Genomic DNA, 1,103,247 nt, shown 5'->3' on the forward strand with positions numbered 1-1,103,247 from the left:
GACACCCAAAGACCAATTTTTCTGCACCTGTTTGACAGGTGCATATCATTTCAATTTTTACAGCAAGGCCAATTCTTGCTTTCATCAAGTGTACCTCTATAGGGTTACGGCGGGAAGGCGTCACTGACACCCAAAGACCAATTTTTCTGCACCTGTTTGACAGGTGCATATCATTGCAATTTTTTACAGCAAGGCCAATTCGTGCTTTCATCAAGAGTACCTCTATACGGTTACAGTGGGAAGGCGCCACCGACACCCAAAGACCAATTTTTACGCACCCTTTACTTCTATCAAAAGTCAGAGTGACACCAGAATGTATCCAGAAATCTCTAATCTTGTTCCCAGTGCACTACATTGAGGCCTCATCATACACACTGGCTCCCCAGCTGTTGCTGAGCAAAATAAAGGCAGCTTGCAAGGGAAATTTCATTTTTTTGGCTTTATAAATGCAATTATTGCTTTAGCAGATTCTAGACATGATACAGATCTGCTATTTTGTAGGTAGACTTAGGGGACCACCCAGGCACTATATTGGAAGGAATTTTAAATTTTTATGCTTTTACTTTAAAAAATCAAAAAATCACTGCTCATTTAAAAATGACGTTTTTCACAAACTTTTTTTTTTATTGATACATGTCCCCCAGGGCAGGACCCGGACCGCTATAACCATTGTATGCCCAATTACTTGCATATAAGGCTTCAAAATTGGCACTTTTGATTTTTGACGTTCGTGTCCCATTGACTTTAATGTGGTTCATTATTCGGGTTCGAACTTTCGTGGTGTTTGAAAGTTCTGATGCTAATCGAGCAATGGTCCATTCGGCCCATCCCTACTCGTGAGCAGCGCCACCAGGGAAAAATGCTCCCCTACATCCAGGAAAGGTACTGGTCACAGTATGGATTGCAGGTGCTGTTTTGGGGAGAAAAAAAGCACAAGGAGCAGACAGACGATTTAAGCAGGCTGGTCTGGGCAGGGATGCAATTGGATGAGAGTTACAGAGCCCTCTGGTGGCATGTATCCCAAGCATTCCCTTGGATAGTGGATGACACCCCAACGAAGGCTTTGGCTTACGGCAGCCTGAGACTGTTGTACCTGAACCTGTCAGGGTTCAATTTGGGATCAATTTGGGGTGGCAGTTGGAGAAATCATGGATTTCAGAGAAGAGATACTGAATGTCTCGGAAGTGCACTGGAAGATATAGATTTTCTGGCCATGCAGGAATGGGAGCTGAAGATCGCTTATTGATGGCTGCTAGACTCTGCTCAGCACCAGAGCTGGGCTCCCTTTGCCTGGACTATCCAGAAGTACCGGCCGACAGTCCTGAAATCTCAGGTGAAGTGGCAGCAATGGGACAGAGTAACAGTGTGCTTTGCCCATCTCCGCCCACATGTTATGGATGATGAGTCACCTGCCAAAGTGTTGGCACTGAGCCCAAGGGCCACCAGCCTATGCCCTGGACTTTCAGCAACTCCAGAAACTGGGGATTTAATAGACTTTTCTGTAGAGGAGGAACCACCTAGTGAACCCCCATCAGAAGTGCTGGCAGCAGGACAGAGTACTGCAGACCCCTACTCCACACTCGCAGTAGGTTCGGAGGCCCGATGTGAGAAGGTGGTGGTCCTTCTTCCCCAATGAATTTCAGAGATGCAGGGAGGGAAAGCAGCCATTCCCCCTCCCCAACAAGGATTTGTGCACCTGGGAGACAGTACCAGAAAAAGGGCGTCCCAGCAGCAGACGGCGCCCCAGACTGATAACACCAACCCAGTTGAAGTGCTGCCAACCGGACAGAGGTTCCAAGACCTGTGCCCCACACCTGCAGAAGTTCTGGAGGCCCAGTGTGAGGAGGTGGCGGTCACTAACAAATTAGGATCCAGTGGGAGAAGGGAGAAGAGGTTGTCTTCTTCCCTCCCCAACAGTCAGCCAGAGTGAAGGAAACTGTCTTCCCTCCCCAATAGTTAGCCAGAATTTATGATGTGAGTGCTGAAGTGCTAACAGGGCAGAACACTACTGGCCTCTGTACACAACAATCCACTCCGCAGGAGCTCCAGGGAAAGAATGCAATCGGCACTTCACAACGGCAGCTTGAGCTGGCATCGGTGGATGGGCCTGCGGTCTCCACTAATAGAAACTCAGCAGAAGTAAAGGCAACAGGGCAGAATGCTACCAACCTCTGCCCAGCACCGGCAACAACTGCGGAGTTCCAGGGACCTGGGGCAGTCAGCCTTCCTCCCCAGCGGCAAGCTGATGTAGTGAAGCTCCTACCCCCAGCTGAACCGCTGGCAACAGGACAGAGCGCTGCTGGCCTGTGCCCTCCACTAACAAAGGATGGATTTCCTGTGGAAGTGGAATGGACTACGGTCTCCACTTGTATACCCCAGGGATGCTGGGCAGTCGGCCCAGATCCCCATGCGCATGACGGAGTGAGCCCAGCCACCCTGTCTTCTCTCCAGTGGCTGAAAGGACTCCAGGGGGAAAGACCAGTCCGCACTTTCCCCAGCAGCGGGTATGTTCTACGAGAGAGGCAGAGGTTGGCTGGGTGAGTAATGCTCTGTTGAGAACAATTTGTTTGGGGTACTGTGTGGGTACAGGCATTGGGGGACTGGAACTACGGACTAACTTCGGAGTCAACCCGTCTGGGGTCTCCTCCTGTGTTAGTCTGCTGCCGAAAGGGGAGAGATGTGACAGGAGTCACTTTGGGCGGAGGGCTTTTGGAACCCAGCTTACCTTGGAAAGCACTGGAGACTCCTTTTCCAGCTCCCCCAGGCCTTCTTATGTCTTAGTCAACCTGGGTTTATTAGGGGCACAGGGTGACCGAGAACCCTAGTCTGATCTGTTCTAATCAGACTCACGGTACAACCACACTGGAATGCTGTATTTATATATATTGTATATTTTCTCATACTGTTGTGGACTCTTCGCTGGGTTGTGAGGGGGGATTGTCCCGAGTGTTACCTCTGTGTACCTGTGTTTCAATAAACAGTTCATGTTCAGCAGCCAAAACGAGTACTGCCTAGTTTTTGGTTGTCAGCGGTTGGAATATCTGATATCTATATTCAGACTGGAAGAAGCGATATTACTGACGAAACCACCTAAGCTGGGTGCAACTGGGTTCCGTTACAAATTCCCTTTCCAATTGTTTGGGGTATCCGGAAAAAACCTTGTCTGGAGAAGAAAAGGTGAGCGCTACCATCAGTCCTGTGTCATGCCAACAGTAAAGCATTCTGAGACCATTCATGTGTGGGGTTGCTTCTCAGCCAAGGAAGTTGGCTCACTCGCAATTTTGCCTAAGAACACATCCATGAATAAAGAATGGTACAAAAACATCCTCCAGGAGCAACTTCTCCCAACCATCCAAGAACAGTTTGGTGAGAAACAATGCCTTTTCCAGCACGATGGAACACATTGCCATAAGGCAAAAATTATAACTAAATGGCTTGGGGAACAAAGCATCGAAATTTTGGATCCACGGCCAGGAAACCCCCCAGACCTTAATCCCACTGAAAACTTGTGGTCAATCCTCAAGAGGCAGGTGAACAAAAAAACCCTACAAATTCTGGTAAACTCCAAGGAATGATTATGCAAAAATGGGTTGCCATCAGGCAGGATGTGGCCCAGAAGTTGCCTGACAGCATGCCAGGGCAAATTGCAGAGGTCTTGAAAAAGAAGGGTCAACACTGCAAATATTGACTCTTTGCATAAACTTAATGTAATTGTCAATAAAAGCCTTTGACACGTATGAAATGCTTGTAATTATACTTCAGTATACCATAGTAACATCTGACAAAAAGATCTAAAAACAATGAAGCAGCAGACTTTGTTAAAATTAATATTTGTGTCATTCTCAAAACTGTATATACAGGAACTGATGCCTGCCTGATGAATGTAGTTGTGCTCTCATTCTTTGTAGATGTTATTGAGCATGTAAACCGTATGGTTATATTTCACAATGTTTGATTTTGAGTCATTTTGTTTATTTCATTAGTAAGTCCATCACGCTTTTTCTTTGAAGAAGCCGAAAAGGCGAAACATGTCGGAAATACAAGTGTGGTAAAAGACAATGTTCTTGCATTAGAGGAATGAAAACATGTGACTGTACATGTATTTTTAACCAATGATGTTTGATTAAATAAATATTATCACTTTTTAAAAAAAAAATCCTGTGCTATCATTGTAGTAAGCACCTAAAAAGACCTGCCTCTCCTACCTTGTTAAAGATTTCCATCCAACCATGGCCTTTTGATTAAACATTCCCACTGTTATAGCATATGGTCAGGTATGTACTGTGAGTTCTAACATTTTTAATAAACTGCCCACTAGATGGCGCTTTTCCCTTCTCTTTATACACATACACATGGGAGCAGTGAGGGAAATCGCATGTGATTCAGACAGGAATGCACCGCATTCCTGTTCAAATCACATGTGAATCTTTGCAGTGTGAGTTGCAGCAATTTTTTTTGTATTGACGCAAATCGCACCGCAAAGTATCGGTGCTCATACTCATGAATAAAAAACGGTATTGGTGCAACCCTACTGGGAATGTTCCTCTTGGAGTCATGGCCTGATCTAGGGGGATGCTGGAGTGGGCTGTGCCGCCCCAGATTTCAGGTGCAAACCCCCCTGTCTGCAGCTACTGGCTGAGTGCTTGTGACATTCTCACAGGGCCCAGCCAGCACACTCCCCCTCCTTCCCTGAATAGACAGGAAAGGAGAGAGACATTGATCTGTATTCAGATCACTCTTCAGAGAGAATTTGGAAGGTAGCGAGGAGGTGTTGTATCACCTCCTCACCACCTGCTTCAATCTCTAGAACCCCACACTGGCGCACTGCAACCCCCTGCATTGCATGTAGTTGTGGAGTGCTTGCAGAGCAGTCCCATTCACTTGAATGAGTCAGACGCAGCAGGCACTGTGCCCACAGAAAGCAACAGAGGGTATAATTCCTGCCACTGCCAGGAAACAAACCATAATAGTGGCAGCATGTGTGCACCCCAGCCCTGGGTTGCCAACCATTTATAAATTTACAGACAGTTTGTATAAAACAGGCACTTTTCTCCTGTGCCTGTTTTAAACAAAACATGGCCATGGACAGGATAAAAGTGGCCATAAAAAAATTCCTTTGTCATGGGCTCTGAACTGTGCATTCACAGTTCCAGAGCCAGCCAATTAGAGAACTGCCAGGCTCAGCCTCAGATTGGGCAGTGGGGAAGGTCCAGGTGGACCTCATGTTGCTTATCAGGCATGAGTTCACACTCCTTACTGCATAAGTTAACGCTTCATTAATTGGCACCATTGGTGTGTGTAAGGGGTTACTCTGCCAGACTCTCATGTAAGGGGGCACTCTGCCGAACTCTGATGTAAGGTGGGACTCTGTAAGACTTTAAAGTAAGGGGGGCGCTGATGGATTCTGATGTAAGGGGGATTCTATCAGAATCTAATGTAAGGGGGGATGCTGATGGACTGATGGACTCTGATGTAAGGGGGGACTCTGTTGGACTCTGATGTAAGGGGGCATTCTGCCAGACTCTGATATAAGGGGGGACTCTGCAAGACCCTGATGTAAGGGAGGACTTTGCCAGACTCCGATGTAAGGGGGAACTCTGCCAAACTCTGATGTAAGGGGGGACTCTGCTAGACTCTGATATAAGTGGGGGGCTCTGCCAGACTCTGATGTAAGGGGGGACTCTGCCAGACTCTGATGTAAACTGGCGGCACTCTGGGAACACTGTTATAAGATGGGACCATGATGTGGTGCTCATCCTGATCACTGCACTCCATATGTTGATTTGTTTTTTAATTCAACAGTGGGTTGATAAAAAAAATGACTTGATTCTCCCATGCACAAAATTTGATGTGGATGGGAGAACCACCCCCAAAGAGGTATTGTATTTTGACAGAGGAGAGAGGTCCACGCTGCCAGAATTCACTGAACATGCAGCCAGTTTTATACGGGTTTACAGTCGGTCAGTAGATCAACTTCTGTACAACCAGTCATACATGGATTAAAATGTAGCCGGTTCCTGCTGAACCAGACAAATTTCAATCCATGTATGACCACCTATTAGTATTTTGCAGGTACAAGGACTTTGGTATATGTGTGCATTGTATACAGCAGGCACAAATTCTGTTCAATCCCCCTTTAAGATCCCCCCCATTGGCCAGCTGTAGTTATTAGCATTATTTGTTCTGTGCCCTGCTGACCCCCTGTACACTGCCATACTTACCCCTGTCCTCTGCTCTGTTGACTGCCCATCTTCTGCCCGGCTGACCCACTACACATTGCCCTGCTGCCCCTTGTCTTCTGCCCTGCTTAACCACTACACAATGCCCTGCTTCCTTCTGTCCTATGCCCTGCTGACCCACTACACACTGCCCTGCTTCTCTCTGTCCTATGCCCTGCTGACCCACTACACATTGCCCTGCTTCTCTCTGTCCTATGCCCTGCTGACCCACTACACATTGCCCTGCTTCTCTCTGTCCTATGCCCTGCTGACCCACTACACATTGCCCTGCTTCTCTCTGTCCTATGCCCTGCTGACCCACTACACACCGCCCTGCTGCTTCTTGACTTCTGCACTGCTAATCCACTACACACTGACCTGCTCCCCCTTGTCCTCTGCCCTGCTGGCCCAATACAATCTGCCCTGCTGCCCCTTGTCCTATGCTGACCCCTATACACTGCCCTACAAACTGCTGACCCCTATCCTCTGCCCTACTGACCCCTAGTACACTGCCCTAGTGAATCCTGTTTTTATACACTGCCCTGCAGACCCCCTATCCTCTGCCCAGCTGACATTTTCTACTGCACCCCCATATCAGACTGTCTAGATTAAGCCCTGCTTGGAGTCCTAAATCTCAGGCAGTTACTGAACCCACTGAAATGATAATCAATTACTGTAGTTTGAAGACTATATAACTGGATTAATTTGTGGGTTTTTTGGTTATTTGCATTGAATTCAGCTTTAAAAAGACAGTGTGTGCTGGTTCACACTTGTGCGATGCGATTTTGATGCAAATTTTTTCATTGCGCGTTTGATTATTACCAGCGCGATTGTATTGTGAATTCAATGCAAATTTTATGCGCTTTAAATGTAAATTAGGCACAGATGCGATTTGTGCTCAGGCCAATCGAAAAGGCAAGAAAAAAATGGGTGTTAACTTCCTGTGCTCTTCCTTGTTTTCCTTTGTGGGGGAGTATTGTCGTTGAGGAGTGTGGTTTGTTTGTGAGTAGTCAGTGAGGATTTTGATTTTTGGTCATTATGTTTCATCAAGTGCCGTTGATCATGGCAGCAGTTGTTACTGCTACTGCTGCAGTCCTGATGGACAAAGCCAGGAGGAAGAGGAGGAGGAGGAAGAGACTGATGAGTACAAGAAGATATTGGGTCTATCCAATTATTCAAAATAGGGAAGAGAGAGGCCAGTTCAAGATCCTCTACAATGATCTCAGGCAGCATGAGGAGAAGTTCTTCAACTATTCCCGGATGTCAGTAAATAGGTTAGTACCTGTACCCCTCTTCCTTCTCCTCCTCCCTCCTTCTTACTATCTATCACTGACATGCATCCTACTGACCACCAATCCCACTGACCACCAATGTAAGGGCATGCATCCCACTGACCACCAATGCCACTGACCACCAATCTTACTGACCACCAATGCCACTGACTACCAACGCCACTGACCACCAATCCCACTGACCACCAATGCTAGTGACCACCAATCTTACTGACCACCAACGCCACTGACCACCAATGCTACTGACCACCAATGCCACTGACCACCAATCCCACTGACCACCAATGCCACTGACCACCAATCTTACTGACCATCAATCTTACTGACCACCAATGGCACTGACCACCAATCCCACTGACCACCAATGCCACTGACCACCAATGTAAGGGCATGCATCCCACTGACCACCAATCTCACTGACCACCAATGCCACTGACCACCAATCCCACTGACCACCAATCCTACTTTGAATCTCTTTTCTCCTTTTACTAGAACTCTTTCCTATTACCATTCTATTTGATTTTGTGTATGGGCTTTAGCCTGTCACTTACATTGAATTTGTGGTTTTATTCCTTAGTTTAGATGAATTGCTTCAGCTGCTTGGTACACATTTGGAGTATCAGAACACCACCTTACGGAATAGTGTGGAGCCAGCAGAAAGGTTGCTTGTTACATTAAGGTAAATTTTATAGATATACTTTGTAAAATTTTATGCTATGCACCATAGTAAGCTATAGTAAGGAATGCAAAGAATGCAGACAGATATGACAACAAAATTGTGTTCCAAAAAAGTATTTATTTTTTATTTTCAAAAACATAATACGTATTTTTTTTTTTTGATTACATACTTGGCATGAAATATTTTGGAAACAATCCAGCTCCCTCTGGTTCTCTGACCTCTTCTGACTCTCTAGCTCTCTAACTTCCCCTGACTCTCTAACTCCCTCTGACTCTCTAACTCCCTCTGACTCTCTAACTCACTCTGACTCTCTAACTCACTCTAACTCTCTTACTTCCCCTGACTCTCTAACTCCCTCTGACTCTCTGACCTCCTCTGACCTCCTCTGACTCTCTAACTTCCCCTGACTCTCTAACTTACTCTGACTCTCTTAATTCCTCTGACTGTCTTGCTTCCTCTGACTGTCTAGCTTGAACGTAACTGAACTTAAATTAAGTTACAAAACTTTAGTAACTCAAACTCTATCTCTCCAACTCATCCTCCCTGTCATCTCCTACTCTCTCATCCTCCCTTCCCCTGACTCTCTAACTCACTCTGACTCTTTAACTAACTCTGACTCTCTAACTTCCCCTGACTCTCTTTCTTCCCCTGACTCTCTTTCTTCCCCTGACTGTCTTGCTTCCTCTGACTGTCTTGCTTCCTCTGACTGTCTTGCTTCCTCTGACTGTCTTGCTTGAACATAACTGAACTTTAATATTAAGTTACAAAACTTTAGTAACTCAAGCTCTATCTCTCCAACTCATCCTCCCTGTCATCTCCCACTCTCTCATCCTCCTTCCCTCCCTCCCTCCCTCCCTCGCATCTTCATCTCCACTTTCCCCCTAATCTTTTTTCTCTACATCTCTATTTCCCTGAGCCATTCAAAATATGATAGCATTTTGGAATACACTTTTCAAAATTACAAAAAATAATTTAACAAAAACATAACACTAACAAAAAAAGTATCAATTTTAAACATGAAGTTGGTAGCGGCATTAGCAGGTAGTCATCTACAAATTCAAAAAACTTGGTGAACTATGTTCATCAGGCTTGGTGTGCCGTTGTAGTGTTGCTGTTAAAGAGCTTGGTGGTGTTAGCTGCAAGGCTTCACCTTGTGTTGAGGGATATTTCCTCAATAACACAGGTGGGGATATTTCGTTATCTGGTGGTACACTTAGGGGCCCATATTGTCGATAGGGTGTAGGCATGTTTGAGGCTACTTCAAGCGATCGATTGTGATATGGATAATGACTTGGAATTGTCGGTTTCTGCTGTTCCATTGGTCTTGTTACAGGTGGAAATTGATTTGCCACGGACGGTATTTGCTCATAGAGCTGTGCTGGTCTGTTTTGTGTCAGGACATGGTAAGATGTTGAGCCAAGTGGTCTCATATCCATTTGTCTGCCGATATCCGTGGTTCTACTTGGGGGTGAAATTACTGAGGCAACAGGTGAAGGAATAGGATATGGGATTCGTGATCTGGGGATCTCATAAATGCTAGAGGGTTCTGCATAACTAGAGGGATAAGGGTTTGGTGCAGTGTTTGAGGCAGAAGAAATGGGAGTAAATATTTGAGTACTAGGACTACTACTCCTGTGCATTGGCACAGAAACATGGCGTGGCACAGTGAATGAATGGATGCAATGTTGCACTGCAATCCTCATATTAAAGTAATGGTCTGGCAAGACCTCTTTAAGAAGAGGCACCAGACTAATGGCAAACATAGTGTGAGGGCATCGCTGGGCATTGATTTGTTCAGTGATACCTAACACTATGTTTAGTAATTTATTGGTCTGGTCTTGGTCTTCAACCTGTTCTGCTGCCCTGCTGCTTTTCTTCCTGCGGGAAGCAGATGTTTGTCTTTGCCTTCTGCTGGAAGGTGTCGAAACATCCGTATCCTCATTATCCCGCTCCTGAGCAGAGGACTCATGTACCTCGATCAGCTCACCCTGGAGCTCCATAGATGAATCCTCCTGATTTTTGCAAGCAAATGATACTCCTTCATCATTGTCAACACTAGGAGCATGCGCCTCCTCCCCCTCCTCCTCCTCCTCCTCCCAACTTGCTTCCGTGCTGCAATACAAAAGATTTAAATTGGAACTCTGTTATGAAATAAAAAGTATAGCTGATAGGGGGAGAAGTAAAGGTTAGGGTTAGGACTGGTTAATTAGATAGAGATGGTAGAGTGACCGATTCATGTATCATAACTTACTTCCTCAATTCCAGTACTGGCTTCAAAAAATCCATGTATCTGGCGAAGGCATAGGGACGCTTTGGGGGGGCACCAGACCCACTCCTTGATTCACGCTGCAGTCTCTGGTGTCTCCGAAGTGTGTCCTTGAGGCTCCTCCACCTAGTGCGTATGAGTCCTTCTGTAATAAAAAAAAAACATAACTAATTTATTTTATTTTTTTTTCAGGTACCTAGCAACTGTAAATTCATTTGCCAGCTTACACTACGAGTTCAAATTGGGAAAATCTACGGTGAGCACCATTGTGCGTGACACCTGTATCGCCATCTGGGAGGTCCTAAAAGATGTGGTCATGAGAAAACCAAACAAAGAGGAATGGAACACCAAAGCTGAGTTGTTTTGGGAGCGCTGCAACTCCCCTAACTGTGTTGGTGCCATAGACGGCAAGCACATCAGAATTGTGAGGCCAGTCGTTCTTCTGGCAGTGGCTGATTCAAACTACTCATTCACCTACATCGACATTGGTTCCTATGGGAGCAGTTCTGACTCCAGCATTTTTTCCCACTCAAGTTTTGGAAGAATGATTCGGGAGAATGCACTAGACCTCCCAAACGAATGACCACTCCCTGGAACATCAGAACCCTCTCTCCCTTTAATATTTGTCGGTGATGAGGCTTTCGCTCTTTCAGAAAAAATGCTCAGGCCATATACTAACCGGTCACTGTCTGTGGAGAAAAGGTTCTTTAACTATCGGCTAACAAGAGCACGAAGAGTTGTGGAGTGTACTTTTGGAATCCTGGCAAACAAATGGTGTTTTCTTCACACGCCAATAACTTTAAGCATGGAAAACGCCATAATTGCCGTAAAAGCTGCCTGTGCACTCCACAATTTTGTCCACGAAAGAGATGGATACCTTTTCGAGGACTCTTTAATGGATAAGATGGAAGGCGCAGATTGGACACATACAACGGGCAATTACAGAGGGGCCAGCATTCGTGAGAAATTTACTGACTTCTTTATGAGTCCTGCCGGTCAGGTATCATGGCAGCTTGATGCCATTCAATAAAGACCAATAACTTTTTCCCTGTCAATGCTGCATCGTCTACTATCTGTACTTTTTTCTAGAAATGTAATAAAGTTTTATTGTTCGACAGTGTGTCCATCTATTTTTTTGCACTTTCTGTGTCAACATATAGAGCATGCAATATTATTCCACAACATTGGTGGTCAGTGACATTGGTGGTCAGTAAGATTGGTGGTCAGTGGCATTGGAGGTCAGTGGCATTGGTGGTCAGTGGGGTTGGTGGTCAGTGGCATTGGTGGTCAGTGGGATTGGTGGTCAGTGGGGTTGGTGGTCAGTGGCGTTGGTGGTCAGTGACGTTGGTGGTCAGTGGGATTGATGGTCAGTGGGATTGGTGGTCAGTGGGGTTGGTGGTCAGTGGCTTTGGTGGTCAGTGGGATTGGTGGTCAGTGGGATTGGTGGTCAGTGGCATTGGTGGTCAGTGGGATTGGTGGTCAGTGGCATTGGTGGTCAGTGGGATTGGTGCTCAGTGGGGTTGGTGGTCAGTGGCATTGGTGGTCAGTGGGATTGGTGGTCAGTGAGATTGGTGGTCAGTGGGGTGCATGCCCTTACATTGGTGGTCAGTGGGATGAATTAATAGAAATATACTTATGTTTATGTTTGCGAAACTGAGGTGTGAAGTCATCCCAGTCTGCATACAGACTTTTACTAATTTCCTCCCAGCCTCTGCTCTTCCGGGCATTGTTTTTGTATTCTTCAATCCGGCTGTCCCATATATAAGGCCTGTCACGGACAAGTCTGATGAGCTCCTCATTATCAATGGTGTTCCGACGCCTGGGGGCCATCTTGACTGCTTACTGATGGACATGAGACAGAAAACAGGAAGTGAGGGGGCAGAACTGAGTTGAACTGAAGGAGAAGCTGGAGGTGAAGAATTCTCACATATCTGAACCAACAATGCGCTTCCAGAGCGATTTACATTAATGTCTATGGAGACTAAATTCGTAACGCAACACTGTAAACTCGCACAAGAGCCATTTTTTTATCGCATCGCATTCGGAGAGGAATCGCAACGCATATATGTAAATGACCGTAATTGAAAACAATGACTTTTTAGATGACATGCGAATTTAGTTTTTGTTTAACGCAACGCATTCATTATAAACATGCACAAGTGTGAACCGGCACTTAATGTTTTTGGATTTTGTTTACTCATTGAATGTACATAACTTACGTTTAAAGCAAGCAAAAGGCATTGGGCTAACATTTTTGTAATTATGTGCATATTTGCTTTGTCTCCTAGTTCTGCCACATAATAGATAAAGGTTCCTTGGTAATTTTGAATCATGACACAGGGATGCTGCAATGCACCACAAGATGGCAGCAATACTCTCTTTTTGTATAGGGACTACATAGCAGTCTACTCAAAGGAAACCTGTATTTAATGTTAGTCTTTCCTTTTTGTTCCATTATGACAACCTTGGAACCCCCGTTTTGTTTTTTTGGAGTTTTTTTGTCAAAGCTTAATTGAACAAGTTGCAGTTACATGGACAATGTGACAGTGTCCCTATAACCTTGAATTGGATAGAGTTCCCTACATGTTTAGATTCATCTCCACCCAGGTTTCCTTTTAAGGTAGGTCAGTAAGCCCACCTCAAGCTCCCTAATACTTACCTGAGCCCATCTTGAGCCAGCAATATTGCAGTAGAGACTCAGCTGTCCGGGACTCTCCCTCCTCATTGGCTGAGACAGCAGCGAAGTGTCATTGTTCCCTGCTGTCAATCAAAGTCAGTGAGCCAATGAAGAGAGAGAGGGGATGGGGCCAGGCCGCAGCTCCATGTCTGAATGGACACAGGGAGCTACACTTGAAAAAGAAAAAAGTGTTCTAATTTATAATGAAAAACAAACTTAAAATGCAAAGAAACACCAACGTGAAAATACCAAGGCTGCATGTGGCTGGCTGCTTCGGTCTAATAATAAAATGGCAGCTCCTTCTAGGACCTGCTGACTAGGGATGAACCCGCGGTTCGAGACGAACGTAAGTATGGTTTGAACATCGGGTGTTCGTTTGCTCACAAATGAACCGCTAACCGAACATATGGGGCGTTCGCAGCAAATTTGAGTGCTGTGGAATGCCCCGTAATGCACTGCGAGATTGCAATGCATTGACGTCTGATGATTAGCCAAAGCATGCACCTAACCTGCATGCTTTGGCCAATCACAGTGCGGGGGGAGGGGGCCCGAAAGCACCCTCCCCATGTTAAGGGCATGTTTGGTATGGTATGGTTCGGGAGGGGGGGTGCTCGCTCGTCCCCCCCTATCCTGGCCTGCCAGGTTGCATGCTCGGATAAGGGTCTGGTATGGATTTTTGGAAGGATCCCACTCCATTTTTTTTTAAATTTTGGTGCATGGTGCCCCTTAAAAGCCATGCAGGACCTGAAGGGCCTGGTATGGATTTTGGGGAGGACCCCCACTCCATTTTATTTTGAAATGTTGGCGCGGAGCTCCCCTTAACGACTTCAATACACTGTGTTATATATACTACTACACTGCCTGCACTGACTGAATATAGAGTCTATGCTGAATATCTAGTCTACACTAAATGCAGAATATATATATGTATATATATATTAGACTGTATATATATATTAAATACACTGCCTGCATGCCACTAACTAATCTGCCTGACTAATCTAGCTCAATCTATCTCCGTCCACACACTATACACGGCCACTAAGTAAGCAGCCTTATATAGAGTGGGGCATGGACTTAGTCCCTCTGAGCCATGATTGGCCAAAGGCAACCTGCTTATGTCATATGACCTTGCCTATATGACAGCTGTCACAGCCAAGAGACAGCAGTTGGCGGGACGCCTCCCATCAAGGCTGAGTTTCTTTTTTTTTTTCTATTTTTTCGGGTCCAGGTGCCGCGATTGAAGATGGATGGACATCGCGGGACACTTTTTTTTTTTTAAATAAAGGAATTGTCCAAAACTGTTTCCTGTCGTTTTTACTTTTTTGACACTTTTTTGGTCAATGAGTAGGGGTACAATGTACCCCATACCCATTCACATAGGAGTGGGGCTGGGATCTGGGGGCCCCCTTGGTAAAGGGGGCTACCAGATTCCGATAATTCCCCTGCCCACAGACCCCCACAACCACCGGGCAAGGGTTGTGGGGATGAGGCCCTTGTCCCCATCAACATGGGGACAAGGCGCTTTGGGGTGACCACAAAGCACCCTTGCCATGTTGAGGGCATGTGGCCTGCTATGGTCCAGGAGTGGGGGTTCTCGCTCGTCCCCCCTATCTTGGCCTGCCAGGTTGCATGCTCATGTCGGGAGCCGACAATACATTACAGCCGCAAGCAATTTTAAATGACATTTTTTCCTCTAAAAATGTCATTTTGCTGCAGGACTGTAAAACACATTGGAAAGATGCATTACTTTACAGGCAGGCTAAGGGGGCCCCCAGGCACGATATTTAAAGGAATATTTTGTTTTTATTGTTTCACTTTAAGCATTCTTAAAATCACTGCTCCTGAAAAAAATGTTGTTTTAAAAACTTTTTTTTGAATTGATACATGTCCTCTGGGGCAGGACCCAGGTCCCCATACACTTTTTATGGCAATAACTTACATATAAGCCTTTAAAATGAGCACGTTTGATTTTTCATGGTCGTGTACCATAGACTTTAACAGTGTTCGCTTGTTCACACACATTTTTTGCCTGTTCGCATGTTCTGGTGCTCGGCTCATCCCTACTGCTGACAATCAAAATCTACACCAAAATTTGGCTCTGTCCATTGAAATCAATGAACAGCGCCGCCGAAGGGCCTGCAAAACGCAGATGCAGCAGCGATTTCTGGGCGCATTTAACCCTTTTTCGGCTGTTAGCTGGGGTTTAAAGAGCCCCGCTAGCAGCTAAAAAGTGCCACAAAAACCACAGAAAAGTTCCGCTAAAAATATCAGCGCTTTACGTCCGACGTCCCCAAACGCCCCAGTGTGAATGTAGCCTTACTACTCAGTTTATCTCCCCTCTTTGAGGGTTAAAACTTTTACACACTTTTTTTAAACTGCTCCTACGCTGGTTTAGAGTATTGTGATTGTGTGTTTATAACCTTATTTCTGAAGACTGTATTTATACTGATGACAGGAAAATGGGTGGACAACATCTATATACAGCTGTCTCTTCGCTTCTGTTACCAAAATGTGCCACACACATACGTACACACGGTCGGATTTTCCAACGAAAAATGTTCGATGGGAGCTTGTTATCAGAAATTCCGACCGTGTGTAGGCTCCATCGGACATTTTCCATCAGAATTTCCGTCACACAAAATTTGAGAGCTAGATCTCAAATTTTCCGACAACAAAATCCGTTGTCGTAAATTCTGATTGTGTGTACACAATTGAGACGCACAAAGTTCCATGCATGCTCGGAATCAAGCAGAAGAGCCACACTGGCTATTGAACTTCATTTTTCTCGGCTCGTCGTACGTATTGTACGTCACTGCATTCTTGATGTTCGGAATTTCCGTCAAGATTTGTGTGACCGTGTGTATGCAAGACAAGTTTGAGCCAACATCCGTTGGAAAAAATCCATGGATTTTGTTGTCGGAATGTCCGATCGTGTGTACGGGGCATAATAGTAAGTCTGACCCTTTCCATAGTAGTCAAAGATCAACTGATCTTTGCCTTGGCCTTGGGTCACATATGGCGGCTCAAATTTTGTATTAATGGCAATAATAATATGTACTGTATTTATTGGCGTATAACACTCACTTTTTCACCATGAAAATTGGGTGCAAATAGTGCGTGCGTGTTATACGCCAATACTTCAGTTTTAGCTGCCTCGGAGGGGACAGGGAGGGGGGGCAGGACGAGCACCGTCAGATTACATACAGTGAGAATCTTCTGTTTACTTGGCGGCCTCTGTAATAGGAACTCCTGTCTCCTGGGCCGCCATTGGACCACTGTTCTGTCTATCATAGGAGATTCTCACTGTATGTAATCTGTCGGCGCTCGTCCCGCCCCCCTCCCTGTTCCCTCTAGGCTGCAGATGGGCATCGATCAGGCTGCACTGATGGCAATGGTGAGGCTGCATTGATGTGGACTGATGAGGCTGCATTGATGGCACTTGTGAGGCTGCAGATGGGCATTGAACCTTATTTAAAGATTTAAGTTTTTTTCCTGAAACTTCCCTCTTAAAATGAATGTGCGTGTTATACGCCTGTGCATGTTATACGCCGATAAATACGGTAATTTTAGCTTAAAATAGTAATAAACTAACAATGCTAATGTACCCCATTCATTCATGTTAATGTTAATATTAATGTTAAATCTACTTTTTTTTTCAAATGATAAGCAAGGGATCAACCAGCATTTTTTCAAACTGGAGATTCAGAGTATCATCAGTAGATAGAGACAATAAGAAATCTTTAACTCTAGCATAAAATTGAGTCCTGTCACACAGAGCTGTCATTTTTATATCAGTATTATATTACACCCGCTAGTAAATTTCTATTGCTAGTTGTTGTTTATTACTCATTTATTACTCATTAGTTGTTTATTACTCATTTATTTGCCAGACATGGGGCAAGAAACAACCGTCTCTGACCTGCACTTAAAACCTAGACTTAGTTTAAAAACAAATCAGACCCATTTTGACATGATGGGCTCTATGAATACACTGGTGTGGGTTATTTTTGTTCTGGGTTTAAAGATTAGTCACATTAAGGGTGACCACAATCCCCACTTAACTAAATGCTCCCAGACTGAGGTCACCTGGCAGCTGCTATCAGAGCTATAAAATGATATGTGGAAAGCTCATAACAGGCTTTCTCGTAAAGCTCTAATCAACTCATCAATGAGGAAGGATTGTAAATGCAATGAAAAGGGAAGTAGTTTTTTTTTTTTTTTTTTCATTTGGTATGAAGCAATAACATTTGTCTGAGCCATTCTTTTTGTTCTATAAAGGAATTATTCTTCATTATACTGTACTGTTTAAATGGTCTGGTTGTGGGGGATATACTGGCTTGACAACACTGTGATCCTAATTCAGATCTCACCGGGAAACCTATCTGCATGGTACTTGCAGGTAAACCCCAACAATGAATTTCTCCCTTTTGTTCTGTTAAATATACTATTGAAAGTATTTTGTTTGTGGAACATGTTTGTCTACTCTGAAGAGGGGAAGTCTCTTTTTGAACCTTAGTTGGTTGATTGGGAGTCAACTACAATATACCGTTAGGTCACTCCCCCCCCCTCCTTTTAAGCCTTCTTAAAGGGGTTGTAAAGGTATTTTTTTTTTTTTAAATAACAAACATGTTATACTTACCTTCACTGTGCAGCTCGTTCTGCACAGAGTGGCCCCGAACCTGGTCTTCTGGGGTCCCTCGGCGGCTGTTTCAGCTCCTCCCCGCAAGCATTTACCACCTTAATGCGAGCTCCCTCGCATGGTGGTGAGTGCTTGCGGGCGCGCTCCCGTGATACAGCCGGCGGCTATAGCCGCTCGCTGTATCACTCGGCCCCGCCCCCCGGCGCGCCGCGTCATCGGATGTGATTGACAGCAGCGCGAGCCAATGGCTGCGCTGCTTTCAATCCATCCACTGCAGCCAATCAGCGACCAGGCTGAGCTGCAATGAAGATGACGAGGACGAGCAGCGAAGATTCGAGGCGTCAGGTAAGTAAAACGGGGGGGCTGGGGGCGGCGGTACTGTCAAAAGTTTTTTCACCTTAATGCATAGAATGCATTAAGGTGAAAAAATTTTTACCTTTACAACCCCTTTAACTCTCTTCACCACTGCTTTGCTTTTTTCTCTCGACTTTTCTTTACACTCCTTATCTCTTAGTTACTCTAAAAATAAGTAAAAATGGGGAAGGGCTATCCTGTTTATTCATACGGTGGCCAGTTCTTGGGAGCCTTTAAGTTCTCAGAGCGGGTTTGTTGAATGCATCTTCAACAGGGCCACTCTGCAAACTCACTGTTCCCCGTTCATATCCATATCTCATGTATTACTTGGTTTTGTAAAATCTATATGTGATGGAACCCTCTTGAGCACCTTGCTTATTTGCTTCTGTCCGCCAGCCAGCGCCTCCTGCCCTCCAAACTGTTCCGAGCAGATTGACAGCAAATGCCAGCCCTTTTTACCCTAAACATCGTACACAGACAAGATGTGAGGTAGTCTCCAAAGGAATGACCCTTTATTGACTCTCAGACACATACTTTATACCAGGGGTAGGCAACCTTTTGAGAACAGTGTGCCGAAAAATGTTTTCAAAGAAATTGAGCGTGCCGATTTTCTAACAAAAAAAATGACGAAAAGGATTTTTTATAAAATAAATTCTGTAAACTACTTTAGTAGTGAGAAATTAACATCCTGCACTCTCACGCCTCAGATCAATCCCAATTCCTGCAACTCCACGCCTCAGATCACTGTCCCCCCTGCACATCTGCCCCACCACTGTAACCCCCTGCACATTTGCCCCACCACTTTAACTTCCTGCATATCTGCCCCACCACTGTAACCCCCTGCACATTTGCCCCACCACTGTAACCCCCTGCTCATCTGCCCCACCACTGTACCACCCTGCTCATCTGCCCCACCACTGTACCCCCTTTCTCATCTGCCCCACCACTGTACCACCCTGCTCATCTGCCGCACCACTGTACCACCCTGCTCATCTGCCCCAACACTGTACCACCCTGCTCATCTGCCCCACCACTGTACCACCCTGCTCATCTGCCCCACCACTGTGCCCCCTTTCTCATCTTCCCCACCACTGTACCACCCTGATCATCTGCCCCACCAATGTACCCCCTTTCTCATCTGCCTCACCACTGTAACACCCTGCACATCTGCCCCACCACGGTATCCCCCTGTACATCTGCCCCACCACTGTACCACCCTGCTCATCTGCCCCACCAATGTATGCTCCTGCTTACCTGCCTCACCACTGTACCACCCTGCTCATCTGCCCCACCAATGTACCCCCTTTCTCATCTGCCCCACCTCTATACCCCCCTGCACTCCTGTCCCACATCTGCCCCGCCTCTGTACCCCCCTGCACATCTGCCCCACCACTGTAACCCCCTGCTCATCTGTCCCACCAATGTATCTCCTTTCTCCTCTGCCCCAACACTGAACCACCTGCTCATCTGACCCAACACTGAACCCCCCTGCTCATCTGGCCCAACACTGAACCCCCCTGCTCAAATGGCTCAACACTGAACCCCCTTGCTCATCTGGCCCAACACTGAACCCCCCTGCTCATCTGGCCCAACGCTGAACCCCCCATTCATCTGACCCAACACTGAACCCCCCTGCTCATCTCTTCCACCACTGTGCCACCCTGCACATCTGCCACATTGCTGTACCCTCCTGCTCATCTCTTCCACCACTGTACCTCTCTGCACATCTGCCCCATTGCTGTACCCTCTTCTCATCTATGATTTGTGTGACATGCAGAGTGGTGAAAGGAAGCAGAGATGAGACACATCTACCTGTCCTGGCACACTCATCCTGCTAATCCAACTCTCACATCCAGCCCACATGCTTGTATGTGATGTATATGATGTATGTGATGTCACATACAAGCATCTGGAATGGATGCGCAAAGATGAGCTCAGGTCAGGGGCATTTTCTGAAAGCAGTGGGCCTGTGTGCAGGATCATAAGTTGGCCCCCCCGCAGCTGAGAAAAAGGGCGGCACTCTGCGCCACAGGAAAAGTTGGGTGTGATTTTCATTGCGCTGAATACTGGCTGTGGCTTAAAGGGACACAGAGTGAAGGGGTTCAGTAGTAAGTGACGCAAAGGTTCAGGAATAAATTCCCAGAAGCTCAACAGTAATTCCACAAACTGTCACCTGGTTGTGGTTTACTCAACCACTGTGAAATCCCTTCTTTCTGAGATTGGTAGTGGCAACCAAGCGAGTCATCTTCCTCCAGATGGTGGACGGGGCTAGCAGGACTGTGATTGGCTTTAGCAGTGGCCAATGGCAGTTCTCCTCCTTCTGGAAACAGGGATCGCCCCCCCCCCAGCAGAACTGCACCCAATCTCTTCCCCATCTCTTCCCCATCTGTCTCTCCCTCTGCCTCTCTCTCTCTCTTCTCTCTCTCTCTCTCTGCCTGTCTCTCTCTGTCTGCCTCTCTCTCTCTCTCTCTCTGCCCCTCTCTCTCTCTGCCCCCCCTCTCTCTCTCTCTCTGTCCCTATCTCTCTCTGCCTGTCTCTCTCTCTCTCCTTGCCTGCCTCTCTCTCTCTGCCTGCCTCTCTCTCTCTTCCTCTCTCTCTCTCTCTGCTTGTCTCTCTCTCTGCCTGTCTCTCTCTCTCTCTTTCTCTCTGCCCGTCTCTCTCTCTATCTACCTGTCTCTCTCTCTCTACCTGTGTGTGTCTCTCTCTGCCTTTCTCTCTCTCTGCCTCTCTCTCTCTGTCTGTCACTCTCTCTGCCTCTCTCTCTCTTCTCTCTCTCTCTCTGCCTGTGTGTGTGTGTCTCTCTCTCTCTGCCTGTCTCTCTCTCTCTCTGCCTTTCTCTCTCTCTGCCTCTCTCTGTCTCTCTCTGTCTCTCTCTCTCTGCCTGTCTCTCTCTCTGCCTGTCTGTGTCTCCCTCTCTGCCCATCTCTGTGCCTGTCTCGCTCTCCCTGCCTGTCTCTCTCTCCCTGTGCCCCCCTCTCTCTCTCTGTCTTTTTCTCTCTGCCTGTGTGTGTGTGTGTCTCTCTCTCTACCTGTGTGTGTGTCTCTCTCTCTGCCTCTGTCTCTCTCTGTCTCTCTGCCCGTCTCTCTGTCTCCCTCTCTGCCCGTCTCTGTGCCTGTCTCGCTCTCCCTGCCTGTCTCTCTCCCTGTGCCTGTCTCTGTGCCCCCCTCTCTCTCTCTCTGTCTTTTTCTCTCTGCCTGTGTGTGTGTGTCTCTCTCTCTCTCTCTGCCTGTGTGTGTGTCTCTCTCTCTGCCTCTGTCTCTCTCTGTCTCTCTGCCTGTCTCTCTGTCTGTCACCCCTCCCCCCCCCTCTTGCAGGCAACAGCATGTGGTGAAAATTGTGTTTCTCCCATATCTTACATGTTCCTCTTTAGGAACGCTTGTAAACAAAAAACGTGCCTGCTTTTACATGAGTTTCCAAGCAGTTGCAAGCATTTGGCATTTAAAATGCCTTTGAACAGCCGTCCTGAATGCATATTTTTGTGTTCCAAAAAATGCTTCTAAACTCAACTACCTAGAAACGACTATAAACAACCCTGTGTACATGTACTGATAAGATAACAGAGGAGAGTTCAGGGGCAGCTGAAAAAAATGCCCAACTGCTCCTAAACGTCCGTTTACCAACAGCAGTGTACATGAGGCCTTACAGAATAGCAGTCTAGCATGCATCTCTGAGTGTGGTGGCTATTAGGTCTTGGACAGAAACTGATGTAAATTGTTTTTTACGCAGTGTGGAATGTAGTAATAATATTATATTCAGTTATTTAACTGGGCACAATAAACTGTAGCCAATTAGTTATACATGTAGCGGTACCCTCATAAGGGCTACTGAGTGTTGTGGTCCATCTGTCACCCTGCCCAGCCAGGAACACAATTTCAAACATCCAAAGACATAAAACAGTTCTTGCACTTGTTTTTATATTTTTATTGAGGGGAATTAACTTGGATAGGGATAGGGAAATCCTGAGATGACCAGATGATCGAAAGTCAATGTTGGGACTGAACTATATACACTCACTGTATATGCAATCTCCTCTCTTCCTCCATCACTTGCTTGCAGCTTATCTCTCCTCAACACCTCCAGCACATCTCTTGCTTGCATACTATCCCTCCTCAACACCTCCAGCACATCACTTGCCTGCACTTTCCGGACCAGCTAGCACTGATTTGTAGGCCTGACACTAGCTCAGCCAGGCCTAAAGCAGATGCCCTTTGCAGGCAGGGACCGTGGGCCCCTTTAGTGTAGCAAAATTTTAGGTAGTCCCATTGCTAACTGTCCATGTGGCTACTGCTCCCAGCACCACCTCTTCCGGCGCTGCCAGCCCTCCTGGCTGCAGCTGCCCCTCTCCACTGCCTGTGCCACCGCAATCCTCCTGACTGGCTCTGCACCCATCCCAGACTGCTCATCCCAATCCTCTCAGGCGTGCCTCTCCAGTCCTTCCGACTGTGTGTCACTCACCAGCCCTCTTGGCTGCCTCTGTGGAACTCCTGGAGACTTGCCTGGCAGTGTTCTCCTGGTGTCCTCTCTTGCTCCTCCTGTGCCCCCTGGTCAGGACACCTCTGTGGGTTGTAAGAGGGTCCCGTCCACACCTGAACCCAGGCCCAAGGTCACCAGCCCCCCCCCCCAGACTGGAGAGCTCCCTCAAAGGCCCTGATAGCCTAACATTCTCTCTCTATCTACCTGATCACCAACTCCTCCTGGGCTGGGCTGAACCTGGGTATTTGAGGAGGCCTGCCCCCTGCCAATCCAAGTTGGGGATTGGTCAGGGCTCCCCAGAACACCCCAGACAGCTCCACCTCACCTATCCTCCTTCTTTTCCAGAAAACACTAGAAGATTCTGGAAAGAAGTGGGAGGTCTTGGTAAGGCTGCTTGTGAGTCACCCAGCCTTGAGTTACTCCCAACCCAGATAGTAGCCAAGCCTGGGAATTTACCTATAAACATAGCACTATACTTCTAGCACATTAGAGGGTGCTACATACAGATAAATATTAGGACGCAATACGCATTATGACCACAAGTATGCAGAAAGAAGATGAGAAATGGTTTGTGCTGGGGAAATTATCCCTGACCTCACAGTTGTTTGGTTTTAGACTCAACTACACAAGCAATTTTATTGCAACGCTACTGAACAATTTCACTCTTTGATGTTCCTATGCATCACAGTGATTTCAGTCCTGTTGTAAATGTAAATATCAACAAGGTCTTAAAGCGGAGTTCCACCCAAAAGTGGAGTTCCACCCAAAAGTGGAACTTCCGCTCATCTGATTCCTCCCCCCTCTGGTGCCACAATTGGCACCTTGCTGGGGGGGAGGGGGGACAGGACAGGATACCTGTCTTTGACAGGTATCCTGTTCCCACTTCCGCGAGTCTGGGCTGCGGACCATGACATCACCGCGGGGCTCCCTCCTCCTCTCCCTGTCGCCGGGCCAGTAGGAGAGAGGAGCGGGGCCTCGCGCATGCACAGTAGGGTTCCCAGTGTGAAGCCGTAAGGCTACACTGCCGAGTACCCTTACCTGTAATGGTGGCAGCAGCACCCGACAGCTAATGGAAACATCAGCTTCAGTGCTGACATTGCGGGACTCCAGGACAGGTAAGTATCCTATTGTTAAAAGCCAGTAATTGCAGTATGTGTAGCTGCTGACTTTTATTTTTATTTTTTTGGAGGCAGAACACTGCTTTAAATCATTTAAAGATTAAATTTGTCTATGTAATATGGTCCTATAGAGACATCATCGTGAAGCAGATAAAAATTAGGATGTTACAGAGCACATAATGTAAAATAAAAACACAGACAACATAATTATAGATATCACAGCCAGGTAATCACTTTATGCAAATACATTTACTGGGAAAAGTCATCAATTAAGCTGAAGCGGGATATGGAAGAGGTTCATTGTTTTTTAACAGGGGAAAAACAAAATAGATTCAGTTCACTAAGTTGTTTTTTTTAACGCTACTCTCTGTTTTCTCATAAAATGTTCAATTATTAAACATAAAGATTGCTAAGATGTCTAATGCTTATTTTATTACCAACTCAAATGAATTATTTTTCTACTCTCCCCAACTGAGATCCACTTCAGATCACATTTATCTCCAGGGTCAAACTATGTTAAAATAAAACTAATGGTTTTGGGGTCAATTTCTTTTTCTTTGTACATGCTTTTTTTTTTTAACTGACAGTTTATGTGTTTTTTAAGATCTGCAGATGTAGCTCCCTTACAGATATAGCTGTCTTTCATTGAGTCTTTGTTCTGAGCCCTCTGATAAGGAATGAGACATTGCCACTGATCCCATTCTATGTGTATATATCATTCTTAACAAGCTTTTTTCAATACATTTTCAGTGAAGAAAACACTTTAAAGCAGAGTTCCAGGCTGTACTGCAAATAGGTCCTAAACAATAATAGTCTTGTACTTTTTCTAATGTATTTAAGCTGCCCTTCTGATCTCGCCGTGGCGAGGTATGTAATTTCCATGATTGCTTTGGGCCCCTCTTCCCCCCGCTGCCTTCTGGGACCTGTGTGTTTCCCATAAGATGACGGGACCACTCAGAATGCGACTTGTGCATGTGCAGTAGGAAATTGGCTGTGAAGCCTGAAGGCTTCACTGCAGTTTCCCTTACTTGCAGTGCCGGCGTCTGCACCTAAAGCAGATGGACAATTTGGCTTGGAGTGCCGAAATCATGGGATCCCTGGATAGGTAAGTGTCCTTATATTAGCTACAGTATTTGTAGCTGCTGATTTTTTTTTTTTGTACAGGCTGTAACTCCACTTTAAGGAGCCTAGAGCTCCACCTGCTGTGTCATAGTAATATTTAATGTTTACTTTACTAAAAAATAAAAAATTTAAGCTGTATTTTCTGTCCTATGATGCTACCCTTGCTGGCGTACTTCTAAGCCAGGGGCTGTGTGCATCACAGACAGCTCGACCTCGCCCCCCCCCACCACCACCACTTCCTCTTCACAGGATTTGACTGGCAGCAGTAGGGGCCTATGGCTCCTGCTGCTATCTGTGTCTCCTGTGAGACCAGCAAGAGAAGGCAGAAAAGCTGCAGCCGGGACAGCACTGGATCGCTGATGGGACTCACATAAGTGAGTGTTTGGGGTGTGTGTTTTGAGGGGGTTGGGGGAATAGGCAATAAGATATAAAGCTGTTTACTTTAGAAACACTTTAAGGTGAGATACCTTTTAAATATTTGTGAAGTGACTTTACAAATTGGTGTTAAAATAACAATGCAAAGGCCCAAAATTCCTTCCTTAGTTGAGCAGAGACAGTTATCAATCAGAACAACAGTCCTGTCATTTTGTTAATTTCCTGTTAGCCCAACCTGTCATTTAAACTCCTCCATGGGGGCATGTCATCACACAGGCTTGGCTCGCAGCACTCCAGGACTGAGTGGCGCTCACACATCATAATGCAAATACTGCTCAGTCCGAGAAGAATGCCCGCCACTGACAGGGGAAAGAGAGCGAAAAGTTGTGATGTCACCAGATTGCCTGGATGACTGCAAGAAAAAAAAAAAGGTTTTGGTTTGTTTTTTAAAATAACTAATACCAAGGTGGGGATGCTTCAAAGGTTGGAGGCTTGTAGTGGGGTGGGGGGGTCCTGGACGGAGTTCCACTTTAAACACAACTACTTACAAGGCTAGGTAACACATGTTATACACCTTTGAATTAGGCCCTTGGAGATATGAGCTATGTTCAGGTGCTACATCATCAGAACATTGTCCGAACAAGTTTTGGAAAATGTTTATTCCCTTTTGTGTTTTGTATGAGCTGATATAGCAAATAGATGTAGCACTACCCCCAAGGGAGTTGCTTGTTAGGTTGGGTTCTCTGTTCTTTGCCTCAACTCGGTGAACGACCTCAGACCCTCTGACACACCAGGTTAAGCAAAGAGCATATTGCACTGCTATTACTAGCACAAATATAAATACCCTGCACACACTACAGTTCAGTAAACAAACACACAGACTGTTTAGGAAAAAAGAAGTATGTTATATTGCAACAAATTAAGTAGGGAGCAATATATACATATAGGAACAGGTAGAAAGTAAGTCAAATACATCTATTCTAGTCAAATACATTTTATCTAGACAAAAGAGTTACTAAGTTGTAGTAGCTTATAATAAGGACTTATACAGGCAGATTCATCTATAACTGATAGCCTGCAAAATCAGCATTAATCAATAGCACAGATAACATTAACACCAGTGGTAAATGGTACTGTAATAACTTCAGTGAAACCAGTGTACTATGCTGCTAGAGTTCACTCTAGGAATAACTATGCTAAGACCCAGGTCTACTGCAATGGTACCCATTACTTTATCTTGATTTGGCCTATTCTCACTAACGCTGTCTGCTTGATACCCTGACCCTGACTTTTTTTCAAATTCTCTTCTGCCTGCTGCTCTGCTGATCTGCCTGAACGTTACCGACCTGGCATGTCTAACCCTGCACCTGCTTATCCATCCCGCCACGGCTCAGCAAATCGCATTCAGTTCCTGCGCCTGCTGCGATTCCAGTCTGCTACAGCTCTGGTCTGCCTAATTATTACCGAACTGTCTGCTGCACATCCAGCCACACTGAATACTTGACTGATTCTAGACACTCCTACGTCACTGTGGTTCTGTGGCTGCTGTCTCAACCTCAGTGGCCCACAAGCCAGTGTGGTACGAGAGGCTCTCCTCTACACGTCAGGCTCACAAAACAGATATGTGACAGTACCACCAACAGCTCAGTCCTCAGCCTCTGCACACTCCAATCTGCTCTCTCTCTGAGTCCCAGCACACAGGACCCTGATCTCTGGCTCAGGGGGGCACACACCAAAAAAAGGCTGGTGTGCTCACTCTAGTCTCTGCATGAGAAAAGAGGAAGTTCCTTGGTCTGTGGCCTTAGAAATACAGCCTTTCCTCCTCCCTCACACTGTCTCCTTGTGGGTACTGCAGTTTAATGCTCCATAGGATTCCGCAGCATGACTCCTATTCAGAACTTCAGTTCCCACAGTCCAATGCAGCCAGTGTACAAGTTTATGGGGCTCTTTTGGCTTGCCTGTTCCTTCTGTTGGCGGGAGGTAGACAGTGCTACTATATCTAGCATGAACAGTTCAACGAGGGCATAAAAAACCAACAAGCCCTCCAAAACTCTACTGTAGCTTAAGCAGCTGCAGGGCAGGCCATTCTTAAAACATGGTTTCCATCACAGATGCAAAAGCTATGGGTTTTTCCTTATTCAAAGTGTATATCCAGCCATTTTCTTTTGGTGAGGAAGGTGTGTGTGTGGGGGGTGGGGGGGGGATACAGTAAATAAATGTAGCAGGATCCCAAGCCTCCTTTAGTCTAATGAGAACCTCCAGAGTAAAGAACTGTTTACATCCTTCTGTATAGCGTGGGTTATAAGGCATAGTGGGTGTAGTGCAAGATAGATTCATGGGCGCCAGACACTTCTTCAATGTAAAGAGATTTTATTTCTCTTGAACAGAACTTTGGGAGAGAGGGTTAGGCCAGGACACCTTTAGGTAGTTGCAATGTTAATTGACAGACTCTGAGACTTCTATAGGTAAACAGCCAAGCAGGGAAAGGCATCCAGCAAGATATCACATCAGCATGCGTAGGAGCGCTGTCTCCTATGGCAACAGTTCCTAACACAAGTTGTAACAAACTCCTTTATTCTTATACAGTAACTTATTGTAGGTTCTCAACCCACTGAGCACCCAGTCTCTCTCACTAGACTTGCTGATTCACTGCCACTGAATCCTTTGAGCTCTTCAATCTTCACTTAAGTATCTCCCTCAAGCGTCACCCCCGCGTCCCTGGGTCCCTAGCTTGGCACTCCAGATACTTCTCAAGCTTCACCCCACTGGCCTTCTCGGTCTCTGGCTTGACACACAAGGCTGCTCTGCAAGCGTCACCTCCGCTGGCTGGGTCCCTGGCGTGACACCTGCTGAAGTTTCCCAATTCTTTAATGTCCCCAGTAGGTGAGAATACTGCTCCGGTACTTGCTTTAGCTACTCACTGTGGTCCCTGGTAATAAGGTGGATGGTCCCTTAGTGAGCGACAGCTTCCCCTCTACCTCCCACCACAACAGTTTCTCTGTCCGGCAGAACCGTCACTTCTGGTTGGACTGCAAGCTGCAAACCCAACCCTACACTCCTCTCTTGATTCTGGATAGGCCTTCAGATAGCCTAGCAGCAAGATGTGCCCAGGATAGGCCCAAACTCTGGCCTAGCAGCCCAGGCAGTACAACACACATCCAACCAGGCAGCCATCCAGGTGGCACAGAACCCCGATCACCTGACCCCACCTAAATATATAGATTCTCCCAGTAGGCCAAGGGATTTAAGAGAACCCCTGCCCATTGGCTGAGATACCCATGTACTCCTAATCTGTCCTTGCTTTGACCTTGTCTTATCTAATGTCACCAGGTATCCGGCCACCTAGCGGTGCCGCAATTCCAGACTTAGGGTGAACTCAATTGATCCCTAACAATGAGCCAAGGTAACTATACCTGGCAGGTAAATTTAGAAGCAACTCTGCCTAAACATCAGGGTGCTACATCAAGGTTAGAACTGTCAATTTAAAGAAAGCAAAGAATATCTGGCGCACAGCAAGTGGATGGTTTGGGACACAATGATATTAAAATAACAATAACATAAGTCCTTAGTATAAGCACACAGTGTCCATTAGTCCAGTATGTTAGATAATAAAGGATTATAAATAGGTGGCCGCCATTCCAAGAGTGTGTCCAAAGACGCTGTAAGAAATTAAAGAAAGGAAGAGAGGGGGAGGCGCACCTAAGTGTAGTATTAATTTATGTTATTTTAATGCATAAGATTAAGAACACTTACCGGCTGTAAGTTAATTCATGCTTTAGAAGAATACCGACATCCTCAGGGGCTGCCGCCATCCTGGAAGTCCGTCAGGGGAACTGGATAGCTGCTGGAAGGAGAGCTGGCATGCCTGGAGAGTCACAGAAAATTACATCACAGGAAAAGGCAGGCACCTGGATCATGAGAAGGATGTGTGACACACATCTCCTTCTACTGGCCAATCACCACATCCTTCACATGATCCGGGTCCCCACCTCATCCTGTGGCGTAATTTCCTCCGCGTGCGATCCATGCCAGGTTGCATGGACTTCCTGGATGCTCCAGGCATCCCAGCTCTCCTTCCAGCAGCTATCTAGACCCCCTGATGGACTTCCAGGATGTGGGCAGCCCCTGAGTATGATGATATTCTTCTAAAGCGTGAATTACCTCACATCCTGTATGTGTTCCTAATCTTATGCATTAAAATACCATGTTTTAATACTACACTTAGGTGTGCCTCCCTCTCCGTTCCTTTCTGTTAGAACTGCCAATTTAACTACTATCAAGGTCTTCATTACATTGATTTATCTCTCACTTGTTCCAGTGACAATAGTTTTGCTAGACAAGACACGAGGGTCACTCTTCTAAAAAAAAGTGTTCTTATTTCCTTATTTCTGTCTTGGTGGTGCTGTTAGAGATCTACCCTCAATAACTGTATTTAGAAAGGGTTGTCACTGAAATCATGCCAATTAAGACCTGACAGTGATTATAACTCTTCTTCAGGCTCTGTTTCCACTACTGCGACTTATTTTGCGACTTGACACATGTCAAGTCGCATGACAAGTCAAAACCCATGTATTTCAATGGTCCCCGTTCTAATTGGTGCGACTCAAGTCGCAGCGACTCCAAAAAAGGTTCTTGCACTACTTTGTTCCGTCTTCGGTGCGACTTGTTCTCCATAGAAAGGTATTAAGTCGCAATGCAGTCGTATGTACATGTCTGACACCGCGACTTTGTTGCGACTTCCACGGAAGTCTACGGAAGCACATGATCTCTGCTCCTCCCAAATACATCACTTCCTATATTGATGTCTGTGAGTGTGGAAGACAGCAGGAAGCATGCCTAGGGCTAGAAAAAACAAGCGACAAGTGCATGACAATGAGGAAATTATTAGGCTTGTCAGACAACGTCCGGCAATATATGACCTCAGAGATGCAGGTTACAAAGATCATGCAAAGAAGGAGAGAGCATGGTTGGAAGTGGCTCGCATATATTATGAGACCTGGGACTCTTTATCAGCCACAGAACGTTCTTCAAAAAGTAAGTGGTTGATATATGCTGCTTAGCACTTTGTGCCTTGCACCTATTTAAATATTCTGCAACAAATGGGTGTGTGTTAACAATGTGCACTGTGTTTTCTTGGTGGGGACCGCTTCTCCTGCCAGGAGATCACAATGGTTTGGCAGGAGGGAATCCCTTGTCAACACTATCTGTGTTGATGGTGGAATTTATATAGTTACTTTCGTGTAACCTGTGGCTGCAGGAAAGTAAATCTGTGTGTGTGTGGGACAACAAATAATATTTGACCACGGTCCTAATAATATAAAATAATATTAAAGATGGCCCTGTCAACATCCTCCAGCAAATGTCCAATTATGTAGGTGTCATGGTTAATATATTTAGCGGTTGTTTTAACACCATCCATATCAATTATGCGGCCTAGCAAATTAATGACCTATAGGCAGTTAATAAAGTTTTTTGTTTTAATTTATTATTTGCTTTATATTTTGTAGTGCACTCGTTACAAACTCGATGGAGAAGTCTCAAAGACTGCTACAACCGGTACTTACGAAAATTGAAAGAAGGAAGGAGTGGTTCCGGCTCCAAAAGATTAGCCCCATATGCCCATGCCGGGGATCTGGATTTTTTAAAACCAGTGTTGGAAATGCGAGAGTAAGTTATCAGCAGGCATATGTTCTGAATGGTACATATCAAATTGTAATGCTTACTTTACAAATCTGTGATTGGTATTTCAGAACCCAAGCAAGCTGGGAAGACAGCACACAGGGTTTGGCAGCAGAGGATGAGTCAGAGGAAGCTGCTGCGGAGAAGGAGCAAGAACAATTCCAAGACAATGTTGACAAGGAACTGTTCGTAGATGAATCAAGGTCAACATCAAACTCAATGAATGAGGAGGATGCAGAACCAGGGCCTAGCAATGTCTCTAGGCCTTTGTGAAGATCTTCAAGGGGAAGTGCCCGGCCTGTGAAACCCATGGAAAAATTTTTAAATGTAGTTAGTCAGATGTCCACTAAAATGGCAGAAAACCAGTGTGAAGACACAGCATTTCTCACTGTAATTTTAGGCATATGTAAACAGGTACCCCCTGAGAAAAAATATGCACTCAGGGTGGCTTTGATGTCAACTGCTCAATCATTTGTGGGTGAGGGGCCAACAACATCCTCTGCATATATGCAACCCCCCCTTCCCCAATATCCCCCTTATCAACAATACACTCACTTTCCAAGTACACAGTATGCTCCACCAATAAACCGTCCATACTGTGACCAGTATGGTAATATGCTGAATCCCTCAAGGCCACGCATGTTGCATCCAATTCCTGCCCCCTCTACCTCTACCCTTGGCCCCCCAACCACTCACCAACTTAGGCAGCCTACACCCAGTCAGGTTCCGCCTTTTCTGGAAAGGAAATATTACCCTGGTCCATCAGTGGATTTCCCTGGACCAACCAATAGTTCCGTTTCCGGGACCAATGAAAACAAAACATACGAGCAATTGTAATTTTTGATAATTTTTTATGTGGGTTTAACACTTGTTCTATATTTTTTGGTTGGTTGTGGAGGCCAAAACAACAACTGTAGAATTTTTCAGTTCATAGAAGTTCTTTCTTTATTTTTTCCTTTTTGAAAAAAGATTTGTCTTGTAAAAAAGATTCAGATTATATATTTTATTTTTTTTATGACTTTTATTTTTGTGTTTTTGAAAGTGAAATCTTTTATTATTTTAATATTTGTTGTGCTTGTTAAAAAGTAAAAGAAAATGGTGTAGTTCACCAAAAACCAAAAAACAAACATTTTTGGTGCATTCTTGCACAAAAATCTGGAAAATAAATATTATTCTGGTTACATTATGCATTTTCTGCTTATCCTTTATTAGAATTTGTGTTCAAGACCTGTTATTCTGCATTTGGATGCAATGAAACATAACAGACATTTAAATAATATTACAATAAAATGCACGAATTACATTATGCAATGGCATCCAGGGGACAGAACCAGCAGCAGACATAAAATAAGACGAGAATCCCTCACGCACAGTGGCACCATTGGTGGTGCCCCTACTGACACTCCATTGTGCACCTTCCAGATCGTGCATGAGGGAATCTTCAAAAAGATAGCCATCACGAATTCTAACAAAATTATGAAGCACGCATGCTGCTTCTACTGCAGATATTGCATTCTCAAGTTTTAAATTAATCGGTGTATGTAGCAAACGCCACTTGTTGGCTAAAATGCCAAATGAACATTCTACCACTCGTCTTGCCCTCGTTAACCGGTAATTGAAGATTCGCTTCTCTTCACTCAGACACCTATTGGAATAAGGCCTTAATAGATGCTCACTTAGAGCAAAGGCCTCATCCCCAACATACACAAATAGCATTGGCGGCCCATTTGTTCCTGGCAACGGACAGTCCTGTGGCAGGTCCAGACCATTTTCCCGCAACATTCTTCCAAACGATGATCTTTGGAAAATACTGGAGTCTGAGCTGCTGCCATATGAACCTATGCCTATATAGGTAAAACAATAATTGGCATCAGACACTGCTAGTAATACAAAAGAAAAATATTTTTTGTAGTTAAAGTATTTTGTTCCACTGCCGATGGGCATCACTACCCTCATATGTTTTCCGTCAATTGCCCCGAGACAATTCGGGAAATTGCAACGATCCCAGAAAACTTCAGCGATCTTGCACCAATCTTCGCAAGTGGGCTTCTTCAGGACCAAATCCCTAAGGACATTCCAGATGTCTCTGCAGGTATTGTGGACAATATTGCTGACAGTAGTTTTGCCAACCAAAAACTCATAATGCAAACTTGCAAAGGAATGTCCAGTTGCCAGGTACCTAAAATGGAAAAGTACATACAGTTTATTATAATGATACATATTTACACTAAGCTACTTCAATAAACTAAAATAAAATAAGCTAGGAAGGAGGTGCCTGAGGAAATGAAGGAAGAAGAGGATCAGGAGAAAGACACTGGTGATGTAGAGGCAAAGTTAATATTGTAAAAACAATCTCGCGCACAATTACATGCTAGTATTTTTTGGTTTACTTCATGTAAAGAGGCTGAAAGAATGCTGTGGATATCCAAATGCCACATAGAAGAAAAATTAGGTATGAAAAGTTACCTCAAGGGGGCAGGAGGCGGAGCCTAGCGGAGCAGACATGCATTGTTAGAGCTCCACACCGCTGAGGAGAGAAGAGAAGGACAAAGCGGAGCCTGCAGGCTCAAAAGGTATCCATTTGAACCTTTTTGCCCCAGGGAACAAACTGTGAAAGTTTGGGCAGGAAATATGGTACTGGGAGGAAACCGTGGCAGAAATAAAAATCACCTCACAAAGAGCTCACAGGCACTCACTGCAGCTGAAGCAGCTCCAGTCACCTCACAAGATACAGCATCAGGGCGCTCTCACAGACAGAAAATGTCACAGCAACACTCTCCATTTGAGTCAGATACAGAACAAATCCTCTCACAAACTTCTCCACAAGCCTCCTCAGTATCCCCAGTAATATTATTACAATTTGAAAAGATGCTTCATAAGGCTTTAAAACAAACCTCAGACCAAATAACAAAAAGCCTAACCAAAGAAATAAGAGAGCTGGGAAACCGCACCGCAGCCTTAGAAATAAAAATGGATGAAATTAAAATTACAACCCAAGAAAATATAACAGAATTGGAACAATTAAAAAAAGAGAATTTAATACTTCAAACTAAGCTCGAAGATTACGAAAATAGAGCCAGACGTTCAAACTTACGCATAAGGGGAATACCTGAAACTGTGACAGACCTGCAATCTACTATTACTGCTCTATTACAAGAACTAAAGCCAGATATCCCTATTGAACGTTTAGAACTGGACAGAGTACACAGAGCCCTCACAGCCAAAAAGAAAGATGGACCCCCACGTGATATAATCACAAAATTTCATTATTACAGAACGAAAGAACAAATACTAATTGCTGCAAGAGAAAAAAAGGAACTTAATTTTCAAGGACACAATTATCAAATTTTTGCTGACCTATCCCAACTTACTATTACTAAAAGACGATCCATGAAACCCCAACTAATGGAACTGCAACGCCACAACATTATGTATCAATGGGGCTTCCCCTTTTCAGTCAGATTTAACTACCAAGGTACAATTTACAGAAGCAGATCAGCAGATGAACTACAACAAACCCTTTTAAAATTAAATCTGACAGAACCCACAAGCAGCAACACTCCCACACGCAGAAGAATGACATCATCTTCACCTTCAGGCAGCACCCAGAAAATTCCAGAACAAAATGGGAATCATCATTCTCACAAAAGAGGCCGTTATGCCACATCATCCATGGACCAAGAAGATTCAATGGACTGACATCCTAATTCCTGATATCTCTGCATTTATTATACTAAGAGATGGTTCTCTATAAAAAAACCTATATTTATAACTGAATGTAACTGCATTCTGATAGTCACACACTGTGTGGGATCATGTTACATTCCAGTTATATTTCTTATTACTTCTGATTCATATAGCCTTAGAATATATAAGTGAAATAAGGAAATTCTTGTTCAGTTATATATTATCAGGTAATAACAATAGATTTATTACTTTTTAGGACAAATATGTTCAATAATCCAGAAGTAATGGAAGCTTTTTTTTTTTTTTTTCTTTCTTTTCTTAAAACAAATATATTATTACCTAACTAGTTCCTAGAATTATGTTTTTATTTATTCTAATCTGAAGCAATACAACCTCAATTTTATGAATTAACATATCTAAACAGTTACATATGAATAAAATATGTAATTGTTTACTCTAAAAGGGTTAAAATCCCAAAATAATTCAAACTATCTTCATCAATACCAAAGTTATTAACAGTACCTTTCTAACTGAATTATTTAGCCTAGGGCAAGACTAACCATATACAACCACCCTGGAATAAATAATTTCAACAAAAACTATATTCTGCACTCCAATAATGAAACATCATTTTGATGTCTTTTGACATAGCACTTCTCTCCTGTAAGCGGAAGATCCGTGTACCCCCATTAGCCCTCCTCATTCTCCCAACCATATTATGTGGGAGTGTGACGAAGGCACTTATTCCCCTGAGAGAGATATTTATTCTCTTTCACGGGTAAATTGTGATTATTTGCAAAAAATAATTTATACAATGTATCATCTAATCTCATATGTTTTTTGTTTACTCTTTACTCCAGAATTCACTGGTTTCTTTTCTATCTATTCATCTCTTCAGTCCACACAGGTTGATCTGCGCAGTCAGCTCTACATAACAAAAAGTAAGTCAAAACTATTTGATCTATTGCCATGGCACCACTGAATATACTTTCCCTGAATGTTCAGGGAATAAATGTCCCTCAAAAAAGGACCAAAGCCTTCCGTACTTTCCATAACAAGAAGGCTCACATAGTATGCCTCCAAGAAACACACTTCACCAAAGAATCTACTCCAAAATATATTTCTCCTTTTTATCAACAAATTTACACGGCTTCTGCCTGTACCAAGCAAAGGGGAACTCTAATTGCATTTCACCGATCCACACCATTCACCTTATCATCAGAAATTAAAGACCCAGAAGGTAGATACCTGATACTCATGGGTTATATAATGGATACAGCAATCACGGTGATTTCCTACTACGCTCCTAACAAACAACCTACACCATTCCTCTCACATATATTACAAGTGATTAATACACACAAAATAGGAACAGTGATAATGTGTGGGGATTCGAACCAGGTCCTCCTCCCATTTCTAGATAAATCACCTTTTACACCATCCAAAATAACTTCTAGATTACCTTTTTCTCAACTTCTTTCCAAATACAATCTGGTAGATTCATGGAGAGAAAGTAACCCAATGAAAAAGAAATTCACTTATTTCTCGCACCCTCATCAAACCTTCACCAGAATAGATCATATTTTTCTAACAATAGGAATGATACCAGAAATTATTGCATCAGATATAATTCCGATTCCGTGGTCTGATCATAATGCAGTATACACTACTATAGCCTCAGCCATACCAAAAGCGCATGACCCAACGTGGTACTTACCGGACATAATGCTCAAACACCCACTACATCAGATGGCCATTGAACAAGCTTTAAAGGAATACATATCAATTAATAATACAACAGACATCTCCCCAATAACACTGTGGGAAGCTCATAAGCCTGTCTTGCGTGGTACAATACAAAGACAAATGGCACTATTTAAACGGGAACGCAAAAATCTAGCAAAAAAACTAGAACTCAATTTTAATGCAGCCTACATATCATTTCAAGATAATCCATCTCAGAGTACAAAATCTCATCTGGAAAAATCTAGATTAGAATACGATCTATTTCTCACTGAGTCAGTTGATAAATCCCTCAAACGCTCCAAACACAATTTCTACATGAATACAAACAAACCAGGTACATATTTGGCTCGGGCATTAAATTCAACTAACAAATCTTTCAAACCAATACGTTTGAAATTATCAAAAAATGTTTACACTTGTAATCCAGTTAAAATAGTCCATAAATTTCACTCACATCTCGCAACTTTATACAAGACAAACAATGAATTTAATCCTACAGAGGCTGAATCCTTCTTCTCAAAAATAACCTTACCTGAGTTATCTCAGAATCAAAAAAGCAGTTTGGATGAGCCTATAACTATAGATGAAGTTGCTAACGCCATAAAAGACCTAAAACTTAACAAAAGACCAGGCCCAGACGGCTACTCAGCTTTATACTATAAAACATTCTCAGAAATACTCTCTCCCATTCTCACTGAAACTTTTAACAAACTTCTAGATGGACATTCTTTTCGGCAAGAAACACTAATGGCAATTGTTTGTATGATCCCAAAACCCCTTTCTGATGATACTTCCTGTGTGAATTATCGGCCTATCTCTCTGTTAAACCTCGATATTAAATTATTAGCAAAAATAATAGCAAAACGCCTCAATAGCATTATAGGAAAATTAATACATAGAGATCAAGTAGGCTTCATGCCAAATAGACAGGCAGGCGATAATATACGCAGGGCAGTGTTATTGGCACATATTGCTAAAAAACGGAAAATCCCTTTATGTTTTCTATCTCTCGATATTAAGAGGGCATTTGACACAGTATCCTGGCAATATATGCAATATTCATTACAAAAATGGGGTTTTGGACCCCACTTTTTAACATGGATCAAAGCATTATATAATAAACCCAAAGCCTATATAAAATATGCTGGATACAAATCTGAAGCCTTTAATATCGAAAGAGGTACCCGACAGGGTTGCCCATTATCTCCCTTATTATTTGCCCTTATACTCGAACCCATGGCCCAATATATCAGAACAAACCAAACTATAACTGGCATTGAAGTAGGAGGTATTACACACAAATTATGTATATTTGCAGACGATATATTACTTTTTCTATCATCACCACAGGTCTCTGGTCCTAACTTAATACCAACTCTTGATGGATTTGCAGCCCTATCCGGCCTTATGATTAATCCTAAGAAATGCCTAGTGCTTAATATTTCACTCACAAACATGGAATTGATCCCGGCTAGGGCTGCACTCCCATTCACATGGGCAGAAAAATCAATCCCATATCTTGGAATTCATTTAACAGCATCTCATTCTGACTTATTCTCAACCAATTATCCTCCTGTATTAAGACAGATCACAAATCTAATAAAACAATGGTCGCAACTTCCTTTATCCTGGATGGGGAAGATTAATGCAATCAAAATGACTATTCTACCCAAATTGCTTTATCTATTCAGAGTCCTCCCTATTCCAATTCCTTCCTATTTTTTGAGAATAGTACAAAAAAGAGCAACTTCGTTTATATGGGGCTCTTCTAAACCACGTATACCTATACACACACTACATCTTCCCAAAAATAAAGGAGGCCTGGGATACCCTAATTTTACTAACTACTACAGAGCGGCACATTTGGCCAGTCTGTCCAAATACCATGCAAAACAGGAAATCCCATTATGGGTATTTATAGAGGCTTCAGAAAATGACCCTCTATTAATATCAAATTTATTATGGCTTGATCCTAAAGACCGCTTTAAAATTCATAATCCCATAACTAAACACTTCTTATCTCTCTGGGATAAACTAAAAACCAAATATCAGTTACAATCTCCACACAATCCTCTCCTTTCTTTTATCAGAAATCCGGCCTTTTATCCAGCATGGATCTACCCAAATTCTTTTAAAGCTTGGACAACATCAGGCATTCAGACACTAAATGACTTCATAGCATCTAAATCATTCCTTTCATTCCCATCACTTAGAGAAAAATATGATCTACCAAACTCTGAGATATTTAGATATCTCCAAATCAAAAATTTCTATACACCATTCCTAAAGGGGGATACACCATTATCCCAATTATCCATTTTTGAATCGATCTGTACAAAAGATCCATTTGCTAAAGGTACAATTTCATCACTTTATAATCAATTATATGGAGTACCAAATCTTAATAGACCCTCTTACGTTCAGAGGTGGGAGGAGGACCTGGGACGAACTTTAGAAGACACGGACTGGTCTAACATATGGCTCACATCTAAGTCATCTTCACCCAACATCTTAGCACTGGAGACAAATTATAAAGTCCTAACTCGCTGGTACCTTGTACCCGCTAGAGTGGCAAAATATTCACCTAATACCTCAGCTCTTTGTTTTCGAGGATGCCCAGAAATAGGCACATATTTACACATATGGTGGACGTGCCCAGTAATCCAAACCTTCTGGAAGGAAGTCTTCGTGATTGCATCTAAAATATTTAAAAAAATAATACAACCAGATCCATATTTAACTTTACTTAATCTAAAACCGGAATGGTTAACACTCTCTCAATTCAAACTTATGATCCAACTAATAACGGCTGCAAAACAAACAGTGGCCAAGGCATGGAAATCTCCTACATTGGTACTAGCAGAAACAATTCACAGAATGAATAATACAATGTCCCATGCTAAGATGGTAGCCATCGATCAAAATCAAATTCCAAAATTTGAAAAACTTTGGCATCCTTGGATAAAACAACAGTTCCTGTCAAACTTCAATGACTCTGTCCTGTTGCCATGGTAACAGATTAAATGACTTACAGAGACACCCATTCTAAGGCTTCAAAGAGAACTAAAAAGAATAATAAACTGACGAGCGGGACAACCTTGTGGACCATACCTCTACCTTTCAACCCTTTTTCTTCTTTCTCTTTCCTTTTCTCCACCTTACGATTAAAGCTCTTTATCAGAATTTATTTGACCTATATACACTCTACTTGTAAACAATATGTATAGTAGGTATAAATCATTTAAATACCTACAAAAGTAACTAAGGAAATGATATATATCTTTAATTTAGGTTTACGTGAACCCAATGTTTAATATTTGAAATTTCATGATATTTACCTATATAAACCCTACTGTAAAACAATGAGCTTACTTTATAGATCCTTGTAAACTTACTTTATGTATCTTTATAACATTGTATACTCAATAAACTTCTTTTGACAAGGAAAAGTTACCTCAATGTTATAATGAGTCTTTCTACAGCTGGAATACTCCTTCGGAAACTTGTGTTTTGTCGCTGTAGATGGCTAGAGAGCAAAGCCAACAATTCATCAAAACTGTAAAGAGATAAAATATGGCTATTATTTACATTGACCATGTAAAAATAAAATATTTACAAATCGAGTTCCATTATTATAACAATTTGAACAGGTTATAGTTAACACTTCTAGCTATTCAAACCTTAAAATTCTAAAAAGAGTCATACTGACCAGGCATATACACATTTTCCTAAATATATCTGGCAGCATTTGCAAGTTGACATCCAAAAATGTTCTCACCTTCTAATTGACATCCTTGTGTAGTTGAAGAATTTGTCTTCATGAGCACGGAGGTCGTTGTAAAGGACCCCAAACTGGCCTCTCACTTCCCTTTGGGCGATGATGGGATGGATCCAAAACCTATGCCTTCTCCTCCTCCGGTTATCCTCCTCTTCTTCATCTATAAATGCTTCTACAGCAGCCAAAATGACTGCTGACCCAACATATTGCATAGCCAACATGTTTGCTAACAAACATACAACACGTGACAACGAAAGAGGAAGGGGAAATAGGTAAGCAGGATAAGGAATTACATCACTATGGCTAAATCGCAGAACATCCAAGTAGCACAAAGTCGTATTTAAAGTCGCAAAAACAAAACGCACCACAAATCGCATTGCAAAGTCGCAGTGTAAATCGCGCGACTTTGGGGACGCACTAGTGAAACATAGCCTCACTCTATCAAAAATGTAAAAAAAAAAAAAGTTGGCTGGACATGTGCTTCAAGGATAGGTGGAGCATGCAATTTACAAATAAGAAAGTGTAATGCCCCGTACACACAATCGGACTTTCTGACAAAACAAAACCGTGGAATTTTGTTCGAAGGTTGTTGGCTCAAACTTGTCTTGCATATACACGGTCACACAAATGTTGGCCAACAATTACAAACGTGGGAGCGTGGTAACGTACAAGACGTACGATGAGCCGAGAAAAAGGACGTTCAATAGCCAGTGTGGCTCCTTCTGTTTGATTCCGAGCATGCGTGAACTTTTGTGCTTAGGACTTGTGTACACACGATCGTAAATTCCGACAACAAAGTTTTGTTGGTGGAAAATGTGAGAACCTGCTAGCCAGGAAAGTCCGACAACAAATGTTCGATGGAGCATACACACGGTCGGACTTTCAGCTAACAAGCTCACATCCAACATTTGTTGTCGGAAAATGCAATCGTGTGTACGGGGCATAATAGTGGAGGGGAAGGTTGAGTTGAGAAATGTAGGAAATACTTTCTACAAACATTGTACTCATAAATAAGAATATATATATATATATATATGTATTTTTTTTTTTAAGTTTTATAAAATAATAGCTGACGGTAGAAATAAAAAGATATGTTTTTATAACACTGATTTTGAAAATCACTTATAATACATTTTAAATTAGAGCCACATTTTGTCATTATTTCATTATTACAGTACTTCTCTGATTTTGCAACTGGGTGAGTCAGTCTGGAAATCTGCTGGTCATGCAGGCAGAGAAATGCTGATGAGCAGGATCTAGTAAGATCTTTATGCCTCTCAAATCAATGGCTCTGAGAAGTCCGTCATTATCTGGCGAGTGCAGTTGTTATTACTATTCGCATTATCACTGATTATAAGACTGTGATTATAAATATACTGTAGTGTCACAGTTAGTTTTTGACCTTATTTCGTATTACATTATTGTGAGATTGTGAAAAAGTCAAAGAAGCGTATTCATCAAATGTAAAATATTACAGAACAGGCATATTGTTCTGTCTATGAAAACTCAGTCAGCCAGTGTTCAGCATTGAAAATGTAGGTCTTATTGATAGGGTTTAAAAAACCTAGAATGTTGAGCATTCAGAGTTGGGACCTCCTGGCTATTAAATGGCATTGACAGCCCATACATGGCTTCCAGCGGCTTTGTTGAATGTTGTTAGTGGTCAGCTTCAGACTGAATTAGGTCATTAGTCACCCCCTTTAGTGTGCTGACATTTGGCCTGCTGGAAAATCTTTACTAGATATACCACAAACTGTTTTACTTGCAAATTCTGCTTATTAGCTGTTTCTTTAGCAGAATATTGTTAGAGTTGCTCGGATGGTTTGTACTTCTTAAATATATTGTGTACCAGAATAATCCAATTCAAAAACATCAAGATAACTAGTTACCATCTATGGAAAGGTGTCACTTTATTATATTGGGAGTTACAAATGTGTGGAAATATATGTTTCTGAGAGAAAAGCAGAACCAAAGGATTCTAACAATGGAATCTGCTATTTGACACTGTGCCTTGATTAGCTTACTCATGCATTTTACAGAGAAGACGTGTGGTAGACATGGAAAAGCCCTTTCAACATAGTTGGTGTCTCAGCTGTCAGGGCCAGTAACAGGAAGTCAGTGCAGCTGAATTACAATTATTTCGACTATGTGGCTGAGCGGCCAGTACCCCCCTAGAGAACAGCTGAGCCGTGCAGCCCACAGAGAATGCTATACATGAAAACTCATCTGCTGGCACAGCCTGAGAGAATTTCGCATATCTTACTTTACATACTGGAGACTTTGCATTTGCTAGCTCTCTGTATGTGACTATATCAGTGAATAGTATTTTAAAATGATATGAACTTTTGTCATTTAACAAAGTTTTGTGACATTGAGGAAGCCAAAATGAGAAGTAATTTAAGGTGTAACTCAAACCCCTACTGGGCTATTGTTAGGCAGGGTGTGTGTGTATGTGTCAACATATGATATTTCCTGACACGATAAGACAGGAAATAGACCAACATCAATTTGTAGGCATCAGGGATGAGCAAATCTGCTCTGGATTGATTTGCAAGGGTTCACCAAATCCTGTGTGCAGTCTGGACAGAAAATTCTAAATATACACTATATTGTAAAAAGTATTGGGATGCCTGCCTTTACACACATGAACCTTAGTGACATCCCAGTCTTAGTCCGTAGGGTTCAGTATTGCGTTGGCCCATCCTTTGCAGCTATAACAGCTTCAACTCTCCTGCGAAGGCCGTCTACAAGGTTTAGGAGTGTGTCTATGGGAATGTTTGACCATTCTTTCAGAAGCGGATTTGTGAGATCGGGCACATATGTTGGACGAGAAGGCCTGGCTCACAGTTTCCGCTCTAATTCATCCCAAAGGTGTTCTATTGGGTTGAGGTCAGGATTCTGTGCAGGCCAACATCAGTAACTGACCTCACAAATGTGCTTCTGAAAGAATGGTCAAACATTCCCATAGACAGACTCCTAAACCTTGTGGACAGACTTCTCAGAAAAAGTTGAAGCTGTTATAGCTGTAAAGGGTCTACAGACTAAGACTGGGATGCCATTAAAGTTCATAAGCGTGTAAAGGCAGGCATCCCAATACTTTTAACAATATAGTGTATATTTAAATCCCATTCAAGTCTATGGTGGAAAATCTTGATATTAAATTTTGCCCAATTTAAAGACTTGCAATAGTGGGCATTTACTAAAGCAACCCTGTATACAGAGCAGAGGGGACCTTTTTTGATTTTGATGTGACTGGGAAAAACACCAATCCTTTCATTTATATGATTGGGAGATGCATTTAAGTTGTATGTGGTGTGACAACACTCTGCCCCTATCTCTCACAATCTCCCACAAAAGGCCATGTGGCCACCTCCTAGCATAGAATGCTAGGTAAATTAAGTTGTAGTCCTTCTGTAATCAAAGGAGCAGTGATTGTTTGATCTGGTCTGTTCAGGGTTTCACAGGCTGTGAGTTTGATTGCTTCACTGCCTCTAGAAGAAGTTTCTTGAACTTATGGAGGGAGAATACAAATAACAAGCCTGCATACTGATGAAGGCCTAGCCAATCCCTGGGCAGGTATGCTTAGATGGTGGCTGGGAAGCTGATAAATGATCTGAAGCTCTGGAGAGATTGTCTTTTCCCAGTAGTTCAAGGGGGCCATTGAGTAACTGAGACCCTGAATTGATTCCTTGTGACTGTGTGCTTTTGGGATATAAGTGCCAGAGTTTGGTTGGTCTTAAGCTGGATACACACTATACAATTTTCTGTAGATTTTTTCCTTCAGATTTACCAAAACCATATAATATGAGGTCAAACCTTAAGAGTTTCAATTTGTATGCAATCAGGCAGCCCTTGCACTACATGGTATTGGTAAATCTGAAGGAAATCAGACAACAAAAGTTGTATAGTGTGTATAGGGTCTTAGACATCTCTCATAGGGTCTCTGATACTGGCCATTCCTTTGTCCTCAGCAGTGTCCTGTCCTGTACCGGGGTACCCACCTGTACAGTGCGGTGTTCCTGAGATTGCAATGAATATAATAGAATAAAATAGAATAGGATAGAAAACATTCTATTTTATTTTATTCTATTATATTTATTTATATTCTATTCTTTCATTTTCTATTCTATTCTCTTTTATTCTACGATATTCTGTTCTATTATTTTCTATTCTGTTCCTTTATTTTCTATTCTAATAATTTTTTTATATTCTATTCCATTTCATTCTATTATGTTCTATTCTAGTCTATTCTATTCTATCCCATCCTATAAAGCAGCCTAAGCAGGAATCATCATCCTATTTCACTTTTATACCTTACTGTATTTGTTGCAATATTTTTTTCATTTTGAGTTCAAAGTCAAGTTCATTTTTTAATTCAAATTCATATTCAAATTCAGATAATTTTGTTATAATTTATTTTGGATTCATTGAAATTTGTTACTATTGTGATTTGGAGAGAGAAAAAAGAGAAAATTGTGTCCAAATTTTCAATCACAACTAATTAATCCCACATTTCTAGTACTAGTACTGTTTGGGTAAGAACCAGTTAAAATACTCATGAAAAAAAAATTGTAACAAAAACATTTAGGAGATATGCCCTGTAAAAAAAAGCTTGTAGCCTGTTTTCATGGTACTAAATGTAGACAGGAAGAAATAAATTGCAGCCAGCAACAACTGGGAAATATGCCTTGTAAAAAAAACACAAGCACTGTAGTGGACAGGGACAAGGAACCGTTTTATAGTTGGGGGCAGGCCTATACTAACCCCCCCATCCTTATTGGCTCTTTTAAGCCATCTGAAGTTCAAAGACCAGGAAGTGAATTATGTGTAGGTGGCTAATACGGTGATGAAATTGAACAATAATTTGGCCGGTCTACGAACTGCAAATAGGTTGGGCTTGCCTGGAACCCATGGTAGACCTGAACCCAAATCTTATCCCTAGCAAGCATGTTTCACAGAATGAAAGTGACACTCTTTATAGTCAAAATGATATTATTTTCCCTTTATGTAAATCCTATTAATACTGCCAATCAGCATGTTGTAAATGGGTAGCTTTTGCAATGTGATCTTCCATCAACTTCCACACAGTGGAAATTATTGTAAGTGTAAAGGAAGCCTGTACTGAAAAAATACATAGGTGGCTGTTGACCTCTCTTTTTAAAATTGCTAGTTTCCTGGCTGAAGCTGAATTATGGGAATACTCATTTTAGAACTATCTTATCTGCCAAAGAATTTCAACTTGTTTCCAGCCACTATTGTGCTTGCAGGTGAGACCTAATCAGTGTGCCCATAGACTGAATCACAACACAAAGTTATTTGAGCACTGATTATACACTCATCAGCCACTTTATTAGATACACCTGTTCAACTGCATGGCAACACAAATTACTAATCAGCCAATCACATGGCAGTAACTCAATGCATTTAGGCATCTAGACCTGGTGAAGACGACTTGCTGAAGTTCAAATTGAGCATCAGATTGGGGAAGAAAGGGGATTTAAATGACTTTGAACATGGCATGGTTGTTGGTGCCAGATGGGCTGGTCTGAGTATTTCAAAAACTGCTGATCTACTGGATTTTCACACTCAACCATCTCTAGGGTTTACAGAGAATGGTCTTAAAAAGAGAAAATATCCAGTGAGCGGCAGTTGTGGGGATGAAAATGCCTTGTTGATGTCAGAGGAGAATGGGCAGACTAATTTGAGATGATAGAAAGGCAACAGTAACTCAACTAACCACTCGTTACAGCCAAGGTATGCAGAATACATCTCTGAACTCACAACACTTTGAACCTTGAAGCACACTGGGTGCCACATTTGTCAGCTAAGAACAGGAAACTGAAACTACAATTCACACAGGCTCACCAAAATTGGACAATAAAAGATTAGAAAAACGTTGCCTGGTCTGATGAGTCTTGATTTCATCTGCGACATTCAGATGGTAGGGTCAGAATTTGGCGTAATCAACATGAAAGCATGGATCCGTCCTGCCTTGTATCAATGGTTCAGACTGGTGGTGGTGGTGGAATGGCGTGGGGGATATTTTCTTGGCACACTTTGGGATCTTTAGTACCACTTGAGCATCGTTTAAATGCCACGGCCTACCTGAGTATTGGTGCTGACCATGTCCATCCCATGAATACAGTGAACCCATCTTCCGATGGCTACTTTCAGCAGGATAATGCACCATGTCACAAAGCTCAAATCATCTTAAACTGGTTTCTTGAACATGACAATGAGTTCACTGTACTCCAATGACCTCCAGTGTCACAAGATCTCAATCCAATAGAGCACCTTTGGGATGTGGTGGAATGGAAGATTCACATCATGGATGCGCAGCCAACAAATCTGAAGCAACAGCGTGATGCTATCATGTCAATATGAACCAAAATCTCTGAGGAAAGCTTAAAACACCTTGTTGAATCTATGCCACAAAGAGTTAAGACAGTTCTGAAGGCTAAAGGGGGTCCAACCCGATACTAGCAAGGTGTACCTATTAAAGTTGCTGGTAAGTGTATATTGTAGAAAATGCATAGGCACAAAAGTATTTATAGCAATGGTACTACATATGTTGCAGACTCTACAGTTCTTCAGGCAGAAAAAGCAATGCTTCTTAGTAGGCAGATTTCCAGCAGTGTTGTTGATACAAACTTACGGGTTACAGGATGCCAGAGGATCACTTCCCTTGGAGAGGGTGTGGTATTATTTAGTCATACTGCAGTCCTAAAAGTCTCTGCAGATATGGGCAACACAGTGGCTAAGTAGTTAGCACTTCAACCCAGCACCACATGGGTCATTGGTAGACATGTGCAGAACTAAAAAATTAATTTTGTTTCGTTTCGCTTCGATGCGTTAATTACATTATTTAGTTTAGTTAACCGCTTAAAGACCGGCCGCCGCCATTTGACAGTGGCACAATGGCTCTCCTTCATGAATTGGCGTAGGTGTACAGCAGCTCGCGCAGGCTCAGTTGTGGGAGTGTGCCTGTGGGTCAGGATGACTCAGTGTCCTCCGGTGGCCCGCGATTGCCTTGTAAACAGGCAGAACGGGGAAATATAAACAAGGCATTTCCTCGTTCTGACAGGAGACATGACAGAGATTTACTGTTCCCAGTGGTCGGGAACAGTGATCGCTGTCATATCCCAGTAAACCCATCCCCCCCACAGTTAGAAACACTCATAGGGAACACAGTTAACCCCTTGATCGCCCCTTAATGTTAACCCCTTCCCTGCCAGTGACATTTACACAGTAATCAGTGGCTAAATGTCACTAGTCCCAAAAAAGTATCAAAAGTGTCCGATCTGTCCACGGCAATGTCGCAGTCTCACTAAAAATCACAGATTACCGCTATTACTAGTAAAAAAAAAAAAAAAAATCAAAATGCCATAAATCTATTCCCTATTTTGTAGATGCAAAATCAATATATCAATAAATCAATATACGCTTATTGTGATTTTTTTTTTACCAAAAATATGTAGAAGAATATATATCGGCCTAAACTGATGAAGAATTTTTTTTTTTTAAATAAATGTGGGATATTTATCATAGCAAAAAGTAAAAATTATTGTTTTTTTTTCAAAATGGTCACTATTTTTTTGATTATAGCGCAAAAAATAAAAAACGCAGGGGTGATCAAACAGCACCAAAAGAAAGCTCTATTTGTGGGAAAAAAAGGACATCAATTTTGTTTGGGTAAAACGTCGCACGACCACGCAATTGTCAGTTAAACCGACGCAGTGCCGAATCGCAAAAAATGCTCTGGTCATTAGCCACTTGCCAACCGCCTAACGCCTATATACGTGAACATAATGGCACGGGCAGGCAAAATCACGTACCTGGTACGTGATTGCCTTCCCGCGGGCAGGGGGTCCGATTGGATCCCCCCCCGGTGCCAGCGGCGGTCGGCTTTTGTTTGGGAGCATTTAGAGATGAGGGGGAGGCCATCCGATCGTGGCCCCCCCTCCCGATTGCTCCCAGCCAATGACAATCATCCCCTGCCTCTGTGTAGTACACAGAGGCAGAGGATGTGATGTCATCTCTCCTCGGCTCGGCAGTTTCCGTTCCGGCGCCGAGGAGAGAAGACATGTGAGTGCACCAACACACACACACACAGTAGAACATGCCAGGCACACTTTACACCCCCGATCCCCCCCGATCGCCCCCCGATCACCCCCCAATCACCCCTCCCCCCCCTGTCACACTGACACCAAGCAGTGTTTTTTTTTTTTTTCTGATTACGGCATGGTGTCAGTTTGTGACAGTTAGAAGTGGTAGGGCAGTTAGGGTTAGCCCCCTGTAGGTCTAGGATACCCCCCTAACCCCCCCTAATAAAGTTTTAACCCCTTGATCACCCCCTGTCGCCAGTGTCACTAAGCGATCATTTTTCTGATCGCTGTATTAGTGTCGCTGGTGACGCTAGTTAGGGAGGTAAATATTTAGGTTCACCGTCAGCGTTTTATAGCGACAGGGACCCCCATATACTATCTAATAAATGTTTTAACCCCTTGATTGCCCCCTAGTTAACCCTTTCACCACTGATCACCGTATAACCGTTACGGTTGACGCTGGTTAGTTCGTTTATTTTTTATAGTGTCAGGGCACCCACCACTTATTACCGAATAAAGGTTTAGCCCGCTGATCACCAGGCGGTGATATGCGTCGCCCCAGGCAGCGTCAGATTAGCGCCAGTACCGCTAACACCCACGCACGCAGCATACGCCTCCCTTAGTGGTATAGTATCTGAACGCAGCAATATCTGATCCGATCAGATCTATACTAGCGTCCCCAGCAGTTTAGGGTTCCCAAAAACGCAGTGTTAGCGGGATCAGCCCAGATACCTGCTAGCACCTGCGTTTTGTCCCTCCGCCCAGCCCAGCCCACCCAAGTGCAGTATCGATCGATCACTGTCACTTACAAAACACTAAACGCATAACTGCAGCGTTCGCAGAGTCAGGCCTGATCCTTGCGATCACTAACAGTTTTTATGGTAGCGTTTTGGTGAACTGGCAAGCACCTGCCCCAGGCAGCGTCAGATTAGCGCCAGTACCGCTAACACCCATGCACGCAGCATACGCCTCCCTTAGTGGTATAGTATCTGAACGCATCAATATCTGATCCGATCAGATCTATACTAGCGTCCCCAGCAGTTTAGGGTTCCCAAAAACGCAGTGTTAGCGGGATCAGCCCAGATACCTGCTAGCACCTGCGTTTTGCCCCTCCGCCCAGCCCAGCCCACCCAAGTGCAGTATCGATCGATCACTGTCACTTACAAAACACTAAACGCATAACTGCAGCGTTCGCAGAGTCAGGCCTGATCCCTACGATCGCTAACTGTTTTCTTGGTAGCGTTTTGGTGAACTGGCAAGCACCAGCCCCAGGCAGCGTCAGATTAGCGCCAGTACCGCTAACACCCACGCACGCACCGTACACCTCCCTTAGTGGTATAGTATCTGAACGGATCAATATCTGATCCGATCAGATCTTTACTGGCGTCCCCAGCAGTTTAGGGTTCCCAAAAATGCAGTGTTAGCGGGATCAGCCCAGATACCTGCTAGCACCTGCATTTGCCCCTCCGCCCGGCCCAGCCCAGCCCACCCAAGTGCAGTATCAATCGATCACTGTCACTTACAAAACACTAAACGCATAACTGCAGCGTTCGCAGAGTCAGGCCTGATCCCTGCGATCGCTAACAGTTTTTTTGGTAGCGTTTTGGTGAACTGGCAAGCACCTGCCCAAGGCAGCGTCAGGTTAGTGCCAGTACCGCTAACACCCACGCACGCAGGGTACACCTCCCTTAGTGGTATAGTATCTGAACGGATCAATATCTGATCCGATCAGATCTATACTAGCGTCCCTAGCAGTTTAGGGTTCCCAAAAACGCAGTGTTAGCGGGATCAGCCCAGATACCTGCGTTTTGCCCCTCCGCCTAGCACCTGCGTTTTGCCCCTCCGCCCGGCCAAGCCCAGCCCACCCAAGTGCAGTATCGATCAATCACTGTCACTTACAAAACACTAAACGCATAACTGCAGCGTTCGCAGAGTCAGGCCTGATCCCTGCGATCGCTAACAGTTTTTTTGGTAGCGTTTTAGTGAACTGGCAAGCACCAGCGCCCTAATACACCCCGGTCGTAGTCAAACCAGCACTGCAGTAACACTTGGTGACGTGGCGAGTCCCATAAGTGCAGTTCAAGCTGGTGAGGTGGCAAGCACAAGTAGTGTCCCGCTGCCACCAAAAAGACAAACACAGGCCCGTCGTGCCCATAATGCCCTTCCTGCTGCATTCGCCAATCCTAATTGGGAACCCACCGCTTCTGCAGCGCCCGTAATTCCCCCATTCACAACCCCAACCAAATGCAGTCGGCTGCATGAGAGGCATTTTTATGTCCTCCCGAGTACCCCTACCCAACAAACCCCCTCAAAAAAGATGTTGTGTCTGCAGCAAGCGCGGATATAGGCGTGACACCCGCTATTATTGTCCCTCCTGTCCTGACAATCCTGGTCTTTGCATTGGTGAATGTTTTGAACGCTACCATTCACTAGTTGAGTATTAGCGTAGGGTACAGCATTCCACAGACTAGGCACACTTTCACAGGGTCTCCCAAGATGCCATCGCATTTTGAGAGACCCGAACCTGGAACCGGTTACAGTTATAAAAGTTACAGTTACAAAAAAAAGTGTAAAAAAAAAAAAAAAACAACACAAACAAAAATATAAAATAAAAAAAAATAGTTGTCGTTTTATTATTCTCTCTCTCTCTATTCTCTCTATTGTTCTGCTCTTTTTTACTGTATTCTATTCTGCAGTGTTTTATTGTTATTATGTTTTATCATGTTTGCTTTCAGGTATGCAATTTTTTATGCTTTACCGTTTACTGTGCTTTATTGTTAACCATTTTTTTGTCTTCAGGTACGCCATTCACGATTTTGAGTGGTTATACCAGAATGATGCCTGCAGGTATAGGTATCATCTTGGTATCATTCTTTTCAGCCAGCGGTTGGCTTTCATGTAAAAGCAATCCTAGCAGCTAATTAGCCTCTAGACTGCTTTTACAAGCAGTGGGAGGGAATGCCCCCCCCCCACCGTCTTCTGTGTTTTTCTCTGGCTCTCCTGTCTCAACAGGGAACCTGAGAATGCAGCCGGTAATTCAGCCAGCTGACCATAGAGCTGATCAGAGACCAGAGTGGCTCCAAACATCTCTATGGACTAAGAAACCGGAAGCTACGAGCATGACTTATGACTTAGATTTTGCCGGGTGTAAACAGCGCCATTGGGAAATTGGGAAAGCATTTTATCACACCGATCTTGGTGTGGTCAGATGCTCTGAGGGCAGAAGAGAAATCTAGGGTCTAATAGACCCCAATTTTTTTTAAAAAGAGTACCTGTCACTACCTATTGCTATCATAGGGGATATTTACATTCCCTGAGATAACAATAAAAATGATTTAAAAAAAAATGAAAGGAACAGTTTAAAAATAAGATAAAAAAGCAAAAAAATAATAAAGAAAAAAAAAAAAAAAGCACCCCTGTCCCCCCTGCTCTCGCGCTAAGGCGAACGCAAGCGTCAGTCTGGTGTCAAATGTAAACAGCAATTGCACCATGCATGTGAGGTATCACCACGAAGGTCAGATCGAGGGCAGTAATTTTAGCAGTAGACCTCCTCTGTAAATCTAAAGTGGTAACCTGTAAAGGCTTTTAAAATCTTTTAAGAATGTATTTAGTTTGTCGCCACTGCACGTTTGTGCGCAATTTTAAAGCATGTCATGTTTGGTATCCATGTACTCGGCCTAAGATCATCTTTTTTATTTCATCAAACATTTGGGCATTATAGTGTGTTTTAGTGCATTAAAATTTTAAAAAGTGTGTTTTTTCCCCAAGAAATGTGTTTAAAAAATCGCTGCGCAAATACTGTGTGAAAAAAAAAAATGAAACACCCACCATTTTAATCTGTAGGGCATTTGCTTTAAAAAAATATGTAATGTTTGGGGGTTTAAAATAATTTTCTTGCAAAAAAAAAATTTTTTTTAATGTAATCAAAAAGTGTCAGAAAGGGCTTTGTCTTCAAGTGGTTAGAAGAGTGGATGATGTGTGACATAAGCTTCTAAATGTTGTGCATAAAATACCAGGACAGTTCAAAACCCCCCCAAATGACCCCATTTTGGAAAGTAGACATCCCAAGCTATTTCTGAGAGGCATGTCGAGTCCATGGAATATTTTATATTGTGACACAAGTTGCGGGAAAGAGACAATTTTTTTTTTTTTTTTTTTTGCACAAAGTTGTCACTAAATGATATATTGCTCAAACATGCCATGGGAATATGTGAAATTACACCCCAAAATACATTCTATTGCTTCTCTTGAGTATGGGGATACCACATGTGTGGGACTTTTTGGGAGCCTAGCCGCGCACGGGACCCCGAAAACCAAGCACCGCCTTCAGGCTTCCTAAGGGCATAAATTTTTGATTTCACTCTTCACTGCCTATCACAGTTTAGGAGGCCATGGAATGCCCAGGTGGCAAAAAAAACCTCAAATGACCCCATTTTGGAAAGTAGACGTGCAAGCAAGTTCCGCGTGACTTATAGCCATTGTATTCTTGTTCGTTCGTTACTGTTTTTCAGGTCGCTCTTCACAGGCCTTGCTGTTCTTCAGTGCGTTCTGTTACTTCGTTCTGAGCAGCCGACCGTTTTCTAGCCATGTTGCGTATGCGTACTCCTCGTAGAGTTCGTGCTGTGCGGGGGCTTGGTGTTGGGGTCCTGACCTTGACACAAGTCCAGTCCATGAACAGGGTGATGAGGAGTTCATGGACCAAGAATTGGTTGCTTCAGCATGACCAGTTCTCTCATATGCCATTGCTCCGTGAGATCCGTGAGAATAATCCTGATGATTTCAGGAACTTTCTCAGGATGACGGTGTTTCAGCGTTTGTTGGCTTCGCTGACCCCTTATATTAGCAGGCAGGATACCTGCATGAGGCAAGCCATCACTCCGGAGCAGAGGCTCGTCGCTACCCTGTGGTATTTGGCGACAGGGAGAAGTCTGCAGGACTTGAAGTTCTCGACAGGCATCTCCCCCCAGGCTCTGGGGATCATTATCCCAGAGACCTGTTCTGCCATCATACAGGTCTTGCAGAAGGAGTATATGAAGGTAAGATTTTTATCCTTTAATATCACATTTCACTGTATTTAATGTGTGCTAATATATTGTATTTCTTTCCTCATTCCCTAATTACCATGATTGGAATATGCTGTGAATGTCCCCTTTGTCCTCATTCATGCTGGATTTTTAGGTAATTAATTTTTTAGGTCCTTCATACAGATTGTCCTTCACTAACCTCCCCAGCATGATCTACGGGCCCTATATTCACCGCACTTAAAACAATGTATTTTATCAGCTCCATAGTAGTGCTTTACCCCAAACACCCCCTAAAATGTTTTGAAATGTTATTTTAGCTTTAAATTCAGGCAGAGTGGCAGAGGCTTATTTTTTGTGGTGTCCCCAAATCATTTTTAGTAACCCTCCCTCCCCCAACTGCTAAGTCAGCTGATCCCAATTCTCTATCTATCCTCAATCATCTATCTGCTGACTTTGCCAAACCCATACACACTATACCCATTTCTTTTGTGCTCTGATTTATGGATGAATTCCTCAAAGCATGTAGTGCAAGGGCCTGCCTGTATACTTTCAAATGGTACTGTTTGAATTTTTAAGATCCTATTATTATCTTGAGTCAGGTAATAGCAGAATGTTCAAATGTGCTCAAATGTGTACAATGTGTATTTATATCTTTGTATTCGGACACTTCTTACCTGTCCAGTGGGCTGCCAATAGTGTAACTAAGGAGGGGCTGTTCCAAGTAATACCCTGTATTTAGGCATTCATCTCTCAATGAAGTGAAGAGGGTTACCTGTCCAAGATTTCCACACCCCCCATAATGTTAGAAATGGCCCATGAGAGGGGGGGGGGATATGATAGGTGTACCTTATACTTTGGTGTTGTTAAATTCCCCTTAATAAATGCTATCTGGTGGTTGCCCCAGAATGTTTGTGCCTAATCTGCTTGCCATGTTTCTGAGCAAAAATATTAATTTTTTTTTCCTCAACAGTTTCCTTCCACGCCACAGGAATGGCAGACTGTGGCCTCCCACTTTGCCCAGCGGTGGGACTTTCCTAATAGCGGAGGGGCAATTGATGGGAAACATGTCCACATCATCCCACCACCCAACTCGGGGTCGTACTATTTCAACTATAAGGGGTTCAATAGTATTGTGATGTTGGTGGTGGTGTCGGCTAATTACGACTTCTTGTATGTGGACGTGGGGAAGAATGGCCGGATGTCCGATGGTGGAGTCATCGCCCAGACGGAGTTCTACAGGCGTCTCCAGAATGGCAGCTTGGACTTGCCAGCTCCTGAGGACAATGTGGAAGGACTCCCATTCGTGTTCATTGCTGATGAAGCGTTTGCGCTGGGGGACCACCTGATGCGGCCATTCCCGATGAGGACCCTCACCCCGGAACAGAGGGTTTTTAATTACCGGCTGGCCAGAGCCCGAAGAGTCGTAGAGAACACATTTGGAATCCTGGCCAGCCGGTTCTGCCTATTTCTGACACCTATCCATATGGCGGAGTATAAACTGAATCATATTATACTGGCGTGCTGTATTCTCCATAACTTTTTAAGGAAACATTCGGCCAACTATGCTGGCTCAGTTGGGCCTGAGGCCGGAGTGATACCTGAAAGACTGACGGCGCTTGAAAACGGCCGTCCTGGCTTGCCCTCCCTGAGTGCCCGTGATGTCCGGTTACGATACCTGGAGTTCTTTGCGGGTAGGGGGGCCATCAATATGCCTTCAAATTTGTGAAGCCTTTTCCCAATAAAAAAAAAAAAGAAATTCTTTGTGGACATTTACTGCTTGTGTTTGTTTTAGCTGATCCTGACAGCAATGTGTGGAGTCCTGAAAATGGCGTGATTGTGTAACCTTATACAAAGCACTGTAAAGCACTGTTGGCTGTTATTTACTAAAGGCGTATACACCTTTTATACTACAAGTGCTCTTGAAACTGGAATGAAAATGCTCTTGTAGTGCAAAGAGGATTTGCCCTTGGAAAATAAGCACCATTTTTTACGAAAACAGCAATTACATCACCACAAAAGTGTTGTAGCGTTGAGACAATAATCCACACATTCTTGATTAACAAACTTTTTAATACCTGCACAATCACATGTGCATTTAGAAACGGTTTTTAGAACAAACCAACATGTTTGTTGTATAACAATTTTTGGGGTGGCATTATCAAAAATAGAAATGTCCATTTACGATAAAACAGGCCTGTGTAAAACCAACAAGAAAGACAAAAAACTTGAACTTACAAAGTTCACATATGGTAAAACCTGAAGGCAATATCAGACATGAGTATTTAGGAACTGTGTTTGATATTGCATTCAGATGGGGTCAAATCACCCCTTGAAAAGACAAATTTGGAAGATGCACACCAACTTACGAATGTCAACATGTGCTAGCTGCCATCACGGGGGATCAAGGGACATGTTTTGAGGGAGCAATCCCTTCCTCACCACTACTTTATTATTGAGGAAGGGGTTGCACCCCCAAAACGCCTCCATTGATCTCCCGTGATGGCAGATAGCACATGTTGGCACACTGTGTGCGTCCTCCAAATTTGGCTTTTCGAAACATTGCAAAAATATTTTAAACATTGTACCACACAAAAACAAAAGTGATTTTGTGGGGTATTAAATTCGCCCCAAAACATCAATGATGTTATTATTTTTTTGAATCACATCATTGATTTTTGTCTTGATGTTCTCCAATTCTAAATTACACCCCATGATCTCCCCGATCAGGATCTGGGCACTTTCTGATGTGAAAGGATCTCGATCCCTAACAGCACGATCACCTAAAAAGAGAGAAACAAAACAAAAACAGGTATCAAAAATCTGCCAGCATCCATCTCTTACCTGAGCCTGTGGTCGCAGACACTCACCTGCTGTGGTGCCAATTTCAACCACATCTTCTTCCTCCTCCTGCTCCACTTGGGTTGGGGGTATTTCACCTTCTTCCACAGGTGGGGGGTCTCTGGTCTCCTCTGATGAGGGGTGTCCTCCGAGTCTTTTCTCCCCTATGTAAAACAAAAATGGTATAATTAGCACACAGTGATTTGATGGCAGAACTATAAATAGGAAACATTGCTTGGAAGTGGGGTACAATTGTCAATTTTAGCAGAGTTCCAAGATGTCGCTTTTTTATCGTCCTTTGTCAACCTGCAATACTTTACCTGTTTAGTACAAGCTTCACAGATGGAGACCCCCCTATGGTATACACTGGAGCACCTGTGTGCCCCCCCTAATAAAAATGGTGTTCTTGTGTCCCACACTAGCGCTCCAGCGTCCAGATGTGAAAACAGCTGCTCAGTGTCCTCTCCTTACACAGAATCTAGTTTGCATTTCATTCTAGTAACAAACCCATCTACACAACCAAATATTTTGCATCCAAGTAGGCCCTAAAAAATGTAGGAAAATGCATATGGCCTGAACAATGGTGTTTTAGAGGGCGAAAAAAAAATGTTTGATACGAACGAATAATGGGCCCATGAACATTAAAATTGACATTTTAAACTGTACAATTAAGAAAAGCATATGGAGCAGCACGAACGTAATAAAGACAAAAAGAATAGGAACACAGCACAACTACTAACTTTTTTGCAGCACTCTCCGGATCTTTCGGTACTGCTCGGGCTCTCTTAATTTTAGGTCCGACCACCGCTTCCTGAGCTGATCTTTCGATCGTCGTACCCCGAAATTCCTGTAAAGACTTTTGACCACTTTCGCCATGATCTTGGCCTTTCTGACATTGGGGTTGGGGTAAGGTCCATACTTCCCATCATAGTCGGTATTCTTCAGGATGTCCACCATCTCCAACATCTCCCCAAAGGACATATTTGTGGCCTTAAATTGTCTCCTTCTGGATCGGGACGTGTCCGGATCCGGGCTTTCCTCCTCCTCCTCCTCGTTGCTATAATTAGCACGCACCTGCTCTGACTCCGCCATGTGCTCTTCACCCACTGCGCCGAACGAAAAGGGGCGGGGAATAGACTAGAAAGAACGTCAGGGGCGGGCGGAGTTACACGCATGCGCAGTGTGTATAAAGCGTAACACGCGTGCGTAGTACGTACGATCTGTGAGTAGACGAAGGAGCATTGGACGCACCAATCATAAGAACGAAGGTAAAAGACAAACTTGTGCCTATACTGCTTCTAGATTGAGGCCTATATTGTAACAAGATTAGGAGAGTTTTGTCTGACATTAGGCTTTGTCTTGTGTTGTGTCTTGCAGTGAACATGGATATCTTATTAAAAGATAATGACTTCATGTCACTATTCATTGATATGTTAAGGGAGCTGCCATGTCTGTGGGAGATCAACAACCCACATTACAAGAACCAAACAAAGAGGAAGGCAGAACTGGATAAATTGTTGGAAATTGTGAAGCAGGTGATCCCCACGGCAGACATCACATTTTTAAAGATCTTAATTGGTGGCCTGAGGAGCACATATGTAAGGGAGCGCCAGAAAGTCCAGGATTCGAAGAGATCCGGAGCAGCAGATGACATCTATCTCCCCAGGATGTGGTACTATGACAGGCTGCATTTTCTGGCAGGCCAGACTGAACCCAGGTCATCACTCTCCAGTCTTCCTTCCACGCTTCCTTCCCCCCCGGCTGAGGCTTCTGACGCCCAACCTGGGCCTTCCAGGCAACAACATGTGGAGGAGCCCAGCTTAAGCCAGGTATAGCATTCCTCTAAATAGTTCAGGTTGTCCAATCAATGATGTTAACTAGATGTTAGTTTGGAGTACTAATTTAGGATTGTGATTGATGAATCAAAAACTAAAACCATGTCCCTTTTTCATAGACAGGGAAGTCTCAGCCAGGAGGTAGCCGGGCCAAGCCGCCTGCCTGATATGCCGGTCCCTCCCCAACACCTGGAAAGAGAAAGTGGCAGGAGGAGGAGTGCCCTAGAGGAGGCTGCCATAGGCCTCTTTTGGAGGGCTACAGAGGCCCTGGGAGCACCACACACCGTGGAGGAGGACATTGCTGCCATCATTGCCTCTAAAATGCAGAGGATGGAGGAGGGACAACAACTCATGTGTGAGTCGCTCATATTGGAGGCTCTTAATAAAGGTATGAGGGGCCAAATTACATCTCAGACACACCTTTGCAAACTCACAGATGGTCCTCCTCCTCCTCCTGCAGGTCCTCCTCCTTCTCCTCCAGGTCCTCCCAGTCCTCCTCCTCCTCCAGGTCCTACTTCTCCTCCTGCCACATCTCCAACAGCACAGCCACAGCCCGGAAGGAAGCGTGGAAGGAAGACCAGAAAGTGAGGACCCTGGATCCAGTCTGGTCGGCCAAAAGATGCAGCCTCTTGTGGTACCACAGCCTGGGGACACAGATGTCATCTGCTGCTTTCCGGATCTCTGCGAATTCTGGACCAGACTGCCCTCCCTTACATATGGACTCCTCAGGCCACCAATTTTGATGTTCAAGAATTGATGTCTGCCCTGGGGGTCCCAGGCTTCGCTAATTTCTCCTGTTGATCCAGTGTTGCCTCCCTCTTTGTTTGGTTCTGAGCCCTAATAAAGAAATTTTGGTTTGAATTATACTTGCCTATGTGTGTTTAACTTCAAAAAGGACAGTTGGTTTGTGAGGATTCAGGTACATTTCAAAAATACAATGTGAAATTAACAAGGGACACCAACAACAAACAATCTCCTTGAGATTAAATAATAAAAGATATCAATGGTGTTGTGGTAACTTGACACACAAAACACACACAAAAATAGCCTGGAGTAAAACTAAAAACAACATTAAACAAAGATCAGCCTTGGAAAAAATACAAACATAAAATCTAAAACAAAAATGGCTTAAAATCCAAACAAAAAAAAAATAAAACATTCTGTCAGATGTGACAAATAACAATATATTCAGGGAATCCCAATAAAAAAAACAAAAAATACTGTAAGTTTGTGAGAAGTGTGTGTGAATATGAGCGGCAAAACTACTTAATCCTTCTCACATTATAAAGAAGAAGAGAGTGCGCTGTATTAAACCATTTTTTACATTGCAGCGTGACGAAAGTGCTGTATCCATTGCGAACGCTAAGTTTACCAGAACGAGCTGTTCCGTGTCGGAATTTCTTCTAAGCATGCGTGGCACTTTGTGCGTCGGAACAGGCCACACACGGTCGGAATTGACGCGATCGGATTTTGTTGTCGGAAAATTTTATCTCCTGCTCTCCAACTTTGTGTGTCGGAAAATTCGATGGAAAATGTATTGATGGAGCCCACACACGGTCGGAATTTCCGACAACACGCTCCGATCGGACATTTTCCATCGGAAAATCCGACCGTGTGTACGGGGCATAAGTGTTGTTCAGAGAGGGATGGGAGATTTATGTGCTCCAAAAATGAGTTTATTTTGTCTATAGTTAGTTGAGGTGTATTTGTATCTTTGTGTAAATTATATAATGAGCTATAGTATGACGCAAATTGATTTGCTATGTCTTGTGGGTTCATAATTTTGTGTGGTAGCGTAGGATGTTGAATGTATGCTATTCTAGTTTTGGTGCAAGCTGCTTTTAATCTATTCGCTAGGTATTTAGAGGCTCTATTAGCATTTACATTATAGTTTTATTGTAGGCATCTAAGGTGTTTGTCATATTGTTGGGTTAGGAGTGTTCTAAGTTGTTCTCTAAGAGAATTTAGTTTGTCGATAAGTGTTGTTGATGGGGAGGTTTTATTTTGAGTTTCCATAAGATGTATATCTGCGTTAATTTTTTTTATTTGCTGAGTCTGCCTCTTCTTTTCTCTAGCTCCCAATTGGATTAGGATGCCTCTTTTGTATATGTTGGGAGATTGTTTTGTGATAGTTATTTTCTTGGAAAAGTCTGGTATTACAGCGCCAGATGGGTGGCGAGGAGGAGACTCCCTTCTCTACAATAGACATGGATATGGCAGCGTGGTTAGACCATGTAATATCATGTATTTTAGTCACTTTCACATTTTGTAGGAGCCATTTATCCGTTAGAAACATGTCTATTCGTGAATAAGAAGAGTGTCTGTTGGAGAAAAAGGTATAGTCCCTTTCTGTGGCGTGTAAACACCTCCATATGTCGTAAAGCTCCTCCTGGCGGAGTATGGACTGAAGGGATAGAGTTCCTTTTGATTGACCTGAAGACGTGTCCAGAGTCAGATCCGAGGTTATGTTGAAATCACCGCATATTAATAAGTTGCCATATTTTATTGAATTAGCTTTGTGCAGAACCTTTTTAATGAATCGAATTTGGTGTGTATTCGGGGCAAACAGTGTAATTACTGTATATGGTTTGGAATTAATGTCTCCTGTGAAGATGATGTACCTGCCTCCTGCATCAGTAAAGACATCTTTAGGTTGTATGGAGAGCGAGTTCTTGAAAGCTAGTAGGAAACCTCCTTTTTTGCTATTTGGAGTGTTAGCCATGTATATGAGTGGGTAGTCTTTATGCTTACATTGAGGAGCATTGTTTAGTTGTAAGCGAGTTTCTTGGACGCATAGAATGTCAGCTTTTTGTTTACTAGCTTCCTTCCACAAGGAGAATCGTTTTGCTGGGTGGTTTAGTCCCCGGGTATTAATTGAAAGGCATGTTATCGTCATTGTAAGGGGTATGTGTGGTCGTGTGGAGTGATGTGGTAGGAGTACTCACTGCGCCCAGCTGATTTATAGATCATTGCGGATTTGTTATTGAAGATAGGTCTCTTCATTTCTTCATATGCCGTAGGTGGTTCGATTCTACCATAAATGAAACTGTGTATATCAAAAACAGAAGAACAAAAGAAAACAAAAAAAAGAAAAAGAAAGTCAACAGGGGTTTGATAAGAAATGGATCCATTAATTGATCCCTGTGCAGATGTAACTGCTACTGGTGTTCTGGGGTGTTGGCAAGAGTCAAGCCTGAGCTCTTCCCTGGAGATAAACTGATTTGTAACTGTGGGGAGTGTTATGAGCTTCCACCGGTGCTTTTCTTGTTTGAACGCTTGTGGGAGACGATTTGTCAATCGCTCTGTATAGGGGTCGGTCCCTGAGGAGGCACATGTTGGGCAGGCTGGTCAGAGATTATGCCCCAATTCCGTAAGGCCTTAAGCCCCTCTTCTAAGGTGGACACCGAGATGGTATGGCCATTATGAGTGATCGATAGAGTTGCAGGGTACTTCCATTTATGAAGGATATTGTGGTTTCTCAGGGCATTTGTAATGGTCATCAGGTTTCTGCGGCGTTGAAGAGTGTGCCTGGACAAGTCAAGTAGCACTCTGATGGCGGCGTACTGTTGTGGGATGTTTTCCTGCTTGCGGGAAACTTGCAGAATACGATCTTTGATATGATAATAGTGTACTCTCATTAAGACATCTCTAGGTGTGTCATCAGGGAGGAATGACGGTTTTGGGACCCTATGGATCCTGTCCACTAGGAGATCTGATGCAGTTGCTTCAAGAATTAAAGTGAAAAATAGGGCCTGGGCGTATTGCAGGAGCTGAGAAGGGGGGACAGATTCTGGTATATCCCTCAGTTTGAGGTTGTTCCTCCTGGATCTGTCTTCAAGGTCTGCCAGTTTATCTTTTAGCCATGAAATGTCCTCCCCTTGTGCTGTGTGCGCTTCTACCATGACATTATAAGATGAGGTATATTCCTCCATCTTGTGTTCCACTTGGTTCACTCTGCGACCGGGACAGCAGCATGTCCTTCATTAATGTATCAGACACTGGCCTGTCTTCTGTGGGGAAATCTTTAATAGGATCCTGACCCTGAGCGCTCTGACCTGTATTGTTGGGACGCCCGCTTACCTCCATGGCCGGATCGGCTTGTTGTTTGACCAGCGAGTCCCTCCGTTGCCGCGACTTGGCCAGGCTTCGCGTTGTGGGGGTTGATGGGCCCGAGGATGTTTCACTGGGTGGGTTGGCCGGGCAGGAGGAAGCCGCTGATATCCCCGCCACTCCGCTGTTCCGTCCGGATCCCTGGTCTGGCCTGTCATCTCGGGCGCAGCCGCCATTTTGTTGGGGCCCGCGCGAGGCATAATATCTCGTCATTTTCTGCGGCTGCTGCAGGGTTTTTTGGTACCTTGGCATTCTTGCCGGGATCCGCTGTGATTTGTCGACAAAGTGTCAGTGTTTGGAGCTGCAGATGGTGCTGGTGGGCTCTGATTCCTACGGATTATCTCCGATGGGCGAGCGGAGCTCCTGGATTAAGCTTCCATCTTGGAGTCCGGTCGCCACGCCCCCCCAATCTATTCTTTTCTAATCTATTCAAATTCAAATTGATTCTATTTGAATTTTGGAAAATGGTTATATTATTTCTATTCTATTGTTTTTTTTTAATTCTATTATAAATTGATTCTATTTGAATTTTGGAAAATGGTTATATTATTTCTATTCTATTGTTTTTTTTTAATTCTATTATTTTCTCTTCTATTATAGTCTATTAAATTCTTTTTTCTTTTCTATTCTTTTCTTATGTATTCAAATTCAAATTTATTCTATTTGAAGTTCAAATTCCAGAAGATGGTTATAGTCTTTCTATTTTATTACATTTTCTTTATTCTATTTGTTTCTATTCAATTCTATTCTGATTTTATATTTTATATTTTGTTCTGTTTTACTATATTATATTCTATTCTTTTATTTTCTGTTATATTCTTTTCTATTCTATTTTTTTTTATTTTTTTATTTCTTTATTTTCTATTCTATTTTATTCTCTTTGGAAATTAGAAAACTACTCTAAAACGTTTTAAATTCAAATTTGAAAACTATTTGCATTCGAAAACTTTTTGAATTTTCAAACTATTTGAAATTGATTTGAAAACTATTAGAATCGATTCAAATTTTTTCTGAATTTTTTTTTCGTTATTTCGGATTCCTTTAAATCTGGTACTATTGTAATTCGGAAATTTGGGTACATCCAAATTTACAAAAAAATGAAAATTCTTCTGAATTTCAATTCAGAACGAAACAAACTGCACATGTCTAGTCATTGGTTTGAACCCCAATCATGGCATTACATGCTTGGAGTTTGCATGTTCTCCCTGTGCCTGCGCGGGTTTCCTTCCACACTCCAAAGTCATCCTGGTAGGTTAATTGACTCCTGTCTAAATTGCCCCTAGTATGTGTGTGTGTATAAATGTTAGAGATCTTTGATTGTAAATAGAGGAGACATTCTGTAAGGGGAAACCTACTCTTTCCCTCCTCAACAGGTACCTCTCCCTAATGCTGCTCCTACTCTGTCCCTGAATTACATCTCCTTCTATATTGTACGATTCCCCCCATACACAGCCACCTCTGTACCCCCATACACAGCCACCTCTGTACCCCCCCTGTACACAGCCACCTCTGTATCCTCCCTGTTCACAGCCACCTCTGTACCCCCGTACACAGCCACCTCTGTACCCTCCATTACACAGCCACCTCGTTACCCCCCGTACACAGCCACCTCTGTTCCCCCCCCGTACACAGCCACCTCTGTACTCCCCCGTACACAGCCACCTCTGTACCCCCCCGTACACAGCCACCTCTGTCCCCTCTGTGCACAGCCACCTCTACACCCCCCCACTACACAGCCAAAACTGTAACCTCCGTACACAGCCACCTCAGTACTCCCCCGTACACAGCCACCTCTGTACCCCCCCGTACACAGCCACCTCTGTCCCCTCTGTGCACAGCCACCTCTACACCCCCCCACTACACAGCCACCACTGTAACCTCTGTACACAGCCACCTCAGTACTCCCCCGTACACAGCCACCTCTGTACCCCCCCGTACACAGCCACCTCTGTCCCCTCTGTGCACAGCCACCTCTACACCCCCCCACTGCACAGCCACCACTGTACCCTCTGTACACAGCCACCTCTGTACCCTCCGTACACAGCCACCTCTGTACCCCCCCATACACAGCCCACTCTTTACCCCATCTATGGCCACCTCTGTATTGCCCCCTGTCCACAGCCACCTTTGTACCCCCCACACAGCCACCTCTGTACCCCCCCATCCACAGCCACCTCTATACCCCCCATACACAGCCACCTCTGTATCCCCCCTGTCCACAGCCACCTCTGTACCCCCGTCCACAGCCACTTCTGTATCTCCCCCTGTCCACAGCCACCTCTGTACCCCCCTGTCCACAGCCACCTCTGTACCCCCCATACACAGCCACCTCTGTACCCGCTGTACACAGCCACCTCTGTACTCCCCGTCCACAGCCACCTCTGTACCCCCTGTACACAGCCACCTCTATATCCCCTGTCCACAGCCACCTCTATACCCCCCGTACACAGCCACCTGTGTACCCCCCTAAACAGCCACCTCTGTACCCCCGTCCACAGCCACCTCTGTATCCCCCCTGTCCACAGCCACCTCTGTACCCCCCATACACAGCCACCTCTGTACCCCCTGTACACAGCCACCTCTGTATCCCCCGTACACAGCCACCTCTGTATCCCCCGTACACAGCCACCTCTGTACCCCCATACACAGCCACCTCTGTACCCCCATCCACAACCACCTCTGTACCCCCCCTCCACAGCCACCTCTGTACCCCCCATCTACAGCCACCTCTGTAACCCCCTACACAGCCACCTCTGTACCCCTCCATCCACATCCACCTTTGTATCCCCCAGTCCACAGCCACCTCTGTATCCCCTATCCACAGCCACCTCTGTATCCCCCCTGTCCACAGCCACCTCTGTATCCCCCCCTGTCCACAGCCACCTCTGTATCCCCCCTGTCCACAGCCACCTCTGTATCCCCCCTGTCTACAGCCACCTCTGTATCCCCCTGTCTACAGCCACCTCTGTACCCCCTCATCCACAGCCACCTCTGTATCCCCCTTGTCCACAGCCACCTTTGTATCCCCCCGTCCACAGCCACCTCTGTACCTCCTGTACACAGCCACCCCTGTACCCCCATCCACAACCATCTCTGTACCCCCCCTCCACAGCCACCTCTGTATCCCCCCGTCCACAGCCACTTCTGTACCCCCCCTTACACAGCCACCTCTGTATCCCCCCGTACACAGCCACCTCTGTACCCCCCGTACACAGCCACCTCTGTACACCCACATACACAGTCACCTCTGTACCCCCTCTTTACCCCATATCATTTATTACCAGGTGAATGCGGCCCTCAATGCATTTGCATATATTGAATCTGGCCCTGAAGTGGAAAAAGGTTACTGACCCCTGTTCTAGGGGATATCAGGACAAGGCCATCCTGGTTTGTAATGAATTGTGTAATTGAAGTAGGCTAGACGAGCAACCCAACATTGTTCCAAGACACCCATTTTAAAGTTTCTAGGTAGGCCAGAGGAGTGTTGTCTGTGTAAATATCCACTTGTCCCCTTATCAAGTATTCTGCAAACTTTCCAGTTATGGCCCATACTATCATCAGCTCTAGCTTAAAGGAATTATTGTTATGCAGCTTGTGTTCTGTTGGCCACAAACTTTGACTTGCATAGGCAATGACATGCTCAACCTTACCCTGCTACTGGGCAATTGCAATCTCAAGTCCCAGAGAACTGCCATTAGTGTACACATGGAAAGGTTTTGTGTAATCAGCATACACCAGAAGTGGAGCAGTAGATAATTGTTCCTGTAGTGTCTCAAAAGCTTCAGCTTGGGTAGATTGCCTACTGGACTAGACGGAAGGAAAATGTTTGTCTTTTTGGTGGGTTGAATGTCTGCACAGTAATTGTGTAAATATTGGGAGTGATAGTCTATGCAAAACTGTGAATAAAATGCCAGTAGTACCCTACCAGCCCCAGAAAGGAGCAAAGTTATGTTACTGTTTTTGGAACCAGCCAGTCCTGTACCACCTGGATTTTAGAGAAATCAGAAGATACTCCCCCAGCTTCCATGACATGGCCCTTATACTTTATCCAGTTTAGCATGAGGTGACACTTCCTGGGCTTTAACTTTAATCCATATTGTGTCAATCTGGTGAAAACCTGATCAAAATAGACTGGAAAGGGGCGCATGCGCAGCTCAAAGCAGGAAGGAAGCAAGGGCTGAGAGCTCCATGAACCATGGAGATGAACGGCACTTCCCAGGGCTATCACTAAGTTTATCTTCCATTTCTCCCTGCACCCCTGGCGGAACACTCAGCGCATGCCGGGACCCCAAAACCGTTGCAGTAAACCGGCCCAAAAGTCTCTAACTTCCTACTTACTGAGAGCGAGGGAACACAGCATGGTGTCCCAAGATGGCGCCCAGATGAAGGAGACTCAGGCACAGTCTGCAGCTTCCTCCCCAGCACACTCCCTGGAAGACTGTAAGTATTCTCTGCAACTCACTAAAGCTGATTTGTATGAGAGTCTCACCCTGATGTATGACAAAATAGCTCAAAAGTTTCAGTCAGAGCTGCACAAATCCACTAACACCTTATCCCTGGAGATTGCAGCCCTGGGCAGCAGAACTGACTTATTGGAAATGAAGCATGATGAGCTCGCCCTGGTCTGTTCAGACTTTAGAAAAGAGCAGGAATCCTTTTCAGAGACTGTCCTGCAACTCCAGGCCCACATTGAGGACCTGGACAACAGGAACAGACGTAACAATCTCCAGGTTCGGGGGTCCCAGAATCTGTGACTGATCTGCTGCCCACCATTCAGAAGCTGTTCCAGTCGCCGCTCCTACCAGAATCCCCGCTCTCAGCGTTCCCTGTGACAGGATCCACAGAGCCCTGCGTCCACCTCCCCCTCCTGAGAAGCCCCCCAGAGACATAGTTCTATGTCTCAAGGACTTCCTAATCAAAGAGGATATCCTTCGGGCCTCGAGAAACACCCCTAACCTGTGTCTGGAGGGCACTCCAGTCCAAATATATCCGGATATCTCCCCCACCACCCTGGACAAGCGCAGGAAGATGAAAGAAGTTACCTCCATCCTCCAATCTGCTAACATCCGTTATCGTTGGGGATTCCCATTCAAACTTCAAGTCCCCCACAATGGCACGACCTACACTGTCACCACACTCACTGAGGGCAAAGAATTGCTGGTGAAACTCGGCCTTTTGGATGCAGCGGCTCTACCTAGGCTGTCGTCCACTCCTCACCATTCAGCCATATGGGCCACCCCACCTCCCAGGAAAGATCGCAGGAAATAACTTTATGACTAATTTTGATTTTACTTTTTTCTCTCCCTCTATTTGATTTTTTGAGTTATGTTCGCTCAAGGATCAGTTTGAAGAAGAACTCCCGCCATGCTTCGCAGCTGTTTATCTCTCCAGGCTCCGAGCTGATTTCCGGTTGTGTCCACTTGTTTGTCCCCCTACTCTACTCCCGTTGAGGCTAGTTGGCCCCGCATCTGCTCGGTGATGTCTGGGTTAATGAGCCTCCCACAGGTCCTTTTGAGTAAGGACTTCAGGTATATGCTGATTTCATGGTCCCACGGGTTAAGAGTATTGGACCCCTTGGTCCACACTGACGTTGTTCTTTGGGTCAGAGGGAGGGTTTCCCCCCTGGCTCCCCAAGTCTATGCATTGCCACTTTTTGGCCCAGTTATGACGTTGCTGACTTTTTTCCTTTTTTTTGCCTATTTTTTTCTTTTTCCTAGACCACTAACCTTGATTTTTTTTTATGATTGTGTAGTACATGGCGATATAGTACCAGCTATGTCTGTTCAAAAGAGAGATATCTCGCATATATTCATTATGCCTATGCTATGTAGTCTTGAAGGTTTTGTGTGCTGTGGTGTGTAGGCGCTCCTCTTGGTCTGGACTCTTCACGCCTTTTTTAGCCTTCATCTCAAATTTTACCATGGGTCTTAAGGTAATCCCCCACAACATTAAGGGGTTTAACTCCCCACATAAACGGAGAAAGGCCTTCAGAGCGTATAAATCATTGGTTGCCGATATCCTCTTTCTGCAGGAGACGCATTTCTCCACCACTAACCACCCATCCTATATAGACAAGTCATTCAAACAATGTTACTTCTCCACCTTTGAGTCCAGATCCAGAGCGGTGGCGATCCTCATTAAAAACTCAGTGATGTTTAGGGCTCAGTGGATCCACAAAGACCCACAGAGTCGTTTTGTCATAGTCAAAGGCTCCCTGCATGACAAACAAATCAATTTAGCCTCCGTATACGCCCCTAATGTGTCTCAAGCCACTTTTTTTAAGAGCTTTTACCAGGTCGTAGATATATTTCACTCTCCCCATATACCTATCAGAGGGGATTTCAATTTGGTAGCCCACTCTGTAATGGATAGAACTAGCTTAGGCTCATCCTCTAATGCCTTCCCCAAATCTCTTCAGCACTCCCTTAAGTCCCATCAATTGATAGATGCCTGGAGGGCTCACAATGTCGGCTCTTGGGAATACACTTTTTGCTCTCACCCTCATGACAGCTATTCTCGACTGGACTATATCTTCTGCTCTCCTTCCCTTCTCGCAAACTCTACCTCTACGACTATCCATGTTTGCCGTGGTCTGACCACCACATGGTCTCTAGCCATTTTTCTTGCATTGGACTCCCATACACAACCAGAGCCTGGCGACTCAATGTTCGCGCTACTCACAGACCCCAGAGTATTGACCCAACTATCTGAACGCCTGGCAGAGTATTTTAGACACAATGACATAGACCTAATATCCCCCACGTCCCTTTGGGCAGCCCATAAGGCAGTAATGAGGGGTCACTTGATTGAAATCTCAACCACAAGAAAACGCCAAAAACAATTAGAAACCCAAAAACTCACTGCTGAACTTGGAAAACTTTACCACAAACACAGTCAGACCCCATCGCATGACTTACTACTCCAAATAAATGAAAAGAGACAAACCCTAGATACCTTGCTTTCAGAACACACAGAAAAGTCTCTTAGATGGGCTAAGGCCAATTTCCTTCTCCATAGCAATTTGGCGTCCATAATGTTCGCGCGGAAACTGAAACAGACCACACAGTCGACTCACCTCTATAAATTGAAAGACCACAATGGTAACCTTACCACTCATCCCAAAGACGTCTTAAGCATTTTGTCCTCTTATTATCAAACACTATTCTCTGACCCTGGTTCCCTGCACCCCCCTTCCTCTCCAACGTGGCTAGATGCTCTTACACTTCCTCAGCTCACAGAGGAACAATCACAGCTCCTCAACGCCCCGTGTACTTCGGAAGAAATAGTCTCTATTATCTCCTCCCTCAAACCCTCCAAAACCCCAGGCCCAGATGGATTCTCTGCCACCTATTACAAAAAATACGCTGATGCCCTGATCCCCAAATCGACCAAACTTTATAATTTTATCCTGAAAGGAAAACATTTCCCTGAAGAAATGCTACTGGCCAATATCTCCCTTATACCCAAACGGGGAAAGACCACACTTTACCCCAAAATTTCCGCCCCATTTCGGTCATTAATAATGACCTTAAGATATTTGGACGTCTACTAGCAGATCGCTTAGCCTCGGTCATCACCTCACTGATATCGCCAAACCAAACAGGTTTTATACCTTCAAGACAAATCACAGATAACATCTGATTACCAACAAACATTCTACAGGATGGTGATACTCACTCCAGGAAGGTACTACTCCTGAGCCTGGACATAAACAAGGCATTCGATAGTGTCCTCTGGCCCTATTTAGATTAGTTCTTTCCAAATTCGGATTTAGTGGTCAATTTTTACACGGATTTAAAGCCCTATACCACCGCCCCTGTACGCGCATCAAACTCCCAGGGTGTAACTCTGACTACTTTCCCTTAAAGCGCAGTACCAGACAGGGATGCCCCCTCTCCCCTCTTTTATTTGCCCTCACTATGGAACCCCTGGCCCGATCCATCTCTAATAACCCCAACATAAAAGGATACCAAAAAGGTGATCAGGAATTCAAAATTAGCTTATACGCGGATGATGTCCTCTTATTTATCTCAGACCCACTAATCTCCCTCCCTAACCTTATGACCTCCCTAACTTCCTTAAATCATCTTTGCGGACTTGGAGTGAACCCATCTAAGTGCACAGCGTTGCCCATTCACCTCCCCAATCCTTTACTGGCCACCCTTAAGGACAAATTTAAATTTAATTCCTGGAACCACAGCTCACTACAATATTTAGGTATAAAATTGTCTCCCTCCCTCAAGCAAATGTACTCTTTAAACTATCCTCAAGCCTTCGCTAATGTTAAACATCTTCTTAATCAATGGTCCTCATACCATATTTCTTTCCTAGGCCGTATCCAAGCAGTCAAAATGTCTATCCTCCCAAAGCTCTTATTCCTATTTAGATCTCTACCCCTGTATGTAGCCCACTCCACATTACAATTAATTCAATCAGATCTCCTCAAATTTATATGGCAAAATAGGAAGCCCAGATTGAGCCGCTCATTGATGTATAGGACTCAGGTGAGAGGCAGCCTGGGATGCCCGGACCTATGGAAGTACTTCCTGGCTTTGTTCAGCTGGCGCAATGGCACGCCCCTCCCACATCCATACCTTGGCTGCAATTTGAGCGGATCTCAGTGGCTCCGTATTACCACCCAAGTCTTCTTTGGTCAAGCTCAATATCTCCCACAGATATTGCCTCATTGAATGACATTGTTGGGCAGTCTCTCTAACTCTGGTCTCGCTACTGGAAAAAATTCAAGCTGAAATCAGACATTCCACTCCTATCATCCTTTATGGGTGAACCCTCATTTCCCCCAGCTTTTAGAACCGGGGAATCATTTCGCAAATGGACTGAACATGGGCTGGTAACCTTGGAATCTCTGCTACAGGGTACATCCTTCTGTTCATTCACACATTTGCAGCAAACCTACACCTTTAGTAGATTAAACTTTTACCGATACCTACAAATAAGGCATTTTTATTTAACTGCAATAGTGGAGAAGTGGATCTGTCTAAAATGCCATTTAAGTATTTATTTGATGAGACTTCCAGGGATAGGGGGACTATTTCAACTTTATACAAATATCTCAATGATTGTAATAACTCTTCAAAATCTACCGCAATGGTAGGCTGGGAGACTGAGACCGCTCAGGAATTCCCAGAGGAAGACTGGCAAGCTATGGTTGAAAATATGCAAAAATGCACTCGCTCTATATCTATTAAAGAAACGGTCCTTAAACTGCATACCCGATGGTATTACACTCCTGATCGCTTGCATGGGATGTACCCACTGGCTCCTGACACATGTTTTAGAGGATGTCTTGACAGGAGTACACTCTTGCACACATTTTGGAGTTGTAAGGTATTATAACCTATATGGAACAACAAAGCCACTCTTATCACTCAGTTGACTGAAGTGTCGGTCACTCTGACTCACCAGATGTGCTTATTATACGCAGAAATTCCGGGAGTTCCGGGAGTTCTCCCCCCACAACAGAGATTAGTCCACACTCTCTTCAGCGTCATCCAGTGGGCGGTTGCACTGAATTGGAACTGCCCCTCTGTGTCATAGTCACAGATACTTCTCCGCATGGAGTCCATTAGATTGATGGAAAGGATTCACCATACTCTTCTGGACTCCATGCACATTTTTGACCTTAAGTGGAGCATATGGATAGCTCACCTGCTCAGTACAGGCTTTGGGAGTCTCTCGGTTGCCTGTGGTTGCTGTCCAGTCGGATTTAGTGACTGGACGTGACCATTATCTGGAGTGAGTATGATATCCACATTGGAGGGTGCATTCTATTACTATTGTTTGCAATGTGCTCGCATGATACTACAACCTTTTTGATGGTATGGTCTAAATATCAAGGTTTCTAGGGGGTTTTTTTCTCTAACTAATTCCTTTCTTTTTGTTTTATTAATGTTCTCTTCTTTCCCAACTCATGGGATACATGGTTGCTTTATCACTATGTTTATAGACAACCTGAGAGATGTAATAGTTGAACGAGTTATCCTGCCTTGTGAATGTAACCTATATCTTCTCAGTGCCTGTACACTTTCTGTTTTTATATAAATCTTTAATAAAAACGTTTGTAAATAAAAATAGACTGGAAAAATGTAATGTGAACAAATGACTAGGGCTAGATGGATTACACCCGAGAGTCCTCAAAGAAGTCAGCCAGGTCATTGCTAGATTGCTATTCCTAATCTTTAAGGAAAGCTTACTGGCGGGAATGGTGCCAGCAGATTGGTGAAAAGCTAATGTGGTACAAGAATTCAAAAATGGGCCGAGATATGTACCTGGAAACTACAGGCAAGTCAGCCTAACATCAATAGTTTGTAAACTACTGGAAGGGTTGATAAAGGACCATATCTAGGAAAGGTGGTGATAAATAGCATATCTTCAGAATGGTCTGGAGAGCCATGTGGACTGTGCACGGTTTGTTCTGTAGGACTATATACAGAGTTTCTAAAAGGTTATGGACCCAGGCATATCACAGACACCCAGAACCCAGTCATAGCCTGCTACAGCAGACAAGTGTAAGATGGAGCAAAATAACAGAATAACAGAAAATGGCCACTAACACAGCTTCAGTAAAACTTTTATTAGAAAATTTGACAAACCAGAACTACCAGTCTTGAAAATTCAAGATGTCAATGTTGCTAATTAGAGAAGGTATATGTATAAATGAAGTCAGGCCAGAACACCCTTCAGGTGAGTGGATAGAGAAAGACCAAAAAGCTCAGAACACAATCTCTCTTAGCATAGAAGATGATCAAATCATACATATATGTAAGTGTGAAACTGACAAAGAAATGTGGGAAGGATTACAAAAGGTGCATAAAAGAGCTAATCTCAGCAATAAACTGTATTTAATTAGAAAGCTAAACCAAACCAAGCCGATGAAAATCCAGGATTTGCAGGATTGCACACCTTAAAAATGGTTGAACAACTGAGAGGTATAGGAGAAGAAATAAACAATTTTTATGCCATAGCACTATTTACCAGAAAGTTATGAAACGCTTGCCATAGCACTTGATGCATGTCCAGCTGATGACCTTACATTATAATATGTTAAGTTCAAGCTTGTGGATGAATATAAGCGTAAAAGAGAAAGCATGTGAATTAATCTTCTGTTGCAGAGTCTGCTTTAAAGATGAAAAATAGAAATAAAAACAGTAACATACAACAAGAAACACGTGAATATTTTGTGTGCAAGAGACAAGGTCATGTAAAAGCAGACTGCAGAATCTGGAAAGCTAGAATGCAAAAAAACTACAAAAGGCCAAAAGTGTAAAGGAAGAAACAGATTTTGCTTCAGATAATGAATATGTATTTTAATTGAAAAGTAGCACCTCATCTTTGTAGGCATGGTCTGTTAATTCAGGAGCTACAAGTAACATGACAAATGACAGAAATTTCTTTATTTACCTTGACCAAAGTAAAACAGAAAAAACCCCCACAGCTAATGGGCAAATAATGAAATCTGAAGGAATAGGAGACTTTTTTTTTTACTGTTCTATTTCCCAGAGTGTCACCAGAAAGAGGTCCTCTATGTCCCTGCTCTTGGAACAAATCTTTTATCAGTTAAGGAACTCATAAAACAAGGCAATGTAGTGACCTTCCAAGATGACAGTTGTGCCATCACAAAAGGGGATATCTTACTTGCAAAGGCTAAAATTACAGATGAACTCTATCAGCTGAACTGCAATGAGGTGGTTGATACTGTCAATGAGCAAAAACATTCAAACTGCCTTCACTCATGACACAGATGACTTGGACACAGAAGTCCTGACATAATTAAGAAATTAACTGAGAATGACTATGTAAGTGGAATAAAAATGAGTCCGTGTGATCAAAAAATGAAATGCACCAGCTGTATAAAAGGAAAATGACAAGAAAAGTCTTTCCAAAGCAGAGTAACAGCAGAGCTAAGAAACTTCTGGATTTAATTATTTAGATCCTTGCGGTCCAATGGAAACATTTAAATCCATGAAAAATAGGTATTTCCTCATTTTTATAGATGATTACTCTAGGTATACAACACTACTGTATATCTAAATAAAGGAAGAATACTGCGCATTTGTAAAAACATAAAAATAAATAATGTCAATGACTACCATTACAGTGATGAAACCGGTCGGGTAAGGGGCTGTTTCCTGCTATTAGTGCTATTTGTTTGCACAGTGCCTGGATATCTTAAGGCGGCCGCCTATATTGTACACAAAGCTGGTTTTACCTGTACTAATGTAAGTGCAATACTTTATATTAAACAAACCTTTTGGGATTTTTTTTGGTCAATCTGATCACAGGGTGGATAGAGCTTGGTTTGAATATCCTGCTTATGCCCTGTTTGATCTGAGGACACATCTCCAGCTGATGACCCCTGCAAAGATTGTTACATCAAGTCTGTTTGACTCTTCATAATAATGGGTCCAGGCTCTCTAGTAAGAGTCTATATTGCCTGGGGTGACGGTGCGCACAAGAGGTGGAGGTTTCCTTTTTTGGATGATTCAACTACTTATCACGGATTTGTGTTTTCTACAGTTGGACTTAATAACCCAATATGAGATTTTTGTTTAAAGCATCATTTTTTTTCTACACTACTGTATATCTGTTATACAACAAAAGTGAAGTAAGAGAGAAGAATGAACAGCATTTGGCTCAAGTAGGCAGCAAATTTGGCAAAATGCCAAGTGTATTGCGCACAGACAATGAAACTGAATATACAAGTAATAACACACAGGTGATTTTTAGAAAGCATAGCATAATATTTCAAACTACTGTACCATACAACCCAGAACAAAATGGGGTTGCAGAAAGAATTAATCATACTCTATGTGAGGGTGGAAGAACCATGCTGTTTGATGCATATATGCCAACCGCATACTGGGGGGAGGCAATTATAACCGCATGCTGTCTCTAAAATTGACTATCAGTAAAATCAACATATGGGAAAAACATAAGAGAAACATGTGAGAAAACTCCATATGAACTGTGAAATGGAAAACCCCTGCATTTGAACCATCTAAGGCCTTATGTACACTGCTGCTGGTAAATGGAAGTTTAGGAGCAGTTGGGCAATTTTTTCAGCTGCCCCTGAAAAAATACTCAGTACTTGTATACCGGGTCATTCATAGTCGTTTCTAGGTAATTGAGCTTAGAAGTCTCTTTTGGAACGCAAAAAAATGGGTTCGGACAGATGTTCTGAGGCATTTGAAACGCCAAAAGCCTATAAAAGCTTGTAAACGCTGCTAAACGCAGTAACTCGTGTTTAGCAGCGTTTTGTTTACAGTAGTTTTTCATTTGAACAAAAAATTAAAAAATTTGTTATTTTTTACAAATGTTTCTAGACGCAAAAACGCAGCTAAACGTGGCATGTAAACATGGCTAAACAGACGTTTTTAGACACCGGTTTCGATCTGTCAAGTTAAATCGTTCAGGAGAGGTTAAACAATATCCCGTGTACATGAAAAATTTTGGAAGCAAAGCCAATGTGCACATTCCAAAAGAAAAACGTACAAAATGGGATACTTGCAAAAAGGAAGGTGTACTTGTGGGGTACAGAGAATCTCAAAAGGGATAAAGCATTTTACACCAAGACACAAACAAAGTAACAATCAATAGAAGTGTAATAGAAGTGTAACTGTCAATGAAACTGCAGTGTGTTCAAAATTTAATGAAATAACACAAACACTGCAAACTGGGGGAAATTGCATATCAGTGCCACATGAAGATAAGTGACACAGAAATAGAAATTAGCGCAGACAATCCAAACACTGTAAAAGAAGAAATCAGGCCACAAGAGGCTTCAATCAGGAAATCCACCAGAAGCAATGAAGGCATCCAAGCCATATGTCTGTCCTATGTTGCTCATGTAGCATTAAAACCAGAGCCAGATTCATAACATGAGATGCAAAGACTTCCAACTCACGAGAAACAAAAGTGAATCAGAGCTATTGATGAAGAAATTACATTTCTTAGTAAACTGAAACAGATTTATAGAACTGAGGTCCAAAATTGGACTAACCTAAGTAGTAGCTGTTGAGTGGGAGTGTTGGAATACATTGTTCATGTATTTTGTGCAACAACTACATCAGCCATTAGATGGCAGTGTTTATACGTTTGTAGCTGCATCTATGGCACTGTATAATCTATGTCTTTTCTATGTATAAAAAAAGTTACTGTTTTCTGTCTGTAGTTAAGCAGTTAAGCTGATGTGGACTGTGTCGTGTCTGTTCTGTAGGGCTATATACAGAATTTCTAACAAACTTGACAGGAAAACCTTGATAAAATAGAGGGGTGGGCAAACACATGTCAAATGAGGTTCAATGTAGGCAAATGTTACATACTGTAGTTATATAGTTACATAGTTAGTTTGGTTGAAAAAAGACACAAGTCCATCTAGATAACCAAAAAAAAAATAATAGCAAAAAGAATGCCGGCAACTCGACTGCTTCCTCTCAATTCTTGACTGAGCACAAACAGCAGTGCGACATCAAAACGCTAACATGTTTCAGAAAAAGCCTTCCTCATAGCAAAAAAAAAAAATAATACAATCCCATATACACAATCCTTCACCCACAGTTGATCCAGAGGTGGGTGAAAAACTACAGCAAAGCATGCTCCAATTTGCTACAGCAGGGGAAAAAAATCCTTCCTGATCCCCGAGAGGCAATCTGATTTTTCCTGGATCAACTTTACCTATAGATTGTCAGTACCCAGTTATATTATGTACATTTAGGAAAGAATCCAAGCTTTTTTTAAAGCAATCTACTGAGCTGGCCAGAACCACCTCTGGAGGGAATCTATTCCACATGTTCACAGCTCTTACTGTGAAGAAACCTTTCCATATTTGGAGATGAAATCTTTTTTCCACTAGAGGTAAAGAGATCCCCCTTGTCCTCTGTGATGACCTTAAAGTGAATAACTCAACACCAAGTTCACTATATGGACCACTTATGTATTTGTACATGTTGATCATATCCCCCTTAACCACCTCTTCTCAAGAGAGAATAAATTCAGTTCCTCTAAACTTTCCTCATAGCTGAGCTCCTCCATGCCTCTGATCAGTTTGGTTGCCCTTCTCTTTACTTTCTCCAGTTCTCCCATATCCTTTTTGAGAACTGGTGCCCATAACTTAACTGCATATTACAGATGAGGTCTTAGGCTAGGTTTCCACTATTGCGACCCCAAAGTTGCGTGATTTACAGTGTGACTTTGGGTTGCAATTTTAATGCGATTTCACATGACTTTACAAACGACTTTGTGCGACCTTGATGTTATGTGATTTGGTCATAGTAATGTAATTCCTTATCCTGTTCAGTCAGTTTCCTTTCCTCTTTCATTGTCAGGTGTTGTATAGTGCTTTGGAAACATGTTGGCTATGCAATTGGTTGGGTCAGCAGTCATTATGGCTGCTGTAACAGCATTAATAGATGCTCATGAAGACAAATTCTTAAACTACACATGGATGTCAATTAGAAGGTAAGAACATTTGTTTATGTCAACTTGCAAATGTTCCAAGATATATTTTGGATTGTATTTGCATGGTCACCATGACTCTATTTCTAGTTTTTAGCTTTAAATAGCTAGAAGTGTTCCAAAAAAAACTGAGCAAATAAAAAAATGGAAATAAAGTAAAAAAATGGTCCATTTTTACATGGTCAATGTATCTAATAGCCATATATTTTCTCTTTACAGTTTTGATGAATTGTTGGCTTTGATCTCTAGCCATCTAGAGCGACAAAACACCAATTTCCGAAGGAGTATTCCAGCCGTTGAAAGACTCATTATAATATTGAGGTAACTTTTCATACCTACTTTTTCTTCTTACCTGTGGCATTTGTAGATCCACATCATTATTTGATCCTTTTTACATAAATTGAAATAATAAATACTAGCATGTAATTGTGGGTGTGATTGTGTTTACCATATTAATTGTGCCTGTACGTCACCAGTGTCTTTCTCCTACTCCTCTTCTTCCTTCACGTCCCCAGGCACCTCCTTCCAAGCTAGTTTTTATCTCTATTATAAAAGTAGCTTATTGTTAATATGCATCATTCTAATAAACTGTTATGCCCTGTACACACAGTCGGATTTTCAGACGGAAAATGTGTGATAGGACCTTGTTGTCGGAAATTCCGACCCTGTGTAGGCTCCATCACACATTTTCCATCGGATTTTCCGACACACAAAGTTTGAGAGCAGGATATAAAATTTTCCGACAACAAAATCCGTTGTCGGAAATTCCGATCATGTGTACACAAATCCGACGGACAAAGTGCCACGCATGCTCAGAATAAATAAAGAGATGAAAGCTATTGGCCACTGCCCCGTTTATAGTCCCGACGTACGTGTTTTACGTTACCGCGTTCAGAACGATCAGATTTTCCGACAACTTTGTGTGACCGTGTGTATGCAAGACAAGTTTGAGCCAACATCCGTCGGAAAAAATCCTAGGATTTTGTTGTCGGAATGTCCGAACAAAGTCCAACCGTGTGTACGGGGCATTACTCTGCCATTTTAGGCACCTGCCAACAGGACATTCCTTTGCAAGTTTGCATTTTGAGTTCTTGGTTGGCAAAACTACTGCCAGCAATATTGTACATGATACCTGCAGAGACATCTGGAATTTTCCTAGGGATTTGGCCCTGAAGAACCACCACTCTCGAAGATTGGTGCAAGATAGCGGAAGTTTTCTGGGTCCGATGCAATTTTCCGAATTGTGCCTGGGCAATTGACGGCAAACATATAAGAGTAGTGATGCCCATTGGCAGTGGAACCAAATTCTTCAACTATAAAAAAATATTTTTTGTTTGTCTTACTAGCAGTGGATGATGCCAATTATTGTTTTATTTATATACGGAAGCATCTCAGACTCAAGTATTTTTGCACGATCATCTTTTGGAAGAATGTTGAGGGAAAATGGCCTGGACCTGCCAGAGGACTGTCTGCTGCCAGGGACAAATGGCTGACACTGCCATTTGTCTATGTTGGGGATGAGGCCTTTGCTCTCAGTGACCATCTACTAAGGCCTTATTCCAATCGGTCTCTGTGTGAAGACAAGAGAATCTTCAACTACCGCTTAATGAGGGCAAGACGAGTTGTCGAATGTGCTTTTGACATTTTATCTAACAAGTGGAGGTTTCTACATACACCTATAAATTTGAAAATGGAGAATGCAATATCTGCGGTAAAAGCAGCATGTGTGCTTCATAACTATGTTCGAATTCATGATGGGTACCTTTTTGAAGATTCCCTCATGCATGATATGGAGGGTGCACAATGGAGTGCCAGTAGGGGCACCAGCAATGGTGCCACTGAGCGTGTGGGTTTCACATCGTTTTTCATGTCTGCTGCTGGTTGTGTCCCCTGGCAGCAGGATGCTATTGCATAATGTATGTCACGCATTTTATGTTTTATTATGTTTACATATAGATTTGTCCCCTATTTTCTGGACATGTCCCCTAATCACCTGGTACAAGGTGTAGGTGCTTCACATCATTGGCTATACTGCAGCATTACTATCTTTTTTGTTAAGCCACCCAGGCTGTTACACCATGTTTATAGCATATTGTTTGCCTTACTCCCCTGCGTGGGTGACATTTTTTTAGACTCCAATTTTGTCTGTTTTTGTTTTATGTTTGGTTATGTCTGTTATGTGTAATTGCATTCAAATGCTGAATAACAGGTCTCTAACAAAAAAACAAAACAGGGATGATTAAAAAACACAAAATGTAACCAGAATATTTTTTGTTTGCAAAATTTTCTTCTAATAGGGCGTACACACGGTCGGACTTTGTTCGGACATTCCGACAACAAAATCCTAGGATTTTTTCCGACGGATGTTGGCTCAAACTTGTTTTGCCTACACACGGTCGCACAAAGTTGTCGGAATTTCCGATCGCCAACCACGCGGTCACGTACACCACGTACGACGAGACTAGAAAAGGCCGGTTCAGAACCAAGCGCGGCACCCTTTGGGCTCCTTTTGCTAATCTCGTGTTAGTAAAAGTTTGGTGAGAGACGATTCGCGCTTTTTCAGACTCGTGGCTTTCAGATCGTTTTCTGCCGTTCAGTTTGTGCTTGTGGGTTTGTATCTGCTCTTCAGTGCGTGCAGCAAGTTCCGCGTGACTTTAGGTAGTCATTGTATTCTTGTTCGTTCGTTACTGTTTTTCAGGTCGCTCTTCACAGGCCTTGCTGTTCTTCAGTGCGTTCTGTTACTTCGTTCTGAGCAGCCGACTGTTTTCTAGCCATGTTTCGTATGCGTACTCCTCGTAGAGTTCGTGCTGTGCGGGGGCTTGGTGTTGGGGTCCTGACCTTGACACAAGTCCAGTCCATGAACAGGGTGGGGAGGAGTTCATGGACCAAGAATTGGTTGCTTCAGCGTGACCAGTTCTCTCATATGCCTTTGCTCCGTGAGATCCGTGATAATAATACTGATGATTTCAGGAACTTTCTCAGGATGACGGACCCCGTGTTTCACCGTTTGTTGGCTTCGCTGACCCCCTATATCAGCAGGCAGGATACCTGCATGAGGCAAGCCATCACTCCGGAGCAGAGGCTCGTCGCTACCCTGCGGTATTTGGCGACAGGGAGAAGCCTGCAGGACTTGAAGTTCTCGACAGGCATCTCCCCCCAGGCTCTGGGTTTCATCATCCCAGAGATCTGTTCTGCCATCATACAGGTCCTGCAGAAGGAGTATATGAAGGTAAGATTTTTATCCTTTAATATCACATTTTATTGTATTGAATGTTTGATAATATCTTGTATTTCTTTCCTCATTCCCTAATTACCATGATTGGAATATGCTGTGAATGTCCCCTTTGTCCTCATGCATGCTGGATTTTTATGTAATTATTATTTTATGTCCTTCATACATATTTGCCCTTCACTAACCTCCCCAGCATGGTGTCTCCTGCCCTATATTCACCTCATGTAGTCACTTAACAATGTATTTTATCAGCTCCATAGTAGTGCTTTACCCCAAACACCCCCTAAAATGTTAACATAGTAATGTTATTTTAGCTTTAAATTCAGGCAGAGTGCCAGAGGCTTTTTTTGTGGTGTCCCCAAATCATTTGCCAAACCCATACACACTATACCCACCTCTTTACTGGTCAGATTTATGGATGAATTCCCCAAAGCATGTAGTGCCAGGGCCTGCCTGTATACTTTCCAATGATACTGTTTAAAGTTTTTGTATCCTATTATTATCTTGATAGGTAATAGCAGAATGTCCAAATGTCCTCAAATGTGTACAGTGTGTATTTATATCTTTGTATTCAGACACTTCTTACCTGTCCAGTGGTCTGCCAATAGTGTAACTAAGGAGGGGCTGTTCCAAGTAATACCCATTATTTAGGCATTCATCTCTCAATGAAGTGAAGAGGGTTACCTGTCCAAGATTTCCACACACCCCCTATAATGTTAGAAATGGCCCATGAGAGGGGGGGAGGGGGAATATGATAGGTGTACCTTATACTTTGGTGTTGTTAAATTCCCCTTAATAAATGCTATCTGGAGGTTGCCCCCTAATGTTTGTGTCTAATCTGCTTGCCATGTTTCAGAGTAAAAATAGTAATGTTTATTGTTTTTTCCTCAACAGTTTCCTTCCACGCCACAGGAATGGCAGACTGTGGCCTCCCACTTTGCCGAGTGGTGGGACTTTCCTAACTGTGGAGGGGCAATTGATGGGAAACACATCCACATCGTCCCACCACCCAACTCAGGGTCGTACTATTATAATTACAAGGGGTTTAATAGTATAGTGATGTTGGTGGTAGTGTCGGCTAATTACGACTTCTTGTATGTGGACGTGGGGAAGAATGGCCGGATGTCCGATGGTGGAGTCATCGCCCAGACGGAGTTTTACAGGCGTCTCCAGAATGGCAGCTTGGACTTGCCAGCTCCAGAGGACAATGTGGAAGGACTCCCATTTGTGTTCGTTGCTGATGAAGCATTTGCGCTGGGGGACCACCTGATGCGGCCATTCCCAATGAGGACCCTCACCCCGGAACAGAGGGTTTTTAATTACTGGCTGGCCAGAGCCCGAAGAGTGGTGGAGAACACATTTGGAATCCTGGCCAGCCGGTTCTACCTATTTCTGACACCTATCCATATGGCGGAGTATAAACTGAACCATATAATACTTGCGTGCTGTGTTCTCCATAACTTTTTACGGAAACATTCGGCCAACTATGCTGGCTCAGTTGGGCCTGAGGCCGGAATCCTACATCAAACCACACTGACGGCGCTTGAAAGTGGCTGTCCTGGCTTGCCCTCCTTGAGTGCCCGTGATGTCCGGTTACGCTACCTGGAGTTCTTTGCGGGTAGGGGGGCTATCAATATGCCAGACAATATGTGAAGCCTTTTTATAATAAAAAAAAAAAATTCTTTGTGGACATTTACTGCTTGTGTTTGTTTTAGCTGACCCTGTCGTGATTTGGTAACCTTATACAAAGCACTGTTGGCTGGTATTTCCTAAATGCAAAAACACATTTCACTACAAGTGCACTTGCAACTGCACTGAAACTGCACTTGTAGTGCAAAGAGGATTTGCCCTTAGGAAATAACCCCCATTTTTGCATAAAACAGCTATTACATCACCCCAAAAGTGTTGTAGTGTTGAGACAATAATCCACACATTCTTGAGTAAGCCACTTTTTTATACCTGCACAATCACATGTGCATTTACCAAAGGTTTTTAAAACAAACCAACATGTTTGTTGTATAACAATTTTTGCAGTAGCATTAGCAAAATTCGAAATGTCCATTTCAGATAAAACAGGCCTGTGTAAAACCAAAAAGAAAGCCAAAAAACTTGAACTTACAAAGTTCACATTAGGTAAAACCTGAAGGCTATATCAGACATCAGTATTTAGGAACTGGGTTTGATATAGCGTTCAGATGGGGGGAAATCACCCCTGGAAAAGCCAAATTTGGAAGATGCACACCAATTTACGAATGTCAACATGTGCTATCTGCCATCAGGGGGGATCAAGGGACGTGTTTTGGGGGAGCAAGCCCTTCCTCAATGCGACTTTATAATTGAGGAAGGGGTTGCACCCCCAAAACGCGTCCATTGATCTCCCGTGATGGCAGATAGCACGTTGGCACACTGTGTGCATCCTCCAAATTTGGCTTTTCAAAACATTGCAAAAAAATTTAAAAGATTGGACCACAATCCAAAAAGTGATTTTGTGGGGTTTTAAATTCGCCCCAAAACATCAATGATGTTATTATTTTTTTTAATAACATCATTGATTTTTTGCTGGATGTTTTGCAGTTCGGCATTACACCCCATGATCTCCCCGATCAGGATCTGGGCACTTTCTGATGTGAAACGTTCTCTATCCCTCACATCACGATCACCTAAAAAGAGAGAAAGAAAAAAAAAACAGGTCTCAAAAATCTGCCACCATCCATCTCTTTTACCTGAGCCTGTCTGTGGTCGCAGACACTCACCTGTTGTGGTGCCAATCTCCACCACATCTTCTTCTTCCTCCTGCTCTTCTTCGTTTGGGGGTATTTCACCTTCTTCCATAGGTGGGGGGTCTGTGTTCTCCTCGGATGAGGGGTGTCCTCCGAGTCTTTTCTCCCCTATGTAAAACAAAAATGGTATAATTAGCACACAGATATTTGATGGCAGAACTAGAAATAGGAAACATTGCTTGGAAGTGGGGTACAATTGTTTATTTTAGCCGAGTTCCAAGATGTATTTTTTTTATTGCCCTTTGTCAAGCTGCAATACTTTACTTGTTTGGTAAAGCTTCACAGATGTAGCCCCCCCTATAGTATACACTGGAGCACCTGTGTGGCCCCCCTAATAAAAATGGTGTTCTGGGGTCCCACACTAGTGCTCCAGTGTCCAGATGTGAAAACAGCTGCTCAGTGTCCTCTCCTTACACACAATCTAGTTGGCATTTCATTCTAGTAACAAACCCATCTACACAAACAAATATTTGGCATTCAAGTAGGCCCAAAAAAAATGTGGGAAAATGCATATGGCCTAAACAATGGTGTTTTAGAGGCCGAAAGAAAAATGTTTGTTACGAACGAATAATGGGCCCATGAACATTAAAGTTGCCCTTTTAAACGTTACAATTAATAAAAGCATATGTAGCAGCACGAACGCAATAAAGACAGAAAGAATAGGAACACAGCACAACTACTTACTTTTTTGCAGCACTCTCCGGATCTTTCGGTACTGCTCTGGCTCTCTTAACTTCAGGTCCGACCACCGCTTCCTGAGCTGATCTTTCGATCTTCGTACCCCGAAATTCCTGTGAAGGCTTTTGATCACTTTCGTCATGATCTTGGCCTTTCTGATGTTGGGGTTGGGGTAAGGCCCATACTTCCCGTCATAGTCGGACTTCCTCATGATGTCGACCATCTCCAACATCTCCCCAAAGGACATATTTGTGGCCTTAAAATGTCTCCTTCTGGATCGGGACGTGTCCGGATCCGGGCTTTCCTCCTCCTCCTCCTCGTTGCTATAATTAGCACACACCTGCTCTAACTCCGCCATCATGCTCTTCACCCACTGCGCCGAACGAAAAGGGGCGGGGAATAGACTAGAAAGAACTCAGGGGCGGGCGGAGTTACACGCATGCGCAGTGTGTATAAAGCGTAACACGCGTGCGTATTACGTACGATCTGTGAGCGGAGGAAGGAGCATTGGACGCGCCGATCGTAAGAACGAAGGTAAGAGACAAACTTGTGCCTATACTGCTTCTAGATTGAGGCCTATATTGTAACAAGATTAGGAGAGTTTTGTCTGACATTAGGCTTTGTCTTGTGTTGTGTCTTGCAGTGAACATGGATATGCTACTCAAAGATAATGACTTCATGTCAGTATTCCTAGAGATGCTAAGGGAGCAGCCCTGTCTGTGGGAGATTAAACACCCCCATTTCAAGAACCAAGCAAAGAGGAAGGCAGCACTGGAGCAATTGTGTGAAATTGTGAAGCAGGTGATCCCCACGGCAGACATCACCTATTTAAAGATATTAATTGGTTGCCTGAGGAGCACATATCTAAGGGAGCGCAAGAAGGTCCTGGATTCACAGAGATCCGGAGCAGCAGATGTCCCCAGGATGTCCCCAGGATGTTGTACTACGGCAGGCTGCATTTTCTGGCAGGCCAGACTGAACCCAGGCCATCCCTCTCCAGTCTTCCTTCCACGCTTCCTTCCCCCCCGGCTGAGGCTTCTGACGCCCAACCTGGGCCTTCCAGGCCACATGTGGAGGAGCCCAGATTGAGCCAGGTATAGCATTCCTCTAAATATTTCTGCTTGTCCAATCAATGATGTTAACTAGATGTTAGTTGGGAGTACTAAATTAGGATTGTGATTGATGATGCAAAACATTACAACCATGTCCTTTTTTCATACACAGGGAAGTCTCAGCCAGGAGGTGGCCGGGCCGAGCCGGCTGGCTGATCTGCAGGTCCCTCCACCCCCCCTGAAAAGAGAAAATGGCAGTAGGAGGAGTGCCCTAGAGGAGGCTGCCATAGGATTCTTTTGGAGGGCTACAGAGGTCCTGGGAGCACCCCACACCATGGAGGAGAACATTGCTGCCTTCATTGCATATAAAATGCAGAGGATGGAGGAGGGCCAACAAGCCATGTGTGAGGCCTTCATATTGGAGGCTCTTGAGAAAGGTATGAGGGGCCAAATGACACCTCAGACACACCTTTGTGATGGTCCTCCTCCTCCTCCTGCAGGTCCTCCTCCTCCCTCTCCTCCAGGTCCCCCCAGTCCTTCTCCAGGTCCTCCCAGTCCTCCTCCTCCTCCAGGTCCTACTCCTCCTCCTGCCACATCTCCAACTGCACAGCCACAGCCCGGAAGGAAGCGTGGAAGGAAGACCAGACAGTGATTGGCCTGGGTTCAGTCTGGTCGGCCAAAAAATGCAGCCTCTTGTGGTACCACAGCCTGGGGACACACATGTCATCTGCTGCTATCCGGATCTCTGCGAATTCTGGACCAGACTGCCCTCCCTTACATATGGACTCCTCAGGCCACCAATTTTGATGTTCAAGAATTGATGTCTGCCGTGGGGGTCCCAGGCTTCGCTAATTTCTCCTGTTGATCCAGTGTTGCCTTCCTCTTTGTTTGGTTCTGAGCCCTTAATAAAGGATTTTTGTTTTGACTTATACTCTCCTATGTGTTTAACTTCAAAAATGACAGTTGGTTTGTGAGGATTCAGGTACATTTCAAATATACAATGTGAAATGAACAAGGGACACCAACACCAAACAATCTCCTGGAGATTAAATAATACAAGATATCAATGGTGTTGGGGTAACTTGACACACAAAACACACACAAAAATATTCTGGAGTAAAAATAAAAATAACATTGAACAAAGATCAGCCTTGGAAAAAATCCAAACATTAAAGAAAAAAAAAAAGCTGAAAATCCCAAAAAAAATAAAAATAAAATAATATCAAACTGTCAGATGTGACAACTAATAACAATATATTCAGGGAATCCCACTAAAAAAACACAAATAAAAGTTTGTGAGAAGTGTGTGTGAATATGAGCAGCAAAACGACTTAATTCTTGTCACATTATAAAGAAGAAGAGAGTGCGCTGTATTAAACCATTTTTAACATTGCAGTGTGACGAAAGTGCTGTATCCATTGCGAACGCTAAGTTTACCAGAATGAGCTGTCCCGTCTCGGAATTTCTTCTGAGCATGCGTGGCACTTTGTGCGTCGGAACACGCCACACACGGTCGGAATTGACGCAATCGGATTTTGTCTCCTGCTGTCCAACTTTGTGTGTCGGAAAATCCGATGGAAAATGTCCGATGGAGCCCACACACGGTCGGAATTTCCGACAACACGCTCCGATCGGACATTTTCCATCAGAAAATCCGACCTTGTGTACGGGGCATAAGAATGCACAAAAAATAAAGTTGTTTTTTTGGTGAACTACACCATTTTTTGGTTGTTTATTTTTGACAAACACAACAAAGAAAAATAAAGTAACATATATCAATTTGAACAACACCAAAAAAAGGCAGCAAAAAATAACAATATATAACCTGAATATTTTTTAGCAGCAAAATCTTTTTGCAAGAATGCACCAAAAATAAAAGTTATTTTTCGGTGAACTACACCATTTTTTGGTTGTTTTTTTGGCAACCACAACAAAGAAACATAAATGAACAAGTATCACAACAACACTAAAAATCCAAAAACCTTACAATTTCTGGTATGTTTTTGGTTCAGTGATCCCAGAACCTGAACTAGTGGATGGTCCAGGATAATCCACTGGTGTTCCTGGGTAGTATTGCCTTTCCTGTAAAGGCGGAACCTGACTGACTTAATCTGCGTTTGTTCACTGTGGCTATTCAATTAAATGAAGACATTTTAAGAGCAACAACCCGAGTGCGGATCATTTTTTCCACATTACTCTACTCAGCTAGCGACTGTGGATGAAGCACCTGGGAGCTCTGCTATCTATGTGGTGTATGGGTTGTTGCACTGACTTTTCTGTTTATACCTGATTGGGTGTAGGCTGAATAAGTTGGTGAGTGGTCGGGAGGCAAATGGTGGAGGTAGTGGGGGCAGGAATTGGATGTAACATGCATGGCCTGGAGGGATTCAGCATATTACCAGGGGGATATAGGGGGGTTGCATATGCTGTATGCTGAGGATGTTGTTGGCTCCTCACCCACAAAGGATTGAGCAGTTGACATCAAAGCCATCCTGAGTGCATATTTTTTCTCTCGGGGGACCTGTTTACATATGCCTAAAATTACAGTGAGAAATGCTGTGTCTTCACACTGGTTTTCAGCCATTTTAGTGGACATCTCACTGACCACATGTAAGATTTGATCCATGGGTTTCCCAGCCCTGTCACTTCCTCTTGTAGATCTTTGCAAAGGCCTAGAGACATTGCTAGGCCCTGGTTCAGCCTCCTCCTCATTAATGGAGTTTGTTGATGACCTTCTTTCATCTACGAACAGTTGCTTGTCTATAGTGTCTTGAAATAGTTCTTCCCCCTCCGCAGCAGCAGCCTCTGACTCATCTTTCCCGTGGCAAACCCTGTGTGCTGTCTTCCCAGCTTGCTTGGGTTCTGAAATACAAATAACAAATTATTAAAGGAAGCATTACAATTTTATATGTCAAATCCTGCAAATATGCCTGCTGATAACTTACTCTCGCAATTCCAACACCGGATTTAAAAATTTGAGATCCCCGGCATGGGCATATATGGCTAATCTTTTAGAGCCGGAACCACTCCTTCCTTCTTTTAATTTTCGTAGGTACCGGTTGTAACAATCTTTGAGACTTCTCCATCGAGTAATATAAAGACAATACCAAGTTCAAAAAATGTTTCTTTTTTACCTAGCCATAGGTCATTCATTTTGCTAGGCTGCATAATTGATAACGATGGTGGGAAAACAACCATAAGCTATATTATTTATGACACCTGATGAATTTGTGATGTGCTGAAGGGTGTGGTCAGGGCATCTTTAATATTGTTTGGACCCTGGGCAAATATTATTTGGGGCCCCCCACACACACAGATTTTCTTTTCTGCAGCCACAGGTTGCAGGAAAGAAACTAGCTAAATTCCCCCATCAACACAGACAGTGTTGACAGAGGATTCTCTCCTGCCAAACCATTGTGATCTCCCAGCAGGAGAAGCAGACTCCACCAAGAAAACACAGTGCACTATATTAACACACACCCATTGGTTTCTAGAGGTTACTGCACATTATTACTATTTACCCATTGCCAGCAACTCACCCTGTGTCCTCTGCAAGCTGCTTTGGTCCTGCCCCCGTTATAGGAATAAATAGGTGCAAGCTGCAAAGTGCTAAGCAGCATATATCAACCACTTATTTTTTTGCAGACCGTTCTGTAGCTGATAAAGAGTCCCAGGTATCATAATATATGCGAGCCACTTTCAACTGTGCTCTCTCCTTCTTTACATGATCTTTGTAACATGGATCTCTGAGGTCATATATTGCCCGACGTTGTCTGACAATCCAAAATATTTCTTCACTATCATTAACTTGTCGTTTGTACTTTCTAGCCCTGGGCATGCTTCCTGCTGTTTTCCACACTCACGTACATCCATATAGGAAATTATGTCTTCGGGAGGAGCAGAGATCATGTGCTTCCGCAGATTCCATGGAAGTGTCAACAAAGTCGCGGTGACATACATGTACATGTGACTGCAATTACTTTCTATGGAAAAAAAGTCGCACTGAAGACGGAACAAAGTAGTGCAAAAACCTTTTTTGGAGTCGCTGTGACTTGAGTCGCATCAATTACAATGGGGACCATTGAAATACATGGATTTTGACTTTTCATGTGACTTCACATGTGTCAAGTCGCACAACAACTCGCAGTAGTGGAAACAGAGCCTTACTAATGATTTGTAGAGGGGCAAAATGATATCTTGCTCTCTGGTGTACATACCTCTCTTAATACAAGAAAAGACTTTGCTCGCTTTGGAAACCGCAGCTTGGCATTGCATGCTATTATTGAGCTCATGATCTAACAAAACCCCCAGATCCTTCTCCACTATGGATTCCCCCAGTTGTACTCCCCCTAGTATGTATGATGCATGCATATTCTTAGCCCCCAAGTGCATAACTTTACATTTATCAACATTAAACCTCATTTGCCACGTAGTTGCCCAATTAGTGCATTGAGGTCAGCTTGTAAATTGGAGACATCCTGTAAGGATATTATTCCACTGCATAGCTTGGTGTCATCTGCAAAGACAGAAATGGTACTTTTAATCCCAGACCCTATATCATTTATACAGGTATTAAAAAGTAAGGGTCCCAACACTGAACCTTGGGGTACACCACTGATAAACTTATGCCCCGTACACACGATCGGAAATGCCGGCAGCAAAAGTCCGATGAGAGCTTTTGGTCGGAAAATGCGACCGTGTGTATGCTCCATCGGACTATTACTGGCGGAATTCCAGCCAGTAAAAGATTGAGAGCAGGTTCTCAATTTTTTCAGTCGGAAAAAGTTCATAGCCGAAAATGCGATCATTTGCATGCAATTCCGACATGCCAAAAATCACGCATGCTCAGAATCAAGTACGAGACGGAAGCGTTCGGTCTGGTAAAACCAGCGTTCTTAATGGAGCTAGCCCATTCGTCATGCTGTAAATTTTTGGATCTTTTAATGCAGCACATTCTTTTGTTCTTTATAATGCTAGAAGAATGAAGTTCTTTTGCTGTTGATATTCACACAGAGTTCTCACAAACTTATTTCTTTATTATTTCTCGTGATCTCCTGAATAATATTTTTTGTTTTTAAAGCCAGATCTCCATAATAATGTTTAGAATGATTTTTTATAGTCATCTTTTTATTTATTTTTTTTTTTAATAAAGAACTCCTTTTTTTGGATTATTTTTAAATAATTTTCTAGTGATCTCCATAATTTTTATTTTTTTGGTGTGTCAAGTTTCCACAACAACATTATTATCTTGTATTTTTAAAGCTCAAGGAGGTTGGTATCCCTTGTTAATTAAACATTGTATTTTTGAAATGTACCTGCCTACTCACAAACAAACTGTCCTATTTGAATAAAAACACATAGGCAAGTATTTTGATATTAAAAACATCTCTATTTATTCTGGCTCATAATAACAAAATAAAGAGGAAGGCAACACTGGAGAAACTGCTGGAATTTGCGAAGCCTTTGGCCCCCATGGCACTCATCAACTCTTCATAAATTTACTGACACTGATGTCCCAAGTTAAAATGTTACCTTCGTTATAACATTTGTCGCTTCCGGTCCTCTTTCCTCCGCACACAGAACGTACGTACGACACACGCATGTTAACTATATATACACTGCGCATGCGTGAAACTCCGCCCGTTTTGCCCACCCCTGACATTCTTTCTAGAATATTCCTCACCCCTTCTCTTTCTGCGCATTGGCAGATGAACATGGCGGAGACACAGCAGGTGCGTAATAGCAGTGACGAGGAGAAGGAAAGTCTGGAGCAGGAAACGTCCCAATCCTGGAGGAGAAGATTTAAGGCCTCAAATATGGCCTTTGTAGAGATGGTGGACATCTTCAAGAGGGCCGACTATGGTGGGAAGTATGGACCGTACCTAAACCCAAATGTGAGAAAGGCAAAGATCATGACTAAAGTTGTGAAGAGTCTGCACAGGAATTTTGGGGTACGACGATCCAGGGAGCAATTGAGGAAACGCTGGTCAGACCATAAATTGAGGGAACAGGATCAGTACAGAAGGATCAAGAAAGTGCTTCTAAAAAGTAAGTACTTGTCGTGTGTTCCGATTATTATCATTACTTGAATGCTGCGCCATGTGCTTTTCTTTACGGTTGTACAGTTTAAAATGGCGACTTTCATGTTCATGGGCACAGTAATCGGTCGTAGGAAACATCATTCCTTTGTCAACTAAATACGATGTTTTTGGCAGATACAGAGTTAATTACATTTGGTCATGCTAATTTGTATTAAAAGAAGTTTAGGACATAGGGGCTGATTTACGAAGCATTTGCGCCATGACTTGCGGTGCATGCCGATGCGCAAATGACATTTTCGTATTTACAAAGCATTTGCACCGGTGACACAGCGCAATCCCCCATTTACTATTCTCTTCCCGGCGCACAGGAAGAGGTGATCGGTACGCCACTATAGACAGGGCGCATGGCATCTTTAACTTAAGATTTAAACAAGCTGGAAGTGCCAATATCATGGGGGTGATGTGGGGTGATGTGGGGAAGTGTAGTGCTAACTGTCCAAGTAACAAATATGGCCAAAATAGAATGAGAAAGTAACTTTTTCTGACAAGCCGGCAGCGCCGGCAAATACATTTACAGCTGCGGGAGGTGAATGTATACACTGCGCATGCTCAAACGGCATTTGCGCTTGTTCAAATGCTTTGGTTCAGTGCGCCGGCAAAATCTTAGTAAATGTCAAGCAACGTAAATGCATTTGCATAGGTTAAACGGGCGCACTTCACTTTTTTTTTTTTTTTTTTATGCTGGTTCACTTCGCGGCTATAATGAAATGTCAGTCCGGCAAAACACATAAAAGTTCATTGATAAAAACAGCATTAAGAAAAAAAACAAAATTCAGGAAAAAAAATGCGTGGGGTTCACCCGAAATTCAATACCAGGCCCTTCAGGTCTGGTATGGATATTAAGGGGAACCCCATGCCAAATTTTTTTTTAAAAATGGCGTGGGGTCCCCCTAAAAATCCATACCAGGTCCTTCAGGTCTGGTATGGATTTTAAGGGGAACCCCATGCCAAAATGTAAAAAAAAAAAGGCGTGGGGCCCCCCTAAAAATCCATACCAGACCCTTATCCGAGCACGCAACCTGGCAGGCCGCAGGAAAAGAGGGGGAGACGAGAGAGCACCCCCCTCCTGAACCGTACCAGGCCACATGCCCTCAACATTGGGAGGGTGCTTTGGGGTCCCCCGCAAAGCACCTTGTCCCCATGGTCCCCAGGAAGATAGAAGATAGAAGAAAGAAGATAGAAGAAAGAAGAAGCATTTAAATAAAGGAATTGTCAAAAACGGTCTCTTGTCATTTTTAACATTTTTGACACTTTTTTGGTGAAATGGTAGGGGTACAAAACCCTTACCATTTCACACAGGGGGGAGGGCCGGGATCTGGGGGTCCCCTTGTTAAAGGGGGCTTCCAGATTCCAATAAGCCCCCCGCCCGCAGACCCCCACAACCACCGGCTAAGGGTTGTGGGGATAAGGCCCTTGTCCTCATCAACATGGGGACAAGGTACTTTGGGGGGGACCCCAAAGCACCCTCCCAATGTTGAGAGCATGTGGCCTGGTACGGTTCAGGAGGGGGGGGCGCTCTCTCGTCCCCCCCTTTTTTCCTGCAGCCTGCCAGGTTGCATGCTTGGATAAGGGTCTGGTATGGATTTTTAGGGGGACCCCACCCCATTTTTTTTTAATTTTGGCGCGGGTTCCCCTTAAAATCCATGCCAGACCTGAAGGGCCTGGTATGGATTTTGAGGGGGACCCCCACGCCATTTTTTTAAAAAAAATTTGGCGCGGGGTTCCCCTTAAAATCTATACTAGACCTGAAGGGCCTGGTAATGATTTTGAGGGGGACCCCCACGCCATTTTTTGTTTTATTTTGGCGCGGGGTTCCCCTTAATATATATACCAGACCTGAAGGGCCTGGTATGGAATTTTTTTGTTCTTAATTTAGTTTTTTTTCTTAATGCTGTTTTTTTCAATTACCTTTTATGTGTATTGCCGGACCGACATTTCATTATAGCCGCGAGTATTTTTAAATAACTTTTATTCCTTAAGGGCCAGTTCACACCACATGCAGTCCTGTGCGTTTTTTTCTGCATCAAAAACGCACAGAAAGTAGGTTATGTGGTTTTCAATGGCATAGTTCACACCAGTGCTAGCAGTTCCAGTGCGTTTCCAGTTCCAGAAAAAAATTGTAGAACATGCTGCATTTTTTATGCACTGGACTGTACTGGAACACTGTCAAATACATCAAAAACACACTGGAATGCACCTAAATGCACCAAAAACGCACTGCAGCACACTCCTTATTTAAGCTTAAGAAAAAAGAGGGGGGAAAGCACTGGACTGCATCAAAAATGCACCAAAAAAGCACTGGAACGCTTAAAAAAACGCTTAAAAAACGTGCATGCAGAAAAGCACCTGGAACGCATCCGGACTGCGTTTCTATAGTGTGATTTGGCCCTTAGGGCCCTTAGGGCTAGTTCACAGGATAGAAACACAGTCCGGACGAGTTCCAGGTGCTTTTCTGAATGCACGTTTTTTATGCGTTCCTGTGCGTTTTTGGTGCTTTTTTTATGCAGTCCAGTGCTTTTTTCCCCCCTCTTTTTTCTTAACCTTAAATAAGGAAAAGTGTGTTCCAGTGCGTTTTTGATGCGTTTTACAGCTTTCCAGTACAGTCCAGTGCAGAAAAAATGCAGCATGTTCTACTTTTTTTTCTGGAACTGGAACGCACTGGAACTGCAAGCACTGGTGTGAACTATACCATTCAAAACCATATAACCAAATTTCTATGCATTTTTGATGCATAAAATATGCACTGGACTGCATTGGTGTGAACTGGCCCTTAAGCAATTTGGCATATTTAAAGGCATTTCTCCTTGTTTCGTTTTTGTGGTTGTCCAATTGGTGACATTGATATATGTCCCTTAGGGTGGGACCTTGGCCCCATACTCATTTTAAGGCCAATAACTAGAAGATTAGCCAGCCAAGTGGGGACTAGTAAAATTGCCAAGTCAGTTCCCTTAGACTGCAATGGTATTTGTTATATAACTATTGCACATGTTAGGCTCTTTAGTTGCCCCCCCAGAAAATGGGGGGTGTTTTGTCCCATCTGTAATTTTGGTGCATGCTGGATGATGTGCTTAATTTTGGACAGGGGGGTGGCTTATTTTGTGCTAGCTGCATTTGGGTTGTTCTGGGCATGCTCAGGGACTTTGTTTTTTTCCTGTGCCTTTTGGTGTGTGAAATGCATTTGGGTTGGTCTGGGCATGCTCAGGGACTTTGGTTGTTTTTGGTGGTGCTTTTTGTGTGTGAACATTACTTGGATGTTTCTAGGTATGCTCAGAGTGTGTTTTTTGGGTTAGTAATTTAAGGACATCCTTAACAGGTGTACTCACTTTTAAGTTCTCTCTACATTGGGTGAACTTGCATTTTGTGTGTTTCATGGACTGTCCATGTGTTTGCAATTGCCTCATTAGCACACAAACCTATGTTATCTAAAGCTTGCAGATAGCATTCTTTACTTTGCCCTGAAAAGAGCCAAGATTGTGTGATGGTCTGAATTTTTCTTTGCTGAGCTCAATGGAGCGAAAGGGGATTCAGAACACCCTGTGTTTTCAGGTTATGCCTGGTCATCTGCATAAAGTGAGTTTGGAGTTCCTTATTCAGGAATTGCTGGATAAATCAGTTGCAGTGGAACCATGTCACATCTATTGTATCAAGGACCATGCAGCACCAAGGTACTATGATGTTTATTTTGTGCATAGCAATTTTTGCATGGGAGTTATTGAGAAGTGTAAGGAATTGGAGAAAGCTAACCATGAGTCTATAAGGCCTTTCATAGTGGAACCCTTGTATGCTATGGAGGAGAAACCATTGGTTGTTCACCTGTTTAACTCCTTCACGGACATTGCCTTGGTAGTGGCCTTTTTGAAGAGATACTGCTCTGCAGTGAAGGGAGGCTTCAGGCTGACTAATCGTCTGGGGATCTTTAATGGTAAATTAAAGTTTTTTTGTCAAGCTCAAGGTGGATTCTGAAGGGATTGGTGGAGTGTGGCATCCACAAGCTAATTTTTCAATAGCAGGAAATAGAGGGTTTCTCTACTACTCTGGTCAACCGACATACTGCAGAAGATGTCATAACTTTGGGCATACCAGAGATGAATGTAATGTGGAATTGCACTGCCAGAACTGTGGGGAGGAGGGACATGAGGCTGGGGCTTGCTTGGTTAAGCGGGCCTGTGATATATGTGGACAGCATGATCATACAGTGAAGAATTGTCCAAAAGTAAGAAGGGCCTATGTCTCTTATGCTGAAGCCATCAGGCGCACCGCTGAGAGTGGACAACCAGTGTCCACACAGGTGCTGTCTGACTCTCCTGAAAGACAGGAAGAGGAGGGGGAGGTGGTGGTGGAAGAGGAAGAAAGTGGGCACCATGGTGTGGAGGAGAAAGGGGAAGGAAAGAGTAGAAGTGCCACCCATCAGTGTGGAGCCATTAACAGTGGGGAGCGGAGCAGAGGTGGAGAGGGCAGTGGAGGAGGCTATGTCGGAGTTGGCAGCAGCCTTACAGTGGGAGCCAGAAGTGCAGGAAGCCCAAGAAGAGGAGGTGGAAAAGATGGAGACACTCGGTGCTAAGGCTAAGGTGGACGCTTTGGAGAGCCCTAAGAAGAGAAGGGCTAAGAAATTGAAAGTAGAGACAGCTGGAATTGAAACACATAACCCCTTTGAGGTCCTGGGGGATGTTGGAGTGGAGGTAGAACTCCAGAAATTTTTCAGCCGGCCACATTGTCGCCTAGTCAGGAGTTTTTGGATGATGAAAGCGTTATGGCCCTGAGGAATGTATGTCAGTTTTCTGGCTTAAGTGATAGGTCTGGGGGTGAATGATGCACATCTTCATGTGAATGAGCATCAAGCTGGTGTCCCTCAATGTGAGGGGTTTTGGGTCTCCTGCTAGACAGTGTGCCGTTTTTGAGGACTTGAAGGTCAATGGAGGAGACATCATCTGTCTACAGGAGTGTTTTTTTTAATCGACCGCCCAAGCCTCCGGAGTGGGTGGTGGATTACATATGGTCGGCAGTTGGGGAAAATAGGAATGCTGGGGTAGGCATTATCATTACAAATAGAAATATTCGCATTATGTCTCATGTTGTGTTAGTGCCAGGAAGATTAATTATGGCAGATTTAATTTTGTTTAACCAGAAGTTTAGGCTTTTTAATTTATATGCTCCTGTGATTAGCCAGAAACGTCTTGAGTTTTTTGAAGTTACATGCAGTGGGAAGGAGACCTAGTGTGATCATGGGTGATAGGCGCACCAAATCCAGAATTGATTTATGGTTTTTTTCTGATGCGTTCAAATGTTAAACACAGGCCGGTAATTTTTTCAGACCATGTGGCAGTGTATGTTGATTTGAGTATGGGAGATAGTATTAAGTTTGGTTTAGGGGTATGGAGGTTAAATAGTTTATTGGTGCAGGACGAGCATATCAAAGCCCATTTTAGTAATGTATATAGTAGATGGGTTAATAGGAAAAAAGATTTTAGTAATATTTTGGGGTGGTGGGATTGGGTCAAAAGGAAAATTAAATTATTTTTTCAAAAAAAGAGTAGGGATAAAAGTAGCAGTGAGAAAAGGAGATATTCTCGGTTACAAGTCAGGTTGGCTACATTATATTCATTTAGAAATATGGGCTATGACATGGCTGATGAAATAGACCATGTTAGGAAGAGGATTAAAGAGGTATTAACTGAAAGAGGAAAACAAATTATTTTTCAAGCGAGAGTTAAACACCTGGAGCAGGATGAAAAATGTTCTAGATTTTTTTCAAGAAGGTTTGTAAGGAAAAAGGAGTGTTTGACGGTGTGTATGATGAAGAATCGAGGGAATGTAAGGGAGAGAATGTGTTGGAATGCGTGACTAAATTTTATGAACTGATTGTATGAGGGAGTGTGTGTTGATGAGTCAGATACTAGAATGATTGATATGGTAGAGGATAATTTAGATGAGGATGATAAAGTTTTTTGCAGAAAGCGGTGAACGAGGAGGAGGTGTGGGAACCTGTGACAAGCATGGGGGCTAATAAAACCCCAGGAGGGGATGGCTTACCAAGTGAGTTTCTTAAATTGTTTGGGATATTATTAAGTGGGATGTGGTTGAGGTATTTAGTTACATGATGAGGGAAGGTATTATATCCGAATTTATGAGAGAGAGAGTAGTGGTATTAATTTATAAGAAGGGGGATAAGATGGATATTCGAAATTGGAGGCCTATCTCCTTACTAAATTCAGATTACAAGGTATTTGCAAAAATGGTGGCGAGGAGATTATCTAAGGTCATTAGTAGGATGGTTAGCGAGACGCAGGCCTGTGCAGTGCCGGGTCGAATGATCTCGGAGAATTTAATTTTAGTTAGGGATATAATTAATTTTTGTAAAGATAGGAATAGTTTGATTATCCTGACATCATTTGACCTTGAGAAGGCATACGATAAAGCGAATCATGGGTTTTTGTGGGAGGTTTTGAAGCGGATGGGTATACCACAGCTGCTCATCAATGTAATAAAAGGGTTGTATTGGGGGATCAGTAGTCGGGTTCTGGTTAATGGGAATTTGGGGTGGGCTTTTTTGGTTAAATCTGGGGTGAGACAGGGGTGCCCCCGTCCCCTATTTTCTTTATTTGTTTTATTGATCCACTGTTAAGGATGATACAGAGGGATAAGGTGGTGAGGGGCTTTTTGGTGCCTGGGAGTGGGGGGAAAATTGTGAAATGTTTAGGTTATATGGATGATGTGGTGGCAGTGTGTCAGTCGGTGGTGGGCATAAGAAGGGTGAAGTTACTTTTGTCTATTTTTTGTGTATGTGCGGGAATGAGTGTGAATTGGAATAAGTGTAGTTTGGGTGTGTATGGAAGACAAGTGGAATATGTGGATGATCAGATTGGGAAGGCTGAGGATGGAGTGAGGATTTTGGGTATTGTTTGACTATGGAATGAAAGGGGGAGTGTGCTGGAATGAAGTGGGAGAAAAGATAGCCAAGAAGTTGAGGTTTTGGTGTCTAAGAAAATTGTCGATTTATGGGAAAGTTTTAGTAGTCAAGGCAGTAATCTTACCTTTAATTTTGTATACAAGTAATATCTTCCCTCCTGGGTGGATAAGATTGAGGAAAATTAATAAGTTATTGTTTACCTTTTTATGGGGGTCGAAAATGGAAAGAGTCAAGAGAGAATATGTGTGTAGATGTGAATGTAATGGTGGGTTGGGTTTTCCGAATGTGAGAGTGTTTTTGTTAATGCATTATTGGTTTTGCGTGGTGAAAGTTTTGAGGAATGGTGGAGTGTGTGCTAGGATGATAGCTTTCTCGGGTGGGTGGTTGTTTAAGAGATGGGGGTGGTTGGGAAGGGATTCAAGGATACCGGTATCTTACGTGGTGGCACGTGACTACTGGGTATTGGAAAAGTTTAGGGTAGAGTTTAAGTTGTCAGATTTAGGAGAAGGGGAGAGGGTTAAAGTGAAGGTGAGAAAGTGGTTGATAGAGTAGGAGTATGTGTGTAACCTTAAGGGAGTCAATGCGTCAGTGGCTGGGGAAGTATGGAAGAAAATGAGTATATATAGGGTGACAAATGTGCAGAGACAGATAGTATGGATGAGTTTGCATGAATGTCTAGCTACAAGGCTATTTATGAAAAGGAGGGATTCGCGTGTGTCTGATATTTGTCCGAGAATGAATTGTGGGGGTGTAGAAGACAGTGAGCATGTGTTCTGGGGGTGTGGTGTAGCGAAAGATGTGATAAATAGGAGTCAAGATCTGGTGAAAGAAATAACAGGAGTGAAGGTGAGTGAGTGGAAAATGATATTGTATGGCTTGGGGAAACTGGAAAAAGATAAACAGAGAGTATTGTGGTTAGTGTTATGTGCATTAAAGGAAGTGTTGTAGGATGTACGCAACTTGTATGTATATAAAAATGTTTCGTTAAACAGTAAACAATTTATAGGATTATGGCTAATCAAGCTATACTTTTTTTCGTGTTGGATAAAAAGAAGGGTGTGGATGCCGAAGGCATCTGGAAGTTTAAAAAATGGAGGATGTTGATTAAAAATTAAGTCTTACCTCTATAATCCCTACTGTAAAACAATGAGCTTACTTTATAGATCCTTGTAAACTTACTTTATGTATCTTTATAACATTGTATACTCAATAAACTTCTTTTGACAAGGAAAAATTAAGTCTCTACCACGATGATGTAATACCTTGTTGAAGACAGTGAATGAGCGTTAAGCTGAATAGTCTCTCGAGATTTTCCTGAAGTGGAAAAAACTTCATTTGGGTGTCCTTATCGAGTTTCTAACACATATATTTTCGATTTGTATTTTGTTTATTATGTTGTTGCAAAACAGATGTGTTTTTATGCAATTTATTTGTTACTTTGGTTTGTTGTTTTTTTTGGGTGGTGGTTATTTTACCATGAAATCTTTTTTATGTTTGCAATTTCTGTTGTTTTTACGTTGTTCACTTTGATTTAACTGTCTGTGCTGCCTTATTTTTAAAATTCTTTCTCAAGATGTTGTGCCTAATGTTGTTTTAATCCTTAATAGATGTCCATTTGTTGATGCCCTCCTTTTAACTCCTGTTAATTTACACTGCAAAAGGGTCAAATCTTAAACATATTCTGTTAGTGTCTCAAATTAACATACATGTGTGTATTTTGCTTTCCTTGCTTCTTTTCCAAGTCCTGTTTTTTTTTTTTTTTGGACCAATAAAATTGTTTCAAATTTTTTTTGTTTTATGTGTGTTCTTTTCATGCAACGGTTTTCCCAGCTGCAGCTAAACTAGGCTGTTTGGCATGTCTTAGACAAATCCCTTTTTCATTTTTTTTTTTTTTTAGTTTTAAGTTGCCGGTGCCTTCATGGTAGCACATGCATGGATTGTGCATATGCTGCCATGGATAGTGACCAGGAAAGTAACATTTCAGAGTGGTAAGTATTCAATTTTCTTTTTGAGCAGTGGTTTTCAGCCTCAGTCCTCAAGTACCCACTCCCCCCCAAAGCACAGGACATGTTTAGGAAATTGTATCTTATCTAAAATAGCTGTCCAAAATACAAAACCATTGACTTTGATTTAAAGCACCTGTGCAAGATGAAGGAAAACCTGCAAACATGGCCTGTTGGGGGGTACTTGAGGACAGGGTTGAGAAGCACTGATTTAGAGCACTGAACTAAAATCAAGCTGAAGTCAATCCTAATCTAATTGTGGACATTTGAGGGAAATCAAGATTTTTATTTTTTATTTTTTTTAAGGTTGGGCTTTGTGTCCCTTTTCTTTTTACATTTTTTTTTATTTAGGGAAAGCGGATTATACAGAAATACAATGAATCAAACATGACATACCTTTTTGTCTATATTTAGACTAAAACAATTGCTCCTCAAGTAAGTCGATGTACATTACTGGGGTATCAATCAAGGTTACATTACAACTCAATAGTTCAGCAGTATAACTGTTTACAAAAGACTCTGTAGTAGACATTTTTGCATGCCGAATAACGAGCTATCATGCTTTAGTGGGGTGATCCAATACACCATATTTTTTTATGAGTTGTGGCTCACTAACCTGAGTCCCCAGGAGTGTTGTCAGTATGTATCCGTAATCCTTTTTTCAAATTTTTAGGAAAGGAAAGTGGGTGACACCAGTGATGTCAATGTTGGGAAGGTTATGAAAGGAAGAAATAGGGAGCAGAAGTAGGGAAGAAGGTGGAAATGGGGATGATTATGGAGTTCCGGCAAGGCTGGCGACCCTGAACACCAATTTAACCTTGAATAAGGTACTTAAATGTAAGTCTTATATTCATCCGAGAAGCGGAACAGGTCCCAGCGGGTATTGTGTTCCTCCTCTCTTTCTCCTAGCGCAGCTGTAAGATGCTCCATCTGCTGAATATCGCGAACCCTAGCAAACCACTGTGCCAATGTCGGGGGGAGATTACTGCTTCCATGCACTGGGGTACACGCCCTGGCTGCATTCAAGAGGTGCTTCAGTAGGGATTTGCGGTAACTCTTACTAGAAATGGGGGTCAGGTTCAGGAGTATTGCTGCCGGGTTATTCTGGAGCGCCACATCAGTAAGCTTGTAGGTAATCTCCAGAACTTGTCTCCAGAAGTGGGTCAGAACCGGACACTCCCAGAAGATATGGAGTATTGTGCCAGTCTGTGTACCACATCTCCAGCACAGAGGACTGTGTCCTGGGAATATGGACGCTAAAACAGATGGAGTCCTATACTGGGCGTCTCCACCAACCTAAAGTATCTGTGTCCCTTTTCTTAAAATTGGCTTTGCTTCCTGTCACATAGCCAAACAGGAAGTTAGAGTAAAACCCTAACAATATTTTTCCTTGGGGACACACAGGTCAATCTAACTAGTGCCCCCACTATGCAAATTGCACTGTAGCACTTTGTTGTGTACACCCCAAATTATTAGGTATTTTGGGGTTTATTAAAGGCAAATCCTTTCTGCAATGCAAGTGTAGTTGATGAAAATCTGAGGGGTAGTACTGGTGATTTTATCATCCAATCATGTAGAGGCAAAGATGCTGTTTTTTTTTTTCTTTGCTTGTCCCCTTCGGTTCTCCAGCAACTGCACTTCTAAGTGCAATTGTAGTGCAAAGTGAATTTACCTTTTAGTAAATAAACCCCAAGATACATAATAATTAAAAATGTACATGGCAAAATGCTAGAGTGCAATCTCCCGAATGGGGAAACTATTTATATTGACCTGTGCGTCCCCAAGGACATACATTGGTAGGGTTTTACCCTCACTTCCTGTTTGGCTATGTGACAGGAAGTGAATAATTTTGAATGAGAAATTGGCAAAATTTGGGAGGTGTCTTCACCCTATCAGGGGTGTAGATGTCTGACAAAACTTCTAATCCCTATGCAGTCTATCCCCAAGCAAAAATAAGAAAGGATTTTAATTAGTTTAACTTTGCAAAGACACATTCCTAAGTTCAATTGTGATGCATGCTAATGGCCCATTTAGACCTTTAATAGAAAGTCATCAGTTGCCTTTGGCTCTAAACATTATTTTTGGCCAGTCCTAGAAATCTGCATCTGTTTTTCTATTAACCACTTGGTGTCCGTGCTATAGCCAAACGACGGCCACAGCGTGGACCTGAATTTCTGGGAGGCTGACCTAGGACAGGGTCCCCGTGTGCTCCCTGCAGCGCGCACTGAGTCACTGAGACTATCCCGGCCCCTTAGCACGCGATTAGCTGTCAGCCAATGACGGCTGATCACATGATGTAAACTAAAGCTCAGTAATTGTTTATTTTTTCTCCTCACGCTGACAGCATGAGGATAAAAATAAAAGCTGATCACCGGCTTAGGTGCAAGGGACATTGGTCCCGAAGAGGCAATTCTGCCTCATCTGTGCCCACCAGTGCCACCTATCAATGCCTACCAGTGGTCCCAAGCAGTGCTGCCTATCAGCGTAACCAATCAGTGCCCATTAGTGCCGCCTCATCAGCATATATCAATGAAGGAGACAAATTACCTGTTTGCAAAATTTAATATCAAAATATCCAAAAATATACAAAATTATTTTTAAAAATCTGTCTTTTCTTTTTTTTTTTTTTTTTTTTTAACAAAAGAAAAAAACCACAGAGGTGATCAAATACCACCAAAAGAATGTTCTATTTGTGGGAACTTAAAAAAAAAAACATTTGGCTAAGTATGACCGCGCAATTGTCATTCAAAGTGCATCAGCGCTGAAAAATGGTCTGCACAGCAGGGGGGGTTTAAGTGCCCAGTAAGCAAGTGGTTAATTTCCATGCCAAATATGGATCTCTGTAATAAAGATGTGTGCCCGCTGTGTATACGGCATGGGCGTAAGCAAGTCGCACACATATGAACGGTACCCATTGTAAATCATGGGGTAGAACTTGTGATGCAACTTTTCAGTCCCAAGTGGCCTTAGGCTCTCTTTCCACTACTGCGAGTTGTTGTGTGACTTGACACATGTGAAGTCGCAGGACAAGTCAAAACACATGTATTTCAATGTTCCCCCGTTCTAATTGGTGCAACTCCAAAAAAAGTTCTTGCACTACTTTGTTCCAACTTCAGTGCGACTTTTTCTCCGATGTTTTGAACTAGTCGCATGACATGGCATTAAGGCTCGGTTTCCACTATTGCAAGCCCAAAGTTGCGTGTTTTTTGCTGCGAGTTTCCCGCAACTTTTTGCCGAAACTTGAAGCAATGCCTGTGTATTTTTGAGGTCTATGGACCTCAAGTCGCATCAAAGTGGGACCAAAGTAGTGCAGGGACTACTTTGAAGTTGCTGCGACTTGAAGTCGCAGACATATGAACGGTACTCATTGTAAATCATGAGGTAGAACTTGTGATGCTACTTTTCAGTCCCTAGTGGCATGACAAGTTGCAATAGTGGAAAACAAGCCGAAAAAGCACATTGTAAATCACACAACTTTGGGGTTGAAATAGTGGAAAGAGAGCATTAGGCTAAAGCGGTAATAGGAAGATGCACTGTAAGAATTAATTATAGAAAACCAAACAGGCTCATGCACTGAATCTAATTTATGGAAGATCTAACTGATTGGCCAGTGTATGTGAAAGATGTGAAAAGTGAAATTTCTGGTGTTTAAGCCTCATACACACGATGGGACTTTGTACAAACTTTCCGGTGGATTTTTGTACAAAGGGTGTTGGCCTTAGGGTTCTTTCACACGGACGTGTCCGTGTACGGAGCCTTCTCTGCTCAGCGGGGGATGGCTCCGTGGATCCCCACTGAGCAGGCAGATGAAAGGTCTGTCTCTGCACACTGTGCAGGGACGGACTTGTCAGAGTGCCGATCTCCTCTATGGGGGATTGGATGATGACGGACCGTAGAGTCCGTTGTCACCTGATCCGATCCGCAGACGGATGGAAAAATAGGTGTTTCCTCCGTTACACTTTTTTGGATTGGAGTGGGTCGGATGTCAGCGGACATGTCACCACTGACATCCGACCCTCCATAGAGGTCTATGGAGTGTCCATTCAGGTTCGCAGTGCGGACGCCAGTGGTAAAACGGCGCTATTTTTAGCGCCGCTTTACCGGCAGTATTCGGCCGCTAGTGGTTTTAACCCCCGCTAGCGGCTGAAAAGGGGTTTATATAAATCCGCACGCAAAACGCCACCGCAGTGGCGTTTTGCCGGCGGTATAGCCGCGCTGTCCCATTGATTTCTATGGGCAGGAGCGGTTTATACACCGCTCCAAAGGTGCTGCTAGCAGGCCTTTTTTTTGGGCCCCTTTCACACTGGGGTGTTTTTAGGCGCTACAGTGTTAAAAATAGCATCTGAAAAATGCCCTAAAGAAGCCAGTCCATTCACTCCAGTGAGGGCTTTCACACTGGAGCGGTGCACTGGCAGGGCGTCACAAAAAGTCCTGCCAGCAGCTTCTTTGGAGCGGTGATCTCACCGGTCCTTCCCATTGAAATGAATGGGGCAGCGCTGTGATACTGGCGGCAAAATGCCGCTCCAGCAACGTTTTGCGGGTGTATTAAACCCCTTTTCGTCAGCTAGCAGGGGGGTTAAAACAGCCCCGCTAGCAGCCAAATAATGCCGCTAAAGTGACAGTAAAGCAGCGCTAAAAATAGCGCCGCTTTACCACAGATGCCCCCACCGCCCCAGTGTGAAAGGGGCCTTCCTGTCCTGCTAGTGCACCACTCCAGTGTGAAAGCCCGATTCACACTGGAGTGAATGGAGCCACTTCTTTAGGGCATTTTTCAGGTGCTATTTTTAGCGCCTGAAAAACGCACCAGTGTGAAAGGGGTCTTATCCTTTCACACAGACGGATAGAATTGTGCTTTTACCTGCGTTTTCTACTGCAGCTAAACGCACACAATGCTTTCCTATGGCCTCATTCACACACTGCGTTTTGATTACATGCGGTTTGGTGCGGATAGAAAAAATAGAATTCACTGCGTCCAGGAGCGATTTAGTGCAGCTATCCGCACATAACCGCAGGTAATCGCAGTGCACTGTGTCAGCTGCAGATAGAAGCGCCGAGCTGGCTCGCTCATCGGGAAAGGAAAAAAATGCTTTTTCCTTTCCCAATAAGCGACAAGCACAGGGATCTGACTTGGATCCCCGCCAATACCAGGCACTGTGATATGAATCTTGATGGAGAACTCCATGACAAATTTTAAATAAAAAAACGGCATGGGTTCCCCTCCAAGAGCATGCCGGGCCCTTCGGTCTGTTATGGAATTCAAGAGCAACCCCCTATGCTGAAGAAATGGCGTGGGGGTCCCCCCAAAATCCATACCAGACCCTTATCAAAACACGCAGCCCGGCCGGTCAGGAAAGGGGGTGGGGACGAGCGAGCTGCCCCGCCTCCTGAACCGTACCTGGCTACATGCCCTCAACATGGGGGATGGGTACTTTGGGGAAGGGGGGCGCTCTGCGGGGCCCCCCAAAGCACCTTGTCCCCATGTTGATGAGGACAAGGGCCTCTTCCCAACAACCCTGGCTGTTGGTTGTCGGGGTCTGTGGGCGGGGGACTTATCAGAATCCGGGAGCCCCCTTTAATAAGGGGGCCCCCAGATCTCGGCCCCCCACCCTACATGAATGAGTATGGGGTACATGGTACCCCTACCTATTCACCTGGGGGAGAAAAGTGTCAAGAAAAAAAACACACTACACAGGTTTTTAAAGTAATTTATTAGGCAGCTCCGGGGGTCTTCTTCCGACTTCGGGGGTCTTCTACCTCGCTCTCCGCATCTTCTCCCGGTGTCCGGTTCTTCTCCGCGCTGTCGGACCTGTTCTACCGGTGTCCGGTATCTTCTGCTGGCCTCCCCTGCTATCTTCTTCCAGCTCTTTTGCTAGCGGGGGTCCGGTCTTCTGCCGCTGTCCGGTTCTTCCGGTCTCCCCCACTATCTTCTTCCAGCTCTTTTGCTAGCGGGGGTCTGGTCTTCTGCCGCTGTCCGGTTCTTCTCCGGTATCTTCTGCCGGCCTCCCCCGCTATCTTCTTCCAGCTCTTTTGCTAGCGGGGGCCCGGTCTTCTGCCGCTGTCCAGATCTTCTGCCGCTGTCCAGATCTTCTGCCGCTGTCTGGATCTTCTGCCGCTGTCCGGTTCTTCCCCGGTATCTTCTGCCGGCCTCCCCCGCTATCTTCTTCCAGCTCTTTTGCTAGCGGGGGCCCGGTCTTCTGCCGCTGTCCAGATCTTCTGCCGCTGTCTGGATCTTCTGCCGCTGTCCGGTTCTTCCCCGGTATCTTCTGCCGGCCTCCCCCGCTATCTTCTTCCAGCTCTTTTGCTAGCGGGGGCCTGGTCTTCTGCCGCTGTCTGATTCTTCTGTCGCTGTCCGGTTCTTCTCCAGTATCTTCTGCCGGATACCCCGCTATCTTCTTCCAGCTCTTTTGCTAGCGGGGGCCCGGTTGCCGTCTTCTCCCCTCTTCTCTTCTCTTCTTCTGATGTTGACACAATGCTCTCTCCAGCTGTAATGCCATCTGCGAGGTGTGCGGCGACTTATATAGGCATGGGGCGTGGTCACCGTGTGATTTTACCGGGTGACCCCGTCTCTTATGATGTCATAGTCCCATCATGCCACTCTGGAGACATCCGTAGAACTCCGTCTAGGCAAAGACTGCACCATCCGACATCCGGCCATTCTTCCCCACATCCACATAGAGGAACTCATATGTCGCTGACACCACCACCATCAACACGATACTATGAAACCCCTTCGTTAAAATAGTATGACCCCAAATGGGGTGGTGGGACTATGTGGACGTGTTTCCCATCAATTGCCCCTCCACAGTTGGGAAAGTCCCAACAGTCTGCAAAGTGGGAAGCCACAGTCTGCCATTCCTGTGGCGTTGAAGGAAACTGTGGAGTCAAAACAGAAAAAATAAAATTAGTAATTTTGAACATAACATTGCAAGCAGATTAGACACAAACATTCTTGGCCAAAATCAGTATAACTTTTATTTTAAGGACAAAAGTATAAGGTCCACTTATCAGATTCTTCCCCCCCTCTGATGGCCCATTGAAAAAAATTTAGGGGGGAAGATGTTTTGGACAGGTAACCCTCTCCACTTCACTGAGAGCTGAATGCAAAAATAATGTATGTTACTTTGGCCAGCCCCTCCTTACTTACACTATTGGCAGCCCACTGGACAGGTAAGAAGTGTCGACATACTAAAATAAAAATACACACTGTACAAATTGAAGCACATTTTTACATTCTGCAATTACCTATCTAGATAATAGGAGAACAAAACTTTAAACAGTACCATTTGAAAGTATTCAGGCAGGCCCTTTCACTACATGCTTTGGTGTATTCATCCATAAATATGACTACAAAAGAGGTAGGTATAGTGTGTATGGGTTTGGCAAAGTCAGAAGATAGAGGATTGGTATCATTTGACTTAGCAGTTGGGGGGAGGGAGGGTTCCAAATGATTTTGGGACCCCCAAAAAAAAAACCTCTGGCACTTTGCCTGAATTTAAGCACACAAATAACATTTGTACACATTTTAGGGGGTGTTTAGGGTAAAGCAGTACTATGGAGCTGACAAAATACATTGTTAAGTGACTAGGCTAGGTGTGTATGGGCCCAGGATAGCATGCTGGGGAGGTTAGTGAAGGCAAATATGCATGAAGGACAAAAAAGGAGCATTAAAAAAATCCAGCATGCATGAGGACAAAGGGGACATTCACAGCAAATTTCAATCATGGTGACATTAAATACATAGAATGTGATGTTAAAGGAGAAAACTTACCCTAATATAGTCCTTCTGCAGGACCTGTATGATGGCAGAACAGGTCTCTGGAATAATGATTCCCAGAGCCTGGGGGAGATGCCTGTAGAGAACTTGAGGTCCTGTAGACTTCTTCCCGTTGCCACGTACCACAACGTGGCGACTAGCCTCTGCTCTGGAGTGATGGCTTGCTGCATGCAGGTGTCCTGCTTCGTAATATAAGGGGTCAGCAAAGCCAACAGATGGTGAAAAATGGGGTCCGTCATCCGGAGATAATTCCTGAAATCATCAGGGTTATTCTCCTGGATCTCATGCAAAAAAGGCATGTGAAAGAATTGGTCACGCTAGAGCAACCAATTCTTTGTCCATGAACTGCTCCCCACCCTGTTCATGGACTGGGCTTGGGTCAAAGTAAGAACCCCAACACCAAGTCCCCACACAGCACGAACTTTACAATGAGTACGTAACCGAAACATGGCTTCAAAACGGTCGGCTGGTCAGAACGAACTTAACAGAACGCACTGAAGAACAGCAAGGCCTGTGAAGAGTGAGCTGAAAATCAGAAACGAGCGGTCAAGAACGCACTGGAAAACAGATACGAACTGACTACACGCACTGAAAAACAGATACAAACCCACAAGCACAAACTGAAGAGCAGTAATGGACTGAAAAGCACGAAAGCTGAAAAGCGCGTATCGTCTCTCACCAAACTTCTACTAACACAAGATAAACACGAGATTAGCAGAAGGAGCCCAAAGGCTGGCTATTGAACTTCCTTTTTCTAGTTCCGTCATCCGTGTTGTACGTCACCGCGTTCTTGACAGTCGGAATGTGGTGTGACTGTGTGTATGCAAGACAAGCTTGAGCGGATTCCCATCGGAAAATCCATCATACCTTTTTCCGACCAAAATCCCGATCGTGTGTACGTGGCATTAGACCATTCAGAGTAATGCCCCGTACACACGATCAGACTTTCCGACAACAAAACCATGGATTTTTGTTTGAAGGATGTTGGCTCCAATTTGTCTTGCATACACACGGTCACACAAATGCTGGCCAACAATTACGAATGTAGTGACGTACAAGACATACGTGATATCTCCATTATGAATGCTAGTTATATCTCCGGCTCGTACTTGATTCCGAGCATGCGTGGACTTTTGTCCAACGGACTTGTATACACCTGATTTTAAAGACCGACAACAAACATTTGTTGGCCAAAAATTTGAGAACCTGCTAGCCAACATTTGTTGGTGGAAAGTCCAACAACAAATGTTCGATGGAGCATATACACGGTCGGACTTTCCGCCAACAAGCTCACATTCAACATTTGTTGTCGGAAAATCCGATCGTGTGTACGGGGCATAAGAATCATTAACCACTACTCTCTGAATTCGTTTTTTTAGCTAGTTTTCTATCCATTTACAAATTGATCTTTCTAAGCATGTAGACTTTACCTTGCACATTAGTCGTGTGTGGGGAACTGTGTCAAACGCTTTTGAAAAATCCAACTATATCACATCCACAGCCCCTTCCTGTTCAAGGCTTTACTTACCTTCAGTCCTCATAAAAAGAAATCAGGTTTGTTTGACAACTTCTGTCTTTCATGAATCCATTCTATCTGTTGCTTAAAATATTTTTTTTCCAGCAAGAACTGGTCTATGTGGTCTTTTATTGAACTCTCAAGTATCTTCCCGACTATAGAAGTTGAACTAACAGGTCAATAGTTACTTGGTAAAGACTTTGATCCCTTTTTAAATATGGGCCAATCCAGTGGTACCATTCCAGTCATTAACGAGTCTCTAAAAATTAGAAACAATGGCTTTGAAATAACAGAGCTCAATTCTTTTAGGATCCGTGTGTGGGTGGATGCCATTTGGTCCAGGTGCTTTGTCAATACCATCCCCATTATGGACATGAGTTCCCCCATGCCCCTTTGTATACACAGAGCTAAAGAAAATATTTCATACATTTGCCTTTTCTTTGTCCCCAGTCACCCACTCTAGATTATTTTGTAAAGGGCCTACATGCTCCGACCTGACCTTTTTACCAATAATATATTTGAAGAATTTGTTGGGGTTTGTCCTACTGTCTTTTGCAATCTGCCGTTTGTTTTAAACTTTTGCATCCTTGATTTCCTTTTTACATATTCTGTTATATTCTTTGTAGCATTTAAACGATTTTATTTTTAATATTAGCATTTATTTTTAGCCTTTTAAACCTATTGCCCATGGGAATATACTTTGCAGTGAGTTTGCATACACTCTTTTTGAAGAATTCCCCTTTCTGTTTTGTGTCCATTGATGCCAATAGTCCCTCCCAGTCTAAGTCTTGGAGAGCAGCCCTCATCCTTGGAAAATTTGCTCTAATAACCACTTCAGCCCCGGAAGATTTGGCTGCTCAATGACCAGGCCATTTTTTGCGATATGGCACTGCAACACTTTAACTGACAATTGCGTGGTAGTGTGACGCTGTATCCAAACAATATCAATGTCCTTTTTTACCCACAAATAAAGCTTTCTTTTGGTAGTATTTGATCACCTCTGCGGTTTTTATTTTTTGTGCAATAAACAAAAGTAGAGCGATAATTTTGAAAAAAACACAATATCTTTTACTTTTTGCTATAATAAATATCCCACATTAAAAAAAAAAAAAATGTTTCCTCAGTTTAGGCCGATATGTATTCTTCCACATATTTTTGGTTAAAAAGAATTGCAATAAGTGTATATTGATTGGTTTGCGCAAAAGTTATAGTGTCTACAAAATAGGGGATAGATTTATGGCATTTTTATATATTTTTTTTTTTTACTAGTAATGGCGGTGATCTGCTGATTTTTATCGAGACTGCGATATTGTGGCGGACAAATTGGACACTTTTGACAAATTTTTGGGACCATTGACAATTATACAGCGATCAGTGCTATAAAAATGCACTGATTACTGTATAAATGTCACTGGCAGGGAAGGGGTTAAAACTAGGGGGTGATCAAGGGGTTAACTGTGTTCCCTAGGTATGTTCTAACCGTAGGGGGGATGGGACTGTCTAGGAGAGAGAGAGAGAGATCCGTGTTCATACCTAGTTCATGCGATCTGTCTCTACACCCCTGAAACAACTGGGATCTGTGCATGTCACGAGCGATCGCGGGAGCCCGGTGGTCATCGCACCCTCCGGGCACTCGCATCGGCTCCGGGCACACGCTGCGGGCGTCGTTTCGCCCAGCTATGCCATTCTACCGCAGTGAAATTGTGGCGGCTGGTCAGCAAGCAGTTAAGTGTTTTTTATATTTCCCTTATGTGTTTGTTGTCACTGCTACCCAGATGTTCTTTTATATGAATATTGGTAATAAGCTCTGCATGGTTTGAGATTACCAGGTCAAGCAGAGCGCCATTCCTAGTTGGGGCCTCAATAAACTGGATCATAAAATTGTCTTGTAGGTTTATAATTTTTTGCCCTTTAACTGTCCCAGCAGTGCCATTACTCCAGTCAATTTCCGGGTAGTTAAAATCCCCCATTATTATCACTGTCACTCCAATGATAACCTTTGTGGTACACACACACCCATATACAGTTACACCCATAATGCTTCAGACTCATCACACTCTTCATCAACTAGGTCCTCTTTCACACTCACTTTGAGATCACTTCTCACATAGAGACAGACACTAGGGATGGGCCAACCCACCCCCCCGGTTCGGTTCGCACCAGAACATACCGAACAGGCAAAAAATTCAGGCAGAACACAAGAACACTGTTAAAGTCTATGAGACACGAACATGAATAATCAAAAGTGCTAATTTTAAAGGCTTATATGCAAGTTATTGTCATAAAAAGTGTTTGGGGACCCGGGTCCTGCCCCAAGGAACATGTATCAATGCAAAAAAAAGTTTTAAAAAGGGCCGTTTTTAATGAAACAATAAAAATGAAATAAAAAATCATAAATAATAATAAATAAATAATAAAAAAACAATACAAATTCCTTTAAATATCGTGCCAGGGGGATATCTATAGTATGCCTGTAAAGTGTCGCATTTTTCCCGTGTTTAGAACAGTACCACAGCAAAATTACATTTCTAAAGGAAAAATTGTGATTTAAAACTGATCGTGGCTGTAATGAATTGTCGGGTCTCGGCAATATAGATAAAAATCATTGAAACAAAGAGCATGGGACCCCCCAGTCCATTACCGGGCCCTTTGGGTCTGGCATGAATATTAAGAGCAACCCCCGAATCTCTAGTAGGACAGCATGGAGCTTCACCACTGCATTAGCCCACATATGGTCCTGTAGAACCCTTTTAATGGGACCCTTTCAATGGGATCCCCAAGATAAACTGATCCCACATCACTTGATCCAGAGTGCCTATAGTGGCACAGCCTAGTTGGTCTTTTTTCTTCCAGCCATTTCCACAACTCCTAAATCACTGTAAAAAGAATTTGTGGCATAACACAGTTAAAGGAGGGACTTCACTGTACAGTTCTCTAATTGAGCTATGAGTTGTACCAGTATGGTCTGTTCTGCATTTGGCAAAACAGGTACAGCTCTCCAGCATCCCCTACCATGGAGTTAATTGCCATGTCAGGGAGATATGTCATTTGCACCTAGAACTTGTGGGCCACACTCTAAAATCCCTCTGCCCAATCTACCAATGAGATGTTCTTGCCATTATTCTTTGGAATCAGTGTCAAAGCTGCTTAGAATGGTACCATGGTAACAACTTGGGATGCTACCTGTGTGGAGTGTGTGGACCATATTCTGTCACATACTATGCCAAGTATAGGTGGGGCCTGATCAGTGTACCTGACGAGTGAGAGGAATCACCACAAGGAGATTTTTAAATATGATGATATATTGTAGAAATTTCACAGGCACAAACAAGGCAGATGGTACTATATTGTCAAAAGTATTGGGACGCCTGCCTTTACAGGGACAAGAACTTTAATGGCATCCCAGTCTTAGCTGGTAGGGTTCAATATTGAGTTGGCCCAACCCTTGCAGCTATAACAGCTTCAACTCTCCTGGTAAGGCCGTCCACAATGTTTAAGAGTGTGTCTATGGGAATGTTTGACCATTCTTCCAGAAGCGCATTTGTGAGGTCAGGCACTGATGCTGGACGAGAAGACCTGGCTTGCAGTCTCCACTCTAATTCATCCCAAAGATATTCTATCAGGTTGAGGTCAGGACCCTGAGCAGGCCGGTCAAGTTCCACCACCTCAAACTCGCTCATCCTGTCTTTATGGGCCTTGCTTTGTGAACTGGTCCAAATCATTTGGTGGAGAGGGGTTATGATGTGGGGTTGTCTTTCAGGGTTTGGGCTTGGCCCCTTAGTTTCAGTGTGAAGAATTTTTAAGGCGTTAGCATACCAAGACATTTTGGACAATTTTATGCTCCCAACTTTGTGAGAACAGTTTAGGGAGCAACTGGTCACCACACAAGGCTGATGCCAGAGTGCATCATGAAAGCAGACATCTGGTGCTGCAGGCTGGTTTAATCAACTAGTTTCAAGCCTGGCTGGCCTCAATCCTAGCCTGACTATCTGCTCTGACCTCTGACCAGTGTAAATATTATGCAGGGCAGTGTCCAGAGGTCAGTGGTATGCAGGGCTGTGTACAGAAGTCAGTAGTATGTAGGGCAATGTACAGAAGTCAATAAGAAGTAGGGCAGTGTTCAGTGGTCAATCATTTTTAGGGCTGTGTCCAGGGGTCAGTAGGATGTAGGGCAGTGTACAGAGATCAACAGGATAAAGATAGAAGTATACAGAGGTCAGCAGCATGAAGAGCAGTGTAAAGGGATCGGTAGGGCAGATGACAGGGGAAGCAGGTCAGGGGTTAGCAGGAAGGAGAACAGGGGGCCAGTAGGGAAATGGACAGGGGGTCAGTAGGGCGAAGGACCGGGCATCAGCAGGTCAGAAGACTGGGCGTCATCAGGGCAGAGGACAGGGTGTCAGCAAAGGGATCAAGAGGGCACAGTACTGGGGGTCAGGAGAGCATGATGTGTGTGTGTGTGGGGGGGGTGGCAGGAGGGCAAAGTACGGGGGGGTCAGGAGGCCACAATATAGGGATGTAAGGAGTCGACAGGCAGATTTCAATCGATGATTTGTCGAACCTTGTTGTAGACTATACAGTTCTTCAAGCAGAGAAAACATTGTTTATACGGCCCCTTTGACATGGGGCGGATTCCGTTGAGATCATCAGGGGATCTGTCCGCTAATCTCCTGCTCTGATCACTTGCTGATCAGAGCAAAGCAGGCAGATGAGCCATCCATGTCTGCTCAGTTTTTTGCAGAGTGGACACGGACAGGGCCCACTCTGCTATATTGGCAGCCAGGAGTAAATGGATTGCACTGTCCATTTAAACCAAACTGTCCTCTGATTCGATCTACCTAGATGGAGGAGAATGGTTTCCCTTCCATTTTTTCTTAGAGGACCAGAGGTAGGCGAATGTAAGCCGACACAAGTCCATTTACACCTGCCGGTCCATAGGGGTGAATAGACTGTCCAACCAGGTCTGCCTGAAAAACTGACAAGTGGACCTGATAGAACCCTTTGAAAGGGGCCTAAGTAAGGCAGTTTTCCAGCAGTGATATGATACACACTTACAGATTACAGGATGCCAGAGGAGCACTTCTCTTGCAGGGTTGATTTGGAAGGATTGTCCCCTTTTTGGAACAAAGTCCCTCTGTTCCTCTTTCCTCCTCATTTGTCCCTCATTTTGGTCTGATGTTCATACCTGTTTAAATAATGCACCATTTATATATCAAAAAGTGTTTTACACTTTTGGTTAAATTTTTAAATTTCAAAAGCCAGAATAAGGGAATTGTATTGGTAGGAAAAGCACTTTTGCTTTTTTGTGTATTAAATCTCCATGTAACAGGGATATGGATGGGAGTGTTTCCTTTGCCGATGTTGATTAGGCAAATAGGCTTCCCTCTTTCCCATCTCAGAAGGTTGGGAGGGATGTTTTTCAGGAAACTGGCAGAGAAGACACTCTGTAGAGTGGAGCCTACTCTTTCCCTCTTCAACAATTACCTTTTCCTAACGCTGCTACCACTCTCTCCCTATCCAGCAGGGGTTCTGATCCTACTCCCACACTGTGGGCACACTGAATGGCACAGAGTCAGGATGGCCATCCAATTTTAAAATCCAATAGGATTCCCGGCCTCACCAAGATGGCTGCGTGGAACCCATAACAGAGCACAATTGTTCCTCAATAGGTACAGTGCCACCTTCAGGATGGAGGCAATACTGCAGTGTACACCCACCTACCTGTTTCCTATACCACTGCTAGACACCACTTACTTTTTTGGGGATAAGTGGTGTCCTCTCCCTACCTAGAGTCTGCTAGCTGGATAGTGAAGGAGCAGTAACATATAATGAGTTATTAAATCTCCTAAATTTGCTCACTGCTCCTGCCAGTGTGCGCAATGTCAGTACATGTACAGCACAGAGAAGCCTGATTAGTACCTTGTGGTGCTCCTATCACTCCTTTTGCTTCATCTGAAGCAACCTGAAGCAGGTTTCAAAACAGGAGCCAAATTGACCAGCTTTACTTTGCCAAAATCGGAACAGTTTGTAAATGTGGGCAGCATGGTGGCTAAGTGGTTAGCACTTCCATTTAGCAGCACTAGGGTCATTAGTTTGAATCCCAACCATGGCACTACCTGTCTGGAGTTTGCATATTCTCCCTGTGCCTGTGTGGGTTTTCTCCCACACTCCAAAGACATGCTGGTAAGTTCATTGGCTTCTGTCTAAATTTGGCCTAGTATGCAGGGGAAGCCCATCCATTAAGGGCGCCCCCTTCCCTTTCCTTTGCCGCCGCCACCCCCGATCCATGCATCTGGCCCCTTTCAGGACACCGGGCGCATGAATTACAGCGGCGTGTTTTTTCTCTGAAGCACCTGATTAGAACCAGAGGCTCTTATAGGCTTCAAAGTAGGGGGGGCTCCGGACGCAGAGCATTGCACTTGGAGCCCATCCAGGTGTGCTAGAATAGTGAATGAATATTCGCTATTCTAACACTGAATCACCTCTCCACCAATCAGGAAGCGTGGGTCTGATACCCATTTCCCGATTGGCTGAAAGGACAGGCGATCCTATTGGACGCCTAGGCGGAGGAGGGAGATGCACGGTGGAAACCGCCATGATCCACAGGAGGAGGAAGGAAGAAAGCTAGCACTTGCTGGACACGCTGCCCGCTTCCTAGATGGGGTACCAACTGACCGACTGAGGGGGGGGTTGGCAGGGTTGTTTGCCCCCCCCCAAAGAAAAATAATCAACCAACCGCCACTGCTAGTATGTGTATGTACGAATGTGAGTTAGGGTTAGCTCCTTGAGGGCAAGGACTGATGTGAATGTACAGTATACTGTATATGTAAAGTGCTGTGCAAATTGACAACACTATAAAAGGACCTGTAATAAAAAACATGCTGCGATATTATGCATTGAAATCAATGGAGGAGACAAAACTAAGGTGGTCATTTGTGGGTTTAAAGATTGTAATGGGCTTTAACTGACTTCTGAGGGCTATAGAAGGACCAGCATCTGCAGGGCCCAGCTTTTAAACAACACAGATATTGGCCATATCCTTTGAGCTATTTCTGAATATCCAGCTCAGTCTCTTATCATGTCTTGTCTAACCTAAAAACCTAATGATGGATCTGTATTTTGTATCTGGTACTCATTAATCCAAGAGTCATTGGTTTTACAGTACGTGTTTGGTGTGGGGGTATGCATATGTTTTATTTTGCATGTCTAAAAATTAGCATGGAAAAATTTGTTCCTCAGTCATACAGTATTTGACAGTCATATTTGCATTGTGCAAGTAAAGGTAAGACACGAAAAAATACCAGGCCTTTGTTACAGTAACAAATCCATGCAAATCAGTTTGCAAATGTTTTATTAGGAAAGAATTCTTGTGTAGCTGAAAAGTGGGGTATTGGTTTAGATAGAAAAGCTGCAAAAACTCATAATTATTTTAACCAGTTAACATTTTTATTTATGATCCTTGCAATGACAGAACAACTAATAGCAAGAGCAAAAAGTTTCATTCCAAGAAAGAATCCCTGTCCATTCTCCCCACTATATCATGCTGACAGCACAGGTTAAAGAGAGCCTTGGGAGAAATGCAACAAACTTTACTTTTAGCGTCACAGGTTTTCTTCTATGAAGCATAGGTACATACATGCTTACCACCATAGTTTATACTGTGCACAGTGTGTATTTGGAAATGGTGCGCTTTGTTAAATAGAGAATTTTGTTGTTGCTGTGATAGAGTGTAGTTTGCTCTCTGTAGAGGCAATAGTCTAATATGAGTTTCTTAGTTTTGCCTATACTGGTTTCCAAATCTTACCACGCTGGTAACTGGCTTCTGTAATGTGTCTTCCTGTTTTTTTGGGATTTTTTTTGGTTTTGATATTTGGTTCTCACCCTCCCCAGCTCTGACCCCTTGGGTAGTTCCATTTTATGATTCCAAGTTCCAATGTGACTTCTGTAATTTTGTTTAGTTCTGCTCTTTGGCAGAGAGTTTACAATCCTAGACGTAAGACATAAGGACACCAAAGTACCTACTTGTGTTTGAGCCCCCTTTCACACGAGGCGGACTCCATTGATCTCCGCTGAGCCAGCGGATGACAGGTCCCTCTCTGCTCACTGAGCGGGGAGGGGCTTGTCAGGCGCCGCTGCCGCCTATGGAGGGATCGGATGAAAACGGACATCATGTCCGTTTTCATCCGATCTCACCCGATCCGAACCGCCAGCGACGGACCTGGACGTAGAGCCATCCGTCTGCTTTTAGCGGATCGGACCGTGTCGGCTGTCAGCGGACATGTCTCCGCTGACATCCGACGCTCCATAGACTAACATGGAGCGCCCGTTCGGGTCTGCCGTCAAAACTGACAGGTGGACCTGAACGGTCCGATCGTGTGAAAGGGGGCTAATAGGGAGTATAAATAGGGGGGTCGCTAAAAGTAATCAGTGAGACTGATACAGTTACAGTTAGTTTTTGAGCCCTGTACTTACTGGAAACTCCTGTTGTATCACAGGACCTACTGTATGTTTCTTTCTTAGTTCAGGCTAATAACGTGTTAAAAATAAGAAATAGTCTCCTGCCAGACTGTTAGAGGTATGGAAGCTTAGAAAGAATGAACATATACACAAAATTTACAAAAAAAAAAATGACATAGAAAAACATAATATTTTTTGTTTGCAGAAAGGGTTGCTGCTTCCTTTTGCTTTTCTTTTTTTTTCACTTAATATTATTATTGAACAATGTTTATACAATACATGTTTTTAAATAGACTCTAGACTTTAAAGTGGTTCTTAAGCCACTGCAGTATAACCATACAATCCCTTCTACTTACATCAGAGCATCTCCCAGCTCTCACGTGACTCCTCGGCTCTCTCCTCTCCCCGGCTGACAGCTATAGGGGGAGATGCCGAGAACTCCCGCTGATTTCAGAGGAGAGAGAGCCGAGCGGTCACATGAGCACTGGGTGATGCTCTGATATAAGGTAGAAATTGGCATAGTTTTTATACAGTGGGGGCGGAAAGTATTAAGACCCCCTTAAATTTTTCACTCTTTGTTATATTGCAGCCATTTGCTAAAATCATTTAAGTTCATTTTTTTCCTCATTAATGTACATACAGCACCCCATATTGACAGAAAAACACAGAATTGTTGACATTTTTGCAAATTTATTAAAAAAGAAAAACTGAAATATCACATGGTCTTAAGTATTCGGACCCTTTGCTCAGTATTTAGTAGAAGCACCCTTTTGATCTAATACAGCCATGAATCTTTTTGGGAAAGATGCAACAAGTTTTTCACACCTGGATTTGGGGATCCTCTGCCATTCCTCCTTGCAGATCCTCTCCAGTTCTGTCAGGTTGGATGGTAAACGTTGGTGGACAGCCATTTTTAGGTCTCTCCAGAGATGCTCAATTGGGTTTAAGTCAGGGCTCTGGCTGGGCCATTCAAGAACAGTCAAGGAGTTGTTGTGAAGCCACTCCTTCGTTATTTTAGCTGTGTGCTTAGGGTCATTGTCTTGTTGGAAGGTAAACCTTTGGCCCAGTCTGAGGTCCTGAGCACTCTGGAGAAGGTTTTTGTCCAGGATATCCCTGTACTTGGCCGCATTCATCTTTCCCTCAATTGCAACCAGTCGTCCTGTCCCTGCAGCTGAAAAAACACCCCCACAGCATGATGCTGTCACCACCATGCTTCACTGTTGGGACTGTATTGGACAGAGGATGAGCAGTGCCTGGTTTTCTCCACACATACCGCAAGGAATTAAGGCCAAAAAGTTTTATCTTGGTCTCATCAGACCAAAGAATCTTATTTCTCATCATCTTGGGGTCCTTCAAATGTTTTTTTGCAAACTCCATGCGGGCTTTCATGTGTCTTGCACTGAGGAGAGGCTTCCATCGGGCCACTCTGCCATAAAGCCCCGACTGGTGGAGGGCTGCGGTGATGGTTGACTGTCTACAAGTTTCTCCCATCTCCCAACTGCATCTCTGGAGCTCAGCCACAGTGATCTTTGTGTTCTTCTTTACCTCTCTCATCAAGGCTCTTCTCCCCCGATAGCTCAGTTTGGCCAGATGGCCAGCTCTAGGAAGAGTTCTGGTCATCCCAAACGTCTTCCATTTAAGGATTATGGAGGCCACTGTGCTCTTAGGAACCTTAAGTGCAGCAGAAATTTTTTTGTAACCTTGGCCAGATCTGTGCCAAGGTTACAGTGGTTACAGGTTTTTATACAGTGGGGGCGGAAAGTATTAAGACCCCCTTAAATTTTTCACTCTTTGTTATATTGCAGCCATTTGCTAAAATCATTTAAGTTCATTTTTTTCCTCATTAATGTACATACAGCACCCCATATTGACAGAAAAACACAGAATTGTTGACATTTTTGCAAATCAAGGCTCTTCTCCCCCGATAGCTCAGTTTGGCCAGATGGCCAGCTCTAGGAAGAGTTCTGGTCATCCCAAACGTCTTCCATTTAAGGATTATGGAGGCCACTGTGCTCTTAGGAACCTTAAGTGCAGCAGAAATTTTTTTGTAACCTTGGCCAGATCTGTGCCTTGCCACAATTCTGTCTCTGAGCTCTTCAGGCAGTTCCTTTGTGTCTCTGAGCTTTTCAGGCAGTTCCTTTGACCTCATGATTCTCATTTGCTCTGCCATGCACTGAGAGCTGAAAGGTCTTATATAGACAGGTGTGTGGCTTTCCTAATCAAGTCCAATCACTATAATCAAACACAGCTGGACTCAAATGAAGGTGTAGAACCATCTCAAGGATGATCAGAAGAAATGAACAGCACCTGAGTTAAATATATGAGTGTCACAGCAAAGGGTCTGAATACTTAGGACCATGTGATATTACAGTTTTTCATTTTTAATAAATCTGCAAAAATGTCAACAATTCTGTGTTTTTCTGTCAATATGGGGTGCTGTGTGTACATTAATGAGGGAAAAAAATGAACTTAAATGATTTTAGCAAATGGCTGCAATATAACAAAGAGTGAAAAATTTAAGGGGGTCTGAATACTTTCCGTCACCACTGTATAACACAGACACTGGGACACATAGTGTTATTTTACAGAGGGGATTGTGTGGTTATACTGTAGTTATAATAGCAGCAGGAGGGGAGGATCAGGGAGTGGACAGAGCTGAAAGGCAGGGAGGGGGAGAGGACAGGGGAGAGCAGAGAGGAGAGCTGCGGATGACGGAGGCACAGAAACTGACCACGGTGTCAGGGCTCAGCAGCCATGATAAACCGTGGTCAGTTTACAGGGGGGGAGGGCAGAACCAGGCAGGATCAGCCAGGTTTTTTAGGTTATACCGGGGGCCAAATTACACAGCACAGGCACTGTGCTGTTATTTATGCTTTAAGGGAACATTTTTTTTCTAGGGTAACAAACACTTTACATGAACTCTGCTAACTGCTAACATTTTGGAACTTGCCTGTGCCCAGGCAAGGATGAGTTTTTCTGCCCATTGTGTTTTCTGTGGCTAGTAGAGGGATAGATGGGAGGTGTGGTGTCCACAAAGTTGTTTGTATATCCAAAAGGTGGTGTAAAAATACCGGTATTGTACAGCATTTTGACACTGAGCTGGCAGCAACCCCAAGCTGAAGAGCTTCCATGACCACTTTGAGCTGATACTAAAGAAATAGTTAAAGTGATTGTAAACGATCACCTTGTAAAACAACCCATTCAGTTTAAAATAAAAATGAAAGGCAAAACATTTTTGTATCGATATAAAAATACATTATAAATACTTTTTTTCCCCTTTTTATATAAATGATCACATTCCCTCTGTTCTCAACTGCATAAGAGCTGGGGGAGGAGAAGCAGCAGCACACTAAGGTTCCCAGTGAATGGCTGGGCAGCGGGGGGGTGTCAGGACAAGTTTAAACACTGGAGGAGAGTACACGGAGTTCCCATCACAGCTAGAGACCTGACCACTGTGTGTTCTCCTGCTTAGTGTGGTCAGTTTTTAATAGGAAAGCAGAGGGACTGGCAGGAACACCAGGCATTTCACACAAAGGAAGCAATACAAAGAGAACAGGATACTTGCTCATACAAGTACATCGTACAGCAGGCACGTATCAGGAATATGAAGTTTTGGGGTAACAACCGTTTTAAGGACAAGAGTGCCACACCAGGGTACTGAAGTAATAAAAACGTTTATTTTAATAAAAAGTGCAAGTAGAGTTTGTGTACATATCCAACATGCTTCAGTGGCTCAAGAGTGCCCCCTTCACCAGGGCTTGATATACAGTATACTGTAAGTGGAAAAGAATGCACTCAAAGTTTTGAATTTACTGGGTTATTAAAATCAGCTTATAGGTATGCTCATCTGCAGCTGTTTGTTGCAGCTAATGAATAAAATTAACTAAGCAAGCCGGGATCCAATGACATGTGGAATTGCACTGACCATGCACAAAGGTAATAAGGTCAGAAGTACTTGAAAGTGTGGACAAAGATTCGGGTGCTGTACTGAGCGTAGTGCTCACCCCGAAGGGTCGCTGAGAATAAGCAGGTTCTCTCTAAGTAATACAGAGACTGCCTGTCACAAGCACAGTTTTATGCACACTGACAACACAGGTTCAGTCTAGGGGATATCTTTTTAGAATTTATTGTTGGGTAACTTAAAACAGGAGAGGGGTTTGAGGGATTCAGGATACTCCAAAATGGTAATACTAATCATTAAAGGGGTTGTTAAGGTTCGTGTTTTTTCACCTTAATGCATCCTATGTCTATGGACGCCGAATGCTGGACACGGGAGCGCGCCCGCAAGGTAACCCCCCCGGAAGAGTGCTTCACCCAGGGGATTATCTAATGTGGGGAGGAGCCGTGAGAGCCACCGAGGGACCCCAGAAGACCAGGTTCGGGGCCACTCTGTGCAAAACAAGCTGCACAGTGGAGGTAAGTATGATATTTTTTTTTTTTTTCTTAAAACCCGAACCTTTAGCGTCACTTTAAGAGGGCAAACTTTTTAGCAGAAAATCTTTATAAGAGCAGACACACGCTTAAGTTCCAAACCAGTTTTTACTCACAATGTCCCAGGAGCTGTCTGCCACCCAGAATCCACAGCAAGCCAGTGGTCTCTTACTACATACTGTAACCCTTTTGTATATGCTAAATTTGTTGCAAAATATGGTACAGTCTGAAACCCTCCCAAATGTAGAACACATTGCAGTTGTTCCTTTTGGATGTTTTATTTTTGTGTAGGAAAGAAACTGTGTTGTTCAACGCTAGTTTTTTTCCAAATGTTCTGCCAATGCCAGTGATATAGTAACCTTGGAAAAAAAACTATAACATATTTCAATCTTCTATACATGCCTATATAATTTGTTAAATTGTCAAAGAGAAAATGCTTCACAAGTGTTTATACATAATTTGAACAATAAATCGAACAACTGTATTTTTTTGTTCTCCACCAACCTGATATCAGTCAGACATTAGCGTGGTCATAAAAGACATCTCTTACACCTGACACCATCACAACTGTTTTATTGATTGTTAAATTTATTTTCTATTATAGGGAATACAGTCTCCTTAGTATAAAAGAAGAGTTAGCATGGAGTCCTATGGCCTATGCCTTCCACGGTGGCCTATGGCATTCACTGTAGTTTGTATTCTCTGTTTCAGAGGAGATTTAACATTATCAGTTATGTAACCAATAGCAATGATTATAATAAGTCATCAGCGAATGGCCACACCATTAGTAGAGTTTATCTCAGAAGATTTTAATTTTATTTACATACTTCCCATCTTTTCAAACATTAAAAGGTCAATATTACACAAATATATAATTTTTACTGAAACATTTTTTTTTACAAGAATTGTTCAACAATTCTCCCCAACCATAATCATGGTAGTGAGAATAGATGCAGGCTGAATGTCTATTCACATTGATCGAGTTGCCTTATGCCCCGTACACACGATAGGATTTTCCAACAACAAAATCCATGGATTTTTTCTGAAGGATGTTGGCTAAAACTTGTCTTGCACAAATCACACAAATCTTGTCAGAAATTCCGAACGTCAAGAACTCGGTGACGTACAACACATACGACGAGCCGAGAAAAATGAAGTTCAATAGCCAGTGAGGCTCTTCTGCTTGATTCCAAGCATGCATGGAACTTTGTGCGTCGGAATTGTGTACACATGATCGGATTTTGTTGTCGGAAAATTTGAGATCCAGATCTCAAATTTTGTGTGCAGGAAATCCTGATGGAAAATGTTCGATAGAGCCTACACTTGGTCGCAATTTCCAACAACAAGCTCCCATCGAACATTTTCCATCGGAAAATCCTATCGTGTGTACGGGGTATAACTCTTCTCAGTATAGTATAAAGCAAGAGATTGGTGAACCTCTTAAATCTTTCCAACCCTTGAATCACACAATTCAGAATCAATGTCAGATATAAAAAGTTTCTCATTTCAGCTGAGCCCAGGTCAAGCCCACCTGATCAGGTAGCTTCACAGATCATAATCATGAACATTTGGTCATTCTTTTATAGCCTAACTACCTCTAAAATTTAAAAAAAAATCAGTTTTCTGCCAATTTGTATCCAATTTTTAACAAACATTTGGCATTGATTTAATATTTGTAACAGGCTCAATAACATGTAGATAGCATTTACACTTTAGCTTATAGAACACTGTACAGGTATTCTACTGCTTAATAATTAAGTCCTAATTATAGTTGGCTCCATAGAAATATAATTCCCCTCTTTCATAGTACACCTGCACTGGTCATTCTGCATTCTTACCTGTGCATGAAGAGCCAGATTAGAGAAAGTACTGGTATACATAAACACTTTTATAGGGTATCTCAAAGTTTATTTGAACATATCCTAAAATGTATCTAAACCCAAATAACTACACACAATATGCTGTTGCATGTTACAATAACAAAAAATGGTGAATATTTCATTTGTACAGGGATGTGATGTGTCTGTTTCCAGATATAACCAAAACTGGGGATGTCCAAATTAAAGCCAAAGCTGGGTCAGACTGTGTGATCACAGTGGGTAATCATAATACATTTAAAGACATAGATAAACACATTGTGCTGTTTTTTTTCTGGATGCTAATTTTACATTTAAAATAATGTGCACATATTGAAGAATCAAATCCTTATAAATACTGATCACAAACTGCTCAGTGCTTCCAGAAGCATTTAGAACAGAGGTTAACCAGAGCAGGAGGAGTGTCTCATTTTAGGCACTAGGACCTGGAAGCAGACACCCACACTGGTAGGAATCCCTTGGCTGGGAGCTCAGATAACAAAGGCAGATTGGAAATAGTCTTCATTCCAACAGCATCCTCAGCTTGTACCAGTGGCAGCACGGTGAGTAGCTGCTTTCCAGTAATGCATGTGTTTGCCTATTCATTCTGAATTCAGTGCTTGCCATACTACATAAATGATAGTGTAGAAAATGATATAGAATAATCTATATGTTTATTGCAGAACATTTCACCCACTAAAATACAATCAGATTTTTTTTTCTTTTAAACTGAGCATATTATATCTAGTAATATTTAATAATTGTAGTACAGATTGCAGCTATATGCATAAACCACCAATAGGAGTAGGCTTTAACGAATGGAATTTGAACCTTGTGCTACAATTATTGGGATGTAGAATTTTATTAGAGGAGTGGTCCTGGGGGAGGAGGGGGGATTGTCTGCTGTGTCACATAGGTGACAGACAGTAAGTCGATTGCTGTGCTGCTTATCTCATACTGAGTGGTTGTTACGGTAACAGAGGGCTTGGTAGATGCATGGAAATTAAATGGAAATAAGTACCTATATCTTGCATTCTTAGTCCTTTTAATTTATACTTAACAACGAGTCGTATGCTGCCCAGTGATATTCGATAAATCAGAAAATCAGAATGGCAATATGATATCTTCTGAAGCAATATTTAATATAAAGTCATGCATCAATCACAGGTAAATCTTTAAACTAAGATATTACAAGAAAATGGTAATAGCTTAGGAAAGTTAGAAACAAAGAAGTATGCTTAGTTAGCATATTAAAGAAAATTTTAATTGTGTGCAGGTAGCACATAGCACATTTTTTTCCTAGAAATTTTAATTTATTCAGACAATGAGCATAGCATTTCGTGAAGAGGTGTGCCTCCATTTCTTAATGCTGCTACATAGGATTGTAATAATACATCCCCTGGTGCAGTACAGCCAGAGGTGAAGAATGCTATGCTGATACATATACATATTAAACATGCAGAATGTAGAGAAATGGGAGAGGCCAATTGTCATGGAGTTAACACCTTCCTTCCAATTCCTCTGAACAGTGGTGCAGCTGTGCCGTAGAATATATATTACCAGCTTTTCCTGTTCCACCCATTCTCTGCAGCATGATGTCTAGGATGGATAGCGGAGATATAGAACCTTGAAACAATACACAGGGCTGATTTAAAAACATTCAATAAAAGGGTTCATTTTAGAGCAGGTATTTCCATCCTGACTAGCAAGTGCCATTGTGTTAGACTGTCTAGCACAAATAAGTCTTTTTTTTTTTTTTTTTACATTTGGCTAGCTAATAACAGTTTTTTGGGTGCTGTGGGTGTGAAACTGAACATGTGGATGATGGTTGGCTTGTCTAGTTGCTGATCAATAATCCTTTGTTGCTCGCTGTCACGTACTGATTGCAAATTTTAAAGGGATGCATTTTCTGGGTGATTCTAGTTTACGTGCTTTCCACAAGGGTACTCAAAATACATACATTTTCTTGAAATATATTTCTTTGCACAAATGTGTTTAGTTATACATAAGCTTATCATTTTGATGATGGCATTTATCCTATTTATGAGATAACATAGCTGGTTAGAATCAGATTTAAACTGGATTTCCTTAATCTGCTTATTTGTAGACTGGGAGGAGGGCCAGATACTTAAAAGTTTGTTCATCTCCAACCACAGATAATAACAGCGTAAGTATAGGACCATGGTGGACTAAGGTTCAAGTACTTGCAAATTTTGGTAATTTGAGTTCAAATCCCTTATTTATTCTGTAAACACATTTACCTCCCCACTTACAAAGTATATTGTTGCTTTAGGGTGAAGGTATCACAACTTATTTGCATACAGTGGCCAGTTTATTAGGTACACCTATCTAGGACCCCTATAGAAGTGCATATGGTCAACTGCATTACTGAGGTATGTTGTAGCGTTTTAATAATGGTTATCTGGCATTAAGGGGTCAAATTTAATCACTTTTATTTGTCAAACTAGATGGGTTTATTGGATGAGTTAGATGGATTTTATTGGTTGAAGTATTTTGACTCTATTGAACTAGGTGGACTTTTGTCTTTTTTTCAACCTGACTAACTATGTAATATGTGCTGAAAAAACATTCCCCAAACCATTACACTAAAACCAGCTGCCTCAACTGCTCACACAAGACAGGATGTATCCATGGTTACATGCTATGTACAGTATACCATATTCTGATCTTACCATCCGCGTGTTGCAGTAGAAATTGAGATTGATCAGACCAGCCAACATTTTTCCAGTCTTCTATTACTCGGTTTTGTTGACCATATGCCCTCTGTAGCTGCAATTTCATCTTCTTGCCTAACCTGGTATAGTCTTTGGCTTTAATGGTACAACATGTGTGTTTTTTTAATGCTTTCCAGTAGACCACTATAGAGAAGTGTGGTTATTTGAGTAAGTGGGGGATTTCTATGACCTTGGACAAGTCTGGCCATTCTTCTCTGACCTTCTTAATAACAGTGTTTTCACCCCAGAACTGACGCTTACTGGATGTTTCCTGTTTTTTTTTTCCACCATTTTCTCTAAGCTCTATGGATGGTTTCTGAGATACTACAACCACCAGGTCTGACATCAACAATCACTGAACAAAGTTTCTTGATCATTCATCTGATTCATAATTTGGCTATTTGTGTTAACATGCAGGTTTAACCTACAAAATAGATGAGTGATTTCTAAATGACAGATTACAAGATTGTTCCACTTAGCAGTTGATGAGTAGTCAAATGGCAACTATTTTTATTGACATGTATGGGGAAATATTGTCAGATTATCTCATCCTAAAGAGAGATCGTGTACAGTGGTCATTATGTTTCATTATCTTCTCACATGGTGTACTGTCTTGTTTGTACTTTGTTTCAGTGCCATCTCACCATCAAAGCTACTTGTATTTTCAGTTATAAATAATTTAGAAATAATTGGGGCCTTATGTATCAACATATTTTTATTTTAAAAGGGAGTTATTTCCTCACATGTGTCAATGCTGTTCAAGCTTTCAGGGAGCTCTGATGCTGATTTGTGGCTGTGAACAAGTATTCCTAATTGTTAATTGACTCATGTTGATACACAAGACCTTTTGTGATTATTTACTCTTTTTTGTTTCAAAGTTCAGTGATTAGGTATGACTACCTAAACAAAAAACACCCATGCATCATGTACCCTAGTACTAAATCCATATAGTATGTCTGAGATCCATTGTCATAGAGATAGATTAAGGAAGAATGAGACCCTTAGCAAAATTGCAGTTTAGCCCCGCATCCCTTCAAATGACATTGATAAGCATTGCAATAAGCACAGAGAAGACACCCCATGTGCATTGTCTGTACTGGCATGGCCTGCCCCATCAGACACCAACTGCCCACACGTACTTCCTCTTTTTTGAAGTGACAAGCAGGTAAACAGCTTTGATCAGTTTTGTTATCCCTCTGGTTTACTTCATTATGAGGACCGTAGTTGGGCCCCCTGAACATCCAATGGTCCCTACACCTCTGCCTAGGTTGACTTGTAGATGATCTGGCTCTGTTCATAGAGTTCTCTGTATCAGCTCTATGTCAACTGTGGTTTTTCTGCTCTTAGCAGTTCAAAGATGTTTTATGGCATCTGTTGCATCACATCTCTCAAGAATGCTCATTTTTTTGAAAGTATTAAATACCTGATTGGCTCATGTCCCACCAGAAATCACAAACTTCCGGGTCTTAAGGTGGTGGGGAAAGCACAGAAAGTCACACTTGGTGAAAAATTGGGATAAGCAAATTTTAAGCCAGGAGCAAATGTATGAGTTTTTCAATTGACTTTTAAAATAGGTGTTTTATGTGTTAACATATTGTCTGTTAAAATATTTTTTTCACTGAAAACCATGTCCATGGGTAATTTTTAAATATCCACATTAGGGTTAGTATGAGGCAAGGATCAGTTTTTTTCTCTTCTGAAATTAGCCATGTAGTTACATAATTTACATTTTTACATTGTCATGTTAAGATTAGACCGGTCCTTTAATCCTATTTGAACATCCCTCACACGACGTCTGTGTTGCCAGCTTTGCCTTCGGTCATACTACTGGCAGAGTCTGCCATGTGATAATTGCCTTTCTTGTTGCATCCCTCAACCATGGTAACTGATTCTTTTGTGTGGGCTCAGGCTGCGGCAGAATCAAATAGATGACATCATGCCACATGTACGAGGGATTGTCTTTTATATTTAGGAAATGTGGCTCGATTAAGAATAAAACAGATTCATGAAGTTGAGTCATGGGAAATGCTGAAAAATATGGTATTTTAGCACATTTATAGACAAATTTCAAAATAAAGTGAAGGCTTGGGGAAAATGAAAGAGAAATGAGCTGTGAGGCATGCAGTTACACCCCGGTTATAACTAACAGGACTGGCATAACATGACAGATAAGTCACATCAGCTAGGTGTCGTCTCTTTGGGTTCCCTATAAGTTAGCAGCACCGGATTTAAAAAAATTTTTTTATATATTATCAACAGACAATGCCCATACCTGTAACGGTTACATTTTGTGTGACAGTACCCTACTAGTGTTATTATAGAACATATGATTTTTTTCCTCTTCATATATGTTCTAACATTTTCATTATTCCTTGATTTGTTTAACCTGGTGACACCGACATTTGGCAAGAATATTACATTCCCAGCAGTTTACACATTATGTCAGCTGTCAGTGAAATGATAAAGTGGGTGTGCCATCCTCAGATCCATCACGTGTTGTCTAGTCTAAACAAGGCCTGTCCATAGACATAGATGCCACCTGTCCCCAATTTCCAGGCACATTCCCAGGTTTCAATTGTGAATTTATTATAATATGACCATTAATCAAACTTGCAATGTTTCCATTTTTAAATGTATTCATATTATGCTTGTATTTAAAGATTATAAACTATTTACAAAGGAACATTTAAATCTAAAAAAATTGTAGTGTGAAACTGTCCTAAGCATTTCGGCTAGGTTCACACCTAAGCGCCCTGCGAGTCGTGTTTGCTCAGGCGCAGCAGAGCATTCATTTTAATGGGCTGCTGTGCCTGCATTTCATGCAGAAAAAGGTTCCTGCACCTTTTTTAAAACGCAGCTGGAGGGAAATTACATTGCTCAGAACTTAAGGCATGGGGTGCCATTAAGAATGAATGACAGCCCCACGCATCTGCAAAGGAGCAGTGTGGTTTGGTTGCGGGTTCATAAACAGGTGCCCCTGCCCCACACCTGCAACCACCTGCACATGTGTAAACTTAGCTTTTAAAGTGGTAGTAAACTGCACTGATTTTTTTTTTTTTTTTTATTAACCGTACAAGTTAAAGGCATCATTATGAAATACTTACCTTAGAAGGAAGCCCTCCAGTGTTGCGCTGTCACCGCTGACAGGTGCTTCCATCTACACCCAGTCTTCCTTCCGGGTTCGTGTCCTCCGGCCATCTGATTGGCACACGGCCGCACAGGAGTCACAGACCTTGGCACGGAGCTCTGAAGGGACGGCACGCACGGGTATACCGTCCCTTCATAGCGCATGCGTCGGTGACGTTAGCAGATGCTTTCAGTGTGAATATCTCCTAAACTGTGCAGGTTTGGGAGATATTAACTGTACTTACAGGTAAGCCTTATTATAGGCTTACCTGTAGGTACAAGTGCCCAAAAAGTGTTTACTTCCACTGTAAAAGTGAATTATGTAGCATTTCAGTGTATTGCTGAAATATAGTTTGAAATGCTGATAACTGTGATACACTTGATCACTAGAAATTGCCCCATTGCCTACCTACCTTTGACAATTCTATAACACTTCAATACTGGGCAGTGGGCACTTTCACGCCTTTCCTGCCCAGACCAATTTTCAACGTATAGCACTGTCGCACTTTGAATGACAATTGCACAGTCATGCGACACTGTACCCAAATGACATTTTTATATTTTTTTCACGCAAATAGAGCTTTCTTTTGGTGGTATTTAATCACCAGGACAGTACAAATACCCTCTAAATTACCCCATTTTGCAAAGTAGACAGTCTAAGGTATTTAGTAGGAGACATTGTGAGTTTTTTGGACGTTTTAATTTTTTTTGTCCAATTTTTTGAGAAATTAAAAATTTGTTAAAAAATATTTTTTTTTCACAATTTTTTTTTTTTACATACCGTCATCAGTGCGGTACAACATATAATAGGTGTAGCGGTAATCAGGGACATTGACTGACTGGTGACAGTATGTAAAAAAAAAAAATGAATCATTATTTGAACACACTGTGGCCAAAGCAATACAGTGTTACCATAGTAATACTGTACTACTCTGGGAAAGTGATCAGGATTTTTTTTTTTTTACACATTATGATTGTTTATACCAGTGAATTTCACTGGTATAAGCAACCATTTTTACTGAATGAAACTGTGTTTTGCTGTGATTAGCTGTGATTGGCCACAGCTAATGACATGGTAGAGATGGGCTGTGATTGGTCCTGTCTGTACCATGTGATCACTGTGACCAATCACAACTAGCAACACAATTGTACACAATGGATGGCATGAAAGGAAGCCATACATTGTTTACAACTGTCATGTGATCTGCTGTGATTGGTCACAGTGATCACATGGTACCCGGCAGCGGGCCAGTACACTGATCAGTCATCGGCTGTGTCTGGCGGACACAGCTGGTGACCGATCACGCTGCAGTGCAGCCCCAGGGTTGCATGCAAGTGTGATCTGGGAGGACATCATATGCCCAGCCTATAGCAAAATGACGGCTGGGTGGAAAGTGGTTAAAGTGGTTGTAAACCCTTGCATATAGTGAAGTGACTAGCTGCAGGTGATACACAGAGATAAAGCAAATCCTCCTACGTATACGTTGTACCCATTTATCTTCAGCCATCTCTCCTCCACAACCTTCTAAAACACACAGATAAAAGAATTTTTCTCACCACTAGAAAGCAGCGGGGCAGGGATCTGACATCACACACACTACATAGCTAGAGCACAGAGCTCCATTGAAACCTAAAACCTGAGTGAGGGAAAGGACACATCCCCCTCTACACACTGATACAGGGAAATATACAGAGCTGAAGTTGTCAGCCACCTATTGTGTGCTGGGGGGGGGGGGGCTGGCTATGTCCCAGGTGGCTGTACCCTTAGAATCTTATCAGTGATTCATGCAGATAGCAGAGGAGAGATCAGAGAGGAACCACACTTGGTGCTTTGGATTGAGGCATGTACACACTACAGTAGGATGTGATTTGTTCATTTTTAATAACCGAGGTTTACAGCCACTTTTAAGGAGGTATTTCTCATACATATGCCTGCTTGTTAAAGGATTACCTGTACTAAGAGAAGTTTTCTGTCCATTATGACCCTTTTCTGTTGATTTGCTTTCTCTAATTGTAGTGCATCATGCAGCAAGTGAGGTCAGAACTTCTAATCTGCATACTACTATCAGGTCACTGACTGAGGCTGGGTTCAAACTAGTGTGAATTGGATGCAGTTTTTCTCCGCATCCAATTCGCATGAAAGGAGATTTTGACCAGCTCTCAGTTGAGCCAGTTCACACATCTCCATGACGGCTGCGGGGAGGATTGCACAGGAGTCCTGTGTGTCTTTGGCTCTGTTTCAGATCCGAATTCAGGCAAAAATGTGGGCCTGATTCATCCCTGAAACAGAGAACAGGGACGCGCTGGACCCCTACTATCCATTTTAGGTGTGAACCCAGCCTCAGACAAGTATTGGAACCATTACATCAGCATAACAGCCAGCCAGCAAAATCCGCAATAAGTCACCATGTGTAGCCAGGATATCTGTTCATTTTTATTTTTTTTGAAGGGAGAGAAAGAACTGCAGGCAGCTATAAAAAACCTTCTGTTTAAGTAGACTAAATTAGACAAAGTCACCTTTGCTTGAATAAACTAAGCGCATCCATCTTCAATGTTCATATACCCTCTTGGCTTTGTATGGGCTCAGGTGTTTAGTCTACTGTTTGCCTCAATTAGCAATCTCAGCATTTAGGGCATGCCTCAATTCAGTCACTTTACAGTATCAATTATTTACCATCTATGAGCAACATGAGAATGTGCTGGTAACAAGTGAAAGGAATTATTAATGTTACAAGGGGATTGCTCTGTTTGTTAGTTTCTCTAGAAGAGACATGGAAGTAACATTGTCATCTCTGCATGATTGCCTTTTTTAGGTCTCAAGAGGAACTAAGACATGGAGCTTGATTTTGGACACTTTGACGAGCGGGATAAGACTTCAAGGAATGCAAAAACATCTCGGATGAATGGATTGCCCAGTCCTACACACAGTGCTCACTGCAGTTTTTACAGAACCCGTACCTTGCAGGCCCTCAGTAATGAAAAGAAAGCCAAAAAAGTACGGTTCTATCGTAACGGCGATCGATACTTCAAGGGGATAGTATACGCCGTCTCTCCTGACCGCTTTAGAAGTTTTGACGCTTTGCTGGCTGACTTGACCAGGTCTCTCTCTGATAATATTAATTTGCCCCAAGGTGTTCGCTACATCTACACCATTGATGGATCAATCAAGATTACCAGCATGGATGAACTAGAGGAAGGTGGGTTATTGTCTTATAGCTTTCATTCTCATATTTAAATATATACAGTATCTATTTCAACAGCAGCTGGTTTTACAAGATGTGCAAATGTTGCCTTTAAAAATTATGAGGTCACTTTCTTATCAAATGGCAGACTGCTTTTACAGTTGACACTTATCAAAAGCTTGTTACTTGGATTAGTTACACTAGCACCAATCAGAGCAAAAATGATGTGTATGAATTCAACTCGGCATGGGGATTTTATTTCAGACAAGTAAAGAATTAAATTTCATCATTCAAAACCAAATTCTTCATTTGCATTATGTTCTTTTTTACAAACTGTATTTGTACATCAACTCCTCTCTAGAGACCTGCAGTATGCTACCCTTTGATGCACACTGATACACTTTGCTGAGCATGACATCTTCTCAGACACAATAAATAGTCCCAGTGGTAGATCTGTTATTTCTGTTACATCTTTCACAACATTATCTTAGTCTAGCAATCACCAGTCGCCAAATAAAATAATGTGGTCCCATGGTAAGAACTCCTTCATCTCTAGAGAAATCACTGCCACAATCTTTATTATAGCACCCAGTAATTTACAGTGTAATGTAACAACGTGCTGGAGCCTTCTCTTTTTTTGTCCAGAAAAAATGATATATATATATATATATATATATATATATATATATATATAATCTCACAAAAGTGAGTACACCCCTCACATTTTTGTAAATATTTTATTTTATCTTTTCATGTGACAATACTGAAGAAATGACACTTTGCTACAATGTAAAGTAGTGAATGTACAGCTTGTATAACAGTGTAAATTTGCTGTCCCCTCAAAATAACTCAACACACAACCATTAATGTCTAAACCGCTGGCAACAAAAGTGAGTACACCCCTAAGTGAAAATGTCCAAATTGGGCTCAAAGTGTCAATATTTTGTGTGGCCACCATTATTTTCCAGCACTGCCTTAACCCTCTTGGGCATGGAGTTCACCAGAGCTTCACAGGTTGCCACTGGAGTCCTCTTCCACTCCTCCATGATGACATCACGGAGATGGTGGATGTTAGGGACCTTCCGCTCCTCCACCTTCCATTTGAGGATGCTCCACAGATGCTCAATAGGGTTTAGGTTTGGAGACATGTTTGGCCAGTCCATCACCTTTACCCTCAGCTTCTTTAGCAAGGCAGCGGTCGTCTTGGAGGTGTGTTTGGGCTCTTTATCATGTTGGAATACTGGCCTGTGGCCCAGTCTCCAAAGGGAGGAAATCATGCTCGGCATCAGTATGTCACAGTACATGTTGGCATTCATCGTTCCCTCAGTGAACTGTAGCTCCCCAGTGCCGGCAGCACTCATGCAGCCCCAGACCATGACACTTCCACCACTATGCTTGACTATAGGCAAGACACTTTTTTTTGTACTCCTCACCTGGTTGCTGCCACACACGCTTGACACCATCTGAACCAAATAAGTTTATCTTAGTCTCATCAGACCACAGGACATGGTTCCAGTAATCCATGTCCTTAGTCTGCTTGTCTTCAGCAAACTGTTTGTGGGCTTTCTTGTGCATCATCTACAGAAGAGACTTAGCAATGCAGACCAATTTAATGCAGTGTACGGCGTATGGTCTGAGCACTGACAGGTTGACCCCCCACTCCTTCAACCTCTGCAGCAATGCTGTCAGCACTCATACGTTTATTTCCCAAAGACAACCTCTGGATATGGCGCTAAGCACGTGCACTCAACTTCTTTGGTCGATCATGGCGAGGCCTGTTCTGAGTGGAATCTGTCCTGTTAAACCACTGTATGGTCTTGGCCACCATGCTGCAGCTCAGTTTCAGGGTCTTGGCAATCTTCTTATAGCCTAGGCCATCTTTATGTAGAGCAACAATTCTTTTTTTCAGATCATCAGAGAGTTCTTTGCCATGAGGTGCTATGTTGAACTTACAGTGACTAGTATGAGAGAGTGAGAGCGATAACACCAAATTTAACACACCTGTTCCCCATTCACACCTGAGACCTTGTAACACTAACGAGTCACATGACACTGAGGAGGGAAAATGGCTAATTGGGCCCAATTTGGACATTTTCACTTAGCGGTGTACTCACTTTTGTTGCCAGCGGTTTAGACATTAATGGCTGTGTGTTGAGTTATTTTGAAGGGACAGCAAACTTACGCTGTTATACAAGCTGTACACTCACTGCTTTACATTGTAGCAAAGTGTAATTTCTTCAGTGTTGTCACATGGAAAGATATAATAAAATATTTACAAAATGTGAGGGGTGTACTCACTTTTGTGAGATACTGTGTATATATATATATATATATATATATATATATATATATATATATATATATGTATTGTAAATACTGAAATGATTTTTAAGGTCAACATCTTTTCATGCAGTGTATTCTCAAGTCTACTTAAACCCAAGAACAAGAAAGTGTAATATATAGCAATTTACCAGTCCTTAGATATAGTAGCTGTATTAATGTTCTTTCCTTCGGCGTGAGAACATTTACTTAAAGTAAAGTTAATTTCGGGTTGATCCTGTCAGTGTCTTTGAACTAAATTAAAATATCAAGCAATGTTGTCAGCTCTCCCAGTGATCTTTGGTGAACTACAAAATCCTTGTTACCTATGTAATGGATTTGAGGAGTAGGAGTTTGTAGTTTTCAGGTCACCTGTGGCCAGGTGACAGATGCACCCCGTTGGGGTCAGGAGTGCACCGCTGAGGTAGTGAACCCTACGGCTGACTGCTGCGGATGGAGCTCTGGGTGGTTAGAGAGGATCGAGCGGAAGCAGCAGTCCAGGGCAACAAGGGATAGTCAGAATATAAGCCAAAGGTCCGGGCAACTAGCAGACAAGCAGGCAGGGATAGTCAAAGTACAAGGCAAAATCGGTGAACAGAAACAGACGTAGAGCACATGGCAAGAAACACATAGGAAGCCAAACACACAATATTAATCAGCGAGGCTGGCTTGCAGTGCACAGGTTAATATAGTGTTCCTAGTTAGAGGCTGGGGTGGAGCCATGCTTGTGGCAAGATTACTTAAGCAGACAGGTGTGAGAGTGCAGGCCCTAAGGCTGATACACAACCAGAGGTAAGCAGACAGACAGGGCATGAAAGTATTACTGCATATTTATGACAGTAGTCCAAATCAGCAGAACAGCCTATGGTGACAATGCTGCATAGATACAGTACAGTTAGTGAGTTTTGTCACTCTAGTACAGGAACTGTTTTAGTGGTAGGATCACCAGGTAATAAAGCCTGTAAAAATAAACTAAAGCAGCCACCACATCAAAGTGCTGGTAAACTACAATATATTACATTTTGTTTTGGGGTGGAATTCCAGGCTTAACTCTAACTAATCTTAAAAATGCTCCCTCCCCCTTCTAAAACCTATGCTGACTAAGCTATGTATAAAACATATATACACTTACCTATTTTCAGGCTGCTGCCGTCTGATCACATGATCTCCCCTATGTCAGCCAGCAGCAGCTGAAGGGGAGAGTGAAAAAAAACACTCGACAATGGCTGGGAAAGCCTGGAGTGGTGATGTCACCCATGGGCTCCTATGGTCCATCCAAAGTGGAGCTCCCTCCTCTCCACTGCAGCTGCCACTGACTGACATAAGGAAGCTGGATCATGTGACTGAAGTGGCCTGAAAATAGGTAAGTATCTTCCTTACCCAGGTTAGTCAGCATAGGTGTTAGAAGGTGGGAGGGCACTCTTTTTAAGATTAGTTAGATTTATCCTGGAATTACATTTTAAGGAAACTATCTAGTTAAATGTTAAAACTAATATAAACACAAGAACACAATGAAAAGAATTGCTGATTACCAGTACTTGCATGTAGTGGCTGCATTAGTTTTCATTTGTCAGGATATTTATCTTCACCTTGTGACTGTGTAAGTTCTTCTTATTATTATGATTGCTCATAGGAGCTTCCAATCTAAGAGGGTGGAGCAAGTGGTACAAAAGGTAATAACTGTGAGGAATAAGCTGATGAGTTGTTAGGTAGGGGTGGAATAGGCTTCCCTGAAGAGATGAGTTTTTATGAATTGCCTAAAGGTGGACAGAGTAAAACCTAACCAGACAGATTGAGATAGAGGGTCCTGAAGAAAGGTGGTGGTTCTGGAGAAGTCCTGGAGACAAGCATGGGAGGAGTCAAGGGAGCTAGAGAGCAAAAAGAATTTCGGGAGGAGCACAGTGGACAGTTTGGATGATATTTTGAGACAAGATTGGAGATGTAGCTCATGGCAGTACTGTGAATGACTTTGTATGTTATTATTAGTATTTTGAATTTAATATATTGGACAATTAGAAGCGGGTGGAAGAATTGGCAGAGAGGAGTGGTGTACACTGAGTGGTTGATAAGGTAGATTAATCTGGCAGAAGCATTAATGTACACTGAACAGGGGATAGCCTGTGTAAAGGTAGGCCTTCGAGGAGAAAGTTGCAATAGTCAAGTCGAGAGATATTAAGGGAGTGAATGTGTAGCTTGGTGGTTTCATTGGTTAAAAGGGGGCATATTTTAGAGATGTTACAGAGGTGAAGTCTATAAGCTTTTGATAGTGATTGGATCTGGGGCTGAAAGGACAGGTCAGAGTCTAGTTTACACCTGATACTATGGCATGAGGGGAAGGACTATTAGTTTTGGTTATTCGGCGATTTGGATGTATCATTTTCATTTTCATTGAAGTCCATTAAAATGTGTTTCATTTTTTGTTTTCTAACAAATTCCAATGATTAGAATTCGGATCGGTCGAAAAACGATCGACCGATTCTAATTCTGTGTGAAGAAATAGCTGGTTGTTATGCAGCAGGCCGGGAAGCTGGCAGCCCACGCCCTTAACAACCATGATTCATCATCTGTCAGCAGGCTTCCCCGGCATTGTGTGTTCTGTGCCCATCATATGCAGCCATTGTGCCCATCATATGCAACCTCTGTGCCCACCATATGCAGCCATTGTGCCCACCATATGCAGCCATTGTGCCCACCATATGCAGCCATTGTGCCCACCATGTGCAGCTTCTGTGCCCACCATATGCAGCTTCTGTGCCCACCATATGCAGCTTCTGTGCCCACCATATGCAGCTTCTGTGCCCATCATATGCAGCCTCTGTGCCCATTATATGCAGCCTCTGTGCCCAACATATGCAGCTTCTGTGCCCACCACATGCAGCTTCTGTGTCCATAAGATGCAGCCTCTGTACCCATAATATGCAGCCTGTGTCCACCATATGCAGCCCCTGTGCCCACCATATGCAGCCCCTGTGCCCACCATATGCAGCTTCTGTGCCCATCATATGCAGCCACTGTGACCCCCCCCCACTCGCTCACTGTCAGCACTTACCCCATCTGGGTGACAGCAGCGAGCTGTGGGATGGGCAGGCGACGGCTCCTGCATCCTCCGTGGTTCCTGTGCGTCTCCTCCTCCGCTCCGCTAGGCATCCAATAGGGATGGGTAAAGGGATGGTGAACCCGCGCAGTGGAAGTAAAGGTTTAGAAGGTGAAGTTTTGGAACTGCTGCCTCCCAACAAGCAGTCACCCTAAATGGGGACAGCTGAGGTTTTTTGAAAATGGTGGAGGGGTTTGGCGCTGTTCCCTTTAATTGAACAATCCCCTATCTATGTGTGGGTCCTTAGGTGCAACCTAAATATAGATTCCCAAGTGTACCGTGCATATATCAAATAATTATTTTACTGAAATGTTAATAAATAAATAAATGTTGTACAAGTGTACCGTGCATGTGTCAAAACGTTAATATACTGAAATATTAATAAATATTATACAATCATATGTGATACATAAACTTTGAATAATAAATTAAATATCAAATCCCATATATGATGATGCTGGTAAATATTCCAAACAGCCTACGGGCAAAGAAAAGTGAGGAGAGGAGAGAGAGGGGGGGGGGGGGGGAAGGGGAGGAGGGGTGTGAGAAAGAGGTGACAGGGATAAAAAAGGGGAATCTACTCCTTGTGGAGGAAGTAGACAATGTCAGAATTCCTCCTAAAAAGTGCAAGCGTGCTGGTAAATTTAAAAAAAAAAGTCCTTATGCGTATTATCCTGTTTGTCAGGTTCTTTAACATATATCTTGTGCAGTTTCTTATAATGATTGTGATGATAACCCTTCACTTTTTATCCTTGCTCTGAAAGTGCAGCCACTCACCAGATCACTTCACCCCTGCGGGGGTATCAGGCAGTTACAGTATGCGCCACTGTACGGCGTTCGCTGGCGGGCTCAGGATCGTGGTATATCATATGTAAAGAGAGAGGGAGTTCCCATAGCGTAAAAATGTTTTTAAACTTTATTAAACAAATTTAAAAAGGTACTCACAATTTTATAGTGAAAAATAAGCGAGGTAATAAAAAACCGGTCACAGTATCCTTCAGCGCTGGTATAATAGATGATGTTTGGGAAGCACAGATTAGGCCACGCCCTACGCGTTTCGTCGTTAGGACGTCTACGGGAGCGTGACCTGTACTGTGTCTTCCCATCCTTATATAGTGTGCGGTGTCCCCTAATTGAATTGAATTGAATTAACAAGAAAAACTTTCTATGGTCTCCTTCGTCCAAAAATCATAGGCAAAATGGCCACCGGACTCTGTAGGACGAATACATAGAGACAGTGGATATGGTCCACCGTCTGCAAAAATCCCAGGCAAAATGGCCACAAATTGCTTCTTAGAATAAATAGTAAGAAAAACTTTCCATGGTCTCCTCTGTCCAAAAAACACAGGCAAAATGGCCGCCGGACTTTTTGTAGGATGAATACATAGAGACAGTGGATATGGTCCACTGTCTGCTAAAAACCTAGGGAAAATGGCCACAAATTGTTTCCTAGAAACATCATCACTTTCACAGGATATTGGTCTTCGGTCTGCAAAATGTAAACAAAATGGCCGCGGACGTACTTCCGGTCCGCGGAATCACAGGCAAAATGGATGCCAATTGATAATTCAATTAGGGGACACCGCACACTATATAAGGATGGGAAGACACAGTACAGGTCACGCTCCCGTAGACGTCCTAACGACGAAACGCGTAGGGCGTGGCCTAATCTGTGCTTCCCAAACATCATCTATTATACCAGCGCTGAAGGATACTGTGACCGGTTTTTTATTACCTCGCTTATTTTTCACTATAAAATTGTGAGTACCTTTTTAAATTTGTTTAATAAAGTTTAAAAACATTTTTACGCTATGGGAACTCCCTCTCTCTTTACATATGATATACCACGATCCTGAGCCCGCCAGCGAACGCCGTACAGTGGCGCATACTGTAACTGCCTGATACCCCCGCAGGGGTGAAGTGATCTGGTGAGTGGCTGCACTTTCAGAGCAAGGATAAAAAGTGAAGGGTTATCATCACAATCATTATAAGAAACTGCACAAGATATATGTTAAAGAACCTGACAAACAGGATAATACGCATAAGGACTTTTTTTTTTGAAATTTACCAGCACGCTTGCACTTTTTAGGAGGAATTCTGACATTGTCTACTTCCTCCACAAGGAGTAGATTCCCCTTTTTTATCCCTGTCACCTCTTTCTCACACCCCTCCTCCCCTCCCCCCCCCCCCTCTCTCTCCTCTCCTCACTTTTCTTTGCCCGTAGGCTGTTTGGAATATTTACCAGCATCATCATATATGGGATTTGATATTTAATTTATTATTCAAAGTTTATGTATCACATATGATTGTATAATATTTATTAATATTTCAGTATATTAACGTTTTGACACATGCACGGTACACTTGTACAACATTTATTTATTTATTAACATTTCAGTAAAATAATTATTTGATATATGCACGGTACACTTGGGAATCTATATTTAGGTTGCACCTAAGGACACACACATAGATAGGGGATTGTTCAATTAAAGGGAACAGCGCCAAACCCATCCAATAGGGATGTCTGTGCCTTCAGCCAATCAGGTGATGGGTATTAGACCCGCCCTCCCTAATTGGCGGAGAGGCCAATCGGTGTTAGCAAAGCAAATATTCATTTGATTTGCTCACACACTTGGGTGGACTCTTTGGTGTTGGTGAATGTTGGCTTTATCCATTCTGCTGTCTTTGCAATTACAAATTGGTTGAAAGTGGTTCAAATTGCCCTAAAAGCAAAGTGCCCGGCCACCATTAGATCTCTATACACAGTTGTCTATTTTGGAGGGATGGTCTATAGGCTTTGAGGTCTAATGGCTTATTCCAATCTGATCTGCTGATTGAAGAGGAATAGATAGCATTCATGTTATCTCTGTTGGCAACATTTTTACTGCATTAGTAGTTTGTTTAAATTCCTAGAAAATGCCACGAACCTGAAATACATTTATATCTCTTATTCTGTGTAATAAATGTTTCTTTCACAAATGACCCCTTGCTCACAAACACTAATGTAGATTCATACGGGAAAGAAATTCCCTGATCCTAATCTATCACTGGCCAGAGGGCCCAGGTGGCTCTCTGCCCATTAATTTGTGTACTGGTAGCAGAGCAGCTGACTCCCAAGCTCCCTAGGGTGACATGTCAGATGTTTAAATTGTTTATTTGAAGCAAATGAAGTTACAATATATATTTTAACAGAGATTTTATACAAATATATAGATAATTATATATTATAATTCAATGGGCCTTATGAAGTATAGCATGACATATTGTAAGTGTCTGTGCTGTCCATTACAACCTGCTATTAATTACACTAGAAAAACTACAGTTAGAAATGTATTGGTTATGGCTGAAAAAGACAAAGATGATAAGGTGAAATATAGACAAACCTATCAAGTTTGTCATTTTATGACCTGCAGCAATGTTGGTCCACAGGGTGGTAAAACATAAGTATGATCCATACAGCCCCAGAACAGGTAAAATCCTGGCTCCACAGACACATTTCCATTAATGCTATGTTAGCTCTTTTTTGCCTTTAGTTATTATAACACTAGTAACATTTGTGAGAAAAACATTTTTAATTGTATTAATTTTGATATCACTTCCATATACTGTATAGCAGTGGTATTGCCTTTGTCCAGCCCTTAAGGCACTATTCCTCCCACTGACACCAACAATTGGGTAGTCATTTCTGCACTGATACCAACAATGGGGCACTATTCCTTCCACTGACACCAACGACACGGCACTATTCCTTTCACTGACACCAACAATGGGGCACTATTCCTCCCACTGACATTAGTGATGAGGCACTATTCCTCCCACTGACACCAACAATGGGGTACTAATAATTCCCATAATACTAAAGATGGAACATTGTTTGCTCCCACTAATGCCAGGGCGATTTGGAGATCCCTGATATATAGTGAGGCAAACAGCTTTAACCACTTAAGTACCGGCCCATAGTCATATGATGTCCGCACATGGGATCTCCCATCCTGGGCGGGCGTCATATGACAGCCCGTCGGCATAGTGGGCAGGCGCACGCGCCGCCGCCACCACGTCGCCGAGGAGCCGATGCGCGTGCCCGGCACCCGCGATCGCTCGCAGCAGAGCAGGAACATGGATCTGTGTGTGTAAACATACAGATCCATGTCCTGTCAGGGAAGAGGAGACAGATTGTGTGTTCCTAGTATATAGGAACACCGATCGGTCTCCTCCCCCAGTCACTCCCATCCCCCCACAGTTAGAATCACTCCCTAGGTAACACATTTAACGCCCTCTAGTGTAAACTCCTTCCCTGCCAGTGACATTTATACAGTAATCAATGGCTATTTATAGCACTGATCGCTGTATAAATGTCAGTGGTCCCAAAATAGTGTCAAAAGTGTCCGATCTGTCCGCCGCAATGTTGCAGTCCTGATAAAAATCGCAGATCACCGCCATTACTAGTAAAAAAAAAAAAATGCAATAAATAAATTAAAAATTAATAAAAATAATAAAATAACAATCAATATACGCTTATTGTGTTTTTTTTTTTTTTTTTTTTTTTTTTTTTACCAAAAATATGTAGAAAAGTACATATCAGCTTAAACTGAGGAAAAAATTAGTTTTTAAAAAAAAAAAAAAAATGGGATATTTATTATAGCAAAAAGTGAAAAATATTGTGCTTTTTTTCAAAATTGTCGCTCTTTTTTTGTTTATAGCTCAGAAAATTAAAGGTGATCAAATACCACCAAAAGAAAGCTCTATTTGTGTGAAAAAAATTGTCAAAATTTCATTTGAGTACAGTGTTTCATGACCACGCAATTGTCATTCAAAATGTTACAGCGCTGCAAGCTGAAAATTGGCCTGGGCAGGAAGGGGGTGAAAGTGCCTGGTATTGAAGTGGTTAAGCGGTTCTATAGCCTAAATATTTTATACCTTAATGCATTTCTTGTTTAGGCATGAGCATTCCCCCCCACCACCCCTTTACTTACCTGAGCCCTCATTTGATCCAGCGCTGTGTACATCTGCAGCTCTTCTCTCCCTTCACTTCCTGCAGGGGTGGGGCCAAATCCTGCTGTCTGTGTGTCAGAAACCATGAAATCAGACCGAGACAGAAGTACAGTTAAATCACACTTGTTTCATAATAAAAGTAAAAAGATCAAACGTAGTCAAAACATAGCCAAAGTTCAGTAACCGGAACAGATAGTCAGCCAAGCCAGAAGTTAGGGATCAATGTAGTGGAACAGCAAGCAGGATCTGGAGCCAGAAGGGATGTCAGCAAAGCAAGTCTTTGAACAGGAACGCAGGAGATAGTCTCTGTGGTGTTGACCAAGGCGAAGGCAGAGATCCACTGGGCTGAACGGCTTAAGTAAGCAGGACTATTGAGCAGGATATCATCAACAGCTGAGGAACTGTGGAGAGATAGGAACTAGCAATTAGCCGACAGCTGAGCGGCCAGCTCTGAGAAGGAAGGGCTGAGCCCAGCCCTGACACTGTGTCAATAGATGCAGACAGCGAGGCTCGGGAGTGAGCCCGCACAAGTGCCCTGCCCCAGAAAGTGGTATAGTATGGGGGCACTTGCCGGAGGGGTGATGCCAGGACACAGCGGGGTACCCAAAAAAAAGGCAGTTCGGGGGTGCTCTTATGAGCAGGTAAGTACAAAAACTCTTTGTTGTTATTATTATTATTTTTTTAATGAAGCTTTACAACCCATTTAATCACTCTTATTGAAAACTACTCAATGCAATAATGTTCTCCTGTCCTTAGAATAAAAAGTTAAGTTGACAAAATATTTTAATGACCTTAGATATATGATGATGAAGATAGCCCAGTCACTACACTCCTCCTGATAGCAGCAGCAGCAGAGACAAGGATGATGACCAAAGCTCTCCCTCATTAGTGTCAGCACACAAGGAGCACAGTTCAGGCACACTGACACAGAAAGCTGTCTATTGGTTGTCTTTTTGTGATTTTATTATTAAATAAACTAGGAGGGGATGCAGGGTAATATTGGATACTCCAGAACACTAACAGTAACAGGAGGATACAGTTCTCTATGTTGCAAACTTCAAGGACTAATCTTCTGCTAAACTCAGAGTACAGTCCTCCTCTGAGAGATCAGAAAAGGCTAGAGGTATGAACCTCTCAGTAAGGGAACTACTTGGCCTAGATTCAGAGGATGGTTCTCCCACAAAAGATTTGGGAAGGCCAGAGGTTTAAGCCCCTTAGGAGAAGAACTACTTGGCCCAGGTTCAGAAGATGGTTCTCCCATGATAGATTAGAGAAGGCCAGAGGTATGAACCCCTCAGGAGGGGAACTACGTGACCCAGCTATCCCAGTAGTACACAGTCACCAGGATCTTTGTAGTAGAGTAGTACTCATGAGGCCAAGGGAGTAGCTGTGCCCATTCAGCTGCTTCCAGGTGCCTTCTAATGAGGCTGTGAGGACAGGATCCTTAAGTGAAGGCTTGGGGTGTCAGAGAAACTTTCAGGTGTGGGTCCCCTGGGTCTGCCTTAATGAATAACTGCTTAAGTGAAACGGCTTGGGAAAGGGTATCCACCCCACACAGGCTGTTGGAATCCCTTGAACAGGAAAACACTGCTGTTCTAAAGGCCAGACTATGAATGTGCTCCTCAACCACCTTCTGGGCCCACCTCCCCAGGGATTGGCTGCAGCATCCTAAATATTCATGCTGTTCATTTACTTCCACTCCCTATGTTCCAGTACTTTCTAGAAGGCGGGGGACAGCAATCAAACCTGTAGCCTGTGAAATCCAGAACAGTCGTAAGAAATCAACATCTGCTCCAATGATTACAGAGGAACCAAAAAGACTAAATTTACCTCACATCCTAGAAATCTAACTCTTTTTTAAGCTGCTGCTGCTGTATGAGGTTCTTTGTTGATAACCTTTGAATTTTCTCCAAATCTAATATATCACTTGCACAGAACAGTTCCCCTAACTGTGCCCCTTTTCTCCAGGTTGGCCACTGTGTTTCACTTTGTACAAGCTACCTTTTGATATTTTATGTAAACGTATTTGGCCCTATAGACAGTTTACAAAACAATAACTAACATTTTGTCTATGGAAATTAAAAATTATTTGTGAGTAGCTAAAGACAAAGGTCACCTGATCACTAAAAAACAAATATGCTTTATCTCATAAGGAAAAGTTATTAGACGTGGGAGAAGAAAATGTTTCCTAAAATTATTATTTTCAAATGAAATGACCTTGCATAGGGTTCAGATTTGCCAATTATAGTATTGTATTGTTCTGCTTTTGTGGAAAAAGTAGGACTGATGTATAAGAACGAAAACAAAGCATTAGCTGTGGTATTTTCCATAGGTCAGTTGCTCCAGACAAAAACACTACTTTTTATTTTTTACTTGGATATTTCGGGCTCATTATGTTTTAAAGTGGTTTTAAAGCAATTAAATTTGTTCTCTGCATTAAAGAGGACATAAACCCACTCTGCAGGCTTGTACCTATAGGTAAGCCTATAATAAGGCTTACCAGTAGGTAATATGAATATCTCCTAAACCTTCACGGTTTAGGAGATATTCGCACTTCATACAGCTGGTGATGTCACCAGCGCATGCGCTCTGAAGGGATGATATACCCGTGCTGTCCCTTCAGAGCTCCGCGCTGCGGTCCGTGACTCCCATGCGCGGAAGTGACGTAACCGTGGCACAGCCAATCAGGCGGCTGGAAGACGGGAACCCGGAAGGAAGACCGGGTGAAGATGGAAGCATCTGTCGGAGCTGACAGCACGTCGGTGCAGGGCTTTGTTCTAAAGTAAGAAAAAACTGCAAAGTAAAGGCACAATGTGCTAGTATGCATAGCATATGCCTTTACTTTGCAGGGTTTTTTTTTAAAAAAGAAAATAGGGCACGGTTTACTTCCTCTTTAAGGTAAAAAACCTTTTTTGTCTAGGATCCCCCTCCCCAGCCCCCTTATACTTACCCAAGACCAATTTTGATCGATCGCTGTGCACAAGAGCAGCGGCTCTCTCTTCTCCCTCTTTACTGGGCAAATTGATAAACCAGTCTCAAGTTGGCTCCTGCTGCTGTCAATCAAATCCTATGACAAGGGAGCGGGCGACAGGGCAACCCCGGCTGGCTGTGTTTGTGGACACAGCCAGTGGGACAGGGGTGCAAGTGGCTTGCTAAGGGAGGGGGGTACTCAAAGGCAGGAGTAGCCAGGAGCACCAGTGAATGACCCCAGAAGAGGAGGATCAGGGCTGCTCTGTGCAAAACCATTCCATATAGAAGGTATATATAATATGTTTGTTATGGTAAAAAAAAATCACTTTAAGAGTCTGAATAAACAATGTAAATCTCTTCTGACTTTGCTAGCACAGCAAGTCCATGTGCCTTAAATGTTTCCAAACCTCCTAGGGGCTTACCAAACTCTGGACTGTCCTGGAGGTTACAATCTGCTGGGACTAATAAAGTGTACATGTCAAGTACAGTTAAAGTGATTGTAAGGGTTCACTTTATTTTTAATTTAAAATAACAAACATATCATACTTATTTCCACTGTGCAGCTTGTTTGGCATAGAGTGGCCCCGAACCTGCTCTTCTGGGGTCCCCCGGCGGCTCTCGTGGCTCCTCCCCGCATCAGATTCCCCGAGGGGGTTACCTTGTGGGTGCGCTCCCGAGTCCAGCATTCGGCGACCATAGCCGCCGAATGTATGACTCGGCCCCGCCCCCCGGCTTCATTGAATTTGATTGACAGCAGCGGGAGCCAATGGCTGCACTACTATCAATTTATCAATCAGGACATGAGACACCGGCCGGAGCTGGTGTGCTCGTTCCCGTTGCGCAAATTTCGGGGCTCAGGTAAGTATAAGGGGGGCTCGGGGGGTGCTGCTGCATTGTAAAATATTTTTCACCTTAATGCATAGAATGCATTAAGGTGAAAAACGGCAATGGTTTACAACCCCTTGAATTTATTACTCCATTTAGAAATTAACAGTTGGCAAAGACAAACTGTACAAATAAATAGAACAGTTTTACCATTCACAGCTGAATACCCAAGTCAGATCTGGAAGCGGAGCTAAACTCATTGATTTAACAGTTTCAAACAAGTTACATTCCCAGCACGTGACGGGAATGTAACTGTCACATTGGTTGTATGCTTTATGACCTCTATGACTAATCCCTGGTGGGTGGGGCGAAACATATCAGAGGGCATGACTTGTGGAGTGATGTAAGGCTGAGGCCATCTCACACATGTTAACAACATAGACTGGACTGTGAGCAGTGATTTTTCTAAGCATACTACACACTACTGGATGGTGATATTTCATGCCGACACCCCATTCCTGAACATCAGCGGCAAATATTTATCTGCTTTTTTGTTTGGAAAGGCACTACATGTGTGCTCTCAACCAAACTATCGAACCATCAAATGGCTGGTGTCATAACTGATCACATGTGCAACATCATGGCAATTGAAGATCAAACAAAGGCCAAGATGGCAGCTTCCTTGGCTGAAAACAATAGGAGGGTTTAGTGCGGCCTAAAGGGCAACTGATGCCTTAAACAGTCCAATAATAGAGCCCACCTCAGCCACTCTATTGCTTAATTGAAAGGACATTAAGACTCATTTAAGTACTGAAGTGAAATAAAAATTGGGCATGAATGAAAATCAAGCAACTAAATGAGTTTTTTTTTATTTTGAAATGATGAGGGAAATTACTTCTATGATAAATGATAATTTAAAATAGTTATATTATTGTATATTTTTCTTCACTGTGCATTAACAATTCTTATGATGATGTTCACAAAGTCACACTTTATTGTTAACAAAAATGAAAAATGTACTCAGAACCCTTTTTATTAAAGAAAAAATTCTCACTTCGATGTTAAAGTGGTTGTAAAGGCTGAAGTTTTTTTTTACCTTCATGCATTCTATGCATGAAGGTAAAAAACCTTTTCTGTGCAGCAGCCCCAATACTTAACTGAGCCCGATCTTCCTCCAGCCCAAGCTCTCCCGGTTATTTTCCTCCTCATTGATTCAGACAGCAGCGGGAGCCAATGAGGAGGAATGGACACACAGAGTAACCGCTCGGGAGCGAGCCTGCTCTGGTGCTCCCATAGCAAGCTGCTTGCTTTGGGGGCAGGAGGGAGGGGCCAGGAGCGCCGGCGGGGGACACAAGAAGAGGAGGATCGGGGGTTCCTGTTCTGTGCAAGAGAGTTGTCTACCTTCACCTCCTCCTGAATAGCTATCAGGCTGGGCAGCTGGGAAACAGTAGAACCACTGCATGTGCAGTGTTCCACTTCACGACCCACTCTTTGAGCTGTATAGACATCATTGTTTCCCTTCCTGGTCACCACAACATGTTTCAGGGGAATTTCTCCCGCTATTAAGCTTGGGACATGCTTCTGAATGCATTACTGTGGTAACCAGGAAGTGAAACAGTGACATCTGAACAGCCCAGAGAGGGATGCAGCGTGGATCACTGTATGAGCTCTCATTCTCCTGCTTCATTGCAGCTGCCTAGCTTGACAGCTATCCAAGAGGAGATAGACAGCTCCCCTGCAGTATTGCTGCTTGCTCTAGCACAGGCTCACACGTTCTATCTTCTGGACATGTAAACTGAGCCCATTTTACAGTGCATGTGAGTGTATCAATGTGTTGAGTTTTTAGTTAATATATATAAACGAATGTGTTTTATTGTGCAAGCTTGTTGCTCTATCGATTTTTTTTTTTTTTTTTTTTTCATTTTAATTTTAATAATTTTTAACTATGGACTTAAAACCCTGTAAAGTTATTTTTTACTTACACCTCATATTGAAATGTTAAATGTTTTCTTTTAGATTATGTAAAAGTCTTTGATCAAGTCCTCAAAACTAATTTGGCATAACAAATGTGCACCCATACCTAGCAGAAATAACTCATCCAACCTGTCTTGTCACATAGTTGTTGGGATTTTTAACATACTTAACTTCAGAAAAATAACTTATCCTTTAATTGTATCTAGGGAAAAATGTTGTGGTGTCCCAGAAATGTGCTTATTGTGTAATCTGCAGTTCAGCTGCTTTTAGGTGACTATTGTTTTTCTTCAGTACCTCCATGTCCTGTGAAGCAGTTTGTCCATCAGTCCCTTGCCTGCCATGTTCTTCTGAAGTACTTTTGTGTGATGTCCCGTGCAGGCAAGGGAGTAGCTGTTTAATTTAGGGAGCATCTAAGGGATTTTCTCAAATATGGATGACATCTGTCATCTTAATTTGACAACCTATGACGTGATGACAGCACCTTCCCTGGAAATTTTTTTAGGTATGATAGCTAGCTGCTGGACCAACATTTACTGCTATAGGAAAAGTTATACTGTACATGACTCTGATTTGATTATCTTTATCTATGTTTGCCTCAAAGAGAAAGTGTCACCTGCCCAATTAGGGAAAAGTGATTCACCCTCCAGCAAGGTAGACTGACTCAATGACACTGATCCATGCTCCCTTGCATGCATCCAACTGCAGGAATCCACCCTAAGTAAGCTCTGGGTGATTGGCTGTTCATGCCTAATTGCTGTCATATATGGGAGATCACATGTTTCCCCATACCCAGAAGCCTTGATTTGTTAGAGTAACATAAAAATGACACTGATGAAGAGTGGAGAGGTAGTGCAGAGTATAGTCTGCTGTGGAATGGACTATCAGGAAGCACTTTGGAGTGATATGTCTAAAACATGTATCAGGAGTCACTGTCATTGTGATTTTGGATGCACAGTTGGGCACTGAAGCATAGAGATTTATGTGGCTTTATCCTCCATGTTTAAATAAGTAACAAACATCTAGTTTGGATTGGAATAATTGGATTTGTAATAGGAGTAAAGATGACTAAATACCTTCTATTTTTAAGGAAACCTGTCTTCGCAGAGACCATTGATGACCTCTCCTTTTGCAAATGATGGTTGCATTCTAGTAATGCTGGCCTCAATACTTTAAATCACCAACCCAGATCAAGAATGAAGATAAAGTCTTCCTACTTTTCTCCTACATTACTGACCTGTGTACTTATTCTGGCCAAGGACAGCCAACAAAGAGTATTTACAGGAGAAAATCAGTAATTTCCCTCAGGACAGAGTTGTTTGTGCTCTGCTCTGTAAGACAAGACATGTCATTGTGATATATAATGATGGGGTTATTTAACAGAATTGCAATTAAAGCAACTGTATGTATTAACCTAATATTACTGAAAAAAGAATCATCTACATAACTCTTAGAACTAGGAAACCTGAATCAAGAAATTACATTTTCTGCCCTCTGATGCATGTACCACACACACACATTATTTTTTAATTAAATAAATCTATATCCCTAATAAAGTCCAAGTTTTCTTGGATTAATTATAACCCATCCCAACCTAATACCACTTCAAACAAAAAAAAAAAGCCGGTTATCAACAGCTAAGACATTTTGCTTTCGAAGTTGGAGGAGAGTAATGGTTTTGGCCAGTGGTAACTGGCCTGTAAAAGTTTTGGCCTCAGAAGTTACCCTTGTTACTCAAGGATGGAACGCTGCAATTAGTTTTTTTTTCTTTTGTGCTTACAGTTACGTAAGGAAACAAAACGCAATCTCTAAGGCTCAGCTATATGTTAAATAGTACAGTGAAAATCCATTTATTGTAATTTTGGAAATAAAAACTAAATAGGAAACACAGTGTTAGGATGAATATCTCCAACATTCATAAGCTGATGTGTTCATCCAGCCCTTTTTAACATTGTCAAAATACCCCTGAAGCATAAGCATATACTGGTGCCAGTATAAATGTTACTGCTCAATCAAACATAGCAACATGTTGACAGATACACGGAGAAATTGGTTTCTGAAAGAAAAGTTTCTTAATATTCAAATTTTCCTAGCAGGAGTAGAAACCTAATTGCTTGCTATAGGCCAGCCATGCAAGACTGCTAGTATTCCTTTACTTTATTTCTCAAATAAAAGCTCTAGAATTGGGAAGGGCATTTTCATAAGACAACCCTACTTGCTTTTGAAGAAATAGTGTATTTACTTTCAAACAGCATTTTCTGAACATTTGCTCACCCTTTACTTCCTTCCCGCTGTGCTGATCTAACCCACCCTCCCCCTCCTCTGCTTTACAGTATATACACACAATTATGATACCGAGGTCACTGGCATTATGCCGCAATGGTTGTCTGTGTGTGACTGATGCATCTTCTACTCTCCACTGCCTGTGTGTGTGTGCGTAGTGGAAAGCCACATACTAATATTGGCCCAGGAGACTGTGCTTTCCTACAACATAGAAGGAAGTGAGATCCAGCATCAGAACACAGAAACAGACTCAGCAACAGAAAAAGACAGCATTTGGGTTATCATAAAGACTACACTAATCCCAGAGTGGACCTGGCTTTTAGTGACAGTTCTGCTAATCTTCTCTATGACCCCCCCACCCCCCACCCCCACCATATACCAGCAACTAGCTCCCAGCACAGGAAGTCTCTCATCACTAATACCTTGCTTGTGGCTCTCTTGTAGAGCATGTTGTAGATCATTCAGTAGATCGGTTGGCATGTAGGAGTCACAAATAGGTTATTAGTGACAGAGAGACTTTCTGACTTTCTGTGCTGGGAATTGATTGCTGCTGGTATATGCAGAGATCACTGCATGTTAGAGAAGATCAGCAGCACTGTCACTAAGTACCAGGTCCACTCTGGGGATAGCGTAGAGCAGGGGTCTCAAACTGGCAGCCCTCCAGCTGTTGCAAAACTACAAGTTCCATCATTCCTCTGCCTGTGGGAGTCTTGCTTGCGACTGTCAGCCTTGCAATGCGTCATGGGACTTGTAGTTTCGCAACAGATGGAGGGCTGCCAGTTTGAGACCCATGGCGTAGAGTCTTTAAGATAACCCAAATGCTGTCCCTGTTTTCCATGTCTGAGTAGCAATGGGACATGACCTTCTAATTTATGGCCTTTTCAGCTAACAGCGCCTCCTTACACCTTGGTTTCTGCTGCTTCTTACACAGGCACTGTAATTATTGGCTTGGCAGTTAACACCACCAACCCCCCAACAAACATCTATGCAAACACACACATCCTCTACGTTCTCTGCTTATGCCTGCAATTGGAGTTACAGCTGACAGCTCCCTGCAGACACACTACTCACTACCACAAGGCACCACCCCCCTCCTTACCACCACCACGCTTGCCTAAAATGGCATTATCACCAAACTCCTCCTCCTTCCACCCCAACCCCCTGTGCTCTCACCATTGCAACTGGACCCTATCCTCCTCCTCACTGCAGCACACAAACCCACACTCTCACCACGGCCCCTGATCCCTACTGCTCCCTCCTGCTGGCACTACCCCTCTCACATGCCCCCACTTCACTTACCACTGCACCAATGGTTGCCTCAGTGCCGCAACCCACCCCCCCCACCCCACCAGTATGCTTTTCTGTTCTTTCCTCCATTGTAGTGACGTGTTCTACCTTCTTCAGCCCATTCAACAAATGGGCACACTTTTGCCAGTTGCGCTTTAAAGAGAAGGTGTAGCATGGTCATTAGTGTTAATTTCACAGTTATGTGTGAGCTGGCACCATTAACATTCTGGACTGCGCACCTACTGTAAGCTAATAATGATAATGAGAAAGACAAAAGCTATGAATTATTTTACAAATATTTTTCCTAAAGTGATTGTAAATGCTTTAAGGAAAAAAACAAACAAAACCAAACAAGTTTATATTTACCTGCTCTGTGCGGCCAGGAACCTCCTCCTCTCAGGTCCCCCACTAGAGTTTGTCTCCTCCTCTCTGGCTAGTGCCCCAGTAGAAAGCCACTTTCTACTGGGGCACTCATGGGGCACTCATGCGGGTTTGCTCTCACAGACAGTGGGATTCCCATCACAGGTTTTGATTGACAGCAACAGCAGCCAATGACTCCCACTGCCTCAGCAAAGCCTGTGAGACCAGGAAGTGAGGGAAGAGAAGAGCTGCAGACAGGGACAGTGCTGGATCAAATGAAGGCTCATGTAAGTAAAAGGGGAGTTAGGGAGGATACTGATGCCTAAACATTTGTTACCTTAATGCAAGTAATGCATTAAGGTAAAAATGTTTAGGCTTTAGAACCAATTTAAGCGCTCAGTATTGTGGACCTACCATACCGACACCATGAATCATCTGAAGGCTAAAGTACAGGTACTTTGTGTTACCATAATTATTGGTGTTAATCTTCAGATATATTTCTTTGTCCCTGTGGAACCCCATAAATTCCAGGCTCAGGTTGTACACAAGACTGTAAAGCAATATTAAACACAAAACCTAAAATGTAATATATTGCAGCTTACCAGCCATGAGATGTGGTGGCTGCACTAGTTTTCTTGTTTAGTTTTTTTTTTCCTCTGCTTTCAACTGGTGACATGAAAGACAGACACCTCTAACAGCAGCATTAAAAGCATCCAGTGATTGAGGCCTTATGGTAATACAAGTTAGTAATACTGCACAGGCAGAAAAGAAGTAAAAAAAAAACTTAAAACATTTATGTTTTGAAATATTAAGCCATTTGCCACTAATGATAAATGATAATGCTGATTTAAAAATGCGTCAACCAAAAATATTTTTTCAGGCATATTTGATTCTAGTATTTCAGTGTAATAATCAATCTATGTTTTTGTACTGGTGCATCTGTTGACCTGAGAGTTAGATGGTCATATAAGCTAAAGCATGTAATTACTTATTAGTTTCACAGTGTGGAGTCCTCTGTGCTGTCATACCATAAGGCCATCTGTCCCTTTCTGCGCTGACTTGGCAGCTCAGCATTGCTTTGCCTGGAAGGCTGCCCTGCCTACTACAGAGAGGCAGATTTTGCATTGTAATGGCAGGTGGTGAAGCTTTTACATGACAATGCAGTCCTATGCCTTTTACAAGGATCACAGTTTTTGTTATTGGGCAGGAAATGGTCAATCTGTTTAACCTTCTTCCTGCCAATGTTAAGCAGGGCGATGTTAGCACAGCTCCCTGCGTTTATAAGGGAAATTCCAACTTTGTCTTTCAAATATGTGAATTTACTCTAATGCCCCGTACACACGGTCGGATTTTCCGATGGAAAATGTCCGATCGGAGCATGTTGTTGGACATTCCGACCGTGTGTGGGCTCCATCGGACATTTTTCCATCGGATTTTTCGACACACAAAGTTTGAGAGCAGGCTATAAAATTTTCCGACAACAAAATCCGATCGTGTCAATTCCGACCGTGTGTGGCCAGTTCCGACACACAAAGTGCCACGCATGCTCAGAAGAAATTTTGAGATGGAACAGCTCGGTCTGGTAAAATTAGCGTTCGCAATGGAAACAGCACTTTCGTCACGCTGCAATGTAAAAAATGGTTTAATACAGCGCACTCTCTTCTTCTTTATAATGTGAGAAGAATGAAGTAGTTTTGCTGCTCATATTCATACAGACTTCTCACAAACTTCTTTCTTTATTATTTATCGGGATTCCCTCAATATATTTTGATTTGTCACATCTGACAAAATTTTTTTTTTGGTTGTTTTCTTTTTTATTTTATTTTTTAAAGGCTGTTTTTTTTTGGGGGGGGGGGTTTGTATTTTTTTCAAGGCTGATCTTTGTTTTATTTTATTTTTAGTTTTACTCCCTAATATTTTTGTGTGTGTTTTGTGTGTCAAGTTACCACAACACAATTGATATCTTATATTATTTAATCTCAAGAAGGTTGCTTGGTGTTGGTGTCCCTTGTTAATTTCACATTGTATTTTTGAAATGTACCTGAGTCCTCACAAACAAACTGCCCTTTTTAAGGAAAACACACATAGGCAAGTATAATTGAAACAAAAAATCCTTTATTAAGGGCTCAGAACCAAACAAAGAGGGAGGCAACGCTGGATAAACAGCAGAAATTGGCGAAGCAGACATCAATTATTTAACATGAAAATTGGTGGCCTGAGGAGTCCATATCTAAGGGAGTGCAGTCTGGTCCAGAAGTCCCAGAGATCCGGAAAGCAGCATATGACATCTGTGTCCCCAGGCTGTGGTACTACAAGAGGCTGCATCTTTTGCCAGACCAGACTGGACCCAGAGTCATCACTTGCTGGTCTTCTTTCCACGCTTCCTTCCTGGCTATGGCTCTGGTGTTGGAGATGTGGCAGGAGGAGGAGTAGGACCTGGAGGAGGAGGAGGAGTAGTAGGACCTGGAGGAGGAGGAGGACTATGTGTGAGGTCACAAATGTGGGTAGCAGATGTTATTTGGCCCCTCAACCCCTTATTGAGAGCTTCCAAAATTAAGGACTCACACAGGAGTCGTTGGTCCTCCTCCATCTGCAGCATTTTGCAGGCAGTTATGCAAGCAAAGTCCTCCTCCACAGTGTGGGGGGTTCTCATGGCCTCTGTAGCCTTCCAAAAGAGGCCTATGCCAGCCTCCTCCAGGTTACTCCTCTTCCTGCCACTTTGTCTTTGAAGGTGTAGGGTAGGGACCTGGGTATCAGGCAGCCTGCTTGGCCCAGCCACCTCCTGGCTGAGACTACCCTGTGTATGAAAAAGGGACATGGTTTGAGTTTTTGCTTCATCAATCACATTCATAAATTAGCAATCCAAACTAACATCTATTTAACATCATTGATTGGACAACCAGAAATATTTAGAGGAATGCTATACCTGGCTCAAGCTGGGCTCCTCCACATGTTGATGCCTGGAAAGCCCAGGTTGGGCGTCAGAAGCCTCATCTGGGATGGAAGGAAGCTTGGAAGGAAGACTGGAGAGTGCTGGCCTGGGTTCAGTCTGACCTGCCAGAAAATGCAGCCTGTCATAGTACCACAGCCTGGGGACATAAATGTCATCTGCAGCTCCGGATCTCTGGGAATCCTGGACCTTCTTGTGCTCCCTTAGATAAGTGCTCCTCAGGCCACCAATTAGGATCTTCAAATAGGTGATGTCTGCCGTGGGGATCACCATCTTCACAAATTCCAGCAATTGATCCAGCGCTGCCTTCCTCTTTGTTTGGTTCTTATATTCAGGGTGATTTATCTGCCATAGACAGGGCAGCTCCCTGAACATATCAATGAAGATTGATATGTTGATTTTCACTGCAAGACACAACACAAGACAAACCTTAATGTCAGCCTAAAGTCTTCTAAACTTGTGCAAATACAGGCCTCAATCTAGAAGCAGTATAGGCCCAATGTTAAATCTTACCTTCGTTATCACGATCGACGCCTCCGTTACTCCTTCCTCCGCTCACAGATCGTACGTACTACGCACGCGTGTTACGCTTTATAGACACTGCGCATGCGTGAAACTCCGCTCGCCCCTGACGTTCTTTCTAGTCTTATCCCCGCCCCTTCTCGTTCAGCGCAGTGGGGAAGAGCACATGGCTGAGTCAGAGCAGGTGTCTGATATTTACACCAACGAGGAGGAGGAGGAAACCCCGAAGCCTGAAACATCCCGATCCAGAAGGAGACGAATTAAGGCATCAAATATGTCCTTTGTGGAGATGTTGGAGATGGTCGACATAATGAAGAGGGCCGACTATGATGGAAAGTATGGACCTTACCCCAACCCCAATGTCAGAAAGGCTAAGATCATGGCGAAAGTGGTCAAGAGTCTGCACTGGAATTTCGGGGTACGACGATCGAAAGATCAGCTCAGGAAACGGTGGTCAGACCTCAGATTAAGAGAACACGAGCAGTACAGAAAGATCCGGAGAGTGCTGCAAAAAAGTAAGTAGTTGTCCTGTGTTCCTATTCTTTATGTTTCTTATGTTCGTGCTGCTCCATGTGCTTTTCTTAACTGTTATCCAGTTTAAAGGGTCAACTTTCATGTTCATGGGCACATTATTCGTTTGTATCAAACATTTTTCTTTTGGCCTATAAAACACCATTGTTTTGGCCATATGCATTTGACCAAATTTTTTAGGGCCTACTTGTATGAAAATAATTTGGTTGTGTAGATGGGTTTGTTACTAGAATGAAATGCAAACTAGATTCTGTGTAAGGAGAGGACACTCAGCAGCAGTTTACACATCTGGACGCTGGAGCTCTAGTGTGGGACACAAGAACACCCTTTTTATTAGGGGGCCCACACAGGTGCTCCAGTGTATACTATAGGGGGGTCTCCATCTGTGAACCTTGAACAAAACAGGTAAAGTATTGTAGCTTGACAAACGACACTAAAAATTCTACATCTTGGAACTCTGCCCAAACAGACAATTGTACCCCACTTCCAAGCAATGTTTCATATTTAAAGTTCTGCCATCAAATATCTGTGTGCTAAGTATACCATTTTTTTTACATAGGGGAGAAAAGACTCTGAGGACACCCTGCATCTGAGGAGACCAGAGACCCCCCACCTCTGGAAGAAGGGGAAATCCCCCAAAGACAAGAAGAGCAGGAGGAGGACGACGTGGTGGAACTAGTCACCACAACTGGTGAGTGTCTGCGACCACAGGCTTAGGTAAGAGATGGATGCCGGCATATTTATAATACATTTTTTTTTTTGGTTTCTATCTTTTTAGGTGATCGTGATGTTGTGGATCCAGGGCATTTCACCTCGGAAAGTGCACAGATCCTGATTGGGGAGATCATGGGGTGTAATAGCGACTTGGAAAACATCAAGAAAAGCATCAATGATGTTCTTCAAAAAAATAAGAACATCATTGATGTCCTGGGGAGAGTTTAAAACCCCTCCAAATCCCTTTCTTTTATGGTGTGCTACAATTTTAACATTTTTTGTCTAATTGGAGAAAAGCCATATTTTGAGGATGCACACAGTGTGTTAACATGTGCTATCTGCCATCGCGGGAGATCAATGGATGCGTTTAGGGGGTGCACCCCCTTCCTCAATAATAAAGTAGCTGTGAGGAAGGGGTGGCTCCCCCAAAACACGTCCCTTGATCCCCCATGATGGCAGCTAGCACATGTTGCCATTCGGCTATTTGTGTGCATCTTCAAAATTTGGCTTTTCCGGGGGTGACTTCACCCCATCTGAACACAATATCAAACACAGTTCCTAAATACTCATGTCTGATATTGCCTTCAATTTCTACCAAATGTGAACTTTGTAAGTTCTAGATTTGTGTCTTTCTTGTTGGTTTGAAACATGCCTGTTTTATCTTAAATGGACATTTCTACTTTTCCTAATGTGACCCCAAAAATTGTTATACAACAAACATGTTGGTTTGTTTTAAAAACCTTGTCTAAATGCACATGTGATTTGTGCTGGTATTAAAAAGATTGTTAATCAAGAATGTGTGGATTATTGTCTCAACGCTACAACACTTTTGTTGTGCTCTAATTGGTGTTTTCAGCGACAGTGGGTGTTATTTCCTAAGGGCAAATCCACTTTGCACTCCAAGTGCAGTTTCAACTGCACTTGGAGTGCAAAGTGTCTTTGCCTTTAGTAAATAACACCCAACAATGCTTTGTATAAGGTTACACAATCACGCCATTTTCAGGACTTCACACATTTCTGTCAGGGTCAGCTAAAACAAACACAAGCAGTAAATGTCACCAAAGATTTGCTTAATTTTTTTTTATTTGATAAAGGTTTCACACATTGTCTGGCATATTGATAGCCCCCCTACCCGCAAAGAATTCAAGGTATCTTAGCCGGACATCACGGGCACTCAGGGAGGGCAAGCCAGGACGGCCACTTTCAAGCGCCGTCAGGGTTGGTTCATTTAGAATTCCGGCCTCAGGCCCAACTGAGCCAGCATAGTTGGCAGAATGTTGCCGTAAAAAGTTGTGTAGAACACAGCACGCCAGAATAATATGATTCAGTTTGTACTCCGCCATGTGTATGGGTGTAAGAAATAGGCGGAACCGGCTGGCCATGATTCCAAACGTGTTCTCCACCACTCTTCTGGCTCTGGCCAGCCAGTAATTAAAAACCCTCTGGTCCGGGGTGAGGGTCCTCATCGGGAATGGCCGCATAAGATGGTCCCCCAGCGCAAAGGCTTCATCCACAATGAAGACAATGGGAGTCCTTCCACATTGTCTTCTGGAGGTGGCAAGTCCAAGCTGCCATTCTGGAGACGCCTGTAGAACTCGGTCTGGGCGATGACTCCATCATCAGACATCCGGCAATTCTTCCCCACGTCCACATACAGGAACTCATAAGTAGCCGACACCACCGCCAGCATCACAATACTATTGAACCCCTTGTAATTATAATAGTATGACCCCGAGTTGGGTGGTGGGATGATGTGGACATGTTTCCCATCAATTGCCCCTCCGTAGTTAGGAAAGTCCCACTGCTGGGCAAAGTGGGAGGCCACAGTCTGCCATTCCTGTGGCGTGGAAGGAAACTGTTGAGGAAAACAAAAAAAAATTAGTCTTTTTGCACATAAACATGGAAAGCAGATTAGACACAAACATTCTTGGCCAACATCAAGATAACATTTATTTATGGGAATTTTTAAACACCAAAGTATAAGGTACACCTATCATATTCCCCCTCCCCCCCTCTCCTGGGCCATTTCTAACATTATGGGGGGGGGCTCTTGGACAGGTAACCCTCTCCACTTCATTGAGAGGTGAATGCCTAAATAATGGGTATTACTTTGAACAGCCCCTCCTTAGTTACACTATTGGCAGCCCACTGGACAGGTAAGAAGTGTCATAATACAAAGATATAAATACACACTGTACACATTTTAGCACATTTGGACATTCTGCTATTACCTATCAAGATAATAATAGGATAAAAAAACTTTAAACAGTAACATTTGAAAGTATACAGGCAGGCCCTTGCACTACATGCTTTGGGGAATTCATCCATAAATCTGACCACTAAAGAGATGGGTATAGTGTGTATGGGTTTGGCAAAGTCAGCAGATATATGATTGAGGATAGATAGAGAATTTGTATCAGCTGACTTAGCAGTTGGGGGGAGGGAGGGTTCCAAATTATTTGGGGACCCCCCCCAAAAAAACCTCTGGCACTCTGCCTGAATTTAAAGCACAAATCACATTTAAAAACATTTTAGGGGGTGTTTGGGGTAAAGCACTACTATGGAGCTGATAAAATACATTGTTAAGTGACTACATGAGGTGAATATAGGGCCAGGAAAGCATGCTGGGGAGGTAAGTGAAGGCAAATATGTATGAAGTATTAAATAAGAGAGGGTTTCAGCGCTCACGGATTAAGGTCTGCAGCCTCCCCTTAAACACACCCCCAAACAGGGTGAGATATATTAGTAAAGAGAAAATAGATAGGGGTGAGTGGCGCTACCTAAGCCAGGGTACCTATTTGGGTTTCTAAATCTGTGCACGTGTCTACAGACTGGTACAGGCTATTAGGCCAAAAAGTTATAAGTAATAAGTAAGTATATCAACCTGTGCAAATTAATAAACCGTGCTAGTGTATGCAGGCCATTACAAATCTCTTGTATATAGCTGTATTGTGACTGAACCATCCAAATCAATGTACATAAATAAATATAATAAAATAAATGAAATATGACCCCCACCTATTGCATAGAGAGGAATCTGAATAATATAAATCCCCTCTGCATGTGGTATAGTGACCAATCTATATGGGCCACTAACTATGACAATACGTGCAGATAGTGCCCACCACGTAAAAAATAACAGGTGTATCACATAAATCCAAAGTCCATGTTAGACCACACTCCCATCCATTATAAATTGAACGGATAGGAAATAAAACTTGAAATCAGTTCATTAGGTGTTGAAAAAATAAAATAAAAAATGTAATAAAAAATGTGAAATTCTGGGGTACTAGATAAAGTTCCAACATAAGCAAAGTTCTTGAGAATAGTGACTTTCGTGAAAAAACAGCTGATATCCAGTGACTTGCGGTGCTCCCCCTCAAGGGTCCCCACTCACCAGCTCCTTACACCCCTGCAGGGGTAGTAAGCATGTAGTGCCAGGCAGTAGAATGGCGCCTTGGATTCCAGTAGAGCTGTCCCCGGGTGCTTCCGCTCCAGATATGATGTCAGTGATCTAAGCCATCCTCATGGGAAAGAAACAGGGCTCCCATAGTGTGATACGTTTTAAAATTACTTTATTAAAAAAACGCAGATGACCAGCACAGCTCTTGCAGTGGATGTCTTTCTGATGTCTGAAAGACATCCACTGCAAGAGCTGTGCTGGTCATCTGTTTTTTTTTAATAAAGTAATTTTAAAACGTATCACACTATGGGAGCCCTGTTTCTTTCCCATGAGGATGGCTTAGATCACTGACATCATATCTGGAGCGGAAGCACTCGGGGACAGCTCTACTGGAATCCAAGGTGCCATTCTACTGCCTGGCACTACATGCTTACTACCCCTGCAGGGGTGTAAGGAGCTGGTGAGTGGGGACCCTTGAGGGGGAGCACCGCAAGTCACTGGATATCAGCTGTTTTTTCACGAAAGTCACTATTCTCAAGAACTTTGCTTATGTTGGAACTTTATCTAGTACCCCAGAATTTCACATTTTTAATTACATTTTTTATTTTATTTTTTCAACACCTAATGAACTTATTTCAAGTTTTATTTCCTATCCATTCAATTTATTATGGATGGGAGTGTGGTCTAACATGGACTTTGGATTTAAGTGATACACCTGTTATTTTTTACGTGGTGGGCACTATCTGCACGTATTTATAACTCATAAACATAAATAGTGTAGCGCTAAAATATAAACCTCTATATAAAAATTAATTTCCAAAAGGAGAAAAAATTATTCCACAGTGAAGTAAAGAGTAATCTTATCTCATCTCTCGATTATATATCTTTGAAAAATAAATATCAAATGTGTAGTGTAACAGCATATAAAAACACTCATTTATCAGTGAAGATAAGGGAAAAAAGGTGAACATACAATAATAAAATAACGTGATAACTTAAAGTGTCCACATTCCAAAGAGGAAAGTAAAAACTTAGGTGATAATGTCCAAGATCAAAATAAGAGGTGTGGCCACCAAATGGGTCTGGAAATAATCTAGTCCCAATGATATATCATGCAAATAAGGCGGATTCCATACAATGCAAATGATCCATAAATATCTCCTCCGTAACAATCTCAATCAACATAAGGGATAAGGTACTCTTACCAACTTTGGTGGACTCACAGGCCGTTGGCGGTGAGTCAAAAAAGGCTTGCACTGTCTCAGGATGAAGGACAGTATGGGAGCAGGTCATGTGCTGGTAAACCTCTTCCTCCAAATGGGGGGCCAGGATCCTGCCCGGATGGTCTACACAATCTCAGTCTTGGTCAGCAATGGTAACCATGTATAAAAAAAAGAAACAAGGAGCCTCCACATGGTGTAAATCCAAAAATTCAATTGGCATTTATTTGATCCATTACGATCATCAATATTCCATAAAAGTATAAAACAGGTATAATAGAATCTATTCCAATAATAAAAAAGGGCAAGCGTGGTGTGGGTGGCTGGGTACAGCAAGGAGACCCGACGCGTTTCGTCTGAAGAGACTTCTGCTGGGGTATAAAACAGGAACGAACAAGAACACAATGACAAAGTCACGCGTAGCTTGCTTGCACGCACTGAAGAGCAGATACAAACCCACAAGCACAAACTGAACAACAGAAATCGATCTGAAAACCACGAGTCTGAAAGTGCGAATCGTCTCTCACCAAACTTTTACTAACACAAGATTAGCAAAGTGAGCCCAAAGGGTGCCGCGCTTGGTTCTGAACTGGCCTTTTCTAGTCTCGTTGTACGTGGTTAACGTCACCGCGTTCTTGGCGATCGGAAATTCCGACAACTTTGTGCGACCGTGTGTAAGCAAAACAAGTTTGAGCCAACATCCGTCGGAAAAAATCCTAGGATTTTGTTGTCGGAATGTCCGATCAATGTCCGACCGTGTGTACGGGGCATTACAGTCTGCAATGATGTACACTAATTTCCAAGGATGCATTGCTGGTTAATTCTATTATAATGAAGTGTGGTGTCAGTGGTCTCAAAGAAGCATAAATAGTGTCATGTTTCTTTAATTGCAATATAGACACTTTATTATTTATTATTACTTGATTAGGGTCATATGCTGCCAATAATCGGGGGGGGGGGGGGATTACAGGTGTCTGCAATCCCCTGTGGTCAGGAGACCTGTACAAATCAATGCCAGGCTGACGACTGGGGCTGTCTGGGGACATTTTGCATCCAGAGCCGTTCATCTGTTCCTGATCATATGTACAGTAACTGCTCAATGTGAGGTTACATGCGAACAACTGTGGCACTTAGCCTATTATTGATTTGTACAGGCTTCCTGGTCATGGTGGATAACAATCACCTATGATTCTTGCTGCAGAAATGCTAAATATTGGCTGTGTATGACCGACTGTGTATCGACTGTGTGAATGAGGCCTAATGGACATCTCAGCACAGGCAAAATCAACTGACCAGAGCTAAGGGATTCTTTGGTAATAAGTCGTACAGTTTTTTTTTTTTCTTTTACATGGTACTGTTGTATTATGTGACATGTCAGGAACCTATTAATGCAGATAGGTTACCAAAAGGTCCACTTTAAGAAACCCCACATGGGTTGAGAAAATCAAAATCTTCTCCACGTTAGTTATATATATTTACATTTTTATAACAATTGCAACTATGTGCTCAAATGCATTCAAACAGATTAGGTAGATCTGTCTGCTATAATAACACAATCAGTCCCAATCTTGTAAAAAAAGAAAATGTGCATGTCAGGTTTCCTCCTAACACGCAGTACCCTTGGGTAATATCTCACCAAAAATAAAAGACTCACTGTAGCAATGTGGAGGATACCTGATATATAGAGCTTCTCCATCATTAACATGATAACTATTTTTTAGGTTTTTTGCTCTTTCATAAAACTATAGGTGGCTGCAGATGTAAATAGAATGGGCAATGCTAGTAATAATGCGGTACTACTTTAAGGAATGCTACTCAGAAAAACAGGATTTTACTAACCTGTAACTCACCTGTTCTGTGCCTTCCATTAGCATGCACAGTATAGTGAAGACAGGTCACATAACCTAAAAGAAAATATAGGAACCAATAGGTTCTAAACCTGCACAAATCAAGGACCAAAAAACAAATAAACTACAATAAAGAGCTGCATGTTGTAAAGTGTAAAAAACACCTATAATGTGAAAAGAAACAAAGGAACCTCGCTCTTATATCATAAATTACATATCACCATAGTGAATAAACAAATAAATAAATATACTTTAATTTAAATAATGGAGAGGGAGAGCAAAGAACACTCTCATGGTGCAGTATTTCAAATAATTTATTTAAAAAAGAAGGTTGTATTGCACTTACATCAAAGAAGACAGGGATGAGCATGTATTGTATAGGAATCGCTGGTTTCGCTCCACCTGAGTTCCAGCTGACCAGAAATTACGTATCTCAAACACCACCCAATGGCGTTTTGTCAGCCTACGTCTGACGTCTTCAGGGGTTACATAACCTACCTTACTTTGTATTGTAAATATTAATATCTGAGACTAAAAATACATAGCTTGTGCTTGTAATGACAAATGCTTTGGAATCTTCAGCCACTATTAATGTATGTTTTTTCTAAATGTAACACCCATACCTTTCTATAGCACTCCTTATTTTACTGTTCACAATATAGCAAAATTAATATAATATTTATCTTTATGTTTAACGCCGAACCCCTAGAAATGTAGATACACAATTGAAATACACTTATGAGAATGGTTTTATCTGCCAAAGGATTTGTATTTTTTGCAGCCAATTTTGTGATCCAGGCATCCCTGCCAAACAACACAGCCAGATTCCCCACCTTCACTCTAACCAGCACAAACCAATTGAGAAAACAGGAACAGGTTCATCCAAGCTACCACCTCCTGTGCAATGCCTGGTGAGCCTGAAGAACACAGCACTCAGCCTATGAAGTCTCTGTAAGCCTCCATATAGTCCATGCAAAAAAGGAGAAAAGCTGGTGCTATGAAAGTCAGCTAAAACATTGTTTTATTATTGCATGTGAACAGCAGTCAAAAAGAAAGCCAACACGTTTCACCCGTCAGGCCTTAATCATGGCTGATTATCATCAGCCATGATGATAATCAGAAAGGTGAATCCGAAGGTTTTTTTTTACCTGCCTCTAAACGTTGAGCTCAAAATATGCCTGTAATCTTCCTCATGTACATGGACACATTGGATACCATTGAGTAGCTTCTATAGGCAGAACACAAAACCTTCTGTAGAAACAACGTTTTTTTAAGCCAGTGTGCATGGAGCCTTACAGAAATGTATATTACACAAAATAGATAATATTAGCAGCAAAATAAATAGGAATAAAAAAAAAAAAGTATTTACCAAGGTGATGCCTGGTAAATGGTTCAGGCAGAAATTCAATGTAGAGTCTGGTCCTAGGTTATCATAATGACTCTCAGCATACCTTCATAATTTTGATGACATGGAGAACTGTCAAGTTGCAGTTGCACCATCTTTTTGTGGCCCCTGGGAAGGGGTTTACACAAATGACACATCCAATCAAAGGGTCCAAGGGGTTGGATGTAGAATGCTAAAACTTTTGTGATTTTTTTGGAAGACCATCCCTCTAGGTCAGATTTGCAAATGCAATCATGTTTTTATAGGGTCATGTATTGCAATCTAGTAACCAATAAATGATTGCATGGTATGAAATAATGGCTTGATAGAGACCAATTATGATGTATCTTTTATGTGTGGCTTTGTCAGAAGGGGTAATGTATACCATCAGTTTGCTGCACCCCATAAGATGGGGATGTTTAGTCTTAAAGTAATTGTTACTTCATTTTACAGTAGTGTAGACATACTTTATAAAGATACAGTATCTCACAAAAGTGAGTACACCCCTCACATTTTTGTAAATATTTTATTATATCTTTTCATGTGACAACACTGAAGAAATGACACTTTGCTACAATGTAAAGTATTGAGTGTACAGCTAGTATAACTGTAAATTTGCTGTCCCCTCAAAACAACTCAAAACATAGCCATTAATGTCTAAACTGCTGGCAACAAAAGTGAGTACACCCCTAAGTGAAAATGTCCAAATTGGGCCAAAGTGTCAATATTTTGTGTGGCCACCATTATTTTCCAGCACTGCCTTAACCCTCTGGGACATGGAGTTTACCAGAGCTTCACAGGTTGCCACTGGAGTCCTCTTCCACTTCTCCATGACGACATCACGGAGCTGGTGGATGTTAGAGACCTTGCACTCCTCCACCTTCCATTTGAGGATGCCCCACAGATGCTCAATAGGGTTTAGGTCTGGAGACATGCTTGGCCAGTTCATCACCTTTACTCTCAGCTTCTTTAACAAGGCAGTGGTCATCTTGGAGGTGTTTTTGGGTTAGTTATAATGTTGTAATACTGCCCTGCGACCCAGTCACAGTACATGTTGGCATGCATGGTTCCCTCAATGAATTGTAGCTCCCCAGTGCCGTCAGCACTCATGCAGCCCCAGACCATGACACTCCCACCACCATGCTTGGCTGTAGGCAAGACACACTTGTCTTTGTACTCCTCACCTGGTTGCCGCCACACATGCTTGACACCATCTGAACCAAATAAGTTTATTTTGGTCTCATCAGACCACAGGACATGGCTCCAGTAATCCATGAATCCATGTCCTTAGTCTGTTTGTTTTCATCAAACTTTTTGCAGGCTTTATTGTACATCATCTTTAGAAGAGGCTTCCTTCTGGGACGACAGCCATGCAGACCAATTTGATGCAGTGTGTGGTGTGACAGGCTTACTCCCACCCCTTCAACCTCTGCAGCAATGCTGGCAGCACTCATACATTTTTACTTAGGGGTGTACTCACTTTTGTTGCCAGCAGTTTAGACATTAATGGCTGTGTGAGTTATTTTGAGGGGACAGCAGATTTACACTGTTATATAAGCTGTACACTCAGGACTTTACATGGTAGCAAAGTGTCATTTCTTCAGTGTTGTCACATGAAAAGATATAATAAAATATTTATAGAAATGTGAGGGGTGTACTCACTTTTGTGAGATACTGTATCTCAATTATATCCAGAGTTGTATGAAACTTAAAGCCTGGTACACACTATAGGTCTTTTTCCATTCAACACAGCAGGTTGAGCGAAAAAAAACTGCCAGCTCTGGTCGGAGCTATTGTACTCACTATGCAAGGCAAGTACAGCGATCTCCCCCTCTGAGCTGTTGTGTTCTGACAGGGGGACGGCCCCTCTGGTAGAACGCTCCAGTCAGCGCTCTCCGCCACTGGCTGAGAGAGCTGATTGGGTGTCGGTCGACTCCTGGTTTTCCAGCATGCTTGTCCGACAGAAGCTGGTCAGACAGCTGGTTTCTTTCAGACAGACCACACAGGCTGAATGTCAGACATTTTTATTTTGAACCAGCCAATGTCTCCCAACATTCGCTCCGGCTTAACACTATGTAATCCACAACCTAGACTAGACTGCAGATGTGGAGTCACTTACCAGGTAGGCATTTTACACTCTGCTATTAGCAGACCAGGATTAAGAGCCGTTCTATTTAGTGGATTTTATGACCTCTAATTAGTCATTTACAACTGGGGCCCCTTGACATGCCTCTGGTTATCAGCGTTCTGCTTATGATAGTCATCAGCACTTTGTGCCAGGCTACCAGGTTGTGAGACATGCTAAGCCACATTTAGATAACCCTCTGCCCTGCTTAGCTGTCTGAATATATTTACGACACTGCTAGGACTTTACAGTCTTCTGCTTACAAAGTTTAAAACAGAAGTATCACCACAACCTGTAAATCTATCTTCGATTCCCCAGGGGACCGAGTAAAACTTGGCTTTGTTCTGATCCATGCTGTGGTGCTGAAACCAACCATATCTCAGATTTGCCCTTTTCATTCATTGTCTTGTGCTCCGTTTCTGGCAATTGTGGTGGTTCATTGTCTCCTGTAGCCCATAGAACAATTTTTTTTACATGTATTCATATACTGAATTAGTTTCATAGTATGATAAGAATGGGGTGGAGAGATCTGAACTCCTCACACCAGCCAGTAGATAGATCAGTCAGAGCTGCAGGGCTGTGTAACTCATCTGCCGTCTTACACAGCCCTACCAGTGCTGACTCATCATTTACTAACATGAGTATGGCTCTTTGAAGGATTACTAGCAGCCAATAATCCAGGGCTGGCATGGCTGTGTGAGCCAGCAGATGACTCACCAGCCCCGCAGCTCTGACAGATCTATCTATAATTTTTTGACCACTAATTTTTAACTGTGCCAAATACATGGGATCGTAGGCAGGAATGCCCGGACAAAATGAAAACTCAATAAACCAACTTTTGTCAATAAACTATTTTATTGGATAAGATTTGGCCCACGGCATGTATTATTGGCTTATAAATATATGTATTAAATAATAAATTACCATACGTATTTATTTCAAACATAGAAAAATAACTCAATGCCAAATGTTTAAGAAAATACAGCTCAGCCACTAAGATTCAAGCTGAAAAACAAACCTGACTTTAATAATATTTCACAAAACTGTCCCCCTTTACTTTTAAATAGCAAAGAGGACCTTACCACATAATATAGCCACGACAAGGGAAGGGAGGGTGGGAAGTTACGCTGTTGATCCTCTTCAGGCGACTGGCCCTGGACCCTGTAAACTAGCCCTTTATATAGGGATATAGGGACCTCCTGGAATTCCATAATGTTCCAGGGGGTTGATTGACCTATTCTAACCCTAGGGTTTGTTTCTTTTTTTTTTTTTTTTTTTTTTAGTTCTAGAATATTCCAGGTCAGCTGACCTGGAAAACCAATCCCAGGCCAATTCCTCACAGCGGGGGAGCCTGGAAACTGGTTCTACCACGATCCCATAAGGAAAAGGGGAGCCTTAAGACAGACTAATCCCCTTTTCCCCCCATTTAGTCTGTCTCTTGTTTTTGTGATAATGGTACATACAATACAGACTATTTACTGTGAGGTGGCTGAAAGGTACCAAAAAGGCACCCAACTTACTATAAATGAATTGTATTGTCATGTAGATCTATAAGGCATACGCTGTCGAAACCATTGTTTCCATATACTGCACCGATGGCCAACTAGGCTGAAACAGAGCTATGTAGTTTGGAATAATAGGCTTTATAATAATAAGCTGTATCTGTATTATAAACCAGCTTTTCTGACTCAAGAAACAAAAAAGGTGTGCTTTGCATGCTCTGCTCACTATCCTGAAATGAGGTGTAAACCCCATGGTTTTTGCATTTTTTTTTTTACATTTATCTCTTTAAAAAAAATGAAGGCTTTACTTGGCATTTCTAGTTAGTCTAATTAGCAGCATTTTCTCCTAATTGTTTCCAATTATAATTACAAATACATTCATGCTCAAGTTCTATACAGCTTAGTTATTGATCTTAAAAAAATGGAATAAATTAAAAAGGAAAGTGCTGCAGGTCGCAATGTTAGGGAGGGTATAAAACTGAATTTTTTAGCATACATATTTATAGCTGCGATGGAATTTCATGACAGTTCTGCAGCGCGGGGTCCATGAATAGGATACAGGCTGCTGGAATGAGGGGGCTGTTTAGATAAGCATGTGCTGCTTTTCAGCAAGGCTAAAACCGCTCCAATTAATTTGCAAATCCCATTGAGACTAGAAGCTGAAATAAATTAAAATGGATGGGTATGAGATGTGTTTAGAGGGACTGGCAAGCAATGTTAATCTTATAAGCAGTTTTAGTTCCTTCCATGCTTCAAGTAGCAGTATAAAATAAGCATACGCATGGTGGCCATGGCTTATTAACATAGCCTCAAGTTAAAGGCGGTTTAATACCTCAATAGTTGCCTCCATCTGTAAATCTGTTTTTTTTTTTTTTTTCAAATGTTCCCTGTTATAAAAAAATAAGATTTTTCATAAATTGAATAGCAGGTACTTTAACCCTGTTGTGTTGCTGTAGGTATATTTGTAAGGCAAATAACGCGGTCTACTGTTTAGAGATTGCATAGTTTCCATGGTAACTGCAGGTTTAACTTACACTGCCTTTATTCAACGGTCGTATGCAGAATGCCTGTTTTTTTGTCTACTCACAGCAATTTTTAGATATTAAAGATCTTTTCATGTCATTCTTGCCTTCACATTTTAAGGTCACAGTTCACCTAAGATGTTATTATATAATGGACATGAATTTTTAAGGTGAATTAGACAATAATCACATTATAAGATATGCTTTCTCTAGCGCTGCTCATAGTACTACTGCAAAACGATATTTTAGACTAAAGGGTTTATTTAAATTATCCTACCAAACCACATATTATATGGCAGCTGTTAAAACTGTGTTTTACTCATACACAAATATACATCATAAAGCCATGTTAATAATCTTGTTGGGACAGATAAAGAATAATAAAAGGGATGGGGATGACTGGGTTATCTATGAATCTATAAGTGCAGGGGTATGCGATTAGCACTTATTTGAACTGATGACTATAATGCCTCTCTGTGACCTGAGATTGGGTCACATTTGAGTGGAGTGGCAGTTCCTGCTGCAAGTTTGAAGTCTTTAGGTTCACAATGGTGTGATGTGGTTTGCCTGCAGTGCTGGTTTACCCGCAGTTTTCCTTTATTTTATCTATGATTTTAGAGACGGTCCCAAAGATTTGTATTCGGTGGCACATTTTCTGCTGTGTTTTCTGAAAGTGCACCAAAGATGCAGATGCTGGACTTTTGGTGTGATTTCAGAAAACGCACAACCTAATAGAAATCTGTGGGACTGCAGCTAAAACCGGTGGTAAGATGCAGTAAACTGCGGATACACCGGCACTGCAGCCAAACCGCTACACACCAGGACCGTGTACTGGATGATGACAGGTTCTGCTGGAGGACAAAGTAAGAAATAGGGGGAGGGAAAGAGATGAGCAGTAAAGATGCTCTTTCATTGTCCAGTGAGCAGTCTGTAGGCAGAGAGGATTAGGAATCTACCTTGCTAAATCAGGACATAAGTGTGTCACCTGCATGCCACGCCTTGTGTCAAAGGGTGTACAGAAATACTGGCTGTAAAAAATTATAATGGTTTAGCTGGTAAAACAGTATGCATATAAACGTGCCTAGACTTTGTCTTTATAGTGACATTAAGGTTAATTAAAAAAATAAAATAACTAACAAACATATTATACTTACTTACCCTGTGCAGTGGTTTTACACAGAGCAGTCCCGATCCTATTCTTTTGGGGTCCCCTGCTGGCATTTCTGGTCCCTCCTCCTCCCTCAAGCTGCTAGCTCTGGGGGCACTGGTGCGTGCTTGCTCCTGAGCCCCACTCTATGCATCCATAAGACACACAGAGCCGTGCCTCGGCCCCACCCCCCATTCTCTCCTCATTGGCTCGCTGGCTGTGATTGACAGTAACAGGAGCCAATGGCCCCTGCTGCTGTCTCAGCCTATGAGGAATGAGATACCCGGGAGAAGCTCAGTTCTCTTGCACATCGCTGGGTTGAGAGGCAGCTCAGGTGAGTATTAGGGGTGCTGGGGGGGGGGCATAGAAGGTTGAAACCACTTTAAGGTATTATTATGATTTGTATTATTATTACGTACCGCCTGTGATGTGCTCTTTTGTAACACACACTAATGCTTGGCTTTTAGCTTAAGTTCACATTTCTGCAGAGGAAAGTTCACTTTTTGCAGAGGAAAGCAGGTGAAAGCATTGTCAGGGGGCATTGTGATCTCTGTGAGAAGTAATAATTCCCTCATCGCTCTATCACTTCGCCCGGGGTTCAATATCTTAATTTTACCAACGTGAGATGATGTAACTTACACCCAGGCACATGGGAGATAAAGTATACCTAATGCCGCATACACACGACTGGACTTTCTGGGAAACTAGGTCCGACGGTATTCCCGACGGACTTCCGGCGGACTTTCCAAACGGACGCACTTGCCTACACACGACCAGACTTTCCGGCATACTAGGTCCGCCGGCCTTCCTGACGGAGTTACGGCAGACTTTTCAAATGAACTGACTTGCCCACACATGGACAAATCCGTTCATATTGAATGTGACTGGGGTACGACGGGACTAGAAAAGGAAGTCAATCTCGCCGCTTTTATTGGAGAGATTGACACCTTGCAAAGCCCGTTGCGGGGCATACCAGGCCCTTAGGTCTAGTATGGATTTTAAGGGGAACCCCCTACGCTGAAAAACCGGCATGGGGTCCCCCCCAAAATTCATACCAGACCCCTATCCGAGCACACAGCCCGGCCAGTCAGGAAAGGGGGTGGGGATGAGCGAGCGCCCCCCTGCGGCCCCCCACCCCAAAGCACCTTTTCCCCATGTTGATGAGGACAAGGGCCTCTTCCCGACAACCCTGGCCGTTGGTTGTCGGGGTCTGTGGGCGGGGGGCTTATCGGAATCCGGGAGCCCCCTTTAATAAGGGGGCCCCCAGATCCCAGCCCCCCACCCTATGTGAATGAGTATGGGGAAAAAGTGTCAATAAAAAAACACACTAGACAGGTTTTTAAAGTAATTTATTAGACAGCTCTGGGGGTCTTCTTCCGACTTCGGGGGTCTCTCCGGCCTCTTCTCCTGGCATCCGGTTCTTCTGCCGGCTCCTCCGCTATCTTCTGCCGCTCTTTTGCTAGCGGTGGCCCGGACTTCTGCCTTCTGCTTTCTTGTCTTCTTCCCTCTTCTCTTCTTCTGATGTTGACACAATGCTCTCTCCGGCTGTAATGCTCTCTGAGCACTCCGTTATGACTTATATAGGCGGAGACCCCACCCCCTTAAGACGTAACAGTCCCTGGGCATGCTGGGACTACGACATTTTAAGGGGGCATGGTCACCCGGTGATGTTGATCACGCCCCTTTAAGATGTCATAGTCCCAGGATGCCCAGGGACTGTGACGTCTTAAGGGGGCGGGGTCACCGCCTATATAAGTCATAACGGAGTGCTCAGAGAGCATTACAGCCGGAGAGAGCGTTGTGTCAACATCAGAAGGAGAAGAGGGAAGAAGACAAGAAGGCAGAAGTCTGGGCCACCGCTAGCAAAAGAGCAGCAGAAGATAGCGGAGAAGCCGGCAAAACATTATTGACACTTTTTTTCCCTAGGTGAACGGGTAGGGGGTACGATGTACCCCATACTCATTCAAATAGGGTGGGGGGCCGGGATCTGGGGGCCCCCTTATTAAAGGGGGCTCCTGGATTCTGATAAGCGCCCCGCCCGCAGACCCCGACAACCAACGGCCAGGGTTGTCGGGAAGAGGTCCTTGTCCTCATCAACATGGGGACAAGGTGCTTTGGGTTGGGGGCCGCAGGGCACCCCCCTCCCCAAAGTACCCCCCCATGTTGAGGGCATGCGGCCTGGTATGGTTCAGGAGGGGGGGGCGCTCGCTTGTCCTCAACCCCTTTCCTTACTGGCTGGGCTGTGTGCTCGGATAGGGGTCTGGTATGGATTTTGGGGGGGACTCCACGCTGTTTTTTTGGAGTAGGGGGTTCCCCTTAAAATCCATACCAGACCTAAGGGCCTGGTATGCCCCGTGCTCGCCGCAATAGGAAAATTTGTTTTTCCTATTGCAGCGAGTGCAAGATGCAGTACCCTGCCCTCGCATCATATCTGGTCCGTCGGACCAGCATACAGACGAATGGGCTTTCCGTCAGGAACTGAGTTACGACGTAAAGATTTGAAGCAAGTTTCAAATCTAAGTCAGTCGGATTTCCGACCGAAACGGTCTGTCGGAAGTCCGATGCAGCCCACACACGGTCGGATTGTCCACCGAATTCAACAAAGCTAGGGTATTGGACATAACAAAGCTAGGGTATTGGACTTTTCTAAAAAGGAGTTGTACCCCTCTTTTGGGGGGGTCATGAGAAATGGCCCTCCCCAAACAGGATTTTGCACTAGACCTGTAGGTAAATAAGAGAACCATAATCTTTGCTGGTGGAAGAGTGGGATTGATAATATAGGGGCATGGGTTACGTGGAAATAGTGGGCGTGGCTTAAATGGGCATGGTTCAAAGGGGTGTGGTTAGAGTCTGAGATGAATGAGGGATGGAGAAGGAAAGGGGGAGAGAGGAATGAAGGGACAGCAACCCCAAACAATCAGCAGATAAAGATACTCCAAACACCTGGTGTTAGCGCTTCAATCATCCCGGCACCATGATTGTTATGGTGTCAGGATGATTGCAGCGCATTATTTCTATTACATTGTAATATAAAATGAAATCATTCAACTCACCATAATGCCGAATCAGTGGGATCCCTGAGCGTGTCACTAGCCACGTCGCCTGCCACCAGCAGAGTCCTTCCTTGCATCAGGTGCCCCCAGCAGAGTCTGTCCTTGCATCAGGTGCCCCCAGCAGAGTCTGTCCTCACATCAGGTGCCGCCAGCAGAGTCCGTCCTCGCATCAGGTGCCCCCAGCAGAGTCCGTCCTCGCATCAGGTGCCCCCAGCAGAGTCCGTCCTCGCATCAGGTGCCCCCAGCAGAGTCCCTCCTTGCATCAGGTGCCCCCAGCACAGTCAGTCTTTACACCAATGTTCCCAGCCTCAGTCCTTAAATCAGTGTCCCAGGCAGAGCCATAGTTACCCCCCTGTACAGAGTTACCCCCTCCCCCTGTACATAGTTTCCCCTCTCCCCCTAGTTACCCCCCTGTACATAGTTACCCCCCTGTGCATAGTTACCCCCCTGTACATAGTATCCCCCCTGTACATAGTTCCCCCCTGTACATAGTAACCCCTCCTGTACATAGTTAACCCCCTCCTGTAAATAGTTAACCCTCCCCTCTCCTGTACATAGTTAACCCTCCCCCTCCTGTATATAGTTAACCCCCTCCTGTATATAGTTAACCCCTCTCCTGTATATAGTTAACCCTCCCCCTCCTGTATATAGTTAACCCTCCCCCTCCTGTATATAGTTAACCCCCTCCTCCTGTATATAGCTAACCCCCTCCTGTATATACGTAACCCCCCTCCTCCTGTATATACATAACCCCCCTCCTCCTGTATATACGTAACCCCCCTTCTCCTGTATATAGTTACCCCCCCTCCCCCTGTATATAGTTAACCCCCCTCCTGTACATTAAAGTTAAATTGCTGCAGAGACAAGAGCCAGTGGGGTCACTACAGCTGGTGTCACCCGGTGCAGAAAAAAATTGGTGTCACCCCCCTCCACCAGCTATGGTCCCCCTTCAGTACAGACCCCCCTCCCTCAGTAAAGACCCCCCTACTAAGTACAGACCGCCCCTCCAGCAGTATAGATCCTCCTCCCTCAGTACAGACCCCCCCACTAAGTACAGACCCCCTCCATCAGTTTAGACCCCCTCAGTGTAGACCCCCCTCATCAGTATAGACCCCCTCAGTACAGACCCCTCTCCCTCAATACAGACCCCCCTCAGTGTGGTCCCCTATCTATCAGTATAGACCCCCTCAGTGCAGACCCCCTTCCATCAGTGCAGACCCCCCTCAGTGCAGACCCCCCTCCATCAGTGCAGACCCCCCTCAGTGCAGACCCCCTCAGTGCAGACCCTCCCCTCCCATAATGCCCCCCAGCACATGTCCATTACAGCATATGTCCATTTGCTGAAGCCAGCTGCCCAAAAAATTAAAATGCAAACATTCCCGATTTCCCTGGGCAAAATCCCGATTCGGGACAGCCTCCAATCGGGACGAGGGTCCCAAAATTTGGGATTGTCCCGGGAAAATCGGGACTGTTGGCAACTATGCATACATTCAATGTACAAACAGATGTTGTCAGCAAAGGGCTCAATAGGAGTCCTGGTGGAATTGTGCAAATATACCTAGTTATATATACTTATTAATAGAGAGAACTCCAGATGAATGTTGCAGTAAAGTCCCATTGCTGAGGTCCCTGAGGATGATACAGCATATGCCTTTGTGTCTGAGACCTGAAGACAAGATCTGTGGTAATGAGGATACCCTCCAGCCTTTACTTAACCAATCTTGAACGCAGTTCTAGTTATCTGTCTGTCTCTTTTAATCTAGCATTAGTATCATGGACAGGACATGTGGCTGAGACCTTCTCTCTCTCCACTTCCTCTTTCCAGGATCTTTTCCCAACAACCCCCAAGTTAATAAGTGACATACATAATTTTACATTACAGTGTGATATTAGGAGCTAACAGTAGAGGGCAGCGGATCCCTACAGAGGGAGGGGGTGGTTACATAACTGAAGTATCCAAAAAGGGTGAGTAGTAGGATGTATGACATGCAGAGGTCTAGAAAGTAAAACTAGGGGAGAGGCGGTGGCTTCTGAGATGATAATACTGTTAACTTTATGTTGCTGGTGGTTATGGGTAACCTACCCATATTTTGTTTTGTTTTTTTTTCCAATATTTGCATATCTATGATTCTGCACTTGTTACACACACTCTTTGTAAAATGTACAGCACATCATTATTTTCTTTACAATCTTAGTTATCTAATTCTATCTAAGAGTATACCTAAAGGCAAAAAATGTTTTAGTTTTAGACAGAAAGGGGTAGGGTTAGAACCTCTGTAGGATTTTATTGCTGTCTGTGACCCCATTGCGGAGAGTCACCCTCTCTGTTTATCCTGGTGACTATTGGCTCTGGAACAGAACATGATTGAAAATCTAAAATTTGAGCTGCCACCAGAACAACAATAGGGTGGATACTTGTTCAGGTGCTAACTGTCTGTCCCCATACACACTATTAGATTTTCTGCAGATTTTTGTCTTCAGATTTACCAAAACCATATAATATGAGGTCAAACCTTAAGAGTTTCACATTGTACACAATCAGGCAGGCCCTTGCACTACATGTATAGTGCTAAAATCTTGTGAGCCACAAATGGGTTAATGCCTTCAGTGTGAATAACTGAACCTAATTCAGCTGCACACACTAACCACGTTCCATACCGTGTATATGCCAAAAATAAATAAATACATGTGTATGCGCTAAAGGCTATAAATACGTGAACAAAGAATATAATAAATCTATACAATATTAAAAATTATTATAAATTATAAACAGTGTCACACACCTGTGAAGAAAGTGACTATAATCCACAATTGAATATATGAAAAATGGTAACATGCACCATGCAAAAAAATGTGAGAAAGAAAAAAAAAAAAAAAAAAATCCTTTAAATGATTAAAAAAAAATATATATATAAGTGCTACTTGATAAATAAAGTGTCCGAGTAGCTAAACAGTAATGCGTGTTTTGACACTGTTTAGCTACTGTGTCACACGCTCTAAGGTGAGCGCATTATCCATTGGGGGTCACTGGAGAGCACTGCAGCATGCCTTAATGTGCACATCTCATAAGAAGAGCATGAGGAATATTTAGCACTTTTTCAAAAAAACCAGCATGAGGATTGCCTGCTATTTGTTTGGACACTATTGTGCACTTTGATTTATATACTCTTATGAATGGCTTGGACTGAGATATATTCATTTGTATGAATTGGTTTCGGACACTTTATTTATCAAGTAGCACTTATATATATATATTTTTTTTAATCATTTAAAGGATTTTTTTTTTTTTTTCTCACATTTTTTTGCATGGTGCATGTTACCATTTTTCATATATTCAATTGTGGATTATAGTCACTTTCTTCACAGGTGTGTGACACTGTTTATAATTTATAATAATTTTTAATATTGTATAGATTTATTATATTCTTTGTTCACGTATTTATAGCCTTTAGCGCATACACATATATTTATTTATTCCTTGCACTACATGGTTTTGGTAAATCTGAAGACAAAAATTTGCAGAAAATCTAATAATGTGTCTGGGGTCTTAAGCCTCGTACACACGGTTTGATTGTTGGATGACTGAGCGTCTGATTTTTGTCAAAGGGGCGTGTGCAGGATTTTGTCTAGCATACTATCCTCAAATTGTCATTTGACAAACACGAACGTAGCGACGTATTATGAGAGTATAAAGAGGAAGTTTGTTTCTCAAGCGCCACCCTTTGGGCCCCTTCTACTAATTTCATGTTAGTAGAAGTTTGGTGAGCGTTGTACAAAACAAATTCCTTTTAAAATGCGTTTGACATAACTACATGCAAAGCAGCTACATTATTGTGTCCCATTAAAAAAAATGAGAATTTTGACATTTCATCAGTTGTCGCGTCACGAATGTTAATTCTAGATTACGAACAGTAGTTTACAAGACTGAACTCTTCCCAGTCGTTCCTTGATTCCGAGCATGCGTGTTTGTACTTTCGACTTTTGTGTGACAGATTTCTGTACTGACCATCTGAAATCAGACTTTGAGTTCACATCAGACAAAAATTTTATAGCTTGCACATCCAGCTTTTGTCTGATATAAAAGTCAAATCATCTGTCGAATGCACCATACTAACGATCCGAAAATCCGCAGACAGATATTTCTGTTCTGATTTTCATACCGTGTGTACGAGGCCCAAAGCCTCGTACACACGGTATGAAAATCAGAAGGGGATTGTCTTTTGACAGACTGTTGTCCGAAGTTCTTACCATTAGTACGATCCTTTCAACAATTGTTTTCCATTTTTTGGCCAACAAATGTTGGATGACAGGCTAGTAAATTTTTGTCAAATGACAGCTCCACGTCAAATTTTTGGATGGTCAGTACACAAATCCATCACACAAAAGTCGAAAGTACAAACACGCATGCTCGGAATCAATGCTCACCACGAGATTAGCAAAAGGGGCCCAAAGGGTGGCGCTCAAGAGCTGAAATTACTCGTAGTACCTCACTATGTTCATGTTTGTGGCACGACAATTTGTGTAAAGTTAGTATGCAAGACAAGATCCTGGCAAACGCCCTTTTGACAAAAATCAGACGCTCGGTTGTCCAACAATCGTACTGTGTGTACGAGGCTTAAGAGAGAATATCACTCATGTTAGGAGATAATAAGGGAAATTCTTCAACAATACATATCAAACAAAAACTGAGAGAGGTTTTATCTATTCCCTACTGTATACAAAATGGAAAATAGCATTTTTAAAAAATACACTTTAGTTCCACGTGAACATGAAAAATATATATGTTGCTAGGCCTACTTTAAAGATGAATTCTAGTAATATAGACACAAAATCCCTCGTACAACTGATGACATTTTTATCTGCCAATGGGAGTGTTAAAAGCAAAGTTTATCTATTTAAATATGTTTGGTACATGTCATGTCTTGTAGGTGAAAGTTATGTTTGTTCATCCGACAACTTTTTCAAGAGACTGGAATACACTAAGAATGTCAATCCAAACTGGTCTGTGAATGTGAAGACCCCCTCAGCTCAGAAGTCCCCACAATCACTTGGCAGCAGCAATAATGCCCAGTCCAGGGAGAGCAAGGACTTTGTGCGTCCCAAGCTGGTAACTATTATTCGGAGTGGAGTAAAACCAAGGAAGGCTGTACGTGTTCTCCTTAATAAAAAGACGGCCCATTCATTCGAGCAAGTACTCACTGATATCACTGATGCTATTAAGCTGGAGACAGGAGTGGTGAAGAAGCTCTACACCTTGGATGGAAAACAGGTAAGCTCATATTTGGAAAATAAGTAAACATTAAATCGAAACTCCATGTAAAGAGCTAAGTACATGGTTTATATAAACGTTTTCTCTTTTCTTGCTAAGGATTTGTAATTTTGTTCAGCTAGTCTTGTGATTTACACACATATTCTACACTTGACAGCTTGAGTAAGAAACTCTGCTGCTTACTGATGTGGTTTTTCTTCTTGCTTCTTGGATCACCTACCTACTAACCGGACTGAGATGAAGACCCTGGTTCATTGTCAGGTTGGAAAAGGAGAGGTGATACAGGATGCTGATTTGCTGAACCAGGAAATAAGTATGTTAGCTGTCGTTATACAGTATTAGAAATATGTGTAAATCACAAGACTCAGACAAGGCTGTAAAGAATTGGAAAACCCTTTTGGCATTTAAAATAGTAAACATATAAGTACTTAAACCGTTAATGTTTAGCTTTTTGTCTGGCATATTGCTTAAAGTGGTAGTAAAGCCTGCCTTGTTTTCTTGTACCTACAGGTAAGCCTTATTTAGTCTTATCTGTAGGTACAGTAAATATCTCCTAAAGGTGCATCCTTTAGGAGATATTCACTATAGTAGCAGCCAGTAATGTCACCAGCACATAGGCACTGCGCAGGAGTGACGTCATCGCGACTTGGCCAGTCAGTGCCGCAGCCCGTGAACCCTGAAGGAAGACCAGGTGAAGATGTAAGCCCTGTCAACTGTAACAGCGCACCACTGGAGGGTTTCATTCTAAGTTAAGTCTTTCATTATCTGCTAGCATGCAATGCATACTAGCACATTATGCTATTATTTTGCAGGGGACATTTATTTATTTATTTATTTATTTATTTTTTGGTGATTTACTACCGCTTTAAAGAAGAACATTTTCCTTTATAACCAAGGATTCTTAAATGCACCCTTTTGATGCAGAGGGCGTCAACTTTTGCTTTATAAGCGTCCAATAATTTGTGCCGTTTTATATTTATGGTTGAATGGTCTGTAAATGTTACCATCAAAATGAAGAGTCTGCTTAGACCCCATACACACTATTAGATTTTCTGCAGATTTTTGTCTTCAGCTTTACCAAAACCATATAATATGAGGTCAAACCTTAGGAGTTTCAATTTGTATGCAATTAGGCAGGCCCTTGTACTACATGGTTTTGGTAAATCTGAAGACAAAAATCTGCAGACAATCTAATAGTGTGTATAGGGCCTTATAGTTGTGCTGAACAGAAGAATATGTAGTTGTACTAAGCTGTTTGTGTTTTGCTTCTAACTTGGCATTTGTGAAAGATTTTTGAAACAATTGGCATGTAGTGTTACATTTTTTTGGGGTTTTATTAAGTAAATTTAAAGCGCTGCGCAAACTGTTGGTGCTACATAAATCCTGTATAATAATAATATTAATAATAAATAAAAATAAACAAACAACTGTATTTATTGCTGCCTTTGCCAAGCAACACATCACTTTGCTTTTTTTTCATCCACATAAGTCAGTGTAAATGTATCAAAATGACTTCCCAACATTGATCTCAGACAGCCCTTAGACTGACCTCAAATGCAAACTATTTGTCGCTGAATATGACATTTGAATTGCTTCTTATTTTGCTCATATATACTCAGCCTTAAGGCTAGGTTCACAATGCTGCAATATGGTTTTGATCTGACCTTCAATGTGATTATGTAGTGCAAATTGGATGCAACTTTGATGCAACTTGGATGTCGTTTGCATATTCTATGGGTCCAAAATCGCACTGGAATCGCACCAAAGTATTACATTAACCTTTTGCAGAATCATGCTGTGACTCAAGTCACATCTGAAATCGCACTTGTGCGATCCAGGTCTAAAGCCTGCTATAAAAAGCCAAATCCACTCCCTGCCTTCTGCAGCCGGGTTTTTGACTCACTTTTACTTTAGCACTTTATTTTATTGGAAAACTATAAGTAGTGAGTAGTGAAGTGAGTATCTAGGCATATGTTTTTTTTTTTAAATAATTGCAGTAATTGTGTATTGCTACATTTAGATTGCTCTCAACCAATGGCTGCAGAGATCTAGAGAAGTCCACACTTTGCCCAGATTGGTATGATATTAGATGTCACAGACCAAAGATGGATCAAAGCTTAAGCATATCTAAACCCAAGAACATACATTTAATATATTACAGTTTACCAGTCCTTAGATGTGGAGTCTGAATTCCTTTCTTTTTTCCACCTGGTGATCCTGCCAGTAACACTCTTCCTGTCCTAGAGTGACAATGCTCACTGAGCCTATTATATCTAAAGAGGATCAGCGCTGTCACCACAGGAGAAGACTATAAAATATTTCTCCACCTCCTCCATAACATAGGGGGAAGAGTTCTGTACTCCACAGAGAGAACTGAGAGCAGTGCTTATAAACCTGCAGCATAGGCACAAGAGTACAAAAATTTGAAAGCTCACTGAATTTCTTTCAGGACCAACGGGGATTGTTACAGGTACCTTTAACTTTCAGTGGTGTTTTAAAAATGCCAAAAGGGAGCTTATATGTTTATAGTTGGGGTTTACATATGTGTTTTTACTATATATGTTATTAGTTGAAGATGGGTAAACGGATACAGTAACTTTCACTCAGTGACACTTTTTATATGTAAATGTTCGATAGTTTGCGCCTACTTTAGAAATTTCATGGACGTTTCTTTGGTTTGTACTGGTTTATGGCCCGGTTTGTGGTCGGGGTCTTACAGACCTGTCATCTAACTAGGTGCCACGCCTAGTGACTGGTTGCTTGTAGAGAGTTCTTCCCTTATCTTACCCATGGCAACTGTCTTTTCTTGTCTTGCTGAGTTAACCTTTTGAAGTTATGTTACTCATAGCCCACAGTGCTTTACAGACCACTTTGGGATACTCCAGAACCCAACATGCACCCTTAATGTAACAGTGTAACAGGCAAAAGTCTTTCTACTAGCAAACCCTAACCGTGGCTGCCCCAGCATACCTGCATAGGAAAAATACATAAATGGTAAATCCAGAATGGCAGTGTCCATAATAATGGTGTCCTGGCGACTCAGTGTTCCTTGGGGCGGACTACAAGTCCCAGCAGCCATCTTATTCTCTCTTTATCTGCAACTCCAAAAACCCCCTGGGATCCAGATCCCTTTCCCTTTTATATCACACAGGATGGGAGGCTGGACCCCAAAAAACCTGCAAACTTAGCCCAAGGGAGGTGTTGAAAACATGAACCTCTTCCCCTTGGCTAGGCCAGCCAGAACTGACTAACCTGCAGTAGGCAACCTACAAGTTTATAGAATGACATAATGTTGTGGTACCCGCTATTATATTAGTTGTATGTTTAACAAAGCTGCATCACTTCACATAATGGTGACATTAGTTTCTGTCTTCTGGCAGACATAGCGTAGTAAGCTGGCAGACAAAAGGGTAATTTGTGTTTAGTGGGGTCATAAGAATCATAAATCCAGGTAAACCTGAAGACTTTTCATTTTTATGCCCTCATGGTCCATCACTTCCTAATAAAATGTGTAGCCAACCATTACAATAAAGATTTAGTGTAAATTACAAAATAAAACTACGCTCATTTAGTGATGCTCATGCCATCAAATGATTGTATAAATTAATTATTTTTACTTGTCCTAGTGCTGCCAGATTAGGAATGAAAGAAGCCCAGTACTGCTGAGCACAAAAGACATTTAGCACCAAGTATTCCTCAGTGCTGCAGGCACAGAGGTGAAGGGACTATATGTATATGTGTGTATATATATATATATATATATATATATATATATATATATATATACTTTTGTATATGTATTGGGGGTTTCATTGCTTGCCTTTTAACATGTTCACTTCATCCAGGCACCTGCCTGGCCACAATTTCTTTAAATAGGGGCTTCAAAAGTTTTATTATAATTTGTAATATGAATTATTTTATGTTTAGTCATTGCACAACACAGGTTTCTGTTTTTCCTAATAGTATTAGAGGGATCACAATGTGAATAAGGCATCTAATATAAGATACACATTTAAAAGAAAAATCGAACACCTTTACTGCCTTTTACAGAAGCCTAAGTCCAAATATCAAGTATCCTTGTACTTAGAGGTTCTATTATGGCAAGATGCTAAATGGTATTTCATACCTCCCAACTTTTTGAGATGGGAATGACGGACACCTATCAACAAAAGTATACAGGCATAGGACACACCCCTTGCCACACCCCCTTAAAGGAGAATTGTAAAAAAAAAACAAGATTGATTAAAACCCACAAGTGTTTTTTTTTTTACCACTACTATTCCTTTATATTGGCTTTTGGAACTTACAAATGCAGCAATTTAGAAATCAGATGAAAAGTTTAGTGCTGGAAAACACTTTTTGATAGACAAAAAGTGTGTTTTATATACATCTGTATAGATCAGACCAAAATGAGGGACAAATGAGGAGGAATGAGGGACAGAGGGACATTGCTCCAAATCAGGGACAGTCCCTCGAAATCAGGGACAGTTGGGAGCTATGGTATTTCCTATTGCAACACTGAGCCTGACCACGTTAGTAAGATAGCAAACTGGTCCTTTTTAACTAATTTAAGTAAATGCACTGGCATCGTCTACTATAGTATCTGTAATAGTTAGGAATTTCAATTAGTGCAATGGTTGTGTTGAATATGTAGGACACCAAAATGACCAGTCAGATTTCAGTTTTTGCAATTGAATGAGCATTAAAATTAAATCAGATGGTTAGTGTGGGTTGCACTATCTTGTACACTATTAATGTATTTGCATTAAATAATCATATATAGTTCATCAAGACACGTTCAATTATTAATTCAGTAAAAATGATTCCATATAAGAGGTTCAGGAGATGAACTGTTATTTTAATACTTTTTTTGCATACTTAAAGTATGAAATTTCTAGGACACCTCAAAGTGTAAAGGTCTTTTTGGCAAGTGTGGAAAATGTGAAAACCAACATAAAGTCACTTCACGCTGAAATCCATAAAACCATTTTAAGAGATTAATATGAGAAACCTTTCTTTAGAAAAAGCTGAGTTAACGCAACACCAAGAATAATCTTTATATTAAGTCCAGCTGACAGTGCTTACACATATCTTCATCCTTATCAATAGCAGCAGACTCAAGGATTACATGTAAATGAGACACCGAAAAGACTTTCATCACTTATTAAAATGGCATCTGAGTAATGTTTTCAATGAGTTCACGACATAAAATTACATTCTAAATGTACCGCAGAAACTGTGCAGGGTAAAACATTAAGCAATATCAGCTCTTTTTGCAAGTCCTAAAATAGTGAGTTTTGAGTAAAAGTTTTCATTGTCTCTTTAGGGCTCCATGCACACTAGCTTTTTTTTTTTTTAAGCTAAAATACGCTGGAAAAAACACTGGATAAAAAACACTAGTGATAGGTAAAAGGGAAAAAAAACTCTAAAAACGCTACTAGTAGTGTTTAGAAGAGATTAGGAGCATTTCTGCTGGTAGAGCGTTTCAAGAAACTTTTTTTCTGCTCCTAGACGCTGAAGCTTAAAAAATGCTAATATCCTAAAGTAGTGTGCATGGACACATAGGATGTATATAAATAGAAAGTGCTGCGCAAATAAAGTTCATAGACAACTAATAAAATTGTAGTGTGGTAGCAGTATAGAAGAGCAGGAACCACCGGTGACAATAAATATCTGAATGGTGACTTTATCCCTCCACCGCTCTTAGATGGCCCCTCACCTCAGATATTCGACCTGAAACAGGTCACACCGCTTATAGGATTGAATGGATAAATCTGTAAGATACTCCTTCACTTCCTTCAGCTCACAATGCAGTCATTAGATGTGGTGGCTGCATTCATTTTTATTTCTTCATTACTTCATTTTCAGGAAGTATAGAAAACACCTGCTGATCCTGCCAATAATGCAGTGTCTTTGTCACTTCCTGTGAGCTGAGTGCCTCGAAAAAATGTCTTCCGCTGAGAGCTCACGCATGCGCACATCTGCGGATAAACCGGTCTTATGAATGGGTAGTGTGGAGCTGGAACTATTCTATTTATATACATGTCTTTGAGGTATTTTTTGAGTTGACCTTAGTGCCTGCTTGCATTTATATTGTTATATTAGTCAGCGCTGAATTTTATCACATTATCTGGACACATAGGATAACACTATTTAGCTTCTAGGAGCAGAAAAGGGAATGCTAATAACAGCTTCTAGGAGCTTAAGGCTGGGTTCACATTAGTGCGACAAACGCTCCAACATTGGGAGCTCATGTCGCATGATGTGTGAAAATCAATGTTTCCCTAACTGGTCCGACACAAGTCGTTCCGACTTTAGAAATGCTCCCTGTACTACTTTGGTCCGACTTTGACCCTACTTCAGCGCATTGACTATCATTGAAGTCGGATCAAAGTCGTATCGCTGTCTCGCATGATTCGACTTTGGCATGCAACTTGTGCTCAGATGATCTTGATGGGGAACTCCGCCAAATTTTAAATAAAAAAACGGCATGGGTTCCCCTTCAAGAGCATACCAGCCCTTCGGTCTGGTATGGATTTTAAGGGGAACCCCCTACGCCGAAAAAAACGACGTGAGGGTCCCCCCCAATCCATACCAGATCCTTATCTGAACACGCAGCCTGGCCGGTCAGGAAATGGGGTGGGGACGAGCGAGCGCCCCCCCCCCCTGAACCGTATCAGGCCGCATGCCCTCAACATAGGGGGGTGGGTGCTTTGGTGCAGAGGGGCGCCCTGCGCCCCCCACCCCAAAGCACCTTGTCCCCATGTTGATGAGGACAAGGGCCTCTTCCCAATTCCGATAACCCCCCGCCCACAGACCCCGACAACCAACGGCCAGGGTTGTTGGGAGGAGGCCCTTGTCTTCATCAACATGGGGACAAGGTGCTCTGGGGTGGGGGGCGCAGGGCGCCCCCCTGCCCCAAAGCATCCACCCCCCCATGTTGACAGCATGCGGCCTGGTACGGTTCAGGAGGGGGGGCGCTCGCTCGTCCCCACCTCCTTTCCTGACCAGCCAGGCTGCATGCTCGGATAAGGGTCTCGTATGGATTGGGGGGGACCCCATGCCATTTTTTATAGGGGGTTCCCCTTAAAATCCATACCAGACCCAAGGGCCTGGTATGCTCCTGGAGGGGGAACCCGTGCCGTTTTCTTATTCAAAATTTGGCGTGGAGTTCCCCCTCAAGATTCATACAAAACACAGGGCCTGGTATTGGCGGGGATCCAAGTCGGATCCCCGTTTATTGAAAGTCGGACACATGCCGGCTTCAAAATGCAGGGCAAAGTCGGATCCAAAGTAGGATGGCTGTCCTGTCGCACCAGTGTGAACCCGGCCTAAAACATTGCTAGTATGCCTTACCCTCTGTCTTCCTGATAAGGATCAACAGGCCAACTTTATTTTTTGTAGAATGGGGAAGAGTTAGAACCTCTGTCAGGTTTCTATTTCTTTCTGGACCTTCCAGTTCCCCTTGTTTCTTGCCCTGGTGTCACAAGAATAGGACGTTAGGGGAAATGTCCAAAATAAGGTAACAATCTAATATAATGCTCACAGATATCTTCCCTCTTTCTTACTCTTATTGAAAACCCAAAATATTTTTGTTTAACTGTAGCTAGGCTTTAAATTGCACATGTGCCCATGCTGTAAGCATTAAAGTTTTTACATATTTTTAACAACCATTAAAATAGCCCTTAGCCCTGGTTCAAACTGGAAAGTTTTGACATGTGATTTGACATGTCAAATCGGTGGCAATTGGCATCAATGGCACCATCCTAATCAGTGCGACGCTGCATCTGCGGCGCTGCACCGATTTCAAAAAGTAATTTCTGTACTACTTTTTGCGATTTCAGGCTGCGATTTACATTGACATCTGTGCAGAAACCTGTACAAACGTCTCTGAAATCACGGCCGAAATCGGGACTGACATGCGGGAGTGAAATCATGCGAGTTCAGCTGAACTCGCACTACTTCATTCCCGCAGCTCAGTGTGAACCTGGGCTTAAGCTGCTTGCATTGTGCAGTAACTCAGTCTCAAATATCCCCCAAATATCACAACAAACAACGATTTAAGTTAATTTATAACAGCATAAAGCTGAACTTTAGGATCCCTCTGACTTTTGACCATTATCTACCTTTCCCCTTCACAATCAACAACACATTTATATTTTTTACAGAGCCTTGAAAAAGTATTCACATCCCTTGAAATTTCCACATTTTGTCATGTTACAACCAAAAACGTTAAAGAATTCAAAAAGTGTGGCGCTATAAACTCCGTACATAAAGAATAATTGAAATTAATCTAAAGAATGAACACTCTAAAATATTGAGTGATTACAAAGCAAACATTTCAGTGTAAACCAAAAAGTGCTTACGTGAAGGGAATGTGATTGGTAAACAAAACTTAAATACATTCACTAAATCCAATAATAGGTGAAAAAACATCACAAAATAATATTATATATAAAGTCCATGTCATAATAAGTGAGAAAACTGTGATGATAGTGCATAAACGATGATGGACAGGTGTCTCCTGAGCATGCGGAAGGGTTGTTTAGACCAAGCAACCTGGTAGGTGAATGGACCACGAGGAGACCAAACGTGCAGCAAGTAAGACATGTCTTTCTCAATCTATCGTCATCACCCCTTAGAGAACTTAAAAATGAAGAGGAAGCCGTGCTGATTTCCTTCCCCCCTTCTCTGTGTGACGACGACATCTGACCAGTTGTTATATTCAGACCTGTCGGTCATCAAGCCTTTTTGACCTGTTTTGGCATATGCTATTTCAGGCCAATATTTCTGGTAAGCCTCTATGATTCCTGGTGACGGTTCTGGCACTGATTCCAATCCTTTGTGCACGTTTGGTCTCCTCGTGGTCCATTCCCCTACCAGGTTGCTTGGTCTAAACAACCCTTCCGCATGCTCAGGAGACACCTGTCCATCATCGTTTATGCACTATCATCACAGTTTTCTCACTTATTATGACATGGACTTTATATATAATATTATTTTGTGATGTTTTTTCACCTATTATTGGATTTAGTGAATGTATTTAAGTTTTGTTTACCAATCACATTCCCTTCACGTAAGCACTTTTTGGTTTACACTGAAATGTTTGCTTTGTAATCACTCAATATTTTAGAGTGTTCATTCTTTAGATTCATTTCAATTATTCTTTATGTACGGAGTTTATAGCGCCACACTTTTTGAATTCTTTAATGTTAGTTTAATCCTGAGTCTACAGGTGTGTCGGCTGATGTTTACTTCCTTTAGCGCAGCGCTGTACTCAACTATTGCATACAACCAAAAACGTAAATGTATTTTATTGGGATTTTATGTGATAGACCAACACAAAGTGGCACATATTTGTGAAATGGATGGAAAATGATTAATGGTTTTCTAATTTTTTTTTACAAATAAATATCTGAAAAGTGTGGCATGCATTTGCATTCAGCCCCCTTTATTCTGATACCCCTAACTAAAATCTAGCCAAACCAATAGCATTTAGAAGTCACCTAATTGGTTAATAAAGATGACCTGTGAGTAATTTAATCTTAGTATAAATACAGCTGTTCTGTGAAGCCCTCAGCGGTTTGTTAGAGAACCTTAGTAAACAAACAGTATCATGAAAGCCAAGGAACACACCAGACAGGTCAGGGATAAAGTTGTGGAATGCAAGGATTATGCATCCTTGGCTTTTTGAACCTTTGCCTGCCAATACATCCCTGGCTTTTTGCATCTTTGCCTACAAAATACATCCCTAGCTTTTCCACATTGTGTCAACAGTCCATCACAGTGGTACAAATTGGGCTCTTCACCATATCCTTTACACAGCATCTGCTTTTTCCATCTGGGAAAATGAGTGGTTTTACCTAGGAAGACAATCTCCGCTACCCCTAGGTGAACTAGGCAGCTGCCTACAGAGCCCTGCAGCCTAGGGTGCAGCCACTGCCGCTGGTTTCTGTACTTTCCGCCGGCTTTCTAACACTCTGCTTGCTTTCCCACACAGGGCTCCATTCACAAAGCGGTATCTTACCATTACCAAGTAAGTGTCTTGATTGTTAAGGAGCGAGCGGCCGCTGTGTCCTTAACAACCGATGAGTCATCAGCTGTCAGTGGGTTTCCCCGCTGACAGATGAATGTAAAGAGAAGAATTGCTGGCATTAAAAAAATCACAGAAAAAAAAAAAACGGTGTCCCCCCAATCCATACTAGGCCCCGCCCATGTTGAGGGCATGTGGCCTGATTTCTTTTTTAAATTTTGGCGTGGGGTTCCCCTCAAAATCCATACCAAGGGCCCAGTACAGTACAGCACACCTCTAAACACTTCTGTATGGAAAATCTTTTTGATATAATCTGAGGTTTTTATCAATGCACATCCTCTGCCAGTTAAGTATTTCAGTATAGAACTGGTAGCATATGACTGAAGGGTGTCAAGTGATATGGGACCACAGAGAACCACAAAAAGTATGCATTATAAGTATGCATTATTATATATGCAGTATTCTGGATTTCTATATGTTAGAGCCCAAACCTGAGAATGTCAATTCAGTAAAATACGCCATGCCAAATGCTAAATGTACATAGGTTCTAATGTGAAAACCTCAGTAGACAACAAATAAACTATCACTGCTAGACTACAAGGGTGGACTTTAAGCCTTAAGCCTTGTACACACAATCGGATTTTCAGGAAGGGAATTGTGTGATGACAGACTGTTTGCCTAAGATCCAAACGTTAGTACGCTCCATCAGACAATTGTTGTCCAACTTTCCGCCAACAAATGTTGGATGGCAGGCTAGTAAATTTTCGGCGGACAACGGTCTGTTGTCAGATTTTCCTATCGTGTGTACACAAGTCCGTCACACAAGTCCAAAGTACAAAAACGCATGCTTGGAATCAATGCTAAACACGACATTAGCAGAAGGTGCCCAAAGGGTGGCGCTCAAGAGCTGAAATTCCACACTGTACGTCAATACGTTCATGTTTGTTGGCCGACAATTGTGTACTGTTTGTATGCAAGACAAGTTCCTGGCACATGCCCTTCGGACAAAAGTCTTACACTTTGTTGGCCAACAATCCGATTGTGTATACGAGGCTTAAGTCAAAAAAGTGGAGTCCTTAGCACAGCATGGAACTAGGATCTGAGTGGCAATTAGAAGATTGCTTTTTGACTGAAAAAGGTTGTAGCAGGAACCTTGTGGTGTGTACTGTTAGGGAGAGTTTCCATTTGTTAAAGTTTGGAAATGCTATTAGATTTGTTTTAGGTAGGATCTGTTCTATTTTTGTCCCAGAGTCACCAATTAGATTCAAGCTTTCATTTCAACTTTAATTTTAATAACTTTGTATTTTACTGCACATTCAAACCTGATTGGTGGCTATCAGTTAACATTTCTCTTCTGGCAATATAATATGCTGCATTGAATATTTAGTAACAATATGTGCAGAATTCTTTTTTTGCTGTACCCATGTAGTTTTTGCCCCTACAACAGGGGCTGCTAGTTCAGACAGCACTGATTTGACATAATAAAACATAAATATATGAGACAGTAAGACAGTCTTAACACATTTGGCTTTGCTACAAAGCTGGTCTGAGCTGTGAGGAAAAGAGGCATAGAGCTATTTTTGTTTAATTTATATTGAGCTGACATTTCTCCCAGAATGCCTTAGGCTCCATTCACAATAATGTGGTGTGGGAACATGCACATTACAGTGCTCGTTACTGCAATGCGAGGCACTGCGTGCTTCTTGCATTAGAGTGATACAGTGCTATTCATTCTCAATGGAACTCCAACATGCCTTTCCGACAAAGGTGTGCTAATGTGCATTGCAGTCTGGTGCGTTGTAAAAATGGGTGCAAGATTTGTGGGCCACTGAATGGTCTGCCTAATGCAGCACAGATAAACATGTGAAAAACCCTTCACACTTTAACACACCTCACCTCAATGTTTAGGTGTGAACCTAGACTAACAGAGAACATTAAACCAATAGGAGTCTTCAGGCTATGCAGATAGTGTCCTTGATGGTAATGGAGCCCAGCGCCTCAGCATTATGGTCGCAAGTGATAATTGCCATGCTCATTAAATAATATAGTATCAAAGTCTATGGTTTGCAGCAGCTAAAAATAACTGAAACAAAAAAAATAAATCATTATGCATGAGGCCAACTATGCATGGCTTGATATAGGCAAGCAATGCAACCAGTTTAAGATGTGACAACTAGGCTGTGCAATAATAATGAGCACATGTGGCAACATGCTTGAAAAACTAGGTGACAAATTTAGTTATTATTCATTTTTCTCCGGAGATAACAAGGGAAAGTCTATTTTACTGCACTGATGAATCATCTGAATGTTGTTGTCATAATAAAAGACAGTGCAGATGCTGGTGGTGCTTCGGTGGTTTGCAATAAGCACTTGCAGATCACTCATCACCTTTTGCTGGAAATCTTCCTCTGACCTCTGTATGGCCATTTTAAAAGATGCCAGTAAAGAACCGTGGGCAGCCCAATCTGCAACACATTTGATAAAATACTGGCTTGTGGTAATCTCCCTACTAATAACACTTGTGGTACATGGGAAACAATCATGTCTTTCATCTCTCCCTAGTGCTATCCGACTACTGGAAGGAAGTACTGGTACATACACTGATTGGCAGACCAGCTTCAAAATAAACCTTTCTGCAGTGATAACGACACTGTTATACCCTGTACACACGGTCGGACTTTCCGACGGAATATGTGCGATTGGAGCTTGTTGTCGGAAATTCCGACCATGTGTGGGCTCCACCGGACTTTTTCAATCGGAATTTCCAACACACAAAGTTTGAGAGCAGGCTATAAAATTTTCCGACAACAAAATCCGTTTGCGTAAATTTGTGTGGACAATTCCGACGCACAAAGTGCCACACATGCTCAGAATAAATTAAGAGACGAAAGCTATTGGCTACTGCCCCGTTTATAGTCCCGACATACGTGTTTTATGTCACCGCGTTCAGAACGATCGGATTTTCCAACAACTTTGTGCGACCGTGTGTATGCAAGACAGGTTTGAGCCAACATCCGTCAGAAAAAATCCATGGATTTTGTTGTCGGAATGTCCTATCGTGTGTACAGGTCATTATTCATTTTGAATCCATAAGAATCCATAAGAATCTATCTATTGATTTCAAGGCTAAGTTTAGATGTGCAGTGGGGGGGGGGGGGGGGGGGCAGTAAACATTCATGGCTGAGTTGTGTTTTTAGCATCAGCAATGCCCCCCTTAAGCTGCAATGGCAGCAGGTGGGGGTGTTTACATGCTGATGTCATGATGCTTCACTTTGCTCCTGCAGCAAAAACTATCTAACATATTGCGATCCATGTACACCAAACCCGCCAAACACAACACATTTAAGCAAATGAGGAAGCGCTGCAAACGCCCCCCGATTGTGTGCAATGCACGCAGTTGCAGAGAGTTTGTCAGCAAGAATGAGCTTAAAAAAGGTGGTAAAGAAGCATCACATCAACGCATGTCTAAATCCAGCCTAAGGACATTGAAGTGTTGACTAGAGGTGTAGCAACCAGTATGGATCCCTAACTATTTTAGCCTGCTACAAAAGTGAGACCACTATCCAGCTGTATGAGGGGGTTTGGGGAACTGAAGTCCACCACAAAAGTAAAGCAAGGTAGATATTTTGAAGGAAACTGTGAAGATAGAAAGAGAGGAGCTGCTATTGCTGACTTGTATTTAAAGTGTATCCAGTGTTTTGGATAGAGTAGGGAAGGATTAGAATACCTGTCAGGTTTTATTGCCACTGGAGAGATTCCTTCACTTCCTATCTGGTAAAAAGGTGTCCCAAGGACGGCAAGTGAGGGGAAATCTCTCTAGCAGCAACATGGGCACAAGTATTTTTTTTGTTGGGGGAGGGTAAGTAGTCTATTTCACTGCTGCAGATTTTCCCTTTCTGCCTGTCTGGAAAAAGGTTGTCCCTAAAACACTACATTCTATGCAAAATAAAAATTAAAAAAAAAAACCTCTGGATATAGATACACTATAAAAAGTGCAGGATTAAAAGCTTTCATTGTGATCCTTGCTTTACTACTACTAGTAAGTCACAGACGTAGAAGAAGCATGTGGCTTAAGTGTTAGGGAAATAATTCACCGTCTCAGACCGTCCTCGGGCATCAAGGTAATATTTATTGCATATGCAAGAGAAATGAATAGCATTACATCTTCATGCTGTTATCGTCATTTCTAAGGAAAATACTGTGGCACATGTCTTTTTTATAAGCCCTGGACACCCCCCTTTCCTGTCTTAAAACATGCCCAGTCTCATGTATTTTCAACTTTATTCTGGACGCAACAGTAAAGGTGGAAGTTTCTGTTACAGGCTGTTATCTTCATCTAACAATGGTTACAGGATACTGACTTGAAAACTCCCCAAGCCAACATAAAAATACAGGATATATGCAAAAACTGCACATCCAAGCTTTTTATTTTACTAAGTCTACATATTGCTGACTCCATATTATCTATAGTTTATTTCTAGGCCATGATAAACAAAATGGCATCTTTCATAACTGACATTCAAAGTATAATTTCTCTAACATCTCCCCACTTTTATACTAATAATGTCAATACTTCAAATATCCAGTTTCTTTTATTTTTACCAGGTATTATCATTTAGACAGATAAGTCTTTAGCGAGAGTTGTAAATTCATCATCAGGTTCCGAGTATAGTTCAGTGTCGCTCTGGAGGAGCATAGTTTTTGTTAAAGGTGTGTCAATCAGTCTTTGAAGAATTCCCCTAATACAGGGAATGCAGCAACATCCACACAATGTAAGAACTGCAGTTGCCATGACAATAGAGATAAGCAAACTTTTTGCAAGATCACCCCATTTACCAACCATTTTTCAAAGAGTCTTGTCAGGGGGTTCTCTACACCAGAGTTCTCAGCTAATTCTTCAGGTAGCATTTGTAGGCCTTGTAAGGCTTTGGTGATACTTCCATCAGGTGCCGTATTGTTTGGAATAAAAGTGCAGCAGAAGGTGCCGAACATTTCCATAACCCGCCCTTTCTGCCAGCAACATATCCAACGCTATACGGTTCTGCCACGCTGTCAAAGAGGTGGCGTCCAATTGTGCTGCTATGCCTTTCATAGCATCTCTGGTGTAATTCACAAACCTCTGCTGGTTGTAGTAGATGTAGTTTATCCAGTCGACGTTCTTTTTGGGCTGGACTCATATGAAGAGTGAGGTGAGTCCTGCTGTTATTTGATTCTGTTCTTTAATTCCATCTGGAACTCCTCGTGGAACACCTATTTCGTCTATATACACTCGGTTATGAAATGATCCTTGTGGTGTTTCTCGCTTAATTCGTTTAAAAAAGTATTTACCTGGTAGTTTCATTGATTCATCACTCACAGGAACTATATAAAAGGGAAGCAGCAGTCGGGTAAGGGCACAACTACCCTCCCATCTAGATGGTAGTCTGGGCCTTAGTCTCTTATCTCCACACAAACACCAAACATCAGCCAATTGCTGTTTTTGTTCCTGAAACCATTTTAGTTGGTACTTAATGTCTGTAGTAAGGGTTGTAATTGCACAGTATTCGGGGATAGGGTGCCAACATTTGTACCATTACTGTCATTGTTAGAAAAACAAGTAAGATTTCCTGGTAATGCTTGTACTGATGGGGGTATACTTTGCATTTTAGTCTTAGAGTAGTTCTTTTTCTCATTTACACATTCTGACCCAGTAATATTTTATGAAAACATTCTTATTATAAAAGTCAAGTCTATTTCCTCTTTAGGGAGAGGAACGGTGGCTAGTTGTGGAATATAATAAGGTTTACCATACAACATTTCATACGGTGTTAGTCCTTTAGCAGTAGGGGTAATTCTTATACTCAACAATGCCATTGGCAAACACTAAACCCATTTATTTTTCCCTGTTTCCTTCAACAATTTTCTTAGTTTACTCTTTAAGGTACCATTGTGTCTCTCCACTGTGCCCACAGATTGTGGGTGGTAGACACAGTGGTTTTTTTAGGTCAATATTGTACCATTTACCAATTTGTTGTATTGTTCGGTTTACAAAATGGGAGCCATTGTCACTGTAAATCACAGAGGGGATCCCATGAAGTGGAATCACCTTTTTAATAAGTACTTTGGCTACTGACTGCCCATTTGGGTGTGTCATAGGAAAAGCTTCCGCCCACTTTATAAACAACAATAATCATAAAATCCATGCATATCATGTGAAAGGGATAAGAGGGTTGTGGGAAATGACCTCTTAAGGGTCTTAGGGCACCTTGTGCATGGTATCTGGTACAAAGCGGACATGTGAGGCAAAAATTTCTAGAGTCGTTCGTAAACCCATATGTTGTGAACACCTTATTGATCATCTGCACCATCCCTCCTTTTGAGATATGGGCTTGCCCATGGCTCAATAACGCAGCATATCTAAATAGTGATGTAGGTAAGATGGGTTTACCTTCTGTACTTGTATATAAACCATTGACCAGCATTGTCCCTTTAGATAACCACTTTTGTTTTTCACCTGCCGGTGATGTTTTCTGCATTTCTGATAACCATGTTTTATCAATAGCTTTCCGTACCTCACCATTTTCTTGGGGACCTGTATAGTATATGTGTGTTTTTTGCGGTCCTGTAGTAGCTTCCCTTGCGGTCTTTGTCTGTTAGTGCATTTCCTAGAGTAATTGGATCTGTTCCCTTTCTGTGTGCTGTACATTTACAAATAGCCACTTGTGTTGGTTTCTGTACATTTTCTAGAACGGCAAGGATAAGATCTCTATGTGAGATTGGTTTACCTGTGGACGTAATCATACCCCTATTTTTCCATTGCTGGGCAAATATGTGTATAGTAGAAAAAGCGTATTGGTTGTCTGTATAAATATTTATTTTCTTCCCTTCCCCTAGACTACAGGCCCTGGATAGGGCAATCATTTCAGCTTGTTGTGTAGAGTAGGAACTGGGAAGGGGTCTGGCTTCAATGACCTGGTCATGTGTTACTATAGCGTATGCCATTTGATGTACCCCTTTATCGTCCTTTTTACAAGACCCATGAACACAAAAGGTAATGTCAGCATCTAGAAAGGGAACATCCGTGAGAACCCACAATGAGGTGCTTTACCTTCGTAAATGCATCCTCTGCTTGCACATTCCACTGAATGGAATCTTTTGCAGCCATTAGTGAACCATAGATGAGATCAGAAAGAGGCTCCACCTCCGTAGCATAATTTGCTATCCATGCTCTACAGACATTTGCCATGCCAAGAAATGACATCATTTATTTTTTGGTATGTGATTTGGGGACTTGAAGGATGGCCTCTTTTCGGATCTCATGCAAAAGTCTATCTTCTTGAGATAAAATGTAACCCAGGCATTTCACCTTTTCTTTCCACAGTTGTAATTTGTCTTTGCTGACCTTTTGACCTTGGTCTGCGAGGAAATGCATCAGAACCATGGTAATTTTACATACATTACTACTAGAATGTCATCCACATACAAGAGAATTTAACTCACACTGGGAGGTACAAACCGAGACAAATTATTGGACATTCTTTGTGAGAAGGTAGTTGGACTTTCACAATATCCCTGGGATAACCTAGTGTATCTCTTTTTTTTTTCCGTGTACATAAATGCAACCCAGAACTGACTGTCTTTGTGTAAGGGAATGGGAAAGAAGGATTACTGTTATCGATAACAGAAAATACTTTGTTCTCTGGGTAGAGCTCGTTCAGGAGGACATGCATGTCTGGGACCACCGGGGCCCTCGGTAATATGGCCCCATTGACTGCCTGTAAATCCTGCACGAGTCTCCACCCATCTTTCTCTCCCTTATGCCTCCTATACCTCTGAATCCCTCTGGATTTTAGTTTCTCATCTGTCAGTTGGACCCAGTTCGTGATAAATTCTCCTAGCTCATGCCATGATAACTTGGAATTCTGGGTGACCGAAACACAAGGTACAATATCCTGCCTGTATATTTGCAGAATAGGCTGTGGTAGGAGACAAGTAGCCACGCCATTTCCTTCCTTATCACAGTACAGACATTTTAATAGAACTTCAGTGTTAGTGAGACTCATTAACTGTTTCTCATAGGACTTATCAGGCCCAGAGATCTTTCTGTAGTACATGGTGCAATAGAGGTTTGTCTGGACCTTATACCTTTTCTTCACAGACTCTTTGTCAATTATTTGTGCCAGGGTTTTGGATATATTTAATCCCTCAGTTTGCAAATTCCAGGCTGTACCAGTATCAGGGCTCATTATCCATGGCTGTGATTTGTTTTTCACACAGCCGATGGGCTCTGAGACCTCCCTCCACTGGTACGACAGAAATATCAAGAGCGTGCAACATGTCTCTACCCAACAAATTAACAGGACATTTAGTCATAATGACAATTTTACACTGAGCCTATTTACCTGTCTGTGGATCTTCCACAGTAAGGCCTTCAGACATGACCTCCTGGTGCATCAACCCATTTTGCAGATTTTACATATACTACACCTTTTTCTTTACCTTTTTCATATCCAGCGGATGTATTAGGGTCCTACAAGCCCCAGTATCACAGAGAAATGTTAGCCATCTACCCTTCACAACCAAGGTTATTTCTGACTTGACTTTAGCATGCAAACAAGTTTCAACAGCGCACACATCCAAAATTTCAGATTCTTTCTCATCATTTTCTTCTGTATCTCTCTCTCTGCAGACATACTAACATCTTCTAGTCATGCTTCTTCCTCTCTGTTTGACCTACATTCTTTTACCAAATGACCTCTTTTACCTCACAGGAAACACTCCCTTCTCTTTTTTTTTTTTTTTTTTTCATAGTCCTGAATGCGGGGCCTTGTTCAGGTGTTTCCCATCCTTCTGTTCTCTATCCTTGCTATAAGAGCATTTCTCCTGTTTTCTAGTGCTGCATCATCATGAGGCAACACAACTCCCTGATTGTTTAATCCACTCCAATCTCCCACTACATGATGCCAGTCGGGACCCAGGATCTGTCTGATATTCTGCTCTATTTCCCTCCCAATAAGATGATAGTTAGCAATCATTCCCATGATACCATCCCTGATTTGAGCTATGTTGACCTTGGGATGTGGTACCCCTTCAGTAGTTTTTTAACATCCTCAGGGGTCCAGGGGCTATATACCATCATAGTGTTGGGGACTACTATACCTCCTACATTTTGTCCTGCCCTAGGTTTGGGAACTTCAATTAGTGGAAACTCTTCCTCTCCACATTCTGTTTGTTCCCCTGCTGAGGGGGATATCAATTGGTTCACCAGGTCCCCGAAAAATTTTGTAACAGTTGCTGTAAAGGGGGTCCCTTGTGGACTCCTCTGGACAGCAAGAGTCATCTTGAGAGGGGGTTTAGCTGCAGCCATAGGAGAATCGGTTGCATCTGCGGGTGACCCAGGTGACAACGGGGGAACAACAAACAGTGGAGAGTCAGGTTGCATTTGGTTTGTTACGTTTTGTCCAGTCAATACTTGCTGAACTAAACTTCAGAGGACGGTCATATTATTGTCCTCCTCTTTGTTCAAAAACATAGTCTTTTTATGGTTTTCTGAATTTAACCTATGGTTAGCCTCCTCAAGCCATTTCTTTGCCTGGGGAAGGCCTAATTTCTTCTGTTTTCTTATTTTCATGCCGGCATCATTTTTAAGCTTTCTACACAGTATTACACAACAATCCTTATTTAAAAACGCATCAAAATCATACTTTGTTTTCCACATTTTAAGAAATGTCACATTCTCTTTGTCTAGACTACACATATACTTAACATCTTCATTCATACCAACAGATTTTCCATGGATCATACCTACTTTGTTTATCGTGCACACGGAGCTCTTTTTTTGTTAATGTCTTCTCACAATGAAACAACACATGCACACAATATCTTATCACTTGCAATCACTCACAGACTTTCTAGTCATGATATATCACTTCTAGATTACTGATCTTGTGTATTGCTAAAACACTGGTGTATTAGAGAATTACAGAATTACGAGGAGACTGAATTCTCCCGACTGTTCTTTCATCATTACTTCACTAACTTGTAGAGAGCATTTACAGAATTACGAGGAGACTGAATTCTCCCGACTGTTCTTTCATCCTATCAAAACATTTAATATTTCAGTCCTTGATCCAAGGGTATTTATGTGCCTGCTCAGGATTAATACAACATATGAGGCTGGCATGAACACTGCGGTCCGCCAAATGTCCTCTGTTTGTTACCTGGAAATCTATCAGGCCACACCCTTGTATCAGGGGGGGTTCTTTATCTGGAAGTATTTTTAATCCAAGGGTATTTATATGCCTAGAAATCTATCAGGCCACACCCTTGTATCAACGGGGGGTTCTTTATCTGGAAGTATTTTTGATCCAAGGGTATTTATATGCCTGGAAAGCTATCAGGCCACAACCTTGTATCAATGGGGGGTCCTTTAGGTTTTGATCTAGGAGTATTTATGTGTCCCCAAGGGATTTTCTGCAGTTTACAAGGCTGTCTGGATCTAAGATCCAATCGACAAATTTCCTTTATCTGCACCCGGATATTAGTATGGGACCATACCCCTATATCAAATGACAATTAACCAGAAGAAACAAACAAGAACACACAAGAGAGAACACCCGCAGTGCTCGACTGCCGCCAGGTCACCCTGAGCGCGTCTTCCCAAAACGCGGGCTAGTCACTAGGTCTGTCCATCCAGGATGGCCACAGACGGATCTATACGGGTAATACGTGACCACTTATTTCCCCTCAACAAGAGTAAAGCAGATAGGACAGAAACAGATAAACATTCAATCAATCTCTATATTGTATGTATATATTCAAATCCCTTATTCATCAAATTCCTAATCAAGTCTAACACAAAAGGTTAATAATAAAATAAAAATAAAAATCTTACCTTGTCCCGAGAGCGGTCTCTTGTGCTGATCCGGTAAATCGCTGCCCGGGAGGCACTAGTTCAGCGGACCGGCCTCTTTTTAACGTCTAATTTAAGACGGAGGACTTACAGTTTTGCCGTACGGTCATCGGTCACTGTTGGCCAGTGCGTCTCGGAGGAAATCGGACTCCCGGCATTTCGAAGGACCAAATTGTTAGGGAAATAATTCACCGTCTCAGACCGTCCTCGGGCATCAAGGTAATATTTATTGCATATGCAAGAGAAATGAATAGCATTACATCTTCATGCTGTTATCGTCATTTCTAAGGAAAATACTGTGGTACATGTCTTTTTTATAAGCCCTGGACACCCCCCTTTCCTGTCTTAAAACATGCCCAGTCTCATGTATTTTCAACTTTATTCTGGACGCAACAGGAAAGGTGGAAGTGTCTGTTACAGACTGTTATCTTCATCTAACAATGGTTACAGGATATTGACTTGAAAACTCCCCAAGCCAACATAAAAATACAGGATATATGCAAAAACTGCACATCCAAGCTTTTTATTTTACTAAGTCTACATATTGCTGACTCCATATTATCTATAGTTTATTTCTAGGCCATGATAAACAAAATGGCATCTTTCATAACTGACATTTAAAGTATAATTTCTCTAACATCTCCCCCCTTTTATACTAATAATGTCAATACTTCAAATATCCAGTTTCTTTTATTTTTACCAGGTATTATCATTTAGACAGATAAGTCTTTAGCGAGAGTTGTAAATTCATCATCAGGTTCCGAGTATAGTTCCGTGTCGCTCTGGAGGAGCATAGTTTTTGTTAAAGGTGTGTCAATCAGTCTTTGAAGAATTCCCCTAATACAGGGAATGCAGCAACATCCACACAATGTAAGAACTGCAGTTGCCATGACAATAGAGATAAGCAAACTTTTTGCAAGATCACCCCATTTACCAACCATTTTTCAAAGAGTCTTGTCAGGGGGTTCTCTACACCAGAGTTCTCAGCTAATTCTTCAGGTAGCATTTGTAGGCCTTGTAAGGCTTTGGTGATACTTCCATCAGGTGCCGTATTGTTTGGAATAAAAGTGCAGCAGAAGGTGCCGAACATTTCCATAACCCGCCCCTTTCTGCCAGCAACATATCCAACGCTATACGGTTCTGCCACGCTGTCAAAGAGGTGGCGTCCAATTGTGCTGCTATGCCTTTGATAGCATCTCTGGTGTAATTCACAAACCTCTGCTGGTTGTAGTAGATGTAGTTTATCCAGTCGACGTTCTTTTTGGGCTGGACTCATATGAAGAGTGAGGTGAGTCCCGCTGTTATTTGATTCTGTTCTTTAATTTCATCTGGAACTCCTCATGGAACACCAATTTCGTCTATATACACTCGGTTATGAAATGATCCTTGTGGTGTTTCTCGCTTAATTCGTTTAAAAAAGTATTTACCTGGTAGTTTCATTGATTCATCACTCATAGGAACTATATAAAAGGGAAGCAGCAGTCGGGTAAGGGCACAACTACCCTCCCATCTAGATGGTAGTCTGGGCCTTAGTCTCTTAGTGTCTTTTTTATAAGCCCTGCACACCCCCCTTTCCTGTCTTAAAACATGCCCAGTCTCATGTATTTTCAACTTTATTCTGGACGCAACAGGAAAGGTGGAAGTGTCTGTTACAGACTGTTATCTTCATCTAATAATGGTTACAGGATACTGACTTGAAAACTCCCCAAGCCAACATAAAAATACAGGATACAGGGGGTCCCTGGGTTACAAACAAGATAGGGACTTTAGGTTTGTTCTTAAGTTGAATCTGTTTGTAAGTCGGAACAGGTAAATTTTTTAAGTGTAGCTCCAGCCAAAAAATCTATTTTTAAGTTTTTAGATAACATAGGGAAGGGTCATCACCCCTGTAACATTTGTTTTGCTGTCTGTGCTCCTCTTCAGAAGATTTCACCTCACTTTCTGTCCCAATGACAATTGGATTTTGAACATTTTGGGTTATTAGGGAAACAAGGATTGGTGATAAAGCATCAGTGAAGACACCTTTTCCCCATATTAACTCTTACAGGAGTGAATTTCCCTTCCTAGGGGTGGATTTCCTCTCCCTTCCTGTTGTCTCCCTCCGTTTGTAAGTAGGAGTCATTTGTAAGTTGGATGTTTGTAAGTAGCGGAGCCCCTGTATATGCAAAAACTGCATATCCAAGCTTTTTATATTACTGAGTCTACATATTGCTGACTCCATATTATCTATAGTTTATTTCTAGGCCATGATAAACAAAATGGCGTCTTTCATAACTGACATTTAAAGTATAATTTCTCTAACATTAAGCCAGGTCAGATTCACTAGGTAGTAAATAAAGGTTAGGTAAAAATCAGGATAGTAACCCTGAGAGCCTGCTCCATTTAAAGGTAGTAATGGTCATGGCATTGTACATAAACACCAGCATTGACCAGATGGTGACTCAGCAATTGAAAGCTATCACTGTTTTTTCTCTGAAAGAGATTGGAAAGCTCCCATTTACCAAATGCCGGCATGCTGAACAAAATCAGACAATGGTTTACAAACAAGGATGGGAAGGGATAAGCTGTATATACAATGTCAAAGGTCACAATTATCTTAGGTCTCCACATCTGTTGAACTATCAAATCTATAATATAGGTCAAAAGCAATGAGTAGATAACAAAGACTTTGTTCCCTCGTCTGCATATTTATTCAGAGGCTGAAAGAGTGTGAGGTTTATAGAGTGGCCCCATAGGGTGCAAACAAACAGACACGGCTTTTACATCAGCTGTGAGTTAACAATGAATACTTAGAAATAATTACTGGTCACTTATAGCTATGGCATCTTCAGAAAATATATTTATGCAATAACGAAGGAATAAAATGAACATAAGGCTGTAGTTATACCAAATCCAATGCAGCGAGAAATTATAAAATCTGTCTCAAACAGGTAAAGTAGATCTCAATCCAATCATAAATAATTCATGGAAGCACAACTATGCACAAACATTAGTTCTGTTTTCTGCTTTCTGTAAGGGTGAAAAAATCCTCTTTCCCCCTGTGACATCATCACAGGGGCCACTATGGTCTATGCTTCATTTGAGCCAAGAGGTAGAATTCAAAAAAGGCACTTTGAATTCTTGTTAATTAATAATCACAAGCTACATTTTACAGTTTGGGTAAAGTTATACTTTAACATGTTTATGTCCTTTCATAGGTTCTTTTCAGTCTTTTTAAAGTAACTCTGTTGCCAAAAAACAAAAGAAAGGCCTTGCAAAAGGAGAGTATTAATACTTACTTGTCCTGCTGCCCATGCCACTGATCATCACTCATTTGTAGAGCTATAGCTACATGCAGAATCTTTAGCACCCAATATGTCTGGATGTGTCAGATACCTGTACCCCCCACCAAGCCCTGTGGTTTTACCTGTTGGCCCTTTCATTGCTATTGTGGCCCTGGGGCACAGGGTTTGATTTACTAAAACAGGAGACTGCAAAATCTGGTGCAAATGTGCATGGTAGCCAATCAGCATCTAACTTTAGCTTTTCACTTTAAAGGGGTTGTAAATCTACGTGTTTTTTCACCTTAATGCAAAAAAAAAAACAAAAAAATAACCTGGCAGTGACCGCCCCCCCCCCCCCCCCCCCCCGTTTTACTTACCTGAACCCTGGAAACTTGACCCACGGGAACGCGCGGTCTCTCTGCCCGGGGTTCTCGGCTCTTGATTGGACAGATTGATAGCAGCCATTGGCTCCCACTGCTGTCAATCAAATCCAATGACGTGGGGGGGGAGCGAGTCCTGCATTCGGCCTCTATGGACGCTGAATGCCGGACTCAGGAGCGTGCCCGCAAGGTAATCCCCCGGGTGAGCATTTCTCCCAGGGGGTTATCTGATGTGGGGAGAAGCCACGAGAGCCACCGGGGAAACCCAGAAGAGCAGGTTCGGGGCCACTCTGTGCAAAACGAGCTGCAAAGTGGAGGTAAGTATGATATGTTATTAAAAAAAAACAAAAACAAAAATCAACCCTTACGATCACTTTAAAAAAAAAAAAAACCTGGAAGATGATTGGCTTTTGTGCAGAGCTGTACCAGATTTTGCACTCCCCAGTTTTAGTAAATCAACCCCACAATGTATCTGGAGGAATACCTTGTTGGACTGCAGTAGAAGTGTTTTTTTTTTTTTTTACATAAGTAATTAAGAAACTGAAATTAGCTGTCAGTGTCATTAACTATGTTGATGTATGCAGCCCAGCATTTTCCTGTAACAGACTTTAAGAGATGAATAAATAGATCAACCTAAACTCAGATCGTAACCAAATAAATCTTGGGCCAATCTGAAAGAGGACTAGACATCTCCAGACAGAAATATGTTCCAAGGCGTTGATAAAGCCACTAGTTATACATTGTCCTCAAGCTGTCTAACCTTCCTAGTTCTTTTCTTGTGTTCCCAATAATATCTTATCAAAGCTGTCATGGTTAAACAGTAACCTAGTTTTTAATTGTCACATACCTCTGTCTTCAATAACAATAAAAAGAGCAACTTCAGTCAATACGTACAGTGAGCTGCTCATAAAGAAAAAATAAATAAAATATTCCCAATTTCTGATTTAGGAAACTTACGCATATTATATTGACCTGTGTTGCTTCTGCCTGTTCCGCCAATGTTCGACTAGTTGGGTCTGTTACTTATATCCAAACTGCTAACTAAATCAAGCAACAGCAGCCTGAGTAGAAAAGCCTGCCCTAAGCCAGCACGCTGTTGAAAAAAAACTTGCTCTCTGTTTGGAAGCAGTGGTCTTACTAAAGAGGACCAGTATGCCCCCCTCCCTGGTCAGATCTAAGGATCTAAGGCCTTGCGATCAGCAGACTCTCCCTGCAGACTGGAAAAAGCTCTACTTGTGACTCAGCATGCAGGGTGTGTCGAACAGAGGGCAGGGGACCTTTTCTACAGCTTCCTGGCAGGGGGCAGGATTATTTTTTTCCTTCTGGAACTGCACTCAAAAGAAAATGAACTGTAAGTCTTTGCACACCTTTTTGTTTTGATGCACCTATAATGTACTTATCTGATTTTACCTGAAAGTTCACTCAGAATTTATGGGGATGTGATTGTATGTTTTGTAGCCTCTATTTTTTCTCTATGCGAGAAGCAGCAAGGATCCTATAGCAGAAAATGAAGAATTGCTCTACTCGGTTTTCTGAACTATAGGAGGACCCAGATTACCAGATTACTGATACAAATTTGGACTTTATGCAGTAGGGGGGTAGTGCAGCTATGACTAAAAAATAGATGCCTGTGTTCCTGTATACATCTGATGACTTGAATGTCAGCTTTAACTGACACGTACCTATCAGTGTATAAGAGCACTAGCACTAGTAGGGTTTTGGTGGCTCAACACAACAGTGCACTCTGAACAAGGAAAGAGAGAACAAATCGGACCATTTTAGCACAAAAAAAAAAAAAGATAAAGATTGTATTATTAAATCATTATTAAAATGTAAATTGCTGATGAGGATTCAGGCAAGTTCAACTAAATAGCACCCTTTTGATATTAGTTTCTGCTGTGAGTCTTGGAATATCCCGCAGCTGGTTACTGCAGCAGATTTTTCAAAGGTTGCTTATCTACCTATAGCATCCAGATCGAATGATAACAAATTTAGCTTCTGTGATAGTAAATTGTATGATACATTGTGACTCTTAATTTTATTTTTTTTTATATTTTTTGCAGCTAAACCAATTTAATTAGCATATTTTAGGTAAACCTGTCACAAATCTACAAACTTTCAGACGGAGCATACGATAAAGTGCATCAACAGATATCTTTAAAGTCCCACTGCAGGCAAAATATGAATAAACTCTCAGCCCACTCTAACCCAACCTACAAGGCAGTTTGTTTTGGTAAAGCTGGGGGCTGGGAGGGAGGGTGTGAGTTTATTCAAATGATGCCTGAAATGGGACATAGTTTGCCCTAATTCCTAAGTCATATTGGTAAAAATATAAAAGTTTAAATTTTAGTAACAGATTTAATCTTTAAAGCCCCACTCCAGAGAAAATATGAATACCCCCCCCCCCCCCCCGCCTTCTTTAGCTGTTTTATTTTTCCTACCTGGTGAAGATACTGTATTCTCACCTAATAATGAATAGAAACTTTTGGTTTGGATATTTTAGCCACTTTTTTCTTTATTAAGCCCCACATAAAAGCATAGTAAAAACACAATCAATGTTTGCTGTAAAAGTCTAGCTTGGTCCTGCCCCTTTACACAGGCCGAGCCTCTGTATTGATTGAAAAACGGGGGATTTCCCTGGCCAAGAGAGAACATGGGGGGTAGGAGGCATGGAAGCATGAGGAAGAGTCAAGATTCGCATATCATTTCAAAAACACAAGTAAAGGCGCAAAAAACTTAGAACCATTAATATCCCATTGGCAAAACAGTCTGTTATAAAATACACAGTCTATATTAGTCCATGTAGGTAGTCAATAGCATATGGGAAATAAAAGGCTCAAGGCTGCTTTAATATAGGAACAGAAACCAGGTTCCAAAAGCACTTGCAAGAAAACAAGGAGAGAGGCCCCTCTGAGTGTAGATGTTTTAAAAACTTTAATGATACATAAGGTTATCAACTCACATTTAAGTAGTAAGTGTGAGCATGTGGGTCCCAACAAGGGTGAGTCCTGGTGATGACGATCCTACTTCCTCGGTCCTTCACGCACGGGCGTTGTCTGCATCGGAATCCACCGCTGTAGAGAAAAAGCCAGCTGCCGTGGGAAGACTCAGAGCGAGGCGTGAGGAGCAATGGGAAGGATGGCAACAGAGGATGACGTCACACGTTATGCGACGCATTTCGTGAGCAATATTACGGCAAGCCGTGCTCCTTTTTCAAACAGACTGTTGTCCCTTGTTGGGACCCACATGCTCACACTTACTACTCAAATGTGAGTTGATAACCTTATGTATCATTAAAGTTTTTAAAATGTCTACACTCAGAGGTGCCTCTCTCCTTGTTTTCTGGCATACCATTTCAGCTGCATATAATTGATTGTGACATGCAGTCCTCCTTCAAGGTAACCTCTGCCTTATTATATCATATGCTCAGTTGGTGGGACACGGTTACTTTAAAGCAACCACTTTACTAGATGCTTCTGCATATATATATATATATATATATATATATATATATATATATATATACAGGCTGTGCAGTCCCACCTTACCATATTCATAATTTCTGTGATTCTCGTGTTATTTGTAGTCTGGCAGCTGCAGATTTTGGTTGCTAGGAAACAGCCTCAGCAACACAAAAGGTTCTCAGCTTGATCAGTCTGATCTGTCATGCTGCAAATAGCTGGGCTTGATTTTTCTTTTCTTTTTTTTTCTCTATATCTACAATTTGGCATCTGATGTGACCAGCTTACTCATTTTATGTATGCAATGATGGGGTTAATATGAACACTACAAATCACAGTGGCAACAGTAGTCTATCTTTAGGCATTTTGTTCAATAAATGTTTTTATTTAGATTTTGCTTTGAATCATCTTTTCAGTAATAATTTGTCCTTACCCCTCTATACTTTTGACATTGAGGTTTCTAGAATATACAGTGATTTAGGCAAAACATAAAACCCCTTTATCAGGGCTGTCACAATCAATTATCAAAATATTTATTGTCAGTTTGTCACTCTCTTATTCCCAAGTCATATTTGTAAAATTTCAAGATTACATTTTAGTATTGAAATAAACATACCAAAGCATCTGTATCATACCATCAAAATGCCTATGCTATTCGCTATGTTTATATCATCACTGCCACAATGAATATATCCATCAGTGCCCCAAATCCCACTATACAAGTCCTTGATACAAAAATATAGTATTCACACCTGGGTAATTTGAATCGCAGCCGGAATAGCCATGATTCTGTCCATGATTCAGAACTGTGGCAAAACGCAAGATGCGTTTGTGATGCTATTATTTCTCAATGGAACCCCAAATAATGGCATCGCAAACGTGTCCTGCGTTTTTCCACGATTCTGAATCGCGGGCAGAATGGCGTGTGAATGGAACCTTAGTGATTGACACATTAAAAAATAATTGGAAATGTCTAAAAGGAAATGAGTGCAACAATGGAAATGACTGACTTTAAGGCTTTGCTCTTTCAACTAACAGAAAAAGGCCCAAATTAAATAATTACATTTAAAAAGGCTCTTGAGAGGAGTATGGTAGCCACCATTGCAGTCATGGAACAAGCATAAATGTGTGTGAGAAAAGTGGTAGAGCAACATATCTCTATACTAGTTTTGGGTTGAAGTCAGAATGACAGATGGGGAACCAGCATTCTCGAAATTCAGTAACCGCAGCCTCCATTAGGGCTTGTTTATACAGAATTTCATGCTAAAACACTCGGTCTTGGCATGCAGACTACTGTCAGTTCAGGGCCTGGGGCTGCAGTGTGATGTGTCTTTCAATGCACCGCACTGTTAACTTTTTCTTTCTTTTTTTTACTTTATTTGAAGATCCACAAAGTGACATATCATTTAAGTCTCCGCACTGCAGGATGGTGCACAGTGGTCTGGTGATATGCAGTTCCTTCCAATGCTCTGCGGTAAAATGCTACATTTCTGCATTTTACCATAGCTCGCCACACTTTCCAGCTGCATTGCAATGTTAATGGAACATAACAGTTGCTTTCAATGTGCCCTAGTGGTGACCTGCGTTGTTCCAGTGCAGAAAACTGTGTGTGAATGAACCCTCCCATGACCGTCTCCCTTTAATGAATAAATAAGTATAACTATTAACAAGGCTAACATGCTATTTAGCAGTATGGTGAAGGAAAACTTCAAGGTCAGTTTAGTTTGCTAACTAAAGTATTAATGGACTATTTAATTGATCATCTTAAAGTTTTTGTAAAGGCAGAAGTTTTTTTTTATCTTAATGCATTCTATGCATTAAGATAAAAAGCCTTCTGTGTGCATCAGCCTCCCTCAGTCGCCCCAATACTTACCTGAGCCCATCTCAATCCAGCGATGTTCCACAAGAGACTCGGCTGTCCGGGACTCTCTCTCCTCATTGGCTGAGACAGCAGTGAAGCACCATTGGAGCCCGCTGCTGTCAATCAAAGTCAGTGAGCCGATGAGGAGAGAGGGGGTGGGGCAGGCCACAGCTCCATGTCTGAATGGACACACGGAGCTGTGACTTGGCTCGGGTGCCCCCATAGCAAGCCGCTTGCTGTGGGGGCACTCAGCAGGAAGGAGGGACCAGGAGCGCTAAAGAGGGACCTGAGAAGAGGAGGATCCGGGCTGCTCTGTGCAAAACTAGTACTCAGAGGGGATAAATATAACATGTTTTTTTTTTTTTTTTAACAAACAAAAACAAGACTTTAGTATCACTTCAATAGTTTGTTTTGTCTAGTGGAGAGAAACAATGTTTCTTGCTTGATCCTCCACTCCCTGGCAGAAGGCACTCCCCCATACTCTGGCGGTGGACTGTTCTTCAGGATCATCACATGCATAGCAGATCTATGGATCCCGCTTTGGTCTTGATAATATCAGGACCTTAGATCACTGGAGTATGAGGGAGAAGAAGTTGCGGGGACTGGTCTAGCTGTGGGGAGGAATGGAGGATCAGGTAAGTAATTATTTATTTTTTTCCCTCTAGATCACAGCCCCACTGCAAGGAATCATTTTTTAGTTGCCCAGTGTTGGGCTTTAAGAGTCTTGCTTGTATCAGCTACTGTACTATTGCTTCAAAAGAGGAGAAACCAGCTGCACATCTTCACATCTCCACAGTCTATAGAAAGCTGATCTGTCTGGAGCTGGCCCTGGTCCTGAATGTTTATTTTTTTCTGTTGTTTTTTGACCACAGCGTGTTTGAAGATGCCAAACAATCCCAGTTTGTTTAAAGATATCAACAAATCAAATAAAACCTCACTTGTTCATTGTATAACACGTATCTAAAGGCTGAATATTACTAAGCCATACTTCATTCTTTCGTTCATTTGCAACCTAAATTATGTGTATTGATTGTACATTTTCACAGTAACATAAATGGTTTCAAAGAGAATGAAATCCAGCGGTCCCCTAAAATTCTGTTGATATTTTATCATGTTTACTAGCTATATATTTCATATTAATTGGGTTTTTTTCTTCCTCTAGCATCCTCGGAGGGAACACACTAATACTCCGAGGGCCTGATATGTTAAAGCTGAGCACATACTGTCAGCAAGTGTTTATTCAGCCTTGGTGTACATAGCTCAGGGAATATCCCACTGCAAGAAACAAATCTGATTTTTACATGGAGAACTCACTATAAAGCATTGGACTAAAAACATCTAGGGAATGCTTACCTCTGTAGGCTACAATAAGCTACTACAATATCTATGAGGGCTCATTCACACTGGTGTCATCTAAAAACAGCACCGTAGGAATTAATGGGCCCATACACACAGCCGTGTCTCCAAAAAAAATGTGTATGACGTAGCGTACAAAAATAAAATTTAACACAGCTGCACCCAGATATGTACATATTTGCATATTTTATATGTATATTCATGCTAACATGTGTAATGCTTAAAGTTACTAGAAGAATTGTACAGGGCTAAATGCATTTAAGCAAGTCTAAACACAAGCACTTTATGTGAATAATTTACACAGGATCTTTTTCTAGCTTTGCCAGCAAGAACAAGCATTCCGTAGAGAAAATACACATGTGCCCTATGAATGAGCCCTAAAAGACAGTTTAAAAAGTTCAAAAGGAAACCATAACATCACCATTGTTTAGGTGTGGACTAAGAACCTTTAGGCAAATTCAAACAACAGGAATGGTTTCCTGTAGGCTAAAGAGAATGCACCACACTAAGTGCGCCCCAGTGGTAGGTATTGTCTTTAAAGTGTTACTAAGCTCACAACAGTAAAATCAGTCTGTATATGTAGTAAAGCATGCTTGTTATACTCACTGTGGAACCTAATGGGTTCATCGTTTGCATTGTGTATAAAGGCTGTTTCATCCTGTCCTACTAATCCTCCTCTTCTTCCACTGTCTCCAAAAAATAACCTGATCTTTGCAGAGCCAGGGGATGGGCTGCACATGCCCAGTTTGGTGTGTATTGCTAGAGAGTTATTTTTTTCATAGGAGGATGTATGTGATCAGCACAGGGCCAATCAGCACTGTCCAGACATGTCCAGACAGAGGATCAGGGGAGATTGAAAACTCCTCCTACAAGCTTTCCTATATACTGCTGATGAGCAAAGGTATTCATCATTTTATATTCATTAAAATGATTGCATTTCCATGTTCTGTGGGGGACCTGATATAGTGAATGCAGGTTCTGGGTTTAGTAGCATTAGTTACTAAAGAATAGAATTAGTTTTTTGTGACCTTTTCAACTAGACATACTATGAATGCTAAAAATGAGATTGTTAATGATCAGTATGGGGATGCCTACCTTTACACACACATGAACTTTACTTACTTCAGCCCCGGAAGGATTTACCTCCCTTCATGACCAGGCCATTTTTTGCAATACGGCACTGCATTAATTTAACTGACAATTGCGCAGTCGTGCGACACTGTACCCAAACAAAAATGTATGTCCTTTTTTTCCCACAAATAGAGCTTTCTTTTGGTGGTATTTGATCACACCTGTGGCTTTTATTTTTTGCGCTATAAACAAAAAAGATCGACAATTTTGAAAAAAAAACCTATATTTTTTACTTTCTGTTATAAAATACACTCAGTAAAAAAATGTAATTTAATTTATTGATCAGTTTAGGACAATATGTATTCTGCTATGTGTTTTTGTTAAAAAAAATCCCAATAAGCGAATATTAATTGGTTTGCACAAAAGTTATAGCGTCTACAAACTATGGAATGTTTTTATGGAATTTTATTTATTTTTACTAGTAATGGTGGTGATCAGTGACTTATAGTGGGAATGTGACATTGCAGCGGACAAATCGGACACTAAGTGACACTTTTTGGGGACCAGTGACACCAGTACAGTGATCAGTGCTAAAAAATATGCACTGTCACTGTAATGACACTGGCAGGGAAGGGGTTAACTTCAGGGGTGATCAAAGGGTTACATGCATCCCTAGGAAGTGCTTTCTAACTGTGTGGGGGTGCTTGTACTATGGGAAGACAGAGATTTGTGTCCTGCTTAGCAGAGGATCATTTTTTTCTCTTGTCACAGAATGCCGATCTGCCTTGTTTACATGGGCAGACCACCATTCTGCCTCTGCCGGGAACGATCAGCGTTTCCCGGCAGACAATCGGGTCCGTGCGGACCCACTGATTGGCTCCCGCTGTGTGCAATTACAGCGGGAGCTGGTCACCAGCGGCACATGTGAGTGCCACAAACCTGGAAGAGGCAATCACGTACAGGTACGTGATTTCACCTGTAGGAGCCGCCGCCCCTCAGTATATGTACGTGGGGCGTTTGGCAAGTGGTTAATGGCATCCCAGTCTTAGTCCGTAGTGTTCAATATTGCAGCTATAACAGCTTCAACTCTTCTGGGAAGGCTTTCCACAAGGTTTAGGAGTGTGTCTATGGGAATGTTTGACCATTCATCCAAAAGCGCATTTGTAAGGCGAGGACGAGAAGGCCTGGCTCGCAGTCTTCACTCTAATTCATCCCAAAGGTGTTCTATTGGGTTGAGGTCAGGACTCTGTGCAGGCCTGTCAAGTTCCTCCACCCCAAACTCGCTCATTCATGTCTTTATGGACACTCCTAAACCTTGTAGTCAGCCTTCCCAGAGGAGTTGAAGCTGTTATAGCTGCAAAGGGTGGGCCAACTGAATATTGAACCCTACGGACTAAGACTGGGATGCCATTAAAATTCATTGGCATGTAAAGGCAGGCATCCCAATACTTTTGGTAATATAGTGTATTTATGAGCTGGACAAGGTGACTTTTGCTCTGTAAAAAAAATTACATGAACTTACCTATGTAAAATTTAAAAAAAACAAATGAGCCAGAAAAATATTTTACAGTTTTGTGCTATGGCAAAACCCATTAAGCTGGCCATACACTATAAAATCTGATTGTACAATCTCTGTACAACATTCTTTAGTCTTACCAAAACCATATAATGTGAGGACAAACCTAAGCAACTTATTGCATTTGAATCAAATCAGACAAGACCTTTCGCTACATACAGTAGCCGATGGTAAATCTAAAGTAGATGGTACAATCTGAAAGTGTTTGGCCACTTCTACACTCTGAGAAACACAGCAAGTCACTGAAAAATCTATTTCTAAAGCTCACCACACTCATAAGTATTTTCCATATTTAAAAACCTATAGTAAAATATTTATACCAATAATGTGTTTACACACTTATCCTGCTAATCCTTACATTAGACAAGAAAAACTGTGGTTTATTCCTTTAAACTGCTTTGGGAATATTTTGAAATGTATGCAGATTTTCATCTCTAGGATGTTTTTCTTGAACTTCTTTTTTATTTTTTTGAAGTTTGATACAAATTTATGAGAAACTACGCCTTGAACTTGTTTGTTGAGAGTTCCCGTCTGATTCCTATAATAAATTCTGAGTGAAAGTGACAGGAAAAGCAGCCAAGATGTCTTTGGTTAAATAATGTAAATGCCAAGTTTCCACACAGCTAAATTACTGTACTAGATTATAATATTACATTTTATTAGCTTAAAGCAGTACTTTTCAGGCTGACGATTCCCGCCCTTCTTTTGTTTCATCAGAAAGAAAGATTTTATTTAAAGCGAAGGACGTTTTCCTAGTAAAATGAATGCCCCATGATATGTGTTTGAGTGCTTTTAAGACAGATTTCAGCTTTGAGCTGTAATGTTTAAATTAGGTTAAAATACAGCAGAGGACAGTGAAGTGTTTTACTTGAATGATTTCCCAGACTCCATTTTTTTTACTGTGTCAGTAACAAAATAGCTGTGGCTGAACAGACCACTGTAATGGAAATTCTGATTTCATCTAAAATTGTGCAAGATCAGATTTTCTGCAGTATGATCTCAACTTAAGAGACTGGCTATTTGCGGTCTTCTATACCAAAAAATAAGCTTTCCCTCTCTTCTAATAAACAAATTCTCCAGTTGTGTTGCCTTTGAAATATGTTCACTCAGCAATAATTTATACAAATATTGACAACGTAGATTGCTTTTGTGTTTTCTGTCCAGAAATATTCTCAGCTGAAATAAAGTCATCCACTTTTTTTCTTGGTTATCCTATGCAGCTGCCAATAGAGCATCAAAATATTATGTTGCAAATTTCAAATGGACTACCAATTGTTAACTATAATTAAAGTAGAACTAAACACTTTTTACATTTCGACAACTACTATAAATCAGGGAAACATTCCACAGTATATAGGCCCGTGTGCTTAGAAGACGGGAGGAGGAAGGAGTAAAGAGTGGAGGAGTGGCATGGAGACAAGAGGAGGGAGGAGAGAGAAGCGGGGATGCAGCGTGCTGCTCTAGGCTTTTTAGAAAGATGTGTGAATGTATGCAGGAACATGCTCACAATGGTAGCTCCAAAGGATGCCATAATGGGTTAGTGACATCGAACAAAAGGCATCTGAAAAACTGCAAGTTCAGAACAGACATTCTTGGACAGATGCAAACATTAAGGATTTTAGAAACTGTTCGTAAATTTACTGACAGTTGGCAACCCTGGCACAGAGCAGTACCATAAATGTGTGCTGAGCTGTGCATGTACAGCTTAGTGTACATTACCGCTGACAAAAGGAAGAACAGGGGGTGCCAAACTAAGTGCAGAATTATCACAGATTTAATGGAAAAGGAAATTAGCAACTCACAAAATAGCAGATCAGAGGCATATGTGTTGTAATCGCCAGTCCTGGAGTCTGTTAACAGCATCTGGATGGCCTATAGCCGCCACGAGTATGGATCATGTGTATGGGGGGTATCCAGGGATCCAAACCAGGAAGCAGGTGCTAATGCATTATGAAGCCAAAGCTTTTTCATCAGACCAGTCTGAAGAAGAAGCTTTGGCTTTGAAATGCATTACCAGCTCTTTCACCTTTGAACGCCAATTATCTGCTTGCTGTGACATCCCGTCCGGCCTGGCGCCATCTTGCGGTCCACACTGGTCACGGCTGTGATCAGCATCTTCCTGCTTCCTGGTTCGGATCCCTGGATACCTCTTACACATATCATCCGTGCTCGTGGTGGCTATAGGCCATCTAGACACTGTAAACAGACTCCAGGACTGGCGATTACAACACGTATGCCTACCTTATTCTGCCATTTTGTGAGTTGCTAATTTGCTTTTACCATTAAATCTGTGATAATACTGCACTTAGTTTGGTGTCCCTCTGTTCTACCTTTACCCACAGAATCTACTCCTTCGCTCTAACGGTGCTGCCTCCAGGTGCTGACAGAAGTACGTTATGGACTAAAATGGACTATTCATCCAGTATACAAATTCATAATTTTGCATATATATATATATATATATATATCTATATCTATATATCTAGATCTAGATATATAGATATAGATATATATATATATATACCTATATATATAATTTGCATCCAGGTGTCACACCATCATTGGTCTAGCGTCACTGTTCATCCCAGTTTTTATTACCGCTGACAAGTATAGAGAAGGGTTTATGACAGAAGAGAATAACTTGCTCTCTTCTGTCTTAAAAACCCTACCTATCAGTGGGTTTCATTTTTTAAAAAGGTTCCCTATATGCTAGTGAATCTTCAATTTTGATTATAAATAAATACTAAAATATTTCCACAACCCGTTACTCCTATTCCTCAAATATCCAGAATACACACTGCTTGTTAGCATTCCTCTGTTCAGTAGGACTAGATCTCAGACAGTTCTCTGCCTACTGTGTATCAATGTCTGTATGATGATAATACACGGTAGGCAGAGGTGTCACGTGGAGATGATTGCAAGTTTGCAGTGAAAGCCGTCTTTCCTATGCTCGGACTCAGTTTACAGTCATTCATCCCATCTTCAACATAGGTCAACTGTGGAAAATAGTTATGTTATTGTATAACTGCCTAGTATTTTAGACAGCTGCACCTAAAAAGAAATATTCTGACCTGGTTTGTGGTTCAGATACCTCTGCATGAAAAGTACTCACTTATATCTGAAAAGCTGCTAAGAGCGGTCTTTAGAAACAAAAATTATAAAAATTATTTTAATGCAGATTTAGGATCCTTTCATACTAGGTGTGTTGTATTGCACTGGTCAGCTTGTTCCATTGTAGTCCCAACACAAAGACAAGGTAAATTGCCTTTTGTACAATCAAGTCAGTTCCGTACGTTTTTCACTGCAGAGTGTTGTGATGCAGTACTCCACATCACAATGCAATCGAGTTTGAAAATAAAAAGGTAACAATTTGACGTGCTGTTTGCAGAGGACAACACAGTGCACTGCTTTCTAACATAGCTGTTGGTGTTCACCAGCCATCACAGTTTAAAGTTCTCAAATGTCAAATATCAGTTTGTAAAGCCTATATAATTTGGGTATTATAGGGCTTTGAATTTTTCAGTTTGTGGTCCATAGATAACTGGTGGTTTATTAGTGTGTGCTGGATGATCTCTGGCTATGTTATGCTGTAGGAACTGGTGGAAGTAGTTGGCAACCAAGTAGTATATTTCAAGCTAAAGCTTCTTTCCAACCTTGTCAGGAGCAAGTATGGTCCTATGCTTCCTTGTGCATAATAATGTGCATGTGATGCATAAGAGAGCCTAAGGCTGGCCATACACTATACAATTTTCTTTAGATTTACCAAAACCATATAATAGGAGGTCAAACCTAAACACTTTCAATTTATATGCAATCATGCAGGTCCTTGCACTACATAGTTGAAGGTAAATCTAAAGGAAATTGAACAAGAAAATTGTATAATGTATGGCCAGCCTAAGTGTAACAATGAGATAATCAGGGCTTTTAAAGAGCAGTAACTGGCAGGGACAGTTTTAAAGGGTTAACAACCAGAGATCAGAAAAAGGTCCTCTTTTGGCAATCTACTTATCAGGTACTTTACAGAAGGTACAGTCCACACTCAGATCCAAGCTTACAAACAATCTTTCTGAATTGCTGTCCCACAGGTAATACATTTTGGCCTCTGTTCAGCCTTCCCTCTGAAAGAGGCAATGGGGGTTATTTACGAAAGGCAAATACACTTTGCACTACAAGTGCACTGCAAGTGCACTTGGAAGTGAACTGAAAGTGCACTTGGAAGTGCAATCGCTCTAAATCTAAGGGCTACATCTGAAATGAGGGAAAGCTCTGCAGATTTTGTCATCCAATCATGTGCAACCTAAAATGCTGTTTTTTTTATTTTCCTTGCATACCCCCCCTCGGATCTACAGCAACTTTACTTCCAAGGGCACTTTCAGTGCACGTTCAAGTGCACTTGAAGTGCACTTGCCTTTAGTATCCCCAATGCTGGGGTTCTACATACAGCATTACTACTAATGCTATAATCACTCATTCTAAAAGGAATCTTGACGATCAGATCCACTGAAAGGATTCAGATATATAGATCCCTACTCACCACACTACAGAACACTCATAGCACCCTTAAAGGAACTATTCACCCCTTACTGTGTATACTTCTGTGTGCCAGCCATCTAATTAATCAATAGACACAGTTGGTCATTTTACTAACAGAGTTTAGAATCTCCACACAATAAATTGTGTGACTATTAAAGTGGAGTTCCACCCAAAAAAAAAAAAATAAGGCATTACTGTGCATGAAATAATATAAAAAAAAATTTTTTGGACATTTTTTTTTTTTACTCACCTCTTAATGCCTGTTGCAATGTGGTCCCTTGAAATCTTCCTCCTTCCTCTCCTAGGCTCCTTACGTCATTTCCCTCGGCGCCTCCGCTCGCTACTGCTCCTGGGAGATGTGTGTCATCATTTCCCAGGAGTCAATGGGCAGCGCAGAGGGCTTTGTTGCCATCACAATGGGGCTGGCACTTACGACGCTGACGCCCGTTGTGATGGCAACCTAGTAGTTGACAGCGCTGCGAGAATAGCTCAATGCGCATGCGCGAGATTGGGGAGAGAACGGGCGGTGCATGCTGGTCGCTCAGCAGCACCGTATCCCGGAACATGCTTGTGGGAAAACGGTCACCACTGCATTATCAAAGTTCTTTTAACTGATGAAACCGGACATCGGGGGACAAATTATACAGAAGATGTGAGTGTAACAATGCCATTGTAAACACTTATGAAAGGTTTAAAAAAAAAATTATTGATTGTAGTTGGAACTCCGCTTTAACTTCAGTTATCTAATCATATGAAAAGCATATTTCTGTTCACCTTTAATATTCGATTGATAAAATATGAAATAATTAAACAGGGATTTGCTTTTTACAAAATTGAACAATTGAAGTAAATATTCACACATTGTATTGTGTAAAAATCCTCAATTCTTTTAGTAAATCAATGTTATTAATAACCAATCTGCCCACTCATTGCTCATGTACAGATATAATGAGAAGTTGTGTAATATTTCCCGAGTTTGATAATTAAACCATCTGAGGTAGCTATCTGACAATGATAAATTAAGTCGTTCACCATCAGCCTACCCTTTGTTTTACCTGTAATGGCCTTTTTATTTGATTGTCAGCATATGTAAGGATTCTAATAATTACTGGAAAGTGTTAAACAGCAGCATAGAAATCAGATTTGTAATGGAGCATAGCCCACTTAAAAAGAGAAAATAACATCCACATTGTAGCCAAAGGCTGTATTAATTGTATTTAGAGGAATTTAATTCCAGCTAATCTTCATTAACAATGCCATCTTAGTATGCATAATTCAATGTGATTTTCCACACTTGCTATTCAATAACATTCTCTACAGAGACATGGGATTGCTGGTATTATTCTCCAATACATTGTACAACGTGCAAGTATTTTTTGTAGGTTTTCCTATATTTATTACATATGGTTTTTTCGCTAAGGCTAAGAAAAAAAAATGTGGATATACCATTCAGTAAAAAATATTTATTTTAAATGAAACCTTTCAAATACCCTTGATGGGTATTTATTAAAGTAAACTCAAATTAACCAGCATTTACTTTGCACATTATAGGCAGGGCTAATTCTAAAGAATTATGCATCCTCAAAGCAAAATACAGATTAACTCCTCTTTATTTTCCTAAACCTTTCAACCAGTACACAGATGTACATGTTAGAATTCTGCCTATGGATAGGCATTAAAAGGCACAAACCCATTTTAGCCAGGAAAACCTCCTTATCTCTGATTTAAGGAACTGTATATGCATATTAAAAGGTCCCCAAAATAAAGGTCACCCCATTGCATGATAATGAATGTTTTTCAAATTCCCCATGTCCCTTAAAAATCTGTGGAATCCTAAATTATTTGTATTGAAAACTTTATTCTGCATGCACAGCCTGAACAGTGTTTTCGACATGTAAGAGATATACTGAAATATGCTGAAATATGCAGTTCGCAGCAATTGTTATCACAATAACAGAGCTACAGTACATAATACAGGTGTTGGCCTGGTCCAAATGTAGATGCCCAGCTGCCCCTCCTATTAATGCTGACAGCTAGTTAATCTAAAGGAGCCCTGAAGCAAAGGTGGTAGTAGCGGTAGAGATTTTTTTATCTTGTCAATGCTTTAACCAAATGTTACAGTATACATGTGCAGGATTTAGAGATCATGAGGAAGGGCAATCAAGAACATTAAAATTGGCAGTGCTATATCAAAAAAAGGTAGCTAAAGGACCAGTTTTTGTTTTTGACTACAAGAAGAATCCTTGATCTTGACCTGAAGTCTTTGATTTTACTATTTAGTAAACCAGATAGTCATCAAATTGTATCACTTTAAAGTGTATCTCCAGTCAAACCTTATATTGGATACCATAAGAAATGGTCAGAATCCCGTTTAGCTGACAAGATTTCCCCTCACATCATCATGACCCAGAGACACAACGGAAAGTGAACCTCTCCAAAGTGAGGAGAAATTCCTTATAAGACAGTTGTCACCAAAGAAGGTATTTCCATTGGAAGACTTCCCTGCATTGCCTATTCTACTAATAACCAGTAGATTTTGTATTTACCAACATGTTCTCTCCTGATGACACTGGTCACGGGACAAATATGGTAGTAGGGACACAGACAGTAACAAAAACCCAGCAGGGGTTCAAAAACAATTAATTTGTTTTATTAACGGCTAGCATGGTAACACTAATGCTTCTAAATCACTGGATGAAATCTGGAGGCACAGCAGTCTCCCATCAGCAGTAAAGACAAATGACAAATGCTTGTTGCTGCCACAAATTTTTAACCTGACTTTAACCCCAAGTCTTGAGAACTGGAAGCCAGAGTGAAAGAGAGTAATGACGCGTACACATGACCGGTTTAGCTGTCGTAATAAACTCCGACGGTTTCTCCAACGGAATTCCATTCAAACGATCTTGCCTACACACGGTCAACCCAAAGTCCGACCGTCCAGAACGCGGTGACGTACAACACTTATGACGAGACTAGAAAAAGGAAGTTCAATATCTAGTAGCCAATAGCTTCCGTCTCGTACTTGCTTCAGAGCATGCGTCTTTTTTGGTCTGTCGGACCAGCGTACAGACGAGCGTTTTTCTCAATAGGAATTGAGTCAGTCGAAAAGATTTAGAACATGTTCCATTTCTAGGTCCTTTAGATTTTTCGAAAAAAAAAAGTCTGATGAGACCTACACACGATCGGTATATACGATGAAAAACCTCCGTCTGACTTTTTCTGTCGGACACTCCGCTTGTGTGTACATGGCATAACAGTCACCAAGTATGAATGTCAAAAAGTAGCATCTTTTTGTTCCTTTTTTTAAAGCCCAACTCCAAGAAAAAAGTTATTGTAAATCTTGCACCAGCAATGTAGAAAAAAATGTTATAGGAATGCTCTGTGGGCAATGCTGTTGTATAGTAGTAAAATCAAATCTCACTACAAGCAAGCTCTGCTAGAGTTCAGAGTGCTGCAGGCATATGAACAGCAGCTATAAAGCAGTAAAGGACTTCGGTCACTCCATGCTCATTCACAGGAAGCCTTGTTTTTTAACAGATTACAAGATGTTCTTTAATTGGAGGATGGGAAATCATGTGCATCTCCATCCCTCCTGCTCACCGTAAGAATTGATAATGTTAAAAGGTTGATCTATTTGTCCAATAAAAAGGCTGTAGGTAAAGAGCTGACTCAAAAAGCTACATTGCTAAACCAAGAAGATAAATTGTTCAATCAGGCATTGTCTGGCTGTACATTGTGGAAAAAGTATTAAACCCAAAAGCAAACATTTACTATATTGCAGCTTAACACTGATTAGATGTGATGGCTGAATTGGTTTCCCTTTTTAGGCTTTCTTTCTTCTATTTTTATAGGGTGATTCTGCCAGCAAGTATGTTGTTTTTCAAAATCCTAAAGTGTTACTAAACCCACAACAGTACAATCAGTCTGTATATGCAGTCAAGCATGCTTGTTATACTCACTGTGGAACATAAGGGGTTAATCCTCTGCATTGTGTAAAAAGGCTTTTTGATCCTGTCTTCTCTGATCCTCCCCTTCTTCCACAGTCCCCAATCCATCTCCTACAGAGCCTTGGGGGTAAGGCTGCACATGCTCAGTTTGGTGTGTATTGCTAGAGGATTTTTTTTTCTTGCAAGGGTGCATGTGATCAGCACAGGGCCAACCAGCACTGTCCAGACAGATGGTCAGGGGTTCTGCAGCCTCCATAGGACAATCAGGGGAGAATACAATCTCCTCCTACAAGCTTTAACCAGACACTGATAGAAGTCACAAGGCTGCTCTAACTTAACTACTAATTAGTAAATGTATTTAGCAGTTTATATTTACTAAAATTATTGCATTTCCAGGGTCCTGGGTTTAGTAACACTTTAAGCTCTCCAGCAGAATGTATCAGTTTATATTGGTGAGACAAAGCTCTGAACACTGGTGGGGGGGAGGTGATTAAAATGATCAGCTTTTATTTATTAATGCAAAATTTTTATGCCAAAAGGAAAAAAATTTTTGCTGTAACTGATTATAAAGTGTGAGTTGGAGACTGGCTTCGGTTTGTTTAGTGTATCCAAATCTGCTAGTACATTTAACACTACCCTCCCCCCAGACTGACAATGCTGTTGTCCATTGTGCCTCATGTTCTCATTCCTCCAGAGTTGTGTCTCACCAATACAGGAGGTGTGTTACTGGCCAGATCACCAGGTGATGTCTGACAATGGAAAGAACTTCTGATATTTCATAGCACAAGTAAAATGCTCTACCATTTTGCAGACCACTTCATAGAGGTTATGTATTATTGATGATTATTGATTTAGACCTCATGGATCTCATGTATATAATAGGCAGATCTGACAAGATGTCTTTCATGATAGATTTCTTCCATTTATTATGGTGTCATTGGTCTGTATTATGTAGCTACCCATCATATGTTTTTATCCTCCTATTTGTTTGGGATTATATGGGACCTCATAGTTTGTTCATCCCATTTGTCACATTCCCTCTATGTTCTCCTTTTTGTGTATCTACAGTACTTTGTTGTATGCACAGAGCTATGTAAGGATCGTTTGCTGCTCTGCTCTGTATTGTTCCTTTTTTTTCTTCGGGAAACATTTAATAACAAAACAAATGAAACAGATCACCAGGTGAGAACAGGGGGGGGGGGGGGCAAAGAAAAGAAAGCTGGTGCAGCCACCACATCTAATGATTGGCAAGCTGCAATATAATACATTTTTGGTTTTGGGTTTAATATCACTGTAAATCAGAAAATTACCTAATTATTATTAAAAAGGCATATTCTGTATATATTTTAACTGTGCATTCAGCTGAAGCTTCACATTTATGATAATACTGTAAATGATCTACAGACCTGCTAGGGTTTTATGGTTGATAATTTCACAGTTACAATCACACTGTCCCTATTGCTGGTTTACTTTATATCAACTCATTCATAGTTCATTTGCAAACAAAGGGGGTTATTTACGAAAGGCAAATCCACTTTGCACTGCAAGTGCACTTGGAAGTGCAGTCGCTCTAAATCTAAGGGGTAGATCTGAAATGAGTGGAAGCTCTGCTGATTTTATCATCCAATCATGTGCAAGCTAAAATGCTGTTTTTTATTTTCCTTGCATGTCCCCCTCGGATCTACAGTGACTTTACTTCCAAGTGCACTTGCAGTGCAAAGCGGAGTTTACTTTAGTAAATAACCCCCAAAGTATTACAGTCAATATCTCTATTTCTCAGCAGAATTGTGTTGCCTTTTTCTATGTACAGTTGAAATTATCTAGTTAAAATACATAGCTGGTATAATTTACCTTAGAAGCACACACCAGCTCAGATATTTGTTCTAATTCTTCTAGAAAATTATCCCAATGCTCTGAGCGCAATGCCCAGAGGTTGACATGACAAGCTCCACTCTGCACTGATAGTTCCACTAATCTTCTGATTTTCAGCTACATTTCTGAAAACTTCCAGAAGCAGAGGGCTTTTTTTGTCACTATAAAGGAATCCATCACACAGAGAAGAAGGCTATCTCCTGAGTCTGAAATTGTATCAACAGAGATTGACAGTAGAAATTTGCATGCAGCACTGCTAACTCGTGCTGTTAGAGAATGGGAAATGGGTTGGGATGTTCAAGAAATATATTCTACTTGTTAAAAAAAATACTACTTATGTATATGCTGTAAAATGACTAAGATGGAAGTATCTTTTTATGTTTCCATTGGGAAAAAAGGGAGACTCCAATAAACAGGAACTATTTTTCTTTCAGATGCAGTTAAAGTGTTATTAAACCCAGGACCATTCATTCACTATATCTGGTCTCCCACAGTACACAAACCATGGAAATGCAATAGCTTGAGTTAAAGTGGAGGTCCACCCTTAAAAAAAAAAATGCATGAAAAAATACCTAAAAAAATGGAGGAAAAAAACATTTTTTTACTTACGTGAAATGGCTGTTGCTAGGCAGTCTTCATAATCTGCCTCTTCCTACACCGCGGTGATCTTCAGTCTTCTGCTCCCCGCGTTGTCTTCTGGGGAATGGAGCGCGGTGTGAGAACTGTGTGTGTCCCACAACACATCGGGTCCCATTCACAAAGCGGCACGCCGCTCGTGCGTGCGCAGTAGGAAACTGGCAGTGAAGCCGCAAGGCTCCACTGCCTGTTTCCCTTACTTAGGATGGCGGTGCCGGGACCCAAGAGCTGAGGAACGGGTCGGCCTTGGGAGGCTGACATCGCGGGCACCCAGGACAGGTAAGTCTACTTTTAAAGTCAGCAGCTACAGTGTTTGTAGCTGCTGACTTTAAAAAAAAAAATTCGCTGGCCGGAATCCCGCTTTAATATAAACTGCTAAATACCTTTTCTCATTAGCAGTATATAGGAGTCTTGTGACTTGTATCAGTGTCTGCTTAGGCTTGTAGGAGGAGTTTTCATTCTCCCCTGATCCTCTGTCTGGACAGTACTGATTGGCCCTGTACTGATTACATGCACTCTCCCAAGAAAAAAAAATATTTAGCAATACGCACCAAACTGAGCATGTGTAGCCTGACTCCAAATTCTCTGTTCTATCGAGAGATGGGTTGGAGTCAGTTAAAGCAGAACTTCAGTCATTTTTTCAACTTTCCATCTATTAAATTTTCTGCCCTTGTTGTTTTAACTTTGGATTGTAAAACAAATTTTTTTCTGCCAGTAAATACCTTATATAGCCCACTTCCTATTTCTTGTCTGGTAAAAAGCCTAGGCTTATGACATCATGCACAGCTCTCTCTCACTCTTGTGCCAGGAAGGGAGGGGGATGAGTCATAAAAGGGCCAATGGGAGCTGCAGAGCTGGAGGTGTGCCTCTGTGTGTCTGTGTAAACCCAGAAAGTGAACAAGCAGCAGCTTTAGGTGCCCACAGTTAAAATGATTGCAGCCAGACTTAGTGGAGGGAGATTTCTGCAGCATATTTGGCAGGTACAGAATCACAGCATATATAAAATAATATGCAAAGTGGTTGGAGGGAAGCTTCAGAATGGCAAAGGTGTTTTATTATAAATTATGTGAGCAGACTGCAGTTCCTCTTTAAAGAAGGGGAGGATCAGAGAAGACAGGATCCCACAGCCTTTATACACAATGCAAAGGATTAACCCCTTAGGCTCCACAGTGAGTATAAGAAGCATGCTTTACTGTATATACAGACTGATTTACTCTTGTGGGTTTAGTAACACTTTAAGGTCTGCTGGTGCCTCTCTTTGCACAGCAGGGTCTCATGACAACACATTCACTAGCGATGGCCATAATAGTACCAGAATCCTGTAGAGTATCTTACTGAATGAAGAATACTGACTTACACATAAATATGTTTATTTGCAGCTAAACTACATCAATTGCTGTAGATAGATAGTGATCGGCTTCTATTCTTTTCTATGAGTGGTACGTATTTCACTCCCAGGATGGCATGTGTCTGCCACGAGTACAGGTCAAATAATTAGGAACCAGGGGCGTAACTACTACCATAGCGACCCATGCGGGCGCTATGGGGCCCGCAGCCGAGTGGGGCCCGGTGAGGATGAGAGCACCGCCGGCACAGTCTCCCAGCCAGAGGAGAGAAAGAGGCGAGCTGTCCATATCAGCAGAGAGCTGAATTGCCCGATGTAATAGCTTTCATTAGAACTTCCAGTGTTCCCAGGGCTCACGTCACATAGCTCCACCTCTTGGCCCGGCGCCTTTGATAGACAGAACGCCGATCCAATGCGGGACATGTGACGTCATTAAAGGCGTCGGGCCAAGAGGTGGGGCTATGTGACAATGAGCCCCGGGAAGACGGGAAATTTAAATGAAAGCTATTACAGTGGGCAATCCCGCTCTCAGCTGATCCGGGTGGCTTGCCTCTTCCTCTGCATAGGTGAGGCTGTATAGGGCACAGGCAAACCAGGCTGTATGATGCACAGGTCACGCTGTATGGGGCACAGGTCACGCTGCATGGGGCACAGGTCACGCTGCATTGGGCACAGGTCATGCTGCATTGGGCACAGGTCACGCTGTATGGGGCACAGGTCACGCTGTATGGGGCACAGGTCACGCTGTATGGGGCACAGGTCACGCTGTATGGGGCACAGGTCACGCTGTATGGGGCACAGGTCACGCTGTATGGGGCACAGGTCACGCTGCATGGGGCACAGGTCACGCTGCATGGGGCACAGGTACCGCTGCATGGGGCACAGGTACCGCTGCATGGGGCACAGGTCACGCTGTATTGGGCACAGGTCACGCTGTATTGGGCACAGGTCACACTGCATTGTGCACAGGTCACGCTATATGTGGCACAGCTCATGCTGCATTGACAATAGGGCAGCTGTGGTGGGGGGGCTGTTTGCAGGGGGGCCCCATACAACATTTTGCTATGGGGCCCTGCTATTTCTAGTTACGCCCCTGTTAGGAACCATAGAAATTCCATAGTAATGAATGGAGCTTTGGCACACGTGCTCTAGGAAGAGGAACCAGCTGGGACTTTTTCTCACAAAGGCGGTGCAGCACCAGACAGAGCCGTAAAGTGAAGATCTTGGGAGCAGGAATGAACATGAGCTTTTCACTATGTAGGTTTTACTGAGGGGATAGGGGCAGTCATGTTTACCTAAATTGGTTGTAAAGGGTTTTTTTTCTTTGAATAATAAACATACTATACTTACCTGCTCTGTACAATGGTTTTGCACAGAGCAGCCTGGATCCTCCTCTTCTAGGGTCCCCCTGGCACTCCTAGCTCCTCCTCTTCTCGATGTGCCATCATAGGAAACTTCTCCCTATGGTGACACACCTGTGGGCTCGATCCTGAGCTGAGTTGCCTTGTCCATAGAAGCAGATAATGCAGCCCATCACTCCCCCATCACAGGGTTGACCGCAGCAGGAGCCAATGGAGCAAAAGAGGGAGGGAGAAAGCGAGGGAGTGAGAGAGTGGAGAAAGCCACTGCTCTCAGGGACAGAGATCAAGATCAGGCTCAGGTAAATATAAAGGGGGGGGGGCTGGTGGGGGCAGTGGCACACAGAAGGTTTTTTTACCTTAATGTAAAGAATGGATTAAGGTAAAAAAACCTTCTGCTTTTAAAGGCCACAAAAAGTAACAGCCTCTTTAATTTACATATAAACCTTGTCATTTTAAAACAGATGCAGGCACATTTTGAGCAGCTATTGTGAATTTCAATGGTAAAAAATGTTGATAAATACCTTTTTTTTCTCTCCTGAAGTATCAGTGGTCATATGCCAGCTAAAACATTTTCTTCAATCTGCAAACTCAGGATTGTGGGAGGGATGGAAGCTGAAGTTACTGACATTGCTATCGGGTTCAGGACTTTAGGCCCTAAACTCACTTGTGGTATTTACCTATTAGAGTTGGTGCCATACTTTCCAATGTCTAGCCATTCGTCACTGTTTCTATGGTAGACAGCTACTGATGTCAAAACGGTCACGGATCCCTATCTGGTTTGGTCTATTTTGGAAGTCGTGGTTGCTGTACCTCCTTGGGTGTGTTACACCAAAAGCTTGGTTGACTCATCAGGCATATGCCTAGTTGGGTTCAACCTGTCTGGTAAGCCCCTTTCCTTACGGTGGTGGATTATCTACAGACAACCAGTTCACACAGATTCACAGTCACTATATTTGATGTCATATATGGACTTTATGCACTTTATATGCACTGACACTGTTGGTTTATACTATTTTATCACTATCGTTGTGATATTTTATTGCTGTGTATTTTTGTTTTGAATATTCATTTATCATATTCACTTTATATTGGTATAATTTTATTGCTTATTTCATCTTCATCAGCGCTGCACTATACTACTTTATTTGTTCACTTATTCACAGGTTATCTGATGTGCTGGCAGCTACCATTATTTGTATAAGACAGTGTGGTTTTTTCACAATTTTTTCTACACACTGATTTCCATATAATGGCCACAGCAGACACAGTAATTGCAGATATCTCACCAATAAAGTCCAACAGGGAACTAAAGCATCTACTAAAAACTGAAGTATCAGTTTTAAACGGACCGAACCTTTAAAGGAGAAGTACAGCCAAAGCTCATTTAACTGTACTTCTGTGGATCACAGAAGTGAAGTCGGGATCCGCCCATATGCCTGGACCATCACCCAGCTCAGTCTTCCAGTGAGCATGGGGGGCAGAGCAGCGAGCCGGTAAAAGACAGTCAAAGCTCTCTGCTCAGGGAGCTCTGAGAACCGAGTGATCGGCAGTGTTTTAGGGCCCATTCACACCAGAAACTGCACATAACTGCACATTTTTGACTACGTGTTTACATACATTTGAAGCACGATTGAGGCGCATTTGAAGTGCGCTTGAAACACGTTTGAAGCGCGCTTGAGCGCTGCATTTTTTATGCAGTTAAAGTGCATTTTTCTATGTTTTTGGGTTTGGCTTTCTTATATTTCCTTTGAGGTCACTTCCTTCTTCGTAGTAGTATGTGGAGAGAAGTAAGAATGTCTGCTCTTGTCTGCAGAATTCTGGTGCTGGCCATTGCCATTTTGAGATGACCTACTCATAGGAGGTGTCATTACTGGGTTCATCCAGTACTAATGGAAAGAGATACCAAGGGGCAATTATGGACCCTCTAGAATGACCTTCACTGGCAACAAAAGTGTACTCACTTTTGTTGCCAGCGGTTTAGACATTAATGGCTGTGTGTTGAGTTATTTTGAGGGGACATCAAATTTACACTGTTATACAAGCTGTACACTCACTACTTTACATTGTAGCAAAGTGTCATTTCTTCTGTGTTGTCACATGAAAAGATATAATAAAATATTTACAAAAATGTGAGGGGTGTACTCACTTTTGTGAGATACTGTATCTGGTCTTGCATAGTACACAGAACATGGGAACTATTTTTGTAAATATAAACAGCTAAATACCTTTTCTCATCAGCAGTATATAGCAGTCGTATGACTTCTACCAATATCTGGTTAAAGCTTGTAGGAACAGTTTTTATTCTACTCTAACTGTCCTATAAGGCTTCAGGACCCCCGGCCCTGTCTGGATAGTTCCCCCCCCCCCCCCAGAAAAAATATTCAGCACCAGCCGCCACTGTAAACGAGTAAATTCTTACTGTAATTCTCTCCCAGATCCTCCTTTTTCTTCTGTTGTCCTTATAATGCTGATGTTTGGGGTCATAGGGCACAGGATACTCCTGGATCATGGTAATGAAGTCCTCTGCATCTATTGGTGACCTGTATGCCATTTTGACTGTACTCTGCTCTCCACACACACCACATGCACAGAGCCAGGAAGTTAATTGGAGGGACGGAACATAGGAAGGAGAGACAGGTTATAATATTTAGTATAAATATTATTTTTTCTTTTTTTAAGGGTCGCAGCGCATTTGTAATGAAGCGCATTTGTAACGCATTTGTAGTACATATGTAGGGCATACTGTTAACTGCGCTGAACTGCACTGCAATGATGTGAACTATATCCCATAGGATTACCTTGATTTTGGACTGTCTATGCAGTTGGAGTGCAGTTCAAAATGCATCCAACTGCGTTCGGTTTGAAAGGGCCCTTAGAGCTGGCGGGGGGGACAGATGCAGCATAGAACCATTTTTTTCTGCCTCCAAATGCCTATGCATGTTAGCCTGTGTCCATGCACACTTAGGCAGTACGTCCAGGAGCAACAGTGTTTTGGAAGAAAAACGTTCGGAAGAAATCCAACATTCCTGGAAGTGTTTTTGAGCTCTGTCTTTTCTGGAATACAGCAGAGATCAGTGGTGCGGGTAGCAGGGAGGAGAGCATTAAATATCTTTACAGGAGCACTCTTGTTATTATTTACTTTAACAACAGATTTACTTTAAAAGGTTGTGGAGCTAAGTATACATAAGGGATACTTGGAAAATACTTGTTGTAATAAAGGGGTATGTGATATAATATGGTTGAGAAACAGTAATGTGTCATTGTATCCTGGAACCAGGACAAGTAATGCTGAGCGTGAAAGCAGAATAAAAGCCAAGAAATGTCTCGATTTTCTATAGTAGTCTGATCCAAGTCAGGAAATTAAGCAATTCAATATTTCTTTTTAATACATAAAAATATTATTTCTGACAGAGCCTTTTTTACTGTCTGGATGGTTATTTCTTATATAGTCTGTTGTTCTCCTAAACTATTGACTAGAATAAATGTTACTGTTAGTTTAATAGAAATAGATATTGTGCATTGTTGCAACATTGTAGATACTGTATGTTTAGAAAATGTTTAAAATACTACTAATAATATATTAACAAATAATTATGTTTTATGAATAAGTTAAGTGTGAATTTTTTAAGGTGATTGTAAAGTCTCGTCTTTTTTTTTTTTAAATAACAAACATGTTATACTTACCTCCTCTGTGTAGTTGGTTTTGCACAGGGCAGCCTGGATCCTCCTCTTCTCAGGTCCCTCTTTACTGCTCCTGGCCCCTCCCTACTATCAAGTGCCCCCTCAGCCAGCAGCTATGGGGGCACCCGAGCCGAGTCAGAGCTCTGTGTATCCATTCAGACATGGAGCCCCTACCTGGCCTACCCCCTGTCTCCCCTGATTGGCTGACTGACTTTGATTGACAGCCGCGGGAGCCAATGGCGCTGCTGCTGTGTCTCACCCAATCAGGAGGAGTGTCCCGGTCAGCTTGGACATTTGTAGACATCGCCGGAGAGAGAAGGGGCTCAGGTAAGTATTAGGGGGTGCTAGGGTGGCTGCTACACACAAAAGGTTTTGTATCTTAATGCATAGAATGCATTAAGATACAAAACCTTCTGCCTTTACAACTCCTTTAAGAAACGTATTAATCACACCAAAATTACTGGTAATAACTTTGAGTGTGATATATGCATATGAAATGATATCCATGTGTTTTGTCATGTATGAATCTTATGTGCAGTTGTAGGCATACAGTTTGGGGTATATTTATAAGGTAGTGAATGCAAATACAGGTGTATTTTCTTTGTGCAGTAGGAGGCAGAGAAACAGCAGTACATTGATCTTACCTGTGGCCAGCTATGCAGGGGTGTGGTGTCACCAAAAGTTCACTGAGTACAGGTAGGCTGTGCTTGAGCTTGAAAATGTGCACGTGGTTAAACAAACAAAATATAGCAGCTTGCACAATATTGGATATTCAGTATAACATAAATTTAACATATAAAAACATGCTGCACTAATGTCAGTGAATCAATATCACAAATATATATACTGCAAACCACTAATTAGTGACACATGGATGTGAATAGTTCAATAAAGAACAGTAAAGAACAACCATGAATTGATTTCCCCAAAGTCTATACAGCAAGAAAAGCAAAAAAGAAGGGAACTCTTTGTCGCAGTCCCCAATTACGTAATTTATGACAAAATCCATAGGGAAGAGCTGAATGCTATGACAACACTACACACCCAGAAGTACACAGATCAAATCCCAGATGGGTATTATTATACTACACTTTCATTTTTATCAATGTGAGTGTTTTTAATTCATTTTAACTGGTTCCCGACTGGCTCATGCACATTTACTGTGGCACAATGGCACCACTGCATGAAATCCCGTACATATATGGGGTTCCCTTTAAGAGCCGCCGCTGCATGGCAGGGGACCCAATACGTGTGGCTGGCAGTCGCGATCACCGGCGGCTGCATCCACGAGAGCCAGCATGGGGATTTGTGTGTGTAAACACACAAATCCCTGTGCTGTCAGGGAAGAGGAGACAGATCGTGTGTTTCTACTAAGTAGGAACACACGATCTGTCTCCTCCCCTAGTCAGTCCTATCCCCATACAGTTAGAACACACTGAGGGAACACACATTTAACCCCTTGATTGCTCTCTAGTTAACCCCTTTCCTGACAGTGACATTTACACAGTAATCAGTGCTTATTTATAGCGCTGATTGCTGTATAAATGTCAATGGTCCCAAAAATGTGTCAAAGGTGTCCGATCTGTCTGTCGCAATATCACAGTACTGCTAAAAATTGCAGATCACTGCCATTACTAGTAAAAAAAAAAAAAAAAAATTGCCATAAATCTTTAAATCTTTCCAATAGATTGTAGATGCTATAACTTTTGCGCAAACCAATTAATATATGCTTATTGCGATTTTTTTTTTTTTTTCTACCAAAAATATGTAGAAGAATATATATTAGCCTAAACTGATTTGTTTTGAAAAAACATTTTTGGGGATATTTATTATAGCAAAAAGTAAAAAATATTGTTTTTTTTCAAAATTGTCTCTTTTTTTGTTTATAGCGCAAAAAATAAAAACCACAGAGGTGATCAAATAGCACCAAAAGAAAGCTCTAGTTGTGGGGAAAAAAGGACATCAATTTTGTTTGGGTACAGCATTGCATGACGGCGCAATTGACAGTTAAAGCGACGCAGTGCCAAATTGTAAAAAGTGCTCTAGTCAGGAAGGGGGTAAAATCTTCCGGGGCTTAAGTGGTTAAATAAATTCTGCTACCAGATTTACAATATTGGGAGTGCCTGGCTCTTACTTTTTCTCTGTCTTTTGGAGTACAAATGATGCTCAGAGGGGATGTTCAATAAGAAGCGGTGAATGCTACCTGCTACATTTGTTACTATCATGCACAATATAACTTCTCTATATTAGGGTCATGCTTCTACAGTAAGCCTCTTTGCACAAGCACAGTGACCACATGGTGGCAGAGTGGAACTTGGGGCACATATGAAGATTTCCCTTTATTCTGCTTACCATACCGTATGGATTTTGGGGAGATCAGTTCATGGGAGTTTGTATGAAAGACTTTTTCTAATTTTTACTTTATTTGCACTCTTCTTTGGATTATTAACATTCATTTGTCACTAATTAGTGGTTTGCAGTGAATATGTTTTTGCTTGAGCTTGGAATCCTGTAGCTCCCAAGTAGAGTGCAAAGAAACAAACTGACCATGCAGGGATGGATGTGCTTACATGCCCTGGTGTGGTCAGTTTGAAATAGGAAAGCAGGAAGACTGGGAGGTTCACCAGGTATTTCACACAAAGAAAGCAATGAAAACAGAAAAGGATCATTTTTAATGCAAGTATGTGGTGACACAGACACCTATCAAAATTATGAAATGTTAAGGTAACATACACTTTTAATAGATTATTAAACTCACCTTGGAATTCCGTAAACATCATAAAATGAACTGCCTACAGCCTTGTGAATTTGCGCATTACCCCATATATTAATAAAACTGAGTTATGTTTTTCAGCACCTCAAGCTTACCACCAGGTCATGGTTTGAGGATTTGTCTTACTGACAAACCTGTAGGGATTTATAAGGGCTGGAGCCATATAAATCAGCAACATGTGCCCATTCCTTGAAAAGCTTATATGGAATGGGGAGTTTTAACTGAGTGTAGTTATTTGAGCTAGGTATTTTTTTTAACAGTTAAGAACACTGTTTAAAGTATGGCTTTGGAAATGTCAGTGGACAATGACAATCAATGAAGAAGTGCACAATTTTAATCATGCCAATAATTTTAGTGGTGGCTAGTGGAGAAATCCTCTTATGCCCCGTACACACGGTCGGATTTTCCAATGGAAAATGTCCGATCGGAGCGTGTTGTCGGAAATTCCGACCATGTGTGGGCTCCATCGGACATTTTCCATCGGATTTTCCGACACACAAAGTTGGAGAGCAGGATATAAAATTTTCCGACAACAAAATCCGTTGTCGGAAATTCCGATTGTGTGTACACAAATCCGACGGACAAAGTGCCACGCATGCTCAGAATAAATAAAGAGATGAAAGCTATTGGCCACTGCCCCATTTATAGTCCCAACGTACGTGTTTTACGTCACCGCGTTTAGAACGATCGGATTTTCCGACAACTTTGTGTGACCGTGTGTATGCAAGACAAGTTTGAGCCAACATCCGTCGGAAAAAATCCTAGGATTTTGTTGTCGGAATGTCCAAACAAAGTCCGACCGTGTGTACGGGGCATTAGTGTCAGTGGAGAATTGTCCTGTGTAAGTGGTGCTCAGTGGAGAAGTGTCCTGACATCGGTGGTGGTCATAATTCGATGAAAGAGGGAAGGATTGCCTAAAGGCAAAGAGAGTAGAGGATAGCCTTACAGATTTGGGTAAGGACTTCCAGAGTATGGGAGGGGTTCTGGAGAAGTCCTGGGGGCAAACACGAGGAGGTGATGAGGGAGCTGGAGAGCAAAAGGTCTTGGGAGGTTTGGGAGGAATGAAGTGGACAATTTAAGAGGTATGCTGAGATGAGATTGGTGATGTAGCTGAGTATGTTGTTGTTAGTATTTCGAATTTTATACATTTGGCCAGTGCGAGACAGTGGAGGTATTGAGAGCTGCCGCCACTGAATGGTTGGTGAGGCGGGTCAGTCTAGCAGCAGCATCCATGATAGCTGTTGGGACTATAGCCTGTGCAAAGGTAGGCCAACAAGAAGAGAGTTGCAATAGAGAATGTAAGAGATAACAAGGCAATTAATTAATAACTTTGTGGTGTTAAGAAGGGACACGTTTTGTAGATGTTACAGATGTTAAGGCAGCTTGAATCAGTGATTGGATGTGGTGCCCAAAGGAGAGGTTGGACTCCAGAATTATCCCTAGCACCTTGGTGTGAACAGAGGGACTGATAGTTGTGTTATTCTTATTGAAAAATAGCTCATTTTTAAACAGATTGAATTTGAGATAATGGTGTGATGTTAATACTGATATGTCAGTTAGTATATTAGTGAATGAATGAAAGGACCGAAGGGATGCGTTAAGGAGTAGAGAGGTGGATTTCGGTGTCACCATTGTAGGAATGGTATTGAAAACCATGGGAAGTTAGCAGATGACCAAGGGAGGAGGAGTAAATAGAGAAAAGACGCAGTCCGAGAACATAACTCTCAAAGACCTTTATGGAAAGAGGAGAGAAGGTGGAGTTGTAAGTGACACTGGAGTTTTTGAGGAGGAGCAGGTGGTCAACTATATTAAAGGCAGCAGAAAGGTCTTATGCCCCGTACACACGGTCGGATTTTCCGCTGGAAAATGTCCGATCGGAGCGTGTTGTCGGAAATTCCGACCGTGTGTGGGCTCCATCGGACATTTTCCATCGGATTTACCGACACACAAAGTTGGAGAGCAGGAGATAAAATTTTCCGACAACAAAATCCGTTGTCGGAAATTCCGATCGTGTGTACACAAATCCGACGGACAAAGTGCCACGCATGCTCAGAATAAATAAAGAGATGAAAGCTATTGGCCACTGCCCCGTTTATAGTCCCGACGTACGTGTTTTACCTCACCGCGTTTAGAACGATCGGATTTTCCGACAACTTTGTGTGACCGTGTGTATGCAAGACAAGTTTGAGCCAACATCCGTCGGAAAAAAACCTAGGATTTTGTTGTCGGAATGTCCGAACAAAGTCCGACCGTGTGTACGGGGCATAAGGCTGGGTTCACACCTCTAACCGATGCGTCTCGCAGCAGGAGACTGGTGCGTCCCTGTTCTCCATTTCAGGGACGAATCGGGGTCAAATTTTTGCCTGAATTTGGCCCTGAAACAGAGCCAAAGACGCACAGGACTCCTGTGCAGCAGTATATAAAACATGAACCAGCTCCATAAAGAGCTGGTCACAATCTCCTGTCATGCGAATTGGATGCAGAAAAATCCACATTCAATTCGCATTGGTGTGAACCCAGCCTGAGTGCATGAGTACAAGGTAGTGGCCATTGGTTTTAGCAGTTAGTAAGTCGCTAGTGAGTTTTAGGAGGGCAGTCTTGATTTGATACTGGGACTGGAATCCAGACTGTAAGGGGCTGAAAAGGTTGTTATCATTGTGGTAGCTGTCCAGTTGTATAAAAAGTGTTTAAAGCGGGGGTCCACCTAAACCGCCAAAAAAAAAAAATATTAAAAGCCAGCAGCTACAAATACTGCAGCTGCTGACTTTTAATACATGGCCACTTACCTGTCCCAGGGTCCAGCGATGTCGGCAGGCGACGCCGAGAACCCGCTCGGTTCTCGGCAGCTGCCACCGCCATCCTAGGTGAGGGAATCAGGAAGTGAAGCGTTGCGGCTTCACTTCCCGGTTCCCTACTGCGCATGCGCGAGTCGCGCTGCGCATCGTAACTGGTCCCCGCTATCTCCTGGGAGCTGTGTGTTTCCCAGGAGACAGCGCGGACTGACAGGAAGAGGCATAGACTCCCATGGGAGTCTATGCCGGAAGTGGGTGCAAATACCTGTCTTAGACAGGTATCTGCACCCCCCTCCCCCCTGAAAGGTGCCAAATGTGACACCGGAGGGGGGGAGGGTTCCGAAAAGCGGAAGTTCCATTTTTGTGTGGAACTCCGCTTTAAGAAGTTTGGATGTAAATGGGAGAAAGGAGAAGAGTCCGCAGTTGTTCAAACTGGTGAGGTCCAGTAAGGGCTTTCTAAATAGGGGTGTGACCAGTAGAGAAGATATTCAAGTTGTGAGTTAAAAGAGTGCAGAATAGAGAAAGAAAGTGACCTGTGAGGGAACAGGGCCAAGGAGCTGGTGGTATGGTGAGCTTTAGAAAAAAGTTTAGCAACCTCCTCTGTGGTTACAAGGACAAAAAAGAAGAGCGTATTCCATGTGGTGGTAGACATTGTATGTTAGGTGGGGGAGATGCCCGGACAATGGAGATCTCAGAGGAGATTTACTAAAACTGGAGCACTCAGAATCTGGTGCAGCTGTGTATGGTAGCCAATCAGCTTCTAACTTCAGCTTATTCAATTAAGTTTTGCCAATAAATGCTGTAAGTTGATTGGTTCCTATGCACAGCTGCACCAGATTTTGCACGCTCCAGTTTTATTAAATAACCCCCTCATCACAAATTGCCCCAGTCCTGGGTTTTTAATGATTGGCAACCTCCTGGGAAGGGAGTGAGTTATTGGGTACAGATAGAGGGGGATGAAAAAGATAGTTAAAGGTAGAAAGGAGTTGATGAGGAATGGATGAGTGGGTGTTAATATAACTATATGACGGACGAGTCCTTAAATTAATCCTATGCAATAACCTAAACTGAAAATTACAAATTGCTATTGTTTTTAAAACCTTTTATGTACATACAGGTGTGCAGTACCATTTGAAAAAAATGTAGACGTGATTGTTGCTGCAGCTGAACAAGGATTATCATTTTACTAGAAGCTAAGCAAAACGCAGTGCAATAGTGGGCAGGATCCTCATTAGATCATGTGGATCTAATTAATACTTTTTAGTGAATGATGCTCTAGTCTTTACAATGGTGGCATGCATGGATGAAATTCTGTACAATAGCCAAAACGCAGCTGATGAGGACCCCCTGCTCCTAAAACATAATAACAAAAATTCTCTGAGGCTGCTACAGTGATGATGAGAATTATGTCAGAAGAAAAAGTCAATGGTTTGTGTAATAATTTTGGCTACAGGCTCAGCCATCTTGTGGTGCATATATACAATAGAACCAAACAAAAAAAATAATTATTAAAATTAAATTATAAAATGATCTTCTTTAACTTGTAATGCCTACTTATAAAATGTTTTATATACTACCTACCTAATCTACTACAAACCTGTCTGGAAAAAAACAACCCACCCTGTTTTAGGCACCCTTCACTGCCTATACTAACCACTGCTGCTCTATATTTTAAGTCAGGAGAAACATACATCACCTGCCTCCCTACAAAGCAGCAGTTGGGTGGCCAATCACTGCCTCAGCACAGTCATGTGGGGAGCCATTTGGTGTGCAGTCATTGACAATTGACAAAGACTTTGCAAGAGTACTACATGATTGTGCAAAGATCTGAGTGGTTGAGGAACACCAGTAAAACAAAGTATAGGCACTTCATAAATATGTGGGGTACTGGTGCCTTCAGACTTAAGTTTCTACTGATGAATTCTGATTTCCCTTTCTTTTATGAGTTATTCTTTTTGATACATACTATAGTAAAAGGAATCTTAAAAGATGTTAATGTGCTGCAGTGCAGGCATTCTACATGACATTTTTGAACTGCCTGTTTGCTTTCACTGGGGTAAATATTCTATCATCCATTCAACATCAATGCAATGCTGATTATTGAAGCTACTTCTTTGCTTGTCAAAACACCTGCCAAAAAAAGACATGGAATAAAGATGAGAAAGGGGTGTTGGAGCGTTGAGGAGTCTGTGTTTTAGGCTGTGTTCTTTCCATTTGCTTTTGTATTTCATCTGGCTATTTTCTTTGTCATTTAATAGCATGCACTTTCAGCATGTGATAGATGGATGTAATTACTACTTAGATACCATGCACATCTGAGCAGGGTTTAGTAATAAATCTAAAACCAGTATGTGTATATATATATATATATATATATATATATGTATATATATATGTATATATGTATATATGTATATGTATATATGTGTATATATATATATATATATATATATATATATATATATATATATATATATATATATATATATATATATATGTGTATATATATATATATATATATATATATATATATATATAAATATATGAGAGAGATTTCTGAATTGTGTTTCTTAGTAATCAGAAGTCCCCCTTATCTCTTGTATCTTCTCCTTTGAACTCCTATTTGTTCTGTCAACTAACTCAGAGGAGAGCAGTGTCTGAAGCATGCATACATTTTTAAAGAATATAGTGGTCTTTATAGCTGCACTAACCACGTAACCACCAATGGATTAAACCAGAAGGTTAAAGGGCCCTTTCACACCTAGACCGCCCACGGCCACGCTAAAGCGCACCAGATTCTGAGTGCTCCAGTTATAGTACATCTTCCACTAAGTGATCGTTACTGATCACTCACTGTGTTCATTTATAACTAAAGCATAGTAAACTGTGTTAATTTGGGGGGTGGCCTGTCGGGATGGCTGTATGGCGCCTTGTGGTTTCTAACAGCAGCCCTGCCTAGGATTATAATAATAATAATAATATTTTAGAGACCAAGACTCTTTAATGTTATACTTTATAAATCAACTAAATTGTGGCAACCAAAGCTGAATGGGTGAACCTTCAGTTGATCAGGAAATCTTATTTATCAACTGTTAACAGTTGCGGCAGCCCACCCTTTTTCCTAAAACATGTGAGCTGTTATTAGGTATATTTTTTAACCAAGTTTTTTGTGGAAATAACACCTTTACTTTTTATGTTTTTTTGTGGATTAGATCTAGAGTTTGGCTATTTAGATGTCCTAATTATAGTAGATGTAAAGCCTAACCAAATGACTTTTAGTACACTAAAGCAATCGCTTGCAATTGCCATTTTTCCTATTATTCATTTGTTTCATATCAGTGCTGCTAATTTTCTGCAGCTCCTTTGCATCCACTACCTGTCTGCATGCAAGGACTCCAGCAATGGCTACATGACATTTCTCAGGGCAGGTTTTCTGATGGTGACAACAGTAAACCATGCCTGCAGAATGTGTTGAAATGGACACTTATAGGCTTGGAAGCCTATGCGTCAGGGTGACAATGCAGGAAATGCTCAGACTGAGCATATCATAAAAAAATGCATAATCAGCCATTAGTTCTGGGAAAAAGACAGATAAAGTTAGATAAACAGGTTGATTTATCTTGTAAAAGCCATGTCTCATGTCCTACCCCTTCCTGTTTCTTGAGACTCCCTATTGGCCAGTGCAATCTCCCATCAAACAAACAGTAGGCAGGCTTAGGAGGTTGGAAAGGTAAAGGCAAACTCAGCAAGTTGAGCTTTGCATATCATTTAGGTTGTGTCACGTACCTAGTAGTGAGCCTGACGTGAAGAGGAAGACCTCTCATACAGTTCCAGCTCGGGGGCTACTGGTAGTAAGACAGCAGCCACGGTAGCACGGCGAGGTATGAGTGCCTGTGATCAGTCCAATAGTCTGCGTGGGTGGCAGAAGTCAGCAGGTGGATGTGGCAGCAGAACAGGCTGGTGGCAGATGAGCTGTCACGGAGCTTGGCTGGCGGCAGACTGTGGATATGCAGCTGGAAGCAGGAACCAGATGTGAACTTGCCGGTCTGAAAAGCTGTAGCTGGCTGGATGAGTAGGATGCAGGGTCAGACAAGCCAGGTCAGTAACAGTTGGGCAGATCAGGCAGAGACAAGAGGCAGCAGGATAGTCGGGTCACAAGCCAAGTCAGCAACAGAAGATAAGTCAGGCAAGAACAGGAGACAGAAGCAGAATACAAAGACGGACTGCGGTCAGGGCAGGAAGCAGACAAATGAAGGTCGGGAACAAACCGAGTCAGGATCGGAGGTCAAACACAGGAATCAGGAACGAGCTCGCAGAAGCTGTAGACCAAACAGAGCCAATACTGCAGCCTGTTTAAATAGCCCATTTGGCGCCAGCATTGATGACAGGCACATACCTTTATGCACGAGTGCGCACTCGGCCCGGCCAGTTGGTGGCCTACGCATGAGCATATGTATGCACCAAGAAACTTAAGTTTCACTATGGGCGAGCCCTTCCTGACAGGTTGCCTGTGTGTATGGATTTACCAATCATTCTGACATGCATTGAAGGTAACCTCTGCTAACTTCACTTTCAAAGAGGTTAAAATACTTCACTGTCCTAATAATCCAGATGGCTAGGTAGACTTCCACTGTCCTAAAAAACTGGATGATTAGGTAGACTTCCACTGTCCTAATAAACACAATGGCTAGGTAGACGTCCAATATCCTAATGCACTAGATAGAAGGGTAGATTCCCATTGTCCTAATAAGCTAGATGGATAGGGTTCGCTGTGCTAATAAACAAAATAGCTATATAGACTTCAACTTCCCTAACAAGCCAGATGGGTGGGTAGATTTCACTGTCCTAATATGAAATAGTGTGGTTGATTTCCACAATCCTAATAAACTAGATGGCTATATAGACTTCTGTTGTCCAAATGAACTAGATGGCTAGGTAGTTTTCCACTGTCCTAATTAACTAGATGGTAGATAAACTTTCATTGTCCTAATAGACTAAATGGCTAGGTAGACTTCCACTTCCCTAACAAACCAGATTGCTAGGTAGATTCCCACTGTCTCAGTAAACTAGATGGATAGATAGCCTTCCACTGTCCTAATAAAGACTTTCACTGTGCTAATAAACTAGATGGCTGGATTCACTTCCACTGTCCTAATAAATTAAATGGCTAGGTAGACTTCCACTGTTAAAATAAACTAGGTGACCAGGTAGACTAACTCTGTCCTAATAAGGTAAATGGTTGAGAGCACAGGAACAGTCTGTTTCAGTTTAAAAATAAATCATGTATGGGAAAAAAAAAACTGGCATTTACCAACTAGTAAATATTTTTAGTAATGCAAGAATTGTGTTTAAGAAGACCTATTTATCACGATTATGTAAGTGCTAACTTCCACACGTAGCAGTAATGTAACTGTCCCAGAATCTCAGGTTATTCTCTACAGGGAACAGGAGACAGTGTAAATAATTGCACATATGTTTTACTATTGATTGGCCCATTCTTGTTAGTAATTACAATTAGACTGCCTAGAAAGTGATTGATTTCAATTCATCATGCCTCTATAGTGATGAATATTCTCATGTTTTTTATTCTGACCATTTTCTCTACAAATTTTCCATAAGAAAATGTACTGGGCTTTGATGTCAATGTAATCCAGAATTATTAAGCAACATCTCTGCTCTGTCATAGTATATTTGGAAATATATTTAGAAACTAGAAGGCTAAACTCAGCGGTGGAACTGTCACTATGTAGCCACTAGGGATGAGCTACGTAAGTTCAACTTGAACATCTGGTGTTCGCCCATTTGCAGAACAGCGAATTTTATGGGGCATAAAAATATTTTATGGGGAGACACCACAGTGCACTGCTGTATGATGGTTGGCCAAAGCATACACCTAACCAGCATGATTTGGCCATTTACAGCACGCTCCTTAGCAAGCGCCATCATTGGCCAAAAGCAGGGTGCCTTTGGCCAATCATGGCTCAGGGGGACTAAGCCCACACCCTACACTATATAAGGCTGCTTACACAGCGCCGTATAGTGTTATAATGGACAAAGATGGTGAGATTGCGCTAGATTAGGCAGGCAGGTTAGTTAGTGGCAGTGTGTGTGTATATATATATATATATATATATATATATATATATATATATATATATATACACACCAGTTTGCAGTAGGGTGGAAGACTGGCAGTTAGCGCAGAGTGGGGCGCGTAGGCCGGCAAAATGGCGGCAGAATAGTTCTGTGTCAATGGTGCTCCAGTTGGTAGTAACCTGGAACTGAGAGAGTCTAGCTGCTGCCTTAGCTGAGCATGACCGGTGGCAGTCATAGAATGAAACCCCCCCCGTACTTGTGACTCAAATCCACCACTGCATGCAGATACAGGTCCAGTTCTTCTCTCATGTTGGGGTTGGCTGTGCAAAGAATGTCTCTGACCATCCCAAAGGCTAGCACAAACTCAGTGACAGTGAGCTTGCAGTTAAGTCTTCAGGACGACTTAGACATCCCCCCAGGAATATGACTTGTTGTCAGCCATGTCGTGAACTGATATGAGGAGGGATGCTAGGTTAGCAACCTTGCTGTCCAAGATGTCCTTCCTGATGCCAGCTGGAACGAGGTGTGCAGGGAAGACAGCCATGCAGATGTCAGGCGTACCTGTAGGTGAAGGCATAGGGATGGCGATGGTGACCGGGTCTGGTAGGGGCGCACCTCCAGGACTCCCACTCTGGCCTGGACGTCGGTGACTGCTGTTAACAGTGTGGTCACCAAGGAGTGGAGCTGAGTAATAGCTGAGGATATAGACTGCAGTGATTCCTGGGTGCTTGGTACGCTGCCGCTGGCGGTGGGAATAGCTGCCTAAAAAGTTTGGCTTTCCTAGCTGTGGCAGGGTAGGAAATACCCCTGCACCGCAGCTCTGCTGTGAGCTTGGGAATGGTCCAAGCTCTGGGAGATTGAGTGCTGCTGCTTCCTGAACCCGCAGAGGGTGACGGCGGGGCGAAAGCGAAGTCTTTTCGCTGTCGACCTGCGACATGGCTTCAGCTAGAAGACAAGGAGGGGAAATGCATATGTTAAGATAAGTTGTAAAGGTAGGAGGGGACAGATGCGTTGGGTAGGTAAGGTGGAAAAGAAGGAGGAAAACAAGAAGGACAGGATAAGCAACTACTGGCGTAGTGAAGAAGCCGGTTTGCGTACGAATGCTGTTGAGTAGAAATTTAGAAAACTCAAAAGAATGCGTGGCAACCGAGGTGAGCCAGGAGGTGACTGGCCAGGTAACTGATAGCTTTGGTGCCCATCTGTGCTCGGCACAATCCTGTGAACCAGAGCCCCCCAGGGCATACTGGGGCGGGGAGCTGCAGTCTGGTATTCTAAGTAGAAATGTTGCGATCTGTAGCTTATTGACATATGTCTGGCCTGCTAACGCTTGCACTGCCAGCAAGCTTGACGTTGAATGACCTTGTTTGCATGGTGAAGGATCTCGCTTCGAAATCAGGGTGACATGCACAGAAGTATATGACAGTTACTATGGAGAACTCAAATCATGTATGTGAAGTAAAATATGTTGTGAAAGAGTACTTAAGGGAAATGCAAGGGAGGATCCCTTGAACTATGCACCTGACTCGAAGCCCTAGCTCGTGAAGTCCTGGTTGGGGTTGAGAACTGGGTCGACCGAGAACCTGTAGTAAGGTGACATAGGAAATTGATTAAAAAAAGGGGGTTGCAAAGTGCTGTTTGGGGCATGGCTGGCCCCCTGGTGAAGGTGCGGCTCTACTGTACAGCTTCCCTCTTGCTGGAACAGTTTGTGTGGGGATAAGTGTATCTTTGTGAAACTGTTCTTTGTTGTTTTATTGATTGTTATGTCGTTTTAAACTTTTTGATAAATAAAACATGTAACTATTATCCATATTTTGTTAATATATTGTTTTGAGACTCCTGCCCTTTAAAGTCCCACAAAGAGGAAATCCCCCATTGTGTACCTGGTGAAGGTGCGAGCCCTGTCGTCAGTGTGTGTGTGTTTTTTTTTTTGTTTTGTTTTTTTTATGAACACACTTTTTTTTTTTAACCTGAGGAATTACTGTCCAAACCTGGTGCAGGACGGAAAACAACTGGAACTCTACTGACCTAAAGGGGGAAGCGACAGAGAATAGGTGAATGGCTGATTTGCCACACTTGCAGAGATGCTTGCAACGATTGCAAGTAAGCAGCCTTATCAGGAAGGCAAAAACAAAGATAGCGCAATTTGAGTATGTAAGAATGACCGACCACAACAACATATGAATATATGGAGTGAGATGTATATGTTTATGCTTGATAAGAGTAATGTAAAGCCGAGGATCCGAATCATTGTGCCACACAGATGCGACTAGATTCGGACTGGGCTGCAGAGAGTGCGAGGGGTGTGGTGTGTGGAACCGAGGATCTGAATCGTTGTGTCGTTTGTACCGCCGATGCAACTAGACTCGGATCAGGCTGGAGTGTGAGTAATGGTGAGGTTTGTAGCGCCGAGGATCCGAATCGCTGTGCCACTGCGTTTGTACTGCCGATGCGACTAGATTCGGATCGGGCTGGAGTGTGAGTAATGGTGATGTTTGTGCGTAAATGCGCTACTTTACAGGCAGACTAAGGGGACCCCCCAGGCACGATATTTAAAGGAATATTTCATTTTTATTGTTTCACTTTAAGCATTCTTAAAATCACTGCTCCTGAAAAAACTTCAGTTTTAAAAACATTTTTTGCATTGATACATGTCCCATGGGGCAGTACCCGGGTTCCCAAACACTTTTTATGGCAATAACTTGCATATTAGCCTTTAAAATGAACATTTTTGATCTTTCTTGTTTGTGTCCCATAGACTTTAACGGTGTTCACATGTTCGCACACATTTTTTGCCTCTTCACAAGTTCTGGTGCAAACCGAACCCGGGGGGGGGTGTTTGGCTCATCCTTAGTGACCACTTTAGAGCCCATAATCAATGAATGATCATACCTAGGACTGGAATTCTGGCAACACTGGTATTTACTAGAAGAAAAAGTGTGTCTGAGAAAGTTTGAGGTCTGGGGGAATCTTAGGTAGAACTGCTCATCCCTAAATACACCTGTTCTTGTAACATTTGGTAAAATGTGATTTAAGCCACACACACATTCTGCACTAGATGCTAATATGGTTTTAAACGGCCACTAAACTTAAAGTGGTAGTAAACTCTGTTATATCATTTGTACCTGCAGGTAAGCCTATAAAAAGGCTTACCTGTATGTACTGTGAATATCTCCTAAACTTGCACAGTTTAGGAGATATTCTGAGTGCATTCAGCCGGTGATATCACTGACGCCAATGCGCTCTGAAGGTTTGGCTTACAGTGTCGGACCTTCAGAGCCCCTGCCCTAAACAGCAGCTTCAGCGTGCATGCATGGGAGTGATGTCATCACGCCCTCCGAACACACATGTAGCCGGAGGCCGCAAACCTGTATAGAAGACCGGGGAAAGATGTCGGCCCTCTCAGTGGTGACATTGCGGCACTGGAGGGCTTCGTTCTAAAGTAAGTTTCTCATAATGTGCTAATATTTGATGCATACTAGCACATTATGACATTGCCTTGCAGGGTTTTGCAATTCTTCCTATTGCTGTGTTATTCTGGTCCCGCCCAGTTTGGAAATTTTGGGGTTTACCATGGGTGATATGTTGACATGTGGGACTTCTGTATCAAAGGAAAGAGGCTGCTATTATCCCCTTATCCCCTTAAACTGGTAATATCATACTGTTATATAGTATGAAATCTATCACATTTTGGGTTACATACTTTTGAGAAGAGAATCTGTACATACAGGGGAACATCAGAGCATAGTGAGGCATGTTTTTTATTTTTAGAGATGGTCTCCGAGGTGCTTTATGTGTTAGGGTTATCTTTATCCACTCAATCCAACCCTGGTAATAAGCTTCCTGATGTCTCTGCCTGCCCTTGATAATATGCTTGTTCATTCTGCTTTTAGTCCCAGCAAGGGGCAGTAGAGAAAAATTATTAATAATTAATATTCCAGACTGCATATGAGTCTTCCTGCTGTTTTTAGTTAAAGAAATCAAGGTCCAAAGGTTTTCAACAGGGATCAGCTATAAGAATTTGCATGTTAAACAGAACTGTTCCCTTGCAAATTATATTGATATATATTTTAAACTACAGTTTAAAAGGCTTTATTTAATAAACAGAACATGTGCATCTATTCTGTAAATACTGTGTAATATGGTTCAAAATATGGTTAATCTTTAGTAAGTTGCATTAAAATGAAATCCATTCGCATATTTGAATACATGTAACAGTCAATTCCCAACCCATGTCTCTGTATTAATAAAGGGAAACTTTAGAGTCAATTTTATAGCAATTTTTTAAGTGTATACATATAAAATTGTTGTTTAATATCTGTTGTTTTACTACATACAAATACTATACTTTGTTTACAAATGACACCATTCTCAGAGAAATATGTTTTTCTACAGAGAAAATACAGTGGTTCTTATCCATTCATACAATGCGATTCTCATTAAAGCCTCAAACAGATGTATAGAGTGAAGGGAACAAGTGTGGCTCTGACTCCTTCACTTGTATGTCTAAATTCCTGCTTTTTTTAAAACGTGTTTTTTGGGTTTTTTTGTTTTGTAATGTAAATGTGAAATATTGCACAATAACATAATGTATTAACTTTTTGGGTTGGTGCGCTTGCAGACCGGGAAAAAAGTCCTGCAAGCAGCATCTTTAGGGCGGTGTGGGATCGGTGTATACGCCGCTCCTAAACTGCCCCTGCCATTGAAATCAATGAGCAGCGCTTAGCCGGCGCTTTTTTTTTTTTTTTTTCTCTTTCCAATATAAATTTGTATTCATTTTAGAAAAGCCCAACATGGGCTTAAACACTACAGTACATACATATATAGGGAACATCAGGGAAGGAAGGGGGAAGAGGGAAGAGGAGAAAAAAAAAAAAGGGGGGGGGGAGGAGATAATCATATTTACTTTATCACATAAATGGAGGGAGAGGCCGGTTATACATACATTTCGAACCCATTTGTGTACAGCAGGTATCAGACAATTTATAATTCCTTGTTGGTACATCTAGGCCCTTACAATCAGAAATCTTCTAAAAAGAGACATCAAATGTATAAACAATTATCCTATACCCCTCTTCCCCATCCCCCGCCCCCCCTCCAGATCAGAACAACCCGCTCGAAGCCGGGGGACTTCTGGATGGAACAGGATAAGAAGGGGGGCGTCCGAGGGAAGGGGAAGTAAAGCAGGGGGAGGGCGGCATACATAAACAAGGGAACAACTCAAAGTTCTGGTTGAATCAGGATGGCCCACTAACCTGGGTCCCCTCACTAGGTTCTAAGTGAGGTACCCTCTGATGAAAAGATAAATTGGTGCCAAAGTGCCCATGTCTTATTATACTTTTCTTGTTGGTGCCTCGCTGAGAGCACCAGGTCCTCCATTTTACTAATGTCTTCTACTCTCTGGATCCAGGATGCTACTGATGGGGGGGTTTGACTTTTCCAATGGAGTGGGATACAAGATTTAGCGGCGTTCACCAAATGGCGTATCACCGACTTTTATATCTTTTTGTGGACATTGTGTTTATGTGTAATAGGAAGAAGGCTGGATTGTCTGGAATGTTGTATTCTGTAAATTTCTGGATAATTGACCTAACCGTGGACCAGAAGTGGGATAACTTTGAACAAGACCAAAACATATGCAACAGTGTGCCCCTTTCTGTCTGACATCTCCAACACAGTGGTGAGGCAGACGAGTAATAAGTAAGGCCTGAGGAGTCAGATACCACCTCGTTAGAAGCTTATAGTTGGATTACTGTATTTTCGTACAGATAGAGGATTTTAGGGCAAATGTTAGAATATGTTGAGTCTGGTTCGAAGTAAAGGTACAATTCAGATCCCTTTCCCATTTCTTCAGGAAGGTCAGTTGTGTGTTATCTGGCTGGGTAATGAGGAGGTTGTACATTGTGGACAACGTTCTCGGGAGTGCGCCATCCTCAGAACAGTAATTTTCAAAAACCGTTAAGGGTCTGGCAAACTCTTTCGGGTCAGATAGCGATATAAGGAAAGGTCTTAGCTGGACAGCAGGCCAAAAAGGGAGCTTAAACGGGCCCGTACTTTGACTTAGTGATGCTATGGAAGGCCATGAGTCATTTATAGAGAAATGTCTTGCTTGCGTGCAATTAATGTTGGTCAGAGCAGTCCTAAGCTGGGGGCCCAGTCCTGGAGGGAATTGCGGATTCCCTACAACGGGATATAGCGGAGAGTTCGGTGTGGATAAGACCTGCGCGGAACAGACTTGTGCCCCCACCCGAAGCGTCGTCCCTATCAGCGGGTGTTTCTTAACATCCGTTGCAAGGTGCCTATAGCACCAGATTGCTCCCTGTAAAGCAGGGGTCCTCAAACTACAGCCCTCCAGCTGTTGCGGAACTACACATCCCATGAGGCATTGCAAAACTCTAACATTCACAGACATGACTAGGCATGATGGGAATTGTAGTTCCTGAACAACTGGAGGGTCGTAGTTTGAAGACCCCTGCTGTAAAGGTATTAGTACTTTGGCTTGTTCTAACTGTGGCCATAATTTTAGGTCTTGGTGACGGCACCAATCTATAATTCTACCTAAATGCACAGCCTGGTAATATTTCCTCACATCCGGGACAGCTAATCCCCCATTTATCTTAGGGGTGGTGAGTAGGGATCGGGACAGCCTAGGTTTCCTGTTTGCCCAGATGAATCTATTAAACTGACTGTGTACCTGTTTAAAGAAAGACATGGGAATCGTAATTGGAAGTGCCTGTAGCAAGTAGAGGAATTTAGGTAAAATGCACATCTTAATCAGGTTACATCTACTGAACCATGAATGGAGGCTTTTCCGCCATGATTCCAACAGGGTCTGGGTTTTGGTTAGTAAGGGGGGGAAAATTCAATTTAAAAATGTGATCCATATTAGTTGGGATATAAGTGCCCAGGTATGCTAAAGCTGTAGATGTCTATTTAAAGTGGAAGCTAGATCGAAGAGTTTGCAGAGAGGTTTGCGGGATCTTTATACCCATGGCCTCTGATTTACTGTAGTTAATTTTAAGATTGGATATCTTCCCATACTCGTCAAATTCCCGCAGAAGATTTGGGAGAGAAGTGATTGGCTGTGAAAGGGAAAATAGCAGATCATCCGCGTAAGCAGAGACCTTATATTGTACATCTCCAACCATTAGGCCTCGGATGTCTGGATTATTCCTAACTTTACACAGAAATGGCTCCAAGGAAAGGGCAAATAGAAGGGGGGATAATGGGCAACCTTGCCTAGTCCCATTCTTAATCTGGAGAGGGTCTGACAAGATTCCATTCACCTTAACTTGTGCTGTAGGGGTAGTATATATTTGGGCAATCCATCTAAGCATTGTTTCCCCTAATCCGACATGTCGAAGGACCGTGAACATATATTCTCAATTGATCGAACGCTTTCTCTGCGTCTGTATTTAGGAAGATTGAGGGCGTATGGGTTTGGTTGGCTACATGTATTAGATTTAGCACTTTAGATGTACTGTCCCTAGCTTCTCTCGTGGGGATAACGCCTACCTGGTCTAAATGGATTAGAGATTGTAAATGACGGACTAGTCGGGTCGCAAAAATTTTTGTAAAAAGCTTAAGGTCTGTATTCAATAATGAAATTGGTCTATAGCTGCTACAAACTAAAGGATCTTTGCCTTCTTTGGGAATGACCGTGATATGTGCTCGCATGGTGTTACTCAAGAAGGTTGCTGTCTTTCCTATTTCATTGAAAAAAGTTATCATATGAGGGCTAAGGGACGATTGTAGTGTTTTATAATATTGGAGGGTCAGTCCATCAGGCCCGGGAGCTTTCCCTGGTTTAGCCGAATTAATTGCTAAGTCTAGTTCTTCCGACGTTATCGGGGCCTCTAACTCAGCCGCACTTTCTGGTGGTAATGTAGGCATCTGGCTAGAAGATAAGTAGGCTTCCATCAGGTGTTGTGTTCCCGATGAGGTCGGTAGATTGTACAGGGATTTATAGTAATCCCTAAATGTGTTAGCTATCTGGTGTGGTAAACTGATCTTTGTAGCTGTTTCCGTCTTAATATGTGGGACGTATGTTTGCATCTTAAGGTCTCTGACCGCCCTAGCAAGAACACGCCCACACTTGTTTCCTGATTCGTAAGCTATGAGCCAACACTTCTGAAGTGCTGCTTTAGCTCTATATCCTAAAAGGTTGTTAATTTGACTGCGAAGGGAGGAAAGTTCAGCCTCCACCAGAGGGTTCAGGGAATTTTTGTGCTGTGACTCGGCAATATGTAGTTTGGCAAGAAGTGAGTCTAGTTGTTTCCTAGCTTCTTTTTTTATATGTGCACCATGCTTTATGAAGACACCCCTGATGACCGCCTTGTGCGCCTCCCATACCGCTCCCGGGGAACAATCTTCTGTTGTGTTAGTCTGAAAATAAAATTTCAGTTCCCTGGTCACTTCTTCTAGAATTTCAGTTTTCTGTAAGAGGCTTTCATTTAACCGCCAAAATCTCATCCTATGAGAGGGGTCATTGGATATCTTGTACTTTAAAGTTATGGGTGCATGGTCAGACCACGTCCTCTGTCCTATAGTGGAGTCCAGAACAGCGCGGAGCTGACCATGAGGTATAAGAAAAAAGTCTATTCTCATATATAATTTGTGGGGAGGAGAATAGAATGTGTAGTCTTTCATTAGGGTGCTGAAGCCGCCACACATCAAGCAGTTGTGTTTCGTATAGAGTTTTGGCTATTCGTTTACAGGCCCCAACCGGTATGGAAGAAGATCCCGAGAAGGTGTCCACATTAGGGGCTAGAGGGACGTTACAATCACCCCCCAGAATTAACTGGCCCTCCTGAAAGTCAGTCAGTTTAGAGAGAGTACGTTGCATAAAGATATCCTGGCCTTCATTTGGGGCATATATGGTCGCTATAGTTAATTCCGATAAGACCTTTAATAAATACAAATCGTCCTTCTGTATCTATTTGGGAATCGTGATGGGTCCAGTGAATTTTGTTGGATAAGAGAATGGAGGTCCCTCTAGATTTTAGTTTTATTGGTAGAATAAAATGCTAGGGGGAAGAATCTGTTCTTGAGGACTGGCAAACGATCATCTTTAAAGTGAGTTTCTTCAATAAGGGCTATATCAACTCAGGCTCTTTTTAAATCATTCATTAACATACGTCGCTTCTCCGGGATATTAAGGCCATTCGCATTGATAGAGTAGATCTGCAGGTCATCCATCCTCAACCACAAAAAAAAAAAAAAAAAAAATGTGGGGGAGGGGTGGGGGGAGGGAGGAGGTTAACGGGTTCAGGAAAGGATTGACCTGCCTAAGAGTTGCAGGAGGCCTCTATCAAGGGACCTCCCACTCTAGAAATTTGACAGAAAAATGACAGCCAAATCTAAGGTGAAAATCAGAATAGTATGACTCAAGTCAGGGGAAAAAAAAGGGGGGGGTAAACTACTAAGCACAAGCAAAATGCTTGTATATACACGTCTCAACCGATACAGCTGAGGAACGTGTTGGCCTATATGGGGAAGTGACTGGAATGTGCCACGGAGAGGTGCTCCCGACCCTCTCGCCCACCCCGAGCCCAAGATCAGAGCCCACAGGATCCATCAAAACCACTGATTCGCCCTATCCCCTTCCCCCCAGCCAGCAAAAGGTGGGGCACAGGGGGAAGAGAAGCGTACTTCAACCCCCCCTTATGCACTGTCAACATTCAAGACACATAGCTCCTTTCAATTCTCACCAGGCAGGGTAATCATATGTACAGCCTATTTTATAGTAGATTATAATAGACCCTCTAAGGGCTCTGCAGTGAGAAGTCCTGCAGACTGTTTAACTCCAACAGGAGTTGAAAGTGTCACATAGGCAAACGTTTGTAGCAGGAACCTGCCGGGTGAGAAAATTATCACATGCAATAACACCCCAATTCGGTCCCGAGGTCCATGTACATATAACTCGGCTATGTGTGACACTCAGAGCAGAATGGAGTGGCAATCATTATATCGCTTTATATATATGTCTACTTAAATTTCCAGACATAAGACAACTCTCAGCACCAAACTGAATGGGGAATACTGCATATAAACGACCGTAAGAAGTAGAACACATATATTAAACCATCTTATGTGTGTAAACAAATTACGGTTAATCTGCAATATAAAAAGGGGTAACTGACCAAGTCGAACCAAAACAAAAGAAAATAAAAAGTTGTCCCTGTATTGCCAGCTCACACAAGTCCTGAGAGTTCAAGGCTGCATTCCGACAGCAGTTGAAAGTTTACCCTCGGGGAATGCTTCCTCCCAGAGCGTGGGGGAGAAGATGGGAGGGCCCCTCCTCCCCGTGTCTCAATCCTTCATGATGAGTGTCTTAGGCAGCCAAGCCTCTAGAATGGGGCTCCTAAGGAGAGGGTCACTTCATGGTTCAAGACCGAGATGTAATGATCCATTAGGTAAAAATTCAGCAGGGTAAGGGTGAGCTTAGATTGTAAAAATCCAATATCAGGCAGGGAGAAGGTCTAATTTACAACTCACATGTCCCTTCTGCTGAAGACGCTCTTGATCTGCGGCGTTGCCTCTGCGGTCGCGGCTGGATGTTCCCCTGCACGGACTGCTGACAAGACCGACCTCCTGTCTGTGAAATAAACATCAACCAGTTCTGCAGTCTGACGGGGGCTGTGCCCAGGAATTCAAAGAGGGCTGGTAGGTCTCTCGGGGGCCGGAGGTAGAATGATCGCTGATCCTTCTTAAAAATCACTGAAAGTGGATATCCCCATCTATAGGTGGCCCCCTGTCTGCGAGCTGCCTTTAGCACCGAGTGGAGCATAGCTCTCCTCTGTAAAGTGGCTCGGGAGACATCAGGCAGGCTCTTGACATGCGCTCCATCAAAATCTATGTCCCCCGCTTCCCAAGCTCTGCGGGCAATAGACTCTATACTCTAGACTTTATAGGAATAGTGGTGGAGACGGCAGATAACATCCCGCAGTCTATTGGGATCTTGCGATTTCGGTCCCAATGCTCGGTGGATGCGGTCATATTCCAGATTTTGTGGAAGTGAGTCTCCTGGGAGTCTACGAAAGATAGCAGTGACAGTGGCGGCTAGATCTTCAGATCCCGTCGCCTCCGGAAGGCCGCGTAATCGAAGGTTATTTCGTCTGCTTCTGTCCTCCATTTCCTCCTGCTGAAGTTGAAGCATAGTCGCAGCATCAATATGGGCGTCCTGTAGGTGTTCCAGTGCTGAGGCTCTTCTTTCCAACTCGGTAACGGAGGATTCTCCCGTCACCAGCCTCTCAGACATGGAGCTCAGCTCTCCGCGTATCTCCTGCATGTCCTTACGGTGCTGTGTCTCCAGGCGACCGATAAGAGACTCGATATCCGCCTTGGTTGGGAGGGCTTTTAGGAGCGCCCACAATTCAGCATTTCCTCCAGTACTCACTGAGCACAGTAGTGGGGTCTCCGATCCCGATTGTAAGGCGGGGGGACATCCGAATATGAGTCAGTCCAGCGCCATATCAGGGGAAGCTGGCCGGCTCCCCTGAGTCCCGCTCCTCTCTCCTCGTGGGTCCGCCATCTTAGGATCAGCAGGGGTGAGCTGAGGCAGCATTAAAAAGTGCTCAATAAACCCTCCAGACTCTTTCGGTCTCGCTTGCTTAGTCTTCCCCTTTGTTCTCCTTTTCTTGGAGTACATGCCATGTTCTGAAGATAGAGTTTAGATCATAATAGGCTCGGAAAGGCAAGGGAAGGCCGGGAGCTTGAGGTAAAAGTGTCCTCACCCAGCCATGTCCAGGCCACGCCCCCTGCCGGCCCTTTTAACCCTTTATTCGGCTGCTAGTGGGGGTTAAAAGTGCCCCGCTAGCGGCCAAAAAGCGCCGCTAAGGCTACTTTCACACTGGGGCTGTGGGGGTGGAAGTGGTAAAGCACCGATAGTTTGAGTGGCGCTTTACCACTGTTATAGCGGCGCTTTTAACCCGCGCTAGCAGCCGAATGAAGGGTTAAAAGTGCCCGTGTTGCGGCGCCACGGAAGCGCTTTTTCAGGCGCTTCGGCAGTGCTGCCCATTCATTTCAATGGGCAGGGGCGGTGGAGGAGCGTGTATTCACCGCTTCCGCACCACCCCAAACATGCTGCTTGCAGGACTTTTTTTCCCGTCCTGCACCGCCCCAGTGTGAAAGCACTCGGACTTTCACACTAGGGTGGTTTGAGAGGTGCTTTACATGTGCTATTTTTAGCGCAAAAACACCTGTAAAGTGCAAAGGAAGGGGTCTAAAACAGTGGTAAAGCACCGCTAAAACTAAAAACTAGCAGCGCTTTACCACTAAGGCCCCCTGCCCCAGGGTGAAAGTAGCCTAAGTGCCAATCTACCTTGAAGGAAAAGTTTTCTACCTGCCCAGTCATCCCCCCCCAAAAACTGATAGATCAAATGATTGCAAGTTATTAACCAATGGCACCTTTGGGCCAGTAATCAGTAGTTACACTGCTGTGTGTTACTTATTAACTACAGAACTTTTAATGTCTACAATAAAAATCAGGTACATTTGATAAGCATCAGCTGGTTTAAAAGTGCTGATGTCATGTGACTTTGACACTTTAGGATGTCAGAAAGACAAACATTTCAGAGGGAAAGCACATTGATGGCATGTCAAGACTTAAATTGCCAATCTGTGGAAGATATTTTCAACTCAAGTACCTACATTTTGGAATTCAGTTAAAAAGACAAAATGCAATGTATGAATTTTGCAAACAATCATACATCTTCTTTTATCTGAATACACCACATCATTTAAAACAAAAAATCTGGTTGTTATAATTTTTTATTCTAGGATGCAAAATATGAATATTTGCTAGACCGCACCAAACGTTTTGCCATGTTACTCATACGTGTAGGTAGATGAGTCTGCTGTCTTCAGAAATCCCCAGAGTTGAATGGGATGCTGTCCAAATGAAATCTGCCTGCTGCACAACAGGCATTGGACGTGAGCAGATTGTCAAGCATGACTCTTTTTTTTTTTTCCAGTGTAAGAGCTTTAATTCACTGCAGTCAATTATGCAGTTTTAAACATTACACATTGAACTCTCACTGCAGCCAACTAGAGCTTCTGCATACTGATAGTGAATACAAATGGCTTTAGCTTGACTTACTTAGTGCAAGGTTTACTGAAAAACTAGGAATAAAATCGAAGATATTTCATCCACACGACAGGACAAAGGAAACATTTTTAAGCTCACTGAGAACATCACATCCTCTTTTTGTGTAGCTGGTATGTAACGAATGAGGGTGTATGTTGAATCCAAGCTTATCCCACTCAGATAATGCACCGATGTGTAAAAGGATTCCTTCCTATTGTCAAGGAAAACATTGCTCCTTAGTGGCAGACCAGATTAAATGAGCAATACTCTGTAAGCAGTGTCTTTATTAATCCTGGTGGACAGGTTGTATAATATAGAGTTACGAATTACATTTTTTGCTCTTTCGATTTTTATATGGTTAATTATTAAATATTGTTTAATTTTTAAAGAGGGTAGGAAAATTAGTGATATTACTCATGCGTGAAACAATAGCTCTTTTTAAAAAAAAATATATAGCATTACAGAACACTCAAATGTATTATGACATTTATGCATTTACAGCTTAAATCCAAGCAGGTATAAAACACCAACAAATCAATTTCTGCATTTAATTAAAAAAAAAAAAAAAATTAGGTTTATTTTTACATGCAATAAGCAAAATCTGCATGTTAATGGTATTGACCTCCTAGAATCCTCTACACAGGAACACACAAACTAGAAGGGGGAGGGACAGCACTGGGTCCTGTTGCTTTGCATAGGGGTTGATTTGCTAAAGGTAAATCCACTCTGCACTACAAGTGCACTGCAAGTACACTTGAAAGTGCACTTGTAAGTGCAGTCAATGTAGATTGCAGTAGATCTGAGGGGAAGCTTTCAAATGAGGGGAAGCTCTGCTGATTTTATCATCCAATCATGTGCAAGCAAAAATGCTGTTTTTTATTTTCCTTGCATGTCCCCCTCAGATCTACAGCGACTTCACTTCCAACTGCACTTGCAGTGCACTTGTAGTGCAACGTGGATTTGCCTTTAATAAATAACCCCCAAAGTGTTGACCATTTAGCACCAGGAGCTTCTTGGCAAAAGAGTGATGACCTTATCAGTGAACCTGTGCTCATTCATTGCCCAGTCGCAGGCTATGAGGGTAATTTACTAAATTTACTAAAGAAGTTGAGAATGTTCACACACAAAAAAAAGTATCCAATTATGTGTAGATGAAATAAATAGATTGGAATAGATTGGCGTTTGCTTTTCACAGGACTGCATAAGTGAAGTGAATAATGTGCAGCCTACAATGGAGTAGGTGCAAGTAGACAGGAAGTGGCTAGAAAAAGCTAAAGCAGATCAGCAACACTGGCATGCAAAAAAAGACTAAAAAAATGTAAATAGTGTAACAGTTTGCTTTAGTAAATGCCATCCAGTTAGGGCTTGGATCTACTTTAAAGGCCTGCTTATAGGAATTGTTATATAATACAGTGCATGTTTTTATCTTTACCAATTTAGGCAACAGGAAACAAAGTTTGAAGTGAAGGGGTTAAAACATTGCCATTGTACCAAACAATGACATCAGATCCCCAAGCCATTTCTTCTGGCAACGGGTAATTAGTGACAGCAGGGCAGACAGCGATGGGTATAATTATTAATGCTGCAGCAGATAAGGATGTGGCTGGTGGGTAACTCATAAAGCAGCAAGGCTGTGCACATGGAGCTGACCTTTGTGCTGAGACATAACTCTACTGACACTGAGACAGCAGCTGTTTACTTAATCTTCTTGTACCACACCCTACATGAGCCATTAGTTTGCTTCTACATATTAGAATTAATGGAAATATTTTTAAAAACCATATGTAGAATAAACTGATATTAAAAAGTATCCACCATTTTGTTTTGTTCCCATTTGTTTTATTTAAAAAAAAAATGATACATACATCATAAGCTAAGAAATAAAGAAATATTTAGGGTAATCGTTTTTGTACAAGATAAAGTTTCTAAAATCATAGGGGTTACTTCATAACATTTACAAAACTAGAAAATGTATGTATGTCTTGAGTCAGTTGGCTTAAGCGAAAATGATCAGTGGTACACCTACAGCACAGGGTGGAGGAGCTTCTCATAGACAGTCATGTCTATGTTGCCACCTCCTGTGACCCTCAAATCAGCCCTTATGAGCATGAAGAGAATCAAAAGCCTCCGCATATTATTCAACTCCTCGTAGGGGCTCATTTGAGGCAGGGGCATCAAAAAGCCCCCCAGTGCATTGAAACCTGTGGAGGGTCTCTATGCCCTAAGGCCTGGTTCACACCTATGCATTTTTTCGTGTGTTTTCATTTTTTGCAGAAACACACTACAGTCCATTTAACATGGTTTCCTATGGGTCATGTTCACATCTATGAATTTTATGGAAAGGTCCAGGGACTTTTTTTTCTGGTTTTTGGTTCCATAGACTTGAATGGATTAAAAATGTATATTGAGGAGTATATGATAGCTATGGTAGAGGATGCCGGTTTGACAAGATCTGGGATGTGTGGGATCATTCCGAGTATGGTTCTCCTCCCTGAATCCCTCCAGTACCCCACATACAGTTCCATGTCACCCTGTCATCATCCATCCTCCCTATCTCCTTGTTGACCTAGTTACACATAGCAGCCCACTGCTTAACATCTCCTAGGTCTATGTCCCCAGGGTATAACCAGATAACAATGTTTTGCCTGTATTATGATCAACATATTTTTCTTTTTTCTTTTTATTTCTTTGTCATTTCTTTTTATGCTTAATTTCTCTGACTTTAATATGTATAACTTGCTTTATTTGTATTCCAACAAATGTTTAATAAAAACACAATTTAAATAAAAATGTATATTGAAAAATGCAAAATGCGCCTGGAATATGCAAACTGCAACCTGCATAGGTGTGAATCGGGCCTTAATGACTAAAGTCATTAAGTCACTGAGCTGGAACAAGTATGCAGAGAAGGATCCCTGACTTTTCTCTGACTTTGCAAATCTGTTTACTTGTTCCAGGTCAGTCAGTCAGAAATGAATGAATCCAAAGGGTCAACTAACTTTTTCAAAAGGTGGTTTCAAAATGTCAGATTCCTCTTCAGAAGGGTCTATTTTACGCACATAGAGAGCCTCCACAGTGAAAAAAAAATCCTAATAACTCTGCATCAAATCAGCCACCACATACAAACAAATAACCCTTTATAGCTAACTATGTTATCGTTTTTGTTAGAATGGGAAGGGTTACAATTTCAGAGAGGTTTTTTGTATATGAACTAATTGGGGAGATTTTCTGTCACTTGTTCTTGCAACAAATGTACAGAAAAGGAAGGAAGGGACATTTGTCATTGGGAAGTTACAGCCAGCAGTAAAAACATTGGGGTTGATTTACTAAAGGCAAATAAGCTGTTCACTTTGCAAGATAACTTTCCCCAGAGCATAAATGTGGTGAAATTATTCTTTGCAAAGAATACCCAATCACATGCAAGGAAAGTTTGAAAAAAATTTATTTTTGCTTGCACATGATTGGATGATGAAAGTCAGCAGAGTGTCACCTCATTCACTAAACTGTGGAGCAAATCCCTGCAAAGAGCAACCCTCCTTGCAACGTGAACAGTTTATTTGCCTTTATTAAATCGACCATTGTCAGAAATGTAATCCTTTACTCTTTACCAAAATTTTCATTTTTTCAGTGCTTGCCATCGTAAAAGGAATTTACAGCTATTCTCACCAATAGGGACACTGCAATAAAAACCGAGGCTGTAACCCTTTCCTGCTTTTTCCAAAATGAAATAAAATGTTTAAGCTGGAGTTGAGCTTTATGGAGCAGCAATATAGATGATGCGTTATATTGCAATATAATTATCATGAAGAGGACTTTTGATAGTCAGGAGCATCCTGAAAATTGCAGGTTGGCAAGTTTACAAGTTTAACACTCTTAAGCCTGGTACACACAGGCCGAATATTGGCTGTTGTTGGCCGGTTCAACAAAAACTGTCTGATGTTTGACCCGTGTGTTTAGCATCCTGTCTGACAGAAGCCGGCTGAGCGTCCGGCTTCTGTCGAAGGGACATGTCAACAAAAAATCTGCCGATCGGCATCCAACCACCGCTCTAAGCCAATGGCTGTGAGCGCTGACTGGTGTGTTCTGGCGGCGGGGGGGGGGGGGATTTTCCCCCCTGTCAGAACAAAATAGATCAGTGGGCAGATCGCTGTACTAACATCGGATAGTTAGTACTGCAGCTCCTCAGTTTTTTCTCGCTCAGCCCACTGGGTGTACTAATTTTAATATCTTGTTCTCATTGATTTTTTTTTTTTATCAGTGCTGTAAATTGTCAAAGACCATTTGTTTGTGAAAGTTAGATATGTTTACTTGTGATAAATTGTAGTTTATCCATATTTATTCCATGATCCATCTCATATAGATCACTACTATGACATCTAGTAATCCTTGAGTCAAAATGATGACCTTAGGGAGACGGTGATTAAAGAAAAGGGGAGGGAGTGTACAATAGCGGAGGCGTGGCACTTCAGTTAATGACTGAACAGCCATTGTTAGTGACAGCCCTGCTGTGATGGAAGGTCCCAGATCCAGCCTCTCTTTGTTTTCCTAACTCAGACAAAATGTGCAATTTCAGATCTTCTTTGCCTGCAGGCTTTTGGAAATGCTGCTATAAATACACAGTATAATGAGCTGAAGAAATTTGAATCAAATTAGTAGCTTGCTTCCCCTAGCAATAATCTGTTATCAGCTCACTTCCCAGCACCAGAAGACATTGCTAGCTGGCAGCTCAGGGAAACATTTCAAATTATTAACTCCTCTTAACCCAAAGGGGGTTTGCTAGGGGTGAATTTGGGGTCTCCCCAGGCAAGAAATTGAAAAATGCAGTAAACTCTAAACATTGTCTAAATATGGCTTTTCATAGGATCATATAACACTAAGAGGGAGGTAATCAACATGTACAATAATACAGTATAACACCTTAATAATGAATGCTCTACAACTTGTAGCAAACCAGTGTATTATCACCAATATTTAAGGCTTTATTATTATGGTATTTTGCATTTTTAAAGTCTATTGATACCATTGTGCCTTGGCAGACTGCAAACATATCTGAAAATAGGTTGAATGACATAGCTATTTACTTTTCCTGGCCAGCCTCACGTCAGCACACAATGGGTTAACCCCTCCCTCCAGTCTCTCAGGACCACCTTCTCCTAGCTAATAAGAGAGCCTCTCCTCCCCCGCCCTTGTTCTCTTTTTTTGGTCAGACTCCTGGCTAGGGATGAGCCGAACACCCCCCTGTTCGGTTCGCAAAATTTGTTGGAACACGCGAACACCGTTAAAGTCTATGGGACACGAACATGAATAATCAAAAGTGCTAATTTTAAAGGTTTATATGCAAGTTATTGTCATAAAAAATGTTTGGGGACCTGGGTCCTGCCCCAGGGGACATGGATCAATGCAAAAAAAAGTTTTGAAAACGTCCGTTTTTTCGGGAGCAGTGATTTTAATAATGCTTAAAGTGAAATAATAAAAGTGTAATATCCCTTTAAATTTCATACCTGGGGGGTGTCTATAGTATGCCTGTAAAGGGGCGCATGTTTCCCGTGTTTAGAACAGTCTGATAGCAAAATGACATTTCAAAGGAAAAAAAGTTAGTCAGTTAAAACTACTCGCAGCTATTAATGCATTGCTGGTCCGACAATACACATAGAAGTTCATTGATAAAAGCGGCATGGGAATTCCCCACAGGGGAATCCCGAACCAAAATTTTAAAAAAAAATTACGTGGGGGGTCCCTCAAAATCTATACCAGACCCTTCGGGTCTGGTATGGATTTTAAGGGGAACCCTGCGCCAAAATTAAAAACAAAAACGGCGTGGGGTCCCCCTAAAAATCCATACCAGACCCTTATCCGAGCATGCAACCTGGCAGGCCGCAAAAAAAGAGGGGGGGGACGAGAGAGCGCCCCCCTTCCTGAACCGTACCAGGCCACACACCCTCAACATTGGGAGGGTGCTTTGGGGTAGCCCCCCAAAACCCCTTGTCCCCATGTTGATAAGGACAAGGGCCTCATCCCCACAACCCTGGCCGGTGGTTGTGGGGGTCTGCGGGCAGGGGGCTTATCGGAATCTGGAAGCCCCCTTTAACAAGGGGACCCCCAGATCCCGGCACCCCCCCCCCCCCTGTGTGAAATGGTACCATTTCACTAAAAAACTGTCAAAAATGTTAAAAATGATAATAGACAGTTTTTGACAATTCCTTTATTTAAATGCTTTTTCTTTCTTCTATCCTCCTATCTTCCTTCAGTTTCTTCCTCCATCATCTTCTTCTTCTGGTTCTTCTGGTTCTTCCTCCGGTGTTCTCATCTGGCATCTTCCTCCGCGGCATTGGCGTCTTCTTCCCATCTTCTCCCTTACCCCCTTACCATTTCACACAGGGGGGAGGGCTGGGATCTGGGGGTCCCCTTGTTAAAGGGGGCTTCCAGATTCCGATAAGCCCCCCGCCCGCAGACCCCCACAACCACCGGCCAGGGTTGTGGGGATGAGGCCCTTGTCCTCATCAACATGGGGACAAGGTGTTTTGGGGGGCTACCCCAAAGCACCCTGTCAATGTTGAGGGCATGTGGCCTGGTACGGTCCAAGGGGGGGTGCTCTCTCATCCCCCCCTCTTTTCCTGCTGCCTGCCAGGTTGCATAAGGGTCTGGTATGGATTTTTGGGGGGACCCAAAAAAATTTTTCTTTAATTTTGGCGCGGGGTTCCCCTTAAAATCCATACAAGACCTGAAGGGCCTGGTATGGAATTTAGGGGGACCCCCACGTCATTTTTTTTTTTAAATTCTGGCCGGGGTTCCCCTTAATATCCATACCAGACCTGAAGGGCCTGGTATGGAATTTAGGGGGACCCCCCACGTCATTTTTTTTTTTAAATTTTGGTACGGGGTTCCCCTGTGGGGAATTCTCATGCTGTTTTTATCAGTGAAGCGAGTAGTTTTAAATGACTTTTTTTCCTTTGAAATATCATTTAGACTGTTCTAAACACAGGAAACATGCACCCCTTTACAGGCATACTATAGACACCCCCCAGGTACAAAATTTAAAGGGATATTACACTTTTATTGTTTCACTTTAAGCATTATTAAAATCACTGCTCCCGAAAAAACGGCCATTTTTAAAACTTTTTTGCATTGATGCATGTCCCCTGGGGCAGGACCCAGGTCCCTAAACACTTTTTATGACAATACCATGAATATAAGCCTTTAAAATTAGCACTTTTGATTTCTCCCATAGACTTTTAAAGGGTGTTCGAATTTGCCGCGGACACCCCAAATTGTTCGCTGTTCGGAGAACTTGCGAACAGCTGATGTTCGAGTCGAACATGAGTTCGACTCGAACTCGAAGCTCATCCCTACTCCTGGCCACCATGGTCGAGGAATAGACTACACCCCCCTATCAAACCTACCCTGCCAGGTTCAAGCCTCTCCTGGGTTGGAAGGTCCAGAACGATAAAGGTAAATCCTTTTAAACACTGGACGCTCCAAGTGCCGGAGCCATGCAGGCAGATAAATGCTTAAAGAGCACACCAATTCAAGGCTGTGGTGTTGCCTGAAGATCTTGCACTCTTTCCTGCTGCTTTCCTGTCCCTAGGAGCTGTGCCAGCCGCCTCCCCTGTGTTTTCCGTCAGTTGGTGATGAGGTCATGGGGGGCGGAGCTGTGGGGCAAAAAGAGCCCAGTGGTTGCGCCATTGGGTGGCGGATGGCACCTCAAAACAGGCACTCTGTAACATCTGGTACAATGGCAGGATGCTATTCGGGGATACCCTGGAAGAGGCTATCAAACGAGCCACTGGAGGAAAGTCGGGTCTGCTACCACAGAAACCCAAAGGAGACAGCAAGCCGTTCGGTAAGGCCAATCAGAGTTCAGAAGAGCGTGTGAGGCTAGGTCGTATAGACCAGGTCGAGAATATGTGATATCCCAATAGAGAGGCACACAAAGCTCCTTTCATCGGAACTTGAAGTCCAAGGCTGCTCAGACCGCTAAGAAAGCGGAGAAGTATTTTGATGGTTTGGCCGTCCGTCCCCTCCAGGTGGGTGCCAGGTTGGCATCCTTTTGGAGGGTATGGGCGGAGAAATTATGAATAGAATAAAGTCAGCGCAAACAAGCCAATATTTAAAAATACAAGCAGCTGAACACTGAAGGTAAACATAAAAAACCTCAAAGTACATAGAATGAATAAAGCAGTGCAGCGCTATACCCAGAAGTTCAAATATTACTAATAAAAGTCCCTTTAAATTTAAATCCAAAAGTTGATAGAGAAAAGGTCTCCTTTGTAGTGGTCTAAGTGCTCATGACAGTCCATGCAGTGCTATACATCCGTGATTCCACCACCAGCTAGCCAAACCGCTCAACTCAGCATATGGACCCCTGAGCTAACAGAACAGCATTTACCACTCTCAGTGGATAAAGATGGAGACTTGCATGGGCAGATGGTCACACGATATAAAGGCAGCACTCAGTAATTGATGATCATGTTCACATGCAATAAAAATAAGAGTACATAGTGCACACTGTGTGGCTAAGAAGATCACATTTATTAAAAGTCAAGTACTCACATACACAGCACTACACCCTAGTGCTGGGATAAAGGTAAAATGGCATCAAAGGATAACGTCAAGTAGTAATTGTGGCTGCAGTGATGTCCAAGGAACTCCTGCACGCGTATCGTCCACATCCGGACTTCATCAGCGGTCAGACCACTGATGAACTTAGACCACTACAGAGGAGACCTTTTCTCTATCAACTTTTGGATTTAAATTTAAAGGGACTTTTATTAGTAATATTTGAACTTCTGGGTATAGCGCTGCACTGCTTTATTCATTCTATGGGCGGAGAAAGTCATGGACCAATGGGTCCAGAAAACAATCAAACAAGGTTACAAGATAATGTTTTGAGACAAACCACCGAACATCTTTGTCCAGACAGAATGGCCACAAGACCAGAGGAAACGAAGGTGCTTGCAAGAATATTTTACCGAGTTACTTCAAAAGGAAGCAATCTAGCCAGTTCCTCTAAAGCAGCAGAGAACAGGAGTTTACTCCCCAATTTTTCTGGCGCCCAAAGCATCCAGAGATCTCAGACCAGACCAGAGATCTCAGACCAGTCTTAGACCTAAGGTCTTTGAACCACTACATCGATCCCAAAACATTCAAAATGGAATCAATATTTACAATTATATTGATTCTGCAACCAGGGGACTAATATCAGTCGATTTTGGCAGATGCTTACCTTCCCAATCAACAGGCATCACCAAAAATACCTAAGATTCATGGTGGGGGAGAATCATTTTCAGTTCAAATGTCTGCCCTTCGGAATCAGTACAGCACCTCAAATCTCTTCCAAAATCTTGCTTGAAACCATCGCAGTTACACGTTTGAGGAGGATAAAAATTTTCCACTACCTAGACGACATCTTGGTAGTGGCCCCCGCAAGCGAGGAGTTAACGACACAACGCGAGGTGGTGCTGAAGATTCTATCCGAATTCGGCTCGATTATCAACAAGCAAAAGAGCCAGTTGGTTCCGTCCCAAGAGATGGAGTATCTAGGGCTTATTTTCTACTGAAGAAGAGGGCAGAGCTCGCTACCATATTGCAAAATGGCCGAGTTAGCCTGCGTGAACAGCGTGATGGAGTCTTCTTCGCTTTCAGCATGAGACTGTATGACGCTCCTGGGAATGTTCACAGCAGTAACTTCAGCTGTTCCCTGGGCAAGATTCCATACAAGGGCATTCCAAACATCCTTTCTGAAGCAGTGGGATGGCGTGTCACTCCACCAGAGAATCTTCAAACCAAGACGGATCCGCCAGAGCTTGGCATGGTGGATAGCGCCAGGGACTCTGTCACGGGGTATGCTTCTCCCCCTCTGGAGATTGAATCCAGATAACCTCGGGTGCTAGTCTCCGGGGCTGGGGACTCACTTCCTCAGCAGGCAGGTCCAAGGCAAATGGGGCAGGATGGAGACCAGACACTCCAACCTTTTGGAGTTACAGGCAGCATACCTAGCCCTACTGGCATTCGAGGGCCTGATCCAGGGAGCTCAGGTCAAGCTTATGTTGGACAACTGGACAGCTGTCGCGTACATAACCAAACAAGGAGTAACTAAGAGCTTGCCGCTGCTGCAGTTGGCAACCAAGATATTTGTCTGGGCTAAAGCACTTGTGGAAGCTTTGATGGCAGTCAACATTCCACGCAGTCAAAATTAGACCATCTGAGTTGATTTTCCCAACAACGAGTGGTCACTCAACAGGGACTATCTGATAATAATTTTTGGCAGGTGGGGTACGCCCTTGGTGGACCTGATGGCGACCCCACGGAATGCATAGGTGCCTCGGTTCGTGTCAAGATTCCACTGCAACGAAGCACTAGATCAAGACGCCTTCTCAATGCTTTGGGAATTTCCCCTAGTCTACCTCTTACCACCGGTGCCTCTATTCCTGAAAACCCTACTAAAAATTGCAAGGGAGAACGTCCATGCAATTGTAATCCTACCCATCTGGCCACAAAGGCCATGGTTCCCACTGCTCCTGCAGATGGCGTCAGTCCCCCCAGTATGGCTGCCGCTGAAGAAGGACCTACTACAGCAGGCCCATTGGAATCACCCCAACCCAGGCAGATTGCAACTGACAGCATGGCTGTTGAATCAGCCAGACTGCAGTCTCAAGGCATTTCAGAGGAGGTAATCTCGACACTATTGAAGTCGAGAAGGGCCACAACCAATACCACACACACCAGGATTTGTAAGAAGTTTATAGAATTCGCTTCACAACAGAAGTTCTCTCCATTGACTGCAAACATTGCGCAGGTGCTAGAGTTTTTACAGTCAGCACTAAGGATGGGCTTAGCATATAACACTATAAAACTACAGGTGTCAGCCTTGTCTTGCTTCACAGGTCGCAAGTGGGCAGATGAGCCACTAATAAAGCAATTTCTTAGAGTGGCCATAAGAATGAGACCACCAAGGAGGTCCTTATTCCCAGCCTGGGACTTGGGCACAGTGTTAAGAGCTCTGCTCCAACATCCATTCATGCCTGCTGAAACATGCCTGCTATGGTTCCTGACAGTCAAGCTGATCTTTCTCACAGCCATAATGTCAGCAAGGAGAGTTTCAATGCTGGCAGCTCTATCTTGCAGGGATCCTTTTTGCATCATTCTCCCAGACAAAGTAATCCTAAGGCCCTCACTGGCCTTAACCCCCCAAGGTGGTTTCCAAGTTTCATGTTAATTGGAAGTCGGTCCTACCTAGCTTCACGCAACCGCCGAGACAAGCAGAGGAACCAGATCTCAGACCGTTGGATATGGCCAACTTGTTCTCAACATACTTACACCACTCTCTTCAGATGCGCAAAACTGATACTTTATTTGTCCTACCATCAGGACCTAGGAGAGGAGAAGTGGCATCAGCTAGAATCATAGCTACCTGGATCACCAAGGTGATAAGCCTTACATATGAGAAACAAGGGGTGACGCCTCCACAAGTTATTAGAGCTCATTCAACAAGAGGGGTGGCAGCCTCATGGGCAGCTTCTGCTAAAATATCTGTTGGAGACATATGCATGACAGCTAGTTGGAGCTCCTGCAAAACCTTCACTAAACATTATAGTTTGGATGTCACGGGGGCTAGTGCATCAAATTTTGGGAACGCAGTGGTGTCAGCACCCTTCCAAGCAAAATAAAATATTCACTAAAGCAGCATTACCAGTTGTTTTTTGAGTTTTTGTTTTCCCACCCTATATCAGCTAAATCAAATCCCATTGTGTGCTGACGTGAGGCTGGCCAGGAAAATGGAAATGTTACCAATACTTACCGTTATTTTACCTTTCCTGGCCTGTCCTCACGTCAGCACAATCTTTTTCCCTCCCTACAAGCCTGTCATCGCTAGTTAATGGAACAAGGGTGGTGGAGGAGAGGCTCTTTTATTAGCTAGGAGAAGGTGGTCCTGAGAGACTGGAGGGAGAGGTTAACCCATTGTGTGCTGACGTGAGGTCAGGCCAGGAAAGGAAAATTACGGTAAGTAATTTTCTGTTTTCTTTACATGAATTCAAAAGTAGCTCTATATACCAGGGGCATAACCATAGGGGTCGCAAATGTAACCCGGCCCCATACTCCTGCGGGCCCACGCAGCTCACCTATACACCTGGATTGGAGGGGCAGCGGGGTCAGCAAATAGAGGAAACAATGCCCTCCATTTCCATTTTCCTCCTGCAGCCACAGAAAGCCTGCTTCTCCTCCTCTCCCTCCCACAGGTATTCAGCGGCTACAAGAGGAAACTCAAGGGCATTGGTTCCTCTATATGCCAGCCCTACTGACCCTCATGTTATGTTACATCCCTCTACCACTGACTGCTGCAAAGGATGTGTAAGGATGGAGAGTGGGGAGGGGCTGGTAAATATGTTATTTACAGGCCCCTTCCTTTACTGAATGGACACAGTAAGCGATCGGTATTGATCACTCCTGTTTCCATTCATAACGGAAGCATAGTAAACTGTTTACTATGCTTTGGGTTGTGAATGAACAGAAAGGTCTGTACAAGCTATTCCTGTCCATTAATTGTGTGCAGCTGAAGCTGCAGAGATGGAGATTGAGGGCTGTCACTGTGTCTTCATTCCACAGCTTTCCACAAACATGTTGAGGAATTTTGGACTCTCCCTATAGCCCTTACATATAGTATCTTTAATGCAGGTCTCTGTACATCTTCTGTTTCATAAGTGCCATACTAAGGAGACTTTTTTTTCTGTATATTGGAGGCGTAACATTTACTGTTTAGATTTTAGTTGTCTATGTGGTTTTTACTATGTACAATTGTACATTATTGTTGAATACATTTTTTATACTTTTAACCTATTGTTGTGTGACTCCTTGGGGTGCCAATAAAGTCCAACTATTTTTTCAGATTTGTTTTTTTTTGTGTAAAAGGCAATATAATATGTACTGTCGGAATTATTCAACCATTTAAAATAAATAAATCATAGGAATTGTCTTCCTAAGGTCGTTACCATACTGTTTCTGACTGTACTTTATATTTCAGCATACCAGTCCTGAATATACAGTTTTCTTTACAGTATTTAATGTTTTCTGTATTAATCTTTACATAGACATCTAAATTTTTACAAATCTGTGTCAAAGGTAAAGCAGGGATATTCATAACTCTGCTGACCTGTTTTTATTTTTTGTAGGTGACTTGCCTCCATGATTTCTTTGGGGAGGATGATGTATTTATTGCATGCGGCCCAGAGAAATTCCGATATGCTCAAGATGACTTTTCTCTGGACGAGAATGGTAAGTAATGCAAATAATATGCTTTTGTCTTCTCTGTATTCTGATTAATCAGTAACATATGATCTGTGAATTGTATTTATCAGTTTTCAAGGCCCCAAATGTTGGTTCAGTTAAATGCATGTAAAATTGCATCAAAAACACACAATGGGATCTGTGCTGTTACAGTAATTGGCGCTGTACACACATGTACATTTTTGTATAATGTGCTTGTTAAGGCCCATGCAGATTTATATGTTGTGGTAACACATTTTAAAACCCCCTTCATCATGTATTATTACAACACACAGTAAGTCATACACTGCAGTGCTTTTCAATGATACATATTTGAACTAATGCAGTGGCAGTCATCACAGCTTCACTGCTTCGCACCACTGCAGTGGTCATGTACATTTTTTCTCTGAATTGTGGTACATTGGCAGCCCATTCACAATGCCTTAATACAATGCATGTTAATGTTTGATGCAACATGCACTAACAGACATTCATTGATGCACCCCAAAAGTGTGAGTGAACCTTAAAGTCCTGCAAGTAGTATATATAGTGCATTTCCACAAAAACACCTCTGGTATAATGAAAGCAACTGCACTTAAAAGCTTAATACATGAACTTTAATACAGGTGCAAAAACATTTAAAAAAATGCAAATAACCATTTAAAAATGCACATATTTTATTGCATGCTAATACATGTACACAGGTTAGCCATTATTTTAAATGGGGTTAGTTTACAACTGTGCGATGCATTGGAGTGTATTTTTAATGCGTTAAGGACCTATTGATGACAATGACCGCACATAAGAAAGCTAAATTGCTGATAACGCATGTAAAAACGTGTAACAGTTAATTTTTTACCAGTGTGACAAGTGGCTCACTATGGTGTAATCTACACAAGTAGACTGTAGTAGTAACCAAGTGCACAGAAGTAAGCTGTAGCAGCCTGAGCAAATAGAAGGGGCTAAGTTATTCATTAAAATATCTAGTGATTATTCGCTAATCGCAGCAAGTAGCTATTAGTAGAGTAATGATTTATTACAAATAATAGCGCAAAGCTCCAATTGCATGCAAGCTGCAACGCTTATACAACAGGAAACCATTTGTACCCTCTGTTTAGCAACTGATTGTTACTTCGTGATTAATCACTAACATTCTAATGCCCTGTACACACGATAGGATTTTCCGATGGAAAATGTGTGATAGGACCTTGTTGTAGGAAATTCCGACCGTGTGTGGGCTCCATCACACATTTTCCATAGGAATTTCCGACACACAAAGTTTGAGAGCTTGCTATAAAATTTTCCGACAACAAAATCCGTTGTCGGAAATTCCGATCGTGTGTACACAAATCCGACGCACAAAGTGCCACGCATGCTCAGAATAAATTAAGAGACGAAAGCTATTGGCTACTGCCCCGTTTATAGTCCCGACATACGTGTTTTACGTCACTGCGTTTAGAACGATCAGATTTTCCGACAACTTTGTGAGACCGTGTGTATGCAAGACAAGTTTGAGCCAACATCCGTCGGAAAAAAATCCTAGGATTTTGTTGTCGGAATGTCCGATCAATGTCTGACTGTGTGTACAGGGCATTAGAGTAGTTGCTACAACTTGCTACTTATGTAGTTTACACAAAAGCAAATAATTTGTTCCATTTGTTTAACAATCGATCACTGTTCATGATTAGTTATCAAATTTAGTGAATATTACTGTACTAAACTTTGTAGCATGTTGACCCTCTAAACATTTCCAGTGTAGCTTAAGCGTAGTCTAAAATAAATTATACCATCATCAAGGTGAAAATAGGCCAGGCTATTACTAGGAATAAAAACAAAAGATCATGGGAAAGCTATAGTGGCTATCCCACAAAAAAGAAGTTGCATAAAGAGAACCAACCACGGTTAAATCATATCAAAGTGAAAATGGATGTAAATGACTTTATTGAAAAATTTGATAAATATCAAAATATGGTATGCATATACGGCCAACACCTCCAAACACCAAAAAAAGGTTAAAAAGAGTGGACAACGTTGTCACACACTGCTGTGCTGATTGTGTGTGACAACGTTGTCCTCTCTTTTTTTAACCTTTTTATTGGTGTTTGGAGGTGTCGGCCGTATGTGCCTGCCATATTTTAATATTTATCTAATTTTTCAATAAAGTCATTTACATCCATTTTCACTTTGATATAATTCAACTGTGGTTGGTCCTCTTCATGGAACTTCTTTTCTGCGGGATAGCCACTATAGCTTTCCCACAATCTTTTGTTTTTGTTCAGCAGAGTGTCCACAGCTGCAGAGGTACCCCGTCCCAAAGGACGAATTGGTATTATTAGACTTTTGATTGATTTAAGGCCCTGTCATTGTTTTTATACAAATTATTACTAGGAATACAGGTTTTCTCTATGATTAATAAGTAAAAATACAACAATTATATAAATTAGAAATTATTTGAATTGTGTGTTTCAATAGTGAAATGCTGACTGGCATAACATTAGTTTATAAAATACCAGAAAAGTCAGAACAATAATCTTTCAGATTAGCCTGTGTGAACAAATGGCCTTGTCAAGACGTTTTCCTTCCTTTTTGAAATGTAACTGGATAGACAGTGGCTATGGTAAACAAGTTTCTCTAGTCAGCAGTTTGTTTCCTTGCAACTACAATTTGCCGGTTTTCGCTCCTGTAAGCTATCTTACAAGACCCATGCTACTTTGCTTTGCTTCTGTCTACAGATGTGCAGCAAAGCATATAACAGCTTTGGGGAAAAAGCTGCCATGCTGACTGGTCTTCTTTTGTATCTTTTATACTATCTTTGCTGGAGTTTGGTGTGAAAACCTGGCATTGTGCAAGTAAAAATACATTCTGCCTGACCTCACAACAAACTCTACGTCTGGAACTCCAGGGGCAAACAGATTTTGCTGTCTGGCACAATAAATGCCAGGGGGGAAATACAATGACATGCAATTATTTTTATTTGAGTCCTAATGAAAAACAGATATTTATGCCAGGCTGTTTAGCATTGGTTCACCAAATCTCTGTGCACTTTTCACCCTGCTTTTGTATTTATTTAAACTCTTTCCATTTTTAATTAAAGTAGACATCTCATTATTGTACTGTGAAAGCAGCCAGTTGTAAATATATATTCACATCAGATATTCTGTAGATACAAAGAAAATATCAGTTTTTAGGTCAAAAGAACCCGTAAAAGACAGTATCAAAGAATCTGCCATTACTGATTTGTTTTTGAAAGTGCACAGCCTGGATCTGTAATCCATATGTAGGCAGGTGCAGTCTATTTTCTCCACTGCAGGTGGCGCTATTCTGCAATGGCACTGTTGTTGGAGAAGAAGTCAAGAGGAACAGGGTTCCTCTATTTGGGTCACTGGGAAAGCTATCTTATTGGATGATGCCGCCCCATGTGACTCAAGCAGTCATCTCAGGTCAGGCACAGCCTATTTAAAGCATTACTAAACCCAAAACAGTAAAATCAGTCTGTATATACAGTAAAGCATACTTGTTATACTCACTGTGGAACCTAAGGGGTTAATCCTCTGCATTGTGTAAAAAGGCTGTTTGATTCTGTCTTCTCTGATCCTCCCCTCCTTCCACTGTCCCCAAACCATCCCCTGATAGAACAGAGGATAGGGGACAAGCTACACATGCTCAGTTTGGTGTGTATTGCTAGACAGTTTTTTTTTCTTGGGAGAGTGCATGTGATCAGCACAGGGCCAATCAGCGCTGACCAGACAGAGGATCCGGGGTCCTTCAGTCAGAGGAGAATGAAAACTCCTTCTACAAGCTTTAACCAGACACTGAAAAAAGTCACAAGACTGCTCTAACTGCTAATGAAAAAAAGGTATTTAGTAGTTTATATTTACTACAACTATTCCATTTTCATTTTCTGTGTACTGTGGGAGACCAGTTATAGTGAATGCAGGGTCCTGGGCTTAGTAACACTTTAAAGCTTTAATGTATGTTAAACAATGTGATAAATATGGCACCAACAATGTGAAAAAGCAAAAAAATGTATATATGTGTGCAGCTGCCCCTTTAAATGGCTGGACCCACCTTGAGATCAAAACATTAAAGAAAGAAAGGTGCTACTAAACCACCACAATACCTCATTTAAGTGATACTGAATAGAACATATTCCAAAATAAATCCATAAATATTTTCTCAATTATACATAAACATATATATGTGTATAAATGTCCCAAAAATATAATAGTCCTTTTCAAAGTTCTCCAGCCACCGTGCTTAAAGATGTGAAGTGCTTTAGGCTGGGTTCACACTAGAGCATGGAGCGGCTCACAGCAGGGGTTCTGGTACATCTCTATTCATCGTTTCAGCTCCGATTTCAGACCGCATTTTGGCTGAATTCAGACCTGAAACAGACCAGAAGATGCACAGGACTCCTGTGCAATTCGCACCGGAGCCACTCCGATGTGTGAACCGGCTCCATAGATAGACGGTCACAATCTCCTGCTATGCGAATTGGATGGGGGAAAACCGCATCCAATTCGCAATAGTGTGAACCCAGCCTTAATCTCCTTCAATTAGTGCACTACCAAAGTGTGTATAAAATGCACACTCGCCAACCATAAGCTTTTTTTTTAAATTCCTTTATTTTATTATAAAGAAGGCATGGATACATAGTCCAGTATAAAACAGGTCATACATTTTCATACATTAACATGTTTTGGATACGGTAGATTGAGATCATAGACCCAGATTAGGTTATCCACCAAACAAGTGGGGTAATACATGTGTGTTCCAGCCAACTATACATCATTCCTAAACATAATAAAGCAAGGTAGCCTACACTGGGCCTCCTTGCATAAGCCTTGCAACAGATCTTAAACAGTATCGATATATAATGTAATACTTAAAATATTTTAAGACAGATGTGTCTAATGCTGTACGAGTATGTATTTCCTGCTCACCGTGAATAACATACTCTCATTAATTCGTTAACGCCGTCACTACGGCTACCTGGTGAGCTTATCAGAATAAAAGAACAGAAAAAAGAGGATATAGTAAAGAATAAGAGGGAAAGCGGGGAGAAGGAAAGACAAGAAAGGCTTAGGGAGGAGGGGGAGAAGAGATCAAGAAGGTGGTTGGAAGGGTATGGCTGCGACACCGCCCCTCATCGAACCCCTCTGCCAGACCCCAACCATAAGCTTTTGACAAGCCTCAAATAATTTGGGATAATAACCAATGTTATTCCTCAGATCATACTTAAGGTAATCTGCATGGGGTACTGTATAAGGTCCACAGACACCAAGCATTCCAGATATAGCTCTCTCACTCAATAGTGAAGGGACCCAAAAAGGATAACACATCGTAATAGTGTACTACTTTTTACATTTTGTGGTGCTGCCATTAGAATCAATATAAACAGCCTTAGGTTTGTTGCAAGCCGTTAATAGGGAGCCGGTGTGTGTTTCCAAAGCTCGGAAGTGATGCACGAGACCCAACAGGAAGTGACGTCATCGATGGCGGACGTGCAAGCATTGAGAAGTGCACGCATCCATTAATGTTTTAAAGGATGTGTACTTCTTTCACAACAAGTTAGCTCTTAGCTCTTACCTTTTTATATCCAGGGAGATCAAGAATGTTTACAAAAATAGATGATCCATTTTTCCTTAATCGTTCTGTTATTATAGCTGTACTGGACCCATCATGGTTCCTGCCTGTTCACTTTCCTTTTTCTATATATCTTGATAAAGTTGTCTGTAAACACAGTGCACTCTGCATATCGAGCAATATCCAGGACATCCGTATATACAGTTTATCCGGATATATAGTAAATACCCCCTAGGCTAACTTACAATTGACTGGCAGGAATCATCAGTAACATGCACATTTACAAAGATGCAGGGAATAACTTCATTTCTACTAGTATAGAAAACTGCAGTCTCTCTTCTCTACTTCCAGTCAGCACATTTCATTTTGGAAATGCTTCCACTACACTACACTGAAAAGACATTTTGTGTAGAAATCATGATTTTATGGGTGTTGGCATTGGCTGTAGCAACATAAGTTAATTCTATTTATTTATTTATTTTTAAAAGCTGTGCACATTCCACAAAAATCCCAAGTGGATTTGTGAAACACCACCCCACTTTATTAAATAAATATTATTATTATTACTGTATATAATGTGGCCAAATTCTGTAGGTCTTTACAGAGTAAATAGAAACATGATTGATAATGTAGCACCATGCTTTTGGACAGCTATGGGTTTTATTGCTGATGTACTATCAGTAAAAATAGTTTGGGACTGACAGTGAATGGGAGGACATCTGATCCATTCCCCCTTGAACGGGGGACCCGACAGGGCTGCCCGCTTTCCCCACTCCTTTACGCTTTGGCGGTAGAGCCACTCGCCATTTCCCTTAGGAACAATCCAAAAATACGGGGTCTTCGGGTGGGGAGCCTGGTGGAGACGGTGAGCCTATATGCGGATGATATGCTCCTTTATTTAGAAGACACAGGCCCGTCTCTACAGGCTGCCCTTCAGACTATTGAGGGTTTTGGTAAACACTCGGGATTGCGTATGAATTGGACTAAATCACAGATTCTGCCTCTAGATATATCATCCTCCACATGCTTATCAGCATCCCTCTCCTTGCAGAGAGTTGCATCTATCCAATATTTGGGAATACAAATAACGAGAGACCCGTTGGAATTTTCAGGCAATAACATTGAACTGTTTTTCAGATATTTTAAATCTCATTTACAAACCTGGGCAAGACTTCCACTGGGGGTAATGGGTAGGATCAACCTTATCAAACTGATCATAATGCCTAAGTTCTTGTATGTGTTTCGGAACTCACCAGTACTTATCCCCCTTAAAGTATTTAAAACAATTGACAAAAGTATCAATTAATTCGTGTGGGGCCCGAGTAGACATAAGCTAGCCTGGAATACCCTTAAAAATAGAACCTCATCTTTGGGGGGGGGGGGGGCAGCCCTTCCTGACTTTCACGCATACTATATAGCTGCACAAATATCGCACTTTTATTACATTCACAACATAGATGGCTCTAGATACCAGGCCCTTGTTTGCAGCAAGCCTAACAAAGATACCCACTCCCCCTTACAAGTATTATTTAGAGGCAGGGTTGGCAGGAGGGGGGTAGGAGGCCAGGGATCTCTACTGCACCAGCACAAACGCGTTTGGGAGATAGCGCTTAAACTAATTGGAGCTGACTTTTTTCACTCACATACTCCCCTATGGCTCAACCCTCAACTGAAGGAGCTGTCATCTTTCCCTGGTGCTGCCGGGTGGGCCGCCAAAGGGATAGTGTTTCTACATCAGGTAATTACCCCGTCAGGAGTAAGAGACTTCCAATCACTATGTGTTGAGTTTCAATTACCTAGACACATGTTATTTAATTATATGCAAGTGAAACACACCTTACAAGCACAATTCGTAGACGGTTTCCCAAACCCACAAATACTATCTCTTGTAGATGTGATTACAGGGGTAGACCCGGCCAAACTGATATCAACCCTTTATGTCGCTTTACGGGCACGCTCGGTTGCAGGTATCATTGGCACAGCGAAACTTAGATGGGAAGAGGACATTGGTCCAGTGGATGATTCCGATTGGGACCAGGTCCTAGAAAACATTAAGAAGGTGTCTCCGAAGCTTCCGGAGGGCCTGACTCAACTGTACATAATACGTAGATCTTATCTTACACCAACAAGAATTGCTAAATTCTCCCAGAACCAGGACCAAAAGTGTCCACGGTGTACGAGTCACTCATGCTCCTTTTTTCATCTTATGTGGTCTTGTCCGGATATCCAACACTACTGGACACAAATCATCAAATTCTTACATGACGATATGGGCTCGCCTGTCCAGCTGGAGCCAAAGTTATGTGTACTGGGGTTGCTTCCAGACGTCACCATTGACAAATTCACAGCTACTTTTCTTTACGAAACGCTCTTTTGTGTAAGAAAGCTAGTGGCTAGACATTGGATGAGGGCCACCCCTCCCACTTTCCAGGCTTGGATTAAAGTGGTAAATATGTCCCTACCTTATAAAAAGGTTATATATAAGCACAGGGGATGTCCTACTAAGTATAACAAGATCTGGGATAAGTGGCTTGATAATACAAATACATGTGATGAATAGATATGCATGAAATATTAAGTAAAGGAGTTAGGGTTTGTCCCAAGTTTTTCATAAGTATTGTGCTATACTATAGGTTGATAGTGTTCAGGAAAGCTTTGTGTTGTGTAAACGCTAATGTACAATACTAAAATAATGACTGTCAATACTTTCTAGTTTACGTCATTAATAATGTATCTTTATACATGTACTGCACACCCTTCCAGGTACACTGTTTGATGTAAAACATGTATGTATAATTTCTTTCTTTTATTTACGAATAAACATGTTCCTTTAAAAAAAAAAAAAATAGTTTGGGACAACAAAATGGCTGCCTCCTATACATGTCCAGGTAATGTAGCATGTAAAGTGACACATGTATTATAGTTTTATTTTTGCTACTTTAAAAAAAAACACTAATTACTTTGTTCCTGTCTAAGCAGAGTGTCGTGTCATGAAGGGAAACCCCCCTCCACAGACACCAAAATCAAGTTCTGCAGGTGTGAAGAGTTCAGCCAAAAGTCCAGCACCACAACGCCGCAGCAAATCCCCTGCTGATTCAGGTTAGTAAAATTACTGAATACTTTATGGCATAATGATATTGTATCTCTCCACATCACAAAATGCCACTCCACATTCACAAGGTATCAGCAAGAGGCCACAACATGATTCACAGGGTAACATTGGGGTGCCATGACCTGACTCTGAGGGTCTTTCTAGTACTTTTGCACTCTATAGTAAATGTCAAATACAAAATTCTTGAGTGGAGGTTTTAAAATTAGTAGTGCTCAACCTTTTTACTGACATGGATGGCAGAGTAAAACAAAAATGTGTTTGGACCCCTTTACCGCACATACAACACAACTAAACACACACAGCTGCATACACACATATTGTAAACTTATACAGCTTACATCTATAGTACATATGGGCGCACACACATTGGGGTTGATTTACTAAAACTGAAGAGTACAAAAACTGGGGCAGCTTTGCATGGTAGGCAATTAGCTTCTAACTACGGCTTTTAAAATAAAGAGGTAGTAAACCCTGATAGGTTTTACTTCCTTTTTTGTTCCCTGCAAAGTAAAAACATAATGTGCTAGTATGCATACTAGCACTTTATGTGACACTTACCTGCAAACGAAACCTGCGCTGTCCCCACTGGAGGTCGCATTCATGTTCGCCCCTCTTCCTTTCCAGGGCCGCGGGCTCCAGCTCTGTGACTGGCTGGAATCGCGCGATGTCACTCCCACGCATGTGCGCTGGAGACGCCAGTCACAGCACTCGCTAGTTAAGAAACGGCTCGGAGGGCCGTTTCTTTTTTGTTTCTTTTTTTATATCTTTAATAAATTTTCTTTGTTCCTTATAAAAAAATTGATGCCATATGTACAACCAATTAATAATATGCTTCTCATCAATATCAATTACTAATACAAATACAAATACAAATAACCCCTTTCCCCCCACCCCCCTCTTCCCTCCTCCCCCCTTGCTCTGGATTTAGTTCCTAAGTGATTATCCCTGACTATACTCCTCATGGGACTCCCATTTGTTCTGCAAACCTAATTGTATACTTGATCCAATCCTTCAATTTTTCTTCAAATCTTGCCCATCCCTTCTCCCCACTAAATCTCAAATACTACAAACCATGTATTTCATTTACTCTATCACACCAACTCCTCAATGTAGGGCTCTCTGGATCCTGCCACTGCCTGGGGATTAGGCTTTTCGCCACATTTAACAGTGGGGGAACCAGAGTTCTCACATATTGACTAGATGGAGTTTTCCACAGGTGAAACAGACACTCTCACGGATCCTCTGAAACCTCCACCTTGGTTATATTTTTTATTATCTGCCTTACCTCTCTCTCCAATATGATCTAATTTGGGGCAGGTCCACTAGATGGGAGACATAGTTCCAAGTTCTCTACACCCCCGCCAGCAGAATTATGATGTCTCGTTTTGAAACTTATGATCCTTGTCTGGGGTTATTTACCAACGTGCTAAACTTTTAAAACTCATTTATATAGTGTTACTGTTGATTGACGTTACATATGCCATTCTCAGAATTTTTCCTATCTCACTATCATCCACCTGTGTACCTAGTTCCTCTTCCCATTTACTGATGTATGGCAGTCTTTCCCTCCCATTTTCTTCCATCAACATTTTATATATTGCGGAGATCCCCTTCCTGCTAACTGTGGCCAGACTTAATTTCTCCATCGGGAGCAAATTATCTGCTGACCTCACTGGTTGGGCAGGGACTGAAAGAAATGTTTAAGATGGAAATACCGCCACCCATCTATATTCATCAAATCTTTTTTTTCTTTAAGCTCCTGAAATGTGCAAATTCTACTCTTCACCATTACATCTTTTAATTGTGCCGTCTCTTTCTTAATCCAATTTCCAAACAGACTACTTTTCCCCAATGGGAAATAGTGTCTTTTAGTGGAATACATGGGGAATTATATCCCCACTTTTCTTTTTTATGTTTCAAGTCCCAAATATCGAGTGCTTTCTGTGTCATTTTGTGTATATTCTCCCCTAAATTCCTCAGTGTTGCGGGGATCCATATTATTTTCCCCAGAGCGGCCTTACTTATTGTGCTTTCCAATTCCACCCATCTTTTATCTTTGTTGTTTTTTGCCCAATCTATCACCTGTGAAAGGAGCACTGCCTTATAATAATTTTTAAGGTCTGGTACCCCCAGACCCCCTGTCTCTTATCTTGGGTTAACACTGATAAGCAAATCTGTGGCTTTCTTCCTTGCCAGATGAACCTAAGGAGTATAGTATTCATAGTTTTAAAGTACACTTGTGGGAGAGGGATAGGTAGCATCTGATACTTATACATGATCTTCGGCAAGATACTCTTTTTGAATATGTTAATTCTCCCCAACCATGTCACATGTCTTGATGCTATTTTTCTCAGTTCTAACTTAATATAATTTAATAGTGGCAAATAGTTTGATTGATAAAGCGTCTCCTGGGAGGTGGTTATTTTTACTCCTAAATATTTTAATTCTTTTTCTCTCCAAATAAATAGAAACTCCCTCTAATAAGTCTGCACCTCCTGTTTTGACACATTAATGTTTAGGATCTCAGATTTGGCCGGATTCATTTTCCCGTAATGTTTCAGCGTTTTCATTAAGTTAGGGAGGGTTATTAGGATTAGTTATAAAGAACAGAATATCATTGGCATATGTGGCGAGCTTATGTTCTTCTTCTCCTGATGTAATCCCCTTGATGTTTACGTTCTGGCGTATCTTCACCAACAGAGGTTCAAGTGTCAGCACAAACAACAAGGGGGACAGGGGGCAACCCTGTCTGGTTCCATTATACATCTCAAAAGATCCTGAGGCAGACCCATTTACTTTTACCTTTGCTGTGGGATGCTTGTAAAGCGCTTTGGTCCTCTGCATAAATCTAGGGCCTAGTCCCATTGCCACTAATGTGTCTTGCATGAACCCCCAGTCTACCCTGTCAAACGTTTTTCCAGCTTCTATTGACAGGAGCAGACCGGGGGCTCCGGTCTCTTTCATTTTGTGTATCACTAAGAGTGTTCTAGCTCCATTATCCCAGCTCTCTCTTCCTGGGACAAACCCAGCCTAGTCCACATATACTAGCTCATTCATTAATATTTTCAACCTTCCTGCCATTACCTTCGCAAATAACTTAGTATCGACGTTCAACAGTTATATCGGTCTATAGCTGGAACAAAGTGAGGTGTCTTTTCCTTCCTTTGGTATTATAATTACAGCCTCCAGTGCCTCTTTCCTCATCGCCCATTTAGTTCCTATCCCATTTATATATGAACATAACTTGGGAACTAGAATATCCCTAAACGTCCTATAAAATAATGTTGTCAGACCATCTGGGCCTGGGCTCTTACCTAAGGGTATCTCATTTAAAGTTTTCATTACCTCTTCCTCTGTTACCGGGTCTTCTAAAGCCCTCATCTGATCTTCTGATATTTTATTTAAGCCTATATCCTTTAAAAAATTACTAGTTTTAACCTTCCTCTTTTTGGCCTGTTCTATTGTTTCATCCTTGTTAATTGCATACAGGTTTGCATAATATTCCTGAAATGTTCTAGCTATATCTGAAGTATTGTAGACCATTATTCCTGCACTATTTTGTATTTTCTCCATATCGTTTATTGCTTTTTTCTTTTTTAACAGTCTTGCCAGTGACTTCCCAGTTTTATTTCCCCAGAGGTACCTTTCCTTTTTAACTTTATTATAGATCGATTGGGTCTCCTGTTCATTTGGATCTTTCAATTCCTCCCTTTTACATATAAGTACCATTCTTGTTTCTTTGTTCCCTGTTTTTTTATGCTACTGTTCTAACTCAAAAAATGTATTTTGTCAAAACATTCCTTCTCATTATCCCTACCTTTTTTTTCTCTACTCTCATTTGAATCAATATACCTCTGATATAAGCCTTATGGGCCTCCCATAGTGTAGCTTTTGTTCATTCTTCAGTATCATTAATTTTAAAATACTCCTCTAACTCCCGCCTGATCCTTACTTCCGCCTCTTTATCTTGTAATAATTCTTCATTTAGACTCCAGGGGGGTGGTCTATTTTGATTCCCCTCAATCTTTATTCTCGTACTCACAGGGGTATGATCAGAGAGAGTTGAGATTTCAATATTTGTGTTGATTACTGTCTCAAACAACCTATGTTCCACCAAGAAAAAAATCAATTCTTGAATACGTCCCTTGCACAGAGGAAGGGGGGAGGGCAAGGGGGTGGGACTTTAAATGAGGCACGTGGTTGCAAAAGAATAAATTGGTGAACAAAATTGGAATTTATTAATTGCCATAAGGTACAATTGGAATACATCATGTAAAAATACATAAACATAATGGAATGATACAAAGGGTAATACAGTACATCTTGGTTAATATTAGAATATCACATGATATGGCAGACAATAGTCTCCAGAGCGCACCAATGACACAATTCCGCTAAAATTATATTAAATGGTAATGCCTGCAAAAACCTCTTGCCTCAATGATCCAGGAATGTGGTATTGAATGTTAGCTTGTACGGTAATATATATAACCAGAAACATAGTATATGGCAGCTCTACGCGTTTCGTGGCTGGAGGGCCACTCGTCAGGAGCAAGCACTTGATGTAACTAAGGGTAAGAGAATTAATATAAGATTAAAAGGTATGAAAAATATAGAAATGGACAGGGGTAAGGTTAGGAACCCCCATACCAATTATGGCTTAACTCACTCAGGTTCACGTGGTGGTGATGCGGTGCCATCCAAAAGTACTCCCAACCGGGAGCTGAGGTGGGTATCCCGGCAAGAGCGTCCAACAGGCATCAACCAGGGCGGGCATAGGACCAGGAGGCAAACCTGAGTGTGAAATGAATGGGAAGGTGAACCAGAGTGTTCACAACAGGAGATGGTGACGTGCATAAGTGGATGGAGAGATTCGTGATGAGGAAAGGAATGAGTGATAAAAAATGGCAGCCGAACGGTGATGGGAAAGCAAGGAGATAGAAGAAAAGTACCATCAGAGCCAGTGAGGGAGTGAAGGTGGAGACCAAAGACATGGTGGAGAAGGTACCTGTGATGAGAGGACCGACAAGGTGAAAAGAGATCCTAGGCTGAGTGCAAACCAGTGTGCAGAGAGGAGCCTCTTTATTCTCGTACTCACAGGGGCATGATCAGAGAGAGTTGAGATTTCAATATTTGTGTTGATTACTGTCTCAAGCAACCTATGTTCCACCAAGAAAAATCAATTCTTGAATACGTCCCTTGCACAGAGCAGTGGAACGTATAGTCCTGGCGTTTAGCATGTTGTATTCTCCATGCGTCCATCAATTGATTCTGGTGTAAAATCTTTTTTAATAACTTCCTATGTACGTTTCCAGTCCTCTGTGTACTGGACGTACTATCAAACCCAGGTACCATACAAAAATTGAAGTCTCCTCCCATAATAAATCTTCCTCTCTTAAATTACATAACATTTTTTATGACCTCTATTGAATATTTTATTGGTTTGTTGTTTGGGCTATAGATATTTGCCAGGGAGTACTCCATCTCATTGATTCTTCCCCTCAAAAATAAGTATCACTCTTCCGAGTCCGTCCTTTCGTCCAAGGTGAATCTTACCCCTCTGGCAAATCCTATAGCTATTCCCTTAGCTCTTTTTGTTGGGGAGTCCCCATAAAACCAGACTGGATAATCTTTTGAGGTTTTTATGGAAGTATTTATATCTTTTTATGGAAGTATTTAAATGTAGTCATCTCTGCCCATTGGGTTCTGGGTCCTCTCCACCCATCTCTTCCCCAACTCCCTTCCAACCCTTCCCCAGGAGCACAATGAGCAGAGACTTTAATCTACTTCTCTTTTCCTTGAACCATACCAGAGAGATACCCCTATTCCCACCCTCCCCTACCTCCTTCTCACCTCCCACATCTCCCCTCCCCACTGCTCTCTCCTATCTCCTTTTAGGGGATATATAGCCTTCCCATAGATCCGAGGCCCACAATCCCCTCCTGGCCCATCGGTTCTCCCCCCGGAGGTTGGATTCTAACTGTGGTCCCTCAACAGACCCACTACTCCCCCGGCTAAGAAAACCCCTTACCCGTCCCCTCTCTCCAACCATGTTATGTCACTTACTGTCCCCCACTCCCATCCCCCGTCCCCCTCCCCCATTCCATCTCCCAGACCCATCAGTCTATCATTTTTTCTTCTATGCCACAGTCAATTTCTTTTTTGAGATCAGGTGCCATCTTGATTCTTCCAAAGGTGAGATGCTCTCTTGTGCTTCCCACCAGCCTGGTATCTCAATTAATGGTATGTCCAGTCTATTGCAGAAACTGGCCATATCTTCTGGGTATCTGAGAATTGCCGACCGTCCATCTTTTCTCCCTATTAGGCAGGCTGGGAAGCCCCAGGAATACTAATGTTATTTAACTTCAGCTGCTCCAATAAGGATTTTAGTGTTCTTCTCCTGGCCAAGGTCTCCACTGCTAAATCTGGGAAGATCTGCAGAATGTTCTCTTCGTACTTAATCGGCTGTTTATTTTTTAAACTCACCCAGATCTGTTCTTTATCCTGGAAATTGTGAAATCTCGCAATTATATCTCTCGGTGTTTCTGCTGCTAGGCCAGCTGGCTTTCTAATCCGATGAACCCTTTCAAATTTTATTTTTTCTGTACCTGTCAAGCCCAACCGATGCCCAAATATTTTATCCATTATTTCTTGTAGGTCTTCCTCCAGACGATCTGGTACCCTCCTTATTCTAAGATTTTTCCTTCGGTTCCGGTTTTCCTGGTCTTCCAATCTATACAGCGTATATCTGTGTTCTCTCTTTAGTTCTGCCATCTGATCTTTTAACACTTCTATGTCGGACCTTTGTGAATCCAACTGCTCTTCTGTTCCCTCCACCCTTCTCAGGATCTGGTTTAGATCGTCGTGGAGTGTAGCCATTTCTCCTTTGATGGAAGATTTCAGTCTTGCAAACATCTCCACCATTTCTCCCTTAGTTGGCAGCTGTTGTTTTTTTTTTGTTTGGGTTCAACTATCCGGTCCTCTTCTGGCTCGGGACTTATCCCTGTTGTTACATCTGATTGTTTCCTCTGACCGTCTTTTTTGGAGCCCCAGGGCTCTCAGTACCTCCATCTTGTATCATATATTTCGTTATAGAGGCGGGACTCGCACTCACTTTCGGGGGATTCGAACCTGCCCCCTTACTGGTTTCCCCCTCATTCTATTTTATTATTTGATTTGTCAGTTAGAAGTCCGGGGTAACTGTTCTCAGGGGTCTATATATATTCAGCCTATATTCAACCTTTCTGCTCTATACTGCTGGGCTTGAAAGGCACCGTGTTGTTGCCGGGGGAGAGTGGCTTTATGGATTGTTATCTATTCTTCTCCTATATCCCCCAGCGGTAATTGCCAATTATTATCAAACTCTGTTCGGTGTTTTACCAATATACCATTACATAGCATGAAGGGTCTGTCTGCCCTCCCAACACTGAAAAAATACTGTCTCCTAGGCTCTTAGTATCTCAATAGTATAGTATCTTATTCAAACATTCCATACTTCCTTGGCATGTCCTGAGGTGCTTCTTATCAGCAGGGGGCCTCACCGTCTCCTTTCTTGGGCCAATCTCTTTCCGTTTGGTCTTCAGTTTATACTTTGCATTTATATTGCATCAATATCACCTCAACATTTTTATATAGACAGTTCTCCAATCCTGCCACAGACAAGCAGACTAATACTTAGGCTATACCATCAGTCTCTAACGAGTTAAATAACAATATACCACAGGTGTACTGAAAAGGACATCTCCTTATTTCTCTCTAATCCATTCAGTCCAATTGTTTATATACAGAGAAACATAGCCACTCCCCCCTGGTATTTCAGTTCCTCAGAGGTTCACGTTGCTTCCTTGCAGCTGCAGCTGTGGTTTAATACCGACTTCTCTTGTTGCAATTCAGTCCTGTACCCATGAAAGCCATATAAAGCCGGGGGAGTCCTGAAAAAAAATTTGGGGGGGATCCCCGGTCTCCATGGGGACCGGCTCCCGATTAACAATCCAGCGTGCCCCCCAATCTCTCCCCGGCTCCTCTCCCTCTCCCCAAAACCAGGGGCCGGCACTACGCCAGGTACGCTCTCCTCCTTTAGTGTATGTGTAACACCGGCGCAAACCTATATATAACCAACTTAAATTTAATATGGAAACTGGTTGCTGCAGTCAAAAGATAAATTCTTTCAACCAATCAAAGAAAAAATGTGTAAATATATATCAAGTGTTGACTGCGCTATCTCAAGTGATACACCACTTTATCTAGACCAATCAGATAGGTAAAATAATTAACATATACTCCAAAAATATTTACTAATAATTAGTGACACCACTTATGTATCTTCTAGTGATTATATAGACACATTAATAAATAAATTATAGTCCAGTGGTATTTCTGTACTGATAAACATTAATGAATAAACCAATTCAAAATCCAATAGTGCTCATGCGTGAATCCCTGGGTGGGCTACCCACTATAATTGTGCTGTTTCTGTGCTCTTAGTTCCTCATTCGTGATTCATGTGACTGAATTCCAATGACAACACCACCACCGCATGAATTGGCCACTCACCAGATATTAATATGAATAAGCCTTTGGTTCATTATGGGATAACCATTCCACTTTGCTGTATGTCTCAAGCTGGCCCCAATGCATTAAAGCAAATAAAACCGTCCTCATGGAAAAGAACAAACAAACAACAATCATAGCGCAATAAGCTTGTTACTGTTTATTAAACCTATGTAAAAAATAGACTATAAAACTCACGTTTCTGGTGCCCATGGGCCGGCACCAAGCTTTTCCAGCAGTTAGAAAGTGATAGGGAAGGTATCGCCGTCTGATTTCTCCGCCAGCGTGCGGTGCAAGTCTCGTTCCCGTTTAGCTTGCAGCTTGCGATTCAAGCCTCGCTTTCGTCCGACGGGAAATGACTAGTGACGTCGCGTGAAAATTCCCAGCAGCCTCTACGCGTTTCACAATGAAAATTGCGTCGTCAGGAAGCTTCTTGGTGATTGGGTATCGCTATATTTATACCCTGGGCCCAATTTGTGTGGACCAATCTTGTGTTTCCCTATACCGGAATTTAATCGCTGCAATTTTAACTATTCCAGTATGCCCACACCCGGATCCGTTACAGTTTATGTGCTTTTAACTACTTATTATCCCCCACTTTTTGTAACTGCTTTCTAAACTTTAAGCCATAGGTGTAATTTTTCTAATTCGACCCTACTCCTTACTGTACATACCTATGTAAAAAAAAAAAATATATATATATATATATATATATATATATATATATATATATATATATATATATATATATATATATATTAATAATCCTCTATAAAACAGTTCACATCCAGTTCCACATTCAACCCCATCGGGGCTGTAACGGATCCGGGTGTGGGCATACTGGAAAAGTTAAAATGGCAGTGATTAAATTCCGGTATAGGGAAACACAAGATTGGTCTGCACAAATTGGGCCCAGGGTATAAATATAGCGATACCCAATCACCAAGCAGCTTCCTGATGACGCAATTTTCATTGCAAAACGCGTACAGGCTGCTGGGAATTTTCACACGACTTCACTACGTCATTTCCCGTCGGACGAAAGCGAGGCTTGAATCACAAGCTGCAAGCCCAACGAGAATGAGGCTTGCACCGCACGCTGGCGGAGGAATCAGACAGCGATACCTTCCCTATCCATATCTAACTGCTGGAAAAGTTTGGTGCCGGCCCATGGGCACCAGAAACATGTGAGTTTTATAGTCTATTTTTTACATGGTTTAATAAACAGTAACAAGCTTATTGCGCTATGATTGCTGTTTGATTGTTCTTTTCCATGAGGACGGTTTTATTTGCTTTAATGCATTGGGGCCAGCTTGAGACATACAGCAAAGTGGAATGGTTATCCCATAATGAACCAAAGGCTTATTCATATTAATATCTGGTGAGTGGCCAATTCATGCGGTGGTGGTGTTGTCACTGGAATTCAGTCACATGAATCACGATTGAGGAACTAAGAGCACAGAAACAGCACAATTATAGTAGATAGCCCACCCAGGGATTCACGCACGAGCATTATTGGATTTTGAATTGGTTTATTCATTAATGTTTATCAGTACACGAATACCATTGGACTATTATTTATTTATTAATGTGTCTATATAATCACTGGAAGATACATAAGTGGTGTCACTAATTATTAGTAAATATTTTTGGAGTATATGTTAATTATTTTACCTATCTGATTGGTCTAGATAAAGTGGTGTATCACTTGAGGTAGCGCAGTCAACACTTGATATATATTTACGCTCTCCTCCTTTCTGCTTTACACTAGCCAAGTGTGTGCTGGTTGCCGGAGATGTCTCCTCCACCAGACTCCAGTGTCTCTGCTTGTGTGCCACCCACTTCTCAGCTCGACCGTTACCGCCGCACTCCGGTCACCAGGTAAGCCCCTGGGGGTGCAGTCTGTCCGCGTGCCAGCCTTCAGAGCCTCTGCACATTTTAGTAGCTGCTTCCTCTAAAGTTTCTCCGGAGCTCCTGACTAGGCAGGTGATACTGGGGGGGGGGTGTGAAGCAAGGAAAGAATCCATTCCCTCACAAGCTCATGTCAGAGAGGGTTTGCGGGCTGCGCCGGGTTAGCAGCTGCGTCCAATCAGCTCCCCCATCAGGCCCCTCCCTCCTAGATGTTGAGGAGGGCCGTTTCTTCACAGTGCATGTGCCCATAACATCATCGGCGCAGTACAAAGTAAATATCTCCTTAATGGCGCACGTTTAGAAGATATTTACAGTAGCTATAGGTAAGCCTTATTATAGGCTTACCTATAGGTACAACTTGAAAATGGAGGTTTACAACCTCTTTAAGCTTTAACAAAAAAAAAAAAAAAAAAACTGAAAGCTGATTGGTTTCAATGCACAGCTGTACTACATTTTGCACTCTCCAGTTTTAGTAAATCAACCCCACACACTCTCACTCAAATATACTGTATGTGAAGACTGAAGACAGACTGGAAATGCATAGGCACATATTATCTATACATTTTTGCATATACACACCTATACACTAATATGCTCCATTTGCTATATATGGTATACTATGTGGTAATCTCTAAGGATCAATCAAATTTCAGGTTACTTTAATAGGATCAGTGAAAAGTCAACTCTGATTTTGCATGAGCAGCGAGTTATTGAGTACTTTTTAGGCCTTTGTAGCACACTTCAGGGCCCATGTACACCTCTCCGGTGCAGTGCTTTGTGGTAATGCACATTAATGCATGCATTACTGACATCACAGACATTACTGCACATTACGTGCTTTAGTGTGTTGCAGTGCCCTTCATTTTATATGCCACCTTGATGTACTAAGGCAACACAGCTCTGATGCATATGCCCTGCGGGGCAAAACAATACACAGTAATGCATTATCATGTATTGTGGTGCACTGCATCAAGAAAAATGCTACATGTATGTGTTTTGTCCATACTAATGTGTTGGCAGCCCTTTCAAAACAAAAAGACAGCCTTAATGCAAATTAGCATGCGTGTGTTAATGTAATACATAACAATATCAAAGTGTGAATGTGCCCTCAATATTATTTCATATAAGGCAAAGAGCAATGTACAACATAATCCATAACGAGGAATCAGCTCTTATTTGTCATGTAGTTGCTGTAGGTTACTGAGGTTTGCACATCATCATGGCTCTTACTGAACCTAGCCTTTAGTTCAATTTTCTTCAAAGGAATAATTTCTAAATACATACCTTAAAGTGATTGTAAAGCTTTGTTTTTAAAAAAATAACAAATATGTTATAGTTCCCTCCTCTGTGCAAGGCTTTTGTACACAGTAGCCCTGATCCTCCTTTTCTGGGGTTCCCCCATGGTGCTCCTGGCTCCTCCTCTTCTCGAGTGCCCCCACAGAGAACCGCTTTCCATGGGGGCACTCCTGCGGGCGCGCTCCTGAGTCCTGCTGCTGCATCCATTGACACAAACAGCAACTCTGCCCCGCCCCCAGCTCCTGTGTCACTGGATTTAATTGACAGCAGCGGTAGCCAATGGCTCCTGCTGCTATCAATCTATCCAATGAGGACCCGAGACATCAGCTGGAGCTGCTGTGCTCATCCCCGTCACTGGAACAATCTGGCTCAGGTAAGAAAAAGGGGGGGTCTGGGGGGCTGCTTCAGCACAAAAGGTTTTTCACCTTAATGCATAGAATGCACTAAGGTGATAAATCATTAGGGTTTACAACTCCTTTAAGCTCTCATGCAAACAGGACGTTTATTTAACTCTCCTAGAAGCCAGCAACGTTTTTGCAGAAAAAAATGCCTGACACTTGTAAAAGTGTTTAAGCCCTCGTTCACATTGGAGCGATTTGTCATGCGATTTGACAGGCATGACAATTCACACCCTATTATCAGCAATAGCACTGTTCAAATTGATGCAACAACAGCTTTACAGTGCCGCATTGATTTGAAAAAGTAGTTTCTGTATTACTTTTGGTGATTTTGGGTGCGACTTGCCTAGACATCTGTGCATGAAGCCGCACAGATGTCTTCCAAGTTGCACTGTAATGCCGCTTTAAAACTGTCCGCATTCAGTGTGAAAGAGGGCTAGAGCTTTTACAAGCTTTTAAAAGTATCAAACTCTTAGAAATTAATTCATTTAATTAGTCAGACTATATAATTTATTTGGGCCATTGAAATTAATTAATGCTCAAGCGCTAAATGCGCCTAGCTTTTAGATGTGTTTAGCAGCTTTTAGTAGTGTCAAGCGTTTTTTTCTGCCAAAACTCTGCTGCTCCTGCCTCTAAAAGCCCCTCTCACTAAATGCTGCTAAAAAGCCTATGTGTGCATGGACACATAGGCTAACATGCAGGGGAGTTTATGGGCAGTAAAAAAAAAATGCCAGGCGCCCCTAGGAGCAGCTGTAAAAACATCTAGTGTTCATGAGGCCTAAAGCCCAGTTGAAGTTTCACAAAGATATCTCTCTTTACGGTCCTGATCCTCCGTATGTCATGATTTTTCTTAGGCCTTGTGTACACACACATTAAAGTGCCTACCAATTTATTCTGCATTGTTTATGCGTGATGCTTTTGTGATGCTTTTTTGAGGCTTTAGAGAAAAAAGTATGGCCAACGCTTTTATGGCTTTACATCTTCTATGGATCACAGGAGTGCAGTTCATGCTGACCCATTACTCAGCCGGCAGCTGGCTTAGCCTCTCAGCTGTGCCACTGGGAGACTGATCCAGCCATTTCCTCCCATCCCCAGCCTAGTGCTCCAGTGAGCGATGGAAGGACAGAGCAGAGAGTCGGTGACTGCCAATCACAGGTCTTTGTTCAGAGCGGAAGGTAGAACTGAGCAAATAGCAGTCTTTGATCACTCAGCTCTCAGTGCAGAGGCGCCATGGGACAGATGTAACATCGGACTGATATTGCATCCACCTTAAGGTTTTTATTGTAAATCCCATACTTCTCTTTTAAGTAAGCTTGACAAATGCCTTCTGTGTGCTTGTTTTCTATTTATTTTAAAGGGACAGTGGTGTCAAATGGAAAGTGATGATGAGGAAGTTGCTAGATCTGATGTTGGTGTGGTATCTGGGTGTTTTTGGTTTGGTGGCTCAGTAGTACCCCCGCTCATAAGTTTCTTGGCTTATTAGTACCCCTGCTCAGCAGATCTTCAGCTCTGCAGTTTCCTTAATAAATCCCCTGCTCAGCATTTTTCCAGTTCAGTAGTAACCCCCTTCCCCCTGCTCGGTAGTACATTCCCCCCTCCCCTCAGCTCAATGGCACAATATCCCTCCAATCTTTGCTTATTAGCCCCCCCCCCCCCCCCAGTAATACATTACCACCTCCTGAGCTCATTGTCCAGTAGTACATTTCTGCCCCTCTTCCCCCACTATGGTAAACAAGTTTTCCTAGTCAGTGTGTACAGGACTGTAAGGTAACCATTTCATTTAGTAAAAAGTGTTTTGCTTGGCATTCAGAGAGCTTTAAAAAAAAGTGTTGAATGCCACATCTTGAAGCAAGCCTAAAGCTTCATACACACTATTGGCTTTTCCGAAGGGAAATGTGTGATGACAGGCTGTTGGCGGAAAATCTGACCGTTTGTACGCTCCATCGGACAATTGTCAGATTTTTCGCGGACAAATGTTGGATAGCAGGTTTTAAAATTTTCCGCGGACAATTGTCTGTTGTCTGATTTTTTGAGCGTGTGTACACAAGTCCGTCGGACCAGAGTCCAAAGTACAAACATGCATGCTCGGAAGCAAGGACGAGCTGGAAGCGGTCGGTCTTGTAAACTAGATGGAGAATTAACATTCGTGACGTGGCAAATTATGAAATCTCGAAATGCAGTGCACATTTTCTTCTTCTTTAATGGGATAATAATGAAGCTGGTGATACTGATGGAGTTGTTGCTTTTTTTTTTCTAGTGATATCAAGAATAATATTTTTTTTGGGGCAAGTTACCACAACACCATTATCCCGTAGTTTTTAAGTTCAAAGATACAACTATGTTGGTGTCCTTTGTCAATTTTACATTGTATTTTTTTAAATGTAACTGCCTACTCCACACATAGCCAAGTATTATTCTACACTATTTTTTTATTGTGCATTAAAAAAAGAAAACAAATAAAATTAGACATGCTATCTGCCAATAGAACTTAACCAAAAAGTGCATTCTATGCATCCAAAAATATAGAAAATATACCAAATCAAATCATTATTCAACCAAAAAAATAATGTCAAAGCAATAACTCCAAGGCCAATAATAAAAAACAGATTGTCTCCTCCAATTCCGCAACATGTCTGATTGACGAACGGTCGTTCGGAAACGAACTGAAAAGCATGAAATGAAAAGCGCGTATCAACACTCACCAAACTTTTACTAACACGAAATTAGCAGAAGGAGCCCAAAGGGTGGCGTAAAAGAGCTGAAAAACCACGTAGTACGTCACTGTTCATGATTGTTAGCCAATAATTGTGTGCCGTGTGTATGCAAGACAAGTTTGGGCCAACGCCCTTCGGACAAATGTCCATGGTTTTGTTGGCCAACAGTCCGATCGTGTGTACGAGGCTTCAGTCATAATCTTGCTTGCTGCCCCATCTGCAGTGCTATATTTAGTGCTCTAACATGAGACATTTGTTTGTATTATCAGATAATTTGAATAACGCCAGGGTATTGCTGAAAATAGAATAGGAAACCGTAATAAATAACAGAAGTGGATTAGGTCTGGATTTGCTGTCCTTTGTGCTATATTTCATTTCAGTCCAACGTGACTTGTGTTTCTACAATAAACAATTCTGTTTATTTGCATTACATTTTTTAATTTGCATCATGTCTAGCTTTGAAGCTACAGACAAAGTTTCAGATGCATAATGAAGAAGCATAATGAAACCTGTTGCAATTAGGCCATTCATTTTTAAATTCAATGCAAACATTTTACCTGCACTATTTTTCTTAACAAATCTGTATTATCATTTGTGTGTTGTACTATGTTTTATACCACAGATCCTTTTTTCTTTATTGTATATGTGAGTTTAAGTGCCATACACATAAACAGCAACACAAACAACATATACCAAAGCCTTAACATAAGTGCTGTGTGTTAAAATGTGCATTAATGGGCATTACTGCAACCCATCAGTTGAGATGGTAGGGGCAGAAGTTTTCTACCACAGCTGAATTACTGGGTCAGGTGCTTTTCCCTTATATTAAGTCCCGTTCACACGGACAAAGATTTGCAACAAGAGGATTTTCCATAGTACATGGAAAAATAGTACAAGTGTTTGTTTTTTGGGGGGTTTTTTGTGCATCATCACATTTTTTGGCCCCATAGACATAGGCTGCATACAAAAAACATTTTTAAGCATTCTAGTGCATGCCACAAGTCCCTACCTCCTAGCAACCTCTACATTTTGACTTTCATTGGCCTAATGAAAATGGAAAAAAAATAAAACCAGAATGGATGGAAATGCACTAAAGTGCACATAAAAAAAAAAACTTGCTAAAAATTGTAGGAAAACGTGGACGCAAAGTTGTAAACCTAATGTGGTCATAATGACAATGTGATTGCTGGCTTTTGCTTTTTCAGATACTTCTGGAATGACTGGGTTATAAACATTTTAGTAACAGTAGGAATACTGGATCATAGATCCTCTACTGGCCCATTTTTTTTTTTTTTTTACAAGCACTAAGACGGCTTTCACACCAAGTTGCCCATAGCGTTGGCGGTAAAACGCTGCTATTTTTAGTGGCGCTTTACCATCGGATTTGCGGCGCATTTCAGCTGCTAGAGGGGCGCTTTTACCCCCGGTTAGCAACCGAAAAAGGGTTAAAACCGCAATAGCGGCGTTTTGCCGGCGGTATCGCAGCGCAGCCCCATTGATTTCAGTAAACACACCGCTCCAAAGAAGGTTGCTGGCAGGACTTTTCCTGATGTCCTGCCAGCACACCGCTCCATTGTGAAAGCCCTCGGGCTTTCACAATGAAGACAATGGAGCAGCTGTTTGAGGGCTGATTGCAGGCGCTATTTTTAACGCTATAGTGCCCTCGGTGTGACAGGGGTCTAAGGTTGCCTACTAAATCCAGCTAATTTTGTCCAGACAGGCTGATAATGAAAATATCTATGAACCCCCTGAAAGTAAACTTGGGCCTAGATCATATACACTAAAGTGTTTATGTAATCTGAACAAGCAGTAGTAAAGCACTTAAAAAAAGCCTCCATTCATCTATGTGCCTGTAAGTATTGTGGAGAATTCAAATTAATTTCACAACACAATGGTTGTTTTTTTTAAATTTTTTTTTATGTAAAGCAGATCCTGGTAGGCTGGTAGCCCTCCAATGTAATTTTACAGCAGGTGTTTTGAAGCTGTACATTTTTGGGAAGTACTCCGCCTTCTCCTCCACCCTTCACTCTCTAAGCTAACAGACTGGCTGGAGACTGGACTGTCCACTGCTAATTCTTTGCTGTAAAGACTAGAGGTTTAGGGAAGCAGCACTGGGGGAGCAGGAGCCAGCAATTATAAACTGCATGTGCTGGGGTAAGAATTTTAAGAAATAGTTTACTGGTGAATGTTTATTTTATTGTGCTTCATAAGTTAAAGTGATTCTAAAGGCTAAAGGTTTTTTTTGTTAACCTTAATGCATTCTCTGCATTAACCACTTGCCATCTGGGCCATTTCTGTCACTTCATGCCTACATGTAAAAATCTACTTTTTTTTTTGCTAGAAAATTATGTAGAACCCCCAAACATTATATATTTTTTCCTTAGCAAAGACCCTATGGAATAAAATGATGGGTGTTGCAATTTTTTATGTCACACGGTATTTGCGCAGCAGTTTCTCAAACGAAATTTGTTTGGAAATAAAAAACATTTTCATGAATTAAAAAAAAAAAACAATAAAGTTAGCCCAATTTTTTGCATAATGTGAAAGATGATGTCACAGTCCTGCTATAAGTCACTGATCACTGCCATTACTAGTAAAAAATAAAAAAAATCCCATAGTTTGTAGACACTATAACGCAAATCAAAAATATGTAGCAGAATACATATTGGCCTAAATTAATGAAGAAATTTGATTTCTTCATTTTTTTTTATTGGATGTGTTTTATAGCAGAAAGTAAAACATTTTTTTTTTATTGCTGGTCCTGTTTTGTTTATAGCGCAAACAATAAAAACCACAGAGGTGATCAAATACCACCAAAAGAAAGCTCTATTTGTGAAAAAAAAGGGCATCAATTATATTTGGGTATAGCATCGCACGACCGCGAATTGTCAGTTAAAGTAACGCAGTGCCGCATCGCAAAAAATGGCCTGGTCATGAAGAGGGGTAAATCTACCGGAAGTCAAGTGTTTTTTTTTAGAAAATAAAAAAAGTAACCTTTAATATCACTTTAAGCTAAAAAAACACTGAGAACTGAATGCTACTTTAATGACTTTGCTTTTAAAGCAGCTAGAGAGATCAGGGGTTCACACCGGAATCACACAGGCAAGCAAAAATGTTGTTTTTTTGTTTTCCTTGCACCTAATTGGGAATTCTTCTTTACAAAGTGAAGGTTCACCACATTCATTAAGTTCTGGGGAAAATGAGGGCAACTACACCCACAAAGTGCACAGTCTATTTGCCTTTAGTAAATCAACCACTTAGTGCTTTAGAAAGAGGCAAGTAAACACTATAGAAATGTGTGCTTTCTTCAGATTTCAATTCTGAGGTTTACAACCACTTTAAAACTCTTTCACTGTTTAGTAAAAATATGTTAATGGTTTAATGTCTGTAATCTAGGCACAGGTGCACTTTAAGGCTCGGTTCACACAGGGACGACTTGTCAGGCGACGTAGTCGCCTGACAAGTCGCCTCCCGTTCTGTACAATGGAACCGTTCTAAGGGGAGCGACGCAAGTCGCTCCGACTTAGAAAAAGGTTCCTGTACGACTTTGGGGGTGACTTGGGGCGACTTGCATAGACTTCTGTACAGAAGTCGTTTTGCAAGTCGCCCGGGCAGTCGTGTGCAGGTCGCCTCGGTGAGGCGACCTGCAAGTCGTGCCGCCTCTGGTGTGAACCGAGGCTAAGTGTGATCAGATTGGCCAAATCAATCACAATCCTGCCTGGTCAGTACTTAAACATGCATCATGCACACAGGGGTTGACTCACTAATGCCCTGTACACACGATAGGATTTTCTGATGGAAAATGTGTGATAGGACCTTGTTGTCGGAAATTCCGACTGTCTGTAGGCTCCATCACACATTTTCCATCGGAATTTCCGACACACAAAGTTTGAGAGCTTGCTATAAAATTTTCCGACAACAAAATCCGTTGTCGGAAATTCCGATCGTGTGTACACAAATCCGACGCACAAAGTGCCACGCATGCTCAGAATAAATTAAGAGACGAAAGCTATTGGCTACTGCCCCGTTTATAGTCCCGACGTACGTGTTTTACATCACTGCGTTTAGAATGATCGGATTTTCCGACAACTTTGTGTGACCGTGTGTATGCAAGACAAGTTTGAGCCAACATCCGTCGGAAAAAATCCTAGGATTTTGTTGTCGGAATGTCTGATCAATGTCCGACCGTGTGTACGGGGCATAAGACTGGAGATTGTATATCTGGTACAGCTGTTCATAGAAATCAATCAGCTTCCAGGGTTTTTTTGGTCAAAGCTTAATTGAACAAGCTGAGGTTACATGCTGATTGGCTACCATGCAGAGCTGCACCTGATTTTGATCTCCAGTTTTAGTAAATCAACCCCACAGTAACTTGGCTAAGGTCATGTAGTCAGTTATACAATTTGTATGGGGACTCGGTTTATAAGGGCCTATATTTTTTTATTAGCTCATTAAGTCGCATACTTTTTGCTGTGATTTGGATTTGTTCATAGACTTTCCACTGTCACTTGGAGGGATTTTCTGCAGGGCTCTATAGTTAGTACTTCACTATATGTGAACTGACATTCTGACAGCAGTAAATATTGCATTATGTGACTGAACAATTATGTTTTACTGTGTCATATGAATTATGTGATGAAGCACTCATTTTCTTTATAGCTGAAATGATTGTGTTCGGATACTGAGACATATTTTTGTGTGACATTACGCTCAGTCTAGAGTAGACCAATAAAATGTCACTCTGAATGATATCCTTCTGCTTGTGGTTAGAAAAGTGCTATTTTACAGAACCACATAAAGATTATACTTCCACATTTTACTTGTGAGATTCATAATGAATATTAATTATGCATGGTGTTTCTTAATTATTTATAAGAAGTCCATATGTCTTACAGCTTAGAGCTTACCATTCCCTTCCTTTCTTTGACCCATCTATGTCATTCTTAAATGAAAAAATGGGGAGAACATAGGTTTAATGTGTACTAAAGAAATAAACTTGTAGGACTAAAGACTTGTTCCCCTCAGAAAAGGCATTTCAATTCCTGCCATGGTTTGGGTTTGAGAATGGAGATGTTCACTTTCAGGGTTGGCACTAAAAAGACCAATATAGGGAGTAATATTGTATTTTGGTAACAGTATATGGCTAATACCCATAATACCTGAACCAGTATATGAATCTCTATTTTACGTCGACAGAAATTCTTTTTACACCTGAGTGTCCCAGTCATCATTTTATGCCCTCCTTCAGCATAAAATCCTTTTTATTTTTCTAATAATTTTTTATTTATTCTATATGCCTTTCTACTTTTACACGCAGACCAGTGTGCCCAGCAAAAGTAAAATCATATGGTTTAAACCTTTTTATCCAAAAGATACAAATCATGTTGTTGTAACTGCTTAAAAAAGTTTAGCTGGAGCTTTCCTTTAATTTAATTGTTGCCTATTTTAGATTCATTGAAAACAACATGTCCACAGGGTGACAACTTTGCTGTGTAATTTCACTGCAGGTCTAACATCGTAGTCACCCTGTTAAAGAAAGTGGAAACATAACAGGTGTGTGCACTGTTACTGGGGGAGGGGGGCACACAAAGTCAAAAACTGCTATGGTAATGCTAGTTTAACAAAGACTGTTAGAAGATCACTTTATAGGATCCTTGGGTGGGAAGAGGTGGCGGATGCAATTCTAAATCAACAGCTAGCTCACCTGGGGTGTTCTTAGGGTAAATGTAGAAATGATGACAGGGCTATAGTACTAGTTAAAGTCCTGTACATTTTTGTTGTACATGAAGAAATGGTCATCGTGCGTGGGTGGCTCAAAATTCCCCCTTCATCTGGGCTCAAAAAGTGCCAGCAATAATAGGAGATAAAACTGGACAAGAAATACAGCAATAAAAATCATAAGATTTGTACTTATAACCAGCTGTCTAACCAATCACCAATTAGACCCCTTTCACACTGAAGCACTGCAAAAACTGGCGATAAAATGTGTATCGTTTTTGCGGGGCTTTTGAGGCGCTAGCGGTACTCTTTTTTAAGGTCATGTGACAATGTGACCTTAAAAAAAAAAAACGAAAAAAGCCATTTTGTGGCACTTTTGAAGCGCTGCCTGTTCATTTGAATGGGCAGGAGCGTTTTTGAGGCGCTTTTTTAAAGCGCACCAAAGTTGGTCCAAAGATGCTGCTTGCAGGACTTTTTTCACCACCCTGCATGCGCACCGCTCTAGTATCAAAGCATGTATTGAAATGAATGGGAGGCAGTTTTCAGGTGCTATTTTAAGCGCAAAAGCGCCTGAAAACCACCTCAGTGTGAAAGGGTTCTTACAGTTGAAAATCTTATGCTTTTATTTGCAGTATTTCTTGTCCAATGGTAATGCTAATGCTAAGTTGTAAAAAAAAAATATATATATATATATATATATATTATGCATATTGTTTATCTATTGTCACAGTACTAGGCTCTGCCACTGTAAGTATAGGGAGAAGCAACACAGGGTTCACACTAATGCAGCATGTGGGGCTCCAGAGTAATGTTTCTGAGCGGAATCATTGGGTAGTCAGTTTTCTCAGGTTTTGTAATCCCAGATAGAGGCCTGGAGCTTGAATCTTTGAAAGTGTCTTGGGTGGGATGAAGCCTTCAATCCTGTGTCCAGGTCTTATTAGAGACCTGCAGGCTGTGTGAGGGTACAGGTGTGCACACTCGTTATAAGCGAGGCATGGCCATAGCTCAATGCGTCAGCCAGGAGGGAGGTGTGCTCCTGTTTGAAGACAGGTGTGTGACCCTGTTAGACCAGTGGTCATCAACCCTGTCCTCAGGGCCCACTAACAGGCCCTGAGGCAAGATAACTGAAATACATCACAGGTCATATCATTTGCTGCTCAGTGATTGCAGTATTCTAGTCTGCATCTCCCCAAGGTAATACTTGAAACCTGGCCTGTTAGTGGGCCCTGAGGACAGGGTTGATCACCACTGTGTTAGGAGACAGAGGTAGTCTACTCAAGAGACTGTGCGGCTGATTTACTAAAACTAAAGAGTGTAAAATTTAGCTTGTTCAATTACAGCAGTAGTAAAGCCCGCTTTGTGATTTTTACCTACAGGTAAGCCTATAATAAGGCTTACCTGTAGGTAAAATGAATATCTCCTAAACGAGCACCGTTTAGGAGATATTCACCCTGGGTGCAGCCAGTGACATCACCAGCACATGCGTTCTGAAGGTCCGGCATACCTTGCCAGAAACTTTAGAGCTTCGTGCCTGAGGAGTGATGTTGTCGCAGCTCTGTCCAACCACACAGCAGGAGCGTGCAAGCCTGGAAGAAAGATTGGGGAAAGATGGTGGCACTGGAGTGCTTCATTGTAAGGTAAGTATTTCATAATGTGCTAGTATGCGATGCATAGCTGTTTTTTTTGTTTTTTTGAAACCAGCCAAGGTTTACAACCACTTTTAAGCACTATCCAATTCTAGTAAATCAACCTCAGTGCTCCATGTTTGAGAGAGTTGAGGTGGCTACGCGAGTTTGGGAGACCAAGAAAGCTGGGACAACTAGGCAAATCCTGGAAATTCTGTAAATTTCAGGGGAGTGAGAGCCCTGAGTGTCAAGAGAGCCTCTAATGAAATGCCAGGAATGGGCCTGTTCAGTAAGGAGCTGTGACTACAGGCTGGGTGAGCCAGGAAAGTCCAGAGAGCCAGAAGAAGCTGGATGAGATGGTCTGAGGGGCCAGTGACAAGAGCAGCGGTGCTGCTGAAGGGAGAGCCAGGTGGCTTGGTATTTTTCATACCCTGTTTTACTGTGTGAAACTGAAACCCCTTTATGTGCAACTTTTAGTTTTTGTTCAAATAAAAGCAGGCTGGCAAGTTTGGATGGGCATGGTCTCACTTAAAAAAATTATTTTACCACTGTGCTAACGATCACAACATATATACATATCAGTGCAAAAATCTGAATAAAGTGTACGTTGCCAATGTTTGTATTAAATGTGGTAAAAAAACAGGCTATGCTGACTGATTTTGGAAAATTAGATATTGCAGAGAATTAGTGAAACAAACATATATTAAACCTGTATTCAAGCATAGGAATATAATGCATTTTTAAGACGTTAGGCAATCCTTTGACGATCATATCTTTATATCTTATTATTATATCATATCATGTCAAATGGAAATATTAAATATTTTACTGAAGGCTGACTACATATTTTATTTGCATGACTGAGTTTTTACTTTATTACTCTGTGGCATTTATCAGAAGACAAGCATAAGATTACTGGTACAGCTGCTACTTTCCAATGTATGTGCTTTGAAATACCAATGTATGTCTACCTCAGTGGCAGTAATCAGGTTTTCGGAACTACAGATTACTGTAAATAAGTAAAATAGACTTAAAAGTGTCAGCTCCAAAAATGACACTTGCCAAACTTGGTTCTGTTGCTGTTTGTACAAGCTAAAACTTGGAAGACTAAAGGAGCAGGAGAATGCAGAATCTCTAAAGGCAAGGTCCAGTTTAATGATAATCACAAACCAAATATTTAAAGTCAAACTTGTGTGTATAGAGTGGGTAGGAGTTAAAATTCCTGTTTGTTTTTTTTTCTATGACCCCATTGGGGAGATCAGTGACCCCATGACAAGAGTGGGAGTGACAATTGTCCCCAAGACAGGAAGGCATGGGCAGCAATAAAAACATTGTCAGAGGTTTCAAGCTATCCCTGTCTTATGTTTTAATTGTGTTCCCCATTGGAGACATTTTTCCTATGACATTCCGTTCTGACAGGACGGGAGGGGAAATATTCAATTTAGAGACACAGTCAACAATGAAAAAACACAGAGGCTCTAACCCTTCCCCTCCCTGTACAAAATGGAAGAAAATGTTTTGAATGAAGTTGGCCTTTAAACCCTTCACACCTAAGAATAAAACAAATCTAAATACCTAAGCACAATTTTGCAATTTTGACAAGTGTTAGTAAAACTGTACATGTCGTCATAACTACTTTGTGTATTTATATATTTTATTCTGTCTCTTTCTCTACCACAATATACAGTACTTGTATAAACTAATTTCACAAAGATGCAACTTTGTTCATTCAAGTGACATTCTCAGAGAACACAACCACATAAGGACTTCATATTGTCTCTAGTAGCAATGCAGGGTGATGGTTTTGTAATAGTTACAAATTAATCTCAGAAACAAGACAATCTAATCAGCAAGGCATGTTTTCCGGGCTTTAATTTCATGCTTGCTTAATGGAGGGGTTGGAGCAAGGAGATAAAAGCATTTCCATGAGTCTGGAAGCAATTATCCAGCAGAGATACACCATGCCAATCAGGTCCAAATTTGCATCTACATCCCAGTAGACTTTAAAGATGGCTGTCCTAGGGAGGGCACATGTTATTCTGCAGGGGCTGGAGAGGTATACAGTCCCAAACCTAAGAATTATATCGCCAAGATACTAATGAGTTAATTAAATAAATATATATTGTATGTATGTATGTGTGTATGTGTGTGTATATATATATATATATATATATATATATATATATATATATATATATATATATATATATATATACACATACATACACTGTGTGTGTATATATATTTGTGTAAAGGGAAAGGGTATTTTGAAATAATGAGGTTCCAGAAATGATGCTTGTTATTTATGTTAACCATATTTATGCTATCCCTTTGATTAGGTAAGCAGGAACCATACACATTTAAAGATACTGTACAGTATTTTCAAACAAGAAACCTTGTTTGTATGTGTCGTTATCTATGCTCACCTTATTATGACTAATATGTGTTCAATACATACTTAGGCTCTGCTTCTTGCTACACAGATTGCTCTTTTAGTACTACTACTCACAATGCAAACCTATGATTCAGGGGCTCATTGTATACTGTGCATTCTCTCTGTGGCTGATGTCTTGGGGGGAAAGGAGAAATAAGGCTAAAGTATAAACTGAGTTTATTATTCTAGTGGTTAATCTACACATATTTATAGTTTGTATGATTATTATACAGGATTTATATTGTACCAACAGCTTGCGCAGCACTTTACAATCTAAAGGAAAACAGTACAGTTACAATACATTAAAATACAAAAGGGTTAAGAGGGTCCTGCTCATAAGAACATTCTTACCAGAATAACAAAACATTTGAAAATTAAGTAAGTAATAGAATCTCCATGAAATAAAGAGAAATTTTGTATAAACATTAATACCGTAATTTCACAAGATCAGACGTTCGGTTACCCACCTTTCTGGTGCTGGTAATTATTAAAGCCCAATTCCAGGAAAAAATGGAATTTATATAGTACATTGTGCATCAATTGCCTTATTCCTCAGTCTTGATTTAGAAGACTAAGCCATCCTGCAGTTTAATGGATGACAGTTACAGTTTCCTCTATGAGGAAGATAATTTCCTGCCCTGGGGAACAGGCATTTTCCCTGCTCATTATCTTCTTGGACACTGGTCCCCCCCCCACCGCCCCCGTGAGTTCTCCTGCCTCAGGAGCCTCTGAGTAAGGACCTGGCAGCTGCAAGTGTTGCCTCCACCAATAGTAGATGTCCACATAATGCAGGCAGTGATGTGGATACCTGAAGAAAAGCCCAGGAAGTAAAAAGAAGAAACGACAAGGATTGTCATGTGACCGTTACTTAACTAAAATGGGCATTTTGATATATATATTTTTTTTTTACTCCAGCAGTCAGGAAGGTAGGAGGAATGGGTGGGGAGGGGGGTTACTTCATTTCTGGAGTTGAGCTTTAAAATGGTTGTAAACCTCAGACATGAACTATGAACAAAACATATCCCTCTATAGTGTGTACTTGTCTCAATTAAAAGCACCAAGTATCATTTCTGTCTGCTGCCTCATTCCTCTGATAACAGCATGAATCACTTCTGACAAGTTTTCCTGACACCAAGACAAAAAAAATGATAGAGGAGGGAGCTCCAGCTGATTAACATCCTCAGTTCTGTTCCTGTGTTTTGTGTGAAGGAAGGTGTGTCCCTTACCTCCAATCAGGTCTCAGAGCTCTTCTGATTGAGCTCTACAGAGAGTAACTTTAGCTCTCAGACCCCTTTTTCTGACAGTTCAGACAAGCTTTATACATTCTGGACTTTGAATGGATGTAGAGAAAAGCAGACTGCAGATAAACATGTACAATATGTAGAAGGATTTGTTTCATCTCTGTGTATCACCTGAGGCCAGTCACTTCACTGGGTATATGTAAGGTTTACAACCATTTTAAGTGACTAGTCACTTTATGATTTATCCACTAGTCTAACATAATATGGAAAATACTACACTGCAATTTCCTCCTGTGTTGGCTCATTACACCTTCTTTCCTTTTTCAGATTTTCTTTCATTTGTAGGTGTGTCAATGTATTCTGACAAGGAGACTACTCCGCCATCAGAATACACTGATCAGCATGCAGTGCATTGGCTCTATGCACCGATCTTGTGAAAATTCTCTGGCAGGACCATTCATGAGAAGTCGATCGATAGATCAACTTCCCGTAAACGGAAACGGCCATACATGGATGAAAATTCGGCAAGTTGAGCAGGAACGAGATCCATGTATGGCTCAGGTTATGGTTGTCTGGAAATATTAGATATGAAATACATGTATGCAATTTTTCATGTTTAGCTAGTTAAAACAGAATAAAACAATATTTTAAATTTTTATTTCTAAATGAAGAAAATATTATACATACACACTATACATTTCTTTTAAAACAGCAGTAAATTGCTGCAGAATTTAAAAAAAAAAAACTGTAAGCCAGTGGCATAATGTGCTAGTATGTATCACATACTAGCACATTATGAAATACTTACCTTAGAACGAAGCCCGTCCAGCGGCACCCGGTCACTGCTGAGAGGGCTGACATCTTCCCACAACCTTTCTTCCTGGTTCGAGGGCTCCAGCGCTGTGAGTAGTCGGAGCCTCGAAGATGTCACTCCCGCACATGCACGCGGGAGCCCTTGGTTCCGGCAAGAAGCTCTGAAGGTCCATCACGGTATGCCAGATCTTCAGAATGCATGCACCGGTGACGTCAGTGGCTGTATGCAGGGTGAATGTCTCCTAAACATTTAGGAGATATTCATTTTACCTACAGGTAAGCCTTCTTATGGGTTTACCTGTAGGTAAAAATTATAAAGCAGGCTTTACAACCGCTTTAAAGGAAACTGATACTCAGGATGCTGTTGAGAAAAAAGAGGAACAAATAATGGAACCTGGGAAATACTCTGATTAAAGCCTTAGGAAATAAAAGCTGTGAGCCAGACATACTAAATTGTGCTGATTTAACCACTTTAGCCCCGGACCATTATGCTGCATAAGGACCAGAGGACTTTTTCCAATTTGGCACTGCGTCGCTTTAACTGCTAATTGCGCGGTCATGCAATGCTGTACCCAAACGAAATTTGCGTCCTTTTCTTCCCACAAATAGAGCTTTCTTTTGATGGTATTTGATCACCTCTGCCGTTTTTATTTTTTGCACTATAAACGGAAAAAGACCGAAAATTTGGAAAAAAAAGATATTTTCTACTTTTTGTTATAAAAAAAATCCAATAAACTCAATTTTAGTCATACATTTAGGCCAAAATGTATTCGGCCACATGTCTTTGGTAAAAAAAATGTCAATAAGCGTATATTTATTGGTTTGCGCAAAAGTTATAGCGTCTGCAAACTAGGGTACATTTTCTGGAATTAACACAGCTTTTAGTTTATGACTGCCTATGTCATTTCTTGAGGTGCTAAAATGGCAGGGCAGTACAAAACCCCCCCAAATGACCCCATTTTGGAAAGTAGACACCCCAAGGAAATTGCTGAGAGGCATGTTGAGCCAATTGAATATTTATTTTTTTTGTCCCAAGTGATTGAATAATGACAAAAAAAAAAAATTTACAAAAAGTTGTCACTAAATGATATATTGCTCACACAGGCCATGGGCATATGTGGAATTGCACCCCAAAATACATTCAGCTGCTTCTCCTGAGTATGGGGATACCACATGTGTGGGGCTTTTTGGGAGCCTAGCAGCGTACGGGGCCCCGAAAACCAATCACCGCCTTCAGGATTTCTAAGGGCGTAAATTTTTGATTTCACTCCTCACTACCTATCACAGTTTTGAAGGCCATAAAATGCCCAGATGGCACAAAACCCCCCCAAATGACCCCATTTTGGAAAGTAGACACCCCAAGCTATTTGCTGAGAGGCATGTTGAGTCCATGGAATATTTTATATTTTGACACAAGTTGCGGGAAAGTGACAAATTTTTTTTTTTTGCACAAAGTTGTCACTAAATGATATATTGCTCGCACAGGCCATGGGCATATGTGGAATTGCACCCCAAAATACATTTAGCTGCTTCTCCTGAGTATGGGGATACCACATGTGTGGGACTTTTTGGGAGCCTAGCTGCGTACGGGGCCCCGAAAACCAATCACCGCCTTCAGGATTTCTAAGGGTGTACATTTTTGATTTCACTCTTCACTGCCTATCACAGTTTCGAAGGCCATGGAATGCCCAGGTGGCACAACCCCCCCCCAAATGACCCCATTTTGGAAAGTAGACACCCCAAGCTATTTGCTGAGAGGCATGGTGAGTATTTTGCAGCTCTCATTTGTTTTTGAAAATGAAGAAAGACAAGAAAAAACTATTTTTTTTCTTTTTTCAATTTTCAAAACTTTGTGACAAAAAGTGAGGTCTGCAAAATACTCACTATACCTCTCAGCAAATAGCTTGGGGTGTCTACTTTCCAAAATGGGGTCATTTCGGGGGGGGGGGTTTGTGCCACCTGGGCATTCCATGGCCTCCGAAACTGTGATAGTCAGTGAAGAGTGAAATTAAAAATTTACGCCCTTAGAAAGCCTGAGGGCAGTGCTTGGTTTTCGGGGTCCCGTACGCGGCTAGGCTCCCAAAAAGTCTCACACGTGGTATCCCCGTACTCAGGAGAAGCAACAGAATGTATTTTGGGGTGTAATTTCACATATTCCCATGGCATGTTTGAGCAATATATCATTTAGTGACAACTTTGTGCAAAAAAAAAAAATGTGTCTCTTTCCCGCAACTTGTGTCACAATATAAAGTATTCAATGGACTCGACATGCCTCTCAGCAAATAGCTTGGGGTGTCTACTTTCCAAAATGGGGTCATTTGGGGGGATTTTGAACTGTCCTGGTATTTTATGCACAACATTTAGAAGCTTATGTCACACATCACCCACTCTTCTAACCACTTAAAGACAAAGCCCTTTCTGACACTTTTTGTTTACATGAAAACATTTTTTTTTTTTGCAAGAAAATTACTTTGAACCCCCAAACATTATATATTTTTTTAAAGCAAATGCCCTACAGATTAAAATGGTGGGTGTTTCATTTTTTTTTTTCACACAGTATTTGCGCAGCGATTTTTCAAACACATTTTTTGGGGAAAAAACACACTTTTTCAAATTTTAATGCACTAAAACACACTATATTGCCCAAATGTTTGAAATAAAAAAGATGATCTTAGGCCGAGTGCATGGATACCAAACATGACATGCTTTAAAATTGCGCACAAACGTGCAGTGGCGACAAACTAAATACATTTTTAAAAGCCTTTAAAAGCCTTTACAGGTTACCACTTTAGATTTACAGAGGAGGTCTACTGCTAAAATTACTGCCCTCGATCTGACGTTCGCGGTGACACCTCACATGCATGGTGCGATTGCTGTTTACATTTGACGCCAGACCGACGCTTGTGTTCGCCTTTGTGCGAGAGCAGGGGGGGACAGGGGTGCTTTTTTTTTTTTTTCTTTATTATTGCTTTTTATTTGCTTTATGCTTTTTTATCTTATTTTTAAACTGTTCCTTTCATTTTTTTTTAATCATTTTCATTGTTATCTCAGGGAATGTAAATATCCCCTATGATAGCAATAGGTAGTGACAGGTACTCTTTTTTGAAAAAATTGGGGTCTATTAGACCCTAGATCTCTCCTCTGCCCTCAAAGCATCTGACCACACCAAGATCGGTGTGATAAAATGCTTTCCCAATTTCCCAATGGCGCTGTTTACATCCGGCAAAATCTAAGTCATGAAATGCTTGTAGCTTCCGGTTTCTTAGGCCATAGAGAAGTTTGGAGCAACTCTGGTCTCTGATCAGCTCTATGGTCAGCTGGCTGAATAACCGGCTGTATTCTCAGGTTCCCTGTTGAGACAGGAGAGCCAGAGAAAAACACGGAAGACGGTGGGGGGGGGGCATTCCCTCCCACTGCTTGTAAAAGCAGTATAGAGGCTAATTAGCCACTAGGATTGCTTTTACATGAAAGCCGACCGCTGGCTGAAAAGAATGATACCAAGATGATACCTAAACCTGCAGGCATCATTCTGGTATAACCACTCAAAGTCATGAATGGCGTACCTGAAGACAAAAAAATGGTTAACAATAAAACACAGTAAACGGTAAAGTATAAAAAATTGCATACCTGAAAAGCAAGCATGATAAAACATAATAACAATAAAACATTGCAGAATAGAGTACAGTAAAAAAGAGCAGAACAATAGAGAGAGAATAGAGAGAGAGAACAATAAAACGACAACTATTTTTTTTTATTTTATATATATATATATATATATATATATATATATATATATATATATATATATATATATATATATATATTTTTTTTTTTTTTTTACACTTTTTTTTTGTAACTAACTTTTATAACTGTAACCGGTTCCAGGTTCGGGTCTTTCAAAATGCGATGACATCTTGGGAGACCCTGTGAAAGTGTGCCTAGTCTGTGCAATGCTGTACTCTACGCTAATACTCAACTAGTGTATGGTAGCGTTCAAAACATTCACCAATGCAAAGACCAGGATTGTCAGGACAGGAGGGACAATAATAGCGGGTGTCACGCCTATATCCACGCTTGCTGCAGACACAACATCTTTTTTGGGGGGGTTCGCTGGGTAGGGGTACTCGGGAGGACATAAAAATGCCTCTTATGCAGCCGACTGCATTTGGTTGGGGATGTGAATGGGGGAAGTACGGGTGCTGCAGAAGCGGTGGGTTCCCAATTAGGATTGGCGAATGCAGCAGGAAGGACACTATGGGCACGACAGGCCTGTTTGTCTTCTTCTTGGTGGCAGCGGGACACTACTTGTGCTTGCCACCTCACCAGCTTGAACTGCACTTATGGGACTCGCCACGTCACCAAGTGTTACTGCAGTGCTGGTTTGACTACAACCGGGGTGTACTAGGCCGCTGTTGCTTGCCAGTTCACCAAAACGCTACAAAAAAACTGTTAGCGATCGCAGGGATCAGGCCTGACTCTGCGAACGCTGCAGTTATGCGTTTAGTGTTTTGTAAGTGACAGTGATCGATCGATACTGCACTTGGGTGGGCTGGGATGGGCCTGGCGGATCGGCAAAATGCAGGTGCTAGCAGGTATCTGGGCTGATCCCGCTAACACTGCGTTTTTGGGAACCCTAAACTGCTGGGGACGCTAGTATAGATCTGATCGGATCAGATATTGATCCGTTCAGATACTATACCACTAAGGGAGGCGTATGCTGCATGCGTGGGTGTTAGCGGTACTGGCGCTAACCTGACGCTGCCTGGGGCTGGTGCTTGCCAGTTCACCAAAACGCTACCAAAAAAACTGTTAGCGATCGCAGGGATCAGGCCTGACTCTGCGAACGCTGCAGTTATGAGTTTAGTGTTTTGTAAGAGACAGTGATCGATCGATACTGCACTTGGGTGGGCTGGGCTGGGCCGGGCAGAGGGGCAAAACGCAGGTGCTAGCAGGTATCTGGGCTGATCCCGCTAACACTGCGTTTTTGGGAACCCTAAACTGCTGGGGACGCTAGTATAGATCTGATCGGATCAGATATTGATCCGATCAAATACTATACCACTAAAGGAGGTGTACGGTGTGTGCGTGGGTGTTAGCTGTACTGGCGCTAACCTGACGCTGCCTGGGGCGACGCATATCACCGCCGGGCGATCAGGGGGCTAAATCTTTATTCAGTAATAAACGACGGGTACACACGACACTATAAAAAATAAACGAACTAACCAGCGTCACCCGTAACAGTTATACGGTGATCAGTGGTGAAAGGGTTAACTAGGGGGCAATCAAGGGGTTAAAACATTTTTTAGATAGTATATGGGGGTCCCTGTCGCTATAAAATGCTGACGGCGAACCTAAATATTTACGTCCCTAACTAGCGTCACCAGCGACACTAATACAGCGATCAGAAAAATGATTGCTTAGTGACACTGGCGACAGGAGGTGATCAAGGGGTTAAAACTTTATTAGGGGGTACCCTAGACCTACAGGGGGCTAACCCTAACTGCCCTAACACAGTAACTGTCACAAACTGACACCATGCAGTAATCAGGAAAAAAAAAGAAAAACTGCTTGGTGTCAATGTGACAGGGGGGGGGAGGGGTGATCGGGGGGTAAAGGGGGGTGTAATGTGTGCCTGGCATGTTCTACTGTGTGTGTGTGTGTGTTTGGTGCACTCACATTGAAGTCTTCTCTCCTCGGCGCTGGAACGGAAACTGCCGAGCCGAGGAGAGATGACATCACATCCTCTGCCTCTGTGTACTACACAGAGGCAGGGGATGATTCCAATTGGCTGGGAGCGATCGCGAGGGGGGGCCACGATCGGATGGCCTCCCCCTCATCTCTGATCGCTGCCAGACCAAAGGCGACCGCCGCTGGCACCGGGCACCGATCGGACCCCCCACCCACGGGAAGGCAAGGACGTATATGTATGTTCTTTTGCCTGCCCGTGCCGCTCTGCCGATGTATATCGTCGTGCGGTGGTCGTCAAGTGGTTAAAGCTGAATTTTCACTGAAATCTGTTCCTTTATGAGCCTATATTTCTCAAAGGGTATTAATCCACTTTGTATGCATCAAATGCCTTTGTAAACCCAGATATTACCTTTTAAAAATAGTAGTGGCATCATTGTTGTGCTGTACATAGCCTGTGCAGGGAGCAGAGCTGTCTACGGGTGCCTGCAGAAACTACAAGGAGGCAAACACGTGACCAGTCACCCTGCACAAGGAGAAGGAGCAGCAGTGACTAGTTTTAATTACAGGTATCTCCTGTATAGAGGCAAAGTCCAAGAGTTGCTTCATGCTAGAATACAGTACAGATATACAAGGCTGTCTTTAATATTGACTGGACCCTGGGCAAACATTTTCTTGCCCCCCCCCCCCTCCATGAAATTTCACTCTCCACCTGCTCATACACTGACAACCAATGTAATGGGGGATTTTACATCAACCACCAATAAAGGGGGATTTCTACACTGGCCACCAATTTAAGGGGGGATTTACACTCACCACCAATTTAAAGGGGGCTTCTACATGAACCACCAATGTAAGTTTGGATTTTTTTACTGTTTACTAATATAAAAAGGAATTTCTACACAGGCCACAAATGTAATGGGGATTTACACTGACCACTAATATAATAGGAGGATTTACACTGACCACCAATGTAAGGAGGGATTTATACTGACCACCAATGTAAGGGGAACATTCACACTGGTCATTAGTGTGAATGAAAGGATTGTACACCAAGCCTCTATGTCAGGGGTCCTCAAACTACGGCCCGCGGGCCGAATCCGGCCCTCCAGCGTTTTTCATCCGGCCCGCGGACTGCCCCTTTAACATCGCAGCACTCCCCCTGCCCTCTGCTACTTTTATCACACAGGACGGGAAACATGACAGGTCTGGACAAAGGACCTTTTGTGTTAAGAAGCAGGTGATTGGTTACTAGGCATCGGGGCGGTCCCAGGAATCAATCACCTGCCTTTCACTTGCAAAGTCCCGCCCTTTGTCCGGACCTACCATGCTTCGTGTCTTGTGTGATACAGGTAACAGAGGGGAGTGGGAGTGCTGTGTTATTATACAAGGGGCGGCAGTGTAATATCGATGAGGGGAGTCTGTGATATGGGGGGGGAGTCTGTGATATGGGGGATCTGTGATATGGGGGATCTGTGATGGGGGATCTGTGATATGGGGGGAGTCTGTGATATGGGGGGATCTGTGATATGGGGGAGTCTGTGATATGGGGGGATCTGTGATATGGGGGGATCTGTGATGGGGGCTCTGTGATATGGGGGAGTCTGTGATATGGGGGGAGTCTGTGATATGGGGGGAGTCTGTGATATGGGGGGATCTGTGATATGGGGGGGATCTGTGATGGGGGAGTCTGTGATATGGGGGGAGTCTGTGATATGGGGGGAGTCTGTGATATGGGGGATCTGTGATATGAGGGATCTGTGATATGGGGATCTGTGATATGGGGGAGTCTGTGATGGGGGGGATCTGTGATAGGGAGATCTGTGATATGGGGGGATCTGTGATGGGGAGTCTGTTATGGGGGGATCTGTGATGGCGGAGTCTGTTATGGGGGATCTGTGATATGGGGGGATCTGTGATGGGGGAGTCTGTTATGGGGGGATCTGTGATGGCAGAGTCTGTTATGGGGGGATCTGTGATATGGGGGGATCTGTGATGGCGGAGTCTGTTATGGGGGGATCTGTGATGGGGGAGTCTGTTATAGGGGGGTCTGTGCTATGGGGGGGACTGATATGGGGGGATCTGTGATGGGGGAGTCTGTTATGGGGGGGGATCTGTGATATGGAGGGACTGTGATATGGGGGGATCTGTGATGGCGAAGTCTGTTATGGGGAAAGTCTGTGATGGGGCGTCTGTTATGGGGGTATCTGTGATGGGGGAAGTATGTGATATGGGGGAGTCTGTTATGGGGGAAATCTGTTATGTGGGGCTTTGTAATGGAGAGGAGTTTGTGTTGGGGGGCTTTGTGATGGGGGGATCTGTCATGGGAGGGCTTTGTTATGGGGTGAGTCTGTGATGGGGAGGGGGGGTCTGTGATTGGGATTGGTTCTGTAATGAGGGGAGTCTGTGAAATACTGATAAGTTCATATTGATTACAATTGTTCTTTATTTTAAATATTGTACTGTTTTTTTCCTGTTTTTTTTTTGCACTACAAATAAGATGTGTGCATAGGAATTAGTTCATATTTTTTTAAACTATAGTGCGGCCCCCCAACAGTCTGAGGGACCGTGAACTGGCCCCCTGTCTAAAAAGTTTGAGGACCCCTGCTCTATGTAATGAGAAGATTTACACTGACCACCAATGTAACCGAGACATTTAGCCTGCGTTCACATTTTTGTGTGTCGGAAACGCATGCAAAATCGCTTTCCTGACACCACAGAAATGTGCTCCTCTTTAGCAGAGACACAGCAGTGCCATTAATTGTTAATTACACCCCCATGCATCTGCTGAGATGTTTTCACATCCACCAAAATTCACAGTGCTGGCCCCTCCCCTACGCGTAGGGGAGAGTTTATTTTAAAATAAATTTTTGGCTATATTACACTATGGAATTTTTTCTTTCCTATTTATGAGTCGTGATGCTATTTGAGCAAGTTGGAGGTCAACATCTGCATACCTTTTAAGAGCCCAGGAGTGGCTCCCAAGCCTGATTTGACATAGTTTAGGTACTGTGTCACACGCTCAGAGGTGAGCGCATATGCTGTTGGGGGTCACTGGAGAGCACTGGGGCATGCTATATATATTTTTTTTTTTTGCACGCTGTTTTGGATGAGCATGATGGACACCACTGATAATTGACACTGTATTTTTGCACTTTACATTTGTTATTCATGGACTTTATGAACTCTACATATCACTTTATTGAAGGAGTGAATACTCTTGTGATATCTGAATCAGCACTTGGATTTTATATACTTTATGCATGTTGCACTTTGGATATTTATTTATCACAGATTGATAGCACTTATTATTTTTTGTTAAGTTATAGTTCATGATATTTACATTTTTTATTATTGATTTTTTGTTTCTTTGTTTTATTACTATCAAATTCTTTAGCGCAGACGCAATTATTTATGAAATTTGTTATGCACACGGGTATGAAACGTGATTAGTTTTTGCAGCTTGCCTTCAATAGGAATTCACTCTAGAGGCATTTATCCATCTGTGGCTCGCAAGATCCTTCTATACTTTAGAGAATTTACTTAATTTGGCAAATAAAGTCTGACTGGTAGCCGTGGGCGACATTTTAGAGTCATGTCTGCTCCATTGTTCATAAATTAGCCTCCAGGTCAGACAACACCTAGAACTGCTAGCAGACTTGAAATCTTTTGAAGTAAATTACAGGTCTAATTTACTGAATGAATTTTGGAGCAAATTTTGACTGGCGGACTCCTTACCGTTCTTATGCACCTAAGCAGTGAAGCTGGATCTCACAACTCATTTAGTCCATTACAAACTAAAATTTTATTTCACTGGCTCCTTATTAACTTGTAAACCTGAACAAGGGTACAAAGGATACTTCATATCCCACCACTAAAGCAACATTTGCCTGTCTCTCCTCTGCACTAAGAACTGTAAGAAGACCTGCTTTTTATTGGAAATACTGTTCACAAACCTGCCCTTTTAAAGAGTAAAACCCCTTTTATAGATGTTCCTAAAATTGATAGTTCCTGAAATCCAGGTTTTACATTCTAGGAATCTTGTGCACATCATAATTGTTCTTAACCTTTCTCTTTAATTTCATTGTTTTTTTTCCCCACTTACCTATCAAACACCATTCACCATGAACCAAGTCATTTTTGCAACTGTCAGCAGTGTAAATGTTTTTGGAATTTGCATTTTTGTAGGATATTAATCCTTTATTCTATAGGGAGGCAAAGAATTTTTCTACTATGATTTAAACTGTCCGTGTCCCCTAATGGCAATCATTCATACTCCCTGTCTGATTTTATTTTCTTTGAAAAAAAGAAAGCCATTCGTGGTTGCTTTGCCATATGCAGTAAAGGCAGTTCTTTCAGGCACCTTCAGACTCTTTAGGTAATAATTGCAAAAGGTGACCACCAATTATTCATATCCATAGTTGTCTGATTTTAAACAAACCAGTCAGTGATCATTTGCTGTGTTTGGGTACTTTTAGTTAAGATATTTTTACTGTCTCATTATGCTTCTTATAACTTATGGCATATGTTTTAGTTTTATTTCAGTCCAAGTTTCGCACTGTGATCTTTTGCTTTTTCTTAAATGTCAGCAGCTGTCCACACAATTCTGGAGGCATTGTGAGTTTAGCAGAAAGGTAGAAATAGCATATTCCCTCTGTCCTCTATATCTTTCTTCTTGTCTTATTCACTACATGTCAAGAACACAATTGCATTGCTAAAGTCTGGCCTCCAGCAGACCTGAGCATGAATAGTTCAGACTGTAAATACCAAAGATGTTGTTTTTAAGCATGGCATACTGTAAAGGACAAAATATTTCTGAATACATATATATATATATACACACAAACAGAACGTCTACATCTAAAATATTTGCTGTGGAAAGGTTCTCTGAATAGGTTCTCAAGATATGAAATAAAATATTTTCTGTGATCTAGAGCAGTGGTCTCCAAACTGTGGCCCTGGGGCCGGATGCGGCCCTTTACTTGTCTTTATCCGGCCATGAGGAATTATTCTTTCCACTGACAACAACTAAAGGGCACTATTTCCCCTACTGACACCAATGATGGCCACTAATCCTCCTCCTAATACCAAAGACGGGGCACTCTTTATTCCCAGTGACCCCAGGACATTTTCTACTCCCACTGCCCACAGTTTGGCTCCCCTAAAGTCTGAAGGACAATAAACTGGCCCTTGGTTAAGAAAGTTTGGAGACCCCTGATCTAGAGGGACTAGAAACTGGAGCTACAGAAAGTGTCTGCATTGGTCATAGGCCAATCAGCTTCCAGCTCTGGAGGTTAAGAATGCATTTTGGGCACCTAGGTGGTCACTATGGGCAGAAACTCTACATTTACTAATGTTTTAAGACAAAAACGACCCATCAGTAAAGGCCAATTGGCACATAGGCAGGTAGCAGACCTAGGTTGTGCATTACACATTAAGGGCTAACATAGTATGAACTCATTGCAGCATTTATGGTTTGATGTATATTGTATATTCTTAAACACATAAACATCTTCAACAGACTCTGCGCTCCTGATTACAAATCATTTTCAAACTGGACAGTTTATTGGCTTGTTGCATAAACACTGAAATGTAATTGTATATGCACATTTGATTTGTGCGATAATGCTATTTATTCTTTAGAGTACCTAAAATTGTATATTTTTCTATTCTTTGGCAGCAAATGGAACATCAAGCAGTCAACTGTCTACCCCTAAATCTAAGCAATCTCCTATCTCCACCCCAACCAGTCCTGGAAGCCTCCGTAAGCACAAGGTATTATGTTTCTTCTCCTACCTCTAATAATTATTTTTAGCATTTTAGTAGTTAATACCATGATAATCTCTACCCAACAAATGTGATTTTTGTTTGAGTAGGAGGACAACATCTCTACCAGTGGTATTCTTGGTACATTAAATACAAAAGATCTATGTAAAATAAAGGTCAACAGGCAGATGAAAATACAGCTTTATTTACATAATTTACAAATCAGTCCATAAACACAAATAATGTCTCTGTGCATTGTGACATATAATATATACTTGGCTTTATCCATCTGGATTTATGTGGTCACAAAAAAATGACCTGGTAACAATTGTGACAGTTAGTGAATCTTTAGGTATTAAAGCCTCAAGACAGATGTAGAAGACAAAAAATAATGCATCTCTCATACTGGGAGAGCAGAAGCAGCACATAGTCAGTCGCACAGTACTTATGTGCTAAGAAACATGCTGAAAGGATGGGGAGGAACAAGACTTGTAAGTTTTATTTAACTACAGCACAGAAAAGTAAGTTCTTCTGCCCTGCCAGACAGGGCCATGTGGCAGAACTGTGTCGTTTCAAAACTGATTTGTCAAAAATAGAAATTGTTTCTCAGGCAAAACAACTCCCTTAAAGTAGGATTTAAGGCTAAATCTAGTTTAAAAAATGCTCCCTCCCCTATCCTAACACCTATGCAGGCTGCAGAGGAGAGGAGCGCTCGACAATGGCTGGTAAAGCCTACAGTGGTGACATCACCCATAGGAACCTATGGCCCATCAGCTGTTGGCTCTACCTCCTCTCTCCTGCAGCCGCCACTGACTAACACAGGGCCAGAACAGGCTGAAAATAGGTAAGTATATATATCTTTCTTACACAGGAGTTTATCCTTGAATTCTACTTTATATGTATTTCATTTGTATTTAGCTGTGTGACTGGAGTTCAGGTTTACTCACAAGATATGCAAAGTCTGAATCTAATGTAGTCTTAACTCTCTTACTGTAGTTTCTGTAAATGTATCATTTATGAAAAATATAATGAAACAAAACCCCTGTGATGGCTGCAAAGGTATCAGGTACATGTAGCTAATGTAACTAAGTATATCCCTATAGATATTTACACAACTATGGCCAGAAAGAAAAATACAGTTTCATGTGGTTGTGTATTTATTTGAAAATACAGTAATTAAATACATTTTTCTATACAACTAACATAAGTACAAATATCTGTCTTTATATCAGCACTATGTTATCCCCTTCACAGCACAATTATCTATGTTGACCCTCAATGTTAAAGCCCCAAAAGATAAACCACATTTATTACTAATTAATATCTGTTTGTAAATCTTAAAAAATAAAATAAAGGAGGAAGTCATCTGTATAAAACCCTTGAACACTATTCCAATGAACACCTCGGTTTAGACTCAACCTCCATTGACATGTAAACTTATTTATCAATCAAATATATCACTAGGCTGTGAAAAAACTTTTAACTTTAACATTAATACAAAAACCCAAACAACTACACATAACATACAAGAACACTATACTAAAACCATAATCACTTTAGTACAATAGTACATAAATGCCCTCCTCTCTTTCCCTATAGATCCAAATATACCTCAATAATATTATTGTATTGTAAATTTGTATTTGTAAATTTCAACAATAAGGTGAACCCCATAAATCAGACAGCCAATTAAGTGTTTGGTTCTTCAATTGACATACTGGAAAGTAGCCTTTATGCAGCAGAACACACTTATAGGTACATGTATATCCATGAGCAACAGGACTCCAGAAAATGTAGAAAGTTCCACAGGATTTTAGTTTCAGATATAAAAGCTCCAAACAAAACACTGGTGGTGCCTAGTAGAATTATATAGGGCACAATGGTCCAGAGGAGATTATAATATACACGAATAGCACTTTTCTCAATAGTAGTAACCTATAATTTTGCTTTGAGAAATATTTAACAAGTAGAGTGCTCCTGGTACCTCCTTTTGCACGCAATGAAGGCCACCCAATGGGCATATGGAACCTATGGAGCTAACAGGTTAAGGAACCTCAGAATCTAAAGTTCAAAATTCCAAACTGACAAGACCGGATAGACCACCCATTGTTCTTCATAATATATCGATGAGCTCAAAGTAAATTTCAAACTGTATATTGCATACTTCTGACTGGTTTCGCCAGATCAAACTGGCTGCTTTAGAAGCAAAAGAAACTTTCAACAGCAGCACTTTGGGAGAGGGAGGGAAAACATTGGTAGCTAATCCAGCCCTGCTGCATGTTTTTGAACTGACATGTACAGGGGAAGCAGAAATTATGAGGACTTATCAGTGTGTAGGTTTTCCATAACTGTCTAATCAGCAGGTGGTGAACAAGAAGGTATCCCACTACTTTTCTTAACTCTATCAGAGAATGGGGAAACATCTTCCTGGCCATGCTGCCAGGACAAGGTGTATAAGGTATACGAACCACACAAGCGATTGGACAACATACAATATTCTTTGCCCATCAAGTCAAAACTTACTGAAGAATCCTGTGAGGCCTGTCAGCAGATCTGGGTGGCATAATAGCATGCTAAAGACGCATATATGCTCCTTAGGGTCTGTACAGTATACAGTACCAAACCTGTCATTTTTTCAAGTATGTCAATATATTCATGTTAAAGTATAACTAAAGGCAAACCTTTTTTTTTTCTTAGTTTTGGATAGAGTTCCTGTCGTAAGGGGTCAACTCTCTCTGTACTGTATCTATGGAGAAGCAGTATTGTCACCGTAGTACAGGAAGTATGTCAGTACTACAAAACACCTCCTTCTCTTCTTGTCTCCATCACAGTTGGAGGTTGTAGTTCTAACACACTGATAGCAATGACAGTAAAGAAAGGACTCCCTGAAGTCGCACATCTGTGTTGTCGCTATGCTGGCTGTATGAATGGCAACCTCAACCTGGACTCCGACCGATTTTACAATCAGAATTTACAATCCTTTAAAGTTCACATAGTTGGAATGGCTGATAGCCTGGCTCATGGTGATGACCGCTTCTCCCTTCTATGCAGAAGGGAGGTCTATTGGATCTTTAGACTGGATACTCGTATCCCCAAAAACCTAAACCATGAGTGAGATATTACTCATTACTATGAATAATTAATACTTATCATTGTCTTCATTTCTACATAGACTCTCATTAGATATATTTAGACCTGCTCTACTCGCAATCATTCTATTCCATCTTTGAGTGTTTCATTCCTCTTTGGAGATTCCACATAATTTTCATTATTGGAATGATAATTAATGTTTTTAAATTTTTTCTTCCCTAGTTCTCCCTCCCTGAACCCAATAAAAATGTATACTTTATTATTTTTTATCATATTAAAACATATGATAAAATAATAAAGTATACATTTTTATTGAATTCAGGGAGGGTGAACTAGTTTTTTTGCATCTTGATCATTCAATTTTGTTTTAATTCCAGCTCAGGATCAGTATTTTTTACTTTATCATTATAATTTCTTGCATTTTCATTCTTTGAAATTCACAGCCTCAGAAGGTTAAATCATCCCACATCTTTAAATTACAATCTAACATTTTTTTCAGTAATTTTTATATACTCTTTCACCATACACACCTGCTAATTCTTTGCACATTTGAATGACGGCCAATGATGCATAAATACTCCCCCACATGCCTGGGATCTTCATCCCCATGACTAAGCTCCTAGGGGTGAAGTGAAATGCATTGGGCACGTGGCCTGGTCAGAGTCCAGGCTGAGATTGCCATTCAAATACCCAGCAGTGATTGTAGGAGCTGGGGCGAGCTCCCTCCCGTGTCAGCACTTCTAGTGGCGGATGCTTGAGATACATACCCCATTCCAGTAAGCTTGAGCGGCACACAAAGCAGTCCAGGGTCACACTGATAGCAATGTTTGAGGTAAAACTAGAGATTGTACAGGCCAGAATATAGAGATATAACAAAACACTTTTCATAGAATATTTAACGGACCAAAGAGGAGCATATAAGGGAAGTTTATTGTTAGGGATTACATATACTTTAATGTATAAAATAAAATGTATAGTTATTAAAACAGAAACAAACCTGTACTTTTAGTTAACACATTTTCTATTTGTTACTTTTAACAGGATCTGTACCTACCCCTGTCTTTGGATGACTCTGACTCCCTTGGAGACTCCATGTAAAGAATAACAGTGAATTGTGTCCGCAATGTGTAGAATCACACAGCAGAAAAGAAAAGCAGACCGACACACTGGTGCTTTTTAAAGAATCCAATTACAGCTTTCATTTTTCTTTTTCCTGTGATTAATAGTTTGTGTCATAAATTTTATGTGACCCAGGCTGATGGGGATAAGCAACTGTTATAGTGATGAAGCAGGCTTCATAATTGTATACTGTATGCCATTTAGGAGTTGTACTTAGAACCAAACATGTTTCTATGAGCTGTAGATGTTGTCAGAAAACTGACCCTATCAACAGTCATTGGGTGTTGCCTTGTTATCAAGGGTGGTAAGAATCATGACACATGTTGGGGAAATAAGTAATGTCTAGTGTATATTGCTGATAATGTTTTGTCTGATTTATATTGCTATCCAAAACTATTCTATTTGGAAATGATGATGATACCTGACATTATTCAACTTTGTTTCTTCAGTATCACCGTCAAAATTTAGGGTCAGACACACTTATAAAGTTTCTCAAATCCTCATTTAAGGTTTTCTCAGTTTAAACCTCTACTACTATTGCTTTCAACTAAATTGTCTTTTGAAGCTGATGCAAGTTGATTCTTTACAATAGGATTGTGGGAGCACACAATGGAAACTGCTCTTTATCTCACCACTTATTGATTGGTTGCTGTCTCTGTTAATTTTCAGTTTGAGACAATCAATCATAAAACAACAAGGAGAGGTCCCGTTAGTTGCACTATAAAAATGGTTGGTATAGGACAAACTGCATCTGTTTCCAGATGGAAGCAAAAAAAATCTTTAGCTTGACAGTTAAATCCTTTATTGCACAGAGTAGTAATTTAGTGTGTAGTGATTATAACACTTGTCTATTTATATAAGACTTGAACCCCTTTTGTTGCCATGGATAACTATTGATATTTATTTATTTTTTTGTCTTTTTTTTTTTTATTGTATAGAAAGGATAAGTTATAGTAGCACTCACCTGTTTTACACAACTTTGATCATTAGTTATTATTCTTTACCATATTGACCCATTTGATAAGTCACACTAAATAATGGAGAGACTTATCAATGCAATTGAGGGAGAGGTCAAATGCTCTTTGATAATTGAGATTCCAGGTGGCTTTCTTATTTCCTTATCACCATCCCAGTCTCATTCCTTTTTTATGCCTATACCACCATCACAAGTTATTATAAAAAAAATTCAAGAAAGAAAGGTTTCTCCCAGTTTAGCACCAGATGGTTGGAATACTAGCAAAATGGGAAGAAAACCTGAGCGTTAAAAATCATTTGTTAAATAGAGAAAACTGTTTCAGTGATTCATATACCTTTCCATTTCATCTGAAATTACTGATACTGCGAGGAATACAGGAACACACTACTGATCAGCCAAAACACAATTATGCCCAAACACTAAAGAAATAACATTAAAACTACACTCTAGATTTACAGTTTATGCTCTGTATTCAGATCTGCTTGTTATAGGGTCATCATGTTGTCTATGCAAAGTTTATCTGAATCTTGGTGAAACTGTAAATGCAAAGGCATGGGTAAAACACTAGAAAACACAGCAATCATGAGCAATAACTATGCGGTTATGAATGTGCAGAAACAATGCCATTTTCTACTTCCCTTAAAGCATTTTCATGCAATCCAACATTTTTTTCTCAATGTATACATTCATTTTTCAAGAAGCAGTTTCCAAAAATGTAGTGGACACGTCCATGTAAAATTGAAGAACAATATATTAATTTTAAAGCATCATCATTATTGTGTTTCCTTGTGTCAGGCCTAGAATACATGGTTACAGCGATAATGACAATCCAATATCCAACATGTACAACATCCTCACTTCAACTGGTCTACAGAATTCCCTAATTCAAGCTATATTTTTCACTGATATGCCACAGTTGTCAGTTGCATCAGCTACTTTATTGCCCTATAGATAGGCGGTTTGCTTGGCACTCATCTTTGACAGACAAACAAAATATTTGAAAATGGTTGATATCAAAATACTGCATACCATAGGCAGTTGTCAAGGGAGAGACTAGCCAAGAGATTAATACGCAAACTCTTCCATGGAGATCAATGACTTTAATTATGCCTGATTATTCTGATAATTTAGATAATTAAATACATATAAAATGTTGCCATTGTATAAGGAAAAACTAAACAATGAACATTTAATGCTAGATTCTGATTCCCTTAACTCTTTGTTGATAATTTTAATTTGATAACTTTATTGATCAGCTGCATTCATTAATTTTATATAAATACATTGGCTTTAAAATTCTTAATTATTCACATAATAGAAGCTAAATACATTTGTGTGGCACATCTGGTGACTCTCAAGAAAACCTGCCATTGGTTAGTGATGACATGTGCTAAGCTCTATATCAGTGATGATTGGATGTTTATGCAAGTGCCTTATTGCTATAATAATCATCTTCAAGCAGGGTACATGCAGGAGACCACAAGTGAGTATTTCAAAAAAAGATAAAAAATAAATATTACATTTAAAAAGGAATTTCAAATACTTTAGGCATAAATACATGGAAATGGTAGCAAAAACTTATAGAGATTTGTGCTAGTGCATTCTGTATTTTTGGGAATACGGTCATTCAGAGTACTAACTGAAATCCTCAAAATTGGTAGAGTAATTTCATATTTGAACAAAAAAGTGTTTGCAGAAAACACAAAGGACTACTTAACACATGACCAGTAAAGAAATTATGTTTACTGCATTCACAACAGTAATCATGTCTAAAGGGACAGTGGACCCAACTTAAGACCCCTTGGTGCTAAAAACAGTGTTGCCGTCAGCTTACCATCTCCTAGATTGGCACCTTGGCTCCTCTTCTTCGCATATGTCATTCATTAACCAGATACTCTTGCGCTACTCTGGGAAAAATGCATCTGAAAATGTATTTCTCTTATAAGAACTTCTTTTGAATTTACCAAACTAATCCCTTTTAACAGCTTCCCCTTAAAACCAAAAATACTGATATTTCGTTCAAAATTTTACAAAGTTATTTATGGGTGCTCAAATATATTAAACATCTCTGACATCTACCTTTCCAATGATTGTAGCTTACTGGTTAGACATACAACTGATTACCATTCCACTGTTGGCAAACAATCCCTTCAAGCCCCAAGCTAAATTGTATACATAAACCTGTTACATAAACACAAAAACAAGAGTCAATGCAAAATGAACAGGCCTGCTAACCGGTGCTTTCTTAATAAATGTCCCTAAATAACTCTATACTCTATCAGGTATGGGAAAAGTTGCACACATAAACCATACATTTCACTGAACATACAATATATCTGCCTCTATAAAATGCTACCAGCTTTGTAATGCTGGCCATGCATGCATTGATCAGGTTATTCAATGGAACTATAATAGAACTATTAATAATTTGATCGGTTCTAGCAATTGTTGAATTTTGTTTATTGATTATTGCTCTTCACTGCCATTTCATTAACTGTCAAAGAACTAAAAAGAGACTGTATGGGTCGAACATTTAAATGATTTATAAGTTGATCATGGGGTGTATAGAGCATTCAATCAATTCTGAAACAATGACTTGCTTTACTAAATAAACTATTTACATTGATAGTGATTGATGTAAGAAAATGTTTAGTTTGTGCTGCATCAATCATTTCTCATATTGAACAACTTTGATACGACCAGATCGTATGGCTGTTTGCGTGATCAGTACGTATATGGCCAGCATTATAATCAGTTCTGAAAACACAGATTCTTTGTTTTCAGCTATCAAACAGGATTTTACCTGTAAACCAGGATGCATTTTTGTAATCTTTTGTTTTTACTGTCCTTTATCTACTTTTTATAAACCACTCCATTTCAGTTAATTCAACACTTCTCTGGAATCATGCATTTTCTCAAATGTATTTGAAAAGATCATTCAGGTCCCTATTTACCATTTGAAAGGAATTATTTTTAAGTGTTTTTATACTTTTTGTAAAAACAAAGATTCTGTTCTCAGCACAAGAACAATTTTGCTGTATCAATGTAGATTACAGAGATTCATTTTATTACTGAACTTTTCTATTGTCATTTAGGTACTATTTTCTGTCTGGTTTGTTGTAACAACAATATATAATAATACAATGACGTGATGCTTACTAAAAAAAGTGCTAAGTAGACTATAATGTGAGATTTATCAAATTATTGTATACATATCAAATCAGTCCACTGACCATAATAAACGACAGTGTACTGTTTCAACAAAATGTAATATATGATTGGTTGGATCCACCAGGAGAACTGGTTTGGTCAGTTGATTTTTATGTCTGTACAGTTAGGTATTATTCACACAGGGCGTTTGTCCAGCTCTCCTAGACACCTTTCCTCCTGGCAGTGGCATTTTGGCAGAAAAAACACTTGATGCTTGTAATTGCATGTAATACATTTAGGCACTTTTTGGAGTGTCAGGTGTTTGGACATCAATTAATTTCATTGGCAGGATTAATAATTTATTTTGGCCATGATAGGCTCATTTAGCACTTGAGAGATTGAGAGATTCCTATCATTGACACACATTTACATGTATCAAGTGTTTTTCTCTGCCAAAACACCACTGTTCCTGGGCATTCTGGCAGTTGGTATTTTCTGCCTCTAAATTCCTCTAAAGACCTAAGTGTGCAGGGACAGATAGACTAACATGCAGGGGTCTTTAGAGGCAGAAAACAAAACACTAGTCGCCCCTAGGAGCAGCGTTAAAAACATCCATTGTGTATGAGGCCTAAAAATGATATATAAGTACATATTCTCATAGTAACCACCAATATCTGCTAGCACAATACATGGTTAAAAAGGTATGGGAGCCTTTGCCACAAAGGCAAATGTAAGAAGTCCATGCAATTCATTATCTACTGAAGCTGCAGTGTGTTAAAAATACATTTTCAGAATAAAACTAATTTAGTAAACCAGCAGGAAATAAAAACAAATATATTGAACAATTACAAAATAGCTTGGGGTCTTGCCAATAATGATCAATAAAATTACCTTTGAGGAGTAATTTATGTAAACCAATGAATCTGACATCCCATGTTTGGGGAAAAGTAAACCACAAGATTTGCTAGCAGTGTTTTAGTTGGAAGGGATACAATGTTGTTTTCTAATGCAGTTTAGAAAGGAAAAGCATCTTATTGGCTGCTTTGAGCAACACTCCATCCTTATAAACCAGACTTTCTCTTATAAAATTAGAAGAGCTAGAAGAATTTTGTTCTTAGATGCTAAGTTTAGAGACTAATAACTCAACAGCATGCAGTATGTAATTTTGTGTCTCTGCAGAGATAAAGCAAATGTACATTTTGTACACAGTGAGGCTGCTTTTCTAAAACTGGAGAGTGCAAAATCTGATGCAGCTCTGCATAGAAACCAATCAGCTTCCAGATATTTCTTTGGTCAAAGCTTAACTAAACCAGCTGAAGTTAGAAGCTGATTGGCTACCTTGCACAGCTGCACCAGATTTTGCACTCTCCAGTTTTAGTTACTAAACCCAATGTTTATTTTTCTTTTCTCTTCACGATCAGGTTTAACATTATTGTCCCTCTGGCTTATCCCCAGAAGCTGGTTGCTCTTCAAAACTTTAGGATTTACAGATGTATTTCGTGTAAGCTTATCCAACTCAGATATTTTTTACTTTAACCTGTGTATATAGGGTCAGTGAAAAAATGGAGTGCTATTGAGCATGCATTCATATAATAGCATAAACCCGATCATGCATTCATATTATACAACAGCTCCAAAGCGTTAATATTCATGTTTTATTAAAAATAGTTGTTGACCTTACAACTGAACTATCCAGTCATCCTCCTAAAGTATAAACCAGGCCAACAGATTGCTGTTTTGTAAAGCACATTTTGACATGACTTCATTGTTAAATGTAAGAGCTTATTTGCTGTTGAAACAGTAGTGAACACATTCCTACCATCCATTGTATTACTATAATAATGCTCCATGTGCGAGCCCACACCATGAACTAATTATAGTCTGGCCAAAGCATTCCAACTTGCTGCAGTACATAATTTGGATGGTGGCAAGGAATACAATGTACATGTCCATACCAAACAATAAGCATGGATTCTTGAGTTGTACACTTTTTTATTGTCCATATTGGTTTTACACCTTTGTCATAGAACTACTTAAAAACTGTATATTAAGAAGAAACCCAGATTTTTAGAGATCCTCATCCTAGCTTTCCTAGACCTATGGTGCTCACAGGAACATCATCATAGACAGGTTGAATGAGACCTTATTTGTTCATAATGTTCCCTTGTGCAAGGCAGAAATCGTTTTTGATAATTATTATTTAGTCATCCTAACCTGGATAGTCAACATTTAGGATGGTAGAGATTGTCTTTCAGTGACTGTATGTGTCCACATATGCAATTATATGGTGGCTTCTATTACTGTCTGTACTATCCTAATATCTGCAGTACCAAATAGAAAGAGTCCAGACTTCTGTATCTGTGATTTAAATATGGCAAAATATAACAAGGATTGGCTATCAAACGATGCTTAAAAAATACACTAAATTAGGGCCCTTTTGAACTTCCTGTGCCATTATGATTACACTGTGTAATAAAAGTAGCTGACCATAATTGTATTAGGTTATGTTTTCTAAAGATGTAACTGCTGCTTACCACTGTCCTCTTTCAAAAACAATATATCATTTACTATTATGTTTGTTTTCCCCACCATCAAGTAGGTTACACAACAATCAGGAAGCTGGTTTCTGTTAGCTGATTGATTGGTGCACAAATGAAAGTCTAATGTACTTATCTAATTATTTAAGGAATGGCTAAGACCACTATCTTCAGTGCTGACAGTCATCAAACCAGTTATAGATCTGTTATGGGTAGATGTATTTTTTTGTACATGTATTTTTTTTAGCCTACAGCACCTGATATTCCTAGGTGGTCCCCCATCCAGGTACTCACCAGGCCCAGCCCTGCTTAGCCTCCAAGGTCAGATGAGATTGGGCGTGTTCAGGGTGATGTGGCTGTAGGCCAATTTGTACATGTATTTACCTTTTTCTTTTTCACATTTAATATGCCTGAGCTTGTATATAAGCATATAACTCTCTTTGAAATTAGATTCTTACTCATCTATTACTATATGTAGCATCTCATCTTACTAACCCCCAACACCACCACCATCAGCTCCATGGCAATCAAATACTTTTTCTTATTTTTTTATTTATGAAACCGAAAGGGAGAGGCTTTGGACTGAACTAATACAATGTAATTTGATGTTTTTATGCTTCATAGCTCCATAGAAAACTCCAAGAGGAATATTTTATTTAAAAAAAAAAAACAATGGACAAGTGCAAATGTTCCCCATAACAATTAGTCAGCATATTTTTATGTAGTGCAGGCTACAGAATGAAAGCAAGCATCTGCCATGCGACAGATGAAACCTTTGCATGTCACTTTAGTTGTTCCTGAAAATACTAACATTATATCAAGCTAAATTTTGAACTTCTAGTATCCCTACTGCCCCAAGTTTTTTGTATTTGCTTCAAATCCTAAGTGTATTACAGCCTGATATATCTAGTAATTAAATCCCACATACGGGGTTGTCTTTTTGAGAAGCACATAACCACTTTAAAGTAGACTCTTCTGAAGAGTGTGTTGTGATAGTTACATGATTTGTGTCTGTAGTGAGGCATTTGCAGTCATGTCATAGGTGCTGCTAATATCCCGTGTGTTTTAGATTAGATTATTGTTGTAACATTTATTACATTGATGCAGCGAATGTCCCAGATAACTTTGACAGGAAGTGTAGTTGCTAAGGAAAAATGTGTGTTTAATGATAAAGCACCAGCAATTGTGATGTCAGAATTCATTTTTTGGCCATTTTGATTTTCAAGAATTGTCTTATTTCTAAGAAATCACCTTTACAGGTTTGCATTGTGTCAAAATTACCATGTCCTGTGTTTTCTACCAGAATGTTACGGGGATACGTTGCACTGTTAACTATCTTAAAGTATGTCACTAATATGGTGACACAAAAAGTTGAATGTAAGCACTAGAAAACCTGCCACTTGGGAGCAGGTGATATTTGATGTATTAAAGCAGACTAAGAACTCCCATCATGTATGTTCAGAAGGGTGGGGCTTCCCAAAGCTTTAAAAACATTGTCTTCAACCCTTAGTAAATCTTCACAACAGTCAAATACAATGAAAGACGCAGAGTTAATTTTTGTAAAAAAGATATATCAGGGTTTTTTTTAATTATATGGCAAACATTTGATGATATTCTAGAAATTAGACAGTTTCTACCTGTTTGCTGAAAGCTTGCTGCGAACGTCAACAAACATAGCTGAAAATTATAGAGCTCCCAAGCAAGTGGTTGGGAACTACTGCCCTAGAGAGTGATGAGGACATATGTCAGCCATCTGAGAATTTGAGGTGATTGATTTTATAGCCTTGAGGGCACCCAACTTTGGGAGAAATAATTTGCCCAAGTGTTAATCCATATGCCATTCCTTCTTTAATATTAATAATCTGCATATATGCAGAACAATCTTTTTCATATGAGATGTATTGAGGTAACTATGGTAATATGCAAAGATATTACAAAATGGTTCTGTGCTGAAGGCAGCTTTTATATTTACATCACCGAGTACTGCCATTATTCTTGGGTTTGGAAGTAGGACTTTTCTTATTTTTTTTTAACTTATGTATAAAGACTGTTTTTAGAAGAAACATTTTTATACTGCAGTTTTAATATTTACGTTTGATAATGTAATGTTCAGCTGAATCTGACTCTTTTTTCAGGGCAGTTTTTGTTTGTGTGTTTGCAGGGATAAATAAGGATAAATAAAAGAGAAGGGGCTGGGGGGGGGGGGGGTAGTTAGTGTGATACTAGGACTTTGGGAATATTTAAGCTGCGTATTTATGAGGTAGTGAATGTGTCTTTTATCAAACATTCATTGCTGGTAAATTAATCACAGTTCTTTAACACACCTGCAGTGATTGTTTGGTAAATGTTAGATTCACTTCTTTATAGATATGCCTCCTATGAAAAAACATAGGATGTCATGTACAATTTTTTAGCATGTTTGCTTTCCACCAAATATAAATCCCCCAAACTTAATTCTGTTTTGCAAACTGTTCACTAAACAGTTGTTTCAGTGCTTAAAAAGAAATTCCGCTTTTTTTAATAATAATGGACTGTAGCATTCTGTGCAGCAGCACAGAGCAGAGTCTATCCCACCAGCATTCTTTTAAATTGTGCAATCTTACAGCTAACAAAAAATAGAATTACTTACTCTGTAATACCCTTACTGTGTAGTTTTTCTACTTGGGACAATTATGCATTCCCTTTTTACACTAAAGTAAATTATTCTTAAAAAGAATACAAAACTAGTTAGAAATGTAGCATTTTAGTAAGCCAGTGAGGAATTATATTGTTCTTGAGTCTTCAGATTCTGCAAAAATGATATTGCTACCAAACATTCAAGAATAAAATAAAGCCATTTTGAAGTCCATTAACATTTTATGCATAAATAATTGTGCCATATTTTGTATGTGAACCCCAATCCTGAATTAAGAGTTCTGGATGTTTGAGAACATTTTATTTTGAATTTCCCATACTAATGGTCACAGATTAATATTACCAATCTGGACACTGAAACTATATTTGAATCCTAAAACCTACTGTAGTATTTCTTAAATGTTTAGGTATTTCATATGTAGTGGGCACTGATTCAAATATGAAAAGAGCTGGTGAATTTCAGATGAGGGGTTGAGCCAAACTGTTCTCAATGTATCATGATGTAATATAGCGCAGCTTGAAGCCAATGATTTCTTGCTAAATGTATACAGCACATGCATGGTATTTGATAATTACGTCTCAGTCCTGGTGCGTTTTTATTTTTCTAGTTATTTTTTGGCGGTTTTTGCCCCTTATGCTGCTAGATGGAATCCCATACACACTGCAGAGCAATGACCTTGGGCTCCATATGGAAGCAGGGGGTTAAAATAACATTTGTTTGCCATCTAAACTGTACAGCAAAGCTTTTTATCGATGTTTAAAAAGAAAGAAATTAGGAATAGCTGTAGTTAGGATTCAAGTACTTAGTCGATTAGTGGGTGTAACTTTATAGAAGTGTAGCGTATTCTTTAACAAGACTTATGGGGTGCATGCATGAAAATGTGCAGTGCATTTCTTCATACTACTGGTAACAAATAGGGTTTTCTCACTTGACTATTTCATGATTGTCTTTCAGATGAGTTGGATTATTATAAAAGCATTGCTTGGTACTGTATGTAGTCTTAGCCAGTTGGAATAGACAGTTGGTTTTTATTCTAGGATTTTATTCTTGGGACAGATACTTGGGTTATGGTGGATATTACGATAATGGATAATGTGAATGTAAAAAGAAAAAAAAGATTTTTCTGATTGTAAGACAAGAATCGTTTGTTGAAGTATAAAGTTTGTACCAAGCCACAGCCTCAAGTTAGGGTATGTACAGATGTGCTCTTTGAATATTTAGGATATATTCATTCACTGCCTGTTAAATGGATTTCAACTGAAAGTGTAAATTAAGTTCCTCTAAGCGCTATGTAGCAAGAATCAGCATTAGACATGAGAATACCTACTAGAAGGAACATGACCTACAGCCTGGCATTGAGCATTATCATGAGACTTACTAGGTATATTTTACAGCTTAATTAAACTCTGTAAATGAAAGTTCATAGAATAAGTACTACAGACAAAGATATGTGTGTGTATATACTCTTAAATACAGCTGTCTGAGGCTTGAAAAAACATTTATCCAATCTTACTTACAAAACTTATTTCATGATCCAATGACATATACAAGAAAATACAGATTCATTAAATAAGGGAAATTTAATCTAAAGATCATTTCGTTGTTTGAGGGAGACCATTACACTAATGAAATCTTTATTTGGTGCAAGGGCTGATCTGTTTAGTGAACATGAACTCTGTATTCCAAAAATTATTCAGAATATGAGTTGTAGAAATATTATTTTCTTACAGCTGTCAACACAGTGATGTGCTTATTATGATTTGACTAAATGTAACACATTAAAGCAATTTGATTTAATTTGAAATAAACTGTCCCTCTTATTATCTAACAAAGTTACAGACAGAGGTGCATGTATTTATATTATAAATATAGAACAGTGACATTTTTAACAGTTAATATTTTATCTATGGTGCATGCAGGTGGCATCATATTGTCTGATGCAGGTGTGCTCAACTATTTGTATGTTGAAATACCAGGAGTGACATTTTTATCAATTCATCACTCCAAACATGAGAATATGTGGTCCTCCATTTATTATTATAACTTAAAATAATGTGTAAACCCCCAAAATTGAATGTGGGGCTGAGGCCCATTGGGTGTACACCTTAAGGCTGTTGTGTTCAGTGGATTTAGATGTTATTAGTACCTATAAACCAGGGTCACTGCCAAATAGTGGGAAACCCAGCACTGCGTATATTCACAATAACATTGCAAGTCTACGGTAATACAATGGCTCTTTTACCCATATGTGCTTCTGTATGCATCTTAGGGATTTACCACTCCAAACAAGGCCCCAAGCTAGTGACAGACACAGAGTTCAAACCAAAATAAAGGTGCACAAACACACTGGGATGTCAAGGAAATGTGCTGCTTCAGTTGGTCTAGCACCTAACAAAGGCCTAGACTTATTTAAGAAGACACTGCAAAGTGAAACAATGATGTGCATTACAGTGACCCATGGCAACCAGCAAAAAATAAAGGTATAACAGTGCTAGAAGGATTTTAATGAACTACAATGGGTAATGACACTTTGCTTGTTTTTTTTCTTTTTTTCGCTCTTAAGGTTTATTGCTTGCCAGCAACCAACAAAGTGAATTTAAAGTGATTGTAAACCCTTATTTTTTATAATAACAAGCATGCTTTACTTACCTACTCTGTGTAATGATTTTGCACAGAGCAGCACATATCTTCTTCTTCCCGGGTCTCTCACACAAAATCCTGGCTCCTTCCCCCTGCTGAGTGCCCACTATAGCAAGCCACTTACTATGGGGTCCCATGTGAAGCCCCCCCCCAGAGCTGGCTTTGCGGGTCCATAGTCAAACAAAGTGCAGCTTGGCCCCACCCTCTGTTCCCTTCTCACTGGCTGAGATTGACAGAGATAGATGCCAATGCTCCCTCTGCTGTCTCTGAGTCTCTGAGCCCATAAGGAGGGAGAGAGCAACTGCTCTTGTACATATCACTAGATCGAGATTGGGCTCAGGTATATATAAAGGGGGGATGGGGGGGAGCTGCACCTTACTGCAGATAATGCATCAAGGTAATAAAAAACTTTCAGCCTTTAGAACCACTTTAACTGTAGTTTTGAAATGCACAGATTTTAGATGACATAGACATTTGTCAAGGGCATGTGGCATCTCTTAACACTGCCAACAGAAGCAGATTTTAGCTTCTCAAATGAGCATGACATCAGCATATATGGGTGTTCAGTGGCGTCGCTAGGGGGTGGCTTTTGGGTCTATAGCCCCGAATCTGGGGCCCACAGCCCCGAGTCTCTGCAGGGGTCCCCAAGGGGAGGGAAGGCTCTCTGGGGACCCTGATGTAAGTGGGGGGCTCTCTAAAGGGACCCTGATGCAAGGGGAGGCTCTCTGGGGACCCTGATTTTAAGTGGGAGGCTCTCTGTTGACCCTGATTTGAAGGGGGAGGCTCTCTGAGGACCCTGATTTAAGGGAGAGGCTCTCTGGGGACCCTAATGTAAGGGGGGCTCTCTGGGAACCTTGATGTAAGTGGGGGGCTCTCTGGGGATCCTGATGCAAGGGGGAGGCTCTCTGGGGACTCTGATGTAGGGGGGCTCTCTGGGCATATATATACACACACACACACACACACACACACACGTATATTACTATATATACATGTGTATGCCCACCCAAGCGTAAGACTTTCTTTACTACACTGCTATGGGCTCTAGCCCCAGATCTTTTGTACACCTAGCCACGCCCCTGTGGGTGTTGTTTGGACATAAGAACCAAATCCGTTGATTAAATAGGTATTGAATATTTAGATAAAAATGTTTGAGGACTGCACAGGATTTCTTTTATCTTGCAGCAACAAGCCATATATTACTGTTTTTATCCTACAAAGCACAAAGGGCTTCATGCTTAAAAATATCTAGGGGTAGACTGGTATTTTTTTTTTGCAAATAGCAGACATCTATTCCTATACTGCATTGGAAGCATAAAAGAATATAATTGGTTGTAGGGACAACAGGAACTATTTTTCCTGCAGAAATTTTTTTTACATAAAGCCCAATAATTTAAACTTAGTTGCTGCAGGATGTAACGTATCTATTTATTAACATGTTATTGAATATCCTTTTGTATTTGGCAAAAGTGGTGTTTTTATTAAAAAAAAATAACAATGTGTACTGTTTTACATACTAATCTTGTTAAAATAAAACCAAATTTCACCTCTGTACTAATAAATCTTTGTATGGATTTCTTAGACATAACAATTTTCAGACCCTAACCTATGCACCTTTGTAATGTTTCTGCCCTCACTGCTACCTAATGGAACGTTTCATATTATATAACACTATTCAGCAGAAAATGTTCTCCTTTTATAGTTTTTTTTTTTTTTATATGAGCCTTTTTTTCTCATTGCCATGTAAATTTTGAATATGTGTGTAAACTCATTTACAAAAAAATAAATAAAATTTGCTTTAAGATGTTTCTTGTTTTATGTTCTGTTGCATTAGGCAATGCAAGTTAATTAGCACTATTTTATCTTTTGGTTCCACCAGAATCAACCAGCATTTATTTTGTACCAGAAGTATGTAATCAGAAAGTTCCCAATACCACTACAAAAGCTGCCTCCTTGGATGCTCAAATAGAATCTCTAACTATCCAGATAAGAAAGGAGTGTGTGTGTGTGTGTGTGTGTGTATACATTTGAGCTATTAAACTCTCTGAACAGAGATTAAGGGGATAGAGAGTACCTGTAAATATATGAACAGTAACCAAGAGCTCCCCTTGCTGATTGACAAAATTGCTAAATATCATTCTGCAAAATGCAATTTATTGTATTTTAAGCTCCTTGCTATTATGACAAAGAAAGTATGTATGTACAAAACTACTATATATTCCCTTAATTCAGTAGACAACTTGATTTGTAAATTTGAAAGGCAAGGAAAAATGTGTGCTTGGCCCCTAGAAACCATTACAAACATACTTAACAAAGTAAAAACATTCATAACTGTGACCATGATCCAGCTTCCAGAGCCTTTGTGTTGTCTAAATGCCACCATGAATTGCCTTTTCAGAAATTAACATGTATAAATGACCATTGATCAGGGTAGTGTAGTAGTATAAAGAAAGCCTCTTTACATTTCCTAAGGATTTTTTTTTTTTTAGAATCTGTCTAGGAATGGCATGTAAGCCACATCAAAATTACAAACATTTCAAGCTTTCAAGTCAATTGGGGATTTCAGGATTCATAGCATCATTTTAGGTGACCCAGAGGCCAAGTGTCCTAGTAAATATTCATGAAACTCCTTTCCCATATGCCAAACACTTACATTATGATAGGAACTCTGCAGACAGACAGTTGCTGGAAGAAAGTGATATAAATATGTTACTACAGCTGTTCAGTGATTCACAAATGTTCCGCAACAAATGCAAGGCTATTTAAAACAAACTAGGTTACTTCTTGAAGATGTCAATGATAATTTTGTTGGTGAAGAAAGCAGAGCATGTTGATTAATATGTTAGACTAGACATGCACATTTGCAATCCAGTTTCATATGTTTTGTTTGGTGTTTTTCACACACAAGACTCAATACACTAACACATACCACATGCTATTTACCATAAAAAATAATTATTTTAAGCCATATGATGGTGGTTTTTAGCTCCCATTGGTTCTTGTTTATGAAAATATCAGTTCAGTTGTAATGGGGAATAACACTTGCTATAGCTCAGTAAATTAAAGTGTCAATAAACCCACAACAGTAAAATCAGTCTGTATATGCAGTAAAGCATGCCTGTTATACACAATATGGAACCTAAGGGATTAATTCCCGAGAATGTGTAAAAAGGCTGTTTGATTTTGTCTTCTTTGATCCTCCCCTTCTTCCACTGTCCCCAATCCATCTCCTGGTAAGACAGAGCCTTTGGAGTCACTCCACACATGTTCAGTATTGCTAGAGAGTTTTTTTTTTTTCGTTGGGCAAGTGGGTGCATGTGATCTTCCCAAGGCCAATCAGCACTATCCAGATAGGTTCAGGGGTCCTGCTGCCTTATGCCCCGTACACACGAGCGGATTTTCCGTCGGAAAAAACTTGGATAGTTTTTCCGACGGAATTCCGCTCAAGCTTGCCTTGCATACACATGGTCACACAAAAGTTCTCTGAACTTTCGACCATCAAGAACGCGGTGAAGTACAACACTATGATGACCCAAGAAAATTAAGTTCAATGCTTCCGAGCATGCATCGAATTGTTTCCGAGCATGCGTTGGAATTTTGCGCGTCGGAATTTGTACAGACGATAGCATTTTCGGATAGGAACTTTTCCCGACCGAAAAATAGAGAACATGCTTTCAATCTTTTGCTGGCTGGAATTCCGCCAGCAAAAGACCGATGGAGCATATACAAGGTCGCATTTACCGACAAAAAGCTCTCATCGGAGTTTTGCTGGCGGAATTTCCAATTGTGTGTACGTGGCATCATGGGACAGATAGAGTAGAGTGAAAATTCCTCCTACAAACTTTAACCAGAGACTGATAGAAGTCATAAGACTGTTATATACTACTGATGAGAAAAGGTATTTAGCTGTTTATACTTACTAAAATAGTTGCGTTCCCATGTTCTGTGTACTATGCGAGACCAGATACAGTATCTCACAAAAGTGAGTACACCCCTCACATTTTTGTAAATATTTTATCCAAATTGGGCCCAAAGTGTCAATATTTTGTATGGCCACCATTATTTTCAAGCACTCCCTTAACCCCCTTGGGCATGGAATTCACCAGAGCTTCACGGGTTACCACTGGAGTCCTCTTCCACTCCTCCTTGATGACATCACGGAGCTGGTGGATGTTAGAGACCTTGCGCTCCTCCACCTTCCATTTGAGGATGCCCCACAGATGCTCAATAGGGTTTAGGTCTGGAAAAATGCTTGGCCAGTCCATCACCTTTACCCTCAGCTTCTTTATCAAGGCAGTGGTTGTCTTGGAGATGTGTTTGGGGTCGTTATCGCGCTGGAATACTGCCCTGTGGCCCAGTCTCCGAAGGGAGGGGATCATGCTCTGCTTCAGTATGTCACAATACATGTTGGCATTCATGGTTCCCTCAATGAATCGCAGCTCCCCAGTGCTGGTAGCACTCATGCAGCCCCAGACCATGACACTCCCACCACCATGCTTGACTGTAGACAAAACACACTTGTCTTTGTACTCCTCACCTGGTTGCCGCCACGCACGCCTGACACCATCTGAACCAAATAAGTTTATCTTGGTCTCATCAGAACAAAGAGCATTGTTCCAGTAATTCATGTCCTTAGTCTGCTTGTCTTCAGCAAACTGTTTGTGGGCTTTCTTGTGCAACATCTTTAGAGGAGACTTCCTTCTGGGACGACAGCCATGCAGACCAATATGATGCAGTGTGTGGTGTATGGTCTGAGCACCGAGAGGCTGACCCCCTACCCTTCAACCTCTGTAGCAATGCTGGCAGCACTCATACGTCTATTTCCCAAAGACAACCTCTGAATATGATGCTGAGCACATGCTCACAACTTCTTTGGTCGACCATGATGAGGCCTGTTCTGAGTGGAACCTATTTTGTTAAACTGCTGTATGGTCTTGGCCACCATGCTGCAGCTCAATTTCAGGGTCTTTCCAATCTTCTTATAGCCTAGGCCAGTGATGGCGAACCTTGGCACCCCAGATGTTTTGGGACTACATTTCCCATGATGCTCAAGTACACTGCAGAGTGCATGAGCCTCATGGGAAATGTAGTTTTAAAACATCTGGGGTGCCAAGGTTCACCATCACTGGCCTAAGCCATCTTTATGTAGAGAAAAAAAATAATTTTTTTCAGATCTTCAGAGAGTTCTTTGCCATGAGGTGCCATGTTGAACTTCCAGTGACCAGTATGAGAGAGTGAGAGCAATAACACCAACTTTTACACACCTTCTCCCCATTCACACCTGAGACATTGTTACACTAACGAGTCACATGACACCGGGGAGGGAAAATGGCTAATTGGTCCCAATTTGGACATTTTCACTTAGGGGTGTACTCACTTTTGTTGCCAGTGGTTTAGACATTAATGGCTGTGTGCTGAGTTATTTTGAGGGGACAGCAAATTTACACTGTTATACAAGCTGTACACTCACTACTTTACATTGTAGCAAAGTGTAATTTCTTCAGTGTTGTCACGTAAAAAGATATAATAAAATATTTACAAAACTGTGAGGGGTGTACTCACTTTTGTGAGATACTGTATGTCATATAAATTCAAATCTAACATAGAGAATTGAATGGAGGCAATGAGGACTTTCAGGTATGGTATGAACTATATTTGTAAAAAGTTCATCCATATAGGGGGGGGGGAAGGGAAAGGAAGGGGTACATACTGTATGTACAATTCGGGACAAACAGACAGTTCTAATAAAATGTAAATTCTTCTGACATGGATTGGAAATTGGCTGGGTATCAGCCCAGTCATAGGAACCTCAATTCACATAATTCCAATCTCACACTCTACATGTTTTGCCAGATGCCCGCTTCTTCAGGAGTTTGATTCAAGAGGAATATTTGATCTATGAAACAAATACAGAAAGGCAATAGTATATGGGAAAACAAAACATATTTGAGACAATATAAAGACATGTAGGTGCACCATAATGCAAGTGCACATTTATGTAAACCACCAAAAGGCAAAAGAAATATATAGAGCATGACAAATCCCCACCATATGCCAAGATGCCAAAAGGGGCAAGGTAAAGCCGTACTTACCAGAGGACCCACAATGATAACCCAGGGCATCGCGAAGCCAAAAATGGCAATCTCCTGAGCGAGTATGGTAATCAAGTGGAGGTGTGTATGGATAAATACTCCTAAGGAAAGACTAAGACTCACTGGAAGTCTATAACAAAAGAGGTGCATAAAGCATAATCCCCTTAAAATATATACAGTAGCATTATATAGAGCCATACACTCCTGAGATTAACTTCGCAAACTGGAAATGATGGCACATAGGCGGTGGAATAGACAGGAGAAACCTCATAGAAAGCTGATTCATTCACATGAACCTACAGGCATTCGGATATAAATGGTAAAAGGAGGGCCTAGATAGCAAAGTATACTCAAATATATATTTGATGGGGGCATGGCCAAGATGGCGCGGTGAGAGGTCTCACTGACTGGAGCTCTGCTGGCCTGTGGTCTATTATCGGCTGACTGGAGCACCTTGTTCGGTTACCCTGCTATCCAGATCGGCTCTACATGACCCAAGGTTCTACCAGATCGCACTACAGGGGGAAAAAACTCTGTTTTCCTCCAATATCTGAGGAGGTTTCCCCGGTCCTGAGGCCCCACGTGGCAGATCCCCTGCGTTCTTAGACGGAGATGGAGGAGCTGGCCACCTCATCACAGCTTGGTTTTCAGGAGATGATGGCTGCTATCGCCTCATGTCAGGCTACACTAACGGGGAAGATTGAGGAGGTGCAGCTAGATGTAGGGCTCATCAGACAGGATCTGGAAAAGATCCGTACCCGAGTGACTGAGGTGGAGCAGCAGGTCGGTCATACGGAAGACACCGTGGCGGAACATACAGCCTTTTTACAGACACTGCAATCTAAGGCACGGGCACTTGAATATAAGATGGACGATGCGGAAAACAGAAATTGCAGGAATAACTTGCAGGTGTTGGGATTGCCTGAAGGGGTGGAGGGGAAAATCCCTACTGCCTTCGTGGAGGACCTTCGTTCCCTTCTCCCGGCTGCACAGTTGTCCCCGCACTATGCTGTGGAGAGGGCTCACAGGATTCCACCTGCTCCTAACCCCGTGGGCTCCCCTCCTGGCACCCTTATCTTCAGGCTACTCAATTTTCGAGATAGAGATGAGGTGTTGCGGGTGGCTAGAGGCATCGGTGAGCTGAAGTACCAGAACACTAAATTAATGTTCTTCCCCGATTACTCCATGGAGACACAAAAGCTCCGCTGCTCCTTTGACCAGGTGAAGGCTGCGCTCAGAGCTCGGGCTATACGCTACAGTGTGCTGTTTCCCGCACGTCTCCGGGTGCAGGATGGTGAGTCCATACGCTTTTTCACTTCACCCAGAGAGGACGTGGCGTGACTGGAAACTGTTCCGCTACGGGGATGATCCGAGAGCTCCTCGGCGGGTGCTCTGATTTGTCTTATATGCTCTGACAACTGCCACTGATGACTTTCAACACATGCTCAGAGTTGACTTTATTCTGCTGTAACCACCCACTAAAGGCTCTGGCTGATGTGCTCTAAATGTTCCTGAGACTAGCTGCTGTTACTTTTGACTAACTGGATCCTTGCTATTTGACTTACTGGCACTTACTAGACTATATGGGTCATGTGGACTGCCCTATCCTGCTCGAGTATTATTTCAAGTGTGTGCCCCTGGATTTTCCAGGAGAGTGAGTTCTGTTGTATTTCCTTTGCCAGTATCTCCACAGAGAAGTGCTATGCTCCTCAACTACCGTTTCTCGGCCCATTGAGAAACACGCTCTCACTGGTTGACCGTTGTTGCCTATAGTTATGGCAAGGTTTTGGGAACGCAAGCATTACTTACACTTGTGGGGAATGCAGGGTGGGGGGTGATTATTACTGCAGTTGCAGTATTCTTGGGGAAATGTTCTGTTTATTGTTAGGGCTTGTCCCTGTGGGGAGCCAGTTCCCCTCGTTATACACTATGGTGACATGACATGCATTACTTTACTTTATTTCATGTTTGGGGTCGGGTGGGAGGTCTTTTTATCCCCTGGATCTGAATATTTCTTGTCTCTCAGCATTATCATATCCATTTATCTCTTGATAGGTATGTATGGCCCAGCCTAAAATAGTCTCCTGGAATGTCTGGGGCCTCAACTCCGCTGTCAAGAGATCCCTGGTATTCAGGTATTTACAGGGAGCTGCTCCACATATCTGTATCCTGCTGGAGACACACTTGACGGGATCTAGGGTTCTAGCCTTGAGGAGAGCTTGGGTGGGGGCCACTTACCACCCTACGTATTCCTGCTACTCCTGGGGTGTCAGTGTTTTGGTTAGGAAGTCACTTCCATTTCAGATTTTGGATGTATGTACAGATCCAGGGGGTAGATATGTAATCCTGCACGCTAGTATTTATGATAAACGCCTGGTACTGGTCGGTGTGTATCTTCCCCCCCGGCTCAGATACAAATACTAATTGATCTAATGGGTATCATTCTAGCCTATGACACTCCTGAGTTTTATATCTTTGGTGATTTTAATATGGTTTACTCCGGTGACCTGGATAGACTCCACCCCACAACTCGGCCACCACCAGATCTTCCCGATGGGCGGAGACATACCTCTTGACGGATGTATGGAGGCACTTTCACCCACACACCCAGGAATACACCTGCCATTCCACTACTTATAAAACCCTTTCCAGAATTGACCTAGTTTTTGCCTCTGCAGCAGCCCTCAACTGGGTTCGGGAGGTTTGCCATCTGGCTAGAGGAATTTCTGATCATCCGTCTGTCTAACAATATCCCTAACTGAATCATTGGGCTTGCGGCTGTGGCGTCTCTCCAGGTTTTGGGCTTTAGACTCTAGGATCCAGGAGAATTTGACAGAGGCTATTTGTAACTACTGGACCCTTAATATTAATTCACTCAGCTCTGGTGCACAATGGGATGCATTCAAGGCCTGGGTGCAGGGTGAATACATCTCCCGCTTCGCATCACTACGGAGGGAGGAGGCAAAGGCCTTGGGGGACCTGGAGGCGGAGGCAGAGAAGCGTGAAAGGGAGTATGTGGGTTCCCCCAATGAAGTTAATTACTATGCCTGGCAACAGGTCCTTAGAGATCTCTCTCTGTGTCGTGTTGAGCAGACTAAGAAATCAATGCTGCACTCAGCCCAGAGAGTGTTTGAACACGGCGATAAGAATGGCCGGCTGCTGGCGCAGTTAGCCAAGGGGCAAACGTCTTCTACACACATTGCTGGAGTTCGTGACGAAAGGGGTCACATGATAACACCCCCAGGGGGTATTAATACTAAATTCTCCCAATTTTATCAAGGGGTGTACTCCTCAAGGGCGCAATACTCTTCCTCTGAACTCCAGAAGTATCTGGAGGGCATCACCTTCCCTACTCTAGAGGAGGACTCTAGGAACAATTTAGAGAAAGATATCTCTCTGGAGGAGGTCCAGGCCGCTATTGCAGGGCTGCAAGGGGGTAAGACCCCAGGATTGGATGGTCTTCCTATGGAATTTTATTCCCAGCACACTGAATTACTAGCCCCTAGACTTACGTCTCTACTGACTGACTTTACTAGGCAGGGGGCCCTCCCCGACTCTATGGCAGAAGTTATTATTGTGTTGGTGCCTAAGCCGGGCAAGGATCCTCTAGAGTATGCCTCATATAGGCCTATTTCATTATTAAATGTGGACGCTAAGGTCCTAGCCAAAGTTCTTTCTGTGCATTTGGCTGGAGTAATCTCGGACATAGTTCATGAGGACCAGACCGGATTTATGCCGGGCAAGGGCACCGACATTATTATTAGACGGTTATTTTTAAATCTGTCCTTGACCCATGACCAGACTGGATCTCGAGTAGTGGCCTCCTTAGATGCCAAAAAGGCATTTGATTCTGTTGAATGGGAATATCTGTGAGAGGTCCTACATAGATTTGGATTTGGTCCTAAATTTATATATTGGATTCGGATGTTGTATGGGAGGCCTGGAGCGAGGGTCCGTACCAATGGCTGGGTATCCAATCCTTTTCCGCTGTTCAGGGGCATGCGGCAGGGGTCCCACTTTCCCCCGGTCTCTTTGCTCTGTCACTGGAGCCCCTGGTGATTACAGTCAGGGAGTCTCAGGCGATCCGTGGGCTGGTGCTGGGGAGGCTGGAGGAAAGAATATCCCTGTGACAGACCTAGCCGGGAGAGAGACTTTTGGAGGGGACTGTATGCTAGCCTCTTGCCGATCGATTGGGGGCCCTTGCATTTGGGGGAACGGTGCTCTTTGTGAGCTGTATGCCTGGGGACCCTTGAGGTGGTATTACTGTGGATTTGGGTCCTGGTCCCCCAGGACACACAGACTCTGGGGACACTGGATTTGCCATATTGGAATAGTGGCTGATTCATAATGTTGGGACAGATACTGTTAGGAGATGCTGATGTAAATTCCAGCACCTGTCTGTCTGTTGTCTGCTAAAATGTGTATTGTAAATAAGTCTATAGTATGGGATCTAAGAGTCATTAGATCCCTATTGTTGTTTGTGTTAATTAACTCTGCTATTGTGTGAAGAAGAGTCTATGTTGATTGTGATAATGTTGATTGGATTTTCTGAACTACAAGACGGCCAATCTGGCCTAAACGTCATGTCTGAGTCATCTAGGCTGTCTAAAGGGATTAGTTAATTAGCTCATGTTAATTAGGTTAATTAGGTTACAGCTGTATTGTTAGAGTAATATGAGCAGGAGGTCTGCACCTCCACTTTTAGTGTATAAAAGCCTGTATTTTGCAATAAAGTGGGTTTCCTGTTTGAACTTACATACAGCCTGCCTGGTGTTTGTTCTGAGCTATCACAACTGTGTTAGTACGGCACATAGCTGTAGTTCTAATCCCGGAACATTGGATGACCGAACCATCAGACGTTGCAATCTGATTCAATAGCTGCAGAGGAGTGTCGGGAGAGTGGAACCGAGCGAGCAAGGGGCTTGTTACATTGGTGGCAGCGGTGGGATTTGCTCTCCAGTTACTGGGACACTCCAAACCAGCCTGCAGGAGAGCCACGCTGAAAGACTTACTTGAGAGCCGTGGAGGGAATGGTGGGATCGTGCTTCCTTGCCGTGAACACATCCAAACCATCACCTGAATCCAAGGTAGCAGGATAGCAGGAGAGGAGAAATACCAGCCACCATGGATGAGGAATTCAGAAGGAGGTTGCTAGAGAAGGAGATACAGCACAGAGGACCAGTATCAGAGCAGGTCCTGCTAGGATGGTTTGATTCTATCCACTGTGAACTCTGGAAGGAAGCGCTAGCCCATGAGCAGCGACACCAGGGAAACGTTCTCCCCTCCATCCATGTGAGGTACTGGTCGCAGTATGACGTGCGAATGCTGTTTTTGGAGGAACAGCTGAACCAGGAGTGGACAGCCGAGTTAAGCAGGCTGATCCGGGCAGAAATGCGGTTGGACGAGAGCTACAGAGCCCTCCAGTGGTATGTAACCTAAGTGTGCCCATGGACAGCGGATGACAGCCCCACGGAAGGCTTTGACTACGATGGCCTGGGATTGTTATACTGGAGGCTGTCCAGGGATCCTGACTTTGGAAGTGATCGGGAGTGGCGTTTGGAGGAAATAATGGAGCACAGAGAGCGGAGACTGAATGTCTCAGAAGTGCACTGGGCACTGGAAGATTTGGAGTTTCTGGCCGTTCAGGAATGGGAGTTGGAGATCGCCTACAAACATCTGTTAGACTCTGCTCAGCAGCAGGGTTGTGCTCCCTTTGCCTGGGACTATCATGAAATACCAGTTGACAACTCTGAAATCCTGGCTGAAGAGTTGACAATGTGGCAGAGTAACGGTGTGCTTTGCCAACCTGCACCCGCAGCTATGGAGGGGGAGGTCTTATGGCGGATGCAGCAAGTGCTGACTGACCTTGATGAACCTGTTTCCGCATTGGATGATCTTGGATGGAGGAATGTGCCTGTCCAGCAGAATGCCAGAGAATCAGCAGTGGAAAATCTGAAGATTGCCGTTCCCAAACCTGAAGTGCTGACAACAGGGCAGAGCTCTGCTAACCTCTGCCCAGCACTGATAGCATCTTCTGGGTTCCATGCAGAGGAGATGGTGAACCTTTATCCCCAGACACCAGTTGCAGAGACAGGGGATTTGATAGACTTTTCTGCTGAGGAAGAACAACCTGGTGAGCCTCCAGCAGAAGAGGAGCTGTTATTAGGGCCAAACTTCACTATGCTCTGCCCAGCACCAACAGAAGTATCTGTGAAGTTACAAGGAACTTCCCCAGCTGAAGCGCTGGCAACCGGACAGAGGGTCCAAGATCTCTGCCCTACACCTGCGGCGGTTCCGGAGGCTCAGGGTGAGAAGGAGGTGGTCACTTCCTAGCAGCAGATCATGTTACAGGGGGAGAAGGGAGAGGAGGTGTTCTTCGTCCCTCCCCAACAGTTAGCCGGAGCAGATGGTGTGGGGTTTCCAGCAGAAGGGCTGGCAACAGGGCCGAGTATTGCTGGACTCTGCCCTCAACTAACAGAGAATGGATGTCCTGTGAAGGTGGATGGGACTTCAGTCTCCACCTGTATACCCCAGGGATGCTGGGAAGTCGGCCCAGATCCCCAACAGCATGACGGAGTGAGCCCAGACACCCTGTCTTCTCTCCAGCGGCAGAAAGGACTCCAGGGAGAAGGGCCAGTCCAGGCCTCTCCCCAGCAGCAGATATGTTCTCGGAGAGAGGCAGAGGTTGGCTGGGTGAGTAATACTTTGGAACAATTTGTTTGGGGTACTGTGTGGGTACAGGCATTAGAGGACTGGAACTACTGACTAACTTCTGAGTCAACTCGTCTGGGGTCTCCTCCTGTGTTAGTCTCCTGCCAAAAGGGGAGAAATGTGACAGACCTAGCCGGGAGAGAGACTTTTGGAGGGGACTGTATGCTAGCCTCTTGCCGATCGATCGGGGGCCCTTGCATTTGGGGGAACGGTGCTCTTTGTGAGCTGTATGCCTGGGGACCCTTGAGGTGGTACTACTGTGGATTCGGGTCCTGGTCCCCCAGTACACACAGACTCTGGGGACACTGGATTTGCCATATTGGAATAGTGGCTGATTCATAATGCAGGGACAGATACTGTTAGGAGATGCTGATGTAAATTCCAGCACCTGTCTGTCTGTTGTCTGCTAAAATGTGTATTGTAAATAAGTCTATAGTATGGGATCTAAGAGTCATTAGATCCCCATTGTTGTTTGTGTTAATTAACTCTGCTATTGTGTGAAGAAGAGTCTATGTTGATTGTGATAATGTTGATTGGATTTTCTGAACTACAAGACGGCCAGTCTGGCCTAAAAGTCATGTCTGAGTCACAATCTGATTCAATAGCTGCACAGGAGTGTCGGGAGAGTGGAACCGAGCGAGCAAGGGGCTCGTTACAATCCCTATAAGCCGATGATGCCCTATTATATTTGAACGATGCGGGACCCTCGCTTCTGGCTGCCCTTGATACATTTGAGTCCTTTGGCAGATTTTCGGGAGTTAAAATCAATTGGTCCAAATCCGTCATTTTTCCCTTGGACGATCAGGCTTCTGCTCTGGCAAGGCCATCCCCATTACGCTGGGTATCGGAGTTTAAATATCTGGGGGTGGTGGTGACTAGGGATATAATACATTTCTTTACCCGCAATATCCTCCCACTACTAACCCTTCTTAAGGAAAAGTGCTTGGCGTGGTCGGGACCCCCTCTGAATTTCCTTGGTCGCATTAATATCTTCAAAATGGTTCTGCTCCCGAAGTTCAATTATCTGTTTCGAAACTGCCCGGTATAGGTCCCAGTTTCCGTCTTCAAGGAGGTGGATAGGTGCCTTTGTACATTTATCTGGAATGGGGCCATACCGAGGTTGGCTAAGTCCACTCTCCAGTTGCTTACACAACTTGGGGGACTTGTGCTGCCAGACCTTCAAATATATTATTGGGTGGCTGTTTTGGCTTCAATGTACTGGTGGTTTGTGGGAGCTCGCACCAACGCAGTGGTCTGCGTTGAGGCAGCCTTCCTAGGCTCACTGATGGACCTGCGCAACTTAGCCTACAGGGGTGCAGCAGTTTATACATTGACGGTCCGGGTCTGGGTGACAGCTAGGAATCATCAGGAGAATAGGTGGTCCCCGGTACAGCCTCTTTGGGGAAACCTGAATCTGGCTCACTTTAAATTGGTTCCGGACCCTCAAATTTGGGCCAGGTTTGGTATAAAAACACTACGTGATATAATGCCGAACGGAACGCTGTTGACATACACCAGACTTTTTCCCTGCCGGGATGGATGTTCTTCAGATATCTCCAGCTCCATCATGCTGCCAGGGCTCAATTCCCCTCTAGGTCCTCATTTCAATTAGATCCTCTTGAGATGGTTCTATCACAAGAAGTGAAACAAAAAACACTGTGCTAAAATAAAGCTAACAAGAGCTGCAGTTCAAATGTGCAATAGACAATAATGGGACAAAAACAAAGAAAAAAACTGCGCTAAACCCTCATAACATATGTTAGGGCATATATGAAAAGACGCCCAATTGATTATGGAAGTGTATGTGAATCCTCGAAAATTAAATTGAATAGCACACAAATCAATAGTGAATAGTCAATATCATGAAATAAAAATCACAAAAGTGTCAAAAACACAAGATAGTGAACCATAAATAAAAAAGTCCCAGAACCAAAAGAGGAAATCTTCTAAAGGATGGGAAGAGTCCCCAATTAGCTCTTCATAGGGATCAGTATCTAAAAGTGGAAAATGAAAACGACACCCCTTGCAGTGATCCTCCACCTTTAAGAATGCATGCTTACCAGATAGTAAGCTCAATAAGCTCGTATATAGACCAAGGGCCAGATAACCGGCAGGTGTTGGAACCTCCCTCTGTTGACGTGGCAGATGACAGGCAAACCAGGTGTTATACAGGACCTTGTGTTCAGGCTTCCAATAACATCAGGACATCACTCAGTCAATGTACACAGACATGCATGGGGAAGGAGGGGGTTGCCACAACCACAGTCACCAACAAAAAAGAGCCATGGCTAGAATCCCCACAGCAGGAGAGGCTCTTCCTGCTGTATATTGTATATTTGGTCCATAAAAATAAAATTAGTCTTTGTCAGAATAACCTTCAAAAGATCCAAAATAAACCGATTAAGGTGCTAAGTGGTTTGGTCCTGCTCCATAAGAAAGGACTCAATCACCCGGATGCCCCGCTCATGTGCGATGCTAGAGTAAAGTGCCTCTATGTCCACAGCCATGAGCAGGGCATCAAGGGGGAACATGGGTCTCCTCTATATGTCTCAAAAGGTCAGAAGTGTCACGAATGTAAGAGGGGAGACCTACCACATGGGGCATAAGGTAAGAATCCACATACCTGCTTGCCCATTCAGTAAGTGATTCATTACCAGAGATAATGGGTCTCCAAGAGAATTAGAAAGATCATGGTAATTAAATACTCTAAGGTATTTTTATTAATCAATCCATCCAAATAGGCCTTATTGCACAACAAATGTAGTTCGTTGGTGTAGCGCTGCCCTCTTGAGGGTCGCAAGATAAATCAATACCTCCTTGGTTGCCCTGGCCCTGTGAGTCCTCTGTCACCTCTGACATCCTGGGTTCATATATTTTTTCCCCTTTCCCTTCAAATAATAGTAAGTAGAAGAAAAAACACCAGGATTGTTTAAATTAGCAAAATTTACTTAATTACATAGTTACATAGTAGGTGAGGTTGAAAAAAGACGCAAGTCCATCAAGTCCAACCTATGTGTGATTATCCCCCATACCCCAGTTGAAGTCTCTTAAGACGAAACGCGTAGGTTAAATAGGCCGGCTCTGGCCACCATTCTCTGCGCTCTTCTTTTATTTATTTATTGTTTTTATATTTCTTTTGGATATCCGTTTTTATTTGTATTGCCAATAACCTACCTACCATACGGATTTACACCATGTGATGATTCTTCCTTTCCCTCATATGTTTTTAAACCACATATCCGAGTTGAAGGAGAAGTTGTCGGTTTGTTAGTTTGGGATTGGCGTTGCGGACTCCCACTCGTTTCCGGGATTGACGCCCTTGATGCTCACCTACTCACCAGAGTCATCACCATGGACCCCTTCTCCGAAGTTTGGCTCCAGGTCTCCATTTACATGCCTTAATGACCCACAACCGTACGGTGAGTTGGGTCCATCTTTTCTGGTAAAGGTACCTCTTCCTTTACTTCTCCCCTGTCTGAAGGTGAAGGCACTCCCGGGTGTTCGTCCACCATCGTAAACTCCCATCCCAGAGACTGTTTTGAATTTTTGCTGAAATCACCCTGCTCAGATACACCGTTCATATTAACTTTGCTTCTGGGACTTATATTTTGCTGTCTGACCCTTGAGTCATTATTATATTAGTTTAAGATCGACCTCAGGGTCATTCTTTTATATGTTTAAATAACAGTTGATATATTGTGTTTACCTTGACAGCTCCTTGTACGCACATTGATTTACATTTATATTAATACCTGTGTTATCACATGTCCCTTTGGATGCGTCTTTCAGTCGCATGATACAAACAGCTAGAATATTTTTTCTTGTTTATTAACAATTTTTGTTGCTTTATATATGCTTTATATATGTTCAATACGTTTTTTTTTTTTTTTTTTCAAATATAGATTTTATTTATTTTTTTACATGCCCAACATGGGCTGAGACATTACAATACAGTACGATGCATACATACATTGAAAATAAAGAGAGGAATATTCGTTTACCTTCCTGGATAATCTTATATATTAGAATATTTCCTACAGTAGAAGGTCAGCAGATAAAATTCACAATTAGCATTTCTCTCTATTGGTTTCCCTTCGCCTCCTATCCCACCTGGGCAGAATCTCAGTACCCAAGAGGGGAAGGGCAGCCGAGGACATCACAGACATTCATCGGGAAAAATAAAAGGGTAAATAAAGGAAGGGATAAGAGGCGGAAAAAAAAAAAAAGGGGGGGGAGTCTGCAGGGGGTGGGAGGGATGGGGTGGGGGGGTGGGGGGGGGGCTCTGGCTGATTCAGGACAGCTTCAGATTTAGCATTATCTGAAAAAGTGAGCTTATTAGGCGGTTCTAAGGGTGGTGCCCTCTGAGGATAAGATAAATTGTTGCCATATTGCCCATGTCTTTGTATATTTTTCCTGCTGGTGTCTCGCCGTTAGAACCAGATCCTCCATTCTACTAATCTCCTCCACCCTTCGAACGTTCAATACGTTTTTGCCCATAGTTTCTCCTATGGAGATACCAGTGTAGTTTTTTACACTCTTAACCCTTTTCCTCACACATACTTTAGCTTTGTTTTTTCTTAGCGTTACACTTTATATTCCCATTTGCACCACAATTAGTCTTATTGTTGTGTTGGCTGCTCACATTTTTATAGGTTGGTGCAGTATTTCACATATCCATATGTGTCAGTATTACATTGTATATCCTTGTATGTTGCGGTCATTCAGGTGCTTATCTAATAGTTTCTTGAAGCTATTGATACTCCCCGCTGAGACCACCGCCTGTGAAAGGGAATTCCACATCCTTGCCACTCTTTCAGTAAAGAACCCTCTACGTAGTTTAAGGTTAAACCTCTTTTCTTCTAATTTTAATGCGTGGCCATGAGTGTTGTTAAATTCTCTTCTGCAAAAAAGTTTTTGTCAGGTCACCTTGAGGCTAGGTGACAGATGCACTCTGTAGGAGTCAGAAGTGCACCGCTAGGTAGTGGACCCTAGGACTGACTGCTGCGGATTGAACCCTGGGAGGTTCAGGAAGCAGGTCTACTGGATCACTGACACAGATCTCACTGGGAGCTAGAGCATAGATTCCCCAGGGCGCGGAGTCTAAGACCCAGCAGGTGTTCACCAGAGCCTCCAGTGGTGAGGATGGACTGCGCTGCAGTCTGGCTCCAGGTCGCGGCCCCCAGGGTCTCACAGCTCACGCTCAAGGTAGACTACAGGAGAAGAGGAAGGAGGCAGCAGGCCGGAACAAGGAAAGTAAGGGACAAGCCAAGGTCGGGGCCACAAGCAGACAAGGACAACAGAGTTCACGCCAAGGTTCAGGCAAACAGGGATGGTCGGGGACATGCCAAAGGTCAGGGTCACGAGCAGACAGGAATAGTTAAGAACAGGCCAAAGTCAGTAGCTGGAATCAGACGTAGGAAACACAGCAAGTACACACGAAAGCTAACACACAATGGTTGATCAGCACTGCTGGCTTGCAGTGCACAGGTTAATATAAGGTTTCCTAATAGGGCCTGGGGTGGGGCCATGCTTAGAGGAGAGGTTATAAAACCAGTCCGGTGAGAGGCAACTGGTCTTTAGAGATGAACACATGGAGACAGGTAAGTTGACAGAAAACTCTATTGCATAACCATGACAGTTTTATTTCTATTGTAGGGTCACCAGTACGGTATTTGTATATTGAAATCATATCCCCTCTCAAGTGTCTCTTCTCCAGAGAGAATAAGTTCAGTGCTCGCAACCTTTCCTCATAACTAAGATCCTCCAGACCCTTTATTAACTTTGTTGCCCTTCTTTGTACTCGCTCCATTTCCAGTACATCCTTCCTGAGGACTGGTGCCCAGAACTGGACAGCATACTCTAGGTGTGGCCGGACCAGAGTCTTGTAGAGTGGGAGAAATATCGTTTTATCTCTGGAGTTGATACCCTTTTTAATGCATGCCAATATTCTGTTTGCTTTGTTAGCAGCAGCTTGGCATTGCATGCCATTGCTGAGCCTATCATCTACTAGGACCCCCAGGTCCTTTTCCATCCTAGGTTCCCCCAGAGGTTCTCCGCCCAGTGTATAGATTGCATTCATTACTAAAATCTTGTATATAGTCCCTTATCATCCCCTCCAAGAGTTTACATACTATTGATGTTAGGCTAACTGGTCTGTAATTCCCAGGGATGTATTTTGGGCCCTTTTTAAATATTGGTGCTACATTGGCTTTTTTCCAATCAGCTGGTACCATTCCAGTCAGTAGACTGTCTGAAAAAAATTAGGAACAACGGTCTGGCAATCACTTGACTGAGTTCCCTAAGTACCCTCAGATGCAAGCCATCTGGTCCCGGTGATTTATTAATGTTAAGTTTCTCAAGTCTCATTTTAATTCTGTCCTCTGTTAACCATGGAGGTGCTTCCTGTGTTGTGTCATGAGGATAAACACTGCAGTTTTGGTTACTGAAGCCCCCTGATTCACTCGTGAAGACTGAGGAGAAGAATAAATTCAATACCTTCGCCATCTCCCCATCCTTTGTAACCAGATGTCCTTCCTCATTCTTTATGGGGCCAATATGGTCTGTCCCCCTTTTTTACTGCTTACATACTTAAAGAATTTCTTGGGATTGCGATCAGTGTTCTAAAAATTGCACTGACTACTGTATAAATGTCACTGGCAGGGAAGGGGTTAACACTAGGGGGCGATCAAGTTAACTGTGTGTGTTCTAACTGTGGGGGATGGGACTAACTATAGGAGATGAGAGAGCTGGTTCCCAGCTTGTAGGAATTCACGATCTCTCTCTCCTCTCCTTACAGAACAGGGATTTGTATGTTTACACACATACACGTCCCTGTTCTTCCTCTCGTGTCCGCAATTGATCGTGCCCAGCAGTCATCGTGACCGCCAGTCAGGAGCATCGGCACCCCCGCTATGTAGCGGGTGCGCACCTGCTATCCCGCTTAAAGGGACCGACATATAGCTACGACAGTTCACGGGATCGTGCCGACCTGCCACCGTATGATGACGGCGGCTGGTCGGCAAGTGGTTAATTCCTCCCCCTTTTGTAGGATGTATTTTCCTCTTTTCTCATTTGTAGGTTTGTGTATTGTACCTACAAGATATACAGTAAACTGAGGCTAGGAAAGAAATTATTTATTTTGACTGCTTTAAACACTTCTATATGAACATTTCTATGGAGCCGGTTCACATATCTCAGCAGCGGCTCCGGTGCGATTTGTACAGAAGTCCTGTGCGTCTTTTGGTCCGTTTCAGGTCTGAATTTAGCCAAAAATTTGGGCTGAAATCAGACATGAAACAGTGACCAAGGACACACTGGACACCTGCTGTGAGCCGCTGCATGCTCATATGTGAACCCAGCCTTATCGTTTGCCTCAACCTCCTCCATGCAATAAAAATATTTGTGGATGCCATGTATTTGGTGAGTATAGCTATCTGATGAAGATTGTCTGAAGCAATTGTCTCTGCTATATTCAGGACAGGCAAGAGGTCTCAGGAAAGGGTAAGTCAATACTACAACAACTGAATTAAAAAAAAACATTAAAACTAGGTTTACACTTCTGCGTGAGGCTGTGGGTGCGGGAACTGCGATTCCCACACACGCAGTGAAAACGCACTGCTCTGTGGAAACGTGCGGGGCTGCCATTCATTCTGCACCCCCACGCATGTAAAATCACAGTGCGTGTGCAAGCTGCAGGAACTGCAGGGAAATCGCATGGTCAAAAAAAATGCGGTTTCCCTGCGGCCATGTTTTTGAAAAGGTGCATGCAGCTTTTTTTTGTGAAAACGCAGGTACGGAAGCCCATTCATTTAAATGGGCTGTCATGTCCACGCAAACGTGGCGCGTGAAAACACATAGGCGTGAACCTAGTGTGTAAGGGTGTTATTAAGGTTCAGGAGGGTAAAATTGTTTAAAAAGCCAGACCACTGGTTCAATTTCTTTATGCCATTAGAAACTTGATAAAGCTAAGTCTACAAAAGACTTTATAAAATAATAGGTGCCACGCTCCACAATATTGAATATCTACTATTATATAATCACATATGATAAAATCAATATATGCGTATACAGAAATATATATATATATAAAATATGCAGTATGATTCGTGTGCATGCAAATATACAAGCGAATCTTAAAATAAACTGTGATCCTTCGTGTGACTATACACACACAATGTGTGAAGTAATGTCCTTATTATCACTAACCACAGTGACCAAAAATTAACAGTCCACTGTGAAATAAGTTGCCTTGTGATCTTCCTATTTTACTCCACTCCTCAGTGCAAAATCATGCTTCCCGCTGTGTTTAATCCTTCACTGGGTGTGTCCCTCCCTTAGGGGCCTAGACTAATCCATCCAAGGAAACATAAGCACAGCAGCTTCTTCCCCCCTCTTTGCTAGCCTCTCCACTCAGCCATATAAATATAAAAAAACACCAAACATAGTGTCTTATCCTTAAAAAACGCCATTGTTTATTGCTATAAAGCCAGTCTTCTGCCATCTCGATGGGCCAGCGAGGGATGACGTCACTCTCTTGCATGCACAAAAGTACAGCCATGCTGGCACACAGGCAGTGTGCCAAAATGTAAACTGAGCTGCACCTGTACAACTCAATCTACATTCTACAGCTGTGAACAAGCAGGTAAGTGTATTTTATTGCAGAAGAAACATTGTGTGTCTCTTCTGCAATAAAAGGCCTGTTTGCAATTTTTCCAACTTTAGTTCCACGTTAAGGGAAGCAGCAATATCACTACAAGCTACATTAGCACTTGCGCCTTAGTGCAAATCATTGTTGTGCATCAACATCTTTTTGTTTTTTTTAACAAACTGCATCAAAACGCAAAGATGGTTTACATGTATGCATGGTGGCATACTGAAAAACATGTGCGTTGAGGTTCATTGGAGAAGTGTATTATTCAAAATGAATGGCAATGCAACACAGTAGATTGTGGATAGTGCAATACTGTATGTTTTGGTAAAACATCCACCTTGCTGTTTGTTACCAAAATGTGCAAGTCTGAAAGGGGCCTAAAACATAGTCACAAAAACAACCTTAGGACCGGTAATCTTATTTTCTATTAATGGATGCAGTACAAGTTATGTGGATGTTCAAATAAAAAGTCCCGAAAATTGAGGAGTATTTATTTTCTATGTTACCAACTGCAAATTCAGATGTAATTGTCGATCGGCTGTGCTTTTGCAGCATTGCCAGAATGAACTGGCAAGAATCAATGAAACGTTTATCTCAGCTAACATTGTTTTCAGTGCGTTGTCTGATCTCTGGCAGTCTTGCTGCTTGAATTCCTGTGAGATCATTTTCTGCATTTCCTTCCATGCAATCTCATCATGTGTTGAAGAGAATCATCTTAAGCCTGCCATAGACTGATCAAAATGAAACTGATCGAATTTTGATCCATTTTTAGGCACAATGGTTGTACTGAATTAGATCTATCAATTGACTTCAGTACAGCCAACCTGTTAGGTTTTTTTCATTTGATCATTGTATTCTTGTGACTGGGAAACTTCCCGCTGTCAGAATACAACAGCGCAGCCAGAGGGATTCCCCTATCAACTCTGACTGTTTGGAGGGGAGAATTGAGCAATTTTCTTATCTTCAACCCGTGGTTGAAAGAAAGAAAATTGCATAATGTATGGCTTGCCTTAGCAGGATGGAATTCTTAGAATTGTACCGTTTGATGATCCTGTGACAGAACAACGCACTGAACAACAGATTTCACACATGAATGAAAACTGAATGAACAAAAACTGTTATCTATCACATCTATCTATCTATTACAACTGTTAAACTATAGCAGTATATGTGATTCAAGCCTTCATTTAAAGCTGGCCTAAAGCCCTAGAACAAGTCTGTTTTTTTTCACCATCCTTCACTCTCCAGTCACAAATGGTGTAACTAAATTGGTTATTATTCTACTCAGGTATCCACTGATTGATCCAAATTCAGCAGGTTCAGCAGGGATCAGCTAAATTTCTCTTCATCTATGTCCATTGCTGTTTCAGAGAAGTCAATCCTGATGATCAAATTTTCTCGAACTGCCTTGTTGAAAATTTTCCTTTGATCAGCGATGCAGCAGCTGAGGTCTCATCATAGATGTAATTAGATGACTCTGTCTAATCACCCAATCAATGGCTCTGCATGAAAAAAAGATGAGTCAGGTTATTTAGAAAGTATTAAAAGCAGTATATTATTCTTACAGCCAAAAAATGAGCATTTTTAGAACGGGGTCGCTTAGTACTAATTTTGGTACATAGAAATTACTTAAAGACAAACCCCCAGTCTAAACTAATAATAAGATACGGTACATTCTTTTTAATCACTGAGCTGTCCTGGTCCACTAAATATAACCTATTAACAATCTGGTCTCAATGTCAATCACTCTATGGATAATGAAACATGAGTAATTTTTATGCAGAAATTTGTCACTGCTACAAAACACTAATGCCAGTGAATAACAATTCAGTAGTGATTTATTCACTAAAGTCGCTGGTAGTTTTCTACAGTATTGGGTTGTGCTCAGTTGCATTGTTTTCAGATCTCTCTGTGGACTACAGAACACCTCTCCCCAATGTTTTGGAGAGAAGGCAATAATAGAGAAGCTCTGTGATCCTTAAACACTTCCTGTCATAGGGTGACAACACTGTTACTGTAGATACAGTATAGTGAATAAGCATTGTAATCCTAGGACAGGAAATATTTTGTCGGCTGGATTGACAGGTAAAATGTTTTTTTAATTTTATCTAAGGACTAGTAAATTGAGATCAATCATTTTTTCTTAGGTTTAGATATGATTTAAAGTGGTAGAAAGGGCAGATGGAAAGATTGGCCATTGGCTCCCACTGCTGTCAATCAAATTCAGTGATGAGGGAGCGGGGGGCAGGGCCGAGCTACACTGTGTATATCTATAGACGTACACAGTGAGGCTTGGGAGCGAGCCTGCATGAGTACTCCCCAGCTAGCTGCCTGCTTTGAGGGTATTGGAAGGCAGGATAAGCCAGAAGCGTTGGTGGGGGGCACCAGAAGAGGTGGATCAGGGGCTGCTCTGTGCAAAACCATTGCACAAAGTAGGTAAGTATAATATGTTCGTTATTAAAAAAACTTTAAGTCAAATATATATTGGCTAAGAGAAGTCACAAAAAAGTCCGGCCAAGCAATTTAACTTATATCATTTATTACGTACCAAAATTGTCCAAAATGTAGAGTACAAGGACAATACTATGTCAGTAGCCTCTTTCCCTGACATGTGGATGGAAACAAGCTACATAGTGCTTATATCTTTTAAAACCACGTAATTTTATTAAAACTCAGTAGAGGTACTCACAAGCTTAAGGTGCTTTCAGCGCACCAATCTTTAACAAACAATCTGTTAAAACACCGGATGAAACCGCACAGCCGTTTGTCTGTCAGCAACTCCTTGCTCCTCGTGAGGCTGTTGCTGCCTACACGTCCTCTCCCCTCCCCATGCCGACACAGGGATCACGTATCCTCCTCAGGGCGATTGCTATTGGATGGGAGACTCCGAAATTTTATATAGAGTATGGCGGCAGCCATTTTCTTGTAGATGAGGCTAGCGCCATTTTGTTGTAGTGTAGACCTACATCTCCATTAGGTATACATCGCGATAGGCATTTGGTCTTAGTATTTTTAAATTTTTTAAAAATGACTTATTAGCTATACTGTGCACCTTCCCCAGATAGGTATAATGATCTCAGAATTAATAAAAGGTCAGTGTATGACAAAACTGTGCACCTGAAACTGTTTACATCTGCTCATTGCAATCAAATTCATTATTGATCATGAGGAGCGAGAAGTTGCTGGCAGACAAACGACTGTGCGGTTTCATCTGATGTTTTAACAGATTGGTTGTTAAAGATTGGTGCACTGAAAGCACCTTAAGCTTGTGAATACCTCTATTGAGTTTTAATAAAATGATGTGGTTCTAAAAGATATAAGCACTATGTAGCTTGCTTCCATCCACATGTCACGGAGGAGATTGATCCAAGGATAGACACAGGAGCCTGGAGATTTCTTGTTAATTGATCCCAGGGGTGGCTCATCAGCGCTGATATACCAAACGTAAGAGTGAGGTCACATATCCTGGAGCTGAGAATATTACCATGGGGGGGGGAGCACACGATTTGAGACACTTTGATTATATGTGGAGCACTTTCAAACGGATGACACTAAGAAATTTATAAAGGATTTACATTGATAAACTTGTGTTTTTAAGATATAAAAGCAGTATACAGAAGAACATTCATTTTGCATTTTTTTTAATATCTTTTTCACATTATATTTATATTTTTTTCTGTTTATCACGATTATTATTCAATATAAAGTATTAAGCGAATATATTATTTAGAACAACACTTGGATATAGGGATAACGTAGTATTATATATTATTTTGAATATGATTTGACACATGTATATGGGAATGTTAACAGTGTCAGCAGCTGTATTTAATTAATCTTCAATTTATTTGAACATTATAATAAGGCACAGTGAACACACAAGGTAGCATGCAAGGCTTTTTACATATAATAAGCCAATCCACTTGTTTTTATTTAGTGGCAGCATTTTCTTAGATCTAATTAATAAATTGGCACTCCTCTTCCAATTTCCTCATAGATTTTCATTACCAAGGGAATTCCCTTAATTTTCATCAAGAATGTAGACTATGGGGTTGAATTACTAAAACTGGAGAATGCTAAATCTGGTACAGCTGTGCATGGTAGCCAATAAGCTTCTAACTTCAGCTTGTTCAACTAGGCTTTGACAAAAAAAAAAAAAATGGAAACTCATTGGTTTCTATGCAGAGCTGCACCAGATTGTGCACTCTCCAGTTTTAATAAATTAACCTCTAAGGCAGGTTATCATAAAGGCAGGTCTCCATTTGGGGGGGGGGGGTTATCTGATCATATTTAGAAAGCAGAAATCTAAGCATTAATTTCCTAAGAAGCAGGTTGAGGTACTTAAAGACCTCAAACTGATCCATCTCTCTGGTTGGAGAAAAGGACAGACCTTTCCACAGTAGTTTTATATGTCGTTCCTTCAGCTGGAAATCTGATATTTGATCACTTCCATATTTTCCGTACCGAGCCCTGCATTTCAATGGGCCGTTCCCTCCAGGAAGTACCTCCATTCCTCCAACGCGGCTTTGAACGCCAAAAGTTCCCCATCCCCTACATCATAGTTTCTTTCAGCTGACGTGAGTTTTCGTGAAAAGAATGTCACAGGATGAGTCACTTCTTTGAGGCCTTGACGTTGTGATAGAACGGCCCCACATGCTCTTTCTGAAGCAGCCACCTCTACAATATAGAGCAAGGTAGAGTCTGAGTGACTTAAGACAGGAGCAATAGTAAATAGTCTAAAAGAGGCTTGTGCCTCAGAAGTCCAACAGAAGCGGATACCTTGCTTAGTCAGCTATGTAATGGGGTGAATAATAGCCTTGATAAATTTGGGAAAAAAGTTGTCAAAGCCCACGAAGCGTTGTATTCCCTTCTTGTCTGTGTGGGCTGGCCAATCTAGTATTGCTGAGACTTTCTGTGGTTCCACCTTGATCCCTTCGGTCGAAATGATATGCCCTAAGAACTGGATGCTCCGTTGCTCAAAGTCGGCTTTGGCATACAGTCCATGTTTGCGGAGCCGGCACAATATGCTTTTAACATGCCCTAGGTGCACCTCCAGTGACACGAAGAATATCAAGATGTTGTCAAGGTAGACAACCGCGAAAATATCCAGAAAGTCTTTGAAAATGTCATTAATGAAATACTGGAAGGTGGCTGGGGCATTACAAAGGCCAAAGGACATGACTAGATACCTGAAGTGCCCAAATCGAGTACAGAAGGCAGTTTTTTATTCATCTCCTTCTCTTATATGAACCAAGTTATAGGCCCCTCTTAAATCCAGCTTTGTGAAGATGCTTGCTAATTTGAGTCTTTGGAACAGTTCAGGGACGAGAGGAAGGGGATAGAGATTCTTCACTGTTACTTTATGTAGGTCATGATAGTCCACACATGGTCTCAGGAAATTATCTTTTTTTTCTACGAAAAATATACCAGCACTGGCCGGTGAGGTAGAGGGACGGATGAATCCTTTCTGCAGGTTTTTATCAATATAGTCCTTCAAAACCCCCAATTCCCATTCATATAAAGGAAAGATGCGCCCAAAGGGAATCTTGGCCCCGGGAAGGAGCTTGATGGGGCAGTCATAAGATTTGTGTGGAGGAAGGTTGTCTGCTCCTCGTTTGCTGAAAACATCCAGGTATTCGTGGTAAGAATCTAGAACTACTTGACATAACTCGGGGTCTGTGTCCATACACAGCAAGGTAGCAGGTGTTGGTGGCGAAGTTTCCAAACAGTGTTTCTGGCAATATGGTGACAGGAACTTGACACGTCTGGATTCTCAGTCTATCTGTGGGTTGTGGGCCTGGGTAGGCCCAGGATGATGGGAAATAAGGGCGAAGAGATTGCGTCCAAACACAGCAGCTCTCGATGGTTGGTGAAAGAGATGGTCAGCATCGGTGGGGTCTCCTTGGTTGGTAAGAAAACCGAATGGTGTAACGCTGCGCTTAAAAATAATATATATATAAAATGCAAAATGAATAAAAAAAAAAAAAAGCTGCCAGCACCAAAAGTCTAAAATACTAAACTCAAATCAGTGAAGAACGTGGGGTGGGTGCAGCGCTAAATATATAAATGAAAAAAACTGAATCAAATATTATTTCAAAATATTCAGTAATGGTGAGAAATTATGTAAATCGAAAAACTAAGGCAGAATCCCTATAACTCAAAACAGGGAAACTAACAAAAGCGGTCTAATGAATCAAATCATGTGGAAAAGTATAGCAATAATGAATTAAATATTAATGAATAATAATGAATCAAGTATTATTTCAAAATATTCAGTAGTGGTGAAAAATTATATAAGTGGAAAACTAAGGCAGAGTCCCTATAACTCAAACCAGGGAAACTGACAAAAGCAAACCAGTGAATGAAATCATGTAGAAAAATATGACAAAAATTAATCATATAAACCACAAATGTAAAAAATATGATGTCGCACACTTTAAAATGATTAAACACCAAAAAAAAGTGATCACAAAAAGTTAAACAGAATATCACTCATATGAGAAATGCAATAATGAAAACATGAAAATCTCAGAGCAAAGGAAAAAATCCACAAATAAAGTCCCAAATTAATGTGACAATGAATAAGGGATATTCATACAGGTGTAAAAACACATAATAGACATGATGCCCTGAAGAAAAAAAGAAGATGAGGGCCCTTCCTCCAGACAGGCTAGACACCCAGGGTGAGTATGTAGTCTCCTTACCTGCAGGTATGACCGCAATGGCGGTCTCACCAAGCTCAGGGAATTCGGTCTCCCAAAAACCTATATGGATGTCCCGGTCTACTGGATCCTTAACACTCAAAAACATAAGCAAAGAATTGCGCTCATAGTGCAGTATGTATAAATGATTTATTAACCACTTCAATACCCGGCCATAGTCAAATGACGTCCACAGATGGGATCTCCCATCCTGGGTGGACGTCATATGACGGCCTCGGCTTTCTGCCACTACAGGCGATCGGGGTACCGTTGTGTCCCTCGGGAAACAGTTGTTCCCCGATGGGGGTATTGAAGCGGTGGAGGAGGGCGGCGGAGCTTCAGGAGTGGTGGATCTGTCAATGCAGAGCGGCATTGGGAAGCGGCGTGTATCGTCTCTCCTAATTCCTCCGGTGGCGCGCAGAGCGGTGATCGGGGCTGAGGCTTTTCCGCTGGATACAGCTCAGCCCCGATCACTGTAGCCAATGACATGGCTCTTCACCACATGACCGGCTGTGTCCAATCACAGCCGGTCACTAATGTAAACACAAACACTGTGAGTAACTGCTGTTGCTGGGCTCTTCTCCTCACACACCGATACAGTGTGAGGAGAAGAGATCAGCTAACAGTGAGTTACCTATTACATATGTACTACTGTGCCCAGATTGCCCCCCCCTAAATAAAGAGTACCTGTCATCAGGAGTACCAGTCATCTAGAGTACCAGTCATCTAGAGTACCAGTCATCTAGAGTACCTGTCCATCAGGAGTACCTGTCCATCAGGAGTACCCGCCACCTCACCACCTGCCACCAGAGTACCCGCCACCTCATCACCTGCCACCAGAGTACCCGCCACCTCATCACCTGCCACCAGAGTACCCGCCACCAGAGTACCTGCCACCAGAGTACTTGCCACCAGAGTACCTGCCACCTCACCACCAGAGTACCTGCCACCATAGTACCTGCCACCTCACCACTGGCCACCAGAGTACCTGCCACTAGAGTACCTGCCACCTCACCACCTGCCACCAGAGTAACTGCCACCTCACCAGAGTACCCGCCACCTCACCACCTGCCACCAGAGTACCCGTCACCTCACCACCTGCCACCAGAGTACCTGCCACCAGAGTACATACAGCCAGTCAGCCACTATGTCCAGAAAGGTGTAAACTCCAGAAGAGGTATACCAAATACTGAGTCTGACCGATGAGAGCAACGGGGAGCTCTCACCGCTCAGTTCAGGTTCTGGTTCTGGTTTGGAATATGAGCCCCCCGAAGGCAGCACATCAGGATCGGAATCAGAGGAGGAAGCAGTCCGTCCAAAAAGACGACGTTCTGAACACCAGGCAGCTACCAGCAGTGCCAGCGGCGGTAGACCCCAGGAGGAGGGGCCCAGTACAAGCGCTGCTAGACCCCAGGAGGAAAGGCCCAGCACAAGGGCACGCCAAAGAAGTAGGGCCCAAACCCATCTTCCAGATTCCTTGGCAAACCCATTGTGGCTGCCTTCTACCACAGCCACGATCCCCCCTTTTACAGCACAGCCAGGTGTGCAGGTCAACATTACAGGTTTTTCACAAATGGATTTTTTAAATTTATTTTTCCCTGACAAATTCATTCAAGGAATCATGGACCAAACTAATCTCTTTGCCCAACAATTCATTGCAACCAACCCCAGCTCCAGCTATGCCCGCCCTTTTGAATGGAGACCCCTAACAGTAGTGGAGCTAAAATTGTTTTTAGGCCTAACCCTCAACATGGGGCTTACAAAAAAAATGAAATTCATAAGTATTGGTCGACCAAACCCATCCACCATATGCCAGTTGTTTCATCAGCCATGTCCAGGTCCCGATATGAAATCATAATGCGCTTCTTGCATTTCAGTGACAACTCACAGTGCCCCCCTCCGAAATCACCCAAACTTTGACAAACTATATAAAGTTCACCCCCTAATTAATTTTTTTTTCCCAGAAGTTTGCCGAAGTTTATGTCCCTAACAAAAATGTATCTGTGGACGAATCCCTGGTGCATTTCACAGGCCAGCTGGGAATCGAGCAATATATCCCCAGTAAGAGGGCGAGGTACGGCTTGAAGCTTAACAAGCTTTGTGAAAGCGCCATTGGTTATGTGCACTCATTCTGCGTGTACGAAGGCAAAGATTCCCAGCTCCAGCCCCCTGAGTGTCCCCCGTACATGGGAATAAGTGGGAAAATTGTTTGGGAGTTGGCATTCCCACTCCTCCAAAAGGGGTACCATATTTACATGGACAACTATTACACTAGTTTTCCCCTTCTCCGCCACCTATATCTCAAACAAACTTTGGCCTGTGGTACAACAAGAAAAAAAGGAAAGGGCTTCCCACAGCGTCTTGTCACCACAAACATTCAAAGGGGGGAATCGACAAGCTTGAGGAACAAAGCAATGTTGGCTGTGAAGTGGAGGGATAGAAAAGATGTGTACATCATGTCCACCATCCACGATGACACCTCGGTGGAACTTCACAGAAGACGCGGTACCGTTCGCAAGCCTACCTGTATCACTGAGTACAATAAATACATGGGGGGGTGGATTTAAACGATCAGTTGTTGCAGCCCTATCTTTCAACAAGAAAATCCCTATTCTGGTACAAAAAAGTTGCAATTTACTTTTTTCATTTGGCCCTTTTAAATTCTTTCATAATCTACCAAAAATCAACAGAAACACCCACCACCTTCATAAAGTTTATTGAAGACATTGTCACTGCCCTGATTTATCAGCAAGTATCCCCCCCAGAAAGCATTCGCTCCGATTCTGTCAGCAGACTACATGAGCGCCATTTCCCGGACCATATTCCACCAACAGGATCCGGAAGACGACGCCAAAAAAAAATGTCGGGTGTGCACCAAAAAAGGAATTAGGAAAGATACCAGCTTCCATTGTACCGACTGTCCCTCCCAACCTGGCCTTTGCATCGGAGAATGCTTCAGGCGATATCGCAGTCTGGAAAATTATTAGTCCATATTTCTAATACTGCCATTTCCCCATTTTTAATTTCTGTCCTGAATATTTCCCTTCCTCAACCAACCATATCATTGCCTTCCATGTGAACTGACCATGGCCTGTTTCTCGACTATGCCTCTGCCTACCGTCTGCATTGTTTTTCCGCCATGTTTTTGCCTTTCACGTGAACTGACCCTGGACTGTATCGACTATGCCTCTGCCTACCGTCTATTTCTGCCTTTTACCTGCACTGACCTCGGCCTGTTGACCATGTTTTTGCCTGCCCCTTGGATTGATCTTTCACCCTGCTACACAGGGGTCTCACATATGTGAGGGGCACCAGAATAGTGTTCGGAGTTCAGAAAAACAGTTTTTGGTTTTCTGTGTTCCCATAACAGGGTCTGGTTGCACGGAGGCTTCAAAGCGATTTGGGTGGGAGAAGCCTCTACCCCTGTCCCCATTCTTTCCTGACTGATGCCCTAAGCTTGATGGTACTGCCTGCTCCCTGGACAAATACTCTGGCTGTGCTGACCATACCTCTGCCTGCTGCATGTACTAACTATGGACAGTATTCCTGCCTGCTGCATGGACGATCCTTTGATCCTTTTGCTGCTGCTGACCACATCCCTGCCTGCTATCTGGACTAATGCTTTGGCTGTGCTGACATCTCTACCTGTACTGACTATTCCTGCCTGCTGCCTGTTTTGCTGTCGCTGTCCACGTTCCTGCCTGCTGCCTGGACCGATGCTCTTCTCTGTGGACCACTGCACTACTAAAACCTCAGGTAATCTTTTCTTTACCCTTTACTCAGCAGAATGTATTTTGGTTTGTAATTGGTATGTACAGTACATGCTATGTGTTAGAAATATGAAGGGCCTTCAACAATGTGATAGGTTGGCAGGAATTTGTGTGTAATGTATGCTCCTAGAACAACTGACAGTGCTACTTGGATGTTGGGCCTCTGTATGTGGCCAGACTATGTAAAAGTCTCACACATGTGGTATCGCCATACTCAGGAGGAGTAGCAGAATGTATTTTGGGGTATCCTTTTTGCTATGTACATGCTGTGTGTTGGACATATCTTATAAATGGACAACTTTGTATAAAAAAAATGCGTTTTCATTTTTTTTCCACATATTCCAAAAACTTCGGGAAAAAAATGAACCATTCAAAAGACTACTTATACCTCATAGATTATACATTGGGGTGTTAGCTTTCCAAAATGGGGTCATTTTGTGGGCGTTTCCATTGTCCTGGTGCTCCAGGGCCTTCAAAATTGTAATAGGTGGTTGAGAAATGAGATGTGTAATTTATGCTCCTAGAATGCCTGAAGCTGCTATTTCAATGTTGGGCCTCTGTATATGGCCAGGCTGTGTAAAAGTCTCACACATGTGGTATCGCCATACTCGGGAGGAGAAGCAGAATGTATTTTGGGGTGTCAGTTATGCTATGTACATGCTATGTGTTGGAAATATCTTATAAATGGACAACTTTGTAATAAAAAAATGCGTTTTCATTTTTTTCCCACATATTGCAAAAACTACTGGAAAAAAATTAACCGTTCAAAAGACTCAATATGCCTCATAGATTGTACGTTGGGGTGTTAGCTTTCCAAAATGGGGTCATTTTATGGGCGTTTCCATTGACCTGGTGTTCCAGGGCCTTCAAAATTGTGATAGGTTGTCATCAAATGAGATGTGCAATTTATGCTCGTAAAAAGCCTGATAGTGCTAGTTGGATGTTAGACCTCTGTATGTGGCCAGGCTGTGTAAAAGTCTCACACATGTGGTATCACTATACTCAGGAGGAGTAGCAGAATGTATTTTGGGGTGTCATTGCAAGTATGCATGTGCTGTGTGAGAGAAATAACTTGTTATTATGACAATTTTGTACAAAAAAAAAAATTTCCAAGAATTGTGGGAAAAAATTACAACTTCAAAAAACTCACCATGCCTCTTACTAAAGACCCTGGAATGTTTGCTTTCCAAAAAGGGGTAATTTGGGGGGTAGTTGTACTTTCCTGGCTTGTTAGGGCCTCAAGAAATGAGATAGGCCTTCAGTACATCAGGTGTGATCAGATGTGATCATTTTTCAATGATTTGCACCATAGCTTGTAGACTCTATAACTTTCACAGAGACCAAATAATATACACTAATTTGGATTATTTTTACTAAAGATATGTAGCAGTATACATTTTGAAGAAATATTACTTATTTGCAAAATTTTACAATAGAAACTAAAAAAAAGTGTTTTTTTTCAAAAATTTCTCTGTTTTTTCGCTTATATTGCAAAAAATAAAAAAAACAGCAGCGATTAAATACCACCAAAAGAAAGCTATGTTTGTGAGAAAAAAAATGATAAAAATTTGGTTTGGGTACAGTGTAGCATGACTGAGTAATTGTCATTCAAATTGTGAGAGCACTGAAAGCTAAAAATTGGTCTGGGAAGGAAGGGTGTATAAAAGCCCTGTATTGAAGTGGTTAAAATCAAAAAAAGATTGAACTTACAAGATGAAGCTGATAGTAGCGCGTTTGTAGATACAAAAAGTAGTGGCGTCTCCTCGGGCTTCCTCCGCCTGTTGTTCGCTGTCCCATCAATTCAAAATCTCCAAAGAGACAAAACGTCATGATGTCAGGATCACAGGCCCACCCTATGCGTTTCGTCACGATAGGACGTCGTTGGGGGGATTGGCTGCTGTAAATGTGTCATCACGCACATTGTTTATATAATAGCACGGCGCCATCTTAAGTGAGGGCCACTATAATGGTAATAATGGAACGCTGAAGCCAGTGCCATTTTGATTAGTGGCAAACTGGCTAGAAATAGGAAGAGGAAGCAGTAAACACCACCGCCATCTAGTGGCGGAACTAAATGTGGCAAGATAATTAAAAAATGTTTAATAAACTATGGGTCACAGCAAGGAACAGGGATTGGAACCCGAAGCAGACGTGAACAATAAATGTGTATAAGTTGATACAACCCGCTAGAAATATATATATTAAAAATATATATATTGTGGATTTTGGAAGAATGGAACCTTCTCATTTTTTTCCCATGAGGGACAACAGATCAAAAAGGGGTACGAAGAAAGAGAGGATTCAGAGGTGGCAAAGAAAAGAAAAAATAAACATCAGTGGTGTTTTCAATTTAAGCTCTGTTCAACTTTCAGAAGGCGAACAAAGAGTTTTAGGCCATGGACTGAAATTTGCCCCACCCCCTGGGCTCAATTTATTTATTTTTAGACATTTATTGATTTACTTGACTCCATAGGGAATCGGAGTAATTTGTTTCCTAATAGTGCCCCTCAGGCTGACAACGTAGTGCCTACTGCTAATCCTCAGAGTAATGTTTCTGAGGTCGATGTTCCTTCTCATGTTGGTGAGATTCTTTTGCCTCGCATTTGACATACAAAGCTGTCGAATGCTTTGCTATTTAACCCTCCTGGTTTTGTTGCCCCATCCGTACAAATTTTTAAAGAGATGGTAGTTAAGGATGTGGTGGCTCTTAAAACATCTAAACTGAGAGGTAACAATTATTTCCAATCTAGTATGAAACAAATCTGTGCACGTAATGATAACGTCATCCGCCCTGCAGATAAAGGTGGTGGTGTTATTTTAAATAAGACTGATTACCAAGAGGAGATGGCTAGACTCTTATCAGACAACACAACATATATGCAGTTGGCCTCAAATCCCACTGCTAAGTTTAAGAAGGAGCTTTTGTCCATAGTTGATGATGGTTTTTAGCTGGGCATTGTTAATAAAAAAGAAAAAGCATATCTGGTGCCCTCTGCTCCAAGGGTACCAGTTACTGTATTACTTGCCCAAAATTCACAAGAATCTATCTAACCCACCTGGCCGCCCTATCATCAGCGGCATAGATTCTGGGACAGCTAAAATAGGAAAACACGTAGATGAATTCCTTCAACCCCTCGTAGTAACAAATCCATCGTACTTAAAGGACACTACTCAAGTCATTAAACTACTAGCTGTTTGTGAATGGAGAGATGGATGCATCTTGGCAACTGCTGATGTTGCTTCTTTATACACTGTCATATCATATCAGCATGGCCTGCAAGCTGTGAAATTTTATTTGGATCAGGATCATACCTTAACCATTATACAGAAAGATTTTATTATTAATCTTCTGATATTTGCCACAAGCCACAATTATTTTTGGTTTGGGGGGAAACTTTTTCCTGCAGACTTGCGGCGTAGCCATGGGCGCAAAGTTCGCTTCGAGTTTGGCGAATTTATTCATGGTTTTCTGGGAAAGGGAAGTCATTGATGCGGACCCCCCAAGTGAGCTATGCCTTTGGAAGAGGTACATCGATGATGTACTTCTTCTTTGGGAAGGCGATCAACCCTCGCTTGAGGCCTTTTTCGCCAGACTTAATACCAATGATAGAGGAATCTCTTTACAATACAAGATGAGTGAGTCACACATTCACTTTCTTGATCTTAACATTATGGTAAAGGAGGGGCGGATGATCACCACTACCCACTTTAAAGAGACTGACCGCAATTCCTTTATACCTTTGACCAGTTGCCATCATTCAACATGGCTCAATGCAGTCCCAAAAGGACAATTTCAAAGGATTAGGCGAAATTGCACTTCTATTTTAGATTACCACCAGCAAGCTCGGATCTTAAAGTCTAGATTTTTGGACAAAGGTTATAAGGAGTCAGATATCGACAAAACGATCAAAAATATTGGTGATATGGATAGGGATCTTATGTTGAATGGTCTTGGTAGAGCTAATTTAATGCCTGACAATAAATTAATTTTTTTTATGATTACCAGGTACTCCAACCAGCATTTTTCAGTTAAAAAAAATTTTAACAAACATTGGAGCATCTTGCAAAATGATAAAATCCTAGGCCCTGTTATTCCCAGTGGTCATCTTTAGGGGTGCCCCCTCTTTGCGTCATAGGATTTCCCCCAATGTTATAGATCCCCCTAAAACATTGTCATTTTTTCAGACCATGACAGGCTTTTTTCCTTGTAGGAAATGTAACATCTGTCAAATTAATTCGTTTAGAGGACGTAAATGTGAGAATTTTCAATCTACTCAGACCAATAGATCCTATAATATCGAGTCCTTTATCACATGCTCTACAGAATGTGTGGTATACCTTATCCAATGTCCTTGTTCTAAACAATACATTGGACGTACGAAAAGAGCCTTGCATGTGCGTCTCGACAAACATGTAGGTAATATCAAGCGAGGTTTCACCAAACATAACTTTTCTAGACGTTATGCCAAATATCATGATAAAAAGCTTAAAGGTACCCTTTTTTTTACCCATCGACAAGATTAAACCAGATTGGAAGGGGGTTAATAAGATCAGATCAATTTCCAGGCTTGAAACAAAATGGATCTTTGACATGAAATCTTACGTGCCCTTTGGCCTAAACGTCGACTGGGATATAAATAGTTTCATTAATAATGCATCATTTTTGGCTAGTACTTTTCTCTTTTTTTTACACTTTATTTTTATATTTTTATAAATGTATATTTTTTAATCAGTGGACATCCAGAATGTATAGGTTGTTCATAATTTATAAGATTTTTATGATTTTTAATATATATATTTCTAGCGGGTTGTATTAACTTATACACATTTATTGTTCACTTCGGCTTCCAATCCCTGTTCCTTGCTGTGACCCATAGTTTATTAAACATTTTTTAATTATCTTGCCACATTTAGTTCCGCCACTAGATGGCGGTGGTGTTTACTACTTCTGCTTCCTATTTCTAGCCAGTTTGCCACTAATCAAAATGGCACTGGCTTCACCGTTCCATTATTACCATTATAGTGGCCCTCACTTAAGATGGCGCCACGCTATTATATAAACAATGTGCATGATGACACATTCACAGCAGCCAATCCCCCGACGATGTCCTATCGTGATGAGACGCGTAGGGTGGGCCTGTGATCCTGACGTCATCACGTTTTGTCTCTTCGGAAGATTTTGTATTGATGGGACAGCGAACAACAGGCGGAGGAAGCCTGAGGAGACGCCGCTACTTTTTGTATATACTAACGCGCTAATATCAGCTTCATCTTGTAAGTGCAATCTTTTTTTGATTTTAATAAATCATTTATACATACTGCACTATGTTTTTGAGTGTTAAGGATCCAGAAGACCGGGACATCCATATAGGTTTTTGGGAGACCGAATTCCCTGAGCTTGGTGAGACCGCCATTGCGGTCATCCCTGCGGGTAAGGAGACTACATACTCACCCTGGGTGTCTAGCCTGTCTGGAGGAAGGGCCCTCATCCTCTTTTTTTCTTCACGGCATCATGTCTATTATGTGTTTTTACATCTGTATGGATATCCCTTATTCACTGTCACATTAATTTGGGACTTTATTTGCGGGTCTCCTTGGTTACCAGTCCAGATTTAATGTGAGACCCATCAGTCAGGAATACAGTGAGTCCCTGTTCTCTGGTTTGTAAAGGAATGTGTTCCTGAGCTGCGAAAGACTGGTTGATGAAACCGCTCCAAAATCAATAATAGCGGTCACTGATACGGTTCTTCCCGGCAGCTGGAAGGAAACAGGCAGAACGATATGAGCTGAGCTGGCAGACAAGGCAGGTAGGGGTGACTGGTTGAGTGAAGAAAGGTAAAGACACTTGCGCTGCTTGGCAGGACAGGTACATTCAAAGTGACCGGCTTCTTCACAGTACAGGCAGAGATTATTTACTTGTTGCCGTTGGCGTTCTTCTGGAGTCAATGAAGGACAAATCAGGCCCAATTGCATGGGTTCAGGCACCTCTGGAGTGGGAAAAGCGCAGCTTCCAGAAGCCGGGTTAGGAGGAGCAGGGATCTTAGGTAACATCCAGGTTGGACGGAACTGCCGTGGGCGTAGGCAGCGGTCAATCTGAATGGATAAGGGCTTTCAGAGAGCTTGGCACCCCAACCCGAGCAAGCTCATCTTTCAGGCTTTCCGAGAGACCCAAACGAAATTGATGACGCAGGGCTGCGTCATTCCATCTGGTGTCTGCACTCCAGTGCCTAAAGTCAGTGACATAGTCCTCGGCTGCACTGTGGCCTTGCTGGAGTGCATGTAGAGCTGCTTCAGCACTGGGGGTAGGTTGTGGGTCATCATAAATCAGTGCAATGGCCTCAAAGAACATTTGCATGGTGTTTAGTTGTGTGTTGTTTCCTTATAACAACCAGTGGGCCCAAGACTGTGGTTTCCCTTGGAGGAGGGAAATAATGAATCCCACCTTGGTGGTTTCCAGGGAAAAAGTCCATGGCTGGAGAGAGCCATATAAAGCTGACAGGCATTGCGGAAGGCTCTAAATTTACTCTGATCACCGGATAAACCTCTCGGGAGTAGGTACTCAGGGGTTCAAGGGGTAACAATATTCCTGTATGGCTGGCTGAAGCTCCGGTTTGGGTGGTGGAAGCAGGATCAAATGCAGGAGCTGTGGCTGCTGATGACAGGGACTGTACCCGCTCTTCCAGACGCACGTATCCTTCCTGCAGCAGCTTAAATGCTTGTGTAAGAGCAGCAAGGTGCCTACATATTTCATTCATTGGAGAGGGTCCTCTTTCATGCTCAGACATGGCTGTTTGGTACTGTTACGTACCTGGGACGTGAGTCTGACATGCAGAGAAAGGCCTCTCATACAACTCCAGCTCATGAACCGCTGGCAGGTAGTAGATGAGTTTACACGATGCTTGACTGGTGGCGGGCTTGGGATGAACAACACGGAGCAGTACCAGATGCAGGCTTGCAGGCTGGTAGCTGTAGCAGGCTGGATGAGCAAGATGCAGGGTCAGACAGGCCAGGTCGGTAACAATCGGGCAGATCAAGCATAGATGGTAGGCAGAAGGAAGGTCAGGTCACAAACGAAGTAGTACTAGGAGATCAGAAGACAGAATCAAGACAGGTAGCAGATAATCACAGGTATTTACAAGCTGGATCAGGATCAGAGGTCACACAGGAAACAGGAAACAACACAGAAGCTGCAGACCAAACAGCAGAAGCGCTAGTATGCATGCATGTGCGCCGATGCGCTAATGCGCTAGCGCGCGCCGGGCGCTTTTTCATGGAGAACCTGTCTTCCCTGACAATCATACTTGATTATGAACCTCTATCTCACCCAAACTGCAGCAGGCTGACTCAGGCATGTCAGGGCTGGTGCTGGGGGCGGGCCAAAAGGTGTAGGTGTAGGCGCCTGATGTGGCATGGGCATCCACACAGTGGAAGGCATGACAGACCACTGGTTGAGCCCGTAAGGGTCAGTGATGTAGAGAGGCCCCCAATGGATCGTGCAGAGGATTCCAAACCACTGGATGGTACAGCTGGTGTAGTCGGGCGGCTTGCCACATGTGATGTCACCAACACAGAGCGATGTCAGACCAACCGACCATAGAGAGGCTTGGGATGGAATGCAGATGCGATAGTTGAGCAGGTGGAAAGCTGTAAGCAAGCTTTAGTCATGACAACGCATTTCGGGTGTGGCCCTTTATCAAATCATGTGACTTGGACAGCCTGGAATGTTTAAATAGGAGCTACGGGGGCATGCATTTAGGTCTTAAAGGCACAAAACCTCCTTCTCTATTTATATAAGCTTTAACCCTTAAAATAAATTTCAACAGTTAAGCCCCCAGCTGGGGTAAAAAAAAAGACACAGGGGCCCAGCGTAGTCTAGCTTCATAACGATTTTCTCCACAGCAATAAAAGCATACACAGCTCAGGCACCTCTCTGATATTGCTATGAAAGTAATACACATGCTAGATCATTAATTAATGATTTAGAAGAGAACAGGTGTGTTAATGAGGATCTTCAACTCTCCCCAAAAAAATTAAAACATCAGCTACAAATACTGTAGAGGAAGCTTGAGGGCAACCTGTGACTGCTTTGTTTGCATTTGAGGTAGGAGTCATAGACATCCACTTTTATACGCTATTTGACTGCATTGCTATGACATATATGTAATCTTTGGATCCTTACTTACCTTGATCTTAGTGAATGTATAAATATACTGACCTTCCAATTGAATTGCTGGTCGTTGTTGCATCTAAAATAGGCACCCTCACCTTATTCTTTTCATATATTACACATCAAGTAAATAAAACAGGAGGCTATCTTGGCCCCTGATTGGACATACAAGTTAGTTTGTCCTGATTCTTTGTGTATTGATTATTTTCTATTATTAGCCTGGTCTCTTTATGTCCCCTGTGGCCGCACGGTGTCCTCCTCTCACTTTGGTGCAGACGGTCCTAGTGGCTTTTTTATTTTGGGCTCATTGGGTAAGCTTGATTTGAGTCAATAACTAGCTATTATGTATACCAATGCATTTATATATTTGTTTGTATATATGATTTTGTCTCTAATAGTCTTGTGACTAGCAGGGGTGAGGTGCTGGATGTAACTTTGTCACCTAGTCGCAATTCCACACAGAAACTGTAGCTACTGACTTTTAATGAAATAACACTTACCTGACCATGGATCCAGAGCTGTCCTCACCCAGGCCAGTTCTTAACCAGTCTTCGGGTCCCCTTTGCCGCAATGTCTAGTGTGGGAATTCCGGCTGTGACTCCTTGCGGCTTCACTGGCGGCTTCCCACTGCACATGTGTGAACCTCAATGTGCTTTGTAAGTGGTCCAAAAGCTTTCTGGGTCCTATGTGTCCCAGAAGGCTGCACACAAGGTGGGGGGGAGCTTAGGTGATCCGAGAGAAAGTGGAAGCAGGTACATATAAAAAAGTGCCTAAATGTTAAAGGGGGGGCAAGTACCTAGTTTTATAGGTACCTCCCACTTCCACTGGCCTAAGCTTCCCCCCTTTTGGATAAAGTTCTGTCTTAACTACTTGGCGACCAGCCGCTGCAGTTGTACTGCAGCAGGTTGACACGGCTGTGCTTTTTAAGAAGCTATAGGGGGGGCGCGTGCCCACGGAGTGACGCCAGAGCCAGAAACTAGAAAATGCATTTCCTGGGGAAAATGCGTGGGAATGCTGAATTGCTAAAACGGCCCCCATCAAAACTGCACCCATCATACTGCCATCAAAACTGCGCCATGAGAATTGTCCTATCAAAAGTGTCCCCATCAAAACTGCCCCATCATATTGCCATCATCAAAACTGCCCCATCAGAATTGCCCCATCAAAACTGCCCCATCATATTGCCACCATCAAAACTGCCCCATCAGAATTGCCCCATCAAAACTGCCCTATCATATTGCCACAATCAAAACTGCCCCATCAGAATTGCCCCATCAAAACTGCCCCATCATATTGCCGCCATCAAAACTGCCCCATCAAACTTGTCCCCATCAAAACTGCCCCATCATATTGCCACCATCAAAACTGCCCCAACAAAACTGCCCCATCATAGTGCCACCATCAAAACTGCCCCATCAGAATTGCCCCATTAAAACTGCCCCATCATATTGCCACCATCAAAACTGCCCCCATCAAAACTGCCCCATCAGAATTGCCCCATCAAAACTGCCCCATCATATTGCCACCATTAAAACTGCTCCATCAGAATTGTCCCCATCAAAACTGCTCCATCAAAATTGTCCCCATCAAAACTGCCCCATCATATTGCCACCATCAAAACTGCCCCATCATATTCCTCTATTATAAATCAGTACATGGTGTGTCTGTCCCCTCCCCCGGGCTCTGTAATCAGAGCTGAGATGCTCCAGCCACCTCCCCCCCTGTGTATAACAGAAGCTTTAGTAACCATGGCAACAAAATCAACACAGTACACTGTGTTTAATAGCTAAAATTTCCTGAAATGACCACTAAACAAAAAGCTTTTTCACAAAAACTGTAAAAGATATCAAACTGAAAAGATATAGCCAGATAGCTGAATATTTTGTGAACATTTTAAAGTTTGTTTGGTGTCTGTAGGTGAAAGTATGAAGGAGCTGAAACTTTTGGGAGCCTAAGAAGATTTTCAGGATTTCAAGCATGCTCCCATTGACTTCAATGTTAAAAAAAGTGTTAAAAAGCTTAATATTTTAAAAAGTATAAATAGTAGAAAAAAAGTTGAAAAAGTTCCATCATCAGCTGAAAGAGATGAACATTTTAATAGTTGAATGGTTTTAATAGCTGAAAGTATGCAGAAGTTACGCAGAGCCAAAAAACGTACGGAATAAAATTAAAAATAAACTAGTAAATGCATTTCCTGGGGAAAATGCGTGGGAATGCTGAATAGCTGAATTGCTAAAACGGCCCCCAGCAAAACTGCCCCCATCATATTGCCATCAAAACTGCCCCATCAGAATTGCCCCATAAAAATTGTCCCCATCAAAACTGCCACATCATATTGCCACCATCAAAACTGCCCCATCAGAATTGCCCCATCATATTGCCCCCATCAAAACTGCCCCATCATATTGCCACCTTTAAAACTGCTCCATTAAAACTGCCCCATCATATTGCCACCATCAAAACTGCCCCATCAGAATTGCCCCATCAAAACTGCCCCATCATATTGCCACCATCTAAACTGCCCCCATCAAAACTGCCCCATCAGAATTGCCCCAATCAAAACTGCCCCATCAAAACTGCCCCATCATATTCCTCTATTATAAATCAGTACATGGTGTGTCTGTCCCCTCCCCCAGGCTCTGTAATCAGAGCTGAGATGCTCCAGCCACCTCCCCCCTGTGTATAACAAAAGCTTTGGTAACCATGGCAACTAAAGCAACACAGTACACTCTGATTAATGGCTAAAATTTCCTGAAATGACCTCTAAACAAAAAGCTTTTTCACAAAAACTGTAAAAGATATTAAACTGAAAAAGCCAGATAGCTGAATATTTTGTGAACATTTTAAAGTTTGTTTGGCGTCTGTAGGTGAAAGTATGAAGGAGCTGAAACTTTTGGGAGCGGAAGAAGATTTTAAGGATCTGAAGCATGCTCCCATTGACTTCAGTGTTAAAAAAAAGTTATAAAAAGCTTAATATTTTAAAAAGTATAAAAATGGTAGAAAAAAAGTTGAAAAAGTCCCATCATCAGCTGAAAGAGACGGACATTTTAATAGTTGAATGGTTTTAATAGCTAAAAGTATGCAGAAGTTACGCAGAGCCAAAAAACGTACGGAATAAACTTAAATAGTAAAATTAAAAATAAATAAAAAAACAAATAACAATAGTGGGACTGCTAAAGCATTCCCACTAACTAGAAATTGCATTTCCTGGGGGAAATGCGTGGGAATGCTGAATAGCTGAATTACTAAAACGGCCCCCATCAAAACTGCCCCCATCATACTGCCATCAAAACTGCCCCATCAGAATTGCTCCATCAAAATTGTCCCCATCATATTGCCACAATCGGAATTGCCCCATCAAAACTGCCCCATCATATTGCCACCATCAAAACTGCCCCATCAGAATTGCCCCATCAAAACAGCCCCATCATATTGCCACCATCAAAACTGCCCCATCATATTGCCACCATCAAAACTGCCCCCATCATAGTGCCATCAAAACTGCCCCATCAAAATTGTCCCCATCAAAACTATCCCATCATATTGCCCCCATCAAAACTGCCCCAGAATTGCCCTATCAAAACTGCCCCATCATATTGCCACCATCAAAACTGCTCCATCAGAATTGCCCCATCATATTCCTCTATTATAAATCAGTACATAGTGTGTCTGTCCCCTCCCCCGGGCTCTGTAATCAGAGCTGAGATGCTCCAGCCACCTCCCCCCTGGCTTTGGTAACCATGGCAGCAAAAGCAACACAGTACACTCTGTTTAATGGCTACAATTTCCTGAGATGACCTCTAAACAAACAGCTTTTTCACAAAAACTGTAAAAGATATCAAACTGAAAAGATATAGCCAGATAGCTGAATATTTTGTGAACATTTTAAAGTTTGGCGTCTGTAGGTGAAAGTATGAAGGAAACTTTTGAGAGCGGAAGAAGATTTTAAGGATCTGAAGCCTGCTCCCATTGACTTCAATGTTAAAAAAAAGTGTTAAAAAGCTTAATATTTTAAAAAGTATAAATAGTAGAAAAAAAGTTGAAAAAGTCCCATCATCAGCTGAAAGAGACGAACATTTTAATAGTTGAATGGTTTTAATAGCTAAAAGTATGCAGAAGTTACGCAGAGCCAAAAAACGTACGGAATAAAATTAAATAAAAATAAATAAAATCGAATAACAATAGTGGGACTGCTAAAAGCATTCCCACTAATAAAATCGAATAACAATAGTGGGACTGCTAAAACTCTATATGTGGGAAAAATAAGGACATCAATTTTGTTTGGGTACAGCGGCGAACGACCACGCAATTGTCAGTCAAAGTAACGCAGTGCCGTATTGCAAAAAATGGCCTGGTCAGGAAGTGGGTAAATCCTTCCGGGGCTTAGGTGGTTAAGTAAATCAGCCCCACTGGCTAATGCACATCACTGCTCTTTTCAGTAGCACATGATACAATTTTATGGCTATTTACTCTCTATGGATAAGTAACTGCCTAATGCTGCCATCTACTGGATAAAGCTGATATTACATACAACATTTTGGAATTGTGCTAATACTGTTCAGCAACACAGAAACACATTTGCATAAAAACGTATACAATTTTTGTCTACAAAAAAAATAGTCAATACTGTATGCTTATAAATAAATAAGTGCAGCGCTAATGTTGCAAAAACCAATGCAAATAAAATTATGGTATTAAACATAAACGCATCAAAGTGATAGGAACACAGACATAATTACATGTGAATCCAACAAGGAAACGTGAAAAATAATAATAACAGTGTGCTAGTGTGGTGACTACACAGAAAACAGAGTCCAAAGCAAAAAATTGCAAATAAAGTCCAAATAAATGTGCGATCCAATAAACATATAAGGAATTCCAATCACCGGTGAGAACCTTGGAGTGGGAAAATCGTCAGAAACACCACCACCATAAATAGGAGGAGGCTTACCAGATCATAGTGACTTGGTGAGGCTTATACCACCCAAGTCTGTAAAGCTTGTTAGGTTGAATAAACCTAATGGGGACAGCAGGTCCTGGGTCCGCGTCAGTGGATCAACATTAGGCCATCAATGGGTTGTAGCTTATGAGCTCCAAAACATCATAAGGAGGGTAGAAGCTTGGTACCATATGGATTATTTAATGCAATAAAGAAAGCTGGCATAGCGTGATACCGTTTAAAAAGTGATATTCAATATAAAAAAAGAGATTAAACACTCACATTTGGAAGAACATAGTAAGGCATATACAAATACACAGAGCGATGTATGCAGGAAGGTCCACCCAACGCGTTTTGACTAAACAGTCATCATCTGGGGTGTGGACCCCCCACAGCAACACCGCTTAAATAGAAATGGTGACCCCAGAGTATGCATGATGGCGGAAATCGCTTCACATGACATCACTTCCTGTCTCAATGTCTAAATCCCGGAAGGGAATAGACAGATAGTGCAAATGGGTAAATTCAACTTGTAATTTGTTGAAAAACATTAAATGAGAATATTAAGTATGTATATCGTAACAGTAGCGATAAGGCATAAGACTTACATGGCAGTAGGCGGTGCAATTCCTAATCCGACGACCAAGCCTCGCTATGAGAACGAGGACCGGTCTCATAGCGCTGTTTTGTGAAATAGTCAAGCCTAATTATGAAAACGAGGCCTGATCTTGTAACATCCGCTTCACGAGACAACCAAGCCTCCTTATGAAAATGAGGCCTGGTGTCGTAATCTCCGAATAGTTCTATACAGAAGGCATAGCAACCAAGCCTCACTATGAAGGTGAAAGAGCTGATCACGCACCGCCCTTAAACCAATCAGAGTATGTGGCTCTACCATTGACAGCCAGCTCGCCCTGTAAAGGGCAGACAAATGGCAGCGTCAAAAACATTTAGTGATGTAAAAAAACAAACTGCGGGGGCGGTATATTGATTTGATCTGATTTGTTATGGGATTTGTACTGCGCCGAATGTGCTCCATTAGGAGCGCGTCTAGGTGCACAGAGACCCTAAACTCAAATTGAGATTTCCAATAGAACATTAAGAAAGGAGCCTAGGGTGCCCAATATGAAAGTGGTAAAGTAAAACAGAGAAAAACAGTGAAAACCAGGGAGGGGGTAACCCTCCAGATGGGGAAGGAAAAAGAGCATACATAATCCATGTTTTTTGCACAATTCCTATTCTCCATAAGATTATCCGTAGGCCTGGATAAAGAGGAAGGTTTTTAAACCCTTCCTGAAACTCAGGAGGGAGGGTAAAGAACTTAGAGACACTGGAAGGGAGTTTCACAGCTCATTGCCCTTTGTAACCAGGCATCTGTTACCAGTAAATTTTAAACTGCTTATTATCTGTTCTGTGAGAAGTAAGTTGGCCGACCGGAGTGGTCTTGACGGTACATGGTCAGAGGCCCATTCAGACAGATAAATTGGGCCCAGTTTCCGGTGTGCCCTATACATATAGCACATTGCCCTGAATAGTACTCACTTAGCAATAGGAAGCCAGTGCAGTTTTTCCAGCACGGGACAGATGTGGTCTGTTCTGGCGCATCCGGAGACCAGGCAAGCAGCTTGATTCTGAGTTGCTTGCAATTATTCTATTTAATATTCTATTAAATATAGATATACCTAATTGCGGCTCCAGCATAAGGTGGGGTCAACACTGACAGTCTTATTAGGTTACAATACCTAAAATAGACATAATAATGAACCTGGTCCAAGAATTAAAAAAACTCTAACTAACAGTTTGTACAACAATAGACGGATATGATATCCAACCAGTACAATGCGTCAATAGAAGTTTCACTTTTCCTTGTTGGATTCACATGTCATTATGTTTGTGTTCCTATCACTTCGATGCATCTAGGTTTAATATCATAATTTTATTCGCATTGGTTTTTGCAACATTAGCGCTGCACTTATTAATTTATTCACATTTATGCTTTTTGTCTGCAGCTGTGCTGGCTGCTAGGTTGCAGTTTCACAGGGCAGTATTTTTTTCTACTTATACAATACTGTATGCTTCATTTATAAAAATAAAGTGTGATTTTTCATTAAGTGTGTTTTCTCTTGTTTCTGTGTCCTTCGTCAGTAAATAAGCACACTTTTCATATTTATTTAATTAAACATTTTTTTTAAAAAATAGGATTTTAAATGAACATAAAGTAGGGATACAAATGCTGCTTACAAATAATCCAATGCCTGATCTTAACCTAAAATTAAATATTGCATTAATTAATCATACCTTAAATGATTAGCAATAAACTGAGCGTGATTATTTCCTTTCTTTTATAGGAATGCATGCAAAGTGATTAGAATGCTAATAAGTGCATTCAGAAAGTCAAAGAGGTGATCAGGATCAGAGTATTTTCTACATACTGGTGCCAGCCATGATGAATGCTCTGCAGTTTCCCCTAAGATGCTGCTTGCTGCCTTGATGATGGTTACCTTCCAGCTACCATGTAACAATCAATTATCACTGTGGTGTCCATACCGGGTAGGAATCAGGAGCTGTGCTCCTCTTTGGCATCTCTCTCAAATGTAGATGCCAAAATTTTCACAAAGATACTAGCTACTCATCCTAATATTGTCATTCTCACTCTAATTCATGGCATTCAGTCTGGCCTCCTGCCTCCCAAGGGTACAGATCTGAAACTCTGGAGGTTAATATTGTCTCTGCAACCTCACAAACAACTGGTGTCATAGCTTCTTTGGACACAGAAAAGGTTTTTGATTCTGTTGAGTGGACTTGTGTATGGTCCTCCAGATGCTTGAATTCAGCCCTCATTTTATCTCCTGGATACACTCTCTCACTACCAGGGTCCAACTGAAAATGTGCTTTCTCCCACCTTCAGTCTGCAATGGGAGACAAACAGGGCTACCCTCTTTCATAGAGCTTTTTTGCCCTTTCCATAGAACCATTAGCTATCCTACTTAGATCCTCTGATAGAGTTTGCGGAATTACTAGGTCCTCTAGAATGAAGAATGCAGATAATACCTTGCTATTTTTAGGAAATGCCCCTTCCTGGCTGTCCGCGGCTCTAGAAATGATTGATATGTTTGGCTGGTTTTCAGGTTTTAGGATCAACTGAACTCAAATTGGTGTTATTTCCTTTAAATCCTACGACCTCTTAACTGGCTCTTAGTGCCCCTCTTAAATGGGTTTCTCACTTTAAATATCAAAGAGACCTATCATCCTATCTGTCTCTTAAAGTGATTGTAAAGTCTCTTTTTTTTTTTCTCTAAAATTAACAAACATGTTATAATTACCTGCCCTGTGTGGTTTTGCACAAGGCAGCCCAGATCCTCCTCTTCTCTGGTCCCTCTTCACTGCTCCTGGCCCCTCCCTCCTGTCAATTGTCCCTACAGCAAGCAGCTTGGTATGAGGGCACCCAAGCCAAGTCACAGCTCCCTGTGTCCATTTAGACACAAAGCCCTGGTTTGGCCCTGCCCCCTCTCTCTCCTGATTGGCTGACTGACTTTGATTGACAGCAGTGGGAGCCACAGGCACCGCTGCTGTGTCTCAGCCAATCAGGAGGAGAGTCCCAGACGGCTGAGACACTCGTGGACATCATTGGAGAGAGATGGGGCTCAGGTAAGTATTAGGGGGTGCTGGGGCGGCTGCTGCACACAGAAAGTTTTTTATCTTAATGCATAGAATGCATTAGGATAAAAAACCTTCTGAATTTACAACCACTTTAATTGACATCCTATACTTCTGCACTTGACTTAAAGATGCACTGTGTGGAAATCTCTACCTTTAATCCCAGCTGGGAGAGCTAACCTTAATATAATTGCCTTTCTCCCTAAGTTTATGTATATACAGTATGTTCTGACATACTCCTGTCTCAAATCCTAAAACATTTTTAATAAACTGAATCAGATTGTTGTCTCCTTTAAATGGGCAGGTTGTACACCTAGGATTGATAAGACTACCCTTCACCTTCTGTTTACCCTTGGTGTCTTGGCTTTCCCATGTTTACAGAAATACTTTGGGGCTGCAGCACCTGTGCTCATTCATTGGAGGTTTTCTCAGGTGGATAACAAGCTGGTGGCTACCTTAGAGGCTGCTTTACTAGTCTCCTGATCCAAATTCAGTAATTTTGGGGCCCCCGTTCTAAGCCCTAAATCACTGTTTCTATGAAGACTGCTCTCCATGTTTTGAGACAGTGTCAGGGCTGGGCTCTTAGCAGCTTCCTTCTCTGTGCTCAAGCTGCTCAGCTGCCGGATAATTGCCAGCAATCATTGATCCCTCAGTGGCTCACCTGGTCATCATCATCTGCTCGTCAGTCCCGTCTTCAGGCTTTTTAAACTGCCTTGTTCATTCCCTGCCTTTGCCTTGGTCAACATATCCAGACAATGAAAAAAACAGGTGATAAAAGAACCAGTGCACTCTGCAGTCAAATATGATTGAAACAGACTATAGGCAAAAAATGACCGCGTCTGTATGGATTTGGAGACAATTGCTAACACCAACCATTTTTTGGGTGTGTTCCCCTGAATTCATACGACATATGGCAAAAAAACGAGAGGGAAAGTGAATTCATCAATGAGGGACATGCAATGGTCAAATAATATGTATAAATGCTATTTATTGAAAAAACTCACTATAAACACCAATCCAAACATATACTGTAAAAACAGGTACCATCACCAGTTAAAAAGGACAACATTGTCATGAACAGACGCAGATGGCCACCTATCACATCCAACCACTCACACCAGGCATGTGAATTCATACAGGATGATTGTACATGAATGATTTCAAAGTAAACTGAATACGCTGAATTGCTGGAAGTCCTTTTAGCGTCAAGGGAAGGCAGAAAGTGATGACAGATGAAAGCTAATTGGGTGGTGGATGATGTGATAACAGTCCTGATTAGCACTAGAAGGTAATCTGGGAACAGAAGGACCGGAGAGGGGGGGGGGGGGCAGTGAAGGAGAAGCCAGGGACGGAGGGATCAGGGACTGACTCAACAGCAGCTTTAGGGCATTGATAAATGCAGACCTATGTATTAAAAGTCTCTTTGGACCAGTGGTGGCTCACAGCACTAAAGACCAAGATGTTGAGGTATGGAAATGGAGGATACAGAAACTAAAGCTGGTAGATCCGGGCTGAGCTATGTAGCTGAATTTGTGGACCAGGTACCATGTAATGGATACTGGGTGTTAATAAGAATAGCTGTCCCACACTAGGGATGCAAACAGGTATAATCTCACCCAGTGTTGACTGCAGTCCACGTCAGGGGAAGAGGTTGAAGCTCTCACCGTCTCCAGCTAGTAAATTGCATGGTTGCATAGTGTAACATCCTCCAAAGGGTCATCCGCGGTACACATCCATCGATGGTTTCAAGAGAGTGAAGGCAGGAGGGGGTAAGCCCGGGAGAGTGCAGCGGGTGAAGCCAGATTTCCTGATACCCTGGGTCCTCCCCTCGTTCCGTTTTCGCGGGTAAATTCAAGCGGCCGCGGTGATTGCAGGCCAGTGATATCAGGGCTGGTAGGTGGGTCTGTTGGTCTGCAAGAACGCTATGGATAGCGTGATGGCGTCATGCTGACGCGTTTCATCCGTAACTCGTATTTCATCAGAGCATATCTAGACAATCTCTGCTATGTTCCTGTGTAAAAAGACTTTGCCCGGCTGACATCCCTTTTGGTTCCTGATCCTGTTCTTCTACCTCCGACTACGCTGATCTCCCCGATTTGACTACCCCGATTTGGTTACTGATCCCTGGCGTATGTTTTGACCACGTTTACTGATCTGTACCATTTTTACCATTATATGTGTAGCGGTCATATATTTGGTATGTAATGTAATATATGTTATATCTTAGCATCTGGCACCATCTAGCTGCCAAAATATAAAAGGACTGCATCTTTATTTCTTTTATTTATCAAGTTGACATGGAAGTGTTTTGTTTGCTTACTTTGGAACATTAACTTGACCTACCCACAATGCTCATTAACTCCCATGAATCTAAGGAGAACAGAACTGCATTGTGGGAAGATTATAAAAAGCCTGGGAGCGGCCATCTTAGGTCTCTTAGACACGCATGGCCAGCCTGGGAGGATCTGTGTGAGGTCTCCACCACAGCGCGGCCTACCTCCACGGAACAGCGATCCGAGCAGCAGTATTGTAACACACCAGAGAGCTGGACTGACAGCGGGGCAAGACTGGGAAGGAGCCAGAGGAGCCTGTCGGAGTCATCTGGGAGTTCCGGAGCATCTTGAACTGTGGAGCGGCGCAGCAGTGGGCCGGAGACAGAACCCTGTACATCAGAACGGAGTCTTCTGACAACACTGTCCTGGTTGGGTGAGAGAGCTGTTGCCCAAAAGTTTCTTGATGCACTTTCATACATCCGTCTACACAAGACAGAGTTGCTGGGGCCCATAGTCCCACAAGTAAAGTCAAGAGGATTTAGTACTGAGTCCCTGACATCAAAGTTGGTTATAGTGCTGCTGCACCAGAACTTTACTTTCACATTTTCAGTCTACTTTGATCAGGAGTCATTAACCCTTTGGATTACAAATCTACTTTGTTTTTGCTAGCAGAAGAGAAGAAGAAAAGAAGGACTGTTTAGCAAAACACAAGGCCTTGTGTCCCTTTACTATATTGGGGTAGTGTGATATTAAATAAGGGAGCTCTCGAAATGTTGTATTACACTTTATCAAGCTAATCTTTGATTTAATATAGTAATAAAGCGTGCAGGAAATAGGATAGTGCTCATAGTGAGATAAATTCACTCTGACAGTTATTCTATTTACTTTGCTACACTACTCATATATTATTTCAGACATTTTATACCTGTATTGTATCTTTGTAATATAAAGTTCAGTTGACTGTCAGACTATGTTGGTCTGACAGTACAACCATTGTAGTTTAAACCTTTTAAAACAATTACAGTAAATAAGGTTATTATTTAAGTATAACTGTGTGAGTGTTGTTTTCCTCTTCATCACCAGCCAAGAGGAGGGTAAGGTAACTACAGACAGGTATATTATATTGAGTACTGTGAACTCGCCTTTATGATTTTGTTTTGACTGCACACTATCACACCACAGCTGTGTCAAGGGGACTGAGATATTCAAAGGGGAAACAAAGCAGAGTACAGGCCCAAATAAATCAGCAGCTCCTTCGGGGGTCCAAGCTACATATTTAAAGGTGCCAATTTTTACTGCATTTCTATCTCAGTCTGATTCATGGTTCCTGACAGACAGGTCAGCATTGAATTAGGTACCCATACATCCCACTGGAAGCTTACACACTTCTATTCCATGACAGATCTGTCTATCTGCGCCAAATATGGTATTTAAAAGCTTTAGAATGTTATGTCTCAAAGACATCTGTTAACCATTTGATAGGCTGCGATCCTTACACCACCTACCCAGTTGGATGTACTTCAGATACTTACAGCTTATAGAAGCATAGGTCCAATTTGTGTTTCTTATGATATCGTCAAGAGACAGTTGGGTGCATCTAGAATTTCTGCTTACCACAGCTTCTCGCCACAATTTATAATAATGTTATACTGAACCTGGTACATTTATCCATGTGGTGCAGTCATGTCCTTTTAGCAGAAGGTGGTGGTAGATATGCATGCAGTGAGTGAGGTGGTGATCTCCATGAATCCGCTAATACTGTTATTAGGGGTGTGTGACATGGTTGATACTACTTACAATACAAATGTGTTTATTTTTTATACTGCATACTATGCTCGAAAGACTATTCTTACCTAAGTGGAAGCTTTCTGACCAGTCTGCATTTTTCCCCAAAAAATCACAAAAATCTGTCTGGAGGCTGGTGAGCTGACGTTGTAATATGGTCTAGTTTGGTATATTAAACTATTGACCCATGGTCCTTTCTTTATGTTTTTTTTTCTGGGTCTCAGGTAGGACACTGGGACCTTGCTCTCCTCTTCAACCCTCTCTACTCCTTCCTCTCATCCCTTTCCCTAGATCACTGCTTAATTTGTCTGGACTTTGATCAATAATTCTTCATTTCCATTCCCTGCCCCCCCCCCCCCCCTTCTCCTTTTTCCCTCCTTGCTGGATGGAAGATCCTACAGGTTCTATTTAATAATCAAGTCTGCTAAACCTGTATTAAGGGGGGTACACACTATATTGCATGTGTATCATACCTTTATGATGTACTATTGGATACTGTGCTATCCTCTGAATTCTCATTCTTTGTCTTATGAGACTATATGCTGCTATTTTTGTTGTTGTGCTATTTGTAAAAACTCAATAAAATAACTTTTGCCTGTTTAAAAAAGTTCAAAGAAGGTTTATAAAAAAAATCAATGCAAAGCTTTCTACTCAGCATGCCAGCACAATAAATGTACCTTTTGCACCTGTACTCTGTCTTGAATAACTGTTTAGGCTGTCTAACCCATCTACGTTTACATTTTATACTCATTGTGAGTCCTTTCAATCCCCCAGGATTAATTTAGGCACTTACATTTCTCCAAGGAGGGCAAGAAATGCTGGGCAGGATATGAAGTTGTAACAAGAGATTACAGGATTTCTTGTTCTATGGTAGTAAACTTTTTCTCTAGCTCGGAGGCATGCTTTTCCAGTAAGAATGTTTGATATTTTCATACATATACCATACTTGGCCAATACTCCTGGATTCTAGAAATCATGGAAGTACTACACAGCCCAAACTTAGCTCAAAAACAACATTGTCCTTGTCTGTACTTACACTTGGTAAAATGAATAATTTAGAATGCCTGGCTATGAAATGTATGTATCCAGGTGCCAGCCACTGCAAGCTGAATACAGAAAACATAATCCTTGTTATCACGGACCAGCTAGTTCCCCTTTAGTGCTTGCAATCAGACTTACCTCACTTCCTAACTATCTAGCAGGGGAGTTCCTCTTCTGGGACCAGAGCAGAGGACCTTGGGACCTGTAGTGCTGCAGTCAACTATCCCTGTACTTCTGAATCCCTTCTAGACTACACATTCCAAAAAAAATGCCACTGAAAAGGACTGTGGGAGAGGCTATATATTAAACTTCCACTGGCGGGCTCGCTCTCTTGGCCCGCATCACTACCCAGCCAGTCAACTGAACATCACTTGCATTGTGGAGTCTGTACCACTTGTCCTGTTCCCACAGAGGTTGTCTTCAAGTCAGGATTGGTGAGCAGGCGAATGCCCACAACTCTTCATCCTGTCATTATCTTGTTTAGTGACACTGCATGCAGACACCATAATCAGGACGCTTTAAAGGAACCACTGTCCCATTGCTTCAGTCACACCCTTTCCTGGCACTACGGATCCTTAAAGATTTACATCTTGTTCATGGGCACCTACGTGCTAGCGAAGATACCACCTTGCATCTAAATCTTAACTGTCTTTATATTATTATTGATGGCATGTGAATATCTTAAGGGGGAACTTCATTTTTTCACTGGTGGTATAGCAGAAGATTTGCTCAGTGTTTCAGTGGTCCAGAGGGAGTTGACTTGCGTCAAAGTCTCTTCCCCTTGAATCAGTGTTGCACTTGACCGTACTCTTTAGGTGCGTTTTGTTATTTTATACCATCATTGTCCTGTATCTCTATCACTAACTACATATCCAGATATGCATCCTCATAAGCACATTGCTAATGTTATATAACTGTTGGTGTCATATTCCCTGAAGATGAGCTGTGAATTGTTTAACTGCTATTCTAAATAATTTACTCACTTTCTATCAATACATTATTTGCTGTGCTGGATCTGGGTGATATTTTTCTACTTAGCTATAAGAGTTCTGCTGCTGGTGCAGAATATGTTTGAACCTAGAGTGTCAGAAGGGTTGAGTGGTTTACAGGGCCAAGGCAGCACCAGAGGGCAAGCATCTTCCAGTGGCTCCTATGGGGATAGTGCTATATGTACATACAGTGGCCCCCAGAGATAAAAAAGCATGAACGCTATAGGTGTATTGTAAGACAATGTTTCCAAACTCCAGTCCTCAAGTACCCCCAACAGGTCATGTTTTCAGGCTTTCCATTATTTTGCCCAGGTGTTTTGATCAGTTTCACTGCCTTAGTAATTACCAGAGCCGTATCATCTGAAGGAAATCCTTAAAATATGACCTGTTGGGAGTACTTGAGGACTGGAGTTGAGAAACATTGTTGTAAGCTATCTATCCCTAACTTCCACTGTTAAGGATGCTTCATTTCTCAGGTTACCTGATTCAGTGCTGGGACAAGGTCATCCAGTGCCCAGGGCGAAGATGTCAAACTGCGCCCCCTCAGGTGAAGGGGGTGGGGCAATTTAGTCTCCATTCCTCTTGCCAAAACCAGCCTCCCCTTCTCCTGTGCCCTCTGGAACGTCCACTCTGTCTGCAACAAACTCACTGCTGTTCATGACCTCTTTGTCACTAATTTCTTTAATCTACTTGCTGTCACCAAAACCTTGACCTTGTATTCTCCTACCAATGCACTCCATGCAACTTCTCCAACAATCCTTTTCCTCTCTCTGACCCCCACCTTATTAGTTTCTCTCCCTGTCTTCCACCACCCTTCCGTCCAATCACCTAACCATCACACGTTGAAACCTTTGCCGCTTCAACCCATCTCTCTATTCTGCTACTGACCACCTCTATAACAAAATTTCACCCCTGTCCTGCCCCAACCAAGCCACTTCCATCTACAATACATCCCTGTCCTCCACCCTGGACAAGCTCGCTCCCCTCACTACACTCAGAATGAGGCCTCGACCCCCTACAACCCCGGAAAAGGAAAACAGATGACACCAGAATTCTCAAAAAATGTAGTCATGCTCTTGAGTGTCTGTGGCACAAAACTAAGGTTTTTGTCTTTTTTACTAAAGGCAAATCCACTTTGCACTACAAGTGCACTGCAAGTGCACTTGGAAGTGCAGTCGCTATAGATCCGAAGGTGACATACAAGGAAAATATAAAAACAGCATTTTTGCTTGTACATGATTGGATGATAAAATCAGCAGAGCTTCCCCTCATTTCAGATCTTCCCCTCAGATTTACAGCAACTGTACTTCCAAGTGCACTTGCAGTGCACTTGTAGTGCACAGTGGATTTGCCTTTAGTAAATCAACTCCTCTGTCTATCAAAGACTTCAACCATACAAATCTGCTCTCCAAAAATACTATTCTTTCCTCCACACTGGCAAGCAGACCTATTTTTAACACTCCTATTAACACCTTTTCATCCAGTCCCCATCAACTCTTCTCTACCTTCATCTCTCTACTTTGTCCTGCACCGCCTTCACCCACTGACTCACTTACTGGAGATTGCTAATCACTTCAAAAACAAGATTTATACAATTTGTGATGAAATCTTCACTCCACAGGCATCTTTCCCAGTTAAGACCCCATGTCAACAGATACAATTGACACTCCCCTTATTCAAACCTGCTACTAAACTCCTTTCTAACGCCCACCTAACCACCTGTCCCCTGGACCCTATTCTTTTTCAAATACTACGGTCACTCTCTGACTCTATCCTACACTCTCTAACCCACATCTTCAATCTCTCCCTCTCTTCTGGCAACTTCCCCAATGCTCTAAAACACGCATTGGTCACCCCCATACTTAAATAAGCCATCCTTGGACGCTACCAATCTTAACGATCTACGCCCTGCTCCTATTTTCCTCTTAACTCCTTGAATGCCTGGTTTACAACCGAGTGACCACCTCACTAAGAATAACCTTCTTAATCCCCTTCAATCTGGATTTCGCCCTCAACCCTCCACAGAAATTGCTCTTTTAAAACTCACAAATGACCTGCTGACCGCAAAAACCAATGGACACTAATCTGTACTCGTACTTCTGGATCTTTCAGCTGCCTTTGATAAAGTTGACTACCCCCTCCTCCTCAAAAAAAAATAAAAAAACTTTACTCCCTTGGTCTCCGTAACTGTGCTCTTCAGTGGCTCTCATCCTACCTATCCCAATGCACTTTCAGTGTCATTTACAATTCTACTTCCTCCTCGCCTCTTCCCTTCTCTGTCCCCCAAGGTTCTGTTCTTGGACCTCTTCTATATTCAATCTACACCTCTTCCCTGGGTCAGTTAATTGCCTCCCACGGCTTTTAATATAATTTCTACGCTGACGACACCCAAATCTATCTCTCCAGCCCTCAACTCACTCCATCAGTCTCCTCACTCATCACTAACTTACTAACAGACATATCTGTCTGGATGTCACACCACTTCCTCAAACTCAACTTGTCCAAAACCGAGCTCATAATATTTCCTCCCCCACGTGCCTCTTCCCCTGACTTCTCTGTCAAGAGTAATGGCACAACCATCCACCCATCCCCTCATGTCAGGGTGCTGGGTGTTATCCTTGACTCTAAACTCTCCTTTTGGCCCCACATCCAATCACTCGCCAAAGCTTGCCGCCTCAACCTCTGCATCGTCTCTAAACTATGTCCCTTTCTAACCAATGAAACCACAAAGCTCCTGATTCACTCCCTGATTATCTCTCGCCTCGACTACGGCAACTCCCTCCTCGTTGGCTTACCTTTAAATAGACTATCCCCCATCAGTCCATCATGAATGCTGCTGCAAGACTCATCCACCTTACAACCCGCTCAGTGTCTGCTACCCTTCTCTGGCAATCCCTCCATTGGCTGTCTCTCACCCAACAAATTCAATTCAAAATACTAACAATAAGTTACAAAGCCATCCACAACTCTGCCCCAGCCACATCACTAGCCTAGTTTCAAAATACCAACCTAATCATTCTCTTCGTTCCTCCCAAAACCTCCTGCTCTCTAGCTCCCTCATCACCTCCTCCCATATTCGCCTTCAGGACTTCTCCCAAGGCTCTCCAATACTCTGGAGTTCCCTACCCCAATCTGTCAGACTGTCTTCAAATCTATCCACTTTTAGGCGATCCTTGAAAACTTTTCTCTTCAGGGAAGACTATCCTCCCCCCACCTAACAACTGCACTTCTATTTTCTTCATCAGCTCATCCCCCACAGCTATTACCCTTTTGTATCACTTGACCCTCCCTCCTAGATTGCAAGCTCTAATGAGTAAGGCCCTCTGATTCCTCCTGTATTGAATTTTATTGTCTGCCCTAATGTTGTAAAGCACTGCGCAAACTGTCGGCACTATAAAAATTCTGTATAATAATAATAATAATTAACATTGCCATGCACACCTGTAAAAGAGCTGTGTGCATTTGTGTATTGCAGTAAGTTTGCACACATTCCTGCAATGCAAAAATGTCTACCTAGGGAAAAGCGAATGAATTCAAATTCATATTAAAAGTGGGTCGGTTGCTAAAAGTTCCAAATCTCTCTCCAATAAAACATTAAAGGGGTTGTAAAGGTAAACATTTTTTCACCTTAATGCATTCTATGCATTAAGGTGAAAAAACTACTAACAATACTGCCGTCCCCAGCCCCCCCCGTTTTACTTACCTGACCCCTCGAAATTCGGCTGCTCGTTCATGTCCTCGATTCCGCTGCTCAGCCTGGCCGCTGATTGGCTACAGTGGATGGATTGGAAGCAGCGCAGCCATTGGCTCGCGCTGCTGTCAATCACATCCAATGACGCGGCGCGCTGGGGGGCGGGGCCGAGTGATACAGCGAGCTGCTATAGCCGCCGGCTGTATCACGGGAGCGCGCCCGCAATAACTAACCACCATGCGAGGGAGCTCGCATTAAGGTAGTTAATTATTGCGGGGAGGAGCTGAGACAGCCGCCGAGGGACCCCAGAAGAGCAGGTTCGGGGCCACTCTGTGCAGAACGAGCTGCACAGTGAAGGTAAGTATAACATGTTTGTTATTTTTAAAAAATAAAAAAAATACCTTTACAACCCCTTTAAAGTAGGTCAATAGCATCCAAATTTCAAGTAAAATAAAATAAAACCACTTAACATAAGGTGTCCTTATCACAATCCCCCTTTACATCAGGTGTCCCAATCAGGGTCCCCCTTTACATCAGGTGTTCCCATCAGCATCCCCCTTTACATCAGGTGTCCCCATCAGCGCCCCTCTTTACATCAGGTTTCCCCATCAGAGTCCCCCTTTACATCAGGTGTCCCCAGAGTCCCCCTTTACATCAGGTGTCCCCATCAGAGTCCCCCTTTACATCAGGTGTCCTCATCAGAGTACCCCTTTACATCAGGTGTCCCCATCAGTGTCCCCCTTTACATCAGGTGAGCCTATCAGCATCCCTCTTTACATTAGATGTCACCATCACTATCCCTCTTTACATCAAATGTCCCAATCAGGGTCCCCCATTACATCAGGTGTCCCCATCAGCACCCCCCTTTACAACAGGTGTCCCCATAAGAGTCAAGACCTTGCGCTCCTCCTCCTTCTGTTTGAGGATCCCCCAGAGATGCTCAGTAGGGTTTACGTCTGAAGACATGCTTGGCCAGTCCATCACCTTTACCCCCAGCTTCTTTGTTATCATGTAACGAGTAGAGAGTATAAATGATAACACAAAAACTTTTCTTTCACTCATAGTTAGTGTTTGGCTGAAGCCATTTATTATCAATCAACTGTGTTTACTCTTTTTAAATCATAATCACAACAGAAATTACCCAAATGACCTTGATCAAAAGTTCTTAATATTGTGTATTGTCCCCTTTAACATCAATAACAGCTTGAAGTCTTTTGTGGTATTTGTGGATGAGGCTCTTCATCTTCTCAAATGGTAAAGCGGCCCATACCTCTTGGCAAAAAGCCTCCAGTTCCTGTAAATTCTTGGGATGTCTTGCATGAAATACACGTTTGAGATCTCCCCAGAATGGCTCAATGATGTTGAGGTCAGGAGACTGAGATGGCCACTCCACAACCCTCACTTTATTCTGCTGTAGCCAATGACAGGTCGACTTGGTCTTGTGTTTTGGATCATTGTCATGTTGGAATGTTCAAGTACGTCCCATGCTCTGCTTCCTGGCTGATGAATGCAAATGTTCCTCCAGTGTTTTTTGATAACATATTGCATTAATTGTGACCAAATTTCCAGTGCCATTGTAGCTCACAGATCCCCAAAACATCAGTGATCCACCTCCGTGTTTTGCAGTAGAAATAGTGTACCTTTCATCATAGGTCTTGTTGACTCCTTTGCGAATGAAGCGTTTATGGTTGTGGCCAAAAAGCTCAATTTTGGTCTCATCACTCTAAATGACTTTGAGACAGAAGGTTTGAGGCTTGTCTCTGTGCTGTTTGGCGTATTGTAAGCGGGATACTTTGTGGCATTTGCGTAGTAAGGGCTTTCTTCTGGCGACTCGACCATGCAGCCCATCTTTCTTCAAGTGTCTCCTTATTGTGCATATTGAAACAGCCACACCACATGTTTTCAGAGTCCTCTATTTCACCTGAAGTTATTTATGTTTTTTTTTCTTTGCATCCCGAACAATTTTCCTGGCAGTTGTGGCTGAAATTTTAGTTGGTCTACCTGACCGTGGTTTGGTTTCAACAGAACCCCCCCAAGTTAAATTGCCCAAATTGGGCCAAATTAGCTATTTTCCCTCTCCGGTGTCATGTGACTCATTAGTGTTACAAGGTCTCAGGTGTGAATGGGGAGCAGGTGTGTTAAATTTGGTGTTATCGCTCTCACTCTTTCATACTGGTCACTGGAAGTTCAACATGGCATCTCATGGCAAACTACTCTCTGAGGATCTGAAAAAAATAATTGTTGCTCTACATAAAGATGGCCTAGGATATAAGAAGAGTGCCAAAACCCTGAAACTGAGTTGCAGCACGGTGGCCAATACCATACAGCGGTTTAACAGGACAGGTTCCACTCAGAACAGGTATCGCCATGGTCGACCAAAGACGTTGAGTGCACGAGCTCAGTGTCATATCCAGAGGTTGACTTTGGGAAATAGACATATGAGTGCTGCCAGCATTGCTGCAGAGGTTGAAGGGGTGGGGGGTCAGCCTGTCAGTGTCAAGCGTGTGTGGCGGAAACAAGGCAAGGTGTACAAAGACAAGTGTGTCTTGCCTACAGTCAAGCATGGTGGTGGGATTGTCATGGTCTGGGGCTGCATGAGTGCTGTCGGCACTGGCAAGCTACAGTTCATTGAGAGAACCATGAATGCCAACATGTACTGTGACAAACTGAAGCAGAGCATGATCCCCTCCCCTCAGAAACTGGCAAAATTCCAACACTAATGACCCCAAACACACCTCCAAGATGACCACTGCCTTGCTAAAGAAGCTGAGGGTAAAGGTAATGGACTGGCCAAGCATGTCTCCAGACGTAAACGCAATTGAGCATCTGTGGGGCATCCTCAAACGGAAGGTGGAGGAGCGCAAGGTCTATAACATCCACCAGCTCCGTAATGTCGTCATGGAGGAGTGGAAGAGGACCTGTGAAGCTCTGGTGAACTCCATGCCCAAGAGGGTTAAGGCATTGCTGGAAAATAATTTTGGCCACACACAATATTGACATTTTGGGCCCAATTTGGACATTTTCACTTAGGGGTGTACTCACTTTTGTTACCAGTGGTTTAGACATTAATGGCTGTGTGTTGAGTTATTTTGAGGGCAAATTTACACTATTATACAAGCTGTACACTCACTACTTAACATTGCAGCAAAGTGGAATTTCTTCAGTGTTGTCACATGAAAAGATATAATAAAATATTTACAACAATGTGAGGGGTGTACTCACTTTTGTGAGATACTGTATATTCAAATAATGCAATTGGAAAGCAAAAACTGAGATTAAGAGCAATATAGCTCAATACTATATTCAGTCTGCTTTTAGGGGATTCAAAACCTGAGAATAACCTCAAGAGCAGAGGCAAACACTTTAATAACAAAATAAATCACAATATGGCAATCTGTACCAGATTGGTTACCTTTACTCAGGTCGGCTATATGAGTCCAGGCAGGAGGAGAGGAATTACCCTTTATGTCAGGCCTCTCTCTTCTGTCCCCTGACACCACAGGCTCAACTTCAAACACTTTATTCAAATCACTATTTAATGGCTTAACTTCCCACATAAACTGTCTGGGCCCATATGGCACTAGTAGCTTCAGTCCTTTTGAAGAAAGATGAGGCTTTGTATCTTCAGCTAGCCACTCTCGTTGGTGCACTTAAACTCCTGAAAATCAGGGTCAAACAACACAACTGGTCCGGATTATCAAGTAAAGAATGCAGGATCTTCCTCAGCAAGGTGAAAGAACAATGGTGTCTGTATACAGTGTCTCTGTGAATGGATAGCCTTATCCTTTAGCCCTGTGGCACTACAGGTGTCAGCAAGATGACTAACAGCAATGATGTCTGTATACAGTGTCCATTTAACTCTGTCTGTGTGCAGTGTACTTGTTTCCTGCAAATGGGCGAAAGCCCTCTCACCCAATTCTACGGCCAAGGCCCAAATGAACTTCCTGGAAAAGGCAGGCTCTTCTAGGGACCCAACTGGTCACCTCACACTGGCCCAAATGAACTTCCTGGAAAAGGCAGGCTCTTCTAGGGATCCGACTGGTCGCCTCACACTGGAACGCTTCACATCGTCGGTGCAGGTGCATCTGGATATGCACCTGGAATCCCCCTCTCTCTGGCAGGATGTCCCCACTGTCTGTGGATGCCTGAAATCACGCGGTGGACTGACCTGGGAGGCAGCACCTCTCCCCTAGGTCTCTTCCTCTGCCTCATGGAGTCTGAGCAATCTCCTCAGATGAGCAATATGGAGTCTGTAGTTTCTTTTCCCCCAGAGCAGGCTGACTATTGTAGCTCTGTCTCCAAAGAAAGCCATTTTAGACGGGGACTATATATCCCATAATCCTTTGCAGCTGCTGCTTGTTAAAGTCTTTCTGACTTGCTCCTGTAATTGCTCCTGTCATTGGCTCTCCTCCTCCTGCCATAAGGACACAGGGGAGGATGCAGAGTGAGCAGTCCTGTGTGTCTGTGTGAGGAGAAAAAAAGGAGTGGGGAAATATCCCCCTCAGAAACTGACAGGCACTTTCTCCCTCACAGAAGAATCTTGGCCAGCTTCATCAGGCAGCCAGATATCCAGGGCACCCGCTACACATCATAAATAGTAACAGTTTTTTTTCCAAAACTTAACTCCACCTTTTTTAAAACCTTTGTTGCATCTCAACTTCCTGTCTACATGACAGCATAATTTATGCTGGAAAGAGCACTTGTAATTTCAATTAGAAGCTGATCTAACAGGGTGACAACCGAATAACTTATGGGAAAACACTGACAGACTGTCAAAGTCACCCTCTAATCAAGGCAGGTTTTAGATAGACTGGGACCTAGGACAAGAGTCAAACTATAGGCCTCCTTGGCTGGAACACAGCAGGTTCACTGACACAACCAGGGTTATAGGGTACAGAATGATCTGTTGCCAAAATATCTTCCTACCTTTAGAGAACTGGTGCAGCTCTCTAAGACTATTAACACCTGTGCGTTGTGACTAAAATGCATGCAGCACACAGCAGCATACGTATTATATGTGAATTTTGATGGCCTTCATTATAAATGGGACATCGATAGGGTACAGAATGATCTGTTGCCAAAATATCTTCCTACCTTTAGAGAACTGGTGCAGCTCTCTAAGACTATTAACACCTGTGCGTTGTGACTAAAATGCATGCAGCACACAGCAGCATACTTATTATATGTGAATTTTGATGGCCTTCATTATAAATGGGACATCGTTACACTGTACAGTAAAGGGCAAAGCAGAAGATAGTTGTGTTCTCTGAGACAGTTTAAAGCGGAGTTCCAACCAAAAGTGGAAGTTCCACTTTAAACACTCCTTAACCCCTTCTATGCCACATTTCTCATGTCATTTTTTTTTGGGTGGAGCAGGTACCTAGTTTTGACAGGTACCTGCTCCCATTTCTGCTCGGGCTGCCTAGGAAACTTGAGCAGAAGTTCGCCTCTCCCCCTCCCTCCCTGCAATCTTATGGGACACGCCACAGCTCCCAGAAGATTGCCCGGCCACTAAGGAGGCAATGCACGTCTCGAGCATGCGCAGCGCGCACCCAGCTGTGAAGCCACAAGCTGTCACAGCCGGGTGCCCACACTTGTAATGCCAATGCCGGGGGGAGGCGAGGGAGAGAACCGAGGGTTTGCGTGGCAGCATCATGGGACAGGTGAGTGTGTTTAATAAAAGTCAGCACCTACGCTTTTTGTAGCTGCTGACTTTTAATAAACACAAAAATCACTGGAACGCCGCTTTAAATACAAAATTGTCATGGCTGACTGGAGTGTACCTTTAACACACAGACCGAAAAAGTCAACATTTGTTTTCTGCTGTTTGACCTTGTGTCTTCATAATTTCCATATGAACTTTATGTGAACTATGTCTTTTAACTAGGTGTATGGTTTGCTCATCAATGTATTGGTGTTGTGTTGTACAGTATGAAAAGGAACATTGAAAATGGTGTGACAGCACTTACAGTATATCCATACCTATGATCGTGTTATATTCAACAACATCAGCACACAAGTGCAAGGTTCATATGTGTCACACTAAGTTAGCATATGCTGAAAAGGATGTCACTTGAATTATATACAGCATCTCACAAAATTGAGCATACCCCTCACATTTTTGTAAATATTTTATTGTATCTTTTCACATGACAACACTGAAGAAATACTTTGCTACAATGTAAAGTGGTGAGTGTACTGCTTTTATAACAGTGTAAATGTGCTGCCCCCTCAAAATAACTCAACACACAGCCATTAATGTCTAAACTGCTGGCAACAGGAGTGAGTACACCCCTAAGTGAAAATATCTAAATTGGGCCCAAAGTGTCAATATGTTGTGTGGCCAACATTATTTTCCAGCACTGCCTTAACCCTCTTGGGCATGAAATTTACCAGAGCTTCACAGGTTGCCACTGGAGTCCTCTTCTACTCCTCCGACATCACAGAGCTGGTGGATGTTAGAGACCTTACGCTCCTCCACCTTCCATATGAGGATGCACCAGAGATGGTCAATAGGGTTTAGTCTGGAGACATGCTTGGCCAGTCCATCATCTTTATCCTCAGCTTCTTTAGCAAGGCAGTGGTCATCTTGGAGGTGTGTTTGGCGTCATTATTGTGACAGAACCCACTGTCACTGTGTGTTTTGGAAGGGGCTGGGCTGGCCTCCTACCCACAGACTATGGCCCAGCAGAGAACGAGAGACTTGGGGACAAAATGGCATTGGGATAATGTAATTATGTCCCTATATAAGTTGCATCCCTCCTTTCCATCCCCCCTCTTGTTATTGTGTGTAATTATGCTATGTCATGGCACGTAGACAAAAGGTGTGGAGACACATACCAGTGGGGGATGTGTAAAGAGGGGCTGCCAGCATGTCATGCCAGCATGTCATAATCCCTCTGTGTTTCAACTGTAGTTTCTGTTTGAATGCACACGTGTCAAGTTCCCATTGAATCTTCCTTGTCCCCTACCCCCTTTATGACAAGGCTAAGGGGAGTGTCCCTAACTGTGTTTAAAAGTGTATGTTTTGTACTTAACAAACAGTTTATGCTCTGCATGTTTAACCCTCAACATCATTGTGGTTTGCCTCGTGATTGGGAGGATAAGGGCTGGTTTTGGTGAGTCTTCCGACTGAGGATGCATTTGGAGGGTAGGAGACACAGTTCTGGAGGAGGTATCCGGGATCCATCACAGTTATGTTGGAATACTGCCCTGCGGACCCAGTCTCTGAAGGGTGGAGATCATGCACTGCTTCAGTATGTAACAGTACATGTTGGCATTCATTATTCCCTCAATGAACTGTAGCTCCCCAGTGTCAGCAGCACTCATGCAGACCCAGACCATGACACTCCCATCACCATGCTTGACTGTAGGCAAGACACACTTGTGTACTCCTTACCTGGTTGCCGCCACACACGATTGACTCCATCTGAACCAAATAAGTTTATCTTGGTCTCATCAGACTACGGGACATAGTTCCAGTAACCCATGTCCTTAGTCTGCTTGTCTTCAGCAAACTGTTTGCAAGCTTTCTTGTGCATCATCTTTAGAAGAGGCTTCCTTCTGGGATGACAGCTATTTGATGCAGTGTGTGGCATATGGTCTGAGCACTGACAGGCTAACCCCCTACCCCATCAACCTCTGCAGCAATGCTGGCAGGTGGCAGCACTCATACATCTATTTCCCAAAGACAAACTCTGGATATGACGCTGAGCACATGCACTCAATTTCTTTGGTTGACCATGGTGAGGTCTGTTCTGAGTGGAACCTGTTCTGTTAAACCGCAGTATGGTCTTTGCCACCGTGCTCAGTTGTAGGGTCTTGGCAATCTTCTTAACACCTAGGCCATCTTTATGTAGAGCAACAATTCTTTTTTTTCAGATCCCCAGAGAGTTCTTTGCCATGAGATGCCATGTTGAACCTCCAGTGACCAGTTTGAGAGAGTGAGAGCCATCACACCAAATTTAACACACCTGCTCCCCATTCACACCTGAGACCTTATAACACTAACAAGCCACATGACACCGGGGAGGAAAAATGGCTAATTGGGCCCAATTTGGACATTTTCACTTAGGGGTGTACTCACTTTTGTTGCCAGCGGTTTAGACATTAATGGCTGTGTGTTGAGTTATTTTGAGGGGACAGCAAATTTACACTGTTATACAAGCTGTACGATCGCTACTCTACATTGTAGCAAAGTGTCATTTCTTCAGTGTTGTCACATGAAAATATAGAATAAAATATTTACAAAAATATGAGGGGTGTACTCACTTTTGTGGGATACTGTATATTATGAAACAAACTTTAGGAAACAACTTTATTATTTGTCAAAATAGTTATTTAGGAAAACAGTGTCGGCATACCAGACCCTTATCCAAGCAAGCAGCCTGGCAGGCCAGGAAAGGGAGGGAATGAGTGTGCGCCTTTAACCCCTAAATGATACTGGGCCACATACCTCAACAAGGAGGGGGTACCTGGCCAGGAAGTACGACCTAGCAAAACACCTTGTCCTTATGTTGATGAGGACAAGGGCCTCTTTGCCATAATGCTGGCCCAGTGGTTTTCCGGGTCTGTGGGCAGGGGGCTTATCGGAATCTGGAAGCCCACTTTAACAAAAAGGGAGTTGTTTTGCTTTGCCTCTATTAAGGTTCTTTCAGTAAATCCAAGGAAGCTTAGACCTCTGTAGTGTATTAACATGCTTTTACTAAACAAAAATGCTACACATAAACTATTATGATTTGAGAAATACAATACAAGACTGACAGATATTACAAAATATTCCTACCACAAACAAGCCTTCTATTAGACATGTGCATAATGGAAAAATGTGTTTCATTTTGGATATATTCATTATGTTACTAATTTTAGTTTCAGAATTTGTTTAGTGTCAATTCAGAATTTTGTTTATTTTTGTTTTGTTTTTGTTAAATTTTGTTTCATTTTTTAATTTTCTAACAAATTCCAAATTCTCAGAACGATTAGAATTTGGATTGGTCAAAAAATGATCGATCAATTTGAATTCTGTGTGAAGAATAGCTGGTTGTTCAGCAGTGGGTTGGGAAGCCGGTGGCCTCGTCCTTAACCACCGATGACTTATCAGCTGTCAGCTAGCTTCCCCACTGACAGCTGAAATGTAAACAAAATGATGCCGGCAATAGAAAATTCTGGGGAAAAAAAAGGATGGGGTCCCCCACCCATCCGTACCAGGCCCTTAGGGCCTGGTATTGATTCTAAGGGGAACTCCATGCCAAATTTTTTCTAAAAAATGGCATGTGGTCCCCCCAAAATCCATACCAGAACCTTATCCGAGCATGCAGGCAGGAAAGGGGGGGATGAGCGAGCGCCCCCCCCCCCCCGAGCTATACCAGGCCACATGCCTTCAACATGGGGGGTGCTTTGGGTCGGGGGGGCTCTGGTATGGATTGGGGGGTCCCCACGCTGTTTTTTTTTTTCAGAATTTTCTATTGCTGCCATTGTTTTGTTTACATTTCAACTGTCAGTGTGGAAGCCCGCTGACAGCTGATGAGTCATCGATTGTTAAGGAGGAGGCTGCCGGCTTCCCGGACCACTGCTTAACAACCAGCTATTCTTCACACAGAATTTTAATCGGTTGATCATTTTTCGACAGACCCGAATTCTAATCATTCTGAAAATTTGGAATTCGTTAGAAAATGAATAAACGAGGGGCAGGAGGCGGAGCCTAGCAGAGCAGACATGCATTGTTAGAGCTCCACACCGCTGAGGAGAGAAGAGAAGAACAAAGCGGAGCCTGCAGGCTCAAAAGGTATCCATTTGAACATTTTTGCCCCAGGGAACAAACTGTGAAAGTTTGGGCAGGAAATATGGTACTGAGAGGAAACCGTGGCAGAAATAAAAATCACCTCACAAAGAGCTCACAGGCACTCACTGCAGCTGAAGCAGCTCCAGTCACCTCACAAGATACAGCATCAGGGCGCTCTCACAAACAGAAAATGTCACAGCAAGACTCTCCATTTGAGTCAGATACAGAACAAATCCTCTCACAAACTTCTCCACAAGCCTCCTCAGTATCCCCAGTAATATTATTACAATTTGAAAAGATGCTTCATAAGGCTTTAAAACAAACCTCAGACCAAATAACAAAAAGCCTAACCAAAGAAATAAGACAGCTGGGAAACCGCACCGCAGCCTTAGAAATAAAAATGGATGAAATTGAAATTACAACCCAAGAAAATATAACAGAATTGGAACAATTAAAAAAAGAGAATTTAATACTTCAAACTAAGCTCGAAGATTATGAAAATAGAGCCAGACGTTCAAACTTGCGCATAAGGGGAATACCTGAAACTGTGACAGACCTGCAATCTACTATTACTGCTCTATTACAAGAACTAAAGCCAGATATCCCTATTGAACGTTTAGAACTGGACAGAGTACACAGAGCCCTCACAGCCAAAAAGAAAGATGGACCCCCACGTGATATAATCACAAAATTTCATTATTACAGAACGAAAGAACAAATACTAATTGCTGCAAGAGAAAAAAAAGAACTTAATTTTCAAGGACACAATTATCAAATTTTTGCTGACCTATCCCAACTTACTATTACTAAAAGACGATCCATGAAACCCCAACTAATGGAACTGCAACGCCACAACATTATGTATCAATGGGGCTTCTCCTTTTCAGTCAGATTTAACTACCAAGGTACAATTTACAGAAGCAGATCAGCAGATGAACTACAACAAACCCTTTTAAAATTAAATCTGACAAAACCCACAAGCAGCAACACTCCCACATGCAGAAGAATGGCGTCATCTTCACCTTCAGGCAGCACCCAGAAAATTTCAGAACAAAATGGGAATCATCATTCTCACAAAAGAGGCCGTTATGCCACATCATCCATGGACCAAGAAGATTCAATGGACTGACATCCTAATTCCTGATATCTCTTCATTTATTATACTAAGAGATGGTTCTCTATAAAAAACCTATATTTATAACTGAATGTAACTGCATTCTGATAGTCACACACTGTATGGGATCATGTTACATTCCAGTTATATTTCTTATTACTTCTGATTCATATAGCCTTAGAATATATAAGTGAAATAAGGAAATTCTTGTTCAGTTATATATTATCAGGTAATAACAATAGATTTATTACTTTTTAGGACAAATATGTTCAATAATCCAGAAGTAATGGAAGCTTTTTCTTTCTTTTCTTAAAACAAATATATTATTACCTAACTAGTTCCTAGAATTATGTTTTTGTTTATTCTAATCTGAAGCAATACAACCTCAATTTTATGAGTTAACATATCTAAACAGTTACATATGAATAAAATATGTAATTGTTTACTCTAAAAGGGTTAAAATCCCAAAATAATTCAAACTATCTTCATCAATACCAAAGTTATTAACAGTACCTTTCTTACTGAATTATTTAGCCTAGGGCAAGACTAACCATATACAACCACCCTGGAATAAATAATTTCAACAAAAACTATATTCTGCACTCCAATTAATGAAACATCATTTTGATGTCTTTTGACATAGCACTTCTCTCCTGTAAGCGGAAGATCCGTGTACCCCCATTAGCCCTCCTCATTCTCCCAACCATATTATGTGGGAGTGTGACGAAGGCACTTATTCCCCTGAGAGAGATATTTATTCTCTTTCACGGGTAAATTGTGATTACTTGCAAAAAATTATTTATACAATGTATCATCTAATCTCATATGTTTTTTGTTTACTCTTTACTCCAGAATTCACTGGTTTCTTTTCTATCTATTCATCTCTTCAGTCCACACAGGTTGATCTGCGCAGTCAGCTCTGCATAACAAAAAGTAAGTCAAAACTATTTGATCTATTGCCATGGCACCACTGAATATACTTTCCCTGAATGTTCAGGGAATAAATGTCCCTCAAAAAAGGACCAAAGCCTTCCGTACTTTCCATAACAAGAAGGCTCACATAGTATGCCTCCAAGAAACACACTTCACCAAAGATTCTACTCCAAAATATATTTCTCCTTTTTATCAACAAATTTACATGGCTTCTGCCTGTACCAAGCAAAGGGGAACTCTAATTGCATTTCACCGATCCACACCATTCACCTTATCATCAGAAATTAAAGACCCAGAAGGTAGATACCTGATACTCATGGGTTATATAATGGATACAGCAATCACTGTGATTTCCTACTACGCTCCTAACAAACAACCTACACCATTCCTCTCACATATATTACAAGTGATTAATATACACAAAATAGGAACAGTGATAATGTGTGGGGATTCGAACCAGGTCCTCCTCCCATTTCTAGATAAATCACCTTTTACACCATCCAAAATAACCTCTAGATTACCTTTTTCTCAACTTCTTTCCAAATACAATCTAGTAGATTCATGGAGAGAAAGTAACCCAATGAAAAAGAAATTCACTTATTTCTCGCACCCTCATCAAACCTTCACCAGAATAGATCATATTTTTCTAACAATAGGAATGATACCAGAAATTATTGCATCAGATATAATTCCGATTCCGTGGTCTGACCATAATGCAGTATACACTACTATAGCCTCAGCCATACCAAAAGCGCATGACCCAACGTGGTACTTACCGGACATAATGCTCAAACACCCACTACATCAGATGGCCATTGAACAAGCTTTAAAGGAATACATATCAATTAATAATACAACAGACATCTCCCCAATAACACTGTGGGAAGCTCATAAGCCTGTCTTGCGTGGTACAATACAAAGACAAATGGCACTATTTAAACGGGAATGCAAAAATCTAGCAAAAAAACTAGAACTCAATTTTAATGCAGCCTACATATCATTTCAAGATAATCCATCTCAGAGTACAAAATCTCATCTGGAAAAATCTAGATTGGAATACGATCTATTTCTCACTGAGTCAGTTGATAAATCCCTCAAACGCTCCAAACACAATTTCTACATGAATACAAACAAACCAGGTACATATTTGGCTCGGGCATTAAATTCAACTAACAAATCTTTCAAACCAATACGTTTGAAATTATCAAAAAATGTTTACACTTGTAATCCAGTTAAAATAGTCCATAAATTTCACTCACATCTCGCAACTTTATACAAGAAAAACAATGAATTTAATCCTACAGAAGCTGAATCCTTCTTCTCAAAAATAACCTTACCTGAGTTATCTCAGAATCAAAAAAGCAGTTTGGATGAGCCTATAACTATAGATGAAGTTGCTAACGCCATAAAAGACCTAAAACTTAACAAAAGACCAGGCCCAGACGGCTACTCGGCTTTATACTATAAAACATTCTCAGAAATACTCTCTCCCATTCTCACTGAAACTTTTAACAAACTTCTAGATGGACATTCTTTTCGGCAAGAAACACTAATGGCAATTGTTTGTATGATCCCAAAACCCCTTTCTGATGATACTTCCTGTGTGAATTATCGGCCTATCTCTCTGTTAAACCTCGATATTAAATTATTAGCAAAAATAATAGCAAAACGCCTCAATAGCATTATAGGAAAATTAATACATAGAGATCAAGTAGGCTTCATGCCAAATAGACAGGCAGGCGATAATATACGCAGGGCAGTGTTATTGGCACATATTGCTAAAAAACGGAAAATCCCTTTATGTTTTCTATCTCTCGATATTAAGAGGGCATTTGACACAGTATCCTGGCAATATATGCAATATTCATTACAAAAATGGGGTTTTGGACCCCACTTTTTAACATGGATCAAAGCATTATATAATAAACCCAAAGCCTATATAAAATATGCTGGATACAAATCTGAAGCCTTTAATATCGAAAGAGGTACCCGACAGGGTTGCCCATTATCTCCCTTATTATTTGCCCTTATACTCGAACCCATGGCCCAATACATCAGAACAAACCAAACTATAACTGGCATTGAAGTAGGAGGTATTACACACAAATTATGTATATTTGCAGACGATATATTACTTTTTCTATCATCACCACAGGTCTCTGGTCCTAACTTAATACCAGCTCTTGATGGATTTGCAGCCCTATCCGGCCTTATGATTAATCCTAAGAAATGCCTAGTGCTTAATATTTAACTCACAAACATGGAATTGATCCCGGCTAGGACTGCACTCCCATTCACATGGGCAGAAAAATCAATCCCATATCTTGGAATTCATTTAACAGCATCTCATTCTGACTTATTCTCAACCAATTATCCTCCTGTATTAAGACAGATCACAAATCTAATAAAACAATGGTCGCAACTTCCTTTATCCTGGATAGGGAAGATTAATGCAATCAAAATGACTATTCTACCCAAATTGCTTTATCTATTCAGAGTCCTCCCTATTCCAATTCCTTCCTATTTTTTGAGAATAGTACAAAAAAGAGCAACTTCGTTTATATGGGGCTCTTCTAAACCACGTATACCTATACACACACTACATCTTCCCAAAAATAAAGGAGGCCTGGGATACCCTAATTTTACTAACTACTACAGAGCAGCACATTTGGCCAGTCTGTCCAAATACCATGCAAAACAGGAAATCCCATTATGGGTATTTATAGAGGCTTCAGAAAATGACCCTCTATTAATATCAAATTTATTATGGCTTGATCCTAAAGACCGCTTTAAAATTCATAATCCCATAACTAAACACTTCTTATCTCTCTGGGATAAACTAAAAACCAAATATCAGTTACAATCTCCACACAATCCTCTCCTTTCTTTTATCAGAAATCCGGCCTTTTATCCGGCATGGATCTACCCAAATTCTTTTAAAGCTTGGACAACATCAGGCATTCAGACACTAAATGACTTTATAGCATCTAAATCATTCCTTTCATTCCCATCGCTTAGAGAAAAATATGATCTACCAAACTCTGAGATATTTAGATATCTCCAAATCAAAAATTTCTATACACCATTCCTAAAGGGGGATACACCATTATCCCAATTATCCATTTTTGAATCAATCTGTACAAAAGATCCATTTGCTAAAGGTACAATTTCATCACTTTATAATCAATTATATGGAGTAGCAAATCTTAATAGACCCTCTTACGTTCAGAGGTGGGAGGAGGACCTGGGACGAACTTTAGAAGACACGGACTGGTCTAATATATGGCTCACATCTAAGTCATCTTCACCCAACATCTTGGCACTAGAGACAAATTATAAAGTCCTAACTCGCTGGTACCTTGTACCCGCTAGAGTGGCAAAATATTCACCTAATACCTCAACTCTTTGTTTTCGAGGATGCCCAGAAATAGGCACATATTTACACATATGGTGGACGTGCCCAGTAATCCAAACCTTCTGGAAGGAAGTCTTCGTGATTGCATCTAAAATATTTAAAAAAATAATACAACCAGATCCATATTTAACTTTACTTAATCTAAAACCGGAATGGTTAACACTCTCTCAATTCAAACTTATGATCCAACTAATAACGGCTGCAAAACAAACAGTGGCCAAGGCATGGAAATCTCCTACATTGGTACTAGCAGAAACAATTCACAGAATGAATAATACAATGTCCCATGCTAAGATGGTAGCCATCGATCAATATCAAATTCCAAAATTTGAAAAACTTTGGCATCCTTGGATAAAACAACAGTTCCTGTCAAATTTCAATGACTCTGTCCTGTTGCCATGGTAACAGATTAAATGACTTACAGAGACACCCATTCTAAGGCTTCAAAGAGAACTAAAAAGAATAATAAACTGACGAGCGGGACAACCTTGTGGACCATACCTCTACCTTTCAACCCTTTTTCTTCTTTCTCTTTCCTTTTCTCCACCTTACGATTAAAGCTCATTATCAGAACTTATTTGACCTATATACACTCTACTTGTAAACAATATGTATAGTAGGTATAAATCATTTAAATACCTACAAAAGTAACTAAGGAAATGATATATATCTTTAATTTAGGTTTACGTGAACCCAATGTTTAATATTTGAAATTACATGATATTTACCTATATAAACCCTACTGTAAAACAATGAGCTTACTTTATAGATCCTTGTAAACTTACTTTATGTATATTTATGTATCTTTATAACATTGTATACTCAATAAACTTCTTTTGACAAGAAAAAGAAAATGAATAAACAAGAAGTATTTCCTTACTATTTCATTCAGAGATTCGGATACATTAGAATCTCCAAATAACCTTTGTTTAAATTAAAATTTGTTTGGGCCGAAACAAATAGCACATGTCTACTTTCTATTAGGGATGAGCTGAACACCCCCGGTTTGCCCCAGAAATTTCAAACATGCGAACACCATTAAAATCTATGGGACACGAACGTGAAAAATCAAAAGTGCGAATTTTAAAGGCTTATATGCAAGTTATTGCCATAAAGCATTTGGGGACCCAGGGGACATGTATCAATGCAAAAAAAGTTTTTTCAGGAGCAGTGATTTTAAGAATGCTTAAAGTGAAACAATAAAAATGAAATATGCCTTTAAATATCGTGCCTGGGGAGGTCCCCTTAGTCTGCGCCTGTAAAGTAGCACATTTTTCCCATGTTTAGAAAAGTACCACAGCAAAATGACATTTCTAAGTGAAAAATATAATTTAAAATTGCTCATGGCTGTAATTTATTGCCAGATCCCGGCAATATACATGAAAAATCATTTAAAAAAACAACATGGCCGAAATGCAGCCAGTAGGGGGCGTGACCGGATGCGTGACCGGATGCTGGAGTGAGTGGAGTCGAGCGTGAGCTTCCCCCAGCCCGATGCCTCCGTGTCTGTCTGCTGTGCCTGACGCCCGGAGCCTGCCTGAGTGAGCTCTCTCCCCTTGCGGTGTGCCTGACTGGCTGCTTGGCTTTCCCGCCTGCCTGTCTGAGTCGGAGTGAGACGCCGGGACTGTGGTACGGCCGCCCGGGATAGGACGCGACCCGAGCCCTCGGGGCGGGGAGAAGGGGGTCGGGCTCTCTGCTCGAGCGGTCGCCCGGGCAACGATCCCGTCGCCAGCGGGAGGAGGCGGCTGAGGCAGCGCGTGTACAGGATAAGAGGAGTCATAGCCACCGCCAGGAGTGTCAATGTGTGAGTAGCACCAAGGTACTGACTGCTAACTACTGCTACTACTACTGCTACCACTAACTATTGTGCTTATTAAAAAGTGGATCATCTCCCCCTACTTTCCGAGGGGCGGGTTACCACCGCGGACAGTGGGGGGGTGAAGACATATGCAGCTCATTACACGGACATCTAGCGTCTTTCTATTCTATCTGGTGATAATATACCTCTTGTTAGCTGGTGGAGGGTTGTGTTGGGGGAGGGGGTTGTAGCTTGGAGTACTGACAGCGCAGCGGTATCGGACGATTTTTGGTTGGTTGGCTATCTTAGTGCCTGCCTGGAGGATACTGCTGGGTCTGTGACGTTGCTGAGGGAGGTGTGAGGAGGTGGGAGGTGGGGAGGAGAGGGGGGGGAAAGCAGAGGAGGAAGGGAGAGTGCGGGAAGAAAGGGTAAAGGGGAGAGGAGAGGGGGAGAGAAGAAAGAAAAGAAAAGAAGAGAGAGAAAAAGCTGCATAGTACAAACTTTACGCACGGTTAAATCTTCTAATATATCCCTCGGACTAATATAACCAGCTATGACTAGGAAAAAGGGAGAAGAGCTGCAGCCACAGGAGAACTCTGGCTCCCAAATGACCCGCACTTCAAAAGAGAAGGGAAACCAGGCAGCAGCGGCTGTGAATAACAATGCTACTGTGCATAACGCACCAGTAGAAGAGGAACCCACATTGAAAGACGTTTTATGCGCTGTTAACTCCTGTAAGGCCTCCCTAAGCGATCTGTGCACCCAGGTAACTGGGTTAAAGGAAGAGTTAATTATAGTAAGCCAAGAACTGCAAAGGACTATCGCTAGAACAACAACACTGGAGGAGAGAGTAAGCCAGGCCGAGGACGATCTAAACCCATTAAAACGAGAGCTTAAGGCATTAAAAACGCAGATGGGTCTACACAACGCTAAAATCGAGGAAATGGAAAATAGGTCCCGCAGAAACAACGTAAGGGTGGTAGGACTACCGGAGCGGTGTGAGGGCCCCCACCCCGAGGAGTTTATTGAGAATTGGCTCAGGGGAATATTCGGGGCGGAAACTTTCTCCCATCTTTTTGCCATTGAAAGAGCTCATAGAGTGCCAACTAGGGCCCCACCAACAGGGGGATACCCCAGACCAATAATTATGAAGCTTATCAACTACAGGGATAAGGTAACCCTGATGCGCAGGGCCAGAGAACTGGGAGATATTCTGTATAACGGAACTAAGATCTTATTTTTTCCCGACTATTCCCCAGACCTCCAAAAACGAAGGGCTGAATTCAGGGACATTAAGCGTAACCTGCGGAATTATAAATTGGAGTATGCCCTGCTGTATCCTGCTCGACTGCGTATCATTGCCCTAGGGACTACCCATTACTTTGACACAACAACAGGGGCAACAAAATGGCTGGAAGATAATAAAAAGGACCTGCTGAGTTAGGGGTCGAAAAAAGGCTAGTTAAACCAGGAAAGGAAGGGAGGAAAATGTATTTTTTTTTTTTCTCCCTTTCTTTTTCTCTTGTTAAGTTCTCGTTTTTTCTTAGAGCAAACAGTAGACGACACGGGGGGGGGGGGAGGGGGGGTGTGATAGATGGAAGGGGCACCTGTAAACCACACATAGTTAGGAGGGGGGGCCTATAAAGGCAATGCATATTGGTACACGTGTTTTTGAATTTGCAATTAAGGGATGCAGAGGGGGGATGGAGAGATCCCTGGATACGGGGGTTCTATGTCCCTCCCCACTCTCCTTTTTTTTTTCTTTCTTCTTGGTTAGCACAATCACAGAGTTGGCAAGTTTTGTACTCACGAATCCACAAAGGCATTGGTTCTCTTTTTTTTTTTTTACTTTGGTATTTTTTTCTTTATCTTAGCTAGATGTCTTTAAAAACGTTAAAAATAGGTTCCTGGAATATTAGGGGTATGAGCGACCCGGCCAAAAGGGCAGCGGTGTTCTTGGCGATGGAGGCTTATGGCGTCGAACTGGCTTGTCTGCAGGAAACTCACCTCACCAACGACACCAAATTATACGCTCGGAATTATAAATTTCAAGAACAGTATCATTCTGTCCACACCTCATACTCAAGAGGGGTGAGCATATTGGTGGGTAGGGGTATTTCATTTTCCTGCAGGGAAGCCAAGATAGACGCGCTGGGTCGCCACGTATTCCTGAGTTGCGTTGTGGAAAATAGACCACTAGTGCTAGCAAATATCTATGTTCCTCCTCCGTTTAAAACAGAGACCATATTGGATCTGTTGGAGTTCGTGGATAACAAGGCTGATGTACCTATAATTTTGGTGGGGGACTTCAATACTGTTTTGGATAACAAAATGGACCGATTTCCACCACTGAATCGCGCAGAGAAAATTATCAGAGGGACGTTTAGGTCAACTCTTGAGAGAGGTTGGGTGGTGCGACCTATGGAGATCTCACAACCCAAATACCCGGCAGTATTCCTGTTACTCAGGGACACACTCCACTCTCTCGCGCTTAGACATGGCATTAGATAACTGCGAGGCCCTGCAATTAGTAGGGAACATAGAGTATAAGCCAAGGGGAATTTCAGATCACTCTCCCTTGACTTTGACCTTGAATCTAAACACTATAATTGGCCGGAAAAGGTGGACAATAAAACCGCTCTGGTTGGACCTGATAAGTTGCCCAGAAGAAGTAACCTCCAAATTAAAAGAATTCGTAACATTTAACTCAGGTACAGCACCTGCGGGTGTAGTGTGGGATGCCCTAAAAGCGTTCCTTAGGGGATTACTACACCAACAGGTCGCCAAAATAAAGAAAAAGTCAAGGGAATGGGAGGCGAGGGCTAGCAGGGAAGCTATGGAATCAGAGGCGCAATATGTGGCGGATCCAACTCCTGTAAGGCAGGCGATTTGGCTCAATCGACAACAAGAGTATAGAGAGGTAATTAATAGAAGAGCAGAGAATAAAAGACTTTTCCAGAAACAAAATTATTTCGGTGAAGGGGAGAAAGTAGGCCGGACGCTTGCACTTATAACGAAGTCCAATCTATCCCCATCGGCCATTTTCTCGATTAGGACACTGGCTGGAGAGATCACTTCCGATCCCGCCGCGGTCCTAGAGACTTTCTCTGCGTTCTATAGAGATCTGTATAGGTCACGCCGTGGGTCGGACCGGTGTAGTATGGACAGGTTTATAGAGGGGGTGGATCTGCCCGTTTTATCGGAAGGGGATAGGAGTGCGATGGAGTCCCCCCTGACCTTGGAGGAGCTGCAAGGGGCTGTCATGGAGATGTCAGTCCAGAAATCTCCCGGCCCAGACGGTTTGCCATTGGAGATTTACAGAAAGTATGGGGAAGTGCTGCTCCCGGAGCTCTTAAGGGTACTGGAGCAGTCGTTCAAAGATGGGCGGCTGCCTTTATCAATGTCAGAGGCTGATATAATAATGATTCCAAAAGAGGGGAAAGATCAACTGGAAGTCACCTCATATAGACCGATATCATTGCTGTGCTCAGATGCCAAAATTGTCGCAAGGGTGCTCGCATCCAGATTGAACAAATGCATCGCAAACCTGGTACACCCAGATCAATCAGGGTTTATCCCTGGTCGGTCCACTAGTACTAATATCAGAAGGGCCTACCTGAACCTCCAGGTGCCGACCGAGAATGCAGGGTCTAGAGCCATACTGTCCTTGGACACCGCCAAGGCTTTTGATAGCCTAGAGTGGGAATACCTCTGGTGGGTACTTGAGAGGTTTGGATTTGGCCCTGTATTTATTGGCTGGTTAAAGATCCTCTACAGAAATCCCAGGGCAAGACTTAAGTTAAACAATGATTACTCGGAAAGTTTTTCCCTCGAAAGAGGGACGAGACAGGGGTGCCCCTTGTCTCCCTTGTTGTATGTTTTGGCCATGGAGCCACTGGCGGGAGCGGTGAGATTATCACCTGAACTGCAGGGATTCCTTAGAAAAGGGGAGGAGGAGCGAATAGCGCTTTTTGCGGACAACGTCCTATTTTTCCTTGGGGACACGACTTCCTCATTGGAGAAGGTCGTGTACCTAGTGGAGGACTTTGGAAAGTTCTCAGGGTTAACCATTAACTGGGAGAAATCGTAGCTCCTGCCGGTCGATCCATTGGCCAACCCGATCCCGACTAGCTTGCCCCAACTGAAAGTCACGGAGAAAATGAAGTATCTCGGCGTTGTGCTATCCAGGGACCCCAGCACGTTCATTGAGGACAACCTGGCCCCCCTCCTGTTAAAATTTAAAAAGAAATGTGATATTTGGAGCAGACTCCCCCTGTCTGTGGCGGGTCGGGCCAATTTGATTAAAATGGTTTGGTTACCGCTGCTATACTTGCTCCATAACTCCCCAGTTTGGATTGGAGAGAAGTGGTTCCAAAAAATTCAATCTCTTTTTGGGAAACTAATATGGAAAAAAGGGCAGGCCAGGATAGGCCTACAAAAACTGCAGTGTCCTACCACGGAGGGGGGACTGGGGGTTCCCCACCCTTTTACCTACTTTCTGGCAGCCCAGCTACAACAACTGGGCGGATGCGCCATTGATGGAGGGGGAAGCAGGAGTGCCCAAACCATTTTGCAGGGTTGCCCACATAGCTCACTGGTGGAAGCACTGGAGGCAGAGTCATTACAACGAGAGATCCCGACTTTTAAAATGATCACTAGGGTTTGGCAGACAACCAAGCGAATAATGGGATATAAAGGAACTTCAGAATATTCACCAATCTGGAACAACAAGAACTTGCAGGAATTACTATCTGTTGATAGCAACAGGCTGTGGGAAAGGTGCGGGATAAGCCGGCTGACACAGTTATATGAGGGGGATATCTTGAAATCTTTCGAGGAATTGAAGTACGAGTATGGGATGCCAAATCGTGCATTCTATACTTACTTACAGATTAGACATGCCTTGAGCAAGCAGTTTGATAGGCAACCCCCCATATGGTGTAGGATTCCGCTGCTACACACAATAATTAAATCAGAGACCTCCAAGGGGCTAATTTCAGAGATATACACCCAATTAATAAAGCGAACAAATACGCAGGTAGGCCTCCCTGGGGGCAGGGCCAGATGGGCAGCCGATGTGGGGGAGATAACGGACGCTGAGTGGAAAAGGATTCTGGAATTTGGAACAGAGGTGTCGGTCTCGCCTTCACAAATGGCCTCCCATCTGATGCTGCTACACAGGTCTTATTATACTCCAAAAAAGCTTTTTATGTTTGGCCGCAGAATTAATGATGAGTGCCCTAGATGTAGAAGATCAGGCGATTTAATCCACATGATATGGCGGTGCCCAAAACTAGTCAGGTACTGGTCCGAGATCTTAAAGAAAATAAATATAACGTTCAAAACTAACTTAGCGCTTGATTCTAGGACTTGTGTGCTCGGTCATGTCGACAATGGGTTGAGAGACAGGAGCACAGCGGTGGCGGTAGCCAGATGTCTGTTCCAAGCTAGGAAATTAATATTGCAGCTTTGGCAATCAAGAACTCCCCCGACCTCGGAAGATTGGATTAGAATAGTCAACTCCACAGTGTGGAGTGAAAGGACGTTCTATACTAGGGCTGGCAATTATAACAAGTTTGTGAGGTTGTGGAATCCGTGGGTCCAAGCAATGCCGTGTCCGCAAGCAGTGCTACTTGTACGCTGAGAGTGTTTAAGTCTTTAGTAATGGGGCATAGCCATACTAGGTGCAACTTAGAGATAAGAGAGAACAATGCACAGATTTGTCGTTGCCCATCAGGTGCGCCTGGGTACTATGGGGGGTTAATAAGGGAGGGTCACAGGGGGGTGGGGGGAAGGTTCAATCAAGAGAAAATAAAATAAAATATATAAATATGTATAACGGTAATGTTAGGAAATGCGGCCAACAGGCCCAGAGGTATAAGTTGCATGATACGGGTCCCGTAGTATGGGACTACTGTTATCACCTACATATTGTAAAGCAAATTGTAATACGTTATTTAAAAAAAAAAAAAATAAAAAAATAACTATGGAACGCCACAATGATGTGACTAGATTAGAGACGTATATGAGTACTAATCTGTAAGTAGTCTCTGGATAAAGTTGACTGATGTGGCACAAAAAAAAAAAAAAACAACATGGCCAGTTTTTTTTTTTTTAAATGGTGTGGGTGTCCCTTCCAAAATCCATACCAGGCCGATGGGGGGAACCCATGCTGTTTTTTTCTTAATTCTGTCATAGGGCTCCCCTTAACCACTTCAATACACTATATTATATATTGTACACTGCACTATAGACTGTGCACTGTATTATATATACTACACTGAGTGCACTAATTACTCTGAACTGCAGTATATATACTATATGGACTGCACTATATTCTCTGCTGAAAAATTGGGCCTTAGGTGTTGGTGGTGGCAGAACACTGTAACTCCTCAAAGTTACTCTTGTTGGGTGCAGGAATGGTCCCTGCTGTTAAATATTATTGACGGTATGTGAGGTGAGGTAATGGATAATCGGTATATTTCACCTCGCATAAGTTCCTTTGTAAAAGATTGAACCGGAATCCAGCCCGGGTTTTTCCAGCCTCTGTGGCAGGCTTAGTTCCAGTCCGGACGTTGTGGTTCACTTGAGTCCATGCTCAGGTGAACTTTAAATGAGCAGGAAGAGAGCACAGCTGAGCCCTGGCCTGAGACTCAGAAGGGAATCTGAGAGAGAGGAGCTCTGTTTGGATTTAAAAAGCAGGTTTGCATTACCACATGTTTTGTGAGTGATGGGGACCAGCCCCACACCGTATAGAGAAGAGTCTACCGTTTAGTTTAGCACTGGACGGCAAGGATTTACTTTACTGTTTTTTGTTTGTTTTCATGACTTTGGAAACCTCTTCTAAATAAAGCCGGCAACCCACCAGATTTCATAGAAACTGCCTGTACGCTGCCCTTAATTTCCAGAAAAGGTGATCCCCACAAGCTAATCTCCCACATGTGGTGGACTCAGCAGGCTATTTATAAAGATGGAGGATATGTTAAAGGCCGCTGCAGCACAACAGGGAACCGCTGGTGCACAACAGGTGGCCCAGCAGGAGATGAATGCAGAGGCTCTGGTGGAACTGAAAAAGGGGTTCGCACCTCCTGTGCCAGTGGAACCAAAAGACTCAGACTCTGAAGACAGACATACTCACATGCTTGGGTGTCATGCTTGGGTGTCACCATGGCAGGCCAGTCCCAGCGCATGCATCAGTGGACCTACTCCAGCAACAAGCCACCCCATTCTCAAATGTTTGACCTGGTCCACCTCACCAGGAAGTGGTTGAAGTCAGAGACCTTAACAGGCCCTCAGGTCATGGAGCGCGTGGTAATGGAGCGTTACCTGCGTGCGCCCCCTGCTGCTCTGACGAAGTGGGTCGGACAGGGGGAGCCCAAAACTGCAACCCAATTGGTGGACCTCGTGGAGAGGTACATTGCTACTGAGGACTAAGATCGCCCAGCAGTTCTGGTAAGACTGTTCCGGGGTTCAAGAGCATGGGGAAGATAAGATAGATAAGATTGTTACAGCTAATGAGACTGTGGGTCCTAGACCTGGAGACTGGCCAAAGAAACCAGGAAGGTCTTTGGGACCGTTAAGGGGACTGGGGGTAGAGCATACAGTGTTTTCACTGCCATGCATTAGGGCATATTGTTGCAAACTGTCCTATAAATGATGAACCTATGCAATGCGATTATGCTTATATGAAAAGACGCATCTCTTTGCACAGGTCGCATGTACTGCATCTTGTCAGAGTCACATTGAAAAACAAATGTGTGTTATTTCAGTGGATGGGAAGCCACTCCCAGCCTTGCTAGATTCTGGTAGTGTGGTGACCCTAGTCAGAAATGATTTTGTGAACCCCCCCCCAAAACTATACCCCAGTACTATCGGGGTCATTTGCATCCATGGGGACTACCAGACAGCGGTGGTTGAGGTTGATACCCTGTGGGGCAGTGTAACACATTCACATTTTGGGGTGGTACCTTCACTGCTTCATGAAGCTTTAGTGGGGAGAGATTTTCCCCATTTTTGGAGTTTATGGAAGAGCAAAGGGAGACTGGTAGATAGAGCTCCCCCTGCTGGGGTAGCATGAGAACTCTCACCAGACCCTTTTTTGCCGAAGGGAAGGGAATGCTGTTGGGGTGGGGGATTGAGGAAGCTGGAGATCCTCTTCCTTTCCCTGTCATGGCTGGGGAGCTGGAGGACCTGGAAGCTAGCTCCCAGCCCAAGGTAATGAACAAGGGGTACATCTCTGACCCTGACAATGAGAGTAGCCAGAATGTGGTGCCCGACTTAGAGGTCAAGAGAGAGAATTCCTGTACCGAGCAACTGTGAGATGTCACCCTCATGAGAGCCAAAGAAAACATTAAGATGGTAGAAGGGGAACCAGTGGATCCTAACTGGGGGGTGTCTTTCCCCTACATGGCCCTTAAAAACAATTTACTGTATCAGGTGGTAAAACGCGGAGAGGACGAGGTGGAACAGCTACTGGTTCCCAAATCCTTCCATAGGGTGGTGCTAGACCTGGCCCATGGTTATGTAATGGGGGGATATCTCTGTATTAAAGACCAGGGAGAGAATCACCCAGAGATTTTTCTGGCCTGGGTTATGTGCAGATGTCAGGGAGTATACTGTGAATCGTGCCCCGAGTGCCAAATGGCGGCACCCTCGCCCCATTTTCGTAGTCCCTCTACCAATAATCGTGGTCCCTTTTGAGAGGATTGGCATGGACCTGGTGGGGCTGGTAGTGAAGTCTGCCCAGGGTCACCAGCATATTTTGGTAATCCTGGACTATGCGATGCACTATCCTGAGGCCATACCCTTGTGTAACACCTCCGATAAGGCTATCGCCAAGGAGTTAGTCCAAGTGTTTAATCGAGTGGGGATCCCAAAAGGGTTCTTAACCGATCAGGGCACCCCATTTATGTGCAGGGTTACCAAGGAACTGTGTAGGTTATACAAAATCTCCCATCTCCGTACCTCTGTCTACCACCCCCAAATGGATGGTCTTGTGGAAAGATTTATTAAAACTTTGAAAAGTATGCTGAAAAAGGTGGTCGACAAACATGGGAGAAATTGGGATTTTTTTGCTACCATATCTCATGTTTGCCATTTGAGAGGTTCCGCAGGCATCCACAGGCTATTCCCCCTTTGAGCTCTTGATGCAGAATCAAATCGCAGCTGTCCTGCCCCTGGTACGAGAACATATGGAGCAAGTCCAGGAGGCCCAGAGGAGGGTCTATGATCGGGATGCCAAGGTCTGTACTTTCAGCCCCGGGGACAGAGTGTTGGTACTGGTTCCCACAGTGGAAAGCAAGTTCCTAGCCAAGTGGCATGGTCCCTTTGAGGTTGTCTAAAGGGTAGGGGAGGTAAACTACAAAGTCTACCAGCCAGGGAAAAGGAAACCACAACAAATTTATCAGGTGAAGCTCTTAAAGTCCTGGAAGGACAGAGAGACTTTACTGGCCGCATCACTGCCTCCAACAGACCAGGTACCAGTGACACCTGATGTCCCCATAACGGATTCCCTGTCCGTCGCACAACAAAGTGACGTTAGGGAGTTTGTGTACAAAAATAGAGACGTTTTCTCTCCTTTACCCGGACTGACCAGAGTGATCCAGCATGATATAGTGACAGAACCTGGGGTTCACGTAAATGTAAAGCCATATAAAATCCCAGCGGCCAGGCGAGAGGCAGTTGTGAAGGAAATCAAAAATATGTTAGAGTTGGACGTGATAGAGTTCCACAGTGATTGGTTGAGCCCCATAGTGCTGGTCCCAAAACCGATGGCACTATTAGGAAACGAGGAAACTCAACAGCGTGATCAAGTTCAATGCATAGCCGATACCAACTCATGGACAGGTTAGGATAGGCCCGCTACATGACAACCCTAGACAAAAGGCTATTGGCAAATACCGCTAACTGAATCAGCCAAGGAGAAGACTGCCTTTTCCACTCCCGAGGGCTCGTTTTGGTACAAGCAGATGCCTTATGGTCTGCATGGGGCCCCTGTATCGTTCCAGCGAATAATGGACAAAACTTTGAGACCACATTACCCATATGCTGCCGCTTATTTGGACGATGTGGTCATTCACAGCCCAGATTGGAAATCGCACCTGCCCCGAGTACAAGCAGTGGTAGATTCCCTTAGGGAAGCAGGTCTCACGGCCAACCCAAAAAAGTGTGCCATAGGCCTGGAGGAGGCCAAATACCTTGGGTATGTTATTGGCCGGGGACTGGTCAAGCCAATAAGATTGAGGAAATTCAAAAATGGTCCCAACCGGTAAATAAAAAACAACTTTGGGCCTTCCTGGGTATTACAGATGGTTTATACCCAACTTTACCACCATTGCCGCCCCTTTGACCGACCTGATGGGTAGAGGGTCGGTCATGGTCAAATTTAATTTCTGAAACACCTCCTTGGCTTCAGGATACCAACAGGCCCTTTGTGTGCTACCGGTGCTAGTGACCCTGGACTTCACAAAGGGGTTTGTGATACAGACAGATACCTCTGAGGTGAGCCATGGGGCTGTACTATCCCAGAACAGAGATGGTTGTATACCTGAGCCGGAAACTGAACAAGCATGAAAAAAACGATGCCATTGTTGAAAAGGAGTGTCTCACCATTAAATGGGCCTTAGACTCCCTGAAGTATTACTTGTTGGGAAGGTCATTTAAGCTGGTCACTGACCATGCTCCCCTTAAGTGGATGTGTGACAACAGGGAGAAAAATGGCCTCATGACAAGATGGTTCCTGGCTTTACAGCCCTTTAATTTACAGTAGAGCATAAGCCGGGCAAGTTCCAAAACAATGCGGATGCCCTCTCTCGCATGCACTGTATGCTTGGGACAATTGCTCAGCCACAGGGGCTTGAGCAGAGGGGGAGGATATGTGACGGTATGCCAGGTGAGGTAATGGATAATTGGTATATTTCACCTCACATACGTTCTATTGTAAGAGACTGAACCGGAATCCGGCCCAGGTTTTTCCAGCCTATGTGGCAGTCTTGGTTCCGGTCCGGATGTTGTGGTCCAGTTCTGGTCCAGTTGAGCGCTCTCTCTCTCTCTCTCTCTCTCCTCTCTCTCAGGAGAGAGAGAGAGACGCCACGCCACTAACCTGCCTAATCTAGCGCACCCTGCCTTTGGCCAATTATGGCTCTCGCTGAGGAGAGAGCTGTGATTGGCCAAAGCATGCAGGTCAGGTGTATGCTTTGGCCAATCATCATACAGCAATGCACTGCGATCTTGCAGCGAATTATGGGGTGCTCAAATTTGCTGCGATTGCCCCATAAAATTCGCTGTTCGGCGAACACCCGATGTTTGAGTCGAACTTACGTTCGACTCGAACACGAATCTCATCCCTACTTTCTATCCTTCCTAACAAATAAACATGTACAATGTATGCAATTAATATACCAAACATCTACTTAACTTGGTTCTTCCTTGTGATGGATTCTTCCCCAGGATCTGCCAAACTGTGTCTTCTCTGAAGTTCTGCCAACATCTATCTCTTTGTCTCTCACCACATAGCTTGTTCAAATCTCTTCCCCTCCCCCTACTTCCTGCCTACATTACAATTTCCTGTACAAAGCAGTTCAACAGATTAATTAGCATATTGATAGGAGAGGCCTAGCTTCTAAAAGCACATTGGTCTTAAAATGTAACAATTCACATATCTAAGCTATAAAAAAAAAAATCACCAACATAGCCATAGCAACACAGGAGTTCGCAGAAACTGTCTCCAACCCCATGTGAATGAATAAGGGGTATACCCCTACTCATTTGCAAAAAAAAGTAAAGAGTAACTAAAGACACTTACACAGGTTTTTGATACATCTATTATAAAAGAGACCCGAAAATGGTGGGGGGGGGGGGGGGGGCTGCCACTAAAAGTAAACAAGGGGGCAGAGTTTTCCGAGTGACATGGGCATTGCCATATTTGGTCAAAATCATTTTCTAAAAGATATATGGCCATATTTGGTCAGAGATGTCACCCTATGCCTCCCCCTTTATTTTTAAGGCCAGGAATTCCCACTAATTAAATTATATTTCATAGGTTGGACTTGTGTCTTTTTTCAACCTCGCCTACTAAGATAAGATAAGATTTATTGTCATTGCAAAACAAATCACAATGAAATTACATTTCTACTCAACACATTATTCATACATCACAATTTTCAGCCATGCATTTACCACATAGGATTTAATTATACCAAAAAGTGTATAATATATATAAATATATAAAATTGTCCCCATATTATAAAAGGTATAAAAAGTGCCCTCATATAAAAACAAAAAACTAAACTGGTTCAGGCCTATTCCTTCTGAAATCTACAATCAGTTCCTTTGTTTTCCCTGTGTTTAGGATCAGGTTATTAGCTGTACACCATGTAACTATGTAATGAGACTGGGTGATGTTTCTGGTTACTAAGAACGCAGCAGGTGTCTGCACCCACTACTTCCTTAGCAACTATTGACAGGAAGGAATCTGTCATATACCGTATAGTAGGAGTTGAAATACTTCAAATGTATATGATGTTCCTTTCCAGCTAAAGGAACAAAAAGCTTGGCTTTGTGATTTTTGAACCGAACCTTGAGCTTATCCTTATGCCCCGTACACACGGTCGGATTTTCCGACGGAAAATGTGCGATCGGAGCGTGTTGTCGGAAATTCCGACCGTGTGTGGGCTCCATCGGACTTTTTCCATCGAATTTTCTGACACACAAAGTTTGAGAGCAGGCTATAAAATTTTCTGACAACAAAATCCGATCGCATCAATTCCGACCGTGTGTGGACAATTCTGATGCACAAAGTGCCACACATGCTCAGAAGAAATTCCGAGATGGAACAGCTCGGTCTGGTAAAATTAGCATTCGGAATGGATAGAGCACCTTCGTCATGCTGCAATGTTTAAAATTGTTTAATACAGCGCACTCTCTTCTTCTTTATAATGTGAGAAGAATGAAGTAGTTTTGCTGCTCATATTCACACAGACTTCTCACAAACTTCTTTCTTTATTATTTATCGTGATTCCCTCAATATATTTTGATTTGTCACATCTGACCAAATTTGTTTTTTGTTGTTTTATTTTTGTTTTGTATTTTTTTCAAGGCTGTTTTGTTTTTGTTTTTTTTGGGTTTGTATTTGTTTCAAGGCTGATTTTTTTTTTATTTTTTATTGGTTTGACTCCATAATATTTTTGTGTGTGTTTTGTGTGTCAAGTTACCACAACACCATTGGTATCTTGTATTATTTAATCTCAAGGAGATTGCTTGGTGTTGGTGTCCCTTGTTAATTTCACATTGTATTTTTGAAATGTACCTGACTCCTCACAAGCAAACTGTCCTTTTTCAAGGAAAACACACATAGGCGAGTATAATTGAACCAAAAATTCCTTTATTAAGGGCTCAGAACCAAACAAAGAGGGAGTCAACGCTGGATAAACAACATGAATTGGCGAAGCCTTTGACCCCCCAGGGCAGACTTTAATTATTTTCCAGAAAAATTGTTGGCCTGAGGAGTCCTTATCTAAGGAAGTGCAGTCGCAGCAGATGACATCTGTGTCCCCAGGCTGTGGTACTACAAGAGCCTGCATATTTTGCCAGACCAGGTTGAACCCAGGGTCATCACTCTCTGGTCAGGACCTGAATGATGGCAGAACAGGTCTCTGGGATAATGATCCCCAGAGCCTGGGGGGAGATGCCTGTTGAGAACTTCAAGTCCTGCAGGCTTCTCCACGTCGCCAAGTACCGCAGGGTGGCGACGAGCCTCTGCTCCAGAGTGATGGCTTGCCTCATGCAGGTATCCTACCTGCTGATATAGGGGGTCAGCAAAGCCAACAAACAGTGAAATACGGGGTCCGTCATCCGGAGAAAGTTCCTGAAATCATCAGGATTATTCTCACGGATCTCACGGAGCAAAGGCATATGACAGAACTGGTCACGCTGAAGCAACCAATTCATGAACTCCTCCCCACCCTGTTCATGGACTGGACTTGTGTCAAGGTCAGGACCCCAACACCAAGCCCCCGCACAGCACAAACTCTATGAGGAGTATGTATACGCAACATGGCTAGAAAACGGTCGGCTGCTCAGAACGGAGTAACAGAACGCACTGAAAAACAGCAAGGCCTGTGAAGAGTGACCTGAAAAACAGTAACGAACGAACAAGAACACAATGACAAGAGTCACGCGTAACTTGCTGCACGCACTGAAGAGCAGATACAAACCCACAAGCACAAACTGAACAGCAGAAAACGATCAGAAAACCACGAGTCTGAAAAAGCGCGACTCGTCTCTCACCAAACTTTTACTAAAACGAGATTAGCAAAAGGAGCCCAAAGGGTGCTGCGCTTGGTTCTGAACTGGCCTTTTCCAGTCTCGTCATACGTGGTGTACGTCACCGCATTCTTGGCGATCGGAAATTCCGACAACTTTGTGCGACCATGTGTACGCAAAACAAGTTTGAGCCAACATCCGTCAGAAAAAATCCATGGATTTTGTTGTCGGAATGTCCAATCAATGTCCAATCGTGTGTACGGGGCATTAGTGTTCGGCGGCAGACAGGGAGAAGCTAGAGCAGCACCAGAGACTGTATGATGGTGGCAGGTGGACAGAGTCATACTAAAGCAGCCTGTCTTAAGAAGAGGGGAACTGAAGTTGGCATAGAAGAAGTTTCTGGGCAGCTTTAGTAGATTAAACTGTCGTGGAACTTCCTAAGCTATCATAAATTTTTTATTCCACCATGATTCTGTCAGTGAAAAGGAAGGTTCAAACTGCAGAGATTACTTTAAGCTATTTACTACTTTGAATTATAATAACTGTGATATGGCTGTAGGTTCTTCCCTAACAGTACAGAAGCTGCTTACCACTGCAAGCACCAGTCCATTCACACAGGCTCCAATAACAGTCTAGGGGATGCCTTTTTAAGATTTATTGCTTAAATCAACTTTAATGCCCCTTTCACACTGGGGTGGTGGGGATGTTGGCGGTAAAACGACGCTATTTTTAGTGGCGCTTTATCGTCGTTTTACCAGTGGTATTCGCCTATTAACGGGGCGGTTTTAACCCCTGCTAGCGGCCGACAAAGGGTTAAAACCGCCCGCAAAGCTATGCCGGCGGTATAGCCGCGCTGCTCCATTGATTTCAATGGGCAGGAGCGGTTTAGGAGCAGTGTATAAACCACTCCATCACCTCTCCAAAGATGCTGTTTGCAATTTTTTTCCCTCCTGCCAGCGCACCGCTTCAGTGTGAAAGCCCTCGGGCTATTTTTAGCGCAATAGCGCCTGCAAACTGCCCCAGTGTGAAAGGGGCCTAACAGGAGAAGGGTTAGGGCATGGGATACTCCAAAGTGATTAGCACTTAGCAATTAGAGAACAATCTACTCCTTGAGTAAACATGAATGTTAGACAGTCTAACCCCCAACAACTGTAGACCATAAGGTAAATTTCGGAACAGGCTAAGGCACCACAGCTGAAGACCATAAGGCCTGTTTTTTTTTTTGTCATCTAGATACCTATGAACAACTACTATTAGCCAATGCGATTTACAGAACACTGCATGGTCACAGGGATCAATTAGGGTCTATGCTTACAAGTCCCCTAGACTGCTGGCACCTTTCAGCTTCCTCCAGACAGACCAGTGAGTGACACAGTCCTTCTCTGGACCAGATCCCTTGGGGTAGTGTCCTGCAATCAGCTTCTAAGCAGATTCATCTAGGCCCTCAACTCTGACACCACTGATGCCTCTAGAACAGCTTCACAGTCCATTGGCTGCATGAGGGCAGTAGCCCCTCAGGCTCTGGGGGCCTCCTGGGGAGAGACAGCTATCCTGTGCTTCAGACTATTTAACACCATTCCAGCCCCCCTGGACATGCCTCTCCAGAGATTGGCTGGAACCTGATAAATATTCAGGCTGGTTATTTTTAATCTCCCACCCTAAGCTTCTTCAAGAAACAAAGGAAAGCAATTAAACTCCCAACCTGTGAAACCCTGAACAGACCAGGCCAAACAATAATTGCTCCCTTGATTGCAGAAGAAGCCAAAAATTTAATTTACCTAGCATGCTACATGTCTAATAAAAAGCTTTTAAATTATTGATGAAAGCGCAACTGGCTTTGTGGCAGGTCTATAGACTTGAGCATGATATGCCTCTTTTAGAAGAAAAAGCTATGGAGATGTTGGGAACAATCTTTTAAGTTCTTGGCTGTTCTGTTGCAATTGAACTCCTCCTTTACCAGGAATTGTATTCCATGTAGTAAAGCAATTAAAAACAAGGGCTCTTATTCAAAAAAACATTTAATAGAACGGCTGCTTAGTTCCACTTCTATCAGACAGTGATGACAGAAAGACTAACAGCCGTGGCCAAATGTAACTGTATTCCAAAATAAACACTCAGGAGGTCTTGGAGGATGTAATAAATTGTTTCATAATTCGTTATCTTTAAAGCTGTTTATTTTGAACAACACAACTTAAAGGGATTGTAAACCCCCGTGTTTTTTCACCTTAATGCATCCTATGCATTAAGGTGCACTCTGTCCAAAACGAACTGCACAGTGGAAGTAAGTATGACATGTTTGTTATAACATAAAAAAAAAAAAAAAAAGCCTTTAAATGATTCTTTGCCTTTCTGGATAATACCACAACAAATGTGTAATACATGGATTTGCGGTTGTTTGTATCAACCAGGACTTTGCTATACACATTCTAAACAGTGTCAAAGTCAATGGAATTTAAATGCTGCTACTCGATAAGTGTTAAAGCTAAACTCCAGGTAAGCAGCTAAATAAATGCTTGAGATACACATTTTGTATAGGAGCTAAGTTGACTACCAGATAATCTTCAGCTATGTTGAGCCACTCTTGAGATTTACACAGACAGTACAGCCAGACTGGTGTCTTTGCTTTTAGTCACTGCAGTTAGGCAGTACAGCTTGGTCACCTCCCTGCCCACATCCTGTGGTTGGATTAAGAGGCAGCAGCAGTAAAATCATTACATCATTTTCTACTCTCTCATTCTGCCAGTAGGTTCTTTTGTCAGCACATGTGCATGTTACAGATCCTGACTGGCACTCCCAATCTACTGTACAGGTCATTACAAGTGATTGATATGACGACAGATTCTATAATAACTGCATTTAAAACAGAATTAACATTTTTTAATGCACACCTGCATTACATCAAGTGTAAAAATAAATAAATAAATAATATCAACAGACTGTTTTAAATTTTCAAACAAATATATATTTGAAATGAAATCTTTATTATTTTTTTTTTGCCAATAACATGGTGTAGGAAGATTTCTGCCAGTCACGGGATGTGTTACGCCCCTCCAGCCTGTGTCTTAGAATAACAAGGAGGTGAAGCCTCCATCAATCAAGATGTAAATCCCGTCCCAATTGTGTTTAGTTGGTTAGTGGGCATGAAAGGGGGGAGGGAGGCAATGGGCTGTCATTTACCATTGTGTATACACCCACATGTGTGACTCTATAGTATCATGGGCTGCTCAGATGTGATAGGGAGGAAATGCTCTGGCTAGAAAATACACTGAAAACTGAGCATGTACAGAGCTGTCAACACTGCTCTGCAAAATCCCCAACTGTAGTTTGGACATGGACTAAAATGGTAGATAAATAGCAGGATCAACCAGGTTTTTTTTTCAGAATACAGTAACCAAATTCCATGAGTAAGTATGTACAGCCTTTACAGTAATACAGCAGTTTTGATAGTTTTTATTGATGCAGGTTTAATGACGCTTGTGCTACTGGAGCTGTTGTGGTAAGACCATGCTAAAATACCACTTCCTAATGTAGCAGGGTCCCGAAGCCCCAGAGGCCCAATGGTGACCTCAAGCGTTAGGGAGAGCTGACATCCTTCCTTGTAGAAGTAATGAAGGGCGCCAGTCACTTTTTGAATGCGAACAAGAGATTTATTGTCTCTTAACAGAACTGTGGGAGAGAGGGTTAGGGCAAGGACACCCTCTCTCAGATGCAAATCCCCGCTACTTCACTCCTTCCTCCACTCCGAAATTACTGCTCAATATTTCCTCTTAGGATATGGCTCCGCTGTGGCTGTGTAACGTCACAGGCTCGGCACCTCCCCTCTACATGAGTATGGGCCAGTAGAGAAAGGCCAATCAGAGGCCGATACATGTGTAGAGGGGAGGAGCCGAGCCCGTGTTGTCACACAGCCACAGCAGACCCATATCCTAAGAGGAAATATCGAGCAGTAATTTTGGAGTGGAGGAAGGAGTAAAATAGTGGGGATTTGCATCCGAGAGATCATTATCATAATCTATGTGTTTTTCCCGGGAAGGCTGTTTATTTGAAAGTGGACACAGAGCAACAGGTCAGAAGAGGGAAAAGTGAGACCAGAGCGGGAGTAAAGAAATTTTTTTTGAGTCTGACTCACTGCCGAGGTGAGCAGGTATAATGACTGGTGATGGTGTGCACATCTGGGCATTATCTGTAGAGAACGTGAGGAGCACAGTGGTGGATTACACAAGAATTAGAACTCACAACAATCAAGGATGTATAGAATTTTATTTTCACTTATATATATAAACTATATTTAATAGGAGATACATTAACCAGTTACCGACCGGCCCATAGCAGAATGACGACTACAGGGCGGTTTGATAACTCTGGGAGGGCGTACACCGACGTCCTCCCAGAAAACCGATCCCACGTGCCCCCTTGGGCGTGCAAACGGGAACATCCGTGCTTGCCAGGTTCACGGGACCCAGCAGAACACGGATCACGGTAAAGGGCCAATGACAGCGGCCCTTTACCACGTGAACGCTCCGTCCAATGACAGAGCGATCACAAATGTAAACAATGCAGGGAAACAGGGTCATCAGGAGTTCATCGCTCTCCTCTCCTCACACCGATGCAGCGTGAGAGGAGAGGAAAGCTATTGTGTGCCCAACTGTGAGTTATTTTATATATATATCAGTGCACAACAGTGCCACCTGTGCCACCTCTGTGCCACCAGAGCCACGGCAGTGAACACCAGTGCCACACCTGTGCCCATCAGTGCCACCTGTGCCCATCAGTGCTCATCTGCACCACTGCAGTGCCACATCAGTGCCGTATGTGCCCACCAGTGCTGCCTGTGCCCACCAGTGGCACCTCTGTGCCACTGGAGCCACATCAGTGCAACCAGAGCCACACCAGTGCCACTACAGTGAACACCAGTGCCACACCATGGCCACTTGTGCTCATCAGTGCCACCTGTGCCCAGCAGTGCTCATCTGTGCCACTGCAGTGCCACATTGGTGCCGCCTGTGCCCACCAGTGCTACCTCAGTGCCACTGGAGCCACATCAGTGCAACCAGAGCCACCCCAGTGCCACTACAGTGAGCACCAGTGCCACCTGTGCCCATCAGTGCTCATCTGCACCACTGCAGTGCCACATCAGTGCCACCTGTGCCCACCAGTGCTGCCTGTGCCCACCTGTGCTACCTGTGCCCACCAGTGCCACCTGTATCCACCAGTGCCACCACAGTGTTCATCTGTACCATCAGTATCATTACAGTACAATCAGTGCCACTACAGTACAATCAGTGCCCATCTGTGCCACTACCGTGCCATCAGTGCAACTCATTAGTGCCCATACAGTGCCCAATAGTGCACATCAGTACTCTGCAGTGCAGCCTCACCAGCCACCAGTATGGCAAAAAAATATTTTACTAGCGAGGAGGCCTACCAGCGTCTAAGCATGACCAATGAGAGCAGCGGGGAGCTCTCTGAGTCTCAGTCCGATTCGGATTCGGTCTATGAACCCGTGACAAGCAGTGGGTCTGATATAGAATCGGAAGAGGAACGTGTGCCCGTGAAAAGAAAGCATTCTGGCGTGGAGAAGCAGCCTACTACCAGCAGCGCAGGGCCATGCACCTTGAGCGCAGGGCCATCCACCTCGACAGCAGTGCCGTCCACCTCAAGAGCAGTGCCGTCCACCTTAAGCGCAGTGCCACTGCAACAAAGGCCAGGCACCAGTAGGGTGTCATCTCAGCCCCAAAGGGATAGGGGCCATGCCCTTCAAAATCCCCTGTGGCTTCCCCCTAATTCCGGAGCAGCAAATATCCCCCCTTTTACCACCCAGCCAGGTGTCCAGGTGAACACCGATGATTTTTTCATGCTTGATTTTTTTCATTTGATTTTCACCGAAGACTTACTATCATTCATTGTGGCCCAGTGCAACCTCTATGCACAGCAGTACATAGTAAGTAACCCTGGCTCTAGTTATGCCCTTCCCTTTGAGTGGAGGGAACTTACCATAGAGGAATTCAAAATTTTCTTAGGCCTAGCTTTTACTATGGGACTCACAAAAAAAACAACGAATTGTACTCCTATTGGTCTACCAACCCCATCCACCACATGCCACTCTTCTCATCGCTTATGCCAAGATCAAGATACCTTATGATTTTGCTGTTCCTCCACTATAATGACAACACCCAGTGCCCTCCCCGAAATGACCCAGCTTTTGACAAATTATTTAAAATTCGGTCACTCCTAAATTATTTCTCTGAAAAATTCCCCCAGTTATATACCCCTGAACAGAATATATCCGTGGATGAGTCCCTTGTAAAATTCTCAGGCAGGCTGGGCATCAAACAGTTTATTCCCAGCAAAAGGGCCCAATATGGGGTAAAAATGTACAGACTTTCTAACCGAGCCACGGGTACATTTACACCTTCCGGGTTTACGAATGGAAGGACTCCCAACTGCATCCCCCTGAATGCCCAGAGTATATTGGAGCCTGGGAGCTTGTCAATCCACTCCTTGGAAAGGGATACCATCTTTATGTGGATAGTTTTTATACAAGCTTGCCCCTCTTCCGCAATCTTCACCGGACAGACACCCGGAGAGACACCCCAGCATGTGATACAGTAATGCCCCGTACACACGGTCGGATTTTCCAACGGAAAATGTTCGATGGGAGCTTGTTGTCGGAAATTCCAACCGTGTATAGGCTTCATCGGACGTTTTCCATCGGAATTTCCGTCACACAACATTTGAGATCTGGATCTCAAATTTTCCGACAACAAAATCCGTTGTTGTAAATTCCGATCGTGTGTACACAATTCCGACGCACAAAGTTCTACGCATGCTCGGAAGCAAGCAGAAGAGCCGGGCTACAGGCTATTGCTGTGTTGTACGTCACCGCGTTCTTGACGTTCGGAATTTCCGACAAGATTTGTGTGACCGTGTGTATGCAAGACAAGTTTGAGCCAACATCCGTCTGGAAAAAAAATGATTTTTTTGTCGGAATGTCCGATCGTGTGTACAGGGCATAAGAGCCAATAGAAAGGGCTTCCCGCAAAAACTCATCAATGAAAGGCTACGATGAGGGGAGACGGTGTCTTTGCGGAACTAGGAGCTATTGGCTGTCAAGTGGAGGGAAAGACAAAACGTCCACATGCTCATGACAATCCATAATGACACCTACGTGGAAGTCTCCAGAAGAAATGGCACAATCCAGAAACCAGCTTGTATCTATGACTATAATTTGTTTAAGGGGGGAGTGGACTTCAATGATCAGACGATTGAACCCTACCTTCCCACAAGAAAATCCCGTCATTGGTATAAAAAAGTGTCCATTTATTTTTTCAGTTTGGCCATGTATAACACTTATGTTGTTTACCAAAAATCTAATGAGACCCCCGTATCCTATCTGCACTACCAGGAACAAGTAATCTCCACCCTTTTGTACCCTGAAAGCCCACCAGATAATATTCGCTCTGATTCCGTGAGCAGACTCCACGAACGCCACTTTCCTGAGAAAATCCCCCCCTGTGAAACAGGCCACAGACATCAGAAGAAATGCCAGCTGTGCTCCAGAGGAGGAGTTAGCAGAGACACCACGTATTATTGTCCCCAATGTCCTTCTCAACCAGGCCTCTGTATAGGTGAATGTTTCCGCTATTACCATACTTCTCTACATTATTAGAGAAGTATGGTAAACGTAATGCTCATTTCCTGTAATTTTCCTCCACACCCCTTATGCCACTGCACTGAACTGTACATACCTCTGCCTTCTCTGGAACTGACCCTGGCCTGTTATACGACCAAGCTTCTGCATAACGATAAACATACCTCTGCCTTATCCGGAACTGACCCTGGCCTGTTATACGACCAAGCTTCTTCCTAACGCTAAACTGTACCTACCTCTGCCTGCTCTGGAACTGACCCTGGACTGTTTGACCACGTTTTTTGCCTGCCTCTTGGACTGATCATTTACCCTGGTATGCTAGTGGGAACACAGGGGTCTCGCATATGTGAGGGGCTCCAGAAATATTTTTCTGGATGAAGAAAACTAATTTTTTAGTTTTCTCATTCCCAGATTAGGGTCTGGAGACTCAGAGGCTTCAAAGAGATTTGGGTGGGAGAAGCCTCTACCCCTGTCCCCATTCTTTCCTGGCCTGCTACTTGGACCATGTTCCTGCTTATTATCAGGACCAATATTTTGGCACTGCTGGCAATGTCTCTACTTGCACTGACCCTGGACTGTATATGGACAGTATCCCTGCCTGTACTGACTATGGACAATTCCATTCACTGTCGCTGACCACATCCCTGCCTGCTGCCTGGATCAGGGCTCTCCTCCTGTGGAAAACTGCACTACTAAAACCACAGGTAATCTTTTGTTTACCCTTTGCTCAGCAGAATGTATTTTAGGTAATTCTTGGTATGTTCATGCTATGTGTTAGAAATGTGAAGGGCCTTCAAAAATGTGATAGATTGTAAGGAAATTAGTGAATGTGCTACTTCAATGTTGGGCCTCTGTATGTGGCCAGGCTGTGTAAAAGTCTCACACATGTGGTATTGCCATAGGAGGAGTAGCAGAATATATTTTGGGGTGTCATTTTTGCTATGTACATGCTACGTGTTGGAAATATTTTAGAAATGGACAACTTTGTGTAAAAATAAAATGCGTTTTCATTTTTTTTCCCACATTTTCCAAAAACTTCTGGAAAAAAATGAACCATCCAATGAAACGTTGGGGTGTTTGCTTTCCAAAATGGGTTCACTTTGTGGGCGTCTCCATTGTCCTGGTGCTCCAGGGCCTTCAAAAGTGTAATAGGTGGATGAGAGATTAGATGTGTAATTTATGCTCCTAGAACGCCTGAATGTGCTACTTCAATGTTGGGCCTCTGTATGTGGCCAGGCTGTGTAAAAGTCTCACACATGTGGTATCGCTATACTCAGGAGCAGCAGCAGAATATATTTTAGGGTGTCATTTGTGGAATGTGCATGCCATGTGAGAGAAATAACCTGTTATAATGACAACTTGGTGTGAAAAAAACTAAAAATAAAAAAACTTCAAAAAACTAACTATGCCTCTTACTAAATACATTGGAATGTCTACTTTCCAAAAAGGGGTCATTTGGGGGGTATTTGTACTTTCCTGGCTTGTTAGGGTCTCAAGAATTGAGAGAGGCCTTAGTACATCAGGTGTAATCAATTTTCAGTGATTGGCACCATAGCTTGTAGACTCTATAACTTTCACACAGACTAAATAATATCCACTAATTTGGGTTATTTTTACCAAAGATATGTAGCAGTATAAGTTTTGGCCCAAATTTATGAAGAAAAATTACTTATTTACAAAATTTTCGGTGTTTTATCATTTATAGCACAGAAAATAAAAAACCCAGAGGTGATCAAATACCACCAAAAGAAAGCTCTATTTGTGTAAAAAAAAAAGACGAAAATTTCATATGGGTACAGTGTTGCATGACTGAGTAATTGTCATTTAAAGTGTGAGAGCACTGAAAGCTGAAAATTGGTCAGGTTAGGAAGGGGGTTTAAGTGCCCAGTGGGTAAGTGGTTAAATGAATATTGCATTTATTATTATTTAAATATTTTGTACATCCGATTTATATAGGAGAGAGATTAGCAGTGCTGCACTTATCTTTACCCCCTTCCTGACCAGAGCACTTTTTACAATTTGGCACTGCATCGCTTTAACTGACAATTGCGCGGTCATGCAATGCTGTACCCAAAATAAATTTGCGGCCATTTTTTTCCCACAAATAGAGCTTTCTTTTGGTGGTATTTGATCACCTCTGCCGTTTTTATTTTTTGCACTATAAACAAAAGAAGACCAACAGTTTTGAAAAAAAAAACAATATTTTTTACTTTTTGCTATAATAAATATCCCCAAAAATGTTTTTAAAAAACAATTTTCTTCATCGGTGAAGTTATAGCGTCTGCATATGGTATGGACTATGCACTATGGTAAAGATTTATGGCATTTTTATAATTTTTTTTTTTTTTTACTAGTAATGGCGGCGATCTGCGATTTTTATCGGTACTGCAACACTGCGGCAGACAGATCAGACACTTTTGACATGTTTTTGGGACCATTGACATTTATACAGCGATCAGTGCTATAAAAATGCACTGATTACTGTGTAAATGTCACTGGTAGGGAAGGGGTCAGTGGCGGCCCGTCCATAGTGGGCTCACAGGCGCTGCCTCCCCCCCCCCCCCCCCCCCCAGGCAGTCACAAAAAAAAAAAAAAAAATAAGTCCTTAGGTGCACTGTGTTCAGGGGCCGGAATGAAGGGGGCCCCCAATGGGAAGAAGGACCCTATGGAATGTAGGGGGTTGTATGGGATGTAGGGGGCCTGGAATAAGGACCCTATAGAATGAAGGGGGCCCCAATGAAAAGAATTGGGGTTATGGTTTTTACATCAGTCTTACTGACATCAGAAGACCTTAGACCACTGGAGCATAGGGGAGAAGACTCTCTGAGGACCGGTCTAGCAGGATGGAGGATCAAGTAAGCAAATATTCCCTTTTCATGCTGCCTGGACCTAAACAAGCCCTTGCAGTGTGGGCACGATTTTGTCACATGACAAACTTACCTTTGAAGCAAAGCCCTCCAGCAGCGTGCTGTCACTGCTGACAAGAGCTTCCCCCTTCACCCGGTCTTCCTTCTGGGTTTGCGTGCTCCTGCTGTGTGGATAGCTGGGCCTTGATGACGTCACTCTCGTGCAAGTGCACAGAATACTGTTTTTGTGCGTGTTTGCAAAATTAGAGTGGGCTGGTCTGGATGAAGTCCGGGGCCAAATATTTGTCCTAGTCCAGCCCTGCTCATTGGTGACGACAGCTCAACCCTCAAAGGGTTAACTTGACCACTTCTTACTGCATCTTCTCCATACTCTATCACTGCCCTGATGTGCCAATGTTATGAAATATGTCATGCATTAACCCCTTTACTTATACCCTTGAATAACTTCAGACCAGTCAAAACTTGTAAACAGAACTTGTCTTTTACTAAAGGTGCTTACACACATACTTTTGTTCTTATTCACAGCATTCCACATTCAATAATCCTTCCTAACCTCTGGTTTCTCATGGTATCCCTTGCCCATAGTAGCTCATATCCCAAACATGTAGAAAGTCTATAAAGTCCATAATATTTATATACTGGGAACCCCGACCGTGTTCTTGCCAAGGGAAGAGCGTTAAGGCAAAGTTCAATCCCATAGCGACATAATCTCCTTTCTAGTTCCCATACACTGATCAAGCGACAGCCCCCTTTCAGCTGCTCTTCCCTTGTATTTATCTGCCACCGATAGGGGGGGGGGCACCATAAACATCCGTGAAATGGGAAGGGGTAACCATTCCTTCCCCAGGGGCACCAGCTACAAGCACAAAGAAAGCTTAAAGACGCCTCCTGTATGGAGAAACTAGTCGCATGCGTTGCTCAGGTGTTATTTTGGCCCATTCTTCTACACAGTCTTCAAATCTTGTAGGTTCCATGGGCCTCTTCTATAAACTCTGATCTTTAGTTTTTCCATAGATTTTCTATTGGATTCAAGTCAAGTGCTTGGCTGGGCCATTCTAGCAGCTTTTTTTCTTTCTTGGAAACCAATTGAGAGTTTCCTTGGCTTTGTGTTTGGGATCATTGTCTTGCTGAAATGTTCACCCTCGTTTCATCTTCATCATCCTGGTAGATAGCAGCAGATTTTTATCCAAAATTTACACTTTTCCATTCATCCTTCCTTCAATGATATGAAGTTTGCCAGTACTGCATGCTGAAAAACAGCCCACACCATGATGTTTTCAAATTCCAAGCCTCATACGTATCATATCACAGGCTGTGGATCCCATAGAGGAAGCACTGAACTGCGCTGAAGGAAAATATCTTAACTCCTCTGTGGTACCATTAGGGCTGGAGGATGTGCACTGCTCTAATATTAACGATGTAAAAAGAGGACAGGCAGGTAACAACCTAAGATGCCTCCACTTACACATTTCAGGGCTTTGCCCCTTCATCATGGTTGGGGAATATGAGATATAGAACTTTATTATAGGTACAGTGCCTTGAAAAGAATTCATACCCCTTGAAATTTTCCACATTTTGTCATGTTACAACCGAAAACGTAAATGTATTTTATTGGGATTTTATGTGATAGACCAACACAAAGTGGCACATGATTGTGAAGTGGAAGGAAAATGATAAATGGTTTTCAAAATATTTTTCAAATAAATATCTGAAAAGTGTGGCATGCATTTGTATTCAGCCCCTCTGAGTCAATACTTTGTAGAACCACCTTTAGCTGCAATTACAGCTGCAGGTCTTTTTAGTTATGTCTCTACTAGCTTTGCACATCAAGAGTGACATTTTTGCCCATTCTTCTTTGCAAAACCGCTCAAATTCTGTCAGATTGGATGGAGAGCATCTGTGAACAGCAATTTTCAAGTCTTGCCACAGATTCTCAATTGGATTTAGGTCTGGACTTTGACTGGGCCATTCTAACACATTAATATGCTTTGATCCAAACTATTCCATTGTAGCGTTGGATGTATGTTTAGGGCTGTTGTCCTGCTGGAAGGTGAACCTCCGCCCCAGTCTCAAGCCTTTTGAAGACTCTAACAGGTTTTCTTCTAAGATTGCCCTGTATTTGGTTCCATCGATCTTCCCATCAACTCTGACCAGCTTCCCTGTCCCTGCTGAAAAAAAACATCCCCACAACATAATGCCTCCACCATCATGTTTTCACAGTGGGGATGGTGTGTTCAGGGTGATGTGCAGTGTTAGTTTTCCACCACACATAGCCTTTTGTTTAGGTCAAAAAGTTCAATTTTGGTCTCATCTGACCAGAACACCTTTTTCCACATGTTTGCTGTTTCCCCCACATGGCCAAACTGCAAATTGGACTTCTTCTTCAACGATATCTTTCTTCTTGCCACAAAGGCCAGATTTGTGGAGTGCACAAATAATATTTGTCCTGTGGACAGATTCTCCCACCTGAGCTGTGGATCTCTGCAGCTCCTCCAGAGTTACCATGGGCCTCTGGACTGCTTCACCGATTAATGCTCTCCTTGCCCTGCCTGTCAGTTTAGGTGGATGGCTATGCCTTGGTAGGTTAGCAGTTGTGCCATACTCTTTCCATTTTCAGATGATGGATTGAACAATGCTTCATAAGATATTTAAAGCTTGGGATTATTTTTTTTTATAACTTAACCCTGCTTTAAATTTCTCCACAACTCTATCCCTGACCCATATGGTGTTTTCCTTGGCCTTCATGATGCTGTTTGTTCACTAAGGTTGTCTAACAAACTTCTGAGTGCTTCACAGAACAGCTGTATTTATACTGAGCCTAAATTACAAGTGCACTCTTTTTACTAATTAGGTGACTTCTGAAGGCAATTTATTCCAAGAGATTTAAGTTAGGGGTATCAAAGTAAAGGGGGCTGAATACAAATGCACACCACATTTTGCAGATTTTTTTTGTAAAAAAATTGGAAAACCATTTTATAATTTTTCTTCCACTTCACAATTATGTGCCACTTTGTGTTGGTCTATCACATAAAATCCCAATAAAATATATTTACGAATTTGGTTGTAACATGACAAAATGTGGAAAATTCCAAGTGGTATGAATACTATTTCAAGGCACTCTATGTATAGTTCTTTGCAATCTAGTACATTTTCTCTTGCTTTCTGTTCTGAACTGGCAAAGCTGTGATGATTCTGGGTAGCATAGGAGTTTGATCTCTTCTTCCAAACCTCCATTTTTTTTCCTATTGGGATGCTACCTTACAGGCAGATAGAAATGTGTAGCAGGCAGACGGTAGTAGGTACGCTGCATTTATCCCACATTACCAGAATGTGCCAGAGCTTTGGTCAAAATGCCACAAGTTTCGGACATTCGGGGGTTAATGAAAGCTGCTTTATCTATTGCCAGATGCATTCAAGTGTCTTCACATATATAGTTGCTAACTGTTTTTTTTAAAGTGACAGGGTCAGGCAGATTTTTGTTTGAAACATGCTCCCTTCAAACCATACAAAACTATCAGAAGCTCCACACTGTAATGCATATGTTGTTAATTCAGAACTTCAGTCTAACTGTCGTGCAGGATATTGTTTTAAAATCAGTGCTGCTGAAATTATTCACAGAACGCAAGACAAGCTGTACAATTGAAATTCATATACAGTATGTGAACTGTTTTACCTGCCAAAAGATTTGGAATTTTTGCTACTGTTGTGCAATCCAAAGGATCAGCAAAAGATAACACACTATGTGACAGAATCTGAACTTTCTTTTCTGACTTCCACACTGATATGAAACAGAGATTGAAGCTTCATAAAACTTTACAAAGTGATCATCTCTTAAAATGACTGGCATTGTTTTTGATCAGCCACATGCAAGCTTAATAGAAGCCTGCTTACAGCAGTAAAACTTTTAGTATGCTGTGTCCTAAAGAAAATTTAAAAAATATAATTACTAAAAGTGTAATTACTATAACTAAAAATAGACATACTGTAACTGCTATAGTAATTAAACCCTAAACTAAGAGTTTAAATATAATGCATATTTTCATAGGAAAAAAAACAAAGTGGGACATTGCTTATAGCCAGAATGTGCATTCAAGTGCACCTGTCATAAGAGAAATATGAAGGCTGTCATTACAGACCTGTATTTCTAAAAAATGCCAGCTAACCGATCAGTATTGTGATGCTTTGCCTTTATTAAAGCGGTAGTAAAAAACGCTTTTTATGTTGTACCTACAGGTAAGCCTGTACAGTAAATATTTTCTAAATGTGTACTGTGCATATTTACATGTGTAGCAGCTGGTGATGTCACTGGCTCATGCGCACTGCACCCACAATGGCCGGCATGCTGTCAATTGAGAGAGCTGCATCGTGGCCGTGTCACCTGTTCAATTCAAACGGCCTGAGCCCATGAAGCCAGAAAGAAGACGTGACAATGGAGTCCCTGTCAGCAGTAACGGTGTGTCTGTTTTTTTAGGTAAGTCTGTCATAATATGCTAGTATGCAGTGGAGTTTTTGGTGGAGTTTACATTCTCAGTTGTAATAATAATTTCATAACTTCTAAGGATGCATTAATGATCACTGGGTATAGGATTATATACATTTATATGAACCTATATTGATTTCTTGCATTTTTGGTGAAATAAACACATATTTCGTCAATTCACACCAATTTAGAGGTTATTTATAAGATAAGTAGGGCAGATCCTCACCATGCCAACATTCAAAATATATATTCAAGGACTGACCAAGTCAAAAAATTAGCAGACTTTGTGAGCACATAATGAGAGAGAATCAATAAAAAATTATACATTTTATTACAACATGTTTATATGTTTTTTTAACTAACATACAAACAACACCCTGTATGGACACAGTTACCAGTTACCCAATAATGCAGTTATAGAGGACTGGACCTATGGTACAAAGATTAATACTGTATCAAGGTAAAAGAAACATTAAAAAGAAAAGGAAGTACATGTGTAAGTATTTAATGTAGTCTATATCTATACAAGTATGAATTATGATTGTTACAACATTTCTCCAGTAGAAGTACATATACAGAGACTAATTACATATAAACATAACAACGTGTATGCTTGCCTGGTAAACTTGTGGCTCAAGGTGTGAGAGAACTTGACCAAACTGACAAATAGCCGAAAAAACAAAATTGCATATGTGTGTCTAAAGTAATGGGATACACATATATCATGTGGTCTGTAGTAGATACCACTAAATAAAAAATATATGCATTATAGATTAAGGTGCTAAAGGTCCCCCAATTCAAAGACCGATTTATACTAGACTTAGCTCTCACCTGGTATATAGTAGTCATGTATAGGTATTTGAGTATAAATCACACACAGCGGTAAGTGGTCCCAAATTCCCACTATAAGCGTGTTCAATACAATATCTAACAATAAACCAAGTCAATAATCAGATATTGACCCTTTAGATAGGGTATATATAATAAAGAAATATTACAAAAGAAGAGATCCAGAGAGTATATACGAATGGTACTTACCAATAGTACCAAGAGATGGCCCATGGATACCGGACCAAGTTATTAAATGGATAAGTATACAGTCTCCTTAATTATAGAGGCTCATGGAATAACTAAAAGAGGGGGCATAGCAAACTGTTAAGCAATTGTCATATTAAAAAACAAAACAAAAGATTAAACAAAAAAAACCCACAGACCCACCTGAATGTGTAAAAACGGAACTTATCACATAGTGGGAGACCTTTTTTTGGGGCTCAAGTTGGTATTGCTGCATACATAGGGGAAAAGTGTGCCCCTGTAATAGAAGCAATTGAATGGAATAAATATCCACTTTAGGACATAAAGTCGCACAGTGGTTGCTGGAATGGTTGAGCAGAGATACGGCTTACATTTTGGTGCTACACCCCTGTGGAAGGCTTTGCTGTGTGTGGCCCAGATCCATGTGCATACCAACTTATATAAAGGGAGAGGAAGCAGAGGGGTGTGGCAGCCTGAAATTGCGCCAAAAAAGCCAAGTGTGATGTAGAATAGCTCCACATGATCATGAGTCACATGCTCAAAGTCATGTGACCAACTGCATCACCATCTTTGATAGGGCATAAAGAAAGCAGAGGGATATCCGGTCACATGGCGTATTACATTGCCATGTGATTGTAGTCAAGTGGGTGTAGTCATGTGACCCATCTTTCAAATGATTAAACAGATATCAACACGCTAACAGTTTCCATCTGACCCCTCTTATCAATAGTATCCCTTACAGACAATATCTCAGGTTACGTAGAATCTGCTCTAATGTTATACTATGCAAGCAAGAAGCAGATGAATTACGAATGAGATTGTGCGATAGGTAATACTCAAAGACAACGCTTAAAAAGGCTTACAAAAGAACATCTAAACCAGGGGTCTCGAACTGGCGGCCCTCCAGCTGTTGCAGAACTACAAGTCCCATCATGCCTCTGCCTGTGGGAGTCATGCTTGTAACTGTCAGCCTTGCAATGCCTCATAGGACTTGTAGTTTTGCAACAGCTGGAGGGCCGCGAGTTTGAGACCCCTGATCTAAGCAGACCAGACAGGAAGCTCTGTGTAAGAGACCCTGACAAAATGAGGAAGATACCGCCATGATGATATTTACCTATACCCACCAACACTCATGTATACGAGAAATACTTAAGAAACACTGGTATCTCCTTACCAATGATCCCATCCTTTGCAAATATACAGGTTCCTGGGAATTGACAACTATAAGTCTTTGATGGTGGATAATGAAATCTGATACCATTCTTCATGCAAAAATCCGGGTCACGATCTTGTGCAATATCATTACTTTCACATGACGTATAACATTGCCATGTGTTTGTAGTTATGTTGGTGTAGTCATGTCACCACAAACCCATTTTTTAAATGATTAAACAGATATCAACAGGAAGTAAGCAGGGCCATGCGACCATAAAGAAGTATCGGAACACATGACATATACCATCAACTGTGTGATGGGTGGCACAGTGGTGTAGTGGGTAGCACTTTCACCTAGCAGTAAGAAGGGTTGCTGGTTCGAATCCCAACCATGACACTGCCTGCTTGGAGTTTGCATGTTCTCCCTGTGCCTGCGTGGGTTTCCTCCGGGTACTCCGGTTTCCTCCCACACTCCAAAGACATGCTGGTAGGTTAATTGGATCCTGTCTAAATTGTCCCTAGTATGTATGAATGTGAGTTAGGGACCTTAGATTGTAAGCTCCTTGAGGGTAGGGATTGATGTGAATGTACAATGTATATGTAAAGCGCTGCGTAAATTGACGGCGCTATATAAATACCTGAAATGAATAGTCATGTGAACATGGTCATGTGGCCAAATAAAACACTTCTCAAATGGTTCAGCAAATATCAACAGGAAGTGAGCATGGTCACAAGACCACAAACACTTAGCCAGTGATTAGATAGATAGATTAGATAGATTTACACAGGATGGATCAATCATGGATGTTTTAACCCTTTTTCAGCCGCTAGCGGGGATTAAAAGCGCCCCGCTAGTGGCCAAAAACCTCCGCAAAAAATTTCTTCTGATGTTTTAATGGATTGTGCAGGGCTGTGCAGTGCTCTGCATTGGACCCCAGGTGTTGAGGTTTGTGTCTGCCCAGGCTGGGGGGTGGGGCGACAGCGTCTCCTCTCTTTTGCTTCCTTTATAGAATACAGATTGACGTCCCTGAGCAAAATGGCAGTCCCGGGGTTCTGGCACTGCCTCATCAGCTCTGCTGCAGCTGGATGCATCCAGGCCATCAGGTCAAGTGCCTTTCATTCACAGGCAGCGCTGTTCAGGAGGCATCCAGAGAAGTTTTGCCATCAGGATAATCAGTGGAGCTGGGAACAGCAGCACCACAGCTGGCCCCCTGTGGTGTACCATTAGGTTCAGGTGAGCCTCAAAATGTTATACCTCCTGTGTTGCAGGGTGGAATCCCCCATGGATTCTGCAACGGTTAGCAGGCAGCGGGGTCCAATGAAGCATGTCCATTAACCCTTTCATGGATTAATCAGGGAGGACTGCCGTAGGGCGAGAGTCCTACTACTGGGTCACCTTTGTCCACCTTGCATATAATATTACACAGACTTGTGAAAGATTCTTGTGTGGGTGATTCAGAGGCAGTCTGGGTTACTTCACCAATGCAGGATCCTGTTTTTAATACCCAGAGGAAGGAATCTATGGGAGTAAATACTGATGCCACCTGGGTCTACATGAACTGAAGGGGTGTGATGCGACTTACTGCTAGCAGCACAGGTACTGTAGAGAAACTAGCCAGTGCTGATTTCTCAGTGATTTCTACTAGCACTCATGGGAAGGATAAGGGTGAGGTTTAAGAAGTTGATATTCCTGTGCCCATATCAGATGCCGCAAAGCGTAGCAGGTATGCGTTTTTGAGGGTCCTTTGGAGGCAAATGTAAAGAAAGAGAGCTTAGGGAGAAAGTCTGGAACAGAGAATATATTGATATTTTTACCGCTTTTGCCACTGGTGGCTTTTCAATTGAAAAATGGGAAAAGGGCAAAGAGCAAGGGAAGGAGGTGGATTAGGACAGATGTAGATATCGTCCAATACTTTGTGCATTTAATAACTGGCTTTAGGCTTTTTCAATCCCGGGGAGCATTATTGGTGAGAAGTCATTAGAACAATGCTCAGGCGTTTTTTGTTATTTAGACTCAATATTTGAAGCATATCAGGCATATGGGGGCAACACCTCCCTATGCTACGACAAACAGTTTCTGTACGTCTATCCCTAGGTTGAGATTATCAAGATGAAGATGCCTATACGACATGTCTTTTCCTATTGGCCTTTGCTCTGGCCTTTAATTAAGGTTTTAGAATCAGTTAATTACTAAGTCTTATTGCTCTAAAATGTAAAAGGAACATTGCACCCTATATTACCTTCTAAAACTGATCAGCGTGGAGGGGTATTCAGATACAATTGCAGTGGGTGCAGTCACTCGTCAACTGCCCAGTACATTATTATGCTTGTTTTATAGAATATCATCCTGCATTGCTTGGGTGTTTATTACGGTACTTCAAAGGGATGGGTCACCATTGTCCCATTACCAATTTGTGGCAGTGTTTAAACAATGCTTTGGGAAGATGGGCTGTACAATAGCAGACTATGGTTTTCACTCTTTCTGAATTGAGGCGAGTACAGAAGCGGCCAGGTCAGGGCTGTGAGAACCTCAGCCAGAAGAATTGGTGGTGAAAATCCACCAGGTTCCAGTCTTATGTGTGTCCTCATTTGGTGGAAGTTTGAACACACGTATTCATGTAATTTTTCATTCATAACAAAAAATACATTTTTTTGAATGGAATGATGGGCAGGAGCATGCCTGAATGCTACAAAGAACTTTTGACTTTCAAGGAGAGGAGGTCAAGAACATTGGTTTGAGTTCCCTCGTTTGGTGTGGCATTGGCTGTTGCCTACATTTTCCCTGCTGGTGATTATATGGGGTTGAAATGTAGGTGGAAATTAGAGCTGCACGATTCTGGAAAAAATGAGAATCACGATTTTTTTTGCTTAGAGAATAAAGATCATGATTCTCTCACAATTCTCAAACTTTTTATTTTAAAGATTTACAACCTCTGAACAAACAAGATAGTAATAACATTGATTGAGAGATATTGATTTGATTGAGAGCAATTGATTGAGATTGATAGAGATTGATTGATTGAAAGTGATTGAGCGAGATGGATTGAGAGAGATTGATTGATTGAGAGATTGATTGAGAGAGATTGAGAGCGATTGATATTGAGAGAGATTGATTGAAAGTGATTTGATTGAGAGTGATTGATTGAGAGGAATTGAGAGAGATTGATTGATTGAGAGATTGATTGAAAGAGAGAGAGATTGATTGGGAGAGCAAGAGATTAAAAAGCATTTGCTGATTCTTAAAAAAAAAAAAAAAAAAAAAAAAAAAGCAGTATAGCAGCAGCTCACATTTCGCCAGTGCCACTCAGTGCTGCAGTCAAGCTTATGGTGGTGCTCTGTCCCGAGACCTCTGGGAAGAAGAAACATACTTACTGACCAATCACATTCTTTGCTGACGTCAGTTCCAGTATCTCCGCCATTTGCGTTTCACGCTGGCTCCAATCGCTTATCCTCCGCTCCGAACAGGCAGCCTCACGCCACGGCCACAATAGTGATGCCAGCATCCCGGGGACACCATCAATTGCGGCGCGCACGTTTTTAAGCTGACAACAATTTGTTTAATGGTCAGAATCCGGGAATGCGATCGTGGCGGGTGGAGAATCGCGATAACGATTCTCCATGATTAATCGTGCAGCTCTAGTGGAAATCAAGATGGATTTGTTCCCATGCACAAATTAAATGGAGATATTAAAGTTTTTTTTTGCTTGTGTGGGAACTATTTTCAGACATATGGCAATCAGTTTTTGATTGAGTTTTTTTTTGCTCACAAATCCAAATTAATAAAGCAACATCAAAATATATTCGTCTAATGTGTGGTATTGCAGTTTGTTACCATCTTCTGGAAATCACTGCAGGCAATTTTCCTGATAACGGTGTTAATTGAAATTAAGTAGGTCTCAAGGTCTTAAATTTTGGGCTTTGGGGGGGGGGGCCTGAAGCAAGCCCCGCAGTTGTGACAAGGTATTCAGAATTGAGTTGTCAATTTCTGAATGCTCTGGGCCATAATATTCCAACGAAAATAATTTGTGTCATATTTTATTATTTATGAGGTTTATTGTACATATTAAGTTTCTCCAGTCTCTTCTGATATGCTTTATCCTTCAGACATTGCATAATTTTTGTTACCTGCCTCTGGACCTGTTCTATGTTATCAATATCTTTTTTGTAAATGAGCGCTAACTAAAGCTCTAAATAGGTGAATTAGAGTCTCCTCTTACTTTGATGTCACATAGATCATGGCAACAAAATGACTACTTCCTGAGCATAACCACAAAGTAAATCCAACTTCCAATTTGTTTTCAGTGCAAGAGTTGTTTAAAGTTCAATGCTACAGATCTATAGTGAATTAAAAAAAAAAAACATTTCAAACAAATGATAGTAATTTTTATTAAGAAACAGTTAGCAGTGCACCAAATATTTTAATATTTATATTTTTATATATAATTGTATTATATTCAACTTTTTAAATTTAATATCATCAATTTAAATTAAAATGAATTTATTGTTGGCCATTATTGGCACCTTTAGTGCAAGAAAAGCTCCAGAAAAATGCATTTAGCAGTCTTTGACCATCTCTTGTATCATGTCTGCAATCTCTTAAAACTAAAACACATTGCTAATAGTATTAACAAAATTTTCATTCGGTGCACCTCTAGAAACAGTGAATGGAATTGTAGTTACATGTTCACGATCCAAAGTTCACATGTCCTTTCAATTTGGGAAAACAAATGTGAATCAGGTGTAGCTGTGAAAAGTGCCGTGGCTAATGGAACATATGAGAATATATAAATATATATTGTAAGTAGTTCACTAAGAGTTAAGGTAAGATAAAAGAATCTGCTAGGAAAGAATGCAAAACATTCTAAGCCACACCACATGGTGAAACTCTCAGGCACTGGCAGATTTGCAGTGTTAACTAAACGTCTCCTGATGCTTCTAAAATAGTAAGTACAGTTAGAGATTCATTATGATTATGTTCTCTAGGGACACCCTGTGCAGTAAATTATAAATATTGATTAGAGATTGGAATGCATGGAGCAGGTTAAAGAGGTAGTAAAGTCCTAAAAATAAAGTTCCACTGCAAGTTAATTGCATAATGTGCTAGTATGCACTGCTTACTAACACATTTTGAAAGACTTACCTGTGAAATAGATCCTTTCAGCAGGGCGTTGTCACCATTGACAGAACTTCCATCTTTAGCCATTCTTCCTTCTGGGTTTCGGTGGCTCCAGCTAGATTCAATTTTTTTAGGGTAATAACTTATTGTTCTTCTCTAGATAAAGGCTTTGGGCCTAGATTCAGAGCCTTATACATCATATAATAACTGTGAGCATTCATGCTTCTGTGAAAGATGTCATACATTAAAGTGATTGTAAAGCTTAAAATAATAAACATGCTATGCTTACCTGCTCTAAGTGGTATTGCACAGAGTGACCCCAAACCTCCTCTTCGTGTTTTGCTAAGAAGGTTTTTTTAAAACATCCGAAATTTGGACTTCATCACAGTCAAGACATATTTCTATACAGGGACATTTCTTACCCTAATGTAAGGAATGCATTAAGGTAAACAAAATGTCCAAACTTTAGAACCACTTCAATATTTATTAACCCTCTTTTATCAATATACTAGCATAAGCCATGTGTAAAAGAAATATAGAGGTCATTGCTAATGCAATTCAGAAAATGCTATCTGTCTGGCTGTTACTGACTTAGGCTCGATTCGCATCTATGCATGTTGCTTTTGAGCGTTTCTGCAGTGCTTTTTGCGGTGCTTGCCGCGTTTTTGAACATGCGGTTTTGCTTTTTTTTTTTTTTTTACAGTGTTTTTTTTTATACTGTATACAGTATAAGCACTAAGCACTACAGAACTACTTGGATTACATTTTTAACACAATTTTAAAGTGATTCTAAAGCCTCAAGGTTTTTTACCTTAAGCCCGGGTTCACACCTATGCGAATTAGATGCGGCTTACACCGCATCTAATTCGCAGGACATTTTAAAATACATTCATATGAATGCATCTGGTTCACATATGTGCGTTGCATTCGCACTGCGCATTGCACAAAAAACGTGTGCGTTTTTTGGGCATTGCGGTGCGAACTACAAGCCTATTATCTCCTATGGGAACGCATCTGATTCGCAGATGCATTGCGTTCTGAACAAGGATTTTCTCTTTCTCCTCACTACACCTCCCCCTTTCCCCCCATTCTCCCTGCTCTCTAATCCTGAGCAAAAACGCAATGAATCCTTTGAACAGGAGATTTTTATCTCCCCAGTGAAACCTGAGCTTCAATTCGCACCGTACATATGTGAAACCAGGCTAAAGCATTCTATGCATTAAGGTAAAAAACCTTCTTTGTTGCAGGAGCCCCCCAGCCCCCTCTTATTCCTACCTGAACCCAATCTGATCCAATGATGATCACCAGAGCAGCGGCTCTTGCCACTATCTCCCTCCTCATTGGGCAGATTGATAGCGGCAGCAGCCATTGGCTCCTGTCATTCGCTGCTGTCAATCAAATGCCATGATGGGGGATCGGGGGCGGGGCAGAGTCGTCTGGTCTATGTCAATAGACGCAGACTGGGCAGCTTGAGTGCAAGCACGCATGGGAGCCCCCAGGGAAAGTGGCTTTCTCTGGGGGCACTCACCAAAGAAAGAGGGGCCTGGAGCACCGGCGGGGGACCCCAGAAAAAGAGGATCGGGGCTACTCTGTGCAAAACCATTACACAGAGCAGGTAAATATGAGATGTTTGTTATTTTGGTTAAAAAAAAAAAAAAAAAAAAACAAGGTTTATAATTACTTTAACTCTCAGCATATACATAAAAGTATTATATAAATATGTAGCACTCTCTAGTGTACAAAGTTGATAGGAAGATTTAACTTACTCACTGTAGCTTAAAGAGGTTGTAAACTCTAAAAAAGAAAAAAAAAATAACTGTAAGACAAAGACATAGTGAGCTAGTAAGCATTGCATACTAGCTCATTATGAAATACTGCCAGCAAAACCTTCCAGCGGTGCCCACACACCTCTGAGACAGCTGACATTTTCCTAGGAGTTTCTTCACAGTTCGTGGGCTTCGGCGCTGTGAGTGGCTGGAGCCGAAATGACGTCACTCCCGAGCATGCACACGGGAGACGTTGTTTACGGCACAGGGCTCGGAAGGAATGGCACCACTGGCTGCATGTAATCAAATATCTCCTAAACGGCACACATTTAGGAGATATTTACACTACCTATAGGTAAGCCTTATTATAGGCTTATCTATAGGTAAATGTCTGCAGAGGAAGTTTACTTCCTCGTTAAGTGAGTCTGTGGGTTCAGATGTAGGTCAGGCTGGAGGGCTCTACAGATCAGTCTTCTGGCACCTCCCCCTGGTTCTAGAAGCTGTGGGTGGAGGTGAAGGAGCAGTGATCTGCATATTTAGGAGAATCTGATCAATCCACAGGCAGGAGGCCTGGCAAGGTGGTTGGATGGGCTCATAAATATGGAAGAGTCTGGACAGCAGGACAGCAGTGTTGTTGTTATCGGGTGGAAGATGGAGTGTTTAGGCTGGAGTTGTGAGGCCTGTGAGGGGACCCCGGGGCTGGGGGGCTCTGCCTCCAGACTGGAGCAGAGGAGAGAGGAAGAGGAATCTCCACTAACCTACCTTTCATACAGGAGACACCCTGCCCAGCGAACAAAGATGCCTGAACAGCAGTCTATGCAAGCAGCAGGATTCAAGGGACAGTGTGAGTACCTCTACTTGATCAAGCGCAATAAGGTAGAAGGCTCCCAGATGCAATATTTAGCATGCTTTCATGGGACAGTGTCACAGCTAACCTAAATCCCTTGCTCTGGGACATTTCTCAAAACAGCCAGGTGGACTGGTATTTTTCACTAAGGGGACACAGAGCTCCTACATACAGTTGAGATGTTGCTATTTTCCACCAAGGGGACATAGTGTTCCTACATATAGTTGAGACTTTGCTATTTTCTACTAAGGGGACACAGTGCTCCTGCATACGGTTTGGAACTTTGCTATTTCTACTAAGGGGAAATATAGTATAACTCCTGCCAGAAGATATTTGCTACTTCTCCATTAAGGACTGACAGTATTCTGGAGCGAGAACAGTCTAGGATCCAATTTTGCTGCAACTTGTACATAGAGAAGTTGTCCGCCAAGTTGTTGCTCAACTCAGTTTGGGTATCCCATAACACCTCATATCTATACCAGTTTTATTCTCTCAATGAAACATAAAAACAGTAATAAAGGAATAAAAATTCTGCTCTCTGTGAAAAAATAATTGTGAAAGCACTAATTCAATGTAAACCAAAAATCAACATGAACTACAAAAAGGATAACTGCAGTCTCAATATCGCACACAACAATAACATATATAGGAAATTAAATTGATGCGCTATCCATACACAGTAAATCCATAAAGATCCTTGTCCAAACAGTGCGGTATTGACAATCACAGCGCAAACCCTTGATAAAGTGCAAAAGAAGCATTCCAATAAAAAAGTGATAAATTCAACTATACTACATAAGCATTACTCAGTGCTGGTAAATAGAAATAGGAAGTTCTAAAGTTCCATGCAGCAGTCAGTATAATTGAAAATGGTCCCAACAACCAGTACATTAAATTATGTACTTTAATGTTTCGGTTGTTGGGACTATTCTTTAACTTTAGATCTTCCTATTTCTATGTACCAGCGCTAAATAATGCTTATGTATTATAGATGAATATATCACTTTTTTATTGGAATGCTTCTTAAGCGCTTTATCAATGGTTTGCCTTGTGATTGTCAATACTGCACTGTTTGCACTTTAATAGTTCACACATGGACCTTTGTGAATTTATTGCGTAAGGATAGTGCATTAATTTAATTTTCTAAACATAAAAACAAGCCCAAGGACTGGTTTCTGTGTCTAGATGCAAGTTGGAAAATGCGTGTTGCCTGGCTGTACAGAAATAGAGGGGCCCAAAATCCAGCAACTCTCTAGTGGGGTAGTTCTACAAATATTTTTACATATTTTAACTATCAGCATATATTTACCAGCACACTGTAATGTAAACACTCAGCAATAAGGTTTATTTGGATATTTTGACAAGGCATGAGGTCCTGAGGAAGACAAGCTTCTGCCTGGTCCAAACATTGAAATAAACCTTATCATTGAGTGTTGACCTTTTAAGCCCCTTGGTGTCACCTTATCTTTTGGATTATTTGTACTTCATGCTTTGCTGAGCACCCAGGCCCTTTTCGTCTTAGATATGTGTCAACTACTGGATTATAAACATATAAGGTAGCCTCTGCACTGCAGATGGAAATATAGGGTTAAAAAGATACCAGAAGAAAAATGCTATCTGCAAAGTACTACCCATGGAAGGCAATCAGAATTCATTGTGCAGTGGTCCAGCTTCAGCATAGTGTATTCTGATTGGTGACTACAGGGTACTGCATACAACACTTTGTCCCTGCTCTGCTTACTTACTCGAAATTAAAAGGGTTATAAAGGTTAGTTTTTTTTTTTTTTTTTTTTTTAAATAACAAACATGTCATACTTACCCTCTCTGTGCAAGGGTTTTGCACAGAGCGGCCCCCGATCCTCCCCTTCTGGGGTCCCTGTGTGGCGCTCCTGGCTCCTCCTCTTCTTGATTGCCCCCACGAAAAGCCACTTTCCATGGAGGCACTCATGCAGGCACGCTCTCGAGTCCTGCTGCTGCGCTCATTGACACAGACAGCAGGACTCGGCCCCGCCCCCTGGCTGTGTTACTGGTTTTGATTGACAGCAGTGGAAGCCAATGGCTCCTGCTGCTATCAATCTATCCAATGAGGACCCCAGACAGTGGCTGGAGCTGCTGTGCTCGTCCCCGTCACTGGAGCGATCGGGTTCAGGTAAGTAAAAGGGGGGCTGCTGCACCACAGAAGGTTTTTCACCTTAATGCATAGAATGAGTGACAACCCTTTTAAACCCCCCCTATCTTTTGCAGCCAAGGAAGCTGCTATCATAGCCTTGGTACAGCACAAATAGTCAATTATGACAACAGCCATTTGATGGCTTGACAGTTTGGATGAAATTACAAGCAATTGTGATGTTTATCTTTCACGCCATTCTTTGAATGTAACTGCTTGGGGAAAAGGTTAAATCTATGGATTTTGTTCCCCTTTAATAAAGCACATATGTGGAAATACCATAAACTGCACTCTGTTAGATTGTCTTTAGTCTTTTCAGCAAAGGTCAGTTGCAGCTTGTCTTCTACTCTTGTAACTTGCTCTACTCCCCTCCTTCCCATAATAGATCTTCTACTAAGTGTGGCTCCAGACTACACCTCCCAGAGTCCTAGGTCACTGAATCTCAGCCTTCTATTATGACTCACAGTCACAGCTCTTTATTACAAAGCAGGGGTATGAGGTTTAAACTCAAGATTCGCCTCTAATGAACACCACCTTGGTACGGTTTACAGCTCTGCGCAGTCCTGGCAGCTGGAACATGTTAGACTATTGATTTCTGGGATTGTTTTTCACTGAGCTGACAGAGCATAGAAAGCTGCAGAGTTCAGAGGTAAGACATATCAGATACAGAATGGTTTTCATCTTTCCAAAGGAAAACAAGTTTGTTTCCAATTCCAAGTACTTTTATTGTCTGTAGAGAATTAGAAATGCAGTATTCATTATTAGGGTTTCTGCATGATTCATCGGATTCAGAACACTGAGCATCTGATTCAGTTACATTGTCTGTTTATTTGGAAAATAATCTTTCCTGGCCTTCCAAGTGCCTCATTTAGCCATTTGCTTGTTTTATGCAGCGTGCAAATTATATGAAATATGGTTGTTTTGTACCAGAAATACGCAGATAACCAAAAACATTTACATGGCTGTTTGTTTAAAAGTGGAATTGCTGGTTTCAGTTAATTTTACATGCAAAAAATGTTTTTGTATCCTATATGGTACTATTATAGCTTCAACTTTATAAAGTGTTATATATGCATAATTTTTTATATTTTATAATTCCATTGTACAGACAAAGTATCTTCCAGATAGTCACCAGTAATACCTGCTATTTACACTAGAGGATTAATTAATAAGGCAAAGGACAAATAAATATGTTAACATAAAAACAAAGCTGTAATAAAAACAAAAATGTTATACTGTAGTTTACCAATCCCTAGTTGTGGTGGCTGTATTTGTTTTCTTCTTTTAGGCTTTCTTTCCTATATACAGTATCTCACAAAAGTGAGTACACCCCTCACATTTTTGTAAATATTTTATTATATCTTTTCATGTGACAACACTGAAGAAATGACACTTTGCTACAATGTAATGTAGTGAGTGTACAGACTGTATAACAGTGTAAATTTCTGTCCCCTAAAAATAACTCAACACACAGCCATTAATGTTTATACCGCTGGCAACAAAAGTGAGTACACCCCAAGTGAAAATGTCCAAATTGGGCCCAAAGTGTCAATTTGTGTGGCCACCATTATTTTTCAGCACTGCCTTAACCCTCTTGGGTATGGAGTTCACCAGAGCTTCACAGGTTGCCACTGGAGTCCTCTTCCACTCCTCCATGACAACAATACAGAGCTGGTGGATGTTAGAGACCTTGTGCTCCTGCGCCTTCCATTTGAGGAATGCCCCACAGATGCTCAATAGGGTTTAGGTCTGGAGACATGCTTGGCCAGTCCATCACCTTTACCCTCAACTTCTTTAGCTAGGCAGTGGTCATCTTGGAGGTGTGTCTCTGAAGGGAGGGGATCATGCTCTGCTTCAGTATGTCACAGTACATGTTGGCATTAATGGTTCCCTCAGTGAACTGTAGCTCCCCAGTGGCGGCACCATTCATGCAGCCCCAGACCATGACACTCCCGCCACCATGCTTGACTGTAGGCAAGACACACTTGTCTTTGTACTCCTCACCTGGTTGCTGCCATACACGCTTGACACCATCTGAACCAAATAAGTTTATCTTGGTCTCATCAGACCACAGGACATGGTTCCAGTAATCCATGTCCTTAGTCTGCTAGTCTGCAGCAAGCTGTTTGCGGGCTTTCTTGTGCATCATCTTTAGAAGAGGCTTCCTTCTGGGATAACAGCCATGCAGACCAATTTGATGCAGTGTGCGGCGTATGGTCTGAGCACTGACAGGCTGACCCCCATCCCTTCAACCTCTGCAGCAATTCTGGCAGCACTCATATGTCTATTTCCAAAAGACAACCTCTGGATATGACGCTGAGCACGTGCAATCAACCTCTTTGGTCAACCATGGCGAGGCCTGTTCTGAGTAGAGCCTGTCCTGTTAAACCACTGTATGGTCTTGGCCACCATGCTGTAGCTCAGTTTCAGGGTCTTGGCAATCTTCTTATAGTCTAGGCCATCTTTATGTAGAGCAACAATTCTTTTTTCAGATCCTCAGAGAGTTCTTTGCCATGAGATGCCATGTTGAACTTCCAGTGACCAGTATGAGAGAGAACACCAAATTTAACACATCTGCTCCCCATTCACACCTGAGACCTTGTAACACTAACGAGTCACATGACACCGGGGAGGGGAAATGGCTAATTGGGCCCAATTTGGTCATTTTCTCTTAGGGGTGTACTCACTTTTGTTGCCAGCGGTTTAGACATTAATGACTGTGTGTTGAGTTATTTTGAGGGGACAGCAAATTTACACTGTTATACAAGCTGTACACTCCTTTACATTGTAGCAAAGTGTCATTTCTTCAGTGTTTGTCACTTTTTGTAAATATATTTACAAAATGTGAGGGGTGTACAAAAATGTGAGGGGTGTACTCACTTTTGTGAGATGCTGTATATACATATATTCATCTGGTGATCCGGCCAGTAAGTCTGTTATCTTTTTAGCTTCCTTTAATAAACAAAGCTGTCCAGCAAAAGTGGCAGTTAGAGGGTTGAGACAAACTATGTACAGGGGTGCTTAAAATAGTCAGATTTTATTCATGTAAAACCTTTATCCCGAAAGAGAAAAAAAACTGTTGCTGTAACTGCCTAGGTGTGTGTGTGTGTGTGTGTGTGTGTGTGTGTGTTTTTTTTATCAATGGGTGCTACAGGAAAGTAAAAAGTGGTATTTGGTCAGTTTAGTGTTTTTGAATTTACAAGCTTATTTTTCTTTTTAATTATGCATATAAAATCACTGTTTTACAATTAGACTTTTTAAACATGGTAAATCATTGACAGTAAGTTCACAAAACATGTGATGATCTAATACAAAAGTTGTACAAGATAGGACTTAACCCTTGGCTGGTTCAGTGGATATGCAGTTGACTAAAGGATAGATACCACAGTGTGGCTGTAAATGAGGTTCATTTACAACAGAGACCAGTCACTAGTGGTGTACCACAAGGCTCTGTACTGGGTCCTGTTCTAATTATTTTCTATGTAAGTGATATAACTAAAGGTTTGTTGGGCAAGTTATGTCTTTTTGCTGATGACACAAAGGTGTGTAATAGGGTTGATATCCCTGGAGGTGTCTGTAATATGGAACATGATTTGGCATTGCTGGAAGATTGGTCAAAGCAGTGGAGAATGCTGTTCAATATTTCTAAATGTAAAATAATGCACCTAGGGAAAAAAGAATTCCTTAAAGGAGTACAACATTTGGGATACAGTGTTTGCAAGCACTACAGAAGAAAACAATTTATCAGGTGCTTATTTCAAATGATTGCAAAATGAGCAAACAGTGTTCCCAGGCAGTGGGGAAAGTGAATATAACACTAGGATGCATCACTAGAGGGATCACCAGCAGGAGGAAGGAGGTCCTGATTCCCCTATAGTGAGACCTCATTTAGAATACTGTGTCCAGTTCTGGAGACCACACTTACACAAAGATATTGATAAAATAGAACAAGTCCAGAGACTGGTAACAAAAATGGTGAAAGGTCAGAGGGATAAAACTTTGAGAGCGACTTCAGGAACTTAATATGTACAGTCTGGAGGAAAGAAGCGAAATGGGAGACATGACTGAAACCTTTAAATACATCAACAGGGTGAATACTGTTCAAGAGGGCAGTATTTTCAATATGAAACCAAAATCAAGAACATGGGGACAAGACCTCAGACTAACTGGAGGAAAGTTCAAAACTAATCTTAGAAAGTATTATTTTACTGAAAGGATAGTTGATGCTTGGAATGAACTACCAACAGAGGTAGTGCAACAATCAACAGTAAATTGATCCAAACATGCTTGGGACAAACTTAGATCGATAGTCAGACAATACAGTTAACAAAAAAAAAAACACCAAAAAAATGGGCATACTCGATGGACTACTTGGTCTTTTTCTGCCGGAACTTTTCTATGTTTCTAAAACATGTAGAACTGCATGCTTGTTAGCAACCCATTAATGACTAATACAGCCCATTGATGGGTCAAACCGCTGGTTGAATGAAAATAAAACTGGCCCAATACCCCCATCCACACATTGGAGGTGGATAGGGGGAATATTCCACTGAGCTATGGTATTCAGACAGCGGGGATACTCCCCCACTATCACAATACACTGATCAGCATTAAAGGCTTGATACTGTGTTGCTAATTGAGTGGGAAAATCTGCCAGGGCAGTTGTACAGAAGTCAATTGGTAGATTGACTTCTGTACAACTACAGAGCCCATACATGGATTGAAATTCATCAATTCCCTGCTGAACCAGATGAATTTCGATCCATGTATGGCTGGCTTGATCTAAGTAGGTCTTATCTGTGTGTGTGTGTGTGTGTGTGTGTGGATAGATAGATAGATAGATAGATAGATAGATAGATAGATAGATAGATAGATAGATAGATAGAGGGTGCTTACCTCCTCTAATTCACGCAACACCCTGTGTTTTCTTGCAACTTTAGTCATTTTCATAACAGTAGCATATTACTGAGCTTGAAGAAATCTGCTCTTCTGTTTGGAGTTTACCACTTCAACATTGGTATGCAATACTTAATTATTTCCAAAATTAAAAATAAGAAATATTTCTAAATATATAGCATTTGGTACAATACTCCATAAGGCTCTGTTTCCACTACTGCGAGTTGTTGTGCGACTTGACACATGTGCAAAAAAAAAAAACTTTGTCGCAGTAAGTGGGCTTAGCACCATATAGCAATATGGTGTGACCAAATCCCCATATTTTTTTTATAATGTTTTTCTAGAAATGCTTAGGTGTTTTAAACTAGCCTTGCTTGAGGTAAATGTCTTTTTTGCATGTGTGCGCTGTAATATTTTCTTCTACTGTATGGTCTTATGGCTGCACCATCTTTAATGCATTTTTTTAGAGTGTGCCCCCCAAATATCTTGTTTGTATATTGTATGGATTCTGACCAAATCCTTTTGGGTGCGGAGCACCTCACTACATAACATAAGTACCTTTTAATTAGTGTCCACTTGTGTCATGGGTGGAGACCTTATGATTCTCCCATTTAGAAGAGTGCAATGCTCTCATGGTTCAGAGATGCAGGTTCTCCCACTCCATGGATAGTGTAGGACCCACTGATTATGGGGTACTTTGTCGCAGTAAGTGGGCTTAGAACCATATAGCAATATGGTGTGACCAAATCCCCATATTTTTTGATAATGTTTTTCTAGAAATGCTTAGGTGTTTTAAACTAGCCTTGCTTGAGGTAAATGTCTTTTTTGCATGTGTGCGCTGTAATATTTTCTTCTTTTGACACATGTGAAGTCGCATGACAAGTAAAAATCCTTGTATTTCAATGGTCACTGTTCTGATTGGTGCGACTCAAGTCGCAGTGACTCTTGTTCCTACTTTGTGCAACTTGTTCTCCTGTGATTCTCGCCAGTCACATTAAATTGCATCAAAAATTGCATTGCAAAGTAGCACTGTAAATTTGGGGTCGCAATAGTGGAAACCTAGCCTAAATGCTCACTTTACAAATTGAGATCAGTTGCCATTATGGATAGTATATTTACCTGGATAGAAATATGGTTACCGAAGCGCGTCCAAAGGGTGGTGATCAATAAATAACGTATCTTCTGAATGGTCTGGAGTTATAACTTAAATGAAATAGAGGTAGGAATAAGTAGTTCTCAAGTTTGCTGACAATACAAAGCAGTTTAGCAGTGTTGCAAAGCAATGTTCTTTATTGTTCTCGATGTTAATTCATCAGTCTGCTCAGGCCGAATTAAAATGGACTCTTTAGGTGACTTATTGATCTTCTCTCAGGAGTCATTTTAACATGAGATAAGAATGTACAGCATGTTATTTAGATAGGAAAGAGACAGTAAATCAGATCCTTATATATGAAATACAATTATCAGTATATAAATAAATATAGGCAGGTGTTACAATTATGACAGGACACTGAAGTTACCATTAACCTTACAATGTAGAACAAAATGTACTCTGCACAGACAATTTGATTAATTATCTAAAGTGCCCAAATACAGAGGAAACAAATGACATTTTCCAGTACTACTCCAAGTAAAAAACTATTTGTACTTGGTTTCGATCTTCTCTATAACATTGAAGTATTGCTTCACAATTTCCGAATTTCACACATCTTCTGTACTGCATATTGAGACTAATATGGTAAGCTCTCAGTTCTAGAAGACACAATCCAGCTGTCAGGCCCGTTTAGACAGCACAAATACCAAGATCTTTCATAGCAATGACTTATTAACCTCTGATTTAAAGCAAATCCATGGAATGTGAACTATAATCACAGTGCTGCAATGCATGATAAAACATACGGAAATTGCATTGCATTAATATATATATACTGTGTATATTGCTTTACCTGCTAAAGGATTTGCAATTCTCTCTTCTTCATTGTCAGCACATGTACACTACAGCAGAGTCTGGTTGGCTCAGAGTACTGACTCTCTCATTTTACTTTTCACAGTTTAAATAATATGCAGTGAGTTGCAGGAACCTTAAATCTAGACCAATTTGGGTACTTACAGTGTTGTATTTAAAGATACATATCCTTTTTAAAAATCCCGCCCCATTACCCTGCAAGTCTTATACTCACCTGTCCTTGATCCAGCCTGTCCTTGATTCAGCAAGATATCAATGGTGTTGCCATCAGAGTACCAACCTTTAGTGCACTGTGCATGCCTTTTTTTTTTTTTTTTTTTTTTTTTTTTTTTTTTTTTTTTTTTTTTTTTTTTTTTTTTTTTCGTTTACAAACGTTTTTAATAGGGTATTTGAGCAAGTACAAAATATAAATGCGCAGAGGGTGAAAAATACATTCAAGATTCGAGGTGTGATTGTACAGAAGAATACAACTCTCATTGCGACATCAGATAAGTAAGAGAACAAAATAACAGAATACAAAATTAAGAAAAATGTATAATTAAAATAACAGCTTTACTTCCGTAAGATAAAGAATATGACTAGTGAGTTTATGGTCAAAGTAAGCAGATCTATATGCCAACATCAACCATACTTGATGAGTAATCTTAAAAGATATCAAAACAAACTGATGTATATGGGGGTAGGAGGAACCCCTATATATAGATTATACCTGGTAAGCTGACCAATTTGTCCATTTGCGTTCAAAAATGTTCATGGAATCCATGAGAGTGTGGTGCACTCTTTCCAGAAGTCTTATGCCCTGTACACACGGTCGCATTTTCCGGAAAATGTGTGATAGGACCTTGTTGTCAGAAATTATGACTGTGTGTGGGCTCTATCACACAATTTCCATCGCAATTTCTGACACACAGTTTGAGAGCTTGCTATAAAATTTTCCAACAGCAAAATCCGTTGTCGGAAATTCTGATCGTGTGTACACAAATCCGACGCACAAAGTGCCACTCATGTCAGAATAAATTAAGAGACGAAAGTGATTGGCTACTGCCCCGTTTATAGTCCCGACGTATGTTTTTTTTTTTTTTACGTCACTGCTTTTTAGAACGATCAGATTTTCCAACAACTTTGTGTGACCGTGTGTATGCAAGACAAGTTTGAGCCAACATCCATTGGAAAAAATCCATGGATTTTGTTGTCGGAATGTCCGATCAATGTCCGACCGTGTGTACAGGGCATAATAGATTCCAAGCGGAAGAGCACCTGTGACCATGGAACCGAGGGGCATCGCCAATATAGGGCAATCTCCCATTGGATGGCACTAAAAAGTGTATGTGCTAGCCTCAGAAGATTTTGAATATCTGTAGCTTAGTTACACTTTAGCATTAATCTTTCTATTGACCGGCTTATTATTTTGTCTAACTGGTGAATTGCTTGCATGCCAAAGAGTTCTTTCCTTGGTTAAAGATTTTCTTAAGTATACTATTAATATTATAATACTACTAATTAGTAGTTGTATACTTTAACACTACCGCTAGCATTTAACCATTGTTGTGCCAAAGGCCGAGTTCAGCTTTAAACTCGGCATTGCAAAAAAAACATTTTAAATAACTAAAAGCATTCTGATTTTGAATACAACATTATCACCTTCCAGCTGGTAATTGTAGCTGATCAGCTGGTAAGAGTACCTCCTATACACCATTTTGGTTCATTAAAATAATTGCATTTACATCAATAAAAATGGAAGAGAAATTAATTAGGGACACGAAATAGAAAGAAAAACTCCCCATTTTCAGCCCTGCTCACCAGAGAGCTCTCCACAGTTCATGCACATTAAGATCCCTCTGATCTGAATTAGTTACAGCGTGGCTCTTTTCATTAAATAGGTAACTTACAGTTCCATCTTGGCATGTTAAGTGTCCCTTTGGGTGATGCTTTTTTATGCATTTACAGAATCTTGTTATATTTTTAATGATTATGGAGCATCAGAGCTTTATTTTTTTTATGAATTGCTTGATGTTTCACCATAGTGATTACATTTTAATTTAGGTTTTTTAATTCTGTTGCATTGAACAATAATTAACAGTAAAGTAATCATTGTATTCCTCTAGGAAAGGAACACACATAACTTGCTGTGAATAGAAATCCTTTTGCTAAGAGGTGTTTCCTATAATAGTCTGTTTATTACTGCTACATCCATTCTCACAATTTATGGATCAATATTTACTGTGTGCATTTATTGAGAAATTGCACATTATTGTCAGGACGCTTTTATGTATTTTCAGTAATTATCAATTGTGTGCTGGTAATTCTGCTGGATTGTGGCATGGCCCCTGATTCATTATGTAGCAATATCACTCACAAAAAAAAGTGATTTGCTTGTTTAGGACAAAACAACATTCATTAAGGCCCTACTCCCTTCTCCGTGTCCAGCATATACTTTCCTTTCCTTAGCTCTTCTTCATTGTTAAGTGCTGGGCAGGTCAATGTGCTAATATATTCAGCATGCATGGCTCTCCTACATACATAACATGTGAGGAATGCTGCTAATGCTGTTTTTTTAATATGCCTTCTATAGAGCTCTCATCCTTATAATTCCTTTACTGACTGCAATGTCACTGTCCTAGAACAAACCTGTATATGTCAGATGTACCTCTAATGCACATCACTCTTCTGGGTTAATAGCATTCTTTTCCAATCGATTTTATTAAGTTTATAAGCCATACAGTATAGAAAAGTACCGGTAGAGGAACTGCATGACCGGGGATCACCGTCATCTAAGATGAGGGGTTGGGTTTGTGATTTTCCAAGTAATAAAGCAAGGATAATAAAGACAGCCCCAGAGCAATGTACCTTCAAATACACAGCAGCAGTAGATCTCAAGTTTCTAGTCTGATAGGCCTTTAGGCTGCTCAAATTTACAAACATGAATACGCACACAAACAAAACCACACAAAATGTTAAAATTGCCTCCCAGAGCCCATTCACACTTGTATATTGTGGCATGTATGCTAAAACACACATTCCCACAATGCAATTGCTTTGTGTGTGCTTTTATTTATTAAAGGTGTAAAAATGAAAATGAAACAGTTCCATAAGACCCGTGACAAATAGAGCTCAGATTATAGAAGACTTGAATCCCCCTTCTCAGGCAAGTTCCATAAAGAATGTAGCAGTATAACTGAAATAAAGATTATACACATATAGTGACCATTAACCAGTTAAATGGTAAGTGCTCAACTATACCAGAAAAACCCCGTGACGATGTCCTGTGGTGTGACGAAACGTGTAGGGAGGAGCGACATTCTGACGTTCCCGGAAGTTAGCTGGCTCAATTATTTTAATGCTATTTTTACTCTATTTAGATAACTGTAAGTGTTCATTTGTCTTTTGAAGTGTAAAATAAATGTGAAGGTTTTATACTATGCGAGCCTTTGTTGTTTTATGGGGATCCATTAACTGTGCCTGATTCGTGTGAGGACTACCATCGCTGAGGCCAAGGAGTCCAGTATATTGCACAGAGATCCCGGGCTGGGGTATTAGCCATCTGCGCTCTGTGGTCCCCTGTAACAAGGGGCCATAGTGATCTGGCAGTGTGTGCTGAGGTGGAGACATTTCCTATTCCTATTTTTTGCACGTTTTTCTTTGGTTGCCCTGGATGAGTTAACAAGCATTTTGCACGGACTATTTTGATATTTTTTTCTAATTTCTATTTTTTTCTCACCAACATCACATATGGACTCATTGCCATCATTCATTTAACTATTTTATTATTTTTCTGGTATAGTTGAGCACTTACCATTTTCACCATTTAGCTGGTTAATTGTCACTATATGTGTATAATCTTTATATCAGTTAGACTGCTACATTAATGGGTAACACCCACTAGATATTGTGTCTTTAACTGAAGGTTATTTCACTGGTACATCGTGCACACCCTTTGTGGTTAGTGGATTCATATTTTTGTATTGTGTTTTTCCACTTTTTTATTATTTCAGATATATGTATGTATGTATGTGTGTGTGTGTGTGTGTGTGTGTGTGTGTGTGTGTATATGTATATGTGTATGTATATGTATATATATATATATGTGTATATATATATATATATATATATATATATATATATATATTATTATACAGGATTTATATAGCGCCAACAGTTTGCGCAGCGCTTTACAACATGGGGCAGACAGTACACTTGCAATACAAATCAATACAGGAGGGATCAGAGGGCCCTGCTCGTTAGCGCTTACAATCATAGATATATATATATATATATATATATATATCATTTATATCTGTGAGTGCACACATTCTTAATAGTCATTGCCTTATAGGCTAATTTATTTAGCGCAGCTTCCCCCTTTTTTGTATTTCTGTTTGGTGTTGTATAACATCTTGAGTTGCAGCTTAAGTACTTTTAGCTAATAGCGCAGTTTTTGTCTTTACCTTAACAAGGTCCATAAAGACATGGATAAGCTAGTTTGGGGTGGAGGAACTTGACTGGCCTGGACAGAGTCCTGACCTCAACCCGATAGAAAACCTTTGGGATGAATTAGAGCAGAGACTGCAAGCCAGGCCTTCTCGTCCACATCAGTGCCTGACCTCACAAATGCGCTTCTGAAAGAATGGTCAAACATTCCCATAGACACACTCCTAAACCTTGTGGACAGCCTTCCCAGAAGAGTTGAAGCTTTATAGCTGCAAAGGGTGGGCCAACTCAATATTGAAACCTACGGATTAAGACTGGGATGCTATTAAAGTTCATGTGCGTGTAAAGGCAGGCGTCCCAATATTTTTGGTAATATAGTGCACCTAAAGTGGAATGAAAGACCTTGAAACCTACCTGTGCTGCAGTAGTCTAACGCCCAAGAGGTTCCTCGCTGGGGCTGGCATCTTCTCCATGGCTTCTTCTGAGTATTGATCTACGACCATTTTGCTTAGCCGATGCAGGGTGAAATAATCCTGCGCAGGTGTTCAGTCATCCCAGAACACAGGCACTGTGCTAGAACATAAACAGTGTACATTTTAACCACTTGCCGACCGCCGCACGACTATATACGTCGGCAGAATGGCACGGGCAGGCAAAAGGACTTACAGGTACGTCCTTGCCTGCCCGCGGGTGGGGGGTCCGATCGGACCCCCCCCCCCCCCCGGTGCCTGCGGCGGTCGGCAAATCTCCCCCGGCGATCGGTGGGGAGGCCATCCATTCGTGGCCCCCCCCTCGCGATCGCTCCCAGCCAATGGGATAATTTCCCTGCCTCTGTATTGTACACAGAGGCAGAGGAAATGATGTCATCTCTCCTCAGCTCGGTATTTTCCGTTCCGGGCCAAGGAGAGAAGACTGTAATGTGAGCACCAACACACTACACACACAGTAGAACATGCCAGGCACACAAAACACCCCGATTCCCCCCCCCCCCCCCCCCCCCCCCCGTCACAAACTGACACCAAGCAGGTTTTTGTTTTTTTTTTTTTTTTTTCTGATTACTGTATTGGTGTCAGTTTGTGACAGTTACAGTGTTAGGGCAGTGAGTGTTAAGCCCCCTTTAGGTCTAGGATACCCCCCTAACCCCCCCTAATAAAGTTTTAACCCCTTGATCACCCCCCCGTCACCAGTGTCGCTAAGCGATCATTTTTCTGAACGCTGTATTAGTGTCGCTGGTGACGCTAGTTAGGGACGTAAATATTTAGGTTCGCCGTCAGCGTTTTATAGCGACAGGGACCCCCATATACTATCTAATAAATGTTTTAACCCCTTGATTGCCCCCAGTTAACCCTTTCACCACTGATCACCGTATAACCGTTACGGGTGACGCTGGTTAGTTCGTTTATTTTTTATAGTGTCAGGGCACCCGCCGTTTATTACCGAATAAAGGTTTAGCCCCCTGATCGCCCGGCGGTGATATGCGTCGCCCCAGGCAGCGTCAGATTAGCGCCAGTACCGCTAACACCCACGCACGCAGCATACGCCTCCCTTAGTGGTATAGTATCTGATCGGATCAATATCTGATCCGTTCAGATCTATACTAGCGTCCCCAGCAGTTTAGGGTTCCCAAAAATGCAGTGTTAGCGGGATCAGCCCAGATATCTGCTAGCACCAGCGTTTTGCCCCTCCGCCCGGCCCAGCCCACCCAAGTGCAGTATCGATCGATCACTGTCACTTACAAAACACTAAACGCATAACTGCAGCGTTCGCAGAGTCAGGCCTGATCCCTGCGATCGTTAACAGTTTTTTTTGGTAGCGTTTTGGTGAACTGGCAAGCGCCAGCGGCCTAGTACACCCCGGTCGTAGTCAAACCAGCACTGCAGTAACACTTGGTGACGTGGCGAGTCCCATAAGTGCAGTTCAAGCTGGTGAGGTGGCAAGCACAAATAGTGTCCCGCTGCCACCAAAAAGACAAACACAGGCCCGTCGTGCCCATAATGCCCTTCCTGCTGCATTCGCCAATCCTAATTGGGAACCCACCACTTCTGCAGCGCCCGTACTTCCCCCATTCACATCCCCAACCAAATGCAGTCGGCTGCATGAGAGGCATTTTTATGTCCTCCCGAGTATCCCTACCCAACGAACCCCCCCCAAAAAAGATGTTGTGTCTGCAGCAAACGCGGATATAGGCGTGACACCCGCTATTATTGTCCCTCCTGTCAATCCTGGTCTTTGCATTGGTGAATGTTTTGAACGCTACCATTCACTAGTTGAGTATTAGCGTAGGTTACAGCATTGCACAGACTAGGACACACTTTCACAGGGTCTCCCAAGATGCCATCGCATTTTGAGAGACCCGAACCTGGAACCGGTTAGTTATAAAAGTTACAGTTACAAAAAAAGTGTAAAAAAAAAAAAAAAAAAAAAAAAAAAAAAAAAACCACAAACAAAAATATAAAATAAAAAATAATAGTTGTCGTTTTATTGTTCTCTCTCTCTCTCTCTATTGTTCTGCTCTTTTTTACTGTATTCTATTCTGCAATGTTTTATTGTTATTATGTTTTATCATGTTTGCTTTTCAGGTATGCAATTTTTTATACTTTACCATTTACTGTGCTTTATTGTTAACCATTTTTTTGTCTTCAGGTACACCATTCACGACTTTGAGTGGTTATACCAGAATGATGCTTGCAGGTTTAGGTATCATCTTGGTATCATTCTTTTCAGCCAGCGGTCGGCTTTCATGCAAAAGCAATCCTAGCGGCTAATTAGCCTCTAGACTGCTTTTACAAGCAGTGGGAGAGAATGCCCCCCCCCCCCACCGTCTTCCGTGTTTTTCTCTGGCTCTCCTGTCTCAACAGGGAACCTGAGAATTCAGCCAGCTGACCATAGAGCTGATCAGAGACCAGAGTGGCTCCAAACATCTCTATGGCCTAAGAAACCGGAAGCTACGAGCATTTTATGACTTAGATTTCGCCGGATGTAAATAGCGCCATTGGGGAAGCATTTTATCACACCGATCTTGGTGTGGTCAGATGCTTTGAGGGCAGAGGAGAAATCTAGGGTCTAATAGACCCCAATTTTTTCAAAAAAGAGTACCTGTCACTACCTATTGCTATCATAGGGGATATTTACATTCCCTGAGATAACAATAAAAATGATTAAAAAAAAAAAAAAAAAAAAAAAAAATGAAAGGAACAGTTTTAAAATAAGATAAAAAAGCAAAAAAATAATAAAGGGTGGGGGGGGGGGGAAGAACCCCTGTCCCCCCTGCTCTCGCGCTAAGGCGAATGCAAGCGTCGGTCTGGCGTCAAATGTAAACAGCAATTGCACCATGCATGTGAGGTATCACCGCGATGGTCAGATCGAGGGCAGTAAATTTAGCAGTAGACCTCCTCTGTAAATCTAAAGTGGTAACCTGTAAAGGCTTTTAAAAATTTATTTTGTTGCCACTGCACGTTTGTGCGCAATTGTAAAGCATGTCATGTTTGGTATCCATGTACTCGGCCTAAGATCATCTTTTTTATTTCATCAAACATTTGGGCAATATAGTGTGTTTTAGTGCATTAAAATGTAAAAAAGTGTGTTTTTTCCCCAAAAAATGCGTTTGAAAAATCGCTGCGCAAATACTGTGTGAAAAAAAAAATGAAACACCCACCATTTTAATCTGTAGGGCATTTGCTTTAAAAAAATATATAATGTGTGGGGGTTCAAAGTAATTTTCTTGCAAAAAAAAATAATTTTTTCATGTAATCAAAAAGTGTCAGAAAGGGCTTTGTCTTCAAGTGGTTAGAAGAGTGGGTGATGTGTGACATAAGCTTCTAAATGCTGTGCATAAAATGCCAGGACAGTTCAAACCTCCCCCCCCAAATGACCCCATTTTGGAAAGTAGACACCCCAAGCTATTTGCTGAGAGGCATGTCGAGTCCATGGAATATTTTATATTGTGACACAAGTTGCGGGAAAGAGACAAATTTTTTTTTTTTGCACAAAGTTGTCACTAAATGATATATTGCTTAAACATGCCATGGGAATATGTGAAATTACACCCCAAAATACATTCTGTTGCTTCTCCTGAGTACGGGGATACCACATGTGTGAGACTTTTTGGGAGCCTAGCCGCGTATGGGACCCCGAAAACCAAGCACCGCCTTCAGGCTTTCTAAGGGCGTAAATTTTTGATTTCACTCTTCACTGCCTATCACAGTCTCGGAGGCCATGGAATGCCCAGGTGGCACAAAACCCCCCCAAATGACCCCATTTTGGAAAGTAGACACCCAAAGCTATTTGCTGAGCGGTATAGTGAGTATTTTGCAGACCTCACTTTTTGTCACAAAGTTTTGAAAATTAAAAAAAGAAAAAAAAAATTTTTTTTTTTTTGTCTTTCTTGATTTTCAAAAACAAATGAGAGCTGCAAAATACTCACCATGCCTCTCAGCAAATAGCTTGGGGTGTCTACTTTCCAAAATGGGGTCATTTGGGGGGGGTTTGTGCCACCTGGGCATTCCATGACCTCTGAAACTGTGATAGGCAGTGAAGAGTGAAATCAAAAATGTACACCCTTAGAAATCCTGAAGGCGGTGATTGGTTTTCGGGGTCCCGTACGCGGCTAGGCTCCTAAAAAGTCCCACACATGTGGTATCCCCGTACTCAAGAGAAGCAGCAGAATGTATTTTGGGGTGCAATTCCACATATGCCCATGACCTGTGTGAGCAATATATCATTTAGTGACAACTTTGTGCAAAAAAATAAATAAATAAATTGTCACTTTCCCGCAACTTGTGTCAAAATATAAAATATTCCATGGACTCAACATGCCTCTCAGCAAATAGCTTGGGGTGTCTACTTTCCAAAATGGGGTCATTTGGGGGGGTTTGTGCCATCTGGGCATTTTATGGCCTTCAAAACTGTGATGGGTAGTGAGGAGTAAAATCAAAAATGTACGCCCTTAGAAATCCTGAAGGCAGTGATTGGTTTTCGGGGCCCCGTATGCGGCTAGGCTCCCAAAAAGTCCCACACATGTGGTATCCCCATACTCGGGAGAAGCAGCTAAATGTATTTTGGGGTGCAATTCCACATATGCCCATGGCCTGTGTGAGCAATATATCATTTAGTGACAACTTTTTTTTTTTTTTTTTTTTTGTCATTATTCAGTCACTTGGGACAAAAAAAATGAATATTCAATGGGCTCAACATGCCTCTCAGCAATTTCCTTGGGGTGTTTACTTTCCAAAATGGGGTCACTTGTGGGGGTTTTGTACTGCCCTGCCATTTTAGCACCTCAAGAAACGACATAGGCAGTCATAAATTAAAGGCTGTGTAAATTCCAGAAAATGTACCCTAGTTTGTAGGCGCTATAACTTTTGCGCAAACCAATAAATATACACTTATTGACATTTTTTTTACCAAAGACATGTGGCCAAATACATTTTTGGCCTAAATGTATGACTAAAATTGAGTTTATTGGATTTTTTTTAGAACAAAAAGTAGAAAATATCATTTTTTTTCAAAATTTTCGGTCTTTTTCCGTGTATAGCGCAAAAAATAAAAACGGCAGAGGTGATCAAATACCATCAAAAGAAAGCTCTATTTGTGGGAAGAAAAGGACGCAAATTTCGTTTGGTTACAGCATTGCATGACCGCGCAATTAGCAGTTAAAGCGACGCAGTGCCAAATTGTAAAAAGTGCTCTGGTCAGGAAGGGGGTAAATCCTTCCGGGGCTGAAGTGGTTAAAGAAGAGTGCGAACAGGCAGGTAAGTTTACTTTACTGCAGAAGAGGCATGCCTGCTCGCGGTTTTTTAACTTTAGACTTTAACCACTTCATTACCCACGTATTGTCATATGACGTCTGCAGGTGGGATCTCCCATCCTGGGAGGGCGTCATATGACGGCCTTGGGTTCCCGGCAGTATAGGGGGCATGCGTGCGTGCACGTAGCATCACTCGGGAGCCGATGCGCGTGCCTGGTAGCAATGTCCGCTGGGCACCCACAATTGCTCATCACAGAGCAGGAACGTGGATCTGTGTGCGTAAACACACAGATCCACATCCTGTCAGGGGAGAGGAGAGACAGATTGTGTGTTCCTAGTATATAAGAACACCGATCGGTCTCCTCCCCAAGTCGGTCCCACCCCCCCACAGTTAGAATCACTCCCTAGGTAACACAATTAACCCCTTGATTGCCCCCTAGTACTAACTCCTTCCCTGCCAGTGACATTTACACAGTAATCAGTGCATATTTATAGCACTGATCGCTGTATAAATGTCAATGGTCCCAAAATGGTGTCAAAAGTGCCCGATCTGTCTGCCGCAATGTCAGTCACGATAAAAATTGCAGATCGCCACCATTACTAGTAAAAAAAAAAAAAAATAATAATAAAAATGCCATACATCTTTCCCCTATTTTTGTAGGCACTATAACTTTTGCGCAAACCAATTAATATATGCTTATTGCGATTTTTTTTTTTTTTTTTTTTTTTTTTTTTTTTTTTTTTTTTTTTTTTTTTTGTCGCTCTTTTTTTGTTTTATAGCGCAAAAAATAAAAAAACTGCAGAGGTGATCAAATACCACTAAAAGAAAGCTCTATTTGGGGAGAAAAAATGATAAAAATGTCATATGGGTACAGTGTAGCATGACCGCGCAAATGTCATTCAAGATGTTACAGCGCTGAAAGCTGAAGATTGGCCTGGACAGGAAGGGGGTGAAAATGCCCTGTATTGAAGTAGTTAATTCCCCTTTAAACTGTCTTTTATATTAACAAATACATTATGCATATACATCTGAAATACATGGACTTTACAAAGGCTGGACAACTGTTTACTCATGCCTAAATATTGCACACTTTAAGAGCGACACACTTTGCATATATGTAAGTTGTCAGTGGATCTATTTAATTAAATGCAGTATACACATTAGGCAGTTATTGCAGCAATATTTAACTAGCAAGCTTAAATAATGGTAGGAAAACATCTTATTGTCCAGTAATAAGCTTGCATTCTGTGCTGTAGCCAAAGTACAGCGGGGGTTATGTTGGTCACAGACTTCACTGTTGATTTGAGTTTGTCAGAGAGGCAGACATGCTGTGCTGGTGATTACAGTCATATTCAATCAAACTGTCCACACCATTTCTGCATTTGCTTACAGAACAGCCAGACCACAGCATTTCATCATAGAGGGAGCCTAAAAATAACACTTATATTAAAATGAGAGAGATTATGTTTCTAGAACCAAAGTGTTCAACTTTCACCTGAATTCTAAACTTTTTTTTTTTTTTTTTGCTCCCAGTATAATAAATAAAAATCTATACATTGAAGGTAGACTAGCTGCATAAAACCCATTCCCTTCACATTCAGGGGCATGGGTAGTACAAAAGAAGCTTCAACCTTCCACTGGTTTTGGATTGAGAGCCCCTCTTTCCAATCCACACACCAAATGCTTCCAATCTACCATGTGCTTCCAATGATCCAGTATTGGGGATACCAGTCTGTATGCCTAGAGTGCCTGGATGCTTTCTTTACTTTGGTGAGGGTAGGCTCTTTCACACGGACGTGTCCGTGTACGGAGCCCGCTCTGCTCAGTGGGTGATCGCTCCGTCGATCCCCGCTGAGCAGGCAGATGACAGGTCTGTCTCTAAACACTGTGCAAGGACGGAACCTGTCAGAGCGCCACTCTCCCTATGGGGGATCGGATGAAGACGGACCGTAAAGTCCGTTCTCACCCGATCCGCAGACGGATGGAAATATAGTTTTTTTTTTTTTTTTTCCTCCGTCACACTTTTTCGTATCGGAGCGGGTCGGATGTCAGCGGACATGTCGTTGACATCCGTCCCTCCATAGACCTCCATGGAGTGTCCTTTCAGGTCTGCCTAAAAAACTGACAGGCGGACCTGAACAGTCCGCCTGTGTGTAAGGGGCCATCGAGTTTTGTTAGAGATTCAATTGCAGGAAGTGATCTGGTAGTATGTAATTTGAGTGATCTTCCAGTTATTTGTTCAGTTATGTTTATAAATGTATTGGCCAGAACCGAAAAAAACAAGACTTGCTTAGTGGTTGGCAACCCTAGATGTTACAGGAATTGATGCATGCAAACCAAATGAGCTGTTCATGATACTTTGCCCTGTTTTTGAGAATATACGCAGTATATACTATATATAAAACCACATGCATATGGAGATGGAAAGAATAATGCAACATGATCGATTTCCAAAAAAAACCATATAAGGACTAAATGTACAAATGAAGGAAAAAAACTAACATATTAATAAAATATTACATAATACAAATTAGCCATTGTCGTTCATGTAAAGCATGTAATCATTAATTCAAATACCTTATGCGTTGATTTTGTAGGGAAAATATCTTATATCTAAACCTACATTGTTCCCCTTTTTAGTGTACAAAACATGACTCCTGCAGTTAGATCTTTTAAGAGTCAGAATTTCTTGGAATTGAAATCAGAATGCGTGAAAAAAGGAAGATTGTTTGAAGATCCAGAGTTCCCAGCAACTGATGAGTCCTTGTTCTACAGCAAAGCTCCCCCACACAGTATAGAGTGGAAACGGCCTGGGGTAAGCTTTTTCTAACATAGCAGTGAACAAATGAATTATTATACTGTATATGTACTGACAGAAGTCCAGAATTAAAAATATACAAGCTGCAAGCAAAGTAAAAAGACTACACAGTGCAAACAGTAATACAGAGCTGCGTGTACTGTGGAAATGTAAAGGTTTTTTTAAAGACAGTATCACATCTGGACAGAAGCTGTTAACCATCTGATACTATATTTTATAGATATTCCACTTCCCAGTAATCCCTTTACAACAAGTCTGGTTTCTTGGGAAATACTACTTTTTTTTTGTGTCTATCAATACTTTAGAAGATAATACTTTTCAACATCACAGCCACTGTGCATGGTCCATGCACAGTGGCTTAAAAATCGCTGCTCCGCAGGAGTTTTGTGTTTTGCCTGTAGAAACAGCTCAATGTGATGAGCCCACACTGACATCTGCGGGTGTCAATAGAAAGTTAATGACACACCCAGATAGGTTTGGAGATCAGTGTGAACTGTGAAATTGTATAGGAATCGGATCGAATGGGTGTGAACACCCATGCGATCCATTTCCAGTGCAGACAAAAAAAGGGTCCTGCACCATTTTGGTGCGCATGCAATGTGATTTCAGCCATACAGTTTGTATGGCTGAATTCGCATCGCACAGCTATCACATGTAATCTGCACAGCAATGCGGCGTGAATCACACGAGATGTTTGTGTTTGCACCAATGTGAACCCAGCCTCAAGTTTTGACAGAAAAATACCTCCAAAGCTGATTGGTTTCTATGCAGAGCTGCACCTGATTTTGCACTCTCCAATTTCAGTAAGTCAAACTCTGTGTCCATGCCCATTAGAACGATTGGAGGAATATTTTGAGCTCAGCGTTTAGAGGCAGGAAAAACAAACCACTTTGGTTTGCATTTTTGATTGGAGCTTTCTGGCAGAAAAAAAACGAAAAACTCTCTTAGCTTGGTCAGGAAGCACTTCTGTTCCAGATATATCAGTAGTTATATAGTTGCATTTAATCCCTGCTACAAGGCAATCAAATTATGGTGGCCTCAAATTTTCTTCCCCAATTCGTATCCAGTCCTGCTCCAGTCCAATCCACAGTGCGTGTATCACAGATTAGTAAGAATACACCTTAGCTGTGGAATAAAGAGAAAAACATTAACTTGCTGTTATAAATTTTATGGGGCATTAAAGTTCTTAACGTGCATAAATCTAGTGTCTACATGCTCAGATTGTAAAGGATGAGAGATTTGAAAAAACAAACCTAAATACTCACCCCCATGCAGTGGCACCCCTCTGGTCAGAAGGAGTCTGTGATAAAATTGTATGTAATGAATAGCTCTCATATAATAGAGGAGTGCTAACGTGAACCAAGTGGAGACCAGTGTTCAATGGGGGGTGAAGAAGGTAGGAAAAGCCAAAAGTATACCACTGGAGGTGAGGCTAAAGACCGTGGAACCATATCAAAGCAAGTGAAACTATTAGTACAAGGTATGTAAGGCAGTCATATGTATAGAGATGAACCAAAAAGTGGGTGAAAGAACAACCAAAGAATAGTGCAAAGCAGAAGAACCCATATGTGCCAGAATAGTTACCCCGTGTGTATGTAGCGGTACCCCCGTAGGGGCTGCTGAGTGATGTGGCCCACCTGTCACCCTGCCCAGCCCGGCATTCACTTCCAGTTGCTCCAAGACAATGAACAAGTCCATCAGCTATTTTATTGAGGGATTAGATCTTGGATGGGGTTAAGGAATTCATGGGATGCTCAGAAAATGATTCTTGCATGGTATGGGACAATTCAGATATTCTCCTTCTGCACAACACTTACTGCAGACTATCGCTCCTTCTCCCTCCAGCACAGTTCTTTAGGCTCAGCTAGCACGTGGTTAGGCCTAACTCTGGTTTCAGCAAGGCCTCAGCAAAGTTCCTTAACACAGGCAGGGACCACGGGCCCCTTCAGTGTAACAAAAAAAATAGGAAAACTCTTTAGTGATAGCTGACCTTTTTGGTGAACTACTGATCCCAGTCAGCCCTTTGCAGACCCTGACAGCTCTCCCAGCTGCAGCAGCCCGACTTCACCAGTAACATCACAGTTTCTCCCTCTGGCTCTACTTCCATCTCTGACTGCACACTCCCAGTCCTCTCTGGCATGCCTCTCCCAACTGTGCCTGCCACTCACCGACACCTGATGGATCCCTCCCGGAGACTTGCCCGGCAGTGTTCCCCGCTGTCCTCTCCTGCTCCTGTTCAGGACACCCCCTGGGTTGTGTGGGGTTCCTTCACAGCTTTGAGCCCCTTGCCCAAGGTCACCCCCCCAGACTGGAGGTCTCTCTCCAAGGCCCTGGCAGCCTAACACTCCATCTCCAGTTCTTCCACCCAAACAACTCCTCCCCAGCTGGGCTGACTCTAGGTATTTAAGGAGGCCTGTCCCCTGCCAATCCAGGTTGGGGATTGGTCATGGCTCCTTAGAACACCCCAGACATCTCCACCTCTCTTCCCCATCTTCCTTTTAGAAGCTTCTAGAAGCAGAAGGGAGGTAATCGAAAGATGAAACTAGCTGTGTCACCAGCCTACTCTAAGCCACAGATCAAAACAAATAGGCCTAGGCCTGCCTAAATTTACCTGCACTGACAAAAATCTCAACTCTAGCACCTACCTAAGTAGAGGGTGCTACATATATATAGCGACATGTTTCACAGGTAGTTTGCAGAATGACCAATAGTGCAGGTAAGGACATTATAGTAGTGAGAAGTGCTCTACGTAAAGATGGCCTAGGCTATAAGAAGATTGCCAAGACCCTGAAACTGAGCTGCTGCACGGTGGACAAGACCATATGGTGGTTTAACAGGACAGGTTCCACTCAGAACAGGCCTCGCATTAGTTGACCAAAGAAGTTGAGTGCACCTGGTGAGCATCATATCCAGAGGTTGTCTTTGGGAAATAGACGTATGAGTGCTGCCAGGGTTTGAAGGGGTGGGGGGGTCAGCCTGTCAGTGCTCAGACTATACGCTGCACACTGCATCAAATTGGCCTTCATGGTTGTCATCCCAGAAGGAAGCCTCTTCTAAAGATGATGCACAAGAAAGCCCACAAACAGTTTGCTGAAGACAAGCAGACTAAGGACATGGATTACTGGACCCATGTCCTGTGTTCTGATGAAACAAATATAAACTTATTTGGTTCAGATGGTGTCAAGCGTGTGTGGCGACAACCAGGTGAGGAGTACAAAGACAAGTGTGTCTTGCCTATAATCAAGCATGGTGGTGGGAGTGTCCTGGTCTGGGGCTGCATGTGTGCTGCCAGCACTGGAGAGCTACAGTTCATTGAGGGAACCATGAATGCCAACATATACTGTGACATACTGAAGCAGAGCATGATCCCCTCTGGTCAGAGACTGGGCCGCAGGGCAATATTCCAACATAACAACCCCAAACACACCTCCAAGATGACTTCTGCCTTGCTAAAGAAGCTGAGGGTAAAGGAGATGGACTGGCCAAACATGTCTCCAGACCTAAACCCTATTGAGCATCTGTGGGGCATCCTCAAACAGAAGGTGAAGGTCTTTAACATTCACCAGCTCCGTGATGTTGTCATGGAGGAGTGAAAGGACTCCAGTGGCAACCTGTGAAGCTCTGGTGAACTTCATGCCCAAGAGGGTTAAGGCAGTGCTGGAAAATAATGGTGGCCACAAAAAATATTGACACTTTGTGCCCAGTTTGGACCTTTTCCCTTAGGGTGTACTCACTTTTGTTGCCAGCGGTTTAGACATTAATGGCTGTGTGTTGAGTTATTTTGAGGGGACGGCAAATTTACATGGTTATACAAGCTGTACACTCACTACTTTACATTGTAGCAAAGTGTCATTCCTTCAGTGTTGTCACATGAAAAGATGATATAATAAAATATTTACAAAAAATGTGAGGGGTGTACTCACTTTTGTGAGAGTGTGTAATATATATATATATATATATATATATATATATATATATATATATATATATATATATATTAATATATATATTAATATATGTGTAGATAATGGAACACCACTTTGTAACTCTACATTTGTAATTCTGTTGTAACCGTCTTTTGGTGATCTCTGTAAATGAATGTATTGTATGTCATTTTACAGTTTTCATGGTGTTTAAGTAGTCAAAGGGATCAACCTCTGGTGTTCAACCTTAATGCAAACCTTTGAGGCAAAAGAATAAAAGTACTGCACCCATCAGAAGCTCTCCTCTCGTTATTTACTCAAGCCAATGGGGCTGCTACACTGTCTATATGCACTTGCTTCAACATTGGCTGCAAATGATTGATCCGTATTGGCTACATGATATTGACAACAGGATCAAGCCTGTGCAATGTGTGTCATTATGAAAACTTAAACATTTCACCATTGACAATTATGACAGGGTGACAACACAAGAGCAAAAGAAGGAGATAGATATCACTTTATAGCATAAAATGCCTGAACAAGGATCTTCATCAGAGGATCAACCGGGAGACATTTAAAGCCAAACTTGATGTTTAATTTTACTTTAAATTGTTTGTTTGGGACAAGCTGGCCCAAATAAACTACTTTCTTTACTATACACCTGCTGTCAGTGCTGTATAAACTATATGTAGAATCAGCTAAATATACTATACAGTGTTCCGGCAGTGGTTCCAGTATAGGAGGGACCACGATTGGCTGTGTGTTGGCGCCAAATCACTAGAGCCCCTGCCCTGACTTTGCATGAGGCACACACATTGTACTATGTGCCTCCATCCCTAATTCAAGTGAACACAGAAAGGGAGTTGGGACTTTGTGTGAGGCAAGCGACAACCAAATAAGGTAATACGTGTATAGTGACTTAGCAAGTCATTGTGATAAAGAGGGTATAGAATCACACTCAGTATGAAGTGCATTATAAAACCATATTTATATATATATATATATATATAAACATTTAAGGGAACATGACTATATGTTCAAACATGTGGATTGTCTACAGCATATCTTTTAACTAACATCATGGACTCAATTTGTGCCCAAAACCTATACAATGACAATGACAATGCACCTTTACTGCATACCTTGCTCCACTTGCCAAGGGGTGCAAATGTTAAACTTTAGAAAACTTCCATAAACAATCGCCTCCCCACGAGGTACTGCTGATTTGCCTGTGAATGCTGAATTAATGAGGGCCTCTTTCTCCAAAACTAGAGGAAGCAGGAAGTGTCTGATGATTAAAAAATATTCCCCAGATAAACAAGAGGAAGGCAATAAAGGTTCCATCTGTCAGTCAGTGCTGAACAATGGTTTAAAGTGACAAGCGGACAGTTACAGACAGGAAGTGTCCAAAAAGCTAAATGAGATTAGTAGCACTGAATTCCAAAAGAATGATAAAAAATAAGGTAAACGGTATTTTACAATTTTTTTTCATGAACAAGTGTGACGATTTATTATGGTATACAGTGCTTTAGAAAAATAAATGCCATTCAGTAGGGAATTAGATCTCCTTTAATAGTTTTGATGAATCAATCAATGCTTCCCATGCATATCTCATGTCTTATGCAATTCTATGACTGTAGCAGATGAGGTTTGGTCGCCAGGAGATCTGACCTAGTAACTAATCTCATAAGTAAAGGAAAGTAAAGAGTATTCCAGATGTTTTTTAAACACTTTTAGAAAATGAAGACATTTCTCTGTCTGGCAGACTCTTCTTTTGGAGCAGTGCTAAATATCAAACAGTGTGTTGGGAATTGAAGTCCACATTCTGAAATGTGATCAAAAATTGACTCTTGGTTCCCATTGTCTGATAATGAATTATTTGAATGCTGATCTATTTCCCATGCTATGGGAATTATTGGATGTTTTCTGAAATGCTCATTTAGCTGTGTATGATTTTCGTTTCTATCACTGATTTTACAATATGAAACACAGTGGTATTCTTCTCTGCATAGTGCCACAATATGTGCTAAACTTTGGAACTAATTTAGATTCAGGTATTGCACTACCTGCCTTGTTTGGTTGCTTTGATACATATTTCATTACTTTCTTGTATAGTATTTAGTTATGTTACTGTAGATCACAGGTAGCGGACTGTCAGAACACAATAATACAGTAGGCAACATTCCTCTATTCACCTCAATTAAAGGGATGGGGAAATGCATTCAGATTTTTTTTTTTTTTTTTCATCATCAAAGAAAACTGATCCATTTTTGGCTAGCCTTAGATTTGTGTACTATCCCTATATGTTTAACCATATAGCATAGTTGCCAACATTGTAAAAAAAAAAATGTGGGACACTTTTGTGGCTGTAGGCGGAGCTGTACAATAATTAGGGGGCGGGGCATTCGTTTGTAGGCGTGGCTTAGTAAAAAATCTCCGAAGTGCGCCGCGGCGAAAAATGGGCGTGGTTTACGCGTCATAGTGGGCGTGGGTTAAATGGGCGTGGCTCAAGAGGGTGTGGTTAGAGTCTGAGATGAATGAGGGATGGAGAGGGAGAGGGGGAGAGGGAGAGGGGGAGAGGGAAATGACGGGACAGCAGCCCCAGATCCTAGACAATAAAAATATGTGTATTCTAGAAAGTTTAACAATCAGCAGACAAAGATACTCCAAACACCTGGTGTTAGCACTTCAATCATCCCGGCACCATGGTTGTTATGGTGTCAGGATGATTGAAGTGCAGTATTTCTATTATTACATTGTAATATAAAATTACATCATTCAACTCACCATAATGCAGAATCAGTGGGAGCCCCGAGTGTGTCACCTGCCACGTCGCCTGCCACCAGCCGTCCGTCCTTGCATCAGGTGTCCCCAGCAGAGCGCCCCCTCACACCAGGTGCCCCCAGCAGAGCCCCCCTCACACCAGGTGCCCCCAGCGGAGCCCCCCCTCACACCAGGTGCCCCCGGCGGAGCCCCCCCTCACACCAGGTGCCCCCGGCGGAGCCCCCCCCTCACATCAGGTGTCCCCGGCGGAGCCCCCCCCTCACATCAGGTGTCCCCGGCGGAGCCCCCCTCACATCAGGTGTCCCCGGCGGAGCCCCCCCTCACATCAGGTGACACAAAAAATTCGGGAATGGAGTGTAAGTCCCGGGAAATCCGGGACAGTTGGCAACTATGATATAGGTATATTGTATTTTTGAAAGGTACAATATTCTCTGCATGCCCCATATTTGGAAAAATTATCTAGCACTTTAAACGGACGTTTAGGTGCAGTTGGGCATTTTTTTCAACTGCTCCTGAACTCTCCTCTATGTTATCTTATCAGTACATGTACACAGGTTCGTTTATAGTTGTTTAGAGGCAGTTGTGTTTAGAGGCTTTTTTTGAAACCCCCAAAAATGCGTTCACAAGCTGTGTTTAGAGACATTTCAAACGCTAAACGCGGTAACTTGCGTTTAGCCGCGTCTCATTTACCTGCGATTTTAATCTTTTGGCTATTTTGAAAAAAAAAATAATAATTTTTTTTCCAAACGCTTCTAGACGCAAATGCGGCTAAACGTGGCATGTAAACGAAACGTCATTTTTTACATGCCGGTTTCTAGCTGTCAAGTTAAATCGTTCAGGAGTGGTTGAACAACGTCCTGTGTACATGAAGCCTTAGATATCTAATGAATAGATATGTGCTTCTCTTAAAATATAGGGACTCATGATACTGTAAATGCTGAAATAACAGGGCTGTGTTTCAGGGCCGTCTTAATAGCATCATGGGCCCCTGGACAAAGTAATGCTCTGGGGCCCCTACAATAGAGACAGCGCAGGTAAACAGACATCAAGTAGGTAGGAGGCAGACAAGCTGAGCTTCCCCTTTTGGGTGGAGCTCCGCTTTAACTACATGAACAATCATTCTGTACAGCAAAGAAACAGTGGGAAAATACTAAATACATAAAGTAACAAAGCTGTCCTGTGCATATAATATATCTGCTAGAATGATGCTCAGGACAGTTCTAACAAGTATAGACACGGCCGCCAATAAAAATCATGAAGCACCATCCAACCTGACAGGGCCTCAGATACCCCAATATTGTAACCCCTTTACATCTTATATACATCCAGCACTCCTAACTCCACCCAACCAACCCCCCCCCCCCCCCCCCCCCACACACACACACACACACACACACACACACACACACACACACACACACACACACACACACACACACACACACCAGGTTTCCCCCTACCATTGTTATCCTGTTACCACCTCCACACCCCTGGTTTCTCAACTCCAAATAAATATCTTCCCAGCACTTTGACCCCTCTACACCCTAGATATCCCCCCAGCACTGTGACCCCCTATACACCCTAGATATCCCCCTAGCACTTTGACCCCTCTACACCCCAGATATCCCCCCCAGCACTCTGATCCCTCTCTGCACCCTAGATATTCCCCCAGCACTCTGATCCCACATATCCCCCCAGCACTCTGATCCCTCTCTGCACCCTAGATATTCCCCCATCACTGTTACCATATACCATAAGATACCCCTTGTATTGTAACCCCACTACATCTCTGATACCCCCTACACTGTGGCCTCTCTAAACCCCTGATACTTCTAGCACTATAGGCACCCAAGATATCCCAAGCATTGCTACCCCCTATACACTCCAGATCCCGCCTCAGCATTGTTTTCCCCCATACACCCTTAATATCCCCCAGCATAATTTATTCCATCCGTGTAGTACCCCCTTTTCCAGTGGAGATACAGTGCATGTGAACTTTTGGCTATATGCCCACCTCCAGCACTTGGACAAAGACTCACCTATACCAATAAAGTCATGCAGGCAGAAGGAGGAGTGGAGGAGGGCATTCCAAGCCCTTTGGTGCAAACAGTGCTGGACAGCTGGCCTCACCATGACACCATCCACAATGCCACTTCCACAGGCGGGCTCTGTCGACAGACAGTGCCGCCGACTCAGAAGCTCCCACTCCAGCTCCTACTACGCGGACTCCGAGTCCTGAGCATTCAAGCTGCATGGGGCGAGGTCAGAGCATCACTGGCACTCTGGCCCCGCCCCTCCCTCCTGGCTGTGAAATCGGTATTGTTTTGCACGGCGCACCGCTGCCAGCCTGTCTCCCCTGTGTATCCATCACTCTCAGTACCATCATGGGGCCCCCAATTTCCGGGCAGTGTGGGCTCAAGGAACAGCTTCTTTGGGGAAAGAGCAAGGGCCCCCCATGCAGCTGGGGCCCCTGGGCAGTGCCCAGGTGTGCCCTCTCATTAAGACGCCCCTGCTGTGTTTGGACAGTGGATACCTTGAGAGTATCTGGCAAAGTGGTAAACATTACATGGCAATTTTATCATCTGACCACCACATGATTTTGCTGGCATAAAAATTCACAATATTTTTTCATATATGTTCATTATCTATGCAGCCATACTTAATGTCAGTCTTATCTCAAATAAACAATTGTGAGTGTCCAGGAAAATCTATACACTTCTTTTATTGATAATGGCCAGCCAGGTGTTGTCGACAGGAACCTTAAACTGGCCATACACATGGCAAGTTTCAACCAATTTAGATCCACTGGGAAATACTATAGAAAGAACTTGTCAAAAGCTAAGCTATGTACCATATACATGTTTGACTAGAATTCAGGCAGTTGTGAAGTCAAAACTGGGCAACTTGACAGCTTCAGTAAAGCAATAAAACAATTTCGTTGAAATGGTATCAAAACAGGCAAAAATCACAACAATCATGTAGGAAGCGTTCTGATTTTTTTTTTTTTTTTTTATTGTATACAGCCAGGGTAATTTTATTTAATCTTCTTGAGGGCAATCAAAACCACCTGTTGTGGTCTTTGATTGCTTTTCAGTTTTGACAAAAACAGAATCAAAACTTTGATTACTAAAATATGCCGCGTATAGACGATTGGACATTCCGACAACAAAATCCTGGATTTATTTCTGACGGATGTTGGCTCAAACTTGTCTTGCATATACACGGTCGCACAAATGTTGCCAGAAATTCCGATCGCCAAGAACACGCTGACGTACGACGGTACTAGAAAAAGGAAGTTCAATACCATGTGCGCCTCCCTTTGGGCTCCTTCTGCTAATCTCTTGTTAGTATAAGTTTGGTGATAGACGATTTGCAGTTTTCAGCCTCTTGCTTTTCAGTCCGTTACTGCTCTTCAGTTTGTGCTTGTGGGTTTGTGTCTATTTTTCAGTGCGTGTAGTCAGTTAGTATCTGGTTTTCAGTGCGTTCTTGTCCACTTGTTTTTGATTTTCAGCTCGCTCTTCTCAGGCCTTTCTGATTTTCAGTGCATTCTGTTAGTTCGTTCTGACCAGCCGACCATTTTTAAGCCATGTTGCAGGTATGTACTTATCGTAGAATTCGTGCTATGCGGGGGCTTGGTGTTGGGGTTCTTACTTTGACCCAAGCCCAGTATATGCACAAGGGGAGGAGGAGTTCATGGACCAAGAATTGGTTGCTCCAGCGTAGACCAATTCTCGCACATGCCTTCGTTGCAGGAGATCCGGGAGAATAATCCTGATGATTTCAGGAATTATCTCCGGATGACGTACACCATTTTTCAGCCTCTGTTGGCTTTGCTGTCCCCTTATATTACGAAGCAGGACACCTGCATGCGGCAAGCCATCACTCCTGAACAGAGGCTAGTTGCCACCTTGCGGTACTTGGCGACGGGGAGAAGTCTATAGGACATCAAGTTCTCGACAGGCATCTCCCCCCAGGCTCTGGGGATTATTATTCCAGAGACCTGTTCTGCCATCATTCAGGTCCTGCAGAAGGACTATAATAGGGTAAGTTTTTTATCCTTTAACATCACATTCTATGTATTTAATGTTTGCTATTGTATTGTATTGTATTTCTTTCATCATTCCCTAATTACCATAATTGTAATATGCTGTGAATGTCCTCTTTATTCTCATGCATGCTGTAAGTTTTTAAAGTTTAAAGTCCTTCATGCATATTTGCCTTCACTAACCACCTCAGCATGCTATCCTGTGCCCATACACACCTAGCCTAGTCACTTAACAATGTATTTTGTCAGCTCCATTGTAGTGCTTACCCTAAACTCCCCCTAAAATGTGTTTAAATGTTATTGTTGTCCTTAAATTCAGGCATAGTGCCAGAGGCTTTTTTTTGGGGGTCCCAAACTCATTTGGAACCCTCCCTCCCCCCCAACCGCTAAGTCAACTGATACCAATCCTCTATCTGCTGACTTTGCCAAGCCCATACACACTATACCTACCTCTTTGGTGGTCAGATTTATGGATGAATTCACCAAAGCATGTAGTGAAAGGGCCTGCCTGAATACTTTCAAATGGTACTGTTTAAAGTTTTGTTCTTCTATTATTGTGATGGGTAATTGCAGAATGTAAAAATGTGCTTCAATTTGTACAGTATGTATTCATATTTTTGTATTATGACACTTCTTACCTGTCCAGTGGGCTGCCAATAGTGTAAGTAAGGAGGGGCTGGCCAAAGTAACACATATTATGTATGCATTCAGCTCTCAATGAAGTGGAGACAGTTACCTGTCCAAAACATACCCCCCCCCCCCTAAAATTTTTACAATAGGCCATCAGAGGGGGTGAGGAATCTGATAAGTGGACCTTATATTTTTGAATTTAAATACTCTTTAAAATCAATGTTATACTGATGTTGGCCAAGAATGTTTGTGTCTAATCTGCTTGCAATGTTATGTGCAAAAGTACTATTTTTTTTTTTTTTTTTTTCTTGTTTCACTCCACAGTTTCCTTCAACGCCACAGGAACGGCAGACTGTGGCTTCCCAATTTGCCCAGCAGTGGGACTTTCCCAACTGCGGAGGGGCATTTGATGGGAAACACGTCCACATCGTCCCACCCCCCAACTCGGGGTTATACTATTATAATTACAAGGGGTTTAATAGTATAGTGATGTTGATGGTGGTGTCGGCGACATACGAGTTTTTTTATGTGGACGTGGGGAAGAATGGCCGGATGTTGGATGGTGGAGTCATCGCCCAGACCGAGTGCTACGGACGGCTCCAGAGTGGTGGCTTGGGATTGCCACCTCCGGAAGACAATGTGGCTGGTCTACCGTTCGTCTTTGTCGCTGATGAAGTGTTTGGGCTTGGTGAACACCTGATGTGCCCATTCCCCATGAGGACCCTCACCCCGGACCAGAAGGTTTTTAACTACCGGCTGGCCAGAGCCAGAAGAGTGGTGGAGAATGCTTTTGGGATAATGGCCAACCTGTTCCTCCTATTCCTGATGCCAATCAACGTGGTGGAATATAAACTAAACCATATTATACTTTCATGCTGCATTCTACACAACTTTCTAAGGAGAAATGCTATGAACTATGTGGCCTCAGTTGGGCCTGAGGTCGGATTTCAAGAACAAACAACAAACTTGAAGCTTTGCAGGTAGGGGAGCCATTTATGTGCCAGCAAATGTTTGAGAAACTTTTTTAAAATAAATTATTTTTTTAAATTGAGATAACATTTCATTTGGTTTACTGCTTGTGTTTCTTTTAGCTGTCTCCTAGGTTCTCCAATGGGCTTTTCTTTTTGGCCATTTTCTTCAATAATGCAAACGTAATTCATTTTGATTCATGAGGTGACAATCTCTTCTTCAGCTAACTATTATGTTGTGGGCCTACTACACACACACACACACACACCTTGTTTTTGTTTTAATTTTATGTAATGCATTAATGCTAAAAAAAAAAAAAAAAAAAAAAAACACATCCTTTTCAGCACCATGAATTAGTTTGGTTTTTTTTGAGTCCCGAAAAATGGCCTGATTGGGGCAAATTTTAGCGCACTGTGTGGGTTATTTACTAAATGCAAATCCACTTGAAACTGCACTGAAAGTGCACTTGTAGTGCAAAGTGGAGTGCCTTTAGTAAATAACCTCCATTGTCACTGTAAACGCCAACTTACTCCAAAAACTGGTATTGAGCATTGAAAGAAGAAGCTACACATTGTCGAGTAGAAAAAAACATTTTACTCAAAGCACATTCACATGTGCGTTAGAAAAGGGTTTTTGAACAAACCAACATATTTATTGTATAACATTTTTAGGTTTGACAGTACAAATAGCCTTTTTTGGGTTAAACAGGCATGTTTAAAACAATAAAACATACATAACTCAGGAACTTACAAAGTTCAACTTTGACAAAGTGAAGCCAATATCAGTCATTAGTATGTCCAAACTGTGTTGATATTGGCTTCATCAGATGGGGTGATGTCACCCCTGTAAAAGCCAAATTTTGAAGATGCACTCAAATTGGGAGTGAAAATGTGGATTTCCCTCCTGATCCCATGCCTAATGTCAATATGTGCTAGCTCCCATCATGGGGGATCAATGGACGTGTTTCAAGGGTGCAACCCCCTATCTCTCATCTACTTTAGTTGCGAGGAAGGGGTTGCACCCACAAAACGCGTACATTGATATCCCATGATGGCAGATAGCACATGTTGACACACTGTGTGCATCTTCAAAATTTGGCTTTTAAAATACTTTAAAACTTGATTTAAAAGAAAAATTTACACAACAAAACAGTACAATTTCTGTGTGTTTTATATTCTGCCTAAAACATCAATGATGTTCTTCATTTTTTGTTGAACATCATTGATGTTTTCCTTTTATCTTTTCCAAATCACAATTGCACACAATGATCTCCCCGATGAGGACGTGTGCACTTGCACTGGTGAAATGAGATTCTTCATCCACATCACCTAAGAGCCCATTCACACAGGGGCAACTTTGGATCCGACTTCAAGTCGCCCCTAGTCGCCTCAAGTCGCGCTACACGAAAAAAATCTATGTAAGTGAATGGATCTGTCTTAATGCACACTACTGCAGTCGCTCCGACTTCAGAAAAGGTTCCTGTACTACTTCAATCCGACTTGAAGGCAACTTGTACCCATTGATTTCAATGGAAGTTGCCTCCAAGTCTGATCACTGTTCATACTGAGGCAACTTTACAGGAAGCAGAAAAGAAACAGAAAGTAATTTCCTCAACTAAACAGCCAGCCCCCTCCTTCTCACACACAGCTGATAAGCTCTGATTGGCCACTTGTAAAGTTCCCTGTCCTGGAGGCGACTTCAAGTTGTGTTGTAAGTTGCCCCAAGTCGTGCTGTGATTCATACTCAAGTCGTGTCCAAGTTGCCTCCCAAAGTCGTGCTGGAAGTCGTGTTGCCCCTGTGTGAATGGGCTCTAAAAATAAAAATACACATCATGTATTATAAATATGCAGGCATACATTACCTAAAGCTGTAGTCACACTCACCTGTTGTGGTCACTATTTTGCGCACTTCATAAACCTCTCCTTCCTCCACATCCTGAGGTTGTGGTGTGGTGACTTCTCCTCCTTCTTTATGAGGTTGGGGATCCCTGGTGTCCTCTGATGTCCCAAGTTTTTTTTCTCCCCTATGTGAATTAAAAAATAGGTATATTAGCACACAGATATTTGAGGACAGAATTAGTAATATGAAACATTGCTTGAAGTGACGTACAATTGTCTGTTTTGGCAGAGTTCCAAGCTGAAGACATTATTTTTTTTCCCTTTCGAAAGCTAGAATACTTACCTGTTTTGTGCAAGTTTCACACACGGAGACACCCCTAGTATCCACTGGAGCACCTGCGTTGGACACCCTAAAAAGGGTGTTCTGGTGTCCCACACTAGTGTTCCTGCATCCAGATGTGTAAACAGCTGCTGAGTGTCCTCTCCTTACACTGAGTCAAGTTTGCATTTCATTCTAGTTACAAACCCATCTAGACAACAAACTTCTTTTAAAACAAATAGGCATGAACAAATGTAGTTAACCTGCATCTGCCAAAAACATCGTATTAGTGGGCGAACGAACCATGTTTACTACGAACGATTACTGTGCTCATGAACCTGAAACTTGCCATTTTAAACGCCATTTTAAACTATACAACAGTAAAGAAACATGGAGCAGCACAAACGTAATAATAATAGGAATACATGACAAAATACTTACTTTTTTGCAGCACTCTCTTGATTCTTCTGTACTGATCCTGCTCCCTCAATTTGAGGTCTGACCATCGTTTCCTCAGTTGATCCTTGGATCGCCATACCCCATAATTCTTCTGCAGACTTTTCACAACTTTAGCCCTGATCTTGGACTTTCTCACATTTGGGTTTGGATAAGGTCCATGCTTCCCATCATAGTCGGCCCTCTTCAAGATGTCCACCATCTCCACCATCTCTACAAAGGACATATTTGAGGCCTTAAATCTCCTGGATTGGGACGTTTGTGGCTCCAGGCTTTCGTCATCCTCCTCATTGCTGTTCTCCTCTGCATGCACTTTCTCTTTCTTTGCCATGTGCTCTCCCACAGCACTGAAAGAGAAGGGGTGGAGAATATACTAGAAAAAAGGACAGGGGCGGGCGGAGTTTCAGGCATGCGCAGTGTATATAAAGCGAAACATGTGTGCATCATACGTACGATCTGTGAGTGGAGGACGGAGTAGCGGAAGCACCGATCGTGCTAACGAAGGTACCATTTTAACTTGGGGCATCAGTGGCCTATACTGCTTATAGATTAAGGGCCTATATTGGGACAAGATTAGGAGAGTTTAAGTGGCAGCCAGGAGATGGGCGGGCCCAGTAGCCTGACCGAATCGCAGGTTCCTCCCCTCTAACAAAAAGGACCAGGAAGGGGAGGAACGTGCAGGAATCAGCACTTTCTTTGATTCGGGAGGCTACTGTGGCCCTCAGAACAACCCCCCAATATTCAAGAGGCCTATTCCTGCATGGCTGCCAGCAAAATGCAGAAAATGGAGGTGGGTCAACGCCTCATTTGTGAGAAAGTGATGTATCTGGCCCTAAATAAGGGGTGTGTGAGTTGGACCATCCTCCTCCTCCACGTCCTGCCACAACTCCAACACCAGAGCCACTGCCTGGAAGCAAACGTAGAAGCAAGCGCGGAAGGAAGACAAGAGTGTGATGACCTGGGTTCAGTCTGGTCTGACAAAAGACGCAGGCTGTTGTATGACCACAGCCTGGGGACATATATGTCATCTGCTGCTGTTCCTGATCTGTCGGAGTCCTGGACCGGATTGTGCTCCCTATTAAATGGACTCCTCAGGCTACCAATTTTGCCTGTCAAATAATTGATGTGTGCCCTGGGGTACAAAGGCTTTGTCAATGTCACCAGTTTATCCCGCGTTGCCTTCTTCTTTATTTTGTTATGACCCCTAATAAATGTCTATTTTTTTTATCACAAATACTTGGCTATGTGTTTTTAGTTCAAAAATGACAGTTTGTTTGTGAGTAGGAAGGTACATTTCAAAAATACTATGTCAAATTAACAAGGGACACCAACACCAACTAATCTCCTTGAGGTTAAAAAATATAAGATAATAATGGTGTTGTGGTAACTTGATACACAAAACTAAAAAAAAATATTATGGAGATCATTATAAAAAAAAAAAAAAAAGTCAGGAGATCTTGATAAATATATAAACATTATTCTGGACATCTGGCAAAAAAAATAATAGATTATTCATGAGATCATGAGAAATAATAAAGAAATCAGTTTGTCAGAACGCTGTGTAAATATCAGCAGCAAAATAACTTCATTATTCTAGCATTATAAAGAAGAAGAGAATGCGCTGCATTAAAAGATTAAAAACTTTGCAGCGTGACGAATGTGCTATCTCCATTACGAATGCTAGTTTTACCAGACCAAGCGTTTTCGTCTCGTACTTGATTCAGAGCATGCGTGGAATTTTGCACGTCGGAATTGTCTACACACACTCGGAATTTACGGCAACGGATTTTGTTGTCGGAAAATTTGAGAACCAGCTCACATTTTGTTTGTTGGAAATTCCGACAAAAAATGTCCGATGGAGCCTACACACGGTCGGAATTTCCGACAACAAGCTCACATCAAACATTTGTTGTCGGAAATTCCGACCGTGTGTACGGGGCATAAGAGTGCCCATAGGCATATATTAGTTTCCTGATCCAACTGTTATCAGCTAGATCATGTATAGAAAGCTCTAAACACACCTATTTTACCTGTTACATACAGTAGTAGAAAACATACCCTTAGGCTGACTCTCTATGATACTCAGTATGTACATATAGTACAGTTCCATTGAAGTTAAACTAACTGTATGATATAATAGATAATCTGAACTAAATTTGATCTTAGGTCCTTGACTACCTCTCCAGTAGTATCTTTGATCATTCTACATTGGCATTAGACATGTGCACGGCCGAAAAATTTTTTTTTTTTTTTTGCTTTCGTTTTTTTGTTGTTTTATGGGATTATTCCTTAGGATCGGCATTCCTTATTTCGATAATTGATAACTTGGGATGCAATCTTATTTGTTACGTTCCATTCGTTTAGATGCGGCATTCGTTATATCGGGTAATTCGTAACTTCGGATAAATTTGTATTCGTATTCGTTATGTTAACTAACAGCCAGATTTGAAAGGAAATTCCAATACCTATAATTTAATAATTTATAACTATTATTATAGTTTTTTATTATTCATAAATAATAATATATTAAAAAAAACTATAATAATGGTTAATAATTTAATTATAATAGAAAATACGAAAAACAAAACTATCCAAATTCTTTCTAATTTTCGGGTTTTCGAATTTTCGTTCTTTTAGAAAATGTATTTGCGAAAAAAATTGTCAAATAGTCTTTTTTGTTCATTCAGATGCTTCCGAATGAAAGAATATGCTGAATTTTGATGAAAAACAAATTCGGAAAGAAACGAATAGCACATGTCTAATTGGCATTGATCCTAAAGTTACACTAAATTATGGTTTAAAAACATATTTTTTAAGTATGTATTCTTAACGCAACAAAATTGCTTATATTGCTTTCAGCCTCCTCCTAATTCCTATTTTTTTTTGCTTCTGTGATCCAGCTGTTAGAGGATGGCTACATTCATTCTCCATGGCCCCACTGTATGTAAGGACGTGGTTAACCTTCTTGCTTGCTCCTAAAATGAACTAGGGACTATGGACCATGAACTATGGGATTTGCAGTGTGCACAGAGCAGTATACATTACCGCAACTAATGTGCACTGCTCATTTCAAATGAACCTAAGTGAAGGAGAAAATGAGAGGATGTTACAAGGAGGCAAAAAAACATAGTAAGAAGCAATGTCATGAAAATAAATTACAGGGCCACAGTAGTGTATGTGTGTGAATGATTGTGGAGAACAGGGATATTATTTAAAGTCACCTTTAAATACCCTAAACACTTGCACTTGCGACCCAGCCCCATGCTCCAGGGGGCCCATGAGGCTCCCTTGTACAGGTGAATAGGAGGGGCAGCATATAGAGGAATCCCCGCCTCCTGCAGCCGCTGAATGCCTGTGGGAGGCAAAGGAGGAGAAGGGGGCACTCAGTGGCTGCAGGAGGCAGGAATTGATTCCTCTATAGGTTACCGCCCCATTGCCCCTCCTATCCAGCTTTCCTCTGCTGCTCCCGGGCCCCTCATTTCCAGCCCCACACTGAGCTGCTCGGGAACACACCTTGACATCACGGCACACCAAGCAACCTACTTCTCCCAAGAGTGAGACATCCCTGAGCTGCCAGGATCACTGAGCGGGTAAGTGCTGTGAAGGGGGGATAAGCTGCCCTAGCATTCTGCCACTGTAGGGGTTGTTTGCTGCAGGACTCTGAGCTGAGATCGTCTATCTTATACAGCTCAGAGCCTGCACTGACAGTCCCCCCCCTCGCACAAATAGGACAGGAGAGAGCCGCTCTGCTCCTTCTACATCTGTGTGCACTGCGGGAACTGTGAATCTAAGGAGCTGAGTTTGATCATTCAGCTGCTTAGCATAACACTTTCTGCAGTGCACACAGGAGGAGAGAAGTGGGAGAAGAAGGAGCAGACCGGCTCTCTCCTGTCCTGTCTGTGTGAGGGAGGAGGGAGTGGGAACTGTCAGTGCAGACTCTGAGCTGTATGAGAGAGATGCTCTCAGCATCAGAGTCCTGCTGATGGGTATTGATTAGCGGCATTGATGAGCACTGATAAGGGGCATTGATGGGCACTGATAATGGGCATTGATTGGCAGCATTAACGAGCACTGCTAGGTGGCATTAACAAGCACTGATAGGTGGCACTGATGAGCACTGATAGTGGGGCCCTTCATGGTTTCTTGCATCGAGCCCCTAAAGGATCTAGTTATGCTTCTGACCCCAACACGTAATATTCATGATATGTGCCTGCTATACCATGTACTTGTATGAGATAGTATCCTGTTCTCTTTGTATAGCTTCCTTTTTGTGGAATTCCTAGTGTTCCTGCTAGTCCCCTTGCTTTCCTATTAAAAACTGACCACACTAAGCAGGAGAGCACATCATTGTCAGTTCTCTAGCTATGTTGGGAACTCAGTGTACTCTTCTCCAATAATCAGACTTGTCCTGAGATGCCCCCCACTGCACAGCCATTCACTGGGAAGCTCAGTGTGCTGCTGCTTCTCTTCCCCAAGCTTTTTAGGCAGGTGAGAACAGAGGGAATGTGATCACTTATAAAAAAATAGGGAAAAAAGGTATTTATAATTTTTTTTTATATCTATATATGTTTTGCCTTTCATTTCTATTTTAAACTGAATGGTTTGTTTTACAAGGTGATCATTTACATTCACTTTAAGTAGGGTCATGGGGCATTCACCTTTGAAGAATTAACCATATCTGGTTATCTGACTCTGTGATTATGCAACAATGCGTACAAGACATTGTACATTATTGGAAAGATAACTCCTTAACCACTTAACAACCGGCCCATAGCCAAATGACGGCTACAGGGCGGTTGTTTAACTCTGGGAGGACGTCCAGGGACGTCCTCCCAGAATTCTGCTCTCGCGCGCCCCCTAGGGCGCGCACTCGAGAGCATCCGTTTACCATGTGATCGCTCTGTCAAATGACGGAGCGATCACATGTAAACAAACCGGCGTCATCTGATGACGCCAGTTCCTCTCCTCCCCTCTGTGTACCGATCGGTACACTGTGAGCGGAGAGGGGGATGGATGGATGGCTGCAGCATTGTGGGCTGCATGTGTAGTACCCTCAGCGCTGCACAGAGACATCCAGCCATCCATCCATCCATGCTCAGCCATCCCCACTACTCTGCATGCCCTGCAATGCTCTGCAATGCCCCACAGTACTCTGGTATGCCCCACAATACCCCTGCAATACTCTGCCATACCCTGCAATACTCTGCCATACCCTGCAATACCACGCCATACTCCGCAATACTCTGCCATACCCTGCAATACCCCTGCAATACTCTGCCATACCCTGCAATACTCTGCCATACCCTGCAATACCACGCCATACTCCGCAATACTCTGCCATACCCTGGAATACCCCGCAATACTCTGCCATACCCTGGAATACCCCGCAATACTCTGCCATACCCTGAAATACCCCGCAATACTCTGCCATACCCTGGAATACCCCGCAATACTCTGCCATGCCCTGGAATACCCCGCAATACTCTGCCATACCCTGGAATACCCCGCAATACTCTGCAATGCCCTGGAATACCCCGCAATACTCTGCCATACCCTGGAATACCCCGCAATACTCTGCAATGCCCTGGAATACCCCGCAATACTCTGCCATGCCCTGGAATACCCCGCAATACTCTGCCATGCCCTGGAATACCCCGCAATACTCTGCCATGCCCTGGAATACCCCGCAATACTCTGCCATACCCTGGAATACGCAGCAATACTCTGCCATACCCTGGAATACCCCGCAATACTCTGCCATACCCTGGAATACCCGCAATACTCTGCCATACCCTGGAATACCCCGCAATACTCTGCCATACCCTGGAATACCCCGCAATACTCTGCCATACCCTGGAATACCCCGCAATACTCTGCCATACCCTGGAATACCCCGCAATACTCTGCCATACCCCGGAATACCCCGCAATACTCTGCCATACCCCGCAATACCCTGAAATACCCCGCAATACTCTGCCATACCCCGCAATATCCCGCAATACCCAGCCATACTCAGTGATACCCAGCCATACTCAGTGATACCCAGCCATACTCAGTGATACCCAGCCATACTCTGCGATACTCAGTGATACCCAGCCATACTCTGCGATACTCAGTGATACCCAGCCATACTCTGCAATACTCAGTGATACCCAGCCATGCTCTGCAATACCCCGCAAAAATCTGCAATACTCTGCCATAACCCGCAATACTCTGCAATACCCCGCAATACCCAGCCATACTCTGCAATACTCGGTGATACCCAGTCATACTCTGCCATACCCAGTCATACTCGGCGATACTCTGCCATACCCAGCCATGCTCAGCCATACCCGGCCATGCTCAGTCATACCCAGCCTCTGTATGTGGCCAGGCTGTGGAAGTCTCACACATGTGGTATCGCCGTGCTCAGGAGTAGGAGAATCTATTTTGGGGTGTCATTTTTGATATGTACATGCTATGTGTTAGAAATATTGTATAAATGGACAACTTTGTGTTAAAAAAAAAAAAAAGCGTTTTAACCACTTCCGGCCTTCCGTCATACGACGTCCTTGACTTTGCGCGGGGATATCTGAATGATGGGTGTAGCTACAGGCATCATTCAGATATCATCTTTTTCAGCCGGCGATTCCCTACACCATAAGAATGATCATAGCGGCTGTTACACTGCTTGATCGTTCTTACGGGAGGCGAGAGGGGACGTCCCCTCCTCCCGCCGCCCTCCGGTGCTTCTACCGACTCACCGCTACGATCGAAGCCAGGATTTTTTTTTTTTTTTTTTTTTTAAATTTCAGGCACAGCCTAGAGGTGAGATTTGGGGTCTTATTGACCCCATATCTCACTGTAAAGAGGACCTGTCATGCCATATTCCTATTACAAGGGATGTTTACATTCCTTGTAATAGGAATAAAAGTGATCAAAAAATTTTTTTTTTGGAAAAAAGTGTCAAACTAAAATAAATAAAGTAAAATGAACAATAAAAAAACATTTTTTTTAAAGCGCCCCTGTCCGTGTGCTCGCATGCAGAAGCGAACGCATACGTAAGTCCCGCCCACATATGAAAACGGTGTTCAAACCACACGTGAGGTATCGCTGCGATCGGTAGAGCGAGAGCAATAATTTTGGCCCTAGACCTCCTCTGTAACTCAAAATTTGTAACCAGTAAAAAATTTTAAAGCGTTGCCTATGGGGATTTTTAAGTGGCGAAGTTTGGCGCCATTCCACAAGCGTGTGCAATTTTGAAAGGTGACATGTTAGGTATCCATTTACTCGGCGTAACTTCATCTTTCATATTATGCAAAACATTGGGCTAACCTTACTGTTTTTTTTGTTTTTTTTTTTTTAAGCAAAAAACATTTTTTTTTCCAAAAAAAAACGCGTTCGAAAAATTGCTGCGCAAATATCGTGCGAGATAAAAAGTTGCAATGACCGCTATTGTATTCTCTAGGGTCTTTGCTAAAAAAACATATATAATGTTTAGGGGTTCTATGTAATTTTCTAGCAAATAAATGATGATTTTTACATGTAGGAGAGAAATGTCAGAATTGGCATGGGTGCTCCAGAATGCCTGAAGGTGCTCCCCTGCATGTTGGGCCTCTGTATGTGGCCACGCTGTGTAAAAGTCTCACACATGTGGTATCGCCATACTCAGGAGTAATAGCAGAATGTGTTTTGGGGTGTAATTTGTGGTATGCATATGCTGTGTGTGAGAAATAACCTGCTAATATGACAATTTTGTGAAAAAAAAAAAAAGAAAAAAAAAAACTTGATTTTGCAAAGAATTGTGGGAAAAAATGACAACTTCAAAAAACTCACCATGCATCTTTCTAAATACATTGGAATGTCTTCTTTCCAAAAAGGGGTCATTTGGGGGGTATTTGTACTTTTCTGGCATGTTAGGGTCTCAAGAAATGAGATCGGCCGTCAGTACTTAAGGTGTGATCAATTTTCAGATATTGGCTCCATAGCTTGTGGACTCTATAACTTTCACAAAGACCAAATAATATACACTAATTTGGGTTATTTTTACCAAAGATATGTAGCGGTATAAATTTTGGCCAAAATATATGAAGAAAAATTACTCATTTTCAAAATTTTATAACAGAAACGAAGAAAAATTAATTTTTTTACAGATTTTTCGGTCTTTTTTCTTTTATAGCGCAAAAAATAAAGAACCCAGCGGTGATTAAATACCACCAAAAGAAAGCTCTATTTGTGTGAAAAAAAGGACAAAAAAATTCATATAGATACAGTGTTGTATGACTGAGTAATTGTCATTCAAAATGTGAGAGCACCAAAAGCTAAAAATTGGTCTGGTTATTAAGGGGGTTTAAGTGCCCAGTGGTCAAGTGGTTAATTGACTTTCCCAACTTTAAATGGGGGCATTTAAAGCCACCCTGTAGGGAGCCGTTATGTCTTCTACAGATAAATTCTGTAGCAACAGAGTCCCTGATGACAGTCACCAAAAAAATCCATGACTGATGCAAAACGCCAACATTTCTTTTCTCCCTCTCCTTCTCATTTCTGAGCCAGGCTTGGAAAGAAGAGGGAAAATGAACTCTTCATACACCAGTGCACGGGCCGCCACTGCCCCTGACTGAGGATGCTTTCACCCAATTCCCACATGGTAACACTCTTGACTTAGATGGGATCCCAGCTGAGTGGTACAGGACCTTTTACTCCACAGTTAAGTGTACACCTGCTGGACACCTTCAATGAGGCATATGAATAATTGTATGCGCTCCAAATAAAAACAGACCGAAAAATTTGAAAAAAAATAATTTTTTTCTTTGTTTCTGTCACAAAACTTTGTAAATAAGTAAGCTTTCTCTTTCACTGATAAACACTGATGAGGCTGCACTGATGATGAGGCACTTTTATGCAGCACTGATGGACACTGATAAGCAGCACTGATGGGCACTGATATGCAGCACTGATAGGTGGCACTTATAGGCAGCACTTATTACGAGGCACTGACAGGCATCACTGATGGGCACCATCCTAATGGGCACTAATTGGCATCCCTGCTGGGCTCACCTGGTGGTCTCCAGTGGGCATCCTCAATGGGTCTGCACTGATAATCAATGCGCTGATTACGTCATAGGCTCTTTACCTAGATCAGAAATGCGGTGTGTCAGACTGACACATGACACCACCAATACACCGATCTACCTGTAGGGGGAGGGCTGCCAGGCACATGACAGAGATCACTGTTCCCAATCACTGGGAACATAAGATCTGTGACATGTCATCTGGCAGAACGGGGATCCACTTGTTTACACTGGCAGATCCCCGTTCTCCCTCTGTACTAGGAAATCACAGATCGCTGGTGGACATAGAGTCTGCCCGACCCACAAGCACACTCCCGCAACATGCAGCGGGCGCAAGTGCGGGCCGCAACTGCGCGAGCCGACGTACAGCTACGGCGATTCGCGCAGGAGAGCTGACCTGCCACCATATAAAGATGGCAGCTGGTCGGCAAGTGGTTAAAACTGACATTTTTTACAAACTCTTTTTTCATTGATACATGTCCCCCAGGGCAGTACCCGGACCCCCATACCCATTGCATGCATATAACGTTCTGTGTGCTGTATTTTTTTTTTTTTTTAAAGAATCCAGTTTTCTTTTGTTTGCTGGCAATTTAAACTGTCATTTTTTTTTTCCTATGCAAATGTACTTTTACTGTAGCACATTCTACAGCAACAATTGGATTGCATTGTGTATGGATTTTAAAAAGATACCTTATGCAGGAAAAAAAAAATTGTGATTTTAATAGGGACTCCTTTTAACATTCCATACCGGACCATTATTCCAAGCATGCAGCCTGGCATGCCTTGAAAGGTAGGCGAAAAGTTTGCAACCCCTCCCCATCCCTCCTGAAACCATACCAGGCCACTTGAGGGAGGTGATATTTTTATAAATAAACTGCTTGTTCTTATTATGTCATGCTAACTCTATCCAGATTCCAAGCCTGACTTCCATTTATTTGTTCAAATAATTAAATCAAATCACATGTCTTCCGCACTCATATTTCTTCTTAAGGAAAGTCTCCAGTGTATGTCTGGCTGTAGTCAACTCCATAAATCTTCATGACTTATTTTGAAAAATTTATAAGAGACAAGAGTTGAATAAACTTTAGAAATAAAAAAACTAGAGGTGTTGTCCATGAACAATAACTAAGCTTGCTTTTGTTTTCTTTGCCACCCTAGAAAAAGGACAGGCAGAAAAGATCAGGAATATTGTAAGTCTCGAAAATCCACAGCGTAACAGCCAAAGGCTTTAAATGCCACAAATCCTAGACTTTACTGAACTCAGCCTCATAAAATCTTAAAAAATATTTTGAAGAAAGGAATTGCTTGAATCTCAAATAAACTTTAGCCTCAGACTGTAATGAAAGTGATTACTTAAAGCAGAACATTGAAAAAGGGAAGTTCCTCTGTTCTACCCCCCCCCCCCCCCCCTCGTCTATGACTTTTGGATAGATTTATTTTTTGGAGGGAGCAGGTTACTGGTTTTAAAAGGGACCTGCTCTGACTTGGGGCACGTCAGAGGTCCCAGAAGGCTGCTGAACCATTCATAAAGTGCAGCGTGGCTCATACATTCGCAGTGGGAAGACGTAAGGAATCACAGCTGGCTTCCCTTATTAAACATGCCGCTGCTGGGGACCTGAAGACCGGTGGACAACTGTCCCCAGTGAGGACATTGCTTGGATTCTTGCACAGGTAAGTAGCCTTTTATTAGGAATCAGCAACTACAGTATGTGTTGCTAACGATGGGAGAGATCCTGCGAGCCACACAAAACTTAGTAAAGCACCACTCAGCTGTGTGCAATAAACACGTCTCATACGCCTGCAAAATGACAAATGTAAAAAGGATTACGCTGCAATAGAGTGTGTTAGACATGCTCCTAAATTATAGCATGATAGAACAACTGTGTCTAAACACATGTGGAAGTGGGAAACACAATACCCCTATAAGGTAATAATAGATAAATACTCTGAATACAAATGTGAAAATTGACAAATGCATATAAACGCATCAAAGTATAAATGCAAATTCAAATGTGAAATAAAACAGATTAACGCATCAAAGCGCACAGGTACCAATAAGCATAACTGAATCACAGCATTACTAGATTTATTTATTAATAAATTTTAAAACGGTATTATACTATGTAGTTTTTTTCTTCCCATCTATATACTCTATAACTGATTCAGTTATGCTTATTGGTACCTGTGCACATTGATGCGTTAATCTGTCATATTTCATATTTGAATTTGCATTTATACTTTGACAAATGCATATAAACGCATCAATTTTCACATTTGTATTCAGAGTATTTATCTATTATGAGGTCCGCTTACCTTGTAGAGGTAATGTTTCCCACATCCACATGCGTTTATTTAGACACAGTTGTTCTATCATGCTATAATTTAGTAGCATGTCTAACGCACTCTAGCACAGCGTATTCCTTTTACATACAGTATGTGTTGCTGGCGCTGCTGACTGCATATAGATTAACCACTTGACAACCGCCTCACGCCGATTTACGTCGGCAAGGTGGCACGGACAGGCAAAATCACGTACATATACGTGATTTGCCTTCCGCGGGTGGGGGGTCCGACCCGAGGCGGTCGTCTTTTGTCCCACGGCGATCGGAGATGAGGGGGAGGCCATCCGTTCGTGGCCCTCCCCTCGCGATCGCCACCGGCCAATCAAATCATTCCTTTGCTGCTGTATGCTAAACAGCAGCAAAGGAAATGATGTCATCTCTCCTCGGCTCGGTAATTTCCGTTCCGGCCCGAGGAGAGAAGACAGGTATGTGAGTGCACCAACACTACACAACACAGTAGAACATGCCAGGCACACTAAACACCCCGATCTCCCCCAATCACCCCCCCCCCTGTCACAAACTGACACCAGCAGTTTTTTTTTTTTTTTTTTTTGTTTTTTTTTTTGTTTTTTTCTGATTACTGCATTGGTGTCAGTTTGTGACAGTTACAGTGTTGGGACAGTTAGTATTACCCCCCTGTAGGTCTAGGATACCCCCCTAACCCCCCCTAATAAAGTTTTAACCCCTTGATTTTTTTTTTTTTTGGTAGCTTTTTATTGAACTGGCAAGCGCCAGCGGCCTAGTACACCCCGGTCGTAGTCAAACCAGCACTGCAGTAACACTTGGTGACGTGGCGAGTCCCATAAGTGCAGTTCAAGCTGGTGAGGTGGCAAGCACAAGTAGTGTCCCGCTGCCACCAAAAAGACAAACACTGCTCTTTTTTACTGTATTCTATTCTGCAATGTTTTATTGTTATTATGTTTTATCATGTTTGCTTTTCAGGTATGCAATTTTTTATACTTTACCGTTTTTACTGTGCTTTATTGTTAACCATTTTTTTGTCTTCAGGTACGCCATTCACGACTTTGAATGGTTATACCAGAATGATGCCTGCAGGTTTAGGTATCATCTTGGTATCATTCTTTTCAGCCAGCGGTCGGCTTTCATGTAAAAGCAATCCTAGTGGCTAATTAGCCTCTAGACTGCTTTTACAAGCCGTGGGAGGGAATGCCCCCCCCCCACCGTCTTCCGTGTTTTTCTCTGGCTCTCCTGTCTCAACAGGGAACCTGAGAATGCAGCCGGTGATTCAGCCAGCTGACCATAGAGCTGATCAGAGACCAGAGTGGCTCCAAACATCTCTATGGCCTAAGAAACCGGAAGCTACGAGCATTTTATGACTTAGATTTCGCCGGATGTAAATAGCGCCATTGGGAAATTGGGGAAGCATTTTATCACACCGATCTTGGTGTCATCAGATGCTTTGAGGGCAGAGGAGAGATCTAGGGTCTAATAGACCCCAATTTTTTCAAAAAAGAGTACCTGTCACTACCTATTGCTATCATAGGGGATATTTACATTCCCCGAGATAACAATAAAAATGATTAAAAAAAAAAAAGAAAGGAACAGTTTAAAAATAAGATAAAAAAAGCAAAAAAATAATAAAGGAAAAAAAAAAAAAAAAAAAAAAAAAAAAAAAGCACCCCTGTTGCCCCCTGCTCTCGCGCTAAGGCGAACGCAAGCGGCGGTCTGTCGTCAAACGTAAACAGCAATTGCACCATGCATGTGAGGTATCGCCGCGAAGGTCAGATCGAGGGCAGTAATTTTTGCAGTAGACCTCCTCTGTAAATCTAAAGTGGTAACCTGTAAAGGCTTGTAAAGGCTTTTAAAGGCTTTTAAAAATGTATTTATTTTGTTGCCACTGCACGTTTGTGCGCAATTTTAAAGCATGTCATGTTTGGTATCCATGTACTCGGCCTAAGATCATCTTTTTTATTTCATCAAACATTTGGGCAATATAGTGTGTTTTAGTGCATTAAAATTTAAAAAAGTGTGTTTTTTCCCCAAAAAATGCGTTTGAAAAATCGCTGCGCAAATACTGTGTGAAAAAAAAAAAAATGAAACACCCACCATTTTAATCTGTAGGACATTTGCTTTAAAAAAATATATAATGTTTGGGGGTTCAAAGTAATTTTTTTGCAAAAAAAAATAACTTTTTCATGTAAACAATGAGTGTCAGAAAGGGCTTTGTCTTCAAGTGGTTAGAAGAGTTGGTGATGTGTGACATAAGCTTCTAAATGTTGTGCATAAAATGCCAGGACAGTTCAAAACCCCCCCAAATGAATCCCATTTTGGAAAGTAGACACCCCAAGCTATTTGCTGAGAGGCATGTCGAGTCCATGGAATATTTTATATTGCGACACAAGTTGCGGGAAAGAGACAAATTTTTATTTTTTTTTTTTGCACAAAGTTGTCACTAAATGATATATTGCTCAAACATGCCATGGGAATATGTGAAATTACACCCCAAAATACATTCTGCTGCTTCTCCTGAGTACGGGGATACCACATGTGTGAGACTTTCTGGGAGCCTAGCCGCGTACGGGACCCCGAAAACCAAGCACCGCCTTCAGGCTTTCTAAGGGCGTGAATTTTTGATTTCACTCTTCACTGCCTATCACAGTTTCGGAGGCCATGGAAAGCCCAGGTGTCACAAAACCCCCCCCAAATGACCCCATTTTGGAAAGTAGACACCCAAAGCTATTTGCTGAGAGGTATAGTGAGTATTTTGCAGACCTCACTTTTTGTCACAAAGTTTTGAAAATTGAAAAAAGAAAAAAAAAAAAATTTTTTTCTTGTCTTTCTTCATTTTCAAAAACAAATGAGAGCTGCAAAATACTCAATGGTACAAATGGTCCCTAGTGTTCCGCCACTGTGGGGGTTCCTGGCCCCCTCTTGCTGTCCTGCATCTGCTATTGACAGCGCCGGTCCAACGTCTCTTTCCATGGCCGCAGCGCATTAGGACCCAGTGCTCGTTACATTATGAGGCTGATGGACCCATATGCAGGAGTACCAGCACTATTGGTTGTAGACAGCTGAGCTCCACTGTGGGTCACCTAGCAGTGTGACGCTGCATAGCCTTCTCTGCTGACATGCCAATCGGGATGCGATCTGGGTAATGCTCCTGATCAGATCTAATATTAACCACTTGACCACTGGGCACTTAAACCCCCTTAATAACCAGACCAATTTTCAGCTTTCGGTGCTCTCACACTTTGAATGACAATTACTCAGTCATGCAACACTGTACCCAAATGAATTTTTTGTCCTTTTTTTCACACAAATAGAGCTTTCTTTTGGTGGTATTTAATCACCGCTGGGTTCTTTATTTTTTGCGCTATAAAAGAAAAAAGACCGAAAATTCTGTAAAAAAATGCATTTTTCTTCGTTTCTGTTATAAAATTTTGCAAATTAGTAATTTTTTCTTCATATATTTTGGCCAAAAGTTATAGAGTCCACAAGCTATGGTGCCAATCTCTGAAAATTGATCACACCTGAAGTACTGACGGCCTATCTCATTTCTTGAGACCCTAACATGCCAGAAAAGTACAAATACCCCCCAAATGACCCCTTTTTGGAAAGAAGACATTCCAAGATATTTAGAAAGATGCATGATGAGTTTTTTGAAGTTGTCATTTTTTCCCACAATTCTTTGCAAAATCAAGATTTTTTTTTTTTTTTTTTTTTTTTCACAAAATTGTCATTATTAGCAGGTTATTTCTCACACACAGCATATGCATACCACAAATTACACCCCAAAACACATTCTGCTATTACTCTCGAGTATGGCGATACCACATGTGTGAGACTTTTACACAGCGTGGCCACATACAGAGGCCCAACATGCAGGGGAGCACCTTCAGGCGTTCTGGAGTGCCCAGGCCAATTCTGACATTTCTCTCCTACATGTAAATATCATAATTTATTTGCTAGAAAATTACATAGAACCCCAAAACATTATATATATTTTTTTAGCAAAGACCCTAGAGAATACAATGGCGGTCGTTGCAACTTTTTATCTCGCACGGTATTTGCGCAGCAATTTTTTTTTTGAAAAAAAAAACAGTTTTGTGCTTTCAAAAAAAATAAAACAGTAAAGTTAGCCCAATGTTTTTACATAATGTGAATAATGAAGTTATGCTGAGTAAATAGATACCTAACATGTCACCCTTCAAAATTACACACGCTCGTGGAATGGCGGCAAACTTCGCTACTTAAAAATCCCCATAGGAGACGCTTTAAACATTTTTACTGGTTACATGTTGTGAGTTACAGAGGAGGTCTAGGGCCAAAATTATTGCTCTTGCTCTACCAATCGCAGCAATACCTCACATGTGTGGTTTGAACACCATTTTCATATGTGGGCGCAACTTACGTATGCGTTCGCTTCTGACTGCGAGCACACGGGGACACGGGGAAATTTTTTTTTGTTCATTTTACTTTATTTATTTTAGTTTGAGGCTTTTTTCCAAAAAATTTATTTTTTGATCACTTTTATTTCTATTACAAGGAATGTAAACATCCCTTGTAATAGGAATATGGCATGACAGGTCCTCTTTACAGTGAGATATGGGGTCAATAAGACCCCACATCTCACCTCTAGGCTGGGAAGCCTGAAATTAAAAAAAAAAAAAAAAACAAAAAAAAAAAATGATCCTGGCTTCGATCGTAGCGGTGAGTCGGTAGAAGCACCTGAGGGCGGCGAGGGGGGGGGGGGGTCCCCTCTCGCCTCCCGTGAGAATGATCAAGCAGTGGAAAAGCCGATATGATCATTCCTATGGTATAGGGAATCGCCGGCTGAAAAAGATGTTATCTGAATGATGCCTATAGCTGCAGGCATCATTCAGATATCCCCGCACAAAGTCAAGGACGTCGTATGATGGCCGGCGGGCGGGAAGTGGTTAAAACACATTTTTTTTAACACAAAGTTGTCCATTTATACAATATTTCTAACACATAACATGTACATACCAAAAATGACACCCTGAAATAGATTCTCCTACTCCTCCTGAGTACGGCGATACCACATGTGTGAGACTTCCACAGCCTAGTCACATACAGAGGCCGAGTATTGCTGAGCATGGCAAAGTATGGCGGGGTATTGCAGGTTATTGCAGAGCATTGCAGAGTATTGCAGGGCATTGCGGAGCATTGCAGAGTATTGCGGGGTATTGCACAGGGTCATTGCAGAGTATTGCACAGGGTTGCACAGGATCATTGCAGAGTATTGCACAGGGTCATTGCAGAGCATGGGGGGGATGGCTGAGCATGGAGGGATGGATGTGACTGTACATGTCACTGAGCTGCGCTGTGGGCACTACACATCCAGCCCACAGCGCGGCTCCCATCCGATCCCTCCCCCTCTGTACCGATCGGTACAGAGAGGGGAGGGAGGAGCCAGCGTCATGACATGACGCCGGTTTGTTTACATGTGATCGCTCCGTCATTTGACGGAGGGATCACATGGTAAACGGCCGCGATCAGCGGCCGTTTACCGTGATCCGTGATGCGCCGGGTCCTCTGGACCCGGCGGTCATGGATGTTCCCGTGTGCGCGCCCCAGGGGGCGCGCGGGAGCAGCTTTCTGGAATCACGTCATATGACGTGATCCCAGAGTTATCCAACCGCCCTGCAGCCGTCATTTGGCTATGGGGCGGTTGGCAAGTGGTTAAATATGATGGTGTTTTTTTTTGATCAGAGCCCCACATACATTAAATTCTATTGTCTTTACAAAAGTTATTTGCAACTATTTTAATTAACCACTTCTGGACTTGCATGTTAAACCTCCTTCCTTTCCAGGTCAGTTTTCAGCACTGCAATTCTTTGACTGGCAATTACTGGGTCATGCAACACTGTACCCAAATCCACTTTATATCATATTTTGAGACAGATTTTTTATCATTCAAGTTTTTATCATCATTAAAAAAATAGTACAGTATAATCAGCATAACAAAAAATCAGTACAATATAATTCACAGCGAATTCAAAATATGTGATCAGTCTATTGGTTGTCTTATTACCCACTTGAGCCCCGGACCATTATGCTGCCTAAGGACCAGAGGTCTTTTTCCAATTTGGCACTGCGTCGCTTTAACTGCTAATTGCGCGGTTATGCAATGCTGTACCCAAACGAAATTTGCGTCCTTTTCTTCCCACAAATAGAGCTTTCTTTTGATGGTATTTGATCACTTCTGCAGTTTTTATTTTTTGCGCTATAAACGGAAAAAGACCGAAAATTTTGAAAAAAAATGATATTTTCTACTTTTTGTTATAAAAAAAATCCAATAAACTCAATTTTAGTCATACATTTAGGCCAAAATGTATTCGGCCACATGTCTTTGGTAAAAAAAATGTCAATAAGCGTATATTTATTGGTTTGCGCAAAAGTTATAGCGTCTACAAACTAGGGTACATTTTCTGGAATTTACACAGCTTTTAGTTTATGACTGCCTATGTCATTTCTTGAGGTGCTAAAATGGCAGGGCAGTACAAAACCCCCCCAAATGACCCCATTTTGGAAAGTAGACACCCCAAGGAAATTGCTGATAGGCATGTTGAACCCATTGAATATTTATTTTTTTTGTCCCAAGTGATTGAATAATGACAAAAAAAAAAAAAAAAAAAAATATTTACAAAAAGTTGTCACTAAATGATATATTGCTCACACAGGCCATGGGCCTATGTGGAATTGCACCCCAAAATATATTCAGCTACTTCTCCTGAGTACGGGGATACCACATGTGTGGGACTTTTTGGGAGCCTAGCCGCGTATGGGACCCCGAAAACCAATCACCGCCTTCAGGATTTCTAAGGGTGTAACTTTTTGATTTCACTCTTCACTGCCTATCACAGTTTCGGAGGCCATGGAATGCCCAGGTGGCACAACCCCCCCCCAAATGACCCCATTTTGGAAAGTAGACACCCCAAGCTATTTGCTGAGAGGCATATTGAGTCCATGGAATATTTTATATTTTGACACAAGTTGCGGGAAAGTGACACTTTTTTTTTTTTTTTTTTTTTTGCACAAAGTTGTCACTAAATGATATATTGCTCACACAGGCCATGGGCCTATGTGGAATTGCACCCCAAAATACATTTAGCTGCTTCTCCTGAGTATGGGGATACCACATGTGTGGGACTTTTTGGGAGCCTAGCCGCGTACGGGGCCCCGAAAACCAATCACCGCCTTCAGCGTTTTTAAGGGCGTGAATTTTTGATTTTACTCTTCACTGCCTAACACCGTTTCGGAGGCCATGGAATGCCCAGGTGGCACAAACCCCCCCCAAATGACCCCATTTTGGAAAGTAGACACCCCAAGCTATTTGCTGAGAGGCATGGTGAGTATTTTGCAGCTCTCATTTGTTTTTGAAAATGAAGAAAGACAAGAAAAAACTTTTTTTTTTTTTCTTTTTTCAAATTTCAAAACTTTGTGACAAAAAGTGAGGTCTGCAAAATACTCACTATACCTCTCAGCAAATAGCTTGGGGTGTCTACTTTCCAAAATGGGGTCATTTGGGGGGGTTTTGTGCCACCTGGGCATTCCATGGCCTCCGAAACTGTGATAGGCAGTGAAGAGTGAAATCAAAAATTCACGCCCCTTAGAAAGCCTGAAGGCGGTGCTTGGTTTTCGGGGTCCCGTACATGGCTAGGCTCCCAAAAAGTCTCACACATATGGTATCCCCGTACTCAGGAGAAGCAGCAGAATGTATTTTGGGGTGTAATTTCACATATTCCCATGGCATGTTTGAGCAATATATCATTTAGTGACAACTTTGTGCAAAAAAAAAAAAAAAAAAAAAAAAATTTGTCTCTTTCCCGCAACTTGTGTCGCAATATAAAATATTCCATGGACTCGACATGCCTCTCAGCAAATAGCTTGGGGTGTCTACTTTCCAAAATGGGGTCATTTGGGGGGGTTTTGAACTGTCCTGGCATTTTATGCACAACATTTAGAAGCTTATGTCACACATCACCCACTCTTCTAACCACTTGAAGACAAAGCCCTTTCTGACACTTATTTTTTACATGAAAAAGTTTTTTTTTTTTTGCAAGAAAATTACTTTGAACCCCCAAACATTATATATTTTTTTAAAGCAAATGCCCTACAGATTAAAATGGTGGGTGTTTCATTTTTTTTTTTCACACAGTATTTGCGCAGCGATTTTTCAAACGCATTTTTTGGGGAAAAAACACACTTTTTTAAATTTTAATGCACTAAAACACACTATATTGCCCAAATGTTTGATGAAATAAAAAAGATGATCTTAGACCGAGTACATGGATACCAAACATGACATGCTTTACAATTGCGCACAAACGTGCAGTGGCAACAAAATAAATACATTTTTAAAAGCCTTTAAAAGCCTTTACAGGTTACCACTTTAGATCTACAGAGGAGGTCTACTGCAAAAATTACTGCCCTCGATCTGACCTTCGCGGCGATACCTCACATGCATGGTGCAATTGCTGTTTACGTTTGACGACAGACCGCCGCTTGCGTTCGCCTTAGCGCAAGAGCAGGGGGCGACAGGGGTGCTTTTTTTTTTTTTTTTTTTTTTTCTTTATTATTTTTTTGCTTTTTTATCTTATTTTTAAACTGTTCCTTTCATTTTTTTTTTTTTTAAATCATTTTTATTGTTATCTCGGGGAATGTAAATATCCCCTATGATAGCAATAGGTAGTGACAGGTACTCTTTTTTGAAAAAATTGGGGTCTATTAGACCCTAGATCTCTCCTCTGCCCTCAAAGCATCTGACCACACCAAGATCGGTGTGATAAAATGCTTCCCCAATTTCCCAATGGCGCTATTTACATCCGGCGAAATCTAAGTCATAAAATGCTCGTAGCTTCCGGTTTCTTAGGCCATAGAGATGTTTGGAGCCACTCTTGTCTCTGATCAGCTCTATGGTCAGCTGGCTGAATCACCGGCTGCATTCTCAGGTTCCCTGTTGAGACAGGAGAGCCAGAGAAAAACACGGAAGACGGTGGGGGGGGGGGGGGCATTCCCTCCCACGGGTTGTAAAGGCAGTCTAGAGGCTAATTAGCCGCTAGGATTGCTTTTACATGAAAGCCGACCGCTGGCTGAAAAGAATGATACCAAGATGATACCTAAACCTGCAGGCATCATTCTGGTATAACCACTCAAAGTTGTGAATGGCGTACCTGAAGACAAAAAAATGGTTAACAATAAAGCACAGTAAACAAAGTATAAATAATTACATACCTGAAAAACAAACATGATAAAACATAATAACAATAACAATAACAATAACAATAAAACACTGCAGAATAGAATACAGTAAAAAAAGAGCAGAACAATAGAGAGAGAGAATAGAGAGAGAGAACAATAAAACGACAACTATTTTTTTTTATTTTATATATATTTTTTTTTTTTTTACACTTTTTTTGTAACTAACTTTTATAACTGTAACCGGTTCCAGGTTCGGGTCTCTCAAAATGCGATGGCATCTTGGGAGACCCTGTGAAAGTGTGCCTAGTCTGTGCAATGCTGTACCCTACGCTAATACTCAACTAGTGTATGGTAGCGTTCAAAACATTCACCAATGCAAAGACCAGGATTGTCAGGACAGGAGAGACAATAATAGCGGGTGTCACGCCTATATCCGCGTTTGCTGCAGACACAACATCTTTTTGGGGGGGGTTCGTTGGGTAGGGGTACTCGGGAGCACATAAAAATGCCTCTCATGCAGCCGACTGCATTTCGTTGGGGGATGTGAATGGGGGAAGTACGGGCGCTGCAGAAGTGGTGGGTTCCCAATTAGGATTGGCGAATGCAGCAGGAAGGGCACTATGGGCACGACGGGCCTGTGTTTGTCTTTTTGGTGGCAGCGGGACACTACTTGTGCTTGTCACCTCACCAGCTTGAACTGCACTTATGGGACTCGCCACGTCACCAAGTGTTACTGCAGTGCTGGTTTGACTACGACCGGGGTGTACTAGGCCGCTGGTGCTTGCCAGTTCAATAAAAAGCTTCCAAAAAAACTGTTAGCGATCGCAGGGATCAGGCCTGACTCTGCAAACGCTGCAGTTATGCGTTTAGTGTTTTGTAAGTGACAGTGATCGATCGATACTGCACTTGGGTGGGCTGGACTGGGCCGGGCGGAGGGGCAAAACGCAGGTGCTAGCAGGTATCTGGGTTGATCCCGCTAACACTGCGTTTTTGGGAACCCTAAACTGCTGGGGACGCTAGTATAGATCTGATCTGATCGGATCAGATATTGATCCGTTCAGATACTATACCACTAAAGGAGGCGTATGCTGCGTGCGTGGGTGTTAGTGGTACTGGCGCTAACCTGACGCTGCCTGGGGCCGGTGCTTGCTAGTTCACCAAAATGCTACCAAAAAAACTGTTAGCGATCGCAGGGATCAGGCCTGACTCTGCGAACGCTGCAGTTATGCGTTTAGTGCCTTGTAAGTGTCAGTGATCGATCGATACTGCACTTGGGTGGGATGGGCTGGGCCGGGCGGAGGGGCACAACGCAGGTGCTAGCAGGTATCTGGGCTGATCCCGCTAACACTGCGTTTTTGGGAACCCTAAACTGCTGGGGACGCTAGTATAGATCTGATCGGATCAGATATTGATCCGATCAGATACTATACCACTAAGGGAGGTGTACGGTGCGTGCGTGGGTGTTAGCGGTACTGGCGCTAACCTGACGCTGCCTGGTGCTTGCTTGCCAGTTCACCAAAATGCTACCAAAAAAACTGTTAGCGATCGCAGGGATCAGGCCTGACTCTGTGAACGCTGCAGTTATGCGTTTAGTGTTTTGTAAGTGACAGTGATCGATCGATACTGCACTTGGGTGGGCTGGGCGGAGGGGCAAAACGCAGGTGCTAGCGGGTATCTGGGCTGATCCCGCTAACACTGTGTTTTTGGGAACCCTAAACTGCTGGGGACGCTAGTATAGATCTGATCAGATCAGATATTGATCCGATCAGATACTATACCACTAAGGGAGGCGCATGCTGCGTGCGTGGGTGTTAGTGGTACTGGCGCTAATCTGACGCTGCCTGGGGCGACGCATATCACCGCCGGGCGATCAGGGGGCTAAACCTTTATTAGGTAATAAACGGCGGGTGCCCTGACACTATAAAAAATAAAACGAACTAACCTGCGTCACCCGTAACGGTTATACGGTGATCAGTGGTGAAAGGGTTAACTAGGGGGCAATCAAGGGGTTAAAACATTTATTAGGTAGTATATGGGGGTCCCTGTCACTATAAAACGCTGACGGCGAACCTAAATATTTACCTCACTAACTAGCGTCACCAGCGACACTAATACAGCGATCAGAAAAATGATCGCTTAGCAACACTGGTGACAGGGGGTGATCAAGGGGTTAAAACTTTATTAGGGGGGGTTAGGGGGGTACCCTAGACCTAAAGGGGGGTGATACTCACTGTCCCAACACTGTAACTGTCACAAACTGACACTATGCAGTAATCAGAAAAAAAAAAAAAAAAAAAAAAAAAAAAACCTGCTGGTGTCAGTTTGTGACAGGGGGGGGGGGGTGATTGGGGGGGGATCGGGGGGCGATCGGGGGGGGGGATCGGGGTGTTTTGTATGCCTGGCATGTTCTACTGTGTGTGTGTGTGTTGTGCACTCACATTGATGTCTTCTCCCCTCGGCGCTGGAACGGAAAATACCGAGCCGAGGGGAGATGACATCATTTCCTTTGCTGCTGTTTAGCATACAGCAGCAAAGGAGTGTTCCCATTGGCCGGCGGCGATCGCGAGGGGGGGGCCACGAACGGATGGCCTCCCCCTCATCTCGGATCGCCGGGGAACAGAACGGGACCGCTTCGGGCACCGGGGGGGGGTCCGATCGGACCCCCCACCCGCGAGAGGCAAATCACGTACATGTACGTGATTTTGCCTGCCCGTGCCGCCTTGCCGACGTAAATCGGCGTTAGGCGGTCCTTAAGTGGTTACTGTGGTGAATATAATGTAAACTCTTAACTTTGACTATATCTATTCAATTTCAAATTGTACACCTGTTTATTGTAAGCTATTTTGAAGCCTCACTCCCCCTTCAACACCCCAAAGGGGATCACAATGTGTCCAAGGAGGGGTGAGGATTCTTCCTCTCATTATCCATTTTTTCTCTTTTTATTAACTTTTATTTGAGAGAAGAGAGGAGATATTATTAATAATCCGTTATATCCAGCTCAAAGATTACGGAATTTATCAGGGGTACAATATAATGTTCCCATTATAATAGATCAAAAATAGACATCCTGACCCTAGTATGAAAAATTATTATATAAACCCGAGAATTTCTATGTAACTTTAAGGAAAAATTATACTGTTCCTAAAACAGAAAAAGATAATTAAAGGAAAAAGACTAGGGGAGAAGAAAAAAAGATAAAGGAATAGTACAGAAAAAGAGTATAGAATGCCTGTCTGTCTGATGTGAAACTCAAAAATCAGCGATTGGTGTTGCTACCTATGTCCGGTATCAGAGAAATTCCCATAAACCGAGCCCAGGGTTCCCAAGTGGCTTCAAATTGTGTGGTCTTGTCCAATAAGGAACTAACCATTTTTTCTTGTTCCATTATCCATGAAATCTTCCTTATCATGGACAATAGAGATACCGAAGACTTCTTCCATGCTTTGGCAATAGTCAATTTGGATCCTGTCAATATAAACCGAATCAATATACAGGTGATTTTAGAGACATGCAGCAAGAATCCATTCAGCAAGGCAATCGCTGATGTTTGAGAGATGGCACAACCTGTAACCTTTCGTATGATGTGGAAGACCCTATTCCAAAATCCTCGGATTCTGGGACATTCCCACCATATGTGAATCATAGAACCTATTCCCTGACAGCCTCTAAAGCATAAGGGTGAAGTGGAAGGGAACATTGCTGCCAATCTTGTGGGAACCAAGTACCATCTCGTGAATATTTTAACATTAGCTTTGATGAGTGAAGTATTATATAAACTTTTGATCGAATGAGAATAGTTCACATACCAGTCTTCCAGATCCCATTCAGTCTGAAGGTCTTTCTCCCAGGCCAACATGTATGGTAATTTTACGGAATTGGAAGCAAGTGAAGCATAGATCACAGAAATCCCTCCCTTCCGCTCCATGGCTTGTGCATACCAAAATTCATATATATGCCATGTTGCAATAGAGGATTTTGGAACAGATGAGCTAATGGTTGTATTTCCGAAACCAGGGAAGGAAGCTTCCTAAGGGAATCCCACAAAGTAAGGGATTGTGAAAGGGTTGGTGACAGTATTGGAGCCCTGTTCCTGGGAGGACACCATAGTAAATATTCCATGGAGAATGTAGGAGCTGCTTGGCTTTCTATTAATATCCAATCTGGTCGCTCAGTTTTAAGGTATATAACGGACAATTGTGCTAATCGGGCTGCTTGATAGTACCATAGGAGGTTTAGAAAACCCAATCCACCTTGCTTAGGGAGATTAAATAAGTTACGGTTTGATAGACGTGAACCTTTCTTGTTCCAAATAAATTTATTAAGTTTACCTTGAAATGTTTTTAGATGGTCCCTTCTAATCAGGATAGGAAGGGATCGAAACAAGTACAAAAGTCTAGGCAATAAGGTCATCTTGACCGAATTAATTCTACCAATCCAGGCAATATTGTGTGACTCCCAAGTCTTGAGATCAGCCTCAAGTTTTCGATACATTGGGGGGGGGGTAATTTGATACAGATTCTCAATCTTGGGAGTTATATTAATTCCCAAATATTTAATTGATGAATTACTCCAGCTAAATTCATATGTTTCCTGTAATTGGGAGACCATAGAGCTCGGGAGGGATACATTGAGAGCCTAAAATTTAGACATATTCACTCTTAGTCCTGAAACTGACGCAAATTCATTGAGCAATGAACATATCTCGGGTAAAGAGGAAATTGGGGAGGATAAAAATAGCAGAAGATCATCAGCGAACAGGGCGCATTTATGATTGTTTTGGCCACACTGAATCCCCCTGATATTTGGATTAATACGAATGGCTATTGCCAAGGTTTCAATCATTATAGCGAATATCAGGGGTGAGAGGGGGCAGCCCTGACTTGTGCCCCTGCCGATCCTAATTGGGTCAGAGAAAATTCCCTGAAGTCTGACTCTGGCTACTGGTGTTGAATATAAGGCTTCCAAGATTCCTAAAATATTTGGTCCAAATCCCCATCTTCTAAGGACTGCAAAAAGATATGACAATGAAACTGAATAAAATGCCTTCTGGAGGTCCAGCGATAGTAGTAATCCTTCTTGTTTTTTACCTCCCTCCCATTCTGATTGCATTATTGATATAAGATCAACCGTCCTTCGCACTTGATCAGGACCCTGTCTACCAGGGATGAACCCCACCTGATCTTTATCAATATATAGTCCTATAAATGAAGCCAATCGGTTAGCTAATATTTTGGTCAATATTTTAAGATCATTATTAATTAGAGAGATAGGTCTATAATTTTCTATTTGGCTGGTGTCTTTATCTGGTTTTGGGATTACAGAAATATATGCCATATTGAGTTGATTACCTATCCCAGTGCCCTTAGTCATGGAGTTGAAGAATCTAGTGAGGTAGGGGGTTAGAAGATCAGAAAAAGTTTTATAATAAGGGGTAGAGAAGCCATCAGGCCCTGGCGCTGTAGCACCCTTTTAAGGCTTTTATAACTTCTGACACCTCCTCAATGGATATGGGAGCATCCATTTCTGCTTTATGAGTAGTTGTTAGTGTTGGAAGATGTAAGTTGTCTAGGAACTCGTCTATTTTAGTGGGGTAAGAATTCATCTCTGCCTTATATAACTCAGCATAAAAGTCCTGGAATCCCTTCATTATGCGCTGGGAATTTAGGGTAACGGTACCATCCGCCTGTTTGATTTTAGGAAGAGCGTGTGAACGAAGCCTAGGAGACAATTTATGTGCTAGCATGGTTCCTATTTTGTCTTTAGTCTGGTAAAACTTGGCCCCAGACCATCTGATAGATTTATCCTCCTTTGTTGTGAGAGCCAAATTCAGGGCTGTCTGAGCCGCATCTAGCTTGGAACTAGGAACATTGGAGGGATCTCTTTTATGATGTTTACTTAAATTAATAAAATCGCTCTCCAATCTCTCTATTTCTGACATTCTCTTTCTTTCGTCTCGCTGAAATTTGTATTAGTTTACCTCTAATGGTCACCTTGTGAGCCGCCCATAGAGTTTCTGCAGAAACATCACCCACATCATTAAAGCAAAAGTATTCCTGCAGAGCCTCCTGTATTTCAGACACTATAATGGGGTCCTGCAACATAGATTGATTAAGAGTCCAATGAGAACCCTGTTGTCCATAATTATCTCTTCTTAATGTTAATAGAACCATGGAATGGTCTGACCAAGCTACGTCTAAGATAGAGGATGTACTGGCCAATGATGTATGAGAAAAGGATGTTATCTATACGCTAATAAGACTGGTGTGGATTTGAGTAGTGAGTAAAATCTCGTATGTTTGGATTTAGTTCCCTCCAAATGTCAGTTAAACCTGATTGAAAAATAATTTGCGCTATTTGTAAACTAGCTCTGCTGGGTCTAACTGATTGTGCTTTAAGTGGATTAGATTTATCCAGACCAGTATCAAAGGCTGTATTAGAATCACCTCCCATAATTATTACACCTTCCATAAGTGGGCCAAGGGTCTTAAACAGTTGTCTAAAGAACTGTGTTTGTCCCTTATTAGGAGCATAGTAAGAAATGAAAGTATATAACTTATCATCAATCGTACCTTTAAACAATAAAAACCTTCCTTCCGGGTCCTTGTGTTCCATTTTAAAATTAAATTTGCATTGTTTAGAAAATATAATCGCTACTCCCTTTGTTTTGTTTTTCAGCATTAGCCAAATAAAATACTGGGAAGTGTGCATGTAAAAATGAGGGGGTGTACCGCAGTGGAAAATGAGTCTCCTGTAGGAGAACTACATCAATGTGACGAGCACGGTAGACCTGAAAGGCCTTTCGTCTCTTGACTGGGGAATTCAACCCCTGAGTATTATGGGAGATAATACGTAGGGGGGAAGAAGTAGCATTACTACCAGCCATGGATCAAAAAGAAAATAACGCTGACCAATCCACAGTCATCTACCCCATTCCATGTGGTAGAAAAAGTAGAGAAGAAAAAATTGTTTACTATTATTGGGATTAACACTTCTAAATACACCTTATTAAATACACCCTATCTAGCAGACAGGCTAGAAGAGAAAAGAGGTTAGAAGAAAAGAAAAAAAAAGAATAGGCATAAAGAAACATCATGGATATATAAAGCACCGAAAGGCCATAACCTGGCCCAGAATGTGGGGAGGAATAAGACTCCCTCCCCTCATTCAGAACAAAAATATTTAAACAGCCCATAAAAAGGGCTAGAAACCTACCACACAAAGCAGCAAATAACTGGTTTGAGTAGTAGGTGCAGGCACAATGCATCAGCACCGGCCAGTGACAGCATATGAAAAAATTATAAAATATTCAAAGTACAGGACCTGCTAACAGGAACCCCCTTTTGAGATCGCAATCCAAACTACCTAGCTAGGGGAAAAATTGAAAAGGAAAAAAAAAAACCCAAAAAAACATGAGACCAAACTGACTAGATTTCAGTGTAAGTCGTAAAGTCTTTGACTCAGATAAACTATGCAGAAACCACTGAACTATATTCCTGTAATAGTCTTTTTTAGCAAGAACCAAGTCAGTCTAGGTTCGATATTTATGAACAAACAGAAATAAAACAAAAAAAAAACTTTTTCCTCCTTTTTCGTCTGAGGAACGTGGCAAGAAAAGAAAAAGAAATTAGAAAATTTCACACAGAAGAGTTATGAGACTCATCAGGGTGAGAGGTTATCCATGACTTTCCTATATTTAGCTTTATTCCAACGTGAAGGAGGTGGGCTTGTAGGGGATTGACGTTTAGCTGAACTCTGTTGTATGTGTGTGTGTGTGCTGTTTCCATGCCAGATTCATGTGTAATGAGCTTCAGGTCCAACAGCAGACGTTCACCCTCTAGAAAGCTATGAAATGCATGTTTGCCTTTGTAAGTAAATTTCAGGGCAAACGGAAAGGCCCAACGATATTTTATGTTTTTCTTGGTGAGTGCTGCCAAGAGGGGTTTCAATGATCGTCTCTTTTGTATGGTGTAGGGGGAAATATCGGCAAATATTTGGATGTCTGACCCTTGATACTGAATCTGTTCCTGTTGACGAGATCTCTTCATCACTTCTTCTTTGATAGAATAATATGGTTTTACTACAATGTCTCTTGGGGATCCATCCTTCCTCAGGGGGCCAAGGGACCTGTGTGCCCTATCCAGTTCTAATTTATGAGATGGAAATGAAGGGATCAAGGATTTGATAATATCTTGAACTGCCATTTGTACATCAGAAATTGATTCTGGTAGTCCTCTGATCCGAAAATTATCCCTCCTCGATCGGTTCTCAAGGTCGTCGATCCGAGTCTGAGCAGTGTCAAGCTGTTCTTGCATAAACTGCAAATGGTCAGTATTCTGAGTTGTCTTGGAGATAGTGACATCTAGCTTGTGTTCTATATGTTCAATTCTTTTTCCCATGGACTGGAAATCTGCCCTCATTTCCCCTGTAATTCTGTCAGCGTTTTGGGTTAGTCCTTTGTCTAGCAATTCAGAGATTCTAGCAAATACTTCAGTCACATTAAAAGTTACCTCAGGAGTCTGCACTGTTTGTACAGTTATAGAGTCAGAGTAAATAGGGTCAGCATCCAGCGAGTGCATTTCCATAAGTCCCACAGAACGTTCTATCAAAGTTACTGCAGTTTCAGGAGATGACATGTTAAGAGAAGGAACTAATCCTGATAATTGTGGAACATATGAGAGAGTTGCAGGGTTAACAATTTGCCTGCCTGCTGTGGATACCTCAGCTCCTGACTGAACTGTTATCTGAGATGCTCCCGCCATTTGTGGAGAATGACTCGCTTTTCAAATGACTCTAAGATAAGATGCAGGGCTTTTTCTTCTTATCTTATCAATATATAAAGGTGCCCTGGGGTCTCCTCAACCTGTTCCTGTTATTTTGGGAACTCCTGAAAGCCGTTACCTGCCTTTTATTTTCACTGTATGGCCGGCTCTGTGCGGAGCTCCGGTCCTACACTGCCATCCTCAGAGCCTCCGCGCGTTAGCGCCTATTGAGACAGATTTTAAAGCTTTCTTTTGGTGGTATTTAATCAGCAACTAAACAGTAACAATATACTGTATATACACAAGATATGTGGGCAACTTGAGGATATATAGGGGGAGGAGTAAAGTGAAATGGAATAGCATAGTTCTTCTTTTTAGGGAAGGTGAAGGAACTACCTTGCATGCACAACCACCAATATATAGTTACAAGTTTGTATGGTTGAATAAAGACATTGGTCCATCCAGTTCAACCTGTGTGAGTTAATCCCTCTCTCTATCATTTTCAATTTCCCTGTAAATTATGTTCACTAAGAAACATATCTAACAGTTTTTTTGAATTTATGCACACTCCCTGCTGACACCACCAACTGTGGAAGAGTTCCACATCTATACCACTCTGACAGTAAAGGACCCCTTACACAGTTTAAGATTAAACTGCTCTTTGTCCAACTTCATTGTGTGGCAGAGTGTCTTTTTTTTTGTGGAAGAAAAGAAACTGTTATATGGCCAGATCAATACAACAAATAAAACCAAATATCAGCCTGTATATGGGCACCAATACAGTGCAATTTCCAAGATTTTCTGATCAAATAATACAGGTACTCTAATGCAGTCCTGTACTCCTCACTAACAAACTCCTTCTTAGATGTGGTGTTCACATTAGTTTTCATTGGCAACCCAAGAACATTTTCAGAAAACCTAGATAAAACTGTTGATCTTACCAGAAATGTAATGTCTCCGTCGCTCCCTGCAAGTTCACACTGTGACATCTGCTATTTCTCCCATTGTTACACACAATCTGTGTGCTGATATAAAGGACACAAAGAGTTTCACTCGGGTGGGAACCATCATAGATGGTCTGTACTGGAAGCAGGGAATGCCTGTTTGGCCTATTCTGGTCTGATGTGCCATAAAAAGGATTTGTTGGATCTAATGACACTGCATTGCAGGTATTAGTGGTCACTTAAAGTGCTGCCATGGCACAGTCTTTGGATGCAGCAGGGAATTAGTACCATAGCCCCTTTCCTTGCTCTGACCCAGAGGACTTTGCTGTTCTCATTCACCTTAGGACAATTGGATGAGGCTTGTAGTGCCACCTTTGAGCAAGTACTGCAGACTGACTAACTCCTGAAGAAGCTCTAGCTCCCCTGCTGAGGAGGACAAACTAAATATTGACAGACAATGGGAAGTTCATTTTGCCCAGTTAATTTAGGGGACATTTATTGAAGGTGGGTAACTCCCACCTCCCTATATATATTATATATTGTCTCATACTTTGGTGTGCTCTGTTGGGTCATTTGGGCTGTGGCTGTATTCCATTGTTCTATTGTGTCTTTCGGCCTTGGGTATTATGGGATGTGTGTTTGCTGTGAGAAGGGAGGGGGGAATTCCTCCAACAGCTCTCCCTGCTGATTGGACAGTCTACCCTGCCCTGAATGCAAAGGGAGGGGGGGATGCCCCGAGTGTTACCTGTGTACCTGTGTTTCAATAAACCGTTCATGTTCAGCAGCCAAAACAAATACTGCCTAGTTCTTGGTTGTCAGGGGTTTGAAATATCTGATATCTATATTTAGACTGGAGGAAGCGGTATATGACGAAAGCACTCAAGTGGAGTCTGGGATGTTTGTTACAGGATGCATCCTGAAAGCAGAGAAAGGGAAGTTTTAAGGCCAACATGGCCTGGCCTACCCCTCAAATAGGTTATGTCATTCTTGGGGGACAGTCAGTTACTCTAGGAAGTTTGTGTGCAACTACAGTACCTTGGCTAAAACCTTGATTGACCTAATTAAAAGAAAACTGCCTAAGCTGATGTCCTGGATGTCAGAGTGTGAGAAGACCTTCCAGACCTTGAAGGAGGAACTGGTCAGTGCCCCTGTACTGCAGACTCCAGATTTCAGCCATCAGTTTCTGGTGCAAACTGATGCTTATATCTACTGCTTAGGTGCGGTCCTGAGTTCAATAATAGAACATACCATTCTCTACCCTAGTAGAAAGCTATTCCCCAGGGTGGTAGCATTGGTCACATTTGGAAAAATGTGTCTTGTGACCATGTGGGGGCTGCAGAATGTGCAACACTACCCATATTGTCACTGCTTCACAGTGATCAACAACTACAGCTCACTCAGCTGGTTAAACCACGTTGCTGGGGAGAATGACAAGCTGCTTCATTGAAGTTTGATTCTCCAGCAATATTGTTCCACCATACAGCACAAGGAATAAAGTACCTATGGCAACACAGGCAAACTGTCCCTGCAAGAGGAGCCAGCAGAGGTCAGTCAGGTTGAAAAGGAATTTGCAACTTCTTCTATGTAACCTCCTAAGGGGGAAGTATGACAATAATGAGGTCTGATTAACCTCAAACTTAGTAAAGAGGAGGGAGTTGTACTGAACAGAGTGATACCTTTATTTTTTTCCTAAATTCACAAGGCAGTGCCAAATCCTCAGATTGAACAGTCAGCTACATAATGAAAAAGTTAAGTAACTGTGTACGCAAACCCCAGTCAATGAGGACTGAAACTTGAAAATCAACACTTTCTGTTTTCAAGGAGCCATTGCCAATAAAAGACATTTTCCTGCCTCTTTGTTTATTCATACCAGACCTTTATTCTTCTTAAAAAAAAAAAAAAAAAAAACTCATACCAAACTTCTATTTAGGATAAGTGTCAGGTAATAATTTTGAAGGGGGACTGCATACAAAAGAAAGCCGCAATAAAAGGAGTGCCACCCCTCAAATACCATGCTAGACCTTTATCCATGCATTCAGTCAGGCTGGCCAAGAAAGGGAGGGGTAGTTAACATGTGCCCCCCCCCCCCCCATTCCTGAGCTCTACATTTTGGAGGAAATGTATTGAAATTGGAGCAGACAGAATCTGGAGCAGTTGTGCGTGGCAACCAATCAGCTTCTATCTTCCCCCTGTTCAGTTAAGTTTTGAAAATGAAAGACAGAAATGAATTGGTTGCCATGCACTCCTGAGTACTACCTTACAGTGCATTGTACATTTCATACTCCTGAATGCTGCACTCTGTATGCTGGGCCATATATGACATCCTCCTTAACAGTGCATTTTAATACATTATATACTGCTGACCCGTACACTCTTTATGCTCTATTGTACATCATATACTTATGACCCAAGTGTTTTTGTCTCTGCTGTTGTTGGTTGCTAAGTAGTCACTGACCATATTGTGAAGTTCCTCTAATGCCGCGTACACACGAGCGGACTTTACGGCAGACTTTGTCCTGCGGACTTTTCGACTGACTTTACGACAGACTTTGTGAATGAACGGACTTGCCTACACACGATCAACCAAAGTCCGACGGATTCGTACGTGATGACGTACGACTGGACTAAAACAAGGAAGTTGATAGCCAGTAGCCAATAGCTGCCCTAGCGTCGGTTTTTGTCCGTCGGACTAGCATACAGACGAGCGGACTTTTCGACCGGACTCGAGTCCGTTGAAAAGATTTGAAACATGTTTCATTTCTAGGTCCGTCGAACTTTTGGGGAAAAAAAGTCCGCTGGAGCCCACACACGATCGAATTGTCCGACGGACTCCGGTCCGCCGAACCAAGTATGCCGTAAAGTCCGGTCGTGTGTACTTGGCATAAGACAGGCTGGTTGCACAAAAGCATATTTAATGGAAGATTTACATTTTTTAAATCCTGAAGTTTGTATTTGTCATAAAGACTGTTGCTTGTGGCACAGTAGGTAATTCACATTTTGGGGTTACCTGGACTGGGGCAAATGTGTGGGAATACATGTGAGTACAATTTTATTTAACCATGCCCCTTTAATCCTCTCCCTCTGTAAATGTAATTTGGCCACAACCACCATTTGGCAAAAAACATGTAGCTCACTTCATTTTTCTCCATTAGGTGCCCAAGGGTGCCCCAGGTCTTTCACAATTCAAACTATGCCCCTATAATGAATATATGTACCAGAAAGTGGTATACTGAAGATTTGGGCAAGGTTAATAATACTGCTTGGAATTTCAGTCCAACAAAGGCAGTGTTGTCAGCTTGCTTCAGAAATGTAGATTAATGTACGAAAACTCTGGGTTTCTGGCAGATTAACATGTATTTTTCTGTAATTGCAGGGATAAAACATGGCAAGGTGTGCATATATTGTAGAGATACACTGATTAGCGGCATCTGGCCACGTAGATGCCAGCCCTTATGATTTTTTAGAATGGGAAGGTATGTTCTGAGAGGGGTCAAAAAACAGATTATTCAGCAATCAGTGCCGGAGGGGGGGGGGTCTGAAAAGGCAGGGTGCTAATGTCCTACCTAAAAGTTTTAACCTGCCTATATGGCAAACTGGTTAAGGAAAATAAACAGGCAGTGTTCATATGCTGTATACTTTATAACTTAAAGGGTTTAGGTATAGGTCGTCATTTGTTTGGTTAAACACACAGCTGAAATATAAGCATATGAAGTGTTTTACCTGCCGGAGTATTTCACATTCTAAGATTTGTCAGAAAAGTTGATTTGCTAGGCTGCTGCAGGCATGGACCTATACTGCATACCTGTAACAGATAACCAGCCTTATTCCAGGTTAAGATTCTCTCAGTATAGAGTGCCAAAACTTAAAAAAATAAACTCATGCATTTTAACCATGTGTTTAAATGTTTGCCTGGAATTCTGCTTTTAAAAATCGATTCTTTTAAACATTATTTTTCTTTTCACAATCACAGGAGCTTTGTAATGACCCATATTTGTTTGTGGAAGGAATCAGCCATCATGACTTACACCAAGGACAGCTGGGGAACTGCTGGTTTGTTGCTGCCTGCTCGTGCTTGACTCTTCATCAGGCTCTCTGGAAAAAGGTACCAGTAAAGAGAACATGTACATCACTAGCCCATTGTTTAATATATAGAAACAGTTAAGCACGTAGTAACCCTAAGAAGCCAATCAGAAGCCACAGTTTTGTAGTCTCCCTACACAAACCCCTGAAATCTGACATTCTGCCATGGGTTTCTGAATGCATATTGCTGATCTTTGCATGTTATTAAAGAAGCTGGCCATACATTATGCAATTTTTCTTTTTCAATTTATTTTAGATTTACCTTCAAGTATGTAGTGCAAGGGCCTGCCTGATTGCATACAAATAAAAAATGTTTAGGTTTGACTTCATATTATATGTTTGTTTTTTGTTGTTTTTAATCTAAAGGAAAATTGTACAAGAAAATTGTATAATGTATGGCCAGCCTTAGACCATGTACAGTACAAACTGTAAAACAGTGAAGCATCTCACTGTGAGATTTCTCTTCCTGCAGTTCACCTGTAGGCTGGCTTCAGTAAAAGCTAAAAATCAATGATGTTTACCCTTGAAGTGACTCTGTTGCTAAATTTAACAACTTTAAAAAGAGGTCTTTGCAAAGATAAAAAATCACTACCTACCTGTCCTGCCACCCGTACTGCTAATATTTGCATCTGACACTTCAAGGAATGTTGGATGCCTGGTTCTCTTCTGCACTCTTTGGTTCCTCCCGAGTTCACAGCAGTGAAGTACAGGCTGGCAGGTGGAGCCAGAGTGGGGGACCAGACATCCAACATGCCTGGCAGTGTTTTGGATGCTGAAGATTCTTCAGAGTGTGTAAATCAGCGCTGGAAAAATAAGTATTAACTTTAATTTACTTTAATGCAGTTAGCAATGCAGATCGCTTGTAACAAGGTCAAGTAAAACATATCCCAGATACTCCATGCACTGTATGAGATTTCTTCCCTGTTCAGAATACAGTTTGCACAGCCCTCTGCATTCCCGGTGGACTTCAGAGATGTATACCCTGTATGGAAGTTTCCGCCTGAGATGTAACAAGCACAATCTCTCCTAAACAGAGACAAATTACATGTACAGGGCCTTAGCGGTCAATTATTACTAATAAAGAAACTACGTTGATTCCTATGTACTACCACTTGTGAATAACGGGGAAGATGATTCAGGACTGCAGCAACTGCTCACATCCACACAATGTGTCTCCACATGTATACATAGGATTGATGCTTCTAAATGATGTGGCTCTTTGCTATTTACTTTGGTTATAGTGTATAATTCCGTGTGGTGAAATAAAAATAAAGATGAAAAGTGTGTCTAAATAAACAAAGTGAATAGATATAATATATCTATCAACAAGTATAAATTCCAATTTAGGTGTTCAACTTAATATGGGGCAATAGTCAATGTTGAACTTCCAGTGACTCACTTTTGTGAGATACTGTACATATTGTAAGTTAATATACCTGTATATCAATAGTTAACATTTAGCTGTGTCATCCATTTCGTGTCAATGAAGCTAAGATGGCATTTTTTAGTTTGTTTATACATGTCATTTCACCCTTTATGTTTATCTCTAAAATACCACAAGGATGTGTACTAAGGGACGTATCAATTTATGCTAATGTTGTGTTACTTGAGTAGCCCTTGATAGGAAAATCCTATAAAAGGGTGATCTGAATTCTATTAAATCAGAGCATACTTTGACAGCCTTGTATGTGTGTGCTCTCTAACTAATGTAATGTAATTACGTAACAAATAAATATGGTATTATGTTTCTGTCTGAAGGTGTTTTCACAAGAGATAAAATCTCTATTCAGCACTTTATTTTATATGATATGATATTATTGAGCACGGAGAGCACTTTATATATTAAAAGCATGTCATATGGATTGTATTGAGTTGAACACATAAATTTGAATTTATACTTGTTTATAGATATATTATATCTATTCACTTTGTTTATTTAGACACACATTTCATAGTTATTTTTATTTCACCACACAGAATTTTACACTATAACCAATGAATAACTAGCAAAGTGCCACATCATTCAACAGTATCAGTTATTACTATTATTAACTGTAAAATGATGATAGTAGTAGTAGTAATAATAATAATAATATCTTTATAAATGTGCTATTGTCAAATATGTCTTTCAACTGCTACATTTATGCTATGTACAAAATATGTTTTGTATTATAGGTTATTCCAAACTGGAAGAAACAGGAGTGGGACCCAAAAAGACCACACAAATACGCAGGAATATTCCATTTCCATTTCTGGTGTTTGGGGGATTGGGTGGATGTCGTCATTGATGACCGTTTGCCAAGCACAGATGGAAATTTGATCTATTGCCATTCCAATGTGAAGAATGAATTCTGGTGTGCACTGCTCGAGAAGGCTTATGCCAAGTAAGAATCTCATCTATTTATCAAACTATGAAAATGGAAGAAGTCCAGATGAACTAATAAATTATTACCATGGCAAGGTTCAACATGAAGAGGGTTGTCTAGTCTATATCCACAAGGCATAAAATGAATCATATTTACTAGACAATACGCCACACTCAACATAGATATCATACAAGTTATCTCTTTATGGGTTTTTTAATATTAAAAATTGCAAAATGTGAGAACATTTCTCTCTGGTACATAACAGAAACCCTAATAATTGGGACAATAGTCCAATAACCCCCCCCCCCATTTTTAACAGTAATGGCCAGATTTCAGCTACGTGCAACCTCCAAAGTGGTTTTCTATGACCATACATCTTTGTAGCCATGCTGTTCTAAATAACTCATATGCATTATCATAACATGTTTTTTTTGTGTTTTTAAGTCTTTCCTGAAGACATGTAAAATAATATAACAAGATAACAAAAGCCTATAACAAAATACTTTATATTGTTTTAAATGGATAAAAGTTAACTTTTCTTTTAGGTCTTTATCTCTCTGATCCCATTATGGATATATTTCTTTACCACAGTGTTTACCATGCCTGTACAAGAAATAGGGGGGATTTTTGTTTGTGTAAAGAATAATGTAACCTGTATAAGCCAGAGCAGCTAATGAGATTTCAGTTTACTATAGTCATATTAGTGAAAGATGAATTCTGATTTGTTGCTGCAGGTTTTTAGGGCCTGTGTTGATGGGATTTGGTTGTGACTCCATGACATCAGTTTGACATCAGTTTGAGATGCTTCTGAGCTCATGCAACATTCCATGACAGGTGCATTTGACCTGCAATTGACCTTCTTAACGGCATTTGACCTGCTTCAAGAGATTTTTGTATTGCCATAGACTTGTATGGGGATGCAAAACCAGTTTGAAGCAAACAAAAGCCCATCGACACAGTACTTAAAGCGGAACTTATGTCATTTTTTTTTCATCTTTCCATCTATTAAATCTTCTGCCCTTGTTGTTTTAACTTTGGATAGTAAAACATTTTTTATCTGCCAGTAAATACCTTATACAGCCCACTTCCTGTTTCTTGTCCGGTAAAAAGCCTAGGCTTCTGACATCATGCATAGCTCTCTCTCTCACTCTTATGAGAGTTTGCCAGGAAAGGAGGGGGGTGAGTCATAAGAGTTCCAATGAAAGCTGCAGAGCTGAAGGTGTGCCTCTGTGTGTCTGTGTAAATCCAGGAAGTGAACAGGCAGCAGCTTCAGCTGCCCACAGTTAAAATGATTGCAGCCAAACTTAGTAGAGAGATTTTTGCAGCATATTTGGCAAGTACAGAATCACAGTATATATAAAATAATATGCAAAATGATTGGAGGGAAGCTTCAGAGTGGCAAAGATGTTTTTATTACAAATTATGTGAGCAGACTGCAGATCCTCTTTAATGTGCAATTTCATGCATATTGTGCTCTACTACATACCTTAGGTTGTCAGGATCATATGAATCCCTAGATGGTGGCAGCACAGCAGATGCCATAGTGGATTTCACAGGAGCAGTTGTTGAAAATATCGACTTAACTGATGATAAATACAGTGTTAATGTGGCTGTGCAGACAAAGTTGTTTGAGGAGCTCCTAAAAGTTCATAGAGGAAGCGGGCTGATCTGCTCTCATCTAAAGGTAAGATTGCTTCACTAATGGGAAAAAAAAACATAACAAAAGGGGAAAAAAATAAATGCAATTGATGTAACATAGTTTTGAAGGCCAATGTTGTGCTAAGTTGAGGCTGAAATGATTATTTAACCACTTCGTGCCCAGGCCAATTCTGACATTTCTGTCCTACATGTAAAATTCATCATTTTTTTGCTAGAAAATTACATAGAACCCCCAAACATTATATACATCTTTTTTAGCAAAGACCCTAGAGAATACAATGGCGGTCATTGCAACTTTTTATCTTGCGCGGCATTTGCGCAGAAATTTTTCGAACGCTTTTTTTTTGTAAAAAAAACAGTTTCATGCTTAAAAAAAAAAAAACAAAACATTAGTTAGCCCAATTTTTTTGCATATTGTGAAAGATGAAGTTATGCTGAGTAAATAGATACCTAACATGTCGCACTGCAAAATTGCACACACTCGTGGAATGTTGCCAAACTTTGGTACTTAAAAATCCCCATAGGTGACGCTTTAACATTTTTTACTGGTTACATGTTTTGAGTTACAGAGGAGGTCTAGGGCTAGAATTATTTCTCTCGCTCTAACGTTCGCTGCGATACCTCACATGTGTGGTTTGAACACCAGTTTCATATGTGGGTGGGACTTGCGTATGCGTTCGCTTCTGCGTGCGAGCACACGGGGACAGGGACACTTTAATTTTTTTTTTTTTTTTTTATTGTTAATTTGACTTTTATTTTTTTAGTTTGACATTTAAAGAAAAAAATATAATAATTTTGATTACTTTTTTCCTATTACAAGGAATGTAAACATCCCTTGTAATAGGAATATGGCACGATCAGTAATTTTTACAGTGAGATATGGGGGTCAATAAGACCCCATATCTCACCTCTAGGCTGGGAAGCCGAAGCGGCGCCGTTTTTTGAATGCAGAGGCCAGGCGTGACGTCATAACATCGCGCCCGGCCTCCGAACAATCATAGAGACTCCGGCGACCATCTGGTCCGCCGGAAATCTCTATGATCACCATCCGGGGCTGGCGGATCCTGTGTCCGACTCACCGATGGAAGCGGTGAGTCGGTACAAGCACCGGAGGGCGGCGGGAGGGGGGGGCGTCCCCTCCCGCTGCTCGTAAGAACGATCAAGCGGCGGAACAGCCGCTATGATCATTCTTATGGTGTAGGGAATCGCCGGCGGAAAAAGCCGATATCTGAATGATGTCTGTAGCTACAGGCATCATTCAGATATAGCCCCTCAAATTCGAGGACGTCCCAGGACGCCCTACGGGCGCGAAGTGGTTAAATCATTATAAAGAAAAGGAATACCAAAAAAAAAAAAAAAAAATGTTTTCATAAAATTGAACACCAGTCAAACAGCTAAAAACACAAATGAAATACATATAAAAGATTTGATTATTGATGCTATAGACTGTTATGCTCACAGGGTGATTTTGCTCCACTTGCACAACACCAGAATCAGAAAAAATGATACATATTCATACTTAATAATACATTCTGAATATAATAAAATATAAAAAAATATGATTTAAATAACAATTCTAATTATTTTGAATTTGGAGTTTTTATGTAAAAAAAAAAAAAAAAAAAAAAAAAACTTTTTTTTTGTTTTGGAATAGAGTTGGGAAGAATTAGAACCCCTGTCATGTTTTACTGCTTGAGAAAAAGAAGAAATGGCTGCACATCCAAAAGTTTCAAAATAAAATGCCTTTTTATTAAAAATGACCAGGATACACCAGGGACACCAGGTATTAGTCACGTAGACGTGTTTCACACATCTGACCTGTGCTTAAGCATTACAAAATTATTGTAATGCTTAAGCACAGGTCAGATGTGTGAGAGACGTCTACATAACTAATATCTGGTGTCCCTGGTGTATCCTGGTCGTTATTAATAAAAGGCACTTTGTTTTGGAACCTTTGGATGTGCAGCCATTTCTTCTTTTTTTCAAGTTTTCACGAAGGCGGGCTGGAGCTAGCACTCCTACTTGGTTCCAATTGAGGTATTGCACACACCTGGAGCAGCGGATCCCCCCTTTTTTTATGTTTTACTGCTAGCGGCACGTCACAGTGAAAATGGTTTCCCCAGAGAGGAAAAAAGGGGAAATTTGCAATAGGGACACATACAGCAATAAAAAGATGACAGGGTTTGCAGTTTTTTCCTTTACTCTAGTGAAAAAAAATGTTTCTGTCTATTTTGGCTGGGGCATTCGCTTTAAGGAATACAGTATATCCAAAAAAATGTATAACCACATGGGAGATGTCTTAAAAAGTCTTGACTGAAAGGTTTTCTAAAAGCCAAACTGAATGAGTACAGATAATGAAAATAATGGGAGAAAAAGAATAGGTCAATACTCATAATTTGGGTCTGTTATTGGGAAATACCAACAGCGATAAGTAGATTGCATGCTGGGCCAATGAAATATGATAGATTGTGTGTTTATTTAACACCAGCTGCAATCACTTAACATTACATAAATGCGATCAATGTTTTATACTCCAGCAGGAAATAGTCTGAAGCATGTGCTGAAAGCCTGGATGAAATCTGCTCTGCCGCATTCCTGGATAAGTCCCAGGGGACCTGCAAATTTTTCATATGCATAATATGGATTTCTTTCTAGCATTAGATAAACTTTTTTTATCTATTGAGATATTGCGCACAATGTGTACTGTACCTTGCTCTTCTAATGTGATACTTTCACTATTTGGGGAGAAGTCAATAAATTTGCTGTGCCACTTTTATGGCATTAATCTCCTGGGTAATTTGATGTGCCAAATTAATGAAGCATCTGCAACACTTCTGGTTCTGACAGCGGCTTGAGCGCCAAATTCAGTTAGTTCTAAAATATGCACAAACATTGTATATGTATACATTGTCTATGCAATTGCAATGCCTTTGACAAATTCAAAATAAAATACCAACCGTTTGTATCTTACAAAAGTGGAGATAATTAAGACCAACTCTGTTTTGGTGCACAGAGAGAGACCCTGGCACAGGACAAGATTTTACAAAAGTGTCTTGCATGGATTCTAAAAGTGGTGCAGCATGAGCCAATTGTAAGTACAAGTACTAGCCAAGTCTGCGTCACCTTTAGAACGCACATGAGACACTTTTTCAAAATTTGTCTGCACCAGACTTTATGAATTCCAGGTTATGTTTTTGATGTAATGATAATAAAACAAACCAATACTCATATTTATACTACTTCATTCTTAGGCTCCTTCCTACAGTGACAGGGAGAAAGTCACACCTCTAGGACTTGTTAAAGGTCATGCATACTCTTTAACAAATATTAAAAAAGTGACATTGGGCGAGAAGACTCTTTGCTTTGGAAAGACTACTAAACTGTTTATGGTTAGAATGAGGAATCCATGGGGAAAGAGAGAGTGGAGAGGTGCATGGAATGACGAGTAAGTATAACTTAGTGGGGTGCATTAAATAACATAAAACAGTGAATATTTATTCATTTTCGACAACCTACCTACCTAGCTTGTAAGTTTTATTTTCCTACCTGTACTATAAAACAACTGTCAAAATTCTCTGAAAACATAATAACAGACAACAAGCCAGAAACACTGCCAACTAGAATACATAGGTCCATTAAGAACACCTCTGTCAAAACAAATCATGCTCATAAAATGACTTCCATTATGAGCAAGGCAACAAGATTGAGCAAAGAAATGTGAACAGACAGATCAAGCCTGAACTGGGCGAGGCTGGGAGCAAAGGCAGATAGTACAGGCTAACTTGAAATTTGCAGGTTGCACTCCTCATTATGTATGGTATTCAGAAGATGGTTCACATTGAGGCCCTTTGTGTTTAAGGAGACCAGATGAGTAGTGCTGTTGTTATATGCACTAAGTTCATATCAGTGTTTTACTGCATTAGAATACCCATCAGATAAGAGAACTTTCAGAAATCTCAGGTGTTATGAAATTGACAGATCCCTTTCATTTTAATGTTTTAGCTCTAAGAGAAGTCCCAAGGTCTGAATTTCACTGACATGCTATGGGTAAGAACATAACAAGGCTAGAGCTTCTTCAAACAAAGATAAGGTGGCAATATGGGTTAGAAGTTCATTGATCAGGAAGTGCCCAGGGATAATACTGTATGTTGTTCTAAATGAAAAGGGATATGTTAGCTTGGAGAACATACAATGACACATCTGGTTATAGGCACATACTGCTGGGAACAGGCACTAACCTGCAGACTATGAAGACAGTTCATATCTCCCAGCTAACTTGAGAATACAGTAGAACCCCTATGAACAAACTAAGGCACAGGAGTCTGCACTGGTCTGCTTTGGCTGCTATCCCCTGTAACCACAGCTAGGATGTTTTGGCTTAGAAAAAATGGCAAGGCTGCTGAGCTGACATTGATGAATACTCGTGAAACTGGGCATATAAATACTGAACATTTTGCATTTTGGGATATTTGTCATTTTTTATACACAAATGATAACAATAATATCTATCATTGTTTTCTTTGTTTTTTTTAAGTTCTGAAGAATGGAACAAAGTTAGCAGGTCTGAGAAAGAAAAGCTTGGGCTTACTGTGCGAAATGATGGCGAGTTCTGGTAAGAGATTTACTATATGCATGCCACTGATATACTGAAATAGACGCAAAAATGAATGAACCATGGAATTCAACTCGGTGTGCAACATCTATAATTAGGACCAACAATAATAGGGTTTTTTTCATCATACTTACCTGTAAAATCCTTTTCTTTGAGTACATCATGGGACACAGAGTTAGGCTAATATTCATTACCTACTGGGTTCAACGCCATCTCTAGGTGAATGGACACTGGTAGAAAAAGTGATCACAGGAAGTGATCCCCTATATAACCCCTCCCATACAGGAAGTACATCAGTTTTTTGTAGCAAGCACTGAATCCTCAAAAAAAGTGGGGAAGGATCTCTGTGTCCTATGATGTACTCAAAGAAAAGGATTTTACAGGTAAGTATGACCAAATAACCCTATTTTTTTTTTCATACATCATGGCACACATATTCATTACCTACTGGGACATCCCAGAGCAATAGCCTTGAGGGAAGGGAGACGCCCTGCCAATCAATAGCCATCATACCTTATAGGGCAGCCCGCAGTACACTGCAGCTGAAAGCCGAATCCTCGGCTGCTCGAACATCCACTTGATAAAATTTTGTGAATGTATGCACTGAAGACCAGGTAGCAGCCTTACAAATCTGAGCCACAGATACCTGATGGCGAAAAGCCCCGGAGGTTCCTACACCCCTGGTAAAATGAGCTCTCACCCTAAAGGGAGGAGCTTTATGTTTCAGACCATAGGCCTGAATAACCAATTGACAGACCCAATTGGCAATGGAAGCTTTGGAAGCTGCCTGCCCCTTCTTGGGTCCTTTTCGTAAAAAAAAAAAAAAAAAAAAAAAAGATCTAGACAAATAAACCTTGACTGCCCGGACAATGTCCAGGCAGTCAACGTCCAAGGAATGCAGTTCTCTCTTCTGCCGAACGAAGCTGAGAGAAAAAAAGAAGGCAAAATAATGTCCTGATTCAAATGAAAGGCTGACACCACTTTTGGCAAAAAGGATGAAACAGGTCATAACATGACCCTGTTGTGATGAAGGATCAAGTATGGTTCCCTGCAAGAAAGGGCCACCAACTCCAACACCCTTCTAGCCGAGGTGATGGCCATCAGGAAGGCTAGATTGCGTAACAGCAAGTTCTTGATAGGCTCAAATGGTTGTTTCTGTAACACAGACAGCACCAAAATCAAGTCCCAAGGACACATAGGTGACCTAATGGGGGGAAGCAAACAAGTTGCCCCCTGCATAAAGGTTCAGACCAGCGAACGGGAGGCTAAAGGCCTTTGGAAGAATACTGACAGGGCTGAAATCTGACCTCTGATTGTACTCAAAGCCAATTTGATTTCCACAGCTAACTGTATAAAAGAGAGAATTCTTCCAATAATGTATTTCCAAGGATGCCATTTTCTGGCTTCATACCCTGTTTCCCCAAAAATAAGACCTAGCGTAATTGTTGGTGATGGCTGCAATATAAGCCCTACCCCCCAAATAAGCCCTAGTTAAAGTCCTTGTAGGTCTTATTTTCAGGGTAGGGCTTATTTTTGGGGAAACAGGGTAGGGCTTATTTGGGGAGGTAGGGCTTATATTGCAGCCATCACCAACAATCACGCTAGGTCTTATTTTCGGGGAAACAGGGTACCAAGCAATAAAAGTCTTACAGACCTTATGATAGATCTTCCTATTGACAGCTTTTCTAGCATTTACTAGGGTAGACGCCACTGGTCCCGAGATGCCATGGTTCTTCAACACCCTGGCTTCAATAGCCATGCCATCAAATTTAGAGACTGTAAATTTGGGTGGAATATAGGACCTTGAGACAGTAGATCGGGATGGCATGGAAGCGTCCAAGGCCTGTCTATTGCCAATCTCACAATCTCTGGGAACCAGGGCCTTCTGGACAAGAACCCCCTCTCTCTGAATCCTGCGCAACAATTGTGGAAGGAGAGGGACCGGGGGGAAGCATAAACCAGGGAGTACTGGCTCCATGGAACTACCAGAGCATCTGCTCCGATTGCCAGAGGATTCCTTTGTTCGGGACACAAAAGCTTGTTGTTGAACCTGGATGCCAATAGGTCAACCTATGGCCACCCCCAACACTGGCAAATTCCCTGGACACCCCTGGGTGTAGGGACAATTCCCCCAGGCAGATCTGCTGGCGGCTGAGATAATCTGCCTCCCGGGATATGGACTGCCGATAGAATGCCAATAGAATCAGCACATGTCCCTCTGCCCAGACTAGTATGTGGTTCACCTCCTTCAGAGCTGAACAACTCCTGGTACCGCCTTGGAGGTTTATATAGGCCACTGCAGTGGCATTGTTGGACTGAACCCTGACAGAACAGTCCTGAAGTTCCACCGCCCAGGACCGTAGGGCCAGACATACTGCCGTAACTCTAGGACGTTGATGGATCTGTTCGGTCCTTGACCATTTTCGCTAAGCTGTGAGCCCCTCTAGGGTTACTCCCCAGACTGAGAGACTAGCATCTGTGGTCAGTACTCTCCAAGTTACCTGGAGGAAGGATATTCCCTTTCGCAGGTTCTGATCCTGCAATCACCAGTTTAGGTTTAAGCATGCCCAAGAACATTGCATAATCCAGGGCTTGTCCTCTCCTGTTCCAAGCCAACAAGATGTCTTGTTGTATAGGCCTGGAATGGAACTGGGCATAGGGCATTGCCTCGAAGGAGATCATCCTTCCTAGAAGACTCATACAGAACCGAATGGAGGGTTGTCTGGTGCCCCTTATCTGAGGCACCTGATCCTTCAGGGCACAGATCCTTATGGGTGGAAAAAATACCCTTGCTTGGACCGCATCTAGGATCAGACCTAAATACTTCAGACGTTGAGCTGGTCTCAAGGCTGACTTTTCAGTATTTATGACTCAGCCTAAGCTTTCCAAATACAGCACTGTGCAGGTTATGCTCTGTTCTAGAGCTTGTATTGAGTGATCTCTGAGCAGAAGGTCATCCAGATACTCAAGCACCAAGATCCTTTGGGCCCTTAAAAGACCCAGTACTAGTACTAGGACCTTTGTGAACATCCAGGGAGCTGTGGCAAGCCCGACGGGTAGAGTAACAAACTGAAAATGACATTTCTCTACTGCAAATTGCAGGATCCTCTGATGAGGCTGAAGGATAGGTACGTGTAAATATGCATCCCTTATATTGATGGAGGCTAGAAAGTCTCACATCTGGAGTGAGGCTACAACTGAGTGGATAGACTCCAATCCGAAAGGACTGGATTAGTAGATACTGGTTCGGGAACCTGTACAATTACTGCTTGATGCACTAAATGATGTAGTGCTTGAAACAGTAAGTTTCTTCTTGGAGGATCCAAGGGAACGCTGGATCTTAGAAACCTCTGAGGGGGAACCCCCGTAACTCCAACTTGTAACCGTGGGATATAGTCGAGGTGACCCACTCGTCCTGAACCACTGTTCTCCAAATGTCCACAAAGTGCAGCAGCCTTCCCCCCACCCAATAGAGTGGGGGCGTCCCCTCAAAAGGAGGGCTTGGTGCCGGGTTTAGAAGAGCTTTGGGCCCAGGGCTTTTTCTGGCCCTGGCCTTGTGGCTTGCCCATGGCTCTAGCTCACTAAGCCCCTATGCAACAATCCTGCTAAGCACCTTAGCCTGCCAAGCAACACCTGGTGACTCACGTAACCCGGGTAAGGAGAAATGAACCACTGCAAATGCCTGGTTCAGAGCCTGCTCTGTGTCCCACAACTGCCTTCTGGAAGCACCGTATGCTTGGCATACACCGCTTAAATAAGCTGGCTGTGCGCTGGGACGTTCTGCGCATGCGCGCACACGTGCAGTCCCTGCAAATGGGTGTGGCTGTATTTGCATATGTTGCAAATCTTTGTGCGCCCAGATAAAGGTTTCGGAGCATGTGCGGCTCCGAGTGTGCACAACGCCCATGGCGAAGTCACGTGCGCCATGGCCTCCAAACAAACTGCTGAGAATAGCAGGATTGACTTTTGAAAATGCACATGCGCCATGGCGAACCAAGAGGCGAAATGGTACACCATTGTGTGCCATCATTCAGTTAAAAAACAGCCAGACACAAGCAAAAAAGGTACACTTTGTGAACACCCACAGCTAGCCCAAAACTCCCCCCTATGGTCACCGCACACAGGTGTGCAGCCTCTAGCTAGCTTGATTGATTGTTACAATCACTCGGACACCCCACGGTAAGTAAATAAGGGGGTTTCACTTACCCGTCCAGGCGCAGGGCAGCTTAGAAGCTAAGAGCCCAATCTTCACCCAATACGGAGGGTTCCTGTCACTTGAGGACCTTCAAGGACTGGGTACCTTTTTATGTTTAGGGTCCACTCCCTTGGACGTGTACAGCACCCTGCAGGAATTCCTTAGCGCTGTGGTGTCCAGGATTCCACTTCGCAGGGTCCAGGGCCCGGAGGTTGCATTACAGGCAAAACCTTGCAGGATCTTGTGTCGTCTTTGTGAGGCTCGGGTACAATTTATCTAAGCATATTGAGCCTGTGTCAAATGGATCCGATCAGTCAATCCCTTGATTCATTTAAGAACCGTTTGTGGGACTAGAGACCTGGAGCTCAGAGAGCGCAAACAAACATGCCCATCCACCTTGCAGACACTGGTAAAAAAAAACTGATGTACTTCCTGTATGGGAGTGGTTATATAGGGGATCATTTCCTGTCTAAGACTTTGTCTACCAGTGTCCATTCACCTAGAGATGGCGTATAACCCAGTAAGTAATGAATATTAGCCTAACTCTGTGTCCCACAATGTATGAAAAAGAAAGGGCTTTTTAAACCTTGATTAGTCATTCGTAAGTAAATCACACATTCTTTATAAAGTATCTGTCAGCAATTTATGAGATAGAGCTTATCAATAAAGCATCTTGGTGGCCATTAAAAACTAAATCAAAACTAAATAATTAAAAACAAATATTAGGAACTAATATTTGTATAGCATAATGGTCTTCTCCAGGTGTCACCATGCATGGGAAAATTGCCATAAAACACAATATTCTAGGGAGTTCTTGAAGGCAAATATCAATGCATTTTTTTATGGTCCAGAGCCCAACACCTCCAACCTTCAGCACTGCACTACCGGTAAAGATAGTAAGGCACAGGATCAGCGTGAGATCAGCTGAGCGCCGCTCGGCACTCCCATGGCCTGCCGGAGCTCACCTCCCTGCTCTGAGCATTGCAGAGGGAAGGGGGCCTGAGATCCCCCGCTGACAGCTGGCAGAAGAGGAGAGCAGCGGGAGGTAAGTGTACCTGGCACAAATAGATGACAGAAACACACAACACAGTCCACACCCTACAATACTGCAATACAGTGCACTCCAGGATCCCACAACCACTTTAAACTAATTCTTATTTTCAGGGTAGGGCTTATATTGCAGCCCTCCCCGAAAATCACAGTAGGTCTTATTTTCGGGGTAGGTGTTATTTTCGGGGAAACGCGGTACACAGTTGGAATTCACTGAACTGTTTTGCTTTTGTAATTCTGTCCAGGCACTTTTTTGCTGTATGCACTTCTGTCTGTCAGCCAGGAGGGAGAGACCACTTTTTCTGCTAGAATTAAAGCTAAACTTACACTATTAGATAAATTCTAAATACACTGTAAAGATAAGTGTTTTAAATGTCATAGGATTTCTATCCATTCAGTCTTGACATTTACACAGCACTGCCAAACAGCACAGCCGGGCAGTTGACACCACTTTCACTATTACAATTAAAGAAAATAGTTTAAAAGGAATACAATTTAGGTGGATAGCATCTCCATGTTGTTGTTTTTAAATAGGAATAGGAAGTTGAGTGTGATCATGAACTGTACTACGGTACATCTGCCAATCGTACATGTAGAAGGGTGCTGTGTGACAGTCACTGCCAAACTATCAGCAGAGTTACTGTTTGAGCCAGTGGCAGAGCTTGTGGCTTATCGCTCACTCACTTCCATATTAGAGGCCAGAAGTAAACACAGCAATCACATTAACTTTGCTTACCTAGGGCACTAGGGGAACCCAGCAGAGTATATCCTTTGGCACTGGGCTTTTGGTGGCTATTTTGGGTGAGCCTGTGACTGATTGGCAGCCATCTTGGACCCAGAGAGGCTACATATAATCCCTCCTGGGTCATTCTGGCACACCCCGCAGTGTAAAAGAATAGGGACAGGTACATTTTGGTTAGGGAGAGATGGGCCTAGTGCAGGGAAAGTTTCCTGAGGAGCAGGGACAGAATAGGGTCCCCTAGAATAATTTGAGTTGGAGAAGACACATGAACTTATCCTGCATCTTAATTGGTGCATCATTGTGTCCTATATCATCAGCATAACACCCTATCTTGAGACCCAATGTAAGTCTAAAGAACCTGTTTAAAGAGCAATCTTTGAGGACACTGCTGCATGGAAGTTTACCATATCTGCATTGTTTTGTTATGGGACTGTAAAAGTGCCTGACTATTTATACATATTATTATTATTATTATTATTAATATACAGGATTTATATAGCGCCAACAGTTTACGCAGCGCTTTACAACATTAGGACAGACAGTACAATAACAATACAATTCAATATAGGAGGACTCAGAGAGCCCTGCTCGTTAGAGCTTACATATAGTCTGGGACAACCAGCGCATTGTTTTACTTTTTACTACCTATTATATAAACCATAAAATTTTATAGAAGACATTGTTTTGCTTGGTTTCTTCAAATGACTGCCATCTGTCCACATATATCTGCGGAGGTTGATATCTGTGACAGGCATTCGTCAAAAGTGCCAACTCTGCCCACCCTTTCTGCCCCCCTGCTCCATTCATAGCACCTGTACTATAGCTTCCCACATTGCAAAGCATTCTGTGATTGATTAAATGAATGAAAGGTCTGCCTCTGGGAGGCAGAGGATTGGGGATTTCTACTATAAACAGCAGCAATCATCACAGGGACACTTCATTACTGGTAAGTAGTGTCCATGGTGCTATTTAAAAGAAAAAAAAGTTTTACCTTAACTTCAGATATAAAGCTGTAATAAAGGAAGGGCTGGGCTGAAAAGAAGGAGGGGTTTGCCTCCAGAGCCAGTACTAATAAGATTAGGATAAGGATAGCTGATCAGCAGAAAAAGTTTGGCAAATCACAAATTAAAGAGGTGGAGACGCGCTCTCCCTCTCTGCACGGGGTCCCGGCTCTGGACTGGATATATTGATAGCAGCGCAGCCATTGGCTCCCGCTGCTGTCAATGAAATCCAATGACGCAGGTGCCGGGGGGCGGGGCCGAGTCCGGCATTCGTGTCTATGGACGCAAATGCTGGACTCGGGAGCACACCTGCATGGTAACCCCCTGGGAGAGAGCTTCTCCTAGGGGGTTATCTGATGCAAGGAGAAGCCGTGAGAGCCTCCGAGGGAACCCAGAAGAGGAGTATCGGGACCACTCTGTGCAAAACAAGCTGCACAGTGGAGGTAAGTATGACATGTTTGTTATTGTAAAAAAATAAAACGCAAAGGTTTACAATCACTTTAACGATCATTGATATAGATTATGTACCTATCGGAGTAATAAAATTTAGGTTTTTTTGTAATATTTTTTATTATAAAAGTAAAATAGGGCAACATAAAACTAGTGCACTATTCATACCTCCCAACTTTTAAACTTCAGAATGAGGGACTCTTGAGGCGGCGGGCTACGTGCACTGGGGCAAAAGTGGGTGTGACCAAAATTAACAGTGGGAGGGGCTTAATGGCCATGGTTAAACAAAACCAAGGTTTCCTTGTACCTATAAAATATGCTTTGATTGCTGTGCCACAAGCAAGAGTCACAGGGATACAGACAAACCCCAGCACAATCATTGAAAAAAAAAAAAAAAGAGCTTCTATTACAAATGGTTTTGCATAAACTATGGAAGTGTGCATTACACAAAGTGTAGAAGGATTCAGGAGTCCGTTGTCCATTATGTACATAGTGCAGGATTCAGGAATGCGTTATGTACAGAGTACAGGGTTCAGGAATGCGCTATGTATAAAGTGCAGGGTACAGGAGTGTGTTATGTACAGGTCTCTGGAGTGCGTTATGTACTGGGTTCTGGAGTGCGTTATGTACTGGGTTCTGGAGTGCGTTATGTACTGGGTTCTGGAGTGCGTTATGTACTGGGTTCTGGAGTGCGTTATGTACTGGGTTCTGGAGTGCGTTATGTACTGGGTTCTGGAGTGCGTTATGTACTGGGTTCTGGAGTGCGTTTTGTACTGGGTTCTGGAGTGCGTTTTGTACTGGGTTCTGGAGTGCGTTTTGTACTGGGTTCTGGAGTGCGTTTTGTACTGGGTTCTGGAGTGCGTTTTGTACTGGGTTCTGGAGTGCGTTTTGTACTGGGTTCTGGAGTGCGTTTTGTACTGGGTTCTGGAGTGCGTTTTGTACTGGGTTCTGGAGTGCGTTTTGTACTGGGTTCTGGAGTGCGTTTTGTACTGGGTTCTGGAGTGCGTTTTGTACTGGGTTCTGGAGTGCGTTTTGTACTGGGTTCTGGAGTGCGTTATGCACATCAGAGTGGGTTCTGGAGTGAGCTATGCACATCAGAGTGGGTTCTGGAGTGAGCTATGCACATCAAGGTGGGTTCTGGACAGGGTTCAATAAAACACTAGGTATAGAGTCCATTCAGCCATCTACATCTCAATACGGCACCTCTCCTTGGCTGCTACAACCCCTGCTACACACACACCTCTCCTCTGCCCTCATCTTCCCATCCCCCATAGCTCCACCACCCTCCACATGATTACCTTTCTAAAAGCACTTTTCTGTAACTGGCCCTGTCACAGCTTTCTTTTCAGTGCACTCTCCTTTTCAGCTCCTAAACTCCCTGAGGAGATAGGAGATAAGGATTGTGGTGCAGAGCAGAGAGGCTGTTGAAGGAGCTGTGGGAGAGCTGTTCTGCTTTCACTTTTATCTACTGCAGAAGAAAAAACCCTGCCTTGACATCTTTTCCCTGGCCAGCAATGTATGAATGCCTTTTTCCCTATGCACTGGTTGCTTGAGAAGGGGGCAAGTATGGGTAGAAGTCCCGCCCATCCCTGACCTCAGCTCTCATGGCGGCTGCACAGTGTACATCCAGACAGCTTGCTCGCCAATCCCTGGCTGTGCTGGATATTCACACTGCTACAGGTCCTATTGAGCCAGGTCATATTGAGCCTGAGGTCCTATTTGATGCTAATCAACATAAGTATGCGGGACAAAGCCCCTGCACAGCGGGATAGCGGGACAAAGGTGTAAATGCGGGAACATCCCGTCCAGTCAACTGTTGGGAGGTATACAATATTTGACACTGTTTTTGATAAACATTGATATCTTGTTCGATGGATGTAGAAGCAACTCTCGGGCTGGGTTCACAGAACCCGCATCCAATTCGCAATAACAGGAGATTTTGACCGGTTCTCTATGGTTTCGGTTCACATGTCTTCCCTGCGGCTCCGGTGCTGAAATTGGACCTGAAACAAGGAACCAGGATGCACCGGATGCCTACTGGGAGCCGCATGCGGCAATGGTGTGAACCCAGCCTCAATGATTCTCAAGGTGCTCATCAGTAATTTTGGTTCTAATTTTGCCCTTCCTGTGCTTAATCCTTGAAAATAGTTGTTTACAAATACAGGTGCTGGCGAAAACTGATGACATGAATAAGGCTTTATTGTGAAGAGTGGGATGTTTTTCTTTGGGAAAAAGTCCAAAAAAGCATCACTATCAAATTTCTCTGTGGCCGCATGTGTTTGTCAAGTGTAAATGCATTTTTACAAAAAAAAAAAAAAATCAGATTTTGTGTTGAGCCGGCATTCATAGCCGTTTTGGGCCACAGGTTGGACACACATGCTATAAATTATTTTGCTACCTGCTCCCCATTTGGACCTGAGATCGCAGCATCTGGCAAGTGTAAGTCCTCCAGCATTGACTTTTTTTGTGGTTCTGAGATGTCATGTGACTAAACACTGAGAGCTACAATGGAAGCTTGTAGGGCTCTGTTACAGCTCTGTTATGGATGGTAGGGTATAGTTCCTGTTGGATTCCCTAGATGTCCTCCTAGTTCTTTAGCATTTTAGCTTAGTGCTCACTTGGGGAGAGGTTCAGCTAGAAGTTGCTATTCAATTCTGTTTACCCAGGAGTATAAATATTTACCCAGGAGTATAAATGGGGGTTTGAGCCTATAGTCTTGGTCAGAGTCAATGGTCTTTGTGGGAGTTAAGAAAGTGTCTCCACCGCTCAGGCCGACACCGACCCAGGTGCAAGCAGAAGCCCCAGAGCAGAAGAGCTCCAGGCGCTGGCCGAACGCTAGGCAAAGCAGGCTTGAATGGAGGAGAAGATTTGGATGCCGCACACTGGATGTAGTCAAAAAACTTCACTTCATTGAAAAAATGGGATCATCAAAACAACAAGACTGTCATGCAGAAAGTACAGGTAAGCTGATGCGTTTCGCACTCAGAACTGAGTGCTTACTCATAGCTATGAGTAAGCACTCAGTTCTGAGTGCGAAACGCATCAGCTTACCTGTACTTTCTGCATGACAGTCTTGTTGTTTTGATGATCCCATTTTTTCAATGAAGTGAAGTTTTTTGACTACATCCAGTGTGCGGCATCCAAATCTTCTCCTCCATTCAAGCCTTCTTTGTGGGAGTTCCAGATCCCCCACAGAACTGAAAATGTAGACTTTGGGTGGAGGAGCGTTGCCCTTTGGAGGAACACATTTTGTTCCTTCCCTATAGTAGGTCATGTGTTTGAGCACTTTGTTGAGAGGATACCCAGATGTCAACAGAGAGATCCGAACCATTATTATGCAGAACTCTAGCCCTTGTGGTAATGGACCTCTTAAACCATGCCTTGCACTGTTATGACCATATTGGAAAGCATTGTTATGATGCCTGTTGCACAGGTAAAAGAAAATTTCCATCAAGAAGTGATTGACTCATGTTATTACAATGGAGTGAATGGTAGCCTATACCGGAGAAATAAAAATTGTAAGGACTGGCTCAGTTAGGGGTCAGGTGGTGATTGAGAGAAGGAGTGGCTGCCTGCGTGGCATTTGTGACAGGTCCTTTATTTGGACCATGCACCTTGAAATTCCGATTCCAAGATATATTTTGTCTGGGCGCGTGACAGTCCCGCAACACACCCAACCTGGAATCACAGGAATTGGGTCCCATACAACTTAGTTGTGACGCACAAAGTTGTATTGAGGCTTAAATGAAAGAATACCTCAACATTTCATATTCCTGATATGTTCCTGCTGTACCATGTACTTGTATGAAAATGTATCCTTTTATCTTTGTATTGCTTCCTTCTCTGTTTTCCTATTAAAAACTGACCACACAAGGCATGAGAGCACAGTGTGGTCAGTTTTATGGCTGTGCTGGGAACTCTGCCTGTTCCCCTCAAAAATGTAACTTATGAAAATCCCCCCCCCCCCCCGCATTGCCATTTACTGGGAAGACCCGTGTACTGTTCTTTCTCCTCCCCTAGCTCTCTGAGCTCCTTAAGCAGCAACTGGGAACAGAGGGTATGTGATTACTTATAAAGAAGGCGTAAAAAAGGTATTCCTAATGCTCTTTTTATATGTATACTAGGGATAAGCCGAACACCCCCCGGTTCGGTTCGCACCAGAACCTGCGAACGGACCGAAAATTTGCACAAACGTTAGAACCCCATTGAAGTCTATGGGACTTGAACTTGATTCAAAATCAAAAGTGCTCATTTTAAAGGCTAATTTGCATGGTATTGTCCTAAAAGGGTTTGGGGACCCGGGTCCTGCCCCAGGGGACATGTATCAATGCAAAAAAAAAGTTTTAAAAATGGCCGTTTTTTCGGGAGCAGTGATTTTAATGATGCTTAAAGTGGAAAAAGAAAAAAGTGTAATATTCCTTTAAATATCCTACCTGGGGGGTGTCTATAGTATGCCTGTAAAGTGGCGCGTGTTTCCCGTGCTTAGAACAGTCCCTGCACAAAATTACATTTTTAAAGTAATAAAAGTCATTTAAAACTGCTTACGGCTTTAATATAATGTCCAGTCCCGGTTATATGGATGAAAATCAGTGAGAGAAATGGCATGGGTACCCCCCCCAGTCCATTACCAGGCCCTTTGGGTCTTGTATGGATATTAAGGGGAACCCCGTACCCAAATTAAAAAAAGGAAAGGCGTGGGGCCCCAGGCCCTCTGAACAGCAGTATACAGGTGGTGCAAACAAGACAGGGACTGTAGGTTTGTTGTTAAGTAGAATCTGTAATTTTGAACTGGTACATTTTTAAAGTGTAGCTCCAGCCAAAAAATCTATTTTTAAGCTTTTTGGAAAACATAGGGAAGGGTTATCACCCCTGTGACATTTGTTTTGCTGTCTGTGCACCTCTTCAGAAGATTTTACCTCATTTTCTGTCCCAATGACAAATGTTTTTTGACAATTTTGGGGTTTTTAGTGAAACAAGGATTGGTGATAAAGCATCAGTGGAGAGGAGACACTTTTTCCCATATTCACTCTTACAGGAGAGAATTTCCCTTCCTAGGGGTAGATTTGATCTCACTTCCTGTTGTCTCCTTCCGTTTGTAAGTTGGATGTTTGAAAGTAGGGGCCTGCCCTATATACTCTGCAGAAATTGCGGCCTTAGGTGTTGGTGTTGCCACAACACTGTAAGTCCTCACAGTTAGTCTTGGTGTGAGCTGGAACGGGCCCTGCTGTGAAATATTAGATCAAGAATTGTAATTACATGCACCTGTTGAACAGGGGCAGAAAAATTGGGCCTTTGGTGGTGGTGCTGGTGTCACAACACTGTAAGTCCTCACAGTTAGTCTTAATGGGTGCAGAAACGGGCCCTGCTGTGAAATATTGGATCAAGAATTGTAATTGCATGTCCCTGTTGAACAGGGGCAGAAAAATTGGGCCTTAGGCACTGGTGCCACAACACTGCAACCCCTCACAGATACTCTAGGAATGAGCCCTCCTGTAAAATATTGCATCAAAAATTGTAATTACACGCCCCTGTTAAACAGGGGCTGAAAAATTGGGCCTTAGCCACTGGTGGCGGCGCCCAGAACCAAAAATATTCTTACAAGCTATCAGCATGATCATTGAGGAGGAAGAGGATAGTCACTCAGCATAACAGGATAGTCACTCAGCATCAGCATAGGCAGTCTTGAAGGAACCTGACTTTTGAAAAACAATTATTCGGTTACATCAGCATCAGGTGCTTGGTAGCTGGTGGTGATCCAAGACTGATTCATTTTTATGAAGGTCAGTCGATTGACTGAGTCGGTGGACAGGCGCACCCTGTGATCGGTTACAAAGCCTCCAGCAGCACTGAATGTGCGTTCTGAAAGAACACTGGATGCAGGACAGGCCAGTAGCTTAATTGCATACTGTGCAAGCTCTGGCCAGTGATCCATCCTCAAGACCCAGTAACCCAGAGGATTTTTGGTCTGAAAGGTGTCCAAGTCAGATCTTGCCCCTAGGTATTCCTGCACCATGTAAAACAGACGCTGGCGATGGTTGCTGGAACCGATCATACCTTGGGGCTGCGGACTAACAAATTGTCTGAACGCATCGGTCAGACGGCCACCTTCTCCGCTCCTTCTTTGACTGACCGAAGCCTCAGCAACACGTTGTCCAGGAACAGGAGTTTGTAACCTCCCAGTCTCTGGGAAAGCGTTGCACAGACCTTTCTGCAAGGCCTCCCGAAGATGTTTCATCCTCTGCTCCCTCTGCGACGGCAAAATAAGGTCCGCAACCTTACCCTTATAACGTGGATTAAGGAGGGTTGCCAGACAGTATTTGGTCCCTCTCCTTGCTATCACGAATACAAGGATCCTTCCGCAGGCTTTGCAGGATCAGGGAGGCCATGCAGCGTAGGTTTGCTGAGGCATTCGGTCCAGAGTCCTCTGAGTCACTAAGGACGACATGATCCGCAGCCACCTCCTCCCAGCCAATGATCCCTTAAAGACTGTTGCTGATGCTGAGTGCCGGGCTCCACCTCCATGCTGACACAATCCTCTTCTTCCTCCTCTTCCTCCTCCTCCTCCTCTCCCTGTGTGATCGGCGGGCATGCAGAAACACTGTCTGGATAAAGGGGGCCTTGAGAGCTAAGGAAGTCCTCCTCTTCCTGCCTCTGTTCTGCCTCAAGTGCCCTGTCCATTATTCCACGCAGCGTGTGCTCCAACAGGTGGACAAGGGGGACAGTGTCACTGATGCATGCACTGTCACTGCTCACCATCCTCGTGGCCTCCTCAAATGGTGACAGGACAGTGCATGCATCCCTGATCATGGCCCACTGGCGTGGGAAAAAAACCAAGCTCCCCTGACCCTGTCCTGGTGCCATAGTCGCACAGGTACTCATTGATGGCCCTCTGCTGCGTGTGCAGCTGCTGCAGCATGGCCAACGTTGAGTTCCACCTGGTGGGCATGTCACAGATTAGGCGGTTCTTGGGCAGGTTAAATTCCTTTTGGAGGTCAGCCAGCCGAGCACTGGCATTATATGACCTGCGGAAATGCACACAGACTTTCCTGGCCTGCCTCAGGACATCCTGTAAGCCCGGGTACCTGCCCAAGAACCGCTGCACCACCAAGTTAAGGACGTGAGCCAAACGGGGCACATGGGTCAGTTGTCCTTGTCGGAGGGCAGAGAGGAGGTTGGTGCCATTGTCGCAAACCACCATACCTGCCTTAAGCTGGCATGGCGTCAACTACCTCTGAACCTGCCCCTGCAGAGCTGACAAAATCTCTGCCCCAGTGTGGCTCCTGTTCCCCAAGCACACCAGCTCAAGCACCGCATGGCATCTTTTGGCCTGCGTGCTTGCGTAGCCCCTTGAACGCCTACAGAGCACTGCTGGTTCCGAAGTCAAATCACAGGAAGAGGCCATGGTGGCAGAACAACCTCCAACACTACTGCACCTTGTCCTGCATCCTTCCCAGCTGCCAGAAGAATCACCCAGTGCGCGGTAAAAGATAGGTAACGTCCCTGTCCATGCCTGCTGGACCATGAGTCAGCGGTAATATGCACCTTACCGCTGACCGCCCTGTCCAGCGAGGCCAAGACATTGCCTTCCACATGCCGGTAGAGAGCCGGAATCGCCTTCTGTGAGAAAAAGTGGCATTTTGGAACCTGCCACTGAGGAACCGCACATTCCACAAACTCGCGGAAGGGGGCAGAGTCTACCAACTGAAAAGGCAGCAGTTGAAGTGCTAGCAATTTAGCCAAGCTAGCATTCAACCGCTAGTGGTGGATGGCTGGGAGCGAACTTCTTTTGGCGGTGCAGCAGCTGGGGCAGGGAAATTTGCCTGGTACAATCTGACGTCGGTGTACCGATAGCAGATTTCCCCCAAGTACTTGGCTGTGACACACCTAATTCTACACCTTCATTCCTCTCAGTGCAGGTCTCAGAGAGGACTGAAGGTATAGTGGGGTTGGAGATCCCAGCTGATGAGGAGCAAAGAGAGGTCCTCTTTGTTCTTTGGTGTGGGTCTTTTAGGTACGCTTGCCAACGAACTGCATGGCAGGTCAACATATGTCTGGTCAAGCATGTGGTGCCCAAGCGGGAGATGTTTTGGCCACGAGAGATACGCTTGAGACATATGTTGCAAATAGCAGTAGTGGGATCTGATGCACTCGTCTCAAAAAAGGCCCACACCAAAGAACTTTTGGAATAACGTGCAGAGACAGCAGCGCCCTGCACATGCGGTGCTCTGCGGTGTGATGCAGTCAGTGTGCTGCCCTTAAGCTGGCCCCTGGAGGGCATCCTGCCTCGTTGGTGATGTGCCTCCTCCTCCTCCTCTCTCCTCTCTCCTCTCTATCAGGCACCCAACGTGGAGTCAGTGACCTCATCATCCCCTCCCTCTTCATCACTGGAGCAAAGCTGGCAGTATGCTGCAGCTGGGGGAACATGACTGCCAGATTGCTGTCCTTCTTGGGCACCCCCTCTCTCTGGGCTCATGTTACTGCCTTCCTCTAGCTGGGTACCATCATCGGAGCCTTCAAAACGCTGGGCATCCTCCTGGAGCACGTACCCAACACTGTGGTCAAACAGTTCGGGGGACTCCTCAGGAGGACATGGTGGGGCTAGGGAAGGCGTGACTGATGCCATTGAGCCGAGTGAAGACGCCGCGTTGGCAGCTGCTTTGCCAGACAAAGTACCCTGAGCCTGGGTGAGAGAGGATGAGGAGGATGAGGACGGCTTGGTCATCCACTCTACCAAGTCTTCTGCATGTTGCGGCTCAACGCGGCCAGCTGCCGAAAAAAAGGACAAGCGTGTCCCACGGCCATGTGCTGATAAGGATGCACCATCTCCACGACGAATACTGTTGCCTCTAGACACAGAGCCTGCTTGCCCTCTTTTATTGGCTTGTGACTGTCTGCCTCTCCTTGTTGGCCTTCCAGACATACTAATGGCCTGCAGTGAGATGTAGCTGCACAAAGCTGGGATGTGTATGTGTGTGTGTGTGTGTATATGTGTGTGTGTGTATGTGTGTGTGTATATATATATATATATATATATATATATATATATATATATATATATATATATATATATATATATATATATATATATATATATATATATATATATATATATATATATATATATATGTGTATATGTATATGTGTGTATATATATATATATATATATATATATATACTGCAGCTAACAGAATCAACTGCCTGCCTGTAGTATTATTAGTATGAGAACACCAGCAATTGTCTTCAGGTAGCTTTAGGTGCACACTGTACAGAGGACACAGTACAATAACTGTAAATACTGTAACTGCCCGCCTGTGGTATTAATAGGAGCAGAACAACAGCAATTGTCTCCAGGTAGCTTTAGGTGCACACTGTGCAGAGGACGCAGTACACTAACTGCAAATACTGTAGCTGCCTGCCTGTGGTATTAATAGGATCAGAAGAACACCACTAATTTTCTTCAGGTAGCTTTAGGTGCACACTGTGCAGAGGACACAGTGCACTAACTGTAAATACTGTAGCTGCCTGCCTGTGGTATTAATCGGATCAGAAGAACACCACTAATTTTCTTCAGGTAGCTTTAGGAGGACACAGTGCACTAACTGTAAGTACTGTAGCTGCCTGTATGTGGTATTAATAGGAGCAGAACAACAGCAATTGTCTCCAGGTAGCTTTAGGTGCACACTGTGCAGAGAACGCACTACACTAACTGTAAATGCTATAGCTGCCTGCCTGTGGTATTAATAGGATCAGAAGAACACCACTAATTTTCTTCAGGTAGCTTTAGGTGCACACTGTGCAGAGGAAGCACTGCACTAACTGTAAATACTGTAGCTGCCTGCCTGTGGTATTAATAGGATCAGAAAAACACCACTAATTTTCTTCAGGTAGCTTTAGGTGCACAGTGTGCAGGGGATGCACTAAACTAAATTGTAAATACTGCAGCTGCCTGCGGTACTGTACTAATAGGATCAGAAGAACACCACTAATTTTCTTCAGGTAGCTTTAGGTGCACACTGTGCAGAGGACGCACTACACTAACTTGTAAATACTACAGCTGCCTGTGGTACTGTACTAATGGGATCAGAAGAACACTAATTTTCTTCAGGTAACTTTAGGTGCACACTGTGCAGAGGACGCTCTACACTAACTGTAAATACTGTAGCTAATAGGATCAGAAGAACACCAGCAATTTTCTTCAGGTAGCTGTAAATACTGTAAAAACACCTGCCTGCCAGTATTAGGAAGAGAACAACAGGAACGGATCTAGTGCGAGAGGAAATTCCCCACTGGGAGCATACCAGGCCCTTAGGTCTAGTATGGGTTTGAAGGGGAACCCCCTACGGGGTCAGAAAAGGGGGTGGGGATGAGCGAGCGCCCTCCCCCTCCTGAACCGTTCCAGTCCGCATGCCCTCAACATGGGGGATGGGCACTTTGGGGCAGGGGGGGCCCATCCTGCGGGCGGAGGGCAGGATGCCCATCCCTGCGGGCGGAGGGCTTATTGGAATCCGGGAGCCCCCTTTAATAAGGGGGCCTCCAGATCCCAGCCCCCCACCGCATGTGAATGAGTATGGGGTACATCGTACCCCTACCCATTCACCTGGGGGAAAAGTGTCAATAAAAGAGCACACTAGACAGGTTTTTAAAGTAATTTATTAGGCAGCTCCGGGGGTCTTATTCCGACTTCGGGGATCTTCTTCCGACTTCTCCGCTCTCTCCAGCCTCTGCTCCCGGTGTCTGGTTCTTCTGCCGGGCTCCTCCGCTATCTTCTGCTCTTTTGCCACACTTTTGCTAGCGGTGGCCCGGTCTTCTCTGTCTTCTTGTTTCCTCTTCTCTTCTTCCGATGTTGACACAATGCTCTCTCCCACTGTAATGATGTGTGCAAGGTGCGCAGCGACTTATATAGGTATGGGGTGTGGTCACTGGGTGATGTCACTCGGTGACCCAGCCCCATCATGCCCCAGGACTGTGATGTCATAAGGGGGTGGGGTCACCGGGTGACATCACCTGGTGACCACGCCCCATGCCTAAGTCACTGCGCAACTCGCACACACCATTACAGCGGGAGAGAGCGTCGTGTCAACATCAGAAGAAGAGAAGCGGGAACAAGACGACGGAGAAGACCGGGCCACCGCTAGCAAAAGAGCGGCAGAAGATAGCGGAGGAGCCCGGCAGAAGAACCGGACACCAGGAGAAGAGGCCGGAGAGCGGGAGAAGAACCGGACACTGGTAGAAGAGGCCGAAGAAGTCGGAAGTGCCTACCCCCCATGTTGAGGGCAGGCGGCCTGGTACAGTTCAGGAGGGGGGGGCGCTCTCTCGTCCCCACCCCCTTTCCTGACCGGCCGGGCTGCGTGCTCAGATAAGGGTCTGGTATGGATTTTGGGGGGACCCCACATCGTTTTTTCGGCGTGGGGGTTCCCCTTAAAACCCATACCAGACCTAAGGGCCTGGTATACCCCTGGAGGGGAACCAGTGCCGGTTTTTTATTTAAAATTTGGCGTGCAGTTCCCCCTCATGATTCATACCAAACTCTTGTCGGCAATGCTTGTAGCTCATCGCGAAAGGAAAAAACACATTTTTCCTTTCCCGATGAGCGAGCCAGCTCGGCGCTGGCTCCCGCGGCGGGGCTTGCATATGTCAAATCTCGCCGATACAGAAGTTGACCAAAGGGTGGCAGTAAAGAGCTGAAAAACCACGCGATTTGGTGAAAGTTGGTGTATGCTTAATTAGTTTAAGGCCAACGCCCTTTGTACAAAAATCCACGGGAAAGTTTGTACAAAGTCCTATCGTGTGTATGGGCCTTAAGAAACACCTCCCTAGGACACACCTAACCCTTTGATCGCCCGCTAGTGTTAACCCCTTCCCTGCCAGTGTCATTTATATAGTAATCAGTGCATTTTTATAGCACTAATCACTGTATAAATGTTATTGGTCCCAAAAAAGTGTCAAAAGTGTTCGATCTGTCCGCCCCAATGTTGCAGTCCCACTAAAAATCGCTGATCACCACCATTACAAGTAAAAACGTAAAAAAAAATAATAAAAATGCCATAAATCTGTCCCCTATTTTGTAGACGCTATCACTTTTGCGCAAACCATTCAATATATGCTTATTGTATATTTTTTTACCAAAAATACATATTGGCCTAAACTGATGAAGAATTTTATTTTTTACTTTTTTTTGGATATTTATTATAGCAAAAAGTTAAAAATATTGTTTTATTTTTTTTTTTCAAAATTGTTTGGTCTTTTTTTGTTTAGCGCAAAAAATAAAAACCGCAGAGGTAATCAAATACCACCAAAAGAGTACAACGTCGCATGACCGCGCAATTGTCAGTTAAACCGATGCAGTGCTGTGTAGCAAAAAATGGCCTGGTCATTAAGGGGGTAAATCCTTCCAGGGCTGAAGTAGTTAAACTAAATAGGTTAAATAGGGTCTCGCTGCTGCTCTTTTATGCTTAGGCATGGTTCTTCTGGTAGTGGGGATTCTCACTAAAAGGCTACTATTACACCTAGCTAAAGGTATGCTAATGTATAACATGTCTGGTTTTTTTTTTTTTTTTGTTTTTTTTTCTCAGCTGTATTGCTATACGAACATTGTTATTCGCTTGTAATGTCCTAGAACATTGTATGTTGTACTTCATAAAATTCAAATAAACACACTTTTGATTAAAAAAAAGAAAAAATGGAATGAGTTTATTTGTATACATATTAAGATATTAATAACAGTCCAACCCATACACTATTGTTACTGGTAAACTTTACCCGAAAAGGGTTATGTCACAATAACAGCTGATACAATGATCTATTCATCTGTATGCATAAGAAAATGAACCACTCATGTGCAATCAATGATAGAATATGGTTGGGGGTGTGGCTAGCACAACTCTCAATGTGTTTCAGAGAATGAATTCTGCTTTTTCAGGAGATCGGATGTAATATATTGAGAAAAAAAAAAAGAAAATATCACCTATGCCCAGACTGAAGCAGAACTCTGTCCCCAATAGACAGAACAGACATTTTGCCCATGGGACTTTACTGAGTGGTGCTGAATAAAGAATACCTAGAATGTATAAAAATACAAAATGTTAATTTTGATTTGCATAAAAATCACACAAGGACATTTTCACATGGAAGTTTAAAAAAAGAAAAAAAACTTTTTTTAAAAATAGTGTTTCTTTTTCTTTTTTATGAAAAGTTTTTTTCTTTTTTTTGATGTCCATGTGAAAATGTCCTTGTGTGATTTTTATGCAAATTGAAATTAAAATTTGGTGTTTTTATACATTCTATGTATTCATTATTCAGTACCAGTCAGTAAAGTCCCATGTGCAAATTGTCTGTTCTGTCTGGATGTAATATATTATCTAGATTGAGAGATATTACAAGTAAGCGTAATCAACACGTATCACAATGTATTCAGGCCCAGTACTTACCACATAAGGTCATGTCATGGGCCTCATTGTTTCAATCCATACTTATAAAGAGATGAAGATGCTAGAATACTAAAAACCACCTCTAATACAATAGGGGCAGGGCTGGACTGGGACAAAAATTTGGCCCTGGACTTCACCCAGACTGGCCCACTTTGACAGGTCTCTCCCATGCCGGCTTGCCACCCAAGCCCCCCCCCCCCCCCCCCACCACTAGCCATTAGCCATTCTACATTATTTCTCTTATATTCAGTACCAGTGGGGAAGCTAGACATTATTTCACCTGGGGCAAAGAATCAGTTTGGCGCCCCCCCCCCCCCCAATGGGACAAGATTAGGCAGGAAAGTGAGGCCGCCCTCCTTCCAGATCGTATGATGAGCTTCTCAGTGTTGACTCCTGAGCATCATGTCTGTATTCAGGCGCGCTGCATAACTAGCCAGGGAGAGGAGGTGAGCACTGCGGGGGGGACAGAGGACTGGAGGGAGGCAGCGGTCCACTGTCACTGAAATCGGCCCACTGAGCCATCGGCCCACCGGGAAACTCCCTGTAGTCCCAATGGCCAGTACATGCCTGAATAGGGGTTGATTTACTAAAACTGGAGAGTGTAAAATCTGTTGCAGCTGTGCATGGTAGCCATTCAACTTCTAACTTCAGCTTCTTCAATTAACCACATCAGCCCCGGAAGGTTTTACCCCTTCCTGACCAGAGCATTTTTTGCAATTTGGCACTGCGTTATTTTAACTGGTAATTTGCGCATTCATGCAACACTGTACCCAAACAAAATGTAAGCCCTTTTTTTCCAACAAATTGAGCTTTCTTTTGGTGGTATTTGATCACCTCTGCGGTTTTTATTTTTTGTGCTATAAATAAAAAAAAAAAAACAATTTAAAAAAAAATAAATAAATATATATATATAAATTTTTTTTTTTTTTTACTTTCTGCTAGAAAACATATCCAATAAAAAAAATGTAAAAAATCTAATTTCTTCATCAATTTACGCCAATATGTATTCGGCTACATGTTTTTGGTAAAAAAAATCCCAATAAGCGTATATTGATTGCTACAGATTGGATTGCTGCAGATAAATCTGACACTAAGTGACACTTTTTTGGGGACCAGAGAAACCAATACAGTGATTAGTGCTAAAAAAAATGCACTGTCACTGTACTAATGACGGTGGCAGGGAAGGGGTTAACATCAGGGGTGATCAAAGGGTTAAGTGTGCCCCGAAGGAGTGCTTGCTAACTATGTGGCGGTTGCTCTGACTGGGGGAAGAGAGAGATCTGTGTTGCTGCTTAGCAGCAACACAAGATCTCCCCTGTCAAAACAGCGATCTGCCTTGTTTACATAGGCAGACCGCCATTCCGCCTCTCTCGGTAGAGATCGCCAGGTGCTGACAAACATTGGGTCTGCCGGACCCTCTGATTGGCTCCTGCTGTGTCCAATCAGTGTGAGTGGGTCGATTGGGTTGCACGTGTACGATGTTTTTCATGCAGCTGAGCCACCCTGCCACAGTAAATGTGCGGAGGGTGGACCGGACGTGGTTAAACTTTGACAAAAAAAAACACTAGAAGCTGATTGGTTTCCATGCACAGCTGCACCAGATTTTGCACTCTCCAGATTTAGTAAATCAAACTCGATCTCTACCAGGTGGGGTTAGAGCCATCCAATATTTGAATAGGAATGAGTGTAGGGCTTTTTTTCAGCGGGAACGCAGGGGAACGCAGTTCCGGCACCTCCAGCAGTGAATGTATGTAATAGCATGGGGTGTGGGGTGTGCTGGAGGGTCTATTGATGTTGGCTGCTGGGGGATATATTGTCACTGGTGGGGATCTGATTTTGTGTGAGGGTCTATTGTTGCTGATGGGGAATCTATATTGTTTCCGGGGGGGGGGGGTCTTATGTTGCTTAAAGAGATCTACTGTTGATGGAGAGGTCTATTTTTGCTGGCTGCTGGAGGATCTATTGATGCTGCTAGGGGGGTCTAATGTTACTTGGGTGGATATTTTGTTACTGGGTGTGATATTTTGTATGTGTGTGTGTGTGTGTATATATTGCTGATAGTACCTGAAGAAGTAATATAATATATAAATAGATAATGTAATTATAATGTAAATAGATGTAACTAAATATTTCAAAGAAAAGCAGGAATACATGCACCTGCTGATCTTGCGTATGTGCAGTTAGGTGCAATTTTGGTCAGCTTTTCCATAGACGCCAATGTTAAATGTTACTGGAGCTGTGTGATACCAAGCTGGCAAAAAATTCCCATAGACGCCATGTCAAGCTGATCAAGATCTCCCAGGAGCCAATGCAAAACCGGAAATTATGTTTGTGGCCACAGACCCCTAGAGGAGGAAGTGAAACTAGATATAGGAATAAATCAGGTAAGTGAACAGAAAAAAAAAAAAATTGCCAATTCCTTTTAACCACTACCCACCCAGCCTATAGCAGAACGACAGCTGGGCAGTGGTACCGTTATCCTGACTGGACGTCATATGATGTCTTTCAGAATAACAGCTGGCGTGCACCCATGGGGGCACGCAGCGGGGTGATCAGAGGTGTGGCGTGTCAGTCTGACACACCGCAACACTGATCTCGGAGGCTCTTTACCACGTGATCAGCTGTGATGGAGGCTCTTTACCATGTGATCAGCTGTGTCCAGTCACGGCTAGTCACAGTGTATCGTGTATCGGTTTTTCCTCACTCGCGTCTGACAGACGCGAGTAGTAGAGCCGATGGGCTGCTTTCCTGTCAGGGGGGTCTGTGCTGATTATCAGTGCAGACACCCCAGATGATGCCCACTTCAGTCCAACAGGGATACCACCAGGACCACCAGGGATTGCCACCACTGATGACCACCAGGTATGCCACCCATGGCCACCAGGGATGCCAATCTGTGCCAAAATCAATGCCAAACAAGTGCCAACAAATGGTGCTAGTCAGTGCCCATCACTAATGCCTACCAGTGCCTCCTTATCAGTGATGCCCATCAGTACCATCTATCAGTGTCCATAAGTGCCATCCATAAGGGTGGCACTGATAGGTGGCACTGAAGTACCCATATATGCAGCCTTTCAGTGCCCATCAGTTCTGCATACCAGTGCCACCCATCAGTGCCGCCTATCAGTGCTGCATATTAGTGCCCATCATCAGTGCCCATCAGTGCCACCTCATTGGTGCCACCTCATCAGTGCTCATCAGTGCCGCCTTATCAGTGCCCGTCAGTGGCGCCTCATCAGTGCCCATCAGTGAAGGAAAAAACATACTTATTTACAAAATTTTAAAAGAAACATTTTTTTTTTTTTCAAAATTTTTGGTCTTTTTTTATTTGTTGCGCAAAAAATAGAAACCCCAGCAGTGATCAAATACCACCAAAAGAAAATGTAAAATTCCTATCAAAATACTTACCGTAATTTTCCTTTCCTGATGGACTCCATGGCAGCAACGTGTGGGCTAAGTCCCGCCTCCACTATCCTATAGGACACTACTCCCATAAATCTTTGCTCCCTGCCCAAGGCCGTGTTCGATAACTAGCCTACACCAGCCATTTTTGGAGGGAACTCCTGCTGCCATGGAGTCCATCAGGAAAGGAAAATTACGGTAAGTATTTTGATAGGAATTTTCCATTTTCCTGACAGACTCCATGGCAGCAACATTTGGGAAATAACTCGCCATACACACCCAGGTGGGCATAAATGCTGAACAAAAAGATTTTTTTAACACTGTCCACCGACAGCACTTTTAAACCAAAATCAACAGAAGATAAAGTCGCTGGTTCAACGTAATAATGAGACATAAAAGTATGAATCGTTGACCAGGAGGCTGCATTGCAGATAACATCAGGAGCCACATGACGTGAATGACGTGAAGCTGCCCAGGAAGTAGAAAGACTTCTTGTGGAATGCGCCGTAACCGCTACAGGAGGAGCCAAGCCCTTCTCTCTGTAAGCCCATTGGATAGCCTGAACAATCCACTCTGTGATGGATCTGACGGAAGCTCTGAGACCCTTGCTTTTTCTGTGAAACAAAACAAAGAGATAGTCCGTATGTCGAAAAGAAGCTATAGCTTCTAGGTATTGCTTCAAAATAACTCCATGTCGAGGGGATGCGTCTCCAGACTTCCAGCAGAATTAAAAGTAGGGAGTGTGATATCCTGATTTTCCTGGAAGACTGAAGTGACCTTGGGATTTGATCCTAGCATCGGGTTTAGGACCACTCCGTCTGGGGAAAAAAGTGAGAAAGGGCTCCTTTAATCCTAGAGACTGTATTTCAGAGACTCTTTTTGCCGAGGAAATGGCTATCAGAAAGCAAGTCTTGAGGGTAAGTTCTCTAACCAAAAGAGGCTTGTCCAGTTGAGAGAAGAAGTCAAGGACTAGTGGTAGATCCCACTTAGGGAATCTAGGTTTCCTCTGAGGTCTGAGCCTAACTGCTCCCTTGAATTGTTGAACCAAGGGATGTTTAGCCTAAGAAACTCCAGAAAAGGCTGAAATTGTTGAGACTTGCACACGGAGAGCGCTAACAGATAAGGGAACATCTAGTCCAGTCTGCAAGAAACTTAAAACATCCTGAACTGTCGGAATACAGTCAGAATTGGACCCAGAAGACATGTGGTTTGCAAATCTAGCCCAAATCCTCTCATATACCTGATTGGTACTTCTTCTCCTTGCACTGAGAGTAGGGATAACCTCCTTTGGGACATCCCAGAGCTTCTAGCCTTCCCCTCTCAAAAACCAGACCCTCAGGCGCAGATGAGCCAGGCAGGGATGTAGATTCGACCCTTGGGATAGAAGGTCGGGTCTGAGGGGTAAGGGAATCGGATCCTTGACACTGAGAAGCATTAGCAGGGGGAACCAGGGCCTGTTGGGCCAGTAAGGTATTATGGCTATCACTTCTGCTGCTTCCGACCTGAGTCTCCGCAGGAACTGAAGAATGATGGGGGTTGGTGGGAAGGCATAAGCTCTGCAGAACCACCATCGCTCCGTCAGGGCGTCCACCCCATAAGCCTGAGGATCCTGGAACCTCGAATAATACTTCGCCAGTTTCTTGTTGCAAGGGGAGGCGAATAAGTCGACTTCTGGAGAGATTCCTAAGGTCAGAATCCAAGTGAATACTTCCTCGTGGAGAGACTAACGTCAACGTTGTTGTCTAAACAAACTCGAGATAGGAAGTCTGCCTGAACATTCTGAATTCCTGGTACGTATGTTGCTGTTATATTGCCCAGGTTCCTCTGAGCCCAGGTCATAACTGGCTCTACCTCCTGAAGTAACAGACTCCGAGTACCTCCCTGTCTCCTTATGTACGCCACAGCCGTCGTGTTGTCTAACCTGAATAGAACCGAGGTTCCTGAAATCAGATGACGAAATGCTAGTAGTGCTTTGAATGCTGCCCTCAAGTCTAGAATGTTCAACATCATCCCTCTGGAAGGAAAGTCCCAGGTACCTTGAGCCACTTCTGTCTAACAGTGGGCGCCCCAGCCCTTGTTGCTGGCATCCGTCGTCACCGTTATCCATGAGGTGGGAAGAATGGAATGACAGTTGTACAGATTTTCCCGCTGGAGCCACCAGGGAAGGGAGTTCCTCATAGAAGAAGTGATGCGAATGAGCTGAGTCTTGCTGCCTAACCACTGATGAAGAAATCCTTTTTGGAAGGGTCTCCTCTTCCATTGAGCCCACTTAACCATTGGAATCGTAGCTACCATAGTGCCGATGATCCTCAGACACTGGAGAGCCTGGAGATGGGAGGCCGAGAGGGCCGGACGAATTCTGTCCCGAATTACTGGAACCTTCTCCTCAGGAAGTGAAATGGTGCCTTTCACCGTATCAAAAAGGGCTCCTAGAAATACAAGAGTTTGAGATGGAACTAACTGACTCTTTTCTAGATTTAGATCCAACCGAATTCCTGAAGGGTTGAGATAACTTGACTCCTGTGCATCAATAGTCGATCTCTGTCTTAGGCTAGCAGCAGAAGATCGTCCAAATAATGATGGAGACGGATCCCTTTGGCTCTCAAGAGGGCCACTACTGCTAGCAATACTTTCGAAAAGACACGGGGAGATGTCGATAGCCCGAATGGAAGGCACGTGAACTGTATATGCAACTTTCCCACGGAGAAGCAAAGAAACTGCTGAAAATCTTCTGCCACAGGGACATGAAAATAAGCGTCCTTTAGATCTATGGAGATCATCCAATCTCCTGATTGGACCGACTGCAGGATTGTTGACAGTGTCTCCATCTTGAACTTTTCTTTTTTGATGAACCGATTCAGATGGGTAAGATCTATGACAGGTCTCCAAGATCCATTTTTCTTTTGGACCATAAAGAGAAAGGAGAATAAATTCCCATGCCTCATTGTTCGTCTGGGATGGGAATTGCAGCACCTTGAGCCAATAAAGATTTCATGTAGGTTAGAAGAATTAGCCTCTTTTCTTCTGAGGCCGGAAGAGAGGTGGGAACACACCTGAGTCTGGGAGATCTGTTGAAAGTCCAGGTATGGCCTGAAGAGACCGTCCTGACGGTCCAAAAGTCCTGGATTGAGGCTGCCCAGACGTGCCGAAAACGTAGAAGACGAGCCCCTACTTGGCCCGTCTGAGCGGGCCCAATCTCAAAAGGACTTGGTTCTCTCTTTGCTGTCGAACTGCTTTTAGCAGCTTTCTTGAAGGATGACTGCCTTGACTTCCATGTCCTGGAGAATTCACGGCCCGGCCTGTAACTACGGGCCTCCCTGGATCGTTCCTGGAATAGTTTTTCAGGAAAAAACTTTCTCTGGCTTTGCAAACGCCTATCCTGAGGAAGGAACCCCGACTTCCCCCCGGTGGCTCGGATTATGGCCGCATCCAATGTGTTGCCGAAGAGGGAAGACCCCCTTGAAAGGAATATGGCACCATACCTGCTTGGAAGCAGGATCAGCCAGCCAGGGACGAAGCCAAAGTGCTCGTTTGGCAGTAACAGCAGAGAGCATGACCCGAGCCACAAGTAAGATGATATCAATCGAGGCCTCCCCCAGAAAAGCAGATGCTAGCCATAACTCTTGGATAGGGGAAATTTTTGCTACTTCATCCGAAATGCCCTTGAGAGTGTCATCAAAACTATCCGTCCAAACTTCCATGGCCTTGGACACAAGCCATACCATGCTGCCCTCAAGTCCAGGTACAGGTAAACTCTTTAAATTAGAGTCGATCCGCCTATCTAAGGCATCCTTGAAAGAGACCGTATCCCCCAAGGGGAGTGTTACGTGTTTTACTAACCTCATCACAGCTGCGTCCACCAGTGGAGCTGACTCCAAGTGCTTGACCTCATCTTCCTTGAAGGGGTATAGCTTTAGAATTTTTGAAAGCATTGAATTCTTTTTCTCAACCTTGCTCCATTCATCTGTAATGACCTCACCAAGTTCGGTCAGAAATGGAAAGTTGAGACGTTCCTTCTTTAGTTGTTTGAAATATTTTCTTTGTTTAGAAGGAGCAGCCACAGGATCTTCCCAATTTAAGGCTTCTCTGACGGCCTTTACCAAGGGTGAGAGTAAAGCAAAATCAAACCCCACACAGGAACTCTCTTCCTCAGACTCACTGTCTGATGCCGCAGCTGAAGGATGGCTTGGTAGAGAAGACTCCCAGGTGTCTTGAATTTGTGAGTCCCTTACTGGTGATTTGAGGCAACTCTGCCTGAGTGGCAGGAGTCTGGATTGACCCGATACCTTTAAGAGACTCCTTGACAGCCCTTTCGACCAGGGATTCTAGCTGCTGGTCCGTACTTCCTCTTTCATTGGAAGCTTTGGAAAAACAAAGGTCGCATAGAGATCTTCCAGGGAGTACTTGTGTCCTACAACCCCAACAGACACTGGCAGCTGAACGGCTGGAGTGAGCCTTGGAGGAGCGAGATTGATCCTCACTACGATGCCCAGATCTTGATGGTGAGCCGTGGTGCTTAGATCTGGAAGAGGAACGTTGGTGATGTGTTTTTTTTCGACGATTCACTTCCTCTGTGAGAGCTGCGTCTTTGTTCTGACCTGGAAGGGCTAAATGAAAGAAATAAAGGGGAAAAACAGATCAAGATAAAACATAACCTAGGAAGACTAAGACAGGTGCCACCCCCCGCCAGCAATACCTTTTATGAGAGGGCTGGCCACAAGCAGGCGGTGGGGAGTCCATATCCATAGAGGCTTCCATCAGTGCTGTAATAACAGAAGGATCAGAACAAGGAACAGCAAGCCTTCCCCCCCCCCCACTTGTCCCAGAGAGCCACCTACCAGAATGAAGTCACTGGAGACGAGGGGAAGTTGCCACAATAGCCCACAAGCATTCCCAAGGCTTGTAGGCTATTTCCCCATTTAAATCTAGCGCCCCCGTGACGTCACGGCGGTGCCACATGCGCGATTAGCGTCATTTTGCACCAAGCCTCACTCTCAGACCAGACGAAAATGAAAGTAAACGGCGGCTGGAATGCAGGAAGAACCAGCCGCCATGCTAGCACCAAATAAACAAACAGAGAAAACAAACAGAGATAAAACAAACACTGCTGCCATGAGAAAGAAAAGAGGAACAATCTCACCACTCCCAAACGAACACCAGGGCCGAAGGTAAGGAGCTCACCAATTTCATAGGGGCAAACAAGGTCACCTGCTTATTAGCTGGGCTATTCGACCAATGCGCAGCCTGCCTGCCAGTGGCTAGGTATCTGGCTTCCTCCAGTGCTTCTTCCAGTGCCCGCTCCATACCCCGCTAGTAGCTAGGGCTTAACGGAGTCTAGCGACATTCCAGTCCCAAGTTGCTGCTCGGCCATCCGGATTAAGGAAACGTGTGGGAGCAAAATTTTCAGGTAGAAAGACCCACATAGGTCCTACGGAGGAGGACAAAAAAATAACACGGCTGTGGGCAGGGAGCAAAGATTTATGAGAGTAGTGTCCTATAGGGTAGTGGAGGCGGGACCCACACGTTGCCGCCATGGAGTCTGTCATGAAAGCTCTATTTGCGGGAACAAAAATGTTAAAAAAATTTGTTTGTGTACAGTGTAGCATGACCGTGCAATTGTCAAAGTGCGACAGCCCTGAAAGCTGAAAATTGGCATGGGCAGGAGGGGGCGAAAGTGTCTGGTATTGAAGTGGTTAAGGATGCACATTAGTGCTGCGTGGTGAGGAATAAAAAATGTGGGTGGAACTTCGCTTTAAGCCAATAAGTTATACTGTAGGGTTGAATAGTAGCAAGGGATATTCTAGTAGGAAGTGAAAACAAAGTGACAGAGAAATTAGCTTATCCTTCACTTTTCAAGTACACACTTGTGGTGGGACAAGACCTAGTTGTATTACTGCAGTAGAAAAATGTAAAGTCTTAAGGTTAGCTGTGCTATCTGGCAGGGCTGTGTAATTCTCTGGACTGGATGGATAGAAATATAAATTCTTTGTCAGGTAAAATATATTTCTCATGTATGTATTTCATCTGTGTATTTGGCTGCTTGCTTTGAATTTTGATTTACACAATACTGTAAAGGAAATGTATAGTGTTTAATTTTTTTCTTAATGCACACGATTAATTATCTTTAGATGTATCCTTGCGGTGATGTATAATTCTACAATTGTAATTTAAGAGAGACTGTGTAATGAAATTAAAGTATTTGTACATATAATACCATGTTTTTGTGTGGTGCTCATTCATACAATAAAATTGCCAAGATAGTTTATGACAGTTTGACACTTTAAGACATTAGTATTTGTTTTGTCTTTTCGCTGCTGTAGGATGACATTTGAGGATTGGTGTAAAAATTTCTCCAGTGCCGATGTGTGCCATGTAATAAACACCTCATTGCTCAGCCAGCACAAGACATGGGAAAAGGGAGAAGCATGTGGAAAATGGACAGTAAATGCAGACGCTTTGCTGAATCGCTCTGGAGGGTGCTTCAATAACAAAGATACTTTCCTTCAGAATCCGCAGGTGACTGAGATCTTAAATAGAATAGTTTTCATTAAGTTTGACAGGGATAGCTTGCAGGGGTGAGGTTTTATGCTATTGGCTTGTCACTTAACTTGTCAACAATCTTCTAGCACAGCCATGCTCAACCATGGCTCCATGGAACACGAGGGTCCCTCCAGAGGTTGCTAGCAGTCCTCGAGCTGTGGTTGATTCTCCTCCAGTTTAATGGTGCACAGTCTTGGGGCCAATGCGACTTGAAAGAGCCATCTGCATGATCTTTTTAGCTGTCTGTAAGGGTCATATTCTGACCATTACTGTAGCGGGGGCATTCTTTTTACTGTCCACCAATGTAAGGGGGATTTTTCCAACTAACTCCCTATAAATCGGTTTTGGTTTTAGCATGGGTTCACCTAGGCCTGAAAATTATTTCAAGGGGTCCTTGTGGAAAAAGATTGAGAAAGGCTGATCTAACGTGTGCAAAAAGCATACATGTAAATATAAAAAGTAACAGTGGACCGGTCATATTTTTCCTTAAAATAGAATTCCAGCCTCAATCTAACTAGTCTTAATGTCCCCTGTCCCAACACCTATGCTGCCTAACCTTTGTAAAAAGATGTACAGTATCTCACAAAAGTGAGTACACCCCTCACATTTTTGTAAATATTTTATTTATCTTTTCATGTGACAACACTGAAGAAATGACACTTTGCTGCAATGTAAAGTCGTGAGTGTACAGCTTGTATAACAGTGTAAATTTGCTGTCCCCTCAAAATAACTCAACACACAACCATTAATGTCTAAACTGCTGGCAACAAAAGTGAGTACACCCCTAAGTGAAAATGTCCAAATTGGGCCCAAAGTGTCAATATTTTGTGTGACCACCATTATTTTCCAGCACTGCCTTAACCCTCTTGGGCATGGAGTTCACCAGAGCTTCACAGGTTGCCACTGGAGTCATCTTCCACTCCTCCTTGACGACATTACGGAGCTGGTGGATGTTAGAGACCTTGCGCTCCTTCACCTTCCGTTTGAGGATGCCCCATAGATGCTCAATAGGGTTTAGGTCTAGAGACATGCTTGGCCAGTCCATCACCTTTACCCTCAACTTCTTTAGCAGGGCAGTGGTCGTCTTGGAGGTGTGTCTGGGGTCGTTATCATGTTGGAATACTACCCTGTGGCCCATTCTCCGAAGGGAGGAGATCATGCTCGGCTTCAGTATATCACAGTACATGTTGGCATTCATGGTTCCCTCAATGAACTGTAGCTCTCCAGTGCTGGCAGCACTCATGCAGCCCCATATCATGACACTTCTACCACCTTGCTTGACTGTAGGCAAGACACACTTGTCTTTGTACTCCTCACCTGGTTGCCGCCACATACACTTGACACCATCTTAACCAAATAAGTTTATCTTGGTCTCATAAGACCACAGAACATGGTTCCAGTAATCCATGTCCTTAGTCTGCTTGTCTTCAGCAAACTGTTTGTGGGCTTTCTTGTGCATGATCTTTAGAAGAGGCTTGACAGCTATGCAGACCAATTTGATGCAGTGTGCGGTGTATGGTCTGAGCACTGACAGGCTGACCCCCCACACCTTCAACCGCTACAGCAATGCTGGCAGCACTCAAATGTCTATTTCCCAAAGACAACCTCTGGATATGACGCTGAGCATGTGCACATCAATGTCTTTGGTCAACCATGGCGAGGCCTATTCTGAGTGGAACCTGTTCTGTTAAACTGCTGCTGGTCTTGGCCATCGTGCTGCAGCTCAGTTTCAGGGTCTTGGCAATCTTCTTATAGCCTAGGCCATCTTTATGTAGAGCAACAATTCTTTTTTTCAGATCCTCAGAGTTCTTTGCCATGAGGTGCCATGTTGAACTTCCAGTGACCAGTATGAGAGAGTGAGAGCAATAACACCAAATTTAACACACCTGCTCCCCATTCACACCTGAGACCTTGTAAAAATAACAAGTCACATGACACTGGGGAGGGAAAATGGCTAATTGGGCCCAATTTGGACAGTTTCATTTAGGGGTGTACTCACTTTTGTTGCCAGCGGTTTAGACATTAATGGCTGTGCGTTGAGTGAACACAATCAGGGCAGCCAAAAAAGACTACTAGAGACATACAGCGGATGAGCAAAAAAAAATCCAAAGAAATTTTTTAGATACATTAACAGTAAAAAGGCAAAATCAACGCACATTGCCCACATAAAAAACGAGGATGGGAGGATGGTCATGGATGACACAGAGAAGGCAACTCTACTAAATGGAGGGATATATTGACCGCGACAGTACTGTTAGTGACACATCACAGGGCATACCCTCATGGTTGTATAAACATAATACAAATAAATCACCAGGACCAGATGGCTTACACCCAAGAGTCTTCAGAGAACTCAGTTAGGTTATAGCCAGACCATTGTTCCTGATCTTTGTGGACAGAATACTGACAGGATTTGTACCAGCTGATTGGAGAAAAGCCAATGAGGTACCAATATTCAAAAAAGGACAGAGACTAATCCCTGGAAACTTCAGGCCAGTCAGCCTAACATCAATCATTGGTAAATTATTGGAGGGGATGATAAGGGACTATATATAAAAAATTACTGAGGAAAGAAATATCATAAGTAGTTATCAGCATTGGTTTATGAAAGGTCGTTCTTGCTAGACCAATCTGCTAACATTCTACGAGGAAGTGAGATGCCATCTAGATAGGGGAAGGCCTGTGGATTTAGTGTACCTGGATTTTGCAAAGGCATTCGATACAGTCCCCTATAAGCACTTAATCTACAAGCTGAGGTCTGCGGTCATGGACCATAAGGTTTGTTCTTGGGTAAAAAACTGGATACAGGGGCGCGTCCAAAGGGTACCCCACCTACCACTTCAACTGGTCTGGAGTGGTAGGTGAGGTGCCCCAAGGTTCTGTCTTGGGACCAATTCTATTCAATTTATTTATACATGATATAGAGGATGGGTTAAATAGCTCAATCTCAGTTTTTGCGGACGACACAAAAATAAGCAGGGCAATAACTTCACATCAGGATATAGAAATGTGCTGGAGCTAGTGAGAGTCCAGAGAAGGGCAACTAAATTAATATGGGGACCGGAGGACCTTAATTATGAGTAACGACTACAAATGCTAAATTTATTCTCTCTGGAGAAGAGACACCTGAGAGGAGATATGATAGAGTTATACAAATATCTCAGCGGTGATCCCAGCGTAAGTATGAAACTTTTTAGTCCCAGGGAGTGTAAGAGGATACGGCCACACGATGAGACTGGAAGAGAAGCGGTTTAACCTTAAGCTGCGTTGGGGGTTTTTCACTGCCAGGGTGCTAAGTATGTGGAACTCTCTTCCACAATCGGTGGTGTCGGCAGGAAGTATGGATATTTTTAAAAGGCTCTTGGATGAGCAGCTTAGCGAAAACAATATACGGGGATATAGCAAATTATTTTTCTACACAGGTTGAACTGGAGTCTATTGTCTTTATTCAACCTTACCAACTATGTAACATATGGGATTGCTCCTGAGCCAGGCTGTGTGCATCCATAGACACACACAGTGTGGCTCGGCCCTGCCCTTGCTCTCTAATCACAGGATTTGATTGACAGCAGCATCCAATAGCATCTCTGTCCTGTGAATGCAGGGACAGAGGAGAGAGCTGCTAGACACAGGCACAGCTCTGGATCGAGTGAAGAATCAGGTAAGTATTTAAGGGGGGTGAGGGGGCAGGTGTTTTCTTTGATGACTCTTTTCTAATCCAATAAATACAGCATACTTTCAATCTAGTCAGCAAAAAAAAAAGAAACCCTTAATGAAATGTGTTAACTATTCAGGTTTAAAACATACTGTACTTTGTTATACCCCCAGGTACATGGCCACTAAAGAATGACTACACAGAACATGCCTAGTTAAAGTATACTGACTGACGACTCAGGTGATACACAGAGATGAAACGAATCCTCCTGCATACGTTTCACCTGTTTATCTGCAGCCCTCACTTATAATGATATATAATCTTTGGATAGACAATATCAAAGTTTTCCGCACTATGTTAAACTATACAAGTCAGTTGATTTTCACATACTACTTGAGGAGTTTGTGTTGTTCCATACTGCATAACGTATGACTTTATTTCATTTTCTGACTAAAGATTTCTCATAATGGTATGTCTGCAGACTTCTGGGGCTTATTTTACTTCCACGCTACAATCCGTACACTGTGAAGCAACACCCACCTTATTGGCCAAACCTCCAGTTGTACGACATGTGGTGCATTACATGGCCGACATGTTTCTTCTTGATACCTTCGAGGTATCCCTTCTATGTGTGCCTATATTGGTACATCTTATTACAAATCTGTTTATTTATATCTTGAATATTTTCCTCTTGCTCCATAACTTTGCAGCCAATTATTTAAGAGTGTATTAAAAATGTGGGTGTGGTCTTGTGGGTTGAGTTACAAATGGGGTGAGGCTTTTATTGGTGTGGTCAATAGGGTGTCATCAAATTTTATTTTGAAAATCTGGATGCATTACAACTGACTTAGCCCAAGGGAGACTTAGAAAAGACGTCATCCTTGTGTGTGTAAGACCATATGCTAATGTGTTTTTCTTTTCATCAGTACATATTTGAAGTAGAAAAAGAGGAAGATGAAGTGCTTGTTTCCATACAACAGGAAGATCAAAGAATTCACAGGAAGTCTGGCAAGGGAGACAGTTTTATTATAGGCTTTGAAATACTTAAGGTAAATGTAATTTAGCATATTCCTAGAAAGTATGTAAAGCCAAAACTTTTTGTTTGATTTGGAGTAGAGAATGATTGGATCCCTGTCATGTGAGTCATTTTAGGGAGATTACTAAACAATACAAAAAGGTGCTGTCAGCTGCAAATTGGTGAAATCAAAAAACTGCTGCACTCAAACACTGCTTAAATAGTGAAGAGAAAAAAAAGTCAAATAAATAAGATTATCCTAAATCTAATTGGGCAACAGATGCAACAAACAATGTGCAAAAAGCAAAATCAAACAATAGTGAATGTTCAAATGCAAAGTGTCACTGGATAAGTGAAACTCCTGTTGCTTAGAATGGTGTATCAAGTGAATTACATCAAAAATACTTTTTGGGGTAAATGGCCAGGATCTGTTCACAAAAAATGACAAATAATAAATGCTGCAAAAAGTTCATAAATAGTCTAGTGCTCCACAACTCAATGGGGTTTATTTACTAAAGGCAAATCCACTTTTCACTACAAGTGCACTTGGAAGTGCAGTCGTTGTAGATCTGAGAAGGACATGCAAGGAAAATAAAAAACCGCATTTTTGCTTGTACATGCTTGGATGATAAAATCAGCAGAGCTTCCCCTCATTTCAGGTCTACCCCTCAGATTTACAGCGACTGCACTTGCAGTGCAGAGTGGATTTACCTTTAGTAAGTAAATCCCAATGTGTTTAGTGAAAAGATTATACTCTAATGCCCCATACACACGATCGGATTTTCCGACAACAAATGTATGTGAGCTTGTGGGCTGAAAGTCCGACCGTGTGTATGCTCCATCGAACATTTGTTGGCAGACTTTCTGCCAACAAATGTTGGCTAGCAGGTTCTCAAATGTTCCGCCAACAAAACTTTGTTGTCGAAATTTCTGATCGTGTGTACACAAGTCCGACGCACAAAAGTTCACGCATGCTCGGAATCAAGCAGAAGGAGCCACACTGGCTATTGAACTTTTTCTCGGCTCATCATACGTCTTGTACGTCACCACATTCCCACGTTCGTAATTGTTGGCCAACATTTGTGTGACTGTGTGTATGCAAGACAAGTTGGAGCCAACATCTTTCGAACAAATATCCATGGTTTTGTTGTCAAAGTCCGATCATGTGTACGGGGCATAACTTTTCCCACAAAAAACTGTTTGTGGTGCAGCTGAAATAATCCACAATAGAAAGTGTGTCACCGCTGTGCTCTATATGTGAAAATTTGCTGCTTACCGAATCAAATGATCCCACCAAGAGATCATATAGGTGGGAATGGAAGCGCCTCTGAAGACAAGTGGCCAGCCAGCTCCAGGGAATGTATCCAGGCTTATGGTGCTCCTTAGTCTGGTTTGTGTACTACGAGACGGTGCTTGGCACACTTTGCTGATATCCATTCTCCATGAATTTATGAGATCCTATTTCCCGCTTTCAGGGACACCCGCCGTATGCTTAGCTCATATTTGTTATTTCTGCAATGTTGCAATTCATCTTTATCTTCGGGATGGCACTCTGCTTTCCACTCGCCATACGTCCCTGCCTACTTCCGATGTTAGGGTGCGGGCATGTGCTTTCCCTACCTGGCACCCGGTGCAATTGTACACAGTGGGAGCCTATCAGCAAGTCCCGGCCAATGATCCATGGCCTGCTAATCGGCTGTGTACAATGCAGAAATAACAAATATGAGCTAAGCATACCTCGGGTGTCCCTGAAAGCGTGAAATTGGATCTCATAAATTCACGGAGAATGGATATCAGCAAAGTGTGCTAAGCACCGTCTTGTACTACAAACACCATTAAGGAGCACCATAAGCCTGGATACATTCCCTGGAGCTGGCTGGCCACTTGTCTTCAGAGGCGCTTCCATTCACACGTATATGATCTCTTGGAGGGATCATTTGATTTGGTAAGTGGCCAATTTTCTCATATAGAGCACAGCGGTGACACACTTTCAATTGTGAATTATTTCAGCTGCACCACAAAGTTTGTTGTATTTGGATGTGGGAAAAGTTAGTATCATCTTTTCACTAAACACATTGAGTTGTGGAGCACTGGACTATTTATGAACGTTTTGCACCATTTATTATTTGTCATTTTTTTGTGAACAGATCGTGGCCATTTACCCAAAAAAATATTTTTACTGTTTTCTTACTTGATACACCGTTCTATGCAACAAAAGTTTCACTTATCCCGTGACACTTTGCCATAGTAAACATTCACTATTGTTTGATTTTGCTTGTTGCACATTGTTTGTTGCATCTGTTACCTAATTATATTTAGGATAATACCCCAGTCAAAAACAGCGCATCTTATTTTACAACTATTAGGGAGATTCCCTTTCACATTCCGTCACTAGAGACACAACAGGAAGTAACCTTCTTCAAAGTGAGGGAAAATACCATCCTAGACTTCTCAGAGACAGGTGTCCCCATGGGAAGATTTCCCCTCAACTGTTTCTGTGACAAACCTAAGACCTGAGAGAGGCTGACAGAGATTTCAACACGTCCCTACTTTACCGCCCAAAAATTTTTTTCTTACAAGGTGTTACCTTATTCCTGCTCACATAGACCTTTATGTACCTTTTTAATATCCTGGTTTAACCTTTAGGCCTCATGTACAGTACAGCTCCTGAACTTGAGTTTAGGAGCTTCTGGCGTTTTTTTTTGCCACAGCTCTTAATCTCAACTCCATAAAAGCCTATGTGTCCATGTACACACAGGCTTTCAGGATCGTTTATGAGCTGCTAGTTAGCTGCCCGCTAAGTGAGGGTCAACCTCCCTCAACCGCCCTCTCCTGAACGCAGAAGAATCGCGTTCAGGATAGGAACGTTTTGACCACCGGCCGCCAAACGCATTTTGCGTCAAAGTAGTTTAAGTGTACATGAAGCCTTAAAGCACCCCTAAAAACAACAAAAAAAAAAAAATAGTGGATTCCCAGCCAAAACTTTTATTGTTAGGCTTTAGATTGAATGACACTGTTAGGCTATGCTATAGATTGAAACAGTGGCGGCTGGTGCTATATTTTTTTTTGGGGGGGGGCGGCAGCCAATACACACACAGCCACCCCCCCAGTTGGTCGGTCACCAGCCCCGCACATACCCCATCTAGGTCACGGGCAGTGCTTCCTCCAGGTGGCGGCTTCCCCTGCGTCTCCTCCCTCCTCCTCCCCTTAGACGGCCAATAGAATCCCTTTTCCTCTCGGGCAATTGGGTGACGAGTCTCAGGACCCACTTCCTAAATGGCCAGGAGGAGAATCAGGAAGACAATAGCGAATATTAATTTGCTATTGTCACACAACTGGGTGGGCTTGGGGCGCAGTGCTCTGCGCCCTAAGCCCACCCTTTTTTGAAGCCAATTAGAGCCTCAGGCTTTAATCACATGCTACTGAAAAAAAAAAAAAAAAAACCCATTGGAATTTATGCGTCCGGCGCTCTGCATGTAGATTAGGGGCCGGGTGCATGGATTAGGAGGGTGGCTCCCCTGTGCCCTGTATGGACGGGCCGCCACTGGATTGAATGATACTGTCTTTGTGTCTTTTGGGAATCCTTTTCATTTCCTGATGCAGGAGCAAAATTGTCACCAAAGCAGGAAATGATATAAGATCTGCCCAACATGGAAACAGCAGCAGTGGCAATACTTTTTGTTTAGTACAGCATTGGGAGGCTGAAATGGTGGAACCACTTTCACCTTTGTATTGCTCCCTTTGCTATCCAATAGAAATGTCCCCTCACTTTCTGTACCAGTTCTTTTAGCAATGTTATCACCAGGACAAAAAGTGAGGATCTCCCTTAGGGCTCATTTACACTTGCTTCGAATTTAACACAACCACTTAAAGTGTTACTAAACCCAGTATTATGAAAATGGTTAATCTGCCCCCTACAGTGCCCACAGCTTATAAATCTTTTTACATTAAAATAATGCCACTATATACCTTTTTGGCTGATGTTTATACCACGGTCACGATAAACTGCAGGGTCTGCCCGAGTGCTGAGTGTTCAGGTAGGAGAAGATTTGCACTATAGCCTGTGTCCTCATGCTGTTATGGGAGGCAGATCATCCATCAATCAAGATGTGAAATCCCACCCACTGTGTTCTTTTTTTAGTTACTGGTCAAGGAGGAGGAGGGAGGGACTGGGCTGTGATTTAGGATTTCTATACACACCCAAATGTGTGATGTCAATATCATGTGACCTGAAAATCTCAGCTCAACAAGAAATGTTCTCTCCAGCAATATAGACCAAACTGAGCATGTGCAGCTTTACTACTCTGTGTCTTATCTGGCCTTGCCAAGAGAGACCCTGCAGGAGGGGGAGAATCTGTCCATACAGGATCAAATGGCCTTCTTACACAATGCAGAGGATTAACCCCTTAAGTTCCACAGTGAGTGTAACAAGTATGCTATTCTGCACATACAGATTTTACTGTTGTGGGTTCAGTAACACTTTAAGGACCAGACCTTTTCTGGCACTTTTTGTTTACAAATAAAAATCAATATTTTTTGCTAGTAAATAACTAGAACTCCAAACATTAAATATTTTTTTAATAGAAACCCTAGAGAATAAAATGGCAATTTTTGCAATGTCACGCGGTATTTGCGCAGCAGCGTTTTTTCAAGCACAATTTTTTTATTTCCGACTATTTCTTTGTTGAAGGTTTTTTCATGAAAAAATGAAACAGCAACGGAATAGCAGTGTACAGGAAGGTACATCATATAAGTATACCAGTATGCATAAGTATCACATAAGTCAATATTGAGTGAACAGAAAAGAAAAAAAACAAACTCAAACTAGCAGACTCCATAAAGCGATGAACTTATCTTTGCCATTAGTACCTTCTATCTTTGCAAAAAAAAGAGAAGGGAACAAAGGAAGGAAAAGGAGGGCAACAGGGGAAGGGAACAGGAGTAGGGATCCACCAGAGAAGTAACTGGCAAGGACATGGGTATCCAGCCAATGTGCTATAATATCAGATAGTATATAATGTCAAGAATCAATAACACAGTTGGCATTATCCAGCCATATGGACCAATCTCTGGTAAACTGAGTAGAGAGATTTGTAGAGTAGAGAGATTTGCTGCTAACGGTTTCTCCATTTAACATTGGTGGTTTAGAGTCATTAGGGTATCTTGTATACTCAGCACCTCAGGTGATTTCCAATTCCAAGTTATAGTAAGTTTAGCTACTAAGAATAGGTGTATCAAACATTTTTTTCTTAAATACACTTTAAATAATTTTAATGCAAAAAAACACAATATATAAACTAATTTTTTGGTAAGTTATAAAAAAATGTTACGCCGAGTAAATAGATACCTAACATATCATATTGTGAAAAAAGGTGTAACTGCACTGATCCCAAATATTATATTTATCTTACCACATATCAAAAACAATCTTTGTCAGTGATTCATCTTAATGAATTCAAATAAAGTGCATATTTTAGTGAACTACGATCAAAATAATCCTCCTTGATCAAAAAAAATCAAAATAATAAAAAAATCAAAAAATCAAAAATCAACAGTCCCAGTGATTCTCTTCAAAAGATGGTTTTCCAAATCCCCCATGCACAAATCCACATCCATGATTGGAAAACTCACCAATTTGTGACACACCACCACCTTCTAGAATGGACACTCACCAGAAACAAGGTAAAAAAAGGCCTTTGGTTTATGTTGGGATAACCACTCCACTCATATAAACATGCCTGAAGATTCCCCAATTGAATGCCAGTGATCACTCCTTGTGTCTCCACATTAATCTCAGGATCTCATAAAAAGCAAACAGCCATCATTGCGCAACATATTAAAATGTATTCAATCATTAAAATAAGTATAGGGAATTTTCATTCACAAGTGTGGTGCCTTTAGACCGGCACTAAGTCTTTCCAGCAATGCTCTTAGGTCCTGCAAGCGCCGTTCAGTCTCCCGGGATTGGTCACCCAAGCCTTGATTTGGTGCGGGTTGGGGCAGGAAGTGACATTGGCGTTACCCAGAAGCCTCTATGCGTTTTGCATCCAATCATGCGTCTTCAGGAAGCGTTGGATAATTGGATGATTGGATGCGAAATGCATAGAGGCTTCTGGGTAACGCCGATGTCATTTCCTCCCCCAACCCGCACCAAATCGAGGCTTGGATCGCACGACCATAACTGCAGCAGATCTGATATTTAAACCAAAAGGTAAAGTCACACGTTATTATAGATTTATATATTTTTGCACCAGTCACATTTTTTCACCTAACATATCATGCTTTAAAATTGTGCATGCTTGTGGAATGGCTACAAACTATGATAATTTAAAATCTCCATAGGCAACCCTTTAACAATTTTTACAGGTTACTTGTTTAGAGTTACAGAGGAGGGGTAGTACTAGAATGATTGCTCTCACTATAGCGTTTGCGGTGATATCTCACATGTGTGGTACGAACACGGTTTATGTATTCATGCGCGACTTACTTATGCTTTTGTTTCTGTGCACAACCACTGAGGGATGGGGGCGCATTAGTGCGTCTACATACCAAAACACTTTGAACAATTTCATGCTCCCAAATTTGTTGGAACAGTTTGGGGATGGGCCCTTCCTGTTCCAACATGACTGCGCACCAGTGCACAAAGTAAGGTCTATAAAAGACATGGATGAGCGAGTTTGGGGTGGAGGAACTTGACTGGCCTGCACAGAGTCCTGAACTCAACCTGATAGAACACCTTTGGGATGAATTAGAGCAGAGACTGTAAGACATCACAAATGTGCTTCTGGAAGAATGGTCAAACATTCCCATAGACACACTCCTAAACCTTCTGGACAGCCTTCCCAGAAGAGTTGAAGCTGTTATAGCTGGAAGGGGTGGGCCAACTCAATATTGATCCCTACGGGCTAAGACTGGGATGCCATTAAAGTTCATGTGCATGTACTTTTGACATTATAGTGTGTGTGTGTGTGTGTGTATGTATGTGTGTGTGTGTGTGTATAAATATATATATAATGTATAACCTCAATTTATACTATGTATTAATGTTTTGCTTCATGAGGTGGAACAGAATCGAGAGTACAGGATCCATAAGATGCAAGGACAGGTGAGGGCTGCCTCTTCACCCTATATGAACCTAAGATCTGTCTTCTTAAGGAAAATGTTAAAAAGAGGAAGATACATCATTATTCCTACAACTTTTCATCCAGGCATTAGCTGTAACTTCATCCTGAGAATCTTTACAGATGTACCCTCTGATTTCAGGTATGCAGTTTCTATAAACAGTACTGTTTCTATGTAATGTACCTCTTTTATTATTAAAGAGGAGGTCCATCCACTGCTGCAAAAATTAAAAGCTAGCTGCTACACATAATGCAATTGCTGACTTTTAATAATCGGACACTTACCTGCCCTGGAGGCCAGCAATGTCGGCACTCCAGCTGATGTTTCCATCAGCTGTCGGGTGCTGACGCCTCCATTGCAAGTAAGTGAACCTGGGAGTATAGCCTTGCGGCTGCACACTAGGAACCCTACTCTCCGCTCCTCTCTCCTACTGGCCCGGCGGCCAGGGAAGGAGAAGGGAGCCCGAGCGGTGACACAAATATCCACGGCTGAGGCTCCCAGAAGTGGGGACAGGATACCTGTGAAAGACAGGTATCCTGTCCCTCCTCCCTCCAAAAGGTACCGAATGTGGTACTGGAGGGGGTGGGGGAGTAGAATGAGTGGAAGTTCCACTTTTGAGTGGAACTCCACTTTAAAGCCCAAGTTTCGTCAAAATAAAAAAACAAAAATCAGAACATGACTTTCTATTATTGCAATGTGTCTCTCATGCTGCTTGCTCCTGCTTTCCTTGAAATCTTCATCCTCTGAGTCCCCCAACCCCGCTGCTGTAATTTTCTGGTGCAGTAGGGGTTAATAATGTTTAATATCCAACCTTTCTGCCCAGCTCCTCCATTTGTAGAAGCTGTACTATAGCTTCTACAAATAAAAAGGGATCTATAAATGGATGGGATGGATCTTTCAGTCAATTGTCAGTGCTCCATTCATAGATCATGTAAAAAAAAAGCTATAAACTATAACCATCTTGAAGTACAGAAGTCTAAGCCCCATATAGTCTACTACAAATTTCCTGCTCTAGGTTGCAACAGAGTGAGAAATTCCCCTCTGCGTTTTTTGTTTTGTTTTTACTAAAGTCATTTTTAACGTATTGTTAATTCTAATTTGTATTTTCTCTGTATTTTTTGTATTGATGCAGTGGTTGGACTGCATACAGCAGAGTGTAGCAAATAATTCAGTGCTGCCCTTAGAAATAGCAGCTAACACACCAAATTGGATAAATGGCAAAACAAAAACAAAAAGTGTAGCGCTAAAAGATGATGTGACACATAAAACAAAAATGAGGGCAGTGAGCCCAAATAACAATCAAATGTACAAAAAAGTGTGTATGTGTACAGTAAATATGAGTGATGAATGTCAACACAAGGAAAAAACTAGTAATGTCCAACAAAAATATTCAAGACTTCATATAGGTGATTAGAGGACTCCCTTGTGAAAGACTTCAATGTGAATATCCCCTCAGAAAACCGAGATGTGCAGTTGAAGTGAAGAGAATCACCACCATATGAAAAGGAGGCTTACCGGAATGTTTGAACACGCAAGAACATATATTCTGCATGTCAAACGAGCTTGTGTTGTAAATACAACCAACAGAGATGGACGCTGGGACTGTCAATAGCCTGGAATGGAGACTCCCGATTTTCATCAAGGTGGAGATGTCTAAACAGGTGTATCTCATGCAGGACAGTACTCAAAGGTCCATAGATGTAATGGGAATGGTAAAAGGAGAAAAAACAAAGGGGGCCACATAGCGTAATTCTGTTATGTAAAGAATGGTAAATTTTAATGAAAGTAAGGAAACTCACATTTTTGCAGATAAAAACAAAGCTTGTATAAAATCAAATGGCGGCAGTGGAGACCTGTCCAACGCGTTTCATCTCCAAGGACATCGTCTGGAGACCCCAGACAATGTCCTTGGAGGTGAAACGCGTTGGCAAGGTCTCCACTGCATACAGCAGAGGCCTGGCACATGTGCAATTCTTCTGCTTTGACAGCATAATCTCTCTCTTCCCAGACATCTAGAAGCCAATTGTATTTCTTTTATTTCAATAATTATAGTCAGGGCAAGGGAGGCATAGCTGTCAAGGAAAAACCTATATAAAAAGGAAAAAAAAAAAAGGAAAAAAAAAAGGAAAAAAAAGAAAAAAAAAAAAGACTGTGCTACAAATGGAAAGTCCATACAGTGATCCTTGAATGGACGGTACAAATTCAGTCAAGTGATGAAGACCCAGGTGAATCAGAGAGATAACAAAGTGCCACCACCTGATGAAAAAAACCTGCTTACCAGCGAGCAGGTAAATTCGGGCAATTGGCTTATACCCAGCCAGGGCCTTTTCCCATAGAGGTGATCCGCTGACGGACTGGAGATAAGATGCAGGTTGGAATGGAAGGGATCACAAACTCCTCCTGGCAACACAAGGTCTTAGCCAGACCGCGAGACCCAGCCACATATATGGAAAGAGAGACCATCCATAGCGTAATACTGACACAGTATATAATTTATTAAAAAGTATTGTACTTACATGAGGTAAAATAACACAGATTCAAATACCTACAGTCTAACTTGTCTTTCCACAAATTAGGGTAAGAATAGGCAGCAGCATGTGGAGGGGTGGAGAAATTCTATATCTGGGGGAAGGGCTGGCTGTAGCAAAAAAGTTAATTGTAGCATCATAAGGCCATACGATGCCCACCCTTCCTCAGATCAGCATTTCCCAAACAAAAAAAAAAATAATGAAAGACAGGCGTAAAAGAAGAGGTAGAGTTGCTGCTTGTGGGGGTAGTAGATGACGAATGTAGCTTTGTGCCCTCTTACTCCTCCTCCGATTTTTCCTTCATCTCCACCTCTTCCCTAATCTCACCTCCCCCCTGTTTAGCTGCAGTCCCTCCACACCTGCCAACAAGACTTCTTGCAATCCACCTTAACGTGAAGCATTTTTTTTGTGTCTTCTTCAAATCTTTTTGCAAACTCAAACTTATAAGAAAGGCAGTCTAGAAGCTGACATTCATTGTGATGGACTGGAGGTTGTGTTCTGTTTGTGGCAGTTTGCAGACAAATCTGTGTGATGAGTTGGGCATAACTGGCACAACATGCTGGGTAAGCACAGGACCAGCACCAGCGTAAGGCTGCTTGGGCAGTAGCCTTAGGGCACCATGATGGGGGGGCAGCACTGGCGAAGCTTGAGGGATCACAGTGGCGACTCCGCCCATGCTCCAGTGTGCCCATATACCCTCCCTGTCACATTGGGTTTTACACCAGGGACAGGATTGGCGTCAGCATTTACTGAAACTGATCCCTCTATTTTCCCCTTGCAGCCACTGAAAGCTTCTCCTCCTCTCCCACCGGCATTCAGCAGCTGCATGAGGAAAATACAGAGGATTGGTTCCAGGATATGCTGCCCCTCCTGCCCAGGTTTCACTTCCTTCTGCTGCCCGTGCTCCCCTGGTCCCTCTACCCCCGCAGCAGTCTCAGCATCCCCTCCTCTCCCACCAGCTGCTGCAGGGGATCATTTCAGGATGAGGAGCCGGGGAAGAGGCCAGTAAATTTGTCATTTACCGACCCCTTCCTTTTTCTAAATGAACATGCAGTGAGTGATCAGTACCAAACGAAGCATAGTAAACGTATACTATGCTTTGGTTTGTGAATGAGCAGGGATACAGTGCAGAGCTCTTCCTGTCCATTCATTCAGTGTAGCTGGGGCTGTAGTGATGGAAATTGGGAAATGTGTCCTTAATTTTTATTTCTATGTGTCAAAAGTGAAACACAAGAAACAATCTACACCAATAGGTGGCTCCAACACCCTGGGCAAGGTTCTCAATCCCTCTTTGGAATAGTTGATTGATATTACCAAAAGAAAGAAAGACCGCTTATTGTGCTAATTTAGGTACTCACAATTTCAACGACAGAGACAGACAAAACATCGGCACCATCACATGGGGATTGTAGTGCATGATGACACATTGAAGAATAAGCTCTGTGTTGCCGTGTTTCGTTGCACAGGGAGGGACCAGAAGCTGTAGTATAGCAGCAACCCACTTGTACAGTTTTGGTGCTCTGAAAAAGATACCTCCACCCAAAGCCTTGTTCGTGTAGAAATTGTAGAAATTGTTTAGTGTGCATTTGCTTATTTAGTGTCTACTGGCCCCCTTGCAGATAGATCACCATAGTCTTTAACTTTCTTCTAATCTTTTACCAATGATCATATATTGAGACACCAGTATCCACCCATAACTGCTCCTTCATTATCTGTTCTGATCTGCCTTCCACGTGTTTATGCATCAAATCCAAAACACTCCCCCACATGCGTGTTTGCACCCAACCGAATTTAGAAGAAACAGTCATGTTTTTATGTAGGCTAGGTGATGTTGTGCTTAATTGTGAAATGTGTGCACAATGCTGCAATTATAACTCGTATCTGATTTTGCTTTGTAAATATCCTCTTTTCATTTGCACTTATAGACCCACCCTTTGTTTTCAGTCTGTTTGGCTAAGTCAAGTTCATAGGTGCTTGATGCCAGGATCACATCTACAGGTCTCTCATCCAGCCAGGCGGCTAGGGCCCTCTATGTAATCCACAGCAGCAAATATCTGGTCTTAACAGAGACTGGACTCTTACGCTTGTGTAGCCCTCTTTTGGGGGTGTTATGAGAAATGGCCCTCCCCAAACAGAATATTGCACTAAACCTCTAGGTAAATAAGAAAATCATAACATTTATCTTTATATAAGAGTGGGTTTGATAATAAACTTGGCAGTGCCTCCACCCAGGACAGGGCCTCTGTGGACAGAGGGGATTCCCTTCCTGGGAAATAAACCAGTAATCTAATCAAAGTAATTGGAACCAACATATAACATTAGCCATAAGATTATTAGATTAATAATAGTACATACAATCCAATGTACAGATACAGTTGCAGGGGCCACTGCGGATGATCAAGATGCAGCATTTATCTTGGTCTCAGAGAGATGAAGACTAGATCTGTGGTGATGGGGAGACCCTCCAACCATTGTCCAACCAGCCCGAAATGCAGCTTTTCACAAGCGGGAACTGTGGTGTGGCACTGGAACTTAGAGTTGGCCTATTTACTCTGCACTTTAGTCCCTTCCTAGTAGTTTCTACTCTAATATGCAACCAGACCTCTAACTACCAGGGATGGGCTGGACACCCCCCGGTCTGGTTCGCACCAGAACATGCGAACAGGCAAAAAGTTTTAACGAACATGCGAACCCTATTAAAGTCTATGGGACACGAACATGAAAAATCAAAAGTGCTCATTTTAAAGGCTTATATGTAAGGTATTGCCATAAAAAGTGTATGAGGACCCGGGTGCTGCCCTAGGGGACATGCATCAATGCAAAAAAAGTTTTTAAAACAACCGTTTTTTCAGTATCTAAAAGTCCGTCGAGGGTCAGGTCAAACGGCCTGATAGGCCTAACCAGGAGGATGATCTTCCTGAAATTAAGACAGATATTTCTTGAGCATTGTGTTTTGCTATTGATGCCTTAAAGGATTCAATACAGCAGGTTTCTCATTTGGCTCTCTCGTCTGTATATATGAGCAAACTCTTGTGGCTTAAGTACTGGTCAGCCGAGCTTCCTTGTAAAAAGTTATTGGCAGGTTTCCCTTTTCATGCGAAACGTTTATTTGGTGATCATTTAGACAAATATATCCAAAAGATTTCCAGAGGGAAGAGTTCTCTACTTCCTGTGAAGAAAAGTACCAGACATCCCTTGCTTAAAACCTCTGGGATTGCTTCCTCCAGTGTCTCAGCGTCAAGGTGGTTCCACCACCAACAGGGCGCTAGGGCCAGGGGCAAGCCGCAGGGTCAGGGCCAGAAGAAGCCCTGGGTCCAAGATTGTTCTAAACTCAGCACCAAGCCCTCCTTTTGAGGGGATGCCCCCACACCATTGAGTGGGGGGAAGGCTGATACACTTTGCGGACATTTGGAGAACAATAATTCAGGGCGAGTGGGTCACTTCAATTATATCTCATGGTTACAAGCTGGAGTTGCGAGGGTTTCCTCCTCAGAGGTTTTTAAGATCCAGCTTTCCCTCGGATCATCCAAAAAGAAACTTATTGCTTCAGGCACTACATCATCTAGCGCATCAAGGAGTGGTTGTAGAGGTTCCGGTATCCAAAAGGGGCACAGTGTTTTACTCAAACCTGTTTACAGTTCAGAAACCAAACTGGGACACAAGGTCCATTTTGGATCTAAGATCCCTGAACAAGTATCTGCTGATACACTCCTTTCGGATGGAGCCTGTCTGCTCAGTAGTAGCCTCACTCCGGGGGGGGAGACTTTCTAGCCTCCATCGATATAAAAGACGCGTATTTACACATACCTATCTTTCAACCTCATCAGAGGTTCCTACGTTTTTCAGTAGAAGAACGTCATTTTCAGTTTGTGCCTCTACAAAATAAGGTCCGTTGGCATGGACCATAGGGTGAGTACATGGATTGAAAACTGGCTACAAGGGCGAGTTCAGAGGGTGGTGATAAATGGGGAGTACTCAGAATGGTCAGGGGTGGGTAGTGGGGTTCCCAGGGTTCTGTGCTGGGACCAAACCTATTTAATTTGTTTATAAACGACCTGGAGGATGGGATAAACAGTTAAATCTCTGTATTTGCAGACGATACTAAGCTAAGCAGGGCAATAACTTCTCCGCAGGATGTGGAAACCTTGCAAAAAGACCTGAACAAATTAATGGGTGGGCGACTACATGGCAAATGAGGTTCAATGTAGAAAAATGTAAAATAATGCATTTGGGTGGCAAAAATATGAATGCAATCTATACACTGGGGGGAGAACCTCTGGGGGAATCTAGGATGGAAAAGGACCTGGGGGTCCTAGTAGATGATAGGCTCAGCAATGGCATGCAATGCCAAGCTGCTGCTAATAAAGCAAACAGAATATTGGCATGCATTAAAAGGGGGATCAACGCAAGAGATAAAACGATAATTCTCCCACTCTACAAGGCTCTGGTCCGTCCGCACCTGGAGTATGCTGTCCAGTTCTGGGCACCAGTCCTCAGGAAGGATGTACTGGAAATGGAGCGAGTACAAAGAAGGGCAACAAAGCTAATAAAAGGTCTGGAGGATCTTCGTTATGAGGAAAGGTTGCAAGCACTGAACTTATTCTCTCTGGAGAAGAGACGCTTGGAGGGGATATGATTTCAATTTACAAATACTGTACTGGTGACCCCACAATAGGGATAAAACTTTTTCGCAGAAGAGAGTTTAATAAGACTTGTGGCCACTCATTACAATTAGAAGAAAAGAGGTTTAACCTTAAACTACGTAGAGGGTCCTACAGGCGGTGGTCTCAGCAGGAGCATTGATAGCTTCAAGAAACTATTAGATAATCACCTGAATGACCGCAACATACAGGGATATATAATGTAATACTGACACATAATCACACACATAGGTTGGACTTGATGGACTTGTGTCTTTTTTCAACCTCACCTACTATGTAACTATATTTAACCTGCCAAAGGGAAAATCCTTTCTCCCGGTAACTTGGAGAGTACTGACTACAGATGCCAGTCTCTCAAGCTAGGGAGCGACCCTAGAAGGGCTCACAGCTCAGGGGAAATGGTCAGGGACAGAACAGATCCTGCCATCAACGTTCTGGAATTACGGGCAGTACGTCTGGCCCTAGGTCCTATACGGTGGAGCTTCAGGACTGCCCTATCAGGGTTCAGTCTGACAATGCCACTGCAGTGGCCTATATAAACCACCAAGGCAGTACCAGGTGTTGTTCAGCTCTGAAGGAGGTGAACCACATACTAGCCTGGGCAGAGGGACATGTGCCGATTTATATCTGCAGTCCATATCCCAGGAGTAGAGAACTGGAAGGCAGATTATCTCAGCCGCCAGCAGATCTGCCTGGGGGAATAGTCCCTACACCCAGAGGTGTTCCAGGAAATTTGCCAGCATTGGGGATGGCCAGATGTCACCCTATTGGCATCCAGGTTCAACAACAAGCTACAGCAATTTGTGTCCCAAACAAGGGATCCTCTGGCAATCGGAACAGATGCTCTGATAGTTCCATGGAGACAGTACTCCCTGGTTTATGCTTTCCCTCCGATCCCTCTCCTTCCACATTTGTTGCGCAGGATTCAGAAAGAGGGGGTTGCAGTCATTCTGGTGGCACCAGCCTGGCCCAGAAGGCCTTGGTTACCTATCAAGGAAATTCCATTAAACTTGCTGTCAGATGTCAGATAGCCTTCCTTATGACCATCACCTCGGCTAGAAGGGTGTCAGAGTTGGCGGCCCTTTCGTGCAGGGAACCATACTTGATCCTTCACCATGACAGGGTCGTGTTATGACCTGTTCCATCCTTTTTGCCAAAAGTGTTGTCAGCTTTTCATTTAAATCAGGACATTATTTTTCCTTCTTTTTTCTCTCAGCCTCGCTCAGCGGAAGAGAGACGACTGCACTCATTGGACGTTGTCCGAGCAGTCAAGATTTATTTGTTTAGATCTGCAGAGACCTGAGGATCAGACTCCTTTTTTGTTTTACCAAAAGGACCCAAGAAGGGGCAAACAGCCTCCAAGGCTTCCATTGCCAATTGGGTCCGTCAGTTGATCATTCAGGCCTACGGTCTGAAACATAAAGCTCCTCCCTTTAGGGTGAGAGCTCATTCTACCAGGGGTGTAGGAACCTCTTGGGCTTTTCACCATCGGGTATCTGTGGCTTAGATTTGTAAGGCTGCTATCTAGTCTTCAGTGCATACATTCACAAAATTTTATCAAGTGGATGTTCGAGCAGCCAAGGATTCGGCTTTTGGCCGCAGTGTACTGCGGGTTGCTGTATAAGTTCTGATGGCTATTGTTTGGCAGAGTGTCTCCCTCCCCTGAAGTCTATTGCTCTGGGACGTCCTAGTAGGTAATGAATATTAGCCTGACTCTGTGTCCCATGATGTATGAAAAAGAAAATAGGATTTTTTTTCGTCATACTTACCTGTAAAATCCTTTTCTTTAAGTACATCATGGGACACAGAGATCCCTCTCCTCTTTTTTGAGGGTCCAGTGCTTGCTACAAAACTGAAGTGCTTCCTGTGTGGAAGGGGTTATATAGGGGATCACTTCCTATCTGAAGACCTTTGGTCTAGCAGTGTCCATTTACCTGGAGATGGAGTATAACCAGTAGGTAATGAATATTAGCCTGACTCTGTGTCCCATGATGTACTCAAAGAAAAGGATTTTACAGGCAAGTATGACGAAAAAATCCTAATATATATAAAGGTGGATTTTATGGGCACAACATGAGACAATATTGTTAAAAATCGTATAAATCTTTATTACAAAATATGCTAATTAAAAAATATATATACTAAATTGCCTGCATGCCACTAACTAACCTGCCTAATCTAGCTCAAGTTCTCTCAATCTTCTCCACGTATCACACTACATACGGCTGCCGTGTAAGCAGTCTTTTATAGTGTGGGGTGTGGACTTAGCCCCCTAAGGCCAATCATGGCTCTCACAGCAGATCGCGCTGTGATTGGCCAAAGCATGCAGGTCAGGTGCATGCTTTGGCCAATCAGCAGCCGCCAATGAATTGCGATCTCACAGTGCATTATGGGGTGCTCCGCGGCACTCAAATTTGCTGCAAACGCCCCATATGTTCGGTTGCGAACCAACTTACACCCGATGTTCGAGTGGAACTTGGGTTCAATTCGAACATCGGGACCATCCCTACCAACTACTAGAAGTAGCCGGTGGATGCCTAACCTCTAGCCTACACTGGTCATGGAGCCTCAAGCTAAAACTAGCTATAGAAACCCAGACCATAAGGGACAGGTTTAACTAAAATAGGAGCTGTATATAAACTCAATTGCAATAAACAGGTTTACCTACTAATATATAGCAAGGTTACCACTACACATATACAGTAGCACAGACTTATCTGGCACTGTGCACTGTGAGATAATAACAATAGGACAGAGATATTCTGTCTGTCACAATAATTCAAATACACACTCAGCAGCTGCAGTTAAACTATTAGAACATAGGAATACTTGCATAATAGTCCCTTCTTGTTTGGGTTTAGCAGCATAGACAGGTCATGTGCCTGAGACTTCCTCTCTGTCTCTCCACTTCCTCCTTCTGTGGTTTCAAAGCCAGCCCCCAAGAGACAGGAAGTGCTAATACATAATTATATCTACCACTATGTTATTTACAGCTAAAAGTAGAGGGCAGCAGACTTGTTTGAGATGCATTTGCTAAGCAAATCACAAGTAGATCTCAAACTGACCTTGATATTTTAACCACTTAAGGACCAGGCCTATTTTTCAAACTTGTTGTTTACAAGTTAAAATCTTTTTTTTTTTTTTTTGCTAGAAAATTACTTAGAACCCCCAAACATTATATATATTTTTTCTAACACCCTAGAGAATAATATGGCGGTTGCTACAATACTTTTTGTCACACTGTATTTGCGCAATGGACTTACAAGTGCACTTTTTGGAAAAACATCACTTTTTTTTAATTAAAAAAATAAAACAACAGTAAAGTTAGCCCAATTATTTTTTATATTGTGAAAGATGATGTTATGTCAAGTAAATTGAAACCCAACATGTAACTTTTCAAAGCTGCGCATGCTCGTGGAAAGGCGACAAAGTTTTACCCTTAAAAATATCCATATGCAACGTTTAAAAAATTCTACAAGTTGCATATTTTGAGTTACAGAGGAGGTCTAGGGCTATTATTATTGCTCTCACTCTAACAATCGTGGCAATACCTCACATGTGTGGCTTAAACACCGTTTTACATATGTGGGCGCTACTCACGTATGCGTTCGCTTCTGCACGCGAGTTCATCAGGACGGCGCACGTTTAAAATGTTTTGGGGTTTTTTTCTTATTTATTTTACCTTTTATTTTTAATTTTTACACTGTTCTTTTAAAAAAAAAATTGTGTCACTTTTATTCCTATTACAAAGAATGTAAACATCCCTTGTAATAGAAAAAAAGCGTGACAAGACCTCTTAAATATGAGATCTGGGATCAAAAAGACCTCATATCTCATATTTACACTAAAATGCAATAATAAATAAATGAAATGTCATTAAAAAAAAAAAGGTTGCTTTAAGAGCTATGGGCGGAAGTAACTTTTTGATGTCGCTTCCGCCCTGCAATGGTATGGAGACGGGTTGGGGCCATCTTCCCCTCCACTCATCTCCATAACTAACATGAGAACATAGGTGATCACTTCTGCCGCTGCCAGCAGCTCCGGTAAGAGGTGGAGAGCACTGGAGAACGGCGGGGTTGCCCCTCTCCTGCCGCTGATCTTGTGGTGAATCCGCCACAGAGACCACCTTTATCTGAAAGCGGACCACCGGCTCTTGAAGAGGATCTCGGGGTTATGGTAGCTAGATGCTGCCATAACAATGATATCCCTCTTCAAAGAGCCGCCGTATAATGACGATTGGCGGTCCATAAGTGGTTAAATACTGTAGCTATGTACACTATCTATTAAGCTGTTATTTAAAAGCTTAAAAGTGGTTGTCCAGAAAACTTTGTGCTAGATTATGTTCGATAGGGTTGTGGGCGTATAGAGAGGAATAAAATTGAAGCATAATTCTGCTGACCTCTTGAGGAAGTGATTTAATATTACCTGTGGGATCGAGAGAAGTTATAAAGGTTGGTCCGTGAGGACCTTTACATAGTCTAGCCAATAGTTTACCCGATTTGTTTCCAAATTTGTGGAAAGTAGCTTATGTGCATGATTCATTAATTCTATTTTCTCAGCCTAGGTGTCAAAAGCTTGTTTAGCCTCATGCCACTCAGATCTATGTTTAGGGGTGTTATTAGATGCTAAGTTGCGCTGGGCTATATTAAGACGCAAACTAGCTTGGCGATATTGCGTCGAGATCCGTTTCCTAAGAGGCAGCATATGAGATTACCCAGCTCCTGAGAAAGGCCTTGCCTGCCTCCCAGAAAAGTTTAGGGTTATTTTTGTGGGCAGAGTTGGCGGATGAGAATTCCTCCCACCCTGTTTTTATAAAAGTTTAAATGTCTGCATTGTTTGAAGGGTAGGAGGGGCAACGCCATAGGCGGGGATTATGTTGGGACACCGGGACTTTTAATGATACAGATACCGGAGCATGGTCCAAGATTGCATGTATTTCTGCATCTAAAATTTGAGGGATAAGATGTCAGTGCTGAAAATACAATCTATTCTGGAAAGTGTATTATGTGGGGGAGAGTTCTGCCAGATGTAGAAGATGCTAAACATCTGTTAAGTATAATGAATCTATGGTAGATGCAAAAGGTGTTGGCAGGAGGTCTGCATTTTTTCTAATGGGATGTTTAGATGTGGACCTGTCATCTGAGTGGTGCATGACCATATCTAAGTCTCCACCGATGAGATGAGCAATATGGGGGGATGTCGAAAGTTTGGTTGATAATTCACAAAAGAAGGATTGGCTTGGACTATTGGGAGCGTACACATTGGAAATCTGAAGAGCTCTGTTTCCTATGCATAACCTGACCGTGATAAAACACCCTTGTTTGTCAGAGTCTACTGAGCTTACCTCACATGGGAGTTTCTTGCGTATTAACATGAGAACCCCGGCTTTCCTCCCCACTGCCTCAGACCCTAGGACTCTACCCACCCATAGTTTTTTCATGCGTACAAAGTCAGGGCCTTTACGATGTGCTTCTTGTATTAATGCAATGTCAGGTTTCAACCTCTTGAGGTGGCTAAGGACTTTTGGTCTTTTAATGGGGGATGTGAGCCCCTTTATATTCCAAGAGTTGACTCTCATGGGGGTTTCTTGGAGCGGGGGAGTTTTGTAGCTGGTTTGATTCCGAGAAAGGTTGCTGCTAAGTACAGGAGTGCATGGGGCATGATACCTGAGAATTCTCTTCGTTGGGTCAGGGGTTTGTGTGTGGTATCTAAAGGGTACATACTACTATGGTGAACAATAGCAAACAGGAGGTAAGGAGCAAGGGTAGGGTAAGATTAAACGAAAGTAGCATACAAAATAGTGACGTTGATTTTTTCCACATGGTAGCACTGACAAGAGACATCTCCCAGGAGCTGCCCAGAGTTGGGATTAAAGGTGGTAGCCCGCCTGAGTAAGGCCAGCTGTCCGCAGATAGCCCATACGAGAAAAATGGCCAGTGAGGATCATGGGGGAAAAACAAAAACAGAAAGCCTGCAGGGAATAAAACGAGCAAATAAATGAACAGTGCATATAAAATACAAAAACTATACCAAAGGATGCCGAAGGCTGGAAGGTATTACCCGTTTACCATAAAAGGTCTAAATAGCTAGACAGAGTAGTCAGCAAAATTTGGCTCAGTTGTTGAAGCCAGAGGATTTAAGACAATTTAAGATGTTTTGGAGGGTCTTGCCTGGGGCTTCGTTGGTCAAGAGGATGAGATACAGATGGCGCCTTAGGTAGGAGGTTGGAGTGTTTCTTGATTGATTGATTGATTGAAGGAAAGATTTAGCTTCAGTAGGGTCTTCAAAGTGAGCTGTTCGCCACTTGGGGATCGTAATCGTAGTACCGTCGGGTAGGTCAGAGAGGATTTGATTTGGTGCTGGAAAAGGGCAGAACAGATGTGTTGAAAGGCCTTCATTCTCTTGGATGCCTTAATAGAATAGTCTGCAAAAATTATTATTTTAATGCCATCAATTTGCAATGCCCGAGATCGGCGGTATTTTAATAAGATTGCTGCTTTATTCGCATAACTAAGATATTTGGCAATGATTGCACAAAGGGATTGCCAGTCAGCAGAATATGTTCCAAGTCAGTGAGCTCATTCCATAGTGCAGGTTGAGGTGAGGCACAGTTCTTCGGGGATATTTTGGTTATTGTGCCTTAATCTATTTTCCAAATCCTCCAGTTTCTGGAGAATGAGCTGGTTACTTTTATCATGGGCTTGTTCAGTGGTTTGAGCCTGATACAGCTCATCTTCCACAGATGACAGCCTCATCTCTGCTTCAGTGATACGTGAGGCATGTTCAGACAGTTCTTTCCTGAAATGTACCATGCCTGCCTGCACTGCCTTCTCCACTGAGGATGTAATAGTGGGGGCTAGGAGCGCTGCGACTGCTTGTGCAATCCACTCTGTTTGTGGGTCAGCAGGCTGGCTGGAGGTCTGAGAGGGCTGGTCACTAACCTCCATACCTTGGGCTGCTGCCATGTAGGAAAGCGGGGGCCGGGACCGCGGGATGGGGCAGGTGTGTCGGAGCCTGGGAGTGGGAGCCGCTTTTATCCAGGAATGGGTCCATTGGACCTGGGAGAGCCTCGCAGAGCTACAGCGACCCAGTCCGAGGGTTCAGGTGGGCATTGTATGCATATTTGTACAGCAGGAGCCGAGGAAGGAGGTGGCTACTCCATGCAGCGCCGGAACTGGAAGTCATTAAAGTGGTTGTAAAGGCAGAAGGTTTTTTTTTTCTTAGTGCACTCTGTGCATTAAGATAAAAAAACCTTCTGTGTGCAGCAGCCCCCCTCAGCTCCCCTAATACTTATCTGAGCCCCCTCTAGATCCATGGATGTTACAGCAGTGTCTCGGATGCCTGGGACACCCTTCCTCATTGGCTGAGACAACAGTGCAGCACCATTGACTCCCACTGCTGTCAATAAAAGTCATTCAGCCAATGAGGAGAGGGGGCGGGGAGCTGTGGCTTGGCTCAGGTGCCCCCATAGCAAACTGCTTGCTGTGGGGGCACTCAACAGGAGGGGGGCCAGGGGCACTGAATAGAGGGATCCAAGAAGTGGAAGATCCAGGCTGCTCTGTGGAAAACCATGGCACAGGGCAGGTAAGTATAACATGTTTGTTATTTTTACCTAAAAAAAAAAATGAGACTTTAGTATCACTTTAATAGATGGACTTACCATGCCCATATCAAAGCCAAAACAAACTACTAATGCTAAGCCCTTACACTCAGGATACAGTCATTTGGAAGGATGCCATGACCCAGTGGGATGGATTTACTAAAGGCAAATAGACTTTGCAAGTGCAGTTGCACTCATTTTCTCCAGAGCTTAGTAAATGTGGTAAAGCTCTGTTGATTTCCATCATCCATCATATGCAAGCAAAAATACCTTGCACTCTAATGGGTACAAAATGAAGCTTCAACACGTTACATTTAGTAAAAAAAATGAGTGCAACTGCACTTGCAAAGTGCACAGTTTATATGCCTTTCGTAAATTAACCTCAGTGAGATAGTATACCCATTTTGCTTTGGCAAGAAAGGAGACCTGCATATATATGTGAGCCTATAGGTGCTGACTGATGAGTGTCATGTTGCTAATGGAACAAAATTTGTAATGTTTCCATACAATTTGTCAAAATTTAAAGTAGATGTAAACTGAATATTACCTTTTGTTTTTGCAAAAATACAGTTTTCACCTTTTTATCTTTTGGTGCAATGATACTAATCTCCTGTATACTCCTTTTAGCTAATATATATATATACATACATACACTGTAAATATGTCTGTTATTCGGGGTGGATTTCCTGATATTGATAACAGTGGACCATGTTTGTACAATGTGTGTTGAAATTAAAACTTGTAGTCTCCATAAGCAGCCCATGTTACAGGGGTGACAATTAGAGGAGAACTGAGGCTGAGGGCATTTGCCCCCAAGGTCAGTACAAATAAGATACATATTTTGGACTGTTGAAAATGCAGTCAGTGACCGATATTTTTGGAAGGATAGTTACTTAGTTACATAGTCACGTTGGAAAAAAGACACAGAACTCTAGTTCAACCAATAAAATTATTTTATAAAGGCGAATGTGTGTAATTTTCACAGAGCAGCAGTCAGCTTGTTCAGCTCATAAAGTACTTTGTTGTTTACAATACATCTTTTACAATTCAATTTTTAGCATTTAGAGCATGTACTGTATAAGAGAATGTGTCACAGTAACCCATGTCCTTTGAGACAACACCATGTCCACCAAACATGACAATTTTATATCACTCAGTGTGTGGTATACACAGCCCATAGGAAACTGCCCCTGCCATGAGAGCCAGTTGTTTTTTTTTATCCCCAGGCCAAAAACTCCCAGTCCTCCCCTGGTGACAATTCAGGAGCACAATTGGGAGACTAAGACAAAGTTTCGTATAAAGGGATGTGCCAAAATACAGACATTCATGGTAGGACCACTAAGTAAAATTTTATTGAAAACTGCAGAATTAAAATCTTTGAATAAACCTTTAAGATTATATTAACATGTTAATAATTATCTGAGATTTTAGAGGTTGTGTTTACATCTACTTTAATTCCATAATCAAACTTAATATTTTTAACATTTTATTACACTGAAACAATGACCATGACATTAGAACCAGATTGAGGTGGACCTGTTATCCAGTTGTCTAATGTGCTCTGCAGGGAGCTTCGACTTGATAAACCAAGTGTGACCTGCTGGAACTTGCTATGGGGATACCCAAAAAGAGTCAGTCAGGTGTCAGTACGGAGTGTGGAAGGAGTACACCCACAGGGCGAAACAGAAGGTAATAGCATGCAAATATTCACTGAACCATACACATTAGTCTAAAGAGCAGCTCACAATCAAGTAAAAAACACATGCTCCAGGACCAAATAAGGTACAGACTAAGTAAAAGGAACTTAGCCTGTTAATAAGATGAGCACTAATTTGTTAGTTATACTTGTAACATTTTTAGCAAAAATCATTTGTTACATGACTTTCATATTTTTTTCATGCTTACTGTTTGGTATTTTCCTGATCCTCTCACACACTGATTTGTAGTTATTATTCATTGTGTGCCTAACATTGTCCTCTGTTTCTGCTATCAGTTCACAAAAGCATTTTTGAAGGATCCGGGATGCAGTATTTGAACTTTGAAAAAAGCAGTATTGTATGGAGTAGTGCTCACCTGCATACTGCATATTATTACCTCCATCCTAAACCACGTTATTCCTTCATACAAGTCAATAAAACTATTTTCATTTGGTATCAGTCACTGACAGACAGGAGAAGGGGGAAAATCTTCCTAACAAGGGCCTAAATTCATGAATAGTGTTTTTATTGCTACCAGTGAAACAAGATGATGTGAAAGGGAATATGAAAGTCCAGTTCGAGGCACTGATGAACTTTGTCTGGTTTTACTGCTGTCTGTGTTTTCAGTTGGTATGCTTTCCCATAATTTCCTGTCCTGCTGACACTTCATCACAATTTTACACTGGGGAAATTAATAGAAATCTACCCATCGGGGACATTGACAGCAATAAAAATGTAGTGTAGTTCTGATGTCCCCCCCAGTCTATTAAAATGTGTTTTAGAGAAATCCACCTGCACTTTTTTGACAGCGACAGGAACAAAAAGTGAAGAGAAAGCCAACTAAAAAGGACATTTTGGACAGGGTTGGACCCTACAATAAAATGTATTTATTGGTCTCATAAAGGATAAATGTGGGATTATCTATAGCAATTCCAAGATGCAACACTTGCAATTGTTTCAGATCAGCAAGGCAAGAGTTTGATTTGGTTTTGGCTAGGTTCACACATGTCCGGTGCAAATTTCCCCTCCGTCTTCACAGTGAATTTCCTAAGCAACTGTTCGGTGGTTCTGCTGCGAATTTAGATGCGGTCCAGAAGCAAATTTTTGGAGCCTGCGGCCACTGGCAGACATTGAAAGTGCAGTCGCTGTAAATCTGAGGGGAAGATCTAAAATCAGGGGAAGCTCTTCTGATTTTATCATCCAATCACCTACAAGCAAAAATGCTGTTTTTGATTTACCTTGCATGTCCCCCCTCGGATCTACAATGACTGCACTTTGGGTGAAAAGTGGATTTGCCTTTAGTAAATAAACCCCATATGTGAACCCCTTACCTGTTAAAACAACCCATTCGATTTATAATATAAATTGAATGATAAATGTTTATGTTTACAATACAAAAAAAACGTTTTTTTCCATTTTTTTTATAAGTGATCACATAACCTTTGTTTTCAGCTGCATAAAGGTCTTGGAGAGATGGGGGTGGAGAAACAGAAGAATGTTGATCTTCCTAGTGAATGGCTGTGCCGGAGGGAGGGGGCAGGTCAGCACAAGTCTGATGATTGAAGAACAGGCTGGCTGTTCTCCTAGAATCGCCAGAAACCTTACCACACTGGGATGAATGCCTAGTATGGTCAGTTTGAAATAGGAAAACAGGGGGCTGGCAGGAACTCCAGGAATTTCACACAAAAGAAGCAACACAAAGAGTACAGGATACTTTTTAATGTAAATACATGGTACAACAGACACATATCAGGAATATGAAATGTTGGGGTAACAAACACTTTTGTCATGCTCCTAATGCTGTACACTTGGGGATATTCCTCCTTATATCACATAGCCTGTAGCCCTGTAGCCCACTGTCGGCTGACGTCACAGAGCCAGTCCAGGCTCTGTAAAGATCGCAACTATATGGTCAGGATCTGCCCTCATGCAGTCACCAGCTCTCTGCTCAGGGAGCACTGAGACCCAATTGATCAGCGGTATTTGATCGCTTGGTTCTCAGCCTTAGAGCCAGGGGGGACCAATGCTGCATCCAGCTAGGTAAGTGTGATTCTAAAAGAAAAAAAATTCCCATACTTCTCTTTTAAAGAGAAGGTCCAGCCTCCTTCAGAAAAAAATGTCAAAGTCAGCAGCTACAAATACCGTAGCAGTTAACTTTTAATATTAGGACACTTACATGTCCAGGGATCCTGTGGTGTCTTCACCCCAGCCAATTTTTCCATTGGCTTTCGGGTGCTGCCACTGCCATTGCTTGTAAGTGAAACTGGCAGTAATGCCTTGCGGCTTCACAGCCGGTTCCCTACTGCACATGCACGAATGAGGGGGGAGACGAACTTCCGGGTAATCTCACCATGGAGAGATTACCCACAAGTGGAAGCCGGTACCTGTCAAAAACAGGTACTCACTCCCCCTGGAAAGGTGCCAAATGTGACACTGGAGGGCGGGAGGAGGCAGATAAGCGGAGCTTCCCCAAAAGCAAGCCGCTTGCTATGAGGCACACATGCGTGCTCGCTCCCAGGCTATGTGTGATAATGAAGCCACACTCCATAGACACATTGAGTGGCTTCCCCCCACCCCCTGCTTCTTCTTTTTCACAGCATTTGCCCAAGTGTCTCTGTGAAAAGGAAGACAGGAGAGAAGAGATCCAGCCCTGCACAGCGTTGGATGGATTGAAGATTTAGGGAGATGGGGAGCACAGCAAGCTGTAAAACATTTACCTGCAGGAAATGGCTTTAGAACCACTTTAAAAATGCCCCCCTCCCCCAACACCTATTCTGACTAACCTGTGTAAGAAAGATAAGATGTATATACTTACCTATTTTTAAGCCACTCTGGTCTAGTCACATGATCTCCCCTGTGTCAGCCACTGCTGGCTGCAGGGGAGAAAAGGGAGTGCTTGACAGCTGATAATGCCAGGGAGTGGTGACATCACCCATAGGATCCTATGGCCCATCCATTGTTCGTGTGCCCTCCTCTTCCTACAGCCATTGTTGGCTGACAAAGGGGTGTCAGATCACATGACAGGGCCAGAGCGGCCAGAAATTAGGTAAGTATGCAGATCTTTCTTGTACAGGTTAGTCAGAATAGGTGTTACAAAAAAATGTATTGGGGTATAACTGAATGACCTCAGCACCACTACATGTTAAGCAAAGCAAAATGAAAAAAATTGAATAGCGTGTGGGATTTTTTAGGTGCTCTTTCCAACCTCAGGAATAAATTTAGGCAAAATGCAGTTTACAATTTATGAAATTTTATCAAATGACATATCTTATTTAAAAGGATGTATTAATAACATTAAAACCTATTTCAAGTTTGCATTTAACAAAACAAAACCAGAGAATTTCCAGCTTAACTCGCCAACCAGTCTTACTTTGCTTACCAACCGAATTAACCTAACAGTATGTGTTAAAAACAGGGGTTTAGTTGGCCACATTTGCAAATACATGTGTAAGCTGCAAGGCCACTTCACGGCACCCTGTATTAGCTGCAGTCCTAACTCCTGAAAGTTTATGAGAGTCTCCACAGCAGAAGCACATGCATGGAACATTACAAAGTAGCTAATACTAAAATGAGACTGACACCAAAATATATTTAATTGGTCATGGTGTTTATTCAAGGGGTAACCCAAATTTATCCAATTCAAATTAACCAAAACCAGCTTTCAGCATAGCATTAAATTTTAAACTTGACAAAATGATCCAATACCAGATCTCAATCACCATGTCCCTCCAGACTTATACTAGAGGACAAACCCCCACTAAATAGCACCGTACCATTTAAAATAAATAAAGGGGGAGGGGGGGTGGGAGCGCAGACCGGTCCTCTGCAGGTGGCTGGCAGCTGCGGCAAAGTCCGGCTTTTTATAGGCAGGCAGAGGGCACGAAGAACAGCCCACCAAAACCCTCCAATGGCAGCTTGTTGCTACGGGAGATTCCACCAATAGTACCTGCTGAGAGAAGGCAGAGAAGCATAACAGGAGAACAGCCCTTTTCCCTGTCCCATGCGGGCCCTCGGGTAAAGCCGAACATTCTAATGTATAAATAAGGGCCTGGTGGGCCTGGAGGGAGCCCAATCCTCTTTAAAAGGCAGAGGGGCACACTGGACACCCAGCACATAGCACAATGGCAGCAAAGGTGTCCAATGTGTCCCCTCACCAATATTACATCAGTATCATTACTGATGTGCTTCCACTGTGGAGACTCTCATAAATATATAGGAGTTAGGACTGCAGGTAATACAGGGTGCCGTGAAGTGGCCTTGCAGCTTACGCATGAGTTTGTAAATGTGTGCCAACTAAACCCCTGTTTTTAACGCATACTGTTAAGACAGGTTAATTCAGGTGGTCAGCAGACTGGTTGGTTGGTGAGTTGAGCTGGGAATTTCTCTGGTTTTGTTAAATGCAAACTTGAAATTGATTTTGATCTGGTTTTGTCTTGCATACGTTGCCCTTCCATGTGCTCCGTGCAGTGAACGCTAGTTATAGGTGGGGGCAGGGGCCATTTTGTTAGTTTGCATTTAACAATTTTATTGAATACATGTGCACAACAATGCTATGGATAGGATAGGGTGTTAAATGCAAACTACCTTGAAATTGATTTTTAATGTTAGGATTACATCTTTTTTTTTTTTTTTTTGATAAAATTTTGTAAATTTTAAATTGCATTTTGCCTATATTTATTCCTAAGGTTGGTAAGATAGCACCTTAAAAATCCCACACACTATTCCATTTTTTTTTAGAATAGGTGTTATGAGACAGGAGGGAACATTTTTAAAGTGGTAGTAAAGGTTTTTTTTTTTTTTAAAGAAAACCTACAGGTAAGCCTATAATAAGGCTTATCTGTAGGTACAGTAATTATCTCCTAAATGTGCACCATTTAGGCACCTCTTTTTAGCATCACCGGTGATGTCACCGGAGCATGCACACTGCGCTCTCAATGGATGGCGCATGCACAGGAGTGATGTCATCGTGGCTTGGCCAGTCAAACGGCGGCTGCCCTCGAACCTGGAAGGAAGACCAAGTGAAGATGGAAGCCCTGTCAGCAGTGACTGCGTGCCACTGGAGAGCTTCATTTTAAAGCAGGGAGAAGATTGTTCTTTGTTTTTTTTGTAGTTTGCTACTGCTTTAAGAGTAGTTGGGTTTTGACTGGAATTCTTCTTCAAGTTTTAAATACTCTTGAGCTGCAGCAGGCAGCTCAAGTAAGTCTGGAGCAATGGTTGATCCGTATAAATATAAGGGGCTGTTTACACTTTCCCATTTACCCCTTTTCCTGCAATAAATTGTATTTTATATTTTACTGCATGAAAATGCATTTCAATAAGAAATCAATTCATTGCTCTGTGGCTAGTTCACACCTACACTATATTGGGACACCTGCCTTTATACACACATGAACTTTTTTTTTATCCAAAGAAAAAGCTTATTAAAGTAAACATATACATACAGACCGAGGCTTCACAAATAGTCAATTACAGAGCATAGTAAACAGAATCACACTGAAAATTGAACATAGCCGTATCTAGTATGGTTTAATAAAAGACTATCTCTCTCATCCCAGTCTTTCCCTCCTGGAGCCCTATCATGCATCATAACCCATGCTTCCCATTCCAGTGTTATTGAGATTAGTTTCAACCAGCATTCATACCTAGTAACCTACCCATAACCAGATCCACAGGGACCAGTCCAGGTACATCAAGCCACGGGCCCCAGGGTTTTTAAAACTTTTGGGTGCATTTCCTATGTTGGTATATAACTTTCTCCATCCGGAGCATATTTCCCGCTGCAGTGATCTATTCCTCAATCGTAGGAGGGTCCTTTGACTTCCAATGTATCATTATTAACTTACACGCCAAAAATAGGGTTCTGATAACTGCTACTCTAGTACACTCTTCCCATTCAACCTCCTCCAGCAAATTGAGCAAGCGGGGTTTTGAGTCTAGAGGCATAGAGGTCTAAAATATCCTGTTTATGGTGTCCACCACTCCCTTCCAATAGGAATGTATTTTTGGGCACCTCCACAGTAGATGGATCAGGTCACCATGGTCTCGTTTACATCTAGTGCATAGCAGGGTGGGCCTGAGACCCATAATATACATTCTATGTGGGGTATAGTACACCCTCAGTATGATGTACAGTTGTGTTAGCCTCTGCGAGACATTCAGTGAACAGATTGGCATTGCCTGGAGAGCTTCCTCCCATTGATCCCCATCCATCCGACCTACATCTCCCTCCCATTTATCCAGCATTCGCAGAGGGTGTTTTTTCTGAAAATTCTGCAATAACATACTATAACATTGTGATATAAATCCCTTGGTGGTAGAGGTTCTTTTGATCAAGTTAAACAATGGTGTCGGAGAAGGAGACCATTTAGAAGATCTATATTGAGCTGTCACGGCATGCCTTAATTGCATATAATAAAAGCGCATGGAAGACGGCAAACCAAACAGCTCCTGCAGAGCTTCAAATGACAAAAGTACTCCTTTATGGAAAATATGTCTAATGTATAGCACCCCATACCACTTCCATAAGGCTACGTGTTGCAACTTGGCAATTTCAAGGTAGGTTCCATTAGACCAGATTGGGCTAAATTCCGTGTATCCAGTCACTCTGCAGATGTCTGATTTTAATAAAAACTTTTTGAATAAGGTTATAAGTCGAGCATATCTTATATGGTTTATCGAAGGCCAGAGCTTCAAGGGCCACTGGAACTGACTCACCCTTTACTGTATGCAGCATCACGGTCTCAGAGGAGCTGCCATTGGCACCCTTCCGCTCCTTACCCCAACTCATCACTCCTATCAGGTGCTGTAACTGTGCGGCTAGATAATACAGCCAGGGGTTTGGCAAGGCTAGATCCCCCTCATCCTTTGGGCACTGCAGATGTTCAAGTTTAATTCTAGGGGAGCGGTCCCTCCATATCAACGTGCGGAATAGGGAGTTCGCTATTCAAAATGTCTTGAGAGGGACCATTACCGTTGAGTTGTGCAGCACATAGAGTAGCTGGGGCATTAGAATCATCTTGATCAGGTTCACCCTGCCAGCTACCAACAGGCAGAGTGAATTCTACGTTTTGATCCGATCCCAGAATTTTTGTAGTAGCGGAGTGATATTCAGCTTCCTGTAATCTCGGATACTGGGCGTCACCTGGACCCCCAAGTACCTAAAGATGATAGCCAGTGATATGGAGCTAGCATTGGAAGGTTTACCCCCCCCCGCGTCAATGAGCATTAGGGAGGACTTTGTCCATTTGATCTTGAGCCCTGAATATGTACCAAATTCCGTTATGGTGGACATAGCTTCCTCAAGAGAACCTTCAACATCTCCAAGCAGAATCGTATCATCCGCGTAGAGCATCACTTTTACCTGTGTGTCTCCATAACAGAAGCCGGCAATACCTGGGTGCTCTCTGATTTTAATTGTCAGGGGTTCAATGGCTAGTGCAAAGAGCAAGGGTGACAACGGGCACCCTTGTCTTGTGCCCCTACCCAAAGCAAAAGTATGAGACATACTACCCGATGCCCGGATAGCTGCCTGTGGACAACAATAAAGTAAGCGGACCCATGAAATGTATGTTTCCCTGAATCTGAATCTCTGGAGAATCCCCCACAAATACTTCAACACTATGGAAGGCCTTCATAGCGTCCAGTTAAAGCAGGGCCCTCAGTCCTATGTTATCTGCTGGAGATTGCATATTCAGAAAGAGTCTCCTTAGGTTCACCGCCGTGGACTTGTTGGGCATGAATCCAGCCTGGTCTGGGTGCACAACAGACGTAATGACCCCATTCAATTTAAGTGCCAGGATTTTGGCTAGGAGTTTAATATCACTCTGTAACAAGGATATGGATCCATACGAACCCGGATCTGTGGGGTCCTTCAATATCAAGACAATGTTGGCTGTGGGCATAGAAGGGGGTAAAACCCGTCTCTCCCTAGCTGCATTAAACACCGCCAGTAATTAAGGTAAAAGGATTCCCGCATACTGCTTGTAAATTTCCAAGGGCAGACTGTCCGCACCAGGGGCCTTACAGTTAGGAAATTCCATGAGGGCCGTCTGCAGCTCCTCCAAAGTGAGTGGAGCGTCTAGGGCCCTGCTTTGGTCATCTGTGAGCTGCGGGAAATGAATGCCACGCAAATCCCCGGTTAAATCTTCTAGGGAGTACTCACCGGTAGGAAGATACAGGTTTTCATTGAAACCTGCTAATTCCTGCAATATTTGATTTGGGAGTGCACCAGTTTGCCCTCTGTTGTTCTAATAGCTCCAATAGCAGTGGAACGCTGCTGGGAATTAGCAATCCTGGCCGGAAGGTGTCCCATGCTCTCCCCCTCCTCAAAGAATGCCAGTTTGGAGAAGAACCTCTTTTTCTCCGCCGTGGAAGACAGCAGCTGCTCATAGGCAGATTGAGCTGACTGCCAAGCCTCCCTGGCAGAGTTAGTAGGGTCCTGTACATACCGGTCCTCCATTACAAGCACCTGTTTTTCCAGCTCCTCCATCAGCCCAGATGAATTACACTTAACTTTGCCAATTTCTGTGATAAGAAGTCTCCTCAGATAAGCCTTGAAGGCTTCCCCTTGCACTAAAGGGGAGTCAGCAGAATCCTGGCTAGCAAAAAACTTACGCGTGCTCCACTCCATCCCCTCGTAAGATGAAAATAGCTTCAGCCAGAAGGCGTTAAATTTCCAGGGTGCCCTAAGCAGTCTGCACAGTGGGGACACAATTAAACTAATCACCACATGTGAGCGGTCCGACATAGCAATGGAGATCCCCTCAATGCAACAGGAACCCACAAACCTGGGTGCCTGTCCATGGAGGGACTCAGCCAGCAGTTAAAGTCTCCCACTATCAGCAACGGCAACTACGGTCTCCCCTCCAAATATGATAGCAGAGTCCGGAGCACCGCCACCGCAAACGGAGGAGGGATATATATATATATATATATATATATATATATATATACACAATATCTCACGAAAGTGAGTACACATCTCACGTTTTTGTAAATATTTTACTATATCTTTTCATGTAACAACACTGAAGAAATTACACTTTACTACAATGTAAAGTAGTGAGTGTACAGCTTGTATAACAGTGTAAATTAGCTATCCCCTCAAAATAACTCAACACACAGCTATTAATGTCTAAACAGCTGCCAACAAAAGTGAGTACACCCTTAAGTAAAAATGTCCAAATTGGGCCCAAAGTGTCAATATTTTGTGTGGCCACCATTATTTTCCAGCACTACCTTAACTCTCATGGGCATGGAGTTCACCAGAGCATCACAGGTTGCCACTGGAGTCCTCTTCCACTCCTCCATGATGACATTACAGAGCTGGTGGATGTTAGAGACCTCCTTGTGAGGATGCCCCACAGATGCTCAATAGGCTTAGGTCTGGAGCCATACTTGGCCAGTCCATCACCTTAACCTTCAGCTTCTTTAGGAAGGCAGTGGTCGTCTTGGAGGCTTGTTTGGGGTCATTATGTTGGAATATTGCCCTGCGGCTCAGTCTCTGAAGGGAGGGGATCATGTTCTGCTTCAGTATGTCACAGTACATGTTGGCATTCACGGTTCCCTCAATGAACTGTAGCTCCCCAGTGCTGGCAGCATTCATGCAGCCCCAGACCATGACACTCCCACCACCATGCTTGATTGTAGGCAAGACACACTTGTCTTTGTATTCCTCACCTGGTTGCCACCACATACGCTTGACACCATCTGAACTAAATAAGTTTATCTTGGTCTCAAAAGACCACATGACATGGTTCCAGTAATCCATGTCCTTACTCTGCTTGTCTTCAGCAAACTGTTTGCAGGCTTTCTTGTGTATCATCTTAAGAAGAAGCTTCCTTCTGGGATGACAGCTATGCAGACCAATTTGATGCGGTGTGCAGCGTATGCTCTGAGCACTGACAGGCTGACCCCCCCACCCCTTCAACCTTTGCAGCAATGCTAGCAGCACTCTAACGTCTATTTACCAAAGACAACCTTTGGATATGACGCTGAGCACGTTCACTCAACTTCTTTGGTCGACCATGGCAAGGCCTGTTCTGAGTGGAACCTGTCCTGTTAAACCGCTGTATGGCCTTGGCCAACATGCTCAGTTTCAGGATCTTGGTAATGTTCGTATAGCCTAGGCCAGTGATGGTGAACCTTGGCACCCCTGATGTTTTGGAACTACATTTTCCATGATGCTCAACTACAATGCAGAGTGCATGAGCATCATGGGAAATGTAGTTCCAAAACATCTGGGGTGCCAAGGTTTGCCATCACTGGCCTAGGCCATCTTTATGTAGAGCAACAATTCTTTTTTTCAGATCCTCAGAAAGTTCTTTGCCATGTGGTGCCATGTTGAACTTTCAGTGACCAGTATGAGAGAGTGAGAGTGATAACGGCAAATTTAACACACCTGCTCCCCATTCACACCTGGGACCTTGTAACACTAATGAGTCACATGACACCGGGGAGGGAAAATGGCTAAGTGGGCTCAATTTGGACATTTTCACTTAGGGGTGTACTCACTTTTGTTGCCAGTGGTTTAGACATTAATGGCTGTGTGTTGAGTTATTTTGAGGGGAGAGCAAATGTACACTGTTATACAAGCTATACACTCATTTCTTCAGTGTTGTCAGATGAAAAGATATAATAAAATATTTACACAAATGTGAGGGGTGTATTCACTTTTGTGAGAAACTGTACACATGCAGGAATACATTGCAACAAACCAATATAACAGTGCAAAAAGATATAGCGCCCTTCTGAATCTATCTCTCAGCAGAACAAAATGTGAGCTTTTTCTTTTAAGAAATTATATAAAAGAAGAAAACCAGTAAAGTGAAAAAAAAGAAAAAATTAACAGCAGGTGGACTTTCCTTACAAAGCTTGTAGAGAGCTCTGCACAGACAGGAACCAGTTGCCTGATCTTGCAGGAGTGTAGCGCACATCAATCTCCTTTTTTGTCCTCTCTGTGGTGGCATAGGGCCTGCTCACTGCGATCAAGCCATGAGGCCGCCTCTTGGGCCTCTTCAAAGAAGCGCACCTGTCGGTTAGCAGTGACTCTCAGCTTAGCGTGGTGCAGCATGGCATAGGGTAATTGGAAAGACCTCAGATGCCTCTTTACATCTGAGAACTTGGCTCGGTGTCTCTGCACTTCTGCAGAGAAGTCTGGATAAAAGGACACTCTGACACCATTGAACTGGACATTTGCCTGCTCCCAGGCATTTCTCAGCACTGCTTCCCTGTCTTTGTAGTGTAGGAGAAAGGCTAGGATGGGGCCAGGGGGCAACCTGGTGTATGATGAGCCCTTTCGACAGTAAAGAATGGGGAAAAGGCATCCTTTCCAAATATTTCAATAAGCCACCCTTCAACAAAGGAGGTTAGATCTCTCCCCTCGGTTTTCTCTGGCAGCCCCACTATGCATATGTTGTTGCGTCTCAGACGGTTTTCCTTGTCATCAGCTCTATTGTTGGTGTCTTTGGCCAGCTGATGGGCGACATGGGCTTCCCGAGCCACTGGCAGCAATTTATCTTCAGTGTCACTTACTCTGCTCTCCACTGCAGTCGTGCGTTCACGGATCTTTTGAAGATTCTGCCTCAGTAAGGATACGTCCTCTCTTAGGCCCCCAAACTGTTCCTTAAGTGTATTAATTGAAGCATGTACACATGCACTGCTCTGAGTATTTCAGCCAGAGTCGGTTGCTTGAGTTCTTCAGTACTGGGATCTGTGGGCAGAGAAGGGAGCAGCTCTGCAGGGAACTCAGGCTCTCCATGCCACACTGTGTCTCCTGCAGACTGCCCCAGTGTGTCATGTGCTGACAGGTGTGATGACCCTGTTGCCCCCTCACGATCTGGTCCTGATGTCCCCCCAGCTTTTGGGTATAATACAGCATATCCCTTGGGTACACCTTACCCTGGTTCTTTTGTGTCTTTTTGCTGCCGCCCTCTTTAGTTTTCTCAGCACCCCTTGGCATGCGATGTGCCAGGGCTGCGGCGATGGCATCTTGGATTTTGGGATGCGAGAAATCCTTCTTTTTTTGCCATTCCATGGGTGCAGAGGGCTGGTGGGTGGACCGGGAGGTTGACCGGGTCGGTAGCTGCTGGAAAGCCATCTGTCACCACTGGGTTGCTGCTGGGAGAGGATCAATTGCCTGTGCTGGAGCGGAGCTGTGAGACATGCTTCCTCTCACATGCCGGTCCTGGCCACGCCCCCAACACACACATGCACTTTAATGGGATCCCAGTCTTAGCCTGTAGAGTTCAATATTGAGTTAGCCCACCCTTTGCAGCTATAACAGCTTCAACTCTTCTGGGAAGGCTGTCCACAAGGTTTAGGTGTGTGTCGATGGGAATGTTTGACCATTCTTCCAGAAGCACTTGTGAGATCAAGCGCTAATATGGATGAGAAGACCTGGCTTGCAGACTCTGCTCTAATTCATCCAAAAGGTGTTCTATCAGGTTGAGGTCAGAATTCTGTACAGGCCAGTCAAGTTCCTCCACCCAAACTCGCTCATCCAGGTCTTTGTGGACCTTGCTTTCTGCACCGGTCCAAAACATTTGGTAGAGGGGGCAATTATGGTGTGGGGTTGTTTTTAAGGGGTTGGGCTTGTCCCCTTAGTTCCAGTTAAGGGAACTCCTAGGGCGTCAGCATACCAAGACATTTTGGACAGTTTCATGCTCTCAACTTTGTAGGAACAGTTTGGGAATGGCCCCTTCCTGTTCCAACATGACTGCACACCAGTGCACAAACAAGGTCCATAAAGACATGGATGAGCGGGTTTGGGGTGGAGGAACTTGACTGGCCTGCACAGAGTCCTGACCTGAACCCGATAGAACACCTTTTGGATGAATTAGAGCGGAGACTGTGATCCAGGCTTTCTCATCCAGATCAGTGTCTGACCTCAGAAATGTGCTTCTGGAAGAATGGTCAAACATTCCCATAGACACACTCCTAAACCTTGTGGACAGCCTTCTCAGAAGAGTTGAAGCTGTTATACCTGCAAAGGGTGGGTCAACTACATATTGAACCCTACGGACTAAGACTGGGATGCCATTAAAGTTAATGTGCGTGTAAAGGCAGGCATCCCAATACTTTTGGTAATATAGTGATATATGTGATTCTGCTTATTTCTTTATTAAAAATAGGATGGGTTGTTTTTTTACATTTGCAAATTAAAGTCAAAGTGAACTCCAAAAAATTAATATTTTCTACGTTATAGGGAACATCTAGAAGTGTTAATTGTGCCTTAGCATTACCCTGAAAAATCTACCTATTATCTGGAATTCTTCCAAAATAGCAGTGCACCTTCTGGTATTTGACAGTGTCTCAGGGGCGGATCCAGAGTCTAGTCTCGGGAGGGGCACTGCCAGAAAAAACTTTTTGGGGGGGTAATTTATCGGGGAAATGGCTGATGTTGGCGCTTCAATCATCACAGCACCATGGTTGTTATGGTGTCATAATGATTGAACCGCATTATATTTTATTATTACATTATTATTATTATCTGGAATTCTTCCAAAATAGCAGTGCACCTTCTGGTATTTGACAGTGTCTCAGGGGCGGATCCAGAGTCTAGTCTCGGGAGGGGCACTGCCAGAAAAAACTTTTTGGGGGGGTAATTTATCGGGGAAATGGCTGATGTTGGCGCTTCAATCATCACAGCACCATGGTTGTTATGGTGTCATAATGATTGAACCGCATTATATTTTATTATTACATTGTTATATAAAATGAAATAGTTCAACTCACCATAATGCAGAATCAGTGGGAGCACTGAGTGTGTCACTTGCCACCTTGCCTGCCACCAGATGCGGATTGTCACTTGCCACATCACCTGCCACACGTTGCAGATTGTCACTTGCCACCAGATGCAGATTGCCACACCTTGCGAATTGTCACTTGCCACGTCGCCTGCCACCAGATGCGGATTTTTACTTGCCTGCTACAATTGTCACTTGCTGTGTCATTTTCCTGCTATGTCCCAGAGAGTCAGGCAGCAGATTACCAGTCAGGCAGAAGAGAGATGAAGTAATCTCTCTGTTGCCCGCGGCTGCCTGCACAGTGGGGGCGGAACTGCAGGGATGCAGGGCGGGTGGTGAGAGATGATGTCATCTCTGCTCCCCGCCCGCCGGCTCCCTGATTGGCCAGCAGCCGCCCGCTCACCGACCGAGCCGCCCCTCTCTCAGAGTCAGACTCTCACCCGCCCGCTTACAGACAGAGCCGCCCGGCCCGCCCACTCTCTCACCAGCGGAGCCGGCCGCCCGTGCTCTCACCCGCATTCTCGGAGGGGGCAATTGCCCCCCCCGATCTGCCCCTGCAGTGTCTAGGTACTCCTGTACCTAAAGCCTCATAGCTGTATATTTGCAGTGTGAAATTATGGCAGTGTTGCTTTTTTGCTGCTAGTCTCACAAGATTTCATGATGTCATAATTGTGCTGCTCACTGTTCTACTTGCTGGCCGCCCTGACATGAGGAAGCAAAGCCATGCCTCTATCAACATGACTGCCTCCACACAAAGACACAGTGCAGAACAAGGCAAAAGTCAGTAATAGCAAACAATTAACTACAGGGAAACAATAGGCAATATTGGTGATGAGTCCTTTGCCCTCCATTCGTCTTTTTTGACTACAACATCCTGAGTACCTATTTAAGCTGGCCTATTCAAGTTAATGGTAAAAGTACAAAAATGCTTGCACTATGCAGTTTTGTGCAATCTAAACACATTTAAACTATAGAACATCGCTGACCAGGAGAAGGAAGAAGTAAACCCCATATAAGCTCTGACACCATCTAACACAGAGTTAGAATACAACACTCTTAAAAGAGAACCTGTCCGTTTGCCATGAGTGGACCAATGGCAAATGTCCTCTTTGCCTTTTTTTAGTAAAGTGGCCCTGACAACAAAACTGAGCACTCTAACCATTCCCTCTCTAGTTGTACACTGAGTGCTTGGAAATTTCAACCTTTCTGGTCCACTTTGTGTTAAGGCTGTCCTGTTTTTTCTGTTTACATAACCCCTCTGTTCTAACGTGCAGGCACACATTTTATTAGGTCTCATAGGTCTACAATAACTGCATTTTTCATTCAAATTATTGCAAGTGTTGCATAAATGTAAAAATATGTGATAACTATACTTATTTTCAGGAGATTTGTATGTTATTATAAAATGTGAACATAAGGGTGTCACGTCTCAAGTCCTTCAAAATGCGACCAGTGCTGTTTTTGACATGAAAGCAATCTTCTATCGCAGGAGAATCAACAAGCCAATTGCTGTTCAGGTAGGTGACTGTTCAACAATGCAAAGAAAATGTGATAATCTTTGAATTTCCCATATAGTGGTAAGCCTCTTTATCTGCAAGGCATATTATATTTTTTTTCTCTCAAGCTCCAATATCCCTTTGGTGATTTCATCACAATCCTTCAGTTTCTTTATTTTTAAATGTCATATTCCAACATCTGCTTGAAAACCTCTATTTGATGGTTGGAGTCTGTCTGGGGGTTAACAATAGATTTATTTCTAAGATGACTGTGGCTGTAGAGGTGTGGCAGGTGCTCTATTCAGAGTCTATGCTGTCCTAGGCACATATAAATAATGGCCTTTCATAAAGCTCATTTTATATTCCTAAACGCATGTCATAAATAAGAAAAAATGTGCTGTTAGACTCCACGTTTATTTAAATCAGCCTTATACTGAATTCTCATTTGGGAGAACCAGAGATAGTGATCATGGCTATTTGTCTACTGACATGAGAGAGTCCTGCAACTACGCTTTGTTGTCCTTCCCGCAAACCCTATTCTTTCAGGTTGTTAGCAGGTGTGTTTATAGGAACACAGGGGTACCAATATGTATGAGGAACACGGAGGTGCACAGGGGTCCCAGGGAATGGAGGTACACAGGATACAGTCTGGGTTGATGAGGAGTCTAGCACAGGAAGGATGCCTTTTGGTACTGATGGGGAAGGACCCAGCCTGTCCATATGTACAGTGAAGGGCTAAGGGGCAGAGACTAAGGAGTTACCTTGTCTTCTCCAGAGCTCCTGAAGGTGGGGGTGGGTTGAGCTGCAGACCACAAGAAACAGAGAGGCACTGGGAAACAATAATTACTAGGAGCAGGCAGCAAAAGAGCACAGGAAAACAACAGGAAACAGACAAGCAATACACAAGAAGGCACTGAATTAGACTGCAGACACAGGTAACCGATATTGAAAGGCAGGCTGAAACTCATACAAGGAAAAACAGAGGACAAGGACACTGTGATGCTCAGGGTATAGTACAGGTACAAGAATTGCAGACAGGAACACATGGAGAGACACTGGGAATGTGGGGATAGTGAGCTTACACTGGCAGACACTTGTGAACAGTCACAAGGATCAAGGGAAGTCCAACTATAGGATCACTAGGTATCTCAGGGTTACTAGCAGTCTCTCAGAAGAGTCAGAGGTGCTCCAGGTGAGTGGAGACAAGGAGAAAAGAAGGGGATAAAAAGCCATAGTAGAGATCCTTCTAGGAGCAGTATTCAGATAAACTTATACGGAAAGTATAGTAAAAAAGGTTCTAGCAGTATACTCACATTCATACGGTTGCTGTATGAAAGTCCTAGGGTCAAGCAACCTATTTAGCACATATGGAGAATGTGAGTGTCTCCAGGCATGCTTGTTTGGGTTTCAGGAGATTCCTGCAATTAGGATGCAGTCAGGTCCAGTGAATAATGGTAAAGGAGTTGAGACCCCAAAATGGAACCAATGTGTGGTCAGCAGGGGTACTTATTAAATATAAGGTGTTTCCAAATGAATTCTTCAGAAATGTCAGTATTTTTTTGATCATAATAGGTTAAAACACACCAGCAATGCGTTTCATGGCTCTTTGTGGCCACTTCCATCAGGAAAAGGTGTACAGTACACTGGAAGACATCCGTAACAATTTAAAAAAAAAACAAATTCAGGGTGAATCCACCTAGGAAGATATATATAAAAAATATATGTAATTAAAAAGTGGAATTAAATTCCTTTAGTTGTAGTGATTATGAAGAATTCATAAACAATGCATAGTTTAGAATAAACAATGCTTACAGGTTGATTTACTAAAACTGCCGATCAAAAGCTCTGACGATTAAAAACACGTGGAGGCACCGCTTCACCAGATTTTGAGCATTATCATAAGGCAGCCATATTTTCCTGTATTCTAGACTGGTTCCATCACTCTCATGATAAACAGTGGGTCCAATTAGAAATGGACTCTTCTCCACTACATCCTAAAGCTGCCCTGTGGATTTCTCTCAAAGATATAGGACAGCGCTCTTCCTTGCCATGGATCACTTATACAGTTTTAGAGTGTTGGCATCATCATTTCAATGTATTTCCAATATCTTCTATCCCATGCCCTCTTACACCATTTATTAGATAATCCTTCTCTCCCTATTGGCTTTCACTTACATGCTATTTTAAGCTGGGATAAATCTTTCTGGCCACAAATCAGGCATATGATTTCAAAAAATGTATATTTCATTTTCAAAATACACACGGCCAGTTGAGAGGCCTTTGGTTTCTGAGTTTTTACTGCTCTCTGGCTCCAAAAACTACCATCCATCGACCACCTACAGAATTTGAGAAATTGTGCATATCTGCTGAGCCCCCAACCCATACTATATCCAAGATCTAAAAAAAATTATCTAATTTAGTTTCACCAGGTTTACCCATGTACACAGTAAAGTGGATGATGGAACTGGGCTATTCAATTCAGGAAGAGGAATGGGACCAAATCTTTAAAAATACTCAAATTTCCAGTGGCCTGTGATACCCAGGAACGTAAATTTAAACTGCTATCAAGGTGGTACTGTACTCCAGTAAATTCACATCACATTTTTCCGTCCCAGTCGGAACTGTGCTGGCGCTGTCGTGTCTCTATGGGAGATTTCTTACAAGTTTCGTGGGCCTGCCCTCCTATTAATAAACTATGGGAACGTATAATAAATCTTTATAATATAGTTACAGGCGAGTCAGTTCATAATTCTGCAGAAGTGACTCTTTCTCTTTTCCCTCAGATTTTACCCCAAGTTAGGAAATCTCTCCTAGGTTTCTTTGTTTCAGCAGTAAGACAATTAATCCCTAGGTATTGGAAATCATCTACCATCCCTTGGTATGGTGTTATGCTTTTGGAAGAACTGGAAGCTGAAAATAATGATACTATGGAGAAGTTTAATAGGGTTAGGTTGACCTGGTTAACATTTAAAGACTCTTCAAAGCTAGTGGATTTCTTGGATGAGCTTCATTGAGGCTTAAGTTTAAGTACCACTAACATAGAACCTGTGAATAACGAAGGGAGAATTCCTATCCCCCCCCCCCCCTTCCCTTTCCTCCCCCCTTTTTTTTTTTTTTTTGGTTAGATTTGTTCTGCTTTGTTTGGTGGGTGTTTTTTTTTTGTTTCCTGTTTAAGGGTCTTTAAAGGTTTGTACATTAATGTATCACTATACATTTGATTTTAGGTTTTTTTTTTTTTTGTGTGTGTAATATTTGATTTAAGATTTAGTGATGAAGAACTGTAGATTATGTTTTTATGATTATTTTGTTTGTTTTAAGTGTTTTAGTGTTTGTGAATTATTTGGAAAATTAATAAACAGATATATTTGAGATTTACTAACTTGAGAGTGCAAAATCTGGTACAACTCTGCAAAGAAATCAGCCTTTAGGTTTTTTGTTAAAGCTTAATTGAACAAACTGAAGTTAGAGGATGATTGGCTACCATGGCAAGTTGCACTAGATTTTGCACTCTCCAGCTTTAGTAAATCAACCACCTGGTTTACGGCAACACCGAATATACATACATCCATTACGCTTTTTAACTTTAATGAATTTTACCTATAATATGTACTGCATATCTTTTTTCTGATGAAGTGGTCACTAAAAAGTCATGGAACACATGAATGAGGTGTTTTAACCTGTTCTTAAGATAAATAAATATCGGCCTTCCTTGGAAGCACCTTTTTGATTATTAGGTACTTTTGCTGATCACAAATTGGTTATTTTTTTTGGACACTAGGAAGTACTGGTATCACTAGGAATCTTCTACACTGGGTAAAACTGGGGAACTTCTAGGAAATACAAAGTCACTATTAAACATTAGGGGGGGGCACCGCTAGGAACAATAACTACCGAATGACGGCCACAGCACAGACCTGAATTCCCGGGAGGCCGTCATATGACGGCCTCCCCTGTGCATGCACTCTGCATGCGCCCTGCAGGGCACACGCCGAGCACGCTGTGATCACAGAGTCACTGAGACTCGGGTGATCACCGATCTAAGGAAGGGGCCGGTCCATGTGATCAGCTGTCAGCCAATGACAGCTGATCACATGATGTAAACAAAAGATCGGTAATCGTTTTTTTTTTCTACTCACGTTGACAGCGTGAGTAGAAAAAAAATCCGATCACCGGCTCAGATGTGAGGGACATCTGCCTCATCAGTGCCACCTATCAATGCCCACAAGTGCCAGCTATCAATGCCCACCAGTAGTGCCAATCAGTGCCACCTAGCAGTGCTGCCTATCAGTGTAAAAAGTGGGTGCTGCGCTGACCTGATATAATAAAGGGACCCTATAACAGTGTAAAATCAATATATAGAAACTGTGGGATCATGTGTAAATAAACAATAGTGGAAACTCATACGTCGTATCTATTTAAAAAATACACACAGTGTGTAATCTATAAAACACTATCCCGTGCTATAATCATCAACATGTGTTAAATGTGGCAACACTAAACATGCAGGGAACAGACATAATCAATCCTCTTGCATTCATAGCAGCAGGTGCAAAAACTTAAAGTGCTATTGTGCTGATGTGTAAACCAAAAAATACATACAAACTCTTCTATAAATACATCTAATTGTGCAAACAAACACTGTGAAATTGCAGGGACCTAACAAACAATTCCTTCTGCATATGATACTAAAAATGACGTATATAATATTACATATAGTGCAAATAAGCAAAATTGTGCAAACCAAGCAATATATTGCAAATTGTGCAAACAACACAAAAAGTGCAAAATAAGTGTGTGGCGTATATGTAGATCACTTCGCACACCCTATCGCCACAATAACATAAAATACAGGAAATGTCCTTAAACACACCAGGCGTGTGTGCCAGTGACAACGCAGGGATAAACCATATAGTGATTTCACTCCTTTAAAAAGTTTGATGTGCAACAAAACAGCCAGTGGGGTGCCGAAAGAGAGAGAGTGTGTCTGTCCTCTTCGTGCATAAAACACACACAAGTAAAAGGTGGCCCCTTACCTTGTGGTAATGGGACAATCGAATAAGAGGTAAATGCTGGAGGAGGTAGTCTCTCTTTGGGGTCCCTGGACCGGAGCCGGTGGTCCCTGTGCTTTAGTCCCTCAGTGCCAGCAAAGCACACACATAAAAGAACAGAGGGGTACCAGATAGTGTAGTAATTTCAAACAAAGCGGTATTTTATTAAGGTTAAAAATGCATGTACTCACATGAAGTAAATGCACAATGCATACATCTCCTACGAGCGGCGAGCTCGTCAATCTCTATCAGTGTAACTGATCAGTGCCCATCACTGCCGCCTATCAGTGCCCATCACTGCCGCTTCATCAGCGTACATCAATGAAGGAGAAAAATTACCGGTTTTAAATTTTTTATAACAAAATATAAAAAAATTATTATTTTTTTTTTTAAATTCAGTTTTTTACATTTTTTTTAACAAAAAGTAAAAACTGCAGAGGTGATCAAATACATCCAAAAGAAAGCTCTATTTGTGGTGAAAAAATGATAAAAATGTCATATAGGTACAGTGTTTTATGACCGCGCAATTGTCATTCAAAGTGCGTCAGCGCTGAAAGCTGAAAATTGGTCTGGATAGGAGGGGGGGTTTAAGTGCCCAGTAAGCAAGTGGTTAAACTGAAAGGGAGATCACCTGGGTGGGCTGGGACTGGACATATATCTAATTAAATCAACAACAGGTGGTTACCCAGTCTTTTGGGATGACAGGTACCAGCAGAGCCTTGCAATTTAAAGTAACGGATATAAATGGGTTGCTGCATTTTCATGTTTATGTATCACTGATATTGTTTATGGTTTACTAATGCTGGAATTGTATTATTTGTCTTAATAAACTTAATTTAACTTCCTTCAGCCGGGTTCGACGCAGAGCTCTCTAAAGATTTGGATGGCCATCATAGATTCAAAGGGGTTATATATGTTATGTCAGGGAATGCCTGAATGATTAATTTAGTCAGCTAAATAGATTGCAAAACAGTGCCTCCAATATAAAGTATATGTTATAAAATAATTTAACTGACTTCATTTGCCAAGCAGAGCTCTTTAGGAAGGCAACAAGATCAGTGTAGGTATAGACTGAAGCTATCAAATAATAAATTATTATTTATCACAATAAGTCACATACAAACACCAGTTTGATTAATAGGTGGACACAGACACTACAATTTTGCAACAAGGTTTGAAAATGATCCGTTACCGTTTAACCCTTTCATGACTAAGCCTATTTTTGAAATTTGGTGTTTACAAGTTAAAATCCATATTTTTTGCTAGAAAATTACTTAGAACCCCCAAACATTATATATATTTTTTTAGCAAAGAATCTAGAGAATAAAATAACGATTGTTGCAATATTTTTTATCACACGGTATTTGTGCAGCGGTGTTTTAAACGCAAATTTTTGGAAAAGTGACACTTTCATGAATTTTAAAAAATCCAAACAGTAAAGTTACCCCAATTTTTTTGTATAATGTGAAAGATGATGTTACGCCGAGTAAATAGATACCAAACATGTCATGCTTTATAATTGCACGCACTCGTGGAATGGCGACGAACTACGGTACCTTTGAATTTCCATAGGCGACGCTTTAAAAATTTTTTACGGTTACCAGGTTTGAGCTACAGAGGAGGTCTAGGGCTAGAATTATTGCTCTCGCTCTGACGATCGCGGCGATACCTCACATGTGTGGTTTGAACACCGTTTACATATGCGGGCGCGACTTCCGTATGCGTTTTCTTCGCTGCGCGAGCTCGCGGGGACAGGGGCACTTTAAAAAAATTTTTTTTTTTTTTTTTTATTTAATTTATTTATTTTTGTACTTTATAAATTGTGTTTAAATTTTTTTTTTTTTTTTTTTTACTTTTATTGCTGTCACAAGCAATGTAAACATCCCTTGTGACAGTAATATGTGGTGACAGGTACTCTTTATGGAGGGATGGGGGGTCTAAAAGACCCCCCATCCCTCCTTTACACTTCAAAGTATTCAGATCGCCGAAAACGGCGATTCTGAATACTGTGTACTTTTTTAAATTCGGCGCCATTGGCAGCCGAGTAAACGGGAAGTGACGTCATGACGTCGCTTCCGCATTTACAAGAAGAAGGCTGGAACGAAGCCGCTCGCAGCTTCGTTCCAGTCCGCCCCCAGCCGCCGAAGGCAGCGGACCGGACACCGGGCCTCCCGATCGCACGGGAGGCCCGGTAACAGCGGCGGGAGGGGGGGGATGTCCCCTCCCGCTCCTCCGGTATAACAGCCGAGCGGCTTTTAGCCGCATCGGTTGTTATATACGGGTAGCCGATCGCCCGCTGAAAACAACGGTACCGGGATGATGCCTGCAGCTGCGGGCATCATCCCGGTATAACCCCGGAAAGCCGAGGACGCATATATGCGTTCGGTCGGCGGGAAGGGGATAATATATCTGAGATTTTCCCCTTCTTTAGCGATCCTAACTGCTTGACTAAAATTTGGCAGATAATAATCTGCGTTTGACTAACTTCACCCGTGAAACTGCTGCAGTCAGATTCCCCCGATGAAGTCTGTCCAAAGTTATGCCAATAAGGCAACTTAAAATGACCAAATTGTGGGGTGTAATGAGAACTAATGAGGTAGCAAACCAACTAGCATGAAATACTTGCACATAGAAAAATCAATATTAATTGTGGAAAATATAGTTACCCTTTAAAAATGGCTATTTGCTTTAACCACTTGCCGAGCAACCACCGTCATTATACTGCAGCAGACCAGCACGATCCCGCAAATCGCCACAGGTGTATGTCGGCACCTTAAAGGCCAATAGCAGGCGCGCACTCCCACTGCATGGCGGGGGACCCGATGCGCATGTCTGAAGGCCACCTGCTATCGTGGGTAAGAGAGCCAGAATGGGCATGTGTGTATGTAAACAGATTCCCGTTCTGACAGGGGAGGAGAGACAGATCTGCTGTTTCTAGTGATTAGGAACAGCAATATGTCTCCTCCTCCAGTCAGTCCCATCCCCCCACAGTTATAAACACAGAAGGGAACACATTTAACCCGTTGATTGCCCCCTCTTGTTAACCTCTTCCCTCCCAGTGATTTATACAGTAATAAGTGCATTTTTATAGCACTGATCGCTGTATAAATGTCAGTTGTCCCAAAAAAGTGTCAAAAGTGTCCCATCTGTCCGCCACAATGTCGCAGTCCTGCTAAAAATCGTAGATCGCTGCCATTACTAGTAAATAAATCTATCCCCTATTTTGTAGATGCTATAACTTTTGCGCAAACCAATCAATAATACGCTTATTTATGTAGAATATATATATCGGCCTAAGCTGATGAAGAAATTTCTTTTTTTACATTTTAGTGGGGGTATTTATTATAGCAAAAAGTAAATATTGTTTTTTTTTTTCAAAATTGTCGCTCTTTTTTTTGCTTATAGGGCAAAAAATAAAAACCGCAGAGGTGATCAAATACCATCAAAAGAAAGCTCTATTTGTGGAAAAAAAGGACGTCAATTTTGTTTGGGTACAGTGTCACACAACCATGCAATTGTCAGTTAAAGCGACGCAGTGCCGTATTGCACAAAATGGCCCAATCATTAAGGGGGAAAATCTTCCGGTCTGTAAGTGGTTAAAATGGTCGCCAAAAAGACTATCCGAAGATGGCTGCTGATTATGGGTTGTAGTTTGCCTTACCAAAATGGCATCTAGCTATGCTGGAGCTGTGCATCCTAGACTCAGTTAAATGTCAGATGATGGCTGTGTGTAGTCTGATCAGATGGTCTACATGTTGTGTATTCAGATGAGGTTCCCCGTGTGTTCAGATTATGTTTTTTTCAGATGTACCGGACTTACTTTTTATATTGTGAAAACAATAGTTTTAAACACGCCAGAGGGTGGCCCAGAAGGTGTAACCTTATTCATAGATCTGTATCATTGGAATTAAACTGTAAGTGTGAATGCTATTTGTTAAAAGTATAACTTTTGGTACAAAACATCTTTATACCATGCAGATAGTTCCTTGGGTTGTGAATTTTAAACTATCAGAACATTCATGGGCATTGCCTTCTTTTTGTGTATATAGCAAGGGCTTCCCTGCTTCAAAACTTTTTGCCTGCAGACAATTTTAAAAAGATTTATATGTGTGTGTGTGTGTATATATATATAGATATATATAGATATATATATATATATATCTATATATATATATATAGAGATATATATCTATAGATAGAGATATATATATATATATATATATATAGATATATATATATATCTATATATATCACCATTTACCAATAAAAAATCAGTTTTGCAGTTCCTAGCCCATTTAATTTATATTAAGCAGCAAATAGTTTAAAGTATCGAATTTAAATGATGTCAAGATGATATGTACAATATTCATTTTGTTTACTGAACACATTTCATGGCATTGTTTGTGCTTTCCTAGAATTGTTTACTGAATCTGCACAGACTCAACACCGGGGGCAATGACTCACTATAATGCATTGAGACAGTGCTGGCTGCAGTAACATAACATAAAGCCAACTTTTTATTCTTTGACTCTTAGGTCTGGGGGAGCAAGTTCATGTGTGACCAGTTCCTGGGCCAAGTGCTCCTGGCTGCATCGCCTAATGATCCACAAGAAGAACAGACTCTCCAGCTGCATAACAAGGATGGGCGGGAAGCAGAGGAGATGCCAAGACGGGTAAATGTCAAGGTTGTCTCTTCGGATGACCTGCTTGAACTGTGAATGTGAGATCATCCTCCAGCCACAGACAGTGCTGCGAGCTAGAGACACTGGCCAGTCTAGCTTCTCTGCACAGACGTCTCTGTTCACACGTATAGGCCCTAGAGATCTGCATCTGTGCTGTACACCAGAAGCATTCATATAACATACCCAACAGTATTTGCTTTTGTAATCATTCTACAGAACAATGTTAAGCTGGCCATACATAGCTAGAATTTCAGACCATTCCTAAAAAACTGGCTGAAATTTGATTAGTAAGTGGCCCTCTTGCCCCTTGCATAGTGCTTTACATTATACGGTGAGACAGTACAGTTACAACACAAGTCAATAAAAGGGTTAGAAGGGCTCTGCTCCTGAGAGCTTACAATTGAATAGGGAGAGGCAAATGGAACAAAAGTTAACAATTGTGAGGGATGAGCTAATGGGAGAAATAAAAAGATCCAGATGTTAGCTAAAGGCAGGATAGGCTTCCCTCAAGAGATACGTTTTCAGGGATTGCCTAAGGCTCGGTTCACACTAGGGGAGGCACGACTTGCAGGTCGCCTCGGCACACGACATCCACGGCGACTTGCAAAACGACTTCTGTATAGAAGTCTATGCAAGTCGCCCCAAAAGTACAGGAACCTTTTTCTAAGTCGGAGCGACTTGCGTCACTCCTATTAGAACGGTTCCATTGTACAGAACGGGAGGCGACTTGTCAGGCGACTAGGTCGCCTGACAAGTCACCCCTGTGTGAACCGGCACTAAATGTGGACAGAGTATGAAAGAGCTGAACAGATTGGGGTAGAGAATTCCACAGAATGGGTTAGACTCTGGAGAAGTTAAGGAGCATGGGAGGTAGGGAGAGAATGGTTTGGGCAATCTACTGAGACAGGACCGGTAATGTAGTTTGGGGCAAAGTTGTAAATGGTTTTGTATGTTGTATTAAGTATTTTGAAGTGTATTTACTGGGCATTGGGAAGCCAATGGAGGAACTGGCAGAGAGGTAGTGGACACTGAGCAGTTGGTAAGGTAAAGTAGTCTGGCAGTGGGGTTCATGATTGACTGAAGCAGAGAGAGCCTGTATAAAGATAGACCTATGAGGAGGGAGTTGCAATAGTCAAGGTGAGAGATAAAGGAATGGCTTGCTTGGTGGTTTCATTATTTAAAAGGGGGGTATTTTGGAGATATGGAAGTAAAGTCTACAAGATTTAGGCATTGATTGGATTTGGGACTGAAAGGACAGGTCAGGGTACAGGATTACACCCAACACAATGAGAGAGGGACTAATAGTTGTATTACTGATCCTGTTCTAGAAGCCAGGGCAGGGGCGTGAGGGAATATTAGAAACTAAGTTTTGGAATGATTGAGTTTGCGGAATTGATGTGACATGGAGACTGAAGGGTTGAGGTGGGGAGTAGAGAGATTCATTTGGGTATCATCACCATAGAGATGGTATTGGAAGCCATGGCGGCTTAATGAACGAGGTGAGGCTCTACTGATGTCTGTCATCTTTAGGGCATCCTTTAAAAAGTGAATTTTAACCATGTTCACTAAGCTAATAGAACATTTACTTGCAAAGCAAAATTTCCATTGCAAAGCGAATGGTCTTTTTGCCTTTAGTAAATCAATGCTTTTATTAGTGTAATGGAAGTACAGTGCCTTGCAAAAGTATTTACCCCCCTTTGCATTTTCTGTTTTGTTAACGTGGAATTAACATGGATTGTTTGAGGATTTGCATCATTTAATTTACAGAACATGCCCACAACTTTGAAGATATTTTTTTTATTGTGCAGCAAACAACAAATAGGACAAAATAACAGAAAAAGTCAATGTGCATAACTATTCACCCCCTAAAGTCAGTACTTTGTAGAGCCACTTTTTGCAGCTATCGCAGCTCCAAGTCCCTTTGGATAAGTCTCTATGAGCTTGCCACATCTTACCACTAGGATTTTTTGCCCATTCCTCCTTGCAAAACTGCCCCAGCTCCTTCAAGTTGGATGGTTTGCGCTTGTGAACAGCAATCTTTAAGTCTGGACTTAAGTCTAGGACTTTGACTGGGCCATTCCAACACATTTACATGTTTCCCCTTAAACCACTCAAGTGTTGCTTTAGCAGTGTGTTTGGGGTCATTGTTCTGCTGGAAGGTGAACCTCCGTCCTGGCCTCAAATCACACACAGAGTGATACAGGTTTTGCTCAAGACTATCCCTGTATTTAGCACCATCCATCTTTCCTTCAACTCTGACCAGTTTCCCAGTCCCGACTGCCCAAAAACATCCCCACAGCATGATGCTGCCACCACCATGTTTCACTGTGGGGATGGTGTTCTTTGGGTGATGTGTTGGGTTTGCGCAATAGCGTTTTCTTTGATGGCCAAAAAGTTCAATTTTAGTCTCATCAGACCAGAGCCATAAAGCCCAACTCTATGGAGTGTACGGCTTATTGTCATCCTATGTACAGTCTTTGCAGCTCCTCCAGGGTTACTTTACGTCTCTGTGCTGCATCTCTGATTAATGCCTTCCTTGCCGGTCCGTGAGTTTTGGTCTGCAACCGTCTCTTGGCAGGTTTGCTGTTGTGCCATGTTCTTTCCTTTGGTTATGATATATTTGATGGTGCTCCTAGGGATCATCAAAGATTTGGATTTTTTTTTTATAACCTAACCTTGACGTGTACTTAACAACATTGTCCCCTACTTTTTTGGAGAGTTCCTTGGTCTTCATGGCAGTGTTTGGTTAGTGGTGCCTCTTGCTTAGGCGTTGCAGCCTCTGGGGCCTTTCAAAAAGGAGTGTATATGTAATGACAGATCATGTGACACTTAGGTTGCACACAGGTGGACATCATTTCACTAATCATGTGAATTTTGAAGGTAATTGGTTGCACCAGAGCTTTTTATGGGCTTCATAACAAAGGGGGTGAAAACATACGCACATGCCAATTATCAATTTTTTATTTCTGAAAAATAGTTTTATGTATATATTTTTCTAATTTTACTTCCCCAACTTAGACTATTGTGTTCTGATCCATCATATATAATTCAGATTAAAAAAACATTGAACTAAAGACCAATGTAACAAAATAGCCAAAGAGGGTGAATACTTTTGCAAGGCACTGTAGGTAAAAATGCTGGAGTAGGAATGGGCAGGGTAGTAAAATAAACTTATTTTACTCTTCTGAAAGTAATTTCAATTGAACATTTCAACAATCATCAAATCCAGAAATATGGGCAAATATAGACTTGTCCTGTATAATTTAAGCAACGAGTCACACATTTTCTTTTAGTGAATCTCACACCTGCTGCATTTTTAATGCAAACTAAATGAAAAAACAAAAAAGGGAGATTAGGGCTTCCTAATACAAATTCTATCAAGGTGCCAAAGTGCCCACACATACAGGATAAAAACCATTCAATATGGCCTGTGTTTAGATTGATTAACCACTTAAGGACCGAGCCTCTGGGATTTGTTGTTCATAAGTTAAAAACTTTTTTTTTGCTAGAAAATTACTTAGAACCCCCAAACATTATACATTTTTTTTCTTCTAACACCCTAGAGAATAAAATGGCGGTCGTTGCAATACTTTCTGTCACACCGTATTTGCACAGTGGTCTTACAAGCACACTTTTTTGGGGAAAAATACACCTTTTTGAATTAAAAATAAGATAACAGTAAAGTTAGCCCAATTTTTTTTTTATGTTGTGAAAGATAATGTTACGCAAATTGATATCCAACATGTCACTCTTCAAAATTTTGCCCGCTCGTGGAATGGCGACAAACTTTTACCCTTATAAATCTCCATAGGCGACGTTTAAAAAATTCTACAGGTTGCATGTTTTGAGTTACAGAGGAGGTCTATGGCTAGAATTATTGCTCTTGCTCTACCGATTGTGGCGATACCTCACATGGTTTGAACACCATACAATATGTTGTATTCCTAACACACTATGTATGTTTTTGATTTCCTGTATACATTGTATTGAGCAATAGAGACCTGCTTGAAAAACTCCTTCTAGCTAATCAGCTTTTTATCTGACTCCAATATTCTATACCACATAAAGTAGTTTTTTTCAGTGCAGGCAGTGCAAAAAAATGAAGTATGCTATCCCATCGCAATCATAAATAAGCTCTTAACTGGACGACTGCAGCAATCTGAACTCTTATTGTCTGCTTATGGTAAATGCATTTGACAGTTTTGCAAACTTTGCGTGTAGTACTATCTAAATGTAAATAATCTATACGTATATTTCCAGAAATTAACTGATGGTAAAAATATTGTCTAACATTTGTTATGATGTATTGTAACCCTAAAACACAGCATTATTATTAGTCTCTGCCATGAAGATTAGGAGGTACATGAAGTTGTAATTTATCACTTTAAAGGGGTTGTAAAGGTAATTTTTTTTTTTTTTTTTAAATAACAAACATGTTATACTTACCTTCACTGTGCAGCTCGTTCTGCACAGAGTGGCCCCGAACCTGCTCTTCTGGGGTCCCTCGGCGGCTGTCTCAGCTCCTCCCCGCAATAACTAACCACCTTAATGCGAGCTCTCTCGCATGGTGGTTAGTTATTGCGGGCGCGCTCCCGTGATACAGCCGGCGGCTATAGCCGCTCGCTGTATCACTCGGCCCCGGCGCGCCGCGTCATTGGCTGTGATTGACAGCAGCGCGAGCCAATGGCTGCGCTGCTTTCAATCCATCCACTATAGCCAATCAGCGACCAGGCTGATCGGCTGAATGGAGGTCGGGAGCGAGCGGCCGAGTTTCGAGGTGTCAGGTAAGTAAAACGGGGGGCTGGGGGTGGCGGTATTTTCAAAAGTTTTTTCACCTTAATGCATAGAATGCATTAAGGTGAAAAAATGTATACCTTTACAACCCCTTTAATGCTACTTCATTATGTGCACAGGCTGGTCTGTCTATTATATAATCTCTTTATACAGCTTTCATAAGCGTGTCATTTAACAGAGGTTTATTAACTCAAGTGTTGTAACATATTAATACTTTTAGTGGAGTATGAAATTTACATTATTTTTTCCTTCCATAAAGCAAGGTGAGAACCAATACTCTATTGCTTGGAATATAGTTTTCCATTCATTTCATGATTTGGCCTTCTGTCCATGCAGAATCTGTAGGCCTGAAATATTGCCACTGTGCCTATAGCAAATGGAATGACTATGTCATTAGCAGGCAGTACCTAATCCCCAGTGGGTGTGCAGTATAATGGCTGGGGTGAAGTTTGTGGTGCTACCCTATAATGACTTCTAAACTGATCAAGCGTCCTCTTTCAGTGACAAGAAAATGGCAGCATTCACTTAAAATTTTTATATGCAGCATGTTATATGTCACATTTGTCCACTTTTACATGTATTAACTATAAACAATTGTTTTCAAATAAAATATGTTGTACATTTTCTCCTTTATGCAGAAACATTTAGCTGGTAAAGTATGTCCTTCAGTTATTCCATGAATTAACAACCCCAAACAATGGTATTTCTAACTTTTATTCACAATACTGCAGGTCCAGATTCAAACTGCAATATTTTTTTTTTTAATTTTTTTTTTTACACTCAAGACACAGTCATGCACAATCCATATTTCATTTTTTTCTATTGCTTCAACCACAATTTAAATTAAACCTCCCAAAATAAAATGCAAAGAATTTTTGTTTAAAAAAAATAAAAAAGTAGTCACTGAGGTATTCAGATCATACTGTATTCTCAGTGCTTACCCAACATAAATAACTTAATTCCAATTTAAAAAAAGAAAAAAAAGAAAAAATCTTTCCTTCAAAAAGTTACAGAATGATATCACTACACATTTTGTATTTTACAGATAACACGCCCTAAAAAAGAGGAATGTACAGCAAATGTGTTACAGTTGAGAGAGACAATGGAAATATCATTATATTAATAACACCAGATTTTCCCCCAAAATTTCCGTGTTTTATTTTTTGTTCTTGAAAGTTTGCAAAAATGACAAGTCATCTAATCACAGTACTGGAAAATAAGACAATAGAGGTACCCTGTGAAATATATTTTCTCGATTTTGTTTCCAGTCAAAGAAACTTTGAGATGTGTCCATTGCAAAACTAAAATTTCTGGGTATTGAGGTTTTTTTTCTGAGATAGAATGACCACATATACACTAGCTATATTTTTTATTGTATAATGCAATGCATGAGACATAATCAAAGGACGGTGACTAGAGATAGACATGTTTATATAAGAGTATTAATCCTGTTTTTTTTTTTCACTCCAATTACAAAATTTGAGAAAGGTTGTACCATAAATCTGAAATTGAGTAGCTACACTAAATTATTTAAACAACGGTTTTCCAATATGGAGTGAAGAAAAAAAATGTTCTTTATTTATAGCTGATGTTAGTCCATTTTGGCTCGTACCAATCAATGTTTGCTACATAGACATTTATTTACCATAAAAAGTTTAGTCCCCTGCAAAGAGCAGCCGTGAAAGAATGTACCCATGGTCTGTTTTATTACAAGTGGTGGGTAATAAATAAATAAATTAAAGGCTCAGTAAGATTGTTTAGCAACATGAAATTCTATAATCCAACCAAAGAGCAGTGCACCGACTCCTTAGATTAGGTATATATGTTGTAGGCTGTATGATAAGTTCATTTTCTCTAAAATACTGCCTGAAATAAACACCAGTATCTGTAAAGATCTGTCATCTGATAAAGAAAAAGAAAAAAGTGATAAAAATATATATATATTTTCCCTAAATAGTGGCAAAAAATAGTATTTTAGAAAACTGAGTGGATATATATGTTACATTGGATGTGTACTATCACAGCAAATGTTGTGCCTTCCTTAACATACACGTGTATACATTTTTTCCTCATATATATGGGCACTTAATCATCGGAGCATAGATACAGACACAGAGCTAAGCAGTCATAGGAATCTGTGTACAGCACTCCTTATATTAAGTTTGGATACAGGTATGAGTTTCTTAATAACTGCTATCAACAATTCTTTGCATAAATAAAACAAATGGCTCGATTACTTGCGGTCAACTAATAAAAGGTGCAGGGAAAACCAGAGCAGCGCACCAAAGGATTAGGGGACCAAGAGTATAACAAATTATACTCTTGGTATACGTCTAAATTCTGATATCTTGTCTCCTATTTTGTACAATAGCCTTTTAGTACAGTGTGTTGAAAAAACTGTACATGTCATTGTTCCTCCTTGTAACCTTGTGTATAATATGTGGGTCCCTGAACCATTTTTCAAAAATGTATAAAGCCTGGACAAGGGATGTAAGCTATCCCAAAAGCTTGCTTCTTTTAAAAAAAACTTAGTTTAGTTTATAAAAAAAAAGCCACCAAATAATGCAGACAGTTTGGAGTTAACATGATACAGAACTCTACTACAGCATAGACTTCCAAACAGAAGGTTGCGGTTCTTCTTCATTGGGGGTTATGCTGATAATTTGAGTAAAATGTTGGACTTGTGTGGGTTAACAGAGGGTTTATTCAACTCAGGAAAAGATGGCTTTTTAATCTAAAATAATGCTCCAACAGCCCTCCTATAAAACCAATCACTGAAGCTTACTTTTGGATTTAAAGAGCCAGTTTATTCCTGAGTTGAATTAGCCCTCAATTAACTCACACTAGTCTAGCATTCCATTCAAACTAGCAGTTTAAGCCCTTAAAAATCTTTGACTTATTCACTTTGGACTTCTATGATGAACAAAAAAATACTCTGTGGATCTTAAACCTTTGGTGTGCATGCATGTATTCCCTACACCCCCCAGTGTTCACCTGAGACCTTTTTGTGATACAGCTGTTTAACCATCAAGTCATTGTAAAAACCAATATGGACTAAAAATTACATTAAGGAAGTAAACCAGTTTCAGATATGGCACCTCCCACCTACATCTTTAAAATATTAAATAATGTCACTAATGTCTATCAAATTGTTAGCCTGCAACTATCCTTAAGTAAAACCTATCTCTGAGGCTGAGTTCACACTTAAAAAGGGATGTGGCTGACAGCAGGGGTCAGGGGTCCCTGTTCTCTATTATAGGGATGACTTGGGCCCGAATTTTTGCCTGAATTTGAACCTGAAATGGAACCAAAGACGCACAGGACCCCTGTACAATTTGCTCTGAACCTGCCCCGGAGATGTGTGAACCGGCTCCATTGAGAGCCGGTCACAATCTCCTGTCATGCGAATTGGATGTGGGAAAATCCACATAAGTGTGAACCCAGCCTAAAAACACTGTAGGCTCCCATAGTTGATCTTTTGAAAATGCTAGATGCCTGTCAGTCTATAACCTTAAATGCTTTTGAAGTCAAAGACCTGCAAGATGTATGCAGCCAGAGAAGTCAGAACTAATCTTCATACTTCCATTTGATCAGTGACTTCATACTAAAGTCATAATATAGGTATGAGGCTTGGCAACGAGCAATTTCAGAAGGAAACTTCAGTTTTGGCAGTCTGCATATTGTTCTATAAGTACAATTCCCTTTAAAATTACTTCCTGCTTTATGCAAGAACATTTTGGAAAACTATGTCAAGATTTTAAAGACTTACAAAAATAAATGTGAAAAAGCAAAATCAGAAATATTTTCTAGCACACAGTTATCTTCTTGCTTGGTTGTCCTATAGAAAAAAAAAAATCTGTGAATCATTAGTGGTATGGTCTATGTTAATAGGTTTTGAGCTTGTATTAATGGCATCAATGTGAGAGGCTTCTGAGAACATTCAGAATTGACTGACAGATGATTTTGACCTCCTTTTGACCTGACTCAAACACGTTTTGCATTCATATAAACTTGTATGGAAAAGCAAAACCTGCTTGTTGTAATTGAAACACCATCAACCCAAGCTCTGATCCACTTAACCTTAAATGGCTAATGACATAAAACAATACACAGCTGAAAAAGATGACTGCTAAGTAGCACTACATCATTTTGTGTAGCTATATGGCAAGACTAACCTGTGTATTTTTTACGCAGTTCTTTTACATAAAGTATCTTTTTGGAGGACTGAAAAAAAGCTTATGCTGAAAATGTTCTCGTTAGGGTTTATGCATTTTGTTTTGAATATATATTGTGATTTTAGGCATTAGTTTAGTGTCCTATCCAGGCTACTATGCGTTCCCATTAAGTACGATTTGATATATATATATATATATATATATATATATATATATATTTATATTTATTTTTTTTAGTGGGGAAGGGTGTTATTGCGGTCTTTATTCGCATTTAGCAGGATTTGCTGTTCCAGTGATAGTGCTCACCATGATACGACGTGGGAATCTCCAACAAGGCACAGACCACAATAAAAACACTTCTGTAGTACAGTGGTTAGAAACTCTGTTGGGTTTTTATTATTGTATAGTGGCAGTGGTCATTGGCATCAGAGGTTAGGGTAAATCTACCCAAAAGAAGATGGAAATAGAAACCTTACAGTAGTTTTAACCCTTCCCTACTCTATCCACAGCGAAGAAAAAATTGTTTTAGTTGGGATTATAGGTTAACTGTTTGCATTATTATAAAGGGCTTTCCAAATGAGCAGATTTCACATTCACAGAATGTTCCCTTTACAAATCTCTTTATGGACTCTGGGCTCATTCACACTATCTCTCTATATTCATACTATAGCTCTGTGTCAACACAGGCTAAACACAAGGCCACACAGAAAACAATGGTTTTCTATGTATCTTGTTCAAACAAAAAAACTGATTTGAGGTGGGTTGTGTTTTATACAATGAAAATGTGTTGCATTTTTATGCAGCGCAACGCACTGCCTGTCAAACACTGCAGTCCATAGACTTGAATGAAGTGTCATTTGGTGACACTTCAATAATGTTAAAATGTGTACACCTACACAATGGACGCAAGCTGGCACATATTTAGGCCTTATGCACACCAGATGTCAAAAATGGTGCTTATAAGGACATTTGACAATTTTTTAATTTTTTTTTTTTACCTCTAAACGCTCCTCCGTGTTAGTCTATGCAACCATGCACATAGATGTTTACAGGTGTTTAGGAGGCAGAAAAAAAAAAACACCACTTGCGATAAGGCCAACATCTCTAAAGGATCCTGAGCCATCTTCCAACCTCCAGTCTGGTCACTGCTGGTGAGCTTTATCCTATATTTCCTCCCACTAAGTCTTAGTATGCCCAATTTCCATAAGACACGGCAAAAGGATAAGTGGGTGGAGCTTTGTATCCCCACAGAATAATGAAGCATGGCAGCAAATGTCTTTTTACAGCCACTCGTGTAAGTTTGTGATGATTAGGATTTCCATTGTCTGTTCGCTTTCAAACTGAAATTACATCAGCAGAATTTAGAGAACTTGGGATAATACTAAATGGTTTAAACTAAAATGCATCAGAGGGCTGACAGTATATGCTTTCACACCCTTTTCTCTTAAAAACTTTGCAGTCCAGAGCCCCTTACCCCTCCTCCCACAGTCTTCACTACTTTGAAAAGGGAGAATGATTGCCATCATCCTGCCATGAAATGCTCAATGCCTCTAAAGCTGATTAGTGGGCACCATCATCTTCATATGAGGGGAGTGCCTACACTTACAGTATGCCAATGAAAACTGAGTTAGTCAGTATTTACATGGGTTACTCAAAGAGTATCTTCACGCTGAATGAAAAAAATAAAATAAAAGCGTAACTTTCCCTTTTGGGTTAAGTTCTGCATTAAGTGGGCTCCTGAGGTAACAGAATTACAGGTCATAAAAGTGAAAAGTAAAGCTATAGGTCGACCAGTTATTCTGTCAATTACCTTCAGCAAGTTAGTTTGATTAATTTAGGTTTCTTACTGGTTCAGTTTAAACATAGATTTAAGAACATTCAAATAAATACTTAACCGGGCTAAGCCCTATTTTAATATTTGTGCCTGATATTTGATTTTTGCTTTAAGGACAGTTTCCATGTAGCAATGAAAAGACATGTGCTCTCTTTTTAACAATGTGATTGGTGTCACAGATATCCGACAAGCTATTATTGATAAAGGCAATCACAACTCGAGAACAGAAGTGAAAATCTGAAGCATGAACTAAAATGAATTGCATCTGTTTCAGAGGGAAATATAGATGAAAGCAACTGAGATTGGATTATAGAAGGAAAAAAAAAAAGAAAAATTCTCCATTGAGGGGGTAAACTACCCATGTGCTCAAATGTAAATTAGTCTCTTATCACACTCTATTTAATCCATTATACAAAAATGTACCCCTTCCTTCTGCTGTTAGGTCCAAACATTTTTCTAACTTTTAATATTAATTGGTTTAATGCCAGAGCCTGGGAAATGATTCTATTACTTTAGACTGTTGAATGGCAATTGTGAAGTGTGACTTCAGGAAAGGCAATGGCTTAGTGCTGACTGGTCTAGAATATGAGGCTCTGTATACAGTGTGCATCCAGGACTCAGGAGCTTCAAGATAAATAGGAAATGATTAGAGACTTTTATATAATCTCAGGTGACAAAATAAAGAGCTGCACCAATGACAGTAAATACATTTCTAACCATCTATGTATTAACATTATTCATAGCATTTAGAGGTCCAAGATCCTTCAGCCAATATTGTGACTTGCTTCTTAACTCTATTCACTATAAAGTTGTGCAAAGAGCAAAATAATGTTAAATGTATGGCATCAAAACAAAAATCCAATGGGGAAAAAAACAAAATCAGATGATTCTTGTGTGTACTGGTTAGCGTGGGGAATTTTTGGGGATGCTGGAGACCTCCCCATGGGTTTCATGTTTACTTTATTTTGGCTCTTTTTAGGTGATATTAGTAAGCTTTCCAGGGGCCTGACCTTCTTTACTATATGCTTCCTTTGAACGAATATGGCTTTGCCACAGTTACCCTAGATGTGTGGGTCTACATCCTTTCGGAGTCTTTGCCAGTCCCGTTTGGACTAATACCTTCTCATTTTTAGCTAGCTCATTTTCCCCTGTGGACTGGTTCTCCTGAGGTGGAAATTTGGGCAACCTTTGTGCCCACCAAATTTATACCCTGAGGTTTCTCCGTGGAAATGCACTCATCTGATTTCATGCCATGTTATAAAATTATAATAATTCCACCACTTTAATAACCCCTGAAGAAGACTCATACTCTCTACAAGTTGAAAGGTGTTGGAGCCCACTGTTATAAGATAGACATATTTCATGCATTAAAGATGCTGTGTGGTAGTTCTCAATACATCGATTGCTTGTTTTGTGCATGTCTGTTTTTATTAGAACTACTGGACCGTTTGGTCTTTTTTTAATGGTGTATATTAATAAAAAACTATGTTGTATATTTATAACCATTGTGCTTAGTTTGGCATCTTTAAAGTCCCATTCCATGTGTTGTTCAAACTGTTTAAATCATTAGTGATGTGGCATCTTCAATGCTCTTTGGTCTAACAGAGGCAAGGTTTTTTTAAGAACAAAATGGGACTTTAATTATACCTAGTCCCATGTTCATTTTTCCCTATGGGATTTTTTGTTTAATGTTTATTTTTTGGGAATGATACCTACCAGTATTAAATCTTCCCTGCATTGATCCACTGTAATAAGCTTTGATTGGTTGTTATAGGCTAAAGCGCTTTTCATATCACATCTCTTTGCACTGCCTTACTGCCAAATCATGTTATAGCTTAAAGCGGGAGTCCGGTGACCAATCTTTTTTTTTTTTTTTTTTTTTTGGGTCATTGAGACACTTTGCTAACAACCAAATAATACTCACAGTTTGGGTGTAATATTTCCGCCTCTGTTTTCGTACTGAAGAATAACTTAAAAAATGTGATGCTGGCTGTTTCCATCTTGCTTGTGGGCATGTGAAGCCCACAAGCATTGATTTCCTGGATGTGGTGAATGCTGTTCATTCACAGCTTGTTCACTCGCATGATCATTGTTTCCACACTGAATCTTGGGAAGCCTGACACTAAGCTCCCAGGAGACAGTGCGGCGCCGGGGAAAGGCAATAAACACGCCTACTCCCATGGGAGGAGAGACAGGAAGTGCCACAATAAAGTACAATATAAAGGTAATTACAGCGATAAAAAATTTTTTCGTGCGGCATTTGAACATCTATGCAATTAACTGAAGGGGGTAAGATTAAGTTAAAAATTTGAGTGGAACCCCGCTTTAATAACTTATCCCATCTTAGTAAGAACCCAATCAAATCGTGCGTAACTAAAAGGATTATGGCCCCAACAAATCCCTTCTTAAGGCCACATGCAGGCATGCCATGGTTAAAAACCTTAGACACAGCCACTGAGCCTGAAGCTAAAAACTTGACAATGGTAAAACATTTAACATTTTAAAGCTTGCACTAGTTGTGAAAGTCAATTCAATAGACTACCTGTGTCTTTGGCTTTCAAGCATAAATCCGTTCCAGTGCTACATAGAAACATCAGATAGAAAACTGCCCCGAAGAGATTAAGAGCTTAGTTTCATAATTCACTGCAAAGATTAATGGTGACTAGCAAGTCAAACTTCACAAAGATTAACTTTAAAGGTAGCCTTCACTAAAGCCTAAAAATGAAGCCTTGAAATGCATTTCAGTCTAAATAACCACCATCATTTGAGGGTTTTTTCATCCAGGCATAGTACTTTTATAAAGCTAAATCACTGCTTTGAAACTGCCTTGTTGCCAGTAATCTGTTGTCCTGGGAACACCTACTGCTATGACAGAATACGTAGGTATTCTCGCAGATCTCAATCTTACCCACTTTAAAATCCTTGCTGCCTCTAAAACATAGAAAAGGGAAGTTGTCCAGTACTTATTCACACAACCTGAGGAAGTACACCCACCAAGAAGCACATGTGAGAAGCTTCCTGGAATGTAGCAGCATTAGATCATTTGACATTTAAATTAAGGTAAAATAAGTTGACTTTCTGACATTAGCATAATTACAATGTTCCTTAACAGCATTAGGATTTCAATGATTAATTTCTTTCCTTGCCTAGAGTTGCTCCTCATTTTATGTACATATGGGTGCTCTTTGCAGACTAAAGAGATATATATTGCAATTCTTACTTCCCTATACTACCTTTTTTTCTATACACAACTCTTAGTGGTGAATGGCATAGTGAATTTGTCATGTCAATTGTCAATGTCTGAAGCAAAGCTAACATTTTTTTAAGGCCAGCCATTTGCAGCAACAACATCTGGCCATGTCCCATTTTAAAGCAGACCTTCACTCTTTTATATAACTCAACCTCCCTGCATTCACCCCCTGCCCATGAAGTAAAAAAACGTTTTTTCACCATTCTTTTTTCTGTTTGTTTTTCTCTGGCCCTCCTGTTTGTCTCCACAGCCTCCTAGGATACCATGTCACATATCCCAGGAGACTGCAAGATCAGGGACAACCAGTAGCTGGTGAACTAACATGCAGTATCAGGGGCTGGCTGCATTAACCTGCAAGAGGCAACCAACTCCTGATCCTGGGCAGTGCAACATTGTGATGAGGTACCTGGGCTGTGGCAGCTGAGTAAATCTTCACAGCAGGACAAAGCTGGATCCCCTACACAGGTAAGTATGTGAATCATGGACAACACAGCATACCAGGAAAGAGGTGTTAAAGTAGGGGGGAGTGAAGTTCGTCTTTAAAATTACTATCCAAAGAAAAGAATGACTCGGTAATGGAACTCATTGATTCATTGTGAAGGTTTTAGGGGGCAAAGAAAGGAAAGGTATGTTGTGTATACACTTCACTAAGGGGCGTATATTATTTATATCTATTGTTTGTACTTGGGAAATAGACCATTTTGCTTTATTGGCACTTTTAACCCCATTATACACAAAATTAACAAAATAGCAAGCTTGTTTAATAGGAAAGTGCAAGGAGTAAGAATATTGTGTAAAGAGTGATAAACCAAAGCAACCAAGACATTTTCAATTTTCTTTAGCTGGATCAGTTCAGAGGAATTCGGATTGGTTGCTATGATTTGTGACACTTTTCACAACATTGTTTCTGTTTGCACTACTTTACTGTCTAAGCCACATGATTGTAATAACAATTTTATGGATTGAACCAGTGTGTAACATATCACTATGCTCCTTCATTACATATACATTTACGAGTAGCTGAAATGAACAAACACATTTTCTTTCATATGATGCCCAAATTGACAGTTTTCCATTTTAAAATATTGATTCAGGCCAAAAAATGGCTTTGACTGTGCAGCACAGAACCATAGAAACATTGTTTTTTAGCCAACAAGGCTAATATGACTGAGTACTGATGGGATTAACCTGGTCAACCAATGGAAAAATTACATATCGCTCTGCTATGTAAGAAAACAAATACCATAAGCCTTGTATGCAAACCACTTTGGTGCAAAGGCAGACTACCTCCTTTCTTTGTACCCCATGTTTTGGGGGCTGTAACTTTCATTTTTATGGCTCTCTTGCATCAAGGTGTATCTTCCCCTCTACAGTGGTTACTCTCACATGCAAAATAGTACCGTAAGTAAACCGACCCTGTGCTGAAAACAGGGAAATAAGACTATCAGAGTAAATGGATGGTAAGGTCTACACAGACCGACAGACCTGTCAACGTTGCTGCACATTTGGAAATGCAGAGTGATTTTTTTTTTTTTCAGTTTTTTGTTTCTTTAAATATAAAGCAAAAAAAAAGCCAGATGTTAAATTATTTGTTCGTTATGAAAGTACAACCCATCTATGGAAAATTTCTGCAGGGGATCAACGTGCGGACGTGCAGCACCAACTTCCAACGTGCTGAGTTGAATGTTGTAGTCCTGTTCCTACTTACAAAACAAAGGAAAAAAAGAGTTTAAGGAATCCATAAGGGCAGGTAGAAGACACGAGTAGGTGCATCATGGTGGGTCATGTCTCCCCACGACAGTAGCTGGTTAGCTTGTTAATCCTGCTGTGTGAGGGGATGAGGTTTTCTGATTCTGCTGAGTTCTGTGTTCTAATGCAGAGGCTACAGCTTTGTGTCCACCGTAGCTAGCGGCTGCTGTTTTTAATGGCTTCCTTTGCTGCTATGATCAGTGGAGTCAGGCTAGAAAGAGGCTTGGCTAGTTTTAAAAATGGATGCTGCAAGACAAAAACACAAAACCATTTGACATCAGCATAACATCCTGTTATGGAAATATGAATACATTCAAAAAGACTTGTATTTTGCTGCACTGAGGATGCATTCACATTTATATGTGATGGACAGTGCGTTATAACATATGCACAATACATGTGAGCAGCAAGCGCTGGTGCATGAAAATGCATGTTATAAAAGTCCGCCCACTAGGCCTTCAATGTATAAAACACCCGCACATGACCCTAAAGCAACACATAGAAAGTTGTAACGAGAAAAAAGTGCACATGGATTTTGTGAGGCGATGAGAGCCCATAGAAAATGGAATAGCGCACAGGAAAAGGTGTATACAACTTCAATTCTAAAAAAGTTTGGACACTGTAAAATCTACATAAAAGCAGAATGCAATGATTTGCAAATTTCACAAATCCATATTTTATGCACAATAGAAAACATATCAAATGTTTAAAGTGGGAAAACGTATCATTTAAGATAAAAATAAGGTCATTTTGAAATTGATGGCAGCAACACGTCTCAAATAAGTTGGGATAGGGCCATGTTTACAATGGTGTAGCATCTCCACGTCTTTTAACATTCTGTAAACATCTGGGAACTGAGGAGACCAGTTGCTGGAGTTTTGGGAGAGGAATGTTATACCAATCTTGCCTGATATACGATTCTGACCACTCAACAGTCCTGTGTCTTCTTTGATATATTTTTCATTTTGCACCAAATATTTTCATATGGTGAAAGGTCTGGACTGCAGGCAGTACAGTTAAGCACCTAAACTCTTCTACTATTATAATAGATGCAGTTTAGCATAGTCTTGCTAAAATATGCAAGGCCTTTCCTGCATTGATGGTGCCTTTCCAGACGTACAAGCTGCCCATTCCATATGCACCCCCATACCATCAGAGGTGCAGGCTGTTGAACCGAGTGCTGACAACAAGCCAGAATGTACCTTTTTGCTTTAGTCCAGAGGACGCCGTGCCCATGGTTGCCAAAAGAATGTCAAATTTTGATTCGTCTGACCACAGAACAGGTTTCTATTTTGCAATAGAACATTTTAAATGAGCTTTGGCCCAGAGAAGAGGGCGGTGTGTCTAGACCATGTCTTTAACTTGCATTTTTGGATGGCATGGCGAATTGTCATCACATATAGTGATTTCTGGAAGTATTCCTGAGCCTATGCAGTAATGTCCATCAGAGTCATGCCTGTTTTTAATGCAGTGCCATCTGAGGGCCCGAAGATCACGGGCATGCAATATTGTGCTTAGGCCTTGCGCGCACAGATTTCTCTCCAGATTCTCAGAATCTTTTGATATGTACTGTAGATGATGATATATTTAAAGTCTGCATTTTTTATTCTGAAATGGTTTGACAATTTTTTGGTGCAGTTTTTCACACATTGGTGAACCTCTGCCCATCTTTACTTCTGAGACACTCTAAATCTCTAAGATGCTCTTTGTATACCCGATCATGTTACTGACCTGTTGCCAATTAACCAAATTAGTTGCAAAATGTTATTCTAGCTCTTCTTTGTTAGTACCACTTACTTTGCAGCTTTTTGTTGCCATGTCCCAACTTTTTTGAGATCTGTTGCTGTCGTCAATTTAAAAAATATCTTTTTTTTCTTCCTAAAATGGTACATTTCTTCAGTTTAACCATTTATGTGGTTTTCGGTTTTCATTTGTGAATAACATAAGGGTTTATAAGATTTGCAAATCATTACATTCTGTATTTATGTAGATTTTACATAGCGTCACAACTTTTTGGGAATTGGGGTTGTACACCAAGGCGTGTCGGTTCATAAAGATAGCTGTAAAGCTGTGAATTTTTTTCATTACACCAATTTCACCAATATGTATTTAGCCAACACTAAGAGAAACTTTTTTGTTTAGTTTAATCGGATTTTACACTGCTAATTTTTGTACTGCATGTTTATCATTTATCATTTTTACTAGGTAAAATAGGATTTTTTAAAACAGCTTACCTGTAAAATCCTTTTCTTTCGAAGGACATCACGGGACACAGAGCCACAGTAATTACTGATGGGGTTATATAGGTATCACTGGTGATTGGACACTGGCACACCCTATCAGGAAGTTCAACCCCCTATATAATCCCTCCCCCTTGCAGGGATACCTCAGTTTTGTAGCCAAGCAATATAGTGTATTAGAAGAGGGGCGGGACCTCTGTGTCCCGTGATGTCCTTCGAAAGAAAAGGATTTTACAGGTAAGCTGTTTTAAAAAATCCTATTTTCTTTCTCGAACATCACGGGACACAGAGCCACAGTAATTACTGATGGGATGTCCCAGAGCAATGCTACCTGAGGGGGGGGAACCACGACCAAGTAGGGTGCAATCAGACCTGAGGACCCTGTACCGCTGCCTGCAGGACACTACGCCCAAAGGCGATATCCTCATGCCTTCTCACATCCACCTGATAGAATCTGGTGAATGTATGAACTGAAGACCAGGTTGCGGCCCTGCAGATTTGAGCCATAGAGGCCTGGTGATGCACTGCCCAAGAAGCACCAATAGCCCTTGTGGAATGTGCCCTGATCTGAAACGGAGGAATCTTCTGTTTCAAACCGTAAGCTTGAATGATCAACTGTCAAATCCATTTAGAAATGGTAGCTTTTGACGCTGCCTGTCCTCTATTGGGACCCTCTGGCAGCACAAACAAAACATCCGTCTTGCGGATCTGAGCAGTTGCCCCTAGATAGGCCTTAACTGCTCTTACTACATCCAACGAATGTAGAGATCTCTCTTCCGGAGAACAGGGATCTGGAAAAAAGGAAGGTAGAACAATGTCTTGGTTTAAATGAAAATCAGAAACCACCTTCGGTAAAAAACTAGGATGAGGGCGTAGTACCACTCTATCCTTGTGTATAATCAAATAAGGCTCCTTACAGGAAAGAGCTGCTAATTCTGATACTCTTCTAGCAGAAGAGATGGCCACCAGAAAAATTAATTTCCTTGTCAACAAGACCAAAGGAATCTGACTTATTGGTTCAAAAGGCCGTTTCTGTAACACAGCCAGGACCAAATTCAAGTCCCAGGGGTTTAGGGGCGCTTTAACCGGAGGATTAAGATGCATCACCCCCTGCATAAAGTTTCGGACCAAAGAATGCGAAGCAAGTGGCCGCTGAAATAATACTGATAAAGCAGAGACCTGGCCCTTGATGGTACTCAAGGCCAGCTTCATCTCTAATCCCATCTGTAGAAAATCAAGGATTCTACCTATGACATATTTCCTGGGATGCCAACCTCTGGATTCACACCAGGTTATATAAGCCTTCCAGACTCTATGATAAATCATCCTGGAAGCTGGCTTCCTTGCATTAATCAAGGTAGATATGACAGGACCTGAGAGCCCACGACTCTTCAGAATGTGGGTCTCAATAGCCAAACCGTCAAATTTAGCGTTTGTAAGGCAGGATGGAACACTGGACCTTGAGATAACAGGTCTGGGCGTTCCGGTAGTGTCCACGGGGAACCTACCGTCATCCTTACTATTTCTGCATACCAAGTCCTTCTGGGCCAAGCGGGGGCCACCAGAAGTACCGACTTCCTTTCCTGCCTGATCCTGGTAGTAGCAGAATAGGCGGGAATGCGTAAATCAGTGAGAACCGATGCCACGGAATCACCAACGCATCCGTCCCGCATGCAAGAGGATCTTTTGTCCTTGCCACAAACCTGTCTATCTTTTTGTTGAATCGGAATGCAAAGAGATCTACATCTGGAACCCCCCATCTTTGGCATATGGCCCAAAAGACGTCGGGATGCAGAGACCATTCCCCTGGAAGTAACTGCTGGCGACTTAGATAGTCCGCCTGCCAATTCTCTATTCCCGGGATGAAAACTGCCGATATGCATGGCACATGCATCTCTGCCCAGACTAAGATCTGGTTCACCTCTTTTTGAGCAGCTCGGCTCCGGGTGCCTCCCTGATGATTGACATAAGCCACTGCTGTGGCATTGTCGGACTGGATCCTGACCGGACAACCCTGTAGCCTGATAGTCCAGGCCTTTAGAGCTAGATGTATCGCCCGGATCTCCAGAATGTTGATGGGTAAGGTCCACTCTGTGTTGGACCATACCCCTTGGACCGCAGCCTGTTCCAGAACTGCTCCCCAACCTGACAGACTGGCATCTGTTGTTACCACCGTCCAGGTAACCGGTAGAAAGGATTTCCCCTTCTGCAGGTTTTCGGGTATGAGCCACCAATTGAGGCTCTGACGCACCGCATGCGACAGGTGCATCGGAAAGTCTAATGCCTGTACCTTCTTGTTCCAGGTCGACAGAATACTGTGTTGCAGCATTCTTGAGTGAAACTGAGCATAGGGAACTGCTTCGATTGAAGACACCATCTTCCCTAGTAGCCTCATACAAAGGCGGACTGAGGGACCCTTCTTGGTCCTTACTGTCAGAATCAGCTCTCTCAAAGCAGTGATCTTTGCCTGGGGTAGAAATATTTTCTCCTGGCTTGTATCTATAAGCAGACCTAAATACTCCAGTCTTCTTACTGGTTTTAGGAAAGACTTTTCTAAGTTGAGGATCCAACCCAGGTGTTCTAGATACCTGACCGTGGTCCTCAAGTTTCCATTCAAAGAGGCTACCGACCGGTCTATCAAGAGCAGGTCGTCTAGGTATGCTATGACAGCTATACCCTGAGCCCTTAATCTGGCCAGAGGAGGAGCCAAGATCTTTGTGAACACTCGAGGTGCAGTGGCTATCCCGAAAGGCAGAGCCACAAACTGGAAATGGCGCCCTCCTACCTCGAAGCGCAGAAACTTCTGATGAGCAGGAAAAATGGGCACATGCAGATATGCATCTCTGATGTCTATTGATGCCAGAAATTCTCCTCCCTGCAGGGTGGGAACTACTGTTCGAATTGATTCCATGCGGAAGGATTGAATCCTTAGGAATCGGTTCAGATCCCTTAAGTCCAAAATGGGCCTGACATCCCCATTTGGCTTTTGGACCGTAAAAAGGTTGGAATAGAAGCCCAATCCCTGGTCCTTTGCGGGAACTATCATAATGACCTCCTGCGACAAAAGTCGCTCTAACGCTAGAAGGAGCGACTGCTTCTTCTCTGGGTCTCTGGGAACATTTGATCTGAGGAACCGAGGAGAAGGGAATTCCTGAAACTCCAGCTTGTACCCTAAAGTTACCGTGGAGATTACCCATCTGTCCTGGAAGTCCTCGTGCCAGAGCTCTGAGAACTGTCGCAGTCTTCCCCCCACTCGAGTGAGCGGGGGCGCCCCCTCATGCAGAGGTCTTAGTGTTTTGTCTAGTAGGCTTCTTTCCCCAGGACTTCTTTTGTCCCTGGGGTTGACTCTTGTCTCTGGACCCCGATGGAGGCGGCCGTCGAGACTGCCTGGAGGCTGAAGCCCCCGGCGCTGGGGAAAGAGTCCGTTTGAAAGAGGGACGCTTACTCTTCTTCTTGACAGGTAAGAGAGTGCTTTTCCCACAAGAGATTCTCTTGATATAGTTATCCAAGTCCTCTCCAAACAACCTTGCACCACGAAATGGAAACCCAGCCAGTAGCTTCTTACATGGTGCTTCGGCTGACCAATTTTTCAACCATAGGATTCTACGTATATGCACCAACCCCAGTGAAAGACGGGAGGTTTGCACGATAGAATCTCTAATGGCGTCAACCACAAAGCATAAGGTCGCTGGAAGGTTAGCAAACCCCTGGGCCTGCTGTTCAGGTAATACTTTGATGACCTGCTTAACATGGTCTCTTAAGTATTGACAGACTCCAATCGCTGCTACTGCAGGTTGGGCCACTGATCCTGCTAAGGAGAAAACATCCTTCAATAGGGATTCCATCCTCTTATCTACAGGATCCCTGAGCATCTGAGCATTGTCTACAGGACAAGTCAGGCTATTATTTACGGAGGAAATGGCGGCATAAATTGCCGGTATTCCCCACATTTTAATAAACTTTTCTTCCATCGGATAAAGTGTTGAAAACTTTCTCGGCGGAAAAAAACATTTGTCTGGGTGATCCCACTCAGAATAAATGAGCTTTTCAAGTAAAGTATGAACAGGAAAAGCATGTGCTGCTTGGAAAGGTTTCAGTGACCCCAAAGCAGAAGAGGATTCCTTAGCAGTTTCAGGTATGGGCAACTTAAATGTGGAGCGGACCAATCCAGTGAGGATCTGCACTAAGACTTTCTCCTCTTGGGAAGTCGCAGAGGGTCCCTCTCCACCTGATTCCCCCGAAGAGGAATCATCCGTCCCATCCCGATCCTCTGAAAGGGATTCATCTCCTTTATCCCAGAGCTCCTCTGTCTGAGGGTCTTGGGGAACAGAGGAAAGCCTAGTGTGTTTTCTTCCACTGAGTGAAGACGTAATCACGGCCATTAATCTTTCCTCTAGACCATTAATGGTTGAGGAAAAAACCTCTTGTGTAATATATACAGGGGCTGAAGTGCCAGAGGCAGGTGTAGCCCCTGACCCCGATGGCTCTCCCCGGCTAGCTGTCCCTGGCCCATCTTTAGGGGGGGGAGGATGCTGCCGACAGGGGGCCCTCAGAACCTGAACGAGATCCCCTAGTGTCTCTGCTTCCTGGGGTGCTTGAACCTCTTCTACCCATAGTGCAAAGCAACAAGGTGTGAGGTATACAAATGAACACTGCCCGCTGAGCGATGTAGTCTGGCTAAAAGCCTTGCTACCCAATGCTCAGTCTGGTGTTACTTCTGTAAATGCTGCCTAGGAGAATGCCTGTGTCCCACCTTACATGCGACCGTCAGCTCTGTGTCTCTCAGAAGGCTGAGTGCACCTGGAGAAAGGCTGGGGATGGGGGAGGGGAAGGAGGGAGGCTGGTAACAAGATCTGCCTGAACGGCTATCTACAGAGATGGTGGCCATTAGGCCGCAGAGCCCGGGTGGTATAACTACTTCCTAGACCCCTGTGGCCCCTCTCTAGCCTGGGGGGGAACATTCAAACATGAGAAATCCCCCCTTCCACCTTACCTGTTTGCAGCCTGCTTGAGACGCTGGGACATAATCAGCGATTACAACACCTGAGACAGACAGTCAGCATGTGCAGGTTTGTGCTCTTGGCAGCCCCCGGTGGTCACAATAGGCATAGCATGCATTTACCTTAAAGGAGAAAAGCCACTAGAACTCAAAAATTCTGTGGAATCTCCTCTTACCTTATCCAGCTGCAGGGTGCTGTTTACACAGACCCAATCTTCACCTCTCACGGTGGGCTCCGTTTGAAAAAACCGTCAGAGACTGGGGCCCCCTACGAATAGGGGGATCCAACAGTTCTGTTACCGTAAAGCACCTCGCCAGAAATTAGGAAGTTTAAAGCCATTTTCTGATCTGCGGGGTCCAGCTCTCTAAAAAGAGAAGCATTACGGGTAAAACCTCGTTTCTTCGGACACGAGGCCCGGGTACCATTCAATTCGGCCATGAAAAGACACTTTGAATGGATCCGGTTCGCCTGGCTTGCCCCAGTATAGGATCTTAGGATATTCCCTTTGGAGCTCAGCACAGGACATCTTTACGCGTCCATCACCTAAGACACTGGCGTAAAAACTGAGGTATCCCTGCAAGGGGGAGGGATTATATAGGAGGTTGAACTTCCTGATAGGGTGTGCCAGTGTCCAATCACCAGTGATACCTATATAACCCCATCAGTAATTACTGTGGCTCTGTGTCCCATGATGTTCGAGAAAGAAACATTTACTTTACAAAAAAAACATTTAACACGGGACATCCATGACATGGGTTTACAGAGTGGTTTCTTTAAAATAAAGCACAGCAGTAGTACTGTAATTTGTTTTTAGACTCACTAACTGAAAACCTGCATATATCTAACAAAGTGAAAGTGGGGAGTGAGAGAGGGGATTCTGACTTCAGATAGATGTATTCAAAACTAAAAACTAAGCAGTGAAATTGACTGTATAGCTATAAAATAATTAGAAGGATAAAAGAATAAAGTTCCATTGACTGCAATGTTTCACCTAGTAAAAAAAAATAAAAATAAACTTACAAGATACATATGGAGCTGCAATTAATTCCTGACCAAAAAAATCAATTGTGTTACATAATCATACATTATAGAAGACAGTCAATCACCTATTTGTGAGGCCCCCCCAACTCTGGGCATTCAGAAGTATTAGGGCTCTTTCACATGGGGCGGATCAGTGATGATCCGCCCCGTAAATATCCGCTTGCGCTGAGCAGGAAAATTACAGGTCCGTCGCTGCACACTGTGCAGCGATGGACCTGTCAGAGCGCCGCTCTCCCCTATGGGGGATCAGGTGATGACGGACCGTAGAGTCCGTCGTCACCCGATCTGATAACGGATGGAAAAGTAGGTTTTTCCTCCGTTACACTTTTTCGGATCGGAGCGGGTTGGATGTCAGCGGAAATGTCACCGCTGACATCCGACGCTCCATAGATGTCTATGGAGGGTCCGTTCAGGTCCGCCTAAAAAACTGACAGGTGGACCTGAACGGACAGTCCGTGTGAAAGAGGCCTTACTTATGCCCTCTACACACGGTCGGATTTTCCGACGGAAAATGTGTGATAGGACCTTGTTGTCGTAAATTCCGATCGTGTGTGGGCTCCATCACACATTTTCCATCTGATTTTCCGACACACAAAGTTTGAGAGCAGGCTATAAAATTTTCCGACAACAAAATGCGTTGTCGGAAATTCCGATCGTGTGTACACAAATCCGACGCACAAAGTGCCACGCATGCTCAGAATAAATAAATAAAGAGATGAAAGCTATTGGCTACTGCCCCATTTATAGTCCCGACGTATGTGTTTTACGTCACCGCGTTCAGAATGATCGGATTTTCCGACAACTTTGTGTGACCGTGTGTAGGCAAGACAAGTTTGAGCCCACATCCGTCTGAAAAAATCCTAGGATTTTGTTGTCGGAATGTCCGATCAATGTCCGACCGTGTGTATGGGGCATTAGAGTATTTACTATACTATTAAGAGTAAAAGGACATCGTTAGATGCCTCAACTTATTATATGGGCTACCCATGGCCATGCACATCTCATACGATTTTTTATTACCGTAATTACAACTATGAAAGACACTTTCCTTGGCTCCGGGGTAGAGTGCAGAACATTGGTTTTCTATTTGAGTTTTCTCCTTTTGTTTGTATAGTTACGGTTTTAACATGTAAAGCTATATAAACAGAAGGGGTATACCTAATGAAAACTTGCTGCCACATTTTAGGTATTGCTACCTACTTGAAAATAACCTGCTCTAATGCAACTAAGAGAATTGTTTCTTAAATATGTTGAAAGTGCTCTGCTCAAGGTAAAGGTATATTCACATACCCATACATACATACACACATATTACACTGACCTGTAGAAGCTCCTTGGCAGAGCCCCTCCTGTCCACATCCATCTCTAGGCATCGATTGAGGAAGTCTCTGAACACAGATGACAGCCTTTCTGGGTTCTGTAACTCTGGGGTTCCATTGGTAGCTATCAGGTACAGTGCCTTTACAACAAACAGAAACATTAAATAGTAGAATGTTTCTGTCTGGCAGACAATTCAGATACTCACACACACTTAGCACACATCAGGCATAGATTCAACAATGGCAACTCGTTGTGCGGGGGAACTTGTAACCTTAAAGTAGATCCAAACCTTAACTCAATGGCATTTAATTTAGTAAAGCACTGTACATCATATAAGAATGCCATTGTTTTAATAAAGTACTTGCTTTCACTTCATTTTGATCTTCTGGTAATTCTCAGTGCTGCTAATCTTCTGCAGCATTATCCTGTCAACATGCATGCACTTCAGCAATGTCTGTACGGCATTCTTCAAGGCGGGTTTTCTGATGGTGATATCAGTGGACCATGCCTATGTAGCATATGGTAAAATAGCCACTAGTAGCCTCCATCAGAAGCTTGCGTGATATGGTAATGGAGGAGCACAATTGGGAAACAGGGACACAGCAATGCTACTTTATAGCAGGAGGTGCCTTTACAAGAGCCTTCATGGCAAGCTCCCTAGGTGTTATTTTAACCACTTACCGTCCGCTGCACGCCGATATACGTCAGCACAATGGCATCGGTGGGCAAATGGGCGTACCTGTAGTCCCTTTTAATTGGCAGGGCTAGCGGGCGTGTGGGTCCCACGGACTCGATATCCGCCGGTGTCCCGCGATCGTGTCACGGAGCCGCAGAACGGGGAGATGCCTATGTAAACAAGGCATTTCCCTGTTCTGCCTAGTGACATGACAGGGATCTACTGCTCCGTCATTGGGAGCAGTGACAGCTGTCATGTCAGTGGTAGCCCATCCCCTCCACATTTAGAATCACTCCCTAGGACACACTTAACCCATGGATCGCCCCCTAGTGTTTAACCCCTTCCTTGCCAGTGTCATTTACACAGTAATCAGTGCATTTTTATAGCACTGATCGCTGTATAAATGACAATGGTCCCAAAATAGTGTCAAAAGTGTCCGATCTGTCCACCATAATGTCGCAGTCACAATAAAAATCGCATTACTAATACAAAAAAAAAAAAGATAAAAATGCCATAAAACTATCCCCTATTTTGTAGACTCTATAACTTTTGCGCAAACCAATCAATATAGCAAAAAGTAAAAAATTTAGCTTTTTTTTCAAAATTGGCGCTCTTTTTTTGTTTATAGCACAAAAAATAAAAACCACAGAGGTGATCAAATACCACCAAAAGCAAGCTCTATTTGTGGAAAAAAAAAAAGGACGTCAATTTTGTTTTGGTGCAACGTCACACGGCCGCACAATTGTCAGTCAAAGCGAGGCAGTGCAGGGTGGTGATAAATGGGGAGTACTCAGAATGGTCAGGGGTGAGTAGTGGGGTTCCCCAGGGTTCTGTGCTGGGACCAATCCTGTTTAATTTGCTCATAAACGACCTGGAGGATGGGGTAAACAGTTCAATCTCTGTATTTGTGGACGATACTAAGCTAAGCAGGGCAAAAACTTCTCCACAGGATGTGGAAACCTTGCAAAAAGATCTGTACAAATTAATGGGATGGGCAACTATATGGCAAATGAGGTTCAATGTAGAAAAATGTAAAATAATGCATTTGGGTGGCAAAAATATGAATGCAATTTATACACTGGGGGGAGAACCTCTGGGGGAATCCAGGATGGAAAAGGACCTGGGGGTCCTAGTAGATGATAGGCTCAGCAATGGCATGCGATGCCAAGCTGCTGCTAACAAAGCAAGCAGAATATTGGCATGCGTTAAAAAGGGGATCAACTCCAGAGATAAAACGATAATTCTCCAGCTCTACAAGACTCTGGTCCGGCCGCACCTACAGTATGTTGTCCAGTTCTGGGCACCAGTCCTCAGGAAGGATGTACTGGAAATGGAGCGAGTACAAAGAAGGGCAACAAAGCTAATAAAGGGTCTGGAGGATATTAGTTATGAGGAAAGGTTGCGAGCACTGAACTTATTCTCTCTGGAGAAGAGACGCTTGAGAGGGGATATGATTTCAATTTACAAATACCATACTGGTGACCACGCAATAGGGATAAACTTTTTCTCGGAAGGGAGTGTAAAAAGACTCGAGGCCACTCATTAAAATTAGAAGAAAAGAGGTTTAACCTTAAACTATGTAGACGGTTCTTTACTGTAAGAGCGGTAAGGATGTGGAATTCCCTTCCACAGGTGGTGGTCCCAGCGGGGAGCATCGATAGTTTCAAGAAACTATTAGATAAGCACCTGAACAACCACAACATACAGGGATATACAATGTAATACTGACATATAATCACACATAGGTTGGACTTGATGGACTTGTGTCTTTTTTTCAACCTCACCTACTATATATTTACTATGTAATGAATCGCAAAAAGTGCTCTGGTCAGGAAGCGGATAAAATTTTCCACTGCTGAAGCGGTTAATGAAAGCTGGCAAATTAAAAAAATATTGAAAATAACTCTTTAATCTACTTTAACATGTTAAAATCTATATGAAATATTGGAATTAAATCCAAAAAATTCTGGCACTCAGTTTGAAAAAAAATTAAAAAATTAAATATAAATACAATAGGTGCGCTCTTCCTTTAAAATGCGAAATATATATATAATTTTTTTATTTACCATTACTAATATCAGAAATTCAGTGAATGCAAAATGCAAAAAGTTCCCCCAGCAGATTGTGACATGACAAATTGCGCTTCAATCCAGTGTTCCCACACCATCATGTGCACAAAGAAGATGACCTTTATGTTATTCATGGTAATAAATGTCACAGTTTGTCTGGCAAATTAAAATAGGAACCATTCCACAAGAAAACTCACAATATTCCCGGATCCATCCTCAGAACAACCCACATAAAGAGAACAAACATAGACCACAACTTGTAATACTGCTTAAAATAATTCAAATTTATCTAGTTGGAACACTGAAGTGATCACTAGATTAAAGTGAAATTAGTCACATCACATTGTGCTGAAGGAGCTTTGTGATATTTATTCACCATTGTTTATAAGATTTCATATTTAAGGGACAGTACACCTATTGAATTTTATATTGAAATTTAGTGATTGGATATATTATATACTGCTGTCCTCAAAAGTTTGCATACCCTAGCAGAAATTGTGACATTTTGGCATTAATATTGAAAATATGACCGATCATGCCAAAAAAAAAGGTCTTTTATTTAAGGATAGCAAATCACATGAAGCCATTTATTATCACATAGTTTTTTGGATCCTTTTTAAATCATAATGATAACAGAAATCACCCAGATGGCCCTGATCAAAAGTTTAGATACCCCGGAATGTTTGGCCTTGGTACAGACACAGAAGGTGGCACGCACAGGTTAAAATGGCAATTAACGGTCACTTTCCCACGCTTGTGGCTTTTTAAATCACAGTTAGTGTCTGTGTATAAATAGTCTGAGTTTGTTAGCTCTCACATGGATGCACTAAGCAGGCTACACGCTGAGCCATGAGGAGGTAGAAAAGAACAGTCAAAAGACCTGCGTAACAAGGTAATGAAACTTTACAAAGATGGAAAAGGATATAAAAAGATATCCAAAGCCTTGAATATGCCAGTCAGTACTGTTCAATCACTTAATAAGTGGAAAATTTGGGGAATCTCTTGATACCGAACCAAGGATTAAGGCAGTGCTGAAAAATAATGGTGGCCACAAAAAATATTGACACTTTTGGGCCCAATTTGGACATTTTCATTTAGGGGTGTACTCACTTTTGTTGCCAGCGGTTTGGACATTAATGGCTGTGCATTGAGTTATTTTGAGAGGACAGCAAATTTACACTGTTATACAAGCTGTACATGCACTACATTGTAGCAAAGTGTCATTTCTGCAGTGTTGTCACATGAAAAGATATAATAAAATATTTACAAAAATGTGAGGGGTGTACCCACTTTTGTGAGATTATATATTAAAGATTATATATTGTGAGATTATATATATATATTATATATATATAATTTAGACAATGAGACCAGTCTGGAGGAAAGGTAAAAATTAAGCCACAAACTTAAGTTGGGTAGCACAGCATACATATGTGTTTTTCTATTACTTTGACTTACTCTGAGAGGATTCTCGTTAAGGTAAGGTGGTTCTCCTTCAACCATTTCAATGGCCATGATTCCTAAAGACCAAATATCAACTTTGGGTCCATAGGCTTTTCTTGTTACCACTTCTGGTGCCATCCAGTAAGGTGTTCCCACCATCGTACTCCGTTTACTCTGCTCAGGCGTGATCTGAGCACAAAAACCAAAGTCCGCTAAAAAAGTATGATAAAACGTTCATGAAATATGTCATATGGAATTTTTTTCAAAATCAGAATTTATAGTCTCAGTGCGACTGTGTCCATTACAGTCTATGAATGTGTAGTAATAATTTACACATTACTTTTAAAAGGGAAGTAGCAAAGAAATTGGCCCAATTAGGAACAAGGATGAATTGTATCTATTCAAAACAATTCGTTTACAAATAACAGTTTATGGGTTCTTTCACACTGGCGGACTCTGCAAGTGGATCCGCCTGCTCAGCAGGGGATCTCTCCGCTAATCCCCGCTGAGCAGCCAGATAACAGGTTTGTGTCTGCTCTGCTGATGCAATGATATGGGTGGTTGGATGGAAACAGACCACATGTCTGATTACATCTGTCATCTAATCCGCCAGACAAATGGGGAACAGATCCCGGATCCATCTGTTTTTTAGGGAATAGGATCAGATCGGGTGTCCGTTGACACCTGCCGCTCCATAGGGATACAATAGATGGTCTAATCAGGTCCGCCTAAAAAAAAAAAAAAATGACAGGCGGATCGATTCGTGTGCCTGTGTGAAAGGGGCCCTCGATCAGACCATCCATTGCCCGTTGACACCCGCCGACATCTGATCCGATCCTGTCTGTTAAAAGCAGACAGATGAGGGCTCTGTTCACCTTTTGTCTGGCAGATCAGATTGGATGACAGTTGGATATAAACGGGCAGGCGGCTCGTTTACATCCGACCGATCATACAGGTAAGCTGGCTGTGTCCATGTCCTCTTTGCATAAGCATAACAATAAATTAAAAAAATAAGACATTACTATAGAATAGTTATTTATGTGGAATGTAAGAGCCTAACTAGATATGGGCACATGAAACTGTAGTACTCACTAAGTTTTACTGATCCATCCATCCCAAGCAGGATATTGTCACTTTTAATATCTCTGTGTATCACTTGGTTTGAATGCAAGAAGTCCAAGGCTTGTAGGCACTAAAAACAACAATATATTGAAGAAAAGACAAAAAAAAAAAAATCAATGCAAAAAAACATTATTTTAACTTCAAATTTTGTGATGTGATTTGTCATCTTGGGGAAAGCCAATTGAAAAAGGTTTGTAAAGCCTATCCAATCTCTGCTGTCCCCCCACTCCCTTTCAGAGGTAAGAAGTGCCAGAAGCTGTATGTTCACTCTTTCTCCTCCTTCCATTCAGATGAACATTCACACATGGGTGAGCCAAGCTTACAGGTTTCAGAAACGTTTATCTGGCCACCTTTACAGAAATTAACTTAGATTTTATATTATTACGAAACAAAAAAAAACAAATAGTGAGGCATCAAAGTAAAAAGAATAATCATAAAATTATTATTTAATCAAATAATCATTAATAAGTGTTTAAAAAGCAGCAAATACATCAAATATGAGTGGTTTACTAGGAGAACGTTGCAGATTGTGCTAATGCATAAGGAAATTTGCTAATCGTAGCAGCTCCAAACAAGAAAAACCTGTCTTGTGCTTAGCATTTGCTAAGTGTTTTAAGCTGGATAAGACAGCATTAATGCTTGCAATCTTATACTGTATGTGAAGGCGTGGGTTGCTAATGAAGATGAGTTACGTGACCCTGCATGACCCTACATTTGAAATGCACTGTAGTAAATACACCAAAGCTATATCAGTACAACCATAATACTACAGTTATGCAATATCTAGATTTTTTTAATAAACTACAACTGTATATTTATCATTAAGCCCCACAAGGTACATCACCCTGCCTAAAGCGTTGTGGGTAAAAGCAAAAATAACTTAAGATGCACCTCACATTGGGATGATGCAGTGCTTTATTTAAATATAATACATGCCTTGAAGAAAGTGTCTGGAAACATGTAAGAAAGGAAAGGAAATGTGCCACATGGAAGAAGAGAGTCTGTTGTTTTTTTCAGTGTTGTACGAAATGTGGAACCCTAGGATCCCTTTAAATGTTGCTGAATGAAAACTTGCATCCAGTGTGTTACCAGAGACTCAGTAATTACACCTATTGGGTGCAATTATCTTGACTCTCAAAGCACAGGTGAATGTAAAGCCAGACCATCAATCACAGCCCTAAGCTGGCTTTAAGTTAGCTTGGCATGGATTGAAATTCGGACCAGCCGAATTTCGATCCATGTGTGGCCACATCGTCTTCTGTTCAACATCCCTGTAAGTATGTAATTTAGCTCCATCAGAGCCACAGGCAATAGGCTGCAGTGCCGATCTGTGTATTCTGGTGGCGGGGAAGTCTCCATGCTTTCGGAATACAAGGACACAGCTGGGAGCATTCCTGCATCCACACTGAATGTGTGGATGAGGGAATCCTGTCAGGTTTTTTTCTTCAACCTGCTGGCTGGACAAAAATAACTAACCGATTTATGACCAGATTTAACGTCAAAGTCACCTCAGCCTTTCCTGACAATCATGTGCCACTGCTCTCTGCTGAGCAGCAAGCATAAATCAACTATCAGGGAGAGTGGTTGGGACTGAAATTTGCATATCTGTAACCATGTTTTTTTTAGCTGCCTTGAACTGGCTATACATGGATCAAAATTTTGCTGGTTCAGCAAGGACTGGACAAATCTTGATCCATCTATTGGCACCCTGGTTGTTCACAAGTCAATCAATCAAATCGACTTGTGTACAACCAGCCTGTCAGGTTTTTCCTAAACGATTAGTGCTGCCAGCTATAGCCAGCAACACTAATAATTGTGTTCTGCCGGCAGGAAGGCTCCCCAAACTCCCCGTTGGCAGAACACAAAAGCACTGCTGGAGGGGGCAATGTGGGGGCGAAGCGTCAATACATAGGACGCTCTGAGTACGCGCCGGGAATCCCTGCCCCGTCTGATGCTCCGCTCTGTCTGCTGCCGGCATGAGGGGACGCTTAGTGCGCGGCACCGAAGGCTGGAGCTACCCTGCCGGATGACCTGCTGACAAGCCGGTGTTGCGTACGGTAAGCGCCGGTGAGCAGCATACATTCCCACCCCTCCACTCCTGCAAACCCGGGAAACAAACGGAAAAAAAAAAAAAATGGCATTAGCTGGATCGGGGTTCTGCCGCAGCTGCCGAAGCTCCTTCATTACGTTGGTGTGACGGGAAGGGGGAGCCAGCCTGCAGGACCTTGCAGCTTTCTATCCATGGAGGAGGTGAGAGCTTCTCTATGCTTTACTATGTGATTTCCCTGTTTCCGCTGATTATGTGAGGGACTGGATTTATTCGTGCTGTGAGGCTGAGAAACCCCCCTGAGCCTGCTGTGATATAAAGCCCCCTGTCAACGTTGGCTAAAAGATATTGTAACAGCAATTATCAGTAGGAGAAACTGTGTTAAAATTACTTGAGTAGGGGGTTCGGAAGATAGGGGGGGACGGGGATACCCCCCTCCACCTTTCCACCCCTCACATCAGGACTGTTACTGGGGGAACCCCAAGTAAGCCCCTCCCTCAGTTTAGCCCAGGACTGGAGGAAGATCTTTCGGGCTTTATATCTACGCTGGATTTAGTCCTATAATTAATTATGTATAACCACCAAGAAGCGGCTATGTAAAGGTCTGCCTGTTTGTTAACTGCCTGTCGTATAAATATAATTAAGTCTTATAACTAAACTGAACCAAAGTACGGTATGAGTGGACGCTCTGAATAATTGCATATAAGTCGGGCATTTACTCGGGATTATATTAAGACCCCACGTCACTTTAGGCGGGGCGTAAACTAGAGAAATGAGGGGGAAATCAACTAAAGCAAATAAAGGTGCTGCGGCTGCGCTAAGCCCTGGAGGTATCCAAAGCTATATGTCCGGACTCTAGCATTTCTGAAGAGACGCAGGGGAGCCCTAGAATAGGGGCCCCAATACGCCAAGGAACTAGCAGACAGAAAGGGGTAGAAGAAGAGAACAAAGCAGGGAAAACACAGGAGGGTAAAATTACGAGGCCCAGAAGCAATGGAAGCCTCCACCAGAGTAGTTCCAAGGCCCAAGAGAGAGCACAGAGGAAGAGTGGTGGAGAGGAGGAACTAGCAGGGAAAAGACCAGTGCAGCTGATAACATAGGAGGAAGCCCCACTAATCAAAGAAATGTTAGCAGAGATGTTGTTAAAAATGGAAACATCATTAACCGCTACACATCCGCGATATGGCCGAATGACGGCCACAGCGCGGACCTGAATTCCCGAGAGGCCGTCATTTGACGGCCTCCCCTGAGCACACTGCGCGCCGAGCACGCTGTGATCACCGATCCAAGTAAGGGGACGGTCCCGGCCCCTTACCATGTGATCAGCTGTCAGCCAATGATAGCTGATCACATGATGTAAACAAAAGATCGGTAATCGTTTTTTTTTTTCTACTCACCACTGCCACCCATCAGTGCCCATCACTGCCGCCTCATCAGCGTACATCAATGAAGGAGAAAAATGACCCGTTTTAAATTTTTTATCACAAAATATAAAAAAATAAAATTTTTTTTTTTTTTTAAAATTCATTTTTTTACATTTTTTGAACAAAAACTAAAAACTGCAGAAGTGATCAAATACCACCAAAAGAAAGCTCTATTTGTGGTGAAAAAATGATAAAAATTTCATTTGGGCACAGTGTTGTATGACCGCGCAATTGTCATTCAAAGTGCGTCAGCGCTGAAAGCTGAAAATTGGTCTGGATGGGAGGGGGGTTTAAGTGCCCTGTAAGCAAGTGGTTAAAAACGGACATAGCGGCAGTAAGAACAGAAACAACTAAAATATTTGCAAAATACAAACAGAAGTCTCTTATACAAAATAGAAGACCAGGAGAATCGCAGTCAACGTAAAAATCTACGAATTAAAGGACTTCCGGAGAAATATGGGAATGAGGAGCTGACGTTAATAATACAGCGGCTGTTCAACCCCTTATTGGAAAAGGAAATAACAGAACCTCTGAAGATAGATAGATAGAGCCCATAGGATCGCACGATACCCCTTGAATAGGTCAGAGAGCCAGAGGGATGTGATAATAAGGTTCCATTATGCAGTAGAAATATCAGAAATTATGGCAAAACTGCGGCAGCTTCCAGCTTAATGTTATGAAGGTGTGGAACTACAGGTCTATTCAGATTTGTCGGCGGAGACCCTCTCAAGAAGGAAACTGTTGAAACCTCTTTTAGGGCTCTTGAAAGCATCAGAGATATCATATCAATGGGGGTTCCCAGCCTGCTTGATTGGGAGGAAAAATGGGCGAACCGCAGTCTTGAGATTCCCCGAAGATCTGAAGGACTTTTGCAGTAAACTAACTGGATATTGTACCCCCCTATCCCAGGTTGGGGAGAGGAGGAGAGAGTATGATCTCCTTGAAGGATAACGGGATGGAGAGGGGGAGGGGGAGTGGGAAGAAGCTCTAGTTAACGATAAAAAGGTTGAGCCTGAGGGTGTGGGTTAGCTCCAGCATGAGTGGAGTAGGATGGGTGGGCAGGGGGGGACTGGGGTGGGCTTGGAGGAGTCTGTGACGTGAGCCTGCAGGGAATATGGTGACAAGGTGGCACTAGGTCGATGCCTACCAGATCCATAGAATGAACAGAGGGGTCTGCCCAGCCTTTTCGGGCGATCTATTCCAGTGTAGGGGGGTGTTGGGTGGGAGGGAGGGAGGGAGAATGGGGTTTGGGGGGAGGGTTGGGGGGGGGTTCCTCCTTTTTTTTTTTTTTCTTCCCCTCCCTCTCTCTCTCTCCTTGGAGTTCCTTACTGGATCGGCCAGACACTCTTATTGGGGTGAAATATGGGAGTGGTAAATTTTGTCACGTATAATGTAAGGGGACTTAATACAGCAAAAAAAAAGGTACAAAATAAACAAGGAATTGCAGCTGTTGGGAGCAAATGTGGCATGCCTACAGGAGACTTACATCACCCACTCATCAGGAGGTGGATTGGCGTCACATCTGTTCCCAAAATGGTTCTATGGGGATGCAGGATCGACACACTCTAGGGGTGTGGCTATTGGGTTCGACAGGATGACGATGTTTGCAGAGGGAGAGCGGCTGGCCGACCCAGGGGGAAGGTTCCTTTTTGTGAAGGGGAAGTTATTTAATATGATGTGCACAATAGCGAATATCTACTGCCCAAACAAAAACTCTGATAAATTTTTAAGGAAGGTATTGAAGAAGCTTGATACCTTCAAGGAGGGCAAATTAATTGTGGAGCATGGACCCAGGGTTGGATACCTCAAGGGGCGCCTCAAAATCCGCAACACAATGTGAGGCACTAAAAAAAATGCTTAGGAGTATGCAGTTAATGGATGGTTGGAGGATTTGTCATCTGAAGGAACGCGATTACACGTTCTACTCCCCTGTCCATAAATCATTTTCAAGGATTGATTATATCCTAATAGAACATCAGTTAATCCCACAGCTCAAGAAATTAAAGCAATCACCCTGTCTGACCATGCCCCAGTGAAGATTCAATTGGAGGTCGCTGGGGCGGATCGGACTAGGATGAAATGAAAACTGAACGATTCTCTTATTCTAGACCCGGATTCTGCGGGAAAAATAGAGCAGGAATTGAAGAATTATTTCGAGACAAACGACACACTAGAAATATCTAGGGGTACCCTTTGGGAGGCACATAAGGTGTACATAAGAGGGATTCTGATTAGTATTGGAGCTGTTAAAAAGAGAGAAAGGGGGGAAAAGAAGTCACACCTCTATAGGGAGATTCAGGAGTTAGAGCAGGGTACATGACCTAGGGGGATACCTGAAAAGAAAGAGTTAATAGGGAAAAGAAGAGAATTTGGACGAACTGCTAGAACAGGAAAGGAAATGTACCTTTTATACTATTAATAAGGACATGTATCGAGGGGTAACAAATCAGGAAAATGGATGGCGAGAAAGGTAAAGGAGAAAAAGAATAGGACCTTCATACCCAAGATTAGGGATGATGGGGGTGGATTAGAATTCTCTTCCCCAAATATTGCCAAAATATTCCATTCTTACTATAGTGCTTTATACAAGGTAGGCCGGAAAGAGGAATTGGGTGGTAGCAGGAAGGAGGCTATGAGGGAGTACCTGCGGGGCCTAGACCTTCCCAGGGCAGAGAAGAGGAGGTAGAGCTCCTTGAGATCCACATCACGCAGGAGGAAGTAGAAAGGGCTATAAGTAACTCTGCCCTGGGAAAGAGCCCTGGCCCTGACGGATACTCCATAGCATACTATAAAAAATGTTCCAAACTGTTAGCACCTAGATTGTGTACTTACCTGAACGCTCTGGGGGAGGGAGAGAGGCCCCGAGAAGAGTCTCTTTTGGCTTATATTACCCTCATCTTGAAAGAAGGAAAGGATCCAGCATCCCCAGGCAGTTATAGGCCAATCTCGTTATTAAGTGCAGATATAAAAATGTTTGCTAAAATACTCGCTGATAGGTTAAAGGCTGGGCTGCATCGGTGGGTACATAATGACCAAGTGGGGTTTTTACCTAGAAGGGAGGGAAGGGACAACTCCTTGAAATCTATCTTCTTGATTCAGGAAGCGGTTAGTAGAGACACCCCGATGGTTTTAATGTCGATTGATGCCGAAAAGGCTTTCGACAGAGTCGACTGGGGATTTATGTTTGAAGCATTGAAGCACCTGGGAAATGGGGAGAGGATGATGAGATGTATTATGTCCCTATATAGACATCCAAAGGCTAGAATCAGAGTAAACGGAACCCTGTCTTCTCCCCTTGAATTATTTAACGGGACAAGACAGGGTTGCCCCCCGTCTCCAATCTTGTTCATAGTAGCTTTGGAGCCATTGTTAGCGGCGGTTCGAAAGAATGAAGACATCAAAGGAATCTGGGTGGGAGAAAGGGAATATAAAGTAGCGGCATTTGCCGATGAATTGCTTTTTTATATCACCTACCCTAGAACAACAATCCCCATGGTGCTTAAGGAGTTTGAGCACTATGGAGGGCTGACAAACTTTAAAATAAACGTGGGTAAATCAGAGCTTTTAAATATAATGCTTCCTTTGCGAGAACAGAGGGCAATTCAACCCAGGTTCCCCCTTACATTGTGCAAGAGGGAGTTAGGGTACCTAGCTATAAAATTGACATTGACTCTGAAGGATCTGTTTACTGCTAATTATGTTCCCTTACTCAATAAAATTAAGGACCAACTAAATAGACTGAGGCACAGATCCTTATCGTGGATTGGCAGGATAAATGCTGTGAAAATGTTTGTTCTGCCAATGCCAATTTATACCTCCCAAATGATCCCAATAGCTCTCCCTTCCGCCTTCTTTAGAAAACTACAGTCTGACTGGGGGGTTTATTTGGGCACGCAAACGTCCTAGGATAGCGTATGATACTCTGGCTAAGGAAAAAAAGCAAGGAGGGCTGGGAGCCCCAGACTTCAAAAAGTACCACCAAGCCATTTCTATCTCTAGAATCACTGATTGGTTATATTGTAAAAACGAGAAAAGTTGGGTGAATATAGAAATTGCACAAAGTAGAGTGGATATAGAAAAGATGATATGGATCCCACCACAATTTCGCGAGTTAGGACACAGTATTAATTTTTTGACTAGGAACACATTCAAGACTTGGGATGGGTTAAGCAAGAGATTTCATTGGGAATATAACTCACCACTAATATCATTATTGAACACTAATTATTTCAAACCTGGGAAGGAGGAGCACTTATATTTTACAAGGTGGGCCAAGAAAGATGTGATACAATTACAGGACGTGATGAGGGGAGACAGATTATGCACTTACACAGAAATCATACAGGAATGGGGAAACAAGCCACTGGATAAATGGAGGTATGCGCAGATACAGCACTTTTCACAATCACTACCACAACCACTGAGAGGAAGAGGCCAATTAAGAGCAATAGAAAAATTGCTAAGCTCCCCCTCGAGTGTGAATGGCAGGATATCTAAATTCTACAGAGTACTTAGGGGGGGAAGCAAGCAAACGGTTCCCCACTTACCTGGAGAAGTGGGAAAGAGAAACAGGGCATCTGAGAGACGAGGAACATAGGTCTAAAATATTAAAAATGGTCTATCTACCAGTAAGAGACACTCAGTCATATGAAATGGCTTATAAGTTAATGGCTAGGTGGTATATGACGCCGCAGAGGGCGCATGAGTACGGGCCTGAGATCCCCCCAACTTGTTGGAGGGGGTGTGGGGCCTTAGGAACCTTTGCGCATCTTTGGTGGGGGTGTCCCAAAATACAGCTTTATTGGGAGGGAGTCTTGGGAGAAATCCTGCAAATAACGGGGGTACAGGTTAATAAAAATCCATGGACGTGTTTGTTCCACGATTCTGATCAAGAGGTTCCCAATATAGTAAGTCATTAGTCCCGCACCTCCCGAATGCTGCTAAGGGGTTGATCCCACGCTTTTTGAAAAAACCCGGAAGCCCCAGGGCTAAGGGAGTGGATAACAAGGGTGAAATGGGTAAGAGCCATGGAAGAGTCAATACACTCGACGGAAGACTCACGGGAGAAATATTGTAGGACTTGGCTGAAATGGTTGGAATTTAGGAATACGGAGAGATGTATGACGTTTTTGGAAATTTAGGGGTAGGAGAGAGAGAGGGGGACTGGGGTGTGTTTTTTTTTTTTTTTAAAAAAGAAAATTAAAAAAAACAAAAAAAAAAAAAACAAAAGCACTGCTGGAGGAATTTTGTGGTGGAAGGAAAGAAAATTGCATAATCTATGGCCAGCTTTAGGCTTCACGTTTTGTGAGTGTGAAACAACTGATGGAGCAGATAATTCACTTTAAAATGATAAACTCACCTCTCGACAGACAGCGGCAATTTGTCCTTCATCCATACACGTTTCCGTTACAACATCAGTCAAAGACCCTCCAGCTAGGTACTCCATCACTACCCAGAGTTCATCCCCCACCAGATAACTGCAGGGCACAAAAAAAGTGTATTAAAATATTGTAAGACCTGTAAATGAGTAAAAAAAAAAAAAAATCAATACAAAATGTGGCAGACAATTAATCGAAAGCCTCTTCTAGCCAATATGCACAATAGGATGATGACTCCTTTGGAGAATTTAGGTGAAAACAGGCAAGGAAGCTGGTTTTATCCCTTCAGACTATAATGTAATCAATTTGACAACAGTTGAATAGTCAACTGGTACTGAACTGATGCTATCCTTATATAATCGGAGATATTATACAGTGGTGCCCCCCCAATATCATCATATAGCAAAACCAATGTAAATTGATGGTATTCAAATTGATGATATTCAAAACTTATTTTAATTAAAGTCAACTCAACTCCGCCACATATAGACACATAGAAATTAATTAAAATTAGAAGTTTGATTTTCAATTCCTATTATTTTGAAAGCTAAAAAATACCTGAAACAGATCTAGTTATAAAAGTAAGATGTGAATTTTCATTTGCAACAATAAAGGAAGCTTTATGATGCTCCTGTATCTGTGAAGTAAATGGTTTGAATCAAAAATCAGGTTAAAAATAAACATTGATATTGGTTTAATAATGTATGTATAGTATCTCACAAAAGTGAGTACACCCTTCAGATTTTTGTGAATATTTTATTATATCTTTTCATGTGACAGCACTGAAGAAATGACACTTTGCTACAATGTAAAGTAGTGAGTGTATAGCTTGTAACAGTGTAAATTTGCTGTCCTCTCAAAATAACACACAGCCATTAATGTCTAAACCACTGGCAACAAAAGTGAGTACACCCCTGAGTGAAAATGTCCAAATTGGGCCCAATCAACCATTTTCTCTCCCCTGTGTCATGTGACTTGTTAATGTTACTGTGAATGGGGAGCCGGTGTGTTAAATTTGGTGTCATCACTCTCGCTCTCTCATGTTGGTCACTGGACCTTCAACATGGCACCTGATGGCAAAGAACTTTCTGAGGATCTGAAAAAAAGAATTGTTGCTCTACATAAAGATAGCCTAGGCTATAAGAATATTGCCAAGACCCTGAAACTGAGCTGCAGCATGGTGGCCAAGACCATACAGCGGTTTAACAGGAAAGGTTCCACTCAGAACAGGCATTGACCAAAGAAGTTGACCAAAGAAGTTGAGTGCACGTGCTCAGCATCGTACCCAGAGGTTGTCTTTGGGAAATAGACATATGAGTTTTGCCAGCATTGCTGCAGAGGTTGGAGGGGTGGAGGGTCAGCCTGTCAGTGCTAAGACCACATGCAGCACACTGCATCAAATTGGTCTGCATGGCTGTTATCCCAGAAGGAAGCCTCTTCTAAAGATGATGCACAAGAAAGCCTGCAAACAGTATGCTGAAGACAAGCAGACTAAGGACATGGATTACTGGAACCATGTCCTGTGGTCTGATGAGACCAAGATAAATTTATTTCGTTCAGATGGTGTCAAGCATGTGTGGTGGCAAGCAGGTGAGGAGTACAAAGACAAGAGTGTCTTGCTTACAGTCAAGCATGGTGTTGGGTGTGTCATGGTCTGGGGCTTCATGAGTGCTACCAGCACTGGGGAGTTACAGTTCATTGAGGGAACCATGAATGCCAACATGTACTGTGACATACTGAAGCTGATCCCTTCTCTTCGGAGACTGGGCTGCAGGGCAGTATTCCAACATAACGACCCCAAACACACTTCCAAGGTGACCACTGCCCTGCTAAAGAAGTTGAGGGTAAAGGTGATGGACTGGCCAAGCATGTCTCCAGACCTAAACCCTATTGAGCATCTATGGGGCATCCTCAAACAGAAGGTGGAGGAGCGCAAGGTCTCTAACATCCACCAGTTTTGTGATGTTGTCATGGAAGAGTGGAAGAGGACTCCGGTGGCAACCTGTGAAGCTCTGGTGAATGCCATGCCAAAGAGGGTTAAGGCAGTGCTGGAAAATAATGGTGGCCACATAAAATATTGACACTTTGGGCCCAATTTGGGCATTTTCACTTAGGGATGTACTCACTTTTGTTGCCAGCAGTTTCGACATTAATGGCATTAATGGCTGTGTGTTCAGTTATTTTGAGGGGACAGTAAATTTACACTGGTATACAAGCTGTACACTCACTACTTTACACTGTAGCAAAGTGCAAAATCTTCGGTGTTGTCACATGAAAAGATATAGTAAAATATTTACAAAAATGTGTGGGGTGTACTCACTTTTGTGAGAAACTGTATTAAACGTTAGTTAATGCAATACACCCATGCATTTCAGATCAAAACATGATAAAACCTACGGAATCATTTAAATGCAAAATAATTTTTTCATCAATATGTGTTCAGTAAAAAACGGTAAATTAATATGCATCAAAAAACTCTGCTAATAATTCCACACACTTTTTAAACAGTTTGTGTCAAAGAATGGCATTTGGGTATTGGAATTCGTCATACCAGTTGAACTATTCTTCATGTTTTCATGAAGACTGAAGATAAACAGGGAGCATGGTGTTAAGCAGCCTGCCCACAAGAAAAAGCTGCAGGGGAGAGGGGAGGAGCCGGATGTGGGCGTCTAGTTGATCCCGGTGCGTGCTCTGGGATGCCGGGTCTCTCCTCCCTCCTCGTGTCTTGTGGCAGTATAGCGACGCTTGTAGCACCGCTCATGACACAGATGCGGGTCACCTCCTCCTAGCCGCTTGCTCCTGGGACGCCCCGCGGGAATCGGCTCCCCCCCATGCTCTCGGGAAGGTACGGCCGTTGTTCCCCCCCGCCCGCCCTCCTCCCCCCCTTGACCTCCGGAGCTCAGAGGGCGGAAACACGGAGCATATACCAGAGAGAGCGCTCCTGGGAAACCGCTGATGAGAGGAGGAGAAGTCTCGGAGTCCACGGCTTCTGCCTCCTCTCTACGAAAGCAGCTTGAGAGAGATCCAATCAGGGAAGGAGTGGAGGACGCTGCTGCTAGCCCCCCTGGGACACAGAGATCCCGGAGAAGCCCAGAACTTCAACTCACAACGTCAACTCACAGATAAGTACACTGAGATGAATGTAACTGGAGGGGTAAGTGCTCTACATTAAAGCATAAGGATGGAACATTAAAAATCAACTTACAAAGTTAATGTTAAAGTTAAGGTAGAGCTCAGCTGAATCACCAACGGAGGAAGTAAGTTGTACAACCCACCTAGGCCACTATATTAAAGCCCTGTGTTCCTTGATCTCTCTGGACAATCTCCTGAAGAGACAGGTCATCCAGTGAAAAAGGAGACAAAGAGAAAAAAGGAAAATCTAAGCTATTTAAGTGTACACCCAAACGCTCAGAACTGGCGATACTGGTATATGATTATATTAAGTCTCACAAACATAAAGGAGAGGCGGTGCCAAACTACTCATAAGAATATTTTGATCCACTCTTTGTATTTGTTTTTTTTTTTTTTTCCTGTTCCTTGAGAACGTGTTTTCCATGGTTACGTTGCACAAAGAGTTGGGACTAGACTATTGTACACGGTGGGGGTATAGTTTTATCGAGCTCCCCCGAGTTCTCTTTGCAGCTTCAGTATAATGTTGGTGTTAATAATCCACTGAAATCACATGAAATCACATGGAGGGGAGAAGTAGTAGGGGACCTAATATTTAGGGCCCTCTATTGTGTTCCCTACAGGGTAGGTATACCCTATGATAGTGGTCTAAAGACGTCTAAACAACGACATACAGGTATACCAATCCCAACTGGCAAGAGAATAACACCCCGGACCCTGGATATTGGATAACCTAGAGGAAGAATTCCCTAGTATTGTAATTCTATTAAACAATTTATTTCTCTAGCACCAATTCTGGGAGTCAAACCAGAAAAGGATTAATAAAAAGGTGAAAGAAGATAGAGAATGAGAGGAAAGACGGAGAGGGGGGCTACAGCAAACCCAGCAGGGAATCCCACTAGAACAAGTGCTAGCCCAGGCACAATAAAGAAATATATGATTCATGAAAACGTCAATGTAAGCCCAGGAAAGGTATCTGGCTCAAAAAGTAAAACCCCTGAAAACCCACCTAAAATTACTACAAGAAGACAGGTGGCGGAAGCAGAATCCCTCATTACTCCAGTAATAGCAGAAGAAGCCTCAATGGAGAGCCAACAGGAAAGAGTATTGCCAACAAAGAATGAAATGGCGGAGATGTTTGCAAGACTGGAAACCGCCATTAAAGGAGAAATAGAAGCAATACGGGGAGACATGGGACATATATTACAAAGAGTGGAGGAAGCTGAAACAATAGTAGAAAAACAGGGGACGGAGATAAGGATTCTTAAAAATCAGATGGAGGAGATGCAACGTGAACAAAAGGAATCTGAGATATAGACTGGAAGACCAGGAAAATCGAAGCAGAAGGAAAAACTTGAGGATCAGAGGTCTCCCAGAGATGCAGGGGGAAGGAGAAAATCTACAGGAAAAGGTGGATCAAATTTTTGGAGGCCTCATTGACCCAACGGAAAATAATAAGAGAATTAAACTGGACAGAGTACACAGAATCAGGAAACCAGCCGAGATTAGTAGGGAGGCTCCACGAGATGTGATTGTGAGGTTCCATAATTATCAAGATAAAGAGAAAATCAGGGCGAGATTGAAAAATAATCAACCAGTGAAATATGGAGAATCTAACCTACAGGTATTCCCAGACCTAGCCATCGAGACACGGACAAGGAAAAGAGTTCTCAAACCACTGTTGGTGCACCTGAAAGCTCGAAATGTTCAATATTCCTGGGGTTTCCCAGCATGCCTGATCGGGTGAAAGGATGGACGCTCAGCAACGCTAAGATTCCCAGAGGAGACCCAAAATTTCTGTCAGCGATTGGATATTCCACTCGTAGAAATTCCAGGATGGTGGGAGAAAATGGGAAATCAGGACATTGTTGAGGACTGCCAAAACTGGAAACCAGTATATAATAGAAGAGGAGTGTAACCAAAAACCAAAATAATTAGAAAGGATATATAGCTAATCTGGTTCAGGGTTCTCTGGAAAATATGTGGCTGGGGGCGGGCCTTGGGTCTAGAGTATGTGAGAGCGGGGGGGGAGGGGGTGGGTCCTGATGGGGCGGGGGGGAGAAATGAAGGGGGGGGAGGGCCTGGGCAATCCCGGGGTGGGCTGGGGGATTTAAGGATGGCTACAACGAGCTCAACCCTTGGGGGGATAACCGTAGGGTCGGGTGGAGAAAGTGGGGCCACGGTTAATGGGGCCACAGGGAGGCCTGATGCCCCCAAAGAGAGGGAGGGAGGGGGGTGGAGGGGTGGAAGGGAGGGGGGAAAGGGAGAGGGGAGAGGGAGGAGGGGGTAAGGGAGGGGCGAGACCGAGACAAACCTCATTCTCTCTGGCTGGCTGGTATAGAAAGGCAGAACAAATGACCGGATTAAAGCTGGCACATATAATGTGAGGGGCCTCAATTCGCCCATAAAATGTGCAAACATAATGGGCGAAATGAGATCCATTAAAGCAGAGGTGGTTTTTCTCTAGGAGACGTACCTATACCTGGGGAAGAAGAAAGAAGAAAATAATTTCCAAGGACTACCCGCTCTGGATATATAGTGACTCCCCGATAAGGGGTGCAAAAGGGGTGGCGATTGGTTTTGCAAGGCAAGTACGTTTCCAGATAGAGGAGAGATTAACTGATCCCGAGGGCCGATTTTTGTTCCTGAGGGGTATATTAAATGGGAAGGAATATACTTTAGCCAATGTTTACTGCCCAAACATTAACCCAGGAAAATATGCAATAGGAGTCTTATCAAAGTTAGAGGATTTCAGGAGGGGGAGGGTTATTGTGGCAGGAGATTTTAACTTATGCTTCGAACCGGGTAAAGATAATACGTCGCATGTTCGGGGGACTGGAGGTGTATGGATGAACAAATTAAAAAAAAAACTGCACCAATGTCAGCTAGTTGATGTGTGGAGGACCCAACATCAAAAAACAAGGGATTACACCTTCTACTCCCCCGTGCATGCGACGTACTCTAGGCTTGATTATTTCCTCGTAGATCACAGGTATTTAGACGAGATAGAAAGCACAAATATAGGATCCATAACTTTCTCGGACCACGCCCCGGTGACGCTACAAATAAAACAAAATCTACGAAAATCTTTCCTAGATAACTGGAGATTGAACGAAGACCTCCTTCATGATGCGAAAATAGATAGGTTAATTAAGGAAGAATTAGAATTTTACTTTAAAACAAATACCTCAAAGGAAACATCAGAATCAATAGTATGGGAGGCCCATAAGGCATACATCAGAGGGATTATAATAAAGGCAGGAGTAGAAAAGGAAAGAAACCAGGCAAAAAAACCTTCATGGGCTGCAGGAGGAAATTAAAAAACTAGAACAGCAGCATAAGGATTCGGGTGATAGAGGGATTTTGGGAAAACTATACAGAGCTAGAGAGGCTATGAGACAACTGATAGAACTTGAAAATCGAAAGAAGTATAATTTAGTTAAAAAAGAAAGATATATAGCTAGCAATAGACCTGGACGATTCCTGGCAAGGGCATTAAGTAAAAAGAAAAGTAATAAATACATTGACAAAATAAGGACCAAAACAGGTGAAATAAGACACAAAGACATAGATATAGCAAAGACCTTTCAAGAATTTTATGGGGAACTCTACTCAATAAATAATAAGGATGCGAGTAAAGGGAAAGAACAAAAACAGGAGAAAATTAAAAATTATCTAAAAGAAACCGGAATGCTAAAAATAACCGAAGAGGAGAGAATATCCTTGGAGGTCCCCATTACAGAGTCCGAAGTAAGGAAGGCCATTAAAGAGTCTCAAATAGGTAAAAGTCCAGGGCCAGATGGGCTGTCAGCATTATACTACAAAAAATACCAAGATTACTTAGTACCAAAACTGTGCTCTTATATGAATGAGATAGGAGAAAAAGGGGAAATGAGCAGAGATGCATTAGCAGCTAATATAGTGATTATACATAAAGAAGGAAAAGACGATACACTCTGCCCTAGTTTTAGGCCCATATCCTTACTAAATATAGACACAAAATTATTTGCAAGAGTAATAGCAGGTAGAGTAAAGCAAACAGTCAAAAGGATCATCCACCCGGATCAGGCTCGGTTTATATCAGGCAGACAGGGAAGGGATAATAGCATCAAAACCCTATTGTTAACCCAGGAAATTAAAAAGAGTGGAGTCCCAGGACTACTTCTGTCAATAGACGCTGAAAAAGCGTTTGACAGGGTAGACTGGGACTTCATGATAGAGACACTTAAAGAGGTGGGTTACGGGGAGAAGATCTGTAGCTGGATAGGGGCGCTGTACTCAAGGCCGTCAGCGAGAATAAAAGTAAATGGGTCCTTGTCTGAATCCTTTAAGATGTACAATGGAACAAGACAGGGGTGCCCAATCTCCCCAACACTCTTCCTGCTAGCACTAGAACCTCTTCTTATGAGGATTAGACAGAATCCGGACATTAGAGGCGTAAACATAGGTGGAGCGGAGTACAAGCTAGCCGCCTTTGCGGATGATCTACTGCTTTTTATTACACAACCAAGAATCTCCCTCCCGAATATTATGGCCACCCTAAAAGAATACGGGAAGTTATCCAACTTTAAAGTAAATCCAGCTAAATCAGAAGTGCTAGAAATAAACCCCAATAAGATGAGAGATAACTCGTATCAAAAACACTTCCCCTTTGTGTGGGGGAAAGAAGACTTAAAATTACCTAGGAGTTAAAATTACAACATCTGTAGAAAAGCTATACCAGGCGAATTTCATGCCGCTTATGAATGAGATAAAAACAGATTTAAATAGAATACAGCAGGGACAATTGTCGTGGGCGGGAAGAATAATTATTTTCAAAATGGTCTTACTACCAAAAATAACATATAAAATGCAAATGCTCCCAATCACATTGCCATCTACATACCTCAAAAGACTACACTCAATGTTACTAAGGTTTATATGGAAAGGAAAAACACCACGTTTAAAATACACTCAATTAATTAACACGAAAAGTAAAGGGGGATGGGGAGCACCAGATATTCGTAAATACTATGAAGTCATTACTCTTGCGAGAGTGGTTGAATGGGTTAAAAATAAAGATAAACACTGGGTAGAAATCGAGAACAAAATTAATAATATAAAATTGCACGAAATTATATGGACTCCACCAAAATTTAGAAAATATAATATTGAACTACACGAAATCACTAGGCATGCACTTAAAACATGGGACACATTGCACAAAAGGGAACATTGGGAATATAATTCACTGTTAATGTCATTAAAAAATATGGACTACTTCCCACCTGGGAAGGAGGAGTGGTTCGGTAAATGGCTTTTGGAGGACAATATACAACTGAAAGATGTAATGGACCGGGGTAGAATATGCCCGATACGAGAGCTTATGAATAGAAGAGATAAGATAATTATTAACCCATGGCGTTACAGTCAATTAAAACATTTCATTGAATCTTTACCCCAACCAATCAGAACAATCAAAAATCTACTCCCGCTAGAGAAATTATGCATAGACACAGATGAAAAAGGTGGTTTTTCCCAGATATACAAAATATTGCTTGAACTGAGAAGGCTAAATACTCCGGCCTTTATAGGAAAATGGGAAAAGGAGTTAGGAAATACTCTATCAGAGACAGAAGTAGTGACAATGTGGAAGAGACTTTCGGCCACATCGGTTAATAGTAAAGTTCTAGAACTAAATTATATATGTATGACAAGAATGTTCATGACACCGGATAAGATGCATAAAATTAAAGGGGAAAAATCTCGGCTCTGTTGGAGAGGATGTGGTGAAATAGGGACAATGGCCCACGTGTGGTGGTCATGTCCGGAAATGGGACTCTTCTGGGGAGAGATTAAAAAATACATTAAGGATATCACACATTTTGACCTCCCAAAAGACCCCAAAATATTCCTTTTCCATCTACATGAAATACCCACCAAAACTTATCTTAGAACACTTTTACCCCATTTTATAGATGCAGCTAAAAGCCTAATCTCTAGAAACTGGAAAAGGAAAGAAAGACCATCCATGGGGGAATGGTTCAATAAAATAAATGAGATACAGGAACTAGAGTACTTGAGGTTTAGTGAAGGGACAAAAATGGAGGCCTACAAGATAAAGTGGGGAGCCTGGGAAAAATTTAAAAACTGCCCAAGAGCAATTGAGATGTGGACAACTTGAGTAAAAGAGGGGTAGATCCTGACAATCTTTCTGACACAGCTCAAGACAAAAATGGAAAGAGGGGCGGCCAGGAGGGAGTAATTGGGAAAGTGGGGAAGTCAGAGGGTGGGGGGAAGAGGTTTGGTCTCGGGATGGGGGGGGGGGAGAAAGTTAGGATGAAATCAAGGGTAAACAGCTGAATCATATGGTGGGGAGATATTTTCTTCTTTTGTGTATTCTAATGATTTAATTAACGAAACAGACTAAGAGCCACAATGATGTGATGATAAAAGGGAAGTATTTTTGAATTATTATTTATTTGAAAAATCTTATTCCCATGGTAAATCTTTTCGCTGATGTGGCAAAAAAAAAAAAAAAAAAAAAAAAAAGCAGCCTGCCCACTACTTACTGTATACATTTGTATTAAAAACAAATTAGGCAGAAAACATACAGGCAGCTAGATAAGTGGCTCTCATCTGCTGACCATAACTGGTTTCAGCTCCTAAATACCTTCAATGGAAATAATGGAAGTGGTTACCAAGTGGTCCTCTGGTCACACACACACACACACTATAAATCTAAATACGCTGTTAAAACAAGTGATAAAAAAAATAACAAAACCAAAGAAAACAGCTAGTCTAAAAAGCCTCCATGCAGATACACTTGTTACTATCCCTATTCTTCACGGTAACCCATAATCCTATAGCAGGCTTTGTGACCTTTTTTACTTTGGAGGAAGTCTTGAAATCCTTTTTAGGCCTCAGGAAACCCCTGCTGAAATTTTTATTTTATAGATTCAGTTCAATGTACATTAGTGTGATCATCAAGTTGCAGAAAGGAAATAAAGAAGATGGCAACCATAGTGTGTTTAACTCCTACAGCTGATAATTTTTTTTTTACCACCTTTATACTATACGTGCCAAATTTTCATGTAGTAATAATCATGAACTGAAACAAATTATAACATTGAACATAGTGTGCATTTTTCTATTGACTACCAGTATAAGGAAACACTAAAATGTTCATCATCTATGTTTATTTTCTGTCAAATATTATAACTTTATTTAATTTCATGATTTTTGGTAAAAAAAAATGTCATGCAGTGCGGGAGGATGTTAAAAAATGATTTGCTGTAGGAGTTAAATACGTTTGTTATGTTAGGTCAGTGGAGAACTTCCTCCTTAAAGCGGTAGTAAACCGCTGAAAAAAAAAAAAAACAAGAAAAAAAAAAAAAACCTGCAAGACAATAGTATAATGTGCTAGTATAAATTGCATATTAGGACATTATGAAATACGTACCATAGAACGAAGCCCCCACAGTGGCACCACTGAGGGAGCTGACATGTTCCCTCTGCGTTTTTTGTGGGCCCTGGGGCTGTGAGGTTCCGGAGCCGTGATGATGTCACTCCCGCGCATGCCCTCTGTTCCGGCATGATACGCCGGACCTGAGCTCTAATGCGCCGCTCACGTCAGCGATTGCATGGAGGGTGAATATCTCCTAAACCGTGCAGGTTTAGGAGATATTCATTTTACCTACAGGTAAGCCTCATTGTAGGCTTTACCTGTAGGTAAAAATCACCAAGCAGGCAATACAACTGCTGTAAATTGGGGCTCAATGGAAAAGCTTCCCATTACATTGGTGGCCATTGTAGCGCGGCTGCTGGTCAGCGTAGAATTAACTCCTTTTAACAGTGAAATGTCAGAGGAAAATTATGCCCCTAGAAGTGTAGGTGGTAGATCAAATCCATCACTGCTCAAGGAACCCCTAATAACCTGTTGAGAAACCCTATGGTGCCACAGAACTCTGGTTGAGAAAGGCTGTCCTAAAGGGGTTGATATTTAGACTAACTGCATGTTTTATTACCATTTTGCAAGCATTCAGACTGCTTTCTGACACTCCATGGAGCTCAATTTTTTTAGTCCCTAATTTCTGGGCACCTTCAAAGTCTATTTACAAAAAATGCAATGTTTGATTAGAATGTGGTGCTCCTGTTCTACAGCCCACACATTTTGTTAAATTAGTATTTCCATTTCAGATTTTTTGGGATCCCCAAACTGCTTTGCTTAGGATTGCCCTGATAACCCTACCTTGCATACAGTGAGACCACATCTGCGTGGAGAAGCATGCTCAGCTTCTAGGTTGTCTGAACCTTTTCACAGATGTTAAGACAAACTTTTAAAATGTGGGAACAACAATGTTTTTTATTTCCTTGACTGTCATTTACAACACGGTATGAAGTTATTTTTCTCAATTACTACACTATAAGGCTCTCACCTGTGGCCTTTTTTCCCTTCTCCCACCTTATTGGGAGTCTCTCCAGTTACTTGAAAAGTGCATGTAAAACGATAATTTCTGTAAGAGTCAAGCTTGGTCTCACCTTCTAACCAGCTTTAATAAAATGGAGAACTTGTCAAAAAGACAATGCAGTTGCTATGGGTTACTGCACATCTGAACAGTTTAAAAAAAAACCTGATAATGCTGTGCACTGGGTAAAATATATTAAAATTCCATAAAACTGAACAGTTGCAAGCCTGTGAACACAAATTACTGTGTGAAAATCATCTCTTGCTACAAGCTGAAAGATAATAATAAAGGGCACAATAGACAAAATATTATTAACACATAGTGTTAACCAATTAATAAAGTGCATGAAAGATTAGTAAATCTGAAATGTCCATGACAAACATTGTGATCAAATCTTCTTATATATGCTCCAACACCGTGATTCTAAAGTGCAATGTGCTTCAAAAATCTTGCTTATAAAAGTGCTTCACCCGAAGTGATAATGAAATGCGCTCACCAGATAGCCTAGGCCACAAGGTGACCATAAGGCATTAATTTTTAGAGAAATCATCATTTCAACGATCTAGCCCCTTCAGGAATCTTATTCCAATCAATCATCCATGTGCAGGAGAGACCGGATCCCAATCCAATACAAGCTGCCTTAATTTATTGAAATGTTTGTATTTTATTCATCATTTAAGTGTGCATTTACAAAAAAACTTGCCTTAATGAATTCTTAGCCAATACATTGCAACACAATACAGATTCCTTTGCAACAGTGCTTGCTGTTCAGAAATGATTGGGGCAGCTGTCAAAACTTTGGGTGTAAATAGTAACGCATGCCTAAACAATAATGCAGTGGTCCATATAATAACAGGCTCTCTATTGCTTTGTAACATCATTAGTTACTATAAATTCTGTACCTGCTTGTCTGCCAATCCACAATCAACCACAAAGTATATGCAAATGATCTTATGGAAAAATGCCACTCACCTGTCTAAATAATTCACAATGTTAGGATTTTTATTTTCCCTCATGACCAGGATCTCATTAATAATTAATTCTTTTTTGGGTTGCTGCTGCAGGTTCATTTGCTTTATTGCTACCTGAAAAAGATGAGAATGATCCAAAATAGAGGAATTCTAAATAAGAAATAAAATAAATCAGTGAATACTTAAATGGTACCCAGGAAACACTGCTACAATTGTAAAATGGGCATAAGTATTTAAAGAGAAGCTCCAGGCCCCCCCCCTCCAAAAAAAATTTTTAAAAAAATTACTGTAGCTGCTGACTTTAAATGTAGGGAAACTTACCTGTCCAGGGATCCAGCTAAGTCCTCACCTGAGCCGATTCTTTAAGCGGCTTTGGGTGCAGGTGCCAGGATCTCTGGTAAGGGAAACAGGAAGCGATCTAATCAGAAGTGGGAGTGGATATCTGTCAACACCAGGTACCTGCTCCCTCCCTCCCACAAAAAGTGTCAAAATGTAGCAGTGGAGGAAGGGGGGGGGAGCATGAGGATGCAAACAAGCGGAACTTCCGCTTTTGGGTGACGTTCCGCTTTAAGGTCCTTAAAGTATATTTTTTTAGTTTTAGATTGAAGAAGGCATAGAACGCCTGTTAGTTTTTATTGGTATCTCTGTTCCTGTTAGGGAGATTCACCCTCTCTATTTTGTCCTGTAAGTTTTGGGTTGTCCCCGGAAAAGTAATAGAGGGGAAATTTTCCAATTGAGACATTAGTTCTGATGACTTGGGGGCCCCAAGGGATTCCCTTAATTTGCAGGGATTTCTTCTCACTTCCTGTTGTAGCTATGGGACAGAAAGTGAAGGGAAATCTCCCCAATGGGACGCAGATGGCAGCAAAAGAAAAGAAAAAAACTGGGGTTATAACCCTTCCTTACTCTATCCAAAGAAAAGCAACCCTCTATTTTATAGTATTTACAGAAACCAATGCCAAATGTAAATTCAGCTTATAAGCAACTCAACAGTGCACGATTAGTGAACAAAAAAACTCTACTCACATATGTCCCAGGACCAAGATATTTCCTTGCTAGGTGCCAACATGTTGTAGAGGGGGTGAAGCCAGTTTATCGCCTACTGCCAAAACTTCAAAGACAACTCTGCTCTTTCTGTGACTGCTCTCTGTACTTATACAATATGGCAGGCAGGAGGTAGTTAAAGCTCGTTCACATGTGGATCAATGGTAATGCTCTGTAACCACACCTAAAAGCTCCTATAGCATGTTATTGAAGCATTTATAAAGTGTTAGCTGGGACACAGAGAGATTGGAGGTTCCTGTATCCCAGAATGCACTGGGAAATGGAGAACTAGAACAGAGCAGCTCCAGTCTCTTCCTGTTTGTACAGAGCAGCTGTATGGCAACACAATTTGCTTCTGTGTGCAGGCAAAATCATCAAACCAGCCAGCAATACTGCCAGTGCCATACAGGAGCAGAGGCATTGAGCATTAATATCAGTCACAAAGATGAGCTGGACCAAACCAAGTGTTAAAGAGATCAGGTATACACATCCATCTTGAGAATTCACAAAACATGTCTGCTATCACACCACAACTTAACCACACCTTAAAGTAGATAATTTCCTCTACATCACTTCCCATTTAAGCACTTACCACTAGAAAAGCAACACTTTCATGGACATTTATTGAGCATTCTTAAATCTTTTTAATGCTTCATAAGCACAATGAAAACACATCATTCATGCTATATTAAATAAACCCTTCTGCACTATGAAAGTGTCAGGGCTGGGCTCCCAGCCCTCCCCTCTCAGTACTCAGGTTGCTCAGCTGTCGGTTAATTGCGAGCACTCATCGATCTACAGTGGCTCACCTGGTGATCAATTCCTGCTCGTCAGTCCAGCCTACAGCCAGCCCCTTCTGGCTATTTAAACTGCCTGGTTTCATTCCTTCTGTGCCTTCGCCTTGGTCAAACATATCTGGAGGCTCTGCTGTGTTCCTGTTGAAGACTTGCCTGTCTGACGTCACTTCTGGTTCCTGATCCTGTCTGCGGCCTCCGACCACGCTGATCTCTGGCTTCCTGATTTACTGGCTTGTTCTGGCTGCCCGCATTAGCTACCTAACACCGGCTATGTTTTGACTAGGTTTACTATTTGTACCATTTTTTTAAAAGGTGTGATTTTTACTGCATTTGCTGTCTCCGTCTGATTCATGGTTCCTGACAGTAGGCGAAAGCCATGAATTCAGAAGATGCAAGCAATCCACCTAGTGGGAATATTTTTTCCAGATTGAAGGAGCAGGATCACCGCATGGATCAGTTTGCCATAGCGTTACAGACGCTCCTGATTCACACTGCTCACCTGGATCCTCCCACTGTGGCTGTTCCGGTGCAACCTGTGTTGCAGGTCTTCCCTGTCCAGTCTCTGTGCAGGCACCTGCCTCGAATATTACCTCTGTAAGAGGTATGTCTGGTTCTAATCCTCTTTCCCAGCGATTTGGGGGTGATCCAGTTCAATGCAGAGGGTTTCTCAACCAGGGTGGGATATACTTTGAGATGCTGCCCCAGTCGTTCCCCACGGACAGAAGAAAAGCAGGCTTCATTATTTCTTTACTTTCTGATAGAGCCTTGGCAAAACCCCTATGGGAGATGCAAAAACCCATTGTCCTGAATTACCCTGAGTTTGTGGCTTCCTTTAAAATGGTATTTTACGTCCCCGCATGCTCCACTTCTGCTGTGGAGAACCTCATGTCCATCAAACAGTGTACAAGAACTGTTGCCGATTACGCCATTGATGCCATATTCCGTACTCTGGCAGCAGAGGTCACTTGGAACAATGAGGCCCTCGTGGCTGCTTTTTCTCATGGTCTCTTGGTGAGTTAGCAGCCCAAGACATACCTACGGATCTGGAGAAGTTGATCACGTTCGTCATTCACATTTAATCTAGACTCCGAGAGAGACTTTCCTTTAAGGAAGCCTACTCTATGTTTGGCTCCAAGCTTTGCATTCCCACCCTTACCTCCCTCACCTCCCATGTCTCCTGGTACTGAGTCCGCCAGTGAAGTAGAACTCATGCAGTTGGGCGTCAAAAATCTCCTTGCGGGCCTTTAGGAGAAGGGGGAAATTGTGCCTTTATTGTGGCCAGGCAGGTCACTTTTTGAAGTCTTGTGCTACCCGTCCAGGAAATGCTTGCACCTGAGGTCTTGTAGGGGACAGACCTTAGGTGGCGTTGTTACGTCTCCATTTATCCTAAAGGATAAGCCTCTAGTTCCGGTCACCCTTTCTTGGTCTGATTTGTCCATTGAGACACAGGCTCTAATCGGCCTGTTCATTGATAGATAGTGCCTTTGTGGCTAAGAACTCGATTCTGCTGCACCTTCGTGCCACTCCATTGGCCATTAATGATATTAATGGGAGGCCTCTACAGCCTGCCCATGTGACTCATGAGACTGCTCTGTTGACCATGGCTGTAGGGGCTCTTCACCATGAGATAATCCAATTCCAAGTCATTTCCCCAACCCATCACCTGGTGGTCATTAGTTTTCCTTGATTACAGAGGCACAACCTCCTCGTTCGATTGGCATCGTGCTGAGGTTCTCTCCTGGTCGCCACAATGCAGTAAAACAAGTTTTCAGGAAGTGGTTAAGGTCTTGTGCACCTCTTCACTCTCCTCCTTGCTAGAGGAGTACTGCAAATTTAGCAATGTCTTTGACAAATGTCAAGCTGGTAGTTTGCCTCCACACTGTTCATATGATTGTGCAATTGACCTTCAACCTGGTGCCATGCCCCCCATGCGGCCAGGTTTACCCATTATCTGCCAACGCACTTTCTCGTGGGTTCATCCGCAAATCCTTGTCTCCTGCTGGTGCTGGCTTCTTCTTTGTGAAAAAGAAGAGAGTGGTGAACTGAGACCTTGTATTGATTTATAGGGGTCTCAATCATATCACGATTAAGGACGCCTATCCTATACATTGATTACAGAGTTATTTGACCTCCTCAAGGGAGCAACGATTTTCTATGAAGCTCAATCTGAGATGGGCATACAATCTCGTGAGGATCCAGGAGGGCGACGAATAGAAAACTGCATTTAATACCAAGACAGGACATTACGAATACTTCGTAATACCGTTTGGTCTTTGCAATGCTCCTGCAGTTTTTCAGGAATTCATCAACAATGTCCCCTGAGACATGCTGCAGCAATGTGTGGTGGTTTATCTCGACAATATTCTCATGTATTCCAAATTCCTAGAGAGCCACCACACAGATGTCTCCCGTGTGCTACAGAGGCTGAGAGACAATAACGTGTATTGCAAGTTGGAAAAGTGCGAGTTCCATCACAAACAGGTTAAATTTCTGAGTTGTCTTTTCTACTGCTGGGTTTTTGATGGACCCAGAGAAACTATCTGCAGTTCTACAGTGGCCTAGACCCATAGGTCTACGTCCGCTACAACGTTTTCTTGGCTTTGCCAATTATCAGAAATGTATCCGTAACTTCTCTTCTCTGGTCAAACCCCTGATATGACCAGAAAGGACAGTAACCCACAGAATTGGCCTACCAACTCCATTAACCCCCCTAGCGGTATTTCCGAGTCTGGCTCGGGGTGGATTTTCAATACCAAATGCGGTATCCCTCGGGATCAGACTCGGGATCGCATCGCAGGATCCATGTAGAGAATACTTACCTTGTCCCCTGGATCCTGTGATGTCTCCCCGCTGTGATCGGCGAGCCGCCGTGTCTCGCTCGATTCACAGTGCTGAGCTCCGTCCCCTGCGAGCGTTGCGACGCACGGGGACGGAGTTCGGCGCCAAATTCAAAAAGTAAAACACACAGTACAGATACAGTATACTGTAATCTTACAGATTACAGTACTGTATCAAATAGTTACATATCCCCTTTGTCCCTAGTGGTCTGCCCAGTGTCCTGCATGCAGTTTTATATTATAAAAACTGTTCTTTCTTCCTGGAAACTGGAGATTGTCCATAGCAACCATAAAGTGTCCCTTTACATCAAAAGTGGTTTTAGACCAGCTAGAAAACAGCGATAATAAATTAGAATCACTTGCAGAATTGAGTGATAGTGATTTGTGGAGAAATCCGTCATCAAACACTAAAAGTAATGAAAGCGACAATTCTGCAACTGAGCAAATTTCAGTGTTTTTGATTTGATTACATTATTGAATAATTTTTATTATTATTATTTGGTATAATTATTTATAATTATTTATTATATTAATTTTTTATTTCGTTTTTCAAACTTTATCATACCCGGGTTGTCTACTAGACTCTCGTTTGGACAGATTTAAGTGAATTATTCCTAAGAATTACAGGCCTATAATATAAAACGCCAAATTTCTGTGCAAAATAATTGTACCGCTTTCAGCACCTAAAATCTGAAATAATCATACCGCCAGGGAGGTTAAAGCCTTTGAGTCTCTCAAGGCTGCCTTTGTTTCAGCAACTGTGCCGGCACATCTTGATCCTACGTTACTCTTCATTCTTGAGGTCGATGCATCCGAGACTAGAGTAGGCACCCTTCTGTCTCAACGTCCTACCTCAGAGCGCTATGCATCCTTATGGCTACTTTTCTAAGAAATTGTCTCCTGCAGAATGCAATTATGAGATTGGGGACAAAGAATTGTTAGCTATCATTTTAGCTTTTAAAGAATGGAGGCATCTCCTCGAAGGTACCACTGTGCCAGTCCTCATTTTGGCTGACCATAAGAATCTCACATTCTTGTCTGAGGCAAAACGCTTATCTCCCAGAAGGGCACGATGGCTCTTTCTGTCAAGCTTCAATTGCGTAGTCTCATTCTTACCCGGTACTAAAAATGTAAGGACTGATGTGCTGTCGCGTCAGTTTTCCTCTGCTTCCAAGATGGAGTTGATTTCTGCTCCTGTGATACCTCCCATTCATATTCTGGCCACTGTTTGTACTAGTATCACTTCATCGGAGGGTGAGAAAATTCTGGCCACTCAGATCCATTCTCCTCCTGAGAAACCTGGTGACCACTGCTTTATCCCTGAGAATCTCTACACTGCTTTGCTCCAGACTTACCATTCTCCCAGGGCAGCTGGCCACTCAGGGAAGAATCAACTCATTTGTGCTATTTTTAACAATTCTGGTGGCCGAGTCTCTGCGCTGATGTAACCGCCTTCATAGCCGCTTGTTCCGTGTGTGTGCTCAGAGTAAGACACCATGATACCTTCCGGTGGGCCTCCTATAACCCTTACCCAATGGAGAGAGGCCTTGGACCCACCTGTTTATGGATTTTATTGTGGAGTTACCCATCTCCCAGGGCAACACAGTTATTCTTATGGTGGTTGACCGGTTCTCGAAAATGTCACATTGTATACCACTAAAGAAATTGCCCACATCCAAAGAACTAGCATCCATTTTTGCGAGTGATCTTTCGGTTACAGGTTACATGGGCCACCCAAGGTTATCATCTCAGACAGGGGTAGCCAGTTTGTCTCCAGGATTTGGCGAGCCTTTTGTGCACAGTTGGGAATTCAGCTTTCCTTCTCCTCTGCATATCACCCGCAGTCCAATGCAGCCACTGAACGAGCCAACCAAGCCTTGGAGCAGTTTCTACATTGATATATTTCTGACCACCATAACAACTGGTCAGACCTCTTACCTTGGGTGAAGTTTGCTCACAAAAGTGCCGTCATTACCGCTTTCCAAAACAATACATACATTAGATGATTCTTGGGGCTACCCAATCATGGGGTGGTGCAGTGGGTGTATGATTGAGTATAGAATGTCACGTCCTATTTGGTATAAACAAGGACTTTATAGGAGCCAGTTAAAAACATACACATTTTTATTAGTACAAACTGATAGAGGCAAATTCATAAAATCTATAATAAAATTGTATATACTCAGGACAAGCAACTAGTGTGTGTATAGTAGACCAGTCCCATAGTCCATTAAAAAAGGCACTTGATTGCTTGAAGGCTAGTAGAATCCAGAAACATTAGGCCTAGGTCAAAGTAACCTGTTGAAACGTTGACTCAACATGTTTCAAGATAGAAACCAGAAACATTAGGCCTAGGTCAAAGTAGCCTGCTGTAACTTTGGCTCAACATGTATTGAGATATTTGGCTTCCTCAGGAGCTTAGATAAATAGTATAAGGTAAAGAGATAGAAACATAGGGTATACAACTACCCATATTATATCACTACACCACTTAGATAGCCAATCCATCAATAGTGATACTAATGCGACTACAGCCATCAATTGCTGGGAGGAATCATCATATATTGAAAGAGTTAGTACTGCTCCAAGAGCGTCAATCCCATACAGCCACAATATCAACATCCCCACAACATAAGAAGGAAGGGAGCCATAGCATACAGTCAGTGGCAATTCTATATCCAAGTATCGCACAAGAACGCCTGAGCTTTGTTTTTCATAATCAACATGCGTTAACGAGCCCTTAGTCTGCTTAGACTGTATGCTTAGCAGAAAGGAGCAGTGTATCTAAAACAGCTTATGGAACAGAATATAAGAAAACAAACACTATGCGGATATGCTTGGAGAATACAAAGGTGCACTCAACAATGCATGCAAGACATGCAAGAGTGGCTGCTCAATCATATATTGTTTTAGAATGCCTTCGGCTCTAAATTAGGTGTACCTTAATTGCTACTGTAGCATGACGAATCAGGGTCATTGCATCTTAATCTGGGTTTTATATAAACTATTGCAAGAACATTCATCATGCACATTTTGTCAAATGATTTTGTACAAGCAATCCCACTGGAAATTGCATAGGTCTGTGCTGTAACTAAGGAACAGTCTGTATTTGCAGGCTCAAATTCAGGGCAATTCAGAACAAATGCATACCAAACAGGGCAGCCAGGTTTACCTGTCCAAAACCAGTATAAAAATAAAAGCCATACATTGGGTAACCTGTGTTTCCTATTGAGTTTAAATTTAAAATCTTCATGTTTGGCTGGACTTTACCTTTAAAAGATTACATTACTGAAGGATCATATGATCAATATAAAAACCACAAAACCTGTAGAAGGCACAACAATGCACAGCATATGTGAATTAAATAAAATGTTTGAGAAGTCTATAATTCTAGCAAGATTTACATCCAGCCTACCTCTTGGCCTGTAGCAATGTCTATAGCTGTGTATACTGTACCAGATGCTCTGTAAAACACAAAGATCATAACAGATGATTAGCAAGTTTATGAGATCTGTTACAATGAATGTGGAATAAATTAAAAAAAATAAACAAAAAAAACCTATATGCAGTCTTAAAAAATAAAGTCACTAACATTTATGGCATGTTTGGAACAAAAAATGAATAAATACTGGTAATCTGAAGACATTATTGATTCAGCACTTGATCCCATACAAAGTATAGAAATTATTGTGTTGTGCTCTGACATTATTCCCTTACTGATTTGGTTGTATTTGGTACATAAATATGACCTGAGTGCTTTTAAAGTCCAAGGTGTTTGCAACAACCTACTTGCCAAATTCTTTCAAAAGCTGTATGCAGGTGTACCTAGTGGAATTTATGTTGTTTTGAAGGTAAAGGTTGGTCACAACAAATATTGATTTGATTTGGATTCCTCTTCTGTTTTCTTTCAATTTTACTAATGTTAGTAGTTTTTTATCAACTTGTGTGTGTGTGTCTGTGTGCATGCATGTTTTGCGTTGAAATGTAATTGATTCAACTCCTTGACAAAATAAGTTTATTACTACTTGCTACTTACCACTTGTTGGTGACATTCACAGCACTGTTAGCATCAGAAAAGGCGCAAAGACCCAAGCCTTTCCTACACAAAGATAGGCCCACCATTCAAGGTGGCCCACCAGGCACACTCAACATCAATGTATCTTGTTTGTGTATGCAGCCAAACCTGTCCATGTCCATCACTGTCATATCTCTGTAGCAGCTGGAGATGCAAGACTGCAGTTTCAGGGCTGCATGATGGGCAAAAAAGTTTAATTCTTATGAAGTAACTAAATATGCACATAGAGATGACTGAGGGAAACATATCTTCCATTTCTATTGACATTAATGAGCTGCCCACTCAAGCTTTCAGGGATTCAGATATGTAAAACTTCTACACAGATCTATATGGAATCTGTGAAACTATCTTGATTGATATATTTGACGGGTCAGTCACTACAGTTTATCAGAATCAACATGGTGGCCAGGTGATGCCTTTGTAGAGAGAAACCAAAAGCCATGATTATATAAATCCAAAAGACAAGTTGTTTGTTTTTTTTGTTTTTAATCTCAGTCATATGGTTATCCCTTTTCTGTTCTGCAAAGCATAATAATAACCTAACAACCAATAATTTATTTATTGTTCTTTTATGAGTTAACATGAGTTAACTTATCCCTGACAACACAGGCAAAATGAAAAGACTAGGCATGTAGTACAAGCGAGTACAGATTATTTCATTGTTTTATTCCATGTAGCTCTATGAATTACAACACCATATCTCCACTAGGAGGCAGTGTGTAACCATCCGTAATGTGTTTGTACTATAAATTGAATGTTAAAACTCGTGTATGAAATACAGCAGTTCAGAAGCCACAAGATAACTATAATTCCTTTGTTAACACTAAAGAGGTCATCAGTCTTAAAATGACAAAGATGGAAAACACCTTCTAGTAACAGAGAATGCAGAGGAAGCCCCCACCTCTCCCTTATTCTAGCAGTATTGAACATTCAGAAATACCTGAGCTGAATTTGCAACAAAAAAGCTTTAAATACTTTTTGTAGACAATAGGTACTTTCATAGTAACATGTACTCTAACATTTTCCCTATGGGTTTATCTGTCAGGGGCAGGGGTTTGAGTTTTCTCTCCATATAACTACACACACACAGATCAGTGACAACTTTATTACTACCACCACATTTTGAGTAGGTCTCCTTTTTGCTACCAAGACAGCCCTGACCCATCAAGGCATGGATGCCACTGGACCTCTGGAGGTATGTTGTGGTATCTGGCACAGATTTTCTGTAAAGGTGAACTTACACTTTAAGTCATGAGTTAGGGCCTCAAAGAATCTGACTTGTTTTTCCAACACTTTCCACAGATGCTCGATGGATTGAGATCTGGAGAATTTGAAGGCCAAACCAACACCTCAAACTCGTTGTGTTCCATTCTTGAACCATTGTTGAATTGTAGCATGGGGCATTATCTCTTTGAAAGAGGCAACTTCCATGAAGAGGTGTACTTGGTTAGTAACAATGTTTAGGTAGGTGGTACGTATCAGGTAACATCCAGATGGCAAGGCCAGCAAAACTTAGCCCAAACCCTGCACAGCTTGCCTTCTTCCTATACTGCATCCTGGTGCCATCTCTTTCCCAGGCAAGCAATGAGCATGTGCCGAGCCATCCACATGTAAAAAATGTGACAAAACAGACTAGGCCACCTTCTTTTACATGCTCACATGCCCATTATTGGAGCTTTGGGCTGTGGGTTAGCATAGGCACCCTGAGTGATCTGCAGCTACACAGCTCCATACACAACAAACTGTGATGCATATTTTTCTACTTTCAACTCATCAACCTTAGGGACACCATGTTTACTTGTTATGTCTGATCGGTGTGTGTGTATATATATTATACACAGTTGTGCTCGTAAGTTTACATACCCTGGCAGAATTTATGATTTGAATTATATATGATTATGAATATCACAAACTTTTCTCACTCATGGTTAGTGTTTGGCTGGAGCCATTTATTATCAATCAACTGTGTTTACTCTTTTTAAATCGTAATCACAACAGAAACTACCCAAATGACCCTGATCAAATGTTTACATACCCCAGTTCTTAACCACTGGGCACTTAAACCCCCTTCCTAACCAGACCAATTTTCAGCTTTCGGTGCTCTCACAGTTTGAATGACAATTACTCCATCATGCAACACTGCACCTATATGAATTTTTGTCCTTTTTTTTCACACAAATAGAGCTTTCTTATGGTGGTATTTAATCACCGCTGGGTTTTTTATTTTTTGCGCTATAAAAAGAAAAAAAGATCGAAAATTCTGTAAAAAAAATGCATTTTTCTTAAGTTTTTGTTATAAAATTTTCCAAATTAGTAATTTTTCGTCATATATTTTGGCCAAAAGTTATACTGTTTTATCTCTGGTAAAATAACCCAAATTGGTGTATATTATTTTGTCTTTGTGAAAAAGTTAGAGTCCACAAGCTACGGTGTTAATCTCTGAAAATTGATCACACCTGAAATTCCGTTGGCCATAATTTATCCCCGAAAAATTCACGTGACAGTGACGGCACACGTTGGACATACGGACACCGGAAATGACGTCCTGGCCGCGAGCTCGCCGCTTGTTTGATACACTGTATTATTCTATATACCCGGTTTGATGCATTTGAGCTGTGTTTGGCTATTTACCTAGTCCTGGAAAAAGGCATTTAGAGGAATCACCTTCTAGGCTCTGCATATACTGGAAGCCCTCAGGAGGAACGGATAGGAGACCCCCCTCCTCCTATTGAGTGACCACCCACCCCCTCTGTTTTCTCTGAATGCTGCTTACCTTACAGCAGTAAGGTAAGAAGTTAGCACACCTACGGGTGCCATTTGCACCAAAGATTCATAGCACTTAAATCACAGTGCCACTTATTGATGTCAGCTAGCACCTTTGGTTTGCACTTTGCACCTTCTTATGGTTGGAAGATAAACATCACTTCCAGTTTGTGATTCATCCGCACTATTTGCACTTTCATACATATGGACTACTGTTGAATATTTTTTTTATTATTTATGCATTGTGGACGTTTTAATATTTATACACCACAGTCACTTTATTTGCATTTATTGCACTTTACTGATCATTCTCATATTTATTCTTTGTGGATCAATGCATTTGATAATTTACATATATCAGTACGTGTATTACTTGATTGTCACTGTATTTTAGCACTTTATTTTTCTTGGAGAGCAACACCATCTATTGATTTTTTTATATACCTTACTGTGGGTAGTGTTTGACCCTCACGGTGTCTGCTGCACCATATGAATTTTTATACTAGTCTCCATATTAGCGCGGGAATACTTACTTTTCTATACTGCATTCATCTTGTCATCAATTTTGACCAAATTTCCTGTGCCTTTGTAGCTCACACATCCCCAAAACATCAGCAATCCACCTCCGTGTTTCACAGTAGGAATGATGTACCTTTCATCATAGGCCCTGTCCTCTCTCCAAATGTAGTGTTTATGGTTGTGGCCAAAAAGCTAAATTTTGATCTCATCACTCCAAATGACTTTGTGCCAGAAGGTTTGAGGCTTGTCTCTGTGCCGTCTGGCAAATTGTAAGCGGGATACTTTGTGGCATTTGCGCAGTAATGGCTTTGTTCTGGCGACTCGATCATGCAGCCTATCTTTCTTCAAGTGCCTCCTTATTGTGCATCTTGAAATAGCCACACCACATGTTTTCAGAGAGTCCTGTATTTCACCTGAAGTTAATTGTGGGTTTTCCTTTGCATCTCGCATATTTTTTCTGGCAGTTGTGACTGAAATTTTAGTTGGTCTACCTGACCGTGGTTTGGTTTCAACAGAACCCCTCATTTTCCACTTCTTGATTAGAGTTTGAACACTGCTGACTGGCATTCTCAATTCCTTGGATATCTTTTTATATTCCTTTCCTGTTTTATACAGTTCAACTACCTTTTCGCGCAGATACTTTGACAATTATTTTGCTTTCCCCATGACTCAGAATCCAGAAATGTCAGTGCAGCACTGGATGAAAAATGTAAGGGTCTGTCGGGAGTCCAGAAACTCATTGACCTTTTATACACACACTAATTACAAGCAAACAGATCACAGGTGAGGATGTACCTTTAATAGCCACTCAAACCCCTTTGTGTCAACTTGTGTGCATGTTATCAGGCCAAAATCACCAGGGTATGTAAACTTTTGATCAGGGTCATTTGGGTAGTTTCTGTTGTGATTATGATTTAAAAAGAGTAAACACAGCTGATTTGATAATGCATGGCTTCAGCCAAACACTAGCCATGAGTAGAAGAAATGTTTTTGTGCCATCATTCATATTCTCTGAAAAATGGCCAAGAAATCATAAATTCTGCCAGGGTATGTAAACTTATGAGCACAACTATATGTTTTTTTACTGAAATATGAGTCTTGCATCACCATAAGCTTGGATCTCATGTTTCTAAATCAACACTAAATGTATGCCTTGGCTGTCTCACAAACCTTATTACCTGTACTACCCTGCCAAGAAACACTTAACAAGGAGACATACGATAAAGAGTGTGTCCACTGTCAGATGAAACAGCACAGGTCCTGCGCCAAGCAGTTGCTTGTTATTTTGGGAACCTACAAATTTAAACCCATAAACCTATAGGAAACACATGGGCAGAGAAAGCTGCACATCAGCAATACTCGTTGCATTAGATTGGTAGAATATACTGGAGGATTAGCATCACATAGGCAAGCCATACTCATCTCACTCTGCTCTAACAGCCATTTGCTGAAATTATCAGGAAGACAAGAAATTGTAAGAGTCCTCCACACTGTTCTTTCCGAGATGAACATTTGTCAATCTTTGTCCCCACTATTGTAAATAAGAAAATATAAACTACCGATCAACAACAGAAAAATCTGAAGGCAAAATACAAGGCACAATACAAATTTCAGTAATTCAGTAATATTTTTACATTGTGGACATCCGCTTTTCTTCACCCAGGCCACAAGTGGATGGAAACGAGTTAAGAAATAAATAAAACAAACATTTTCAGAAATTCTGGCATACTCACCCTTGGCCGATCTTTTCAAATCGCGTGTATTTCTTTTTAGGATCACCTACGCTTACAATGCTTCCTGCGGGGTAAAGAGTATTTATAAAGATGAAAGATCAGAAATTTCTAAAAGACTTGAAGGCTTGGGCACATACATTTATCATTTTTTTTGTAAAGCTCTGTGGAAGATCTTAATCTCACATATTACACTTTGGCAAACATAGTTTAGAGTATTCAAATGTAATTTACTTCACTTGTATAATGTTTTTAAATGTCATTTACAATATGGAACCCACTGACTCCTCGATTACATGTTAAGCATACAAAAATTTAATTGTATGCACCAGTCATCTATTCAATATAACTTTTACCAAAAGTTTTGATATAAGCCTACATATACCTACAGAATAACAACTGAGTATCAGGGTCATCTACAACTGTCTGACAAAAGTTTTGAGTGGAGACACCACATTTATTCCACCATTATGTTAAATAAAGAGAATCAGACAAAGAAGTCTACTCTGGCCTGCTCAGCATTTTCCAGCTAAGATTGTTGAATACTGTCTCTGTTACCTATAACTGATAGCTGAGGAGCAGACACTTTCTTGTACAAGTAAAACCTAGGTGAACATATACTTCTACTAGTGGCATTCTTAAAGTCCAACTCCAGGCAAAACCTTTTATATAGTTTTGAATAGAGTAGGGAAGGGTTAAAGGCTCTGTCAGTTTTTTACTGGCAACTGTATCCCTATTGAGGACAGAAAGTGATAGGAACTCTCCCAAAGGTGACAAAGGCAAAACAGAGGGTCAGGTGTTAGACGACAGCAGCTGTATGGCCTCCTTCACATGGGTGGTCATCTGCATACAGTGGATCCAGTATCAATAGAATGCATGAAGGTAAAAAACCTTGAGCCTTTAGAACCACTTTAAGGTACAAAAACATTTTGCCACTTGTAGCCCTTTACCTGCCCCTCCAAACGCTTAGTCCTGTATTGGTCCAGACTTGCACCCATCTGCCTGTCTTTTATCCTCTCTACCTTTTCTCACAAGCTTGACTGAGAGCAGTGGGAGCTATTTGCTCCTGCTGCTATCAGTCAAATCCAGTGAGAAGAGAGTGGGGGGCAAGACTCAGCCGTGCTATGTGTGTGAATGGATGCACACAATCAGACTCCGGATCAAGGCCGTACATCTGCTTTCATATTAAGCGCTTGCTATGGGGGCAGACAAAAGGTGTATTGGCCAAGCTTGCTGGTGGGGGACAAGAGGAGATTCGGAACTGCTCTGTGCAATACCATTGCACAGAGCAGGTGAATATAACATGTTTATTATTTTCAGAAAAAAACTTTTAAAACTGCTTTAAACCTGCCAAAACAGCAGGCTTCATTGTCTCATCTTCAAAGCAAGAAAAGAAGCATACTGAGTTTCTCAAGGATTTCTTCATCTGTCATCTTTGATTTTTTGCGTTGCCGGTCAGTATTCCTGTACAAAGTGCTCGTGCTTGAGTTTTCTGGCTGAGTTGTCACTGGGGAAGTGGAGGCCTCTTTAGCTGGAGCAGGAACAGCCACAGGTTCAATGACAGAACGAGTATATATCTAGATGAACAGGACAATAAACAGAAAATATTTAGAAAAATAACTGCTCGAGATAAAAGGCCCAAATCTGTATTTTTTAAAATAAGGACAAATACAGAACAGTTTTCATAAACAGTCCCAAAAAGCATTCCAAGACCCATGTACAAAAAAGTGTATCAGAACATGTTATTTCCCAGCAGTAATTCAGTTGTGTCCCCCAAAAATTACAGTTGCAATCTGAAAACTTTAAGCTCAATGCTGGGCTGTAGAAAATGTTACCCCTATAGTGGGCCCCCTCTGCACTAGAAGAGTTAAATGCTCATTCTGTCTAGTGCATAATAATGTCAAATATTAACGTTATTTCTTGCTTGTTAATGAAGGTTTCCTACTCTCTGTACAACTGGTCCAGCAAAGTTGCTCCTCTTTGCTGCCCGACCAGTCATAGCTCTCTGACATAATTGTGTAAAATGCAGGACCAGTGGTCCTGCATTTATGTTGGGTGAGGACCCACCCACATCTTCAGAGCATCAGAGTGCACAGGCTGCCAGGAAATTGAGGAAAAATATAAGTATTTCAACCTGCTCATCCTTCCCTACACAAAACAAGCATTTAGTCCTTGCTGTGCAATTGTAATCTTTTCTCCAGCTCACAGCTTTTTTGGATGTGGTTAGAAAAAAGCTGTTCTTAGCACTGACATATTGATTATTATTATTGAACCAGATGAACCCATAACACTTTAAGATGGGAGTCAAGTCAGTCCACAGTCTTGAAGTGATATCCAGACTTCTTACAGAATTTGTGATAAATGCAAAATTCCAAAGCAGTCCAAATGAGAGGTGGGCAACACAGCCAACAAATCCCAACAGGCCCAAGAACAACACAACAGAAATCTAAAGACTGTCTGCAGCACAGAGCTGCTTGAAGGGCTTAAAGTATAACTTTAAAATAATATTTAATTAAAAACAAAGTTTTGCTGTTTTAGAGTAAGAGAGCATTATAACCCCTTATAAGTTTTTATTGCCATTTGTGTCCCATTGGGGGGTGGGGTAGCAGTTTTCCATTTACTTCCTGCCCCATAGCCAAATAAGGAGGTGAGAGAAAATCTCTCCCAAGTGAGGGAATACTGCTGTTCCCCCAGGAATTTTTTTTACTTTCACTTTCAATGAGAACATTAAACAGGAAAAGTAGAGAGAGTGAATCTTCCTAATGGGGGCACAGACAGCAATGGAAACCCACAGGTGTTCCAATACCTCTCCACTATAACCAAAACTACAAAAAAAGTTTTGCCTTTAGTTATATTTTAACACCAGAAACTGGTATCAGATGAAGCTACAACATCCACATGGTGGAAATTAGAAAATGTGTGAAGAGAAGACCAGCTGGCAGCCTAGAAAATCTGGGAAGCAAAAAAGCACTTACAGATAGAATGCACCTTGACAAGAAAGGGTGGACTGTCGAAAGGGTGGATGATGCTGAGCCATCTAGCGATGCAGGTGGAACAGGAAGCTGATGCGTAGCTCCCAACTGTCCCTGATTTAGTACAAATCATTTTGGTCTGATCTATATAGTTGTATATAAAATGCACTATTTATCTTTCAAAAAGTGTTTTACAGTGCTAAACCTTTCATCCAATTTTTAAATTGCAAAATTTCAAAAGCCAGTATAAAGGAATAGTGGTGGTAAAAAAAGCACTTGTGCGTTTAACCAGTTTTTTTGTTTAAATTTTCCTTTAAGGGGGGATGTCCTAGGCCTACATACTTTTGCTAATAGGTGTCCCTTGATCCCCTCTCAAAAAATTGGGAGGTATGCAGTGGTGTACCCTTACGTGGACAATCCAGGATGACAAAAAGGGAATCAGTCTTTCTGAAAACAGCAGTTACTGAGATATAGACCAGGGAAATTCGATTTTAGTGAACTGGCACCAGACAAATGGACAGAAGAAAGATGTCCTGACTGAGGTGAAAGGCAGAAACTACCTTCGGCAAGAAAAAGTTCTGGGCCTTAATATCACCTTGCCCTGACATAAAACCAAATAAGTTCCTTGCAGGATAAGGCTTCCAGTTCACACTCACTGCCCAGAGGTTATGGCTACAAGGAATATCACCTTGTGGGTGAGAGTAGAGAGAGGAATGCCTCTAATGGGTTCAATCAGTGGTTTCTAAACGTACAGTACAGAGAGAACCAGATTCAGAGCCCATGGGGTTGCAAAGGAAGAACAGGGGGAGCTATATGGGACTATCCCTCTAAAAAGGTCATCAACAAGGAGTGAGAAGCCAACTTTTCTGAAACAAATGGCAGAAACCTGATTTTTGATGGTCCAGACCCCGCTGTAGGGAGGAGAAGATTCATCGCACAGAGAAAGTCCTAGGGTGGAGTCCCCAAGACTCAAGTGAAGTAAGCCTTCAATGTTTGAAGACAGACCTTGCCCTAAATAGACTTTGTACCTTTTAGGATTTTGAGGAAGTCTGCCTGCCAATTGTCCATGCCTGAGATGTACACGGAAGGTAAAGCTGGAGCGTGAGGTCCGGCCCAGGATAGGATGCGATCTATCAATCTTTCTACGATGAGACCTCTGATTCCTGATGGATCCTTAGCATGGGTCAACCATTTATTTATACAGTACTCCTCAAACAGGTACAAGGCCAATACATGATTTAGAGGAGCAAACACTTGTCAGGGTGTTTCCAATCCCTGTAAAGTGAGAGTTGGAATGGGTGTAAAGGAAAAGTCTTTGTGGACTTAGGAGTGCTAAAGGCCCACAGACTGAAACAGCACTGGTAGAAACAAAAAGCTGATCCTCTAGTTTCAGAGTTGTGATCACTACATCTATAAGAGCTTAAACGTTCTCTCTTAAAGCGCATTTCCATTATATGTTTGTTATTTGCTCACATTTTGAAGTCAAATTGAAGAAAACCCCCACTATATGTTTGTTGTGTGTTTCCATTCACACAGCATACCAAAAAAAAAATGAAAGGCATAGTTCTTACCTTTTAGTTGTTTCTTAGGAGAAGGTGTCATGGCTGACTGCAAAAGATTTTTGAAAAATGTGGATCTGTCCTCATTAACATACAATGAACGAAGTCTAGCTTCTAAATCTTTAACCCTTTGTTAGAACTGACTGACTGTGTTCAAATCTAGTTACAGCAGAAAATGAAGATCTGCTTGCACAGTACAGATAGGGTTAATTATAGCAAACACAACTGCCCAATCACTCATAAACAAAGATAACCAGTAGGATTTTACAGTGCTGGAGGATAAAGAAGAGAGCTGCAATTTTTTTTAAAGTTATACGGTGTGAATGAGAACACTCAATAATAAAGCTGGTGTTATCCCAAATTAGCTGCAAACGGGGAAATACACTTTGTGAGTAATGGCAGAAGACTGACTCCTCTAGGATAAAGTTCATCAAGGCAAAGACTGGAGTGATTCAGAATCAGTGAGGGCCTCTACAGTCCATAACGCAAAAGCCACTAAGGCCATGGGCAAATCAGATTCAGAACTTGCTGGGGGTGGAACTTGCACTTATAGCCTCTGAGTTACTAAACCGGGAGATTTGGGCCATAAAGTCTTGCATGACTGTAATAAAAACATCAGCTGAAAGGACCGAGGAACTGGTCACATTTGACAGTACTAAAAAGGCCTCCAATGCCAGAAAAGACACTAGGAGCAGAGGGCAACTGGATTTCAGGCTGCAAACATCCACCCCATAAGTAGGCACACTGCATGTAGTCCCAGAGCCATAAGTAGAGTGAGAGCAGGGGGCACCAATTACAGTGGGACTTTCTCCTTCCACATAGCAGTAAGGCAACTTAGGGTACCAAACAACTAGTAGCAGTTAGGGGTCAGATGGATAGGCAGAAGTGACCAAAGCCACTGTAGGAGGGCTGCAGGAACTGATCAAAGATTGAAGTTTCAAATGGCTCTTTGCAAGTAGGAGCAGCAGCAGGGAGAGGTTTCCTCGGTGCTGTACTGTGGAAAAAGGCACGGAGCACGTACACGCAACACTCCACCCAGAAGAGGTCAGGGCTCAGTTCCACATCTTTAACCTTGTGCTCAGTGGAAACAGGAAATTTTAAAGGTGCCCAAGTAAATTAATTAGCGTCCGATGCTCAGCTTGACCAGCCTACTCACTAAGTGAGTCTTCAGGGACAGGGCACAAACTAAAGAAACTAAGGCAATGCCAGCAGCTCTGAACATGGAAAGTGCTCAGTAACTAACTTGTTAAAGGGCAAGTTCACATTTAAAAAAAATAATAAGTACATATTTTTTCAGGTGAAAAAGTTTGCATGTATTATTTCTTTTTCTTTTTACTAGAGCCTGCAAAGCATTGCACCTGCGATCAGCAGACCACAGGTGCAATTTCAGTCTTCCTCTAGTTTTGTGCCCATATCCCTGTAGAGCTTTCAGTTACAAAGCAAGTGGAAGACTGAATAAACTACTACCATTCAAACTACAAGTAGGTCTGCCGCAGTGGAAGACGGTACTTGTAGTGTTTTCATTCACAGGAATCTGAACAAATGAGGTGGCTGTGTGCGCGGAGCCTCGCACAGATGTGCTTTTTTCAAAAAAATAAAGCGAGTGTGGCAAGAGGATCCCATGCCCACTGTCACAGAGCGATGGGTGCACAGGAGCAAGTTACATGTTACACCCTACATATGGGTGTATCATAACATGCTCCTAAAGGTGGGCTTATCCTTTAACTCTATGAGGTCTGTAAAATGCAGTATATGGAAACCCAGTGCTCAAAAGGTAATTTCCAGGCTACCCCCACAACATACAGATCAGTGGGGTCTGGAGACAGCACTACAAAAAGCCAGGCTGAGAACAGCTACAATGGATAGCTGCAATCAAACAGACCAGTTTCAGTAACAATGAATTCTGAAGCAGAAAAATGTTGAAGAAAAAGGTGCTAGCAAAAATAAGTTAACATTTTACACAGCAAACCTGAAAAATACATCCAATCTCACAGGACACTAGCAAAAAACTGAGGCATGCTGCTAGTTAGAGGGTTATCCTGGACTTGCCTACTTTTTTGTTTGTCTAATACCCCTGTAGGCTGCATCAACTTCAAGGTGAAAGCCATCCTGCGTCCCTTAATGAACAGGAAAGAAGATGTATTATACTACTTTATTATTTTTTTCCCCCAATTTCCTTTCCAATGATTACACCACAGTTAGGCTGGTAAAGATTTCCAATGTATCATTCTAATCAACTAAAATGATCTAGAACACAGGGTTTACCAATATTTTTGTTACAAATAGGGCCAGTTCACACTGGTCTATCTTTGCACTCTGCGTTATGAAACACACATTAACACATTACCTTAATTCAAGACCATTTATATAAACAGGCTGACAAAGCACAAACACAAAAAAGAAAATATGCTTTTTCTGATGCTGTACGCTACAACTCCAATGAAGTCCAAAAAACATGCATTGGAGGTGCAATGAAAATTAATAGCACTGGAACACACAGGTATCGTGGTGTAGTAATGCACATGTAACTGCAACACACCGAAATGGAGAGGTGCGGATAGGCCCTAAAGATTACCACCCCCCACAAAAAAGTTTATTCTGAATCATGCGATTCATACCTGTAAAGAGACTATCCTATTATATTTATATATTTATTTATTCCTTCTCTAGTTCATATACCTTTATTTATATATTTTTTTTCACATTTTTTTACCAGTCAACCAAGCTATCTAGCAAAAGTAACATTATCAACAGTTCATGCTGAAATGATGGTTTAATCACAAATTTTAAATCTAAGATTTTATTTATTTTAATGCTTATTAGTTGATAAAATCTAATGAGTATTCAAAGTAACAAACACTACCCACAGGGTGTAAGGAGGAGGGGCAGAGAAACAGGGCAACAATACTGCATAACTGCATGCCATCACTGGAGACAACTGAGAGGACATGGCCCAGCAAGTTTCCTTGAGAAGAGGCACACAGGCAAAGTGCCTTAACCTCTTGTATATGAACTATTCATTTTTATGTCTTGCTAGAGCTGAAATTTAATACTGATATGTTGACACATCAATCCCACTGACATTACACTGAGCTAGCTCAGATTACAATTAAAAGATACCCACCAGTAGACACCAATTGTAAGATAAAACTGTTGTAAATAATAGGACCCTGTTTCGATATGACTATAGAATATGTTAAAATGACCACATCATGCCTGTAATTAGGTATGATCCAGTTAAACAAGTAGGCAAATAGCAGATTGAGTCTAACATGTTTCCAGCCTGCCAGACCACCAAGTGTCCAAATCATACTTCTCTGATCAAATGGACGAGTTGTGAATTCTACTGTACAGCCTATACAACTAAAAAATTAGGTCTCACAATCAACAGTATCTGAACTAAATATTGTTCATGCTGTCTGAAGAAATCAATCACATTCTTTTTTTCATTTCTCTAATACAGTAAAGGAAATGGAAATGAACTTTCAGATTTCTCCCTCTAGGAGACAAAACTTCCTTTTTTTTTATTATAAAATTTAGTAACAGAAAACGGATGGCAACTTACTGATTTTGTATGCTCAGGACGGGGAGCAATTACAGGAGGGATTTCATTATCCTCTTCTTCCTCTTCTTCTTCTTCATCCTCTTCTTCTGATACCGGAGGAGCTAAAGGAGGCTCTGATGCAGTCTTTGTGTTCTGGAAGAAAAAAAGTGTAAATCAAAGGGTTGGACCACACCACATGGCTTTCTAGATGTCTTGGATACTCCAACAGTGAAATTTCCCTGACATTATTTCCAGCCCTGCTCCTGTCTATCCAAGTGTTTTTGGTCTTCTCTCCCACCTCTGAGTTTTAGATTTCCCTATTGTATTATCCAGAATATAATAAAACAAAAATATCCAAACACTGAGAGTGGGATCTCCTCATAATTACCACAGCAAGCATACAACGCAAGCTCCCAATAAGACATATTAAAAAATAAACAGGTGGACTTTCTTTCCAGCATCTATCAAAACCAGAAATATAATTTTTAGGTGGGCTGACCACTTCAGCAGGTCAATAAACAGAGCTGACATTGTAATAATTACAGCTAACCAGTTTTAAGATTTATAAATTACAGTTATTCCTTTTTGTATATATTATTATTACACAGAGCTTTATGTTGCACAATTCTGAAGCAAATTGGAGAGAACCACAAACAACTGCACACCTAGAAAAAAAAAATCATAGCAATTACCTGCTAGCCTAACAATCCAGTTATGTGAATGGCTTACATGTGTGTAAGAAGGAAATAATGCATATTTTGGCTTTGTCAGAACAATTGTCTGTATTTATTTGCCATTATTCATAATAAAAAAAAGTGGCATTCTATTTGAGGATTATTCCCTGTCAAACTTCTAGGATTCAGACTTGCAGAGGTTGCAGACTTATGGCTCTGGGGCTCCACTAGCTTTATATCTCAGAAATTTCAGCAGCAAAAAGTCTTTAGCTAGACCCACTGTAGCAAAATAAGTTCAACCCTGTGAAGGAAAGGGCATAGCAGTAAACGCTGAATAGGTTGTCTGAATAGGTTGTCTAACCAATCTAGGTCTCAAAAACAATAAGAAGGCAGAAGACAATTAATCCTCCCAATAAATGATCATTATCTATTTTATAGCTTTTAAATACAAGGCTTGTCCTTTGCATTTGATTCATGCCCCTATTTCCTGTTGCCCAAGTACACTAACAGATGTAGCTCAACATGTAACAGTATTTTCTTTTAATTTAAAACATAAAAGAAGTGGATAGTAAAATAATTTATTTCAAAGTCAACAGGTTGTTAAAAAAATTGTACAATCTGATGACGAGTATACAGGGAGATTGTCTGCATTAGAGATCATAGAATGCACACCATGTTACAATCTGCATAGCTTTAAACATTTTTCCAAACTATTTTAGAAAACCTCACCCAAGGTTTACAACTGTATTGATCTTATACAACAGTATTTTGGACACACATTCTACATTTCTATAGAATTTCACTTAAATGTGCGTGACCATACAATCTAAACTCAGCGTGTGTAAGCAAATTCAAGATTGTTAGATGAATATAACAATCTGCTGCACAGATTATTAAGTGTATACTTTAAAAGGTCCTTTGTGTTCCTAGATTTGAACCATATACCATATTTATCGGTGTATAACATGCACAGACGTATAACACGCACATTCATTTTAAGAGGGAAGTTTCAGGGAAAAAAAACTTAAATTTTAGATACGGAACTTTGAAGCAAAATAAGGGTCAGTGCCCATCTGCAGACTTACCATTGCCATCAGTGCAGCCTGATCATTGCCCATCTGCAGCCTCACAAGTGCCATCATTGCAGCAGCCTCACCCTTGCCATCAATGCAGCAGCCTCGCCATTGCCATCAATGCAGCAGCCTCGCCATTGCCATCAATGCAGCAGCCTCGCCATTGCCATCAATGCAGCAGCCTCGCCATTGCCATCAATGCAGCAGCCTCGCCATTGCCATCAATGCAGCAGCCTCGCCATTGCCATCAATGCAGCAGCCTCGCCACTGCCATCAATGCAGCAGCCGCGCCACTGCCATCAATGCAGCAGCCTCGCCACTGCCATCAATGCAGCAGCCTCGCCACTGCCATCAATGCAGCAGCCTCGCCACTGCCATCAATGCAGCAGCCTCGCCACTGCCATCAATGCAGCAGCCTCGCCACTGCCATCAATGCAGCAGCCTCGCCACTGCCATCAATGCAGCAGCCTCGCCACTGCCATCAATGCAGCAGCCTCGCCATTGCCATCAATGCAGCAGCCTCGCCATTGCCATCAATGCAGCAGCCTCGCCATTGCCATCAATGCAGCAGCCCCACCATTGCCATCAATGCAGCAGCCTCACCATTGCCATCACTGCAGCAGTCCAACCATTGCCTTCAATGCAGCAGCCTGATCGATGCCCATCTGCAGCCTAGAGGGGACAAGGAGGGGGGCAGGACAGGCGCCAACAGATTACATAGAGTGAGAATCTCCTATGATAAACAGAACAGTGGTCCAATGGTGGCCCAGGAGACGGGACTCCCTGTTACAGAGGCCACCAAGTAAACAGAAGATTCTCACTGTATATAATCTGACAGCGCTCGTCCCTTCCCCTGCGAGGCAGCTAAAAATGAAGTATTGGTGTATAACACGCACGCGCTATTTGCACCCGATTTTCATGGTGAAAAAGTGAGTGTTATACGCCAATAAATACAGTTTTTCTTTTCTTCCAACTGGTTATATAACCCTGTATACTCATTTTAATGTGGACAAATTGCTGCCAAGGGAATATATACTATGCAGCAGCACTGTGCAAACCAGAGAAATGTTTTTGTGACTGCTCATTAGTTTAAGAAAAATAATCCACTGACAAGGTGTACATACCATTTGAATATGAACACCTAGTAATCTTGTAACTGAAACTGCACACAGAAGCATTGTGTATCTTTGTATATTACCATAGGAACTTCAGGTATGCACAGCAAGCTGTCTATATGCCAAGCCCTAATTTCACAAATAAAGCTAGATTAACATGTTACACAATATATACCTTGTGATGTTAGATAATAAAGAGCTGAGAACATAAGAAAGTGTAAATAGGTGTACAACCTACCAAAGAGTGAGCAGCGATATATCCATGTGCACTTTTATCTGCAAAAATAAAATCAGCACTAATTACAAATAACATTACCAAATGTTTTTTTGTTTTTTTTTTGATTCATACAAAATGTGTGATGCAATAAACCTATAGTGATACAATTGTTTGATATTACAATTGTTTCAATAAATGTACATCATTTATCATTTTTACTGAACAGGCACAATGCATCCTCAAAATAAATCTAATCAAATTTCACCAAAATTGGACTTTATAATGTTGTAACTAAGAATTTTTGGGTTAAAAATTGTTTGAATCCACCTGTTAGTGCTTATTGTTCAGTGCCAGACTGAAAATTCACCAGCCTGTCAAATCCAGTATTCCTATCAGCTCTGCTCCAACACATATCAATTTAAAGTAAATCAAAGGAATCTACCAATATTCTCTTATAATACAGAGTTGAATATGTTGTAAGATTTAGAAAGTTGTCTGTCATTATGAAATCCAACCATAAAGTTAGAAGTGTGAATAATATGTCAGATTTATTTTGCAGCTAAGGATGAATTCCAGTTATGGATATATAAAAATATAAACATTTAATGTTTTTTTTCTATAAAGTATAAGTCTATAAACTGATTTTTTTTTATATCAATTTTGCATCATTTTATTGTTGTTCAATGTGAGGAGCTTTTATGGTCCTGTTTGTACAATGCTGAAATCTCTAATCAGAAAAGCCATTAATACACTTGCTGAATGCTATTACAGACCTAGCAATTCAAAAACGAATAAACTTGTATTTTAAATAAGGTCATATTTTGTTCTAAAAGAATACCGAGGTGGGGTATTTTAGCTAAAGATCCAAAGTTGAATTGTTTTGTAAAAAAAAAAAAAATAGAAAATAAAGAATTATACCCCCAGACGTAAAGCTCATATACTTCTGGTTGTTGACCGTCTCTTTGGAATCATAAAATTTGAGGACATCTAGCACAGCCTGAGGGTTCTTCTTCTGCTCCAGTTTGGTGATGTTTGACGTTTGCAGTAGTCTCGCCCATTGCTCTGGGATTCCCTGTGGGAGAGAAGACAGAGAACCTTTTTTGTCCCATTCTCTAAAAATCTAAATAACACAGTCTTTGAATACACTGGGAGAAGGTTGTATTATTGAGACCTTGGTTTTGCTATGAAGAAATTACATATACAGTCATTCTCTAGTAAAACACAAAGCTAAAACCAGTATCCCAGATGAAGAAAAAAAGAAAAGTAAATAATGGCTGTGAGACAAGGTGCATGAGTAATGTGTTGCAACAGATGTAACTAATGTCTAAAAGATGGCAGAAAGAGTTAGCAGTGGTTATGGTGGTAAAGTGCAGACCAGACAATATACATACAACGGAGTGGGGTTAAATGTGTATGATCCATCTTGAAATGCATGAGGCTATGAGAATATAGACTATATATATATATATAATTTATTATCTACGTTTCTAAAAGTAGTGGACGAACTAAACACATGGGCCTTACTAAGAAAAGTGGAGCAAAGGAATGTTGGAATATTGCCAAACAAGATATCAACATACTTGATAGCTTGATAAGCAACACTTTCACTTTTATCTGGATTATATAAAGAATAATCAGTACATAAATATGGGGAGAATAATGTGGATTACACTGGATTTTCTGTGGGACCGGACAGAAATTCAACACTTTTTATTTTTTACCTAAAAAGGGAATAAAAGTGCCTTTGATTTTTATTTTATTTTTTAATTCTTTCTAATGTGTACGCTACTAAAAATTTTAATTCTCTAGCAATGTTGCTAATGATATAAGATTTTCAAATGTATAACCATAAAGTCTAAAAAAATAGTCTAATATGCATTATGTCTCTAGGTTGGTCTTGTAGAGAACAGTAAAAAACACCAACTGTATCCAATATAGATAGTTTAGGTTTGCTGGGCGCCAAATGGACTGAATTACCCACTTCTCTCCTAGACTGAGAGGGTGAGAATTCCCTGCAGTACTTTGCATTTCCACCCTCTGCAAAACACCCCAAATATAGATGGTAATAACTCACAGATTATCTGCTGAACTATTTGTTTATTATACAGAAAAGAAAATATCAGGGCAATGTGACACCATTATTTGACTTCCCACCGGCTAAAGCTGTGAAGGCCTAGCAACTGAATTTATGGATTGTGATTCTATTAGGAATGAAAAAAAAAAAAAAACAGTTATTAAATTACTTAGCAAACACATAAAGCTGAAATATCAGTTTTGGATGGGATTGGCTTTTAAGGATAATATACTACATTTTAAAGCTCTCTGTGCAAAATGGAACTACAGTACATTCCACACTGCTATCTTTTATAATTAGTATCTTTATAAACTTCCTCCGTTGATACTGTGCTATGGTCATTTCACCATTAAGGCCTATAATACCTCAGTTACTATACTGGACTCAGTCTACAATGGAGATTACGGTTAATTCCACTCTAAACTAACAACCCAAAATGGTGCATATTAGATTCTATCGTCCCTCCTACCGAAGCTACCAATGCTGCCCCCACTTTGACGATTATAAGCATGCCATCCTAATAAAACTATGTTTCCTAAATGTGTTCTAATTTCCAGTACAGATTCTCTACAGGGCAACCTGTCTCCTTGTTTGATTTTGTAATGACTTCAGGTGGAATTTGTTGAGCAAGAGGCTACAGAAAAGAATATCCTGCCAGGAGACTGCTAATAGATTATTATTCAAGAATTAGGGAGTTAACAATATTAGGTGAACCTAGCCTTTAGTTTTAATAGGGACAGCTACCAATATATATCAGCAGAATGCGGCACTCTTAATTCTTTAAGTCAAATATCTTAATCCAGTCAAATTTTAAATATTTCAGTTTTTGGTCATTTCAGAAGAGTTAAATTATACCTCTCAAAGACTTATGACAAAAAGGTGGTGATATCTTTACACCTAAGTTTCCAGATATGCATACTTGCAAACTCAAGAAGAGGATCAAACATTTCCAGTTGGACTAACTATGCTAACAGAGAATTCAGCAGAAGCACCAAGAACAGTCAGAGGGGGTTATTAACTAAAACTGATGCACACAGAATCTAGTGCAGCTCTGCCGAGAAACCAATCAGCTTCCAGGTTATATTGTTAAAGCTTAAGTGAACAAGCTGAAGTTAGAAGCAGATTGGTTACTATGCACAGGTGCACCAGATTCTGTGTGCTCCAGTTTTAGTAAATAACCCCACAGGGAGCAAATAAAAACTTCATGATGGACAGGAATAGAATCAGGAATTAGTGAATGGAGATGTCATGGCTGAAGACCCCAAAAGTGATAAGATCCAAGTGGAGGCATTATCCTATAACACTATGGGGGGGGGGGGGGTATAAAGATAGATGCCTGTTGCTGGACTTAAATGTCAGTGACCAAGCTTGAACTTAATGGGTAAGAGCTATGGTAAGCTGGTCAATGAAATGTAGTAAACTGTAATGTCACCGCCATTATGTTACACTAAGTAATTTAGCCAGTTATATCAGTTAGAAAACTCCTGATCACGCATACATTTGGAGACCTTAAAGCGGTATTCTGCCTTGGCAGAAAAAAAATGTAAAAGTCAGCAGCTACAAATACTGTAGCTGCTGAAGTTTAATACATGGACACTTAACTGTCCAGGGAGGCCACAAGGTCGGCACCCCAGCTGATGTTCGAATTGGCTGTGGGGTGCTGCCGCTGCCATTCGTCGTAAGGGAAACCGGCCGCAAAGCTTTCCGGCTTCACAACCAGTTCCTTACTGATCATGCATGCTGTGCTTTCTATTTGGCCCGGTGGCAGAGGAAGGAGGAGGGGGGCCAAACTTCCAAGGGGCGGCGCCGCGGTGCTGTCTCCTGGAAGTGGGGAAGGTTACATGTCAAAAAAAAGGTACCCCCCAAAAAGCGCCAAATGTGGCACTGGTGGTTGTGAGGAAGCAGAAAAGTGGAGGTTACACTTTTGGGTGGTATTTTTAAAGCTGTACCAAGGCCTCATCAGTCCCCAGGAACACAGGCCCATTTTTGGATCTGACTATGTCCAATATTCCTTTGATACTGAATAAGAAAAAAAAATAAAAAATAAAATAAAAAGGAAAAACAAAAAACTAAAATTCAACAAGGAAATAGAAAGAAAATAAAGGTAATTTCTTCTACACTCATCACAGCATCCTATGTGCCGCATACATTCAACTAATGCCATGAGAATATAACGTTAGGCATCACCTACCAAAATGCCCACCTATTGCAATTCTTATAGGATTTCTATAACCTCACATAAAAGGAATCATTGACTCCATCTAATTTCTCCAAGCAAAATATGACATTAATGGTCATTTACCAAGGCGTATATGACAAAGTGTATAAAAAATTATGTTCATCTGTCTGTGATGCTTTTTTTTTTATAGGAATGCAAAATGCACAAATGTGTTTAAAATTTAGAAAAATGCAAGAATGTACATTTTTTTTACCAAATATCAGTAAACAAAACAGTTCTTTCCTGTCCATAGCATAATATCCTGGCCTATATGGCCAACTAACACATCTAGGGCTGCTCACTAGCAAAGTATATTTAGCTTTCTTCCTGCTTTCAGTAAGGTTCCTTTTGCCTTTTTAGACAACTCTTAAATGGAACATATCTCCTTAGAAAAGGCAAAGTTAAAAAGAGAAAAACAAAACCCAATAAAAGCGGTACTTCACTCTCTCAATTAACATTGACTATTTTTAATCCTTATGCTGCTAGCATTAGTAAATAGATAGAAAAGTATACAATATTTACTGGTTTTAAACTTTTTTACATTTCTTCAGTTACTTCCTGGTTTCCAGGTATAGGCAAATGAGGTCATATATCCCAAGAGTCTTCAGAAGGGAATGAGGGGCTCTCTCAGCTAAGTACACCCTCTTACCTGCATGTGTGATCTAAGGGAAGATGGATTCCAGGAGGTAAATGCTACATGAATTATCTGCCCTTACTCAAAATGGTCACAGCCAAAAATGCTAGGGGGTATTTTTCAAAGTGATTTCTCAGCAAAATAAAGCATGGATACAAGAATGGTAGGGGGATTGTGCTCAGATGCAGTGTAGTTCCGCTTTAAGGTATATAACTGATGCAGAAGCAAGTTTAACTGGTATTACTATTAAGACTTATTACCAAATAATAGAATGTATTTACTGTGAGGGATTCTGTTAATGGTGAATGTGCGCATGAATGCCACAGTGTTGCTCCAAACACAGAACACCTTGCATTCAGTGAAAAGAATTCAAGGCTTTTTCTGAATAGAGGAGGGGGCTGAGTGAGCAATCTTTTGTGACATGTGAACAGCTAGAACTGTAGGTCTCAATTACAGACATTAGACACCAACAAGAGCTGCAGTTTGAATAAAAGTAAAAGATGTATCAAATTCTACAGAAGCCAGAGATGGGGCACACTTCGTACCTTTTTTTTACTGTGCAAATGTACAAAAATACTTAGCTTTATTGTTTCTGTTAAGCGTGTTAGAGACATGCAAGTCCTCCTTTTAAAACTATAATCTTTATTATGGTACACATGCCAAATACGGTTTCTATATGAAAATATTCAGACATTTTAGACTGGGCCTCTCCAGGACAAACTTACTTACACATAGACAGCCACAGAAGGTTGATGAACCTAACTGTAACTTTAAATTAGCTTTATACATACAACTGTGATCAACATTAATATAAATTCATAATTGTTTCTGTTCTGTAAATGCAGAGACAGATTGTTACAAAGCACTTATGGAATTCTGTCTTTCCTATATATCAACCTGATCAGTTCCATGGTAAGAAAACACTGAAGCCCCACCATGTTATATGCAATACATAAAGCTCTCAGTGCAAAAGACCTAAGAATGCTGGTGAGGATTCTATAATCAATGCTGCAGGATGGCTGTAATTTACCTTAGGCTCTTTGTAGTTTTTTTATGGGAGACTCAGGGAGCCAATAACAAAAGTGAAGGGAGGAGGTTTTAATAAAATATTGTTCACAAAGTGAATATTCCTGCGTCAGTGGCAAGATAGTATTATCTAGTCACAAAAATGCACGTCTGTTTGCAGATTGAAAAGGGAGTGCAATAACATTAGGATGACCCTTATATTAAGTTGCAAGGTCTTACTATTGAGTAGAGCACTAGCTTTTAGCATCATTAATTTCTAAGCCACTAGAGGAAGAAAAAGTAAAGAAGACAGCACTAGCTGATCTCTGGGGAAACAGTGGTTGGGCAAACACCATCTGCAGAGTCACATGCAGAAGAATATAGACTCATTTGCCTAAAAAAGCTGGATCAGGTAATATTCATCTGAAGTGTATGGCCTGTCTGGGTAGAACTTATCTTACAGAAGGAACTGGAGACATGACACCTGCTAACCACACCTAAAAATAATCATTTTAAGAAGTATTATTCTTTTTTCACTTTTCTGTCCCCTATGTTACAAAGTACATGTAGTACTTTGTTCCATGTTGCCTGGAGCTTCTAAAGCTCAGCTATGAAGTTGGACAGGGCATAGCCTTCCTCCACCCTCCACCCATGGCCGGTCTGACAACATAGTTAGGAGGGAGATGGCTGCTTCAAAACGACTGCTTGTCTCAGTTCTGAGCACTTTCGCAAACAAGAGGCGGCAAAGGAATGCAGATGGAGAGGGGTGTGCTCAGAGCCAAGGTACATGCTCAGAGAAAAGACAAGCAGGGATCTCCTTCCTAGCTATGTTGCTGGACATGCCGCAGAGGGAGGTCTGAGGTGGGTGGGTGCCTAGTCCTACCTCATGGCTACACTTAGGAAACACTTAATGATACTACTTCTTAAAGGCACTGCACTGAAAATTGACCATGTTATTTTACAATCCTCAATACATTTTGAAACCTTCCACTTTTATCATTTTATAAGGTTGATGGTGAAAGGTTAAATATGATATAAGTTGATTGAAAAGAAATTTGGTTTTTCAGCACCACCTCAATCTAGATAATCTTAAAACATACCATTCCTAAAAGAAACATGGCTGCTGTCATTGTTGACCTTCTGAAGATGCTAGTTATCTGGCTATTGCTTAAATCTTAATCACATACTTGTGCCAGGTCACTGACTCAAACTACTGTTCTAAAAAGGTCGACAGGACAGCCAACCAACTAGCATTTGTAGAATAGAACATAACAATAGCAACCACCATGCTTCTTTTCAGACAGGTTTCCTTTTAAAAAACATTTGGCAGCTCTGAAAATAAAACAAATTAGAAATAATGAGTGACATGGGCCCCTGGAGTCCGGGAGTGAATGAGAAAGGTATGAGCCAAGCAACATATCTATAGCACACGCATGAACTTGCAGCTGCAAATGCTAGGACATCTCAAAGATGCTCTTTTGATGCAAGCTTCTTTTTGGGCCTGTGACGCACCTCTGCGAGTTTCCCTGAGCCCATCTGTAAACCACAGAGATCTGGCTGCAATGAACGTAAATAAAGAAAGAAAAAGAAAAGTTAAAATAGGATGTGGGATAACTTAGACGGTGGAAAAGAAATGAGTCGAGGATGAGGGGATCTCATGTCATGTGTGAAACAGAGTCCCATGTGAAAGGGGGAAAAGGGTGTACAGAATGGAGATTCTGGGGTTTGGGTGCAGTGCAGACGGAAGGAGGACAGATTTTGGAAAACAGGTCTATTTGCGCTTATGGTAGAAAATGTATCTACAATCACTTCTCCAAAGCTCTAATATGTAGTTTTGGAACCTACAGTTCAGATATATATACCGCACTACACTTCAGAGAGGGCAACTTGGCTTGGTGATTGCACAACTATAAAACAGCCAATGACTGTCCTTGAACACCCAATTGTGTGCACAGTTTAAATAATAAGAATTACTTTTGCACATGATTTGCTGATTTAAAGTACAACTGTTATGACATGGGCCAGTTGCTTGGTTGCAATGCTAATGCTTTGGTTTTAATGCATTTAATGACTTTGCACAAGTATAAAGATAAGGAATTCCTATTTTTTTCTAACTTTCATTTGCTGTATGCTTGTTCCCAGTCTGTGGCTCAAGTCCTGATCTGACTAAAGTCAGATGCAGTCAGGCAACTGGCATTTTTAAATAAGCAATAGAGGCCTCTATATTTTTTCCCATAGTAATGTACTTAAAAGGAGAAGTATAGTCAAAGCTATTTTGGCTATATTTCTCCTATGGATCACGAGAGTACAGTTCGTTCTGCACTCCTGTGACCCATTTTCAGCCAACAGCAAGCTAAAGTCTGCTGTCGGCTGACATCACTCAGCCAGTCCAGGCTTGGGAAAGACTCAGTCAGGATCCACCCATATCCTTGGACTGCAGCTGGCTCAGCTACTCAGCATGCCGCTGAGAGCCTGATCCAGCCCCTTTTACCCCTTCCACAGCCTAGCGCTCCAGTGAATGTTGCAGGAGCAGAGCAGAGAGCCAGTGACTAACAGTCACTGGCTCTCTGCTCAGAGCGGAGGGGAGAACGGAGCGATCAGTGTTGCTTGATCGCTCAGCTCTTGGGGTGGAGCTGGCGGGGAACAGCTGTAGCTGGAATCGATGCTGCAGCCATCTAGGCGAGTATTTATTTTTAAATTCCTATACTTGCATACATTCCCATCCACATACATACTCTTTTAAAGCAAACCTGTGCCTGGGCCACACAAGGCAAGGCAATAGGTTATCTTTGATTACCCTCTCCCAAGCAAAACATTTCCTTTGTTACACTTTGTTTAGCAGTTTGGAGAAAATACCACCAGTGTGGAAGAGCATCCGACTCACTTCCCTTACTTTCATGTAACAGCTTTGGTGCTGGGTGACTGGTCCAGCACTTTCACATGGGGGCAAGGAAGGAATACACAACCCTGTGTAAGCTCCAACAAGAATGACTCAGAGCTTACACAGAGCATCTCAAAGCTGGAGGCACAGTAGTGAAATAAAGGAACTGTGGCTATGTGCCACTGGGGAGGGCAATTTTCAGGTCAACCTGTTTTGTCCTTACAGATGTAAAGCACAAGTTTTCTTTAAGTCCATCAACCATGAAAGAAATGTGGAGGCTTCAAGTAGAACTATAGGCAAACTAGTGTCCCTATTGGAAGATTTCACCTCTATTACTGTTCTGGGAACATCCCAAAGTTTGGAATTTTCCTTTACTTTCATTTTTGACAACAGTAAACAGGACAAATAAAGAGGGTGAATATTCCTAATGGGGACAGAGGTAGCAATAAAAAACCTTAATAAAACAGGTGTTCCAAATCATCTCCACTCTGTCTAAAACTTAAAAAGTTCTGCCTTTAGTTGAACTTTCAGAATATTCAGTACAGTTGCACAAGCCTAAATGGAAGGCAAACTACTTCAAGAAGAGCTCTAGTCTCTCCCAAAAAATGTAATAAAAATGACAATTACCTGTCCAGGGATCCAGCGATGTCCTCACCCAAGCTGATTCTTCAATCGGCTTCGGGTCTATGCACTGGCATCATAGATAAATTAAACCAGCAGCAAAAGCCGCAAGGCTTCACTGCCAGTTTCCTGCTGCTCTCGCTCTGGAACCTGTTATGTGTTACCGAAGGCTGCGGGGGAAGGTAGGGGGCCGAGCTTCTGCACAGATCACCACGGTGACTGAAATTGGGAGCAGGAACCTGTCAAAATCGGGTACCCGCTCCCCCCTACCCAACAAAAAGTTCCAAATGTAGCAGTGGAGGGTTGCAAACAAGCAAACATCTCCTTTTGGGTGAAGTTCCGCGTTCAGCAACCAACACCAATAATTCTGATAGAGTGCAGTTAAAAGTTACAATATGACCAACGGGGTCTTCTACCTCAGCTTATTCCACCTCAATACTCAGCCAAGAGCTTGTGATGGATTATCACCTTGCTCAAAGAATCATTCTACCAGTCTAATTTCCTTAGTTCTCCCCCACCACCTTTACCGTTTCAGATTTTTGTCCCCTAATACTACCCAATATACAGTTAATGCATCCCTAATATATAATTTACGTTTTAGCTTATTTTAGGTGCGATTGACATAGGGCTTATTTATTATGTTGCTTGGCTGTTGGTTGCAAAACTTTTTCAGTCACTGATCTGGAACAAGCATTTAGATCCATCAAAGGCAGAATGAAAGTGCATAAAAATCCTAACAAACATATTCAATTTGCAATATACCATTGAAAATGTTGGTTATATGTTTGTTCAATAAGTGCAAAAAAAAATCCTGTTGATTCTGATAGAAATCTTGTGTCATGATCTGATAAAGTCCTCTGCTCTCAGCAGCACACTTATCAGTTACATTGTTTCCAGCCATCCCTGAATTACAAACAACTCTCCCCATGCAATGGAGACAAGGAGCAGAGGAGGTGTCCTACAGACATGTCCTAGGGTGACAATGCTGCCCCTCTACAGATACAATACAGTGAGTGTGTTTCACCCCTATTAGGAAAGGAAGTGTGTTTCTGACAGTATCACCAGGTGAAAATAAAGGAAGAAAAGACTGAAATGCGAAAAATAATTAACTTACTACATTTAAAGACTTGTAAGGTGCAGTATAATAGGATTTCTGTACTCACTGTAAAATGCTTTTCTTGGAGTCTACTAAGTGATATTGGAATTCTTACATTGTCAGGTTATATGGCTGCCTACAGGAGAAATGGACCCTTGCAACAAAGAAAAAAAAAAAGTTGGCCAGGACAGGATAACCTCAGCTACAAATATACCTCAGTTTTGTATAAAGTAGTACTGACAGCATACTATTTACACAGAAGAGGATTTTATGGTGAGTACATAAAACTTATTTTCTTTATAGTCCATTGAAGGACACAGGAATATTTGACTGTTGGGACATCTGAAAGCAGTCTAACAGAGGAGTGTGCAACACAGCTTAAAAAGGTTAATAGGCTCAAGTAAATATAATAAATAACTAGGGACGAGACCGTCTGCAGTTAAAAGAGCTGCCTGAAGGACCTAACACCTGAAAATGCCATCAGATGAGACCTGAATATGCGCCTGCAAGAACTTAGAAAACAAAAACAGGATCCCAGATCTTAGCCTTGCATATTGGCAAAGGTTACATGATGCATAAAAGAGCAGGAAATACTCACAGATCTAGTAGAGTGCACCTATGCAAGAAAGAGCAGAACAAAATCGTTATGAGCATACGTTTGCATGCTGGTCTGCCTGAGTTACCTAGAAAAAGTGGACCAAGAAGTTGGTGTACTCTTTTGCTTATTTGGAATACAAAAGGAATCAGTCTTCCTGAAGAAGCAGTGGCTAATAGATTATGGACTGAACCATATACAGATACTGGAGGAAAATGTATTTTTGGTGAACTGGAGCTGGACAGAGGGAAACCACCTGGTCCTTATGCAAAACCAGAAATGGTTCCTTCTAGGAGAAGGCTACCAATTCAGACACTCGCCTCGTAGAGGTGATGGCTACAAGAAACCCCACTGTCTGGGTGAGAGTAGACAAAGGCATGTCGCTAATGGGTTCGCACGGTGATCTCTAAAGCTCAGGGAGAATCAGATTATGTGCCCTTGTAGTTACAGGGGTGAACCACATGGGAGACTTCCTGTACAAAAGGTGTAAAATAAAGTGTGAAGGACCGATGGGCTCTGAAACAACAAAAAGCCAGCGAAAACTTGGCCCTTGAAAGGGCTAGGAGGAAAACACTGGTCCAGACCCGATTGCAGGAAAAATATGATTCATCCCATGGAGGAACTTCTAGGGTGGAAACCCCAAGATTTACGTCAAGTGAAGAATGTCTTCCATGTCCAATGATTGGCCTTATGAAAAATAGCTTTCCTAGCTGCTAGCATTGTGGAAAAACACATATTCAGAAGGTTCAAGTGGGCTTGATAGAGATCTACTAATCTGCAGGGGATACAGGAAGGTTTAAAGTGAGTGAAAAACAAAAAAGGGGCACAGAGCGAAACTCCAGTTTGTAGGCCTGGGATAAATTCTCCAACACCCAAGCGTTGGAAACGCAAGCTGTCCAAGCATCCTGCCATGTTGGAAAGTGGGGGTGCATCTGCATGCCAAGGAATATTTGAGGATTTGACAGACTGAGTGCTAGACCTTGTAGTCAGACTGTGAACCTGGCTTTGAAAGTCTTGATGGGGTAGTGGAGAAATAAAGAGAACATTTTTAAATAGTCAGAGAGGAGGAAGACTTGACAGTCTATTCTTGAGGTTTGTTCCACTGAGAAAGGTGAGTGCTCTTACCCTCAATATTATCTATAAATGATCGGAAGAGATATTGTCCCTCGAAGAGCACGCAGAACAAGCGCTTCTAGATTTTTGCAGTCCAGCACCTTAACCAGGATACCCATGCACGAGTACTGGCAGGAGAATAATGCGGTGGCAAAACTCGAAAGATTTTAGCATATCAGCCAAGTTGAAACTAAAAGTTACAGCCATTTATCAATGCCTGCTTAATGGTTTGACAAGGTACAATATCAATGTGAATAATATCAATGTTAATAATTTACAGGGTAAATCTGACCACCACAGAGAGAAGAAACTTTTGTGAGTGGTCCACTACTGTGCAAAAGTTTTAGGCAGCTGTGAAAAATGCTTTAAATTAAAGAATGCTTTCAGAAATATAAGTGTTAATCCTTTTTTTTTATTATCAATTAACAAAATAGAATGTAAATGAACAGAAGAGAAATCCAAATCAAATCAATGTTTGGTGTGACCACCCTTTGTCTTCAAAGCAGCATCAATTCTTCTAGGTACATTTGCACACAGTTTGTGAAGGAACTCAGCAGGTAGGTTTTTCCAAACACCCTATGAACTAACCAAAGATCTTCCGTGCATGTAGGTGGCCTCAAATCCTTCAATTGCTTCACGTAATCCCAGACAGACCTGATGATGTTGAGATCAGACGCCTCTCTGATAGTACGGCATGATGGATAAGTATCTGCCTGTATTTCTCAGTATTGAGATCCTGACCAAATCTCCAACTCTATTTACAGCAATGCATACCCAAACTTGCAAGGAACCTCCACCATGCTTCATTGTTACCTGCAGACACTCATTATTGTACCGCTGTTCATCCCAACTGCCTTCTGCTATAGCCAAATGCTATCGCCAAATATTTAAAATTTTGACTCATCAGTACCTGCTGCTATTTTTCTTTACCCGATTTTCGTGTTTTTTTTTTATGGTGCATAGTTGAGTCACTTAGCCTTGTTTACACATAAGTTTCCACAGAAGTAAAGCTTTTTGGCCACAATTCTCCTACACAGCTGTTTCTGTTTCAGCTAAGACTGTGTTTTCAACCGACATATGAAATTGATGATCATTAGCCCCTGCTTGGTATAATTGGTTAATCATACTAACTCTAATCCTACAAAATTTTCTGACTTTGTGCAAGTGTACAAAGTGTGCAAGTGTAAAAATTGATGCTGGTTTGAAGACAAATGTTTATTTGATTTAGATTTTCCCTCTGTTCGCTTATTTTGCATTTTATAACTGATAAAAATAAACATAAAAAGTTCATATTTTTTTTAAAGAATTCTTACTGTACAGCATTTCTTCACACCTGCCTAAAACCTTTGCACAGTACTGTACTTCATACCCAAAGGCAATGAGGAGGCCTGTACTAGGGCTAAGGCCAGTACTGTACCTACTATAAAAACAATGGCCAGAGAAACGCTGGAAGGAAATCCACTGGTTGCTAGAGTAATAGGGCAAGGCACTTTGAACATGTGCATCAGGGTAGGTGATGCTGCATAGGAACAACTTCGCACAAAAACCTATAACAGCTGTTGTAAATTAACCAGAAGACACCTAAAACTGAACTCATCAATTAAAATCTGACTGTGGTCTGTTATTCAGCGAACCTGAATATCTTAAAATGGTACATTTTCTCAGTTAAACATTTGATATGTTTGTTTTCTATTTTTGATTGTGAATAAAATATTAGTTAATGAGATCTTCCAATCATTGCATTCAGTTTTTATGTAGACAACATCCCAACTTTTTTGGAATTGTATTTCCTAACATATCTAAAATCCCTTCACATGCATGCCCATTACCATTTATTTTCTCCACTCTCCCACTGTCATTTAAGATGCCCATGGGCAGTGTGGCAATGAATATAAGGTGCGCAGTGCTTTTACGTTCTGGCACTGACTGCGTTCACATGCACATAAGTAGTCTATATCAGGAGTTGCCAGGAAGGTGGCTACATCCCGCATACAGTGCCAGCATACCCACCCCCATAATAGATCTGTTGTCAGAATAGATTTTACAATTATATTCTTGCATGTACTATCCAAAGCTGCTATTTCAAGGTACACAAATATAAGCTAATAAAGGTATGGAATATGATATCGGTTTTTAGTTTAATGACACTTTACCTCCCATACAAAAGGGCCAATTAACTATAGATGCTATTATAGAAAATACCATATAGATAACCTCAGCAGTGGAAATACAGAGGAACCTCAACCTAGCATAAACTTGCTTTCATTCTCTGAGTAAGAGTGGGTAGAAACATGTTCGACTTCCCACCACTACAAGGAAGCAGAGGGTACCACACTAAATGATACATACTAAATGATATTCCTCTAATAACTGGTAGGAGCAACCCAAAGTATATTTAGTGGATACTGTCCATATTACCTCAGCCCCTTCATGAAACCATCTCAATAAGTTATTTCCTTCAAGTAAAACATGTGAATTCCTAAAAATGCATGCAGGGATTTCTTAAAGTGGAACTTTAGTCAGAAAATGAAGTCCTGCTAGAGCACTTTAGGCTAGCCCCTTTTGCAGGTATAGCTATGTAAAACATTAAACATAATTACCTATACTGTTTAAAATACAGTAATACACTTACACTATCTCACCCTGCTCTGCACATGCGCAGTTGCTCTCCAATGTGTTTTAACCGGCTGTTTATATTGTATTAAGGTAGCATACTGATAACAGAATACATCTTATTGCATTCAATGAGACATAATTCTGTACGTAATCTGTTAAATGCAGGACAAATAAAAAATTCTAAATTTTATTCAGCATGGAGCTCTTGAACTCTAGCTGGGTGAAAAAAACAGGAAACTTAGGCCCAGGGTGTACACACTACTGTCAGGGCTGGGCTCAGCCCTTCCTTCTCAGAGCTGGCCGCTCAGCTGTCGGCTAATTGCCAGCTCCTATCTCTCCACAGGTACTCAGCTGTTGATGATATCCTGCTTGTCACTCCTGCCTACTTAAGCTGTTCAGCACAGTGGATCTCTGCCTTCGCCTTGGTCAACATCACAGAGACATCTCCTGCGTTCCTGTTTAAAGGCTTGCTCTGCTGACATTCCTTCTGGCTTCAGATCCTGCTTGCTGTTCCACTACATTGATCCCTGACTTTTGGCTTGGCTGAGAATCCGTTCCAGTTACTGAACTTTGGCTATGTTTTGACTACGTTTGTTCTTTTTACATTTATTATTAAACAAGTGTGATTTAACTGTACTTCTGTCTCGGTCTGATTTCATGTTTCTGACACCTACAAATGCAAGTGCGTGCATAGTGCACATGTATGAAAACAGCAATCTTAGGTCCCTTACTTGTGGTTTACTCTAAACTGATGAGCTGTAAGGGTATTTCAAGCACCAAGCACCATCTATTGATAAATTGGGATACCATACCTTTTTAACCATTATGTGGGCAGACACAGATTTCAAGGCTTGAAACACTCCATTTGGTACTTATTAACTTAAAACTATATCATCTTTTATTTTGTACGTATAAAATTAAATGGTTTGTCTACAATAAAATTTATATTAGTGTTTTTCCCTGCAAAGATAGACTTAATAAACAGTTGTGCAAATATTGTGCTACATAAAAAATTGCAAGTATCATCTAATTATTATACAGGGCTTCTGCATTCAGAAACTATAGTGTTCTTGGGGTTTAAATAATTTTACAGCCAAAAATGCAGATTTTAACATGTGTGCAAAATATAAAAAATGTACTCCAGAGGGAATCTCACCTAACTACCCATCCCACCTGAGGAATAACAAAGGAGGTGCCTGAGTGGTCTACTGCTTACTTGCTTGGGAGCAGAAGCCTAAATGAGACAAAAGTTAAAAGTTGTGTTTTTTTTGTGTTTGTTTTTTCACTGGTTGTTTAAATAAGAACATTTAAGCCATCAGCACCATGGACAGCAAATAAGATACAGCTTTGTGTTATTCATTTAAAGCCACATTTTGCTTAAAATGAATGGCTAGTTTGCACACTGTATTGAATTCACGCATAGAAAGTAAACTCACATGGGAAGATAGACCCTGCTAACAATAAGAAGCATTGATCTCATCCAAATGCCTCTTTTTCATGGAACCTCTTCAATCTTTAGCAGGTAAAGGTAGCATTCGCATACTGGTGAAACCTGCAGTCAACAGCAAGGTGGCAGTTGTTGCTACATGGGGCTACGGCATTTGAGAACAGGTTTGGGAAACTGATTTATTGTAATGTTAAGGAAGGTGTAGTTAAAATACATTAATATTAATTGCTACAGTACTTATTTCATGTAGTTTTTGTAGCTGTTTGTGAAAATACTTAAATATATTACTATATAGATGATATAATTTAGCTATTTCTTGGCAAGAATGTCTGTCAACACTTTCATCTTTGCAGCCTGTATGCAAGTCAGCTGGGTTGATCAGCTGATTTCAGTGGCAGGCAAGGATGTAACTAATACTTTTACAACTCTTATCTGATAAGCACTATATTTTTGCAGGGTGAAATTTTATTTAGGCTTTTAAATAGAACATCTCAGGATTGTTGTTAGTTGCCAAGTCTACCATCTAACACTCTACAGCTCCACCCCAACCCTGATTCAGATGTTAATAGTGCTTTACCCTATTAATCTAGCGACCAGTGGATTTCCATCCAGTATTTCTCTCTGGCTACTATTTTTTATAGTAGGCATAGTACTGGCCTTAGCCCTGGTACAGGCCTCATCATTGCCTTTGGTATTGAAGTACAACACACACACACACACACACACACACACAATATACTGTATATAATCTTACTGATTCTGTTGAGGTGCACCCTATCCTGCAACAAATGCTGTATTCTGATGCAAGCCTTCAATTTTAAATAGAAGTCTTAGCAACAGCTGTCCTTACCAGTTCCCTATATTTGTTTTACTGCCAGATGCTTTAGCATAGAGGAAATATGGCAATCAAGCCATACCTTTATGACCAAATACACAAGATATATGTAATGAAACTAAAAATCAAATTATAGACACTGAAAGAGATTACAATAAACAGCATTGCAGGTGTACCTAGTATTTGATACCTGACACAGGAAGGTTTGTGTCACTGACAAGCATTTGGAGTTGGTATAGGCCAAAACAGATTAGAATTTGTTTGAAAGCAAAAAGCAGACATAGGTAAACAGCTATGGGACCAGCAATACAATTGCTAAATGTTTTAGGTTTCTGGTGTCCAAGTTACCCTGAATAAAGTAAGTAGCTCACAATTAAGGCCACTGAGTGTTTTTAAAACTTTAAAAGGTTTTTGATTAAATTAAAGGTTTCTAAAAAATTCTTATTTTCCAAAAACTAAAACTCCAACGACATGCTTGGTAGCATTGCCAGCAAAACATGGAGTGGGATTATTCCTTTGCTCCAAATCATACTGAAACAGTAGTTAGTACAAGCAAAGAGGTGTGTTGGGCATGCAATGGTCAGTTGTGCCATGTGAAGCTTCAAAAAAAAAAAAAAAAAAATTAAATTAAAATACAAACAAATCCATCTCAGGATCCCATGCAGCTTTCCCCCAGTTATGGTTCTATAAATCTAATTGCAAACACAGAGCACAGCCAAGGTGAGGTGGAAACAAAGGGATTACAGGGGACGTATATGAATTACATATCACCAGAAGGAACAGACATTAGTTATGGTAACTGGTGTAATCATTTAGAGAGGAAAAATTATCATACAGTGTTACACATTCCAATGGCACTTCCAAACTTTCCAGAAAGTATAAAAGTGAAAGAGAAGGACAAAGTGGTCAATCAAATATACTTATTTACAACAGCCTGACCATGTTGGCACATTAACAGTTTAATGTGTATGGCATCTCATCAGCCAAAGATGAAATTTTCATTTTCAGGGGGTACAGAAAAGCTGAACACATCAACTTTTTTCATCTTTGAGGCTTTACTGGCACCTGAGTTCCCGGCTCCACCCATATGCCACAGTCAATAACAGGGGGGTCATTCTCACTGCTAGATTTTTAGATATCTCAAATTATGGAGAAAGATGCAGGAGGAATGATATTACTTTATTTGCCTTCAGAGAAAAGTCAGTAGACTATTCAACTCACCGGTATTAACATAGAACTGAAATATTAGCTTTGAGTAGACTGATGCCGTAAACAAAATATGTCAGTTTTAAAAAGCATAAGCAGCCAATCAGCACAAAGCAATTAACAGTCTGCTGCAAGCCATTTCAGTATTATAATAATTTCACTTTTTTGTCTAGGCTTATTATGCCTATTTATACTGGGGCAATATAATGTGTCTACAGGCCAGGCAATGAGGATAAATAATACACCAACAGACGTTTTAGGTCTTCACATACAGTAAAAGACAAGCTTGAGCACACACAGATAAAATGTATTTAAATGCCACTGAACACTTCCAATAGCTTTTCACTAGTGTGTGCCTGGGTTCTATCACAGTGTTTTCCGGGGGGCATTTTATTATGTTTCACATAACGGTTCCAGGGAAATTCTACTAAATGTTTTTACTCTCTAACACAAAATGTGCTTTACTGACATGCTGCATGCAGCGTCTTACATTTTTTATAGGCTGTGTAATAATTTGTTGGCAGATATCATTTGCTGGAACATCACACATTTGTAAGAAACAAGGTTACATAGAATATTTTTTTTAAAGATAATCCTAAAAGTGTCAACATCCTGCCACACAAGTATATTTACAACTGAACTCATGACAAACTACTAAATACACATATGTGAACTGTTTGGCCTCATTCACATGGGCGTGCTATATCGTACACATGTGCGAGGTCTGTGTTTCTCCACTCAGGAATGCACAATTATTCCAAACCTCCCCATGCAGGCAGTCCCATTTATTTCAATTGGGACATAGCTGCTGCAGAGACAAAGTCACAGCTTCCAATTTGACAGCTATGTGGGTTCGGGTGTACAGTTTGGGGCCACTAACCCCTATTCGCATGGCTGTCAAAATGGAAGCAGTGGCTATGTCCATACAGCCACTGATTCCCAATTAACATGAATGGGACTGCCTGCATGGGGATGCATGGAACACCTGTGCATCTCTAAACAGGCAAACACAGCCCTAGAGGGGTGTAAACTATAGTACACCTGTGTAAGCGATGCTTTTTACAGAATGTAGCAAAGAAACAGCTCATCTGCCATAAGTGTTGTAATTCATACAACTCTATCAGGCAGCAAACCAGGACAGTGACACTACGTTTGCCGTTTTAAATTAATGCAGCAGTGTCATCTCCCTTCCTTCTCCCATTCAGAGTGCTGCTGTACAGGGAATGACAGAAGGCCGATTTAGGAACAAGAAAGAAAGAAGCAAGCAGCGCAAATCTATAATCCCACAATCTGGTGATGGTGAACCCACTACTATTCACTTAGTCCCCTATTATACATATGTGAAAAATAAATCCTACAATCATATATAAATGATGAAACCAGTGTCATAACACACAATAATTCATACTCTCATGCAACAAATTATTCATTCTATGAATCAAACAATTTTAGTGCAAATGCTGTTAAACAGAAAAAAGTGCCAAAAATAGAAAACTATGTACCAACACAGTAACAAAGTGCTTAGTGCTTCAAAAATTCAGGTGTTCACAATATTTAAAGTCCATTATTGAATCCCAGGAAAAAAAAAATGATCAAAAAATGTCTTACTCGTATAAAAAGACACCCGGTGTGCTCCTTCACCATTTGTCCAAAACTGACCCACCAGAAACTATGGCTGGTGAAATTAGAAATCAGCAGTAGCGCTCTATGTTATATATCTGGCAAATAAGACTCTCCACGCCTGACGTGCTCTCTTGTCAATTTGTCTCCTGAGTTGAACAATAATGCATAGGATTTTTTAGGGGTAAGGAAGGAAGATCTCAATAGCGCGATATCATTTAAAAATGCTCATTTATTAAAACTTGTAAGAACACTCACATTTTTCAAGTGTCATCCTGACACTAGGGAACAAACACATGGTTAAAATATATGCCTATGGCCTCCGGTTGCCATATGAAAGCCACGAGCCTGATACCGACATAGGACGATGGTGTCAGCGTCCTAGCCCTGCCCTACTAGTTTCGTCATTCAAAGTCCTCACAGAGTGGTAGAACGCACGACAACATCACGCCATCTTTATAGTGGGTCTTATCCAACCCATACTTTAAATTGCATTAACCAATGTTCACACCTTTTACAAACGCAACGACAAAGAATTTCAACACATAATTTCAAATGTAAACATTGTAGCTAATTACTTCATCTCCTTTATTATGTGATGTACAATGTCTGCTTCATCTATATAGAAGTACATCTTCGCCAGCACATCATGGATCAGCAAACAAACATGTCCAAAAAAGGTTTTTTTAATCGAAAACGGTCACATCACAAAGAAGGTGCAACGTTTCGGGGCCGCGCAGGACCCCTTCGTCAGGCAAGTGAGTCATCACTTGCCTGACGAAGGGGTCCTGCGCGGCCCCGAAACGTTGCACCTTCTTTGTGATGTGACCGTTTTCGATTAAAAAAACTTTTTTGGACATATTTGTTTGCTGATCCATGGTGTGCTGGCGAAGATGTACTTCTGTTTGATGCTTCCAGAACCCAACTGGTAATCGTTACAGCACCCATTAATGTTTTTGCCATTTGTCCGGGAACGTGTGCGACTGGAATATTGAATTGACTGCTTCATCTATATGGCATAAGGCTCCCTGACCAACTTAAAGCCATGGGAAACCCATATTTATTCTAATTGAAGAGTGCAGTTAACCCTATGTGCATCAATGCCCACTTCTTACTTTATACTCACCTACTGATGCCAGTCTAAGCTTCATAATTTTAAAGGCAAAGCGTGGCTCAAATTAGAAATACCTTGTTTTCACTGCAGACCGAGACAGAAAACTAATTTTATCTACATTCTGTTATACCTCCTCTGAAATTTCAATCTAGTTCCAATCAGAAATTGGTGAAAAAGCAATTCAGGTCGATATCTATATTCAACCCAAATGGATGCAGAGTACCCATCTCATACACTCAATGGGTTTCTCTCTTGGACACCTCCTTCACCTTATCCATCCCTCTTCAGTGTCTCATGGACATGATGTCTTTTTTCAACCTCACCTACTATGCAACTATGTAACTCTCTCTATCCCATAAAAGGTGAGCAAACTGGGGTCCTTGCTATGTTTAATTTTAAAATGTCGAGAAACACTATGCTTGTCAAAGCCTTTTTTATTATTATTAATATGCTTGCCAACTCTAATTTTTAACTTCCTTGTAGTCCTCCCCATGTATTGGTGCAGGCATGGGTATTCCAACACATATGCAACATGGGTCGAGTCACAGGTGATCAAGGATTTGAGATCGTATCTTCTTTTTTGTAGTGACAAAATCAAACTCCCTCCTCCTATTTTCTTTTTCATTAATTGTATGCTGAACATTGATTACATCTAAAGAACCCTTTTAAATCTGGAAACATTTTGACCTGTTGTGGGGGGTCCAGTATGTTTTTAACAATCCTACTCCGTACAGATTTGTTTTTTCTATATATGAATCTCAGATGGGATGGAAGTATTTTATTTAACATTCCATCCTTCAAAAATAACGGCCAGGATTTTTTAATAATGCTTTCCATTTTTTTAGATTTCACATTGAAGTCGGTAATGAAAGTATACTGTATAGCCGTTTGTTTTTCATTTTTATTATTCTTCTTAAATACTCCCATCTCTTTTTTTTTTTAAATTGATCTCTTTCACTAATCAAGATCGATCTTGTATAACCCTTCTCTAAAAATCTTTCAATTAGTTTGGAAGTCTGATCAAAATAATCTGGGTCCAAAAGACAATTCCTCCTAATTCTGGTAAACTGACTGCTAGGAGTATTATATATCCACCTGCGATGGTGGCAACTGTTTGTGGGGATTAAACTATTTTGATCCATTTCTATGTGTCAACCTTTCCATTCAACTTAAAAATTGTAAGATTTAAAAAGTTGATCTGTTTATTACTATATTCTCCAGTGAATGTTAGGTTGTATCTGTTGTCATTTAATTCTTTTAAGAAAGCTTCCAAATTCTCTTGTGCAACCTCCCATACAATTATAACATCGTCTATTTAGCGCCTGTAGAGTGCCATCTGTGATAAACTTCTACCTCTTCCCATTTTGCCAGACTATATTAGCTACACTGGGAGCATATTTGGCTCCCATGGCAACTCCCTAACACTGTTGGTAGTATTGTCTGCCATACCAAAAGTAATTATTTGCCATGGGAAACTAGTAATTCCAAAATAAAAGTAATTTGTTTCTTTTTGGAGGTCCATTTTCCGATGTAACGCCCATTTCACTGCCTGTACTGCATCCTCCTGATCAATACTTGTATACAATGCATTGACATCCACTGTTGCTAGTAAACTATCTACAATAAATTTCTTAGAAACTATAAGTTTAATCAGTTCACCACTATCTTTTAAATAATATTAATTTTTCGTCACTATCCCTTGAAGGAAATGATCTATGTATTCATCGACCCTTGAAAAAATTGACTCAATGCCACTGACAATGGGTCTTCCTGGAGGTTTTATCTGACTTTTTTTTAACTTTAGGGAGATAGTATATGGTCGAGATCCGAAGGGCCTTAGGGACTAAATATTTGGCTTCCTTTTTAGTGAGAATCCCCATCCTTTGTCCCTTTTGCAAGATTTTTTTAGGTAGATTTTTCAGTTTCTGGGTGGGATTCCCAGGTAATTTTATATATGCATCTTCAGTATCCAATAGTCTCGCCATTTCCTCCTCATAGTCCTGTTTATTCAAAATAACTATGGCCCTTCCCTGATCTTCAGCTCTTACAATAATATATTTTCTCTTCTCCAATTCTTTAATCCCTTATTTCTAGGTCTTTAAAAGATGTATAATTATCAGTGATCCTAACTTTTTTTTATATCTTTTTCAACCATGGTTTTAAAGACATCCAAAATTTCACCTTTCTGGTTCTTGGGGTTAAAGAAAGTCGCATTCCTCAACCCAATGTGTTGAAATTCCTCATGAACACCTTTTTGTTCATTCAAACTATCTTTATTTTTAAAAAAAAATTTAATGTTTCAAATTTTCTCACAAATTTCTGCAAATCAATATAAATGTCAAATGTATTCATGTTAACACAAGGTATAACGTTTAAACCCAAGTCTAAAATCTCCAACTCCGCTTCCGTTAAAACAACATTACTTAAATTAAAAACACAGTCCCTAATTGTTTCTTTTCCTTTCTCCTTCCTTCTCTCGTACCTCTTATCCTCCTTTTTCCCCTCTTGGTGGCTCCTTGTCCTCTACTCCGTACCCCCCGTCCATCTCCTGGTACTAACCTCTGTAATCCTGCCATTGGTTCCAACTCCCCCTGTATCCCAATAAACCCCCCCAAATGATACCATTCTCAGAGACAAATTGAAAAGAGGGCACGTCAGGAGCGGCAGAGTGGAGAGTCTTATCTGCTGGATATATAACTACTGCTTCTGGTTTATAATTTGACCAGTCATAGTTTCTGGTGAGTCCATTTTGGACAAATGGTGAAGGAGCACACCGGATGTCTTGTTATACGATTAAGACATTTTTTTGATCTTTTTTGATTTTTCCTGAGATTGAATAATGGACTTTAATTATTGTGAACACATGAATTTTTGATGCATGCACTTTATTAATAAACAATATATATATATATATATATATATATATATATATATATATATATATATATATATATATATTTTTTTTTTTTTTTTTTTTTTTCCACTAAGCACTTTGTTACTGTGTTTGTGTTTTTAACAGCATTTGCACTTTGATTCATAGAATGAATAATTTGTTGCATGAGAGTATGAGTTATTTTGTGCTATGACACAGGGTTCATCATTATATATGATTGTTGGATTTATTTTTCACATATGTATAATAAGAGAATAAGTGAATAGTAGTGGGTTCACTATCACTATCTTTCTTCCTGCCATATCAACTGGTGATTCACTGGTAACAGGTGGCAGCAATCTCATTTTGATTCCTCAATCATCCACTAATATCTGGGGTGCTAGTTTTTTTAGTTTTTTTTTTTATATAGGAACGCATTTAGATATATATGCTTGTTGCATGTAAAAATGCATATAATTCTTTTTATAAGAAACACACTACTAAATTAAAACTGTGTTTTTAATCTTTGACCCCAGTCAGAGGGTCAGTTCAGGCTTGGAGATTGCTTTAAAAAAAACTGCAAGTAGCCTCAGCAGTATAAGATATTTTACATTGGTGCTAGCATTAATACCAAGTATTGTCCTGTTACTGGAGGATGTAAAAAGTCCCAAAACACACTGTGACAAACCCAAGCATTAAACACACTGGTGAAAAATGTTTAAAGGAAATGTGGAGGTTGCCAAAGCTGAAGTTTCCTCCTGATAATGCTAGTTCCATGCCTGTCATGCTCTTGCTTTACTACTTTGGGCCAATGACCTGTAACAAGTATGCAGGAATTAATACTTTTTTGACTCAATCTGCACGCTTATTCCAGATCAATGACTCAAAGTACTGAATCCAATGGGTCACATAACAGCCAGGCTACTAAGCTTTTCATGAGGAAATGGTAGAAATCTTTTCCTCACATGTCAGATTTACTTTAAAGTGTATATAAAGGTAAAACATTTTTAATTATATTGGATGGAGTGGGGAAGGGTTCTTTTTTATTGCAGTTTTTGTCCCCACCAGGGTGGGAAATCCATCCTATTATATATCCTGGTGAAAATTGTCATGAAGACAGAAAGTAAGGGGAGATTTACCCTCTTACTCTGTTCCATCTCTAAACAGGAAGTCAAATGAACCCTTCCCTTCTTCACCCAAAACTAAAAGAATTTTTTTTTTATTATTCATACACTTTAATGAGTTTAACTTTCCGGTCAGACAGGGTGCAAAAACATATCTGACCCAGCCTAAAAATCACAGAGATGCAAGTGTGGCACCATAAGTATACTTAAAAAAAATGAAACTAAATCTTGTCAGTAGTGTTTTCTTCTAAAAATGTAAAAAACTGTGAGCTATATTTTTTACACTTGTTGCTAAACATATGACAACAATCACATTACTCTCCATATAAAACTCTATACATGGCACATTAAAAACAAAAATGATCTATGGATTGGAAACATTTAACTTACCATCCCTGGCTGTACAATTCAGCAAGATCAGTATATACAGTTATTCAAAAATCTAGTAAAAATCTAGAAATTTAGGTTTGAAAGAAGTTTCATTAGGCACCATCACTGCAAAACTGCAGCTACAGCTAAAATGCAATTCCCCAATAATATCCGTCCTTTGCTGGCATTACTGCATGTGCTTGTTACTGTTAATTCTTCAAATACAATGAAAGCAGCGGCAGAGAAGGCAGATAGGTGCATAATCGTCATAGAGAAACTTCAATAAAGTGGATTGTCATACTGAAGCCGGGGAGGTGAACATCGTATTGTGGTGATGGTGCCCATATTACTATCCAATCAATATAAATATATACATTTAAACTTTGGAGGAATTTTGATTGATGAGCTCAAGAAGGCAATTTCTTGTATTATCTGATGAAACTCATGTAAGCCAATTCCTGTACTTAACCATTAACCACAGGCTTGGGTAAAGTTTTTTAACATATTTCATAACAGTTTTTATACTTGCTGACATAAGCACTTTCCATGCTGTTCATTTTCCATCAAATACATTTGTGTCAGTGTAAGACTTAAGGAGTTCCTTGCATTCTTTAGCAAACCATAAAACTATACTAAGCTTCAAAAGTACAAAAGATGCTGACAGCGTCATTGGTTTTTCTGGATTATCTTCCAGAATGTTTTCCAATAGAATATGCTGAAGAGGAGCAACAGGGTAGGGCTGCAACTGACGATTATTTTCATAATCGATTAGTTTGCCGATTATTGTTTCGATTAATCGGTTAATAACCTTAAAAAAAAGTGTGGTGTATAATTTAGTTAATATGTAAAGTTTAAAAAAAGGCAATTTATTCCTAAATATCTTTATATGCAGGGGTAAATACAAATAACCAACTATATGGTTAGGGAGTAAAATCTTTAATCCTCTCTGAGAATAACAGACATTAGAGATATACTATATATACTATTAGAGGTTGAATCTGGTAAATATCATCAGACTCATTTAAAGAAAAAAAAAATTCTAGACTGTTTTGCAGATTTTCAAACAGAACTGTAATATCACATGCTTTTCTGCAGCTTCTCCATTGAAGTATATTGAACCAAAAAAGAACCCTTTCCAAATACACAGCAGCTGAAAAAAGCATAGATATGAACGTTAAATGAACTGTAGTGCATTTCTGCAAAAAACACCAAAAAACACATGGGTGGGAACCAGGCCTAAAAGACATTTAATAACATAATGGAGTTAAAAAAAAAAAAAAAAAATAGCCCTTCGTTTTTTTACTGTGCAACATTGAAAGTAATATTTACAGTAGAGATTTTTTGCTCTTTTTGTACTATATAGGGCTAATTTTAGCTTTTTTAACCCCATTATGTTACTGGCCGATTAATCGATTATATAGTAATCGATTAATTTCATAATCGATTAGTTGTCGATTAATCGATTAGTTGTTTCGGCCCTACAACAGGGCAATAGTTTAGTGTGGAGGCTTACTTTTGAAGGCAGGCCACATGTACTTGTGGTGATGAACAAAGTGAAATAACTAATAGTAGCCAATCAGCTTTTAGGCGATTTTAAAAGTTAACTATAACAGGTGGGTGATTTCTGTTTAATCCAGCCCCAAAGACTGCTACGTTTATTATTTTTGTCTAAGTGAATACATCCTAATCACTAATAATCCTTATGATAATTACTAATTAACAGAATTGAATTTATTCTATGCACTTTAACTGCTCCTATAATACAGCACTGTTTGTGAACTCCATGATCATTTGTACACAATTGCAGTAAATGAGAAGCATCTTATATGGGAAGACGTAGGAATAACATCAGTTTTGACCAAAATGTACACATTTGTACTTGTTCCAGAAGCTTCTGAAAAAAATTTGACAGGTTACTTTTTCTAAAAAGGACTCATTTTCAGCAGTACTGCCCTGCAGCCTCTGGAATACAAGCTACCATGCTCTGAGGCCCCTTTTACACCACTGCTTTAGGGTAATACGTGGGAATACTGTATGTACGAAGTGTGAATATAAACATTACTGTGTGCTGCTGTTCATTTTGAAAGGCACCCCGATACTAAATTCAGCTGTCAAGATCTTTGAACTTTACCTACTTTCACCTCTTGCTCTTATTTTTCCTTTTTTGTATTTAATGGAAAATACTACTATACATTAGAAATTGGAAATTCACTTCCACTGATGGGAGAGAAAAATAGATCACAGTAATCATGGCAACCGATCAAATTTCAGTAATGATTCTAACTGATTTCTGAGGCTCAATCCACTTTGCACTAGGCAATTGAATAGGTCTACCTGAGAGTATGATCATTTTCTCTGATTTTTATATCATCAAGGGTACTCACAGTGAATTCCCCCGTCACAGCATCAAAGCCGACATGAATAGTGTGCTCAAAATCTGAAGGAAGGGAGATCTCCGGACGTTCCTTTTCTTTCTTCTTGTTGGCTGGGGTCAAAGTTATACAAAGTTAGTTAAAGTTGCACTATTACTATGCATACATATCCATCACTTGGCTTTTTTTGAATAAAGAGTTCTTGATCTTTGAAGAAAATTCTTAAGTGCAGTGATCCATAGCAATCAACCAGTATACATTTTTTACCGTTCTTACTTCAGTAGTGAATCTTGATTGGTCACTATAAAATTATAGTACTTTAGATCTAGCACTTAACGTAGAAGTATAGGCAAAACTTTTTTATTCATTTTGGATAGAGCAAGGGAGGGTTATAACCCGTCAGATTTTTCTTCATCATCTGGGTCTCATTAAGATTTCCCTTCACTTCCTGTCCAATAACTAAACAGGAAGTTAGAGAATATCCCTGCAAATTAAGGGAATTCCTTGGGGACCCCCAGGTCACCAGAACTAGTGTCCCCATTGGAAGATTTTCTTTCTGGGGACAACTCAAAATTCTGAATTTTCTTTTACTTGCACTTTCAAGGATTATGGTAAAAAAGACAAATAGAGAGAGTGAATCTCCTTAATGGGGGAACAGACAGCAATAAAAACCTAATCAGTATCCTAATCGCTCTTCAATCTAAAACAAACAAAAAGTTTTGCCTTTAGTTATACTTGAAGAATAGAAAATTATATGAAATAAGGTTAACAATTACTACAGGCAAATAGACTGTGTGCATTGGAAGTGCAGTTTCACTCATTTTACCCAGAGCTTAGTAAATGCGGTGAAGCTTCACTTTGTAAAGAATATTCAATCAGGTGCCAGGACAAAAAAAACAACATTTTTGTTTGCACAGCATTGGGTGATGGAAATCAGCAGAGCTTCACCACATTTCCTAAGCTCTGAGGAAAATGAGTGTGACTACACTTCCAAAGTGTACAGTCTATTTGTCTTTAGTAAAAAAAACCCAATTGTGTTGTTCAATCTTGTATTCAAGGCCTTAGTAAATGTTGGCCTGTGAAATGTTTCTAAGCACAAAGGTAGGAGCAGCAGCAAATTAAATGAGGCTTAACGCACATATTAAATGTAGGCCCTGTCACATACCTGACATGAAATCCAGTGACAGCTCTAATAGCTTACAGTCAGACCAAAGGTGACTCTGTTCTCCAGACACAGATTCAGATCTAGGGACAATACTAGACACCAGAACCATGTCCAGGCAGTATAGCTCACAACTGTGTCCAGAAGTCAAAGCTTTCATGGAGCACAACTAATACCAGTACTCTTGGAAAAGTCTATTCTACAAGTCAAAACTATCGTTGGGGTCATTTACTAAAACTGGAGAGTGCAAAATCTGGCGCAGCTGTGTATGGTAGCCAATCAGCTTCTAACTGCAGCTTGCTCAATTAAGCTTTGACAAACAAAAAAAAAACTGCAAGCTAATTGATTTCTATGCAGAGCTGCACCAGATTTTGCACTCTCGGTTTTAGTTAATGAACTCATTCAATGGTCAGGAGGTCCAAACCCAAAGAAAGTTTGGGAAAAAAATTACACATTTTTATAGACACTATTAAAAAGGCTGTCAGATATAACTAGTTGCAGTGTGCAGGCTGTGGTTTGAGGTTATGACTACTTTTAATGCAATCAGTTTTTTTTTAATAAGAACATCCCAAACTACAAAAAGCAGTATCAGGGAAAGTGTGAAGAGGACATATGACAGAGCAAAGATACTAAAAATTTAATGAATGTACATGCAAAATACTCCTCTCCTCCCTCAAGGTCCCTGGACCCACTTTGCTCATCTATAAGCTCTAAACCAACAGAGCATGTCAGCATAGAGAGTGGGAGGAGATTGGAGAATTCCTATTCATGTTCACTTTAAGGCTAAAAGAACCAGAAAGTGCTTAGCTTCTTCAAAGACTACTGTACCCCAAGTACCATCACATAGGGTGATAGAGGGTTAGGTGTAATTCTAAAGTGGTTTTCAATGTGTGACCTATTTATAATTTTTAGTAATCATATTTCGCAGGCACAAGCAATTTTTAGGCTGATGTTTTTAGTACTTCTTAAATTGACAGTCCTTGGCTCCATGCCCAGCCATCTGAATGGACAAAGAGCAGCAGTCCTGTCCTTTTATCCTGAGTGATTTTGTAGGGGGGGTTGCATAGGGTTGATATCAAGTTAAATTAACGTGTATGAGATCCTGCTAGCCAATGCAGCAGCAGCAGCAGCTAACTAAAAACAGAGTAGCATACTTGTAACTTGGCAGTTGCATAAAGTAAAGGTGAATTATGTATAGTGGGGAAAATAATTATTAGTTTGCCCACTTACAAAGAAATGAATTCTATCTTTTTAATCATAGGTGTATGTTAAATAATTGTGACTGAATATCAATCAAAAATCCAGAAAAAACACATGTTACAAACGTTAACAATTGAGTTGAGGGTCAGTGAGTAAAATAATTATTTGATCCCCAAGCAAAACATGACTTAGTACTTGGTGGGGAAAGCCTTGCTGGCAAGCATAGAGGTAAGACGTTTCTTGTAGTTGGTTACCAGGTTTGCACAGATCTCAGGAGGGATTTTGGTCCACTCTTCTTTACAGATCTTCTCTAAATCCTTAAGGTTTCTTTTCTGCCGCTTGGCAACTCGATGTTTCAGCTCCCTCCATAAATTTTCTATAGGATTAAGGTCTGGAGATTGGCTAGGCCACTCCATGACCTTAATGTGCTTCTTCTTGAGCCACCCCTTTGTTGCCTTGGTGGTATGTTTTGGGTCATTGTCATGCTGGAAGACCCATCTTCAGTGTTCAGACTGAGGGAAGAAGGTTCTTATCCAAGATTTTACAATACATGACCCCATCCATTGACCTCTCAATGCGGCAAAAGTCAGTCAGTACCTTTAGCAGAAAAACAGCCCCAAAGCATAATGTTTCCACCTCCGTGCTTGACTGTAGGGATGGTGTTCTTAGGGTCATAGTTAGCATTTTTCTTCCTAACACACCGAGTTGAGTTAATGCCAAAGAGCTCAATTTTGGTCTCATCTGACCACACCACTTTCTACAAATCATTCTCTGAATCATTTAGATGTTCAATGGCAAACTTCAGACAGGCCTGTACATGTGCCTTCTTGAAGAGGGGGACCTTGCAGGCTCTGCAGGATTTCAATCCATGGCAGTGTACAGTTTGTTTGGTGACTGTGTTCCCAACTGCCTTGAGATCATTCACAGGCTCCTCCTGTGTAGTTCTGAGCTGAGCCCTCACTTTTCCGATGATCGCCTTTACCCCATAAGGCGAAAGCTTGCATGGCGCTCCAGATCGAGGGCAATTGATGGTTATTTTGTATTTCTTACATTTGTGAATAATCGCTCCAACAGTTGTCTCCGTCTCACCAAGCTTCTTGCTGATGGTCTTGTAGCCCATTTCAGCCTTGTTCAGGTCTACAGTCTTGTCACCGACGACCTTTGACAGCTCTTTGGTCTTGCCCATGATGGTGGGTTTAAATGGAAGAAATATTCTGTGAACAGGTGTCTTTTATAAACATAACAAGCACCTTCTTAAATTGACAGGAGTAATAACACATGAGCGCATACTGTAACCAGTCTGTGGGAGCCAGAATTATTGTTGGTTGGCAGGGGATCAAATACTTAGTTTACTAATTAAACTGCAACTCAATTTGTAACATTTGTATCATGTGTTTTTTTTTCTGGACTTTTAGTTGATATTCTGTCTCTATCAACACACCTATGATAAAAATTATAGACCCTTCATTTCTGCAGGGGATCAAATAATTATTTCCCCCACTGTATATGTAATATAACATATTTACCTAGCTGGAAAGAAAAAAAAAATAAAAAACTTAACTGGAACATTAACAAGTTTATTAGAAAAAATGCATTAAATTCTAAAAGAAGCTCACATATACAACCTTCAAAGTTAATTTTTGTGGTTGTTGCAGCTTTAAGGACAGCTCTAAATCCTAGGAACACTGACTTCATCACCCTGTTCCCCAGTGATCCGTAAATAACCCCCAGTGTGGTTGGAAAGACAATTCCAAGTATAATTCCTCTGGGTTTCCGCACAGTCCCTTGGCACGTGCAGGCAGACTGAAATATAAGCTTTTCTAATGAAAAGCAGCCCAGTAACGTTACACTTAATGGCAGATACCCCAAATTGCTAAAACATGTGGGTATGATTTACAAGATAACAAGTAACACTAAGAATACTGTGTTTCATTGCTTAGTCTGGAACGATCAATGTTGAAGGCATTTCCTCTCTCAGAGTCTGTTCCACATCATGGTAATTAAAGGTGCAGTCCCAGCCATTCAATTGAAAATAGATTTAAGACTTTCCCTTTTCATTCTATCTGTGTGCTTCATTTCTTCAATTCTCCTGAACATAATTTACCTTACTTTTCTGACCTCATAGGTTTTTCAGAATATGCTACACATTTTTTTCTTTCCTGGTAAGAATGGGAATATGGGCATTTCATGTATATGTATAAACGTGCTTTCTATTTAATAGAATTAACATTGGTAACGTGAATAAAGGTGTGTGTGAATGAAATGTGAATATATAACAATGTAATATTAATATATATATATATATATATATATATATATATATATATATATATATATATATATATATATATATATATATATATATATATATATATATATATATATATATATATATATATACACACATATACACACACGTTATTTCTGCTCTGGATGTATTGATATCAGCCCTCCAGGCGCTTTCAACACTGACAACTAAATGGGATGATTTGCCTTCAATGTACCCTACCCACCAGATTAGTCTCAGTGTTTTAATAAGAAAGGGGCAGCCTGAGCATCCCTTTATAATCTGCAAGATTTTGTTGCAATTTCCTTTGCAAGGGATGCCTGTCATCTTATTACAACCATTGTGCAGAATTTTAAGAAATACAGGCAGCCAATTAAGCAAATAGGAAATTCTATTTCTGAGGATGTTCCATGCACAAACAGTATACAGATCTCCTTCAGTTACCATGGTTGCAAGAAAGCCACATCTGAATGTTTTGAGGTATCAGAAAATCATAGCGGGCTGCAGACTAAAATGATTCAGTTATTTTTTAATAATATTTAGATAAAAAATAGCTTATGTAGCAACTATATCTATATCTAGGATAAGCCTCTTGTGTATCCTAGATATAGCTACAGTATATCGATTTTGAGGTTACACAACAGGTTTAACCGCTTCAGCCCCGGAAGATTTTACCCCCTTCCTGACCAGAGCACTTTTGCGATTCGGCACTGCGATGCTTTAACTGACAATTGCGTGGTCGTGCGACATTGCACCCAAACAAAATGACGTCCTTTTTTTTCCCACAAAGAGCTTTCTTTTGGTGTTATTTGATCACCTCTGCGGTTTTTATTTTTTGCGCTATAAACAAAAAAAGAGCGACAATTTTGAAAAAAAAAACATTATTTTTTACTTTTTTGCTATAATAGATATCCCCCAAAAATATATTAAAAATAACTATTTTTTTCCTCAGTTTAGGCCGTTATGTATTTTTCTACATATTTTTGGTAAAAAAAAAAAAAAAAAATCGCAATGAGCGTATATTGACTGGGTCTGCGCAAACGTTATAGTGTCTACAAAATAGGGGAAAGTTTTATGGCATTTTTATTTACAGTTGAAATAAAAAGTATGTGAACCCTTTTGGAATGATATGGATTTGTGCACATTCACATCAGGCAAGCCTTCTTGTGAAAAGCAAACCCAGAACTAGTGTGTGTTTTTTATAGGGCAGGGCAGCTATAACCAACACCTCAAATCTCATCTCATTGATTGGACTCCAGTTGGCTGACACCTCACTCCAATTAGCTCTTGGAGATCTCATTAGTCTAGGGGTTCATATACTTTTTCCACCTGCACTGTGAATGTTTATATGGCGTGTTCAATAAAAACATGGTAACATTTAATTTTTTGTGTGTTATTAGTTTAAGCAGACTGTGATTGTCTATTGTTGTGACTTAGATGAAGATCAGATCACATTTTATGACCAATTTGTGCAGAAATCCATATCATTCCAAAAGGGTTCACATACTTTATTGGAACTGTATTTATTTTATTAGTAATGGCGACTATCTACAATTTTTATCGGGACTGCGTCACGGCGGACACATTGGACACTTTTGACACTATAAAAATGCACTGATTACTGTGTAAATGAAACTGGCAGTGAAGGGGTTAACCACGAGGGGGCGATGAAGGGGTTAAGTGTGTCCTAGGGAGTGATTCTAACTGTGGGGGGGGGTGGGCTTCAAGTCACATGACAGCGGTCACTGCTCCCAATGACAGGGAGCAGTGATCTCTGTTATGACACAAGCCAGAATGGGGAAATGCCTTGTTTACATTCCCCGTTCTGAGGCTCTGTGACACGATCGCAGGGAGACCGGTGGAAACAGTCATGCTGTACTCGGCGGGCGCGTGCCCCTGGGGGAGCGCTCGCCTGCTATCCCCACCTCTTAAAGGGGACAGGTACACCCATTTGCCCACCGCTGCCATTGTGCCAACGTATATCGGCGTGCAATGGTCGGCAAGCGGTTAAAGAACCTTTTACCTAGAGAAAAAAAAAAAAAGGGAACTGCTATTGCTGACTTCTTTCAGAAAATGCTAGTTGCCTTGCTGATGTTCTGGCTTTAGTTATTCCTGAGTCACTGTCCTGGAACATGTTTGCAGATGAGGAATTTTGACTTTATTTGCAACCCTTTTTCAACTCTGTGACTCAGAAATGACTGAAGCCAGGGCTAGTCAGGGACTGTCAATGTGGTAAACCATGTTGAGGGCATTCCAAACCTGCTTCCATGCAGAAGAATTAGGTGGAACATTTTCTGCACTTACAGATTTACTTCCTATAAAATCAACTTTAGAGGTACAGAAGATGGGTGAAGCCTCTGAAGTGAAGCTTTACAAATTTTGACCTGTGACTGCTGTGGATTTTTGTCTTGGTAGCATAGTATCTTTGATTCCCAAAATCTACTACTTGCCAAGCCACAAAATAAATGCACCTTAAAAATTAAACCTAATTTGTACTCCAAAGTATGTCAAGTACATTGACCATCACTGCCTCCTGTACTCTGTTATCATAAGAGATGCTCCTGTTGGTTGCATCGCTTAAAAATGTCAAAGTCTTTTATGCCTTGTTTACACATGCAGGGCAAAGGCAGCAGAGAGGAGTGTACACATACCACATGTGACACTTTGCTTTGTGTACAAGGCAAAATTGATCCCCCAAATTGCATTCAGCAAGCAGTACTGCTATTAAGGTGGTGACATATTACTTTCTCTGCCGGTCAAACACCTCTTTAAAAGCGATCCAACCATGGATGACATTTCAGAGGGGGCAGACATGATGTTGTACTGAGCAGGTACGAAGGTTCTCTTGTGTGTCCCCCGCTGGCACTCTAAGCTTTTCCTCTTCTGAATGTGCCACTATAGGAAGCCGTTTTCTATGATGAAACACATGTGGGCTTGCTCCATTGACACACACAGCATAGCTCAACCCCATCGCCCCCCTCCCCTGTGTATTGCCTTCTCACTGGATTTGACCAACAATGGATCCCACTATGCTCTCAGCCGAGCCGATTAGAGAGCGGGGAGAGAAGAGAAGTTCTGCAGACAAGAACAGTGCTCGATACAGGTAAGTATTTGGGGTGGTGGAAGGGGAGAAACAGGCACTGAAATTTCTTCCTTTTACCTTCATGCATGAAGGTAAAAAAACCTTAGGACTATAGAACCACTTTAAGGTGACCCAAACTTTTTAGGCATAGTTTATACTTGCAGTTGGGGGGGAGGGGGGGTTGGAGGCATAAAAATGAGCAGTTGAGCCATGCTGTTTCCACTCCCCCAACTGCTTCCTTAACATATACAGATGCCACGATGCTTTGCATTGCAATGTGGCAAAAATGATCCCTACCGTTGCATTCAGCAGGCAGTACCACCCATTAAATGAGAACCATTCATCGTCTCGTGGTGCACTGGTGTGGGGTTTAAGGGGTTAAAACAGGTGTTCTATCGCCTCCTCACCGCTTGTCAAATTCCCTCTGAAGAGCGATCCAATGCTGACCACTCTTCAGAGGACACCACATGTGCAAACGAGGACCAAGTCCTAAATTTTATTGCTAATTTTACAAATATGTATGGCTCCTGAAAAGTTTATGATGGTGCGTAAACTGGAGGGAGTAGTGTGATTGAACTATTACCTTTCTTGTGTAACTTTAGCCTGATGAGGTAACTGCTAGCAAGGTAAATCTCTCATCAATAAGTGATAAAAATTGCCTGTGTAGCTTAGCCCTGATTGTGCACATGATCTGTGCAAAATTCACTATAGACCTTTACAGAAACCTCACAGTTTACTTCTTAGGATAGCAGGTGCAGGAGTCACAATTACACAAATCTGTCACTTGAATTTTAGCTAAAATGAGAAGCAGACTGATTTTCAATAAATATACAGACATTTCTGTCCCTGATTTGCCTAATAAATGCCCCTCGATTTGTCATGGTGCCCAACTTAAACCACAGGATCCTCCCATCACGTAGACTACTAGAATGCAATAAGTGAATAACATCAAAGAACATGGCCCACGGGACGCAATGCCTTGTTTACTGTCATACACTGATACTTTACTTTTGTCCCCTCCTCCTGGGAAGATGGAGCGCAGCCTGGCTTTCTTGTTCTTCTCTTCGGGTGCCATGGGTAGTGGTTTTGAGCAGTGATTTAATGCTGAAGAATCACGGTTATTACTGTTCATTCTAAGAGGGGGGGCTGGAGGTTTCTCTTCAATATCCACACTATCGGACATCTTCAGCAGTCCTCACAGCCTTCTGTCAAAGAAAAATAAAAAAGAGGATTTAGTTTACAGCTAACATAATGCTAAACATACATAAAATATGACAGTTCATTTTACATAAATCATCATAAAATGTTTTGCTAAATTATGTTCTTCGCGAAAAGCAACTGTCTTACTTTAATCCCTGCTCCCCATCAGAATATCCTTGCCTTTTCTTTGCTCCCCCCTCTGCTTCATTCAGCTCCAGGAGCCAAGGCTATAGAGAAGCATGTCTTCTGGGAAATACAGAGGAGCATGCACCGTGGACTCACCTTGTGGATTTAGCATGTTGAGCTCATGAGATAGCACAGACAAATCAGCACTGTCACATGGGGAGCCCATAGTCCTGTGGAAGCTACAACTGCAGCAATTTGTAGGTTATACAGGGATAAATGGCAGTGAAAGGAAGGTAGATCTATGCTGCTAGAGGGCTGCGTTAAAGTGGACCTGCTCCTTTGACCTGCATATTCACTTTAAAGTAAGTCTGATATAAGAGAAATACAGGGGCAACCATTGCTCCCCTCCATCCCCTGAAAAAATGCTAATTGCCTGTCTATTAGGCTGACATACTGGCTTCACTATACTTTATGTGCAAATCTGGAAAGTTAGAAATCCTAAAAACGGCATACTTGTTCTGGGACAATAACCTAAAATACTAAAGCAAGAAGGTCTGTATGACATCCAGGCAACTAACATTTTCAGGAAAAGGGGTCAGCAATGGCAGCCACATTATTAATTTTATGTCCATTTTTTAAAATTATTATTAATAGTAATGATGTCAGGTTTTCAGCACCAGAGCAACTTTCTCATACTTAAAACTCTCAATACATTATATATTTTCTGAAAGCAGAGGACCTGTAGAACTAGAGAATAGTTGCATTTTTTTCATGTCACACAATCTTTTTACAACTGTTTATTAAATGCATATTTTTAGGAAAAAATATAGTGAAATGAATTTAAGTGCAAACACACACACACACAAACACAAATATAATGACCAATTTTTGCTAAAATATAACCAATGAGGTTGCATTGAGTAAAAAGACATATCAAGTCTTAAAATAGCATGCTCCCCTGATATTGTGAAGCACTACGGTATCCAAAAATCTTCATAGGTGATGCTTTAAAAGCCTTTACAGCTCAGTTTAGAGATAGCTGTAAACTTTGCTGTTATTGCTCTCAAGCCGCCATTCGTGGCGATACCTCACGTGTGCTGCAATCCCAGTTTACATACAAATGTGCACAGTGTTTAAATGACACCGGGGTCTAATAGACTCCAATTTCTCCCCTTGCCCTCCAAAGCATCTAACTGAGCAGAGATTTGCTTGGTTACATGCTTCCCTGGCTGTATCTGCCGGTGAATGATGGTTCTGAAACCAAAAGTGACAAAATCATTATCACTTACAGTTTTATTCTGGCAGGGAGATCTGCCTCCTCCCAACAGCCATTTTGAAGCCCTCCGATGTGGTCCAGGACTCCCAGTAAGAGGAGGGGAGAGCCCAGGAAGCACATGAAGGGGGAGGAGAGGGGATCCCGTTGGGGGATGGGGGGAGGCAGCTGCAAATTGCATCACCCGCACTGTGAAAGTGATTTCTGGATCACTTTCAAGCTGGGACCCGGCTGAGGAAAATGGGCAAAAGCTGATGGTTGATACAGCAGCCATTAGTTTGTGCTTAATCCGTCACTCTTTGGATGTACAACATACGTAGTACATCTAAAAGGACCAAACTAGTTAAAAAGGGATGAATGAGAATAGCCCTTATTTTTTTAAATATATGATATTTGCTAAATGTTTTATCAATGTATGGTAATATTTTAAAAATACAATGTAGTTATATGTGTACATGGGGTAGTCATATTTGTTTATTACTTTTTAAACCTGATCTTCTCTTGTTTGCAGTGCTACACAATGGTTGCACTTTACTGCAGCAGGGACCGGTCAAGATTCGAACCATGTATGGGTAGGCTGAATGTACCAATGTTGATCAACTTGGGTACAACCAGCCTGTTGGCTTTTATATGAAATTATTGCTAGAGGTGGGAGAACACAATGGCTCCATGTGAGGAATTCCCCTATCAATACTGACTGCAGAAAAGACAATCATTCTATCTATGGCCGACTTTACACTATAAATCTATGGTTTGGCTGACTTTAAAAACAATACACCCCCCATGTGGCTGATTTCTTATCTCAACAGCTGTTAAATGGGAGTAATTACTGGTTGAAGGCTTCCTCTAGTGGCTATTATATAAATCAACACATTTAATATAATGCAATAAAAAATGTGGTAAAGCAAACTAGCCAAAATATTAGGCACATCAAAAATAAATTTAGCGTAAACAATGCAATATAAACAGCACCTCGAAATATGCACTAATTGGATTACCAATGCTTGCAAGGATAACAAGGATTAACACTGGATCACCAAAACCCAACTATACTGCATCGAGGACACTGAAAGAACAAGAACCGGCCAAATAGGAGAATGTTAAGGCATACTAAGTGAATGATTTATTACAGCCAGAGGAAAAAAGTAAATCAAAATGAAAGGTAAAACCTGCCTGATTGCTAATGACAGCAATTTCAGCATTTTTCTCATGCATTTTTCTCATTTTCTTTCCCCCAATTTTAATCAGTCAGCCCCCAAAATGAGGACAAACATATTTTTACATCTCATATCAGAGACAAGCATTTTAGTCATTCTTAATATATATCCCTAAAACACTTCTTGAGATTTAAAAATACTTTAAAAATTCAAAATAAAATGAAAACACCCAGCTCTGCTGTATTTGTTGTATAACAAATTACATTTTCATTCAATAGCTCTGTAGATTATTTGTAAAGACATTTAGGTCACATTACTGTGAAACACAGCAAAGGGCTGCAGGATATCAACAGAGAGCTTGTGGACCTTAAGTGAACCAGTCAAGAAAGCAGTATGGGAGCTGCCACTAATGACCTGATTTTGTAGGTGCAAGGTCTCAGGCTCCCATTCTAAGCCACACTCTACCACTCAGCGAGCTTTGGACCTAGAACAAGTACAAGGATAATACCAGAAGTACAGATGTCCGATATGTAGGGATGCACCGAAATTTTGGCCACCGAAACATATTGGCCGAAAATGGCCTTTTCGGCAATTTGTCGAAAGAGAAAAACAGCCGAAAATGGGGCGGGCCCTGGTCTCTGCCCCCCACCCCTGGTGCAGCCTATCACGGGGGCTTCCTATAGCGTAGAAGAGAGAAGAGCCGCCACCTGGTTGATTAGAGCGCCGGGAACATCACAGATTTCATATCAACAGCTGTGTGTTCCCCACCGCGCGCTGTCACATACAGCCCCTCCCCCTTGTCCGGGGAACTTTGATAGACAGATCACCCGTCCCAGGATTGGGCGGGTGATCTGTTTATCAAAGTGCCCGCACAAGGAGGAGGGGCTGTATGTGACGGCGCGCGGCGGGGAACACAGCTATTGAAATGAAAGCTGTGATGTTCCCGGCGCTCTAATCAACCAGGCGGCAGCGGCTCTCCTCTCTCTTCCCCTGCACAGGCTGGCTGCAATGGGGGACACTGGCTGCAATGGGGAACCCTGGTTGGCTGCAATGGGGACACTGACTGCAATGGGGAACCCTGGCTGGCTGCAATGGGGGACACTGGCTGGCTGCAATGGGGGACAATGGCTGGCTGCACTGGAGATACTGGCTGGCTGCACCTGACAGGCACTGGTGAGGCTGTATTGATCTCCTGTACCATGTCCCCAGTCTCTGACCATCTCCTGTACCATGTCCCCAGTCTCTGACCATCTCCTGTACCTTGTCCCCAGTCTCTGACCATCTCCTGTACCTTGTCCCCAGTCTCTGACCATCTCCTGTACCTTGTCCCCAGTCTTTGACCATCTCCTGTACCATGTCCCCAGTCTTTGACAATCTCCTGTACTATGTCCCCAGTCTCTGACCATCTCCTGCACCATGTCCCCAGTCTCTGACCATCTCCTGTATAAAAATATTTTTAAAAACAGTCACTTTCGTTATCGGTGTCGTTTCGGTATCAGTTTCGGTTTTCGGCCTAGTGTATTTTTCATTTTCGGCATCGGTTTCGGCACCAAAAAACCCATTCGGTGCATCCCTACGATATGCACATGCTTGCTCCAGGTCAGTAACTGATCAAGTGGTAAGCGAAGCACAAGATTGACACATACACCATTTCAGTAAAACAGCTTATAGGGGGAGTGGTTATTTTGAGCAGACATTTATAAATGTCCTTTTAGCTTATGTTGGTGCATGCCTCTTTCATGCACATAATGCCTCTGCTCTCACTGCCATTAGACAGCGGACAACATAGGCTAAAAGCACAGAAATAAATGAAGCGGTACTGTGCCTTGCGATCATGGTCACAGCAAGGACAAATGTAAATGGTACTACTTTTTACATATGCAAGCCCTTCCCTTTCCTCCCACAATGAATGAAGAAGAAAACACAAGATTTAAAGAATAAACCCATTTATTAAATCCTCCAGACTTCAGCAGAGGAAGGCTGCTATACAAGGTGTATGTTTAGGGAGGTTTAAAGTACCACCAAAAACCAATGTTGTAAGCTTGTTTTGGGGAAGTTTTAAAATGCCATTGACCACCAATGATGGAGGATTAAAATACCACTGAACACCAACAATTGTGGAATTGTTTTGGGTTTATCCATTACATATAGTGTAATTTCAGTGCAAAGCAATTTCAGTCACCGAGGAACTTTCTTCTACTAATAACAGAAGACTTGCACTTGGCTTCAATGGATGACTTTTAAAAGCTAACCGCTACAATAACTTATTCAAATTGTAAACTGTGCTAAAGTGTATCGTGAGTAGGGATGAGCTTCGAGTTCGAGTCGAACTCATGTTCGACTCGAACATTGGCTGTTCGCAAGTTCACCGAACAGCGAACAATTTGGGGTGTTCGCGGCAAATTCGAATGCCGCGGAACACCCTTTAAAAGTCTATGGGAGAAATCAAAAGTGCTAATTTTAAAGGCTAATATGCAAGTTATTGTCATAAAAAGTGTTTGGGGACCTGGGTCCTGCCCCAGGGGACATGGATCAATGCAAAAAAAAGTTTTAAAAACGGCCGTTTTTTCAGGAGCAGTGATTTTAATAATACTTAAAGTCAATCAATAAAAGTGTAATATCCCTTTAAATTTCGTACCTGGGGGGTGTCTATAGTGTGCCTGTAAAGGGGCGCATGTTTCCTGTGTTTAGAACAGTCTGACAGCAAAATGACATTTTGAAGGAAAAAACTCATTTAAAACTACCCGCGGCTATTGCATTGCCGACAATACACATAGAAGTTCATTGATAAAAACGGCATGGGAATTCCCCAAAGGGGAACCCCGAACCAAAATTAAAAAAAAAAAATGACGTGGGGGTCCCCCTAAATTCCATACCAGGCCCTTCAGGTCTGGGATGGATATTAAGGGGAACCCCGGCCAAAATTAAAAAAAAAAAATGACGTGGGGTTCCCCCTAAATTCCATACCAGACCCTTCAGGTCTGGTATGGATTTTAAGGGGAACCCCGCGCCAAAAAAAAAAAAAAAAACGGCGTGGGGTCCCCCCAAAAATCCATACCAGACCCTTATCCGAGCACGCAACCTGGCAGGCCGCAGGAAAAGAGGGGGGGACAAGAGTGCGGCCCCCCCTCCCTCCTGAACCGTACCAGGCCACATGCCCTCAACATTGGGAGGGTGCTTTGGGGTAGCCCCCCAAAACACCTTGTCCCCATGTTGATGAGGACAAGGGCCTCATCCTCACAACCCTGGCCGGTGGTTGTGAGGGTTTGCGGGCGGGGGGCTTATCGGAATCTGGAAGCCCCCTTTAACAAGGTGACCCCCAGATCCCGGCCCCCCCCCTGTGTGAAATGGTAAGGGGGTACATAAGTACCCCTACCATTTCACGAAAAAAGTGTCAAAAATGTTAAAAATGACAAGAGACAGTTTTTGACAATTCCTTTATTTAAATGCTTCTTCTTTCTTCTATCTTGCTTCATCTTCTGGTTCTTCTGGCTCTTCTGGTTCTTCTGGTTCTTCCTCCGGCGTTCTCGTCCAGCATCTCCTCCGCGGCATCTTCTGTCTTCTTCTCCTCGGGCCGCTCCGCACCCATGGCATGGGGGGGAGGCTCCCGCTCTTCTCTTCTTCTCTTCTTCTTTTCTTCTTTTCTTCTTTTCTTCTCTTCTTCTCTTCTTCTTCATTTTCTTCTCCGGGCCGCTCCGCAATCCATGCTGACATGGAGGGAGGCTCCCGCTGTGTGACGGCGCTCCTCGTCTGACAGTTCTTAAATAACGGAGGGGGGCGGGGCCACCCGGTGACCCCGCCCCCCTCTGACGCACGGTGACTTGACGGGACTTCCCTGTGGCATTCCCCATGACGTCACAGGGAAGTCCCGTCAAGTCACCGTGCGTCAGAGGGGGGCGGGGTCACCGGGTGGCCCCGCCCCCCTCCGTTATTTAAGAACTGTCAGACGAGGAGCGCCGTCACACAGCGGGAGCCTCCCTCCATGCCAGCATGGATTGCGGAGCGGCCCGGAGAAGAAAATGAAGAAGAAGAGAAGAAGAGAAGAAAAGAAGAAAAGAAGAAAAGAAGAAGAGAAGAAGAGAAGAGCGGGAGCCTCCCCCCCATGCCATGGGTGCGGAGCGGCCCGAGGAGAAGAAGACAGAAGACGCCGCGGAGGAGATGCTGGACGAGAACGCCGGAGGAAGAACCAGAAGAACCAGAAGAGCCAGAAGAACCAGAAGATGAAGCAAGATAGAAGAAAGAAGAAGCATTTAAATAAAGGAATTGTCAAAAACTGTCTCTTGTCATTTTTAACATTTTTGACACTTTTTTCGTGAAATGGTAGGGGTACTTATGTACCCCCTTACCATTTCACACAGGGGGGGGGCCGGGATCTGGGGGTCACCTTGTTAAAGGGGGCTTCCAGATTCCGATAAGCCCCCCGCCCGCAAACCCTCACAACCACCGGCCAGGGTTGTGAGGATGAGGCCCTTGTCCTCATCAACATGGGGACAAGGTGTTTTGGGGGGCTACCCCAAAGCACCCTCCCAATGTTGAGGGCATGTGGCCTGGTACGGTTCAGGAGGGAGGGGGGGCCGCACTCTTGTCCCCCCCTCTTTTCCTGCGGCCTGCCAGGTTGCGTGCTCGGATAAGGGTCTGGTATGGATTTTTGGGGGGACCCCACGCCGTTTTTTTTTTTTTTTTTGGCGCGGGGTTCCCCTTAAAATCCATACCAGACCTGAAGGGTCTGGTATGGAATTTAGGGGGAACCCCACGTCATTTTTTTTTTTTAATTTTGGCCGGGGTTCCCCTTAATATCCATCCCAGACCTGAAGGGCCTGGTATGGAATTTAGGGGGACCCCCACGTCATTTTTTTTTTTTAATTTTGGTTCGGGGTTCCCCTTTGGGGAATTCCCATGCCGTTTTTATCAATGAACTTCTATGTGTATTGTCGGCAATGCAATAGCCGCGGGTAGTTTTAAATGAGTTTTTTCCTTCAAAATGTCATTTTGCTGTCAGACTGTTCTAAACACAGGAAACATGCGCCCCTTTACAGGCACACTATAGACACCCCCCAGGTACGAAATTTAAAGGGATATTACACTTTTATTGTTTGACTTTAAGCATTATTAAAATCACTGCTCCTGAAAAAACGGCCGTTTTTAAAACTTTTTTTTGCATTGATCCATGTCCCCTGGGGCAGGACCCAGGTCCCCAAACACTTTTTATGACAATAACTTGCATATAAGCCTTGAAAATTAGCACTTTTGATTATTCATGTTCGTGTCCCATAGACTTTAACGGTGTTCGCATGTTCGAACGAACTTTTTTCCTGTTCGCATGTTCTGGTGCGAACCGAACAGGGGGGTGTTCGGCTCATCCCTAATCGTGAGTTATTAGGGAAATGCAGCAAACATGCTATGAGATAGAAGCATAGTCCAGAACATGGTAACAATCACATGTTGCGCCAACCCCAACATAAACTGAAAAATGTCATAGATATTAATATAGTGATAAGCAGTTCAATGTGGAAAAAAAATTTTAGTTGAAAGGAAAAAAAGTGCAGGGAGATCCAAGAAATGGACAATATCCCCAGTGGTGATGATTGGCTGAAAACAGTGCTTTGAAAGAAGATGGCACAAACTCCTCCAACAAAAAGCGTCCAGAGAGGCTTACCAGATAACCATGACCTTCTTATGATGGGGAGGTCAAACCGCTCATCTGCCCCAAGGGCTATGTCGGTCTTTAAGCCTGGATCCTCTGGGTATTGGGACGGTGTCACTAGTCATAAAGTGACTTTGGAAATGAGAACCTTGAGTGGACTCAAAAGTAAAGTCTTCCAGTTTGAATCTGTGCAGGGAAGCTGGATTAGGATTCCTGGCCAGCAGTATCTGCATCAGCAGGCAGATTTAAAAAAAAATCCTAATCCAGCAATCAGCTTCCCTGCACTGATTCAAACAGGAACGCCTCAACTTTCTTGGGGGATATTGTCCATTTCTTTGATCACCTTGCACTTTTGTTTTCTTTTCAACTGAAAATGTTTTGACATTGGACTTATGAACTGCTTATCACTAATATTACGATTCATGATGTTTTTCAATTTATGTTGGGGTTAGCGCAACATGTGATTGTTACCATAACCACCTCAATAACAGTATGTTCATAAAATAAAAAAATAAAAAACTGTGCATTAAGATTACATTGGGAGTGTCTACTTTCCAAAAACTGGTACTTTTGGAGGTGTTCATACTTTTTCACCTATTATATATTTTATAACAGAAAGCAAAGGACATTTTTAGCCTTTATCTTATGTTGTAAAAAATAAATAACCTAGTGGTTATCAATTACCACCAAAAAATTTAATTCTGTCTCAAAATATAATATTCATTTTGATAGTGTTACATGAAGGAGTAATTATCAGTCAAACAATCACAGTGCTGAAACCTGAAAAATGACCTGAAATGAAGGGTGGAACATGATCATGAAGGGTGGAATATGATAATGAAGGGTGGAACATGCTGGTAGTAAAGTGGTTAAGGCACAAAGGTGTTGCATTTAATTTTAACCCATCAACTACAGGATGTGCCCCACTGTGTTTGTTGAGAAGTTTATACTTGAAGCTTTTGGCTATAAAAAATTTTAATACAACATATGAGTAAATGAGTATTCCTTTCAAATTCCTAAATAGTAACATAAGAAGAGTAACACTAAAATAATGTCCTGGCTTTGTTCACAGTGCAGACAGTAAACCTCCGGGACACAGCTCTTGGCCCAAACTGTAAAGGCTCTTCCTACTCATGTGACATCATCACATTTGAATTCATACTTTGTAATGCAGTACATGTGACAGTCTATAAAAGCAAATCATGCCTAGCTCACTAACTTACTATCAAAACCTCATGCAAATAATTATAAAACACAACATTTATGTTTTATACTCACTGTGGAACTTAAGGGGGTTAATCCTTGGCATTGTGTAAAAACGCTGTTTTTATCCTGTATGCATAGATCCTTCCCTCCCTGCACTGTCTATCTAATTCCCACATCACTTTTTTAGGAACTCTGTGTTGCAGAAGAACTTGATCCTTTCTTAGCATTGGGCATACTGTTTAAACCGTGTTTGGTAAGGCAGCTACTATTACGTCCAAATTCAACACCCCCTATCTTGAAATTGTTTGTCTAAGTAGGTTATTCATTCCTTGAATTTTTCATCCTTTAATAATGGGGTTTAATAACAGAGGGTTGCCACCACCTGTCTTTTGACAGTAATAACCATAGGGTTAAATACATAAACTCCGCAGACCTGCAGGAGTCCTAAAGGTAAACAAGAAATTGTTTTAGTGCATACCAGATTTAACACAAAGCTGAATGGCAAAAGGTGAATGAAGTGCAAGAAGCAATAAACCAAGATAAAATGTTAGGTTTTCTTACAGGGTGGATGCATGCTCCCCTAGCTGTTTACTTAAAATTCTCTAAACACCTACTGACATACTTCATGTCCTGTCCCAAATACCAATCCGGTGACAGTACAGTACAAAGAACTACATGTTACAGACTTTTTTATTTTAGATCAGTTACCCGTACATCTACTGTACAATTTAAAATGCAACCAACCAGTCTGTATATCTAATTTATTCACTAAACCATGCTGAGTTATAAAAGCTGGAGCAAAGTAAAAAATAGCCATTCTCCCCATTAAACCAACCAGTTACCTTTTGTACTGCACTTGATTTTCTAAACTGCATTGGAGTTGAAATCTGTAGTTTTCTCCCTTTTAGCCATTTGTAAAAGGATCAACACAGGCCAACCCAGATATCCAAAATAATATATATTTTTAGCGGTGTGTGTTCTAGCAATTTTTAATAAGTGACATGTAACACCTAGGATTGCCATCTTTTCTTGGAAAAAAAATATAGCCTGGTCGCTTTCTCAATAAGAACATTGGCAGCATGCTCCATTTTTACAGACAGGCCAGTAAAATACCAGTCAGCTGGCAATCCTAGTAAACCCTTTAATTTGAACCTGAAGTCATGCAGTTACATACTTGTATACCTGTACTTACAGATTTGCCTGGCCTCTGAAAGTTTTCCAACAACTTCTAAGCTGGGTTTGTAGACATACAGAACACACCCCACTGCTACCGCAACCAAACCAGCTAAACTAGATGTGGAGAAGTGAAAGTGTCAGACTGCTTGAGGTCATCAAAGCAATTGGTGGCTTCAAATACACAGTGCAGAAGATGACTAACTACGTGACATACAGCGATATTTAAATAGGTTATACAGAACATACTAAGCTCTAAAGCTATACCAATTCTCAGCTGTTAATAAAGATGGGCTTTATTGTTTTAACACTAGATATACCCTACAGGTGCTCTAGAACAAATCTGTTATTGTTGTTTCTGGTTCAAGTACAACCCATAGAGGTACTCCAAAGTCAAACATTCCATATTTCATCAATTTTGGTACTTCAAAGTGATTTCAAAATACATAAACTTAAAGCTAATTTCCAGGTATCCCAGGCATTTTTTTACATAGTTCCATTGGTCCAGCTTGGACCAATGTAAGTATATGCCATACCCCTGGGATCCCCCTGGAAGCTGGAAATCAATGTAGTAGGCACTGCTACTCACTGCTACTATAGTTTCTTGCTGCTAGCTTCTGCATGTTATACTTACCTGCTCTGTGCAATGGTTTTGCATAGAGCAGCCCTAAACCTCCTTTTCTGGGGTTCCCCGCTGGCCCTCCTGGCTCCCCCCCCCCCCCCCGCCAAGTGCCCCCATGGCAAGCTGTTATGTCCATAAGACATATATAATGGGGCTCGGCCCTGCACCCACTCCCTGGCTGTGATTGTCTGAGCCAGTGAGGAAGAGAGCTTCTGCGCTCATGCACATTGCTGGATCAAGATTGGGCTCATGTAAGTATAATGGGGGAGGGTGCTGCACTCAGGTTTTTTACCTTAATGCAGTTAATGCATTAAGTTAAGAAAAAACTTTCAGGCTTTAGAACCACTTTAAAAAAGGTAAAAAACCTTCAACTTGCTGTTTGTTTTCCCATCCCTTCCCTAAATAGGCTAACCTGTAGGTACAAGTTCAAAAGCAGAGTTTACTACCACCTTTAAGAAGATGACTCCAGAACCTCCGGACCTCTGGAGCCACCAAACTACAGGTGAAGGACATGGCTAATTAAAATAAAACCCATGCTACTAGTAGGATGGGAGGAGGTCAAAAACCCATTGGTGAATCGAACAGACGAGGCGCCTGGTGTGGTACATTTAACTGCTTGCCGTCCAGCCGCCGACATTATACTGCAGCAGGACGGCACGTTCCCGCCAACCATCGTAGCTGTACGTCAGCCCTTTGAGCGGGATAGCAGTCACGCGCGCCCGCTGCACTGCGGGGGTCTCGGTGACCGCCGGCCACGTGCGATCGCGGGCACGAGAGTCAGAACAGGGACGTGTGTGTGTAAACACACAAATCCCTGTTCTGTAAGGAGAGGAGAGACACATAGTGTATTCCTACCAGCTAGGAACAACGATCTGTCATCTCCTCTAACTGTAGGGGGATAGGACTGACTAGAACACAGACGAGGGAACACATTTAACCCCTTCCCTGCTAGTGATATTTGAACAGTAATCAATGCATTTTTATAGCACTGATCGCTGTATAAATGTCAATGATCTCAAAAATGTGTCAAAAGTGTCCGATCTGTCCACCATAATGTCGTAGTCCCGATAAAAAAAAAAAAATAAAAAAAAAAAAAACGCTAATCCCCGCCATTGCCATTGTAAAAAATAATAATAATAATAAAAATGCCACAAATCTTTCCCCTATTTTGTAAACGCTATCACTTTTCACGAACCAATCAATATACGCTTATTGTGATTTTTATTACCAAAAATATGTAGACGAATACATATCAGCCTAAACTTAGGAAAAAATTAGCTTTTTTGAAAAAATAAAAATTGGGGATATTATAGAAAAAAAGTACAAAATATTGTGGGTTTTTTTTCAAAATTGATGCCCTTTTTTTGTTTATAGCGCAAAAAAAAAAAAAAAAAAAAAAAAAAATCGCAGAGATGATCAAATACCACCAAAAGAAAAGCTCTATTTATGGAAAAAAAAGTACATCAATTTTGTTTAAGTACAGCGTCGCACGACCACACAATTGTCAGTTAAAGCGACGCAGTGCCGTATCGCAAAAAATGGCCTGGTCATTGGGCAGCCAAATCTTCCGGGGGCTGAAGTGGTTAAAGATGGGTCAGAGTCATCCAGGCTGATGAAAATGAAGAGTTTAATTTTACCAAAAGATACATTTTGTGGCTATAACTCTCCACTTCCTCAGTTTACAGGAATCACAAATGCTTGACATTGCTCAGGTCCACCCGAGTGTGACTGTGTGAGTAAAACATGGACACTTGGGTGTGATAGGTTTCCTTTATTCTGGTATACTATTGTCAAACATATTTTGTAGCGTCCTTGCTCAATCAACCTCTATGACTGCAAGTATATCCTCATTTTCTCTATAGCCCCAAACGTAAGCTTCAGGTATACCAATGTGTTCCTAGTTCCAAGCACTACCTTCCTGAGCTCTTACAGGAGGACAGTACATAGTTATACTGAAGAACAGATAGAGCTCTTTCACATGCAAGTTGATTATGAAGAACAAAGCAATGTTCACTAAATGCTCTTATAGCATTTATGACAGGTTTTTGAGGTTTCTGAAGCATTGAAAACTATTCAAAAATGCTTGATAAATGCCCATGAAAGTGTTGCTTTTCTAGTAGGAAATGCCTAAAGAGGAAGTAATGTAGAGGAAATGATTTCATTTGAGGCATAGTTAGGTTGTGGTGGGATAGCAAGCATTTTGTGATTCTCTGCAAAATGGATGCTTGAACTTTGATCTCTTTGACGCTCAGTTTGGTCCAGCTCACCTTTGCTGAAACAAAAAGCTTTGCCACTGACATTAATTCTCAAAGCCTCTGCTCCTGTATGGCACTGTCAGTATTGCTGGCTGGGTAATGCTTTTGCCTGCACACAGAAGCAAATCTTGTCACCACGCAGCTGCTCTGTACAACAAGGAAGTGACTGGAGCTGCTCTGTCCTAGTTCTCTATTATTTCCCAATGCATTCTGGGATACCAGAGCCTCCACGGTGTTTCCAATGCCCAGCTAACACTTCATACATGCTTCAGGAACACGTCATAAATGCTATAGGTAGCATTACCATTGAAATCAATGGAGGCGGATGACAAGCAACATGCTGCTTAATTTTTAACATGACACAATGCTCTGTGTGAACAGCACTGTGTAGTGCCATTGTAATATTCATGATAGGTGTTGAAGGGCAGTTATGAGGCTTTAAAAATGCTGAATAAATGCTGCAGACACATGTGTGAACGAGCCCTTAACCCTTTCACTGTACGGACCTACAGAAGTGCCGGCAGGTAGCCAAGTCCATATGCCATACGGACCTCATTTCTCATTTCTCCCTCTCCTGTAAGCTTATGGTCACTAAAATGACCATAAGCTTATATCAGAATTGTTCAGGAGGCTCTGCTGAACAATTCTCAAACTGATCAGTGCATTACAACCCGCTGTTCAGAGTTATTAACCCTAAATGTGACCACCGCGGCCCCCCACCCATGCTGCCGCTTCCCTGTTCCCAGTCTCTCCACCCCACACTGCTCCCTTCCACCTACAACTGCACCCCACTCTCCTTTCCTATCCCCTTCAGCCCCCTTCTTCCCCCACAGCACTGATAACCCCCCCCCCCACCCGATCTGACCCCCCCTCCGCCCTCAAACCCGCTCCCCGCAGTTACCTTCATTAGCCGGCATCCCTTCTTTTCCACTCCCACCGGCTTTAGGTGCTTGGGGGGATCCAGATGTGTCCCCCCGCCAGTCAGATAGCCCTGCAGCTTCTCCCTGCACTGATCTCCGTGATCTGTCAGGCTGGGGAGCGGCAGGGGTGAAGTTGTGGCTTGGGGTTATATATACAGTGGGGACGGAAAGTATTCAGACCCCCTTATTTTTTCACTCTTTGTTATATTGCAGCCATTTGCTAAAATCATTTAAGTTCATTTTTTTCCTCATTAATGTACACACAGCACCCCATACTGACAGAAAAACACAGAATTGTTGACATTTTTGCAGATTTATTAAAAAAGAAAAACTGAAATATCACATGGTCCTAAATATTCAGACCCTTTGCTGTAACACTCATATATTTAACTCAGGTGCTGTCCATGTCTTCTGATCATCCTTGAGATGGTTCTACACCTTCATTTGAGTCCAGCTGTGTTTGATTATACTGATTGGACTTGATTAGGAAAGCCACACACCTGTCTATATAAGACCTTACAGCTCACAGTGCATGTCAGAGCAAATGAGAATCATGAGGTCAAAGGAACTGCCTGAAGAGCTTAGAGACAGAATTGTGGCAAGGCACAGATCTGGCCAAGGTTACAAAAAAAATTCAGCTGCATTTAAGGTTCCTAAGAGCACACTCGCCTCCATAATCCTTAAATGGAAGACGTTTGGGACGACCAGAACCCTCCCTAGAGCTGGCCGTCCGGCCAAACTGAGCTATCGGGGAAGAAAGGGCCTTGGTGAGAGAGGTAAAGAAGAACCCAAAGATCACTGTGGCTGAGCTCCAGAGATGCAGTTGGGAGAAAGTTGTAGAAAGTCAACCATCACTGCAGCCCTCCACCAGTCGGGGCTTTATGGCAGAGTGGCCCGACGGAAGCCTCTCCTCAGTGCAAGACACATGAAAGCCTGCATGGAGTTTGCTAAAAAAAAAAACACATGAAAGACTCCAAAATGTTGAGAAATAAGATTCTCTGGTCTGATGAGACCAAGATAGAACTTTTTGGCCTTAATTCTAAGTGGTATGTGTGGAGAAAACCAGGCACTGCTCATCATCTGTCCAACACAGTCCTAACAGTGAAGCATGGTGGTGACAGCATCATGCTGTGGGGGTGTTTTTCAGCTGCAGTGACAGGACGACTGGTTGCAATCGAGGGAAAGATGAATGTGGCCAAGTACAGGGATATCCTGGATGAAAACCTTCTCGAGATTGCTCAGGACCTCAGACTGGGCCGAAGGTTTACCTTCCAATAAGACAATGACCCTAAGCACACAGCTAAAATAATGAAGGAGTGGCTTCACAACAACTTGGTGACTGTTCTTAAATGGCCTAGCCAGAGCCCTGACTTAAACCCAATTTAGCATCTCTGGAGAGACCTAAAAATGGCTGTCCACCAACGTTTACCATCCAACCTGACAGAACTGGAGAGGATCTGCAAGGAGGAATGGCAGAGGATCCCCAAATCCAGGTGTGAAAAACTTGTTGCATCTTTCCCAAAAAGACTCATGGCTGTATTAGATCAAAAGGGTGCTTCTACTAAATACTGAGAAAAGGGTCTGAATACTTAGGACCATGTGATATTTCAGTTTTTCTTTTTTAATAAATCTGCAAAAATGTCAACAATTCTGTGTTTTTCTGTCAATATGGGGTGCTGTGTGTACATTAATGAGGAAAAAAAATGAACTTAAATGATTTTAGCAAATGGCTACAATATAACAAAGAGTGAAAAATTTAAGGGGGTCTGAATACTTTCCGTCCCCACTGTATAAATTTATTTTATACATACACACACTAAAAAAATATATATATATATAAAAAAGAAACAAACATAGTAAGACCCCCTGGTCCACCCACACTCAGCCTCTCCATGGTGACGGACCCACCCACCTCCCCACCCCCGGCACTCACCCCTTCACAGCTCCCTCAGCTTCTCCTACTGGCCAACCCGATCCATCCGGATTGTAAGCATGTGGCTTGAAAAAAAAAACAAAACACAAACGTATGAGTCCGGTGCCCCGAAGGGACCGGCTGCTGCTGGTACGACCCCTTTCACATGGAGCAGACTGTCAAGCAGATCTGCCTGCTGATCCCCACTGAGCAGACGGATGTCAGGTCCGTGTCCGCTCTGCTGATGCAGAGCGGACACGGACACAGCCCACTGTTCTTAATGGGGTGGTCGGATGGAAACAGACTGCCTGTCCAGTTCCATCGGATACCATCTGATCTGATCTGCTAGATGGATGGGGAATGCCCCATCCCTCTGTTTTTAGCCGACTGGACCAGATGCAGGCGGGTGTAAACGGACAGATGTCCATTTACTTCAGCCTCTCGATAGAGAACAATGCGTGGTCCGATTGGGCACACCTGAAAAAACAGACAGGCAGATCCGATCGGTATGCTTGTGCGAAAGGGGCCTAAGGCCTTGTTCACACGGGGCATACACAGCGTACCTTTACAGGGATGCACAGGTGTTCCATGCATCTTTGTGCAGGCAGTCCCATTGATGTTGTTTGGGATGCAGCAACTGCACAAACAGATTGCTCCCAATTTTACATCCATGTAGGTCCGCATGCAGGTCCCTGAGCTCACACTGTCTGCGTTCGGGGTGGTGTACCCACACCCACATGGATGTCAGATTGGGAACAGCAGCTATGCCTGTGCAGCCGTTGCATCCCAATTGACATAAATAGGATTGCTTGTACGGAGATGCATGGAACACCTGTGCATTCCTGTGCGGGTAAACATGGCCCCCCCATGGGCTTACACTTTAGTATGCCACACGTAAATGATTTTGTAAGTTATGTTGTGTTTATGTGCACTATTAATGATTTTAGTGTATTTTTTGTGAATATATTGTTTGATAAACATTTGCGCAAATATCCTGCTGCCTTAAAAATCCCACCTTCTTTTTATTCTACTGGTCCTATGCTTTCAGAAAATATATGGTTTGGGGGGTCTTAGACAAATTCTGAATACTGTACTGTACTGTAGGGAAAAATGAAAACCTTCAGAAATTTGTATATTTACATTTTTGCGCAGGTTCAATTTTAACCATTTTGCAAAAAGGAGCAATGTAAAAATTACAAATATTTGTTATGTATTAACTCCATACAGGTTACGCTTTTATATTTAGTAGGGATTTAGCAGGAATTTTGTAAAATTAGCTGTGTTTTTATTTACTAATAATGGTTTTACTGTATTTTTTGTGAATATATTGTTTTGATAAACATTTACGCAAATACCACAGGGTCTAAAAAATCAGTAGCACCTTCTTTTTATACTAAGAAGTCATACGGTTTCAGAAAATATATGGTTTTGGGGGTCTTTCACAAATTCTAAAAGATGTAAGGAAAAATGAAAACCTTACGATTTTTTGTGAAATTTGGATATTTACATTTTTGCATACGTTCAATTTTCACCATTTTACAAAAAAGGCGCAATCTAAAAATTAAATTCTTTTGTTATTTATTACAGGATATATATTTAGCAGGAGTTTTGTAAAATTTGCTGTGTATTTATCTGCTAATCATGATTTTTAGTAGATTTTTAGCAAAAATATTGTTTTGATAAAATATCGCAAATATCGTGGGACCTTAGAAATCAGTAGCACCTTCTTTTTATTCTACGGATCATGTGCCTTCAGAAAATATATGGTTTGGGAGTTTTTTTACAAAAACTTTGAAAACTATAAGTGAAAAATAAAAAAGCAATGGGAAAATTGCAAAAATGGTCTGGCCGCCTGAGTGTATAAAATGGAGCACAGGGCCTGGCAGCAAAAGGGTTAAAGGCTTGCTGAAACTGACTGCAGTAGAATAAAAACAGCACAGGTTAAGAAAAACTGAGTTGATGTCTGCCCTTAATGAACTATGTAACTAAAATAAAAAAAGGAAAAAAAAAAAGGAGAAGGAGTAGCTGTAGCTCTGCAATACAGCACAGATTGCTGGCTTGGGCAGCGGTTAAAGCAAGTATGAAGTATCTTCTTTGCAGGTTAAGTTTAAGGCCTCATGCCCAAGAACATTTTAAAAAACGAGCTGCAAAGCTAGTACCGACGCCAGGAAAAAAGCGGTGTTAAAAACGCAATTTTTTTTGTGTTTTGCATTGGCGTCAATACCCGTTTAGCCATGCTAGCCTTTAGCCACGTTTCTCTGTCTATTCATAAGCAATGGTTGCCTATGGGAGCCCATTGACTTGAATAGAAGTCTCACCAGAAGTCAGACCAAGATGATGCGACTTGTGTGCTGAGAATCTTGAAGGGGAACCCCTAAAAAAATTTTGCATGAGGTTGCCCCCACAGATCCATACCAGACCCTTATCCGAGCACCGCAGCCCGGCAGGTCAGGAAAGGGAAGGGGGACGAGTCAGAGCCCCCCCCCCGGACCATACCAGGCCACATGCCCTCAACATGGGGGGTGGGTGCTTTGGGGCAGAGGGGGGCCCCTGCACCCCCCCACCCTAAAGCACCTTGTCCCCAGGTTGATGAGGACAAGGGCCTCTTCCCGACAACCCTTGCCCAGTGGTTATTGGGGTCTGCGGGCGGGGACATATCATGATCCGGAAGCCCCCTTTAACAAGGGGCCCCCCAGATCACAGCCCCCCACCCTAAGTGAATGAGTATGGGGTACATCGTACCCCTACCCATTCACCTAAATAAAAAAAAAAAAGTGTCAAAAATAAACACACTACACAGGTTTTTAAAGTATTTTATTAAAGCAGTTCCAGCTCTTCTCTCTCCCCGCTATCTTCTGCTCTTTTGCTGGGTCTTCTCACTTGGGTGGGGCCACCCAATGACGTAGTTAGAGGACACACCCCTTGTGATGTCATCACCTCATAATGCCCCGGGTGATGACATCACAAGGTACATGTCCTCTAACTACATCATCGGGTGGCCCCGCTCCATGCCAATATAAGTCATTGCACGCGGCAGACCCAGCATTACACCGGGAGATCGCGTCGAGTCAACATCGGAAGAAGTACAGAGGGAGAAGAGACAGCAAAAGAGCAGAAGATAGCGGAGAAAGACCGAAGAGGCTTAAAAATGCCTATGCCACTTACAGCTCAAAAACGCCATGGTGGGCATGAGGCCATAGGCTAACATGGAGAGGCGTTTTTAAGCTGCAAAAAAACGCTCAAAAAAGTGGCTGTAAAAACGTCCATGGGTATGAGATCTAAGCAATGCTGTATTGTTTTTTGCCATAGCCTTAGCAATGCGCCAATTTTTCTTGTTGCCTGCTTTTGCGGGTCAGAAGCTGCTATTGCTGACTTGTATTTGTGTCATCACTGCCATCTTAGGCATCATTCCCACAAGGCGGATCCGCTGCCTCAGAGTCTGCCGGCTCAGTGGGAGATCTCTCCGTTGATCTCTGCTGAGCCGGCGGATGACAGGTCCCTCTCTGCTCACTGAGCAGGGAGGGGCTTGTCCAGCGCCGCTGCTGCCTATGGTGAGATCAGACGGAAACGGACAGCATGTCCGTTTTCACCAGATCTCACCCAATCCGATAGTGACGGATGCGAATGTAGGAGCATCCGTCTGCTTTTAGCGGATCGGACCGGGTCGGATGTCAGCGGACATGTCCCCGCTGACATCCGTCGCTCCTTAGACTAGCATGGAGCGTCCGTTCAGGTCCGCCGACAAAACTGTCAGGCGGACTTGAACGGTCCGACTGTGTAAAAGGGGCCTTAATCCTTTCTTCAGTACTTGGGTAGTCCGTGACCTGGCACAAGGATATGCATATATGGCATCACAACAGATCTACACAAGGTAGATCTAGGTCTAAGACTCTCTAAATGAAAGATTAAAAAAATTAAAGCCCTAGAGCCTGCAGTTTTGAAAAGTCAGGAATAGCAGTTGCCATATGCCTCTCGACAGGTTCCCTTTAAGCCTCTAAAACACTGTATTGACATTCAGTATCTCTTTGCATACAATGAACAAATTTTGTTACATTTCAGAAAAGAAATTAGAAACTGAGTAGCAATACTGTCATAACAAATAGGAAAATGTTCACTTATGTTAAAGAGATTTAATTGTCATCAAACAAATTATGCATTTGGTGTTAATGCAATGTTCCCAGCAAAATAAAAATTAAACCTTAAAGGCATTCTTGTTTTATATTAGGCCAGCCCACTGCTTAAAGTGAATCTGCACTTTTACATGCAGGGCAAAGTCATAGGCAACTGGGAGAGAGAAGTTGATGTCCTGTGTTAAAGTCGACATTGTCACATGGAGAAGTACCAAGTATTTCACTTTGCTACCGATAACCAAAAGAAGGATCAGGGAAGCAACAGGATGATAACCGTAAGGTGTTGGTGGGCCGCTATAAAAGTGAACAAATTGCCTTGACCTGCATAGACAAAGCACAGGTTCACTTTAATTCCCTCTTGATGAAAGGGAATTATGTGTGCTAAAAACCATAGTGCCTTGGATTTTAACATGCAGCGCATATTCCTGATGGATCCACTTTACTGACTTTAGTCCTTTAGATCCAAGATGTGTTGTTATACTAATGAGGTCAACCTTTATTGTTCCTTGCATTCTTGTCTGTTCACCCTCTGATTCCTTGCAGAGGCCTTCTGTACACCTCCAAACTTCTTTCATGACCCCCAGCACACTTCACTCTGCTGGGATTTCTTCTGCTTCCCCAACTCCATGCTGTATGAGATATTTCCATGCTATTAAAAAAACGGGTCATCCTTCCTGTCTCTGAGGGACAATAATGCACAGCACATCCACAATCCAGGCTCTAGATTAGCGGTGCAGTAGCTGGTTTGCCTGGACTTATTTAACAGAAGTAGCAAATACTTTTAAAGTGTCTTTTGATGCACACTGGACCTTGGTCATTAGGATTGTTGAAAAAAGGCATAACTACTACATATTGTTTTCTTTTCTTAATATTTCCTGCATAGCCAAATGACGGCAGAGTTTATTGACAAAATTACTTATCTTATTGTGCTCCTTGCAGATCCAGGAAGCAATTCACTTAAAACTATGCCATTCAGAGGTTATGTTTAATAATGAATCTGTGGCTGGCTGATGTTCAGCAAGACAAGATGTACATGGGTTACACCAGTTACAAAATCAAGTCATTCTAGGTGAATCATAATATGCACACAACGCTTTTCTTTGCAGAAAGCACAATAAAGTACATAGATACAGAAGGACAACATAAAATGGGTATGCACAGGGCCACCGACAGGCCAGTACAACTGGCCCTGTTGTACCGGGCCCGACCAGCAGGGGGGCCCGGGCAACCTGAACAGCTAAGTAGATCAATGTTAAAAAAAATTATCCAGCCACCAATCAAAGCGTTCTTAATCATCGGCCAACACCCCCCCCCCCCCCCCCTTCCATTTTACTTTTTTTTTTTTTTTTTTTTTTTTTTTTTATAGCTATGTTCCTGATCAGTTTGCGGCAGAGGAGGGACTATTTCTTCTATTTCGGGCACGGAAGAATACCTCTCGCGCGCCCGCTCCTCATGCTGGCTGAAGTCCCGGCCAGGGCATGATCATCCTCTGTAGTGCCGTCCCCTCCCCCTGGCGCCGCAAAGTGATTCCTCTCTCTCCACGTGAGAAGAAGTAGGAGAGAGGCGACTCGGCGAGCAGCGGCGGCAGAGCCTACATCGGCAGAGGCAGGCATCCAATCGAACTAGTTTGTGGACCCTCAAGTCCAGCCTGTCCAGGCAGCAGCAAGAACAGGCAGGAAGCAAGTGACTCCTGGGGCCCAGCTAACAATTACACAGGTGAGGTGCTTGCTTGGGGGGGCTTCAAGATCTACTACTACTGCAGCAGCATCTATACATTATGGCACTGGCGGCACGGGTGGCACAGTCTGCAGGTAGCACATGCGTTATGACCCATAACGCATGTGTTGCCTGCCTGCAGAGACAGTGCCACCCATGCTGCCAATGCCGTAATGTGCTGCAGACAGTGCCACCCATGCTGTAATGTGCTGCAGACAATGCCACCCATGCCGCCAATGCCGTAATGTGCTGCAGACAGTGCCACCCATGCCGCCAATGCTGCAGCAGCGCATTGCTGGCAGTATAGCTGTCCTGCCCCATTGATTTCAATGGGCAGGAGCAATGGAGGAGCGGTGTATATACACGGTTCCTTCACCACTCCAAAGATGCTGCTAGCAGGGCTTTTTTTTAGCGGCCTGCCAGCGCACCGCTCCAGTGTGAAAGCCCTCATCTGAAAACAGTATTTCTTTTGGATAATCAAACTTTTATAACTGGCTGGAGAAAAATAAATATCACTTGTAGACAAACCTACATTTTGTTTCAAGGTGGGCCCTGGGGAGGGGCTGAAGGAGGGACCAGGGGCGGGAACAGGGGTGGAGCCGAAGGGGGCCCCATCAGGTAGGCTGTACGGGGCCCCATGATTTCTATCAGCGGCCCTGGGTATGCACACCCAAAAATGAACAACCATACGACATCTCTAGTGGAACAATACAGGGAACCAGTCATCAATGATCATGTGTAAGAATCTGAAACTTCACTCTTGAATAGGTATAGCACTGCAACTTTAACATTCAGGGGTTTTTAAAGGTGGATCTAAAGTCTAGCAATAAAAAATTGCTAGGAGTAAGAATTTTTGGCAGAAGAGACATTAAAGTGGTTGTAAACCCTTTTGTGTGAGTTTTACCTATAGGCAAGCCTAGAATAAGGCTTACGTATAGGCAAAATATTACATAATTGGTGCATGCGCTGTGAAGAAAACGGACTTCTATGCCGTTTCTTCCCCCAGTGTGTGCTGTTACTGACGGCTCACGCGCGCATGCGTAGGAGTGACGTCACACTGCTCCAGCCAGTCACAGAGCCGGAGTCCGTGGCCCCCGGAATTATGCTTTTAATTTGCAGGTTTTTCAGGGAGCAAAAGAGGAAGTAAAACCCATCAGGGTTTACTTCCGCTTTAAATGGGTTTTGTCTTCTAGCTTTTGTTAGTTCCTATGTACACTGCACAGTGCATGAGTAAGTCGTGATGACGAACTGAGGGGACGTTGGCTGTACAGCAACCAGTTCTTAACACTTGACGCTATACTGGAAGTGACGTTCCAAGGACGTTTTGTTGGTGAGGTTCAGTTTTCACATGCTGTGACCACACCATGCCAGTACTTGCTGCTGCAAGTGGATGTATTATGCTTTACTTGTTCTTAGCTCACGTGAGGGCAATGTTTAAAGCTTTTAAATAGAAATACATTTTTCACATCTACACTGCACTATTGGAGAACTTTTGTTTTATTATATATGATATTGAGCATCACGTCTGGAGATCGTTGGATATTTAACCATTTTAGGGTTGATGCTGTTTGGCTGAGCATGAGAGTGCAAGGTATCGTTATTTGGTGAGTGCATAACCAAAGGGGAGTGAAAACACTGATTGCGCACGGTGTGGTGAAAGCTTTGAAGATCGCACATAAGGATTTATACATTTTTCAGTCATTTATTTATTTTACTTTTTTCCGTTTGAGACATCCTAGTCTCTGTGATGGACTGCTAATCACTGACTTTATCTGTTATTTTTATTGATTCACTAATGTATGAATTGAATCACTATCACTTGTCACTGGGTATATTGATTTATATTGTTTATTGAGTCAGCGCTACTATTTACTTTCACTTATATTGTAAATATTTATTTATACAACCCATCTTCAGCCCTAATTACTCAGCAAGAGAAGACCATTTCCACCTATTAACTTTGAAAAACAATAATCTTAAATTTTAATTAGACTGACTTTAAAAAAAAAAAAAAGACAAAAAGAACAAAAAGTACAAACAGCAGTAAGCCCTCACCTTGACAACGGAAATGAAATCGTGTGAGTTCAGCTGCATTCGCACAATTTCATTCCCGCGTGTCAGTCCCAACTTCGGGGGTGATTTCAGACGAGTTGCTGCACAGATGTCAATGGAAATCTCACCCTGAAGTCGCCAAAAGCAGTACAGAAACTACTTTTGGGAATCGGACGGAGCCAATGCCGGCAATTGCCGCTGATTTAGCATGTGATTTGACATGTCAAATCACTCCAATGTGAACCAGAGTTCAACCAAAGAATCCAATCAGAATTTCTCTTTCTCAGTAAACAAAGATTTTATTGGCTGATGTACATTAGTGCACTTTGCAAACCACCCATGCTTTTGTCTGATTTAATACTTAAGCTCTACAGTGTATTTCTTTTGTCATTTTTTAAAAAGGTATTTAAAAACTGCTAATATATTTTACACGTCAGCACAGAAACTCTAGCAGCCAACTAAAGTGAGTAATAACAACTAAACAGTGAAGGAGATCTATAGCATGGCTGCTGATTGTAGTTGCGTTATATACTGTTGTACGTATACATTTAAAGGATATATTCAGTCTGTTTGTGGCTGAAATGAATTTAAGCCTATATACTAGCAGAAAAAGGTGTCAATGCACAAAAATTAGGAAGATACAGGAGTTCCCTTATTAAAATGAGATGTCCAACAGTGGCTTTTCTGGGCACAAGGGAGCAAACAGCAGCAAGACAGCCTCTTCGCCTCTATATAGTGAAGTGCTCTGATTTATGCCAACACAAAATATCTTGTAATTTCAGAAGTTAATGTAAAATGGAGTTATACAAATGCAGAGCTGTTCGTTTTTATTTAAAAAAAGAAAGAAAAAAAAAAAAAAAAAAAAGAACAAAGAAAAAATGACAAAAATGCTGCTTCATTTTAAAAGCACAACTATGAGAGAGCATGTTCTGGAAATTCTAAACCCGTGACAAGCCCTAAAGCCACAATTTCAAATGTTAGAGATGCAATGTGACACAGCCACCAGCATTTGTGTTATGAAGACAAAAATGAAAAAATGCAACTTAGCAGAATCATTCTTCTGTGAATGGTGCTGTTGGTGAAAACCACACCCGTACCTGTGTAATGCCGGCCATACACGGTTCGAATTTCGTAAGAATTTTCTTTCGAAAATCGCATGAAAGATTTTTCGTATGAATTTCGCACTATTAGTGGGCTGCAACAATGGCCGATTTTCGTGCGGCAATCAAATTTTAGGAATCGGACATGTTGGAAATTTTTAGAAAAACGAACGATTTTCTAATCAATGATGGGAGAATCGTGCGATAAATGTAATAAGAAAAGAAAATTTACGGAGAGAAAAGAAGATTCCCAGCCACGAAAATTCTTTTCTGTAGCAACATGCGGTGAAATTGAAGGCTTGGTTGGCCGAATTTCGAAAATCAATGATGGCATCATCCGATCACAAAAAAAACAAACATTCTGATTTTGAAAAGAAAATTTGTTTGAAATTCGACTGTGTATGGCCTGCATAAGGCTGGGTTCACATACAGTTGCAATAAAAATTATGTGAATCCTTTTGGAATTATATGGATTTCTGCACAAATTGGTCATAAAACGTGATCTGATCTTCATCTAAGTCACAACAATAGACAACCACAGTCTGCTTAAACTAATAACACACAAAGAATTAAATGTTACCATGTGTTTATTGAACACACCGTGTAAACATTCACAGTGCAGGTGGAAAAAGTATGTGAACCCCTAGACTAATGAGATCTCCAAGAGCTAATTGGAGTGAGGTGTCAGCCAACTGGAGACCAATCAATGAGATGAGATTGGAGGTGTTGGTTACAGCTGCCCTGCCCTATAAAAAACACACACCAGTTCTGGGTTTGCTTTTCACAAGAAGCCTTGCCTGATGTGAATGATGCCTCGCACAAAGGAGCTCTCAGAAGACCTACAATTAAGAATTGTTGACTTGCATAAAGCTGGAAAGGGTTATAAAAGTATCTCCAAAAGCCTTGCTGTTCATCAGTCCACGGTAAGACGAATTGTCTATGAATGGAGAAAGTTCAGCACTGCTGCTACTCTCCCTAGGAGTGGGCGTCCTGTAAAGATGACTGCAAGAGCACAGCACAGATTGCTCAATGAGGTGAAGAAGAATCCTAGCGTGTCAGCTAAAGACTTACAAAAGTCTCTGGCATATTCTAACATCCCTGTTAGCGAATCTACGATACGTAAAACACTAAACAAGAATGGATTTCATGGGAGGATACCACAGAGGAAGCCACTGCTGTAAAAAAAAAAAAAAAAAACATTGCTGCACGTTTACAGTTTGCACAAGAGCACCTGCATGTTCCACAGCAGTACTGGCAAAATATTCTGTGGACAGATGAAACCAAAGTTGAGTTGTTTGGAAAAAACACACAACACTATGTGTGGAGAAAAAGAGGCACAGTACACCAACATCAAAACCTCATCCCAACTGTGAAAAATGGTGGTGGGGGCATCATGGTTTGGGGCTGCTTTGCTGCGTCAGAACCCGGACAGATTGCTATCATCGAAGGAAAAATGAATTCCCAAGTTTATCCAGACATTTTGCAGGAGAAATTAAGGCCATCGGTCCACCAGCTGAAGCTCAACAGAAGATGGGTGTTGCAACAGGACAACGACCTAAAGCATAGAAGTAAATCAACAACAGAATGGCTTAAACAGAAGAAAATATGCCTTCTGGAGTGGCCCAGTCAGAGTCCTGACCTCAACCCGATTGAGATGCTGTGGCATGACCTCAAAAAAGTGATTCACACCAGACATCCCAAGAATATTGCTGAACTGAAACAGTTCTGTAAAGAGGAATGGTCAAGAATTATTGTTGCTGTCAAAGGAGGTTCAACCAGTTATTAAATCCAAGGGTTCACATACTTTTTACACCTGCACTGTGAATATTTACATGGTGTGTTCAATAAAAACATGGTAACATTTAATTCTGTGTGTGTTATTAGTTTAAGCAGACTGTGATTGTCTATTGTTGTAACTTAGATGAAGATCAGATCACATTTTATGACCAATTTGTGCAGAAATCCATATCATTCCAAAAGGGTTCACATACTTTTTATTGCAAATGTATGTGCGGCTGCGGGTTCATGCCTGAGACTGATGCATATCTGTTCACTGGTTAAGGTCCGAATATTTGCCTGAATTCACACCTGAACCGGACCCATACTCTGCAACCAGACCGCACCCGCCCTGGACCTGTGTAAACTGGCTCCATTAAGAGGCGGTCACACTCACCTGTCATATGAATTGAATGTGGGAAAACTCACACCCAATTTGCATATATGTGAACCCAGCCTAAATTTGAACCTGTCCTGAGACAAGTATGTAGAATGGAAATACTGGCTTATTTCTCAGTGTTATTCTTGACAGTTCTGCTGACTCCCATTCTTCAAAACTGTCACTAAATTGAAACAAGTATGCAGATGAGGAATGTCAGACAGAAGTCTAATGTCCTTATTATCTTGTTTGGTAAAAACAAAAGTCTCTGCAGAGGTAGCATCCTAAAAGCACCCTGAATTGAATTTGAATAAAATCGTTACATTTTCCCTATAAGATATTTGCTTACCAAAACTTTGCTGATGCAAAGTTTTGTTGGAGGCTATCTTTCAACAAAACAATAATGTTACAAGATGTCAAATCACCATGACTTAAGAGGAGCTCCACCTGAAAAAAAAATATTGAAAGCCAGCAGATGTCCAGCGATGTTGGCAGCTGAAACCGAGCCATAGCTCGGCTCTCGGCTGCTGCCGCTATTCTCGTAGAGGGAATAAGGAAGTGAAGCGTTGCGGCTTCACTTCCCGGTTCCCTACTGCGCATGCGCGAGTCGCGCTGCACGTCCTAAGTGGTCCCCGCTATCTCCTGGGACCTGTGTGTTTCCCAGGAGACAGCGGGGCGGTGCAGGAGGGGGCGTGACTCCCGCGGGAGTCTATTCCCGGAAGTGGGTGCAGATACCTGTCTAATACAGGTATCTGCACCCCCCTGAAAGGTGCCAATTATGGCACCGGAGGGGGGGAGGAATCAAATGAGCAGAAGTTCCACTTTTGGCTTTACTTCAGGGACTAAAGGGTAAAAATCCAATTCTATGCCAAAAGTATTTTTTGTGATTGTAAGTGATCACCTTGTAAAAACAACCCATTCAACCCAGGAAAAACATTTGTGTAGTTATTAAAAAAAAAAATTATAAATACCTTTTTTTCCTTTTTAATAAGTGATAACAGTCTCTGTTCTCAGCTGCATAAGAGCTGGGGGGGGGGAGGAGAAGCAACAGTACACTCCCAGCATAGCTAGAGAACTGACCACGATGTGCTCTCTTGCATAGTGTGGTCAGTTTCTAATAGGAAAGTAGAGGGACCGGCAGGAACACCAAAGATTTCACATAAAGCAATACAAATAGAACAGGATACTTTTCCATACAAATACATGGTACAGCAGGAATATGAATTGTTGGGGTAACAAACACTTTCATTTTGTGACATATGTCATTGGCTGCAACATCTAGCCTGTACCAAAGCTACAGATTTTGTTGCTCTCCTGGAAGGGGAAATTTGAAAGCTGGGAAGAATGACACCTGAAGTCAATAGTAGTGGTCCTTCTATGCAGTTACACATTTAAATTATACTTTGCTATAGGTCTTCTTCGTTATAAAAAACAAAAATCCCCTGCCTAATTGGTGATGGTATGGGCATAATCAACTGAACGAAAAGCACATACGGCTGTTCATTGATTGGATGACGTGTTCAATCCTCACTCACCTTAGTCTCAGTGCTGGGGGCTGCTCTTTGGTAGTGATTAACCCAAATCACTGCTTTTTCACAACACCAAATTGCATAAAAGTTAGACTTTTTTTTTTTATATAGATCTAGTTCCTTTAGGTGCCATTCGGAGGTGTTCTGACTGATCAAAGAAGTATTAGTTTCATTTTTCTGGTCTATCCATAACATCTCTAGTACTGCATTATCGAATTGTGTCTGAATTATATAGGGAATTATTAACCTGGTGTAAAAAGTATGTAGTAACCCTGAGGAACCAGTACAGACAAGCTTTTATTATTCTACAGGATATTTCCAATAAACTGCTTCCTTTACAGCAAGATATTAAAGCTTGGTATAGATTTCCATCTCTTTAGTTACCACTTCAAATGGAACTTCCCTCAAGAAATATGGTTTCCATTACATCTGTTTTTGCCCACAGGTCCTGTGTGTGTCCTAGACAACAACAAGACCAGCTATGGCCCTGACCTGCTAAGAAATCTTTGCTTGGTATTCAGCTTGCATGTACGGAGGCGTCTGTAATTGTCTGTTTAAGCCAATTTGTCAAGCAATTTTGATCAAATTGAATTTTATCTCCAAGCAATCCCTGTGGAAGAAGATTAATAGCCATGAGCAATTCATGGACAAAGCCACATAAAAGGGCTGCAGGACAGCAAGTGACGAACATCATCACGAGCTGTATTTGACCCTTCTGTGCCCAGGCTTATTGCACAGCGCACTTCACAACTTAAGTACCTCAGAACATATGAAAAAGTATAACAAGGCTATTTCAAAGCAGAACATACAGTACAACTACACTACATAAACTAAAAATAGTCCACACACCTTCCATCCCCCACCACCACTGTACAGAACTCCATGGGTAATGAGCTGTCAGTGCTCACTCATTCTGTGTAACAGTCCAGGGATTTGAAATCCCCACTCCTCTCCCCCTTATATCTGCAGTGCTTCCAGGACAGATCATTCTGATTGGTTAGCGCTGGCAAAGAGAATCGCTCTAATCTGTCCTAAAAACCCTGCAGAAAGAAGGGGGAAAAGAGTGAAGATTTTAGGACATGACAGCTCATTGCCCATGCAGTTTAGAATAGGGGGACCAGAGGTCTGGGAAGAGTGTAGGATGTTAGTTCACCTTTTCTGAAAAGGTGAACTAATCCTTTCAATTATAAAAGGTATACAGTAAAATAATGCATACCAGTTTATGCCATATTAAAGTATATCTATAGCCAAAATGTTTTTCTAGTTTGGGATTGAGTAAGGAATAAAACTCTTGCCAGGTTATTTTTCTACTGTCTGTATATCATTGGGAAATTTACCTTCACTTCCTGTCCCAGAGACATAACAGGAAGTTAGGGGAAATTACCAAATGTGAGGGGAAATCATCTCTAAACTTTTGGACTTCCCCTCACTTTCTGTCTCAGTGACAACAATCACCAGTACAAACAGAGGGTTTGTTTCCCCAATAGGCACAAATACAGAAATAAACTTGAAAGCCTAGCCATTTCCAACTCTATCAAAAACTGGAAAAAAAAAAATGTGTCTCAAAATGCACTTTAACCATTTCAGCCCCGGAATATTTGGCTGCTCAGGCCATTTTTTTGCCATACGACACTGCGTCGCTTTAACTGACAATTTGTGCGGTCGTGCGACGCTGTACCCAAACAAAATTGACCGTCGCTGAGGACGTCAATGACGAAACGCATACGACGGCGCCACGCACGTTACGTCACTTCCGGGTACAGACTTTGTTTGGAACGCAGGTGGAGTGCAAACAACCTGGTACTAGCGCACGCTGTTGCACCCACATTAGCCTGATTTCAGGCACGTTCCATCAGGCTTATGTACCCCGGGATGGTGCTTTGATTTATCAGTGCTGGATTTTATTTTTTTATTTATTTTTAATTTTTAGTTCCTGTTTATTTTAGCTATTTTAATTACTCTTATGGTGTAATAATATGGAGAGTTAAATAAAACTTCTTACATACTACACGATGGGAGCCTTCTTTTCCTTTTTCCACGAGGGAATCATTGGGAATATACTCTAAACACAACACGGTGAGCGGAGACCAATTCGGACACCTCGTATGATCGTGGTGGAGAGGAGCTTGTGGCCGTGATACCCTATGCTGTTTGCCCCTTTTGGGGTTGCGGGATTCGGTGAGTGGGGACCCTTGAGGGGGAGCACACTAAAGTCACCAACATCATCTGAGAGCACTCCAGTCACAGTTCTTCTGGAAAATAATTTTGAACATTGGTTTTGAAGATTTATATCACTACATGGACTATGATTATTAATTATCAACTGCTTTGCACATACTTGCACCAATTGAGCAATTTGGAGGTTTATGTGTTATAGAGATTGGTGAATGTCAATGATTTAGTACACTAAGGACTATGATCACTGTTTATTCTATTAGTTAATTTGTGTATTTGTTTCAAGGTGCACTGTATATCTTTGCTAACAAGTCATCACTATTAGTGGTGGCCTGTTGGTGAAGATTTATCACTTATTAGGGGTTTAGCATATAACCCCCCTTTTTGTTGGTGTGGTCACATGTATGTTTTATGATTTTGGAATCGTTAAACTTCTCATGGAAGACTGTACTTTTGCACATTAGAACCCTCTTGCACATAATAGGGTGTTGGTATTTTGTACCACCAATAGGGGCATAGTTGGAGGTGAAAAGTGCTTCCAGCTCAATCTATGCCAGGAAAACAAGGGACTATACAATAAAAGCTCCCTCCCATTATACCATCCCATTTATCCTATAGGGAGCGCCATACCCCGTTATATATTCCAAACAAAATTGACGTCCTTTTTTTCCACAGATAGAGCTTTCTTTAGGTGGTATTGGATCATTTTTTGCGTTATAAACAAAAAAAGAGCGACAATTTTGAAAAAAAAAAAACACAATATTTTGTACTTTTTGCTATAATAAATACCACCAATTTTTTTTTTTTTTTTTTTTTTTATAAAAAGCAAATTTTTTTTCTCAGTTTAGGCTGATATGTATTCTTCTACATATTTTTGGTAATAAAAATCGCAATAAGCGTATATTGATTGGTTTGCGCAAAAGTTATAGCATCTACAAAATAGGGGAAAGATTTATGGCATTTTTATTATACATTTATTTTTACTAGTAATGGCGGTGATCAGTGGTTTTTATCAGGACTGCGACATTATGACGGACAGATCGGACACTTTTGACACATTTTTGGGACCATTGGCATTTATACAGCGATCAGTGCTATAAAAATGCACCGATTACTGTGTAAATGTCACTGGCAGGGAAGGGGTTAACAGTAGGGGCGATAAAGGTGTTAACTGTGTTACCTAGTGAGTGATTCTAACTGTGGGGGGAGGGGACTGCCTGGGTGAGGAGAGCGATCATTGTTCATACTCGTTCGCTCTCCTCACCCCTGACAGCACGGAGATCAGTCTGTTTACATTGACAGATCTCCGTTCTGTCTCTGTGTGGAGCAATCGTGGGTGCCCTGAGGTCATCGCAACCGCCGTGCATGCGTGTCGGCTCCGGAGCCCCCTAGTGGTCAAAAGGCGAGCCGACGTATAGCTCCAAAGCATATTTGGCAAGTACACATTCACAGTATAAATAAAATATGTAAAGTGGTTGGAGGGAAGCTTCAGAATGGCAAATATGTTTTTATTGCAAATTATGTGAGCAGACTGTAGTTCCTCTTTAAAAGGGAAACTAAACGCTCCTATCCTATACAGTAGAAGACAGCCCCATCTTAGCTTTTTTTTTTTTTTTTTAAATCTGCAGCTGCCATGATGCTGGACATATGCTTGGCTATGATGACAGCTATTCAAGGGCTTCAAAGTTGAGTTAGGAGCCAAATACAATGGCAATTGTGACAGTTATAACTAGAGGCATGCCTTGAGTGTTCCTCTATTAGGAAATATTCAAATCTCTGGGTTTAGTTCTACTTTAAGTAGCCAAACAAATAAAGCTAAGTTCTTATTGGCAGATTAGACATAATAAGGGGGTCTGTACTACTAAGCATCTGATATTGTGTCTGGTAACGGGGTCCACCAAGGTGCCAAAAAATCTTCAGCAATGTGATTTCTTCAGCAATGGTAATTTGTTTAGCAACAAGCATACGTGGTAATCTTCAGAAAAAAAAATCAATCTGCACTGACAACCACTCCCACCAGAGATCTTCTAGAAAAACCGGTATCTATAAGCACTAAGCACAGCAGTGCTAAGATGGTCCAAAGTGCTGTCCCAGACATGGGAGTTTGGAAGTTTTTTGAATGCGCTCTTTCATGTTTAATTCTATTCCTGGCTCTTTCATGTGTTTCCGATTTACGTTTGTAAGAGCCACCTGGCACGTTTAATTTGATTCCTGGCTCTTTCACCTTCCAGCAACAAATGGCAGTTGAACTGACTGCTACTCAGACAACTGCAATATTATTGTGTCCCTGTTATTTTGCAGAACTCATTAAAAAACATTGCATCAAATGACTTCTCTTACATGATGCTCACATACAAGTGTCATAAAATCAGCATGTGTGTTACGACTGTATCACGGTCATTAATTTCACTTTCGATTTCAAACCAGGAACCCAGAGAAGAAGTGTACAACATGAGCAAAGTGCAACCACAAATCTGTCCTCATCAGCATGCTTTGCAGCTTCTCTCTCAAAGTGGTTGTACACCCTGTACACCCTGTACAACCACTTTTACCTACAGGTAAGCCTATATTAAGGCTTACCTGTAGGTGCTTGAAATATCTCCTAAACCTCCACGGTTTAGGAGAGATTTACAAAAAACCTGAGCGCCGATGACTACGTCACATGCAGCAATGTCTATGGCGCATGCGCACTTTAGAAAGGGCACATTGTGCCGTTTCTAATAGGGGTCATGCCGTCACTGGCAGCTCCCGTGCTGGGAGTGACGTCACGCGACTCCGGTCACAGAGCCGGAGTTTGTGGCCCCGGAAGGAAGAGGGGTGAAGATGGGTGCTCGCTGCAAGTGGGGACAGCAGTGACATTGCAGGCTTCGGTTTCATGTAAGTGACACATAATGGGCTACTATGAGATGCATAGTAGCCCATTATGCTTTACCTTTGCAGGGAAATAAAGAGGAAGTAAAACCCAAAAACATGTCACTATATACACTAAAAAAACTAGGCTTTTCACAGCAGCTGACTGCTTTGCATGACTCTTTGTCACAGTATACTTTTAGTCTTAATGTAAATAAATATTAGAATCATTTGTACACATTTGTAATGCATAGAGAGCACTCCTCAGACGCCCATACGTGTTTTTTAACTTCCCACTCAGGAAAATGCCAGCATTATGGCGGGTGCAAATATAAAGCATACACACTACATGTGCTATGTCCATGTTATAGAGCTGCATGAATCTGGATAAAACGAGAATCACAATTTTTTTGCTTAGACTAAAGATCAAATACAGTGGGACATAAAATATTGCAACAACAGCCATTTTATTCTCTAGGGTCTCTGCTAAAATATATATATATATATATATATATATATATATATATATATATATATATATATATCTATATATACACATATATATAGATATATATATATATATATACACACACACACACACACACACACACACATAAACATATACACACATACATATATATATATACATACATACACACAGTATATACACTATATTGTCCATTTTAATTGTGGGCAGCTGAAGCTGCTGCCTGTTCCCTCAGTGGAGGGAGGATTTCTGCAGCATTTTTGGCAAGTACAGAATCACAGTATATATAAAATAATATGCAAAATGGTTGGAGGGAAGCTTCAGAATGGCAAAGATGTTTTTATTACAAATTATGTGAGCAGACTGTAGTTCCTCTTTAAGTGGTTAAACTGACCTCATTTACAGACCAAAGTTCATCCCTTTGATCTAAAACAGGGGTCTTAAACTGGCGGTCCTCCAGCTGTTGCGAAACTACAAGTCCCATGAGGCATTGCAAGGCTCACAGTTACAAGCATGACTCCCACAGGCAGAGGCATGAAGGAATTTGTAGTTTCACAACAGCTGGAGGGCCGCCAGTTTGAGACCCCTGATCTAAAAGAACCAAATGATATAATGTTTCTTTTTACCTCTCAGTACTGATCAATGTTGTAATAAACTTTGTTGGCTTTTTTTTTTACAGCTCTGAGCACAGAATGGCTCTGCACTTGTTACATGAATTGTTTAAATGCCAGATTAAGATCATGAGGGGGGTTGAATCGAGATCGCAATTTTTTAACGATCATGCAGCTCTACCGTGTAATAAGAGACACTACTTTAACAAGGACTTTTTCTTCAATCCCCTACCTTTGTGACCAACTGTTGCTTGCTCGGGGTTTTATACAAGTCCTGCGATCCCTACATGACAACATAGAGGGCTGCCAATTGGCCACTCTGAGGCTAAGCATTGCACGATGGACAAAAGTCAGTTTCTCCATTCACAGATGTACTCTTTTTGTGAGCTCTGACAGCAAAATGATGTGGTAGTGGAATGCCGATATGGTGGATGAATGGTATGTAGTAGTGTCTGCTATCCAGTAAACCTGTTGTGTTTCCTAGTCTAGGCAAATAATAGGTTTCCTGTAGCCTCCCTGACGGTAATCCCGAGTGTGGCTCGGGGTTAAATTTCAGTCCCATTAGCGGTAACCCCGAGCCACACTCGGGATTACATTGCAGGATCCTGGTGCGGCGTTACTTACCTTGTCCCCGGGATCCTGCGATGTCCCCCACTTTGTCAGTGGGCTCTGTCTCCTCCGAAGCCTCTCCGTGCCAGGCTCCGTTCCCTGCGAGCGTCGCAACGCACGGGGCGGAGCCTGGCGGCAAATTCATAACACATACAGGACTGTAATCTTACAGATTACAGTCCTGTATGAAATTATTTCACATCCCTTTTGTCCCCAGTGCTTTGGCCCATGCCCTGCATGCAGTTTTATATGATATATACTGTTCTTTCTACCTGGAAACTGGAGATTGTCCATAGCAACCAAAAAGTGTCCCTTTACGTCAAAAGTGGCTTTAGATCAGCTAGAAAACAGCGATAGTAAATTAGAACACTTGCAGAATTGAGCGATAGTGAATCATGGGGAAATTTATTTTATTATTATTATATTATTATTTTTTTAAATTATTTATATTTATTTATTATATTATAATTTATGTTTTTGTGTTTCAAACTTCATCATACCCGGGATATCTACTAGACTCTTGTTTGGACAGATTTAAGTGTGTTATTGTTAAGAATTACAGGCCTACAATATAAAACGCCAAATTTCCATGCAAAATAATTGTACCGCTTTCAGCACCTAAAATCCGAAATAATCATACCGCCAGGGAGGTTAATGGTATTTTATAACAGATTTGAATACCTTTCAGGAAGTTATTGTACAACTTTGTTTGCGTGGAGCTAAAGAGGAATGCCACAAACAAGATTTGTATCTTAAGATGGAAACATATGAAAATCCTATTGAAATGATCAGACCTACAATCCTTGTTGTAAAAAAAAATATGGTATTTCCATGCGTCTAAGGCTTCATTTAGACATGTGGTTGGGGAGGCGTCAAAAAGTGTGTGTTCGAGGTGCGTTTTAGCTGTCTGCCATCCGCCCCCTTAAGCTGCAATAGTCATGCGGACAAGGGTGTTTACATGCCATGGTGCTTTGGACCCGCGGCAAAGTTTACTCGACATGTAGCGATCAGTGTAAGGTAAGCCCGCCAAATGCTACACATTCAAGCAAATGGGGAAGTGCCGCTAGCACCCCACCACCACATGCAGTTGTAGTGCATTTTTCAGCAAAAACAGGGTCAAAACAGACAGTGAGGAGACATTGCTTCCTCACCGCCTGTCAGTAAGCTCTGAAACGTGATCCAAACACAGATTGGATTTCAGAGGAAAGGGATATTTAGGTACATGTCTAAATCTACCCTAACTGCATGTGCGCATTTTTTGGCCTTCTCATCAACATGCTATATCTGAGCAAATCCAAACTAACAACAAGCTTCCATTACACAACAGAAGCTTTCAACACATGTTAAAACAGCATGAAGTTGCACAGGGAATGGACGCAGAAGCATAGTTTCAGAGGGTGTCAGGTGTCAGAAAGGGTGCTTTGTATTTCCCATTGCAAGGAACAGAGGTGAAAGTGTTGATTACTTTGAGCAAATTCACTTTCTCCTGGTTTTACATACAAATGACCATTTCCTTCCTTAGAGTATTGGTAAATGCAAAGTCTCAGTTATAGAGCTGTCTCCCATCTATAAAACCTGACATGGCAGGGATGGAATGACCACACAGCTATTTAAATTGTCATTATGAGTTAATTCCCTGTGTGCAATCCTCAGACCCGAACAATTAACAAGGAGGAATGGCTGAGCTTGGAATAAAGCCTGGCCATGACGCGATATAAAACTATCAATTATGCTCAAAACAGCATCAAAACAAATTGTAAAGCTGAACTGCAGGCAGAGATAAAGGATAAAATAAACAAAAAAATGAATGTCACTCTGTATTTATTAGCCTGATAACTTTTAGCTAACAGACAAAAATCTGTAGCAAAGATGGGGCTTTGCAAGTCAGTAATCAAACAGTGTCCTCACTAAGAAAAATGTTTAGAGTTTTAGAAAAATGGGAGACCTGAGGGAAGACGACCTTGCTGATAAGTGCCTCTACCCATTGAATGGGCACTGTAATATAAAGGGGCCCTGGCATGTGGGGACACTGAGGGGTACAGTAATGTAAAGAGACACTACGATGTAAAGGGGCACTGAAGACACTGTGGGACTGCTTTAAAGGGGGGGGGGGGGGCTACGATGTGGAGGGGGACTGTGGACATTAAAGTAAAGGGGAACTGTGATGTAAAGGGGGCTATGATGTGAAGGGAAGGCTGTAAAGGGAAAACTGATTTGTTATAGTGGAAATACAAAAGATTCTGACCTCTGCCAGAAGAAAAATTTTACTGCCCGGACCTTCTTAAACTTTTTATTCAAGACCCCTGGTATATTAAAATGACTTGTTTTAAGCTTTTAAAAAATGTATTTATTATTTGTTTAGTTGCTTCCCATTTTTGGCCTAGGCCAAAATGTTATCATACGTTCCAGGAGTCTTTGTGGGCTTTTTTTTTTCTAACATCTGGAAGGAGGGGAGGAGGAGCTTTCTCAGCTACAAGTGCCCTCCTGCCTGTATCCCTGAGCTATGGGCAGAAGGATTCCAAAAAATAAATGCTACAGGAATCATCTGCCCTTACTCAAGATGGCAGTGGCAGGAAATGCTAGGGAAGTACTTTTCAAAGTGGTTTCTCAGCATAATAAAGCATGGAGACATGGATGGATGGGGGAATTTTCTTTGAATATTAAAAATGAATCAAATAGCGTTTTCGGAGCTCAGAGACAGTATCCCTTGCAAAATCTAGCAGCTTCAACTTTAAACTGCTGTTATTCACAGCTGGCAACCAATAAGGGCTTGTTTACATCATGCCGTATATTAGAACGTGCATCATAGCAGGTTTTATGACAAAGCACTGCATATATGTTTTGAAATGCATTTCCATTCATTGGTTTTTGCACCCCAATGCACACGCAGTGCAATATACCTTATACAGTATATCGGCAAAAATAGGGTGTGTTGCCTCCCAAACACAAAATTTGATTAAGTATTTTGCATGAAATATGGGGGCTGTTGGCTCTGGTTAATTTGAAAGTTCCTTTGGCTACATTGGGCTACTTGACTTTTAAAGTTATACACAGACATGTTCAATCATGGTTGGATCAGTTTATGAACATATGTCTGCAAGCCTTCCTCCGTAACCCGCCTAGGCTCCTGGGTTCAAAATTGATGGACCAGAATTGATTTTTCACAGTTGGTCCTTATCGTTCCCTCCTAAGACAAATCAGCGCCAAGGGTGTCAACAGAGCAATCTCGGTTTCAAATCAACATACATGCTCCCCAACATGAACATGCATGTTTGTACAGCATATGAGGCAACATTTACAGTCTGACCATTGGCTATCGATACAGACTGCAAAGAACTTAAACAGTGCAGGCGATAAAGTGCAAATTAACTCACTCTTTACTAGCTGGCTAGGATCCACTGGCTACTAACAGGCCTGGATATATTTAAGGGATCCAACATTCATTATAGTCAGTACAGTGCAAATTAAAACACTGTGCTGGCAGGCTGCCTAGGCTCCCTTGGCTACTAGTAATTTGGCTGGTATATCAAGGTTCCGGCTGCAAAAAAAACTCATTACAGTGCTGTTTAAATTAAATCTCTCTGTGCTGGCTGGCCAACCTTGGCCAGCAGCTGCCCGTTATAAAGTTTCAGGCAGCATTTACACGTTTAAAAAGCACTTATAGCACTAGGACACTAGTATCTGAAGCCCCTAAACTTTTGTTTAAACTGTGTTTATAAGAATTAGGCTGTACTCCAGTACATTTTAATTTAGTTTTAAAACCAAACGTTTCAGGAGTGGGGAAAAATTTTGCCTGGAGCCCATCTGGATGCCAGTGGTACTGACCGCCCTGCTCGTCCTCAATAATTCTAAGGCCTCTTTCACATAGGCTTGTATAAGAGCAGTGTGAACAGCAAGCTTCAACAAAGCATGTACATTGCTTTCAGCTTTCACTGTTGAAGCTTTTAAAGTACCATTCAGCTCCAGTTTGTAAATGCTGAACACAGATCCTAATGGGAGCGTTGATTGTCACTTCAAACAGATGTTGCAGGCTTTTCTTGAAGTTTGTTGAAAGCCTGCTAGCAGCTTGTTTATAGTGACCATCAACACTCCCATTAGGATCTGTGTTCAGCATTTACAAACTGGAGCTGAATGGTACTCCAAAAGCTTGCTGTTCACACAGCTATTATACAAGCTTAACCTCGTGTGAAACAGACCTAACAAACTCATCTACAGAACCTAAAACAAATTGCAGGTGAGATGAAGGAGCCCAAAATCCTCATTTGTGTCCCCTTCCAGCTTCCATCACAGATTTGTGTTTTTAAAATAACATGAATCCAAAGGGTTATTGGTCAGCAAAAGAAGGAGATCTTACACATAATTCTTTGTATTGATTATTAATATAAATTATTAAAGATAATTGTATTAATAAACAATTGTAACAATACAGGACTTGTCTTCTCTCAACATAGTTAAAGCAGTATTAACCCCTTTCCGCTGCCGCCTTCCGGTCCTTCTAGAAGCTGGGAGGCCGAAAGCGGGCATTCGGGTCATGTGACCTTTGTGACTGGATGTCACAGTGGTCACATGATCGCTTTCCAGTCCCCGCCAGTGATTGTGCCGGGAGCATACAGTTTTGTATTTACATAGGGCCGCATATATGCAACCTCTCAGCGTTAAAGCCCACCCGCCGAGAGGCTGCATATATGTGTACAGCCGACGAGAAGAGGTAAACCCAAAACCAAAAATGTTATAGATTGCAGCTTACAAATCTTTAGATGTGGTGGCTGCATTAGTTGTTTTCTTTTTTTTGTAGGTTTTTTTTTCCCGCAGTGACCCACTGTCTGGATTACCAGGTGAAAATAAAAGAAAATGAATGCACCCATCACAACTAAGGATTGTTAAGCTGCAATATAATAAGCGTTTGCTTTTGGGTTTAATACTGCTTTAACAAAAAAACTGAACGCATCTTACATAGAAGCAGCATAGGTGTTTCACACACGGATGAATCCATGTCCTGCTGCTCCTTTCTTGTCCAATCAAAGGTTTGGCATTCTTCCTGGACCATGTTGTTTTCCTCACCTGGATTTAGTCTGCAGTGAATCTAAGTGCAGTCTGGTAGGAGTGCCTACATAACAATACTGACTTAAAACTGCTATGAATCCTTTGACAGGTAAAACAGTTTGCATATATGTACGTCAATTATGTATTTAACGGTTTGCTTGGTGTGTTGTCTTTATAATGCTATCCTTCTTCTATTTCTTTGATCACGATCAGATGTTTATACATTACATGCATATATTGAAAATTAAATATTAACTGCAAATGAATTATATGGGCAACAGTTCCCTGCATAATGGATGATGGTCAGTACAGAAAAAAATGCAATCTTTGTTCCTCTTAACGACTTGGGATATTTTGTCTCTCTCAAGAACCTTCCACCAAATGCTGCCTCTCTTTTTTCAGAATAACAAAGTATATTATTCCCTTTTTTTCCATCATATGGTACAATAATACTGTTAAGCTAGCTTTATGTTGTATTGTGTTGTATGGTATATGCCATCATCTTGTTAATATATGGGCTCCTGGAAGACTGCATTTGCTGCTTATTACTAGGAGTATGCAAATTCCAATATGAAGTACACCATCCACGTGTGTTGGTTATACAAGAACTTTTTCTGCTTTATGAAATGTGTAAATATCAAAACATGTAATTACTGATTTAACGTCTACAATCATATTGTAACTGACTCACTTCTAATATTAAACATCTGAGGAGAGAATGACTATATATAGTCCATGAACCCTTCCACCCAGAATGTTCCATAGTTACATGCTTTAATATTTAAAGCGGTATTACAGTAAAGGGAAAAGGTTTTTTAGCTTCATGCATTCTGTGCATGAAGGTAAAAAACCTCTGTGCAGATATTTTTAGACACAGCCAGGTAATCAAAATGCGTGATCATCAATAAAGATTTGATTTATTTGGGTCCAAAGGGAAACACAAGGGGAGCACACCACTAGTGCAATAAAAAAACTTATTTCACAAATAATAACTAAAAAACAAATATGCACTCACATGACCCTAGTAGGGATGTGCGCCTTTCACAGCCTGTTACAGATGTACAGTTATAGTCTTGGCCAGAGAAACAGACTGGTATACACCAGCAGAATCCTTCCTTTGCACGCTTAACCAGCAGACTTGCAAGACAGAGCACTCTGGCTCCCGACGTATGCCAATCCCTTCCAGGGCCCTGAAGAAGGGTATACCGAATCATGGGTCACTTTCACACCTCACATAACAGGTTGTCATGATGACACTTTTTTGGGGGAGTGCCCCACCCCCATTTTCAAGTTTGCTGGCAACACTGACTAAGTGTTTAAATACTGAAGTTAACACCCTCTGGGATAACCACTTTAGCAGTCTCTCCTCCAGTAGAGATTGGGAAATACATAGCAAACAAGGGTCAAGACTAGTTAACCCTTTGAACAATTGTGATTATTCCACTGTAAAAATCAAATAACCTCATAAGAAGTTGGCTGTGGGAGGAGAACTCCACAGACAACATCTTTACTCATTAATCAATATACTATGTATAAGTAAGGTATATTCTGGATCAGGTTAGCTTTAGCTACAACTATTCCTGGGTTGAATTCTATGCTGTGGATGGGTCTGTACATATAGGGGTTGATTTACTAAAACTGGAGAGTGCAAAATCTGGCAGCTCTGCATAGAAATCAATTCGCTTCTGAGTTTGTTTGTCAAATCTAAATTGAACAAGCTGAAGTTATGCTGGCCATACACGGGTCGAATTTCGAAAGAACTTTCTTTTGAAAATCAGAACATTCGTGCGTTTTGTGATTCGATGGTGCCACCATTGATTTAGAAATTCGACCAACCAAACCTTCAATTTCACCTCATGATCCTACAGAAAAGACTTTTCGTGTCTGGGAATCTTCTTTTCTTTCCGGGAATTTTCTTTTCTTGCACATGCGCATTTCTTTTTCAATTACATTTCTCACACGATTCTCCCATCATTGATCAGAAAATCGTTAGTTTTTTCAAAAAATTTCCAACATGTTCGATTATTAAAATTCGCTGGCCGCACGAAAATCGGCTGTTGCTACAGCCCACTAATGGTGCGAAATACGAACAATAATTCTTAGATAAGATTTTCAAACGAAAGTTCTTTCGAAATTCGACCCGCGTATGGCCAGCATTAGAAGCTGATTGACTACCATGCACAGCTGCACCAGATTTTGCACTCTCCAGTTTTAGTACATCAAACTCATGTGGTCCGTGTTCAAAAGGGTTAGATCCCTAGTGCCCAACCTGCAGTGCTTTGGTATATGGTCTACAGCCCTCAGAACTCAGCAGTCTGTAGTGGAAACACTGATTAGGGTGATAGTAATGATCTTTACTAGCCTCATGTGACATGTGCCCAGTTTTGTATTGTCTTCTGTAGCATATCCTCATCCAAAAATGTAGCATTTCCAAACTCTCTGACCCTTATTTTCTCTAAGAGGACTGCAGTTTCTGCCAGTCTTCTCAAGTATTACATATAGTGAACATTACGTGCGGCCCTTTGATGTCAGGGGCCGCATTTTATGGTCTTGTTTTTTGTTTTTTAATTATTCAACCTGTTTGGTTGAGTTGTAACAATACATGTTTGTTTTAAAAGCTATTTATGTGTGTTAATTCTTTGAGAGATGGTTATACACCTTAAAAATCCCACAAAATCCCCTTATGTCCTAACGGGCATATGTTGATACGTAAAAATATTGGGATGTGGTAATCATTTGCTCCACTTATACCTTTAGCACTGGCATATTAGTATACGCACCATAGGCAACCTAGATGTTTTTTTGTAATCCATTATTGACAAATGTCTGCGCTGTGAGGGTGTTGACCAAATCAAACTTGGGGTTATATATATTATTTATTATGTAAATGTTTATTTTACACACACAGAAGTGCATCCATTTAGTGCAGTTTTTATTTAAATTAAAAAATAAAAAGTTGCAGTCACATTCATCTGAATGTCTGAATAGAGTGGGTGTTTTGTGCAAGCCCACACTAAAAGGAGGATACGATTACCAGGGCCAGTCACGTGGTGAATAGTAAAGATAGTCCCACTTCATCAGTTCATGGTAACAGAGTACACACATTCAAATAATGAGTGGGTATCCTACAAACATCTGTACAATAGATACTCTGACAAGCTGTACTATCCTCCAATAGGCAACAAAAAACTCAGATTGGCAGCTGAGGATATGCAAGCATTTCTGCACTCAATTGCTGTGTGCCTACTTTTTTCTAAAGGCCACTTGAATGTTCCTCAACACCACTGGAACGATTTTCTGTAAACAGATAAGACCTATTTTGGTTTCCAGTGGTATATTGAAGAAAGTAAAGCACTGCATGCAAACTTAAAAACTTTGTCCTATATGTAAGCAGATTTATTATAGCAGCTTTTAATATAAAGTGTGAGAGATGGATTTAAATAATGCAGTTAATATACATAGTAAAATACAAAAGATTTTTAAAACAAGCAGCAAGCCTTCCAAAGTCTCAAGGATGGCCTTTTTCAGGTGCCTTTCTTAAAATCCATAGTCTTGCCCTTGGCTATGTCTATAGATATGTAGCATGATCATCAGCAAGTACATTATACATCAGGTTAGAATTTTCATACAATTAGGAAGGGCATACATGGATCAAAATAGAGCTGGTTCAGCAGTGACCAGCGAAATTTCAAAACAAGTATGGGCAGGGTGGTTGTACAGAAGTCGATCTACCGATGGCTTCCTGTACAACCACTCATACAGATCAGCACCAACAGCTATAGAATACAAAGGCACAATGGGAGCAATCCCCCATCCACCTCGAATGTATGGATCTATTGGCTGCCTTAGACAGTGAATATCTAGACATAAATGCAATCACTATATGTGGCATGTTTACTGCATGATGTCCACGGTGTAAAATAGAATATGAAAAAAAATTCATCTGTAAATGTGATAGAAACCCAATTAGATTGCAAACTTTGCCTCCCTGTTATTTTCCAGTACGCATTGGAATGGTTGTTATGTAGACAGGAAATGGTCTGTATGAATGATCCAGCCATCTCAATTTAGCATTTCTCAATCTAAATGTAGCACCCTTTACCATAAGTAGATGCTAGAGTGAGGATTTTTTGGTAAGGAACTGTCAGTACAGGTAAATTTAGGCAGGTCTATGCTTCAGACTAGGCCTGTTTGTTTTGACCTGGGGGCAGGGAGTGGTTAGTGTAGCAGTGGGTGTGCTTTAGTACTTGGACACCTCCCCTGCTTCCAGGAAAGAATGTTCTGGAAGAGGGGCAGGGCCTAGAACTGGAGTGGCAGGCAGCTCATGTGAGAAGCCCTGACCAATCCCCAACTGGAATTGGCAGGGGGCAGGTCTCCCATATAAGCTGAGATAACAGGCCACTGGGAGGAGTTGTCGGCCGGGAGAAGTGGAGGATGGAGTAGACAGCAGCAGGAGGGCAGCCCAATCGCGGGAGGAGGCCCAGGAGAACTGTGAGGGAACTTCACCCTTACACGGTCATGGGTGAAGTCCTCATCTTTACACAGTCATTGATGAGGAGTTCCTGGAGCAGAGGGGTAGGAGAAGCTGTCGGAACGTTAGGTCCAGGTAAGTTCTCCATCAGGGACTTGGGGCAGAGAAAGGTCGGTGAGTGTACCACAGTGGAGAGCTGGATGTGGAGACATGCCAGGAAGTCTGGGAGGGAACTTCATCCTTACATGGTCATGGATGAAGTCCTCATCTTTACACGGTTATTGATGAGGAGTCCTGGGACACAGGAGAGACTGTGGGGAATAGTGTCAAATCAATACGGCCCGAGGGCGCAGGATTTGCAGGCTGGACTAGCTGGGAACAGTAGTCCACTGTTCAGCACATGCTACTAAACTACTAGGCCTCCGGGGAGAGGTACTGCAGACCTTTGGCCTAGTAGCCTGAGTCAGGCATAGACGGACGGTGCTGTGACAGAGACCGGAGAGGGGGGAAGGAGGCTGTACAAGCACTCCGGGACTGAGACCCCCACCCTGCTTAGAGAGGAGGAGGGGCCATGTACCACTATAGGGGTGGGGATAGAGTCCCGGGTACAAGGCGGCTGTGTGCAGGCAATACGAAGTGTTCGTTTGGCTTATGGTGGTGTATCTATTGATGTGGAAGCCGTGCTGCTATTCCTTCTTACCGTGAGGTGATGACATCTGACCAGATATACTATCCAGACCTTGTTGCTTGTTGGTCATCAAGCTTTTTTGACCTGTATGGCATATGCCATTTCAGGCCACTAACTCTGGTAAGCCTCCACAATATCTGGTGATGGTCCTGGCACTGATTTCAATCTTCCGTGCACTTTTGGTCTCTCCACGGTCCACTTACCTGCCAGATTGGGTCTAACAATCCCCCTGTACGTTTGGGAGACATTTGTCCATCATTGCCTATACACTATTACAATAGACTTTTGGTTTCTTCACAAATATTTCACATATTTTGATATGGACTATTATATATAATTTTTGATGTTTTTCACTTATTATTTGAGGTGTTGAATGTATATAAGTGTTACTGCTTTTTTCATCAGTCACTGTCACATTTGCTTATTTGGTACACTAAGGCTCACACCGAGTAGTTTCTCTTATTACTTACATAAGGCTATTAATTCCTTATATTGTTTTGACATATTTATTTATCACATATATTTACGGAGCTTATAGCGCTACACTTTTGAATTTTTTCATGCCACTAAACTACTAGGCCTCCGGGGAGAGGTACTGCAGACCTCTGGCCTAGTAGCAGCAACTAATCAGAGTCAGCATTAGAGACTATTCAGAGTGGGTTCTTTTGCATATAGAAGAGGATGTGTCAAGAAACATAATGTGCTACAGAATAAGTTTGTGCAGGAGGGAAGGATTCCTGGAAGCAATAGTCTGCAGAAGTTACGCAGAGGAGGAACAATAATCTGCATGGTGATGCAGGGAAAAAAGACTGTAGATGTTATACATGTGCATAATTTCTTCAAGGCTCACACGAAGTTTATAAATATGATGGCAAAGTAATTGGATCTATGGGCATCCCATATATCCTTCCAAGTTATATCCCCTCAATAAACAAAAACAAAACAAAGCAAATGACTGTTCATTTTCTCAGAAGCGAGATATGGAGGTCTGGCAGCAGGGTGATATGGTGGATGTTAGTTACTAGTGGCAACACACCATTACATAAGTGTCTGGGTAAAACTAGGTGGGCATGGAGGAACAAGGTTACAATATCAATTATGTAACTTGAAAGACGCACTTGGTTTAACCAGGGGTAGGTAAACCTAAGTAACCCGCTAAAAATTACTGGAGTTGAGATTAGATTATCAACTAGTGCCCATTTTGGCAATGCCAAGTACAGTATATATCTGTTTGAGCCTTTAAATTATATTTTTGCAAGCCAAACTCTCTAGCATAAGTTAGTAGACTTTTGAATACACCCAATTTTTGGAAAGAAAGTTTGCACATAGTTACAGATTTGTTATAAAACCATATTATGGTCATTTATATGGATTACCTGTATTCTGTGTTTACTATTCTATATTTGTCATTATTTATTGGGGAGGGTAGGCTATTAGTACACCCTATAATTAGATTTCTTGTTTAGCATCTTGTAGACGGTACTAAAACTTTAATAGGTGAAATCTAGGGACTTTTTTTTTTTATTTCTCCCTATCATTTTTTGGTTTGGTGGATATGTTTTGTTTACCGTATATACTTGAGTATAAGTCGATCCGAGTATAAGTCAAGGCCCCTAATTTACCACAAAAAACTGGGAAAAAAATGATTCACCCGAGTATAAGACGAGGGTGAGAAATGCAGCAGCTACTGTAAGTGGAAAAAGAGGGTCAACAATGCCCATCTGCAGCTCCCTGTGTCCTGTGCAGCCTACCTGTATCCTGTGCATGTGCTCTGTGTCCTGTGCATGTGTCCTGTACACGTGTATGTGTCCCTGTGTCCTGTACATGTGTATGTGTCCCTGTGTCCTGTACTTGTGTCCTGTACATGTGTATGTGTCCTGTGTGCATGTGTCCTGTGTGCATGTGTCCTGTGTGCATGTGTCCTGTGTCCCTGTGCAGTCTACCTGTGGCGATCTCCATCCTCCGATCAGCATGTGTTAATACTCTTCGGCGGCCATTCCACTGTTCAAAAGCCATGCCTCCTCCTCGTCGGTGATAGGCAGAACACTCAGCAGTCAGCGGGCAGCCTATCACGGACATTCTCTCATTCTCATACCACGGACGAGGATGAGAGAATGTCCGTGATAGGCTGTACACTGACTGCTGGGAAATGGAGTGTTCAGCCTATCACAGGCGAGCAGGAGGCGCGGCTTTTGAAAGCTGGAATAGCCTCAGAACAGTATTATCACACGCCAGCCGCCGTCTGCCTGCATGACATGCTGATCATGCAGACAGACGGCGGTGACTCGAGTATAAGTTGAGGGGGGCACTTTCAGCCCAAAAAAAAGGGCTGAAAAATTCGACTTATACTCGAGTATATACGGTACATTGATTGTAAAGCCAAATAGTTTTTTCTTGTAAAATAACAAACATGTTATACTTACCTGCACTGTGCAATGGTTTTGCACAGCGCAGCCCCGGTCCGCCTCTTCTCAGGTCCCATGCTGGCACATCTGTGGGCTCGATCCCAAGCTGCGCGGTCTGTGTCTATAGAGCTCCCTCAACACAGTATTTGATTGTTATCAATCAGTCCTGTGAGGAGGGAGAGAGCTGCTGCTCTCAGGCACAGCTCTGGAACAAGATCAGGCTCAGGTTAGTATAAGGGGGCTGGAGGATCCTGTGGCACAGAGAGTTTTTCACCCTAATGCATAGAATGCATTAAGGTAAAAGAAATACAATAAACAAACCTTCTTTTACAACCACTTTAAGTGTGAATGTAATGTTAATTAATAAAAAAAAAAATTGAAAAATAAAATGGGATTAAAAAAAATATATATAAACCAAACCATTCGTTTTTTTTCACCGAAATCCCCATTTGATACTATGCACTGAAAATCTTTTTTTTGCTAAGAATCCTAGATATATGTTACCTTATTCTGAATTCCATATTAATGCATGGTTGACCTCATTACCTGTGAGGGAATAAAGGACCAATGACTGCTGGTCAGCTTAAGATATTGGGAGCAGAAAAGGAGAGGCTCAGAAAACCTTCAGATAAAGGTCTCTTAATGAGGCACAGTTGGAGAAAGTCAATGATCAATGTAGCAGATGTCGTAGGTTTATAGACAATTAATGGTTGTGCAAGGTCTTTGTATTGTACAGCCCAGTCCACCCACAGGATCTGACTGATTGTGTCAGAATGTTAAAAAGAGAGGGGGGGGGGGTTGGAGGTTATCAGACCATGTTAATAGGTCATAAGACAAGATCTAATGACTGGGTTTTAATGTCCCACATTGAGCAAAGATAGCCTCCAAAGTATATTGGTAGGAACAATGTTATAATTGCTTTCTGTTGTGTACAGATTATCTGTGGCATTTCTTTCTCAAACTTTACTGGTCTAGTGATATAACACCAACATATGTAGCCATAATGGAGTATGGCCTGCTGTAATACAACCCCAATAACAAAAAATTTGGGATGCTGTGTAAAAACTACATAAAAACAGAATGCAATGATTTTCAAATTTCATAAACCCATATTTTATTCACAATAGAAAACATACCAAAATGTTTAATCACTTCAGCTCCGGAAGATTTTACCCCCTTCCTGACCAGAGCACTTTTTACAATTTGGCACTGCGTCACTTTAACTGGTAATTGCGCGGTCATCCGAAGTGACAATTTTTTTTTTTTTTTACTTTTTGCTATAATAAATATAATCAAAAAATGTTTTTAAAAACAAAATTTCTTCATCAGTTTAGGCCAATATATATTCTTCTACATATTCTTGGTAAATAAAAAAAATAATATCGCAATAAGTGTATATTGATTGGTTTGCGCAAAAGTTATAGTGTCTGCAAACTATGGGAAAGATTTATGGCATTTTTATTATTTTATTTTTTACTAGTAATGTTGGCGATTTACAATTTTTAATTGGGATTGTGGCAGACAGATCTTACACTTATGACACATTTTTGGGACCATTGACATTTATACAGTGATCAGTGCTATAAAAATGCACTTATTACTGTGTTAATGTCACTGGTAGGGAAGGGGTTAACACTAGGGGTCGATCAAAGTATTAAATGTGTGTTCCCTCAGTGTGTGTTCTAAATGTATGGGGATAGGACTGGGTAAGAGAGGTGACATATGGTTGTTACTATTTACTAGGAACAAACGACATGTCTCCTCTCCCCTGACAGCACAGCGCTGGCGTGCTGGCACTTGTGCACGCGATCGCACCTGCCGGCCATGCGCATCAGGTCCCCCGCTGTGCCCCTTTGCCGACGTACATTGGCATGGGTTGGTCGGCAAATGGTTAAACATAGAAAATGTACCAATGTACTGTGACAGCAACAAGTCTCAAACAATTTGAAACAGGGCAACAAAGAACTGAGAAAGTAAGTGGAAGCTGGAAGAACATTTTGCAACTAATTAGGTTAATTGGCAACTGGTCAGTAATATGATTGGGTATAAAAAGAGCATCTTAGAAAGCAAGAGTGCCTCAAAAGTAAAGATGGGCAGAGGTTCACCAATTTGTGCTGCATTTAAAAATCGTCAATCTCAAAATAACGTTCCTTCCGTAAAATTGCAAAGACTTTAAATATATCATCATCTAGAGTACATAGTATCATCAAAGGATTCACAAAATCTGGAGAAATCTCTGTGCGCAAGGGACAAGTCTGAAAGACAGTATTGAATGTCAGTGATCTTTGGGCCCTCAGATGGCACTGCATTAAAAACAGGCATGACTCTGATACTCGTCACTGCATGGGTTTAGGAATACTTCCAGAAATCACGGTCTGTGAACACAGTTAGCTGAGCCATCCAAAAAACCTTAGACTTACCGGTAACGGTATTTCTACGAGTCTTTCAGGACAGCACCTGGAAGCGAGCACAGCTCCACCCATTTTTCCCAGGAAACACTGCAGTCAGTTTCTTTAAAGACCGGTCACTTCCACCGTGGCCTCAGTTATTTATAGAGTACCTCCAGCCATGCTGATATGCAGAACATAGTAATAACACCACATTTTATAACACAATTAGGGCGGTTCATTGGTACTGTCCTGAAAGACCGGTAAGTCTGATTAAGGTGTCCTAACCTTGTCTTTCACGACAGCACCTGGAGATAAGAGAATATTGACTCTAGGGTGGGACCACCACCTGCAGGACCTTCCTGCCGAAAGATTACTCTGATGCCGAGAGCAAATCCAACCTGCAGTGGCAGGTAAAGGTGGAAAAACTTGTCCATGTAGCCACCTTGCAAATCCTTCCAGGTAAAGCCCCTGCTCGTTCCGCCCAGAACATTGCTACTGCGTGGGTCGAATGGGAAACTACCCCTGTGGGAGGATCTATCCCTAAAGCTTTGTAGACTTCATTGATGGCCATTCTTAGCCATCTTCCTATGATGTTCTTAGAAGCACTGTACCCTTAAGGCAGGCCTTAGAACAAATATAAACAGTGAATTTGATCTTCTGAATTATCTTGTGACCTCGAGATGCAGTATACATCTTCTTACATCCAGACTATGAAAAGATCTTTGCTTAGTGCCGGATGGTGTAGGGCAAAAGGTTGGGAGCACTATTTCTTGCGACCTATGAAATACTGTTGAAACCTTTGGTAGAAAACCCGGGTCAGTTCTTAGCACTACCCAGTCCAGAAAAAGGGACAAAAACGGTTCAATGATAGACAGGGCTTGCTGTTCGCTCACCCTCCTAGCTGACGTAACAGCCACTAATAGTGATAATTTGAGCAAACAAAACTTGATTGTCGCTTCCTCCAGAGGTTCAAAAGGGTTTTTTCGTCAACACTGCAATACCACAGATAAGTCCCACTTCGGAAAAAAATTAATAAAGGTACTGGCCTAGCTCTGGCCAATGCCTTAAAAAAATCTTATAATAAGTGGGTCCTGAGATAACTGTCTCTCCAGGAATACCGATAGAGCGGACACTTGGACCTTTAAAAGTACTAGCCGCCAACCCCTTCTCCATTCCCTCGTGGAGGAATTCTAGAGCAGAAATAACTTCCTGTGGCGGAAAAAACTTGAATCGTACACCAGTAATTTAAACATTTCCATGTTGTAGCCTCTCTGGCGGTATGATTATGTCAGATTTTGTGGCTCAAAGCGGTACAGTTATTTTGCATAGAAATTTGGCGTTTTGTATTGTAGGCCTGTAATTCTTAGCAATAACACACTTAAAGCGGGGTTCCACCCAAATTTTGAACAATATCTGTATGTATTCTCTTCCTTGCCTAGATGCTGACATGCCGTTTAAAAAAAATTAAATCGCCGTAATTACCTTTTATTTTTCTATTCTTCTTTGCACTTCCTGGTTCTCCTCCCGTGGGAGAAGGTGTGTTTCTAGCCTCTCCCAGACTCCTGGGAGCTAGTTTCAGGCTTCCCAGGATGCCACTGAGCATGTGCGGGAACGAGCGGTGAATGCTGGGAGCACAGCATTCACCACATCCAGGAAATAAATGCTTGTGGGCTTCAAATGCCCACAATGAAGATGGAAACCGCTTGCAGTGAATAATATAAGTTATTCTTTCCGACGAAATCTGACACAGGCGGACATATTACACACAATATGTGAGTATGTAATGCTGAGAAGAAAAGTTTGTGAATGAACTAAAAAAAACCAAAAAACGATAGATAGGTGGACCCCCGCTTTAAATCTGTCCACCAAGAGTCTAGTAGATATCCCCAGTATGATGAAGTTTGAAACACAAAATAATAAATTATAATATAATAAATAACTATAAATAATTATAAAAAAATATATAATAATAATAAAATTAAGTTCCTCACGATTCACTATTGTTCAATTCTGCAAGTGTTCTAATTTACTATCGCCGTTTTCTAGCTGGTCTAAAACCACTTTTGACGTAAAGGGACACTTTTTGGTTGCTATGGACAATCTCAAGTTTCCAAGCAGAAAGAACGGTATATATAATATAAAACTGCATGCAGGGCATTGGACAAAGCACTGGGGACAAAAGGGATGTGAAATAATTTCATACACTAATGTAATCTGTAAGATTACAGTGTACTGTATGTATTTTCACTTTTTTGAATTTGCCACCGGGCTCCGCCCCCCATGCGTCGCGACACTCGCAGGGAACGGAGTCCGGCACAGAGAGGCTTTGGGCAGAGGACAGTGCCCGCAGACACAGCGGGGGGGGGGCATTGCAGGATCCTGGGGACAAGGTAAGTATACCGCACCAGGATCCTGCAATGCAATCTCGAGTGTGGCTCGGTGTTACAGCTAACGGTGCTGAAATTTAACCTCAAGCCACACTCGAGAAAACCGCCAGGGAGGTTAAAGTAAATTGCCCTATTGATCTTCTTTCTGCTATGTAATAGGGTTGAGACTAGTTTATTGGACAAAGCCTTTCTTTTTAGGATTTGCTCCTCAGTAACCAGGCTGTGAATCTGAGCTGCTTGATATTGGGATGTTGAAGGGGCCCCTGAGTTAGAAGGTCTTTTCGTAATGGAAGAAACCTGTGGGGTTCCACTGCCATCTTCTGTACGGTTGAAAAACATGCCCTCTTGGGCCAAAATGGAGCCACTAAGATCATGCTTGTAGCCTCCCTTTGCATTTTCTTGAGTACTAGCGAAATCATCTGAAAAGGGGGAATGGCGTGGCACAAACGGAAGGTTCACGGTTGTGCTAGCGCATCCAGTCCGTCCGCTTGATCTCGCCTTTTCAGGGAAAAATAAACCTCCACCTTTGCGTTGGCCTGGGATGCGAACAGATCGATCTGGGGGCCTCCCCATTTTCCTATTAGCATCTGGAATACTTCTGAATTCCACTCTGATTCCAGTACTATTTCCCTGCTTAGGAAATCTGCTACTAGATTCAGATCTCCCTTTAGGTGTACCACCGTCAGGGATGCTAGGTTGCCTTCTGCCCAGGACAGAATCTGAAGGGCCAATGACAGCAACACTCTGCTTCTCGTGCCCCCGTTTTATGTAGGGCACTGCTGTGGCATTATCGGACAACACCTGAATGTGGTGACCCCGGACCTGATCCTTGAAGGCCCACAGTCCCAGAAGAATGGCCTTAGTTCCCTCCAATTGGAGGATCTCTTGGCCTCTCCGTTGTCCATGCTCCTTGGGCCATCTGTGCTTCCAGATGGGCGCCCCAACCCCAAAAGCTTGCGTCTTTTGTCAACCTCCTTTCTACCGGAAATGTCCGGAGTAGACCTTTGTCCAAGTTTGACCGTCTCCTCCGCCACCACAGCTTTCTCTGAACCTGAGGGGGCATCTTGATCAACCTCTCCAAAGACCCCCCATAGGACCAATTCCTCAGAATTGCTTGCTGGAGATCTCTTGCATGAAGACGTACCCATTGCACTGCTGGATTTGATGCTGTGAGGAGTCCTAGTACTGACATGGCTGCTCTGATTGAGATTGGCAGATTTGTTTTTACTGCATTTTGGACTTGATTTTTTCCTCTGGGAGAATTTTTTTTCCTGTATGGAGTTGATGGTATACCCCAGAATCAGGTTTGATTTTTCTTTGTTTATGATCCAGCCGAAGCTCTCCAAGTGTCTGTCTCCTTCAGATCTTTCTCCAACAGATCCCTTGTTTTGGCAAATAGAGGTCATCCAAGTATGGTACAATCAATATTCCCCTTAATCTGAGAGGTGCTAAGGCCTCTGCTATAACTTTTGTGAAAATCCTTGGCGAGGAAGACAGCCAGAATGGAAGAGCTCTGATATGTAGATGTGAGATTAATCCTCCCATTTTGACCGCTAACAATAGGTATTTCTGTGATGCTGGTGCTATAGCAACATGAAGGTACGCATCACTTAGATCTGTGGACGCCAGAAAACAGCTTGCCGTCAGAAGACTCTTTACTGAAAAGATTGTGTGAATCCTGAACTTCTTGCATCGAATGGATTTGTTTAATATTTTCAGGTTCAAAATTAATCGGAATTTCCCTGATGGCCCCTTTACTAGGAATACGTGCAAATAGTTACACTTATTTATTTTATTATTCATTTATTTCAGGTACTTATATAGCGCTGTCAATTTACGCAGCGCTTTACATATACATTGTACATTCACATCAGTCCCTACCCTCAAGGAGCTTACAATCTAAGGTCCCTAACTCACATTCATACATAGTAGGGACAATTTAGACAGGATTCAATTAACCTACCAGCATGTCTTTGGAGTGTGGGAGGAAACCGGAGTACCCGGAGGAAACCCACGCAGGCACAGGGAGAACATGCAAACTCCAGGCAGGTAGTGTCGTGGTTGGGATTCGAACCAGCGACCCTTCTTACTGCTAGGCGAGAGTGCTACCCACTACACCACTGTGCCGCCCATCACTTTCTGTTGAATGAATTCTTGCAGGAGAGATGACATGGATAAGGATTTTTCTAGGTCTTGGGGAGCCTGGGTTATGTAAAACCGACTTGGTGGGGAGAGAACTCCAGTCTGTAGCCCTCTGATATTGTTTTGAGGAAACTGACTGGTTGTTGTCGTCCTCCACTGTGGGAAAAAAGCCTCCAGCCTTCCTCCCACAGTCGGAGGACTGTCACTGATTTTATGTGGTTTGGCTAGGAGGTCGGAATAGTACCCCTGACTTGCCTCTCCCTCTTTGGGACCTCCAGGGTCTTTTGTATCATGTCTGCTTCGTGACCTGGGTTTGAAAAGTACGAAAATTTGACTTGCCCTAAGGGATTACCTTCTTTTTTACTAGGAAGGCCTTTTTTTTATCTGCCGTCCTATCCAGCACAGCTTTAAGATCAGAGCCAAACACTACATTCCCCTCGAAGGGAAGACCACATAACTTCACCTTTGAGGCAGTATCTCCTGACCACGTCTTAACCCATAGTGCTCTATGAGCTGAGTTTACCAGGGCCGAGGATCTTGCAGACATTTTTATAGATTCAGAGGAGGCATCTGTCATGTACCCTACCGCTTTCTGTAAGACTGGCAGCGTGTCTAACAGGAAGTTCCTGCTTCGGTCCGGGTTTTCAACTGTTCAAGCCAGTGCTCTAGGTTCCTGGCCACCACAGTTGAAGCCATAGCTGGTCTTAAATTGGCTAAGGTCGAATCCCATAGAGAATCTGCCCTTTTATCCATGGCATCTTTTAGGATGCCCATATCCTCAAAACCCAGGTCTGTGGTCTGTATTCCGTGACACCTGTGAAAAAGCTGCATCAAGTTTTGGTTTCTTGTTCCATACTTGAATGCTATCCTCCTTGAAGGGAAATCTCTGCTGAAAGATTTGGAGAAGAAAGGCGCCCTTTCTGGGTCTTTCCACTCTCTTTTCACAGTTTCAGATAGAAATGTATGCACTGGGCATACCCGATGTTTCACTCCCCCCATACCTTGGAACATTTTATCATGTAAAGACAACTGAGCTTTGTCCTCTTTAATGTTTAAAGTTGTATAGATAGTCTTTAATAGATCATCCGCCTCTTCTAGAGAGAATCTGTAGTGTGAAGAAGCTTCTTTCCCCTCATCCTCGTCTTCCTCAGAACCTGAGGAAACACTTCCCCCTTCGTCCTCTGAATCACTGACCCCTCTGGGTACAGAAATACTTGGATGTTTATCCAGATAAGAACAGATAAGAACGGAACGTCTCAAACGTATCCGCAAGTTCTTTCCGGAACGCGCTTAGTAGTTCTCCAGGTTGGGTAGCGGATGTAGCTGAGGAAGTCTCCTCCTTAACTAAATCTACTATACAGGTCCTGCATAACACTTTGGTCCAGGACTCCCTAAGTGTATTTTTGCAAGACGGGCATTTTCTCTTAGGGGGAGGGGAGAAATGTTTGGCTTTCTCCTTGGCTTTTGTCTGAAATACACCAAAAGCCACTCCATTAAATACATACAGTGGGGACGGAAAGTATCCAGACCCCCTTAAATTTTTCGCTCTTTGTTATATTGCAGCCATTTGCTAAAATCATTTATGTACACACAGCACCCCATATCGACAGAAAAACACAGAATTGTTGACATTTTTGCAGATTTATTAAAAAACAAAAACTGAAATATCACATGGTCCTAAGTATTCAGACCCTTTGCTCAGTATTTAGTAGAAACACCCTTTTGATCTAATACAGCCATGAGTCTTTTTCGGAAAGATGCAACAAGTTTTTCACACCTGGATTTGGGGATCCTCTGCCATTCCTCCTTGCAGATCCTCTCCAGTTCTGTCAGGTTGGATGGCAAACGTTGGTGGACAGCCATTTTTAGGTCTCTCAATTGGGTTTAAGTCAGGGCTCTGGCTGGGCCATTCAAGAACAGTCACGGAGTTGTTGTGAAGCCACTCCTTCGTTATTTTAGCTGTGTGCTTAGGGTCATTGTCGTCTTGTTGGAAGGTAAACCTTCGGCCCAGTCTGAGGTCCTGAGCACTCTGGAGAAGGTTTTCGTCCAGGATATCCCTGTACTTGGCCGCATTCATCTTTCCCTCGATTGCAACCAGTCGTCCCGTCCCTGCAGCTGAAAAACACCCCCACAGCATGATGCTGCCACCACCATGCTTCACTGTTGGGACTGTATTGGACAGGTGATGAGCAATGCCTTGGTTTCTCCACACATACCGCTTAGAATTAAGGCCAAAAAGTTCTATCTTGGTCTCATCAGACCAGAGAATCTTATTTCTCACCATCTTGGAGTCCTTCAGGTGTTTTTTTAGCAAACTCCATGCCGGCTTTCATGTGTCTTGCACTGAGGAGAGGCTTCCGTCGGGCCACTCTGCCATAAAGCCCCGACTGGTGGAGGGCTGCAGTGATGGTTGACTTTTTACAACTGTCTCCCATCTCCCGACTGCATCTCTGGAGCTCAGCCACAGTGATCTTTGGATTCTTCTTTACCTCTCTCACCAAGGCTCTTCTCCCCTGATAGCTCAGTTTGGCCGGACGGCCAGCTCTAGGAAGGGTTCTGGTCATCCCAAACGTCTTCCATTTAAGGATTATGGAGGCCACTGTGCTCTTAGGAACCTTAAGTGCAGCAGAAATTTTTAACCTTGGCCAGATCTGTGCCTTGCCACAATTCTGTCTCTGAGCTCTTCAGGCAGTTCCTTTGACCTCATGATTCTCATTTGCTCTGACATGCACTGTGAGCTGTAAGGTCTTATATAGACAGGTGTGTGGCTTTCCTAATCAAGTCCAATCAGTATAATCAAACACAGCTGGACTCAAATGAAGGTATAGAACCATCTCAAGGATGATCAGAAGAAAATATATGAGTGTCACAGCAAAGGGTCTGAATACTTAGGACCATGTGATATTTCAGTTTTTATTTTTTAATAAATCTGCAAAAATGTCAACAATTCTGTGTTTTTCTGTCAATATGGGGTGCTGTGTGTACATTAATGAGGAAAAAAATGAACTTTTTTAGCTTTTAGCAAATGGCTGCATTATAACAAAGAGTGAAAAATTTAAGGGGGTGTGAATACTTTCCGTCACCACTGTATATCTAAACAAAAAAACTGATAAACAGTTAAAGCCCTATTTAGGACAAAATAACCAAGCTGCCAAACAGAAGAGCTAACCCTTTAGCCCCTGTGTCTGTTACCACAGCTTTACATAGCTAGTGACTCCCCCACGGAGTCACTATGCTAAAAACACACACACTCTCCTTAGTGCTATGGTCCAAGGAGAGTGATGCAGGCTCCATTTCTCCCCCCAGGGGAGTAAGAGACGGAAAACTCAAGACCACTAAAGGATAATATACAGGCACCTCTGCCCCTGCTTACCTGGGTCTGGCTGGTGTTAGTGGCTCCTGCTCCTGCCACCGCCACTTGTTCCTCTAGATCCATGCTGCCGAGGTTCCTAGTGGCACCCGGCTGCTTTTTATATGATTTTCCCGGTCCTTTCGCCGCTGCGAGGACAGGAATCGACACAAACTAAGGCTGCCTCCTTCCCCTGCGTTCCAGCACTCTGAAGCTGCGCGCACCGCCGGAAGTCCCGCCCCCGGCCGGAAATGACGAGGAGGAGGAGGAGACACCAGAGCACCCACATCTTGTAAGGGGGGATGCTGGGCTGGCCTGTACCACAGACTACACCTCAGGTATGCCCCATACTATCCCCACCTTGAGAGAGCGTAGCACACCCTTGGTTCCCTGCAGCGCTTCCAACATGGCGGAGGAAACACTACAACTGAGGCCATGGTGGAAGTGACCGTCCTTTAAAGAAACTGACTACAGTGTTTCCTGGGAAAATGGGTGGAGCTGTGCTCTCTCCAGGTGCTGTCCTGAAAAACGAGGTGAGAAATTCAAGTCAAAGCTCTATCATGCAAAGAAGCCATGTCTAAACATAACCCAGGATTGTTGCCATCTTCTCTGAGACAAAGTTCACTCAAAATGGTCTGCTGCAAAGTGGAAAACTGTTCTGTGGTCAGACGAATCAAAATTTGAAATTTTTGGCAACCATGCTTGCTGTGTCCTCCAGACTAAAGCAAGAGGCACCTTCCAGCTTGTAATCAGCACAGTTCAAAAGCCTGCATCTCTGATGGTATGGGGGTGCATTAGTGTCTAATAAATCTCTCTAGCTCCTTATGGAAGATCTATTTAGAACACTTATAACTGCTATTGATAATTTTGTATCAATGTCTGAAACCGCTGATATTCAGTTTAGCTAATCTCACTTTTGTGCCCTATCTATGCAAATGTTCCCTAACTCAGATCAGATCAGCTGATACCGATGTTGCAGCTGGAAACACTTGTTTTATTGTACTGCACAAAATTTTTACACTTTAGGGCTCCATTTAAAAACCAGCGGTATGGCCTTACCACACTATGTTTAATCAGCCAGAAAATTCAGACTGTAGTGTGGACCTGTATTGTGATGTATAGCAAAGAGCGAATAGGAATATCCACTTTCTGTTATACATTTGCCCTACAATGTACAATGGAGAACTTGTCTCTTTCACTAGGCACACAGGGAGGAGAGCTCTTCATGGAAACCTATGACATAGGCCACAACTTTAGTACGCGGACTGGGAACTTTAAATTTCAGCTAAAACAGAAGTTTGTTATTATTATATTTCATTATCATGGCAGAAATGTGGGGCATCTGGGTAGATAGTGCACTTATCCTTCATGATCCCTGGAAGCCATGCTCTGGCCTCAGGTATTAAATAACGAAGTAATTTCTGGATTTTTTCCTCTTGGCACCTGCTCAGTTTAAACTATTCTGCTAGTCGGGTAATTTACAATGTGTAAAAGAACAATGACTTGTTGCTAAGCACTACACATACTGTTCTACACTCAGACACTTCATACATAAGGCCTAGCTATGATGTATCCGTACTTATCATTGAAACTATGAGAAGCCTGGTAACAGTGCATACATAGCCCTTTTTTTGTTTTTGTTTTGACTATAAGCACTATTTTTTTCTATGTTATTTAACAGAAAAAAAATGGATTACATTTTTTTGCTAGATTAGGGGTCCTTTCACACAGGCTTTCTATTTAGGTTTGCCTGGCAGTTTTTAGGCAAACCTCATCGGAAGCTCCATGCAGCTGTGTGGACAGTCAGATGTAGACGTACCGGTGTCTGTTTACACCTGCCCTGATTCAGAGTGTGTCCAGGTGATAGATCAGAGGTAGCCAGATGTAAATGGACAATGAGTCCACAAACAGAATGGGCACCGATCTAAGAAAATGGTCATCCATCCTGTTCGGCTCCGAATTAGCAGGGGGATCCAACAGGTTCTTCCATTCACGCAGCACAAATGGACAAATCCCCCGCCAGGCTTTTCAATTTTGACAGCCAGTACGCCAGCATACCTGAGCAGGTGCTGTTTGTCTGACTAATCCCACAAGCACCTTTGAGTGAACAATCAACTTTTGTGAAACACGACGGCGCCAGCAGGGCCATACATGAAAATTGAATTATGGCCTAGTCAACAGGAATGATCAAAAATTGGTGGGGGGAGGGGTAGCAAGTTCCCACACCTTCAGATCATTAAATTACATACATACGAGCTGAGAACTATGGGAAAGGCAATGGTACCAATTTGATACTGGGAGGAAGGGGGCATCAGTGACTTTTTACATAAAGTACTTGTCACCAAAAAAATAGGCAATATAAAACAGATCCTTGGCTGAAATGCGCAAACCTTCACATCACACAATCCTAATTATTCTATCTCCAATTTAAAAAGAAATGTGATATGACCCAGACCATGTTATATTTCTCTGCAGACACCAGAGAAACAGTGCTCCAACTCATGCCAATTAATCAAACATTCCTGCTGAAATTGCCATTTCTTTCTAGGTTTGTTTATCAGGGGTTGGCAGGAACGATACACGATTACATGGCTACGAGCTGTTCCAGAGACGGCATTAACACCAGCTCTCTATGCCAGCCACTAGATAATCAGGACAGTGGCTATACACATGTGGACATCACTTGCAAACATGCAGCCATTGTCTAGCTGTTTGCCTGGTTTTAGAACAAGACCTCTCCATGGATGCAGGCTGATAATGCCAGTCAGGGAACTGTCACTGGAAACAAAGCAAAATCCGGCTTATGAAGCTCTGTGCACTGTGCAAGAGGTAGCAGCAGCCGTGCTAAGCTGACACCGTGGCTGACTGCCTCCGATAAATAGGGCTTGGCATGCAGACACTGCAGTTCCAATCAAGTTTAGCTGCAGGCATATTTCAGGTCAGAAATACCACTTAATCTATAAGCAGAACAATGTTTAGATTCTTAGGGGTATGTGAAACTATGTTTTCCCTTTAATCAGATGTTATCATGTTATCATCCTCATTTAGGCGTTGCACTACTAAAGAAGTTATTTTTCATTTCCCTGTTTAATATCCAGTCAGGTCCAAATCCATATGCCATTGTAATCCTCCATATAAAAGTAAATGCATGTATGTATGTATGTGTGAATGACTGTCATTTATTGGACCTTTCGTTTGCTTGCAAAAATCATTCTGATCAGAAAATAAATAAATAAATAATACACTTAAAGGAGATGTGCAAGAGATAAAAAAAATGTTTAAAGAATGACCAATGATTGTTCAGTTCTCAGTCTATACTGAGCAGAAAGCTGTAACTGTTGGTCACCAGTTCTCTACTGTACCCCTCCAGCGCTCACTGGAGTGCAGGCTGGAGCGACTGGCTTAGGCTTTCAGCGGCAGCCCTCTCCTCTTCTGGGATTGTCCAAGTACTCTCTGTGCTGGCCCAACTCCTGTCCCTCCCCTCACATCCCTACATAAACTTTACGTAGCTGTGGGATAGGCGCAATAGTACCATTTGGCTGATAGTTTTGAGTCTACTGGGGCTGCTGACATCACATCTAACATGGCGGAGCCCAGCGTCAGGCTCAAGCCTTTCAGCTGTTTAAATAGGCTTTTAAAGTTGCAAGACATGTATAAAATAGTTTTGCAATCTAATGGGAAGATTTTTGTTGAAATTGATTAATTGAGTGATTAATTGTCTGGTGGCAGCGTCTCTGACTTCCAAGTGCACAAACCCTTTAAACATTTGAACCCCAGTTAGGTTTCCATTACTGTGCCCCTGCTGGAGCGATTTCCCCTTATGTACTGTACAGGAGAGTCTCATGAATGTGTGGGGGATAGCAATAAAAAAAACTGACAAAGCCTCTAGCCCTTTCTCTATTCTGCAATTTTTTTTTTGCATTTCTTTTATCATTTGGAGAGATTCTTTCTAGTTTCTGCCCCAATAATCAGAAAGAACATAGGTAGAAATCTCCCCAGTAAATATACCAAAAGGAATAAAAACCTGACAGAGGCTCCAAACTTTTTTAACCTATCCAAAAAAACATTTAAAAAATGTGGCCCATGCACAAATCTATCAATAATTGTTTGAAGACTTAGTCTCCATCCCTTAATCATAATGATTAATGATTCAACTTGCATCACCCTGAATTGGTAACATGCAAATCTTAGTGAGCTTTACAGAGTATATATTTAATATGCAGTAGTATTATGCATAGTTGTACAGGTTCCTGTTAAAGTGTCATATAAAATGAAGCATCTAACATTGTCATGGTCTCCAAAAATCTCAAAAAGCAATAGACAAAACCGTTAATTTATTCCATTCACCAATTTTAAGGCCTTGTTCACACATACTCAAAATACTGATGTTGAACAAACATGCTTATAGCGTTAATGTGTATTTGTTGCGTTTGGCAAGCGTTAAAAATGGTGGTATTGAGAAAGCACGAACTTCTGTGTGAAGCACATCTACCTGCCTTTTCCCTCCCCTGTCTGATCAGTTGTGGTTGTTTTTATGGACTTTGTTCTACAATAAAGCCGTTTTTTTGCAAGTATTGAGCTGTCCAATCATTGGTATACCTGAGAGTCTGCAGCAGTGGCAGGGCGTGCACCTCAATTGCTGTGCAGTCTGAGCATCATGGCCGGCAAGCATCACCTGTGAGCAGCGGATTCTTATTGTACAGACAGAACAGTTAGTTTATTCAATTCCCCAATTTTAAGGCCTTGTTCTCACCTGCTTAAAATACTGATGTTGCACAAACGTGTCCATAGCGTTAATGCGTGTTGTTCGTTGCATTTGGCAAGCGTTAAAAAAATGCTCCCTAAACCCTTTTTTTTTTATGTTGTGAGCAAGGCCTAACGCATTGCCAACGCCGGCCAGAGTGCTTATGGTGCATTACCATAGACATGAATGGAAGGACTGTAAGGTTAGGTTTTCACCAGCAGCAGTGCTTGCTGCCCCTCTGAAAAGTGAACTGTGAAAGGTGATATGTTGCCCCCCACTGCCTATTTTAATCCTGTATATACCTTCCCACCATGCTGCAGGGTAGTTACAGCTTGACCTAACTTGCTTATAATAATTTCTACCGAGGCAGCAGTATGTGGACAGCCCCCATCTGGCTGCCTTTAGGCCCCTTTCACACTGGGGCGGTGGGGGCGTCGGCGGTACAACAGCGCTATTTTTAGCGCTGCTGTACCGTCGTTCTTGTAGCGATATTCGGCCGCTAGCGGTTCGGTTTTAACCCCCGCTGGCGGCCGAAAAAGGGTTAAATCCGCTCGTACAGTGCGGCTATAGCCGCGGTATTGCCGCGGTATAGCCGCGCTGTCCCATTGATTTCAATGGGCAGGAGCGGTTTAGGAGCGGTGAATACACCGCTCCTTCCCCGCTCCAAAGAAGCGGCTCGCAGGACTTTTTTTACCGTCCTGCGAGCGCAACGCTTCAGTGTGAAAGCCCTCGGGCTTTCACACTGAACAAACAGCGGAGGCTGTTTAGGGGCGGTTTTCAGGCGGTATTTTTAGCGCAATACCGCCTGAAAACCGCTCCAGTGTGAAAGGGGCCTTACAGTTAAGGGGGGGGGGATTCAAAATGTGGCTCAACTACTTGGTTTTACTGTTTTGCTGTCCCTGAAGTGAAAGCAGGAACACACAGAAAGGGATCTAGATGCACACAATAACTACTAAACATCCATGCTCCCATTTCCTTTCTGTTGCCCCTTATATTAGTAGGGTAGAGACCCCCCTTTCCCCAATAAAGAAGGATCCCTTTGAACCAGGAAAATATTTCTTTTCTTAAAGTGGATGTAAACCCGATTCATAAAAATTTGAGTTGGGCACATATATCTGCAACCTTGTATTATCTCTCTTCAAAGCACTATGTCCCGTAGCGGTCTCCTGCTCCGTTCTTCTGTTATCAGTCTGATAACTTCTGACAAATTCTCTGTCAACTGAGATAATAGCAGCAAGAGTTTTGTGTTGGGGAGGATGCTATAAATAAATTAGCTGAGTGCTGAACTATTCAAGGAACAGTTCTGAAAGTCTCTACCTATGAGGAGAGGGGGTGTGTGCCTTTCCTCCAATCAGCTCAGGCGTCACTGCAGTGCTGAACAGGAAGAGAATATCTCTAACATGATGTGAACTTTCTATAGAATACAGAAAGCTTAAGACAGCAGATATACATGTAAAACTTATGTAGGGAAATTTGTTTTGTCTCCGTGCATCATCTGAGGCTGTTCACTTCACTGGGTATATGTGAGGGTTTGCATCCACTTTAAAAAGGTAGCTACCCTCACTCTTCCACTGTATCTATGGAACAACAACGTACAGCAACATTGTCAACTTGTGGAGAGGGTAATTTTGGATGGACATTACATAGGCGAATAACAAATTCAAGCCTAAGTCCAGATAACGCTTTTTGGAAACAGTTACAAAAACATTTTTTTCCCCTTTTCAAATAAAGGTTTTATACAAATGAAAAAAGCTGAACTTGTATGCACCCCTGTCAAGGGTAAATGGTTTGTCTCAACCCTCTAACTGCCACTTTTGCTGGACAGCTTGGTCTGTTAAAAGAAGGTGAAATACAGCAATACAGGCTGGATCAACAGGTGAAAAAAATATTAATTGAATGCAGCCTTTGGGTTTGGATATACTTAAAGCTGAGCTAAAATCATCATTTTAAAAAACAGTTACATTCTCGGTATGCTAACTATCACATTGGTGCTCTCAACCAAACTATGAAACCATCAAGTGTCTAGTCTCATAACTGATCACATGTGCAGCACCATGGCAGCTGTAGATCAAAAAGAGGCTAGGATGGCAGCTTCCTTAGATGAAAAGGATAAGAGGGTTTAACCATTTATGGACTGCCCACCGTCATTATACGGCTGTATTTTGAAGAGGAATATCGTTGTTATGGCAGCAGCTAGCTTTCAGATAAAAGTGGTCTCTGCGGAGAAATCGCCGCAAGATCACTTTTATCGACAGTGGGAGAGGGAACCCCCTTTCGGCCACACTCCAGTGCCCTCCGCCTCTTACCGGAGCCGTCGGGAGCGGCGGAGGCGATCGGATCCTGTGTCCTTTATGGTATGAAGCTGAGTGAGGGGGAAGATGGCCCCCACCCAGCTCCATACCAATGCAGGGCGGAAGCAACGTTAAAAAGTCACTTCCGCCCATAGCTCTTAAAGCAACATTTTTTTTTTATAAATGCATTTTTGTGTAAATATGAGATCTGAGGTCTTTTTGACCCCAGGTCTCATAATTAAGAGGTCCTGTCATGCTTTTTTTCTATTACAAGGGATGTTTACATTTCTCGTAAAAGGAATAAAAGTGACACAATTTATTATTATTATTTTTAAAGAACAGTGTAAAAATAAAAAGGTAAAATAACTAAGAAAAAACATTTTTTTTTTACACGCACCCCATCCTGCCGAGTTCGTGTGCAGAAGTGAACGCATACGTGAGCAGTGCCCACATATGAAAACAGTGTTCACACCACACATATGAGGTATCGCCACGATTCTTAGAGCGAGAGCAATAATTCTAGCCCTAGACCTCTTCTGTAACTCAAAACATGCAACCTGTAGAATTTTTTAAACATCGCCTATGGAGATTTTTAAGGGTAAAAGTTTTTTGCCATTCCACGAGCGGGCATAATTTTGAAGCGTGACATGTTGGGTATCAATTTACTCAGCGTAACAACATCTTTCACAACATAAAAAAAAATTGGCCTAACTTTACTGTTGTCTTATTTTTTTAATTAAAAAAAAATGTGTATTTTTTCCAAAAAAAAGTGCGCTTGTAAGACTGCTGCGCAAATACGGTGCGACAAAAAGTATTGCAATGACCGCCATTTTATTCTCTAGGGTGTTAGATTTTATATTATATATACATACATACATACAATTTGCTTTTTCAGGTCTTGCTTTAATGCAGTAATTCGGATACAATCACTTTTTAAATGCCAAAAAGCGTGAATGTCTGCTAAAAACAATAGTAAAAGTTTAAAAACCGTGCCCATGTGGTTAGCACTTCTACCTGGCAGCACTAAGGTCGTTGGTTCAAATACCAACCACGGCACTACCTGTCCGGAGTTGGCATGTTCTCCTTGTGCATGCATGGGTTTCCTCCCACACGCCAAAAGGCATGCTGGTAGGTTCATTGGCTCACTTTTGTTGCCAGTGGTTTAGACATTAATGGCTGTGTGTTGAGTTATTTTGAGGGGACAGCAAATTTACACTGTTATACAATCTGTACACTCACTACTTTACATTGTAGCAAAGTGTCATTTCTTCAGTGTTGTCACATGGAAAGGTATAATAAGATATTTACAAAAATGTGAGGGGTGTACTCACTTTTGTGAGATACTGCAAGTGCAAATTGCTTTAAATAAAAGTGATTTTAAGAAGTTTGCTGCACTATGGGGATCCCTTGTGCTTTATGAGCCCACTGCAGGAAGGAATCACGGTCTCTTAAAGGACCATGCACCTAAATAAATGTTATTTGTTATTTTGATGTTGTATTAAGAATCTAAATTGTAGATTGGAGAAGAAAATTGAAGTGTAATCTTATCCAAGTGGGATTTACAACAAGCCCTGAGTGGGAAAGGTGATTTTTGACCTGACATTGTACAGGTCAACTATAAAAGGTATGTGCATAGGTGAACGGTGGTGGGCTTCACTGCGCATTTTTTTTTTTTTTTGGATCACCAGAGGTTGAAGATAATAAATAAATTATTTATTTTGACAACTTTATAGGTTTGAAGATTATTGTAGTAGTATTGTATCACAAGTTGGTTGATATGCATTATGTGTTTTAACACAGTTTGGAGGGTTACCATATGCTAATGAGCACATATATACATATAGAGAGATTAGGTAGGCGCAGAAGTGTCACATTTTAGCTATAGAAGTACCTGTAATTAATAAACTAAAAAAACTGTAAATGTTCAAAGTAACTCTGTCAGTAAAATTCAAACTGTAAAAAGAAAGAAAGAAAAAAAAAAGGGTTTCCTGCAAGAAACAAAGAATACTTAGCTCCTGTCCCGCCAAATGCTGCTGAAGAGAAATCCCCACCAGCCGACTCTTTAGAAACCAACACTCCTAGGTGTGTTCTCCTGCTCAGTTGTTCCTCCTGCCAACCCTTAAGCGACTAACTAAGGAGCACAGCAGCAGGCCAGGGGATCAAGAAAGCTGGTAATGGGCTACAGGATTTTACACACCTAGATGCATATTTTCCATAGTATCTGGCAAGTTCACGTGTAAGTTTTCTTTACACTTTTTGGGGGCCAAATTTTGTTACAGTATGCAGAGTGTGATTTCGCAATGACATAAGTGCAATTACAGTACAGCGATCCACAGATCCCGGTGTATGATTCAGTGTCTGTTTCTTACTATTTCAGCTGTATATGGAGTTCAGATGTGATAAGACAAGAAGAGGAGAAGCACCTTGCCAGCAATTTGGAATTTGTAACCTTAGACCCCACGTTTCTACAAAATCTGGAGTCTACTGCCACGATAAATTTCAGATAGAAAGTTTGACTCATTTTAACACAAGACAAATTAAAGGTTAAGTTCACCTTCTGAGCATGGTGAATGTTACATCTGTATTTAAAAGTGTCACATGTGCACCCCCCTTCACTGTGACAGCAAGAGAGGGTTCCCCTCATCGCAGCTGCTGTCACACTTTAAAAACATTGAAGCTGTGTGGGGTTCTGTCATTCATTCACAGAGATCTATGAACTACAAGTCCTGTCTGCCACTGCGTCAGCGTCAGGCGCCTTGTAGTTCTCAATTAATGAAAAGAGCGTTGATCAGCACTCTTGGGCTCCATGCACACTGAAGCTTAAAAAAGCTTTTTCTGGACGCCAGATTGCTGGCAGAAAACTATGATTGAAAAACATGCTTTTAACGGCATTTTGTACTAGAGTTTATGAGCGCTTTTTTAGCGTTAGCGTTTATGGGCATTTTTAATAAATATACACAGAGGACACTCCAAAATCCCACAATGCATTCCAAACTCCCACAATGCATTGAACAAATAGAACGCCAAACGCTAATTAACGCGCGTTTATGAGCATCTATCGGTGTTTGGTGTTTTTTGGCGATGAAAAACGGCACTTTGAACGCAAATTTCTGGAATTCAGAAAAAAGCCCATAAACTCCACTGCTCATTAAAAGCTAAAAAACGTCCATGTGTGCATGGACACATAAGATAACATAGAGTGGAGTTTATGGGCTTTTTTAAAAATGTGCAAACTCCAATAAACTGCAGTTTATGAGCTGCAATGTGCATGGAGCCTTGTAGTTCGCTGACACTCCTTTCAGCTCAGTAACTGGACAGAGAGACGTCGTCAGTGTCTGCAGGAGTCTGACATTCAATCCACTGATCACGGGTGCAAAGCTATGCAGGCTCCAGTGTCAACAAATAAATAAATGCACACATTTTAAACTGCAAAATCATATGCATTTATTTTTTTATTAAAAGGTGAACTTATCCTTCTTTATTAATAAAGAACTGAGGAGTAGATCAGTCCAGCCTTGGAATCAACAGATATCTTTAGGTCACGTGTAAACCAATCAGACACTTCTCATGAGCTTAAGAACATATGTTTCCAATGACAATAGAAAAGTCACTAAAAAGAAAGGGCTTAAAGAGCAGCTCCAGCCTATAAATATGAATCATACCACTAAAAACACAATGAGCCTTCATAAATGCTTTTTATTGCAACACACCTCTACACTAGGGCAGTACCATTGAGGCATTTTTATAATGTAGCAATCTTGATTTGTTTAACAGTGTCCCTCTGAAAGTTTGCACTATGCAAGCCATAACATAAGATCAGTTTACACAACAATGTAACATTTCTTAAACAGGCTGATAAAAATATTTTACACATACCTATTGGTAGTACTATTGTATTTGTTAATAATAATAATAATAATAAACATTTTGAACACTTCAGTAAGTGCATAGACAAGAGAACAATATTCCACAAATCGCTTTACAATCAATCTATTTAAATGTAAATCAATACATACCATATACAAATTTTGCTATATTATTGGGGCACTATTTATTTAAATGTGTGACCTTTTAAGGCCCCTTTCACACTCATGCGACTTGGGACAGCAAAGTTGCATGACAAGTCATTTCCCATGATCTCCAATGATAACCATTCATATATGTGCGACTTCAAGTAGTGCCAACTTCAAAGTAGTCCCTGTACTACTTTGGTCCGACTTTCATGCGCGTTGAGGTCCATAGACCTCAAGTTTACACAGGCATTCCCTGAAATAGTGTCAAAATCACAGCAAAGAAAAAAAATAAATCGCATGACTTTTAAGTCGCGGCAGTGTGAAAGGGGCCTTAAAGCTTAACATTAGGCAAGCAAGCAAATACAATATAAATAGGAAAAACGATTTATGTTAATGTGCTTAGGTTGCGATTCAGGCACCTTTGTCAGACAGCACAGCCAGGTCCTTAATCTCCTCTACTGCAGCACAGCTTGGTCAGGACCACACACCTCATGCTGACGAGACAACAAAGGATCAGCAGAACACCGACGAGTCATCATTCAGCTACTCTGTGCCTGTCGCCTGTCTGTGTTTTCACTTTCAGCATATGTGCATGCGGCAGAAATGGAATGGCTCCTAAAGCTGGCTTACCCTCTCTTCATCTCAGTGGCGGTTCAAACCAATGCGGATTCTATGCGGATCAGATGCGATCCGAAAAGCACAGATTTGCACGTCATGTAAAAAAGCATTATTCCCAATGAAGGCTGTTCACATATATGCGGTGCAAATTTGATCTGGTTCAAAAAAGGGCCATGTGCGAGTTTAGCGTGGTGCGAATTTCAGCTCCATAGACTTCTATGGAACCAGATTGAAATCAGTCCAGTGTTCACATTACTGCAAATAATTTTTTTTTTTTTTTTGCCTAGATTTTATAGAAAAAAAAAATTGCAGATGTGACCACTCCCCTCACAAATTCACACTAAATATGCATTAGAATCACACATGGCAATCAGAAATGTACCGCTTTAAATTTTGCGCTGGATTCACAGCGCATGAGTGTGAACCGACACTCAGTCCTGTTATGAAGGGGATCACAGGGGGTCGCTATCAAGACTTTTTAGGTACATCTGTGGCCTCCATACTTTGGCCTGTGGGCCAGATATGGCCCTTTGCTTGCCTTTATCCTGCCCTTGGGGCACCATTCCTTCTACTGACACGGACATCAAGGCACTATTCCTTCTACTGACACAGAGGATGGGGCATCATTTCTCCCACTGATATAAACCATTGGGCACAAGTCCTCCCACTGACACCAAGGAGAGGGAGCGAGTCCTCCCGCTGACACCAAGGAGAGGGAGCGAGTCCTCCCGCTGACACCAAGGAGAGGGAGCGAGTCCTCCCGCTGACACCAAGGAGAGGGAGCGAGTCCTCCCGCTGACACCAAGGAGAGGGAGCGAGTCCTCCCGCTGACACCAAGGAGAGGGAGCGAGTCCTCCCGCTGACACCAAGGAGAGGGAGCGAGTCCTCCCGCTGACACCAAGGAGAGGGAGCGAGTCCTCCCGCTGACACCAAGGAGAGGGAGCGAGTCCTCCCGCTGACACCAAGGAGAGGGAGCGAGTCCTCCCGCTGACACCAAGGAGAGGGAGCGAGTCCTCCCGCTGACACCAAGGAGAGGGAGCGAGTCCACCCGCTGACACCAAGGAGAGGGAGCGAGTCCACCCGCTGACACCAAGGAGAGGGAGCGAGTCCTCCCGCTGACACCAAGGAGAGGGAGCGAGTCCTCCCGCTGACACCAAGGAGAGGGAGCGAGTCCTCCCGCTGACACCAAGGAGAGGGAGCGAGTCCTCCCGCTGACACCAAAGAGAGGGAGCGAGTCCTCCCGCTGACACCAAGAAGAGGGAGCGAGTCCTCCCGCTGACACCAAGAAGAGGGAGCGAGTCCTCCCGCTGACACCAAAGAGAGGGAGCGAGTCCTCCCGCTGACACCAAAGAGAGGGAGCGAGTCCTCCCGCTGACACCAAAGAGAGGGAGCGAGTCCTCCCGCTGACACCAAAGAGAGGGAGCGAGTCCTCCCGCTGACACCAAGGAGAGGGCGCTAGTCCTCCTTCAGACCACAGGGACTATGTGTTTTTGTTTTACTTCCATTGGCCACCAAGCCTGAGATACTGTCTACTCCAACTGATCCTGGGGCATTTTCTACTCCCACTGGCCATAGTCCAGCCTCCCTAAAGTCTGAAGGACAGTAAAATGGTCCTTTGTTTAGGCACACTAATAGCATTTAAAAAACAATGAAATAATTGACAAAATGAATAAAAGTTATAGTATATATAAATATATAGTTTAGTAATGTATTTAATGCTAGTGCTGTATGACTTAACAACAGCTGCAGCAGCTAGTGTGAAGAGTTGAGCCACTCAACCACTTCCTTCTATCCTCTCCACCATACAAAGACATCATACTGCTATTCTCCCACAACACACTGCTTTCTGTGAATGGTTAGTGGAAATCCTGTCCTTCATCAGCCCCTCCTCCATTCACAGAACGTGATGCATTGTGGAGAGAATAGTAGTACAAGTTGGTCTGTGAATGGCGGAGAGGGCATAAGGGGGAAGACAAGCTTCACAACTCTTCACACGAGCAGCAGCTGCCATTAACCCATACAGCACCAGAAGATAGCTGTTCAGGGCAAAATCTGGCAGTTATGAAGGTGAAATGAATGGAGGATTTTTACAAGAAGCAGCAGCTGCAGGCAATGTGTAATGGTCTGTATCCTAAGAAGTGCTTGGTGCCATATCAAACCCCCCCTCCCCCATAAAAAAAAAAAAAGACCTTTGTTTGTTATATAATATTGTTAATACAAGCAAGCTTTAATTGGAGTGTTCAAATTGCCATAACCCATCACAACCAATAGGAAATTATCTTTCCTGTTCAGATTGCTCTGCACTGGTGAAAAGTAAAAATCCGATTGGTACAAGTTACTGCACCCTAGTTCTCTTTTGCAGTATGTTATTCAATATGCCTTGCATTGTAAAAATACATAGGTGTTGTCTTGTAGCATTTTGGGATATAAACAAAATCATGAAACATGTTCTAAAAATCTCCTGTGGCTACTGTCAGCATGGGCCAGAAAGGGTTGAGGACTGACACATCAGACTGTCCCAGTGGTACAAGGACAGCAATTGTCAGTGCTGAAATCCTTCTTCCCAGCAGGTTAATGACAGAGAGGGGAGTGTGTGTATACTGACAGCCTTACCAATGGAGCAGGGAGCAAGACTTGGACAAAGGGGAATATGCATATGGGGGCCTATTACTAAGCTTCCAAGTCACAAGAGCAGAAGAGCAGGTGTCTTCGCAGGGAGCACAAAAGGGGTAGAGGATAATGTATGCAAAGTGTATTTATGACCCATTCACAGAATCACACAGCAGATGGCAACGATTGCAAGCTCCTTTGTACAGTGAACATCCCTTTGCTCAATATATGTGTTTTATTCAGTACAAAAATGAATAACTAAACAACCGGCAATAGAGCACCTCTGCACAATAGACTGTTTAAATATTTATTAAAGCCAACTATTAATTTCTGGCTGCAATTAGTATAAATCTCATGTCATATATACAGATCCTGCTTATATTATATACACAGCACCACCACTACAGGCACACAGGGGTCTACATAAGCAGATATACACAAATCCTGCTTCCCCATTTACATGATGTGTACATAGACAGGTAAAACAATAAAGCCCATTATTACACTGCTATACAGGCTCAGAAATACATTAGCATCCAGATGATATTTAGTGCTGGTAGAAAAAGGATCTCCTACCTACAACAGCATGTAAACCACTGGGGTCTGTAGATTGGATTCTGCAGGCTGCGCCAGAACTGGGAGAGACCAGAGCAGGCCATTGCTAGCTGAACACAAGACAGCATGGGCTGCAACTGCAGCATGATCTGCTAAGAATAAATGAGAGAGGATTACCTGACACACACCCTGGCATGTTGAATCCACTGTGTTCCTGCCACTGATGAAAGGGAAGCCCCAGATTAGTCCATCAGCAGAACTGCTGCCATCCTTTATCCAGCTCCTGACCTCCACTGCTCACATTAGTGGCTTGGATGCTTCAGCTACCTCCTTGCTGTTCCCTAGCCCATGATGTCACCATCTTTCTCTATCCCTGATTGGCTGTCAGGCGGCTGATAATAATACTACTAATAGCACTAGGAGGGCTGGGATAGGCAAATCTTTTGTTTCGAAGCAGGAAGTGCACAGAAACCTTTCAGAACAGAGGGAGGGAGCTTACAAAAAATGTGATGCTTTCACTAACACCACCACAGCAGGCTGCATTGTGTGTGGCCAGAGGTGCAATTCCATCAGAAGCAAACACACTAATGTCTGCATAAACATAACTATTACATGAACACAGCACATTCCTCTTGTGTCTCTGCAACAGACAGCTACTCAGCAGGATACACTGGATACTCTACAGGGATCTGTAACACACTGCAGAGCTGAGCAAATACAAAATATATCTAGCAAAGTAGATTCCCAGGCTCCGACAATTCAGAACACAAGCGCAACAACCCAGAACAACCAATAAAGATCCAATTTTCTGTAGTCAGATGTATGTATGCTGGCCACTAATTGGTATGGACATTCCAGGGAACTGTCAGAATCTTATATTTAAAGAGATATTACACCCAAAAGTAAACATTTATTATAGTCCAACTTACAATTCTTACATGTGGTGGCTGCATTAGTTTTCTTTTTAGGCTCTCTTTCCTTTGTTTTCATCTGGTGATCCAGCCAGTAAGTCTGCTGCTCTCCTGTAAACGTAGCAGTTAGAAGAATGAAACAAATCATTTGCCACTGGTAGAGGGGTGCTTATAATGATCAGGTTCTATGTATTTACATAAAACCTTTATCCCAAAAGAAAGACAAACTGTTGATGCAACTGCTCGTTTGACTGCAGTGTGTGAACTGGGGTTTGGCTTCAATTTGTAAGTCAATGTAAATCTTCTAGCACATCTAACACTCCCCCTCCCCCAGATTGACAATGCTTCTGCTGTCCAAAGGTGTCCCTGTGCTCCTTTCGTGTACAAATGGACACAGGGAGCTGTGACTCAGCTCAGGTGCCACCATAGCAAGCTGCTTGCTGTGGGGGCACTGAACAGGATGGAGGGGCCAGGAGCACAGAAGAGGGGTCCGAGTAGAGGAGGATCGGGGCTGCTCTGTGCAAATCTGCTGCAACAGAGCAGGTAAGTATAACATGTTTGTTATTTGTATAGGAAAAAAACAAGACTTTACAATCACTTTAACGCTGGCAGCTCTCGCTCCCACCCTCCATCCAATACTGGCACACCTCTCCCTCTCCTGCACAGTGTTCACCAGTGTAAGGTAGGAGACAACTACCTACACTGTGTGTGTATGTGTGTGTGTGGCAGGGGGCAGAGGAAACTATTGGGGGGGGGCACAGGACACTACAGGGAGGGGTGATGTGAAGGGGGGCAGAGGGCATGGGAAACGGCTATGGGCGGGCACAGGATACTATAGTGGGGGGAATGTGATGTGAAGGGGACAGAGGGGAAGATACTACAGTTGGGGGGTGATGAGGTAAAGTGAGGGGGGCAGGACACCGCTTTGGGAGGGCACAGGACTGTGTTATGTAGTGGGGCAGAGGACACTGCTATGGGGGCACAGGACACTACAGTGGGAGCGGGGGGGGGGGGGGGAGTTGTGAAGGGGCCAGGACACTGGTATGTGGAGGAAGGAGACACGTCTGATCTAGGAGTATATGCACTCTAATACAGGAGATGTGATGCTGGTCAGATCATGAGGTGTAAACAGAGTAGGAAAAAAAAAAAAAAAAGAAAAAAACTTATTCAGCCACCGCATTTAAGGATTGGCAAGCTGCTATATATAAAATTTTTGGTTTTGGGTTTAATACTGCTTTAAAACTTTGCTTCTGCATTTTCATGCAGGTTTTTTTTTTTGCGTGTATTTGATGCACAATTTGCTTGTGCTGCCATTGAAGTCCATGGAACGCTGATGCACAAAAGAAAAAGCACCTACAGCATGTTTCCTTGTGCACAGAAACACAGAGCAGTTGTGAACTGGCCCCATATAAAATAATGGAAATCCACTTGTTGAGCATTAAACATGTCAGACAACACATGTTAAATCTCACAGGTGTGAACAGGGGCTAAGGAGACCCCTTCATGAATGCAGCAGGTAAAATCACAGAAAAAAAAAACAAGTATCTTAAATGCTTACCTAAGGTGTTGTTTCTTTCCATAAATTATATTTTATCCACCTGCAATGGGCAATTAAACTTGATAGAAAATGTGACTAGTAAATTTCCTTAGTACAGTCCCTTCCTTGCACATCATAGACCTGTCTGTGCTGGGACAGCTTCTCCACTCCTCCCATCACCTCCCTGCATAACCTTGTATGTAGCTGCTGAGAGAGAATCAAAAGGGAATATATCATTTGAATATATAATTAAGTGTCATTTGAATGTCAGCTCTGAGGCTGATGGGGCTGGTGTCATCACCACTATAGCAATGCACAGAAGCAGTCTCAGGGCTGTAGGATGTCTACACAAGGGAGCATTTTACAGGTAAATAACATACAAAAATAGGTTAAATTCACACATAATCCTCTGGGAAAACTGTTTTTGAAAAAAAAATGACAGAGTCTCTTTAAACTGAAAATTTTCCAATCTAAGGCTAACCGTACACATTAAACTCTTCTTTAGATCCTCTAACAACTATGTAGAGCTTGTCTGATTGGATATAAACTGAATGGACCGTTATGTGGCTGTGTAATCTTTAAAACACGTTGCTGTTTGTGGTTGGAGTTGACCTCCGTTGAGAGATTATCATTTGTTTAGAAGTCTGTTGTTCAGGTGCTGGTCCCCAAAAAGTCTACCCAAGACTGGCAGAAAATACACTACAGACTGATCTAGAGAGAAGCTCGAGCAGCAGTTCCCCAGAAACAGGAAAAGGTACTCAGAGCGAGGCTTGGAGCACAAGAGTGGTGTGGTGCTTCAGCAGGGATGAGCTTAGGGGTGTTCGGATCCTAGTGTGAACCACCTGAGCTAACCGGCCAGAAAGCGGTCACAGCACACCACCAATCATAAGCAACAAAAGCATTCCCTGTCCCACAGCCATATGTATACATATACATTTTTTGACTTTTATCAAATTTATTTTATTAAAATGTTTTTGGAGTAAAAATCTATCTAAAGATAGTTTTCTATTTAAGATACATTGATAATTTAGTTTATTCAGCATGAAATGGAGCTTAGTTATGTAACATGAGGCTGTATATTCTGCGATATTTACATTCAATGAATCCAAGCTCTGCAAGCTGAGATTACATGCACTGCATTGATGCATTCACACAATTTCACAGTAACCATGAGATAAAATGAAGTTCAGGAATATTCCTTTATCCCATTGTTTTGCAAATCTATGTACACTACAAACTGTATAATTGAATTGGTTCAGATATTGCCGTTTTGCTAACCTGACAGCTTCCTATTCTAAATAGGAAACCTTCATTTTGTAAATTTTAATTTGTAAATATTAAAAGGCCTGAGGTTTTTAGGCTGGGCTTCTCCTAAGGGTCACAGGAGTGCAATTCATTTTGCACTCCTGTGACCCGTTTTCAGCAGAGAGCGTTCTGAAGTCTGTTCTCCGCTGACGTCACTGACATCAGTCGAGGCAGCGCGTCATCCTGACTTAGGAAGTCTGGATCCGCCAGCTGCCTGGACTGATGGCAGTCTCAGCCTTTCAGCGAGCCACTGAGATGGCCGCTCCCCGCCCCTGCACAGCTCAGCGCTCCAATGAGCATGGAGGAGCAGAGCATGACTGACAGTCAGCAGCTCTCTGCACGGGGAGGTGACAGAACAGAGCCATTGGCAGTGTTCGGTAGTTCGGTTCTTAGTACAGAGGCAGCGGTGGACAGATGCAGCATCGGTAAGTAATAATCTGCAAAAAAAAAAAAAAAACATACTTCTCTTTTAAAGATTCTAACTACCAGCAACTACCAGTCCTTCCATTTAAAAAGCACCTGTCATTTCAGATCCATCATGGCAGTGCTTGTTAGCGGGCATCCACTTACCTCCTGCCATTAAAGGGAATGGGACTGCCGGCGAGTCAACAGCGGGTCAGAGGAGGAGAGATGACAGCTACTTTTTAAAAATTATGATTTAAATCAAGTTCAATTAAATCAGGCCTTTTTACTAGTGATTTAAATCAAAATCCACTCTGATTGGAGGCGACAACTTTCTGGAGCGATAGTTCAGGCAGCTCATCCCTACTCTACAGGTGATACACAATGGAGAGGACTTGCTACAGTGCATGGAACGAAACTGGTATTTTTTACAACTGACTACACAGCAGTAGAGCTGCAAGATTCTGGCTAAAATGAGAATCACAATTTTTTTGCTTGAAAAAAGGAATAATTCTCTCACGATTCTCGCGGCGTAACATCATCTTTCACAATATACAAAAAAAATTGGGCTAACTTTACTGTTTATTTATTTTTTGAAGTGTATTTTTTCCAAAAAATTGCATTTAAAAGACTGTGCAAATACAGTGTGACATAAAATATTGCAACAATCGCCATTTTATTCCCTAGGGTCTCAATAAAAAAAATATATAATATAATGTTTGGGGGTTACAAGTAATTTTCTAGCAAAAAATACAGATTTTAACTTAGTAAGAAAGTAAGTGTCTTCTTGATCAAATAACAGAGACACTTTTTTGATAGTTACCTTTCAACCCAGATAGCAAGCAATTGAGCTGCAAGTTTGAAAATGACTTGCTAAGCTAATGCTAGACTTGCCAGGCTTTACAAGTTTGTTGCACAATTGCAGCAAGTCCTCATCAGATCAGCTTTCTTTGCAAACATTCTGCAAGTTCTGGTTCAGTTATGTTGCGCAATAGTCATCCCACCACCGGGGTCAACTGTGGCTGAATTGTCATGTTGTAGACCTGCAGAGCTCTTGTTGTAGACTCACCACTGCAACTTTGCACTTGCTAGAGAGATTAGCCACGCAAATTTGCTGCAAAATTGGAAAAGTGTCAGCTAGAACTTGTGCTTCAATTGCTCTGCAAGTGTACAACTTGCCAGTGAAAATGTGCAGCAAGTTAACAAGACTTACAATTCAACACTGCAACAAATTTGTGCCAAGTTATCCTTGCTATCTGGGAAGGTGATCTAGCCATGGTGGGGGAATCACATGAGAACTAGCAACATCCACTGACTGGCTGGCTCTGCTTAACCCGGATATCAGTGTCTCAAACTCCCTACATGCTGCCAGCATATACTGCTGTGATCACAAATAAGACCTGCAGCAAAACTGAATCTGGAGTGGGGGGGGGGGGCAGTGTTTGGTGAGTAGGAGAATTTTTGGGGGCTTTTTTCGGCGGCTATGGTGTTACAGCAGTAGGAGCGGTTAAAAACAAGCAGAACTAAAGTTTGGCTTCAAGTCCACTTGTACCCTTTAAAGGCAGGTATGCACTAGTCTGAGATTGCAATTTTTTAGATGCAGTCGTTCTATATTAAGTACAATACCAGCCAATACTTATATGTTTTTATAAGATTCTTAAAATAACTGTTTCTCTGGAGGATATAACGACTTTGCAGACAGAACTTGCGTCATAAAGCACAATTAACAAGTTATATTTGAACATTATCCAGGGAAAGTGATATCTTTTTTCATTACACCAGTAAAGCGTGTTCTTTCTCTACCTATGTATTTTACTGGTATTTGGGTATTCATAAACTTAACATAACCCAGTTTACAAAACAAATATGTTTGGTCATTCTTACATTGCTAATATATTCTTCATTCACTGTTTTGAAAATTCTACATATTAACTTTACAGAATGTGAGTATAAGTACATTTAGTGAAAGACTCCTTCACTGGGGAGGAAGGAGTGGATGCTCCTGCAGGTATGAAGTGTAGGCACCTAGAATGCCAAAGCCTAACCATCCTTCCACTTCCAACCTCCTTCCCACAGCCACCCCAACCTGCAAACAGTTCTACTCAAGGTCCCAGTACAGAGCTGGGTGCATGAACTGGGACAACCACAAAGAATAACGGATTTGCCACCTGCACTTCAGTGTATAAAGTGGCAGAATGACAACACACTCTTTGGCAGTACCTATTTTTACCCCGGGCATGCTTCAGCTCCATGCTTTGACATTAAAATAAATGGAGCACAGGCTGGGGGCAAGCCATGCAACTACAGAGTAAATAGAGACAGAGAGGTACGGAAAGATTTATTAATAGGAGTGCATTTAGGGAAGTCCTGCATAAGTGCACTTAGCCTTTAAAATACATAAAGCTGTTTATAGTATCAAAATATCTCTGTAAACTGACTTCATATATTTTTACTATTCTATTTATATTTATTCTACTATTCATTATTGGATAATGTGAAGATCGTTTAAAAAAAAAAAAGTTAAAATCTTAGTAATGCACAGGGACATTTAACCATTGTCATCATCAAAAAAAAAAAAGTGTCTACAAAAAGGCTGCAGGAGATCAGCAAGACTGGGATTCAAAAAAAGGAAGAAAAGAAGAGAGAACTCTATTTTTCCAAGAAAAGCCATTACAGTTGTTTATGATGCACATAGCTTTTGTAAAGTAAATGTCATCCAGTTAGGGTTTAGATCTCATTTAAACTTGTGCAGAGAATAATTATGGGCTAGTTTGAGTTGCAAATTAGTAAGCGACTATTACTTTTTGGGTGTGCTAAGTGTATACCAAGTGACAGATTTCAATACAAAAAAAATAGTGTAATAAAACGTATGGTGCTAAATACATGCAGATTTGAAAACAAAGAAGCCAAATTTTAGATACTGAAAACTAACGTACTCAAACAGACGTTGAACGCCCTGCTAAAATGTATGCAGCCAATGCCTACTATTTATACAGGTTGTTGTGTTATTGTGTGAAGCAGGAAAAGCAGTACCTATAGATCACCATGTAGTAAATCATCTGTCTCAGCACATAGTGTGAATTGGCCCTTACAGTCACAAGCTAAGCTGGCTATAGATGAGCCATTTTTTTTCAGTCAGCCAGTGGACTGATCAAAAACATCTGAATGGATTGCCTCACCCAGACAAGCAAGATGGACAGGGGAATCCTCCCCATGGCACTATTGTATCCTGACATTGGGACTCCTCTGCTGACAGAATACACTGATCAGCTCCGACTGAATGAAAATTTATCAGCAGTCCCATTCGAGAAGAGCCGATCATTCGATCGACTCCTCTGGAACAGGAACAGCCATTGATAGATTGAAATTTGGTTGGTCTCTCCTGATCTAGCCAAATTTTGAACCATCTACGGCTGACGTAGCTTATTCCAACATTCTAATTCTTAAATGGGAACTAAACCCCTTGATTTAACAGACTCCGCTAAAACTGTTACATTCAAGGCATGCCTTGAATGATAACTGTCCCAGTTGCTTGTGCTCTCAACTGAACTGTCAATCCTTCTAATGGTTGGTGTCATAACTGGTTATATGTGCAGCAGCATGGCAACTGCCGATCAAACAGAGGCTCAGATTGCAGCTGTCTTGGCTGTAAAGGATAGAAGAATTTAATTGTCCTTTAGCCCTGGTTCACACTGACTGCGGGAATGAAATCGTGCAAGATCAGCTGAACTCGCACAAGTTCATTACCGCTTGTCAGTCCCGACTTCGGGGGTGATTTCAGAGAAATCTGTGTGAGTATCTGCACAGATGTCCATAGAAATCGCACCCCGAAATCGCCAAAAGTAGTAATGAAACTACTTTAGGGAATCGAAGCAGAGTTGCACCGATTCGGACGTGCCATTGCCGGCAATTGCTGCCAATTTGACATTCGATTTGACATGTTAAAGCGCATGCCAAATCGCATCAATGTGAAACAGGGCTCACACTTGAAGTTTGCTACATAGTCAGGTTGAAAAAAGAAGTCCATCTAGTTCAACCAAGAAAAAAAAAAAAATCCTACAATCCCATATACACAATCCTATACCCACAGTTGATCCAGAGGAAGGCAAAAACCCCCCGCCAATCGGATATTCCCTGGATCAACTTTACCAACAAATGTAAAGGTGACATTCAATTAGTTGCTATGGTTACTACCATGGTTGCTGTCTAAAAAAAAAAACATTCACAGACAAAAAAAGGCAATCATCTCAAAATGTTCACAGACACATATGATAAAATGAGGATCTGTACAAATAAATGATCATATATATGAAAGAAAACACAAAGATTGTTAGAATCCATGTGCTTCCTTGGGTGGAGAAATGCCATAGCCAGATAGTTTTCTAGGAGATATATTTTACTTGATATATTGCTCAACATGAGCTCTGAGTGAATTGTGAAATCTTTTTATGCAGGGAAGATCTATTTATAAAGTTTGGGAGTGCCAGGTCTTGTTTTGTTTAAAAAAGCCATAAAGCCAGCAGGCCTATCAGGTAAGGCAAGGTGAAGGCACTGCACAGCTAAACATACGATGAGAGCAATAGTAGCTGGAAGACACATGGTGTTACCAGGTCAAGAGCCTGGTTTGTAACAAGAAGTATTTTCCAATCTGCAGATGGTAAAAATGTTATACTGTCTTTGTTTTGTAGACTCATCCTGCTAGTGACGGAAACCAAGGCCAGAACTAGTCTGACTGGTCTAACTAGACACACATTAACACGTATTTGTATTGCCTGTTTGATTTACTACTTTTTTCAGGTTGTAGAAATATTACCAAATCATCCAAAACAAATTCTTGCAATTCAGGAAACAGTCTAAAGTTTTTGTTCTTGGATTTTGCAAAATGTAACCATGAGGACTGAGCAAAGTGCATAGTCCGTTATACACACACAAAAAAAAAGAAGATAGATTACTTGGCAGTAGAAAGCATTTCACCTCACAACCTTGGAAAGCAGACAGACTTGTAAAGAGTCAGTCCAACCAAAGTTGGCACGTGCCTAGGTTAATTGCAACCCAGAGCAGACAATTTTTTCTGCACCCCCATCCCCATTTTTGCCAACACATTTTTGTATTGCCACACCCACCTTCTGTTGGTTGCTTTAACTCTTCTGGGAAGGCTGTCCACAAGATTTAGGAGTGTGTCTATGGGAATGTTTGACCATTCTTTCAGAACTGCATTTGTGAGGTCAGGCACTGATGTGGATGAGAAGGCCTGGCTCGCAGTCTCTACTCTAATTCATCCCAAAGGTCTTCTAATTGGTTGAGGTCAGGACTCTGTGCAGGCCAGTCAAGTTCCTTCACCCCAAACTGGCTCATCAATGTCTTTATGGACCTTGCGTTGTGCACTGGTGCGCAGTCATGTTGGAACAGGAAGGGACCATCCCCAAACTGTTCCCTCAAAGTTGGGAGCATGAAATTGCCCAAAATGTCTTGGTATGATGATTCCTTAAGAGTGCCCTTCACTGGAACTAATGGGCCAAGCCCAACCCCTGAAAGACAAACCCAAACCATAATTCCCCCTTCCACCAAATGATTTGGACCAGTGCAGAAAGCAAGGTCCATAAAGACATGGATGAGCAAGTTTGGGGTGGAGGAACTTGACTGGCCTGTGCAGAGTTATGACCTCAACCCAATAGAAAACATTTGGGATAATCTAGAGCGGGGACTGTGAACCAGGTCTTCTCATCCAACATCAGTGCCTGACCTCACAAATGCGCTTCTGGTAGAATGGTCAAATATTCCCACAGACACACTCCTATACCTTGTGGACAGCCTTCCCAGAAGAGTTAAAGTTGTTAAAGCTGCAAAGGGTGGGCCAACTCAATATTGGACCCTACAGACTAAAGCCTCGTACAGATGATGGGATTTTCGGCAGGGAATTGTGTGATGACAAACTGTTTGCCTAAAATCCGACCGTTAGTACGCGCCATCAGACAATTGTTGTCCAACTTCCCGCCAACAAATGTTGGATGGCAGGCTAGTAAATTTTCGACGGACAACGGTCTGTTGTCAGATTTTAGTATCATGTGTACACAAGTCCATCACACAAAAGTCCAAAGTACAAAAACGCATGCTTGGAATCAATGCTCACCAAACACGACATTAGCAGAAGGCACAAGAGCTGAAATTCCACGTAGTACGTCACTACGTTCGTGTTTGCTGGCCGACAATTGTGTTCCGTTAGTATGCAAGACAGGTTTCTGGGACATGCCCTTCGGACAAAAGTCTGATGCTTTGTCTGCTGAAAATCCGATCGTTTGTACGAGGCTTTAGACTGGGATGCCATTAAAGTTTATGTGCATGTAAAGGCAGGCATGCCAATCATTTTGGTAATATAGTGTATATAGCTTGTAATTTGGCCCTTTGTTATCTACATCCCAAAATTATCCCTTAGGCTGCTTTCACACTGGGGCGGTAGGGGGCGTCGGCGGTCAAACAGCGCTATTTTATCGCGGTATTCGGCTGCTAGCGGTGCAGTTTTAACCCCCCGCTGGCGGCCAAAAAAGGGTTAAAACCACTCGTATAGCGCAGCTATAGCCGCGGTATTGCCGCGGTATAGCCGCGCTGTCCAATTGATTTCAATGGGCAGGAGCGGTTTAGGAGCGGTTTAGGAGCGGTGAATACTCCGCTCCTTCACAGCTCCAAAGATGCGGCTTGCAGGAGATTTTTTCTTCTCCTGCCAGCGCATCGCTTCAGTGTGAAAGCCCTCGGGCTTTCACACTGAACAAACAGCGGAGGCTGTTTTGGGGCGGTTTGCAGGCGGTATTTTTAGCGCAATAACGCCTGCAAACCGCCCCAGTGTGAAAGGGGTCTTAGGCCAAAAGATAGATCATCTTGCAATTATACATCCAAAGTGGAAATATTTATTTTTGGGCAGATTGACATTTTGAAAAAACTTGTCCATGCACATACTCACCCTTCCATCACTCTTCCACTGCTCATTTCAGCCACTGGGATCAAAGCACATACTTTGCACTTCCAAGTATGAAGGAGCATGTAACTCACTTCCCTTCCTCTAATGTGGCAGCGCTGGTGCTTGAAGCTTAGCCTAGGGCTGTCACATGGGGGCAGGGATAATGTTCTCAGCACTATGAGGGTTCCAGCTAGAGTAACTTTCACATTACCCCGGGCTTCTTTATTCACTCTCAGCAGCTCAACAGAGCAAAGGAAAAGTTAGTATGTGCTGCCATGGATGATGAGGGGTTGGGGAGAGCATAAATGCTAACCTGCTTTGCCTGCATGGCCAAAACACAGGTTTGTTTTAAAATACATACTGATACTTATATTCTAAAACACATTTTCATTAGTATGAAGCATTTAATTTGAGAATCTGCACTAAGGTCTTTTAATAACATCAGCAAACTCATCTAAGAGTAGGTTTGATTGCCTGGTTGGAGATGGTGATTTTGTACAGGTGCACACTGCGGTATAAAATTGTTCCCTGCTGCCCTAAACCTTTAGATTAATTCACTGTAAAAATCGCTGGCAGGTTCTTCTTGTGAAATGGGACGCTGAGAAAAACAAGCCAAGATTTCACTATGTCTTTGCTATCAGTGATTACGAGGAACATCCAAGTCGATGTGCTAATTTAGGTTTTTACATGCTGTTTTCTAGAAAAAATGCAGCTGATTTTAGAAAGAGAGAGCAAGAAGGATTACACTTCAAATATTGTGGCCAGGCATGTAGGATAAAGTTTAACCACTTGAACACTGGGCACTTAAATCCCCTCCCTAACCAGACCAATTTTCAGCTTTCGGTGCTCTGACATTTTGAATGACAATTACTACTCAGTCATACAACACTGTACCCACATGAAATTTTTGTCCTTTTTTTTTTTCACACAAATAGAGCTTTCTTTTGGTGGTATTTAATCACCGTTGGGTTTTTTTTTTTTCGCTATAAAAGAAAAAAGACCGAAAATTTGGTAAAAAAATGAATTCTGTTATAAAATTTAGCAAATTAGTAATTTTTCTTCGTAAATTTTGGCCAAAATTTATACTGCTACATATCTTTGGTAAAAATAACCCAAATTGGTGGATATTATTTGGTCTTTGTGACAGTTATAGAGTCCAAAAGCTATGCTGCCAATATCTGAAAAGTGATCACACCTGAAGTACTGACAGACTAGCTAAATTCTTGAGACCCTAACATGCCAGAAAAGTACAAATACCCCCCAAATGACCCCTTTTTGGAAAGAAGACATTCCAAGGTATTTGAAAAGATGCATGGGGAGTTTTTTTGAAATTGTCATTTTTTTCCACAATTCTTTGCAAAATCAAGATTTTTTTTTTCTTTCTTTTTTCACAAAATTTTCATATTAGAAGGTTATTTCTCACACACAGCATATGCATACCACAAATTACACCCCAAAACACATTCTGCTATTACTCCCGAGTATGGCAATACCACATGTGTGAGTCTTTTACACAGCGTGGCCACATACAGAGGCCCAACATGCACGGAGCACCTTCAGGCGTTCTGCACGGAGCACCCAGGCCAATTCTTATATTTCTCTCCTACATGTAAAAATAATCATTTATTTTCTAGAAAATTACATAGAACCCCAAAACATTACACATATATTTTTTTAAACAAAGACCCTAGAGAATACAATGGCGGTTGGTGAAACTTTTTATCTCGCACGGTATTTGCGCAGCAATTTTTCCAACACTTTTTTTGGAAGAAAAAACAGTTTTGTGCTTTAAAAAAAAACAAAACAGTAAAGTTAACCCAATGTTTTTGCATAATGTGAAAGATGAAGTTACGCTGAGTAAAATAGATACCTAACATGTCACCCTTCAAAATTGCACACGCTCGTGGAATGGTGCCAAACTTCGCTACTTAAAAATCTCCATAGGTGACATTTTAAAATTTTTTACTGGTTACAAGTTTTGAGTTACAGAGGAGGTCTAGGGCCAAAATGATTCCTCTCGCTCTACCGATCGCAGCGATACCTCACATGTGTGGTTTGAACACCGTTTTCATATGTGGGCAGGACCTACATATGCGTTCGCTTCTGCATGCAAGCACACGGACAGGGGCGCTTTAAAAATTTTTTTTTTTTTTATTGTTCATTTTACTTTATTTATTTTAGTTTGACACTTTTTCCCCCCACTTTTTTTGATCACTTTCATTCCTATTACAAGGAATGTAAACATCCCTTGTAATAGGAATATGGCATGACAGGTCCTCTTTACAGTGAGATATGGGGTCAATAAGACCTCACATCTCACCTCTAGGCTGGGAAGCCTGAAATTTAAAAAAAAAAAAAAAAAAAAAAAAAAAACGATCCTAGCTTTGATCGTAGCGGTGAGTCGGTAGAAGCACCAGAGGGTGGCGGGAAGGGGGGGGGGGATCTCCACTCGCCTCCCATAAGAGCGATCAAGCAGTGGAACAGCCGCTATGATCATTCTTATGGTGTAGGGAATTGCCGGCTGAAAAAGCTGATATCTGAATGATGCCTGTAGCTGCAACCATCATTCAGATATCCTCGCATAAAGTCAAGGAGGTCATATGATGGTGGGTGGGAACTGGTTAAAAATTGCAGAGTGTTGCGGGGTATTGCAGAGTATTGCGGGGTATTGCAGAGTATTGCAGGGTATTGCAGTGTAGTGCAGGGTATATTGCAGAGTATTGCAGGGTATATTGCAGAGTATTGCGAGGTATATTGCAGAGTATTGCGAGTTATATTGCAGAGTATTGCGAGTTATATTGCAGAGTATTGCGAGGTATATTGCAGAGTATTGCGAGGTATATTGCAGAGTATTGCAGGGTATATTGCAGAGTATTGCGGGGTATATTGCAGAGTATTGCAAGGTATATTGCAGAGTATTGCAAGGTATATTGCAGAGTATTGCGGGGTATATTGCAGAGTATTGCGGGGTGTATTGCAGAGTATTGCGAGGTATATTGCAGAGTATTGCGGGGTATATTGCAGAGTATTGCGGGGTATATTGCAGAGTATTGCGAGGTATATTGCAGAGTATTGCGGGGTATATTGCAGAGTATTGCAGGGTATATTGCAGGGATGGCTGAGCATGGAGGGATGGATGGATGTGACTGTATTTGTCACTGAGCAGCGCTGTGGGCACTACACATGCAGCCCACAGCGGTGCTGCCATCCGATCCCTCCCCCTCTACCCTCGCACTGTACCGATCGGTACACAGAGGGGAGGGAGGAACCAGCGTAATGACATGATGCCGGTTTGTTTACATGTGATCGCTCCGTCATTTGACGGAGCGATCACATGGTAAACGGCCGCGGAAGTTCTCGGGTGCGCGCCCCAGGGGGCACGCGAGAGCAGGATTCTGGGATGACGTCCCACGGACGTCCACCCAGAACTAGCCGACCGCGCTGCAGCCTTCTTTCGGCTATGGCCCGGTCGGCAAGTGGTTAATAAAAAGTAAAAGTTATATAACTATGCAGCTTGTGGCCTTTCATATTAAACAATGTTGATCTGATGTGTAAAAATATTGTTACAACTTTTAATTGATTGATTGTTGATCTTTTGCACAATCTGTTGTCTTAATTTTTTTTTTTTGCTTAATTCACTATTACAGGTGCATTTTTTAAAATTAGAATATTACATAAGACCAATAAAAAAAATAAATAAATAAAAAAAAAGGATTTTTATTAAATGTTGGCGTACTGAAAAGTATGTCCACGTACAGTATAGTATATGAAAAACAGGGTGAACAAGTATGAGCAAAAAAGAGAACAAGAAAAGCAGCCAGCATAGTTTGTTGATTCATCAAACATAAATGTAAAAATCCAAAATGCAGCACTTAAGTGAAGCAAATTATTTAAAAAATGTGTAATAGTCCATGCAAAATCAATATATGATAGAGATGACGCGGAGCCTCCACCAAACTTCAATGTGGAAAGGAAAAGCACACCACACCCACGTGCTATCAATCTGCTTACCAGAAAGATATGAAAACAACCAATGTAATCATATGATGCAAGAGGTTAATAGTGGATCCGAATGGCACACTCCATACTTGATAGGCAGGTCATAGAAATATCCAGGTTCATCAATATCAAAAAGACATCAGGACTCACACAAGGAGGCGCCTCTGATGATATCCACATAGGATGAAACACGTCAGGCTGGCCGATGCAAGTACGCTGTGAGCCGCTGAGTATTTTTTATATGCGATGATGCTCCTTTCTACCTGTAAGTAGATTACAATAAATACATGTGTTTTACCTTTACAGGCTTCACTATTGATGCTTTTTTCCTTACTGGGTTATATCCTGCTGGTGATCCCACAATATATCCATCTCCTTGTGCGAGTCCTGATGTCTTTTTGATATTGATGAACCTGGATATTTCGATGACCTGCCTATCAAGTATGGAGTATGCCATTCGGATCCACTATTAACCTCTTGCATCATATGATTACATTGCTTGTTTTCATATCTTTCTGGTAAGCAGATTGATAGCATGTGGGTGTGGTGTGCTTTTCCGTGGCACACTGAAGTTTGGTGGAGGCTCCGCGTCATCTCTATCCTATATCGATTTTCCATGGACTATTACACATTTTTTATATAATTAGCTTCACTTAAGCGCTGCATTTTGGATTTTTAGTATAGTATATGCACTCAATACTTGGTCAGGGCTCCTTTTGCATTAATGAATGCATTAATGTGGCATGGCTTGGAGGCGATCACCTTGTGGCACTACTGAGTGGGGAAACTTCACATTGGACCTCATGCAACTTGGAATCTGTGCCTCTCCACTCTTCCTCCAGACTCTGGGACATTGATTTCCAAATGAAATGCAACATTTTCCACAGTTTGTGATGATTTGGGGAGCACTTCATGCTTTCCTTTGCTGACCAGCTTTATGGAGATGCTGATTTCATTTTCCAGCAGGACTCGGCACCTGCCCACACTGCCAAAAGTACCAATACCTGGTTTAATGATCATGGTATCACTGTGCTTGATTAGCCAGCAAACTCGCCTGACCTAAACCCCTGAACATCTGTGGGGTATCGTCAAGAGGAAGATGAGAGACACCAGACCCAACAATGCAGATGAGCTGAAAGCCACTATCATAGAAACCTGGGCTTCCATAACACCTCAGCAGTGCCACAGGCTCATCGCCTCCATATCACGACGCTTTAATGCAGTAATTCATGCAAAAGGAGCCCTGACCAAGTATTGAGTGCATACTATACTGTATATAAAATCCTTTTTTTTTTTTTTTTTTTTTATTGGTTGTATGTAATATTCCAATTTTCTGAGATACTGAATTTTGGGTTTTCACTAGCTCTAAGCCATAAACAAACTGCTTGAAATATATCGCTCTGTGTGTAACGCATCTATATAAAATATATGAGTGTCACTTTTTGAATTGAATTACTGAAATAAATTAACTTTTTGATGACATTCTAATTTTATGAGATGCACCTGTATGTTTTGTGCACAGTTTTTGTTATGCGTGTTATTAACATTTTTTAGTGTGAATTTATCGAGCAACCAACCTGTTTTATCTACTGATTCATTACTTGATTTCTGGTAAAGGGAACAGTATTTTCATGAACAAATTACAACTTTGCATAAGATTGGTGAAAAGTTCTTTTGGTGCATGAAAATTAATAATTTGAGGAAATTTGTCAAGAATGTCATAAGAATGTCGTATTTTCTTTTGGCACTAGAATTTTGCCACTGCATTATAGATAGATAGATAGATAGATAGATAGATAGATAGATAGATAGATAGATAGATAGATAGATAGATAGATAGACTTTATTGTCATTGTATACATACAACAACATTTCTCCGGGTACTCTTTACAGCAGCAATAAAACACTTCTCAACAAAACCACACATACATACTCCTAGCACATGCCCACATATCTATCACATATCTATCTCGTAATGGAAACTGCATGCTGACAGGTATGTTGCAGAATAGGGGTGGAGAGTCGAGGCAGAGGTATTAAAGCAAAAGTAGAGGGCGTTATGCAGAGAATACAGGGTTCTTCAATGCATTACACTCAGAATGCAAAGATCAGGAGTGGGCTGCTTTCATTATGCAGGGTTCAGGAGCGCCTTACACTCAGAATGTAGGGTGCAGGAGTGCGTTACACTCAGAATGTAGGGTGCAGGAGTGCGTTACGCTGCTCAGAATGCAGTGTGTAGCAGTGCATTAAGCTGCTTAGAATGTAGGGTTCAGGAGTTCATTACGCTCAGAATGCAGGGTTCAGGAGTGCATTATGCAGAGAATGCAGGGTTCACCAGTGCATTACGCTAATGCCTCGTACACACGATCACACATTCCAACAACAAAATCCATGTTTTTTTTCCGACAGATGTTGGCTCAAACTTGTCTTGCATACACACGGTCACACAAAGTTGGTCAGAAATTCCGAACGTCAAGAACGCGACGACGTACAACACGTACGACGAGCCGAGAAAAATTAAGTTCAATAGCCAGTGCTGCTCCTTTGCTTGATTCCGAGCCTGCGTGGCACTTTGTGCGTCGGAATTGTGTACACACGATCAGAATTTCCAACAACGGATTTTGTTTTTGAAAAATTTGAGATCCAGATCTCAAATTTTGTGTGACGGAAATTCCGATGGAAAATGTCTGATGCAGCCTATACATGGTCGGAATTTCTGACAAAAAGCTCCCATCGAACATTTTCCATCAGAAAATCCGACCGTGTGTACAAGGCATAAGAATGCAGAGATCAGGAGTGGGCTGCGCTCAGAATGCAGGGTTTAGGAATGAGTTACGCTCAGAATTCAGGGTTCAGGAGTGCGTTGTGGTCAGAATGCAGGGTTCAGGAGTGCGTTACGCTTAGAATGCAGGGTTCAGGAGTGCGTTATGCAGAGAATGCAGGGTTCAGGAGTGCGTTATGCAGAGAATGCAGGGTTCACCAATGCATTACGCTCAGAATGCAGAGATCAGGAGTGGACTGCATTCAGAATGCAGGGTTCAGGAGTGGTTTGTGGTCAGAATGCAGGGTTCAGGAGTGCGTTGCGATCAGAATGTAGGGTTTAGGAGTACTTTGCAGTCAGAATGCAGGCTTTAGGAGTGCATTGCGGTCAGAATGCAGGGATTATGGGGGAGGATGTGAAGGGTGGTAGCAGCGTTATCTGCCCCCTTCACATCACCCTCCTCCCCACACACACACAGTGGTGTCTTCTCCCCCCCTTCCCCTATAGCAGTACCCCCCCTTCCTTCCTCTTCCATACCACAGTGGCCTACCTTTTTCCACAGCGGAGACCTAGAAACAGCACAGTTCTGGACAGAGGGGCGGAGCTGGTAGAGTGACTTTTCATATTAGCAAGCTGGTGATTGGGTGTTTAGTACCCCCCATTGTGCTAGCAACCAATCACTGGCAGATTGACATCAAAAGTTTGTTTGGCCAGCTTCTCCTCCTGCCCTCTGTCCTGAGCTGTGCTTCCTCCTGGTCTCCGCTGTTCACTGATCACAGCGGCGGAGGAGGATGGAGGTGGGAGGGACAGGGAGACACCGGGACATAGATGGCGCGGCAGAGACTGGAGGGGGAGACAAGGACCGGCACATAGAAGGTGGGGGCTCAACGGTGCAGGAACCTGTTTGCGGTCCACCTGTCACCTGCAGACAGTCGACAGGTGGATCACAATCGACAGGTTGTTGACCCCCAGTTACAGCAACAGCTTTTTTTTTTTGGGGGGGGGGATAAAGGTTTTACATGCATAAATTAAAGCTGATCATCTACTCAACAATCTAACGTCTACATTTGCAGGGGAGCTTGTTCTGTTAATTAATAACAAACTTACTGGCCGGATTGGTAAGCTGCAATATAATTAATGTCTGCTTTTGGGTTTAATACTGCTTTAAGGGCTTTTTCTTGTAATTGTCTATTGTTTATAGTGTTTTGAAAAAAATCAATAAAGAAAGGTAAACAGTGAATACTAAAATAAAGACGTTACAATTTCACATTAATAGTTGCCCTTTCAATGAAGTTCCTAAACAGATAAGTGCAATAATGCAAGGCGACACATACATGCACACACATACATTGTAGTATGCATCTTTTGAAGGAATTGTGCTATTGTGAGACTTATTTTTAATGTCATGGAGAACTAGAGCACAAGTTATAATCTTATGAAACTTCTGACATGATTGCAGGAGTTAAGACCAAACCGCCAAATACTATTCTGCTGTGACATAAAAAAAAAAAAAAAAAAAAAAACAGGAAGGGAACTGCAAACCAAGTATTAAATCTTTGGGACCGGCTGGAATATGATGTCATGGTTTCCCAGCTCCCCTGTGATTGGTTAAACTACTCAGCATCTGCTGAGAGCTCAAGGCTGCCTATTTGCCTGGGGTACGAACCTTTCACAGCGGCTTTGAATCACTGATGGTTGTCGTGACAACCTGAGTAGTGTCAGCTACTGATAACAGAATAATGAGGTTGTCTGGTAGAGCAAGCTGAATCCCAACCTTAAAGGATGCGTAATTATTAATACATCTTAGAAGGCGCTGCTTTCAAAGAACCAAAATCCATTTATAATGCATTCCTCCCACAAAGGGGAGTGTGAAGGGATGGAGAGACACGTTAATTTACAATGCGTCTGAATGGACTGTTTGGAGCATTTCAGAGGGTCAAAGCGAATGAATGCATACTGCAATAAAAATAACTAGTAAAAGAGGATGAAGTTATAGAAATCGTGCATCGTCATGATGAACCTCACACACAAGCACTTGGCAGAAGCTGTAAAAGATTTGACATCACCAAAGGGACTGAAAATCCTATCCAGAAGACCTAGGCTTGCAAGCTCAACAATGAAACACATAAAGAATTATTAAACCCAAAAACAAAAAATGAATATATTGCAGCATACCACAGGGTGCAGAAAATAAATTTGCATGATTGCCCCATCAACACAGACAGTGTTGACGGGGGGAATCAGAAATTGTCTTCTCCCAGGTGGGGGGTGGGCGGGGGAAGCCGTCCCTGCCAGAAGAAGACAGTGATTATCACCAGGAGAAGACAGTGATTATTGCTAGCAGCTATAGCAGCCGCTAGCGATAAATCACAATAAAAAACATCAGGCTGGTTGTACCCAAGTTGATCGATCAACTTGGTACATTCAGCCTGCCCATTAACGGTTCGAATTGTGTATGGCCGGCCTATGCCTACATTTACGTTTGTATATAAACTCTTGATGGCTGGTGAGTACCTTAAGAATCCTAATCAAATAGTAGACATAAAAGGGGACACTGATGCTTCTCCCTGCTCCTACTTAGGCTTGCCATACACGGCTATTTTTTTTTTCTTTTAGTCAGCCAGCGAACTGAACAAAAAAAAAAAATGATTCCTCCATCCACGCAAATGAGGTGGATATGGGAATCCCCCATTGTGCATTCCGTACTCAACTGTATTAAATGATGGGAGGCACCAATTTATGTTTTTATCTTTTTTTCCAGTCTATATGAATTAAAGTCAAAGCCTAATCAATAGTAAAAAAACAAATGAATCTCCAGCCAATAAACAAAACAACATGTGATCTGTTTGAAGCTGAACCCCAGGCAAAAATGTCTTTACATGTCCTTGTTGCTGATTTCCTACCCTCACTGAATAGGTTTCCCATCTTCTGGTACACTCGGTAGTTGCTCAGAAATAGCCCGTTCATTTTTTAATCAAACGTTTAATACCACATGATTTCCTGTTTGTAAGACCAGTAGTCACTATGCCTCCTATTCCCCTGGCCACCTGTCTTGTCACATCCCCACTGTAGTGTTTTCTACAGCAAGCAGTGATGTAATTCCATTCCTGCTTGCTATAGTGGACAGACCAGAACTCTCGGACTCCCGGTCTGTATCGCCCATGGATGCAGTGCCCTAAGAATGACAGTTTGGACTACAGATCACTATCTATAGACACATGACATAATTAAATATTTTATCCACTGCTGTCCGCTGTAATTTAATATGAGGATTATTACTTCACCTTTGAGATTTTTTCTAAAATAAGCTGCTGCTTGCATCACATTCCAGGGAGAAACACAACAGAAACAAAGCGCTCAGACATGCTGGATTACATTACTAACTAAATATGGGCATGTGATGAATTCTAGTGTGTCCAGCCCACCTCTTTGTACCTTTTCAGTGGGGCCTGGGGATGAGTCATTGGTTGGCATGGGGTCCCCCAGGGATTAGTCATCCCCACACTTTTATTTTTATTTTTTTAAACCGGCTCTTCTTTTGTTTACATTTTGCTGTCAGCGGGTGTGGGTGCCGGTGTCTTGCCGAGAAAGTTCCCTCGGCGGATAAGTTCCCCCCCTGTACAGCGCAGGCGCAGCGCCTGCGCAGTACGAACTACTGTAATCCGCCGGAGATAGCCGAAGCTCTAACTTTTCAATCAGCTGTACACGGCGCCTGCGCCCTAGGTCCAGGTTCCTTCCCCACCATCCAAGTGGACCTAGAGGGGGAATCAAAAAGAGTCGAGCGAAGCAAGGCCGTGCCCGAAGCGTGGCGAGCGGCCCTCTTACAGGCGCCGTGTACAGCTGATTTTCAGCTATTCTCCTTCGGCTATTTCCGCCGGATCCTACTGCGCAGGCGCAGCGCCTGTGCAGTAGAGGGGGGTCCTCATCCTCTGAGCGGAACTTTCTGGGCAGAACACCGGATCATATTCCAGGTTTTATTGTCAAAGCCTAACTGAACAAGCTGAAGTTAAAAGCTAATTGGCTACCATGCACAGCTCTACCAGGTTCCTTGTGCACCATAAATCTCCCCCATAATGTATAAAATAAAGAAAAACTAGGGTTCACATTGTCAGGGGTCATTAATGAGAGCACAAGCCCCAATTATATTATATTGCTTAGAGCCTTGATTGGCCTAAACCTTTCTGTCACTACTTCTGACAATTTTTTCTATAAACCTAAAATTCTATAAAAAGGAAAAGTGGAGTTCTTTACAGTGGTAATCACAATGCGCTAGATGTGGAAACAGATGGCACTGATTGTAGTGGAGCCACAATTACCAAGTGCCAAGCAAAAGTTGCAACTTCACTGATATAAAAAAAGAAAAAAAAAAAAACCTTTCAAAGCTTTCTTTTCTATAAAGTGTGCATGCCAAAAATAAAAAATATTTGACTATATAAATATTCTAAAAATAACCAACAGAGAGGTACCCCTAGTTTCCTATATTACTAAAATCTGTGTTTTTTAAGATCACTTTGATTATAGCTTTGCTGTTCACAAATATCGGTATCAAATTTTAAAAGAAGCACTCTACTTATAATAGATTTCTTTTTGTGTGTGGTGTGGAGCAGGACTCATGCTCCTGACTAGGCATATTATAGCTTCCCCAAGCTGGGGAAGCAGATGGGACAGGCAAAGCTTGACTCTTCACTCTGTCTTCCAATGGCAGCTGCTTTAGTGGATCTCCCAGACATTCCTGTGGAGAATCCTCTAGAGGGCATGAGGGTAAAAAAAATCAGTGTTACTTGCAGTCCATAGACGTAGACCTCAGGAATATATTTATTAAAACAAAAAAAACACTTTAAGAGATGACGCCTTAATATCTGTTAAGAGGACAAACTTAGTATGTCACAGCTTTGCTGAAGATTAAAGGAGGTCTTCCAGGTAAACTGTGCAGCCCTGGGACAGGGGGTTGAATATTGTTCCACTTCACCCAAAATGACAAAATTTCTACAAAACCCATCAATCTCAGCTAGTATAAGAGCTTTCACCCAGTTGAGCATTCATTTGCCTGTTGTGAATTTCAGACTTCCTCAGTATACTCCTAGAAAGGTTCATGTTTCATCAAAATTGTCATACAGATGACATCTAAGAAATAAGACATTTCAGCTGATGTAAATAATTTGTGTCATTTGACAGAGTCTGGGGACATGCATGTTGTGCCTTGTTTTGTATAGTACAGTTTGTTTAGATTTAATATTCATACCAAAGCAAGTGTTACAAGTCTATTAAAATCTACAGGACCACATGAATTGTGAGCTCTTGTGGTACAAACATCTCTAATGCAGCATATTTTTAGTAATGCTGTCATCAAGTGCTGAAAATAGCAGTGAACAGTAATACAGACGAGTTACTGGAGAACATAATAACCATCTGTGTTACAGAAATATTCATGTTTTTATGATTCAATTAAAGAGACCGTGCCACATGTGCAGGAAAAAAAATGTGTTAATTAACTCTACAATAACAAAACTTGTGTTTTTTGTTTAAAACTGAATTCCAAGCAAATGGCTAAATACATTAATGAAGAACATAAATCAGAGCTGTTACATCTGCTAAGGTTATATTTCTGTAAATTCATTTCTGAAATTTACATAATCCTACCAGACAGCACAGCCAGACTGGTGAGCTGACTTCTATTTATGCCAATTAAAGCTGAAGTTTAAATACATTTTTTTTTTTGAGGTACAGCTTTAGTCACATAACTTACCTGTAATGTGTATCCTATGCCCTGCTGATTGCTCCTGTGTAGTGTAGAGATCTTCTCTCCAGCGATGACCAGTCCTCTGGTTAACTCTCTTAGGTCTAACATTAAAGTACATTGAAGAAGTCCAGATGGCAGCTTGTCCCGTTTTGTCCTCTCCCCCATTTAGCAAAACTCCCTGCACTGTTTTCACAAAATGCAACAAGTCCCGCCAAACCTAGTCGAGATTGCCTGCTCTAGTAGATAAAAATGTACAGTTCCAAAAAAAGTTGGGACTCTCTGTAAAATCCACATATAAACAGAATGCAGTGATTTGCAAATCTCATAAACCTGTGTTTTATTCACAACAGATATTAGAAAACATTAAAAATATTTAAACTGAGAAAATGTACCATTTTAGGAAATAAATAAGAAGATGTTGAAATTGATGGCAGCAACCAGGTCTCAAAAAAGTTGAAGCAGGGCAACAAAAAGTTGACAAAGTAAATGGTACTAACAAGGAAGAGCTGGAAGAACATTTTGCAACTAATTAGGTTAATTGGCAACTGGTCAGTAATATGACTGGGTATAAGAAGAGAATCTTAGAAAGTCAGAATGTCTCAGAAGTAAAGATGGGCAGAGGTTCACCAATCTCTGAAAAGCAGTGTCTAAAAATTGTCAAACAGTTTCAGATAAATGTTCCTCAATGTTCAATTGCAAAGACTTTAAATATATCATCATCTACAGTACATAATATCATCAAAAGAATCAGAAAATCTGGAGAAATCTCTGTGCGCAAGGGACAAGGCTGAAGCACAATATTGGAAGCCTGTGATCTTCAGACCCTCGGACAGCACCTCATTAAAAACGGGCCTGATTCTATCATGGACATCACTGCATGGGCTTAGGAATACTTTCAAAAATCGCATTGTGAACACAGCTCACTGTGCTATCCAAAAATGCAATGTAAAGCTCTATTATGCAGAGAAGACATATCTTCTCTGGACCAAAGCCCATTTAAAATGGCCTGTTGCAAAGTGGAAAACTGTTCTGTGGTCAGACAAATCAAAATTTGATATTCTTTTTAGCACCCAAGGGCACCATGTCATCCAGACTAAAGAGGAGAGGGGCCTTCCGGCTTGTTATCAGCGGTCAGTTCATCTCTGATGGTATGGGCGTGCATACATGTATATGGAATGGGCAGCGTGCATAATGAAAGATATAGTATCTCACAAAAGTGAGTACACCCCTCACATTTTTGTAAATATTTTATTATATCTTTTCATGTGACAACACTGAAGAAATTACACTTTGCTACAATGTAAAGTAATGAGTGTACAGCTTGTATAACAGTGTTTATTTGCTGTCCCCTCAAAATAACTCAACACACGGCTATTAAATGTCTAAACCCTGGCAACAAAAATTGAGTACACCCCTAAGTGAAAATGTCCAAATTGGGCCCAAAGTCTCAATATTTTGTGTGGCCACCATTATTTTCCAGCACTGCCTTAACCCTCTTTAACATGGAGTTCACCAGAGCTTTACAGGTTGCCATTGGAGTCCGCTTCCACTCCTTCATGACAACATCACGGAGGTAGTGTATGTTGCGCTCCTCCACCTTCCATTTGAGGATGCCCCACAGATGCTCAATAGGGTTTAGGTCTGGAGACATGCTTGGCCAGTCCATCACCTTTACCCTCAGCTTCTTTAGCAAGACAGTGGTCACCTTAGGAGGTGTATTTGGGGTCGTTAACATGTTGGAATACTGCCCTGTGGTCCAGTCTCCAAAGGGAGAGGATCATGCTCTGCTTCAGTATGTCACAGTACATGTTGGCATTCACGGATTCCACAATGAACTGTAGCTTCCCAGTGCCGGCAGCACTTCATGCAGCCCCAGACCACTACACTCCCACCATCAATGTTTGACTGTAGGTAAGACACACTTGTCTTTGTACTCCTCACCTGGTTGCTACCACACACGCTTTACACCATCTGAACCAAATACGTTTATCTTGGTCTCATCAGACCACAGGACATGGTTCCAGTAAAACATGTCCTTAGTCTGCTTGACTTCAACAAAGTGTTTGCAGGCTTTCTTGTGCATCATCTTTAGAAGAGGCTTCCTTTTGGGACAACAGCCATGCAGACCAATATGATGCAGCGTGCGGCGTATGGTCTGAGCACTGGCAGGCTGAGCCTCCACCCCTTCAACCTCTGCAGCAATGCTGGTAGCACTCATACGTCTATTTCCCCAAAGACAACCTCTGGATATGACACTGAGCATGTGCACTCAAGCTCTTTGGATGACCATGGTGAGGCCTGTTCTGAGTGGAACCTGTCCTGGTAAACTGCTGTATGGTCTTGCCCACCGTGCTGCAGCTCAGTTTCAGGGTCTTGGCAATCTTCTTATAGCCTAGGCCATCTTTATGTAGAACAACAATTCTTTTTTTCAGATCCACAGAGTTCTTTGCAATGAGGTGCAATGTTGAACTTCCAGTGACCAGTATGACAGAGTGAGAGCGAAAACACAATACTGAACACACCTGCTCCCCATTCACACCTGAGACCTTGTAACGCTAACGAGTCACATGACACCGGGGGGGGGGGGGGTGGCTAATTGGGCCAATTTGGACATTTTCACTTAGGGGTGTACTCACTTTTGTTGCCAGTGGTTTAGACATTAATGGCCATTTGTTGAGTTATTTTAAGGGGGCAACAAATTTACACTGTTATACAAGCTGTACACTCACTACTTTACATTGTAGCAAAGTGTCATTTCTTCAGTGTTGTCACATGAAAAGATATAGTAAATTATTTACAAAAATGTGAGGGGTGTACTCACTTTTGTGAGATACTGTATATCCAGGTTTTAAGCATATGCCCTCCTAAAACTCTAGCAACTGGTCTCCTCAGTTCCCAGACATTTACGGTGTTATTAAAAGAAGATGGGATACTACACTGCGGTAAATATGGCCCTGTCCCAACTTTTTTTTTAAACTGGGGCTGTACTTTGCCAGCTTTTTACTGCCATATCCCAACTTTTTAGAGATGTGTTGCTGCCATCAATTTCAAAATTACCTTATTTTATTCTTAAAATGGTAAATATGGGTTTATGAAATTTGAAAATCATTGCATTCTGTTTTTTGTAGATTTTACACATCCACCCTACTTTTTGGTAATTTGGGTTGTATTTATTGCTTTATTTTTCAGTTTGTTGGAAAAGCAATTCTACATACAGCCATTCACACATCATAAAAAATGTCATCTTATTATGAGGAGAGAATGTGGCAACCCTGTCAATACGAATAGTTTTTGCTGTTGAAGGGTAGGATTAGTGAATTCTAGAGTTACTGCTTTTGTGATAAAGGCTTCTGGAGTGTGAAGTAGACAACAAAAGCAGGGGGTTTTATTCTAACTATGTTAACAATATTTCATGAAATACTGTAAATACAGGCCATGTAATTGCTTTTGTGGCCAATCTCCCACTGTCCACTGATATGGTAACCTGCTCAGTCACATAATCTCTACCAATACATTGCAGGCTTAATGGTACCAGCAACTATACAAATATAGAAAGCAGAGCAGTCTAAGGCCCCTTTCACATGGACGGACCGTCTATCCGTTTTTCTTCCATCCGTCAACGGACAACAATGCATTTAAATGGGCAAACGGATGACCATTCGTTAACCTCCGCTTCCGTTTTTATCCGTTCTTTTAAACGTACAAGGCTACGTCCAGTTCCATCAAGACGGATATTAACTGACAATGTCCGTCAATGTCCGATCAGTTAAGATCCGTTTTGAAGAAATAATTCAAAGTTCATACTTTGCCAAATAAAAAAACAAAGTGAAAAAACCTTTATTTTAAAAGGGTTATGCAGAATAATAAACCTAAAACTGTTTTGAACATATGTGCTTTTTTGTCTTTTTATGCTATCAAAACACAATGAAATAACCAAATTAATTAATGAATAAATTTAAATTTGCACTGCATTATTTATATATATTGGTACTGCCATGGAATTTCTCCTGATGGAGATAGAAAACGGATGAAAAAAACGGATGTAAACGTGTACATTGACGGATGAAAACGGATATTAACGGAACAGAAGACGGATGAAGCAACGGATAAGAACCGATACATTTTTAACGTGGCTAAACTGATGGTGCCCATGTGAAAGGAGCCTTATATACAAGACATGTTTCAAGATGAAAGTAGAGCCATCTATCAGTTAGGTATGTCTGCTAATTTAAGATGGCCGTAGATGGATGGAAATTTGTCTGGTTCAGCAAGGACTGGGCAAAATTTGATTAATCTATGGTCATTCCCAAAAGGCTTCTGTCGAACAGGAATGTTGGAATTTTGACAGTGGAGTAGTACAAAATAGATTGGCACAGCAGAGAGGATTTCTCCATCCAACTCGTTTGTTTGTTTTTTTGTTAACCACTTCAGCCCCGGAAGGATTTACCCCCTTCCTGACCAGAGCACTTTTTACAATTTGGCACTGCGTCGCTTTAACTGCTAATTGCGCGGTCATGCAATGCTGTAACCAAACGAAATTTGCGTCCTTTTCTTCCCACAAATAGAGCTTTCTTTTGATGGTATTTGATCACCTCTGCCGTTTTTATTTTTTGCGCTATACACGGAAAAAGACCGAAAATTTTGAAAAAAAATGATATTTTCTACTTTTTGTTCTAAAAAAAATCCAATAAACTCAATTTTAGTCATACATTTAGGCCAAAATGTATTTGGCCACATGTCTTTGGTAAAAAAAATGTCAATAAGTGTATATTTATTGGTTTGCGCAAAAGTTATAGCGCCTACAAACTAGGGTACATTTTCTGGAATTTACACAGTCTTTAATTTATGACTGCCTATGTCATTTCTTGAGGTGCTAAAATGACAGGGCAGTACAAAAACCCCCACAAATGACCCCATTTTGGAAAGTAGACACCCCAAGGAAATTGCTGAGAGGCATGTTGAGCCCATTGAATATTCATTTTTTTTGTCCCAAGTGATTGAATAATGAAAAAAAAAAAAAAAAATTACAAAAAGTTGTCACTAAATGATATATTGCTCACACAGGCCATGGGCATATGTGGAATTGCACCCCAAAATACATTTAGCTGCTTCTCCTGAGTATGGGGATACCACATGTGTGGGACTTTTTGGGAGCCTAGCCGCATACGGGGCCCCGAAAACCAATCACTGCCTTCAGGATTTCTAAGGGCGTACATTTTTGATTTTACTCCTCACTACCTATCACAGTTTTGAAGGCCATAAAATGCCCAGATGGCACAAACCCCCCCCAAATGACCCCATTTTGGAAAGTAGACACCCCAAGCTATTTGCTGAGAGGCATGTTGAGTCCATGGAATATTTTATATTTTGACACAAGTTGCGGGAAAGTGACAATTTATTTTTTTTTTTTTTTTGCACAAAGTTGTCACTAAATGATATATTGCTCACACAGGTCATGGGCATATGTGGAATTGCACCCCAAAATACATTCTGCTGCTTCTCTTGAGTACGGGGATACCACATGTGTGGGACTTTTTAGGAGCCTAGCCGCGTACGGGACCCCGAAAACCAATCACCGCCTTCAGGATTTCTAAGGGTGTACATTTTTGATTTCACTCTTCACTGCCTATCACAGTTTCGGAGGCCATGGAATGCCCAGGTGGCACAAACCCCCCCCCAAATGACCCCATTTTGGAAAGTAGACACCCCAAGCTATTTGCTGAGAGGCATGGTGAGTATTTTGCAGCTCTCATTTGTTTTTGAAAATGAAGAAAGACAAAAAAAAAAATTTTTTTTTTCTTTTTTTAATTTTCAAAACTTTGTGACAAAAAGTGAGGTCTGCAAAATACTCACTATACCTCTCAGCAAATAGCTTGGGGTGTCTACTTTCCAAAATGGGGTCATTTGGGGGGGGGTTTGTGCCACCTGGGCATTCCATGGCCTCCGAGACTGTGATAGGTAGTGAAGAGTGAAATCAAAAATTTACGCCCTTAGAAAGCCTGAAGGCGGTGCTTGGTTTTCGGGGTCCCATACGTGGCTAGGCTCCCAAAAAGTCTCACACATGTGGTATCCCCGTACTCAGGAGAAGCAACAGAATGTATTTTGGGGTGTAATTTCACATATTCCCATGGCATGTTTGAGCAATATATCATTTAGTGACAACTTTGTGCAAAAAAAAAAAAAAATAATAATAATTTGTCTCTTTCCCGCAACTTGTGTCACAATATAAAATATTCCATGGACTCGACATGCCTCTCAGCAAATAGCTTGGGGTGTCTACTTTCCAAAATGGGGTCATTTGGGGGGGTTTGAACTGTCCTGGCATTTTATGCACAACATTTAGAAGCTTATGTCACACATCACCCACTCTTCTAACCACTTGAAGACAAAGCCCTTTCTGACACTTTTTGATTACATGAAAAAATTATTTTTTTTTGCAAGAAAATTACTTTGAACCCCCACACATTATATATTTTTTTAAAGCAAATGCCCTACAGATTAAAATGGTGGGTGTTTAATTTTTTTTTTTCACACAGTATTTGCGCAGCGATTTTTCAAACGCATTTTTTGGGGAAAAAACACACTTTTTTACATTTTAATGCACTAAAACACACTATATTGCCCAAATGTTTGATGAAATAAAAAAGATGATCTTAGGCCGAGTACATGGATACCAAACATGACATGCTTTACAATTGCGCACAAACGTGCAGTGACAACAAAATAAATACATTTTTAAAAGCCTTTAAAAGCCTTTACAGGTTACCACTTTAGATTTACAGAGGAGGTCTACTGCTAAAATTACTGCCCTCGATCTGACCGTCGCGGTGATACCTCACATGCATGGTGCAATTGCTGTTTACATTTGATGCCAGACCGACGCTTGCGTTCGCCTTAGCGCGAGAGCAGGGGGGACAGGGGTGCTTTTTTTTTTTTTTTTTTTTCTTTATTTTTTTTTGCTTTTTTATCTTATTTTAAAACTGTTCCTTTCATTTTTTTTTTTTTTTAATCATTTTTATTGTTATCTCAGGGAATGTAAATATCCCCTATGATAGCAATAGGTAGTGACAGGTACTCTTTTTAGAAAAAATTGGGGTCTATTAGACCCTAGATTTCTCCTCTGCCCTCAAAGCATCTGACCACACCAAGATAGGTATGATAAAATGCTTTCCCAATTTCCCAATGGCGCTATTTACATCCGGCGAAATCTAAGTCATAAAATGCTCGTAGCTTCCGGTTTCTTAGGCCATAGAGATGTTTGGAGCCACTCTGGTCTCTGATCAGCTCTATGGTCAGCTGGCTGAATCACCGGCTGCATTCTCAGGTTCCCTGTTGAGACAGGAGAGCCAGAGAAAAACACGGAAGACGGTGGGGGGGGGCATTCTCTCCCACTGCTTGTAAAAGCAGTCTAGAGGCTAATTAGCCACTAGGATTGCTTCTACATGAAAGCCGACCGCTGGCTGAAAAGAATGATACCAAGATGATACCTAAACCTGCAAGCATCATTCTGGTATAACCACTCAAAGTCGTGAATGCTGTACCTGAAGACAAAAATATGGTTAACAATAAAGCACAGTAAACGGTAAAGTATAAAAAATTGCAGACCTGAAAAGCAAACATGATAAAACATAATAACAATAAAACATTGCAGAATAGAATACAGTAAAAAAGAGCAGAACAATAGAGAGAATAGAGAAAGAGAGAATAGAGAGAGAACAATAAAACGACAACTATTATTTTTTATTTTATATTTTTGTTTGTGTTTTTTTTTTTTTTTACACTTTTTTTGTAACTGTAACTTTTATAACTGTAACCGGTTCCAGGTTCGGGTCTCTCAAAATGCGATGGCATCTTGGGAGACCCTGTGAAAGTGTGCCTAGTCTGTGGAATGCTGTACCCTACGCTAATACTCAGCTAGTGAATGGTAGCGTTCAAAACATTCACCAATGCAAAGACCAGGATTGTCAGGACAGGAGGGACAATAATAGTGGGTGTCACGCCTATATCCGCGCTTGCTGCAGACACAACATCTTTTTTGGGGGGGTTCGTTGGGTAGGGGTACTCGGGAGGACATAAAAATGCCTCTCATGCAGCCGACTGCATTTGGTTGGGGATGTGAATGGGGGAAGTACGGGCGCTGCAGAAGTGGTGGGTTCCCAATTAGGATTGGCGAATGCAGCAGGAAGGGCACTATGGGCATGACGGGCCTGTGTTTGTCTTCTTGGTGGCAGCGGGACACTATTTGTGCTTGCCACCTCACCAGCTTGAACTGCACTTATGGGACTCGCCACGTCACCAAGTGTTACTGCAGTGCTGGTTTGACTACGACCGGGGTGTACTAGGCCGCTGGCGCTTGCCAGTTCACCAAAACGCTACCAAAAAAACTGTTAACGATCGCAGGGATCAGGCCTGACTCTGCGAACGCTGCAGTTATGCGTTTAGTGTTTTGTAAGTGACAGTGATCGATCGATACTGCACTTGGGTGGGCTGGGCTGGGCCGGGCGGAGGGGCAAAACGCAGGTGCTAGCAGGTATCTGGGCTGATCCCGCTAACACTGCGTTTTTGGGAACCCTAAACTGCTGGGGACGCCAGTATAGATCTGATCGGATCAGATATTGATCAGTTCAGATACTATACCACTAAGGGAGGTGTACAGTGCGTGCGTGGGTGTTAGCGCTACTGGCACTAACCTGACGCTGCCTGGGGCTGGTGCTTGCCAGTTCACCAAAACGCTACAAAAAAAACTGTTAGCGATCGCAGGGATCAGGCCTGACTCTGCGAACGCTGCAGTTATGCGTTTAGTGTTTTGTAAGTGACAGTGATCGATCGATACTGCACTTGGGTGGGCTGGGCTGGGCCGGGCGGAGGGGTAAAACGCAGTTGCTAGCAGGTATCTGGGTTGATCCCGCTAACACTGCATTTTTGGGAACCCTAAACTGCTGGGGACGCTAGTATAGATCTGATCGGATCAGATATTGATGCGTTCAGATACTATACCACTAAGGGAGGTGTACGGTGCGTGGGTGTTAGCGGTACTGGCACTAACCTGACGCTGCCTGGGGCTGGTGCTTGCCATTTCACCAAAATGCTACCAAAAAAACTGTTAGCGATCGCAGGGATCAGGCCTGACTCTGCGAACGCTGCAGTTATGCGTTTAGTGTTTTGTAAGTGACAGTGATCGATCGATACTGCACTTGGGTGGGCTGGGCCGAGCTGGGCGGAGGGGCAAAACGCAGGTGCTAGCAGGTATCTGGGCTGATCCCGCTAACACTGTGTTTTTGGGAACCCTAAACTGCTGGGGACGCTAGTATAGATCTGATCGGATCAGATATTGATCTGTACAGATACTATACCACTAAGGGAGGCGTATGCTGCGTGCGTGGGTGTTAGCGGTACTGGCGCTTATCTGACGCTGCCTGGGGCGACGCATATCACCGCCGGGCGATCAGGGGGCTAAATCTTTATTCGGTAATAAACGGCGGGTGCTCTGACACTATAAAAAATAAACAAACTAACCAGCGTCACCCGTAACGGTTATACAGTGATCAGTGGTGAAAGGGTTAACTAGGGGGCAATCAAGGGGTTAAAACATTTATTAGATAGTATATGGGGGTCCCTGTCGCTATAAAACTCTGACGGCGAACCTAAATATTTACGTCCCTAACTAGCATCACCAGCGACACTAATACAGCGATCAGAAAAATGATCGCTTAGCGACACTGGTGACAGGGGGTGATCAAGGGGTTAAAACTTTATTAGGGGGGGTTAGGGGGGTACCCTAGACCTACAGGGGGCCTAACACTCACTGCCCTGACACTGTAACTGTCACAAACTGACACCAATACAGTAATCAGAAAAAAAAAAAAAAAAAAAAACCTGCTTGGTGTCAGTTTGTGACGGGGGGGGGGGATCGGGGTGTTTAGTGTGCCTGGCATGTTCTACTGTGTGTAGTGTGTTGGTGCACTTACATTGCAGTCTTCTCTCCTCGGCCCGGAACGGAAAATACCGAGCCGAGGAGAGATGACATCATTTCCTCTGCCTCTGTGTACAATGCAGAGGCAGGGAAATGATCCCATTGGCTGAGAGCGATCGCGAGGGGGGGGCCACGAATGGATGGCCTCCCCCTCACCTCCGATCGCCGGGGGAGATTTGCCGACCGCCGCAGGCACCGGGGGGGGGTCCGATCGGACCCCCCACCCGCGGGCAGGCAAGGACGTACATACACGTCCTTTTGCCTGCCCGTGCCGCTCTGTCGACGTATATAGTCGTGCGGCGGTCGGCAAGTGGTTAATGACATGCTGGCTGATCAAAAAGAAAAAAAAACATCCATGACCAGCCTTAGCTTAACTGCATCTAACTAGTATATATTTTTAAAGGGATGCATTAAGGTGAAAAAACTTGACACTAACCGGACCCCTAGCCCCCCCCCTGTTTTACTCACCTGAGCCCGTTCGTTCCCTCGGCAGAGACGCGCTGTATCTTTCTGCCCGGGGTTCTTGGCTCTTGCTTGGATAGATTGATAGCAGCGCAGCCATTGGCTTCCGCTGCTGTCAATCAAATCCAATGATGAGGGAGCCGGGGGTGGGGCCGAGTCCGGCATTCTGTGTCTATGGAGGAAAATGCTGGATGCAGGAGCACACCCGCAAGGTAACCCCCAGGGAGAGAGCTTCTCCTGGGGGTTTTAACCAATGCGAGGAGGAGCCGCCAGGGGACCCCAGAAGACAATGATCTGTGCAACACTGTGCAAAATGGACTACACAGTGGAGGTAAGTATGATATGTTTGTTATAAAAAAAAAAAAAAACAGGAGGCTTTACAACCCCTTTAAAGAGAAACTATACCCGCTAGTTTAAAGGAGAAGTATGGCCAAAGATATTCAGGCCATACTTCTCATGTTGGTCACAGGGGTGTGCCTAGCTCTGCACTCAGATTTAGCTGACAGTGGGCTAAAGCTAAAGCCCGCTGTCAGCTGACATCTGAGAGCCGGTCCAGGCTCTGCAGGGATCCAGACAATAATGTCAGGATCCTCCCAGATGCCTGACCGGCAGCTGGCTCAGCCTCTCAGCTCCTGACCAGAGGAGTTCTCCACTGAGTGCTGGAAGGCCAGAACACAGAGCAGTGACTGACAGTGAGGACTATGCGATCAGTGGTCATTGATTGCTCAGTTCTCGGTGTCTGTGGAGGACATCTACAGCATCGAATCCATGATAAAGCTATCTAGGAGAGTATGTACGTTTATTTGTTTTTAATCTCCACACTTCTCTTTTAACTGTTTCTCAAAAGAGAAGTATGGCTTTTAAAATAATAAACATTTATACCTACATAGCTGGATACAGCATTGATCCGATGCTGCATCTATCCCCCGCCGACTGCACTGAGAACTGAGTGATCAAAGACTGCTGATTGCTCTGTTCTCAGCATTCTGACAGTCTCCAGCTCTATACTCTGCTCCCCCTGCATGCCCTGGAGTGCTGGGCTGTGGAGTGGGCGGAAGGGGCTGGTTCAGGATTTCAGGGGATCACTGAGAGGCTGAGCCGGCTATCAGTCCAGGATTCTGGAAATTACCAAGTTGGAGTAAATACAGCTGGATAAAAGAAAAATTGTGTCTGTCTTCATTTCAGGCTGCAAAGTAACAAAATGTGATTATTTTAAAGGTGGGTGTGATTCTTTTTTTTATACCCACTGTATATGATCCATAGCAGCTAGATTCTAATGAGCCAGGAAAGGTGAGCCAGCTTCCTAAGGACTTGTTGTTCCATGCATCCGCGTGCAGGTAATCCCATTCATGTTAATTGGGGTGCAGAGACTGCAGGGACACAGCCACTGCACCCAATTTGACATCCGTGTGAGTGTGGGTGAGGGTGCATATGCTTAAACATAAACAGGATAAGGGGACAAACACCTTCACCCACGTGGAAGTTGAATTGTGAGCAGTGGCTGTGTCTGCACAGCCCCTGGGAACCAACTGACATGAATGGGACTGCCTGCACGCAGATGCAAGGAAAACCCGTGCATCCCAACCTGGCCCCCACATAGGTGTATGCTTAAGTACACCCGTGTGAATGAGGCCTTAATCTTTGCTGTGTGACTTTCTCTTTGTATCTAATATATCACTAATTAGCTTGGACCTTACAAGTTAAATTTTAAACAAATTGGTATCTTTGATGAAGCAACTACACATAATTAAAGAAAACCTGCATGGGAAAGAATAGTAGACTCCTATTGCTGACATCCTTTAAGCTTAGGTTCACATTGATGCAATTTGACATGTCAAATCGCATGCCAAATCGGCAGCTATTGCCGGCAATGGCACTGTCCGAGTCCCAAAAGTAGTTTCTGTACTATTCTGTCGACTTCGGGTGCGATTCAATAGACATCTGTGCAGGAACCCGCCCCCAAAATCAGACTGACATGCGGGTTCACACGATTTCAATCCCACAGCAGTCTGAACCTAGGCTTAAAATAACAGTTGCCTGGTGGTCTTTGGTTTTAAAGCGGAGTTCCAGGCTTTTTTTTGGTTATTAGCCCCCCTGGCAGTTTTCCCGAGTGTGGCTCGGGGTTAAAATTCAGTCCCATTAGCGGTAACCCCGAGCCACACTCGGGATCGCATTGCAGGATCCTGGTGCGGCGTTACTTACCTTGTCCCTGGGATCCTGCGATGACCCCCGCTGTGTCTGTGGGCTCCGTCCTCTGCCCGAAGCCTCTCCGTGCCAGGCTCCGTTCCCTGCGAGCGTCACGACGCACGGGGGCGGAGCCTGGCGGTAAATTCAAAAAACTGTAAAAATCATAACACATACAGTACTGTAATCTTACAGATTACAGTACTGTATGAAATGATTTCACATCCCTTTTGTCCCCAGTGCTTTGTCCTATGCCCTGCATGCAGTTCTATATTATATATACTGTTCTTTCTGGCTGGAAACTGGAGATTGTCCATAGCAACCAAAAAGTGTCCCTTTACGTCAAAAATGGTTTTAGACCAGCTAGAAAAGTGCAATAGTAAATTAGAACACTTGCAGAATTGAGCGATAGTGAATCGTGGGGAAATTAATTTTATTATTATTTTATTTTTATTTTTTTAATTATTTATTTTTATTTATTATATTATAATTTATGTTTTTGTGTTTCAAACTTTATCATACCCGGGATATCTACTAGACTCTTGTTTGAACAGATTTAAGTGTGTTATTGTTAAGAATTACAGACCTACAATATAAAACGCCAAACTTCCATGCAAAATAATTGTACCGCTTTCAGCACCTAAAATCCGAAAGAATCATACCGCCAGGGAGGTTAAAAGTCAACAGCTACAAAAAGTTTAGCTGCTGACTTTTAATAAACAGACACTTACCTGTTCCACGGTCTGGTGATGCGGCCGCACCAAGCCCCGCTCCTTTCCCCCTTCTCTCCTTGGCTCCTTCATTGATACTGTGGGCACCCAGCCGTGACAGCTTGCGGCTTCATGGCCGGGTGCACACTGCACATGCGCGAGTCACTCTGCGTTCTCCCAGTGGACAGGCAATCTTCTGGAACCTGTCACGTGTCCCAGAAGATTGCCAAGAGGGAGGGGCCGCCTAGGGGGAGAGGAGGAGTCGCCTAGGTGGCCCATAGGCAGAACCAGGAAGTGGGACAGGAAGTCCCCTTCAAAACTAAGCACCCACTCCCCCCCCCCCCCAAAAAAAAATTACATGCCAAATGTGGCATGTAAAGGGGCGAGGAGTGCTTAAAGCGGAAGTTCCGCTTTTGGGTGGAACGCCGCTTTAAATACTTTATGAGTCGCTGACCCAGATCAAGTACACAGAAAGATATAGGAGAGTGAAATCACTTTATCTAATCTACTAACCTGTTATGAGTCAGTGACTTGGAACATGTTGAAGCCAAAGGATCAGCATGTTAGCCAGGCAACTTGAATTTTCAGAAGCTGATGTCAACAGTTGCAGCCTTCATTCTACGCTAATAATTTGAAAGATCGTGCATAATGTTTGCAAGGAGCCCGAAGTTCGTGTATATGGGAATAGCTCAACTGCATTACAAATAGGCAAAGAAATAATGCTCTCAAATTATCAGATTATTGTAAAATAGAGTGAAGGTGGAATGGTGCAACACAGCAATGCCTAGATGAAAAATATACCCTTTGAACATTTGTATGCATCTCAAAGGCTTACCTTTTTAAAACACATGAATAATCAAAATGTTGCTTTCTCTAAATATCTGGTATATATCCATGTACAACTTTTTCATGCATAAACCATCAGCATAGACCCAAGTCAGCATCTAGTAAATGTTTCAGTTATCCTTAGACAGAATTCCATGTGCATTATCCAGGCCCTGTCACCAGAAGGATCACTTTACTCAGTGCTGCTCTGTCATTCACACCCCACTCAAATATTAAGTAGACAGCCCACTCAGCTGTCAGCTGTGATGCCAACACTGGGCTGGGTGAAAGGATGGGGTTACAGTGAAACTCACAAGATAACAAAGAAGCAATACCTGTGAAGATGATATGTGCTGAATCATGAATACCATATGAGTCATTAGTGAATGTACTAATGACTTTTCACTCTACCTGATTATTAACCCCACACACCCAACAGCAGTGTACAGAGTGTCTGTACCTTAGTATTCTATGTCCCAGCTTATACCACAACCTCTGGTGTGTGTCAAGCTACAGCATCTCCTAATGTCCCACAACTAAATATTTAGGCCCTCATGTACTTTAATTTAAAATAATTTTAAATGGCTCAGACTAAATTGGTATTGGCAGCGATAAACCATGTAGCATATGGGACATCCAGGAACAGTAAAAACAGGTTTGTCCAAAACTTGTATTCAACAAGGTAGCAGTTTCAATGTAGGAAAGCTTTGAACAGCAAGTACATATCATAAAATAAATCACCTGCTTTGCCTGGTCATAGATGGGTAGAATTTCAAACGCAAATTCTAAGGAAAAGAATGTTCTAAGAAAGTTAATTTGTTTTTCTAATCATTAATGGGTCAAATAATGAAATAGTGAAATAATCACTTTTTCTTTATTAAGACAAATTTCAACATACATCATAGAAATACACATTGCACAATATATCTATATAAATATTTTCAACAACATACAACACACTAACCCCCCACCCCCATAAAACACACCGCATCCTTGATCATGTCCTCTTCAAAAGAGAGAAAGAAAAAAAGAAAAAAAGGAAAAAGCCCACCCACTTGCTTACCCATAACCAAAACTCAATGTGTACCAAACATTATTCAAAGTATAATTAAGAAAGGGGCTTTGCAGCACTTTATTACATGTGTCAAACAACCAACAATACAAAAAAAAGTAAAAAAAATATATATGTGTATAATTTTGAATTACTATTTTCGTGTCCTATTATGTTTAGTGTTTTAATTCAATATAATCTCCAGGGCCTTCAAAAGTGTAATATGTGGTTGAGAAATGAGATGTGTAATTTATGCTCCTAAAATGGCTGAAGGTGCTACTTCAATGTTGGGCCTCTGTATGTGGCCATGCTGTGTAAAAGTCTCACACATGTGGTATCGCTATACTCAGGAGGAGTAGCAGAATGTATTTTTGGGTGTCATTTTTGCTATGTTCACGCTATGCGTTGGAAATATTTTATAAATGAACAACTTTGTGTAAAAAAAAATGCGTTTTCATTTTTTTTTCCACATTTTCCAAAAACGTCTGGAAAAAAATGAACCGTTCCATTAAAAAGACTCATTATGCTTCAAAGATTATACGTTGGGGTGTTTGCTTTCCAAAATGGGGTAATTTTGTGGGCGTTACCATTGTCCTGGTACTCCAGGGCCTCCAAAATTGTAATAGGTGGTTGAGACATAAGTGTAATTTATGCTCCTAGAACGCCTGATTGTGCTACTTCAATGTTGGGCCTCTGTATGTGGCCAGGCTGTGTAAAAGTTCACACATATGGTATTGCCATACTCAGGAGGAATAGCAGAATATATTTTGGGGTGTCATTTGTGGTATGCAAATGCCATGTGAGAAAAAACCTGGTAATGTGACAATTTTGTGACAAGAAAAAAAATGTAAAAAAAAAAAATCTTGATTTTGCAAAGAATTGTGGGAAAAAATGACAACTTCAAAAAACTAACCGAGCCTCTTACTAAATACCTTGGAATGTCTACTTTCCAAAAAGGGGTTATTTGGGGGGTATTTGTACTTTCCTGGCTTGTTAGTGTCTCAAGAAATGAGATAGGCCTCAGTACATCAGGTGTGATCAATTTTCAGTGGTTGGTACCACAGCTTGTAGACACTATAACTTTCACAAAGACTAAATAAGTTAAACTTATTTGGGTTATTTTTACCAAAGATATGTAGCAGTATAAATTTTGGCCAAAATTTATGAAGAAAAATTACTAATTTGCTAACTTTTATAACAGAAACGAAGAAAATACATTTTTTTACAAAAATGTCAGTCTTTTTTCATTTATAGCGCAAAAAATAAAAAACTCAGTGGTGATCAAATACCACCAAAAGAAAGCTCTATTTGTGTGAAAAAAAAAAAAAGGACAAAAATTTCATGTGGGTACAGTGTTGCATGTCTGAGTAATTGTCATTCAAAAAGTGAGAGCACCGAAAGCTGAAAATTGGTCTGGTTAGGAAGGGGGTTTAAGTGCCCAGTGGTCAAGTGGTTAAGATCTCCATACAAAGGGTTAACATACTGCACCTGCCCTGTAGAGGTTGTCTCTGGATTCATCACAAGTCCTTTGCTGATTTTTGCTAATTCACTGCTAGGTTTTGTAGCACCATGACTTTCAACTTCCAAGTATTCAACCGTCCCTCCTGGGATTCCTTCCACCTCCTGAAGACTCGGGTCCCCTCCAATACACTCCCCCTCCCGACCCTCCGTTCCACCAGCATAAACTGAGGTGTCTCTCCCTTCTCCTGGGAAATCCCTTTCCAGGGTTGTACAGCTCTGCTTTGGGCTCAGACGTATTTGGCCATTGCCATGTGTTGCAACACCCCTTCCAAAGCCTGTCACTCCTCGGCCCTGTACGGAGGGATCGCATCCGACCGTCCCTGGTCCCCCTCTCATATCAGAGAAGCCGAACTTCCTTTCCTCCTGGACCGGGGTTCTTTTAATTGCGCTCCCAGGATCCGCACTCTGCGCCAAGAGGTCTTCTTGGCCGTTAGCCTGGCTCTTTCCACCACCACCAGGCGGAAGTGCAGCTGTACACCGGCGTCTGGACATGCTTTAGCAGGTCTGGAGCCTGCTGAACACCACAGCCTATCTTCCTGGAGCCTGGGTATCACTGAGCAGCACGCTCAGTCAGCATGTCTGTTCATGCTACGTCCCCTCAATACGACATTTGATTTGACCGCAATGATAAGAAAATTCAAAGGAGCAGGATAGAAGTTTTTTTCTCAAACTAACAAATTTCTAATAGTGTATGTTGTTTTTGTTCGGTAAAGTCACTTCATTCCAAAATCAAATGTTAAAAGCAAATGAAATCTTTCAAATGACATTTAAATGTTCTGAGAATCTTCATACAAATTTTTCTAAGACTTTTCGATAGAACTTTGAAAAAAAATTCTATCTATCTATCGATCGCCAGCTTAAGGGGCTCTTCTAAATGCTTTTCTCCTGAGGAGAACAGCAGCTGCAAAAACATGCCTATGCCACATTTTTTTCAAACGCATTCAAAGTGTAAGTTCACCTTTACAGAAAAATCTGAAAGGTGAACTTACACAGGACCCCTTCCTAGCCCCCCCGCCCCCCCACAGTCCCGCTGACCTGCATGGCCGTGATCGCCCGTTCTGAGCCCCGGTATAGCCGCCTCACGGCTCCGGCGCTTGGAAATCCTCTCAGCTTTCTCTCTTCTTCTTCACCACTGAGAGGACAGCTACTGACAGGTTCTGATTGGTTGGCGGCACCCATGTGATGGCGCCGACCAATTAAAATGCTCCTACCATGTTTCCCCGAAAATAAGACACTGTCTTATATTTATCTTTCCTCAAGAAAACACACTATGGCTTATTTTCAGGGGGTGTCTTATTTTTATTAAATATGGTACAACATCAGGGGTGGACTGACCATTCGGGCACTGCCCAAGGGCCCCATGCCACTAAGGGGCCCCATTAGGGTTGCCAGCCTCAATAAAACCAGTGACAGTATGTAAAAATCTGTGTTTTTTTTAAATCCCAAGATTATAGCTGCCCCACCTCACAAGTACCTTTTCAGTGTGTGTATGTGTATTCTGTGTGTGTATACTGTGCGGCCCCATAATCTATTGCCTGGGGGCCCCATAATCTCCTATTGCCCGGGGGCCCCATAATCTTCTCCTATTGTCTGGGGGCCCCATGAGTTGTCAGTCCGCCCCTGTACAACATTCTACATTTATTCAATTACAGTTAAGTCTTCTTGTGGAACATCATCATAACTCTCCAAACTCGGAATTTCATCCTGAATTTCTTGCGAGTCCATTTCCTTTAGAAAAATTGGCCCCAATCTTTCATGTCGAGCAATAGAGCTCTCATTAAATGAGCAGAGCAATAGAGCTCTCATTAAATGAGCAGCTCTTATCCATGTAACCTGCTCGGAGTGCACTGGCAACAACACTGTCAGTGATTTTATCCCATGAATTCTTCACCCAAATCACGACCTCTTGCAGGCTAGGTTTCACAAAGTTTCCACACTGATTTCTTGTCATTCTATTTTCAATGTAGTCATTCATTTCCATGCGCAAATGGTCTTTGAATGGCTTGTTTATTGCAATATCAAGATTCTGCAGATTTATTTAATCTATTCTTCTCTGTGCAAGGAAGTTCTTCATGTCTTTAGCACGGTGAGTGCTGGCTGAATCCCAGACTAGCAGACCTCTTTGGCCACCTCGCAAAACAAGTGGCAGCATTAAATCAAGCCACTTCCTTATAACTGCTTGTGTGCGCCAGGCTTTTTCGGTTTCAAGAACATAAATGCCGGAAACACGTTCAATCTTATCTTTCTTGCCCTTACTGATGATAACAGGTGTGGCTTTCGTTCCATCCAGACGAACTGCCAAAATACAGGTAACACGTGAGCAGTGGAGGGAACGTAGATTGAGGAGGCACCCCTCTGTTCAATTGTCATTTGGGCTCCTTGACCCATAAACACTGCAGTTTCATCCATAGCAATCATGTTGCAAAGTTGGTATTTAGAAAAGTCGATGCCATCAACAAAGGACTTGAATGCAAGTGCTCGCTTAATAACTTCAGCATCTTCCAACTTAAACAGTGTTGTTGATTTTCTGAGAGACAGTTCATATCGCTGAAGGAAGCCATCCAGCCAGTGTTGTGATGCTTTGAATCCTAGGGATATGTCGAATTGTGGTGCCATTGCAAGGGCAAATGCTTGAATATCAGCCCTGCCCACAACCAAAGCCTTTGCTCTCCTGTCAGCAACATTCACTGATCATGTCTTCCAGCTCAGGAAATAAAGGTTGCTGACCTGAACCACACTTGCGCTTCTTAGCATTTTCTCTGTCCACCTGTAGACTGAGGTTATTGTATTCTGCCCACCATTTGTGGACCATTCAGATTTTCAACTTCTTCTCTTTGCAGAAAGCCGTAAGATTCTTGCCCTGGGAGTCCAATACAATTCCTTTCTTGTACACAACAGAATAACTCTTTCTTTTTGCACTCATCTTGTCTAATTGTACAGATACTCAGGAAAAGCAGAGATAGGCCAGCAAAGCTGATGTGTAAGGGTTGGCTTATTTATCAGGGATCCAGTGAGAACTGCACAGTGGAGCTGGGATGATCTCTATGGGCTCAGTAGCAGACTGCTTGCTGAAGCTTTTCCCCTATCCCCTGGTGTTTGTGTGGGGTGAGAGAGACCCACAGACTGTTGCTAATCAGTGCTGGGGAGCAGCTTTACTTCTTCCCCTGAGGACACACAATACAGAGCGTCCTGCTCCTCACTTCACTGAGGAGACTTTTACTTTCACTTTCACAGAATGACCTGACAGGGGGAGCCAACCTTATTGATGAGGCTGGTCACAGGTCACCTCCGAGATACGGTAGCAGCTGTCACGATTAGGGCTGCAACTAACGATTATTTTCATAATCGATTAGTTGGCCGATTATTGTTTCAGTTAATCGATTAATCGGTTAATAACCTTAAAAAGAAGTGTGGTGTATAATTTAGTTAATATGCAAAGTTTAAAAAAAAGGCAATTTATTCCTAAATATCTTTATATGCAGGGGTAAATATAAATAACCAACTATATGGTTAGGGAGTAAAATCTTTAATCCTCTCTGAGAATAACAGACAGAAGACATATACTCTATATACTATTAGAGGTTGAATCTGGTAAATATCATCAGACTCAGATCAAATTTTTTTATTTAAATAAAAAAAAAATTCTAGACTGTTTTGTAGATTTTCAAACAGAACTGTAATATTACATGCTTTTCTGCAGCTTCTCCATTGAAGTATATTGAACCAAAAAAGCACCATTTTGCATTGAAAAAGGTCCTTGACCCTTTCCAAATACACAGCAGCTGAAAAAAGCATAGATGTGAACGTTAAATGAACTGTAGTGCATTTCTGCAAAAAGCACCAAAAAACACACAGGTGGGAACCAGGTCTAAGACATTTAGTAACATAATAGAGTTAAAAAAAAATTAAAAATTAGCCCTTCGTTTTTTTACTGTGCAACAGTGAAAGTAATATTTACAGTAGAGATTATTTGCTCTTTTTGTACTATGTAGGGCTAATTTTAGCTTTTTTAACCCCATTATGTTACTGGCCAATTAATCGATTATGAAATTAATCGATTACTATTTTCATAATCGATTAGTTGTCGATGAATCGATTAGCTGTTTCGGCCCTAGTCACGATGGGGCAAATGTGAAGGGCTGCCCGACTTCTTTACCGCTCCGCACCACTATCACTATGTCTTGCGTCTTCTTTACTGCTCCGCGCCGGTAGGCATAGCCACGCCTATCACTATGTCTTATTTTCGTGGTATGGCATATATTGGGCTAATGCTTAGAAATCCTGCTACGGCTTATTTTATGGGTATGTCTTATTTTCGGGGAAACACGGTAAGTATACCTCCTGAAGGGGTATGTTTAGGAGATTAAGCTCTGGTGATTTCTAAGCCCCAGAACAGGCGATCGCCACCATGCAGGTCAGAGGGACTGGGGGGGTCCTGCGTAAGTCCTGCGTAAGTTCACCTTACAGATTTTTCTGTAAAGGTGAACTTACCTTTTAAGCACATCAAGCTCTTGGGCGTTCATTATTTAATTGGCCAGGATATTAAATATTCTGGCCATTGAAATGAATTAACTAAACATGTGTAGTGCTTAGGTGTGTTTACATGGGTTTAGGTGCATGAACACACAAGTGATGTTTTTTTTTTCTGCCTCTAAACTCCCGAAAACCCCTATGTGTGTATGGACACAGACTAAAATGAACCGGAATAAAAAGTCAAACGCTTGTAAAACAGGTGTTATTGAGCTCAAGTGTGCATTAAGCCTAAGAGTGCAAAGTTGGTTCTGCAAAACAGGCCATTCATTTTTTTATTGTCCTCTCAGCAGTCCGTTTGTTTTCTTCACATCAGTTACAAACCCTGGAGCACCTCACCATGTGTAAATGAGAAACATAGGTGACACACAAACACCATCCATCATCCTGCAGCAAGTGCCTGTAATATCAGCCCCCCACCAACTCTTCTCAGTCCTGTGTAAAGCACATTTTACCATGATAGAGTTGATGCATGACAGACCATTAGCATTCTCCTAATGGGTCCCTGGCTTGTGTTCTACATGAAATGTAAAGTTTTGCAGAGCCAGACCCTTGCATTGTTCTCTTTGTTTTAAGCCACCTACTGTACTGGAGAAGGGTGTGTAATCAATCAGTACAATCTGCCCAAAAAGTAATACCTTAATGACTCTAGTGCCCACTTAATGGCCAGATACTCCCTTTCCACTTCAATAACTCCTCTCTGCAGGGGTTACTGTCCAGCTGAGGCTTATTGTTGGATGTTCTTCCCCATAAATTTTCTGTGACAAAACTGCACCAAGGCCAACAACAAAAGTAATCATTTTGTACAAGAATTGCCTGACAAAAGTTGGAGGTGGTTAGAACTAGTCCCTTACACGACACTACCTTCAGCTCCAGAAAAGTTCTGTCTCTTCATTACATTTCATGGTGAATTTTCTCCTTTTGGTAAGATCAGTGGGTGTAGCTGCTATGATAACAAAATTAGATACAAACCTCCTGTAGTATTCTACATTCCTAAAAGGGTTCTAACCTGTTTTTTAAATACTGGTTGAAGCCAACTTTAAATGTCTTAGTCTTGTCCATTAGAGGCTTTATGACCACCCCCACCACCTCCCATTGTAAAAATACAGTCCAAATACTGGGCTTCGTCCAGGCCTATGTCACCATTGTTTGGATTTGCTATTAGTCTGGCCTTACAAATGGAATCTAAATCTGGCTGGCTCTTCTGTAGGTGGGGATCCAAATTAAGCCAGTCATCAAGACTAAAAGTGACATCATCATATAGACATGTGGAAGCATATGCTTTGTGGGGTTCAATAATGCAGTCCATCATTCTTTGTAATGAGGCTGGAGCCCAAAATAAGCCAAAAGGGAGGATCAGCCCATCTGGTGTCACAAAAGCTGTCTTTTTCTTTGCCCTCTCTGTTTAGCAAATCTGCTAATACCCTTACGTAAGATCAAGGGTGCTAATGTACCTGGCAGCACCCAACCTCTCTATCAACCCAACTAACCCGGGGCATAGAATAAACATGACATTTTATGACTTTGTTTAGTTTTCTGAAGTAATTGCAGAATCTCAGGCTGCCATCTGGCATAAGGATGAGCTGTATGGAACTTGACCACTTGTTAGATTCTTCTGTGACCCTAAGGGCTAATATTTTCTGCTCCTCTAAGCTTCAGGTACCCGATAGGATCTTAACTGTACTTTCACATGAAACTTAGTCAAAGTGTTAGTTTGGCTAGGTGATTTTAAAAACACTGCTTAAAGTGGTTCTAAGGACCATTAAAGCGGAGGTCCGCCCACCTCTGCAAAAATTAAAAGCCAGTAGCTATACATACTGCAGCTGCTGACTTGTAATAATCGGACACTTACCTGTCCTGGAATCCAGCGATGTCGGCACTGCAGCTGATGTTTTCATCAGCTGTCGGGTGCTGCCGCCTACATTGCGAGTAAGAGAACCCAGGAGTGTAGCCTTGTGGCTTCACGCCGGGAACCCTACTGGGCATGTGCAAGGCTCCTCTCCCCTCTCCTACTGGCCCAGTGGCTGGGGAAGGAGGAGGGAGCCCGAGCGGTGATGCAAATATTCGCAGCTGAGGCTCCCAAAAGTGGGGACAGGATACCTGTGAAAGACAGGTATCCTGTCCCCCCTCCCTCCCGAACGGTGCCAAATCTGGCACCGGAGGGGGCAGAAGTACAATGAGCGGAAATTCCACTTTTGGTTAGAACTCTGCTTTCAGGTAAAAAAAACCTTTCATGTTCAGCCACCTGTGCCTGAGAGTGGCAGCACCACCCTCTCTCTCTCCCTCCCCACTGGACATGGATGCAGCAGCATAAGCAATTTGTTCCTGCTGCTGTAAATCAAGTCCTGTAAGGAGGGAGCATGGGCAGGGCCCAGCCATGCTGTGTGTGTGTCAATAGATGCACATAGCCTGGCCCCAGATCTTGCTATGGGCTAACTATGTGGGCACTCAGAAGGAAGGAGGAGACCACAGCGCTGGCAGGGGTTTTTCAAAAGAGGAGGTTTGAGGCTGCTCTGTACAAAAGTATTGCACAGAACAGGTAAGAATAACATGTTTATTATTTTACTTAAAAAAAAATAAACCTTTACAATTACTTTAAATGTTTCTCCAAGAACTCTCTCTCCTCCTGAATCTGAGTAGCAGATGGTATCTCTGACATCCTAAACTCTGTTATAACTTTTAAGGCTGACACTTTCAGCTAAAAGAGCCTTATGATCCTTTCAGGGTTTTATTAGGTTAAAGGAGTTTTAAAGGCAGAAGGTTTGTGCTGCATCCCCCTTCAGCCCCCCTAAAACTTACCTGAGCCCCATCTCTGTCCAGACTCCATCGTTGTACACGAGTCCCTCGGCCGTCCGGGACTCTCCTCCTGATTGCCTGAGACACAGCAGCAGCGCCGTTGGCTCCTGCAAGTGTCAATCAAGGTTAGTTAGCCAAACAGGTGAGAGGGGGGCGGGGCCAAACGGCAGCTCCATGTTTGACTGGACACACGGAACTCGGCTCGGGTGCCCCGTGTCACGTCTACCCCAACACAGGTGGTCAGACACTATAGCTGGCTACGGTGTTCTTCACCTATAGAAGCCCCTTTTCCCATAAGGCAAGCAGGCCTACCCTTACTCGGTTGCCCCAGGACGTATACACAATGCCATAGTGCCTGGCCACCAAGCCAGGGTAGATGCGAACTGAGCAACAGATACTTGTGGTTGGCAGACAGATAGCATGGGTCTATGACAGTCCAGGTAAAAGGCAGGCTGAGTTCAAGGAATAGTCCAAAATCTGGTCCACAGTCATACACAGGGAAATCCAACTTAGCAGAGCAGGGCAGACAGACAAGGAGCTTGATCAGGAACAACACACGTATCACTGTCTATCACAAGCATCCAAATGAGGGTTTAGCTGGCTTATAACAGGTTTGCGTTTCCACCCTGAGACTGACCACATCAATCAGCTTTGCAGGTGGACAAAGACAGGGAGAATGCCATAGCCAAAACCCAGAAGCTGGAATGAGGAGCAGGAGCGTTAGATGCTCCTGACACACCCATAGCAAGCTGCTTGCTGTGGGGGCACTCAGCAGGAGGGAGGGGCCAGGAGCAGTGAAGAGGGACCCAAGAAGAGGAGGATCTGGGCTGCTCTGTGCAAATCCACTGCACAGAGGAGGTAAGTATAACATGTTTGTTATTTAAAAAAAAAAAAAACAAGACTTTATAATCACTTTAACATGGTATATTTGGAGGAAATTTCTCTTGTATACCTGGTAGATGACATCACTGGTATTCTCTCTTATGCCATAGGGACTGTCACTTTGCAATTATGATTTGAAGAAGGCACCTTAAATAAGACTGTTTCCTGGGTTAGAGATTCTGATCATAAAAGACACTTATAAACTCTTGCCTTCACCTCTTGGGCTTGCTGCATATTGTGCCACTATATAATCCTGCATCTGAGCAATGTGTTTGCTTACACTTTTGTGAGGTATGTCCTCTTCCATCCATGTTTACCCTATCAACCACTTTTCATCTTAGTTTTAGATGGGGTAACTTGGTCTGTCAAAGTTTTCTTAGAAATGGTAGGAAAACAAGTTGAACAGCTATTTTTCTGGAACCTCAGACAATGTGTTCCTGAGAAACATTGCTTCTGGACAAGGGGCGGATCCAGGGGGGGGGGGCAACGGGGCAATTGCCCCCTCCGAGAAATGTGGGTGAGTGAGCCGGCGGGCGAGGCCAAAAGTGAGAGAGCCGCTGGGCGGCTCCATAGGTGAAAGAGCCGCCGGGCGGCTCCACAGAGGGAGACAGCGGCAGTGGCGTTGTTAGGTGGGTGCGGTCCGCACCCGAGTGACACCCGCCAGAGGGGTGACACCCGTAGGTAGCGGCACGCACCGCTAACACCGCCCGCTGACCTGATCTGCTCCTCAGGTCTTGCACTGTATCCCTCAGCACAGCGGGCTGAAGCCGCCTCCCCCTCCTCTCTGTTTACGTCCACACAGGAGGAGGAGGAGCCCGAGGGACACACACGGCTGTGTGTATCGTCCGCGCTGTTCTGAGGTCTGTAAAATTTATGTATATGTGGGTTGACATGTGCCGGCCAGGGGGATTCTATACTAATGGGGGGCTCTGCACTGAGGGGGATTCTATACCAATGGGGGGCTCTGCACTGAGGGGGGATTCTATGCTAATGGGGGCTCTGCACTGAGGGGGATTCTATACCAATGGGGGGCTCTGCACTGAGGGGGGATTCTATGCTAATGGGGGCTCTGCACTGAGGGGGATTCTATACCAATGGCGGGCTCTGCACTGAGGGGGGGATTCTATGCTAATGGGGGCTCTGCACTGAGGGGGATTCTATACCAATGGGGGGGCTCTGCACTGAGGGGGGATTCTATGCTAATGGGGGCTCTGCACTGAGGGGGATTCTATACCAATGGTGGGCTCTGCACTGTGGGGGGTTCTATATTAATGGGGGTTCAGCACTGAGGGGGATTCTATACTAATGGGGGCTCTGCACTGAGGGGGGATTCTATACTAATGGGGGGCTCTGCACTGAGGGGGGATTCTACTGAAGCCGCCTCCCCCTCCTCTCTGTTTACGTCCACACAGGAGGAGGAGGAGCCCGAGGGACACACACGGCTGTGTGTATCGTCCGCGCTGTTCTGAGGTCTGTAAAATTTATGTATATGTTGGTTGACATGTGCAGGCCAGGGGGATTCTATACTAATGGGGGGCTCTGCACTGAGGGGGATTCTATACCAATGGGGGGCTCTGCACTGAGGGGGGATTCTATGCTAATGGGGATTCTATACCAATGGGGGGCTCTGTACTGAGGGGGATTCTATACTAATGGGGGGCTCTGCACTGAGGGGGATTCTATACCAATGGGGGGCTCTGCACTGAGGGGGGATTCTATGCTAATGGGGGCTCTGCACTGAGGGGGGATTCTATGCTAATGGGGGCTCTGCACTGAGGGGGATTCTATACCAATGGGGGGCTCTGCACTGAGGGGGGATTCTATGCTAATTGGGGCTCTGCACTGAGGGGGATTCTATACCAATGGGGGGCTCTGCACTGAGGGGGGATTCTATACCAATGGGGGGCTCTGCACTGAGGGGGGATTCTATACTAATGGGGGGTCTGCACTGAGGGGGATTCTATACCAATGGGGGGCTCTGCACTGAGGGGGATTCTATACCAATGGGGGGCTCTGCACTGAGGGGGGATTCTATGCTAATGAGGGCTCTGCACTGAGGGGGATTCTATACCAATGGGGGGCTCTGCACTGAGGGGGGATTCTATGCTAATGGGGGCTCTGCACTGAGGGGGATTCTATACTAATGGGGGCTCTGCACTGAGGGGGATTTTATACCAATGGAGGGCTCTGCACTGAGGGGGATTCTATATTAATGGGGGTTCAGCACTGAGGGGGATTCTATACTAATGGGGGCTCTGCACTGAGGGGGGATTCTATACTAATGGGGGGCTCTGCACTGAGGGGGGATTCTATATTAATGGGGGTTCTGCACTGAGGGGGGGTTCTATACTAATGGGGGGCTCTGCACTGAGGGGGATTCTATGCTAATGGGGGGCTCTGCACTGAGGGGGGATTCTATGCTAATTGGGGCTCTGCACTGAGGGGGATTCTATCCCAATGGGGGGCTCTGCACTGAGGGGGGATTCTATACTAATGGGGGGCTCTGCACTGAGGGGGGATTCTATACTAATGGGGGGTCTGCACTGAGGGGGATTCTATACTAATGGGGGCTCTGCACTGAGGGGGATTCTATACCAATGGGGGGCTCTGCACTGAGGGGGGATTCTATGCTAATGGGGGCTCTGCACTGAGTGGGATTCTATACCAATGGGGGGCTCTGCACTGAGGGGGGATTCTATGTTAATGGGGGCTCTGCACTGAGGGGGATTCTATACCAATGGGGGGCTCTGCACTGAGGGGGGATTCTATGCTAATGGGGGCTCTGCACTGAGGGGGATTCTATACCAATGGGGGGCTCTGCACTGAGGGGGGATTCTATGCTAATGGGGGCTCTGCACTGAGGGGGATTCTATACCAATGGGGGGCTCTGCACTGAGGGGGGATTCTGTGCTAATGGGGGCTCTGCACTGAGGGGGATTCTATACCAATGGTGGGCTCTGCACTGTGGGGGGTTCTATATTAATGGGGGTTCAGCACTGAGGGGGATTCTATACTAATGGGGGCTCTGCACTGAGGGGGGATTCTATACTAATGGGGGGCTCTGCACTGAGGGGGGATTCTATACTAATGGGGGGCTCTGCACTGAGGGGGATTCTATACCAATGGGGGGCTCTGCACTGAGGGGGGATTCTATGCTAATGGGGGCTCTGCACTGAGGGGGATTCTATACCAATGGTGGGCTCTGCACTGTGGGGGGTTCTATATTAATGGGGGTTCAGCACTGAGGGGGATTCTATACTAATGGGGGCTCTGCACTGAGGGGGGATTCTATACTAATGGGGGGCTCTGCACTGAGGGGGGATTCTATATTAATGGGGGTTCTGCACTGAGGGGGGATTCTATATTAATGGGGGTTCTGCACTGAGGGGGGGTTCTATACAAATGGGGGCTCTGCACTGAGGGGGATTCTATGCTAATGGGGGCTCTGCACTGAGGGGGATTCTATACTAATGGGGGGCTCTGCACTGAGGGGGGATTCTATACTAATGGGGGGCTCTGTACTGAGGGGGGATTCTATACTAATGGGGGCTCTGCACTGAGGGGGGATTCTATACTAATGGGGCTCTGCATTGAGGGGGATTCTATACTAATGGGGATTACAACATCTCTCTGCTGCCTGTCTCTGGGACACAAGAGACCACCTTAGCAGGTGGCAATTGACAATCTTCATCTGGTGACAGGCGACGTGGCAAGAGACAATCCGCAACATGTGGCAGGCGACGTGGCAAGTGACAATCTGCATCTGGTGACAGGTGACGTGACAAGTGACACACTCGGGGCTCCCACTGATTCTGCATTATGGTGAGTTAAACTTTTTAATTTTTTATAACAATGTAATAATAGTAATAATGCGCTTCAATCATCCTGACACCATAACAACCATGGTGCCGTGATGATTGAAGCGCCAACACCAGCCATTTCCCCGATAGATGTACCCCAAAAAAATATATTTTCTGGCAGTGCCCCTCCCGAGACTAGACTCTGGATCCGCCCCTGTTCTGGACAATGGGTGGCATAGTCAGAACCAAACCAATATGAAGTTCTGCTTTAAGGCACAGTGGACACAGACAATTATTCCAAAGGTCTGGTACAGAAGATTAACTATATTGTATTTTAGATGCCATCCTCATTCAGAAATGGTAAAAATCCTTAAGACAATAGATTTATAAAATCTCCACAGCCTGACCCTACATCTCCCCAATTCATTAACCCAGTGCAGGATTTGGGAAGGATCGGGTCTTTTGGTTCACCCTATAAAGCCACAGGGAGCATTTTTAAGCCAGCCGACTACAGAAAAAGTTTTGTTTAAACCAGAATTACTTGTCAAAAAACTATGTGAACATAAAAAGTAAAGAAGGTCTATATACTTATTAAAATTACTGCAATAAATCAGTGTAGCCCTCATTCAAATAACAGGACCGGCATCACATTATCTTGAACAAGTTGCTCTATCTTTGATTGAACTGGCTTGCAAAAAAATTAAATGCAACAGAGCAAGCAAGCCTGTGGCAGACACATGGCAGTGTGCAAAAAAAAAAAAAAAAAAGAAGCATTCTGTATCATGTGCATCAGCTACCCAAATCCTTGATGACCAAGAGGGTCACAGAGGATTTAGTCTAATAAACAGGCAGGCAGAAACAAATATAATGTCAATGTGTAAACACATTTACCCTCATTTCTATTTTAACATCTGTCTAGGAATTTAAACAGAATGTGAAGGCAGACATCCTAGGACCGACCATACCTGTCTTTGAGAGCTGTAGAAAGCATTTGCTGATAATAGTGTTGCTTTAGAGACCTCTAGTGGCAAACACAATGTCATATGTACAGTATTAAACTAGGTATCAAAGCACACAACGTAACCCTTTGCCTGTAGAAGATGGATCCTCTCCTGTATGTCCTGTCTCCTATCCATTAACCAGCATGTGTATTTAATTCTCAATGGCTGCAAGAGCACCATTAGACTATTTTATGGGAAAAAAAAAAAAAAAAAGGAGTATAGGGCAATTATAACTTTTAACTTAATTATAACTATATTATAAAACTGTGACTGAGTATACAGGTGCATCTAAAAAAATTAGAATATCATCAAAAAGTTAATTTCAGTAATTAAATTCAAAAAGTGAAACTCATATTATATAGATTCATTACACACAGAGTGATATATTTCAAGCAGATCTCTTTCTTTTAGTTTGATGATTATGGCTTACAGCTAGTGAAAACCCAAAATTCAGTATTTCAGAAAATTAGAATATTACACAAAACCAATAAAAAAAAAAAAAAAAGGATTTTTAATACAGAAATGTTGGCTTACTGAAAAGTATGTACATGTACAGTATAGTATGCACTCAATACTTGGTCAGGGCTCATTTTGCACGAATTACTGCATCAATGCGGCGTGGCATTGAGGCGATCAGCCTGCGGCACCGCTGAGGTGTTTTGAAAGTCCAGGTTGCTTTGATAGCGGCCTTTAGCTCGTCTGCACTGTAGGATCTGGTGTCTCCCATCTTCCTCTTCACAATACCCCACATATTCTCTATGGGGTTTAGGTCAGGCGAGTTTGTTGGTCAATCAAACACAGTGATACCATGATCATTAAACCAGGTATTGGTACTTTTGGCAGTGTAAGCAGGTGCCAAGTCCTGCTGGAAAATTAAATCATCATCTCCTTAAAGCTGGTCAGCAGAGGGGAGCATGAAGTGCTCTAGAATTTCCTGGGAGAGGGTTACGCTGACTTGATAAAAATACAGTGGACCAACACCAGCAGATGACATGGCTCCCCAAATCATCACTGACTGAAAACTTCACACTGGACCTCGACTGGATTTTTTTGTAATAGTTATACCCAAAGAAAAGAATCACTGTGCTTTTTTTTTTAGCCCTTAAAATATGTTAAGTGGTAAATTGTCAAAGTTTCAATGTGTTTTGTATATTTATCTGACTCAGAGATGACACAGTGACTCATAGGCCCAGAACTCCAAAGATACATTGGGTGGGATTTAGTTCTATCCACCGTGTGCAAAATTGTACCAGTTACCTTGGAAACACAAGAGGTTTAAGCCTAATGAGTGTATAACCTGAAGATGTCTAATTAAGTGGCAGGATCCTGTAACCAGACATGCTTAGTTTCTGTCCCCAAGGATCAGTAACAAGTTTGAAATCATTCATGTACCAGCTAATAACAGGTGAGGCACCAAGTCTCTCTGAAATACACACCATCTGTTCCACTGCTCTGACTTACTTTCAATTACTGTTCAACCTACTCAACCTCAGTACACAGTTGTGTTTATAAGTTTACATACCCTGGCAGAATTTATGATTTATTTCAGAGAATATGAATGATAACACAAAAAACTTTTCTTTCACTCATGGTTAGTGTTTGGCTGAAGCCATTTATTAATCAAATGTGTTTACTCTTTTTAAATCATAATTACAGAAACTATCCAAATGACCCTGATCAAAAGTTTACACACCCCAGTTCTTAATACCGTGTATTGCCCCCTTTAACATCAATGATAGCTTGAAGTCTTTTGTGGTATTTATGGATGAGGCTCTTTATCTTCTCATATGGTAAAGCTGCCCATTCCTCTTGGCAAAAAGCCTCCAGTTCCTGTAAATTCTTGGGCTGTCTTGCATGAACTGAGATCTCCCCAGGGTGGCTCAATGATATTGAGGTCAGGAGACTGAGATGGCCACTCCAGAATCTTCATTAAGTGTTCTTGCATAGCAAGACCACTTAATGTTATCTCACATATATATATATTATTATTATTATTATTATTAAGTGTTCTTGCATAGCAAGACCACTTACTGTTATCTCACATATATATTATTATTATTATTATTAAAGTAAAAAATAAATAAAGTGCGCTAATTATATGAAAATACACACATAGATGTGAATACATGTGGGTAGTAGTAAAAACCACAATCTACTGAGAGCAAGTAAATGACTCCATGAGTGGTAAAAATATATAAGTGCAAAACATAAAAACTCAAATAAAAAGAAGAAACAAAAAATGTGTACATGTGAAATACAATGATATTAATAGCATGAAAATCTGAAAATCAAACAAACTCAGTCCATGGGTTCAAATATAAAAAGTTCATCAGTGAAAAAAAGCTTCCATCCACTATACAGCTCAGCAGCAACTAATCCCCCTATGAGTGGATTGACAAAGGAGAGAGATGTGCAGGATGGTGCAAATCCACTGGCGGTGACTCCAATAAGTAAGAAAGTGATAAAGGTGGACTCTTACCCTCCGTGTTGGACCCCCTCCTTGGCAGGGTCTATCAGGCATGCATATTTTTGCCCTCTGCAGGGACCATGTAATGAGAAGATCTCCCCAGCAGCTGTTAGGAATGTTGTCTCCGATCCGGGCTGGTCCAAGTGAAACGCCTGGAGAGGGGGGAAGGAAAGCTCTCTTGCTCCCAGTGTGGCAAAGGAAAAAACAAAAGAGCAGAGCTTTGCCACACTGGGAGCAAGAGAGCTTTCCTTCCCCCCTCTCCAGGCGTTTCACTTGGACCAGCCCGGATCGGAGACAACATTCCTAACAGCTGCTGGGGAGATCTTCTCATTACATGGTCCCTGCAGAGGGCAAAAATCTGCATGCCTGATAGACCCTGCCAAGGAGGGGGTCCAACACGGAGGGTAAGAGTCCACCTTTATCACTTTCTTACTTATTGGAGTCACCGCCAGTGGAACTGCACCATCCTGCACATCTCTCTCCCTTGTCAATCCACTCATAGGGGGATTATTTGCTGCTGAGCTGTATAGTGGATGGAAGCTTTTTTTCACTGATGAACTTTTTATATTTGAACCCATGGACTGAGTTTGTTTGATTTTCAGATTTTCATGCTATTAATATCATTGTATTTCACGTGTACACATTTTTTGTTTCTTCTTTTTATTTGAGTTTTTATGTTTTGCACTTATATATTTTTACCACTCATGGAGTCATTTACTTGCTCTCAGTAGATTGTGGTTTTTACTACTACCCACATGTATTCACATCTATGTGTGTATTTTCATATAATTAGCGCACTTTATTTATTTTTTATTTTTCATGGTATACACAGATATTGGTGTATTTTGTGTGCAGCTTTTACCTTTGACCTTTTTTGCTCTGCAACGCAGTTTTTATTTTTATTTTTGAACATTATTATTAAGTGTTCTTGCATAGCAAGACAACTTACTGTTATCTCACATATATATTATTATTATAGCCAAATTTACCACCCTAACTCCTCCCACAGCTTTTACACTACATAGACAGTAATATACTGAAACGTGCGGATTGTTCCCGATTGGTGTACTATTACTGTGTGGAACGTTTCGCCGAATGGTTCACGAAATATCGTCGTTTTTGCGGCAAAATTGGTCCCATAGGAATGAATGGCGAAATGTTCAATGTCATTTAATTGGTGTGCTATTACCTTGTGAAAATTTGTGGAAAGCTGAAAAATACCAGTGTGAATCCGGCCTCAATGTCATTTAATTGGTGTGCTATTACTTTGTGGAACGTTTCACCAGATGGTTCATGAAATATCGTCGTTTTTGAGGCAAAATTGGTCCCATAGGAATGAATGGCGAAATGTTCAAAACTAGAGTGGGAGGTGACAAAAGCTGACAATATGACCCCCCCATAATCAGCCAAAACATTATAACTACCCCCTGATCAGCCAAAACATTATGACCACCCCATGAAAAAAAAAATAATATATTTTTTTTTAAATCATTTTTGAAAAAAAAAAAATCATTTTTTTGAAAAAAAACATTTTGAAAAAAAAAAAATTTGAAAAAAAAAAAAAAATCAATTTTTGAAAAAAATGTTCAGCTCTTTCAGCTAATGATGGGACTTCTTCAACTTTTTTACTACTATTTTTACTTTTTAAAATATTAAGCTTTTTAAACACTTTTCACAGTTACTCCAGCCACTCCAACCACACAACAGTTACTCAAGCCACTCCACCCAGTTACTCCGCCCACTCCAGTTGTAGAGGCAAGAACACTTCACACAATTTCCCCAGAAATTGTAGTTTTTCTAGTTTTTTTCTGTTGTAGCCAATGACAGGTCGACTTGGCCTTATGTTTTGGATCATTGTCATGTTGGAATGTCCAAGTACTTCCCACGTGCAGCTTCCTGGCTGATGAATGCAAATGTTCCTCCAGTATTTTTTGATAACATACTGCATTCATCTTGCCATCAATTTTGACCAAATTTCCTGTGCCTTTGTAGCTCACACATCCCCAAAACATCAGCGATCCACCTCCGTGTTTCACAGCAGGAATGGTGTACCTTTTATCATAGACCTTGTTGACTCCTCTCCAAATGTAGTGTTTATGGTTGTGGCCAAAAAGCTAAATTTTGGTCTCATCATTCCAAATGACTTTCTGCCAGAAGATTTGAGGCTTGTCTCTGTGCTGTTTGGCGTATTGTAAGCAGGATACTTTGTGGCATTTGCGTAGTAATCGCTTTCTTCTGGCGACTCAACCATGGAGCCCATCTTTCTTCAAGTGCCACACCACGTTTTCAGAGAGTCCTGTATTTCACCTGAAGTTATTTGTGGGTTTTTCTTTGCATCCCGAACAATTTTCCTGGCAGTTGTGGCTGAAATTTTAGTAGGTCTCCTTGACCGTGGTTTGGTTTTAGCAGAACCCCTCATTTTCCACTTCTTGATTAGAGTTTGAACACTGTTGATTGGCATTCTCAATTCCTTGGATATCTTTTTATATCCCTTTCCTGTTTTATACAGTTCAACTACCTTTTCCTGCAGATCCTTTGATAATTATTTTGCTTTTCCCATGACTCAGAATCCAGAAATATCAGTGCAGCACTGGATGGAAGCTGCAAGGATCTGTCAGGAGTCCAGAAACTCGTTGACATTTTATACACACACACTAATTACAAGCAAGCAGATCACAGGTGAGGATGGTTACCTTTAATAGCCATTCAAACCCCTTTGTGTCAACTTGTGTGCATGTCATCAGGCCAAAATCACCAGGGTATGTAAACTTTTGATCAGGGTCATTTGGGTAGTTTCTGTTGTGATATTTAAAAAGAGTAAACACAGTTGATTGATAATAAATGGCTTCAGCCAAACACTAACCATGAGTGAAAGAAATGTTTTTGTGTTATCATTCATATTCTCTTAAATATGGCCAAAAAAAAATCATAAATTCTGCCAGGGTATGTAAACGTATGAGCACAACTGTACCTCAATGGTCTGTACCCGAACGCACCTTAGCCCTATGTACAGAAAACACCAGTTCTTGGAGAAACAAAACTTTTAAAGCACAATTATTATTTATTTAAGGAGGATTTTTTGGGCCTCAATTACTGACCTAAAAATGTGACAACTTTTTTTGCTTTTTTTCTTAGGTTACCCAGTAAATATGTTTTTTGTTTTTTTTAATTATGTAACTTGGTTTGGCATGGAACAGCACGACATACAACAATGATATTATATAAGCTTCATGCAGAGAACTGTTTAGGAAATCAGTAGAGTAACAAACACCTTATCTCGTTATGTGGTGTATAGTAGCGTGGATCTCATCTGGTGCAAGTGTCTCTTGAAACAGGGGCAATCAGCATTTTGACAAACTTCTTCTATCAGCTCCAGCTCTTCTTTGCCCCTGTGAAGGCAAAATGGGATAAGCACTCTCATTTACAATGCAGGGCAACTGCATTGCACTGTACATGATGACAGAGAACTCCAACCAGTCAGGCAAAGAGGAGGAATAGCTTCAGGGGACCAGTCTTTCAAAGAGAAGGAAGGCTATTGGAGCCAGGAATAAGGTACATTTTTCACTATAATACTGCCCCGGACTTTAACCCTTGCAGTGCAATTTTTCTTTAGACCAGACTTCAGCTTTAAGATCTGTATGTATAATGTATTAATAAATGTGTTTGTGTTTTTGAAGCTGGGAAACTGCTGGTATGCAAATTAGCCGATCTCCAAAACAAGACAAGCAAAATAATTCATTGTGTCTACCCTACAGTAAGGTCATTAGGAAATAGCAGGAGGAATGCCACTGACAGCTATTATATGCTGCAAAGGAAAGATATATATTTTATTTATTTCAGGTACACACACACAGTATATACACTATATTGTCAAAAGTATTGGGGTGCCTGCCTTTACATGCACATGAACTTTAAGGGCATCTCAGTCTTAGTCTGTAGGATTCAATATTGAGTTGGCCCACCCTTTGCAGCTATAACAGCTTTAACTCTTCTGGGAAGGCTGTCCACAAGGTTTAGGAGTGTGTCTATGGAAAGGTTTGACCATTCTTCCAGAAGCACATTTGTGAGGTTAGGCATGTTGGACCAGAAGGCCTGGCTCGCAGTCTCCGCTCTAATTCATCCCAAAGGTATTCTCAGGTTGAGGTCAGGACTCTGTGCAGGCCAGTCAAGTTCCTCCAACCCAAACTCGCTCATTCGTGTTTTTGCAGTCAAATGCGTGGGGTGGAGGAACTTGACTGGCCTGCACAGAGTCTTGACCTCAACCCAATAGAACACCTTTGGGATGAATTAGAGTGGAGACTGCGAGCCAGGCCTTCTTGCCCAAGGTTAGTGCCTGACCTCACAAATTCACTTCTGGAAGAATGATCAAACATTTCCATAGACACACTCCTAAAACTTTTGGACAGACTTACCAGAAGAGTTGAAGCTGTTATAGCTGCAAAGGGTGGGCCAACTCTATATTGAACCCTACGGACTAAGACTGGAATGCCATTAAAGTTCATGTGCATGTAAAGGCAGGCGTCTCAATACTTTTGACAATATAGTATATATATATATATATATATATATATATATATATATACACACATACATATATATATATATATATATATATATATATATATATATATATATATATATATATATATATATATATATATATTTTTTTTTTTTTTTTTTTTTTTTCTTTTATCTATCTGCATGCCAGGCATGGGAACATCATCAGTCCTTGATAGGGTTGTTGCTTTTCTGCAGTTTCACCAGGGCTGTTTTATTTAGTAAGTTTAGATGTGCTTTAATTAACAAAGAAAAAATATTTAATGCCCCGTTAAATAATTTAGCACATTAAAAGTAGTTTGAAAAACTTCAAAGTTCACATTTTAGCCAAGAATATGCTACTATGTATTACTATTTGGGATTTTAAGGGGATATGTAATAACATTAGATAGAATATATTTTATGGAAAACTACTGTATATAATAGGTGGAATGCATAATATAAGTTACTATACCATAAAGGGTGTGAAAAACGTTAAAAGAGGGAACCTTTTGACCTTATTGGGCCACATTGGAAGATGAGAAATTGTCTTGGGCCACACATAAAAAACACTAATGCCCCGTACACACAGTCGGATTTTCCGATGGAAAATGTCAGATCGGAGCGTGTTGTTGGAAATTCCGACCGTGTGTGGGCTCCATCGGACATTTTCCATCGGATTTTCCGACACACAAAGTTTGAGAGCAGGCTATAAAATTTTCCGACAACAAAATCCGATCGCGTCAATTCCGACCGCGTGTGGCCTGTTCCGACGCACAAAGTGCCACGCATGCTCAGAAGAAATTCCGAGACGGAACAGCTCGGTCTGGTAAACTTAGCGTTCGCAATGGATACAACACTTTCGTCACGGTGCAATGTTAAAAATGGTTTAATACAGCGCACTCTCTTCTTTATAATGTGAGAAGAATGAAGTAGTTTTGCTGCTCATATTCACACAGACTTCTCACAAACTTCTTTCTTTATTATTTATCGCGATTCCCTCAATATATTTTGATTTGTCACATCTGACAAAAATATTTTTTTTTATTTTTTTTAACCACTTGAGCCCCGGACCATTATGCTGCCTAAGGACCAGAGGTCTTTTTCCAATTTGGCACTGCGTCGCTTTAACTGCTAATTGCGCGGTTATGCAATGCTGTACCCAAACGAAATTTGCGTCCTTTTCTTCCCACAAATAGAGCTTTCTTTTGATGGTATTTGATCACTTCTGCAGTTTTTATTTTTTGCGCTATAAACGGAAAAAGACCGAAAATTTTGAAAAAAAATGATATTTTCTACTTTTTGTTATAAAAAAAATCCAATAAACTCAATTTTAGTCATACATTTAGGCCAAAATGTATTCGGCCACATGTCTTTGGTAAAAAAAATGTCAATAAGCGTATATTTATTGGTTTGCGCAAAAGTTATAGCGTCTACAAACTAGGGTACATTTTCTGGAATTTACACAGCTTTTAGTTTATGACTGCCTATGTCATTTCTTGAGGTGCTAAAATGGCAGGGCAGTACAAAACCCCCCCAAATGACCCCATTTTGGAAAGTAGACACCCCAAGGAAATTGCTGATAGGCATGTTGAACCCATTGAATATTTATTTTTTTTGTCCCAAGTGATTGAATAATGACAAAAAAAAAAAAAAAAAAAATATTTACAAAAAGTTGTCACTAAATGATATATTGCTCACACAGGCCATGGGCCTATGTGGAATTGCACCCCAAAATATATTCAGCTACTTCTCCTGAGTACGGGGATACCACATGTGTGGGACTTTTTGGGAGCCTAGCCGCGTATGGGACCCCGAAAACCAATCACCGCCTTCAGGATTTCTAAGGGTGTAACTTTTTGATTTCACTCTTCACTGCCTATCACAGTTTCGGAGGCCATGGAATGCCCAGGTGGCACAACCCCCCCCCAAATGACCCCATTTTGGAAAGTAGACACCCCAAGCTATTTGCTGAGAGGCATATTGAGTCCATGGAATATTTTATATTTTGACACAAGTTGCGGGAAAGTGACACTTTTTTTTTTTTTTGCACAAAGTTGTCACTAAATGATATATTGCTCACACAGGCCATGGGCCTATGTGGAATTGCACCCCAAAATACATTTAGCTGCTTCTCCTGAGTATGGGGATACCACATGTGTGGGACTTTTTGGGAGCCTAGCCGCGTACGGGGCCCCGAAAACCAATCACCGCCTTCAGCGTTTTTAAGGGCGTGAATTTTTGATTTTACTCTTCACTGCCTAACACCGTTTCGGAGGCCATGGAATGCCCAGGTGGCACAAACCCCCCCCAAATGACCCCATTTTGGAAAGTAGACACCCCAAGCTATTTGCTGAGAGGCATGGTGAGTATTTTGCAGCTCTCATTTGTTTTTGAAAATGAAGAAAGACAAGAAAAAACTTTTTTTTTTTTTCTTTTTTCAAATTTCAAAACTTTGTGACAAAAAGTGAGGTCTGCAAAATACTCACTATACCTCTCAGCAAATAGCTTGGGGTGTCTACTTTCCAAAATGGGGTCATTTGGGGGGGTTTTGTGCCACCTGGGCATTCCATGGCCTCCGAAACTGTGATAGGCAGTGAAGAGTGAAATCAAAAATTCACGCCCCTTAGAAAGCCTGAAGGCGGTGCTTGGTTTTCGGGGTCCCGTACACGGCTAGGCTCCCAAAAAGTCTCACACATATGGTATCCCCGTACTCAGGAGAAGCAGCAGAATGTATTTTGGGGTGTAATTTCACATATTCCCATGGCATGTTTGAGCAATATATCATTTAGTGACAACTTTGTGCAAAAAAAAAAAAAAAAAAAAAAAAATTTGTCTCTTTCCCGCAACTTGTGTCGCAATATAAAATATTCCATGGACTCGACATGCCTCTCAGCAAATAGCTTGGGGTGTCTACTTTCCAAAATGGGGTCATTTGGGGGGGTTTTGAACTGTCCTGGCATTTTATGCACAACATTTAGAAGCTTATGTCACACATCACCCACTCTTCTAACCACTTGAAGACAAAGCCCTTTCTGACACTTATTTTTTACATGAAAAAGTTTTTTTTTTTTTGCAAGAAAATTACTTTGAACCCCCAAACATTATATATTTTTTTAAAGCAAATGCCCTACAGATTAAAATGGTGGGTGTTTCATTTTTTTTTTTCACACAGTATTTGCGCAGCGATTTTTCAAACGCATTTTTTGGGGAAAAAACACACTTTTTTAAATTTTAATGCACTAAAACACACTATATTGCCCAAATGTTTGATGAAATAAAAAAGATGATCTTAGACCGAGTACATGGATACCAAACATGACATGCTTTACAATTGCGCACAAACGTGCAGTGGCAACAAAATAAATACATTTTTAAAAGCCTTTAAAAGCCTTTACAGGTTACCACTTTAGATCTACAGAGGAGGTCTACTGCAAAAATTACTGCCCTCGATCTGACCTTCGCGGCGATACCTCACATGCATGGTGCAATTGCTGTTTACGTTTGACGACAGACCGCCGCTTGCGTTCGCCTTAGCGCAAGAGCAGGGGGCGACAGGGGTGCTTTTTTTTTTTTTCTTTATTTTTTTTTCTTTATTATTTTTTTGCTTTTTTATCTTATTTTTAAACTGTTCCTTTCATTTTTTTTTTTTTTAAATCATTTTTATTGTTATCTCGGGGAATGTAAATATCCCCTATGATAGCAATAGGTAGTGACAGGTACTCTTTTTTGAAAAAATTGGGGTCTATTAGACCCTAGATCTCTCCTCTGCCCTCAAAGCATCTGACCACACCAAGATCGGTGTGATAAAATGCTTCCCCAATTTCCCAATGGCGCTATTTACATCCGGCGAAATCTAAGTCATAAAATGCTCGTAGCTTCCGGTTTCTTAGGCCATAGAGATGTTTGGAGCCACTCTTGTCTCTGATCAGCTCTATGGTCAGCTGGCTGAATCACCGGCTGCATTCTCAGGTTCCCTGTTGAGACAGGAGAGCCAGAGAAAAACACGGAAGACGGTGGGGGGGGGGGGGGCATTCCCTCCCACGGGTTGTAAAGGCAGTCTAGAGGCTAATTAGCCGCTAGGATTGCTTTTACATGAAAGCCGACCGCTGGCTGAAAAGAATGATACCAAGATGATACCTAAACCTGCAGGCATCATTCTGGTATAACCACTCAAAGTTGTGAATGGCGTACCTGAAGACAAAAAAATGGTTAACAATAAAGCACAGTAAACAATAAAGTATAAATAATTACATACCTGAAAAACAAACATGATAAAACATAATAACAATAACAATAACAATAACAATAAAACACTGCAGAATAGAATACAGTAAAAAAAGAGCAGAACAATAGAGAGAGAGAATAGAGAGAGAGAACAATAAAACGACAACTATTTTTTTTTATTTTATATATATTTTTTTTTTTTTTACACTTTTTTTGTAACTAACTTTTATAACTGTAACCGGTTCCAGGTTCGGGTCTCTCAAAATGCGATGGCATCTTGGGAGACCCTGTGAAAGTGTGCCTAGTCTGTGCAATGCTGTACCCTACGCTAATACTCAACTAGTGTATGGTAGCGTTCAAAACATTCACCAATGCAAAGACCAGGATTGTCAGGACAGAAGGGACAATAATAGCGGGTGTCACGCCTATATCCGCGTTTGCTGCAGACACAACATCTTTTTGGGGGGGGTTCGTTGGGTAGGGGTACTCGGGAGCACATAAAAATGCCTCTCATGCAGCCGACTGCATTTCGTTGGGGGATGTGAATGGGGGAAGTACGGGCGCTGCAGAAGTGGTGGGTTCCCAATTAGGATTGGCGAATGCAGCAGGAAGGGCACTATGGGCACGACGGGCCTGTGTTTGTCTTCTTGGTGGCAGCGGGACACTACTTGTGCTTGTCACCTCACCAGCTTGAACTGCACTTATGGGACTCGCCACGTCACCAAGTGTTACTGCAGTGCTGGTTTGACTACGACCGGGGTGTACTAGGCCGCTGGTGCTTGCCAGTTCAATAAAAAGCTTCCAAAAAAACTGTTAGCGATCGCAGGGATCAGGCCTGACTCTGCAAACGCTGCAGTTATGCGTTTAGTGTTTTGTAAGTGACAGTGATCGATCGATACTGCACTTGGGTGGGCTGGACTGGGCCGGGCGGAGGGGCAAAACGCAGGTGCTAGCAGGTATCTGGGTTGATCCCGCTAACACTGCGTTTTTGGGAACCCTAAACTGCTGGGGACGCTAGTATAGATCTGATCTGATCGGATCAGATATTGATCCGTTCAGATACTATACCACTAAAGGAGGCGTATGCTGCGTGCGTGGGTGTTAGTGGTACTGGCGCTAACCTGACGCTGCCTGGGGCCGGTGCTTGCTAGTTCACCAAAATGCTACCAAAAAAACTGTTAGCGATCGCAGGGATCAGGCCTGACTCTGCGAACGCTGCAGTTATGCGTTTAGTGCCTTGTAAGTGTCAGTGATCGATCGATACTGCACTTGGGTGGGCTGGGCCGGGCGGAGGGGCACAACGCAGGTGCTAGCAGGTATCTGGGCTGATCCCGCTAACACTGCGTTTTTGGGAACCCTAAACTGCTGGGGACGCTAGTATAGATCTGATCGGATCAGATATTGATCCGATCAGATACTATACCACTAAGGGAGGTGTACGGTGCGTGCGTGGGTGTTAGCGGTACTGGCGCTAACCTGACGCTGCCTGGTGCTTGCTTGCCAGTTCACCAAAATGCTACCAAAAAAACTGTTAGCGATCGCAGGGATCAGGCCTGACTCTGTGAACGCTGCAGTTATGCGTTTAGTGTTTTGTAAGTGACAGTGATCGATCGATACTGCACTTGGGTGGGCTGGGCGGAGGGGCAAAACGCAGGTGCTAGCGGGTATCTGGGCTGATCCCGCTAACACTGTGTTTTTGGGAACCCTAAACTGCTGGGGACGCTAGTATAGATCTGATCGGATCAGATATTGATCCGATCAGATACTATACCACTAAGGGAGGCGTATGCTGCGTGCGTGGGTGTTAGCGGTACTGGCGCTAATCTGACGCTGCCTGGGGCGACGCATATCACCGCCGGGCGATCAGGGGGCTAAACCTTTATTAGGTAATAAACGGCGGGTGCCCTGACACTATAAAAAATAAACGAACTAACCTGCGTCACCCGTAACGGTTATACGGTGATCAGTGGTGAAAGGGTTAACTAGGGGGCAATCAAGGGGTTAAAACATTTATTAGGTAGTATATGGGGGTCCCTGTCACTATAAAACGCTGACGGCGAACCTAAATATTTACCTCACTAACTAGCGTCACCAGCGAAACTAATACAGCGATCAGAAAAATGATCGCTTAGCAACACTGGTGACAGGGGGTGATCAAGGGGTTAAAACTTTATTAGGGGGGGTTAGGGGGGTACCCTAGACCTAAAGGGGGGTGATACTCACTGTCCCAACACTGTAACTGTCACAAACTGACACTATGCAGTAATCAGAAAAAAAAAAAAAAAAAAAAAAAAAAAAACCTGCTGGTGTCAGTTTGTGACAGGGGGGGGGGGGTGATTGGGGGGGGATCGGGGGGCGATCGGGGGGGGGATCGGGGTGTTTTGTATGCCTGGCATGTTCTACTGTGTGTGTGTGTGTTGTGCACTCACATTGATGTCTTCTCCCCTCGGCGCTGGAACGGAAAATACCGAGCCGAGGGGAGATGACATCATTTCCTTTGCTGCTGTTTAGCATACAGCAGCAAAGGAGTGTTCCCATTGGCCGGCGGCGATCGCGAGGGGGGGGCCACGAACGGATGGCCTCCCCCTCATCTCGGATCGCCGGGGAACAGAACGGGACCGCTTCGGGCACCGGGGGGGGGTCCGATCGGACCCCCCACCCGCGAGAGGCAAATCACGTACATGTACGTGATTTTGCCTGCCCGTGCCGCCTTGCCGACGTAAATCGGCGTTAGGCGGTCCTTAAGTGGTTAAAGGCATTTTTTTTTTTTTTTTTTTTTTTTTTTAGGTTTGTATTTTTTCCAAGGCTGATCTTTGTTTTATTTTATTTTTAGTTTTAGGCCCCTTTCACACGAGGCGGGCTCCGTTTCTACGGAGCCCGCCTCGGTCCGCCGGCTCAGCGGGAGATCAGTCCGTTGATCTCCGCTGAGCCGGCGGATGACAGGTCCCTCTCTGCTCACTGAGCGGGGAGGGGCTTGTCAGGCGCCGCTGCCGCCTATGGAGGGATCGGACGAAAACGGACAGCGTGTCCGTTTTCGTCAGATCTCACCCGATCCGATAGCGACGGATCTGGACGTAGAGCCATACGTCTGCTTTTAGCGGATCGGACGGGGTCGGATGTCAGCGGACATGTCTCCGCTGACATCCGACGCTCCATAGGCTAACATGGATCGCCCGTTCAGGTCCGCCGTCAAAACTGACAGGCGGACCTGAACGGTCCGATCGTGTGACTCCAGAATATTTTTGTGTGTGTTTTATGTGTCAAGTTACCACAACACCATTGATATCTTATATTATTTAATCTCAAGGAGATTGTTTGGTGTTGGTGTCCCTTGTTAATTTCACATTGTAATTTAGAAATGTACCCGCCTCCTCACAAACAAACTGTCCTTTTTAAAGTAAAACACACATAGGAGAGTATAATTGAAACCAAAAATCCTTTATTAAGGGCTCAAAACCAAACAAAGAGGGAGGCAACACTGGAGAAACAGCAGAAATTAGCGAAGCCTTGGACCCCCAGGGCAGACATCAATTCTTTAACATCAAAATCGGTGGCCTGAGGAGTCCATATGTAAGGGAGTACAGTCTGGTCCAGAAGTCCCAGAGATCCGGAAAGCAGCAGATGACATCTGTGTCCCCAGGCTGTGGTACCACAAGAGGCTGCATCATTTGCCAGACCAGACTGGACTCAGGGTCATCACTTTATGGTCTTCTTTCCACGCTTCCTTCCCGGATGTGGCTCTGCTGTTGGAAATGTGGCAGGAGGAGGAGTAGGACCTGGAGGAGGAGGAGAAGTAGACGGACCTGGAGGAGGAGGAGAAGTAGAAGGACCTGGAGGAGGAGGAGAAGTAGAAGGACCTGGAGGAGGAGGAGGACCATGTGTAAGGTCACAAATGTGGGTAGCAGATGTTATTTGGCCCCTCAACCCCTTATTGAGAGCTTCCAACATTAAGGACTAACACATGAGTTGTTGGCCCTCCTCCATCCGCTGCATTTTACAGGCAATTATGCCAGCAAAGTCCTCCTCCACAGTGTGGGGTGCTCCCAGGGCCTCTGTAGCCTTCCAAAAGAGACCTATGGCAGCCTCCTCTAGGGTACTCCTCTTCCTGCCACTTTCTCTTTGCGGGTGTAGGGGAGGGACCTGCATATCAGGCAGCCTACTCGGCCGGCCACCTCCTGGCATATGAAAAAGGGACATGGTTTTAGTTTTTGCATCATCAATCACAAACATAAATTAGTACTCCAAACTAACATCTAGTTAACATCATTGATTGGACAACCTGAACTATTTAGAGGAATGCTATACCTGGCTCAAGCTGGGCTCCTCCACATGTTGCTGCCTGGAAGGCCCAGGTTGGGCGTCAGAAGCCTCAGCTGGGGGGGAAGGAAGCGTGGAAGGAAGACTGGAGAGTGATGACCTGGGTTCAGTCTGGCCTGCCAGAAAATGCAGCCTGTCATAGTACCACATCCTGGGGACATAGATGTCATCTGCTGCTCCGGATCTCAGCAAATCCTGGACCTTCTTGTGCTCCCTTAGATAAGTGCTCCTCAGGCCACCAATTAGGATCTTCAAATAGGTGGTGTCTGCCGTGGGGATCACCTGCTCCACAATTTCCAGCAATTGATCCAGTGCTGCCTTCCTCTTTGTTTGGTTCTTATAATGTGGGTGGTTTATCTGCCACAGTCAAGGCAGCTCCCTGAACATGTCAATGAAGATTGCCATAAAGTCGGTATCGTTCAAGATATCCATTTTCACTGCAAGACACAACACAAGACAAACCCTAATGTCAGGCAAATCTCTCCTAATCTAGTTACAATATAGGCCTCAATCTAGAAGCAGTATAGGCCCAAGTTTGGCTCTTACCTTCGTTATCACGATCGGCGCCTCTGATACTCCTTCCTCCGCTCACAGATCGTACGTACTACGCACGCGTGTTACGCTTTATACACACTGCACATGCATGTAACTCCGCCCGCCCCTGACGTTCTTTCTAGTCTATTCCCCGCCCCCTTTTGTTCGGTGCAGTGGGTGAAGAGTACATGGCGGAGTCAGAGCAGGTGCGTGCTAATTATAGCAACGAGGAGGAGGAGGAGGAGGAGGAAGAAAGCCCGGATCCGGAAACGTCCCGATCCAGAAGGAGACGATTTAAGGCCTCTAATATGTCCTTTGGGGAGATGTTGGAGATGGTCGACATCCTGAAGAAGGCCGACTATGATGGAAAGTATGGACCTTACCCCAACTCCAATATCAGAAAGGCCAAGATCATGACGAAAGTGGTCAAAAGTCTGCACCGGAATTTCGGGGTACGACGATCGAAAGATCAGCTCAGGAAGCGGTGGTCGGACCTGAAATTAAGAGAGCCCGAGCAGTACAGAAAGATCCGGAGAGTGCTGCAAAAAAGTAAGTAGTTGTGTGTTCCTATTCTTTTTGTCTTTATTACGTCCGTGCTGCTCCATGTGCTTTTCTTAAGTGTTGTACAGTTTAAAATGGCAACTTTCATGTTCATGGGCTCATTATTCGTTCGTATCAAACATTTTTCTTTCGGCCTATAAAACACCATTGTTTAGGCCATATGCATTTGCCCACATTTTTTAGGGCCTACTTGTATGAAAAATATTTGGTTGTGTAGATGGGTTTGTGACTAGAATGAAATGCAAACTAGATTCTGTGTAAGGAGAGGATACTCAGCAGCTGTTTTCACATCTGGACGCTGGAGCACTAGTGTGGGACACCTGGACACCCTTTTTATTAGGTGGGCCACACAGGTGCTCCAGTGGATACTATAGGGGGGTCTCCATCTGTGAAGCTTGTACAAGACAGGTAAAGTCTTGAAGCTTGACAACAGACAATAAAAATGCTACATCTTGGAACTCTGCCAAAATAGACAATTGTACCCCACTTTCAAGCAATGCTTCATCTTTATATATCGGCCATCAAATATCTGTGTGCTAATTATACCATTTTTGTTTTACATAGGGGAGAAAAGACTCAGAGGACACCCCTCATCCGAGGAGACCACAGACCCCCCACCTCAGGAAGAAGGGGAAATACCCCCAACCCAAGAAGAGCAGGAGGAGAAATAAGTCGTGGTGGAAATTGGCACCACAACAGGTGAGTGTCTGCGACCACAGACTCCGGTAAGAGATGGATGCCGGCATATTTATAATACCTGGTTTTTTTTGGTTTTCTCTCTTTTTAGGTGATCGTGATGTTGTGGATCCAGGGCATTTCACCTCTGAAAGTGCACAGATCCTGATTGGGGAGATCATGGGGTGTAATTTAGCTTTGGAAAACATCAAGAAAAACATCAATGATGTTATTCAAAAAAATAATAACATCATTGATGTTTTTTGGGAGAGTTTAAAACCCCTCCAAATCCCTTTGTTTTTTTGTACGCTACAATGTTAAAAATGTTTTAGTGATTTTTAGAAAAGCCAAATTTTGAGGATGCACACAGTGTGCCAACATGTGCTATCTGTCATCACGGGAGATCAATGGACGCGTTTTAGGGATGCAACCCCTTCCTCAATAATAAACTAGCTGAGAGGAAGGGGTTGCTCCCCCAAAACACATCCCTTGATCCCCCGTGATGGCAGCTAGCACATGTTGACATTAGTGTGCATCTTCAAAATTTGGCTTTTCCTGGGGTGACTTCACCCCATCTGAATGCAATATCAAACACAGTTCCTAAATACTCATGTCTGATATTGCCTTCAAGTTTTACCATATGTGACCTTTATAAGTTCAAGATTTGTGTCTTTCTTGTTGGTTTTACACATGCCCGTTTTATCTTAAATGAACATTTCTATTTTTGATAATGCCACCCCAAAAATTGTTATACAACAAACATGTTGGTTTGTTTTAAAAACCTTTTCTAAATGCACATGTGATTGTGCAGGTATTAAAAAGATTGTTAATCAAGAATGTGTGGATTATTGTCTCAACACTACAACACTTTTGTGGTGATGTAATTGCTGCTTTCTGTGACAATGGGTGTTATTTCCTAAGGGCAAATCCACTTTGCACTACAAGTGCAGTTTCAGTGCATTTTCAAGTGCACTTGTAGTGCAAAGTGTATTTGCCTTTAATAAATAACAACCAACAGTGCTTTGTATAAGGTTACACAATCACGCCATTTTCACGACTCACCACATTTCGGTCAGGGTCAGCTAAAACAAACACAAGCAGTAAATGTCACCAAAGATTTGCTTAATTTTTGTTTTATTTGATCAAGGTTTCACAAATTGTCTGGCATATTGATGGCACCCCTACCCGCAAAGAACTCAAGGTATCTTAGCCGGACATCACAGGCACTCTCTTCTGGAGGTGGCAAGTCCAAGCTGCCATTCTGGAGACACCTCTAAAACTCCGTCTGGGCGATGACTCCACCATCGGACATCCGCCCATTCTTCCCCACATCCACATACAGGAACTCGTAATTAGCCGACACCACCGCCAACATCACAATACTATTGAACCCCTTGTAATTATAATAGTACGACCCCGAGTTGGGTGGTGGGACAATGTGGACGTGTTTCCCATCAATTGCCTCTCCACAGTTAGGAAAGACCCACCGCTGGGCAAAGTGGGAGGCCACAGTCTGCTATTCCTGTGGCGTGGAAGGAAACTGTAGAGGAAAACAAAAATAAATTACTATTTTTGCACAAACATAGAAAGCAGGTTAGACACAAACATTCTTGGCCAACACCCAGATAACATTTATTAAGGGGAATTTTAAAACACCAAAGTATAAGGTACACCTATCATATTCCCCCTCCCCCCCTCTCATGGGTCATTTCTAACATTATAGGGGGGGGGGGATCTTGGACAGGTAACCCTCTCCACTTCATTGAGAGATGAATGTCTAAATAATGGGTATTACTTGGAACAGCCCCTCCTTAGTTACACTATTGGCAGCCCACTGGACAGGTAAGAAGTGTCATAATACAAAGATATAAATACACACTGTACACATTTGAGCACATTTGGACATTCTGCTATTACCTATCAAGATAATAATAGTATACAAAAACTTGAAACAGTACCATTTGAAAGTATACAGGCAGGCCCTTGAACTACATGCTTTGGGGAATTCATCCATAAATCTGACCACTAAAGAGATGGGTATAGTGTGTATGGGTTTGGCAAAGTCAGCAGATAGAGGATTGAGGATACACAGAGAATTGGGATCAGCTGACTTAGCAGTTGGGGGGGGAGGGAGGGTTCAAAATGATTTGGGGACACCACAAAAAAAAAGCCTCTAGCACATTTCTAAACATTTTAGGGGGTGTTTGGTGTAAAGCACTACTATGGAGCTGATAAAATACATTGTTAAATGACTACATGAGGTGAATATAGGGGCAGGAGAGCATGCTGGGGAGGTAAGTGAAGGCAAATATGTATGAAGGACATAAAAAAAATTACATAAAATTCCAGCATGAATGAGGACAAAGGGGACATTCACAGCATATTACAATCATGGTAATTAGGGAATTAGGAAAGAAATACAATATATTAGCAAACATTCAATACAATAAAATGTGATATTAAAGCATAAAAGTCTTACCTTCATATACTCCTTCTGCAGGACCTGGATGATGGCAGAACAGGTCTCTGGGATAATGATACCCAGAGCCTGGGGGGAGATGCCTGTCGAGAACTTCAAGTCCTGCAGACTTCTCCCCGTCGCCAAGTACTGCAGGGTAGCGACGAGCCTCTGCTCCGGAGTGATGGCTTGCCTCATGCAGGTATCCTGCCTGCTGATATAGGGGGTCAGCGAAGCCAACAAACGGTGAAATACGGGGTCCGTCATCCTGAGAAAGTTCCTGAAATCATCAGGATTATTCTCACGGATCTCACAGAGCAAAGGCATATGAGAGAACTGGTCACGCTGAAGCAACCAATTCTTGGTCCATGAACTCCTCCCCACCCTGTTCATGGACTGGACTTGTGTCAAGGTCAGGACCCCAACAACAAGCCCCCGCACAGCACGAAATCTACAAGGAGTACGTATACGCAACATGGCTAGAAAACGGTCGGCTGCTCAAAACGAAGTAACAGAACGCACTGAAGAACAGCAAGGCCTGTGAAGAGCGACCTGAAAAACAGCAACGAGCGGACAAGATCGCACAGAAAACTCCAATACGAACTGACTGCACGCGCTGAAGAGCAGATACAAACCCACAAGCACAAACTGAGCCGCAGATAACGATCTGAAAGCCACGAGTCTGAAAAAGCGCGAATCGTCTCTCACCAAACTTTTACTAACACGAGATTAGCAAAAGGAGCCCAAAGGGTGCCACGCTTGGTTCTGACCTGGCCTTTTCTAGTCTCGTCGTACGTGGTTGACGTCACCGCGTTGTTGGCGATCGGAAATTCCGACAACTTTGTGCGACCGTGTGTACGCAAAACAAGTTTGAGCCAACATCCGTCTGAAAAAATCCTAGGATTTTGTTGTCGGAATGTCCAATCAATGTCCGACCGTGTGTACGGGGCCTAACAATAAGGATAGCTGATGAGTAGGTCCTCCTGCAGCTCTCAGTGGGTAGGTGTGACTGCCGGGCCAGTTCACTATAATGACAGGTTGCCGGTGACCTATTCGTAGCTCTCTAAACAGCTATTACCCTAGGCATCTGGATGTCTAGGGTAAGCATATTTGCATTCTACAGTAGATATTTCTATGCGACATTTCCTAAACACCAGAAATTTGTTTAGGAAACTTAGATTGATAATCATACGAAATTTGCCTGAGGGCTTTTGGACCAGGAACATGTTAGAATAGAAGCCCTGTGATTTTTGATCTTCTGGAACCGGTACAATTACTTGTTCTACTTCCCATTGAGAAGCTAACTCTAGCATTGCCTGCTTACTTATTTGGTCTCTTGGCAGCTGCGTGAAAAAAAAACCTTTGAGGAAGGGGAAGACTGAATTCCATTTTGTAGCCAACTCTTATGTGTAGAACAAAATAATTTTTTGTGACCTCTGCCCATAGTTTTAAAAAAAAAAAAAGAGATAGCCTTCCTTCTACCACTGACCTGACATCATTTTGGCAGGGGTTGTAGAAGTAAAGAGTACTCCTCCCTTGGCGTTATCTATATTAAATGACCATTTCTTTTTGCCCTGGCTTTTACCTGCCTTAAAATCTGACTTGCCCTGAAGTATAAGAAATGGCCTACCATTGAGAAATCTGTTCCTTTTCATAGGGAATTTTTTACCTTTTTCCGAGGAACATGTCAAGACTGTCTCCAGAGCTGAACTGAATAAGAGCTTCACTTCAAAAGGGATACCACAGAACTTATTTTTTGAAGGTCTCCTTCCCAGGATTTAAGCCATATAGCTTTTCATGCTGAGCTGACTAGTGCTGAGGTTCTGGCAACTAACTTAGCTGAATCTGCTGCTGCATCTGCCAGGAAAACCAATAATTTTGCTGCAAGTGGCAGAGGCTCCCTGAGCCAGTCTTTGTACTCAGATGTCCAGATTTCTAGCAACGCATGTGGAGGCTAACACGGGCCCCAATGCAAACAAGGAATCCCAGACTTTCTGCAGCAGAGATTCAGTTTTCCTACCCATATAATTCTTAATCTTCAAATGAGGGATCCAACTTTTCTGAAACCTGAGAAAGTGGAAAGTCTAATTTTGGACACTTAAAAACAACTCCTTCTACTTGCAATCAAAAGGAAATCTTCTTTTGTGACCTCTAGATAGAAACAGTTTCCCTCTAGGGTTTCCTCCATTCAGAAAGGATCATATCCCTTAAGGACTGATGGACAGGAAAAAGTCCTATGTTCACACGCCTGTAACCCCCTATAAATCCTAACCTGAACAGTAGGGGTATAATCAGTTTCCTCAATCTGCTTGGAAGTGTAGATAGTCTTTAAACGATGGTCGACCTCCTCCACTGGAAAGAAGTATTTTGTAGAGCTACCAGCCTCCCTTGCAGCCAAGGATAATGCTCCTTTAGAAGCTGAGGCTGAATTCTCCCCCTCTTTTAAATCAGAGATTGCCTGCGAACTGAATTCCAGGGGGGGGGGGGGGGGAGTTCTAGCAGAAACTAAGGGCTCCTTTTCTACTGTGACTGCCTTAAATGTTGCAGGACCCAATCCTGTCAGCATAGTCCTAACAGACTAAAAAGAAGAAATCTCTCTCCTTCAAGTTAGACATTAAATCCTTCATGCATGCCATCGACTCAGAGTTTGCTACAAGCGAGATACAGCTGTTGCACAATAACTTGCTAAAGGTGTCAGGTAGCTTAGTTCTGCAATTCCCACATCATTTCTTAATGGGCTTGTCAGACTTAGGAGTTTAGCTTATGCAGAAGCTCCCTCATCTCCAGGGGTTCTGCTGGCATCCATAACGTCAGGAACCCCACCAAAAGCCAGGCCACCCAGGAACTTAGTCCGATGTTTGCAAATATCACCGCTGCCAGTTGTAAATGCATTAAAGAGGGCCACAACCTTACCTTACCATTTTGTCCCGGAATAGTCGGCCACTCAGGCTATAGTAAGTCCAGTGCGGGGAGTCACTTCTGGTTCTACCATCATTTTGTACATGTGACTGGAAGTTACATCATCTTGTGCCATCTTGGTTCACCCAAAGTGAGGAAGCGATCTCAGAGCAAGCCTACAGTATCAGACCAGAACCATCCACTGTATCTGGTGCCAAAACTGATCCTAAATCCACTCAGAGAACTCACTCCTCTCCTCAGCCATGGACGCTGAACCACCCCACATCTCCAAGGGATCTGATAGTGGAACTGAGCAAATGGAGTCACCTCTACTACCTCTAAATTCCAAAACACTAGTGATTAAGATAGGCCTTCTGGGTGTAAGCAAAAAGTGGGTAATGTCCTTGAGGGTCCGGAAACACAAAACTACTAAAGGACAAGGGAGGGGCCTTTTAAACTCTTGTTTGTGTTTCCTGTAGAAGGTGGAGATAATCATCTCTCAAATAAGCTGTTCTGGAAGATGAGGAGGGAAATTTGGGTTTTCTTTCACTTTCACTCTTGGAAGCAATGATGAACAAGACAAATACAGAGGGCGAATCACTATAATGGGGCCACAGACAGCAATACAAACCTGACAGATGTTCTCCATTCTATCCAAAACTAAAAAAAAAGGTTTGCCCTTTAAAAGGTAATAAGGAAAAGGGATTAGGTTAAGGTTAGCATTGAGTCTATATGTTGAGAGGTTAAAGTAACCCGATCGGGAGGTCAATAACATTACAATGGTATTACCATTTGAAGAAAAATGCATAACATATACTTGTTAGCTGGCCCATTTGCTGATACTTTGCTTTGCAGCAGAGCTCTTGGCACTGATCATATTTGACTCCTCTGGCTGGTCGAATACTGGGTCCACCCAACTAGCCACCATGGTTTCGCCTGTTGACCCTAATCATTTCAGTCACAGCGGCCAGGAGAGGACCCACTATTCCACACACCCGAAGTGTGGAAAAGGATCAGTGGCAGGAACTCTGCCCCAGAGAAAAGTTTTAGCAAAACAGGCCAATGGACAGGTAAGTATAATGCTGCTTTCTTCAGATTACTTCAGAAAGTTTGGAGTATAGGCAATACCCATTATTAGCCAACTTAAGTTAATACAATAATATATTTTTTCGCTCTATTTTTCTAAAGAAAAAGAACTACAGGGTGAATTTGGGACTTTTCGTGTACCTTCTTGGGTTTAATAACCACCAAAAAGCTATAAAATAATTTTCACATATCTTTATTCAAAGTTTTATACAATTCTTTAAAAAATAAGGTTTGTTTTAAAAACTGATTAGCAAACTGTATGTCGAGTATAGTGTTGTCCTGGACTTGAGATACGATTTTTTTGTCTGGCCAATGCGTTTCGGGGGTTGACCTGCTTCGTCAGGGCCTCAGATCTTGTTAAATATTATAACTATATATAAAGAGAAAATTCAAATATGAAAGAGTGAATATTTTATATTTAATAATTAACAACAGATCAAATTGCATATGATATGATGTTGCAAAAAATCTATCATTTACAATCTCTTAAAGTGAACAACATTTTACAGTATAATTTATTTTTGTATAAGAAAAAGATAGATGGAAAAAAATCACCTGTATAGTATTGCTTCATAGTTGGTGTTAGGTAGCCTGGAGGGCCCCTGGGGAATATCCAAACCCTCAAGAAAAGGGGAAGAGAGGAGGAAAAGGGAGGGACACAGTCATTCTCAAAATAAAATAAATGTAACACATACATACATACATAATATCTATATATATATATACACACACACACACACACACACACACACACACACACATATATACATATATATATACACACACACACACACACACACACACACACACACACACACTATAGGACATGTTTTTAACACTCAAATAACAGCTGTGGATATTTCTTTTTTGAGGGTTTGGAGATATTCCCCACGGACCCCCCCCCCCCCCCCCCAGGCTTCCTATCGCCAACTTTGAAGTAATACTATACAGGTGGTTTTTCCGTATATCTTTCTCTTACACAAAAATGTATTATAGTGTAAAATGTTATTCACCTTCTTTTATGATTTTTCATAATGGATAGGACCTTTCAGAGATTGTAAATAATAGATACATTTTTTGCAACATCATGTAATATGAAATTTGATTTGCTGTTAAATATTAAATGTAAAGTATTGTTTATATTTGTATTTTCTCTTTATATATAGTTATAATATTTAACAAGATCTGAGGTCCTGATGAAGAAGGTAAATCCAAGAAACGTGTTGGCCAGACAAAAAAAAAAAAAAAAATTAGATCTCAAGTCCAGGACAACACCATACTGGACAAACCATTTTTAAAGCAAACCTTCATTTTTAAAGAATTGTATAAAGCTTTGAATAAAGATATGTGAAAATTATTTTATAACTTTTTGGTCAAGTGGTTATTACACCTAAGTAGGTACATGAAAAGTCATAAAACAAGTTCTTTATTTAAATTACCCTAAGAAGGCACCATCCCTTGGAGGACAAATAATGTACGTTCTACCCCCCCCACACACAATATTTTGACTCCCTATTTTTCGGTTTTCCTTCTTATACCCTGTCTAGTTTTCCTTCTTAGACCTTTTCTAGTGTAAACAAACAATTGGTCAAAAAATGGTCACTGGTATCTTAGCAAGCCATTCTTGTATATCCTCCTTTAAATATGTCACCTTGACACTATTTGATGATGTAATCACCGACCCAAACATGCACTGATGTTTAATGATGTCTTTATGCACTCACCCAATGCACTGATGTCTGATAATAATAGAAAATAAGCTATGGCAGTTTGCTTGATACACACCTGGGATTCAGTTTTTTTTTTTTTTTCTATATGATTAACCCCACTTTCTGAAATATATGACACACAAGGCTTATGGGCTAGTATCCCCTTAAGGGAATGGGTCTAAGCACTTCAGCTCCTTGCCAAGTAGGTGTAAACATATCTGCCCATCAGTATTAGGCATGTGCTTAAAAACAGGACCTGAATGAATTTAGCTCTGTCTCGCAAACACCAGCCCAGTATTTTGCACCTTTGGGCTTTTGGAAGTCCATCTTCTAACCAGATGATGGAAAGCATTTGGAGTGGTATCAGAATGGCAGAGGGCTCACACACTCGTGGCCCTTTTGCTATGAAGATACTGATTTATTCGCCTAGTGTACAAGGGGTCACATACACAGACTTACTTCTATGATACAAGTATGAAAGTGTATGTATCTGTCCGGATGGAAAAAATATTGTCATGTTGCTTCCTAATATCCAAAGGCTTTCTTACATCTATGATCAGCTTAAGCAAAGATTTTTCATAACATGCTTTAGATGAGGAATGCATTCCACATGTAACACTTACAGTAGGTGAATTCCACCAAAAGCTAATATACCAGTTCTGGGTATAGAAATAATAGAAAACTAATGCTCACAACCACGTTCTCAAAAGATCAAGGGTACACAGATTAGAGAAGCTGCCAACATAAGAGGTGGTCTCACCCACCCAAAGGAGTAACGTAATAAAAGATAGAAATATGTGGCGCTAGTCTAAATTAGCCAATCATCATACCTCTCCGAAGAAATCTCAATGTTTCCTTGATGCACAACAACCAATAATATCTTCTCTCATTAGGGGGCAGCTAAATCAGCCAAAATAATAAATACCATAATCCTCACATTAAATCATCCTAATAAATAATGGGTTCCTCAATCAAACTAAATATAAAAAAATGTGGCCAAAATTATTAAGTGATACTAGTGGGAATTCAACAAAGGTTCCTCAAGCTGTGTCATAAATAGTGCTAGATTTCCCTCACCTTGATCCATAAAAATAAAATTACAAAATACATAAATGAATAATGCTGATAAATAAATAACATGCAATAATAAATATAAAGTGCAACTCAATATCACAAATGTGATGCAATAATAAATATAAAGTGCAACTCAATATCACATGTGTGAAAAAAATATAAAAAATAATAAAATTATATAAAATCAATTAATTATAAAAAAATCAGATTCCGAACTGCACTCCAATAATCTGAAGGCGGAAGAGGTGCTCTATATATAGATTATTGGAGTGCAGTTCGGAATCTGATTTTTTTATATATGCACAGCTTTGCACTACCATCACTTTTTTGCATTTGATCACTTTTGTTCACACATGTGATATTGAGTTGCACTTTATATTTATTATTGCATCACATTTGTGATATTGAGTTGCACTTTATATTTATTATTGCATGTTATTTATTTATCAGCATTATTCATTTATGTATTTTGTAATTTTATTTTTATGGATCAAGGTGAGGGAAATCTAGCACTATTTATGACACAGCTTGAGGAACCTTTGTTGAATTCCCACTAGTATCACTTAATAATTTTGGCCACATTTTTTTATATTTAGTTTGATTGAGGAACCCATTATTTATTAGGATGATTTAATGTGAGGATTATGGTATTTATTATTTTGGTTGATTTAGCTGCCCCCTAATGAGAGAAGATATTATTGGTTGTTGTGCATCAAGGAAACATTGAGATTTCTTCGGAGAGGTATGATGATTGGCTAATTTAGACTAGCGCCACATATTTCTATCTTTTAGTTCTGGGTATAGAGTGACCGGTGTTTCAATTATCCACAGATTTATTACGGAGAAAAATCCAGTGTAGAGAGTGGAATCTCCTTTCAATGCTTTTCTCAGATGGAGGAAACCAAAAACTTTGGCACAATAATTATCCTGCTAGTAAGATCAGTGAAACATGTAGCGCTAAAAATATAAAACAATAAACATTGAACAATATATCAAGTATTGTGTGTAAATAATAAAAACTTTGTGATAAAAATCAATCTCAATATATATATATATATATATATATATATATATATATATATATATATATATATATATATATATATATATATATATATATATATGCGTTCTTACCCTTCTACTGGGTAGGAACTAGCTGCTACCACTTTTGAGAGAAGTGAAGAATGTGAACTGTTTGATGACTCAACAATGTGATCTTTTTGGCTTTTCAGTCTGGCTTCTTAAAATCTGATTTCCAGCCTCACGGTTACCTGCACGAATCCCTGGGCTCGTTCTTGGAGCCCTTTGGATTCCCTGGATATTTTTGGAAATCTGCTGATCGGGCTATCCTCGCTTGATTGACTTGTTGTCGCTGACATATGAGTCCACTATTTCTGGTAAGAGTGTATACCCCTTATCTCGGGTGGAGGACACACTATCCCTGATGCTCTACATGCCTGCTGAGGCCTTTGTACCCCACTTCTGAGTAACAACTTTTGTGGTGGACTCCATATATGTGTACCATAGGATTGTTTCACCTTTGGGACTTTCTCACCTGTGTTTCTACTCATTATATACATGTTCCGTTTTATATTAATTTCAATGTTTATTCTTTTACATTTTTCACTGAACTTTTGCATTGAATTTTTTCACATTCTTATGTAGCAGCTGTTCATTTTCCTTCACTAATTGAGTTAGCGCAGTAATATCCACAATACTAGTAAGATAAACCAATAGTAATGAGCCAATGACTGAGCAGTCCAGCATTCATCCAAAATTGACAAAAAGGCTGTAGGAATATGTGGGTCGCCTAAATAAAGGCTCTAGGAATATGTGGGTCGCCTTTGCTGGTCTAAATCTGAAAATTGTACTTGTCTGACTTTATCTGTTTTGAATACTTCAGACCCTGAAAAAACTGCCCTAAGCAAGAGAATATATAAACTTCTGTAACTCTATACTTGTCCAAGGTCAATGACTTCAAAGGACTGTAGCCAGAGAACCAACATGACAGCATTTTTCTGAAGAAGATTTCAGTGATGGCAGGCATGTATTCCACTCATGACATGTTCCTTTAAGTCCTAAAAGATGGTGTAGATAGAATAGCCCAGCTATTTCTGTCCGATCTGGTTGAATGCCCTGCAGAAAACCCAAGCAGTTCATAGCAGCTGTCATTTTCCATGTTATTACTGCCAACACCAACAGTCTTAAACAGATGACTTCCACAGCACACAGCTTAGAATACAATATTCCAAAGACAAAGCACCAGTATATTACCCTCATGATCACAGGTCCTAGGTAACTTGAGAACTATAACAATACAAGGGGTTCTCTAGAATTGGAATGTCAGTCGTCCATGGCTTTAGTCAGCCTGTAATATAGTCAGCTGGATAGCTATGACTAATAATGAATCCCAGTACAGATGCTTATCCTCAGTGAAAACTAAGCCTTTGGCCCTTGACCCTTCCCAGACTTGCATTCATATTATACAGATTGTTTTACATTTAATACGTTCAGAACTGGGATTTTTTCATCATCTTGCAACAACTGAGTCTAACAAAATATCTTGTATTTCTAAACTACACAACTCAGAGATCCTAATATCCTGCCATTCAGTGAGGGAAAAAAGTATTTGATCCCCTGCTGATGTTGTACCGTTGCTCACTGACAAAGAAATGATCAATCTAGAATTTTAATGGTAGGTTTATTTTAACAGTGAGAGACAGAACAACAACAAAAACATCCAGAAAAACGCATTTCAAAAAAAGTTATACATTGACTTGCATTTTAACCACTTCAGCCCAAGGGGGCACCCTTAATGACCAGGCCATTTTTTGTGATACGAAACTGCATCGCTTTACCTGACAATTGCACGGTCCTGCGAAGCTGTACCCAAATAAAATTGGCATCCTTTTGTACCCACAAATAGAGCTTTCTTTTGGTGGTATTTGATCACCTCTGTGGTTTTTATTTTTTGCGCTATAAACAAAAAAATGATCGACAATTTTGAAAAAAAAAAAACAAATTTTTCATTTCTCTCTTTGGCATCAACTCAACGTGTTTGGAGGAGGAGGAATGCTGCCTATGACCCCCAAGATCACCATTCTCACCATCAAACATGGAGGTCAAAACATTATGCTTTGGGGGTGTTTTTCTTCTAAGGGGAGAGAACAACTTTGCTGCATCAAAGGGACGGTGGACGGGGACATGTACCGTCAAATCTTGGGTGAGAACCTCCTTCCCTCAGCCAGGGCATTGAAACTGGGTTGTGGATGGGTATTTCAGCACGACAATGACCCAAAACACACAGCCAAGGCAAAAAAGGAGTGGCTCAAGAAGAAGCACATTAAGGTCCTGGAGTGGCCTAGCCAGTCTCCAGACTTTAATCCCATAGAAAATATGTGGAGGGAGCTGAAAGTTCAAGTTACCAAACGTCAGCCTCAAAACCTTAATGACTTGGAGAGTATCTGCAAAGAGACGTGGGACAAAATCCCTCCTGAGATGTGTGCAAACCTGTTGGCCAACTACAAGAAACATCTGGCCTCTGTGATTGCCAACAAGGGTTTTGCCACCAAGTACTAAGTCATGTTTTGTGAAGGGGTCAAATACTTATTTCACTCATTAAAATGCAAATCAATTTATAACTTTTTGAAATGCGTTTTTCTGGATATTTTTGTTGTTATTCTGCCTCTTATGCCCCGTACACACGGTCGGATTTTCCGACGGAAAATGTGTGATAGGACCTTGTTGTCGGAAATTCCGATCGTGTGTAGGCTCCATCACACATTTTCCATCGGATTTTCCGACACACAAAAATTGAGAGCAGGATATAAAATTTTCCGACAACAAAACCCGTTGTCGGAAATTCCGATCGTGTGTACACAAATCCGACGGACAAAGTGCCACGCATGCTCAGAATAAATAAAGAGAGATGAAAACTATTGGCCACTGCCCCGTTTATAGTCCCGACGTACGTGTTTTACGTCACCGCGTTCAGAACGATCGGATTTTCCGACAACTTTGTGTGACAGTGTGTATGCAAGACAAGTTTGAGCCAACATCCGTCGGAAAAAATCCTAGGATTTTGATGTCGGAATGTCCGATCAATGTCCGACCGTGTGTACGGGGCATTACTGTTAAAATTAAACCTACCATTAAAATTAAGGACTGATCATTTATCTGTCTGTGGGCAAACATACAAAAAATCAGCAGGGGATCAAATACTTTTTTTCCCGCACTGTATAGACCAACTGATACATACAGTAATTAAAAAGAAAAATATCCATAAGCAACAATTGTTCTTTTGAAAGAAATATACCTTTCCAACAGTGAAACTTGATAATTCTGACTTAAAATATACTATACTATTTTTTTTATTTTATTCTTTGTGTCACCAGTGGAAAAATTCACACTCTCTATATGTCCGGAGTGGACATTGACACCAGAGCTAAAATGAGGAAAATCCAATATTTTGAGCCGTCACTAAAATGGAGTAATCTTCAAATGGCGATACTTTCTCTTGGGACAACTGACCAAAAGGGAATTTTCTGTTTTTAAAAAAAGAGATTTCTTCTTACTACCTGTTGTGTCTATGAGGTATGAAGTGCGGGTAATTCTCCCCAATGGCACACAGACAGCAAGAAAAAGAATGTGGGTTTAACTGCTTGCCAACAGTATAACTTACATATACAGTGGCAAAGCAGCTCTGCTGCGCAGGATCATGTACCTAGTAGGTGATCATGCACTTACAGCTCTGGGGCGACCCGCTCCCGCTATGATTAAACACAGCGGGAGCTGATCTGCGGGTACCGTGGACTCTATGTCTGCCAGCACCCGTCAATCATTAGGGAGAGAGCCAGAATTGCGATCTGCCTATGTAAACGAGGCAGATCACCTTTCTGTCAGTAAAGAAGACATTGATCCTGTGTTCCTGTTGAGCAAAAAAAAAATTCCATAGATATATCCCGTAGTTTGTTGACACTATAACTTTTGCTCAAATTTATCAATATACGCTTATTGGGATTTTTTACCAAAATATGTAGCAGAATACATATTGGCCTAACTAATGATGAAGAAATTAGATTTTTTTTACATTTTTTTTATTGGATGTCTTTTATAGCAGAAAATAAAAAAATGTTGTTTTTTTTCAAAATTATCAGTCTTTTTTTTGTTTATAGCGCAAAAAATAAAAAACAGAGTTCATCAAATACCACCATACGAAAGCTCTATTTGTGGGGGAAAAAGGGACATCAATTTTATTTGGGTACAGCATCACACAACTGTGCAATTGTCAGTTAAAATAACACAGTGCCGTATCGCAAAAAATGGTCTGGTCATGAAGGGGGGTAAATCTTCTGGAGGTCAAGTGGTTAAAGTGGTAATACCAAAAATGTAATATATTGCAACTTACCAATCATTACATGTGATGGCTGCATTCATTTTCTTTTTTTAGCCTTTTTTCCTTGTGATCTAGCCAGTAATACACTTCCTGTGTCTGAATGAAGGAACACAGGGAAACCTTTGGACAGAAGCATTGTCAGTCTGGGAGAAGGGGAAGGTTTGATATACTAGCCGATTTAGGTAGACTATCAAATTGAAGCCAAACTCCAGCTAACACTTTATAAGCAGTTGTATTTGCGGACGATACTAAGCTAAGCAGGGCAATAACTTCTCCGCAGGATGTGGAAACCTTGCAAAAAGATCTGAACAAACTAATGGGGTGGGCAACTACATGGCAGATGAGGTTCAATGTAGAAAAATGTAAAATAATGCATTTGGGTGGCAAAAATATGAATGCAATCTATACACTGGGGGGAGAACCTCTGGGGGAATCTAGGATGGAAAAGGACCTGGGGGTCCTAGTAGATGATAGGCTCAGCAATGGCATGCAATGCCAAGCTGCTGCTAACAAAGCAAACAGAATATTGGCATGCATTGAAAAGGGGATTAATTCCAGAGATAAAGCGATAATTCTCCCACTCTACAAGACTCTGGTCCAGCTGCACCTGGAGTATGCTGTCCAGTTTTGGGCACCAGTCCTCAGGAAGGATGTACTGGAAATGGAGCGAGTACAAAGAAGGGCAAGAAAGCTAATAAAGGGACTGAAGAATATTAGTTATGAGGAAAGGTTGCGAGCACTGAACTTATTCTCTCTAGAGAAGAGACGCTTGAGAGGGGATATGATTTCAATTTACAAATACTGTACTGGTGACCCCACAATAGGGATAAAACTTTTTCGCGTAAGGGCGTTTAACAAGACTCGTGGCCACTCATTACAATTAGAAGAAAAGAGATTTAAACTTAAACTACGTAGAGGGTTCTTTACTGTAAGAGCGGCAAGGATGTGGAATTTCCTTTCACAGGCAGTGGTTTCAGCGGGGAGCATCGATAGCTTCAAAAAAACTATTAGATAAGCACCTGAACAACCGCAACATACAGGGATATACAATGTAATACTGACATACAATCACATAGGTTGGACTTGATGGACTTATGTCTTTTTATAACCTCACCCACTATGTAACTATGTAACTATGTATGTAGCAAAACTGTTTTACCCGTTTTGGGATAAAGGTTTTACATCAATAAAAGCTGATCATTGCAAGCACCCATGCCAGTGGTTTGTCTTATCCCTGTAACTGCAAGAGAGCTTGTTCATTTGAAAAACAACAGACTTACTGGCGGGATCACCAGGTGAAAATCAAGGAAAGAAATCCTAAAAAGAAAACTCATAAGTTTACCTCCGTGTTTCACAGCAGGAATGGTGTACCTTTCATCATAGGCCTTGTTGACTCTTCTCCAAATGTAGAGTTTATGGTTGTGGCCAAAAAGCTCAATTTTCGTCTCATCACTCCACATGACTTTGTGCCAGAAGGTTTGAGGCTTGTCTCTGTGCTGTTTGGCGTATTGTAAGCGAGATACTTTGTGGCAGTTGCGTAGTAATGGCTTTCTTCTGGTGACTCGACCATGCAGCCTATCTTTCTTCAAGTGCCTCCTTATTGTGCATCTTGAAGCAGCCACACCACCTGTTTTCAGAGAGTCCTGTATTTCACCTGAAGTTATTTGTGGGTTTTTCTTTGCATCCCAAACAATTTTCCTGGCAATTGTGGCTGAAATTTTAGTTGGTCTACCTGACCTGGTTTGGTTTCAACAGAACCCCTCATTTTCCACTTCTTGATTAGAGTTTGAACACTGCTGATTGGCATTCTCAATTCCTTGTGTATCTTTTTATATCTCTTTCCTGTTTTATACAGTTCAACTACCTTTTCCCACAGATCCTTTAACAAAAACACCAGGGTATGTAAACTTTTGATCAGGCTCATTTGGGTAGTTTTCTGTTGTAATTATGATTTAAAAAGAGCAAACACAGTTGATTGATAATAAAGGTCTTCAGCCAAACACTAACCATGAGTGAAAGAAAAGTTTTTGTGTTATCATTCATATTCTCTGAAAAATGGCCAAAGAAATCATAAATTCTGCCAGGGTATGTAAACGTATGAGCACAACTGTACCTCAATGGTCTGTACCCGAACGCACCTTAGCCCTATGTACAGAAAACACCAGTTCTTGGAGAAACAAAACTTTTAAAGCACAATTATTATTTATTTAAGGAGGATTTTTTGGGCCTCAATTACTGACCTAAAAATGTGACAACTTTTTTTGCTTTTTTTCTTAGGTTATATAGGTTATAATATATAATTGTTAAAATTTAGTTTTCATCAACCTAGCTAAAATAATTTACAAATGTACTTGCACAATTCTTTTAGGTCTACAGTTTTATCCAGACCAGGGGAGATATGGAGAGGGAGAGAAGGCTAGTATTTCTTGCTTATTTAAATAAGAGACATAGGAGATTGGGGCGGATGTACCAAAAGAGAATAGACTTCACTTTGCAAGGGAACTTTTTTCCCCAGAGCTCGGTGAATGAGGTGAAGCTTGGCTAATTTCAATCATCTAACCATGTGGACACAAAAATGTGTCTTTTTACCTTGCACATAAGTGGGTTATGTTTTGCAAAGTGAAATTTCATCGCGTTCACTTTGGAGAAAGTTCACGTGAAAAATTTAGCTTCTCTTTCACAGGAAACAGCTTATTTGCCTTTAGTAAATCAACCCCATTATCGCCACAGTCTCCAGTAAAATAAACAGTCCATCCCAATCTAGCTTTTAGTTTTTACTGGCAGTTAGGAAGATAGAGTACAAACATCTGCACACAACTGCAGGTTGGCTTGTGTGTCACCGGGTATGAGAAAATGTGCAGAAGCATGAACTAACACGTTCTATATTTTTTGTCACCAAGCAAACTATTTAAACTGGATAGCTGCACAGCGCCAGTGCTGACTTGTCTCCAGCAGCACCCGTTAAACTACATCCAGTATTTCCTGATTGACTTCCTGGTTTCAACCTGGCCTGTCCTGACCTGCGCCTTTTTTTTCTGCCTGTACCGACCTCACCTTGCACCACGACCAGGATTTCCTCCTGCTCTTCTTTCTCTAGATCCGCTTGTCTGATACCAACCCCAGCTTGGAACCCAAGCTAGGCACCTGCTACCGATTCTGCACCTGATCTGTCTTCAAACTAGACCTGAGCTTTTGCATCTCTTCTGCTTACGTGCTTGCAACTCCAATTAGTACACATCTGCCTGCTCACCAGTCTGCTGGTCTTGTACTCAGCCATTGCCATCTCCTGCTCTAATGATAGGTCTCCTGTGTGTCATCCTCCAAGGGGAGTTCACACATCTCAGGCCCGACCAGTGGCTTCCATTCACTTATACCAGCATTCAGCAGACCAGCAAGGCACTCCTGCTACTCTTTTGCCTTTACACTTCGTGTCCACTTTATCACGGGCCCTGAGCTAGCAGTATAAGGCTCGGTTCACATATATGCGAATTAGATGCGTTTTGAACCACATATGATTCGCATGACATGTGAACAAAAGCAGCTTCCTATGGAACCAGTTCACATATCTGCGGTACAGGGGCAGTGCGAATTCAGTGCAAATCAATCCATGCTAGGCCCTTCGGGTCTGGTATGGATTTGAAGGGGAACCCCATTCCAAAATGTAAAAAAAAATATGGCGTGGGCCCCCCAAAATCCAGACCAGACCCTTATCTGAGCATGCATGAAAGGGGGGGGGGCCCTCCTCCTGAACCATACCAGGCCACATGCCCTCAACATGAGAGGGGGGCTTTGTTGATGGCGACAAGGGCCTCTTCCCCACAACCCTGGTCGGTGGTTGTGGGGGTCTGTGGACAGGAGACTGACAATCTACATTGTACCCCTACTCATTCACCAATAAAAGTGTAAAAAAATAAAAACACAGAGAAAACTTCATGGTTTTCTTTTCCCTCTACGCTATGATGGTGGGGGGTATATTACATGTTGATTGATAGAGGCATCACCTCCCAGTAATTCTAAGTATATACAAACACTAGACATAGGCTGGGAGGGGTTGAAACAGGCTGTGATTGGCAGAACTTCCCCCTCGATAGCCCACACCATGTTTTTGCACAAAAATAATAAAGATTTGAGTTTAAATATACATTTGTATGCTGATTTAAAACATTTATTTGATGGTAATTATGTATTTTCCCTCTGTATTTGAAGGCTCTGTGTTCCTGTGCGGTTCAAAGCGTGCATGCACTACTTTGAAAAACACACTGTAACCGATACAATGCGTTTCATGCAGGTAAACGCTTTACATTTGGAGAACAAGGTTGGAACAATGTTCTGTGGACAGAGAAGAAAAAAGGCATTTTTTTAAAATAAATGTAGACTGGGAACCCGTTGATCGCAGTCCTCCTGTCGACCACAAGCAGGTGACAGGTAGACTGCAAACATGTTCCTGCACCGCCGACCCCCCACCTTCTATGGCCCAGTCCTTGTCTCCCCTCCCAGCTTCCAGCCTCCTCCGAGGCTCCAAAACGCCATCTATGTCTCGGTCCCCCTCCTCCTCATCTGTGATCAGTGAACAGCAGAGACTGGGAGGAAGCACAGCTCAGAATGGAGGGAGGAGGAGCTGGCCAAACAAACTTTTTATGTTAAACCACTGGTGATCGGTTGCTAGCACACAGGGTGGTCCTAAGCAACCAATCACCAGCTTGCCAATATGAAAAGTCACTCTGCCAGCTCCCGCCCCCTGTCCAGAACTGTGCTGCCTCCCAGTATTCACTGTGGAAACAGGTAGGACACTGTGCTATTGGAGGGGAGGAAAGTTTACTGCTATAGGGGAAAGAGGGAGGCAGAAAACACCACTGTGTATGTGTGTGTGTGTGGGGAGGGGGTGATGTGAAGGGGGCAGAGGACATAGTTATGGGTAGGGTCACCCCCATAGCAGTGTCCCCTACCACCCCTCACATTACCCCCCACCCCCCTGATCCCTGCATTCTGAGCGTAACACACTCCTAAACTCTGCATTCTGAGTGTGAAGCATCCCTAAATCCTGCATTTTGAGCGCAACGCACTCCTGATCCCTGCATTTTGAGCGCAACGCACTCCTGATCCCTGCATTCTGACCGCAACGCACTCCTGAACACTGAATTCTGACCGCAACGCACTCCTGAACCCTGCATTCTGACCGCAACGCACTCCTGATCCCTGCATTCTGACCGCAACGCACTCCTGATCCCTGCATTCTGACCGCAACGCACTCATGATCCCTGCATTCTGACCGCAACGCACTCCTGATCCCTGCATTCTGACCGCAACGCACTCCTGATCCCTGCATTCTGACCGCAACGCACTCCTGATCCCTGCATTCTGACCGCAACGCACTCCTGATCCCTGCATTCTGACCGCAACGCACTCCTGATCCCTGCATTCTGACAGCAACGCACTCCTGATCCCTGCATTCTGACCGCAACGCACTCCTGATCCCTGCATTCTGACCGCAACGCACTCCTGATCCCTGCATTCTGACCGCAACGCATTCCTGATCCCTGCATTCTAAGCACAACGCACACCCGATCCCCTGCATTCTGAGTGCAACGCACTCCTGATCCCCTGAATTCTGAGCGCAACGCACTCCTGAACCCTGCATTCTGACCGCAACGCACTCCTGAACCCAGCATTCTGACCGCAACGCACTCCTGATCCCTGCATTCTGACCACAACGCACTCCTGATCCCTGCATTCTGACCGCAATGCACTACTGAACCCTGCCTTCTGAGCGCAATGCACTCCTAAACCCTGCATTCTGAGCGCAATGCACTCCCGAACCCTGAATTCTGAGCATAATGCACTCTTGAACCCTGAATTCTGAGCGCAGCCCATTCCTGATCCCTGCATTCTGACCGCAACGCACTCCTGATCCCTGCATTCTGACCGCAACGCACTCCTGATCCCTGCATTCTGACCGCAACACACTCCTGATCCCTGCATTCTGACCGCAACGCACTCCTGATCCCTGCATTCTAAGCACAATGCACACCCGATCCCCTGCATTCTGAGTGCAACGCACTCCTGATCCCCTGAATTCTGAGCGCAACGCACTCCTGAACCCTGCATTCTGACCGCAACGCACTCCTGAACCCAGCATTCTGAACACAACGCACTCCTGATCCCTGCATTCTGACCGCAATGCACTACTGAGCCCTGCCTTCTGAGTGTAACACACTCCTAAACCCTGCATTTTGAGCGTAACGCACTCCTAAACCCTGCATTCTGAGCGCAATGCACTCCTAAACCCTGCATTCTGAGCGCAATGCACTCCTAAACCCTGTATTCTGAGCGCAATGCACTCCCGAACCCTGAATTCTGAGCATAATGCACTCTTGAACCCTGAATTCTGAGCGCAGCCCATTCCTGATCCCTACTTTCTGAGCATAATGCACTGGTGAACCCTGCATTCTCTGCATAACGTTCTCCTAAACCCTGCACTCTCTTGTAATACTTATTTTTGTTCTGAGTAAAAACGATGGCACTGTGCCCGGTGTGCTCGGTGATCTTTTACTTCATCAGTGTTACAGTGTTGTTCAGGTAGATCTCCATCTCTCAAAGGCTGCCTACCCCTGATGTAGACAGTATTTGGAGAAAAACAAATGCTCAATTATAACACCAAAACCACATTCAATCTTTGAAGCGTAGTGGAAGAAGTATAATGGAGTGGGCTGGTTTGCTACTCTGGCCTGAGTGACTTGCATTGAAGGACCAATGAATTAAAAAGTTAGGAAATCCTTCAGTGGAATGCCAAGCCATCTGTCTATAAGCTACAGTGTAAAATATTTGGATCATGCAACACACGCTCGATATAAACACAGGAGTAGACTAACAGTGTGTCTGAAGCAGAAGAAATTTGCTAGAAAAACAATTTGAAAGTTGTAGTGTGACCTGAACCACCACATCCAAACATATACATGGATTTGAACTACAGTATGTTGCATACAGGGCAGAATACCTAACCATTAATCACTGTATAGGACTGATGACCACCTCCATAAAGTATTTGTCAGAGGATAAAGCGGGATTCCGTCCCTGAAAAAAAAAAATGTTAAAGTCAGCAGCTACAAACACTGTAGCTGCTGACTTTAAATAAGTACTTACCTGTCCTGAGTGCCCGCGATGTCGGCCGCCCGAGGCCGACCCGTCCCTCGGCTCTCGGGTCCCGGCATCACCATCCTAAGTAAGGGGAACAGGCAGTGGAGCCTTGTCTTTCGAGTTCCAATACATCCTTCTTGAGGACTGGTACCCAGAACCGGACGCATACTCCGGTTATCTAGAGAATAGAGTAGAAAGGAAGTGTGAGATTTTTATTGCTGTCTGTGACCCTGTTAAGAGATTCACCCTCTCTATTTGTCCTGTTTATCATTATCACAGAGAGTGAAAGAAAAATCCCAACCTTTTGGTTGTCACAAGAACAGGAATAGAAGGGAAATCTTCCAATGGGGACGCTAGTTCTGGTGAAACGTTGGATTTCCTTACACTTACAGGCTATGGGCCTGTAAGTGAAGGAAAGTCTCCTCAATGGGAACACAGATGGTAAAATCTAACATTGGTTATAAACCTCTTAAAGTTTTGACTTTAGTTCTACTTTAACCGACCTTGCTGTTACAACCATTGCTTCCCCAAACCTGTCAATTCACATTGGTCAAATTTTTCCAGGTTGCCTTATACTGTATATGCCAAAAGTCCTTAGCATTTTTTAAAATCAACAAAAACATGAAATGTTGGTGGGATGTAATGACAATGTTTGGGAAACACTAATTAAACCATATGTTTAATAAAGATATGACAATGCAAAAGGCGGTTTGTCAAAGGCGGGAAAGACTAGATCACATTAATGCAAACATTTTTGGGTGTACATTCACCAACGTTTCCTCATAATATATTACTAGAAATTTTATTTAACCACTTCCATACCGGGCCTATTCTGGCATTCCTCTCCTACATGTAAAAATCATCATTTATTTGCTAGAAAATTACTCAGAACTCCCAAACATTAGATATGTTTTTTTAGCAGAGACCCTAGAGAATAAATTGGTGGTCGTTGCAACTTTTTATGTCACATGGTATTTGCACAGCAACTTTTCAAAAGCATTTTTTTAACTGTTTAAAAAAGAAAAACTTAAATTAGCCCGATTTTTTTGTATAACATGAAAGATGATGTTACCCAAGAAAATAGATACCCAACATGTCACGCTTTAAAATTGCAAACACTCGTAGAATGGCGCCAAACTTCGGTACTTGAAAATCTCCACAGGCGACGCTTTAAAAATTTTACAGTTACAGGCGAGGTCTTGGGCTAGAATTATTGCACTCGCTCTAATGTTTGTCACATGTGTGGTTTGAACACCATTTACATTTGCGGGCGCTTTAAAAAATATATTTTGTTTAAACTTTTTTTTTTTTTTGACACTTTCCCTTTAAACTTTTTTTTTTTTGATCAGTTTTAGTCCTACTAAAAGGAATGTAAACATCCCTTGTAATAGGCATAGAGCATGACAGGTCCTCTTTACAGCGAGATCTGTAAGTCCACACATCTCTTCTCTATTCTAGGAAGCCTGAAATGAAAAAAGAAAAAAAAAAAAAAAAAACACGATCTCGGCTTCCCAGCCAAGGCAACGGCAGTGTTTACATCTGCTGAGGCCGGACGTGATGTCACAACATCATGCCCAGCCTCCAAAAGTCATAGAGACTGCTGGGGACCATCTGGTCAGCAGTATTCTCTATGGTATTTGGCCGGCCGATTCATTCTCCAGCTCGCCAATCGCACAAGCGAGCCGGTAGAAGCACTGGAGGGCGGCGGGACAGGGCGGACTTCCCCTCCTGCCTGTAAAAACAACCATGCAGCTGAACAACCGCTATGATTGTTTTTACATTGTAGGAAATTGATGGCAGAAAAAGAAAGATATCTGAATGATTCCTGCGGCTGCACCCATCATCCAGACTTAACCACTTAAACTCCAGGACGTCATATGACGTCCACCTAAGGAGAAGTGGTTAAAAAGTTTCACTAGCCCATTTGTTATGTAGGTGCTTGAATCCGTTCCACCTCGCAACTTTTTTTCCTTCCCAGCAAACATCTTTATTGCTGGTATACTGAAAGAACACAAATATATTGTGGCCAATACTAAGGTCTTTTATTATGGCATTTTGAAAAATTTAAATTGATACTAGTTAGTAATTGTTCACAAGGACACAGTAGTAAACAAACTAAAATTGGACCTATAAAAGTATAAACTGCTATATGGTAAAAGAAAAGTGTAAACTGACTCACTGCTCTAATCTGAGATTCTGCAATCTTCAATTTTAACAATAACAATGCACCAGAATGGTGCCTAAAACTAATAGATATTGAGGTTGATTTACTTAATGCAAATATACTGTGCACTCCAAGTGCCCCGAAAATGCAGATTTGAGGGGAAGCTCTGTTGATTTCTATCATCCAATCATGTGCAAGCAAAAATGCTGTTTTTTTTATTTGCCTTCCGTGTTCCCCTCAGATCTAGAGCAACTGCACTTGCAGTGCACAGACTATTTACATAGTTACATAGTAGGTGAGGTTGAAAAAAGACACAAGTCCATCAAGTTTAACCTATGTAAAAGGTTAGTACCTATGTATTTGCCTTTAGTAAATCAACCCCAATGTGTAACAACTCCTAAGGGGTTATGTCTACCAGCTGGCTTTCTGACTTTTCCTGTAGAAATAAAACCAACTCTAACTAAAAGAGTCATTGCTCATACTGCACAAATTTAAATATTGTGAGAGTTCAGCATCAAACAGTAAGCAGGAGTAGCAGGATCAGCAGATGTAGCAAGAGACGATGTCCCGGTGTCCTGTCATCTTCTGATAGTAAATAATGGTGGGCTGAGCACCCACTGGATTCTCATATACTTTGAGGATACCAGCAGCAAAATCTCAAAACTCAAGATTTCCTTGTGTTTCTACAGCCACTGAAACGACTCTTCCTTTTCTGCATAAAAACCTTCATCAATCTAAACATAATATTAACCACTTCGTGCCCACGCTATAGCTGAAAAACGCTCTCGCACCCCAGGAATGCCGAGTCCTTGGTACTGGGCTGATCACTGATCGAGGTAAAGGGCCAATCACAGGGGGCCCATTTACCACATAATCGGCTGTCAGCCAATGACAGCTGATCACGGAAGTAAACAGAAGCCCTTTATCTGCTTTTCTTTCCCCGCATGCTGACGGCGTGAAGAAGAAAGCCGTTAATCGTGTTCTGTTAGAGGGACATTGGTCCCCTTAGTGCCTTCCAGTGCTGCTGATCAGTGCCCACCAGTGCAATCTATCAGTGCCCATCACTACTGCTAATCAGTGCAACCTCATCAGTACCTCCTGATCAGTGCCCACCATTGCCCATCACTGAAGTTGAAAAACTACCTGCTTGCAAAATTTTATAACAAATTATGAAAAACTTTTTGGTATTTTTTCAACATTTTCCGTTTCTTTTTTTGTTTATTTAGCAAAAAAATAAAAATAAAAACACAAAACCCAGTGGTGATTAAATATCACCAAAAAAAAGCTCTATTTGTGTGAAAAAATGATCAAAATTTCATATGGACACAGTGTTGCATGACCGCGCAATTGTCATTCAAAGTGTGACAAATTGGCCTGGGCAGGAATGGGGTATAAGTGCCCAGTAAGCAAGTGGTTAACATAACAATATAACATTAACAATAAACAGTAAGAGCCCTTGCACACTGGGGCGGTTTGCAGGCGCTATTGCGCTAATAATAGCGCCTGCAAACCGCCCCGAAAGTGCCGCTGCATGTATTCCTGTGTGAAAGCCCCGAGGGCTTGCACACTGGAGCGATGCGCTGGCAGGACGGTAATAAAAGTCCTGCTAGCAGCATCTTCGGAGCGGTGTGTATACCGCTCCTTTACCGCTCCTGCCCATTGAAATCAATGGGACGGCGCGGCTATACCGCCGGCAATGCGCCTCTGCAGAGGCGCTTTGCGGTGGTTTTTAACCCTTTCTCGGCCGCTAGCGGGGGGTAAAACCGCCCCGCTAGCGGCCGCATACCGACGGTAAAACGCCGCTATTAATAGCGGCGTTTTACCGCCGACGTCGCCCCTGCCCCAGTGTGCAAGGGCTCTAATAGTGAGACCCCATTGCAATGGCTATTGCAATAAAACATGGAAACTCTCTCCCTAAAGTCCCCAGGGATAATTAAAATAAATGATTGCTTTAAAACAGTTAATGCGAATTATTATATATGTTTTAGGTGGACTACCCTTTATTCTTGACTTACCATAAATTAGCTAGCACCACTGTGCATTGTACATCTTTATTGGTTTTTTAGAGTGCAAAATCTGGTGTAGCTGTGCATGGTAGCCAATCAGAATCTAATTTCAGCTTGTTCAATTAGGCTTTGACAAAAAACACTAGAAGCTGGTTTATTTGCAGAGCTTCACCAGATTTTGCACTCTCCAGTTTTAGTAAATCAACCACTATGGTGCTCAGTCTTTGGCTGTGGAACTTGGTATAAGTGGGAGTTAAAAAACTAGAGTTTAAAACAGGAGGTTATAACAGGGGTCATAGTACCTGTGTAGTGTGAGTATCTGAGTGTTGTCTGAGTAGTGTGTGTGGATCGTTAGTACTTGTGTATTGTGTACTATATACTTGAGTATTGCGAGTGCACGTAGGTCTGTGAGTACCTGTGTATTGTCTTGTTGTGTACCTGTGTATTGTCTTGAGTATTAGTGCCAGGAAGCTAGCTGTTAGGTAATTTGGACAGGGTAAAATCCCCAAATCCTCACTAAATTTAATAGGTACGATGCCCGGCGGGTGTGGAGAGGCGACTCTTTGTACACCTTGCCGCATGTATGCGTTCCTTGATCATCCGATGGAGGGTGAATACTGCTGTGCAAAATGTAAGCATATTGTTTCCCTGGAAGCCCAGGTTCTGAATCTAGGGAAGCAACTGTCAGCACTGAGAAGTCCCTCCATACTAAAGGTGAGCCAGGAATGTACACGGCAGGTGCCGGCAGGGGCCAGCACAGAGGCGGGTGGAGACAAAGAGGTGCAGGCACTAGCAAAGAGTAGATGGGTGACAGTCAAGAGGGGTAGAGGGGGAAGTGCCAGAGAGGCCGATCCAGGACTGGAGCATCACAATAAGTACGCTCCATTGAGTGTCATTGGTGAAACCAGTCAGGGACCAGCACTGCTGGAGATGAGGGACTCTCCTAGCTGCCAGGGGAAGAACTCCTCCAGTGAGAGTGGGGGGGCAGCAAAGGGAAAGGAAAGACAGATTCTGGTGGTAGGGGACTCAATTCTTAGAAGGACAGAGAGGGCAATCTGTAACCAAGACCTGAAGCGCCGAACAGTATGTTGTCTACCGGGCGCTCGGGTTCGGCACATCACGGATCTTGTGGACAGATTACTGGGAGGGGCTGGGGAAGACCCGGCTGTCATGGTGCACGTTGGCACCAATGACAAAGTCAGAGGCAGATGGAGTGTCCTAAAGAACGATTTTAGGGACTTAGGTGCTAAATTGAGGAAAAGGACCTCCAAGGTAGTATTCTCAGGAATACTACCGGTACATCGAGCCACACCAGAAAGGCAGAGGGAGATTAGGGAAGTAAACAAGTGGCTGAAGAGCTGGTGTAGTAAGGAGGGGTTTGGGTTCCTGGAGGACTGGGCCGACTTCTCAGTTCATTTAACGTTCACATCTATGCTTTTTTCAGCTGCTGTGTATTTTGGTGCTTTTTTGGTTCAATATACTTCAATGGAGAAGCTGCAGAAAAGCATATAATATTACAGTTCTGTTTGAAAATCTGCAAAACAGTCTAGAATTTTTTTTTCTTTAAATAAAAAAATTTCATCTGAGTCTGATGATATTTACCAGATTCAACCTCTAATAGTATATAGAGTATATCTCTTCTGTCTGTTATTCTCCGAGAGGATTAAAGATTTTACTCCCTAACCAAATAGTTATTTATATTTACCCCTGCATATAAAGATATTTAGGAATAAATTGCCTTTTTTTAAACTTTACATATTAACTCAATTATAGACCACACTTTTTTTAAGGTTATTAACCGATTAATCGAAACAATAATCGGCCAACTAATCGATTATGAAAATAATCGTTAGTTGCAGCCCTAGAGTATAGTAGCAAGTCCTAGTTGCAATTTTGAAACGCCCAATACGAGGACAATATGCGACCGGTCTAAACTATGTGGCATGTTCACCAATGCCAGGAGCATGGCAGACAAGATGGGTGAACTAGAGATACTGTTGTACAAGGAGATTTTGGATTTTGTGGGAATTTCAGAGACCTGGTTCAACAGCTCTCATGATTGGCTGGCAAACATTCAAGGGTATACCCTATACCGCAAGGATAGAAAGGGTAAAAAAGGGGGAGGGGTATGCCTATATATCAAGAATAATGTACAAGCGAATGTGAGAGATGACATCACTGAGGGAGCTAGAGAGGAGGTGGAATCCTTATGGGTAGAGCTCCAAAGGGATGAAGCTAAGGGGAAAATAATACTGGGAGTATGCTATAGGCCCCCTAACCTGAAGGAGAAAGTGGAGATGGATCTCCTATCACAAATTGGATTAGCAGCAAGGATGGGAAGTGTTATCATAATGGGGGATTTTAATTATCCAGACATAGACTGGGCGGAGGGAACCGCGCATTCATTTAAGGCTCGCCAGTTCCTTAATGTCTTGCAGGACAATTTTATGGGTCAGATGGTAGACGCACCAACTAGAAATAAAACATTACTGGATCTACTGATTACCAAAAATACAGACCTGATCACAGATGTGGAAATACGGGGCAATTTAGGTAACAGCGATCACAGGTCAAATAGTTTCAGTATAAATCACACAAATAGGAAACATAAAGGGAATACAAAGACACTGAATTTCAAAAGAGCCAACTTCCCTAAACTACAAACCTTGCTAAAAGGCATAAATTGGGATAAAATATTAGGAACAAAGAATACGGAGGAGAGATGGGTTTGCTTTAAGAGCATATTAAATAAGGGCATTAGCCAATGTATCCCATTGGGTAATAAATTTAAAAGAGCGAACAAAAATCCTGGATGGCTTAAAGGGGTTGTAAAGATGTTTTTTTTTTTTTTTTAAAATAACAAACATGTTATACTTACCTTCACTGTGCAGCTCGTTCTGCACAGAGTGGCCCCGAACCTGGTCTTCTGGGGTCCCTCGGCGGCTGTTTCAGCTCCTCCCCGCAAGCATTTACCACCTTCATGCGAGCTCCCTCCCTCGGTGGTGAGTGCTTGCGGGCGCGCTCCCGTGATACAGCCGGCGGCTATAGCCGCTCGCTGTATCACTCGGCCCCGCCCCCCGGCGCGCCGCGTCATCGGATGTGATTGACAGCAGCGCGAGCCAATGGCTGCGCTGCTTTCAATCCATCCACTGCAGCCAATCAGCGACCAGGCTGAGCTGCAATGAAGCTGACGAGGACGAGGAGCGAAGATTCGAGGCGTCAGGTAAGTAAAACGGGGGGGCTGGGGGCGGCGGTACTGTCAAAAGTTTTTTCACCTTAATGCATAGAATGCATTAAGGTGAAAAAATTTTTACCTTTACAACCCCTTTAACTCCAATGTAAAAATGCATATAAAAGCAAAGGAGAAGGCCTTCAAAAAATACAAGGTTGAGGGATCATCCTCAGCATTCAGACTTTATAAAGAATGCAATAAGAAATGTAAGGGTGCAATTAGGACGGCTAAGATAGAACATGAAAGACACATAGCGGAGGAGAGCAAAAAAAATCCCAAGAAATTCTTTAAGTATGTAAACAGTAAAAAAGGGAGGACAGACCATATTGGCCCCATAAAGAATGAGGAAGGACATCTGATTACAAAGGATGGGGAGATGGCAAAGGTATTGAATTTATTCTTCTCCTCAGTCTTCACGAGTGAATCGGGGGGCTTCAGTAACCAAAACTGCAGTGTTTATCCTCATGACACAACACAGGAAGCACCTCCATGGTTAACAGAGGACGGAATTAAAATTAGACTTGAGAAACTTAACATTAATAAATCACCGGGACCAGATGGCTTGCATCCGAGGGTACTTAGGGAACTCAGTCAGGTGATTGCCAGACCGTTGTTCCTAATTTTTACAGACAGTCTATTGACTGGAATGGTACCAGCTGATTGGAGAAAAGCCAATGTAGCACCAATATTTAAAAAGGGCCTAAAATACATCCCTGGGAATTACAGACCAGTTAGCCTAACATCAATAGTATGTAAAATCTTGGAGGGGATGATAAGGGACTATATACAAGATTTTAGTAATAAGAACGATATCATTAGCAGTAATCAGCATGGATTCATGAAGAATCGTTCTTGCCAAACCAATCTATTAACCTTCTATGAGGAGGTGAGTTGTCATCTAGATAAAGGAAGGCCCGTAGACGTGGTGTATCTGGATTTTGCAAAAGCATTTGACACAGTTCCCCATAAACGTTTACTGTACAAAATAGGGTCCGTTGGCATGGACCATAGGGTGAGTACCTGGATCGAAAACTGGCTACAAGGGCGTGTTCAGAGGGTGGTGATAAATGGGGAGTACTCAGAATGGTCAGGGGTGGGTAGTGGGGTTCCCCAGGGTTCTGTGCTGGGACCAATCCTATTTAATTTGTTTATAAACGATCTGGAGGATGGGATAAACAGTTCAATCTCTGTATTTGCAGACGATACTAAGCTAAGCAGGGCAATAACTTCTCCGCAGGATGTGGAAACCTTGCAAAAAGACCTGAACAAATTAATGGGGTGGGCGACTACATGGCAAATGAGGTTCAATGTAGAAAAATGTAAAATAATGCATTTGGGTGGCAAAAATATGAATGCAATCTATACACTGGGGGGAGAACCTCTGGGGGAATCTAGGATGGAAAAGGACCTGGGGGTCCTAGTAGATGATAGGCTCAGCAATGGCATGCAATGCCAAGCTGCTGCTAATAAGGCAAACAGAATATTGGCATGTATTAAAAGGGGGATCAACTCCAGAGATAAAACGATAATTCTCCCGCTCTACAAGACTCTGGTCCGGCCGCACCTGGAGTATGCTGTCCAGTTCTGGGCACCAGTCCTCAGGAAGGATGTACTGGAAACAAAGAAGGGCAACAAAGCTAATAAAGGGTCTGGAGGATCTTAGTTATGAGGAAAAGGTTGCGAGCGTTGAACTTATTCTCTCTGGAGAAGAGACGCTTGAGAGGGGATATGATTTCAATTTACAAATACTGTACTGGTGACCCCACAATAGGGATAAAACTTTTTCGCAGAAGAGAGTTTAATAAGACTCGGGGCCACTCATTACAATTAGAAGAAAAGAGGTTTAACCTTAAACTACGTAGAGGGTTCTTTACTGTAAGAGCGGTAAGGATGTGGAATTCCCTTCCACAGGCGGTGGTCTCAGCGGGGAGCATTGATAGCTTCAAGAAACTATTAGATAATCACCTGAATGACCGCAACATACAGGGATATGTAAGGTAATACTGACACATAATCACACACATAGGTTGGACTTGATGGACGTGTGTCTTTCTTCAACCTCACCTACTATGTAACTATGTGTGACATATCTTTGGTAGGTTCAGAAAGCAGAACACATGCAAAACTAGTCAAACATATTTATATTTCATCAGATTTGTGTACACACGATCGGAATTTCCGAAACGGATTTTGTTGTCGGAAAATTTTATATCCTGCTCTCAAACTTTGTGTGTTGGAAATTCCTATGGAAAATGTGTGATGGAGCCCACACACGGTCAGAATTTCCGACAACAAGGTCCTATCACACATTTTCCATTGGAAAATCCTATCGTGTGTACAGGGCATTACTGTTAAGGATGCAAGGTCTTATCCTCATATTTTGTACATAAATTACATAGTAATGTAGTCCTCCATAAGGAAGCTTCAATGACCGAAAAGACATACACTGGGTTGGATTTACTAAAGGCAAATAGACTGTGTACTTAGCAAGGGCATTTGCTTCGGTGCTTAGTAAATGAGAGAAAGCTTCACTTTGCTAAAAATACCCAGGGGTTGATTTACTAAAGGGAAATCCACTCTGCACTACAAGTACACTTGGAAGTGCAGTCGCTGTAGATCTGAGGGGAAGATCTGAAATGAGGGGAAGCTCTGCTGATTTTATCATCCAATCATGTGCAAGCTAAAATGCTGTTTTTTAATTTTCCTTGCATGTCCCCCTCAGATCTACAGCGACTGCACTTCCAAGTGCACTTTCAGTGCGCTTTCAAGTGTACTTGCAGTGCAAAGTGGATTTGCCTTTAGTAAATAACCCCCCGAATCACATGCAAGGAAAAAAACAGCATTTTTCATGCACATGATTGGATGATGGAAGTCAGCAGAGCTTCCCCTCCTTTACTAAGCTCTGGGGTAAATGCTCTTTCAGAGTGCAACTGCACTTTCAAACTTCACAGTCTATATGCATTTATTAAATTAGCCCCACTGTCTCTTTACCTTTGCCAGAAGAAGAGTAGAGCTAGAAATTAAGAGTAACTTTATGCAAGGGCCTTAGTAAAGCTGTCATTGTCATAAAAGGGAGCTGCATTATCTGATGATGTCAATCAATTATCTTGTGAGGAAAACAGACACACATTGTGCTATGCATTGCATTAGGTTGGCAATGTTTAGTCAAGAACAGAGAAGTCTTTTACCAACACAAATGTGTGCACTGCATAAATCCTGTGCAGCTAAAGCTTACATGAAAGCAGACTTGTATTTTGCATAGTAGAAACGAAAGAGGTAGAGTAGATGTGGCGCTGCTAGTGCAAATTGTGCTAAAATATATTGCAGTATGAAAAAATATAGATAACAATGTGACAAAGTGCTAAGTGCATGCAATAAATATTCAAATTAAGCATCAATCCTAATTTATAAACAATCCTAATTAAAATGATTCAATCTGTAACAGTTATATCAAGTGAAGTGCTAATGTGTGAGAAATACTGATATTTAAGTGCTACAACAAAAATTATTTTGTGAAATAAGTCCATTGGTGATCCTGTGTCCCATCCATCCAATATAAAGTGAAAAGTGTTAAACCAAGTTCATACAAAATCAAAGGTAATATAGAATGTATCAGTGCTCCCAAAGTGCATACAATCGAACAGTGTATCCGTGTCACACTCGTGCCCCCTTATCTTGCTGCACCCACCAGATCAAACTCCCCACTAGGGGGGTTGCCAGCATTCACAGTGCTACTGACTGTAAGTGAATCCTTATTCAGACGGATGTCTTCTTAATATTCTCTGCCCCAGTGATCTCATGCAATGACAATTAATTGCTTCCATAGCATAACTCCATATAACAAATGCTTTATTGCACAAAATATACATTATACTCACATGAATACGAATATATTCAAGCGTTTTCTGGTTAAACAAGGAAGTCCGGGACGCAATGCGCTCCACGTATTGAAAACGGATGTGACGCAATGACGCTGTAGCTCTGCCTTATGTATTTCGCTACGAAGGCGTCATCAGAAGTTGACCGATTCTGGTGACGTCTTTGTGATGAAACGCGTAAGCGGGAGCTACTGCGTCACATCCGGTTTCAGTATTCATGTAAGTGCATATAACTGTTACAGGTTGAATCAATTTAACCACTTCAGCCCTGGAAGATTTTACCCCCTTCCTGACCAGAGAACTCTTTACAATTTGGCACTGCGTCGCTTTAACTGACAATTGAGCGGTCATGCAATGCTGTACCCAAACAAAATTTGTGCCCTTTTTTCCCAAAAATAGAGCTTTTTTTGGTGGTATTTGATCACCTCTGCAGTTTTTATTTTTTGCGCTATAAACAAAAAAAAAGCGTCAATTTTGAAAAAAAAAAACAAAAAAAAAAAACAATATTTTTTACATTTTGCTATAATAAATATCCCCAAAATTAAAAAAAAAAAAAAAAAAAAAAAAATCAGTTTAGGCCAATATATATTCTTCTACATATTTTTGGTAAAAAAAAAAAAAAACGCAATAAGCGTATATTGATTGGTTTGCGCAAAAGTTATAGCGGCTACAGACTGTGGGAAAGATTTACGGCATTTTATTTATTTTACTAGTAATGGCGGTGATCTGCGATTTTTTGCGGTACTGTGACATTGCGACGGACAGATCAGACACTTTTGACACAATTTTGGGACCATTGACATTTATACAGCGATCAGTGCTATAAATATGCACCGATTACTGTGTAAATGTCACTGGTAAGAAAGGGGTTAACACTAGGGGGCAATCAATGGGTTAAATGTGTGTTCCCTCAGTGTGTTCTAACTATATGGGGATAAGACTGACTGGGGGAGGAGACATATCGTTGTTCCTACTTAGTTTCCTCTCCCCTGACAGAAAAGGGATTTGTGTGTTTACACACAAATCCCCGTGCTGGCTCTCGTGCACGCGATCGCGGGTGGTCGGCGGCGATCGCTCCCACTGTGGTCTTCTGGCGGCTTCTAAAGGGAAAGCTGTACCCGTATGGGGTTTCGCCCAGGAGAGCCATTGTAACGCAGTATATGCGTGAGCTGGTCAGGAACCGGTTAATTAGGATTGTTAATAAATTAGGATCGATACTTAATTTGAATATTTATTGCATGCACTTAGTCACATATATCTATATTTTTTTCATACCGCAATATATATTATAACACAATTTGCACTAGCAGCCCACATCCACTCTATGCCTTTCTTTTGCTATATTAAAGTCCATAGCGTGAAACCGATTTATATTTCTTATTGAATTTTGCATTCAGGGCAATCTAGCAAGTTCTCTATACTTTCCAAGTGCTTGTCCCTTTTTCACTTGCTCCCAGGGGCCCTGTCCAAAGTCATTGTAAGAACAGGGAAAAGGTTCACCAGAAGCTCTAGTTCCATCATGTCAGCAGGGTGGCAGTGAAGTTCATGGTATGTAGGTGCTTCAAACTCCCTGCTATAAAATAAACCTGGTAATATGCTCTTAATAAGCAAACTACATGGTCACTCTGGTCAGATGATAAAAATTATCATTATGGTAGCCCTACCTTATGGTAACGGTCCAATGCTCATTTAGTCTAGGGTGATATAACAGAGAAAAACTTACCTTATTCCTCACCCCCCTGGCTGCCAGCTCCTCTCCTCCTGCTCAAGAACTGGAGTGTAGATGTGCACTTAAAGTCCTGATGTACAATGTGAGTCCACTAGATCTGCATTATAAGTGATGTTGTCAGTGGGGGGGGGCCACACGACCTGTGAAGAGGAGCACCTTCAGAGGATTGCTTGTCCAGTGGGTGGGAAGCCTGCGAAAGTGAGGAATATGGTTAGTAATCCTGTTTATTACAAGTCCCCTAGACTAAACTAGCTTTAAAGAGATTGCAAAGGTTCGTTTTTTTTTTTTTTTTTAAATAACAAACATGTCATGCTTACTTGCTCTGCACAAGGATTTTGCACAGAGCGGCCCTGATCCTCCTTTTCTGGGGTCCCCCAGCGGCGCTCCTGGCTCCTCCTCCTCATCGGGTGCCCCCACGGAGAGCCGCTTTCCATGGGGGCATTCGTGCGGGTGCGCTCCCAAGTCCTGGTATTGTGTCTGTTGACACAGACAGCAGGACTCTGCCCCGCCCCCTGGCTCCCATGTTACTGGATTTGATTGACAGCAGCGGGAGCCCATGGCTCCCGCTGCTATCAATCTGTCCAATGAGGACCGAGACAGCGGCTGGAGATGTTGAGCTTGTGCTCGTCACTGGAACGATCAGGTTCAGGTAAGAAAAAAAGAGGGGCTCTGGGGGACTAATGCAGCACAGGTTTTTCACCTTAATACATAGAATGCATTAGGGTGAAAAACCATTAGGATTTACAACTCCTTTAAGGCTGGGTTCACACTATGCAAGGGCCCAGCAGGGGGTCCGGTGCGTGCCTGTTCATCGTTTCCGGTCCGAATTTGGACCTGAAGCATAGCCAAACGCACACAGGACTCTTGCAAGCTGGTCACACTCTCCTGTAACAAAAAAAAGACAAGAAGTCTAAAACAGGATTCTTCAGAGAGGGACACACAGGTCTTGAAAAGATACATAACGGAATACTTTATTATAAATATGTAAAATGTCAATACACATGAACAAATAAATGATACTACCCTGTTTTCCTGAAAATAAGACCTAGCGTGATTGTCGGTGATGGCTGCAATATAAGCCCTACCCCTCAAATAAGCCCTACCCTTTTTCCCTGAAAATAAGCCCTACAAGGACTTTAACTAGGGCTTATTTGGGGGGTAGGGCTTATATTGCAGCCATCACCGACAATCACGCTAGGTCTTATTTTCGGAGAAACAGGGTAAGTACCTCCACCAATATAAATGACAGCTTTGTGAAACAAAAACAGACACACCACCTTCACACTCCTCATTCACTCCAGATCTCCCCAACCTAGCCGGCTACCTAAAGTGATCCCACTGAATATGGGACATCAATGAAGGTTGAACCTAGGTTCTTGAGAAAAAGGGGGGAACAGTAAAACTGAAGAGGTAGTCTCTGTTTAATGGTCATTGGTAAAAAATAAATTATTTTCGATCTCCCACGTAGCGGCCGATGGGTGTAACTTGTGGTAGATGAAAAGGCAGCTCATTAGTAATGCTGGATAAATCATAATACATAGTGTTGCATATTTGATGAATTGCAAGGCAGTCTATGGACTGGAAATCCCTTTTTTAGACTTCTTGTCTTTTTTTTGTTAGATGGTTTCATATGATTCAGAGGAACCGGTCTTGTCGCTAAATTACTTTCAGTCAGCTACCAGACAATAGGTTTTAGGCTGGGTTAACACTATACTACACGACAGTAGTACGACTTTCATCCTACTTTGCTCTGCAACATCAGTCCTACATTGGTCCTACATTGATCCTACATTGGTCCTACATCCATCCGACTTTCATGAACAGGATACTACTTTGATCCGACTTTTCAGATAGTACACTTATCCTTTGACCAATCAAAACTAACACACAATGGGAGGGGCTACAGCAGGGGGCAGGAAATAACACAATGTTGGATACCAAAGTCGGATGGTTAGGACAAGGATCCGACTATGATCCTACTTCAATGATAGTCAATGGGCTGAAGTAGGATCAAAGTCGGACCAAAGTAGTACAGGGAGCATTTCTAAAGTCGGAACGACTGAGGCTGGGTTCACACTGGTCCGACAAACGCTCCGACATTGGGAGCTCATGTCGCATGACGTGTGAAATTTAATGTTTCCCTATGGGAGCCGTCCTAACTGGTCCGACACAAGTCGTTCCGACTTTAGAAATGCTCCCTGTACTACTTTGGTCCGACTTTGATCCTACTTCAGTCTATTGACTATCATTGAAGTCGGATCAAAGTCGGATTGCCGTCTTGCATGATCCGACTTTGGCACGCGACTTGTGCTCAGATGTTCTTGAGGGGGAACTCCGCGCCAAATTTTAAATAAAAAACCAGCATGGGTTCCCCCTCCAAGAGCATACCAGGCCCTTGGGTCTGGTATGGACCTTGAGGGGAACCCCCTACGCCGATAAAAACGGCGTGGGGGTCCCCCCCAATCCATACCAGACCCTTATCCGAGCACGCAGCCCGGCCGGACAGGAATGGGGGTGGGGACGAGCGAGCGCCCCCCCCCCTCCTGAGCCGTACCAGGCCGCATGCCCTCAACATGGGGGGTTGGTGCTTTGGGGGAGGGGGCGCGCTGCGGCCCCCCACCCCAAAGCACCTTGTCCCCATGTCGATGAGGACAAGGGCCTCTTCCCGACAACCCTGGCCGTTGGTTGTCGGGGTCTGCGGGCGGGGGGCTTATCGGAATCCGGGAGCCCCCTTTAATAAGGGAGCCCCCAGATCCCAGCCCCCCACCCTATGTGAATGAGTATGGGGTACAGCGTACCCCTACCCATTCACCTAGGAAAAAAGTGTCAATTTAAAAAAAAAACACTACACAGATTTTTAAAGCATTTTATTAGACAGCTCCGGGGGTCTTCTTCCGACTTCGGGGGTCTCTCCGGTTCTTCTCCACGCTCTCCGGATCTTCTGCCGGGCTCCTCCGCTCTCTTCTGCTCTTTTGCCGCTCTTTTGCTAAAGCGGAGGAGCCCGGTCTTCAATCTTCTGCCTTCTGCCTTCTGCCCTCTTCTCCTGATGTTGACACGACGCTCTCTGGGGCTAGAATGCTCTCTGTGCGCTCTGCTCTGACTTATATAGGCGGTGACCCCGCCCCCTTATGCCGTCACAGTCCCTGGGCATGCTGGGACTGTGACGTTTTAGGGGGCGTGGTCATCGGGTGATGACCACGCCCCCTAAAACGTCACAGTCCCAGCATGCCCAGGGACTGTGACGGCATAAGGGGGCGGGGTCACCGCCTATATAAGTCAGAGCAGAGCGCACAGAGAGCATTCTAGCCCCAGAGAGCGTCGTGTCAACATCAGGAGAAGAGGGCAGAAGGCAGAAGGCAGAAGGCAGAAGATTGAAGACCGGGCTCCTCCGCTTTAGCAAAAGAGCGGCAAAAGAGCAGAAGAGAGCGGAGGAGCCCGGCAGAAGAACCGGAGAGACCCCCGAAGTCGGAAGAAGACCCCCGGAGCTGTCTAATAAAATGCTTTAAAAATCTGTGTAGTGTTTTTTTTTAAATTGACACTTTTTTCCTAGGTGAATGGGTAGGGGTACGCTGTACCCCATACTCATTCACATAGGGTGGGGGGCCGGGATCTGGGGGCTCCCTTATTAAAGGGGGCTCCCGGATTCCGATAAGCCCCCCGCCCGCAGACCCCGACAACCAACGGCCAGGGTTGTCGGGAAGAGGCCCTTGTCCTCATCGACATGGGGACAAGGTGCTTTGGGGTGGGGGGGCCGCAGCGCGCCCCCCTCCCCCAAGGCACCACCCCCCATGTTGAGGGCATGCGGCCTGGTACGGTTCAGGAGGGGGGGGGGGGGCGCTCGCTCGTCCCCACCCCCATTCCTGTCCGGCCGGGCTGCGTGCTCGGATAAGGGTCTGGTATGGATTGGGGGCGACCCCCCACGCCGTTTTTTCGGCGTAGGGGGTTCCCCTCAAGGTCCATACCAGACCCAAGGGCCTGGTATGCCTCTGGAGGGGGAACCCATGCCGGTTTTTTATTTAAAATTTGGCGCGGAGTTCCCCCCTAAAGATTCATACCAAACACAGTGCCGGCATTGGCGGGGATCCAAGTCGGATCCCCGTTCATTGAAAGTCGGACACATGCCGGCTTCATGTCGCAGGGCAAAGTCGGATCCAAAGTAGGACGGCTGTCGTGTCGCAGCAGTGTGAACCCAGCCTTATGTCGGACCAGTTAAGACGGCTCCCATAGGGAAACACTGAATTTCACACGTCATGCGACATGAGCTCCCAATGTCGGAGTGTTTGTCGGACCAGTGTGAACCCAGCCTCCGTGTCTTTTTCAGCATACTATTATTGATCTCAGGTGTGTTGCTACACACATTCTTTCTTCTTAAAGATGTTCCAAACAGTTGATTTGGCCACACCTAATGTTTTTGCCATCTCTCTGATGGGTTTGTTTTGTTTTTTCAGCCTAATGATGGCTTGCTTCACTGATAGTGACAGCTCTTTGGATCTCATATTGAGAGTTGACAGCAACAGATTCCAAATATAAATATCACACTTGAAATGAACTCTGGACCTTTTATCTGCTCCTTGTAAATGGGATAATGAGGGAATAACACACACCTGGCCATAGAACAGCTGAGCAGCCAATTGTCCCATTACTTTTGGTCCCTTAAAAAGTGGGAGGCACATATACAAACTGTTGTAATTCCTACACCGTTTGCCCAATTTTGGTGTAAATACCCTCAAATTAAAGCTGAAAGTCTGCAGTTAAAGCACATCTTGTTTGTTTCATTACAAATCCATTGTGGCGGTGTATAGAGCCAAAAAGATTAGAATTGTGTCGCTGTCCCAATATTTATGGACCTGACTGTACATTAAAGACTTTCTGAAGATCATTGCCAGCTGTTAAATTTGAAGAAAGGTCTTTATCTCTTGGAAATGGCAATAGCTGGAATAATAGAGATATGCCTTTTTACTTTTTTTTCCTGTAAATATTAATGTCAATGAGCAGTATTTTCTGTGCTGTCCAAAGTACTAAGGACACTGCATATATAGGGTGATCTAAATCAAAACTTTTTTTTAGCTCAGGATCTCAAGTTTTTACTGTTGTCTGTATCCCTGTAAGACAGTAAGAGAGTTACTCTCTCTGTCCTGGTGCTCATTGTCACTAAGGCTGCATTCACACCTGAGCCTGGGTTCACACTAGCGCATGTGATTCGCACCCGCACCCCAGGTGCCGATCACATGAGATGTCTGAGCAATACGAGTTCAGCCATACAGTTGTATGGCTGAACTTGCATTGGATTTGCACAGAAAATAGTGCAGGGACTTGTTTTTCCCCCCGCACTAGCAAATCAGATTGCATGGGTGTTTTCACCTATGCGATCCGATTCCTGTGCAAGTTCACAGTTCAGACTGTGATCTGTGAACTAAACTGGCGGAGTCATTAACTTTGTTAATGATACCCGCAGCGGTTCGCAGAAGGCCGTGTGAACTGCCTGCGGGAGAGGAGCGATGCGGGAACTAGCACTGGAATCACGCTGGTTCCCGCATGACACTAGTGTGAACCCAGGGTAAGCGTTTTAAAGTCGGGTGTTATTTTACACGTTTTTGCCGTGATTTTGTAAGGGTCAAAAGGTCACAATGTAAAAAGCAGAAAAATGCCTGTAATCTGCCCCAAAGAAGCTCATGTTCTTTTTTGAGCTTAAGGTGTTTTTCAGGCATTTTGCTTCAGGTGACAAAATGCTCAGATGTGAAGAGGTGCCATTGAAATGAATGGGATTTTGCTTGTTGGGCGTTTTTCGTGCATTTTTTCGAGCGTTTTAATAGCTGAAAATGCTCAAGTGTGAATGCAGCCTTAGACAGAAAGTAAGGGAGATATGAAATCTTAAACTGTCCTCAGAAGAAAAATAAAGGGGAAATCTTCCATTGTGGACATTTGTCTCAGTGACAACTGGGACTTAGGAGTAACTGTGAAGAGACAATTTTGTCATCTTTTTTGTATTCACCGTAAAAGTTTGGCTAAAACATTTCCCTGCAAATTATTTTGCTTTACTGTGGCAGTCTCTGTCATTCTTCAGCATTTAATAATTGTTAGAACTGCCAGATGCCTATATTCCCTGCCACATGTTGTCATTACTTTCTCAAGCCCCTATATCACTGCTTTGTTCTATATTGGGGTAGGGGTCAGAGGATGGAACCTCGGAGCGTAGCAGCCAACACTATCAGAAGTGTCAAATGCTGAAGATTCAGAGGGCTAAAAAAAAAAATCCTCAAACACTAATGGATTGATATAATGCTTTTAAAATGCAGAATGCCATTTTCAAATGCCCTATCTGTCTAGTGCGCCAAGAGCTGCATTTGGGAACTGTGAAAGGCCAAGGCCATGGTAGAGTTGGGAAGGTACAATTTACTACTCTGCAATCGTGGGAACTTCGTGCCTAGATGTGGTTGTAAAGTCAGTGAGGACAATTACTGGCATCCCCTCTGTTTTTAACAAGCTATACATTATAGTGTGTATGCTTTTTTTCCCCCAATTATGAAGGTAAATACCTAATTTCACATCGCTGCTGTATGGTCACGTGACCTCCCGCCGCTCTCTAAGGACTACAGCGGGAGAGACTGAGATTCCCCTCTAACGTCAGCCAGGAGGTCACATTAGCTTCATAATTAAAAAAAAAAAAAAAAAAAAAAAAAAAACAGACACTCTAATGTATAGCTTGTTATAACAGAGGGGATGCCAGTAATTGTGCTCAGTCACTTTACAGTCACACAGAATAGTGGCAGGAGGGGAGGGGAGGAGATCGTCTCACAGACACACACTAGGAACTGACAGGCAGTGAGAGAGGGGGAGAGGGAGAGACTCTGAACCAAGCGGGAAGACAGAGGCACGTAAACTGACCACAGTATCATGGATCAGCAGCCATGATTACTGTGGTCAGTTCACAAAGAAACAGGCAGGATCAACCAGGTATTTTACAGCATAGAAGGGGACAAATGACACTGCAGAAGCACTATGCTGTTTATCATGCTTTAAAGGAACAGGAGCATTTTTTTTTATTGTTCTTTAGGGTTACAACCACTTTACGTAAGCTCCCTATTATGAAGGATTGTGGCTGGTTTTTCAGCTGCATTAACAATTAACAGTAAAGAAGTGTGCAGAACTTTCCAGCCTACCAGATTTCCTGTAGAGCGTAAATCTCCTAACATAGATGTTTTGTGCATAGGGTAATAATCACTTGACTGCACCACAATCAGTAAGCTTGGCCAGCTGAAAAAATGAGTTTACTGCAGTACAACTATGCCAAAGCATAAGTCTGACTAACTTGTTATACTGTTTTTATTAAACCTACAGTGTGTCAGTGACTCCTTGCTGTATGCTAAATATTCACTATAAAACTGCACACTTAGTGCACACCTAATGAATAACACTGCTAGAAATCCATTGTTACAATGACTTCCTCTTCATGAGCATTTTTTTTTTTTTTTTTTTGCGAAACAACTTCCTTAATCTGTATACTTGCTCAAACTATTCAGTTATTTTAAGGAACTTGGACCTTCCGCGAAAAAAACGCTGCAGTGTTTATTCCTTGTATATAACAACCCACACAGCACTTTTATAAATACAGTAACTGCTTCTTTAATAGATGCCCCTCTCCCCAACTGCTGAATTCTCTAGTTTCTTGCTAAGCTCCCTCTAAGAAGTTTCATATTCTCTCTTGACCACTTTATCTACTTTGGACTTTTCACTTCATGCATATTGTTTTGGTTTGGCTAGTTTAGTAGCAATAAAGCTCTGCTAATTGCCTGGCATAGTCAATCATTTATCAGTAAAGAGGTGGAGACTGCTTAGTAGTCAAGTGATGGAACTTACTAATTTAGGGAACAATTATTATTATTATGTTTGATATTGTTTAAAAGTAAAAATATAGGTGAAAAAGGGTCATATAAACACAAATGGGTCACATTAAAGAACAACTCCTTCCAAAACTATTCTGTTTTTGAGAACTGGTCTAGCATTTTATCTTCCCCTATAGTGTCGTAAAATATCTCTGGGACCCTAATGATTAGAACACCCATGACAGCAACAGCCAATACAAGCACTGTTTGATTCGTCTTATTTAGTGACAACATCCATGGCATAAAGCTATGGATATTGTCTTTCAAGGTCAAGGTGGTCGGAGATCTTACCACGAGAGCCCAAGTGTATTTTGATAGCCAATTGATGGATAATCGTCACCTTCTCCACTTCACCCATACAAAGAATTTTGCAGAAACATCAAAATATTCTTACATAAGTTCACCTATCATTTACAGTTACATTAACTTTTTACACTTTGCCTAGTGTATATCAAGCAATTTGCTCGACTGAGAAATTATACAATTCAATATCCAGCACATTTGTATGTTTGAAGCACAGTGGTTTCAATCATCCATGTTTACACACAACCTGTTCTAAACTAAACTATTGTTTAAAGCACATTGACCAGATTTGAAAATGTGAGGGTTTTACTTCCAAAGTCAATAGGTTGTGCTTGAAAGGCCCTAAATACTATAATCCAGCCTTTTGCAAGTTATCAGATTGACAGTCAAGAGAGATATTGTCAAATATTTTCTGCTTCACAAAAATCTTGACTCAAAGACAACTTAATACAGAAAGGTAGCTTTTGTAGGTCAATGAAAAGTGACAGGTCTGGTTTTCTGTGATCGTGTACTTCTATCACAAGTGCAATGCTCATACATCACAATGAGCCTAGCAATGGAAAATTCACTTTCAATTTACTCAACATTGTTATTAAAGGCCTCTCGCTTTTTTCCTTTAGCTGGCCAAGCTACAATAGCTTAAAGGGACAGTATAATAAACATCATGTATATTTACATTTTGGTTATGTTACATTTTGGGTGCATTTACATTTGGTACATATACAGTGAGGGGAAAAAGTATTTGATCCCCTGCTGATTTTGTACATTTGACCACTGACAAAGAAATGATCAGTCAATAATTTTAATGGTATGTTTTTTATTAACAGTGAGACAGAATAACAACAAAAAAATCCGGAAAAATGCATTTCAAAAAAGTTAAAAATTGATTTGGATTTTAATGAGTGAAATAAGTATTTGACCCCTTCGCAAAACATGACTTAGTACTTGTGGCAAAACCCATGTTGGCAATTACAGAGGTCAGATGTTTCTTGCAGTTGGCCACCATGTTTGCACACATCTCAGGAGGGATTTTGTCCCACTCCTCTTTGCAGATCCTGTCCAAGTCATTAAGGTTTCGAGGTTGACGTTTGGTAACTCGAACTTTCAGCTCCCTCCACATATTTTCTATGAGATTAAGGTCTGCAGACTGGCTAGGCCACTCCAGGACCTTAATGTGCTTTTTCTTGAGCCACTTATTTGTTGTCTTGGCCATGTGTTTTGAGTCATTGTGATGCTGGAATACCCATCCACGATCCATTTTCAGTGGATGAGAAGGAGTTTCTCATCCAAGATTTGACGGTTCATGGCCCCATCCATTGTCCCTTTGATGTGGTGAAGCTGAACTGTCCCCTTAGCAAAAAACACCCACAAAGCATAATGTTTCCACCTCCATGTTTGATTGTGGTGGTGTTCTTGGGGTCATAGGCAGCATTCCTCCACCTCCAAACACAGCGAGTTGAGTTGATGCCAAAGAGCTTGATTTTGGGCTCTCCTCTGAATCATTTAGATGTTCATTAGCAAACTTCAGATGGGCCTGTACATGTGCTTTCTTGAGCAGGGGGACCTTGTGGGCACTGCAGGATTTCAGTCCTTCGCAACGTAGTGTGTTACCAATTGTTTTTTTGGTGACTGTGGTCCCAGCTGCCTTGAGATCATTGACAAGATTCTCCCGTGTAGTTTTGGGCTGATTCCACACCGCTCTCACGATCATTCAAAACTCCACTAGATCTTGCATGGAGCCCCAGACCGAGGGAGATTGATAGTTATTTTGTGTGTCTTCCATTTGCAAATAATCGCACCGTTGTCACCCTCTCACCAAGCTGCTTAGCAATAGTGTTGTAGCCCATGCCAGCTTGTGTAGGTCTTCAATCTTGTCCCTGACATCATTGGACAACTCTTTGGTCTTGGCCAAAGTGGAGAGATTGGAATCTGATTGATTGCTTCTGTGGACAGGTGTCTTTTATACAGATAACAACCTGAGATTAGGAGCACTCCCTTTAAGAGTGCTCCTAATCTCAGCTTGTTACCTGTATAGAAGACACCTGGGAGCCAGAAATCTTGCCGACTGATAGGGGATCAAATACTTATTTCACTTATTAAAATGTAAATCAATTTATAGCTTTTTTAACCACTTCCCGCCCGCCCTATAGCGGATTGACGTCCGGGAAGTGGTTCTGTTATCCTGACTGGACGTCATATGACGTCCAGCAGGATAACATGCCGCAGCGCGCCCCCGGGGGCGCGCAGCGCGCCCCCGGGGGCGCGCATCGCGGCGATCGGTGGAGCGGTGTGTCAGTCTGACACACCGCTACACTGATCTTGGTAAAAAGCCTCAGGCGGAGGCTCTTTACCACGTGATCAGCCGTGTCCAATCACGGCTGATCACGCTGTCAATAGGAAGAGCCGTTGATCGGCTCTTCCTCACTCGCGTCTGACAGACGCAAGTAGAGGAGAGCCGATTGGTGGCTCTCCTGGCAGGGGGGGTCTGCGCTGATTGTTTATCAGCGCAGCCCCCCCTCAGATCACCCCACTGGACTACCAGGGATGCCACTAGGACCACCAGGGAAGGGGCAACGTGGATGGCCAGGTATGTACCCCATGGCCATCCACATGTGCCCAATCTGTGCCAATCAGTGCCCACAAATGGGCACTGATTGGCACTATTATGTCCATGATCTGCCCAGCAATGCCCAGATCTGCCCAGCAATGCTCTATCAGTGCCACCTGTCATTGCCCATCAGTGCCACCTGTGCCCATCAGTGCCCACCTATCAGTGCCCATCAGTGCTACACATCAGTGCCACCCATATATACCAATCAATGCCACCTATGAGTGCCCATCAGTGCCGCCTATGTGTGCCCATCAGTGCCACCTATGAGTGCCCATCAGTGCCGCATACCAGTGCCACCTCAGTGCCCATCAGTGCCGCCGTATCAGTGCCCATCAGTGCCGCCGTATCAGTGCCCATCAGTGCAGCCATATCAGTGCCCATTATTGAAGGAGAAAGCGTACTTATTTACAAAAAAATTTAACAGAAACAAAGAAAAACTTGTTTTTTTTCGAAATTTTCGGTCTTTTTTTATTTGTTGCGCAAAAAATAAAAACCGCAGAGGTGATCAAATACCACCAAAAGAAAGCTCTATTTGTGGGAACAAAATGATAAAAAATTTGTTTGGGTACAGTGTTGCATGATTGCGCAATTGTCATTCAAATTGCAACAGCGCTGAAAGCTGAAAATTGGCCTGGGCGGGAAGGTGTCTAAGTGCCTGGTATTGAAGTGGTTAAATGCGTTTTTCTGGATATTTTTTGTTATTATTCTGTCTCTCACTGTTAAAATAAACCTACCATTAAAATTATAGACTGATCATTTCTTTGTCAGTGGGCAAACGTACAAAATTAGCAGGGGATCAAATACTTTTTTGCCTCACTGTATATACATTTTGGGTATGAAGACAGTCATCTGTTTGGAATGGATTCTGCAGGCAAAAACATAGGTTTCCCTAAAAGGGCTATGTCAACTTTGCTTACAACTAGATCTGCTGCGTTTTTGTCACTTACAAGATTAAATGTGCTGGGTTCCCATCTGGCATTGATACGGTGGATAGTTTATTATATATTTACCTTTTGTTTCTTTTTCTTTAGTTTCTTTTTTTAAATTAAATTAAACATTGATGTGCAACTCCTGCCAAGCAAAGAGAAATCCACTCAACACAGCAGGGCAATACATTTTCTGTGGAAAAACATCTACGGCTGTGCTTGGAAGAGAAACACATCTCTACCGCGGAGCTTATACGTTAAATAGTTTCTGACTCTAATACTTAATCAGTGTATACCCTAGTCAATGGGTGCTCATTAGATTCCCTGACACTACTTCCAATGCTCTGACTAGCTATCATTCAGTATGAACTATTGTGGTTTTAAAGCATACCACACAACCATGACAGGTATTGCTATATTAGCATTGGGACTGGACAGTGGGACTCCTCGCCACCACCACCATGGTCCACTTACTGAATCTTTTAGGATCAGTCACTGTGAATCTGAAAATCCACAGCAATGATGTGGAAGAGTGGTTTTCCACCCACAATTAACTCCAACACAGGACAATTGCAATGCTTTATAATAATCATGGGTGCAATGCTTTATAATGGTCAAACTGAAAATCACATTGCAGTAGTGTGAACCAAGCCTAAAATTGCTAGTGTGAACGCAGCCTGAAAATCTTAGGAGTACTTATGCAAGCAAGCATTTAGGAGGCAACAGCTAAACTCTCTTTTAGGCCCAGTTCACACTTGTGCGATGCCAGGCATCGCATGTAATTCGCAGCGCACTGCTGTTCACATTACATGCAATGTCTGTGCGGTGCGATATCAGCCATACAGATAGTATGGCTGATATCGCACCGCATTTGGTCCAAACACACACAGGACCCTTTTTTCTGTTCGGACCAGAATCGGATCGCATGTATGTTCACACATATGCGATCCGATTCATGTCCGAACTGTCAGTTCGCAGTGCGATATGCAAGCTGAACTGGGGGCATCGTTAACAATGTATTGACACTCCCCAGCGATTCGCATATGGCAGTGTGAACTGACATGTGAGTCTGTGCGATGCGGGAACCCTCAGTGGATTCGCAGTGTTCTCGCATCGCACAAGTGTGAACCGGGCCTGAGTCTTAATTTTTTGTTTAATTCGTTTTTGGACAATATCTCTCAGATTAATGTGTTTTGCTGCATTTTGTAACAGTTTGTTACACAATTATTATTTTTCTTCTACTTTTGTTGCTAGGGCCGGTTCACACTGCTGCGATGCGGGAACCCTGCAAATCCCGCATTGCATGTTTCCAGGCGGCAGTTCACACTGCCCTATGCGAACTGCTGGGAGTCCCAGGTAAAAGTTAATGATACCCCCAAATCAGTTCGCACATCGCAGTGCGATCTGCAAACTCGAACAGGAAGCGGATTGCATGGGTGTGAACACCCATGCGATCTAAATCTGCTGCGGACAAAAAAAAGGGTCCTGTGCGAATTTGATGCGAATTCAGCCATACGATCTTTATGGCTGAAATCGCATCGCACAGAGATCACATGTGATTTTCACTGCAGTGCGCTGCGAATCACATCCGATCTCTGACATCGCACCAGTGTGAACCGGCCCTAATGGAGGAAATATTTAGATGTTCAGAGCTCAGGTTAATGAGTGTGGTTTGATCTCACCAGCATTCCAGCTACCAATAGCCTTTTGGGCAAAATCCTTTTTTTGTTTCTTCATAAAGCATTTCCTTAAAGTGTTACTAAACCCAGGAACCTGCATTCACTATATCTTGTCTCCCACAGAACATGGAAATGCAATCATTTTAGTAAATATAAACTGCTAAATACCTTTTCTCACCAGCAGTATATAGCCGTCTTGTGACTTCTATCAGTGTCCGGCCGAGCACTGGTTAAAGCTTGTAGAAGGAGTTTTCATTCTCCCCTGGCTGCCCTATGAGGCTGCATGACCCCTAAACCCTCTGTCTGGACAGTATCTGTCAGTCTGATGATCACACCCTCCCAAAAAAAAAAAAACTCTAGCAATACACAAGAAACTGAGCTGCATGGTTCTGGCTAAAATGAGAAATCACAATTTTTTTGCTTAGAATAAAGATCACGATTCTCTCACGATTCTTGCGGCGTAACATAATTTTTCACATGATACAAAAAAATTGGGCTAACTTTACTGTTAAGTTTTTTTTAATTTATTAAAGTTTATTTTTTCCAAACAAACTGCATTTGAAAGACCGCTGAGAAAATACAGTGTGATATGAAATATTGCAACAATATTTAAAAAAAAAAAATTATAAATATATTATAGATAGATAGATAGATAGATAGATAGATAGATAGATAGATAGATAGATAGATAGATAGATAGATAGATAGATAGATAGATGGATAGATAGATAGATGGATAGATAGATAGATATAAAAATGTTTGGGGGTTCTAAGTAATTTTCTAGCAAAAAATACAGATTTTAACAAGTGTCAGAAAAAGGTTTAGTCTTTAAGTGGTTAAACTGACCTCATTTACAGACCAAAGTTCATCCCTGATCTAAAAGAATGAAATGTTACAATGTTTCTCTATCTCCGCCTGAGTGATGTTGTTATAAAATTGGAAAGCTGCCTGTTTTTTTTGTTTGTATGTTTTTTGACAGCTGTCAGCAATGAGCACGGAACAGCTCTGCACTGAATCGAGGAAATGCTGTTTTCAGATTGTGAGGGGGGTGGAATTGCGATCTCGATTTTTTAACGATTAATCGTGAAGCTCTACTCTGTACTAAAGATGGATAAGGGACAGTGGAAGAAAGGAGGATCAGAGAAGACAGGATCAGTCTTTTTACACAGTGTGCAGGATTAACCCCTTAGGTTCCACAGTGAGTATAACAAGCATGCTTTACTGCATATACAGACTGATTTTACTGTTGTGAGTTTAGTAATACTTTAAGTTCTTTTTAGTCATTGATGGCACAGACTGTAAATTTGTAGCAAGTGACCAAGGAGGAGGCTGAAGCTAGGGCTGATCTATGTATGCAAAGCCAAGAGCAGAACAGCTTCTTCTAAGGGGCAGCATGGTTTAAAGTGGAGCCTTGATTGGCTGGTGTGGGATGACATCACTCCTGCACGTGAGCAGGAGTTATTGACCTTGGAACATTGGCACTGTGCCGGAAATTGTAAACAGAGCTGTGCATTCTCAGCTCTGTGTACATTCTGCAGGGGATCACAATCAGGCAGGTAAGTTGACCTGTTTGCAAATTTCTATCTTTTTCCTTTAGTTCACTTTTAAATGGCTGCACCAGCATTTCAGTCCAGGAAGTGGATGCTGATTCTGCATAGCACCTGAACAAAGATGGCACCTTCCCTCTAGAAGCAAACACAGATGTAGGCATTGGATGTGCGAAGTACCTTTAGGTGTTACACTTATTAGCAGGTACACGCTTAAAATTAAAAACACATTGCTGACAGTAGGTTCACTTTGATTCTCGGAACACATGAAGTATGCTTTGAATCTTATGGGAGGAAAAAAAAATGATTTAAAACTAATGCTAAAAGGTAAGTCGGAATGTTTTATTGCATAGATCATACAATTGCTTTTTGTATTATGTTGGTAAATAAAAAAAAACTAAGCCGTAGAGTAGCTCAGCACATCACTCAGCATACCTCTTACAGTAAAAAAGGTTCCCTATAGTAGTGCACTCATGCAATGGCTTTCAGCACTACCCACAAGGAAATACTGTTCTCCATGTGTTCTTTACTGTCCTTGTTCTTGGTTTCCCTTGAACCTTCCTTTACACTCCATTGAATAAAGAGATAGATGCGGTATTCACAAACTGCTGCCTCCTCTATCCCTGGCAGAAGAGACCTTCAAGCTGTGAGGCTTTGTTCTGTTTTCTACCACTGGCACCTCGCACAATAAACGCTACCAGAAAACGCTAAAACCTTCACGTCAGCCCTATACAAAGAATCTGACCTGCTGGTCTCAACACTCCAAATGGATTATTCCACTGGCTTTGTGGCTTCAGAATTTGCTACAATGTAACCTCCTGAAAACACTGTAAAAGTGTAATGTAGGCCTGGCAGCAAAAGCATTATACCTGCAATTTTCAACATAAATTTGCCACAAATAACTGCCCATAAACATGTGTATAGGACATTGATGTAGCATTGACTTATTGCAGCCTGTGAATCAATGACCTGAATACAGCTCCCACTATAATATATTATCTTTTAAATTAACAGGACTCATAAAATTCTCTGTGAACAGCAGCTGCCCTCCTCGTGCACACAAATGATCCATCATTGACTTTTATTTAATAACACATTCACACGCACTTCTATAATATTAATTAACTGGTAAATTAGTTTCAAATTTGGTAGAAATACAAAGCTTAGAACTTAGAAAACAACTACACTTTGAGGGCCTGTCCACACCTATACAGTATGTGCTGGGCTACACTGAGCATCTTTGTCCAACGGTCCCATCACAAAGACAAGACACGATGCCCACAATTTCAAAACGCTCTGCTAAAATGACAAATCACACATCGCAGATTCCTTTTAATGGCACCTAACAACGCAGTGCGGTTCTGGTGCGATAAATCGAGCTGCAATTGCGGCAAAATCCATTAGGCAAAACTCGTCGCCCGAAAAAAGCCCCGGCACCTTTTTTGGGGTGATAAGCTGCATGCAATGCGTTTTACCACAATTACAGCACGATTTATCGTGCGACAATCACGGCACAACCGCACCGCATTGTTGAAATGCAGGTTGTGCGATTTGTCATTTTAGCAGAGCGTTTTGAAATTGCTGACAAAATCTTGGCGATTCCACCCATGATTCAAAACGCCCAGGTGTTAATGCAGCCTTTCAGCTTACACCAGCAGCTGGTGTGAACAAGCCTTTACAGTAAAGTCCTTCAACCAACCCCCCAACGTCTCCTGAACTTTTGAACTAACCTATACTAACCCCCCCCCCCCCCCCCCCCATCTCAGCTTCTTATTTGACGTGCCAAAAGGATTTCTGATGAACTATACAGTGTGGCAGGATGTGGCTCTGCTACAGGGGTAAATATAGAGCTTGGATGGGGTATTAGGCTCCCTTCACACTCATAGCAAATAAAATATTGGGCTACTGCCAAAACGTAAAACAAGTACAGGGGTACCACATCCCAAAAGGAGGCTTAATAGAAAAATTATGGACAAATATGGACTTTACCTTCCATCTTAGGGATGAGTGTATGTACTGTATGTTGGGGATTTGGCTCCTTTCTGATAGATATATGCACCCTTGCTCGCCTCGGGGATGGGGTTGTGATGTAGATGTGCGTTTGCCTCCACATCTTTATCTTGCTATTGTCAGTCGATCTTTAGAATATCAGATTTATTTGATTGTTGTATAGACACAAATATCTTTAATGGCTTCCCGCCATGTAGATAAACAGTGGGGCGGGTGTTCTATTATTCTGGGAGGACATACAGGTACGTCCTTTCACTTACACATGCTCCAGTGGCGCCATGTGATCACAGAGCTCAGTCTCGAGCTGCTGTGATTGGCCCAGGTCATGGGATCACTGTGACCAATCACAGCGATCACATGTCCACTAGTAAACAAATGGTATCCGCTCATGGTAGCACTGTTTACTATTGTGATCTCTGTACTTAATTACAGTGATCACATGGATCAGGGCCAATCACAGCAACCCTGTACCATGTGATAGCTGTAGCCAGTCACAGCAATCACAAGAGTAAACAATGAAACAGAAACTGTAATACACAAAGTTTAAGAAAAAATGCAAAAAAGTCCCTAGAATAGTACAGTGTCACTATGGTGATACTGTATTACTCTAGTGACAGTATGTAAAAAATACATATAAAAAAAGTATTTAGAATTTTTTTTCTTTTGAAGCACTGTCACCAGTCAGTGTCCTTAATCACTGTTACCCACTCACAGTGTCCCTAATCACATTTGCACCAGTTGTAGTGACCCTGATCACCGCCAGACCGGTCATTTTGTCCGTAATCACTGCCACACCAGTTACAGTGTCCCTGATCACTGCCATACCAGTTGCAGTGTCCACGATCACCGCCACACCAGTTACAGTGTCCACGATCACCGCCACACCAGTTACAGTGTCTACAATCATCGCCACATTGGTTAGTGTCTATGATAACCACCACACCAGTTACAGTGTCCAGGATCACCACCTGCTTTAACAACTTTGACCCGGCGCAACAACCCAATTCACTTGAATGGGTCACGATCGGAAAGGGAAGCACTGCAGCCACGGCACGTGTACACCACCAGCCGCTGCCTCTGCAACTAAAGGGAGTATCAGTTGAGGGGTGGTAAAACTGAACTTCAACCGCAAGGTTTTCCTGCTCCCTAACCTCATGTTTGCTTGAGCCCTAATAGTACAATCAGTTACAGTTCTCCGATCACCAACACACCAGCCACAGTGTCGCCAGACCAGTGTAACTAAAAACAGTGTTCCTAGTTTGCCTGTTTATTGGCCATGTTTCTACCTGTTGCCTGGACCGATCCTTTGCCATTTTTTTTGCTCACAATGTCACTGCCTGTGCCTGAACTGACCCAACTGCATGTTGGATCAGTCAACTGCTATTGACTACATTCCTGCGAGACACCAGTCTCAGCCATGCGTGTAACTGCACTCCTGGAATCACATGAACTCTTTTGTTCTTCCTTTCTACAACCTCCTGTACTTCCTGGCCAGCGAACATGGCATTCCTGGGGGCAGCCATGTACCAGTAGGCTAGGCTTGCTTACAGGAACAGAGACTGCTATAGGTGACACTACACTAAGAGCCCTTTCACAGTGCAGCCGCGTTAGCGGCACTTTTTGGCCGCTAGCAGGGGTTAAAAACGCCCCGCTATCGGCCGAAAATCGCAGAGGAAAGGGTTAATGGCACCCGTGTAGCGGCGCTGCTAAGGCGCTTTGCAGGCACTTCGGCAGCGGTGCCCATTCATTTCATTTTGGTATATTGTCTATGGATAAAAAATATAAAAGAATTATAAAGAATTTTGAAATAAAAAAATTAAAATGAAAAATCATTTTTAAGACTAAAAATATCTTAATTAGATAGAAGGGGCAAATCCAGGACATGGAAGGACCCTCCATGAACCGGATTGTCCCATACACTTACATGTGGATCCTCGCAGTAGGCGGTGCGGGCACGGAACCCCCAGGACCGGCCAAACAAAGCCCCAACCGGGAGCTGAGGTAATAGATAGAATAGATGTTGCTATTTTTTATTAACATCCTGCCAGCGCAGCGGCACAGTGTGAAAGCACTGGGACGGCAGATGAGGCATTTTTCAGGTGCCTTACAGGCGCTATTTTTAGAGCACCTGAAAAAGCACCTCCTGTGTGAAAGGGGTCTAAGCTATATTCCCTGACCACTTATATAGGGTTGACCATTACAGTACATTGGCTTTGATTAGGGATGCACCGAAACATATCGGCCGAAAATGGCCCTTTCGGCAAAAAGCCGAAAGAGAATTCTTGCCGATAATTGCGCTGAAAATGGGGCGAGCCCCGCCCCTGGTGCCGCCCATCACAGGGGTGTCATTCTGGAGCGCCTGTCCTTACTCTCTCCTTCTCCCCTCCCCTCCCTCCACGTCCATGCTGCAGGCGGCCTGTGGGGTCTCTGTGTAATGTCCCTCTCTCCCCGAGCGGTGGCTGCATATGGATCCTCAGCCGACATGTAAATCGGCTGTGCAGGAGCTCGGTCACGCTTTTTACTCTGAAAGCGAAAGTAAGGGAGAGGTGTCTAGCAGTGTGTGCTGAGCTCTCTGCTTCCCCCTACAGTGCAGTGCCCGGCATGGAGATTGAAGGTACAGAGCTGCAGCTGCCAATTTTTAAAAAGGCTGTCTATATATGTTTGTATGCATGTGTGTTTTTATATGTGTGTATGTTTATATGTGTGTATGTTTATGTGTGTGTGTGTGTGTGTGTGTGTGTGTGTGTATGTTTATATATGTGTGTGTGTGTTTTATTTGTGTATATGCACTGGTGAGGCACAGGCAGGCTGCATGAGGGCACTGGTAGGCTGCTGGGCACTGGTGAGGCACAGGCAGGCTGCAAATGATGGGCACTGGTAGGCTGCTGGGCCTTGGTGAGGCACTGGTAGGCTGCTAGGGACTGGTGAGGCACAGGCAGGCTGCAAATGATGGGCACTGGTAGGTTGCTGGGCACTGGCAGGCTGCATATGATGGGCACTTGTGAGGCTGCATTGATCTTCTGTACCTTGTCTGCAGTCTCTGACCATCTCCTGCACTATGTCTGCAGTCTCTGACCATCTCCTGCACTATGTCTGCAGTCTCTGACCATCTCCTGCACTATGTCTGCAGTCTCTGACCATCTCCTGCACTATGTCTGCAGTCTCTGACCATCTCCTGCACTATGTCTGCAGTCTCTGACCATCTCCTGCACTATGTCTGCAGTCTCTGGCCATTTCCTGTATAAAAATATATTTTTTAAAAGCAAACAAACAGTCACTTTCGGTATCGGTGCTGTTTCGGTATCCGTTTCGGTTTTCGGGATCAAGGAAGATTAATTTCCGGTATCGGTTTCGGCACCATAAAACCCATTCGGTGCATCACTAGTTTTGATACAATTGGCCGATTTGCCTGATACACAAAATGTCCAGTACATCATTAGTCCAGGCACTGAAAAAGTCTCACACGTGGTATCGCCATACTCAGAGTAGCAGAACGTGTTTTGGGTTGCAAGTATGCTCATACTGTGTGTGAGAATATCTTATTAAATAGACAACTTTGTGTAAAAAATAAAAATAATTTACATTATCTTTCTGCATTTTCCAAAAGCTTTTGGCGAAAAAATTAAGTCTTTAACCACTTAAGGACCGAGCTTCTTTTTTATACTTGTTTACAAGTTAAAAATGACTTAGAAAAAAAATATATAATGTTTGGGGGTTCTAACGCCCTAGAGAATAAAATGGCGGCCGTTGCAATACTTTCTGTCACACCATATTTGCACAGCGCACTTTTTTGAATTAAAAAATAAGACAACAGTAAAGTTAGCCCAATTTTTTTTTATATCGTGAAAGATAACTTTACGCTGAGTAAATTGATACCCAACATGTCACGCTTCAAAATTGAAATAGCGACAAACTTTTACCCTTAAAAATCTCCATTGGCGAGGTTTAAAAATTTCTACAGGTCTCCAGTTTTGAGTTACAGAGGAGATCTAGGGCTTGAATTATTGCTCTCGCTCTAACAATCATGCAATACCTCACATGTGTGGTTTGAACATCATTTTCATATGCGGGCGTCACTCACATATTCGCTTCTGCGCGCGAGTTTGTCAGGATGGGGCGCTTAAAAAAAAAAAAATATTACTTATTTATTTTACTTTTAGTTTTTTTATTTTGACACAGTTTAAAAAAATTGGGTCACTTTTATTCCTATTACAAGGAAACATCCCTTGAAATAGAAAAAAAGCATGACAGGACCTCTTAAATATGAGATCTGGGGTCAAAAAGACCTCAGATCTCATATTTACACTTAAATGCAATAAGAAAAAAAAAATAATAATAATTGAAAAAAAAAAAAAATCTCCTTTTAAGAGCTATGGGCAGAAGTGACATTTGACGTTGCTTCCGCCCTGCCATGGAGCCGAACAGAGGCCAACTTCCCCTCAGTCGGCAGCCAGGCATCCACGGGAGAGAACGCGATCGTCTCCGCCACTACCTGCGGATCTAGTAAGCGGCGGAGACGATTGGAGCTCGGCAGGAGGGGGAGAGCACCTCTCCTGCCGCCGATAAAAGTGATCTTGCAAGGAATCTGCCGTGGAGCCCACTTTTATCTTAAAGAGAAACACACGCCGTTCCCAAAAATACCAGGGTTATGGCAGCTAGCTGCTGCCATAGCGTCAAAGTACCAACGTACGGGTACTGCGATTTGCGTGAAGTGGTTAAAAGACTTACCATGTCTGTTAGAAAATACCTTGAGGTGTTTGCTTTCCAAAATGTGATAATTTTATGGGCGTTTCTATTGTTCTGGTACTCTGGAGTCTCTAAAAATGTGATAAGTAGTCTGGAAATTAGATGCACAATTTATGCCCCTAGAAAGCCTGAAGGTGCTTCTTGGATTTTGGGCCCCTCTGTGTGGCTAAACTGTGAAAAAGTCTGAGGCCCCTTTCACACTTGTGCGACTTGTCCTGCGACTTGGGACTGCAAAGTAGCATGACAAGCCGTACCTCATGATTTCCAATGAGTACCATTCATATCTGTGCGACTTCAAGTCACACCGACTTCAAAGTAGTCCCTGTACTACTTTGGTCTGACTTTGATGCAAGTTACACAGGCATTCCCTGAAAACGCAGCAAAATCACGTCAAAATTGCGTGTGAAAGGGGCCTCACACATGTTGGTATTCCCATATTTGGAAGGAATGGCAGAATGTGTTTTGGTGTATGATTCTATATATAACTATTATGTGTGTTAGGAATATCTTATTAATTGATAACGTGTAAAAAAATACATTTTCATTTTCTTTCCTGCATTTTCCAAAAACTTGTGGCAAAAAATTACATTTTTAAAATATCTTGGAATGCTTACCTTTTAAAATTGGGTGATTTTGTGGGTGTTTCCACTGTCCCACTGCTCCAGGGCCTCCAAAAATGTGACAGGTAGCCAGGAAATTAGATGCATAATTTATGCTCCTTGAAAGCCCAAAAGGTGCTCCTTGGATTGTGGGCCCCTCTATGCATCTAGGCTGTAAAAAAGTCTCACGCTTGTACCATCCTCATACTTGGGAGGCATACCAGAATGTGTTTTGGGGTGTAATTTTAAGTATGCCTATGCTGTGTGTCAGATATAACTTGTTAAATGACAGCTTTGTGGGAAAAAAATATAAAATTTCCTAATTTTCAAAATAATTGTGACCAAAAAAAAAAAGACAAAAAACTCACTATGCCTCTTACTAAAAACTGTGGGACTTTCCTCTTTTCCAAAAAAGGGGTCATTTGGGGCAGGGCTTGACAAATTAACTTTGAATCTAGGAGCCAGCTAAAAAAGCTATGTGCCAGTTTTTTTTTTCAACCACTTGCCTACCGGTTACTTTTACCTCCTTCTTGCCCAGGCCAGTTTTCAGCTCTCAGCTGAATGACAACTGAGCACTGTACCCATATGAAATTGTTATCATTTTTTTCACAAAAATAGAGCTTTCTTTTGGTGGTATTTAATCAACACTGGGTTTTTTATATTTTGCTAAATACATGAAAAATTACAGAACATTTTGAAAGAAAAACCTTTTCCTTAATTTCTGTTGTAAAATTTAGCAAAAAAGTAATTTTTCTTCCTCCTGATCGCCATGCTGATGTGTGGCGACAAGGCTGCACTGATGGGCACTGATGAGGCTGCACTGATGAGGCAACACCGATGGGCACTGATGAAGCTGCACTCATGAGGCTGAACTGATGTGCATTGATGGGCACTGATGAGGCAGCATTGATGGGCACTGATGGGCAATGTACACTGATGAGGCAGCACTGATGGGCGGCACTGATAGTTACTGATGAGCCTGCACTTATGGTCACTGATGGGCCTGCACCGATGGGCAACGATGAGGCTGCACTGATAGCTGGCTGCACTGGCTCTAGACTGTCCAGGGGGTAGCAAGCTGCCCAGACCCGACTCAGACCACAGTTGGAACCCGTCCGGGGGGGGAACCAAAGCGCCTGGGGGTCCACTTTGAGGGGGTGTCTGGCTCAGGGTCATTGCTGAGCCCATTTAGCATGCCGGTTCCTGCTCTAAAGTAAGTCTAAAAGTCTCCCCGGATAGCTCAGCCCGGACCCTCACCAAGTGATCCTATAGGAGGAGACACTGTCAGGGTGTCACTTAAAGCCGCACAGAGTACACTTCCTACCTTAAAGTCACACAGGGTACACTCCCTGCCAGGGGCTCCGCTCTGCCACTGTCAGCCCTGATCTTCCCCTGACTCACACCTTCCTACTGCCCTACAGACCCACATCTCCCCTATCCCACCCATCTCCACCTTGAACCCACAGCGCCGCCCCTTCCAACCCCCGGCCTCATGCACACACAAGGCACATTGACACTTGCCTGCTGGCCATCCGGCTATGACAGGACTGGCCTCTGTTCCGCGACACCCATTTAGTTACTCCCGTTGTGCCCAGCTGCCCCCCCAAGCTATGCCACTGGGGCTGACAAGTGCCCAGGATGCAATTTCTAGTTGCCATGGCGACCTGGTGGCTTGGATTTCTCCAGCTCTGATTTGGGGGTATTTGTACGGTTTTGGCATTTTAGGGCCAAAGGAAATGAGATACACAGTCAGTACATCAGGACTGATCAATTTTAAAATATATATACAGTGGGGACGTAAAGTATTCAGACCCCCTTAAATTTTTCACTCTTTGTTATATTGCAGCCATTTGCTAAAATCATTTAAGTTCATTTTTTTTTCCTCATTAATGTACACACAGCACCCCATATTGACATAAAAACACAGAATTGTAGACATTTTTGCAGATTTATTAAAAAAGAAAAACTGAAATAAATCACATGGTCCTAAGTATTCAGACCCTTTGCTGTGACACTCATATATTTAACTCAGGTGCTGTCCATTTCTTCTGATCATCCTTGAGATGGTTCTACACCTTCATTTGAGTCCAGCTGTGTTTGATTATACTGATTGGACTTGATTAGGAAAGCCACACATCTGTCTATATAAGACCTTACAGCTCACAGTGCATGTCAGAGCAAATGAGGTCAACGGAACTGCCTGAAGAGCTCAGAGACAGAATTGTGGCAAGGCACAAATCTGGCCAAGGTTACAAAAAAAATTTCTGCTGCACTTAAGGTTCCTAAGAGCACAGTGGCCTCCATAATCCTTAAATGGAAGACGTTTAGGACGACCAGAACCCTTCCTAAAGCTGGCCGTCTGGCCAAACTGAGCTATTGGGGGAGAAGAGCCTTGGTGAGAAAGGTAAAGAAGAACCCAAAGATCACTGTGGCTGAGCTCCAGAGATGCAGTCGGGAGATGGGAGAAAGTTGTAGAAAGTCAACCATCACTGCAGCCCTCCACCAGTCGGGGCTTTATGGCAGAGTGGCCCAACGGAAGCCTCTCCTCAGTGCAAGACACATGTGGCATAAAATCTTTCACGTTATACAAAAAAAAAAATTGGGCTAACTTTACTGGTTAGGGTTTTTTTTAATTCATTAAAGTGTAATTTTTTCCCCCAAAAAAATTGCATTTGAACGACTGCTGCGCAAATACAGTGTGACATAAAATATTGCAACAACCACCATTTTATTCTCTAGGGTCTCTACTAAGAAAATAATTATATATATATTTATTATGTTTAGGGGTTCTAAGTAATTTTCTAGGGAAAAAAAATGATTTTAACTTGAAGCCAACAAATGTCAGAAAAATGTTTAGTGTTTAAGTGGTTAACCTTCCCTCATTTACACACCAAAGTGTATTCCTTTGATCTAAAGGACAAATCGTTACAATGTTTATACTTAAGTTCCACTGCTAAAGAATGTTGTGATTCTTGGCAGACTGCCCGTTTTGTTTTTTTTTCCCCCTTTCTTTTGAGGGCTGTTGGCTTTAGCAGAGCAGAGCGAATTCTCTGCATAGAAAGAATCGGGAAATACTTTGTCAAGATCGCAACAGGTAAAAAAAAATTGCGATACCGATTCTTAACGATTAATCGTGCAGCTCTAATAATTTTACCAAAGAAATGTCACAAAATAAATAATCTTTCTTCATAACTTTAGGCCAAAATTTATTTGCAAAACTGTATAACAGAAACTAAGAAAAATCTTTTTTTTTTTCAAAATTTTTCGTTTATATAGCAAAAAACAGTGGTGATTATATACCACCAAAATAAAGCAAAAATCTCAAAAAGAGATAGATTTAATTTGGGTGACTGAGTATTTGTCATTTGCATGACTGAGTAGTTGTCATTCAAACTTTGGCAACAGCGAAAGTTTAAAAATGGCCTGGGCAGGAATGAGGTGAAAGTCTCCGGTATTGAGGTGGTTAATGTTGATTATTTATCGTTATTACCTTTATCTATTTTTTTCATTTAGAAGTAATGGTGATGCCTCTCTTCTCCTGAGTCCTGGGGGAGCGGATAGTTTCCACAAAACATTTTAAGGATTTGTGAAACAGCACGAATGCCCCCATTTAGGTTTGGTTCACTAGAAAGTGGTGCAAGAAACCCACGTCATATTCAAATTGCACTGCAGTTGCGATCCGCAGCGGGTATCAATGTAAAGGTAACGAGACCTCAACTCGGGTTGCAAAAGCAGTGCATTTGCCTGCACCGGATCGGATCGCATGGTATAAGGCTTCATGTACACAGGACATTGTTCAACCTCTCCTGAACAATTTAACTTGATAGCTAGAAACCGACATCTAAAAACGGTTGTTTAGCCGCATTTGCGTCTAGAAGGGTTTAAAAAAAAAACACATTTTTTTTCAAATAGTAAAAATGAAAAACGCCTATAAACGACTTTTAGCCGCGTTTGGCATTTTAAATGCCTCTAAAAACAGCTTCTGGACGCACTTTTTTGGGTTCCAAAAAACGCCTCTAAACGCAACTGCCTAGAAACGACTATAAATGAACCTGTGTACATGTACTGATAAGATAACATAGAGGAGAGCTCAGGAGCAGTTGAAAAAAATGCCTCACTGCTCCTAAACATCCGTTTACCAGCAGCAGTGTACATGAGGCCTTAATGTACCATATGGCCTGGTTCAAGTGCATGTCCAAAAATAGTGCATGCAGTGAGTCATATGTGAATCGAACAGTGTAAACCAAGGCTTACCTTTCTCTATGTATTTCATTTAAAAGTAAAGGTGTTGCCTCCCTTCTCCTCGTGAGGAAGCAGATAGCTTCCACGAAACATGTCGAAGGAAATGTGAAGCAACAGGAATGCCTCTATTTATTGTTCACCATTTCTACTTGTTTTTGGAACTTTGGGTCAATTTATTTACATAAATATACTGTACATGTGTTTACACATTGGGGGTTCTTCCTGCTCTGATAGTGGGGCACATCTTTTCTTTCTTTTCTAATAAATTATGTACATGGTAAAGTTTTTTTATGCAATGGTCTATGTAATAAAGTTTGTTAGTTCTTTTCAGTGTCTAGGAAGTTTATGGAGTACCAATAAATTCCATATTTGTCCTGAACTTTCTCTATTGTGCCCCCAAAGCAAACCACTTGCTATTGGAGCAGACGTATGGGCTTGATCCTGAGCTGAGCTGTGTGTGTGTGTCCAAAGACACACACTTCGCTCCTACATGTAAAAATCATTTGTTTTCTAGAAAATTACTCAGAACCCCCAAAGACAGTAGGGAATAAAATAGCGATTGTTGTAACTTTTTATGTCACACGGTATTTGCGCAGCGATTTTTCAAATGCTTTTTTTCTTGTTTCATGAATAAAAAAACACCACACACACACAACAGTAAAGTTACCCCAAGTTTTTTGTATAATGTAAAAGATGATGTTACGCCGAGTAAATAGATTCCTAACATGTCATGCTTTAAAATTGCGCACACTCGTGGAATGGCGCCAACCTTTGGTACTTAAAAATATCCATAGGCGATGCTTTAAGAAAAAATTCCAGGCTACATGTTTAGAGTTACAGAGGAGGACTTGGGCTAGAATTGTTGCTTTTGATCTAAGGCACGTGGTGATACCTACATATGTGGGCGCAACTTACGTATGCACTCGGTTCTGTGTGCGAGGACGATGGCGCTTTAAATTTATAATTTTTTTATTGTACTTTTTTTTTTTTTACAATTTCTTTTTTAAAAAAAAAAATTTGATCACTTTAATTCCTATTACAAGAAATGTAAACATCCCTTGTAATAGGAATAGTGCGTGACAGGTCCTCTTTATGACCCCACATCTCTCCTCCAGGCTGGAAAGGCTGAGAAAAAAAAAGAAAAAAACTCTCAGCCTTTCCAGCCGCGTCCTCGGCATTGTTTATATGGGCAGGCCCGGACGTGGACATCATAACATCGCGCCAGCGCCTCCAAGGGTCATATAGAGATGACTGGGGACCATCTGGTCTCCAGAAATCTCTATGGTAAACTTCTGGCGGCGACCGATTCATTCTCCAGCTCACGATCGCACGGGTGAGTCAGGAGAAGCACCGGAGGGCGGCGGAGGGGGGGGGGGGGGGGGGGGGGCAACAGCTGCTATGATTGTTCTTACGGTGCACAGAATCCCCAGTGGAAAAAAATTATATCTGGATGCTGCCTGTAGCTACAGGCATTACCCAGATATCCCCACCCAAAATGTACATGCTGTCATATGACGTACTGCCAGCAGGAAGTGGTTAAAAAGTAAGGCACTTTTGATAAAAACTTGGGGCCAATTCACTCCGGGATCACATGGTAATGCGGTACATACTCCTGTGTATTTCCCACGTTTTTCCTGTGTGGTGCATTTTGACAGCCCATTCATATGGATGGGCTGTAAATCACACTGGAATGCAGAAAAAGTAATGCATGCATTACTTTCAAAAGCATGCCGAAACTGTGGTACTGCGGAAACCATGCGATATGGTGCCCACAAACGCACTGCATTTGCAATCTGCATTTGGGGTGCTGTTACCAAATACACTGGCACCTGCATGCAGATGGCAAAGGCAGTGGGCTCACAGGCAGTGTGGGAAAAGTGCATGAAATGCATGTTTCCTGCACCACATTCTGGTGTGAACTAGCCCTTATAAAAATATAATAATATAAATGTCAATGTAAAAATATGAACTTATCCAGGTCAGGAGTAACTAAAAGTTCACAGGTCAAGAGTACATAGAGCAGCATTACAGGTCAGGAGTATATAGCGCAGCAGTCGCATGTCAGGAGTATACAGCTCAGCATTACAGGTCAGGAGTATAAAGCCCAGAATTACAGGTCAGGAGTATACAGCTCAGCATTACAGGTCAGGAGTATACAGCTCAGCATTACAGGTCAGGAGTATACAGCTTAGCATTACAGGTCAGGAGTATACAACCCAGAATTTTAGACCAGGAGTATACATATCAGGAGTATACAGCTTAGCATAACAGATCAGGAGTATACAGCTCAGCATTACAGGTCAGGTGTATACAGCTCAGCATTACAGGTCAGGTGTATACAGCTCAGCCTAGCATAAGAGGTCAGGAGTATACAGCTCAGCCTAGCATAAGAGGTCAGGAGTATACAGAGCACTACTGTTTGCCCTTCCCTAATGATCGATTGCTTTACTGCTTGTTCAGACATTTTGCTTTCCGTCCCTCACCTCACATCTATGCAGAGAGGCTGAGATGTAGAAAATGGGTGGGATGCATGTGAAGGGAGGATCACAAGAGTCAGTGTAGCCAACTAGCCATGTTGCAGAGCTAGCTGCTACTGTGTGCTTCTCCTCTCGGGATTCGGGAAGGAGTTGTTTTCACAGCGGGGTCGGAGCTGCGGACATGAGATTTACACACCACCCTCTCACAACCGACGGGTATATCGCGATCGACGGGTTGCCGACCCCCGCATTAAAGGTAAAAAAAAAATCCTTTTTACCTTTATAACCCCATTAAGGTGATAACACACAATTCTATTTTCTCATGGCTTTTGTTTTAACAAACCTATTAAACATTCACAGTGATGAAGGAAAAAGTAAGTGAACCCTTGGCATTAATAGCTGGTAGAACCTCCTTCGGCAGCAATCATTTTAAGAAAGCACTTCCAGTAGCTCCGGATCAGAGCTGCAACATTCAGGAGGAACGTTTGGTCATTCCTCTTTACAATATTGCAATACAGCTAAGACACATTTGTAGGATGATGGAAAGTGATCCAGGCCCTGAGGAGGGGAAGCAAGCCCAAATCATGATGTCCCCTCCAACATACTACACAACTGGGATGATATTTTGATGCTGGTCAGCTGTGCCCTTTTTGTGCACAAATTAATCTAAAATGGGTGTGCTGTCTCTTTAAAATTAATTGTAAACCATATACAGTGCCCCTTGAAATTTTCCACATTTTGTCACGTTAAAAGATAGATGGTTTTCATTTTTTTTACAAATAAATATGTGAAAAGTGTGGTGTGCGTTTGTATTCAGCCCCCTTAACTCTGATACCCCTAATTGCCTTCAGAAGTCACCTGTAAATAGAGTCCACCTGTGTGTAATTTAATCTCAGTATAAATACAGCTGTTCTGTGACCCCCTCAGAGGTTTGTTAGAGAACCTTAGTGAACAAACAGCATCATGATCAAGTTGTGGAGACGTTTAAAGCAGGGTTGGATTAAAAAAAAATATCCTAAGCTTTGAACATCTCACGGAGCACTGTTCAATCCATCATCTGAAAATGGAAAGAGTATGGCACAACTGCAAACCTACCAAGACATGGCCGACCACCTAAACTGACAGGTCCGGGCAGAGAGAGCATTAATCAGAGAAGCAGCCAAGAGGCCCATGGTAACTCTGGAGGAGCTGCAGAGATCCACAGCTCAGGTGGGAGAATCTGTCCACAGGACAACTATTAGTCGTGCACACCACACATCTGGCCTTAATGGAAGAGTGGCAAGAAGAAAGCCATTGTTGAAAAAAAGCCATACAAAGTCCCATTTGCAGTTTGTGAGAAGCCATGTGGGGTAAATTGCAAACATGTGGAAGAAAGTGCTCTGGTCAGGTGAGACTGAAATGGAACTTTTTGGCCTAAAAAGCAAAACTCTATGTGTGGCGGAAAACTAACAATGCATATCACCCTGAACACACCATCCTCACCGTAAGATATGGTGGTGGTAGCATCATGATGTGGGGATGTTTCTTCAGCAAGGACAGGGAAGCTGGTCAGAGTTGATGGGAAGATGGATGGAGAAAACTACAGGTCAATCTTAGAAGAAAATCTGTTATGCCCTGTACACACGATAGGATTTTCCGACAACAAAAATCCATGTTTTTTTTCCGACGGATGTTGGCTCAAACTTGTCTTGCATACACACGGTCACACAAATCTTGTCAAACATTCTGAATGTCAAGAACGCAGTGACCTACAACACGTACGACGAGCCGATAAAAATGAAGTTAAATAGCCAGTGCGGCTCTTCTGCTTGATTCCGAGCATGTGTGGAACTTTGTGCGTCGGAATTGTGTACACACGATCGGAATTTACGACAACGGATTTTGTTGTTGGAAAATTTGAGATCCAGATCTCAAATTTTGTGTGACGGAAATTCCGATGGAAAATGTCCGATGGAGTCTACACACTGTCAGAATTTCCGATAACAAGCTCCTATCAAACATTTTCCAAATCATGTAACCAAAAATGTATCAATTGTGAACCCAAATAAAGTGCAATAAATCAAATACAAATTTCATACACCTTATACGCAGTGAATAAAGTTCAACGTGCCTTAACCAAATAAACAAACTAAATAGATACTAAAAATTAGATCTGCACGATTCTGGCCAAAATGAGAATCACAATTTTTTTGTTTAGAATAAAAAGATCACAATTCTCCCAAGATTCTTGCAGCGTAAAATCTTTCACATTATACAAAAAAAAAAAAAAAATTGGGCTAACTTTACTGGTTAGTTTTTTTTTTTAATTAAAGTGTAATTTTTTCCCAAAAAAATTGCATTTGAACGACTGCTGCGCAAATACAGTGTGACATAAAATATTGCAACAACCACCATTTTATTCTCTAGGGTCTCTACTAAAAAAAAGTATTATATATTCTCTGCATAGAAAGAATCGGGAAATACTTTTTCAAGATCGCAACGGGGAAAAAAAAAAAAAAAAAAACGTGATAACGATTCTTGACGATTAATCGTGAAGCTCTATTAAAAATAGACACTAAAAAATCAAAATGCATAAACTGTCCCAATACTGCCGTGAAGAATGCAACCAGAAAAATTCTTGTAAAGTGCTCCACCACCATCAAATGTGCAAACTCCTTATCGGAAAAGATCAGACCTCTAGATTAGTGGTCTCCAAACTGCAGCCCAGGGGCCAGATGCAGCCTTATGCTTGCCTTTATCTGGCCCTCGGAGCACTATTACCCCCACTGACATTAATAATGGGATATAATTCCTGCCACTGACACCAACAATGGGGCATAATTCCCGCCACTGACACCAACAATGGGGCACGATACCTCCCACTGACACCAATAATAGGATAGAATTGCTCCCACTGACATCAATAATGGGGTACTATTCTTCTTACAGACACCAATGATGGGGCATTGTTACCGACACAAGGACATTTTCTACACCCACTGGCCACAGTCCGGCCCCTATAAAGTCGAAGGATAGTAAAACTGGCCCTTTGTTTAGAAAGTTTGGAGACCCCTGCTCTAGATTATAGGAGGTTGTTCTAGCACAGGTTAAATAAATCTGAAATTCAACAGCAGCAGCCTGGGATATTTTATTAGCAGCCCATACCACTATATGGCTCCAGCACCTCTCCAAAGAATCAGATAAATCGCCTCCTCAATCACCATGTATCTATCACTGCGTTCTGTGTTGCTTCATCAGTCCCCAAAAAATGTTCCCAGTAATGTTGCAGTTTCCCATGGTGCTTTTTGGCAAACTTCAGTAGCGCAGCAATTTTTTTTTTTTTTGGAGAACAGCGGCTTCCTCTGTTTTCTGACTTGGACACTCTGCCTGTTCAAATACTTACGTATGGTATACTCATGAACAGGGATGTTTGCCAGTTACAGTGATATCTTCTTGTCTTTAGCTGTTACTCGTGGGTTCTTCTTTACCTCATTGAGGATTCTGCATTGTGCCTTTGGAGTCATCTTGGCTGGACGCCTATTTCTAGGAAGAGCAGCCACAGTACGTAGACAATTTGTCTAACTGTCAAGTGATGGATGCCTAGGCATGGTTCACATCAGTTAATGCTTCTTACGAACAGCAATCTTAAAATGCTTGGGTGTCTCTTATCTATGCTATGCCATAGCTAGGCTATGGGTTCACTTACTTTTTCCTCCGGCACTGTGAATGTTTAATTGGTGTGTTCAGTAAAGAAGGAAATATCAGCAACATTGATTACTTGCTATCTATACTTCCTATTAAATATTGTTTACTTAAAGTGGTTGTAAAGGCACAAAGTTTTTTACGCATGAAGGTAAAAAAACCTTCTGTGTGCAGTGGCTCTCCCTAATACTTACCTGAGCCTAGGGCTGGGGAAAAAAAAAAAAAAAAAAAAAAAATCGATTTAAATCTTGAATCGAGTTGAGAGGTCAAATCGATTCAAAATGTAAGCAAATCGATTTTTTTTTGTTCACCGTGCTGGTCCTGAGGAGCTGCGGGCAGGAGTTTTTAGGTGAGGCCGCGGCTTTGGCCTAGTCTGCGAGGCCGGACGCCATGGACTAGGCCGAAGCCGCGGCCTCACCTAAAAACTCCTGCCCGCAGCTCCTCAGAACTCAGAACCGGCGCAGTGAAAAAAGAAAATAAAAAAACTCGATTTGAATCGTGAATCAAGTTTTTTTTAAGAAAACGTCAGATTTTTTTTTTTTCAGAAAATCTCTCAGCCCTACCTGAGCCCCCTCTGGATCCAGCGATGTCCACAAGAGCTTTGCCTCTCTGGGGACTCGCACTCCTGGTTGGCTTTTGGAAGCAGTGAGAGCCAACCGGCAGGTGGGAAGAGCCAGTAGTGCCAGAGAGGGACCCAAGAAGAGGAGGATTTGGCTGCTCTGTGCAAAACCATTACACAGAGCAGGTAAGTATAACATGTTTGTTATTTAAAAATAAAAAATAAAAAAACAAGACTAATATCACTTTAAATGCTGTATATCTAATAAATTAAACATCTCCTGACAGATATAATTACAAAATATGTATTTTGCATAAATATAAAATAATATCACAAAACGAAGAACACACATTTAAAAACACACAAACAATTCTGATTTCTTTTGTCTTTACTGTATACAACTGGTACTCAGGATCATCCATGACAATAGCTAGTTCTCTTGAACATAGGGATACCTTACATGAATAATACTTCATCAACTATTCAATAACTAAAAAGTCAGAATATCTTGTTGTTTATACACTGTACCGAGTCACCATGGAACTTTATGGAATTGATTAAATCATTACTTTCATTTGATTTCAGGATAATTGCCATATTGGGGATGTCCCCCTAATTGAATTACTATTATTTTCAAACAAATTTCAGGCTCTGTTTATACCCTGGATAGACCTGTATTGATGGTCATAATGCATGTTATTACATGCACTAGAAAATTAGGGCATTTGGTAGACTTTAAGCTTGTCGCACATATAAAATACACACACACACACACACACACACACACACACACACACATACATACATATACACACAGTGGGGACGGAAAGTATTCAGACCCCCTTAAATTTGTCACTCTTTGTTATATTGCGGCCATTTGCTAAAAACATTTAAGTTCATTTTTTTTTCCTCATTAATGTACACACAGCACCCCATATTGACAGAAAAACACAGAATTGTTGACATTTTTGCAGATTTATTAAAAAAAACAAAACTGAAATATCACATGGTCCTAAGTATTCAGACCCTTTGCTGTGGCACTCATATTTAACTCAGTTGCTGTCCATTTCTTCTGATCATCCTTGAGATGGTTCTACACCAGGGATATGCAATTAGTGGACCTCCAGCTGTTGGAGAACTACAAGTCCCATGAGGCATAACAAGACTCTGACAGCCACAAGCATGACACCGAGAGGCAGAGGCATGATGGGACTTGTAGTTTTGCAACAGCTGGAGGACCGCTAATTACATATCTCTGTTCTACACCTTCATTTGAGTCCAGATGTGTTTGATTATACTGATTGGACTTGAATAGGAAAGCCACACACCTGTCTATATAAGACCTTACAGCTCACAGTGCATGTCAGAGCAAACGAGAATCATGAGGTCAAAGGAACTGTCTGAAGAGCTCAGAGGCAGAATTGTGGCAAGGCACAGATCTGGCCAAGGTTACACAAAATGTCTGCTGCACTTAAGGTTCCTAAGAGCACAGTGGCCTCCATAATCCTTAAATGGAAGACGTTTGGGGCGACCAGAACCCTTCCTAGAGCTGGCCGTCCGACCAAACTGAGCTATCGGGGGAGAAGAGCCTTGGTGAGATAGGTAAGGAAGAACCCAACGATCACTGTGGCTGAGCTCCAGAGATGCAGTCGGGAAATGGGAGAAGGTTGTAGAAAGTCAACCATCACTGCAGCCCTCCACCAGTCGGAGCTTTATGGCAGAGTGGCCCGACGGAAGCCTCTCCTCAGTGCAAGACACATGAAAGCCCGCATGGAGTTTGCTAAAAAAAAAAAAAAAAAAAAACACCTGAAGTACTCCAAGATGGTGAGAAATAAGATTATTTGGTCTGATGAGACCAAGATAGAACTTTTTGGCCTTAATTCTAAGCGGTATGTGTGGAGAAAACCAGGCACTGCTCATCACCTGTCCAATACAGTCCCAACAGTGAAGCATGGTGGTGGCAGCATTATGCTGTGGGAGTGTTTTTCAGCTGCAAGGACAGGACAACTGGTTGCAATCAAGGGAAAGATGAATGCGGCCAAGTACAGGGATATCCTGGACGAAAACCTTCTCCAGAGTGCTCAGGACCTCAGACTGGGCTGAAGGTTTACCTTTCAACAAGACAATGACCCTAAGCACACAGCTAAAATAACGAAGGAGTAGCTTCACAACAACTCTATGACTGTTCTTGAATGGCCCAGCCAGAGCCCTGACTTAAACCCAATTGAGCATCTCTGGAGAGACCTAAAAATGGCTGTCCACCAACGTTTACCATCCAACCTGACAGAACTGGAGAGGATCTGCAAGGAGGAATGGCAGAGGATCCCCAAATCCGGGTGTGAAAAACTTGTTGCATCTTTCCCAAAAAGACTCATGGCTGTATTAGATCAAAAGGGTGCTTCTACTAAATACTGAGCAAAGGGTCTAAATACTTAGGACCATGTGATATTTCAGTTTTTCTTTTTTAATAAATCTGCAAAAATGTCAACAATTCTGTGTTTTTCTGTCAATATGGGTTGCTGTGTGTACATTAATGAGGAAACAAAATGAACTTAAATGATTTTAGCAAATGGCTGCAATATAACAAAGATACAAAGATTGAAAAATTGAAAGGGGTCTGAATACTTTTTGTCCCCACTGTATAATTATATATATATACACACACATATACATACATACATACATACATACACACTACCGTTCAAAAGTTTGGGGTCACCCAAACAATTTTGTGTTTTCCATGAAAAGTCACACTTATTCACCACCATACGTTGTGAAATGAATAGAAAATAGAGTCAAGACATTGACAAGGTTAGAAATAATGATTTGTATTTGAAATAACATTGTTTTTACATCAAACTTTGCTTTCATCAAAGAATCCTCCTTTTGCAGCAATTACAGCATTGCACACCTTTGGCATTCTAGCTGTTAATTTATTGAGGTAAGCTGGAGAAATTGCACCTCACGCTTCTAGAAGCAGCTCCCACAAGTTGGATTGGTTGGATGGGCACTTCTGGCGTACCATACGGTCAAGCTGCTCCCATAACAGCTCAATGGGGTTCAGATCTGGTGACTGTGCTGGCCATTCCATTACCGATAGAATACCAGCTGCCTGCTTCTGCTGTAAATAGTTCTTGCACAATTTAGAGGTGTGTTTAGGGTCATTGTCCTGTTGTAGGATGAAATTGGCTCCAATCAAGCGCTGTCCACTGGGTATGGCATGGCGTTGCAAAATGGAGTGATAGCCTTCCTTATTCAGAATCCCTTTTACCCTGTACAAAGCTCCCACCTTACCAACACCAAAGCAACCCCAGACCATCACATTACCTCCACCATGCTTAACAGATGGCGTCAGGCATTCTTCCAGCATCTTTTCATTTGTTCTGCGTCTCACAAACGTTCTTCTTTGTGATCCAAACACCTCAAACTTGGATTCATCCGTCCACAACACTTTTTTCCAGTCTTCCTCTGTCCAATGTCTGTGTTCTTTTGCCCATCTTAATCTTTTTCTTTTATTGGCCAGTCTCAGATATGGCTTTTTCTTTGCCACTCTGCCCTGAAGCCCAAAATCCCGCAGCCGCCTCTTCACTGTAGATGTTGACACTGGTGTTTTGCGGGTACTATTTAATGAAGATGCCAGTTGGGGACCTGTGAGGCGTCTGTTTCTCAAACTAGAGACTCTAAATGTGCTTATCTTCTTGCTTAGTTGTGCAACGCGGCCTCCCACTTCTTTTTCTACTCTGGTTAGAGCCTGTTTGTGCTGTCCTCTGAAGGGAGTAGTACACACCGTTGTAGGAAATCTTCAATTTCTTTGCAATTTCTCGCATGGAATAGCCTTCATTTCTAAGAACAAGAATAGACTGTCGAGTTTCAGATGAAAGTTCTCTTTTTCTGGCCATTTTGAGCGTTTAATTGACCCCACAAATGTGATGCTCCAGAAACTCAATCTGCTCACAGGAAGGTCAGTTTTGTAGCTTCTGGAAGAAGCTAGACTGTTTTTAGATGTGTGAACATGATTGCACAAGGGTTTGCTAATCATCAATTAGCCTTCTGAGCCAATGAGCAAACACATTGTACCATTAGAACACTGGAGTGATAGTTGCTGGAAATGGGCCTCTATACACCTATGTAGATATTGCACCAAAAACTAGACATTTGCAGTTAGAATAGTCATTTACCACATTAGCAATGTATAGAGTATATTTGTTTAAAGTTAGCTTCATTTAAAAGTACAGTGCTTTTCCTTCAAAAATAAGGACATTTCAATGTGACCCCAAACTTTTGAACGGTAGTGTGTATATATATATATATATATATATATATATATATATATATATATATATATATATGTGTATGTGTGCTTCAAGTACACATGAATGTAAGCACAACTATTACTACAAAGTACGATATTGGCCATGAAGGAAAGGTTGGATAGGGATAATTGTACATCCAGCTTTTTTTAGCCCATATTTCAAGTTTTTAGGTACTGTATAGTGCTTGTTCCCCTATTTTAATAATGCCAATGTCAAATTTGCAAACCTGCCAAATAACATTAGCAAAGAAATACAACCAGCAAGGCAGTAACCATAGGTGAAGGAAATCGGTTCAAGTTTTAAAGGTGTAAGAGGCTCCAGATAGGGCGAGATCTAATGGAGAATTATTCCGAATAGGACAGAGACAAAAAAAAACACATACATTTTAGTACAGTGGGAAAGGGTTAAACTTTCGACAATGGTTTTTTTTTTTTTGCAATCTGTGCCTTCCTGTCCCAGTGACTACTGCTGCCCTCATTTTTTGTCGGGGTGTCACAGGGAGAAGAACTTTGGGGAATAAATTCTTCAGTGATGTCACAGACAGAGATAAAACCTTGACAGACACTAAATTTAATGCAAACTGTTAACTGGAATATAAATGAACACCGGTGTCCTATCCTAGCAGATGCCAACAAAAAATGTAGAGACATTAAACAAATCAACAGCATCCAGTTAATCAAAGAGTGGCATGAGATAGGCAGCAGGCATTATCCCTTATTATGGCCGATGGATGAAGAGGCTTTAATCTGGTGTCGCTCTGTAATAAAAGGCATGAAGGATCAGCGATGCCACTCCTCTAGGCATAGGCCAAGCAGATGGTACAGTGCAGAAAATCGGCAGCATTCATGAGCTTACAGATATAATTAGTTTACTCGCATTCTGCAGGATTTCCAAATAACCGCTTGGGTTTACAGTATTTCATCACAACATCTGAGTGCTTTCACAACTGCACGCCGCTTACTAGGCCACATACTTCTATCTTTCTAAGTTCTTATCTCCCAGCAAGAGCAACACAGCAGGAAACAGCAGATTAAACAAACTGACCAAATGTTAAAACTACTATTGAAACATATTTATTAAAAACAGACCTACAGTAGTTGTCATAGAAATCAATTAAGATATAAACTATCATTCCACCTGCACTGTATTTTGAGGGCAGTTGCTGATTGGTTGCTATAATTAATAATCCTTAGTTTTATAAATTAACGCCATCCTAATTTACAATGAACTGGTGGCAATAAAGTATTAAACTATAGCTATACAGTATGCTAGTTTTTGGCTCCTGCAAGTTGGAATTCTTTAAACCAGATTTTTGCTAGTAAGTTGTGATGATTACACTAAGATCCCACCCTGTGCAGAGATTTGTCTGCTCTGGGACAACAATTTAGGCACTATCAGACTGAGAGCGATAGTCAATGGAACAGGTTGAAGGAGAACTACAGTAATAACCAAACTTTTTTTTTCCCCATTCAGTAAAGGATGCTTGTAAGTCATGTCAACTTTTTGCCATCTGTTACCTATTGGGGATATTTCCCTTTGCTTCCGGTCCCACAGCCACAAGGCAGTGAGGGAATCCCTAAATGCCAATAGGGCAACCAGAACTAGTGTCCCCATTGGAAGACTTTTTTTGGTGACAACCTAAAATTTGATATCCTGTTACACTTTCAGTGACACTGGCAGTAACAACTTAAAATTAAAAGAAAAGGCAAAACTTTTTTTAGTTTTGGATAGCGCGGAGAGGGAAAAGAAAACCGCATGGTTATTATTGCTGTCTGTTTCCCCATAGGGGAGAATCACCCTCTCTATTTGTCCTTTTTACCATTATCATGAAAAGTGAAACTTAAAGAAAATTACACATTGTGGGTTGACATCAGAACAGTCAGTTAGAAAGAAGACAGCTCAGCAGTGCCAGCCTAATGTATTCATTCTGTCAGTACAGGTTTTATCAGAGCACAACAAGAGCTTCAACTGTATTTGTAAAATATCACACATTTTTTTTTTTTGTAAAAGTTATTTCTGACAAGAATGAGAAATGTGCCTAGAAGACGTCTTGTGGAGTGCCAAGCCTTCTATTATAACTGTTTCCCAACCACAGTCCTTAGAGGCTTTTAACACACACCTGCCAAGTTTAATGACTGCCTGTAAAACTTGCCATTTACTGCCATGCTGCACCATATTAAATGCAGCCTAAATCCTTTCATGGCCCATCCCCTGGCATCTGTGTCTTCTCTGAGGGTCACAAGGGGATAGAAGACATAATTACCAGTGGGAGTTACTGCTGAATTAACTGCAGATAAAGCATTGTCTGGTATCCCCACTAAGGTGGTCCTGCTGCTTAAAACTCACACCCAGGAGTAACAGTCAGCTACGCACTGCAAGAAGCATGCTAATAGGGAAACAATATGGTGAACGGTCAAGTAACCAGTGATGTCTAATACTAGATTTTTTGAAAGGGTTGTGGGTTATGATAGACTAAATAAACTATTTTACCTATATAATTTAGGCACTTAAGAATGATATCCAATAAACTAAAGAATATTAATATACTGGGAATGTTGTCTCTTTGTCTATTTAAAAATATTAAAATGAGCAGCTCACTGCAAAGGAAGCTGTCCTGCTGCAAACATCACTGAACTGTGCTTCATTGCAGGTATTAGCCCGTCTCCAAATGAGAGGAGAGCGAGGAGAGTAGAGCTGCTGCAGATGGGCACAGTGCTGGATCGAGTTCAGGTAAAGCAGCTTTGAAAGATTTTTTTTTACCCTAAAGTAATTGTAAAGTCTAAACATTTTTTACCTTAATGCATTCCTTGCATTAAGGTAAAAAATGTTTGGGTGTCAGCCCCCCCCCCCCCCCCTTTACTTTCCTGAGCCCTCATTCAATCCAGCGCAAGGCACATCTGCAGCTCTTCTCTCCCCTCACTTCCGGGTCTCCCGGGCTTTGCTGGGGCACTGAGAGCCATTGGCATGGTGCTACTCAGGTGTGTACATATCGACGCAACCGCAATGCTTTGCTTCACAGTGCAGCAATTTTAACACTTCAACCAGAGTCTGACAGATGGCACCACATGTCAAACTCTCTTTTGTAAGTGAATGGGGCAACCCTGCAACCATGAGCCAAACGCTTGGTTTGCAGTAGTGGTAGTATTGCCTCCTGAACACCTGCAAACCTCCTTTTACCATTCTCTGAAAAGTTCTCCACTGCAAATCCTTTTAAGTGGGGGTAGGGTAGAGCACCTGTCCGAGCAGCCTTCATACTGAAAAATAATCCCACTGGGAGGGGGTGAACTAGCTTCTAATGGCCTCAATGGGTAGGTGGATTTTGAGGATTGTAGTGGAGAGATCTCAAAGCCAGAATCCCTGTAAGACAAAATAACTCAATAGGGGATTCAACCTATCAGCATCAACACAAAGTATCAATGTTGGTCGGGCTGAACAAATTAGAGCCATTATTTTTATAGCATTTAAAAGTTGAACTTCAGCCAGAAATCAAAAGAAAATTTAATGCATTTATGTATTGATTACAAAAAATAAAAATTAAAAATCGTAAAGAGCCATGTGTATTCTTACTTGGTATCCTTTATGCATTTCTTACAGCTATTTGCAGTAAACCAGCTAGACAACTCCAGTGTCCAATACTGCTGCTCTCTTACAACTCCAGCACAACTCCAGCAATACTGCTGCTCTCTTACCCTCTGCAGGCTGACTGGTCTTTTATCTGCCTCCCTGTAGTTGTCAGCAGTAGGGATGAGCCGAACACCCCCCTGTTCGGTTCGCACCAGAACATGCGAACAGGAAAAAAATTCGTTCGAACACGCGAACACCGTTAAAGTCTATGGGACACGAACATGAATAATCAAAAGTGCTAATTTTAAAGGCTAATATGCAAGTTATTGTCAATAAAAGTGTTTGGGGACCTGGGTCCTGCCCCAGGGGACATGAATCAATGCAAAAAAAAGTTTTAAAAACGGCCGTTTTTTCAGGAGCAGTGATTTTAATAATGCTTAAAGTCAAACAATAAAAGTGTAATATCCCTTTAAATTTCATACCTGGGGTGTGTCTATAGTATGCCTGTAAAGGGGCGCATGTTTCCCGTGTTTAGAACAGTCTGACAGCAAAATGACATTTTGAAGGAAAAAACACATTTAAAACTACCGCGGCTATTGCATTGCCGACAATACACATAGAAGTTCATTGATAAAAACGGCATGGGAATTCCCCACAGGGCAACCCCGAACCAAAATTAAAAAAAAAAAATGATGTGGGAGTCCCCCTAAATTCCATACAAGGCCCTTCAGGTCTGGTATGGATTTTAAGGGGAACCCCGCGCCAAAAAAAAAAAAAAAAAAAACGGCGTGGGGTCCCCCTAAAAATCCATACCAGACCCTTATCCGAGCACGCAACCTGGCAGGCCGCAGGAAAAGAGGGGGGGACGAGAGTGCGGCCCCCCCCCCTCCTGAACCGTACCAGGCCACATGCCCTCAACATTGGGAGGGTGCTTTGGGGTAGCCCCCCAAAACACCTTGTCCCCATGTTGATGAGGACAAGGGCCTCATCCTCACAACCGTGGCCGGTGGTTGTGGGGGTCTGCGGGCGGGGGGCTTATCGGAATCTGGAAGCCCCCTTTAACAAGGGGACCCCCAGATCCCGGCCCCCCCCCCTGTGTGAAATGGTAAGGGGGTACTTACCCCTACCATTTCACTAAAAAACTGTCAAAAATGTTAAAAATGACAAGAGACAGTTTTTGACAATTCCTTTATTTAAATGCTTCTTCTTTCTTCCTTCATCTTCTTCTTCTTCTGGTTCTTCTGGCTCTTCTGGTTCTTCCTCCGGCGTTCTCGTCCAGCATCTTCTCCGCGGCGTCTTCTATCTTCTTCTCCTCGGGCCGCTCCGCACCCATGGCATGAGGGGAGGCTCCCGCTCTTCTCTTCATCTTCTTCTCTTCTTCATCTTCTTCTTCTTCTTCTCTTCTTCATGTCTTCTCCGGGCCGCTCCGCAGCCATGCTGTGGCATGGAGGGAGGCTCCCGCTGTGTGACGGCGTCTCTTCGTCTGACGGTTCTTAAATAACGGGGGGCGGGGCCACCCGGTGACCCCGCCCCCCTCTGACGCACGGTGACTTGACGGGACTTCCCTGTGACGTCACGGGGAATGCCACAGGGAAGTCCCGTCATGTCACCGTGCGTCAGAGGGGGGCGGGGTCACCGGGTGGCCCCGCCCCCCGTTATTTAAGAACCGTCAGACGAAGAGACGCCGTCACACAGCGGGAGCCTCCCTCCATGCCACAGCATGGCTGCGGAGCGGCCCGGAGAAGACATGAAGAAGAGAAGAAGAAGAAGAAGAAGAAGAAGAAGAAGAAGAAGAAGAAGAAGAAGAAGAAGAAGAAGAAGATGAAGAAGAAGATGAAGAAGAAGATGAAGAAGAGAAGAAGATGAAGAAGAGAAGAAGATGAAGAGAAGAGCGGGAGCCTCCCCTCATGCCATGGGTGCGGAGCGGCCCGAGGAGAAGAAGATAGAAGACGCCGCGGAGAAGATGCTGGACGAGAACGCCGGAGGAAGAACCAGAAGAGCCAGAAGAACCAGAAGAAGAAGAAGATGAAGGAAGAAAGAAGAAGCATTTAAATAAAGGAATTGTCAAAAACTGTCTTGTCATTTTTAACATTTTTGACAGTTTTTTAGTGAAATGGTAGGGGTAAGTACCCCCTTACCATTTCACACAGGGAGGGGGCCGGGATCTGGGGGTCCCCTTGTTAAAGGGGGCTTCCAGATTCCGATAAGCCCCCCGCCCGCAGACCCCCACAACCACCGGCCACGGTTGTGAGGATGAGGCCCTTGTCCTCATCAACATGGGGACAAGGTGTTTTGGGGGGCTACCCCAAAGCACCCTCCCAATGTTGAGGGCATGTGGCCTGGTACGGTTCAGGAGGGGGGGGGCCGCACTCTCGTCCCCCCCTCTTTTCCTGCGGCCTGCCAGGTTGCGTGCTCGGATAAGGGTCTGGTATGGATTTTTAGGGGGACCCCACGCCATTTTTTTTTTTTTTTTTGGCGCGGGGTTCCCCTTAAAATCCATACCAGACCTGAAGGGTCTGGTATGGAATTTAGGGGGAACCCCACGTCAATTTTTTTTTTTAATTTTGGCTGGGGTTCCCCTTAATATCCATACCAGACCTGAAGGGCCTTGTATGGAATTTAGGGGGACCCCCACATCATTTTTTTTTTTTATTTTGGTTCGGGGTTCCCCTGTGGGGAATTCCCATGCCGTTTTTATCAATGAACTTCTATGTGTATTGTCGGCAATGCAATAGCCGCGGGTAGTTTTAAATGAGTTTTTTCCTTCCAAATGTCATTTTGCTGTCAGACTGTTCTAAACACAGGAAACATGCGCCCCTTTACAGGCATACTATAGACACCCCCCAGGTACGAAATTTAAAGGGATATTACACTTTTATTGTTTGACTTTAAGCATTAATAAAATCACTGCTCCTGAAAAAACGTCCGTTTTTAAAACTTTTTTTTGCATTGATCCATGTCCCCTGGGGCAGGACCCGGGTCCCCAAACACTTTTTATGACAATAACTTGCATATAAGCCTTTAAAATTAGCACTTTTGATTTCTCCCATAGACTTTTAAAGGGTGTTCCGCGGCATTCGAATTTGCCGCGAACACCCCAAATTGTTCGCTGTTCGGTGAACTTGCGAACAGCCAATGTTCGAGTAGAACATGAGTTCGACTCGAACTCGAAGCTCATCCCTAGTCAGCAGGCAGTCTGTAGTAGGTAACCCTGATAGGTCTGCTGTCTACGCAGGCTATGCGCAGCCCCTTGATGATTATTCAATGATGAAAAACAACAGTCACCACACATACAGTAATGAGAACAAGCCTTTTATCTAAAAAAAAAAAAAAAAAAAAAAAATGCAGGATTTAAACTTTGAACTGATTGTAAAGATTAATTTTTTTCTCCTAAAATAATGAAGATGGTATACATGCCTACTTTGTGCAATGGTTTGCTCTAAGCAGGTCCAGAACCTCCTCTACTGGGGTCCCCTGCCAGCACTCTCAGCTCCTCCTCCCTTCCAAGTGCCCCATAGCAAGCAGCGCTCGACCCCATCTACTGATACATATAGCCTGATTCGGCCCCACCCCCTCCTCACAGGATTTGATTGACAGCAGCGGGAGCCAATGGCTCCCACTGCTGCCTCTGGATCCAGTGAGAAGAGAGAAGGAGCAGCGCTGCTGCACTCGGGCACAGTGCAGGATCGAGATCAGCCCCATAACAACATGTCTTTGGAGTGTTGGAGGAAACCCATGTAGGAACAAGGAGAACATGCAATCTCCATGCAGGTGGTGCCATGGTTGGGATTGAAACTGACAACCCCAATGCTGCTAGGCGGAAGTGCTAACAACTTAGCCACTGTGTAGCAGGAGTGTCTGGATTTAATAAATCACTAACACATGAAGCAACACAGAAACCACAATATTTTGAAAACAGATATAACAAGTAATAAAATAAAACTGCTATACAGTCATATATTATAATGTAATTGGTTAATTCCTTAACCTTAATGTGCATCAGCAGCAATGATTTTCTGTTTAAGAAAGAAAAAAACATGGGGTAGCTCAGAGCCATCTCTAATTAAACTGTCACTTGTTAACTGGTTTTAAGATGGCAGAGAAATACCCGCAGGTCTGTCTGAACTTGTCAGAGGCAGCCAATCATTATCACTTAACCTAGGAAAAGATTCTCCATGGAGGTGGCTGGCATACAGTGCTAAAGAAAAATATGGTGCAGGGAAGGAGTTAATGTCCCTTGCATGCTTGTGCTTCATTAGATGTGACAATTACCCACATGTAAATAGTCCATATTATATTAGGCATTAGGCATGCAGCTGATGATCCGGAACGCCTGTCACTAATAAAACAGACATGCTTTCAATGCTCTCACTGCCCATGGCTTGCACTTTGGGGGTAGCAGATGGCAGTTGGGACATTGGTCCCAAATTAACATGAAAATGCCAGGGAGTCAGGCACAGATTGCCTATGAGCAATGCATTCTTTTCATCTCCTCTGCCCCACTGCTAACGCTGACTTGCTTTGTTGCCTAATGTGTTGATTTCATTAGTCCTTTATTAGCAATGGCAAAAGCCATTTAGCACGGTGCAGCCGCTGCAGTCAAACAGGAGCGTGTCAATAACAACAAGTTATTCATGTTTCCAAACAAATTAACAAAGCATTTTCTGCAGGCCTGAGGTTTCCTTTAAAGGCATACACTACTGAAATGATATGAGAGATTGAAATGCATCTCCTGAATGAATCCATGTAGGACTGGTACTCTAGTGGAACACAGCATTCAGTGCTCTGTATTAAAATGACTGGCTGCGCTTATGGCTGTTTGTAATGTTTTCAAACCTGCGTTGAAATTTTATACAGCAGTCGGTTTTGTAATCCACTACATGCACTGGACTATTCATGTAACCAAAATAACGAATTATTATCTACAATGCGGCTTCTGTTGTGATGGATAGTGTATTCTAAAAACAGATGCGCTGTAGCAGCACATGAATATGAACAAGGTACGAACAGGAACAAGATACAAACAGCAATAAAATGATATAAAAACACCCCAGTGGATGAGTGGGGATTAGTTCAAATTTCTGTAAGGTTTGTCTATGATCCCATTGGGGGAATTTTCTCTTAATTGCTGCATCTGTGACACCCATACATAAAATGAATGGTGTGGCAGTCCCTGGGGAGAGAAAGGATAAACAATGTATGTCAGATGTTCTAAGCCATACTCATTCTTAGGCCTCATGCATACTGCAGCTGTTAAACGCCCATTTTACAGGCGTTTGACTTTTTTTTTCTGCCCCAAAATGCCCCTCTATGTTAGCCTTCATGTCTATGCAAGCATAGGTTTTTAGATGAGTTCAGGGGTTTTTAGGAGCAGAAATCTTAACACACCAAAATCACATTCAGGAAAGGAACGTTTAGGCTCCATTCACACTAGCGCGTTTTTTGATGCATTTTGCAGAAATGCACGGGAATTTTTTAACATGGGTTCCTATGGAACATGTTCACATCAATGCCTTTTTGTTTCTCTGCATTTTTGGAAAGGGTCGGGGACTTTTTTTCATGCAAAAAGCAGCGTTTTGCATGTAATGGATTTCAATGGACAAGCATCAAAAACGCAAGTGCACCGTTTTTGCAGCGTTTTTGACGTTTTTTTTTTTTTTTTTTTAATTTTTTTTTTAGACTGTAAAAAAAAAAAAAAAAAAAACGCAAAACGCAAATCGCGGCAAAAACGCAGCAAAAACGCTGCTCAAAAACGTGGCAAGCATGAAAAAAAACCCTCCAAAAACGCTCAAAAGCAACATACATAGGTGTGAATCGAGCCTTAGGCAGACAAAACACCAGACGTGCCTAAAGGTGTCTAAATGTGCCTAAACACAATAGGCGCGGTTAGAGCTTGAGCATTTATTCATTTCACTGGCTAGAATAAATTAATACTCTGGCTAATTAAATTAAATAAACGCCCAGACGCTCGACACACCTGAACATGTCTAAACCTCCTTTAAACGCATTTGAAATAAGCGGCTTTGAATGTGTTTTTTAACGCTGCTTTTTTTCCCCAGGAGAAAATCCTAGTGTGAATGAGGCCTAAAAATGTGTTTTTGATTCTTTTCCTCATTGCTATCCCCATTTTATCTGCTGGAGCATGGAGCACAGTAAATCTCTAGAAGATTGAATGGAGAGTTACTGCGTGTAGGCAGGCTACCACAGTAGCATTTTGACAAGCAGGAGATTAGTGGGCCACATAGTGCTGGATCAGGGACAGGTGAGTATAAGATGTAGGGGTAAGGAACAGGAGAATAGAAGTGTATTGCACCAGATATACAGTTACATTTTAATCCTCGTACACACTGGTTTCTTGTAAACGCCGTTTATCCTGACAGGAGAAAATCAGTGTTATAAATTTACAAAAGCTGCATTTTTTCAAAACAGTTTTGGAGTCTGGGAATTGATTTATTTAATTGGCAAAAATGTTCATTTATTCTGGTCATTGAAATAAACGCTGAAGTGCTAAATGTTCCTAGAGTTTATGCGTGTTTATGAGCGTTTAACAGTGTTCAGGGTTTTTTGTGGTCAGATTTTCTGCTCCTGAGCGTGATTTTAGGGCGTTGAGAAAAACAGCCTATAAACTCCACTGCTGATAAACTGCTAAAAATGTCCATGTGTGCATTGACACATAGGATAGCATATAGAGGAATTTAAAGGACAGAAGAAAAAAACCCTGTCAAACTCACAAACACGTGAGTTTAACAGCAGCAGTGTGCATGAGGCCTTAAAGCAGAACTAAGCCCACCAATATAACTGTTCCCCACATAGTTACATTCAAGGCAAACTTCAACTCTTCTGGGAAGGCTGTCCACAAGGTTTAGGAGTGTGTCTATAGGAATGTTTGACCATTCTTCCAAAAGCGCATTTGCGAGGTCAGACTCGCAGTCTCTCCAATTCATCCCAAAGGTATTCTATCGGGTTGAGGTCAGGATTCTGTGCAGGCCAGTGAGGTTCCTCTACCCCAAACTCGCTCATCCATGTCTTTATGGACCTTGCTTTGTTCAATGGTCCAAATCATTGAGTGGAGGGAGATAATAGCGTGGGGTTGTTTTTCAGGGGTTGGGCTTGGCCCTTTAGTTGCAGTGAAGGGAACTCTTAAGGCGTCAGCATACCAAAACATTTTGGACAATTTTATGCTCCCAACTGTGTGGGAACAGTTTGGGGATGGCCCCTTCCTGTTCCAACATGACTGCGCACCAGTGCACAAAGCAAGGTCCATAAAGACATGGATGCGTGAGTTTGGGGTGGAGGAACTTGACTGGCCTGCACAGCGTCCTGACCTCAACCCGATATAACACCTTTGGGATGAATCAGAACGGAGACTGCAAGCCAGGCCTTCTTAGCCAACATCAGTGCCTGATCTCACAAATGCACTTCTGGAAGAATAGTCAAACATTCCCATAGACACACTCCTAAACCTTGTGGACAGCCGCCCCAGAAGAGTTGAAGCTGTTATAGCTGCAAAGGGTGGGTCAACTCAATATTGAAACCTACAGACTAAAACTGGGATGCCATTAACATTCATGTGCATGTAAAGGCAGGTGTCCCAATACTTTTGACGATACAGTGTATACACATATGTATATGTTTTGCCTTTCATTTCTATTTTAAACAAAATGGGTTGTTTTACAAGTTGATTGTTTAGATTTACTTTAAAGCTTAAAGCGGCCATACACAGATCAAATTTCAGCCAATTCAGGAGGGTCCAGCCGAATTTCGATCCATGTATGGCCACTGTGGTTGTACAGAAGTCGATCTGCTGACTGAACCAGTTGAATGAAAGAAATTGACTCCTGCATGGGATGCCTGAATACGTTCATAAAAGTGGATGTAAACACGATTCATGAGATTTGAGCTGGGCACATATATCTGCAGTGTTTTCTTATCTCTCTTTAAAGCACTATGTCCCATAACTGTCTCCTGCTCCGTTCTTCTATTATCAGCCTGAAAACTTCTGACAAGTTCTCCGTCAACTGAGATAAAAGCAGCCAGAGTTTTGCGTTGGGGAGGATGCTATAAATAGATTAGCTGAGAGCTGAACTATTCAACGAACAGTTCTGAAAGTCTCTACCTATGAGGAGAGGGGTGTGTGCCTTTCCTCCAATCCGCTGGCTTGGCTGTATGCTCAGGCTTCACTGCAGCGCTGAACAGGAAGGGAAAATCTTCTAACATGATCTTATTGTTCTAAACAATATTTAAAGCTTAAGACAGCAGATATACATGTAAAACTTATGTAGGGAGATACCCACTTCACAGGGTATATGTAAGGGTTTACATCCACTTTAATTAACATAGGAAAGCCAAAGTTGAAGTTCAGCTAAAACCTAACACTAAACCTACTCTCAGCCGCATTCTAAATTGAATCTATCTAGCCCTGTAAAGAAGAGATCGCTATACTTACCTATTCTGCAGCCGCTCCAATCCGGTCCTAGGCTGAGCTGTCAGCAGGGGCTTCAGTGTGTAGGAGAGCCAGTCGAAAACGGAAGCCCCATAGTAAAGCCTAGTACACAAGATCTGCAAATCGGCCAAAAAATACTGCTTTCAAAGCAATCATACGATAATCTGATCGTTAGTACACAGCTTTCGAGAGCCGTTCACGACCTTTCATCTGAAATTATCCAAAGAGACAAATACAAATATTTTTCTGGTACAATACCACACTGTGCAATTTTTGTTTAATCAGTACAGTATTCCTCCGAAAATAATCAGAAACAAAAGAATACACTACATCACTTCCAAAGTTGTATTTTGTCGTATGAGAATTTTCGTAAATATTAGCCTCTTTTTATATGAGACTAGCATGCAAAAAAAAAAAATAAAAAAATAAAAAAAATGTCCGATATTCTCATTATATGAACACGGCTTTAGTCTGTGGGTGACATCACTTCCCAGGCATTTAACAGCCGTTGTCAGCTTTCTCTCTGTATACAGCAGTGCCGCTGGAGATCGGATCGGCTTCAATAAAGGTGAGTAAAGCGATTTTTTCTTTACAGGGTTAGATAGATTAGGTTTAGAAGGTGTTTGAGAGTAGGTTTAGCTTAGATTGGCTGAACTTCCACTTTAACTGCATTTGTAATTTTCGAAGGAGAATTTTACGTCACAAAAAATAATCGGAAAGATGTGGTGTTCGTATTTAATTACACAAAAACAGTTATATCTACCTCTATGGCTCTCCTCAACAGACACCCCACAGAACCTCTCTAGTGACACCAGGCAAAACTAGTGATATTAGAAATAGTGATAAATATTTGCAAGTTTATCCAGTATCTGTGTGATGTCTGGAAGCTGTTGTATAAAAAGAGGGTCAACAGGAAAATGTCTTGCTGCCCATAACAATCACTGATAAACATTGCTTATATTTCATCCATGGACTACTGAAATAATAACTAACAGCTGATTGGTTGTCATGGGCAAAAAGAAAATTTTCTTCCTAGCACACTTTTTATATGCCGCCCTCTGTGGGTTCTGGAAGTGCTCAATATATAGGGCTATTCATTGCTTGCAGGTTCTCCCATCATGCTCTGTGTACCTCTGGGAATAGACCGGAGATTTGTCAGTTTTTGTTCTGCTGGGAATGATGGATAGCTATCCTACATTTGATGCTGTAAATTGTTTACCATTAATCACAAAGTGTGTTGTGTCAGTGTTGAAATCCAATCAGCACTGCACTTGATTGATTTTATTTACCAGATGTCACTATAGCAACAGCATTCTACATTATGAATATGTAACACTCTGATGAGATGAGCATTTGATTTTTATAAACTGCTGAACTAGTACTTCCCAGTAAATGCTCTACTACTTCCTTTAGATATCCCATCTCTTATGGGCAGCATCTCCAGGAGTCCCATATTCTATGTACTACATACAGTCAAAATGTAAAGCACTTACCAATTCTTACATGTGGTGACTACATTAGTTCCCTTTTTTTTTTTCACCTGTTGATCCTGCCAGTAAGTCTTATTTTTCAACTTCTTTTAACAGACCAAGCTGTCCAGCAAAAGTGGAAGTTAGAGGGTCAAGGCAAACCATTTAATATGGACAAGGAAGGGATGCGTACAATGGTCAACCTTCATTCATGTATATAAAATCTTTATTCCAAAAAGGGAACAAAACTGTTACTGTAACTGCTTAAAAGTTGTTAGCTGCTCTTTCATATGGAGCAGAAGCGACAATCTCGCATAGTAGCACAGCGATATCATGAGTAGGGTAACAAACCAGGACGACTGTTGGCGCGTTCATTACAGCAGAAAAAAGCCGCTTCCTTCATAGATAAAATTAAGACCTCGTCTGTTACCCTAGTACATGAAACACCAGGTATAGCCAAAGAATTCCGAGTGTTTTATCAATGCCTATATTATGTGTAACACACTGTGGCGGATCAAGACACTAGGACAGCCCTTATCCATGACTACTTAGCACAAGCCAACTTACCCAAACTCCCACCCGACACCCTAGCTACCCTGGAGGGGGAGTTCACCACCTAGGAGCTGCACATTACAGTGAAGGCTATGGCCAATGGCAAGGCACCTGGGCCAGGTGGCTTCACAGTAACATATTACTGATCCTTTGCAGATATCCTACTGCCCCGCCTTGCCTCCTATGCAAATGCGATCTCTGTGGGGGAGATCCTCTGACCCGAAACCCTCCATGCACACATTACTGTGATCCCCAAACCTGGCAAGGAGCCTAGTAACTGTGGGAGTTTTTCACCCCATTTCCTTATTGAATATTGATGCCAAGTTATATGCCACGGTCATTGCGAATAGACTCCTCCCCTTAATCCCACACTGGGTCTCCAGAGAACAAACGAGGTTTATCCCTGGCAGAGAGGCACATGATAGCTCCCTCCATACCTCATCCCTAATGGCCTATGCGTGAGGATCCTCCCAGCCCACCCTTCTGTTAACAACAGACGCGGAAAAGGCGTTCAATAGGGTGGACTGGGAATATCTCATGGCAACACTATCTCACTTAGGAATTGGTCCCTCCCTCCTATCCCACATATCCACTTTATAGAACTTCCCCACGACCCAACTACATATAAATGGCACTTTAAGTGACCCCTTTAGATTCTTTAATGGCACCCATCAAGGCTGCCCCCTCTCGCCCATTTTATTTGCCTTGTCATTAGAGCCTTTCCTATCAACGGTCAGACATAATCCCTGTATTCATGGGGTTACCATAGGAGGTTTAGAACACAAGTATACTAGATATGCAGATGACATTTGGTTTTATATACAGCAACCCCTGATTTCCCTTCCTAACCTCATGTAAGCATTCTCAAAGTTTAGCGCCATCTCCAATTTTAAAATTAATATGACCAAATTGGAAATCTTTAATGTCTTGGTAGCAGGCGAGATTGCAGCTCATCTAAAAGTCCTTTCCCTTTAGTTGGCAAAAAAGTAAGATGAAATACCTAGGTATACACCTCACCCCTAACCCGGCATCCTTATTTCACACTAACTTTCTGCCCCTGCTCAATGCAATCAGATCGGATCTGCAAAATTGGTCTCAAATGTCTCAAATCCAAAACGGCAGAAGTAAATTATAAACTGCTGACGAGATGGCATTATACCCCAGTGGTGCTCCACAAGACATTGTCACAAATATCACCTTTATGTTGGTGGGGATGTGGCGAACGAGCTACACATGCACACATTTGGTGGTATTGTCCACTTATCCACCCATACTGGTTGTCTATTTTGCATTGGGCAAAAGAGATTCAAGGTTCTGAGATCCCCAATGACCCATGGGTTGTACTACTCCATTGTACAGGCTCACCAGTAGGAGCATATAAGAAATCTATAACACCACACTTGCTTAATGCAGCAAAAGCACTCATCCCTCAATATTGGAAACAACCGACCATACCCTCATTACGCCAATGGCTAATGGAAGTTGATCACACATATTACATGGAAGATCTCACTTACTCCCTCAGGATTAAGTCTGATTTGGTGAAGAAAATATGGTCCTGCTGGTTTGCCTTCATATATACATCTGCATATACGGATATTATGTCTAGAGGTCGACCGATATATCGGCCGATATTTGGCGTTTTTTACTTAATCGGCATCGGCCGATTGTGCTGATAAAAAAGGCCGATTGTAACTTCAGCCGTGACTTGCAAATGACTTCTGTAATAGAAGTCAATGCACGTTGCCGGAAAGTTATCTTCTCTCCTCCTCTGGGCAGCCTGCCAAGTCTGATAAGAAGATACATTTGTATCTCTTCAAGTTCTTTTTTATCAATAGACTGAACTCCGTGTAGGAATTCTCAGTTTAACCATTTAAAGACTAAAATCTTTTCTGACACTTGTTGCTTACAGGTAAAAATCCAGTATTTTCTGCTAGAAAATCACTTAGAACCCCCAAACATTATATATATTTTTTTAGCAGAGACCCTAGGGAATAAAATAGCGGTTGTTGCAATATTTTATGTCACGCGGTATTTGCGCGGCGGTCTTTCAAACGCAATTTTTAAAAAAAAAAATACAGTAATGAATTAAAAAAAAACCTAAGCAGTAAAGTTAGCCCATTTTTTTTTCGTCCAAAAGTTTTGATTACCTGTTTTTGTGTATTTAATATTTAAGATAGTTTTTTTTTTTTTTTCTAAATTATACATACAAGTGAACTGATTGGAGGTTTGTTTTGTTTAATGTTTAAATGTAAAAAATTTTCTGTATCACTTATCACTTAAGGTTGCTTTCACACTGGAGCGGGCATGCGTTGATGGTAAAACGCTGCTAGTTTTAGCGGCGCTTTACCGTCATTTTAGAGGCACTATTCGGCTGCTAGCGGGGCGCTTATAACCCAGCTAGCGGCCGAGGAAGGGGTTAAATGCGCCCCTGAAGCGCCGCTGCCAAAACGCTTTGCAGGCGCTTCGGCAGCGGTGCGCATTCATTTCAATGGGCAGGAGTGGTGGTATACACCGCTCCAAAGATGCCGTTTGCAGGACTTTTTTTTACATCCTGCCAGCGCATCTCCTCAGTGTGAAAGCACTCAGGATATCACACTGAGACTGCAGGGGAGCCATTTTACAGGCACTTTACAGGCGCTCTTTTTAGCCCAAAAGCGCCTGAAAAACGCCCCAATGTGAAAGGGGTCTAACTGTTAGATTTTATGAGATGAAGGGAAAAAAAAAAAAAAAAAAAAAAAAAAAAAATCGGCCAAATATATCGGCCCAAAAAAAAAAAAAAAATCGGCATCACATATCAGAATCGGCCACCGCAATTTCTAAATATCGGCATCGGCCAGAGAAAAACCCATATCGGTCGACCTCTAATTATGTCTCAAAATAAGTAAATGATGTGATATATGTTGACTATACTATTTCAGAGGGACTAGACCGAGGCAGACACCCCCGCCCTCCCCCCCCCCCCCCCCCCCCCCCGTCCCTAATCTCTCTCCCCCCTTTTCTTCTGTCTAACTTCTTTTCCTCCTACTTTTAATTTTGTGGATTTTTGGAATGTTCTATGTTTGATTGAGGGCCCTCACAGAGAATTTAATGGTGTTTATGTCCTAAGCCAGCTGACAACCTCAGTATTTTGGACAATCGGGTTAGCCTGCGACAACATTGATACCGGTCATATATAGAGCTTCTGTTTCCATGATATTGGATATGTACAATAGTCAACTATCTTCTGCTATGTAATTTTAAGGCTCATTAGTATCTTTGCTCATCCCCCCCTCCTTTTTTCTTTATGTGTGTTTCTTCCATATATGCTCTGTATACTGTGTTTTTTTTTTTTTTTTTTTCAATAAAAACTAAATTAAACAAAAAAAAAAAAGTTGTTAGCTGGAGTTCATCTTTAATTTGTTAGGTTCATTTAAATTTGCTAGACCATCTAACGTTCTATGCTCTTTCAAAATTGATAATGCTGCTCAGCAAGGGTGGCTCCTTTGTTCCTCCATCGAGAGTGGAGACATCCTAAGGCTGGCCATACACTATACAATTTTCTGATTCAATTTCCTTTAGATTTACCTTCAACTATGTAGTGCAAGGGCCTGTCTGATTGCATACAAATTGAAAGGGTTTAGGTTTGACCTCATATTATATGGTTTTGGTAAATCTAAAGGAAAGTTGAACAGGAAAATTGTATAGTGTATGGCCAGCTTAAGGCAGGTAGTGCGTTACTAGCCAGAACATCATGTGAAAATAAAGCCTAAAAAGAAAACAAATGCAGCCACCACATTTAGGATTCAATGTATTAAATTGTAATACTCTTTGCAAATTTCTCATAATGAAGGCAGCTAATATTAGAACAATGTGTGTTTTGTATAAACAATTGATAAAGAAAACCTTGTTGAGGCCGCCGATGCACAGCAACAGCACCTTCTGAAAGAAATCTAAATAATTTTTCAGCTAAAATAAACTTACTATGAAGAGCACTCTTTAGACTTTAGCATTCTACTGCCCCCCTTAAAATATGAGGCCCCAGGCAGCTCCCTATTCTGCTATTATTATCTGCTACTTTGTCTAACCCTTACCTACTATTATTAATGCTAAAAGAGAAGATATGGCTAAAGCGGTATATTACCTAAAATTTAATATATTGCAGCTTACTAATCACTAGATGTGGTGGCTGCATTAGTTATCATTTTTAGGCTTTCTTCCCTCCCTCAGGTTTTCACCCGATGATCTGGTCAGTAACATACCACCTGTATTAGAGGGCACCCACTCTGGATGAAAGAGCAACAAAGACATTGTTGGACAGCAGCCCTGTTAATCTTGGGGGGGGGGGGGGGGGGGTTAGTATTACATGTACTAACAGATTTAAAGGAGAAGTACAGTCATAGCTCGTTTGGCTGTTCTGCTCTTGTGGATCACAGGAGTGCAGTTTGTTCTGCACTCCTGTGACCCATTTTCAGCAGCCGGTCCAGGCCGGGGCAAAATCACAACAATAAAGTCGGGATCCACCCAAAACCCTGGACTGGCACCTGGCTCAGCCTCCAGCGAGACGCTAAGAGCCTTTTGCCAGCTGCTCCCACCCCCTCCACAGCCCAGAGCTGACAGTCACCTGCTCTCTGCTCACAGAGTTCTGAAAGCAGAGCAATCAGCGGTGTTTAATTGCTCAGTTCTCAGTATTAGAGCCGGCAGGGCACCGATGCTGCATCCACCTAGGCAAGTATGATTTTGGAAAAAAAAAAAACACGTCTCTTTTAAATACACTAAAAAATTTAAGCCAATCTCCAGCTAAAACTTTTTAAGTACAGTAGTACCTTGGATTACAAGCATAATTTGTTCCAGAAGCATGCTTGTAATCCAAAGCACTCATATATCAAAGCGAGTTTCCCCATAGGAAATCAATGGAAACTCAGATAATGCGTTTCAGTGCCACTGCTGGTGTATGCAGTACCAAACTTGGCCAGAGACGCGTGGGGCGCAGGAGACACTCGAAAACACTCGGAGGCAATTGGAGACACTCAGGAATGGAGTGTCTCCGAGCGTCACCGGTGCCCCAGCACCTCTGGCCATATGCAGTACTGCATGCCCCAAAGGCTTGAATCCTTCTCGTCTTGCGAGACAACGCAAAAATAGCTTGTATTGCGAAACTCGTAAACCGCATTACTTGCAATCGGAGGTATTACTGTAGTCAGACCCCTTTCACACTGGAGGCTTTTTTCAGGCGCTTTAGCGCTAAAAACAGCACCTATAAAAAGCCTCAGCTGCAATACCAGTGTGAAAGCCAGAGTGCTTTCACGCTGGGGCGCTGCCCTAGCAGGACATCAAAAAAAGTCCTGCGAGCAGCTTCTTTGCAGGGCTGTAGGAGAAGTGAATACACTGCTCCTAAAGCGCGCCTGCTCATTGAAATCAATGGGCAGCGGTGCTTTGCAGGCGGTTTTAACCCTTTTTTGGCTGCTAGCGGGGGTTAAAAGCGCCCTGCTAGTGGCGGTGAAGCGCTGCAAAAAAGACGGTAAAGCACCGCTAAAAATAGCCCGGGCGCTGGCAGTGTGAAAGTGCCCTTACAGCAACAATGTTTTTTTTCCATTTGGGATAAAGGTTTTACATAAACAAATGAAAGCTGGTCATTGTAAGCACTGATCTCAGGTGTTAAATGGTTCATCTCAACCCTCTAACTGCTATATCTGCAGGACAGTTTGTTCTGTTGAAAAACAACAGACTTACTTGCAGGACCAACAGGTGAAATAAAAGAAAGAATGAAAACCTAAAAAAGAAAACAAATGCAGCCATCATATCTAAGAATTGGTAAGCTGCAATATAATAAATATCTGCTTTTGGGTTTAATACTGCTTTAAGGTGGCTATACACTTAGAAGTGTAGTCAGGCATTTATGCACAATCTCTTGTCCTGAATCATCTATCTCTGCAAGTATTTCCATAGATAAATGTGAAATTAGACTTTTGCTACAAATCCTTCTTATGACACCCACATACCATCAATCAACATCAAAAAAAAAAAGAAAAAAAAGACTTTTAGTGTTTAAGAAATAGCAAGAAGGAACTACCTAAATTCCATGGTATCCTAGTGTACTTACTACATGTCCAATTATTGAAAGAATATACATTGCTACATCCCATTTAGATGGTTTCTTTTTCTTGATTTTAAATGTATATTCTGTATTTAGATATGTGATATACTCTAGGCTAGGTTCACTCTTCTACTCTTCTTCAAGCGTTTTTGGAACTTTTATTTGAACGATTTCAGGCTTGAGCATTCAAGTGGCAAGCTGCTCAGATGTGAACAGGCACCATAATATACAATGGGAATCCTCATGTTGAGTATTAAAGCTCTTCTAGAAAAGTGCATCAAATCACACAGGTTTGGACCAGGGCTAAATATCAACAAAGGCTACGTGTTCTTTTCTTTTCTATTCAGAGTGGAGAAGGTTGGGGAAGATATACTCTCCTGCTTATTTAAAGAAGGAACAATAGTGCCTATGTGTCGTTTTCAGACCTGGCCAATCAAGTTTCCTGCAAGGGCAGTTGGCTACCAGGCATCTGTTATTCCCAGTGACACAAGATTGTTGCCCATTCTGTGAATCTATTGGTTTCTAGTATTTGTTCACTCTACTTAGGGAAGTGGTTGCCACCATCCCTATTAGCATAGTTTGGTTTGTAAAACCATCCTATGGGATTTTGACGGCAACCCAAAAAAACATTTTTTTTAAATACTGTTTATATAAAAAAAAACTTTTATTACAAAATCTCTAAAATTACAAAGCTTTATTAAAAATCACACAGGGCCATATTCTGGCCAGAAATCCAATATACACATCAATACATATGAGGTTGATACTTTGCAATGTTACGTATCTCTTTGTAGAGTTTGATATTCAGCAGATAATTTGCTTGGGTATCGTGCATCCAACGTGTTTCTAAAATGTATTACTCAAAGTGGTGTTCCGGCCGAAATTATATTTTTTAAATAAAAATACCCCTATAATACACAAGCTTAATGTATTCTAGTAAAGTTAGTCTGTAAACTAAGGTCTGTTTTGTTAGTTTATAGCAGTAGTTTGTTATTTTATAAACTTACAGCAGGCTGTGGCCATCTTAAGTGTGGGCATCGGAAGCCAGACTGTATTTCTTCCTGGATCTCATCCTTGCAGATCTTGCACATGCTCAGTGCAGCACAAGCAGTGTAATAGGTTTCAGGTCAGGTTTCCATAGCAATGGCAGTGTCAGAGGAAGTTGCCGCCCCTTCCCACAAGGCATTGCAAACAGGAAATGATGCGATGGGCCACGGCCAGGGAGGAGGAAGTGAAAAATGAATACAGCAGATATACAGTAGGTGCTGAGAAAAAAAATTAAAAATATCCGATTCGTTTACAGTGCACAGTTTAGTGAGGGATGCTGAAGAGTTGTAAAAGTGGGTGGAACTCCACTTTAATCTCTTCCTCAGATGCCTTTCTGAAATATCAAAAAAGGGCTTGCAATAATATATGTACAATATAATCAGAATGAATTCAAACAATTCCATCACAATATACTAACAAGTTTATGATATAATATATTTACTTCTCATAGTGTCTGCCTACATCACCCTCCACTTGCTTGTGAATAGGGGTGATTCCATGCAAGAATCATAAATCTCCCATATCAGGGAAAGGGGACTTGTCATAAACGAACCCTAAATAAAAAAATCTCTCCAAGAATAGATTCTATTAATGAAACAAAAAACAGCAGCACAAAAAAAAAAAAAAATACAAAAAGGGGGATAGAGTGGCCATAATGGACACAACCATGTGAGATGTGCTAAGGACAGACATATACAGCCTTGGCTGGAGTGAACAATGGGCTTTGTCTCAGTACTTGCATAATTATATTATATTTTTTATATATATATATATATATATATATATATATACACACGTTCACGCAAAACGGTACTTTTTTGGTTCAATAAACTTCAATAGAGAAGCTGCAGAAAAGCATGTAATGCGTTTTTGCAGCAATATGTGTTTTTTAATTTGCCCAACAACAAATTGGCCAAAAAAAATGCAAAAACGCAAATTGCAGCAAAATCACGTGCACAAAAATAAAAACGCACAGCAAAAAGCACTGCAGAAACAGATCAAAAGCAAACTGCATAGGTGTGTACCGAGCCTTATGCTGGCCACACGGATCAATTTTCAGACAAGAATATTCAGATGAAAAATCTTTGTACATTCACTGAATGAAAGAACGAAAGTTCTTAAAATGACATTTTTTTTTTTAAGGAAGACATTGTTTTTGTTTTTAATTAAAAAAAACTTGATCACTGAGTCTGATGATATTTACCAGATTCACCCTTTAATAGTATATACAGTATATCTCCTCTAATAGTATATACAGTATATCTCCTCATAGTATATACAGTATATCCCTTCTGTCTGTTATTCTCAGAGTGGATTCGATATTTCGTTCCCTAACCATATAGTTGGTTATTTATATTTACCACTACATATAGAGAGATTTAAGAACAAATTACCTTTTTTTTAAAAACTTTACACAACTAAATAATAATAACGAAATTATACACCATACTTTTTTTAAGGTTATTAACCGAATAATTGATTAGTCGAAACAATAATCGGCCAACTAATCGATTATGAAAATAATCGTTAGTTGCAGCCCTAATATATATATCTATATCTCACACACACACACACACACACACACACACACACACACACACACTTTGGTGTTTTTCCTTTTTTTTTCCTTTGCGATTCTGTTTTTTGTATTATCAATAGAATCTATTCTTTGAGAGATTTTTTTTTTTTATTATTATTTAAAGGTTGATTTATGATAAGTTCCTTTCCCTGATATGGGAGATTTATTATCCTTGCATGGAATTACCCCTGTTCACAAGCAAGTGGAGGTTGATACAGGCAGACACTATGAGAAGTGGTAATATATCTAATATAAACTTGTAAGTATGTTGTGATGGATGATTGCAGCCCTTTTTTTTGATATTTCAGAAAGGCTTCTGATTATCCCTGAGGAAGAGATCAATTAATAAATCTAGAAACATGTTGGATGCACGATGCCCAAGCAAATTATCTGCTGAATATCAAACTCTACAAAGATATACGTAACATTGCAAAGCATCAACCTCATATGTAATGATGTGTATATTGGATTTCTGGCCAGAATATAGCCCTGTGTGATTTTTTTTTTTTTTTTTGTAACATTAGAGATTTTGTTATAAAAGTTTTTTATATAAAACAGTAGTTCAAAAAAAGTTTTTTTGGGTTGCCGTTAAAATCCCATAAAAGGGTTTTACAAATCATGTTATCTAAAATCTACGGCCAGCCTGCAGAAAGCAGACCAAAGATATTCCTCTAGTAAGCTCAGGGATGGACAGTGCCGCAGTTACCATTGCACATTAATATTTATTACGCTGTCATTGTTTTGCATAAAAGGGCTCATGAATAAAAACTGAAAATTATTGCAAAACAGAATGTGTCCTAAACTGTATACAGGGTTTTAAAACCCTAAAAAAGATAGTCAAAGCATTAAAAAAAAAAAAAAAATAAACAAAAAGCACCTGTTACAAAAACACATATACAAACCACTAGTCTATTTTACAAATACTGTGTAGCTCAGTTTACTGATAGTCTCCAAACCCACATTCACACACTATGCAGCAAATTTTATTTTTGCATTATCCCGATTCATGCATTGAGCAGCCCATTCGCTACATGCGACAAGCGTGACAAAGAAGCTCATTCACTTGTTTGAGCTTCTTGCTTTTTTTTTAACCATGAGTTTTGCCCACAGTTGCCCAAACGTTTTTCGCATGCAAAAGCGCATTTTACTTGCTAAGTTTGGGATGTTATTAACAATGAATTGCACCGCAAGCATGATGCTGTTTTTTGTATTCACTTACTTAAGACAAGTATACACTATAGAGGGCTAGGCTTCGTTCAGATTTCATGTTTGAGGTTTACAACCACTTTAAGCCTCTTGCACATTGGGTGTTTAGCCTTGATGCATGATGCCTGAAATGCAAGCAGTATGAGTTTGGGCATTCTTTCCTGGACACATACTGCCCTACATAGACGTACCTTTGAGTGCGTCACCCAGCCCGACCCAGCTGCAGCAGTTGTCAGCCTGTCATAGAGTTTGACAGGCTAAAGGCAGCGGAGCTAACGGAGAGCCCGTGACCTCCACCCACAACTGAACCCCGTAATCTCATGCACCCAGCTAAATGGCCAGTGTGCATGAGGCCTTAGCTCCAGGAAAGAAGGTAACTATAACTGATTACAATAAGGGCCTGTTCACACCACATGCAGTCTAGTGCGTTTTTTTCCCAGCATCAAAAATGCATGGAAAGTAGGTTATATGGTTTTCAGTGGCATAGTTCCCACCAGTGCTTGCAGTTCCAGTGCGTTCCAGGAATGCATTGGAACACATCAAGAATGCATTAAAAATGCACTGAACCCTAGTATAGTGAAAAAAAATACAGGGGGAAAAAAAAATTAATAAAAAAGCACCTGGAATGCACCCGGAACCACATCAAAAACGCACCAAGACCACACTGGAACGCCTTAAAAACGCACATGCAGAAACGCATCCGGAACGGATCTGTAGTGCTTTTTGTGGTGTGAACCAGCCCTCAAGGTTAAAAAAAAAAAAGAAAAAAAATGCACTGGACTGCATCAAAAACGCACCAAAAATGCATAAAAATGCACCAAAAACGAGTCAAAAATGTCCATTGCAGAAAAGCATCTGGAACGCATCCGGACTGCGTTTCTATGGTGTGAACTGGAGGGGTGGTGATAGGTTGGTCTAGAGAGCAGCATTAACCCACATCCCCAATAGTCTATACATAGGGAAATTTGTTCCTCTTATGGGACTTTAAAGGGAAAAAGCTACTCTGTGGTAATCATGAATATAGGGTTTTATTAGCAAAGGGTGTAGATGTACACACATCTACAATGCAAATAGAAAGTACAAAAGAAAAATACAGGATGCATGAAACAGTGGGTATGCAATACAGTACATAAGCAGGTCCTGTCCTCCGATCCATTGGCTTCTGACCACCGGCATCATATCCTTCCCAGGGCTCTGACAGGTTGTGTACCCCAGGCCATACCGGACTCCTGTGAAGGCTCCAGCACGGTGGCGTTTACAGCGCCTCTCGTTTACACCTTTGTGGTGCAAGGCAGCTCAGCACATTCTCTCCCCCCAACCAATACATCGCAGCAGGCTGTATACACCAGGTCTCACCATACCCCTGTGTGGGATCTGGGATTGCAGCGCCCATACGGCCCTTCCAGCGACACCGTAATTTCACAAGGCAGGACACTCCTGTCCTCAGGTGGGACACCCCAGCAGGGACTGGCACCCTGCTCTCTGGACAAATACCACACTTATAGGTGTCCCTGCGCCCTCTGTTGTGGAATCTCCCCTGTGGGACTATATGCCTGGCACGCGTGGCCCACTCACTCTGGATCAGGCGTTGGCACGGAACAGTGGAAATCTGCTCCCTATAGGTTTTTAAAGTGGATGCAGTAACATAGGATGTTCCTAAGCAATACTATATGACATGTTTTTGTCGTGCTGGTCTCAATCATACACCCCTGAAGAAGAGCAACACTTGAAACGCTTTGGGTACTCCCCGTATCTGTGTTCCATATGCAATGGAGTCAATGATTGTAACCTTATGTACTGTATTGCATACCCACTGTGTCACGCATCCTGTATTTTTCTTTTGTCCTTACTATTTGCATTGTAGATATGTGTACATCTACACCCTTTGCTAATAAAACCTTTTATTCATGATTACCGCAATGTAGCTTTTTCCCTTTAAAGTCCTATGGTGTGAACTGGCTCTTAGGGATTTCAGCAGTTCATCTTTCAAGTGGTCTTGCACATGTGCATCAAAAACGCAACATTTTTGGGCAATCAGGTGATTTTTTTTTTACTGGTCTGTATACATCCCATTTCAAATGAACCTGTATACACAAGGTGTGTAAATGTCAATAAACTAGCATTGCATTTAGATCAGTAGCAAAACACCACAAAAGTCTGCTATACTGGTCAGTATTTTATGCGTGTACAACGTAAATCCTACCCCCCTTCAATTTTGGAAGCTAAAAGAATCATTCTGGAACAATAATGCACATAAAGGTGTACAAATGTTTACACTTCTATATGTGACCACTATACAGACCATACTCACATTTTTACACAGGAACTTTCTGCCATGAAGATCAGTACCCTTCGCAAAGACCTTAATATATTGTTCTGCTTTGTAGACTACTTTGTGTTTTCACTTATAAAAACATACAGATACACTAGTGCCATAGATAAAAAATACAATTTGTTAAAGTGTCATTGCAATTTATAAATACAGTATCACCTGCAGTGACTGCAAACACTGGGTAATAACTTTCCTATCCTTCTCTATCTCCCCCATGAGCACATTCATTCCAGACAACCTTGTGAAACAATGGCAGCTCCAAGTCACACACAAGGAAGGTCTCTACAGCAACCTGTGTGTCAGCCTGGCTTAACTCATTCACTGCTTTACACTGTACAGTTTTATGTCACCAAGTGTGACTTCCTAGTGTAACAAAGCATCCCGATGAACAACAAACAATGGGCGCAGTGTACAAATGCCTTCAGATAAAGTCCTGATGGGTTGCATTCACTAAGATCACAAAATGTAGATACTATTAGCATAATCATGCAAACTAAGCATAGGACATTTAAAAGATGTCATCTGGAATTAAAACAATATGTGCACTGTGTAGCCTGCTTTGACTACCTGTGACCCCAGAGAGCCCTAATGCAGTAAGGCAACACAAAATATAATTAACTTGCAATATGCTATACTAGGGACCAATATATACAGTGTATAAATATTTAACATAAGATGCTATGGGGGTGCGACGTATTGTGACAACTTCTATGCTCAAACCTTTGCATACTGTAGTACGCTCTAAAACATTTCTTGCAAATAACACAATAAAAAATGAATTCTTGGTTCTCCTTCATTGAAATACTTGTTTAAACTAGCCAGCGGTGCCAAAGTGATCCCTCTCTTATTATCCCTACTCTTCCATATGTACATATTGTTAGTAAATCGGAGCTCCAGCTTTAAGAACAAGATATTCCTCAATAACCACGTAGGATATAAAACCACCAAATGCCTTTGCAAACCCCGATATAGCCTTGTATAGGTAGCAGTGACATCATCACTGTGCTCCACATAGCCTGTGCACGCAGCAGTTTTGTGGGAGGGACCCATCAGGCTCCACCCACTATAGGCTGCCTGTGTTCTGTCAAAATAGCCAACTCGTCCAATCATGTCCAATCTCCAATCATGTAACTTCCGGTTACTCTCCAGTATCAGTAATTGCAGATTACAACAAGTTTGCTGTTTTGACACAACACCTGCAGCTTATACACTATGGTATACAATATTATGAGCGGACATTGTTAGTCCGCCCGCTACTAACCAACAACATGGCCGCCTCCAAGGCGACGACAACTTTTTCTTCCTTAGCTGCTGTTCTGTCAAAACAGACAACTTGTCATATACCGTAGTTTATAAGCTGCCGGTGTTGTTAGAAACAGCAAACAAGTCCAAATCCCCAATTACAACTGCTGAAGAGTAACCAGAAGTGACGTAACTGGAGATTTCGACGAGTTCGCTATTTTGACAGAACACCTGCAGAAAACTGCATTAGAGGAGAAGAGACAAAAGCAGTCACCCTGCAGAAGTAGCAGTGACCGGTCTTTGTTATAGGAGGCTCCCGCACAGAGGTAAAGTTTCACACTGGATTACTGCACAGATCTGGAAGAAATACACAAAACACACCAAGATTCAAGTAAGAATACACATGACAAATGTATTGAGACATAATTTATTATCCCAAAGTTCAGCTTTAACCTCTTTCTGCCTGCCTCCGCATCCCTTTAATTGGGCTTTCATGCCTGGGGGGGGGGGGGGGGAATTTACCTAAATCATGTGACCATTGTGATTGGCTGTCACATGATCAGGAGCCAGTCCCACTGGGTCCCATTCATTAATTAGTACAGTCTTTGACAACTCGGTCACCGTGCTGGGAACGTGCACTGAGCGCACTCTCAGCACAGAAACCTATGCTGCCCATAGACGCATATGTGTGGCATGTGGATGTTAAACCTCACCCTCTTTGCAGCCACACATATGTGTTACATGGGCATCAACAGGTTAAAAGATGAACTCTAGGGAAAAATCAAAAACTACCCTTGCAGTGGGGCTCTACCCGAGCCGCAAGGGTTAAAAAGGAAGTAAACCCTGATGGGTTTTACTTCCTCTTTTGTTCCCTGCAAAGTAAAAGCATAATGGGCTAGTATTCATCACATACTAGCCCATTATGTGCCACTTACCTGCGTAGGTCACAGCACGCTGCTGAAGAAAGGGCATGATCGTGCCCTTTCTTCAGTGCACATGCATCGTTGACGTCGGCGCAAGCGTATATGCAAACTATCTCCTAAACCGTGCAGGTTTAGGAGTTATTTCCAGTACCTACAGGTAAGCCTTATTATAGGTTTACCTGTAGGTAAAAGTGGTATGCAACAACCACTTCAAAAATGTTTTTTGTTTCCTAGGGAAACATTTTAAAGTGGTTGTAAAGGCAGAAGGTTTTTTTATCTTAATGCATTAAGATAAAAAAAACCCTCTGTGTGCAGCAGCCCCCATCAGCTCCCCTAAAACTTACCTGAGCCCCATCTAGATCCAGTGATGTTGCAGGAGTATCTCGGCTGCCCAGGACTCCCCCCCTCATTGGCTGAGACAGCAGCGTGGCGTCATTGGCTCCTGCTGCTTTCAAACAAAGTCAGCCAGCTAATGAGGAGAGAAAGGGGGCAGGGCCACAGCTTGTGTTTGAATGGACACGGGGAGCTGTGGTTCAGCTTGGGTGCCCCCATAGCAAGCTGCTTGCTGTGGGGACACCCAACAGGAGGGAGGAGCCAGGAGTGCCAAAGAGGGACCCGAGAAGAGGAGGATCTGGGCTGCTCTGTGCAAAACCACTACACAGGGCAGGTAAGTATAAAATGTTTATTATTTTTAACTAAAAAAAAAAAAAAAAAAAAAAAAAAAAAAGGAGACTTTAGTATCAATTTAAGTGATTGTTTTTTTTTTTTTTTTTTAATAAAAAGGTTTACAAACAAAAAAAAACAAAAAAAAAAACAAAGTAGTTATACTTTTCTGCCTTGTGCAATAGTATTCTCCCTCTTTTGTGGTCCTCAGAGCTCCCTCTTTTGTGGTGCTAGAGCTCTCCTGTTCTCCTCTTCTGTGTGTGCCACCATAGCAAGCTGTTTTTTAATAGGGACACACATGCGGGTGCACTTCCAAGGTGGGCTGTGTGCATACATAGACATACACAGTACAGCTCAGCCACACATCCCACTACCTCCTCTCAGGACTTAATTGAGAGCAACAGCAGCCAATGGCTCCCACTGCTACCCAGTGAGAGCAGGGTGAGTGCAGAGAAGAACTTCAGATGGGAGCAGCACACAATCAATACACGACACAGGTAAGTGTTAGGGAGGGAGGTCAGGGGAACAGGCAGTGAAAGGTTATTTTCTATGTCTATTAAAAGTCAGCAGCCGGCATCTCAGCTGTGGGTACCCGGCTGTGACAGCTTGCGGCTTGAATAGTCCAGCAGTCATCTGGGACCTGTGCTGTATCCCAGATGACTGCAGGGGGGGAGGAGAACTTCCGCTTTGATCGACTAGGCGGTCCAAGCAGTAGTGGGAGCAGGAACCTGTCATAAATAGGTCCCCGCTCCCCCCACAAAAAAAAATACATGTCAAAAGTTGCGGGGGGGGGGGGGGGGTTGGGGTTTAAAGCAGAACTTCCCCTTTTGGGTGGGGCTCTGCTTTAATGCAGAGAATTCATTACGGTAGCAGTTTTACTTACCTTTTCTCTCACTTTCTTGGCAGCCGGGACCAAACTCTACCCTCTTACAATCTGGGTTGTGGCCAGGCTGTCTGTGTCCTCATTTACAATTCAGGACTGCTGGTCCTGCATTGTATGTGTGACTGTGAGATGAAGTGCCACAGAGAAGGTAAGTAATACTGCTTTTCAATGTTCGCATTGACCAAAAGGAGCATTTCATTTTTGTAGTGCAGGGGAGCCCCACTACAAAAGGTAAAAGATACATATCCCCGGTACATAACAGACTTATGTGGGGTAAACTAACAGAGAAGAGCAACAGATTAACATTTAACATGTATGGAAATATTTGCAAAACAAGCATTTCTTTGTTTGTTTGTTTTTTAACACAATAATTACCAACAGTCCAGGGTGTATAGCCAGGCACAGAGGGTGAACTGACAATACTGCTTATGGGTCCTTCATAAGACATCACCATTCCTATTTACCCAGCCATGCTGAATAAGATCAGCAGTCAGAAATCCTTATCTCTGTATGTGTTGCAGGTCAGTGACACAAACTACAGATGGTCAGCATAACAGCCAGGCAAATAGTATTTTCATGAGGAGAGCTCAACAATGGAAGCCTCCACATCTCTCGTGGGTTTCTTTATTTATTGGAGTTCTCCAATAAATGGAATTTATATCTCTTAAATAAGCAAAACTAAATATTATACATTGCCAATGCAAAGGATATTGTGTCACCATGCAACCATCAAAACCCCAGACATTGTTACTTCTCTAAATAAATAAAAGCAGGATGTTGCAACTTGCAGCAGAAAGTTTTTCTCGCTACCCTGAGAACTGTGATGATCCAAAGCCTTCAGATTTCACTAACCCAAGTCATTGTGAATTTCTCCCCTGCAACCAAATCCATCAGTCCACCCCCCCCCCCAATGGCAAGTGCCGCCAGCCTAGCCAATCCGTGGATGCAGCTGGCCCTCATGTCTTCCCTTACACACATATATAATTGACTCCATGATGACATATTCATCTAACACAGAGCTGCTGGTGCAGATCACATCATGGTGAGCCTTATCAGTCCATGGTGAAAGGCAGGTTCATACCTATGTGGTGCAACAGCCCAGACACGGGCCAGGTGGAAGGACAAAGGATCAGGTGTAGTCACAGATCCATTCACAAAATCCTCCACTCCATCTCCTCCAGCCATGCATGCATATTCTATTAACCCCTTCACTGCACTGCAGCCCCCTGACAACATACAGTAATCAATGCACCATCCATTCCTAGTCTTGTCACAGCTCCCCACAATGATCCATCCATCCCTACTCCTATCACTGATCAGATCCTGGGGACACTACCCCCACAATGATCCATCTATCCCTACTCCTATCACTGATCAGATCCTGGGGACACTACCCCCACAATGATCTATCCATCCCTACTCCTATCACTAATCAGATCCTGGGGACACAGCTCCCCACAATGATCCATCCATCCCCAGTCCTATCACTGATCAGATCCTGGGGACACTACCCCCACAATAATCCATCCATCCCTACTCCTATCACTGATCAGATCCTGGGGACACTACCCCCACAATGATCTATCCATCCCTACTCCTATCACTAATCAGATCCTGGGGACACAGCTCCCCACAATGATCCATCCATCCCCAGTCCTATCACTGATCAGATCCTGGGGACACAGCTCCCCACAATAATCCATCCATCCCTACTCCTATCACTGATTAGATCCTGGGGACACAGCTCCCCAAAATAATCCATCCATCCCTACTCCTATCACTTTTCAGATCCTGGGGACACAGCTCCCCACAATAATCCATCCATCCCCAGTCCTATCACTGATCAGATCCTGGGGACACTATCCCCACAATGATCCATCCATCCCTACTCCTATCACTGATCAGATCCTGGGGACACTATCCCCACAATGATCCATCCATCCCTACTCCTATCACTAATCAGATCCTGGGGACACAGCTCCCCACAATAATCCATCCATCCCTACTCCTATCACTGATCAGATCCTGGGGACACAGCTCCCCACAATAATCCATCCATCCCCAGTCCTATCACTGATCAGATCCTGGGGACACAGCTCCCCACAACGACCCATCCCTACTGCTGTCACTGAGCAGATCCATGACAATGAATGTGACCACACAGATGATCAGTACATCCTTGCTGCAGAGCTCCAGCTGTGTCCATAATAACACACGTGTCCATACATGTATGGCTTGAAAAGGAGCCACCTGCCTAGTAGAAATGACTGCAGACAGAGAAGGTGTTCTCCCCAGAGGATGCTTCAATGTCACCATCGCCCCTTACCTTGCAGAGTGTGTGCTCTCCTCCTGTCGGTGCTCGCACTGTATGAGGCTCTCCAATGGTGTCTGCTCAGCCCTTCAATGGCTCATCTGCTCTCCATGACACAGACAAGGATCCGCTGCTGATCTTCAGTCAGAGATGCTCCCGCTTCTTGTTCCTGCAGCCAGGCGGAAGTGATCCTTCCAGCTCAGTGTGATGACAGAAAGGCTGCTGCCTCCGCTCACCTCCCTCCTTCCTTCTCTCAATGTCTCCTCACATCTATGGGCTTCCTCTTTACCAACTTCCATGTCTTTATTCTGTGGAACACTAAAATACATTTCCACATTAGTAGGGCTCTTACTGTAAGCCATCATATGACTGTATTATGCTTCCTTATTTTGTAACACCATCTGTTATAGAATATAGAATCTGCAGGGCGATAAAAGCCCAATGTATGTCTGATTGTTTCTGAGTCCAGTCCCCGGGTATAAAACATATTGGACTGTATACAGATAGAACCCAAAAGAATTACAATCAAATAAATAGTGGAGGTAAAATGGCCGCAGCCTTTCATTATTGGTATTCAAATTTATAAACATGTAACAATTCATACTTAAATAATTGATCTTTCAAATATATTGTTAACTCAACAGAACATCCCAGTAAGCAACCCAGACACCACGGCTCAGGCTGACATAAAAGTAGAACCTTTTTTTTTTTTTTTTTTAATTAACTGTCCCCTTTCTTCTCTTTTTTTTTTTTTAAGAATAAAGGGACCAGATGACATAATATTCTTAGGCAGTTGAAGGGGCGCTCACAGGCAGAGGTCTTGAGGACTGGCAGCGCGGGCTTGATGAAGATGCCTTAAAGCGGGGGTCCACCTATCTATCGTTTTTTTTTTTTTTAGTTCATTCACAAACTTTTCTTCTCAGCATTACATACTCACATATTGTGTGTAATATGTCCGCCTGTGTCAGATTTCATTGGAAAGAATAACTTATATTATTCACTGCAGGCGGTTTCCATCTTCATTGTGGGCATTTGAAGCCCACAAGCATTTATTTCCTGGATGTGGTGATTGCTGTGCTCCCAGCATTCACCGCTTGTTTCCCGCACATGCTCAGTGGCATCCTGGGAAGCCTGAGACTAGGTCCCAGGAGTCTGGGAGAGGCTAGAAACACGCCTACTCCCATGGGAGGAGAACCAGGAAGTGCAAAGAAGAATAGAAAAATAAAAGGTAATTACGGCGATTTAGATTTTTTTAAACGGCATGTCAGCATCTAGGCAAGGAAGAGAATACATACAGATATTGTTCAAAATTTGGGTGGAACCCCGCTTTAAATAGGGTTTTTTTCCCTTCTAGAAAATTCCAGGTGGTCATGTGACCTATCCTTCTGGAATATTCCCAAAGGTCAGCTGACCTTCTGGAATATTCCTAAAGATCAGCTGACCTGTCACTAATCACCTGACCTTACCTCATAAATAACCCTTGGCTATCTCCCCAACGGAAGCCTAACTTCCGCCCACCTACCTAACCGACCAATTAAACTAAAGGGGAGCCCCGAAACTACCTTGCTGTCACAGTCCCATGAGCTTGGGGGCCTTAAAACAGTCTACCTCACTTTCATTCAGTCACCAACCATTTCTCTAAGACCCCTTTCACACTGGAGCGGTGCACTAGCAGGACGGGGAAAAAAGTCCTGCTAGCAGCATTTTTGGAGCGGGGTATACCCCGCTCCTAAACTGCTCCTGCCAATTGAAATCAATGGGGCAGCGTGGCTATACCGCCGGCATAGCACCACTGCAGCGGCACGTTTTAACCCTTTTTCAGCCGCTATCGGGGGTAAAACCGAATAGCGCCGCTAAAATGACGGTAAAGCACAGTTCTACCGCCGACGCACCCACCTCCCCGGTGTGAAACCAGCCTAAGAGCCCTTTCACACTGAGGCGCTTTACAGGCACTACAGCGCTAAAAATAGCACCTGTAAAGAGCCTCTCCTGTCTCTCCAGTGTGAAAGCCTGATGGTTTTCACACTGGAGCGGTGATCTTGCAGGACAGTAAAAAAAGTCTGGCAAGCCGCATCTTTGCAGCGCGCCTAAAGTGGCGCTGCCCATTGAAATCAATAGGCAGCAGCGCTTTGCGGGCGGTTTTAACCCTTTTTTGGCCGCTAGCAGGGGTTAGACTGCTATGTTTTGTTTATTTGGGGCTCATTCACATCAGATACATTTACAATTATTCACACTAGACTGTTGTGTTTGGCTATCTTGGGGGTCATTCTAATGGCCACCACATTCACATCCATTCATACTAGACATCTGGGTTTTGTTTATTTGGGGCTCATCCACACGCCATTCATAACTGCCCACCACCCAGATCTGCGTATTTCTGTGGCGGGTACTGCCAGGTGCTTACCTTCAGCTGTATAAATCAAGGTCAGTCTGAGCGGCTTCGCAGCTGTCTGCATGTAAACGCACTTGGAGCGATGGGACAGTAGCCCCGGGTGCAAACACTCTGCCACTCATCTGTCCCTAACCACATTTAATTGCTCCTTGGGGGCCAGTTCACACTAAAATATACACATTTTTATGCATTTCTACGCCCACAGTTGAAAGGTCTGGTGCATTTCCACATCCATTTGCCAGGACCACAAATTTCCAACCCACTTGATCTGCTGTGAACCTAAGGTAGCAGTGAACCTGAACCTCATTCCTAGTATTGCCATCTGGACAAATATTAAACTACTATGAACTTCCGATGCGTATGGGTGAATTGGGTATGTTTGTTGCTAAAATTTAAAAGAATATCATTGGAATCCAAAACATAATAATATTGAACAAAAGAGGGTAAATGTAGGAACCCTTGTTTTTGTTAATGATATGTATCCAGATGGGAATGTTTCATCTTTAACCCCTTCACGGGATGGCTTCTCTATCACTTGACTGCTGTGAGTGGCTCTCGAAGCAGTCACATGATCGGTAGTCCGTCCCACTGGCCCCCAATCAGAAGTTGCGACCAAGAGTTGTTGAAGACAACAGGGAGCATGTAGTGAGTGTGTTCTCAGTACAAAAACTCAGGCCGCCATGGACGCATATATGCGATGGCTTGGCATTAAAGCCTACTTTTTCTGCTGCTGCATATATGCACTTTGCGGTCAGTGATGGGTTCAAGAATTGCAAAATATAGGGACCGGGACCAGGATATTATAGTGTGACTGTGATATTGTATCAGGCAATCTGGCCCTAACTAACACTGGCTGGATGGGACACTAAGGTGTTGATTTACTAAAACTGAAGAGTTCAAAATCTAGCGCAGTGCTGCATAGAAACCAATCAGCTTCCAGTTTTTTTTTTTGTCAAAGCTTAAAGGGGTTGTAAAGGCTCGTGTTTTTTTCACCTTAATGCATCCTATCCTATAGCTTGTAATTGAAGATAAGAAATTTCAAATTTCTATTGTGCAAATGTAGATTGCCTCTTCACATTGAGTCCCATCCAGGTTTTTAGCAAAGGACAAAAGATTTTTAAACTGTTAAGTTTTTCTGTTAGGAAAAACAACACAGCATAAATGTTTATATATATATATATCTAAATCAGCAAACATAAAAGCAAAACGCCTTAATTAACAATAATAAGAAGGGAAGTAAAAATACCTTCAATATGTCAGTATGGTTGAATCAATAGTGTGTTTGAATCACATCCACAGAGATGATTAAAATGTTCATCTAGCTTATAAGGATGTAACAAAATTGGGAGAGGAACAAAGGATCTGACGTGTGGTCACAAAGACACCCAATGCCACAAAATGGGGTCAAAACTGAGCTGGCACGATACTCTCCAGATAAAAGGATCTAAAAAAATAAATGAATTTTTCGTATTATGATACAGTGATCTTCCAAATGTTACTTTCTTGAATGTATTCAGAGTTCTCCAATTTGCCTAAAATGTTATGGTTCATGAACTATACTTGCCTAGACTGCCACAAATAGAGAAAGAAGGTGACAGTTTTGCTAGTAATTAAGCCAATCAAGGGAGTTGTACAGTGCCTTGAAACAGGATTCATACCCCTTGAAATTTTCCAAATTTTGTCATGTTACAACCAAAAACGTAAATGTATTTTTTGTTTTTTTGTGATAGACCAACACAAAGTGTCACATACTGTAACTGTGATGTGGAAGGGAAATGATAAATGGTTTTACAAATAAATATCTGAAAAGTGTAGCGTGCATTTGTATTCAGTCCCTTTTACTCTGATTAGAGTAAAAGGGACTGAATTACTGATTACTCTGATAGAGTCCACCTGTGTGTAATTTAATCTCAGTATAAATACAGCTGTTCTGTGAAGCCCTCAGAGGGTGCTCACAATTTTACTTTTTGGCCTAAAAGCAAAACGCTATGTGTGGTGGAAAACTAACATTGCACATCACCCTGAACATACCATCCCCACCGTGAAACATTGTGTTGGCAGCATCATGTTGTAGGGATGCTTTTCATCAGCAGGGACAGTGAAGCTGGTCAGAATGAAGCTGCCTCTTAAAGGGCAATGTACAGGTACGTGATTCTGCCTGTACGTGCCCTTCTGCCGACGTATATCGGCGTGAGGCGGTCGGGAAGCGGTTAAAGACTTGCCTGGCTGATGTCCCTTCTGGTTCCAGATCCTGCTTGCTGTTCCACTACACTGAGTCCCTGTTACATGCTTTCAAAAATACAACGGGAGGCAAAAACAGGTTAGTACATGTAAGAAAACAAGCACGTATGAACCTGGCAAGGGAGCCTTCCAACATTTGTCATAAGAAGTGAGATTGTCTTGCCCACAAGCCACGATATTGGGATGGCCCACCTAGATGTGCCAGGGTGTGAGTTGGAGTCGCCCTCCATTAAACCTGTAGTGGGAAGGATCGGCAGGCTGTGCATTCTCTGAGATGTGAGAATCGCTTCTTCAGAACTTTCGCCAAAACTATCATATGTCAGCCTTTTTGGTGGGTGAATTGTTCGCTTTCCTCTCTGCTCTTTGGGCTCAGGTGTTTCGGGTATAGTAGCTTCTTCCTCTGATGCTACAAAAGGTTGAGGAGCTTCTATGTCCTCTACAGTTGGGGAACTCAGAAAGTCTCCTTGTCTTACCAAGGGTTGTCTCTGTGGGATGAACTCCGGAGCCTAAGGCCTAAGGGTTCCCGAATCTGCTTCTCTGGGAGAAAGGAGAGTGTCAGTCTCTGCCAGCGTAGACTGCCACAACCAATCCATGGCCATTCCTTCATCCTCACTGTCTTCTGCATCCATGTTTGGTTGCAAGGATTGGGACCTGGTTACTGGAGGTGATTCCTGAGTGATGGTTTGAGTAGGCTGTTGATTTGGTTAATGAGATATATTAACTGCTTCTGATAAAGGTAGCAGATGATTCCGGTGCCAGGTCTTTAGTGGGCCTGTGCTTCTTTCTGGGCAAATCTGGTATACATGCAGTCCTGGCAACTGCTTGCAGATGATTTAGGGCTGTGACTTCCACCCATCAGCCAGTTTATGTTTCTCAGGGATGCCCAAGTTCTTCAGTAACATTCTGTCACCAGGTTGCCAATCATGTACTCTCACCTTTAGGTCAAAGTTTTGCTTGTTTCACTGGCCCCATGTGTCTGAGGCAGCCTGGGCTTTCTCATATGCTGTCTTCAGACTCTTCCTCAGATGGTCCACATATCCTCTGTTTGACACCATCAAGATATGATCTAAATAGGTGCCAAATGCTAAGTCCACCGGCAGTCGAGCTTCCCTACCGAACATCAGCCTATATGGTGAATAGCCTGTGGCATCATTTTCAGTGCTATTATAGGCGTGTACAATAGCTGCAATGTGCCTGCTCCAATGCTGTTTCTTTTCAGCCATAAGAGTCCCAAGCATATCCAGGAGGATGCAATTAAAGCGTTCTGGCTGGGGATCTCCTTGAGGGTGGTAGGGGGTGGTTCTTGACTTCTGAACATCTAACAGGTCTAACAGTCTTTTATTAAGTCTACTCTCAAAGTCTCTCCCCTGGTCAGAGTGAATACGCTGAGGTAGGCTGTAGTGGAAAAGGAACTTCTCTACCAGAATTTTGGCCACCGCAGATGCTTACTGGTCCTTAGTTGAGAATGCCCGGGCTTACCGGGTGAAGTGGTCGGTCACCACCAGAACATTTCCCTGTCCACTCGAGTCAGGCTCCAAACACAGAAAATCAATATACACCAATTGCAGTGGTCCTTGGGGCAGCTCTGTGGGGTAAACTCTTCCTCTGTATATACCGTATGCAAGAGTGACAATATCCCTCTGCTTCCCCAGCCATTTGGGGGCAATCCAGTCCAATGCAGAGGGTTTCTCAAACAGGTTGAGATATACAGTGGGGACGGAAAGTATTCAGACCCCCTTAAGTTTTTCACTCTTTGTTATATTGCAGCCATTTGCTAAAATCATTTAAGTTAATTTTTTTTCCTCATTAATGTACACACAGCACCCCATATTGACAGAAAAACACAGAATTGTTGACATTTTTTGCAGATTTATTAAAAAAGAAAAACTGAAATATCACATGGCCCTAAGTATTCAGACCCTTTTCTCAGTATTTAGTAGAAGCACCCTTTTGATCTAATACGGCCATGAGTCTTTTTGGGAAAGATGCAACAAGTTTTTCACACCTGGATTTGGGGATCCTCTGCCATTCCTCCTTGCATATCCTCTCCGGTTCTGTCAGGTTGGATGGTAAACGTTGGTGGACAGCCATTTTTATGTCTCTCCAGAGATGCTCAATTGGGTTTAAGTCGGGGCTCTGGCTGGCCCATTCAAGAACAGTCACAGAGTTGTTGTGAAGCCACTCCTTCATTATTTTAGCTGTGTGCTTAGGATCATTGTCTTGTTGGAAGGTAAACCTTCGGCCCAGTCTGAGGTCCTGAGCACTCTGAAGAAGGTTTTCATCCAGGATATCCCTGTACTTGGCCACTTTCATCTTTCCCTTGATTGAAACCAGTCGTCCTGTCCCTGCAGCTGAAAAGACACCCCCACAGCATGATGCTGCCACCACCATGCTTCACTGTTGGGACTGTATTGGACAGGTGATGAGCAGTGCCTGGTTTTCTCGACACATACCGCTTAGAATTAAGGCCAAAAAGTTCTATCTTGGTCTCATTAGACCAAAGAATCTTATTTCTCACCATCTTGGAGTCCTTCAGGTGGTTTTTAGCATGCAGGCTTTCTTGTGTCTTGCACTGAGGAGAGGCTTCTGTCGGGCCATTCTGCCATAAAGCCCCGACTGGTGGAGGGCTGCAGTGATGGTTGACTTTCTACAACTTTTTCCCATCTCCCGACTGCATCTCTGGAGCTCAGCCACAGTTATCTTTGGGTTCTTTACCTCTCTCACCAAGGCTCTTTCCCCCCGATAGCTCAGTTTGGCCGGACGGCCAGCTCTAGGAAGGGTTCTGGTCATCCCAAACGTCTTCCATTTAAGGATTATGGAGGCCACTGTGCTCTTAGGAACCTTAAGTGCAGCAGAATTTTTTTTTTTAACCTTGGCCAGATCTGTGCCTTGCCACAATTCTGTCTCTGAGCTCTTCAGGCAGTTCCTTTGACCTCATCATTCTCATTTGCTCTAACATGCACTGTGAGCTATAAGGTCTTATATAGACAGGTGTGTGGCTTTCCTAATCAAGTCAAATCAGTATAATCAAACACAGCTGGATTCAAATGAAGGTGTAGAACCATCTCAAGGATGATCAGAAGAAATGGACAGCACCTGAGTTAAATATACGAATGTCACAGCAAAGGATCTGAATACTTAGGGCCATGTGATATTTCAGTTTTTCTTTTTTAATAAATCTGCAAAAATGTCAACAATTCTGTGTTTTTCTGTCAATATGGGGTGCTGTGTGTACATTATTGAGGAAAAAAAATGAACTTAAATGATTTTAGCAAATGGCTGCAATATAACAAAGAGTGAAAGATTTAAGGGGGTCTGAATACTTTCCGTCCCCACTGTACTTTGAGATGCTGCCCCGGGCATTTCCCATGGACAGAAGCAAAGTAGGTTTTGTGATATCTTTGCTTTCTGAGAGAGCCTTGGCCTGGGCAAACCCTTTATGGAAGACGCAAAAAACTGTTGTCTTGAGTTACCCTGAGTTTGTGGCCTCCTTTAACCACTTCAGCCCCGGACCATTATGCTGCCTAAGGACCAGAGGACTTTTTCCAATTTGGCACTGCGTCGCTTTAACTGCTAATTGCGCGGTCATGCAATGCTGTACCCAAACGAAATTTGCGTCCTTTTCTTCCCACAAATAGAGCTTTCTTTTGATGGTATTTGATCACCTCTGCTGTTTTTATTTTTTGCACTATAAACGGAAAAATATCAAATATTTTGAAAAAAATTATATTTTCTATTGTTTGTTATAAAAAAATCCAATAAACTCAATTTTAGTCATACATTTAGGCCAAAATGTATTCGGCCACATGTCTTTGGTAAAAAAAAAGTCAATAATATTATATTATTATATATTATATAATATATTTATTGGTTTGCGCAAAAGTTATACCGTCTACAAACTAGGGTACATTTTCTGGAATTTACACAGCTTTTAGTTTATGACTGCCTATGTCATTTCTTGAGGTGCTAAAATGGCAGGGCAGTACAAACCCCCCCAAATGACCCCATTTTGGAAAGTAGACACCCCAAGGAAATTGCTGAGAGGCACGTTGAACCCATTGAATATTTATTTTTTTTGTCCCAAGTGATTGAATAATGACAAAAAAAAAAAAATATTTACAAAAAGTTGTCACTAAATGATATATTGCTCACACAGGCCATGGACCTATGTGGAATTGCACCCCGAAATACATTCAGCTGCTTCTACTGAGTACGAGGATACCACATGTGTGGGACTTTTTGGGAGCCTAGCCGCGTATGGGGCCCCGAAAACCAATCACCGCCTTCAGGATTTCTAAGGGCGTAAATTTTTGATTTCACTCCTCACTACCTATCACAGTTTTGAAGGCCATAAAATGCCCAGATGGCACAACCCCCCCCCCCCCCAAATGACCCCATTTTGGAAAATAGACACCCCAAGCTATTTGCTGAGAGGCATGTTGAGTACATGGAATATTTTATATTTTGACACAAGTTGCGGGAAAGTGACAAATTTTTTTTTTTTTTTGCACAAAGTTGTCACTAAATGATATATTGCTCACACAGACCATGGGCATATGTGGAATTGCACCCCAAAATACATTTAGCTGCTTCTCTTGAGTATGGGGATGCCACGTGTGGGACTTTTTGGGAGCCTAGCCGCGTACGGGGCTCCGAAAACCAATCACCGCCTTCAGGATTTCTAAGGGTGTAAATTTTTGATTTCACTCTTCACTGCCTATCACAGTTTCGGAGGCCATGGAATGGCCAGGTGGCACAAACCCCCCCCAAATGACCCCATTTTGGAAAGTAGACACCCCAAGCTATTTGCTGAGAGGCATGGTGAGTATTTTGCAGCTCTCATTTGTTTTTGAAAATGAAGAAAGACAAGAAAAAACTTTTTTTTTTTCTTTTTTCAATTTTCAAAACTTTGTGACAAAAAGTGAGGTCTGCAAAATACTCACTATACCTCTCAGCAAATAGCTTGGGGTGTCTACTTTCCAAAATGGGGTCATTTGGGGGGGGTTTTTGTGCCACCTGGGCATTCCATGGCCTCCGAAACTGTGATAGGCAGTGAAGAGTGAAATAAAAATTTACGCCCTTAGAAAGCCTGAAGGCGGTGCTTGGTTTTCGGGGTCCCGTATGCGGCTAGGCTCCTAAAAAGTCTCACACATGTGGTATCCCCGTACTCAGGAGAAGCAACAGAATGTATTTTGGGGTGTAATTTCACATATTCCCATGGCATGTTTGAGCAATATATCATTTAGTGACAACTTTGTGCAAAAAAAAAAAAAAAAAATTTGTCTCATTCCCGCAACTTGTGTCACAATATAAAATATTCCATGGACTCGACATGACTCTCAGCAAATAGCTTGGGGTGTCTACTTTCCAAAATGGGGTCATTTGGGGGGGTTTTGAACTGTCCACCCACTCTTCTAACCACTTGAAGACAAATCCCTTTCTGACACTTTTTGTTTACATGAAAAAATTATTTTTTTTTGCAAGAAAATTACTTTGAACCCCCAAACATTATATATTTTTTTTAAAGCAAATGCCCTACAGATTAAAATGGTGGGTGTTTCATTTTTTTTTTCACACAGTATTTGCGCAGCGATTTTTCAAACGCATTTTTTGGGGAAAAACACACTTTTTGGAATTTTAATGCACTAAAACACACTATATTGCCCAAATGTTTGATGAAATAAAAAAGATGATCTTAGGCCGAGTACATGGATACCAAACATGACATGCTTTAAAATTGCGCACAAACGTGCAGTGGCGACAAACTAAATACATTTTTAAAAGCCTTTAAAAGCCTTTACAGGTTACCACTTTAGATTTACAGAGGAGGTCTACTGCTAAAATTACTGCCCTAGATCTGACCTTCGCAGTGACACCTCACATGCATGGTGCAATTGCTGTTTACATTTGACGCCAGGCCGACACTTGCGTTCGCCTTTGCGCGAGAGCAGGGGGGGGACAGGGGTGCTTTTTTTTTTTTTTTTCTTCTTCTTCTTTATTATTTTTTTGCTTTTTTATCTTATTTTTAAACTGTTCCTTTCATTTTTTTAAAATAATTTTTATTGTTATCTCAGGGAATGTAAATATCCCCTATGATAGCAATAGGTAGTGACAGGTACTCTTTTTTGAAAAAATTGGGGTCTATTAGACCCTAGATCTCTCCTCTGCCCTCAAAGCATCTGACCACACCAAGATCGGTGTGATAAAATGCTTTCCCAATTTCCCAATGGCGCTGTTTACATCCGGCGAAATCTAAGTAATGAAATGCTCGTAGCGGCATTTTCTTAGGCCATAGAGAAGTTTGGAGCCACTCTGGTCTCTGATCAGCTCTATGGTCAGCTGGCTGAATCACCGGCTGCATTCTCAGGTTCCCTGTTAAGACAGGAGAGCCAGAGAAAAAGATGGTGGGGGGGGGTGCATTCCTTCCCACTGCTTGTAAAAGCAGTCTAGAGGCTAATTAGCCGCTAGGATTGCTTTTACATGAAAGCCGACCGCTGGCTGAAAAGAATGATACCAAGACGATACCTAAACCTGTAGGCATCATTCTGGTATAACCACTCAAAGTCGTGAATGGCGTACCTGAAGACAAAAAAATGGTTAACACAGTAAACGGTAAAGTATAAAAAATTGCATACCTGAAAATCAAACATGATAAAACATAATAACAATAAAACATTGCAGAATAGAGTACAGTAAAAAAGAGCAGAACAATAGAGAGAGAATAGAGAGAGAGAGAGAACAATAAAACGACAACTATTTTTTAAAATTTTATATATATATATATATATATATATATTTTTTTTTTTTACACTTTTTTTTGTAACTAACTTTTATAACTGTAACCGGTTCCAGGTTCGGGTCTCTCAAAATGCAATGGCATCTTGGGAGACCCTGTGAAAGTGTGCCTAGTCTGTGCAATGCTGTACCCTACGCTAATACTCAACTAGTGAATGGTAGCGTTCAAAACATTCACCAATGCAAAAACCAGGATTGTCAGGACAGGAGGGACAATAATAGCGGGTGTCACGCCTATATCCGCGCTTTCTACAGACACGACATCTTTTTTGGGGGGGTTCACTGGAGGACATAATGAAAATGCCTCTCATGCAGCCAACTGCATTTGGTTGGGGATGTGAATGGGGGAAGTACGGGTGCTGCAGAAGTGGTGGGTTCCCAATTAGGATTGGCGAATGCAGCAGGAAGGGCACTATGGGCACGACGGGCCTGTGTTTGTCTTCTTCTTGGTGGCAGCAGGACACTACTTGTGCTTGCCACCTCATCAGCTTGAACTGCACTTATGGGACTCGCCACGTCACCAAGTGTTACTGCAGTGCTGGTTTGACTACGACCGGGGTGTACTAGGCCGCTGGTGCTTGCCAGTTCACCAAAACGCTACCAAAAAAACTGTTAGCGATCGCAGGGATCAGGCCCTCACTCTGCAAACACTGCAGTTATGCGTTTATTGTTTTGTAAGTGACAGTGATCGATCGATACTGCACTTGGGTGGGCTGGGCTGGGCCGGGCGGAAGGGCAAAACGCAGGTGCTAGCAGGTATCTGGGCTGATCCCGCTAACACTACGTTTTTGGGAACCCTAAACTGCTGGGGACGCTAGTATAAATCTGATCGGATCAGATATTGATCCGTACAGATACTATACCACTAAGGGAGGCGTATGCTGCGTGCGTGGGTGTTAGCGGTACTGGCGCTAATCTGACGCTGCCTAGGGCGACGCATATCACTGCCGGGCGATCAGGGGGGCTAAACTTTTATTCGGTAATAAACGGCGGGTGCCCTGACACTATAAAAAATAAACTAACCACCGTCACCCGTAACGGTTATACGGTGATCAGTGGTGAAAGGGTTAACTGGTGGGGCAATCAAGGGGTTAAAACATTTATTAGGTAGTATATGGGGGTCCCTGTCGCTATAAAATGCTGACAGCGAACCTAAATATTTACCTCCCTAACTAGCGTCACCAGTGACACTAATACAGCGATCACAAAAATGATCGCTTAGCGACACTGGCGACGGGGGGTGATCAAGGGGTTAAAACTTTATTAGGGGGGGTTAGTGGGGTACCCTAGACCTAAAGGGGGCTAACAGTAACTGTCCTACCACACTAACTGTCACAAACTGACACCATGCAGTAATCAGAAAAAAAAAAAAAAAAAAAAACACTGCTTGGTGTCAGTGTGATGGGGGGGGGAGGGGTGATTAGAGGGTGTTCGGGGGGGGGAAATCGGGGGGTAAAGGGGGGTGTTTTGTGTGCCTGGCATGTTCTACTGTGTGTGTAATGTGTTTTCACTCACATTGCAGTCTTCTCTCCTCGGCGCCGGAACAGAAAATACCGAGCCGAGGAGAGATGACATCATTTCCTTTGCTGCTGTTTAGCATACAGCAGCATAGGAATGATCTGATTGGCCGGCGGCGATCGCGAGGGGGGGGCTACGAACGGATGGTCTCCCCCTCATCTCCGATCGCCGCTGGACAAAAGGGGACCGCCTCGGGCACCGGGGGGGGGTCCGATCGGACCCCCCGCCCGCGGGAGGCAGATCACGTACATATACGTGATTCTGCCTGCCCATGCCACCTTGCCGACGTACATCGGCGTGAGGCGGTCCTTAAGTGGTTAAAAGGGTATTTGATGTTCCCGCATGCTCCGTTTTTGCTGCCAAGTGCCTCATGTCCATCAGAGTACAAGAACTGTTGCCGACTACGCCATTGAATTCCGTACTCTGGCAGCAGAGGTTGCTTGGAACAATGAGGCCCTCATGGCTACTTTTTCTCATGGTCTCTCGGATTCCATCAAGGATGAGTTAGCAGTCCGAGATATACCCACTGAGCTGGAGAAGCTGATCACGTTTGCTATCCTCATTGACTCCAGACTCAGAGAAGACTGTCCTTTAAAGAGTGCTTGCAGAAGCCTCCTGTACGTTTGCCTCCAAGCTTTGCAGTCCCACCCGTGCCTCCCTCACCTCCCATGCCTCCTGGTACCGAGTCAGTCAGTGAAGATGAACCCATGCGCTTGGGCTTCACGTGTCTCTCTGCGAAGGAGTGAACCTTTAGGAGGAGGGAAAGATTGTGCCTTTATTGTGGTCAGGCAGGTCACTTTTTGAAGTCTTGTCCTACCCATCCAGGGAACGCCCGAACCTTGAGGTCCTGTCACGGACAGACCTTAGGTGGCGTTGTTTCGTGCCCAGTTATCCAGAAGTATAAGCCCCTGGTTTCGGTCACCCTTTCTTGGGAGTTGTCCGTCGAGATACAGGCTCTAATTGACTCTGGGGCTGCAGGCCTGTTCATTGATGCTGCCTTCGTATCGAAGCACTTGATTCTGCTGCAGCTGCGTGACACTCCACTTGCCATTGAGGCTCTTGACGGGAGACCTCTACAGCCTGCCCATGTGACTCATGAGACGGTTTCGTTGTCCATGGCTGTAGGGGCTCTTGACCATGAGATAATCCAATTCCAAGTTATTTCCTCACCTAAGTTTCCGCTGGTTATTGGTTATCCTTGGTTACAGAGGCACAACCCCTTTTTTTATTGGCTCCATGCGGAGGTTCTCTCCTGGTCACCACAATGCAGTGAGACATGCTTCCAGAAGGTAGCCAAGGTCCTGTGCACCTCTTCACTCTCCCCCCTGCCGGAGGAGTACCACAATTTTAGCGATGTCTTTGACAAAGGTCAAGCAGGTAGTTTGCCTCTACACCGGCTGTATGATCGGGCAATTAACCTTCAACCTGGTGCCATACCCCCTCATGGCCGGGTTTAGCCTTTCTCGGTCTTGGAGGATAAGGCCATGGAGGAGTATGTTGCAGATGCACTTTCTCAAGGTTTCATCTGCAAATCCTCGTCTCCTGCTGGTGCTGGTTTCTTCTTCGTGAAGAAGAAGAATGGTGAACTGAGACCTTGTATTGATTATAGGGTTCTCAATTGTTTCAATCTGATTCCGTTGATTACGGAGTTATTTGAAGGTGGCAACTGTTTTTACAAAGCTTGATTTGAGTGGGCATACAATATTGTGAGGATTAAGGAGGGCGACAAGTGGAAAAATGTGTTTAATACCAGAACAGGCCATTATGAATACCTCGTAATGCCTTTTGGCCTTTGTAATGCCCCGGCAGTTTTCCAGGAATTTATTAACTATGTCCTCTGAGATTTGTTGCAGTTATGTGTGGTGGTTTATCTCGATGATATCCTCATATTTTCCAAGTCCCTGGAGAGCCACCACACAGATGTCTGTCGTGTGCTTCAGAACCTAAAAAAGAACAATCTCTATTGTAAACTGGAGAAGTGCGAGTTCCATCGTGAACAGGTTCCTGGGTTATGTCATTTCCACTGCTGGTTTTTCGATGGACCCAGAGAAACTTTTGGTCCTACAGTGGCCCCGACCTGTGGGTTTACGTCCTCTGCAGCATTTCCTGGGCTTTGCCAACTATTATCGGAAGTCTATTCGTAACTTCTTGTCTCTGGTCAAGCCCCTGACTGATATGACCAGAAAGGACGATAACCCACAGAGTTGGTCTCCAGAGTCCGTTAAGGCCTTTGAGAGTCTCAAGGCTACCTTTGTTTCTGTGGCACATCCTGATCCTATGTTACCTTCTATCCTTGAGGTTGATGCTTCTGAGACTGGTGTTGGTGCCCTTCTGTCTCAACGTCCTGCCTCTGAGAGCACTATGCATCCCAGTGGCTACTTTTCCAAGAAATTGTCACCTGCGGAGTGCAATTATGAGATTGGTGACAAAGAGCTTTTGGCGATCATTTTAGCCCTGAAAGAATGGAGACATCTCCTTGAAGGTACCACTGTGCCGGTTCTCATTCTTACTGACCATAAGAATGTCACATTCTTGTCTGAGGCTAAACGCCTCTCTCCCAGAAGGGCGCGATGGGCTCTATTCTTGTCAAGTTTCAATTACATTGTCTCATTCTTTCCCAGTACTAAGAATGTAAGGGCTGTCGCTTTGTCACAACAATTTTCTTCTACTTCCAAGATGGAGTCGGTTCCGGTTTCTGTGATTCCTCCTGATCAGATTCTGGCTACGGTTCCCACCAGTCTCACTTCTCCTTTGGGTGACAAAATTCTTGCTGCTTAGGTCCATGCTCCTCCTGAGAAACCTTGTGACTGCTGCTTTTTCCCAGAGAGTCTCCGTACTGCCGTGCTCCAGACTTAACATTCTCCCAAAGCTGCTGGCCACCCTGGGAAGAATCAACTCTTTTGAGCCATTTCCCAACAATTCTGGTGGTCTAGTCTACACGCTGAAGTAACCGCCTTTGTAGCTGCCTGTTACGTATGTGCTCAGAGTAAGACTCCACGACATCTTTCAGTGGGCCTCCTACAACCCATACCCAATGGAGAGAGGCCTTGGACCCACCTCATTGTGGAGTTACCCGACTCCCAGGGCAACACAGTTATCCTTATGGTGGTTGGCCGGTTCTCAAAAATGCGGTCAGCATGGAGTCTGTACCTATCATTAGCATGTCGCAGACACCTGCCTGCGCCTTTCTACCAGATTGGGGACAGTGTCTGGCTGTCATCTGCGCAATCTCCGACTTCGTGCTCCCTCACTGAAGTCCACACCTCAGTTTATTGGGCCTTTCCGTATTCTTTGCAGGATTAACCAGTGGCTTACGCCTTCCTTCTAATATGCGTATTTTGAATGTATTTCATGTCTCCTTATTAAAACCTTTATTCTGCAAACGCTTTACCACCTCGGTGCCACGTCCTCACCCTGTACAGGTTGAGAACCATGAGGAGTATGAAGTACAGTCCATTGTTGACTCCCGTAGGTTCCATGGGTGCATACAGTACCTGGTGCATTGGAAGGGGTACGGTCCAGAGCAATTCTCTTGGGTCTCGTCCTCAGATGTACATGCCCCTGTCCTCCTCCGTGATTTACATAGATGTTTTCCCCTCAAGCCTGGTGATCCTCAGAGGGGGAGAGGTTGTTGAGGAGGGGGTACTGTCAGGGCTGGGATCAGCTCTTCCTTCTCAGAGCTGGCTGCTCAGCTGTCGGCTAATTGCCAGCTCCAATCTCTCCACAGTTACTCAGCTGCTGATGATATTCTGCTCGTCAGTCCTGCCTACTTTAGCCACTCAACCCAGTGAATCTCTGCCTTCGCCTTGGTCAACATCACAGAAATTATCTCCTGCAATCTTGTTCAAGACTTGCTTTGCTGACATCCCTTCTGGCTCCAGATCCTGCTTGCTGTTCCACTACATTGATCCTTGACTTCTGGCTTGGCTGACTATCCGTTCCAGTTACTAAACTTTGGCTATGTTTTGACTAAGTTTGTTCTTTTTACTTTTATTATTAAACAAGTGTGATTTAACTGTACTTCTGTCTCGGTCTGATTTCATGGTTTCTGACAGCCATCTCAGGAGCTGGTCTTTGACCTTTTCTTTCCACTCTGGTGATAGTGTGGTGTTTTGTGGGTAAAACTGTTCTATGGAGATTTCTTCCTTCTCTCCCTTCCCCAAATCAGATGGTGAGACGGGGTTGGGAGGGGGGGAGCGATTTACTTGTCGTAACAGCATTCGGGCTTGCAGTTTCAACGGAGAGGCCGTAACATTCCGGATGCTGACAGGGACCTTCCCACAACTCCGTTGCAGAGCCCTAATTGATATGACTTCTGGGATTACCTCCACTCCCGTGTCCTCTCCCTGGTGGTCAGCTTCAAGGACAACAAAGAGGCCCGGTTGTTTCCAATTGAGCTTGACTGAAGCTTGTAGACACACCAACTCTCCAGGTTGTAGTATCTTCTCACTTCTATCCAATCGCCAAATCTTCCCCACTCCTTCAGCTGGTGCTCTCTGTTCTTCAACTAACTGCTGTTATACTTGTCTCAGCATAGGGTGTATGCCTTTGGTTAGGGTGTCAGACTTCAATACAAGAGGAATGAGCAGCCTTCTGACAAGGTCAGTGTTTATTCCTATTATCAGAGAACACTTGTTCGCTCCTGATGGGTGAGGGCATACAACAGCTAAGTTATCAAACCTTTCTGTTGGTTCGGTCACACAGGGGTCAAAAGTCAACTTGACCGGTAAGTATCGATCATATGGGAAATTTTGGGTTCCATTACCCCATATCTCCAGTTCCTCCAATTTCTGCATGGGTAAGTGTTTGAGGTGCCGGTCGTAAAAGTCTCTATATAGCAGGGTAACTTGCACCCCCATGTCCAGAAGGGCCTTTGTACAGATGCCTTCTAACTGAATTGACACAATGGGAGAAGGTCCCACTAGTTTGTCAGGGAATCTACCAGAAGTAGGGTAGTTCGTTTGTCCTGTCGTCTGTATTTGCGCCCCCTTCTTGGTGGGCTTCGCGTTTTGCTGGCGTCTCTGTTGGACTCCAGAGGGCTGGTATGCACCTACTCTCCGCGACCGGACACTTGAGGTTGATGGGAGTGGTATGTCTGGTTGTTCAGAACCATCAGTGAAGGCCCTCTGCGACAGTTTAGGCTTCCGCTGTGGCTTCCCTGGGTCTTTGTCTTTTGAGCTAACTGCTGTAGGTGGACACCCGTTTGGCTTCTTCACCAGGGCCCTCTGAGGTTTCATGCTGGCTTCTCGGAACCAGCTGACATGTTTTAGTGGACTTGTGCAGTTGTGTCTGTAATTACCCACTCCTCCACAATTAAAACAAACTACTTGACTCATAGGCTTCTCTGCAGAAACAACTGCAGGGTTCAAAGTCTGCTTGGGCTCTGATACATTCTCGTTAGCTGGTGGGACAGTGGTTCCAGCTGTCAGTAGAGTCATCATCTCCATCAATTGTGACACATGGGTTTTCAAAAGCTCTATCTCTGTGTTGCCATCAGTCACATTAGCTACTCTAACTCCAGCAACAGGCTCTGATTTCTGGGTCCTCTTTTTGTTTTCCAAAACTCTTTGAGTTTTCAATTGGATCATAATAGGATCTAAGGGCTAAGCCCCCCTTAAATCCTGCTGTGCCCAGACCCTGTCAACTGACCTGGGATCTATACCTTTCTTTAGCAGTATCTGGTGAATTATCTTGTCAAGACGTCTCGTATATTCAGACAGTTTCTCTCCCTCATCTTGGTAGGTATGCTCAAACTGGTACATGAGGTCAGAGGCCTTTTCTGTTCTCCCAAACACATCTTGCAAGATATCTAAGTAGTCGTGAGCAGTACAGTCCTGTTTGCTAAGTTTCAGGTTGCGAACAACTTCTGAGGCTGGCCCCCTCAAACTCTCTGTGATTCTCTACTTTTTCTGGGCCTCAGGAATGTCCCACTCATCTAAGGCTTGCATGGCTTGCTGCAGCCATTCCTCAAAACTCTCTTCACTGACAGGAACTGGCTGTTTTCCAGAAAAGGTTCCCAGCTTTTGGTATTCAGACCCAGTGTATATTGGACTACTCTTCTGACATTTTTCCACAAACTCTTCCAAGGCGGCAATGAATTCCAGCCCTATTATGGCTACAGACGTCGATAAGGTAGCTTCTTCCGATGAGGCTGCTTGGCTTGATGTCTCTGGGCTCACATCAACAGGATCCATCTTGATGCTTTCAAAGGTGTTGTCTTGGTGGTTTGCTAGCAGAACAGGATATCCTGGACGAGCCGCCACATCTAGCGCCACCCCGAAGAAGGTTACATTTTGGGTTCTCTGTTCTGCGCCTCTACTCCAAGAACAACCTCAGCCCCTCTGACACACCTAGTTAAATAAAATTACTGCAAACACATTTAAGGACACATGTGGTAAATACCGTTATCATGGCTGTGGATTATCACCAAAAATAGACACACACCGGGTAGTGATAAACAAGTTAAATATATTAGCATGGTTTAAAGAATATGGAAACTTACAACACTGTTAAACCTTGCTACAAATAACGAATACATTAAAAAAAGACAACCTTCAATATTTAGCAACTGCAGGTATAGAAAGGGCAGTAATCTATAAACCCTTAACACAGGCGCTGAGAGGGAGGAGAGAAGACTTGTCAACTTCTCAGCTCATTCTGGGCCGCAAACACACTTGAGAGGCAAACACACAACGTAAAGAAAAGGGTTACAGAAGTACAGTAAGCACAGTTCTGTAATGTTGCAGGTCCAGAGGTGAAGAATACTAGTGTCTTCTGCTAGCAAATGGTGGGGCCCTTATTTTAAGAGTAGGTTTAAACAAGCTTGCATGGAGCAGTAATCCTCTAGAATGTTCCGTTAGGTAGGGATCTAAAAAGGGCAAAGTACTAGAGATGGCAGCTCCAAACAAGCATCCCGTGACACTAAAAAGGGAAATTGGTGTCTGCATGTAGTGTCAGTATGGTGTCAAGAAGGATGTTGGGTTTACACCCGCTCACCAGTCCTCTGTGTGATGACAAAACAATAGTCCCAGGTGCTGGTTCAGGCTCCTGGTTCACCAGTCCTCTGTGCGATGACAAAACAATAGTCCCAGGTGCTGGTTCAGGCTCCTGATGCTCCTAGCGATGTTGTAAGGCACTGGATCTCTTGCTGATGGCCGATCTAGATAACTGGTAGCGAAACTCGCAAGGTGAACAGGCAGCGGCCGACCATCTCTGTCCCTGAAAGGTGTGGGTCATCTCTGCTGAGCTGAGTAGTGCTGGGCTTCTGAGTAGGGTCCCTGGACTAAATAGTAGTGGACCACATGGCTGTCTCTGTTCCTGGGTCCCCTCAGGCATCCTCAATCCTCCGTCTCCAGGCAGTCTCCTGGCAATCTCTGGAAAAGCTTGGCTTTCTCCCCCTCTGATGCTGGCAGAGTCTCTCTCTCTGTCTCCTCAGTCTCAGTGGTTTTCCTCACACCTGTCACCTCACCACACTCTCTCTTCAGACCGCTCTTCTTATTCTCCTCACTGACGCTTTTTTCTGGGCTTCAGGATATCCCTCCTCCTCTGTTGGGGCACACAGTCTCTGGTGTCAGCATGTGTCTCTCTCCTCTCTCTGGCACCTCAGTTCCTTCCCCTCACACACTCCTCCTCTCCTCACTGTTAAGGTTTACTGTGTCCCAGCAAAGGACTTTTTGAGCCTTGGTATCTCCCTCTCTTTTAAATTCAATCTCCTCTCCTCTGTCTCCTGTCAGCACTCTCTCTTTTACCTCAGTACTTCCCTCTCTTCTGTCCCCCCCTCAGCACTCCCTGAAACTCCCCTTTTTCCCAGTGTTCTCTTTCTCGCTCAGTTTTCTGCAAGGACCAGTCAGCAGCTCTTTGTCTCCATTTTGTGGCCAAAAAAAGAAATTACATTACAACATGCCTGCCACACACACACATAAATGCATTCTAGTGGCTAGAATAAATTACTTTTCTAGCAAATAGAGTGATTTTACATGCATATGCTTTAAAAACCATATGCCTGTAAACGCGCATAAATGCTCATAATTACATGCTATAACAAGCATTTTTTAAGTTGTATTTTTTTGCCAGCTCTTGGCAGAAAGATCCAGTATATACTGTATAGTAGTATATTAATATGCTTGTGTGCATGAGGCCGTGATCACAGCTGCTACGACAAAATCTATAGCAACTATATTATAGATTTATAACTGAAGAGGCCGTTACATTCTTCCTTCACACAGGAACCCAGAGCAGAACCCCTGTAGACTGTACTTGCTAGAGTGAACCTAGGTGTACTGGTTAGACCCAACATCTCTCAAAAAAAAAAAAAAAAATAGGTTTGCAGTGGCAATTATTATCCTGTCCTCACCATTTTGTTTTTTCAGATTTTTAAATGGTCAAAAAACATGTTTTAGAGTGGTTTAACACTGCCCTGCTGCACTTTGGCTAAAGCTCAGCTAACCCATGTTTTTTTGTGCTGGTTAGCTGCGTTTTCCCATAGACTCAATTATGTCCCATGGTTTTGGTGCGTTTTCTGAAAGAGACCCAAAGCTGCAGGACATAGTAGAAGTCTATCGGTAAGCGCAACTAACTGGTATGAAAATGCAGGACAAAACACAGTGGGGCAGTGTGAAGCCACCCTTAGGGTTGCCATTTATGGCAGTTTCCATTAAAATTATGTATCTTTTGGCCTTTTTAAGAAAAGCATTAATAACATAAAATAGTTATTTTAGCACAACAATCGTTTGAAAGTTATTTGTCATTGAACACACTGTGACAAATCTATTTATGTATAGTTAGAGATGTGGTACACTGACCAGATGGGCACAGCTGAGGAGGGAGTCTGGTGTTTTTGCCAGGAATGTATGTAGGTTTCCAGATGGCCCTGTATTTTATCACAGATTCACTGAAAACACATTTTTATACTGTTGTTTACAGATTTATTAATTTTTTTTTAAAAGAAAGTAAAATCACTGCATTGCAGACATCATTGTGTGCTAAGACAGAGTGTATATCGTGTAATCATTTCATGACACCTTTCTTCAGAGACCCACTGCATCCTTTATGTAATGTCTTTTAAATTGGTTTACATATACATCAAGGCTTCATACACACTGGGGCTCTTATAAACGCTTCTCTCCTGGCAGGACAAAAGCAGTTTCACCTAAGCGGTGTTTTTGCAAAGCATTTAGACGCATCAAGCGCTTGGGCATATATTTATTTAATTGGCCAGAATATTAATTTATTCTGGCCATTAAAATTAAAAAGCGTTCAAGCACTAAATGCGCCTAGCACTTATGCGCATTTAATGCATTTATGTACATTAGGCATTTTTTATATTCCAAACAAATGGACACTGCCCCCACCTATAATTGACCTTCACAGCAAGGAGCACATAAAAGGGAGACACATACAAAACAAAACCAGAGAAAATTCTCAGCTCAACTCACCAACCAGTCTGCTACCAACCAAATTATCCTGTCTAATGCCGTGTACACACAAGCAGACTTTTTGACAGCAAAGGTCCGACGGAACTAATCCGCCGGACAATTCGATCATGCGTGGGCTTCATCGGACCTTTGCTGTCAAAAAATCAGACAGACTTTAGATTTAGAACATGTTTCAATTCTTTCCGACGGACTCGAGTCCGGTCGAAAAATCAGTTCGTCTGTATGCTAGTCCGACAGACAAAAAACGACGCAAGAGCAGATATTGGCTACTGGCTATGAACTTCCTTATTCTAGTTCCTTCATCACATTCAAACCAACGGACTTTAGTCCGTTCCTGTGTGGGCAAGTCCGGTCGTTCAAACGTCCGTAGTAACTCTGTCGAAAGTCCGTCGGACCTTTGATGCTGAAAAGTCTGCTCGTGTGTACGTGTGATTACAGTTTGCGTTAAGAACAGGGGTTTAGTTAGCACAAATTTGAAAATGCATGCATAAGCTGCAGAGCTTGCTCCAAGGCACACCAATATTTATGCAGTCCTAACTCTTGTAAATTCATGAGAGTCTCCACAGTGGAAGCACATGCATTCTAATGGATAGATGGAGGGCAGGTGGGGCACACGGGTTTTTTAATGCAAACTGTTAGACAGGATAATTCGGTTGGTAGCAGATTGGTTGGCGTGGTGAGCTGGGAATTTTCTCTGGTTTTGTTTTGTATGCATTGCCCATGTGCTCTTTGCTGTGAAGGCCAGTTATAGGTTGGGTCAGCGGCTATTTGTTTGTTACTGATGTAATATTGGTGAGGGGACACACTGGACACCTTTGCTGCCATTGTGCTATGTGCTGGGTGTCCAGTGTGCCTCTGTGCTTTTACCCACTTGCTGCCCGCCATCAAATGACAGCTGGGCGGTGTGGCTCTCGTTCTTGGTGGTCGTTATATGACGGCCTCCCAGAACGACCGCTCTCGGGCACCCCCGGGGGCGCGCAGCGTGGCGATCGCGGCCGCGCCATTCATCAGTGCCCTGATTACAAGTGCCCACCAGTGCCAGCAATGATTGCCCACCTCTGCCAGCAATCAGTACCAACCAGTGCCCACAATTGCCACAAATATGTGCCCACAAGGGCCAGCAATCAGTGCCCATAATTGCCAGCAATCAGTGGCCATTAGTGATGCCAGTCAGTGCAGGCTATCAGTGATGCCCATCACTGCTGCCCATCAATGCTCATCACTGCTGCCCATAAATGCCACCCATCAATGCCCATCAGTGCCACCCATCCGTGCTGCCTATCTGTGCCCACCAGTGTCGCCTATCTGTGCCCACCAGTGCCACCCATCAGTGCCACCTATCAGTGCCCATAAGTGTGGCATATTCGTGCCTCCTCATCAGTGCCACCTAATCAGTGCCCATAAGTGCTGCCTCATCAGTACCCATAAGTGCCGCCTCATCAGTACCCATAAGTGCCACCTCATCAGTGCCCATCAGTGCAGGCTATCGGTGCCCATTAGTGCTGCCTCATGAGTGCCCATCAGTGAAGGAGAAAAATTACTTATTTACAAAATTTACTGACAGAAACTAAGAAAAACGTTTTGTTTTCAAAATTTTTAGTCTTTTTTTTTTTTTTTTTAGGAAACAAATAAAAAACCCAGGAGTGATTAAATACCACCAAAAGAAAGCTCTATTTGTGTGAAGAAAATTATAACAATTTCACATGGTTACAGTGTAGCATGACCACACAAAGTGCGACAGCGCTGAAAGCTGAAAAATGGCCTGGGCAGGAAGGGGGGTGTAAGTGCCCTGTATTGAGGTGGTAAGGAGCTGTGGGCTATCTCCGGCTCACCTGCCCTCCATTTATCCATTAGAATTCTTTTTGCATACTTGTTTAAAAAAAATCATTTTAGGCCTGTAGGTTACTAAAAACAGTGAATATTTTCTGAATGTAGAGACGTTGGAAAACAAAATGACAGTAGAAGATAGATCTGGCTATAGTTAGTGGGGTGCCATCATCCCCGATATAGATATCTACAAACATTGCCTTCTAGGCTTGGGACTATATTGGCACTACTAGTAGTCCAGAATAGATAAAAAGTATCATTTATTTATACAAAAAATTGAAAACATGTATTGAAAGGTACAATGCAACCACGGAAATACAAATATAGCGATATATTGCAGAAATAATGTACAGATCAAATGGTGACAACTAACGCGTTTCGAAGACTCATCTTCAGAGGTGTCAGAAAGGGTAGTGTAGGTAATTTGGTGCTCCTCGGACGCAATGTATTTGAGCCGCCTGTCCACCAAGTTTCCCAGATTGCCAGCGTGGTGAAGCATACCTATATAGATTCCAAAGGACTCTCAGCAACTGATGTTTGTCGTATTGCTGTGAATCTATCCACTAATTTGAATAATTGGCCTTTTCCTGGCCCCTCATGCAGTACCTTTACAAGATACTTAGATCCCCAGTTCTCAGCAACTCCAGGGAGATCTTTTGCAGTTTGGTATCCTGAGTTGCGCCATGTGGTCTGGCAGTGGGCAGTCACCATGGTATGAACATGAGCACATTCCCCTTTTTCCTGTTTTAGTTTCAATGTATAGCGGCATGTACATGTGATATAACCATTATTACTTGACAATTACCTACGCTACCCTTTCTAACACCTCTGAAGAAGAGTCCTCAAAACGCGTTAGATGTCACCATTTAATCTGCACATTATTTCTGCAAAATATCGCTATATATTTGTATTTTCATGGTTGAATTTTACCTTTCAATACAAGTTTTTAATTTTTTGTATAAATAAATGATACTTTTTATCTATTCTTGACTACTAGTAGTGCCGATATATTCACAAAATGATGGTAGTTCCAATTTATTATATCACGCAATATTATGGCAATGGTTTATCAACCAAAAAAGTTCAGTAAAAAATACACTAACGTTAATGTTACTGCACACAGAAAGCAATATATTACCCTATTTTTGATGCACTGAGTAAATATATTCCCAACATGTCAACCATTAAAATTGTGTGAGCCCAGGAAATGGTAACAAATTTTGGTACCCTAAATTTTCCAAAGGCAAAGCTTTAAAAGCCCCTACAGGTTATCAGTATAGCGCTAACTGTGAATTATGGGCCTAGAATTCTTACTCCCACTCTGGCATCTGCAGTGAAAAGTAATACAGTATGTGCAGCGCAATTGACGTTTTAATACATGGGCTCCCTTCAAGTGTGTTTGTTTGTTATATCATGTATTTGGGGGAGGGGGAGGGTCAAAAAAAATTTGGGGGGAGGTTTGAGGTGCTTGGGTGTAACTTAGTTTTTTAGATTTTTTTTCCCCTGAATTTTTATGTTTTTTTTACCCAAAAGTCCCCAACGTGACACTATTCTGTTACAGGTTCTCTTAATGAGACATCAAGGGTTTTTTGACTCCTCCATTGCCCACCATTGAAGCTAATGGAGTGCAGATCGCACTCCATTTACTTCTTTTATGGCCTTAGCGGTCAGGGAAAGTGATATTTTTTCCCCAAAGTGAATTAATGTATTATGATGTTACTTCTGGATTTTTACTATGTAGGGGAGATCAGCGAATAGATGCACGCTGGTCTCCCTCCCTTCTACCCAGTGACACCAGCAATGTTGATCCTGGGTCTGCAGGTGTGGGATACCGAGGGTGTGTGGAAGTGATAAGGCGGCTGCACAGCAATCAGGCACCTGACAGACAACATTTGGACAACATACAGTATATTACTGGCTATTACAGGGAGTGTGTGTACAACTGTCATATGACATAAGTTGGTGACAGCAAAAGGGTTAATAAAACATAAATTTGTTAAACTGTTTTTCCAAGAAAAAGCCTAAAGACACACATCCTACTCTTACTTACATTACTTTTGAAAATGGTGGTACGGGATACGAGGAGGAGGAAGAGTGCATTAGTGTGTGGCAATAGAGTAAAGGAGGAAGCATGCAATTATCTTAATTATCTTTAAATGTGTTTGTTTAACTATGTACAGTACAGCAATGGTGGTATGATTAGATGAGGGGGAAGGGGAAAGGTCTGCTTAACTGTAATTTTGCAGTCTTTGATGAAATGCTCTAAAATGCGCATCTTAAATAAATATCATGAATCCTCAGGAACTCCTTGCACCCTTCCACAACCTTTCCCCCAAAAGAACAACATTTTCTGAAAGGATGTGGCTTATGTGGATGAGACAGTAGAAATCTTGACCCAAGTCATCCCCACCATCACTGTTGGCAGCAGCAGGTCCAATCCTTGTCTTTCTGACAAGGATAGAATCGCCTAAAGTCCTTGTACTTAGGTTCTCTAGCCTTGTAGCTGTGAGGTTAGAAGCATTTATATCAACAACAGAGAAGCTTTGGTCTTTCTTAGCAATGGCAATATCTCTCATGCACTCAGAGAAGAGCAAAAAGAAGGAAAGGACACTTGATGTTGCCCAGTACACCTAGAGCATGCTGTTGCCTACTTTTCTGGGAGATAGTAAGGCAATTTTACCACCATTGGGTTCACACCATATGCAGTATCTAAGTAGCTAAGGTCCGGTAAGTGTGGGTAGCAATTTCTAGTTCAAGAGGAAGATCACTCAGATTCTGGAATGTTTAGTTGTATCTGCTAGATAGTTTAGCAAAGTACTGCAATCATTTGAAAAATTAAAGTTTGATGTCTTCAGGCTTCCAAAAATGTGCCCTAATCTCTCTCATGCAAGATTAAGGACTTTGGTTCCTGGATATGAACATTTGTAAGTCTTTTTTAACACAGTCCAAAGATTGAGGGCATAACCATCTAATCAGAAGATCAACTTCATGAGCCCAGTGTTATTAGGTCCTCTGTTAGGCATGTGGCATCCTCTAGTGTGCTACTAGTGTTAGTGCAGGCAAATTTAGGTTATGACTTATGGTAAGTTTTGTGAGTCAAAAATTGGGTCAGGGTCACTGCAGGTCAGGCTGGATGGCTCCAAAGAGGCAGGTCTCTGGTACCTCCCCCTGGATCTGGAAGCTGGTAGAAGCATCTAGAAGTTGGTGGGTGGAGGCCAGGAGGTGCTGATCCGCATACTTAAGAGAACTTGGCCAATCCCCAGGCAGAATGTCCTGGCAGGGTGGTTAGGTCAGCCCTTAAATGTGGTGGAGCAATGCCAGCAGGAGAGTTGGGTGGAAGATGGAGTGCTGAGGAGGTGGTCGGTGGCCTAGGAGGTCTGGGGGGGTGGGGGGGCTCTGCCACCAGGCTTGGCTCGGGCTGCCTTGGGAAGATCCTATCAGTGTCTCGGTTTGAGGAGGAATCTTTCCTAAGGAGCAGCAGGTAGCAAGGAGGACAGAGTGAGTACATCACAGAACACCCAGGGATTCAGAAGGTAAAAGATTGCCATATATAGCAAGATTTCTGAAGGACAGCACTGTGCTTAACCCTTTCTATCCCTTGCCCTGGGAGATCGTCGGAGCAGCCAGGTGGGCTGGTAATTTCTGCAGGCAGTGGAGCTGAAAGCAGTTCTACAAAGGAGAGGAGATACTCCTGCATTCAGTTTACAACAGACTGTGCTATTTTTCTAAAGGGGGCTAAGCAGGGGGGGTTCAGCAGCAGGCAGGGCGGATCTTGGGTGGATGCGCAGGTTGTAGATCAGAAGAGGAGAGACTGTGCCGCCGCCACCACTGTCAGCAACGGGAAGAGGGCTCTCTGTGTTTCCTGCCCAAGCCCATCTCCCCTCCCTGCAGCCTGAGATCGGAGTGACTGTCTCTGTGTGGAGAGAGCCAGCTCTCCCCCACCCCCCTCGTGCTGCTGTACTAGTGAGCAGCGCTTGCCAGCACAGCCACCCACTGTGTTTCTTCCCCTGTCTTCATAAAAAAAAGGAGCAGAGAAGAGGATTGTGGGACATGTAGTCCCAAGGGCTGGCGGCCCCACTGTAACACGGAAACTGCATCCCACACAGCATGCCCAGCTGAATGGGAGAGAGAGAGACACAGGAGCCCAGGAAAGCTTTCAGGGAAGTGCACCCAGGATTTCAGAGGGAGAGCACAGTGCTGAGGGAACACCATAAGAGAGAGAACCCCGCTGCCCTGCACCACCAGAGGGAAAGCCACACAGCCTAGCGCCATCCCTGGTGGAGAAAGGAATGGAGTCAATGCCAGAATACAGATCTACCCAGCAGAGTTGCCACGGGCAATTCCGAGTGAGCTGTCTCCTGATGAGAGGAACCGTTGTATATCTGCAGTCTCTGACCATCTCCTGTAGTATGTCTGCAGTCTCTGATCATCTCCTGTAACCTGTCTGTAGTCTCTGACCATCTCCTGTAATATGTCTGCAGTCTGACGTCTCCTGTAATATGTCTGCAGTCTCTGACCATCTCTTGTATCATGTCTGCAGTCTCTGACCATCTCTTGTATCATGTCTGCAGTCTCTGACCATCTCTTGTATCATGTCTGCAGTCTCTGACCATCTCTTGTATCATGTCTGCAGTCTCTGACCATCTCTTGTATCATGTCTGCAGTCTCTGACCATCTCTTGTATCATGTCTGCAGTCTCTGACCATCTCTTGTATCATGTCTGCAGTCTCTGACCATCTCTTGTATCATGTCTGCAGTCTCTGACCATCTCTTGTATCATGTCTGCAGTCTCTGACCATCTCTTGTATCATGTCTGCAGTCTCTGACCATCTCTTGTATCATGTCTGCAGTCTCTGACCATCTCTTGTCTCATGTCTGCAGTCTCTGACCGTCTCTTGTCTCATGTCTGCAGTCTCTGACCGTCTCTTGTCTCATGTCTGCAGTCTCTGACCATCTCTTGTCTCATGTCTGCAGTCTCTGACCGTCTCTTGTCTCATGTCTGCAGTCTCTGACCGTCTCTTGTATCATGTCTGCAGTCTCTGACCATCTCTTGTAATATGTCTGCAGTCTCTAACCGTCTCTTGTATCAGGTCTGCAGTCTCTGACCATCTCCTGTACTATGTCTGGGGGCTCTTTCTAACAGACTCTCTAACAGAAGCCCTCTCTGTGTGCATCAGAGAGACTCCCCTCCAGCTCTCATTAGTGTACGCTCTTCCTGTATTTTCTTTATTTTTAAAAGATCATGGGAGGATCCCAGGGTAACGAAGACTTCTTAGGGGAGCATTTATGTGTTTGAGTCTTTGCCATAGAGACATTTGTAAAGGGGAGGAGTTGGTAAGATGACCACGCCCATGTAGGGGCGCCAGAAATATTTCTGCACCCAGGCATCTGTGACCCTAGGATCGGCCCTGGCAGCAGGTACTAAATAAAAGTCTTTTTAAATAAAAGAAATTGCACCAAATTCATATCAAAAAGGAAAAGCTATGTGTTCCTCATAGTAAGCAATAACATCCTTAATTCTATTTTCTCAGATTCTCTTGAAAATTGAAACCTGAGTTCGGTTTTGCCTTCTTCCAGTTTTTATGAAGATTGCCCAGGAAGGTTGGCTATTGTCCAGTCTAAAGCCTGGTACTGGCTGAATGAAAAAACCTGACAGATCACTGTACTAACACATGTGGTGTTAGTGCAGCGATCTTCCCCGCTGTGCTATTGTGTTCTAACAGGGGGATTGCCAAACCTCCCACCCCACCAGAACACAACAGTCAGTGCTCTCTGCCATTGGACTGCCTACCACAGGGTGGTGCACTGTAGTAACCAAACTTACTGGGCGGGAGCAAAGGGCACCATCTTGTGGAAGGCAGCACACTCACTGATTTATTGTTAACCCAGCATACCAGACAACAGAAGTGGTACTGTGCAGAGTTCATACATACAAAACATACCTCACAACTTTCGAGCTTGAGAATGAGGGATATGACAGGGAGGCAGTGACCTGCAAAAAAGTGGGTGTGGCCAAACATGAAAGTTGGAGGGTCTTAAGGGACATGGTTGAGCAAAACCTGGGCTTCCTTATACCTATAAAATATGCTGAGTCTTCCATAATTGCTGTTGTGTTAGCCTGTTAGGCCCTGATCGTTCACATTTAGCCCTCATGCACACAGGCTGTTAAAAAAACGTTATGAAAACGCCAGTATCTTTGCAGTGATTTTTTTTAAACTTTTTTCAGCGTTTTTCAGCATTTTTGCAATAGCGTTTTTTAGCGTTTTTCTGCGTTTTTCCACGTTTTTCCGCGTTAGCGTTTTTGAGCGTTTTTTTTTTTTTCACATTTTTTTTTTTTTTTTCAAAGGATCAAAAACGCTCAAAAACGCTGGTGAATGACGTTTTTGAGCGTTTTTGAGCGTTTTTCAGCGTTAGAGCATTTTTACACCTGAAAAACGTCTCTCAGAACCCACTGGTCCTGGGTTTTTTTTTACAGCTTAAAAAAAAAGGGGAGCTCTAGTGGGGGCACCAGATGTAAGGGGGGCTCTGGTGGGGGCACCAGATGTAAGGGGGGGCTCTGGTGGGGGCACCAGATGTAAGGGGGCTCTGGTGGGGGCACCAGATGTAAGGGGGAGCTCTGGTGAGGGCACCAGATGTAAGGGGGCTCTGATGTTTCTGATGTCACATCTATTGTAAGGGGGGCTCTCGTGTCATATCTGATGTAAGGAGGCTCTGGTGTCACATCTGATGTAAGGGAGGGGCTCTGGTGTCATATCTGATGTAAGGGGGCTCTGGTGTCACATCTTGTGTAAGGGGGCTCTGGTGTCATATCTGATGTAAGGGGGCTCATAGCTGGAGCGAGGATTAGGTGTTCTCCTCCCCCCAGCCTGCAGGGGGCAATAGAGAGCAGCACTCACTGAAAAGTCTCAGCAGCACTGCCGAGGAACGAACACAGAGTATGTGCAGCCTGGAAAGAGAAATGAGGAACTTCTTTGCAGTTAGTGAGTGAGTACATAGGGAAAGGGGGGCTCTGGTGTCACATCTGATGTAAGGGGGACTCTGGTGTCACATCTGATGTCACATCTCATGTAAGGGGGGCTCTGGTGTCATATCTGATGTAAGGGGGCTCTGGTGTCCTATCTGATGTAAGGGGAGCTCTGGTGTCACATCTAATGTAAGGGGGGCTCTGGTGTCACATCTGATGTAAGGGGGGCTCTGGTGTCATATCTGATGTAAGGGGGGGCTCTGGTGTCATATCTGATGTAAGGGGGGCTCTGGTGTCATATCTGATGTAAGGGGGCTCTGGTGTCACATCCCATGTAAGGGGGGGCTCTGGTGTCATATCTGATGTAAGGGGTCTCTGGTTTCACATGTGATGTAAGGGGGCTCTGGTTTCACATGTGATGTAAGGGGGGCTCTGGTGTCACATCTGATGTAAGGGAGGTTCTGGTGTCATATCTGATGTAAGGGGGGCTCTGGTGACACATCTGATGTAAGGGGGAGCTCTGGTGACACATCTGATGTAAGGGGGGGCTCTGGTGTCACATCTGATGTCACATCTCATGTAAGGGGGGGCTCTGGTGTCATATCTGATGTAAGGGGGCTCTGGTGTCATATCTGATGTAAGGGGAGCTCTGGTGTCACATCTAATGTAAGGGGGGGCTCTGGTGTCACATCTGATGTAAGGGGGGGCTCTGGTGTCATATCTGATGTAAGGGGGGGCTCTGGTGTCATATCTGATGTAAGGGGGGCTCTGGTGTCATATCTGATGTAAGGGGGCTCTGGTGTCACATCCCATGTAGGGGGGGGGCTCTGGTGTCATATCTGATGTAAGGGGTCTCTGGTTTCACATCTGATGTAAGGGGGGCTCTGGTGTCACATCTGATGTAAGGGGGGTTCTGGTGTCATATCTGATGTAAGGGGGGTTCTGGTGTCATATCTGATGTAAGGTGGGCTCTGGTGACACATCTGATGTAAGGGGGAGCTCTGGTGACACATCTGATGTAAGGGGGGGCTCTGGTGTCACATCTGATGTAGGGGGGCTCTGGTTTCATATGTCATGTAAGGGGGGGCTCTGGTGTCATATCTGATGTAAGGGGTTTCTGGTGTCATATCTGATGTAAGGGGAGATCTAGTGGGGGCACCAGATGTAAGGGGAGATCTAGTGGGGGCACCAGATCTAAGGGGGAGCTCTGGTGGGGGCACCAGATGTAAGAGGGAGCTCTGGTGGGGGCACCAGATGTAAGAGGAAGCTCTGGTGGGGGCACAGATGTAGGGGGGCTCTGGTGGGGGCACCTGATGTAAGGGAGGCTCTGGTGGGGGCACAGATCTAAGGGGGAGCTCTGGTGGGGACACCAGATGTAAGAGGGAGCTCTGGTGGGGGCACAGATGTAAGGGGGGGGCTCTGGTGTCACATCTGATGTAAGGGGGGCTCTGGTGTCATATCTGATGTAAGGGGGCTCTGAGGTCATATCTGATGTAAGGGGAGCTCTAGTGGGGGCACCAGATGTAAGGGGGGCTCTGGTGGGGGCACCAGATGTAAGGGGGGGCTCTGGTGGGGGCACCAGATGTAAGGGGGCTCTGGTGGGGGCACCAGATGTAAGGGGGAGCTCTGGTGAGGGCACCAGATGTAAGGGGGCTCTGATGTCACATCTATTGTAAGGGGGGCTCTCGTGTCATATCTGATGTAAGGAGGCTCTGGTGTCACATCTGATGTAAGGGAGGGGCTCTGGTGTCATATCTGATGTAAGGGGGCTCTGGTGTCACATCTTGTGTAAGGGGGCTCTGGTGTCATATCTGATGTAAGGGGGCTCTGGTTTCACATCTGATGTAAGGGGGCTCTAGTTTCATATATGATGTAAGGGGGGCTCTGGTGTCACATCTGATGTAAGGGAGGCTCTGGTGTCATATCTCATGTAAGGGGGGGGCTCTGGTGACACATCTGGTGTAAAGGGGGGGCTCTGGTGACACATCTGATGTAAGAGGGGCTCTGGTGTCACATCTGATGTATGGGGGGCTCTGGTGTCATATCTGATGTAAGGGGGCTCTGGTGTCATATCTGATGTAAGGAAAGATCTAGTGAGGGCACCAGATGTAAGGGGGGGCTCTGGTGGGGGCACCAGATATAAGGGGGAGCTCTGGTGGGGTCACCAGATGTAAAGGGGAGCTCTGGTGAGGGCACCAGATGTAAGGAGGTTCTGGTGTCACATCTAATGAAAGGGGGGCTCTGGTGTCATATCTGATGTAAGGGGGCTCTGGTGTCACATCTGATGTAAGGGGGGCTCTGGTGTCATATCTGATGTAAGGGGGCTCTGGTGTCACATCTCATGTAAGGGGGGCTTTGGTGTCATATCTGATGTAAGGGGGCTCTGGTTTCACATCTGATGTAAGGGGGCTCTGGTGTCACATCTGATGTAAGGGGGGCTCTGGTGTCATATCTCGTGTAAGGGGGGCTCTGGTGTCTTATCTCGTGTAAGGGGGAGCTCTTGTGTCATATCTGATGTAAGGGGGCTCTGGTGTCATATCTGATGTAAGGGGAGATCTAGTGGGGGCACCGATGCAAGGGAGGCTCTGGTGGGGCACCAGATGTAAGGGGGAGCTCTGGTGGGGGCACCAGATGTAAGAGGGAGCTATGGTGGGCGCACCAGATGTAAGGGAGCTCTGGTGGGGCAACAGATGTAAAGGGGAGCTCCAGATGTAGGGTACCAGATGTAAGGGGGCTCTGGTGTCACATCTGATGCAAGGGGGGGCTCTGGTGTCATATCTCATGTAAGGGGGGGCTCTGGTGTCATATCATGTAGGGGGGGGAGGCTCTTGTGTCATATCTGATGTAAGGGGGCTCTGGTGTCATGTCTGATGTAAGGGGAGATCTAGTGGGGGCACCAGATGTAAGGGAGGCTCTGGTGGGGCACCAGATGTAAGGGGGGGCTCTGGTAGGGGCACCAGATGTAAGAGGGAGCTATGGTGGGAGCACCAGATGTAAGGGGGATCTGGTGGGGGCAACAGATGTAAGGGGGAGCTCCAGATGTAGGGCACCAGATGTAAGGGGGCTCTGGTGTCACATCTGATGTAAGGGGGCTCTGGTGTCACATCTGATGTAAGGGGCTCTGGTGCTTTTGTTTATAGTGCAAAAAAAAAAACAAAACACAGAGTTGATCAAATACCCCCAAAAGAAAGCTCTATTTGCGGGAAAAAAAGGACATACATTTTGTTTGGGTACAACGTCGCATGACCGCGCAATTGTCAGTTAAAGCGACGCAGTGCGTATCATAGAAAATGGAAGAGGGTAAATTCTTCCGGGGCTGAAGTAGTTAAAGTGTTTGGGTTTGACTTGATGAAAAGGTGGCAACCCTAGGGATAATGTTACAGGCATTTACCTTGTGTCATCCTGAAGGACTGAAGGTGTCTGGGAGGAAGAGCGGTCTAGGATCCTTACTTTGTACAGAGAAAGAAAGTTGTCCCATTCATTGTTTGTGTCATCCAACCCCATCCAAATCATTATCCCCCATAAAAACAATAAAAAACAAGCTATGAGATTACTTCTTGTATCTGTTATACAAGTTATACTGCAACAGTTCAGATGTGCTTGAATTATGCAGGTAGTTCAGTAATAAATAGCATACACCATGAGCAGATCTGTAGGCAGGATTGCTGGTACTTGTGATGCACTGCTGCAGATGTAAATAGAACAGCAATGAGACTGATGCATAGCAGAAGCAGGTTACAACAGCCTGAGTTGTAACCGTGAGTCTGCTCACACAGGGGGGTCAGGCAGAGGCATAGTCAAGACAAGCCAGGTCACACACAGGTAAATCAAAGCCTGAACGGTACACAATCAGCAGCGAAGAGAAAACAGGGTCAGTACAAGCCAAATCATATACAGTAAAATACAAAGCAGATATAAATTGAGTCAAGCAGTAGAACCCAAGGTATGAGCTGCAATCATGAGCTCAGATTGTTAGTGTGTTAAGACAGGTGTTTAAAAAATGAGCAAACCACCATCTTTCCCAGGTAAGGGCTGTCTCAGGTGAGTTTTGCTGAGTCTTGACAGCCCGAATCTTGGTGCTGACACCTTGCAAGGTTTGATGTATCAGTTCTTTCTGGTCTTGTTGCCACAGTGGTCCCTTTACTGTTGCTGTAAGTGGTAAGTAGGGATGAGCCGAACACCCCCCTGTTCGGTTCGCACCAGAACATGCGAACAGGAAAAAAGTTCGTTCGAACATGCGAACACCGTTAAAGTCTATGGGACACGAACATGAATAATCAAAAGTGCTAATTTTAAAGGCTTATATGAAAGTTATTGTCATAAAAAGTGTTTGGGGACCTGGGTCCTGCCCCAGGGGACATGGATCAATGCAAAAAAAAGTTTTAAAAACGGCCGTTTTTTCAGGAGCAGTGATTTTAATAATGCTTAAAGTCAAACAATAAAAGTGTAATATCCCTTTAAATTTCGTAGCTGGGGGATGTCTATAGTATGCCTGTAAAGGGGCGCATGTTTCCTGTGTTTAGAACAGTCTGACAGCAAAATGACATTTTGAAGGAAAAAACTCATTTAAAACTACTCGCGGCTATTGCATTGCCGACAATACACATAGAAGTTCATTGATAAAAACGGCATGGGAATTCCCCAAAGGGGAACCCCGAACCAAAATTTAAAAAAAAAAATGACGTGGGAGTCCTCCTAAATTCCATACCAGGCCCTTCAGGTCTGGTATGGATATTAAGGGGAACCCCGGCCAAAATTAAAAAAAAAAAATGACGTGGGGTTCCCCCTAAATTCCATACCAGACCCTTCAGGTCTGGTATGGATTTTAAGGGGAACCCTGCGCCAAAAAAAAAAAAAAAAACGGCGTGGGGTCCCCCCAAAAATCCATACCAGACCCTTATCCGAGCACGCAACCTGGCAGGCCGCAGGAAAAGAGGGGGGGACGAGAGTGCGGCCCCCCCTCCCTCCTGAACCGTACCAGGCCACATGCTCTCAACATTGGGAGGGTGCTTTGGGGTAGCCCTCCAAAACACCTTGTCCCCATGTTGATGAGGACAAGGGCCTCATCCCCACAACCCTGGCCGGTGGTTGTGGGGGTCTGCGGGCGGGGGGCTTATCGGAATCTGGAAGCCCCCTTTAACAAGGGGACCCCCAGATCCCGCCCCCCCCCCTGTGTGAAATGGTAAGGGGGTACATAAGTACCCCTACCATTTCACGAAGAAAGTGTCAAAAATGTTAAAAATGACAAGAGACAGTTTTTGACAATTCCTTTATTTAAATGCTTCTTCTTTCTTCTATCTTCCTTCATCTTCTGGTTCTTCTGGTTCTTCTGGCTCTTCTGGTTCTTCCTCCGGCGTTCTCGTCCAGCATCTCCTCCGCGGCGTCTTCTGTCTTCTTCTCCTCGGGCCGCTCCGCACCCATGGCATGGGGGGGAGGCTCCCGCTCTTCTCTTCTTCTTTTCTTCTCTTCTTCATTTTCTTCTCCGGGCCGCTCCGCAATCCATGCTGGCATGGAGGGAGGCTCCCGCTGTGTGACGGCGCTCCTCGTCTGACAGTTCTTAAATAACGGGGGGGCGGGGCCACCCGGTGACCCCGCCCCCCTCTGACGCACAGTGACTTGACGGGACTTCCCTGTGGCATTCCCTGTGACGTCACAGGGAAGTCCCGTCAAGTCACCGTGCGTCAGAGGGGGGCGGGGTCACCGGGTGGCCCCCCCCCCGTTATTTAAGAACTGTCAGACGAGGAGCGCCGTCACACAGCGGGAGCCTCCCTCCATGCCAGCATGGATTGCGGAGCGGCCCGGAGAAGAAAAGAAGAAAAGAAGAAGAGAAGAAAAGAAGAAGAGAAGAGCGGGAGCCTCCCCCCCATGCCATGGGTGCGGATCGGCCCGAGGAGAAGAAGATAGAAGACGCCGCGGAGGAGATGCTGGACGAGAACGCCGGAGGAAGAACCAGAAGAGCCAGAAGAACCAGAAGAACCAGAAGATGAAGGAAGATAGAAGAAAGAAGAAACATTTAAATAAAGGAGGGGGCGTGACCGGAAGCCGCACTGAATGGCAGCCTGATTCCTCTGCTCTCTCTCAGCCCGGGAAAAAACGGCGCATAGGGGACTCCACACAGCACTCATATGGGCAAATCCAGGACCACCAGATCCGCGGCAGCCAGGGGATCATCCTTACCCCCTCCGGGATCCTCCTCAGACCTCCGGTCCTTCTTTCCGCCGACGGACATGCCACAGACCGGAACAGCCAAGATGGCGCCGGATCCCTCTGCGGCCTACCTTCAGAGATCCGCCCGGAACTCCCCAACGCCTCACTCACCACAGCGGACACCTATAGATCCCGGACCTGCTCCACTGGACAGCACAACCGGACTCCGTAATCCGGGAGCGGTGAGTCCCCCATCCAGATCACCACCTCATGAGGCATCGCAGCAAGGCCCTCAGGACACCATGCCGCCCTCCCTCCCCCAGCAATACACTCAGTGCTCAGAAGCGTTCCCCCGCTTGCTGAGAACAGCATCAGACCCATGTCTGCACGGCACTGAACCAGACTCCCCAACCTCCTCAGTCCTCTCCATGGACTTTCCAGCCCTGCCAGCCCCCATGCACCCAGCTAACTGCACCATTCCGGAACCTGCAGCGAACACAGCATCCCATAACAGCATAGAGCCTGCTTCACCACCACCAAAGGCCCAAAAAATGGCGCTCCCACAGGCACTTGACTTGCCCAGAGACTGGACAATACCACAGGCCACCTATGCCCAAAAAGTGAATCTACCAGACCCCCGCTCCCAGAGAATGGATGCCACAAGGGCCACCCCCTCTGCCCAGACTCCAACCTGGAGTGAACCCTGGGACTCCCCACTGGGAACTGCACACCAGGCTTTGGGCCTCACCGCGTCAGACCCACCACCTTTACCACCCCGCACACCCTCGGCGCAGTGGTCCGCGCTACCAGAGCACCCCCAACCAGCACCCCCACAATGGCAAACCTATTTGCAAGCAATCCCCACTAAAGAGGACTTCCGACAGTTAATAGAAGACGTAAAGTCCACGTGTCGCTCGGAAATACAAGTGCTCCAGTCAGGCCTCAAACACCTAGCCGACAGAGTTGAAATGGCCGAAGAAGAAATCCAAGAGACCAAGCTTGCAGTCCACAGAACCCAACTCCAGGGAGCAGACCACCACACCATGCTAAGAGACATGCAGCGCCATGTGGAAGACTTGGACAACAGAGGACGCAGGAACAACATACGGGTGAGAGGAATCCCAGAAGTTGATGGCCCAGAAGACATTCAACACATTCTACAAGACGTGTTTAACAATCTCCTGGGAGAACCAGTCACCAAGTTCATAGAAATGGACAGAGCCCATCGAGCCTTGCGACCCAAAAATGCCACTACGCAACCAAGAGACATTATCTGCAGGATTAACTCTTACCCCTTGAAAGAGGACATTATGCGACAAGCTCGCTTAGCACGCAGAGTGACTTACAAAAATGCTCAGGTGCAGCTATACCCTGATCTCTCATGGATCACGTTACAGAAGCGAAGACTCCTTCAACCACTACTACGCATCTTACAAGAAGAAAATATCCCCTACCGCTGGGGTTTCCCCTTCAGCCTTACAGCCAAAAACCAAGGCAGATCTGCGGTTTTACGTTATCCGGAGGACATACAAGCCTTCTGCAATACAGTGGGAATATCCGTCCCCCGTCTCCCAGAATGGGACCTGATCACCAATCCTCCTGCACCACCCGCAACTTGGCAGAAAGTTTCCTCATCCAACAGATCCCGAAACAAAGATGCATCACGCAAGAATACCAAGCACGGAAACGGCTGACTCCAGATGTACCGACAGCATCTTTAGGATGCCTTCCAATGGCCTTTATTGACCACCAGATAATACTGGTGATTTTGCCCTGGACATTATAGTTTACTTAGTCCCCCTCTTGTTGCGCCCTCAGTTTATACTTTAGTTTACATTACGGGCACATCTCCACGGAGATTCGAGAGAGTAGGAGATATCACTCCTGACCACCCCCCTCTTGGTTAGCTGATAGCAGTTATAGTTATTTCACAGTTTGTGTTTTCTATGACCAAGTCGGGGTTCCCTTGCATCCACCCGACGGGTCCTTCTGGGCCGCAGTTGGGGGGATCCTTGGAATCCCGTATTGACCTAGGCCTTTTTGCCTCTCGAGGTCGTTTGATAATTGACCGAATTTATACCCGTATGATTTGTACTAATCACATGTTTCTCTTTCTTCTTCTCTCTCCCTTTCCCTCCCCCTCTCTACCCTTCTCCCCCCCCCCCACCTATCCACCATTATGTGACTCAACGGACAAACCGTGGAATCCACCTGGCTCCTCCCTCGGGGCATGTGCACAGCCAACCCACCGCCTTCCGAACATCCTCTCCACATCAGGTAAGACAACCACCCTTCCCCGACCAACACTATGGCTAAGATCCTATCCTTAAACGTTCACGGCCTAAATTCTGATAAAAAGAGACATCTGGCGATGAGGGAATTTAAACAATCTGGAGCAGATATTGTCTTTGTCCAAGAAACACACTTTGATAAAGGGGGCTCATTCTCATTCGCATCCAAGCATTTCTCCCAAATATATCATTCTTCAGGTCCACATAAACGGGCAGGGGTCGCCATCCTCATTAAAAATGGATCCCCCTTTAAATGTACGGCGCAATATACCGATCCACATGGCCACTTTGTCATCCTTCAAGGACAGTGGCAAAAACAGGCACTTACTCTCTGCACCCTCTATACCCCCAATATTAAACAATATAACTTTCTGACTAAAGTATTTACCCGACTTTTTAAATCTGACCATGAGATACTAGTAGTGGGGGGCGATTTTAATCTAACTCACTCAACAACTGCGGATCGTCAGGTGGTGGGCCCCAGGGCAATACCGGCTCGTGCCTTACGAGACTCGAAGCTCTTCCGCAGACTCTCCAGACGCTATGCTCTCTTCGATGCCTGGAGGGCTCTCCACCCTGGTGACCGGCAATACACGTTCTATTCAGCTCCCCACAAAACACACTCACGCATCGACTACTTCTTCCTAAATAATACTGCGCTTAGACACACAAAAGAAGCAAAAATACTACCGATCTCATGGTCCGATCACGCACCTATATCACTTAAATTAGAACTAGGTTCCACCGCCTATAGACCATACAATTGGAAACTAAACACATTCCTCCTCCAGCACATACCATCGAAAACAGAATTATTATCCACTCTCACTCACTATTTTGCAGAGAACAATACCCCTGACATATCTACATCTACACTATGGGAAGCCCATAAGGCCGTGGTCCGAGGCAGATGCATGGCACTGTCCTCTGCTATGAAAAAAGATGCCCTGGCCACAAAACTTCAAACCGAAAAAGAACTTAGGGCTTTAGAAAACCAACTACAACAGTCACCAACTCTAACCCTCCTTAAAAAAGTCGTAAAACTGCGAACAACATTGAGCGATTTGGCAATGGGGCGGGTAGAAAAAGCCATCCTCAGACTAAGACAGTTATATTATGATAAAGGCAACAAAGCACACTCCTTACTAGCGAAAAAACTACGCGATACCTCCCACATATCCACACCACACCAAATTAAGACTAAATCAGGTTCCCTACTATCCCACCCCAAGGACATTGCTGATACTTTTGCGGAATACTATCGGGACCTCTACAACAATCCTAATATCCCTAGTAACCCCGCTCCTCCAGACCTTCTCCACCGAATGCAGCGCTATTTGGCAGAGAGCGGAGTCCCTCAGCTCCAAAACTCTGACCTGACAACCTTAAACATGCCAATCACTGAAGAGGAAATAGAACAGACTATAAAGACACTCCCATCACGCAAGGCCCCCGGACCAGACGGACTACCCTACGAATACTACAAAGCAGTCCTCCCCATCCTCTTACCACATATGTGCAAACTCTTCAACGCCTTCTTCCGAGACTCCCCCATCCCGTCAGACATGCAACGCTCGTTTATCACTCTGATCCCTAAGCCAGAAAAAGACCCTACCCTATGTGCCAACTATAGACCTATTGCCCTGCTGAACTCAGACCTAAAAATTTTCACTAAACTACTATCAATCCGGTTGAACATGATCCTCCCATCCCTAGTTCACAAGGACCAAGTGGGCTTTGTCCCCCTTAGGCAGGCAGGAGACAACACCAGGAAGGTGATTGATCTGGTGGATGTGGCGAATAGGGAGAAAACGGCAGCTCTGCTACTTAGCCTAGATGCCGAAAAGGCCTTTGACCGACTTGGGTGGCCCTTCCTGTTCGCCACACTACAACACGTGGGATTTCGGGGACCATTCTTGAGAGCCATTAAACATCTCTATACAAATCCCTCTTCACAGGTCAGAACTCCCTTTGCCATTTCTCCAGCTTTCTCGATAACAAACGGCACCCGACAGGGATGCCCATTATCACCCCTGCTATTTGCATTATGTGTTGAACCCCTGGCGGCCTCTATCCGAGGTAATCAGGATATTCGGGGGGTCTCCGTTAGGGGGCGGGAGTTCAAGATCTCGCTGTTCGCAGACGACGTGATCCTTACCCTGACCCAACCTCGAATCTCCCTGCCAAACTTACACGCAGAACTGGACAAATATGGAGCCCTCTCGGGCTATAAAATTAATACCTCTAAATCAGAGGCCCTTCCAATCAACATCTCAGACAAGGAAACAACACACCTAAAAGCAAACTTCACTTATCACTGGAAAACTACTTCCTTGAAATACCTAGGGGTACACATCACTACAAAATTTAACACTTTATACCAGGAAAACTTTCCCCCCATATACCGCTCCATCAGAGCCCTGCTAACATCATGGAAAAAACACCATATCTCCTTACTAGGTCGGATCGCGTCGATTAAGATGACAATCCTCCCGAAACTGCTCTACCTTTTCCAAACTCTACCCATCCCTGTCCCCCACAGCCACCTGAGTAAACTACAATCTGACCTTTTTAAATTTACCTGGAACTACAAAAGACATAGAATTCCTCGGTCGGTGATGATGGCGGCACGCTCAGATGGAGGTCTCGCGTTCCCCAACCTCATCAAATACTATCAAGCCACCCAACTACGTACCATAGCCTCCTGGTTTACCCAACGGTCCTACAATAGGTGGACGGAGATTGAAAAAATATGGTTGGCCCCGACCCACCCTAATAATCTATTGTGGAGCGCGAGGGCGGAGGTCCCCCCCGAGCGCTCACTGGGAACAGTGTCCCACCTTCGCCGACTGTGGAACAAATTATCAAAAGTCCATGAATTGTCCTCAGAAAAATCAGTCCTAACATCCTTCATCTATAACCCCAAAATTCCGGACAGCCTCACTCGCCAGATGTCTCACCCGTGGTCGTCGCGGAACCTCTTCCACTACGGACACATAGTAGACCCAAGAACCCGCAGATTATTGCCCTACTCTGATCTTCAAACCAAATATGACCTTCCACGCCAGGCCTTCTACAGCTACCTGCAAATACGCCATTATGCCCTGTCCATAGCGTCTGACCTACAGTTCTCCCCTCCAACGCCTTTCGAAAACCTGATTATGGGAGGCACAGCCCAGAAGGGCCTAATCTCTGATATTTACAAAATAATAAATGCCTACCCACTAGAAACTAAAGGTAAACATGCTTATATGATCAGATGGGAAAAAGCCCTCGAGGAGGAACTTCCCATGGAGCAATGGCAGACGATATGGACCCAGGCGGCAAAAAGTTCCCTATGCACCCTATACAAGGAGAATACTTATAAAATTCTCCTATACTGGTATATGACTCCGGACACCCTCCATACCATATACCCCTCAAGTCCCGACCGCTGCTGGCGATGTCAGAAAGAAAGGGGTACACTCCTCCACATATACTGGAGCTGTCCATTGATTGCCCCCTATTGGACTGAAGTCCACCAATTGCTGACCGGTCTTTTGGAGGTTCAGGTTCCCATGACCCCCAAGCTCTTTCTTCTAGGAGTCCTACAACCAAAAATCCCTAAGGCATACAAAAAGTTAATGCGTCATATTCTCACAGCGGCACGCTGCCTCATCGCCCTAAATTGGAAAAAAACCTCTCCCCCCACTCCTGAAGCCCTATACGCCAGGATTAAAGATGTGGAGTCGATGGAGAAGATGACGGCCAGAATTCAGGACAAGCTGGAAGCACACAACAAAGTATGGGAGCTGTGGCACCGTTGGGAGGACCCACCTTGAACAAGTAAACAAAACAATGTAATAACCACCTCCCCCCCCCCCTTCTTCACCCTTCTTCCCTTCTCCCCCCTCTTTCTTTCTTTTAGTATTGAATGTTTTAATAACTTGTACGACTTTGAACGATGGTATATACTATGTAATCTTGTAATAAAAATATAACAATAAAAATGTTATTTAAATAAAGGAATTGTCAAAAACTGTCTCTTGTCATTTTTAACATTTTTGACACTTTTTTCGTGAAATGGTAGGGGTACTTATGTACCCCCTTACCATTTCACACAGGGTGGGGCGGGATCTGGGGGTCACCTTGTTAAAGGGGGCTTCCAGATTCCGATAAGCCCTCCGCCCGCAGACCCCCACAACCACCGGCCAGGGTTGTGGGGATGAGGCCCTTGTCCTCATCAACATGGGGACAAGGTGTTTTGGGGGGCTACCCCAAAGCACCCTCCCAATGTTGAGGGCATGTGGCCTGGTACGGTTCAGGAGGGAGGGGGGGCCGCACTCTCGTCCCCCCCTCTTTTCCTGCGGCCTGCCAGGTTGCGTGCTCGGATAAGGGTCTGGTATGGATTTTTGGGGGGACCCCACGCCGTTTTTTTTTTTTTTTTTGGCGCGGGGTTCCCCTTAAAATCCATACCAGACCTGAAGGGTCTGGTATGGAATTTAGGGGGAACCCCACGTCATTTTTTTTTTTAAATTTTGGCCGGGGTTCCCCTTAATATCCATACCAGACCTGAAGGGCCTGGTATGGAATTTAGGGGGACTCCCACGTCATTTTTTTTTTTTTATTTTGGTTCGGGGTTCCCCTTTGGGGAATTCCCATGCCGTTTTTATCAATGAACTTCTATGTGTATTGTCGGCAATGCAATAGCCGCGAGTAGTTTTAAATGAGTTTTTTCCTTCAAAATGTCATTTTGCTGTCAGACTGTTCTAAACACAGGAAACATGCGCCCCTTTACAGGCACACTATAGACACCCCCCAGGTACGAAATTTAAAGGGATATTACACTTTTATTGATTGACTTTAAGCATTATTAAAATCACTGCTCCTGAAAAAACGGCCGTTTTTAAAACTTTTTTTTGCATTGATCCATGTCCCCTGGGGCAGGACCCAGGTCCCCAAACACTTTTTATGACAATAACTTGCATATTAGCCTTTAAAATTAGCACTTTTGATTTCTCCCATAGACTTTTAAAGGGTGTTCCGCGGCATTCGAATTTGCCGCGAACACCCCAAATTGTTCGCTGTTCGGTGAACTTGCGAACAGCCAATGTTCGAGTCGAAGATGAGTTCGACTCGAACTCGAAGCTCATCCCTAGTGGTAAGTACCGGAGGTTTAGGGAAAAACAGAGTAGGGGATGAGTTCGGTTTCCGTGGAGGTTTTAGGTCTGGGAGTCTCACAGCGTAAATCCCAGAAAGCGAGTGACTGGTCCCAAGAAGTTTACTGACAATTTGGCAGTCTAGGTTCAGGGGGTCTGCGATGGATGCAAACACACGAAAAGAGCTTAAAGTGGATGTAAACTTGATTCATGAAATTTGACCTTGGCACATATATCTGTAATGTTTTCTTACCTCTCTCCAAAGCACTGTGTCTTTCTGCTGTTTTGTTCCTCTGTTATCAGCATAATAACTTCTGAGAAGAAGTTATTAGAGACGGGAGATAAAGGCAGCCTGAAATTTGTATCGGGTTGGTTGCTATAAATAGATTAGCAGAGGGCTTGTCTTGTCACAGCACAGCTCTGAAGGTATAGTTGGTGAGTGCCAGCACCCGTTACCAGTATGTAGCCCTGTTTTTTAACTATCATTTTGAGCCCTTAGTATCCCCTCCTTCTTTTGGTGGTGGTCTGGTTTATTTAATCTATCTCTTGTTCCTTCCCTTTACTCCTTCCCTCCCCCCCCATCCCCCCCCCGTTCCCCCCCCTATCCCTACCCTCCCCCCGCTTTCCCCCCCTCCCTCCCCTTTCCCCCCCTTCCTCCCCTTTCCCCCCCTTCCATCCCTCCTTCCCCCCCACCCCTCCTTTCCCCCCACCCCTCTCTCCCCCCCCCCCTTTTTTCCCCTCCCTCCTCTTCCCTTCCTCAACCCCTTCTCCCCCCCCTCCTTATTCCCTTGGATCTTAGACTTATTTCCTATATAACCACTGAAGGCTCTCTATAATCTTACGGTTATGGCACACCCCTTTAGGATCCCACTGGCACTGAGATGCTTACAGTTTGGTTAATTATACTCTTATCCATCAGAGGCTGTCTGTCATCCCCTGTGTCCGCCGCGGGGGGATTTTTATTGGGTTCTGCATACTTACGGAAAACGCCTGATTGGATGAGCTTGTCCTTTTTTCTACTATACGTTTATGATGTATTTGATTATCCTTGCTAAACAATGTTGTTGCAATAATTTTTTGTATATTTTTTGTATTCACCTGTATATGCTAAAACTATGTTACATCATGTTCTAGATTGCTTCTCCTGAGGAAGCGGTGTTTAACCACGAAACCAGTCGAGATTTAAAGCTCCACATATACTTCTCATCCAAAATTTGCGGAATCCACGTGCTTTGTTTGTGTGGTATTTCCCCTTTATGATGGTATGGAGTGATGTTGTCTATAATTGCAAGTGTAATTGTAACTGTATTTTATCTTGTTGTTTTGATTAAAATTTATATATTTTTATAAGGCTTTTTAATATATCCTTACCTCATTATGATACACTAATATTTGAGTACCGGAATAGTCCCACTTTTTCCAATTTCTAGGGGGGTCAAGACAGGAGTCGTCAGTAGCAGCAACTGCGACTGCGTCTTCACACTCTCACGTTCTTTAATCTCTGAAGGAATCTTCTTTTCTTCTTCTGTTCTTTTGCCTATGTGGAGTGGGGGTGTGTGCCTTTCCTCCAATCAGCTGTCACACAGTGTAAGCCAAGACTACACTCCTACAGCTGAATGAGGAAGTAAAAATTCTAACACGATGTAAGAATTCTAAACAATATAGGAAGCTAGACAGCAGATATGCATGTAAAACTTATGTAGGGAGATTTGTTTCAGCCCTGTGTATCATCTGAGGCTGTTCACTTTACTGGGTATAGGAGAGGGTTTACATCCACTTTAAAGTGTTACTAAGCCAAGGACCCTGCATTCACTATATCTGGTCTCCCACAATACACAGAACATGGAAATGCAATTATTTTAGTAAGTATAAACTGCTAAATACCTTTTCTCATCAGCAGTATATAGCAGCCTTGTTACTTCCTATCAGTGTCTGGTTAAAGCTTGCTGGAGGAGTTTTCATTCTACTCTGACTGTCTTATGAGGCTGCAGGTTCCCTGACCCTCTGTCTGGACAGTGCTGATTGGTCCTTTCCTGATCACATGCACCCTCATAAGAAAAAAAAAATTCTCTAGCAATACAACACCAAACCGAGCATGTGCAGAGTGACTCCAAAGGCTCTGTCTTATCAGGAAATGGATTGGGGACAGTGGAAGAAGGGGAGGATCAGAGAAGATAGGATTAAACAGCCTTTTTACACAATGCGGAGGATTAACCCCTTAGGTTCCACAATGAGTATAACAAGCATGCTGTACTGCATATACAGTGGGGACGGAAAGTATTCAGACCCCCTTAAATTTTTTACTCTTTGTTATATTGCAGCCATTTACTAAAATCATTTACGTTCATTTTTTTCCTCATTAATGTACACACAGCACCCCATATTGACAGAAAAACACAGAATTGTTGACATTTTTGCAGATTTATTAAAAGAAAAACTGAAATATCACATGGTCCTAAGTATTCAGACCCTTTGCTGTGACACTCATATATTTAACAGGTACTGTCAATTTCTTCTGATCATCCTTTAGATGGTTCTACACCCTCATTTGAGTCCAGCTGCGGATGAAAAAAAAAAAAGAACTTAAATGATTTTAGCAATATAACAAAGAGTGAAAAATTTAAGGGGGTCTGAATACTTTCCGTCCCCACTGTATATATATATATTATATATATACTCTGCATCCAGTGTATCCCATATCTACAGTGCATTCCGTGGTGTATTGTTTCTAATACACTTCAGGCGGTGTACACAGTATCTAATACAGTGTGTACAGTGTCTACTACACTACTAGTGGTGTACACAATACAGTGCAGTCAATGTACAGTTTCTACTACTTTTTCTGGTGGTGTACACAGTATCTAATAGTGTGTACAGTTTCTACTACACTTCTGGTGGTGTACACAATACAGTACATCCATAGTACAGTTTCTAATACTTTTCTGGTGGTGTACACAGTATCTAATACAGTATGTGCAGTTTCTACTACACTTCTGGTGGTGTACACAATACAGTGCGGCCATAGTACCGTTTCTACTACTTTTCTGGTGGTGTACACAGTATCTAGTACAGTGTGTACAGTTTTTACTACACTTCTGGTGGTGTACACAGTACACAATACAGTGCAGCCGTAGTACAGTTTCTACTACTTTTCTGGTGGTGTACACAGTATCTAATAGAGTATGTACATTTTCTACTACACTTCTGGTGATGTACACAGTACACAATACAGTGCAGCTGTAGTACAGTTGTTAATACAGTGCAGGTGGCATACACAGTATCTAATATAGTGTGTACAGTGTCTACTACACTACTAGTGGTGTACACAATACAGTGCAGTCAATGTACAGTTTCTACTACTTTTTCTGGTGGTGTACACAGTATCTAATAGTGTGTACAGTTTCTACTACACTTCTGGTGGTGTACACAATACAGTACAGCCATAGTACAGTTTCTAATACTTTTCTGGTGGTGTACACAGTATCTAATACAGTATGTGCAGTTTCTACTACACTTCTGGTGGTGTACACAATACAGTGCAGCTGTAGTACAGTTGTTAATACAGTGCAGGTGGCATACACAGTATCTAATACAGTGTGTAGAGTTTCTACTACACTTCTGGTGGTGTACGCAGTATCTAATTGTCAGGGCTGGGCTCAGCCCTTCCTTCTCTGAGCTGGCCGCTCAGCTGTTGGCTAATTGCCAGCTCCTATCTCTCCACAGTTACTCAGCTGTTGATGATATCCTGCTCATCAGTCCTGCCTACTTAAGCCTTCCAGTAGAGAGGATCTCTGCCTTCACCTTGGTCAACATGACAGAGACTATCTCCTGCATTACTGTTAAAGATTTGCTTGGCTGACATCCCTTCTGGCTCCAGTTCCTGCTTGCTGTTTTACTACGCTCATCTCCAGCTCCCTAATGTTTAGCTTGTCTGACTATCCGTTCTGGTTCCTGAACTCTGGCTTTGTTTTGACTACATTTGTTCTATTTACTTTTATTATTAAACAAGTCTGATTTAACTGTACTTCTGTCTCGGTCTGATTTCATGGTTTCCGACACTAATACAGTGTAGTGTGGTGTTGTAAAACAAAATATACATCATGTCCAGAAGGCCAACAAGAAGAGGCTGGCGCTCACAGGCCACTAAAAGAGGGCAAGCCGCCTCTGTGTCTACAGTCAATAGTGCTGGTCATGGACATGGTGCATCCTCTGCAGGTGGCCGTTTGGCACGCGTGTCCTTTTTTTCTGCTGCTGGCCGTGTTATTGAGCCAGAACATGCAGAAGAGTTGGTGGAGTGGATAACAAAGTCGTCCTCATTCTCCTCATCCTCTGTCACCCAGGCTCAGAGTAGTTTGCCTTCCAATGCAGCTGCCAAAGCGGCCTATTCCAACAGCTCCTTGTCCACAGTCACTCCTTCCGTAGCCCCAAAGTTATGCACAGTGGAGTCCCCAGGACTATTCGACCACAGTGTATATGCTGCTGGAGGATGCGCAGCAATTTGAAGGATCTGGTGTTGGTTCCCAAGTTGAGGAAGGGAGTAACGTGAGCTGCCAAGTTTGCTCCAGTGACAAGGAGGGAGGAGATAATGAGGTCACTGACTCTACTTGGGTGCCTGAGAGAAGAGAGTAGGAGGAGGAGGCACAACTCCAATGAGGCAGGATGTGCTCTAGGGGGCAGTTTAAGGGTAGCCAACCTATTGCATTACACCGCAGAGCTCCACAGGTGCAGGGCGCTGCTGACTCCCCGCTGACTTTTAAAAGTTCTTTGGTGTGGGCCTTTTTCGACATGTGTGCAGCAGATCACACCCTTTCTGTTTGCAACCTATGTCTGAAGCAGATCAAGCGTGGCCAGAACAACAGCCTCTTGGGCACCACATGCTCGACCAGACATATGACGACCTGCCATGCAGTCCGTTGGCGACAGCAGTTGAAAGACCCACATCAAAGAAAAAGGCGGACTTCTCCTTGCTCCTCATCTGGGATCTCCAACCCCACAATACCTCCAGTCCTCTCAAAAACCTGCACTGAGAGGAATGAAGGTATAGCAATAGGTGTCCCAAGTACTTGCAGCCAATCTGCTAGCAGTACATCCTCTGGATTCCTTATTAGGATGAAACGTCGGGATGGGCTCTGCTGATGCCACTGCGTTGCTTTGATTTTATCCAATGCTTTTAATGTCTTCTCAAATTAATCCCTTACGAATTCCGGTCACTATTCCTATGGTAGACAGCTACTGATGTCAAAACGGTCACGGATCCCTATCTGTTTTGGTCTATTTTGGAAGTCGTGGTTGCTGTACCTCCTTGGGTGTGTTACACCAAAAGCTTGGTTGACTCATCAGGCATATGCCTAGTTGGGTTCAACCTGTCTGGTAAGCCCCTTTCCTTACGGTGGTGGATTATCTATAGACAACCAGTTCACGCAGATTCACAGTCACTATATTTGATGTCATATATGGACTTTATGCACTTTATATGCACTGACACTGTTGGTTTATACTATTTTATCATTATTGTTGTGATATTCTATTGCTGTGTATTTTTGTTTTGAATATTCATTTATCATATTCACTTTTATATTGGTATAATTTTATTGCTTATTTCATCTTCATCAGCGCTGCACTATACTACTTTATTTGTTCACTTATTCACAGATTATCCGATGTGCTGGCAGCTACCATTATTTGTAAAAGACAGCGCGGTTTCTTCACAATTTTTTCTACACATGGGCAGGGACATTACCTTTCCTTCACGGCACACTGGGTAACTCTGCTGTCAGCTGGGAAGGATGCAGGACAGGGTTCAGTATTGTTGGAGCTTGTTCCACCACCACGCCTCCAAAATGCTATTGGTGATTCTGCCACAGCTCTCTCCTCTTCTTCTTCCTATATGACCTCTTCTGCAGATTTGTCCTCTGAACCAGTGGTGCTCCATAAGCGTTCAAGGGGCTATGCAAGCAGTCAAAAAGATGCCATGCGGTGCTTGAGTTGGTTTGCTTAGGGGACAGGAGCCACACTGGGACAGAGATTCTGTCAGCTCTGCAGGGGCAGGTTCAAAGGTGGTTGACACCACACCAGCTTCAGGCAGGAATGGTTGTATGCGACAATGGCACCAACTTTCTCTCCGCCCTCCGACAGGCACACTTGACCCATGTTGCATGTTTGGCACACGTCTTGAATTTGGTGGTGTAGAGGTTTTTGAGCAGGTACCCAGGCTTACAGGATCTCCTGAGGCAGGCCTCCCTGATTCTGCAAAGCCTGCAAAAGGACCCTAGGATTGGTATCAAGGAGAGGGATCATTACTGGCTGGCAACCCTTCTTGATCCACGCTACAAGGGTAAGGTTGCAGAACTCATCCTACCTTTGTAGAGGGAGCAGATGATGAAACATCTTCAGGAGGCCTTGAAGAAAGGTTTGTGCAATGCATTTCAAGACCCTGGGAGGTTACAATTTCCTGGGCTGGACAACATGTTGCTGAGGCTTCGTTCAGTCAGAGGAAGAGCGGTGGAGAAGGCGGCCAGCTGACCGATGCCTTTAAACAATTTTTCAGTCCTCAGAGCCAAGGTCTGATTGGTTCAGGCAACCATCGTCGGCGTCTGCATTACATGGTGCAGGAATATCTAGGGGCAAGAGCAGACTTGGAGAACTTTCCAACAGAGCTTCAACTGGGTTAATGGGTCTTGAAGATGGACCACTGGCCAGAACTTGCTCAATATGCAATTGAGCTACTGGCCTGTCCTGCATCCAGTGTTCTTTCTGAACGCACATTCAGTGCTGCTGGAGGGTTTGTAACGGATCATAGAGTGCGCCTGTCCACAGACTGCGTTGATAGGCTCACATTCATATCGAGCACCTGATGCTGATGTAACTGATTCAATTTTCTATGGATGTGGGATCCCTTGAAGACTGCCTATGCTGACTATCTTATTTCTCCTCAATCTTGATGATGTTAGCTTCCAACAGTATTTTTGGTTTAGGGCACCACCACCCAAGGCCCAATTTAACAGGGGCATGTAATTACAAATCTTGACATTATATTTTACAGCAGGGCCTGTTCCTGCGCCCAACAAGATTAACTGTGAGGGCCTACAATGTTCTGGTACCACCACCACCACCACCAAGGCCCAATTTGTCTGCCCCTATTTAATGGGACATGTAATTACAATTTTTGATATAGTATTTCACAGCAGGGCCCGTTCCTCCGCTTAGCAAGTGTATCTCTGAGGGCTTACAGAGTTCTGGTAACACCAACACCTAGGGCCCAATTTTCTGCAGAGTATATAGGGCAGGCCGTATAGTATACAGTGCCTTGCAAAAGTATTCACCCCCCTTGGCATGTTTTGTTGCCTCACAACCTGGAATTAACATGGATTGTTTGAGGATTTGAATCTTTTTTTTTTTATTGTGAAGCAAACAACAAATAGAACAAAATAGCAGAAAAAGTCAATGTGCATAACTATTTACCCCCCTAAAGTCAATACTTTGTAGAGACACCTTTTGGAGCTATCACAGCTCCAAGTTACTTTGGATAAGTCTCTATGAGCTTGCCACATCTTACCACTGGGATTTTTGCCCATTCCTCCTTGCAAAACTGCTCCAGCTCCTTCAAGTTGGATGGTTTGCGCTTGTGAACAGCAATCTTTAAGTCTCACCACAGATTTTCTATTGGATTGAGGTCTGGGCTTTGACGAGGCCATTCCAACACATTTACATGTTTCCCCTTAAACCACTCAAGTGTTGCTTTAGCAGTGTGTTTGGGGTCATTGACCTGCTGGAAGGTGAACCTCCGTCCTAGCCTCAATCACACACAGAGTGGTACAGGTTTTGCTCAAGAATAAATAAACAAGTGGGATTCCAGAGTAAATCACAGAGAAGGTGGTCTCCCTGGAAACAAATACAGCTACTGTGGATATAGTGGACAGTAACGGGAGAGTGTATAAAAAATTCAAAGTTTTATTTACGTACCAAAAATTAAAATTTACACAAAAGTCATTACTATAAGAAACTTGAGTAATGCTGGTCCATCATACATCAATAAAAAGGGCATAACGAGTGCAAAATTGCATGTGGTATGCCCATAAAACAGAGACACAGACAATGGACAGACAATGACACACATATAACACACACGTGCAGGCGCCTACATTACCACAGATGCACAGAGCCCCTATGGCTAAACGCCAATAAGAGAGTAGAGGCCAAGTAAATTAAATTACAAAGGGGCACTGTGCATGTGTGGCCCCCAGGGTAACGGAGATTAGATAACAATAATGCTGCCAGGAAGTGAGCCGCTAAACAGAAGGTTACTTTTCTATAAAGTTACCACAATGTATTAAATGTTCTTGCTGAATGGAATGAAAAAACTAAGATCATAAAGTTGCATGCGCATGCTCCAGGCATTTCATTCAAGGCATGTGTCCATTAAAAAAATTAAACAAACAGAGTGGAGTTCAAATATCTCTAGCAAGATGTATTAAAACGTGATTAGATGATCACACAGTGCTTAGATGACCACTGCTAAATGACAGCCTTAATCGGGATGAGGTAGATGAGGGTAATTTAAACCTATCTTTCTTTATCAGTGTGTATCATCTGGCAGTGGTTCAATGTCCATCACTGCGGGTTGTCCCGGAATCTACATTCATACCCAGGCCATGCCGATCATGTGTTTCAAGGAATCTGTGCAACAATGCGAGTGTAAACAAGTGATGATTTTGGTTACGTTACTGCCCTCTTTCGTAGTATGAAGATGACAGTCGAGATTTCCTGCACTTCCACGGCAACACGTCAGCCCCGTAACTTCTCTGACTGTTGTAGAAAGATTTTACCACAGGTACTATCTGGGTCATACAGTGTCGCATGTTAGCGTATTTTCTGACACTCAGCTGGTCTGTAAGTTTGGGCTGTGGCGGTGTCATATGGCAAATAATAGCCTTGCTGCTAGTGGCTCCATTTAGAAGGGTTCAGTTTTCCTTTTCAAAAAATCCCCGTCTCCCATTACAGTTGGGAGGTAACTGAAGTGGCATCTGCAAGCCGTGATTATGTCGACGCGTTTCGCAACATCACGTAAACGTGGCTTCAACTGGTCCAGTTGAAGCTACGTGACATGACATTGCGAAACTGAGCCAGGCACATTATAGACACCCCCCCAGGCACGATATTTAAAGTAATATTTCATTTTTATTGTTTCATTTTAAGCATTATTAAAGTCACTGCTCCCAAAAAAACGTCAGTTTTTAAAACTTTTTTTGCATTGATATGTGTCCCCTGGGTAGGACCCGCGTCCCCAAACACTTTTTATAGACTTTAATGGTGTTCGCGTGTTCGAACAAATTTATTGCCTGTTCGCATGTTCTGCAGCGGACTGAACCGGGGGGGGGGGGTGTTGAGCTCATGCCTATTGGTGTATACTTGAGGTGATTGTAGCTGTATGTTGGTGTATAAGTAGTCACTTCTATCTATATACAACATGCTTAATGCATGAGACATCTATTTCATTATGCTATGGGAAGTTGGGAACTTTTGACCTTTTTCTTTTCATCAGTTGTAGCTATTGTTTTCCCTGCCATATAAATATGACTGGGAGGCCAGAGCCAGTTTGAGTTTGATTCAGAACTGAAGAAGAGAAAGTCTTAATCAAGTTGACTGTCGCCTTCAGGTATCTCTTTTCTAATGAGATTGTGACTCCCCTGGATTGAATGCTGTATTTATCTGTATTTTATCATCTGTAATACATCTTTAATCAAAGCTAAGTAAATCTCTTTTATTATTATACTACCTGTGTGTTGTTTTAATCATTGTACTTACTTCCACAAATCTGAAGGGTAAATATATAAATGAACCTGTCAATAAATGAATAAATGTCTCCTGCACTGTTCTTCTGTTATCAGCCTGATAACTTCTGACAAGTTCTCCATCACATATGATAAAAGCAGTCTGAGTTTTGTGTTGGGGAGGATGCTATAAATAGATTAGCAGAGCCCTGAACTATTCAAGGAACAGAGCTGAAAGTCTCCACCTGTGAGGAGAGGGGGTGTGTGCCTTTCCTCCAAACAGCTGTCTTGGCTGTATGCTTAGGCTCAGGCCTCTACTGACCATCGGGACTAACGGGAGTTCCCCGGTGGGCCAATGGCTCAGTGGGCCGGTTTCAGTGACAGCGGACCGCTGCCTCCCTCCAGTCCTCTGCCCCCCCCCCCCCCCCGTGGCGCTCACCTCCGCTCTCTGTCTAGTTATGCAACGCGCCTGAATACAGACATGATGCTCGGGAGTCGACACTGAGAAGCTCATCATACGAACCAGAAGGAGGGCAGCCACACACAGCTGTAACATAACCTTCCTCGGCACTCGTTCTCTTGCTCTTTCCTTCTCCCGCTCTCCTTTTAGATTCTCCGTGGCAGCAGACAAGATGGAGAGCAGGGGAAAGAAAGAACAGGGGATGATCGTATGATGAGCTTCTCAGTGTCGGCTCCCGAGCATCATGTCTGTATTCAGGCGTGCTGCATAACTAGCCAGGGAGAGGAGGTGAGCGCCGCGGGGGGGGGGGGGGGGGGGCGACGACATAGGAGCACAGGGGACCAGAGCAACATGGGGGGGAGAGGAGCATATGGGGGACCAGAGCAGCAAGGGGGGGGGAGAAGCATATGGGGGACCAGGGCAGCATGGGGGGGATAGGAGCATATGGGGGATCAGAGCAGCATGGGGGGGTGGAGAGGAGCATATGGGGGACCAGAGCAGTGTGGAGGGGAGCATATGGGACCAGAGAAGCATGGGGGGGAGAGGAGTATATGGGAGACCAGAGCAGCATGTGGGGAGGAGCATATGGGGGACCATAGCAGCATGGGGGGGAGAGGAGCATATGGGGGACCAGAGCAGCATGGCGTGAAGAGGAGCATATTTGGGATCAGAGCAGCATGGGGGGGGAGCATATGGGGGACCAGAGCAGCATGGGGGGGAGGAGCATATGGGGGACCAGAGCAGCAAGGGGGGGGAGAGAAGCATATGGGGGACCAGAGCAGCATGGGGGGATAGGAGCATATGAGGGATCAGAGCAGCATGGGGGGGGTAGAAAGGAGCATATGGGGGACCAGAGCAGCATGGGGGTGAGCATATGGGGGACCAGAGAAGCATGGGGGGGGAGAGGAGCATATGGGGGACCAGAGCAGCATGAGGGGGGGGATGAGCATATGGGGGACCAGAGCAACATGGGGGTAGGAAAAAGAAGAGCATATGGGGGACCAAAGCAGCATGGGGGGGAGCATATGGGGGACCAGAGCAGCATGGGGGGGGGGAGGAACATATGGGGGACCAGAGCAGCATGGGGGAGAGGAGCATATGGGGGACCAGAGCAGCATGGGGGGGGGGAGGAGCATATGAGGGACCAGAGCAGCATGGGGGGGGAGAGGAGCATATGGGGGACCAGAGCAGCATGGGGGGGAGAGATGAGCATATGGGGGACCAGAGCAGCATGGGGGGTAGAGGAGCATATGGGGGACCAGAGCAGCATGGGGGGGAGAGGAGCATATCGGGGACCAGAGCAGCATGAGGGGGGAGAGATGAGCATATGGGGGACCAGAGCAGCATGGGGGGGAGCATATGGGGACCAGAGCAGCATGAGGGCGGGGAGATGAGCATATGGAGGACCAGAGCAGCATGGGGGGTAGGAAAGAGAGGAGCATATGGGGGACCAAGGCAAGATGAGGGGGCGAGATGAGCATATGGGGGACCAGAACAGCATGAGGGGGGAGAGGAGCATGCAGGGGACCAGAGGAGCACGCGGAGGCCAGCGGAACACATGGGGGGACCAGCGGAGCACATGGGGGACCAGAGCAGCATGGGGGGGATAGAGGAGTACGCGGAGGACCAGAGGTGCACGCGGAGCACATGTGGGACCAGAGGAGCATGGGGGAGCAGCAGAGCATATGGGGGACCAGAGCAGCATGGGGGGAGGAGCATATAGGGGACCAGAGCAGCATGGGGGGAGATGAGCATATGGGGGACTAGAGCAGCATGGGGGGTAGGAAAGAGAGGAGCATATGGGGGACCAAAGCAGCATGGGGGGGGATGAGCATATGGGGGACCAGAGCAGCATGAGGGGGGGAAAGGAGCATGCGCGGGACCAGAGGAGCATGTGGAGGCCAGCGGAACACATGGGGGACCAGAGCAGCATGGGGGGAATAGAGGAGCACGCGGGGGGACCAGAGGAGCATGGGGGGACCAGAGGAGCATGCGGGGGACCCGAGGAGCAAGCTGGGGACCAGCAGAGCACATGGGGGGGCCAGAGCAGCATGGGAGGAATAGAGGAGCAGCATGGGGGGACCAGAGATACATGGGGGAACAGAGGAGCATGGGGGAGGGGATAGACAGCTGACTTAACAGCTATGGCCTGGGAGTTTCTCACTTTCCTGCCTAATCTTGTCCCATGGGGGGGGCACCAAACTGATTCTTTGCCCCGGGTGAAATAATGTCTAGCTTCCCCACTGGTACTGCCTATAAGAGAAATAATGTAGAAAGGCTAATGGCTAGTAAGGGGGGCTTGGCTGGCAGGCCGGGGGGGGGGGGGGGGGGGCGGACGGGTTTGTCCGGCCGGCATGGGAGAGACCTGCCAAAGTGGGCCAGTCTGGATGAAGTCCAGGGCCAAATTTTTGTCCCAGTCCAGCCCTGCTTAGGCTTCACTGCAGTGCTAATCAGGAAGAGAAAATCTCCTAACGTGATGTGCACTTTCTAAAAAGTATATAAAGATGAAGACAGCAGATATACATGTAAGGCCCCTTTCACACGATTGGACCGTTCAGGTCCGCCTGTCAGTTTTGACGGCGGACCTGAACGGGTGCTCCATGTTAGCCTATGGAACGACGGATGTCAGTGGAGACATGTCCGCTGACATCCAACCCGGTCTGATCCGCAAAAAAGCAGACGGATGGCCCTACGTCCAGATCCATCGCTGGTGGATCGGAACGGGTGAGATCTGATGAAAACGGACATGTTGTCCGTTTTGATTCCGATCCCTCCATAGACGGCAGCGGCGCCTGTCAAGTCCCTCCCCGCTCAGTGAGCAGAGAGGGACCTGTCATCTGCCGGCTCAGCGGAGATCAACGGACTGATCTCCCGCTGAGCCAGCGGACCGAGGCAGGCTCCGTGGAAACGGAGTCCGCCTCGTGTGAATGAGGGCTAAAACTTATGTAGGGAGATTTGTTTCATCTCTGTGTATCATCTGAGGCTATTCACTTCACTGGGTATATGTGAGGGTTTGCATCCACTTTAAGTAAATACAAAATACCTTTATATATATGTCAAATATTGAATGGAAATTGTATAAAAAATCATATATACCCTGCTTCCGCCAATAAAAAATACAATGTTGCTTTTTTTAATTGGTGGACGAAGGGTATGTATTTATGTGTGTGATTTTTTTTTTTATACCATTTTCTTTCAAAACTTAACATGTGTAAAGATATTTTGTATTTCCTTATAATTTAACGAAGGGAAAAGCTTTTTTTTTTTTTTTAGTTTAGTATAGGGCGGAGAGGTATTGGAATACCTGTTAAGGTTTTATTGCTGTTTGTGCCCTTATTAAGGACATTTACACTCTTGATTTGTCCTGTTTACCATTATCATTGCAAGTGAAATTTAAAGAAAATCCCAAATTTTGGGTTATACCCAGAAAAGTAGTAGAAAAAGAAATTTTCCAATAGTGACACTAGTTCATTTGCAGGGATTTTCTCTCACTTCCTTCAAGTCTGGTATGGATTTTATGGGGAACCCCATGCCAAAATAAAAAAAAAAAAAACGGCGTGGGGTCCCCCCAAAATCCATACCAGACCTTTATCTAAGCATGCAGCCTGGTCGAGACAGGAAAGGGGGGGACGAGCAAACGCCCCACTCCTGAACCATACCAGGCAGCATGCCCTCAACACGGGGGGGTTTTGAGGTAGAGGGGTGTCAGGGTGACAGGAGGCATTTTTTGTCAATTCCTTTATTAGAAAAAAAACAATGTCATCCAGTCAACAGGCACCGGTCGGTAATGTCACAAGGGGGCGGTGCCACCAAGTGACATCACCAGATGGCCCCACCCCTTTACCTATTTAAGAACTGTCAAATGGCAGAGCAGGCATTCTGTCATTTATCCTTCATCGCGGGGGGGGGGGGGGGGTTTCTTTTTTTGGGTCTGGCAGTGCGGTGGACGTCGTGATTGACAATGTTTTTTTTTTACATTTTTGTATTGCTGGCAATGGTATTGTATTGCTGGCAATATAAATGTCATTCTTTTTCTTTATAAATATCAGTATTGCTGCAGCAGGTTCTATAGACGGTAAAGATGTGCCAATTTGCAGGCAGACTAAGGGGACCCCCTTAGCACTATATTTAACCACTTCGAACCCAGACCATTACTGACACTTCGCTCCTACATGTAAAAATCTACTTTTTTTTAGAAATTACTTAGAACCCCCCAAAATTATATATATATATATATATATATATATATATATATATATATATATATATATATATATATATTTTTGTATAATGTGAAAGATGATGTTATGCCGATTAAATAGATACGTAACATGTCATGCTTTAAAATTGCACCTGCCCGTGGAATGGCGGCAAACTACGGTGCTTAAAATTCTCCATAGGTGACTCTTTATACCCCTTCAGAGCATACCTCTTTAGAGTTGCACAGGTGGTCTGATGCTAGAATTGTTGCTCTCGCTTTGGTAAACTGGTAACCTGCAGGGGTTAGCAGTTTAGAGTTGCACAGGAGGTCTGGTGCTAGAATTATTGCTCTCACTCTGGCATTTGCGACAATACCTCACATGTGTGGTGCGATCACCGTTTACATATGCATGCAGGAGTAACGTGTATGTTCCTTTGTGACGATTTATTATATAAAAAAGGTATATATTGTACTCACAAATAAAATTAATGTATCAAGCAAAATGTACGTAAAGTCCATCAGATGATCCATATAAAATGGACAGTGCAGCGCTGGACATATGACACAATATTTGTGAACAGTGGTAAATCAATAAATCAAATAACCAACAACGGTGAATAGCATCCAATGAAAAATCATTAATATCAAATCGACTAATAAATATTAAGTGCTCATGACATGTTACAAGAACATAATAAAATATGTATTATAGTGAAAAAAAGTTCATATAGTAAAAGTGAAGGTGAAATAAAGTCCAAAATTTATGGTATTCAATGCGGGACACAGGGTCAGTATTCCACCGCTAGTGCTGCCCACCACCTGGTGATAAAGTAATGGAGGCTTACCGGGAAGCCTGCGACCACCTTTATTAAGGGGGGTCAAAACGTGCTTAGTGGAGATAAATGGACCACAGGGGATATCCTGCAGGAGACACTGCTGAAAAGACACCAACCTCCTTCATGGACAGCTAGTCAGCGACAACTTGGAGCACTTCACAAGATGTAGTCCCAGGATCACTTCCCATGGAGCAATCAATGCCGCGAATCCAGCAAAGGTGAGCCATAAATGCCAAAAGAAAAAAGACTCCACTAGTGCAGAGAATCTCTGGCTTCTCCTCATGTGTTCAGACTAAGAGAGATCAGATGATCCACCCAGCATGACCCGCCGGTCAGTATCAGTCGTGGAGGTGAAATTCCAAACACGACGCGTTTCGAGGGGGTCCGCTCTTCCTAGGAGCTCTGAGGAAGAGGGGACCCCCCTTGGAATGCATTAGGTTTGTTTGGACTCTCACCTCCATGACTGATACTGTATCAATGAGTCATGCTGGGTGGAGCATCTGATGGACTTACAGTTTGACTGATAAATACATTTTATTTGTGAGTACAATATATACCTTTTATATAATAACGCCCCCCTCTGACGCACGGGGACTTGACGGGGACTTCCCTGTGGCATTCCCTGTGATGTCAGAGGGGGGCGGGGTCACCCGTTACGCCCCCCTCTGACGTCACGGGGAATGCCACAGGGAAGTCCCCCTGCGTCAGAGGGGGGCAGGGTCACCGGGTTACCCCGCCCTCCATTATTTAGGAACCGTCAGAAGATGAGAAGCGTCACACAGCAGGAGCCTCCCATCATGGTGGATGCGGAGTGGCCCGAGAAGAAGAAGGGAAGTAGACGCTGTGGAGGAAGATACCGGACGAGAACACTGGAGGAAGAACCAGAAGAACCAGAAGATGGAGGAAGAAACCGGAGGAAGATAGAAGGAAGAAGAAAGAAGATAGAAGAAAGAAGAAGCATTTAAATAAAGGAATTGTCAAAAACTGTCTCTTGTAATTTTTAACATTTTTGACACTTTTTTTGTGAAATGGTAGGGGTACAAAACCATTTCACACAGGGGGGGCCGGGATCTGGGGTCCCCTTGTTAAAAGGGGCTTCCAGATTTCGATAACCCCCCTGCCCACAGACAACCACAACCACCGGGCAAGGGTTGTGGGGATGAGGCCCTTGTCCCCATCAACATGGGGACAAGGTGCTTTGGGGGACTACCCCAAAGCACCCTCCCAACGTTGAGGGCATGTGGCCTGGTACGGTTTAGGAGGGGGGGCGCTCTCTCATCACCCCTCTTTTCCTGCGGCCTGCCAGGTTGTGTGCTCGGATAAGGGTCTGGTATGGATTTTTGAGGTGACCCCACGCCATTTTTAAAAAAAATTTTGGCGCGGGGTTCCCCTTAAAATCCATACCAGACCAGAAGGGCCTGGTATAGAATTTAGAGGGACCCCCCCACGCAATTTAAAAAAAAAATTGGTTTGGGGTTCCACTATGGGGAATTCCCATGCCGTTTTTATCAATGAAATTTTATGTGTATTGTCGGACCGGCAATTCATTACTAGCCGCGAGTAGCTTTCAATGGCTTTTTTTCCTTTGAAATGTAATTTTGCTGTCAGACTGTTCTAAACACGGGAAACATGCGTCCCTTTACAGGCATACTATAGACACCCCCCAGGTACAAAATTTAAAGGAATATTACACTTTTATTGTTTCACTTTAAGCATTATTAAAATCACTGCTCCCGAAAAAACGGCCGTTTTTAAAACTTTTTTTGCATTGATCCATGTCCCCAGGGGCAGGACCCAGGCCCCTGAACACTTTTTATAACAATAACTTGCATATAAGCCTTTAAGATTAGCACTTTTTATTATTCATGTTCGTGTCCCATAGACTTTAACGGTGTTCACGTGTTCGAACAAATTTTTTGCCTGTTCGCATGTTCTGGTGCGAACCGAACAGGGGGGTGTTCGGCTCATCCCTAGTAATGATGTGCTGTAACCTCTAACAACCAATCAGTACGCTGTAATGATAAGCAACAACCCATAGCAACCAATCATTGAGAAGTAATAATGTGCAGTAGCCTCTAGCAACCAATCAGTGAGTGGTAAGGATGTACAGTAGCATCTAGCAACCAATTAGTGAGCTTGGACCAATCAGTGAGTGTGGACCAAATCTTTATGTTTACATTATTAAATTTTTTTTTAGATAAGTCTATATGCGTGTTTGTTTGTTTTTGGGATGTTGGGGTGGGGAGTGAAATTGCTTGGAGGGGGGAAGAAAATGTTTGCTCGGGGTCCAGTCAATATGAAAGAAGGCCATGACTCCAATACTGTAATGAAACGTCCCACACTCCGCTTGTGTGCTTTGTCATATACCGTTTCCTCCCAGTCTGAATATAGATATCAGATATTCCAACCGCTGACAACAACAAACAAGACAATACGTGTTTGGTTGCTGAACAAGAACTGTTTATTAGAGCAAGAATACAGTCTTATATACAGTTGAAAAGAGAGGTTCCCCCTCCTGCTCATATTACTCTAACAATACACCTGTAACCAGTAACCTAATTAACATGAGCTAGTTATCTAATCATTTACCCAGACTTGGCGACTCAGAGATATGACCTTTCAGGGTAGACTTGCCGTCTCCTCACTCAACTTACAATACACATAAGTGTAAACACATCCCCCAATAGTTTGCTGGGAGACAAAGGTGTATTAATGAGCACAATAAACTATTGGGTGAAAGACCCAGGCTTTCCAGATCTCATTAATCAGCATTCCTTTCACATACATCTGTCCACTGAATCTCAAGCTGGCAGAGACCACCATGGCTTCCTTAATAATGTCCTTTTGCATTACATAACAGAATATCTTCCTAAATGCTTGTAGCTCCCTCAAATGCCAGGGCCCATGGTCAGTAGGAAAGAGGCTAGCATTCAGTTCCCTCCAAAAGCCCCTGTCCTGGGTGAGTCTGTCACATTTGTCCCCCTCAAAAATCAACTAACAAAGTCCAAGACCTCCACCTGGTCTGGACATGTGTTAATCGGGCAGAGTGAACTCACATTTTCCGCATGATCTCTATTCTTGGCTGCAAGGAATAGTTGACCTCAGTAGGTGTGGGGCAGAGGTTACTGACTCTCTGTCCGGCTGCCAGCACTTCATCTGGGTGTTTTTTAACATTCCGGGGCTCAGTCTGCTGCTGGGTAGAGGGGCCAATCGACCCAGCTTCCTGAAGCTGTAGAGACACTGTAGGTGCTAGGCAGAGGCCAGCAGCGCTCTGCACTGTTGCCAGCGCTTCTGCTGGGGATTCCACATCATCTGCTTTGGCTAACCGTTGGGGCAGGAGGCTGGATTCCTCCACTCCCAAACTGTGTAGCTGCTTGTTGGCGATGTGAGCCAGCTGCTTCCTCTTCCGTTCCCTCATCTGCCTGCTGGGACGACATGTCTGTGGTACTGTCTCCCAGGTGCATGGATCTTTACTGGGGGGGAAAGACTGCTTCCTCCACCCTGGCCGACTTTTAGAGAGGGACGACGGACACTTCCTCTACCTTCTCCCCCTGTATCCTGATCTTCTGCTGGGAAGTGACCACCACCTTCTCACCCTAAATCTCCGGAAATGCTACAGATGTGGGGCAAAGGTCTTGGACCCTCTGTCCGGTGGCCAGTGCTTCAGCTGGGGAAGTTCCTTGTGCTGGGCAGAGCTCCGTGATGTTCTGCCCTGATGCTAGCTCTTTTGCTGGAGGCTCACTCGGTTGTTCTTCCTCAGCAGAAAAGTCAATTAAATCACAAGTCTCTGGAATTGCTGAAAATCCAGGGCACGGGTTGGCTGAACTTGGGCCCAGTGCCAACACGTTGGCTGGTGACTCATAATCTATAACATCTTCTGATGAATAGTCAATTAAATCCATACATTTTGTGGTCTGTGGCTGGAGAGATGAGCCGACTGCTCCATCTCCTGTACCCTCATCCAGCTGCTGAACAGATGCATTCCACCATCCAAGATCATCCCATGCACAAACAGGTTGTGGGAAAGTTTGGGACTTTAATTGAGGCCATAGACATGGTGGAAATAGATTCAATAAAGGTACACATTTATTGTCATAAAATCATGAAACAAATCAATAACAGAAACCACATAGGTAAAACACATTATAATAAATGTAATTTCATGTTTGTTCATACACACTATTGAAAGTGTGCTTATTCCCCTGAGAGAGATATTTATTCTCTTTCACGGGTAAATTGTGATTACTTGCAAAAAATAATTTATACAATGTATCATCTAATCTCATATGTTTTTTGTTTACTCTTTACTCCAGAATTCACTGGTTTCTTTTCTATCTATTCATCTCTTCAGTCCACACAGGTTGATCTGCGCAGTCAGCTCTGCATAACAAAAAGTAAGTCAAAACTATTTGATCTATTGCCATGGCACCACTGAATATACTTTCCCTGAATGTTCAGGGAATAAATGTCCCACAAAAAAGGACCAAAGCCTTCCGTACTTTCCATAACAAGAAGGCTCACATAGTATGCCTCCAAGAAACACACTTCACCAAAGATTCTACTCCAAAATATATTTCTCCTTTTTATCAACAAATTTACACGGCTTCTGCCTGTACCAAGCAAAGGGGAACTCTAATTGCATTTCACCGATCCACACCATTCACCTTATCATCAGAAATTAAAGACCCAGAAGGTAGATACCTGATACTCATGGGTTATATAATGGATACAGCAATCACGGTGATTTCCTACTACGCTCCTAACAAACAACCTACACCATTCCTCTCACATATATTACAAGTGATTAATACACACAAAATAGGAACAGTGATAATGTGTGGGGATTCGAACCAGGTCCTCCTCCCATTTCTAGATAAATCACCTTTTACACCATCCAAAATAACCTCTAGATTACCTTTTTCTCAACTTCTTTCCAAATACAATCTGGTAGATTCATGGAGAGAAAGTAACCCAATGAAAAAGAAATTCACTTATTTCTCGCACCCTCATCAAACCTTCACCAGAATAGATCATATTTTTCTAACAATAGGAATGATACCAGAAATTATTGCATCAGATATAATTCCGATTCCGTGGTCTGACCATAATGCAGTATACACTGCTATAGCCTCAGCCATACCAAAAGCGCATGACCCAACGTGGTACTTACCGGACATAATGCTCAAACACCCACTACATCAGATGGCCATTGAACAAGCTTTAAAGGAATACATATCAATTAATAATACAACAGACATCTCCCCAATAACACTGTGGGAAGCTCATAAGCCTGTCTTGCGTGGTACAATACAAAGACAAATGGCACTATTTAAACGGGAACGCAAAAATCTAGCAAAAAAACTAGAACTCAATTTTAATGCAGCCTACATATCATTTCAAGATAATCCATCTCAGAGTACAAAATCTCATCTGGAAAAATCTAGATTGGAATACGATCTATTTCTCACTGAGTCAGTTGATAAATCCCTCAAACGCTCCAAACACAATTTCTACATGAATACAAACAAACCAGGTACATATTTGGCTCGGGCATTAAATTCAACTAACAAATCTTTCAAACCAATACGTTTGAAATTTTCAAAAAATGTTTACACTTGTAATCCAGTTAAAATAGTCCATAAATTTCACTCACATCTCGCAACTTTATACAAGACAAACAATTAATTTAATCCTACAGAGGCTGAATCCTTCTTCTCAAAAATAACCTTACCTGAGTTATCTCAGAATCAAAAAAGCAGTTTGGATGAGCCTATAACTATAGATGAAGTTGCTAACGCCATAAAAGACCTAAAACTTAACAAAAGACCAGGCCCAGACGGCTACTCGGCTTTATACTATAAAACATTCTCAGAAATACTCTCTCCCATTCTCACTGAAACTTTTAACAAACTTCTAGATGGACATTCTTTTCGGCAAGAAACACTAATGGCAATTGTTTGTATGATCCCAAAACCCCATTCTGATGATACTTCCTGTGTGAATTATCGGCCTATCTCTCTGTTAAACCTCGATATTAAATTATTAGCAAAAATAATAGCAAAACGCCTCAATAGCATTATAGGAAAATTAATACATAGAGATCAAGTAGGCTTCATGCCAAATAGACAGGCAGGCGATAATATACGCAGGGCAGTGTTATTGGCACATATTGCTAAAAAACGGAAAATCCCTTTATGTTTTCTATCTCTCGATATTAAGAGGGCATTTGACACAGTATCCTGGCAATATATGCAATATTCATTACAAAAATGGGGTTTCGGACCCCACTTTTTAACATGGATCAAAGCATTATATAATAAACCCAAAGCCTATATAAAATATGCTGGATACAAATCTGAAGCCTTTAATATCGAAAGAGGTACCCGACAGGGTTGCCCATTATCTCCCTTATTATTTGCCCTTATACTCGAACCCATGGCCCAATACATCAGAACAAACCAAACTATAACTGGCATTGAAGTAGGAGGTATTACACACAAATTATGTATATTTGCAGACGATATATTACTTTTTCTATCATCACCACAGGTCTCTGGTCCTAACTTAATACCAGCTCTTGATGGGTTTGCAGCCCTATCCGGCCTTATGATTAAATGATTAATCCTAAGAAATGCCTAGTGCTTAATATTTCACTCACAAACATGGAATTGATCCCGGCTAGGGCTGCACTCCCATTCACATGGGCAGAAAAATCAATCCCATATCTTGGAATTCATTTAACAGCATCTCATTCTGACTTATTCTCAACCAATTATCCTCCTGTATTAAGACAGATCACAAATCTAATAAAACAATGGTCGCAACTTCCTTTATCCTGGATAGGGAAGATTAATGCAATCAAAATGACTATTCTACCCAAATTGCTTTATCTATTCAGAGTCCTCCCTATTCCAATTCCTTCCTATTTTTTGAGAATAGTACAAAAAAGAGCAACTTCGTTTATATGGGGCTCTTCTAAACCACGTATACCTATACACACACTACATCTTCCCAAAAATAAAGGAGGCCTGGGATACCCTAATTTTACTAACTACTACAAAGCAGCACATTTGGCCAGTCTGTCCAAATACCATGCAAAACAGGAAATCCCATTATGGGTATTTATAGAGGCTTCAGAAAATGACCCTCTATTAATATCAAATTTATTATGGCTTGATCCTAAAGACCGCTTTAAAATTCATAATCCCATAACTAAACACTTCTTATCTCTCTGGGATAAACTAAAAACCAAATATCAGTTACAATCTCCACACAATCCTCTCCTTTCTTTTATCAGAAATCCGGCCTTTTATCCGGCATGGATCTACCCAAATTCTTTTAAAGCTTGGACAACATCAGGCATTCAGACACTAAATGACTTCATAGCATCTAAATCATTCCTTTCATTCCCATCGCTTAGAGAAAAATATGATCTACCAAACTCTGAGATATTTAGATATCTCCAAATCAAAAATTTCTATACACCATTCCTAAAGGGGGATACACCATTATCCCAATTATCCATTTTTGAATCAATCTGTACAAAAGATCCATTTGCTAAAGGTACAATTTCATCACTTTATAATCAATTATATGGAGTAGCAAATCTTAATAGACCCTCTTACGTTCAGAGGTGGGAGGAGGACCTGGGACGAACTTTAGAAGACACGGACTGGTCTAACATATGGCTCACATCTAAGTCATCTTCACCCAACATCTTAGCACTGGAGACAAATTATAAAGTCCTAACTCGCTGGTACCTTGTACCCGCTAGAGTGGCAAAATATTCACCTAATACCTCAGCTCTTTGTTTTCGAGGATGCCCAGAAATAGGCACATATTTACACATATGGTGGACGTGCCCAGTAATCCAAACCTTCTGGAAGGAAGTCTTCGTGATTGCATCTAAAATATTTAAAAAAATAATACAACCAGATCCATATTTAACTTTACTTAATCTTAAACCGGAATGGTTAACACTCTCTCAATTCAAACTTATGATCCAACTAATAACGGCTGCAAAACAAACAGTGGCCAAGGCATGGAAATCTCCTACATTGGTACTAGCAGAAACAATTCACAGAATGAATAATACAATGTCCCATGCTAAGATGGTAGCCATCGATCAAAATCAAATTCCAAAATTTGAAAAACTTTGGCATCCTTGGATAAAACAACAGTTCCTGTCAAACTTCAATGACTCTGTCCTGTTGCCATGGTAACAGATTAAATGACTTACAGAGACACCCATTCTAAGGCTTCAAAGAGAACTAAAAAGAATAATAAACTGACGAGCGGGACAACCTTGTGGACCATACCTCTACCTTTCAACCCTTTTTCTTCTTTCTCTTTCCTTTTATCCACCTTACGATTAAAGCTCATTATCAGAATTTATTTGACCTATATACACTCTACTTGTAAACAATATGTATAGTAGGTATAAATCATTTAAATAACTACAAAAGTAACTAAGGAAATGATATATATCTTTAATTTAGGTTTACGTGAACCCAATGTTTAATATTTGAAATTTCATGATATTTACCTATATAAACCCTACTGTTAAACAATGAGCTTACTTTATAGATCCTTGTAAACTTACTTTATGTATCTTTATAACATTGTATACTCAATAAACTTCTTTTGACAAGGAAAGTGTGCATGCAATACAGGCAACTGGGGTACATCCGAGTATAGTAGCCAAGTGCCCCACAGTGGTCTGATTGATCAGTAATACATTCTAATGAGTTCATAATGGTACAAAATTATGTTGACAATACTTGCAAATGAGACAGTGAGACCAAACATTGCATAATTAGAACAGGAAAAGAAATTGTGGGGAATTTCATCGGGGTGTGGAGAGACATCCCAAGACCACCCAAAATGCCCAAAACAGATGGTAACAAGGGGGGCTTTGTATCTGCATCCCAAAATAGTAATGGCCGACGCGTTTCGTGTGTTTCACACTCATCAGGGGCGGGTGCTGATAATATATCTACAAGATATAATAAAATATTATTAGTGGAATATAGTGGAACCTATCCAAGGGGGGATAGAGAGGTGTATCCCAAAATACTTACAAGGACTCACTGTAAATGAGGTATAGTATGTATGACACCGGGGTCAACCAATCTATGCCGGGAGATGAGGTGATCAAACAGCGCGCTGGCAGGGCATACATCCAGAACTCCCCAGAAAAACATGGGACACAGCAAGGGGGTATACGTGGTAAGTCAGAATGTTGGAACCAAAGTGGCCACCAAAAAGCATCTGGAAGGATAAATAGTATCAAGATGTCATGAAGTCTACAAGGATACATGGTATCAAGATATCATGATGTTCATTCATGTTGGAAAGTGATATCTAATTTATAGGGTAGTGAGCAATCATCCAAGATAGCTTACCAAGGTCACTGCTGGGAGAGAATGGTAAGGTGAACTGCAACGTCAGATGTTTGGAAGGCAATGGGGAGCTGTGCCTGGGGAAGCCAGATATACCGCTCCACACACGTGCACGCTGCCCGCCACCAGCGTCACGCGGGCACGGCTAGAGAGGGGAGGAGCTCCGACGCCGGCGGTAGAGACCGCCCTTGATAGACGCTCACTTCCCCCGCCAAGCCGGCTGAGATAGCAACGTCACATTCTTGAAGTGATGGCGTCAAGACCAGACGGCACACGAGAAGCAGGAGGCGTGGCGCCGATGCGCTGTGGGAGAGCCCCCTCCCCCCAAGGTAACGCACAGGGGGACGGAGGGGACATGAGCAAGCAGAGCGCATCGCAGCTCCCGGCAAAAGATGGAAACAGACCCAGGACATACACCTCAAAAAGGAGAGGGGCTCAAAGCACAGGGATCTGTGCTGAATCCTCTCACTGATATGCAAAGGAGACCAGTGTCTCTAGAGCATAAGCCCAGACATAATGATTGAATATGCCGGGCTAAATGAGCTCACACCTGGGTGACAGGGAAAAAAGAGGGGGGCTGTCAGTCCAGTCTATGGACCTCCATCCCTAATGTAAGGAAGCAATGGGAAGGTTTGGGACTTTGTATGAGGCGCATATAGAATGTGCCTCCATCCCTATTGGAGGTTGTGGGAAAGTTTGGGACTTTAATTGAGGCCATAGACATGGTGGAGATAGATTCAATAAAGGTACACATTTATTGTCATAAAATCATGAAACAAATCAATAACAGAAACCGCATAGGTAAAACACATTATAATAAAATGTAATTTCATGTTTGTTCATACACACTATTGAAAGTGTGCATGCAATACAGGCAACTGGGGTACATCCGAGTATAGTAGCCAAGTGCCCCACAGTGGTCTGATTGATCAGTAATACATTCTAATGAGTTCATAATGGTACAAAAGTATGTTGACAATACTTGCAAATGAGACAGTGAGACCAAACATTGCATAATCAGAACAGGAAAAGAAATTGTGAGGAATTTCATCGGGGTGTGGAGAGACATCCCAAGACCACCCAAAATGCCCAAAACAGATTGTAACAAGGGGGGCTTTGTATCTGCATCCCAAAATAGTAATGTCCGACGCGTTTCGTGTGTTTCACACTCATCAGGGGTGGGTGCTGATAATATATCTACAGGATATAATAAAATATTATTAGTGGAATATAGTGGAACCTATCCAAGAGGGGATAGAGAGGTGTATCCCAAAATACTTACAAGGACCCACTGTAAATGAGGTATAGTACGTATGACACCGGGGTCAACCAATCTATGCCGGGAGCTGAGGTGATCAAACAGCGCGCTGGCAGGGCATACATCCAGAACTCTGCAGAAAAACATGGGACACAGCAAGGGGGTATACATGGTAAGTCAGAATGTTGGAACCAAAGTGGCCACCAAAAAGCATCTGGAAGGATAAATAGTATCAAGATGTCATGAAGTCTACAAGGATACATGGTATCAAGATATCATGATGTTCATTCATGTTGGAAAGTGATATCTAATTTATAGGGTAGTGAGCAATCGTCCAAGATAGCTTACCAAGGTCACTGCTGGGAGAGAATGGTAAGGTGAACTGCAACGTCAGATATTTGGAAGCTGTGCCTGGGGAAGCCAGATATACCGCTCCACACACGTGCACGCTGCCCGCCACCAGCGTCATGCGGGCATGGCTAGAGAGGGGAGGAGCTCCGACGCCGGCGGTAGAGACCGCCCTTGACAGACGCTCACTTCCCCCGCCAAGCCGGCTGAGATAGCAACGTCACATGCTTGACGTGATGGCGTCAAGACCAGACGGCACACGAGAAGCAGGAGGCGTGGCGCCGATGCGCTGTGGGAGAGCCCCCTCCCCCCAAGGCAAAGCACAGGGGGACGGAGGGGACATGAGCACGCAGAGCGCATCGCAGCTCCCGGCAAAAGATGGAAACAGACCCAGGACATACACCTTAAAAAGGAGAGGGGCTCAAAGCACAGGGATCTGTGCTGAATCCTCTCACTGATATGCAAAGGAGACCAGTGTCTCTAGAGCATAAGGCCCAGACATAATGATTGAATATGCCGGGCTAAATGATCTCACACCTGGGTGACAGGGAAAAAAGAGGGGGGCTGTCAGTCCAGTCTATGGACCTCCATTCCTAATGTAAGGAAGCAATGGGAAGGTTTGGGACTTTGTATGTATTTGTAAAGTCCCAATCTTGATACCATGTAACCTTGTAGACTTCATGACATCTTGATACTATTTATCCTTCCAGATGCTTTTTGGTGGCCACTTTGGTTCCAACATTCTGACTTACCACGTATACCCCCTTGCTGTGTCCCATGTTTTTCTGGGGAGTTCTGGATGTATGCCCTGCCAGCGCGCTGTTTGATCACCTCAGCTCCCGGCATAGATTGGTTGACCCCGGTGTCATACGTACTATACCTCATTTACAGTGAGTCCTTGTAAGTATTTTGGGATACACCTCTCTATCCCCCCCTTGGATAGGTTCCACTATATTCCACTAATAATATTTTATTATATCTTGTAGATATATTATCAGCACCCGCCCCTGATGAGTGTGAAACACACGAAACGCGTCGGCCATTACTATTTTGGGATGCAGATACAAAGCCGGCACAGTGGTCTAGTGGGTAGCACTCTCGCCTAGCAGTAAGAAGGGTCACTGGTTCGAATCCCAACCACGACACTACCTGCTTGGAGTTTGCATGTTCTCCCTGTGCCTGCGTTGGTTTCCTCCGGGTACTCCGGTTTCCTCCCACACTCCAAAGACATGCTGGTAGGTTAATTGGATCCTGTCTAAATTGTCCCTAGTATGTATGAATGTGAGTTAGGGACCTTAGAGTGTAAGCTCCTTGAGGGTAGGGACTGATGTGAATGTACAATGTATATGTAAAGCGCTGCGTAAATTGACGGCGCTATATAAGTACCTGAAATAAATAAATAAATAATAAAATATATTATCAGCACCCGCCCCTGATGAGTGTGAAACACACGAAACGCGTCGGTCATTACTATTTTGGGATGCAGATACAAAGCCCCCCTTGTTACCATCTGTTTTGGGCATTTTGGGTGGTCTTGGGATGTCTCTCCACACCCCGATGAAATTCCTCACAATTTCTTTTCCTGTTCTGATTATGCAATGTTTGGTCTCACTGTCTCATTTGCAAGTATTGTCAACATAATTTTGTACCATTATGAACTCATTAGAATGTATTACTGATCAATCAGACCACTGTGGGGCACTTGGCTACTATACTCGGATGTACCCCAGTTGCCTGTATTGCATGCACACTTTCAAAAGTGTGTATGAACAAACATGAAATTACATTTATTATAATGTGTTTTACCTATGTGGTTTCTGTTATTGATTTGTTTCATGATTTTATGACAATAAATGTGTACCTTTATTGAATCTATCTCCACCATGTCTATGTGTTAGGGAAATAATTCACCATCTCAGACCGTCCTCGGGCATCAAGGTAATATTTATTGCATATGCAAGAGAAATTAATAGCATTACATCTTCATGCTGTCATCGTCATTTCTAAGGAAAATACTGTGGTACATGTCTTTTTTATAAGCCCTGGACACCCCCCTTTCCTGTCTTAAAACATGCCCAGTCTCATGTATTTTCAACTTTATTCTGGACAGAACAGGAAAGGTGGAAGTGTCTGTTACAGACTGTTATCTTCATCTAACAATGGTTACAGGATACTGACTTGAAAACTCCCCAAGCCAACACAAAAATACAGGATATATTCAGAAAACTGCATATCTAAGCATATTATATTGCTGACTCCATTTTATTACTAGTCTTTAACTTATTCCTAGATTCATAGCTTATTTCTAGGCCATGATAAACAAAATGGCGTCTTTCATAACTGACATTTAAAGTATAATTTCTCTAATATCTCCCCCCTTTTATACTAATAATGTCAATACTTCAAATATCCAGTTTCTTTTATTTTTACCAGGTATTATCATTTAGACAGATAAGTCTTTAGCGAGAGTTGTAAATTCATCATCAGGTTCCGAGTATAGTTCCGTGTCGCTCTGGAGGAGCATAGTTTTTGTTAAAGATGTGTCAATCAGTCTTTGAAGAATTCCCCTAATACAGGGAATGCAGCAACATCCACACAATGTAAGAACTGCGGCTGCCATGACAATAGAGATAAGCAAACTTTTTGTAAGATCGCCCCATTTACCAAACCATTTTTCAAAAAGTCTCGTCAGGGGGTTCTCTACACCAGAGTTCTCAGCTAATTCTTCAGATAGCATTTGTAGGCCTTGTAAGGCCTTGGTGATACTTCCATCAGGTGCCGTATTGTTTGGAATAAAAGTGCAGCAGAAGGTGCCGAACATTTTGCATACCCCGCCCCTTTCTGCCAGCAACATATCCAAGGCTATACGGTTCTGCCACGCTGTCAAAGAGGTGGCGTCCAATTGTGCTGCTATACCTTTGATAGCATCTCTGGTGTAATTCACAAACCTCTGCTGGTTGTAGTAGATGTAGTTTATCCAGTCAACGTTCTTTTTGGGCTGGACTCATATGAAGAGTGAGGTGAGTCCTGCTGTTATTTGATTCTGCGCTTTAATTCCATCTGGAACTCCTCGTGGAACACCTATATACACTCGGTTGTCAAATGATCCTTGTGGTGTTTCTCGCTTAATTCGTTTAAAAAAGTATTTACCTGGTAGTTTCATTGATTCATCACTCATAGGAACTATATAAAAGGGAAGCAGCAATCGGGTATGGGCACAACTACCCTCTCATCTAGGTGGCAGTCTGGGCCTTAGTCTCTTATCTCCACACAAACACCAAACATCAGCCAATTGCTGTTTTTGTTCCTGAAACCATTTTAGTTGGTACTTAATGTCTGTAGTAAGGGTTGTAATTACACAGTATTCAGGGGATAGGGTGCCAACATTTGTACCATTACTGTCATTGTTTGAGAAACAAGTAAAATTTCCTGGTAATGCTTGTACTGATGGGGGTATACTTTGCATTTTAGTCTTAGAGTAGCTCTTTTTCTCATTTACACATTCTGACCCAGTAATATTTTATGAAAACATTCTTATTATACAAGTCAAGTCTATTTCCTCTTCAGGGAGAGGAACGGTGGCTAGTTGTGGAATATAATAAGGTTTACCATACAGCATTTCATACGGTGTTAGTCCTTTAGCAGTAGGGGTAATTCTTATACTCAACAATGCCATTGGCAAACACTAAACCCATTTATTTTTCCCTGTTTCCTTCAACAATTTTCTTAGTTTACTCTTTAAGGTACCATTGTGTCTCTCCACTGTGCCCACAGATTGTGGGTGGTAGACACAGTGGTTTTTTAGGTCAATATTGTACCATTTACCAATTTGTTGTATTGTTCGGTTTACAAAATGGGAGCCATTGTCACTGTAAATCACAGAGGGGATCCCATGAAGTGGAATCACCTCTTTGATTAGTACTTTGGCTACTGACTGTCCATTTGGGTGTGTCAGGAAAAGCTTCCGCCCACTTTATAAACAATAATAATCATAAAATCCATGCATATCGTGTGAAAGGGATAAGAGGGTTGTGGGAAATGACCTCTTAAGGGTCTTAGGGCACCTTGAGCATGGTATCTGGTGAGGCAAAAATCTCTAGAGTCATTCGTAAACCCATATGTTGTGAACACCTTGTTGATCACCTGCACCATCCCTCCTTTTGAGATATGGGCTTGCCCATGGCTCAATAACGCAGCATATCTAAATAGTGATGTAGGTAAAATGGGTTTACCTTCTGTACTTGTGTATATACCATTGACCAGCGTTGCCCCTTTAGATAACCACTTTTTTTTTTCACCTGCCAGTGATGTTTTCTGCATTTCTGATAACCATGTTTTATCAATAGCTTTCCGTACCTCACCATTTTCTTGGGGACCTGTATAGTATATGTGTGTGTTTTTTTGCGGTCCTGTAGCAGCTTCCCTTGCGGTCTTTGTCTGTTAGTGCATTTCCTAGAATAATTGGATCTGTTCCCTTTCTGTGTGCTGTACATTTACAAATAGCCACTTGTGTTGGTTTATGTACATTTTCTAGAAGGGCAAGGATAAGATCTCTATGTGAGATTGGTTTACCTGTGGACGTAATCATACCCCTATTTTTCCATTGCTGGGCAAATATGTGTATAGTAGAAAAAGCGTATTGGCTGTCTGTATAAATATTTATTTTCTTCCCTTCCCCAAGACTACAGGCCCAGGATAGGGCAATAATTTCAGCTTGTTGTGTAGAGTAGGAACTGGGAAGGGGTCTGGCTTCAATGACCTGGTCATGCGTTACTATAGCGTATGCCGTTTGATGTACCCCTTTATCGTCCTTTTTACAAGACCCATCAACACAAAAGGTAATGTCAGCATCTAGAAAGGGAACATCCGTGAGAACCCACAATGAGGTGCTTTACCTTCGTAAATGCATCCTCTGCTTGCACATTCCACTGAATGGAATCTTTTGCAGCCATTAGTGAACCATAGATGAGATCAGAAAGAGGCGCCACCTCCATAGCATAATTTGCTATCCATGCTCTACAGACATTTGCCATGCCAAGAAATGACATCATTTATTTTTGGTATGTGATTTGGGGACTTGAAGGATGGCCTCTTTTCGGATCTCATGCAAAAGTCTACCTTCTTGAGATAAAATGTAACCCAGGCATTTCACCTTTTCTTTCCACAGTTCTAATTAGTCTTTGCTGACCTTTTGACCTTGGTCTGCGAGGAAATGCATCAGAACCATGGTAATTTTACATACATTACTACCAGAATGTCATCCACATACAAGAGAATTTAACTCCCACTGGGAGGTACAAACCGAGACAAATTATTGGACATTCTTTGTGAGAAGGTAGTTGGACTTTCACAATATCCCTGGGATAACCTAGTGTATGTGTACCTCTTTTTTTTTCCGTGTACATAAATGCAAACCAGAACTGACTGTCTTTGTGTAAGGGAATGGGAAAGAAGGATTACTGTTATCGATAACAGAAAATACCTTGTTCTCTGGGTAGAGCTCGTTCAGGAGGACATGCATGTCTGGGACCACCGGGGCCCTCTGTAATACGGCCCCATTGACTGCCTGTAAATCCTGCACGAGTCTCCATCCATCTTTCTCTCCCTTATGCCTCCTATACCTCTGAATCCCTCTGGATTTTAGTTTCTCATCTGTCAGTTGGACCCAGTTCATGATAAGTTCTCCTAGCTCATGCCATGATACCTTGGGGTTCCGGGTGACCGAAACATGAGGTACAGTATCCTGCCTTTATATTTGCAGAATAGGCTATGGTAGGATACAAGTAGCCACGCTATTTCCTTCCTTATCACAGTACAGACATTTTAATAGAACTTCAGTGTTAGTGAGACTCATTAATTGTTTCTTATAGGACTTATCAGGCCCAGAGGTCTTTCTGTAGTACATGGTGCAATAGAGGTTTGTCTGGACCTTATACCTTTTCCTCACAGACTCTTTGTCAATTATTTCTGGCAGTGTTTGGGGTATATTTAATCCCTCAGTTTGCAAATTCCAGGCTGTACCAGTATCAGGGCTCATTATCCACGGCTGTGATTTGTTTTTCACACAGCCGATGGGCTCTGAGACCTCCCTCCACTGGTACGACAGAAATATTAAGAGCGTGCAACATGTCTCTACCCAACAAATTAACAGGACATTTAGTCATAATGACAATTTTACACTGAGCCTATTTACCTGTCTGTGGATCTTCCACAGTAAGACCTTCAGACATGACCTCCTGGTGCATCAACCCATTTTGCAGATTTTACATATACTACACCTTTTCCTTTACCTTTTTCATATCCAGCGGGTGTATTAGGGTCCTACAAGCCCCAGTATCACAGAGAAATGTTAGCCATCTACCCTTCACAACCAAGATTATTTCTGATTTGACTTTAGCATGCAAACAAGTTTCAACAGCGCACACATCCAAAATTTCAGATTCTTTCTCATCATTTTCTTCTGTATCTCTCTCTGCAGACATACTAACATCTTCTAGTCATGCTTCTTCCTCTCTGTTTGACCTACATTCTTTTACCAAATGACCTCTTTTACCTCATAGGAAACACTCCCTTCTTTTTTTTTTTTTTTTATAGTCCTGAATGCGGGGACTTGTTCAGGTGTTTCCCATCCTTCTGTTCTCTATCCTTGCTATAAGAGCATTTCTCCTGTTTTCTAGTGCTGCATCATCATGAGGCAACACAACTCCCTGATTGTTTAATCCACTCCAATCTCCCACTACATGATGCCAGTCGGGACCCAGGATCTGTCTGATATTCTGCTCTATTTCCCTCCCAATAAGATGATAGTTAGCAATCATTCCCATGATACCATCCCTGATTTGAGCTATGTTGACCTTGGGATGTGGTACCCCTTCAGTAGTTTTTTTTTAACATCCTCAGGGGTCCAGGGGCGATATACCATCATAGTGTTGGGGACTACTATACCACCTACATTTTGTCCTGCCCTAGGGTTGGGAACTTCAATTAGTGGAAATTCTTCCTCTCCACATTCTGTTTGTTCCCCTGCTGAGGGGGATATCAATTGGTTCCCCAGGTCCCCGAAAAATTTTGTAACAGTTGCTGTAAAGGGGGTCCCTTGTGGACTCCTCTGGACAGCAAGAGTCATCTTGAGAGGGGGTTTAGCTGCAGCCATAGGAGAATCGGTTGCATCTGCGGGTGACCCAGGTGACCACGGGGGAACAACAAACAGTGGAGAGTCAGGTTGCATTTGGTTTGTTACGTTTTGTTCAGTCAATACTTGCTGAACTAAACTTCAGAGGACGGTCATATTATTGTCCTCCTCTTTGTTCAAAAACATAGTCTTTTTATGGTTTTCTGAATTTAACCTATGGTTAGCCTCCTCAAGCCATTTCTTTGCCTGGGGAAGGCCTAATTTCTTCTGTTTTCTTATTTTCATGCCGGCATCATTTTTAAGCTTTCTACACAGTATTACACAATAATCCTTATTTAAAACGCATCAAAATCATACTTTGTTTTCCACATTTTAAGAAATGTCACATTCTCTTTGTCTAGACTACACATATACTTAACATCTTCATTCATACCAACAGATTTTCCATGGATCATACCTACTTTGTTTATCGTGCACACGGAGCTCTTTTTTTGTTAATGTCTTCTCACAATGACACAACACACGCACACAGTATCTTATCACTTGCAATCACTCACAGAGTTTCTAGTCATGATATATCACTTCTAGATTACTGATCTTGTGTATTGCTAAAACACTGGTGTCTTAGAGAATTACAGAATTACAAGGAGACTGAATTCTCCCGACTGTTCTTTCATTGTTACTTAAAACTTCACTAACTTGTAGAGAGCATTTACAGAATTACGAGGAGACTGAATTCTCCCGACTGTTCTTTCATCCTATCAAAACATTTAATATTTCAGTCCTTGATCCAAGGGTATTTATGTGCCTGCTCAGGATTAATACAACATATGAGGCTGGCATGAACATTGCGGTCCGCCAAATGTCCTCTGTTTGTTACCTGGAAATCTATCAGGCCACACCCTTGTATCAGGGGGGGTTCTTTATCTGGAAATATTTTTGATCCAAGGGTATTTATGTGCCTGCTCAGGATTAATACAACATATGAGGCTGGCATGAACATTGCGGTCCGCCAAATGTCCTCTGTTTGTTACCTGGAAATCTATCAGGCCACACCCTTGTATCAGGGGGGGTTCTTTATCTGGAAATATTTTTGATCCAAGGGTATTTATATGCCTGGAAAGCTATCAGGCCACACCCTTGTATCAACGGGGGGTTCTTTATCTGGAAGTATTTTTGATCCAAGGGTATTTATATGCCTAGAAATCTATCAGGCCACACCCTTGTATCAACGGGGCTTCTTTAGGTTTTGATCTAGGAGTATTTATGTGTCCCCAAGGGATTTTCTGCAGTTTACAAGGCTGTCTGGATCTAAGATCCAATCGACAAATTTCCTTTATCTGCACCCGGATATTAGTATGGGACCATACCCCTATATCAAATGACAATTAACCAGAAGAAACAAACAAGAACACACATGAGAGAACACCCGCAGTGCTCGACTGCCACCAGGTCGCCCTGAGCGCGTCTTCCCAAAACGCGGGCTAGTCACTAGGTCTGCCCATCCAGGATGGCCACACACGGATCTATACGGGGAATACGTGACCACTTATTTCCCCTCAACAAGAGTAAAGCAGATAGGACAGAAACAGATAAACATTCAATCAATCTCTATATTGTATGTATATATTCAAATCCCTTATTCATCAAATTCCTAATCAAGTCTAACACAAAAGGTTAATAATAAAATAAAAATAAAAATCTTACCTTGCCCCGAGAGCGGTCTCTTGTGCTGATCCGGTAAGTCGCTGCCCGGGAGGCACTAGTTCAGCGGACCGGCCTCTTTTTAACATCTAATTTAAGATGGAGGACTTACAGTTTTGCCGTACGGTCATCGGTCACAGTTGGCCAGTGCTTCTCGGGGGACTTCCGGTCCGAAGGACCAAATTGTTAGGGAAATAATTCACCATCTCAGACCGTCCTCGGGCATCAAGGTAATATTTATTGCATATGCAAGAGAAATTAATAGCATTACATCTTCATGCTGTCATCGTCATTTCTAAGGAAAATACTGTGGTACATGTCTTTTTTATAAGCCCTGGACACCCCCCTTTCCTGTCTTAAAACATGCCCAGTCTCTTGTATTTTCAACTTTATTCTGGACAGAACAGGAAAGGTGGAAGTGTCTGTTACAGACTGTTATCTTCATCTAACAATGGTTACAGGATACTGACTTGAAAACTCCCCAAGCCAACACAAAAATACAGGATATATTCAGAAAACTGCATATCTAAGCATATTATATTGCTGACTCCATTTTATTACTAGTCTTTAACTTATTCCTAGATTCATAGCTTATTTCTAGGCCATGATAAACAAAATGGCGTCTTTCATAACTGACATTTAAAGTATAATTTCTCTAATACTATGGCCTCAATTAAAGTCCCAAACTTTCCCACAACCTTGTTGGAGGCACATTCTATATGCGCCTCATACAAAGTCCCAAACCTTCCCATTGCTTCCATGCACAAACAGGATCATCAAGGTCAGTCAGCACTTGCTGCATCCACCATAAGACCTCCGGGTCCATAACTGCGGGGGCATGTTGGCAAAGCACACTGTTACTCTGCCACATTGCCAACTCTTCAGCCAGGATTTCAGAGTTGTCAGCTGGTATTTCCTGATAGTCCTAGGCAAAGAGAGCCCAGACATGCTGCTGAGCAGAATCTAGCATCTGTCTGTAGGCAATCTCCAGCTCCCATTCCTGATTGGCTAGAAACTCCAAATCGTCTAGTGCCCAGGGAACTGAGACAATCAGCATCCATTCTCTGCATTCCGAGATTTCTCCCAAACGCCACTCCAAATCGCTCCCAAAGTCAGGGTCCTGTGACAGCCTCTCTAATAAAAGCCCCAGGCCACCGTAGCCAAAGTCTTCTGTTGGGGTGTTGTCCGCTGTCCATGGGCACACTTGGGCTACATACCAGCAGAGGGCTCTGTAGCTCTTGTCCAACCGCATCTCCACCTGGACCAGCCTGGTCAACTCAGCTTTCCATTCCTTATGCGGTTGTTCCCCCAAAAACACCATTCGCACAGTACCCTTCCTGGAAGGAGGAGAGAACTTTTCCCTGGTGTCGCTGCTCATGGGCTAGCGTTTCCTTCCAGAGTTCCCAGTGGATAGAATCATCCTATCCCAGCAGGACCTGCTCTGATACTGGCCCCCTGTGCTGTATCCATGGGCGTAGCATAAGGTGTCTCAGGGGTCACAATCCCACCCCCGCACCAAGCTCCAGGGGGCCCATGCAGCATCCCTGTCATATTATCATATCCTTCACAAACTCCAGCTCTGATTTGCCCTAGGGCCCCACAGCCACCCTCCAGTACTGGGCTTCCACTTTGCCTTCCACAGTCCACACCCCTTCGTTCTCATTGGCTAGGGAGAAGCTGTGAGCCATTTCCTGAATGGAGAGGAGCACGGGGTGAGAACAGCCCAGGATGGGGAAGTGTCTGTGCTGTGTGCTAACAAATGGAATGGTAACCAAGCTCAGCAAGACAAGAGGAGGAGAGTGCCATCCTGTAGCCACAATGAGAATGATGTCACTGGTGAGGTATGACACTGCTCAGTGTCTCCTAGTCACCAGCTGGGATTCTCTGTACCCCCCCACCTGGGGATATCTGCTTACCCCACTTCCCTGACAACTGGGGAAAAAACACACACCTCCGAGAGGTGACCTTCCCCCAACACCTGCCAAAACAAATCCCCTAACACCTCCTGAGGGGGCTGCAGGCTCCAGATTTTGTGTCAAATGGCTTTGCCCCCCCAGATCTAAGTTACACCCCCCAAAGCCCCTTGACCACCCCCTCCACCCTGGATGCTATGCCCGGCTGCTGAGCTCCTTTCCCATTACAACACTCTATACTGCTCCTCCTCTGCAGGGCTGAAATAACATTCCTTTACAACACAGCAGGTTAGCCACAATCTGCACAGGGTGTATCTGCCTACTGCAACTACACTGCCCTTTCGACCAGAGATTTTCACAGGTCAGAACAGCAACATAAAAGCCAGATACACCCTGTGAAGATTGTGGCTGACACACTGTGTGTAAAGGAATTTGATTTCAGCCCTGTGTAGTGTGGGGGAAGGAGCTGTATACAGTGCTGGGATGGGAAAGGCGCTCTGCCAAGTGACCTGCCAGGGGTGATCTCTGTCCTCTGATTCTCCAGCGGTGATTCCTGTCCTCTGATGTAAGGAGGAACTCTGGGGACTCAAAACTCCTAAGCCATTTTAAGTATCTTGGTGGGTGTATATGCATGCACAGTGGAAGCGGCAGGTGGTAATGGGGGGGGCCCAGGTCAACTTTTGCATCAGGGCCCACAAGCTTCAAGCTATGCCTCTGGATGTATCTGCATCTCTCGCAACCTCCTTCCAAATTCCTCTTCCATAGTGGCTAGTATCTGTACCTCTCCTCCTCTCCTCCTCTCCTGCTGTCCGGACCTTGGCTGCAGGTGGAGGTTTGGATGTCCCAGAGTGCAGGAAGCATCCCACCGCTGCCACCAATGTAAAGTGAGTCTGTCACAAATACATACACAGTTTTCCAAACTGTAAAAAGATTTGGTTCTAATGAGTGGGATGAGACACATGAAGTCTGGAATCTGGATGACAGAATCTAATTTAAAAAATTAGGACTGAGACCATGTGCTCTCCAAAGCACAGAAATACAACATAGCAGATAATGCGGGCTATATAGAAGGGTATTGCATTCTGCTCTTTAACAGTTTTTTTTACCTGCTGCATATGCAATTGAAAATACCTTATGAGATCCAGTATGTGTTGTCAGCACAGCAACTTGCTGGCCTGGCAGAAATCCACAAGCAGTGTCAACTCACATAAAGGACTCCAATGTAGTTTATTCTAGACTTGAAAATGAAAGCACATTACAAGACAATAAGCCTTCTAACACTATGAGAGAAGCTGTTTATGAGGACAAAAATGAAAAAAGCAAAAGCAAAGAGGACCAGGGAGAGTTGCCCTAACTAGCCCACAACAGGAGCAGTATGTTTTGGTTGCACTGTAATATCAAACTTTAATACTAATAGAAAATTTGTAATTGTATCTGTCCCAAAAATTAGGGAACTGTAACACAGGGGATAACTGTGGATTACTACTCAAATACTGGTTAAAGCACTCATAGTACAAAATGTACTGTTATGCATTTAACAGTAAAACTGAGGGGAGCAATAACAACCTTTCAGAATTCACTTTGCTGAAGCAAACCTGAACAAGATGGATTATTATTGTTTGCTGTGGGGATAGCAGTTTGCATTTTGCCCCTTGTATTATTTTACTGAAAAATTCCTCAACTTAAATTTATTACTTTTCTTTTGGTTCTGCATTACCCTTCTCTGGGGGGATATAGTTAGTCAGGTTGTAAAAAGACACAAGTCCATATAGTTCAATATATATACTGTATATCCATTGCATAATTGCAGAAACAATGGGGTTTATAGGTTGCTGAGAAGTATCAAGGGAGTCTGCAACTCAGGTGCCGTTTCTTCATTCTTTACAGTCCCCTAATATAACAAAGATTGCAGATCGTCTCTTTGTATAAAGGTTATAATCATTCAATTGCATTTAAGGAAGTGTAATATAAAAATGACCTGTCATTTATTAGCAGAATAAGTATCTATGCAAAACTTATATTGATCCGCTTAAGCAGAGCATACAAAAGAAGAATTTGTGGAATTTAATCGAATAAGGATTTTTTTGTTCCAAAAATCTCAAAACAAAGATACATTTATTTTTCACGTTTAACAATTATTATATCTAACAGTCTAGTCTGTTGGATATATATTACTGCACTTGTTTAACCACTTGCTGACCGGCTCACGCCGATATACGTCGGCAAAGTGGCACAGGTGCGCAAAACAATGTACCCTTACGTCGCTGCGTCATCCGTGGCTAGCAGGCACGCACATGTCGGTGGCGTGGGAGCGTGTCCGTGGGTCCCGCGGACTCGATGTCCACCGGTGGCCTGCGATCGTGGCACGGAGAGGCAGAACGGGGAGATGCAAACAAGTAAACAAGGCATTTCCCTGTTCTGCCTAGCAACATGACAGGAATCTACTGCTTCCAGTGATCGGGAGCAGTGATCTCTGTCATGTTCTAGTGAGCCCATCCCCCCTACATTTAGAACATGCTGAGGGAACACAGTTAACCCCTTGATCGCCCCCTAGTGTTTAACCCCCTTCCCCGCCAATGACAACTACACAGTAATCAGTGCATTTTATAGCACTGATCGCTGTATAAATGCCAATGGTCCCAAAATAGTGTCAAAAGTGTCCGATCTGTCCGCCGCAATGTCGCAGTCATGAAAAAAATTACAGATCGCCGCCATTACTAATAAAAAAAAATAATAATAAAAATGCCATAAATCTATCCCCTATTTTGCAGACGCTATAACTTTTGCGCAGCCCAATCAATATATGCTTATTGCGATATTATTTATTTTTCTTACCAAAAATATGTAGAAGAATACATATTGGCCTAAACTGTGGAAGAAATTTGTTTTTTGAATATATTTTTTGGGATATTTATTAAAACAAAAAGTAAAAAATATTGCTTTTTTTTTTAAATTGTCACTCTTTTTGTTCATAGCGCAAAAAATAAGAACTACAGAAAGCTCTATTTGTAGGAAAAAAAAGGACGTCAATTTTGTTTGGGTACAACGTTGCACAATTGTCAGTTAAAGCGACGCAGTGTCGTATCACAAAAAAGGGCATGGTCAGGAAGGGGGTAAATCCTTCCGGGGCTGAAGTGGTTAGTCTAAATATTTAGGGGCATATTTATGAAGCATAAAATGTAACATTCACCAAACATTCACTGAAGGTGCATTAGTCACTGTAATATAAAATACACGCACCAGGAAAATGCACCACCTGCAATGACTACTTGGTGAATGTCACATTTACTGCTTATAAATATATCACTTAGTATGTATGTACCAACAAGTTGTTTTTAACTGAAACTAGACATCAATTTTATATAATACCACTGGGTGGCACTCTCATACAGTTATTAACCATCACATGTTTAGAACCCTTATAGTATAAAACAGCTATTGATTATCATGTACATTGAACTTTACTTCTTTATTTGGGTCAAAAGTATACCTTTGTCTCATCCTTATGGTCAAAGCAACTAAAATATGCTCAGTGACAGGAGCTCAGTGACAGGAGCAAAGTGGAAACTCACAATCTTTCAATTTTACTCATTTAATCACTTAGGCAAAATTTGCTTGAAATAAAAATGTTCTACGTTTTTTTTTTCTTTCGTTAGAGGTGCTTTTTTGGGGGACTTTATTTAAGATTTTTTGGTTTGTTACATTTAGTGATCTTTATTTAACCTTCTATTGGTATGTATTTAATTATTTGGGTACTGACCTTTAAAATTAGTATTTTACTTTTTTCCTGTCTGTCATTCTTTATGTGAAAAAACCCAAAATGATGGGTCTAATGAGGGGACTTTATGGCTCAAGAATAGGTCTACAATAGTTTGCGTAACCATCTGGAACAATTGTTGGCTTATTCACTCTCTTAAAAAACAATAAAAACTACCTTCAAGTGGAACTCCACACACAGCATTCTCATGAAGCACCTCCACCATGTATTTCTTCTTAAAAAACATACCTTTTATTCAGTTCTTATTGCTGATCTGGTGAGGTCACCACAGCTTCTATTTCCAATAGTGTACTTGAACAGACGTTCTTCCAGGACTGGAACGTAATGATATGTCCTAGAGCAATTTTTCTCAACTCCAGTCCTCAAGTACCCCCACCAAGTCATGTCTTCAGGCTTTCCATTGTTTTGCACAGGTGATTTTATCAGTTTCACTGCCTTAGTAATTACCACAGCCATTTCATCTGAGGGAAATCCTTAAAACATGGGGGTACTTGAGGACTGGAGTTGAGAAACATTGTCCTAGAGTACAGTGAGCTCAGCCTGGTTTGTGACCTAGCTCCTGAGAGCACACAGCACACAGGTTGGACACACAAGAAATGGGCAGAATAAGCGCTTTGTTCTGCCCTGAAGTGGCGCTGGACCAAGGAGGAAATCGGGGTAAAGACTTATAGTGAGGTGGGTTGTAGAACCAAAAAACTGAAGAAAAATATTGGTATCCCCTTAATTTTTGCTATCCTCTTTGACAACAATGTTTTTCACTGAAATCTCTCAATCATCTTTAATTAATACTCCTTCCCCGAGCACAGTCTACCATATTAAATACTTACCTTTCTTTTCTAAAGCACATGTGCACCGTGGCCCCATTCATACCTGTAGGGGGGCCATGTTCCAGCCTTCCTGGAAAAAAAGCCTGTGTGGAACCAGATGAAAGGCTGTGTAGCACTAGGCTAACAGTAAACATCAATGGAATGTGATAGGCCTTACCACATAAAGACCTGATTATAAAAATCTAATAACTTCTTCAGCTGCTGGGGATTTTCTGCCTGATACCCATTCCAAGCTTATAGAATGGACAAGTATGACTTTGAAAAGCTTGTTGTGGCACATAGAATGGTACATCACAGGATGGAGGGATGCAGGGTTGTCTTTAAGGCAGGGCAAAAGGGGCAGCTGCCCTGGGCCCTGTCATTGTTGTGGGGCCCAAAGCAGCTACCTCATACTTGCCAACTATCCCGGTTTAAATTCCTGTGTCCCTTGAAGTTTTAGTCCCCATATCTCAGTGTGAAGTGCTGCTAGTAATGCTGCCCAGCTCTGCCCTATTGTTGTGTACAGATGACTCACCTGCAGACTCTGTGTTTACATGTAAATAATCAGCATTGATGTGTAATAAAAGACTGCATTCATATGTAAATAGCTGCAGACCGGTGGGATTTATATATAAATAGAGGCGGCATTCATATGTATATCATGCCCTCTTGAGGTCATATCCACCATCACCTATACTGAATGCTGCCCACTGGGGAGATAAAGGGGCATGCTTGAAAGTCCTGCCTGCAACTGTGGTCATTCAGTCTAACATCAGCCTGTTCTGCAAAGGTAAGCAAATTGGTGGGGGGAGGGTAGTGTGGGGTGTGCAGAGGTAAGCAGAGAAGAAATTACAGTTTGGAGTGCACAGGTGAGCAAGGAGGGGATGTAGAGAGGTAAGGAAGGTGGGTGCAAAGATGAGCAGAGGAGACAGGTAGAGTTAAAGGTGTGGAGGGTTGGATTGAAGAGGGTGGGGGAGGTTTGGGGTGCAGAGGTTAGCAGGGGTTTTAGGATGCAAAGGTGTATTGACAGGGTGGATAAAGATGTAGGGAAGCCCAGTTATTTCAATGGGCTGCTCCATGTGCTAGAAATGCTGAAGAAAGTCCCTAACACTTTTTCAAAATCACACGGTTGCACAGCACATGTCAGAAGATGCACGAGGGTGCAATTAACAATTAATGCCACTGCTGTGTATCTGCTGAAGGGCAGCAGGTTTCTGTGGTCTCAGGAAAGCGATTTTGCATGCGTTCCCGACACACACAAATGTGAACGCAGGCTAAATGTCTCAGTTAGATTGGTGGTCAGTGTAAATCTTCTCATTACATTGGGGCTTGGTGTAGGATTGTTGGATCATTTCATTCACACTAGTGGCCACTGGCCAGTGTAAAGGTCCCACTTACATTAGTGGTCAGTGTAAATCCCTCCTTACATTGATGGTTACTGTGAATGCTCCTATTACATTAGTGGTCAGTGTAAATCCCCTTTACATTGGTGGTCATTGTAAATCTTCTCATTACATTGGGGCTTGGTATACAATCCTTTTATTCACACTAGTGGCCAGTGTGAAGGTCCCCCTTCTTACATTGGTAGTTACTGTGAATGCTTCTATTACATTAGTGATCAGTGTAAACCCAGCCCTGGAGGGATGGTTAGAAGTCATATTTACAACCTCTAGATGTCATATTATGTATAAAGGGGGCTGATTTATTAGTAAGCACAGAGTAACAGTCAACTTAAAGTGTTACTAAACCCAGGACCTTACATTCACTATATCTGGTTTCCCACAGTACACAGAACATGAAAATGCAATTGTTTTAGTTAACATAAACTGCTAAATACCTTTTCTCATCAGCAGTATATAGCAGTCTTGTGACTTCTATCAGTGTCTAGCCGAGCACTAGTTAAAGCTTGAAGCAGGAGTATTCATTCTCCTCCTCTGACTGTCCCATAAGGCTGCATAACCCCTTACTTTCTGTCTGGACAGTGCTGATTGGCCCTGTGCTGATCAGATGCATGCCCCCCCCCAAAAAAAACCTCTATCAATACACCCCAAATTGAGCATGCGCAGAGTGCCTCAGGGCTCTGTTCTATCAGCAGATGGATTGGGGACTGTGGAAAAAGGGGAGGATCAGAGACAGGGTCAATCAGCCTTTTTACACAATGTGCAGAGTTAACCCCTTAGGTTCCGCAGTGAGTATAACAAGCATGCTTTACTGCATCTACATACTGATTTTACTGTTGTGGGTTTAGTAACACTTTAACTTGTATCTCTAGGCAGAACCTTTTTTTTTTAGATAGAGAGGGGAAAAATTAGACCCTCTGTCAAGTTATTATTGCTGCCTGCCTCCGTCCGGGAGATTCAGTCCTCTATTTGTACTGGTGACCACTGTTACTGAAAAAGAAAGCGAGGCAAAACCCAGAATTTTAAATGAGGTGAGGGAAGATCTTCCTATGGGGCACCTGTTGCCAGGACAACTTTCTAAGAGGAGAATTTCCCTCACTTTAGGAGGCTTCCTCTAAATCCTCTTGCATCTCTGGGACAGGACAGCAGAGAAATTTACATCAATGGTACACTGATAGCAGGATCTAAACCTGGCATGGGTTTTAACCTTTTCCTACTCTATCCTTACTTTTGTCTATTCATACACTTAAAGCACAACTCTGGGCATAATAAGCTTTACCACTGTTAGAGCAGTTCAAAACTCCATTGTCTCAGAAGTCACCTTCTTGTGATGGATGTTTTCTTCTACATTCCGAAAAATGTTCCTACATGCCAGGATTAGTACAGCCAGAGCTGTACTTCCGTGATGCTAAATTGTAAGCAAACGACAACAAAACGTTTATACTTTTGGAAGAATGGGATATATTTCAAGTTACAGGGCTTTGATCCAGGGAATAAGATAAAGTTTATCAAGGGTTAAGACAGCTTCTCAGAAGAAAGTCTAAGGGAGAATACAGCTGACATACAAGATACAAAAAGAAGCAGGGCACATAGATGCGGTCAATAAAATGTAAGTTTAATACAACCTATAACAAGAAACCAAAGTGATCAGTGTGATGTATTCTGTAAAATACATTTCTCAAGCTTGAGAAAGGGGCTGACCACCCAGAAATGTGTTGTCTGCCATTACACCAGCCCACTTCCACTTTTCTTGGTGTACTGAGTATCCATGTGCACTGCCTGCTGTTTGCATCTCTAGGCCCTGCTTCTTTTTATATCTTTTGTCTCAGCTGTATTCTCCCTGATCCTTTCTGAGAAGCTGTGGGATGTCTTAACCCTTGATGAACTTTATCTTATTCTCTGGATCAAAGCCCTGTAACTTGAAACATATCCCATTCTTCCATACTCCTCCCCTTCCTCCAGGCCTTGTTTTGTGAATGGGCAGGAGGAAGGGGAGGAAAGGACATGACCATAGGGTTAGGGCCTATGAGACCAGCAGTTTTTACAATATAGCAGCCTGTAAAAACTATATATAAATGTAAAAAGCATTCTACGATTCTACGATATCCCTGTGTAGAAACCACTTATTACTCAACTCTATATACTATAGGAAGCAGCTAACACCACTATGGATCCAACCACCTGTACAAAATGCAATAAATATATATAGTCACCAAAAAAAGTGCAGCCCTTTCCTTCAATATAGTGCATTCAAATTATATAGCATAAATAAAAATCATCTATATATAATAAATTTATGTGAGTCCATCTTTTCTTTTAAATATATTTAGTCCATAAATAAATCAATGTCCATAAAAAAAGGTTGCAGTCCCGTACACCAAAAACTCTTCAGAAATTGGAAATTGCCTCTAGTCACCACAGTGCCCTTCACCTCACCTATTGGTGTCTTCTCACCTGCTTGAATGGACTTCACTAATTACAGGAGGTCTATATGCACTTTTCAGTGTTATAAGTGGCACCGCTCCCACTGGATGTTCACTCCAAATCCGTAGCTCTCAGCAGCTCTCTGCATGGTGTTAATCATATAGGAGCATGGGCGTAGCATAAGGGGTTGCAGGGGTCACATTCGCAACCCTGCCCCTAGCAGCCTCCCTGTCATATTATCATATCCTCCACAAAATCCAGCTGCGATCTGCCCTAGAGCCCTCACAGCTACGCTCCAGTACTGGGCTTCTACTTTGCCTTTTACAGTCCACACCCCTCTGTTCCCATTGGCTAGGGAGAAGCTGTGAGCCATTTCCTGAATGGAGAGGAGCATGAGGTGAGAACAGCCCAGGATGGGGAAGTGTATGTGCTGTGTGTTGGCAACATGAAATGGTAACTGAGATCAGTGAGGCAAGAGGAGGAGAGTGCTGTCCTGTAGCCACGATGGGACCGATGTCACTGGTGAGGTATGGGACTGCAACCTTTTTTTTATGGACATTGAGTTATTTATTAATGGACTGTGTATATATTTAAAAGAAAAGATGGACTCACGTAAATGTATTATACATAGATGATTTTTACACTGTTTATGCACTATAATTTGAATGCACCATATTGAAGGAGAGCGCTGCACTTTTTATGTGACTATAGCCTGGAAATACTGCTTTTGCTGCATGTAAAGAAGAAGATTGCAGAATTTAGAAGAAAGGGTTCATCATGGGAGCTGATGTTTCACCAAATAGGACTTAATCGTATACTAGGAGTAAGTCCTACAGGGTGAAACGCATCAGCGTGGGCGGTCTTATGGCAGGGACTGCCACTGCAGTGATTGTGATTGTTTTATGAATTAAACTTGAAGTAAGGTGATGCTATTCCTGCATCCTAGCAAGTGTGTTTATGGAACCTGCAGACCACTCCTTTTATCAGAGCTGTAGTCTCCAGAACACCAGCCACTCCCAACTTGGGCTGGCTGCTAAAATACACTTTCAGGGTATAACTATGCTTCTTGCCTCTAAAAGGTACATGACATCTCCCTCAGTAATGTCACAGTAATTACATACTTGCATTTCCCTCTCTTTCAAAGAACTTCATAAACTTTCAGACAAATGCCTTTACAAACATTCTGTTGCACGGTGTACATTACAGTTCCAAACATTTTGTAATATTCAGTTTAACAGTATGGTATAACTCCCAGTATATGGTCCTCATTGAGGAATAAAAGTTCCACTAAACACTTCCCAGGAGGCAGGAGGGGTTGCTGTGGTTCTCAACTATTTACAATGAAATGTTTCTTGGTGTAACATCCTCAGCCTTTGCCATCGGGGTGTTTCATCCAAGGTGAAAAGTTCCCCTCTTACATCTTCTACATGGCTGCTCTCTTTCCAGACAGGGACCCCATTACATCCCTTCTCCGATCATATCTAGCAAAGGGGTGGGGGCACCAGAGGAATACATGCCCTGTGAGACAAGGTGTATGCACTAAAGTGAACCCTCCCTTACATATTGGCCATAAATAGTCAAGTAACTTATCTCAAGACAAAACTACTATCCATCTGATTCCTTGAATCCTGTCTACAATTTGTCATTTGGTTGAATAAAGTCCATTACACTGTCATGCACCTGTAAACTAAGCTGGCATAATCAACAGGGTTTTTAAACTGTGTCCCCCTGCTCTAGTGAAGGTCACTGCTTTGTTTTGGCAACTTTGGCTGCTTCCCATAAGAAGTCACTGCTGATTCTTGGGTATTTAGACAGGACACAGACTTGCTTGCCTTCAGAGGAGAGAAGGACCCCTGCTGCTCTTCACAGCTAGAAATTACAACCTAACTCTCACTCACAGCTTTTGTGAAGGTTTGCCAGGATTTAGATCCAATAAGATGACCTTGCACAACCCAATACCCCATGCAAACATCGACTTAGCTTTGAAATTACATTTAAATGGTTAAGACAGTTTTTTTTTTCCTGTTTTGTTAAAATAACTAGTCTAGAATGATACGTGGAGCTAATAATCCCTCCAGGATGTATTGTAACGGGATGTATTGTCAGCACCATAACAGTATGCAAGACATGAACCCATAAAAAGGTCAACACAAAGCAATTAGCTACGTGCTAGCCAAGGTTCCTGGCAGCTGTGTTTCTATAGGTCAGGTTTGTGCCTCAGCAGGTTTTCCAGCATAGAATAATCTAAATCTTAAAACATTAAAGTATATATAAACCCAATCACTAAAATCTCATTTAATGTGTTAAAATATATCTAAAGCTAAAACATTTTACATTTTAAAGCCAAATTTTAGCTTAAATTACAAATTTAAATCAGCACAAGGGACATAACTTAAATTTAGTATGATGTGTCCCCTTTGCTGATTCTTCTTGGTTTAGGAATAATAATAATCTTTCCTGTCCCCGCCCCCGCCACTTCCAATGCTATAGGGGTAATACAACTGAGGGGCTGTCAGGAGCTCTCATCAAGAGAGCTCAATTTAGCCTACCCTTTTTGCAATGCTGCGCCATTCGTATAATCCATACTACAGTTTCTATCAGAGACACACGATCATGAAATAAAGGGGGTGTAGCTAACAATCACCCACCATCCCCATTCAGAGACCTGATTTAACACCAACAAGACTGGGTTATACATTTTATCCCACTAGCCAGTGAAGTAGTCAGGGTATTTTGCTTATTTTATGGCCTTCTTTATGTCAAGTGTGTTGTTGTGCTTTAAATTCTTTAATGTTGCATTTTTTTGCTTATCCTGTTAAAAAAAACAATTAAAATATTTCTAGGTGTGTCAATGGTCATTTGGGTCCAGGTACAGGGCAGGTCATCACTGGTGCAGGGAAGAGCGACCTAAAAAATTTAACAACCACCCAGGGGATAGCGCTAGATGTGGGGTCTTATCTGGGATTCCTTCTGACCTTTTTGCAGAATAATGCCCAGTGTCAATGAGTCAAGTCGCCAAGATTGACCCAGTCACCACTACCAAGTGGCGTGAAGAATGTTATGGGAAGTCAGAGTTAGGTGTGGCAATGGACATCTCTGAAGACAGATGGACTAAGGCAGCGTACACACGAGCGGAATTTACGGCAACAAAAGTCCGACGGCCATTCCGGCGGACTTTCGTCAGACTTTTGACGGACTTCCTACGAACTTTTGAACGAACGGACTTGCCTACACACGATCACACCAAAGTCCGATGGATTCGTACGTGATGACGTACGACCGGACTAAAATAAGGAAGTTGATAGCCAGTAGCCAGTAGCTGCCCTAGCGTGGGTTTTCGTCCGTCGGACTAGCATACAGACGAGTGGATTTTTCGACCAGACTCGAGTCCCTCTGAAAGATTTGAAGCATGTTTCAAATCTAAAGTCCGTCAGATTTTCGACTGGAAAAGTCCACTGAAGGTCTGATGAAGTCCACACATGATCAGATTGTCCGGCAGACTCGGTCCGTCGGACCAGTCTGGTCGAAAAGTCCACTCGTGTGTATGCTGCATAAGATCCGATTCTTCAAGAAACATTAGACTGCTGAGTGGTCATCTTAGACATACAATCAGACACAGGCATCTCTCACACCTGTTCATTCTTTGGTTGGGTTACAGGCCTACCAGAGTGTTTTTGGGTCTCAAGTATACATTTGATGTTGAGGTCCAGCTAATCCAACTAGAGTTGTCTACCAACAACCTAGAGATTTAAAGCCAGACAGCACAGAGCCCAAGTGGGGACTTCATCAGCCCTGGTGTTTCTGCACTAGTATCTCAGGGAAATTCTCTTGCCTTCTTTGCCTGTGTGTCAAGATTGGTAGAATATGTGGTAAAGAATTAATCTTCAGCCATTAAGTATGAATATAGAAATCTAAGAATCTTCTTACGGGTGCAGCCTGTACTCATTGGACAAGAGGAATATGAATCCTGGATTGGACATGCCATACAAGTACTGGAAAATGGGATGTTCCAGAGATCTAGAAGGAACATCGAATTACAGAGTCTGAGAGGTACTGCAGCAGAAATTTGAAATGCAGTCAGGAGAATTGCACAGCTGGTGGCTACCTTAGAATGCTACAAGTTGAGTTTGAGCAAACTGAGGGACTTTTAAAATCTGATTTACCATCTCAAATACACGTTTCAGTGTGAGGTTGAGCAAATGTATGAATATATTTGATGCTTGAACGAGATGCTGTATCAGATTGTACTCAAGAAATAAACAAAACCCATGACTATAGATTATGACAAAATGAAGAAAATCCTGCAGGGTGCACTAACTTCTGACCCCCATCTGGGTCCAACTGAAAACTTTAGAGGGAGGGAAATATCCATGGTATCATGAACACATCAGGATAGTGGAAGAATAAGATGCCTTGCTGGCAGCCAAGATCATGAAACCAGCTCCTTCTAATGATTTTGAGAGATGGTGTCTCTGTGTATTCAGGGAGTCAGAGACAACAGGTGAGATGGAGATGCAAAATTGCCCAGGTAGTGCAGGCTCAGGCAGGGATGTGACAGAGACAAGCAGAGATGCTGAGATCTCTCGGCAAGATTCAGAAGACTGTGGTGGCTGTGGCTTTAAAAGAGAAGGCTTCAAGAGATGTTTGATCAGATAGTGCTATGCAGTTTGCTAAGAGGGAATGCTTTGGCTGTGGAGAAGCCAAACACTGTAAGGTGCAATGCCTGAAAAATCTTGTGAGAAATACGGGGTCGGTCAAGTACTTGACCACTTCAGCCAGCACCCACCTGAAGAGTGAATCTAAGGAGAAGGTGGGACCAGAACCTGGAAGTGGCACCTCATCTAATACACCAAAGAGACAGTCCCAAATGACCTTTCCAACTGACCTTCAAGACGTAGCAGAACTAAGAAGGTACAGTCCAGCCTGCCAAATTGATAGGCCTTTTGTCTGTGGTGCCTGTTCAAGGTATTTACATGAGAACACTCCTTGACTCAGAGATACAAGTGACTCTTGTCACAGATCAGCTGCGGAGCTGATCTGTGTCTTACCTTTACTGCTGTTGGTCGGCTGGCACCTGTTGTTCCACTAGCTTGTGTTCAGCTCTGCTGCACTCTGCAGCTATGGGTGTCGCCGGCTTCACCTGTTGCTTAAAATATTATTCCTTCCTGCTACTTCCTGTCCAGCCCCTCATGTGCTTCTCTATTTAAATCCCTCTCAGACCACTTTCTGGTTGCTTGAGCAACGCTTGTTTCTGAGCTCCCTTCTTGTAACCTGCTTTTACCTGACCTCTCGTGAACTGATCTCTTGTGTACTGACTTGGCTTGTTCTGATTATGTTGTCTGCAGCCCGCCCTGACCTTGGCTCGCTATCCGGCTCTCCTTTGCTTCATCCATCCATCCTTGTCTGACAGTATCTTCTGGTACTTCCCTAGCGAGCAGGGTGAACCCGGGGGTTGTGACCTGGGGTCAGCACGCAGCTAAGCCCAAACCCTCGTGAGGGGGTCCCTGGCAGAATACCAGCTGGCCCTTAGACTTCACGCCCTGGGGGATCCCTTGTCACCTGCTTGCCTGTGGGCTCACTGTATGTAGTACCGTGACAACTCTGCTGTACCAAGACTTATAAGACAAGCACCTGAAACATCTGCCTTTGTGAGAATTTTGAAGAATTTAGAGATTCAGGACACCAGAGTAGAGAAGCTCTCCTATGATGGATACCTGCAGATCAAGTTATTCTTTATTCATCAGAGCAGCAGGGACCATCGACGCACTCACAATTGTGTTTTTCCACTTCCACAATCCACCAAGGGTTTGTTGATAGTTGAGACAAACACAGCTCTGATTGTTTCTAATTGTTATTCTTCATCCAGAGGTGTGTACCTCATGCTGTGGCTGGAGAACTCCAAGAAAGTTCTACTGTCAAGAGAGGTGGCCTGTCTCTGTGCTTCAGTGAAGTTGGCCTGAAGCCATTCTGTGCCTTGTGTTGTATTAGAGACAGGTCGAGTGGGAGAAAGACTCCTGGATAGAGTTGATCTCTGCAGTGATCTCGATGTAAGTGCTACAGGGAGCTTGAAGAAAAGTCCCAGTCAGTGTCCACAACTATACTGACTCTGGTCTTTTTTTTAAATGGGGGGGGGGGAGATTAAATCCCTGTGGAGAGCTTCAATCAAGGTGATTCTTCACTACACTCAGATTGGAAAATCTGAATACGGACCCAGTTTCTGAGACAACTATGTGTTTGATGATAGGTCCAGCCTACTGTAAATTTGGTTGCTTGTAGGTTAGAGCAGAGGTGTCCCATTGCAATTCCCATTTAAGTTACTAGATGTCCCCATAGCCAAAAGTCAAGGAAGGCTCAGCAGTTTTTATGGTTGAATTTCTAGCTCCTCCCTTGCTACAAAAGGGACACCCTGAGCAAGGGTATATTAGGAAGGCAGAGAACCTCCTGGGTTAGTTGCCATGAGGAGGTTGATTACTGTTTTTCTCTTTGTGGGTTGACCAGATGTGCCTTATTTCATTTATCTTTCCCTTAGAAATACCATTGCTTTGCAGTAGGGTTGTCCCGATACTGATACTAGTATCGGTATCGGCACCGATACGGAGCATTTGCCCAAGTACTTGTACTCGGGCAAATGCTCCCGATGCTTCCCCCGATACCTAAAAGTCAGCTGTGATCGGCGCATGGGGGAGATACAAGCTTCTCCCCCAGCGGCTTTCAGCTGCTTTAGTGACACAGCGGTGATCGCTCACCGCTGACTGTCACTGCATTATCCTCCATGCCCCCTCCTTTCCTCTGTGCTTCTCCGCTGTCCCCCTCCGTTCTTCTCTCCTTTTCTGTCCCCCTCTGCTGTCCCCTCCGTTCCTCTTTCCTCCTCTGTGCCTCTCCGCTGTCCCCTCCGTTCCTCTTTCCTTCCCTGTGTCTCTCCGCTGTCCCCCTCCGTTCCTCTTTCCTCCTCTGTGCCTCTCCGCTGTCCCCCTCCATTCCTCTTTCCTCCTCTGTGCCTCTCCGCTGTCCCCCTCCGTTCTTCTTTCCTCCTCTGTGCCTCTCCGCTGTCCCCCTCCGTTCCTCTTTCCTTCCCTGTGCCTCTCCGCTGTCCCCTCCGTTCCCCCCTCCTTCTCTGTCCCCCTCCGTTCTCCCCCTCCGTTCTCCCCCTCCGTTCCGCCGTCCTCCTCCTCCTTCCTTTGTGAATAGACAGAGTCAGCTGACTCTGTCCATTCACATAACTGAAACATTGTAATCTCTTGTGATTACTATGTGTCAGTTTATGAATGGAGAGGAGCCGCTGTCTTCTCTCCATTCATTCTCAGTGCAGCTGAGGCTGCAGAGAAAAGGACTGGGGAATCTCTATCCTCTGTCTCTTTCTCTGTCTCAAGGGGGAGATTTCAGAGGTCTGTTAAGACCCCTGATATCTCACCAAAGCCCCCCAACAGGGCCGATTAAAAAAAAAACAAAAACAAAAAAAACACATATTGCAATAAAGAATAAAAAAAAAATTATTGTAAAAAATAAAAATTGTAAATTAAAAAAAAAAAACAAAACAAAACACACACACACACATACACCGTTCACCCCCCCCCCCCCCCCAAAAAAAAAAAAAAAGCACTGTTAAAAAAAAACAAAAAAAAACACTGTCACGTGACATAAAAAAAAAGTATCGGTATTCGGTATCGGCGAGTACTTGAAAAAAAGTATCGGTACTTGTACTCGGTCCTGAAAAAGTGGTATCGGGACAACCCTACTTTGCAGTGTCAAGCTTTGGGACACCCCTTCAGTGGGTAATGGGCTTCATCTCTAATGTAAATCTCTCTGGAAGCCTGGGATAAAGCTTCTGAAAGCCGCTGTAGTGAGCTGTGAGGTACTAGGCTGGAAAGAGATACTGGGATAAAATACCAGGAGAAGACTGAGCCGCGCTGTGTTTCAAGGCTGCTGTTGTGTGCAGTGCTGAGAGTCCATTGCTGTTCTCATGGGCATCCGCAAATAGGGGCAAGGTGGGGCAATTGCCCCCCCCGGAATCATCAGGTGTTGTTGGCTTGCAGACTGTGTGTTGAAATGTCCGCCGCAGCCGCAATCACGGCCGCCACTGACTTTTTTTCCTACGTCTGTTTCTATGCTGGCTGCTCTGAGCTTTCTCTGATCACCCCCCGCGCTGCGGCAGCAATGGTCTGGTCTGTGTTTTCCTCCTCGCTCCTCCCACCACTGCTGCACTGCCGAGCCAGGCCTGTTACTATTCTTCGCCCGAGCGGTGCAGCTGCTACCGCACACTGTGTCTTCCGGACCTGGTGTACCTGAGGCTGAGCCAGCCGCCCTCCCTGCCAGTGTCCTCTGAGGTGAACTTGTGATAAGGGGTGTGGGTTGGTTTGATGTTCGCTGCCCTCAGCTGGTGTGCTGTGAGCAGAGGGTGGGGTGTTTGTTTCTGCCTCCCTGACCTGGTTTGATAAGGGGGGAGGCTGCTGTGTGCACCACCCCAATCCACTAATGTACTAACTCACTGCTTTTAGTTTAAAGGGTGATTCAGTGATTGGAGTGCAATAATTTTCAATAAAATTTTACCTGGGAGTCATTTTTTGATTTGACTTTACTTGCTTGCTGTTCCATATTTTGTTTGTTGTTTTTCCAATGCTGGATTCCTGTGCAACTCCATGCGGTGCAATTTTCAGCTCAGTCATTTAACTGGGATGAAATCACATTGGATCGCACAAAAATGTACAAACTACTTTTTCAAAAGCGCACTGCACCAAATTGCATGGTACTATGATACCATAAGATCTGGGGCAGGCAAAAGCACTGCAATGACATTGTCGAAAAGGGACCGAGCATGGGTGTCCATAAAATTATGCCCCCCCCGAAAAAAGTTCTGCGGACGCCCATGGCTGTTCTATAATGCTGATGCAGAGAATCAAGCTGTTAGGAGAAACAGGGTTGCAAAGAGATACTCCACAAATTGCTCTAGGAGAGAGAGAAATACAAAGACCATGTTCTAAGCAACTGTTCCAGTTTTTCCTGTTTTTCCAGCTGTGATTCCAATGTTCCAGTTTTGCTGCTGTTACATGGCTGAGAACATCCAAGAAGGAGAGGATGTGACATCATCCATCACTGTCAGGGGTGGTGAGAGGCCACTAGCTATATGTTTCCACTTGCTTACTTTGTCTTTGGGATCACAAATACACTCAGAGGGGAGAGGTAAGTACTCCACCACAGATTAAAGGCCCCAATGCCCATGGAACTGAAATATAAATATTGTACCACTGACCAGTGCAGTAATTATAGAATGTCCTCAAAATGCAACATTATTAGAATGGAAGATGCATTTAAAAAATCCTGACTTTATTGTCATAAATAATAACTTTTTGTAGTGGTGTCCTCATTCCTCTACCTGCCAAGGGCAAGTATAGAGATTTGAGTTTTTGCTCCTCTGTGTATTCATTCATCCTGTTCCCACAAGGCAATAGAAGTTTTCTCTGATCTACTATAGAAAAGACACCAAGACAGCTCACTTTTCTTGTTAAAAAAAAGGGAAATACCGCGCTCTAAACAAAAAACTAACTAAGACTTATGCCGTGTACACACGGTGGACTTTTCGTCAGCAAAGGTCCGACGGTCTTTCAGACGGACTTTCGAACGACTTCCGATGGACTACTGACAGACTTTCTAATGAACGGACTTGCCTACACACGATCACACCAAAGTCTGACGGATTTGTACGTGATGACGTACGACCGGATTAAAATAAGCAAGTTGATAGCCAGTAGCCAATAGCTGCCCTAGCGTTGGTTTTCGTCCGTCGGACTAGCATACAGACAAACTGTTTTTTCGACCGGACTCAAGTCCGTCGGAAAGATTTGTAACATGTTCCAAATCTAAAGTCCGTCAGATTTTCGACAGAAAAAGTCTGACGAAGGTCCGATGAAGCCCACACATGGTCGGATTGTCCGCCGGACTCGGTCCATTGGACTAGTCTGGTCGAAAAGTCTGCTCGTGTGTACGCTGCATAAGCAGCAGCTAATATGTGAGATACACACATAAAGACAAGTAAGGAACAGAAATAGCTGCGCTGATAATAGTGCAAAAATTTTAAAAAACAGCAATATTTGATGAAGGATAATGATAAATAACCAATATATGACTCTATTGCATTTTGAATGTGACAAAAAGCAATAAAGGTGAAAATGTCCAGTATTGAAATTGTGTCAAATAAATTAAGAACAGTCCATAATTCACATAATGGTGCACAAATAAGTGAACAAATGAAACTTGGAAAGGAACGTGAACTTCCACCACCCATATGTGCCAAACACCAAATAAAATGCACGCTTACCAAAAGGCAAGCTAATTAAGATTGCGGCTATATACCCAGCCAGGTCCTTTATCCAGGGGATACAGGGGCAACAACTCCAAATGCCATCAGCACAGTAGAGGAGAGATGGGCAGCCGATGGCCAGATGGTTCAGTCAAACAAGGTTCATGGATAAATACCAGATGTCACTCAAAAAATGAGAAAAGGGAGCTCTCCATAGTGTAAATTAGATAATACCGTTTAATAAAATAAGGAAAAACACACTTACAGGAAGCACAGTTAAAAACTGCAAAAGTAGCCGGCCAGCTTGCGAATGCCCGTTCGCTCAGAAGCATAAACGCAATGACGTCAGCACGTCCAGTCCTCCCGACGCGCGTTTCGCCATAAAATGATGGCATCTTGGGGCATGGACGACACACTGACATATCGCGTTTAAATATACAACCAGATGAACCAAGCCTCGGTCTGAGGTGAGAATAGGAACACCTAGCTGGCTACATGGAGGACCGGCAAAAGCCTAGTCCGCCATGTTATAAACTGGCAAACAAGTTAAAAATATAAAAAAATATGAAAAATATATAAAAAGGTGATTCATTATTAGCTAGAGGATGAGAGAAATAACAAATGGGTATTTTATAGTCACAAGTAAATATACCAATATATTAGGTTGATGGTAACATATAGGCAAACCTATAAACTAAAACCCACAATGATAGGGGTCAATATTTAGTACGCGGTGTCCACAAAAATACACTAATAGGTGCAAAATAGGAGATATACAAATTATTACTGAAAAGGGAGATAGAAAGCAATTAGCTGAAAAACTCTAAAGAAATAAATAATGCAAAAAATTACATTTTATGAATAAAAGGTAATAAAAAAATCATATGGGTATGGCAGATACAAATGAAAGTGCCACTACTAAAAATATATAAGAGTAAGTTCCTACGTAATAGAGTAAATATGATACCTACAATGACAGGTAATATACTCCTTTTGTGAAAAATTGACCCATTACCAAAATATAAAAAAACAATTTCTGTAGAAAAAAATATTTTTGTAGAAAAAATATTTTGATTGGGGAAAGATAGGTTTACTAGTAAAACATATATAGAAAAAAAGGGAAGATAAAAACCTGACAGCCAATCAATATAGTGTAAGTAGTAAGCCCCAATGAGGCACAATAGATGTCACAATGGAGGTATCCCAATCATCAACTCACACTAAGTTCACATCAGTATGGGTTAAAGAATGAAAAACATATAGATTAGGAGTTATCTATGAATGCATTTACATCCACGTCCACATTCAAACCAAATGGAGCATAGCATTTAATTCTGTGGATCCAAGACATTTCGAGTCTCGATAACAAGTGAGCTGCCTCTCCATTGTGGGTGATATTTAGCAATTCCCAAAAAAATTGTTTTTGAAAGATCCTTATTATGAGCCAAAAGATAATGTTTAGATATCTATAAACCGCTTTGTTAAAACATCTGCCTGCATTAAGAATTGATCAGTATCGGTACAGTTGCGTTTAATACGTATATATTGGCTTTTCGGTACTGACCTAAGCCATGGCTCATGATGACAACTTTCAATGGGAATATAGGAGTTCCTATCAGTGCCCTTAAAAAACGTAGAGGTGGTAAATTGATCATGAGATCTTAAAATGGTTAAATCTAAAAAATTGATGCTAGATTGACTAGCCTCAAAATTTAGGCGGATACCCCTGGTATTGCTATTGAGATGTTCCATAAAGAGCTCCAGGTCACCCCGGCCAACCTCCCAAAGGAGGAGGATGTCGTTGATGTACCTAGCCCACAACTTAAGCTGGGCTTTCCGCACAACTATTTCTGGTTTGAAAAGCAATTTTTTTGCCAAGATAGAAGGGTTGCAATGGGGGCTCAATACACTCCGAGTTTGGCCAATTTAATAATGGCCATGTGGGAGGAGGATGTCATCTATGTTTGCCGGAAAACGCAGCTTAAGCTGTGGGCTAGGTACATCGACAACATCCTCCTCCTTTGGGATGGTGGCCAGGATGGCCTGGAGCTCTTTATGGAACATCTCAATAGTAATACCAGGGGTATCTGCCTAAATTTTGGGGCTAGTCAATCATATCATATTTTTTTTATATTTAACCATTTCAAGATCTCATGATCAATTTACCACCTCTACATTTTTCAAGGGCACTGATAGGAACTCCTATATTCCCACTGACAGTTGTCATCATGAGCCATGGCTTAGGTCAGTGCCGAAAAGCTAATATATATGTATTAAAGGCAACTGTACGGATACTGACCAATTCTTAATACAGGCAGATGTTTTAACAAAGCGGTTTATAGATAAGTGTTATGCCATTGATACCTTGGAAAACACTTTGGAAGAAATCAAGGTTATGGACAGAGGGGACCTTCTCAGAGATAAGCCACCCTGCGATGATAAGGTTTATTTGGTTCCTTTCATTACCACCTACTCAATACAGCATACTAGCATTAAGAATATGATTAGGAAACACTGGCACATTTTGAATAATGACCCAGTGTTATGTACAGTTTTACCAGAAAGGCATCAGGTGATTTATAGGGGTGCGTCCTCACTTAGAGATAGGTTGGCACCTAATGTAATCAATCCCCCTGCTATTAGAAGAGGTTTCTTTGAGAACCTGACAGGCTTTTATCAGTGCAGGAGATGTCGGGTTTGCTCGTTCAATGGATGTACACATAGACGTACCCAGAAATTAATTTTATCTAGTACATCCAAAGAACATGTGATAGAGCCTTTTATCACTTACTCTACTGAGGGGGTCGTTTATTTACTTCAGTGCCCATGCGAGCTCCAATACATTGGTAGAACTAAGCGACCCTTCTCTGTACGTTTTAACGAGCATATTACCAACATAAAAAATGGTTTTAAGAAACACTCAGTATCTAAACATTATCTTTTGGCTCATAATAAGGATCTTTCAAAAACATTTTTTTTTTTGGATTCAAAAAATATCACCCACGATGGAGAGGCAGCTCCCTTGTGAGGAGTATATCGAGACTCAAAATGTCTTGGCTCGCGCTGCTGTCAATCACATCCAATGACGCGGCGCGCTGGGGGGGCGGGGCCGAGTGATACAGTGAGCGGCTGTATCACCAGAGCGCGCCCGAAAGAACTAACCACCATGCGAGGGAGCTCGCATTAAGGTGGTGAGTCCTTGCGGGGAGGAGTTGAAACAGCCGCCGAGGGACCCCAGAAGACCAGGTTCAGGTCCACTCTGTGCAAAACGAGCTGCACAGTGAAGGTAAGTATAACATGTTTGTTATTTTTTTAAAAAAAGAAAAATACCTTTACAACCCCTTTAATGGCAACAGCTGCTGCCTTAAAAAAAACTCCTTTAAGAAAAAGAATCACAGTATAATAAACAGAGTCTGACAGACCCAAGCAGCGCTTATAAATATCTATATCTATATAAATATCAGGTCTGGTATGGATTTTGGGGGGGGACCCCTAAGTTCATTTTTTTTTAAATTTGGCACAGGGTTCCCCTTAATTTCCATATCAGACCGGAAGGGCCTGGTATGGATTTTAGGGGGACCCCCACACAATTTTTCTTTTTTAAATTTTGGTTTGGGGTTCCCCTTAATATTCATACAAGATCCAAAGGGCCTGGTAATGGACTGGGGAGGGGAACCCATGCTCTTTTTTTCAATGAGTTTTATCTATATTGCCGAGACCCGACAATTCATTACAGCCGTGATCAGTTTTAAATGACAATTTTTCCTTTCGAAATGTCATTTTGCCGTGGTACTGTTCTAAACACGGGGAAAATGTGCCACTTTACAGGCATATAGACACTCCCCAGGCACGATATTTAAAGGAATATTTCATTTTTATTGTTTCACATTAAACATTAAAAAAATCCCTGCTCCCGAAAAAACATCCGTTTTAAAAAAAAAATCCCAAAACACTTTTTATGACAATAACTTGCATATAAGCCTTTAAAATGAGCACTTTTGATTTTTCATGTTAGTGTCCCATAGACTTTAACGGTGTTCCGGCGGCTTTCGAATTTGCCGCGAACACCGCATATTGTTCGTTGGTTTGACTTGCATTCCACTTGAACATTGGGCTCATCCCTATACACCACTAGTGACTGGTCTCTGTTCTGAGTGAACCCCATCTATCCTTCAGCCAACTGCATATCCACTGAACCAGCCAAGGGTTAAGTCCTAGCTTGTACAACTTTTGTATTAGATCATTATGTGGAACTATATCAAATGCCTTGCTGAAATCAAGATACGCTATGTCCACAGCACCACCCTGGTTCAAAACATTGGTAATATAATCAAAAAATGCAATCAGATTAGTCTGACATGATCTTCCCTCAGTAAAGCCATGCTGCTTTGGGTCCAGCAAGCTATGTATTTTTAGGTGATCAATGATCCTTCTTTTCAGGAGTGATTCCAATAACTTGACTACAATTGATGTTAAACTCACTGATCTGTAATTGCCGGCTTCTACCTTGCTGCCCTTCTTGTGGATAGGCACAATATTAACACTCCACCAATCATGGGGAACTTCTCCTGTTAGAAGAGATTGATTAAAAAGATCTGTTAATGGTCCAAAAACTAGATCTCAAAGTTCTCTTAGAACTCTGGGAAGAATACCATCAGGGCCCATTGCTTTATTAAGCTTTAACTGAGCTAGTTCCTTTTCTACCTCTGTCTCCAGAAATCCTAGAAATGAATCGTCATTACTAGAACCAATATGGTTCCTCAACTTGTTAGTGCAATTTATTTCTGAGAAGACTAAACAGAAGTAATTGTTTAAATGGTTTGCTACACCCTGGTCTCTCTCAATATATGCATTGTGCCCAGCCAGTTTTCATTTTAATGATTGCTTTTAGCCAATCATGGCTCTCACAGCACATCGTGTTGTGATTGGCCAAAGCATACAGGACAGGTGCATGCTTTGGCCAATCAGCAGCCTTCAATGCACTGGGAGCTTGCAGTGCATTATGGGGTGGTCCATGGTGGACGAACGTCCCCCGAGCACCCCATATGTTTGTTTGTTCTATGAACAAACGGACAGCTGATGTTCTAGTCGAACTTGCATTCGACTCGAACATCAAGCCCATCACTAATTAAGACATTGTGAATAAACAGTTGCAGTAAATTGAGGAAACCTTTTCTGAATAGAGGCATCTGCTTGAAAGAGCTAAACATCCTGTACCTGTTCTCACTGATCATAAAAATTTGGAGTTCATTTGTTTTGCCAATAGATTACCTTGTAGACAAGCACATAGGCCTCTGTTCTTTTCTTATTTTTTGTCAAATAGTTTTTATTGAGTTTTCATGCAGTTTTACAAACAAGTGTGACAAACATAAAAGGAAATAATGACAAGATACAATTCTGATTACACATATCGTTCCAGGACATGGCTTCCAACATTACAAACAAGTGAAGGGATATGTAAAGGAGAATGACTAATCCATAGCACGTACATTTAGTCAAGCAAATCAGATAATACCACCTTAATTAAGCATCCATAATGGTGGGTAGATGGATCTATCTTCAAACAAGTGCTTCCAGATAACAAGGCATAAGACCATAGACTTATCATAGAGTGGTAGCATTGCCAGGCAGTTCCAACAGTTGAGGTAGCCAGCCCTGAGGTGGTGAGCCAAGGGGGCCAAACTAGTCCCTGTGCTGGTAAGTAAGCTTTTCCCTATCAAGAACAGCATTTACTGTGGAGCACCTTTGTGGGGTTAGGCATGTTAGGGGATTGCAGGCGTCGGGATATCAATTTGCAGGCTAAGAATAATAGGCGACTTATCAAGATTTTTTGTGTAGAAGATGGACAGTCATCCGGAAGTATGCCCAACAGAGCAGGTTTCGGGTCAGGGGTCATTTTGATCAAGCACTGATCTGAAAGAGTTTGGAATATAACTGTTCAATACTGGAATAATTTGGAGCATTATTTTTAACCCTGCCATCCATTGGTTGTCATCTAAATTATCTATGTCTTAACTCCACTTCGGCCTACAATTAAGCTGGATTTTAGATCTAGCTGCTATCAATAGAGTTTCATATATGTCTCCTATGATATATACAGTATATGTTTTGAGTCAGAGGGAGGCACCACCATAAAAATAATGGCAGGAGAGTTGAATTGCAATGGAACTCTCTGTCCTTTTCTAGGTTTAATTTAACATCTCATATCCATCTGGGTCAAAGAATGGTAAGGCTAATGCCTTATTGAAGATGTTGTCTGAGACTCTTTAGGAAGGCAACTATGAATGTATAATCCTGCCTCAGAAGAACTTAATAGGGTCCACAAGTCTTCTCAAAGAGGGATATGAGAAGGACCCACATCCTCCTAAGGACATTAATCTTGCGTACAAGAACAGCTTTTGGACTCAAGCACATTGTCTCAATGCACCTGAATCGGTTTGGGTAGAATCCCTCAAGTTGGTGCAAGACTCTAAACTTGCTGGGCATTTTGGGACTTTTAAGACAGAAGAACTTGTATCACGTTCTTTTTGGTGGCCTGGTTATAAGAAAGATGTCAAGAACTATGTGAGCTTGTGTCCGACCTGTGCACGAAGTAAGACACCTCAATTTTATCCTTTGGGCATGAACATTATAGGAACGGTGCTCATAGACATTGTAGATTGTTCCCTGCTTTTCATATGGATAACAAAGTTTGGTTACCTACCAACATTTGAATATTTATGTTCCAGCCGCTAAGCTGGGTCAAAAGTTTGTGGGATCTTTTCAGATCTCTGCTCAAATCAACCCAGTCACCTTTAGTTTAAAACTTCCTGACAGTATGAAAAGTCACCCTATTTTTTACATGTCGATACTCAAACCATTTCATGAAAATTATTTTTCTGGAAGAATTCTTCCACCTCTTGAAAGAGGTACAGAGTGAAGGATAGTTAAGAAAATTCTTGATTCCAGGATCTTTATGAACAAATTACAATATCTGGTTCAATGGAAATAATAAGGGCCAGATGAACAATCTGGAACCTGAGCAGAATGTTCATGCCTCTAGATTAACAAGAGAATTCCACCACAGGTTTCCTCACAAACCTGGCCCTACAAGATCCAGGGGACATCCTGGGAGGGGGGGAGTACTGTCAATACCTGATCTAAACCTGACATCTGCTGTGTCTGGCAGTGTCTCTTCTTGCCAGAGTCACCAGAGATGCTGGACAGCTTATTGCCTGATTCCTTAGACAGCCTTGCCTTGTGTGTTGTTTCTGGTGAACTCCTTGCTCCTTCCATGAACTTCCTGATTTAAGCCATGTCTCTGCACTTCCTGTTTGCTAGTTTATTGTGCTCTTTCCAGCCAGTATCTCGCTTTTGCTGCTCCTGCTGCCATCTGTAGCTTTGGTACCCTTGTTAACAACCTTTGGCTTGTTCCTCGACTATGCTTCCGCTTTATCCCACCTGCAACCTGTTACCTACCTTTGGGTCATTTACTGACTATGCTTCTGCTTGATCCCTACCTGCTATATCTGCTACTGGACCCCGGTTTGCTCAGCTTCTGGTGAGGTGATCCCAAAGACTGTGACCTGGTACAGTCGTGCAGCAAAACCCATCTCCACCATCTGGAGCTCTGGTGAATACCGGTTAGTGCTTAGACCCTGCGCCTCAATTGAGCTTGCATCATCCATCAGCATGACCTGCTTGTATACTTATCCTGCTGGTTGGCGGGATCCTCTCTACTGCTATAACTATAGGTTTCTGCACCTGACCCCTGACAGTGACAATGGCATTTCTGGAGGCAGCTATGTACCAGTAGGCTAGGCTTGCTTATAGGGACAGGGACTGCTATAGGTGCCTCAACAATAAGCTTTATTCCCTGGCCACTCATATAGAGGGGGCCATTTCAGTACATTGGTTTTGATATAATTGGTTGATTTGTGCCATAAACAAGATACAATTCATCTTTGTTATCTGTTTATTTTATAGTCCTGCACTATACAACAGTGGCAGCCCATCCATATGGACCTCCTGGCCAATTAGGAAGAGTGATCCTATTGGCCGCCGAGGAGGAGGAGGGAGGAGACACAGGGGAAGCCGCTGTAAAGCAACAGGAGGAGGAGACGCAGGGTGAAGCCCAGAGGAAGCGATGCCCACGACCTCGATGGGGTAGGTGTGGGGCTAGTGATCAAATGACCGGGGGGGCCTGTGACCCGACCGGGGGGCAGTGACACGGGTAGATTGTTTGCCGCCCTCCCCCAAAAATATACCACCAGCTGCCACTGCTATACAGTATTATAAGTAGAGTGGTTGCCACCAACCAGCTCTTGACTGGGGTCATCCATTTTATTACTTCACTGCCAATAATTCCGCTCTATTAATGAGCTTCAGCCTGCATTATATAAGGCAACCCAGTGCCATGGCTCATTTTCCTCTCCTCGATTGAAGTGTTAAGATTATTTTATTTTAACCGGTTCCCGACAGGCCGCCACAGTTGTACTGCGGCAGGTTGGCTCCCCTGGGCGAACTGCCATAACTGTACATGGGCCCTTCAGGAAGCTATAGGAGGCGTGTGCCCGGAGCCGATGCAAGTGCCCAGCGTGTGTGATGACCACCAAGCACCTTCAATCGCTCATGACAGAGCAAGAACCGGGATCTGTGTGTGAAAACACACAAATCCCGGTTCTTTCAGGGGAGAGGAGAGATTTTGTGTGTTCATACTAAGTATGAACACCGATCTCTCTCCTCCCCTAGTCAGTCCCATCCCCCTACAGTTAGAACACACCTAGGGAACACAGTTAACCTCTTGATCGCCCCTAGTGTTAACCCCTCCCTGCCAGGGACATTCATACAATAATCAGTGCATTTTTATAGCACTGATCGCTGTATAATTGTCAATGCTCTAAAAAATGAGTCAAAAGTGTACAATTTGTCGGCGGCAAATCGCAGTCCCAATAGAAATTGCAGATCACTGCCATTACTAGTAAAAAAAAAAAAAAATTATGAAAAAAGCCATAAATCTATACCCTATTTTGTAGACGCTATGACTTTTGCATAAACCAATCAATATATACTTATTGCGATTTTTTTTACCAAAAATATGTAGAAGAATACATATAGGTCTAATAGAAGTTTGGGAGTCTGGACCCCAACCAGAACTCACCAGAGACAAGAAGGCAAGCGGACTATCACGGTACGATATATGAAAATACAAATAAAGTATGTAAACAATTATAAAGATTTACAAAAATTTATTAGTACAAAAACCAAGGTAAAAGAATTAAAAGTACAGGTGACATGGTATTTCTCGACTAGTTTCGCGGGTTTACCGCTTCATCAGGAAATACTGAAAGAGTGCACATGAAAAGTGTCGGGAGCGGACGTTTTTCACGTGCACTCTTTCATCACCATCATACCTTGGGTTCTTTGCTCTGTCACTGGCACTGGTTTATTGGCACTATTTTAAAAAATTGGCAACTTTACACTAATGCCCTGTACACACGATCGGATATTGATCGGACATTCCGACAACAAAATCCATGGATTTTTTCCGACGGATGTTGGCTCAAACTTGTCTTGCATACACACGGTCACACAAAGTTGTCGGAAAATCTGATCGTTCTGAACGCGGTGACGTAAAACACATAAGTCGGGACTATAAACGGGGCAGTAGCCAATAGCTTTCGTCTCTTTATTCTGAGCATGCTTGGCACTTTGTGCGTCGGATTTGTGTACAGAAGATCAGAATTTAACAGATCGGATTTTGTTGTCGGAAAATTTTATAGCCTGCTCTCAAACTTTGTGTGTCGGAAATTCTGACGGAAAAAGTCCGATGGAGCCCACACACGATCGGAATTTCCGACAACACAATCCGATCGCACTTTTTCCATCGGAAAATCCGACCGCGTGTACAGGGCATATGTATATCATTCCACCTAGACACTAGCCCTTTGATCCTTTAAAATCTCCCCCAGTCGCCGCAGGAGGCTCCACTGGGCGCGCCATGTGTTTTGCTTGCACCGGAGCTTGGGTAAGCAGCCTCATATTTTGACTACCCCCCTTCATTCCCCACTTTATCAATTTGTATTTATTAAAAAATCCACCTATATATACCTGACTGTATTGTTATTGACTTTTTGTCTATTTGCAGATGTACAGTATTTCCTGATGAAGCGGTAAACCCGCGAAATTAGTCGAGAAATACCATGTCACCTGTACTTTTAATTCTTTTACCTTGGTTTTTGTACTAATACATTTTTGTAAATTTTTATAATTGTTTACATACTTTATTTGTTTGTTTATTTGTAACGTGATAGTCTCTGGTGAGTTCTGATTGGGGTCCAGACTCCCAAACTTCTGTTCTACCCAATTCGGATGATGGTACATATGTTTATACTTTTTATGCACTAAATATTATATTTTGAGGCCATTAATTTCAGAAATATCGACCTAAACTGAGGAAAAAATTTGTTTTTGTTTTTGTTTTAAATTTGGGATATTTATTATAGCAAAAAGTAAAAGATATTGTGTTTTTTCAAAATTGTGGCTCTTCTTTTGTTTATAGTGCAAAAAATAAAAAACGCAAAGGTGATCAAATACCACCAAAAGAAAGCTCTATTTGTGGAAAAAAAAGGACATCAATTTTGTTTGGGTACATCATCGCACGACCACGCAATTGTCAGTTAAAGCAAAAGTGCAAAAAATGGCTTGGTCATTGAGCAGCCAAATTTTCCAGTGCTGAAGTGGTTAATAATAAAATATTTTTTATTTTTTATTTTTAAATAAGCATGAGAAACTGATATATTTAAATATATAGGATTCAACATCTCCTTTGAAAGAGGCTGTTACCTTGCCAAAGAAGGTGGACTATACCGCTGACCAGACTCATCTCGTAAGCATATATTGCGGCGGTGTGATAAAGTAACAAATCATGCTTGAAACATATACAACCCCCCAAACCAGAGTCTGTAAGGCTGTTGTTTCAATCTGGGTTCTCTATTTCAAATTCATTAGAAGCTGATAATGGTTTACTGCTGATGTAGTAAATGGATGTACAATGACTTCACACCTTTTTTTTTAATTATTATTCATTTATTATTTTATAATGGAAGTGTAACTAAAAATCCCCAGTTTAAAATATGCCAGAGGGATAGAGGATTGCATAAGGTCTAGTCACTTAGAGCCCACTCCCCAGCCCCCTCAGAAACATAATGAAGTGTTGTCCACATTTCACACTTGGCGCTAAAGAGGAAACGTCTCGGTACGCACTGTGTAAATTGGGATGTAGGGCTGTGGACACTGCACACAGCTGGGGCCTGTTTGTTGCTGCTCCCTGCTGAGCTATGCCACAATTAATCAAGCTTTCTAGGTTTTAGTTAATTGTCAGCCCCTAATAATTTGTTTTATTTTTCTGGCCCCATGCCAAGTCTGATAATTTCACAGTCTTGAGTTTGATGTTCACACACTACCAGACTTGGAATAGTCAGGGGAGAGCGTGGGGTCCCCAGTCTTGCGTATTTTGATATCTGGAACAGTTAACTCTTCTGCAGCTGAGATTTTCTGCAATGCTTTGTTCATCTAAGTTTAACTTAACTATAGCTATATCAAGTGTATAGTTGCAATAAACTTGTTCAGTACAAAACCAATTCATAATTATGTACACATACAGTCAATTTTTTTCACATAATTATTTTTTTTGCTTTCTGCACTTCCACTGTTCACGTAAAAGGCACAGTTTTGCCAATATTTTATTAAAAATGCAAAAGGGAGTTAGAAGGAGAAACCAGAAAGCAAAAAAGCTGGTCTATCATTTTAAAATATGGGTTACATTATGACATATAACATAATTGTTCTTTTTATACTATTATCATAGCTATTTGTTATTTCATGGTTTTAAAGTATGTTCGAGCCTGTAAACATTTTTTAATGTATAGTCTTTCACTAAAAATTACATTAGCATGCAGCTCTCACTGCTGATATAAAATCATCTTACATTAATTTGCTAAACAAACATATTTTTTCTTTTACTTATGTAGCACCCTCTAGCTAGTGTGCTAGATGTAAATAGTTGTTAGAGTAGGCAAATTGACTTGGCCGAGAGCCAGGTCTGGGTGTGAATTTGGGTAAGGGATGAGTGACTTAGGGGCTGGATGACTCATCCTGACAGCTCTACTGGTGAATCTCCCTGTTCTCTGGGACATAGGAGAATGTTCTAGACATAGTTGGTGGAAGCTAGGAGGGGCTGTTAGGAATAATTATGAGGACCTCAGCCAATCCCCAGTAAAGAGCTGGCAGAGGGCAGGACTCCTCATAAATAGGCATGAGTCATGCCAGCAGGGGCAGTCGGGTGGAAGATGGAGATGGAACGCTAAGGAGGCTGCCGGTGGTCCTTGAAGGTGCCCCCTAGTCTGGGAGGGGTGACCTTGGGGCTGGAAGATTCCCCCTACAACGCATCGAGGAAACCCTTCCTGGAGGCACTGGAGCAAATGAGAGGACAGCAGGAGCAGGTTAGCATGTCCGGTAGATCTCCTGGGAGTCAGCCAGGTGGGTAGTTAGGTGTCAATCTGGAGGCCTGTGGAGAGAGTGTCAGTCTGCAAGAGTGTGGGAAGAAGTTATCCTGGAGGGCTAGTGAAAAGGGAAGCTGCAGCCAGGTGGGTTGGCGGTGCCAGAAGAGTTGGTGCTGGGATCAGTAGCCATAGGAGGACTGTAAGCTGGACACTGAACTTTCCTACACAACCAAAGGGCCATGGGTTCCTGCCTATAACAGGCTATTGCTCTAATCTGAATGAGTACTTTTTTTCACAAGTGTCCCAGCTGGGTTTCTGCAAACACATGAGTGCTGGAGGAAGAAGTGGAGTGAACATAGAAACTGTATATAGGACTGTGTATAGTAAAGTGTTGTCGCTGGAGTTGTTCTGGAGTCAAGTGGGCATCCCATGATCTCCAATCCCTATCCAAGTTCTATCCCTCAATAAAACAAAAAAAAAACAAATTCACGTATTGTTCTCTGACTCTGGAGTGGCTGTGGAAATTCGGTGTGCCTGGCTGTGCAGGGTGGGGGATCCCAGTTACCTGTGGCTCCTTAGGGTGTGCACTAGGGATGAGCCGAACACCCCCCGGTTCGGTTTGCGGCAGAACATGTGAACGGCCTGAAAGTTTGCATGAACATTTGAACACCATTAAAGTCTATGGGACCCGAACGTGAAAAATCAAAAGTGCAAATTTTAAAGGCTAATATGCAAGTTATTGTCCTAAAAAGTGTTTGGGGACCTGGATCCTGCCCCAGGGGACATGTATCAATGCAAAAAAAAGTGTAGCAATAACTCGGTGGAGCTGCTGGTTTAAAATGGGCCTGTGCTCTTATCTCTTTAACCCTCTTAAATTGTTCAATCCCCTTGGCACAGCTGTAGTGCAGTGTTGTAATGATACGAGTATTGACTTTAACCCACAATATACACTTATGTTTATATTTACCTCTACCTGGGTGTCTGTAGTTCCACCTGCAGGAGAAATAACAACACTGCACACAAACTTCAATAATAACCAGAAAATCTCTTTCTTTGAGTAAGTAGTATATTTATATAAAGGGTTATTACAATGACTACACTATCACACCAACGTAGTGCAATAGTGTAGTAAATAGTTATGACAGTTGATAACATACACAAATATACCTAATCGTATATATCTATACCAGGGAGCTCCCCCTGCTATAAACTGTAAAGTCACTATCCTTGGTAACTAAATGCAGAGCCCTGCAATGAAAAAAAAGATAGTCTTGACGTCTTCAGTCTTCGCTAGCTAAGAACTTGTAATTGTAATCCACAAGGGGTACCTCTTGGGTGTTGTGCAGTATAAGGTAATACACTAAGGCAGTTATAATCCGGCAGACTGACTAAGTATTCTTATATGAAGAAGACAAACATCTAGCATCCGCTCTTGAATACTGAAGTCTATGCAAATGTACTGTTTTCCAACTTAACTTGTTCTGTGGGGGACTATCAGTCCCAGCAACACTCTGTAACAGTTCTAAGTGTGTGTGTAGTATTAAACAAACTTCCAGGTGTTAGCACTCTCACCACACGGGATCCAGGCAGATGGATGTCTCCGTTTCAGCAGTTCTCAGTCCGTATGGAGGCACCACCACGCCGTCACACTGTTCCGTTCACTAACGACCAGGAGTCCTCGGTTACCTCCCCACGGGTCTCCGGAATGATCACTTCTGCTCAGAGGCGGCTCTTTAATTAGGCAAATAAGGCGGTCGCCTAAGGCCTCGCTCTCACAGGGGCCTCGCTGCCGCCTAATTTGCCTGATGGAGGAAAGAGAGAGCCCAGCATCGGGAAGAATGATGGCACTGCTTGCGGATGTGCGGGACCAATCTCCTCATGCCAGGACTCTGCGCTAACACGGGCTGGACTGCCTCTCTCCCTCTCATCTTTATCCCAGGCTGCACAGAGGGAGAACAGGGTTAAGTCACTGCCCCTCGAGCCGCTGTAATGCCAGTAATAAGATCTGCACCAGCGATAATGGGAGGAAACATTATCATTGGTTGGTCCAATGAACTGTAGGATGCCGTGTTGACTGGTAGATGAAGCCCGCCCTCACATGTGTTGTGATTTCACCCAGCGGCAATGCAAAGGCTGCCAGTAGTGAAGGCGATCTGATGAACATGGGGAATGGGGTGAGTCCAGTGACAGGAAGGATATGTTATATCTCTCTCTCTCCTCTCCCCCTCTTTCTCTCCCCCCTCTCTCTCCTCTCCCCCGCTCTCTCCTCTCCTTCTCTCTCTCCACCTCTCCTCTCCCCCTCTCCTCTCCCCCCTCTCTCTCCTCCTCTCTCTCCTCTCCCCCTCTCTCTCTCCTCCTCTCTCTCTCCTCTCCCCCCTCTTTCTCTCTCCCCCTTCTCTCTCCCCCATATCTCCTCTCCCCCCTCTCTCCTCTTCCCCCTCTTTCCTCTCCCCCCTCTCTCTCTCTCCACTCCCCCCTCTCTCCTCCTCTCTCTCTTCTCTGCCCCTCTCTCTCCATTCTCCCCCTTTCCCCCCTCTATCCCACCTTTTTCTCACTCCCCCCTCTCCTCTCTATTGTTCCCTCTCTCACACCTCTTTCTTTCTCCTCTCCCCCTCTCTTTCTCTCACCTCTCCCCCCTCTCTGTCTCCCTCCTCTCCCCCTCTCTTTCTCTCTCCTCTCTCCCTCTCTTCCTCTCTCCCTCTCTTTCTCTCTCCTCTCTTTCTCTCTCCTCTCTTTCTCTCTTCTCTCTTTCTCTCTCCTCTCTTTCTCACTCCTCTCTTTCTCCCTCCTCTCTTTCTCGCTCCTCTCTTCCTCCTCCTTTTTTCTTCCCCCCTCTCTCCTATTCCTCTCTCCTCCCTCTCTCTCTCTCTCTCTCCTCAATTAGTTGCCAGTCAGCCCCAGCACTGGGATCATAGGATGTGTGTAGAGGCTGCACATGGGAGATTATCCCTAGTCCTGCATCCTCTGATGTGTGTCCCTAAAACACATGATTAGCTCATGCTTAAATAAATCATTTCAGTATTCAGGTTTACTGTCATTGTCATAGTCATTGACCATAGTCATAACCATTGGTTGTGTCCACAGCAGGCATGGGGCATAGGTTTAGGAAAATAGATGATGAATCTATGGCCAAGGAAAAGTGAGATGTAGGCATAACAGTGAGCTGTCTAGTAAGTGACAATCGCTATATGGAGGGAGCTTGTGTTGCAATGCATATCCTGGTGTGATATGATAATGGCGTGCTGAACTGCCATGGGTGAATTGTCATCAGTTTATTGGACACTACAGTGCAATGAATTATTAATTTGTATCACTTTAATTCTTTTTCCCATTATGGGTGTGAGTGGGGCCTCATGTCTAAGTTTTGCCTAAGGCCTCACAAAGCCTAGAGCCGCCTCTGCTTCTGCTGCTCCGCTCCTTCACAAAGTAGGACACACACACACCCACAGAGTCCTGCTGGCAGGCCACGCGTCCCAGGAAAAAGAGACCTAAGATGGCCGCTCCTTACCCTTTTAAAACCTCCCACAATGCAGTTCAGTTCTCCTCTTGCCCAGGAGCATTGTGGTGGGTCAAAGCTAAAGTTCTGAAGTAAACAATCAATCACTTCCATGTCACTTCACTTAATCATGAAACGTAAAAGTATTGTACCTTTTCAATTATCCACTAGATGGCACTATAACAACTTATGTACTGCATAACACACATATGGCTAAAAACAAAAGTTGTCAGCGCTACAAAAGTTTTAAAAGCGTCAGTTTTTTTCGGGAGCTGTGATTTTAATAATGCTTAAAGTGAAAAAATTAAAGTGAAATATTCCTTTGAATATCGTACCTGGGGGGTGACTATAGTATGCCTGTAAAATGGAGCGTGTTTACCGTGTTTAGAACAGTCCCTGCACAAAATGACATTTCTAAAGGAATAAAAGTCATTCAAAACTGCTTGCGGCTGTAATGTAATGTCGGGTCCCGGCAATATGGATGAAAACTATTGAGAAAAATGGCATGGGTACCCCCCCAGCCCATTACCAGGCCCATTGGGTCTTGTATGGATATTAAGGGGAACCCCTCACCCAAATTAAAAAAAGAAAAGGCGTGGGGCCCCCAGGCCCTATATACTCTGAACAGCAGTATACAGGCGGTCCAAACAAGACAGGGCTGTAGGTTTGTTCTTAAGTTGAATCTGTTTGTAATTTGGAACAGGTAAATTTTGTAAGTGTAGCTCCAGCCAAAAAAAACTATTTTTAACCTTTTTGGATAACATAGGGAAGGGTTATCATCACCCCTGTAACATTTGTTTTGCTGTCTGTGCCCCTGTTCAGAAGATTTCACCTCACTTTCTGTCCCACATTCCGACTGTGTGTGGGCTCCATCGGACATTTTCCATCGGATTTTCCGACACACAAAGTTTGAGAGCAGGCTATAAAATTTTCCAACAACAAAATCCGATTGCGTCAATTCCGGATGTGTGTGGCCTGTTCCTACGCACAAAGTGCCACGCATGCTCAGAAGAAATTCCGAGACGGAACAGCTTGGTCTGGTAAACTTAGCGTTCGCAATGGATACAACACTTTCGTCACGGTGCAATGTTAAAAATGGTTTAATACAGCGCACTCTCTTCATCTTTATAGTGTGAGAAGAATTAAGTAGTTTTGCTGCTCATATTCACACAGACTTCTCACAAACTTATTTCTTTATTATTTATCGGGATTCCCTTAATATATTTTGATTTGTCACATCTGACAAAAATATTTTTCGTTTTTTTTTTTTTCTAAAGGCAGTTTTTTTTTTAATTTTAGGTTAGTATTTTTTCCAACGCTGATCTTTGTTTTATTTTAGTTTTAGTTTTACTCCAGAATATTTTTGTGTGTGTTTTGATATCTTGTATTATTTAATCTCAAGGAGATTGTTTGGTGTTGGTGTCCCTTGTTAATTTCACATTGTATTTTTGAAATGTACCTGAATCCTCACAAACAAACTGTCCTTTTTGAAGGAAAACACACATAGGCAAGTATAATAGAAACCAAAAATCCTTTATTAACCGGTTCAATACAGGGCAATTTCACCCCCTTCCTTCCCAGGCCAATTTTTAGTTTTCAGCGCTGTCGCACTTTAAACGTCAATTGCGCGGTCGTGCGACGTTGTACCCAAAAAAAATTGACGTCCTTTTTTCACCACAAATAGAGCTTTTTTTTGGTGGTATTTGATCACCTCTGCGGTTTTTATTTTTTGCGCTATAAACAAAAGAAGAGCGACAATTTTGAAAAAAACACAATATTTTTTACTTTTTGCTATAATAAATATCCCAATTTTTTTTTTAAAAAACACATTTTTTCCTCAGTTTTGGCCGATACGTATTCTTCTACATATTTTTGGTAAAAAATCGCAATAAGCGTATATTGATTGGTTTGCGCAAAAGTTATAGAGTCTACAAAATACGGGATAGATTTATGGCATTTTTAAAAAAAATATTTTTTTTAATTTTTTTTAGCGGCGATCGCGATTTTTTTTGGTGACTGCGACATTATGGCGGACACATCGGACACTTTTGACACATTTTTGGGACCAATCACATTTATACAGCAATCAATGCTATAAAATTGCATTGATTACTGTGTAAATGTGACAGGCAGTGAAGGGGTTAACCACTAGGGGGCGGGGAGGGGTTAAGTATGTTTCCTAGGGAATGATTCTAACTGAAGGGGGAGGGGACGCACTAGGGGAGGAGACCGATCAGTGTTCCTCCTTTCTGGGAACACAGATCACTCTCCTCAGAGCTGACAGGCTGTGGATCTGTGTGTTTTCACACACAGATCCACATGCCGGCCCGGTTAACGGGCAATCGCGGGTGCCCGGCGGACATCGTGGCCACCGGGCACACGCACCGGGTCCCGAGGAACGCGGCGGCCGGGAATCCCAGGACGTCATATGACGTCCACCCAGGATGGGAGATCCCATCTGTGGACGTCATATGACTATACGCGGGTATTGAAGTGGTTAAGGGCTCAGAACCAAACAAAGAGGGAGGCAACGCTGGAGAAACAGCAGAAATTAGCGAAGCCTTGGACCCCCAGGGCAGACATCAATTCTTGAACATCAAAATTGGTGGCCTGAGGAGTCCATATGTAAGGGAGTGCAGTCTGGTTCAGAAGTCCCAGAGATCCGGAAAACAGCAGATGACATCTGTGTCCCCAGGCTGTGGTACTACAAGAGGCTGCATCTTTTGCCAGACCAGACTGGATCCAGGGTCATCACTTTCTGGTCTTCCTTCCACGCTTCCTTCCTGGCTGTGGCTCTGCTGTTGGAGATGTGGCAGGAGGAGGAGTAGGACCTGGAGGAGGAGGAGGACTAGTAGTACCTGGAGGAGGAGGAGTAGTAGGACCTGGAGGAGGAGGACCATGTGTGAGGTCACAAATGTGGGTATCAGATGTTATTTGGGCCCTCAACCCCTTATTGAGAGCTTCCAACATTAATGACTCACACATGAGTTGTTGGCCCTCCTTCATCCGCTGCATTTTACAGGCAATTATGGCAGCAAAGTCCTCCTCCACTGTGTGTGGTGCTCCCAGGGCCTCTGTAGCCTTCCAAAAGAGGCCTATGGCAGCCTCCTCTAGGGTACTCCTCTTCCTGCCACTTTCTCTTTGCAGGTGTAGGGGAGGGACCTGCATATCAGGCAGCCTGCTCGGCCCGGCCACCTTCTGGCTGAGACTTCCCTGTGTATGAAAAAGGGACATGTTGTAATGTTTTGCATCATCAATCACAATCATAAATTAGTACTCCAAACTAACATCTAGTTAACATAATTGATTGGACAAGCAGAAATATTTAGAGGAATGCTATACCTGGCTCAAGATGGGCTCCTCCACATGTTGCTGCCTGGAAGGCCCAGGTTGGGCGTCAGAAGCCTCAGCTGGGGGGGAAGGAAGCGTGGAAGGAAGACTGGAGAGTGTTGGCCTGGGTTCAGTCTGACCTGCCAGAAAATGCAGCCTGTCATAGTACCACATCCTGGGGACATAGATGTCATCTGCTGCTCCGGATCTCTGCGAATCCTGGACTTTCTTGCGCTCCCTTACATATGTGCTCCTCAGGCCACCAATTAGGATCTTCAAATAGGTGATGTCTGCCGTGGGGATCACCTGCTTCACAATTTCCAACAGTTGATCCAGCGCTGCCTTCCTCTTTGTTTGGTTCCTATAATGTGGGTGGTTGATCTCCCACAGACAAGGCAGCTCCCTGAACATGTCAATGAATATTGCCATGAAGTCGGTATCGTTCAAGATATCTATTTTCACTGCAAGACACAACACAAGACAAACCCTAATGTCAGCCAAAACTCTCCTAATCTTGTTACAATATAGGCCTCAATCTAGAAGCAGTATAGGCCCAAGTTTGTCTCTTACCTTCGTTCTTACGATCGGCGCCTCCAATGCTCCTTCCTCCGCTCACAGATTGTATGTAATACGCACGCGTGTTACGCTTTATACACACTGCGCATCCGTGTAACTCCGCCCGCCCCTGACGTTCTTTCTAGTCTATTCCCCGCCCCTTTTCGGTCTGCGCAGTGGGGGAAGAGCACATGGCGGATACACAGCAGGTGCGTGCTAATTACAGGAACGAGGAGGATGAGGAAGAAAGCCCGGATCCGGACACGTCCCGATCCAGAAGGAGATTTAAGGCCTCAAATATGTCCTTTGGGGAGATGTTGGAGATGGTGGACATCCTGAAAAAGGCCGACTATGATGGAAAGTATGGACCTTACCCCAACCCCAATGTCAGAAAGGCCAAGATCATGGCGAAAGTGGTCAGGAGTCTGCACCGGAATTTCGGGGCACGACGATCAAAAGATCAGCTCAGGAAACGGTGGTCGGACCTGAAATTACGAGAACATGAGCAGTACAGAAAGATCCGGAGAGTGCTGCAAAAAAAGTAAGTAGTTGTGCTGTGTTCCTATTCTTTATGTTTATTACGTTCGTGCTGCTCCATGTGCTTTTCTTAAAAGTGTACATTTTAAAATGGCAACTTTCATGTTCATGGGCACATTATTCGTTCGTATCAAACATTTTTCTTTTGGCCTATAAAACACCATTGTTTTGGCCATATGCATTTGGCCACATTTTTTACGCCCTACTTGTATGAAACTAATTTGGTTGTGTAGATGGCTTTGTTACTAGAATGAAATGCAAACTAGATTCTGTGTAAGGAGAGGACACCGAGCAGCTGTTTTCACATCTGGACGCTGGAGCACTAGCGTGGGACCCCAGAACACCATTTTTATTAGGGGGCCACACAGGTACTCCAGTGTATACTATAGGGGTGACTCCATCTGTGAAGCTTGTACCAAACAGGTAAAGTATTGCAGCTTGACAAAGGACACTGAAAATGCTACATTTTGGAACTCTGCCAAAATAGACAATTGTACCCCACTTCCAAGCAATGTTTCCTATTTATAGTTCTGCCATCAAATATCTGTGTGCTAAGTATACCATTTTTGTTTTACATAGGGGAGAATAGACTCGGAGGACACCCCTCATCCGAGGAGACCACAGACCCCCCACCTCTGGAAGAAGGGGAAATCCCCCCAACCCAAGAAGAGCAGGAGGAGGAAGAAGATGTGGTGGAAATTGTCACCACAACAGGTGAGTGTCTGCGACCACAGGCTCAGGTAAGAGATGGGTGCCGGCATATTTTTGATACCTGTTTTTGTTTGGTTTCTCTCTTTTTAGGTGATCGTGATGTTGTGGATCCAGATCCTTTCACATCAGAAAGTGCCCAGATCCTGATCAGGGAGATCATGGGGTGTAATTTAGAATTGGAAAACCTCAAGAAAAAAATCAATGATGTTATTCAAAAGAATAAAAACATCATTGATGTTTTGGGGCGAGTTTAAAACCTCTCCAAATCCCTTTGTTTTTTTGTGTGCTACAATGTTAAAAATGTTTTAGCGATTTTTAGAAAAGCCAAATTTGGAGGATGCACACAGTGTGCCAACATGTGCTATCTGCCATCACGGGAGATCAATGTAGGCGTTTTGGGGGTGCAACCCCTTCCTCAATAATAAAGTAGCTGAGAGGAAGGGGTTTCTTCCCCAAAACACGTCCCTTGATCCCCCGTGATGGCAGCTAGCACATGTCGACATTGGCAAATTGTGTGCATCTTCCAAATTTGGCTTTTCCTGGGGTGACTTCACCCTATCTGAACGCAATATCAAACACAGTTCCTAAATACTCATGTCTGATATTGCCTTCAAGTTCTACCAAATGTGAACTTTGTAAGTTCAAGATTTGTGTCTTTCTTGTTGGTTTTACACATGCCTGTTTTATCTTAAATGGACATTTCTATTTTTTATAATGCCACCCCAAAAATTGTTATACAACAAACATGTTGGTTTGTTTTAAAAACCTTTTCTAAATGCACATGTGATTGTGCAGGTATTAAAAAGATTGTTAATCAAGAATGTGTGGATTATTGTCTCAACGCTACAACACTTTTGTGGTGATGTAATTGCTGCTTTCTGTGAAAATGGGGGTTATTTCCTAAGGGCAAATCCTCTTTGCACTACAAGTGCAGTTTCAGTGCAGTTTCAAGTGCACTTGTAGTGCAAAGTGTCTTTGCCTTTAGTAAATAACACCCAACAGTGCTTTGTATAAGGTTACACAATCACCCCATTTTCAGGACTCCCCACATTTCTGTCAGGGTCAGCTAAAACAAACACAAGCAGTAAATGTCAAAGATTTGCTTTTTTTTGGTTTTTATTTGATAAAGGCTTCACAAATTGTCTGGCATATTGATGGCCCCCCCACCCGCAAAGAACTCAAGGTATCTTAATCGGACATCACGGGCACTCAGGGAGGGCAAGCCAGGACGGCCACTTTCAAGCGCCGTCAGGGTTGTTTCATTTAGAATTCCGGCCTCAGGCCCAACTGAGCCAGCATAGTTGGCAGAATGTTGGCATAAAAAGTTATGTAGAACACAGCACGCCAGGATTATATGATTAAGTTTATACTCCTCCATATGGATGGGTGTCAGAAATAGGTGGAACCGGCTGGCCATGATTCCAAATGTGTTCTCCACCACTCTTCTGGCTCTGGCTAGCCGGTAATTAAAAACCCTCTGTTCCGGGGTGAGGGTCCTCATCGGGAATGGCCGCATAAGATGGTCCCCCAGCGCAAATGCTTCATCCGCAACGAAGACAAATGGGAGTCCTTCCACATTCTCTTCTGGAGGTGGCAAGTCCAAGCTGCCATTCTGGAGACCCCTGTACAACTCTGTCTGGGCGATGACTCCACCATCGGACATCCGGCCATTCTTCCCCATGTCCACATACAGGAAGTCGTAATTAGCCGACACCACCGCCAACATCACAATACTATTGAACCCCTTGTAATTATAATAGTATGACCTCGAGTTGGGTGGTGGGATGATGTGGACGTGTTTCCTATCAATTGCCCCTCCGCAGTTAGGAAAGTCCCACCGCTGGGCAAAGTGGGAGGCCACAGTCTGCCATTCCTGTGGTGTGGAAGGAAACTGTTGAGGAAAACAAAAAAAAACTTAGTATTTTTGCACATAAACATGGAAAGCAGATTAGACACAAACATTCTTGGCCAACATCCAGATAACATTTATTAAGGGGAATTTTACAACACCAAAGTATAAGGTACACCTATCATATTCCCCCCCCCCCCTCTCATGGGCCATTTCTAACATTATAGGGGGGGGGGGGAATCTTGGACAGGTAACCCTCTTCACTTAATTGAGAGATGAATGCCTAAATACAGGGTATTACTTGGAACAGCCCCTCCTTAGTCACACTATTGGCAGCCCACTGGACAGGTAAGAAGTGTCATAATACAAAGATATAAATACACACTGTACACATTTGAGCACATTTGGACATTCTGCTATTACCTATCAAGATAATAATAGGATACAAAAACTTTAAACAGTACCATTTGAAAGTATACAGGCAGGCCCTTGCACTACATGCTTTGGGGAATTCATCCATAAATCTGAGCACAAAATAGATGAGTATAGTGTGTATGGTTTTGGCAAAGTCAGCAGATAGATGGTTGAGGATAGAGAATTGGGATCAGCTGACTTAGCAGTTGGGGGGAGGGTGGGTTAATAAAAATGATTTGGGGACACTACAAAAAAAAGCCTCTGGCACTCTGCCTGAATTTAAAGCACAAATCAGATTTCTAAACATTTTAGGGGGTGTTTGGGGTAAAGCACTACTATGGAGCTGATAAAATACATTGTTAAGTGACTACATGAGGTGAATATAGGGCCAGGAGAACATGCTGGGGAGGTTAGTGAAGTCAAATATGTATGAAGGACTAAAAAAATAATTACATAAAAATCCAGCATGCATGAGAACAAAGGGGACATTCACAGCATATTCCAATCATGGTAATTAGGGAATGAGGAAAGAAATACAATATATTATCAAGCATTAAATACAATAAAATGTGAAATTAAAGGATAAAAATCTTACCTTCATATACTCCTTCTGCAGGACCTGTATGATGGCAGAACAGGTCTCTGGGATAATGATCCCCAGAGCCTGGGGGGAGATGCCTGTCGAGAACTTGAGGTCCTGCAGGCTTCTCCCCGTCGCCAAGTACCGCAGGGTAGCGACGAGCCTCTACTCCGGAGTGATGGCTTGCCTCATGCAGGTATCCTGCCTGCTGATATAGGGGGTCAGCGAAGCCAACAAACGGTGAAATACGGGGTCTGTCATCCTGAGAATGTTCCTGAAATCATCAGGATTATTCTCACGGATCTCATGAAGCAAAGGCATATGAGAGAACTGGTCACGCTGAAGCAACCAATTCTTGGTCCATGAACTCCTCCCCACCCTGTTCATGGACTGGACTTGTGTCAAGGTCAGGACCACAACACCAAGCCCCCGTACAGCACGAACTCTACGAGGAGTACGTATACGCAACATGGCTAGAAAACGGTCGGCTGCTCAGAACGAAGTAACAGAATGCACTGAAGAACAACAAGGCCTGTGAAGAGCGACCTGAAAAACAGTAACGAACGAACGAGAGCACAATGACAAAGTCACGCGTAGCTTGCTTGCACGCACTGAAGAGCAGATACAAACCCACAAGCACAAACTGAACCGCAGAAAACTATCTGAAAGCCACGAGTCTGAAAAAGCGTGAATCGTCTCTCACCAAACTTTTACTAACACGAGATTAGCAAAAGGAGCCCAAAGGGTGCCGCGCTTGGTTCTGAACTGGCCTTTTCTAGTCTCGTCGTATGTGGTTTACGTGACCGCGTGGTTGGCGATCGGAAATTCCGACAACATTGTGCGACCGTGTGTACGCAAAACAAGTTTGAGCCAACATCCGTCGGAAAAAATCCTTGGATTTTGTTGTCGGAATGTCCGATCAATGTCCGACTGTGTGTACGGGGCATTACAGGAGAGAATTGCCCTCCCTAGGGGTAGATTTCCTCTCACTTCCTGTTGTCTCCCTCCGTTTGTAAGTAAGAGTCATTTGTAAGTTGGATGTTTGAAAGTAGGGGACCACCTGTATCTACTATATGGTCTGCCCTATATACTCTGCAGAAAATTGGGCCTTAGGTGTTGGTGGTACCAGAACACTGTAAGCCCTCACAGTTACTCTTGGTGGGCGCTGGAACAGGCCCTGCTGTGAAATATTATATCAATAATTGTTATTACATGCCCCTGTTGAACAGGGCAGAAAATTTGGGCCTTTGGTGGTGGTTTGGTGGTGGTGCCACAACACTGTAAGCCCTCACAGTTACTCTTGGTGGGTGCAGGAACAAGCCCTGCTGTGAAATATTAGAGCAAATATTGTAATTACATGCCCCTGATAAACAGGGGCAGAAAAATTGGGCCTTAGGCGGTGATGGTGGTGGTGGCACAACACTGTAAAGCCTCACAGATACTCTTGTTGAGCGCAGGAACGGGCCCTGCTGTGAAATATTAGAGCAAATATTGTAATTACATGACCCTGTTAAACAGGGGATAAAAAATTGGGCCTTAGGCACTGGTGGTGGTGCCACAACACTGCAGCGCCTCACAGATATTCTAGTTGAGCACAAGAACGAGCCCTGCTGTGAAATATTACAGCAAAAATTGTAATTACATGCCCCTGTTAAACAGGGGCAGAAAAATTTCGCCTTAGGCACTGGTGGTGGTGCCCTGAAACAGAAATGTTCTTAGAAGCTATCAACATGAACATTGAGGAGGAATAGGATAGTCACTCAGCATAACAGGATAGTCTCTCAGCATAGGCAGTCTTCAAGGGATCTCACATTCATAGAAAAATGAATCAGTTACATCAGCATCGGGTGCTTGGTAGCTAGTGATCCAAGACTGATTCATTTTTATGAAGGTGAGCCGATCAGCCGAGTCTGTGGACAGGCGCACTCTGTGATCAGTTACAAAGCCTCCAGCAGCACTGAATGTGCATTCAGAAAGAACGCTGGATGCAGGACAGGCCAGTAGCTCCATTGCATATTCTGCAAGCTCTGGCCAGTGATCCATCCTCAAGACCCAGTAACCCAGTGAATTTTCGGTTGGAAAGGTCTCCAAGTCTGATCTTGCCCCTAGGTATTCCTGCACCATGTAAATCAGATGCTGGCGATAGTTGCTGGAACCCATCAGACCTTGGGGCTGCGGACTAAAAAATTGTCTTAACGCATTGGTCAGATGGCCACCTTCTCCACCGTTCCTTCTGTGACTGACCGAAGCCTCAGCAACACGTTGTCCAGGAGGACCGGGAAATTGTAACCTCCCAGGCTCTGGAAATGCATTGCACAAACCTTTCTGCAAGGCCTCCCGAAGATGTTTCATCCGCTGCTCCCTCTGTGAAGGCTGGATAAGTTCCGCAACTTTACCCTTGTAACGTGGATCAAGAAGGGTTGCCAGCCAGTAATGATCCCTCTCCTTGATACCACGAATCCGAGGGTCCTTTCGAAGGCTTTGCAGGATCAGGGAGGCCATGCAGCGAAGGTTTGCTGAGGCATTTGATCCAGAGTCCTCTGGGTCACTAAGGATGACATGATCTACAGCCACCTCCTCTCAGCCTTGTACAAGTCCACGGGTTTCTGGGGACTGAAAACGATCCCTTGAAGACTGCTGCTGATGCTGAGTGCTAGGCTCCACCTCCATGCTGACACAATCCTCCTCCTCCTCCTCCTACTCTTCCTGTGTGATCGGCGGGCCCACGGGAAAACTATCCAGATAAAGGGGGCCTTGAGAGGTAAGGAACTCCTCCTCTTCCTGCCTCTGTTCTGCCTCAAGTGCCCTGTCCATCATTCCACGCAGCGTGTGCTCCAACAGGTGGACAAGAGAGACAGTGTCACTGATGCATGCACTGTCACTGCTCACCACCCTTGTGGCCTCCTAAAATGGTGACAGGACAGTGCATGCATCCCTGATCATGGCCCACTGGCGTGGGGAAAAAAAAACAAGCTCCCCTGACCCTGTCCTGGTGCCATAGTCACATAGGTACTCATTGATGGCCCTCACTTCACAACGGTCTCCCAGGCCATGTGCACATAAAGATAACCAAATTATTGGCCATATAGAGTAGTATTGTAAGTAGCTTGTATATAGGATGAAACCCCAATTGGTGCTGGAAAACACCACGTCCAAAAGTTTGGCGCGGCACTTGTGCGTGGGCTGGGGTCCACGCACAAGTGCATACGTTGTTTTTGGTACGTCGGAACAGCATACAGAGATGAGCGGTTTTCCCGATAGGAATTGGTTCAGTTGGGAAAATTTAGAACATGTTCTCTTTCTAGGTCCATTAGAATTTTTGACATAAAAAGTCAGATGGGGCATACACACGATCGGAATATACGATGAAAAGCTCCTGTCGGACTTTTTCTGTCGGAAATTCCGCTCGTGTGTACACGGCATTAGGAAACTTTGTAATGACATTGCTGTGCTAAAAACATGGCATGCAGAAAATGTAAATGTCAAAATACCAATGTATCCATTGGCTCCATTTACATTTAAATCCACTGTCTGGGTAGCTACAGCTTAATACTTTTTTTCCATAACATTGACATTCTTTTCAGTGTGACATGGAGAGTTCATTTATAGGGTGGCCATTATGATGTACATGACCAACTTATATCTTGATGACTGTCACTAAACCATGGTTAAACTTGGCTGAGCTTCTTTGCGTTATTGCATCCCTTGTAAGGGGCTCAGTTTTTCCAAGGGAACTGTAATGTAAGATTCCAATTTTATTACAGGAGTGAAAAAATAAAAATGATCTCCCTTCAAAGGCTGCTGTCTATAATCTCCCATCAAGGTTACTATGTTACTGTGTCGGAGTGCATGCCTCTCCCATTCTCTTAGATTACTGACCCGCATATTGCTTGCATGAGAAAATACAAAAGAAAGCCTACTAATTTAAGAATATCTTGAGTTCCAAATTTTTCCAATTCATTTTTTGGGAAGTCCGGTCAACATTAGACCTGAATTTGATATAACCAGTCACAATACTTATATGTGGTTTTTACCCTCCAGCTTTTGAGGTGAAAGAATAATTGTATTTTTAGTACAATTTTTCATCAAAGCGCCAATAAACCAAAAATGTAACATATTGCAGACTTACCAATAATTAGATATGGTGGCTGCATTCATATGCTTTTTAGGCTTTTTCCCATCTGTATTCATCTGGTGATCAGGCCAATAACACACATGTATTTGAGTGCCTACATTCTGGAGGAAGGGGTGCCTTGGGCAGCAGCATTGTTAATTGGGGGGGGGGGGGGGGTGTTAGATGCACCAGCAGATTTAGATACACATTTACAAATTGAAGCTGAAAGTGATACTAAATTCTTGTTTTTTTTTTTTTGTTTAAAAATAACAAACATGTTATGCCGCGTACACACGGTCGGACTTTTCGTCTACAAAAGTCCAACGGACGCTGACGGACTAAAGCTGGCTGGTAATCCGATCGTGTGTGGGCTTCTCCGGACTTTCAACGGACTTTTTTAGCCTCAAATCCGACGGACTTTAGATTTGAAGCATGCTTCAAATCTTTACGTCGTAAGTACGACGGACCCCGAAGTCCGCTCGTCTGTATGCTAGTCCGACGGACAAAAAAACGACGCATGCTCATAAGCAAAAACTAAACGGAAGCACTCGGTCTAGTAAAACTAGTGTTCGTATTGTAGGTAGCACATTCATCACGCTGCAAAATCTGTGATCGTTGAATGCAGCGCATTTTATTTCTTCTTTACGAAGGCTCTATAAAGAACGAAGGTGTTTTGCTGTTCATAATCAGAGTTCTCCCAAACTGATTTCTGGATTCTTTTTCTCTTTGATCTCATGAATGATATAGTATGCATTTTAAAAACAATGTTTCCATACTAATAATACTTTTTCCCCTTTTTTTTTTTTAGGTTTGTAAAGTTACCACAAAGAACCCATTATTCTGTTTTTTTTTTTTTATAGTGATTATTTTTTAGTTTTTAGATAAAGTTAACCCAAAGCACCGTTTTTGGTTACGTAAATTTTTGGATTTTCAAGACTTACCACTTGAACATTATTAACATTAGTAATGTATTTTTGGTGTGTTTTTTTTCAAACTCAATGAGATTGTTGTCCCTTGTTAATTTAACATTGTGTGTAAAATCAATGATTTCAAAGAAAAAACATAAAAAGTCTTTTGCTAAACTCAAAAAATGATCCATTTATTCATGGTCAAAATAAAATAAAGAGGAAGTCAA

General features: G+C 42.4%; 2 protein-coding genes and 1 non-coding gene across 8 annotated transcripts; 1 reads left to right on the plus strand and 2 right to left on the minus strand.

The window, feature by feature from the left end:
* Positions 1-327,348: 327,348 nt before the first annotated feature.
* Positions 327,349-327,467, minus strand: LOC141109047 (5S ribosomal RNA). Its single transcript, XR_012236135.1, has one exon. It is a non-coding gene; the product is annotated as a 5S ribosomal RNA (ribosomal RNA).
* A 122,149-nt stretch (positions 327,468-449,616) lies between these two features.
* CAPN6 (calpain 6) lies at positions 449,617-616,522 on the plus strand. The gene is made up of 13 exons (XM_073599355.1): positions 449,617-449,880; positions 468,909-469,083; positions 518,302-518,433; positions 520,587-520,795; positions 522,269-522,461; positions 525,688-525,881; positions 526,971-527,048; positions 557,636-557,831; positions 562,437-562,559; positions 569,586-569,788; positions 586,004-586,125; positions 601,262-601,395; positions 610,958-616,522. Exons 2-13 carry the CDS (start codon positions 468,919-468,921, stop codon positions 611,138-611,140), a joined length of 1,932 nt encoding a protein of 643 aa, XP_073455456.1. The 5' UTR covers positions 449,617-449,880; positions 468,909-468,918; the 3' UTR covers positions 611,141-616,522.
* A 74-nt stretch (positions 616,523-616,596) lies between these two features.
* PAK3 (p21 (RAC1) activated kinase 3) lies at positions 616,597-973,972 on the minus strand. Of its 6 annotated transcripts, XM_073599358.1 has the most exons (17): positions 973,588-973,972; positions 903,700-903,895; positions 724,684-724,880; positions 715,957-716,057; positions 695,576-695,599; positions 689,051-689,204; positions 688,154-688,191; positions 685,075-685,206; positions 678,381-678,555; positions 676,982-677,045; positions 671,307-671,355; positions 663,215-663,327; positions 650,648-650,765; positions 641,788-641,887; positions 640,711-640,907; positions 636,509-636,646; positions 616,597-627,152 (listed from the first exon to the last, which is right to left on the minus strand). In XM_073599358.1, exons 3-17 carry the CDS (start codon positions 724,856-724,858, stop codon positions 627,063-627,065), a joined length of 1,668 nt encoding a protein of 555 aa, XP_073455459.1. In that variant the 5' UTR covers positions 724,859-724,880; positions 903,700-903,895; positions 973,588-973,972; the 3' UTR covers positions 616,597-627,062. The 6 variants fall into 6 exon arrangements, with proteins under 6 accessions (XP_073455459.1, XP_073455460.1, XP_073455458.1 ...); XM_073599359.1 differs by lacking the exon at positions 903,700-903,895; XM_073599357.1 differs by lacking the exons at positions 903,700-903,895; positions 973,588-973,972 and adding an exon at positions 798,472-798,705.
* Positions 973,973-1,103,247: the final 129,275 nt, after the last annotated feature.

This window comes from Aquarana catesbeiana, linkage group LG09 (genome assembly GCF_042186555.1).
Source record: "Aquarana catesbeiana isolate 2022-GZ linkage group LG09, ASM4218655v1, whole genome shotgun sequence".
NCBI classification, from domain to species: Eukaryota; Metazoa; Chordata; class Amphibia; order Anura; family Ranidae; genus Aquarana; species Aquarana catesbeiana.

Bases quoted from the DNA above. Each gene is read 5' to 3' on its own strand.
- CAPN6 (XM_073599355.1), top strand. From the start codon at position 468,919: ATGACTCCTGCAGTTAGATCTTTTAAGAGTCAGAATTTCTTGGAATTG. The intron at 518,434-520,586 runs GTACCAGTAAAG...TTTGTATTATAG, and splicing joins ATCAGGCTCTCTGGAAAAAG to GTTATTCCAAACTGGAAGAA. The intron at 525,882-526,970 runs GTAAGTATAACT...GTTTTTTTTAAG, and splicing joins AGAGGTGCATGGAATGACGA to TTCTGAAGAATGGAACAAAG.
- PAK3 (XM_073599359.1), bottom strand. From the start codon at position 724,858: ATGTCCGATAGTGTGGATATTGAAGAGAAACCTCCAGCCCCCCCTCTT. The intron at 678,556-685,074 runs GTAAGTTGCCAT...CTGTTCATCTAG, and splicing joins GTCCTGAGCATACAAAATCA to ATATATACTCGTTCTGTCAT. The intron at 650,766-663,214 runs GTGAGTGGCATT...TGTGCCCTGCAG, and splicing joins ATTGTGAATTATTTAGACAG to TTATCTGGTGGGGGATGAAC.